The sequence below is a fragment of the Ceratocystis lukuohia genome (genome assembly GCF_044167205.1).
Source record: "Ceratocystis lukuohia strain C4212 chromosome Unknown Supercontig2_pilon, whole genome shotgun sequence".
Classification (NCBI taxonomy): Eukaryota; Fungi; Ascomycota; class Sordariomycetes; order Microascales; family Ceratocystidaceae; genus Ceratocystis; species Ceratocystis lukuohia.
Window position 1 is genome coordinate 3,762,758 of NW_027263521.1, and position 1,047,243 is coordinate 4,810,000.

The window sequence follows — 1,047,243 nt, forward strand, 5'->3', positions numbered from 1 at the left end:
CTCAAGTACTCAAATACTGTGATTTCCTTTACCTGCGTTATTCTCAGTGCTACCCTGTAATGCATTGGCGCCTATAAATGGGTCTAGTTGAGAGAAAGGCCCAATCGAACGATGCTCTTTACTGGCCATGAGAGCATCCTGAGCAAACCATTGACTTCTTCCGAAGGGGGGCGCCGTTGGCCCGATAGATGTGAGATATCTCGTGTGATACCCTGTAAAGAGGGCTGAGGTAGGTGTGCTAGGAGTCTTTAACACGGCTCGACTATGCATGTGCGTACGCCCGACTTTTATAGACTCTCGTATGCTTACGGCCTTCCACAATGCGTTACTCTGGATCTAACAACCAAGGCAACTTCGCCAGTGGCCTCTCCGCATGTACGTCTCAGCGCATGATCGATGGAGAGATCCAAAGCCTGCCATCTCCCGTGACATGCAAGACGCCGAATCGCCGCGAAAGCCCCGCCACGGGCGGCCCCCGTTGTTCGCCTATGCTTTAGCGGCTTCAGTGGCGGGCCTTCCATGCTTGCAAGAACTCGAATCCCAAGCTCAAGCCATAAAATGCACAGAGATTGCGATTGCTAGAAACACTGAGACAGGAAAGCCGCAGGGCGCAATAGAGATGAGATATCCCTGTTTAGGCTCAGCTAGACCCGGACCATCCAGGCAAGAGTTAAATCAAGGTAGCAGCTACCTTGTTCCTAGCAATTAGCTTGCTTCGTCTTCTTGTGTCCGCTACAAGCCTGCTAGGGCTGGGCCGGTTAAGGCTGACGCTAGGCCAAGACTACAAGCTATAATGATACCTTGTCATGGAGCTTCGGAGCTTTGCGTCTATTTGGTAGCCTTTCCGGTCTTTTTTTTTTTCATTGCATATTGTACATGTATACCTTAAATCAAGGTTTTCGCTATGCTTCCACTGCACTGTGTCAAGACGTGCTCCGATTTTTCGCTGTATAATATACGCTATTATCCCCACTGCCATCAGGCTCCGAAAGCCCGTTATGCGGTGCGGTAGGTGGTTTCTATCGACCAACTCCTCGTCAAGCCATATTCGGACCCTCGCTTATTAGCGTTGAGGGAAGGATATAGATTAATTGCTGGGCTGCTAAATTTGTTTTCGAGCTAAGCATTGCCATCAGTCTGATTTGGGGAACATGCTTCCGCACCCACCTCATCTCATCCTTCCCTCCCGTTCCGCCCAATCCCTTTGCAAAACATGGCCCCCTCCACGCCCAGGTCAGCTACGGTGCAGTGGCTAGCTATGGTGCGTCAAGGCATGGGTTACTATGTACAGTATCTAACTCAGCACCCTCCATGAGGCCTTTAGTGGCCAATCATATATAACCCCTGTCCAGCACAGCCTGCAGCCATGCTGCAATGCTGTCTCTGTCTCGGTCGTGCTTATCGCAGTCCGAGCCAAGTCAGCTTTTATGACACTTGGTGTAGTCTCAAGTATCGTGCTTATGCTTTGCTCAAGAAAGACGCACACTGGGGCTATTTTTAGCCAAGTCCTTCTTCGTACTGGTCTCTGCCAAAAAGGCAGCCAGAAAGATATCAAGTAGCCAAGCTAGGCCAGGCCAGGCCAGGCCAGGCCAGTCGATTTCTGGCAGACTCGAAAAAAAGAGAAAAGAAAAAAAAGCACTGTCTCTGCCAGGCTACCCTTTGAACCTTTGGAGCAGCCATTCTCCATCGGAGGTCCTACACAATGCAACGTGGGGCTTAAGGTGTGCGCTGGCTTATGGCTTATCACACATCCACAGAGTATGCATAGTACTTTGTCTTAATAGGATTGATTCTCATCTCCACTAATAAAGAGTCTCAACGAGGATGTAAGGGCCAGAAAAATAATCCGTTTTTTTGAGCAGTATTTTTGCGGTTTGCGGCGTTCTGTTTTGCTCAAAGGTCTGCGGGCTCTTTGTGACGGGCTGTAGGTGGCTCATTCAACCAACCCTAACCCTATGGTGGCTCGTGTAAGTCAAGCATCCGGTCAATCCAGTTTTTCACCAACACGAGGATGCAACCGAACACAAGGTTGTGAGCAGGCCCAGTCGCCTTCGTAGACCACTATTTCAAAACTCCGGGCTCATGTGCCCGCAACGTGCTAGTAGCAATTCGTATTCGTCGTGGGAATGTTCCCTTTGCCTTTGGATCGGGTTACAGGTACAGGTTTCAGTCGGTTTGCTGTGTCACCGAAGACACTAGGGCCGTCATACAGTCAAGTCGAAGGCAAGATGACCCTTACTAGCACAAGGGTTTCAATTTTCAGCAGCGAGTGAAGCTAGGCTAGGCATGTCGTCCTCGGCCTGCCTGCCTTTCACCTGTCTTTTCTGCTTCCATGGCACTGCTTCCTTCTTACATCTTCCTCCCCTGCTTAGCGGGAAGCTGCCTCCAAAGAACAAAATGCCTATTTCCTGTGTCTTCAAGAACGGAGAGTACATCTTTACTTGTATCTCTTCAGTATGGAGCACTCTGCAACAGTGGTTGCGACAGCAGAAAGAGTATATCTTGTTCATAGATTGCTTGATCCTGCGCTGCGCTGCACTGCAAAGCCAAGCCAAGCCAAGCCCTCACCCCGCCCACTCTTGGTTTTCCACATTGCAGGCTGTGTCTGAGCCAAGTTGAATTGCTGTCTTTCATGACCGCAGCAGTCACATATGGATGCACAATATGTATATGTACTGAGTACAACCATCCATACAGTGCATGTGTACACACCAAGTGTGCATATACAGTGTCTATTGCGGGTAAATGACCCTGGTCTCGCTTGACATTTGCAGATCTCACAGTTGTCATGGGCTACAGCAAGCTGCACTCCTCTTCTCTCGCTCTCGCACCATCTTTTACTCGGTCGCATTTCACCCCTCTTTTCCTCCGATAGACATAAGCGGGGACGATTCGGGCTTGATATAGTCGTATCTGTTGGTTTCTCTTAGTTCTGCCCCCTCTGCATCCTTGACGTACTTGTGTGTTTGATCACGCCCACACTTTGAAATTATCCATGTCTTTCCCGTTCTTTCTCCATCTCGTGGCTGGGCGTACGGGCCTTTTGCTATGACATAGCATGTGTGTCCATTCTTGTTGTTCCAAACCATCTAGCTTTTACTTGCCAGTCTAAATAGCCCGCCTGCTGAGTTTTTGCCGGCCAGCACTTTGTTTTAGTCTTCGACTAGCTGGTCTGCTTTTTTGATTGTTAGCCTTTTCCTTTCACGGGTCCAAGCTAGCTCTACCACTCTCGTTCTTTTCCTGTTTTATAGCCATAACGCAGGTCCCGTGGCTTCACTTGTCTGCCGCCCGCTTCGTAACAAGTATTGTCCTGCTTGGTCCTGGCCAGGCCGATATTAGGATCCTTTGAACAGCTAACTCGACTAGAAAGAAGACTTGCCGGATCGCTGAGCTAGATATAATACTGAGTGCCTTTAACAAAGCAGTCTTCGCGGCTTGCGATCCGTGGTCAACGCACTTCTTCGCCCAACAGACAAGATCTCCAAATTCCGCTTTTTAACCTCTGCAAAACCACGTTTCTAGTCACCAGCAAACCCTCCAACATGACACCCTTAATACAGGCGTTATCGCTATGGCTGATCTTGGCCAACTTGGCCAAAGCTCAGTGGGACGGCTGGGTGGAAGGTCAGATCAACACTACTATTTGTAGATGGGATAGTCCCCGAGGTTGGTCTTTGACTCTGAAGCTTGCAGGGCTACCTTGTCGTTTCTAACTTATTTCTAGGAATCATACTTCGTGACACCATCTATCTCGATGGAGGCGATATGCGTTGGTTGATTGGCATGAACGATAGCAGTACAGAGGTAATCACACCTGGTAAGCCCTGCGAAGTCCCCCTCCAAGATATTTCCAAGTTGCCAAAGCCATCTAATAGCGCCTCGTTTCTATATCTTAGCAAACGATCTGGGGAATATGTTTACACTGTCTCTAAATACTTCCGTCAACTTTACAACTGCCAACATCAGCGATATTCTTGATACTTTTTCCAAGGCTCGAGGAGGCTCTGGAAATGCAGCCGCTGATGGCGCTCCAAACTATTATAGTGGTGCACTCCTCGGTAACAACGCCGAATTCTTTCTATATGGGGGGCTGGCTAGAAGAACATCTGCCTATCCCTTGCCTGGAGAAGACGAAATTCTTGGCTATCAGAAGTTTGAGTATGGCGCTGAAAGGGACTTTACCGCCAACCTCAACTCCTATAATACAGACTCAGGAACCAACCGTTATGTGACACATGGTGCCGGTGCTACCGTCAACTCTGAATGGAAGGCATTTTACTTCTCGGGCCTCCGGTCGAGTGCTGGCCCTATTGACCGGCTGGTTACTAACTCGTCAGCAACAAGCTGGAATATTCCGGCCGATTTCCTTATTACCCTGGAGACTGACGAGTCGAACCAGCTCACGCACAAGTGGACCAACTCATCTCTCCCCGACGACATTAAGGGGCGGGCCGCTGGTGAGTTTGTCTTTGTTCCAGTTGGGGAAAATGGGATCATGGTTGCTGTTGGTGGTGTGACGTACCCAGAATTCACCAACCCGCTCGGAGAATCTCTAGAACCTGATCTAAGTGTAAGCATATCCTTGTATCTTGCCATTTGTTGCACGTTGACGCTGACAAAATACAGACTTCGGAGGGCAGGGGCTTCCACGAAACCATTGATATCTATGATATCGGCTCTAAAAAGTGGTATAGGCAAAACTCTACCTTGATAGACACACCTCCCACTCTAGCGTATGGGTGTGCTGTCATGGGAGCAGCCAGCGATGGATCCAGCTATAATATTTATTACTATGGCGGTTACACCGCCCTTTCTAAGACTTCGCAGTACAGCGACGATGTATGGGTCTTGAGCTTGCCTAGCTTCACCTGGACCAAAATCTACAGCGGGAACAATATTCACGGACGTGTAGGCCACCAGTGCTTCCAGCCCTATCCAGGGCAGCTAATGATCATTGGAGGCAAGCCTGGCACTACATCGTCAACATCGGAAGCTAACGAGAAAAGTTGCCTTGAGGGCAATATAATCCAGCTGTTCAATATGTCGAGTCTTGAGTGGGTGGATGCTTATGACCCTGCTAAGCAAACCAACTACACAATTCCCGATGAGGTTTCGAATGTTATTGGAGGAAATGCATTTGGAGGAGCAACCCGAACTGCGCCAGCTTCGGGATGGAGTGATGATGAACTTGAGAAGCTGTTTGATACGGCTTACCCTACTTCTAAAATCACCAACTATTACCCGTATAGTGCGGCTGTAGGAACAGGCGAACCCGAACCCACAAGCATAGGCTCGGGGTCTTCTAGCGACATCTCTAATGGAGCAATTGCTGCTATCGTTGTCTGCTCTGTACTTGCCCTTAGTTTCATGCTTGGTCTTTTCATCTGGTGGCGCCGCCGAAGACTAGCCCAAATAAGTGAAACTGGCACTTCGGCTACGTACACGAGTAACCGCATTTGGGCCTGGATTCTGGGCACCCCGCCACTAACCACTACGACCACCGCGGCTAAAGCCATGACGGAGACAACTGAGGTATCAGGCATACTTCCTGAAGGGTCTTTGTCGCCCGTAAGTGCCATGTCTGTACCTGTTGTGGTGCCTGTGTTTCACCACGAAATGGATGCGTCGGTTCTTTCGGAGCTGGAAGATACCTCACGGCCTGAGCTTGGCGAAACAGGCATGACTCCAGTAAAGACAACTGAGCGCAAATTCCCCAAGACTGCCAATATCCCGCGAAGTCCTTTGTCCATGTCGCCCACGGGGCTATCTGAAAATGACCGCAATAGTTTCATCAGTCAGTCTGAAATATCCTCAGCCAGGAATTCAGCAATGCCCCCACAGACGCCAAGCCCGCCGCAATCCCCTACAATCCCAGACATGGCTGCCCCATTGCACCCGGCTGCAGTTCCCCGTACTGTGTCTGACGTGTCTAATATCAGCGACCGTGAAGCAAGGCATTTGCGTCACATAAGTGACGTGAGCAGTACTGGAGATTTGCCAGAAACGCCGATTATATCCCCATTAAAAGCGGCCTTCAAAGAACCAGTAATTGAAGAGCAGCCAGAGAAAGAAAAGACACTTCCTGAGTCATCCGAAGCCGCGGCAAAAGACTTTTCTGAGGAGAATGTTGCTGTCGCAAAGACCCCATACACATCTAGTGCCAGACGAAGCGTCTTCCACGAGAGCCGGGATGATTTGGGCGAGATAGAGCCTCCGAAGAAGTCATTCAGCGAAGAGAAGAAGACGGAAGGAAATGAGTAGCGGAAGAGAAGGCCAAGATAGTGTGCCGCTAGGCGCGAGGGAAGTTGGCATGTTGATTTGTAGCGCTTGATATTGTATTGGCGTTTTCATGACTGCATGATATTTTCAGTATATTTTCTAGTTTTAGTCGCATCGTTGTGTAATATTTAATAATTGTATCTAAATCTTATTTCTTCTCGGAATTCTTTCACATTTCTATCCATTCGGCTTAGCCTGGTGCCAGGCGGGCTGTCCTGCTTAATAAGCACATTCTAAGTTAGGGTTAGTTGGCTGTATCTTGATGGTAGTAGTTAAGTAAAAAAGCTTCGTCAAGCTATGATGACCCGCGACAGGCACCTGTTTCTCTCGTGCTTATGAGCAAAACCTGTCTTTTTTTTGTAGTCACGCTCCTTTCCTGTTTCATTACTAAATGAAGGCTGATTCGCCTGACAGACATTGATAACCTAGTTTGTCACCGTGTTTAAAAGAACACTAGACATCGCCACTCCACGTTCCGTTTTCCGAAGAGAACACCACAACTAGGCAATCTAATCCAATATGGTCACCAAGCCTGCCCGCTCCGCCCCCGTGGCATCCAACGAACCCGAAACTCCACCGCCGCCGCCTCTTGCTTCTGTAAAGTTGCACACCGACCCGATAGCACTTAGTATACGATTGGGGCAACCTATGCTTGTGGCGGCATTCTTCATCTATAACTTCAGCAACGTGATTGCAGACCCAGTAGAAGGACTACAGGAGATTCTCGCTGTGGTTGCAGTCGCACAGGTGGTCTACGTGTTGGCGTGTGTGCCAGAGGTCGGAACCAAGTACAAAATTGGGGCGGCAACAAAGAAGAAGATGGAGCGGAGAAGTAGCATTCAGAGATCTGTGTTTGTAAGTATTACCATCACTTGCTTTTGTTTCAGCCTGTTTCGACTAGGAAAACCACTAACAACTATGTTTGTCTCTATACAAGACTGCGATTCTTTCTTTGATCCTCAGCGGTCTCATCACACCCTTTGCCCACCTCGTCCTCGTACTTTTCGGCGGTCCGTTTCTTAATCTCGTTAAGCCTACATTCCTGTGTGCCGCGCACTTTAGCCTTGTGTGCATGTTCCCGCTCTTCTATGCACATGGCGTCGAGTCATCAACGTGGCTTGCCATTGGCAGTCTGGGCCAGCCCATTGATGAGCCATACGGCGCACTATGCGGCGGCCTGCTGGGCGCGTGGCTAGGAGCAGTGCCTATTCCTCTGGATTGGGACCGCGAGTGGCAAAAGTGGCCTGTGACTATTGTCTGCGGCATCTATATGGGCGCCGCTCTGGGCCGTCTCTTGGGAGGTACCCTCATGTTTGGACGGAGGGTGGTAGAGCTAGACGTGCCACTCAAGGAGGAGTAGGAGTCTGAAAGAGCATTCAAGACTACGGACAGTAGACTCATGTCCTAAAAAAAGGATTTTACACAAGCTATGCTAAATCTACGAGATTAACACGACAATAAATGCTGCATCTAGAGCAAGAACACCAGCCGACTGCTAGCACTACGAAACAGGTGAGACCTAGGGTTGCCAAACAAAGTCATTAAGAGGTTTCTAGCAGTGTCACAGGGGAGCGAGATGCCCAACGCCAGAGGGGCTGAGATGGCGTTAAAATATGTTTCTATGCGTTGCTTTCAGAATTTTCAGTGTGAATAGCGCTCAGCTAGTGATATGACATCAGCTAGGATAGCGAATAGTAGGAAAGTCATCACGAAACAACAGAAACGTACTCAGAATCTTCAGCCCTGCTTTATCAAACAAGATAGAAGCCAAGGCCAATGATCCCAGATAATGCCAGAAGACATCTCTTGAAAATAGAGGGATATTCGTGCAATGGATGGAAAGAACAAAAGATTCAAGTGGAGAAGAGGTCAGAGTTTGTCGTTAAATACTATTTTACAGGTGATCCACAGAACAGTGATGATATAGCAGCCCTCTTGAGATTACCCGAGCATGAGCCGATACCATCCCATATAAATATTAAGTCATATCAAATCGTGTTAATGCATTATAATAGTTAAAGTCTATATCAACCACCAGAAGCCTGTGGACATAAGGAAATCTGCCTATGCGCTGAAGCGACATGAAACGCTAGAAATGGAGGCAAATAAAATAAGAGAAAAGTGTGTGTGTGCGTGTGTGGGAAGTAAGTAGCGTGAAGGCCAAAAGAAAAAAAAGAAATGCAAGTATCAACATGTTAACTCTCACATTCTGAACCAGAGAATGTGCCATGCTGGATATGGCCAGGGAGGAGCATGCGAAAGAAAGAGAAAAAAAATGAAGCAAAAAGAACGCCAAAGCCGAAAGGCTAGGATCATGCTTCGCTCTGGCTAGCCGTGGCTTTCTTCCGCAGTCCTTCAGCTCGGGTTTCGTCCATTTCGGCCCGCATGTGCTTGTTGAATTCTTCAGGGTTATCGATGAAGAGATGATGTCCTGCATCCTGTATAATAACAACCTTTGCGGCGCCATTTTCGTTCTTCTTTTCGTAGTCAGTGCCTGTCAGAAGCGCTTTCTCGCGAGCCTTGAGGAGTTTTTGCTCCGCAGCAAAGCCGCCGGCAGCGTCCATCCAGTCGCCATCACCATACATCATGACGATGGGGATTCCAGTTTCGCGCAAAGGCACGCCGGCGGCAGAAGACCCCATAGGTGCGGGGAGGACCTGCCGACCAACGCCGTCGATGCGACTAATGAGCGGGCTGCGGGCAAATGCACCAGGGGCAAGGAGATATGGCATTGCATATTCGCCGCTGCCAGACTGGCGGAAAATGGAAAATGCATAATCGTGAAGAAGGCTTGCGTGGTTCTGAGGGAGGTGATTGAAGCGGCGAGAAGACCATCCAGACACAATACGGGGGCCTAGGGGGCCGGTGAGACGGACTATGCTAAAGGGCGATACATTGGCGTCCCAGAGATAGCTTAACCAGCCTGGTACACGGCGTTTAGGGGCATCCGCAGGGCCGGTGGCGTTTTTCCCGTGGACAATGCTTTCCTGATCACGAGTAAACTCATTTTGCATGGCAGACTCCTCGGGTTCAGGCATTTCAGCACTGATGGCATGGGGGTCTGCAGGAACTCCAACGGGAGAAGCCAAGATAAGCTTCTTGATGCGACCGGGGTATTTCAGAGCATAGGCTACTCCTAGATATCCGCCTAGAGAGTGGGCGCATAGTGTAAAATTATCGAGCTTGCGCTTAGTGCGCCATTCCTCAAGAGAGTCAATAAACCAATTCTCGGCCTCGGTAATTTGGGCCTCGCGTGTCTTGGCTTTGACAGAAAAGGACGGGCGGGTCTATTCGAATTGGAATCCGGGTTGTTAGCGGGGGGAGGTGTTTGCGTTATCAGAGGTGATGGGAAACGTACAGAGTTGCCCATGCCTAGCATATCAAGGGCATACAGCTTCCAGCCTGGAGCACGTGTCAGGGGCTCATAGTTGCGGTAGAAGAAGCCAAGGCCAGCACCGTAGCCATGAAGCATGACCAGGTTTTCGTCAACCTTCTCACCAACACGCTCCACAGAGTATTCATTCAGAGCGCGGTTCTTGCCGGACAGCTCCACCATCTCAGACCGCCACACACGGAAGCCGAAGGGATCGTCACTGTTAGGCGGGGCCGTCAAGTTATCGGCGGTCGCTTCTTTTAAATAGGGAACCATGTCGAGCAGCCTGCGCTCGGCAAGCTTGGGGTTGGTACAAGCCCACTGTAAGAAAGCAATAGGTCTCACGAGTCAGCAGGCCGTCTTGTAAGTTTAGTTAGACAAGAAGCGGAGGGGTCGTGGGGGAACTCACCCATTGTTTAGCGGACTCGCCAAAACTTTGGGGGAAAAGCTGCGCCAACGACATGCGCGGCTGCTTGGAATTCGAGTCAGATTCTTGGTCGGCCATGAGGATATGTTCGGGGTCTTCTGATTCAGATGGGGATGAGGCGTATGCCGACGACGTATTGCGGGAGTTTGCGGCGTGGGGCGCAGAAAAATATAGACGCGGACGGCGGATAACGATGGTGCTAGCAGCCTGTGTCTTGAGCATCCCGACAGTACAGATGATGGCAGAGAGAAGAACAAGGTCTTTTTATATACGTGTATGTGGGATAAGTCGGGTTTGGGGGGATTCCGAACAGCCAGCCGCTAGGTGACGGACGTAGGGGATCTCCAGGCTGCGATTGAATGCGAATAGAGCGGGTAATGCGCTTGCGACAAATGGACTGATTATTAATATGAAAGTGAAACCCCCCGATTTAGCAGATTGCTACGGATGAGCGATCGAGGCTTAGGTCAAGACTAGCTCCTCTACAAAGAACCTTACACTGGAGGCTGAAAGAGTGTTTCGTGTAAGTAACCGGAGGCTTTAGTTTGTAGACAGTAGGGCTCAGAAACAAGACGTACAGGATATGGAAATGATGATGTCAAAAAAGAAGAGAAATATGCTACTAGGACGCTGTGAGGAGGGAGGGGAATAAATACAGAGGTTCTTGTACTGTATTAAGACTTATAATACAAGGAGAATGACAGTGCGCAGGTAGCGCATTGGAGACGGCCCCCTGAGGCAGCCTGATTCTGCCACTAAACCACTGGCCTGGGCTTTTTTTCCCCAAAACTTTTTCGCCCTGACTCTGGCCATGTTTTTTTTGCTGGGGATGGATGGGCAACTAACTTTAGCTTTTAGCCTCAACAATTCGGTTTTTATTGACTTGGTCCTGTCCACTAAGTTTGGCAAGGATTTTTTGGCAGCCATGTTCACGCGATCAAGTTGACGGGCCAATCAGATGAGGCTGCACACAACGTTGGTGATCACGGGTTCGTTTGACTGGGTTAGATTTGGTGTTGTTAACAATGAGAACCCGGGAGCGCTGTTTCTCGCATCGGGGCTTAGAATGTCGGAGTCATGGGAGAAACAAGAGACAGATGTCATAGTGGACGATTTGCAAACCCTAGCAGGATTGAGCTAGCCTCTGCTAGTTGTTACAGACACGAACATGTTGTTGAATATTATGATAAATGAATCTCTAGATGAATTAAAAATACAAAAGCAAGGAAATGAAAAGCCAAAAAAAGGAATCTAGATACGCTCAACCATCCATGACCACCACTTGTTGACACCAGGGCCGTCGCCCACAACATTACCACCAATAACATCGATATCAATGTCAAACTCCAGCATCTGACTAAACGTAAACTTCTCATTGCTAGTGCCGTATGCGCCGAGCCAGGAGTCTTGATCATCGGCATTGACATCCATAGAATCGGCGCCCGAATCCAGCAGGCCCTTGCTTCTTGAAGAGCGGATGCGGGACAACTCCATCTCCAGCTGGGCCTTGACCATGGCGGCGGGGGAGGCGGTGAACAGGTCCATCTTGTTAGCGGCAATGAGAACAGGAACGGCCGGCGGCGGCCGCGACGATTTGGATGACGCGGCCCGGCGCTGCAGCAGCATAAGAATCTCATACAGGTACTCGGCAGTAGGGCCAAGAATTTCAGGCTCGCTGAGAGCAGAGGCATCAACCATGAACACGATGCCCTTGACAACGCTGTCAGCATCAGCCGCCTTCTTGGGGTTAAGCGACGTCATCTGGTCGCCGGCAATGGCACGCAGTTTGGGGTGTCCAGGGGTGTCAACGATCAGGAACTTGGTATGCTGGCCCGAGACATCATTTTTCTGCAGATGGTCATCGCGGGCTGAGGCCTTGGTCGAAGCAGTGAACTCGACGGAGGTGGAAAGCAGGGAGGTGTGTGTCTCGGCAGCTGCCTTGTTGTTTTCAAATAGTGTTAGGAGAGCCGTCTTGCCAGCATTGCAGGGACCCGCTAACACAATGGAGGGGAGAGTAGTGTATGGCGTGGCCTTGACAACAATGTAGTGCAGAACTAGAGGAATGAGAATCACAATGAATGATGCAACCACAAACAGCTCATACGAGGGAGTCAAAGACCACGTGATGGCCTCACGGCTGTACTCTTTGAGAGCTTCGATTCCCTCCTGGATGTGTTGTAGAGCTTCCATTGCGCGGTCTGTGGCTCTGGAGAGAACGTTGGGTGTAGCAAAAGGCTGTCGAAAAAAAAGCCAGCTGGAGTTGTTGGTCTGTGTTGGGAGGCTCAGCCTTTAAAAAGAAAGGACAGCGCAATAGGATTGGTGAAGAAGAGCAGCCGACCCCTGCAGCATCAGGCGAAGATGAGCAGATGTTGTTAAATAAAGACTCCAGAAATGGCCTGCTGTCAGAGAGTCGGCCCAGTTTAGGGAAGGCAAAGGAGACAGGCCTAGTTGAATAACCTTAGCTGTCACCAACCTTGATTGTGTGGCGCAAGCTATGGGAACAAGGAACGCGAAAAGAAAGAAGACGTGGCGTTATATGTGGCGTCGGAAAGGTAGAAAGTCTGTATACAGAAAAAACAACTTGAGCCAGAAGGGCCCAATGACGTTTTGGTTGGTAGGAATAAACAGGCAAAAAAGCAGCGAGAAACACTAGCAAACGGCACCCCCCCCCCCAAAGAAGGCTTTCACAGTTGACCTGACAGTGTGCCGACGACGAACTTTGATATCATATATAAAGCTGCCTCCATTGCAGCTAGCATCGTTAACTCCTCCATAATCCGCACAGCCGCCTGCATTTGGCTTTTGGAATAGCGTCTGTCGTGTTCCTCACCCCCCCTCCCCTTATGAAGAGAGCTTGTGCGGCCATTCCCAGAACAAAGGATAGCGACATTACAGAACCTATATTGCGAATAGTGGAAAAGTTTGGTCACGAACGTCGAACTCCCAGATCTTTACGGCGAATACTGCCTGTGGCAAAACAAGCACAGGGATAAAAAGAAAGCGCTGGTGTGTAGAGCTTCCTCGCGTTCACACGATAAGCGTAAATCAAGCATTGTTCAAGGCTTCTTCTTGTATGGTGGATGCATTGCTGAGCCGAGTCGAGCCGCCTTTTGGCATTTCCCATCTCTAATAAAACTAGTTATCCCACCCATCCATACACTCGCGCACGCACCATCCACCCAGCAATCACTCCGAATGCGGATCGATATACCGACCCATAACCAGAGTCTCCTTCGTCCCTGGCCTCCTCTTTGCACTTGTTCTAGCTCCTCTCTCTCCTTGGCCTTTAGGCTCTGCCCTGCTTCCTCCAGCAATGGCCGATGACTTTGACAGTATTGTCAAGGGCGCCCTTCAGACCCAGATCGATGTCAAGTCTGTCAGCGGCACAACCTTTATCAAGACATCTCCCGGGCCCCCTACGAAACCATGGGATCCACTAAGCACCACACCGAGCTCCCCGCCTATGATATATCTCAACCTCCTTGTTCTTGAAGCTTCTTTGCGTGCTCAATATCTCGAACTGCGAGCCCGGCGGCGCCATCACACCTTTTTCCTGCTGCTGCTGTCAGCCTGGATCGTGGGATTTGGCTATGCCTTGTTCTTTGCTCCGCGCGAAGATGGGATTGGCGTCGGGGGCTCTGTCTATTGGGGTGTCGAAGCTGGCGAAAAGGTGTGTTTTATGGGGGGCGTCATCACATCCATTCTAGTGTGGGCTACCGGTATCTGGGACCGGGGCATTCGCTGGCCGCGGCGTTGGTTCAATGTCTCCAACCGTGGCCTACGAGGCTTCAACTGCAAGCTCGTCATTATCAAACGGCCATGGTGGGCTGAGATGGCGTCGACTATCGGATTTTTTTTGACCTACGGCCTGTTTTCACATACTGCTAGCTCATCATACCGCTTTGTTGATGCTGCGATACTGCGTGAGGTTGATCGCGAACTGTCTATGACTGATGTCCATTATACTGTCCATAACATGGGCGTTCCTGGCTTGTCAGCAATGTGCAACGACGAGAATGGCCACGAGGAGGATTTAGCGCCAGCTGGTGACTTTGTCAAGCTGCTTCTCCACGCAAAGCCTTTTTCACCTAGCTTCCGCGAGAACTGGGAAATATATCGCTCTGAATACTGGGACAAGGAAAACGAGCGCCGTGCCCTTATTCGTGCCAAGTTGCGTGCCCGCAACCGCCAGTATGCTAAAAACCGCTGGGGCATCTTCTGGTGGCTCCCGTGGCACCACGCGCAGACTGAGCGTCATTTTGCCCGAATCGCTAGCTTACGTGCTGCTCACTTATACTCTAATGGGGATGCTAATGGGGCTCTTTCACATAGCGCTAAAGGTGCACAACACCACCGTAGCCGTAGTATTCGCCGGGGTAGTGTCAGCTCCACGCGAAGCCTAACGCCCACACGAGACTCGGTCTCGCCAGCTCCTATGGACGGAGCTTTGCTTGACCGAGCCCGGCGGGGTAGCGTATCACTAGAGATGCGGCGTGGCAAGAGGCTTTCTGTGTCCAGCACAACAAATGCGGGCGGTGTGTTGGGCGCGACAAGTCGAAAGAAACCAGCGTCTCCAGAGACACCATCGCCTCTAGCACGAGAGAGTGTGCTTGTTAGCGACTGTGATTCTAAGGATGAGATGAATAGCAGCGAAAAGACAAAACCTGCGAAAAGGAGACCAGCAATTACAAAGGGGTAGTAGGGGTGAAGGAGTGTCGTATGTGTTGCTTGTTCATCTCTGTAGTGTTAATTTACAAAGAAGTGAGTACTCTTCTTAGCTAACTCCAGCGCTTGTCGCCAAATCGTGTCTATCGTGAATAAGGAAAAGGGCGTTGTTGCATGCGAGACATAGTAAGTCTAACATGGCGAAATAAATGTCTTTATAATTCTAGTGTGTACATACATGCATGAAACGACTTCTCTGCTTCTGGTCTATAAACCTTTCAAGAAGTCTGCTATCGAAACTGGTTTGCGCACGGCGTTATTTAGGCCTTCATGGTACCGCACCCAAACATCCACTGTATTTTCTTTCTTCTCCCTGGCTTGACCCTCCGCTTTGGGCCGCTCAGCAATGACACGGCCAAAGAAATCTCGCTTGACTTTGGTGTTGTCTGGAAGCGTGCCAGTCCTGCCTGCGCTAGTCCGCACCTCCATTTCGTCAAAGGCATATTCCTCACTACCGCCATTTTGGAAGCGGGCCTGGCGAGCTGCTGTCTCGCGGGCACGTAGTACTTTATTGAGTTCTTGATCAAGGACTTGACGGACAGCATAACGCGTCGGGGCTAGGAAGGTGGCAGACTTGTCTGTCAATGTTTTGTAGACTGCAAGCTCGTCAAGATCGCTATAGACAAGGGTTAGCACATGTGATGCGTGAGATAAATGGTAGGATAAATAGAAACTTACGGTTCGAGTCGATAGACCCATTGCGATGCTCTCACCATGTCGTTCTCGATTTTTCCCTTTTGCAGCCTGAGGCCGACATCGGCCATGACCTCAGCTGCTCTACTGACCATAATCTTCTCGCTTTCTTTGCGTACACTGGCCATCGTTCTCTGATCTCCACCGCCATGTATAACCACCGGATGAACGTCCGGAGCTATTAGCCGCATGAGATAAGGCAGGAACTCCGTGGCTACATCTTCAGAGCTACGGAACGCGCGCATCAGCACTGGGGGCAGTTCTGCCTGAACAGCTTGAAGAATCGAACGGTTCTGCTTCTCGGCTTCGTGAGCTAAGAAAGCAGCACGGGGGCCGCTAAAAGCTGCGGGTATGGCGCTTTCAGTATCGCCATTTTCGCGGTCATTCCGCCGGCCGTAGTTGTTGGATGCCTGGCGAATAGGAGCTGAAAATAATGAGTGACAAGCAAGCACAGGCTGGCTTAGATACGGAATAAGTTCCCAATCTTGCTCGCCAAACAAGCGTGATGAGCATGTGTCGAAGAAGTGCATCCACTCGTACGCCTCATTGGGCTTACTTAGGTAGCAGTCATCAGTGTATTCGCGGTTTGGATACTCGGTGAAAATATCGGTCATGATGCGATCGACATCACCACTAGTTTCAATAATGTGTTGTAACTGAGCCATGCCGTGCTTCTTATGGAACTCGGCAAATCCAAGCTGTGATGTGGGTTGGCCGTGCAGGTCTTGCCGAGATTGGGTTTGGCCAAGAGCTGGTTTGGGAAAGCCCGCCCCTTCTTGGAACACACGTGTTACAACATCGCGCACGCTGCCTCGTCCAGTACCTCGTCCACCACCTACACCTTTAGAAAGCTCCTCAAGAACATTCCGCTCAAGCCATGTACGCGAGAGGACTTTGTTTCTGGAGCCAAGAGCCTGGGCCATGAAGCGTGAGCCAACCCACTGGCTGATTACCATGACACCGCGTAGATCGCCCTCGATAGCACTTTCAACACCGCGTCTGGCCTCAATGCCACTAGCCATGCCCCAGGCAGCTTCGCACAACTTCCGAGCTGCGTCACGTTCGCATGATATGCCCTCTTTTTGGAAAATGAATTGTAGTCGGTTAACCACGTGTTCAACAGTGGGCTTGCCAACATGGATAATCTCGGCCATGTTGGACTGACGCAAGGGTCGGAGAGATGGATGGTAGACATCGTTGCAGATGAGCACAAGTGGCCTCATCTGGCGGAACTTTTCTGTCTTCTTTTTACTATTGTTTGAGTTTAAGGAGTGCTGCGGCTTGGAGTTCTTTTGGTCGAGGAGCATTAGATCCATGAGCGCCCGGATAAAGCCACCATCTCCTGACGCGCCAGAGCCGGTGGTCACTCCGTCGACCTCATCAACAACCACACATAGAGGCCTAGCAACATTTGGTCGTCCATCTCCAGATCGAGTGTTAGAAACCGTCTTTACCGTTTCGGTGCCCAGACTCGTCCGAATGCGGCCTTTAACAACGTCTTTACCTCGGTCGTCCGAGGCATTGATTTCCAGCACGTCATAGCCCGCTTGCTTTGCACAAACATGAGCTAGTGTTGTTTTCCCCAATCCAGGAGGTCCAGTAAGCATCAGAATCTTCCGCAGCGGCTTTTCTTCCTCTTCTTGCTGCTGATCTATTCGTTTTGATTTGGGCTTGACTGATCCGGGGAACACAATCGGATCCCAGCCTTTAAGCCACCGGAGAACGTGTCGGTTCGTTGTGTCATCTCCACACAAATCTAGGAATTTGCGTGCGCGGTATTTTTCTGACCAAAGAGTGTGTTTCTTGGGTCGCTTGGAGCTAGCTGGGTTATCTGCTTCAACAGACTCTACTAGTATGCTGTCCATGCTATGGACCTGTAGTTCAGCTTCTTTTTGCTTTTCTTGCTCTGTTATAATCCTTTGCGCTTTTATCTCGGCTTGCGCGTTTCGAATAAGCTCATGGACGTTAATTCCATAGTGACTACGTACTGCCCGCCCCTCCTTTGTCTTGGATCGGGCTGCTACCAACTCTTCATATGGAACAGGGGCAGACCGTAGCCGCTGACGTATGACGCCTTTGCGGCCATTGCAAAATTGAATGTCATATAGTTTCCCGGTGTCTTGGAACAAAGATGCTTCAAATATGGGCAAAGTGACGGGTCCGTCGTCAGTAAACATGTACGACTTTTGGGTGTCGATATTTGCTTCCATTTCCTGAGTGTCGATGTTCTGGAGATCCTCGAAAGGAAGTCGCACGGATGAGGCGTTATCTTGGGATGTAGATAGATCGAGGGCAGGGATCCGGGAGGTCGCTATCGTGGCTGATGGAGCGTTGAGCATGCGCTTCTTTGGTTGTGGTCCTAAGATCATTTCAGTGTCGGAGTCTGAGCCGGATCCGTCGTCAATGACGAAGCCGCTCGTAGTATGTCCGCTTTTTTTTTTGCGAGCTCCGCTCTCCGGGATATCGGCCGGTCTAAATGCATCATCGTCGCGTCCTCTCTTCGGGCGTCCGGGAGATGGAGGGCTGCTTGGATATACGACAGGCGACGAGTCTCTCATTGTGAGGAATGAGAAAAAAGCAGGACAATTGCTATGACAGCAGAAAAAACAAAGTGCCTCTGCAGCGGAAGACAGAAGACTGACTAGCAATTGACGTTACTGTGGGTGAGGAGCGGACGATGAAAGCACCACACATAGGTTTATTTACACATGTCACGATTTCGTAGAAACACGCTTACATTTTAATTAACGCGCTATAACTATACAGTGTCGAAAGCATATCTACACTGTCATACGCACTGTGAATTGAAGACATTTGCTCTGCTGCATTACAGCTAACGATAGCCAGTATGTATAAACTGCCCTATTCTATATATATATACATATCGAATGTTCATTCGTAACGTACAGATCCCATGTTCATATTACATGCCTAAGGATGACACAATAGTCATATTAGACTTGCAGAGCCTTCTCCTGTTCCTGATAAAACTTCTTGGACTCGACACACTTGAGGTTCGTGCATCCAGGGCACCTCAGCTGCAGCTGTGCAGAAGTTGAAGATCCGTGCTTTAGATGCTCCAGCGCAATATCGGCTAGAGCCTTGATGAAAACAGGGCTCCCGTTCAGGGACTCGACTCTCTTTATTGTGTCCTCATGGCCACTCTCGCCGATAACCTCTTTGTCCAGTTCATAGAGTGTTTCAATATGGTCTGATGTAAAGGCAATAGGCACAAGAACCATATCCGTCTGGCCGCGCTTGACATACTCCTCCACTGAGGTAGAGGTCTGGGGACCTAACCAAGGCTGGGGACCGACCTGAGATTGCCAACATAGACGGTAAGGATTAGAAAATTTGAGGCGCTCCATGACAGCATAGACGGTAGCAGCAACTTCGGCAGGATAGGGATCGCCCCTATTGACAACAGTCATAGGCAAACTATGAGCTGAAAACAAAATGACAACGTCCTTGCGCCTCTCCTCGGGGTACTCCAGTAGTTTCTGTTCAATGTTTTGCGCGAACGCCTCAACCAGGCCCGAATGAGCCGGCCATCTGTCAATAACACTCCACTGGATTGAGCCCTCAGAATCAACAGGCTTGCCATCAGGTCCCTTGGCTTCAAGCTTTTGGCGCCACTTCCAGAGCTCGTTGAGACTACTACCCGTGGTGGAGCAAGAGTACTGAGGGTATTGGGTAAAAGCAACAGCCCGACCGCCCTTTCCTCTCCCAAACCCATCATCGAAAAGCTTTTGGTACATTTCTTCAGTCAAGGGCGCAGCATAGCGGAAGGCTACGTAGGGCTTGTGAGGCGCAGTCTCGGGGGACATTTGGTCAAGCAGCTTGCACATTTCTTCGGCTTGATACTCGGACCACTTGCGAATGGGAGAGCCGCCGCCGATTTCATCATACTGCTTCTTGATCTTGGGAGTACGACGCTTAGAGATGAGCGGTCCTAAGTAATTCTGGAGACGGCCTAGGGGGATGAGATCGCCATCAGCCTGTGGAGGGTGTTAGTAATTTCATTGACGTCATAGTCCTAAACTGGTAAAAAAAGGAAAAAAACTTACGAACAGCCGGCTCAAGAAGTCGCCAACGTCGTTGAGGGTCGATGGCCCGCCCATGTTGAGAAAGACCATAGCCGTAGGGCCTTTAGAGCCTATTTTGCTCTGTGTGACAAGAGATACCTGGGTTTTCAGGTACCGTCGGCCAGCCATGGGCGATACTGCGATGGGACTGGCCAGCCTTTGACTCAAGCTATGGCTTAGTCGCAGTGAGCCCCTGGTAGCCATTGCGAGGTGTGTATTTAGGCGGCAAGTTTATTGAAATAAGGATTAAAAGAGGATATAGAGCGCAATGGCATAAAATTCGGCAGAGTGGTTGCAATGAGCACAGCACAGTAAATAATAGTGACGTCTTGCTTTGGCCTAATTCTCATCCAACGCATTTGGATCAACCAGCTTCTTTTTGGGCCACTTAACGCTTGCTGGTTGAGAGCTTTCAACACAAGGGCTTTGATTGGCTAGCTCCCAAGCTTCTAGCTCTCACACAGACCCACCGACTTGGCTGCCTGCTGTAGATCACGTGATATCGCGTTTAGATTGTTCCTGGGCTTATACAGCACTTGTTCAAAAGCAAACTCATTGCTTCACTTCATCAAGATAGCTTCTCACACATGCTTGACACTTGATTTTTTTTAGCGCTCTTGCTTCTTTAGGTTGTTTCAAACTATAAGGATTCATCGAAATACACCTCTGATTCCACTGGAAACTCTGCTGTCCCCTATAAAAGGCATTCTCTAGGCCCTTATTCCCAATATGGCAGACGAGCCCTGGCGACCAAAGGAGGATGAAGATGATGAAGAAATTGAAGAAATTGTAGGCCTGCGAACACAATATAATCCTAGAACTTTTATTAACGCCGTTCATTAGAACTACAAAAGCCAGAAAGATGCCATTATCATCGCCATCGATGTTAATAGCACTATGCTTCAGCCACCACCTCCCTCAGACTCAAAAAAGGCTGATACGGACAGCGCTTTGCTTGCTGCTTTGAAATGTGCCTCGCATTTGATGGAGCAGCGTGTAATTTCCAACCCAAAAGATATGATGGGGATTCTTTTCTTTGGTACTAAGCATTCAAAGTATCCTGATGGTGATGACCGGGCTAGCCAGAGTTATCCTCACTGCTATGTCTATGTTGACTTAGATGTCCCCGCTGCAGAGGATGTCATGGCGCTCAAGAGCCTTATTGAAGAAGACGAGGATGGTATTCTGACCCCAAGCGAAGACGATTCGGCTTCTATGGCAAATGTGCTGTTTTGCGCAAACCAGTTATTCACTACCAGAGCCCCCAATTTCACAAGCAGGCGTTTATTCATCATCACAGACAATGACAACCCCCATCCTGACGACAAAAAATCCAAGTCTGCTGCTGTCGTTCGCGCAAAGGATTTGTACGATCTCAGCGTCATCATCGAACTGTTCCCCATCACTAGAAATGGCACAGATTTCAATGTGTCCAAGTTCTACGAAGTAAGCACAGCTATTTCACGCCATTGAATTTATCTAACAAGGCTTTAGGACATAATCTATAGAGACATTTCCGAAGAAGCCAATTCACCCCAAATTTTGACGTCCACATCCGGCGACGGCATCTCGCTACTAAAGTCACTGATTTCCAACGTCACAAGCAAGCAAGTCAGCAAGCGCGCGTTGTTCTCTGGTATACCTTTTGAAATCGCACCCGGCCTCACTATCACGGTATCCGGGTACAATGTAATTCACAAGCAAAGACCACAGCGCAGCTGCTACATTTGGCTTGACGATGAAAAGCCTCAAATTGCAAAAGGAGAAACCGCCAAGTTTACTGAGGATACCGCCGAAACTATCATGCCGGACGAGACGAAGAAAGCCTATAAATTTGGAGGCGAGTTTGTCTTTTTTACGCCCGACGAGCACAAGACGCTTCGTGACTTCGGTCCGCCCGTAATTCGTATTCTAGGTTTCAAGCCGCGGTCTTGCATTAAGCCCTGGGAGTCAGTCAAGAAGGCTACGTTCATCTTCCCTACAGAGGAGCACTACATTGGATCTACTCGCGTGTTTGCGTCTCTACATAAAAAGCTTCTCAAAGACGACAAAATTGCCATTGTCTGGGCAATCATACGTTCAAATGCGAAGCCTGGCTTGTTCGCATTGGTAGCTTCGGAAGACAAGATGGACGATGCTACTGGTGCTCTGTATCTCCCTGCTGGCATGTGGCTGTACCCGCTCCCATTTGCCGATGATTTAAGATCGGGGCCTGGACTCAAATATCGTACCAATCCGCCAGACAAGATGATTGATGACCTTTCCATGGTTGTAGAAAACCTATGGTTGCCTAACAAACGCTACAATCCGGTCAAGTATCCCAACCCGCAGCTCCAGTGGCATTACCGTATTCTCCAGGCTATGGCTCTTAATGAAGAGGTTCCCGAGGTCCCAGATGACGCTACAATTCCTAAATACCGTGCAATAAACAAGCGCGTTGGTGGTCTCATCAAAGACATCAACAATGCTGCTAAAGCCTCTGTTGCCAGCGATACACTAGCTAGTCGTCCAGTGAAGCGTGAGCTCGATGCCCCCAGCGACAATGGCCCCCGCAAGAGAGCAAAGTCACCATATGATGCTGGGGGCTCTAGTGTATCAAACAAGCAGCTTAGAAATGCAGTTGAATCTGGGTCAGTGCAGAAAATGACAGTGGCAGATTTGAAGGAGGTTTTGACAGTGCGTGGTATTGATCCAAAGGGCCGCAAGGCAGAGCTCATTGATAAAATAGAGCAGTGGTTAGAAACCCATTAAATTCTCCAGATGTCAAGCCAGAGACACAGTGGGCTATTGTATGACAAGCTTGACGTTTGGAATATTGCGCTGATACTACAATGTATAAGCGCTATGATTACCATTAAGCCATCATTTGGTTCGTACCAATGCTGCATTCAATCCTAGCTTTTGGATCGGAAACAAGGAACTAGTGCGACAGAGACTTTTCTTAATCAAAAAAATCGCTCTTTATTCAACCAAATGAAACAAAACACTCATAACTCAGCACCTTGTCTATAACAATTATTACATACGCTAGGCATCAAAAACGCCACACCCGCTTAGGCGCCACACAGATCCACCTTACGCGAACACACAACCTAGCAGGCGCGTCTCTCCTATCACGACATGGCTGTTTTCTAGTGTTTCAATCACCCATTAAATGGACATAAACTATCAACTAGCATTGTTTCTCGGTCGTTGCGTATACTTGCGCTGACTAATCAGCAAGTCCAGCTTGATGCGACGACTTCAATGAGGCTGATGACTGCTGTGCTTCTAAGACGAACTCCCCTCGATACCTGGAAGCATTTTCACATGCTGTATCGCACAAGATGGAGGGATTTCCCGGCAGTCTAAACGGCTTTATGCACGGTTCATTTACAGATTCCGAAGCCTCTTTGTCTGAAGGTGTTCCATGCTCATCGATTGAAGATATGCATGCGCAGCTTCAGACCGCCTTTGACCATGAGTGCACGCCCACACGCGCCAAACACACCACCACGACTTTCCAGTTTCCGCTTGATACGACGTTTCATATCCCTCTAGACGAGCTGAAAGGCCTCCTAGCTCCACAGGATGAAAACGAATCAGCACTTCTAGTTCCTATCGCGGAGCAAAAGATCTTGGTAAAGGATGCTGTGTTAAACCAACGACCCAATAGCCATACACTACAGATGCTGGCAGCGAAATACATTACCTCGAAAATTGGCGATGTCGATGCTAGTCAATGGGTTGTCAAAGATGCCAAATGGGAACGGCTGGGCTGGGTGTTCACCTGCATCTGCGTACAATCGATGGAACATTGGCAAAAACAGGCTGATGAAATGAAAGAGAAACCTATTTTAGCTGAATTTATTCACAAGGAACCAGAACCCATTCTTGCAAGTGAGTATGACACGATACCTGCCTAGGCCGAAGTATTTGTCACTAACAACACATACTAGACCGCCCTATCTATGATTGCTTCGGAACGTTAACCCTCATCTTTTCGACGTCCCACCGCTCTATATTAGCAGAATATAGCCACACTCCGCTTCACAGGCTGGTATCTGATATCTTCGCTTTGATGGCCCCTACGCCAATTAGTCCAGTTGCTGCTGGCCGTAGAAGGCGTAGAAGAAGGCCTCAGTTTGTGGCTATTAGTCCCAACAACCAGCCGGTTTCACAAGAGAACGCCCCAAAGAAGCGAAAATCAAGAAAGAGCATAGCACAAAGCCCCCAAAAGCAGGCACCAAACCCCGATGCCTCGGTTGGCGATTTGTCAGTGGTGTTAGCGACCGTCGACCCCGGAGAGCGACAAAAACGCCGCGACGCCGCCCAGGCCTTGCTAAGAGAGGCAGGGATTGATTCCACAACGCTCAGCGAAGATCAATTCTCAATACTATCAAATCAGTCCCCCAACTTGCAGCAAGAGTCTATTGCCATGCTTAAGCAATATGGTGCTGAACGGCTGCGCATCGTGTACCCGGATGCCACGTCTTCGGTATCTCCAAGCCAGTCGACAACTGAAAATGAGGCCCCTAGCACACCAATTAGCAAAACAACAGCCTCAAAGTCTTCGCCTACAAAGAGAAAAAGGGGGCGTCCTAGAAAATTGAAGGCCCCATCTACTAGTCAAGGAACTATAGTCTCCAATACCGAAGATGACGCCGTTGCTGTTGGGCTTAAGGCCTCCACAGTCGAAGTTGTCATTTGTGCCTCGACCGAGCAAGGCGTCTGCTCATGAATTAAAAACGGTAGGGTTTATCTTGGCTCTTTAGCAATTATGATATCCAATTTTCATGAATTTTGCTCTTCTTACTTTTCTCGTTTGCTTCATATCTGTTATTCATAGGACATTGCTCTCTTTTGTAGGCCATTAACTAGCTTTAGTAGATGTCTATAACATTGCTTTAATCTCACTGCTTTATCATAATGTACACACTCATTAGCATCTGCTTTTATCGTAAAGCAAGCTATGAAATCTACCTTGTACTCTCCGAATTCTGCAACTATTTCTCTTTAAGCTCTTCTAAAGGCCTCGAGACATCCTCAAATTGTGTGCTGTTCTCTAGCTCATCATACAGAGAGTCAAGCTCCTCGGGCAACGGCACTCGGACGCTGATGTCTGCTGGGGCCCCCTCCTCCTCTCTAGCGGCTTCGCGTTTAAGCGCATTCTCCTGTTTCTTATTCTGGATCTCCTCCCAGACTTCTGGCCACGTTGCATCCAGCTCTCTGCGCAACCCAGCGCCTAGCATAGCCATGCGCACCTTGCCGAGGCGGAGAACATTAGCGGCGCGGGTATCTCGCGCCTTTACTAAGGCACGGAAGACATTCTGGAAGGTGATGCGATAGGCATCTTTCATCAGTTTCTTCTGAGTCTTGGTGACCTGTCCACGCCACTCCTCATTGACACGTGTAAAGTACCTGACAGCAAGGTCGAGTTTCCCCGCTTCAGCACAAGCGTTGGCTAGTTTATGTAGCAAAGTAGTGCGAATCTGAAGCTTTGGAACCACCATGGCTGCCTCATCGGCAAGGAAAACAAGCGTACTAGGGTCCTCCGCAAGGTCAACGAGATAGCCAAACGTCTCAGATGTTGCAAATTCATCTGTTAGGCTACTAATGGACTTGTAGACCTCCATTGAAGTCTGCGCATCCTTGAATGAATGCAGGACTTCGAAAAGCACATTGACTGTGGCAATCGGCACGTTGTCGGCATCATGTAAGGCATCAATGTAGCTCTGAATGGCCTTGGGGTCTTTTGTCAAGCAAATATAGACTCCACGAGTACTGATTCGCCGTACTTTGAGACCAGTACGGTTCATCAAGGAGAATACTCGCAGGGCATTATTCATTTCGCCAATGAGCGCGTAACAATCAAGTAACGGCTCGAATTGTACTAGTCCGATTTTGGTTCCCCGCGATGCAAGGAGATCAATGGCCTGTAGAATCATAGCAGGGTCTCCATACCGGGCACCAGTGTGGATAACATTCTGTACCACAATATCAGAAGGATGGAGTCTGTTAGTGCGTGTTATCCTCCTCCACATAAGCTTTGTGCCATCATAATGGTACCCTTGGCTAAACAGCTCTAGAATGTTGAGCATGAAAGCGGGAGGTGGGTTACGGAACATGGTGAGCCGGCGACTCATTAGTTGGTAGGCTTCGTCTAAGAAACCAGAATTAGAGAACACAATGATGAACACTTCATAGACCCACGGAGGGATGAAAATGCCATCTTTAATCATAGTCTCCAACTTGTCAAATGCCATTTCGTACTGGGTGTCACGCAGGAGGCCAATGGCTTCATAGCACTCATCGAGCACGGTCTTGCTTATCCATCGCTGTTGCATTTCTCTGAGCACCTCATTGCGGAGGGTGTAGTCTGGGTGAATAGCTAAAGCCTGTGCCAACTGTTAGTATAAATTATAGAAAGAATAGCAGAGTGCAACATACTGCAAGAACATTGTGGTACGTCAAGGCCTTGGCTTGGATTCCAGCTTGCTGCATTTCTTGAAGGAGGATTCGCACAGTCTTTGCCGAGCCGTCGCGATCAGCCATGGCTTCAAGAAGAAGATTATAATGGTAGAACCTTAACTTGGTTGGTCGATGTTTTATAATGTAGCCCAGAAACGCCGCAATGCGTTGCATCGAGTGTGTGCGGCCCCTTAGACGCTGGAAAGTTTCGTAGATAGTCTTCAGCTTAGCATCGTGAAGTTCTGTATACGGGGGTTTCGAGGTAGATAGTTGAGAAACTGTAATTTTTGGCCGACCTTGTGGCTTGATTTCTTGCTGGTCTGGTAGACTGCTTGGTTTCTCAAGAGAGTGAACATCCGCCCCATCGACTGGCAAGTCAAGCCTGGCATTTATTGCTGCTTCATCATTCACTTGCTCCGCAGAAGCAAAGTCAAGTAGCGTCCGACTCGTGCCAAAATTTCGGGATATTTCTTTCGCTGGACATATCCTCGGTAAGATTCTCCGAGAGAGGGCAGTGGGCTGAGAACTTGTCGTCACTATTGAAGAGTTTGACAGGCGGCTATAGGCGGCACGTGATGCTAAGAAGGTAGCGTCGGGTGCGGCTGGACACAGGCACTTCCAGAGCCCATCCACCGCTATGCGACTGTGGTTCATAGCCAGATGTAGAAGAGGGGGAAGATCGATTGAGCGGGGAGCTTCATCTTGCTTGCTCAAAAGCTAGTGTTTGATGTTGTTCAAGAAGCTTTGTTCAGGGTTAATGACCCATAGCGACGCAGTTTATTGGCCAAAGTCACGTGATGCACAGCAGTTAGTCATCCTCTGTTCCTCCATACCATATTGTACGCTGGCTACTTGTTCATATATATATGAATACAACGACATGTTCGAACAGCGCGGTTCTGGGTATCCTGGAGTCTATATTTGATTTTTCTATGTTTTTAGGCTTTTATGTATTTATGTAGTTGGCATAGTCGTAGCGCTGCCACCAAAAATCGTGCAGCAAATCACAGAGATATCAAAAGTGCTGTCAGTCATGTTTCCATCTTTGTTTTCCTCGTCGTAACTCAATTCCCAGCAGAAAAATCATGTGTCAGTAAAAAGCAGTAATGGCTTGTGTGTGTAGATCCTGGTGCGCCCTTTTAGCTTCAGTGGACCAAGATCAAAGACAAAGAAATAGTCCATGATGAGTGTGAGGATGCGTCACAGTTGTGAGTGGAACGGTGGTTTATCCACAGGAGTGAGAGTTATAGTCCGTCGATAAGAAGATGGTGGACTCGAAACCTTCTCTTCTATACCATTCCTCTTGTCACCGTTTGTTGGTGTAAAGTCGCCGGAATGTTTTCCATGCGAGAGACGATTAGGCGCCACCACGACCCCGACCACGGCCCTGGCCCCGGCCACGACCGCCACGACCACCTCTATCGCCACGGCCGTTGTAATCGCCTCTTTGGCCGCCGCGCCCGCCACGGAAGCCGCCTTGTTGGTTTTGTTGGGCTTCCTTGACCTGATCGATGATCTCGTCAGGCACACGTAGGTATTTGATCTGTTAAGAGGAAATGAGATATACAACTGTTAGCAGGGACAGTCCAATTTTCGCGGGAGGTATAGGTCGTGCTGGGGTCATGTTTTAGCGTACGTTGTTGCCCTTGACGTAGACCTCGGGCAGCTTCAGGAACTTGTCAGCTTCCTATGGGCATAATCATAGTTAGCACTCGCATCAGCGGCTTTGGGGGCTCATTAGTATGCGCACCGCATTGGACTGGACAGCGTCTTTCATCGTGAGGTTCATCCAAGTATCGCAAGTTATCAGATGGCCCGAGAGCGTATCGCCGTTTTTTAGTTCTACCAAAATCGGGTGGCCCTGGGCCGCATTAACAAGGCCGAGAGGCAACTAAAAGATCATTCGTCAGCACGCTGATTCTATGCTGCACCGTGGCGCCAAGCACTCTGTTCATACCATTTTGAAATTAGGGTGTTTGTGTGTGTAGGATGTTGAAAAGGCTGAGGAAAGTGAGGCTCTAACGAGACAAGAACAACAAGGCCACTCAAATGTTCCCCTACAGCCTACAAGGCCTCTACAAGCTTAGCCTGGCGGGCGGGAAGCGGCCCCACTAGAGTCGAGCTATTCTCACCGCCTTTAAGTTCTGGATTGAGTACGGCAGAAAAATATTTGATGGGCATTTTTTCCAACGTCTAGGTTGGTGATGCATTGAAAAGGGCTCTAAAAAGGCGACACAAAGGGCATCAGAGAAGCATCATCCCTCATTGTCTGACTATTCCATCTTTTCTGCTTTGCTGTATATACCCATCGGATGGTTCTGCTGCGCTCGGCTCGCTCGCTTTTCCTTTCTTGCAAGCTTCCACGGGCTTCAGCCACATCTTTTTCTAGCGTATTCTGCAGCTTTACGCAGCACCATAACTACTGCCACTCAAAAGCGCATTCTTCCAGCGATATCGAATCATATACTTCTGGACAGGTGCCGCACTCCTCTCCTTCTCCTACGCATCCGCCCCCGCAGCGCATCCCACATTTGTCTCCAGCATCCGCCATGAATTCGACTAGCCCCGATGCACCTACGTACACCTACGATGGCAAGGTGTACACCACCATAAGAGAAGGGTTGGCCGATATCCTGGTACCCGTAGGAGCTAAGATTGGTGATGGCGGAAACAAATCCAATATTTCTGTGTTCTATAACCCCATCCAGCAATTCAACCGCGACTTGACTGTCCTCGCCATCCGGGCCTATCATGAGGATACTGAAGAACGCAAGGAGTCTTCTGCAAAGCCTACTAAGAACAAGCGGAAACGGAAGGATACTGGGGCCGAGGTCGACTCTGAAAAGAGACCCAAAGTCGAGGGAAATGCAGGCCAGGAGAGCAAGAAAGTGGAATCTACTAGCACTGAAACAAATGCTGAACTAAGCGCCCAGGCTGTGGCCACACAAGAAGTCTCCAACACGACAGAAACTCATGAGACCGAGACTACTACTGCTGCCATCCCTATACAATCTTCGGAACATGAGCCCAGGCCCAGACCCACAATGTCCAAGTTCACAATCCTCGATGCTCTCTCGGCCTCCGGTTTGCGCGCGCTGCGCTACTCTCATGAGCTTCCATTTGTGACCTCAGTGACGGCTAATGACTTATCCTCTTCGGCAATCGACTACATCAAGCTTAATGCCGAGCACAACAAGCTTTCCGACAAAATCCAGGTGTCCCGTGACGATGCCATTGCCCACATGTATCGGCGCATTGCTGATGATCTATCGAAGCGTGACAAGCACGGAAGCCCCTCCAACAATAACCGGTACAATGTTATCGACCTAGATCCCTATGGAACTGCATCGCCTTTCATTGACGCTGCGGTTCAGGGTGTTAAGGATGGTGGCCTGCTGTGCGTTACTTGCACTGACTCCGCCATCTGGGCGGGCCACAGCTACTGTGAAAAGGCCTTTGCATCATATGGCGGGATCCCCATTAAGGGCTTTCATACCCATGAGGTAGGCTTACGGCTTATTCTTCACACAGTAGCAACGTCTGCGGCACGCTACGGCCTAGCTATTGAGCCCCTGTTGTCGCTTTCTATCGACTATTACACGCGCATCTTCATCCGGGTTACTAAGTCACAGGCGGCCGTCAAGTTCAATGCTTCTAAAACTATGATTGTCTACAACTGCGACCAAGGCTGCGGAGCCTGGGAGACACAACACATTATGCGCACGCGTGTTATGGCGGCTAAGAGCGGCAAGTCGCACTATTACAAGCACGTCATGGCGCAAGGCCCTACCTCTGATATTCTTTGCCGCCACTGTGGAACGAAAATGCACCTCGCTGGGCCCATGTACGGTGGCATGATTCAGTCGCCCGAATTTATCCAACGGGTGCTCAATATCCTGCCGACTCTAGACGGCAAAGTCTATGGCACGGCTGCTCGCATTGAGGGAATGCTAACGACTGCACTGTCGGAAAACCTTCCTGAGCCGGATCCTGAAGAGGCACTTCCCCAAGCTGACAAGGAGGCGGCACGTATTGATGCCCATCCCTTCTACTTTATTCCGTCTCGTCTAGCGGGAATTTTCTGCTGCGAGACGCCCAACGAAGATCTCATTCGTGGGGCGCTCAAACATTTAGGCTTCAGGGTTACGCGCAGCCACTGCAAGCCGAACAGCATCAAGACTGATGCTCCGTGGACGACCATAATTTGGATCTTCAAAGAATACATCCGCCAGGTGGCACCTGTAAAGATGGAGAACATTAAACAGAACAGCCCTGCATGGAAGCTGCTGAATGGAGGCGGGGAGCTACAGCAGGATGACGCAGTAAACGACGAGGAAGCGGCCCTTCGCAAGACCCTGGTGTTCAATGAAGTGCTACAAAAGCTGGGTCGCGATAAGGAGATCAGCAGTAAGAAGCTGGTGCGATACCAAGTGAACCCACGCGAGCACTGGGGCCCAATGACCCGGGCACGCAAGTAGAAGGAGATAAGGAAGCCTGGCTCTCCTTGTTAGATGTATGTACATTAAAATATTAGACACTATCGTATGCATGCAATAGTATAAGCATTTGTGTGTGTGCCAAGACCTACCAATAGACACCCACATGCTACTGCCTTGCATCCACCCTAGCACCAACGCTGCATAAAAGCTGGTGATTCATGCACCGCATAAACTGGAATGCATGTCCTAGGACGCCCTCTTTTCTACGCCAATTATTTCGCGGGAATGACATGTTGCTTAGTGCGCCGCAATTCTATCACAAGCTAACCGGAGATTTCCAGCATTGTCATACAGTTTAGTACTGTCTTATTAACCATATAGATGCCCTCGACGACGGTCATTGGCTGAAACCTACTTCCTTAAGAAACGCCAAGTGCAAAGGCCGGCATAGAGGTTTTTGTGCATATATTATTATTACATCACTTACATGTATCTCGGCCCATCTCAAGTGCAGTGAATCAAGTCGGCATTCATTTTGCAATTCCCGAAGCCTGTCTGGCTGAGACTACGCTGTGTGAGGGAAATGATTGATTTAGGCTTCCTTCTATTTTGGCCGAGGGCTTACCTGTTCTATTGCTGCTTTACCTCAATATTAGAGCCTCATCTCTGGCACTTTTACATGTATAAAAACATGTGCATCTGCGAAGCGCTCAATCGCTCCTTCGCTTCTTCTCCTATCTCTCTTCACGCCTCTTCTGTGGAGTTCATGGATCGCTACTACCCGGATTGTTCATTCTTGCTGTATCCCTAATCAGGCATCATTTGCAACCCCACTTAGCACAAGCTATTGTCCCGTTTCTGTTAATTATTGCGTCATCTCTGCTCAAGCAGGACCAAAGAAAGTCTGTGCTGAACTGTGACATTAAATACCAATCAATCAGCCCGCCTACATTTTATCCAAACTCTCGGGTCGAGTCTTTGACTGCTTCAATAGGTTATGGGATTTCCAGACCTAATTTCTTCCGGTATGAGTCGCTGTTCTCCCGCGTCAAAAGAATGGACAGAGCCTCTATCGACAAATGCGACCTCTTCATTTGACGCCATCTTCGACGATCCCCAGAGCATCGTAGCCATCTTCAAACAAGCTCGAGGGTTCACGGTCTTTGCTGCACTTGATACTGGCCAGGGCGTCGATGTGTCGTATGCCATCAAGTGTGTAGACGTACCCGCGGTCCCCTCCCTCTTGGAACCGCTCATCATCTCGCGCTGTCCACGCCATCTCCAGGTATCCGACTCACGCAAGCTCCATGTGGTGGTATCTACAAAATCCGGGCTTTGTCTAGCCACGAAGTGCTGGAATCAGGTGGTCAAGCCGCTTCTGAACGCAGTGCAGTCTCTTTCTAGCACTACACATAAGGGACAGTACAGCCTGCTTATTACAGAGAATGCAGAGAGCATCAAAAGCTTTGCCGCCAAGATTCTACGGGCGGAAGAGTCTGCACAAACCGTTTTACTTATGAGTGGCGATGGTGGGACTGTTGATCTCATCAACGCTATGAACCAGGACGAGAAGCAACCTTCCCCGACAACAATTGCCATTCTGCCCCTTGGCACTGGCAATGCCTTGTTCCACTCCATACATCGCCCGCTTTACAGCAACAGTACTGAATCGGCTCTCATCCTCGGTCTACGCACGCTTATCCACGGCACTCCCGTCAGTCTGCCCCTCTTTCGGGCGGATTTCTCACCTGGTGCCCGTATCGTGACCTTTGTTCAAAGCCAGAACAACATGACCTCACGTCCCGTAGACTATCTCTATGGTTCTATTGTGGCTTCTCACGGATTCCACGCTAGCATTGTCTATGAAAGTGATACGCCTGAGTACAGGAAACACGGCGACAGGCGTTTTGGAATGGTTGCCAACGAACTGCTGGAGCTAAATCATGCATACAAAGCAACTGTAGAGGTCAGACGCCCGGATTGTAGCGATTTTCGCAGTCTTGGTGGCAACGAATTCAACTACATCTTGTCAACACTCGTTTCCAACCTGGAGAGGACATTTACCATTTCGCCCGATTCCCGCACTTGTGATGGCAAGCTTCGCGTAGTAACCTTTGCTCCCTTGGGCAAAGACAAAGTAATGGAGATTATGATGGCTGCCTACAACAATGGTGCGCATGTCTCCATGCCAGAAGTGACTTACGAAGAAATAAAGGAACTCAGGGTCTCAGTCCACGAGCCTGATGATCGCTGGCGTAAATTCTGCGTAGATGGAACCATCGTTGCTGTGCAGGAAGGGGGATGGATGAAGGTTAAGGCTCTTTCGACTTCACCATTCAAAGTGCTGATAACGCCTTCGATATAAAAGTATCACTATCGCTATACCATTTATTAGGTCAGAGCTCTGAAGTGTCTTGTATCTTGCAGTATGCATCTATTATATATATACAACTTGAATCATTTAACTTTTGGATGGGCGAGACGGCGCGTATGGGTGGTATCATAAACGTCATAAAACATACAGCTGTCCCTTATTTTTAGTCTGCGATTTCCAGCTTCTCCAATTTGACACCGTCTAGGATTGATTTGGATCCTACCTTCGGCTCCTGGGTGTCTTCCCCTGCACCTTGCCTGCCTTCAGGTTTGGGCTGCGCTTCTTCCTCTTCTTCCTCGTCTTCCTCGTCTTCACCGCCTTCCCCTTCATACTCCGAGTCGTATTCATCAGAGTCATCGTCCTCCTCCTCGTTCCCACTCTCATTTGTCGCCTCCTGATTTACAGCAGCTTCAAGGTCCCGGTTCATCTTCTTAGTGAACCCTGACGCTGCCTCGGCAATATCCAGTCTTGTGGCCCCATCTTGGCCCACCAGCTTCTTAGCATCCTTGAAGAAAGGGCCGCGGCTAGTGGGAGTAAAGCCAAATCGTCTTTTGAAATAGCGCTTGACGCAGTTAACATCTCTGTCAAAATACATTTCAGCATTTTGATGGTCCATAGAGACCATCTGAGGAAAGTCAATGATAATGGGTGTCAACTTTAGATTCGCCTGTCCCTCCTCATCCACACCTTCAACTTCCTCTTCTTTGATCAAAATGTTGAACTCGTTGAAATCGCCATGAATCAGGCCGTGCTTAGCCAGGCGTAGCAACAAATCTATCAGGTCCGAGTACAAGCTTGCAGGGTCTGGCACGGAAGAAATCTGGCGTAAAGGGAAAGCATCTATCAGAGACATGAGTACAGTGTGTCTACTCTGGCCCAGGGGCTCGGGGACAGGGAAGCCCTCGGCGCGAAGAGCCTTCATGAAGGCAAACTCTTTCATGGCCGCCAAACGCGACAAGTACATCCACGAAGCCGAGGACCGGTTGCGTAGATAGTCACGGTTTGACTTGACGGTACGGAACGAAATGCGGCCCAAGCGATGAATCTTGAGCACGAGTTGCTTGCCAGTTTGATCGGCAACAACCATGATATCGCTTTCCTTTCCAACGCCTATCCGGCTGCCAACACTGTAAATCTCCTTGCGCGTGGTGTAAGTGTGGAGAGCAAGATAATCCAGGCCGCCATAGGTTAGACGATAGCCATCGTACTTAGCTTCCTTGACCTTGGCAATGAGACCAACCTTGGCCAGTGCCGAAATACTCCGGCGTACGCCACTAGCGCCACCACGCAGCCGTGAGAGCTTCTCAATTAGGGATGTAGGGACAAGTTCATGATTCTTGCTACCTTGCTCAGCCTATTGTGTAACCCTATGTTAGGGTGCTATTTTCTTTTCTTGACAATTCTAGACAGAAATTTGGGAAAACTCACAGCAGCTAGGACACGCCAATCATCTGACGTTAAATGACGCAGGGCCTTGGAATCCAGAAGCATTTTGCAGATGGGGGATCGCGGGGAGCGCGATTAAACTGTGAGAAAAATAAAAAAAACTTAAGGATGACTGGTCGCAGAAATGTATGCCATCAATCTATGACGACAGAAACTTTTTTTAGCTGCACGAAGAATAGCCCCACGATCAAAATTCTTGGAGGGGTCGATAAGATAAGACTTTCATATCTTGCAGCTGCAAAAAGCCGCCAGTGCCACATTGCCAGCTGAGCTTTGTAATGTGGAGAACTTGACGGCATAGCTTCCAGTCATGTGACTTTACACAAGGCTAGGCTACAAGCCTCGCGTCACCAAGGTGTAGCAGGGGGAAGCAAAGCAAGGGCTTAGTTACCAAGCAATTGAACAGAGCTTGTTAACTAAGTCGTCTAGTCGTTCGATTTCCTATCATAAAAACACAAACCCGCCCTAGCTGTACGCTTTTTTTTTTGTTTCCGACAGCCATATTTCTAGTGATACTTCTCTCCAATTGTTTAATACGACGGCCTAATCCTCCATTTGCTTAAACACCAAGCTCTGCTAGACTGAGCTTGTTTTCCGAAGAGTTCTACTCGTTCTCATACACTCACCCACCCATTCCATCATGGCTAAAGACCCCGAGACAAGCAAGCCCGTGGATAAGGGCAAAGGCAAGGCTGCCGAAAAGCCTGCTGCTGAAAACCCCGAGGGCAAGAATGAAGACAAGAAGGAAGAAAAGATTGGTGGTACGAGATAGCTCCCAAAGCCCATGTCTATCCGTCAATGACGCTGGATGTCGACCGAATAGCTGACAATTAGAGCACATGTAGCTGCAGAGGAGCTGAGCGAGGAGGATCAACAGCTCAAGAACGATCTTGACATGCTTGTCGAGAGATTGACGGTACGTTGTTGCCTCCTAGCATAACTTATCCAGGCCACCTAGGCCAAGGTCGTCCTATCATAGCTAACCTGTACCCTATTCTCCTCTCTGTTTCGCGCTCCACAGGAGTCCCAGGCCGACCTATATGAGCACGCCCTCAACGAGATGAAGACCTCTATCCGCACATCGACTTCTTCCATGACTGCTGTCCCCAAGCCGCTCAAATTTCTACGCCCACACTATGAGACACTCAAGGTGGTCTACGAAGATTGGCCCTCAGGCAACAACAAGGACTCTTTAGCTGACGTTCTATCCGCTATTGGCATGACCTTTTCGGATGAGGACAACCAAGATACTCTCAAGTACCGTCTGCTTTCGCCCACCACAGATATCGACTCCTGGGGCCACGAATATGTCCGACTACTAGCTCTCCAAATTGGCGAAGTGTTCGCCAAGCGCATTACCGAAGAGGAGCCTACCAATGACTTGATTGATTTGGCCCTACAATTGGTTCCTTTGTTCCTCAAGAGCAATGCGGAGGCCGACGCTGTCGATCTGCTCAGTGAACTTGAGATCATCGATCGGCTCCCAGAATTCCTTAACGCTGATACGTACAGCCGCGCCTGTCTGTACCTTGTCAGCATGGTCAACCTGCTTACCTATCCCGACAATGATCTCTTTTTGCGTACTGCCTATGGCATCTATATCCAGTATAAGCAGCTTACCCAAGCCATGACAGTGGCCATTCGCCTCAACGATGTCGAGCTCATCACCTCGACCTTCGCCCAGACCACCGATGTTGCTTTGAAAAAGCAGCTTGCCTTCCTTGTTGGACGTCAGCGGATAGTCATCGAACACTTTGACGATGACGAAGAAATCAATGAGGAAATTGCTAAATGTTGCCACAACACCCATCTTTCCAAATACTTCCAATACCTCGGCAAGGAGCTCAATCTTCTTGAGCCCAAGATGCCCGAGGATATTTACAAGACTCATCTCGAAAGCAGCCGTGTTTCTAACTACACCAACACGGATTCTGCTCTCCACAACCTGTCAGCTGCCTTCGTCAACGCCTTTGCCAATGCTGGTTTTGTCAACGACAAAATGATGATTGGTGAGAATATCAAGGAGCAGTGGGTGTGGAAGACTAAGGCTGATGGCATGACCTCAACTGTTGCTTCCATTGGTAGCATTATGCTTTGGAACAACGAACTGGGTCTAGACACTATTGATAAGTACCTCGGCGTATCTGAGTCCGAAATCTGTGCTGGCGGTATGCTAGGTATTGGTATCATGAGCTCGGGTGTCTACCAGGAGGATGCCGCCGCTATTGCTCTCCTCGGTGATCAGGAGCGTCTACAAAGCAAGGACCTCAATGTCCGCACTGCTGCTATCATGGGTCTGGGTCTGGCGCATGCTGGGTCCAACAACGAGACCATCCTGGATCTTCTAACTCCTCTTATTAACGATGCATCCGAGACAATGCAAATATCTGCTATGGCAGCTCTTGCCTGTGGCATGACTTTCATTGGCTCTTCGCACTCGGAAATCAGCAGCGCCATTGTGTCTACTCTTCTTGACGATGACCGCATGGGCCAGCTTACTGACAAGTGGACGCGTTTCCTAGCTCTTGGTCTTGGGCTACTCTTCTTTGGAAAGCAGGAGGAGGTCGACGTTATTCTAGAGACCCTCAAGGCTGTTGACCATCCTATGGCTAAGCCTACCCGGGTTCTGGCGCAAATTTGTGCCTGGGCTGGTACTGGTGCTGTCTTGAAGATTCAAGAGCTTCTGCACATCTGCACTGAGCACCTGGCTGAAAAAGAGGACAAGAAGGGCGATGAGCTGCTGCAGTCGTATGCTGTCCTAGGTATTGCTCTAATTGCCATGGGTGAAGATGTTGGCCAGGAGATGGTTTTGCGCCATTTTGGCCATCTAATGCACTACGGAGAAGCCAACATTCGCCGCACTGTCCCACTGGCAATGGGTCTCATTAGCCCCAGCAATCCGCAAATGAAGGTGTATGACACGCTGTCTCGTTACAGTCACGACACTGATAGTGATGTTGCTAACAGTGCAATCTTTTCTATGGGTCTTTTGGGGGCTGGTACCAACAATGCCCGTCTTGCTCAGCTATTAAGACAGCTCGCTTCATTCTACTACAGAGATTCGGACTCGCTGTTCATGGTCCGCATTGCTCAGGGCCTAGTTCACATGGGCAAGGGCACTTTGACAGTGAACCCCTTCCACACTGATCGCCAGATTCTGTCGCATGTGGCTGCCGCCAGTCTGCTTACATGCATGGTAGCTATGATTGATGCCAAGGATTTCATTTTCTCTAAGCATCATTACCTGCTGTACTTCCTGACGTCAGCCATCTACCCCCGGATGCTAGTCACTCTTGATGAAAACCTCGAGTTTATCAACGTCAACGTCCGTGTTGGCCAAGCTGTTGATGTTGTGGGTCAGGCTGGTCGCCCCAAGACAATCACGGGCTGGCAAACGCAGAGCACCCCGGTCGTGTTGGCATATGGCGAGAGAGCAGAGCTAGAGAACAAGGAATACATCAGCCTTAGCAGTACGTTAGAAGGCGTAGTGATTCTGAGAAAGGTAAGACCCATCCCTCCCCCGTCCCTCAAGCCCAACTGGTAGCCCTCCTTGTAAATTTGCGATTCTAACAATGGCTTCATTTGCCTGTCTAAACAGAACCCTGAGTGGGAAGATGAGAAATAAGGGCGCGGCAACATGCATATCAAAGAAGGGGGATAAGCCGCCAAACTGCGAAATAGAGGTGTCTGGGCCCGAGTCAAGGCCATTATCAACAATAGCAATGATGATTACGGAAGTTTTATGCTTTTTTGTTTCTAGGAATGTTCACTGACATCGAGATGGATGTTTGTCTGTTTTTACTTGGCCAACTAACTATCCTTAGAAACTCTATTCATGTTTGGTTTTAGTACTTGCAACCGCATTTAATCGAATTTTATTGTTAAAGTGGGGGGGGGGGGTCATAATTCTTTTTTGGCTCGAGTCTCAAGAGTCTATTTATTTGTCCTGCCTATTTCAGAATGAGCCCCACATGACAATAAGACGAGCCAATCAAGTTTTGGGACTTACACTTGTACGGAACATTCACTCAAACCCAAACCCTGCGATAGAAAAGTTGGGATGGCTTATAGGAAAGAAAAGGACAAAAAAAGTAGGACAATCGAGGGAAATATTGAAGCAAAAGACACCTGTGATAGAGGCGTACGTATGGTTGTCCTAGAAGATATGTTGAAAGAAATGAATCTCCGTATCCTTACTGGATGGATGGGTCACTATGGACAACGGAGAACGGACAGCGGACAGCGGACATCAAGTCCCCGCACGTCTTGCTTTCTTCCTTTGCCCTTTGGGCTTCTCCGTTGCTGAGGGAGAGGCGTGATAACGAGGGGATACAAAATTGGACGGAAGGCGCAAGTGTAGGTAGGTGTTTTATTTGAGGGTTTTTTGTTTCAATCTTGCAAGTTGTTGTGTATTTTTTAATGTGGTTTATTTGAATTCTAATCTACGAGTAGACTGCGCATATTTTGAAGTTTTCCTTGCCAGCAGCCGTAGCCGTGATCAAGAGCAAAAACCTTGACCTGGGCATGTGGCGTTTTTCGTCCATTACTCGTGTTATAGAACATTGTATACATTCGGAGGTGAAGCTGGACAAACAAACATAAATGGAGATGGAATCGAAACAAATGGACACAAGTGTGGATGGAGGGTGAAATGAACATGTGCTGAAAGCACAGAAAGTGAGTTCAGCGATGGCGAATGAGGTGTGGGGTATAGCTAAGGGTGTTTTGCAAGTCGTGCACCGACTGCATCAGTTGACAAGCAAATGAAGAAGTCTGATGGAAAAAAAGAAATAGAAACGAAAAGTGTGGGAAGACAGCAACATGAAATAAAAGATATACAGTACAGAGGGGTGGGTAAAAAGAAGGGGAAATAGAAAAAGGACGGGAGCAAGCACAGCGGCAAAACGGATGCGAGAACGACACAAGACAGCTTCAATCCCGCTTAGGGAGTCTTGGGCCGCTTCCAGTAGTATTGCTTATGTTGTTTTCGGCACGCGCGTAGACTGGGTTTGCGCATGCCGCCCACAATGGCTTTCCGCTCAACATCATCGTCATTCTCCGGCATGTAGTAGTACTCGCTCTCAAGCGGCTTGCCAGCAGCATCCTTGCCATGGCGGGGGATGATGCCAACTGAAGGCAGACTGTTTAGCACGCGCTGAAAGGCTTCACGAGTGAGGCTATCACTACGAATATCAGCAGGCAGGTTAGAGAGCAGCGTGGACAACGGGGTGGAGCTTAAGCGGGAAAATGCCAGTTGGTTGATAGCATGATGAGCAATTTCCTCAGCGCGGGGCACAGGCTCTTCAGGGGCGGGGGATGGTGATAGGGTTGGGGATTGATGGGGCTCAGACGGATAGGTGGCTGTAGAAAGGTCCTCAAGGGAGAGAATAGATGGCAAAGTGTGGGTAGTATTAACCACGGGAGTTTGCACGGGTGCATATAGGGTGCAGGGAGCGAGGACAGAGGACCCGGATTCAGGGCTGGGCTTGTCCAAGACAGGGCCAAGCTTGGCCTCATCGCTTCTAGGGCTGTCAACTGAGATGTCAGGAGAACAGCTGCTGCTAATATTGGCCTCAAAGTGGTCGAAAGAATGGGTGGCAAAGTCATCCTCCTCAGGATCACTTAGATCAGACGAAAATGAGTCGACGATAGTTGCCATTGTGGTGTCGGGGTCGACCATACCACGCAAAGAACTAGCAAGAGAGCGAGAGTGAGAAGGCAGATCCGGGTCATCCTCGTAGATTTGAACCGAGGTACCATCTTCAGGGCTCGGGCTGCATCTGGACTCGGGAAGCAGAGCTTGGAGCTTGGAGCTGGAAACATGGGCCGTAGTAGGCGAAGGCGAAACAGGGCTACGAAGGCGAGCAACAGCACGGAATGGGCTGCTAGCTAGCTCGGGCATGTCAGAGGCAACAAGCGAGTCGGCTTGCTGTCTATGGGCGGGTGGCGATGGCGAGGATTCCCACTCCGATAGGGTGGAGGCAGACTCTCGTTTGGGCCAAAGGACAATAACACGAGCGTCCTGAACATCAAGCAAAATTTGGGTAGACTCTTCCTCCGAAGTAAAGGAGTCACCGCGATGGAGTGTGTATTTTCGACCAGGGCAGTGTACATTGACATCGTTCCAGCCCTTGCAGAGAATCTCTACACGATTAGGCTCGAGAGGCGTACTGGCGGTTATGTATCTTGCTTCGATATGCACACGCGAGATCAAGCGGTTTGCTGATAGCTGGAAGTGTGAAGAAATGCTGCTTCGGCCCATACGCACGACGTCGCCGTTCTCAGGAAGCTCAACTGAGGGCACATCGCCTAGAGGAGCACGGTCCGGGGCAGAGGCGCTGTCGCTAGTGGGCGTAGAAGCTGCCACCGAAGCTCTAGGCTGTTGAATGCGAGACAGAGCGCGGCTCAGGTGAGCAGCATTGAGACCGGGCGGCGATGAGGACAAAATGCCGGTGCTAGAAGTGGCTGCAGGAGTAGGGTAGTCATATCCTCCTCTGTTTTGGCGTTTGGTAGGACGGGGCAGACGAGGAGGCGAAGAGAGAGGTTCGAAAGCCGGTAGCAACGAGGGAGCACTCCTTTTTCTGCTGGTCGATAGGGTGTTATTAGTGGAGCAAATACCGAGGCCAACAGCTGTGTCATGACTGCTAGACATATTGGGGAGAGTTGATTTGCGGACTTTGGTGGTGGGGGTTCTGCAGAAAGGATCTGGGGACGACATATCAGATGCTGGAGACGACTTAGGAGCGATACTGAGGGCGTTTGAGCGAGGGTTGTGGGGGAAAAGATTAGTTCTGAGAGCAGAGGGCCGGTTCAGGCGAGGCGACCTTTCCAATGATTGTAGGACCATTGCGATGTGAGTTCTTGAGAGAGGCTCGCAAAACAATATAAAGGTAGCGTTAGATCAAGGCGACCCTGAGTTTGTCTGGAGCCGACAAATGCAGCAAGTAGCGAGTATCCGGAACCAGAAGCTCACACCACAAACAAGGGAGAGGGGAAAGGAAGGGGAGTATTTGGATTTTTCAAGTGGATTTTGCACACAGTCGAATTACAGAGGGAAACGAAGCGGTTGTAGGCAGATGGAGGAATATCAGCTAGCACAACGCTGGAAAAGATGGCAAGATTGAGGGTCAACGATGTTGTGCACCAGAAACACTCGATATCGACCACAGTAGCAAGGTAGACAGAGTCAATGTCAGGACAGAGTGCAAGTCGAGATAGAATAGTAGGCGGAGAAAGAAGAAAGGAGGCAATTGAAGCAATGTCTGCGGAATGCCTGTGAAGATGTGCTTGGAATGATGTTGGTGGACAGGACGGAATGCAAGACGACGAAGGCAAATAGAGAAGGGCGTTTAAGATATAATGTGATGATGCTGTACACTATATCGAATAAGATCGGACCTGGGGAGTAGTTAGAAACGAAGACAACGAAAGAAAAAGAAGAGGAAGCACAGCTAGTCTCACCACCGAACAGAAAAGAGAAGAGGAAATGAAGAAAATGAATGAGGACAAGAAGAAGCGCGACTTGAAGCTAAAGGTCACCAAGTGAAGAACTCTGGCTTTTTTCACATGCGCGTTTTGCGCCGTTGCTCTAATGGAGTTTACTGGGCTCGTGGGCAGCTATAGCCCTGGAGTGTGCCGCCATTCAGCGTCCTCTGCCCTGAGAAAGGCTCACGTCAGACCTCAAGCAGACGCGTTTCTCTGTAGCAACCCCCTCTATAACTTTAACTCTTTTAGTCTTTTAGTGGGCAGCACTGAGCCCTCAACGCGTTCTATCCACCCGCCCTCCTTCTCGAAAGAGTTAAAAAGGACGAGGGGCTAGACAGGGATTTAGGGTGCAAACACGTCTCGGCGTGTCAGGAAGCAGGGCAATTACCAGGGAAAATAAGGTGACTATGGCAACTTGGACTGAGCCCACTTTCTGTCTTTTCTAGTTACAGCAACTGCCACGGCAACTTGATCGCCCAGCCCCTCTTGCTGCTTTTTGTGCGCACAATGCGCAGGCGAGGAGACAAGTGGGATGAAGAGGATTATTATGAGGCCAGGGTGAGCACACAAGTCACAGACAGGTATTAGGATTTTTGCGGTGGCTAATGTCCTTTGCCCAAGAAGCACATTGTGCGTGCAGCGAGTGTAAGCAAGCACGATATACAAGTATACACTTAACTCATTGTTCCCAGAGGCATTTGGCCCTGACACTGATAGAGTACCAAGACCCTTTGTCTAGCTGCAAGCGGCCGTGCCGTAATGCAAGAGGATAGAGCGGTATTTGCTACATAATTTAGCCATGCATAAAAAGGGAGCAAGCCCGCTTTTCATAATTTCCTTATCAGGCATGTGCACATATGACGTTGAACAAAAAAGCACATACCAAGAAGGCAGACTATCCCATCCCATCCAAGCCAAAGGCAAAAAGCCATGGCCACCGAGTCTCCTTTGCTTTCTATTTTGCCCCCTCGAGAAGGGAAAATACGGGCAAGAATGAGAGATACAGGCGCCCCCACGGCTCCAACATGCTTCATCACAGTCTGCTCTTTGTCGCCTAGTCTTGAGCCTAGGTCAAGGGCGGACTGAAAAGCAGAGGCCCCCTAGTCACCGCTACCACTGTGACAATAAGCTGACTATCCTGGCCCTGTGCTGTGTTGGCTGTTGAGACACCTAGCCGAGCTCGCTCCCTCGCAACCGCCCCCCCCCTGCCAGGGAACAAGACGACCCTTCCGGGTCTCGAACATAGAAAACGCATCTGGCAAGCTTCGATAGGACAAGATATGGAGGCATCGTTTAGTCTTTAGTCTGCCAAATATATGTATAATTCAGATCTATAGCATTCTTCACCTCTCCCATGCCTGGAGTGCATCAAGTAAGTATCCGGGAAACAGGCCGCTTTTGGGTATCTTTTTTTGTTGAAAATATTCAAAGATATGAACGTAATTTTCGATTGATACTTGCGAAGGGTTGACTTCTCCGCTCGTCGCCCTTGTTTCCCTTCTGTCCATTTTACACCCCTCCCCTCTTACCCCTCAGAGAACAAGCTATGATGAAATAGAAAATAGGAAACAAAAAGAATCGTAATAGATCATGGAAGATACGGCGATCTTCCGACCTCCCTGACGCTCAAAAGAAACAGAAAGATAAAGGCACATGGTTGAATAAGTTGAATATGCGTGGGGTCGTTGAGACAATCATGGAGATACAGTATAACTCCAACAATGAAAAAAAATAGAAGTAAAAACAAGGAAGGTAAAAATGGAAAGCTGGGTTGAATAGCCGTAAAGTCGTTGAGTATTGAGTGGTGCATACAGTGAACTGTCTTGAGATTAAGGCAACATCTGGGCTTTGTTGGAGAAGCCAGCAGCATAAACTGTTACCCAACCGTTTGTTCCAAGATACAGCTCATGTAGCATCATGTTGAATTAAGATTTTTGTCCATCATATGTGTAGGACAAAAGAAAATGAGGTATGAAGACTCTTTTTTTATATTTAGGAACGCCGTCGTTTCCCATCTATTTTGTGCCTGCTCGTGATGCTCCGCATGGAGGCTGAGAATCGACGTGCAGGGCTGCTCATATCACGGCAATTTTTATGGCAGAGTTTACTGCGTTCCGTTAACCGCAATCTCTGTCGGCCCCTTGACACTGCCGGCGTCCTGCGCTAGAGTGGGAGAGTGGGGGGCAGAGCTGGGGACTATGTCGTTGACCCCAGGAACCACCAGGCCACTGAACAGGGCGAATATGGAATCATTCTGATGGAAGTCGTTGTTCACTGCACGGAGCATTAGCAAATTTCGTTTAGTCGGAGCCAACTACACAATCTAGACAGTTCTTACCAATGTTGATCAAGTGCCAGTTATTGATAATATTTTCAATCAGCTGGCGACTGGGGCTACCTGCCTCGTAGCAGCGAGCCCAGTCCTCGCCTAGACGGAAGGCTTCGTCCTTCCAGGCCAGGAAGCTGATGCTCTCAACAATTGTGGGCTGGACAATCTCTTTTCCGGGGAATACACCCCATGTAACTGCATTGGGTCCATCGGAAGGCGCATTAGTTTTCAGTTCGCCCGTCTTAGTCACTCCATAGTAGGTCATGTCTGGGTTGCTCTCGATACGCTTTATCAACTCAGGGTAGACGTCAGGGTGTACCAAGAGCTCGAGATACGCTTTTTGGTACACATAGCCGCCCTTGGGACCCCAGCCATGTACAGGATCAGAGGACTTGACTCCGCTGACAGCGGGTTGTGAGTTTATGGTGATCAAACCGCGGCTGTTAAGATCAATCAGCTTGTCGCTGATGATACTGGTTTCCCCAGTGAGAGCAGATTCACTCCAGGGCAGCGACTCTAGATCCTTCTTCAGGTAGCGTACAAATAGCTCGGCAATATCACGTACTGACTCCGGCGTTCCGTACTTGGCCCGATTTTGCTCACTAGTTCCGGCCAGACCAATGCCATAGGCGTCAAGCTCTCCAAAGGCAGGAGAGCGAGAATCTCCCCAGCGTCCATTAGGGAACTCGTCCCAATCCTGGGTTCGCAGAATGTAAGACTTGTTTCGGTTCCGCCAAAAGATGGGACGGACATCCTCGTCGCGACGGCCCAGGCCCAAAGATTGCTTCCAGGGCAGAGCTTGCTTGATAGGGCGCTCGGCTGAAGGTAACCAATTGAGCTCCTCAATGATCATACGAGTAGACTGAGCCAAGTTCATGGTGTAGAAATGCAGATGGTGGATCAGGCCAGAAGCTAGGATTTTGTGGCACATGTCCGTCACAAGCTTGCGACCTCGTTCTCTCACAGCCACATCATCATTCTTGACGGGCTCAATAACATCTAGCCAGTCGGCAGGGATTGTGCAGTTCATGTGCTTGGCTCTGCGCAGAAAACTGGCATAGGTAGCAATAGGCATGATGCCAGGAAGAATAGGAACAGTAATGCCTACCTCGCGCACGCGGCGGACCCAGCGCAAGAAGTTGTCGACGTCATAGAACATCTGAGTGACAATAAACGAGGCGCCGGCATCGACCTTTTGTTTTAGGTGGTCAAGTAGAGAGTCCTCATCTTTGTTGTCATCACAGCCTTCCGGGTAGCCTGCGACACCAATGCAAAAATGGTTGCCATACTTTTGGCGGATGTACGACACCAGATCTTTGGCGTAGTGAAATTGATCATCGGTAGGTTCCCACTTCTCCTTTTCTCTAGGAGGATCGCCCCTCAGAGCCAAGATATTAGAACATCCGGCCTTGTAAGCTCCGGATAGTGCATCGTCAATCTTGGCATTTCCCATGTCGGTACATGTCAAGTGCATGCATGTCTCAATGCCGTAGATGGTCTGAGCCTGCTGGACCATATCACATGTCAACTCCGCAATGCGGCCACCAGCCCCCCAAGTGATATCAATGAACTGGGGACCCAATTCATTCATGCGTTCGATTCGATCGTACAGGTTCTGAACACCTTGGGCAGTTTTTGGAGGAAAGTACTCGAATGAGAACGACGGCTCGCCCGCCCGTTTGGCGTTTGCAATCTTGTCACTGATGTGCATCGTGACTGTTGTACAGGAGAGAATTTGGGAAAGACAGGTATAGGAGAGAAATGTATAGAGAAAGCCAGGGTGGCAAAGATTATAAAATATACAAGAGTCAACCTCTGTTACTACTCGTTCCGAACTTCTAATCTGAGCAAACAAAGCGTTAGCAAGAGTTTTTCAATCAGAACTGGACTAGAGTGGAAAGGAGAGTAGCCAGTTTATAGCCGACAACGGAGTGGGCTTGCGATGATTAACCAGAGCAGTGTCTGAGTAGTTCGGGCATCGTGTGCTTTTGTGTCTTACCTATTTTATTTTTTTTGCCCTTTACCTTGCCCTCGACAACTGGCAACCAACCAAAGAAACCAATGAATTGTGAGCAGAAAGGTGGGAAATACAAGAAGAAAGGGGAAGAAAAAAACCACAGGGGAATCCGAGAAGCTAAAGAAAAAAAAAATCCCAAGAGAAACCTGAATCTTTACATGCGGAAGGAACGCAACTAGCGGGAAGACAGCAAGTTCCTAACATTTCCTTGGAGCATTGGCAGGACTAGGAATAAGAAAGTTCCACAACTAAGCACAAGCAACTACTGTACAGAGTGCAGGGCCTACCCATAGCATGTACCTTAGAGGCTAGCCACAAATTCAAGTCACTCGCTATCCAGCTTTCACTATGACTAACTCCTGCATTAGTGCAAGTACAGTACTATTGCCAACCATTGAAACCAAGATTAGATTGGGAGAAAACCGCCAACTTTGATAGTCAAAAATCGGCAGCCAATTATCGTGGCACTTGTAAAGCGTGACCCAAAGCCAGGCCTTGTCTCTGCATGGATATCTGCTGTACACATATGTATGCACAAGCTCACAACGCACAACTTATGTGGGGGTACGCACCAGTACAACGCATCCAAGTACGGCAAGTACAGCAAGCTGCTGGCTTCAACACCACCGCCACATTCTCAACCAGCGGCGATGGGCCATTGTAGCACAGCTGCATTGCAACCATGACGGATAAATGAGGAAGATGCCTTGAGCAACGGCGTTCTGGGACTCGGAAACCCTAGACCATGAGCATGTTGTTGGTCTTGGTCTTGGTCTTGGCTTGGAGAATTAGTAGAAAAACAGTTGCGCAGTTACGTCAGTGCCACCTCCACGCAGCCACTGGCCGACGATACGCTAGCAGGTCAACAAAGAACACTATAGTAAATAGCGAAATACAATAACGTCCCTATCTCCTGTCACGATACAGTCACTAGTCACTGCCTATCAGCTTTCTGCAGGGGTTGGTAAGATGACTCTATTTTATGACTCCAACCATGACTATTATGTTATGACTGTTTGCCCATTTTCATCCATGTACTAGAAATCAACCTCAAAATTACCCCGCTTCCGATCTTGGAGGACCAACCCCCCACCACTGTGGATCGGGCCGGACCCATCCAGCCACATGATGTGGCGTTTGTGGGGATGTGGCGTCGGTCCCACGTCTGCTTTACGAGAAATGCTCACATATGCCATTCAATGGGCCACTCTACCCACAGCGTAAATGAACTTGGACCATCTTTTGCAACAATGGGCAAGATTATATACAAATCTTCTCTTTCCTTAATACATGCACATGCTCCACTCTTCCAGCTTTCTCTCATCACCACAATAAACGCCTCCACAAGGGCTTAGATCATGAACGAAATTCATGCCTCTCCTCCTCCCTATAAACCAAACTGAGCCTTCCAGATCAGACGCACAATGGCAACTGCATTTGTCTTGTGAATAGCTGCACACAGTCATCTCACTTGTTAGCTATTCTGCCTGCTAGATAACCTTGTTGACCGGAAATCAGAGCTTACCTGGCCCGGCGTTAGGAAGCACCACTCGCATTGATCGCGACACCCTTCTTGCTATACGCGCCGTCGTTGCCGATTCTGGATTTCCTCTGTCGTTGGCGCCGTGGATCAGCACGACTCTCATGTGCTTGAAGGCCGGATCTCGATCCAGTAGTACTAGCTGGTCATTATAACCAACCTCGTCTAGGAAGGCCGGAAGTGTATCAGTGATGGCATCGGGCACCGCTCTCATCAGATGTCTTTGCCACTCCACAATATCATCCGTACTGCTGATCTGGCCTTCTTGCTGAGCTATCTCGCAGAATATGTTCCACATATATTGAGCTCGCGAAGGGTTCCAGCGCGCTAAGCCTTGGCACATTGTATCCCAAACAACACGGGGAGGTGTTCCGGGAGACTCTGGGCTTTGCTCGGGGAATGGAAGCAGAGGGGCAATCCATACAAGACCGCGGCAGTTGCTGAAGCTCTCTGGGTATCGCGTGAGAGCGGTTAGACTTTCGTTGCATCCGATCCCGGAGCCAACGATAACATACCAAGCAAGGTTCAATCTTCGCATCACAGAGACAAGGTCCTGGGTAAAAACACCGATGTTTGTCGCAATGGGTCTCGAGGGGTTGCTCCATTGGCTCAGCCCATAGCCCCTTCGGTCGATGGTAAGGCACTGGGAGCCTTGGGCAGTCAGCTTAATCACTATGTCCAGCCACATTTCAGAGGTCATCAACCATGGGTGCAAAAACACGGCGGTTGGTGTTTCTCCTGGGGGGGCCAAAGATGGTTGTAGTTGGTTGGTAAAGGCGAGCAGTAAGGAGGACGCCGTCGACGTCGCTCTGGATGCTGTAGTCCTGGACGCTTGTGAAAGGGTATGTGCGGTCCATTGTGGGCGCAGTAGTGAATTGGTTGTGATGCCACTGGTATACGATGTGTGGTGTAATAGCACGAGGCTTTCCCTAGACTTAAGCGTAATACTGTCGTAGGCGAGACTTTAGCCCCAGCATCAACTTGACAAGACCGTGACAAGATGCCGCTGCCGTATTACGTGCCCCGTCACGATGCTTTATACGACGGGGCGTGAATCATCCCATATCTCCGACAACTTGTCGATTTCATCTCTCCCCGAGTAAACAACATTGCGATAAAAATGACCACTTTTTCAGCGACACGCAAACATGTTTTCGCTGCGCTTCCAGCGACAGCCTTGCCTAGACTTCGTCTACTACCGGCACGCAAACTGCTTAGAGGCATCATGACGCATCTTGATAGTAATTTCAGGGCGGCTCTGTTTAACAAAGCTCCAAAGTATAAACTGTGGGGAAAGCGGCCTAAGCGCGTAGTCAGGGGGTTAGGGTTAAACTTTCGTCTCACCAACGGACATGTAACGCTGGGAATCTGATGATATTGCATCTTCAGCTGGAAAGACGACACCATTCTCATTCTCAACATTGCATATAATTCTCAAAAGTGCGGCCGGGGGTAGGCCATAGCGTTCCATTTTATTCCAAGCATTTCTTTAATGCTCTTATCTGCGCGACTAAGGCAGTTTTACGATTTATCCGCTATTTTATAACGAGAAAAAAGCATCAAGACAAAGGCTCCACCAGACCCCAGCCAACGAGGGAAGAAAAAAAGCGACAGGGCTTGGTTGTCAAGTGAAGGGCGTAGGATTGACATGGCCGATCTGCATGTTAGAGTAAAGAACTCTAGAGGCTTTTATGTAGTGTTCTTTTGGTCCAACGTTAACTGACTGACTGCATGTTATCTTCGGCTCGGAGTCAAACTGTACGGTTATGGGGGTGAATGAGTCTTGTGATGAGTCTTTGTGTTTAGAGAAAATAAAGGTTGCAGCAAAGGTAACGGCTGTACGTAAGAAAAAAGGAAAAGAAGCATAATCTACGTCCGTAGTCGCAGTCGGTCGCATGTCCATGAAATTCCATATCCACACATCGTGTTATGCAACAAGTACATCATCGTCTATATTAATTTATACCGCTACCTTAGTTTCTGGTTAGTAATAGACACGGGCCTAGAAATACAGCCTTAAAGTGTGGACAAAAGGGGGACAAGGCATGCTTCTCCGGTTTTGTCTAGTTGTCGTAGCAGAGGCCAAGTAAATAAGTACCTGGGAGCGAACCGGAACGGTTCAAGGACCAATATAGCGCTGTATAGTTGCGAGTCATTATTGCTAGCTCTAACATCCTTTTTGCCCGGGTTGCGTTATCTAAGTCAATTCAATGATGGTCCGGCTCGGCACAAGCGCAGGCAGGGACCAATGAGAGAATACAAAAAAAAACGAATTTAGCAAAAGAAAATCTAGAACTGTAGAGGCAAAAGAGGAATTAGCGGAAACCCCCTCCGGAAGGAACGGCCGCCACTGGCCTTCTCAAGCCGCCTTGAAGCAAGGCAACTGCAAAGTTCAGCCGCTTTGACTCGCTTGCGTCTCTTACCACTCTTGCATCTAAACGGAAGGTAAACCCAGGGAAGTAAAAAGGAAATAGCCTGGCCTTTTATGCTCAAGCTTCCTTCTTTCCTCCTGCCTCTTTAATCTGCAAAAATTTCTCCTCCCATCTCCCAGCATCTCCTCAGCACATTGATTTCGTTTGGACTACTTCTATTCCTTTGCCTGTTGCATGTCACGCCCTTCAATTGTCATTGCATTCCCCTTACCCATATCCTCATTCTTGTTTGCCGATGGCCACTTGCTTCTTATTTAGTTTACCTGCTCTGTTTGCTATTACCATAGTCCCTGTCACCATCACGCCCTTCACTCTACCACTATAAACTAAGAGACGTAACTGGTACCTCGCCCTTGTGTCTCTTCATTTCGTTGCCTCTTGTCCTTCTTTCCACGCCCTATCATGGACGAATTCCTCAATTGGGATGGTTCAGTGCCACCACCTGACTCTGACGTGCCGAATATCCCGAGTCTCTCAGCATCATCAGCCGAGCTCATGGAAATTACAGCCCAGGACCTCCAAGACGATGTATCCTTTGCCCTAGATCTCGCACTTAATGCTCACGAGGGCCCCGACTCTGCAGGCCCTCAGACTTGCCCTAGTGACAATATTGTTACATCAGTTCCCCAGCCTTTGGACCCTGGCGCCGGCTTGTTCTCTGCTGACTGGCTCATCAACGCCCCAACTCCCTGCCTAGAGTGTCTTGATGGCGGTTTTCTTTGCAAGTTGATCAAGGAGGGTCAATACAAAGGCTTCTGCACAAGCTGTGTGGCTCTTGGGAGCATGTGCAGCTTTGGAAATGAATTCCGCACGGCTTCTGGCCTAGAGACTTCCTCATACAACTCACTACCGATTATTGACAGCCAGCCAAGTGCGGCCATGGTTCAAAACCCCACAGAGTCCTTCTTCACACCTCTTCAAGCGTCTAGCCAACCTACCTACGATAGCCCCTTTATCCAGCCCCGGCCTTTCAGCCAGCTTGAGCAGCCCCAGCAAGACCAAAAGGCCGATGCCGGATCTTCCGCCAAAACTAATACTCGCTTTTCACGGGCTAGTGTGCGTGTTTTACGGCAGTGGTTATCGTCGCATTCACGGCACCCGTACCCCAGTGATGAAGAAAAGGACATGCTCCAGCGCCAAACTGGCCTAAACAAAACCCAGATCACAAACTGGCTGGCTAATGCCCGGCGACGTGGTAAAGTTCAGATAGCCGTTCGTTCGACTTCCCCCCACCCACAAACATTTTCCCTTGATTCACCTCGTCGAAACACTCCTGGCACAGAAAACATGAACCCACTGCAGCGATGGGCCAACTCTCCACCTGAACACGAACCCGCCTCGGCTATTGCTATCGCACGAGCCGTAACGGCCTCTTCCTCGGCCTCCTCCACTGGCGCGAGCAGCTACCATAACTATACGGACGATGGCTCCGGTCTCTCTCTGCATGGCTCTTCTGCTAGCAGTGTTGGTACATCTCGCTCTTCCGGTGGCTCGTTCGCTTCAGCCATGTCTCACGCATCTCGGGGGTCTATTGGCTCGTTTTCGTCTATGACTCGGGGCCGGCGTCGGCGCAGACGGAGAGCTGGAGGGCTTGTCGTAGAGAAGAAGTCGCTTCACAACCCTCTTCGCACATACCAGTGCACATTTTGCCCTGAAACCTTCAAAACTAAGCATGACTGGCAAAGACATGAGAAATCGCTTCATCTGTCTCTTGAGCGCTGGGTTTGCTCCCCCAACGGTACTGCTGCCATCAACCCTGCCAGTCAAACCATGTCCTGTGTGTTCTGTGGCGAGGCCAATCCCAGCGAAGCCCACTTAGAGACGCACAACTGCAGCTCGTGTCTAGATAAGACCCTTCCTGAACGCACCTTCTACCGGAAGGACCATCTCAACCAGCATCTTCGTTTGGTCCATAATGTGCGCTTTGTGGACTGGTCCATGAAAGACTGGAAGATATCAGCACCCACCATTCAGTCGCGCTGTGGGTTCTGTGGCATTGTAATGACGACATGGGCGATTCGGATTGAGCATCTTTCTGAGCACTTCAAGAGCGGTGCATCAATGTCTGAATGGAAGGGTGATTGGGGCTTTGAGCGCCATATTCTAGATCTTGTGGAAAATTCGATCCCTCCCTGTATGTCCACCCTACAGGCACGAAAAAGAAAATGGCCGCCTTGCCCTAAAAGTGTGGCTGTGATGCCCGTTGCTAACTTTTGATACTCTTTGTTCTAGATCTCATTGATACTGAGCGCAACTCGCCATATCCCATGGCTGCTGAACAAGCTCCTCCCGAATCGCCCAGGAACGCCTACGAACTTATCAAAGACGAGCTAGTCTACTACATGGCAAACCGCTTCGAAAACAACCATGATTTTCCAACCGACGATCAGCTCCGGGTTGAAGCGTGCCGAATTATCTTCGCCTCTGAAGTGCTATCTCTTCAGGGAATTTCATCCATGGCATCTTGGCTCCGAGATGTCCTCATGGATGATGAAGTCACTTACCGTCAAGCCAAGTTCGGTCCTCTGCGAACACAGGCCGAAAACAGGCTAGCTATTTTGAAGATTAACGGCAAAGACAATTTGTTCGAGGCATGTCCATTGGAGCATGCTCTGCAGGATTACGTTGTGACTCGACAATTAATTGGTATGACTCCCGTGGACTCGGAGCTTCAAGAAGAGGCATGCCGCATTGTTGGACAAGTCGAAGAGGTTGCCACCCATCCGTGTGAAGCTATCGCCAATTTCCTATTGCGCCTTATTAAATCGTCGACAAAATGGCTAGCTAGGTTCCGACAAAGGGCCCATCTTCCTCGCAGCGAGGAAATGGGTGATGAATGGTATCGGTCTACAGATCCCGCAACTATCGACTCAACTATTCACAGCTACAGCCGGCTAGAGCGAGAGCTTGGTGATTATCTGGAGCACCAACGGCGCGAGGGCATAGAGCCCACTAACTTGGATCTGCAGCGCCGAGCCCGTATCATTATTTACGAGTTTGACGATGGCTGGAACCAGACCGCAGCCGACAGCACTGAATGGTTGACTGCCTTCAGGGAACGACACCCTGCCAATTCCTCCCCAAACACCGTGTGTCAAGGTCCAACCTCAGGGTCCCTAGACCAGGTTGCTTCGAATAGTACAGAAAGCCCGCGGGTTCCAGTGCCAAGCTCTCCCATAGTGCACAGCCCAGACAATGCTAGCATTAACAGGAGCAGTGAAGTCGAAAACCAGTTTTCCAGCCCCGGGCCGGTCGGCATCAACTCCAAGCAACTTCGTGTTAGAATTGGAACTTTCCTCAACGATTCCAACTGCTTCCGCCGATTAGAGCGTGAATTGTCTCGTTATGTGACCATGTGCATGTCTAATAACAACCCAAACAAACATGTACCCACTGATGAAGAACTACAGCACCAAGCACGGTGGGTTGTATATGACGAGTAAGTTAAGCAATGAAGAGAGGAATATCCCATATGATGCACACCAACTAACCGGGACTTTTCTCTTCTATAGTGATGACCCGTGGAACCAGACAGCAGCTGATAACCTGGAGTGGCTACGCCGGTTCAAGCGATGCTCCGGTCTTCTCAATGATGGCGGGCCGGGGCTGTCACGGGGCAATGAGTGGAACGTTTCACAGGGCGGCTCTGGCTTTGCACCTCCGTTTGCATACCCAAAAAACGGCTTCACCGAGCATGTATCTTCACAGAAAGTCATTGATGTCAATGTGCATGGCAAGATATTTGGGACTGAAGGCGGCGTGGCCAGCAAATACCTGGAAGACCTGGAAGGGCGTTATCCACGACCGGCCGTGGTGTTCTGTTCACGTGAACTTGAATCTGGACTAATTGATTTTGTGAGCCGCACTGTGGCTTCTGGAGCGGCTTTCCCGACTGATGTGGAACTGAAGGAGCAAGCCCGCCGGATTCTAAGCACACAGGTCACAGCAGCAGATGATGAGGTACTTCTGGAACAGTTCAAGAAGACCGTCAAGGAGCGTCTGGCAAGCGTAAACGACGAAAATGGGCAACAGCACCAGCAAAATGAAAAGCAACCTCAAAGGCTAGGGCAACGGCCTCAAGAACAGCAGCAGGTCCCTGAGATCCTAGTTGATCAAATGATGACGGAGAGGGACTTTGACGACCTGCTTGACGGCATAAACTTTGATTTGGAGCTCCCATGAACGAATGAAAAGATGAGAAAAGACAAGGTATGACAGCATTTAATTAGGGTTAACGTTTGAGGCAGAAACGTGCACAGTTAGTATGTGTACAGAGACCAATAAACAAGATGTGTTTTTGTTGCTTTTAATTGTCCGTCTATTTAACCTGTGGACGTTCTTTTCTTTTGTAAACGCAGACACGCTGCTGCTGCCTCCGGTTTAGCGGCACCGCCTAAGCAGGCAAGACGTGCGTGCCGCACACCCACCCGACCGTATATCACGTGACTCTCTGCATATAAGACAAGAATCTCCTCCGATCTGAGCAACATGTATCTATAGCTGCCTTCGGTCCAGCTCCCTTTGCCCATCCCGCCACGTCATCATTCTGATTAGGAACGAAGTTCTCACCAGAGGGATTGGCCGACTATCGCGATGCTTGCATCGCCCCAACACCTGATTGCGGAGGGAATGAGACAGAATAAGATTACCATGAAGAATACCTATTGGAGAGTCATCTGGCTTCGAAAGTACCTGAGAGTTGACAGTGGAAGCAAAAGTGCAGAGACAAGGAGAGTGATCAAGCCCAAGCCCAACAGATGATCAGCCGTATGCTTCTGTATCCTGTTTCGAAATATGCCTCGAGACGATGCCCATATTGTACCCATAGCCGCAGCTTGTAAAGTGAAGGGTAAGATATATGCCAGCTCGACGGGGGTTGGGACTTGTGGAATCAATGTTATTATCAAAATCAAAGCAAATTCAACACACACAAGTGCTGCAGCCGATTTCCACCATATCTCAGATAATCGTGATAATCTGTGTTGTGACCTTGGAGCGTGCAACGGTTATCTTACGGACTTTGACTGGCCTGGATGATTGCTACCCCCCACAGAGATGTTGTGGCCAAGATGTTATGTAGAGATCTCTCTAGTTGTTGTGGAAGTTCGACCGTCTGGGAGTGGTGGAGAGAGAACAGGACTAAGGCTGTGAGCTGGAACGGAACCCATACTCCTACCTGCCTTAAGTGACTTCCAACCCACCGCAGGCTACCTAAACTACCAGTAGTGTGAGATTCAATAGAACAGAAGGCTGCGGATTGCCTGGAGCATAAGGTACTCTGGTACATAGACCTGCATGATATTCTGTACCAGATCTAGCCATTCCGGTCGAAATCGACCAGCAATCGTAGAGTTGCAAAATTCCCAGTACTCTGGATACCACCCTGAGATCTCCCAGTCTATGATTTTGATCTCATATCTTTTAGATTCATCCAATCCAGTCCTTCTTACAAGAATATTTTTGGGTTGCAGATCACCATGAGTGAATTTGACCTGGTGATTGCGCAATGTTGCCGTCATGAGTTTCCGTAGGAGTGTGAGATGTGCCTGGGGTTCATTTTCCGCTAGCCGCTTGAGTATACCTTCATTGAGGTCGTCCTCTGTATTGAAAGGACCAGACATTGCTGCGTTCTGATCTGGGGTCCAGAAGACTCCATCGCTGAAGGGCCGTCGATTGAGGGCACCCAGATAAGAGGGTGGCTCAAGGCTGCGCAAGTCCTGCAGAGCGGCACGAAGTTGATTGGTAATTTCTAGTTTATCGGGAGCTTCGAGGCACGGCCAGAGATCTGCCAGACTCTTGGAATCGATGTACTCCATGACGATGAAGTTGCTTCCAGTTTCTGGCTCCACTATTGTCGTGTAGACTTTTGGTACAGGAACGTTGCTGTTCGTTTATAGGAATTAGAGGGCCTCAGCTTCTTGAAGAGAGACGGTAGGACCGAACTTGACTGCGAAGTTTTCGCCAACTTTCACAACGGTAGCCGACGCATCAGGGGGGCTAAGCACCTCAGAGGATGCTCGTATTTCCGCGATCGTGGGAGTCCGAGGTGCCATTCTTTTTTCTTACGGCTAGACAGTGGAGGTTGAAGGATGTTGGCTTGGAAGGGAAGAGCGTGGAGGCTTATAACGTCACGTAGAATAAAGCGCTTTCTCGGTTTGTGGAGTAATCACCAAGCACCTACGATAATATTATTGTTATCTTATCTACAAAACCACAGTAGGCTGGCTATACAGCCCAACGGACCTGAGACATGCAGCGGTCTGCTGCACGCTGTGTGACTTGTGATCACTCGGCTTAGTAACATGCAAACCCTAATAAGATATGAAGACAACGCTTGTATGCAGATCTGCGGGCAGCCAGACCATGCGACATGAGCTTGGCCAGGCTTGTTGGGCTCAGCTGAGCCTGGCTGGGCTGGAAAAGGAATTTAAATAGTTTTCCCCAGGAGAGGTGTAAATATTTTCTTTTTTCTTTTTATTTTGCTCTCATGAGGCTGGCTTGTCTTTCTAGGCTCCTCCCTTTCTTTCTCGCACCAGGCCTTGTCCCTCCCTACCTCTCCATCATTTTCTGGACTTGGGTTTAGTCGGGCAAGATATATTGGGAGACAGAAATCTAGGCGTTGACTTGCTGCCTATTTATGTTAATTCCCTTTTTATCATATTTTTTTATAGTTCGTCTCTCCCCTTCACTTCCTAGCTACCAAGCCCATCTTTCTATCTCTATCTGAGTCTCCTTCAGCAATGCCCACATACCTGTGCCACGGCTTCCGCTGGTACCGTAACAATGTCCGTGTTTTTACCCAATTCCAGGACATTGAGAATGCCGCCCCCGACTGGGTGATCCGCCCGGGCTCGAGCCATGCCATGATTTACAGACTCTACGAGCTCTTTGACTTTCTCCCTTTTGCCGAAGACTTGGTCCCAGCCACATCTGCCGCCACAGCCATAGCTTCAGCCACATCACCTACTTCCCCCACCTCCGGTGCTGCTGGCGCAGTTGCCACTAGTAGCGACTCTCAGCCACGCTTGCAAAAGAAGCGAAGCCGCGCTCGTTTCCTTAACAAACTTTCCATTCTTAAAGGGGGCGGGAGTGGCAGCAGTAGTGGCAGCGGAAGTAGCAACAGCACTGCTACCGCTGTCTCTGCCCCTACCCCTAGCGGCAGTGCCGTCACTAGTCCCAGTACGCCAGCTGTGCCACCCAACGTCTACAAGACTGGCGAGCTCCTGAGCAAAAGCATCAGTGCCAGTTGTGGCCTCCTAAGCGACGACGAAGAGCCGCTCCCGCCGCCATCGCGGTTGGAACAGCCGCCGATTGTGCCTAAGATCGTGCTCCCGCCCGGTTCCGAGACGATATTTTTGCCGCCGGGCGTCAAGCCGCCAGCTATGCCGCCGCCGCCATCTCCGTTGGAAGAAGCCAAGGCGCGCGTTGTGCATACCGACCCTGACGACCCCGTGCTGCGCAACAACGACTGGGCTGCTATTTGCCTGCTCGAGGAGTGGGATGCTCGTGCTGATCTCGTGCCGACCGAGACCCTATGTAGCCGGCCCTGGGCCTTTGTCGCTGACTATGCCGTGCGCATTGATCTGAGCGGCCGTGTCACGGATGAAATGGCGCGTTATGAGCGCTGGTGTAACAAACTAGCCCCCGAGTATCGTCCAATGGGAGGCGGTGATGGTCTAGCCTCGGGATTTGAAGATGACCCGGCTGCTGATCGTGCCGCAGTTGAAGCTGGCTTCACTCCCAAGCCTGCTCCACCCAGAAACCCTGGTTGGTTCCAGAAGCTGCGCGATAATATGGAGTTTGAGGGCGCCATTCAATGGTATATTGTTGTTTGTGAAGATGAGATGCGTGATTTCCCTGCTATTGACGAAGAAGAGCTGGTCGAACGAATTAAATTTGACAAGCCTGAAACGCCCGCTGCAACCGATCAAAAGTCAGACTAGGTGCACGTAATCATCGATGTTACAGGATCATGGGTTGACAACATTCAGCTTTTCGTGTCGTTAGATACGACGGGTTCTAACATCTTGCCATTGATTTATTACCGCACATATACATTACGCAGAGCAAAAGAGATTCACGCATGTCAAACTTCTTCAAAGGCTGTATTATGGACTGCGAGTGAGTTTTTTTTTTTCAACATCGAAGAATGCAAATGAATACGAGTGCAAGAACGTGGGGGAAAAAAGCTAGTGAATATCATGATACATGTTGTTCTGTGTACTGCCAACTATCAAATGTTCTGCCTGGACAAAGAAATATGCTCCAATGAGGTGTAAGGAATTTGTAGGAACTTGAAAGAGTGTGAGAGATGAGGATCAGTGTGAGGGTCAGTGTCTGAGGGTGTGCTTCTGTTCAATGTAGGGGTTCCAAATTATAATCAATCAAGTTACTAATCCAAGTAACTCTATCAGCCTGGATAAGCCTCCGGGTTTCGCCTTTTAGCACGAGGCAAGCTCGTCAATTTCCGAGACAGGAATCGCAGGGAGTCCATTAGAAAAGTCCGTGTCTGTCGACTCTGTCGCAGGCTTCTTAGGCCTCTTCTTCAAGTCCTTCCCAAAAAGCTTGCTGGCCTTGCTATGCAGCTTGCTTAGGGTCTTGCGGCTCTTTTTCTCCTCTTCAATAGGTTTATTTGTGCTTTCGATGATAGTGACCGTAGTTGGGACAAGGGAAGTAGCAGTGGAAGGAGCCATTAGATTGGAGGCGGTAGGGGTTGTTGCCAAAGTGTAGCCTGACGCCAAATTCATCTGAGCAGCAAGTGTCTTTTCAGCGTTGAACCTCTTCTTCTCCCGAGACTCCTTCCATTTGCGGGGCTGCGAAACCTTCTTGAAAAGATGGAATGCCTTTTGACTAGGGGTCATGTAGCCATAGACGCTTTGTTCTGAAGAGGCATTGGTGGGTTCCATGTTGTGGTGGGCGAGTTCTGAGGCTTGGCCTTCGAGAGATGTGACCTGAAGTCGCCGAGGGCCCAACATGTTAGATACGTTAGAAATAGCCTCACAGTCTGAAAAAGCAGCATTCTCGTCACTGACATCGCCAGAAGCGGCGACAGTTCCTGCATAAGCATTTTGACTGTTTTGTGCACCAGGCGTGATTGTGGCCATTGACGTGCTGTGACGTGGTTGGCCATAGGTATCGCCAATGGGCGCATAGCCGCCCTGATCCGACTGGGCAGTGGCAGTAGCCGTAGTTGTAGAGCTTCTTTGGCGAGAGTGAGAGTGGGTTGTCGAAGCCAAATCTGTGGCCTTGGACCGGTTGAACATGGCCCTAAAGATCGATTTCTTAGGTGATGCAGGAGGTGCTTCTGCAGGATCCGCAGCTGAGTACGTCTTGAAATCAACCTGATTAGTGGTATTGCTATGAGCCATATCCAGATTTTCAGGGAAAGTCAGCGAGAGGCGGTTGAAATCATCACTTTTATCAAGCTCAGTGGGGGGCATGGTGAGCTCCGTCAGCTCCGTCCACTGAGCCGAATAACGGCCAGAATTGTGATAGTCAGAATCACGGGTCATAGAATTGTGCAAGTCATCACCGTCGGTGTAATGTGAGCTGCTTCTAGAAATGCGACCGCCCTCCCGGTGAGACTTGGCAGCGGGCTGAGACGTCCATTGTGAGTTATCAATGGATTCGGTAGCGGCATTCATATGACCAGAGGCAGAGGCCTTGGAATAAACATCGCGTGAAGTTGGCCGAGAAGACGAGCCATAAAGGGCTGCACCCATATTATACTGCGAAATGTTGGACATGAGGCTAACTTGGCGCCTAGCTTCTAGCAGTGTAGATTGGGTCTCGGGAACAGTCACGCTGTAGCAAGAGGAAGCGACAGGAGAGACAACCGCATCACCACGAGACGCATCAGAGAATGCAGGGACACTAGTGACCAGGGACAGTTGATTGGACTTTTGAGCCGCTTCGTTGGCAGTGGCGAAGGAGCAAGGAAAGGTAGCAGCCTTGACAGGCTCTAGCTTTGGCAACTCATCCTTGATGCTACAAACATTCAAAGTGGTGTCAAGAGGACGAAGTCCGGGTGGCTTGCTGTCAGCCTTGGGGCGTACGTCTGTTGCTGCACGACGCACCCACTGTGAACGAGCAGCTTCGTACTCTTGTGATAGCTTGCGGACTTGGCCCCTACGGCTCTGGTCCTTGAGCTTATCAAGAGGAGACTTTGAGCGCATGACTTCATTCTCTAAGCTAGTAATTCGTGTGCGAACACCGGGGGCAGCACGGCGGAGATTCTCAATACTGGTGGTAGGAGAATTAAAGGTTTGGTCATTCAGAGAAACCGAAGGAGCAACTCTGATCGAGGCAGCTTTTGAGACGACATCTTCGGTTCGTTTTTTGACCTGGAGAGAAGAAGGGGTGGTGGTGGTCGAAGCCGTGGTGGTGGTAACAGAGGTAGAAGTATTGTTGGCTGGACTAAGCGTTGATGTGGACTTGATAGAGGAGGTGGGGCCGGCTTTTGAGAGCGTCGGTTCCTCATAGGTGCCGTCAGTGGTGTTTAAAGTGTCGGTTTTATGGCTATCGATGAAAGAAGCACTGCTATTGCTGCTGTCACTGCAAAAACTCACGTCCATCTCGGTATCCATTGGCTCGTCCCACAAGCTAGACAGAACGGAGATCTGGGCCGAGTTTCGGGACTGGTTGTTAGCCACAGTTGTCGACATTACGAACAAGCTAAAGCAAGCGAACGAATGAGTGAGGATGGGCCGTTGGTATAATATGTGCTGCCACAATGAGCGAGGCGGAAATGGCGCCTTTAGAGGAATGGTAAACACAGATAAAGGGATGGAATGCCGGAAACAATTGGTCTAAGGGTATAAGAAAGGAAAAGCAGGCACTATAGAAGGAGGGAAGCGAAAAGGCTGGCTGGCTAAGCAGAAGCAGAAGCAGAAGCAGAAGAGCAAGACAAAGTAAAGAATGAGATGGATGAGATGATGATGGCGATGGAGATGGAGATGGAGATGGGGATGGAGAAAAAGTAAACTAGAGAAGTTTTTGGTGGGCTGGTTTATGAAAAAAAGGAAAAAAAGAGGGAAAAGAGAGAGAAACACAGAAAAGAAAAACGAGAGGGGGGGATGGCAACAGAGATATCAAAGGACAGCAGAAGCAAGAAAAGCAAGAGCAACAGGAAGAAGAAGCTACGAATAGGGTAAAGAGAAGATCAAGAAGGCGCGGGAGCTACTAAAGGCAGGAGAGAGGATTTAAAAAGGGTAGGCATATATGGCAAATACAAAAACAACCAGCGTAACAACTACAAACGGGCCCAGACAACAACGCAAGATCCACACAGGGTTTGTTTTGTTTGTTAACAATCGCAGTTGCTGCAAAGGACAAGGACCTCTCTTTTTTGGCTCCTGGCAACCGCCCCGAACAGGAAAGGGTGGGCTTGCCCTGGCCTTGCTTTCCAATTCAAGGGTCTATTCTTGCTTTAGAACCATCTTCCCATCCAACTCAACCAACCACGAACGACGAGCGGAATAGCCATAATTGGATAGTAAAAGGTTAATTCTCCAGTAGACAAGACGGCCAGTACAACCCTATGCCCCCCAGCATCCACTACACAACTTGGCCAAGTCTTGTGCCGTTCGTTGTTTTCCATGTTCTTTTTTTAATTTTTCTTGTGGTTCTGAAAGAAGGAAGGAGCTCTGACCTCTTCCGCCCCGACCTTCCTTGTCCCAGCTTCCTTCCTTTTTATTCTTTTGTTCTTCTGGCATCCTCTATCGAACGTTATCTTCCTCGAGTCCTCAAATCCACTCAACTGGCTCTACCTTCTAGTAAACTATTAGGTTTATTGGTCTATATTGGTCTGTTGTCCCTGGTGATGGCCTGCATCATTCCAACTGACATCATCGGTAAAAAAAAAAGGGGGGCGAAACTGCCAATAGCTCGGTTCTTTATATCAATTTCCCCTACAACGTCAATATAGCTTACCTCGTTATCCCATCAGTCCCATGACCCACATACCTAATATCACTCTAGACAACACTTACTGTTTCACGCCCGTCTCACTTTATCCTGACGGAAGCCTTCCTTTGCATAGTTTAAGCTTCTAAAATTAAACACAAGAATAAAACAACCAACAACGCCGCTCAGCATCTAAACTTTGTAGACAGAAAAAGAAGTTCTTCTAGTCATCATTAAAAAAAAAGCATGGATAGAATGACCAAGCCTCGCACACGCTTTGTTTTCTTAATTTACAAGGCAACCCTGCCAACACGGACAGGATGCTATGCCAACCAGTGTCATTAATCAATCCCCGAAATTTAACCCGCCAACATAAATTACTTTCCCCATAGTTCTACTTGTATGCGAAAAAATACATAGAATGAACGGTATTAACCCCAATGTGCAGTGCAGGCTGCAGTCATGAATCTCATGGATTAACGTCGCAGCATTAGTAGTCAAGCTGTCTTCCAGCTCGATTTCGTCTTATATGCAAACTATCCCTCACCACAAACTACCAATTCCATATATGGATGGATGGGTGTATGTACATGCTATCTAGCTGAATTCCAATCATCTTCATCCGCCACATCGTAGTCCATATCTGCACGATCATCATCCTCATACTTCTTGGCGAATGTAGTACTGACCCCCGGATCAGGCTTGAGAGGAAAATCTCCTACGCCGCCTTGGTTATCCTCATCACCTGCATCCCCAACGTTGGAGTTCTTGTTATCTTCGGCGTCTGTAACTAGAAGTCCTGCTGCCGTATTGGATACCCACGAGAGTTCAAGCTCGCCAGACACCCCAGGAATCGGGTTGTATGCCAAGCCATGCCAGAACGTCTCTGCAGTCCTGCGATCATCGAACATGATGTGTGTGGTTTCAGATGTTGATTGAATGTCGGTAAAAGAACCTACAGCCTATTTTGGCGGCATTGGTAAGAGTTAGTTAGCTTTTGTGTGTGAAAGGGTTGACTGGCTGTTTTTTTGCGCTTATAACTTGTATGATAATGAAGCAACCATTTGTTTCGCAATATGTAATAGCATCCCACCATGAGTAAAGGATGAGATGAAGATGAGAATCAAGGGGATAGGGAACAATGCAGGAACACTTACCATTAGATATTGTCTCAGTGCCTCACTGTTTGCTGATACCGTAAAATCGACGCCTTTGACAGCAACTGTTTTGGGCCGGTTATCCAATGTCGCCCCCTTATAAGCCTGATGGATGTCACCGCGGAATCGTCCTCTGAATGCTCCTCTTCCTCCGAGGCCTCGGCCTCGACTCCGTCCCCGGAAGCCACCACCATTTAGGCCACCACGAGAGAACGAGGCGAATTCATAGCCGGTTTCATCACCGCCGTTGTCATACTCCGTCCCGTTAGCCGGTGTAAGCCCGAGTGCAACAGCCTCATCCTCTAGTGCAGCCAGTTGCGCTCTGAGAATCTCCATATCTGAATCAGAGCTACTGCCACCGCCGTTTTTCCTCACTAGAGATGCCTGCTTCTCGGCAATCTTGCGCTTTAGCTCAAACTGGTCCATGCGAATTGTAGTTTCCTGGCGTTCCAAGTCTTTCAACTGCTTTTGGAGTTCATCACGTAACTTTTTCTTTTCTTCAAAAACACGTTGTGCTTCCTCCTGTTTTTTGACAATTTCTTCCATATCAAACTCTGGCTCTGCAGGTTCATCTGCTTTACGCAGCTTGCGTGCGGGAACCACAGTCACAAACCGATTTTCGAAGACGGGCTTGGGAGACTCAATTGCTGCAAGTGCCTCCGATTCTTCGGCAAATTGGATTAAAGCCGAGTTATTGCGCTGTTGTAATACAAGGTCGGTGATTGATCCGAACTGATTGAAGAACTCGCGAATGCTATCTTCGGAAAAGTTCTCTGCTGGTATATCACGAACAAAAACGCGGGCGGGCTCAAAGTCATATATCCGATTAGCCTTGTTCTGCTTGCCGCTAGCTGACCCTGCTTGTGATTTAGAGTTGAAGACAGCCTTTTGGTTCGCGTCATGCAGCGGCTGAAAATTTGCCGCGAGATTCACTGAGAAACACTGTTGTTAGTTAACTACATTGGCGTGACGTCGTTTGGATAATTTGAGCTTACTCAATGCCGACATGTCAACCATGGGAAAGGGTAAATCCGGGTCGCCGTGAGAAAACTTGCATGAATCTCCCTTAGAACACAAACCAGTTCTCTCCCAGTCCCGACAACGCCGCTTTTTCTTCTTAGACTTGTTGCTTCCCTTGGCTAAGCCACCGGTTTCACTATCCAGCCCGCTGCTGATGCCTCCCACGCCCGTAAACATGGCCAATAGATTTTGATTGAACATGGCCATATTTGCGAGTGCGTTGAGGTCTATATTCATGTTCATGTTGGCTATTGATTCCATATTCACACCTGGAGCAGTTGGTGGCCGTGCAGGTAGTCCTGGCATTGCGGTAGGGTAGCCACCCGTCCAGGGCTGCATCGCTGTTCTTGGATTGGCAAACTCGTTGTCCATACTAACACGCGACACTTTGGAAGCACTAGGACCGCTAACATCATCATGTACTGCTTTGCGTTTGTTGTGGTTTTTAGGCTGGGTTGGAACACCAGAAGGGAACCCTTCAAAAGACTTCTTGGCGGGTACAGGCGGTTGAGGAAGGGCACCAGGCAAGTATGACTTGTAATCGAGGACTCGGAATAGTTCGTCAACGAAATTAGACGCTTGGTCGGTTCCTAGAGACTCAGTATTTACTACATGTTAGCAACTTATGTCGATTTATGGATTCGTGCAAATACACAAGATGTTAACTATCAAGTTAGCTAGCCATGTACAAAAACGCACCGTCCTGGAAAAAGTCTTTCAGCTCGCTCTCGCAAAGCTCTCGCGTAGAAGCTAAATCACCCTCATGTCTTAGAAGCGCAAGTATATAGTCCGCGAGAATATCGGAGTCTGCATCGGATCTGTTGTGTTTCACTACTGTTAGTACTTTTTAAGCTATAATGCAATAGGCAAAATATGTTTCCCAGTCTCCCATGAAGATAATAAAAGCTACGCGAGGAAAGGAAAGCCATACGTATCGCCAAGTCGCTGGACAATCCATTCTTTGAGTCGAGGACTATCCGCTTCATCGTAGAGCAACATAGCTCAATAGACGAGAAAGCGCAGACTTTGTAGTTTCGCTGTTCCGTTCGGATTACTTGTTCTGCGTATTTACTGAATCGATGAGAGTGATTTTAGAGAGATAAATGTAAAAAAAAAAAGAAGGAAAAAGTTTGAAGTAAGTAACAGAGCCGTGACAATGCTCTTTATACAATACTACTATTTCGGACTCGATTTACAGGCTTGTACAAGAAGCAATAATTTATGTGCGACGTCCTCAAGGAAAAATCAGATGGAAAAAAGTTGACAGCCTCGTTGATATGGCTGAGGAAAAAAGGTGGTAGTTTCCTTATTTGTTCAGTGACATCAGATAGTCCGTGCCCCTTTGTTGAAAAAACAAACGCCACGGAAAAAAAAAAAAAGTACATTACCTTAACTTGGCCATGGGGTTTGGCTTTTTCTAAGCTTTTCTCAATACCTCTTTATTTAAAGAGGAAAGAAAATCCAATAGACATACTTCTGCGTGATTGTATAGATAGACTGAAGCCTAAATTTGGGGTAAACGTAGATATTCGTACGTTGACCATTCATTAAATCATTACAGCACAATTCGCCAAGGGAGACATTCATATGAACAAAAACTGCAGCGCCGAAGTTAAAGATTCTAGTCTACAGGCCACATATCCCATCACTGTGTCCACGCCTGCGCCTGATGGCTAATAATTATCCGTTACTTATTTTCAACCTCGGTATTCTCATCCACTTTTCCACTGCATTACACGCAAGCCTGATAACGGTGGTATCATTCGACTCCATTGTCGGAAGCCGTTTACAGACGGTCGTAGTACTATTATTAGAGTTAGTTGTTTGTCCAAAATGTGTACAGGAAATAATCGTGGTACTCACGTTCTCGTAGCCAGGGACCTCAACCTTGAGACCCTTGCGCTTACGCAGCTCAGCAACGATGCCACCAACCTTGCTGGTGGGGTCAAGAGCAGAGCCACCGGGCAGGATGTCCCAGTGGTCGAAAACTGACTGGGGGAAGGCCTGACCGGAGGTGGCCTGGCGAAGGTCACCGTTGAAGCCAAAGGACTCGTTGACAGGCAGGTAAGCCTTGATGGTGAACAGGGGAGTACCGGGACGCTGCTCCTCAGCAATGACCTGACCACGACGGCGGGTCAGGACAGAGTAGACACCACCCATGGCGCTCTCGGGGACCTGAATCTCAACCAGGAAGATAGGCTCCATAAGAGCGGGGCTAGCCAGCAGAGCCGAGGCGTACAGGACACGACGGGTGGTAGGCATGAGCTGACCAGCACCACGATGGATAGCATCAGCGTGCAGAGTAACATCCATGATGTTGAAGCGGATAGCGCGCATGGGCTCCTCAGCAATGGGACCCTCACGGGTAGCCCACTGGAAACCGGAAGAGACGGAATCCTTGATTTCGTTCAGGTACTGAACGGCCTTGGTCTGGTCAACCAGCAGGTTGGCACCAGTCATGTCGGGACCGAAAGACCAAATCTTGCGGGCATCAGTGACATCCCAGCCGTAATCATCAGCCATGAGACGGGCACGGATCTTGAAATCCTCACGGGGAGAGACCTTGCCTGACTCAATGGCACCAGCCAGCTCCTCCTCAATGGGACCAGCCTCCATGTAGATACGGTTGTGCTTGTTGGGGGACTTGGACAGGGCAGTCATGCTAGACTTCTCAGAGACAGTCTCACGGTACTGGACGACGGGGTCGGAAATGGTGAGGGGAACGCAAGCGTGGTCGTTCTCCAAATCGTTCAGGCAAATCTCCAGATGCAGCTCACCGGCACCAGCAACGACGTGCTCACCAGACTCAGAGGTGTAGACCAGGACACAGGGGTCAGACTTAGACAGACGCTTCAGACCCTCAACCAGCTTGGGAAGATCCTGGGCGTTCTTGACTTTGACGGAGCGCTGCACGACGGGAGAGACGGAGAACTTCATGACCTTCATGTTGTGGGCAGTCTCGCAGGTGGTGATGGTACCAGACTTCAGCAGGAACTGATCAATACCAACCAGACCAACAATGTTACCGGCGGGCATGTCTTCGATGGCTTCAACTCTGCCACCCATCATCAGAACGGTACGCTGGATGGCCTTGACAAACAGGTCATCCTTCTTGCCAGGGACGTAGTTGGGACCCTGGATACGGACCTTCAGACCGGAACGGACAGTACCAGCGAAGACACGACCGAAAGCAAAGAAGCGACCACGGTCAGAGGTAGGAACCATCTTGGAGACGTACAGCATCAGAGGACCCTTGGGATCGCAGTCACGGATGGCAACGGCGACCTCATCGTCAGCAGGACCCTCGTACAGGGCCTCAGCACGGTAGCGCTGGGCAGTGACGGGGGAAGGAAGGTGGAGAATCATCATTTCCAGCAGGCAGTCGGCAGCGGGCAGGAAGGTACGCATGACAGCCTTCAGCAGAAGCTTGCCGTCAGTCTCCTTCTCCTCGTTGGTAAGCTTCAGGTCAAGCTTGTCAAGAAGCTTGAAAAGCTCTTCCTTCTTGGCCTTGTTGACGCAGTCGAAGATGCGGAAGATGGGGTCCAGGATGAACTGGTTGAAGGCACGCTCAAGCTGCTTGCCCTCGTGGACACCGTTCTTTGACCACTTCTTGGTGTGGGGGTTGAAGTAGCTGTCACCCCAGAGACGCTCCATCATCTTGTTACGGTCGACACCGAACTTCTTGGCGTAGCGGGCAGCGAACTGGCGGATGGTGAAGGCCCAGCCGTGCAGACCGGAACCGAAGGCAACGGTACCGCGCTCAGGGTAGACCTGGACATCACCCAGACCCTTGTTGCTGTAGGTGGAGATGATGACGTTGACGGACTCAACAGTACGGGCGAAGGTCTGGTACAGATCCTCCTTGGAAACCTGCAGCTCAAGAAGAGCGCGATCAACCTTGTTGATGACAACAACAGGCTTGATCAGCTCACCCAGAGCCTGACGCAGGACAGTCTCAGTCTGGACACAGACACCATCGACAGTGTCGACGACAACCAGAGCACCGTCAGTGACACGCAGAGCAGCAGTGACCTCAGAAGAGAAATCAACGTGACCGGGCGAGTCAATCAGGTTGATCAAGAAGCCAGTGCCGTCGGTCTTCTGGCCAACAATGTCCTTGATGTCCTCAGGGTTCTCCAGCTCACCGAACAGGGAGATGGCAGTGGACTTGATAGTGATACCACGTTCCTGCTCATCAGCACGAGTATCGGTGGCACGAGTAAGACCAGCCTTGGCGGTAGAAATGATACCAGCCTTGGCCAGCAGAGAGTCGGTCAGGGTGGACTTGCCGTGATCGACGTGGGCAATGACGGACATGTTACGGACATTGGTGGGCTTGTCCATAAGGGCCCGAATCTCGTCGACAGTGAAGCTGAAGGGAAGGCATTGGTGTTAGTTGGCTGAAATTGGCAATGAAACATGAGATAGCACTGGAGCAGTATTCGATGAAGAGTCTTTGTTCTCTTTTTGATCCTTCTTGAGTTGCGATTGGACCGCGTTCAGGAAAGAGCAGAATCATTGAGTGAGTTATAGAAATCCCTCGCGACAAGACAGCTAGAGTAGCTGCAGATAACAAGCCAGGAAGGTTTTCCGCTCCCAGATGCGATTTCTCTCAAGATCGGTGTTGGTGATGGTTTTGAATACTTACTTGACCATTTTGGCGGTGTTTTTGAGAGGTCTTGCCTGTCTCTTTTTTGGGTTTTGGTATGTGGAAAGGTCTGAACGAAGGTAGGGCTAGTTACGACCCTACAGTGATCAGATTTTTAGATGTTCTTCAAGAACAATAAAGCTTATATCGACCTCGCGACAAATCAGAAAGGGGTCAATCCAATGGTTCGACACCTCTGAAAAGAAGAAGGAAAAGGAAAGAAAAGGAAGAGAAATCTGAGAAGAAGAGATACAGTGGGTGGAGGTGAGGTGAGGTGAGGGGAGAATGGTGGGAGAAGAGAGGGGCTCCATTTGTAAGAGGAAGGAGGGGCGGCAGATTTTTTTAACCGGTGTGGATACGCAGACTTCATTCCTACGTATCTTTTGCTCCAATCTTTACTGTACAAACAGGCAAAAAAGTAATGAAAAAGCACCAGCCAGGCCAAAAACATCTCAACTATGACCGCCGTCGTTGTAGAGAACAGCCAATAAACAGACAGAGATTGAAGTATAAAGTGGGGTTTGAGTTAGAGCTAAGACTACAACTGACCCCGCCGTAGCGGTGGCCGCACAAAAATGCAGGGAAAATTCCCCTAGGAGGAAGAAGAAAAAAATTTCAGTTCCTGCCCGTGGTACGCCGCACATCCTTTCTTTTTGCGTCCTATTTTGCTAGGAACTTCATTGTACCTTTATAAATGCGTTTCTCTTTGCACTTCGCTGCGATGCCTTTGTCCGGCGCACTAGACTGATATGGGCTTGTATTATATTTAGTGCTTTATAGAATATTTGCTTTGCTTCTATTGGAGCTTCGTGATACGATGAGGGTGAGGAAGAGCAAGTACTGCTTTCCCAATCAGGTGGCTAAAGGGCACAAACCCTGCTAACCAGGTTACGTCAGACGTGTGTGTAAAAGTGTTTGCACTGTAGATGGCGGGGTTCTATGCAAACATTGAACGCGTGCATTTTGACAGGGAATAAGACAGTCCTATGCACAGTGGCACTGGCTAATAATAATAATACTAATGAAGATTGTGGCGCAAGTCTGTCTTCCAGGGATGGAAATCGTACATATCTTATACCCTAAGAAAGCAACGACAGAATTACAATGGCCACCAAAACAAGTCAGAAGATAAGAATATGTGGTAATGTTAGTATTACTATGTCGGAAAGGTAAAATGAACGTCGCTCAGCTCGACTCAATACAATAAGAGATAGCCAGTAGGAGGCAGTATACAAAAAAAGACAGAAAATAGAGCACGGAAATAAACCTAGGGAAACCTTCAACAATACATGTATGTATAGCTTATCTTAGTGTCCAAGCTCTATCGGAGGACCCTAGAATACGCGAATATGCATCTTCGACTTCACCAGCAAGTTCTAGCAAGGTCACGATGACGATTTGATGTGTGAGGTTAGGGAGGCGGTCGCGGTGAAGCCCAATCCACTCTAGTGGCGGTGTAGCCTCGCCCATATCCTTCAACTGAGGAGTCTGGATGATGGGTTCACGTAGGGCATGGTACTCGTACTTGCTCTGTGGCACGCTGACCTCGGCTGTGATTTTGCGCTTCTGCTCTGCCTCATCGGCCTCGGATTTGGTCGGCACAGTAGCTGTGATGGTGGCGGTAGTGACATCAGGGACTCCAGTGACCTTTATGCTGTTGGCCAAAGGAAGGGTCTTGCCCCAAGTATCCTGCACGCTTTGGATATGGCTGGCCCACATGCTGCGGATGAAGCTGATGCGTGAATAATTCCATCCAACTTCGACTTTGCCCTCAAAGGCAGAGCTAAAGATGTAGTCGATTTTGTTGGTCTGCGGGCTCTGCCATGTTTCCATGGCGGCATGAACACGGGGGACCTTGAGGATGGTACCGCCACGTGCCCCAGTACTACGCTGTACGACTTCCTTGACAGATAAATCTGAACTATTCTTCGGTGGGTCAGAGTTCACTGAGGCAAGGCCGACACGCAGCTGTCCAAGTGTAAGGTCAAGGAGAGAATGCAGACGTTGCTCATCAAAGTTTGCGGCGAAGCGGGCGTGAGCATTGAGGGCCTCTATTTTGAAGACTTGGTGATCGGTGAAGCTGCTAGGGAAAATACCGAGATTGACCGCCTTAAGAGTGACGATGACGTCAGTATCTAGTGAAATGGGCGCCTTTGACATTGTCCCATCGCTTTCTGCCTGTGTGCCTTGGGTTGACAACAAATTGGCTGGCGATTCCTCATTCGGGGAGGATGCAGCAGCTGCAGCAGCAGCGACAGTCAGTGCATTGCTGAGAGAACGGCGTTTAGTGAACTTTTCAATTTCCTGTAGAGACAATTCGAAGCTGGCTTTCCGTTCCTGGATGAATTTGAGAATAGCACGATACAGCGAAGCTCCTTGTGCAACGGAGGAGGGCGTGCCGAAAGCTTGAACAGCCTCGCCATCCAAGATAGCGACCAGGCGGTCGCCGTTGGGTCCACGCCTGTTGTACATGAGAAAGTCCAGAGAGGTGATATCGGCCACAAGGAAGGCTTGGTAGTCCCAAGATGCCTTGAGGCGGAACTGATCAAATGACAACGAGCTTTGGATCAAGGGCGTCAGGCTAACAATCTGCTCCCGGTCTGGCCATTGAATGGATGTGCGAAGTTTGAAGTCATGCAGAGCTACAAAGCCACTCATGCGGCCAGTTGAGTCGATACCAATGCGTTCAAAGCCCAAACAAAGGTTTTGCTCCCAATTCGAGGTTTTCTTGGACGATACCCAAAAGTTTCTGATAACAAAGACGCTCTTGCCAACGGCTTGGCCCATGTCCAGATCAACATTGAGTGACTCGATGGATATTGTGGCTGTCCAGGGAAAAGCTGCCGTAGCAGAGACCTGCTGATACATTTGGACGAAGTGGCCATTGGGAGCTGCCATTGTCGGTTCTATTGGAGAGGAAGGAGTGGACGGGGAATCGGGATTAGATTGGGAAGCGTCCTTGGTTGTCCCATGTAAAGCAGGAACTGGCACAGGAATCGGGGTAGAGTCAGTGGTAGGGACTGAGGCCTGTTGCATTGGCACGGCTCCCCCGCCATCGTCCCTATTCCCTCGCATTTCTTTGGGGTACCAAATCTCGCCAAACAGCAAAAAGTCCTGCATTTGGCGAGCATTGATAGCTACCTGCATCGGACTTACCTTGAGCAGGGCTGATACACCAGCAGTACCACTGAAATGCTTGCTGTTCATCAGCGACAGAACAATCGAATCTACTGCAAAGCTGGCTGTTGAATCGCGTGAATACACATGTTGGACAGAGGCCTGCAAGTTGCTGCATGAGGTTGTGAGGGTTAGGAAGCTGCCTAGCTCATGAGAATGCACAGTGTTGATGGCCATGTAAATGGAGTCGAAAGAGCCTGTAGCCGCTACGCGTGCTATGGGCTGGCAGGATAGCGAGAACTCTTGCTTGGTAATGCGCAGACCGATGTTGATGTTGAGCTTGCCAAAAACATTTGAGGGGTTAGCTCCGAGCATGCTGTTATCATCTTCAGCTGTATTGTTGCTGTTACTGTCCTTATTGTTGTCTTTCTTGTCCGTTGTTACCACTGTGCCAAGCCAGCTGGAAGTGGTCTCGCTGGTACGTGACCGCTTCTTTTTCTCGGTCTGGGCCTTCTCATGCTGCCGCTCTTTCTTGTCGTCCCTTTGCTTCTGTTCGCTTACTACCTCCTTGAAACTTGAGCTCATGTCCATGATCAGGGGCACCACCGTTGGGTGCAGCGTGTTGCTAGAGCCTTCCACCTTGATTTCACCGTTGAGAGATGGCTTATCTGTGCCATTATCGCGATATTCCGATCTCCAAGCAAGACCTGGACTATGAAGCGTAGCACTGATATTCGATTCATCCGTCTTAAATTGTCCATATTTGCCTGCCGAAGTAGTTCGGCAATATGGTGCTGATGTAGGCTTGTCGTTGCTGAAGGCGGCAAGTGATGGAACTGGAGGACTTCGCCGGCCTGAGAGATGCAGAATCGCACCAGCAAAGTCAGCATGAATCAGCAGAGATTCTACGCGTTTGCGGCTGAGTCCAGGAGGTTGCTCAACTGTATTTGAGGAGAGCCCGGTTGGTGTTGAAGGAGAAGAAATTGAGTCTACAGGGGCGGGATGCGACCAATTCTCGGTTGCTTTTTGGATATTGCTCGCTGAACGCGTAAGAGAATCCTGAAGATGTGTGGCAGGAATGATAAAGCCCGAAGTGAGCCTCACATCGACGGATTTCCCAACGGCCTGGAAAGCGAGTTTGCGTGAGCGGCCTGAGCTAAAGGAGGCAACCTTGAAAATAATCTCAGGCAGCAGCGCTGAGTGATGAGAGCGTACTGAAGTCTTGACCTCATCAACAGGGTCCATTTGTAGCTGCATGTTCTGTATTTCTAAGCAGGCTGATTTTGATTTGCGCGTACTGAGTTCAATTAGCTCAACAGTAAGCACAAGATCCTCTTGGCCGACAGATTCTTCCATAGCACCAGAAACAAGCCAACAGAGTGTGATGTCACGGATCTGGAAATGGTAGACGAATGAGTCCAAAACTGAGTCAAATAGGTCAGTATCAGAAGACTCATCCTCGGTGTTGTTGATTGAAATACGAGGCTTGGAGTGACGTAGTTTGCGTAGATAGTGGCGTTCCCGTGTGGTATCTAGGTCTTTCATCTTGTCTCCCATATGACCCATAATATCAATTGCCGTTGATACTGTTTCCGGAGACAGCATAATCTCAAGGCCATTGGTCTGAAACGAGAACCATCTTTCACATTGGTCATGACCAGTAGAAGAGCCTGGTTCAGGTGCCGGACCCAGGCCTGATAGTGACATGGATAGTAGAGCACTAAAAACGAGACTACCACAGGACCTCATAGCAGCTTCATGGCCCTTTCGCATATCAAATCCAATGTGGCTAAGATTAAGATTGATTTGCGGGCTGTCGAATATTGGCTGACCCGGTCCGGCCTGATTCGTGACTTCAACATGAACCTTTTCTAAACTGAAAGAGACATAGGCGAGTGGGTCAGGGTCAGAGACGAGTGATGTCTTGCCAAACACGTGCAGGCCAGCGAGGGAAACGTGTGCGCTATAGACGAGTAGCGTTGCAGTAGGCTCTACAGAGACAACGGTAGAGGGTTTCGAGGCCGGCCCAGAAAGAGGGGATCCAATCTGATCTGGGTCAACAATATCGTTAAAGTGGCGTTTTAGAGCCTGAGCCATGACTTGCATATCCTCGATTTCTGCTGTTAACTGAGCCTTGTTAGGAAGCATCAGTAGGCTGTAGACAGCCGATGCATCTAGCTGAACCATCTCGAGCGATGTTGCTACGGAAATGGTGTGTTCAGTAGGGCCGATGACACTGAGGACCCGACCATTCATAGGTGGGATTTGTAGGAGAGAAACCTCATGGACGTTTAGTCCTGAGCCTACACCAAAGCTGTGCGAGTTCTCCTTGATATCAAAATCAAAAATCAATTCCTTGCCAAAATTTGTGGCTACAGCAGCCCGGGCAACGACGCCTTGGATATTGTAGGTAAGGTTTTGGCACAAGGGAATTGTAACATTGTAGTTGTTGAGAAACATAGCCACGTTGATCTTGATACTGGACAACTGATCGATGATCTTGAGAGATGCTGCTGCCTTGGGTGATGCTGTTGGAGTCTTGGCAAACTTGGCCATGGTCGATGTCTTGATCTTGTACAGCCTAGCAAACTCGTCTTTGATTAGCAGGTCAGCTACTTCAAATAGAGCTAATGGATCTTGTTTGACTATCAAGCTCATGCTCTTGCTGCTGGGAGCGCATTTAACCACGTGACTAATCATGTTTGCCGTTTCGCGCTCCTCATGAGATATAAATAAGCTTGGCTCTTGTAGCTGGAACATTCCAAGCTTTAACGAGTGGCTAAATAGGCTGGAAGTGACTGCATGAGAACTCAGAATGACGTTAAGGGTCTTAGCTCCTCCTGAATGGTTGTCCACGAGAATGGAGCCGTTTATACCGCTACACAGCATAGTTGAATGGAGGTTAATGGTGTCAAGATCAAGAGAAGACTTGCCAAACGCAACAACAATATGGAGTCTAGGCTCAGGCAGATGTTTGGGGGTAGAGGCGGGGTGAATCCCTTTCTTAGATACAGGCTTGCCCTTTGGACTTGCTGGATTCACGGACCCGTTGGCGGCTAAACTAGAAGCACTATTTGCGGCAGTACGATTGTACAATTCCAGTACATCATCTACCAGTTCACAGAGCTCCCAATTGATTTTCACAGCGGCCTCTCGACAGTGCAGGTTAATCACTGTGGTAGAAGGCTCATCCAAGTTACCAATATCAAAATTATCTGGAGGCAAATTCCGTAGATCATTGCTTTTAACCTTGGCGGTCAGACCCATGAGTGCTGCCCTGTTTTGCTTGGGCCCAGGATCAAGCACAAGCTCGATCTCGCCCAGATGACACGTCATTAGTAAAGGTGGGTTCTTGTCAATTGATGGCGAAGATGAAGCCGGGGGGAGGGTCGAGGAATGGCCTCGAGTGGCTCTAGAATTGGCTGCATTCACGGAGTCTTTTTCCAGACGGTCAAATATTCTCCTGATCAGAACGGAATCAGACAATGGGCCAAGGTCCCAACCTCGCCATTTTGTGAACATGGCGATGATTTGCTTTTGGACATCATCCGGGGGCATGGGATGTGGTTCCAGACACGCCGTCAGCAGTTCATCACGTGCAAGCGAATCCATCTTGGACCAAATCTGCCGTAAGCGTTGAACCATCTTCCATGAATCGTGGACACGGAGATGACCAGGTACTGATCTTAGCACTGCAGATGGTCGCACAATGAATGGTGGGTCTGGGATTCGCTGGCCTTGGGCAAGCAATTGTTGAACAAAGAATTGTACACGGTTTTTGTGACTGGAGACAACTTCCTCAACAGTGGTGCCTATGGATTTGACTAGGACATCGGTCCGGTGGATAAGAGAGGCTAGATACTGAAGTTTGCTCGAGGACATGTTGCAAGTGATGTTGCCGATGTCTGTGTCAATACTAGTGACATCCCGCGAACCCATAGAAAAAGTAGCACCATCAATATGAGCCTGTACAGCGGCCTGGGGTTCAGCCCCGCCATTTAGACGTTCAGATGCTGAAAATGTCATACTGCCAAACGATGCTCTGAACGACGTTCGATCATTGCGCGTCTCAGCCTTGAATGCATCTCCCCACGACTCTGTATTGCGCATGACAACGGCCAACTTGGAGAGCTGAACATCATATTGGTCCTGTTCCTCTAGAAGGGGGTCGGGCGAGTCCAGAGATGATGAGTTTAAGAAGCGGAAATGGGCCGAGGGCAGGCACACCATGACATCCAGAATCGAGCCACGAATGTCTGCCTCTTTTTTGAATTTGAGAATATCCTCCATGCTAGAGAGATGCAGAGAGTCTAGTATATCATCGGGCGATGATGGTTGTAAGGCGGAGAGCAGCTTTGTCGTATGCTGTACAGAAGCCGGAGTGAAGAAGCCGCTGATTCCTCGCGGGAACTCAACAACAAAGCCAGTATATGTGTGGTCTTCACTTAATGAATTTGGATCTATGTCTTCAAGTGGGAAATCTGCAATCATAAAGTCACCATAGTCAGCCTGTTCCTCTGCTATAGCAAGGGCCAAGGCATCGCGCGACTGTGGGACAACATTCTCTAGCGTAAATGAGGGTGTGAAGTACTGGCTGGAGAAAACAGCAGATGACTGGGCGTCATGTATGCTCTCTGTCATCTCAGAATATGTCGAGGATCGTCTCGCAGCATCTCGCCAACGCTCGCCTCTGCGAGACTGAGGCTGAGGGCGGGATTGAGGTTGAGAGTGACTTATTTGGGAGCGACTGCGAGACCCCGAAGAATCAGAGGGCCGTAGAACGCTTTTACTACTGCTAGCGGTGCTGGAAAAGGATAAGAAGGAGCTTTGCCTCCTAAGAGTACTGCCGCCACCAGTTTTTGGGATGATACGAGACCGCTGAGTACGCTGTGACCCGTGTGATCTTGCAGAGGACCCTGTTCGGATTGAAGATGCCTGGTCATCTCCCAAAAACTCGCCGTTTATGGGGTGCGGTACTTGTGGTATGTCCTGGGCTGGCGGGTCGACAGCTTCTGGCATGTAGTCGCTTGCATATTCGGGGAAGAGTAAGAACGGGATACGTTGGGTTCTCTGGTCTTCGCGTCTTATAAGCTCTTGCTGCTTTTTCCGCTCTTCGGTGAACTTAAACTTGCGTCCAATCATGGTCAGCTGGACGTGAGTCTTAACCATGACATCTGCCTCAGCAGGGACGAAGGTTTGATTGGCCCTAGAGGTGCCATTACTGCTACACCCAAAGTGTTTGGCCCTACTAGAGCAACTATCTTCGGTGTTGATGCACGATATCTGAATGTCGGGGAGGGAAATGGTTGCCTTTTTAGAGTAGTGACTTCGAGCCCAATCATTGTAGTTCACATCGATCCTGCCTGTTGAGAGGAGAAACGCAGCTTCGTCGACATGCACCCAAAGCTTGACAGCATCAACATGAAGACGCAAGAAGGTGACGTCATAGTAGACAATGGACGAAAAAGACACAAGCGCATTTTCTTCATCGTCAAAAGTGAAGCTCAACGCCTGACCGCCTAGTGCTAATGCTGCAAGGAACTCGGCATTGCACTCACCAGTTACTGCACCAACACCCAGATCCCAGTTGCACATATATGTGGGTTCACTTGGGGGAAGACCAAAAAGACGGTTGCCAAAAACACGAACACCATCAATGAACATTTGTGTAGTTGTAGAAGATACTGTTGATATGTCAGATTCCTGCTGAAAGGCACCAAGAGCAAGGCTAATGGGCGAAATAATAAGTTCCAAGTCCATGTAGTAGTTGGTGAAGCGGGCATCGGCTGTTATCGAGGCCATCTCAACGTGGATGTTTCGCTCAGCTGAGTACAAGTTGCCTGGCACGAAGATCTTGGTATCGTCTAACTTCACTGCCATTACAACATCCATGTCATTAGACTTTTTGTATGGGGCCCTGTTGGCAGTTTCGGCAGATGGGTTGTACTCTCTAAGTTGCAACATATCCTGATACTCCTGTACAGTGCGGAAATGGAGGTCATCGCCAAAGTAGTTATCTTTAAGCTTGAGGCCATATCGCAGGACAGACCCAAATAGTTTGACTACTAGAGACTGGATGGAGATGTCGAGTACTAGGGTATCTGTGTTGGCTACTGACGTAGTAGCATTGTACTCGTATTTGCCACAGGCCACGAGACTTTCGGCTTGGCCGATTTCTTTAGAGGGCATAAAGGCGGCCTGGGTGTTCCATGGAGGAAGTTGCAGTGATATCATCAAAGGGTCAAGCCGGACCTCAAACGGAATAGCATTCTTGGGTGGCCGGAACTGATCGATGGGAATTGTCAGGGACGCGGCCAGAGCTGAGCTGCCAAGGACCAGAAACATGTTCTCGTTCGTAGAAATAGCATTGTCGATAACGTTTGCATCATTGACATTGAGATACAGCTTGAAGCGACGAAAGTCGAGGCTAATTAGGTACTTGAAAGGGGTGAATACGAGATATTCAGTCAGTGGACCACTGCCCCAATCTTCAACGAGATCGGTAATAAGGAAGATGTGATCACGAAGCAGGAAGAGCTCGATATCGTCGCTTGAAATGCCAAAATTCCACGCGCGCAGAGCATTCCATTGCAGTGGCGAGCCCATATCACACGATACTTTGAAGGGACCGCTGCGGAGGAGGATCTGATGGTTAACGCTTGAGGACATCTCAGTTCCAGGAAAGTCGACGTCAACCGTGGTGGAATAGCCCTTAGTGCCAGCAACCATGTCCATAGAGTAATTGATTGTGGAGTTAGGCGAGACCTTAAACTCCAGCCACCCAGGCTGGCGTGTTTGGGCGGGTATGGCTTCAGGCTTGGCGTCTTTCTTGTCACGCCGACGCCGCTTAGGTGCGTCAGTAGGCATAGGGGCTTTGCCTTTCCATTTCCAATTTTTTGAGTCTTCTCGGGTGAGGATGCGCACTGTGACGTTGTCATCTAGCTGGATGTACAGACGAAATTGCGTAGCCACGCGATATTCACCTGGGCGGATCGCCGGCGTGGGAATAGCATTCTTACATAGAGTTGGGAAGAAGACATTCTGTAGTTCTGCTCGACAGCGGTCTGCCCATGGGCCATAGTTTACCACGCCGCCCTTAATAGTCATGTTAATACCCCAGGCAGGCGGAATTTCGCCATTAATATTAGTGGCATAGGGGTCCTCTTTAGAGCGCAGAGCAGGATCTGGTAGCTCAGGGACTTTAGTTGGAGAGTCCCAGTAAATGCACATAGTGGCTGAAGGGCTGTCAACAATCACAGGCTCTGCAGCGTACTCGACATGGGCCCAGCGAGCCTTGTCGTCCTGGGCTTGATCGTCTAGATATCGAGATAAGCCCTGCCATTGACTTGCTCCTGCAGGTTGGGATGTAGCTGTGTCGATTGGCGTATGTGCTGAAGGAGTTGCGGGCTCCATAGAGTATTTCCATCGGGGCATCATGTTCTGAAAGCTAGATACACAGCCGCCAAAGAGCCAAGAGAAGAAGGGCTTTTTGGTTATAGGCTCTGTGGTTTGGGCTGCTCGGCGTTCTCGGGTAGCACGAGCTGTCTGCTCCTCGCGATAATCGGCATTTTGGCGCATCTCAACGACAGGGTGCTTGAAGCGGAGGTTGAAGACTTGCCGGTAGGGATCAGGAGTATCAGTTGAAATCGCGTCAATGTCGCCTGAGAGATCGTCGGCCTTAACAACCAGCACGGCCTTGGTATGCTCATTTCCCATGACCATGGCAGCTTTGTTAACTTCGAGATGAATAGGAAATACTCGTAGTAAGAGAGGGATCTCGGATTCGTCCGTGGTGGGTGGCTTTTCATTGTCACTGCCAGCGCCATGGCTCGTCTGAGCGTCAATTGGATTCTGCAGGTTCGCAGAGCTTGTGTTTCCTTGTGAGCTGTACGCTTCATCGGCCCCAGCTTCATCAGAGAGGCGGGTGGCTCGTCTGCGAATCGACGATGTATCGTGAATTTCTAATGAGCTTGGTCCAGTTTGAGGCGGACTATTTCGCAAGAGACCCTCCAGCATAGAATCGTAAATAGGAGTGCGATTATAGACAAACCATTCAATGCCAACCAAGTGTGCGGCAAAGCGACAAGGAAGGGCCTTGGTTGATGTCTCTTGACCCTCGGTATCCTGCAAGCGGTCGTTAAGCTGCCCCAGGTTACGCACATTACGGAGCCAGTAGCACCAAGTGAAGTAGCCCTGTTGGATATGGAACGCCTCGTTCTTGCCGTGGTATCGCACTCCGCTAACAAAGACCCTACCGGCTAGGAGAGAAATCTGCAGGGCCTGGATCTCGACGTAGATGTGGTGCTTGTGCCAGGTGTATGTTCGGATGGCGTAGGAAACCAAGTAGCTGAAGAGGCGGTTGAGATACAAGAGAAAAAACATGGCGACGAACGATGTGATGATCAAATATATGAGGAATTCACTACATGGGATTAGTTACGGAGACGTAGGAACAAGCTGAGACGGGTCGGTTGCCTACTAGTTGAAGTCTGGCACTGGCACGGTCGGCTCTTCGCGTGTATTTATCGACATCGCATGTTCTCTATCAAGAGGCCCTGGCTCTAAGGCCGCAGCCAGCGACGGAGAGAAGGGAGACGACATGACGCGCCAAGGACGACAAAGGGCGCAAAGCAGTTGGCGATAAGGAAAGATGTCGGCTTGGATGGAAGGAGATTGGTATAATAATTAGTATGGGTGGGTGGGTGAAGCTCAAGGAGCTTATGACGCTTTAGCGCGCAGCTTTAGGCAATGCATTCCCTCTCTCCGTAAAGCCGTCAAAGTGAGGGGGTTCGTGTATATAAGCGTATGTATAGAGGAGAGAGAGGCAAAGATGGGGGATGATGCTGTGAGGCAGACAGGTGAAGAAATCACAAACGTTGACTAGCCTTGACTTCACGTGCGAAGCCCTGGACAAAATATAGAGATATAGGCAGGGGCTGTGTGCTATAGCTTGCACTGAAGGGTTTAGGGGCTACCAGTATACTGTAGCCCTTGAGGACCTAAAGCCACTATAAATATAGCCTAGGTCTTTATCCATTGTCGCCCAACCCAAGCCACAAGCCAAGCCAGTAAGACCCATCCCATCGTGTTTAGGAGCTGAGCTGTACAGGCGGTAGAAGAGGCATAGGGGTAGGGATCACACCATCATGCCATGTGCATCCATCCATGCACCTTGAACTTGGTTGCATGTAATTATCATTAATTGAAACTATCTGAGCCTGAATCTACCTCTCCTAACCTATTTCCGGTTGAGCCTCTAATCTGCGCTCTTCATCAACACTTCCTCTGCCCTTGCGCAAAGTGCTTCAGGAAACCACGAGCTGCCACGTTTGCCTCCCATCTGTCTATCAATTGCGATCAGTCGATTATTGCTGATTCATTTGCTCGCAGCAAAGCTTCCTTTCGACAAGGAACTCATCTTTTGTCGTGCGCACTTTCTCATCACGATATCGGCATCATTCTTTGTACACCAGTCGCCTAGCGACCAACCAACAAAAAACGGCCCCAATCCCCGCAAAGATGACGGGAGCCGGCGAGGCCTTTGCGCATGGTGTCAAGGTGGCAGCTGGAGTATCGTCACTAGTGGCTGCTCTACTATCAGTTTTGTAAGTGTTGTTGTTGCTGCCCAAACGCCAAAGCTTCCGACAAGCCCAGTGCACCTATCACCAGTTATAGTCGCATACTAACTACACCCCCGCTCTCTAGGTCAATATGGCTACAGACGTAAGCATTCTATCCGTCCTATTCAAGAACGCGCTTCCGATACTCGATATGATACAAGGTTCTTCAGAGCAACTCCGTACTGACCAGCTTCGGGTCGCAGAAAAAACTACCGCAAACCTCTGCTTCAGCGCTATGTTATTCGAATTCTGTTGATGTACGACTCCTCACCTCACTATTTACCCTGATTATTGCCTCCGGTATGTTTCCGGCTAACACGAGCATAGGGTCCCGATCTTCGCCTTCTCGTCGTTCATGGGTCTCATATCACCAAAGATCTCTCATTTCGTCGACCCCATTCGCGACTTCTACGAAGCCTTTACCATCTACACCTTCTTCCAACTACTGATCAACTATCTTGACGGCGAGCGAGCACTCATCATCATGACCCATGGCCGCCCCCCAGTGCACCACGTCTGGCCACTCGACACCGTCCTCGCCAAAGTCGACATCTCGGATCCTCATACATTTCTAGCTATTAAGCGAGGTATTCTGCAGTACGCATGGCTCAAGCCCGTCCAGACACTAGTGACCATCATCATGAAGGCATGCGGTGTCTACAAAGAAGGCTACATCAGCCTTACCTCAGGGTACTTCTGGCAGGGAATCATCTACAACATCAGTGTGACTGTCAGCTTATATGCACTTGGCTTGTTCTGGGTCTGCATGCACGACGACCTAAAGCCTTTCAGGCCCGTGCCCAAGTTTCTCAGTGTCAAACTTATCATCTTTGCTTCATATTGGCAGGGCTTTCTCCTAGGAATTCTCGTGTGGTTAGGAGCCATTCCTGACATCAGTGGCTACACACCTGAAACCCTTGCTGCTGCTATTCAAGATGCCCTCATCTGCATTGAAATGCCCGTGTTTGCGATTGTACACTGGTATGCCTTCTCTTGGAAGGACTTTGCCGATAACAACATAATGTCAGCTCGGATGCCCGTTGCCTTTGCTTTCCGTGATGCCTTTGGTGTGGTCGACCTGATCCAAGATACCAAGGACACATTCCGTGGCGATAGCTACGGCTACCGCTCCTTCGATTCAACTGACAAAATCATGGCTCATGAGGACTCTCGCTCGCGTATGGCTCGTGTCCGTGAAGGGATGCGTTATGAGCGGGGTGGGAAAGGCAAGTACTGGATACCGAAGCCGGGTCAATCCGCCGCCGCAGCAGGACAAACAGCCCCGTTGTTGGGCTCTGTGCAAAACGAGAGGTCTTCTTCAAGCAGGGACACGGGAGAGTCCATGTTCCCTCACGGCACTTTTTCTGGAGACTTTGAAATCGACGCCTCTGAGGAAGAACTGTACTTAAAGGCCCGTGAACTCGAGTTTGGTGACTGGAACGTAAGTTATTTTTCCCGCCTCGTCTTTATTTAAGGTATCCCACGCTAACACACTGAAACCAGTATCCTGTCATCACTGCTAGTCAACCGCTCCACGCCCGTTACATGGCTACTCCTCGCTACATCCCTCCAGCGCGATCTCAATCGCCCCATGTGAGAACAGAAAACCAAGGCACTTTAATTCAGAAAAAGAAAAAGACAAAGTCGAAAAGCAAGGCTGCAAGTACGACTGCCAGTACGGCTACAGATTCCAGCCCGCAACAGCTGCCCATTCCTTCCCAAGACTCTTCGGCCTCCAAAACATCTCTCCCAGTTGTTGCCATGGGCTCTTCAGATCCAGCTCCGGCTCTAGCTCCGGCTCCGGAATCAGTCCAAGAAGAGGAAAACGAGAATGAGCCGCTACTCTCCAACCCTTTTATCCAAGCAGATGGTATTCCTGATGCTTCTACGTGGGCATTGCAACGGGATGTTGAGACTGGAGAAAGCCCAGCAACCAATTACTACGCGGACAATGATCGCGAGGAGTTCCGCAACGTCTGGTAGGTAGTGTCATTTTTTATTACTGTTTCTTTGGTGTTTTTTGTTGGAATTTGGCGTTTTCTTGGTCCTGTTATTCTCCGCTTAAAAGCTCTCTCTACTTGCGGCTTTAGCATGGCCATCTCACTTCTGTTGGCGTCATCACTTGTACTCTACTCTACCTTGTCCTCGGCGCCTCTCGTATTTGTAGCATGATAGCTTTGATCTACTTAGCTACCATAGGTAGTTGTGGTTGTTTGCTTTCTTTTCTTGGGTACGTCTCGTTTTGTTGTGTTTGTCTATATATACCTTAGATAGTTTATATGACCATATCTTACCATGCCATCTTCTGTAGATGTTTCCGAGTCTTGTGTTTTTGACGTTCTTCTATAGAAACGACCTGTATCGAGGGGCATAGGTTTCTTTGTCAACCGCATCTGTGCCGAAGTTTTTCTTGAGTAGCATTTCCCTCTCGCCAGTATTCGCTTGCAAGTGTCTTGAAATCACAACCACTCGTCGCCACGAAACAATTCCACATCCCACCAAGACCATTCCTATAGCCATGTTCAAAGCAACGCTAAACATACGCACGATCGACCATGCCCGTGCCAGCATTGGAGGTAGCCATACTCTAGAGTATCCCCCTGGCACCAGATCTTCAGTCAAAAGGTATGCTGGGTGTGCGGCTTCTGTTGCTGGGCTAGGCGGCAAAGGGCCTATATCCCACTTGACCGGCTTGCTTCCAAGCACAAATGCTAGGGTCCCACCACGCTCAAAGACATCACCCCAGCTAACCCATGACTGGTTCCAAGGCTGGCCATTAACGCGAAGCTCTTGCACATAAAAGGAGTCTTCGGATCCGTTAGATGCCGTGATTTGGAGGGTGCGGCCTTCTCCAAGGTGTATTGTAGCATCACATAGCCATGGCGATCCAACCAGGAACGTAGTCTGACCTGTCAAGGGATACAAGCCTAGCATGTTCCATAGTAGCCACGATTCCATTGCACCCGCATCGCTGTTACCTGGAAGCCCGCCTGGGGAAGGGCTATAGTACGACTTTGCAATAAAGCGACTACGATTCACCGATAAATACTGGCGATGGGCGAAGTTGTATAAGAATGGGGTGCCAAATGACGGCTCGTTTCCGGGATTAAAGATAGTATGATCGAAATTTCCGTTTCCGGGCACGATATTGGGCGTGAAGGTGAGCTCCAAACGGTGTATAAATCGTTTGGGACCACCAACGAGGTCAATAATCTTGGCCATATCGTGATGTGCATTGAAGGAGTATTCCCATGGCAGACCTTGGTAATCTAAACGCATGAATATAATGATTAGCAAACAGAGCAGCGGCGGAGTTGTGAAGTCTCGAGCACTCACAATCATCGCCCCAATAGCACCCCCCACACGACAACGGATCTTGGTCGACAAAGCCATCTTTTTCCCGAGGACCCAAGAACCCTGAGTGCCCCAGTGCCTTCATATCCGGGTTCCAGTGATTGCGCCAATTACGTGACCGGTTCAAGTACTTGGTCGCTTCATCAACAAATCCCAGACCAGAAGCCACCTGAGAAAGAGCAAAATCGTTGGTAGAGCTGGACATTTTTTAATAAGAGAAGGAAATGTGAGGGGGGGCATCAGCCTGGGAATTTGCATGCCAACTTACTACTCAACTGCTCGAGTAACGGAGCGGGTGAAGCGGCGAGTGATGTACCCGAGACTTAACCAATCTGGCAAGGCCCCGCGGCCCTCCTTGGTTGAGCCATAAGTATCTCGAGGATCATCGTTATTGGGAGGGACAATCTCCGCGTTGGTCAACATAGCATTATAGGCATCAGTCCAGTCGATTTTACCACGTACACCCTTGACAAAAGCGTCAGCAAAGACGTTATCGATGTTAGAGCCGGCTTGAACAGCACCGTTGAAAAATGACGAGCGAGCATCAGACATAAACCCTTCATGTCGCCAAATATCAATCCATGAGCGAATAAACTCTTCGTAAGCATCTGGCTGGAGAATATGTAGCAAAGAGGTAGTGCATCGGAACTAGAGGGAGTCATTATCAGTCACCTTACTAGCTCTCTACTTGACACCATGAAGGGAAAGGCTCACTGTGTCCCAAAATGTGAAGATATCATCATAGTACGGCTCATCAGAATCCCATTTTGGGTTCTCTCCCGTTTTGTTTGTTGGTAGTAAGTTTGAAAAGTACAAAGCCGTGTACAATTGCTGGAGCTTGGTAACATTGGTCTCTCTGGTTGTAACTTTCCCCAGCACCTGGGTCTCCCAAGCCTTTCGAGCAGAATCGCGTACTGTAGAGACTGATGTGCCAGGGGGAATTCCATAGTCAACGTTCTCACAGGCCTGAGCCTCTGAAATAAAGGACACGCCAATACGAGATGTGACCTTTTGACGGCTAAACGAGAACACTGCACCGACATTCTCTGTAGTCGATTTGCGCTCATGTACCTTGGAATATGTGTCATTTGAGACTTGAGTCGATGCTGTACCAATGAAGGTCTTGAACGAAGCTGGGGCGTCGAAGTAACCGCAAAAGAACACACGCCATTTTTCAGCTCTGTTCCAGCCCTAGGTGCGTATTTCAGTCAGCATTTGTGATACAGATCGAAGAGCCAAGATATCACAAGAACAGGTCCACCTACATTGTCATAGTCTCCATACCCCGTATAGTAAAGCTCGTGGCTTTTTTCCCTCACTTCGATACGACCGCCTAGATAGTGCTGTTCTAGGCCTTGGCCCCGATACGACGAGAGCACATGGCCAACATCGACGATGATTCCCGGCTCAGAGCCGTTTGGAAATGTATATGTGAGTATGCCAGCTTTAGCTGTAGCACTCATCTCGGCAACAATGCCAGTCTCCATGTAAAATTTATAATGGCCAACCTCGGTTTCGTCGGGTCGGCCTCTACCAACCTTCCAGTCTGCCAGTGGGTCATCCACATGCCGAACAACCGGAAGTTGAGCTACAACACCATACTTGGGGGCGCCGCCTGTGCCGCTTTCGTGGAGCATACTAAAGCCCATGAGAACTCCATCAGGGGCATAGCCAGAATAGGAATCATGTCCAGTGTATAAATCAGGGCCCAGCTTGACCATTCCGAGAGGGACAGTTACGCCGGGAAATGTGTTGCCGCCATTTATTGATCCTGTCTTTGAATAATGTTAGAAATGTCAGCATGTATCAATCTAGATGGTAGAGACTCACATCAGTAAGAACATATTCAGCTAGTTGCTGTCTTGCCGCTGCGAGGGTAGCCACAGCTAGGATATGAGGCTTCTTGAGAGATACCATGATCAACCGCAGTGATGGTAGGAAAGAAAGATCCGAAGACTGTTTTATAGTGATGCGGGAGTGATCAGATATGACATTCCCACTACGTGCATACAACACACGACACGGCCAGCCAAGAAGGGAGGGAGGAATAAGGAGATGGGGCTAGAGACCCAGCACAAGGAGCTATTTAAAAGCAGTGCCTAGATAGCCCCTATGAAGTCATACAAAGGGATCAGAAATCGACTATCCAGTTGCGGACAAAGCAGTGTAGACAGCAATAATCTAGCTTTGAGCAAATTAGACACATGATTGAGTATCACAATCAGTAACTAAACAGTCAAAAAGACGTTGGTCGAACGGCCATGTAACCCTAGTCATAATCCTATCTAACTCCTTATTGGCGCAATGGATTTACGCTCACTTACACAGAGCTGTCAACGCTTCATCTATACACTAGAAGGAAGCTCTGATCTGGCAGAATAACATCAGCTTATTCCTTTCACCTAAACAATCTAACCATAGCGATGACGCTGGGTAACCGGATGGTACTAGACTAAGCAAAACCCCACCAACCTCAAAGCTGGCGAGTTGCGGCTAAACTGCGGGAAATAAAAGGCGGTGGACGCTCTGCCAATAAGAAGCTGCAAGTCTAGGGCTCGAGGTGGGTCTTGTACGAGGATGAACTGGAGGCGGTGTGAGAATTTTTGTCGGTCAAGATTGGCAGAATTTCATCTTGCCAGCACCGCCAAACATCAAGCCAACCCACTACCAGAGACCCAAGAGACGAGATACCGGGTTATGCTAAGTTTGCAATCATTGTCTCTTGATTTCCTTTCCTCATTTCGCCGTGTTCCTCTACAACACTTATTTGGGCCTCTTTTGCGCCAATCTAATAAACACTGGTGGGTGGGCGTGTTTAGTTGGGCTTGGTCTAGTAGCCTACTTCGATTCTTCATTGATCTTGGACGCCTTTTCCACCTGTTATTCATCGCGACAGCTTAATAGCCTATCGGACTCTCGAAAATCAGCTCTAGGCAAGCCATGGGCCGCAAACCAAATCCGCTTATTCTGGAGTTCTTCCAGCGTGGGCCCAAGCTGGCTGATAATAGCAATCGCTATCCCCATACTTGCAAGCTTTGTGGTGAAGACTTCCCTAAGGGCCGTATCGACAGCTTGACCGGTCATATTACAAAGAGCGGTAAATGCCCAGCTATTTCAGAGACTGAGCGTATAAATGCCTGCCTGACTCTCCATGGAATACCGAGCGTGCCGCCTGTTGCCGAACGACTATCCACTGGCGTCACGGCCCATAATGCTGTTGATGTTGCTTCTGCGACCGACACTATTCTCGCACAACAATGGAGCGCACTGGAAGCATTGGCTGAGGCGTCCCGCCAAGTCGATATGAGTGAGAAGCACGATCGTCCCGGCTCAGCGTTGGTCCATGTGCAACTTTCAAATGGCGACAGCTCTGGCATGGGAAACATGAGTGGAAATGGTCTTCAGGGCGCTGACCGATTCGACCTTCCAGACCAGTTCACTCTCGACAATCCCCCGTCGAGTTATGATGCCACAACCGCAGCTATGGCCCAACAAAGTCTGAACTCTCTTTTGCCTCCAGAATTCCATCCAGATCCGACCTCTGGTTCGCCCTCACATTCGTTACTGACAACCAACACCCACGACACCGATTCTACTGCCCATGCCGTGTCTAATGGGATATCGAAGCCACATAGCCCAATAACCGAGTCCCTTGCTACGAAAGACCAGCGCGATGAGCTCAAGAACGATGATCAGCAGCGGCAATCGCAAGAGCTCAAGGGAAACCAAAACAATGAGCAGCACGAACACCACTACTCTCACGATGATCTGGTGTTGTCATCGACCGATGTTGCCCGACTTGAGGCAGCTTCTGCAGCTACAGATCTCTCCGTTGCTGAAGCTGCTACTGCCCGCCTCACAAACTCACTTCTTGATCCACAACTAGTAGCCTCGCAAGCCACACACGCCCTGCCGACGGTACATGACGATCATGAGGCGCAGGCAGCCCACGGAGCACAGATGGCTCAAGTCTCTCACGAACCACACGTTACACACTCTACACAAGAAGCCGTTCAACAGGCTGTTGAGCAAGCTCAGGCTCAAGCTCAAGCTGATGTTGACGCCCAAGTTCAAGCTCAAGCTCAGGCACATGCTGATGCTGTTGCTGCAGTCGCAGCTGCAGCTGTAGCAAACTCCAACGCATCCGAATCTCATGCCTTCCAAGTTGGCGACAATGCTGACTGGGGAGGAATGACTTACGTAACCAACAAGTCACAACCCGCAGTGGCGCGAGACCTTTCTAGAACACCGGTTCCGGGCCATAGGGGGGGTGTGCGCTTGGGCGCAACGGATCTTTCCCCTAATGGGCGGCCAAAACATGCCCGAGCCCGTTTTAGTGCTGCCCGCCGCAAAGAAGTTCAAGAGGTCCGGAAGCTAGGCGCTTGTATTCGGTGCCGCATTCTCCGAAAGACATGTGGCAAAGGCGACCCGTGTGAGACCTGCTGCAAAGTGCTTTCGCCGCGTGTGTGGCGTGCAGGGTGCGTGCGAACGCGCCTCCATGAACAACTTGAGCTTTATTCCGCTGGGGTGCAGGTTGTGCTAGCCCAGAACAGATACAACATGATTAAAAGCACTGTGCAACTAGCCACTGGCGAGTCGTACATTGAGGGGAGTTTGTTCCCTACAGCCGAAAGCAAGATTATTTTCCGTACATTCGAAATCAGCACACACAAAGAAGGTACGCCTCCGGAACAAGGTCCTGAAATGGAAACCCGAGCGATCATGATTGACTGCGACTCGGAGGATATGCCCGCCAAAATCGAAGAGTATATGCGGCAGGTCCTACCCCTTCTCATCGAACATGAACCATCACCCGTGGTGCGCGTAATCCTCACCACTGCAGTTGAAGCACTTAATGAGACCGAGGACGAACTCTTGCGTCATGCCCTTGAGCTATGGGGCCTTGTCGATATAATTGACCGTGAGCGGCAATGGCATATCCTTGAAAAGAGGCCGTCAGAAAACTTGGAGCGCTGGATTCGCGACCCTAATGAGCGACTCGGCATCGACATTTACTCGGTTATGTTGATACAGCTTAATGCTGCTGCCGAGCGCAAGGGCAACACTACCTCGCGATCTCTGCTAAATAAGATGCAGCGATACCTCCAAGACTCCAAGGTCAAGATTGGATTCCGTATGTTTCTTACGGCTCTTGTCTTTTTAAACAGCATTGAAAAAAGCACCTGGGGCTTCCGAGCTTGGGAGCAGCAGAATTTGCGAGGCGGTTGGCCATTGGAGAGACAGCCCGAGACATTTATTGGACAGGGCGCTAATCTGGCTAGCCTGCTCAAGTTGCTTTTGGGTTGCCGGCGTGTTCTACCGCAAGTAAACCGCGATGAGGAAACGGGCTTGCTGTTCCCGAATGAATCGGCTGGGCCCGAGTTTGCGGCGTTTTATAAGAACATCGGTGTCACTGGTAAGTCTTGGATATAGCCTCGATAGGCATGGCTATGGCCATGATTTACCTGTATTTTCTGCCCTGCTAACCTCTCTCTGTTTGCTCTAGATGAGACTTTGCGAACACGACAGGAAAAGGCCGAGTTTAATCCCGTTGATTCTCGGTGCCTTGAACTAACGCTCTGCTCACAGCTTTTACTTGGAAACTAGTGCGTGTTTTCTGGTTTTTGCATATATATCCGCATCCACCACGCCATTTCTTTCTGTCAGGAGTTTCTTTTACCTATCCTCCCTTTTCTGTTTCCATTGCTTTCCTCTTCACTTATGATAATGACTTTAAGAACCCTGGTTTCTTCTCCTTGTATTGCTTTTACGCTTTTCCCTTTCGCTAGGCTTGTAGGCCGTTGTTTTCCTTCCTTGCCTGCCCTTTTGCTATCATACCCTCCCTGTTCTAGTTCCGCAAGTTTCTATACAGTTTGCTTCCTGCACACGCAGACTAAGTTATCTATACACATCATAGACTTCCTAATTCACTACTTACGATTTATCCTTCTACCAATGACAAAACCTAAGAAGAGAGGTTCTTTTCCTCTTTAGGACAATTGCCCATATATATGATGGTATTTTCTAATAGCACAAGTAGGTTGGCTTACTAAGAAAAAAGAAGTGGATGATAATATGATTGAGTATATAATTTCTGTGCCAAGCCACCTCTTCCCACAGTCCCAAGTCTTGCTAATAGCCAGCCACAGAACTGTCCGTATCACGTCTCTCAAGTCCTGGCATAGCGGGTCTCTTGGGCTTGCGGAAACAGGCAAACTCGTTCTTGCTAGCCTCACGTAGCTTCTTGAGAGTGTTGCGCATTTCGGGAAGCTCGGATTGTAGCCGAGCACGGGCATCGTTATCGGTTCGAGAGTCTAGCTCTTGGTAGATGACTCCTTGCATGTCCCCAGCTTTAGGAGAAGTATACTGACTGAGAGTCTGAGAGACAAACTCGACATCAAGAGTTGCCTGCATTAGGGCCTCTAGAGGATACCGATCACGAACCTTAAACACTTCAAGCATCTCCTGCGTAAGCTGCTCCAACAGAAATGAAAGTATTTGGTTAGTAAGTGAAGGCGTAGTCGTAGAGACCTGGCTGTGAATAAGCACTAGACTAAGCAATGCTTCATATATGTATGGTCTAGCTTCCGTAGGCCTAACGCCATGCCTGGGGACCCATGAAGGAGAAGAGATCCCAGCTTTAATGATAGCACGCAGGTTTTCTATAGCTGGGCGGGTGTACGACTGGAACAGGCGGGCGTCAATTTGGCCAAGGACATCCTTGATTGTTTTAGACTCGTCGGTAAGTTTCACCGAGAAGGCATTTTCAAATTGAGAGTTCAAGCTGGGGACGACCTGTGAACGTAGTGCTTGTAAGTTGCTCAGAGTGAGTAGCATGCGCACATTCTAAGAGAAAAAAAGGGGGTTAACTAGAATGAAACCAACTTCGAAAAGAAAAAAAAGGAAGTTCTTACCCTATCACCAGCATCTAGGGGCTTGCGACCTCCCGGCACTGATACTGGAATGGATGAAGAAAGAGTACTGCGGTCAAACTCCGTTGTCCAGTCATCGCCAGTAGTCTTGATGGACCGTTCTGCATTTTCTACCATACCACTCAGTGCCTTGTAAAGAGTTGTGACATACTGACTACGCACCATTTGCTGCAATTTGGCGGGTGGTGGCAGCACAATATCGCCGGCTTCAGATTTCGACATGGCTTCGGAAATGTATAAGATCTTCTGCATGCCAGCTAGCATAGTCCCTTCAAACGCTGCGAAGCTGGCAGGCATCTTCGTAACATCACCCTGGTCGACGGAACGATGCCAATCTTCGACGTACTTGACATTTTCAGCATCCGTGTTCCAAGCTGGACACAAAGCTGTAACACATCTCTCTCGGGCAACACCCACTAGGTTTCTCAGGCGATCAACAACTGTAGGGTCAATAGCTTTGACTGGCCGTAGACCAGCAAGGTCTGCTGCTCCAGATCCAACAAGGGCAAGCATTTTGGAAAGGTAGTGCACGCCGCTAATGGAATTAGACCATGGGGGCCAGAACGCAAACTTTTCCCATGCCTCACCGCGTTTGGTGGTTGGAGGCACGTTCAGTGGGTCTAAGTTGAAACGCATATCACGACCTGACCGAGGTGTCATAGGTCCATTCATATTTGAGCCGACAGGAGACGGAGAGGGGGGCAAAGGAGAGAACAAAAGGGATATGTCTTCTGGTGGAAGGCCCGCAAAGAATGAAAATACATGGTCTCTCAGGGCGTCAACTAACTCAACAACACCCTTTTCCAGAGTTTCGGTGCCTTCAGAAGTCAGCTGGTGGTGTTGGACTGATTCTCCCTGGAAGCCAATCGGCAACGTTCTTTGGGTTGTTCCGTCAACAAACCCGCGTAAAGTTCGTTCAAATTCAACTATCTCTCCAAGAATACCTTGGGAAGACAACAAACTAGAGAGGAATGCCTGCATCTTCTCCCATAGTTCGATGACGTCAGTAGTGTCATACTGCGATGGTTTGCTTTCAATTATCTGCCGGCCCAGCGATTTCAAGTGAGAAGCCATAACGTGGGGGTTTGGCCTATCTCTGTTTGCAAGCCGACGCCGCAGAACCTCGATTTCGACTTTGCAGCGATCGGCAGTTGTTTGAATCCGACCCTTGAGAAACTCCCATTCACTAGCAAGCCACATGTATATGGGGTTTTGGTCAACGCCAAGCTCCAGTAGCAATGTGATGTACTCCATGTACTGGTCTTGTGATTGGCCGGCGCGGCCTTCAGAGCGAGCGACTTGATGTGTTGATGTGAGTTTGCGCCAGATGGAACGCTTGAATATCTGGATCTGGTCTTCAACATCACTCCACATGCGACCGGCAATGAGAAGTTGGTAGATCTGGCCATCTGACAGATTAAACTCCTTTGCTGCTGCCTGCTTTGCTAAATTGCGGCTGTCCTCTACAAATTGGCGTGCCTTGTTATAATCTTCTACTAGAGATTCAAGATCCTTGCGCTTGATACTATCAGCGATAGAGGATCCAAGTTCTGTGTACTCTTTGTATCGCTCGAAATTATTCATCAAAAGCTTGAGACTGTTTTCTTTTTCTCGACCACCGAGAGCCGGCCCCCAAACATCTTCAGCCTTGGCTGAGACTTCGAGGAGAGGGGATTTAATTCCCATCACGCCGTACTCACTCTCCTTTAGCAGCGCATTTTTTTTCTTTTCTTCGGGAATCAGGGTTGAAGGCAACGTATTGGGCGAAAGCACGCTATTTCTAAAGCTGTTGCGACTTGCTCGCCGGGCATGCAGTGTTTGCTGTTGTGACCTGGTAGCTAGCAATTCTTGATCGGCACCTCGATATTTCATTTCTCGATAGACGTTGTCGATTGTGGCTTTAGCTTTCACGAACCGCTCAAAATTGGACTCGACGAGAACTTTCAAGGAGGCAGATTTCTGATCAATTGATTGAGATAAGTTGTCGAGGCCGGTTATTAGGCTGCGTGTGTCGTCTTGGCCGTGGATTTGAGAGAGAAAGACAGCAGGCGAGAATGTAGTCGAAGAAAGCATAAATTGGTTCCCTACGATTCGTATCAGCATCTCGTGTCTAAACAAAGTAAACTGAAAATGAATTCATACTCAGCTGTGGTCTATCCTCAACTCTAATACCCATTTGACGAAGGGATCTCACTACACTATCAGAGGTGCCTAACGGATCTGGCTCATCCATCTGGACTGCGCTGGAATTATTGGATGAGCGCCCCTTAGGCATCATGCTTTTGCGAGCCTTCTCAAGCGCCTGGTATCTGGACTTTCGTCGCTGGGACTTTTCCTTGAGCTCTTCATCTTCAGATTCGTCGCTGTTGTTCTCGGCTGGCCATTCGGTCGGGAAAGGTGTGGAGAGGTGGTAGAATTCCAGAATCTTGCGCTGGTCCATAACGCTTAGTGTTTAGAACGCTTATTCCGGAGCAAAAATAAAAGCGACCAAAAGAAAATCAAAGACAGTTATCTGCAGAAACAATAACAGCTATAGACGTAGAATAAAATAGATGACGCTGTCGTTGGTCTAACCTATAAAGCTATACGGCTAATCTTCGGCTAAGCAGGGTTCGATGCACTTAGTACCTCCAAAGCTTTGACAAGGTGCCCCGCGAAAATAAGGCCCACTTCTTTTTTGTCCCCTGCTAGGAGCCAACCTAGTCAGTCTGGCCTCGCTGCTGTTGGTCTCAAATTTTTGGATCAAATCTTCAGCCTTGCTTGCCGCCTTAGTATATGTAAACCACCACGAGCTATTAACAACCAATTTTTCACGAAACGTACCCCTAAAGCACATCCTAGCTGTGCTTCAGTCGCTGTCTTGCTTTTGGACTCCCCAAAGTCTGGCATTGCTGAAATCCTTCACCATGAGATTAACTCCTGACCTCATTAAGTCATCTTTGTCCTATCTCAACCCTCTCAAGGAGCGTGAGCTGGATCTACGAGGTATGTTTGGAAAGAACAGATGCTACAACACCGCTTGATTATGTCATGGATCAGCATTGATAGCAGATTTTCCTTGGAATATAACAGGACACAGAATACCCAACATTGAGAACATCGGTGTAGCAGGCGTAAGTTGTTTTCCATCCTAGCTCTTGGTATAAGCTCTCTTTAGCTGACCTGCTATTCCTATAGCCCCATGACTCGATAGACTTTACCGATAATGATATCCAGACACTGGGAAATTTTCCTCTTTCTCCTCGTCTCACCACACTTCTACTTGCGCGGAACCGTATCTCCTCAATTCAACCCACCGTTGCAAACTCCATTCCTAGCTTGAGAAGCCTGGTACTTGCATCCAATAATCTCCAGCAGCTAGCTGATATTGAGCCTCTGGGTGGGCTGAAGCTCTTAACTCATCTGGTTTTGGTCGACAATCCCATAACTAAGCATGAGCATTACCGCTACTGGGTCGTGTGGAAATGCCCGTCAGTGCGGTTCTTAGACTACCAAAAGGTTAAGCAAGCGGAAAGAGACCGCGCTGTCGAGTTATTTGGAACGGAGGATGAGCCAACAGCACTAACGACAGAGGTACGTTTACATTTTCCAGCATCTTCTAAAACTAGTTGTGCACATTTATGCTAACAACCCATAATTAGATACTCGGCAACCGGTCTACAGCCCCTTCAGCGTCAAGCGAAGATACCTCGCAAACGTCAAAACTGACGCGCATGAAGCTCACGGACAAGGAGAAACTACGTCTACAGGATATGATCAAGAACGCTACCACCCTTCAAGAGATTATCCGGCTCGAGAAGATTCTGAACGAGGGAAGACTGCCTCCGGGGTTCCACCTAGAGGAAGACGATGTCATGGCCGGTTAAACACTACGGGAATCTCCGGTGTTAGCAGCTTTCGACATTGCGTTACCATATGCTTTTATCATGTTTCGTTCATATTCTTTGCTTCTATTTTTTAATCTTCCCACCCTCGCAGATACTTGTAGAGGGCCGCTCGAATCACGATTGATCTGGGAATGTTTGGACTGGCGTTTGCGTGTGCAGGACGGACTCTTGCAAAAAATTATATGTTGAAATCTTCATACAGTTTTAGATGGTCGAGCCATCATACAATAGATAGGACAGTGTCTGTCTAGACAAGTAATATTTCAGCTCAAGGATGATGACGTCGCACTTTAAAGTAATTTTACGGCTGTAAAGAAACAGGCTGAGACGTTGCCGTCAATGGCATACCCGCTTGACAACTCCAGGACATGAAATCACGTATATATTTGCAGCCTTTGAAAGCAAGAACCAGCAACGGCTTATCCGTCCATCTCAACATCGTCTTCTAGCGCATCATGGCCCGGCTTGAGTCCAGTTAAGCCTAACATGCCTGAGCCGTTAATTAGTTGTTTCTGACTTCGGTTAGTTGGCACTTCATCAACCTTCTTGTCGCCATTAATGCCTGCTCGCGTAGCAGCAGCCTGCTCCTTGATTTTCCGGAGCGGTTGTGTCTTGGGTACGATATCTTCAAGGAACTCAAAATGGTCATTGTGTGCGACGGCGGTTGCTATGTAGACGTTAGAAATTGGCTAGCCTACGATATGGCAAATGTTGCAACATGAAATGACGAGATGCTTTCGATACGTACCAACATCTTTGTACTGAATGTTGCGGCGAGGCTTACGGTCTAGCTTCGTTGCAGTATGAGATTCGGTTGCAAGGTGTTGAACAAAAAGCTCCTATATGGCGGTTAACTAAATCCACGACTTGAGACTAAAAAAGATCTAGAGGAACTTACAGCAGCAAGTGTTATTAAGAAAGCAGCATTGTTAGAGCATGTGGTGATGTCAGGGTCTACAGCGATAATCTTCTTTACGCGGGTCACTTGCATTCATACAGTCAGTAAATGAGGCCGCAATAAAGAGCTGTGATAGCAGGAAACTTACAGGGAAGCTGAGTCTGGCCAGTGGGCTTCCTCTTCGAGATCGTCTTGATGTCAACCATGATATAATAATTTGAGCAAATGTGCGTGCGGAAATGTAGCAAGAAACCAAGCTTGAACTTGATACTGAAGTCGCGGTTGTCTCCTTAGGAACGTGTTTAGCTAATGGCCCCACTATGAGAATCAAGCAGCACCCAGAGCCAGGGTTTTAGAGTCCCTTGATACATAGGCTCCACTGTAACAAGCAGCCAAAGCCTCTGTAAAGACCTATAAACCGCTTGTAGTAAGTAACTAGTTCCTACACATCTAGCTTTACTTGAACGACGTCACTTCAAGAACACATTTTCACCAACACCACCATCAATTGCTCGAGTCACAACTTCCTTATCGTAGCGCATCAACGCCTGCCACCCCAACACCCCAAGCCATCCATACAACTTATCAAGGCTGACCTCATTCCACTGTCAAACCCGCGACCGCCAATTTGACAACTCCACATGCTTCGATAGGATAACGATCTTCGCTTCGCTTCACGCTCCGTCCCACAGCTCAGATGATGAGATTTCGCCCACGGCCAATCATAACATTTTAAGCCTCGGGAACGCATATAGCTACAGTTATAGCTTCAACCATGAACTCAGGCACTTCCTTACCTCCAGTTCAACAACGGTCTGCCCACGTGCGAACACGAACACGCTCAACCGCATCTTCCGTGGGGGCTGACTACAATATTGAGTATGGTCTAAGAAACGAGGCTGGCGAGCAGCAAATCGAGGAGGAGATTGCCGAAATCAAGCGCTATGAGGTGAGTCCTACCCATTCCTCGCTATTCCCAGCCTGACTACAGTAGCTAATAGTCTTTTCCGCCTCAGGACTTTACTACCATCGGTATGACGGCACCTAGAACCACTCCGCAGCTTGCGAGATAATATGACTAATACCTGGTCTCTAACAATGCTTTGTAGACTGGGTACAAGATGCTGTTCGTGAGCACGCCAGACGACAATTACGAAAACAACAGCTCAGCGGCTGGCGAAACAACAATGGCAAGGTTGGCTGGAAGTATCGCCTATACGAATCTTATGAAGCCGGCCAAGCCTGGATGGTGGTAACGCTTATTGGCATGGCAATTGGCATGATTGCAGCCATTATTAATATTGTCTCAGAATGGCTTTCGGATATCAAGATTGGCCATTGTAAAACAGCCTTTTACCTAAACGAAGAGTTCTGCTGTTGGGGCGAAGATAACGGTGAGTATGATGAAAGGTACCAAGGGAAGCGCAGGTATCAAGTTTCTAATATTTCAACCCGCAGGCTGCGATGCTTGGGAGAATTGGTCCGGGTTTGCGCTAATTAACTATCTTATATACACCTTCATGGCTGTAAGTCGCCGAGCTCTGCACCTCTAGCTTCAGATCTGCTGTGTATCTAACTGTTTCAGGTGTCCTTTGCTTTAGCATCTGCCAGCCTTGTCCAAGCATATGCACCATATGCCGCAGGGTCTGGAATCTCCGAAATCAAGTGCATTATAGCTGGCTTCGTGATGAAAGGTTTCCTCGGCTTCTGGACCCTCTTCATTAAGTCGGTTGCTCTTCCAATCACCATTGCTTCGGGTCTATCTGTTGGGAAAGAAGGCCCCAGTGTACATTATGCTGTGTGCACAAGCAACGTTATTTCTCGCATGTTCGGCAAATACAAACAAAACGCATCCAAAACCCGTGAAGTTCTTTGTGCGGGTGCCGCTGCCGGCGTAGCCGTAGCTTTTGGTAGTCCAATTGGTGGAGTTTTGTTCTCTCTGGAAGAGATGTCAACATACTTCCCTCTTCGCACACTATGGCGCAGCTACTTTTGTGCCCTCGTCGCTGTTGCTACCCTTTCCGCCATGAATCCATTCCGTACAGGGCAACTTGTCCTTTTCCAAGTGCAATATGATAGGTCATGGCACTTTTTCGAGATCCTGTTTTACATCCTGCTCGGAATTCTAGGCGGCCTTTATGGCGAGTGCATGATCTACTTAAACCTAAAGTACCAGGCATTTCGAAAGAAGAGACTCTCCTCATATCCCATTCTTGAAGCTGTAGTTTTAGCAGCCATTACAGCTGTACTTTGCTATCCAAACGCATTCTTGAGAATCGAAATGGCCAAGAGCATGGAAATTCTCTTTCTAGAATGTGAGGGCGCAGAAGATTACCACGGGCTCTGCGAAAAAGAAAAGCGCTTTTGGAATATCACCTCTCTTCTACTTGCAACTACGCTGCGCTTCGGTCTTGTAGTTATTTCCTATGGCTGCAAAGTCCCTGCTGGCATTTTCGTGCCCTCCATGGCTATTGGTGCCTCATTTGGACGAGCTGTTGGCATTATTGTGCAAGCTCTGCACGAGTCATCGCCTGAGAGCATGTTCTTTAGTTCGTGCAAGCCTGAGGAGCCCTGCATCACACCGGGGACATATGCTCTACTAGGGGCCGCTGCAGCACTGAGTGGCATCATGCATCTAACAGTGTCTGTAGTAGTTATCATGTTCGAGCTTACTGGTGCTGTAGACTACATTCTCCCCACCATGATTGTAGTAGGCATGAGCAAGCTGGTTACTACACTTCTTGGCGGGAAGGGCGGTATCGCGGACCGAGTCATTCCGTTTAGTGGGTTCCCGTTCTTGGATAGCAAGGAAGAACACAACTTTGGGGTCCCAGTGTCCCGTGTGATGCGCACTGCTGTCGTCACTATCCCCATGACTGGCTTGGAGCTAAAAGACGTCGAGAAACTCCTTTCGTCTGATAAATACCAAGGCTTTCCGGTCGTGGAGAGTGAAAAAAATCGTATTCTCTACGGGTACATTGGCCATACTGAGTTGCGTTACGCTGTTGACCGTATCCGCAGGAATCGCCCCGTCGCTCCTTCTACACCATGTAACTTCATCCCCCCACATGCTGCTGCTCAATTTTTGAGAGAGGATAACCCAGATGCTTCGCCAGCCGATGCTCTCATAGACTTTGGTCGCTACGTCGATTCTGCGCCTATCACAGCTAATCCAAACCTCCCCCTAGAGACTGTCATCGATTTGTTCTGCAAAATTGGGCCTCGCGTCATTCTTGTTGAATTCCAGGGCAAGCTTGTAGGTCTAGTAACGGTCAAGGATTGCCTAAAGTTCCAGCACAAGGTCGAAGGCACAGAGATTGGTGTGCGTGACGCCTTTGAAGACGCCCAAGAAAAGCTTTGGCTATTAATTCAAAGGGTATCCGGTTGGGTGGCCGACCGCGTATTCTCCGTGTCTGGTGGAAGGATTCACCTGCGGGCTATGAACGACCACATGGCATTTAGCCAAAGAGACTCCATGATGCCGAGCACACTACAGGAGGAAGGTGAGGATGAAATAGAATTATCAGTCAGATGATAGTTGCTTTGTTGATATAGGCGTTCAAAAACAAAATGAATACTACACTTAATATAGCTCAGCTATGAGAGGTAACCGCAGGGCTGAGTTGGGGAATGTCTTCATCATCGTGATACCGCTCAGTATCGATCTCCCGATCCCGCAGAGACTGTAGCGATGTTGCGTCGTCGCCATCATCACCGGCTTTCGGATTCTCGTCGATGTTTCCCTCATCCTTATTTCCTATAATCACGTTGCCGATAACCAGCAGTGATGCACCAACAAACCACAATGGAGGGAGAGACTCAGAGAAAATGGCCCAGCCCATTACTGCCGTAGCCATAAAGTTTGCGGATGTGTTGACCATGGATACTTGTGTTGTAGAATTGCCAGTAGCCAACGCACGAGTGAACAATGCCCACATAATGCCATTACAAACTAAGTTCAGCACGAAGAACGACTAGTGATAGTCAGCGGCAATATCCTATACCCTCGAAGCCTTTAGGAGCTGGTATAGAAATACTTACTAAACGCATAGCCGCCTCAAATGGCCTCACATGTTCGCCCAAACCAAGGAATTCAGCAAGGCCAGCAGCGATATTCCCCGTGCTCTCAGTAGTCGATCTATATCACACGTTCAATGTTAGCTATGTTCAGGCCGCATAGTAGTTAGGGGAGGCCTTGAAACCGAGCCTTTACATTAATGCCACTTACAGCTTTGCAAACAAGCCATTTGTGGCCGCAGTCAGCCCGCTCATGACTGCAAGGAAAATCCATTTTTGTTGGACTTTCTTCTGTATTTGCTTTGGACGTGTCGGATCCCCGGATAGCTCAGACAATAGAGGCTCGGATCCAGAAGAAGCCATATTTTGGTTCGGGCTGTCGAGTATGATCGGAGATCGTCGTTGGCGGGACATTATTCGAAAGGAAAGAAAGAAAAAGCAACAAGGAAGGTCAATTGTTTGACAACAAACATTGTCCAAAAATGGAAGAAAAGACGGCAGCGTGGGAAGAAATTCAGGAGCTTCGTAGCTGTTATTTCTGGGTTAAAATATATAACTAACCCTAGCACAGCAAGTGTCACAAGACGGTTGAAACAGAATATTTGTCGAAAAAAAAATCAAAATAGGTTTATTAATAAATTGTGTTGCAAAGAAAGCAACAGATTTGGCTGGGTTCATATAAACACAGAAAAACAAATAAGAACAAATAAAAGGGCTAACCTGGCCAACATCGACCGCCGATATTGTGGAGGTTTTGCAAGACAGAACATGAATGTTTGTACATGGCTGCTCGTGCAAAATGAAGACGCTAATGTCTACCGTCGAGAACACAAACGAGCAGCATATATCTATCCAGTGAATATTTTGCCGATGGTGAGTCTCTTATGCCAAGTATGGATGGCTCTTTGACTCTCCTGTAGATTCCAGAAAAACGTTCAAATATGGCATGAACGCGTGAAAGGCGGATGAGTTGAGTACTGTGTATGCCGTAGAGGTATAATGGCGATAGTCAGATCTGATGAGTGTCTGTTGCAAGGACACAAACCACCAATCTGTAAAGTCAATCGGGCGGACCGGCTATTGGCCCTCGGATTTTTTGGAATTGCAGCTAACAATCTTCACTTTCTCTGCTGTAACAGGTGGTGAGTTGCCGTCCATTTTGAACGTTACATTCTTAATAAGAAATGTCCACACTTCGTCACAGAAGCGGTAGGTGTCTAAGCTGCCCTAATCATAGAAATGGACCACCCAACCAGGTATCCGTTGGTTAGTATTCGTCGGGACACACAGCACTGCCGGGGAAGCTAGAGTAGAAAGGAGGATATATAAAGGGCCCCAATTTACCTTGAAAGACAACCGGGACTTGACGCTTTTTTGAAGCGCCTCGGTGATGGCTTGGTCGAAGCAGGCAAGGACGCGAATAGCAAGCTGGGGATCAATGCGCTGTTCGCTAATAAGATCATCGAGAGTATCGGTCAAGGCCATACCAATGCTATCAACCACCCAGAAAGAAGACGCGTTAGTAGAGTTGTCCTCTTAGTAATGATTGAAAGATTATGTACAGCAAGGTGGCCGGCCATGAGGTTGCGCCTCACTGCATATTAGACAGACAGGGAAATTGGAAGAGCGTTTCTTCTATCCACGATGGGCTTCAAGAAAAATAACAACATCACTTAATAAAGAGGGCACATGACACACGCGACTGAGGAGAGATGTACCTGCTGCGACGGTACAGCTCGTAGAAAGATTGCTGGTTAGACTGAGCCATGCTGGGTGATTGTTGCCAGGGTGCTGCAGCGGATGGCCTCTTCAGAGAATGTTTTCAGAAGGTGCTATAGAAATTGCGGTTATAAGGCTCAGTAATATCTTGTCAGCTACCAAATGTATTAGAGCGATGAGGGAACTAATTGATTGCAATAGACGTGATGCGATAGAAAGGCAGATGATGATGGTTAGCTGAGGCGCGGTATTTATAGTTTAGAAGGACGACGGTTCATGAAACAAGGACAGAGAGCCTCAACCCATAGAGTTGTGGCTGTACAGCTATACTGCACACTTTATTGTGGAGTATATTGTGGCGCTTTGGCCTTACTGAGGTGTGGCGGAGACCAAAGCTTTGTAGGGGCGTCAAAGGTGGTTGTCTTAGCGTTTAAAGCACTATAACTATGGCAGTGCTTGGGCAGTTGCAGTGCTGCTTCGAGGTCGCCTGATGCTGAGCCTCAGCAACACTTTCTTTTGACGCGAAGCTACGCATTTTGAGTTCTTTAATTTGTGCCTCTGCCATCTTCCCACGGGCCATACAACAGCAGAATAATTTGACCTTGTTTTGCTACTTCTTGACGAGCTTTTTTCTCTTCTTTCTCTCCTTCCTCCTCACTTTCCTTCACAACAATCTGAGCATACACCATGAGTCTACTTACCTACGGCCTGGGGGCCTTTACCTCCATAGTTACGATTGCCGGCGCCCGTAAGTTGAGAGTCCACGACAGCGATTGTTTCTCTTTTAACAGTAGAACTGGGAATCGCCAACAGTTGTGGGAGCGATGATATGATGGCGGCTTTGGCTTGCCTACAGTTCCCCTTTGCTACCGCGATGTTAATGCGCGCATACTGGATCGCAAAACTGAACTGACATATTTTTCTTCCTTACAGTGATGCTGTTTACTGGTAGCGGCGAGCATTTCAATGTCGGCGAGTTCCTCGAATCCGTATCGCCCATCGCCTGGGCTAGTATGGGCATTGGCCTTTGTATTGGCTTGTCGGTGGTTGGAGCTGCTTGGTGCGTAAATCCGTCCCGTCATGTCTATCCCTCCACACAACTGAAGACTTTTTTACTTTCACAAGTGACCAACCTTGCGCTGCTCCCCGTTGTTATACATTTCTCGTTTTCGCTTTCGGCTATTCATGGTCCGAGTGTTGCCTACCGTGAACTGCATCTACAGCCAAACAACCTTGCAATGAATGTGGAAGCCCAATATCCAAATCTCCTATACTAACAATCTGTTCTGCCATGTAGGGGAATTTTCCTGACCGGCTCGACAATTCTCGGTGCCGGCGTCAAGGCGCCACGTATTCGGACCAAGAACCTAATATCTATTATCTTCTGCGAGGTCGTCGCCATTTACGGTGTTATTATGGCCATCGTATTCTCTTCCAAGATAAACAAGGTCGATGGCGCCGAGGCCTTTTCCGGAAACAGCTACTTCACTGGTTATGCTCTGTTCTGGTCTGGCTTGACTGTTGGTTTTTGCAACCTCGTGTGCGGTGTCTCTGTTGGTATTAACGGCAGTGGTGCTGCTCTTGCCGATGCTGCTGATCCTACGCTGTACGTAATATTTTGGGACTGGCCTGAAGTATATGGCGATCATGGTAATACTAACAAATCAATCAATCTAGATTCGTCAAAATTCTTGTTATTGAAATCTTCAGCTCCGTCCTGGGACTGTTTGGTCTCATTATTGGGCTACTGGTTTCAGGCAAGGCCCCGAACTTTGGAGCCAACTGATTGTTGACTTTGACTCGGGCTTCTCCGTCAGCCTATATACATCTTCATCCTCTGTAGCAGCTGTGCTCGTTCCCTATAACTGCCGTCAAAGCTCTTGGCGTCATTATTGTAACTGAGGGCTATTCACGGTGTCTTGTAGTCCTGTATTATGCTCTTAGGCACAGCAATTCGTACCATTCCTGATGGTGTGCCGATTCAATTGTTCCTTAATACCGCCCTCATCTTTCTTTCTAACCTAGAATTCTTCGAGCTGTTGTTGGCGATATCTGACTTGGCGTTATATTTCTCTGCTTTTGTTATGGGTAGAATAGGTTGGTATAATCAGATCTAAACAAGTAACTTGCTTGTGTTATGAATAGACCTGCAAGAACCATACCGTTGTCTTGTTTTTTTTTTCATGTCAACTACAGCTATGATCGTATTTTATTTAAAGCTTCTTCATCTACTCCAAATGTTAAAGCCAAAGCACTAGCGTCCTAATCCATGGTCACAGCCCGTTTAATGGTCCCATCAGGAGGGCTTCCACCTTGGTTCCGGCTTTGGCTGGCTCCAGCCCACTAGGCATGCAGAGGAGGGCATTTGCTGAGCGTAAGCTTCCTACTTTGGAGCTTCTCTGACCACCTGTACTATATGCATTAAGAGTTCCTTCTCGGGTTGCTGATACAACCGCGCGATGATACTCAGGGCGGCTTCGGTCAAGGATAATATCATGCTTTAACGTCACCACAGCTTTGGGCAAGCCGGGCAAGCGTTCTCCGGCCATCTGTTGCAAAGCCGGTAAGACAAATAAGTGAAAAGTGACTAATGCAGAAGCCGGGTTTCCGGGAAGTGAGAATATGGCCTTTGTCTTTCGGTTGCCATTATTGTCCTTGAACGGGACCGTTGCAAAGGTCGTTGGCTTTCCAGGCTTCATATTCACTCGACCGAAGTGAATAGTGCCGCCCATGACTCGCTCGATGGTCGGTTTCATCAAGTCCAATTCACCCATAGAGGCACCGCCTGTTGTCACAACCACATCAGCACAGCGCATACACTCTCTTAATTTGTTTTCCAGGCTCCCGGTAACGTCTTGGGCAATACCGCAGTCTACAGCCTCAAATCCAAAGTTTTGGATTGCTGATAGCAGAGTTGGGCGGTTTGTATCGCGCACCTGGCCAAGCAGCAAATTGGTTTTATCTTCAATCGAAACTATTTCATTGCCACTAGAGAAGACAGCGACGGTGGGGCGATGGTAGGTTTGGACCTGAGTTGCACCGACAGCAGCAAGAAGGCCAATTTCACCACCGATTCCCGAAATCTTTTCGCCTTTTTTGAGCACAATTGTACCCTTGGCAATATCGCTTCCAATCTCGCGGATGTTCTCGTTGGGTTTTACGCCATCTGCGAGGATTTCAACTTCTTTTTCTTCTTTGCCGTCGGCAGTAGTGCTTTTTAGAATCGTGTCTTCAACCATGATCACCGATGTTGCTCCTTTGGGAAGTGGTGCTCCGGTTGTAATGCGGGCAATTTGCCCTTCCTTTAGTTCGTGATTCTCCTCGCTGGCAGAAGCATGTGATATCGCCGTCACAGGAAAAACACCTTTCATGTTTCCATCCGGAGGCACAACTACAGCATAACCATCCACAATGCTTGCACGAAAGGCTGGGATGTTTTCATTTGCCAAAATATCCTGCGCCAGAACGCTGCCTGCGATTTTACCATCAAGTAATGATTGGACGACTTCGGGGGGCGGCATTTGCTTTCCTATGACCAAAAGCGCCTCTTCAACGGAAAGCATGGGATATGGAGATTCACGGTAGCGCCGAGATGGACCCAAAGATGGGTCATTAGAGGCAGCAGAAACACCAATAGACTTTGTATGGCGTACAAGCTGACCATGACCCTGGGCATAACCGCCTCCATGATGATGGCAGTGTGACTGCCCGTGGCCGCCGCTTTGATCACGAGGAGTATTGATTTGCCCTTTATCTATTGATTCACCACTTTCAGAAGTGGCATTGGATTTGGCTCCATGAAGCTCTCGTGCGCCCATCCTAGAAGTTTGCATGCAGGCGTGAGGCAGAGTGTTGATAAGAGCCTCCAAGTTTTCCTTGGCACCCTTAGGTGAGCCAGGAAGGGTCACAATAACAGTCCTATCGCGCACACCCGCTACTGGACGAGACATCATAGCAACTTGAAATTGAATGTTAGAGAATCTTTGGACTGAATGGTAGGTGTAAATGGCTTAAGCTTACATGGAGTCACTTGTAATGAAGATGCCAACATCGCATGAACAAGGCCAGGTGCTTTCTTTTCTAGTAGCGGAGAAATAGCCTATATACATATCATTAGATATAAATTCTTGGACGGCTACTATTTTTGCTGTAATAGAGCTACCTACCTCGGGTGTGATATCACCAACGGAAAACCCAGTACCTCCTGTAGTTATAATAAGGTTGATTGGAGGGTCATTCTCGTGGTCTGTCCATATGGTAACCTGTTTTTGAATGTCCTTTATTCCGTCAGGGACAATCTTTTTGTCTACTACTTCCCATTGACCTGGGCGACTTTTAAAAAGGTCCGTAAGTGTAGCCTGGCATTGGTCGGTTGAGGGATCCTTGGCTGCAGTAGTTGAAACAACCAGAATCGCAACTCTAAGCACGTTGCCTGGCATCGTGTGCGTTATTCAAAGTTGCAGATTTCGCAAGGCTGGAAATGTTAGAAATTTTGGCAATGTCCGCTGTTAATCTCATGATGTGTTGTAATGATTATGTTTAAAACTCTGCACATCGAGATATAAAGTCATCATGACAGTCATCATATAACCCTAGAGAACCCTATATTGTGTCTAATCGCGGCCCCACATTAAATTATAAGTAATTTCTATCGATGAACAATACTACCAACAAATCACCTGAATATTCGCCTCTAAATACTCAACCAACACATCCACTTCACTCACTAGCATCATGGTCAGAATCAAAGAGAGGTACATTCTGGTCAATGTCATTAGCCCACCCTCTTCATCAAAACCTACTTCCCCGGATGTACCGGATTACGTTAGTCTCCATCGACCCATTACAGAAAACCTCAATCCGCGTTTATTGTTGAAGGCAATTCGCGCCGAGGTGTCGTTGCTTTTTGGTCACTATGGCCTTGGTGCTGCCGATTCTGGCCTTTCAGGCAAGTTATAGCTAATGATACGTGTATATCACAGCTTTTTATTCACTCGCCCTGTTATATTGCGTTAATTCTGACTTCGTGAAATGCAGTGAAATATCTTTCTTGCGCTACGGCTACCTTCATCTTGAAGGCGTCTCGCAAGTACTATCGTCTTGTCTGGGCTGCGCTTACAATGATGAATCATATCCCCGGAAGTTCAACATCCTGTGTGTTCCGTGTTGTTCATATTAGTGGAACTATACGCAAAGCAGAAGAGGAGGCTATTCGGCGAGCTAGACGGTTCATTCTCGCTGCGAAGGAAGTTGCTGCTAATAAAACAAGAAACGAAACTTTCTATGCCACATTTGATAGTGGTGAGAATATCATGGACATAGATGGGTCATCGGATTGTGGCGATGAATGACCAAGCCAGGCTTCCCGCACAAGGTTCTCTTTCCATGCCGAATTTTTATGCCGAGCTATTTTCCCCACAAGGCTTGCGTATTCTGACGCTTGTTTACGTTTTTCGTACAACCTTGACTCCAATGTTTGATGGGAGCTTCATGTCGCCAAAATCGGGGTCCGTCATATTCGGATCCGTCATGTCTGTGTCGAGACCTCCCTCTGCTACTGCCATTTTCTCTGCAATCCTCTGTTGATCTTCCCACTGCTCTTGTTCCATTTTGTCCCATTCTTCTTTGCTGTCTATCCAACGCTCTTGGATATCGACGTCATCCCCCATAGAGCTTTCGTTGCGCATTGCTACCTGCCAAACTGTGTCGTTTGCACCCTCAGCACCCCCGAAGACGTACCCGCCTGCTCTATCAATGACACGTAAGAGATGCATCATGCTTTTCTTGTTTTCTACTGCTAGAACCTCGTAGCGAACGAGACTATAGTTTTGGATGAGGTTGGCCACAGCCTCATTTAATCTGGCAAATCTTCCGTTGCCCATAATTGGTGACTCGTTCTCGAGGTGTGGTGTAAGATAGGAAAGGTCATCAACATCAGTGTAGTAGTCGAGATTTAGCGGTAATGGGTCATATGAGGAGACCTTGTCGATCTTGGTTAAAACGTTGATGTGGGGCATGTCCATCTGGATCATGGCTCTTAGAGAAAGCAGTAAATTTGAAATGTAGAGAGATGGCTGGGTCAAGCAGAATGAATCGGATAAATGAACCACCACCAACTAGGCTTTGTTAGTCGATGCAATTAGATCATAAGTAATGATTTGTACTTTAGCAGCTTACCCTGTATCCAAGCGCTTGTAGCTTGAGAATAATGTTTCGTAATGAGTTGTGGTGGGTGTACAATTCGACTTGTCCAGGGCAGTCGAATAGGACATAGTCTTGATCAAGAGCATTCAAACTTTCCTCAAGCCAGTCAAAGTTGTGCTCAAGTTCCTCTAAAGCATATAGCATAGCTCCATTGGGGCCTAGCTTGTCATCCTTCATGATCTCCTCAAGCTTAACAAGGTCGCGGATGTCGATCGCACGTGGATAGTTAGTATTTTCGTTGGCGGGGTCCAAATTAACGACAGAACATGAACGCCCAATAGCACCCAGAAACTGAAACACTGTATGTTTGCATACTTGTTAGTCATATTAGTCTAGTAGTATAAGCACACTCAGAGATCTGAACGGCACATTAACAAGGGCAAACCCACTTCCATCACAGTATGTGCTTTTGCCTGCACCAGGACTACCAATTACAAGTTGTCCAAACGGCATTTTGGATGAATGCGACGGGTTTTCTGGCTGATGCCTTGTTCAGGAGGGAAGAGCAGGGAGCTGGAGCGGTGTAGAGTATCTGGCGTCAATGGTACTACGGCGCTAGAAAAGCTAGGTCAAGTAGCGTTGGTGTATTGCCGCGAATTAGAGCTTCGGGCGATTAAATATGCTGGCTCTATGTGACACTCGCAGTTTCTTGGGGATTAATTCAACTGGTTATTGGTTGCTAATAAAGAAAATCTCGACGCTTCACAGTCACCATTGCTTAGGAACCATAAGCTGATGTCATCAACGTAGTACGAAAAAGAGCTGTTAGGTCATGTGACTGTTCACGTGAAACACTGGGCACGACCTGCACCACCCCACTTAAACTCACCCACACAGTCTTTCTGTCCTGCCTCTCTATTTTTCTTGGAATCTAATTTCTTCCCTCGGTTTATTTATTGCTCACCCAATCTCTACCCAAACCCCTTCCTTCCTAGGCCCATCCCAGCTCCAGCTCTCTTTGGTTCCGGTAATCATTGTGACTTAAGGGAACGTTGCTGTCTCTCCTTCCTCTCTTGGAAGCTTCTCACATTATGTGAAAGCCCTTGCTCCATTGCTCCCATCTCGGAGCTCTTTCAAATCAAATCAACTTAATTTTTATCCTCTCCCCTACTTTTTCTTGTTTTAGCTTTTTGTTTTCGAATCTTCGCAAATACGCCCATTATGGACTCCGTTCTATCTTCGTCCGAAGCTTTGAGCTCTAGTGCTAACGTAATTGCACGCTCATTGGAAACAGCTGCGGCTGGCGTTGCTGAGCTGACTGAAGCCCAAGGACCGTCGACATGGCTAGGGCTCCTGGGCAGAATCATTCTCTTCATTCTGCACCTTGTATCGTCAGTCTTGTACTGGTCACTTCGATTAACCACTATGTCCCTTCCTACATTCATTTTTACCGCGTTTCCGTCCACATGGACAGTCACTATGAACGCTACTACTTTGTAAGATACATTTCTTTGCTACCTAATAGTGACCTGAACTAACTGTGGATTAGAATCATCATAATGTTTATAATATGCAGCGCTGTTGCATGGGTTGTCCGATACCGTTTTCTCAACATGTACTCGAGATTACCCCCGGAGCCGCAGCGAAAAGAGCCAAATGTCGACCTCCCGCCTGACAATCATGATGAAGGACATAAAAGTGGCATCTCCAATTATTTGGATGAGTTCCTTAGCGCCATTAAAATCTTTGGCTATCTAGAACGCTCCGTCTTCCACGAGTTGACACGCAGCATGCAAACAAAGCGGCTAGTTGCTGGGGAAGCTTTTAATCTAGAAGAGGAAAAAGGCTTCTGCATTGTTGTTGATGGCCTTGTTGAAATTTTCGTCAAGTCAGGGTCTCGTACGCCATATGAAAAGCCTGCCACCTATGACAGCGATTCAACCGACTATGATTCTCCAGGCTATGCACCTCATCAATACCAGCTTTTGACCGAGGTTCGGAACGGCACACCAATGTCTTCATTATTTTCAATCATGTCGCTCTTTACTGAGGATATAAATGTTTACTCCAGCAATGACGAACCAACCCGCAAGCAGCCCGATGCCTTCCCACCCGAACACCCTTTTAGAGACCACAACCCAGCCGAGATGGCGTCGGCCCCTGGCACTCCTCCATTAGTTGCAACAGAGCCAACCCAAACAGAAGCTTCTGGGTCATTCCCCAATATTCCAGCCATCGATCTCCAGTCTACCTCAAAACCCGCAAATGGCCATCGTTATCCACGGCCTCCCCTTAAGCATAGAGGTACATCAGTCTCTGCTCATCCAGATATCATCGCCCGAGCTACTGTCGATACTACCTTGGCGATCATTCCAGCAAGTGCTTTTAGGCGATTGATCAAGGTATACCCAAAAGCTACGGCACATATCGTCCATGTCATTTTGTCACGCTTTCAGCGGGTTACCTTAGCAAACGCTTATAACTATCTTGGCCTCACGGATGATGTAGTTCGCACAGAGAGCAGTCTGATTCGATACACCTTGTGCCAACTCCCAAATGAGCTTCGAGGTGAAGCATTAAACAGGCTTAAGGAAAAGTTTCGCGATGAAAGAGACAATCTACGGGAAAATGGAGAGGACCCCAAGGTTATTGCTCTACACAATCCTGTTTTTGGCCGCCGTCAGCGGTCTAGCACTGGACTTCGTAAAGATGCAGTTCTTTCATCCCTTTCCAAACAAATCGTTGAAGGCTCAACGGGCTCAACCATCGCCCCTCCCCGAAATCCATTACCACGTGCTTCCAAACCGCCCGAGTTAGTTGACCATGTCCGCCCTCCAAAAAGGGTTGGGACATACGGAACATCGCCCCGAGTGTCTTTGGAACATTCAGGCAGGAGAGTTATTGACCCTTTTGCAAAACAAGGCACTCGAAAGCCCATTGATATCAGAGATTCTGTCGCCGAAGACAATGTGTTCCGAGCATCTGTATTAGAGTGCATACTGCAATCGCTTGGACTAGGCCAATCTGCTCTTCCTTCCCGAGAATCAGAATCGGCCGAGGGATCACCTGGGTTGGGAAGCTTTGACCGCCGTGCCCGGCATACTCCGACCAATGCCTTTGGTATCATGGGGCCTTTTGAATCGGGCTCTGGAGAAGGCGATACAGAGTCGATGGCTTCCGGTAGTACCAGCGCCTTCCATTCTCCTAGTGTCCACGCTCTAGCTGATGATATGCGTGATGACTTGGAAATCCTTTTTTTCCCTAAGGGCTCAGTTCTTGTAGAAGAAGGCGAGCACACAGCGGGGCTGTACTATGTCATTGATGGGTTTTTAGACATGGGAACTACAAATATGGAAACCTCAACAGGGATTCTTGAAGTTGATCCAGCAAGCTATCACACATCTTCTACCTCGTCACCCGATGAAGATGGCCATGAAGGCATTCGTTCCCACAGAGCGAAACGCCGTCCCCGCAAGAGCATTGCCTTGATAAAACCCGGATGTCTTGCAGGCTACATTGGTGGAGTTACATCCTACCGGTCATTCATCGACATACGTGCAAAGACAGACGTTTATGTCGGGTTTTTACCTCGGGCTTCAGTCGAAAGAATTGTCGACAAGTTTCCAATCATTCTACTTACCATGGCCAAGAGGCTGACCAATATCTTGCCACGCCTCATTCTACATATCGACTTTGCCCTAGAGTGGGTTCAGGTTAACGCTGGACAAGTTCTATTCCACCAAGGCGAAGAGAGCGAGGCTATTTATATTGTCCTCAATGGACGCTTGCGTTTAGTTGAAGAGAAAAAGGACAGTCAGATCAACGTTCTAGCTGAATATGGTCAAGGAGAGAGTGTTGGTGAGATCGAAGTCATGACAGAGTCGACAAGACCCGGAACCTTGCATGCAATCCGGGACACGGAGCTAGTCAAGTTTCCCCGGACTTTGTTCAACAGTCTTGCTCAAGAACATCCAAATATCATGATGAAAGTTTCTAAAATCATTGCGTCTCGCATGCGAAAGCTCATCGAGGACCCCTCAACACTGAACCTAGGGGACTCTCGATCAAGCGCTGCCTTTCAAAAGGGATTTTCTACAAACAACCTTCGTACTGTTGCTGTCTTACCTGTGACGACTGGTATTCCCGTTATGGACTTTGCAACCCGGCTCATGGCTGCATTTGCGCAAGTTGGCCCCCCCAACGGGGCTGTCTGTCTCAATCAAGACGTTATACTTAATCATATGGGCAAGCATGCCTTCAATCGTATGGGCAAGCTCAAGCTGGCGCAGTATCTTGCAGATCTTGAGGAAAAACACAGCCTTGTGCTGTATGTTGCGGGTAAGTAGGGCTAGACAAAGTTCTCGCTTTCTAATATCCTTGTTCCTTTTTTCACCCAACAGCAAATGATGAGAAATTCAAAAACGGAGGCACTCTATGATGGCCAAAACTTAACTCTAATTTTTTCCTGATCGCTGTAACCCCTTTATCCTTCATGTCGCATGCAGCCCCAGACGAAGCATTTGCGCTAACATTCAGCCTGATTTGAATATTAGATACCAGTGTCAACTCTCCCTGGACTCAGACTTGCATCACTCAAGCCGACAGTATTCTGTTGCTTGCTTTAGCTGATGGGTCTCCTGAGATTGGTGAGTACGAGCGTTTCATGCTTGGGATGAAGTCAACAGCCCGCAAAACTCTTATTCTTCTCCATGCCGAACGCTTCTCCCAACCTGGCCTGACGCGATCATGGTTACGTAACCGAATGTGGGTGAATGGCGGGCATTATCACATGCAGATGCCTCTTGGTCCTAGCTCAATACCCGTGACTCAACCGCGACGACTTGGTTCTGCTTTGAAGGAGCGTGTGCAAATCATCCAGGCTGAGATCCAGAAGTACACATCTCGTAAGATACGGCCTGGTCAGTATTACACACCCGAACTGCCGTCTAAAGGCGACTTCAATCGACTAGCCAGACGTCTATGTGGGAAGTCTGTTGGGCTGGTTCTGGGAGGTGGAGGAGCACGCGGCATCGCCCAAATCGGTATTATTCGTGCTCTCGAGGAGGCAGGGATTCCGGTTGACCTAATTGGAGGTACGTCGATTGGATCGTTTGTCGGCGCACTTTATGCGCGCCACGCAGATGTTGTGCCTATGTTTGGGTTGGCAAAGAAGTTTGCCGGCCGCATGGCCAGTATTTGGCGTTTTGCCTTTGACCTTACTTACCCCACTGCATCTTACACCACCGGCCACGAGTTCAACCGTGGCATCTTCAAGATTTTTGGCAAAACTCAGATTGAAGACTTTTGGCTAGAGTACTACTGCAATACGACCAATATCAGCAAAAGTCGACAGGAAATCCACACAAGTGGGTATGCCTGGCGCTATATTCGCGCTTCCATGTCGCTTGCTGGTCTTCTCCCACCACTATGCGATGAAGGCAGCATGCTTTTAGACGGTGGTTACATTGATAACCTAACTGTTGCTCACATGAAGTCGCTTGGTGCCGCCATAATCTTTGCTGTTGATGTCGGTGCGCTTGACGATAATACCCCACAAACATATGGTGATTCTCTATCTGGGCTTTGGGCTTTCCTCAACCGTTGGAATCCTCTCTCAGGCCATCCTAACCCACCCACGCTTTCTGAGATCCAGGCTAGACTGGCTTATGTGTCTAGCGTTGATGCGCTCGAAAGAGCAAAGACAATGCCTGGATGTATCTATATGAGGCCGCCTATTGATGATTACGGTACTCTGGATTTTGGCAAGTTCACTGAGATCTACGATGTGGGCCACAAGTTTGGCACTGATTTCCTGGCGCAGCTGCGTAAAGAAGGGAAGCTCCCATTGCAAGAAGAAACTGAGGCCGCTTCTAAGGCATTGCGACGGACAATGGCTCCGCGCCGTGCCAGTATATGACGTCAAAATGTATGCATGTTTGATGATATGGTGAACAACAAGCAATCTATCTATCTGTACTCTTGATATCTTTAGGCCCTCGTCCCCTCACTTCCTTGACTAACTTCGCTTGACCCTACATGATGCCAGCCACCTTAATATATATATGTGTGTATTGAATTTCTTTTTCATCTATTTTATTTGTCTCCTCCCCCCCCCCCCCTTCCCTTAGGCCTCTGATGGGACGCTACAGCAGTAATTCAGCTTCCTTAACCAAGATATCGAACGCATCTTGGATGTGTGAATCCTTGGTAGAAGCAACAGATGTCGAGACTCTAATGGCGAATTGGCCCCCAGGCATGGAACTAGTTAAATAGATTTTGCCGGCAGCGTTGATTGTTTCATACATTCTAGAACCCCTCGCTGCTCTATCCGCATCATCCTCGTCGGTATTCTTATTTTCCGGGTTTCTAGAAGCTAGGCGGAAGACGACCAATGCATACACGGGGCCGTAAACAATTTCGAATAGGTCCGGCCTTGAGCGCAGCATCTTAGCCAGCTTCTCAGCTCTAGAAATGCCACTACGCAAGTGTTCCCGAAGCCCCTGGAGTCCAAACATGCGCATGACAAACCACAGCTTCAAGGCTCGGAAGCGCCGGCCTAGCGGGATCTGCCAATCACGATAATCCGTGACCAACCCAGCGTCGGAGAATCCATTTCGCAGGTACGGGGGTGTCATCGATAGCGCATCAACCAAATACGACGAACGACGTACGTACAGAGCAGAGCAATCGAAGTTGACCAACAGCCACTTGTGTGGATTGAAGTTGAAGCTGTGGAAGCGTTCAAAGATGGCGGGCGACGATGGGCTCCCCGACGCTTTATTGTTCTGGTATTCAGGTAAAATAAGCGCGCTGCCAGCATACGCAGCATCAACATGTACCCAGATGTCTCCCGCCATGTCATCCTGGCTGCCGGTAGTGGCATTCTCTAGAACTGCCGCCTCAATAGGTTGCGTCTCCAAGCTCACAGATGATTGCTGGTGTGCAAGTGTCCCAAGTGCCTTTGCAATACTTTCAAAGTCATCAACAGCACAAACATCGGTGGTTCCATATGTTGCAGTCAAGAAAAAGGGGTGTAGCCCGCGGCCACGAAGTTCACACACCGTGTGCTCGAGGTCGTCGCCTTTAAGTGCAAATCCATTCTCGCGCTTGACTGGCACACTTGCATATCGCAGGCCGAGTATCTTGGCTGCCTTCTTTGTGCTGCTGTGCGTCATGGCACTGCCTAATACAACCAACTTCCCGCGTAGTTCCGCCCTGGCCTCTTCTAAAGCCTCCAGTTCTGCAGGCGTGCTATCCGGCAAGTGACGCACATGTGCGCTAAGGTACTTTTCTCGTGCGGCAACCATAACAGTCAATATAGCCTCGGAGGCAGAGCCGTGAATCACACCACCGCCACCTGTAGGTCCAGTACTTCGGTAACAGGTAGGCAATTTAAGGGCCTGGGCAAGCCAGTCAAGCACAATGGTTTCGAGCTCGGTGGCTGCCGGAGAACAAATCCAATTGAAGTGAGCTCCAGTAAAGGCATTGCAGTACATGTCAGCAACCATGGCAGGGTGGGAGGAAGAAGCAGGGAAAAAGGCCATGAAATTAGGCGATTGCCAATGGGTCAGGCCCGGCATGATTTTAGACTGGATGTCGGCCTGAATGTCTGAGAAGGGCTCTGGCTCCTCCGGGGCCGAGGCTGGCAAGAGAGGCCGGAGATAGCCCGGCGTTACATTGGAGATTACTCTGAGATCAGGTAGCTGTTCGTAATATCTAGCAACTAGTGGAAGAAATTAGATTTCCAATTTCAATGTCTCGAAAGCCAAAGCCTCGAATAAAAGAAGCGTACAGCAATTGGTTATTGCTTTTGGGGCGGGGACAGAGCCAGGGCAGGAATCTTACTATCATCTATCGCAGCGGTTGCTTGCTCACGATAGTTTTGGGGATCCATGGCCCGAAATAAAGCCAGGATAATCAATCAAGATAAAAAGAAGCGATGGTAAAAGGATGAATCGTGATGAGGCAACTGCCAGGAGCGAGGAGCGCAGTTTCCTATTCTCTCGCCCTTGCTATGGGAGACCTAGCCCTTTTTTATAGAGGGGTAACTACCCAGCCTGGGAGTGGCATCTGGCCCCACTACAAGAAACTAAAAACAGCCGCCTTCTCGGACGAACGCATTACGAAGCGGACCAAACTATAAGTGGTAGGATAGGGGCTTGTCAAGTAAGGTTGGCTTATGTTAGACAAAGTCTCTTCTAATTACTCTATTATCAGCCATTAGCGGTAAAATCTTTAGAGAGACTCGGCCTTGATCTGCCTGCTATTATCCGGAGAGCGTCCCTCCCGTAGCCCCGCGCGGCTCAAATCTCGGTATAGTATAGGGGGGGAGGAGTTTATGGTTCCCTGCTAAACGCCTCCAAGCTCAAAGTGGATCTAGGTTGCAACGATGGCAAAGGAGGCAAAAAAAGTCTTGACAAGGGCGTAGTAAAGGCGCCAGTAGCGGTAGTAGCTCTCATCTGCACAAAAAGGAATCTAGATCCAAGTCATTGATTAGAAATATTATATTTTTATTGATGCCTCCAAGCCACGGGCAATTATTAGCCCTTAACTTTTTTTTTTTAAGGTTATCCGCTGATTCTAATAGTCAAAGAATATCATGGCCAACCAAATGCATGTGCTAGCTAGATGAAGCAAAAAAATAGCTTCTGCTCGTGCCAAAACTAAAACGCTCGAGAGAAGATTACCTCACTGCAACACCAACCTCAGTTAGCATCCTGCCGCTGCAGAAGACTCTATAGAGGGTATCCAAAAATGCTATGTATATGTACGAAAGATTTCAGAGTCTCAAAACAATAAAATGACACACAATTACCGATGTACCCCCTCCACTCCCTACAGCGTGAAGAAAAAAGGCTACCGTAGAGAGTGTTGCAAACCAACGTCAAAATATTAGCCAAAGGTTGCGCTCGAGGTTGCCATCAAGTATTGTTGATTCTCACCGCTCCTCGTGAGTCGGGGGACCAGTATAGTTCTTGCGGCCCCAGACAATGTACCACAGCGCGGAAATGCCCATGGCACCAACAAATACAGCCGGAGCATAGTTCACCGTTGATGCAGTGACGGGAAGATATGACGGCATGCAGAACAGTGGGAGAGCCAGGGCAGACCAGGCCAACGATATGACGTTGCAGAAGATGCCAAGTCCCTTTCCAAGAGGGAACTTGGCATTCTTCAGATGACTGCGGCCGTTCCATAGACTAATGGCAATGGGGGTCGCATAAGATGATGTTAGGCAGATGACACCAACACCAGAGAACGCGTTGAAGGCGGCAGAGGAGCCGAAGTAAATGGCACCTAAAACGACCTGAACAATCATGGACAGAATCATAGCGTTCAGAGGCACATCCAGCTTATGGTTGATTTCCTTCCACCAGCGAGAGCCAGGGATAGCTCCATCACGGGCAAAGGCCCAAACGCAACGAGAGGTAGCAGTGGTGCAGCCAATACCGCAGATTAGAGCAAGAACCATAATGGGAATTAGCAGACCAAATGCGCCGCCAGCAGAACCAACAGCAGACTTAATGATGGTGGGGACGGGCTGGCCCGAGGGGAGGTTTATTAGAGTGATGATATCAGGGAGGACGTAAACCATCGGGATCAAGAAGAGCAACCCGGCTATGGTGTTGAAGAAGATCGTGGTAACCATAGCACGAGGCACCTGCACAGCGGGGTTGTGGACCTCCTCGCACATGGAAATTACCATGCCAGTAGACGAAGTGGCATACCCAGCATGAAGTAGTCCTACGCAAAAGGACCAGCCCGGAACCCAGCCGGAGTTCGTCTCAAAGTGAGTAAAGACATACTTGGAGCTATGGCGGCCTTCCTTCGCAAGCACTAGAACGCAAATGGCAATGGCGATGACACCAGCAAAGGTCCAGTATATGGCGGCAGTCTAAAAAAAAAAAGGAGAGCCTGTTAGCCCAAACCCCTGTGCTAGCGCATCTAGAGAAGTCTAAAAACACGAGATGAAGAGATAGAATACTTACATCAAGCCAAGGTAGATACTTGTTACACAAGGATGACACTAGGTTAGAGAAAATAGTTATAGCCAGGAAGATGAGAAAGGTCTGGTATTTCGAAGCAGGAAAGATGTCATTCCCCTCCGAATCAGTGAAGACATTGATGCAGGCCACATAAAACAGCGTAGTTCCAAAGTTGACAGCCAAAGTAATAGTCACGTTGCCAACAAGATACAGCCATCCAGTGGTCCATGCAGCAAGGCGACGCCAAGAGGGCGGGGCAAGCATAAATGACTGGTAGTAAACACCTTATTGCAAAGGGAGCATGTTAGTACTCGTAACGATACATCAAGCAAGGTGCATTATATGCAGAGATTTGGCCCTGGGTAGTAAACGAAATGGGACGGTGGGTTGGATTGGGTTGTGTCAGGGTTAGGTTAGGCAGATTGGATTAGTGAGTAGTAGGGCTTTCTTACCTCCAGCCGTGGGATAAACACTAGTGATTTCTCCCAATGACGCAGCAACGCACAGGATAATTAGGGATACCGCGACCCAACCCCAGATGATGTCAACAGGGCCGCCATTGATCAATGGATAGAACATGGTAGTGGCCAGGCCATAGGGAATAGACGCTAGCACAAACGACATGAAGGCGACCTGCCATGTTGAGCGATTTCTCGTCAGCTCTGGCTTGTATCCCAAGTCTTCTAGGGCATGATCGGCAGCGGCCTCAGACCCTTCCGGTGATGATATCATGCCATCTTCAGGGCTAGCTTTTTTCCAGTCGCTATTGCCTACCAGGCCAGCGCCAAGGTCTTGAGGAACAATCTGATTACTGTTCATCATATTTGTCTATGTGAACCTGCGTGTGGTAAAGGACGGAGGAAATGGCCGGCTTCAAAGATGGCAAACGTGTTAGGTGAAGCGAATGAGTATTGTTGTGTTATCAGCACGATAATTCCGGGAGGCGCAAAGGCGCAAAAGAACGGGGTCGAGGGTGGAAGCCAGCGCACAAAAAGGAAAGAGGGTGCAAAAATAGAACGAAAAAGGAAAGAACTCGTGGGAATGGGCAACTACCACGGGAAAATTAAGAATGAAGGAAAGAGGGAGAGAGAGAGGTTAAAAAAAGGGTAAGAATATAACGTCAAGTAGAGTGGGAGTGGAGTGGGTTTGCGACCAAAATAAAGAAGAGGAAAGAGCAAGAGTGGATGAGGGAAGACAAGTCGGTGGGAAATTCACGGGCAGCCTTTGGCAGGCCTTTTAGCGTGGATTTTTGATGACGGATCAAGGTGCGTTTACTGGACTGAACTTAGAAAGTACGACTACGCACACACATATAACCAGCAAGGTAGTTGCCGTTGCGAGCCCAGTGCTTTTGGGTATGTATTCTTTTCTTGTTCGTTTGAAAATCTTCAAAGTCTCGGGTTTTGTTAGTTTTGCGTCTTCATTTTATGTTTTGTAAGTGTTTTTTTTTGCCACTTGGTTCGCCTTGCGTCTTCGTCCCTATCGGCGTATTTGTTCTCTCTTCCCTAACCAAAGAAACAAAAGGCTGGCTGAGAAGCTAGAAAGAAAAGCGGGGAGCGGATACCTTCCCTTTCCTCGCAGGTAGCTTCCTCAAGCTGAAGCTACGCTAACTTCAGCCCCTAGATATCGCCATCTATCTACCCTAACACTTGCTTTCCGCCTATGACGTGCATTTCTCTGTAGATAAAGTAGCATACATGTGCATACATCCAATATTTGGGCGGGACGCACACGTGTACACCCATAAGTCTAGTAATGTAATACGGTAACGCTCTCCTTATTTCTACTTCCCTCTCTGTGAATCTCAACGCTGAAGTCCGCAATAGCACCGGATGGTAGATGGAAATTCCATTGTCTCTTATCAGCGCCACTACCTGATACAAACTTTGTGCCTGGTTCCTGCCTTCTAGGTTGTCGTCGTCACTTTTGACATGTGATGGCCAAAAGTTTGTTGGGGAGAAACGAAACTCCTAACACGGTCTGTGCATAGTTCGCTAAAGAGGAAAAGGCTCCCCTGGCCTACATGGGTCAGACTTCATTTTATGCGTGTGCTATTTTCACATGCTTTCTTTGTTTATCAAGCCAGAAATGTGCTGCTTCGCTTGTGCGCATTTGCTTGTCACGCATGTCCGCCCAATACGTCTTTCAAAAGATCTTTTTTTTTTCGAGGCCACAACAGAGATCCCTGGCCGTCAGCATGCAAAACACTATCCATGAGCCACAGGGATTACAGCGTCACTCTAGATATCGCCAAGTCCAGGGAAGGATAAGAACATAGAATTAGGGAGCTAGTCAAGTCATCTGCCAGACGTCATTGTCATGTATACCAAGGTAAGACCCAAGGAAAGCTAGAAAAAGCCACGCGAAGAATACCATGCGGCCTTGGGACGAATATAATAAAATCTTCAAGGCCTAAGCAAAGCGTGGTCTTACGCGCACTGGTAATCGATAACATGCGAGCTTCTAGCTTTTTTTTTTTTTTACTCCTCTTGACTTGTCAAATTCGTTCAGGCCTTCTTACCCAAGCAGCGGGTCGTCCGCTTTCCTTTCACATGTCAAAAAACATTGTAAATTTGTTGAGAATAAAAGTATTAACAATTTGCTTTTTTTTCCACTATATCCAATAAATGCACCGTCTTATCACAACAGCGGGGAACGTAGTACGCTGGCCCATGTAATCTCCAGACCCTAGTTCAATACCCTAATCATATGCCAAAAGTATACCCTGGCTGATTGTGCAGTTTTTCCCAACAGTTTTTTTTTTTTTCTTTTCTTGTTTCCCCTCTCTATACCGACTCACTGATATTGCCGCAGGCGAAAACAATGCCCTTGACTGGGCGCTTGGATGGATATATGTTCGTAGTATATGTAATCTATGTACAGTCCAATATCGCCCGACTTGATCCTGGTGAAGCCAACATTGCAACGCCATTATCAAGCAGCAATAGTGCACTAGGCTAATTTCACGACCCTTTTTCCTGAGGCAGCAAAGACAATTGCCTCTTCTCGTTCGAAGCATCATCCAGACCATCCATACCTTGCTGGGAATCCTCGTTGCCAAAGATAGTCTTAGATACGAGACTTTCAGTAGGCGGAGAAATCGTCGACAGAAGCCAATACAAAAACACAGATGTGGTAAATCCGAACAGGTAGTTGAACGTGTACAGGTTTGATGCTCCTTTGCTGATATGCACAGAGTCAGGATCAATGGCCTTGGCTAGACCAGGAAGATTGGGCGACGAGCAGCAAATGACAGTCACAAGGGCACGCCAGTTAATGCCATGCCAATAATGGTAGCGGCCGTCAGGATTGTACATGGCCGGGACGTCGACGTGCAGGCGGCGAACTAACCAATAATCGGACACAATTATACCGGCAATGGGACCCAGGAACACGGCATATCCGCCCATGAAGGCCAAGAACGACGAGGCTGAGGCCAGAATCTTCCATGGGACAAACGCCCAGCCTCCGGCAATGGCCGTGATGATGCAGCCGCGGTGGATGTTGACCCATTTGGGGAAGAGGACGGTCAAGTCGTTGGCAGCGCTTATGCAATTAGAGGTGATATTGGAGCCAACTTGCACAATAAACCAGGCCACAGCAGCAAAGAACGCAGCCGCACGCCCACCACTGCCCATCTCCAGCCACTTGGCCAGAATATCCAGCGGGTTCCACAGATACACGCCCCAAATGGCATGGCCAGCAGAGGTGGTGATGATGCCGATTACGGAACACACGGTGAATATGGCGGGGATAAAGGGCAACTGTATGAACTGGCCATTGCGTGTCTTACTATACCGCGAGAAGTCGGCAATGTTGCAAGCCATAGTCGACCAAGAACCGGTAATTGAAGTCATGCATGACAGCCAGAGATACGCCTTGGTGCTTCCACTCACAGACGCCTTCTGGTCAAAGATATTGCCAGTGCCTCCTGCTTTGTTCACGCACCAGCCAAGCGTGGCGAGCGCCACAATGGGCGCCACAACCATTTTGGTGATGAATAGCCATTTGAGTTTGCGCGGTGGTATCAGCAGCATGGGCATCTGCACAACCCAGAACAGAAAGTAAGAGATCATGCCCTTGGTGGTCATTCCGGCATCATCGGGAAGGTGGTTCTTTATGTTGGCGTATGACGGCCAGATGGCCTCTAGCATGATGGTGATACACTGCGAGCCACTGACGCTTTGGACGCCCAGCCAGAAGGCCGCCAGCACGGCACGGGAGACGATGCAGTAGTAGGCAAAATAGTAGCCAAAGCCGGCGCGCACGACAACAGAGAATGGCACGTGCAGGCGTGCGCCCATAGCTCCGTTCAGCACCATCGGAATCGCGACAACTGTGGTTGCAACGACGACAATAGGGATGGCGTCACGCCACGTCAAGCCAACAGCGATAATTGACGAGGCAGCTTGCCAAGTACCAATGTTGATGGCATCACTGCACCAGTAGCCCATCCACGTCCAGATGCTCCATGTGCGCATGGAGAGCGGCACAGGGTCCATATCAGCATTGGTCCAGACATGGGGTGGGGCCAGAGTGGAGGTCTGCTTCGGCAGTCTCCAACTGTCTAGGCTTCTGGTTTTAGCCTTAGCATTTTGCAGCCAAGACATCTTGGGAGAGGAAAGTGCGTTAAGAGGCGAACACTTGGGCGGATGTAAAAATAGATGGGAAAGAAGGAAGACACGCGGGACGGGAGAGGAGGAATAGAGTAAAAGACTTTTTTACGCAGAGTACCAAGAGGCAGGGTCATCCATGGAACGGTAGGATAAATCTCAAAGCGGAGTAGTAGCAGTGTTTGATGCTATCATATCATGACAGACATCCAACTACTAAGGAGACAAGGTCGTTTCGAAATTAGCCTGTGGCTAGCTGGATGGCAGTATGGGATAAAAGGGGAGAATGGAGGGAGGAAGAAGGACACAACAACGACTTTGACTTTGGATCATCTTTAAAGAATTTTTAGTCCAGGCAAATGGCTTACAGGGTCTTGAAGGAGATGGTCTAGAAAAAGGAGACTATCGCCCGGGTGTGAGGATACTGCTACCCTACCGACAAATGAAGACCCAAGCCCTCAAATTGCAGGCACGACCTAGGGAGTCGACCACCATTCATGCATGGGGGGGGGGGGAGATATAGATATGGGTCACGCTTACCAGATCTCTCTAGCTTTGTCTTATTCGAGTATAGAAGCTACAGTGGAAATCCACGATGGATGGGCATGGGTTCCCACACCAGCCATGCGGGGGTACGTTTGGGCAAGGGTTATTGACCCATCTGGATTCATCAGAGCAGGCAAGCATGGAATGTTGCAACAGAAGGAATTCTTTGCTGGCTGCTTTTGTATGCAGATTTTGGTGGTGGGATGAAGGATTATTGGACAATGTATGTGAAGAATATTCTTATAACAGGCATGTACAATTCGCGGTGAGTACTATTGGCTTATGCGGGATATGGACTTACTGGGGCGGCTAGGCGCGCTAGCCCAGCTGTGGGGTGCTAAACGCGAGATTGTAGGGTACTGTGGATTAACATGAGGTCACGTGAGGGCTGCAATGCAGGGTGATCTTGGCTGAGTTCGGGTTTGGGGGCTTTGTCAGATAAAAGCCGGGCGACACACAAAGCGCAAGGTCCATGACCGATTCCCGGGTAGGTTTGATCTGGGGCGGGATTTGCTTTTTTTCCCTTTTTTTTCATCCTGTATTCTTTTAGGGAATTTACCTTTTAGATGGGGATTGTTTGTGATTGTTTTCTTAGTTTCTTAGTTTTGGAGCTGTGTAGCTGGTAGTTGTGTAATTGTGGTAATTTTGGCGAATTTTCCCCCCTTTCCCTTTCCATTTTTTTTTCTTTTCCTTCCTGGCGGCAGATACAAAGCTTGGGGGGAAATAAGGCCAAAACTGGCAGTTAGGACATTGATTGGTAGCTGAGAAAGACTTTCCTCAGAGACGGCTCAATGGCAGCACGGACGAGAAATATCACTGGCGAGAAACACCAGCATGCATGTGGTATGTGTGTCTGTCTGCACGCCGTGTCTACAGATATGTTTCTTACGTGTGTGTGCGTCATCTGCAACGAAATATAGGATGGGCATGGTGATATGGGGTCGATTCGTAAGCATGAGTACAATAAGTCGTGTCTCGTACATGGTTTTTGTCTTTAGCCTAGCAGCTCTATATCTTATTTCTTACCTTCGCCCTCATTCTCGTAGTACTCGTAATTTCCACAACCCTCAACTCTCATTGCTCTCTCTCCACCTCTCCAACCGACCCTCCACTTCACTTGACCCGCCCGGTCCCCGTCCACCCCCAGATCCCGTGCATGTCAGCAAGTTTAAAGCCAAGACAATCCACCCCCCCGAGACACAACCAGCACAACCAGCAAACGGTCTTTTTCCCTTCACAGCCTCTTTCTGTCTTCTCTTTCTTTTTGCACTGACATCTTCTCACTGGGAAACAAAGTAAAAACTCGCGTAAAAGAAGGTTAAATCTTCTCCTGCTGAGCAAATAGACTTCCAGACTTATCCAGACTCGTATGATGCTCCCAATTCTCGTGCGAGTCTTTCAAAAGCCGTGATAGGAGTCCACATTTCTCTCCTTTGGGAAGGTACGGGGGTATTCGTCTCGTCTGGAAGAAGCTCCTTCCAAGTTTATCACCGGCAGATTCGTTTTTTTTTTTTTTTTTTTCATTTTCATTTTTTTAAAAAAAAATATATTTCGTAGCTTCCTCCCCTTTTCGATGATTTCATCTTCCATCTTTTTTACTCCTTTTCCTTTGCTTGTGCCACCCTTTCTTGTAACTCGGAATTAGTCGAGCTGTTATATGAAATGCCTGCAGCGATATACCCCCGTTCTACCAACCTGGAGGTCCGCCCGCTACCGGCTTCACTCCAAAAAGACTCCCGCATCGGGGCCGAGGTACACTTCCGAGGCGCGGCCGACTCCAGCGACCCGCCGCGGCTAGTAACGCCAGCGGCCCTGGACGACTCCGATAAGAAGCTCCTACAAACTGCTTTGTGGGAGCATTCCGTGCTTGTTTTCAAGAAGCAAAAAGGAATCCACCCGTCGGTGCTGTCCGAGCTGGCTGGCGTGTGGGATGACAAGGTCAAAGATACACATTCAGCGGGCGAAAAAATGGTCACTGACAAGGACAACATTTTGTCTCGAAACGGCGGAAATCGAATTCCGCGTGCCCCCATGGTTAGCATCCTTGGTAGCGGGCGCTTCGAGAACTACGAAAGTATTCCAGAGTTAAATCTGCGTCACGTGGTGAGTAGGCTATTATTGTGGTATCGATTTCTCGGGCATAAAAAGAAAGACTAACGCCTGTCAATCGCATGGCAGAACCAGAAAGAGTTCCACTCTAAACCCCTCTCGGATGAGGAGGTTGCGGCTGGCCAAACCCGGTTCTACCGTTGGCACATGGATATGCCGTTACATCGTCGGTTACCAGGCCGTGTAACCTTGATACATGGGCTTGTGATACCCAAGGGTCTAGACCAACGTGTCGTATTCGACGAGGGCGATGAACTGTCGTTGGCCCCTGGTGCTACAGCCTGTAAGTTGACCACTCATCCCATTGTTCCCTACTTGCATCCATCGTATCTCCCAAGTCTTATTAACCCAACCTAGTTATCTCTGGCTCCCGTGCATTCGACAACCTGTCCCCCTCTGAACAAGAATGGGCCCTCAACACCACAGTCCAATATGCCCCACGCGCATACGAATGGATCCGCGATTGCCGGGCCACATCGGACGGCCTTACCATCGACAGTGCTGGCCAGGAGCGGCCACTCTCTGACCTTCCCGAATGGACATGGTCTGACTCACAGATCCATCCCATGGTGTGGAAGCACCCGCTATACCCCGACAGACCATTGCTGCAAATTGTCGGCTGTTGTGTATATGCACTCCGTACAACGGACCCGGCTACTGGGGTTGTCACAGAGATCACTGATATCCGACTTGTGCGGGAAAAAATCCGCTCGTTGATGAAAAAGACTGTAAGGCCTCAGTATATCTATGCGCATGCATGGGAAGAGGGCGACTTGGTCGTGTTCCATAACAAGGGTGTGTGGCACTCGATCACAGGCAACCTAGATGACCAGAGGAGGCTGCTGTGGCAGTGCACTATGGAGAGTGCAGAGAGACCAGAAGCGGCTCGGCCATTACCCAAGTCTTAGTTCTGGTTGTCTTGGAATGAGGAGTCCGAATTAGAGCTAGTCATTGCTGTTCATACTAAATGATATCCGCATGGTATAGGAACTGGCGTTGCCTTTGTTTTGTACTTTTTTTTCTTTTTTTCTTTTTTTTTTTTCGCCTCTCAAAAAACTCTTCTCTCTTTTGTGTTCCTATTGATGATTATTTTTGTGTCACTCGCTCGCCTTCATGCTATTGGGTCAAGGCCCGAGTATACTATACGTAACAAGTCATAACATGATCATAATTATTTACCTATCATAAAGCGCTATTGAAACACACAAGATCGGACATAAACCAGCAAACAAGGCAGCTTTATGGCTCTTGTTCCATAATGTTATTCAACCGTGGTTGTAGATGTGCTAGATTCGACCGACCCTGCTCATCTGTATAGGCCTGCAAGCAGTATCTACGCATCAAACGTCGGGGTGCTCGGCGGCCCGTAAACAGCTCAAACTGCGCAAAGCCTTGTTCGGGCAGCAAGTCTAGGCCGTCCATAGCAACCCAGCCGCGGTGAGCCAGGGCTCGGGCCTGATTGATGATGGGAGTGTCCAGAGTCTTGTAGCCCAGGTCGATCAGTACGCCCCCAGTCGGGCTTTCTAGCCATGAAGAAGGCGCAACAAAATGTGGTGCCGGCACGTCACCAATGCTGTGTATAGGAATGCAAACAACGATCATGGTGGGACAGCGGAAATTAGCGGGCCATGGGTCGGCAATCGAGTGGATGACGTGGAAGCGAGCCTGCATCTCAGGTCCATCAAGCGTGGTCGTAGGGCTAAGGAGCGGCAAGTCTTTGCGTTGAAGCAACTGCGTGAAATGGGCAACTAGTTTTTCGGCATTGGAAGCTGTGCGGTTAAAGATGACAATGTTGGTCACGCCTAATTGCAGCATAGCATACACAGCAGCGCGCGCCATGCCACCTGCACCAATTACAAGACCACAGCTTGTAGGCCGCACAGCATTGGCAGGCGATAGGCCACGGCGGAGGCAAGCACGAATGCCGACCCAGTCAGTATTGTCGCCATAAAGGGCGCGCACAGGGCCGGCGCGATTGCGACAGTTGAAGAGAGTCTCGTCTTCAGGGATGGAGCCGTCAGGATTGAGGCGACGCACAGGGATGAGGGTGTTAACCGCACCGATAGCACGGGCATGACGACTGAGAGAGTGGGTAAGGGCAATGATTTCGACTTTGAAGGGTAGACCGATAGATGCGCCGGCAAAATACGGATCGTCAATGAGCTCCTTGAGTCCGCGCAGATTCTGGGTTGAGTGTGGGCGGTAGTGATGGGGTATCCCAAGGGCGGCTAGAGCGCCGTTGTGGATAGCAGGAGATAAAGAATAGTCAACCCTGGCACCAAAGACATAGAGCTTCATGGGATCAAACAGAAACGATGCATAGAGAGCCTGGGTGGCTTGTTGGGCAGTGATTCTGGGGCTTGGCGGGTGAGGAGTGTCGGGCACAAAGCCGACGGTTGGTTGGGTAGCAACGCTGGTGAGCACGTGGTTCATAACGGCGGAATGGCGCCCGCGATTGCCCGAATTGAAAGCTATCAATGGCACTTTGGGCCCATCCAGTGCCTCAACCTTGGACTTTAGCTGGTTGATGTCAAAGTTGTCCTTGATGGTGGCCACCGGCTTGACAAAGCGGACCAAGTCGCAGCCTTGAAGCCGAGCACGGTGATAATGAGCCATCCACATAGGGTCTAGCCAGGTGGTTGCCTGGGATGGTGGAGCAGATGGCGGGCAGGCAAAGTGGCCAATAAGCTTAGAGTTTTGAGTCTGGGTAGTGATGTGGTCGATTTCATAGGCCGAAAGACGCAGGTCGATAGTGATGTACTCGCAAGCGAGCCGTAGGCCATGGAGCAGATACTCTTTATAAAGGGCATGGAAGGCGGCGGTGTCACTAGCAATGTTTGGCGTGGGGAGCAGCACATGGTAGATTATGGGAATCACGGTGTCTCGACGAATGTTCCCAATTACTTTGGATATATTAGTAGCACGTTCGGGGTCTAGCAGAGTGCCCACAGGCGGTGGGCGAGAACGAGAGCCACCGCAGAGCACATCGATATCGTCGACGATGATTTCAATAGCATCGGCGCCAGTTTCCAGTTCTTCAATGTCGATCTCGCAGTCGCGCTGCTGTATCAGAGACGTGAGACGAACAGAGGTCGCATAGGTGAAGCGGCGGTCCTCGGTTGGGATTGAGGCTAGGGGGAAAGCCGACTCAATGAAGGGGATGGAGCCATTGGGCATGACAAGCGACAGGAACTTGAGGAAATGTCTTTCCGCGCGTTTTAGGGCCAGGTACGGGGCTGGACGCCTCTCGCATGTGTCGTCTGGGGGGTCTGAAGCCTGGGAGAGATTCTGAGACGCAACATCTCGTATGCGCTCCGAGATGTTGAAGAACTCCAGGTTGCTGCAGGCACGGAAGATGGCAGTGCTAGCATTGACGATATTACGGGTCTTTTCAATGGTCTCAATCTTGAGATGCTCCTGGATGGCGCGGGGGTCACGCAAAATTTGGATAACAGGGTTGGAACGGGAAAAGTCGCGGAGCAGGCTGAGAATAGAGCGATCAATCCACGAGCACACGATGATGCAGCGCTGAGAGTTTTCACGCAGAACATCACGCAGGATGGCGGCCTGCACGCGATGACACTCTGTCGCACTGTGGGCTTTCATATAAGCGGCGCTGGATATTCGCATAGCCTGCTGGAAGGTCTTTTCGCAATCAATAACACGCCGCTTCATGGCAGTGGAGGCAATAATGGCGAGGGTGGATTTGCCGGAACCCCGGATGCCAACCAGCACGATCGAGGCAAGGGAGGCGAAGACGGGTTCTCTGTGATCCGGGTCGTGGCCCTGGCTGGGGCCGGAAAGGGAGCCTCGGGCGGTTGGGGGGAGGGAGTGGGAGTGGGAGTGGGAGTGGGAGTGAGGGCTTTGGTAGGCCATGGTCGATGAGGGGATCATAGGAGTAGGAGTGGGGTCTCTAGACCGGCTGTAAAGGCCTGAGGGTGTTGAATGGCCGCTTATTCTGGAGTGGCCGTGATTATGGCTATGGCTATGCGGATAGGAGTAGTGGTGCGGGGCAGTGGTTGGTGATGACATTCTGGAGGTGTTGTTGGTATTGGTATTGGTATTGGCGTTGGTGCTGGTGTTGGCATTGGCACTAGCGATAGCAGCATTGGTGTACGAGCTGCCATTGCTGCTGCTATTGCTGCTGCTATTACTACCAGCGCCGTTTGGCAGAGCGATAGCAGCGGTAGGAGAGGCAGTGGCAGAGGTAGTGGTGTAGGGCTGGTAGCGGTGATTGGCTGCCATGGCCGAGTTCATGGGTCCGTTGACGATGCCGTCAATGCTGTAGGCGCTCAGCCGCGCAGCCTTGGGGTGGTTGCCCAAGGGAGCCGAGGCGCTGCTGCAGACACCAGGACCATTGGCGCTAGAAGCGATTGAAGAAGAGGCCGAGGCTGGGGTTGGGGCTGGATCAGGGCAGTCAATCTCTACGGACGAGTATGGGCGTTTGACCCCAGCAGAAGCCATTGTCTGGTAAATGGGATGCGGGTTTGCAGAAGCGAAGATGGACGAGGAGCAGAAGAAGAGGAGAAGGGGAGAAAAGGGGAGAAAAAAAAGGACAAAAGGAGAGGGAGAATTTGGCGGCGATGAGTTTTGATGCGAAACAAAGTCAGAGGGCAGTGAGGTGAGAGGAGTTGAGCAGGCGAAAAGCATGAGGAAGCGGACGAGTTGGAGATGGGGAGTTTGCCCACTGAAGAGCCGAAGTTCTAGGGCCTAGCAGCAGAAGCCAGAAGGCCAAACAGGGGGGGCGTCAGTTGCTGACCAGACGAGGAGAGGAGCGAGAGATTTTGGAGAGTCAAAAAGGCAAGGGAGGTCCAAGTTTTTTTTTTTTTTCCTATCTGCTGAACTTGAAGCGACAAAAGAAGGACAAGAAGGCAAGAAGCGCAAGGAAGAACGAATAAAAGGCAGAGATCATCACGTCTATCTCTGAAAACTTGGGCTTTTTGCCTGGTTTTCTGTCTATTTTTGCCTTGATACTTGCCAAAAAAATTAAAAATAAAAATTAAAAAAATAATAAAAAAAATAATAAAAAAAAAAAGCTTTGGGCTTTCAGGAAAAAAGTTGGCCAGAAAAAGACAAGAAGCAAAATTAATTAACAGAAAAAACAACAGAATAAAGTGCAGCCTGTAGTACTTTCCCCCCCCCATTGCACTTACTGGTAGTTGCAAAACATTCTCGCGCCAGGGCCATCAGTGCATCGGCAAAATCTTTTTCCGAGGAGGAGGGAAGAACAAAAGACGCAGGGACAAGGAGACAACACGCAAACCTTCGCCAGAGGGCCTAAGTCTCAAGTGACAGCTAGCAAGTTAGCAGCAGGATGACAAGAGACGAGAGAAGGCAGAAAAAGCCAAGTATCACAAACACCAAGTTGCGATCGCATCACACAAATGCGTGGGAATGGAAGCAGGGCCCAATGGCTGTCGCCGAACAAGGCAACAGCAGAAAGTAAATACAGACTGGAAAAAAGAGGAAAGAGGAAAGAGGGGAAAAAAAAAAAGTCAGCCCCCCCCCCCCCATCACGCAACATCTACAGCCTCGACCTGTATGCTTGGCTTCTCCAACTCCCAGAGCTTTCTTTCCCCGGATTTTTCCCACCTTCGAGTCCCTCCTCGTGCTCTGTGTCTCTACCCGCTCTATCCGCGCTTTGTATCATACAAATCACTTCCTCCTACAGGCTCGGACTCGTTTCCTTCTGGGCTTAGCAGAAAAACGAAAGATGGGGGGGGGACGCTTTCCCCGCATGACGTTCCTACTTGGAAGCAAGCACACAAAGGAATCGAGCAAGGGGGTGGGTGTGTGCTGCCATTAAGGTGAACTAGGAATAGAAGAAACTCTATGGGAAAAAAAACGAAAAAAAAAAGAAAAAAAAAGAGAAAAGAAACAAGGCAACACAACAAACCCCCCCCCCCCCCCATCGCCGCCTTCTAAGTTCCCTCTCCGAGAATCTTGTATCTGCCTGCGCCTGCACCTGCACCTGCACGTACATACACCGGCGTTGTATCATTGTCGTATTTTGATGCAACGTGTTATAGCATCCAATCAATTCCGCACCCAGTCCGCCTACACTCGGCTCCTCCTGTCCTGTCTTGTCCTCGGCTCTTGTTACCGTGGCCGCCTGGGACCCTCTCCTCCTAACTTGGTAGAAGCGCAGTCGTCATCTCCTCAGCACAGAACAAGCTGCAGTCCCAAGCCAACAACACACACGCAGCAACATCCTGATGCTGACACCCTCCCTTTGTCGCTAATTCTCCTCCATCCACCACGATAGGCAAGGCAAGGCAAGGCAAGGCAAGGCTTTCCTTCTTGCAATCTTCCTTTTCTACCATCCCACTCTTTTCCCAACGTACTCCCCCCTCCCGCCGCTCCCCTCCCCCCTCCTCAACCTTCCCTTTCCCTCATCTTCTCCTTCTCCTTTCCTATCTACTTCCCGCTTCCCGTTCTCCCTTCTCTTTCCCGCCATGGCATCTAAACGAAAATCGCAAGATCTTCCGGATCCCACTTCCTCCTCCGTCGGCGCCTCCACTTCCACCCAGCCAGCTACTACATCGGCAACAGCTCCAGCCAAGAGACAGCGCGTCTCCAGAGCTTGCGACCAATGTCGAAGGTGAGCCCTCTTCTCTTTTGTGCCGATTCCTTTTCCTTTATCTGACTCCCTCCCTCCCCAATAGTGCCCGTGAAAAGTGCGACGGTGTCCAGCCCAAGTGCTTTTCCTGCGTCTTCCTTAACCGCCAGTGCACATACAACGTTGCCCCTAAAAAGCGAGGCGTGCAAACAGGCCTCATCCGCACCCTTGAGTCCGCTCTCGTTTGGGTCTTCGACCAGTTCCCAGGCTCCGAAGCCGCTCTCAACGACCTTCTCGCCCAGGATGTCGGCCGCCAGACCTTGTTGGCTCAGGGCAGAGGCAACGAGGCTGGTAACAAGCTTCACAAAAAATGGCAGAAATCCCGAACGCATCGCGAAATAGATCGTCTTTTATCGGGGAAAGAAGGCACGGTAGCCCCCCGTCCCGATGGCGAAGAAGAATCCGAGTCAGGCACCGAACAAGACCCTGTAGCGGCCGGTTCCGAATCAGCCAACCAATCCACCAACGACCCATCATCGGCAAAGCCACATGCTGATGCCGCGCGGCGATACCACGTCCCCGCAGACGCACCACGCTTGCTCCACATATTTTTCTCGTATACCCATTGTTGGCTTCCCATCGTCGACAAACCACGTATTCTCAATTTAGGCTCTGCATACGCCGGCCAACCCACCAGCGTCAAAGACCTAGAACTATGGTGTGCCCTAGCAGTAGCATGTTTTCAAGACCCGGCCGTCCAGAATTGCACAAAAGCGAGTGAAATATATGCCACTGCCCTCAGCCTTCTTCCAGTCATTGGCGAGGGCGACGCTTTCCAGAGAAATCCAAAAGTTCACCACGAGCCCGATTCTGAAGACTCACAAAAAGAGCTCGGCCAAGATGAAGACGAAGAGGAACAATGTCTGCGAAATGCCAACGGCCTTCTCCTGCTTTCTCTCGTCAGTTTTGGCCGAGATAATGCCAGCATTGCTTCCCTCCTAGTTGGCATAGCAGTCCGTATCGTGCTGCGGCTTCATGGCCTTGACAAGCCACCGGCACAAACAAACCATCTCTCGACTTCATCAACCATTTTACGCAAAGCCAAAACAACAATGGCTTGTTTCATTCTCGATACTCTCATTTCCCTCCGCCTTGGCCAGCCGCCACACATGACTCCAGACTGCCTGGAAAACGTTTACCCGCTGCCAGAAGATGGCACGGACGAATGGGACATGTGGGAGCCTATACCCGAGTTTTCGACAACCTCAGATGCACCCTCAGCCACCAGCATTTCAGCAAATCAATCTCCACCAATGTCTGTCCAGTCTTTGAGCTCACTGAACCAGCTCTGCCGCTTCTTCCAAATTCTCAGCCAGTCGCAATCAAATTTCAAGCGCAGTAGCACCGCAAGCATAGCCGGTCTAAGCAACGTCGGCATCAGCATGGTTCCTTCTACTGCTCCTGGACAAGCTGCAGGTCTCGCTAGCGCCCTTGACTCGCGGTTTTCTTTTTGCAACTCGATCCTTGGTGCTGCAACGCCGTTCCTGCCCACGGCTTTTCTTCTGCAAACGTCTTTTCTTAGTATTACTCTGGCTCTGATGCCCGATTCTCGCCTGTCGCTTCTCTGGACACTCATGGAATCTGTTGAAAATGCCTGGCTACGTCTTGGGCCTGGCTCTGCGCCAATTCTCATCACATACATGAGCATGGCTGACCGGCGAGCTAAGGGCCTCACTGGCGAGGATAAGGAGCACTGGGAGGCCTTGATTGCCAAGCTCAAGCGCCCATGGCAGGCCCATGTAGACGCATCATCCCAGGCACTAAATATTGAAGAACCCGTAGAAACAACACCAACCCTAGCCAAGACACCAATGAGTCTGAGTATTGACACAGAAGCAATAGTATTCAACAACGGTGTTTCATCAGAGCGCCACCCTCAAAACCACTTGCAACAGCAGCAACAACAACAGCAGCAGCAGCAAGGGGCTACTCGACCGCAATACCATTCCCTCATGACACCCCCCGATCTCTATCAAAACCAGCACCAGCACTCAACCTCTGCGCCTGGCTTCATGTCAACCCACATTCATGGCACGCCATCTGCCAGCAACACCATGCGCACGCGGACTGCCTCGTTCACACTCGGCGCCGTCAGCACCGCCACTGCCGTCGCTGCTGCCAACAGCCGTGGGAGTATAAGTGCTGGAAGTACCGTTGCAGGCAGAAGCGGCGGCGGCGGCGGCGGCGGTGGCGGTAGCAACGATCTGGACAGCGGCAATAGTGGCAACAACGGCAATAGCAGTGCCGGTGGAAGAAGCCACACAACTAATAGTAACGGGTTCCCTGGGAACTTGATGAGCCCCATGGTTTCCCACGTACCCCAGTATCTCATGTTCCAAGGCCAGAGCCAAGGCCAAAATCAAGGAGGACTGAACGATGTTATGATTGATCATGATGCGATTCTGAACGAGCTAGCATCCATCGACTGCACGGACGGCATGGATTCAGACGCGCAGTTTATGGCAAACCTAGGCTTTGCACCTGGCTCGGATTTCACCGACATGCGAGGAGAATTTGGATCGCTGTAACACGGCAGATGGACAAGGAAAACAAGAGGGGGTACAGAGAAATAAAGAGATAATAAGCTTAAAAGAAATAGCAACGCTGCATAATGTATACTAAGACACTCCCAACCAAAGACGAAAAAAAAAAAGAAAAAAAAGAACAACAAGAGCCGAGAGAAAACTCTCAGAGCATGAGGCAGAGCAACTGTCGAATGTCTATGCTGTGCACATGAATCCACTCACTCACATCCTATTTGTAGACCGATTTACAAGCCAGGGCGCGAGTAGTCCAGCGTGTGCACTCTCTTCCAAACTTCCCGGACTACTCTCTCCTGGCTCTGCCGTCCAGACTCGGTCTCAGACGGCCCAGCAGGCCTAATGTTATTTTTCGGTTAGCGGCTTTTCTTTTTTTTGATAGAGACCACCTATCCATCACATTGGCTTACCTGATAGCTAGATATAATCTAGAGCCTAGTTTAGCCTCTACAATCGCCGCCGCATCAATGTCGCCTGTTGCAGGGGGGTTAGCAGTGGTGATTAAACCACCAGCTTCCTGAAGAATTGCAATTCCAGCAGCAACGTCCCTGTCACGTCACAAGAAAAAAGTCAGTAATCTGGATGAACATGAACACCGTAACGAGGGCCGTGCGCATTTCAGAGCAAGCACGGATCCGAGAGCGGTTTTTTCTCTTTCTCTCTCTTTTGCTTACCATTCCCAGCAGCCGCCCTCCCACCAAATATCAAATGAACCCATGGCTGTGTACGCCAAGTCCAACGTTGCGCTCCCAAGGCTTCGGATGCCATGCACCATGCCACCCTTGCCGTCACGGCTGCCCAGTTCGGCAGCCATGTTTATGAAGCTGTCGACTTTGGCCTTCATGTTGCCGTCGTCGCGATACTTGCGATCCTTGCCCCACTCGCAGGAGAAGATGCAGCCTTTAGGCGCAGCAGCCGGCATCGGAGGAATTGGGTTGCGCATAAGCGGGAGTTGTTGGGTCTCATTGAACCAGGCGCCGTGGCCTTTGCAGGAGGAGAACATCTGGGACATGAAGGGAGCATTGATAACGCCAATCACCGGCTTGCCGCCAATAGCAAACCCGATAGAGAGGCAGAACATGGGAAACAAGTGCGTGAAGTTGACCGTGCCGTCGATAGGGTCGATGATCCAGGTTGGCGCATCGTCAATGAGGTAGTCGCGCGAAGCGCCAGCAGAGTATGTCTCTTCGCCGAGGAACCTAGAAGCCGAGAGCGAGGCAGTGCGTACTTGTTAGGGCATCATGTTGTGTAAAGATCCAGCAGACAACTTTGCACTTACTTGTGGGTGGGATATCTCTCGCGAATAGCACTGTAAATGTAATTCTCCATGTCCCGGTCGGCCTTTGTCACAATGTCGACCGAGCTCTCCTTCTCTTCAATGGCATGCTCGCCGCCCTTGGGGCCCGTGAATCGCGCCGAGGCAAAGGTCATGAGCTTTGCGCCAGCATCTTTGCCGAGCTGCACAGCAAACTCGTAAATTTCATAAAGTTGGGCATCTGTAATAGTCTCCATGATGTGTGGAGGAGGCGCGGTAGAACAAAGAGAAGAAACTAGGTACCAAGGATGTGTGAAAATAGGAACAAAACGGGAGGGAAAAGAAAAAGAGAAACAGAGAAATAAGGGAATAAAAATACTAGGTAGAACTTGTAGGTTGCGATTAACGATCGTGCTCCAGAGCGACGAAGATCAAAGAGTGTCTAAAGGCAAAAGAATAAAAAAGGGCAAAGAGGGCAAAAGGGATAGAAAAGACAAAAAATAGACTACTGAGTTTGGGGTGAGGTTAATAGAAGAAGGAAGATCAAAAAGGGAAGCGGGACGCAATGATATAGATATGCGAGGGACGTAGAAGATACTGTGGCGCAAGGAAGCACAAAGCGGCTGGTGTAGTTTATGTGGGTTAGAAACAAAGGCATGTACCAAGTACTACTAGCTATGCTTCGAAAATATATATAAATTTAGATGCGCGGTAGAAGGCAAGAAGGTAGAGGAAAGCAAGTCCGCCGTCGCTGTGGTTTGGCCGTAAGGCAAAGCCTTGGGAACGAAAAAAAAAAAAAAAGAATTAAATAAAAAATAAAAAAGAAGAAACTGCCCCCTCACAGGCTCCTTCCTTGTCGAAGAAGTTGTCTCCCGCACGGAAGGTAGGAAGAGGCAGGAACAGCGATTCTACTGAGAAGCCCATGCTGTTTCTGGGAAAAATGCCCATTTATGCCAGCACTCAATCTCCGACCTCTTTCTTCTCTTTCCTCTCTGAGTTTTGGGCACGTTGCATATACGGGCGGATATCAATCAGCCTTTGGTCCTGTCCTCGTCTTTGCTGCTGGCTGCATTAGAGGGGAAGAAGGAGAGGAGCGAATGGAGATCTTGCCGTCTTCAAACAGCAGTTTCCTATTCAAAATCGCCGTCTACCTTGGGTATCTATCTGTGGTAGTAGCCGTAGCAGCCCTTCGAAACAGAACTGCAATCAGCAACAACAAGCAGGGCAGGAGCGGAAATAGCAGCAGGAACAGCATCAGCGGCAGGAACAGCAACAGCACCAGCACCAGGAACAGCAACAGCCTCCCTTGGCTCGCCCAACAGACAGCAACTACTCCACTCCAGACACCGTCCCCATCTTGGCCCACGCGCGAGACAGCATCGGCCGCACGCCTGTGTTTTGCTATTGTTTAATCATAATATGCCCAGGAAGGGCAAACAGTAAATAAGATGAAAGAGACAAGAACCAAGCATGCAACATCAAAGAAGAGATGCTTCGAAACCGACAGAGCCATGGTGTTTCTCGTCTCTTACCCTACCCAGCGCCTTGCGCTTTACATATCGGTATTTTCCCTACACCGTTTCTCCTGCCATCTGAGCAAAGCATTGGCCTCCTCCCCCTCCATCTTCCCGCAACTCCGGTCGCCAGCTTGATGGGCAAACCCAAACTCCCTAGCCCAAACCCAAGGCTGGGCGAACTCGGCCAGTTGGGGGTGGGCAGGGGAAGGAGGAGGGATGATAATTCTACGTCATGTAGTAGCGCTGTAGCGTTATGCTATACTATACTATACACGTGTGAATTTGCTGCCATCGCATCACACGTGTAGCAAGTCTGTATCACAAGTCGTACCGAGTAACAAACAGAGTTCTAGTGTTTGATGCAACTGGATTGTGCAATACATGGCCAAGCCAATAGCCAGCAACGGCCAAGATAGCATATGCATATGGCATTCTGTGCGAATTTAGTCTTGGTCAACATAACATGAGCACACAAAGAAAGGATAAAAAGACCTGGCGGCAAGACAGAGGGAAAGACAGAAAAAGGCCTGGGAATAAAACTTATCCATGTCGGCTCCTTCCCGCTACAAGATATTTCCATAGGGCCTCAAGACACTAACTGGGCTGCTTAGTAGCATCCTGGCTTGCCTGAGGGCTGCTTGTACTTTCATCCATGGGCTATGGATCGCCTACTGATCATCGCGCGTAGACAATTGCAGATTCTACACTTGCTTGCTTGTGTTTGCATCTTTATATATATATATCGCCCAAGGCATCCAAGCTCCTCGCAGACGATCATCTGTTCCAAATCTCGACCCAAATCTTCCCAAGTAGCAGAGCTACGATCGATCACTTAATAGGTGCAAGCAAGGTCTCAGCCCTTCTCCTCCAGTTCCCACCCCCTTCTATTTTTATTGTTTTTTTTTTCTCTATTTTTCTTTGCATCCTTTCTCTCCTCCGCAATGCCCGCCTCAAACATCTTGCTCATCAACGGCCCTAACCTCAACCTTTTGGGCACGCGCGAGCCTCACGTCTACGGCTCAACAACCCTAAGTGACGTCGAAGCCAGCGCCAAGACCCAGGCCTCTGCATTGGGGGCCACAGTTGACGCCTTTCAGTCTAACCATGAGGGTGCAATCGTGGACCGCATCCAAGAAGCACGTGGTACTATCGATGCCATAGTGATCAACGCCGGGGCCTATACCCACACCAGCATCGCCATCCGTGATGCTCTTCTCAGCGTGGATATCCCTTTTATAGAAGTGCACGTGTCCAATGTTCACGCGCGCGATGAGTTTCGACACAAGAGCTATTTATCAGACAAGGCCGCAGCAGTGATCTGCGGTCTAGGCACCTTTGGATACACAGCAGCCATTGAATTTGCCACGAAGCATATGAGGACAGGGTCGAGGTGACGAATGGCCTAGGTTTTTTCTTGCTACAATCTGCGAGGTTGAGGGGGGGTTCCCGACATCTGTAACAAGTTAGGGGCAGCCGTTGGGTCTTGGCAGGCTAGGCGTAGAAGGCAAAGGGTAGTAGAACTAAAGGATACGCACAAAGCCTGGGTAGATAGATAATAATAAACCAAGGATATCGAACTACAGAGCTCGGGCCAAGCGAAACAGGGAGAAGTTGGGCTAGAAGTGCCGGAGCTTCGACATGGGGTAGATAAGAAGGCTAAGGGGCAGCTACAACAAGCAAGCGCGGCAAGTAACCACACACACACACACACACACGCTGCATTACAGGCAGATTGAGGGGGGGGGGCAGATGGCGGGGGACTATACATGTTAGTTGGCCAGGATGCAGTGCCAGTGTAGCGCATTAATGGTGGGCTGTAGTGCAGTTACGGTGCAATACTCCCACCACCTTGAAAAAAAAGCAGGGCTGTAATATCAGAAACGCCAAACCCGCCGCCAAGGTTGCGAGAGGCAGGGTGTCAGAAACACCCCCTTCCCCATCCTCCTTTTTCTGCCTTACATGTTATCGTAGCTCCTTTGCGTTTGATACGGGCCAAGGATGCTATGCAACACCAGTAGAGTTTGAGATCGGAGGGTTTTCAAATCTACGAAAATAACTGATAATCACAATTAACATTAAAACTCTAGCCAACTAGGTAAAATAACCTTATTAGAACAGGCAGTATATAAGGACGCATCACCCCCCTTCTTCACCTCCTGTTCTTCATGGTTTCTTTGTCTCCTGGCTAGGATCCTCTTCTCCCACCCCCGTAAGCCTCAATGTGCAGGGCTTAAGTGTCAGCCTTGAATAAGCCCGGCTGTTCATATGTAGTGGCATGCGAATGTGTGCGTGTGTGTGCGTGTGTATGCGTGTACGCATGTATATATACATGTGCATGTTGGGCAGGACGGCGAGAGAAGATCAAGCGGGGATATACAGCGGTCGGGCATACTCGAAAGATATTAAGAATTGTTTACTATCGGAGACACCAATTAGAAGCCTGAACAAATATAGAAGTGGGAGAAAAAGAAACAAACTGCGCCGCAAGAAAATAGAAGAATAAAAAAAAAAAAAGAAAAAAAGGGACTTAATGTGAGGAATATATAAAAACATTGCAACCAAAGCAAGAGAAGAACAAAAGCAAGGATTTAAAATAAAACAAAACTCGGAATATAAATGCCTGCTATAAGATAACATAGGAAAAAGATATAAATGAAGGGGAAAATAGATCTGAAGGAAAGAAAAAGAAAAGAAAAAAAAATGCGTCAAAAGTAACATGAAGACGGGCGTGAATAATAACATGTGGAAAAATAATGTGAACCAAAGTTCCAACCGACAATACAAAGAAATACCACAGCTAACAACCACTTCAAACTCGCCCCCAACTAATAACAAACCCGCCTGAAGCTACTTACACAAGAATCAACCCTAAATATAGGCACATGGATGAAGCCAGTACGTATACGCTTGCTGGCAGGGCCTTGCGCAGGAGACTTCCATCCACCACATGAGCAGCCTGGTTCTTCTGCGCACGAGGGAGGAGGCGCACGGGCTTGGTAGCAGCGACAGCGACAGTAGAGACAACGGGGCCAGCAGCAATAGCGGGCATAATGGGGGTGGCGGTGGCCATGGTGGCAGGAACAACGGCCTTGGCGGGCTTGCTAGCCACCGTCAGGTCCATGTCAGCAACGAGACGGTCCCAAGACTCAGCGCCGCGTCTAGCCAGCTCCTCGGGAACACCCTTGTCAGTCTCCGACATGCGCTTGTTAAACAGCTCCAGGCTGACCCAGCCCTCAAAGCCGAGGCCCTTGAAGATGGCGGCTGAGATCTGCTTAACAGGCAGGTAGGCACCGTACTCCGTCTCGCCATAGAACAGGCGGCAGTTGCGCGACCAGCTCATGCGGCAGGGCTGGGCAGGGTCGTAGTACTTGTGGCCGGGCAGGAGAGGCTCAGCCAGGAGGGCAGCGTCGACAACCTGCACGAAGAACACACGGCTAACATCAACGCTAGCCACGAGGCGCTTCATGCTGGCGTCAACAGCCTTCTGGGCATCCTCGGTGCAGCCGTTGGCGCGCGAGGGGTCGGCAAAGATGCGGCCGGCAATGTTGAAAGTGTCCAGGCACAGACCAAAGTTGGGGAGGTCGACTGCCTTGACAATATCCCAGCTCTGCTCCCACTTGTCAACGCGGCTACCCCAGGCCAGACTCTCGTAGGACAGGCGAACGGGGGGGTTTTGGCGGAGCGCAAGCTCGCCGGCAGCACGCAGGTGGGTGACAGCAAGCTCCAGGTCAGCCGAGAGCTCGGAAGCAGGAGCCATGCTGCTGGCAATGTGGATGAGGTCAGTGCCGAGCTGGCGGGTGAGCTCCATCCAGTGCTCAAGCTCCTGAAGGCGGGCGGGGTGCACAGCAGGGTCGATAGCGCCCTCCAGAAGAGCAAAAGGCTGCAGGCACAGGATAGTCAGGTTGCGGGCATCACAGAGAGAGCGCACGTAGCGGGCGGCAGTCTTCTGGTTCTCGAGAGAAGCAGCACCGCCGTTGGGGTAGCGGTCAGCAATGTCCATCAGGTCCTCGTGCCACAGCTCGATACCAGCGTAGCCGTACTTGGCAGCCATGTCCATCTTGTGCTCGAAGGAGTGTCCAGCCCAGCAGCGGCCAAGGGACATGGTAGAAATTCCAAGTTGAGAAGGCATTTTGAGAGAGGAAGAAGGAAAACGACGAAAGAGAAGAAAAGAACAAAGAAAAAAAAGAGTGACGGAAAAAGGAGAGTGGTGGTGATGGGAAAAACAAAAAAAAAAAGAGAAAAAATGTAAAAAAAAAAAAAGGTATAAAAAAAGGCTGTGAGAATGGAAATGGCTAACCAGTAGCACAAAGAAAAGAATGTAAGAAGAAGTGAAGAGGGGGGAGATGCGTGAGGAGGAGAAGCAAGAGATGAGTCCTGGAGAGAAGTCCAAGACGGCGAGATATATATATATATAAGTATACGCCGTCGCTTAATCAAGAAAGCAAGGCCGCTGAGCTAATCTGGATATCAGACCGAAAAAAATAGACACAAACAAAAGTCTGTGTGGAAATGCAGCCCCTAGGGAGATCGAAAAGAAAAAAAGAAAAAAAAAAGAGAAAATTGTTAGTTTCACGACGAGGGTGAGAAAATGAAACTAAGCCCTGGGCCAAGAGACGTAGTGCGGCAAGTTTCAAGTTGCTACGAGGGGAGGAGAGCGAGCAGAAGGCGAGCGGGTAGGTTGCAGATTAGGACAAGAATAGAAACTTGGCCTGTAGAAGGGCGAGACAAGATGCAAATATCAGGGGGACGATATAAACGGACAAAGTAGATAGGTGGAATAGACGGTATAGACGGTATAGATGGAACAACGGGTTGAATAGCTAGGCTGCTAAGGGAGATGTAGATCAAGGCATAAAGTTGAAATGCAAATGTGCAGGAGAGAGAAGATCAGGTAGATTAAAAACAGTAACGACCGACTCCATGGCGATTGAGGCTCTCTTATCAAGTTTCTTTGTCTGCCTGCTGAAATACGTTTATACGGAGCGTCAGCATGTGCCATCAAACACTAGCAAACAAAATTGAGGAGCAAAAACAATGAGCCACCAGTATCCCCCATTCTTTATCCTGTAGCTTCCTTTCTCCCACGGCTATCAACGGCCTCCTGCGCGTCATCCCATTCCAACCGCGGGTCTGCGCTGCGGAATTAATGCCTGAGCCGCTCGGTGGCTAAGTCTGTTAGCGGACGCCGGTGAGCATAGCATAGCATGCACAAGACCACAAGGACGATGTTTTCCCCTTGGCGTGGGCGTACGGTTTCGCCCCTAGCCCGCACCAGGAAAGGCAAGCCTGCACTTCCATCCGCCGAGGTAAGCACAAGTCGCCTGCCTACGCTGCAAGCTTTTCCATGTCAGCTCATCTTTGGGCAGCTGGCCAGCCAAACAAACGTCTCTCTGCACAGTTCTCATGGGTTATCTACTCCCATGGTGTACCGCGCGCGCGCGTCCGCCCCCATGGCAACTGACACAAGTTTCTCATTCTCTTGGACGAATATTAAGCCTTGTTGAATGGAACAGCTATCTATCTCGTGGTTTTGAAATAACTGGCTTGCTTGGCTTGGCTTGGCTTGGCTTGGGCTGTTGCACTCTCCCTTCCCAGGAAAATCAATTAAGCTCATCTGCTTTCCGCACACTCCCCTTCCCTGCCCCCCCCCCCCCCCCTACCCCCTTGAGCCCGTGGTGATCTGGAACTCTAAGTGCAAGCAGCCGCTTGCAGGAATTAACGTGATAATTATGCTAATCTTGAGGTTCCGTGACCACAGCGAGACAGAGAACCATGTAAAGCGATTGGCCAGAACCATGGCTAAGTGGGGCCTGCGGCTAATCAGGGATCCGCTGCAACCACACCCTTTCTTCGCTAACCCTTACCCAAGGGTGAACTATTTTCCGAGCCGCCCAAGGTGGGTAAATCCAAGCAAAGTTTTCCCTTGTGAAACCAGCGCATTACAGGGAAAGGTAAGGAGCAGCAAGATAGGAGCAACACTGTAATGTCAACGTCCTTTCCATACCCTATGCTTTGTAATGGTAATACGAATTTATGCCACATTCGACCGGGCAGGTTGTCAAAAAGTACCACAGCAACACTGGGGGGTAGTGGTGGTGGCGGTGGTGGTGGTGGACCCTGCTTTTCCAACCAGACGCTGGAAAAGCATTCAGCCTGTATATGTACATGTAGATGTACATCCAGCTGTCTGTGTCGCCGGCTGCTGGCACCTGGCCGCGGCTTACGTCTCTGTCTTCTATGTGAAACTTTCACCACAGCATAGCACGCACTTTCAAACGTGCTCTTATTTTGCCCTCCTCCTAGTGTGCCATTTTGTGCTTAGCCTGAACCTGCCAGCTCGGTTCTCCCGCCGTTGTATTTTCTCTCGTCCTTTTTCCCTTTTCACTGACAACCAGTTTCTCTTATCTAATCGTTTCCACCCCCTCCCCGCCCGCGTTCAGAACCTTTGATCTTCGTAGATTCGTCTCATTATAGCTATGCCAAGAAACCCAGAGAACGACTCTGAGGCACAATGTAAAACCGGGCGGACCAGACAGGGGAGGAAATGGGGGCGAGCAGAGAAGGAGAAACTTCCGTGTTCTGCTATACTGCAGCACTAGTATTGCGCAGCATGGTTTGTCATCTCTGTGCTTGCTGCTGTGCTGTGCTCAAGTGCTTGATTCGTGTTGAACTGTTTGTTTTGTCTTGAGGCAAGTATCGGATATGAATAGACACACGGAAATGACAAGAACTCGCTGATTGCGCGGCCTGCCACGGGGATATCAACGCCCCAGAAGAAAATGCTGGCAGACATTGGGGGAAATGGAAAAATACAAGGGCAAAAATTAGGCAAATAGAGAAAGCTATCACGGGCCACGAGGAATACAAAAGCCAGTCTGTGGCCGGTGTTTTGGTGTCTTTTTGTTGATCCTGTTGAATCATTCATCCAGTCACTCAAATTTTTTTTCTTTATTCTTCCTTCATTTTTTTTTTTTTCATTTTCATTTTCTACTAGCAGCCCTGGCTTGGCTCTTGATTCTTCCCCATTCGCTCCAATTCCAACTTCTGTAAATATCTTTATCCTCACTCCTCACTCCTCACTCCTCACTGTATATTCCTTTCTTCTCGTTTTTGAGCTCTTTTTTTTTCTTCCCTTCTTTCTCTATCTCCACCTTGCATTGTTTGTGACGTTCATCCCCTCTTGAAGCAGGACTTCTTTCTTCCTTCATTCTCAGATTTCTTGATATCAAGTCCACGATTCGGACTCGTTTGAGTTTTCTGTTTTCCCTTTTTTCTTTGCCTCATTCCAGTTTAGACCAGCTTTTTTTTTTCCTGACGACCTTCACGCTTTCTTTCCCTACTATCCACTTTTACTTCCTCTTTAAACCCGCAAAAATGGCTGCTCTCGCTCTTACTAGACACGCTCTGCCCTCCTTCCCCCTCGTTGAAGAAAAGCCCCAGTCCCCTGTGCCTGAGGTAGAGAGGGTCGAGAAGCACAGCTACCTGTTCGGCAAGAAGATCGCCAACTCATACTCGCCTTTCCTCCATGGCACCATCTACCGTGGCCTCGGCCTGAACTGGGAGCAGTTCCGTCTGGACTCTACCGATATCGCCCAGTTCCTTGAGCTCGCCAAGCATCCCAACTTCTACGGTAAGCAGCAACCTGTCCTGTCACCTGTCTCTTCCCTCGTGCCACAAAGCCCTTGTTTTCTCTTCTCTTGTCTTCTCCCATCTTACATGCAATGCCTGTGTGTGTGTGTTTGTTTCTCTTGAAGCCCGCTAACTCTCGCTGTTATAGGTGCCGCCGTCACTATGCCCAACAAGGTGGCCATCATGCCTTACCTGGATGAATTGACACCCGAATGCCGCGATGTTGGCGCCTGCAACACCTTGTTCATCCGCTACCGCCCTGATGGCTCGCGTGTGTACTGTGGTGCCAACACTGATACCATTGGCATCCGTGAGTCTTTCTACCAGAACGTCCCCAACCCGGACGCTGTGTTCCACGACCGCCCTGCCCTCGTCATTGGCGGTGGTGGTGCTGCCCGCTCTGCCGTCTACGCTCTGCGCAAGTGGATGCGTGCCACCGACATCTACCTTGTCAACCGCGATGCCAGCGAGGTCCAGGCTGTCATTGACGAATGCAGCGAGCGTGGCTATGGCGCTGGCCTGGTCCACGTGCGCACTGTTGCTGAGGCCGAGGCCGTTGCTGCTCCCGGTGCTATTGTTGCCTGCATCCCCGACTTCCCTCCTGTCACCGACGAGGAGAAGGAGGCTCGCGCCGTTGCCTGCATTCTGCTCAACAAGGACACTAAGGGTGCCATGCTCGAAATGTGCTACAACCCTAACCCGTACACTGAGCTAGGCGGTCTTGCTGAGGAAGCTGGCTGGCAGGTGATCCTCGGCACCGAGGCCATGATCTACCAGGGTCTGGAGCAGGACCGCTACTGGACCGGCAAGGAGGTCAAGGACCTGCCTGTGGATACAGTGAAGAAGGCCATGATGGAGAAGCTGATGACGGTGAAGCGCAAGTAGACTGGCGGATTGTGGAGGAGGGGGGTACAAGATCCCTTGGATTTGGATTTGTTTTTATCAACGGAGTTACATTTTTCTTTTTTCTTCTTCTAGCACATAACATTTCTTTTTCTTTTTTCTGTTTCTATCTTTTTCCATGGTTAGATAATTGAACACAGCGACATCTTTTGAAACATGGTGCACACAACCACCCTCCAATGAACTTCCACTTGCACGTCAGCTTTCATTTGTCCCTTTAAGCGATAGGGATAGTGGCACTTTGACAAACAAACCAGTGTAACTCAGTAATCCTCTCTGTAACATGCCTGCTTCCTGCTTCCTGTCTTTTATTCATTTCGCTTTGGGTTTAGCATATTCCCGGTGAATTCCACGGAGAATAGTTTATCAGGAGAAGGGGGTAAGCCAAAAAAAAAAAAAAAAAAAAAAAAAAAAAGCACAAAATTGAGGCTCCAAAAAAAAACACGAGAAAAGAAGGAGACCAAAGAGGCAAGAGGCAAGAGGCAAAAAAAAAAAAAGCATATAATTTTGTCTCCGAGGTCTCTTTTTTTCACGAGTCCGAGTCCACCTGTCATCTTCGAGGCAGGCGATATTATGGTAGCTTCCCAAATGAAGATTAGGTAGTTGCTTAAAGCCGACAATATACGGTGGTGGATGGCCTTGAAGTTGAAGCCCTTACCTTACAGCGTAAAAGTGAAGGGGAGAAGGGGAGAAGGGGAATCAAGTGTAGTGAAAGTCTAAGTAGACGTAGTAATAATAGCAGCAATAACAATAACAATAAGTGAAAAGCATAACAATAAGGCGGCTAACTGCTGCAGCTCGTATCATAGCCTCCCGGGGCTTAAAAACAAAACTCCTATCAAAAACCAAAAGAAAGAGTTGCAGAACCCTTTGCCAACAAACCTCCCCATGAAAAATAGATCCAGCTTCACCATAAATTCTCTCTCACCCATTCCCTTTTTTTTTCTCGTTTCGTAAAAAGCAACCCTTCCTCACCAACCTCCCCTTCGCCGTTCCCCCTTCCTTCCCTTATTACAAGCTCCCGTCTTTAGCATCAGCGTAATTAACTGAGCCAACCTTGTCCGAGGATGCAGCCTCGACATCACTGCGGTTCAGATCGCCAGTTTGCAGCTCTTCCATGATCGTGCGGTTGGCGTGTCGAACGGGCTTAATCTCGAACAGTCTGTCCATCTTCTCGAGAGGAATGGACTTGGTCTCGGGCACCAAGAAGTATACAAACACAATAGAGATAAGCATCAGCGACGCAAAGAAGAAGTACACTCCGTAGCCCCAGGCCTCGAACATTTGCGGGGTGAAGCGCGAAATTAGGAAGTTCCACAGCCAGTTGTTGGCAGCAGCGGAGGCTTGGCCAAGAGATCTAGTCCAGGTTGTCAGTATATATATGGTCCCCTCCTCCAAAGAAAAAAAAAAAAAGCTGGGCAAAAAAGACACTCCTGTTGCCATGGGAAATTAGGGGTTGCTGGCTTACCTCGAGCTCGGGTCGTACATCTCCGAGTTGATGACCCATGGGGTGCCGTTCCACGATGGGGTGTAGAAGACGGTCCACAAGTAGAAGAAGAAGATGGCAGCAATGCCGCCGGAAGAAACACTGTCGCGGTTCTTGCTGACAGGATCGTCAATCTTGATGTATGAGCCAATGAACCACATGCACATGGAACCGCCAAAGGCGCCAATCATGAGCAGTTTGCGGCGGCCAATGTGGTCAATCATCCAAAGCAGCCAGATGATGGTCATGACAGTCTTGACAACACCAAACAGACCAGTAGTGAACAGCTTGGTACCAGTGCCCTTGAGGCCCAGAGAACTAAAGACAGTGGGGCTGTAGTAGTTGATGGCGTTGATGCCAGAGGCATTTTGCCAAAGGAAGAGCTATTTGAAAGAGAAAAGAGTCAGTGCTTGGCCTTGACAGAGGGATAGAGAGAGAGAGAGAGAGAGGCGGATGTGCCACAAGATGATAACTTACCATTCCACCCAAGAAGAAGCGCCATTGGACCCGGGAGTCTCTCAAAGCCAAGAACGGCTTCCAGAAACCAACGCCTACATTGCGGTTATAAGTCTCGATATCTTTGTCAATGTAGCTAATTTCCTCGATGATGTATTTGTCACTAGCATCCAGGTTGCGCATCCAGCACAGGTTCTTTGTAGCCAGTTCTCTCTGGCCCTTGGAAAACAGCCAGCGAGGCGACTCGGGGATGAAGAGGGCGCCTACGAGAAGCAGACCAGCGGGAATCAGCTGTACAGCAATAGGAATCAGCCACTGCTTGTGACTGGGAGCTAGGGTTCGGTCGACACCGTAGTTAATCCAGAAGCCAACCAGGCCACCAATCTGCCATCCCAGCTCATAAATGCCGACCAGACGACCGCGCACAGCAGGAGGCGAAAGCTCGGAGATGTAGATGGGAGTCATGTTAGAGCAGCCGCCAATGCCGATACCGGCAAGCACACGGCCGGCATAGAGCAGGTCCAGGCCACGCTCACCGGTAGTGCCACACATGAGGCCAGCTCCGAGAATGAAGATGAGCGAGAACAACAGCAGACTCTTGCGGCGGCCGAGATAGTAAGAAGAGCAGTAGGCGCCCAGCGAGCCAAAGAAGGCGCCGGCCTGGTAGATGGACACAATGTTGGACTGGATGTTGGCGCGGTGGCCAGAGGTCATGGAGGCGAAGCCGAACTCATCGATAAACGACTGCAGGGCAATTGTGCCGCCAATAAAGGCGGAGTCGTAGCCAATGGTGCATGAGGCAAACGAGGCGATGGATGCACACATGTAGACACGCCAGTTGTAGACGGCCTTGGGCGTTGGCCGATCCTCAACGAGAGTGAGGAGACCCATGATGAGAGCAGATGAGGATGTGTGTGTGTTTGAGGGGAGGGAAGGGGAAAAAAAAAAGAGGAGAAAGGTCAAGGCACGTTCTAGTTAGAAGTGTAGTAGTGAGTGGAGTGTGAAGAGTTTTTTAGTATTCCTCAGTCGCAAACTAAGCCAGCGGTAGGGGGGTGGGGGGTATATAAACAAGAGCTTCTTTGGCTGGAAGCCGTCGTGATGCTATACAGAAGAAACAAAGAGCCAAGGGAGGAGATGAAGAAGCCGGTGAACTGGAAGACACAGCGTCGAGAAGAAGAAGGAGAGGAAAAAAGCGACCATGTCCGGCTGGTTTAATACTTTCTGGATTCTTCGTCTCAACGGTAACGGTATTGCGCCGATGGGATGGCCCATGGAGCCATGGAGCGGAGGATGGAGAGAAAGCGCATGTCTAGGCGTTTTACTTGTCTCTTTTTCTTTTTTTTTACTATTTTATTTTCTCCATTTTCTCCTCTTTTATTTGTCTTGGTCACCATAGAGTCCTTCCTTCTAGGCCTTCGTTCCCAGCGTGCTCAGTGCGTTGCCACAACTCTTTTCTTGCTTTGTTTTTTTTTTCCTTATTTTTTGCTCTTCTCTTCTAAGCACACAAGGAAGTTGTTTATTGGACTTGTTTTCTTCTTCCTTCTCCAACTTGCGGTCAATTAGACTCTCTGACTCGTCTTTGGCCTGTGATTGTCTCGTGCGCCGTGCTGGTTGTTGATCCATTCGTTTATGTCTGATGCTTGTTGGCATCTATTAATTTCTTTTTTTTTTTTTTTTTTTTTTTTTTTTTTACCTCTTCCTCTTCTCGCACCGTAGTCCCAATACGGCTTCAACTTCCTTGTTCCCGTTTCCTCCTTGCCCTCTTCTTCTGCATATTATGCCGAGAACTGCTACCCCAAATCATGGCCCTGGGCCACATTTACCCCGGATTGAACAGGTATACACACATGCACAAGCGCATATAGGGCGTGCCTAACGAGCACTTATCACGCATTGTGTCTGTATCATAAGCCGCCAAGCTCTCTTCGACGTCCATCCCCCTTCTGGGTGAACAATCTTCAGTTTGTGGAGTTGATGATTAGCAGAGTTCATCCTGACACTAGCCCTGTCCTGGTCCTAGTCCTAGGCTCAGGGTCTCACTAAGCACTAGGCACGTTTGTCTTTGGGGAGTGTTCCCGGCGTTATGCTTCCCCGGATTCAGGAAAGCTGGGACACGGGCAGAAATCTGGGGAAGAAAGGGCGGAGGAGAAGAGAATAGCGCGCGAGGGGGGACAGACGGACGCAAGTCTGGCTGGGGGCGGGGATCCGCTGTCCTCTTGCAGCCTCAACAGTGTGGTTCTGTGGTTCTGTGGTTCTGTCGTTCTGTCGTTCTGTCCTTCTGTCCTTCTTTTCATCTCTTATCCTTATTACTACCCTCCTTGTAAAAACCATTCACACACTGGCTGAATTACGCCCGTGTTCACACTCACTTCACTCTCACTCACTCTCTCACTCACTCTCTCACTCACTCTCTCACTCACTCTCTCACTCTCTCTCTCTCTCACTCTCTCTCTCACTCTCTCTCACTCTCTCTCACTCTCTCTCACTCTCTCTCACTCTCTCTCACTCTCTTCCACCCTCTCACTCACTGCCCATCTCATCTCACTAGCTCTTGTCCCTGTCCCGTGACCTTTCTCTCTCGCTCCCCTCCCCATATGTCCTTTATCTTCCGCTTCTCTTTTCTCCAAACACGTCAACTGTGACTAGTATAATGTCTGCCAATCCACTAGACGCTCACCACCCTCCTTTTCCCATCCTTCTTTCTTTTTCCCTGCTTCTGTTCTGTCCCGCTCTCCACAGCATTCTAAGCCCCCAAATCCCTCGTAGTCAATGGCCGGCCGGATAAGCTCTTTTCCTGGAAAAACCCCCTCCCCTCCCTCCCCTCAACCCTTGCTCCTCTCTGCCATAGGCTCAGCTCCCCAGCTCGACAAACCTGCAGGCCAAGCCTTTTTCTTCTTCTTGTTCTCTCCTCATTTTTCTCAGTATTCTCTTCTCAGTCTCCAAATCTGCCACCAATTTCGTAGCATGCCACGAAGCTTAGCTCAACTTCACCCTGAGGGACTATGTTTAGCCATAACGCCTATTTTTCCACTTCTCCTCTCCTCACTTCGTAAATGCTAGCCCCCAAATAGACTGTACTTTGAGGAGCCAGCCCAATGTTCCTTAGGGCTATTCTTTGTCTCCTCCCCCTTCCCCATCTCCCTTGTCCTTGCGCCTAAAGCGCTCACCTTTGTTGCGTTGTCTACCCCACAGTCTACCCGGACTTTTAATTATCCGCTAGAAAGAATCTGGGGAAGTATGAGGCATTGTTTGTTCATCCATCCCTCCCTCGCGCCCAGCCTCAACTTGTGAAGCCACGTGCATCCCGTGTCAGTGTCTTACCAATCTTTCTGCATCTCGAATTGCGAGTCTCCCAACTGGCTAAGACCACACCATTGTCGTGTATCCGATGGATGGTCTCTCCCCGCACGTCTTAGTGCCAAACACCCCCGTTTCCAGATGACCTGGCTTTCTTTTTCTGGAAATAGATACACCCGCCGGTTCACAATGACGTCTGGCATATACACCACCCGCCAATCGTCGCGGCTGTATTACCCCCCTTTTTCTGGTAATGGAAACCACATCATCCCCTGGGGAGGTACTGAGGTTGGAAGAGCCGCTGCAATATGATGCAAGCCTGTTCGTATCTTTTTGAGACACGGTCAGGCAACAAGTCCTCGGATCTGCACAGCCTAATTCGCTCTTTGCTCTTAGCAAGTTGGATATGATTCCAGGTTCCGCATAGAAGCAGTGGGAGAAGGAAAGCAAAAGCATGGTATGGTATGCCACGGGTTGGCATGTCCTCGCAAAACTTGAACTTGAAAATTTTTTAGATAGGGTCTAATCACCATTTGTTAGGGTTTGTTATCTGCTGCGCTCCGTATCCTCACTGTCAATCCTACCCACCAATCAACTGCACAACAGTGCCTTCCAGTCAGTCAGTCAGTCAATTCGTTTGCGCTGTACAAAGGCGAGCGTGTTGTTGTTGCACAAGCTGCATTTTTGCCTACACAATTCTTTTGGCTTCTTGTGCCTGCGCGTGAGAGCATCATTGTCATGATGATGTTCACTCTACAACAGCTTCAGCCTCACTCTCTCATTCTACTTACTGTTGGTTTTTGACCCGCGTTTATCGCGTCAACAAGGGCCTCCACCACAATCGATACAAACCGGGCGTTTCCCTTCAACCTTGGAACAAACAAACCATCAAGATAAGGAGAGCAGGGCAAGCTAGATAATAATAACATAGAAAACTAAGAGGGCCTAGTTAAGATTAGCACCTTCATCGTGCTGATTGTCTATTCCTCTGGTTATTTGTTGTCTTGATTTTTGTCTCCTTTTTCGCCCGCCCTCATTTCGCGCCCAGCCAGTTACGGCGAGGGACCCTTTTTTTTTTTTTTTTCCCCCCCCCCCTTCTTTAGTGCTCTTCTTCTTCTATATGGAATGTTAATTTCGCCTTGTCCCTGACACAGTCACGCACCAGCACCAGCTAGCCGCCGCAGATACGGAAGCAGAGCAAGACGAAAACGGCTGGTACATCATCTCATCTCCCTTCTCTCCCCGCAACAATGACTGCATCTGTTTCCGGCCTCAGCCTCTGCACCAGCACGACCCTGCTCCTTGTTCTGCTGTCCTTTGCCATCTGCGCCACCGCCCAGACCAACGGCACGCTCGAGACATATACGCTCTATGGCTGCGACTCATCTTCTCTCGGCTTTACTCACAGCTACTCCCAGGCTGCCGACAACACATGTTTAGGAACAGCCGCTTTGTCATTTAAGGTTGTTGAGCCTGCTACTTGCGCTAATGGCACGCGTGCCAAGCTTGCGCGCTTCGAAGGCAGCAGGTGTAATAACGGCCAAGTTACCGTCGCCGGGGGCCTGGTTGACATTGCCGATAGCGACATTGGCCAGTGTCTGACTACCAACATTGCCAATTATTCATCTGATGCCGAGCATGAGAGCATCAAAAGCATTTCCTTCTTCTGCGATGGGCCCGAGGCCAAGGATACCGATGGCGACGGCGATATCGATTCCGACGACCTCCCCAAAGGCCCCAAGGCCGGGTCTGTTTCCGACAGTGCGTGTCCCCGAGTGGGCGCCTCCGATACGGCTATCACGGCTCCGTTCTTCGATCACCCATATCCGGACCAGTGCAGCTACATAATGGCCGACCGCAAGCTCAGGGTATACTCGTCGGCCACCTGTGTCAATGGCACGGCGGCCAAGCTGGCTGTGTGGAGCGGTGTGCGCCAGTGCCAGGGGGAGCCTTCGATTCTAACCAATGTCACCGACGAATTGATGGGCCAATGTCTTGTATTCAACACGACCCGGGCCTCGTCGTACTCATTCTTCTGCAATGGCATGGATGCCAAGGGAAAGGCCAAGTCGGCAGCAGCAATCATGAAGCAGCAGACCAAGAGCATTGCTGTTGTGTTATCGTTGCTTCTGACGGCTGCTGTGTTTTCGAGTCTGTGAAGTGGTCTCAGGGGGCTGTGTGCGTCTTCATGTGTCTCTGGCGCTTGCTTGCTGCCCCGTCGCGTTGTCTTTGTTTTGTTTCCCCATACGTCGAATTCTTGTTTTTTTTTTCTTTTTTTTTTCTTGCTCCCTTTCTTCTCTGATACCCCCCTCCCCCATCGTATGTCTTTTTTCTTTGTGGTTTACTCCCATATTCATCTGCAGCATGCACTCACCATGGCATAGTTTAGCTGAGATTTGTTTACGTTTACTCTCTTTTTATACCCACTGATGTCCATAGCTTGGACGCCTCATATGCCTGCGCCCAGCTCGGGACGCTCTATGCATATATTCTAGAATTTCTTCCTCTTTAAAATGCCTGTTCGGAGTATTCCATCCATCCGCATGGCTGTCAGAAACAACATTGCAATGTGAATTTTCCGAGATAATCTTATACTATCAAATTCTGCAAATTCATGGTTGACTGTGGGGTCCATCAACAAACACCGCGTCTGCGTTTAACTTGACAGGTCTTCGTAGGCAAATCGCTTCTGATTACGGAGGGCTAAGATGTGATTTTAGTGGACCGTAGACGCGTTGTGCTCTTGGCTTACGTTGTGGCCTAGCTGAATAGAATTTAGAATCTAGTCTCCTTTCGCCATCAATATTTGCCCCCTCTCAGCAAGGGTTAGGGTCTTCTGCTTCGGGTTTCCTTGCAGGACATTCTGCCTAGGACTAGCCAATCAATGAAGCAGAAACAGCGATTACGCAAGTCGTAGCACTACCCCTTTCTTTCGCTCTACATCTGCAACTTCGGACGCTCCTCAATATGTGGCAAACAGTCTCGGCCCATTGCGCCAAATTTGACTCCTGTGTTGTTTTAATTGAGCCCATAGTACAGTGTTGGATCCCGGGTGTACGCGCCACTATCCATGCTCATAAAACTGCCATAATAGGCCTGTGACAGGATCTTAAATTCCTCTCTGTTAGCGGCTCCTGTGAAGCTCCTCAAGTCTTGGCAAAAAGGGCATACGTAAGGCTTTTCGTCGCCATTCTGCTGGCCCTACGAGGGAGAAGGAGATGGCAAACAGAGAGCTCGCATTGGTCCTCGGGAACTATCCAACATCCCGACTGGGAATTGGAGGACTGCCTCTGAAACCCTACAAACAAAGCAAGACTCAGTGAGCACATGGCGCTCGCTACAAACAAAATGTTGGATCAACTATCGTGGAGCTTGCAAAGCAGCAAGCGTCTTGCTGGGCTGGCGTGCTGGTATTAGATGTCTCGCTCAGCTAGCTAGTGCAATGTGCCCGGCGCTTCGATGCCAAGTGCCTTGCTCTGCTTGTGGAAATCCCATTACGCATAAGATGGATCAACAGAGCACTAGGCTCCTGCAATGGCATGTAGGCGCGATGCTGGTGGGTTATGCCGATCGAAGTGCTTGCATTGTTTGATGGCTGGCTGAAAAAGTCGTCGTCACCTTTGGGTATTGAAGTGCACCGCAACAGGGATGCCAGGTATGCGCGGATCCTGGAAATCTTGTCCTGTCGTTTGCTCTGCACCAACAGTGGCGAGCCGTTTGATCATCATGAGAGGGCTGATTCGCTGGACCTTGACAGACAGACAGACAGGCAGACAAAGACGCTTGGGTTTGGCTAAGCAAAATAATATTAGGCTTATTTCCCTCTCTTCCGGCCCCGCTTTGACAAGGTGCTTGCTCAGCCTTCAGCCATCAGATGCCGGAAAGGAAGCTTTTTGCTCTGGATTGCGTGGCCCGTGATTGGTCCGGACGGCTTCTGGCTTGGGATTGGCATAAGGCCATCCATGATTGGACAGGGCGCTTCTCTTATTTTCCCTGCTTCCTCGTTTCCCTTCCCCTAATCACAGAAGATGGCGAGTGTCGCAGTATATGGAACAGTGCACATGTCTGATAGCATACATCACGTCAACTTGTCAGGGCGGCTTTGGCAGCAAGACATGGAAAAGCTTGGCTTGTTTAAATGACGAACACGCTTACGAACAGGTATTCAGGTCTTTTCTTTTGCCTCTCCTACCGTCCGAATATGCCACCAATAAAAGACGAGGCTGAGTTGTTGTCTTGTCTCGCCTGCGGCAAATCAGAGCTTGCCGTGTCTGTTTGACCCTGTTTCAACACTTTTCCTAAGCTTGTAATACCTTCCTTGAATGGAAGATTACCCCTTTGGTTAGAAGCAGCAGAGATGGGGCCCTTGTCTACGTACTTGTTCTTCCTCTTGGTCCCTCCTTTGAAATCCTAGCCTGCTGCATAGTGAGAAGAAGGACTTCGGGTCCTTTGGCATGGAACTTGGAAGCTATCCGAAAATGGGACGTCGCTGCCGCTAACTGCAATGACGAAGCGTCTTGGACGCGTAATGACCCGTTGGCTATGGCGGCATGTGATGGATTCTTTGTTGTTGCTGTTGTTGTTGCTACTGTCGTCGGTGGTGACAAGGTTGGGAAAATGCGACTGAGCTGCGGTGAACATGGCAAGACCAAACATTGTATAAGTATCGTGGGCATCTTCTCACCCAGAGGACTTGTTTCTTTCATTCCAGACCAGATCACTCTCACCAACAATCTCATCTCACATCATCTTCTCAATACAGCTCCACACACTCGCCTGAGTCTTAGAATTGATTTCAAGTGCTCATCCCATCTCTACCTTCTTTGCTAGTCTCTTTTGTCCTCCTCACTTTTCATTTCACACTTCACCAACATGTTGTTCGCTCGCAATATCCTCGCCTCTCTGGCTCTGGCCTCTACTCTGGCTTCGGGTCACCCGGGTCACTCCGTTGCTGAGGAGGCTCTGGAGCGCCGAGCCTTCCTTAACTCTGTCAAGCGCTCTTCCCTGGCCCACTGTGCTTCTAAGCTCAAGGCTCGCGGTGTCATTGAGCGCAACATTGCTCGTCGCACTGCCCAGCTCGAGAAGGCCCGTGCTAAGCGCAGCATCCGTAAGCGCGACCTGGAGACTATTCTGGCCACTGACCACAACATGACTTCTATGGGATACACCACTTCTACCGATGCTGCTACCCTGTTTGCTGGATACAACTCATGCCTCCTGACCCCCGAGGTCACTGTCGGCCCTTACTGTAAGTTGGCATCTCCTTTGCCGAGTTTCCCGTTACCCGCAATCCGCTAACTGTCCTTGTGTATAGATGTCTCTGGCGAGTATGTCCGCGAGGACATGTCTGAGGACCAGGAGGGTCTTGACTTGGTCCTTGACTATCAGGTTATTGATGTGGACACCTGCGAGCCGGTGCCCAATGTCTACGTCGAGATCTGGCACTGCAATTCTACTGGCGTTTACTCGGGTGTTGTGGCTTCGGGCAATGGCGACAGTTCGGATACTAGCAACCTCAACAACACCTTCCTGCGTGCCATTCAGGGAACCGACGACGACGGTGTTGCCCAGTTCAACTCAATCTTCCCTGGCCACTACACTGGCCGCGCGACTCATATCCACGTCATGGTGCACACTAACGCCACTCTCCTGGCCAACCAGACGCTTGGCTCTGACAACTACGCCAGTCACACCGGCCAGAGCTTCTTTGACCAATCCCTGATTGAGGCCGTCGAAGCCCTGGAGCCGTATGCCAGCAACACCCAGGAACTCACTGAGAATACCGATGACTCAATTCTGGCCGAAGAAACTGCCACTGATGGTGTTGATCCTTTCCTTGAGTACACTCTGCTGGGCGATGAGCTCTCGGATGGCCTCTTTGCTTGGTTGGCCTTTGGCATCAACACTACCCAGTCTACTTCTATCACCCCCGCTTCTTTCTACTACGAGAGTGGTGGTGTTTCCAACTCCAACTCCAACGGTGGCGGTGGCGGTGGCAGCCCTCCTTCGGGATCTGGCATGCCCTCCGGTGGAATGCCCTCTGGCTCTGGCGCTTTCGGTTCTGGTATCCCTTCTAGTGCCACTCTAGCCTCCTCCAGCACAGCGTCATCCTCTACTACTTCGGTGTATGTTGCCGATGCTTCCTCTTCTTCTTCTTCTTCTTCCTCTTCTTCCTCCTCTGCTGCTGCTGCCACCACCACCCCGCCCGTTGGCTATGGTAATGGCGGTTCTGCTCCTCACACTCCCAAGCTGGATGGTGCTACTCCTGTTGTGAACGGCTCCAAGAAGTCGAAGCAGACTGAACAGGCTGGCCAGGCTGGCCAGGTTGGCCAGAATGACAAGAGCAACAGCAAGTCCAGCTGCAACGCCTAAAGTCTAGCCCATATGCTATGGCTAGCTGGCCTCGACTCTTTGGCTCTCTGGGAGGGGTAAAGGGATGATTTCGGGGCAGAAAGATGGGGTGAAAGTGGTTTATTTTTCTTTTCTTAGGGCCTCTGTCAGTCAGCGACTCTCCTTTTTAGAAGTTTTCAGGGGGTTTTTTCTTTCTCCTTTTTTTTTCTTTTTTTTATCTTGTTTGTTCTGTTCGTCCTTCTTTGTGTTTTGTATGACTTGCTGGTTTCTTTTCTCTATATTCTCCTAGCTATAGCAACAATCGCCATTGATGTTGGTTACTTAATTTTCTCGGCTCTCCCTCAGTGTTTTGGTGACGAATAAATATGTTGTAATAATTGTTAATAAGCAAGGTTGGCAAGGTGCATGACTCAATCTCTGCTCTGTGATTGGCCGGATAGGAAATCTAGACCCGGGTTAATCTGCAGCTACTAACCCTGAGATAATTTCATCCCTGCATCGTCTGCGGAATCGGGCTTTGGGCCATGGGGGGCACTCAAAGCCACAGGATGGCCTCTTCCGGATTAGGAAAGACGTTCAGGGGTTAGGGTTAGGTCCTCGAATGATGGCTATTTTCCATGGAGCTTACGTTTTAATATTCCCAGGTTCTGAGTGTCCTCAGCTCAATACTTGATTCTACTCCCTTTTTCTACTAGAGGCTGCCTTGCGTGCTGACACAGGGCAAGGTTTATTTTGTCCTTTTGCAGCTATTGCAGGAGTCCGCTGTCTTTGACCTTTGTTTTCCTGCTTTAACCAGCTTCAACAACCCCACGCAATAAGACACACAGTGTTCTTTTTTTTTTCTTCCTTTGTTCGGGTCGTGCATATCGCACAAGCAATCAATCACTCGGGCCAAGACATTCACAAAGCCACGCATAAGGCCCTCTTCACCAAGCCTCTTTGACGCTCGCTTGCTCGTTCTTTTTATTTACTAGACTGGGTTCAAGTCCATCCATCCATCATCGGTTATCGCTGTGACTTGAAATAGTATTGGACCTCCATTCAAGCTCTATAGATGCTGTGTGCCAATCCCACCGCCTCTACACATCGGAGTCATAGAATTCCTTCCGGCTCTGTCTGTGTATACGGACCTTATTTCTCTTGAGGAGCCGAGTGTGTCACCACTACTATTGATCAAAACAGATCGGCTTTGATTCTACCTCATTCATCTCTTCCCTCCTTATTATCCCCTAAATCTGCTTATATTAAACTACGAAGAAGAAGCTCAGATTCACGGGTTTACCCAGCTCTTGCTATGCCTTGACTTCCTACTATCTGCAAGTGCGAGCCTAGCTTTTATTTTCATCTTTCAACCTGAACTTGATTTTGACGACGCCGCTGCTGCTGTAAACCATTATGTCTTCAGCTCCTGATGGCTCTTCCCCCGGCGCTGCGTCTTCCACTGGCCATAACACTCGGGTCTCCCAGAGAGCGTCCCGGTCTTGTACAGGTATGTAGTAGATGCCATCTTCAAATAGTGGCCATCATCAACCACTCATATACACCCCACAGTGCATGGTGCGGTCCCTTTGACTTCTTACATATCCATTACGCACATTCTCACACCTTGTTATATAGAGTGCAAACGACGCAAAATCCGGTGTGATAAGACTGTCCCATGCAGCCAATGTATTCGGGCCAAGGCTCCCGCAAAATGCCGGATTGAAATGGTGGAGCTTACCACCAAATACACCAAGTCTCGCCAGGAGATTGAGTTCTTGCACCGGCTTAAAACGTCCCTCACAGCTACATCCCTAGCTGAAGCAAATGACCTTATTAGCTCTCGCCTTACCCTGCTTGAAACTGGGCAAGAGCCCGTAAAACCGAGGAAGCCTGTTCCTCGTGGATCAAGCGATCACTTCCATGATGTCCTCAACGACCAGCAAACCGATGAGACTTTTGACATTGCGAAAACTCTTATGCGACTGGGCCGTGGCTATCCAAACCCAGCGGATGTATTGGATCAGACTGTGCCCGACTCAGAGTTTAGCTTAGCAGTCATAGAGAGCGCTCCTGACGTAGGTATTGCTAGGAAGCTGGTTATCTACTACCTGGAGCACTTGAGCTGGCACCATCCCGTTCTGCACCATGGGGAGTTTTTGTCACAATGTGAGTCCTTTTGGGCAACAGGAGACATGATAACGCCTCAGTGGGCCTGCGTATACTTCGCGGTACTTTCGGTGAGTTCTTCGCGCATGGAACTATGGTCGGGTTTGCGACTAACAGAGTTGTCAGGCATCCGCGTACAACCTCCCAGAAAGCTTATGTGATGCTACTTACACAAGACGTGAGTAGGCCGTGCACCCGTTTACTCTGCGTATACTGATAAAATTTGACTTGACTGACTGACGTCCCGTTAAATTAGAAATCCTCCGCCAACGCTCTGAATTCTGGTACCAGCAAATGTTTAACACTCTTTTCTGCACTGATTATACCCTAAACCACTCAGGTAAGTAAAAGAAGGAATGCTCTAGAGTAGCGACAGCGCTACCAACTCGAGACTTAGTATGCAGTGCTGTGCTGACTTCACATACTCTTGTTCTTGCTGTACAGTGTTCAGTATCCAAGGAATCATAATATCGTGCATGGTAGCACACCCTCTAGGTCAAGCGGTCCGCCAAATGGTACTGCTGAGCTCTTCATTAAGAATTGCGCAGTGTCTTGGATATGCCGCGCAAACACCATCAAGGCCCATTGCCTCTGGTGAGTTATTTGATTTGAGTGCAAAGATCACTGAAGAAGTCCAGCGACGCATCTGGTGGCAGATTTTGGTGCAGGATTATTTCTTGGTGCCTATGGCTGGCTCGTATGGTAAGTATAATACAGTCGTTTTTTATTGGGATATAAATAGAGTATGCTAACACCTGTGCGCTTGCGCGTGCTTGATACTGTCCCAGGCGTAAGCCCAAATCATTTCACCACCCCGATGCCACTCAACTGCAATGATGACATGATAGAACAACCGCCTGAGGTTCCAACAATAAGTTCATATTGTATTAATCTCGCCAAGAGTAAGTCTTCCTTTCTCACTGCAGCATCTTGGAAAAATAAACGGGCGTGATTCCTGATTGTAGTTCATATGTTCTAGTGGCTCTCTTAATGCCACAATTAATCGACGGGCTTCGTTCTCCTACCACAACAACGCGGGAGGCCCAGTATCGCCACATAAAGTTCATCGACTCCAAGATGCGGAAGCTCATGGCCGAGCTACCCGCCTTTCTTCGGCCAGAGACGCCATTTGACCCATCCTGGCCGGTTTGGATTGCCTGGGCCCGTAGCACCTTGACTATTAGTGCGGCCGACAAGGTAAGCTAGCTATGTTGACGCGGTGCCATGCCACAATAATCTTGCTGTAGAATTGGCTCAACCGTGCTAATAATGGGACAGATTATCATGATACATCGTTCTTTCCTCATCAAATCTTTTCAGGATCCCCAAACCTACGACTTTACCCGCCGTACCTGCGTCTCCGCCGCTCTTACGATTCTAAATGAGTTTCACCGCGTCAAGAACAACGATGTTGTTCGGCTTTGGATTATCCCGACATTTACCGTCAGTGCAGCGATTGTCATTGGACTGGACATCTCATATCGCATGAAGAACAAGGAAGCCTATGAGGCCAAGCATCTAGAGCTTCTTAACGCCACGATCGACACTTTGAAAATGACACTTATGGACTACGATGTCACTGTTAGACAGGGTGTTACGCTCTTGGAGAATCTGCTGACGTATAAGCTTAACAGCGACATGTCACCAAGCTTGTGGGATGAAAACTGTACGCCACATCTTGATGAGTTGATTGGGTACATGGGCGAGAATCACCCTTGGGACACGGAGCCTCAGCTATGAGATGTGCTGTAAAGTAGTGGGGGTATTTACTTGTGTAATTATAGGATGGATAAGGAAGAAAGACAACTGAGAAAGCAAAAAGGGGATGATGATGGGGGGAGGAAGTTAATAATGGGCGAATGCTACATATATTACATTATCATCGTCTTGGGGGATAAACTGGATCCCAAAAAAGGTAGACGCCACCCTATAGGAGGCGTTGCTGGAAGCTTCTGCTGACCACGATGGGATTCGAACCCACAATCTTTTGATTCGTAGTCAAACGCCTTGCCATTGGGCCACGCGGCCTTCCGCTTATTGGACTTGAAAAATTCGGGTTTATAGTGGATTATGAGGGGCTGCAGGTCTGTCCACACCCCGCCTTTGTGTCACACGTATGGCAGTAGGGCTGGCTTCGCCGTTACAAAGCTTGTACTTGAATCAAAGAGAATGGGCTGTAGAATCTTACTTCATCGCGTATCTGCAACATCCTCCGTTTTACCGCCCTTCCGTCAAGTCTGTATGCGAGGCTCTTTTTACTGCTAAAATATAACCAAAGCAAAACTCGCTACTATCATGGATAGCTTGCTGATTCTACCATTTCCGCCCAACCCTCTATCTAGAGTCGTTGTCGAAGCTGCATATCGACCGCCTCTGACTTCAGTATTAACGAAGATAGCGGCTGAAATCGAGCCGTCTACTGATGCGGGCAACGCCCAAGGCCAATTGATCGTCGCCATACCAGGCCCGTTCCTACATGGCCCTTCATATGGCACAAAACAGCTGGTTTGGAGCAGTGCGCAGTCGCTCCTTGCACATGTCTATAGCATTATTGCTGTGGTCTGCAATCATGAGAATATTGCAGTTGATGCTTCGGTCGTGTTGGTGGACCATTCCCAGGGCCGGAAGTTCAACCTAGAGCCTACATGGAGCTTCAGGCCTAACGGAACGTCGATCTTCGACTTGCGCGCATTTGCGCACTCATTTTATCCATTCAAAAACTTGTATCGCGTGAATACCGAGGCGGGATTGGAAATCTTCGCAACATATCTGGATCTGATTGAAGGCAAGTTCCTACTCAAGCAGAGCCAGATAATAACGGTTGAAGGTGGTCTCACGCTAAACATGAGCCAAAGATCCGAAGAAGTTCAGGATTCGGACGGCAGTACCTACTCTGTTGTTTGCATTGGAGGCACTTTTGACCACTTGCACGTTGGCCATAAGCTGTTGCTCTCTGGAGGAGCATTACTGCTTGACCTCTCCCGTGATGCCAAGGCGACCTTTGTTGTTGGCATTACTGGCGATGAGATGCTGAAGAATAAGAAGTTTGCAGATTTGATTGAGCCTTGGAGTCATCGAGCACGAGCTGTGATGCGTTTCCTGGCATCTTTGCTTGATATACGCGAGACACGGGGTAGAAAAGCCACGCCCCTGGATATCCAAGAGAAGGAAGACAGCCTGACAGCTACGTTGCGGGGGGGTAGAATCACAGTTGAGTGTGTAGCAATCCAGGATGGATACGGGCCAACAATAACCCGCGAGAATATGGATGTACTAGTGGTGTCGGGTGAGACTCGGTCCGGAGGCAAAGCCGTGAATGAGAAGCGGGCTGAGAAGGGATGGCATGCGATGCAGATCTACGAGGTCGATGTTCTAGAAGCTACTGAGGGAGAAGAAAACAGTGCACAAGAAGGAACGGGCGGTAACAAAGGGAGTGGCTCAGGATTTGCTGGCAAGATCAGCAGCACGGCCATTCGGGAGCATTATGCTCGTAGAATCGAGGACTAGGCCATGTGACCGGCGTGAAAGGGAAGCAAGGGTTGCAAATGCAAGTATGAATGGTAAATGAAATATTGCTGCCCAACAAAGAGAAAAACAGCTTTTAACTTCATGGCGGGAGCATTGATGTGTTGTGTCTCTTTATCTTTTGAATCACTCGGTGTGGCCGAGGGCAAAAGTACCGGCTGCGTGAAAGAGTGCTGCATTGAGCCTAAGAACAATGGGGATGTCACTACCATTGTTCCTGAGACTATCACACACTAGAAGAGATTAAAAGATCCAGACGCAGCACTCATGGAATGTGCATTACATATGCGTGAACTCGCTTGCTGTACACAGGACTATCCTGCATAAATTTACATTCTGGCCTGCCGTCTTGTTTGACGTAGCAGGCATGGGATTATGTAACGTCGAGAAGCTTCGAAGAACGTCAAAAGGGCACCCATAACGCACTTGTCGTGCATTCTATGGTCTAGGCATCATTGTTTTACGCATCTTAGACATGCATGTATGTATGTAAGTGCCTTGTGCATGTCTAGGGTTGGGCATGTGTGAGCTTGTCACGACATTACAAGGACATCCCATGTTGCGTTGTACGAATACGCCTTCGATATACATAGAGCTGGCAATAGCTGTATAGCAAGCTAACTTGCTTTGAGGATTAGATACGCCGATGGCATGAAAGATAGATCCGCAAGTTGGTTCGTTGGCCAGAGTCTACTTATGATCTAGTATATCCTGGATCCTGGGGCTATTCCTGAATTGAAAGATACCCCTTCCCTTTCATACCCTCCCTTACTTGGCCTTGGGTACATTCGTTGGATCCTACTTGGCTCCGCTCCGCTTCTTTAGTTGTCAAGCCCACGTCTACCCACGTCTACGAGCACTAAAAAGAAGCACTGTCCTACATGTCTTGGCACTTGTGATTCCAAGAATGCAACGGAACCTTGAGATGTGCAAGTGAAACACAACAACATTTTGGATGCGTCCCAATGAATCGTCGACATAGATAAAACGGCTATCCCTCCCTACGTCTGCTGGTCTAGCTGGTGGCTATACACTACTTTTTCTTTTACTCAAACCTATCAAGATGCGCTTTGAAAAGAAGACTCTCTTAGGCGTCTTCACCGTTTCCCAGATAGTTATTCATGGATCAAGAGCTCAGCGTGGAGATGCTGCCATCAATCCAAGCTTGAAAGGCTATATTGTCGAATACGCTCACGTAGGTTCACAATATATACGATGCTCAGGATAATGATGCTGACTTTTTGCTGGTTAGGGTAACCCGGGAGCCAAAGATACACTTGCCAGCGAATATGATATAGATATAGTGCACCAGTTCGATAGTTTAGCCTTTAGTGGCGCTAGTATCAGGACATCTTCTCACACTATAGACACGCTTAGTGCTCTGGACGGGATTGTGAATGTCTGGCAAAATACCTTTTTCCAAACACGCTCCGTAACTAAAGAATCTCCCGCAAGTGAATCACGCGTTTCCCTGGCTGATAGACCAAATGATATGGAAATCTGGCATGCTGCCACTCGTGTTCAGGAGCTTCATGACCGAGGTATCACTGGGAAAGGGGCTAAGATTGCTGTGATTGACACAGGGATTGATTATAACCACGAAGCCGTGAGCACACACCCCGCCATCTACCACTGCTTGATAGGCTAACAGGATTGCAGTTAGGTGGAGGCTTTGGCCCTGGATTCAAAGTGGCTGGCGGCTATGACCTTGTTGGTGACGACGATGTTGCTGCTGCTGGACCTGCGCCCGTTCCCGATCCAGATCCCATGGATGAAAGCAGTCATGGCACTCACGTTGCTGGAATCATTGCTGGCAATACCAGCTGGTTTAAGGGTGTCGCTCCCGATGCCACACTTTACGCATACAAGGTCATTTCTGATTTGACCAACTTTTGGAGTGACGATCTTCTCATTAGAGCCTTTTTGATGGCATATGAGGATGGTGTAGGTATGCTACTTATTATACCACTGGCTTCAAACTCTAACACCAGGTGTTAGGTCGACATCATCACTGCTTCTGTTGGGGCTTACGATGGGACCCCGAACAACCCATGGTCTCTGGTAGCCTCACGCCTGGTTGACAATGGAGTTATAGTTACTATTGCAAGTGGCAATTCAGGCGCATCAGGACCTTTCTACGCCTCTACAGGAGCATCTGGCAAGAATGTCTTGGCGGTTGCATCGACGCAAATAGACAACTTCCCCGCTAATCCCTATCACCTCAACATCAATGGTGAGACAAGTGTTGACGGATATGTCACTGTTGAGGGCCACCCACCCTTTCCAACTTCTATAGTTGACTGGCCAATTGTTGCCATGTCTTCTGAAGATAACCCGACTGCTGATGCCTGCAAGCCTTATCCAAACGGCACGGCTAGTCTCAAGAACAAAATCCCTCTGGTGCGCCGTGGAGGTTGCGCCTTTGCCAGCAAGCAAAAGCACTTGACCGATATTGGCGCTGAGTATATATTTATCTACAACTACGATGAGACTGCGGTCCAGCCAATCACAGCCTATGCTGCGGGTGAGATTTCAATCCTCGTGTCAAGCTCTGGTGAGGCTATCATCAGGGCTATTAGGGCGGGGCTAAATGTCACGGCCTCCTTCAACACCAGCTCCAAGATTCCAGCTTTTCTCCCTTCGTCTCGTTCTAGCCTGCCCTCCTCTGGGACGTCATGGGGGAGTCTAAATGACCTACAGGTGAAGCCTGACATTGCAGCCCCTGGTGATTTCATCTTTTCAACTTCTTTAAATAACACTTGGGAGGTCAGGAGTGGTACTTCAATGGCTTGTCCTTATGTAGCTGGCGTTGCTGCGTTGTACATCTCTGTGCATGGGGGCCGCGATGTCCAGGGCAAGGCATTTGCTAAGCGTCTTTCTCAGAGAATCATATCTGGAGGCCAGTCCTTGCTGTGGTGGGATGGGTCTTCAGAGCAAAAGGCGCCTGTAACACAGGTTGGCACGGGACTGATTGATGCTGTCAAAGTTCTAGATTATACCTCAGAGCTAAGCTTTGAAAAGATTGCATTGAACGATTCTATCAACTTCAATGGCTATCACGAGTTTACTGTATGGAACAAAGGGAAAGAGCCTGTCACCTACAGCTTTTCAACAGAGGCTGCGGCCGGAATTGAAGCCTTGACTGATGTGGAAAATGACGTCCGTATCAAGCTCCTCTATGAGCTAACGCCAGTTTCACTAGAGCCGAAAATCACACTCCCTGACAAACTCACTCTTCAGCCTGGTGCCAACAAAACTGTGGCCGTGAAATTTGAGAACCCCGATGCTTTGGGCTGGAATACCCATGCACTTCCTAGCTATAGCGGAAAGGTACTGGTACACTCCTCCCTCGGCGAGACTCTAGCAATACCTTACCATGGCATAGCCGCGGACCTACATAATGGCATTACGAGAATGTTTCGGAAGGGTTATCCTATCATCGTTTCCACACTTGACTCGATTCCTATTGCAGAGAAGACAACCTTCACGTTTGATCTTAGTCTAGAAGCACAAGACTTCCCTAGACTCCGCACCATGATGGTGTATGGCTCGGACGAAGCTAGATGGGATATTTTCGAACCAGGATACAAAGAGTCGCAATGGAAATATCCACCAGTAGTAGGCCAAGGTGGATATGTAGGGTCTGCTTCTTACTGGAAAGAGGCTAACACCAACGTCAGCATACCGCTATACGACCCAGAGTCTCAGAAGCAAATCCAGCTCAATTTCCCAATCTCGGTTGGGCGTAACGGGGAGGGAACTGCTGATCCTCAAGACATGTACAGCCAGTTTTGGTGGCTTGGGCGTCTAGCAAACGGAAGTGACATCGCTTCCGGGACCTACAGGTAGGCTATTGATTTTTCAACTTTGCGTCTTGATATGAACGAACATCTGCTAATACCAACCTTAGCATGCGCTTTGCTGTCTTGAGGCCGTTTGGAAACCGTAGCGTCAGTGACGATTGGGATGTTTTTTATACGCCTACTATAACCATTGATAGACAGCAATCTTTTAAATAGCGTCTAGATAGAGTCAAATGGAATTATATTAGCTACTAGACGAAATTGGAACTCTGAAAGTGTAACCGTCAAGCTTCGATGGGATCCTCTCCGGGCTCAGAGGTCATTTTACTAGGAACAACAACTCTGAGGGAAGCTTTTGTGTGACGTTTAGAAGAGATAGCTGCCGATACAATGATGGAGTAAAGGGCAATTTTTGAGAATGTACCTCTCCGGAGCTTCGGACTCCCAAAGTAGATCCCGTTATTGTTATTGTATGATTTTACGTACCTACTGTTATTTCACAGCAATGCAACGGCGTGTTCCGGACAGGTGTCTCTGGCTGACGCCATCTTCCAGTAACTCCCGGACCATCAGTGGTTGCAGGTATGCTTAAATATCAAGTTACTCCTGTGACTTTTTAGGGTCCGGCGCTAAGGCCAGGGGGCTCTCCATCCAGCGTAGCCTGCGTGGTGTTCGGACGGCTCGGCTCAGATCCTGATTGGTGTATGTTCTGTATGAGCCTCGGGTTGCGGCGTAGCACGCTGGCGACATGACATATCGCTTTCGTGTTTTCAAGGGCGGGGACGCCAGTTCCGAGTGGACGGTATTCTTTTTGTTCTTTCCATCATCCCTCGTAGTCAGACGTAACAGTCTCTCCCATTGCCGTGCTACTGCGAGGCTGAAGCAGTGTTTTGTTGCTGATTCCTGACATCCTGCGCCCGTGTTTCCACTTGGATCTTTTAACCCGCCAGAGTACGCAACGAGTGTCCCTAGCAGGGTATTCTCTACCTCTTCCTAGGGTCGCTTTGTTTCCTCCTCCTTGCCAAACCGAAACCGCGTTCGGGGCGGCATGTCAGGTCCTTCCAAGAATGGCCTCAACCTAGTGTGTTTGTCTATTTGCTCTAGCAGGAGCTTGCGTAGCTTCTCCGTCACCGAGTTGAAATGTAGCCCTCTCAGAATGTGTCTATCATGTAGTGTGTATCGCCGTATGGCTTCCCTCCTTTGGCGTCGTACAGTACATGGGGAGAGCCGCTCGGAAGCACTTCCTAAGAGAGATGTTCAGCTTCTCCGTTGCCTCTTTCGTTGTCTCTAGCCCGGGCCAGGTGCTTGTTGCGAAGAGTGCTTTGCTTAGGGCACAGACACAGACCGCCGTGAGAATGCTTTTTGTGTCTGCCCCTTCGTAGCAGCCAGCTGTTAGATATCTTCTCTGCGGGCTTGAACTTGAATAAATTGAACGTCTACGGCCTTTCCGTCGGCGCCCGTAGACCAAGATATAATGTCCGATAAATCCGATATATTCCCAACATACGACCATAGCCTGTGGAAAGTACGGGGTCCCGTCTGCTCCCCCCTAGTCAAGCCACAGAGCGCCGAACCAGTAGTATGGTGGGTGACCACATGCGAATCCTCGGTGTTGTATGTAGTCATACTTTTTGCTTCCACGTCCTTTTTTTGCAGAGAGGGCCTTACAATTCGTGTTACCTCCTTCTTCGCCCAACATACGACCATAGCTTGTAGAAAGCACGGGATCCCGTCCGCTCTCCCCTAGTTAACCTACAAAGCGCTGGACTAGTATTATGGTGGGTGACCACATGAGAATCCCCAGTGTTGTATGTCGGCACCGTCATCTTTTTGCCCGTCATCCAGCTAGAAGGCTTGCTCATATCTTGATACGCAACCGGAGGAGGAGTCGGAAGACGACATCTTCTAACTCCCCTGCCACTTTGAATGGCTTTGGGAGTCTCAGCATCCCTACAAGGTAGTCAGTCAGTCAGTGTTAGGGCAGTTGTGACGTCGGTTCTTTTGTCTGTTCAGCGAAGTGGCTGCTGCGTTTTGAAAGCAGTCCCTGGTCGTTAGGAGAAAGTGCTCTAGAGAACTACGCCTTCCGAGCCGCCGCGTGGGCATCCATGCTTGAAGAAGCCGTGATACTGGTCAGAATCCCCGTGTCCTGTCTAGTGTCTAGGCCCTTGTAGTTGGACACACGGAAAGGGGGGCCGGAGAGATATCATTGCGCGGGTGGCATCCTTGTTGCTCTTTCCACCTGTACGGAGCTGGTTTCTCCTCAATCTCCGCGGTCCGGCTAGGCCTACATGGCCTAGGACCTACAGCACTTGTACGTACTTCTCTCCCCCCTTCCAGAGGCTCAGGATCCGTTTCGTGGTGTCAATGACGTCCTGAGAAGAAGGCTTTTTCTTTTTTTTTTCTTTTTCTCCATTTTTGCTTAGCTTATAAGGGCCACGAAACCCCAAATTACCACGTACGACCATAGCCTATGGAAAATACGGGGTCCCGTCTGCTCCCCCTTAGTCAAGCCATAGAGCGCTGGATCAGTAGTACGGTGGGTGACCACGTGCGAATACCCAGTGTTGTACGTATTCTTTTTGGCCGGCCGTCGCCTCACCATGCCGCCATGTCCAAGCCTCTCTTTTTGCAGCTTGGGCATGCATATTGTATTGTATTGTATCATTTTACGTCTACCTACCAATTATTCCGTCGTATTATGGTGAAATAGCTGTAGGTAGACGTTAAATAAAACATACATACATACATACCTACCAATTATTTCGCGGTAATACGACGGCATATTCCGGACAGGAGCCGTTGGCTGATGTCAGCTTCCCGTGACTCCTCCTGGGCGGTCAGCAATTGCAGGTTTGCTTGGATTTCGGGCGCCTCCTATGACTTTTTAGGGTCCGGCGCTTGGGCCAGGATGGCTCTCTGTCCAGCATTGCCCTAGGGCGTGCCTGCGGGGTTCCAGGTATTTTTGGTCTGCGACGACCGCGTGTAATCTAGTCTAAAAGGCCGCCGGCTTTCAGCACGGGGGGTAGGCCCCGGCAGAGTACAGCGGTTTTGTCCTTCCGTATGCATGGCTGCTGCCGCATCATTTTTAATATTTTTCCCGTTCTGCTGGTGGTTGGAAGCAGAGCTCCCTCCACACCTTCTCACGGAGCCCTCCTCGACATCTCCTTCCTGTCCTGCGAACGTTTCCTCCTCCTATCTCTTCTCTCTTCCCCTTCCATTCTCCCTCAACTTCGCCCTCCTCGTCCCCTTCTTCGTTGTTGCCCTTGCTGTCGTGGAGTTGGTTGTGTCATCCTAGGCTGCCCTTGTTGTGGTCGCTCCCCTGTAGTCTGCGGTGGCAGTGACCTGCCTCTACGCGTTTCTTGAGGGGGGGTTGCCTCTGTGGTGTCCAGACAGCTCAGCTCGGGCTCGGGTTGTTGTTTCTCTTTAAGGAGCATCAGGTTGCGGCGAAGCACGTTGGCGACATAACTTGTCGCTTTCGTGTTTTTAAGGAGCTTGTCCGCGAACCTTTGGCTCCATGGTCTGGGTAGTGCCTTGCAGGTCCACCAGTGTCCTCGTTCCTTGGCTTGGTTGCAGGCTCTGCATCCAAGTGGGCAGTTGTGTCCCCATCGCTCGTGGTATCTGTCGAAGTCTCCATCGCCAGTTCTAGCCGCGAGGATGTGGCCCAGCTCTATTCTAGTCAGCCCTTTGTAGCGGGAGTTGCGGAAGGGGGGTTCAGTGGAGACGCCGGTTCCAAGCGGACGGTATCCTTTTTGTTCTTTCCACCACCCTTCGTAGTCGAGACGTAGCTGGTCTCTTCTCCATCTCCGTGCTCCTGCAAGGCTGAAGCGGTGTTCCGTTACCAGTCCCTGGCTTCCTAACTTGGCCTGGGTATCGGCTAGCTCATTGCCTTTGATGCCCATGTGTCCTGGGACCCATAGCACTCGGGCGAGCCTTCCGGGTGTCTTGTCTGCCCAGGCTTTTAGGATTCGTCTGGTTTCGTCTACCGCTTCCTGTGATGTGCTGTTTTTGGTGGCTGCATTTCGGAGTCGGTCCACAACTCCTCTGTTGTCTAGACACAGCCAGATTTCTCCAGCTCCTTCGCGAGCTGTTGCTCGCTTAGTTGCCTCGAGAGCGCCAACTGCCTCCGCATCTGCCACCTCCATCCACTTTCCTAGAGCTATGTGGTTTGCTTCTTGGGTAGCTCCGTCTTCGATGATAGCCCATCCTGCGCCCGCGTTGCCACTTGCATCTTTCGATCCGTCGGAGTATGCGATGAGCGTTCCTGGTAGGGTATTCTCTACCTCTGCCTGGTGTCGCTTCGCTTCCTCCTCTTTGCTGAGCCACGTTCGGGGCGCCATGTCCGGTCCTTCCAAGAGCGGCCTCAACCTAGTGTGTTTCTCCATTTGCGCTGGGAGGAGTTTGCGTAGCCTCGCCACCACTGGGTTGAAATTTGGCCCTCTCAGAATGTGCCTATCATCTAGTGTGTGCCACCGTATGGCTTCCCTCCTCTTTTCATCCTCCAGGAGGATTTCGAAAGGAGGAATGCCTGCGGCATGGTGTAAGCATTCCCTTGGTGTCGTACGGTACATGGGGAGAGCTGCTCGGAGGCACTTCCTCAGCGAGATGTTCAGCTTCTCTGCTGCCTCTTTTGTTGTCTCTAGCCCAGACCAGGCGCTCGCTGCAAAGAGCGCTTTGCTCACGGCGCAGGCCCGTACCGCTGTGAGCATGCTCTTTGTGTCTGCTCCTTTGTAGCAGCCGGCTAGATACCTCAAGCCATTTGCCAACCGGTTGACACTCGCAATGACCTGTGCGATGTGCTTGTTGAACAGAAGACTCGAGTCCAGGTGCAGTCCAAGCCATCTCATTGATTCTTTTGCCGGGGTCGGTTTGTACGTGCCTAGGCCTTCCACGGTCACGGATGGGCTTCCTGCAATCCTCCTTCTGCCCTTGATGTGTAGTAGCGTTGACTTTCCCTGGTCTATTTCTAGACCGTTGAGCGTGGTCCACTCTACCACTTCCTTCATGATGACTTCGATTGAGCTGCTATTTTCTGCGAAGTCTCGCCCACTGACCACTAAGGCCCCGTCGTCTGCATATCCCAGTAGCGGGGGGATGTGTTTGTAGAGCGGTGCCATGAAGAGCATGTATAGCACTGGGGAGATTGGCGAGCCCTGCGGGAGAGAGCCTCCCACGAGGGTTGTAGTTGTTTCTTCGGCGTGGATGCTCGCCTCTCTTCCCTCCATGAAGCTTCTGACCCATCTGCACAATTTTGTGGGCCAAAGGCACTCCACCATCCTGCGTTCCATTCTCTCCGGGTCTACCGCGTCAAAGGCTCCTTTGATGTCGAACGTGAAGATTGAGGTTACCTTCTTCCATTCCTGGGCTTCCTCTATCTTCCCACGGAGGTCAATAAGCAGGTCCGTTACCGCCCTTTTCGGCACCGCACAGATGTAATTTCTAGGGATGATCTCCCTATCAATCGCTTCCTCTGCGAGCCTTCTCGCTATTGATCTTTCCAGGCCCTTCCCCAGCGTGGGGAGGAGCGAGATTAGGCGGTACGAGCGTGGTGCCAGTCTTGGGCGACCTGGCTTTGGGATCACCACCTTGGGCATGCATACCTTTTCTCCGAAACTTGACCTTGAATTTTTTTTACTCGGACTAGGCACTCGCTGCAAAGAGCGCTGCTCAAGGCACAGGCGTGGACTGCTGTGGCTCTGAGCATGCCTTTTCTTTTTGTATCTGCCCCTTTGTAGCAGCCAGCTAGATGCCTCAAGCCGTGGGCCACTCAGTTGACACTCGCAATGGCCTTTACTGCATTCTTGTCAGAGAAGTTTAGAGTCTAGGTGCAGGCCAAGGTATCTCACTGATTCTTTTGTTGGGGTCGGCTCGTACGCGCCTAGACCGTCCATGGTCGGGGATGGGTTTCCTGCAACCGTCCTTCTGCCCTTGATGTGCAAGAGCGTTGACTTTGCGAGGCATATTTGATGGTTGAGAATTGATCAATCAAATGGAGGGAAGTAAAGGTGCACATGATTGCTTGGCGCACACGCTCATCATGTACGTGATCTCGGTTTCGAGTTAGCAACGGTAACAGCAACTCTTCGGGGAACCCTTTGAAGGCCCCAGCCGCCGCCTTCTGCACCGCGATATAACCATGCGATAATTTCAGCATGGCCCTGCCGGCACACTGCGCACTGTTACTTGCACAGTTTTGAATAGTACAGATAACAGGCAGGGCGTGATTTCTATGCTCTCAGTTAACAGACTTCTATTCTAGTCTTCTGCTCGATCTAGTGCTAGTGGTTGGTGTGGTCGCAAATCACGTAACTCTGAAGCAGTACAAGGAAAGGGAAAGGAAACAAGCAGTCCTTTTTGACTGCGCTTCTCTCGGAAGATGCAACAACACCTGCAGAGATAGAATGCAGAGAAAGCTGAAGGAGACAGGTGGGTGAGAAACAGGGACTTGCCTACTGATGACTGCTCCGTTCCATGAAAAGATTTATGCTATGGCATTTAGGCTTCATCTAGTCCCCCACTAGTCGCCACCACCTGCTTTACCTTTTGCCTGTCCCTAGCCACGAATCAGGCCAGGAACCCTATGGCCCTTCTCATGGATACTGTTACCCAACTTGGTTGACTATCGCCCACGAGTATGCAAGCAAGGGAGGAAGGGGCTGTGGGAGGAGCCCATATGAAGGATTTTAGTAGCACAGAGCACAAGCAGGTGAACAAGAATAGAAGTGGTGCATACATATATAAATGAAGACAACGGATTGGAAAGCTTTGATAGTGTATAGTGGGAGCGCCAGCAGCCCGCAGCTGTAGTATAGACGGGGCCGCGTTCTTCCGTCTTACGATAATAGCGTGGTTTGGAACCAAGGCTTGGATGATGGAACAAGCTGCCAAAGCTAATAGTTGAAGGGCCAACGCGTCGGCCCCTAGTCCTATGAGAATGTAGACATAGGAGGACTCACAGTGAGGCGGCGTTTAAGAGTTGAGCGAGCACAACATAAGAAAAACGTCTAGGCCCGGCTCGTTTCTTCGCACTTGCATAAAGAAGGAGCAATGCTGACTTGACTGATTTACGCCTGACACCTGCAGGCCGGTAGTTATGGATGCTTGGGGCTCGGTATGTGCATTCCGTCACTCAGCCCTAGACACCCTGGCCCCTTTTGGCACCAAGTTCAATGCGATCAAAGGCGGTATCTATGCTATGGACTGGGCCGCCGACCACATTTCCATGTACTTCTTCCCGCGCGACTCTATCCCCGAGGACATTACAAACGAGAAGCCCAACCCCGCCACCTGGGGTACTCCTGCGGCTAGACTCAACGGCGGGCCTAGCTGTGACATCACGTCTCACTTCCAAGAGCACAATCTGATTTTCAACACCGACTTCTGTGGTGATTGGGCCGGCAGTGTCTGGCAATGGGACAAGAGACTGACTGCTCTTTCCAAGAAGTGCGAGGATTTCGCTGGTGCCACACCCCGAATCTTACACCGAGGCTTACTGGGCCATCAACTCCGTTAAGGTCTACAAAACTACCACTGAGGAAGTTCCCCAGACCCAGCCCACTGGAGTCCTTCCTACAGGTGTCTCCACCACCCACACGGCCGTGGCTACCAACACCTTCACTGCCTAAGCCCAAGCGACCACTGAGCCGCAAGCGAGCCAGCTGTTAACCCTTTCTTGCCCTTGGAAGTCTGCAGCTGTCACAACGATCAAAAATCGTGCACAATGTATGCCCGTCATTTATGCTTAGTTCAATCATTTCACAAGTCATGACATCATCCAGCATCTTCCTCATCATTTTCTCCAGCATACTATAGAATCTCTCTTGGCTTGTATGATTTCACGGCGCACTGCACTTCCATCACTGGATAATATTAAATAATAAAGTCAAGTTAATTGTGTTACATGTGGTCAGTTATTTGGTATAATTGTTGTGTTTTTATGTATGTGATGTCTTGTGTAACCAAGAAACGAGATGGAGAAGCGACTGCGCTCGTCTCCTTTCGTTCTGTAGACTTGGCTGGCAGCCGGAAACAACCAGAAGCCAATAATTTAAGGGAACTCTGCCGATTTCATGAGTCGGTACTCGTAGTACTTGTTGGCGCACGCTGTGACGCTTTGGCCGCATTGTTAAAGTAGTGTTCTCTCTACCCACTCACCTTTCCAGGCATCTGTTGTGGTCAAAGAGATACCCATCCTCCACTAACCATTGCCGGGTTCTTCTATCACCCGATCCTCTGCCATATACTTAACTACCTTCTCAGTGCAGATGCTAACAAAGAAAAATCTCTTTTCTGCGGTCAACATTGGGGTACAGTACTTGACCTACCCGGCAATTCTCAGCTATGGCTACACGTCGTTGCACTGTAGAAATTCGGCCATTTACTTTCCACATTGCCCGCCGTAATGTCTTGCATCAGCTCATTTAGGCTACTCAGCACTTATGAAGTACGCCAGTCTTATGGCGTCCTTCAGTGTTTGGCATATTCAATCTACAACGAGAGGCTAGTTATATAGACGCCTTTTTCTCGGGTCCTCGGAGTAGGCAAGTTGCAGCTAGCTAGCTATAATTGACCTACGTCTGTGACAGGGAACCTAATAGTCGCCTAGCCCGGTAAGAAACAGCATCCTTAGATCGCAGCTACATCGAGGGTAGAGAGTGCCTTTACCTTGTCAGCGAGTCACTTGCTAGCCCCCCCCCTTTAAAATACGCTATTCCGCCAACCGGGCCACCCAGAATATCTCCGTGGCAAAGCAAATTCAACGCCTGCTTCAGTTGACTCAGCCATTGAGCCATGGACTACAGAGGCAACCCTTTCATCAAGTTTTGCAAAAAGCCAATAAGCAGTGCGTGCAACTAGTTTTCGGAGAATATCGCGCTACCGCCCCGTACTTGCACATCTTCTATTGCTTTCGGTCTTCCCACGTTCATGCTACTACACTACAGGGCGTCTCTGTAGATATCCTTCCGTCGCCTGAAACCTGTAGGCAATACGCTTGAGTTAACACATCCGCCCGGCCCAGACATGAAGTGGGGGCCAAGTGTTTTAGTAGGAAGTGTTGGATATGCTAGACGCGGAGTCGGGGCAATTTTCGGGGCCGCTGAGGTAGCCAGCAATGATGCCGAAGCAGAGCAGGTCAAGAAAAGGGGGGGCCTCGGCTAGCATTAAGCGATGCATACGACAAGGCAAAACACATAACACATATATATATATGTACGCGCGGGCCAAGGAGTAAGTAAACTTCATACACATTGGCGGCTAAATATCCTACCACACGAACAAGAAGCAAAATTTCGCTTCCACGATAAACTTAGATCCTGAATTGGCTTCGTATTCAACATACATGAGGAGCGAGAGGGTGTCGGACTGGGGGGGGGGGGGGGCGGCTCTTGAGATGCTTCGTCTCTTGAGATGCTTCGTCTCTCGAGATGCTTCGTCTCTCCACCTGTATAGTTCTATTGTTACGCTATATTTTGACTGTTGTACTTTGGTCTTGATCGCTCAGTGGGTTGACTATCCATAGTACTCGCGTTTAGTGCCCCTCGCTTCTATTCATGACGCGCTTACAAGAGTCGCTATCTTTGTTCATCTAGCAGCGAGCGCCCAGTGTTGGGGTTTTATAAACACGCCACGCCAAGGTGCCTCCGCCAAAATCACTCTGGTAGGTCGTGCTACTGTACAAGCGCCAGGCAGGGCCCTACAGCAGCAGAATTCCGCTTAACCTGGCCTTTATCTCTACTGTTTGTGATGCAACCCTCCCCTATTTCACCCTACAGTCCCCATCTAGGCCATGTCATCTCCAGGTCGCCGTCCATTCTTCGTCTCAGTTATACTGTTGATCATGTCTTAAGAGAGGAGAAGAAAACAGGTAAAAAAAAAACACTAAACAAAGCTCATCATGTGTTGCTTGCAAACTCGTAACTCGTATCTGTATCTCAACGAATCGCCGTTCAATACAACACCCCTATGCCGTCCTCTACCCTTCTACATACCCCTCCCTGTCCTTTTCTCTCTACACAATGCTCTCCAATCCCCGGCCATAATCTTGCACATTGGCAATCAACTCTCTGCCTACAAACGCATGCGGCGAGACGCCTTCCACCACCTCGCTTTCGCTGTCCGAGGAAGAGTCGTCCTTGTCCACTCCAGCCGCGGAGGCGGCAAGCTCCTTGGGCGTAGGGAAAATAATCAGCCCATCACGAATGGACCAGTTACGCCGGCGCGCAAACTGGATGACAGCACCCTCAGACTCCATGAACAGGAGCGATTTGGCCGATAGGATTGACATGCTGGTGTATGCGGACTCGCTCGAAGTGGCAATTTCCGACCGGATGAGCTCTGACAGAATCTAGAAAGCAGGAAGATGAAAGAGTTAGAAAACAGCATTATACGAGCATTAGGGGCAGGAGAGAAATCATGTACCTCGGTGAACACAGCATACTCCTCGCCTGGCACATGTTTACTTTGCAGTGCCTTCCACATCATGTCGTAGCGTCCCTCGGTGAGCCATCTCTCGAGCTGAATAGGGTAGCCCAGGAATGGGTCGTCGCTCAGAAGCTGCGCCAGCTGCGCACTGGAAATAGCCTCAACCTCCCGGCCATCGACAACCTTCTTGGGCACGGGGGCGTTGAGCAGCGGCTCCATCTCGCAGCTGAAAGTAGCATAGTCCGAGTTACTCAGCAGCAGGAGTAGGTAGAGGCCGATAATGCGGCGCTGCTGCGTAGACTCCTCTGCCAGAATCCAGCGCGGCAACGCCTCATAACACATCTTGGCTTGGGAAACATAAATGGCAAACTCCCGGATGTTCTTGCCACGAATAGACACCAGCGCGCCCAGCTCGTACACTTCACGGATTGCTGCAGTTGCCATTGCGCGGGCAGCATGGTCATCCGCACTCTCCGTTTCAGTGCCGTCAGCATTGCGGGAGAGAATGGCGACTGGGGGGGTCAACATGTGGTGCTTATGGAGAGCAAGCTTGGCTTGAGAGACAGCTTTCTTAGCTTGTGGGAGAGATGAGGCGGCCTTGATCTTCTCAATGGCGGCGAGGATCTCGGGATTAACGGTCTGGGGCGACGGCATTGTGGGCGAGATATGTCGTTGGATATGAGGGTGAAAACAGGCGGCACAGAAGCTCGATCGTGGCTTTTGAAGCTCAGTTGAGGACTTGGCTTATGCGTAGACAACGACAACAATTCACTTGCAGACAAAAGCAGACAAGTAAGTAGCAAGGATATTAGTGGTCACTAGAAGGCATATGCGGGAGAATAAAAAGGCTGAAAAAGAAAATGAGGTCGATATAGCCAAAGTAATAGCAATGTGAATGCGAAACAACAAGCTGGCCAAGGCTGAGTAGTATTAGTATGCAAGAAGGCCGGTGTGGGGCGTCAATAGTAGGCAAGGCTGATACAAGCTTGCGTCAAGATACAGCTGGCTGATGGGAATGGGATTTAGGATTTGTTTGGGTTAAGAGCTTGCGCCACACTTTGAATTATGGGCCTGTATGTGGCGTTAGGTTTTCGCCACATACAACGGACAAGGGTATATATGGGACCAACCATAGTTGACAGAAACCATGCCTATATCACAGTCTGGTCACAGACCGTTGTGCCTAACTAATACACACTACACATGAACAAGCGGCACAGCCATGTAAAGGATTGTTACTCAACATAACATGACCATCTTTGCTGTTTTTAGATGCATAACCCACAGCAGTCAGGGTGCTCACGCAGTCTTGTGGAATGGCTAATTGTATAAACAGGATGAAATGCTTAAAACTAAACGACAGTAATGCGCTCTCAACAAAACTATAATCACCGATGCCGGGCTATGTACAACACCACGTCGCCGAATCCCCGCTCCTTGTAACGTCCCCGTCCCTTCTCCTGCGCTTTACAGAGTTAGACCCTCGATTTCAAACGTCTGGACACTGTTCTTCTCCAGGCTCGCGCCAAACTGAGTGCCGCTGATGGTATTCTTCGTGTTGGAGGCGTACCGGGCACCAGTATCGGCTAGGATAGTCTCCCATGCAGGCACCGCAGTTCCGGCAGCAGGCACATTCTTGAAGGATGAAATGTCAAACGAGAAGGTGTCGGTCTCCCCAAAGTTAGCTGCAACAATGGCCAGCTTCTTGGTGCTGGCATCGTAGGCTGCAACCACACTGTCGCTGCCAGTCTCCAGCAGGGTCATACCAGGGCGGATGTGGCGCGAGAAGTGAGCAAGGGCATAGTATTTAGCGGTAGCGCCCTTGATCGTCTTTGCCTCGTTGTCAGCATCAATCAGACCCCAGCCACCGCCGTCCAGAACCTGCCAGTAGACCCAGCCGTTAGGATGCATGAGGCGCAGATCCAGCATGATGCTATTGACCATCTTGGCACCAGTGGCATCGTTCTCACCGTGCTCCGAAGTCCACAGGTCCTTCTTGGCCTCGCTAGCAATCTTCCACAGTTCCTTACGAGCATCGTTCTGGGCAGCCTGGTAGCCGTGGGCATTGATGCGAGTAATCTGGCCCTGTGCAGTGGGGCCAATAGCCTTCCAGGTATCGACGGTCTCCTGGAAGTGGTTCTCGTCGGAAGCGGCAATAGTGCTCTTGGTAAGCGATCGCGTTTTCATGGCCTCAGCAAGGTGGCCGATGATTTTGGCCTGCGAGTCGCGATCAATGTGGCATCCTTCCTGGGTACCAGTAGGACCCTTCCACCAGTTAGCCATGGGCTCGTTGAAGGGCTCAATGGTAGTGAAGGTAACGCCCCAGTCACGCGCGGCCTTCTCCGCCACGGCAGCCAAGTAATCAGCGTGCTTGGCAAAGAACTCGGGCAGCAGGTTGCTGCCTCCGTCGTTGCCACCAGCGGGATTCAGGTTTTCCAACATCCACCACATGGGAGAGTTGCTGAAAAGCTCGGTGTGGGTGACGCCACGCTCGACTGCCTTGGAAAGCATGAGACGCTGGTTTTTGTCAACCTCCCAGTCCCAGCTGGCAGAGTTAATATCAGCGGATTCGTCGTTGAGCCAGAAGCCCTCCATGGCGCGACTGGGGATCATGCTCGTGGTGATGTTGATGCCAACATTGTTGACCTGGTTCTTGGTGCAAGCACCGGCATTGTACCGGGCGATAGTGAAGCCAAGACCGGGAAGGGTCTGGTCGTTGAGCTTGGTCTCCTTGAGACTAAAGAAGGCATCGGCAAGGTCGTCACGGTCGCCAAATACAGCGGCCCACCAAGCCAGAGAAGTGCCCCAGCCCTCCCAGCCAGGGTATGTAATGGCAGGGTCGACCTTGATCTTGACTTCAGCGGCAGCCAGTTGCACAGTGCTGGCAGCCAGCAGAGTGGAAAGAAGCATGGCAGCAGACATGATGGAGAGATCTAGATGGAGATGGGATCAGATATAAATGATAGAAAGGGAGGTCTGTACACAAGAGGCCTAGGAAGAAAAGGTCTCGCAGAGATGTATGTATAAAAATCAGGGGAGAACGAAAGCTGAACGACAATCAATGTCTATAGTTCTTTAGAATGAGCGATGCTAAAAACGAATAATGAAAGAATAAAACAAGAAGTGAAGAGAGGGAGCCAGACAGTGTCTGTGATGAAAGACTGTGAAAATGCTAGATGCTAGATGCTAGATGAAGAGAAAGGGAGTAAGACAGAGCCAGAAGCGGGTGAGCTGCCCTCATCTTATAGATCTTCAGTTCCCGAGTCCTCCTTCTCTCCCAACACACCAAACACCAAAGTATTTGCCCGGGAGTCCGTACGCGGCGTTATCACGCCCCCCATCGCCACACCAACAACATCACGATTTGCACAGACTGTAACTACGAGACTTCCTCCAAAAATAGCCAAAACGAGTCAGTACTGTTCGGCATCGTAATTCTCAGCCAGTCTACGTATGATAAAACCCATGTCCGCCCCCCATTCCTCCATCCCTTGCCTTCTCTTTCCTTCTACTTTCCTTCTCTTTCTAAGTTCCTAGATCCCTGTTTCCCTAGCCCCAAATACTCCGGCAAGGGCCTCATTCTCATGGTCAGCGATCGGTATATTTCCTACTGCCTACTTCGTAAGATCCCGCCTGAAGACAATAAGCTTCCGATTTGCAACAGGATGCAACAACCCACGAGATCAGCAGGGGCCATTAAGTTGTATCAAGAACTTTATTACACTTTTACATTTTCTGTGCATGGAAGACTCGTATGCACAGTCTGTTTCAAACCCAACACCCATTGACCACCGCCAAATACACTTCATGCTAGACAAGGGGCTTCTGTCTACCTCCAGCAGCAATAAGGTTTCGCGGACAGACCCATATATATGAGAATCGCGTGCTGCGGTACAGCTATGCGCATGCGCTATTGGACTCAGGGGCAGGGGTCTTGCTGCCTCAAACCTGGTTCAATCTCACAACCCAAGTTACGTCACGTTTTCTCTCCGCACTTCTTCATCTCGATCATATGCCAGGTAAAACTCTTCATGTGCTGTTTTACCATGCATGTTTGGAATTATATGGCTTTCTAAATGTTTTATAGGGTATTTAAGATATTCTTCATATTGAAATATCGGCAACTACCTCGGAGTTGCGTCGCGACTCCACTATAATACAAGCTATTAATAGCAACTAGTAGACCACACAGCCAGTCCTTCATCCTACTAGTAAGACACACGCGAATTTTCATGATCACCAAAGCCAAATGTGCGTGTAGTCAGGGAATTAAATCTGGTGAAGATTCGGCTAGATCTAAGCAAGCCATCATCTCAATTTCTTTTTTTGGCGCTAACCCTACTACGTGATCATTTTCAATGCTTTGATCTAACTTTACACTGACCGATGTTGAACAGCCACTGCTGTGCCGCCACGTCCACACGCGCCTAGTCGGTTTTCGGAGCTCATCCCGACATCCTCTCGTCCTATCTCGTATTGGCGTAGGCCAAGACAAACAATCCAGGGACACCTAGATAACTGAATGTGATTTAGCCTGTCGTATGGTAGCACAAAGCTCTAGCTTATGTCATAGCTCCAGAACCAGCTCCATGTCTTCTTTTGATTGCCGTCAGTCACTGCTCTTGGCTTAGACCTGTATCAATATGTCAAGGGAGAGCGCAAATTAGGACGGAAAGTCGCCTTGAGGGGTTGCACAAAAGGGAAACCATCGTGCATTTTCAGGACAGCTTGAGTTTAATGAGCCATGAGCAAGATGACAATAAAGACACAAACCCGAGATGAGATGGTGATACAATGCGTAGACCTTCATTATTGATAGGGGCCGGCTCGCCTATAAGAAGACGACGCGGACCTACCTATCCCGACAAGTCCACATGCCGTCCTCTCTTATCCCGCAACTTGTTCTTCCCTCTGGCTCCACCATGCATATGATCAGTCTCATTACCATTGCCCTCGCGGCTTTGTTCAGTCTCGCCACCGCTACCCAATCATCTTCCACATGCGGAGAGAACTGCACGTCCTACGGCTACCCAAAGACTTGCTCGTCCACATGTGATGTGATATTTGATCAGATATATGGCTGCTCTCCGATAAGGTCTGAGTCCGACGGATGCTATTGCTATGTGCCATCCGAGTACTCTTTGTCCGCTATTGCGTGCAGGCAATGCCTCACCCTAGCTGCGAACTCAACTCTCGTTGATCTTGCGGAAGCAGTTGATGGTAGGTTTGGAGTGGAGATCAGAGTACATGAGCGGAAACACTATAAAGCGCAAATTACTGACTGGTACTGGTTGCTGGAACTTGTAGATATCCAAGGCGTGCTTGATGTATGCGGCTTCTCCTCTGGGGCCTCCTCCACAAGCCTTCCCCCAGTGTCCACGGCAACAAGCAGCATCGTGAGTTGACCTTCCATATGCGATGGTCAAAGACACAAGAGATACACCGGCTAACGCAAACTTCGCACTCACAGTTCCTTCTCCCCACCGCCATTCCTGTTATTTCTGGCCAGAGCCGTGCGGCTGAGGGATCAACTTGGATCATATTTGGCAGCATCTTTGTCTCGCTTGGCAGCATTCAAATCTAAAGTAGTCTTGCTTTTTAAGTGAGGGTTTCACAGCGAATGCGCTTTTAAGTTACACAGGCATGAGGGGGACATGGCGGTCTTTTCCTTCAGCCCCCCCGGGAGTGGATGTACCTGGTGCCCCCCCTATGTTCGCCATTAATAAGATAATAATCTATGTGGAAGTAGGCGATATCGACGTCTGCAAATCTTTTTTTAAAGCAGTCCAACTGGCTTATCCCTGTATGTTAGAAATACACCAGCATTTTTGCCATCATGTCTTGTGCCATGCAGCTAGGCTGAAGCGCTGTTTGCATCATTACATGCAAACTAGCTATATGATTGTGATTTAAGCATTGCCAGCAGTCTGAGACAAATCGTTGCCCGGTGAACTAGACATTTAACCGGATCCATTTGCGCCCATGTGTTGGGATGTTGGTTTCCCTTCTATTTATCTGCCAGAGCCACATCTGCATTGCTTATGCATGAGGCAGACACGTTGGGAGTTTTCTTTGGCTACCTGGGGGCATGATAGGGCTGGTGACTCAGGCAGACACATATATGAATGTACACATATATGCATTGCTGCTATTATATATACCTACTTCCTATGGGAGGCCCGCCTGTCTACATGAGGCTTTCTCTGTTTAACTGTTACTAGCCACCTTCCCAAGCAACTCCAAAAACCCGCCTTCACCAGGGCTCTATTTGAACGTCTCCCCCCCCTTCAAGACTCTTTCACTCCTTTCAGACTCTTTCTTCTTCTGCCACCACCCATACACAAAGATAACAGCCCCTTGTCCCAACCTTCAAATTTAAAAATGGTAACTTGCGATTGTGGGAAGAATTTCGCATTACGCGAACATTTACTACAGCATAAACAGTATGCTGCCATTCACCAGCCTGTTTTCTGCACATGTGGCAAAAAGTTTGCTGCTATTGAGCATATGCAAGCCCATGTGCAAAATGCACAAGTGCACAAAAGAAAAGAGCCACCACTCATCAAGTGTTCCTGTGGAGGAACATACACAACCAAAGATGCCCATAGGGCTCATTTACAACACTCAAAAAAACATACGACGATACCAGACCGCTCAGGGCTGACCTGCTGCGGCAGAAAATTTGCAACGGAAAAGAGCTGGGATATTCACCAGCAAACAGCTGAAGTTCATCAAGGAGTTCCCTGCTGCTCTGGGCGGTTCAGGACCCTGGCTGAGCTATCTCGGCATATTTGCACTGCCAAAGCACACAAAAAGACAACAGCGGACGGCGAGGCTCTAGTCTGCTCTTGCGATTGGGAGTTTTCTACAGAAGCTCAGGTTCGGCGGCATCTGGTGTGGAACGGCATCCATGAGGATGTCTGCGGTAAGCGACCTTCCAGCTTTTACTCAGACTTGATCAGATATCTAACAAAACTCTTATTATTAGTATGCTCTTGCCAAAGAGTTTTCGCCAAGCCAGTGCATATGAAAATGCATCGACAGTATACACAAGTCGTACATGATCAAAGAAAGGGCGATCTAAAGCCGGGCAAGTTTGTCAATGACAAACTTGAGGATGAGTCGGAGGTAACTAAGCTTAATTCTCTGCACAACCACCGCAATATAGATCACTTGCTAACCTGCTATTCCCAATTAAGAGCTCTAGTAGCTACGAGTATACGGACTCAGATTCCGGTAGCGATATTAGCCTTGGTCTGCCAGGCTATCGGCTAGCCAGTGGCCCGGGCATCCCGTACGATTGGAGTCTATGTAGCGATGACTGTTTCTGGTGTGGCCATATAGGGCTTCATGACGAGACAGCCGAGCTAAGTGAAGAGCTCGCAATTGCCATGAGTCGACTCAGGGCTTAAGTCGCCCAACTACATTGTACTTGCTTAGTGTCTACCTGGCTACTAGATAAGATAACACGGTAAATAATATTGCTTAGCAGGTCATATCTAGTACTTGCATTCATCGTCTTGGTAGTTACTCTACCATTATTTTGTTTACTAGGCTTGTTCCCCTATGGGCAATAACGTAATACGCCGCAAAACACAGGCTCGGCTTTGGCAGCTTTCGAGCTATCATACCTTTTCTTGTAACCACGTAGCATATGCATCTTACCACATCTTTGTCGCTTCATACCTTAGGTTTCACGTTTTATCCCCAGCCATTCATCACCCAATATCTGTTATCAGTCTCTCTACTATTACTATTCATCATGGCCTCTTTCGCTTGTCCTGCCCAACCTGCAGACTGCACAGTTCCAACCGAACTTCCCAGCCAATGCTGTGTCGAATGCTCGACATGTCACTGCACATCTGGAAGTTATTCCGACGTTGCAGGCTATCCCGTTTCCGAAATGGCGGAAAGACCCTCGGAGATTCTCCGCTGCGAAGAATGCGATCTACACTCCAACAGCCTGCAGTCTTCTGAGGATGTCTTCGACCCTGTGAACACCCGCCGTCCCCCTGGCCACCACTTCATCCAAATTATTGCCACAACAGGCACACTCCAATGCACATGTGGCGAGAATATCTCCGACACCCCAGCGTACTTTCTGGACCTCCAGATAAACACTGTAGTAGATCGACTAGACAACCAGGTGACTTCACGAATGCCTTGCGAATCGACTCGTCCCTATGGCACAACTTCCGATCGCCCCCTTGAGCATTTAAATCCCATCTTGGACGACAGATCGCCATCTTCAACCACTATCCCCGAGACCATCGGGACCCAGTCTCATCCCGCTGGCTTTCTCGACCCAGATTACCACCGGGTCCTTCAGTTGCAAGGATCATGCCCATTAGTTTCCAGATATACACACCACCCGTTCCCCGCCCCTCTTCCTTCAATAGCAGACGGCCAAGTCCCATTCGCTGCACCCCCATTGGAGCATTCGAGATTTCCTCTAGAGATGCCTTATACACCTTACCTATTCTTAAGAAGGCTCACCCAGCAAGTGCAGAGAATGACTAGCACGAACTTCCACGGCTTGGAGCCGACACTTGGATAGTCCCAACCATGCCAATAGAAACTAGAGCGTCGTTTGTCGTGACGTCATATATAAGCGCAGCCACAATTCCTTTTGTACACATTCAGGCCTGCATTTCTGTCTCAGATAATGCCACCACAAGTCCTTGTGGTTTGATCGTATACATAATAATGTTTGTTCCCCTCAGCATGGGATTACCGCGTCAAACTGCAGTGTTGCAACGTGAATGTACCAAGTAATCATGTGCTTAATATCATTGGAGGGAGAGGTAGTTGGACTAAGATGAGAAGCAACATTAAAAATTGCACCCAATATGTTCATAGACAAGAAACACGGCGGACTTTATTCTTGACCTTCGAGGGCGGGCATGTTAGGAAATGGGTAGAAGGAAAAAGATTCCTGCGCTTTAATACTACAGTAAAAAGGCAGAACACGAAAACTAAGACTGCAGGCATTGATATATATATATATATATATTTGTGTACCGTTTCAACATCATGATAGAAACCAAAAGAAACAAGGAAACAAAAACCAACACTAATACAATATAAAACTAGAGCAAAAGCCACTAAAAAGATAGCCGCCCCCCCTTCCCGTGAATAGCCTCCAAAACACAAAACCTAGTGAGAGAACCAAGGAACCCATGCTGTGAAGGATGGTAAGCAAGAAAAAAAAAAAAGACAATGGTCAACAGTAAAACGAGCACCTCCCTTGCAAAAAGGAAAAAAAAACAGTATCCACGCAATAAGAAATAAAGCAAACGAGATACCGATATAGGCGAAAGTCCCCTCCAAGAAACATACAAAAGAATAGTGAAAGAAAAATCAAGAAACTCAAGCCCGCAGTTTCTGTCGTCGCTCTGAATAGATTGGGATGAGTAGGAGGGGAGGGTGCATAAACAATGCAGATAGAAATCGTAGTTTCGTGATCGTAGTTCTCATAAATCGTGGCAGTAGCGAAAAGGGTGCGGTAGGTATGAATAGAAATCAAAAAAAAAACCAAAGCGTAGTGTTCGTCGCAGAGAAAAGAGAAAAGGATGCCTACACGTTACCAGCAAATGGCATCGGAGAAAGACATGAGAGAACACGAAGCAATAATATAGTCAGCAGGCCATCCACTTGCGCAGAGAGACGAGAACAAAAGCAACCAAATCATAGCCAAGATAGTCCAAGGTAAGATCGAAATTGCAGACCAAAATCAGCATACAAGCTGAACATAGCAAGCCCCCACGCCAAGACACAAGATCTCATGTCACAGGCTCCACGTAATGAGAAGTAGTAACCCTCAACCCTCAGCCCCTCACTCACATACGAATGTCAGGTTCAAGAGGGTTGGCTCCCAACCGGTTCTTGCGAACATCTTTCTCATCATAGTTGAGTCGCGGAAGCGTAATTGGCGGCGTGTCTACTCTGTCAGGCACAGCCGTGTTCCACGACTGTGATCGTGAATGGCCTCCACCACCACCACGAGAGAAGGGCGCAAGAGAACCTGGATACTGCGAATGGTGGCCTGAGTGGGGAGGTAGCGGGCCCGGAACCACGGGGTTTTGAGTTGTCCTATCTCTAGGAAGAAGCCCACGTCCCGGGTCAAAGCTAGAAAGACTAGCTCTATCTCTAGTGAAATCCCGGCAAGAGGGGAAAGTTGGTGAAGCCACGGGCGAGTGGGCCTGGTGGTAGTAGTCCTCGGTCGGCGTCACAGGCGACTGTGAGTTTTTGCCGTTGTTTCCAGCACTCGCAGTATTACTGTTGCTGCCATTAGCACTACTCCCTAGACGAATACGGGCAAGCTCCTCCTGAAGATTAAACTTGGGCTGATTTGCAAGACGCCATTCCCGCTCAGAGGTGAAGCCACGAGGGGGATTAGCCCCATTGCCCATCGGCCCTGGAGCTGGACCGGGCCCTGGAGCCAGCGAGAAAGCACCATGAGACTGGCCACGGACATGACCACGATTACGAGCCCCATGGGGTGGGAAAGCTTGCGAAGGAGGTTGTTGAGACATCATCGAAGAAGGCCCTAAGCTCGGAGCTTGTGAAGGCCGGCGCACTCTGTCAAAGTTATCACGCAAGTGTGATGGGGCTGGGCGTAAGATCTCGCCAGGGGTCATTAGGCTCCGGGCACGGTTATGCCCATGAGCGTGGTGACCATTGCCCTGTATCACTGGGGCCAATACACGATCCTGGTGCTGCGCCATTTGCGCCCCATAACCATGCTGTGGCGGTTGAATTTGCTGTGGCTGCTGGTGGTGGTGCAACTGTGATGGGTCTTGGGACTGATGTTGATGCTGATTTTGGGGTGGAGGGGGGGGTTGTGAATGGGGCTGATGTCCCCAAGGACCTCCCATCATCTGGCCCTGCGGGCCGTGAGGCGGATGCTGCTGGTATAGTCCAGCGGGTGCAGCAAGAACAGACCCAACAGGGCCAGAGCTCGGGGTCGTGTTGAACGAGTTCATGTATTGTGGGTGCCTATAATGAATGGGAGTCGACATAGAACGCGAGTGTGCCGAACTTATCGTAGCTGGCAATGTGGCAACAGGGTGTTGTGAGATCGAGGCACGCTTCCGTGCCATGGAGTGTCTATGGCCGCGGCCGCCTTGAGCTGCCAGAGAATCCGCCGGGATCGGTTCGTTAGCATGGACAGTTTGCGCATGTTGACGGAGGTTGTCTAGACGGGTAAACGCCCGGTTACAGTGGCACGTAAAGGGACGTTCTCCCGTGTGGCGTCTAGGGGAGAGCGAAGTTTGATGTTAGAAAACAAAATAACGCAGACGGGGGGAGATAAAGCAATAAGTAGTTGGCGTACCTGATGTGACGAGAAAGATGCTCGCTTCTTGTGAATGACAGAGTGCAAGGCGGGTAGTCGGTACAATAGAACTTGTGCGGCCTCTTCTTGCTTCGCTTGCGTTTATTGTTTTCATCCTCATGATCTGAATCACTCGTTCCCTCGGCAGACTTTGCTTCATTCTCTTGCGGTTTAGAATGGACGGCATGAGGGGCGGTGGGCCTAGCAGCATGTGCTGGACTCTGGCTCATGGTGCCTGGAGTCCGACCCTGACCAGAGCTATTGATCATGCTTAGAGTAGTAGCGGCCTCTGAAGTCATAGGAGTAACTGGTCTCATGGGGATGTTATGGCTGATAGAGGGTTGGGAATGTTGCTGTTGTTGGCGGTGGCCAAAACTCTGTTGTTGTGAATCCGCATACATGGCGGGGATGCTATTATTGTGGGACATGGCCAGCGACATTTAAACAAGCAACGATAGAGGGCCTCTCTTGACGATATTAGTTTGGGCGGGTGGGGTTATCGAGATCAAATTGAAGACCAAGACGCAGGAACAAGTGGAGAACTTGGATGAAGCTAATCAGGCACAAGATGATTTGTACCAAATTCTTTTCTTATTCCTCTTCCAAGACACCGAGTAGAAATAGGTAGCTAAGCGTCCTTTTAGGTGGCAAAGCCGCTTCCAGTTGAAAAACAGAGACTTCCTAGAAAATGAAGAGGGAAAAAAAAAAAAAAAAAAAAAAAAAGAGCCAGCAGGCACGGCAAAGCTGGAACCGGGCAATAAAGTTGGACTTGGATTAGGACACGCGGGGTGTGCAAAGTGCGAAATGGTTGTAGCAAGGTGAGCTTACACAAGGAGGGGGAAAAATAAGAAAGGATAAAGGGAGAAAAAAGAAAAGAAGAAAAAAAAAAGTAAAGAACAGACCAAAGAGGTTTATTTGTTTGAGCTTGGGTTCTTGTGGTATTTGTCTCGGTTTGGTGTATCGTGCGAGAAGGAGAGAAAAAAAAAGTAGTCGCACACAAACGGTTGTTTCGTGTGTCGTCGAGGCGCAGGGCACAAGTCGAGGTTGCTAACAGAAGCAGGTGCAAGGCAAGGCAAGGCAAGGTCCAGGTGCAAAAGTAGATGCAGGGTTTCAATGCAGTCTGTGTGTTGTGTGTCTCAAGCACAATTACAGAGCAAGTGAGCACAGAAGGTCGGTCTGGTCTGACTTCCTCCAAGTATGCAAGGCCAAGTAACGAACAGAACGAACAGGGCAAATGTGGAAAGGAAAGGAAGAAAAAAAAGAGGACGATCGAGCGAGCAAGAATTCTAGAATAAAATAAATAAAAACAGCAGCAGAAGCAGCGGCAGCAGCGACAACAGCAATGGCAGAAGAAAATCAGGTGAGGTGTGAAAGTCACAACACAATCAAAAACTAATCCGTTGGAGATGGGAACAGTAGGCTTTTAGATGCAAAAAATAAATCTGCAGACCAGGAGAGGCGTTTGTATGCCGATAGCCTGTTTCTTTATAATGGCGATGAATCACCGAATTTTTGCTGTCAATCGGAGAAAATATTCTTCAAGCAAGAGTTGGATATCAGAATGGCTAGCTGCACTGGCGCAGTTTGATAAGCTCCTGGTTAGCTTGGTCTAGTGCTGATGCTGAAGCCGTTCGGTTAAGGCCTGTTTGTTGCGTGGAATGTCGGAAAAGGCGTCTGTGTCTTTTTTTCTGGGGTTGCTGTGCTCTCCGTTGAGATGAGCAAAACAACAGCAATAATGGAAATCAGGCAGCTAAAGCGCGTGCGGGTATTCGGAGTATATAGTAAAAGTAGTAGAGCAAAGTTTCGAGTCCCGTATTCAGCACTGTAACTGAGGGAAAGCCAGAAGGGACGCAAAATCGGGGTGCGGGAAATGAAGAGGGAATGAGATAGAAGACAGGGCAAAGGTCCGCCAACAAGCTGGAAAGATAAAGAGAGAAGAACCAAATGGTCTGTTCAAGGGAAGAAATGGTCAGTGCGAGTTCAACTGAGAGCTTCCCTCTGAAGAAGATAAAATAAAATAAAAGATAAAATTCCAATCAAAAACACCATTACACACTAGTAAACCCCCGAAAGGAAATAATAAAAATAATAAAAAATAAAAAGGCAGGTAATGTGAGTTCTTGCAAGCTGGGACGGCGTATAAGGGACAGAAAAAAGTGAAGGGGAGAAACACATTAGTTAACGAAGGGTAAGAAAAGAAAGAAAGAAAAGAAAGGGATGCAGAAATTGTGGACGAGAAAACAAGAAGCAACGCCAAGGTATATACCTGCAGGAAGAATAAGAAATCCAGGCCAGGAATGAAAAAGAAGGAAAAAGGAAGATAAAAAGAAGGCCGCAGACAGCAAACCTCTTTTTCACTTCTGTCTAATCCGGAGCCAACAACGGTCCCGACCAGAGACTAGCACTGGCTATCACTACTAGACTTGGAGCAAACTGGCAAGCAAAAACAGCTTCCAACAAGCCATACAAAAAGAATGAGAACAAGAACAGGGTTTAGACCAAGGGCAAACTGCAAAGAAGCGCTCAGGCGTTTGGACGGTGGGGCGTTGAGTAAAGATAGGCGGGCGGGAAAGCAGTCAAGGCAAATAAAGAGCAAGCATATATGAACAAAAAGTTATTTGTGAGAATCAGCACCGAATCCCCCCTAGGCTTTGGTTCCAGGTGGGTAAATGAGCCCGCATGAAACAAAAATCAGATAGGCTTAGGGAGAGTGGTGGTGGCTTGAGACAGCCTCATAAATGATCTTGGGGCGTGATTAGAGAGGTGAGAACCGGTGAGAAAAAGGATATTGTCACAGTATGATGAATGGAGAGAAGCCTAGCCCAGCCTAGGAGCGGGAAAAGTCTCTACAGTCAGGCCTAAGGTCCGTACTGTAGATATGTTGCAGTAATCTCGGCAAAAAAACCAATATCACTCATATTGCACCTGCACCCACTGATGCTGACAAACACCCAACGGCCAGAGATAGGCGGGAGTAAAGAGATTGCATCAAATATGACAGCAACTTGCTGATGACTTGAGCTTCTGTAGAGAAACCAGACAAGCCAAGCCAACAGCGAGCAAGCAGCCTATAGGATGAATGGCTGAGAGGCAGGGGCCAGATGGGACAGACTCAGGGCACAGTTTTCTCGTCGGTTGTAGATCCTTGAGGGAGGGGAAGCTATTCATTTGTCAAGGAAAACAAAAAAAAACACATCACGCAACCCCATGCTAAGGATGGGGTTGTATGCAGGGGACGAGGAAGTGAGGGGAAAAAGCAGATAGAGGTTATCCTAATCGGACAGAAGTGCAATGGGCATGAAATCAGGGCAAAAGGGCGGGGGGCGGAAAGGTCAGGGTATAGAGCAAATCGTGGTGAGGGCTATTATGTCGTAGTGTCACTGTCACTGCAATACATATGTATAACCATCAAACCGAAATCATGCGGCGTATTATCTCCAGGAGTAGATACAGCTTACCCTCCATTCCGTCACTCCATCCGTGCCAAGTGTCTGATTCACTTCATATTCCCATAGGGAAGAGGGAGGACAAGGAGAGCACAAAGGGAGAGAGACAAAGAAAAAAAAGATAGACACAAGGACGGGTCAAGGTCACAAAGCACAAAGCTACCTCTGTGGCCTTGCCTTGATTTGCCTTTGATTATGGGCCAACGGAGTGTCATAGGAGTAGTAGAAGAGAATCCAAGAGAAACCATTAAAAGAAATCATGGCCAAAGAGACACAGATTCACGGGCTGTGATTCTGAAGCCAGCTTGGCCAAAAAAGAAAGCGAAGGACTTTTTTTTTTTTTTTTTTTTTTGTTTCTGCAGCCTCACACATTTGATCGGCACAGTCCGGGATTCTCTTTTTTTGGCGGAGACAAGGTAGCAAGGCAGTGATAAGCATCAAGATCCCGACCCCCTAGAAACAGCGTTGCATAGGATTGCCTGTAGCACTAAAATACGGCAACAGGAGCTCTCAACGCCCATATAGGGGGCCGCTGTGCAGCTAGCGGTGCATCTGGTGCATCTGGTGCAGCCGGTGCAGTATACTACGCAGGGCCAGTGCTTGTTGGGCAAAGAAGGAAGGAAATGGTAGTGTTTCTCACACCGCAGATCTAATCCGTCTTCATGCACCACGAGGAAACGGTCGATTGGCAGAATCAAGGAAGAATGGAAACGGACAAGGGAAAAAATCGTTTAGACAGTGGACAACAAGGCAAATGCGCAAGAGAAAAGAGCGAAAAAAGAAAAAGAGCAAACTATAGGCTGTTGACCTACCAGGGTATAAAAGAGCAAGAGAGCAGGGGCCACGCGATTCTGAATTCCTGGCAGAGGACGGCCCTTGTTCGCTTTTCTGCGTGTCGATGGACGAGGTGAAATATCAATAATGATATATGAACAGTTGTGTGATGTAATTTTGCGGGAGAAAAAAAGAAGAAGAGATAGTTGAGCGTAACAAATGCTTTAAGAGCGCAGATTTTTTTTCTCTTTCCTTCTATGCTATACAGGGCTTCCTGTTTTTGTGAATAGGCAATAGCCTCTAGCTTCAGAGGAGAAGATGTACGTCATAAAGTCAACAGGGCATGCGTTGCGTGGTGTGGCAGCACAGACAGAGAAAAGGTACAAAAGGTACAGCAGGTACAAGAGGTACGCAAGCGCAAGGGAGCAGAAAGTTGGTGTGGGTACAAAGGTACAAAAGTACAAAGGTACAAAGGTACGAAGGTACTAAGATACGAAGGTACAAAGATACAACACTATGAAGGTACAAAGGTACAAAGGTACCACCGCAGGAAAGAAAAATGCGTGATCATAGAACAGAGGGGCAAGCAGCGTGGAGGGTTGCGCATAAAATAAAAAGATGTAGGCAGTTTATACTAGCAACCTAGAGCTCCCTTTAGTTTCTTTACCTAGCCTGCTCTAATTTAGCGTTACCGAAGATGTGAGAGCTAGCTCTTAGTCTGTCCAGAGGAGAGATGTCAGATTCTTCTTTTAGGCTTCCACATCTTTAGGGAAAAGAAAGGAGAAAGAGGGGGGAGGCAGAGAGGGGGGAGAGAGAGAGAGAGGGCGAGAGAGAGAGAGAGAGAGAGATGAGGGGGGGGGGGGGACAAAAGAAGAGGTAAAAGAAGACAGAAGCGACGGCCACGAAGCAGATAAGCTCTTTTCCTTTGGTCGTGAATTTACACAAGTATGGCGACACATCTACTCCATACTACTATACATGTATGCATTCTGCATGCAGTAGCGGGAACCTTAAGGCCCCTCATGTCCTGGCGACCATAATTTTTTCCTACTACTATTGAGGCCCTTAGTACCACGGCCATATTGCTGCCGCTACTACCATCACTACGACCGTAGTGATGGTTGTGTATCCAGGCCATTCTTGGTCAAAGCCTTGTCATGAGCAAAAACGCACAGCCTAAACACCACAACTCTCAACCCAACAAATCCAAAGATAGAGCAATACAACCGAAGCGAAGCTAGTCTAGTCGTGCGAAGTGTGGGTAGTAAGTGCTTACGGCCAACAAAAAAGGAAAAAAAAAAATGAAAAGAAGCAAGAAACGAGCCATCGGCCTTGTTCCCATCCCCCAACTCCCCATCGTTTTCCTCTGTACATCAGGGCTCTTTTGCAAGCGATGTTTGTTTTCAGCCCCGCCATTCTCGTTCAAGTATGACAATCAAAGTCGAAAAATTAAAGCCCACCAGCCAGCCAGCCACATGACAAATGATCCCAGAGAGCAATAAGAAAATAGCGCTGCCCGAGCCCAGAAAGACTCATGAAAGCGGGGGGAGAGGGGTTCAATTCTCGGCAGGATTTTATTGATCGCATTTTAAGCCCCATTGATAACGGCTTCGTCCCAGCAAGACCAGATGGAGGCTCCGCTGCTACTTTCCCTCTTTTGGGCCCTCATATTTACCCTCATGTCTCTCTGTCTCTTCTCGAGTTCCCTTGTTTCCCTCAAACTCTTCCTTCGCTGGTCTTTCATGCCAGGCACCAGGCACAGACAGACAAGGTCTAGCTGCCCAATGGCCCAAGACTCGTTTTTCCTTTTCTTTCAACACTGAACGCCATTTCCAATGTTTGCTCTGTTAGGCAAAAATAGCCATTGCCACCTTGCTAACCCGATGTGTGGCGAGGCAGAGTTAGCCGGCATGTGTCTTAGGGTTAACCATTCGTGTGCACATTCGCCAATCCATCCGCCAGCCCGACAAAGGGGACAAGGAAAGGAAGGCACGTCGTTGTTTTTGCTGTGTCACTTGACCGGGCTCATTTGACGCAGTTCCAACGTAGTAATTGCTTTTCGACTATAACACTGTAAAGAAAGCAAGGGCCTGCCGCCTGCAGGCTGAGGAAGGTGCTTGCTAGAAAACGGAAGGATCGAGGGAAGAGGGAAGGGGGGGGCTGGGCATGGACCTCAGGGCCTGGACCAAAGCAAGACCCTGTTTTCGAGCGCAAAAAGAGAAGTAGCAACCCAAATGCTGCGGATGAAGTGAGGGGGGGAGTAAGGGAAAACGGCATGAGACAGCATGTTCGCGGCGTTTTACCGCCTCTAGAAAACCACTATTCTTCTCACACAGCAAGGCAACTGCTATATTCTGACGAGAGAAAAAAAAAGCAGTCTGACAAACAAAAAAAACGCCACGCCATGTCGTGGTATTTTTTGACCCCTCCCTCTCCTTCCTTCCTTTCTCTAATGACGACATTTTTCTTTTACTTGTGGGAAAGTGCATAGAAACCTTGTCCTGGAATCCTGCTTTTGTCTCTTACCCTTCCTGTCTTGCCGAGGGAAGAAGAGCGCCAGGAAGTTAAAAACACAAAATCACTAGGCGGTGTTAAAAAAGAAAACCAGCACTAACAGGAAACAACAAACAGCAACCCCGCAGGATAGGTGAGGCAAGAACAAGTCATGTGCTCTTTTGTGGGCAAGGCATTCTCTGGACAACCCTAAGCAACCATCAGCATCTACTAATTCTACTACGATAATTCTATGTCATCTGCCCTGAAGCCATGGCAAAACTCAAGAAACTAAGGGGGCAGAAACTCAAAGAAAAACTATGAAAAATCAAGAAAAAAAAGGCCAGGAGCACCAGGGGCTTCAGGTACAAAGTGAGATGATTGAAACCTGAACCTGACTTGATCCGTTTGCAGCCAGCAGTGTTTAACAGCATTTGCCACCTGGCCAACATGAAGGGTGGAGACCTAATGACTACTGCTAGGCTTCTTTTTTGTCACAGGTCTCTTGATATCTTAGCTGCTATTGCCTTGGTGGCCGTGCAGCTGCAGACGAGAGGTGCCCTGGCTCTGTAATGACTCGAGCTAAGCGTCATAAATGATACAGAGAAGAAGGAAGAAAAAGAAGGAAGAGAAGGAAGAGAAAGAAGGAAAGAGATAGAGACATGGAGGGGGGGACTCGGCTCGAGCCGTATGTCGTCTTGAGCGCACCAAACGCGGGCAATGAGAGCTTGAACAGGGACTCTATCTTTCACTTCTACTTTTGCCTTGCCAGAGCTGGTGTCTATCCTCCGCCGCCGTTCACACCCCCTCTTTTGTAGCCTTGGTCAGATTTTGTCTCCCTCTACTCTTCCCTATTCTCCTGCTCCTTACCCCCCCCCCCCCCTTTGTGTGCTCTTTTCTGCTGTAAACACCCCTAGTCCCAGCATCCCCCGGCCCCGACCTTCCGCCGTACAACATTGGAGTGAGTGACACAGGGAAAGCCTTTTCTCTCCCCTTCCTTCTCCACTTCTCTCCCTCCTTATCAAAGAGAAACAAAGATCACCCAGGGCTTGCCGAGATATTGCCTGGGAAGAAGTGACCCCTTCGTCCATTCTCCTCTGGTTTGATCAGCCCCTCCCCCCATCCCCCTATCCGTTACTTCTAAGAGGGTAAGATGGCTACGTCGTGGATTGGGGAAAAATCGTTGATAGGACTTAGAGTAACAAGAAGAGAATTAAGTATGCTAAAGAGAGCAGGAATACACGAGCGGTGAGTTTGGGGGCGTGCTACAATTAAAGACAGGCCCATAGAACCAAATATATGCAATCCAATTTAGGTAGTATATACAAGTAATAAAGATACGGTCTAAGAGAAAAAAAGAGAACGGGGACATAAGCGATAATAAAGGTGCACCCAAAATCATTGCAAGAACATAAGCAAACCTACGCCTATAACGATCTCTTATACAAGCGGCTGACGTCTCATTATAGGAGGGGAATGATCTCTTCCGCCTTTTCCTCCTCCTCCTCCTCCCCCTCCTCCTCCTCCTCTGTATCTTCACCGTTGTCCTTTTGCGCCACCTCTGACACTAGATACTCCTGTCTCAGCTTCTCCTTCCACAGCTCTATACTCTCTACCCGTCCATCTGCTAGGATAATCTCGCCCCGGCGCAACTTCGTTGTCATGGCTGGTACTAAGAACCATTCGTGATCTGGCCCGCAGACAATAACGCGGGATGCTTGCAAGCTCATCTGGCCCTCAGTATGTTTGTGGCCGATATCGTCGCCTATCAACTCGAGGCGCAGTTTCTTGGAGCCGCGGCCGACTACCTTCTCTAGTGCGCGCAGTCGATTGTTGGGCTTAATGATAGTTTCCAAGCAGTCAACGCAATATATGTCGAGACAGTGGGTACAAACAGCAAGGTCTGGATCGTGACCTATTATGTTGAGACACTGCGCACACACACGTGGGGTGATGCACGAATATGGCAAAAGCGGCCGAGTAAGCGGGTTAGTCTTGATAGGGGTTTTAGAGCCTGCAACTGGCCGAGTCGTCGCTGTGACTGAAGCCATGCTTGCGTTCACACTATCAGCGACCATAGCCATCTCTAGCCTCTCACTGGCAGGCTTTCGCATGCTTTGGTACAGAGCTCGCGCGTTTTCCGTATCGCCAATAGCCACAAGGGCTCTTGCGATGTTGTCTAGTGCATAGGGATCATTGGCTGGTTCGTCATCCTCTAGAATTGCCAAGCTTTCATCAATGATGCTTGCAATCAACCTCTTAGCCTCATCCATTTGTCCTGCGAGCCGATAAAGCAATCCTCGAAATAGCACTGCGTCATTGACATCCAGGCCAACCAGACGTTGCGGCATATCTTTGTGCTGATGTCGCCGTAAATGGCCCTGAAGGTCGTCCAGCTCTCGGACCCATTGGCTTGTCTGGAGGCTCGTAGGATCGCAAGCTTCTGAAACAGCTAGCTGCTTATACACCAGAGCTAAGCTACGCAGGGACATGAGGTGCATTCTGCGGACTAGAAGACTGCCTCGTAGGTGGCTTCCAATTCCCAAGATGTCAACATGAATGGAGATGGCCTTTTCATATTCGCGTGAATAGTATCGCAGCATGCCCAGGGCCAATCTCAAGTAAAGCTCCTTGGCCGGGTCCTGCTGCTTAATAGCCAGCCGGATTGCTTTGTGAAAGGCATTTGCCATGAATGCTACGTCGCCAGAAATGCAGGCAGCACGTGGGATAGTCCACTCCGACAGGGTTCCTAGCGCCGCTTGTGCTACTAGAAAGTCTTGTAGCCGTGTCCACGTCACAATTTTATCGAGACCAGAGTGCCGGTTCATCCATTTTATCAGTACCATGATATGGGCGTGTTTGTTGTTTTTTCCAAGTGCTGATAGGTATGCAGCTTCAGGCTCGAAGCCTTGCCGGTTGTATGAATTGTTGATGGCCTTTTTGTAGTACTGGAGGGCCTGGTCGATGCGTTTGAGGTGGCGGTAGCAGTCGGCAATCTGGAGCTGATTGGAATACCGTCGCCATACTCTATAGCTTGCATCTTGCGAGCGGACGACGGGAAAATAGTTCTTACCCGAGCTTTCCTCCAACACCTCACATGAAAGACTGAAGATAAGGGCCTTGTCGTAATCCTTTTCGATAAAGCGGCAATATCCCATTCGACCCACCGTATCTACCATGTTGCCGTCCATAATGATAGCTGTTTTATAGAAATTTTCAGCTTCTCTAGCCAGCTTAAAGCTCACATAAGTACTGCCTACGCGGCGATACCAATGGCCTGACTTCTTTATATCCTTGGCCCAGTCTAAAGCCTTTTGGATACGGTCATGAGGCGAGATGTGTGACCAGTCAATATCCAAGTCCGTCCATGATTGGCCCTCTTGAATGTATGCCACACTGTGAACAATTTGCAAACATAAAAGGGTTGAGACGTATTTGTCGAATGATGGATCTAGCCAGGCTGAGGCGTATAGACGGCCAATCTTTTCCACAAGGCCACCGGGCTCTTTCACAACCTGGCGCGTCCAAGCCTGGGCCTCAGGAGGTAGGCCACAAGTGACCTCGGGATCCGACATCCACTCTGTTATACAGGCCATGTTGGCATCAGTAAACAGCTTTAAACTCTCCTCTTCTTGGGTCCAACCGAGGACAACGTCTCGCTCAGTCAAGAGTTTGTATAGGCAGCAGCCAATTTCTTGTTTGTCAGAAGCATTGACTTGGCCTCTGTTCACCGCTACCAGGTGCTCCTGCCAATACCATGAGGCATATCGCCATAAATTGGCACCAATAATAACCTTTGTCTTTTTCTCAGGCACCGCCACAGTTTTGGGAGTAACTAAAACTTGGAGACATGTCTTAAGGATATGGAGGCTAGCCTCCGTGAGATGAAACCCGATGCCAGGTTTTCCATCGGCCGTAGCTTGAGGTACACAGCCGGTACGGAAGAATTCGGTGATTGAAGCATGGAAGAAAGCAAGGTTTGTTTTTCGAGTATTCGAGTCAAACTGGAAGTTTGGTTGTGCAATGTAGTCGAAATTATAAGATGCATTCCTATCCTCAATAGAAATCTTGGTGGTATCGGGGGGAGGAACTGGCGATTTGGTTGAGTTGTTCCCTTCTAATTGCTTGACGAGATCGGCTGTAGTGAGGCCGTCCTCACGAATGAGCGCAAAAAAGCACGAGTATGGCCCACGAAGAGTCTCCTCAAGAGTGAGAGGTGGAGCTCCAAAGCGCAGTTCAAAAATGGCTATGATTTCACTGAGCTTTAGTGTCTCCTGCGCACATGTGACCCAAATCAATATTTCGTTGAGATCGTTGATTTGGGCGGCATTCAGGGAATCCTGGAGTCGAGAGATTGTCTGTCGTAGCATATCTTCGGCTTTTTGCGGATATCGTTGGACGCTTTCAAAGATTGAGGACATGTGTGTGCTATTGTTGATGTCGGCTAGCATAAACTGTGCCAAAATAAATAGGCCTCCCACTTTATCGTTCAGAAGACCAGCTATCTTTTGTTTTGTAGATTCTTCGGTGCGTTTGAGAATGCGCAATCGCTTGACTTCCTCGTTGATGAACATCTTGACATCACCGCTGGACCGTTCGGTGGTTATGACAATATGGCTGAGTCCAACACCGTCTGCTTCACCTAACACAGCCACCATATCTTGCAGAGTAGGTCGCCCAGTAATCATTACTTGGAACGAAACTGGGTTTCCCATGGAGCCTATAGGGAGAGATGCCATATCCTGAAGCATACCAAGCAAAATCTTCAGTTCCGAAGGCTCAGCTTCGTCAATGCCGTCGAGAATGAGATACACGGTCCGTTTTCGGGTGTCATCCAAGATTGGCTGTTTCAGTAACTGTGTAAAGGCGCTAGGAATTGTCTTAATGTCGTCTTCACTCAAGATATTATAGAGCAGAGTCTTTGAGTAAAGGTCGTCATCTTCGGCGAGCTGGTGCGAGATATCCCGGATGGCCTGATGAACGGAGCGAGTTTCTGGTCTATTATCACGGAAGAAGAAGTACGCAAGAGAATCCATTGAAGACTCCTCCAACTTGAATAGCTGCTCATTTATCCATGAGATGACTCGTGCTGCAATGTACGACTTCCCAGTGCCTGTATTATGGAATAGGGGGTTAGCATATTGAGGTCTTACTTTAATGTGGACAGTATGACGGTAGTAAATGACGACTTACCTGGACTCCCGGATAGCCACAAGATCTGGGTTTCCCCTTTGAACCATGCCTGGAACGATGAGTCTTGGACTAGCCAGTCACCAGTCCCAGGAGTCCGGGACTTTTCAAGGTATCGAAAACGGTCTTCTGAGTAGACTGATGGGTGTATGATCTCCTTGATTTTGATGCGGTTGCTCAGCATGGACCGATCTCGAGAATCGTCGTTAAGTTTTTGTAATTCCGCCTCTATATGCTGTTGCACTGCGATAGTCCTTTTGATTTCGGCCAAGGTCTCAGCCATAACAAGACCAGCTTCGTCTTCTACCACATTGTCAAGCTTGTCGATGATGGCCTGTACTGGACTGCCCTTCCCAACCAAGCGGCGAAGGTAAGCATTGACACGGCCACGGTTGATTTCTGTCAATGCCACTAGCATGACCTCGAACAACACAGCCATAATCTCAACACACTTTGCCCGCAACTGTGGCGACATTTCTTCCCTGGAATAAAAGTGCAGGCGGGTTGTAAAGCTTTGTAGGCGTTGAAACATGTCGACTATAGCATCGTATGTTTGGGAAACTCCGTCTGCAGCACCAACAATAAGACGAACAGCTGTGAAAATAGCGAGAGATGGAGCAAACGCTTGCTCGGCGAGCCCACCAAAGGCCTGTCCAAGCTGGTCGACAGGCTGGAGAATCGTGGTGACCACATCAATTATGCCGCGCTTCTGTTCGCGGAAAGCTTGAAACTTGTCATTTTGTCGGTCGATAGCCACAACGAGGTCGCTAATAGACCGCATTGATGGGTCTAAGAACGAAACAGACTTGCCCTTTTCAGCAGTTTGGATATATTTATTATGGGCTTCTGCGATCAAACTCTGGAAAAGTTTCTCCATGTCCTCGCGGACCTCGGGTCCTTCTGAAAGAAGTGGCGTTGGCTTCATGATGATTAACGGAAGAAGTAGAGCAGATATTATGTGGTGTATTGGAGTTGGTAATTAAGCCAGGAACGTCGGAGGGTGTGATTTAGTGGCCGGAATCACGACTTGCTATATATACGTGTAGTAGATAAATAGGTATATATGAGCCGACAGGGCGCATCGCACATATCGGCAGGTCTTGTTAGAGAGATCTTCCTATTATGCCATAATGATTCTGTTAGTTACAAAACGAGACAATTGCATGTGAACTGAGTCTTGCACGTGATCCCAACGGTAGGGCAACTATAAACACAGCCGCTCTTTATACTTACCACGTACTGTCTCAGTTCAGCCGCGCACCAGCCTAGGTCTGGATAGTTTAACAGAAACAACGACAGAAAAAGGCTTAATAGATGCAGACGCAGCCGCGGCTGCAGAGGCGAAACGCAGAGGTTGCCCAATTTTTTCGAGAGCAAAAGATGGGATGTAGTAAACTAGCCCTCTTGAAACCCTCCCAGCCAGTTCACTGGTTCTCGCCAGAACTTGCCCAACTGGTTCCAGAGCCAGCCGAGAACAGCCGGAAAAAGTGCCTAGATCACTAGGCGAAGCGGGTTGGGTTTCGGCGAAGACCTTGTTAAGCAGGAGTCTAGGCGGTGGTAAGAGGGGAAGAGGTCGTCTTGGCCAGTAGGTTATAGGTCTAGGGTAGATAATAGGGGAAATGCAAAAAAGATAAAAATGCTAAAACTCAGAAGGTGACGCCAGGCAAGAAAACATGAAGCCTTTCTCTCGCCTGGGCGCTGCAACACTCCAAAGGCAGGGCTATGCATCTATGCATGGAGAACAACAACACAACATGCGGGGAAGGGTTGGTGAACGTGCGGCAAAGCTCAATGCAGAAAAAAATCTCCACACAACTGGAAGGTGCAAGGATTAGTCGCGCGGTGGGCCAACGCGGCAAACACAGCAATAGGAACCTAAAGCAACAGTATTGAAGAGTCTTCAACAATCTTCAGTACTTTCCTGTATAAGCCCTGTAAGACACTGCCAGATGCTACGCTACGGGTGGGTTATCACATAGGGGGTTCTTTCCCATAGTACTAGGGCTCAATACCTAGTTCTAGACCTCTTGAAATATGGGCAACTGTACTGTTCGCCAAGGATCCACACAACTCTTGCCGCCCACCGTAAACTACAGCACCTTGAATCATTCATCACAAGCCAAAAGATTCTAGTTTACTTGTAAGTCAAGGTTAACTTTTTTGTGGGTCTCGTGCACATGATGGAGTTGATTGTGCTCCTGAGGTCAATGTCTCATTACGTCTAAGCCCTCCTGGGAAAAGGATGAAGCGAACTATGGTAAGTAAATATCCTAGACTTGCAAGTCCCGTGCCGGCTTGTTTTTAAGCCTCTACAGCTCCTGCTGTTATGTCTCTACTTCCATGACGCTCGGAATATCAAATTGCTAGCCCCATGACATACTGCCACCTGAAAAATGAGAGGGCCGTTCGCCTGTCCTCCCAGCCAATCAAGCACCGTCGTGGTTATGAGAGACGTCACCAATGTCTTGCATGTCCTACTCACACGCCCCATGTTCTACCCCCATCACTCTCCCCTCCCTCTTGCATCTCCCCCTTCACATCACCGCTAACACTGAACCAAGTGTTTAAATGCTCTTCTTTGCACGGAAAAAACTGCCCAATGTCCCCATAAGTTCCGGTAAGCCCTTTTCGTGACTCTCAGATACCATGCCTCCGCGGATCCATCTGGGCAGCTTATCCTGGATGCGTTGCGTCCCATAACGTCGGTCCACCAGGATAATCGCCGCGTAATCGTTGCGGTGGCGAATAGCACGGCCTATACTTTGGTTGACAGCACGCATACACGCGTTTTCATAGAATTCCCGTGCTTCTTTTTTACCCATTGCAACAGCCTGCTCGTGCGATATCAGGGCTGATGTATGCGTCAATGGCTCGCCTTGCTTTTCCGGCTTAGTCAGTCGCTCGACTGCAGATGTTTCAATATACTCCATCTTGGCCTTCCAGTCCGGCGAGTTGATGTTCGGAAATGGCAGACCAACAATCACTACGCAGCGTCCCAGCTGGTCTGAAAAGTTGATGCCTTCACTCATCTTGCCGCCTACAACGCCAAGTAGCATCGCCCCTTTGCTGCTATTAACCCCGCTGGTTTCCATAATAGCTGCAGTATATGCCTGCAGCGTTACATCACTCGAAGCTGTTTTTGACTCGCAAAAAATAGCCTTGCGACTTTGAAGACGCCCCCAAATGCTATTATGGTCTTTGCTATTTCCCTGCCAGACTTTGACAACCTCCTCAAGATAGCCATAGCTAGGGAAAAACACTACCATACCATCAGGTACCACGTTGCACATGTTTAGCAGGGACATGCCAAGCTGTGAAATCATGTCCTTGTCGCTACGTCGCTGAAAGCTAAAGTCAAATGATCCATTTCGACTGTTCCCTAATGTCCAAACACAAAGATTTGACGGGGGATCACGTGCCCACAGCTCAGCGTTGTGATCTTGCTGGGAGGTAGATGAGGGAACAAATGGGAGACATAGTCATTGAATGGCGACATTGTTCCTCCAGCAAGGATTACAGCTCGTGCGCTCGAGGCAATGCTTGCGAAGGACTGAGTGGGTGACAGCAAAAGATACGATAGCTGCACGTCTCCATTCTGTGCTCTAGGTTCAAGCTTTTGAAAGAATATACGGCCTTCAAAACTCAAATTTGTCAAGGCAAGCAAGAACGATACCAATGTCTGCAAAACGGGCTTGCTGGGTGCCGGAGGTGCTGACTTGCCTTCCTGCTTAGCTTGTTCTGCTTCCACATAGGAAAGATATCCCTCGATTTTGTAGGCCAACTTTGACTCTTGCACATATTCAACTAGCTTGAACATATTGATCTGGTCTGCGCCCTTTCGGCTAAGGAGTTCCGTAGCGCTAACTATGGCATGCTCCCCCTACAACCACTGTGTCAGTAAAATAATGCTGATTTTCTATACAACGTTTTTTTAACTCTTACTTTGCCGTTTTGAGCCTCAGTGAGCCAGGAAATCAGGCATTCCATAACCCTCCCAACACGACCAACCTGTACCCGATTCTCAGGTTTCAACTTCTTGCCAAACTTCTTGACGTAGATACCAAGCATCTGTCGGCCTCTATTAAGTTCGCTAAGCTTAATTGATGCCGCATGAACACTAGAGATTGCATCCATGATATTATGGGCCTCATCGATAATGACTACATTGCCCTCGAGCTTAATTCCTAGTGTGTCCCGGGCGCTCTTTTGTAGGAGAAGTGGGTATGGCAAAGTAATGATCTCGGCTCCGGCAACTGCAGTTCGAGATGCGTAGTAAGGGCATACAGAAAGTGATTTTCCAAGGCGATACAAGTCCTCAATATCAGGAAGAGTTGCGAGAGCGGTATCTCGGAACTGGTGTGTCTGTGAAAGGAGATCTTCTCCAGGCATATACTTGCATTTTGCGCCAGATTTTGACTGTTGAAGTTCGGCACAGCGGTCGTTGATGGCCTGCACTGACGATAAGCAGGATACTTGAGAATTGATACATAGGTTTTTGCGGGATGATAGAGGAATACTCTTTACTGGTTCTTTTGACTTATCTGCGTCGTTACTAGACTGCAGTGAAATTGGCAAGCTGGAAGGGAATTCAGGCCGGCGGAGTTCAGCTATAAATTGGCTTAGTTGAGAGTGAGTTCTTGAAGCATAATATATCTAGTCATGTTAGTGCTTGCCATAAGCAAAGTCATACTAATCCTCTCTCTGCATTGACCTACCTTCAGGGGCTCTTCAAGAACATCATCTTCGTCTTCTTTCTTTCGCGGCCCGCCTAGTCCCAAGCTAGATAACAAATTTCGAGTCTCTTTACTAAACCCAGAAAGCATGTCATTGTCATTGCGACCCATATCTTCGATGTCTTCAAGTAAAAATCGATTCTCAATATCATCAGTCTCGGCTCTTTCTGCCCGAGCCTCTTCCATACGTCGACGTTTGTTTGATCTCTGCTCCATGGCCTTTTCTTTCTGTCGGATTTTTTCTAATTTGTCCTCTCTCTCCTCCCATTTCTGGCCAAGCTCTCGGCGCTTCTGTGATAGCAATTGATCAACAATCCAATCAGGCTCATCCAAGTACTGCTCCTTTGTGTCATTAACAGATTGTTCAAATTCTGATGACTTGTGGCTCCTTAGCCATGTCATGGCTGAACATATCAAAGACAGAGATTTTCCCGTACCCGTAGGGCTTTCTATAATTCCAATCTGCCCATCTCCTTTTTCAAGAACGCCATAGACAGCTTTCATGAATTCGAGCTGAACATCGTAAGGTGTATAAGGATGGTGGTACTTGGCAGATTTTCCAGACTGTGATGATAAACTTTCAATAGAAGACATGATGGCCAAGTATTATAACAATGAAATATTCGTGACAAAAGACCTAATGCAATAAACTAGAGACGATGATGTAGAGCAGCTGTCGCCAGCGTGATAAGTTAGCGCGACTGGAGCAAAAAATAGCTAAGCCTAATGCCAGTCACAGACGCGGGGTCACGTGCAACGCCATACTGTGGCACGACCCTGTTTCTTGTGGCGCTTTATTTTTTTCATTTTTCCTCATCATTTTATGTGGCCACTAAAATACGTAGTTTTAGGGCTCACTAAAAATCTCGTGCGAGCCCCACAAAAAGTCCAGCGCTCCACTCTGTGCCTTCTAGCCAAGCTAGCAAAAATCACTTCTCGGTTGGACGAATCTGAAATCTCTCTGCTCTCAATTTCCCTTGCAAGCATCTCCAGTTGTTCAACCAGGGACGACCTTATCACCATGCCTACCAGATTCACCAAGACTCGGAAGCAGTACGTTGTTACTCTCGATAACTTTGCCCTCTCCTCGAATCGATAATATCCCAACCACGATACAATGAACCTCTTTTCGACTGTTCGCGCAGCGTGAAAGGAGGGGTGTTGCCTTCGACATCGTGGGATGCTCTGAAATTATCGACGACACATCCAACCCCAAACATACACATCCGCAGCCATAATATTAAGCGTACAATGAAACTGACTATTCTTACTATAGCCGGGGTCACGTTTCGGCCGGTAACGGTCGTATCGGCAAGCACCGCGTATGAGCAACTCCCCGTTCCCAATCTCAAAGCTCGGACTCATCGATTGAGCTCCTGAAGTTCCTATCCAACGAAGCGACAAGGCGATTTTCGAAAAACCGAAGGCAACACCGATCTCACCAATACTAACTAAGCTCTTGCAATAGAAACATCCCGGTGGTCGTGGTCTGGCTGGTGGCCAGCACCAGTGAGTTTCCTTGAAATATTAGCTTGCTGCGACACGATCAACCGTACTGACTAAAAATACAGCCACCGTACCAACATGGACAAGTACCATCCCGGTTACTTCGGTAAGGTTGGTATGCGCTACTACCACAAGCAGCAGAACCACTTCTGGAAGCCCGTGATCAACATCGACAAGGTACTTGCCCCCTCTTACCGAACCATATCAGCAATAACAAAGTCAAAGACTCGTTGTCGCTAGCTACGGCCTACCTTTGATAGGGTCTAAATAATCCATCAACTAACCTATTTCTCTAGCTTTGGTCGCTGGTTCCTACTGAGACCCGTGATGCCTACATTTCCGGCGCCAAGAAGGACACTGCTCCCGTCCTTGACCTGCTCCCCCTGGGCTACTCCAAGGTTCTGGGCAAGGGCCGCATCCCCGAGATCCCCCTGGTTGTGCGGGCAAGATGGGTGAGCAAGCTGGCTGAGCAGAAGATCACTGCTGCCGGCGGTGTTGTTGAACTTGTTGCGTAAATACCCTACGCTTGAAAGCATATTGTTCTTTTCTTCTTTCTACACAACAATAACAACAACCCACCCAAAATAACAAAAAACTGAACAACCAATCTCCATCTCTATATCCTTGATTATTGCCGGGCGTTGGAAAAAGAAAAGAGAAGGAAAACGGAGCCAGAAAGAGTAACCTTTTTTCTATATTGGGATCATGAATGAATTGTACATGGAAAAGATGTTCCAGGATTGTGAATCAACAAGGCCACGTCCAACCGCTGTTAAGCGGAATGCTAGACTTAACAAAATGAAAGTAATTAAAAGCGACCAGGTGCAATTGTTCAAGACTAATTCCCTTGCAAGAGTGTAGCTTTCAGTGTAGATCACAACTCCTGATAAAAGTAGTGAAGTATTGGGAAAACAAACGATAAGGGCTGGTTGCTTTGCACAATTCCTCTTGCTACACAGACAGATAGGACAGGCTTTTGTGTGACCAAAGTGACATACATTAATCCTTGCTCGTCAAGTGGGACCAATACAAAGGTTAACCCTACCACGAGGTCGATCACGTTTTGATAAAGTGCTTGGCTTGAATAGTATGATTTTTGTCTGAGTCTTATTTTTTTTTTCTCTTTACATGACAATGAACGAGTTTATCTAAAGTCTAATTCCATATCTGACCTTTGCTAAAAGAAAATCAGGAATGGATTTGTATCCCAATAATGTATAGTTTAGCATGCTATTGGCTACATATTACATAATGCGGATTGCTACAAACAGAAAAAGAACTCATAAACAAAAAAGGAAATGTTCTAATTAAATTCATGCGTCAAAAGAATGTGCTGGGGTTGGACGAGGTTTAATTCTTCGTCAGTCTCTGCTTGGGGTAGTCCCAAGCGCAAAAAATCATGTTGGAGGGCCTCTTTTGCCGAGAGCCTCTTTGATGGGTCTAATGTCATACAACGCTTCAGGAAATCGACAGCCAGAAGCTCCTCCTCATTCAATGGGTCTCCCTTACCATCAGACCCGCCCTCTGTCCGGCAAGTTGACCACAAAATGATCTTCTCCAGAGTGAATCCATTAGTGCCAATCGTGGGGAGTGTGGTTTCCAATACACATCCATGGAGCAATCCTGCCTTCTTCATCTCGCGGGTACCGAATATAGTAGAAATTTCAATGAGTGCATCTACATCATCTGAGCTGTTGAAAAAAGGGAACCGTTTGCTCATAATAGTCAGCAAAATGACGCCTGCTGACCATATATCGAGCTTTGTTGTTTGTTCTGTACATTTAAATAGTACCTCAGGCGCACGAAAGCCACGGGTACCGGCACGGTTTGCACGACGCGATGGTCTTGTATCGTGCTCAGGATAGCCTAGCTGTGTGCGACCAGAGTTTGCGGCCAGGCTGGACTCGATGCGTTCACGTCGTCGTTCGGGTCGTTCATGACATACGCAGGGCTTGCCGTCAACACCCTCACGTTCGGCTAGACCGAAGTCTACAAGGACGCCGCGTTGGGTTTTGGGGTTGTAAAGAAAGTTCGTAGGCTTGATATCTCGATGGAGAATATGATGTTCATGGACGTTTTCAAGTGCGATAAAGAGTAGGCGTAAATACATCGATGTGTCTCTCATGGTCATATGACGGAAGTAGTCGCGGAAGTCGGTGTGGCGGAAGTATGGCAGTACAGCGAGGACCTGGTCGGTATACCGAAAGGCTGTGATAAGAGGACAGACTGCTTCACAACCTCGTAGGTCATGAAGAAGTTCTAGTTCATTGAGGATACGCTGTGGGCTGCTGGTAACATAAATCTTTTTAATAGCGACAAACTTTGGTTGGCGCTTCGTATAGGGTCGGTTGTTATGACGAGTCTTAATGGGGGGCGCCTCCCATTTGTGATCCTCGAGTTCAAAATCCCAGGAATTATCGTAATTATCATATAAGAGGTCTTCGGCTTTGTAGACAGTTGAGAATGTGCCTATCACATATCCGAGTTAGTAATTGTGAGAAATGACGTATTCATGACGAGGTCTAGTGTGTACCTTCGCCAATACGCTTGATTAGACGGTAATGGTTTCTGAAACCTGGTATTTGTCTTTGCAGCTGCTCCATGTCTTTCACTATGGCAGGATCAATGGCCTCCTCCTCCTCCTCCTCCTCCTCTTCTTCTTCTTCAGAGCTCAATTGTTCTTCATCTGGCTCTTCCAAAGCTGCATGCCGCGGTTGCACATAATTCGGCTGGGGTGGTGGTTGTGGTTGCGCATATGCAGAAGGATCTACCATGGAAAACGTGTGGGCATGTTGTTGAGATGTATGGCTATCATTGACATGAGGGGGTTGCGAGTTTTCCATATTAGGCTAACGAAACGGGCTTTGAGGTTTCGATTGACTAGTGTCGATGTATTGATGGTATGAGGAAAGGGCGAAGAACTAGGATGTTATCGATTCGAGAAGATTGAAGAGAGCAATGTGGAGGAAATGATCCCAGAGGAGATGCAGCGCGATGTGATTATTGATGTAAAGGCTTTCGCAGCGAGTGACAAGGGTTAAAGGCTCACAGCAACAGCAACATCAACAAAAAGTTATGGAAAATAAGCCGTAGATAGAATTGGAAATGGTGAGGTAGGAGTCTGGACAGAGGCAAAGGACAAAACAACAATTGGTGTGTTGTTCGATATTAGTCCTGCTTGTGACAACTTGACAGCTTCACATTACTACTACTAGTGTTACAACATAATTCTTTTGGGCGCGTTCAGCTCAAAGAAAAAGAAGACTGCCAACAGCTGTCTGATAGCGCTTTTGCAGCTGACAGCCCCACAACAAAGAAAACAAAAAATACGCAAAATGAGCAACAAAGCGTTGCTTTAAACAACAAACTACTCTTCTAGGTAAGGCGTAAATGGGTTACAGCCGTGATGTTTACCACTTGGCGACTTCTTTCTCAAATTTCTCCAAGTTATCGCGGACTTTGAATGCCCTGAAAAAAAGGCATAACCACCACATTTCCCTTACAGAAAGCTGATAGTTACCAACCGATCCATCAATTTTTTTTTCACTCCTTCTAGAAACGGCCTTGCCTTCACCAACTGGCAGATACACACAAATAGAACAAAGGGCTGTCAACGATATACCCCGCCTTCTCCCTTTCAACACTACCCTCGAATCGTTACCAGCACACCCGCCGCTTCTATGGAGTCGGCCAATTTCGATATCAATGATGCTCTTAAGCATTACATGAGCGATCCGTTTTCTGTGCCGACGAATGAAGCCGACGGCCAGTTGCTCGACTGCGAAAATGATCCCGATTCAATCACTGATGACTATGTGGCTGCCATATTGGATCAGATTGTAGATGCCGTGGCAGAAAGCCCTGAATCTCTTGCAAGAGCACTCTACTTTGACTCATTACAGTTCATTCTCAAGTAAGTGCTAGACCGACTGTCCGTTGAAGCAATAGTCGTTAACACACCAGCCAAACCCAACAGATACTCCAGCTCCATCACCGCCAACACCCTTGGCAGAATATTTGACGTCGTTATGTCCGGTCTTTCAGTCCAGGCCGATGCAATCCACGCCGATATTGAGAGCCAGGAAGAGCAAGAAACTATGCAACACTACAAGATAATGCTCGAGATGTATGGCTTTCTCTTACAGTGGACCATAACAGCCGTGGAGACAAAGGCAGCAGAAAAGCCCTCCGGTGCCCCCGTACGGCTTGGCCGTGGAAAGGGCAAAAAGACGACTGCTTCAAAGGAAAAGGATGGTAGTTGGAACTCAGAGACGCAACTTCAGACAGCACTAGATATAATGTGCAAAGTTCTCAAGTTGAAGCTTTCCAAGATCTTTCTGACCACGCCCGAGCGTGACACCTTCATCGGGCTTATGACACGGCCTGTTTCTACGGTTTTAGAGAGCGAGCAGCGAGTCAAAAATACTACAATCAAAATGCATGCATTTAAGGTTCTGTGCATTGCTGTGAAGCATCACGGTCACGCATATGGTAAGTCTAATAAAACAAGGAAGACGAAGTTATGCTTTGAATATCTATACTGAGACTCTTTCTAGCCGCGCAAATATCAATCGTGCAAAATCTTACGTATTTTGAGCATCTCCCCGAGCCCATGGCCGAGTTCCTACATATTCTTGCGGAAACTTACGACTATCCCCAACTAGCAGAAGAGGTTTTACGCGAACTCAGTAATAAAGAATTCAACTCCAACGATACTCGCGGGCCCAAATCAGTATCTACCTTTATTGTGCGTCTGTCGGAGCTCGCGCCTAGAATCGTTATCAAGCAAGTCACTATGTTAGCCAAGCAACTTGACAGCGAGTCTTACACACTTCGTTGTGCCCTGATTGAAGTGTGTGGCAACATGATCGCCTATCTCAGTCGCCTAGAGGAAAGGGGCGAGAACTACAAGACACAGCTCAATGCCTTTTTCGATGTGCTAGAGGAGCGTTTTCTTGACATCAATCCTTACTGCCGCTGCCGTGCAATTCAGGTGTATACACGGCTGTGTGCGCTTGAGCAAAAGTTCCCCAAGAGGCGACAAAGAGTCGCTGAGCTTGCATGCCGCAGTCTTGAAGACAAAAGCAGCCATGTGCGTCGTAATGCTATTAAGCTTATGGGAACTCTCATCAAAACCCACCCATTTACGGTCATGCATGGTGCACGTCTATCTCGGAAAGAGTGGCAAGAGCGATTAGACAAAGCCAACGAAGAGCTAGACTCCCTACAGCCTCCTTCGGATATGCCGGAGATGGAAGGTAACTCGCAACTTCTCGACGGGGATTCTCCCAGCGACCACGGGCCCAAGGACTTCAATGAAATGACAGACGAACAGAAGATTGCAGCTGTCAAAAAGGCTCAGACGGCCGCTGCTACATCCGAGGCCATAGAAAAGCTGTCTCTTACCAAACGCTACTATACAGAGGCTCTCAAATTCATTGATGTTCTTCATGAGTCTACTGAGACGGTCTGCCAGCTTCTAGGCTCACGCAACAAGAGTGAGGTGATTGAGGCTATGGATTACTTCGAGATTGGTGATGCTTATGATATTGAGCAAAACAAAGTCGGTATTCGCCGCATGCTGCGCTTAATTTGGACTAAAGGAAATAGCGATGAAGGCAAGGGTGTGCAGACCCATCTCATTGAATGTTACCGCCGACTTTTCTTTGAGGCCCCAGACTCTTTCAGCCCCAATGATGCTGCAAACTATGTTGCACGCAACATGATTAGTCTAACCTTTGGAGCTACCCCTGCTGAATTGACTTCGCTGGAACAGCTGCTGAGCACCATGATGAAGGGTGGTTTAATCCCTGAGGCTGTCATCACCAAGCTGTGGCAAGTCTACGGCGTCCAAAAGCGGGAAATATCCCGTGCTCATAGACGCGGCTCTATCATTGTGCTTGGGATGCTGGCTACTGCAACCCCTGAAATTGCCGTGGGTGAAATGGAGACGATGCTGCGCACTGGCCTTGGTAGCTATGGTCGTACTGATATGCTTCTTGCCAAGTACACATGTATTGCCCTTCGGCACATCAACCCGACTGGGCGCAGCAAAGAAGGGCCGGGAGGGAAGCCCATAACTTTTTCGCGTCTCATAAATGACCATGCGGTTCTCTCTCGCCTGACTTCCATAATAGAAATTGCGACTGATAGCAAGGAGTGGTATGGCGTTGCCGAACAGGCCATCAATGCTATCTATGCGCTAGCCAAACATCCAGACACACTCTGCTCATCTATTATCCGGCGGAAGACCAGAGCAGTATTTGGGAATCCAAGCTCAAGGCCAACTTCGAGTAACGATACCCAAACACAAATGATGGATGTAGACACCACCCAAACCCAGAATCAGAGCCAAGGCCGTCCTTCTAGCCAATTTAGGAGTCGTGACGCGGCAGTCGGTCTATCACAGCTCCTCTTCATCGTTGGACATGTAGCCATAAAGCAGATTGTGCATCTTGAGCTTTGTGAACAAGACTTCAAGCGACGTAAGCAGGAGAGAGAAAAGCAGTCTGCCGAGAAGGTTGCAGCAGCCGCGCCCGGAAAGGACAAGGACACCCCTGCCGATGAACTAGATCTTATTGGTGGTACTACCGAAGACGACTTCACCGAGGCCATGGCCCACATCAGAGAGCGTGAGCTCCTCTATGGTCCTCAGAGCTTGCTGGCTCTCTTCGGCCCTATAGTGTCTGAGATTTGCGCAGCCTCGACCAAGTACACAGACAAGGGTCTTCAGGAAGCTGCTACACTCTGTCTGGCAAAGCTCATGTGTGTCAGCTCAGAGTACTGCGAAGCTAATCTCCCACTCCTCATTACAATCATGGAACGATCATCCAACGCCACCGTGCGGTCCAATGCAGTGATTGCCCTGGGCGACATGGCCGTATGCTTCAACCATCTTATTGACGAGAATACTGATTTCCTGTACCGCCGTCTGGCTGACGACGATGCTAGTGTCAAACGGACATGCCTCATGACTCTGACGTTCCTCATTCTCGCTGGCCAGGTCAAAGTGAAGGGCCAGCTAGGGGAAATGGCAAAGTGTCTAGAAGACGAAGACCGACGTATTGCAGACCTGGCACGCATGTTCTTCACCGAGCTCAGTACCAAAGACAATGCTGTGTACAACCACTTTGTTGACATGTTCTCTCTACTTAGTGCTGAGCCCAACCTAGCAGAGGAGAGTTTCCGCCGCATCATCCGTTTCTTGCTCGGTTTTGTAGAAAAGGACAAACATTCCAAGCAGTTGTCGGAGAAGCTAGCGGCTAGGCTGGCCCGATGCGAAACTGAGAGACAGTGGAATGATGTGGCCTTTGCTCTAGGCCTGTTGCAGCACAAGAACGAGGAGATCACAAAGCTTGTGTCTGAGGGTTTCAAAATTGTACAGGCTGTGTCATCATGAATTGACAAAGGCGATTCGGGAAGCAGAGTTTGGACTATGTAAATAGGGTTGCATATACATCAAGTTTATCCATATATTGGCGGTTGCAGTTGTTTATAGGGATTCATCAATGAGTTTAGTAATTTTATGTATGTCTTTGCTTCTGTTTATTGAATTGCTTGCTTGCGTAAAGCAGTGTCTGTTCTTTGTAGTGAATGAAAGCGCCATTTCGACTGCTCATTGTGACGATAGCGGTAGTAGCAAGAGAAGAGCACCAGTCTTGGCAGCACCTCCATATGCTGCTGCATTTAGTGCTATTTAGCAACTGATTTTACAGAGACCGGGGGTCCACCTCGGAGCTCAGAGCACGCGAGGGCGTCAGGGCAATGTTTGGACGGACAAAGCGGTCGGTGTTGTAGGCCTTGGTGGTGGTGCCGAGAAGGGCCTTTTCACGAGCCTGGTCAGCATACCAGCGACGCACTAGATCGCGATCTTCCTCGGCTTGCAAGGCAGGCATGATGTACATGCGTGCCCACATTTTCTCGCGGGCAAGTTCACTGTTGAGAAGTGTTAGCTGAATCACGTCGATAGAGATAGGTATTTAGTAGGTCGAGGCGACTCAGAGGCTAGGGATGTGCTAGGTAGTGGTGAAAGGGCACTGGGACTAGGAGACAGACTTGGCTTCGCGGATTCCGTGGATCAGTCTGTACCAGCCGTAAGCGACAATGGCAGTAGTGCCAAGCAGAAGGACACCAGGGCGGAAGCCGCGTGCGGGGAGGTTTCTCTAGAAGGAAATGAGGTGTTAGAAAGTCCTGTTTATGTGTTTCTGTTATGGCGGCGCTACTAGAGACAGTCAAGCCAGCCGAGCTTGCCGGACTTGCCGCTACGGGAGACGCAATCGGGAGAGGAAGAGCTAACCTTGTACTGAACAGCGGAGTAGCCGCCAGCAGGCGGCATGTCTTGGCCGGCCATCGTTTCAATGGAAAACTATACAAAGGGTCACAAAGGATGTGAGCGTTTTCTACCTGAATGAAGCTTGCTTCAACACAGGTGGAGACGGATATTTGTGGGGACACTTCAGGTAGGTCACGGAAGCCGGGGCAAGCAAGTCCGGACACGGGATTCGGGACGGCGTTTTCTTAGGGAGCGGCTTAAGCTGGAGGGGACATCGGCAGCGGGATAGGCTGAGGTTCAGGAGCTTTCCCCAAAGATCCGTTCTGATTGGATATATGTGGGGCAATAATGCATAGCCAAGAGGCAGCCAATCAGAGGCAGTCAATTTACCTTCGGTCGCGCTTTAGGGTTTATAAGGGTTCCGTGTGTTCTGGCTCATATCATCGTTATCGTATCAAGACTGGAAACGCGAGAATTTGGCTCATGTTTCTCCTATACAGGCGGAATACCGCTGGGCTTTGACCATCCCCAGAACATATGTCATACTTCATAACGAAAGTGGTCAGATTCGCGCCCCCCTCCCCTTCTCCTTATATCAGGTAAAATTTGTCGATGAGAAATGATCTTATCTTACATGAGGTAGTTGGCAAAATGACGCTCGCCAGGGTAGAGCATAACAGAATCCCTGGGTGTCGCAAGTGGCCGACCCTGCCTCAGTAAAACCTTAATCCGAAGGCTGATGGCAATTTATTTGGCTGCCTTGTTCATGCATACAAACAACATGTAATTACGTGTAAAAGCCAAGCGTGGGAACTGGCCCACCAAACGCAGAGCACGTCGGTTAGTAACTTTGAGATGATATAGCATTATCCATAATTGATAACTATTATACCAGAGCTTGTATGATGTATATAAAGAGACCGGTATAAGGGGGAGAAACATAAACTTGTTGGCGGGCGAGAGGGGCTGAGGAGTGGAAGCAAATTACAATGCTGCCTGTAGGAAAGAAAAGGAGCCTGGGAAAACACAATCACGAGTTGGAGGAGCAAACCTCGGGAATGTGGGTTTCTTTTTGTTTATTATTATTATTATTATTTTTAGTTTTCAGTGTTTGATCAGTAATCTATTAAATTAAGCATAGAATCGAGGAGAGAAGGAAGCAGGGTAAAGGGCGGAGCGAATTGCTCAAGTGGTGAAGGAGACAAAAGATGGAATGGCTGGGCAGGGAGGGCTAGCCACGATTTCACATTCATACCGACTAGCGATACCGACTAGCGGTAAGGCAAGGCTAGAGCTAGGATGGGAGAGGGCGGTGGGAAGGTGAGAAGATAGGTCGGTAAGACAGAGAGAGAAAGAGAAGATGCGATCGGCAGCGAGACAGGGTAGAGACACAGGAAACGAAGAATCTTGCCAATCAATCCCTAAATGCAGGCGTGGAAAAGTCGGCAATCAAGATCTGCCTCCTGTGAGACTGCTCTGATGACGATGCTACAAGTCGTTACTATGCCGGGATGTCTGAGCTTTGCAGGCTCTAATCATAACAACAACGCCAAACTCGAATTAGATGCGACAACAACAAAGTCTCACCTTAGGGTTGCCAAAAATGGATGCGCAAGATTCACGGAGCTTTGACACAGAGCTCACCACAGCCATAGACGGTTGTTGTGCGCATGGACACTGTGAGGGAACAAGGGACATGTTTGGGAAGCAAGGTAGATTGGGATTAGCTCAAATCAAGGGTATAGAGAAATAAATTTGGCACGGGCCTTCGTAGGAAAGCAATCAAAGTGTAGAGGGGAAGGCAAGCAAACAAAAGAGCCAAGAACAGGAGATGCAGTGGCCTCAATGCATAACAAAGGCAAGTCGTTATTTAGTGGGAATCTGTGGCAGTCGGAGGCTAGACATGGACATGCATGTATCCTCTCCTTATGCAAGTGTGAATCAGCGTAGTGTTCATGTACAATGTATGTTGTGCGCACAAGCCAGCCAAATGTGTATATTGGAAAGACGACCTGTCATGAGCATTTGTGTGGTGCGCATGCAAGACTCCACTCCACGACTGAGTTCCACACGTTCCGCTGATACGTTGTACATGCCTAGGATGGACGTGTAGCACACTGTTGTTGCTGCTGATGATGGTGGGAAGACAAGGGTGCTTGAAGAGTCAAGCCTCGAGTGTAATTCAAGGACGCGAGTTTGCAGAACGCCGGCTCTGCTCTTTGAAGGGGCGACGGAAGGTTGGGTGCTGTCCCAAGCAAGGCCGATTCTATGGCATGTAGATGTCCTGTCCAAGTATGTCCAAGGGGTGGGTACTTTTACACAAAGCTTAACCAAAGCGCTAAGGTTAAACTTCCTGAGCAGTAACTCCGCGTATCTCCTTTTGAGCAGCAAGCATCTCCCCCAATCCTTCCCCCTTTCTCAAACACCAATCTGGAGAGGACTAGTCAGGCCATGGAACAACGCTAGAATTCCAGTGGCCACCATTCTTGTCTTGAAAGGAGTGCCATCCTGGCCAGGAATAAGGAACTTTCTCCAGCAATATGCTTTTTATACTTGGCACGAAGGAGATGTAAAGGGGGAAGATCGCAATATGCCGGCAGAAGGGTCGGATGGTAGTAGGAGGCAGGCAGGTAGGAAGCAGTACTAGTTGGTAGGTGTAGGTAGCCCAGGCAAGGCGCGGTCTGCTTGTAGTAGACAAGTTAGGAAGGAGCAGGGGGCGAAGGAAAGAGCTGGGGGAAAGAGGGGAAAGAGGGGAATCGTCGTCCTAATTTTCTGCACTCAAGTCAAAACGAGGAAACTTCTGCAAGGAGAAATAAGCAGGAGCCATTTCCAATGCAGCCAAAGAATGCTGGTCGATATTTCAGGGAAGTTGCCTTGCTCAAAGAGGAAGTAGCGGAGCAAGGCCGGATTGACGAGGGGACATGCCACAGGAGGGGGCTCTCTCTTGACAAGAAACAACAAATATGCTAACATACAAAGACAACTGTGACATTGACAAATGGTCACTGCCACGGCCACAGACTCCCAAAGTCAAACCGTCGAGATCCCTCCTCCTTTTGCCCTTCTCCCTCGACCTCCCGCTGCTTGAGGACTAGAGGCCTTAGCTCCAGACGACGGCATGGCCAAAACAGGCTTGTTTCCCTTCTTGGGGCAGAGGGACAGAGGACAAAGAAAAAGAGTCTACTGTAGCAAGCCTGGCTGATCCGGGAGACCCGGCGAGGAACGAGCGTGAATAAGAGCTCCCATTTGGTGCTAGGAGATGTGGAGGGGAAGGGTATGGTGATTTTAGTTTGGCTAATCAACGTGTTTATTATTTTCCCTGAATTATGAAAACGTGAAGACTAACGACCAAAGGACCAAAATCTTGGCACCCCCCCCATGGTGAGCAAGGATGGAGGTTGAGGAGGAAGGGCTTAGACTCGATTGCACATTAGCCGGTCGGGACTTGGATTTCCGTACCCCGGTCCAGTCTGCTGCATGTTTGCTTACACCAGATCAAAGTACGATTCATTGGGCTTTTCCATTTTACTTTTTGTCTTTTATTGGATTTTAACCAATGCCGAGAGCAAGGGGTCGAGCTTCATCCCGGTTTCATGTCGGAGGCCATGCCTTTGGGTGAAGCTAGACGTTGGCCTGCCTCCCCCTCTTCCTTCTTTGTCCTTCTCGATCTGTATATAAGATGGTATTGTCTCGCCTCATGATTGTGTATTGTTTTTCCTTTCCTCTCCATCCTCAGTGCTCCTTTTCACAGTTGGACAGTCATTCATTCATTCACATTAGAAGTTCTGTGTTGCTGTGCATCTACCACATACTCTCTTGTGCTGGTACATCATTGTTCGCTGAATCTAATAATCTCTACCCACTCTTCTTCATTCTTTTATCTTCACTCTTGTCACTCTTTATAATTCAAGATGGTCCGCATTTCTGCCTTTACCTCGGCTCTTGCCATGTGGGCGGCTACCGCCGCTGCCGCTCCTCCTTGCTCTTCTCGCAGCACCGAGGAGAAGGCCGCCACTCCTCAGACCCCCGTCGCTCCGTCGTCGGTCACCTCCTCTGCCAACCCCGTCGGAACAGCCCCTCCCACCACCAAGAGTGGCTCTAGCGGTGGCCGCTTCATCATGTACTTTGACCAGTAAGTGGCACACAAATACAATGTACGATTTTGAATATGATCTAACACATGTCCCCTCATTAGGTGGCACACTGCTGTTCTCCCCAACAAGACCATGACCGCTGGCATCACCCACGTCATCACTGCCTTTGCTAACTCGTCGCTGTTCACCACCGACCCCGTTGGCGAATACGTTCCTTTCATGGAGCTGGACAAGGTCCGCGCCTTGTTCGACGAGAACGTCAAGGTCAGCATGGCCATTGGTGGCTGGGGTGACAACGCCGGCTTCCGCCTGGGTGCTCGCTCTGCCGAGTCTCGTGCCCTGTACGCGAAGAACATCGCCGCCACTATCGAAAAGCTCGGCTACGACGGTGTGGACATGGACTGGGAGTACCCAGTTGGCAACGGCGCCGACTACAAGCAGGTGCCCAACGACGAGTCCGAGATCGAAACCTACCCTCTGCTCCTGGCTGAGATCAAGAAGGCCATTGGCGAGAAGGAGCTCTCCATCGCTGTGCCTGCTCTGGAGCGCGACATGCTGGCCTACACCCCTGCCAAGGTCCCTGAGATCGACGCCGCTGTCGACTACGTCAACGTCATGACCTACGACCTTATCAACCGCCGTGACACTGCCTCCAAGCACCACACCGACATCAAGGGCTCTCTCGCCGCCATTGACGCCTACATCCAGCGCGGTTTCCAACCCGCTAAGCTGACCCTGGGTATTGCTTTCTACGCCAAGTACTTCACCCTCCAGGATGCTAAGTCGTGCACTGAGCCCATTGGCTGCCCTCTGGCCCCCGCTGAGTTCGAGAACGGTACTGATGCCAACAACTCTGGCGCTCAGACCTTCGAGGCCTCTTCCTTCCCTGTTGTCGTCGACACCTCCAACCTCAAGCCCTCTACTGACGGTTCTTGCGGTGGTTCCACCGGCTTCACCTGCGAGGGCACCACCTGGGGTACTTGCTGCTCTAAGTGGGGTTTCTGCGGTGTCACCGCTGACCACTGCGGCACTGACTGCCAGCCCTCCTTCGGTACTTGCACTGCCAGTGACGCTCCCGTTGTCAAGCCCCTCGCTACTTCCTTCAAGGAGGCCTTCGACAACGGTGTTGAGGATGTCGAGAACGGTGGCCAGTGGTACGTTGACACCGAGTCTAGCCGCTTCTGGACCTGGGATACCCCCGCCATTGTTCAGCGCAAGTTCACCGAGATCATTGCCGCTAGAGGTCTGGGCGGTATCATGGCCTGGAGTATGGCTGAGGACAGCTACGACTGGCGCCTGCTTGCTGCCATGCAGGAGGGTGTTAAGAACATGGTATCTGCCAACTAAGCTTGAGACGATCAACTCTCTGTGATTGCTCTAGAGCAACACCTGACGCCAAGGCGTTACATTCATGTTTCTATTTTATTTTCTCTTCTTCTTCTGGACATGCTCTGATGAGCCTTTTTTTACTATTATCTTTCTAGCGCTGTACCCATTTTCCTCTCTAAGTTTATCAGATAATCTTTTGCTTTGGGAACATAATTAGAGAAGCCTTCATACATATATACAATCATGGTGTTTTACCTTACCCGCTTGTTTTCAGATTGTGATGCGAATGTCCAAGTTTAGATGCGATTATATGTGTGGCCTGTGGCTGGATTAAAGTTGTCGGACGCATAATGCGCTGCGCCTCTGCCGGACTTCGGTTTTATTTCAACTTTGATCCTGAAACAAAGGGGGATTGGTCTGCCCACTTGGCAGAATAGCACAGTTTCACTTAATGCTCGCACGTACCATGTTGATGCTAATAGAAGTGTCCGACTGTGCATGAGACCAAGAAAAAAAGCATCATCACGTGGAGATCGATGCATGCAAGACATTCTTGTTGCAGAGATCGGGTGGCGTATGTGCCTATACTACCAATCAAACAAAATACTACATCCACTGTGTGTGGATTATGCATATCCATCTACCATGTGGTGTGGTCTAGCAAGGGAGAAGAGAGTGACTGGCGTGTAGCATTTATGTGTAAACTTCGATCTCACCAAAAACCCCGGCACTGTTTAATAGCCGGGGGTCTTTGCATGGATTGAAAAGACTTTGGTACGCAGGCCTGTGAAGATATTCTAGAGAAAAAGTCTGTAGTGGTGTGATAGCATATGCCACACCAACTGTTGATAATTGCCTATGATTCCGCTTCTACCCTGTGATGACACCCATGTATATACAAGAGAGGGGTTTGAACACTAGCGGGAGATAGGTTACCAAGAACATACTTTAGATGACATGCATCGAGCCGAGAGATATACAACCTGCCTGGAAGTGTAGAAATACGTTTTTTTTGCAGCGTTAAATGCTCATGGCTAGAATAAGTTTTCTACTGGCTGGTAAAATCCCCCATATCCTACTGATCAGCAGTATGCATGGAGGAGAGTGAACTGACGTATATCTGAGATTGCAAGCCATATGTTTGGATCCTATTTCCTCGCTACCTTCTCAGATGGCCCGTTGTCATTTTTTGAAATACAATCTCTACGAAGCCCTGGTTTTGGTGAGCGTGTACATTTACATGATGTGTTTTGCCTATCTATTGAAAGCTACTGTGCTACTGTGCTACTAGCCTCGTCGCTTCCACAGCTACGTAGGGAAGTTATTGAGTTGATCATAGGTACTTTGGTGATCCTCTTCTACCCCTTTTGAAACAATCAATGCTATTGCACTCCTTTACCTGTGTAGGAATGCAGCCAACATAAGCCTTCGCCCTCTTTCTCTCGGAAGCCCAAGCTGGAAAGAGAATATCTGGTCTCCTGAAGAAGCTAGTTACAAGATGGAAAATTGTGCGGCTTCTGTACGTATTTCAAAAGTTGGTTATGAAGGGCGGAGTTAGTTGCTTGTCTCGTTGGTTGAAGAGGGCTGTGCCAAAGGCGGCATCAAAAGCAAAAGAATGATGGGCTCGGAAACCATCTCTATCTTTAATGGCTAAATAAAGTGAATGTTTCTGCGAGTACTCGATATTTTATATCCTGTTCCTATACTGCGGTGATAAACTATACAAACTACAATAGTCACGTTAATCTGTGATTCCTTGAATCACCAAAGGCTTCCAAGATCACAATGAGCCCCATCCACAATTAAACTGCCTCTCACCGTCTTTATTAGATAGAAGACTTAGAGTACAAAAAACACAGAGTTTTCCGTCCGATTTTGGGCTTTCTAATCATTGAAGTTACCCCCTTTTCACCCTCATGTATGGTCATTGGTTGTTCTCTTTTTATGCTTTCTTAATGTTTGTTCAATTCTTTTTTTTCGTCTCTTATCTTGTTTCTTTGATTGATGTCTTTAGGCATGGCTCTATTAGGCTCACTTTTTAGTTTTTCATCAATTCGTTATTTGAAGATAAGGTTGGCTAGATAATTTTGCCATTTTCCCATCTCTTCTCTCGAGATGTTCCTTAGCGGAGCCCACCCTCTTTTTCTAGGCTTGTCTACAGCTTACTTGCAGGAGACAACAAGCTGGAAACGTTTGCTTGATTTCATTCTCTTTGTCCTCCCCACATTCGCGTTTTGCATTTTGCTGTATGTGGGGTTGATACTTGGTACTTGCAGCTAGTTTACCTTACTAGAAACCTAAAATTTCTCTTTAAGCTCTCTATATGTGACTTTTAAGATAGGGACTCTTGTTTGCTTGCTTAGGTGGCTTCGTGATTGGCTTCTTTCTCTATTCAAATTTCTGTTTGGCCTACAGCGAGCGATGATTCTCGGGGCTAAACTGGATGAAGGGAAATAAAACGTCTTAGTATGATATCCCCTTGAGATATTTCCTTCTTTGATTTCAGTAGCCATGATTCTTGGCCATTTTTACTGCTACGGTATCAACGCCATTTTGATACTAGTTCCGGGTGTTGTTGTTGTTGTTGTTGAAAGTGGAGACATCGGTTTCGGATGGCATATTACTTTTTCGGGTGGTAATTACCACAATATTTTGCATTATTTGCTGTGAGGGAGGGCTTAGGGTATACAAGACACAGATAGAGTTTCGCATAGGTACCAGAGGAAACTGCTGCGAAGAAACTGTGTTTTCCTCGGGCAGATATTTGTAGGGACAATAAGCACACCATGCCGGCGTTTGGATTCAATCGGGGGGGGGGGGGGGGGGGTTGTGCTATTTTACGTCTACATACTGGTTTTTCATAGAAATACGACGGCATGTTCTGGACGGAAGGGGAGTTAGAAGATGTCGTCTTCCGACCCCTCTTCCGGGCAGTTAGCAGTTGCAGGTACTCGTCTTCATTGGAATACTCCTATGACTTTTTTAGGGTCCGGCCATGCGGCCAGGAGTCTTCTCAGTTAGACGTTGCCCAAGGGCTTCCCTGCTGGTTGGGTGGTTGTGTTTCCAGGGTTGGTTACCTGGTGTTTTGGCTTGCGGCGCCCTACCTATATAATAGTCTAGTCTAAAAGGCCAACGGCTATCTGCTTCGGGTGTATGCCCTGGCGGGGTACGTCGGTTTTGTCCTCTGTTTGGGCAGTCAGCAGTTGCAGGTATGCGTGAACGCTTAGATTCAATCGGGTTAAAAAAAAAAAGACAACTATGGTCTTTTGAAAACAAAGCTTGGACATGTATGTATGTTCGCGCCTTATGGGTCAACAGGCTAAAAAAAAGAATGCAAAAATGAACGTCACGAGTAGGGTTCGAACCTACGCGGCCGAAGCCATGAGATGGCTTGAACGAAGTATTCAAGTCTCACCCATTAACCACTCTGGCATCGTGACTTGTTGCGTTGTTGTTGTTGTTGTTTGTTGTTGTTGTTGTATTTATTCTCTACCTAAAACTATCTAAGCTTCAACTCTCCCTCTTACAACCCTCGGGGGGGTACCTTTGAGGTCTGGTGCCTCCCCTTCTTCCGGGCTGCTGGAGGACGACGTCTATGACACTGATAAGCGTCTTTCATTCTTTTCTTCTTCTTTGACTCTGTCATGGTTCTTGACAATGAGCTGTGGAGCCTTGAGGCCGCACTTACCCAACTTTGAGGATAACCTCGTCGTCGACTCGCCCCCTTTTTCACGACAACTTTCGCGATCGCCAACTCCTCATCGCCGCAACACCACTCCAACTCAAGGAGTTCACCTTCACGCTCAGGACTGAATTTTGAGAGTTCACACAGTCCGCACCTTTTTTTTTTCTTTTGTTTTGTTTTCTTTCTTGCGCTCCTCTGTCCTCGGATAGACTGGTGACTGTGGCATGTCACTAGAAAGGGGGCTGTCTGGCGCCTCATCCACACGCGCAAGGCAGCGGCCACCAGAAAAGTGGAAGGATATATCACGAGCCCTCGGATGCTCACACAGTTTGGTTTTTTCTCTCTTTGGGGGGTTTTCCCAGGCTGCACTGGACGTCGCCGTCTTGCTCTCGTGATTTTCACGACTTCAGGAAGCGTGGCAGGTTTTTCAGAGGAACGAATGTTTGTGGGGAAGTTGGGGGTTAGCCCCACTACTTCTGCGCTTAGGGTATATCTGGGGATTTCCTTTTTTTTTTTTTTTTTCTTTTGTCTCTGACGACTACAGGTGGAAGACGAGTAACAAGCTTGCTTGGGAGCATACGAGCTTCTCTCGCCCAAAACCTGTGGTCAGCCCTGCAGAGGGTTAATTCTGTCCGGTAACCAATCCGGCGTCGTTTGATCTTAGTGATTCCAGTAGACGTTAAATAAATTCAAATTCAAATTCAAACTATCTAAGCTTGACCAAGGGTGGTGGAAAGAACAAAAAGGATACCGTCCGCTTGGAACCGGCGTCCCCACTGAACCACCCTTCCGCAACTCCCGCTACAAAGGGCTGACTCGAATAGAGCTGGGCCATATCCTCGCGGCTAGAACTGGCGATGGAGACTTCGACAGATACCACGAGCGATGGGGACACAACTGCCCACTTGGATGCAGAGCCTGCAACCAAGCCAAGGAACGAGGACACTGGTGGACCTGCAAGGCACTACCCAGACCATGGAGCCAAAGGTTCGCGGACAAGCTCCTTAAAAACACGAAAGCGACAAGTTATGTCGCCAACGTGCTTCGCCGCAACCTGATGCTCCTTAAAGAGAAACAACAACCCGAGCCCGAGCTGAGCTGTCTGGACACCACAGAGGCAGCCCCCCCTCAAGAAACGCGTAGAGGCAGGTCACTGCCACCGCAGACTACAGGGGAGCGACCACAACAAGGGCAGCCTAGGATGACACAACCAACTCCACGACAGCAAGGGCAACAACGAAGAAGGGGACGAGGAGGGCGAAGTTGAGGGAGAATGGAAGGGGAAGAGAGAAGAGATAGGACGAGGAAACGTTTGCAGGACAGGAAGGAGATGTCGAGGAGGGCTCCGTGTGAAGGTGTGGAGGGAGCTCTGCTACCAACCACCAGCAGAACGGGAAAAATATTAAAAATGATGCGGCAGCAGCCATGCATACGGAAGGACAAAACCGCTGTACTCTGCCGGGGCTTCCCCCCCGTGCTGAAAGCCGGCGGCCTTTTAGACTAGATTACACGCGGTCGTCGCAGACCAAAAATACCTGGAACCCAGCAGGCACGCCCTAGGGCAATGCTGGACAGAGAGCCATCCTGGCCCAAGTGCCGGACCCTAAAAAGTCATAGGAGGCGCTCGAAATCCAAGCAAACCTGCAATTGCTGACCGCCCAGGAGGAGCCACGGGAAGCTGACATCAGCCAACGGCTCCTGTCCGGAATATGCCGTCGTATTACCGCGAAATAATTGGTAGGTAGACGTAAAATAATACAATACAATACAATTCAATACAATTCTAAGCTTGACCTGCGTCGTGGCTCCGTGGATCTCTATGACGTGGGATCAGATCAAGAAAAATGTAGGTTTTTCGAGTCCAGACTTCTCGATTCGGCCGTAAGAAGACTGCTTTTTCGGTCGCCGTATATGGGCCTGTGTAGGCCATCAATCCGTCCTCCAACCCCGGTCACCAGCGGTGCCATAGGGATCTTTGTTCGGGTCGATTACCTGACAGGTGAAGAGCAAAGCGGGAAGGAAAGATAAGAGCAAAAGGAACAAAAGCAGAAATGGAAATCATTGAGGCAAACACATTTTCAAGCAGTCAAGCAGCAAAGAGCGAGATTGGGTGAAGGTTTGTGCAAGCAATAGATTTCCAGAGGGTGTTGAATGCGAGGGGAGTGGTTCCCTATGGGGAGAACCAACGGCTGTGTCAGAGGTGGGGAGAGGGGGGGGGGGGGTTCGTCATCCGACTTTATCTCACCTAGCGGAAGCAGAGGGGAGCGGAGGCGGGCCGGGGTGAACGTCAGGTACTCGGCACTTTTCATTGGGGAGACTTCTGTCGGGAGTGGGATTTTTTTCCTGGTGTCTTTAGAGTTAGTTGGGGCGGTTCACGCCGCTGTTAGTTTGCTTGGATTGTCATGTCGGGCTTGACCGTTTGGCAATCGCGCCGATCAGAGACGTTCTGCCTTTGGAAGAGAGCAGCAACTTCTGCACGAAGGTATGGCTCCATGGTTTTGAGTTTTTCCGGCAGGTCCACTCGTGGGTTTCTTTCTTGTCGCTGCCACATCTGTGGCAGTGATTGCGAGTGTCCGGGTGATTCATCCTTCGGTGGTATGCTGCGAAGTCACCGTGTCCTGATATCGCTGCCAGGATCTTTCCCTGGTGCTTGCGGGGGCCTTCTGGAACGCCCAGCTTGTCTGGGTGGGGGAATTCCATGAGTTTCCTGGTGGCATGGTGTACAACCGTTTTCTGATCCTTGAACCAGGCTTTGTGTGCTTGGTGGAGGTCCTCTCTCAGCCATCTCTTAGCTCTCGCTAGCGACATGGTATATTCAAAGACTTCCACTGCAGCACTTTTAGCAAGGGCATCAGCTTTTTCATTGCCTTCAATTCCCCTGTGACCTGGGACCCAGATGCAGTGTACCTCGAGTGAGGGGTGCTGCGCTCTAAGGTTCTGTGCTGTTTGCCTGGCCCTGTCGACGTCGAATTGAGATGTTCCCACTTTCCTCTGCATGGAGTTCATTCGCGTCGTCGCTGCCTGGTTGTCTGTGCAGATCCAGATGGTCCTGCTGTGCGTGAGGTGCCACTGTTTCAGACTCTCTAGTCCGTGCTTGATCGCTCGGATTTCGGCGTCTGCTACCTCTGTCCATCTCCCGCAGGACCATCCCCCTTCGGTGATGCAGTTTCCCTCGCTCTCTGCCCACCAGCCTGCTCCTGTCCAGCCGTTTTCCAGTTTAGAGCCGTCCGTGTACAGCCAGATGTCTGTTGGCGGACACCTTGCTTTCCAGGCGAGGTGGCTCTCTGCCGCTTCTTCCTTCTGGAGCCCTTCTGTTTTTGCCCCGTCTGGGGGAACTGATGTTGGGGGCGGGTTGACACACAGTGGGCCATACCTGGGGAGGGGCTTCGGGAGGAGTCTCAGTATTTCCTTCTGGTGTTTGCAGTCCTTCAGATCATACAGTGGGTGTGCTGTATCCAGTGAGTGCCACCTGACTGCTTCCCTCTTGACTGATGCGTCCAGTGTGATTTCTGCTGGTGGGCAGTTCGCTGCCATGTGTATAAGGGCCGTGGGAGTAGTGCGGTAGGCCGGGAGGGCGACTAGGAGTGCTCTTCTAAGAGGCTTTCCCAGCTTCTTCGATTTGCCTTTGTTGCCGCGTTGCTCTGGTTTCCACCAAGTTGCTGCCGCGTATGTCATAGTCGCCATGATTCCGGATTTGACTACCTGGACTAATTGTTTCACGGGGGCGCCGTGTCTACAGCCTCTGAGGATCGAGAGGCTGTTTACTGACTTTTCCATTCTTCCCGCTATCTCGTTCACGTGTGCTGTGAATTTGAGTCTCCTGTCGAAGCGGACTCCCAGCCATTTGAGTGAGCCGTTTCTAGGGGTGGCCTTAATCACAGGCGCTCCAGTCAGTTCCAAGTCTGGGTTGTCTTGGGTGCGTTTCCTTGTCATGTGTAACAGCTGCGACTTCTTGTGGTCCAGTTGAAGCCCGTTGTCTGTGCACCACCCAATGGTGTACTCCATGACTACTCTCAGGTCCCTGATGCAGTTCTCCCAGGTTCTGCCTTTTATCAGCCAGAGCCCGTCGTCCACATATCCTCTCAGGTAGTTGCTCCAGCTGTAGTATAACGGCGCCATGAATAGCATGTACAGGATTGGTGAGATTGGCGACCCTTGTGGGAGGCTTCCGCTCGTGTTTCCTGGTGGCTCTGTGGTGTCGTCCAGCGTTATCTGTGAGGTCCTCGATTCCAAAAAGGATTGAACCCATTTGCAAACGTGACCTGGCCATCCTTGCCCTTGGAGTCTCCTGACCATCCTGTTGGGGAGGATGCCGTCGAAGGCTCCCCGTATGTCGAAGGACAAGATTGAGGTTAGTTCTCCTCTTTCCATGTTTTCCCTGATCTCGTTTACCAAGGCGAGCGTTAGATCCGATGCTGCTCTTTTGGGGAGGGCGCATGCGTAGTTCCCGCAGAAAAGTCCTTTCAGCATCGCCTCATGGGTCAGTCTCTTGGCTATGGCCCTTTCCAGAGCTTTGCCTAGAGTCGGAAGCAGAGAGATGAGTCGGTATGATTTCGGGTCAGATCTATCCCTTTTTCCGGGCTTTGGGAGTGCGATCAGTTTGGCTTCCTTGAAACATGTTGGATGGATGCCCCTACGTAGGCATCCGTTGAATAGGTCTGTTATGAGATTTCCCAGGGCTGGCCAGCTCATCGCCAGGAGTTTGTTCTGGATGCCGTCATTTCCGGGGGCGGTGTTTAGCGGCTTTCTGATGGCGCTCTCGACTTCTGCCTTGGAGAGGGGTTGCCACGCTTCCCCCTTGTCGCCCTGCACCTCTGGTCGGTCGAGATCGGGGAGACCGCTCCCTGTAAGATGTGCTTCTCTCAGGGTTCGGATCTTGTCTTGTGGATCTGTGTGGGTTACACTATCCACAATTATTGCCTGGGACCGGGTTTTCTGTGGGCGGGAAAGCCACTTCGCTGCCTTGTGGACTGCGGCCTGGGAGGTCATGTTTGCTGTCAGATTCTGGTAGAACTCCTTGGAGGCTTTCAAGATGGCCCTTGACAGGTCCTTTTTGGCTTCTGCGTGCTGGAGTCTGGCTACGTCGAGTTCCGTGTCGAGGTTCGTGGCTCCGGCCTTCAACACCCACTGGAGGGACCTCAGTGTCCTTCCGGTTTCAGTTGCGGCACGTTTCTTGTCGTGGCATGACTCGTTCCACCATTTGTATCCCGAGCCTGTGACTCTCTTCTGGGGTGTCGTGGCCTCGAAGGCGTCTTGCAGAACCCGAGTTATCTCCTTTGCCGTCGACTCCAGCGATCTGTCATGGTTTTGCCAGTTTTCAGGGAGGGTGTCTACCAGCGCTCTTGCCTTTGTCCCACAAGCTTCGATGAATGTCTCCTTGTCTGTGTCTTTGAGGCGTCTTGTGGAGTATGTTGGTCCTCTAGCGTGCGATGCGATGATCGAGATCTCCTGTGGGGAGTGGTCGCTTCCGCACTCCAGAGCGCCTGCCATTTGGTATCGCTTTACCTTGTTCCAGATGTTGGCTGCGACCAGTGTCAAGTCTAAGACCCCGCCTCCGTCATGGGTGGAGAGGCCATTGTCGTTAGCGCAGATTAGTCTCTTTCTCTCCATCCATTCTACCAGCTGTTCTGCATTCGAACTGTTCCGGGTTATTGTGTCGTCCCACATCTGGTGGTGCAGGTTGAAGTCTCCCATGATTAAAGTGTTATCTAGCCGAGTACCTATCGTTGTCAGCATGTCCACAGCTTCGTTTGGTCTTACACTGCTTCCCCCGGCGTTGTATATCCCGATTACCGAGAAAGCGTCGTCACCTCGCTGTGCTGTGACTGCGCTGATATCTGGGTGTGTGGGTATATTTCCGGAGGTGAAGATGTTGAACGTTGAGTTCTTTCTGACAAAGCTTATTGCCCGTCTCCTTGTCTCTCCCTCTGTTACTTGTTCCGTCAGTGTGAACTGGGGGTGCAGTGATGTTCGGTCTAACCTGCACGGTGGTTCTTGGATGAGAACTATGTCCGCCCCCCTGGAGTAAGCTGTCTGCAAAATGCTCTTCTGTGCACTGGGCGTGCGTCGAACGTTTGCTTGGATCACCTTTAGCTGTTTCTCGTTGCCGTGGATTCGCCCATAGGGTTTACCTCTCATTCAAGGGGGGGTTGCCCGGCCTGGGCCCTGCTTGGAGTACCTTGTTCACTGGAGGTCTTGTTGCTTTCCGTTGCTTTGTTTTCTTGGTGTTCGCTCAAGCGGTGTGGCCCGCGGCACGTTTTGCACCTCAGTGGATAATTGCAGTTTTTGGTTTGGTGAGTGCGGCCACAGCGGTCGCACTGCGGGGGTGGGCGGGGTGTGCCGTGCGAGCTACGGACTACCCGGGTCAGACCTAGGATTTCCATGGTGCGGGGGATCTTTTCCGGCTTGTGTACTGCCACTCTGAGGCCTTTCATCGTTGGGTCCCGCTCGTATTCTCTCCAAACCATACTTTTGACCGTCCCCCCAAAAGCTTCCTGGACCTCTTTTCTCACATCCTCCAGCGAGGTACGACGTGAGACCAGCTTATTGTTTTCCACTGTGTAGATAGTGGCAGGGATATTGGGGATTACGAATTTCTCCCAGATAGATTCCATCTCCAATTCGGCCGCGCTGAGGAAATTTCCAATCCTTTCCTTCATTTCTCTGTCAAGGGTGCCGTCTTTTAGGGTGATCGCTAGGCCTGTTCTGGTCTCTGTTACCTTGGCCACCTTGTCTTGTCCTTTGAAGATTACCTGGTTCAGTCTTTGTCTCGTGACTGAGGTATTCACTTTTCTCCACTTGGAGTCCTCGTAGAGCGTTGCCAAGTAGCGGTTTCCCACGTTTGTGTCAAGAGGCTTTGCCTGTGGTTTTCCTGTATCGGTGGGTTTGGCTGGGATCGCTGGTGTGGCTGTTTCCTTGCCGGAGGCGGCCTTTTGGGCCCAGGTCATTTGTGTGTCAGTTTGCTGACTTTTGGCCTTGTGGGTGGGCTGCGTCCTTGCTTGGCTGGGGGTCGTGCCAGCCAGGTTTAGGCGGAGCCTTTTGGCGACCAACTCCTTGACTTCCTTTAGGAGGTAGTCGACCTCCAGGCGTGCTGTTTGGTCGTTCTTGTCTAGGCCCGGGTTTACCTCGAAGTTGTCCAGAGCCAGCATAAGGGCCGCGGCACCTCTTTTTTTTGCCTCTCTTTCCTTGTTTGCTTCCTTCCATACGGTGTCCAGCAGCTTGCTGAAGCTACCTTTCGGTTTTTTTGTCCCATTGTCTGTGGGGGTCGGGTCTGCGGTGGTGGTTCCAGTAGTTGTTGCGGCGGCATCCGTTGCGGCTGGGCTCTGTTGTTGAGCGACCGAGCCTGGTGTCTGGAGGGGGACTTCCTTCTCGTTAGGGGGTTCTTCTCGAGGGTGGTCGGGGGCGGTGACGGTTAGGGGGCGTAAGGGGGGCATCTGGGAGGGAGGGTCGGGTGGGTGGGGAGACGCAGCCTTGCAAGGCTGACGCGTCTGATCTACCATGTCGGTGTCCTCCATGGTAGAAGGGCGTGTTTGGGGGTAATTCTGCGATGGGTTCTCAAAGAAAAAAAAAAAAAAAAAAACAAATGAATTAATTATTTAATGCACTTATTTGTTGTGTATGATTTTTGCGGATGGTGACTTGTTGCGTTGAAAGATCATAATTAGGTATCTTTAAGTACTTAGTGGGATTTCGGGGAAACGTATCCTCGTATTACCGCGAAATAATTGGTAGGTAGACGTAAAATAATACAATACAATGGGAAACGTATCCCAATAGTCCCAAGAGTCAAAATAGAATTTTCTCATCATCATGTGGTAAACGTAAAATAATACAACAAAAACAACAATAATGGGAAGACCTACTCAGATCCTTAGCGACACCGATGCTCGTCTGAAACTGTTGACTGTCCGGGTGTGGTGTCAAAAGACGATATCACCCAAGCCGCTCATGTCTAGAGCATGCCGTTGTATTGCCGGTAGATGCTGATTGATTGTTGATTGTACTATTTAACGTCTACCTACAGCTATTTCACCATAATACGACGGCCTTCCGGCCGGGAGCACCTCCCGGGCGGTCCGCAGTGACAGGAACGCATAGACTTCAACCTTCTCCTATGACTTTTTAGGGTCCAGCAATATAGCCAGGAGGGTCTCTGTATAGCGCGGCCCGAGGGCGTACCTGTCGGGTTCCAGGATTGGTTACCTGATATTTTTGGTTGGTGGAGGCCCCGTGTAAAAACTAGTCTAAAAGGCCCCCGGCTGTCGGCACGGGGGGTAGGCCCCGGCGGAGTACAGTGGTTTTGTCCTTTTATGCGTGGCTGCTGCAACACCTTTGGTCTTCCCATTTTCCACATCCCCCTTTCCCCACCGGCAAAAACCCCAGACAAACCCTAAACCCAGAAGTGGAATCGACTCCCAACTTCCCCACAAACATTCGATCCTCTGAAAAATCTGCTATGTGTCCTGAAACCATGAAAATCATGGCGACAAGACAACAGATTCCAGTGCAGTCTGGGAATCCCGTCAAGCGACGGGAAAGTCAACCATACTGTGTGAGCATCCGAGGGCTCATGGTCTATCCTTCCACCGCCCTGGTGGCCGCTGCCTCATGCGGTGTGGATGTGACCTAAGGCAGCCCCCTTTCTAGTGACCTGCCACAGTCACCAGTCTGTCCGAGGACAGAGGAGCGCGAGAAAAAACAAAACATAAGAAAAAGGAGTGGACTGTGTGAACTCTCAAATACTCAGTCCTGAGCGTGAAGGTGATCTCCTTGAGTTGGAGTGGTGTTGTGGCGATGAGGAGTTGGCGATCGCGAAAGTTGTCGTGAAAAAGGGGGCGAGTCGACGACGAGATTGTTCCTCAAAGTTGGGCAAGAGCGGCCTCAAGGCTCCACAGCTCATTGTCAGAATCCATGACAGAGTCAAAGAAAAAGAAAAGAATGAAAGACGCTTATCAGTGTCATAGGCGTCGTCCTCTATCAGCCCGGAAGAAGGGGAGGCGCCAGACCTCAAAGGTACCCCCCGAGGGTTGTAAGAGGGAGAGTGGCCGGTAGATGCCTAGCCAGTAGATGTTAAGCACAGCAAACAAGAAAATGGATAGACGAATAGCAAGAAGTACTCCTAGAGAACAGGGATATGGCAGAAGCTGTACGCTAGCACACAAAAAAAGATAGATAAATCCTAGGAGGTCTACAATTCAACTCAGTGGGGGAAAGGCTGCATAGAGACACCCATTGCACAATCTGACGGCTAGAAAGCTACGAACGGCAATAATCTAGCGGATGCCTAACCAAAGCTAGGGCACCAAGGGACTGCAATAGAACACGACATCAGCCTGGCAGAAGCACGGCGATAGATGATATATCGATTGTGTCTTGACTATGAGGAATGATGGAAAGAGCAGGAAGGGCCCCGCCCACCCAAAGCCAGTGTCCCTTACCCAATCAATGTTTCTCGATCCAAGCAGCCTACCTGGGTAATGTTCCAGTGGCTAGACCTGGTGATAGAGACTTCGACAAGCGCTTCGAGGGATGAGAACACAACTAACTGTACGCTTAGGCGCAGTCAAAAAACGAGGCTACTTGCGAACATGCAAGGCAATATCAAAACCAAAGAGCCAAGGTTTGCGGACAAGCCTTGCTACCAACAAGGTATGCCGAAACCTCAAATTCCTCTAGGAGAAACAGTAGCCAATACCTGTATCAAACTATCCAAGATCCAAGCACCACTGAAAGACTCCCGAGCGATGCGAGAAGCACGCCCCCTTCAGCGGTAGAAGGGCTTTTACGGCACTTTGAGCATCCTATGACTACTGCTCGGCCGCTGCCCAAGGTATACAGACACAGTCCAGGTCAGATACGGCGAGCCAGTAGATAAAGGGAAGCTTGCTGTTTAGACCCCTAACACCTACCCATGACATAGACGAGTGCTTCTACTCTTTTCTTTTTTCGTTTTTTTCTTCTCTTTTCCTGGTGTTCATCGATATTATCGAAAGCCTATAGGTAAAATTAAGCAGATCCATAGCATCTATTAAAACCCTGTAGCAGTAATAGTAAGGGTTTTCCATTTTTCAAGGGTGCTTGTAATACAAGAAAAGAATCACGTGATGAAAATTCTTTATCGACGTCATAACCTCGCTTTTCCATCGTAAATTCTATGACAGGCACTTGATCGCATTCTCAGAGCCACAAGGAAGCCAAATAGAAGACCTCGCTTCATCTCTACTACCACGCATTTTGAGACTATTTTCGTTAATCCGGCCAGATATTTATTTACTTCTCTAGCCAACTCAACGTAAGGAGATTCCAGCCATCCTTGACATGCACAGACCAGCTCCTCGTCTCCAGTGCAGGTAATCCGAAGATATCTATACGTTAACGTTTATAATATAGAATATAGACGAACTGCACAGCCTTAAAAAAGACGTATTGGCCACGTGAAGACTCGCCGTTTCATACTCCCCACACATCTCGATTACTTTTCATATCCCTCGGCAGCCTGTTTATCGTTTTCAATACCCCCCCACGAACGTAGTATGTCTACCGCCGACCCCTCACGCGCCTCTGAACTCGAATCCCTTCTGGCTCCTGTAGTCAGGAAAGAGTCGCGTCTTAGAAGGGGCCTCACTGCGGCCTCGTATCCCTTTCGTGGTGTGGGATACTTTGTCACCCATCGCGAGTTGTGGCCAATCGCCTTGGGGCGCTTGCTACCTCTGACCCTTCTATCTTTCGCTGTGTACTTTGTGTTGTTTGCATTTGCGTTTTTGCCCCAAGTAGCACTGCTAGCCATATTCCAGGGCTGGGCCGCTTGGGCTGGCGCAACATTCCTCGTTTTAGGCGAAGGTCTAGTCATCATCCAGGTTAGAAGATAAGGCCCATCCCTATTGATGTTGCCCATACTGACGTTTATTAGGCTCTTTTTGAGGCGTTCTTTGTTGATAAGTGTCTTGTTGACGTTTGGGATGTACGTGTTATTTTACTTGGTGGTCCAAGTATTGCCCTTTTGGATCAGTCAAGTGGACCATGGCTGATATTATTGGTCATTCTAGCTAACGAATATAGGCTGTGTTTATTGAGAACTCACTTCAGGACATGATTGCCCCCCATCGCGAGCTTAATCTTGACGCCCCTGACGCCGTCAAGATGCTGGGGAAGCACACTACGCCAGCCGTATTCTTCCCGTTCAGCTTCAAGCAGATCTTTGAGCTAGTCTTTTTCCTACCCCTCAACTTGATTCCAGTGGTTGGCGTCCCATTATTCATCGTCATTACAGGGTCGCGATTGGGGAAGCTATCTCATTACCGGTGGTTTAAACTAAGAGGTATCAACAAAAAGCAGCAGAAGATGGAACTGAAGAGGAGGCTATGGGACTACACATGGTTTGGCACTGTAGCCATGACGCTGCAGCTGGTTCCCGTCTTGTCATTCTTCTTCCTCATAACCAGTGCTGTTGGGGCGTCTCTGTGGGCTGCGAAATTGGAGAAGGAGAGACAAGAGATTGAACAGGGTCGCCGGGCTCGACAAGGCCGGCCTCGAATCATCGCTGTTCGCCAGTAAGAAATAACCGCCTTGGACAACGCCAAACCACTAGAATAAATTCCACGAAGCAAGCCATTAGCGGCTGTACATTCATTCTGTTGCGATTTCTGAGATGAACGGCGTGCTGTTTTTTCTGTAGTCTCTGTCTAGTAGTTGCCGTTTTTGAGAATCACGAGGGCGCACAAATTTAAAATGCAACGCTTCTTTTCTTTATTTCCATTAATTTTGACATTTACCACTACGTGGAATGTGACGTCTTTTTTCTAGAGCCTGAAGGTTTTTCATTTATCTTGCTTGTCCTTGTTCTTCTCCGTCTTATTATAAGCGCTGCTGTCGCGAGACCCAACCTCGTGTACAAGGATGTTTTTGGAAGATTCCTTATTTCTAGGGACTGACTGGCTTAGCTAAAACTCAAAGGTAAATCTTACAGCCATTGCTTGCTTGTAACTTTATTTCTCGCTAGCCTGTTGTGGAGGCCATCACCATTATTCTGGTATCGTGACGCCCTTAATGTCTACGATCAAGTTGACTAGGTGCTTTACCATCTCTTTATTACTCTCGCTCAAACTGGTGTCAACCAGCTCAACAACGATTATTAGCACAGGGCGCCTGTGAGCTCCGTCATCTCATAACGTCGAACATCTCTAGCTAGGCTTGCGGCGCTTTAGAACACAGTGTCGCGAGTTCCCAGGGTCAAGATCTTCTTCCGCAGAGACTCTGCCCCGCCAATCCAAAGGCCCCACCGAACCGTCAGACTGTCCAGTCACACATCTCTTGGACCTGCCATTACTCCGCTTGTTTCTGGTGCTGCCCAACCTGGCATATCAGCCTAGAGAGACAGAAATTACTGGTAGAGAGCCATGTAGTATTTATTACCTACAAAGCGGTATGCGACTCCGCAATGGATGCATGCATTTTGGTTTTCGCAACTGTCTAGCGCACATCTAAAAGATGTTCTTGGCAGCGGCTATATATCCAGCAGTAATGCTAACCGAGGTCTAGCACCTGGCCCTTCGCACCAGACTTGGAGTCTCTTCAAACAAGCCGCAAGTCTTCACAACTGTGTGACTGCCAATGAATATTCAGAAAGCCTCGTATCCACTATGTCGATCATTGTACGTGCTCAATAGCGTATTTATTTACCCACCACTCACCTAAGTTCTTTGCCAAAAGGATTCTGCAAAGTAAGTTCAACCAACGCTTACTTGCTGAGCCAAGCGTTGAGTGCTTGTGGTCTTGGGAGTCTGACATAGTCATGGTGGCTTAGGGTTTAAAGCTCAGCCCAAAATGGCCTGTTCAACGGAACTATGGCTCAATTCTAGATTTTCCCGAACTATACAAGAACCGCCGACGGCAATGGGGAGATATTCCGACGCTTTTACCATATATAAACTAGATGCTTCTCTTAACCCGAGTGCCCGTTTAGCTTGTTGGGCCTTGGCTTTAAGTTGCATCGCTGGAGGGTCTGAATGTCTACTGCAATTCGCCTAAAGGATAACACATATACAGCAGCTTGCATGAACTTGCTATAATGCCTTTGCTAAGGAATGCCCTCCTCCTCTAAGCGGGGACTATGTTCTTGACATGGCGGAAACGGCAGGGTTTGATAACCTAAATTCCATGGCCGTGTCAGAAAAGTTGAGGAACCATACATGCATTTGGTGGACAGACATTAACTCTCAAGTTCGACTCACAATTCCCAATGAAGTATGTTTACTGCATACATGGTGGAGGTCTAGCCTCTGCGGTATCGGTCTTGGAACACGCAGGTCCTTTTAGGGCGTGCTTCTCACGGACCACATGATTTTTTTTTCTGAAGAAAAGAACAGGGGCCAAAAATGTTTGCCGCGGGTGATAAGCTATCGACTATCCGCGCCGTGCTAGGCTCGTCCAGCAGGACCCCTTTGGATGATTGCCAATAACCTAAGCTAAGTAATATAACACGAAGCTTATCGTCCTGTTTTTATAACAGAAAGCTGCAAGTTTCTTTCCTTCCATGTTCTAGAGATTTTCTGCACTAAGATGGGTTACTTTCCCTTTTCCCACAACCTACTAACAGGCGTTGTTTTCGCTAGGGAAATTTCTTGGCATGACTGACCTGACAAACCAAATACTACATGGCAAGGTAGTTAGCGGCATGAGTACATCACCTAGCTCACCAATGTACACTTTTATATGCCAAGCCCATCTAGAAGTCTTACTCTTGGGCCTAGCCAATATGCTAGTGCGTGTTAGTCATACAGCATGTGTCATGGGAATACCCTCGAGCGCCATTAAATAAAGTCAACAGGGCGTTCCTCTTGTTAGGGCCCACTTTACGCGGGTATAACACGGACATTTCAAATCAAGTGAAGGGCGTCGTCGTTGTCGAGCAATTACACGAGCGCTATCTTTTGACTCGTCTGGATGTGCCGCTTTTGGGGGGTTGAGGCCCATCCCATGTTGCTCACCGTAACAAACCCCCCTCGGCGAATACGCCTGTTCATCCGTCGTGTCGACCGATAGAGATAGTACTAGCTACTTTGATAGCTAAGTAGACTGTGATTCGTAACTAGCCCGGGCCAGAGTGCAAGTGTGGACGCAATGATCACCATGAGCCGTGGTTTATAAAGACTAGCTACGGTGCGCTTGTAAGCTTCATTTAAATTCTTCCCTTCGGCAACATTAAGCTCTGCGGCTTCCTTTCTCTCTTTTCTCTCCCCATCCACTTCCCTTCCTCAAACATCGCAACTGGTCTTCCTTGCCAGTAACTGACACTCACTCCAGCCTCAATAATTAAGCAGAATAATATCCGTTTTGACTCACTAAGTTCCATTTGAACATCAACTTCTCTCTCGAGTGAATTTGAACAGCAAGCAATTTGTATTTCACTCTTTATCATGGCACGTGAGCCTGTGCCACCATCAGTAGCAAGAAATTGCGACACACATCCGCAGGCGATAGCAGAGCAACGGAGCGATATTGAGTCTGGCTCTGATGGCGTTGCAAAAGTTGCTGGCATCACCACGCAATATGACAAAGAGGTGTATGAGGCAGACCCTGATAACATTACATCTGCAAACTGCAACCCCAATACCAACGACTCTAAGGGCCATGTTGATGGGAGCTCTGTAATAGAGAAGGTATTGAGCCGAGTTGTTTCACAAAAGACCTTGACGGACCCCGGCCCACCGCCGGACGGGGGCTTGAGGGCATGGCTCGTTGGTAAGTTGCTAATATAGCGAGCTAATCACTTAATCAATAGCGCCGACTAACGTCTTACAGTTCTTGGCGGGCATCTTGTTGTCATGAATACATGGTGGGTTCTGTCTGCATTTAGCATGACAATGCAAAGTGACCATGCTAACTTTTTGCAAAGGGGCGTTATCGTGTCCTTTGGCATCTTTCAAACATACTACACCTCAAGTCTGGGCAAGTCCCGCTTTGCCATTTCCTGGATTGGGTCTTCGCAAATCTTCTTACTTTTCTTTGTAGGTACTTTTACTGGCCGGGCTTCAGATGCTGGGTATACCCGACTCTTAATAATCCTTGGCATATGCCTCCAAATGATATCCATATTCACTGCATCTGTTGCCACAGAGTACTGGCAAATATTCCTTGCGCAAGGTATATGCTTTGGTCTTGGGAATGGCTGTCTCTTTTGTCCAACGGTGGCGACCGTAAGCACTTACTTTAGCTCTCACCGAATCCTAGCTATAGGCATCACGGCATGTGGGACGGCTACCGGGGGTCTCGTTTTCCCCAGTATTGCTCGGATGATGCTTCCCGAGCATGGTGTTGGGTGGACTCTACGGACTATGGGTTTCGTGCAGCTTGTGTCACTTATCGTTGCCTTCTTCCTAGTTAAGCCCCGCATTCCTCCGCGCACATCGGGCCGCCTGGTTGAGTGGGCTGCCTTCAAAGACTTAGCTTACACCTACTATACCGTGGGAAATTTCTTTGTACGTTCTTTTTTCCCGTCCTCTACTCCCCAGCCTTTGCCCTTTTCCCTTTGCCCTTTGCCTCCATTTGTCCTAATATCCTTGCTCTTCTACTAACATACTGCAACAATAGTGTTTCCTTGGTCTATACTTTGCCTTTCACTACCTCTCTTCGTTCAGTCGCTCTAACGTTACCCCGCCGTTGACATATGAAGGCTCACTAGACTTGCTGATGATTCTCAACGGAGTCGGCATCGCTGGTCGTATTTTCCCAAACTATGTTTCTGACAGCGTGGGGTTACTCAACATGTACATTCCCCTGTCCTTCCTCAGTGGTGTCCTAATACTATTTTGGATGGCAGTGACTACCAGGGATGGCATTTATGCTTGGAGTATTTTCTATGGGATATTCGCCGCCGGCGTTCAGGGCCTATTTCCTGCAGGCCTGAGCACTTTGACGCCAGACCTGTCTAAACAGGGATCGCGCATAGGCATGGCCTTCACAATTGTGAGTTTTGCTGTATTGGCAGGACCGCCTATTGAGGGAGGGTTAATCCAGGCCATGAACGGTAAGTACTATGCCGCACAAGTATTTGCTGGAGGCTGTACTATTATCGGGAGTGTATTCATCTTCGCAGCAAGAATGGTCAAAGCCAAAAGCGTGCAAAAACCAGGCCAGAGCATCTGGAAAATGCGGGTTTAATACGACAAAGAGTCGCACCCAAGACTTATACGATATGCCACGCAGATCTAGTCGTACTTTGACGCAAAATTTACAGCATTTAGCATAGGGTTATGCAATTTCCCAGCATGTAACACAGACACATACATACACAGCATAGACTTCTGTGTTACATAGATAACTTTGGCATTGATACACTTAGTTTTCTCATACTAATAATACACCTGGTTTCCTCTTGCTCTTCGTATCATGGATTGATTGACAGGCTTGTCTGACGACATTTTGCTCCATTATTTTCGACATAAATGACGAGTCATCAAGCCAACTCCACTCTGGTTTGATTGATTGATATATTTTCTGTGCTTGAACTATAAAGAACATAAGACGCATGTTTTGACAATGTCATTGAGGCCAGGATGCATTAGATGCCCGGCTACACAAGACTGAACTTCATTTCCCTAACGTCATTGCATATATCTTTTTAGCATTTCTAATGCTAGGTGGAATTAACTTGGGCTTTAATACATAGCGTAAGGCGGAATTAAGCAATGCATATATGAGTTCATGCCCTACTTTTTTTTTAGCTTGTTTGCTTTATTTAACATCTACTGGCTGTTATTTCACAGCACTGCAATACAACGGTGCTTACCTACTTGAATAGTGATGATATTTTTTTTTGCCTGTTTGTATTATCCAACGTCTACCTACCCACTGGTTGCCCACAGCAATACGACGGCATTTCCTGGGTGGAAGCAGCTAGGATGTTGTTATTCTCTGACAGTCAGCTGTTGCAGGTGGGTGTCGGCTTGAAGCATCTCATTTGACTTTCAGGGCTCAACTTTGCAGCTAGGAGACTTTCTCGCCACAATAGTGGTGCCATTGTTATTGCACTATTTTACGTCAGTTTACTGTTATTTCGCAGCAATACGACGGATGTTTGTTTGTAATATTTAACGTCTATCTACTGGTTTTCCACAGCAATACGACGGATAATACGACGGAGATTATTGATGCCCGTTCAACACGAAACTTCAAAATGCCTGCTACCGTAGCATTCTACCGGAGAATCATCTACAGTCGCGTAATTGGTGTAGTGGTAACATTAATCGTTGCCATCCGGTAATGATTTCGATTAGCCCTGGGTTCGATTCCCAGATTACGCAGCTGCTTGCTTCCGTTGCTTCTCTTCTGACCTTCGGTCTTCTCGATGAAGCGGTCTTTCCTTCTTGCTCAAAGTCGTTGAGTTTTCTTTTTTTTTTTTTCTCCTTTTTTAGTTGTTGTTCGGGTTTCGTCAAAGCCTGAGACATTATTGTTGTAGGAATCTCCCCTTTCTCGGCAGATGACAGGGGAAACTTGGCTCAAGTGCTGCCTAATAATACTGGATGGCTATAAAGTCTGGACAAACAAAAACTCGGGGATATGCGAGATCGATCTTGAGAGCAAAAAAGGGGACTTCCCAACACGGTTAGCGCATAGAGTTTTATTTAAAAATAACATGTATTTTCAACGTTGTCTGTCCCCTGTCAATCCCTTCATGATACTCACTCAATTAGTTCAGACAGAACCTCTTCGACTGAAGAGAAACAGAAGAAGCATGTGGGCAAAAAGGAACGGACGACATTGCGTAATCTGGGAATCGAACCCAGGGCTAATCGAAATCATTACCGGATGGCAACGATTAATGTTACCACTACACCAATTACGCTGGTTATATGTTGGATATGTCGGCATCGTCATAGACTGGCTTTTGCACTGACGTCATCTTTTTTTTTTCGTTGTCAACCTTGTAGAGAGCCAATTCCGCCAACGCCTTTTGATATTGGTCAAGTAACTCCATGCTCTCTTTTTTTTTATTTTTTATTTTGTTTTACAGTTGTAAGAAACCCCCTCATTACTTCAGCACAAGGGATTCACGTTTAGCCCTATATCCAGGTAAAAAACTGGGGAAAAAAAGGATTTTATTCATAACGTCTCATCTTCTAGCACATATTCATTCGTAAACAGGTCCGAACCCTGACTCTATCCGGCACTTTTTGCCTGATGTTAGGAAGAGCCCCTGAATAGGACTCAGACCCCCATCTCGTTTAGTAGAACCACTCCACGATAGCATCAGTGAATTGCTGAGGGTCCTGAAGAGGGGCAAAGTGACTGACGCCAGTCAGCATCTTGACAGTGCTGCCGGGAATGGCCTTTCTGATCACTTCAGGGACGCCTTGATTGACAGCCTCCTCATGGTCAGCCCCAACAATTAGAAGCTTAGAGCCGTCGATCGAGGCCAGCTGGTCGCTTGTAAAATTGGGCAGCTCAGTTTCCATAGTTTGAACCTTCCCGCCAAACAAGTAGAAGTCGACATTCGGGTGCAAAACACCATACTCTTCAAGGCAGCGCTTCACAAACTTATCATAAATATCGGTATTGGAGAAGTCCGGGTTGGTCTGATCAGGGCTAATGCTGGCACCGAAGACGAAAGCCTTCTCAATGGGAGCAGCAGTAACGGGGTCAATAAGAGCCTGCAAAGTGGTGATGCCACCGTCAGACCAGCCGACGACGTTGTACTTGTTTACTTGGAGCTGGGCGAGAACTTTGTGAATGTCATCAGCCATCTGGACATAGGTGAACACGTCGTCCGCATTGAAAGTTGAACGGCCGTGGCCACGGCGGTCGAGGGCAATGATGTAGTGGCCGGCATCAACTAGCTTTTGGATCACACTGCCAAAGTAGGCAGAGTAGCCCAGACCACCGTGGTCCATGACCAGAGGAGTTACACCGGCCTTCTCGTTGTACTTCTGAACCCACATCTTGATGCCGTTGACATCATATAGCGTATCGCTGACGGGCGATGGCAGAGCAGGAGTGTCAGGCAGCTCCAACCACTTGGGTGTAGTAGCATCCTGGCGGACAGCTAAGCCAGAAACAGCGCTAACACCAACCAAAGCAGCGAGAAGAGAGGATCCAAGCATTTTGGATAGGATATTGATGAAACGAAAAGAATGAAATGGGGTGGGAACAAAATATGTAAACAACTAGGTTGGGAAACGACGAGTTGCTGAGGTGAAGATACCAAAGCTAAACCCAACCTGAGCAGCAGATGCTGCCATACTTTATACATTTTCAAAACGGTCGAGTCCCGTCCCAGGCGGAAGGGGAATCTAGGTGAATCCGCATCACCCCAGGCCCTCTCAATGGCTATGTCCTTTTGTTGCGTCAAACTCGCTTCTACAAAGTCTTTCTGGTATTAGGGGCAGGGTTCAAACAAGAGAAATAATAGCAAAGCTATCCCCTCCCCCTCCTCGAAGCCCCAAAACAGCATACCGCTATGTGCTTTACACTTCCCGTTTTATGGACTAGTGAAGCACGGATGCCATGTCCTTAGCTAGGGGGACTTGGTTAATAAGTCCGCAGGCTGGGCTTCGCAACCACCTCTTTGCCATTATGTCCACCTATAAGCCGACCAAGTTTCTGTAAAGGCCATAAAGGAATACAAAGGAATGAGCCCCAGGTTATGGTGCTTGAAAAGATCCTGATTGACATGGTTAACAGCACAGAGAATATTGATCCTGCTTTCTTCTTGCTCTACGCGGCAACCGATTTCTCCGTTCAAGCCGGTTCTACATGCACAGATACCTCTGTGGCTCTAATGGAGTGATATTTATACATGTTTAGGAATATACGTACGTTTTAAGAAATACCGCCCATTAGGCTGTTGTTGCATTGAGCAAGGCGGCTTGGCATGTAGCCAGTGACTTGGACGTAGGCAGTAGGTAGGTTTGTACATGTATACGCACTAGTGTGTTGTATTTAGTACACCTTTTATGCATAAGATGACTAATTCAAAAAATAAAATATAAAATATAAATAAATAAATTAAGATAATTCCTATTCACACCTAGAGAATTTAGTGCCCCCACCCACACACTAAGTAAGTTCATGAGTACAAGGTAACCCATATTGCTTCCTACAAAGGCCAGAACAAGTAGGCAGACCTGAATCCTGTGTTGCTTAGCAAGAATATCAACACAGGCATACGATACTTACTTAACAAGGGATATTCCCAAGCCAATTTGCTGTGTGACTTCGTCGAATACACACACACTCCTTTTGCTTATTTTGTGAAAGCTCTTGAATAATATCAAAACCCTTCTTCAAGTCTCTGACCAAATAGCATTTTAGCTCACGATATACTTACTGACTCTGTCGGAGGAGACGTAGTTCATTGGCCGTAGTTTCTGATATTCTTGATAAACCAGGCTGCCTACTCTTGACGTGCTGGCCAATATTCACATTTTATAAAGATATATGACTATCTAGTTGGCTGGATTGTTACCAAATTGACGATGTGTTTGGTTTTTTGTTTGTTTGTTTGTTCTATTTAACGTCTACCTTACTGTTATTTCGCAGAAATACGACGGCATGTTCTGGACGGAAGGGGAGTTAGAAGATGTCGTCTTCCGACCCCTCTTCCGGGCAGTTAGCAGTTGCAGGTACTCGTCTTCATTGGAATACTCCTATGACTTTTGAGGGTCCAGCCTTGTGGCCAGGAGATTTCTCTGGAAGACGTTGCCCCAAGGGCTTCCCCGCTGGTTGGGTGGTTGTGTTTCCAGGGTTGGTTACCTGGTATTTTGGCTTGCGGCGCCCTACCTGTATAATAGTCTAGTCTAAAAGGCCAACGGCTATCTGCTTCGCACGGAGGGGAAGTTTGACGAGCGGTCAGCGGGGGAGGCAGTTCGCGAAGAGCAGGGCGACGAAGGCCAACAACTCACATGTGTTTGGTTCAATTTGTTTGTTTGTGTTATGTATGTATGTATGTATGTACTATTTAGCGTCTACCTACCAGTTTTCCCGGTAATACGACGGCATGTTCTGGACGGAAGGGGAGTTGGAAGATATTGTTTGTGTTATTTAACGTCTTAATTACTTAGTGTGTAGGGAATTAAATTATCTAGGTGCGAATAGAAATTCTCAAAAAGAAAATGCAACTATTATAGAGCTCTGAGCAAAAGATATATGAACCGAGGCGGACTTGAACCGCCGACCTTTTGTGTCCATCCATTCAGAGATGAGTGTTAGACAAACGTGATAACCAACTACACCATCGGTCCTTCAAGCTGCGCTGGTATAGCCATTACTGACAGGGATTATATAACCCTAGAGTCACGTTTGCAACCCTAATCAACTCTCCCTCTTACACCCCTCGGGGGGTGGTGCCTCCCCTTCTTCCGGGCTGCTGGAGGACGACGTCTATGACACTGATAAGCGTCTTTCATTCTTTTCTTCTTCTTTGACTCTGTCATGGATCTTGACAATGAGCTGTGGAGCCTTGAGGCCGCACTTACCCAACTTTGAGGACAACCTCGTCGTCGACTCGCCCCCTTTTTCACGACAACTTTCGCGATCGCCAACTCCTCATCGCCGCAACACCACTCCAACTCAAGGAGTTCACCTTCACGCTCAGGACTGAATTTTGAGAGTTCACATAGTCCGCACCTTTTTCTTTTGTTTTGTTTTCTTTATTGCGCTCCTCTGTCCTCGGATAGACTGGTGACTGTGGCATGTCACTAGAAAGGGGGCTGTCTTGCGCCTCATCCACACGCACAAGGCAGCGGCCACCAGAAAAGTGGAAGGATATATCACGAGCCCTCGGATGCTCACACAGTCTGGTTTTTTCTCGTCTTTGGGGGGGTTTTCCCAGGCTGCACTGGACGCTGCCGTCTTGCTCTCGTGATTTTCACGACTTCAGGAAGCGTGGCAGGTTTTTCAGCGGAACGAATGTTTGTGGGGAAGTTGGGGGTTAGCCCCACTACTTCTGGGCTTGGGGTATATCTGGGGATCTCCTTTTTTTTTTTTTTTTTTTTTTTTTTGTTTCTGACGACTACAGATGGAAGACGAGTAACAAGCTTGCTTGGGAGCATACGAGCTTCTCTCGCCCAAAATCTGTGGTCAGCCCTGCAGAGGGTTAATTCTGTCCGGTAACCAATCCGGCGTCGTTTGATCTTAGTGATTCCAGTAGACGTTAAATATATTCAAATCAAAAATCAAATCAAGCAACCCTAATGTTCCGTCGTATTACTGCGAAATAACGGTAGGTAGACATAAAATAATCAATAACAATTAACCCCAATGTTGAGTCTCTCTGGTTCTAGTGACGTTAAACATATCCAGGCTCTGAAGTCCATCGTATTGCTATTAAACAACAGCAGCTAGACGTAAAATAATACAATGACGGATTACTAATTCTGAAGTTTTTGCTGGCAACAGGTACCCTGTGAGCACCTGGCAGCACCAGCAAGCAGACTAGATACAGCAGATGCAGCAGATGGAGACAAGCAATGCAGTGGAAATTATATATTTAAGAGCTCTGAATACCTAAGAGGGCATGTTTTTTGAAGTCATTATACTGCCAACCTGATGACACTTGCTAAATTTTGAAGCTTTCCCTTTCGTAGGCCCAACTTTCTCAAATCCAGACAGCTCATACTTCTTACTTGTGACCGGCTGAGTAGGTGTTTTGAAAGTCAGGCACTTCCATCGCTCTAATTCTGCATTGTCTGCTACGTCGTCTGCTGTGCCATTTGCATTTACAGCATTTCAAGCCTCTGCTACAGCGTCCGCCTCCATCTCTATCTGTTGTATCTGGTGTATTTGCAGTCTGCTTGCAGTCTGCTTGCTGGTGCTGCCAAGGGCTCACAGCAAAATCTTGATTCGTAAGCTAAGAAATTGATTAAATAATCCAAAAAAACAAGAGGGAGCGCATGTAGGCACCGCCGTTTTTGCTCGCGTCGTGCTGAATGTACCAATGTCCCAACCCGAAATCTCTGCCCAGTGCCCTAGATTTGATTTAAATATATTTTACGTCTACTGGAATCACTAAGATCAAACGACGCAGGATCATGCCTAGTGCCCCATGTAGGCGTGAAAATCCACTCATTGCCTATGTTCTGCAGCGACCAAAGGGCGTTTCTTCTGCTCGCCCAGACGTTGGCGTTCTAGAGAGTTTTACTAGCCCGGGGATGAGATAGTCTCGCTTGATCTTGGTAATCCTGGTAGTCATTAAATATAAAAATGAAAATCAAACCGCGCCCTGAGACTTATTAGCACACACGCAAGACGCGCGCACACGGTGGAGGTGAAGCCACTATCCTGACCCGAGGAGCCTGCCGAGGGCTTTTTATGGCAGCGGGGGAAGAGCATCAATAGTGATGATCATCATCGCTGCGAAGCTGCAACCTGACAATTACATGGCCTACCTAGCCTTTGGCTTTGAATCTAATTTTGGAGCTAACCGATCGCTTTTCCTCGAGTACAAGAGGTGAAACCCAAGAGGGCTGTGAACGCAGACTTTGTGCAATGTATCACGAGGAGCCAGGGAACCTAAAATGCAACGCGTCAGCCGGCGTCTTTTTTTCTGATAACTGAGGCGGGGCATACGGCAGATCAGGTCCTTGGACAAGGCTTTCTTGGTTAGATATGGCTGAACTTGGCTGAGCTTGGTTAGACTTGAGCCAGGAGGAGGAAAGCTTTGTATCCAGGCCCACCAAGCGACACTGAAAGATCCACCGACTTTGACGTTGATGAGGTGTACATGATATGGAATTATGGAAAGCACGATAAGTTTTTTCAACTTATTACCTAAGAGCCACTTTTACTGGCATTGTTCTTTCCCAGTTCGATGTCGGGACGTAGTAAGGAAAGAACGTACGCATGCATGTATGTACTTAAATGTCCATCGTTGTCACACTGTCCATCATCATTGAAATCACAGCAGTCTTCCCCCCTCTATCCCTCTGCCTTACTGCCTGCTATCCCCTGACGGCCACCAACAGCCAAGCCCCCCTTTTTAGGCTTCCCCTCTTCTTCTATCTGAATCTGTCTTTGTCATTTGTCTGCTATTCCCTTATCTTGCTGGCCCCAAACCCGAGATCTCTTTGACCTTGCTCGTATTCTATCTCTGTCTACATTGCCTTTCATCAACAATTATCGCTTTTTTTTTTTTTCTTTTTGCCTTTTCCTCTCCCAGTTATCTCTCTCTCTCTCTCTCTTTGTTTCTTACTTGGCGATTTCTCATCTCTTCCCCCCTCCCTCGCCTCCCACCCTGGTCCTTTTAGCACCCCGCTTTTGATTGCCTGCCTTTGGGTTATCTGACAGGCAACAAGGACAACAACTTGCAAGCCAAGCCAAAGAGCTCCCTATCCTAATCCATCACCATCACCCATCCGCCAGAAAGCCACAGCCGATTATCGAATTTCCATCAGCCGTGCTGGGTAAATCAATCTTTTGACTGCCCGTACGGTACGACTCTGCCCGCGATACTCCTTCCCACATTCTGTACCTCTCTAGCTCCTAGTTGGGCGTGTTCCACGTTGCGATTCTTTTCCACATCGTCTCATCCGGGTTACCTAATATCCCAATCTCAAGTCGAGTCCGAGAGGCTACCCGTCGCACCCGTACGACCCTTCACGGCCTATCTCGCGCTTTCTTCCCTTCCGGACCGCAGCACCCGCTACCGACCCCTATTTCTAATTCTATATTTGTCTTGAGCGCTACCAGTCTTTCTGCCAATCAATATCGAGCTGTTTGCGCAATACATCCATACAATACAACACACACATACTTTGCGCCACATACGCCCGCTTTATTGGCACGACAGTCTTCGCCCAGTTAAAGCCTTCTCAATTTCAGCTGGCCAATCCTTTTGTTTCCTACTGTAGCAACACAAGTCGTAAAGTGCCATCATGTCGCACTACAACAACCAACAAGGCTGTAAGTTTGCCTCTATTGGCCGGCTTGTTGTAGCCGTACTCCCAGCCCTTCCTCCCCCTGCAGTAGTCCCGTGAAGACGTACAGCCTCAGCGCCTTGTCAGAGGAAAAAAACAAACAAAAAAAGAAAACAAAAAAGACCTTTCGACACCAACAAGCCTGCAGATACCGCCCTGAAGGGCCAAAAAAGCTTCTTCCGGCTTGTCCCTGAGGCCAGGGACACAAGCCGTCTGTAAAAAAAAAAGAGCATTACTTAGTTTCTTTGCGCTATACAATGGCCCTGTCTGACCGTCTTCACACCTCATCTCGACTTCAGCCACATCAAATTATGCACGCCTTCTTTTAACTGACCATGGAACTGCCTGTTTGTTACACCGCTATAGACAACTCGAACAACAATGCAGGCGGCCCTTCATTGGGTGCCACATTCGTTCCCGGCGGCTTTGACGACTTTTATATGCCCCCAGAAGTCGTGGCCCCTTCTCCTCAAAGGTAGATACTTCCAACCTCGTACTTTTAGCATTTTCAAAACGCCCAGACAAACAAAGAATACAACTAGGCATTGTGCTGGTTAACACCTAAACACGCGCAACACAACTAACACACAACCTTCCCTCCAATATAGGGTCATGCCAGAAGTCCCCCAAAACATGCAGAATGACCTACAGCGCATGGAGCTAGAAGCTGGCGGTATATCAGCACCAACCTCTCCTCCAATCTCCGGGAACGGCGCCAACACGCCTTATCAGTCCATGACAAGTCCCGGCATTCTCAGCCCCGCAAAGCAGCCCGTCCTTGAACCCTCAAATTCCTCGTCTGCCCTCAACGACATGCCCAACTTCTCGCCTTTTCCCAAGGTCAAGGGCGATAACATACCTATCGGTGACGATGAGATGGAAAGCACTCTGTGGAATCAGAAGGACAGCGTCCTTAATTCGCAGGACGTCCAGCGCCAGATCGATTGGTCTAAGAACGTCTTGACCTGGGTTGACATGTCTAGCGAGTCTGCCAAGAGAGAGCCTCTTGACCCTATACGCTCGTCAACCCCCAGAATCGAACACGAACTTCGCATTGCATCTGTCAATATTATCAATTATCTTGCTGACCAGGGCCACCCAGAAGCTTTGTTTATACGCTCCAAGTGGCTCGAGTTTGGAAAGTTTGGCATGCGCTTGGACAAGCGCGAGGCTTTCAATGGCTACCGGTCTTCTGCTGAGCTGGGCTTCGTTCGTTCTGAATATAGAATGGGCATGTTTTACGAAACATCGCCATCTGCCGACATGGCTAAAGCCATAGAGCACTATCAAAGAGGTCTTGCGGGTGGTGACTCGGCATCGGCATATAGAATGGGCATGATGTCCCTTCTTGGGCAACATGGTCAAGTTATGAACTACCAGCGTGGTATCGATCTAGTGAATCAAGCTGCTGATACTGCGGATGACGATGCTCCTCAGGGCGCGTACATTTTTGGTATGCTGATCGCTAGAGAGCTCCCTGACATCAACCTCCCCGAAAGTCTTCTACCTATAGATTACGCTAGGTCTAAGTGGTATATTGAGCGCGCTGCTTACCTTGGCTTTTCGAAGGCTCAACTGAAGATGGGCCAGGCTTACGAGCTATGCCAGATGGGATGTGATTTCAACCCTTCACTCTCCATTCACTACTATGCCCTGGCTGCCAAGCAAAACATGCCCGAGGCTTGTCTCGGAGTTTCTCGCTGGTTTTTATTTGGCTACGAAGGGTTCTTTGCGAAGAACGAAAAACTCGCCTATAAGTTTGCCTTGGAGGCTGCCAACGCCAAGCTATCCACAGGCCAGTTTGCTGTTGGCTACTATAATGAGATTGGCATTCATGTAGCAAAGGATGTCAGAGAAGCTCGTAAATGGTATGAGCTGGCTGCCGAAAATGGAAACAAGGATGCTATTGGTCGCCTGGAGTCTCTCAACCAGCAAAAGACTTTGACTAAGAAGGACCATGAGACTGTCACCTTGGGTCGTATCAAGTCTCAACATGGTTCCATGCGTGGGAAGCGGCCTGAACGCTTTAAGCAGGTTGCCAACTCTATGCCTGCTGTTTCTGAGGACAATCTGGCTCCTGGCCAGATGTCACACCATGCTTCCCCTGGTGTATCTCCGAAGGTCATGCCAGGCAACCCCCAACAAGACAATATTTCCATGCCCGACCCATCAAAGCTCTCAATTCATGATTCTCGCCCTCCTGCATTCACCGTCAACATTCAGGGCCAAAACCCCCAGGCCCCCGGTGGTAGTCCTGGCTCTGTTCCGTACCCTGAAGATGACATGCAACTTCCCAATGTGAACCCCCATTTCAATCCAAATGCCCGTGGGCCTGTGGCAGATCGGCCTTCAAGTGCCTTTGGTATCCGTCCGGCTTCTCAGGTCTCCCCCCAAAACCAAATGGGCCGTGGTGGATCTTGGGGTAATAGCGGCCCTCCTATGAATGGGGGAATGGGTAACAATGGCCTTGCCCCTCAGCAACATGGTAGTTTCCGCCAGAGTGCTGGTCCAGGAATGGGCATGAACAACCCCGTCCAGCGTCCAATGAGTGCCCAGCCGCCCCCATCACAAAACTACGGACCCGGCCCTGGCCCTAACTCTGGCAGGCCTATGTCTAATATGCATTATCCAGGACCAGGACCACAGGGCCACCCTCAGCAGGGCAACTTTAACCCGCGCCCGCAATCTAGCCTACCTCCCAGCCATAACGGTAGCAACTATGATCCCCGCCTGACGGGCGGGCCGAAGCCTGGGCCAGTTGGACCGAGCCAGGGCGGCCGTGGAGCTGGACCCCGTCCTGGTGGTAACCCTGGAAATTTTGTGGATCATCCTGGACGTGTCGGCAGCGCACCCCCATCTCAGAACCGACCCCCGCCCCAGCAAGGTCCGATATCGCCAATGGGGCAAGGCCATGGCCGTCCTCCTATGTCTCAACCCCCTTCCCAGGCTCACTCGATGCCACCGCCATCTACCGCCGCAACCCCGCCAAAGCCAGCAAAGGCTTCAACTGCTCCTCCGCCAAAAGGGCCTGCTACTTTTGAGGAAATGGGTATTCCTCAGGGCAAATCCGATGGCGATTGTGTAAGCATAACTAGGCCCCCAATAATTTTTATTTCATTGATGGTGAACCTTTACTAACAGTATTTCCTTAGGTTGTTATGTAAGACGTATATGCAGCGAGGAAAGGAGATAAATTAGAAACGGGGGGGGGGGGTCAACATATTGGAAAATACTTGCTTATATTTGTCGATTTTGAATTTGTGTCGATGTTTTCTCTTCACTTGATATAGAATATTATTTTGATTAACACATAAGTTAAACTTCAGATGATTGGTAACTGCAAACCCAAGTATCCTACAGTCCGAGCTCCCTAGCCCAGGCTCCCTAGAAGATCCGGAGCATAGTTGAACTTGAATATATTTAACGTCTACGGGAATCACAGAGATCAAACGACGCCAAGATCCGGAGCATACATAGTGAGCGTTGGGTACCGTCTCTTCACTAGTCTCATTTCACCTAAGCTTACTTTACCTTAAGTCCCTCATATTAACAGACGCTTCTCCATTGTAGAGTGAAGTGTATCCTCCCTAAGGTTAGGCATTTGCCAACACCTAGCATGACACCTTGGCCGACTCGGAGAGATAATCCTCCCGTAACGACCCCCAAAGCCCCGTGCACATAATAGTGGCATAGCACTATAACTAGGTGTTCCGACATCTCTACCTACATTTGCTCTTGATGTAGTACTCCATCTAGTTCCAATCGTGGCTGATGACTGCTATGAACTTCCTTAATTCTGCCCAATTAATCAACGCTGTATAACATCCGCGCGAAAGCCTGTCCCTCTATGCTGTTAAGACTAGGATATTTGGCTTGTACAACGTACCCTGACTCTAGCTTCATGTTGTACACAACCACCTGCTAACTCTAGAGATATGCTGTCTCTAATTCCTGCTGCCTCACAAGCTGGGACAAAGGCTCTATCAATACTCCTATCAATACTGGTATCGCAGTATCCCAGCCTGCGCTTGCTTGTTCAAGAAGTTGCGCAAGCTGGGTTTTCGGATGGCGTTTTGACAATGGAGTCTGGTTGGGCTTTAATAATTCTCTTTGTACGTCCTCGGTCGCTTAGCTATGCATTAATAGACCCAAATCCCAATGTCTGACTGACTGCACTCGTAAAATATACATAAGAACATCATGCCACTTCCTGACACATTCGGTCTTCCCTGTGAAAAGCCGTTTCGCACTGCGTTGGCCTTCGCCGTTGGCGAAATGAAAGCAGACTCCCAGCTCTTGAGTAATGACGCGATATATACCAAGTCTACGACATTTCTCTTCTGTTGGTCTTTTTCGCTCACTGCAGCCTGACTTGTATGTGATCTTCAGCTTGCTCCTCTTTCCACCGCCTCTTGCTTGCGTATCTGGCATGTGAACAAGACGATATCTGCCCAATGTGAAATTCCGCTTCTAGAAGATAAGGGGCAGTTATGGTTCTACTTAGAATATACTGCAACCCTCTTATCTTTTGATCAGCCAAACTATTTTAAGAGATTAGCCATCCATTATTCAAAGTTTCTAGCTCGCTAGGGTGAGACCGAATAAATCCAGGAAGCCGCAATCCGGGTCTTTCAAAGAACAGCTATCGGCAAGTAACATGACTTTGCTACCGCAGCTATATTGAAGCCTTCCAAGACTCGAAGGCTCTAGCCAATTGTACTACTGCCTCTTACCACTCACCCACATATCTTTTAGTATGGCTAGGCCATTGCACTAGAAAGCGCATTCGCATGTCTTCTACCAAGCACTGCGCAACGTCAATGCGTAGTAGAGGCAACTTTGGGGTAAACACGGCCCGTTTCTGTGCCAGTTACATTATTTGACATAATACGGCCGAGTCCGTAGTTACTCAAGCCAAGCACCATGGAAGAGCCAAGGCAAAGGCCTTGGCGGCGCAAGTATACCAGATGTTGAAACATTGGGCATTATAGATGCTCCTAGTCGGATCCTGCATAGCTGCAGCAGAAGTGGCCGTAAAATTGGCAGATGATTATGCTATGGGTGGGCTTTAATGGGATAGATACATGTTTTATTCATTTAATTGCCATCAATTAGTATAAATGTGAGAGTTTTATCTAAAGTTGGCCAATGATGTAACACGAGCCAAGATAATTTGGCTAGCCAGCCAGAGATATTTACATTCATATCATACAGTTCCTACAGTGTCTTAGCCCTGTCCAGGCCACAAAACACTATGGCCTTCTCACGCCTGGTAGCTGTATAGAAGTGCCTTTTTGTAGTCGTAATAGCAGCTTGTCTTATGACGTAGCCTTGATGTCTTATGCTGCCTCTGTATCGTGTTGGTTGTTGGCTTTCGGTTTATTGCTTCGAGGCATTCACTCTACTCCTAGGAAGGAAGTGGATGCCATGTTGGAGAACCTTGATAGGCAATCACTGACCTGGTGGAAGACGAGTTACCAATCGCAGCCTAGCCACCAATTCGGATTGATGTCAGATTGCTTGATAGCTCCATAGCTTCATCAAATGCCTCTTCTACGCTTCGCAAGAGCCCCCCCCCCCCCCCCCCCGATTGCGGATGCCAAGAACTCGCCTTGAGCTTTCATTAGGCTGCCGGTGGATTCTGAGCGTATAGACTCTGTTGAAGCTGCAGTGGCATGTTGGTCATAGTTTCTGCTGCTATTATCAACATGGGCAGTCCACCAGCCACAAGCTGGCCAATGCTCGTGCTTCACTGAGCGATGAAATCAGCTTGGATATCAAACTTGGGGTACGGCTTATTCCGTGCTTGGCTAGACTGTTCTTTAGTCCATGGAGAGACCATGAATCAAACATGCTAGTACATTGCTTCAGTATGACGCAAGTGCAGTAAGTTAGCCGGGAGTTAGGGCAGCTAACCACTCAGCCCCAAATCCACATTACATTACGGCAATCCTTGTATCTCATTGCGTTTGCTAGGGCTTCCTGTGATAACTCTGTCGCGAAACGTTGTTTGTGTATTAATGGCCTTTGGTCTCTCACTAGTTACATTGATCAGTCACATTAGGCACAAACCAAGTATACAGCCTGACGTATATCTGCTGTCGCATGTAGCTCTTGCTGTAGATATAGTTATGGTCTTCTATTAATGCAAATCAACACCTGCTAAGCTGTACTACAATAATCATCTGCAAGGATGCTAAAGCGTAAATTCGTTGCCTCCTTTATATCGTCTGTCGGATTCTAGATTCCAGTTAATGCCACGGGGTCAGCGACAACACCACGGGGCGTATGGCGTGGTGGGTATCCCTTTTTATTGCAAGTGGGCAATAACAAGCATTCCTCTTCCGTACGACCGCGACAGTAGATGCGCGGTGACCTTGCCAGAAAGCTAGCCTCGCTCGATCTTTCATACAAGCGAATCCAGCCTGTCTGCATCGGCTTGCGATTGAGAGCATCAGTCCAAGTTTTATACATGGCGAAGCTGTAGTCAAGACTGCAGCCTCAAGTTCTTCGAGTATACCGCGCAACGGCTGATCAACTAGACGATTGCTAATAAAGGCCTATCAAATGGGAGCTATTGCCCGTCCCATGGGAATTGAGGAGGAGTGACACCTGCCATGCCAAACCTATCTTTGGGTACTTGAGGAAGACTAGCAATTAAAGCCGGCAAAAGTTGACTTATCATTAAATATGAAGACAGTTAGTCGGAAAAGAGACTCATTTGATCTGAAGCATCATGTTGCTTAGCAATGCGCTTCAAAATTGGCGGCGTTACTGCAGGTGACACTGGCAGGATATTATGGCTGGTGGTCAAATAGTCCAGCCAAACCAAAAGATATCCGGTCCGCCCTCTCTAGAGCTGCTTGTGCTTCCCACGAATTTGCCAAAGGAAGGTCTTATCCTAATCCACGTAGCCTCAACCGTGTTCATATGATCAAGGGACGGTGCTCCAACCGACGCCGGCGAAGTGGGGAGCCCATAGATCTACGGTACCGGGACGGACCCCTGCGTGCTTATGTAATCACTAAACAACAGCCCCGCTTTTTTACTTCCTTCCAGTTCTCGAAGAAGTGATGCCGATGAGTCAGCATGCACGTGAACTGTTTTTAGGCACTTGAAGGGCCCAAAAGGCAAGAAAGATGGGAAGAAAGAAAAGGCAGCCCAGAACACACACAGGACAGAAGGGCGCAATAGAGGCAAATGCAAGGGCCGCCGAGAGGCCTGAGATATGAAACTGTGTTTTTAGTGAGGGAAAGTTGAGAGGCGGATGGCTGGTTTAGTAATAATAGATCCTCCTACATGTCACCCAGACGCTGCTGTTCGATAATTGGTACCATGCAGTATGTGTTGGCAGGCATCAGAAGCAAAATAACAAGGGCCTCTGCAGATGATGGGAACAGAGCATTTACGTGTGCGTGTTGTACTGTTGTATCTATGGACGCACACATGCATAAATGCACGTATTGCATGTACTACATGCTAGATATAGAGGGCAATGTCGGTAAGTGAGCAAATATAAAAAAGGAAAGGATAAAAAGTGAAAAATGAAAAATGAACAAAAAAGACAGTGGCTGAGTGAGGTACTGTGAGAGATGACCGGTGAGATGGAACAAGCCAGCAAACCATCAGGCAAAAGGAGTCGAAGCTTGAAGCTTTGAATTATAGACCAATCAGCACCACCAAGGGTCTGTGGTAAGATGCAAATCACAAATTGCCGGTACGTTGGCCGTGTGTTGGTCCATAGCTAATAACCAAGCATTGTGTTATTATTCACACTACATGGTTGGGCTCGCTCTACCAGCGGGACTAACTGGCGATGGGCGTCGAATAAGAGGAGAAGAAGGGGGAACGGGCGTAGAAGGGAGACAGCCAGGCGGGGAAGGGCAGGAGATTTGGGGTAGAGGTCGCAGACCGAATTGGTCCGTGAGTACCTTGCATCTCTTGTCAAGATGTACATCAATCAAACAAGACAAGAGGGCCGAAATTAACACAAAAGCATATATTTCCAAGTCTTTGCCAGCCTAACAAAGAGGGCGCTAGACCACAGCAGACACGCAAAGATCAGCTATGCAATCCCCCGCTCCCAAGATGTAAGAACAGCGATCTAGAGCAAGCCTGTTTGTTTAGTTCCCCTCCCTCCCTCCGCTCCGATGCAAATCAAAGCGAGCGTTGTATGTAGCAGCTGCATGATCAAATCAAGAACCTGAATTACTCGGGCAACTTGTTCTATAGCCTTCCAGATCCTTCAGCATTGTGTTTATCTTCTTGCTGTCGAAGTGAACGGCGTGCCTGTTCCTTGGACCAAGCAGCAAAAGGGGAAAAAGCGAAAAATGCAGCCCACCAATCCGAGCAAGCATAGACAGCGCATTGCAAAGGACAGCACATACAGCCAGCTTACATGTCTTGTGCAGTAACGAGACAGGCCATCAAGTGCAAGAGTGGAATGGAATGCCTGTGCAAAGCTTCAGCCTGATATTTATCTGACTGCATTAGGACACAAAAGATCAGATTGAGCGAGTGTGTGTACAAAACAAGCAATGTGCAAGAACAGACAGGCCCTTGCCTTGGTTGGTGGCTGTGAGCAGCCAAGCAGCAGGCTTCGCTGCTCAAACGCTGATGGGCTATACGCATATAGCGGATATATGCATGCTAGTAGTATAGCGACTGACTATACACATGCAAGCAAAAGCATAGTGTGCCTGTGCGTTGGTGATGTTGCACACATCAAAGCCTCTGCCAGTCTGCTGGTTTGTGGTGATGGGTTGATTCTAATGTAAAATTGCCGCAACTACCGGCGTTGAGCCACCAACATGTCGGAGCAACTACATTGTGTTGGCAGGGGAATCCGATCTCATCAAACCTGCCTAGGCTGGCTTCTTGGGTGCAATAAGGTTTGATTGGGATAGGGCTGAGAAGAAAAGCTGGTTGAGGAGGGGGTTGAAAGGAGAAGAGGCCGCGGCTTTGTGCCTTGCCTCTACCGGCTCTCCGTGATTCTGAGGTTGGGTTGGGCTTCTTTGTTATAGTATCACAGGAAATATTCTTCTGCGTGCGATTCCCTTGCCGCGTCTGATTGGACGCTTTTACCCTTGCTCGCCTCGTGTACAAGTACTTTGTAGCATTTAGGCTTCGTCTTTTTGTTGGCTGTGAGTGAGGGTTATTGCCTTGTGAAAATCCACGAATGACATCATCCAGGCCCAATTGGATGTGCAATTGTGCTGCATTTTTTTCTCTCAGGCTTCAGGCTTTTGGGGATATTGCCAGATGTATAATTCTTCTCCCACATCTAGTTTTCATTGCCACGATGAAAACTTTTTCGTCTTTCCTAAAAAAACATATGCGTCATCATCATCTTCTGCAATCTATCATCACCATCGCCGTTGTCTTTCTCTGTTTGTGCTGCTGCGGCAAGCTGCCTAAATAAAAACGCTAATTCCAAATTTTAGGCGTCAACCTGTTTTCTTCTTCTCCTCCGCCTTCCTTGTTTTCCGCCATCCGTGCCCCGGCCTTATAACCTCAAGGCTGAAGCCTTGTCGATTTCGACCATCTCCATTGAGCATTCACCATCTTGGCCAGATTTGCTCCTTGCTGCCCTTCCTAGTGTCCATTTGCTGATTATTCTCGGCTCTTTTCTTGCAGCTATCTTCCAGCATAAATATACATCAAAAAGCACGCCCCAAAAATATACGCACGCGCACGGCTCTTCGATATACTCGGAAGTCCAGCAGTCTCCCGTTTCTGTTACCAGCCCATCTCCCACCAGCTTTATTCCCTTATCCAGTCTTTTCCTTTTCGTTTTGCCCAGCCTTTCTTTCTCTCTGCATTCTGCTTTGCATTCTGCGTCTTTTCCATAATCGCTGTTCTTCTTTGGACGCTACTTTTCTGTGCGCTGGCAGGTCTTTATTGGCTCCTCCGACGTCCGACTCCGCATTCCTTCCGACAAACAATACATCGCATCACACACCACTATCATCCAGCCAAGTTTGTTTCATTTTTCGACTGCGCAGTTGCTAAACTTTGCTTCCATCTGTCTTCTCTGCTACACCTGATTTTCGCTGCCATCGCCTCTTCTTTCTCCTCGTCCTGCTTGCTGGTTGGTGGTGGCTTGTCCTGCTCTATCTTGGTCTGGTGCAATAATACTCTTGCCCTTGACAACTAGTTTTTGAGCGGCGTACACAAAAAATATAAAAAAAAAAAAACAAAAAATTAAAGACAAAAAAAATAAAGAGAAGAAAAGAAACGTACACATACAAACATTCATATTCATTCATACACACGCAGACACGGACGCAGGCGCATCAGACGCACATAACACGTACAATTAGCCACCCTTGTCGACAGGCCCTTCTACCTGCTGCTTCCGCCTTTGGTTCTTGATTCATCCACCCATCCCATCACCTTGCCCTTGTCTGGACAGCCGATCGCCACCGCATCAAACCGACTAGGCCAAGAAGACTCGCATTTCTAGTCTCAGGGCCTTGGGTCTATTTATTTACAGACATCTTGTCTCTACGGGATCTTATTTTTGTCTTCTCTTGAATCTCCCGTTTTTTCTCCTACTTTCTACTCAGTACAATCAATATTCTGTTGCAGCTTTTCGTCCGCCTTGTTTTCTTTGTCCTTTTATCAACAGCCCAAATTCATTCTGCGTCTTTTCTCTCTGCTTAGCCTGCTATTCTTGTATTGATCTTCTGTTTTGTTTCTTTTTGCTCTTCATATTCGATCTACTTCTTGCTTTCTTGGAAATGGCCTCTAGCCACCCGTTTCTTCCCTATATCTTTGCTCAGATGACACCGCCTGTATCGCCAGTTCCCGCAACCACCACCCCTCTCCTGGGTGACTTCTCTGCAGTTCAAAATTTCCTCCAACAGAGCATTTGCCAGCGAGACTCTAAAAAGGAACGAAAAGAGCGTCCTCAAATCCGGCACCAACGTTCACAGCGCTCACAATGTAAAGACCCCCCGGCCAACCGTGCCTCGTCCTCGTCCTCGCCCTCGCCCAGATATGATCACCCCAAATCATGCTTAGAGAACCTCCCCGTGCGTTCGCCCCCCGTGCGTTCTCCCAGGCGCTCGCCATTTTCCCCAGCTTCCTCCAGAGCAGTAAACCCTAGCCTAGTTGGTGAAGACCTTCGTGAGTCCTTTAGGTCTTCCCCGCCTCCTAGTCACAGTGCTACCCAACGAATCAAGAGTCGTACCTCATCGGGTGCCCAGTTTGACATCCCCCAAGATACAAAAAGACATGGCAACTTTGGTCCTGCCATAGCCAACTATCTTGAGAGACTGCCTGATACACCAGCGCCCACTCCACCACCCCCGTATTCTAGTACACTTCAAGGCCAGGCCCCATCACACACGCCCGTCCAGCCATTCTCCTTGCCTACTAGCACTAGTGCCGCAACTACGGCTACCACGGTCGTCCCATCCAACTTTCCCCCCTCCTCCACCACCTCTAGCACAGCCTCTTCTTCTTCTTCTTCCGCATCCGCTTCTGCTTCTGCTTCCTCATCTACCAAAAAGACCTCCACCCCCCCAATTACCATCCTCCAGCACCCGGTTGCTAATGTCTCATCTCCTCCTAAGAAAGAGAAGAAGAAGAAGCTCCCCTCAGCTGAAGCCTCATCCGGCGTGTCTCTTAATATGAGCTATCCGAGTCGCTCACCTACGCGGCACCCAGGAGCAGATATTCACATCTCTGCTTCTGGCTCTTTGCCCAAGTCAGCCCAATTTAAAACCTACCTACGTTCCCTCAAAAAGAGTGACGCCAGCTGGGCTACGTCGATACCTTCAGCTGCGCGTCCTCTCCACGTCTTTGTCGACATGTCCAATATCATAATTGGATGCTACGACGCATGCAAGTCCGAAATGGGTCTTCCCAAGAATCAGCCATTTCCCACTGCACCTAGCTTTAACTTTTCAGCCTTCAACAAGGTCCTCTGTCGTAGCCGCCCAGTTGCCCGTTGTGAACTAGCCGGCTCTACAAGCAAACCCAACCATTGGCCAAGCTATGCGATCGATGCCAAAAAGGCTCACTATGATGTCCACATCCTCAACCGCACAGTCACCGACGTATCCAAGTCTTCTCATAGTAGCGGCTCCAAGGTAAATCTTGGTGGCCGCGAACAATGCGTTGACGAGCTCTTGCATCTGAAAATGGCGCAGAGTGTGCTTGATGAGGAACTACCTGGCGTCATGGTACTCGCGACTGGTGATGCCAATGCTGCTCAGTTCTCTGATGGCTTTCTAATGGCTGTTGAGCGGGCCCTCAAGAGGGGCTGGGCTGTTGAGGTCGTGTCTTGGTCCGAGACCATGTCACATGCATGGCTCGACGATGATTGGTGTGCGCAGTGGGAAGGCCGCTTCCGCACCATCGAGCTAGATCCGTTTCTAGCCAAGTTTGTTGGCCAGGAGATTCTACGGCCCACAGCGTCCTAGTCAGCATCTTGTTGCTTCCTGTCTTGCTCAGCAAAAGTTTGGCATTTGGCCGTTGTTCTTGTCCGCCATCGGTCTCGTTATCATTCATTTGCTCAGCAATAACTTGGCTTCGGATTGGGTGCTTCTTGTATCAGCCTGGACAGGCTTCTAACACCCCGACTTGGCCTTTTGATGATTGGCATTTCACCGCAATCGCTCCCCTTTTGAGGAGGGATGTTACTGCCGTCAAAACAAGCAAACCTGTGTAATTGCAGTACCTGTGTGACATGACTCGGCTCGGTGTAGTGCAAGTGGATATCCACATATGCATGGAATTTAACAGACAGCAGTTTCTTTGTCCTGCTTCTACGTTTATACGTTTTATGACACCTTAGTTGTGTCCGATCTACATCTTCAAGAAAGAAAAAAATAATAAAAAAAGGCCCATGTCCTCTTTGATATCAGGACACCACATTCTTTGCAGCCATTGGCTAGCGTTCTTTACTTTCTAGATTGGGCAGAAGCTGCAAGCTACAGCTTGCTGACTTTGTACATTCATTCATTCATTACTCTTTTTTGTTAGGGGGTTTTTTTTTTTTTCCTCTCGTCATTCATTTCTTTTCTCCCGTTTTTACGTTTCTGAAACGACCTATGATGTCACTTTTACTACAGTTCAGATTGTTGGTATTCCACATGTTGCTGCCACAATGCATGCTCACACCAACCTGCTCACCAAAACGCTTGTCTTGCCGTTCTCTTGCCTCTAAAGGACTCTGTCTCATATGTCCGTATCTAGACTTGCTATTTCTTGGTCTTGTTTTCTCATTTTTGCTATTTGTCGTTATGGCCGTTATGATTTGATGATATACGCAGGCACCCAACCAATCCCGCTTTTTTTCTTTTTCGCACTTGATGGTATCTGGAACTGGGCTTTCACATTTGTGCATTTTCCATAGCCCTAGATAAGCTATCCCCTCTCCTTTTATTGTTTCTGTTTTCTTTTTTTTTTTTTGCTTGGGGCTATTATTCCCGAGTATTGGTGTTCTTCCCTGACTAATACCAACGTTCCCGCATGGTTGTAAGTCTCTTCTTCCATGATACACCTGTTATACTCACATCTTGATGTCTATCTCCATATATCATCATCGACACTCTCTTCGAAAGGGGGCTCATCTATTTCAAGGAAAAGCTAGACACAATGTCAACATCAATATTGAATAGGCCTGGCGCCTGGTGCTATTTGTGGGCAACTTGTGGGCAACTCTCTCATCTCACCGGACAGACTGGTCTGTTAACAAATACACTATCCCACCCTGAGAATCCTCATTCTTCTCATTTGTCTCTCTCATCTTCTGTTTACCAATGATCAAGCCTTGGACGTGAATTGGACATGCATAGAACCTAACGTGATAGGAACCCATGTACAATACTTCCATACCATAGCCTGCTAAACTAATCCCCAATTAGACTTTATGCCATCATGTAGATCTGTAGTCTCTCCTCGCAATACGAGCACACAACGCCCTGTTGCACCACCTAATGGGTCCCTTGGTTTTTGTTTTCTGTTCTTTTTTTTTTTTCTTTTTTCACAGGCACTGCTGCTGTCTCGGTTTCAGTCTGGCCCTAGATGGTGGTGAGTCCCTAGACAGCAAGTGAGTGAAGTGAGTAAGCATCCAAGCCACAAAGGGCATACTCGCCCCTCGCCCCCAATGCCACTTTCTCTAGATCCATTCCACCTCTCTCCCTAGCTATTGTGTGTGTAGTGGGCGGTTTCTTCTTTTTGTTTTCCTTCCCTTTTGGCCCCAGTTTCCTCAAGGGGCTATCTGTAGAAGGCTTCTGCGAGGGGTTGTAGCAAGGGAGATTCCGCTAGTTCGCAGCAGGCAGCTATATACGCGTTATGTTAGGGGAGGGAGAGGAGGGGCTTGGAAACAGCAGATAGCAGGAGTCATAGTCGGCTGGCCACCGCGAGCATCGTCATGGATCTAGATGGACGCATATGTATAACCCCAAAGAGCTATTGTAGTTATCTTTAATAACGAGGGCTAATTTCACCCTTTAATTCTGCACCACAAGCAAGATAGAACGAAGAAAACATCGAGAATCATATTGGGACAGTAAGTAAAAGGGAAAGACTCCATATGTAGATAACAGAAAAAGCAAAAGAACGATAACAATAGCCGAGCCGACAAGAACAGAATCAGGGAAAGCAAGGGAAAGGGACAAAAAACCAGGACAGTAAAGAAGTCTAATGGCAGCTATACGATGGCGAACAAGCAAACAGTACACAAGGCGAATGGGAAGAAAAGATTCAGGTCGTTCGTGGGTCGTGCAAAAGAGATTGTCAGCCCAGCAGAAGCAAAATAAAAAACAAGACAAATAAGCGGTAAGGGGTCCAGAGGAGGGCATGAAATAGAGAGGGGACATGTAGGAAGCGAAAGATTGAGAGCAAGGAAAAAGCATCATCTGTTTTTTTTTCAAAGATAATGCGCTTATTTCGTTCTCAAATCGATGGCCAGCTCCGACACAGAAAAGGTGACAAAGCCGTCAGAGTAGTAAGCTTCGCTTCCAATGGACAGATGGCCGAGGTAGTCGGTATCCGAGGGATAGCTATCGCCTGTCATGGACAGAATCTTGGTGACCAGAGGCAGCACATCGGTATCGATCTTCTCAACAGCAGACGCGGGAACCCAACTTAGCACGTTCTGGCCCAAGAAGTTCTGACCGGTGTATAGGGAGCTAGAAATGGGAGAAAAGGTTGCAAGTCAGCGAGTGCAATTATAGAACAATGCTGTGAAATGGAGAAACTTACAAGGTAACGTCACCAACAGTCTCTGTAGCGACAGCACCTCGACTCAAACCAATGGGCTGAGTAGCAGCACCAATGGCGGCAAACCACACCATGATTTCGTAGCCAGCCTGACTCGAGTTCTGGGCCTTGGTGCTGTCGGAATCAATAAACAAATCCATGGCAACGTTGGCGTTGAGCGAGTTAGCAGCCAGAGAAGTTACGTCGGTAGTTTCGGCGGTCTCGTTGCCTTGGCCATATGTCCAGCCAAAGATGAGGTTGAAGGTAGTGATGTCAGACAGGCGGTCAGGGAGAACCTTATCAATCATGGCATTGGGGAAAGCGTGGACGGGCTGGGTATCAGGTCCTTGAGTGTACGACCAGGTAGTAGACCATAGAGGAGCAGTAGTGTTGGTAGCATAGGTGCCATTGTTGTTGGCGGTGACCTGCGAGAAGGGCAGGTTAGCATGTGAGCATGGTCAGATGTCGGAGAGCACTCGAGCCAAGGACTGATGATAGCCTCCAGGGCGGCAAAACTTACGTTCATGCAAAGACCACCCACGGTATTAGCGTCGATACCCCACTGGTTGGGGTTGACTAGAAATCAGAAAAATCAAGCGGTTAGCCACCGGATGCCTATGAACAACTAGTAGTGTGTGACACATGTGCAGGCAAAACTTACAGGTGTACTGCATGCCCTTGGCCGGAGGAGTGATGCCGACAGTCTTGTCACAGTACGTGCTAGTAATGACTTTGTTGTCGGTTCCAGACCACGGCCCGTTTCGGTTGCCCTCGCCAGAGCCCATGCTGGGGTCCCAGGGCTGGATGGCAAACAGGACTGCAAGAGTGACGCCGACGGGCAAGCCCATCATGGCGCCGTTGACGATCCACCGTAGACTAATCATGTTTGCAAGATCGCAGTTGTGTGTGTGTGTGTGTGTGTGTGTTGTGGATATGTGCAAGTGCAGGGCACAGTATGAAAAGAAGCACAGCGAGCGTGGTGGTAGATGGAAAGAGAAGTACGGGAGTAGCGAGACTGATGCGATTGCCTGTCGTGAGGGCCAAGTCAAGAGGATGATGAGTAGTGGCAGTGAGACAATGCAGCCAGCTATTCTAAATGAAGCCAAGCAGAAGCAAACCAACAGGACGGACGGAAGGAAAAAAAGAATGAATATGGCTTTAACGAGAGGACGACGACTGATATCCAGAATTATGGGTGTAGAAGGGGGGGGAAAGAATTAATAGGAGAATAACTAGAGCACGAAGTGGTAGACGACAGGAAGGGAAAAAAAAGCCCAAGTCGACGAGAGGCAGGCCTTCGAAGGCGGTGAGATATCAGAGGCAGAAGAAAGCCCTTGTGAGTGGTTGCCTTCTCGGCGAAGCAGAGAAGCGATGATGGAAACGAGCGAAGGAAAGAGCGGCAGAATTGCCAATGCAAGATCTCAGTGACAGCGAAAGGCGAACGAATAACTATTGGCGGTGAGCATTAAAAAGAAAAGAAAAAAAAAGAAGCAGAAGAAGAACAGAAAACATGTTCAGGTAGCCAGCCGTAGTCGATGTTGATAGGAAGGCAAGACAGCAACCAAAAAGAGGTGGCCCCGCTAACTAGACAGGTGAAGTGCGCTGTAAGTCCCGGTAGTGTTTATTTGTGTTTGGTTAATTTTCACTATCTCTGCTCTATTTTTGCCTTAAACTCGGCTGCTCCCTGTACGCAAGAGAGTTTTGGCCATAGAAATGAGCCTCGATCGATCTCTTCATTTGGCTGTTTTTTTTTTCTAACAGTAGCTAACCGATGATGTAAAAGCGAGATCCGACCACTGAAACTATAGCAGCTCTGCAGGCCAGTGCCCTCTGTGGATCCAAGCCACGCATCGGCCCAGCAGCCCCTAAATCCTCTGAAAAGACACCGAGGCTGCTGAGTGTACAATAGCTAGCTTAGCGCCTTGCGGGCCCCTACGCTGGGATTCTCCCTCTAGAGCGATTCCACTGAACATGTTGGTATCCCTCATTTTCAGCCACTAGCATAAATGTTTGGTGAGTGGACACTTCATTGCTCGTTTAGCTTTTTGCGAGCAATAAAATCCGTAAATGCTGGAGGCAAAGTCAACATAAACATGGGAAAAATAAATAAAAGGAAAATAAAAGGAAAATAAAAAGGAAAATAAAAGGAAAATAAAAGTAAAAGGCTGGAAAGGTCAAAGGACTGAGAAAAAGAAACAGGACGTGCTAAAAGCAGAAAGAAATAAAATGGAAAGAAAATAGAGAAAGGATAAAGGATCGAGGATAGAGAATAAAGTAAAATAAAATAAAATAAAATAAAATAAAAACTAAAAGAAATAAAATTCAAAACATCAAAAAATAAATAAAGGAGGGAACAAACTAAAAAATAAAATAAAATAAAATAAAAAGGCATATAAAATACATACAGCACATAGGAGGACCCCACTGTATGTTCTTCCCCCTCCTCCTTCTTCCCCCTCCTTCGTCTCCCTCTTGTCTTCGGCCGTGATGCTATTTTTATGTCCGCGAAATATACCACGTACCGTTATCCGCTTTCCCCACCGATTTGCATCTTGTTGTCCTGACTCTCTGCTGTATTTCGCTTCGTTCTATTCGCGTTCTGCTGGCTGGCGTCAGGCCCCCCCCCTCCCACCTCCCGTTCTGTCTAGCCCTTTCCCCGAGCCTCAATGCATGTCAAGCCAGGCGCCATGGCCAACCGAAAAAGAAAAAAAAAAAAAAACAATGAGTGAGCTCGAAGGCAGAGGAAACAAAAATTCAGGCAGAGGGGCACAGTTGTGAACCGAGCCCTGTTTCTTACAAATCTCTTCCGCTTCTGCTGGTTCCAGCATTTCTTCCCTTCTAGTCGAAGATGCTGCTACCCACTTCCCAGCCAGTTCTACCGCCCTACCACCCCCAATCATGCGAAGTGAGCTTTTTTATGCATCGGTCAACCTCGCAAAGACCTCGGTTTATTCTCAAACCCCATTACTCGTATTTGGTGTAGCTAGAGCCTCCTCGCTCTCTGTCACTTCACTGGCCTCGATTACCGCCATCATCTGAAATATTAAACCCTGAATGTGCCTGGGAGACAGACCACAGCCCGCCATCTTCTGCCTCGTTTGTCTCTGCCAATTATTACTCCGCTATATTTGGTTACTTGCTTGTCTCAGCTATAACAATAACAACAACAAAGCCAACGGCTACGGCTACGGCTACGGCTGTGGTCTGTCGTAGAGTAGACAACAGCAAACTACGCTCGCAAGTAAGTCGAAACAAAAATATGTAAATACTGCGTGTTGGATTGCATGTAGAGCGCTTCTTGGGGTTTTAGTTGGAAGCATTGGCTCGAAACAATAATAACACGCTTGTTGGCTCTCGGACAAGCGCCGGCAGACCCGATAGTTCTATCCACTATGGCCCCTTCCCTGAACTCGACCTCCATTTTCTCTTGCAATGCTCGTCTTCTTGTTGCATTTCTAGAGTGGGTCACAAATAGCTCAACCTCTCGTTGGATTCCGGCTTGTTCTTCCTGCGCCCTTTTGTAAGTCTAGACGCAACAGCTGAACAAACTAAGTAAGGCTCTAGCCACCATGTCGCCATGTAGCCGAAGCCGCGCACATCTTGACAGAGTAAAGCTGCCCCTTGCCAGTGTCCTGGACGTGGGTAACATGGCGTCAACACTCCGGGGGGTGCAGAGCAAGAACGCCACCGTACTTCCCGTGGCCACACATGTCATCATCACAACACAGACTCTTGTGTCTTCCTCATGCCTTATCTTCGAAGTTTAGCCATGACACTAAGTGTTCGTCATAGCGCTTTGGCTCGCCTGAAAACAATCATCCAGAATGGCTGCTTATTTTAGGGAATAAATATTGATATCAGAATAATAAGAACCCCCCGTTGCACCTGGACTTTGTTACATTTGCCATCACTAGAACGCCGCGCCAATTATGACACTATCTATCTAAACAAGTGATACGAAGCACCAGTGTAGCAACCAACTCACTCGTGTTGGTCCTTTTTTCTTTCCCTGGTGATCTGCCGTTAAGCCCAAACCGCTTCTCTGATAACATGCAGTCTGCACATGGATTGGCGACGAGAAGAAAGGTTGTGAGTGGAAGAATAAAGCATATATTCGATACGGTTGACCAGACCCCCCTTCCCCCCCTTTGTTCGTATCGTGATATTTATATAGACCCTGTCAAGCGACAAGAGATTGGCTATCTAGAATTCCCCTTTTGTGTCACTCTGTTGTTTCGTGTATCTATTGATGTTGATGTGGCTGTTTTCTTTGTTCATGATATCGTACTCGCACGACATGACATGCCCGAGCACACGAAGGAAAATATGGCTTGAAACCTTGGTTGACGTGAATTCGAAGAGCATATAGAAGACACTCCTGGGTCCTGAAGAGCGAAACGCTCCAGGCGGGGCTCATACGAACACACAGGGCCACATGACTAATAACAGCCCTCGACAAAAGTCTGACCAGCCATATTATCTGAGTCTCAATAGGTAGTAGTGTATTTCATGGCGTTGTTTTTGCCGCAGCCTGTACTACTATCACATTAAAACATCACCGGCAGGAGTCCTCTTTCTTTCGTCATGACAAGCCGCTGGTTCTGTAGAAGAAGAGAAAAAAGGCGTGGCTAGTGCGGCGTCGCCCCTTGCTCGAACTACCGACAATCAATCTCGTATTATCCTGTCCAAAGTGCTTGATAACATGGACCTGAACAGGCTAGCGTTCCTCCATCTCCGTCCCAGATGCTAATGAAATGCTCCATAGCCCCACTGACACAAACAGCCAGGCTAGGGCTAAGCCAGCGTATAAGACTTTATTGAGAGGAACAAGGACCAAGTTCGCAAGATGCTGCCCAATTCTCAGCTGCAAGTCCAGCTTAGTGTCTAGTCTAGCATATATCCAGCCCTTAGCCCTTGCTTTACAATACGAACGCCCCTCAAGAATGAACTAATGTGTGGATATAAACCAAGCGGCGGGGGGAGGGGGGGGGGGGGCAACGATAGGGACTAAGTCGGGGTATTATGGAGGCTACTGCTGTACGAAAAAAGAAAAATGCAAGCAAAAGCTTTTGAGCCTCGCTTGGACTAGGATCGTCGATCAGTTCAGACACGACTTGACCTGGTTTTCTGTTGTTGAGGGAAGGGGTGTCGAGACCACGACCCTGAAGTGATACGGCAATTGCTATCTAGTACGAATCGGACATGGTATGGGTACGTGGAGCGAGCATGGAGGAGAATAGCATAGCTTGGGGGACAGCATAATATCAGGCAACTTCGTGACTATTTGTTCCTCCCCTATTTACATGAAGGTAACTCATGCCTTGCCCTCTAGTCATATTTAGTGGCTATCGTCGCATACTTGGGGCCAAATAACGGACGGCCCGTACAGACTGGGTCATTGACGGGCCAGTTAGCATTGGCTTGGCCTGATGGTACCGCCGTGGGAAGAGCTCTTTTAGAGCTCCGAGATATTTAGGGCCAAGAGAAATGGGTGGCATTTGAGCTACTGAAGCGGTCCAAGGCTTTATTTATGACAGGGGCGTAGCCAGGGGCGGGCAAACAGGGAATGAATAAATTGAAATAACGTGATAGAGATCAATTGTGTTTGCCTTTAGATGGTCGTTGGAACACGAAAAGAGATTGGCAGTGAATTAATGACCAGTAAAACCAAGAAGTCGTGTGTATATTGATGTTAAGGTGAATATTTTTTTTGGTGGATTTCTTTTATTCATTTTATTTTATTTTATTATATTTTATGTATTTTTTTCCATTTCCTTACTAAGTCTGGGTTGGAGGGGCTGAGCAGCACACCAGCGTTAGGGTTACGGGTCTGGAAACCGAGAACAACAGGCTTGCATATAATGAAAAGCAAAAGACCGAGGAACACTAGGTTGCAGCCTACTTATCATGATAACTATGATAACTTGCGAGATAAAGAGTAGAGTGTGCCAAGATAGGCAAGTACTCTGCAGCTCTCCTATCCCTATCTGCTTATGAAACCTCGCCTGGAATTTAAGCTGATAGTTTCCCAAGCCCCTTTTGTTGATTGTCGAGATTCTTGGTGGGCCATCGTGTCATTGAGAAACACCAGTCAGTAGGAGCGAGCGTGTACGAGATGAGATATACACGGCAACAGAGCAAGGAGACTGCTATTGAGGAAGAGGGATAGGGAGGGAGGAGGGGCGAGTGGGTAAAGAAAGCAATACGCAAGATTGCGCCTTCCCTATCTCTATGCTTTGGAACGAAAGAGCAGCCTTTAGGAAGGAAAGGCCCGTACGCCATCCTGGATCCCTTAGTAGAGGCTGACCAGCGGGGGCAGAGGGCCGTGGATCGCTTTTATCTCAACTTTTATTGGATATTTCATTTTATCGCGACACAAACGATCATATTTTATCGGTCTGTTTTCTTCTTATGTACCTGGTAGAATATTATTTTGCGGATTCTTCTACAACGTCAAGCCTATGATTCCTTTAGACAGAGCGATAAAATATGATAAATATATCTATCATCCATGCTTTCGTTGGTCGTCGTATTATCCCCTGCTATAAGAGAGAAAAAAAGAAAGAAAAAAACAGGGCACGCATAGGAAAGAGCTAGGCGGGCTTGAGGGGGGGCTGTTGCCTTTGTAATAATGCGAGCGCACTGTTCAATTCTTGTTGTGTGTTATGTCATTGGTTTGGGGGCAGAACCTTATGAAAACGATGGACGTCGTGGCTTTGAAATTCTGGGTTATTTTATTTTATTTTATTATTTTATTTTATTATTATTTCTTATTTTATTTTTTTTTATTTTTTATCATATTTATTTTATTTTTTCCCCCCAAGGGGCTATTTATTTATTGCATATTTATCAATGTATATTTTTGTGTAGTCCGAGACGACGTTGGCTCGCCGAGAGGACGCTGGATGCCGGGCTCTTCGTAGGTACTTGCTGTCTTTTTTTGTTTGACTGCTGCTTCTTTGGGGCAACTGCTCGTGTCCTCGAGTTCTTTATTATCTGTGGTAGTTGCTGTTTGTGTATTTAGTTCCCTTCCCTGTCTAGCCTTACTTGCTCACCACCTCCATTTTCTGCCGGTTTCCTTTTTGTCTTCCTCTGATATTCTCTTCTTCACCCCTCGTCCATCTTCTTTCTTTTCCTTCTTCTTTTTACTTTCGTTCTTCACCACTATTCATTCGCTACTGGCTTCGGTCAACCTCCTATTTTATTTCTCTTCCCCTCCCCATTCTCCTAATCCCGGAGTGTGTTCTTGTCGACCGCACTCGATCGCCCCCCCCCCCCCCCCCTTCTCTCTTATTTTTATTGTATCTGTACATCTTAATATGCGTGAGCTGTCCTAGACTTTTTGTTTGTTTTCCTATATCATTACCATCTCGTCTCTCGCTTCAACATCTTTATCAGGACTCTGCTTCCTACCTACGCTCGCTCAAACACCGTCCAAAAACCGCCATTCTACGAGGACGAAATCACTCGTCTGTTGGACCGGCTCTTCTACATCCACCTACGCAGCGGTTGTGATTGACACTATCGTTATCTCCTCCAGCGTTATAGCATCTTTTACGCACTTGTTATTATCTCGTTTCTACAGTTCCACTATATCCCTAATTCTGAGCCTCGTCTCACCTGGTATCTTTCGAATAGCTAGTGCACCGTCATTGTACGTTTTCTAGCTTTCAAGATGCTTGGCAATAACTCTCAGCAAAACCAAGGCTACGACCCGCAGCAACAGCAGCAGGCGTATGAAATTGACGAGATCCAGAACTCGCCTCCCCCACAGGCCTACTATGAGGAGAATCAGGTTCTCGGCCGCTCCATTGCCGGAAATTCTAGACCCTTCTCGCCCCAGAATGGCCAGCAGCAGCAGCCAGAGCAGATGTCCCCTTCCCAGATGCCTCAGGGCCACTCTCCAATCCCCCAGATTGCTGCTCCCTACCAGATGGGGTCATCACAGATCAACAGTTCTGGTGAGCTCATGAGCCCCTATGGCCAGGTCATGCCTCACAACCCCGACGGCCAGTCTGGAGGCTCGTCTTCCTGGGGTCCCTTATGGGCCCCCCCGGGATCGAGTACCACTCTGCGCTACAGTGTCCAGTCCTCGACCATGGATACCCCTTACCACTCTCGCCCGACAACGCCAACCGGCCGTGGCCGTGCTACCCCACAAGGTCTTGCGGCCAAGGGCGACTGGGGAACTTCAATGGTAAGTTACAATAATCTCCCAATCATAACTGTGTCGAAGAAAATTGGTTCATCTTATATCTTTAGCAGCCTCCTAGCCAGCTTTCTCTTGCCGGACTTCTCCCGGGAAAAAACCCCGAGGCCGGACAATCTGCCGACTGGAGCGGCAATTACAACATCTTGCAGCTTCATGAGCGTGACGATGCCAACATTATTAAGGGTTTCCGTCGTCACATCTTCAAGCTCACGCCTTTTCTGATTCTTCTTAGTATCATCACGTACATCTCGTATCTGAGCTACCGTGTTTACTGCATGGTTGACGCTCAGAAGAAAGCTGGTACCGTGTATTCCCAGGCCTGGGTCTTCGTGGCCATCGAGTGCTGTGTTGCTATTCCGTCCATTTCTCATAACATCTGGACTATGTGGTCGTTCAAGAAGCGTAACCGGCCTATGCTTCGTCTAGAGGGCGAAGAGGTTCCTTTCGTTGATGTATTCATTACTTGCTGCGGTGAGGATGATGATGTTGTCCTCGACACTGTCCGTGCTGCCTGTGAGCAGGATTACCCCCGCGATCGCTTCCGTGTCGTCATCCTCGATGATGCCAAGTCTGCTTCTCTGGAAGCCGGTGCCCAGGCCCTGGCTCTGACATACCCCAACCTGTACTACATGGCCCGTGTCAAGATCCCTGGACAGCCCCATCACTTCAAGGCTGGCAACCTAAACTATGGTCTTGAGCAGATGCACCATCTCCCTGGCGGCGCTGCCCCGTTCATGGCTGCCCTGGATGCTGATATGATTCCCGAGCCCTTCTGGCTGCGCGCTATCCTGCCCCATATGCTCCGCGACCCGAAGATGGCCCTGGCTTGCCCTCCTCAGCTATTCTACAACACACCTCCTGCTGATCCTCTGGCCCAGTCTCTGGACTTCTTCGTGCACGTTGTTGAGCCTGTCAAGGACTCTTTGGGTGTTGCTTGGTGTACAGGCTCGGGCTACATCGTTCGCAGAGAGGCTTTGGATGACATTGGCAACTTCCCCCTTGGATCTCTAGCTGAGGACGTGGCTACCTCGACTATGATGTTGGGCAAGGGCTGGCACACTGCTTTTATCCACGAGCCTCTTCAATTCGGTACGGTTCCTGAAGACTTTGGCAGTCACTTGAAGCAGCGCACCCGCTGGGCTATTGGTACCATCCAGACTTCCATCAAGCTCAACTTTTGCTTGTGGGGTGCCGCTGTCGAGAAGATGACTTTCGCCCAGCGTTTCTCCGGCTTCCTGTACGCCGCCTTGTCGTTCTTCACCATCATTGTGTCGATTTCTCTGTTTGCTGTGCCCATTGTCTTGATTATGCAGAAGCCTCTGGTTGCCTATGCCAACAACGACCAACTGCTGTGGCTGATGCGTGGTGCTATGGCTACTGTCCTGACCAACCGTATCTGCGAACTCACCATGTTTGCCCCTGCTGGTTACCACACTGGCCAGCGTCTCTCTCGCTACCAGTTGTGGATGGCTCCGTACATTGCCATGTGTATCATCCGTTCCTTCATCCTGCCCTCGTGGCTCGGCGGTCAAACCCAGGCCTTCAAGCCCACTGGTTCGCTCTCTTCGGCCCTGAATGAGCGTGAGCACGACAGTCGCAAAAACATGTTTATCCGTTTGTGGGCTATCCTGATCAACTACATGGCGGTTTTCCACCTGGTATTTGTCTACTTTACCCTCGTCGGTGTCACTACTACTACTTTCCGCTGCTTCGCTATCGAGACTACTACCAAGGCTGAGCTCAGATGTATGATCACCCATGCTTTCTGGCCTCCTGTCACCTTTCTGTTCACTGTCAACTCCATGTGGACTCCCATTTCCTATGCCATCGACCCTCCCTCGATGCCCCCTCGCGAGCACCTTCTGGACCGTGACCCCAAGACTGGTGTTGCCCACCCCACTGCTGAGAGCAAGAAGATTGCCTTTGCTGGCCAGGCTGCGTGGTTCGAGTTCGAGTACTCCCTGACTACTGCCTTCACCATCCTTGTCTTTGCTGCCTCTTTCTGGTACTTCTAAACACCCAAAACTTACACCCTCTTTTTTCTCATTGAAATAGCTTTTTGTTCATAGCTGTTGTGAAGGGGAAAGAGCGAGATGAGCTGACGAATTTGCCATGTCATGTGTCTTGTCTGATCTTCTGTCGTTTTTTGTTTTCTTGTTTTGTCATCCTCATTTTTTGATTTTTCGACTTCTATAAACCGTCTACCGTACTCGCAACTCGCCACACGCCCGTCTCCCGTCTGCAGTTTTTTCTTCTTTTTCCTGTTTTGCTTTTCCTTGCCCTTCATCTGTGCACCTAGAGGTAAATGTCTTTTCTTGGGGGTCATCATCTGTCTCTGTTTCTTGCGTTGTATTATCTTGGGACTGATTTTGAATCGGACTGGTCCTTTCTCTATCTTCGTTGCTCTTGTCTGATTGTAACTCGTGTCTCATTTTCCTATCTTATTTCCCTACTTTTCTTTTGCTTAACCTCTGATATACTTCTTCTACAATACTTGTCTCTGTTAAGCTGCTTGAATCTTGCCTGTGTCAAAGTGTAGTGTATGTTTGCTGCGGCACCGTCTGAACTGATGTGCTAATTTCCACATTTGCCAAATGTCTCTGGACCAGTGTGTCTATCTCATGAATATAGGCATTTGAAAGATGCTAGTGCCCAGGTTCAACGCAGTTGAGGGCGGCACTACACGAACTTTGACGTTTATCGTGTGTTGTTTGTCTATTTGCCTCTGGGTGGACATGATCTCGTCCCGGCTTTGTTCTGTAGAGCCTCCCCTTCCCCTCCCTACATACATAGCGTCTACAGCTGAGTGAAGTGACAACAAAAATGGAGAGGAAAAAGCAAAAACAAAAAAGCCTTAGTCGGTCTTACACTGTAGACAGACTGAAACTAACCTAGCTGATTACGCTAGCGCGGGTAGTAGGAAAGCAACTAAAAAAGGGGGGAAGCAAATTCTTTTCTTTTTCTCCCCATCATAATGGGGATTGAGAAGAAAGGGATAACAAGGGAGGGTGAGATTGTGCTAGTACAGTACAGGTACATACAGGTAAGGTTGGGCACACTAATGTACTACGTTACGTCCCCATGTCCTAGTATGCACCAAGTCTGCATTTTCCATGAGTTAGACAAGCCACCGACTCTATGGGAAAAGGCGCAAGGCACGAGACGCCAGGAGGCTCTGCTCTTGTTCTTGTTTGCCGAGAACTGTGTCTTGTTGGTACAGGCTGACAGGTTCTAGCAGGTGCTACAAAGCAACTTGGTGCCCTCTACCAAACCGGACTGCTTGCTGCTTTCAATACAAGTCTGGTCTAACGGGCTGGAGACAACGCGGGACTTCGAGTCCCAGTCCCGGCTTATGCTTATGTACGCATGCCACATAACATAGATTCATTTGCCCGACGGGGCCGGAGGAATAGAAAAAACGCCGCATGTCCGGCCGTCCGTTCTCGGAAAATTAAAAGGGCAGCAAGGTAAAAGTAGAAAGATTCTTTGCTTTCCATCTCCACTTCATCATGCCTTACCTGGTCTGTGAACCCTTTCCCCGTCGTCTATGAATTAATGAGCTTGGGCGAAGCAAAGCTTGGATGGGAAGGAGGAAAGCGAAGAAGAAAACGAGAGAGAGAGGGAGAGAGAGAGAGAGAGAGAGAGAGAGAGAGAAAGAGAAAGAGAGAAGAAGAAGCATAGAGGACTCACGACCCGACAGGGAGCATCTTCGTGATGAGGAAAGAACCCCCGAAATACATGGAACCTTATGCGGTTTGTAATAGTCCTTACTTGGGCTATGCCATTCTTCGCGAGTATGTAGGCTTGTGCCAGTAAAGCACAAGTTTCTCTTCCCTGATGGGGCGCGCAGTGCAGAGGCGTATAGAACGCTATGAAAACCAAAATTCCACACACTTGAGCTTCCGCAGGTCAGTGAGACAAATCACTAGCCATGTACCCAATAATACTGGGTTCTCTTCCTTGCCCCTTTTTCCTTCCTCTTTGCATAGTTTTCTTGTCGGCGGCTGTGGCTGTTTAGCCACTTTCTAGTTTTTGCCTCCTCCACCCTCACCTCACATAACACCTTCCCTTCCGTAGAATTTAATCCTGATCGTATTAGGGACATATGGGTAAAGGGTGAACACGATGTCTATTGTGTTATGTACTATCTTGTGACTAGGCTACGCAGGCTTGCATTGCCTCTGCCCCCGAACAACACAAAAATTCTCACGCCACTTGTTCCTCCTTGCCCCCCCCCCCCCCCCAGGGCCTTTTTGTTCCCTGGCCGTTGTTCTTTTTCTCCCCTACCCGCCGAGCCCCCGAATTCCTGCGTATAGCTAAAGATTAAGGTACTGCGGAAATGAAAGGAGAAGAATTATGTGCCTTGTTAGCATGAGGCCTATAGTTACAGTGAAGACCGCCTGTAATCAATATTTCTTTAGTGCTCATAGGCTGTCTCGTATACTTGGAATTGAACACCAAGACCTTGTTCCACCGTCCGGATGGATGAAACCTCCCTTACATAAGTGTTTGTTTGCTCTTCTGATTGGTCTGCTGTCATCTGCCCATCAAGGCCGAGTCCAAAGCCGCTCCGTATTTCTATACCCTTTTAGGGAACTGCCCTATTAGGAAAATACCCCATTAGGAAGCTACCTGTTTAGGAAGCTACCTATAAAGGAAATCGACAACGACATCCCATAGGGCTTTTTATTATTACGTTTCCCCTTGTCGCTTCTCTTTGTTGTCCATGTCGCTTAACTTTGAACTTGCTAGCTAGGATTTGGACGTCTAGCCTGAGCTTTTCCCTGTGGCCAAAAGCTCTTCTCTTCCTTCCTTGCCTTGTTCGGTTCTCGCTCCTCTCCTACATCTTTTCTAGGAGAGAATTGCTACAGTTTTAGAACCATCTCAAGGACAGACCGATGGTCTCAGTGCGTGCGGCTTTCTTGTCTTTTCTTAGCTATTTTCTATGTCCTTCCTGTTTGTTGTACATATGGGCTTGACAGCACAATAACGGTGATGCTTCGAGATCTGTGCTTTCCTGCGTTCAAGGAGGAAGTTTACTACGAAATATGCAGATGCAGCCCGTGATCATTTAACAAAGCCAAGTGCGAGAGTTGCATGATGAAGAGTTCTTGTAGTCTTCGCCTCTTTTCGCTTCTCTTCCCTCTGGAATCTATCTGTCTTACTGCATGCATTAGCACATGATACAACATGTGGTATGGCTTGGTATTGAAAAGAAAAAAAGCAAGTTCTAAAGGGGGAGGAGAGCTTGTTTTTTACTTCGTTGCAATGATATTTAAGCGGGTGAAATTGTCTGTAGCATTGCATGTGTAATATAGCAAAGCCATATATAGCACTCAGGAACCGGAATGAGATGAAGGCACATCAGAAGCAACACAACATCTTGCTATTAAACGAAAAAAAAAACAAAAAAACAAAAACAAACACAAAACAAAACAAAATAAAGGAAGCCTCCACTAGAGATTCAGGGAGAACTGCCCAAGTCTACAGCACCAGCCCCCTACATAATGGCGTTGTAGTGTATGAACATGAATAATGATAACAAGCAAACTCCACTGGGTGGGGGAAAAGGGATAGATAGCTGTTGTCTAGAACTTAGTCTAGGCTTTTGTTTGTTTTTCTTTCTTTCTTTTTTCACTATGGTTATCTATCCCTTCTTGTTTTCTCCTGTTGTGTTGTATTGCACTGCACATCCACGTACTACATGGTAATATACTGGTAAGCAGACAGCAAAACATGCATGTGTCTATCTCTCCTCGCTTGGTCTAGACTCTGACTTGGCATTTTCGAGTTTTTATTCTTTCAGCTTCTACTGTATCTTGATGCAGCTACGTCAAGGATGCTGTTAAAGCATCCTTTGGAAAACAAGTGTCCCTCGATAGCAAATAACGAAGCGCCAATAGCTTGCTTGCCTGCATATGGCCAGCCAGAAATACTTTTCGTCAAGCTGTGGTCTATGGAATTCTAGACGCGCCCTTATCAGAATAAATGCTTTTATGGGCAGAGGAACTAGGGGATACGATACCCACCCACCATTCAACAAATGCCAGGGCGTCTGAAGATGGATTGCATCTGGGTGAGTGAGTGGTGAGCGACTCGCCCAATAAACCCAGGTCCGATATGACGGCTAGATCGTCAGTCATTCTTTTTAAAGAAACCCTCTGAAGAGAAAAAGCAAGAGAAACTCAGACTCCGTTGTCCCGAGAACTTTGTTCATGGAGTGAGGGACTAGCAGAGCTCAAGTCGCCAATCTTGAATTTGATTTGTAAGATCTCAAACTCTCGCCTCTTCTGAGTGGTTCCCCGGAAATACCACTGGCCCTTGCTAAATAAATCTTCCGAGGCGGGGGCTGAGGGCGGATAAGAGAGAGAGCAATGCGTTGAGATGTCGGAAGCACTTGAGAAGCCAGACGGCACAGTTTAGTACCTATAGCAGGGGTAACAAAGGAAAGCTCAGGCCGTAAGTTGCGCACAGCATAAGCCTATAAATCCTGTCTACAGGGCAGGTTGGGGCTGGCCTTTCTTGATTGCAAGTTTCCAGCATCCTGAGCCGAGGTTACAGTGCAATTTTAAACGCCAGAGCCACAACATGTTACTAACTACCATATAACTTCGTCATGCTACAATACTCGTATTTGGTAGGTGTCCTGGAATCCGCAGATGCCAAGCCTAGGCTCTGTATCTTGGCTCACATGCTGTAGTTTCTACCAAGCTATTTAAAGATTTTGAATGGCTGGTGGTTCGCATTGATTCTGCATTTGCTTCGACTCCAAAGTTCGCCTTCTTAGTTCGTGCGTTGTTTCTTTTTGTCTTTTGCCTAATCTAGCAAGTGTGCATCGTGTAGTGTAGCTGGCTCCAGGGCTCATAACAGCGACACGAGAGTCAGAGACATGCCCCTCGATGCCGAGGATGTTTGATCAAGAAAGAGTCTCTCGCCCGCCTTCTCCCTCCAAGGTTAACCTAAGAGTGAGTAGCGAATAACAAGCGTTGGAAGTATCTTCGGAGGGCATACCACATTGCGACTGATATTCTATCTTGTCCTAGCTATCCTACCCTAATGGTGGACATCAAACACAGCCGATATAAAGGTAAGGCCAGGAAAGGAGCAGATGTGTACGTTACACGAGCGTTACACAAAGAAGGCTCTGCATATTGCCGACTCAGAAATTGAAACTGTAATTACGTTCTCTCAGTTCCAGTACCTGAAGCTGTCGAACCCAATATGGGATGAGCACGTGGTGATCCTTCTCTTTTCTCTTGAGGCGCTAAATACAAGTTGTCGAGGTTTGACGTGGCTCCTTTGTGACTAACGCAGGCTATATGCATTGACTTTTATAGATGAGAGACTTGGACAACGCCTGTAGTGATACGTTTCCTTGCGGGAATGAATCGCTATTGCTAAGAGGCGCTGTGATGCCATAGACCTCGCATACAAGGTGCATTGTATTATACTCGAGGTTGAGCTGCGTCATGCGGAAAACCAGCCTTGGGTTCTACTGCCTTTGCATATCAACACCGAAGACAGCAAACAATGCTATTGGCCTCCGCTGTCTTGTATCTTCTAACCTATTAGATATCTCCGATGTTCTCTCTCTCAGCCTTTCTAGTGCTTGTAAAATCATAGCGTTTATATGCCGCACATCTAGGACATAATCATCTCTCTCTCTCTCTTGTTTGGTCTTCTTAGTGCATACTGACGTATATAAAGAAACAAAAAGTAAACAAAGAAAACAAAGAAAACATAAAACCATGGTATTGACACTTTGTTCTTCGCAAAAAGGAAAGTCCTCCGAATATCGCACCTATCTCAACCGTACTTTTCTACACCCCTTCCACAAGTTTCGCCAGACTCCCATCATCATGTCGCATACGGCTTTCCCCTTCTATCTTGTAAGCTAGGTAGTAAGTAATCATTCATTCATTCGTTGCCTTTCCCATTTACACCCAACCCTGCCTACTCTGTCCATTATTTTGGTATCTTTTCCCCTCAACTTCTGTTACTTGCCCCTTCTTTAGATTTAATGCCTTGACTGGGTCGGCTTAGCCAAAGTGAGCCATGATGCGGGTCTGAGCCTCAGCCGTGAACTGGGCCATGAGAGGGGCGGGGTTCAGGCCAGCTGCGGTGCACAGGGTCTTGGTGGAAGCAACAACGCGAGCAAGGCTCTGGCCCTGAAGCATATCGGCCTCCAGGGCCTGAGCAACCCAGACGAAAACTTGGTCAGCACGGGAGGTGACGGCAGAGTTGTTTCTAGAAGAGAGATATAATATTAGCACTTGTTCATGTAGTATATTGCTCGGCATCATTGAGTCATGAAAATATAGCGCATGACTAGAACCAGAGATTCCTGCTACTTACTTGTCCATTAGCTCAGCTAAGAAAGAGTAAGCAAAGGGAGCAGCCTCATCGTCGTTAACGACAGGCATGGTGAGAACCCATTGGTCAACGACAGCCTGGGCATCCCCGACAGCCGAAGGGTTGAAGTGTAGAATCTTGGCAATAGCAGCACAAGCGTTCTCGGTGGCATAGACGTTTTCCTCAGATCGGGCATCGGGGAACTGGGCCACCTGCAGGAGGACAGGAATTGTGGTAGAGAGGAATTGTAGCCAAGCAGGTCCCCCGCGCTGGGCAATAACACCAATTCCATATGCGGCGGCCTGGCGGATGGCCGGGGAAGCGTCCTGGCAGCCAGCAATAAGAGGCTGGGACACGATGCTGGCATAGCGAATGCTCTGGTCACCGCAGTACTCAAGGACGTCATCAAAGATGCACAGAGCCCATTGGCGTTGAGTAGGATCTTCGGAGCGGAGGAAGATAGTGTACAGATCCATCAGACGCTCCCAGGCAGGCAGGAAGGCGGTGCCGTGGTTCTTGAAGATGGCGTGGAAAGCCTTGTTCATATCAGACAGCAAAGTCTGGTCGTCTTCAACAGCCATCAGAAGCTCATCCGACTCATCGTCATCGGCCTCGCCAGTGCCATCCTCCTTATCCTCAAGGCGCTGCTTGACACGGTCTTTGTAGTCATCCAGAGCAGAGGTAGCGCTTTCAATAAACTTTTCCATGTGAGCAGTGCTCATGCAGTTGGGGCCAACGACCTCAACGGACTCGTAGAAGCCCTGGTACATCTCAGCGAGCGTGTCAATAGCAGGCTCAGCAGTCAAGACATCTAGAAGCTTTTCCAGAGTCGGGGTCCACAGGCCAGCCATTTCAGAGGATGTGGGGCCGTAGGCTTTCTTGTAGCAATTGAGCAATGCGGGGACGAGTTTAGACGACACAAACCGAACAGGGTCGTGGAAGAAGAAGGCGAGGCCGGGGAGGGCAATGTTCTCCATGATCTTCGGGACAAACTGGACAAAGTGTTGCTCCAAAACTTGGGCGTAGACGACAAGAAGCTCGATGGCCATACGCTTGTCCTCCATGATGCTAGTACGAATACCAATCATCTTGCCCTTGACGGGGACTAGCTCCCATCCATCCTCGTTCTGCATTTGTTCAATGTGCTCCTCATCCTCGATAAGAGTAATGTCAGCCTTAGCGCTGGCTAGCTCTAGAAGAGGGGGGATGACAGTGGGGAGAAGAGGGAGGAAATCAGTGTCAAGGACACGGCACATGCGGCCCCAGCAATGCATGAGGTACTGCTCCTGCGGGTCATCATCATCCTCAATGTTGTTGTTAATGGTGCGTAGAAGTTCAACCAGGGTCTGAGCATCAGGACCAAGGCGGTCCTTGCCAACAGCCAGGGCAATCAGAGTAGCACACTCCATGGCCTTGGCACGCAGGAGACGGAGCTCCTTCTCGTTGTTGCCACGAAGAACGTTGAGAAGAATAGGCATGAGGTTGTCGTAGTACTTGCCAAAGGTAGACTCGGCAGCATCGGCGATGGTGGCAATGGTTGATAGAGCCTGCTCCTGAACAAAGCGCTTATCCTGCAAAAGGTTGAAAAGGCGGGATAGGAGGTCATCTAGGTATGGCTCGAGGACGTCCTTCTCAGCCTCCTCACAGAAGTTGACCAGGGCGGCAGCGGCGTGCGACTTGACACGAGGCTCGGGCGAATCCAAAACGGGGATGATGGCCTTGAGCACACGGTCGTAATAGTCGGTTTGCATCTTAGGGGCAAAGTCGGTGCTCATCTGGCCGAGGGCATTGCAACCGGCCCAGCGGACACGGGGGTGGGCATCGGAAAGAGCGGGAATAACCAGGTCCAGGACCTGGCTCAACTCGCCAATCATGAGCTCACGGCAGCCCTCAGATATGGCCGAGATAGCCATCAGGGCAGCATGGCGGTCTCTCCAGGCCAGAGAAGTCATCATGCGAGGCAGCCAGTTGAAAGTGGGGGCCAAGATGGTCTCGCCACCAAGCTTGTTGGCAAGGCGGTCCATAGTCTGCTCGCCAGCAACGTGGTTCTGATCGCTCTCATCCTGGTCGAGATCCTCGCTCTCAAGCCACTCAGCGGCATCATCGTCATCTTCGCCTAGATCAGTCATGAGGCTCAGGCACTGGGTGATCATGTCGTTGGTGTATGAAGAGTCTTTGCGGCACATGGAGGGGGCGTAGTCAGCAAAGGTAGCAAGAAGCTCGAGAGCATTCTGGCGACAGTTGGACTCGAGCTCCTTGTCCTGGACAACAGAGATGCAGAAGACAACGACGTTGTGGAAGAGGGGTTTGAACATCTTGGGGGAGCGCTCAGCCAGTTCAATAAGAGAAAGCAGAGCCTTGGAAAGATCATCAGATTCCTTTGAATCCTTAATGGGAGGGAGGATATTAAGGATATCGGGGATGAGGCCGTAGAACTTGGCCTGGGCCTTGCGACCAAGGCCGGAAAAGAAAGAGGCGAAGGCATCGACAGCGGCAAGGCGAACCTAGAAAGTAAGCATAATTGTGTTAGCAAAAAAAAAAAAGCAAGGCTCATAATAAATAGTGCAGGCTATAAATTCCAAGAGAGATATGCTTACAGAGACGGCTTCGTCCTTAAAGCCTTTGCCAAAGACACCGGCAATAGCCTCCTCATGCTGTTTCTCAATAATGGCAGGAGTAGTAGCAAAGACACGGAAAGCAGTCTCACGCTTCTCGCTCTCCGGGGCTATAGACAGCTGGAACAAAGCGTTCAGCAGCTCAGGCCAGGAGTCATCTAAGGAGGATGGGAATGTGTTAGCGGCTTACGGTCTGGAAGTCGAGAGGAAGCGAGGGGGAGGGATGGGCTAGGTAGAGAAAGATGGAGAGATCTCAGAAAGAAGGAGCATTCCAGTCTAGCCATAGGGTCTATAGAGACAGCAGAAGAAGTCTTGTCTACTGCCTAGTCCTAGCATCTAGGCTCTGGAAGCCACAGTCCCTCTTCTCCCCTACTCGCTAAGCCTAAGGGCAGAGTGGGAGAATGTACCGTTGTCCGTGTATTGCCGGGCAATTTCGGCGACTGCATCACTGATCTTGTTGCGCACAGGGCGCTGGGTCTCGGTAGCCAGGCTCTCGAGAATCTTGGCGCGAATGGCCGCAGCCTGGTCGGCAACCAGAGAGTAGAACATGTCGACGGTCTCGCCCTCGGCGTTCTTGCGAGTCTTGGAGGCAATGCGGCGAAAAATGACGGAGCCGAATGAACGGGTCTGAGAAAGGGAGGAGGCGAGGAAAAAAGGCACTGGTTAGTACGAGCAACCATGGCAGGGAGCTTTTGAAGAGTCACGAGAATATCCAGGAGACTTACCGTCATGTCTGGAGACATTTGGATCTGCTCAGCGAGTCCCATCAAAAGAACCTCGGGCCGTGTTGAAGTCCAGTTGGCCTGCAGGTGCTCCTCAGCCTGAGAGCGCACAGAGTTGTCGGCCGACTGAAGAGCCTGCAAGAGCTGGCTCAACTCGGTGGCGACCTCAGCGGGGAGGACCGACATCTTGAAGGTTGGTTGTAGATATAAGTAGGGGGGGGATTCTTTGGCGAGAAAAAATGGATCAAAGGAGAGTGAGGGGCGAGAGACGTCGTGAAGTTCCTAGGGGGGGGAGGGGATCTCGTGGTACCGGTCGACGTTTCGCTCGGGGGAGAGGGAGAGGAGGGAAAAGAAGAGGAGGGGTTAACGAGGTAAAGAAAAGAAAAGAAAAAAAAAGGTCAAAAAGAAATTAGAAATATAGAGAAGGGATGGCCTTGACACTTCTCCAGGTGATCGTCTTAGGGAGGGGCAAGAGAGAGATGAGAAGAAAGCACAAGCAAAAAGGGAAAAAGAAAAAGTGAGAAATTCACCCGTACGCCTGGTGACAACTTTTAGTTCTTTTTTTTTTGAAAGAAAAGATTTGGAGAATTCAATCCGGCTAAGAGCTTCTTTAAAAACAGAGAGAGAAAAGGCGAAGAGAATAAGATAAGTTGGACATTGGGAACAATATTTTGCTAGAAATTTAAGAGTGGGGTTGCGCATCAGGGCTTCTTTTTTTTTTTTTTCAGAAAAATAGCATTATTTATAGCCATGAAATTTGCACATAGGCGGCGGCTAGAATAGACGACGACAGCAACGAATCTGGGAAAACATACAAACAAAAGTTACTTGCCATAAACACAACAGCCATTACCAAATTCCCCTTCATTTCCCTTTCGTCCACCCTCTTCCATCCTGGGGTTCTCGTGCAATAATCAGCCATGAATGGCCGTTTTCAATATGAAGTCAAATCATATATGGAGAAGTCAGAACCGTGCCTAGGGTTATACCCTAGGAGCAACAGCCATTTCATTGGGTTGTTGTTGGGCTGGGTGGTCAAACATGGCCAAAAACAAACACCATACATACATGTGCATGCATACAACACACACGCACAACATTTTTCTCGCCTTTTTTTGAGCGTGCACGTCGGATTCTCTGCTCCCCCATCTGTCGCTTTGAAGCCAGAATCAATTATACAGAGACGCCTGATGAAATACTCGCAAGACCAGCACCAGTTTTCTGTTTCTAGTCTTCTCTTGGCATTGTTGTTGGATGCCTACCTGAGAAAACCCCTCCCTCAAGAATTTCTTGTCCATGGCTTGTTTATCAGTTCTCTCTTATCAGCGGGGTACCGTCTACACGTCATTGTATAATAACCAACTGAGCTTTGTAAGTACCCTGTACTAACAGGGCAGGCCCAGAAAAAAATCGGGCCAGGCGAATAAATATGAGCACAAGGCGGTGAAGACCCCGACCCAGGTATTGCTGTCAATGAGAGGGCAAAAATTAACATTTTGGCTAAAAAAAAAAGCAAAAAGAGAAGCTGCAATACGACAAGTTCATCGCTTTCAATCCTCTAGGGTTTTAGACCCTGGAGATACAGCCAGAACGTCACCTTTGCTTTCGCTATAGTTGGCGTGGTAGTATCCTATCCACTCACTCATCTAGTCTGACAGAGATTCTCACTGTGACAATTCGTAACCTTGTCGTATAATTCGCCCCCTAATAGTGCCATCCTCCCCAACGTTGTGTTCTCGCAAAATTTCCTTCACCTTTTCTTCTACATTGTTAGACTTCGAACACGAGTGTTGCTTGGGGTTATCAAAAGGGTTCGCCGGCCTGGGACCTTGAATGTAATGTATATATGTACTTGTCCAGATAAAGATTGACGTTGTCAATTGCTAATAGCGGCGGGCGGTACGCATATTTTCAGCGGACGAATAGCGACAAGTTGACACAAGACATTAAATCCTCTCCTGTTCCTATTTGCCTTCCATTTGCTTCAACCATTCTTCACCCTAACAATCCCACCCAAACCACCAACTCCCGTCAACGACACAACAACTATTAGTAGCTAAGCTGAAGCTGCCCCTCATTGGCTAAACCCACTAACATGGACAACTCCTCTATCTCGGAGAAGGGCACAAACCCCGGCCATAGCTCTGACTCTACTGAAACTACCGCTGCCTCGATCCCCCTTCCGCCTCTGCCATTCCCCAGAAGATCCCGTCTCGCGAAACTTCCGCAGCGAGTCTCCGCATTAATTCTGGCGCTGCTGCATCACCTGGAGCTTTGGCTTCGGCTGTCGGCTCGCCCCCCGCCGTCAATATTCCTGTGCTAGCTACCCACCGCCAGGCTCTTGCAGAGAACCTCTACAGCATACCTTCATCACCTCGATCGGCTAGACACCCGTCATTCACACAAGCTGCTCTGCAGGATCTGGTTAGCATTCAGAGTCATGCTATCCAGCGAAACCGCAAACTAGACCCGCGCTTTGCTGACAGAGACTGGCGAGAGGTTGCAATTGGCGAGCTAGCTGTTGCCGACGAGGTGAAATGGGTGACTATGGATACCAGTGTACAGGAAGCAACTAATGTATGTCTCTGTCTTTCCCCCTTGCTCCACTCTCGGTTTGTTTGCCCTTCCTTGCCTCTCTCCCTCGTCATGGATGGGCTATCAAAAATCTCTAGGCTAACCTTCTCGACTTTAAATTAATGAATAATACAGGCGCTCTTGAAAACCTCACCGACAAACGCCGTTCTAATCCGCGAAACCGAAACATCCGAATCTGCCATCTCAACCTTTGACTATAATGATCTGAATGCATACTTGCTTGTTATCGTGGGAATTGCCAAGCCTGATGATGAGACTCGATCAATGTATGCCGAAATTGCGACTAAAGCACACAAGGGGCAGGCTCTCACTTTAGCAGATATCCAGCCCGTGTGCCGCAAGGAAAGCTTAGTGGCACTCCCACGCGGAGAGAAACTAGACAAGGCTATCGAAGTTCTAGGAAGCGGAATCCACCGCTTGTTGGTTACTGACGATAATGGCCATGTTGTTGGCATCTTGGACCAGCTGAAGATAGTGGCTTTCTTCTGGAAGGAAGGAATCAACTTTCCAGCTATTGATAGCATGTACTCGGCGAGTATACAAGACCTGGGCATTGCTAGCAAGTCTGTTCTAGCTGTTAGGTATAGTAGCAGCCCCTCCTCTGCCATTTGTATTGATAATATCGCAGCGCGCTCTCAACTAACATACTTACCCGCTCGTAGCCAGGATAGTCCCCTCACTGAGGCACTCCTGCTGATGTTTAACGAGGGGCTGACTAGCGTCGCAATTGTCGACTCGATGCAGAAGGTTGTGGGAAATATTTCCACCGTTGACGTACGCCACTTGACGACTTCATCGAGCGCCCATTTGTTGCAGAACACCTGCCTCAATTTCATCTCGGTGATTTTGAATGCCCGTGGCGTAGACCAGGGCCGGGATTCCTTTCCAGTGTTTTACACTACTAATTACTCAACCCTGTCACACACGTTAGCCAAGCTTGTAGCCACACAGTCACACCGCATGTGGGTAGTCGAGACTGCCTCACCGGCTAACTCAAACCCGGCAACCCCTCTCCTTCCCCAGAAAACCCCGGTCGCTGCGTCGTCTAGCCCCGTACTGGTTCCTACTGGCTCGGCAACCCATTACTCGTCATCGCCGAGCCATGTGTCTTTTCTGATGTCTGCTGCTGGTAGCCACGGCCATGCCATGTCTGGCCGTCTTGCCGGTGTGGTATCTTTAACAGATATCCTCAATCTGTTTGCCAAGACTACCGGTATGAACCCAGCTGACCCTAACGAACAACGGGCTAAGCGTAGAAGAAGTTCCAGCTCGTCGGTACGGCCAAGCCTCGACTCTGTCCGTACAAGCCTGGATATCCGCCGTTGAACCTCTAGATTCTACGGGCAGGGGGACTGGGACGTGAATGTGTAGTCCAAATATCGAAGTCATATTTTCTTCGTTGCAAATTGATTTTACTTGCTATCTTCTTTTATTATTTTCATCCCATTTCTTCATCCCATTATATATGGTCGTTTTCACCATGCTGCTTCCTGCCTTATACATCTAACTTGACGCCATGCTTTACGGTCCCACCATGAATGCAGCTTGGTGTCCCTGAATATCTTTCCTCCTCCCCTTTCCTCTTTTTGCTTTGGCCTCTAGTTTTGGTCGATTATGGGTAGGTGGTCTACAGCCAAATCAGACTAGTTAGTCAGACGTAGTGGCATTCGCATACCGTCATGGCAGAATTTGGTGGTATCTACTGCGATGATGTCGAGTTTGGTTTCTGATTATAGGGGTACCGAGTTGTGCTAGAAAAGTCCCGAGTTCTTTATAGAGTTGAGGCGCAACTAGCCACATATTTGACAGGGATTTTGAGGTAGAAGATCCCCAAGATTGACGCTCGCTCCATGGCATATACACCCACGTATGTATCTTTTATATATTTTTGCCATGAGAAAAAGGAAGCTTTCGCAAGTTAATTCTCATCCATATCAAAATATATATGTGTCCATCTACTCGTTGCTGGTTTCCTCTTTAGTAGCTGCAGCAACGCGCTGTTGCTCAGTGCTAGTGAAGGTGGCAGCGCCTTGTTGAAGGGCATGGACTAGAAGTTGAATAGAATCAGCCTTGAAGTCTTCAGCAGCACGGACGCGGTCAAGATCCTCAGCGAGTTCGTTCGTAGTGCGCTGCAGATAGTAAGCAGAAAAGACGTCGTTGGTAATGGGGTTTGGCATTTTTAAAGAGAGTTGTATCTGAAATAAATAAGGAGACGAGTGTATGGAAATGTGATGCAAGGAATCGTAGAAGGGAGAGGTGTAGTGGTGGCATGAAAACAGAGAGCAACCTTGATATTGGTAAAATTTGGAGTCCATAATACGACACAGATTTAGGGTTTGCACGCTAATGGGAAGCGGCTCCACAGTTCCTAAAGAGAATTCATACTTGCACCGTGACTTTTTCCTATTTGCACAGTAACTCTTCACCGCCTTGAGAACAGAAGTTTGGCCAATGATATAACACGAAGAAATTTGATTCAGCTTGTGAATCAGCCCCACACCACAGCGTCATAGAATATCGTAGCTTCCTTGTGCTGAGCTTTGGTATACAGTCTTGTATGCGAAAATAGTCGCAGTCTATGGCCTAGAGGAGGTTCACCTCGCGTTCTTGTGTGTTGTCGCGTCTTTTATTTTGGCTTGTGCTGTCGTTACATCTGGCTGGCTGCTGACTCATTGTGTTGAAGCTGTCACTATACTCCTAGGTGGAAAGCTAATACACCATTAAGTTGGCGCCTATAATGGAGAAGTCGTACGCCGTGATCCTTCATCTAATATTAATCGAGGTTAATATCGTATCTAGGTTGTATACACTGCACGTATGCTTGTCAAGGTGTGCTGGCTATATCGCTTTGTAGATGCAAATATGAATCGGTGCTAGACAGCTTAATGTGCATATGATGGATTAAATTGTCCAGGCTTCTCAATGGTATCAAGAAGCCTCCTGCCTGGTTTTTTTCAAATCGAGCTGCAGCTTTTATTATGCTTGAATAACGTGCTATCCTATGAGTGAGGAGACTGGAAGTAAAGAAACGAAAGATTGAAACAGCCTAGTGCGCATGTCCGCAGTAACGCTTACCGAGTCCCAGGTGTTCAAGGCTAAATATATATTGCTTTATATGTGGTAAGTATAGCCTTGACTATTTGACAGGATGGCGCAACAGCACAGGCTAGGCAATGAATATCAAGTAGTTATCAAAGAGGGACTGTTCACCAGAAGGAAGCTGAGAACAAGACTAGGTAGAGAAGATGGTGGTATAGAATATCTGTCACTAGTATTTTTAATAGTTGAACTTGAGCCGCTTGAAAAAAAACATCTTATGTTACTGCTTTGTTGACTATGGTGATTACTTCCAACTAACCCATCATTTCGACTAGTCTATAAGTGAGCAGGAGGGTTGAATGCAAGCTCAATGACCCTCTTAGAAAGTCCCTATAGGCACCCCTAGGACACCCATCGTATGCTATAATGCATTGAGCAATAAGAACCATGAAATTTCATCATCACCAAAGGCAGATCAAACATAGGGGCAGGCTACGCAGCTCTGAGCGAATAGGTGGAAGCGGCAAACATGGAAACTGTTGGCACTTTTGAGGTAGTGAAGGACACAGCTCCCTAGGGGATTAGGACAGTGTACTCGCTTTATATTATATTACACCTATATTATTTAATCATTCCACTTCATAACTCGGGATAACTACAATGACGCAAATAGCTGTAATTTGCATGGTAATCAGGGCCGTGATTTACTGTTGCAACAGCGAACTTTCCCAATACAATGAATTATTCTCACACCTCCCAGGATCGAACCATTCCATCTGAGTTTGATGTTGGCATTAACACTCTTATGATTCAAATCATAATTGCAGAATAAACTAGGATTCTCATCTGAAAACACTGCATGGAGCAACAATATCTCATCTTCATCAACTTGAGCTATTGACTAGTCCGGTCAGCACATGATTCATATCATTTAACCCACATCCAACTAGTGCTTTCATTTTGACCGGAGACTGCTACTATTTTCCCCTCTCTCTCTAGCTTCACAAGGATATGCCGTACGCCTTTGCTGGCTGCCTCGTGAAGCTCTGGAGGGGTTGTTATGTAGATAGCTCTGACAAGCTCCATAGCAGTCCAGCTGTTGCTTTGCGACTGTAGCTTCTGTGCAACCTCGTGCTCTCTCTTTGCTCGATGTTCAATGTATTGGGTGATCAGAGCTGGCCCGTCTTCAGCGATTGCGCCGTGGCCGGGATAAGCTCGACCTTTAAAGATAGATCGCATACGATGGAGGCTATCCATGTATACCGCCAGATTTTCATACACTGAAGTTCCATGCCCAAGAACGTTGTCACCTGTGAGTAAAGCATCTTCTTCAAGAAGGAGAAAACACATATGATCAGTCGTGTGGCCAGGGGTATGATAAGCGCGAATTGTAGCACCCTCTACTTTGAACTCGCTGCCGTCTGAAAGGTTTTCTTCACCCACACCTGGGGCATTCTTGTACAGCTTTGCGATGGGGCAAAGCGCTAGAACATCCTTGTTCCCACCAACGTGGTCTAAGTGCCAGTGGGTAATCAGGACATCTCGGATAGTAGCCTTTTCAACAGCCAATATTTTCTTCAGGACTTGAAGCCATTTTCCAAAGCCTTGGCCAGTATCTACCAGAATCCGCTCACGGCCGGTGCCTATAAGATAGGTATTGGTTCCCTGGAGAGTAAATTTGCCCGGGTTGCCGCCGTTGATGCGGATGCACCTCTCGGAGAGCCGGTCAAAGTCGGGTAGGGCAGGAAGAGTAGAAATGTTCATTGGTCTGGTACTGACACTTGATGGGGAAAGGAAATTTGCCTGGAGGTTATAGCGTAGGGGGATTCTTCTTGTCAAGAAGTGCAAATAGGCCATCAGCCTGTCATAGTTAAAGCGAGACGATGTGGTTGAATTACAGTATGTTTAAATCGTTTATAGCCGAGGTATGGAGAATGATAGTACAATCGTGATTTGTCATGTGCAAAGTCTTATTGGGGTATGGAGTAGTACAAAGACAGTGTGTTGACCTTCAGCGAAGACTGTACTAATATTTAGGGTCAGATAGGGTTACCACCAGCTGGTAACTTTCGGTTAGTCTCAGTTGCTTGCTACAAAAGTCACTCTACATGCAAATGTTCAAGCGACGAAATATCAACGAACATACGTCCCGAGTTTTTCTTCAATCTCCTGGTCTTTACCTTCTGAATAGCTGCCCGGGTATTTCGCTGAACCCAGCCGATGAACTTCTGCCCAAACCAGCCGAATTGATGCGATTTCTATCTAAGCCTTGGTGTAGCTGAAAGCCTGCTTACTTAATTGAACAGGGCAGCGTTTTTCTCCCCATTGCCAAACAGCGATAATAAAAAGATCAACAACGGGAAGCCCGACTGTTTTGCAGTATTACAACCAAGCGCAAGCTTAGCCCATAGTCGCCAGCTTACTTGGCCCTTATTCTCAGCACGCGAAATAGGCTCTACGAGCGCAATTGATTGGCCTTCCTTTGACACAAGTTGCCCTTGAGCACTCTATAATAACGAACGAACGATTTGGCTTTGCAGTATTGATTAACAGCCTCTCCCTTCCTTTCCAACCTTCCGACCTTTCGACCTCATACGCAGCCTCAAGCAAGCGAAGTACACACGTCGCGATTCTTCCGCCATTGAACTATAGTATAGGTTCTTTTCTACTTCATTCGCCTTCAGCCTTGTCTTGTTCACTCTTCAAAGACAGCCTTGTTAGAACCTCGTGGTCCTGCATTATCGATATCTCTCTCCCCGGATCGCATCGCGATACACAAGCTTACAACGCCTCTAGCCTCTATCCGAGGTGGCTTGATATCGCCGCGGGTTCTTCGTCAATACGTCAGTATTCTCTTTGTGGAGTCACGCTCTAGCTCTAGTTCAAAATGTCTCGAGTTTCTGGCAACCAGGCTGTCGCAAAACAGGTAGCGCGTGTGAATCCACCTGTCAAAGGCACGCCAATGTACGGCTGTGGTGAGTTGTTTAATATCTTTTCACTTCTGCAGGATAAATCCCACAGAATATATTACATGCAGTAAAAGCAACAAAAAAGAACCTGTTCCGCTAATGCGCCCTGGCGTGCTGTAGAACACACTCAGATGCTCCTAACCCAGGCCCAAGAGAACATCAACATATGCATAAACAACTACAAGGCAATTTTGCGGCGAATCTTTGACGACTCCTCGCGCACTGTTTCGCAGACCGCACGCAGTAGCTCTGGCCAGATAGTAACTACTATAACGTCCAACTATCTTTGCTTACAATGCCCCGATATTGTCACTGAGGACGGCATATCACAGCATGGAACGAAGAAGGCCCACCGCTTTTGTAAGCCCTTTCCTACCTTCCATACATCCCTCCTTCTGTAGAAGAACAGCACTGCTGTCGATTAAAAAGGCGGGCCTGTAAAAGAGTAATTTAGAAACAAGTCATGCTAACCAAGCACCTAAAAACCCTTACGTGTGTCCAATATAGACGTCGACTCCCGAAGTGGAGTGCTGTACTGCCACATGTGCGACGATCTTGTGTACGATCCCACACTTGAAGAGCTTCGTCTGCTGAAAAAGGGGACGGGCTCCTTTTCCCGTAAGTTACTCTCACCATTCAACCTAGAAAAAACTTTATCTGGTATCTTGTGTCTTGACATCATCGTGTTTATATACTCCTGCTAACACCTCGCGCAGGCCGCAAAAGAAGGCTCGATGATTTGTCCGCGGACGAGGCGCGGGAAGAGCTGCGCTTCATCTCTTCCAATACCACGGCTGTGTCCTGCAAAGCCATAGGCTTGCGCGGTCTCTATAATGCCGGTGCCACTTGTTATCAAAATGTGGTTCTGCAAAGCTTCCTTCACAACCCCATCCTCCGCAACTACTACCTGTCCGATCGGCATGCTGGTTGTGCAGTCAGCCATTGCTTAAGCTGTGCTATGGACGATGTATTCCAAGAGTTTTATGGGGTAGAAAACACTAATGGCTATACGCCTGCCAATATCCTCTCTGGCTTTTGGATCTCCGAAAAGAAGGCCTTTGAAAATCTAGTAACTACGCGAGAACAGGACGCCCACGAATTCTTCCAGTTCCTTGCTGAAGAGCTACACGAACGCAATAGCGAGATAGAAAACGCCGAGAACGACGCTGCGCGTGACGGGAACTGCATGTGTATTATCCACCAAATCTTTTATGGGAAGATGCAAAGCACGACTACATGTCTTAAGTGCAACCAGTCAACGGACTCCTTCCAGTGCTTCCTTGACCTTAATTTAGGCCTGGAATCATCTTCTGTGCGTAGCAAAAAAGGCAACCGCAAGGCTGTTCCGCTACAAGATTGCCTAGATGCAGAGTACGTCAGCGACGACAAGTGCGAGTATCGCTGCCAAAACTGCAAAACTATGCAAAGCGCCCGGCGGCAGACAAGCGTAAAGCGTTTACCCAATACATTGACAATTCAACTCAAGGTAAAGAACAAACGAACATTTCCCCCCCCCCCCCTCTACCTGTATCTTTTCATCACAGCAAACAAACCAGTACACTCGCCTATCAACCTGCCTCGTCAAACGCTGTCAAAGCTAACCAGTCAATACAATGTTATCTTGTCTCTATCTCCCTGTGTAGCGTTTCGAGTTCAAACAAGGTCGTAATGACCGCGCCCTTAAAATTGACACACCTGTCGAGTTTCCCCTCGAGCTCAACATGCTACCCTACACAACTCTTGGTCGAAGCAGCGAAGCCCGCTCGAATCGACAGTATAATCGGGCATGTACATACGACCTCATGAGCGTAATTGTACACATCGGCGATCTAGAGACGGGCCATTATCTTGTATATTGTCGCGTTGGTGACCAATGGTTCAAATTCAACGACCACAAGGTCCAAATCGCGACACTATCCGAGGTCCTGAGCTCGCAGGCGTATCTGCTGTTTTATATTGTAAAGCATATGAATTAAAGGTTGCTTATATACGATAGGGAGACTGTAATATAGTAATTCTTGTCCTTGTGCACCAAGGACATTCCATATCGGCATTGACATGTGTGTTGGCCCGTTGCTCCATCGGTGTATTCTCTTTTCCTTCGTTCTTTGTTTTCCTTTTTTGCAGTTATTCTAGTCTCCGTGTCCACTTCCACTCATCGCACTCGAAGCTGGCGTAACAGTAAAACTCATTGCTGAGACCACGGCTGTGTTTTGGCTCGAAGGTTGTGGTTTGCATCCCAAATGAACGATACAGTCTTAGAGCCAGGGACTCCATGCGTTCGCCAGTGCAGAGAATAAGCTTCTTGAGGGCTGGGTCGGGTTTGCAAAGCCATCTAACAGTCATGGCAGCTATGGGGAAGAAATCAGCAATATAAAGCCGTTGATGTTAGCGAGTGAATAGACAACCGATGCAGCAAACGCATCATAAAAGGAATTCACTTTATAGAGATGACGCACCCTTTGTCTGACAGTCTTCGCTAAGAAACGGCGGGTCACAGATGACTCTGTCGATAGTACCCTTAAGTTCGTGGGGCAACTTAAAGGGCTGCTGGAAATCATAGAAGTAGAACTCTGGGAACACGCTGAATCTGTTATCGTGTTCCAAGAGTATCATTTTCGGCGGCACTAGCCCCGGCGTTTCCTTGATTATGTTTTTCAATGCCACGAAAACACTAGGAGCCGAGACTACAGCAACTGTCATTTCAGGCGTCGCATCGCTAAGCAGCTGGCGTGCTAGAAGCCGAGCCGTCTCGTCCGAGTACCAGAACTGGGACTCGTTCCAGTCCTCACCAAAGGCTTCCATGCTAAGCGGGCCAGATGCATTCCGTGCAGTAGCATCGTTTTCCGCTGCTTGCTGTAGTTTAGCAAATTGGGCTTCTCGGGCGTCCTTCTCCGCATTGAATTCAGCCAGAGCAGCTATAGCGTGAGATGAAAGAGCACTAAACATGGGCATCAGAATACTGGACTTATATTCCAGTTTTGTGACTGTCTCACTTACATGGGCTCATCATCACTCTCAGAGTAGCTCATATTTTGTAGCCTGTCTGTATAATATCTGGTTTTGGTATTTAGATACGCAGGGACAACTGATGCAGTACTAGGTTGTTAGTTGAATAGCAAACAGCGCCTGACTTAGTGTGACGTGAAGCTTAAATGTAACCCTTGAGATTTTTTTCCAGAAGGATTTTGCTATGTGGAGGTCACTTTGTACCCACTTGCTCAGGTACCTTCACTTTACATCCCATTATATGCATTATCACACCCTACTCATGGTATCATATTCGTACCGCAAAATATCAGCAATAGATTCATAGCATGAAAAATTCAACATTTATGTATGTATGGTAACAATACGGTTCTATGTTTTGTCTAACTGTGACAAAATCGGTCGAGAACCACTGTACTTGAGAAAATCGGCCAATCTCTGTCTTCATGTCTAAATCCACGCCCTTTTTGGCTGGCCGACACTTGTCTACTGGTTGTCGATGACATGCAGGTACTTGCGTTCTTCACGTTTCTCCTTCTCCGTAGCGGGGGGCAAGTCGTAGTAGGCTGAGCTACGGAATCCTTGCTATTGGGCTGTCAGTATTGAGAAGAAATGGAGAGCTTGGCTCGCACAGGGAGGGTAACTTACCAGGTAGTGGTAGGTGAATTCACTAATGTCGCTGGGCGTCATGCCGAGATCTTTAAAAGTCTTAGCGGCCGGATCGATGACTTGGTCATACATCTCGCGGTCAAATTCCTGAGCTGATACAGTCTGCCAGTAAACAAGCTTGTGCAAGATGTCGGCCAAGGGCTTGAGGATCTTAGGAGGGACGTTGATGTGCCTGCGCTTCTTGAAAATCTCGCGATCAACCATGGCCGCAATCTCAGCGGTGGAGTAATTTTTGGGGCCATACAGCTCATACGTTTGCCCAGCCGTCGAGTCGTCAAAAGCCATGATTTCTAAGGCACGTCCGACATCGATAACGTGAACAGGCCAGTAACGTTCCTTCATGTTGTTGCACGTGAAGAGATTCGTGATCGTGGCTAACTTGACGAGCAGGTTATCCTCGAAGCCAAAGGTCGGTGCTGGACGTACGAGCGTTGTTTCAGGGTAGATCTCCCGGGCAACCTTCTCACTACGACCCTTGGTCTCGAAAAATTCGCAATCCGACTTAGGGTCGGCATTATAAGAGGACACATGAACGAAACGGTCGACATCGTACTTGGCTACAGCCTCAGAGATACGTTCGGTGCCCTCAACATGGACATCTTCCAATGAGAAGTTCCTATAACACACCACACGGCATATTAGTATTTATCTTTTTGCTGCCTTGCCAATTGGCTTTTGCGGGACTTGAGGAATCAAACGAACTTGGTGGGGTAGTCGCGACCGATGAGGTTGAAGACAATGTCGGAGTGACGCACACTTTCCTCGATTGACCGGGTGTTGCGCAGGTCGTATTCCTAAAGGGAGCAGAGAAGGTCAAGTATTAATCGATGGACTCCAACTACCTGTGATGATGTCTGGGACAAGCTATTTTCCAGAAACATACCATGAAAATGACCCGGCCCAGGTCTCCGGCCACCTTTAGGTGGCGCTTGGCCATTTCTTCACGGAAAGGCACGATGACAGTGCATCCTTGACGAGCTATTCCGCGACTTCGCTATCAGCATTTCCTCCTCTATCACGGGTTTGCATTGGTTTTTGCGGGTGAGGATGCGCACCTAGTCTGTTGACAATGTATCGTCCAAGTCTGCCGGTAGCACCAAAAACTGTGGCCGTGTTGCCTATATTAATCGTCAAAAGGGAGAGACGTCAGATGTATTTCTCATTTCGTATTCTTCTAGTCAGGCTCGTGGCTTCTTACCACCCAGAGAGGAGCTAGTGAAAGCAGGAAAGTTAGTAGTTTATTCTGAGATGCTCAACAGTACCTTTAGATACTCACCGACCGCCTGGCGTGCGTAGAATAGGTTTCCCGGTGCGAGTAATCGCAATATCAGAAATGGAACGCCGGCCCAGCATTTCAAGGGTAGCGGCACGGGAAGACTGCATAGTAGCTCGGAGACCAGACATGTTTGCCGTATAATTCGAAGGGGCTAGCGACAAATACAGAGGGCGAATTGCTCCCAATTAGCACTAGAAATTTGTGCGCGTGAGCCAGCAGCTTAAAGAAGGGCTAGGTTAGGGAAGCAGAGGCACTATGGCTGCGATTGAAGAGGAAATTAGCCTAGAGGCTTTGAGGTTTCGTGATCAGTGCTATAAGTCCCTCCGCTCACCAAATTAGCCAGGAATAGAGCGCCAATCAGAAATCACGTGGCTCGGCTGACTCTAGCACTACGGAAACCGAAAAATATCAAAATGACAACTCAATAGTGGATCCTAGACACATAGATGGGGTAGATGAGCACCAGGCTGCTGTTCAGCCGCGTTAGCTAAGCTATATACAGTTGATTAGATACCAAGCCAAACATCAACATCACCGCACATCAGCTCCAACCACACCTTGGCCCATTGATACCTTTTCGTATTATCCCTAATATTTCGAAGGGAAATTGAAATTTCCAGCCTGTTAACTTATTGGCTTGAATATAGCTTCTTGACTGTGTCGCCTATTTGGTCTGAAGTCTATAGCTTCGCTCCAAAACGCACCACACCCATCCTAACTCTACACCCTTAATCTTGTCAATTACAACTAGCTCCCCGCGGGCCCGCATACAGTAATCTACGCAATGTCTTTTAACGAGAAGATCCAGGACTTCCTGGCCGATCAACGTGAAGCTGCTCCTGAACAGCTCCAGGCAGACATCCTTGAATTTGAGGATCTCTGGGAGCGCAAGCTGTGGCACCAGCTCACTGAGAAGCTTCAAGCCTTCTTCAAGAACCCCGCCAGCACTCCGTGCCGTCTCCCTTTCTACAATGTTTTCGTTTTGACTTTTGCAGACAAGATCAACCAGCTCAAGCTTGTGCAACTTGCCTTAAATGCCTCTACTGAATGCCCAAGTACGTCATACTCAATCCCAATGCACACATACGCCCCTCTATCTAAACTACCATACTGATCTCTGCATCTGAATTTGCTAACAAGCCCTTCCACTGTAGACAACAAGGAGCGCCTTGCATTCCTACAGGACGTCGCTAAGAGAGTCGATACTGCGGATACCAGAGATGCTATGGTCTATGCCTCGACAGCCGTTGCCCGCGTTAAACTTAACATTCCCGACCTTGAGGGCGCCCGCAAAGATCTCGATAGCTGCCAGAGATTACTAGACCGCTTAGACTCGGTTGAGCCTTTCGTACATGCTACTTTCTACGATGCCAATGCTAGCTACTACCAGGTATTTATCCCCTTAGCCACACACGGTATTCGATGTTAGTGCCAATGCTAACGCTGCCATAGCGCCAAAACGAATTTGCCGACTATTACAGAAACGCCCTCCTCTACCTTGCTTGCATAGATATCTCGACTCTATCCCCCAAGGAGCGCCATATTCGTGCCTACCATCTCAGTGTGTCAGCTCTTGTCTCCGAAAGCATCTACAACTTTGGCGAACTATTGCTCCATCCTATTTTGGACGCTCTCAAAGACAGCGAAAATGAATGGCTGCGTGACCTTGTCTTTGCCTTCAACCGCGGCGATCTCGTGGCCTTCGATCGTCTGTCTAATCACATCGAATCCAATAACCTCCTAGACGAGTACTCGACTCATTTGCGCCAAAAGATCTACCTTGCTTCCCTTACAGAAGCTGTCTTCCGCCGGCCGCCCCATGACCGCACCATGAGCTTTAAGGATATCTCTACTGCAACCAAGGTGCGCCCAGAAGAAATCGAGCACCTAATTATGAAGGCCCTCAGTCTAGGTCTGCTGCGAGGCACCATTGATCAGGTTGATGAGATTGCCCACATCACGTGGGTCCAGCCCAAGGTTCTCGACAAGAAACAGGTTGGCGAGATGAGAGATCGGCTGATTGAGTGGGACCAGAACGTTAATGAGCTCGGCAACTGGATTGAGAAGTCGGGCGGCGACTTGTGGGTGGCATGAAGAGACTCGGATAAATCAACCTAACGTCAAGTCGCAGAAAGTCTACGAGAACAACGAAATGCGTGTTAAGAATCTAGCTAATTGCTATAGATCACAATAAAGAAACACGTACAAATACTGCACTCAACACACTTACAGTTAAACTTGACAGGTGTAATTTTGGCTTAACTTTGCACTACAATGCGATCACATAGCTTGCCGAGAAATAAAAAAACTAGCAATGGCAAGTTTTACCATAATTCTGCAATATGTCTAACCAACTATGTAGTCATTCTATGATCGCTTCACACTCCTGCACAGACCAAGCATAACTCTTTATTTTCTTATAAATGATGGTGTGGCAATTAACTGGCGGTTTCCTATTGACTTCCCCTAGCTTGACTGGCTGGGTTTGCTAAAACCACAAGCGAAGCAACCAACCAGGCAGGCCACCAAACACACCATACAACCACACTGGTGTACATTCCCCATACATCCCAACCAAAAGCAGCCTGCTTCAAAAGATAGCTCATGTCTACTCCAAACAAGGAGCTACCAGCAAAAAGAAGAGTACATGGAGCAAGGAGATTAAGAAGAGCCGAGAAAAGTACCATAAGGGAGGGTCTTTTTCCAAGTGGACGCGCAAACGAGAAGGGTGCTGAAAACAAGCCAACAAAGAAGGCCAGCGAGAAGTTCAAGGTCGCGAGGGCAGAAAGAAACATTCCCAATCCAAGGAGAGAGAATGACTTGATGATTTGGAACTGCTGTAGGGTGGGCTGATAGGAAGCAATGACACTGGATATTATAAAAGGCAGCGCGCAGTTCACTACAGAAAAGACCAGGAATACGCCGTATAACATCTAGAAAAGCACCAGTAAGTTAGTATTTACATCCAAATGGAATCAATGTACCAAACTTAGTTAGCACTTACATTTACGGGCGTGTTGTTGAACAGATAAAGAGGTACAAAGCCAAGAGACTGGATCGATATCACAACGGCCAGCGGTAAGGAAACCTCCCGCTCTATCGAAGAGGGGACACTAGAAGATGGCGGGGTGGAGGTCAAAGGAACGGATACTTCGTTTGCCTCCTGGGATTGTGTGACCTCCTCCACTTTCTGGATTTCTTTTCCAAGAGTGGCAGGAGACCCATGAGTATTCTTAGCCTGGCCACTTTGAACCCATCCAGCAATCGCCATGATGGTGAAGTTGGCTGCCAATATCATAGCACTAGGAAGGTAAGTGCCAATACTAACAAAACGACCACGGTTCATGAGCAAATAGAAAAAGAAGCTCTGGTGCAGGTGTTCCAGGAGATTGTTCAAACTGCGAAAGGAACCCTCGATCAGTCTGCCCATAGCCATTTCATCCTGCCAGCCCGCTCCATATGGTCTCAAAGTAACGGCATCTACGTGATATGGGATGAAGGCACTGTGGGGGCCAGTTGCATGCCCCAGGCCTTGGTTTACCATGCCACGGAACATAGTCTTAAGACGTTCATCATAGCTGTCAGAGTGATCCCACATTTTTTGGATATTGGACTGGAAACCTAACTGGCCATTAGAAATGCTAACAATGCTGTTGATCAGATCAAGGTTGGGTAGCTGGCCATTTGTTCCATCGTAGACGATATGGACCGACTCAAAGCGCTCTTCCTGGGGATAGTCGATCGCGATGGCGCCTTGAAGGAGACCTGCCTTGATAGGAAGCGACCCTGCATTTGCAGTGTCATGTGCGTCGTGATAAGCATCAGCCCAGGCTTGGCTACCCATCGTCGACTCAGGAGGGAAGAGTAGAATGATGTCTTTTGACCACAGAGACCACCGTTTGAAGTACCGGGCCAGAGTAAGCGCCAAGGGGACGCCGTGCTTGTTGAGCTCCCCGTCTTCATTACGCCAAGAAGCAATTAGCACGATAGCCTCGGTGGCATCACCGCGTGGTGCTTGCAAAATCGCATACAAGTTTTCGCCAGCGTAAGTCTCCCCGGCGGAAGAATATGAGAAGTTTTGGCGGGCGGTTTTCAGGCCAATATCATGCGCGATGCTTTCGAGGCGATCATTGACACTAGAGGCAACACACGAGAAATACGTCAGTGTGTGGAACCTATAAATATTGCCGAAAGGCACTTGGTTGCTTACACATAGTTGTCCTCGTTAGAGAGCGCTACAACCTCGGATTTATATGCTCTAAACACATGCTGATCACTACCACTAAAGTATGTATGGACCTGTCCAGGCAGAAGAGCATTTTCAGATATGTAGGTCCTACGAGAGTAGTCATCGAGTGGGAGAAGAAGAAGCCAAGCAACTCCAAAGACTATGCAGCCTAGGGAAAGATACGGAGGCGCTTTCAATAACCGGGGGTCATTGCGTATTTGGAAGGCCGAAGCTAGAGAAGAGACAACGAGATCAGTATTGGTATTCCCAAGAGTTGTAGAGAATTAGAATAAAACAAGTCCCAATTATGACATGGCTTACAAATTAGTCGCGACATTGTCTAAAGAGAGATAGGGGAGTGCAAAAGAGAGAAGGCGCTTTGAACAAGAGTAATTCAAAGGTAAACGATGTGCTGTTCACTGAGCCTCCTACACAGCCATTGCTTTGGGTCACAAATGAAAGGACGAAAGAGCGCAGGCCTGGGGTTTCTACCTGCAATCACAATATTGAAATGAAAGCAAGGCAAATTCGCTCGAATTCGGCTCGTCTAGTAGATTGATGTTGTCCTTTTTTTGTCTTTTTTGTTAAAACAAAAAAAGGAATAGGTCATCCAGAAACGCGCCCTGGTCGATCTTTAGCAGAGCATGGCAAGTTGTCGAGCTTCGCTACAGTAGTTAGATTTAGCTTATGATTTAGTGATGCGTTAAGCGGGGCATGGCCCAATTAACCGATAGCCCGATAACACCGCAATAGCAATACAATACTCAACTACCCACTTGCCTACCAATTACCAATTGATCATACACCACTTTATATCACGAGTCAAGGCACAGGGTTGAGTCGCTAATATCACGTCTATTTATTGTCTCACAATTTTATCCATTTCACAATAATTCCTCTACTCCAGCTGTGCAGTGCGAGCCAATAAGCGTAGCGGCAATTCCCTGCTGTCTATGCAATAGAAGAACAAACGCACACAGCATATCTTCTATGCTAACCTCGCATGCACTCTCTTCAGGGCCCCAATCTTTGGCCGGAGCCATTAGCAGCCAAAAAGGCAGCCGGTGGATTGCTGGAAGTAGCCAAAGGTTGGCCGCTAGTAGGTAATACGCCGAAACGGCCATATGTCTTCTGGTCTACACTGACATAGTGAGGCAGAATAGCAAGCAGGTTGAGCTTGCTCTCAACCCAGCGGAGAATTCTTTCCGGTGGCGCAAGATACTTGATGTATCCCATTCCACCTATATAGCTATCAGTACAATCGTCCATGCTAGTCACGTTCAAGTGTGTCGTCAACTCACAGATGTATCCAACAGCCACTCCACAAACGTGTCCCAAAAAGCTGCTACTTGGGACCAAGGCTGCAACAACAACAAGACCTCCAAGGGGGGTTGTCCACGTTGGGATTTTATAAGGTCCCAACATAAAATGTGGGTTCGTTCTAGCAGTCTTTGTGGCCTCCATAGCGATGAGAAGAAATACCCAAATACTTTTTGAGGGTTTAAATTAGCTATTGTGTCCATCAACGACAATTCTAGGCCAGCACTCACCTAGCTCCCGCAATAGGAGTGGCACCTCTTAACAAAACCCTTTCAATGAATATGTACAAAAATGCGGGCAAGGTCGCCAGAGCTAGAGAAAAGTCAGCAGCTATATAACCTGACGATGGTGATTCTTTGTGGATTTTCTTGTACATACGGCCAGCAAACATGGCCAACGTGGTGAGTGTGCCATATTCAAGTTCGAACCGCTCCATAAGAGGCGTCAATGTAAATACATTCCCCAAGAGATGAAGTACACTAAGATGCACAATAGGGTAGGTATTTAATCGGTAGGCTATGTTTTGGCGTTAGAGACAAGAGAACAGGTTTAGGCGATATGACTGCGAACATACACTGAGCAAAGTTCAATTCTGTAGGCTTGAGGCACCCCCAATCAAAGATATCAAAAGAGCTCTGTAGTGAGACTATCCACAACAAAACCAAGATACTACTTGCGCATCTTGTAAAGAGAGGCAATCTAGTAATAAAGGAACGCGCGCGCGCGGTATTGATACGCTGCACGGAAGGAGGCATTCTTGTGGTCGGCTATGCCCTTCACATACAACTCGCAGTATTGTTTTTGGTGGTCGAGAGGGCGTATAATATCAAGCTGTGAATGTTATCGAGTCCGCTGGTATTCGTCGAGCTCGATTGTTGGAGACTACACGATAGAGCGATGCGATAGAAGTGCGTTCCGTTGACAAGGTGTATATATAAGCACACGCTCTATAGATTCTGCTCATTCCCACATTAGACACTCCGTAAGATAAAACATTTAGTCCAGCCAAGCTTGTGTGTTTAAGCAAAGTGTTGCTATTTAGACTTACCAGTCGCAAAAGGTTGGCTGGAGATAGTGCACAAGGCCCCCCCTCTCCAAGAAGAAAAGACAAAAGAATAGGACAACCAAAAATAAAAGCCACAGAGAAGTAAAGAAGTAATAGAAGGTGGAGATAAAGCAAAAGAACGGGAAAATGCCGCCGTCTTTGTTTATTTGCTTTCTTTTGCCTGTTTGTTCCTACATTTGGCCCTTTAATTAGGACAATGTGCTTCTAGGTTGAACGACATTGAAGTAGTCAACAGCTTGCTACTTGTTGTCACGTGACTCGGATACACTAGGGATAACCCAGTCTGTCTTGTCTGTAAAGCACACAATGTATGCTATATAACATGGTCTAAAAGACAATATTTACTCTATGCACATTCATTTAACGGCGATTTTTTAGTTTTGAACTGTTTTTTTTTATTTTTACAGCAATTGGAACGAAAAAGCAAAAGCTAGAAAACCTAATAATGTTGACAATCCAAACGTTAAACAAGAACTTGTGAACCCAAGCACAGCACGGAAAGGAACCAGTAATGCGAGGCCGTCTAGAACAGCCAAGGAACTATAAGATATTTTGAAAGTATGATGAGGCCATACAAACGCCCATCAAAGGCGAAAACACGCTTAGTTATTCGGAGCTTGCGCCCAAATAAACAGGCGCGCACCGAGGAGACGAAGAATTTGGGGAGGTAAAATGGACGAATTCTGGATGACGTCTTAAAAAGCTATGGCCAACTTTTCAGTTTGTTGCAAGGTTTATTTATGACAGACAAGAAGACTCAAGTACAAATCTAGGCCTTGTTCTTGATAGCCATGGTGTTCAGGGCCGAACCGTTCTTGAACCACTCAATCTGGGGCTCGTTGAAGGTGTGAGACAGCTTGATGTCAAAAACAGCCTCGCCAGAGGCGGGGTGGACACGCATGGTCATGGGCTTTCCAACGGCCAGTTCAGTGCACATGATATCGACCTTGTCGTAGGGCTTGACCTTGTCGTAGTCAGCGGGGTCGGAGAAGGTCAGAGGAAGCATACCTTGCTTCTTCAGGTTGGTCTCGTGGATACGAGCAAAGGAGCGGGTAATAATGGCCAGGCCACCAAGGTGGCGGGGCTCCAGGGCAGCGTGCTCACGGGAGGAACCCTCGCCGTAGTTCCAATCACCAATGACAACCCACTTGATACCCTTGGCCTTGTAGTCGCGGGCGACATCGGGAACACCGCCGAACTCACCGGTGGTGAAATTCTTAACCTTGTTAGCCTCCTCGTTAGCCTCGTTGATAGCACCAATCAGCATGTTGTTGGAGATGTTGTCCAGATGGCCACGGTACTTCAACCAGGGGCCAGCCATGGAGATATGGTCGGTAGTGGTCTTGCCCTTGCACTTGATCAGGATGGGGATATCAAGAGCATCCTTGCCATCCCAGGCCTTGAAGGGGGACAAAATCTGAAGACGGTCGGAGCTGGGAGAAACAGATACGGAGACAGCATCACGGTTGGCAGGAGGAGCCTGGTATGTGTTCTCACCAGGATCATAGCCACGCGAAGGGAGGGCCTGGCCGGTGGGGGGCTTCAGCATGAACTCGTTACCATCCTTGTCTTTAAGCTTGTCGGTCAGAGGGTTAAAGTGGAGGGTACCGGCAATAGACAAGGCGACAACCAGATCGGGAGAGGTAACGAAAGAGCGGGTAGCAGGGTTAGAGTCGTTACGGCCAGTGAAGTTACGGTTGTAAGATGAAACAATGGAGTTGGCCTCGCCCTTCTTGACGTCGCGGCGATCCCACTGACCAATGCAAGGACCGCAAGCATTAGCCAAGACGACACCACCAAATTCCTCAAAGGTTTGCAGCTGGCCATCACGCTCGATAGTAGCACGAACCTGCTCAGAGCCGGGGGTGACAGTGAACAGAGACTTGGACTTGAGACCGTGGCTCATGGCATCACGGGCAATAGAGGCAGCACGGTCCATGTCCTCGTAGGAGGAGTTCGTGCAAGAACCAATCAGGCCAACCTTCATCTCAGATGGCCAGTTGTTGTCCTTTGCGGCCTGGCTAAACTTGGAAATGGGAGTAGCCAGATCAGGGGTGTAGGGACCGTTGATGTGAGGCTCAAGTTCGCTCAGGTTAATCTCGATGAGCTGGTCGTACTCGCAGCCTTCATCAGGGCGCAGCTCCTTAGAGTAGACGCGAGCGAAATCACCAATCTCCTTACGCTTAGTAGCGGCAAGGTAGTCGTACATGCGGTCAGAGAAGGGGAATACCGAGGTAGTGGCACCAATCTCAGCACCCATGTTGGCAATAGTGCCCAGACCAGTGGCGGAGATGCTCTCCAGACCAGGGCCGTGGTACTCGACGATAGCGCCAGTACCACCCTTGACAGTAAGAATACCGGCAACCTTAAGGATGATGTCCTTAGGTGAAGCCCAGCCGTTGAGCTGGCCAGTCAGCTTAACACCAATAACCTTGGGAGCCTTCAGCTCCCAGGGGAGGTTAGCCATGACATCCACAGCATCAGCACCACCAACACCAATAGCGCACATGCCCAGACCACCGCCGTTGGGGGTGTGGGAGTCAGTGCCGATCAGCAGACCACCGGGGAAAGCGTAGTTCTCGAGCAGAATCTGGTGGATGATACCAGATCCGGGCTTCCAGAAACCAATGTTGAACTTGGCACAGGCAGAGGCAAGGAAGTCGTAAACTTCCTTGTTGATGTCCTTTGCACGGGCAAGATCCTTAGCGCCGCCAATTTGGGCCTGGATCAGATGGTCACAGTGAACGGTGGTGGGGTTGGCAACGGAAGGCATACCAGCCGACATAAACTGAAGAATGGCCATCTGGGCAGTGGCGTCCTGGCAAGCAACACGATCGGGACGAAGCTTCAAGTAGCTGACGCCACGCTCAATGTCCTGGCTGTGGGGGTCGTCTAAGTGAGAATACAGAATCTTCTCGGCGTAGGTAAGGGGGCGGTTGAGGCGGGAGCGGACGACAGCAAGGTTCTCAGACATCTTCTTGTAGTTGATGAAGTTGCCCTCCTCAAGGTTGTTTTGTCTGACCTGTTGTAAGAAAGAAAACCATCAGTAAACTTTGTTCGGCTTGTGTCTGTACATAGATCCCCAGAATGGAATTGCTTACTTACCTTCTTGTCAAGAGGAGAGTCGTGGACAGTAGCCAAGCGCCGGACTCCGGAAGCAACACCGAACATGGTGCGGTTCCGGGCCATACCCAGAATCTGGCGAGTAGCCAGCATTGTGAATGTGGTATTATGTGGAAGGAGAAATAATGAAGTATAGAATGAAAGTAGCTTCGAAAAGCTCTTCTCACTGATATCTAGGAGATGACAGCAGAGAAATGGAGGCGCGTATTATCTACTCAGTCCCGCAGGGTGAATGTAGACACATGCAGCACACTATAAGCCCCAAATCTAATAGAAAAAGGTAGATTTTAGACAAAGAAAGTGCGACGATGGTGGGTGAAGAGGTGGATTAAGAAGGATAAAAAGAAAAAGAAGGGGAAGAAAGAAAATGCAAAATTATCGGCGTAAAGTATTCGACTAGGTATAAAGGCACGAAAAAAAAGCTCTAAAGCTATGGAAGGGGCAAGAGCAAAGAACTTGTCTTGTCCTGTCACGTAAAAAATAAAATAAAAATAAATTACACCTAGCAAGGCAAGATCCCTCCCTATTCGGCGTTACGATTTCGATTCAACGGAGCAACTCGGCTATGACGAAAGACGTAATAAGACCTGAAGCCCGGGCGGCCGGGCCAATCATCGAGCGTCTATTATGCTATATCAAACACATTATGTGGGGCATTTACAGGTCCTTCCTTGCCTCTTTCCCTTTTGGCAAGTGCCCCAGTTCTCACTTCATTGTGCTTGCTGCTGAGGGCCTCAGGAGACGCACGACCTTCTTGAAGGGAAGGAGGGGCAGAGCAACTATGGAGACAAAAAATCGATTGGGAAAATTTTTGAAAGGGACAAGATGTGGCACTAGCGTAGTGTCAATCAGTGAGTGAAGTGCATGTGCATCAGCATGTACCGCTGTAATGTACCTGTAACAGATGCTAAGTGCAAAGCCGGCACAACTGTTCATTCAAGCTAGATCTAGCCCCAGAAGTACGTGTTAACTACGTCGCAAATAGCAAATGCCTCAGGAACTGGGGAATATAAGCGCAGCTGTCTGGTTGTGGGAAAGGCAATGGCCATCTACGGAAACGACAGCATAAGCCAACTGAACTTGACAGAAGACTAAGTTTTTAGTGTGGCACCGTAAGAGAAGCACGAAGAATTTCCCCACAGTTGTGCCTTCCGGCCAATAGGAATCTATCTATAATAACATAATAACTTCTTACTCCAAGCACAATCACAAGCAAAATAGTGTGAAAATATGGAGCACATCTCCCTGGCCTATAAGCTCCAATATAATGGACGCTTGCGTACAGCCTGAGCAGAGCAATTGGAGATCCTTCTATAATCCGACTCATACTATGTGAATGAAGCTTCTTCAAAGGGAAAATAACATGAAAAAAAAATCAGCCACTCGCTTGTTTTGCAGCCCAGGTAGCAGTTAGTATTTACGAATAACCAACATCACAAATTAGTTTCTCGGCCAAAAATTGAGAGATAGTAGCAATATAAGTGCCCTAACAGCACGCATAACACCAAGTTCAGAGTTATTCTTCAGGAGCACCTGAAGTGGGGCCTGTTCAACATACATCAAGACGGCGGGAAGGAAGATGAGAGCAAGCTCAACAGCTGAACATTAAAAACTTTTGTTTTGACCAATACCAGATACTGTGCTCAGCTAATGGTAGTATAGAGGGTAGATTATTTCCAAAACTACCTTCTTGGCCAGTGGAAGTTTCTATTGAGCTGCCAGTCAAGGAAGAAACGGGTTCTCATCATCTTGCACCTTGCACCTAGAGTACTACTACCAAACCCCATGAAAAGAATTGATCAAGCTAGCCAACTTCCTTCCCTTGCTCTTAGCTTCTTGACACTTGCCGCGGCTCTATTAACGGCGATCCTCGGATATTGGCCTGCTCCTCCTCGGACATCGTAAAAGCCCTCCCTCTACTTGCGTTCTTGACCTTTTTCTCAAAATTCTCGCCGGATGGGAAAGAAGGGGCTATGACCTGTGTTGGCTATTTTTGGGGCCTGAACACCACTGGCGAATAAAAGAGGCCGAAAAGTTATGAAGGAATTCTTATTTGTGACCTTCCAATAGGATGGCGTGTGAAAGATCCCATCGACAGGTTTCGTAGTAATATAATTGGCCCAAGAGACGTTTAGTGTAAAAAGGTGCCTGATTTTTTCTCCGTAAGGGTTGGTGTGAGTCCCACATGGGTCGTAAATACGAGTTTACGTCGGCCGAGCCTCTTGTAACACACAAAGAGAAGGATCCAACTGCTACCAACGCACGTAGGCCGATTGCCTAGAAAATTTACATGTCCTGTACCTCGCGATATTTGTTCCAATTGAACCTTCTAGCTTTTTAGAAGTAGTACGCGATGTATACAGATTTAGCCCATTGGTCTGACTGCTAAACAATGTCATGAGTTGTGAAACTTTTGTGTCTCTCCAATTGAGTTAGGATTCTCTTGATGTTAAACTAATAGTGCCATAATATATCACGATGCTGTGGTTTATGACCATCGCGTTTATCAATTAGTGCTTGGATAAAATAACATTTGCAAACTCGAAAAAAATCCTCTCTAGGCCAGGACCCCAAAAATCAACATCACTCGTCATAGGAGCGAACTTGGGATATAGAGGCGATATTTGTAGGGGGAATCAAGAACTCGGACGAAGCTCGGCAAGGCTAAATAAACGCCATGTAGTAGAGCTCGGGTTATAAGTTGATAGGTCACGTATATGTGGCCTTTTCTTTTTCACATAACTCTTTTGTGTTTGGACAAGCCTTTCCGACAAGGCCGTAGGCTATGGGTATACTAGGAATGCAAATTGGAACATGGGAGAATACCTACGTACAATGCACAGCAATCTTAGAACAATAGTGTTGCTGTTCAATAGAAACTCATCCCAGGCTCACTAGCTATCAAAACTTGAAATATTAAGGATGGAGAGAGAAAGAGAACGTCGCTTTGTTTGAGACAAGATAACTATGTAGCTAGCTGCTTGCGCAGAACAAATCCCTCGAAAAAAAAAGGTCAAAGAAACGACGCATGTAGGAGCAGTTCAAAACGGAAATAATAGATTGATATGAACCGAAACAACTCATATAAAAACAGAAATAAACAAGACAGCCAACAAAAGCCACGAGTGGAAACGAAGAAAAAAAGGATAAAAGGAAGCAAAACACATAACAGGCATAAATGAGCCACAGTCTATCTAACCGAACATTCGCTGGGCTTTCAATCAAAAACTGTCCAAAAAAAACAAATAAGCACAAGGCTTACTTGAACAGCTTGATCTTGATCTTGGCGCCAGCCGTCTCCGTTACCTCGGCGGTCGCAGCATTGTCAGTAACAGTACTAAGACCCTTTCCGGTGTATGTGGGGTTACGGACACCAGTGATCAGCTTGCCACGGGTGTTATCATTGTCTTGCTTATTGTGCTGAAGCAATCTTTCGGTTCTGAGCACAGAAGGCAGCGAGTCTGTCTTGATGATGTCAAGTTTGCCAATGACGACGGGGCCAACAATGACACCCACGATAACCACTAGCATGAAAAAGTACAGAGTAGCGTAGCGCGTAACACGGCGACGACGGAGTTTGGACTGTTTCAGAGAGTAGATAGGAGGGCGCATCTGTCTGGAAGGGCGCATCCAGAAAAGCATTGTACTGTGGATAGTGTCCATTTTAGGCACCATAAGGAAGGGGAACATGAAGATCAGAATGAAATGTCCCAGGAAGAAATCGGCTCCGAACATTGTAAGCTCTGTAATTTTGCACAGGAACTCACGGGCAGGTTGGGAGATAGAGTGCCATCCCATGGAGTACCATTTACCAGACCAAAAAGCTATGTTGGACTGGTCAGTCTTCATCTCACGAGTCAGGGCCAGCGAAATGATCAACTTGACAATGAAGCGTTGGACGGCCATAGCAGCGATCATACCAATGACGGTACGGGCCCAGTTGAAGTCCTCAAGAACGAACATGACCTCAAAAGTAACAATGAGGATGACGACGGAAATACCATGCGCAATGCCGGCAAGGACTGATCCAAACTTTTTGCAGCACATACTAAGAAGAGGGCCCATGAAGCAAGCCATGAAGAACATCATGAACAGAGCGCCCATATTAACTACAATGGGAAGGACAGCCACAATGCCGAGGCGAATAACAGAGTTGGTAGGACCGTCGGTGTCAGAGGCATCCTCTGCGACACCAGTCTGCGCGTTGATGTACAAATACGGAACCACTGTAATGGCTACCAGTACCAGCGGGGCAAAAATCTCACCGAAGAAAAGGTTACCCATAGCAGCGCGAGGAACGTCTGCAGAAAGCTTCGATGAAGGATCACCAAGGACTTTGCGCTTGTAGCCAGTGATACGCGTACGGGACAGACGGCAGAAGGAAATCCACGAAGACGCGTGAGAACGAGAGTTACCTCGCGAAAGCCAACGAAGGTAATCACGGTAGTCAATGAAGAAATCATTCCAGGCGAACTGATGGGGGTTGTAGAGGAAGGGGGAAATGCAAAGAGCCAGGAGTGAGAGCCAGAAGTATACTAGAGCGGGTGTCCAGACAGTAGAAGTGGCAAAGAGGAGCATGAGCACCAGGCGAGCGCCGAAGTATATGGAAGGGGCTGCGAATCGTGAGTACAGCACACCGAACGGAATACGCGCAGTGGCAAAACCACGTCCGGTACCGATGTAACGAGCACCGCCGAACGACAAGTTCTGCTGGACAGCATTGGCGTAAATCTGGCAAGTAAAGACCTCAAAGAGGGGAGAAAGCGAGCAGAACTGCTTGAGCAGACGCAAGCAGCAACGCCAAGCACCACGTTCGATAAGTTCCTGAGTAGCCAGAGGCACAAATGATAAGAAGAACACAAAAACGATAGAAATAATGGAACGGTACACCCAATCAGCAACGGCGTCCGTGTTGGCGCAGCCGGTAGGGTACAAAGCATCCGTGATAGGAACGTTACGGTTGTAATCGCAGGCAATCGTTTCGTGACGCAGAGCACCGAGGTTGAGTAGAACAATCATGAACAGCTGAACTGACAGCATGATGAACATGTTGTTCAAGTGGAAACCTGGATGGGCGTAGAAGAAAGACAAGAAACGATCAAGAGGAAGCTGCGTGCCGAGATAGTAGTATTCACGGGAAAGCATCTGTTCTCCCATACCAGTGCCAATCTTGGTCGTGAAGTTAAGAATCGAACCAAAACCCAAATCACGACCCTTACCACATTGGTAGTACTCGCAGTGCTTGATGCGACCACCGCGTAGCATTGCATTCATACCGGCGTAAATATCTTCGTTCAGATGAAGACCTTTTTGGGCCTTTGACACACCACCACGGGTACACATGAAGATACCGTTGAGGAAATCAGGATGACCGTAATGAAGCTTACCACCAATTTGAGCTAGTGTACGAGCAGAGAGAGTACCGAATGTCTGTTCCTTTCCGGCGGCCACGTCACCCATGATGCCGATGTTCTCAGAGAAAATGTACTCACGGGCACCCAGAATGGCAACAGGGGAGGTAACCTCGTTCTTCACGCCGGGAGTATATGGCGATGTGTTTTCAAGTTTCATTTCCTCAAACTCAGCCAATACGGAGCGAATCTTCAAACATTCCTCGAGGTAGTTGTCCTGGTTGGCATCAATGAGCTGCATGTACTCGCCACGGTAGAAGATAACAGCGTGATTCTGGTTGTCAGACTTTCCATCTCCGAGAATAGGATTTCCAGAAAGCTGAACACGGAATTTGGGACGACGCATTCCATTTTCCATGACCTCACAGTGGCCGTCAATTAGAGCAGAGTACAGACGGGGCTCATCGCCCTCGTTGACGGGAGGTTCCTCATCAAGATAAGCAATCTGCAAATCAGGGTAGGCACGAAGAAGGAATTCAGTGTTCTCCATTTCTTCCTTCTTGAATTTCGCGTAACGCTGCATGGAAACTACCAGCTTAAACTTTCGGCGGGCCATGCGTTCCAGTTCTCGTTCAAGCTTGTCAGAGTTACCACCAAACATTTGAACGACTTCGGGATTCTCGACACGGTAAAGTAACTTGATAGCACGGCTGTAGTTCATAAAACCTGAGATGGTGCGGTAGAGAGTCTGGGAGCGCAACGAAGCCCATATACGGGTACGGAGGGTATACTCAGGTGCAGAGCTCTTGAAACCAAGGAAATAGAATGGAAGGTCGTCAATCTTGCTCTTGGCCGTGTCCTTTTCACTTTTCTCGTTGTTAGAGTCCATGATGGAGGTCTCGTCGGCAAGAATCTTGGTATCCTTGACAAAGCAATCCCATTCATGAGGGTGAAGCTGCTTGAGATATTCAAGAAGCGTGACGCGGGAGTAGGGCTCATCCTCACGGATAATTTCACGAAGTGAAAGAAGGATCTTTTCCGAGTAGTGGGGGATAAAGACGGTGAAAGTAGGCATGTTATCGACAGGCAGAGGCTCCGGGATGGGGGTAGAAAGAGACTGCGCAAAGAAAGAGATACGGCGCTCAGCTTCACTGTGGCTGGGGAAGTATTCTGTCTTGAAGGAGTGGTCTTCCTGGGACACGAAGAAGGTAGGTGCACGAAGGGTACGCTTGCCCTCTTGCTCTGAAGGAACCTGGTGGTAGAGAAGCTTCTGAACGTGGTCGATTGCCAGAAGATGTTCACGGTACATACTGATAACGATGGCGTTCCAGATTTGAGAAATTAGCACCTTGGGTTTGTACTTGATTTCCATATCAGTGGTAGCCAAGACCTTGGAGTAGATACGCTTGGGCAAACGAGAGTAGATGTTTCTCCAAGGAGTCCAAATGGAAGAACCAAGGTAGAAAGACCGTGCAATGGAGAAAACAGTGTTGACCAAGACGTAGAACAAGTAGGTGTCAAGGAAGAAGAAAATCAAATCTGTGACCGTCATCAAACCAAGCGTAATAGCTGGTTGGTGCTTGCACAAAACGTCGCCAAACATCTTGTCACCTTGACATTGAATCTTCATGATGGACAGATAACGTATGGGATCACGGAAAGACAGGGTCAGGTACATGTACGACTCAGCAAACTTGGCGCCAAAGGTCGCTAGCCACAGGCCGTAAGACATTGCCAGATCGTTGCCTTTAAGTCGGGGCCAGCTGGCAGTAAAGGTTTGCGAGGCCACGTACCGACGAGAATTCTTTGTCAGGTACGAGCCAAACAGACCACCCAGGGGCATGATGGCAAAGAAGATGAAGGTATGCAGGGCGAGCACAAAGTGGCCAATACCAACATACTTCAGGATTTTCTTCGACGTTGTATCAGTTGCAACCATGAAGATGTAAACGAAAGGAGCCACGTTCAGGACGAAGACGAGCAGGAGGAAAAGTAGACGCTTCGTCAGATGCTGAGCACCAGCCCAACGACGGGGGACATACGTCCATTCACAAAGAGTTGCCAGGATTTGAATGAATGAAGCAAAAGCACCACCTAAACCAACAATTGAGAACAGCTTGCCGGTTTCTGGTTGATTGTTAACCTGTTGCTCGTACTCATTACCGAGGATAACGCTGGGGGCATTAAAGGCGGTGTAGAACCAAAACATGGTGATGTGAATAATCCAAATACGATTAAAATTCACCACCATGTGGAACCACGAACGCGACTCTTTGTAAGTCTTGAAGAACGACTTCTTCCAAGACACTTCCCCGAGCTTCATGTAACGCTCAGCGGGAGGGACGTCAACAAGCCGAGATTTATCCTCGAGAACAATGCGCTCGATACCCTCAGGATACCAGAAAAGCTGGTTGCAATCATCATAACCAATGATCTGCTTGTGATCGCGCTCACGACGGACGTATTTGCCGTCGAGAATTTCATATCCTTGGTCACGGCAATACTGGTACAATGGAGTAATGCACTTTTCCAGATATGTGAGTTCGTCAACGGGCTCAGTCTGGTTCTGGCAGGCCGGCGAATTCAAGTAGTCATCACAGCACTTGAAAATGAAGCACAAGCACTCAGGCATGAACCTCACTTGGTTAGCTTCACCCCAGCACAACAGGTAAAGAGCAATTTGACGGCACCTATCATGCTGTGACATCCGGTTCATGCGTGTTTTCCAGCGGAACTCGGCAGCTTCAAGGCTATCATCGCCCTCCAGATCCTGAAGCTGCTCAGCCTCAGTTTGGTCTGCATCGCCACCCTTCTTCTTCTTCTTGTTTTGCTTTTTCAAGCCTTTGCCTTTGGTCACATTGGCGAAGCCGACGGCGTCATCAAGGTCAAGATGAGCAGCGAAGTACCATTTGCGGTAGTTGGCGTTGTCACCACCAATATAATCGGCATGGAGAGAAAGAAGAGCCTGGTTAGGGGTCATGCGCGACGCTCGCGAGTCCAGCTGGATCATAAGATGATCGTACATGTTCCGCATGCTGTCCCGCTGAAATCCGAACTTGGCAGTGAGATCAACGAAGATATCCTCAATCTCCTCTTTGGACAAAGGAATTTGGGCTTCTGAAGTCCAAGCGGGGTACGGTTCACGAGAACGTTGTCCAGCGGGTAGAACATTGCCATAGTCCATGCCGAAGTTGGGCGTTGAGGCACCCGACGAACGGTTTCCGCCATAGGATACCTGCGAAGAAGGAGGCCGAAATCCACGGGCGCCGCCCTGACCTTGATCGTATCCATCGTAGCGTTCGTCGCCTCGGCCATAGTAGTCCATATCTGTGGCACGAGCCATGTCGGATCGCATGGTGAAATCGCTGAAGGTCTCTGAATCATCTTCGGAGCCATGGGGGCGGCCACCGCGGTTGTCGTAGCCAGCATTGTCATAGCCTTGGTCGTAGCCTTGTGCACCGCCACCCTGGCCATTGCCGTAATAATTGTCCTGATATTGCTCCTGGTTGTCGTAGTAGCCGCCGTCTTGATGGTATGCATTGTTCGAATCGGCATTGTAGTAGCCACTAAGAGAAGCATTAGCAACTAAGCCCGTACACATATACGACGTTTACATCAAAGTGGTGATTGACTTACGAGTTGTCGTAGTAGCCATCATTTCCTCCACGCTGGTTCTGGTCGTATCCGTTATCGTAGTACTGGTCATCTTGATAGTACTGGTCCTGGCCACCATTGCCTTGACCCTGGGCATGGCCTTGGCCATTGTACCCGTCATCGTAGCCTTGGTGGCCGTTGCCACCACCTGGGTATGCTGACATTATGTTGAGACTCTATGTGAAATTGTACTGCTGGCCGTGTTAATTTTCCGTTCGATTGCGTGCAGCCATCTTCTCACTAGCTAGGGCAGCCTACCTTTTATTCAGACATCAGGGAAGTAGTGTTAAAAAGTCTGAGTACGAAAATGACAGGAGAGCTAGATTTCAGGGACACTGAATCTGCGGATTACTGTTTGATAGATGTATAAAGCACTAAGCCAACGGTGGTGTGGTTTTTTTGATGTTGATGAAATAACAAGAGCAAATGATTGAGACACGGTGGTCGAAAGCTCAAGGAGAAAAATGCGAAGTAGCAAAAAACGCGGCAAAATTGATTCAACAAATAGAAGCTTTGTCTGGTTGCTACGGGTGTTGTTATCCGCCGGTACCAGCTCGCGACGAACAATGTTTGTAAGAAAGCAAAACGACGAAAGGAAAAAAAAAATGTAGGTACTGGATTATCACAAAAGGGTGGATAAGAAGAAGAAATAAGGAAGAGGGGAGGTAGGAGAGAAAGAAAAGCAAAAAAGATCGTGTGGATAGAGGGTGTTGACAAACAAGTAGAAGGGGGAAAGGAAGAAAGGGATGTCAACGACAGAATTCCTAGGTTTACCAGAGAGTCAGGGAGTTGTAAAAAAGAGCAAAAGGAATCAAAAGGGAGGTAGAAAAAAAGGATAAAAAAAAGGAAGAGCACATAAAGGAGAAAAAAATAAAAGGGCGGACGGGCGACCCATTGAGGGGGGGGGAGGCAGCCACCTTCTTTAGTTCGCTTTTTATTCGTGTCTGTGGCCTGTAGCCTGTGTGGGTGCATTCTGAGGTACAGGTTACAGTGCAAAGCTGTACAATTTGGCTAGTTGGCCTTGCCACCTACAATATCCTTGCCTTGAGGTAACTACGGCCGTGAATACAAATACACAGCTTAAAGTAAGGCAAATGCCATATGAGGTGCAGAACGTGATATCAGACCATAGTTGTTACTTGTTTTTTTAGTGTTTGTTGTGATCGCGCCCATTATTTGCCTGTTGGTATTGGTATCCTCTATAAGCCAAGGTACAGTAGCTAGATATACGGCAGGTAGGAGCTATGTCTCTCCAAGATCCAATTGACACTGTGGAGCAGTATAGCATGCGGAACGGAGCGCAAATTTGGCGTTGAGAATGAGGCTGAATCATCAGGCCCTTCCTTGGCCGTCCCTTGATTATGAATTTACGTCGCATTATGCCATATGGAAAACTAAATCGAGCTCCCAAGCCACACTTCTGCTAAAGCAAGCCGAGTAAGAAAACACACCATGAGAAGCTGTTGCCCAGCGCAGTAAGGTGGTGGCATCGGGTCTTCGTTCGATCCACTAAAAGGCTAGCTTTTGCGTGAGGCTCCATCCCACTCAAGTGCTGCCGTGTACCCCTGACGGGTTGTAGAGCGAAGATAGGCCGGAAAGTCAGGGGGAGGGGGTGGCTTTCAGGCACAGTCTGACAAAGTACAAATACAGTGGCACCGTACCATACTTGGTGGACACTAGAGCGAATAACCTTCACAAAAGTTTTTTAGTCCACAGTTTCCGTCTGCATTTTTACGCGTTACGCTTACAACACCAGGACCAACCCAGCGCTCCCTTACGGAGGCTAAACACTTGACGTTGGTCGTGTGGGGGGTGTTATGCTAGGCACTACAATATCTTTGGAGTTAGGAAATACTTATCAGCTGCTTCAGCTATGAAAAGGCAGCTTGGGATGAGGCCCCACTTGTTGTCTAAAAAGATGTTACGTATGCAGGTCGCAATGCCCAGGCCAATCAGCGACTGGCCGGGCTTTAAGCCCCATTGCAAATATTGGTAGAATGAATGCACCCCTATTTTCTCACTTGACTCAATCAATACCTTGCATTTCTTTTCGCCCCTCTACTTCTCGACGTAGGACGAGAATGAAGGGCTATGAAGTATTTTCCTACTAGGCAGGCTATCGAAGACGTGATGGCAGAGGGAAAATACATGAGAGAAAAAGGCCAGTCAGCTACGGATGCCATGGAAGCAATATCCGACCCATACAACTATGTTCCATCTTGGATAGTATGTGCCGCCTCAGCCCCCTTTTCATTATCTTGCCAGCCTTGCCATGTCGTATTCCTCTCTCTCCGATCATGTTTCGCAGTGACTTGGCTTTGTCTCTTCTAAATCCTGATTATTCTGCTAACGCTCTCCTCATCCAAGCCAGCTGTAGCTAACAAAATAAACATCTTCGGAATGGAAAGATGAGCATGCTATCCAATGTCAGTCCCAGGTGTTGCTGGCTTCTTGCCCCTCGCTCCGCTCCCCTGATGGTGGCGAATGATTTTCTTCAGTAATCCTGTATGCGCATGTATTATCGGACTCATACTTTTTCCACCGGGCCTTGTGGTTCTTTCTCTCTCATTATCGCCCCTTGCCCTTCCTTTTTCTGCTCCTAGGTGTGTGCAATATCCTGGGTTCGATACGATACAGTGTAGCGTACCTTGCGTTGATTCTTCTTACATTGTTGTTTTGCTAGTCAATCCGATTCTCGACAGCCCCGCCCCACAGTTCCATGGCTCCTTGCTCCTTCCTTAACGGCTACGGCACGCACGGAGGTTCAGGTTATTGCCTAGCTGGCGTGGCTAGGGATTTGATAGGCGCTATCGTTAGAAGCGTAGCGTTGGAAGTAAGCAAGCAGCTAACGTGCATTCGGTATTGTCCCTTCAGCTTCTGTGGATTTCTACCACCAAGTCTACCTGAAGCAGGAACAACCCCGAGTTCTTGAGGACAAATATACACATGGAATAGCACATTCATCCAATCCGTTTATCGGACTCAAGCGTCCTACAATGTCCCATCCACAATTTTTTTTTACCCTTATAAAACCTCTAGTGATTACGGAAAATATGATGGACATGCAACGCTGTGCCCAGTTAGCTAGCTGGCTGCCTTCAGTCCAAGTATGCACACAGACAGGCTTGGAGCCCTTTGATCTTAGCCATGTTCGTGTTAACCCTAGGCTAACGTGCGATGCAATCTGTCTCTATCTGTGTAGGGATTGTCTCGTTTTTCTTGGGCGTTTCACGTTTGCTCTCCTTCCGTCATGCGCATGATTTACAGGCGAAGCACGTCTCTTCTACTTCGAAGTCTCCTGGTTTTATCTCTATTCTCTGGAATAGGAATCCCCCCTGTCCTCCTAGCAGCTCTGGCGAAGGGCCTAGCCCCTCTCCTTTGTGCTCATCTCCCCTGTCTATCTTGCTTCTAAGAAAGAGAACTGGAGGAAGGACTCGGCGGAAGTCAAATTCCCCCCTACCATGAATACCGCATCAAACGGCCTAGGGCTATAAATTTCCACCTATTTATCGAGACACACAGCCAATTTGTCTAGCGAGTATTTATTCTTCACAGGCAAAGGGTTGAAGAAGCAGGATGGAAGTCTCAAGTTCAACCTCTTCGAAGAATCTAACGCAACGTACATTACAAATAGTGTGCTTGGCGGATGGCCTCTCCAGGCTGTGACCATTAAACACACGTCTATTATTGATCAACTAACTGCTTGTATCTTTCCCTTAGTTGCTAGCTAGCCCATTCTATAACAATCACGAAGAAGGCCTAGATTCCTGAGAATTGAATGTCTTGTTTTCAACTGGTCCTGGAGCCTGTATTGCATTTTACCTGTTTGTACCCTTCCATAGGCGATATCGAGGTTTTCAGTTCACAAATGATCAATCTGCATCGCCACCCTCAATTCATGTAACATGCAAACAAGTGTTGCGCCTAAATGCATGTATGTGGGTAACCCACGTTCCAGTGTGGTCGTCTCAGTGGATTTAGGGGGTTTCTCTGCACTAAAATCAAATTGTCGGTGAGAAGTTGCAGACCGTTCCCGTTCCAGTGTCTCTTCCTTCGCCCTGCCCAGTTGATATAGTGTTTGTTGGTGGGTAAGATACAAGGACCATGCATATCGTCGTAGTCGCCGTGGTCGTCAGTGGCAAGAATCCGCCCAGAGATGTGCAAAGCAAAGATGCATATCTGTTCATATATTCAACTCTTGGCAAGGTCTTTGTGTTCTCGTGTTTATTCTGAACGTAGTCGATGTGCACCTGTGGTACGATATGGCTGACGCATATATCCCACGTCTTAGCCGTCACCTCACATACACGCATACACGGCTTTGTCGTTGGCGTTGGTAAGAAACACCAACCAACACGAGATTTAGTTTGTCTTTCGGTCGGCTGTATGGTGAAACAGCATCCGCCAATTCACCAAGCGCCTGAAGCTGAAAGAACTAAAACCGGAGGCCATCCTTCCTCTCAGCCATTCACAAAGTGGACGAAGGAGACACACCACAGTAGTCCACAATCTAAAAATCTTATTAAAGGCTAAAAAAAACTCATCTGTGTATCTTGCTCAGCACTGAAGGCTTATTTCCGCCATCAATATTAGCCAGGACCTGACAGCTCTTAGTCCTGCACAAATATCATACTTGAATTTCAACTGTTATTAAACGTGATATATCTCAAATTGGATCCTGCTCGATGGGTATACAAAATATAGATAGTTGTACTCTTGTACTGAAAAAAATATATGTATATATTTCGTAGGGTTAGATTGCCCTTCTCGTTCTTCTAAGAACACTAGGGTTAGTACGTATTTCTCCTAACCCTTGTAAGATAGCACCTGTGCCACTGGTGACTTATTGCCATAGTAACAGGGCTAAGCCTAGTGATACACAAAAACAATGAAGCCAAGAGCCTTGCCTTTGACGTGACGATTCTTTGATATAGTTTGCACATGATAAAGTAGCTTTATGGGTAGGTTCTGGGATACCCTTTTTTATTACCCATAACTTCTACATTATACCTCACAAGCCTACTTTTCCAAGGCTGTGGTAACCTTGTGATAAGAGATTTCGACAGCCTCGTGCATATCGATATACAAGAGGTGGTCACCACCAAAAAAGTTGCTTTAGCTTTCCAAGTTGCCTTTTACGATCGATATTTGCGGAGTAGTAGAACGGCTTCCCACAGTTAGCTATTGAAAACCAGTTCGCGATGTCTTCCCACGATCAGTCCTCCTCACCTCCCCAAAGCTGCGCAAGGCTTGGTTCCTCGACACCCTCGATAGCTGGCTTGTCAAGCGGTATTGGCAAAATCTCTCAAGATACGAGCTCTAAGCTCTTTTCAACCCCCCACAAGCTCCAGGGACCTGCTAGGTCTCTCCTATCTCCAAAGAAGGCTCCTGGAAGTACTGTCAAGATTCGCCGCTTCGCCGATAGCCAAACCCTCGAGAACCCTCTTCTTGGAAAGATCGACCGTGGAAAGTCTCAACATGGATGGATTGACTTGGACCAAAAGTTGCTAGGGCTTCGTGATCATGAGTCTCTAGACACACGAAAGTTACGGACACGGGGGTCTGGAATCAAACCTGCATCTAGAGGACGGTCAATGGCAAGTTTTATGTCTTTTAGTGATGGCAGCGATAACGACGATATTTCTCATACTGGATCGGATCTTGATGCTAGTCGCTGTTCAGGCCTTGACGACTTTGTGCCTGTTCTTGTCCCAAACTCCCTTAAAATAAGGGATGGAATGGATGCTGACACGACACTTCGCATGAACTGGAGGGAGCCTCGGAGACTTACCGAGTTAGACAAGAGCGACGTTACTATTGTGGAGGGCCCAAATCACCATATCGAAAATTCCAAGGTGAACGAAATATCTTCCAGCTCCAATGATCTGTAAGTTTTTGCTTTCCGTGCGTTCATGTGCTGCGTCCCAATCGCATTACTGACAACACAAAATAACACAATAACAATACCATTACTGACAAACCCCTAAGAAGCAGTGCAGTTGACATGAGCCAGATCGATCCTAGTATTGCAGATTCTCTGGCTTTAAGCATGGAGAAAAAGCTTTCAGCTTCTGATCAATTGTCCAGCTCCATGACTCTCACTCCATCATCTGGACCGACTACGAATCCTGCATTGTTACGAAAACTTGTAGAGAACTCCGCTTGGTGCCAGGATATTTCCAGCGACTTCGATGACTCCTCAGACTCTGATATTACTGGATTTGTCCCGTCGAAATTACCAAGAACAGAAAAGAAGGAAAAATCTACATCCCCAATCAAGAAGTCAAGCCAAGCACGTAGTTCTCGTAACATCAAAAAGGAATTTGAAGCTACAAAGCATGAAATGGCGACAAAATTCCTCGCAGAGCTTGACGCCGCTATTACCAAGGGCAAGATTGCTGAAATGACGAAATCTACAGGTGGCGTTCAAATTGTTTGGAGCAACAAGCTGAATACAACTGCTGGCAGGGCCAACTGGTCTAGGAAAACGTCGATAACCAAGGTAGACGGACAGGAAGAGATTGTCGAGCACAAACACTTTGCGTCTATTGAACTTGCCACGAAGGTTATTGCAAATGAAGAGCGTCTTCTGAATGTGATTGCTCATGAATATTGCCATTTAGCCAACTTCATTATCAACAATCTGAAGACAAATCCACATGGACGAGAGTTCAAGGCCTGGGCCACGCAAGTTTCCAATGCTTTTGGACACCGCGGTATCGAGGTCACGACCCGGCATTCGTATGATATTGATTTCAAATACGCTTGGGAGTGCTCTTCATGTGGTCTTGAGTATCAGCGTCACTCAAAAAGTATTAACCCTGAACGCCAGCGATGTGGAAAGTGCAAGTCTGTCTTGGTCCAAACTAGACCTACACCGAGAAGTGCATCTGGGAAGCCCTCGGAGTACCAGTCATTTATGAAAATCCAGATGAAGGCCATCAAGGCAGAAAATCCAACGCTCAAGCAGAAAGACATAATGAGGATGGTTGGGGACCTATGGGCAGAGCACAATAGAAATAAGGGACTTGCTATTGCTGCATCTGCTACTCAAGCCGTTAGAGTTGATGAAGAAGAAGAAGACGAAGAAGAAGAAGAAAACCTTGATGATCTCCTGGCTGCTCAACTTACAGGACTGACACTACAAAAATAGACAGCTAATTTGTGCTTTGAGATGCAATGGGGCTTACATGATATACGGGCGGGTTGGTTAGATGAGCGGAGTCCTCATTTCTCCGGGGTTGCTAGCTCTAAATTAGCTCTGGACGTCTCGTTTTAGAACTCGACTGTTCTATTTGCGCTTGGTTTACATCTTTGAACGAGATAGTATTGCTCATGACTACTATAGCTAGTGAAGGTAAAAGAGAACAAAACAGGATCGATATATTCTCCGACCTAATCATGAACTAGAAGCTGATTATCCATGGCTCTGAGGTACATGGCTAATCCGCACCGAAGAGAGCATAATCTTTGATATCAAAAGTTTCTCGAATTTGATCAGCAAACTGGATTGCTTGTTTGATTTTAGAGCCCTGCTTTCCGGCTTGCAAGTCGATCTCAAACTCGTCGTATTCGCCCTTAACATGTGGCACGTTGATAGTGATGAGGATATCAGTGTCCTTATTTTCCAGTCGTAGCAAGATCATAATCAGTCCTGTAAACACAGGTCCTCTGTTGCTGTAGTCATTTTGTGGAGGGGTGTCTGTGGCAATCAGACTGTAGCAAGGATACTTGCTGTGAAAACAGTTAGGACAACAAACTTGGCAACACGGGCTAGGAGGTGCACTTACCTATTAAGATGGTTGAAGCTAGTTGCTTTTTTGTCCCATACCTGGATGTTGCCTTTGCTATCTTCCCCGACAAGATCCATGAGGTGTTGTTCCAGCGCTTCACCATCAATCTCGGCATTGCTGCCCGGGTCACCTATACGCTCGTTGATTTCAAAAACAATACTTGTGAGGCCATTGCTGTCGATGAATACTTCCTGGTGATCAGGAACGGTGCGAATATTACTATGATACAGGAGTAAGAGAGATGAAAGCGTGTCAACAAGGCCGGACTTGAGCAATGACCAACACATACCTGACGTCGATGTACGATTGGGGCAGGTCGACTACAATGGCGCCGCCATAAAGAGGGGTAGATTTGTAGTTTGCCATGATGGAGAAGAATGTACTCTTTATGTGGGAGTTGATTTTTTTTCTTACGCGGGTGATCTGACTGTACTGAATTTGGGTTTCTGTGTCATAGTGGAATAAATATGGAAGAATGGGGAGCTCATTTATTACCTGCTTGGGCTTGGATAGTCCACAACGGGAGTGAAATCTATATTCATCTGCTAATGTCGTTTTTTGCGGGGCAGGCTGGTTGTGTATTAGAAAAATGATGGCAAAGAAAAACATGTGAGGACTACAACAAGAAGAATAATACAACAACTATACTTTGGCAAGCTTTGAGGTGGTGCTGGTAGAGTCGCCTTTGCTTCTTGTTAGGTACTTTAGGCGCTAATGTAAACAATTTTCTGCTTGCGACAATAGTTGGGCATTGCACTAATGACGGACTGATTTGAGACTTATGTTTGTTGGTTGTATGTATGTATGTATTTTTTAACGTCTACCTACTGGTTTTCCACAGCAATACAACGGCATGTTCTGGACGGAAGGGGAGTACGAAGATGTCGTCCTCCGACCCCTCCTCCGGGTAGTCAGTAGTTGTAGGTGTGCGTCTTCTTCGAACTACTCCTATGTCTTTTTAGGGTCCGGCCTTGCGGCCAGGAGTCTTCTCTACTAGACGTTGCTCAAGAGTAGTCTAGTCTGGGAGGCCAATGTTTGTTGGTTGGTAGGGGTATGAAAAAAAAAAAAAAAAAAAAAAAGAATACGGAGAATACCAGGTATGACAAAAAAGAAAATCGAATCTGAGTGCTCAGACGAGGTATTTCCAAAGATTGATCTAATGGAGTAATTTGGGCCACACTACGGTCACATCTGGTAAAAGGCAAGAGGTGAGTTCGATAGAAGGTCCCACTCCACATCATTCTGAGCTGCTAACAGACATTATAAAGGATAGCACTTTTTTTTTTTTTTTTTTTTTTTTTCTGACGACTACAGGTGGAAGACGAGTAACAAGCTTGCTTGGGAGCATACGAGCTTCTCTCGCCCAAAACCTGTGGTCAGCCCTGCAGAGGGTTAATTCTGTCCGGTAGCCAATCCGGCGTCGTTTGATCTTGGTGGTTCCAGTAGACGTTAAATAAAATCAAATCAAATCAAATGTTTTTTTCGCGCCCAAATATATTCAAATCAAACGAAAAAAAAACAAACAACCACACGATACCGACCGAAGACCCCAGAGGCAGAGGACCATCATGTCCAGCCTGCTGAGGAGCTTCGAGGCCCAAGAACGCGCTTTCAAGGAGCGCAGGGATGAAGCCAAGAGGCTCATCATCCCCCTGATGGAGACGATCGAGACGCACTGCGCTCGAGAAGCCACCCAGACCGCCAGAGCCGTGAAAGCGGAATTCCACGAGACGGCGGTGCGGATGTTGGAGAACATCCTCATGGGAAAGATCAGCACCACGCAGAAGAAAGACAACAATGGCCAGGGGCAACCCAAGGAGGCCAACAAGACCCCTAAGGACGCGAATGTGGCCCTCTCCTTCGCAGAGGTGGCCAGGATGGCCGCGCAAACAACAGCAAGCAAGCAGAGCCCTGCCGCAGAACCCAAGTCCCACGAGACCGCCAAACAGGGCGGAGAGTGGCAGACTGTCTCGCGCCGCAAAGCGGATAAGACCGCGCACCCGGCACCCCGCCAGGACGACAGAATCCTGGTCCGAATCAGCGCAGGCAACAAGCTGCGCGATTGCGAGAGCTTCCTGATGACAGAGAAGCTAAAAAAGCTGGACGCAGGGCTTGGGAAAGCTCTGAAGAACGTCAAAAAGACGAAGAGCGGCATCGCGCTCACGGCACACAAGGACGGTCGCGCCACTCTCTTGGAGAAAAGCGATAAGATCAAGAAATACCTCAGACCAGGCACCGAGGTAGCACAGGCGCTGAACACAGACGCCTACCTCATTGGCCCGGTCGTACGCCACCTCAACGGAGGTGGCAAGACGGTAGAGGTCACCGAGGAGATGATCAGGGTCTGCTTCGCGCAGGCCACTCGGATAGCCCCGGTCTACATGACCGAAAAGTCCGCGGCAATGAGAAGACGTTCATTGCCAAGACCCCAGCCAACGGGGCGAAGGTCCCCAGACAACTCAGGATGGGATCGAGACTCGTCCTGGTCCGCCTGCTGGCAGAAAAGCCGAAGGCGACGCCCCAGTGCACCCGCTGCTTTGGATGGCACGACGCGAAGAAGTGCTCCAGAGCACAGCTTTGCAGACACTGCGGCTCTAGCGAGCATGAAAGCAGCAAGCACCCAGCGTGCTGCGAGGTGGAGCACCAATGCGTCTCCGCCTGCTTCATCTGCCGCGGCCCACACCCGGCAGAGAGGAAAGGGGTGGATGTCGTATGCATTCAAGAACCGTATATAGGCAAACCCTAGAAGAAATGAGGACAGTCACACACCCGGCATACAAACTCATGACTCCACTAACGCAGCGGGACACGAGGCCGAGGGTGATGACATATGTCAGAAACACAATAATGGCGACACTCGTACCCGTCTGTGACGGCGAACACGCAGATGTAGTCATAGTGGAACTGACAGGACAAGGCCTACACATTGCTAATGTGTACAACGCCAACCCGCAAGACACCTCCCGAGGAGTAGCACTGGTGCGGGCCCAGAAAACAGTGAAGGACAAGAAAATGATCCTCTGCGGTGACCTCAACCTGCACTCACACATGTGGGACAGCAGGAAAAGCGAATCAAGAGACTGCTCCTTGATCCTAGACTGGCTAAGCGAAGACGACGTCACTCTGCTCAACGAGCCAGATGACAATACCTGCTTCCACAGCAAGGAGTCTCCATCGGTGATTGACTTGGCTTTCGCGTCGAGCACTCTGCTGGGCCAGACCGGATGCACGACCAAGGTCTTGAAAGAGCTCAACTGTGGCAGCGACCATCTCCCTCCAAGTACCACAGTCGAAGGCATACAAATCGACGACGTAGTCAGGGCTACCCGGCACAACATGAACAGACTCGACACAAAGAAGTTCACAAGAGCCTGCGCAAGAGAGAACAACTCTCTACACGCAAGGGAACCCCTGAGGGAGGAAGACATCGAAGCACTTGCAGCCGATCTGATCAAAGCGATGACCAAAGCACTCGACGAGGCGGCACTAAAGGCTCTAGGCAAAGGCACGGGCAAGAGGTGGTGGAACCCGCAGTGCACAGATGCGGTTAGAGAGATGAGATCAGCATGGCGACGGACCGTGGAGAACAGCTTTCTCGACACGACCTTTGACGTGTACAAGGGGAAGAGAAAAGTGTTCCAAGCCGAGATCCGAACGGCGAAACGGGAGCTATGGAGGCAGACCATTGAGAACATGACGGAAGCTGCCGACGTGTTCAAAATGGTTAACCGACTTGGGAAACCGAGCTTGGCAGGTGGACTCCCCCCGCTGACCCAAGACGGCGTCATGAAAAGAACACCACAGGAAAAGGCCGAAGCCCTTTTAGACACCCACACCCAACCGGTGGAAGACTGGACGGAGGGGGAGGAGGAAGCCAACCCGAGGGCAAGACTCTGGGACGAGCTAACCTCAGCGGAAGTCAGAGACGCAGTATTCCACGCTGGAAACACGGCGCCTGGAGAGGACGGCATACCGAACACAGCCTGGAAGCTGGCGTGGCCGACTTTTGGACAGTGCATAGTCAAGCTCTTCAACTGCTGTCTGGAAGTCGGATATCACCCAAGAGTCTTCAAGTCTGCCACGATGGTAGCAATTCCGAAACCACACCGAGACAGGACACTCCCAAGGAGCTACCGACTGATCTCGCTACTGTCAACCCTCGGGAAGAGTCTCGAGAGGGCAGTCGCAAGAAAGCTGTCGACACAGGCAGTTGAACTACAGATCATTCCGGTACACTACGCCTCAGCAGTCCCTAGAAGAGCGGCCACAGACCTCACCTGGAAACTGGCAGATGTCATCATGGGAGAGTCAAAGCTGAAGAAGATCACATCGTTGGTCACCTTTGATATCAAAGGCGCCTTCGATGCGGTCAAGAAGGAAAGGCTGATAGCCAGGCTGAGAAGCCAGCGATGGCCAGAGTTCCTGTGCAAGTGGGTGGCTTCTTTCCTGACGGACAGGCAGGTGAGCCTATCCGTGGAGGGAGGACTCCCAGTGGAAAGGAAAGTCGGTGGCAGCCTACCCCAGGGCTCACCAGCCTCGCCAATCCTTTACATGCTCTTCATGGCAGACCTCTTCAGGAAGATGCAGAGTCTTGGGCACGCAGACGATGGCTTGATCTACGTATCATCGCAGTCAGTCAAGGTCAACCTCCTGTCGATAGGAGAATGGCTGAGAATGGCAACGAGATGGTGCAGCGAGAACGAGCTGGAGATCGACTGGAGCAAGACGGGATTCATGCACCTATACAAAGGGCGTAAAGCCGCAGGCATGGACGCGAAACTCCAGATGCCAGATGGAACTTGGCTGGCTCCGATAGACGAAATGAAGTGGTTGGGGGTGGGATCCTAGCCTGAGTTTCAACAAACACTGCAAAGAAACAATGGCGAAAGCTCGAAGGACCATCAACGTACTTCGACGCCTCAGCAGAGTCTACTTCGGAATTCCACCAAAGTCTGCACTGCAGGTCATGAGGGCCTGTGTGGTGCCACAGCTGACGTATGCGGCCACCACATGGTACCCTATGGCAAGCAAAACAGCCCTGGACAAGCTGGAGGTTGTGCTCCGAGACGGAATCCAGGCAGCCTTGCCGGTCTATAAGACGACGAACAAGCTGAGTCTATACAGGTTCGCGGCTTTCCTAAGCCTCAGGATAATCTGCTAAGAAATGATACGGGCGGGTGGGATACGCGCATACACATGCAACACAGACCATCCCCTGCACATAACAACAATAGACGGCACCATAGACAAGGCGAAGGCAATGCTCCCTTTCCCGATCAGAGATACCGACAAACTCCTGCTAGAGGGGGAGGGACCGCGGCATGCGGGAAGTACAGGGAAGTGGCGGACGCGGAAGCGATCGCAGCCCTCAGAGCAGTCAGGATCGCAGCGGAAGTTGCCCCACCACAAGCAGAGGGTTTGAATCTGTGCGTGGACAACCTGGGAGTAGCGAAGCGGATCAGCAAGCGAATGAGGAAGCCAGGCACTTCCCAACTCGAAATCGACGAGATCCGGCGCATCCTTGCAAAGTGGGAAGGTGGAACGGAGAGCCTAGCACTAGACAAGCCGGTCGGTAGGGTATACTGGGTCCCAGGGCACTGCGAAGTCCCGGGGAACGAAGCAGTGGACCAACTGGCCAAAGCGGGATGCAAGAGCGCGGACCTACTGGTTCCTGAGAGGACGACGTCTCTGGCGGCGGCGAGACGCTGGAAGAACGACGCATTCAGGGCTGACTTCAAGGACTGGATGAGAGACAACTGCCCAAACACCGACCACCTTGGAGGGGCGTTGGGACTTCCAAGGCCATACAAGGTAGACTGGATGAAAGGACTGAACCGAGGCACCGTGGCGAGAATCCTCGCGGCGCGTTCCAGACAAGGCGACTTCGAGGAATACCACACCAGGTTCAACCATCAGGACGCGGAAAAAAGATGCCAAGTGCCGAACTGCGGCAAACCAAAGGACTTCAGCCACCCATGGGAATGCATGGGCAACGCTACGAGGCTGGCGGGGAGGTTTGTTAAAAAACTCCTCAGAGAAGATAGGTCGTGGAGCTACCTAGCTGGGAAACTGGACCCTAAGTGGAGGGCGTGTCGTGTAGACACTTGACAGGGGACGAGCTGGCACGGGGAGAGGAGGGGCGTTTAGACGGGGTAATTTTGTTTTCTGTTTTCTGCTTCCTGTTTTTTTTTTTTCGTTTCTGACGACTACAGATGGAAGACGAGGAACAAGCTTGCTTGGGAGCATACGAGCTTCTCTCGCCCAAAACCTGTGGTCAGCTCTGCAGAGGGTTAATTCTGTCCGGTAACCAATCCGGCGTCGTTTGATCTAAGTGATTCCAGTAGACGTTAAATATATTCAAATCAAATCAAATCAAACAGCCGGTCCGGCCTCCGCACGGACATGGGCGGCGGAAGTACAGTGAAACAGGTCTCAGAAAACTCGGCCCCCTCAAGAGGTCCAGACTCCTAAAGTGGGGCCCCAGATAGCTAAAAGATCCGGCACTAATGGAAGAGGCCAAGCAGATAGAAGAAGGGTAGATATCATATGCATACAAGAACTATACATAGACAAAACAGCAGAAGAAATGAGAATGGCTAAGCGCACGGCATACAAACTCGCGGTTTCGTTGGTGAAGTGGGAGCCGAGGCTAAGGGTGCTGGTGTATGTTGGAACCCAATAATGGCTACAATAGTCTCCATGATTGAAGGAGAGCACGCGGGTGTAGGCATAATGAAACTGGTAGAATAAGACCTATATATTGCCAACGTGTATGATGCTAGCCAAAAGTACATGTCTTGAGGACTGGCACTCGAGTGGGCCTAGACAACAGTGAAGGATAGAAAGATGGTTCTCTGTGGTGATCTTAGCCCATATCTACATGCGTGATCAAGCTAGAGTTTTCGTTAAGCGTACTGCTAGGCTAAAGCAAGTGTATAGAGAGGATCCGGAAAGGGCTCAACTGCGGTAGCGACAGATTCCCCTTTAGTACTACGATCAATAATATCTAAATAGGGGACATAGTTAGAGCTACCTGATACAAGATGTACAGGTTATGTAGAGAGGTCTATGAGAGTCCGTGCAAGAGAAACTAACTCCCTTCGTGCAAGGGAGCCCCCAAGGGAAGGAGATATTGGGCAACTTGCAGTCGACCCGACTAAGGCAATAACGACGAAGGCACATCCCCCTATGATCCATGATTTTAGAGCAAGAAATGCCACAGGAGGAAGCCAAAGATCTCTTAGACGCAAACACCTAGATGGTAAAAGATAGTACAGAAGAAGAAGAGGAAGGCTAGGCCATAAGAGAAGCTAGCCTGGGCAGAAACCAAAGATGAAATTTCACACACCGGAAACACTGCACCTAGAGTAGCTAGAATACAGGGCACAGCCTGGAGGCCAGCAAGGCCGGTATTTCAAACAATCTCTTTAGCCTCTACTTAGATGTTGGATACCACCCAAGGATCTTCAAGCCAGAAACGATGGTAGCGATCCCGAAGCAACAGCGAGACAAAACACTTCTAAGGGGTTACCGGCTAGTACCACTCCCGCTAGCCTTGAGAGCGTAATAGAAAGAAGGATATCGACACAGACATTGGGCTACGCACTAAGAGTTGAGGGAAGAGCTGCTATAGACCTCACACGGAAATTAGCAGCCATTGTCACGGGCAAATCTCAACCGTGGAAGACACTTATGATATTAAGGGCCCCTGTGATCCCGCCAAGAAGAAAAGGCCAGTAGCTAGGCTGAGAAGCTATTTGTAGCTACAGACTCTCCGCAAATGGGTAGCCTCGTTTCTGACAAATAAGCAGATGAGCTCATCTGCAGAGGCAGACCTTCCAGTGGAAAAGGAAATTGGGGGTAACTTACCTCAGGACTCGCCAGCCTCACCAATTCTTCGCATGCTGTTCATGGCGGACCTCTTCAAGAAGGGCTAGAGCTTCGGGCATGCCGACGGCGGCTTAATCCACGAATCATCGGAGCCAGTCAAGTCTAAGCCCAGGTCAGGTGGAGACTGGCTGAGGACTGCGACGAGATGGTGTAGTGAGAACAAGATAGAGATTGACTAGAGCAAAACGAGATTCATGCACCTATAGATAGGACAGAAAATTGCGGACATAGATGTGAGGCTCTAAATACTAGACAGAACATAGCTTACTCCTAGGGGGTATGGTGGGATCCTAGCTCATGTTATGAAAAGTAATGTCAGGCAACAATGGCTAAGACCTAGAAAACCACTAATGTACTACGCCGGCTCGGCCGAGTCTGCCACGGAGTCCCTCTAAAGTCTGCAATACAAGTAGCGAGAGCTTGCACAGCGCCAAAACCGATACATGCAGCTGGCGGCTACATGGTACCCCGCTGTAAACAAGGTGTCCGCGGAAAATCTTGAGGTCGTGGTCTGAGACGGAATTTGAGCAGCTCCGCTAGTCTGTAAAATCGCAAACAAACAGAGCTGATGAAGATTCGAGACTTTCCTAAGCCTAGACATTATCTGCCAAGACATGATACGAGTGGATGGGATGCGGACATGCAAACGCAACGCAGACAGACCACTCCCCGCATCTGACGACAAAGAATGGGGCTATAGAGGAAGCAAAGGCAATGATCTCGCTCCTAATAAGAGATTAGAGCAAGTTCCGGTTGGTAGTAGATTTAACAGGTAGAGTAAAACTCCATGGAGTCTTTTTGTTCTCTAATCTCATAGAGACACCGACTACGGGTAGTGAGCCCTATGAGCACACTCTGCGTATACCCTGACGGAAGCAAAAGGGAGCGTATACTGTCGTAGGACTGCACTAGCTGAAAGCTCTGGCGTAGGCAGAAAACTGAGGAAAATGGCGATTAGCCGGCATCTTGCAAGTCGAGAAAGCAGCTAGAATGACCGAGATTTCGCCCTCCCACACCAGGAGTCTATGTAGATGCGTTGCTAGAACTGAGAGTTTGCTGAGGATGCTCCGACTTTGGGTCGTATTATATTTATGGCGTACTGAAGAAACACTAAGGGCTTGTGGGTGAGATTTATTTGAAGGATGAGTCGCAAATATCGTGTAGGCAGTAAGGAATATATAGTCAGAGGCGGAAGTACTTGTATTTTTTGTATAGTAGTTGATTTGGCTTTGTCTGATGATTCTCACAGCAGCAATATTAAATAATCGAGGCTAGGTTTTGCCATGCTTTCTCCGCTGTCAAGGCTAAACAAGGAAATCCACCCCACTTTCTCCAACATACGGGGTCAAAAAGCAGCCCATGATCCCATCATGCCTGTCAACTTTCATCTTTCGTTTATATCCAACTTTCTCACCGCATGCACTGGTTTCAACATTGAACTAGAACACCAAGAGCGATGTCGGCCTGTATTTTCTGTAAGATTATCAAGGGTAAGTCAAGAATAAATAGGGGGTGAAAGTCGGATATATTGAAGGTTGCTCATAGCGGCAAGACATCTAACATTTCTATTGAATCTGCGTATGTGTGAGCATCAGGTGAAATCCCGTGCTTCAAGCTATTTGAAAGCGAGAAGACTTTAGCTTTTCTCGACATCATGCCCACCAGCCGTGGCCATGCTGTAAGTATACTTTGTAGACTCTGAATACAACTTGTAGTATTCAATACTGGTGTCGTGCGTCATAGTTCATCCTTGCTGACTCAACATCCAATACCACAGCTGGTCATTCCTAAGCATCATGGCGCCAAGTTGGCTGATATCCCAGACGATCAGCTGTCTGAAATCCTAGTAAGGGACTTCCTCGCTTGCAAATGAAATTGAAAGCAGCCGGTAACTAACATCGCGGTATTCCTCAACTTAGCCGGTATTGAAGAAACTTGTGGCTGCCACTGGTGCCACGGACTACAACGTCCTGCAGAATAATGGTACCATTGCGCATCAGCAGGTGGACCATGTTCATTTTCACATGGTGAGAAATATAAAGGCAGATCATCATTTTCTTCCAGCGAGAGAGTTATTAACGTTAAGTAATAGATCCCAAAGCCGACAGCTGAAGAAGGCTTAGTTGTTGGATGGCCTTCTCAGCCCACTGACATGGAGAGGCTAAAGGTCCTGTATGAAGAGGTCAAGGCCAAGATGTGAATGAAGGCAAATGATCAAGGGATGGTGGACGTTGTGCAACATCTCAACCAAGACGCAAATCCTGATGTCGCGGAGCAGATAAGTTTTGCTAATAATTTCGATTTTTCGTGTCATACCCAGCGATGCTCGAGTCTTATTTTTACAAATTACTTTTTGACTAGTACGGCCATCATGGTTTAAATGAAAGGAGAGTTTCAGTCCGTCAATTAGAACTCTAAGATTTAACTGCTAATGCCAAATCATTGAAATAAGAGAGTCGACAACGGACTGTTCCTCGTAGCTTGCTTGATCTTTGGAAACCACAGCCAACTGGCCATCGCTCTATTTGGGTCCGGTTGCTGGTGTCTCTGAGATGGCTGTAGCGGGTGAGGAAGCATTAGAGTTGGTTGGGTAGTACGTAATCTTCCCGCCAGGATTGAGAACGCCAATGCGGTCATACAAGCTCCGGGCCCTGATGTAAGGATCAAGAGTCCAGTAGTTTTGACGCAACTTGGATTTAACTTCATTCCTTTGGGATGTTGTGTCCGAATCACCCTTAATCCATCTAATTGTAGATTGCTCAAAATCTTTGTAATACTGATCGCGCTCAGCTTGGATTTTGTCCCTCGTAGTCGTGTCCTTCATGAGATCGTTTTCGCCATCGACAGGCTCGACATATTTGTAGGACCAGTTCTCGGTACCATCAAGTTCATGAGGTATCCTATCTTCAGGAATATATTCGCTGAGATCCTTGACGCTATTCACGAACCTGATCTTGTTGGCAACAACGGGGTCCAACCAGCCGCGGATAATCTTCCAGAAGCCTAAAAATGTGTTAGAGATGAGATTAAGATTTCTTTTTGTTCTGGCTTATCTTTGGCTTATAGAATATAAGCTGCAGGCGTACCTTGGAAAACCCATGGAGCCTTATAGACTAGAACGACGCCAAGACATTCAGGATAGTTGGCCTCGAAGCACTTGATCATGAACTTGACAGGAGCGTAGTCCTGAACATAGAGAAATAGAGTTAGATTTCAACAGTGAAGCGTGTAAAAGATTAATCAACCATACCATGTTCGAGATGGAAAATCCAGTCATATCGAATACAATTGTCTGTGTTAGGAGGTTAGTGGAAATCTAAGTGAGTCGAATTGTGCGCCAGAAATTGTATTTGCTTACAGCAGTCTCGACAGGAGGCTGTAGCATCAGCCGCGCAGTCTCAATAAGGAGGACGGTATTGCGCTCCTGTGAAGCTTCAGATTGCTCCCCTTGATGGTGAAGACGAACGCGTACAAAGCACAAAGGTCTGGACTCCTTATCGCAGCCATGGAAGAAAGCCTTTCCCATGCGGATCTGGTCCATCAGGCCTATCCCATCGATCTTTGCATCCCCCGTGCCGCTAATTGAGTCTCTCAGTGCACCAGCATCACCGTTGACCATGATGTCAGTATCAAGTTTCATCTCACTACTCCTCCAGCTAACGGCTGAAATCAACATGATCAACGCTTTCTCCACGTCCCACTTACGGGCACGGAGAAAGCGCAACATGAGAGAATCGGGATCGTCATGTTTGATCATGGACCATAGAGTGTTGCGAAGAGCATCGGGTGTCTCCTTTTGAAGGGCTTCCTGGAATAGCTTAGTTTGACCGTATTTGTCGTCTGCGTCCGCCTGGGCAGTGGCTGCATCGGTAGGCTCCTTAGGCTTGCGGCTGAACAGCGACTTCTTCTTAAGTTTCTCTTTCTCGCCGTCTTTAGCTGTGTCTGAGGAAGGACCAAGAAGGGCGGATGTGCCATTAGTGGTGGCAGAGGTGTCATCACCACTGGATGTTACACCAAAGATTCTATATAGAGCGGCCCACATCTTTTTGAGCTTCTCCTCTTGCTCCGGCGTCAGATTGCCTACATGGCCTGACGGAATAGTGGTGGATGTCATACTAGTTGCCTTTTCTGCTGCTGGGGGGATATGCATTGGCGATTGGGACACACCGAATGGAGATAGGAGGTAAGCGGTAGCAGCGAGCGAAATGAATAAAGCTGTTACAACGCTGAAAGCTGATGGAGAAATAGAAGAGTGGAGACGCAGCGGGGAAGCGTGTGTGCAAGGGAAAATACTAGGAAGATGGGGAGCCGGCAGATGAGATTGGGATTGAAATTGAAATGGAGAGAAGAAGGGAAGATGGCGATGAGAGCTTGGCTGGAAATATGTAGTAGTTTGAGAGTGGCAGTGACTTTGTGGCCTGGATCTTTCTCCTGGCGGCGTTAATGCCGAGCGAGAAAAAGTAGGTATAATTGTACTGAATTGACGTGTATGGTCAAGACTACGGGGGCTTGGCAGGCCAATTTGGGCGGGTTGGATCTGAGTCCCGAAGGAGCCGGACAGTTGACCGAGATTTTTCAACGTGGTTAAAGCCGGATTGAATCTAAATGAGAACGATGCAAGAATTCTTGCACTGGGCCTAAGCAGACGGACCACAGCTTGACTCATACGGAAAAAACAGAAAGGAACAAGAAAGTAGGGACTAAAAGAGTAGTACCTGCGTGCTGTATTGAAATCTCCGTTCGGCCTTGTAATTATAGAGGTGAAAACCAAAATCAAGCTTGTTGGCAGACAGACAAGGAATGTATGTGGGGTGGGGGGGGGGGGGGGGCTCTTCTCCAATGGTGATTGGCTAAATCGCAAAAGTTAACTACGTTATTTCTGTGTTAGCTGATGCTTTTGCTGACATGGCAGTTGTAGCAGCTTAGCACAGCCTCGTCCATGATTAATTTGAATCTCGATTCAGCCTCGCCTTTTTCTGCTTTTCTTTATAACCGACAACTAAGGCGACGATCAAATCTGTCTCAGAGAATTAACGCAAGCCACCCAACCACCCTACTCAGCTCACTACTACAGCTTCCTTTTCAAACCACGATTTGAACAAGGCAGCAATCAATCTTAGGAACCTTAAAAAGCAATCAGAGAAAGTAACGTAAACAGTATTACACCCTTCACTATGGGGGATGATGGAAGTTACAAGCGGTCTAACTCGCGATCCCGTACGCCGCATCCCACAACACCGTTGCGACCATCCTCGCGATCTTCATTTCGCGACTCCGCACGTGCTGGAGCCCAGAATGATGCCTCATTTCCCTTGAATATTTTTGAGCCACACTTTGCCGAGTTTTCAGATGCTATGGCCGACCTAGAAGCAAATTTAATGCATTTTCAAATCATGCATGAAAGTCTTGCTCGATTCAGCGAATCTTTTGCAAGTTTCATGTATGGCCTGAACATGAATGCTTTCTGTGTTGATTTCCCCGAGGGGCCTATAGCTGAATCGTTCTCTAAGCCTAAAGATACACAAGCACAGACTATTCCTTTCCCTGGTAGGTGAAGAAAGCGATATCTTGGTAGAAATGTTGGCTTAATCAGCATTATTGACAGCTTTTTAGACACCCCACGTATCGCAAAAAGAAAGACACCAGAACCAGATGATGATGTTACTTTTATGTATGTTTTCGTGGCCTAAATTATCCATAAACTACTTTTTAATTTGGCAGGCGTTCTGTTTTTGTCGCCACCCGCCTACAGAGCGAAAAACCAAGTGCAATGACCCAGCTAACTAACACAGAAATGCCTTAATTCCTTTTACTGTTGCAGGACCCCAGGCGGCGATACCATTAGCCAAACCATGTCTTCCAAAGCATCCAAGATTTCAACATCAGAACTCCCCTCCAAATCTCTTGGTCGAGGTCTATCGAGTACAAGTAGTGCTAGTAGAGGCCGGGGCCCAATGACGGGTAGAGGCACCACAAGCACGAGAGGAGGCTCTACACGAGGAACAACTAGAGGCATGGCGAAAACTTCATCGAGGGGCGTGACTCGAGGAAGCGGTCTTCAAGCTCCGCGTGCACGAGGCCTCCGCTGAATGGAGCAAACACTAATCGGTGAGAACCACTAGATTTCGTTATAGAGGGTTTCCCATCAATTCCCATGCTAGCAAGCTTCACCCCCATTGGTTAACCAATAAAGCATGTCGCTGGATTGCTGAATTCTCCATCCTAGCCGTTTGGCTAGAAATAATTAAAGGCATGGGAAGCATCAACTGTTCATCTCAACATCATCCTCATGCGCCGGCTTAGGTTGGGGCCCTTTGTTATCGGTTCGTAGTCCAATGGCGGCCTCAGCTTCGCGTTGTGTATATGCTTCTTCAACTAGAGCCTTGACTCTATGTTGTCGAATAAAAAAATATGTTAGTTGATGGGTGTGAAAGTTAGGGTCGCGGACGCATGTCACTGACCTTCTTTTGTGCGGTTTGCCCTTGCAATGGGCAATTAAACTAAACTCAGTTTCAAACCATTTTGCGCACTCTAGACAATAGTGACGACCAAGACCGGGAAGATCTTCGGCAGCCTTTGAGGACTTAAACTGCTCAAGGTGCTTGGGAGAAAGCATATCAGCTTTGATCTGATCAAGATCTCTGTTGGGCAGCTAGCCGTTAGCATGTGATGATACTACGTAGGAACATGAAAAAAAAGAACAAAATAAACGAACCTGGTCTTTCTCCGAGTCTTGGTGATAGTGCGTTTAGCAAAAGTGCCTCCCATGTTCACAATTTGTTGTGGTTTATTAAGTCGTCGGTATTGAACTTGTATGCGGAAAATGCATTTGCTTGAGTTTTCTCTAAAATGCCTTTTCCTTAGATTGCATGTATTAGTTTTGGATAAGAAAAATTTAGGTGGGGATACTGATAAACACGGCTGATATCCGGCTGAATTTCGCGATAAGCTAGAATCAGCACTAGAAACATCGTCTGGATTTCCGACTTAACGTCGCATTTAACAATACTGAATTCGCTGACGACGTCACCAAAATTTTGACTTATTAAGCCTCCCTTTACTTTCATTTTGATTTTAGATTTCAAGGTGCAGTAGCTGATCTATCAACTGTTTGATGCGGACCTGTGCTTGTATCGGGCCCTTTACCAACCACAACTCCCTCTACACTCGACAACAATTGAACCTTTTACATCACAAACAGCCATGTCATCTGCCGCTGAGCGCATGGCAGCGCTCAAGGCGCGTGTTGCTGCAGCTGTGGGAAATAGCAAAGGTGGCCTATCAGTCAGTCTCCATCCTGCTCTTGAAGATCTGAACGCGCGCCCTCCTTCGCTCAAGCCAGCCAATTCAGGAAAGCAAGTTCCAAATAAATATTTAGAACCAACCCCATCAGAAACACACGGCTTTAGAGCACGGGAGCCTAGAAAATTAGAGTTCAATCAGAAGGGAAAATACATACGTAAGTGGTTCATGATAGCTTGTTGGTTTTCCATACTAATTTGCCATTATACAGAGCAAGCAAATGCGATCAGACGACAGGAGGCCCTCGAACAGATCAAAAAACGTATTGCTGAGCAATCGCGAAAAGCCGGATTAAATGAGGTTCCAAGTGATAAGAGCTTTGTGGTGGAGGAGCCTCCAGCTGTTGAATGGTTTGACCAGGGATACTTAGCAGAGGGCAAGACCTATGCGGATATTAATGACCTGGCTTGTTTACGACTTGATGGAGAAGACTCTATCATTACTGACTTGGTGCAACATCCCGTGCCCCTCGAGCCTCCCCAGGATGGTCTAGTTCCTCATGCAAAACCGATGTTCATGACACGCAAGGAGCAAAAGAAGCTGCGACGACAAAAACGAATGGCAGACTTGAAGGAAACGCAAGCCAAAATCCGCCTTGGTCTCATGCCAGCCCCGGAGCCTAAAGTTAAGAAGTCCAACCTCATGCGAGTTTTAGGTGAAGAAGCTGTTCAAGACCCTACTGCCGTTGAGGAGCGCGTTAATCGCCAAATTGCTGAGCGGCACGAAAAACATGTTACTATTAACGCGGAGAGAAAGCTTACTAAGGAGCAAAAGCATGAGAAGCTAGCAGTAAACCAAGAGAAGGATATTGCTAAAGGTATCCACATGCTGGTTTTCAAGATTGGTAACCTTGCCAGTGGCCAACACCGATTCAAGATATGGAAAAATGCGGAGCAACTGGCCCTCACTGGAATCTGCCTAGTTCACCCTCGGACTAATCTTGTCATTGTCGAAGGTGGACAGTATGGCACCAACAAATACAAGAAGCTCATGATGAGCCGTATCGATTGGACACAGAGTGCGCTACCGCCATCTGCTCCAGCAAACCCCCATAACACGCGCGAATGGATGACTGATGATGCAAATTCAATGGCTAGCAATACTATCACTCTCCTATTTGAAGGCGAGTCCAAGACTCGAACATTTAAAAAATGGTCTAGCAAAATCTGCGATACCGATAAGGAAGCATTCGACTTTCTATCTCGGGTAAAACTTGAAAGCTTCTGGGTTCAAGCTAGACAGCTATAAGAAGAGAAAAGGTATTATTAGAAATATCCGCCGTCTTAGAAAACAGCCGGATACAAATTAGCCTGGGGGTTTTTTCCCTATTTTTTTTTCATCACGCATTGAAAGGGATCTCTAGTCTCCATATGTGTCAAGTTAATATATTAGCACCTGTTGGTTACACAGACATCTCACTCCACGTGACGAAACCTCTATGAGGACAGATAAAGATACATAGCTTAATACACCCTTTTACCTAGAGCCAATTTCTTTAATTTTCTCTAGTCAAACATGAATTTGTAGTGGAAGTCTGTAAATCCCTTTTACTCTTTCCGATATTTTTTTTTTTTGCATCGCCATTTAGGCTGCTTTTTATTTTCTTCTTACCAATTTTGGTCGTTTTCATGTTTCCTCCTTGACCTCCTTTTTTTTCTCGCGTTAGTTGTTAGCGGGGAGCTGCGTTCCTTGCTATTTTCTTATCCTTTTAATAACCAATCTACCACATCTACTCTCAAGCTCGTCCATGAGTTTTGCTTCGATCTCTGCGTCATAACGCTATTTTACAAGTGTTGGAAAATGGAAATTAGCGAGGTTCAGGCCATTCTAGAGACGGTCCAGCGCGAAGCTGCCCTAATTTTTCAAAAGATTCCTGGCTCGGCGGTCCTCATACGATACATCAAGTCGAGTTACCAAGATGACCCTGTTCGCTCTGCACTTGAGCTTGTGCTTGTCCTTTTTGTAATTCGTTACATGATGGCGCCATCATACTCAACGCAGCAAAAGAACCATGTCAAGCTTTCGGATGCCGAGATTGACGAGTTGGTGGATGACTGGACGCCCGAACCTCTTGTTGCTTCTCAATCTATACTCGATCAGCGGGTTACTCAAACTGCGCCTGTTATTGCTGGGTGTGTTATCCTGGGGAATCATAGATGCTAAGCCAAATACTGACAGATGTTCATCACAGACCTAGCGGCCCCAAATCGAAGCTCACGACTGGCAAGACTGTCACTAACCTCGGCTCCTTTAATTTCTATAATCTTAATGCAAACGAAGTCATCAAAGAAAAGGCAATTGAAGTCTTGCGTGCCTACGGGGTTGGGCCATGTGGCCCGCCGCAATTCTACGGTACACAGGATGTTCACGTCAAAACGGAGGCTGATATCGCTGCTTATATTGGTACGGAAGCATCAATTCTTTATGCACAAGCTTTCTCGACAATATCTAGTGTCATTCCCGCGTTTTGCAAGCGTGGCGACATAATCGTTGCGGATAGTGCCGTCAACTACTCAATCCGCCGTGGCCTTCAGATTTCCCGGTCAAATATTCGGTGGTTCAAACATGGCGATATGGATGATCTCGAGAAAGTTATGAAGCAGGTTGTTAAGGAACAAGCTAAACGTAAACCTACTCGTCGTTTCATTGTTACTGAGGGATTGTTCGAGACTACCGGAGACTCTGCATATCTTCCTAAGCTGGTAAGCACGCACACTCAAAATGCCACTATCTATCCCGAGCCGGAATCTTGATAGCTGACGAATATTTACGACTTATCCGCTAGATCGAATTGAAATTGAAATATAAATTCCGAATCATTCTCGACGAAACGTGGTCGTTCGGTGTTTTGGGTAAAACCGGACGAGGTCTCACTGAGGCCCAGAATGTCGACCCTACTCACGTTGATATGATTGTAGGATCCATGGCAGGCCCTCTATGTGCAGGTGGTGGTTTCTGTGCTGGAACAAAAACGGTTGTCGATCACCAGCGCATTACAGCTGCATCTTACACTTTTTCTGCCGCTCTTCCTGCTATGTTGGCCGTGACAGCCAGCGAAAGTATTTCACAAATCAAGTCCAACCCCGATCTCATTGCAGAGTGCCGCAAAAACATTAGGATTATTCGTGCCCAAATCGAAGGCCGCAACGAATATGTGACCTGCACTAGTAATATCGAAAACCCTGTCATTCTGATCATCTTCAAACCAGAAGTGGTCAGGAACCGCCACTTGTCCGAAGACGAACAAGAGCGCCTACTCCAAGCTGTTGTCGAAGAGGTATGCTATTAATAGTCAACAGTTTGACTATGGTTTCATAGGAGATTAAATACAGTGTACTAACTACTGTATAGTGTCTTTCAAATGGTGTACTTGTTACTCGTTTGCGGCGTATGCCTGGATGGACTCATATTGAGGCAAAAACCTTTACTTGGGATGTTCAGCCAGCGCTCAAGGTTTGTACAACTATTGGTCTGGACAAGAAGGAGGTTGAAGCAGCCGGCCAGGTGATTCAAAGTGCTATCGTCAAAGTCATGAATCGTGATTCCCTCATGCCCTAAGTGATATGACGACGGCAACATCAACGACATTGTTTTAGATTCTCATGGCTATTTTCTTGTCTTTCTTCTTCTTCACTTTTTTTAGTTTTCGATTTAAATTTATTAATACCTGGCATATATAATGTTAGAATGATGTCCTGTATTGCTGATCTCTTGACTAAAGGTTGCCAAGATTGATTGAGATATCTGTGTGTTGATGCTGTCTAAGCAAAGTTATGTCTCCCCCCATATAATATGATGTATACACAATAGTGTAACAGGTATCATGAGTGGTGCGAAATTGTTAGCGGGTTAAAAGCATATTTGGTGTATTCGCATACTATAAATGAGAAGGCTCTGCTTCAAGTCTAGTGTGTAATGATCTTACATATGGATGAATATTCTATGACCAGCATGCTCTCTGTTCATGAGGGGATGCAAATGCCAAGTATTTTGTGGAATATTCTCAAAGCCCTCAATATCCGCTCACTTAGTAGAATCAACCAGTTTTCATGTTTGCCCTTTGCACAACGACGGTATTCCTAACCCTCTAAAAGTCAAGCGACTTCATAGGTAGCATTCGGCCTGAGCAAGATTTTATGCTTGCAAGGCAGAATATTCCTCAAAAGCTTCAAGTCACAGAAAAGTTAAACATATTTGGGATTTGACATTTGATGGGATTCAGAGCTTGTGAATGGTCCTTTCGTATTCTGACATGAAAATGTAACAGCTAGCCTTTTATGAAGTGCATGTGTCCTGTAAAATTGGTTAAAAAGAATTAGGTGTACCATAGTCAAGTTTGCCCCTGCTGTTCTATCTAACGTTACACATAATGCATTCTTAAAAATGAGAATGCATTTATTCAAGTGGAAAATAGGATGTAGATTCCAGGCAGGCTAGGGTGATACTGCCGACGGCGCTGGACACTTGCCGATGGCGGCGGTGCTGCGACCTTTCAATTGGATATCACTAGTTTTTGGAAGGCTTAAGGGATCAAAGAAAATCCCACCGCCGTCGCCGCGAATGTTGGAGAAGCACAACTCCCCCTGCCATCAATGAAGTGACTTAGTGCACAGGGCAAGGGCAACCAAGTTATTGGCCGGCGGGTGGATGGGAAGAATGTTAGAAGTGAGACAATGTGAGCTTAATTGAACTTGAATTAAAGACATGAACACTGCTATGAATTGAGAATGAAACCTTGAAGATGCATGTTTTGTGATGACGGCTGTCATGCCTACAAATCCAGTATCCTGAAGTAGGTCTCTTTTTCGTCTGACTAAAGCTGACTAGGTGCTAAGAGTCATTTCCTTAAAAAAAACTTGCCATCTTCTTCAATTCCTAACAATGTATACAGTCTGATAAGATACACACAATAATCAAATGCAAAATATGAAGGTGAGAGCTATATCGGAAAACAAGCTTATTGGCTGCTCATCATTTTAAGAATCCTAGCTACCCCGCCACTAGCCTAATCGGGGCAATCGACTCACAATTCTCAGTCATACATAGCAGTCATTTTGGATAGCTACAGCTCGAGCTAAGGAATGATAATTACAGCGGAAGACGAAAAGCGCATCCTGGAGCAAGTCGTGTTAAAAGGGAGGAAATCAGCATATAAGTTCACGGCATAGAACCTTTCTTTATTTTTTTTTGCCGCCACTCTTCATCCTCTACTTCTGCACCTCTCCCAATCCTGCGCCTCTTGCATTTATCATCTCTTGATACACCCAATCACTTATAAATTCCTGAAATCAAATAAATCCACAATGGCTCCCAAGGGAAAGGTTTGCCTAGCGTATTCTGGTGGTCTCGACACCTCATGCATCCTGAAGTGGCTGCTGGAAGAGGGCTATGAAGTCGTCTGCTTCCTCGCCAATGTTGGCCAGGTATGATTCTAGCATTCTGTGATCTTAAACTTCTAATAGCGCACTGCTAATCATGTATCTTGTTGTGTAGGAGGAGGATTGGGATCAGGTCCGCCAGAAAGCCGCCCTTCTTGGGGCTTCTAAGATGATTATCACTGATCTTCGCCGCGAGTTTGTCGATGAGTTGTGTTTCCGTGCGGTCCAGTGCAACGCTCAATACGAGGGTCGCTACCTACTGGGCACTAGCTTGGCTCGTCCAGTGATTGCTCGCGCTCAAATGAAGGTCGCTGCTGAGGAAGGTTGCGACTATGTTTCCCATGGTTGCACTGGCAAAGGCAATGACCAGGTTCGCTTCGAGCTTGCCTTCCTGACCATTGACCCTAAGATCAAGATTATTGCTCCATGGAGAATGCCCGAGTTCTTCGAGCGCTTCCAGGGCCGCGCTGATCTGCTTGATTACGCTGCTGCAACCGGCATTCCCGTCACGTCAACCAAGGCCAAGCCCTACTCTATGGACGACAACCTGGCACACTGCAGCTATGAGAGTGGCCAACTCGAGGACCCCTCGCAGCCTCCCCCCACTGACATGTGGACCCGGTATGTTGCTATTCCGTCATGTGTTACAATTGTGTCAGATGTAATGGGGACTAACAGAACGATCAGGACTGATGACCCCCTGACTGCTCCCAACACACCTGAGGACATCCAGATCTTCTTTGAGAAGGGCCTCCCTGTCAAGCTTGTTGTTGGTGACAAAGCCATTACTGACAGCCTTGAACTCTTCCTTGAACTCAATGCTATTGGCAAGAAGCATGGCATTGGTCGTATCGACATTGTTGAAAATCGGTATGTTGGTATCAAGTCTCGCGGTTGCTATGACTCGCCCGCCATGACCATCCTTCGCCAGGCCCACCTCGACATTGAAGGCCTAGTCATGGATGGAAAGGTGCGCTCTCTTCGTGACCAGTTCGTCACCCATTCGTGGTCTGAGATTCTGTACAATGGTCTTTACTTCTCGCCTGAGCGCGAGTTCGTTGAGAACTCTCTTGTTTTCTCACAGAAGCGTGTGGTAAGTATCGAAATTTCTTGAAGATGATAGAAGATCAATGCTAACTTGTAATATAGAATGGTGAGGTCCGTCTACGCTGCTACAAGGGCAACGCCTATGTAATTGGACGTTCTTCCGAGACTGAAAAGCTATATTCCGAAGAAGAGTCTTCCATGGACAGCTTAGTGGATTTCAGTCCTGTTGATACGTCAGGATTCATTAGCATCAATGCTATCCGCCTGAAGAAGTACGGCGCACAAAAGATCGAAGAGGGCCAAAGCATTGGCTCCATTTAAACAAAGCCTTCTGTTGCTTGTTAAGAATTACTTCAAAATTTGTCACATGGCTTTGACTTTGCATTAACTACATTAATAATAGATTTCAAGATTAAGGCAAATGAGCCTCTATTTTACATTGATAAATATCAGGGATACATATATAGCTATATCAGGTGGACTGAAGATATCTTAACACAACATGATGTGGAGATTCCAGCTCCACTCGGAATAACGTCGGGTAAACATGTTATGTAGATATGTGGCACACGATGTTGTGAAGAGATTTAGAACTTAGTCCTGAATCAATTCGAATGAAATAGACATATGTCATAAGACAACACGTTAGTAGTAAATTGGTATGTCAGCTGGGAAGCACTGGATCAAATGTTAAAGCATCTTGTCAAACAGTGCTTCAATATTCTTTAGTTATGGTTTTGGTAGCCAACTCAAGCTTTTGCTGAAAAGAAAACTTCTATGACAAGTCCCACAGGTTATCTGGAATGAGTGATTCACTCAGAGAGTCTTTCCATGTCTTCAACAATACATCATCTAGAGAGTATTTTTTGGTAATGTGGATGATAGGTATAATGTATGTGATAAGTGTTGCCAGTGCTTGACATTGATTGCTCAATGAAAATACTGTAAAGTATTTTATTTAGAAAAATCTAAAGAAAGAAAGAAGAAAGAAGAAAACTAAAACTAAGTGCCTTTTATCCTATTTATATTTCATACTTCCATCCAGCAGAGTTTTCTCTACACCATTTATCATCCATAGTCACCAGTTGTCTATACACTCCTTGCCCTGTGATCCATGTTGAATATAGGCACACAGCCTGCAATAACCTAAACCTAATCCCCTGCCTTGAAGTGTGTCACTAGTGCTTGACATCAATTGCTCAATGAAAATACCATAAAGGATTTTATTTAGAAAAATCTGAAGAAAGAAAGAAAGAAGAAGAAAACTAAAACTAAGTGCCTGTTGTCCTATTTGTATTTCTTGCTTCCCTCTAGCAGAGTTTTCTCTATACCATTTGTCATCTATGGTCACCAGTTGTCTATGCACTCCTTGCTCTGTGATCTATATTGACTGTAGGTGTCATGGGCAGGCAGGAAGGTTCTATGAGACTAACCCAATAGCTCAAAGACAGGACAGGCAGGACAGGTAGACAGGGATGAGGACAGGCAGGACAGGATGTTCAGGATGGTAACAGATACCAGGACAGAAGACAGGGACAGGAAGTTCAGTATATTCAGGGTAGGAGATAAGGACATTGCTTAGGGAGCAACATTCAGGTAACAGAGGGAGGTTCTATCTAGTCTATATATCTACACAGGTTGTAGTTGACAAGATCTATAGTGGGGTGTGAGGCTGGTAGTGGTGAGTGAGGCTCTAGCATCAAGTAGGACAGCAGTCATGTAGGGAATGCTAAAGTAGTGTGGGAATTGTTATAGGCTGGGCACCTATGAGAAGGTTGAGCAAGGGTACAGGAAAGGATCATGTGAAGGGGAGATGTGTCCTTGGCAAATCCTTATAATACTTAAAGAGGGGGAACACTCTAAGTTTTTTACTTCTTTCTCTTCTTTCTCTTTTCTCATTAGTTTATTTAACAATAAAACACTTTAAGGTATACTTCTTGAGACATCAATAGCTAGCACTAGTAACAATTATTAAATAAACTCACTTTCTTATTATATAGTGTTTTAACATCTACTTTTATCTCTTTGATCATTTACCTCTTTTATACCCCCCCTATACTATAGAAAATAATAATATAGAACTATGCTATAATAGCTCCTAAGACTCAACCTTTTATTCAAGCCAGTCCTAATTTCAAGGACTACCCACTATAATAATAGCTATACCTATAGTAACAGGTGCCCTAACCTTATAAGCCCTACCTACTAAAACCCTAGAAAACCTACCAGCTCCCTAGCCTCCCTAGATCATCTATATATAGCTATATCTCTAGTAAGTACTCCTACTATTATATATATTTAAAGGAGACTGTAAAAAGTACCTAGACTAGTGCCTAGACATAGTAAATAAGATCCTTATAGATAGGGAAGCTATAGGCATACCTTTAGTATAACTTATTTACATTGTCTCTTACCTATGAGGAACTACTAAGGCCAGCTGCTATGAGTTCACTATAAGGCTCTAGAGTGAACCTAACCTATAGGTAGTAAAATTATTTAAATACCTAGACAAGGTCTATAAGGACCTAGCTACATAGGACTATCACCTAACTATATTATAAACCCCCTAAGGCAATACCTTGTTCTAAGAGTTCTTCCCTGTATTTAAGGGTCACCTCTCATAGGCTAGAGGTCTAGTCTAGTATGAGGATATAAAGATTACCTAGCTGATAAATATTATAAACCTAGACCTATATACCCTTATGTCACTAATAGGAATAGAGGGCCTGACCTTTGACTAATACTATGATTTAGTAATATATTATTCAATGAACCCTAGAGGCCTGAAAATAGTCACTAGGAGCAGTTGGCCTCTACCCCCTACTCTAGCTAATAGAGAACTGATAGACTAGATATACTCTTATCTAGCACATTCTATATGACCTACCTATGACTCATTTAGAAAGAAGTTTCCTACTGATTAGGAACTTAAAGGAAAATAGGTAAAATAGGTATTAGTAGAAGAAATTATAGCCTAAAGAGCTACTAAAGTATATTTGTACTACACCTGCCCTAGGTGTAGCACCTCCAGATGCCCCTTGTCAGCAGTGATCAACCTGTCTAGATGCACTGGGGCAAAGGTAAACTCCACCCAAGTCCAGTCACAGTAGAAAGCTCCAGAGGTGGAAGACATTGCAGAGGACAGAGAGGAGTCAAGGTACCAGAAAAGCCTTAGTAAAGTGGTTGGGTTGGGATGACCCAACATAGGTACCCCTAGACAACATCAAAGACACTGAAGCTTTGGACTACTGGGAAGCTAAATGGGGCCTGATCTCAGAAAATGATAGACCACCTATGACTAGAGGACATCATCCTAAGAAAGGAGGGGGGTGATGTTATAGGCTAGGTGCCTATGAGAAGGTTGAGCAAGGGTATAGGAAAGGATTATGTGAAGGGGAGATGTATCCTTGGCAAATCCTTATAATACTTAAAGAGGGGGAACACTCTAGTTTTTACTTCTTTCTCTTCTTTCTCTTTTCTCATTAGTTTATTTAACAATAAAACACTTTAAGGTATACTTCTTGAGACATCAATAGCTAGCACTGGCAACAATTGTTAAATAAACTCACTTTCTTATTATACAGTGTTTTAACATCTACTTTTATCTCTTTGATCATTTACCTCTTTTGTGCCCCCCCTACACCATAGAAAATAATCACATAGAACTATGCCACAATAGCTCCTAAGACTCAACCTTTTATTCAAGCCAGTCCTAATTTCAAGGACTACCTACTACAATGACAGCTACACCTATAGTAACAGGTGCCCTGACCTTACAAGCCCTACCCACTAAAACCCTAGAAAACCCACTAGCTCCCTAGCCTCCCTAGATTGTCTACATATAACCACATCCCTAGCAAGTACTCCCACTATTACATATATTTGAAGGAGACTGTAAAAAGTACCTAGACTAGTACCTGGATATAGTAAATAAGATCCTTATAGATAGGGAAGCTATAGGCATACCTTTAGTATAACTTATTTACATTGTCTCTTGCCTATAAGGAACTACTAAGGCCAGCTGCTATGAGTTCACTATAAGGCTCTAGAGTGAACCTAACCTATAGGTAGTAAAATTGTTCAAACACCTAGACAAGGTCTACAAGGACCTAGCTACATAGGACTATCACCTAACTATACTGTGAACCCCCTAAGGCAATACCCTGTTCTAAGAGTTCTTCCCTATGTTTAAGGGTCACCTCTTATAGGCTAGAGGTCTAGTCTAGTATGAGGATGTAAAGATTACCTAGCTGATAAACATTATAAACCTAGACCTATATACCCTTATATCACTAATAGGAATAGAGGGCCTGACCTTTGACTAATACTGTGATTTAGTAATATATTGTTTAATGAACCCTAGAGGCCTGAAAATAGTCACTAGGAGCAGTCAGCCTCTACCCCCTACTATAGCTAATAGAGAACTGATAGACTAGACATACTCTTATCTAGCACATTCTATATAACCTACCCATGACTCATTTAGAAAGAAGTTTCCTACTGATTAGGAACTTAAAGGAAAATAGGTAAAATAGGTATTAGTAGAAGAAATTATAGCCTAAAGAGCTGCTAAAGTGTATTTACACTACACCTACCCTAGGTATAGCACCTCCAGATGCCCCTTATCAGCAGTGATCAACCTGTCTAGACACACTATAGCAAAGGTAAACTCTACCTAAGTCTAGTTGTAGTGGAAAGCTCTAGAGGTAGAAGACATTGTAGAGGATAGAGAGGAATTGAGTGTAAAGGTAGAAAACTAATGTATATAGCTGAAAAGCACCTATTATATAAGACATTAGAATAGGAATAGATATAGTTTAAAGACAAAATGACTAGCTGGACCTTCTGGACCAGTGTGATTACAAACTCCTAACATATAATTATAGCATTAATAGATAATAGCTATAACTCCTTTGCTACAATCAATGAAAACACTATTTCCCTCCTGAAACTAAAGTGTATTAAGATAAAACCCTATGCTCTTAAAGGTATAAATAGAGAGTCAGTCTTAGATATAATAGTATACTTAGACTTAGACATCAGTAGTGCCTAGACATATAGAGCATTTATATATGTAGTACTAGGCTAAAGTGAAAAATTAATTCTAGGAATACTATGGATTAAATAGAATAGTGCTGTAATCTCCCTAGATAGTAGTATCATAGAACTCTATCTCCCTGGTGTAAGCTATAAGGTTCACCCCATCTCCTAGTATAACAAAGTGAAAAAACCCAAGGCAATCATAGGAGCTGTCATGGCAGCCCAAATACTGAGAGATAGACACAGAGTGTATGAAGGGGAAGAACCAGTGGTTTTCACAGCCACTATTACAGACATTGAGAAAGCCCTACAAGTCAAGAGTAAGACAGACCTAAAAACAAAAGTTCTACAAATATATAAGAAATATTTAGGAGTCTTTGAGGATAAGTAAGATGAAGAAATCCCCTACTACCTAGGAATCAACTTAGAGATCTGCCTAGAGAAAGATAAGAATAGCAAAGAAAAGTGAGCTCCCTAGGGCCCCCTCTATAGCATATTATAGGATGAACTGCTAGTCCTGAGAAAGACCCTACTAGAACACCTGGATAAAGGATATATATAAGCTAGTCAATTAGCTGCTATAGTACTAGTTGTTGTTGTAGAATTGCTTGTATTCATTTCTCTCTCTCTCTCCTCTGTCCACCTCTGAGTACTTCGACTATGAGATATTTTATGCTTGGGTTTATGATTAAGTGTCCTTTCTCCATGTCTGCTTAGTCATGTTCTGACACACCCCCTCGCAAGATTCAATCGTAGCGATATACTCAGAGTATGACTCTCATCCTAGCCCAAGTATTTCCACATCCTCAGATCCTGCACCACATTCTCTAGTTCCCCTCACCCGGGATCCTCACCCCCAAGGATTGTCTGAAGGCTGTGTATTCTTTGTCCAGTAGGGGCTTTGTGAGCCCATCCGCTGGCATCTCCAATGTTGGCAGGTAGTTGACAGCTATGCGCTTTGCCTGGACTTCTACTCGTAGCCATTCATTTGCTAGGTCAACATGCCTCATCCTTGAGGTCTGTGGAGCGTGGGTATTTGTCACTGCCCTGATTGTCTGCTGGTTGTCACAGTGTGTCTTCAGCATTGGCGGAATAGGAACCCACATCGCCTTAGCAATGTGGCGTATCCACATTGCCTCCCTGCACACTGATGATGCTGCAATCAATTCTGCTTCCAATGTTGAGGTAAAGATGACTGTCTGCTTGTTGCTTTTGGCGAAGATGACTGTCAACATGAATTTAGTTAACTGCCCCTGTGTACTTCCAAGATCTGATCTGTCTGCAAAGCTTGCATCTGAGTAGACCTGGAATGTCAGGGCTAGTGTGGTGTCTTTTGCCTCTATTGCCAGAAAGGCGTCCTTGGATTGCTGGACATATTCCAGTATGTCGAGTAGCGCTGCCCAGTGTGTTTGGCCTGGGTTCACTGCATGTTTTGAGGCAATGCTGACACTAAATTTCAAATCTGGTCTGGTGTTATTGCTGAGGCAGAGAAGTCCTCCTAGAAGTTGCTGATATTTGTTCTTAAGTCTGAGATCACTGTTATCAGCTGGGTTCCTTGGAAGTCAATGGTTCCACATAGGACATGCAGCCACATGTCTTTTCTGATCTTGCAGTTAGGTCCACCATTTGTTCAACAGTGTTCCAATATACACATATTGATTCGCTCTGATGTAGTTCTCTGTTTGAACATATTGTACTCCAAGGTACAGGGATAGAGGTCCACCCCCCATGCACTCAACCACTGAGTGGATCACAGCGACCTGTTCTGTTGCCATTCTGGTTGACTCCAGGTCTTTGGCGTGAATTTCCAACCAGTCATCCACCCATAGGACAATAAATCGTTTTCCATCTGGGCTTGCAAATAGACATGGATCTTCTGGTACTGGCCATAGGTCTGTTAATTCTGTGATGATTCTCATGAAGAGAGCATTCCATAGTGATGGACTTTCTCTGAGACCAAAGATCGCCTTCTTTATCTGGAGGATGCAATCCTTCTGACCACCCACATACATTTTCATGTAAATGGGCCTTGGGAGTGTTGCATTCATAAAAGCATTGGATACATCCCACTGGGTCACACTCATGTCCTTCCTGAGGGCAAGGACTAGTATCATGCGCAATGATACTGATAACAGTGTGGTGGCATACAGTACTGCTGACAGATCTTTCAGTTGTTGATCCCCTTGAATTGTAAGTCTTACCTTACATGCCTTGAAATATGTTCCTGATTCATCTGTCTTGTAGGAGAAGACCTATTTGTTGTCAAGGACCCTGTCGCCTGCAGCCTTTGCTGAGTCGATCTCATCCCATGAGTTCGCCTTGGCATGCATTTGCAGGTGCACTCCACACGCTTCTTTCCATTCATCTGCCATCCAGCAAGTTAGGGATTCCTTGTAGTGGGCTGGCGTCGATGGAATTTCTGACATGGGGATCAGATGGGTGTGTTGGTCTTGCCATCTTCCTTTGAAATTATCCTCTTCCAGTGTCTTGGGGTTATGGAAGGTCCTTCTCTTCACCATTTTCTTTGCTTTCTTCAGATACCACTTGACTGCTGCCATAAGCACCCCCTGAGCTGCATTCATGTGGATTGGCCAAGGCCCTAGGTGCTGCTCTTTGGAGACTTCTTGTGAGGAGTCTACCATTGGACCAAAGGCTAGAGATCCTGTTTTCACTGCTTTTGCAAGATCATCATTCATCGTAGCCTGTCGCAGTAGGGTGTTTGATATTGGCAAAATGTTGTGTCCTGGTGGATGCTCTGCATACTTGCATGGTTCTCAGGAAAAATCCGCCAGCTTACAGAAGAGAGTTCTTTCATCAATGTTGGCGTCTCTCCTCTCCTGGACCACCCCTGTGTCTGGGTTCCACACTCAGTAGACCCCTGTGGTCTCTCCATACCCAACTAAGCATCCTACTTCTGCTCTTGGGTTGTTGTGCTCCATCCTGCCTACTCCCCTTAGGGTTGATGATTTCAGCAAGTAGACTACTGACCTGAGGACTCACAGATGCCCAATCGAGGGCTTTCTCTTGTAGACTAGCTGGTAGGGTGTGACACTGCCTATTGTATCACTTGGTAAGCAGTTATGGATATAGATCGCTGACATCATTTTCTCCATCCATAGGAGAGCAGGGATTCCAGAGTGAACAGATATCACTCTGTATCTCATCTTGATTACCACTGTAACTCGTTCAGCTCCACCATTCTGGTCTTGAGCATATGGTGCCGAGATGTGCAATGTGAGGCTGTGATTCTTAAAGCTTTGTTCCAGGCCCAAGTTTCTGATCTCTCCATTGGCCTCCAAAACAGACACCTTGTGTCCATGTGCTACATCAAGTTTCCTTATGAGCATCATAACTGCTTTGAAGACAGTTCTGGCTTTCCTATTCATGAGGCACACCCCCCAGGTAAACCTAGAGAACCTATCTACCATGAACATGATCAATGAGTACATTGGGTTCCCCTTCATGTCTGTGAAGTCAATTGCCACTCTCTCAAATGGCTGGGTTGGGGGGGCCTTCCTCTGCTTTGTTGGGTGAGCTCTGCCTTTTACCATAGTGCATATCAGGCATACTTGGCCTAATGTGCTGCACCCTGCACATAAGCATTCAGATTCCTGAAGTCTGCTTGTTACCAGCATATTCTCACATGCTTTCTGCGCCTGATCAAGCACCCTTGCTGCAGGATGGGCAGTATGGCCATGCCAGATTTTCATTGTCATAGCTTTCTTTCCCCTCCCTGTTGGTGCAATGAAGTGGTTTCTCGCCTGCCTGGTGGCACTAGTATGGTCAAAGTCATCCTTCCAACTTTCCATTGTACCCAGGGCTGCAAATGCGAGGTTTGAGCCTGGACTTCTAGTCCTTTCTGCATCTTCATCCTGGATGCCTATATTTTGAGATTCATTGTTAGTGTCCTAATTTGGATCTCCCACCCCCCAGCTTCAGGTGTCACTTAGCAGGTTTTCAATGTGTCTGGATAGTCTATCCAGCCTGACTGGGTCTGTCTGTAACTGGACCATTGGCTACTGCCCCTAACTGGGCCTGCTGGGCCTGTCCATAACTTGAACATTTGCTAGTGTCACTGACTGAGCTTGCTGAGCTTGTCCATAACTGGACTATTGGCTACTGTCCCTAACTGGGCCTGCTGAGCCAGTCCATAACTGGACCACTTGCTACTGTCCCTAACTGGGCTTACTGAGCTTGTCCATGACTGGACTATTGGCTACTGTCCCTAACTGGGCCTGCTGAGCCAGTCTGTAACTGGACCATTTGCTACTGCCCCTAACTGGGCTTACTGAGCTTGTCCATAACTGGACCCTTGGCTACTGTCCCTAACTGGGCCTGCTGAGCCTGTCCATAACTGGACCATTGGTTTTGCCACTTACCAGGCCCTTTGGTTCTGCCCCTTTTCCATTGACCACGTGAGTCTGCCCTAACTGGGTTTCTGGGTGTGTCCTAACTGGGCTATTGGTGTTGACTTACCAGTGTCTAGCACATAGAGCGTTCCATATCGCACTATTCTGCACAGTTTCACTCTGTCTTTCTTTGTTACCAGAAAGTTGTTTTCCATATCCCAGATTACACCCTTCCTCTCTAGGAGGCTGTAGGATACCACATTGCATGGGAATGTTGGAGCGTATGCCACATCAAGTAGATTTAGCGCCTGGAAGTCGCCCCCATGTAGTGGGAGACGCACTGTTCCTGTACTCAAAGTAGCCACCATGTCTCCCCCTGTAATGATCTGGGCTTGCACTTCCCTCATCATCCTGACAAAATGTGTCCTAGAGTTGAAAACGTGACAGCCAGCTCCTGAATCTAAAAGTACCCATTGTTTCATGGAGGATCTCAACATGTCCCCTAGCTCAAGATCATGGATCAAGCTTGACATGGGATGTATGTTTTCTGCAGTGGCCATGACTAGGTCCTCCCCTGCTATGTCAAGTGATAGGCTTATCCCCACATTGGGTATGGCTGCATTGGCTCCTAGCATTGCCATGTTGATTGTAATGAAGACTGGGGCAGTGAGATCCATCACCCTTCCAGATGTGAATACCCCTTCTTTGGCTTTTCTGCCACTTTGATCACTTTGGTTATGAGGTTGAGAAAGTAGCTCCAGGCCAGTTTCAGAGAAGGTGGAAAATGTCTCTTTTATTTGGCCCTTGCCCCCTTCCTAGGGGCATCTCTTCTTTGCCCTCTCATCTGCCTCTTCTCTCATCACTTCTAGCCCCACTGACGAATCACTCCTCCCAGCTGTCTTGAAGTATCTGTCCTTTCCCATTTCTGGGTCTACCTTGAAGCCTCCAGTCGCCACTACTCTCTCGAGTTCCAGTGCCAGCAGATGGCCAGGTACCACTGCGTACTTCTTCACATATGCTTGGCGTCTTTTGTCTACCCTGTAGGACTTGTATCAGTTCTCCTTCACCCAGAGCTGACATTTGTTCAAAGGGTGTTTTGCCTTGCAGAAGACACAGAAGTCACTTTGTGCTATTGCCCTCCCTCCACTATTCTTGGATCTGTTTCTTTCAACAGAGGTGAAGACAAGGTCTGCATCTATCCCACCTGTGCCAAGTTCATGCCACACCTTGATGTTTTCGACCACATCATCGATGTCCATATTCCCTCGAGCTAACTGTGATCCATGGTTGGTGGTGTATGAATTCTTCCATCTGTTCAAAGTCTTGGCGAGGTTCTCTGAAAAGTCATCCCATAAACAGTGTCTGCTGTTTTCTTGGGAGGGATAGTTCTGTTGGCAGAACTGGATGTCTGTCTGCCATTTGGATATCCATTGATGGATGTTGTTGTCTTGGGGAAGCATGTTGAGCTTCCTCATTGCCTCACAGTATATGTGATGGGCCACACTTTCCAGATTCACTGTCATCACCTTCAAGACATCCATGAGTTTGTCGACCACCTTGTCTAGCCAATATTCTTCCCTAACTTGGGTGGCTAGGGCAGGTGAAATGTGCTTGTTTATCCAAGCTCGTACTTTATCTCTGTGTTCACACTGGTCTTAGAAAAGATCCCACTTAAGTCTAAATCGATTGATCTGGGTCTCATAGGTGCAAGCAGTGGATTCTATCGTCCTGATGTGGCAAGCTAGTATCCTTTCATGGCTGGACAACCTTACACGAGTGGGGATGGGCTCTGCTTCTTCCAGTCAAGCGCGTTGTCGTGCTGGCATGCAGGCTCAGCAGGCTTCTTCTTCTGCATCCACTCTGGTAATGTTCTCCCAGTCTTTGTCATTGACTAGAGTTGTGTTTGGGGGGAGGGTGGGCGCTGGTACTTCTTCTGGTGCAGGTGGTTCTTTCGGTTCCCCCGCCCATGGCGTTCTAGGGTTCGCTTCCAGATCAATGTTGTCCCAGACATTGCACTCCTTTGCATACCACTTGAGGTCTCCCAGGAATTTCAGCCAGTCTCTGACTGAGTGTAGTTGAGTGGAATCAGTTGTCGAGTTGGCCATTTTGACAATAGTTAAAAGTAGGAGAGAAGTTTTTTTTTTTTTTTCAAGAAAGTAGAATAAATAATTGTTAACTGTTCAATAGAGGTTGAGACTCTTAATTGTTGTAGAATTGCTTGTATTCATTTCTCTCTCTCTCTCCTCTGTCCACCTCTGAGTACTTCGACTATGAGATATTTTATGCTTGGGTTTATGATTAAGTGTCCTTTCTCCATGTCTGCTTAGTCATGTTCTGACAGTTGTATTTACTAAGAAACCAGGAGGGGGTCTATGGTTTTATATAGACTATTATAGGTTGAATATAATCACTATTAAGGATAGATACCCTCTCCCCCTTATATATGAAACCCTCTACTAAGTAGCCAAAGCACAATAGCTAACTAAACTAGATGTATACACTGCTTTCCACTATATCAGAGTAAAAGAAGGTGATAAGTGGAAAACAGCATTCAAAACACACTATGGCCTCTATGAGTAGAGGGTGATGCCCTTTAGACTTTCAAATAGCTCTATAGTATTCTAATACTATATCAACTAGATACTGAGGAACTATCTTGATAACTTCTATTCAGTATATATAGATGATATTTTGATTTATATAAATAGGATAAAGTAAGAGCACTAAGAGCATATACTAAAGGTACTAGCTAAACTAGAGAAAGCTAGGCTCCAACTGGATATAGATAAATATGAGTTCAAGGTTAAGAAAACAAAGTACCTAGGGTTCATCATAGAAGTAGGAAAGGGTATCAGTATAGACCCTAGAAAAATTGAAGTAATTACCACCTGGGAAGCCCTAAAGACAGTAAAAGGAGTCTAATCCTTCCTTAGATTCACAAACTTCTACTAGACTTTCATTGAAAACTTTACAGAGCTTACTACCCCCTTAGTAGAGTTGATAGGAAAGAATAAGCCCTTTGTCTAGAGTGAATACTAAGAATAAGCCTTCTAGATACTGAAGGACTACTTCTACTATAGAGGTTTACTAGTAGGATAGGACCTAGACCTCAAGGCAGATATAACTATTATAGAGAGTAATACTTCTAGCTTTAGCATTAGAGGACATCTCTTATAGAATAGACTGCCAGTTGCCTTCTTCTCTAGAAAAATGAATGACACTGAATAAAACTACCCTATCTATGACAAAGAATTACTAGGAGTGATAGGCTATTTCAAAGAATAGTATCTAATGCTCTAAGGCCTTATAGGCTTCAACCTCATTATAGACTATAAGAACTTGGAATATTTCATAAAGAAACAGTTACTAAATGAAAGACAAGTGAGATGGTCTGAATTCTTATAATCCCTTCCCCCCTTCAAGGTCATACACTGCCTAGGACACCTCAATCAAGTAGCTGATACACTTTCTAGGAGAGAACAGGATGAACTAGAAGATCTGAAAGAAGGGTGAGAACTCCAACTGTAGAAACCCCTTCAAGTCAACTATCTCTATATAATACCTACCCAAGCCCTAAACAACCTATTTGAAAAAGCAGACCTCCAGAACCTATAGGAAAAAGCTATGAAAGAAGACAGGGACATAGAAGCTATTTAGAATGCCCTCTGAAATCAAGACTCCACTAAAATACCTAAAGACATACATAGACAACTAGGAGACTTTACTGAGAAAGATAGCTATCTATTCTATAGAAATAGGTTATGGATACTAAGCTCTAAACCCCTGAGAACCAGACCTTTACAGGAAGCCTATGATAGCCAAGTGACAGGCCACCTAGGATGAGATAGTATAATTGAGATCCTACACTAGTAATTTTATTAGCCAGGCTTAAATTCAGATGCCAGGCAGTTTATATATAACTATAACATCTATAGCAAAGGAAAAGTCTAGAGACAGAAGAAGTAAGGCATCCTCTAACCCCTCCCTATCCCTGACTAATAATAGAAACAGGTCTCAATAGACTTCATAGGTCCCCTCCTAAAGTATGATAACACAGGTAATGAACATATCATAGTCATCACTAATAGGCTTATAGGAAGTATTACTCTATAAGCCCTACTAAACATCTAGATAGACATAGTTATCACTCACTTTAGTGAATGTCACTATAGCTACTATAGCCTCCCTGATTCTATTATCTCAGATAGAGGACCCTAATTCATAAGTGGTTTTTAGAGACACCTATACAAACTACTAGGGATTGAGTAGAAACTGATAATAGCCTACTATCTATAGTCAAATAGGGGTATAGAGAGGGCAAACCAGGAAATCCAGGCTTATTTACAAGTATTTGTCAACTTTATATAGTCAGACTAGGATAAGCTACTCCTGTCAGCTATACTAGCCATCAATAACTAGCTATTAGCACTATAAGCAAACATCAGCCCCTTCTTTATAAGCCATAGGTACTATATAGACCTAGTCCAAGTAGCTATTCCAGAAGGAGAGTGTAGTGTAGAAGGCTTAAATTATAGATAGGTAGAAGCATTAGTTGAGCATATAGTAGACACAAATGACCTGATAGCTAGTGCCCTAGTAGTAGCTCAACAACACCTGGAAGACTAACCTTAATGCCCTATAGAGCTATACTAAATTAGGGATCAAGTCTAGCTCACTATGAGGAACCTCTAGATGATAAGAACATCCTATAAGCTAGACTAGTTACACTACAAGTTCATAGTCATAGGAATACCAACTCCTCTGATAGTGAAACTAGATGTCCCTAAGGAAATATATAATATATTCTATATAGACTATATAGAAAAAGCTATAAAAGACCTATTTCCTAGTCAGTAACAAGTGCTAGAGGAACCCCTAGGTATAGTGAATGAAGATAGAGAGGAAGAATAGACAGTGGAGGACATAGTGCAAGCCTAAGGAAAAGGAAGTACTAGAAAAGCCTTAGTAAAGTAGTTAGGTTGGGATGACCTAACATGGGTACCCCTAGACAACATCAAAGACACTGAAGCTTTAGACTACTAGGAAGCTAAATAGGGCCTGATCTCAGAAAACAATAGACTGCCTATGACTAGAGGACATTGTCCTAAGAAAGGAGGGGGGTGATGTTATAGGCTAGGTGCCTATGAGAAGGTTGAGCAAGGGTATAGGAAAGGATTATATGAAGGGGAGACATGTCCTTAGCAAATCCTTACAATACTTAAAGAGGGGGAACACTCTAGTTTTTACTTCTTTCTCTTCTTTCTCTTTTCTCATTAGTTTATTTAACAATAAAACGCTTTAAGGTATACTTCTTGAGACATCAATAGCTAGCACCAGCAACATCAATCATCCTAGCAGGCAAATCACATGCACCTCTAGTCCTAACATACAATAACTCAAAACCCTCTAACTACCCTGCTTTCTGAACCTTCCTAGAAGCATAATAGGTGTTAACAGGAAACAACTATATATCCTAGGCTGAGTTCATCCTGCACTGTTATGGACACCTGGTAGATGGTGCTTCCTCACAGGTGCATAACTATGTGAAGACAATGCTCAAAAAGCCTGAAGAAGCTAATGTTGAGAAGTTCCTTAAGCATCTAGATACATTGTTCATAGACCCTACTGCTGCCACCCAGGCTCTTCACCAAGTGTCAACATTACAAGTCAATCTGTCAGTATCACCCCAGGCACATGTGTCCATAGTAATACAACTGTTGAATGACACAGGTTCTAGTGTGTGGGCTGACAATGTAAAGAAGAGACAACTGATAGTAACACTCCTAAAGAAAGTGTGTAATGCCTTGGTGTCACACCTAGACATAGGAATGTATGAAGAATACACAATAGTTGTCATAGTAGTTTGGCAGAAGTTATATGAAGATTTCCCTACTGCCTTTGTGGCACCACCCCCTGCCCCTATCCATATGTATCACTACCCTCAACTAGCACTAGATGTGATGGATTAGACCCTAATGCCTATCAAAGCTGCCTCACATAGTGTACTGAACAAACCACAAGCCAAGTGGGTGCCTCCTACTGTACTTGAAAGTAGAAAATAGAACTGGCTTTGCTTCCACTGTGGTACAAGTGGGCATGTTATCTGAACATGCCCTTATCTTCCCCCTACTCCCCCCACTGGCCAACACCTGACCTGAGTCAACAATAATAATGTTGTTATCAAGCCCCTCTTGGAAATAGATGAAAACAATGGCCCCTCTCCTGGTTCAGAACACTAGGAAAACTAGATACCTCTGGTCAAAGTCATGACCAGAGGTCAGAAGTAATTTCTAATAAAGAGCTTAGCAAGTTAGTAGAAAACTAGCAGAATGAATAGAATTCTCAAGGAGCTACTTCAATTAATTTAGATGTAGTAATTAATGATAAATGTCCTGCTTCCACTATGATAGACACTAGTAGTGCCTCTCCATCTATGATCACTCTAAGTCTTATATAAAAATGGAAAATTGCAACACATAAAGCATCCTAACTAATTAGATTGTCCCTATTTAATTCTAAGGATCCTATTACAGTAAACACAGTGGCTATTTTCACACTAGATGTGTCTAGCTAAAAGGAAAATCATATTGCCTAGGTAGTCCCTGAGCTTGTAGAAGACTTGCTCATTGGCTACCTATGGCTAAAGAAGAAAGGCACACTCATTGACTGTGAAAAAGACATAGTTATGTTCAAATCCAGCATTGTTACCTATGGAAAACTTATGAATGCTCCAAACTTCCACTCAACATTAGAGTAAATTTACAATATTATGAAGATCCTTCACACTGTCAGCCAGGACTCTCTCTATGTATTCATGGCTTCAATCAATGATATCAACAAGGCACTTGATAGACTCCAGAGAGACTAATAGCCTACAGACCCCAATGTCTGGAAGAAGAAGGTCCCCCACTGGATTAATACTGAGAATGTCAAAGTGTTCAACCCTGACACACAGTTTATAAAGAAACTTCCCCTACAGTGACCTGGACATGACCACAAGATAGAACTCATAGTACTAGATAAAGAAGCCCCCTAGGGTCCCCTATACAGTATGATAAGAGAAGAACTAGTTGTACTATGACAAACTCTTCTAGTGCTACTAGAGAAGGGTTACATTGAAGAAAGTCAATCCACTGCTACTACACCAATCCTTTTCATCAAGAAGCCTGGTGGTGGCCTATGTTTCTGTGTAGACTACCATACACTGAATACTATTATGAAGAAGAACTAATACCTATTGCCTAACATTACAGAAACATTGAAAAACATCTCTAAAGCAAAATGGTTCATAAAGCTAGACATGGTCTCAGCCTTCTATAACATAAGAATTGCAGAAGGTAATGAGTGGAAAACAGCCTTCAGGACAAGACATAGCCTCTTTCAATAGAAAGTAATGCCCTTTGGCCTGGCCAATACTCCTATAGAATTCCAAAGTTTCCTGAACTCCCTTCTATAGCCCTATTTAGATATGTGGCTATCTATATACATTGATGACATTTTGATCTACATTAATAGAACACTTGAAGACTATTATGAAAAGGTCAACTTAGCACTAAAGAAGATCCTAGAAGGAAAACTAATAATTGACATTGACAAGTGTGAGTTCACAGTGACTAAAGTCAAGTACCTCAGCTATATCCTTGAACCTAGGTCTATTTCTATAGATCCCTCCAAAGTGTCCACTGTCATAGAATGGCTAATACCAAAGAAAATCAGAGACATCCACTCCTTCCTAGGCTTGTGCAACTTCTACTACTCCTTCATTCCTGACTTCACTAAACTCACCAATCCCCTACTACAGTTGACAAAGAAAGACTAAGTATTCCAGTAGGGTGTATAAGAAGATGAAGCCTTCTAAGAACTCAAAACCACTTTCATGACAACACCTATCCTATATATATACAATCCCAAGCTTCCCACTATAGTAGAAGTAGATGCCTCAGGCTATTGTTTAGGCACTGCCCTCCTATAGAAACAAGCTGATAACTCTATACAGCCCTATACTTACTTCAGTAGGAAGATGACTACTATAGAATGTAACTACCTAATCTATGACAAAGAAATGTTAGGAATAATCTATACACTGAAAGAGTGGTGTAGTGAACTGAAAGGTTTACAAGACAAATCCACTATCCTCTCAGATCATAAGAACTTACTGCACTTCACAAAGTTACAGCACCTATTAGAATACTAGACAAGATGGTACCTCACCCTGAGTGAGTACAATTACAGTATTGTCCACTGCCCTGGGAAATTATCCCCCCTCCCAGACACATTCTCTCACTGAGATACCCTAGACAACACATTAGATGAATACTACCAAGGCTGCTTAGTGACTATATTACATAGTGACTCCAAGACACTGAAAATCTATATAATAGGAACCCAATAAGCAGTACCCTCCCTTCCCCCTATCCTGAGAGAACTCTAGGTAGAAGTATACAACTCAGATGAAATGTATATAGAAATCTATAGAGCTCTAACTGAAGGGTTATCCTAGTGGCCTGAAACCATTAGAACAAAACTAAGGGTAAATGTATCAGACTGCTCCCTGGACACTGATTCAGCAGTATGCTTCAGAAACAAACTTTAGGTACTAGAATACAAACCACTACACATAGCAGTACTTTAGAACATCTATGATTCACTAACACTATTATACCCTAGTAAAAACACAATGCAAGTTGAGTTCATATGTGAATTCTTCTGGCCTTGTTATGTAGAGGATATTTACTACTTCTATTGAAATTACCAAGTCTATAGCAGTACAAATATCCAAAGAGACAGCAAAGAAACCACACTTAAAGCCCTACCCATTCCTAACTAACCTTGGGCAGAGATTGCTATTGATTTCATAGGACCCCTAGAGCCTACATAGAAGGGGGGTATAATATATATACATATACTGACAATAGTCAACCACCTGACTAAAGGCATTATACTCATCCCTACCAACTCCTTGGACATGGAATCAGTAGCTGATAGCTTCTTTCAACACTACTATAGAATCCATGGGATGCCAAAATCTATACTCTCTGATCAGGAGTTTGTCAATGCAGCCTAGTGTCACCTATGTAAGAGACTAGAAATTGAAAGACTGATAACCACAGTATACCACCCAGTGACAAATAGTGCTATAGAAAGAATGAATGCTGAAATTAAGACTAAACTGGCAAAACTCAATGCTGAAGGCCTAGCCTGGTTAAATCTCTTACCAACAGTGGAATTCAGTCTGAATGCAACACCCTCTGCCACTACCAACATCTCCCCATTCTTCTTACTACACAGCTACCACCCACACACCTTCTCAGCACCACCATCACCTACAGAGCCTAATGAGAACAGCCCCCTTAGACAAGCCAAAAGAGTCATGTAACATTTGAGAAACACCTAGAAATAGGCATATGTAAACTTATCTCTCATAAGGGCAGAAATAGAGTAGAGAGAGAATGAAGACTGCTAGCTAGCACTAGACTTCCCCATTGGCTCATTCATATAGCTAACCTTATGCCCTGAACAACAAGGCCAAGGCCTTGGACAGAAGTTATAACAAAAACACTAATACTATAAAGTGTTAGAATGTGTGACACCCTATACATACTACCTTGAAGTTCCTGGCTTATGATCACATGACATCTACTATATTGACTAATTACAACTAGCAGCCAATGACCCCTTCCTATCCCAAGACACCAATAATAGCCAACCACAACCTATAGGAGTGATCAATGGAGAGAACTACTAGGAAGTTGAGAAAGTTTTAGGTGAACACACCTATAGAGACAATAAACAAGTCAAAGTCAAATGGAAAGGCTACACAGAAGCAACATAGGAACCTATTGATACCCTCCTAGAAATAGATACATATAAACAGTAGTGCTAAGAAAAGGGCTAAATAACTAACTAAAGGAGAAGAAGAAGAGGCTGATATTAAGGTTACACCTTGTTCAGAGAAAAGGAAGTGGGAGGCCTCTCACCACCCCCTGACAATCACAATCTGCCATTGACAATCACAATCTATGTCTGACAATCACAATCTGCCTCTGACAATCATAATCTGCCTCTAACAATGATAATCTTAGCTCTTGGTATAAGTATTCATCCAGTGCACCTGAAATCAACTATTAGTTTAGTTTACTCTTCAATGTGAAATATTTGTCCCTAAGTCCTAAGTGCTGTGAAGATCCAGTTCCTAAATCATGACCTTAACACTAGGCACTAGTCTAGGTACTTTTTATAGTCTCCTTCAAATATATATAATAGTGGGAGTACTTACTAGGGACATAGTTATATATAGATGATCTAGGGAGGCTAGGCAGCTGGTAGGTTTTCTAGGGTTTTAGTAGGTGGGGCTTGTGAGGTTAGGGCACCTATTACTATAGGTGTAGCTATCATTATAGTAGGTAGTCCTTGAAATTAGGACTGGCTTAAATAAAAGGTTGAGTCTTAGGAGCCATCATAGTATAATTCTATATTATTATTTTCTATAGTATAGGGGGGGTATGACAGAGGTAAATGATTAAAGAGATAAAAGTGGATATTAAAACACTATATAATAAGAAAGAGTTTGTTTAACAATTATTACTAGTGCTAGCTATTAATATCTCAAGAAGTATACCTTAAAGTACTTTATTGTTAAATAAACTAATGAGAAAAGAGAAAGAAGAGAAAGAAGTAAAAACTAGAGTGTTCCCCCTCTTTAAGTATTGTGAGGATTTGCCAAGAACATGTCTCCCCTTCATGTGATCCTTTCCTATACCCTTGCTCAACCTTCTCATAGGCACCCAGCCTATAACACCAGGCCCTTATCTCTATACCTATCCTAGCCACCCATGATCCTAATCACCCTACTATTATTGAAGTGGATTCCTCTAGATAGGTAATAGGAGCCTCATTGAGACAATAAGGCCTGGATTCCCTTTAGTAGCCTATTATATACTTCTTATAGAAACTCACCCTAGCTGAGGTCAACTATCCTATCTACAATAAGCAAATATTAGTAATCTTTTCCTACTTGAAATATTAGTACCCTTTCTTAGCTAGCATTACATTCCAAGTACACACTGACTACTATAACCTCATCTACTTCTAAACCCATCAGACCCTCTTAGAACATTAACACTACTAGTCTTATGAATTATCTGAATTCAACTTCACACTGATATATAGACCTAGAACAACACAAGTCACCTCTAATGCCCTGTCCTGACATAACTAAGACCTCCTATATGACCTATCTAATAATAGACTATAATCCAGAGTTCACCAGATGCTACACCCCTATAGTAAGAACTTTGTCATCACTATAGTAATATAGGCTAAAAACCCTGATAAAGATCTAGAAGGCTTAGAAGTCACTCCCTACCTAGGTCTTCTATCTCTATTCACTGAGCTAGAACTCTATAACCTATAGGACACTACACTGAGACACAATGAGAGATACTAGTAAGCCTACTCAGTAGTATGAGAAAAAGCATATACATTCCCTAATAACTAAGGCCTGTCTTAGTAAATCAGTAAATACTCTCTTAACTCAGAAACACACCTATTATAGTAGGAGTGCCTATAGATCCTAGCCTATAAGCCACTTTATATAGTGATAATTCAAGCTACCTATAATTCAAGTCTAATAGGCTACCCTAGCACTCCTATCACACAAGACCTTGTAAGCCACTCCTATACCTAGCCTAGGTTAACAGAAGATGTATAATGCTTTGTAAGAAACTATGACACTTGTGGATAGAGTAAGATATAGTAGGAATAGAAGTGTAGCCTCTTGAAACCCCTCTTAATCCTAGAATAGACTTGGTAAGAAATTACAGTTGATTTCATTATTAACCTTCCACTCTCTAATAGGTATACTGTCATTATAGGTGTCACTGACTAGCTGTCAAAGTCCAAAGTCATTATACCCCTGAAGTCCTCTACTACTTATAATGTAGCTGAAGCCTTCTTAGTCTATATATTCACTCACTATAGAACCCTATATATGATCACCTCTGACTAAGGTCTATAATTCATTAGCCTCTTCTAGGCTAAAGTATACTGCTAACTTGGAATCACCTATCATTTGTCTATAGCCTTCTACCTAGAGACTAATAGAGCATAGGAACACTTGAACTAGGAAATAGAGATATACCTCCAGACATTCATGGCCTACCTATAAGATGACTAGGCTTCCCTACTGCCCTAAGCATAGATCACCTTGAATAACTAGGTTTCAGCATCTATAGGCATTAGCCCCTTTTTCTTCTGCTATAGCTACTACATAGACCCTATTGAAACTAATACTTCACACCCCACTGGCTCAAGTATTTCACTAGCTATAGTAGGACATAACTGGCTAGTAAAGCACTATAAAGCCATGGCATTCTCCTAGGCATCTATAGCCTTAGCCTAAGAAGTATAGGAATGATACACCAATAAAGGCTGACAAGTTATAGAATCATTTCAAGTCAGTAATAGAGTCTACCTGAGACTCAGGAATGTCTATACCCTACACCCCTTAAAGAAACTCAACTAGTTAGTACTACTATATAAAGTCATTGGCCTTATTAGATCCTATACTATCAAACTTGACACCCCCTCTAGCATCCACCTAGTATTCCACATCAACCTAGTCTACTGGCATAGAGAAGACCTATTGCCATCCCAAGTGTCCTCTAATCCTGAGCCACCCCTGATATCACAGGAGGAAGCTATAGATGATACTGTTAGGGTCTGCAACCCATAGAGGCTTTGCCTAGGGCCTTTCCCTTAGACACAATCCCCCAGAAACAGTCTATTCATTGGGGCATGCCTTAAACACAACCACTGGAAACAGCCTATCCATTGGGACATGTCTCAGACACACCAGAGATGGCCTATCCATTAAGGCCTCTCTCAGACAGTCCCCCTAGAATAGTCCTGGAGGTCTAGACTTTCAGCAAGAAGCAGCACCTCTTCCCACCAGTATAAAGTAGTGTAGAACCCTCCACCATCTGTAGTATTAGTTAGCTCATTCTTCTTCAACAATTGTTTCTGTTCTTATGCCAATACATCCTTTTGTTCGATTCACTCCTTTATAGATACAGTTACAGGGGAATACCAAGTGGACAAGATCCTTCAACACTAGAAATACAGGAAATAATACCAAGTGCTAGTAAAATAGACAGGTTATACAGAACCAACCTGGGAACCATTAGTGCACCTTGAAGACACAGCTGCCCTAGAAGAATATGAGCAGACTACTGACTATCCCTAGGTGACCTGAAAGGAGGGGAAGGGATTGATTGTAATGATCTATAGATCATGTATAGTTCAGGCCTTGCCCTCACCTAGGAAACCATACAATGCACTAAAAGCTCCCTTTTCTCCCTAGTGTCTACCTAGTGTCCTCCTAGTGTCTCCCTAGTGTCTACCTAGTGTCCTCCTAGTGTCTTCCTAGTGTCTCCCTCTAGTCCCCCTACCAAAGTGCATCTCTCCCAATGTACATATAAACCACTTGACCACTGTTATTAGCATAGCTCCCTTTAGTTTCTCTTAGAACTTATTGAGTTCTTCTTAAATACAGAGCTGTTATACAATTGAATCTTCTTGTATCTTGTGAAGCCTTACAGCAAGGCCTTTATTAATTCTACCTAGGTATCCTAATACTAAATCCCTATCTACCCCCTCTATTCCCTATTTAGGATTGAAGTCTTCAATAGAAGTGAAACTAAAGCTAGCAAGTGCACACATTACACCTGTACTAGCCTCTATATCAGTGACCATTGCCAAAAGAATATCTTATTCTTTATGACCTAGCTTACCTACTACCCTATTGTATTAGGTATACCCTAGCTCAAATAATATAACCTGACTGTTATAGGCTGGGCGCCTATGAGAAGGTTGAGCAAGGGTATAGGAAAGGATCATGTGAAGGGGAGACATGTCCTTGGCAAATCCTTGCAATACTTAAAGAGGGGGAACACTCTAGTTTTTACTTCTTTCTCTTCTTTCTCTTTTCTCATTAGTTTATTTAACAATAAAATGCTTTAAGGTATACTTCTTAAGACATCAATAGCTAGCACTAGTAATAATTGTTAAATAAACTCACTTTCTTATTATATAGTGTTTTAACATCTACTTTTATCTCTTTGATCATTTACCTCTTTCATGCCCCCCCTACACCATGGAAAATAATAATATAGAACTATACTATAATAGCTCCTAAGACTTAACCTTTTATTTAAGCTAGTCCTAATTTCAAGGACTACCTACTACAATGATAGCTATACCTATAGTAACAGGTGCCCTGACCTCACAAGCCCTACCTACTAAAACCCTAGAAAACCTACCAGCTCCCTAGCCTCCCTAGATTGTCTATATGCAACTGTATCCCTAGCAAGTACTCCTACCATTATATATATTTAAAGGAGACTGTAAAAAGTACCTAGACTAGCACCTGGACATAGCAAATAAGATCCTTATAGATAGAGAAGCTATAGGCATACCTTTAGTATAACTTATTTACATTATCTCTTGCCTACAAGGAACTGCTAAGGCTAGCTGCTATGAGTTCACCACAAGGCTCTAGAGTGAACCCAACCCATAGGTGGCAAAATTGTTTGAATACCTAGACAAGGTCTACAAGGACCTAGCCACATAGGACTATCACCTAACTATATTGTGAACCCCCTAAGGCAACACCCTGTTCCAAGAGTTCTTCCCTGTGTTTAAGGGTCACCTCTTATAGGCTAGAGGTCTAGTCTGGTATAAGGATGTGAAGATTACCTAGCTGATAAACATTATGAACCTAGACCTATACACCCTTATATCACTAATAGGAATAGAGGGCCTGACCTTTGACTAATACTACAATTTAGTAATGCATTGTTCAATGAACCCTAGAGGCCTGAAAATAGTCACTGGGAGCAGTCAGCCTCTACCCCCTACTATAGCTAATAGAGAACTGATGGACTAGACATACTCTTATCTAGCACATTCCACATGACCTACCTATGACTCATTTAGAAAGAAGTTTCCTACTGATTAGGAACTTAAAGGAAAACAGGTAAAATAGGTATTAGCAGAAGAAATTATAGCCTGAAGAGCTACTAAAGTGTATTTGCACTATACCTGCCCTAGGTGTAGCACCTCCAGATACCCCTTGTCAGCAGTGATCAACCCATCTAGACATACTAGGGTAAAGGTAAACTCCACCTAAGTCTAGTCATAGTGGAAAGCTCTAGAGGTAGAAGACATTGTAGAGGACAGAGAGGAATCAAGTATGAAGGTAGAAAACTAATATATATAGCTGAAAAGCACCTATCACACAAGACATTAGAATAGGAATAGATGTAGTTTAAAGATAAAATAACTAGCTAGACCTTCTAGACCAGTGTGATTGCAAACTCCTGACATATAATCACAGTGTTGATAGATAATAGCTATAACTCCTTTGCTATAATCAATGAAAACACTGTTTCCCTCCTGAAACTAAAGTGTATTAAGATAAAACCCTATGCTCTTAAAGGTGTAAATAGAGAGTCAGTCTTAGACATAGTGGTATGCTTAGACTTAGATGTCAGTAGTGCCTAGACATATAGAGCATTTACATATGTAGTACTAGGCCAAAGTGAAAAATTAATTCTAGGAACACTATAGATTGAATAGAATAGTGCTATAATCTCCCTAGATAGCAGTATCATAGAACTCTATCTCCCTGGTACAAGCTATAAGGTTCACCCCATCTCCTAGTATAATAAAGTGAAAAAACCTAAGGCAATCATAGGAGCTATCATGGTAGCCTAAATACTGAGAGATAGACACAGAGTACATGAAGGGGAAGAACCAGTGGTTTTCACAGCCACCATTGTAGACATTGAGAAAGCCCTACAAGTCAAGAGCAAGATAGACCTAAAAACAAAAGTTCCACAAATGTACTAGAAACATTTAGGAGTCTTTGAGGACAAGTAAGATGAAGAAATCCCCTACTGCCCAGGAATTGACTTAGAGATCTACCTGGAGAAAGATGAGAACAGTAAAGAAAAGTGAGCTCCCTAGGGCCCCCTCTATAGCATATCACAGGATGAACTGCTAGTCCTGAGAAAGACCCTACTAGAACACCTGGATAAAGGATATATATAAGCTAGTCAATCAGCTGCTATAGCACTAGTCATATTCACTAAGAAACCAGGAGGGGGTCTATGGTTTTGTGTAGACTATTGTAGGTTGAATGTAATCACTATTAAGGATAGATACCCTCTCCCCCTTATACATGAAACCCTCTACCAAGTAGCCAAAGTATAATAGCTAACTAAACTGGATATATATACTGCTTTCCACTATATCAGAGTGAAAGAAGGTGATGAGTGGAAAATAGCATTCAAAACACACTATGGCCTCTATGAGTAGAGGGTGATACCCTTTAGACTTTCAAATAGCTCTATGGTGTTCTAATGCTATGTCAACTAGGTACTAAGGAACTATCTTGATAACTTCTATTTAGTATATGTAGATGACATTTTGATTTATATAAATAGGACAAAGTAAGAGCACTAAGAGCATATGCTAAAGGTGCTAGCTGAACTAGAGAAAGCTAGGCTCCAACTGGATGTAGACAAATATGAGTTCAAGGTTAAGAAAACAAAGTACCTAGGGTTCATTATAGAAGTGGGAAAGGGTGTCAGTATAGACCCTAGAAAAATCAAAGCAATTACCACCTGGGAAGCCCTAAAGATAGTAAAAGGAGTCTGATCCTTCCTTGGATTCACAAACTTCTACTAGACTTTTATCAAAAACTTTGTAGAGCTTACCACCCCCTTAGTAGAGTTGACAGGAAAGAACAAGCCCTTTATCTGGAGTGAATACTAAGAATAAGCCTTCTAGATGCTGAAGGACTGCTTCTGCTATAGAGGTTTACTAGTAGGATAGGACCTAGACCTTGAGGCAGATGTAACTATTGTGGAGAGTGATACTTCTAGCTTTGGCATTAGAGGATGTCTCTTATAGAATAGACTGCCAGTCACCTTCTTCTCTAGAAAAATGAATGACACTGAATGAAACTACCCTATACATGATAAAGAATTACTAGGAGTGATAGGCTATTTCAAAGAATAGTATCTAATGCTCTAAGGCCTTATAGGCTTTAACCTCATCACAGACTATAAGAACTTAGAATATTTCACAAAGAAACAGTTGCTAAATGAAAGACAAGTGAGATGGTCTGAATTCTTATAATCCCTTCCCCCCTTCAAGGTCATACACTGCCTAGGACACCTCAATCAAGCAGCTGATACACTTTCCAGGAGAGAATAGGATGAACTAGAAGATCTAAAAGAAGGGCAAGAACTCCAACTGTAGAAACCCCTTCAAGTCAACTATCTCTACACAATACCTACCCAAGCCCTAAACAACCTATTTGAAAAAGCAGACCTCTAGAACCTATGGGAAAAAGCTATGAAAGAAGACAGGGATATAGAAGCTATTTGGAATGCCCTCTGAAATCAAGACTCCACTAAAATGCCTAAAGACATATATAGACAACTAGGAGACTTTACTGAGAAAGATAGCTATCTATTCTATAGAAACAGGTTATAGATACTAAGCTCTGAACCCCTGAGAACCAGACTTTTACAGGAAGCCTATAATAGCTAAGTGATAGGCCACCTAGGATAAGATAGTACAATTGAGATCCTATACCAGTAATTTTATTAGCTAGGCTTAAATTCAGATGCTAGGTAGTTTATATACAACTGTAACATCTGTGGCAAAGGAAAAGTCTAGAGACAGAAGAAGTAAGGCATCCTCTAACCCCTCCCTATCCCTGACTGACAATAGAAACAGGTCTTAATAGACTTCATAGGTCCCCTCCTAAAGTGTGATAACATAGGTAATGAACACATTATAGTCATCACTGATAGGCTTATAGGAAGTGTTACTCTATAAGCCCTGCTAAACATCTAGATAGATATAGTCATCACTCACTTTAGTGAATGTCACTATAGCCACTATAGCCTCCCTGATTCCATTATCTCAGATAGAGGACCCCAATTCACAAGTGGTTTTTAGAGACACCTATGTAAACTACTAGGGATTGAGTAGAAACTGATAATAGCCTACTATCTATAGTCAAATGGGGGTATAGAGAGGGTAAACCAGGAAATCCAGGCTTATTTACAAGTATTTGTCAACTTTGCATAGTTAGACTAGGATAAGCTACTCCTATCAGCCATGTTGCTGGTGCTAGCTATTGATGTCTCAAGAAGTATACCTTAAAGTGTTTTATTGTTAAATAAACTAATGAGAAAAGAGAAAGAAGAGAAAGAAGTAAAAACTAGAGTGTTCCCCCTCTTTAAGTATTGCAAGGATTTGCCAAGGACATGTCTCCCCTTCATGTGATCCTTTCCTGTACCCTTGCTCAACCTTCTCATAGGTGCCTAGCCTATAACATCACCCCCCTCCTTTCTTAGGATGATGTCCTCTAGTCATAGGCAGTCCATTGTTTTCTGAGATCAGGCCCCATTTAGCTTCCTAGTGGTCCAAAGCTTCAGTGTCTTTGATGTTGTCTAGGGGTACCTATGTTGGGTCATCCCAACCCAACTACTTTACCAAGGCTTTTCTAGTACTTCCTTTTCCTCAGGCTCACACTATGTCCTCCACTGTCCATTCTTCCTCTCCATCTTCATTCACTATGCCTAGGGGTTCCTCTGGCGCTTATTGCTGACTGGGAAATAGGTCTTTTATAGCTTTTTCCACATAGTCTACATGGAATACATTATGTATTTCCTTAGGGACATCTAGTTTCACTGTCAGGGGAGTTGGTGTTCCTATGACTGTGAACTTACAGTGTAACCAGTCTAGCTTACAGGATGTTCTTGTCATCCAGAGGTTCCTCATAGTGAGCCAGACTTGATCCCTAATTTAGTACAGCTCTATAGGGTGTTGAGGTTGGTCTTCCAGGCATTGTTGAGCTGCTGCTAGGGCACTGGCTATCAGGTCATTTGTGTCTACCATGCACTCAACCAATGCTTCTGCCCATCTATAATTTGAGCCTTCTGCACTGCACTCTCCTTCTAGAATAGCTACTTAGACTGGGTCTACATAGTACCCATGGCTTGTAAAGAAGGGGCTGATGTTTGCTTGTAGTGCTGATGGCTGGTTGTTAATGGCTAGCATGGCTGACAGGAGTAGCTTATCCCAGTCTGACTGTGCAAAGTTGACAAATACTTGTAAATAAGCCTGGATTTCCTGGTTTGCCCTCTCTGTACCCCTGTTTGACTATGGATGGTAGGCTATTGTCAGTTTCTGCTCAATCCCCAGTAGTTTGCATAGGTGTCTCCAAAAACCACTTGTGAATTGGGGTCCTCTGTCTGAGATGATGGAATCAGGGAGGCTATAGTGGCTATAGTGACATTCACTGAAGTGAGTGATAACTGTGTCTGTCTAGATGTTTAGTAGGGCTCATAGAGTAATACTTCCTGTGAGCCTGTCAGTGATGACTATGATGTGTTCATTGCCTGTGTTGTCACACTTTGGGAGGGGACCCATGAAGTCTATTAAGACCTGTTTCCATTGTCAGTCAGGGATGGGGAGGGGTTGGAGGATGCCTTACTTCTTCTGTCTCTAGACTTTTCCTTTGCCATAGATGTTATAGTTGTGTATAAACTGCCTAGCATCTGAATTTAAGCCTGGCCAATAAAATTGCCAGTATAGGATCTCAATTGTGCTATCTTGTCCTGGGTGGCCTGTCACTTGGCTATCATGGGCTTCCTGTAAAAGTCTGGTTCTCAGGGGTTTAGAGCTTGGTATCTATAACCTGTTTCTACAGAACAGATAGCTATCTTTCTCAGTAAAGTCTCCCAGTTGTCCATACATGTCTTTAGGCATTTTGGTGGAGTCTTGATTTCAGAGGGCATTCCAAATAGCTTCTGTGTCCCTGTCTTCTTTCACAGCTTTTTCCCATAGGTTCTGGAGGTCTGCTTTTTCAAATAGGTTGTTTAGGGCTTGGGTAGGCATTGTGTAGAGATAGTTGACTTGAAGGGGTTTCCACAGTTGGAGTTCTCACCCTTCTTTCAGATCTTCTGGTTCATCCTGTTCTCTCCTGGAAAGTGCATTAGCTGCTTGATTAAGGTGTCCTGGGTGGTGTGTGACCTTGAAGGGGGGAAGGGATTGCAAGAATTCAGACTATCTCACTTATCTTTCATTTAGCAACTGTTTCTTTGTGAAATATTCCAAGTTCTTGTAGTCTGTGATGAGGTTGAAGCCTATAAGGCCTTAGAGCATTGGATACCATTCTTTGAAACAGCCTATCACTCCTAGTAATTCTTTGTCATGTATAGGGTAGTTTTGTTCAGTGTCATTCATTTTTCTGGAGAAAAAGGCAACTGGCAGTCCATTCTGTGAGAGATGTCCTCCAATGCCAAAGCCAGAAGCATCACTCTCCACAACAGTTGCATCTGCCTCAAGGTCTAGGTCCTATCCTGCTAGTAAACCTCTATGGCAGAAGCAGTCCTTCAGTATCTAGAAGGCTTGTTCTTGGCATTCACTCTAGACAAAGGGCTTGTTCTTTCCTGTCAACTCTACTAAGGGGGCAGCAAGCTCTGTAAAGTTTTCAATGAAAGTCTAGTAGAAGTTTGTGAATCCAAGGAAGGATCAGACTCCTTTTACTGTCTTTAGGGCTTCCCAGGTGGTAATTGCTTTGATTTTTCTAGGGTCTATACTGATACCCTTTCCCACTTCTATGATGAACCCTAGGTACTTTGTTTTCTTAACCTTGAACTCACATTTGTCTATATCCAGTTGGAGCCTAGCTTTCTCTAGTTCAGCTAGCACCTTTAGCACATGCTCTTAGTGCTCTTGCTTTATCCCATTTGTGTAAATCAAAATGTCATCCATATATGCTGAATAGAAGTTGTCAAGATAGTTCCTCAGTACCTAGTTGACATAGTGTTGGAACACCACAGAGCTGTTTGAAAGTCCAAAGGGCATCACCCTCCACTCATAGAGGCTATAGTGTGTTTTGAATGCCATTTTCCACTCATCACCTTCTTTCACTCTGATACAGTAGAAAGCAGCATGTACATCCAGTTTAGTTAGCCATTGTGCTTTAGCTACTTGGCAGAGGGTTTCATGTATAAGGGGGAGAGGGTATCTGTCCTTAATAGTGATTGTATTCAACCTATGATAGTCTATACAAAACCATAGACCCCCTCCTGGTTTCTTGGTGAATACAACTAGTACTGTAGCAGCTGATTGACTGGCTTGTATATATCCTTTGTCCAGGTGTTCTAGTAGGGTCTTTCTCAGGACTAGCAGTTCATCCTGTGACATGCTATAGAGGGGGCCCTAGGGAGCTCACTTTTCTTTACTGTTCTCATCTTTCTCTAGGTGGATCTCCAAGTTGATTCCTGGGCAGTGGGGGATTTCTTCATCTTGCTTGTCCTCAAAGACTCCTAAATGTTTCCAGTACATTTGTGGAACTTTTGTTTTTAGGTCTGTCTTACTCTTGACTTGTAGGGCTTTCTCAATGTCTGCAATGGTAGCTGTGAAAACCACTGGTTCTTCCCCTTCATACACTCTGCATCTGTCTCTTAGTATTTGGGCTGCCATGACAGCTCCTATGATTGCCTTAGGTTTTTTCACTTTGTTGTACTAGGAGATGGGGCAAACCTTGTAGCTTGCACCAGGGAGATGGAGTTCTATGATGCTGCCATCTAGGGAGATTACAGCACTATTCTATTCAATCCATGGTGTTCCCAGAATTAATTTTTCACTTTGGCCTAGTACTACATATGCAAATGCTCTGTGTGTCTAGGCACTACTGATGTCTAAGTCTAAGCACACCACTATGTCTAAGACTGACTCTCTATTTACACCTTTAAGAGCATAGGGTTTTATCTTAATACACTTTAGTTTCAGGAGGGAAACAGTGTTTTCATTGATCATGGCAAAGGAGTTACAGCTATTATCTATCAACACTGTGATTGTATGTCAGGAGTTTGCAATCACACTGGTCTAGAAGGTCTAGCCAGTCATTTTGTCTTCAAACTACATCTATTCCTGTTCTAATGTCTTGTGTGATAGGTGCTTTTCAGCTACACACATTAGTTTTCCACCTTCACACTCAATTCCTCTCCATCCTCTACAATGTCTTCCACCTCCAGAGCTTTCCACTATGACTGGACTTGGGTGGAGTTTACCTTTGCCCCAGTGTGTCTGGACAGGTTAATCACTGCTGACAAGGGGCATCTGGAGGTGCCACACCTAGGGCAGGCATAGTGTAAACACACTTTAGCAGCTCTTCAGGCTATAATTTCTTCTGCTGATACCTATTTTGCCTATTTTCCTTTAAGTTCCTGATCAGTAGGAAACTTCTTTCCAAATGAGTCATAGGTGGGTTGTGTGGAATGTGCTAGATAAGAGTGCATCTAGTCCATCAGTTCTCCATTGGCTATAGTAGGGGGTAGAGGCTGACTGCTCCCAGTGACTATTTTCAGGCCTCTGGGGTTCATTGAATAATGCATTGCTAAATCACAGTATTGGTCAAAGGTCAGGCCCTCTGTTCCCATTAGTGACATAAGGGTGCACAGGTCTAGGTTCATGACATTTGTCAGCTAGGCAATCTTCACATCCTCATGCCAGACTAGACCTCTAGCCTGTGAGAGGTGACCCTTAAACACAGGGAAGAACTCTTGGAACAGGGTGTTGCCTTAGGGGGTTTGCAATATAGTTAGGTGATAGTCCTGTGTGGCTGGGTCCTTGTAGACCTTGTCTAGGTGTTCAAACAATTTTGCCACCTGTGGGTTGGGTTTACTCTGGAGCCTTGTGGTGAACTCATAGCAGCTGGCCTTGGCAGTTCCTTGTAGGCAAGAGACAATGTAAATAAGTTGCACTAAAGGTATGCCTATAGCTTCCCTATCTATAAGGATCTTATTTGCTATGTCCAGGCACTAGTCTAGGTACTTTTTATAGTCTCCTTCAAATATATGTAATGGTGGGAGTACTTGCTGGGGACACAGTTGCATGTAGATGATCTGGGGAGGCTAGGGAGCTGGTGGGTTTTCTAGGGTTTTAGTAGGTAGGGCTTGCAAGGTCAGGGCACCTGTTACTATAGGTGTAGCTGTCATCATAGTGGGTAGTCCTTGAAATTAGGACTGGCTTGAATAAAAGGTTGAGTCTTGGGAGCCATCATAGCATAGTTCTATATTATTATTTTCCATGGTGTAGGGGGGGCATGAAAGAGGTAAATGATTAAAGAGATAAAAGTGGATGTTAAAACACTGTATAATAAGAAAGTGAGTTTATTTAACAATTGTTACCAGTGCTAGCTATTGATGTCTCAAGAAGTATACCTTAAAGTGTTTTATTGTTAAATAAACTAATGAGAAAAGAGAAAGAAGAGAAAGAAGTAAAAACTAGAGTATTCCCCCTCTTTAAGTATTGCAAGGATTTGCCAAGGACACATCTCCCCTTCACATGATCCTTTCCTGTACCCTTGCTCAACCTTCTCATAGGCGCCCAGCCTATAACAAGCCATGCTAGCTATCAACAACTGGCTATTAGCACTATAAGTAAATATCAGCCCCTTCTTTGCAAGCCATAGGTACTATGTAGACCTAGTCCAAGTGGCTATTCCAGAAGGAGAGTATAGTGTAGAAGGCTTAAATTATAGATAGGCAGAAGCATTGGTTGAGTGTATAGTAGATACAAATGACCTGATAGCCAGTGCCCTAGCAGCAGCTCAACAATGCCTGGAAGACTAACCTCAATACCCTATAGAGCTGTACTAAATTGGGGATCAAGTCTAGCTCACTATGAGGAACCTCTGGATGATAAGAACATCCCATAAGCTAGACTGGTTACACTATAAGTTCATAGTCATAGGAACACCAACTCCCCTGACAGTAAAACTGGATGTCCCTAAGGAAATATATAATGTATTCCATATAGACTGTGTGGAAAAAGCTATAAAAGACCTATTTCCTAGTCAGCAATAAGTGCCAGAGGAACCCCTAGGCATAGTGAATGAAGATAGAGAGGAAGAATGGACAGTGGAGGACATAGTGCAAGCCCAAGGAAAAGGAAGTACTAGAAAAGCCTTGGTAAAGTGGTTGGGTTAGGACAACCCAACATGGGTACCCCTAGACAACATCAAAGACACTAAAGCTTTGGACCACTGGGAAGCTAAATAGGGCCTAATCTCAGAAAATGACAGACTGCCTATGACTAGAGGATGTTGTCCTAAGAAAGGAGGGGGGTGATGTTATAGGCTGGGCACCTATGAGAAGGTTGAGCAAGGGTATAGGAAAGGATCACATGAAGGGGAGACATGTCCTTGGCAAATCCTCACAATACTTAAAGAGGGGGAACACTCTAGTTTTTACTTCTTTCTCTTCTTTCTCTTTTCTCATTAGTTTATTTAACAATAAAACACTTTAAGGTATACTTCTTGAGACATCAATAGCTAGCACCAGCAACACTGACTATCTACTTTACTAACCACTCTATTACATTTGATAGTGAGTACTATTATGACTACTGTAATATTCCTAGTAAGCCTGAGAAGCTTTAAGCCTTATATAATATCCCCTATAAGGATTAACCTAGTAATTTGCCCCTATAACCCTTAGGCCTTTATAATCTAAATATTATTCTAATTATAAAGGAAGGTGCTATTGCCTACTCCTACTGGTCTTCCTACTATCTATTTATAGTAACTCTAGAGGAAATTAATTATATTCTGAACTGTCCTGACTCCCTGGACTCCCCTAGTCCCTAGGAGCCTGAACCCTTCCCCCTACCTACTGAATTATTGGATTTCACTAATGTCTTCTCCCCTTGTAAGGCAGAAAGACTACTACTACACTGTTGCAGGCTGTGCACCTACAGTCAATATAGATCACAGAGCAAGGAGTGTACAGACAACTGGTGACCATGGATGACAAATGGCATAGACAAAACTCTGCTAGAGGGAAGCAAGAAATACAAATAGGATAACAGGCACTTAGTTTTAGTTTTCTCCTTCTTTCTTTCTTTCTTCAGATTTTTCTAAATAAAACACTTTAGTATTCATTAAGAACTTCACTGAGATCATAGCACTACTAGTAGTACTCACAGGGAAAAGCAAGCCTTTTGTCTAGGGACAGGACTAAGAGAACACTTTCTAAGAGCTGAAGAAGTGTTTCATCAGTGGAGGCCTACTTATAGGCTAGGACCCTGATTTAGGAGCAGATACAACTGTCATTAAGTCAGATGCTTTAGGATTCAGTGTAGGAGGACACCTCTTGTAAAATGGAATACTAGTAGTTGTTACAGGACTAGTAGGTGTTACTAAGTTTGCCAATTGATGACTTTATTGTCAGATGAGGGAGAAAGGGAGAAACTATCTAAAGCCTTTGCTGGCAGTGCCTCCTCTTTATCTTCTATAAGATTTTCCAGCATGTCTGGCTCCACTTCCCTATTCTGGCCTAGTCCCTCATCCTTTACTAGTCTACCCTCTAATATATTTCTCTTTCTCCAGGTTGACCTGTGTCCTTGTCATGTGGAATCTGGTATCCTCACCCATCTTGCTCTCAGAATTCCTGATTTGGTCAAGTAGGTATCTTTAGGTCCATTGTTTTCTATAATTAGTCCCCATCTTGATTCCTATCAGTCCATTGCTTATAGGTTGGTCTCCAAGATCACATCAATTAGTTCTGTAGTTGGTTTCCTAAATCCAGTCTATTTCACCTAAACCTTCCTTGAATTCCCCTTCCCTACTGCACACAGAATCTCATCCACTTCCCATAGTTCATGTCCTTCTTTTGATATGATTAGCACTACTGCTACCTTTGCTTCCCTGTTTTGGCCTGGCCAGGGGTCCTTTCCCACTGGTTTGAGGAGGTTGACATGAAAGACTTTGTGGATCTTCCCTAGGACATCCAGCTCATAGGTCAGAGGAGAAACTTGCCTAACTACCTTGTACTTCACATTTAGCTAGTCTAGCTTCTTGCTTAGTCTACCTATCTGTATGTTCTTCATCTTTAGCTATATATTATCTCTAGGCTTAAAAATCAGTGCTAGGCTGTAGTGTTGGTTCACTTGGGCTTCTATGTTCTGCTATATATCTGCTGCTACCACTTGGGCCCACTCATTCAACTCTCCTAGTTTGACTGCCACTTCTTCTGCCTTCACTATCCTACTCCCTTCTATACTTTTGTCTATCCCTTCTGTCTATACTAGTACAATGTTATAACTATACATAAGGAAAAAGGGGCTGACTCTATAGCAGTGTGGCTGAGGACAGTTGTTCAATGATAGCTATGCCAGGGGGATCTATTCTAGCTAATCTTCCTAGTCTATTATGATATGTATTCATAGGTAAAATAGCACTTCCTGGTTCACTCTCTCTATACCCCTATCTATTTAGGGATAGTATACTATCAAGAGCTTCCTTTTAATGCCTAGTACTTCACATAGTCTTTTCTATATCTCACTCACCTATTACTGCCTATAGTCACTGATAATTCATATTAGGGTCCTATAGTAGGTATATACATAGGTGATAATAGCCTTGATCACTATCTCTATCTCAATGTCTACTAGTAGGACTAGAATTACATTGCCTATCAGTCAGTATGTAACTACTAGTAGGTTCTCTGTTTCACCTGGCAGATGTTTCATGAAGTCTATTGATATTCCTTACCAAGGTTAGTTAGGAATTAGTAGTGGTTTCAGTAGCCTATAGAGCTTCTCTCACCATAGCTTTACTCTCCTATACTAATTACAGTTTCTCACTAACCTCTTGATATTATTATCTAGTCCTGGCTAAAAAAACTATTGTCTAAGTGCTACTGCTATTATATCTCATCCTCTATAGCTAGAGATCAGGTCATTGTAGTACTTCTACAATAGGCCTCCTCTCAGTCACTCATAGTTTAGTACCTAGATGGCATAGTGATATCTCATAACCCTGCCCTACACCTTATATTCTACTACTTGAGCTGATCTTAGTAGTACTAATGATATAGGGAACTACTGCCTATTCTAGACATAGTGGGTAATCTTTTCATAATCCTCATCTTTCTATAGAGCTTACTGCTATAATTCATCTAGATCTAAATCTGTATTGAATAGACTACTGATGCCTTGTATATGGATTTACATACCTAGTCTTAGCTCCTACTCTTCTTTCTAGAGCTATTGAGTCCTGCTCTATTCTCTCTCCTTCAGGTCATTGAATTCATCCTTGTGAGAGAGAGTATCTAGTACTATTGCTAAGTGTCCTGGCCAGTGAATTATCATGAAGGGTAGGAGTTCCTCTATATGCTATATCTATCTGACTTGTCTTTCTGAGAGGATCTACTTTATCCTGAAGTACTTAAGGTTTTTATAATCAACAATCAAAGTGAATTCCTTGAGGCTCCTCACTTCTCCTCTCTACTTATATATGGCTTCAATGACTACTAGCAGTTCTTTATTATAGATGCTATAATTCTACTCTACTATATTCATCTTCCAGGAGAAGAAGGCAATCAGCTGCTTTCTACTCTCTAGGCCTTATAATAGGACTACACCTATCCCTACTCCTGAGGCATCTGTTTCCAGCTATATTTGTTCCTCTGGATCCTAGTTAGCTAGCATCTTGCCATCCTGAAATGCATCTTTCAGAGCCTGGAATGACTCCTCTACTTCTGAACTCTATACAAAAGGCTTATCCTTCTTTATTAACTTCACTAAGGGAGCTGTAAGCGTTGAAAAATCCCTGATGAAATCCTAGTAGTAATTTGTAAACCCCAAGAAACCTCATACTCCTTTAACTGTGGTTAGGGGCTGTTATAGGCTGGGCACCTATGAGAAGGTTGAGCAAGGGTATAGGAAAGGATCACATGAAGGGGAGACATGTCCTTGGCAAATCCTCACAATACTTAAAGAGGGGGAACACTCTAGTTTTTACTTCTTTCTCTTCTTTCTCTTTTCTCATTAGTTTATTTAACAATAAAATGCTTTAAGGTATACTTCTTAAGACATCAATAGCTAGCACTAGTAATAATTATTAAATAAACTCACTTTCTTATTATATAGCATTTTAATATCCACTTTTATCTCTTTGATTATTTACCTCTTTTATACCCCCCCTACACTATAGAAAATAATAATATAGAACTATGCTATGATAGCTCCTAAGACTTGACCTTTTATTCAAGCCAGTCCTAATTTCAAGGACTACCTACTACAATGACAGCTACACCTAGAGTAATAGGTGCCCTGACCTTACAATCCCTACCTACTAAAACCCTAGAAAACCTACCAGCTCCCTAGCCTCCCTAGATCATCTATATACAACTATGTCCCTAGTAAGTACTCCTACCATTACATATATTTGAAGGAGACTGTAAAAAGTACCTAGACTAGTGCCTAGACATAGTAAATAAGATCCTTATAGATAGGGAAGCTATAGGTATACCTTTAGTACAACTTACTTATATTGTCTCTTGCCTATAAGGAACTGCTAAGGCTAGCTGCTATGAGTTTACTATAAGGCTCTAGAGTAAACCTAACCTATAGGTAGTAAAATTATTCAAATACCTAGACAAGGTCTATAAGGACCTAGCTACATAGGACTATCACCTAACTATATTGTGAACCCCCTAAGGCAATACCCTATTCTAAGAGTTCTTCCCTGTATTTAAGGGTTACCTCTCATAGGCTAGAGGTCTAGTCTAGTATGAGGATGTGAAGATTACCTAGCTGATAAATGTTATGAACCTAGACCTATATACCCTTATATCACTAATAGGAATAGAGGGCCTAACCTTTGACTAATACTATGATTTAGTAATATATTATTTAATAAACCCTAGAGGCCTGAAAATAGTCACTAGGAGCAGTTGGCCTCTACCCCCTACTATAGCTAATAGAGAACTAATAGACTAGATATACTCTTATCTAGTATATTCTATATGACCTACCTATGACTTATTTAGAAAGAAGTTTCCTACTAATTAGGAACTTAAAGGAAAATAGGTAAAATAGGTATTAGTAGAAGAAATTATAGCCTAGAGAGCTACTAAAGTGTGTTTGCACTACACCTGCCCTAGGTATAGCACCTCCAGATGCCCCTTGTCAGTAGTGATCAACCTATTTAGATACACTAGGGCAAAGGTAAACTCTACCTAAGTCTAGTTATAGTAGAAAGCTCTAGAGGTAGAAGACATTATAGAGGATAGAGAGGAATTGAGTGTAAAGGTAGAAAACTAATGTGTATAGCTGAAAAGCACCTATCACACAAGATATTAGAATAGGAAAAGATATAGTTTAAAGATAAAATAACTAGCTAGACCTTCTAGACTAGTGTGATCACAAACTCCTGACATGTAATTATAGTATTGATAGATAATAGCTATAACTCCTTTGCTATAATCAATGAAAACACTATTTCCCTCCTGAAACTAAAGTATATTAAGATAAAACCCTATGCTCCTCAAGGTGTAAATAGAGAGTCAGTCTTAGATATAGTAGTGTACTTAGACTTAGATATCAGTAGTGCCTAGACATATAGAGTATTTATATATATAGTACTAGGCCAAAGTGAAAAATTAATTCTAAGAATACTATGGATTAAATAGAATAGTGCTATAATCTCCCTAGATAGCAGTATTATAGAACTCTATCTCCCTAGTATAAGCTATAAGGTTCACCCTATCTCCTAGTACAATAAAGTGGAAAAACCTAAGGTAATCATAGGAGCTGTTATAGTAGCCTAAATACTAAGAGATAGATATAGAGTATATGAAGGGGAAGAACCAGTGGTTTTCACAGCTACTATTGTAGACATTGAGAAAGCCCTATAAGTCAAGAGTAAGATAGACCTAAAAACAAAAGTTCTACAAATATACTAGAAACATTTAGGAGTCTTTAAGGACAAGTAAGATAAAGAAATCCCCTACTGCCCAGGAATTGACTTAGAGATCCACCTAGAGAAAGATGAGAATAGTAAAGAAAAGCAGCCTCCCTAGGGCCCCCTCTATAGTATATCATAGGATGAACTACTAGTCCTGAGAAAGACCCTACTAGAACACCTGGACAAAGGATATATACAAGCCAGTCAATTAGCTACTATAGCACTAGTCATATTCACTAAGAAACTAGGAGGGGGTCTATGGTTTTGTATAGACTATTATAGGTTGAATATAATCACTATTAAGGATAGATACCCTCTCCCCCTTATATATGAAACCCTCTACTAAGTAGCTAAAGTATAATAGCTAACTAAACTAGATATATACACTGCTTTCCACTATATCAGAGTGAAAGAAGGTGATGAGTGGAAAATAGTATTCAAAATATACTATAGCCTCTATGAGTAGAGGGTGATGCCCTTTAGACTTTTAAATAGCTCTATAGTATTCTAATACTATGTCAACTAGGGACTAAGGAACTATCTTAATAACTTCTATTTAGTATATATAGATGATATTTTGATTTATATAAATAGGATAAAGTAAGAGCACTAAGAGTATATACTAAAGGTACTAGCTAAACTAGAGAAAGCTAGGCTCTAACTAGATATAGATAAATATGAGTTTGAGGTTAAGAAAACAAAGTACCTAGGGTTCATTATAGAAGTAGGAAAGGGTATTAGTATAGACCCTAGAAAAATCAAAGTAATTACTACCTAGGAAGCCCTAAAGATAGTAAAAGGAGTCTAATCCTTCCTTAGATTCATAAACTTCTACTAGACTTTTATTGAAAACTTTACAGAGCTTACTACCCCCTTAGTAGAGTTGATAGGAAAGAACAAGCCCTTTGTCTAGAGTGAACACTAAGAATAAGCCTTCTAGATACTAAAGGACTACTTCTGCTATAGAGGTTTACTAGTAGGATAGGACCTAGACCTCAAGGCAGATATAACTATTATAGAGAGTAATACTTCTAGCTTTAGTATTAGAGGATATCTCTCATAGAATAGACTACTAGTCACCTTCTTCTCTAGAAAAATAAATAACACTGAATGAAACTACCCTATCTATAATAAAGAATTACTAGGAGTAATAGGCTATTTCAAAGAATAGTATCTAATGCTCTAAGGCCTTATAGGCTTCAACCTCATCACAGACTATAAGAACTTAGAATATTTCATAAAGAAATAGTTACTAAATGAAAGATAAGTGAGATGGTCTGAATTCTTATAATCCCTTCCCCCCTTCAAGGTCATATACCACCTAGGACACCTCAATCAAGTAGCTGATACACTTTCTAGGAGAGAATAGGATGAACTAGAAGATCTGAAAGAAGGGTGAGAACTCCAACTATAGAAACCCCTTCAAGTCAACTATCTCTATATAATGCCTACCTAAGCCCTAAACAACCTATTTGAAAAAGCAGATCTCTAGAACCTATAGGAAAAATCTATGAAAGAAGATAGGGACATAGAAGCTATTTAGAATACCCTCTGAAATCAAGACTCCACTAAAATGCCTAAAGACATATATAGATAACTAGGAGACTTTACTGAGAAAGATAGCTATCTATTCTATAGAAATAGGTTATAGATACTAAACTCTAAAACCCTGAGAACTAGACTTTTATAGGAAGCCTATAACAGCTGAGTGATAGGCTACCTAGGATAAGATAGTATAATCAAGATCCTATACTAGTAATTTTATTAGCTAGGCTTAAATTCAGATACCAGGTAGTTTATATATAACTATAATATCTATAGCAAAGGAAAAGTCTAGAGACAGAAGAAGTAAGGCATCCTCCAACCCCTCCCTATCACTGACTAACAATAGAAATAGGTCTTAATAGACTTTATAGATCCCCTCCTAAAGTGTAATAACACAGGTAATGAATATATTATAGTCATCACTAATAGGCTTATAGGAAGTATTACTCTATAAGCCCTACTAAACATCTAGATAGATATAGTCATCACTTACTTTAGTGAATATTACTATAGCTACTATAGCCTCCCTGATTCTATTATCTTAGATAGAGGACCCTAATTTACAAGTGGTTTTTAGAGATACCTATACAAACTACTAGGGATTGAGCAGAAACTGATAATAGCCTACTATCTATAGTCAAATAGGGGTATAGAGAGGGTAAACCAGGAAATCCAGGCTTATTTACAAGTATTTATCAACTTTATATAGTTAGACTAGGATAAGCTACTCCTATTAGCTATACTAGCTATTAACAACTGGCTATTAGCACTATGAGTAAACATCAGCCCCTTCTTTATAAGCTATAGGTACTATATAGACCTAGTCTAAGTAGCTATTCTAGAAGGAGAGTATAGTATAGAAGGCTTAAATTATAGATAGGTAGAAGTATTAGTTGAGTATATAGTAGATATAAATGACCTGATAGCCAGTGCCCTAGTAGTAGCTCAACAATACCTAGAAGACTAACCTTAATACCCTATAGAGCTATATTAAATTAGGGATCAAGTCTAGCTCACTATAAGGAACCTCTAGATGATAAGAATATCCTATAAGCTAGACTAGTTACACTGTAAGTTCACAGTCATAAGAATACCAACTCCTCTGATAGTGAAACTAGATATCCCTAAGGAAATATATAATGTATTCCATATAGACTATACAGAAAAAGCTATAAAAGACCTATTTCCTAGTCAGTAATAAGCACTAGAGGAACCCCTAGGCATAGTGAATGAAGATAGAGAGGAAGAATGGATAGTAGAGGACATAGTGTGAGCCTAAGGAAAAGGAAGTACTAGAAAAGCCTTAGTAAAGTAGTTAGGTTAGGATGACCTAACATAGGTACCCCTAGACAACATCAAAGATACTAAAGCTTTAGACTACTAGGAAGCTAAATAGGGCCTGATCTCAGAAAATAATGGACTACCTATGACTAGAGGATGTTATCCTAAGAAAGGAGGGGGGTGATATTATAGGCTAGGCACCTATGAGAAGGTTAAGCAAGGGTATAGGAAAGGATCATATAAAGGGGAGATGTGTCCTTAGCAAATCCTTATAATACTTAAAGAGGGGGAACACTCTAGTTTTTACTTCTTTCTCTTCTTTCTCTTTTCTCATTAGTTTATTTAACAATAAAATGCTTTAAGGTATACTTCTTGAGACATCAATAGCTAGCACTGGCAACAGGGGCTTCTATTCCTATATGGCTTCTGTCTTTTCTAGGTCTATTACAACTCCCTCTCCTGCTATGACTATTATTCCCAAGTACTTGACTCTTTTCACTTTGAATTCACATTTGTCAAGGTCCAGCCTTAATTCTACTTCTTTAAGTTTTTGAAGGACTTTCCTCACTTTCACTTAGTGGTCTATCCTTGTACCTTTGGAGTATATAATGATGTCATCAATGTAGGCTGAGGTGAAGTTGTCTAGGAACTCCTATAGGACATAGTTGATATATCTCTGGAAAATCAATAGTCTATTTACTAATCCAAATGGCATAACTATCTACTCATATAATCCATACCTTGTCCTGAACACTGTCTTCCATTCACTCCCTTCTTCAATATAGATATAGTGGAAAGCTGCTTGAACATCTAATTTCATAAGCTATTTCACACCTGCTATCACCTGTAGTATTTCCTATATCAATGGAATAGGGTATTAGTCTCTCTTGAGAATAGTATTGAGAGCTCAGTAATCTACATAAAACTAGAGTCCTCTGCCTGGCTTTCTTATGAATAGGACTAGTGCCCCTACTAGTGAGCTACTTATCTAGATGAACCCTTTTTCCACTAGTTCAGTCAGTGTTTTTCTCAATACCAGTAGCTCATCTCATGACATCTGGTATAGTGGACCCTATAGTACTTCTTTACCTAGTTTAATCTCTAGTTTCACATCTAACCCTGGTTTATACAGTGGCAATAACTCTCCTATGTATACAAAGGCTTCCTAGAGATCTATATAATGCTCTCATAGTGCTGATTTGATTTCCTCTGGCATTAGGTCTTTTTTCTTTTACAGGGCCTTATTAATGTCCTCTAGACTAGTGATAAAAATTGATGACTCTTGACCCTTCTTCTTTGCCTGCTTCACTATTGCACTATAGACTGCTACACTCACTTGGCAGGTTGTCCCTATTGTGCTTTTCCACTTCACTCTCTCTTGCCTGACTCCTAGTTGCTCCACTACTACTCCACTCAACCCAATGAAAAGCTAATTAGTCTTCAGTATATAGTTTACCTCCTGTTACTTGATCCATAGTAGCCCTAATATCACATTGTACTCATTCCCTAGGATGATATAGGCAAAAATATCCTATTCTTAGTGTCCCTCTATGTCTAATGACATGTGTACAACTTCTGTGATTTCTCCTTAGGCTCCCAATATTCCTCTCACAGTCTATATCTGTATAGGGATTCAGTGAAGGTTAGCATACTTTGCAAAAGATTCTGACACTGTGTTATATGCTGAAGAGCCTGGGTCAATGAGCCCTGTAGTAATTGCTTTATTATTCACTAAGACATCTACCAACAGAAGTTCACATTCCATCTTACTCTTCCATACTTTTTCCCACAAGTCTGCCAGCAGCCAACTTTCCCTTTCCTCTATGCTATCTTCTTAGCACACCTGTACATGACTTCACACAGGGCTCACTCTTTTCCTGAGTCCTTGCACACATCCTCCAGTGGTTCCAGGGGGTCTCCCTCATCATCATCAAGTTGTTGGTCCATATTATCTACTAGTTGGGGTTCTGTGCTAGCTTCATTAGACAAACCTAGACTAAACAACCTAGTTGTGTACAGTGCAGGCACACACTGTCACGGGCAGGCAGGAAGGTTCTATGAGACTAACCCAATAGCTCAAAGATGGGACAGGCAGGACAGGATGTTCAGGATGGTAACAGATACCAGGACAGAAGACAGGGACAGGAAGTTCAGTATATTCAGGGTAGGAGACAAGGATGTTGCTTGGGGAGCAACATTCAGGTAATAGAGGGAGGTTCTATCTAGTCTATATATCTACACAGGTTGTAGTTGACAAGATCTACAGTGGGGTGTGAGGCTGGTAGTGGTGAGCGAGGCTCCAGCATTGAGCAGGACAGCAGTCATGCAGGGAACACTAAAGTAGTGTGGGAACAGTGGTCATGCAGAAATGGTGGTCATGCAGACAACAGTATCATGCTATGACAGACAGTGGTTATGCAAAGGACACTAGTGTGCTATTACATCATGCAGGAACACTAGTGTACTGTAACAGTCATGCAGAAGACACTAGTGTACTATGACAAGTATAAGCTATAAGGTTTACCCTATCTCCTGGTATAATAAAGTGGAAAAACCTAAGGCAATCATTGGAGCTGTTATAGATGCCTAAATACTAAGAGATAGATATAGAGTGTATAAAGGGGAAGAACCAGTGGTTTTCACAGCTACTATTATAGACATTGAGAAAGCCCTATAAGTCAAGAGCAAGACAGACCTAAAAACAAAAGTTCTATAAATGTACTAGAAACATTTAGGAGTCTTTAAGGATAAGTAAGATGAAGAAATCCCCTACTGCCTAGGAATTGAGTTAGAGATCTGCCTAGAGAAAGATGAGAATAGTAAAGAAAAGTGAGCTCCCTAGGGCCCCCTCTATAGTATATCATAGGATGAACTACTAGTCCTGAGAAAGACCCTACTAGAATACCTGGACAAAGGATATATATAAGCTAGTTAATCAGCTGCTATAGCACTAGTCATATTCACTAAGAAACTAGGAGGGGGTCTATAGTTTTATATAGACTATTATAGGTTGAATATAATCACTATTAAGGATAGATACCCTCTCCCCCTTATATATGAAACCCTCTACTAAGTAGCTAAAGTATAATAACTAACTAAACTAGATATATACACTGCTTTCTACTATATCAGAGTGAAAGAAGGTGATGAGTGGAAAATAGTATTCAAAACACATTATAGCCTCTATGAGTAGAGGGTAATACCCTTTAGACTTTCAAATAGATCTATAGTATTCTAATACTATATCAACTAGGTACTGAGGAATAATCTTGATAACTTCTATTTAGTATATATAGATAATATTTTAATTTATATAAATAGGATAAAGTAAGAGCACTAAGAGCATATACTAAAGGTACTAGCTAAACTAGAGAAAGCTAGGCTCTAACTAGATATAGATAAATATGAGTTTGAGGTTAAGAAAATAAAGTACCTAGGGTTTATTATAGAAGTAGGAAAGGGTATTAGTATAGACCCTAGAAAAATCAAAGCAATTACCACCTAAGAAGCCCTAAAGATAGTAAAAGGAGTCTGATCCTTCCTTAGATTTATAAACTTCTACTAGACTTTCATTGAAAACTTTATAGAGCTTACTACCCTCTTAGTAGAGTTGATAGGAAAGAATAAGCCCTTTGTCTAGAGTGAATACTAAGAATAAGCCTTCTAGATACTAAAGGACTACTTCTGCTATAGAGGTTTACTAGTAGGATAGTTTACTAGTAGGATAGGACCTAGACTGCAAGGTAGATATAACTATTATAGAGAGTAATACTTCTAGCTTTAGTATTAGAGGATATCTCTCATAGAATAGACTGCTAGTCACCTTCTTCTCTAGAAAAATGAATAACACTGAATGAAACTACCTTATCTATAATAAAGAATTACTAGGAGTAATAGGCTATTTCAAAGAATAGTATCTAATGCTCTAAGGCCTTATAGGCTTTAACCTCATTATAGATGATAAGAACTTAGAATATTTCATAAAGAAATAGTTAGTAAATGAAAGATAAGTGAGATAGTCTAAATTCTTATAATCCCTTCCCCCCTTCAAGGTTATACACTGCCTAGGACACCTTAATCAAGTAGCTGATATACTTTCTAGGAGAGAACAGGATGAACTAAGAGATCTAAAAGAAGGGTAAGAACTCCAACTATAGAAACCCCTTCAAGTCAACTATCTCTATACAATACCTACCTAAGCCCTAAACAACCTATTTGAAAAAGTAGACCTCTAGAACCTATAGGAAAAAGCTATGAAAGAAGACAGGGACATAGAAGCTATTTAGAATACCCTCTGAAATCAAGACTCCACTAAAATACCTAAAGACATATATAGATAACTAGGAGACTTTACTGAGAAAGATAGCTATCTATTCTATAGAAATAGGTTATAGATACTAAACTCTAAACCCCTGAGAACTAGACTTTTATAAGAAGCTTATAATAGCTAAGTAATAGGCTACCTAGGATGAGATAGTATAATTGAGATCCTATACTAGTAATTTTATTAGCTAGGCTTAAATTCAGATACTAGGTAGTTTATATATAACTATAATATCTATAGTAAAGGAAAAGTCTAGAGACAGAAGAAGTAAGACATCCTCTAACCCCTCCCTATCCCTGACTAACAATAGAAATAGGTCTCAATAGACTTTATAGGTCCCCTCCTAAAGTGTAATAACACAGGTAATAAATACATTATAGTCATCACTAATAGGCTTATAGGAAGTATTACTCTATAAGCCCTACTAAATATCTAGATAGATATAGTTATTACTCACTTCAGTGAATATTACTATAGCTACTATAGCCTCCCTAATTCTATTATCTCAGATAGAGGACCCTAATTCATAAGTAGTTTTTAGAAATACCTATATAAACTACTAAGGATTAAGTAGAAACTAATAATAGCCTACCATCTATAGTCAAACAGGGGTATAGAGAGGGTAAACCAGGAAATCCAGGCTTATTTACAAGTATTTATCAACTTTACACAGTTAGACTAGGATAAGCTACTCCTATTAGCTATACTAGCTATCAATAACTAGCTATTAGTACTATAAGTAAACATCAGCCCCTTCTTTATAAGCCATAGGTACTATATAGACCTAGTCCAAGTAGCTATTCTAGAAGGAGAGTATAGTATAGAAGGCTTAAATTCTAGATAGGCAGAAGCATTAGTTAAGTGTATAGCAGATACAAATGACCTGATAGCTAGTACCCTAGTAGTAGCTCAACAATGCCTGGAAGACTAACCTCAATACCCTATAGAGCTATACTAAATTAGGGATCAAGTCTAGCTCACTATGAGGAACCCCTAGACAATAAGAATATCCTATAAGCTAGACTAGTTACACTATAAGTTCATAGTCATAGGAATACTAACTCCTCTGATAGTGAAACTAGATGTCACTAAGGAAATATATAATGTATTCTATATAGACTATATAGAAAAAGCTATAAAAGACCTATTTCCTAGTTAGCAATAAGTGCTAGAGTGTTACAGGACTTGTAAATACTACTAAGTTTGCCAATTGATGACTTTATTGTCAGATGAGGAAGAAAGGAAGAAACTATCTAAAATGCTTGCTGGCTGTGTGTCCTTTACATGTCCTCCCAGGTTTCATGCCATCTTTGACTGCCTTCCTCATTTAGCCTAGCTCCTCATCTTCTACATCTCTACCCTGTAATATAGAGGAACCCCTAGGCATAGTGAATGAAGATAGAGAGGAAGAATGGATAGTGGAGGATATAGTGTAAGCCTAAGGAAAAGGAAGTACTAGAAAAGCCTTAGTAAAGTGGTTGGGTTAGGACAACCTAATATAGGTACCCCTAGATAACATCAAAGACACTAAAGCTTTAGACTACTAGGAAGCTAAATAGGGCCTGATCTCAGAAAATGGCAGACTACCTATAACTAGAGGACATTGTCCTAAGAAAGGAGGGGGGTGATATTATAGGCTAGGCACCTATGAGAAGGTTGAGCAAGGGTATAGGAAAGGATCATATAAAGGGGAGATGTATCCTTAGCAAATCCTCACAATACTTTAAGAGGGGGAACACTCTAGTTTTTACTGCTTTCTCTTCTTTCTCTTTTCTCATTAGTTTATTTAACAATAAAACACTTTAAGGTATACTTCTTGAGACATCAATAGCTAGCACCAGCAACAATCTGACTAGTATATGAGTGAATCAGGCTTTACACCTAGCTTACCTAGGTGGTAAATGATATAGAAGTTGAATCAGGATAGGAATTCAGACTAATAGGCCTAATAGTAGTTGAGTTGCTTTATAGACATGAAGTACTCTAGATTTCAGTGGTCAGTGATAATCTTCACAGGTAAAGGGGCACCTTCTAGTTCAGGACACTATTCCTTGAAACAGTGGATAATAGCCAGGAGTTCTTTGTCATAGATTTCATAGTTATACTCAGCTGCTAAATGCTTCTTAGAGAAGAAGGTAATAGGGCAGAGGCTACTATTGTCATTATATTAGGACATAACACTAGCTAACACATAATCAGATACATTAGTCTCAAGGATAATGTCCTTATCCCAATTGAAATAGGCTAGGACAGGGGTAGAGGAGAAGTAGTCTTTCAGGGTTCAGAACACTGATTCATAGGTAGAATCCTATATAAAAGGGATATCTTTCTTCATCAAGTGTATTAATAGGGCAACTAAGCTAGAGAAGTTATGAATAAAGTAGTAGTAAAAGTTACTAAAGCTAAGGAAGGCTTAGGTATCTGTCAGGGATTTCAGGGTAGGCTAATTACACACTATTATGACCTTAGCTAGGTCTATTCAAATGCTATCATAGCTAATGATTAAGCCTAGGAACTTGGTTTCAGTGTAGTAGAACTTATACTTAGGAGCCTAGGCATATAATCCAGTAGTGTAGAGGTGTTTGAGGACTATATAGATGTGTTCAGTATGTTCTTCACAGGTATAACTATAAATTAGGATATTATCTAAATACACTATGTAGAATAGGTTGAGATATTCTCTTAGGGAAGAGTTAATATATCATTAGAAGGAGGACAGGGCTCCTATTAGTCTAAATAGCATAACTAGGCTCTTAAAGAGGCTATAACATATATAGAAGGCAGTCAGGTATTCTTCTCCTATAGTCATTCAGAGGTTATTAAAAGTAGAGATGATATCAATCTTAGAAAAGTAGTATATTCTATACAGATTGTTCAGAGTTTCCTTGACTAAAGGCAGTAGGTATTAGTCTTTGATAGTCATAGTGTTTAAGGCATGATAATTAATATAGAAATATAGTCCTCTATCAGCCTTCTTCATAAATAGAATAGGAGAGGTAATATGTGAGGAGCTAGGGTAGATAAAACCTTTACAGAGATTTTCATCAAGCTATTCATAGAGGGCTTTCAGTTCATCTCAGGACATAGAGTACAGGGGCCTGAAAGGCAGTTTCACACCTTCCACTAGGGGGATATAGTGATCCATAGGTCAGTGTAGTAGTAGTTTTTCCACCTTATAAGGGGAGAAAACATTAGTGAAATCTAATAATTCAGTAGGCAGGGAAAAGGGTTCAGGTTTCTAGGGACTTATAGAGTCCAGGGAGTCAGGATAGTTCAGGATTTGATTGATTTCTTCTAGTATCATCACAAATAGTCAATAGGCAGACCAGTGGGAATAGGTAATAGCACCTTCCTTTGAGATCAGGATAATGTTTAAGTTACAAAGGGCTAGGGGTTATAGGGGTAAGTTACTAGGTTAATCTTTATAGGGGACATTATATAAGGCCTGAAGCTTCTCAGGCTTTCTAGGAACATTACAGTAGTTTTAGTAGTATTCACTATCAAAAGTGATTGAGTAATCAGTGAAGTAGACAGTTAGATCATATTGCTTTAGCTAAGGTATACCTAAGATAATAGGGTAATGAGTGAGCTATCTAATGAAGAATAAAACATTCTTCTAATAGTAATCATTTATATAGAGGTAGGTATAGACATAATGAGTACATTTTCTAGCTTCTATTTCTCTTCTATTGAATACTTTGATTCCAAATGGAGAATAGAGGGGGTGGGTTAGAATTCAGTATAGGGATACCTAGGTGGCATCAATAAAGGCTTTTCCTTCTACACTATAGTCAGTCAGGGCATATGTCAGGAAGGAACAGTCTTAAAGAGACAGTTCCACAGGGAGGATCATAAGATCTAACTACTAATTGTATTCTCCCTCAATTAGAAGACTATATATAGCAGTGGCTGAGATACAAATAATCTGGTTCAGGGTTGTGCCAGGAGGTTCCACCTAGGGGCAGCTTATTCCAGGTGAGCTCCTTTTTTTAGTCTATCACTAGGGCAGTCCAAGTGGAAGGATGAGAAGGAGTCATAGTAGTAGTGGGAGCAGGAGACCTAGGGTGTCATAGCAGTAGAGGATGGGGACTGTTATAGGCTGGGCACCTATGAGAAGGTTGAGCAAGGGTACAGGAAAGGATCATGTGAAGGGGAGATGTGTCCTTGGCAAATCCTCACAATACTTAAAGAGGGGGAACACTCTAGTTTTTACTTCTTTCTCTTCTTTCTCTTTTCTCATTAGTTTATTTAATAATAAAACACTTTAAGGTATACTTCTTAAGACATCAATAGCTAGTACTAGTAACAATTGTTAAATAAACTCACTTTCTTATTATATAGTGTTTTAATATCCACTTTTATCTCTTTGATCATTTACCTCTTTCATACCCCCCCTACACTATGGAAAATAATAACATAGAACTATGCCATAATAGCTCCTAAGACTTAACCTTTTATTCAAGCTAGTCCTAATTTCAAGGACTACCCACTATAATGACAGCTATACCTATAGTAACAGGTACCCTGACCTCACAAGCCCCACCTACTAAAACCCTAGAAAACCCACCAGCTCCCTAGCCTCCCTAGATTATCTATATACAACTGTGTCCCCAGCAAGTACTCCCACTATTACATATATTTGAAGGAGACTATAAAAAGTACCTAGACTAATGCCTAGACATAGCAAATAAGATCCTTATAGATAGGGAAGCTATAGGCATACCTTTAGCATAACTTATTTACATTATCTCTTGCCTACAAGGAACTGCTAAGGCTAGCTGCCATGAGTTTGCCATAAGGCTCTAGAGTGAACCTAACCCATAGGTAGTAAGATTGTTTGAATACCTAGACAAGGTCTACAAGGACCTAGCTATATAGGAGTATCACCTAACTATGTTGTAAACCCCCTAAGGCAATACCCTGTTCTAAGAGTTCTTCCCTGTATTTGAGGGTCACCTCTTATAGGCTAGAGGTCTAGTCTAGTATAAGGATGTGAAGATTGCCTAGCTGACAAATGTCATGAACCTAGACCTATATACCCTTATATCACTAATAGGAATAGAGGGCCTGACCTTTGACTAATACTATGATTTAGCAATGCATTGTCCAATGAACCCCAGAGGCCTGAAAATAGTCACTGGGAGCAGTCAGCCTCTACCCCCTACTATAGCTAATAGAGAACTGATGGACTGGACACACTCTTATCTAGCACATTCTACACAACCTACCTATGACTCATTTGGAAAGAAGTTTCCTACTAATCAGGAACTTAAAGGAAAATAGGCAAAATAGGTATTAGCAGAAGAAATTATAGCCTAAAGAGCTGCTAAAGTGTGTTTGCACTATGCCTACCCTAGGTATAGCACCTCCAGATGCCCCTTGTCAGCAGTGATCAACCCATCTAGACACACTAGGGCAAAGGTAAACTCTACCTAAGTCTAGTCATAGTAGAAAGCTCTAGAGGTAGAAGACATTATAGAGGATAGAGAGGAATCAAGTATAAAGGCAGAAAACTAATATGTGTAGCTGAAAAGTACCTATCACACAAGACATTAGAATAGGAATAGATATAGTTTAAAGATAAAATGACTAGCTAGACCTTCTGGACCAGTGTGATTGCAAACTCCTAATATATAATCACAGCATTGATAGATAATAGCTGTAACTCCTTTGCTATGATTAATGAAAACACTGTTTCCCTCCTGAAACTAAAGTGTATTAAGATAAAACCCTATGCTCTTAAAGGTGTAAATAGAGAGTCAGTCTTAGATATAGTAGTGTGTTTAGACTTAGATGTCAGTAGTGCCTAGACATATAGAGCATTTACATATGTAGTACTAGGCCAAAGTGAAAAATTAATTCTGGGAATACTATGGATTGAATAGAATAGTACTGTAATCTCCCTAGATAGTAGTATTATAGAACTCCATCTCCCTAGTACAAGCTATAAGGTTCACCCTATCTCCTAGTATAACAAAGTGAAAAAACCTAAGGTAATCATAGGAGCTATTATAGCAGCCCAAATACTGAGAGATAGATGTAGAGTATATGAAGGGGAAGAACTAGTGGTTTTCATAGCTACCATTACAGATATTGAGAAAGCCCTACAAGTCAAGAGCAAGACAGACCTAAAAACAAAAGTTCCATAAACATACTAGAAACATTTAGGAGTCTTTGAGGATAAGTAAGATGAAGAAATCCCCTACTACCTAGGAATTGACTTAGAGATCTACCTAGAGAAAGATAAGAATAGTAAAGAAAAGTGAGCTCCCTAGGGCCCCCTCTATAGCATATCATGGGATGAACTGCTAGTCCTGAGAAAGACCCTACTAGAACACCTAGACAAAGGATATATATGAGCTAGTCAATCAGCTGCTATAGCACTAGTCATATTCACTAAGAAACCAGGAGGGGGTCTATAGTTTTGTATAGACTATTATAGGTTGAATATAATCACTATTAAGGACAGATACCCTCTCCCCCTTATATATGAAACCCTCTACTAAGTAGCTAAAGTATAATAGCTAACTAAACTGGATATATATACTGCTTTCTACTATATTAGAGTGAAAGAAGGTGATAAGTAGAAAATAGCATTCAAAACACACTATAGCCTCTATGAGTAGAGGGTGATGCCCTTTGGACTTTCAAATAGCTCTATAGTGTTCTAACACTATGTCAACTAGGTACTAAGGAACTATCTTAATAACTTCTATTTAGTATATGTAGATGACATTTTGATTTATATAAATAGGATAAAGCAAGAGCACTAAGAGCATGTGCTAAAGGTGCTAGCTAAACTAGAGAAAGCTAGGCTCTAACTGGATATAGACAAATGTGAGTTCAAGGTTAAGAAAACAAAGTACCTAGGGTTCATTATAGAAGTGGGAAAGGGTGTTAGTATAGACCCTAGAAAAATCAAAGCAATTACCACCTGGGAAGCCCTAAAGACAGTAAAAGGAGTCTGATCCTTCCTTAGATTCACAAACTTCTACTAGACTTTCATTGAAAACTTTACAGAGCTTGCTGCCCCCTTAGTAGAGTTGATAGGAAAGAATAAGCCCTTTGTCTAGAGTGAATGCTAAGAACAAGCCTTCTAGATACTGAAGGACTACTTCTACTATAGAGGTTTACTAGTAGGATAGGACCTAGACCTCAAGGCAGATACAACTGTTATAGAGAGTAATGCTTCTAGCTTTGGCATTAGAGGACATCTCTCACAGAACAGACTACTAGTCACCTTCTTCTCTAGAAAAATGAATAATACTAAATAAAACTACCCTATACATAATAAAGAATTACTAGGAGTAATAGGCTATTTCAAAGAATAGTATCTAATGCTCTAAGGCCTTATAGGCTTCAACCTCATTACAGACTATAAGAACTTGGAATATTTCATAAAGAAATAGTTGCTAAATGAAAGATAAGTGAGATAGTCTGAATTCTTATAATCCCTTCCCCCCTTCAAGGTCATACACTGCCTAGGACACCTCAATTAAGTAGCTGATACACTTTCCAGGAGAGAACAGGATGAACTAGAAGATCTGAAAGAAGGGTGAGAACTCCAACTGTAGAAACCCCTTCAAGTCAACTATCTCTACACAATACCTACCCAAGCCCTAAACAACCTATTTGAAAAAGCAGACCTCTAGAACCTATAGGAAAAAGCTATGAAAGAAGACAGGGATATAGAAGCTATTTGGAATGCCCTCTGAAATCAAGACTCCACTAAAATACCTAAAGACATACATAGATAACTAGGACACTTTACTGAGAAAGATAGCTATCTATTCTATAGAAACAGGTTATAGATACTAAGCTCTAAACCCCTGAGAGCCAGACTTTTACAGGAAGCCTATGACAGCTAAGTGATAGGCCACCTAGGACAAGATAGTACAATTGAGATCCTATACTGGTAATTTTATTAGCCAGGCTTAAATTCAGATGCTAGGCAGTTTATACACAACTATAACATCTATAGCAAAGGAAAAGTCTAGAGATAGAAGAAGTAAGGTATCCTCTAACCCCTCCCTATCCCTGACTGACAATAGAAATAGGTCTCAATAGACTTCATAAGTCCCCTCCCAAAGTGTAATAACACAGGTAATAAACATATTATAGTTATCACTAATAGGCTCACAGGAAGTATTACTCTATAAGCCCTACTAAACATCTAGATAGATATAGTCATCACTCACTTCAGTGAATGTCACTATAGCCACTACAGCCTCCCTGATTCCATTATCTCAGATAGAGGACCCCAATTCACAAGTGGTTTTTAGAGACACCTATGTAAACTACTAGGGATTGAGTAGAAACTGACAATAGCCTACTATCCATAGTCAAATAGGGGTATAGAGAGGGCAAACCAGGAAATCCAGGCTTATTTACAAGTATTTGTCAACTTTACACAGTCAGACTAGGATAAGCTACTCCTGTCAGCCATGCTAGCTATTAATAACTAGCTATTAGTACTACAAGTAAACATCAGCCCCTTCTTTATAAGCCATAGGTACTATATAGACCTAGTCCAAGTAGCTATTCTAGAAGGAGAGTGTAGTGCAGAAGGCTTAAATTATAGATAGGCAGAAGTATTAGTTGAGTACATAGTAGACACAAATGACCTGATAGCTAGCACCCTAGCAGTAGCTCAATAACACCTGGAAGACTAACCTTGATGCCCTGTAGAGCTGTACTAAATTAGGGATCAAGTCTGGCTCACTATGAGGAACCTCTGGACAACAAGAACATCCTGTAAGCTAGACTAGTTATACCACAAGTTCATAGTCATAGGAATACCAACTCCCCTGACAGTGAAACTAGATGTCCCTAAGGAAATACATAATATATTCTATGTAGACTATATGGAAAAAGCTATAAAAGACCTATTTCCCAGTCAGTAATAAGCACTAGAGGAACCCCTAGGCATAGTGAATGAAGATAGAGAGGAAGAATAGATAGTAGAGGACATAGTGTAAGCCTAAGGAAAAGGAAGTACTAGAAAAGCCTTAGTAAAGTAGTTGGGTTGGGATGACCTAACATAGGTACCCCTAGACAACATCAAAGACACTGAAGCTTTAGACCACTAGGAAGCTAAATAGGGCCTGATCTCAGAAAACAATGGACTACCTACAACTAGAGGACATCATCCTAAGAAAGGAGGGGGGTGATATTATAGGCTAGGTACCTATGAGAAGGTTGAGCAAGGGTATAGGAAAGGATCACATGAAGGGGAGACATGTCCTTAGCAAATCCTTACAATACTTAAAGAGGGGGAACACTCTAGTTTTTACTTCTTTCTCTTCTTTCTCTTTTCTCATTAGTTTATTTAACAATAAAACACTTTAAGGTATACTTCTTGAGACATCAATAGCTAGCACCAGCAACAGGGACAGTGCAGCTGAGTAGAGCTATCAGTTATCAGGTTGTAGGCACTAGCCTACTAGGTTATTACAGGGTAGAGATGTAGAAGATGAGGAGCTAGGCTAAATGAGGAAGGCAGTCAAAGATGGTATGAAACCTGGGAGGACATGTAAAGGACACATGGCTAGTAAGCATTTTAGATAGTTTCTGTAAAAATTGGTCCTTAAAGTATATATATTAAGTTAGGTGAAAATTCATTCACCCCTCTCTCCATTTATCTTCATCTCCTTCCCACAGATAAGAACCCAGTCTTATCTATTTACCTGAACATTCTCCGGAGCACTTGTGGACGTTTTCTCAACATCCCCCCCACTTTCCTGGAGCTCTGGAGAAGTGGGTACATCTGGCCATTGTACTTGTGGATCTTGTACTCTGATCATCAATCTGAATTCTGGCATTTTCTGAGGACCAAGTGGTTTTGTCAACCTGTCTGCTGCCATTTTCACTGTTGGAATATATCCAATCTTAATCTGACCTTCCTTAATCCATTGCTTGATGGCATGGTGCTGTATGTTGATGTGCTTAGTCACCTTCTTCACACCCAGGGATTTTGCAATTTTAATTGCCACTTGGTTATCTCCTAGAACTAGGGTCTTGTCTTTCAAACACAATGTCTGACTTTTCCCAGTTCCAGTTTCGAAAATTTCCAGAATCTTATTGAGTATCTGTTGAAGATGGATTCCTTCCTTGGCACATGGAGTTAGTCCAATATATTCAGCCTCTGTAGTTGATGTTGCAATTACTGCTTGTTTCTTTGAACTCCAGCTTATCACTCCCCCCAAGCCCAATGAAAATTAATCCACTGACAGACTTCCAATCATTTGTGTTCACATAGTCAGCATCACTGTATCCAACGATATCCATCCCCCCTTGGTGTGCTTCAAAGCAAATAGAGAATTCAGCAGTATCATGCAAATAGTGTAACACCCTCTTTACTCCACCAAGGTGTCTAGGTGTTGGTCTTGCAGATGCCTGTGCAAGGCTTGACACTGCAAATGCTATGTCCAGTCTTGTCATCATGGCTGGGTACATTATCTTTCCCAGGATTGACTGGTAACTCTTTGAGTCCAAGACCTTCTCGTCCTCATGTGCTGGCTCAACGTCCCCCCAATCTCCCACTGGTGTACAGATGGGTGACCTCTGGTGTTCATTGAACCTCACTTCCTCCACCATCCTCCAGATGTATTGCCTCTGATTTATCCAGAGTCTTCTCTGTGGCCTGTCTCGTGATACTTGTATCCCAATGATCTGAGTTGTCTCACCTAAATCCTTGATGACAAATCTCTTTGAAAATAACTGCTTGAACCATTTTATCGATTTGTCATCCATCACTGCTATGGTTATGTTGTCCACATAAAGCAAAACCAGCATCTTTTGTCCTGCATGATACAACAAACACAGCTCTGTGACTATGTTCTCAAATCCCAAAGATTTAAGGTACCCTGTGCAGTCCTCATTCCACTGGTATGCTGCTTGTTTCAACCCATATAGACAGTGATCCAGTTTTGCCACCATTCCCTTGGGACATTCAACATTCACTGGAAGCTCAATGAAGACTTCCTCTTTTATCTTGGATTGTGCAAACACATTGCATGCATCCACTTGATGGCATTCCATGTTGTACTGGCATACAGTCGCCAAAAACAATCTCAATGTAGTGCTGCTAGGAGTCAGTGCAAAACTCTCAAAGAAATTCACTCTGTATTCTTGTCGAAAGCCTCTCACCACCAGTCTAGCTTTGTATTTCTCAAGTTTCCCATCAAGGTCATACTTCTTTGTAAACACAAATCGTGTGTCGATTGGGATACACCCCTCTGGTTTAGGGACGAAATGCCAGGTTCTGAAGTCCATCAATGCCTTCAACTCCTTCTGGATTGCTCCTTTCCATCCCTCACTCTCAGTCAGATGTCGAATTGCATCGTCCAGTGTCATGGAAGGTTCAGACAGCACTATCATGGCCCTCTGTTGCATTCCATCCTCTTTGTGTATTCTGATCCTCTGACTTGGAGGTTGATCATCCTTCACCTCAACGTCTTCACTCAGTCTTCTCTTCAGTATTTTCAGATTCAGTGACTCAATTAGGAGATTCAACCTTGCATTGACTGCATCCAGTTGTGTTGTGTCCATGCCTGTTATAGCCTTTGTTTCCAAAAAGGGCTTCACCAATTGCTCTTCTCTACCCTGATCTTTGACTTGACCTTGAGGCATCTTTATCTCATCATGTGTCTGATCTCTCTCTGTGAGTTCTTCCTGTCATGAATCCCTTGGATTAAAAATTCGAGGTTCTTCAGGAGTACTACTACTCTCCAGTCTCTCCACCTCTTTCTCTTCTTTTGGGCTCTTAGGTTTCATCTTTTCATAGAAGTGCACTGATTCAGTAACCCAGACCTTCTTAGCATCAATATCCCACAAAATGTACCAGCCATCAACGTTTTCATCATATCCTAGTAGTAGAGATTCACTCCCCCTAGAACCATGTTTAGACGTTGCCAAGTGTCTAATTACTCGACATCCCCATCTCCTAATATGGTTGGTTCTTGGCTCAATTCCAAAGAAGAGTGTATGTGGGACACCTTGTGTACTCAATGTCCTGTTTGCAATGTACACTGTCGCTTTTGCGGCTTCCACCCAAAATCTGCCACCCAAACTTGTTTCAGATAGCATTGTTCTGACACCATCGTTCACTGTCCTAATCGCTCTTTCTGTGATTCCATTCTGACTTGATGAGTCTGTAAGTATATAGGTTGGTTCTGTCCCATTAGCCTTTCTCCATACCTCAAAGATTTGCTTCAGTTCCAGCGCATTATCACTTCTTGTCCTCTTAATAGTTTTACCCATCTTGAGTTCAATCCCTTTTCACCATTCATCCAGAGCTCTTTGGACTTCACTCTTCTTCTTCAGCAGTAGCACCCATTTGTACCTGGAGAAGCTGTCAATGATTATCACATACCATCAGTGACCCTTTCTCCCAGGCTCATGTGGTCCAGATACATCCACTGATATGCTGTCAAGAGGTTCCTCTGCAGCCATTGACATTGTCAGACTCCCATGACTCCTTGTCATTTTGCCTTTTGAGCAGTCCTCACACGCAAAATCCTCTGGCCTCAGGGGTGTTTTGTCTGGATTGATCACCCTCAGCCTCTTATCATCAACATGACCAAATCTTCAATGCAAATCGTCATATGCAAGCAAACACGTACTCATGACTGTGTCATCCCTTCTCAATGGAATAACGATTTTCTCTTTTCCATTGTCAATAGTAACTTCCATGTCCTTGAACAGGACTGATTTTCCTTCTTTCCTCAAGGCCATAACTGATATCAAATTTTCAGACAATTCTGGCACATATAAAACTTTGGATAAATTGAGCCTTTTATTCCCAACTTGAACATCTACTGAACCAATCTTGGATGCCCCAATGCGACTCCTATCCACCAACCTAACTGTCTCCTGTGTTTCCTTTGCGTTTTTCAACACTGTTAGCTCTTTCATCATATGACATGAGCACCTGGAATCAATTATCCAGTTATGGTGTTTAGGGCACTTACCACATTGGTTCTCCTTGACAGCCATATTTGCTTTCTGTTGGGAATCGTTTTTCTTCTTGGCCCAACAATCCACTGCCTTATGTCCTCCCTTATTGCAGTTGAAACACTTCAATCTGGACTTGCTGCATGTGTTCATTTTCTCTTCGGTCTCCTTCAAGTCCGATATTGGCTGCAACAGTTTTAAGGCTTTCTCAGCTGTCAGTCCATCGCGATAGCACTGCTTCGCCACATCCCTATACTCTTTCGGGAGTCCTATCAGGAAAAATTTGAGCGTCGCTTTGTCGTTGACCTCCTGCTTGGTGTTGTATAGTGCAAACTTTGTCTTGTAGTAATACCAATTCTGAATCATGTTCAGATCCTTTCTCAATGTTGTCCATAGGTATTTTCCCATATCCTCGAACTCCACATCAATGGTATCTGGAGCACAAATCGTCTCCAACACTTTATAGGCCTCTCAGACTGTACCCTGACTGCCTATCACTTGAAACGATTCACTCAGGCTAAGGCGAAGTATGCGCATAGCCAGCTCCTCGTCTTTCTTTTGGTTCCTACCAGAACCCCCGTTGCTTCTCTCCACACCTTCCATTGGATTCTCATCCAGCAAGTAATGCAGTTCCTCATTCTGCAGTTGAAGCACAAAACTTGCTTCCCACTCCTTCCAATTGTTGTTGTCGAGCTTGATCACCATTGTCGTGAATTTTCCGCTCGGTTCGTTCCGCTGGATCTGAAGTGTAGTGGAAATGATGTAAAGATAACAAAATATAATATAATAAGCAACCTTGATTTGCTTTCTAAGAACAATCATTGTTCTCCGAAGGTAATTCGATATAGGCTCATAACCTGTAAAAATTGGTCCTTAAAGTATATATATTAAGTTAGGTGAAAATTCGTTCACCCCTCTCTCCATTTATCTTCGTCTCCTTCCCACAGATAAGAACCCAGTCTTATCTATTTACCCGAACATTCTCCGGAGCACTCGTGGACGTTTTCTCAACAGTTTCTTCCTTTCTTCCTCATCTGACAATAAAGTCATCAATTGGTAAACTTAGTAGTATTTACAAGTCCTGTAATAAATTGTCAGATCTTCAAATTAAAAATTCAGTGAAAAACACCATTTTCTTTATACCTTCAGATTTATTAAGCCTTTAGATGAGAGAATTCAGAACTATAACACTGAAATCAGAAACACTATTCAGAAAGTCAGTAGATCTTTGATAGCAGATGTAGATGCTATAGTTTAGACCCTATAGCAGTCAATCATCTTCATCAGAATACTATGAACTGGAAATGTCAGATAAAATAGACATTAACCAGAGCTAAGAGAGTCCTAATGCCCTCTGGCCTTGATCCCTACAATTCCCTTCATTCAATAGGAACAAAGGGAAATATCACATTTAGAAGTGGTATATAGTAGCCACTTTGAACCTATAACATTGTATAAAGCTGGAGGACATGATCCTAGCCCTACAGATAGCCTTGGTGGAGGAGGCTAATGAAGGAGTAGGTCTGGATCTAGAGAAACTAGAAAAGAAACCTGAAGCCATGATGAAGGATGTCTAGGAGATCCTGGACAAACACTTTGAGGACCCCTTCTATAGAGCCTAGGCTAGTGAGAAGCTAGAGAATGTATAGTAATGTAGAAGGCCTCTGGATAACTATATTACAGAGTATAGTGACCTCTTGTAGTAAGTGGGAGGAGAGGACTACTATAAGGATGTTAAGATCTAAGGTCTGATGAGAGGTTTAGATAATGACCTCTATAACTGAATGATTATAATACTAACTTGTTAGAGGCTGGTAGATCAGATCAAGTCCCTATGTTGAGTCTCCTAGCACCTGGAGGAAGCCTAGAGGTGGAAAAAGCTAAGAAGCTATATAACTATTTTCAATAAACCTACTGAAATTCAGTAGGGTGACCTAATGGATATTGATATCAATACTAGCTAGGTAGGAAATAGGCCTACCTAAGGACTAGGACCAGGCCTACTAACAGATGATGCCTACTAAGGCAAAGTCTTGAAGTAGGTCTTGAAAGAAGAACTTCAGGCCTAGAAGGATACAGGTATATACTTGTATTATACTTATAGAGGCTGCTTAGTACAAGTATGCCTAATGAAACTAGCTCAGAACCTAAATAGACTAGCTATAAAGATTAATAATCTAGAAGTATAGGTGGACCCCCTGCTAGAAGATGTTTGTGAGAAGGAGGGAAAAGCCTAAGCCCTATATGAAGTTATGTATAGGTGTAGAACTAGGAAGGGATAGAAGAGAGTGAGAGTTAGTTGCTTACTAATCTATAGGAAAGTGTATAGAGAAATAGGATAGACTATGAGCTCCTGCTAGTAGATGTCTTAGTAAATGAAAAAATGATGATAATAGGACTTATTGACCTAGGCTCTTCAGCATATAATACAGTGTCAGAATCTTTTATAAAGTGAGCTAACCTCTAGAGAATCCTGATTGAGACATGAATAGTAAGAGGAATTTTAGGTGCATATAGTACTATTATAGAAGTGGCTCATATATCAATTAATATAGAAGGACATTAAGAGTAGGAGGTTTTTACCTATATTATACTAGGAAATGAATATGATATAATACTAGGGCTTCCCTAGTTAAAACAATAAGAAGTAAACTATATACTAAAGACTAATCAGCTCTTCATTAGGTCAAGTGGAGTAGTTATAGAGTAGGTAGGAGTTAGGCAGGAGAGAGTGAGGTAGAAGAGCACAATAGGTATAGTGACCTAAGTGAGCATAGTAGTTTATAGTGCTATAGTGAAATAGGTAAAGAAGAATAGTAGGGAGTCATTGATTTTTATTACTAGCCTAGAAGATATCAATAAGGCTCTATAGAAGAAAAAGGAGCTAACCCCTGATCAGGTTAAAGCAGTACTACTGAAGTAATATGTAGACCTCTGGGAAGCTTTTACACATGTAGGGGAGAGACTACCACTATATAAACTAGGACTAGACATAAAGCTAGAAATTAAACTAGGCAAAGAAGTACTATAGGGTCCACTATACTAGATGTCAAGAGATGAGCTCCTAGTATTGAGAAAGATACTGACTGAACTAGTGGAAAAAGGGTTTATTAGGACAAGTAGCTCACTAGTAGGGGCACTAGTTCTATTTACTAGAAAGCCAGGTGGTAGACTCTAGTTTTATATAGACTACTGAGCTCTCAATGCTATTCTCAAGAGAGACTAATACCCTATTCCATTAATCCAGGAAACATTACAGGTGATAGCAGGTGTGAAATAGCTTATGAAATTAGATATTCAAGTAGCTTTCCACTATATCTATATTAAAGAAGGGAGTGAATAGAAGATAGTATTTAGGATAAGGTATAGTTCATATGAATAGATAGTTATACTATTTAGATTAGTGAATAGACTATTGACTTTCTAGAGATACATCAACTATATCCTATAGGAGTTCCTAGATGACTTTACCTTAGCCTATATTGATGACATCATTATATACTCCAAAGGTATAAGGATGGACTACTAAGTGAAAGTGAGGAAAGTCCTTTAAAAACTGAAAGAAGTGGAGTTAAGGCTAGACCTTGATAAATATGAATTTAAAGTGAAAAGAGTTAAGTACTTAGGAATAATAGTCACTACAGGAGAAGGAGTTTCAATAGACCTAGAGAAGATAGAAGCTATTCAGGAGTAGAAACCCCCTACCATAGTGAAAGGAGTATAAGGTTTCTTAGGGTTTACAAACTACTACTAGGATTTCATTAGGGATTTTTTAATACTTATAGCTCCCTTAGTGAAGTTAATAAAGAAGGATAAGCCTTTTATATAGAGTTTAGAAGTAGATGAGTCATTCTAGACTCTGAAAGCTATATTCTAGGATAATAAGATACTAGGTAATTAGGACTCAGAGGAATAAACATAGCTAGAGATAGATGCCTCAGGGGTAGGGATAGGTATAGTCCTATCTCAGGGCCTAGAGAGCAAAAAGTGCCTAATTGCCTTCTTCTCCTGAAAGATGAATGTAGTAGAGTAGAATTATAGTATCTATGATAAGGAGCTCTTAGCAGTCATTGAAGCCATGTATAAGTAGAGGGGAGAAGTGAGGAGCCTCAAGGAATTCACATTGATTATCAACTATAAAAACCTTGAGTACTTCAGGACAAAGCAGATCCTCTTAGAGAGACAAGTTAGATAGATATAGCATATAGAAGAACTTCCACCCTTTATGATAATTCACTGGCCAGGACACTTAGCAGTAGTACTGGATGCTCTCTCCTATAAGGATAAATTCAATAACCTAAAGGAAAGAGAATAGAGTAGGACCTAATAGCTCTAGAAAGAAGAATAGGAACTGAAACCAGAGGTATAGATCCAGGTATAAGACAGTAGAGGTCTATTTAAGACAGACTTAGATTTGAAAGAATTATAGTAGTAAGCTCTATAGGACAATGAGGACTATGAGAAGATTGCTTAATATATCTAAAATAGGCAATAATTCCCTATATCATTAGTGCCACTAAGGTCAGCCCAAGTGGTAGAGTGTGAAATATAAGGCAGAGTTATGAAATATTACTATGCCATCTAGGTACTAAACTATGAATAACTGAGAGGAATCCTACTGTAGAAGCACTATAATGACCTAATTTCTAGCTATAGAGGATGAGATACAATAGTAGTAGTGCTTAGATAACAATTTTTCTAGCTAGGACTAGATAATGATATCAAGAGGTTAGTGAGAAACTATGATTAGTGTAGGAGAACAAAACCATAGCAAGAGAAGCTCTATAGGCTGCTGAAACCACTGCTAATTCCTAACTAACCCTGGCAAGGAATCTCAATAGACTTCATAACACATCTACTAGGAGAGATAGAGAACTTACTAGTAGTTATATACTGCCTGACAGGTAATGTGATACTAGTTCCCCTGGTGGACATTGAGATAGAAATAGTAATTAAGGCTGTCATTACACATGTATACATATACTATAGGACCCTAAGGTGGATTGTCAGTGACTATAGGCAGTAATAGGTAAGTGAGATATGGAAAAGGCTATATGAAGTCCTAGGTATTGAAAGGAAACTCTTAATAGTATACTATCCCTAAATAGATAGGGGTATAGAGAGAGTGAACCAGGAAGTACTATTCTACCTGTGAACATATATTACAATAGACTAGGAAGATTAGCTAGAATAGATTCCTTTGGCATAGCTCTCATTGAATAACTATCCCTAGCTACACTACTATAGAGTCAGCCCCTTTTTCCTTATATATAGCTATAACATTATACTAGTACAGATAGAAGGAATAGACAAAAGTGTAGAAGGGAGTAGAATAGTAAAGGCAGAGGAAGTAGTAGTCAAACTAGGAGAGTTAAACAAGTGGGCCCAAGTGGTAGCAGTAGACATATAGTAGAACATAGAAGTCCAAGTGAACTAACACTATAGCCTAGTACTGATTTTTAAGCCCAGAGATAGTACATAGCTAAAGATAAAGAACATGTAGATAGGTAGACTAAGTAAGAAGCTAGACTAGCTAAATGCAAAGTATAAGGTGGTTAGGCAAGTGTCTCTATTAACCTATGAGCTAGATGTCCTAGGAAAGATCCACAAGGTTTTTCACATTGATCTCCTCAGACCTACAGTAAAGGACCCCTAGTGTTGCCAGTGCTAGCTATTGATGTCTCAAGAAGTATACCTTAAAGCATTTTATTGTTAAATAAACTAATGAGAAAAGAGAAAGAAGAGAAAGAAGTAAAAACTAGAGTGTTCCCACTCTTTAAGTATTGTGAGGATTTGCCAAGGACATGTCTCCCCTTCACATGATCCTTTCCTGTACCCTTGCTCAACCTTCTCATAGGTGCCCAGCCTATAACACCTAGCCAGGCCAAAACAGGGAAGCAGAGGTAGCAGTGAAACCAATCATATCAGAAGAAGGGCATGAACTATAGGAGGTGGATGAGATTCTGTATATAGTGGGGACAGGGAGTATAAGGAAAGTTTAGGTGAAATGGACAGGTTTTAGGAAACTAACTACAGAACTAATTGATATGATCTTAGAGACTAATCTACAAGCAATAGATCAATGGGAAGCAAAATAGGGGCTGATTATGGAAAATGATAGACCTAAAGAGACCTACTTGACTAAATCAGGAAACCTGCAAGTGAAATGGGCAAGGTTACCAGATGCTACTTGAGAAGGTCACACATCTTGACCTGGAGAAAGAGAAATATATTACAGGGTAGAGATGCAGAAGATGAGGAGCTAGGCTAAATGAGGAAGGCAGTCAAAGATGGCATGAAACCTGGGAGGACATGTAAAGGACATGCAGCCAGCAAGCATTTTAGATAGTTTCTTCCTTTCTTCCTCATCTGACAATAAAGTCATCAATTGGCAAACTTAGTAGTATTTACAAGTCCTGTAACATAGGTAGCCCTTTATTCTACAATAGTAGCATTCACCCCTTTCTCAGCAGGAGGCATAGTGTTGATAGGACAGGTCTATAGCATCTGGGTCTGGTGGAGGGGCAGTTGTTCTTTTTAGGTCTATGTTCCCTAGTGCTAGGGCCTGGGGGACAGGGGCATAGGGTTCAGAGGTAGTGCTATAGTTCTAGGCAGGGGGAGCATGATTCTGGACAGGGGGAGCACAGGTCTAGGTAGTGGGCAACATTGTAGAGCTGAAGCAGGTCATGTGGTTCTCAAGGTTTTGGAGGAAGTTTGTGAATTCAGGGTATTTATAACTTAGGGGGTCATGATGTAGTAGTATCATATAGAGTTCCTTTGAGATATTTTGCTCAAGGAGGGTTGGTAGAGTTGATTCACTTACTTCTCCCTCAAGAGCCAGGCACTAGAACTTAGAGAAGAAGGTAGTAAAATCCTTATTACTTTATTAGAGGTAGAATAGTTCACTACACATATAGTTGACCTTGTCTAGGTCCCTATATATATAGTCAAGGACCTTTAGGATAGTATTATAGTCTAAAAGTAGGCATTCCCTATCCTTGATATATAGTAAAATAAGGGTATATACTAGTCCTTTCAAGTAGTTATTAACATAGGCTATATAGTCCTAGGCATTAGGGAAATAGTCATAGTTTCTTTATATCTTCTGGTGGATCTAGGTATTGAAGTGATAAAGGTCTGATTAGTCACCTTTGAACTTATTAGGGTCAGGTATATATTTAGAGGGCTTAGCAGTATGAGTCATCATGAATAGTTTAGCTATAGAAAGGGCTAGGGCAGGAGCAGGAGTAGAGGTAGGGGAAGCTATAGGGGCAGAAGTAGGAATAGAGGCAGAAGCTTCTCCTTCTACAATAGTAAAGGTAGTAGGAGTAGTAGGAGCAGTAGGAGTAGTAGGGGGTGGTATGGCTAACTGGAGTTTATCAAGAGCCCTTTGCTCATTAAGGCAAGCCTAGTAGAGCTTGCCCTAGGCCTCTTTCAACTCATTTTACATATACTCAAGCTAGCCCTGAGTTGCCTGAAGGTTAGTAGTGAGACTGTCTCATACAGTAGTATGGTTAGTGGACTCAGTAGTCAGCATATAGTTCAAGGTGGCAATTTCAGCTTATTTTTCATTAGTATATGAAAATAAGGAGCAGATGTATTCAAACCAAGCACTAGTATAGTTGGTAACCCCTTTGCTAAAGCTCTTGAAGCTATCAGGCATGATCAGGGGTTCTAGGTAGGCAGACATCTCATCAGTGTCTATGGGTAGAAGTAATGTAATGTCACAGGCAGGCAGGAAGGTTCTATAAGACTAACCCAATAGCTCAAAGACAGGACAGGCAGGACAGGTAGACAGGGATGAGGACAGGCAGGACAGGATATTCAGTATATTCAGGGTAGGAGATGAGGACATTGCTTAGGGAGCATCATTCAGGTAATAGAGGGAGGTTCTATCTAGTCTATATATCTACACAGGTTGTAGTCAACAAGATCTACAGTGGGGTGTGAGGCTGGTAGTGGTGAGCAAGGCTCCAGCATTGAGCAGGACAGCAGTCATGCAGGGAATGCTAAAGTAGCATGGGAACAGTGGTCATGCAGAAATGGTGGTCATGCAGACAACAGTATCATGCTATGATGGACAGTGGTTATGCAAAGGACACTAGTGTACTATTACATCATGCAGGAACACTAGTGTACTGTAACAGTCATGCAGAAGACACTAGTGTACTGTGACAGGATACCTAGGTCATTCCAAGACTTATGACCTCCTATCCTAGGAATACTATTAGCCTGGTATAGCAAGATATATTACCTACTAGGTTCACTAGTACTATACCTACCACTGTGTGACACCTTTCTACAATAGCTAGAAAGGCCTCCTTCACCCACTGCTAATTCCTAAGAGAGCATAGTGTGATATATCTATTGATTTTATTACCTACTTACCTAAGAACAATAGCTATAATACTATCCTTATGATTGTAGACTAGCTAACTAAGATATATCATCTAGTTCCTTGTCATAGTCACTATAACACTAAAGACACTGCCTATCTATACTTGAAGAATATCTAGAAGTTATATAGCCTTCCATTGACTATCATCTTAGACTGAGGACCTCAATTCATTACTGAATTTTAGAGGTGCCTGTCTCAGTCCTTGAGAATTGAACCAACCCTGTCCTCCACCCACCACCTAGAAACCAATGGTCAAACTTAGAGAATGAATTCAGTCTTAGAATAATACCTATATACATATGTGGCATATCTACAAGACAATTGGGAAGATTAGTTACTGCTAGCCAAGTTCTCTAGCAATGTGTCATGGTACACTAGTGATCCTGCATAGCCACTGTTCCCACACTACTTAGCGTTCCCTGTATGAATGCTGTCCTGCTTGATGCTGGAGCCTTGCTCACTGCTACGAGCCTTGCACAATCCTGTCCTGCTTGATGCTGGAGCCTTGCTCACCACTACCAGCCTTGCACCCCACTATAGATCTCATTGACCACAACTTGTATAGATATATAGATTAGATAGAACCTCCCTCCATAACCTGAATGTTACTCCCTAAGCAATGTCCTTGTCTTCTATCCTGAATATACTATTCCTCCTGTCCTTGTCCTTGTCTACCTGTCCTGTCTGTCCTCTATTCAAGCTACTGAGTTAGCCCCTTTAGAACCTTCCCTGCCTGTCTGTGACAGATAGACTCATCTAGAACCTTAGGAAATTGAGACTCAGCAATGACTTTCAGCAGATTAAATGGCACAATCTGTAATGATCTATAGATCATGTATGGTTCAGGCCTTGCCCTCACCCAGGAAACCATATGATGCACCAAAAGCTCCCTTTTCTCCCTAGTGTCTACCTAGTGTCCTCTTAGTGTCTCCCTAGTGTCTACCTAGTGTCCTCCTAGTGTCTTCCTAGTGTCTCCCTCTAGTCCCCCTACTAAAGTGTATCTCTCCTAATATATATATAAACCACTTGACTACTATCATTAACATAGCTCCCTTTAGTTTCTCTTAGAACTTATTAAGTTCTTCTTAAATATAGAGCTATTATATAATTGAATCTTCTTATATCTCATGAAGCCTTATATTAGAACTCTGTCATGGGCAGGCAGGAAGGTTCTATGAGACTAACCCAATAGCTCAAAGACAGGACAGGCAGGACAGGTAGACAGGGACAAGGACAGGCAGGACAGGATGTTCAGGATGGTAACAGATACCAGGACAGAAGACAGGGACAGGAAGTTCAGTATATTCAGGGTAGGAGACAAGGACATTGCTTGGGGAGCAACATTCAGGTAACAGAGGGAGGTTCTATCTAGTCTATATATCTACACAGGTTGTAGTTGATGTCACAGTACGCTAGCGTCTTCTGCATGACCGTTACAGTACGCTAGTGTTCCTGCATGATGTAACAGCACACTAGCGTCCTTTGCATAACCACCGTCCGTCATAGCATGATACTGTCGTCCACATGACCACCGTTTCTGCATGACCACTGTTCCCACGCTACTTTAGTGTTCCCTGCATGACTGCTGTCCTGCTCAATGCTGGAGCCTCGCTCACCACTACCAGCCTCACACCCCACTGTAGATCTTGTCAACTACAACCTGTGTAGATATATAGACTAGATAGAACCTCCCTCTGTTACCTGAATGTTGCTCCCCAAGCAACATCCTTGTCTCCTACCCTGAATATACTGAACTTCCTGTCCCTGTCTTCTGTCCTGGTATCTGTTACCATCCTGAACATCCTGTCCTGCCTGTCCTCGTCCCTGTCTACCTGTCCTGCCTGTCCTGTCTTTGAGCTATTGGGTTAGTCTCATAGAACCTTCCTGCCTGCCCGTGACAGTTGACAAGATCTATAGTGGGGTGTGAGGCTGGTAGTGGTGAGCGAGGCTCCAGCATCAAGCAGGACAGCAGTCATGCAGGGAACACTAAAGTAGTGTGGGAACAGTGGTCATGCAGAAACAGTGGTCATGCAGACAACAGTATCATGCTATGACAGACAGTGGTTATGCAAAGGACGCTAGTGTGCTGTTACATCATGCAGGAACACTAGCGTACTGTAACAGTCATGCAGAAGACGCTAGTGTACCGTGACAAACTCAATCATACTTTTTTTTTTCCTCTATCCTCTGTCCTCTATCCTCTGTCCTCTATCCTCTGTCCTCTGCCCTCTGTCCTCTATCCTCTGTCCTCTGTCCTCTGTCCTCTGTCCTCTGTCCTCTGCCCTCTATCCTCTATCCTCTATCCTCTATCCTCTGTCCTCTATCCTCTATCCCTATTCTAAACTCTACTACTATAGACCCCTTAAACCTAACCTAACCTATATATACTCCTAAGCCTACTATGCTTCTAATGCCTATAGAAATACAGGAGGCACTACTTGAATTGCACTATAGGCTGAAGTAGTCCTAAACTTCCTAGGAACAAATGCACTAGAAACTCAAGTAATCAGAGCACACTCAGTAGTGTATACTCTAGCAGTTCTAGGAGGAAATCAAAACCCTCCAGTAATAAATGATAGCTAGCCTACTATAGATCACTCAAGCCTTCACTACTCCAATACCTCCAGCCCCCCTAGTAGCACCTAGTGCCCTAGCCACCCCCCTAGCCTCTACAAGCCTTCTAGCCCCCTTGGCCCCTATAGGCTTTTCAGCTCCAGTATTCCTGGAGGTATAACCTACTAGACACCCTAAGCCCTATCTCCTAGACATCTACCTCTTCTTAGGAAAGGGGTCAGAATACTAGGTATAGTCTTAGATAGTAGAGGCTAAGCTAGAATAAGATAGTAATGCCATTAGGAATAATAATAACTAGTTCACCTACCTATAGATGTAGATATCTACTATAGTATAAACTAAGGTATTACTACTATATAGATAAGCCAAGTTAAAGAACTACACTATAGCCTAATTTCTCAAAGCACTAGATACTATATTTCTAGATCCCTATATAGAGGAAAATACTAAGGCTAAGCTATACCACCTGAGTCAGGGAAATAATGAACTATTCTCTATATTTATACTAAAGTTCAAGAACCTACTCCTTGAGACTAGGATTATTAGTGACTATACCTATATCTCAAGCCTCAAACAATACCTTAATAATAAGCTTATTAGGGCTATCTACATAGGTATTAAAGCTAAAACCTACTCTACCTTTATCTCTAAGGTCTTTAGCCTAGCCTCTGACCTAGAAGTACTAAGAGGGCACTAGACCTAGGTGAACACACTCCCTAGATTTAGCTACTAGACACCTGCTCAAGTACCTCTGACCTAGGCTACTCCTTCACTAGATAAAATAGACTAGTAACTATCTAATATCCCCCTTAAGCCTATAACCCTAGGGGAGAGAGAGAACCTAAAGTAGATAAACTCATGTTTCCACTACTATAAACCAGGGCATATACAGTAGAACTGCCCCCTTAACTAGGGGCAGCTAGTAGTGACCCAGGCTATAGAAGCCTAGTAACCTGACAATGCCCTAGTCCCTGCTAAACACCTGGAAAACTGCTAGGCCTGGATGACTATCACTATCCAGTGCCTGAAGGGGAGATAATTACTAAGAAAGAAATGGGAGCAATAGGTACTTACATAGATATAACTCTAAATAAACATATCTTTACTACTGCTTTCATTGATAATAGATGCCTCTATCTTACTACTATTTCCCTATACACTGCTCTTAGGTATAAAGCCACTACCTTACCTATTATACCCTATCTAGTTAAATAAGTCATTAGTGACCTAAACCCTCTAATAATAACCTAGATCACTGTGATTAACTTAGGCCTTAGGGGTTATAATAAAAAACTCTTTATATATATTATCCCTAACTAGATAGAAGACCTAATACTAGGCTAATATTAGCTAATAGACTATAATACCTCTATACACCTAGCCTAGAATGAAGTCCTCTTATGATAACCCTTTAGACTCTACCTTATAACTACTCCCCTTAACCTAGATACTATAGCTATTACCTAGTATATAATATAGGCACTCTAGGCCTAAGTTACTAAAACTAAAGGCATCTATATCTTTTCAGCCTCCCTCTATAATATTGAGAAAGCCTTATAAACCAAGATCTATACTAACCCCTAAATGTCTTGCCCTAGCTAGCTACTCCTAGTCATCAGTGCTTTTGATAGAAAGAAGGCTACTACTCTACTACTATTATCACTAGGCCTAGATACTAAGATCTAACTAAAGCCAGATGAATTGACCCCTATATATCCCTTATATTCTATGAGTAGAGAGGAGCTACTAGTCCTATAGAAAACCCTATATGAGCTCCTTGACTCTAGCTTCATTTAGGCTAGTAGTACTAAAGGAGAAGCCCTAGTGATCTTTATCAAGAAACCTAGTGGAGGTATTCATTTCTATATCAACTACTATACCCTGAACAACACTTTAGAGAAGGATAGATACCTACTACCACTCATCTACAACACCCTCTATGATATTATATTAGCTAAATATATCTCTAAAGTCAATATTATCTCTACTTTCCACTGTCTTTGAGTCAAAGAAGGCTATGAACTATAGACTATTTTCTATACCTACCTCAGCTCCTTTAAATAGCTAGTAACCCTATTTAGCTTAAGTAGAGCACTAGCTGCCTTCTAGCAGTTCATTAACTATATCCTTTCCCAGTAGCTAGGTATTACCTACTTAGCCTACCTAGATGATATAGTGATCTATACTTCAGGCTCTAGAGAAGACCACTATAAGCTTGTCTATTAGATCATTAAGGCCCTGGATAATACAGGCCTCTAACTAGATTAGGATAAGAGTGATTTTAAATCCTCTTCAATCAAGTATCTAGGCTTTATTATAGAACCTGGTATTAGAATCTATACTAACTCTGAAAAGACCTATGTAATTCAAGAATAGGAAGCCCTAACCTCTATACATAGCCTCTATAGCTTCTTAGGCTTTATAAACTTCTACTACTATTTCATTAAGAACTACTTGACTCTGGCAATACTACTAACTATACTGACTAAGAAAGACTAACTATTTATTTAGGGCCTAGACTAGTAAGAAGCTTTTGATAAGCTCTATTAGGCCCTTATCTCTATACCTATCCTAGCTACCTATGATCCTGATCACCCTACTATTATTGAAGTAGATTCCTCTAGATAGGCAATAGGAGCCTTATTGAGATAATAAGGCCTGGATTCCCTTTAGTAGCCTATTTTATACTTCTTATAGAAACTCACCCTAGCTAAGGTCAACTATCCTATCTATAATAAGGAAATATTAGTAATCTTTTCCTACTTGAAATATTAGTACCCTTTCTTAGCTAGTATTACATTCTAAGTATATACTAACTACTATAACCTTATCTACTTCTAAACCTATTAGACCCTCTTAGAATATCAATACCACTAGTCTTATGAATTATATGAATTTGACTTTACACTGATATATAGACCTAGAATAACATAAGTCACCTCTAATACCCTATCCTAATATAACTAAGACCTCCTATATAACCTATCTAATAATAGACTATAATCTAGAGTTCACTAGATACTATACCCCTATAGTAAGAACTTTATTATCACTATAGCAATATAGGCTAAAAACCCTAATAAAGATCTAGAAGGCTTAGAAGTCACTCCCTACCTAGGTCTTCTATCTCTATTCACTAACCTAGAACTCTATAACCTATGAGACACTATACTAAGATATAATGAGAGATACTAGTAAGCCTACTTAGTAGTATAAGAAAAAGCATATACATTCCCTAATGACTAGGGCCTATCTTAGTAAATCAGTGAATACTCCCTTGACTTAGAAACATACCTATTATAGTAGGAGTACCTATAGATCCTAGCCTATGAGCCACTTCATATAGTGATAATTCAAGCTACCTATGATTCAAGTCTAATAGGCTACCCTAGCACTACTATTACACAAGACCTCATAAGCCACTCCTATACCTAGCCTAGGTTAATAGAAGATATATAGTACTTTATGAGAAACTACAACACTTGTGGATAGAGTAAGATATAGTAGGAATAGAAGTATAGCCTCTTAAAACCCCTCCTAATCCTAGAATAGACTTAGTAAGAAATTACAGTCAATTTCATTATTGACCTTCTACCCTCTAATAGGCATACTATTATTATAGGTATCACTAACTAGCTATTAAAGTCTAAAGTCCTCATACCCTGAAGTCTTCTACTGCTTATAATGTAGCTAAAGCCTTCTTAGTCTATATATTTACTCACTATAGAACCCTATATATAATCACCTCTAACTAAGGTCTATAATTCATTAGCCTCTTCTAGGCTAAAGTATACTACTAACTTAGAATCACCTATCATTTATCTATAGCCTTCCACCTAGAGACTAATAGAGTATAGGAATACTTAAACTAGGAAATAGAGATATACCTCTGGATATTTACAGCCTATATATAAGATGACTAGGCTTCCCTACTGCCCTAAGTATAGATCACCTTGAATAACTAGGTTTTAGTATCTATAGGCATTAGCCCCTTTTTCTTCTACTATAGCTACTACATAGACCCTATTAAAACTAATGCTTCACACCCCACTAGCTCAAGTATTTCCCTAGCTATAGTAGGACACAACTAGCTAGTAAAGCACTATAAAGCTATAGCATTCTCCTAGGCATCTATAGCCTTAGCCTAAGAAGTATAGGAATGACACACTAATAAAGCCTGACAAGTTATAGAATCATTTCAAGTCAGTAATAGAGTCTACCTGAGACTCAAGAATATCTATACCCTATACCCCTCAAAGAAACTCAACTAGTTAGTACTACTATATAAAGTCATTAGCCTTATTAGATCCTATACTATTAAACTTAACACCCCCTCTAGCATCTACCTAGTATTCTATATCAACCTAGTCCACTAGTATAGAGAAGACCTATTACTATCCCAAGTGTCCTCTAATCCTAAGCCACCCCTGATATCATAGGAGGAAGCTATAGATAATGTAGTTATAGGGGAATACTAAGTGGACAAGATCCTTTAACACTAGAAATACAGGAAACAATACTAAGTGCTAGTAAAATAGACAGGTTATATAGAACTAACCTAGGAACCATTAGTATACCTTAAAGACATAGCTGCCCTAGAAGAATACAAGTAGACTACTGACTATCCCTAGGTGACCTGAAAGGAGGGGAAGGGATTAATTATAATAATCTATAGATCATATATAGTTCAGGCCTTACCCTCACCTAGGAAACTATACAATACACTAAAAGCTCCTTTTTCTCCCTAGTATCTACCTAGTGTCCTCTTAGTGTCTTCCTAGTGTCTCCCTCTAGTCCCCCTACCAAAGTATATCTCTCCCAATGTACATATAAACCACTTGACCACTGTTGCTAGCATAGCTCCCTTTAGTTTCTCTTAGAATTTATCAAGTTCTTCTTAAATACAGAGCTGTTATACAATTGAATCTTCTTATATCTCATGAAGCCTTACACAATCACTTGTAATGATCTACAGATCATGTATAGTTCAGGCCTTGCCCTCACCCCCCCTTTCTCTCTCTAGCCCCTTTTCCTTACATCTTCCCCTAGTCCCCCTACCAAAGTGCATCTTTCCTAACATATATATAAACCACTTGACCACTGTTGTTAGCATAGCTCCCTTTAGTTTCTTTTAGAACTTATTGAGTTCTTCTTAAATACAGAGCTGTTATACAATTGAATCTTCTTGTATCTCATGAAGCCTTACATCACCGACCTCAGAGAACTCAGTCTTGACTACAGACCTACCAAAAGACTTGACTGAAAATGCATAAATAGTTGGCCTTTCTGCCATATATTCTTCCAACTAGATATCTAATAAATCAAGTTTAACAGCTATTCCTCTTCTTCTTTCTACTATCACATTTTCCTCTTTCTTCTTCCCTTCAATCTTCTAAAGACTCTTTCAGGATATAACACATCTATCAGTCACTCTAATAAATTCTAACCTAGAGACTGGGTTTAGCTATCTAAAAGCTCACACACCACATAGTAAGAAGGCCTAGGCTAGAAATTAAGACCCTGATACCAGAAGCTATAAGTCTTAGAAGAAGTGGGTTCCCATAACTATAGGTTAGACTTACAGGGAGCTAGAGGTCATGACATCTTCTATAGAGATAGATTAAGGTATTTCCGAAATAATGCTTTTCCCTCCTAGAACACCTACACTACTAATAGTACACCAGGCCTAGTTGAAATCAATAGTATAGAAGAATAGGAAGTAGAAGACATAATCCAGGAATACCCTTTAAATAGTAAGAGGGAAGTATAATACCTAGTGAAATAGATAGGTTTCCCTAATCCTACTTAGGAACTAAGGGAAGCTCTAGAAGACACAGTTGTACTAGAAAGATAGCTAGAAGGGAAAGGAGGCTCATGTTAGGGTTTGAAAAACCCAAATAGAGTCTAAAGACTTTTCAACCTACCTGTCAAAGGGGCACAAGCACACTAGCCCTAAAAGGCTAAATAATTATTTGTATGTCTCTCTTAGAATACTAATACAGCAAAGGTCAGCAGTTAATTTTAGACTTAGTTTAGTTTCCTTTCTTTCCCTATCAGAATATTTTTGTTTCTGCCATACTTCATCCTTTTCTTTGGACCAGGCCCTTACATATCATAGTTCTGAATTCTCTCATCTAAAGGCTTAACAAATCTAAAGGTATAAAGAAAATAGTGTTTTTCACTGAACTTTTAATTTGAAGATCTGATAATTTATTATAGGACTTGTAATTACTACTAAGTTTGCTGATTAATGACTTTATTATCAGATGAGGAGGAAAGGAAGAAACTATCTAAAATGCTTACTGGTTGTATATCCTTTACATATCCTCCCAGGTTTCATGCCATCTTTCACTGCCTTCCTCATTTAGCCTAGCTCCTCATCTTCTGCATCTCTACCCTGTAATATCAGTACAAGTGCAGAAGGGAGTAAAATAGTAGATGTAGAAGCCATCAAGACTAAACTTAGAGAATTGATAGAATGGGCCTAAGTCATTACTATAGATATATAACAAAACATAGAAAGACAAGCAAATAAGCACTGTACTATAGTCCTAATGTTCTAACTAGGACAAGAAGTATAGCTAAAGTTAAAGAATATAAAACTCAGATGACCTAACTATAAACTCAACTAGCTCAATACAAAATACAAAGTCATAAAGTAAGTAGTACTAATAGTCTATGAGCTAGATGTGCTAAGAGGGATACACCTAATATTTCATATAGATCTACTATGGCTAGTAGGAGAAGACCTATGGCCAGGACAAAATGCAGACTCTGACAAGATAACCCTACTCTCTAATGAAAAAGGAGAAGAAGTATAGCTTATAATGTAAGTTACAAGTGAGCGCCTAATCCAAGTGAGTGCCTAACTTTTCTCCAAACTACCATTTCCTATCTTTCAAGTGAATTTCTTCCACCACAAATCATGCTATTATCAATTAATGAGGCAAATATCAATCTTGCCCTTCAGGCACTTAAGAAAGACCCTAAATTAAGTCCCTATCACACATCAGAGACCTATAAGGTCTCTTATCATACTCTACAACACTGATGCAATGGCACCCCTTCACAACACAATACCATCCCTAAATCACAGAGACTATCCAATCTAGAGGAGCAGATTCTTGTTCAGTTCATTTTAGACCTGGATTCACAAGGATTCCTGCCACAGCTGCATGGTGTTGAATAAATGGCCAATCGACTGCTCACTGACTGTGATGCATTACCTGTTGGCAAGCACTGGGCTTCTAACTTTGTAAAGTGACAGCTGGACCTTGATATGCATTTTAATCATAGATATGACTACAAGAGAGCCAAATGTGAAGATCCAGCCATTATTCACAGTTAGTTCACACTTATAGAGAACACAATTGCAAAATATAGTATCAGCCTAGCTGATATCTACAACTTTGATGAGACTGGCTTTATGATAGGTGTCATTACAACTGGAATAGTTGTCACAAGTGCAGAAAGACATGGAAAGGCAAAATTAGTGCAACCTGGAAACTGAGAATAGGTTACAGTCATCCAGGCCATTAATGCTGAAGGCTAGGCAATTGTGCTGTTCATTGTGGTTGCAGGCCAATATCACCTTGCTAGCTAGTATTGAGAAAGCAACCTCCCAGACAATTGGGCTATTACAACAACCCATAATGGCTGGACTGATAATAAGACAGGTCTTGACTGGCTAAGGCACTTTAACCAACATACTAAGGGCCAATCAACTGGTCACTATTGTCTTTTGATCCTCAATGGGCATGAAAGTCACTACTCAGTTGATTTTGAGAAATATTGTGAATAAAACCACATCATTACACTTTGTATGCTGGCTCATTTGTCTCACCTACTTCAGCCTCTTGATGTTAGGTGCTTTGGACCACTAAAGAAGGCATATGGCTGAGAAATTGAGCACCTGACCAGGTGCTTGATAACCCATGTTTCCAAGACTGAATTCTTCTCAGCTTTTCACACTACCTATGAAGCTGCCATGACAAGAAGTAATATTGAGGGAGGTTTTCAAGGAGCTGGACTTGTTCCCATGAATGCAGAAAATGTTATATCAAAGCTTGATGTGCAACTATGGACTCCAACACTGGCTACAGAGGAGGCCAGCCTCCCTGACCCTTGGGTCTCAAAGACCCCAAAGACAGTGCTTGAGGCCAGTTCACAATCTGAATACCTCAAAAGACAAGTGAGATGACATCAGAGTAGCTCCCCCTCATCAATTCTTGAGGCACTTAAGTCATTTTCAAAGGGAACAATAGCAATAATGCATGAGAATGCCTTATTGAAGTCTGAGAACCAGATTCTTCAACAGGCAAATGTGACTGTTAGTAAGCAGTGTAGAGCAAAAAGGACCTAGCTACAGAATGGAGGAAAGTTCACTGTATGCAAGGGAAGGGATGAAATTGATCAGAAAGATGTTGATGCACAGGTGATGACAGAATCATCCAGAAGTGGTCATCAGGGAAGGTCAGGGCCAGTGAGGGAAAGGCAGTGTGGAATTTGTAGTAAAGCTGGTCATAACTCAAGAACATGTCACATTGCTTCAGAGATATCCAGAGAAGAGAACAACACTTAGTTTTAATTGATAAGATGCTTTATTGCATTTTTATAAAAGAATCTACAATTGTTGCTGGTGCTAGCTATTGATGTCTCAAGAAGTATACCTTAAAGTGTTTTATTGTTAAATAAACTAATGAGAAAAGAGAAAGAAGAGAAAGAAGTAAAAACTAGAGTGTTCCCCCTCTTTAAGTATTATAAGGATTTGCCAAGGACATGTCTCCCCTTCACATAATCCTTTCCTATACCCTTGCTCAACCTTCTTATAGGCACCTAGCCTATAACATTACCCCCCTCCTTTCTTAGGACAATATCCTCTAGTTATAGGCAGTCCATCATTTTCTGAGATCAGGCCCTATTTAGCTTCCTAGTGGTCTAAAGCTTCAGTGTCTTTGATGTTATCTAGGGGTACCTATGTTAGGTCATCCTAACCCAACTACTTTACCAAGGCTTTTCTAGTACTTCCTTTTCCTCAGGCTTACACTATGTCCTCTACTATCTATTCTTCCTCTCTATCTTCATTCACTATGCCTATGTCATGGTACGCTAGCGTCTTCTGCATGACTGTTACAGTACGCTAGTGTTCCTGCATGATGTAACAGCACGCTAGCGTCCTTTGCATAACCACCGTCCATCATAGCATGATACTGTCATCCACATGACCACTGTTTCTGCATGACCACTGTTCCCACGCTACTTTAGCATTCCCTGCATGACTGCTGTCCTGCTTGATGCTGGAGCCTCGCTCACCACTACCAGCCTCACACCCCACTGTAGATCTTGTCAACTACAACCTGTGTAGATATATAGACTAGATAGAACCTCCCTCTGTTACCTGAATGTTGCTCCCCAAGCAATGTCCTTGTCTCCTACCCTGAATATACTGAACTTCCTGTCCCTGTCTTCTGTCCTGGTATCTGTTACCATCCTGAACATCCTGTCCTGCCTGTCCTCGTCCCTGTCTACCTGTCCTGCCTGTCCTGTCTTTGAGCTATTGGGTTAGTCTCATAGAACCTTCCTGCCTGCCTGTGACAGCCTAGGGGTTCCTCTAGCACTTATTGCTGACTAGGAAATAGGTCTTTTACAGCTTTTTCCATACAGTCTATATAGAATACATTATATATTTCCTTAGGGATATCTAGTTTCACTATTAGGGGAGTTAGTATTCCTATGACTATGAACTTATAGTATAACTAGTCTAGCTTATAGGATGTTCTTATTATCTAGAGGTTCCTCATAGTGAGCTAGACTTGATCCCTAATTTAGTATAGCTCTACAGGGCATTAAGGTTAGTCTTCTAGGTATTGTTGAGCTACTGCTAGGGCACTAGCTATCAGGTCATTTATATCTACTATATACTTAACTAATACTTCTGCCTATCTATAATTTGAGCCTTCTATACTATACTCTCCTTCTAGAATAGCCACTTGGACTAGGTCTATATAGTACCTATGGCTTATAAAGAAGGGGCTGATGTTTACTTATAGTGCTAATAGCTAGTTATTGATAGCTAGTATAGCTAATAGGAGTAGCTTATCCTAGTCTAACTATGTAAAGTTGATAAATACTTGTAAATAAGCCTGGATTTCCTGGTTTGCCCTCTCTATACCCCTATTTAACTATAGATAGTAGGCTATTGTCAGTTTCTACTTAATCCCTAGTAGTTTACATAGGTATCTCTAAAAACCACTTATGAATTAGGGTCCTCTATCTGAGATGATAGAATCAGGGAGGCTATAGTGGCTATAGTGATATTCACTAAAGTGAGTAATGACAATGTCTATCTAGATGTTTAGTAGGGCTTATAGAGTAATACTTCCTATGAGCTTATTAGTAATGACTATGATATATTTATTACCTGTGTTATCACACTTTAGGAGGGGACCTATAAAGTCTATTAAGACCTATTTCCATTGTTAGTCAGGGATAGGGAGGGGTTAGAGGATGCCTTACTTCTTCTATCTCTAGACTTTTCCTTTACTATAGATGTTATAGTTGTATATAAACTGCCTAGCATCTGAATTTAAGCCTAGCTAATAAAATTACTAGTATAGGATCTCAATTGTACTATCTTATCCTAGGTAGCCTATCACTCAGCTATTATAGGCTTCCTGTAAAAGTCTAGTTCTCAGGGGTTTAGAGTTTAGTATCTATAACCTATTTCTATAGAATAGATAGCTATCTTTCTCAGTAAAGTCTCCTAGTTATCTATATATATCTTTAGGCATTTTAGTGGAGTCTTGATTTCAGAGGGTATTCTAAATAGCTTCTATATCCCTATCTTCTTTCATAGCTTTTTCCTATAGGTTCTGGAGGTCTGCTTTTTCAAATAAGTTGTTTAGGGCTTAGGTAGGCATTATATAGAGATAGTTGACTTGAAGGGGTTTCTACAGTTGGAGTTCTCACCTGTTGCCAGTGCTAGCTATTGATGTCTCAAGAAGTATACCTTAAAGTGTTTTATTGTTAAATAAACTAATGAGAAAAGAGAAAGAAGAGAAAGAAGTAAAAACTAGAGTGTTCCCCCTCTTTAAGTATTGTAAGGATTTGCTAAGGACACATCTCCCCTTCACATGATCCTTTCCTATACCCTTGCTCAACCTTCTCATAGGCACCTAGCCTATAACATCACCCCTCTCCTTTCTTAGGATAATATCCTCTAGTTGTAGGTGGTCTGTTATTTTCTGAGATTAGGCCCTATTTAGCTTCCTAGTGGTCTAAAGCTTTAGTGTCTTTGATGTTGTCTAGGGGTACCTATATTAGGTCATCCCAACCCAACCACTTTACCAAGGCTTTTCTAGTACTTCCTTTTCCTTAGGCTCACACTATATCCTCCACTATCTATTCTTCCTCTCCATCTTCATTCACTATGCCTAGGGGTTCCTCTAGCACTTATTACTGACTAGGAAATAGGTCTTTTATAGCTTTTTCTATATAGTCTATATAGAATACATTATATATTTCCTTAGGGATATCTAGTTTTACTGTCAGAGGAGTTAGTATTCCTATGACTATGAACTTGTGGTATAACTAGTCTAGCTTATAGGATATTCTTATTATCTAGAGGTTCCTCATAGTGAGCTAGACTTGATCCCTAATTTAGTATAGCTCTATAGGGTATCAAGGTTGGTCTTCCAGGCATTGTTGAGCTGCTGCTAGGGTACTAGCTATCAGGTCATTTGTGTCTACTATATGCTCAACTAATGCTTCTACCTATCTATAATTTAAGCCTTCTGTACTACACTCTCCTTCTGGAATAGCTACTTAGACTAGGTCTACATAGTACCTATGGCTTATAAAGAAGGGGCTAATATTTACTCATAGTGCTGATGGCCAGTTATTGATGGCTAGTATAGCTGACAGGAGTAGCTTATCCTAGTCTAACTATATAAAGTTGATAAATACTTGTAAATAAGCCTGGATTTCCTGGTTTACCCTCTCTATACCCCTGTTTGACTATGGATAGTAGGCTATTGTCAGTTTCTACTCAATCCCTAGTAGTTTACATAGGTGTCTCTAAAAACCACTTATGAATTAGGGTCCTCTGTCTGAGATGATGGAATCAGGGAGGCTATAGTAGCTATAGTGACATTCACTGAAGTAAGTGATGACTATGTCTATCTAGATATTTAGTAGGGCTTATAGAGTAATACTTCCTATGAGCCTATTAGTAATGACTATAATGTATTCATTACCTGTGTTATCATACTTTAGGAGGGGACCTATAAAGTCTATTGAGACCTATTTCTATTATCAGTCAGGGATAGAGAGGGGTTGGAGGATGCCTTGCTTCTTCTGTCTCTAGACTTTTCCTTTACTACAGATGTTATAGTTGTGTATAAACTGCCTAGCATCTGAATTTAAGCCTAGCCAATAAAATTACTGGTGTAGGATCTCAATTGTACTATCTCATCCTAGGTGGCCTATCACTTGGCTGTCATAGGCTTCCTGTAAAAGTCTAGTTCTCAGGGGTTTAGAGCTTGGTATCTATAACCTGTTTCTATAGAATAGATAGCTATCTTTCTCAGTAAAGTCTCCTAGTTATCTATACATGTCTTTAGGCATTTTAGTAGAGTCTTGATTTCAGAGGGCATTCTAAATAGCTTCTATGTCCCTGTCTTCTTTCATAGCTTTTTCCTATAGGTTCTGGAGGTCTACTTTTTCAAATAGGTTGTTTAGGGCTTGGGTAGGTATTGTATGGAGATAGTTGACTTGAAGGGGTTTCTACAGTTGGAGTTCTCACCCTTCTTTCAGATCTTCTAGTTCATCCTGTTCTCTCCTGGAAAGTGCATTAGCTGCTTGATTGAGGTGTCCTAGGTGGTGTGTGACCTTGAAGGGGGGAAGGGATTATAAGAATTCAGACTATCTCACTTGTCTTTCATTTAGCAACTATTTCTTTATGAAATATTCTAAGTTCTTATAGTCTGTGATGAGGTTAAAGCCTATAAGGCCTCAGAGCATTAGATACTATTCTTTGAAATAGCCTATCACTCCTAGTAATTCTTTGTCATAGATAGGGTAGTTTCATTTAGTATCATTCATTTTTCTAGAGAAGAAGGTGACTAGCAGTCTATTCTATGAGAGACATCCTCTAATACTAAAGCTAGAAGCATCACTCTCTATAACAGTTGTATCTACCTCAAGGTCTAGGTCCTATCCTACTAGTAAACCTCTATAGCAGAAGTAGTCCTTCAGCATCTAGAAGGCTTGTTCTTAGTGTTCACTCTAGACAAAGGGCTTGTTCTTTCCTGTTAACTCTACTAAGGGGGTAGTAAGCTCTATAAAGTTTTCAATGAAAGTCTGGTAGAAGTTTGTGAATCCAAGGAAGGATTAGACTCCTTTTACTGTCTTTAGGGCTTCCTAGGTGGTAATTGCTTTGATTTTTCTAGGGTCTATACTGACACCCTTTCCCACTTCTATGATGAACCCTAGGTACTTTGTTTTCTTAACCTTGAACTCATATTTATCTACATCTAGTTAGAGCCTAGCTTTCTCTAGTTCAGCTAGTACCTTTAGTATATACTCTTAGTGCTCTTGCTTTATCCCATTTATATAAATTAAAATGTCATCTATATATACTGAATAGAAGTTGTCAAGATAGTTCCTTAGTACCTAGTTGACATAGTATTAGAATACTATAGAGCTATTTGAAAGTCTAAAGGGCATCACCCTCTACTCATAGAGGCTATAGTGTATTTTGAATGCTATTTTCTACTCATCACCTTCTTTCACTCTAATATAGTGGAAAGCAGTGCATACATCCAGTTTAGTTAGCCATTGTGCTTTAGCTACTTGGCAGAGGGTTTCATATATAAGGGGGAGAGGGTATCTGTCCTTAATAGTGATTATATTCAACCTATAATAGTCTATACAAAACTATAGACCCCCTCCTGGTTTCTTAGTGAATATGACTAGTGCTATAGCAGCTGATTGACTAGCTCATATATATCCTTTGTCTAGGTGTTCTAGTAGGGTCTTTCTCAGGACTAGTAGTTCATCCTATGATATACTATAGAGGGGGCCCTAGGGAGCTTGCTTTTCTTTGCTATTCTTATCTTTCTCTAGGTAGATCTCTAAGTCAATTCCTAGGTAGTGGGGGATTTCTTCATCTTACTTATCCTCAAAGACTCCTAAATGTTTCTAGTATATTTATAGAACTTTTGTTTTTAGGTCTATCTTGCTCTTGACTTATAGGGCTTTCTCAATGTCTATAATGGTAGCTGTGAAAACCACTGGTTCTTCCCCTTTATACACTCTATGTCTGTCTCTCAGTATTTAGGCTGCTATAATGGCTCCTATGATTGCCTTAGGTTTTTTCACTTTATTATACTAGGAGATAGGGTGAACCTTGTAGCTTACACTAGGGAGATGGAGTTCTATAATACTACTATCTAGGGAGATTACAGCACTGTTCTATTCAATCCATAGTATTCCTAGAATTAATTTTTCACTTTAGCCTAGTACTACATATGTAAATACTCTATGTGTCTAGGCACTACTGATGTCTAAGTCTAAGCATACTACTATATCTAAGACTAACTCTCTATTTACACCTTTAAGAGCATAGGGTTTTATCTTAATATACTTTAGTTTCAGGAGGGAAATAGTGTTTTCATTAATCATAGCAAAGGAGTTATAGCTATTATCTATCAACACTGTGATTATATATTAGGAGTTTGTGATTACACTAGTCTAGAAGGTCCAGCTAGTCATTTTGTCTTTAAACTACATCTATTCCTATTCTAATGTCTTGTGTGATAGGTGCTTTTCAGCTATACACATTAGTTTTCTGCCTTTACACTTAATTCCTCTCTATCCTCTATAATGTCTTCTACCTCTAGAGCTTTCCACTATGACTAGACTTAGGTGGAGTTTACCTTTGCCCTAGTGCATCTAGACAGGTTGATCACTGCTGATAAGGGGCATCTAGAGATGCTACACCTAGGGCAGGTATAGTACAAATACACTTTAGCAGCTCTTCAGGCTATAATTTCTTCTACTAATACCTATTTTACCTATTTTCCTTTAAGTTCCTGATCAGTAGGAAACTTCTTTCTAAATGAGTCATAGGTAGGTCATGTGGAATATGCTAGATAAGAGTGCATCTAGTCTATCAGTTCTCTATTAGCTATAGTAGGGGGTAGAGGCTGACTGCTCCTAGTGACTATTTTCAGGCCTCTAGGGTTCATTAAACAATACATTACTAAATCATAGTATTGGTTAAAGGTCAGGCCCTCTATTCCTATTAGTGACATAAGGGTATATAGGTCTAGGTTCATAATGTTTGTCAGCTAGGCAATCTTCATATCCTCATACTAGACTAGACCTCTAGCCTATAAGAGGTGACCCTCAAACACAGGGAAGAACTCTTAGAATAGGGTGTTGCCTTAGGGGGTTCACAATATAGTTAGGTGATAGTCCTGTATAGCTAGGTCCTTGTAGACCTTGTCTAGGTGTTTGAATAATTTTACTACCTATGGGTTAGGTTCACTCTAGAGCCTTATAGTGAACTCATAGCAGCTAGCCTTAGCAGTTCCTTGTAGGCAAGAGATAATGTAAATAAGTTATACTAAAGGTATACCTATAGCTTCCCTATCTATAAGGATCTTATTTACTATATCTAGGCACTAGTCTAGGTACTTTCTACAGTCTCCTTTAAATATATGTAATAGTAGGAGTACTTGCTAGGGACATGGTTATATGTAGATGATCTAGGGAGGCTAGGGAGCTGGTGGGTTTTCTAGGGTTTTAGTAGGTAGGGCTTGTGAGGTCAGGGCACCTGTTACTATAGGTATAGCTATCATCATAGTAGGTAGTCCTTGAAATTAGGACTAGCTTGAATAAAAGGTTAAGTCTTAGGAGCTATTGTAGTATAGTTCTATATTATTATTTTCTATAGTGTAGGGGGGGCATGAAAGAGGTAAATGATCAAAGAGATAAAAGTGGATGTTAAAACACTGTATAATAAGAAAGTGAGTTTATTTAACAATTGTTACTAGTGCTAGCTATTGATGTCTTAAGAAGTATACCTTAAAGTGTTTTATTGTTAAATAAACTAATGAGAAAAGAGAAAGAAGAGAAAGAAGTAAAAACTAGAGTGTTCCCCCTCTTTAAGTATTGCAAGGATTTGCCAAGGACACATCTCCCCTTCATGTGATCCTTTCCTGTAACCTTGCTCAACCTTCTCATAGGCGCCCAGCCTATAACATCACCCTTCTTTCAGATCTTCTAGTTCATCCTGTTCTCTCCTGGAAAGTGTATTAGCTGCTTGATTAAGGTGTCCTAGGCAGTGTATGACCTTGAAGGGGGGAAGGGATTATAAGAATTCAGACTATCTCACTTGTCTTTCATTTAGTAACTATTTCTTTGTGAAATATTCTAAGTTCTGATAGTCTATAATGAGGTTAAAGCCTATAAGGCCTTAGAGCATTAGATACTATTCTTTAAAACAGCCTATCACTCCTAGTAATTCTTTATCATAGATAGGGTAGTTTCATTCAGTATCATTCATTTTTCTAGAGAAGAAGGCAACTGGCAGTCTATTCTATGAGAGATATCCTCTAATACTAAAGCTAGAAGTATTACTCTCTATAATAGTTATATCTGCCTCAAGGTCTAGGTCCTATCCTACTAGTAAACCTCTATAGCAGAAGTAGTCCTTTAGTATCTAGAAGGCTTGTTCTTAGTGTTTACTCTAGATAAAGGGCTTGTTCTTTCCTATCAACTCTACTAAGGGGGCAGTAAGCTCTATAAAGTTTTCAATGAAAGTCTAGTAGAAGTTTGTGAATCTAAGGAAGGATTAGACTCCTTTTACTATCTTTAGGGCTTCCTAGGTAGTAATTACTTTGATTTTTCTAGGGTCTATACTAATACCCTTTCCTACTTCTATAATGAACCCTAGGTACTTTGTTTTCTTAACCTTGAACTCATATTTATCTATATCTAGTTAGAGCCTAGCTTCCTCTAGTTCAGCTAGCACCTTTAGTATATACTCTTAGTACTCTTACTTTATCCTATTTATATAAATCAAAATGTCATCTATATATACTAAATAGAAGTTATTAAGATAGTTCCTCAGTACCTAGTTGACATAGTATTAGAACACTATAGAGCCATTTGAAAGTCTAAAGGGCATCACCCTCTACTCATAGAGGCCATAGTGTATTTTGAATGTTATTTTCTACTCATCACCTTCTTTCACTCTGATATAGTGGAAAGTAGTATATACATCTAGTTTAGTTAGCTATTATACTTTAGCTACTTAGTAGAGGGTTTTATATATAAGGGGGAGAGGGTATCTATCCTTAATAGTGATTATATTCAACTTATAATAGTCTATATAAAACTATAGACCCCCTCCTAGTTTCTTAGTGAATACAACTAGTACTATAGCAGCTGATTGACTAGCTTATATATATCCTTTATCTAGGTATTCTAGTAGGGTCTTCCTCAGGACTAGTAGTTCATCCTATAATATACTATAGAGGGGGCCCTAGGGAGCTCACTTTTCTTTACTATTCTCATCTTTCTCTAGGTGGATCTCTAAGTCAATTCCTAGGTAGTAGGGGATTTCTTTATCTTACTCATCCTCAAAGACTCCTAAATATTTCTAGTACATTTGTAGAACTTTTATTTTTAGGTCTGTCTTACTCTTGACTTATAGGGCTTTCTCAATGTCTATAATAGTAGCTGTGAAAACCACTAGTTCTTCCCCTTTATACACTCTATATCTATCTCTCAGTATTTAGGCTGCCATAATAGCTCCTATAATTACCTTAGGTTTTTCTACTTTATTATACTAGGAGATAGGGTGAACCTTATAGCTTATACCAGGGAGATAGAGTTCTATGATACTACTATCTAGGGAGATTACAGCACTATTCTATTCAATCCATAGTATTCCTAGAATTAATTTTTCACTTTAGCCTAGTACTATATATATAAATGCTCTATATGTCTAGGCACTACTAATATCTAAGTCTAAGTATACTACTATATCTAAGACTAACTCTCTATTTACACCTTTAAGAGTATAGGGTTTTATCTTAATACACTTTAGTTTCAGGAGGGAAATAGTGTTTTCATTGATTATAGCAAAGGAGTTATAGCTATTATCTATCAACACTATAATTACATGTCAGGAGTTTATAATCACACTAGTCCAGAAGGTCTAGCTAGTCATTTTATCTTCAAACTATATCTATTCCTATTCTAATATCTTATATAATAGGTGCTTTTTAGCTATATATATTAGTTTTCTACCTTTACACTTAATTCCTCTCTATCCTCTATAATATCTTCTACCTCTAGAGCTTTCTACTATGACTAGACTTAGGTAGAGTTTACCTTTGCCCTAGTATGTCTAGACAGGTTGATTACTACTGATAAGGGGTATCTAGAGGTGCTATACCTAGGGTAGGCATAGTGTAAATACACTTTAGCAGCTCTTTAGGCTATAATTTCTTCTGCTAATACCTATTTTACCTATTTTCCTTTAAGTTCCTAATCAATAGGAAACTTCTTTCCAAATGAGTCATAGGTAGGTCATATAGAATATACTAGATAAGAGTATATCTAGTCTATCAGTTCTCTATTAGCTAGAGTAAGGGGTAGAGGCTGACTGCTCCTAGTGACTATTTTCAGGCCTCTAGGGTTCATTGAATAATGTATTGCTAAATCATAGTATTAGTCAAAGGTCAGGCCCTCTATTCCTATTAGTGATATAAGGGTATATAGGTCTAGGTTCATGATATTTATCAGCTAGGTAATCTTCACATCCTCATACTAGACTAGACCTCTAGCCTATGAGAGGTGACCCTTAAACACAGGGAAGAACTCTTAGAACAGGGTATTGCCTTAGGGGGTTCATAACATAGTTAGGTGATAGTCCTATATAGCTAGGTCCTTGTAGACCTTATCTAGGTATTCAAACAATTTTGCTACCTATAGGTTAGGTTCACTCTAGAGCCTTATAGTGAACTCATAGCAGCTGGCCTTAGTAGTTCCTTGTAGGTAAGAGACAATGTAAATAAGTTATACTAAAGGTATGCCTATAGCTTCCCTATCTATAAGGATCTTATTTACTATGTCTAGGCACTAGTCTAGGTACTTTTTATAGTCTCCTTCAAATATATATAATAGTAGGAGTACTTACTAGGGATATAGTTATATATAGATGATCTAGGGAGGCTAGGGAGCTGGTAGGTTTTCTAGGGTTTTAGTAGATAGGGCTTATAAGGTCAGGGCACCTGTTACTATAGGTGTAGCTATCATTATAGTAGGTAGTCCTTGAAATTAGGACTGGCTTGAATAAAAGGTCAAGTCTTAGGAGCTATTATAGCATAGTTCTATATTATTATTTTCCATAGTGTAGGGGGGGTATGAAAGAGGTAAATGATTAAAGAGATAAAAGTGGATGTTAAAATACTATATAATAAGAAAGTGAGTTTATTTAACAATTATTACTAGTGCTAGCTATTGATGTCTCAAGAAGTATACCTTAAAGTATTTTATTATTAAATAAACTAATGAGAAAAGAGAAAGAAGAGAAAGAAGTAAAAACTAGAGTGTTCCCCCTCTTTAAGTATTACAAGGATTTTCCAAGGACATGTCTCCCCTTCATGTGATCCTTTCCTGTACCCTTGCTCAACCTTCTCATAGGCACCCAGCCTATAACAACAATGTAGGTGGTAAAAAAATTAGGCACTCACTTGGATTAGGCACTCACTTGTAACTTACATTAGATGATATCCTTTATACTTTTGGAAAGAGGAAAGAGAGGGTAGTATAGATAAAGTAGAAAGGGTTTGAAATACTAACTTATAAACTAATTAATAATGTGATCAAAGATAATTTAGAAGCCCTATACAGTTGGGAAGTGAAATAGGGACTAATAACTAAAAATAATAGACCTAAAGAAACTTACCTTACACTGATAGGCTAACTGAAGAGTAAGTGGAAGAAGAAGGAAGGGGAGAAGAAGGAGAATAATATTACAGTTTAGTACTGAATATAGAAGGCAGTGAAGGTGGGTGGAAACACAGGGGGTAAGTGAAGTATTTCACCCTGCTCACCAGCACAACCTTCTAGATAGACTCCTTTCCCTCCTCATCAATCAATAAAGATTATATATGAATCATAGCATTGTACCTCACCCATAACATTGTATAGATATATAGACTAGATAGAACCTCCCTCTGTTACCTGAATATTACTCCCTAAGCAATGTCCTTGTCCTCTGTTCCTGGTGTCTATTACTGTCTTGAATATACTGTTCCTTCTGTCCTTGTCCTTGTCTACCTGTCCTACCTATCCTGTCTTTGAACTATTGAGTTAGTCTCATAGAGCCTTCCTGCCTGTCTGTGACAGAGTGTAAGGCTTCACAAGATACAAGAAGATTCAATTGTATAACAGCTCTGTATTTAAGAAGAACTCAATAAGTTCTAAAAGAAACTAAAGGGAGCTATGCTAACAATAGTGGTCAAGTGGTTTATATGTACATTGGGAAAGATGCACTTTGGTAGGGGGACTAGGGGAAGATGCAAGGAAAAGGGGCTAGAGAGAGAAAGGGGGGGTGAGGGCAAGGCCTGAACCATACATGATCCATAGATCATTACACAGAGTGTATAGATAACTAGTGACTATAGATGATAAATGGCTCAGAGAAAACTCTACTAGATAGAAGTAAGAAATACAAATAGGACAAAAGGCACTTAGTTTTAGTTTTCTTCTTTCTTCTTTCTTTCTTTAGATTTTTCTAAATAAAACACTTTACAGTATTTTCATTGAGCAATTGATGTCAAGCACTGGCAACAAGGAAGGTCAGGGCTAGTGAGTGAAAGGCACTGTAGGACATGTGGCAGAACTAGTCATAATTCAAGCACATACCAGATAGTTTCTACAATGTCTACAGAACAACATAGCACTTAGTTTCAGTTGTTCAGATGCTTAGTTGTGTTTTTATGCCACTTTCTGTCTTGAGTGTTGATTTTTTTGGTGCACATACTTGTTTAGTGTGGTGTGCATGCTTATCCTGTATGTTAATTTAAGTAAATTATAAACTTGGGGGTTTTCACTAATGTCATTCAAGCTCCACCTTTATTTTCTTTATACCTAACCCTTACCCTTTTTTTTAATGGTGCTTGTGATCAAGGTTTCAAGATCAGACACTGCACTAACTCTGCCAAATCTAAACACAGCAAGTGGCTGGCTGCCCTACACTAACTCAATCCAAACACAACTTGCACTATGGGCTCTGCTGGCAAAGCCTCAGGTTGGGGTTCATTCTTACAACAGGCAGTAGCAGGTGTTGAAGCTCGGCTCGATAATATCTTGGCTGATGAGCAAGGCTTTGCATCAACATCAACACTGCCTGCCATCCAGACAACGACCCCAACACCACCTACGACTACAGAAGTTGCAACAAAACCTATCCCTGGTACGTTCCCCCTATCTATGGACTGATTTTTTATAGACACGTCGCTAACTACTCTTGAATGAAGAACCATTGCAACAGCCTTCTAGCAACAAGCAACCAAACAAGCTTCAAGAACGGCTTGCAAAAGCGATTGCAGCTAAAGCATCTCCACGAACGTCAACCTCAATTGATCTGTCTGATACCTCGACTACCCTGAATGTTCCCGACCTGCCTCGCAAGGAGTTAGATGGGAATCTCGCTACCTTGAAACCTAGTGATCCCTTATTAGATGCTTCGACACCTAATGAACCTTTGCTGTCAGTAGAAGAAGATGTCTATGCAACGAGTACATCTGATAATTCGAAAACATCGCATGGCAATAGAGCCGCTGAAACATGCGAAACCTCAAGGCCCAGGCCCCTAGAGACGACTGCAGCTGATGAGGGAAAGAATCCAACCACTAGTTTAGCTAGCGAAAAAAAATTAACTTCGCCGCCGAAGTCTGATTATCATGAATGCCAGCATCAAGAGCTCAATGACTATCTGGAAAGAATCGACAACATGGCGGCTAAAATACGATTTTTGACTGATGATGTCTTGAAAAACTCTCTTAAGAGTAAAAATGACACATCTCCTAATGGAATTGAGCGTCAACTGGCTGAAAGGGACACCCAAATTGCTCAACTGATTAGAGAAGGGCAAGATCTTTCCTTGGAAAATCAGAAGTGTCGAACCGCTATCAAAAACTTGAAAGCAAAGCTTCTTGATCAGAGTCGCGACATGGAAGTTACGAAGGCCAAGCTTGAAAACTCCACAGCTCAATTATCTAGCTTACAAATAGCTCTGGACACGAACAATGGTCTTGAAAAAGACTTGAAAAAAGCGCAGATCTTTATTAGCCGTTTACAGTCGGAGTCTTCCAAGTTAAATTTCGAGCTGCAAACCAAAGATGCAACTATCCAGAGTCTTAACATGGAAATTCAAACGTTGCTGGACGTTCGTGATGCCCCAGTTGTCGACAAACACCCTCATCAGTCAGATGCTGACATGCTGCTAAATAAGGAACTGCAGGACACTATTGCGTCGATGCAGATAGAAAAGAGCCTTGTTACTGAGCGTGCGAACAAACAATTAAGCGATCTAAAAATCCAACTAGACGCTGCAGCTGAGAGATGTCGAAAGGTCGAGGCTGAGCGTGAGAAGGAAGTTCAGGCACTCGAAGGCAAGTTGGAAGCGGCAAGAGTCTATGCGGAGGAAGTATCTTCCCTATCAACGGGTGACTCTAATACCAAGTTGTTGCGCCAAGTTGAGACTCTTCAAACCCAATATGCTATAGCGAATGAGAATTGGCAAGGGATCGAATCTAGTCTACTTGCCCGCTTGGCTGGTTTGGAAAGAGAGCGCGATGATGCATTTCAGCGAGAGTCCGACATGAGAAAGAAAGTCAGGGAGTCAGTAAGTACTATGTATTTGATTATTTATGAGGAGACCTTATGTATGTATATTAACCGTGAATTGATAGACTCTTCGGCTGAAACGTCAGGAGGAAGAGGTTACAGAGTTACGGTCTAAGCTTGATAGCTCTGATGATGAGTCCCCTGAATCAAAAGCGATTTCTGCATGCATGGCAGAAAATGAGACTCTTAAAAATCAGTTGAAAGAAAAGGAAGAATCTTTTAAGCAGCTTCAATTAGAAATGATGCAAAAGCAAGAGGAATGGAAAGCCAATTTTGACAGAATCCCTTCTGAGAAATGGCAGACTATCGACGAAATTGCCGGTATCAATATGCGTTCCTCCACCCCCTTGCGACCTGATTCACCGCAGCTTTCATATCGAAGTCAATTGTCCAATGTGGACTTGCTTTCAACATCTAACATAAAAACACGAAAGACTTCGGCCCCTGGTGCCCCTTGTGCAGATCCCGACCGGCCATCCTCTCGATGGGGCGCTCCACAATGGGCTCTTGCATCACAAGCCTTGTCGATAAGTGCTCGTTCCAATTCGGTAATATCTTCAAAGATTGAATCTCCGATGGATCGACCTTCAAGCCCATCTATTAGCTTCTCCGAAAGCATGGAAAACTTCGGCCAAGTTGACACACCTTCATCGCCTCAAAATCCTACGAATGACATGGTGTCTGTTTCTACTGTAGCCGCGGGGCCCTCGATACAACTTGTTGATAGATTAAGCGCCACTGTACGCCGCCTTGAAGCTGAAAGAGTCGCCTCAAAAGAAGAAAAGGATCGTATTGCTCATCAACGTGATGAAGCTCGGGCGGAAATATCGGCACTAATGAAGAGAATTCAAACAGCACAAGCTAGTGAGTCAAGAATTTCTGAACTAGAGGTTGAAATCAAGGAAGTCAATGCTCGCTATCAAACAACATTGGAGATGCTTGGTGAAAAGAGTGAGTTAGTGGAAGAGCTAAAGGCTGACGTGCAAGACGTCAAAGCTATGTACCGAGATTTGGTAGAGAGCACAGTAGGCAAATGATCAGCGAGGTGATTTTTTATTTTATTAGTATATTTCGAATCCCAAGGGGAATTCAATGCTATGTTTACTGCTTTTTGTTGTATCTAGTTCAAATCAATCCCTTCAGCTTCGGCAGTCTTGATGATGTATTTACGAACCTATGGTAGCCATAAACTGTTAGTTAGATGATCGTTGGAGAAGGGGTATAGCAAAGCACTAGTAGGGTATTTCTCATTACCTCATTATCTGGGGCAACATCCAAAGCTAAATTTCCATCCGAGTCCTTTCTTTTAGCATCAATACCGGCCTTTAATAAAGCAACGGCAACATCGCCATGACCCTCGGAAATTGAATGATGAAGAGCGGTGCTTCCTGAGATATCCGAGGCATTAAGGGGACTATGGGCTTTGAGTAAAGCTTCTATCATAGGGACGGAGCCAATTGAGGCGGCGCGATGGATGGGGTATTGACCTCGCTTATCCCTAATGCGAACAGATGCAGGCGGTTTGAGAGCGAGAAACATTCGGGCCAAGTCTACCTTCTTTTTAGAAGCAATGAAGTGCATGATGGACTAAAGAGCAGCAGGACAGTTAGTAACATTGTGTCGGAAAACAAGAGATTAGCGAATCACTGAACTGGTTTACCTGGCCCGCAAAATCTGTAATGGAGGTATATTTCATTAATAACTGATCCGGACAGCATTTAGATTTTTGCTTTATTTTCCATTTTTTTACAATCAAGGGGAAAGATATCTTACTTTTCATATTTATGTCGGCCCCCTTTTGCAGTAAGAGCGAGATGATCTCATCGGAATCGGCTATATTCACGGCAATCATGAGGGGAGTCCAGCCACTATCATCCTACAAGGCATGTATGTAGGTCATACTATTTGTTAGTTCAAAACATGAGCGGAAACCATCCGATCTGGAGTTTCTTACTTGCACATCCGGGTCAAATCCGGAGAGTTGGACTAACTGTTTCACTATTTCAAGGTTGTTTGAAGATATAGCCCAGTGAATGGGAAGCCGACCATCATTGTCTTTCTTGAGTGATAGTCCGGAGTTACTCTGTGTGCCATGAGTATCAGTAAAGAATACATCGTATTGTGTAGCAGAGGATATTATCAACACTCCTCACTTTCAAGAGGCTTTCAACTAATACGACTAATAAATATATATATGTCAGCGATGGTTAGTGACTGGGTTTGTATTGCTGAATGTTGTAGCGAACCTCGTCCGTCACGAGCAGCCTGATGCAGAAGGAAATCGTCGCCCTGTGATTGGGACATGAAGGCTGAAAATTGGAAGTCAAGATCAAAATGTAGAATGTTGTGAGCGTTGTAGAAAAAAGTGGTTTTCCTTCGGAAGCTCTACAGCGCTAAGGTCATGGTTGCATCTACGTAATTGCAGTACCAACCAATCCCCTTGGAAAAAGGAAAGAACTCCCCACTTGTTGTGTAACCCTTGAGCTAGCAGAAGGCTACACGTCATCAATTTAGCCCTCACAAGGCTGGGCCACTAAAAATATTCCCCTCTACTTTCATAAGGCCCCAAGCTTATGGGGCAATATTTGGCTTTGAGATATCCATGTGTGAGTGACAACCAGTGCACTCACAATATCTATCTTTCACTCCTTCTTTCCCAACGTCCTGTGCAACAAAATGTCGATATCTACCGAAGCCCTCCAAAAGGTGAGCAGCACTATTTGCTTTAGCAACCCTTTTTTTTTAATTCTACATGCTTCCTAGCTACTAGGGAAAGAATAATGAACGATAAAACTTGCATTCTACTAACTATAGCATTATAGCTTGTTCACGAGATTGAGAATCAAGCTCTCTTGGCTGAGCAGCAAATTGGAATCTCAAAATCACAAGTAGCCAGCAAACAGCGTGAAATTCGCCTGTTAAACTTGACCATGAAAGAAGTATCTGGTTTATCCAAGGAGACTCCTTTATATAAAGGACTTGGAAAGATGTGAGTCACCCGAAACGTCAAATGGCCAATATCGCGAGACTGACAATTGCTAACTATACATTACTGATAGGTTTGTATCTATACCTGAACCCAAGCTCATGGATGAAATGTCATTTCAGATGAAAGAACTTGAAGGTGATATAGATAAGTTAGGAAAGCGGCTACAGTACTTAGAAACAACGCACAAAAATAGCCGCGATCATATTGAGCAGATGTTGCGCCGTGGGGGTGGCCCTGCTTCATGAATAACCTTCAAATAATCAGGTGTGGAGACAAAGAATATACGTAATAGATGTATGCGTGAATGGTGTACTGTACTAGACACAACGTTTCTAGATTAAATGTGGTATTTGCATCTTTGCTTAGGCTTGTTTCAACAACCCTATTGGCTAGGGTTAGCGAAAAAGTAGCCGTGAGGTTATCACATGATTCTACCCAGGGTGAATTCCTTCTAGTTCATTCTTCAATGAGAATGAGCTCTCGTACCCGTTAACATATCAACGCAAGCTTTTCTTGGGGATTATTCCCTGCTTGTGGACATGCTGCAAACAGTGCAGTTTGACGCAATGATCCCAGAGCCAACCTTGAGCTTCATTCTCCAGAGCCTTCATGATCAAACTTTACTTGATTGCCGAGTATACCATCCCTTGTCACTATCGCCAACGCTTCATGCTCCTACCTGGCACCGGCATACCGCTATATTTGCTCATCCCTATGCTCCGTTAGGAGGATCATACGATGATAGAATAGTAAAAACGGTTATAGGACTCTTGCTTCGTCAAGGCTATATGGTTGGCACATTTAATTTCCGGTATGTATTAAAGAATATGCCTTACACGTATGAGCTTAGGCTGTTTCTGACAAAATAGTAAATAAAGCGGAGGAGGCGGCTCTCCTGGACACACGTCATGGACTGGCAAACCGGAATGTGGAGATTACATGTCTATGGTCGGGTTTCTTGTGTATTACGCTCATCATCTAGACCCCTTTCCGAACCGTGATGAGCTGGTGCCATCTAGACAAGTATCATTGGAACCAGACACTGCTAAGGGAATATCGCCCGTCATGATTCTTGGGGGATACTCATATGGCTCTCTGATCACATCAAAACTCCCCCCTTTGTTAGAAATTTTGCATGAGTTTGGTTCTCCGCCGTTAGGGACCACGGCCGCAGAGATTCGAACAAGAGCCAAGCACTTGGCCATGAATCAAAATGCCATTCTATCAAGCATTTTTGAAACCAGATTAAATGTGGCTGATCCAAGAAACTACCGACATTCTTTTGGTATAAGGGTTGGTGGCTGGGACACGATAGAAAACCATGGACGTGAGTCCCGGCGCTCGTTGAGTCTAGATGCTGAGGATAAGATCCGCAAACGGCTTAGCGAGGTCAAGGCAAGACTTACTCATCGAAGAAAATCCAAAGACAGTTCCCGAAGGGCTTCATCAGTTGGAGGAGCCGAGATAAGGCCAATATGCAGGACACCAGTGCTGACTACAGAGCCACACATGCTAGACGCGCTGCTTGATCTTGTAGTACCCAATGATGCATATTTGTTAGTATCTCCTCTTCAAGGTGTTATAAGCAATCTTGCAACATTCTCTTTTCTACCAACGAGCTTTTTTCGCCCCATACCTCTTAGCAACGATGTTGCTGAGAAAAAGCTTTGCGAACATCCAACATTGGCTGTATATGGCGATAAGGATATATTTGTACCAATTGCGAAGCTTCGCTCTTGGAACATCAAACTCTCATCAAGACCTAACTCACACTTTCAAGGGACTCAAATCCCCAACGCAGGTCATTTTTGGTCGGACAAGGAGACATTTGATGCTCTCCAAACACGAATCACTGAGTTCATTACGTCACTTATTTCACATGAAAAATAACCAAACATGCAACTGGTACAATAGTACAAACAGAAATTCTAATAAGTCTCGATTTGCTATGAATGAGAGACCACGACGCAGTAGAAACAAATGAAAACTAGTTCTATTTAAAGAGGATGGTAAACAGAAATAATATAGCGTAAGTTCTTATTCATAAAATACAATGTTGATTAGATATCGTGATCTGTTGATAGCCCAAGATGGACGTGACTACTACTACTATGTAAGGCAATAGGAAAACTAAGTGTTTCGCTATCTTCAGCCTCAGATGAGCTTCGTGGGCGATCCTTTTGCCAATTACGTCGGGAATCATCGATCACATTAGAAACGGGCGATAAAGGTATACCCAAGGGAAGAAAATGAGAAGACCGAAACGCCACAGATGCTGACTTCCACCCTATTTTTCGTGAGCCACTACTTTTTGGGTAGTTGTAGATTTCATGAGAGGCAATAACCCGAGCTTTGAGGGTATTAAGACAACGTCCAAGGGCAGCCTCAATGGAAACCCGCTCACGAATGCGAGCTATCTTAGGCCAGGTTGCTTTTTCCCCCGCTAGACAGCTTCTCAACATGAAGTCTATCGTAGGGTTTGTCAACAGACAAGGCAGATCTTTAGGATTGATTTCAGGCAGAATGTTGATATCACCCGAGTACTTCTGATTAAGGATACTTTTGATTTTTGAGCAGTATCCTGGAGCCATTCCAACATCGACCATAACTTGTAGGCGATGGATAGCCTCCATAATGGCAACATTTCCCAAGGCATAATTCCAATCTGAGGAAACTTTGATCGGATTGAACTTGGAGCCTTGATTTTGGTCAGAAGTGAGATGGTTGTCCTTCGAGAGAAAGGGCACTATGTGCGGATTAACTTGTGACACAATGAAATGGTTCACATTGAACATTTCTGACAGCCGCTCCATCGGAAGATCGTTGTCCAATGACCCATCAACCCATGTTTGTGAGCCAGGCTCCCATACTTGAATTTTGCCATCCATCGGGTTTTTAATCCAAAGTTTGCCGGGGTTGAAAACAAGGGGAACTGAGCATGAAGCAGTGACGGCTGATCTAATGAGAACATTCGGGGCAGTAATATAGTTTAGCAGCCGTGGCATATCATGTGAAGATGGCGTTGAAACACAGATGTTAAGGATGCGTCTTGAGCGGTTGTATGCTTCTCGAAAGGTGATATCGCCTATCATACCCCTCATAACGCGATCTAGATTGCTAACATCATTCCAGCTTCCTTGCAAAAGTAATCGCTGCAAGTGACCAATAAATCCAATTTTGGACCCTGCTTTTTCGAATACATCTAGATGGCCATAGGCAAACTCTTGTAACATCTGGGGAATTTCAGAGTCCATTCGTGTGCAGAGTACCGCGCATACGATCGACCCCGCTGAAGCCCCAGATATAATTCGCGGTAGTAAATCTGCCTCATGCAGAGCCTTTAGGACTCCAATATGAAGCATGCCAAATGTTGCTCCGCCACTTAGCAGTAGGGCGCTGCGACCAAAGTTTTGACGAGCTTGTTGTATAGTTCGAGTCAAGAGCTGCAGCGTCATTTCAATTGGAAGTCGTCGTGCCGCGATGTCGGATATTGCATCAATTGTTTGGACGGCCGAGTCAACGTACTGTTCGATTAAAGATTTGGTACCAATATACGAGTGTCGGTAAAGATTGCGATTGCCCATACCACCAAGATCGCGTGATAAGGCCGTCCGTACTAAGTACACCATTAATTTCAGGTCGCCACTGCTTCGCGCTTCATCTAGACGGCGTATTTCAGCTTTTATACGACGTGGGTTCCAGTCATGTGCCTCTTCATCATTACTCGAGACTTGCCAAGTGTCATTGCCTTCAATAACGTCAAGGTCTTTGGCTGCAGCCTCCCATTCTTCGTGAGTTAATGCCTGTAATAGTCAACGTTAAATACCGTAACTATAGAAAGATAGAAACAACTCGACTAACCTCCTTCATTCGGGATTCGATAGCGGCCTTTCGAGTATCAGCAACATCACCCACCGACGTCCTATTACTGGGACTAGAAATCAACGAGGACACATGTTGTCGAAGCTCAGATAAAGCACCAAAAAGACATGGCACCAAGTTTAAGCTGCTTGGGAGAAAATTGCTAGGTGAAGATGCTGGATTATCGGACTGGGAGTATTTCACAATCCGCAATACCGGCTCGATGTTGATCATAGTGCAAAGGTAGATAGATGCGGGTATTCCGCATAAAACAGGCAAGGAGGCAGGAAGACAAGCAGCTGTCAGGCCATTATTGAATGAAGACAGGCAGAGGCAGTTGAGGTTGAATAGCTTGAATCAGAGTTTCAATCTCGAGAAAAATGTGTATGATATTGCTGATGGGTGGTAGATAAAAATGGCAAGCAATGATATCACCTTTTAATGTGTCGTAGAACAATTAATGTGCATCGGCAAAGAAGCTTTGGGCAATTAATGAGGTCACGGCTAGATTTAACCTAGGTGGCGTAAGATTATCTGTGTCCTCATTGGCCAGAATTTAGTAGTCTAGTGACACTTGCGTTACATCATAAGTGCCAGCAAGTCACATGCCCCTTCCTTTGTCTTATTCCTTTGTAGTTGCAACCCTTGTTGGTAGAGTGTTTGTCTATCCTAACTTCATCACTGAAACTTCGCACAGTATTATCCACCCAAGTATGAATAGACTTTGATAGAGATGCAGAGATGAATATAACTTAAATTGTAAAAACTCTAGTCATAGATACCAGGTACTATTGTCACTGCCACATGTTGGTAATATGTCTCAGCCAACCCATGCCGTTCATAATCGTCAAGCCTGAGTTTTGATGGCGACGGCCCCAGAGGAACACAGCGCCAAAGAAAAATGGACTGGCGAGACTTGCGAGAATGATCCGGGAGAGCACTTTGCCTTGGTGTTCTGTTTTTTTGAGGACTTCTGAATATCGCTCATTACCGAAGCTTATACGCATATAGCGCGTCTTCCACCCAAGCGCAGGGAAGTATACGGATACCTTCTCTTCAAGCCACTTGCGTAGTAGATAGGTGCGTGAAAGAACTGAAGCACGCATCTCAATGTAATTCTGTAAAGCGAGGTCGTTAACTACATGCGCATCAGGGACACGTACTTCGGTGTATTCATTCAACGCCATGGCCCGTTGACTAAGTTGAAGCATTGAGGCATCACTACTGCCATCGGGGCTATTATCCTGTATCAGTTTGGCATATTTGTCCAAGACGGAAAATAAGATACGGACATCTTCCATGCCACAGTTCAAGCCCTGAGCATAGAAAGGTACCATTGCATGGGCAGCGTCTCCTACTATGACGGCAGAAGACCCATAGTGATATGGCTTAGCTTTGATGCTGACTAGGGGTAAATGGGGATTTTTCGTGAAAGACTCAACAAGCTGACTAGGCTTAATAAGTTCAGTGACTCCAGGGAAATGGCAGTCGAAAAACTCGGGGATTGTTGAGACATCAGCTTCGAGTTTTGAAAATTCAGCGCTAGGCAGAAATAGAGTGCAAACAAATGAACCGTCCTATTGGATAAATGTCAGTATGCTTGAGGTTGGATGAGAGAAACTTCGCCGCCAGAAATAGTGAGAATGTGCATACGTCAGATGGAATAGCGATAAACATGAAGTCTTTCCCCGGCCAAATATGAAGATGGCCTGGGGAAATCGCAAATCTAGGCTTGTTCTCACAACTAGAATCTGGCTCCAGAGGGTCAATGCGGAATTCACACCATAGAGTATCGACATACTCCTGCTGGAAATTCATACGGGTGAATTTCATCAAATGGTACCGCGTGAGAGAGTGTGCACCATCTGCTCCGATTAAGAAGTCGAAGCTAATGCGAATTTCCTCTCGGGGCTTTTCAGTGGGGGACTGGCCATTGATTTCAAACCATGCCTCATTCTTGCGAAAATCAACGCCCGTAAGTTTGTGGCTGAAGAATATTTTGACGTTAGGCTGTGCCTCAAGGGTATCAAGAAGTGTTTTATTCAAGATAGTCCGATCCATCGAGAAAATAGTCTATTTCATTGAACCATGTTAGTTTCCAATATTGAATCATTATTTTCAATCAAAATTGGAATATGCATTCTTACACGCCCAAATGGGTCGTAGTCTTGCGCTTCTTCGTAAAACGTTCCATCGGCTTTTCTCCCATGAATCATTCGGCCCCTCATGGGAAGTGCTGACTTGAAGACGTCTTCTAGGAGATCAGGGAAGCCAGAGTTGCGCATAGCATTGATACCTCGCTCAGACACTGCAAGATTAATGGAGCGGGTAAAGTTCAAGGGAACAGTGCTAGGATCGCGGAGGTCTAGAACTTCTTTGTTAACCAAGTGATCATATCTCAAGGTAAATTAATGTGTGTAACATACCAGGACGTAACTCGTAAACCTCAACTTCATGGCCTCGGTGAGCTGCATACAAGGCAGCCAAAGATCCAACTGGACCTCCACCCACGATAACTGTCTTTTGCATCTTTGTAACGTTTGGCCGTCGCTACGAGCAAGTACAAGACTAGAAGACTCTAGCTACAGGAGACCTAGGTCCATGATATATGTACTGAAGGTGGAGTGATAAATCATACGATTAGATATTTTAATTCGTGCATTTTAGGTTTATTATCTCATCTGCAATCGGAAGTTTATGTTATGTAACTAACCCATCTAAAGTGTTATTGGTTGCGTCACAGCTTGGATATAAGCATATTCATAGTGGGGGTTTCTAGTTTATTATTTTTTGATAGCCCCACATGTTGCATTTATTCCATTAGCTTTGGGGAAAAAAAACATTTTGGACCTTCGGATACAAAAAAAAAAGAAACTATAGCTTAAACGAGGCTGGCTTGCATTGCGCTTTTTGCTCAACTTGTGATCTACTACCTACTTTGATAGCAGAACATAGGTTCACAGTCAACGAGTTTTTGGCACAAAAGAAGCTTTAAACGGGCCTATCTTTCTTCTGACTCTACTTTATCCAGGAAAACTCAGGCAAAATGGTTGACGCCCCGCGCAAATGTTCTGGCACTGACTGTACGGTTGATGCAGGCTCACTGCAGTGCCCTACCTGTATCAAACTCGGGATCAAAGATACATTCTTCTGCTCCCAAGAATGCTTTAAAAAGAGCTGGGTTAGTTTAAATGGTCTTAGAAACCCATGATAGAGGATTCAAACTCTACTTCGTCATTTCTAGAGCACAAGAAATTTGAAATTCGCAATTTGAAGGGAGAAACTCCATGCTAACAACAGTCCATCTAATCGGCAGTCTACCCACAAGCAAGTGCATAAAGCGAAGACAAACCTCCTGGAGAAATTCATTTCCCCTTCCCTAGTTTCCGAGCCCAATGCCGCCGATGGCACCTTCAACCCATTTCCGACATTTGCCTTCGCTGGTCCTCTGCGCCCCTTATATCCTCTTTCTGCGCATAGAAAAGTCCCCAAGAGCATTCCTCACCCTGATTGGTCTCAAGATGGAATCCCTAAATACAATAGATCTATGCTTCGCCCTAGCCGTATTGAAATTTTGGATGCTAAAGGACAGGATGCCATGCGAAAAGTTTGCAGACTCGCCCGGGAGGTTCTCGATATTGCCGCGGCTGCAGCTGTCCCTGGAGTCACTACTGACTATATTGATGAAGTCGTCCATAAAGCTTGCATTGAGCGCAACGTAAGTTTATCGAAAAACAAAAAATCTAAAGCTTCAAATTCTCTGATCAAACAAACCGATAACTAATACTATCGTGTCAGTCGTACCCCTCACCACTTAATTACAACCATTTCCCAAAGTCTGTTTGCACTTCGGTCAATGAAGTCATTTGCCATGGTATCCCTGATCAAAGGGTATTGCAAGATGGTGACATTTTGAATATTGACGTTACCCTTTATCACGAGGGCTATCACGGTGATCTCAACGAGACATACTATATTGGCGATAAGGCCAAGGCTGACCCTGATTCTGTTCGTGTAACAGAATGTGCTAGAGAGTGCCTGGATCTTGCCATACAAAGTGTCAAACCAGGTGTCCTGTTCCGCGAATTTGGTAACATCATTGAGCAGCACGCCAAGACCCGGGACTGCAGTGTCATTCGTACTTATTGCGGCCATGGTATCAACAAGTTATTCCATTGCCCTCCTAATATCCCCCATTACGCTAAAAACAAGACCATCGGCGAAGCGAAACCTGGAATGACCTTCACTATCGAACCTATGGTAGCCCTTGGAAAGTATCGTGATATCACGTGGCCCGACAATTGGACAAGTACTACGATAGATGGCAAACGTACTGCACAGTTTGGTAAGTTGTCTGCCATGGGCTCCTATCAGAAATATGGCGAATACTTGTCTAATTCAAATTAATAGAGCACACACTTCTCGTAACCGACGATGGTGTAGAAGTTCTTACGGCTCGGTTACCCAAATCTCCAGGAGGTCCAGTGACCATACCAAAGAAATGAATACGACCTTATATTGAAGGAAATTCGGCAAAAATCCAACAAATTTGACGGGTAGATGGTAGTGCAATACAAAAATGAAATGGTGTCAAGTAGAAGGAACAAGCATCTACATTTAGACAAAGCTTCAGTATGGCGTGGTTTTTTCCCCCTAAAACCAATGCCACATCAAGAAAAATGAAGGCCAAAACTGAAGCCAAATGATACGTCCCTTACAAAAAATACATGATGATAGTGCAATCAAAGAAACCTTGTTTGGTGACTTGAGGCTAAAAGACAACATCAAATATATGTGGCTGAGGTGGGACGAAACCGGAGGGAGCCTCATTCAGTGTGGCGCACGAAGGCGGCAAGCTGTGAAACCTGTCCTAAAAATTATAGAACCAAACAATATCAAGGTGAAGTCCCCTCAGGTCCTTTCCACTTAGTTGCAACAGCTTTAGGCCACCAAAAATCTTTGATGTCATCTTAGTTTTTTCTTCTTTTTTTGTCACAAGTCACAAATTGGCCCCGAAATCTTGTCCTGCGTCTTGGCCCCTGCCATCAAGAAGCTTCAACGATATATCCCTTGCCTGTCCTGTCCCCCCCCCCCCCCGCCTTCTCTCATAATTGAGAAAGAAAGGAAAGCCCACTTCTTATGGGTTTTATTACACTAAACTTGCTTAGCCGTTGAGCCGCCACGTAAAGTGTTCTCTCCGACTACCAGCAACGAGTCCCTTGACAAAGTTCTCACGCTCAAATCTCGTCTTTCGCCTACGATACCTCCATCACTTCTGCCTTCTAATTCCGGCTTTCTCTCTATTTCTTTCTATTTTGTCTTGCGCCTGGTTTAACATCGCGACCTCTCATCATGTCTGGAGAAGCCTGGCTTTACCTATTGGCAGTGTTGATCAATGCTGTCAACCTTTTCCTCCAGGTTTTCTTCACTATCATGTACAGCGACTTGGAATGGTACGTAACCAAGTCACCCGACAACTACTGTTTGCGCAGGGCGTACTTCCCCTCAATTGACCCAAAAGTCAATATTGTCATTAGCTCTTTCAGTTGCGACTGATCATGATCTTGTTGATCCCGATAGCTAGCCAGTACGTGCTCTTCATTAGGCTAACAAGATTTCTCTTTTCTTCTTGCCAATAGCGACTATATCAACCCGATCGATCTCTGCAACCGCCTTAACACCTACATTGTCCCCGAAGCTGCCGTCCATGGTTTTCTCACTTTCATGTTTTTGATTAACGGATACTGGCTTCCATTGATTTTGAACTTGCCGTTACTTGCTTGGAATATCAAGAAGTTAGTCACTTGAAATTATCTAAATGTGAATTGCGCCCCGATGATGCTAACACATCCTCACAGAATTTTCGACAACGTTCATCTTCTTGATGCCACCGAGATATTCCGCAAGCTCAATGTCCACAAAAAGGTATGTTCCCTTAGTATTACTCGTACTTTAACCGACAAAATCTAACTAGTATGACTGTTTCTTAATAGGAGTCATTCTCAAAGCTAGCTTTCCATTTGGTCATGTTCTTTTTCTACCTCTACAGCATGATCGTTGCCTTGATCAAGGACGAGTCGAGCTAGACGCTAGATATCTCTGCTCTCCAGCAGGGGTTTACCTCTAAATCTTTACTCTCTACTCTCCTAATCAGCGGGTGCCTCTTTTTTCCTTCTATATTCATGCCTCCGATCTGTAATCAGCAAAGGTTTCTTTGTCAATGCCTTGGGCGAACTTTCTACCCCTCTCCTCAAATTGCGTTATACCTTTTTGTTTAGCGCAATTGGATCATACCCTCGATCTTACTCAAAATTAATAGGATATATCACCAAGTTCCGTTGATCGAATATGAGGTTTATCCCCATTTCTACAGGCGGTCTCTCTACAACCCCGCCTCGGAATCGAAACATGACGACGATGACACCAGCTCACCTTGATGTTAAATGAAAATCTCACTAGTTTGCTAGTGTAGATATATCATCTCCTCATCAAATAGGGATATTGGCGAGTTAAAGAGCAAGCAATATGATCACTTATGTTTTGTGGAGGATACTTTTACGTTCAAGCTACGAACCACCTATAATATCACATTGTAGTTTTCGTATTCCATTAACTTTTCTCATCGTATTCTTTTTCATGCCCAATAAATTTTGGTTAATAGAATGTATTAAAGACTCACTTCAAGGCACCAATGACTTCCTTTGATAAGTCTGTTTTCTTAACTAATTGTAGGTAAAACTAAGCTGGGCATAAAAAGGTAAAAGGCTGCTCTGTAGATCTAACCCTATTATTAAAGTGGGGCATGCTGCCTTATCATTACTTTCAGCAGTGTTAACAAGGCTGAGGTATTGTCAATTTCAATTTTTATATTTTGCACCTGCGACTTTGACCTACCGATTGTCAACATTAGCTCATCCGACCTCATACAGTAGCCCTGTTCTTCGTAATACTTCGTCGATAACCAATACATTCGAAAAAGAGCAATCTACCCCAAGCTTACGATAAGGCCGACGCAATCACGATCCAAATTACAATGGCAGACCTGAACAAGTTTCCAGCCAACATGGCGCCTAGAGATGCCCTGATTGTGAGAGAACAGGCACCCCTATCACATACTGCCGACATATATAGCAGAGAAGAAGTTTCAAGGCCATCAGTTGGACCAGCCAATCCATTTTCTCAAGATGGCGCAAAAAAACGCAAAAACAATGTGTTAACCGGGTTTGCTGAAGAAACTATCGTTAGCGAACACACCTTCAGAGCAAAGCACCAAGCCGTTGAGAGACGTGGTGGGCCTGAAAGGGCAATCAAGTCGGCAACAGAAATAAAAAAGGAAGCTTCCAACTTAAGAGCTACTCGTGAAAAAAAAGGCGACGCAACTATCGTTGAAGGTGCAGGTGCATATGTCGGCCCATGGGCCAAATACAAACCCAGGTATCAAGACGTTGATGATGATGAGTCACTTGCTAGCGATGAGGAATATGAAGAAATTGAAGTCACAGATGACGAGGATATCGTTGCCAGTGGCACAACCGTATCAGCCCCTTCTGTTGCGCTAGAACGAAGAAAGGAAGTAGAGAGTCTTGGTACCGAAACCACTATCTTCCATGGATCACAAGAGTTCGACTACCAAGGCCGTACATTCAGTAAGTATTTGGCTATTACCTGTAATCATTGCTATCTATACCCAACTAACTTTTTTATTTTCTCCTCTACAGTGCATATTCCACAAGATCTCAATGTCGATCTACGCAAGGAGCCTGGAAGCATCACGAACTTCATTCCCAAGAAACAGATTCATGCCTGGAAGGAAAGCAAGCAAGCAATCACATCACTACGCCTTTTCCCCAAGTCTTCACACTTGCTATTATCAGCAAGTGCGGACTCCACTATACGCATTTACGACGTCTATCATTCTCGGGAGCTTCTTCGAACATACAACGGCCACAGCAAAGCACTTTCGGATACTCATTTCAATCATGATGGCACCAAGTTCATCAGTTCTTCTTGGGACCGTACCATAAAGCTGTGGGACACCGAAACCGGCAAGTGTCTTGGCAAATTTTCAAATGGCAAAACTGCACATGTTATCAGATGGAACAATCTATCTCCTGACCACCACAATGAGTTCATTGCAGGAATGTCTAATAATACCATATTGCAATACGATACCCGTGTGGGGAACGAAATCATTCAAGATTACAATCACCATTTGTCGGACATCACAACACTGGAATTCCTTGATGAAGGCCGCCGTTTCATGAGCTCATCTAACGACAAAACAGTCCGCGCATGGGATTACGGTATTCCTGTACCTACCAAGATCATCGCTGAGATTGATATGTTTGCGTACACTCGTAGCTGCTTGCACCCTAGTGGGAAACATGTTCTTTATCAGAGTGGCGATAATTCCATCTTGGCTTACTCCACCGGAGACAAGATCCGACAGAACAGGAAGAAGCTTTGGAAGGGCCATCACACGGTTGGTACTGCTATTGATGTCACTGTTAGCCCAGACGGCCAGTTTGTTACGAGCGGCGATTCGGCTGGGTTTCTAGTGTTTTGGGATTTCAAAAAAGGCACAATGCTGCACAAGATACAAGCTAGCAAGACGGCGCTGACGTGTATGGCATGGTCAGAACAGGAAACTTCCAAGGTATTCACAGCCGGGCAAGATGGACAGGTACGACTTTGGGACTAACAGACCAAGCAAGAGCCATACTAATCAACATGGCTTCTTTTTTATGTGTATGGCTGTGATAGCTTTTACGATCCAGCATCATGCACTGAATAAGAAGATACTATCTAATGATATAATACTATATACCAAGCTGTACCTCGTTATTCTAGAGTCTTGCACATGGCACAGGCACACTGTTACAAAGTTTCAATCATGGGCAAAATTATGAACAGAAATTCGACTATGAAGTCTTGTGTCGATAGCTATGTTGATCCATACATGAAGAAGTAGTAGATTAGGGGAGGTAATATGATTTTTTTCCAAGCAGGATTGACAAAATCATCAAGGCAAATCAACAACGTTGCGAAGTGAGGGAACACAAGAATTGAAAGGAATGAAAGTGTTACACAAAACTTACAGCATCTTATTAGCTAACAATGGGTTGTTCTCCTGTCTTTTTTCCGTGGAGAGCTTCTTCGATAAAACACAACATCAAGACTATTGGTCAATAGAAAACACATTAGGAGAGTATAACAAATGAGCAGTGAAAGAGGCGCACAGCGCGGATGAATGGAGATAAAACAAGGCTATTACTAGCTGGAAACAGCACCATGAAAACAGGTGCATGCCACCCATATTTTTCTATTCACAGAAAAGAAATCCAAAAGCAAAACGAGAAGGAATCAGAGCTACACTCAAGACGCACGCTCATGAGAGGGATACAAGGCTCTGTTTTAGTTACTCCTCTTGTTTGTAAGCAAACAATTCTGGCATTCAGGACATTCCGGTTCTGAGGCCGTTTGGCATATGCGTTGACAGCTACATATCCAAAGCTTCTGGTCCATTTTGGTAACAAGGTTTTGGCCTGCTTTATAAAGACCATGATGAACTCCGCAATCAATGCAGTAGCGCCGCAGGACAATAGGCTTTGTGCCAGGCGAAGTATTTGAAGGGGGGGTGGTGCACAAAGGTTTTTTTGCGGTGTCGGATGTAATAGACAGGAATACAGGCTCAGTTTGAGATGGGCTTTCATTATTGCAAAGTGATTTCTGCTCCTCGCCGCCAAGTTCGGCTTCAGCGTCGTGTGGCAGTTCAACCTCAGCAAAGTGTACAGGACTGCGAACACGAAAACAAGCATAGCAGGCAAAGTTTCCAGGATGCTCTTCATCATCGGTACATTTAGGCCAATGCTGAGAAAAGTTCTTTTCGGCGGACATGACAAAAGCCAGCTTTTCATGGGCAGGAGCAATTTGAGTATCGACTATGCTGTTTAGGAGCGTGTTTGTCTGAGACAGGCGAATTAGAGACTTATAATCTAGTAGCGAAAATATCATGTCGTTGAGTTCACGCGGTAGTCTTGCAAAAGCAACGGGCTTTAGAGGTTCGCAGGAGGGAAAGCTCGTTAAGGGCGCAAGAGCAGCTTCGATATCGGCAAAGGAGCGTGGGATAGTCGACTTGCAGATTGAGCTTGAGCTATAGTTGGTGGAGGCAAAGTTCATGGAGCTGCGACGAGAAACACTGGGCGTAGGGAGACGGGCAGAGACTATCCGGCGCCGCTTGGGAGTAGAAACTGGGGAAACATCTCCATCAAAGCTATCGGAACGCCGACGTTTAGAAGAAAGGGGCGTCGAACCACGCGCGTCAGGCAACGGTAGAGACATTGTACTGGTTTCGGGACTTGAGATGTTAGCCGTCTTGAGCGGCTTCCCAGACAAGACAGCTGATCCACCGGGGGCAATAGAAGCAGAGTCCGAGATTTTTGCAGGCCTTGACAAGGCAGTGCTATCCATGTATGAGGGCGCTTCAGGCGATACGATGCCTGCGTCGTTGGAGCATTCGGGGTAGCTCATGATGTCAGAGAGTAGCGCCTTCGTAGTAGCCATGGTAGATGAAACAAAAAGGAAGGAAGTGAAGAGGCCGATTAGTCAGAGTCAGCCGTATACAGGTAGATGCAGGAGATGGGAGTTGCCAAGTATATGGATATGTAGACAACGTTTAGTACAAAAAGGAAATTTTTAAAAGAGCGACAGTAGCAGGCAACCAGAGATCAAGGAAAGAGGCCTAGTTGGAAGAGGAGGGGACAAGAGGTGAAAGTGGTGCGCGGCGTCCAATGAATGGTGGACTCTTGAGAGGTAAGCAATCGAGAACAGCGGCGATGACAACGAAAACAAGAATGACAAAATGAATGATGAAGAAGCAGTGCAGTATCGAAACAAAAAAAAAAAAAAAAAGAAGACAAGACAAGACAGGAATATGATATCAAAGCAAGTAAGGAATGACTGGACGAAGTGAAAGGCAAGACGAAAGATAGATGAAGGACAAAGAAGGTAGATAGTTGACGACAAAATCAAATTGCGAACAGGTGATAAATGAATGAAGAGAATAAACAGATCAAGATCGATGGAAAGATTGACGGAAGAATAGAAGACGAACGAAAAAAAGAATAAAAAGAAAGTATAAAGTATAAAGTATGAAAACTAGTGCAGAAAGAACGAGTGACAAGAATTGAGGAGAATAGACAAAAGGAATAATAGCCAACAAGACGGGAAACGGCGCGTAGTTATCCGGTTACTGAAGCCAAAGCAACAATCGAGAAAAAAGAAAGGAGTAACATGAGAAGAAGGTTGGAAATAAGAGGAAACAGATCCCATCCCAAACCAAGACAAAGGATTCAACAAAGCTGCAAGAAAGAGGAGAACAAGAACAAGGGATTCAGTGCTGCAGCGTCTGAGTCCTTTCACATTTTAGTGTTCTTGTGCTATCTATGCCTTAGCTCTTATGCCCTGTCCTTGTGGCACAAAAAGCCATGAATTTAGAATAGAGTAGCTGCCCTGCACACTCAAGGGATCGCCAGCTTATATATTGCTTGCACTAAAGGGAGTCCTCTGCATCATTTTGTGTGCTTTGTATTGCTCGCGTGCTAGCTTGTGAAGTGAGAGCCCAGTGGGTCAGAGGACAACAAAGATAAAAGAATATAAAAATATAAAAAATAGAAATGAAAATGAAGATGAAGATGAAAAATAAAAAATGAAAAATGAAAAATGAAAATATCTCGCCTGCGTTCTTCACATCACATCACATACCAAGCAACAGGCCCCTATCCCGCCGTGGCTATTTCTGTTCGTTTTGCCCCTCACCCATCTCTTCTTATATTGCGTTTGCTGCACTGCCGTTACAATGCAGCTTGTGTTTTTCGCAGTTCATATTCATGCGCCTCTATGCTACATGCACGCTACATGGCTGAGCTGCCAAGGATAGCTACATATGCCAGCCAATCTTGTGCGCTCATTGCATACTGCTGGCCCGGTCCGTGTCTGCCTTAGCAGCTCCACAGGACTTTCCTCTACCAAGTATAATCTTTATATGCATGCAAATAGATGCATACATGTGGTGCAGCAGCTGCATCTGCGCTGCACAGTAGCTCGCTCTTTGTTGTCTCGCCCAATACATAGCCGAACCAAGCCGTCTCCTATCATCCCCTCTCTATTCTCCCTTAGTCCTAGCACTACCACTGGAGCAACGAGGGACGAGAACAGGACGATCAGAGTCCTTTTCGATATTCCCTACAGGCCAAGGCGAGCTGTGTGCTGTATATATATTACCAACCACACGAACACGCATGCCATACAACGGCATATTTTGCTTTCAAGTGCGCCTAGTCCCCGCCCTTGTCAGAACACCATCGTTACCATTGCCGCTCCCGCCAACCTCTCTCTTTTTTTCCTTTGATTTTTTCTTCCAAACTGCATCAAATGAGGCAACGCAACAGAAGAAGCCCTTGAGATCGCCTATGAAGCCAAACGTCTGTGCACTATCGCTTTCTCCCATCACAAGTGGAGTGAAATTCGCGTGTTCCCTGTACACGAATGCATGTATGCATGCACAAACACTTGATCATTTGCGCTAGCACATTGTGTATCAAGCCCCATCTGCCTCTGTGTCCCTTGCAAGCAACCCGACAAACCGTACGATACCGCGTCCCTCTCTACTTATCGTGGCTTCACTACCACTTAGATCCCAGCCGGGAAGACGAAAAAGCAAAAAAAAAAAAAAACGAAAGCCAACGCCAACGCCATTCATTAAATCGTCTGATAGAAGCCCATATAATCCTTGTCCAAATTTAAAATCCGGTATTCCTACGGCAAGACCGTTATCCCTTCAGTTAATCAATATTGCTGATCACTGACATTTGCACTACAGACTGCTCCCCCCCTGCTTTTTTCTTCCTCCAAAGTACCCACCCACCCTTCATCCGACCTGCAAGCTCGCTCGGCAACTCATTTGGGCCACTTTGACAATGAAGTACAGGCCCGGCAAGCTGCATATTCTCTCCGTGTCTACACAACGGATACTTCACGTCTCTGCTTTTTCTCAGTGCAACAACGAAAGGTCCCAGCCCAATCCGTCATTTGTGCTGCAAGGCGCACACTGGATGATACTACCACGAGCCCCCCCCCCCCCCCCAATCGCCCAATATCACATCACCGCGACTAATAATGAAACTAACTGGCCCAGCCTCAGTATCAACACCAAGCGCTATAGCCCTTAACTCACATAGTATTGCTCTGCCATCGCAACGCCAAATTAGCCTTTCATCTCCTCCTTCTGGAGTTTGCTACATTCGCTGCACCATCCTTTTTTGTGCATTGCCCTGCAGCTCGTCAGCCATTGTGCTCACCTCGTTTTCTACGTTGTAGGGATATATGCATTATCAAAGCTCAGACTCCCTGCGAAATACAAAGCTGTGGAAATAGTGCACAAGACAATCTTCTCTTGTTCCTACCTCAGCCGCCATGTCACAAGGCAGGCCCTTGTCTTGATGTATTCTTTCTGCCTTCTCCATACATACAAGCTTGTAGATCCTTCAAGCCACTCCCAATCTCGCGCTGATTTGTAAACCATACAGTTGGACGAAGTGTGTCTTGGAGAAGAGACGTTTATCTCTTGTGTAATGTGGGCGTTGTATTATTTGAGATTTGGAGTCGCAAAGTTGTGCACGAGTGTGCGTTCGTTACCCGCTCAGCCACTCTTCTCCTTCAATGTGGCGTAGTGTTGGCTACTTGGCAGGCATAAATATTACATGCATAACCAGGCAGCCACATGTGTGCTATGTTTGCACATAATATCAATGCACCAGGAGCTGACCATACTGCTGTGTTCCCTGTCTAGCGCCACACTCTGGATAAACTAATCTAAATATCATGCCGTCAGACCTTGCTCAGTTTAAAACAATCAATCAACATCAATCAGCAACACCCAACGCTAGCCACCACCAACACTTTCATATAACCAGCAAACATCAGCCCGGATATTGATTGATATTCCTAATCCCTTTTGGTGACGCATGGAACTCTACGGTAAAGCACTCAAAAGTCACCCACTACTGGCAGGACAGGACAGCAAAGTGTAAAGACAACAGAAATAAAATTCATCAACTGAGCTTCATCCACCTAAGATATGTACAAGAAATTGAAGCATGCCATTGCTCTGCCCAGAACAGCCCGTCCCCACCCTCGCGTTTCAACCTCAACCATGGCATAAGAGAACGAGGCACGAAACCCGAAAGACGTCACTTGGTCAGTCAACACAGGAAAATCACCATCCCAAGAGACTCCCTTTGTCGCGTACAAAAAGCCCACCTCTACTAGGCCAAGTAATTTAGAAGCAGGGAGTTGTAGTACAAGTAACCCTTACCGCTAGGTGGCTCAAAGGAGAAGAGGTAATCTCCCCACCATGGGCCAGCTCCCCACCACAGAGCACCCGACCAAACATCGCTGTTCTCCTTGAGGTGGTCCAAGAGGCCAGTAACAGCTTCCAAGCACTGCGAGTTAGTACCGCCAGCAAACTCGCCAATGATCCCAATCTTCTTGTTGGCCTTCAGCCACTCGGTAGCACCGGCAACTCTCTGGGCACCAATTTCAGAAGAAACGCAGGTTTCAGACGTTCCAGATCCATCCGAGTCGAGGTACTGGTGCATCTCGTAGATTATCTTGTCACTCGGATCAGTCAGTGCAGCTAGATTGGTGTTGGTGGTGTTCCACGTCCAAGCACCAGTGTACGAGTTGCCCTCAACAAAGATGTACTGCGTCGTAGCACCTGCACTCCGAATACCGTCAATAGCAGCCTGGTTGAGCTTAAGCACATTATCAGCCGTAGTGTCGTGGTACTCGTTGTTGGTGTCGAAGATGACCTTATCATTGCTTTTGAATACAGTGGCCACATTCTTCCAGAAAGCCTCAAAGGCAGTGTAGTCAGTAACAACAGCACCGTTATAGCGGCCATAGTTGTGGGGATCAAGGACAGCATATCCACCCTTGCCAGTGACAAAATCAACAGCCTCGGTGTAATTTTTCAAGTATGCAGAGTCCAGAGGACCACTCAAGGAAGGAGACAGACGCTCCATCAAAAATGGCAGGCGGATGGTGTTGTAACCCTGGGACAACAAGGCCTGTTGGCTCAAGGGAAAGAAAGTATTAGCTAACATTTCGAGTCAAGTTGCACTTTTGTAGAGATAGATAATCACTTACATCAATAGCACTAGTGTTGGCAAAAGTAAAATCCTTGCCATAAACACCTGGAAGAGAGCCGGCACCAAACTCGGCACCGGAGACACTGGCACCCATCATCTTGAGGCCCTTTCCAGAGCTAGTATATCCAGTGGAAGGGGTGCTGGTAGGAGTGCTTGAGCTCGAGGTTCCAGTAGCAGATGCACTATAAGCAGCTGGAGTAGATGCCAAGGGCTCGCTAGAGACACCATTGATACCATAGCCAGTAGAGGCTGGCGTAGTTGTCGTCGAAGTAACAGACGTAAAGAAGCCGGTAGGCGTGGTGCTAGACTTAGCAGTAGGAACATTGTTCTTGATAGCGGGAGCGTAGCCTCCGGTGGAAGCAGCCTTGGGTTTTGTAGAAGCCACAGCAGGCTCGTCTGTCTCTACAGCACAAGAATTATCGGTAGAGGCGACCCCGGTGGCAGCCGCGACCACGGAAGCCACAGAAGCCTTAGCAGAAGCCGGTTTAACGTCAGGGCCGGAGCCAGAGCCAGAGCCAGAGCTAGTGATACACTGCGAGTAGTAGTCGTTCATAACTGTGCAAGTGTACCCCGAAATGCAATCCTTGGCACCAGTCCAGTTCTTTCCGCCACATTGCGAGTATGCAGTGTTCTGCGCAGACACCACACCCACAAGAGCGCTTGCAACAAGAGTCGAAGTCTTCATATTGAGGTATATATGCGGACGTAAGAATCACAGGACAGACAGAAATATAGGTACCAAAAGGGCCTTTAACTTGATCAGTTTGCGCAGAGAAAAGAATAGGGTATTTGTACAACAAATAACTTTATGTATAAAAGAAAGGAAAGACACGAATGTGTCAACAAAAGAATGATATTGAGAACTGAGAGAAAAGGAAGGAAAGGAAAGGAAAGGAATAAAGCACAAAAGAGTGTGAGAATATGGCAGCCAGGCCTATGATTCTTTGGATGTTGAAGAGATGAACTGAGAAACAACGAGGCCATTAGATTTGGGAATGCCGACGAATATATATGCTAACCTGATGGCACGCTGTCGCACCTCATCCCCTCCCATCTCCAATCATCGTCGCAAGCAATTTATGTCGTCCCCTAGTTGAAAAGCCCCTGTACTATGACAAGTCCGAAGACGTAGGTGTAGTATGCAATCCACATCATCAGGATCTGTCCTAATGAGCAAATAAACTCACACACCCACTCGCCAACAATGTATACTCCGAAATAAAACCACATCACTTGAGCTTCGAAATATGGTTTCAAGCTATCTTCCGCTTTCTCCCTAGCTAGCGTTGCTGAAGTCTGCCAATATTTAGTTTGCTCTATCCAGGGGCCATCTTCGCTTCTCTTCTTTGAAAAGTCAGGTTACTATCAGTTATTTTTCCCTTCGTCTTCCCTCGGAATCCCTAGTCAGGTACATGGACAGAGCAGAAGCTTCCTGCAAAATGCAGGCAGGAGAAAGCCCCTAGCTCACAAAGACACTGAGTTTCAGTCTAGTCTAGCACTAGAAATTTTGTTCTTAAGCTCAAGCATCAGACGGAGAGAGATCTCCGAGAGACGTTGGTACACTTGCCATAGCAGTGCGTAGTTTTGATCAATAAGACGGAATTGGTATGGTTACACCTGGCAAAACTATTCTCCTCCTAAAGAAACATTCTCATGTTCTACAGCCAAGAACTAACCTAACACCTAGGCATTATCCAAGGAAACTTCTGTGCCAAGCCGGCTCCATCCACGTATACTATAGAGAAAGCCAAGTTCTATTTTGACTTGAAGAGTTCAATAGCCATGAGCTAGTTTCAGGTCAAGTATGGGGATATGTCATTTTGGGTAAGAGAGTGCCTGAGCTTAGCACTTCCCGACTATTCAGACAGCGTCCTTCTCAAATATCAGGAGACTGTACATGTCAATGTAGATCCACTCAAGAGAAATCCCGAGCGTTGTTTCCCCTGTCTTTCATCCGTTGTAGGAATATCTACTATGTAACAAACCAGATGACCCTTATATGCAAGCCCAAAAAATAGGGGGGCGTTCGTTGTATCAGATTTCTCAAACAATAAATTATCACTTTCCCTCCTTCATCTGCAGGGGTTCTTCCTAGTCTATCTAGGGCCAGATCACAGACCAGCATCAGCCACACATCAACTTCAACTCTTCATCTCAACTGTTTCCAATGGATAGTGTGGCTCGGCTTCAAAGCAATATGGTCAACACATTTGTAGCATAGTTTTACCCGCAGCAACAACCATTTGGCGGAGAGGGATCTAGTCGCTTCTGGAACATAGTCATGAAGTTACGCTTTTGGCTGTTTTGCAACTACTCCAGTCCTTTTTATCTCTACAACAGAGAAAAGACCTTTCTGCCTAACTCCGCCAATCATTTTTCTATCACCGGTTGTGTCCGACGTAGTTTCCACCCCCTGCTAAGCTCAGCATATCATCATTTTTACCTACACGAACAAAGAGAGAATATCTTCGCAAAGTTTGAGATTCACGCCAAGTTCTCAATAAGCATGAGTGCAGTGGAAAGAATATTAACAACGACTTTTGGGACAATCAAAACTATCACCATCACTATCGCTATCACGCTCCGTTTATTACTTATGAAAATATGAAAGCTAGCTCGACAATGATTATCTATTCATGCCGGTATCTGCGACTAGACAAGAACAGAAAATAGTCTTGATCGTAGCAGCAAGCTTTCTAAAAAGTCCTTGCGCATATCATACCGTGCAAGTTGATATGCCTATTGGATATTGACAACCCTACAGTGCGCTATAGAATAACCCGAATAACCCTAATTCTTAATGCAAGGGCCGAAAATCAACAGCGGCTTTAGGATAAAAATAGATCACCATAAATGGCATCAGCGCTAAAACAGTGGAGATATCAAGTTAAACGCGAGTCATGTAACTTCAGACCAATAAGATAGCGCTTACTTGACGACAGGCTTTCAGGAACCACTGGTCAGCTTTATAGCACTGGCTATGCTTGGTAGAAGAAAGGAAAGCTACTAAGTTCACAGCAACCCTTGCCAAATTTGAGGGTTTTTGACGATCGCAAAGTCTGCTTTCCAGTCTAAATGCCGCTTGAGTGAGCAAGCCTCTAGATTTCTAGTTTGTTTAGATGGTACAACTATTCACGTAGAAGCGTGTGAAGAAGTACCCATTGTCACTAAGGGTGGGTATATTACCTGCGAACTTTAAAACCAGCGGGTGTCCTCTAACCACTATTATCAGAAATGTATGGCTATGAGCACTTGATTTAACGATTTAGAGCACTGGTGAGGGACAGGCGTAAACTTAGGTTCATGTTTGGGATACTGAGCCAAAGATCATAGTGAAGAAGCTGCGTTTGGGTTGGATTGAATAATTATTCAAAGTTTCATGTTTGACATCTAGAGAGTAACTAGCCTTGCACGGAATATGTGAGCTTGAATTAATGCCCTGCATTTCCCTTATTCATCTGTCTGCAGGGACCATCCAGCTCGTGCAAGCTTGCCGCCCTTGATCCAGCGCTTCCATTGTTCAGCTTCCTTCCACCCCTCTTCCATACGTTAACCGCTTACGCCAAAAAAAAAAAAGCGTTGCTTTTTCTTAACCGCCCAAACTCTCTTCAAACCAGCGTTATACAAATCTAACTAGCCAATATGAAGACTAGTTGAGCTGCGAAGACTACGATTTAGATACTGCATTCGTGTTTCATGTAGAAAAAATAAACCAATGTGAAGGGAATGCTGCACTCGTAACGCCATGCTTCGTGAGGACTGGGGACTTGGTGCGGGTTATGAATAGAACAAACGAGCGCATCGTAGACGTTTGCTACTACTTGGGGCCTACGGTGGACACAATTGCCACTCATCTGGACGTATACTGAGATAGCCTGAAACCGCTTTCATATGCAAAGTACGTTTATATTTGGTTAGATTATTTTGAATAACATACGCTACATCTTCATTGACCGCTCTAGCCTGAATGTTTATTAACTGGCCGTTCCCCGGGCCTTGTACTAGACCCTTTCGCCGTTCAAGCAGACCACTTCATACATCTTTTTTGTTTTCACAACCTCTTTCTCTTCTCAATCCCCACGCTCTCTGGATAGAGCTTTGGCAACCATCTTTGTACTTTATTTTTCATTCTGATATTTACCTACTTTTACATTAGACAGTCGCTCTTGCCGAGCTTCTATACTTTGCATAAACCTAGACAATACTCCCTCATATACGCGTGCTTCTACACCTATCGAGTAACCATGTCCCGGTCTTCGAACATTTCATACAGTACCAGTCAACGGTACAACCCTTTGCCGGTCAACAGGGCTTCTGTGGCTGCAAATAACAACAGTACGACTTACACACAGACTGCCACTAGAGGGCCATATTACTCTCCAGTGAGCGAAGGCCGAACCCCATCGGCCTATGTCCAAAACTATGACTATTATGAAATAGAATCCTCCATGAAACACCATACAGCAGACGGGGTTAACGACGAGTTTCCAGACGATGAACAAGACAGCGAAGATGACGAAGAACCCAGAAGACGCGGAAAGGGCGTCAAATGGAGTGCCGCCGAAGATTCGCTTCTAGAAGAGCTCAGAAGGCGACGAGGCCGCTGGTGCGAGATAGCCAAGAAGTTCAAAGGAAAATCAGCAAATGCCTGCCGTAAGCGATACGAAAGAATCCAGCAACGGAAGGCCATGTCTGAAAAGAATGACGCCTTAGACAAGACCCGTGTAGCTGTTGCCTATTGGGAAGCTCGCGAAGAAATGTGGAAGGTTCTTGAGTCTAGGATGCCTGGAATGAAGTGGGACAAACTAGAGCGAATGGTGAGCTTTATATGTTTTTTGCTTTTCTTTTTCCTCTTCCTTTTTTTATATTGTTTGTCATTACTTGATTGCGAGTCGTAAATCGCCTGTCTCGAAGGCATTGTACTAACACCTATCATAGTGCTTCGAAATGGGAGAGAATGATATTCGCAAAAGGTGGAAGGATGCCACTTTAAACAAGCCTCCAACAACCACATCTATTTCGTCTTCACAGCTACCCTTGACAGACGCACCAATGGCCTTGAACATGGCACCAGCTTACTCCCAACCACATACTTCAACCCACCATATGGAGTCTTTATTGGTATCTGAGCCAGTGGCACATTATGGGCCCTCAGAGGTGGCAATGCTTCCGCAATCGACCACCTACACAATGCCGGCGTTGTCATCCGCCGGATACTTTCCGCCTGTCTTGTCCCATGGTCAGAGTCAGCACAATCCCCACTATAGAACGGCTATGCATCATGCCCAAGCACAGAACCCGGCATATGACCCCGACGTAATGGGCGTTAGACACATCTCAAACTCCTATCTTGGTCATTCTGGAGTCAATGACACTGAATTTGATAACCAGAGACTTCCCCCAGCGTCAGACATTGGAATCAACGCACTGGTTAATAGGCGGTCAGTTAACATGTGAGGAGTCACTGGGAAAATGGCCATGGAGGTCACTTTTAAGTGTCCTGGGCCAAAGCCTTCTGTTCGCTGATGAATGGAGAGATAAGTCATGGATTTTGGGGTTTTTCTTTTTACATTCTACAAGGTTGTTGTTGGCATCAAGTCTTTATTCTGCATTGCGTATCTTGGGGATGTTTTATAGTTGTTGGCACTTGGTTTCCGCATGGTTTTCATTATAGCTTTCTTTGAGTGAGTGGCTGGGGGCACCTAAGCAACTATTATAGAATTAATGCATCATCAGATTCAAAAAAGACTAGTATTCTAGCTCGTGCTTCGGAGATGATACCATAGGGCCATCATACAAATGTACACACAAAAAGGGACGGACGGTATTGGGCGATGAGGACAGTAGTCGAGATTATACTCTATTTGCGCCCCAAGTGCTTGAGTAATACGCTTGAGAATGCAGAAACGGCGAATTCAAAGTTGGCTTATAGCTATATATTTATAAATACATATTGAAACAATTGCCGACAAGTGATGCATGTTTGCCGCCATCATGTCACACATTGCCTTCATATTATGATACAAGCATCACTGTCAAGATGCAGGTGCCTTATTGACAGCTGGTTTAAAAACGGCGGCGGCTTGACAATGGAAAAATACCCTTGTCATTTACCTCCAGAAACGGGAGTGTCAAGTACCTCATCCTCCCATTCATCATCACCCTCCACACCTTTGCCCGTGATGCTATTCCAGATGCGAGACCACATGCCTTTCTTTTGCGCAAGAGCAAGAACAAGAAGACCAGGAAGATGCCAGACGCTCGCCCAAAATAGGCCCCGCGCCGTACCCTTGTAGCCCTGCTCTTTCCAAAAGCGCATCGCTTGCCATGCTAACCAGCCGTTAATGGGGGTGCTAGTAACAGCAAAGCTCCAATCGGTGACACCAGCTGCACAAAGTCCCCAGCAAATAGGGAAGAAAATTAAGCTGTAGCGTAGGGCCACTCTGGCATTGCGCGCAGGATTTGTCCAACTTAGCATACGGAGACCGGCAGATTTGTATTCCTCACGGATAGACCACGAGAGTGCCATGAAGTGAGGGAACTGCCAGGCAAATAAGAGACTAGCTAAGAGCCATCCTCCTACAGAGGTTCCGTCATCAGCAAACAAGAGCTCTTTCCAGGAACCATCGCCAGTTGCATTCTCGCCCGCAGCAGCAGCCCAGCCCATCAAGGGCGGAATCCCACCGACGACAGCACCCACCCAGGTATTTGCGGCGGTAATGGCCTTCAAGGGGGTGTAAATTCCAGCATATATGACTATGTTAGAAGCACCTAGGAACGCGACAGTGGGATTAACGCCATAGTAAAGCAGACTGCTGCCGGCAAAGGCAGAAAAGACTGCAAATGCTACAGCAGCTCTGGTGGACAAGAGGCCCCTGACCAAGGGTCGATTACGAGTGCGTGTCATCAATGCGTCGGTCTTGGGCTCATACAGCATGTTCAGAGCATTTGCAGAAGCAGAGCAAAGAAAAGTGCCCGTGGTTAGAAATGTGAGAGTCAATGTACTCAGCGACGGGGTATCTGTCATCGTAGGACTTAAGAATGCTGGCACGGGGTATAGTGCATATGGAACCATGGCCGTAAGTACTACAAGTACTGTGAGGCGTGGTTTGGACAAAGCCATGCACAGAGAGAAGAGTCTTCGGACCGATGATTGAGGTTGTTTTGACGCTTTTGTAGTTAATAGTGACGAGGCATCGGGAGGCATCTGAGGGGTAGCAAGACCAGAATCCGCATCAATCGTTGAGGACGCCGCAGCAGCCTTCCGGCGTTCTAATTGCCGTCGCCGATGTGGTGGAAGCTCGGTAGACTGCGTCTGCTTTACCGCGTCTGTGTTGATATTAGAGAGCGAGGCTTGTGTTTGTGTGAGCAGCCGAGTTTGAGCCTTGAAGGCAAACCGATTGTTGATGGACAATCGCACATTGCTAGTATTGAAAAAGTATGATTCGGGTTTGGCGGTGTTTGGAGGAGAGACGACTGGGAACTTGGAGTTACATCGAGAACTGCTTGACAAAAGCCGAGTTGAGAGATGTTGAGATATGCTTGAGTTGGCGAGAGAAGAGGTGACGACGGCACGGGGAGTTCGTACAGTAACTCCTTTGAGCATGGCTGAATTTTGGCATGGGACAGCCAGTTTCAGAGAAAGGGTCATGATATAAGGTACATGCGATGCATGTCGTTCATAAGCAAACGGACTTGGCTTAAAAGAATGGCATCGCTTTTGGCTCGGTGCGGCGCAGAAGATGAAGACGAGAGGCGGGCGGGTAGCGGGCAATGAATAGAATGATGATGGAAGGCCGACAAGCCAAGGCTTGCATTGTAGCACCCACTATAACAATTACAGTATAATTATTAGCCGGCTATTAAAAACAAAACTTTATAAAGGGCCAAGAAGCCCGATAACGGCTAATTATCGGAGAAATGGCCACAAGTCGTCGTCTGTAAATGCGACTGAGTTGAGTTTAGCCCAGGGAAGCTGCTTATTCGAGAACTGTAGCGTAAGTAGCAATTTTTTCCTCATTGGCAGTTGAATTTTAGCGACAGGGCTCTCAACCCACAACCTCTCATCCATATTGTCTTTTCTTCACCCGCCATTGCAAGCAAGCAGAGCCCCAGCGCTCTTCATATCTGTCACAATGCGGGTTCTTCGGCTTTCAAGGGCCGTACAGGCTGTCGCTCCTGGATCTCCTTTCAATTCCTTGAGAAACCAGTCGACTCGCTTGTTGCTGACTACCCGGGCCTTCCCCGGCTCCAAGTCAGGCCCAGCCTCTAACATCCAGGCTTCTACCAACACCACCAGTCGCATGTTCACTACGTCGCGTGTGTTGGGATCAGTAGCTGCCCAGGAAGCGTATGTTCTCCTCCCACCTCTCTTACCTCTTCAATTGTTATAATTGCGCAATATTGGCTTTATCCAAAACTACCACTACTAACAAGACGGTAACTTGTGATATATAGTCTGCGTATGGCTCAGGCCGACTCTACTAACCTCACTCCTGAAGCTGTTGCAGCCAAGATGAGCCCGGAAGAAGCCCGGCGCCTATCTCGTGTGCGAAACATTGGTATTGCTGTATGGACCAAGTCTCCTCTTGTATCTATTGCGTTGATATCATTTACTAACAACCAACTCGTTTGTATGTGCAGGCCCATATCGATAGTGGAAAAACTACCGTTACCGAGCGAGTCCTGTTCTACACTGGAAGAATCAAGGCTATTCACGAAGTGCGTGGTCGTGACAGCGTTGGCGCTAAGATGGACTCCATGGATCTTGAGCGCGAAAAGGGTATTACCATCCAGTCGGCTGCTACCTTTGCCGACTGGAACAAGGTTGAAAATGGCGAAGAGCAGCAGTATCACATCAATCTGATTGATACTCCTGGCCATATTGATTTCACTATTGAGGTCGAGCGTGCCCTCCGTGTTCTAGATGGTGCTGTTATGATTCTTTGTGCTGTCAGTGGTGTGCAATCACAGACTATTACTGTTGATCGCCAGATGAAGCGTTACAATGTTCCCCGCATTAGCTTTGTCAACAAGATGGACCGCATGGGTGCCAACCCCTGGAAGGCTGTTGAGCAAATCAACAGCAAACTCAAGATTCCTGCTGCCGCCATCCAGATCCCCATTGGCTCTGAAGATGAGTTCCAGGGTGTTATCGATTTAATCGAGATGGATGCCATATACTTTGAGGGTCCTCGTGGTACCAAGATTCGACGCTCGCCAACTATCCCCCCTACCCTGGTTGAATTGGCCACCCAAAAACGTCAAGAGCTGGTTGAAAAACTAGCCGATGTCGACGATGAAATGGCCGAGCTGTTCCTAGACGAACAGGAACCTACCAAAGAGCAGATTAAAGCTGCTATTCGCCGCTCTACCATTAACCTCAAATTCTCTCCTGTCTTGATGGGCTCCGCCCTGGCAGACAAGGGTATCCAGCCAGTTCTCGACGCTGCCTGTGACTACCTTCCTAATCCTTCTGAGGTCCCCAACCTGGCTCTCGATCGTTCACAGGGCGAAAAGGAAGTCGGCCTAGTCCCTTATAATTCGTTGCCCTTTGTCGGCCTGGCTTTTAAGCTAGAAGAAAACAACTATGGCCAACTGACCTACATGCGGGTATATCAGGGTAAACTCCGCAAGTCTAGCTACTTGTTCAACTCGCGCACAAACAAAAAGGTCCGAATCCCTCGTATTGTTCGCATGCACTCTAACGAAATGGAGGATGTCAATGAAATTGGAGCTGGCGAAATTTGCGCTGTCTTTGGTGTTGATTGCGCTTCCGGTGACACTTTTACTGATGGAAACCTTCCATACACCATGACTTCTATGTACGTCCCTGATGCTGTCATGTCGCTATCGATCAAACCCAAGAAAAGCAGCGATGCCGACGGCTTCTCCAAGGCTATGAACCGTTTCCAGCGTGAAGATCCCACCTTCCGTCTCCATGTTGACCCTGAGAGCGAGGAGACCATCATTTCTGGCATGGGCGAGCTCCACTTGGAGATCTATGTAGAACGTCTCCGCCGTGAGTACAAGGTCGACTGCGTCACTGGCCAGCCTCGCGTCGCTTACCGTGAAACGATTTCAAACAAGGTTGACTTTGACTACCTCCTTAAGCGCCAAAGTGGTGGTCCTGGTGACTTTGCCCGTGTTGCTGGCTGGATTGAGCCATCCGAGACGGATGAAAACGTTTTTGAGCAGCAAGTTGTTGGTGGAGCTATTCCCGAGAAGTTTATTAGCGCTTGTGGTAAAGGGTTTGAGCTGTCTTGCGAGAAGGGCCCTCTTCTAGGCCACAAGGTTCTTGGTGTCAAGATGGTGGTCAATGACGGTGCTACCCACGTGACTGATTCATCTGATTACGCTTTCAGCCAAGCTACCCAGTTCGCCTTTGAGAAGGCATTCAAGGAATCGGGCGGCCAGGTTCTAGAGCCTCTCATGAAAACTACTATCACTGCTCCCAACGAATTCCAGGGCAACGTTCTCATGTTACTGAACAAGCGCAACTCAACTATCAACGATACCGAAATTGGTGCTGAGGATTTCACCATCATTGCTGATTGCTCTCTTAACTCCATGTTTGGCTTCAGCACACAGTTGCGTGCTGCTACCCAAGGCAAAGGTGAATTTAACATGGAGTTTAGCCATTATGCCGCCGCCCCCCCTCATCTTCAGTACGTACAATCGCTATTCATTTTTCGGCTTAAATCGTTTAGCCTTAGAAATCTGCATATACTAACTGTTTTCACAGAAAGGAGCTCATGCTCAAATACCAGAAGGAACTTGAGGCTAAGCGCAGCCAAAAATAGAGTGGCAATAGTGAGTGACGACAGTGACAACAGTGACAACAGTGGTAGCAGTGACAATGCCTCTACATACGCATCATTTTGCTAGTATACAGAACTTGGCTTGCACTCTACACAGCACACCTGTCCCTTCATCTACCTTCATTCCCCTACACTATCCGCGTTGTCCTCCCATATCTTATCCTATGCCATAACCCCCAGGCTGCTGTGAATGTGTAACCCAACATTAACACAGCCTCGCATGTACCATATTGTCACGATATCGATCGTAGTTTCTTTCGAATATAGAAGCATTTTCTTTCCCTAACATCCAAAAAAAAAAAAGTGTGAGGACCATGTAGGCATCCCTTTTTCAAGACTAAAGATTCCCATGTTTCTTAACATGTTCGAAGCAATGCCAGTGTAAGTAGTTCTTTTTTCTTTTGTACATCAAATAAAACATGGCTCTCATCCATATTGACTCTTTGTTATGAATTCTTTCTTGGACTCCGAGTGTTTATCATGAGATGAACATGAGATTTGTTCCAGGTATATGTGTATTAATTAGCCTCACCCTGAAATCATAAAGTATGTATGTAGTACATAGCTATTATTACATATTCCCGTCGCGTAGTGCCGAAGGCGTCAATTCTCTCGGAACTTTTATAGTCGTCTCAAGACATCAGCAACAACCTCTTCGGTGGAAGCTGAACCGCCCAGATCGGGGGACAGAAGCTTGCCCTCTTCAAGGTTGGCATCAACAGCAGCGTAAATCTTGGCAGCAGCAGTTTCCTCATTGAGGAACTCCAGCATGACAGCAGCAGAGCGCAGAGTAGCAATAGGGTTGGCAATGCCCTGTCCCATGATGTCTGGGGCAGAACCATGGCAAGGCTCGCCAATGGCAAAGTTTTCACCAACGTTAGCGCTGGGAACCAGACCCAAAGACCCAACAAGGGCAGCAGCGCCATCGGACAAAATGTCGCCATAAAGATTTGGGGCAACAATGACATCATAAGCCTCAGGCTGGCGGAACAACTTGTAAACCATGGAGTCAACAATCTGTTCCTCAACCGCAACAGTACTGAATTTAGAGTCGGCCAAAGCAGCACGAGAGGTAGTCCGGAAAAGACCATCAGTTTGTGACAGGACGTTTGACTTGTGCGTCACGGTCACTAGAGGTCCTTTATGAATACTAGGGGCACCGCTATCGCGGATCTTCTGGCGGCGTAGGGCAATCTCGCCAGCCATAGTAGCAATACGGAATGAAGCTTTTTCTGAAATACGCTTGATAGCCTCGGCAATCTTGCCCTCGCCATTGGGGGCATCAAAAGTACGTTCATCCTTGACATACAGGTCCTCGGTATTCTCACGGACAATGACCATGTCAATAGGATTGGCGGCCGACATGACAGACTTGACAGGGCGGACGTTGGCATACAGGTCCAGCTTCTTGCGCAGGGCAACAATAGGGGACGAATAGCCCTTGACAGCGGTGGTGGGGGAGCTGACGGCACCGAAAAGGGCGCCATCACATTCAGCCTTCAGAACCTCGACAGTCTTGTCTGGCAAAGCCACGCCAGTCTTCTGGAAAGTCTCCCATCCAGCCTCTAGGTTGACAAAGTCAAACTTGAGACCCAGCGAAGCAGGCAGGGCCTCAAGAATACGGCGGCCAGCAGGAATGACCTCACGGCCAATACCATCACCGGGAATCAAGCCTGTTTATTATCAACATCTACCAGTTAGCAATGTATATTGACAATAAAGCACCATCATAACTTGAGTTACGAATACTAACCAATTCTGAGAGTACGAGAAGCAGCACGAGCAGCCATTTTAAAATATCCGGGCGAATAGACAACAAAGCATTGAAATACAGCAAGTTGGTTTAGAATCAGACATCAGAACTCAGCCCCATATTATGGGAAAAGATTGACGAAGCTATTCAGGCTCCGGTTCCGGACCCACAAGCCTTAGGGTTTCTTCCTGCTTGGGTTATCAGAAGGTCTTGTGTGACAACTTTTGGTGAAGGGGAGAATGCAATTAGGGCTACATATATTCAGACTTGCCTGTGTACTGGAGTTTCAACTGTGTATGAAACACTTAAGGCTGCTCTTTAGCGAACATTTGACGAGCTGCTTTTATACCAGGTCAAACCAGGTGGGTCAATGTCTGTATATTAGCGCTCTTAGGACATTGATTTGTCTGGCTCGGCACATCCGGCCTGGTTCAAGTCTTGGGTGACATGACAAGGCGACAGTGTCATTGACGGTTCGTCATCATATTTTTGTGCGACGGGGCAGCTGCAGCATCGTGATTTTGAGAGGGGATTGTCAAGTTAACGGAGACTAGTGGTGCTGTAAAGCTAGTCAGTCAATGCTCTAAGAATTTTGGAGTTTAGGCTATTTGCTCTGCTTGTCTAGGAGCGATGCGTCAGAGGATAGGAGAGCGCTAGAGAAGGCAAAACAGTACTTCCTCAGTTGTCCTTAGTTACTAATTGCATCGTCCACTTGCTTGCATTAGCCTGGGCTCCTTCGTATATGAAGAAAATCCACTTCCTACTTAGGGCCCTGAATAGGAAAGAGATTATTCTTTATAAGGGGAAAGAAGGAAGGCTAATCCAAAACAAAGATATCTGTCGTTCTTCTCGGCCAATTATTATCCAATTATCCCACAGTTATGCTGCCACTTGCATACGGATAATTACGCTTGCAAATTGATGTCCTTAGCTACCAATTTATCCCTGGCTCTATGCAGCCGCATGTGTTTAAGCCAGCGCCTGGGTTTCTTTCGCTTCTAGTGTAGATGAGACTTGTGCCATAGCAACCGGGTGTCCTTTTTTGTTTTTTGTCAGTTCTCCTTTTTTTTTTTTTGCTCACTCTTCATTTTCAAGTTCATCGCAGACTGTAAAGTAGGCCTTCTTTTGATTTCGACTATCTTCTATTCCACGTCAATCTTCGCACTAGTGCTTGTCCGTCGACTTTGTTTTCTTGTTCTGGAAAGCACGTCGAACAAGGCAAGAAAACATTGTAAACCTTTGCGCGTGCCTTCGCTTCCTGGCCAAACCCCCCGCGTTCCTCTCAAAGGCCCCAAACAACTTGTCTGCCTCAAGCCAGGGCTCCTTCCTTCCTTGCTCAAAGCAGCCCATGCTTTCTGCCATGACTATTATTATTTTTATCACCTACAACATAGCGCATCTTGCAGGTTGAGCTCCTTCAATTTCCTCCCTTTGCTATTTTCAACCTTCATTGTTTATGTGACCTGTTGGCTTTGGCTACTCTCTTTTTCTTCTTACTCACCTGTATTCTTTTTGCTTCGAGAAGATAATCTCCCTCAACCAAATTGCTATCACCTTATTATTAACTAGTTTGTTTTCCTAAATTTTCTCTCGTCTCCTTCGAAAACATCTTCACGCCGACACCTCAAGCTTAAAACCTGATACAAGAAGTGTTGCCATTCTTGGCTGCGAGAAGCAGCTTCACAAGCCTCATTCATGCACACTACTTGCTAGATCTCTACTTCTCTTTGAGCTCAAACCAACCTATTTATCATCGCGACATCACTCACTATTTTTCTTTCTTTACTGACACGAATACACCTATTACAATCTCCTACATCAGGCTATACTGAGCCCACCACAATCATCAATATGAGCCAAGTCAGGAACCTCCGTGCCATGTTTGAGAGCAAAGGCGAGTCATGCTCTCCTGACCGAGGTAGATCTCCTGTTCTTGGGCTATGTGAGTTTCCTTCCTGCTATGATTACAAAGTTGAGAGTTATGTCTAATTGATGTCCATTCTGTGTTGAATAGCCTTGGTTGGTGATCCCCCAAGACCTCTTTCGAAAATCCGGACCAACTTTGTGGCAGTCGAAAAAGATGGCAGAATTGGCCTGCAACGCGAATCCGACATCGAAACTACCAAAACCTCCGCGGTAACCCCAGCCACATCTGTTCCTACTATCATTTCCTCAACCCCCAATCCTGTTGGCAAGCAACCAGACCCGAAGACTTCTAGTGTGGCACAAGAAGAAGCAGGATCTTCTAGGGCTATTAAGTGTCCCGCCTCTATCACCTCTAGCCATACGAGGTCGTCCCCTGCCTCACCGGTTATCGCGGCTAAAGATGCCGCTACTTCTGGCAACGTTAAATTGGAGCCAGAATCATCTCAGTCCAAGCTGCAACCTTCAAAGGCGGAAGAATCAAAACAAGGAAAACCAGCTGCTACTAAGAGTTCTACTACGAAGGTTGTATCTTCGAAGCTGCCCCATAAGGAAGGAACTAGCTCAACTGCCAAGACATCTTCGGTAACTGCAGTAAAGCCGCCCAAGCCTCCCGCTGCGACAGATAGCAAACTCTCACAGAAGAGCACAAAGCGGGAGCCTAGGGAAACTAGGGAATCCGCAAAGAAAGTAGCCAGCATACCTTCTAGATCCAAGACGCCTGTGGCAAGAAGCCAAGCGCAAGCCCAGACACAAGTCACGTCTAATACTCGGAAGCCTCCTGCAGCACACGCTAAACATTCTTCAAGACCCATTGCCAGATCGCCGACGAAACAAACATCTGGTTCTTCTCTTGCTACACCAACTTCATCAATATCACGCACTGGAAAAGCAAGTTTCAGCGACTTGCGAACAGCCGCTAGGTCTTCTTCAACTAAGCCAGCCGATCGTTCGACAAGTCGTGCTAGCTCTGTAGCCCCAACTATTCGCCGACAGCCCTCTAGCTTTGATGTCAAGAACCAACGCCCCAGTCTTGGATTGCCCCCCAAGAAGAAGGAAACAGCTGTGCGCCAACCACCCAAGGAAGTTGATGAAGGGTTCCTTGCTCGTATGATGCGACCAACTCAAAGCTCTCAATCAAAAGTGACCGAAAAAGCACCTGTCACTCCTCCGCGTAAAAATAACACAACACCCCGCCGACCTCCCACGCGGAATGGATCTGCGGGAAACCGCCGTGATCGTAGTGCCCCATCTAGCGCACAAAGGGTGCCACGTCCTCTTTCCAGCTTAGCGAGCCCGTCTCGGCTGAACCATAAGCCTCCTATTGTTAGCCCAACCTTGAAAATCGATGACGCCAGTTCTACAGTCACTGGCCCAGCCGTCACCCATGTTGAAGAGGTGACAGTTTCACTCAGCACTGCTACTATTGTTGATTTGGGACAGTCGCCACCACATACCAAAGACAGTAACCTAAATGGCGGTATTCGTGGAAGCTTTGACGGAGCTATCTCCGATGCCGACATCCTAAGAACCCCTGAGGCACTGCCTTCTCTCGAAACAAGCACCGTTACCCCTAATGATGTGATAGATATGGAGCACCTGAATTCCGGGGAGCTGATCGAGCAATTGTTGGATGGGACTGCTGTTGCTCTTCAGGGAGTCAACGCTAATCTTGGGCTTGAAAAGCAAGATGACACTTCGGCTGATGGTGACGTCTTCGGTGTACCGACAAAGTCTATCGAGTTGCACGATTTTGAAACATACTAATCACCATCTCTCTTCCTGCTTGACAGCACGGGTGCCTTGATTCTTTTCTTCATCTTATCTTTTATCATTCCATTTTGTGTTAATAGCGTGGCGTATACATTGGGCTTAGCATTTTCTCTTTATCTTGTATTATCCTGTTGATTTGTCCTTTTTCTTTGTTGTGCTATCCTCCTATGCGTTGGCTATTCTTGTTCACCGTGACTACATAGTTAGACAACATGTTCTGTCAGTTATTCCTACTCTTGATTACAAAGACTTATACCTCAATACTAATTGACAATGTTTTCATCATCACATGACCACTCGTTTGTTTTGAGCTTGCTAGAATGGCTACCTTGGGGTGGTAGAAATATAACCAATTGTATTGTACAGTATAATGATCAAGAAGCCAAGCCTAGTATCTAAATGGCTATGATTTCTTTACAGCAGAGCTACTTGTTTTACTTGAACCCTCATTTCCTTTGGCCTTCAAACTGGTTAGTGTCCATTCTGTATGCAGACACAAAGGGCACATGGGTTAGTTGAACTTGGGCCGGGCTCGGACAAGAATATGTGCCCATTTTTTCCTTGCAGCGCAGTAGACCCATTGGTTTTAGCTCATGACACGCGGCATAATAGCAGTCCTCCTCTGCGCTTCTCAATTGCCTCGCGGCTCTCCAAAACACCGATATCAGTTGTCAAAAACAAGGATTCGCCGATATTCAGGCCGGGAATCTGGCCCGTAGGTAATCCACGAGTTAGTTTGTGCAGCTCACTAAGAGAGGCAGTCACCCAACGTTTTGATGACGACATAGATGTAAGGTTGCTCATGACAGGCTTGTCCTCCCAGTACTTCAAGCCCAGCCATATCCGACGAGTGGAAACGTTGAAGTGTGTGACGGGCTCCGGCGGCTGAGTGCCGATCAACTCGGGACTCGGCGGTTGCATACTGCCGCGGGTCACAGAGCTAATGAAGCCATGACGGTGAAGCGCTAGAGCGAGATTCAGGTTGTATTTAGTGTTGGGAACCGAGGTCAAGGTAAGGCGTGCTCGACACGCATTTTGCAAGTGCGAGCACATTTTCGGGATTGAAGGGATACCCATCTTGGGCGCGGGTTATGATAGGCCTTTAAGGGGCAGGGTTGCTTGGTCAAAGGTTTTATTATCGGTGATGTCGCGTGGTGTTGACTTCTCGTTGATGGCTGAGGCCTGTTGCGGAAAAGAAGTGAAGGGGCCAATGGAGAGAAATGAGAAGCGAGAAAAGAAGGCAAGGAAGGAGGGCACTTTTAATTGCACCTGATGGATTAAAAAAGGATGTTGGCACAGGCAGGGCCTTCTGATGATTCGAGTCCTGTCCGTAGTAGATCTATGATAAACTCGTGATACCTTGGCACAAAGCTACACCCAAAATTTTCTAGGGTTTATAGATGACTAATCATGTTTGGTGGGGGTAGAGCTCCTTCAAGTTGATTGGTTGGTCAGGGCACTGGTTTAAGCGCCGACGTTATTTGATCACTAACAACGTTCAACGTGAATTTTAAGGTGGTGCAATCACCCGCAAGCCCAATGAATAGCAAAATAACAGGAAGAGAAGAAGTAACAAGGGGAAGGGAGAGGGGGGATAGAATCCTTTTTGCCCTGCTCTTCTAGTCGTGGAAGAATTTCCGACTGAGATTATCTTTCTTTCCTCTCTTTTCCTCTTTGCTTACTGCAAAACTGTCCTTCCTTTCAATCACCAGTCTATTATGTACTCTACATACCCTACCATCTTCACAGCCTTCAAGTTGCATAGACAGTGCTGGTAAACGGCTTTATGAACTTATCTGACTTGACCGTTCTCACGCGATAACCTAGCCTCATAAATATTGTCACTGAGCAACTTTGATACGAACTACGCTTGGACAGTCGCCATCTACAGACGCTGATTATATCATTACCATGGCGGCTAATCCGGGTGAAGAAAATGTGGCAACACTGTAAGTTTCTTTCCCCATGACCTCCATATGGGCTTAATAGCCTCTGCATGCATCATGTTGATGATGGCCTGTTTTGCAGGTCTTCTCATGTTTCAGGTGCTATGCTATATAGTCACGGCTCATTTACAAAGCCTAGCAATACCTTGGATATCAATAGCCTATTTTCTGACTGATCTTTTTGTCCTGTACTTTTCTAGATTTGCCGATGTCCATTATTTCTATGGTGACCCCGCTGCTAAACCCCGTCATCATCGCTTTGATAAAACATCATATGTGTACCTTTTCGAGGACGCCTCCTCTCGCAGGGCCCGCATTGAAATTGCCAACCACGTAGGCACTGATGACCAAGATGCTGTTGAGGGCTGTAAGTAGTTACAGGCCGTGAAAAATAAAAATAAAAAGTTTGTAACATAGCTGACAGTAACTTACTAGTCTTGGATCTTATTCACGTGGGATATTCATATCGTCACTCTTGTATGGTGTCTCTCGCGGTTGGTGATACGGCCGGCAATCACGAATGGCACCTGCCGACATATGACCCCCAGAACCAGAACAAGTATCACTACAAGCTCCACTCTCTGGATATTTACTTTTGGACTCAGAACGACGCTTTGCAGTTCTTGAACAACCTGCGGCGCATACTTCCAAGTTCTCAAATTGATGTCCAAGACGAGCCAGGCCCTCCTTCAACGGCTGTCAGCCCGATTGTGCGGCAACTAGAGACTACGGTTATATCCGATGCCGTATATACCACTCCTGCTTCTATCCCAGGCCCTCCTCCGGGGGTTCCATCGACGGTAAACTCCGTGGCCTCTCCACTTTCGATTACCTCGACTGAATTAGCGACGACTATTCCCGCTACCTCTTCTGCCACTACAGCCACTACAAACCCGGCCCCCGCATTTGTACCTATGGCATACAATCCTGCAGCCCCTGCGGCTCCTGAGCAACATGTTACACGTGAGAAGACACCACCCCCAGAGGACGATAGCGGCGTAAATCCTTTGGCTACTGCCATGGCTGTTGACTATCAGCAAAGCCCATTTACTCCAGGCTTCCGTCTTCCAGCGGATCACCCTGCTGCTAATGGTATGGCCAGCCCTGGGTTTGCGCCTATCGGGATGATGGGCTTTGCTCCCCCGCCACATAGCGGGATGAACCGCATTGGTACTGCATCATCAAGCTCGTATATCTCGATACCTCCTCCCCCGCCTCCCCCACTGCTGCCCTCGGCACAGCAAATAGCTTCGGTGCCAGGTGTCATGACTAGTGGAACATATAATCCATCTATCCTGCCTCAAAATGTTGTTAGTTCGGGGCAGCAACATGAAAGTCAGCCTCACACGGTGGACCCTTCTGCTGCTCCGGTTGCGGGTTCGGGGCTGGCCCCAGCTTCAACCACAGAACCCGCAGCTCTCATATCCCCTCCCCCAACAGCGGGGCACCCCTCGCAGGTCCAACATCAGCCACAGAGCCAGGCTGAAATCAACCCTCAGTTTCAATCAAAGCCGACTACTCTATCTGGGGGAAGCTAAACCTGGATGCTAAGGCTGCGCGGCTGGAGAAGGGCGTGACTGGGATGCTGCGAAAGTTTGAGAAGAAGTTTGGTTGAAGGGACGAGAAGTGCAATATTATCGGAGCAGTTTTATATACAGAGATCATAATGATGATCGAGAAGTTCTGGAGCCTGGCGATTTTGAACATGTAAAAAGCTGGCCGTCCTGTTGATATAAATAGAACATGAATAAAGGGTTTCTAGAACGAGCTAAACTGGCCGTCGGACTTTTCCTCTCTATACGGGAGGGAGAATGTCTAAGAATCTGCGCTAATTGAACTCTTCTTGGACTAGATCCTGTCATAAACAAGCTCTAGCAGGAACAAGACGGGGTCGGCGTTTATGTTGGAGCAACTAAGCCCGTCTAATATTGTGGCGCAGCGTCCTGTTATGCCATCTTCGGATACTTGCCTAACTTACGGGTGTTGAGTAACGAATAATGTGCAGCACAGTACATCGCCCCTTCTTCCTTATTCACACTAGCCCCTAGCTTTGCTCACATCCAGCCACAATTATTTGATTGCCCCATGCTAGGTCATGACACTGGGGACTAACACAGGCGGGGAGGCTGGATGAAAAAAATCGCAAGGCAGCATACGAGACTGGTCAACAACACTAAATAAGACCCTATTGGGGGGTAGTATTTACACTAGGCAGTACAGTACACATGTCTACATGTTACTGACAGACCATTCTTCGTTCCCGTGTTGCTGATGATCTGAAGGCTGGCGGGCTAAGCATCGCCCCTTGTCGATAGACTCCTTCATTTCCTCAAGCTTATTCCAGCTGTTCGAATTATTCCTTGGATGGGGCTTCCGCTTCTTTTTTTTTTCTGACTGATTTTAAACGAGACAGGGTGTATGGACGCTATCCCCGCTGTGTGCTGTGTGGCCAGCCTTGGCTGTGTGGTTGGGGGTTCCTGACCCAGTAAGAGCATCTCGTCTTGGCCTCTTCCCAGACGTTCGTACCCGTGAAAACAGGCCCTATCCTATGACAAAGAACAGGTCCCCCTCGAATATACACGGAAAGTAAAGCTTGCAAGCCAGGATTGGGAAACACAGAAGAGGCGGCTCGGGGTTATGTGCTACTGCGTTCTAGTTCTGGTGCTAGTTCTCGTTCTAAGTTGGAGAGACAGAGTCCATTAAAAGCCTGGTCCAGAGTCAGTCAGGGTTCAACAGCATCAGCTGCATAGATTCAAAGCAAAAGGAGATAATGTATCAATGGTACCCTGAAATAGGCCCCAGCCATGCAAAACTTAGCTATTCAGCCCATGTCATCCATCCATCCATCCAACGACAACGCACGCATTAGTGCATAGTATGGGAGAGGAGCGAGGCGCAGGCATTGAGCTATACTGCTCTTTTTTTTTTTACCCTTTCAAGTTGGCTATCCATCCATGACTTCATATAGCTTTGGCTTTATCCATATGCACAAGCAGTACGCGTACACAAGCTTTTCCCATCATCAGCCAGAAGCATTCAAGATACAGTTCGATTCCCAGTAACCACTTGCCCTCCCCTCCCTGCACCACGCAACAGAACGACAAAATCAGTCTCCAATCAGCGAAGACCTTTTCCTGATCTGAGCAAATAGGCAATTGCTTCCATTATACTGTACTGTATTTTACTACTGTCATGTGCCTTTCTCTCTTTCTGCATTCCAAGGTTTATCCGTCTTTTCCAGACTTCATATACATTGCTTTTTCTCTGGATTTTTTTTGAATTTTTCCCTCCTACAAACCTCTCCCATCCTCATGCGGTAAAATCGCCAAAGCACCAAGTCTTCTCCCACAAACCGGTTATACTGTGCTTGCCTTGTCTGTGCCTGTGAAAGCCCCACGAAAGCTGCACGGAACAAGAAACATACACCCTCTTGTAACAACCAGTCTTTGTCGGCTGTCAACCCGCATTGCGCTTTGGCTTGTTGTCTTCTGGCTTCGTTTGCCCTCCGACTCTAGTCTTGTCGTTGTCTTTTTTGCTTTCTTGCAGCCTGGAAAGCCAATATTGATATTGTCTTACAAATGACTACTCCGACTGAATGAATCCAAGATAACGTCATCCTTAGAATCTGGCCGCTGCGACTTCAACGCCTGGGCCTTTGCTCCGGTTCGATATACTGCTCATATCCACACATACCGAAAACACTCCCCTCCCCCATCCCATCCATCCTCTTGTGACTCGGTGGCATATTCTCGATTGTGTTGAAGCCCAGACAACAACATAACGCCCTTCCTTGGCCTGCATTAATATGGCTCCCTGGAGCTTTCAGCATGCCGCCAGGCTACACCCTCAGAACATGGCCCGAAAGTCGGATGGCCAAGGCCGTCACAGAGCCTCTTTATTCCGGCGGCAAAATTCCACGCCAAGCAAAGGAAACAACATTTCCATGATCGTAGGGCCTTCCCTGTCGCGCTACCGCTGTCCCTTTCAGTACGGCCATAATGCTAACTTTGTGCTACTAGGTTGGTTTTGCCGTTATAGCTTTTGTGATGATCACTGTTTCGGTTTTCTGCTTCATGCGCAATCGCAAAAGAAAAGCAAGAGACAGAACAAAGTACGTAAACTACAAGACTATGTTTTGTCGGATGCCCAGTACCGGAACTAACCGTCCTCTACTCCTTCCTTCATAGATACCAGCAGGCACCATTGTCTGAACCCTCCGATACTCGACGGCTCAATACATCATCCATCTCGAATTCCTTGGGGGCATCAGCACCCCTCACCACTACGGCAGTCAATCGTGCAACATCCATCCGGTCGATTATGACGCTTCCCGCCTATCAGCCAAATGCCGCTGAAAATGAAAGAGTCTTGGGTGTCGAGGGCGAGCGAGATGGTGTTGACGTCATTCTCGAACTTCCCACGGAATCCGATATTGAAAACATGCGCGAAAACGAGATGGAGTCTCTGTATCAAATCCGCCTGGCACGCCGTCTTGAAATCCAAGAGCGAGAAGAACGGAGGCGCTTGCGCCGTGAGGCTCGCCAAAACAACGACCCAGTAGCTCTTCGGAATCTTCGGCAACAACGTCAAGCCGCTAATGAACGAGACCTTGTTGCTGCGCTTCGTGAAGAGCACGAGCGTATCAAAGCACAGCGGCAAAGAGCTGCACCTAGTGTAGCTTACGCTGATGTCGGAATTGCAAGACACGATGGTACTCGTGTTAGAGGCACAAGTATGGAAAGTGAGAGAGTTGGCCTACTTTCCGACGCTGCCAGTATCTCTGCTTCGATTTTGTCGCCAAGGCGAACACGAGACCGCAGTGGCTCTGCTCTCAGTGTAGATAGTGACACAGCAGGACCTGCTAGTCGATCACGTGCTAACTCGGCACTGACTACCCCGGCTCCATTTACTCATGAAACTATCAACTCTGATTCACCTCGCACAAGCATCAATGCAAGCCGACGCAACACGGCAACCAGATCATCTAATACAGAGTTATCACCCCCAGAATACGAAGACATCCCGCTCACAACCACAGTAACCAGTCATTCAGTTAATACTATATCGTCTGTCATTCCCACAGAACCGCCTCCTACCTACGATGGATCAAGAATAGCAACCCCTGAGTCATCCCGATCTTCATCCCCTCAAGCACTAAGTCGCGGGTCCACACCATCCTTACATGAGACCTCGCCAACAGCTTCAGCTCGAGCGCCAGCCTCAGGACAACCCACAAATGTCCAGGAGATTCGTATAGAGGTCAACTCCCCAAACTCCTCGCTGCCTTCACAATCTGGCGCCCTACCCTTCCGACTCCCTAGTCTGAATCTAAGTGACAACCCCAGAATATCAACACAGGGCTCCATAAACAGCAATAGAACTACTACAAATACCGATGACCCTTCAGACCAGAAGCACATGAGCCAGACCTCATCATAGGCCTACTGCAGTGCTCATAACAACCTATTCTCTCCCTATACGCTCCGAATCCTATATACCTCGAGCACAATACTTGCTCGTTTACCTTCCTCTGTTGGGTCCGGTTACACCCTCGTGTGCGAGTTGCCGCTCTCATTATACATCATACACAAGCGGGCGCTTTGGTTTATTATGGTTTTCTCTCTTTGTACTATATGAAATGTCACGGCCATAAAATTGCCTTCTCTGATGCTTAATATATATTTTTTTTTCTTCATAACGCGACTGACTAATTTAACGTGCAGGCCATCGGCCATGGTGTTGTAAACCCTCAACTAGAATGGTCTGTGTGTTGTTCCCAGCCTGCTAACTGCCGCATTCTACTGCCGAGAGTCCATGCTAAAGCCGTCGAAATCGATCCACTGTACTATGCATACAAAGTACTGCCCTTGATGTTTTTGGGTCTGGAAGTCAAAGTCCAACAACTAATAAGTATGCACAATGGCGAAAATCTTGTCGGGAACAAAGCGCAAGAAAAGACAAGACCAAAATGAAACGTGACACGCGATCCGCAGAGCCGCATCAACGGCTACATCCCGCTAATCCAACAACCTCAATAACGCAGCAACTGGGTTGTTTTTACACGGCAAAAATGCTATGGAGAGACCAGGCAACAAAACAACTGTCTAGAAAAGACCCGGCGTAGACATGTGGACATCCAATACCTGGTTCTATAGCAGCTTTCAAGTAGACTCGGCACCTGGGCGCGAAAGGGGGCCTTGGACCTCTTACAAGACATGATACGCGGATATGCTGCACAATAGTAATTCCAATGAGCCATCAGACCTATGAGTCTATTCAAAAAGCCGCAAGCAATACATCGTATACATCAAAGCCTTAGACGGCACCAACACCAAGCTTCACTCTTAGTAGAAAGCATCACAACAGAGCAAGAGCCACGAAAAGGGAAAAGAAAAGTTGCACAAGCGGAATATCAAGTCCCGTTTGAGTCAACATGGATATGAATGCAGCTATGTGTCGACGTTCTGGCGCTATCTTTTTTTCGCTGCGCTTCGATTCCTTCCAACCACCCCAGGAGCTATCTTCCCTCGGCACTTGGCATTTAGATCACGGCAAATATTCGTTCCCCAGTTGCCGGCGATTTGGTGTCAAGGGACCAATTAAATCTGAAATAAGGAGAACACATGAATAGCGCAAAGAAAGAAACACCCTTCTGTCTATCACAAAAGAACGGATGCAACTTATGTCCAGGGACCTACAACAGAGCCTCAGGGCGCACAATGGGCCGCCTAAGCTTTGTTCCTTCTCTCCTACCCTCGGCTTCTCCTAAGACCCTTGCCAAGCTACATAGTATGGCAACATTCGGCAACTGAGTTTTCACTCTGGGTTTAGATCTCGGCTTGTAAGATACCGTCCCATAGTTAGCAATAGAGATATAAAAACGCTGTGATAGTTGCTACTACTATGATTTGCAGACTTCCTGTCGATGCTCACAGCCCTCAGACGGCGAATGCTTTCTTAGGTTCTAGGCTTAAGTCGTATTATCTTTAGCCTCTGTTTTCTTTCTCTTGCCCAAGTACGCTTCGCTTCGTCTTTCTACTACTTTCACGCATCGTTGCTACTTGGCACTTCTCTCTTCGCCGAGCTCTTGCATCATTACCGCCGTTCTGTATATATTCCATTCGCATCTTCAACCTCCCAGCGCAACATGGATTCTAACACGACGGAGAAAGGCTTCTCTACCAACTCCAGTGACAACGAAACACTTGACCGCCAAAAAGATGACGATAGCCTGTTCAAACAAGTAGCCCCAGATGACTCGTCCAAATTTGACGCAACATCCAAAGGCCACATCGATGCCGATTTGGAACGTGGTCCTAAAAGAGAACCAGAGGTGCCTCATCCCGTGGGCCCAGATAGGGACGTCGTTCCTGATGGAGGGTTCGAGGCCTGGTTCCAGTGCTTTGGTTCATGGGTTCTTATGGCTAATACCTGGGGAGTAATCAACTGCTATGGTGTATACCAAACATTTTATGCTCGCGGAACTCTTTTTGACCGATCGCCTTCTGACCTCTCGTGGATTGGCTCTCTGCAGTCGGCGCTTTTACTCATTGTTGGTAGTGTGGTTGGCCCTCTTTATGACGCCGGCCACTTCCGCGCCATGATGTTGTCCGGTGTGTTCCTCATTCTTTTTGGTCTTTTCATGGTTTCACTCTCCACAACGTATTGGCAGGTGATGTTGTCACAGGGCCTCTGTGTCGGCCTAGGATGCGGCCTAGCTTTCCTCCCTTCTACGGCTATAATGAGCCAGTACTTCGATAAGCATCTGGGTCTGGCTATTGGCATCAGTTCCACCGGTTCTCCCGTAGCTGGCATTATTTTGCCCATCATGTTTGGCCAGCTGGAACCCAAAGTTGGCTTTGCCCGGGCCACAAGATATATTGCTGCGTTATTAACCGTCCTTTCTGTCATTCCTGTGGTGTTTATGCGCACGCGCGTGAAGCCCATCAAGAGAAAGTTCGGAGGGTCTGCCATCACAGGAATTTTCAAAGACATTCCATTTCTGCTAAGCGCCCTTGGCCTCGCCTTTGCGTTTATGACCATGTACGTGCCGTACTTCTACATACAGACCTACGCCATCAACAAAGGCATCACAACCAAGGACTTCTCGCCATACCTAATCACGATCGTTAGTGCCGGTAGTATCCCGGGTCGAGTGATTCCCAACTACATCAGTGACAAAGCAGGGCCACTCAATGTTATGGTGTTCATGGTTTTTATGAGTTTCGTTCTCGCCTTCTGCTGGATGGCCATTAACTCGCTTGCTGGGATGATAGTCTTTTGTGCCTTTTATGGCATGGCTTCTGGGGGAGTTGTCAGTGGCACTTCTTCTGTCGTTATCTCTTTATCCCCAAGCAAAGATGTTGTTGGCACCCGCATCGGCTTTCTGTTTACCTTTGCTGGCTTGGCCACTCTTGTTGGGCCGCCAGTTGCTGGCGCTTTGATTGGTGACAACGAAGCACGTAACTGGAAAGCTGGCATTTCGTGGGCCGGTGGCGGCTTAGCGCTAGGCTGGACAATGTTGCTACTTTCTCGTGTCTTGCATCGCTATAAACATAAAACACGGCGCATCTGAGTGCAAGTTGGGGGGGCAATCTTTGTTTTACTGTTTTACTAATGAATAGAATAGACATGTGCTTTTTTTATTTTGCGGGAGTTGAGGGTTTTTGGGCATTCGTGATCAACGCTGCGGGTTAATGTCACTTTTATAACCCTAACAACAGCGCAGAATATTTCTACAAGAATTATCCGCTATTTTTCTAAATCATACAAATAAAAATATTTTCAATTTTTCTACGACTTCCAATTCGTGTAACAACATTGACAACCACGTAAGCATAAACATGCAAAAGTTTCAACGTCATAGCTTGGTAAGTGTCTGATAATCACTCTTCATCCAGACAAAAAACTCCAAGTGTCTTTGATTTGTCACTCATGATTCAGCATTAACCTTCTCTGGCTATTATGTGCTACCTAGACCTAAAAGAACCCAACGGGGCGAAACTTTATGTTTGCGGTGATGGCTGCTTGCCTGGGTATTATGTAATGCGCCATCAACTACTTCTTTTGGAAATTTTCTGACAGGCGACAAGGTTACGATGCATCAGCGCGCGCGCGGGAGACTGGAATTAAAAACATGACAAGCAAGAGGGCGCGGGGCATGCGCGAGAGAAAGCTGTATACGACATGACGAGGCCAAAAGGGGGTATGTATAGTTAAGAAGGCCAGCATCTCTCTTGCACGCCAGCTTGCGAGCTGCCCTTGCTGCTCGCATGCTAAACAATCCTTGCGTGTTATCTAAACACTTCAGTATCCTCAGTCAGCACTTATTCAGCACTTTGAAAGTGGAACACCGTAGTTAGTATGTTGCTGACAACGGATACGAATCAATTTATTTCCTTGCGTCTAGTTGTTTGTTGCGGTGGGCGAGGAAGCCAGGAGATGCGAAAAAGATCCTGTTCCTCATGTGTCCCATGAGAATTCATGACATTTAGATGCCGATATGGCTTAGTAAGAGACGATGGTGAAAATGAGAGGATGCCATTCTCCAACAGACGGAGCTGCGAAACGCAACATACCCCTCCAAAATTAACAAAGAGGAGGTGAATAATATGCGCATACCGAGTACATGCATATGCAATGCATGGCATCTAGGAGTTTACAAGATTGGCAAAGTGACAAAAAAGACGGGGAGGCGGAATCTTCTGCTAACAGCAAGACTAACTATTTCCTATGCGTATTTGTTAGTAGCTTGACGTAAGAAGCAAGGGCAAAGGTTCCGATCTCGACTCCCTTGGGACAAGTTACACGCTTTTAGCAGGGCAGTTCAACTTTGGCGGTGTTGCGCAGACCGCTGACCCGGTATACTAGTATGTAATATAAGAAGCCGTATTTCCACCCTTTTGCAATCTGCTTCTTCTCGTCACTCTCTCATTCATAAAATTTGACTTCCAAACTTCAGACACAATATACCCGCCGATTCAAGATGGCAAAGATCGCTATTATCTATGTAAGTCTTCATGCTCTAAATCTCTATATCTTTATAATCTTCTATTTTTTTCAATTTTCTTTTTCAACGGCTATTGCATAGCTGGCTTATCCTGCTAGCGAATGTGCTTTGCCAAAGCTAAGTCATTGCCTAGTGCTAACACGCTATATATTTGTAGTACTCCATGTACGGCCACATCGGCAAGCTGGCAGCCGCCGAGAAGAAGGGCGTAGAGAAAGCCGGTGTCACTGTCGACATTTACCAGGTCCCCGAAACTCTTCCTGACGAGGTTCTGGCCAAGATGTACGCCGGCCCTAAGGATGCCTCAATCCCCGTCCTTTCCGACCCAAAGATCCTGGATGGCTATGATGCCTTTCTGTTCGGTATCCCTACCCGCTTCGGCAACTTCCCTGCTCAGTGGAAGGCCCTCATCGATCGCACCGGCGGTCAGTGGGCTTCGGGCGCTCTTGCTGGCAAGTTTGCTGGCCTCTTTGTCTCTACTGCCGGCCAGGGCGGTGGCCAGGAGTCGACCTGCCTGGCTGCCATGTCTACTTTGACCCATCATGGCATGATTTACGTTCCTTTGGGCTATGCCAAGGCTTTCCCTCAATTGACCTCTCTGACTGAGGTTCACGGTGGTTCGCCTTGGGGTGCTGGCACTTTCGCTTCTTCTGATGGCTCCCGCCAACCTTCTGCCTTGGAGCTTGAGATTGCTGAGATCCAGGGTGAAGCATTTGGTGCTACTGTTGCCAAGCATTTTGGTTGACTGCATGGCAGCCAGCACAAATCCACTGTCACTGGTACTCCTGTCGCAGCATCTTCTCCAAATGGGGCAAATAAATCGACTACCACCACCGCTCCCAAGGCCACAAACTCTGCTCCTCCCCCACAAAAGGCTAGTGGTGTGAGCAGTGATAGCAAGAGCGGCCCTTGCGGTTTACCCAGGAATTGCTCGATAATGTAGAGGAACAACGGTGACAGGGATAAGATACCATTTAATTTTTAGTTATTATATAAAGAAACTCTAGTTTAAAACAATATCATCAGGTAACGCGCTTGTTCTATAATGGTCATAATACTGTAGTAATCTCCGTATCTCTCATCATGTTCCTTGATTGATATGCCCCATTAATTGAGATCCACGAAGAGCCATAGCTCGTCCTAGGTCCCGGAAGAAAAAGGTCGAGGCAGCTCTAGCTTACAATAGAGCTGACATCAGACTGATATCCAGGTCGGGGCAGCTCTAGCTTACAATAGAGCTGACATCAGACTTATATCCAGGTCGAGGTCTAGATTCATGTTGCCCATTCCGAATCTATTGTCCAAATAATCATCCCTGCTTTGACTTACGATTCCCGAAAGGGGGGTGGTGAGTGGAGTCAAGTCTGGGACTGATGGTGTAGTTAAGACAATTTGATCCCCCATAGGAAAGCGTAACTCAGCCCGGGAAATAGCTTCAGCCTCAATGGGGTTGTGAGCGGATTCTGAGAACAAGACTCTAGTGACACGAGCGCATCTATATAGAAACGAGCCTAAGTAGATGTGGGTGTAGCTATAGTATGACTCGCGTTGAACAACCATGCGCCGTGCAAACTAAGCCGACTCTAGCATGGTAGAAAGACGGTCAGCAAGAGGCAGATCGTCAACCAAAACAGTCATGATATTCCATGAAGGAAGACGCGAAAAGGCAACCATACACAAAAACTCTGGAGTAGTCATGTCCGAGACATCAGCCGCCGTCAAGATGCCAGCGTTCATAATCTTCCACCCATACTTTCTCACAGGCTCAAACTCGTTATAGTACTTGGGCAAAGGAAGGTGTTTGAGCAATGTGTCGAGAACCAAGGTAGTGGCTTCGAAGGTCCAGTCCAAGGAGTCGATGTAAGCAATTATATGCCTGATTCCGATAAGCTCTCCTTGGGTGAAACGGCGTGTCGCTGAAGTTCATGAGGGATAAAGTTAGGTATGTCTTTGACAGGGAACAATGGATAGGCGTATGAGCCTTACTGATACTGCCCGGAGGAGGTTCATAAACGTCATCGCATTTGATGTCTAGTGCTGCACCAAGGCAGTAGTTAGGATCTGCAGCTTCAAATCCAGGATGCCGTTTCCGAATCTGGGGATATATTTCTAGTGGGTGCCCGGGGCGGCAGTATAGAAGCCTTCCTGGGTCCCTGTTGAGAAGCTCTTGTGGCCTTTCGAAGACAACTTTCGGATTACGCAAACTTTTGGGAGGAACAAAAAGTTGTGGTGAAGCCGGAAGTTGAAACGCGCGTTGGTAGGATGTAACCTAAAAAGTTGCATGTAAGCAGATGGCACAACGAATATGGCTTCATAGAAAAGAGGTTTACTAACGACATGTTGCATGTTGAACAGACTAGGGGTGGGGATCCAGAGGTTGAAGTTATCCGCGTTGTTGTTCCCGTCATTGTCGTCGAGGCTGGCCGTAGGATCGGTGTTGATAGATTTAGCAGTGGCACAAGAAGGCTGAATATTGAGACAAGATAGTTCAAAGCTGCTGTTGCTTGGCTTGAGTGGATACACGCATCAACAATGTGGCCTGGCCTCGTAAACTTGGCTAATGAACTTACTGTTATATCAGCTGGCACCTGTATCTTCTTCAAGAGGTATTCATCGTGTCTCTCTGTACCATCAATATCAAACAGCGGGTCGTCTGACATTGCGAGAAAAGCCTATTACACAGACAAAGACAGAGGAATGGATAAGACTGATTGATCCCTGGACCAATCTCCAAATGTCTTTCGGCGCTGTCGGTTAGTTCTTTTTTTTTTTACCAATGTCAGATAGTCGCCTCCATCGCCATGGGGTAGCAAGCAGCAGAAAGACCAAGCCGGTAAAACTGAAAAGCAAATAGAAAGGAGGTCAACTGGGCTATGTGGCAGAATCGCTCGAGCTTTGTTCTATCTTTCTTTTTCTGGCAGGAAGACGACAGTGCCCATTAAGGTGGTTACTTTGAGCGTCAAGTTTGCTGCTGGGGGGGGGGGGGGTGAGTCGAAACTTTGGCCATCCTTAAAAGTTAAACAGCCGGGTAGAAAGACAAAAGACAAACATATGCACGATGCCATGCCTCCATTGTTCTTTCTGCTTCATTCTGTTGTTTTGCATCTCGGCTTACCGCAGCTTCATCGAACAATTCATCTTGAAGGCGATAGATGTTGTGAAGTTGTTGTAGGTAACACAAGCCAAAGATATTTAGCCACAAGGGTGCTACGCCACATTGGATTATGTAATACATAGATGCCCTTCATGTCCTTCATGCCAATTACGATGGCCCCTTTTGAAGTATGAAAAACTATGGATCTATGGATCCTGGAATCAAGGTAACCAAAGCGGACTATTCCAAACTGGCTATTATGAAGTCCAGTCCAGTTTTGACTATGGAGATGACGAGGTCCGGCTGCCCATGTTACGTTGGCTGTTAATCTAGCCTGATTGAGAGGAGTCGAGCCAATCACATCACTGATACAGCACGCAATTACTAGGCCCGATGTCTAATGATCGATGCGGTCCAGCTCTGTAGCGGCAGCAATAAAATAATACCCGTTTTTTAGTACCCTCTAGGCGTGAGCAACTACAAGAATCACGCGTCCATTGAAGGACTCAGTTATGCATCATATTCTGCAATTTTGGCCAAGATCATGCAAGTGAGGGGCAGGAAGCCCTGACAGGGCGGGCCACTTGCATGCTATGCCGCCGCTTCCTGGGCAAGCTTGGTAAGTCCTACACTTGTGCTGGAGCTTGTCGTTTCGAGCTTTTTTTCACCTGAATTTTGACCAAGAATGGGAGCGAGGCAATTAGGGGCGCTCGACTCTTACGGTACGGGTTAGGCATGTGGAAAACCACTCATGTAGACCGAAGCTAGACATAACTAGAAGTGGCTTATTATGAAATAGCGATAATACCCTCATGTAAAGAGTACGCGAATGAATCTCATCTTGGACTTTGCTGAGACCACTAACCTTACAATCTCATCCTATGAGCTATCAAATGATTGCGGCTAACGGCGAGTGTCCTTGAAAAGTGGCAACATTGACAAGGTAGACTGACGCCATTTGTCAAGGCCAAAGCTCCCTACAGGAGCCGCAGTAGAGAAAAGCTTTGTTTTGCTCCGCACATTGCCGGCTTATTGACGTCTGAATCGCTGAAACTCTCTAGGCTTTCGTTGAGAGACACCGAGGTGCAGGGTATGGATTAAATGTGCAGGCTATGATCCGTTGCGGGATGTTTGGTAAAAAAGGGCCAAGTCGCCGAGCACGCAATAGCCGTAACTAGGAAAAGGGAAGAAAGGAAAGAAGGCATCCACAGCTAGCAATGTCTCCTAGACGTACCTTTTGTATAGGTCCCCAGCAAACATCTACTTCATAATTTCTAGTAAATTGTACCTTCTTTAGAATAGTAAAGAACGTCTTTGGGAAGTGTTGTCATCAATAATAAGAAGCAATTGCCATTTCTAAGCACTTCTGTAGGAACCAATTTTCGAGCTATATAAGACTTCTCTTTTCCCCTCTTTCTCGTGTTTTCACACAGCACCTCATCTCTATTGTTTATCATTCTTCATCATTACCCCTTCACGAAAGCTCTCTACATTTCTATATACTCTCTAATCTTTTTATTTTTATCCCTTTCTTTTTCTAATATTCATTATTATTCATCATGTCGTAAGTTATTAGCAGAGGCTTCCTGTTCGGATTCGAACTCTATCAACATTGAGTACCTGTTTCTAACCGACTCTCCTGTTGTTTCTTAGTCTTCGCCTTGGCCACACTGCCCCTAACTTTGAGGCCGATACTACGGCCGGCCGCATCAGCTTTCACGACTTTATCGGTGATAACTGGGTTGTTCTGTTCTCACATCCCGAAGATTACACTCCCGTCTGCACGACCGAGCTCGGCGCCTTTGCCAAGCTAGAGCCTGAGTTTGCCAAGCGTGGTGCCAAGCTGATTGGCTTGTCTGCCAACACCCTCGGCAGCCATGAGGGATGGATCAAAGATATCAATGAAGTCACTGGTGCCAACCTGACCTTCCCCATCATTGCTGACAAGGAGCGCAAGGTTGCTTTGCTCTATGACATGTAAGTTGGGGCAATTTTTAAACAGCATCTTACCTAGGCACTGACTTTTTTGCTATTCAGGATCGACGAGCAGGATGCTACCAATGTCGATGAAAAGGGTGTTGCCTTCACCATCCGCTCCGTCTTCATTATCGACCCCAAGAAGACTATTCGGACCATCCTGTCGTACCCTGCATCGACCGGCCGCAACAGCGCTGAAGTTCTGCGCATTGTTGACTCTCTGCAGACTGGTGACAAGTACCGCATCACTACTCCCATCAACTGGGTGCCCGGCGACGATGTTATTGTCCACCCCGGTGTCAAGAACGAAGAAGCCAAAACTCTGTTCCCCGAGTTCCGGATTGTCAAGCCCTACCTTCGTTTCACCCCTCTACCTAAGGAAAAGGTCAATGCCTAAATGTGTTAATTTCAGGTAGCAAGCCTTCTCCCCCACCCCACCCCGCCCCCGATCTAGGCGGGAAACATGCGACGCTTGGTTACTCTATGGCCAAGTTGTGCAGTTAAACACCCACTTTTGATATGATACTCTGTCTGCGGAGAGGAGCTGAAACAAAGCTCTCTAGCCATGAAAAAGCGAATTGGCCAATAGTCTTGTAGGCCATTCATCCTACCCAAATGAATTCCTTGTTGTATTTTCTTGTCTTAAAATAGCGAAATAGCACATTCAACATTTAAGCAAACAGTAAATGCAGATGGATAACTGTGACAAAGAAACGATGAGTGAGTATTGAAATACCCCATTTTGTGTCAAGCATGGGCTTCCTATTTTTCGCAAGGGCGGATGATGAGCGGCATTTTCTTAGTAGACGGTCAAAGGCTACACTAATTAGGATGTTTCTATTTTGTAGGATCACGATGATGATCTGTTTCGTGCTTGTTTCTTGTTTGCCACGTTCGTACAATAGGACGAAACTGATGTGGTGGTATACGATCGACCTCTTCTGACAAGTTCCCTTCCGCCTGCCTTGAATACTACCAAATCCGCAGTTGGCAAGGTAAATAGTATATGGTTGTAAGCACAAGCACACACACACACACACATGTGCGCACACCTCTCAAACTCAACATTGTAAGAGCATATGCATGCCGCCGCATGGACACATGCAGATACAATAAGTTGGCCTGGCTCATATGCAACACAAATATAGGGTGGCTTGTATACTAGGCACCAGGAATTGAGTCTTAAATGAATTCTGAATAGCCGGATTGCTTCCGCTGTACCAATTGCCTTGTCATGATCTTTTCTTGTTATTCAATCAATACCTGCTCCTTGTCGGGTGGCTAACTTGACAATATCCGAACAAATTGTGTCATGAGGCGAGGCCAAAGGGGCGGCCAAGACCCATTCCTTTTTTCTTTCTTCTTTTTTTTGTGCCCTGGCCAGCCTCAGTCCCCTTCTCTCCCTTTTCACAATCAAGGATCTAAGAATTCTTCCCATCATTATCCTATTCCTAACATTGCCCAAACACATTTCCATGGGGGTTTCTAGTTGCTCAATGTGGCTATGGTCCTTCTCCCAAGCTGACTTATCTAGATTAGTCCATAAAACATCACTTCCTATCTCTTGGGTTTGAAACAATCTAGCATTCTAGCGAAGAGTAGTATGAACCCTGGTAGGAAGGCCATGTCCCCTCCCCCAATGTGCTACATGGGTTATGAACTAGATACAGGTAGAGCGGCAGAGACATGCTCGTGTTTGTAAGGTCTAACGCCAACGTCATATTTTCGCCTGGTAAGCAACAAGAGTGAGTTTAGTCGGTTTGATGGCCACCACCAGCAACGCAGTGGCTTGGGTTTGGCCCTATCCCTTATTGTGTTTTCGTGGTGATGACGGGGCTCGATGTGAGGTTGAGCCACAAGGCAGGATGGGAAGAGCAAGGTCAGGACTAGACTCCATCATTAGGTCTAGAACTCAATCTTCTTTTTCACAAACCTCTTTCCGAGCATACTCCCTCCCTGCTCGCCCCTTGTTTATATCATCTCGTGTCTTTTTCTGTCCTTGTCCATAGATTTAGGTCTTTTTAACTGTCCCAGCATCTGTATCTGTGCTGGCGTCGCCCTTAAAAGTCCGAGCTAGTCTTTTCACCTCGACTACGTGGACAGGCTGTTCTTTGTTCCGATTTTGCTTCTTCTTTGCAATTTTTTTCTTTCCTTCCCTTCCACTAGTTGTTTTTCGACAATCATTTTGATTACCAACAAGTACTGTTGCACTACCATCTGTCGCTCTCTGCTGTCGTTTATTTTATCTCAGTCTATGGATAGGATCTTGGGAGAAGAGAAAAGATTCTATTCTAGTCTATTCGCTGAAGGGCTGCTAGTGGTACCATCAATTCTCCCGTTTCAGAGAGATTTGCCCAGCCGACAATCACTGAAAAAAATCACTCTAGAGCCACTATAAAACGACCCATCCCTCCTAAAAAAAAAAAAATACGCACGCGTCAGGAGGCCCATTACAATGTCACTCCGAGGACCAACCACCAAATCCGACATCGACGAGGACATCTCTATTTTTTCGAAGCCAGATCCCGAAAATACCACAACTGCAACACCTGAACAACTCTCCCTTCCGAGCCCGTCAAAATCACCCGGTGATTTATTCTCTGGCGTATATCGCGGCTTCAAGTCAAAGTTAAACGCCAGCAGCCGCGACGACCCCGCAAAGTCCCAGCGTTTTCCCGACAAGAAACCCAGCCCCCTACAACTCCAAGACTCTACCTTGGCTACGCTAGCGTCTGTATCTCTGCCTGAATCTGTGCCGCCAACAGTCTCTACAGTGGTCTCTACAGTGGCCTCTACCGCGATTTCTGCAGCATCATCTACACTCGACTCTGCTTCTGCCTCTACGCCTACACAGTCGTCCGACTCAGCATCATCATCATCACTGCTATCCCAGGCATACCTTCCTCCATTGCATAAACGTGGATTTAGCCTTCAGGAGAGCCTCGAGAAGCCTCTGCCTGAGCCGCCATTGTTTTCATCGTCCTTTGCCTTTTTGCCACCTATTCATCAAAGCCAGACATTGCTCGACTCTGTGTTCTCCGACAAGTCTAATCCCAATTCCACTCCTTCGCCAGACCTGTCAACGTCTCGTGATCCTCTTGATAAGAGCCCTCCTCAAACCCCTGAATATAAGGAAGTAGAGGTACGCCACCGCTCGCATACAATGGATTCCAACATGCCGTCATCTAGTGGTGTCTATGGCCACGATGGCTCCCACTACGACGCCAATCAATCTCATTCACACTCACATTCGCATTCGCAATCACAATCAAACCTCGATATCGACCGTCGACATAATAATTCCACTGGACTATCGCCATCCTTTCACCAACAACCTCGAACTCCCAATTCTAGCCTTTCATCTGCCACAACAGCCGGCCCAACTTCCGCCTCAACTCCTGCCTCAGTCTCGGCTTCTACCCCCGCTTCCAATAGCGAAGCCCCTTCAGCTGCTAACAGCGCATCCGCTCATCTATCCGGTCTTATGTGTAATGTGCACAAAACCACTGGCCGTGAGCCTCATCCCCTTGTTGGTGTCACCACAACCATTGTGGGCGACAAACTCTACATCTTTGGCGGGCGCCACGTGTCTAGAAATCGACAAGGCCCCCTTACCTCTGCAATGTATGAGTTAGATCTCATTAGCAGACATTGGACCAAACTGACTACCACTGGCGATATCCCTGCGCCACGATACTTCCACTCCATGTGTGCTCTTGGAGATACTAAAATGGTTTGCTACGGTGGGATGGCTGCGATGACAGGAAATGGCGAGGATCCCCCATCGGTCGTCTCAGATGTCTACATCTACGACATCCCTACTAAGCGATGGTCCTTTATACCAGTTCCTGAAGCTCCCCAGGGCCGCTACGCCCATTGCGCTACTGTCCTAGACTCCTCGGCCGTATTTACGTCTCACAAAGCCCCGCTATCCGCCTTGCAACACAACCCAGCCTCCGCCACAAATCCTAACGAAGGTCGCATAGGAATCAACATTGACGGATCTGGAGGTGCTGAAATGGTCATCCTAGGTGGTCAGGACGCTGAGAACCACTACATCGAGGAGATTAGCGTCTTCAATCTTCGAAGTTTGAAATGGACATCTACACAATCTCTCGGGAAAAGCTGTGGTGCTTATCGTAGTGTTGTAGCAGCGCTACCGCCAGCCGTTGCAGCCAAGATTGGCAGACCAAACAACTCCCAAAGACCCGATGCTGCCACCAAAGATTCCGCTTCTTCTATGCTCATATACTCCAACTACAACTTTTTAGATGTGAAGCTTGAACTCCAAATCCGCGCCCCCGATGGTTCACTGACTGAAAAAGCCATGTCTGGCTCCCATACACCTCCGGGTCTGCGATTCCCTAATGGTGGTGTCATTGATACCCACTTTGTAGTCAGTGGTACCTACTTGACTTCATCAAAGCAGGAATATGCTCTTTGGGCATTGGATTTGAAGACCCTGACGTGGAACCGAATCGACGCTGGCGGAACGGTCTTCAGCCATGGCAGCTGGAACAAGGGAATTCTGTGGAATCGACGAAATACATTTGTGATCCTTGGAAATCGCAAGCGAAGTCTTGTTGAGGACTACAACCATCGTCGCATTAACTTCAGCAATGTTTGTATGGTTGAGCTCGAAGCCTTTGGATTTTATGACAACCCGCGTCACTCGTCTCCCATGTCGGGCTTTGTTTCTGCTAGCAGTCCCTATACTGCGCCAAATCTTAGTCTTGCACGTAAAGCAGGCCACACTGCAGCAGGCCGTCAAAACTCTCGGGCAGCTGATGAGCTTGGTGAGAAGCTGCTGGGAATGAGAGAAGTGTGTGACATGGACATTCTCTGTATCGAAGGAGAACGAATCCCCATTAACTCCCGTATCGTGTCAAGGCGTTGGGGTCCCTACTTTAACCAGCTTCTGCGGGAGGGGACAACGACTCAGGATACCAGTGACGCCCTGACTCTACGTTCTGGAATGTCTGGCACAACGGTGAGAAGCCCGGCCGTGAACTCGTCACGTAGTACGGCATCTGAGAGCACGCTGGGATCTTCATCATCTGCTGGGCAACCGCCAAGCACCTCGGCCTCCAGTGTATCAAATGGTAGCGCTACTTTTGGGGCTGAGGATTCTAATACCTACAGCTCCCCAACACCTCGGACTCTGAACCCTACCTCCCGGCCACGGTGCCTTTATCTCCCACACACTTACCTTACCGCACAAGCTCTTGTCCATTATTTGTACACCTCATCTTTACCCGCCTCGACATCGACCATCTGCACACCACAGATACTGTGCTCTCTATTACAAATTGCCCGGCCGTACAAGGTAGATGGATTGTTGGAAGCAGTGGTCGAGCGTTTGCACATGGTTTTAGACTCACGCAATGCTGCGGCCGTTTTCAACGCTACAGCCATGGCAGCTGGTGGTGGGCGTGGAATCGATGGTTCACTGAATCCAAACTACACTGGATCAGACTCTGAGACAGCCACTGCTGGTGGTCTTACCAGTCTTGACCACCTAATGGATCACATGACAATGGGATCCTCGGCTGCAGACGCTGCCGCCCAGTCACAAGAGGCTACACGAACAGCCGCTCTTAGAATCAACACTTCAGTGTCCCATCCTGGCCCGTCACATAGACCTAGCCAGGAAAGCCTCAGTGCTTCGACAAGTGTGTCTGGCTCTGAATGGAGCTCGGAATTAGGAGAAACCGAGACTCCTGCAGCAAGCAAAGCAGCGGGATCCATGAACGAATTGTGGATGGGCGAGCTGAGCAGCGTTATTGGCCTGCAGAAGAGGGGTCTTCGGGGCTTGATGGAAGGCCGTCGTATGAGAGAACGCACTGGTACAAATGCTAGTATGAGCGCAAGCAGCGGTGGTCTATACCTCCAACAACACTCACGTGTAGGCTTAGGTATCGCCGGTCAGTAAGAATAAACAGGATAGAAGAATACACGAGTTTACAACAGGTATTGTAAACTGATGCGAACTAGCTTATTATATGTGGTGATCTCTGTCCTTGCGCTCATTTTCAGGTGGGCACGTGCTCCACGTGTACATCTTGCTGCGTTGACTAGAACTATATTGTCCGTCTTGTTCCGTGGAACATGCGGCGCTATTTGTGTCTTCCCTCCCGTCTGATGGGACATTTGCAGGACTTGGTAGTAAGTTTTAAGATGACGTTATTTCTACAGCGTATCGGCTTCTCGTCGAGTGCCAGCTTCCGTGCTTCGAAGTTTGCGTGACAGCATCTCCCGCAATGTGACAACTAGGAAAGCATAGGGAGAGCCTGCGGGTTTGGCGCGAGTTCTGGGTCACACGTGTATTATTATGTTGACGTTTTGCTGGTCGAATTTCACAACTACTTCCCTGTTCCCTGCTTGCCCATGGCCTATACCATGTCTATACAGTAGTTTAAGCTAGCCGTTCCTTTTGCTGCATTGTTAGGTCCAGTCTAGTGAGAAGCTTCACACGGCTTGTTCCTGTCAGCAGCGGCTGAGAAGCTCATGTCTCTCAAATCGTTAAATGGCAGCGCTGCCATCAGTGAGGTAAGGATCCCGAGTATAAGCCCTCTTAGGCCTCATAGCAAAAGGCTAAATGACGAAAGCCTTGTATCAGTCGGGAATTTCGATTTGTGTATAAATCCGAGAAAAAACTTGATTTCCGTTAGGCTCTGTACTTTTTTTTTTTTTTTTTTTTTTTTTTTCTTCATGTCGTAAGACAAAGTTTTGGGTAGCTGCTACTAATGCACCGATAAGATAAGATAGATCGCATGATAAGCCCTAGCCACCCTTGGACCCTTGGGATTCTCCTCTGAAGGAAGCCCCGGGTCACACTGTCTTGCACTGTGTGTTGGAGCGAGATTTCTTTCAGCTTCTCCCACCGTTATCGTTATCCTTACAGGTATTGTCAGGGATAGGACCTAGATGTAAACGGAGGAGCCCCTAGGAATTGCCAATCTTCTGCATTGAGTAATACATAGGTTTGGTTTTAGAAAAAACCGACGATGTATTTCCTTACAGGTCAATGGCCTGCGTTACAGAGAGAGACACGCTGACCAAAGCGTATTAACCGTGTGCTTATAAGGTATAAAAGTAAGACTGTTCTAGGCTTTGCACACAGCGTACAGTGGCGAAATAAAGTATTCAGACTGTATGCAGACGACGAACGACACATTAACAAGTACTCAGGAGAATTGGCCAGGCCTAGCAAAGGCAATCTCGCGCGCTTCATCCTAAAAGCCTGCTATTGGGAAGAAAGGAGAACCTGTAGCAACAAATATTTTCGCATCTTCTTCTTCTTCCCCTTTCTCCTTTGCCTTTGAAATGACCAAGAAGGGAGCAAGAATCAGCAAATAAGAAGGGCAGAGCACACCGAGGAACGGAGGTGTGCTGGGTTTTTAAAAATGCGCAACAGCGCAATGGAGGATGCGGAGCGACGAGAACACATACAACGAATTTTTCAGGAACAAAAACGCAGCATGGGTAGCAGCACTGCCTTAAAGAAGGAGTAAGTTGTAGAGGGACACCTTTTGTTTTGGAGAAGGCGCCAAATCAAGCAGAAACTGTTGCAGTTCCATGCGTGAGTGTGATGTGATGAGTGTTGATAGCGGAGGAGCTAAGCCCGTATGTCGTCATAGTAAGAGCTCCCCAAAGCTAGGCCCTAGTCTAGCATCTTTTAGAGCTAGCTGGCTAGCTTGTGCTTGTGTGTTTGAGCTTCTTTTGCCCTTCTTTCCCGGATCTGCACCGTCTTGCTGCCTCCCTTTTGCTGCCTATTCATTCTTCTAGTATCGATAGCATATCAGCATGGCTCTCTCAGCCCCGCCCAACCTAACAGCCGGAATGTAAAAATGGGTCTTTAAAAGAGAAAGAGAAAGAGAAAGAGAAGGAGAAAGATAAAGAGGAAGGAAGACACGCAACGCACCTACTTACTGCTTTGCTGGCTACTAGCCAGCCCGGCTAGATCTGTTATATCAGAAGAGTAGGGGCCATAGGACCATAAACACACCCCTCCCCCCCCCCCCCACAAGCTCGCTCATTCTCTGGCCTCGGTAGTAGCAAAGCTGGAGCAGCTAGCATCACATCGGCTCGACTGATTCTAGACCCTTTGGGCTTCTACTCTGATATCTCCACCATCTCGCCTCATTGACCTTCTTCTAGGCTTCCAAATCGGATGTCATGCCACGTTGAATGGTAGAGGTGTGGGCCTCCCGGCGAATCGACTGGGTCGGCATTTCTTTACGTGGCTCGCCTATTTCCCCTCCCCTCCCTTCCTTCTATCTGTTCTGATCTGTTCTGATCTATTTGCCCCCCCTCCCACAACCTCATGTGTGTCCTCCCGTCACATCTTATAGCGCCTTGAAATGCCCCAAAGACACTTACGCACTAAGCAACGGAGTACTCCACAAGCCCGTCCCTATGCGGCCGTCGTTATGAGTCCCCTGCTAGGTGTGGCGTATGCAGCTTACACACTACGTATACACGCTGCAATTTACGAATCGGCTTCTCCATCCTGAAGCCGTTGGATGAATAATTTGATTTCTTTTGTGACTTATATCCCACCAATGTTTATGGTAGGCGGCGATTGCTAATACGAAGCGGGCTTAAAGACCGAAGCGAAATGCAACAAACGAGTACCATCTCGGACAGGTCTCTCACATCTATCCATCCAACACCATCCATACATCCTTTACACATCCTACACATTCCCACACTGTAAGCCTACAGGAGTATCCGAATACTCTCCATGCCTACATCCACCCACGGTCCCCCTCCCTCTTCCCGCCCGGCCCCAGATTACCCTTTTTTCTCGTCTTCGGCCGGTGTTCATACAGCTAGCACACCCCAAATATAGAACAGTCACACCATTCCTATTTCCATTTTCGCCTTTGCACTTCCATTTGCGCTGGACCCCCTCCCCTTTGCGCATATCTTTTGCCTGCCATCTTTGACACTTAGCTGCAGCAGCCGATTGGCTCGCCCACAGCCGACTTAATCTGCTTATTTCAGGCGAAGTTATGTACGTTGAATGCAACAGAGACCGGCCAGCGGTTTCTTTGCCTTTTTTTGTTTTTTTGGTTTGCCGGCGTTCCTCTACCCATGATATCTTATGGGAGAACCCTCCCCCTCCCCTCCTCTCCCTCCTCCTCCCTCCCCGCGCGCCTTATTGTTGATACTAAGATAGTCAATCATACATACCGCACTAGCACCGCCGCTACTACTTACTTCCCAAGCTTACCCACCCACCCACCGACTGATCTGCCAGCAATCTCCTTCAAATACCCACTAGCTTGGATGACATTGGCCTGACTTAACAGACAGGCCAAGGGCTAGGTGTCCATAGTGAAGAGCGAGCACAGCACAGTACAATACAGATAACCAAGCACCGCAAGGCACACCAAGCACACCACACCGCAAGCATAGGCTTGCTGCATCAAGCTGATTGGCGTTGCATCCACATACCCTGACATCCCGCACAAGGAGCCTAAAGAAAGCTTTGCAGTTTCTGTTCCTTACTTCGAGCTTCTATCTCTTTCATCTTCCTTTCGAATTTTTATCCAAGACAATGGAGCGCCGGAAATTCCCTTCCCACGACCTTGCCTCAAATCTCGGCGAGGATTGGATTCCCCATCCACACAAGCCTGTCGTCGTCACGGAGGTCGACAGTAATGGCGCTTCTTCATCTGGTGGCGGCGAGCAGCTGAACGCTGGGCAAGAAAGCGGATACAATACCCATGTGCTAGACTACGGGACGTCTACGGGAACAACCGAGCCTGAGTTTCCAGGTGGTACGACTTGGCCAGGGCATTCGTACCTACACCATGACCAAAACTGCCCCAGCACGAGTGACCATATGATTGAGAAGCCGGATCAGAGCCTCGACACTTCAATCGTCACCGTCGTCAACCAATACGCAACCAATCCACAAGTCCAACAACAACAAACAATCATGAGCCGTGTACGTTTTCCCAACCAAAAAAAAAAAAAAGAATAAAAAAGCTTGCAATCCTCGTGGCCTCCCCTACGTGTGAGAGTAATGGATAAGCTGAAAAAAACTTGATCACCTAAGAGGATAAACCAGCTTAGGTCAAGCGAAGTTAATAAAGATGACAAACAGGAACAAGTGGAAGCTATGGGGGCAGAAACATCTCCTGTCCAGGCCACGATCCCAGTCCCGGGCTCATCTGCAATTCCAGGAGCACTTATCGACTCTTACGACACCGACATAAAGCTGGCATGCCCGTACTTCCAGAGGAATAAGAATGGACCACGGCTAGAACGATCATGTACCGGCCCAGGCTTTCCAACTATTCCCAGACTGAAGTGAGTGAACTGGCAAATGAACCCTTTGTATTTAGTGATATTCTCCATTTCTACATAAACCATGGCTGACAGTAGCAACAACCCACGCTGTTGCGGTCATACAGAGAGCATCTATACCGCCGCCATATGTGCTTCGTTTGCCAACGCTGTGGTACTCAGTTCGAAAAACCGTCGCACCTGGTAAACCACACTTCGGAAAATACACCTTGCGAGCCAAACTCTGCACAGCCAGATCTAGAGCTTGGCTTTGGCAGGGATATTGAAAAGAAGCTTCGAGCCAAAAAGCGCAATATGCAGTGGAGAGATATCTATCTGATTCTGTTTCCCACAGACGAGCCCTCGACGATTCCGTCTCCATGTAAGATGATGATCCATCCATAACACCAAATCTTTTCGCAGCCTGCGCCAAATTTGTTTTCTGTCTTCCACAACACCAAATCTTTTCGCAGCCTGCGCCAAATTTCTTTTCTGTCTTCATTTCTCCCATTTTTGTGTCTCGAACAAGAAATTCGACCTCAATATACCCTAGAAAACTCCACTTAGTCCTCATTTGCCGCTGATTGATAAGATTCCATCGGATCTTGCCGTTCTTCCTTCCCGTTCCTTCCATTTATTGGCCTTTGCTCTTTCCCTTCTCATTGTTATTTTTTTTTTCCTTCCATTTTTTGCCCCAGATATTTATTTGGCTTGCCTTTGTGTGACATAACAGCTAACATGGCTCCTTCCGGTTCGATTAGACTACAGCACCGAGGTCGATGACGGAATTCGCAACTACCAAGCCTATCTTGAGCGGGTCACTCTCGACCAACTGCCTCGTGTTATCCGTGAGAAATTCGTAGGCCTAGGCCTGGATGAAGAAATTCTTAACCATATTAGTCTCGAAATGCCGCAAATTGTAAACGGCATCCTGGCATCGGCAAGCAGACAATACGTCTCTGCTCCAAACATGGATACAGAGACCTTTCAGGCAATACAGAGCCCTGACATGCATGAACAACACCCCCATAGTGTGCCTTCCCAGAGCCCAGTCACCCATGCCATGTCTCGGACCAATATAGCTACTCCTGATTTTCCTCTGTGGAGGGCAGTGGATACTCATTCTGCTGAGAGTATCGAGCCTCTAGTGTATCCTATGCAAGGTGGATCTGCTTCTGAAGCTACCCATCTAGGACGCAACCTTCCGGAAATGGGCGATTTTCCGTCTGGAAGCAACAACTGGGGCCAGCCGGCATTGTAAGCCAGATGTGCAAGGCACGGGAGTTTTGAGACGGGCGTCTGACGTCTTCTTTGATGCCCGGATGTATATAGGCGGCTGTTCGAGCAAGCACACACATATTCCTATTTAGTTCAACTATTACGTTTCCTAACATGCACCACCTAGACGTAGCCAGTAGAGTTCGACGTAATGCTGACCATGTTATCTTGTTCGGTAGCTATAAGAAATAGAGAAAGAGACGGGCAGAAAAAAAAAGCACGGAGAAATACGGAAAGCTTCCAAGAAAACGAAAAAAAAAGGGAGGCAAGATGCCGTGGCCATTGCTCCTAGGGTATCCAGCCAGGAAACCCCCCCCCCCCCCCCCTTCTTGGATTCACATACATGCACGTGGACTTGTTTGCTGCAAGATCTTTGGAATCATAATAAAGACGACAAGGGTACGGAGAGATGCTTGCGTATGTGTACAGATGGGGAGTGCTATTTTGGGGGGAAGTTTGTTCTTTGTGGGGAGGGAGTTGGTGGAATGTTGGCTTTTGCATTTAAAGTTTGGCAGCTCTATTTTGGGGCTGGAAGAAGACAAGTGAAGTTCTTAGAAGCCCTGAAAGAGAATACATCCTACTGCTAGTATAACATTAGTTGCTAGTGAAAGAGAAAAAAAAAAGGACCTAGCAAGATCAAAGAAACTTGGATGGGAAAGAGTGATGAAGGCAAGGGAGAAACTAGCTGCAAGAGAACATCAATGAGCGAAGTCATGCTGAGGAGGCGTTAGAGGAGGGTGTGAAAGAGGCCTTTGATAGTCTAGATCTCACATATAGAGCCGGCACTAGAACTAGTGATGCCATGAAAGAAGCCCATCGTGACCATAAAGCTGAGAGGGCCCCTCTGTATCTCAAGCCTTGTTATTATTTCCTCCTTCTAAATTACTGCCATCCTCAGTGTCACAAATCGACCTCGTCCAACCTTCTTTTTTTATTTTTATTTTCGTGATATATACCCTAACGCAGGCGACGGCGTCTTCATTGTACTTGTCTTAGCCCTCCACAATGCCATTCTTCAACTCGTTTCCCTTCAAGTTTCTCGGTAGGTAACAGCTACGAAGACTTGTGAACGCCAGATCTTTTACTAACAAGGCGCTCTAGGTGTATCAAGCGATAAACAAGACGGTACGATTACTGAAAAGGCCCCCGAAAGGTTTCACCATTTGTTTTCCAGTGTCACCCCAAGCCCCCTCCCGACTCCTCCTGGTAGTGTTGCCAGTCTAGGTAGTGCCTTTGTGCCGGCTTACGAGTACACAGGAGCCCCTAAACCCCTCGATTTTAACACGGTCTTTGATCATAAGACCGGGAAGCTTCATCCTCACTACGAGCGCTGGCGGAAGTCAAAGGCTTTGTTGCCCTTCATCACACAAAAAGAAGGCAGTAGTCGATATGGCTTTGATAAGACTGCAGTCAAGGATCTTGGCCGGAGGTTTGTCGAGTGCCCTGTCCCTGACTGTGGGTTCATTGGCGACCTTAGCAAACCTTCTGCTCTTCCAAAGCACTTGGACAAGGTCCATCCAAGGGAGTCTTGCCCCTTTTGCAAGGACTCCGGGTTTGGCTATATGGGCCCTAGGCAAAAATATGAGCATCTCATGGAAAAGCACCCTGGCATTAGAGCCAACTCCCTCCGCTCCATCACCAAGAACATAATAAGAAAAGCGATCCCGGAGCGAAATCTTGAGGCTCTTGGCGGGTCTTTTCCCTTTCAGCTTCCTGGTGCATCGGACGCCGAATCTAGTCGAAGGACCGAGGCCGTGTCCGAGGCCCTCTCTAGATCTACAGCAGCTCTAAATGACGAGGCTGGACCAGCCGTTGATCGCTCTCTATCCCAGACGCAAGCCCCTCATGTTGCTCACGTGGATGAAATCATGTACCAGTTCTGTGACCGCTGCAGCCGAAATCATCGTGTTCTGTGTCAAGATGATGACCGCAACCATCACGACTTGGTATGTCGTCCGGGTGTCCAGGGCGGGTTCAAATGGTGCGATAAATGTGGCCAGGCCGGCATTCCAGACCAAAATGCGACCCCTGCCTCGGTCTTCCCGCACGACTGCCCGGGAATTAGCGAAAATAGCATAGTCTGCATCGACTGCGGCTTGGCTATGGATCGAGACAAGACCAACAAGATCAGGCTACACATCCAAGAATGCTGTGGTTATTCAGGCTCCTCGGTCAGGTTCTGTCCATACTGCAATACTGAATTTGCTTCTGGCTGGACCATCCAGATTCGTTGTGGGCATATTGCAGTCTGTGACTATCGCCCTACCGTCGGGCCTGCGACCACTCCATATGACCTGTACCCTGAGCAGCTCATTCCTAGCCGCAAAAGACGCAGCCCTCATGACGGCGGTGAAGACGGCCAAGACCAGGATAGCAATGTTGATGTTGATAGCGCGGGGCCTCCTATAATGCTCAGAGGAACTGAGAGTCTTCCTAAAAGAAAGGGTGTTCTTCAAATTGCACAGGGCAAAAAGAATGCCGAAGAAAACAGTGCAACTGGCAATGGGGGTAGCAATGGCATTAACAATGGCAGCAAAGAAGTCAAAGTCAAAACCGTTGTTAAAAAGAAGGCTGTAAATACAAAGGCACAGAAAACTCCTGTGACTAACAGAGCTAGAGGCCTTCCTACCCCTCGGAACACTGCAAGCATTACCCCATCCAAGACTCCGAAAGCCATACGCCGCAGGCTATTAGGCAAGGCCTCCATCTCCATTTCTCCCACTGCCGGCCGGGATATTCCGACATTCAAGGGGCTTGATTCAGCCAACGAAATAGACCCGAGCCAGCGTGGACAGTCACCCAAGTGGCTTGATGGCGAAGACGATAAAGATATATTTACCCCCACCGAGAACATGTACTGCTCTCGCTGTCTGCGTCGTGCCCCTACCAAGCCTACCCGTAAGCCTGGTGATCCCACTGCTGCCGAGCAGCTTGCGGCTCACGAAGACCCAGAGTTGGGCTGTGGGATTCCGCGCCGCCTAGGCAGCCCAGACATCGATGGTATTGGCTTACCAAATCACAGTGGCTGGATTGATTTCTCCAAGCAGTACAACGGAAAAAAGCTAACCATTTCGAGTGTGCGTGACAAATTCCTCAAGGACTATCCCTTGTACAAACACACCATGTACCCAGCCGATGGTAGTAACAATCGCCATGCTGTGTGGGCTAATGATCCCAACCATGGAAAATGGAAGGAGAACTGGAATCTTCCATGGCCACCATACAAAGGCAGGGGCCCAATACCAGCTTCTATCGCTACGCAGGATAGCTACATGGGCCCAGAGGACATCATCGAGTACGAGGATGACGCCGATAGCGCTGGAAAGGATACCGAGGAGGATAGCGACTATGAGGCTAGTTTGGGTGAGGTTGGGGATATTGATGAAGCTGACGAACACCTATCCATAGTGAGCGATTTCAGCGAAAAGGCTGACAGGGGCTCAGATACGACAAGTGTCTCTGGCTCTCCTCCAGCTTTTGAGTCGCCTTCATTTAGAGTGGCTTCTCATATATCAAATCAAGGCGTCTCCAAGAACAAGGGCAAGGGCAAGAACAGGGCCAGAGACCAGACATACCGTCCTACTAGCGACGAAAGTGATGGTGATGGCGAGGATGTTGACAATGTGGTCAAAACATAGGCAGACTACCTCTGGAAGACTACTGTGGAAGAGAGAGCGGACTGGCTTGGCTCGTTTGATTCCTTCCGCATTTCTTTGTTTTTTTGCTGAGTGAAATGCCAGCCAATTTTCAACATATCCATGTATATATGTGTAGTGTAACTCGACACATGCAACTCATAGCACAAAGACATGCAAAAAGCAGTAAAAATATAAAACTTCCAAAGTATCTAGTCATAACTGGCAGGCGAAACGAAAAAAGTATACAAATAGGGCCCTTGAAATGCGTGCACAGTTCATTGTGACTTTTGGGCCTTGGCCAGTGTTTTCTCCCGTCTTCGCTTTTTCCAGGCCTTCACCTCGGATATTAGACCCATGAATAGCGCTGTACCAACAGGTCCTAGCAAGGGAAGATACACTGCTATCTTGTGTTCGTCTGGGAAGTACAGCTGGCCAACCATGCTCTTCTCGAAAAAGGCCCGCTCGGCCTCGGCATCCGCAATACGTGCATGCTCCAGGGCCTCTGTTGAGCCCAGGTTAGAACAGGCCTTTTCTAAATGGAAAAGACTCTTTGAAACACCATCAGCAACACTCTGTGGAATGGAGATGGATGTTAAAGCTTGTGACAAGCGTGCCAGAGATCCGAGGCTTGATGAAGCGTGTTTAAGAAGATCGGCAGACCGTACTCGCGATAGGGTAGACAACCGCAGGGGCAAAGAGCCACTTTGAGGCGTGCCGAGGAGGGACAAAAGATGGCCAGTGAAGGTCAACATAGGGTCCTTGAGAATATCAGCAGGCACATAATCAACGTCCGAGGGGAGAGGTAGAAGATAAACGGAGCCCCATTTGGGGATGAGCCAAGACTGTGAAGTACCGGGTTCGGATTGAGGGTTAGACTGGGCTAATTGGATAGTCTGGTTGCCAACAAAAAGAATAAAGTTGATTGTTGGAGCCTCGCCAATGGCAGGCGGCAAAGACCACTCGGCCCCATTGATAAACGATGACAAGTCCTCCTTGCCCAAAACAGGAGAATGCACGCCGGGCGGCGAGTACAGCTGCACCTGGGTGTCAATGGTAAAGTTGTGGATAGGCTTGAGGACAGTTAACATAGGCTCGATGTACTGGCGGATGGCCGACTCAACATCCCACCCGTTAGGCGTCGCGCCGGCTGTGAACAGCGAGAACGTCAAGTGATACGTCGGGGCATACTGTAATAGACGCGTTGTGCGCTTGTCTAACGCTTCGGTCAGCTGTGCTGATAGGCCGTGGCCGCGAGAGTTGGGAGATGCAATTTCCGATGTGAGATAAAGTAGGATGGCTCGCTCCTCGGCAAAGGTTGCCTGTAGCTCCGATGCAATGTAAGTAGCTAAAGATGACGATGCAGCAGAGTGGGATGGGACGGCACTCGGCGGGTATGTTACTGAGAGAACTGGCGTGTGGGAGTCAAGATTTGCACTAATACTGTCGCCGGGCTTAAGATCTATGGTCAGGGCCGGGGCAGGGCGAGAATCAGCGGCAGCAGGGTCTAAAGAGTCTAGCTGGAGGCGCAGGTGGTGGCCGGAAAAGTCGTTGAGATCGTCGATGGCGTGTTGCGTTAGGCGGACAAGCGTTTCGGCGTCTGGGTCGGAGATGGAACTAGCACGTACGGAAACCTGAAGGGGAAAGACTGGTCTACAAGCCTGTGCAAGCGCGGATAGTGTGTTAGGTACATTCAAAGCAAAGCGTCGGCTACGACTGCAAAGACGGAGGCAAGGCAAGGGAAGGGGGGGGGGGATATAGATATCAGGAGGCCTGTCGTAAACATACCCTACCATCTGACCACTGCTGCATCTGCTCCAACGGCAAAGCAGCGCGATGGATAGCTGTGAGCTTCCACCAGATAGGAATGCCGAGAAATAGTACCACAGCCCAGAACGAGAACACTACCACCATCCGCCGTCGCTGGTGAGCCAGAGGCTCGGGTGGTGGCTGTTTCTTAGTCTCGGTAGCCACAGTGTTTTGCGGGACGACCACCGCAGGCCCTGTTGATGTCATGGCTTACAAATCGTGAGGGTGCGATCAAGGAGTAGAGGATGGTTTGTAGATCCTACTTTCTATGACAAATAGCTTGGCCAAGTCATAGAGAGAGAAGTCAGTAGGTTAGCCAGCCTGCGACAAGACAACTTGGAAGCTAGGACCTCTCTGGGTCTTATCGCGATGAACACGATAATCTTATCAAGGACGCCACAGTGGCTGCGAATAGTGAGGCGTCGAGGCAATGTGGCCCACTTTAAAGTGTGCATTTTTATGGAAGCCGACCGACATTCTACATAATTAACAGGCTGACATCAACACGGACGGCCCAGTCGAAAAACCAAGAAGGACGCGGCCAGAAATGCAGCAACATATGCAGCAGCATATGCAGCAACATATATGGATCATGCGTGTCTCAGTTGCTCGGATGCCGACATTTGCTACATCGCCCTCCTAGCTCCCAGAACGCACTTGTCCGGCCGGCCCTTCGCAGGGCAGGCCTGGACCTATAGTGAGTGTATGGACGAGTCCACATCTAGCTTTGGCGTTAAGAGAGTGAGATGCGCCTGTGAATAGCGCTACGTAAGTTCGCTACATGCGCCAAGTATAGCCATAAAAGCGACAGCCAAGGCAAAAGCCAAGGTCTTAGTGACGGTAAGTCTCAGGTCAAGCCGAGTCAAGCCTTGCTGTGTTCTTCCTCGACTACTTGTGCTTCAGCAATTGCTTTTCGCCTTTGGCAAGGGCCTATGATGTCACTGCAAGCCTGTAGGCGCCGCACTATATTGGAGGGGGGGAGCAGCACGGACTGACTTGACTGCCTTTGCTCGTTTGCTTGATTTGGCTCATTGATTCATTGTTTGATAGAGCTTTAAGCTTTCAAGCCACAGTCGCACCTGTGCACTGGTATTTTTCTACTTTTTTCCACGTACAGCCCCTGAAAACAGGCCAAGCTTCAGTGGCTCCAGGCCAAAAATCGGAACGAGGCCAGCCCACTGGAAGCAGTGTTCCAGCCACTAAAGCCAGCCAATCAATGCCTAGAAGACAGAGACTTTTAGGGAACACAAGGCGAACAGCAGGGCAAATAAAAATACACGACACCAAAAAATAGGGAGAAGTGAGGCGTTCAATGGCCTTGGAAAATGGCGTCTTTCCATCAACGTTTCCCTTGTTGGTGATTCGTTTTCCTGTGGAAGGCTGCAGTGCAGGTCTTTTTCCTCATTTCGAGAGGCTCTTCTCTTGTCCCTTCCATCGTCGTCCTCTTCTTTTTCCCAATCGTCTCAACCTTCTTCCGCAGCCGGTGGTTCTGGCCTTTTGCCTCGAAAGACACTCTCCTTGCCCTTCACTTATACTGCGTTGCAGCTACAACGTATTTTCAAGTCCAGACAATTTTTGCATCGCCTACACTCGGCAGTAACACGCGATTCCCGAGTCCCTAGATTGAACTTAGTATCACTCAGTTCGCTTCTCCTGGATCAGAACCGTTGTATCAAAACGCTTGTTGGCTATCAAGGAAAATAATCGCCTTGGGCTTCCGGTCCACACTAACATTGAATTGAATATCCGGGCGGAGCGTGTTTACTAGACTTGGCCTGACTTGGCTTTACCTTACCCTACCTTGCCTCGCCTTGCCTCGCCTTTGCCTCTACTTTGCTCTACTCTTTTTTTATCCTTTTTTTTTATCCTTTTTTCCCGTTTTTTTTTCTTTTTATTTCTCTCTAGTTTTGTCTTCCCTTTTTGTCTGCTATCCCATTCTTCTGCTACTTCATTGGCCGCCGGTACAACGCCGACAAAACGTCCAAGTCTGTCTGATCTGTCAATCAATCCCTAAGCTAGACGCTCCCTGTTGTGAGGAGGGAAAAACTACACTCCAACGCGTGAACTCCCTCGTCTTCTTGCCGCTATCCACGCAGGAGGACTACTGCATCTCCCCGCAAACTCACTCCAAAGAAGTATACTAGTCTCGTCATGTCCGGTAGGTCCGGTCCCCTAGCCCTCCCCTTGGTCTTCTCCTGTCTTCTGCGACCTCACTTCCTGTCTGCACGGCTGCAGGCTTGCTTCACTTCACGTCTCTGGCTAACACTTAGACCCTTAGCTATTGCTGCCGCTGGGCTTGTAGGCACTGCCGCCTATATTAACGCTCGCGCGGGCATCTGGTATGACTACCATTTGGTCAGGTCTGTCATACCATCAGCTCTGCGCTCATTCATCCGCTCTAGAACCAATGGCCTAAATCAGTTCTACGTCCTTGAGCGATGGGCACGATCATCCTCGCGTGCATCGCTGCCCCTCATCAAGTTTGAGGGTCGCGATTACACTTATGCCCAGACTTATGCTGCTGCCCTCTCCTACGGAACCTGGCTTCGGGAATCCAAGGGCGTTAAGCCAGGCGACATTGTTGCCATTGACTTCCAAAACAGCGAGACCTTTGTCTTTCTCTGGTTCGGTCTGTGGGCAATAGGCGCAAAGCCGGCCTTCATCAACTACAACCTAACCGCCCAGCCTCTTGCCCATTGTGTGCGTGCCTGCAAAGCAAAACTTGTTCTAGCTGATCCCCTTATCCAAGAGAGCTTTACCGAATCTGTCTTGCAATCGATACCTGGTGCTGAGCTTGTGGTTGTCACCCCGGACCTCGATACCCAGATTCGTGCCACCCAAGGCAAGCGTTACCCTGACCAGGTGCGCAATGAAGACGACATAAAGAACATTGCCATGCTTATCTACACATCAGGTACCACAGGCTTGCCCAAGCCGGCAATTATTTCCTGGGGCAAGGCTACTGTGTCAAGCAACTTTTGCGCGCGTCTCCTGCGGCTGACCGAAAAGGATGTCTTTTTCACGGTACGTGACCTTCTTTGTAAGCTTTGTGAAGGGTTTTTGTTTCCACTTCTTTGTCTTGGTCCGATCTTGGTCGGGGTTTGGTCTGTTGCAGAGTTGTCAGACTGAATCCTGACGTCATTGGTCGATGTCTTTTTTTTTTATAACCCTGAGCTGGAAGAGGGGGGGGAGGGGGGGGAGCGAGATATTCTGATCACCTACTACTACCACTACCCCACTACCCTTCTTTCGTTTTTTGTTTCTACTTTGGGTGCTTAGCCATCCATCTGCTTTATTGATGTGCTTGCTTTGCTCCTATGTTGCCTGACATGACATTGCTGCCTTTTCGTCTAGCTAACCCTTGTCTTAGGCAATGCCCATGTATCACAGCTCTGCTTCATTGCTAGGCTTCTTGAACGTTCTAGAAGCCGGCTCAACCATTGCCATTTCCCGCAAGTTTTCTGCAAAGACCTTCTGGGACCAGGTGCGGCAAAGCGACGCTACAGTCATTCATTACGTGGGCGAAACCTGCCGTTATCTCCTCGGCACCCCTCCACAGACTGACCCTGAGACCGGCGAGCTGTTAGACCGCAAACACAGGGTCCACACGGCATTTGGCAACGGCCTGCGACCCGACGTGTGGGACAAGTTTAAAGAGCGCTTTGGCATTGACTACATTGCTGAATGGTATGCCTCTACTGAAGGCCCATTCGCTATCTGGAACCTCTCGCGCAACAGTTTCACTCAAGGCGCCATTGGCCGCAACGGCTGGATATACAATATGCTCATGTCGATTAATGTACAGGTGGTCGAGGTTGATCCCTTGGCTGATCAGCCCTGGCGTCATCCCAAGAGCGGACTCTGTCGAAAGGTCAAGGCCGGGACTCCAGGAGAACTCATGTTCCGACTTCCATCTAATGACGTTGAATCCCGATTTCAGGGGTATTATGGCAACGAGGACGCCACAAACTCCAAAATCCTACGCAATGTCTTGAGCAAAGGCGATGCATGGTTTCGCACAGGTGATATGGTGGTTTGGGATAATGACGGTCGTGTTTTCTTCTCAGATCGCATCGGCGATACCTTTCGATGGAAAAGCGAAAACGTGTCAACCGCAGAAGTAGGCCAGATTGTCGGCCAGCATCCGGTAGTACATGAAGCAAACGTTTACGGCGTGGAGCTTCCGCGTCATGATGGCCGCTGCGGCTGTGCGGCCATTGTGTTCACTTCGGATGTCAAAGGCCAACCCTCGCCCGAAGTACTTAAGAGCCTGGCAGATCATGTTGCTAATACCCTTCCAAAGTATGCCCGGCCTATTTTCCTACGTGTTATGCCCGAAATGGAGGCCACAAGTACGTTTAAGCAACTAAAGCACGGCCTCCGCGCCCAAGGAGTTGATCCTGACAAGGTTGATTCCGGCAAGATGTACTGGCTGAAAAATGGCACATACACTCCGTTTACTGAAACAGATTGGACGATGATGGTGAGCGGGGGAGTCAAGTTGTGATGCGACGGAAACCTACAGCACCGTTGCGAATTCAGGGAACATTATAAGTACAAACAGAGCAAACAAGAGACGCAAACATGTGAAAGAGAGTAGAGAAGGGGAGGGGGAGGGGGAGGGGGGGAGACAGAGAGCCGTGGGATGAAATGAGAGAGATGACGGAATAATGAGATGGTATGAAAGAAGCAGTAGAGGGACGCCAGGATAAGAATGTGCCCGTAAATTATCAAACCAGGGCTTGATACAACATCAATGGGGCCTAGTAAACCTTCCTGTATAGTTTGGAATGAGGCTTATAGCACCGCATCTAGAGCTTGTTGCCGAAACGGCATTCTTTTAGCTGGGTGTCCTAGGTGCTTGTCTGTCATTATTACCCTTACTGTAAATCTAAAGTGTATTATGTCTATTTCTTGTTCAGTACATGGCTAGCTGGTCTTTAGAAGCTTGACATTAGCTTCATCCACACGGCTTCCATAAACTCTTCAAGCCCCCTTGCTTTCGCTCCTTTTCTTCTTATCTTACTTGGAGGCCGTTTCTCTTAAAGCAGGCCGTCTATTTACATAGAACAAGCAATATCAATTCCTATATTTTTGCAGCCATGCCCATACCCGCGATTTACTTACTCTTGGTGTTTACGCTTCTTCCCTCCAAAACATCTGTCTCCCTCCGCACACGACCTCATTTCATCCGGCCTATTCGGTTCCCTGCGGTGTCCTTTTCTCTTTATTTGTGAGACCTCTTCATGGGGCAGGATGTACACCCGCACTCCACAGCCGTCGGCTTGGCGAGGTGTGAAAGAGACAGCATGTTTCTTCAGTGATATGATATCCTACATGTATCGTCTACAATGCTGCAATATAATCCCGCTCATCGCTTTTATACCATTGAATCACCTGTGTTGGCATTCCTTCGCCGGTCTCTGCCAGGTAACACCCTTTCGCCTGGCCTTCTGGAACCGTGTAATCTAAAGGAACCAAACAGTGCAACATGTCTATACTGCGTGTGTGTCATGAAACCGGGCCGCAAAACAGAGCAAACAGATCCAGATGTCTCTTGGCGCGGTTTGTCTTCAGACCAAATTTTTTACTATTGTCTCTAGTCCGATGGCAGTTCTCGATTCTTCTAGGCGTTGGGAGAAAGCCCAGTCATCGTTGCTGTTTGAGCCCAACTAAGAGATGATATACATGCTAATCATGAGTATAATAAGGCCGTCTGCTTTCTTGTCGCGCCTCGTCATTCGCATTTTGTTTCCCTTATTGGCATGGGACTCGCTTCGTTTTGCCTCTACAGCCGCCTACCATCGCCATAGCCGCTAATACGTACCTCCGATATCTCTTCCCCGCTTACGCTTCTCCTCGTGGCATTCATGATGACGAGAGGCTATACACTATCGCTCTTGCTCGGTTTGGCTAGCCTTGCAGTAGCCCAATGCCCAGTTGAGCCCAACAAGCTGGTCTGCTATGACTATCCTGGCGCTGTCACGCAAGACCTAGACGTTATTGATGTGCAGACTATTTCGTGGTATTTGCGCTGGTACTCCCATACCGAGGGCAATCCTCTGTTCTGGACCATGTACACTACAGATAACGAAACGACTGCATCGGTGCCTCTCAATGATACGTCTTTAGCCAGCCTCACACCAGGCAGCAACAGCACTACGCCTAGCAACACCACCCTCGCTGGAGGAATCGGCATTGACAGTAGCAGCAACGCTATAGGCAATAGCGCCACCCTCAATAACTCCACCACTGCCAACAGCAACATCACCACCGCGCAAAATGACAACTCTGGCCCCCTCAACAGCACCGCACCCTACCTTAACCTTACCACTCCGACAGCCCTGCCTTCTAGCAGCAGGCCCAATGTTGTCCATACTTTCTCCACTATGAGCCACACAGCAGCACCTACTGCTGTTTCCCAGCCTCCCGTTGCCGCTGACCAATGCCTCGAGTGGACAGTGATTACCCGTGGGACCGTGATGCTTCTAGCTCGTCTAAGCGGCACCCGCAATGCCAGTGTTCTCTATGACGATATTGCCTACTCCCTGGATGGAATCACGGGTGACTGGGGCAAGTGGATTCCCCGTAGCCGTGGTACTGAAGACGAGCAGAAGGTTCCCGTTTTGATCGACTGTAACAACTCGGGCGGCCAGGTCCCTGTTTACGTCAACAAGACCAACCCAGCTTACCACTCGGAAGAGTTCCTCGAAAAGAACTACTCTACCGAGGGTATTTGGCTGAAGCTAGTCCACACACCTCCGGCAATGGAAGTGGGCAAGCGGTCCACAGAGTACGGTGAGCCTGTCCTAGGCCATATTTAGTTAACCCCAGGCTAAAGAATTAAGGGTTACGGGGATGAAGGGCTTGGCCAGACTAGGAAAAAATGGGGACAAAGGGCTTGGTGAAACTTGTGGAAAAGGTCTTTCTTCCTTTGTTCTTGTTCTTGTTTTTGTCGCTTCTCACGCTAGTTATGCCCAACTATTTTACCTGCATATTTTACCACTATTTCGTGCGTTTTAACCATTGTGGCCGGTAGCCATCGGCAAGCAGCATATTCTCAAGAGTGGGAAAATACGAAAACCTAAAACAAAGAGGCGTGAAGGCTAGCTGCGGATGCGCCAGATAAAGAGAGTCGAGTAGAAGAATTTTCACTTGTCCGCGGGCTACGACACGATGAACGAATAAGAAAATTAAAAAAATATAAATAAATAAATAGATAATAACAAGCAAGTGACTGCATAATCAGGAGGTGTAGGTACAGTACAAATTGTGGATATTTCCACCCACTCCACTCCACTCCACTCCACTCCACTACTCCAAGCACCATCCATATCCACTCAAAACCCTTCGCGGCAAACACCGCCTTTCGACTTGGCAACCTGGTGTCCTCTCTAGAGCTTCAACAAGGCCAAAGCTTGTTACGGACTTCTGCTCTAATTTTTAGTGCTGCGTGGAAAGAAAATCAGGGCATGTCATGTGAGCAAAGTGCAAATGAAGTGTCTCTCCTGTAACCCCAAAATCCAGGCTGTGGAGATGGCTAGTATGTACTAGTACCAGCAGCCTCTTTGTGTACCAGGGCAAGTCCACCTGTGCACACCAAACTGTTTGTACAGGTACTTACCATTCATGGGCCGCAGGGTACATGCGAGATACCAAGATGCTCTCCTTTTATCTGGCTGCTCCGTCTCAATTATGTATGCCTTTATGCCTTGTGTTAATGCTGCCCTTTATGCCTTGTGACTTTATCGCCCTTATCTCCTGGCTGCTGTTCGGTCCCCTTGCCCACCCGTTCTGGGCAAAAGGATGGAGTGGCCTTCCGACCAATTCTCCGCGCAAAGTCTTGCTTTGATTCATAGTAAACACAGTCCTCAAACTCACATTTTTTTTTTCGTCTTCTTCATCTGTGCATCCCCAGCGACCTCTAGCAGAATATAAACACTCGAGAACAAATTGGCTGTTAATTCCAGGTCCTTTTTTTCCTTCTAATTTCTATATCGCCTGGCATTTGACCAAGTGCATCCTACCAGACTCAGCCCCATCATATGCCTATCTTTTAGCCACTCTCCCAGCGATTGCGACATCGAGCTTGTCTCTAGAACGGTATTGCGACATTTTAGCAACTATGGCAACATCGCTTCTGTCTCGATTTGGCCGACTTGCACCGCGAACATCCCCTTTTGTGAGACCATGCCCAAACAACTACCGACGGCACCTAAGTAATAGCATCCCACGTCTGTTAGTTAATTCAAACGACACTTTATCGCCTTCTTCGTCTTCGCAGAAAACGTCTTCTTCATCTTCTTCTCTCCCTCCCCAAAAGCCACTGGCTGGTGGGGCTGTTAGAACCCTAACCCTATTGGCATCTGGTGGTCTCGTTGCAGCAGGCGTAAGCTTCACACTGTCAGAGCCTGACGAACACTTGTCTGACAACAAAGATTCTGAGGCTGATAACGACACTCGCGAGCCACTGAGCCTGCCGCGGATACACCTTGCCGAAGTACGTAAACATGATGGCAATTCTGGCGAGCCGTGGATCACATACAAGGACAAGATTTATGACATCACTGACTGGATCGCTGGGCACCCTGGAGGTGACGTGATCCTACAGGCTGCTGGTGGTAGTGTCGAGCCGTACTGGAACATTTTCACCATCCATAAATCACCCCACGTCTACGAAATTCTAGAGCAATACCTAATTGGCTATGTTCACTCGGGAGATCTGGTTAATGGTAAAATTCCCGAAGAGTCTGTCGAAGATCCCTTCAGCTCTGATCCTGCTCGCCACGCCGACCTTCGCACTTTGACTGCCAAGCCACGCAATGCCGAAAGCCCAGCATACGCTCTCAGCGACTCATTTCAGACGCCAAACGATCTATTCTACGTACGGAACCATTTTTGGGTCCCTGTTATTGAAAAGCCCGATGAGCATAGTCTTACAATCGAGCTACCTGACGGCGAAAGTGTGACCTACTCGCTCGCCCAGCTCAAGGACAAGTTTCGCTCCCATACCATTAATGCCACCCTTCAATGCTCTGGAAACCGCCGCAATCATATGACCAAGGAAGCCGGCCCTACTAACGGTCTTCAATGGACTACCGGTGGCATTTCTTCGGCCACTTGGACTGGTGTTCGCCTTGCGGATGTGCTAGCCGATGCTGGCTACCCTGTGGCAAGTGTGCGTAGCGGCACAATTGACCCGCCTGAAGACGCCAAACATGTGCATTTTTCTGCCCTAGAGGCATATGGCGCTTCTATTCCCATGTCAGTTGCTATTGACCCACGCGGCGATGTCCTTCTGGCTTACGAAATGAACGGAGAGCCTATCCCCCGCGACCACGGCTACCCGCTTCGTGCCCTAGTTCCAGGCCATGTGGCTGCACGCTCGGTCAAGTGGCTGAATAAAATTGTCTTGTCGGATGAGGAGAGCTTTTCGCAGTGGCAGCGTAAAGACTATAAAAGCTTCGGCCCTAATCTTGTTGGTAAGAAGCTCGACTGGGAGAGCGCTCCTTCTATCCAGGAAATGCCTGTCACTAGCGCTATTACCTCGGCCGTTCTACGCGATGACACCGACGCCGATGCAACATCGTCGAAGAAGGTTTCCGTGAAAGGCTGGGCGTACTCGGGGGGCGGCAAGGCCATCACTAGAGTCGACGTTAGTCTTGATGGCGGCGCTACCTGGGATCAAGCTGAGCTTCTCGACGATGATCGATGCAACAACACCAAAGAAAACCACAACGGTAGCGGGAGATCTTGGGCTTGGAAGCGCTGGGAGTACCACGGCTCAGTCTCTCTTGCCCCTGCAGCTTCAACCGAGCCTTCTACCTCGTTGTCATTTTCCAAGGACAAGAATGCTCTCGACAAGCCATTCTTATGTTCGCCTGATATTGTGGTCAAGGCTACTGATGAGAATTACAACACCCAGCCTCAAACACAGTCCTCCATCTACAATGCTCGTGGAAATCTTGCTACTGCTTGGCATAGAGTTCGAGCGTGCGAACGCTGCACAGTTAAGCCCAGTGTTGATTCCAATGATTCGTGAGACTCACTATGATCAATGAAAAAAAAAAAAAAAAAAAAAAAACCCCATGACGTACGGAATTATAAGCTAGATTTGTATATAGAGGCGCTGGAATGGCAATAATTAATACTTTCCCAAAAAGGCCTACGTATTTTTCTTTAGTATGAGTTGGTTGTTCATAACAAAAATAAGAAGGGCAGAGTAGAAATATTGTGGGACAAAGGCTAAAACAAGAATGATATGAATTTCTAACACTAACCCCTACCACTACCCTCTTTACTTGGACTCTTCCTCGGCTTCATCTCCTTCATCGTCGGTGAAGTAGTCAAAAGGTTCCGGTAGAGGCGCCTCCTCTTGATCATTGCCATCAGCAAGCATGACAAGCTGGTCTCTATGAGGCTCTGACGTTGTACCATTACCACCTCCAGCACTACGGAGAAGGTCCTGGAGCTCTTGGAGAGTAGGATCCCCTTGTTCGTGGCTGATACCACCACGGGCACCCAGGGCGGATGCACCACCGGCTGTTCTACCAGGAGCTAAAGGAGCCTTTTCCGTAGCCACCTTCTTCAGTTTTTCTTCCAACAGGGTCTTGGGCTCATCAGGAGTAGTATCCACTAATAGCATAGGGCCCCCAGTAGGCTTCTTCACAGGCTGGTAACGGCCAGCGGGGAAGCTAATGTACTTGAGCTGGCCGGGAAGGATACGGGACATGTTGTCCATGTCAAACCCTGCCTTCTCTTTCTCGTTGCGCTTCTTGGCATCAGTGCCGGGAGTAGTGGCGGATGAATCCCCTTCCTTCTTGTCCCCCTTGTCCTCCGAGTTGGTTTCATCCTCAGCCAATTTCTTCTCCTTCTCATCATCAATGTCCATTTTGTCATCGGCATCGCCACCGGGGGTCTTGGCGGCAGGTACAGAATCTAGGTCCATTGACTCACTACGCTGGGCCTTCTCCTTCTTTTGGGCACGACGTTTAGCCTGGGCAGTAGTTGACAGAATAGCAGTCGCAACCAGAGCAGGACCTTCTTCAGCCTTGACCTCTTGTTCAGGAGGGTAGTCAAATAGACTGGGACGGGCAGAACAGTGGAACTTGAAAGCGGGAATCTGAAGATCATGGTCTAGGCCGATAATGGAGGTAGGAGAGAAGCTGAGGGAAAGGAAGTGGGTGAAAGGGAACCAGTACCAGTACTGTGTGAAGACAGCCATACCAACAATTCCGGCCATGTTGAGGTTTCCGGTCTGGGTTTGTAAACCAATTGTGCAGTTACGGCCACCAGCATCAATGATACCCAGAGCTAGGGCAGCACCAAACTTGGTCATAGCATCCTCATGACGGTCGCTAACGACTTTCTTGAATGCTTTCCGGATAGTAGCAGCCTTGGGGTTCATGGTTTCATTTTGCTGCACCATGATCATGGAAAGGGCAATTAGAGCGCCCTGGCGGACAAAGTCCGAGGGGTCCTTGAGCATGGGCTCGAGAAGATCAATAGCTTCATCAAGGCCAGTTCCAGCACAGCTGATACCAAGAGCCATAGCTGAGCCATAACGAACATGGGGGTTGTAGGACTCGGAAAGGAGCTCAACCATACGTGGGACACTGCTTGGCTTGCGGAACAGAATGAAACCTAAGCTCATCACAGCGACACGGCGGACATCATCGTTCACGTCACTGACGGCCGTATGCAAGAGTTTTCGGACGGCTTTGTTGCTGCCAGTGCCGCAATAGGCCATAGCTACGGCCAGGATACCTCCGTAGCGGAGCGTTGCGTTAGGATCGGCCAAGAGCCCCTCAATAACCATATCAGCACCCTCTTGGCGACCGTACATAATTAGAGCTATACCAATGGCGAGGCCGCGAACTGTCTTCTCATGACTTGTCTCATGGGAATAGGCAATCATATCTTCAATTACGCGTTCGTTGCCGGTACCGAGCATAATGAGACCCATAGCAAGACCAACTGCCTCACCATTGAGCGCCGAGTCAGCGTAAAGAACGCTCTTTAACTTTTCCAGAATGTCATCTGAGCCGGTAGCCATTCCTGCAATACCAAGTCCTAAGGCACCACCATGCTGGATTACTTCCTCCTCGGCATCTACAAACTGAGAGGTTAGATATTCGAGGGCATCAGCGCCATGGTTAGCGTGGATTAGGCCATAGGCGTAGAGAGCGCCACCTTGACTGTAGATAGAGCCAGTAGGCGCTCCGCGAGGAAGGTAGGGCTCTAGAAGCTTGCGGGATTGTGAGAGGTTGCCGCGGTGGATAACACCAAGAGCGGCGGTAGCGGTAAACTTGCTCCAATTGACGGCCTTGCCGAGCCAGTCTAGGTTATCCCGGAAGAATTTGTCATTTGTAGTTCCGTGGTTCATAAAGGCGTTACAGAAAGTAAGGGCAGTGTGGAAAATGGAGTTGCGGCTCTCGAGACTATCGCGAACCTTGTTTAAAATGTTGGAGTCGGACTTGTTGTTGCGGTAGAGAAACTCCAAATTGAGCTTAATGGTCTTGCTGCCATCAAGAATGGAGCGGATATTATAGTATATCTTTGCCTGGTCTTCAGGAATATTTTCCTCATCGTCGTGGGCCTCTTTCTGTAAGAGTGCGTCAGACTCTTGGGCATCTTCTTCGTCTTTCTTGGCCTTTTTAGGCTCGCCAGAAGGCAAACACTTGAGAACCTTGCCCAAGAACTCCTGGGTGCTGTTATCGTAAAGATCAAAGGCGATCTGATAAGCGCTAGCAACGGCCTCGCGATCGCCTTTTTCAACAAGGTGCCGCAGCATCATGGTAGCTTCCTCATCTGCATCGAGGTACACCACACACTTAGCAATGGCGAAGAAGTCTGGAGACGGAATCTCGTTCAGAAGATCAAGAATAAGACGCAGCAGCTCAGTGCGAAGACTACGCTCCTGCACAACATCAAGACAAATACCCAAGGCATATTCGATCAGGTCCTCGGCGGGGTGGGTATTGTCACTGATAGTTTTTCCCTTGGTCTGGCTCTGATCCTTGCCAGCGCGTCTGATAACAGAGCCTAAGACATCGAGACGCTTAGCTTCCATAGCAATACCAACGACCTGGCGGTACTTGCCCTGCCGCAGACAAACCTCAAACAGGCGTTCGATAACTGCCTGGAGGGCTCGGCGAGTGCTAGGATCGGGCATTTGCACCATAGAAACAGAGCCGTTAGGACCAACGTCAGCCAGCTTAGACGAAGGGTCCAGAAGAGCGTTTTCAGTGGATGCACGGGACAGAAGCGACTTGGACGGCAAATTTGAATGAGAAAATGGCGTGGTTGGCGACGTCAGGCCAGCTTCATTGAAGGCAAAACTAGCCGACGTCTTGCTAGACTTTGACCCTTTATTCACAGAGTGTTCGTGCGCAGAGACAGCAATCCACAGATCAATACACTTTGAGATGATGGTCTCTTCGAATTCGCCGGGGGAATTTAGCTTGAACAGATCTCCAGCCACCAAAGCAAAGTTCATACTTTGGTTGTATGCCTGCAGGTGGTAGTAAGCCTTGGCAAGCACTAAGGCAGCCAATTCGCGTTCGGGGAAGGTCTCATCTTCGTAAAGAGTTTCGCTATAGGTAGGAGAAAGATGTTAGCAGCCAATTCCAAATCATCAAGGGTCATCGATAGAAAGAAGAGATAGAGGTTGAAAGTCGGACTATTTCGTCCTAAAGTGGACATACATTTGGTCAACAGCGCTTGCAACTTCTGTCCAGACAGTGTTGATATCATCATTGAGTGTTTGAAGGGCAAAGACCCTGAGATCAGGCTCCTCATCGTGGAGAAAACCCAAGATGCCCTTGGCGGCAGAGGATGCGCTCATGGTAGCGAGCATTATGATTGAGGGTGTTGGCGAAATGTGTGATACTTTGAATTGAGCTGCGGCCAACGAGAGGAAATAGAATAGAACAGGAAACAGCAAAAATCTAAAAGAGAGCAAAGTGAATCCTAGAATGTATGTATCGGGCTATTCACTGGTGATGGAATGAAGTTGCAGTGATGGATGACAAGTTTGATAACGTGTAGAAAGAAGATGAATAGACCCAAAATAACACATCAACAGCCAAAAGCAGAATTCAAGAGCTCCAAACATCAAGCAGAGAAAGAGAAAGGTCCACGTCAGGCAAAGCGTGCCTAGCAAGTAAGCAAGCTTGTTCTGCCCCACTTGATCCAAAAGGGTCTAGCTGTCGCCAGCTGTCGCCAGCTGGTGGGTGAAAGCACAAAAACCGGTAAAACCTAACCTTCAAAGAAAGGCCGGAATTGGATAAAGCTCGAAATCTCAATGACTACCAACATGTATTTCTCTTATATCCATCGACAATGTCCAAAGTTGATACTAAAATATCTCACAAAGACTAAGCCAGGCTAACACAGCACTAGATCTATGAATCATATGCAATCTTGCAATAAAGTCTACATGTGACATTGCACAAGTGAGATTCTGCTTGTATCATGGTTACTTATCTCTTATGGTGTGATGGGGTTGTGCCTGCATGTGCTGGCTTCTAATTGCAATGCTGTGTTTTGTCGCCGGCAGCACTAAGCAAGATGAACACAAATACAAGTATAGATACAAACAGGTACTTGGGGGTAACAGTGCATATTGAACGTGAACGTGGGTACCCATATGAGAATCTATGTGTGCATACAGTAACATTTAACCACCTTGATATCAATATATAGGTAGGTAGGCAGGCCCCTTAGTACTTGCAGTAGCCGGTCTAGAACGTTTTGGATGCAAGAGACACACAGCCATGGGAAGCAAAACGGAAAGTTCAGTCACACCTATGATGGAGTAGACAGAAAACCGCAGCCAATGATTTATTGGCCTTCGGTATGCTAGCAATTCTGTTAACATCATGACAGTCCTCTAGAAGAATAGAATCTCACTCTCACAGCGTGAGAAAGCTCAAAGAGAAGTTGTGAAACGAGACCCACAATTATCAGCTTGGAAGCTGCAGCTCTTGCCCTCCCATTCATTCCTTTTCGCCCTCATCCTCTATCCCTAGCTCCTTCCTTCTATGCCACCCCAGCTGCCTGCACCTTTTTATTTTAGGTGCGCACGCACGGCTTTTTTTTTATTTTCTATTGGCGACAGTTCTTTCTATCTATGGCCATCGTTGGGTTGTTTGTTTGTCGCCCTTTCATTTTTCACAACTTCATTTCAGCCTGCACTTACTCATTCTATCTGCCGCTCCTCCCTTCCCTGAAGCACTCTTCTCTCTATCAGACTTTGCGCAACTTCTCCTTTTATGTTGTCTTTGATCATCAACGGAAACTATTTCTTTACTAGTTTTGAAATATTTTCTTCTTCCTTTTTTCTTCGTGTATATTTTTCCATTTTTCGCGTCTTCTATTTCCGCTGCATTCATCATCTTGCTAGCGAAAAGTGCCAAGTTTTGGCTCGCTTTGACTCTAGCTCCATTTGCCTTCATCTTTCATTCACAGCCTAGGAAGCTACTGTGTTGCGCCTTTATAACTAGCAGACTCGTAACCATCTTCTCCTTCTTACCTTTTCGTCTTGTGAAGGCTGTTACCTGAATTTTACACGACAACTCCCTGGAGCTCTTATTCCCCCCCCCCCCCCCCGGCGGATCTTCAAGCATCCATTCAAACGCGACTCGTGTCTATCTATTGTCACAACCTTGCGATTATTGCCCTGTTTGCGCGCGTTGTGATTCGTCTATAGAGACACAATTCAACGAGTATTTAGACACAAAAAGAACACATTGCTTTCGTGTCTAGTGCATTGAAATCAAATCTTATACATCACCACCCATTCAGCTCTGACGACTAGAAACTTGACTTTAAGTCAAAATACGCAACCTGCATCTTCTATCTGATAGGAAGCCCCGCGTCAAAGGGCAAAAATTGATTCTACTCGCACTTTTTGTATTGCGACTATTTGATTCTTCGGACTGACTGTTAACTGTCACGCGCCTGTTTTGAATTTTCGTTGATAAAGCTATGCTTTGAAAACAACAGCTTCCATTCCACCTTCACATTTGTCTTTGCATAAATTAACGTTGCTATGGATCTCCGCGGCATGCTTAATGATAATGGCGGCGGTGATCGCTCTGGTGCACGTCAGGCTAGTCAACCAAGTCAACCATCACAGCTTCAACAGCAGATAGCCCCTATTCCTAATGGATCTCGACGACCGCCGCCCGTCGACCCCCATGCCGGCCCGACAGCTAGATCCAACTTTAGCTACAGCCAGCCTCAAACTCCCTTGACTCCATCACAAGGAAAACCTCCCCACTACGCTGAATACAGTGCTCCTCACCAATCGTCGGCATCACACATAGCTTCTCAGGAATACCAAGGCCGCCCGCAAGGATCTTTTGCCCCTCAGCAAAACCATTACCCGTCCTCTCCATACAACTCTCGCCCTCCATCTTTGCCCATGCATAGTGCTCCCCAATATGAAACGCGCCCTCCAGTGCCTACAGCGCACTACATATCAGGCTCGCAGGCCGGCTCTCAGGACAATTACTTTCCTCCACAGCAACTTGCCGGTAGTGCAGCCCAAGCCCATTATCCACAGCAAGGTCAACCGCAAGCTCAACCGCAAGCTCAGCAATCATCGCAGCAGGCTCAGCAGCATCCTCAGCAACACCCTCAGCAGCACTCCCAGCAGCACCCTCAGCAGCACTCCCAGCAACACCCTCAGCAGCAACACCCTCAGCAGCAACACCCTCAGCAGCAGCACCCACAGCAGCAACACCCTCAGCAGCGCCCTCGGCCGCATTCCCAGCATCAACCTCAGCATCAGCCTCAGCATCAACCTCAGCATCAACCTCAGCAGCACTCTCAGAAACATCCTCAAAAACGCTCTCCGCAGCATCCTCCGCAGAATTATCAACAACACCCTCAACAGCAGCAATCAGTCGCCGCTAGCTATCCTCCTCGTCATAGTTCCTACTCCAACATATCCGGCCCACCTATCGCCATTCCTAGCGCTGTCGCTCACTCACAATATACACAACATTCACCAATCACTGGGCCTCATACGCCTTCAAGTGCAGGCCCCCATGGACCCTCTCAACAGTCTCAGCCTCATTATCCACAACATCATCGATCACATTCAGGCCATTCTCAATCTGCAACTCCTACATCCGCTCACAACCAACATCCCCCCCATTATGGATTTCCACAGCACAGTAGCCCCATAACTGCTCCTCATCCTACACCGCCGCCACCGCAACCGCTTGCTGTGTTTCCGAGAACAATGTCACAGCCGACCGTCTCACAAAATGGGCCGCCTCCACTTGATCCACGGTCTGCATCTTTCTCACAACATAGTAGCCCACGTAACGGTCAGATGCAGCCGCCTAGTAGTAACAATAGTGGCGGTCATGTACCTGGATCTGCTCATTTGGCCAACTCTGGGTCCATTCCTGGATCTGCTCCTGTGTCTGCCTCTATAAGTGGCTATACAAACCCATCACCATCTTCACTTCAGCAAGCTCCTCATCCTCCAAATCAACAGGCGCAGTTATCCCCTGCAAGATCGAAGCCGCCTCCATTGCAGCAGCAGCAACAGCAACAGGAACAACAACAACAGCAGCAGCAACAACAGCAGCAACAACAGCAGCAACAACGGCAGCAACAACAACAACAGCAGCAGCAGCAGCAGCAGTCTCTTCCACCGCAATCCCGCCAACAGCAGTCACCATTATCCCACGAAAGGCTAAATTCCCAAAAATCCCAAGCCGAACAAGGCGAAAAGGAGCACAACCACCACCGTCGTCAAATTTCTCATACACAGAAATCACCCCCTAATCCTCCCTCGCATCAGGCGCTACACCCACTATTACCAGCTTTGCCTCATCAACAAGGCTCTCCACCAAAACCTCCACTAGACCACCCCCCTAAGGATCCTCATCCTGAGCAAAAACAGCCACCCCAGCAACCTATTGCTCCACTACAAACTAAAATGAATAATCAGGTCCAAAATTCAGTAAAAATTGAACCTGGGCAACAACGCCTTTCTGAGCTGTCCAAATCGCAGGCACACGATCCCGCCACGACTAATAATGACCCACACTCTCACCGCCCTTCTCACTCGCCAGTAACAAACCACCAGGAAAAGAAAGGAGTTATAGTATCCCAGGGACTACAAGAAACTACACCAAAAACCACCGCTTTCCAGACTGAGGCTTCTTCTCGCCCATCCTCTATTCCACTCCCTCTTCCAGCTCCCGTTCCCACTTCTTCTGCTCCTACCCATACTCCTGTACCCGTCCCTGCTTCTGAATCAGAATCTTCTATCATTTCTGGGCCTTTATCTGCTTCACCTAATAAGGACTCTGCCTCTTCTCGTCGTTCAATATCCCAAGACTCAAAGCCCTCGGTTGCTGATAACGCTGTTGTGCCTGCCAAACGCAAGCGAGATAACAACATGATAGATCTCGACACCAACAATCAGTATGATACCAAACAAACCAACGGTACAAATCCCCGCAAGTCGACACGCGATTCTATATCATCAATTAGCCCCCCCGTTGCTAATAAGAAGCGGAAAATAAGACGCGACCAACCACCAGTGTGGGCCCGAAAAGCTGATTCCAAGGATTCACCAATCCAGTACATCAATTTCCAACTACGGAAACATTCTAAACCTGCTGCTCCTTCTGCCTCCGTTTCTGCTGCCGCAAGGCAATCGTCTCCTGAACATGCTCGAAACCCCCCTTCAACTGCTCCCAACCCACCTCCTACCAATATTCCCAATACATCGATAGTAGCAGCCCCATTAGCCTCTGGCTCAAGCCTAAAGGGTTGGGAACCATGCATGACTGGTCAAAAACCCGTGTCCGAGATGCCACGGGCTATTGGAGACTGGATCTTTGTCAACGTGATCCAGTCAAATGAGGGCCAGGAAGCTCTTCGAGGTGGCGGTTCCTTTGAAGTCGAGGCCAAACTAGGCGTGCTTATTGACAAAGATACCAACGAACGCTTCCAACCCTTTGTTGCCACAGAATGTCTGCTGCAAGACAACCCGCGCATTTCGTTTCGCAGTGCTATGACAGAGGTATGTAACATGTATTCCCGCTCCTATTGTGACGTGGTGTTTAGAATAACCATTAACCCGCTTTCAGGCCCAACACAAAGGTTTCAATAATTTCCTTAATGAGCTTACACTAAAGGCCCGTCCTTCTCAAAGTCGTGGCCCACCCCGTGTCCCCATTAACTACAAGCACCTTCGTGAAGTAGACAAATACTTCCCTCTCACGCCCGCTCTGGCCGCTCATCTCTCGCCAGTCGCCCGTCACATACTTTCGACTCAAAAACTTCCTGCTAAGATTCGTGTTACACTTGATCAAAACGACCACACAAAGATTCTTTCCAAGATTGTCAAGATTCGTGTTGCTAACAAGTCGCTCTATTTTCCTTGTGGGCCACTTGACTGCCGTATCAGCATAAATCTTGAAGTCAATTGGGATGGGCCAATGGAGGAGTTGGAAAGTGTCATTTCCAATAGCTCTGGAAACGACATGCAGCGGTCTAAGGACCGTTTAAGTTATTCCCAGGGCCCTTATCAAATCGATCTTACTCAAGTCACTTCTACTCTAGTAAGTTACCTCGGAATCTTCGTAGCTCTTCATCATGACTATGCTCCGCGTTTCCTTTTGGTGTGTATTTTCTGTTGCTAACATTCTACAATTCTACAGGGAAATCGACCATCTGAAAAGAACCACGAGCTTGAGATAGAACTATCCGCGGAATCCATCCTCGAGCAGGGCCGCCGTATATTTGATAACCACCCTCACAACTACCCGGAGTTGATCGAGGGCTTTTTGGACAACATTAGAATGCTTGCTCGCTGGCCCTTGGAATGTCAACGGCGCTAGTTTGTGCTCTAACAGACCACAGATCACTGTTGCCAAGTTATATCTCCTTCGCGTTTTCCCCGACCTCTTTCTGTATTCCGTTTTCCGTGCCACTTGTTCGCTTGCATTCTCCGTCTCGGTTTTCTTTTTTGTCTTACGTCTTCTTCAATGTCTCTTATGTTTTGATTTGATTGATTGTTAAAATGGTGCATTTGTGTATCAAGGTTCTCTTCTCTGGCCGGGCGTTACAAGACCTCATAATTCATTTACTGTATTCTAACCTTGTCAACATGCTAACACAGCATGGGCTTGGTGAATTGTTAATCACACAAAGCCATTCTCTGCAAAACTACCAGTCTTATGAACAGTGAATGTGACGATTTTGTATTGTTCATGGCCTCCATACCAACTTGGTTCCTTGGCCATTCTAGTCAAGGCCATCAAATTTCAAGATTCCATGGGCTCCCATGGGGCCCAACTTCCGTTTCTTGGCCGCCTCCTTTTGCTCTAATCTTCTGGCATGTTCGCCATCATCATCATCGCTGTCGTCTTCACTTTCATCATCCTCATCCTCGTCTTCATCTCCATCTGCATCGGAATCAGACGATTCTTCACGGGACCGTTTTCCCTTGGCCTTATGATTGAGTGTCGTCTTTACCTCATCTTCCACGTCTTCTTCTTCTTCGCCATCATTGTCATCATCGCTGTTGTCTTCTTCTTCTTCTTCCTCTTCCTCATCTTCTTCGTCATCACTATTACCTTGGAGGTCGGCAAGATCCTCCCACACCTTGACAATCTGCCCACCACCACTGATTAACCGCCCATAACAGTCTACAGCCAATGCAATGACAGGTTCTCCAGAGAGAGCATCATGTGACATTGTCATATCCTCCACCACTTTTCTAGTGCGTAAATCAACCACACGGATAATACCATCTCCAAAACCACATGCCACCTTATCGCCCATGCCGAGTGACTCAGGCAATGGCACCATGCACTCCAACGATTCGCCCTCTTTGACTTTGATCTTGTGTACAGGCTTTTCCAGGTCTGACGGGTCCCATGTCTTGAGGATGCCATTATCACTGCCAGTAACCAGAATGCCAGTGGTCTTACTGGCCTTGCGAGCACGCATGTTGGGTATGTAAGATATGCAAATCAGCATTTCATCCTGCTCGCCTGACTCGTCGACCACACCCTTATGCATATCTGAGATTGACACTGTCATCTGTCCAGTCGATGCCCATTGTTTTGACACGCCGCTAGTGCTGGTCTTGGAGGGAGGCAGAGAAATCATGCCGGTTACAAAATCTTCATGTGGCTGTAGGCTCCCAAGGCTTTTTTCGGGGTTCTCCAAGTCAAATTGCCGTACCCAGGCTGAATCGAGGGAAGCAATGATGGTTGAAGGATTCAAGACCAGCAACATTGAAGGGTCATCCTTAATACCTGTATCACTAGGGCCGAGTGCGAGTTTGACGGAAACGCGACCAGTTTCGGGTGCGAAGCCTTTGATAAGGCCATCAGTACCGGCGGAAAAGAGGCGTGAGCCGTCCTTCTGATAAGCCAGAGCGCGACAGCTGCCCTGATGGCGCTTGGTGCGCCACACAGAACGGATCAAGGCAATCTTTTTAGGCTTTTGCGACGTCGATTCGGAGGAAGTCGAGGTTTCGCTTGCGGGCGCAGGAAGCTCGAACGTTTCTACATGGCCGCTAGCCAAGCCGACTGTAAGCAGCGGCTTCTCGGGGTGCAGGACCAGGCAAAACAAGTCCGACGATGTTGGGAGCGAGCATGTACTTTCGAACATGGCGAGTAGGTTTTATTATGTATTCGTTGTAAATAAGTACAAACGAGAGAAAAGGAATTAGAGATGGCTTCCTTAAAGGCGTTTATCGGAACAAGGCCTTTGTATGGAAAAGCATGAAATAAGCAACTCAATATCAAAATTATATCAATGTAATGCTGTTCACCGAAGACGAACGCGCTTTCCAAAAAAAAATAATGAAAAAAGCATAGGAACTTTTAGGTGGGTCACATCATTGTCGTCAGTTGTTATCGATAAGGTATTAGGGTTATGGAATTGCCTATACCATGTTAGGGTTTTAGCAAGAATATTGAAGTAAAAAAGAGAAGTGCCATAGGCGTAGCTGAGGATGACTTGCATAATACATCATCATTACTCGAAGGCTTCAAAATGCTACCCAGGTATTTCACCAGGCTCGTCCGAGGATCGGTGCCCTAAAATGACAGCAGGACTTGGCCTTGGGTCAAACCGAGATAGGACATCAAACGTTGTTACGATTGAAGCTGGCCGAAGGACGGGACACGATAACTTGAAGAAGACCTCAGCCTATTAGCGCAAGGACGCTGATTGCTAGTTTGAATCTAGTACGGCGAATACCAAGAGCTTGGAAAAAGCACATGGTCTATAAACGAATTGAGGCGCAAACTACGGTTGTTTAAAATCAAAATCATGTTTCTCTCGGTTTGGCAAAGGGACCCCTGAGCTTGGGCTTATATCATGGTGAGCAAAGCTATCTATGGCTTTACCGAAGAATGTCAAACTGCATCAATCATTTACGTAACAAGTATTTCACAAAGCCTACTTTGGGAAATGCCAATTTCAACGTATCACCATCATAGATTAACTGCAAGCCAAGACCGCACTTTTCTCTTCCAAGCAAACGACACTCTCGTCCATTCCAACAACGTTGATTTAACGCAAAACCATCATTAATTCGTATTTTTTTTTCGACAAAACTCTGCTGTCATAAAACTACGGGCAACTTAGAACTTCTCTTGACTAGTAGCACGACCGCTGCTCTCAAGAGCCGCAGTTTTTCCACTTAGGCCTACAGCTGTAGCAGAAGATGAAGATTCGGGGGCGGGGGAAATTGGGGCTGCAGAGCGTGTCACTTCTTCGGCTAGAGTCGGCTCATTTTCTTCGGGCAGAGCGAGGTTCAAGAAGGTGCAGACAAAGGCGGCCACCACAAAGCCAGACTCCATGATGATGTCAATGGCGTTGAGGAAGCCCTTCAGCGACTTGTTGGACCCGTCATACGTGAAGAAGTAGCTGAAATAATCAGACTTAAGCGTCGCACCGTAGCCCAGGGCAAACCCAGCAGTCAATATGAAGCGGTTGCGGCGGGTGAACGGCACACTACGGGCAACGATTGCCATTCCAGAAACGGCAACCGAAGCAAACAAGAACGTGGTCATTCCGCCTAGGACGGCCGAGGGAATAGCCACTAGCGCGGCGGCAAACTTGGCGAATATCCCCATGACAATGAGAAAGAAACAGCAGAAGTACCCTGCCGTACGGTTGGCACAGCGGGTCAGGGCAATGACACCATTGTTCTGGGCAAAGGTAGTGACAGGAGTGATAGTCATCAGGGCAGCTAGAGCGCCATTAATGCCGTCGGCAAGCACGCCACCCTGAATTCGAGTTTCATACGTAGGGCCGGTGACTTCAAGACGAGAAACATCGCAAGTAGCAGTGATGTCGCCGATGGCCTCACAAGCGCAGATAATGTATACTGTCAAGCAGGGCAGAACTAACGGCCCATATAGTGACAGAGGGAACGTGTGCACCCATATATACGAGACTGCGGGAGCACTATCGATCCCACTACGGTCGAAATAATTACAAGCTGCGGCGATAATGCAGCCAACGAGTAGGCCACAGATAACACTGGTGCTCTTCATGATAGGCTAGACAGGGGGGAGGGGGAATATGTTAGCTTTCGGAGATTTTGCTTGTTGCGCAATTGGGACTTGGACCATGTACCCCTGTAGTAACCAGCTGACCAATCACATCGAATGTGATAAAGTACGTGGGGGGGAGGGGGGGAGGGGGAGGGGGAAGTGAAGAGATAACCAAGACGAAAGCAAAACGAAAAAAAAAAAAACGAAAAAGTGCCATCAGGGACAAGACAACAACAAACAACTTACAGAACCGAATCTCTCGCAAAGCAGAATAGTAACAAACACACTGAAGCCGAGGCCTAGGAATTCCGCAGATCCCCAGGGCAGAGGATGGGGGGCCGCAGTGTTGGGACACAGGGAGTAAAATCCAGTCTCCGGTCGGTCCATGCAGGCCCCTGAGCCTCCGGCCCAATTGCTGAAGCCAGTCTCAATTAGAGAGACTCCGATAAGGGTGACAGTAGGCCCCGTTACAATGGGAGGGAATACCTTCAGCAGCATCCTAGGGGGGACAAAGGCCATGCAAACCTCGATCAGGGCACAGAGAGCAGCAGTGCCAAGAACTTTCAGGGCATTGGTTAGCGTACTTATTACACTCTACTAACAAACAAAAGAGCACCTTACCAGCGCCATAGGCCTTGGGGCAGGGCAGGCGGTTGCCATCAGAGTCTAGCTCGCAGTAGCCATCTGCATACATTTGCGAAAAGGCACTGAAATTTGAGGAAAAAAATAAAAAGAAGAGGTTAGCAGAATTCGACATTAGGCAATGCTAACATTTCCGCTGCCAGGACAACTCACCCAGATGCAACGGGGATAATCGCAAACGAGATTCCAACCACCGAGAGCAGACCGGTCCCAAGGTAGTACGGCGTGTTCATTATACGGAAGCGCGTGATTTGAATAAGAGACAGCGTGCCAGAGACGATCAAGGCGGTCGACACGAGATATTGCTGCTCGTCTGTAGAAAGGTTTACACCAGTTGCGCCAGACATGATGATGGGCGGGGTAATCACACCAGCAAGCATGGCTAGCGAGTGCTGCAGGCCTAAAAGAAGGGCTAAAACAACTGGCATGCGATCGTTGAGACCGAAAAAGGGCGCTACGTGATCACTCTTCTTCATGAAGGGGAGGTTAGGTCGGAAAAGATGGCCATAGTTGTAGTCTCCGATAAGCCCATCTCTGGTGAAAAACATGCGCTTGAACCCGGAAATGCAGCTGCCAACAGACCAGTTGCGTTCGGCATCCTCAGGATGGGCGATGTTGGAAGGGCCCTGATCTTCATCCATGGTGGCGAAGAAGTGAAGATTTGCAAGAGAACGGGAGCGATAAGGACCCGGACGGCACAAAGAATATTTCAGAAAACAATGCCGTGTGGCTAAGAGGCTAGAGGGGGGAAAGACCAATCAAGTGTATCGCCGTCTGTCTTTATCGAGACAAGAGAAGAGAGACGTGGGCAAGAAAGCACAAGAGGAACAGGGAAGGCCGAGGTATTTTATAAAATGACAGCGCAGCCTTCATAGAGAGACTTTTTTTTTTCTCCTTCCTGTTTTGCTTCCGAAGGGCGTGCTGCTAATCGACAAGGGGAGTTCGGAGGAGCTCTTTGTGTTACTTTTAATTGGTGTCGGCCGTTTCCAGCCCAGAAAGAGGCTGTCCCGATAGATAGCAGCCACTAAGAGAGCGTGGTGGGCTCATGGACGACTTATTTAGGAGGATTTGATAGAGCCCGAAGCTTCACGCCAGCCAGAGATTCCTCTGTCCCGTCCGCTATACTACATCCTGTACAAGCAGGGGTGATATAGAGCCGCAAACCACCAAGCCTGTGGTATACAGCTGCTTATCGGGCAAGCTGCCACTAGTCTAGACTAAGCGCAATCCTAAAGATAAAGAATAAGGTGGGTTTTAAGGGGAGCCGCAAGAAATTACTCTTTGCATATTAGCCCTAGGCAAGGACCCATGATAGATGCTTTCTCGAACCTTGGACAAAGCGAAGGCCTGCTTCAGGACGCTAGTATCTACAAATGGTTTGTTCTCCCGTGAAGCCTCCAAGCAGCACAAAAGAGGTTCTCGCCCTGCCTGGGAGCTCATAAATAGAGAGTGTAGATGTTGGCATCATCACACTCGGGCAATGTTACGGACGTACCATTTACTATACTGCCTTGAACACGGCGGCGGGCGGATTCCGCCGCCAAAGACGACAAGCAGGACACAGAACTTCAAGGGGAGGGGCGCCCACGTTTCGTGGGCTTAACTGAGCAAGTAATCAAACCTTAGTTAGTCATCCAGATGAAAACGGCTGCTTAGGTGTGCCGATGTCTGGCGTGCAATAACTCATCTTGCCTTTTCCCCCCCATGACGAAGCGTCAGAAATCAGTTAGACTGTATTATATCTCTAGAAGGGATAGTCAGTCATCGGATACCGCCATCGCCGTGGGGCGAAAGGCGGGCTACCTTGTCTTGGATTCCTGCAAGATGTAATATTGTTTCTTGGCCACAGGCAAGCCAAGATAAAAGATAAAGAAGAATGAGCATACATACACATAAACACATGCACGCATGCCCACGTACACACATCCTATTTAGCCTAATGCTACCAACACCCAATCGTTTAAAGCAGAATCTGCATGGTAGGCAAACCTACAGTTAAGCAAAGAGGATGCCAAAGGGCAATTTCATTGTGACCTCTATAGATGCTCTCGGGGTTGTGCCTGCCCTGCCGTTGATGATGGCATACATACTTGAACAGCAATTAGTACAACTCTCCCCTTGGCCATCTCCACGAGGCCTCAGCCTGCCATTATTCGTTATTTCTGGACACCATCGTGCTTGGTGACTTGGCATATCGTTAGCCATCCAGTCATACATCTAACGCTTACCCTTCTCTCTTCGCTATCATTTCTCTCATTGGACTGAAGGGGCCCGCATGGGGTCCAGCTTGGCCTACCTTAGCCCGAGTCCAGCTCTGCCTTGATGGGCCCAAGATAAGAAGCTGAGACAGAGCCATCCATTACTACCCCCTTGCTACGACGCTTTCTTATCGCTGCTGGTGGTACAGCAAGGATATGATAGTACCATGTGATTGGCCAAGGCCAAAGGATATACTCATCTTGCCATATTTACGCGTGTGATAATTAGACCTAGAAGGCCTGCATAAGCTCTAACGTATATCCATATGCACTTAATCCATAGGGATCAAAAAACCTGTGTTCCTCCTTCATGACGGCGGGTTCCGACTGTGACTATTGAACAGCAGGCTTAGCCCAAGCCCTCCGAAACGGTTGAAAGGATCTCGAACCATCTCCCTTGGTCCCTCGCATCTGATTCTATTCCGCCAGCAATCCGTAATATAGCCCGCCCATAGTTTTTGCTTCTTGTCTAGCTCCTCATTAGACTTTAATTGTAGCAAGCTTCGAAACATCTTGGCCAAGTCCCCACGCCAGAACCCCGCCAATTCCGGAGCTATCCACCAATGGCTCAAACTTGATGGAGGCAATTTCTAGGACGCCAAATGTCCGCCAGCATTTTGTCGCGGCATCTCGGTAGACGAACCGCCCCCTCGAACCTCCATGAAGGACCCAGATTCAGGGGCTTTATCGGATGAAGCTTGGACATTCTTCGGGACCCCCCCTCCTCATCATACCAAGAGAAGTCACCAGTCCTGTCTAAATCCCCACTAGGTATGGGACCTTCCATCAATCCCGCAGGGCAGCCAACCGAGTGTTTTTTAGGATTGCAGCCCTTGGTCCGTCCTCGGTGTAGAACTACTATTTGACATGGGATCCAACCCCTAGACTTAGTTTGCTAGCTGGAGCACCCTGTTTGGTGTAGACGTCGGGGGGGTTGCAGGAGTTTTCTTCTAGAACGCTGCAGTGCTTTATGGCGACACATGGCGGCCTGTTATGTCATATGCCATGGCATTGATAGAGTCGAGAGTTTGCGAAATCTGCGGTACAGTGACGCCTGCAGAGGAAATCGAAACGGGCTTGTTCGGGTCAAGGGTGTTTCCGACTGTTTGAAAGAGAATAGGGTGAGCGAGGATAGGCAAGAGTAGACCGCAACCTCCCGCTAATTTCCGGATTTTGGGTCCGTTCTTTGGCGGTCGCGGTTTCTGCCCAGGTGCTCCCAGCCTATGTGCACTCGGCCGACTTCAGTCTTCTGCACCATGATAGCGACATTGCAGGTCTATAGTTCGTGGTATCCGGCGACTTTGGGAGCGGCTTCGACACCAACAGTATCACTCCAGCCTCCGATAGCGACTGCGACCTTGGTGATCAGGGGGGAACCTGCCCAGTCCCCAGGCACGGGTACAAATAGCAAGTATTGATCTGGGGACGGTTTGTTGGAAAGTCCGTTCCTCGGCGCGCGTAAGATGGTGTACCGTTTCGATTTGGGTGGGTTGCGAGATGCGTTGACTTGTATCGGAATGTCAGTCGGGCTCAGTTCAAAAGCTTTGGCATTGATCGATGTTGACAGTCCGGTCAGGATGCTCTTCAGCCCGCCTTTGCTCGCACAGGAACAGCAGCAGTTAGTTCAAATTAAGATGCCATGACTAGCAATCCCTACTGAACCTAAGGAGAAACAGTTGCCTGTGTGTATGGTAGATGTAAGGCTCGCCCCGTCAAACGGCTCAGCAACCGGCAGCCAGGGCAGCCAACGACAGAGCGAGAAAAAAATCATCGCATGTGAACCATGACTCATCTTGCGCCCTTCAATGATGCACAGATAGCACAATAGATGTCCGACATCTGCTTCCATCATCCCGCATTTATGCGACAAATCATGATGTCGTAAATCCCAAAGGCCATCAGTTCATGAGGACACCTCAAGCGGTGGGCACAAATGCGATTCATCATCAAAGCCATGAACTCTAGGGTTATGAGAATGGCCGTGCTGAACCTAACCCAGTCGAAATTCACATATCACAAATAACACGGACATCATACATTCAAGGAATGAAGAAGCGGTGGCATCAAAAATGCCTCTGTAAAGTTGCATTCGTATGCAGACGAATCAGATTTGCTGGGGTTAGGAGATTGGAGATGATGATGAGCCCGACTGCCCAGCGAAAAGGGGGCGGCCCCATTTTTTTGCAGCAACACGCCTGCGGCTGTTCAGTGCCTGCGCTTGGATTAAGTGGGGCCCCGGTCTCAGGAGACTGATGGGAGTATGATTATGTGAGGTGGCATCTGGACCAGGCCATCGAGATGGGAAGGCCATCAAGATGGCACACATACAATCCACAACGTCGGGCCTGCATGTGACCTATTCCAGGATTACGGATATAGTAAGGAGATGAGGAGGATGTGGGCGATGTGGGCGATGTGGGCGATGTGATGGGGTAACACTGTTGCTGATTGGACGACAGGAGACGCTGAAGCGCGTTGACAGGGAAAAAGCAATCAAGCTCCATCACGCTAGAGCAGCAAAACAAAGAACCATATCTCTGGGTCTGGCTGGGTCTTGGGCGGGCTAGGCCTTGGTTTGATTACAAAAAGACTATGTGCAAGCCTTCAAGTCTAGTTCCTCCTCTCCCCTCTCCCTCTCCCTCCCCCCGGCTCGCTTTGTGCTGAACTCAACCGAAGTCTTGGGACCGAAGCTCTGGAACCTCCAAGACGGACGGCTCCTTTATTTTCTCTGTGGACTCGTACTTAAGCACTAATGGGCCAGATGACAAGATGACAAACGGCACCCTCCCCTCCAAGTTGGAAGAGGAATAGGAAGAAGGGGGGACTCCAAACCAAGGATGCTTAAGTGCTAACTTGTAAGACACAAGGCAAAAGGGCCTCTGGTCTGTCTGTATAAGAAAATAGATTAAACGCGGTGTGCTTGTGTTTGATGCTACGCTTGGAGTCTTGGGATGCCTATAATGCATGCGTAGTAATGCGAATTTGATCACTAAACTCCGTGTATTGAGCCGTTTACATAATCAATGTTCTTTCCTCATTCCTGTATCAAACCCCCTCTTTTTTCACGTTTTTTTTTTCCACATTTTTCACATTTTTTTTTCACATTATTCACATTCTTTCCACTTGGCCAGCTTTTCATTGCCTTGCTCTTCTCTCACCCATCTGTTCTTTTCGTTAAATCACGAGCTATCACGTCGGGCGTCAGCGTTCCTTCAGTGCATTTTCCCCTTGTACTGGCTCCCGCAGGATTGCCGCGGGGTTTATAATACTCGCTAGGTTTGCTTTTGTGTTCTGGGATGGTTTTTCATGCCAGTCTCAGATGAGGTAGTTCATCCATCCTGTCAGTTGGGTTGGGACTTGGGGGCTTGCTTAACTGGACGGAGAGGCCCTGCTTCTTTTTTTTTTATTTTTATTTTTATTTTCTCATGTGTCTCTCTTGCTTCTAGATCCTAGGTCAAGGGATATTCAATCGACTTTCATACCTCTGTTCAGCTAACCATTGCTTCTGCATTTTACCTCTATTTTACTGTAGTGCCGAGTCTTTCTTTTGCCTTTCATATGTTGCTCCCTACCTTATTCCCCCTAACATCTTCCTGCTCCTATTCATTACCTACCATGGTCGTCCCAAACCCTTCTGGGCTGTCTCCCTCACCACCATCTTCACAACAGCCACCACAACAACCGCCTCAAGCACAAAACCGCGGCCCAGCATCGACACCTGTTGCGCTCCATTTATCCTCCGGGTCAGCCCACCACTCATACCCACAAGATGCTTCTTCGTCAGAGCTAGAAGTCGCCGACTCAGATGACATGGACTCGCTAGACTTTGAGTCCGAGGGCTATGAAATGGAGTTATCATCAATAGTTATGCGCCACGAGTACGAAAACGGTCGACGCTTCCACCAGTTCCGCCATGGCCGGTATCCGCTTCCCAATGACGACCCTGAGCAGGAGCGAGACGCCCTTAAACATACTTTACTGCTGGAGCTCACCGAAGGTCGCCTGATTCATGCGCCACTCGGCCAGAATGGCAATCGAGAACCACAGCGCATTATCGATCTAGGCTGCGGTACAGGACGGTGGACAATTGACGCCGGGGAGGCGTTTCCCGCCGCTGAAGTTATCGGGATTGACTTGAGTCCAATAATGCCCGAGTGGCTGCCGCCAAATGTACGGTTCATAGTCGACGATATAGAAGACGAGGAGTGGCTACATGGCAGCAGCTTCGATTTAGTATACATAAGGCACGTCATGGCATTGATACGAAGTCCAGACATAGTTCTAAAGAATAGCTTCAAGTAAGTGTCTCTTTGCTCCCCGTTGATATCTTGCTGGCTTGCTGTGTTTCTAACGCTCTTCTACTGCAGTAACATTACTCCTGGTGGTTGGATTGAGTGCACCGAGTTCGATGGCTTTCTGCTGTGCAACGATGACACCATGCCTGACGACCATCCTCCAAAAGTGTTTCTGGAGCGCGTTGCACAAAGTCTTGGGAGTGTCGGCATTAATTTTAACATTGGCGCACGGCTAGAGCCCTTACTTGAAAAGGCCGGCTTCGTTAACATTGAAAAACGAACATATCCTGTGGCTATAGGGCGCTGGGCTAAGGTAAGCAAGCTTAGAGCTTAACAACATCATATGCCCTCCCCCCCCCCCCCCCCCTCCCCCTCTCTCCACTTCCGTAATACTTGCTAAAACTGCGTTTCTTCCTAATATCGATAGACACCCCACCAACGATATCTTGGCATGTACATGATCGAAGTTCTAGCCCAGTTGTTTGAGTCTGCCAAGTCACGCGCGCTCCCAAAATTGGGATTATCACAACAGGAGTTGGATGACATGACTGAAGTTGCTATTGCAAATTTAGACGACATCAGATGTCATGCGTACATAAATGTAGAGGTATACACAGGCCAAAAGCCATTTTAGATGAACAAAAAACCCGACTTATAGCGTTGTCAAGCACATTAAAACCCCCCACAATGTTATTAATAATAAGAGCGTCCATAACCGCCCAAACACAACGAATACCCATTTTGCTAGCATACTATCCTATCCATCTCTTGTTGACTCTTAAGTCACACCCACGGCGTTGATTCCCTGTTCTACCACATGCAGTTCTCGAAGAACGTAGTGGTGGCTGCCCAGTCCGAAAACACACCCTTGACTTGAATATCCTTGAGAAGCACACGGAGAACTTCGAAAACCTTGCCGTCGTTCCTGGCAATCTCATGAACAGGTTGGTAGTAATATTCATTTTTGTCCTCACCCAGGCGACCCGACCGCTCAATTGTCCAGGCAATTATATCCATTCCAAGTTTCTTGGCGGCCTTGGCGTACTCACTGGGTACAATTGCTTTATCCACGTTGGCGATGAGCATGTTTAGAGCTGGGGCAACGATTGGGATCTTGTCGGCAGCATACTTCTCCAATCTTTCAATAGCCTTCTCTTCTGAAATGCCATCGGTATCATCCAAAAACACAAGGTTGCTGGCAAATGCAGGGAATTTCGACTTCCAGTACATAATGTCACTGTACAAGAATGACTGGGGGAAAACATCACTAGGCTCAACTTTCGCATCCAGGTATTCCTTTAGCATTTTTGCTGCAAAGTCTTCTTGTGTGAACCCTTCGGGCATAGGAAGCTCGGGAGTCTTGAGCTCAGGGATATGTTTCAGTTCAAGGTCCTCAACTAGCTTGATGTGCTCCTTCAACGACAGCATTGTTCCGCAGGTGTATAGGTCGGTTCTCCAGTCCGGAGTGCCCTTGATGTACTCCTCGGCCGTGGTGGCATGCTCGTTGACTCCCTCCATGGTGGCACACAGCTTCTCAAACTCTTTCAAAGTAATGTCCTGGGTGCAGCACTTGGCTTGGGCCGGCTTTGTGCCATCGCTGGGAACAAACGGAACCTGGCACTTTTCGTTAAGTTCAGGTATGGTCACAATGTTGGTGGTAGAGTGTAGGTCGCAGTGGGAGTGGCGGCACACAAGCTCCAAGTCTTTCGTGAAGGCAACATCACACTCCAGAATGCCAGCGCCCATACGGGCACCAGCCAAGTTGGATTCCAAACTGTGCTCCGGGATCTGCAAAGTACCTCCGCCACGGTGGCCAATACTCCATTCAGAAGCCTCAAAATTAGAGGTATCTTTAATGCAACTCTGCAAGGCTTTCTTGGTTTCGCTTGTGTCCATTTCATCAACCAGCCAGTAGGGGCGAACTCCAACCTGAACGCTAGCTATAGGGTTGACATCAAGGTCTATGAATTCTCTGCGCTCAACTGCAGGAAGAGCCGAGGCAGAGGAAGAGCCAACAGCGGCGATGAGGATGGCGGCGGTAGTTGACTTCATGATGGGTGAATGAATGACTTGATCAAACAACGAGGAGGATCGGGTTTGAAGCGTGCAAGCGATGGAAAACAAGTGTAGGAAGAAACGGGATGGCAAGGAGAAGAAGAAGGATAACAAATAGAACTAAGGATAACAAAAAGAACTGAGGAGGAGAGGAGGAGGAGGACAAGGGAGTGACGGGGAAAAGAGAGAGTTGGTGGTGGTGAGTAAGAAATGAGGGAGGGAGAGAAGAAGAGCACAAGAGATCTATGGTAGCCATCCCTTTTATACACATTATTTACCGCTTTCCACTTGTCTTCGATTCTCCGAATACCAAACAAGTGCCCATGCCAATAACCGGAGGAAGTTCTCCACTTATACATGGCAAACGGCAGCCAGCAGTCGGTGCGGCAACTACCAGACCCTCACAAGGAGCCTGCCCACGTCCTGCCCACCGCCGATACCCACATTAGTATTAACTACTAAGCCGGGATGGGAGGGTGATGTATTATCCCAGGCAAAATTGGCAGCATTGACATCTTTGACAAGCTCTATGGAGCCCCTGTGATAAAGCCAATAATAGCAGTCGCGCTCATTGGGGGTTGCGAATTTTCGCGAAATTCTTTTTTGCCCTTTAATAATATTACTAGATTTTATTCTGAGCTGTTGGTTGTTTTGTTTTGTTCTGGAAACCGGCTGGGGCCGTGCAAAGAGATAAAGTTATTGTAATGCTAGTTGGGTTGACTGAAGCGCAAATTATCTTGATAGGAGGAGTGGCATTAACCAGCAGCACCAGATCCAACTTCTCGACTGTAGAAAACAACATGGCGCCTGTACCTTGAAGAAGGCTTATGAGGTAATGCTCAACAAGGGGCCTTGATGATATTCTCTCACTGGCAACGAAAATGATAGGATGCTTCGCTTTTGTCAGCTGCCAGCTTCTTTGGCCTTATTGCAGTCATGGCTGTTTACAAGCATGCCATACTGCTCTTGGATGCATGGAGTAGGGACCACATCTTTAAGCATATGTATATATGCCTTTCCCTCTCTCTCTCTCTCGTGGCAACTGTTCGCCATCTCATCATGCAACAAACACTCTCTTTCAGTCAGTACCAGACCAAATATATTGATCTGACTGTTTGCCTCTAGTGGACAAGAGAAACTCAAAAAGCCGACGCCGCCTACCAATAGCTGGGTGACAAACACCAAGGCCAACCCCAGCCCTAATGTTTCGGGCATGGCATGGTCTGGGCATAGTAGTACCCTTGCATATTTGGCCTGTGCAACATCTGGGCAACTTATCACCTCGGTTTCAGTGCACGCACAGCTACTGACAGACGTTAGCTCTTCATGTGATAGTGAAAGTATCCTAGCAAAACCAGTGCGGGGTTCCCCCTGCATGTTATTTCTCTTTGTTGAGCCTCACATACCTCCCATCACCAATCACCAACGTGATACATATTGCGCCTACAGCCCCCAGCTGTATCCCTTATGCTATCTCCAGGCTCGCCGGTCCAGATTAGCCATCCGCGCCATCTCCCCGGCCTGCTCCCCCTCTGCTGTGTTTTCTTTCCTTTGTTCTCTCCCTCCTCCTCCTCCTCCTCCTCCTCCTCCTTCCATTTCCCATCCACACCATCTCCACACCCCTATGGGCCTCGTCTTTCTTCATTCCTAGCCCTTATTGTTGAACACAAGCTGTTTTCGCTATTGCCAGCCAGCATTGGTCATCAAATGTCCCTAGCGTCTTACCCAGTAGTAGACCTGGAATTTGGCATGTGAAAACGGCGAAAACGGCCAAAATAACGGCTTTACAACCAATCCCGCCCGTCTTGGTGATTAGTTGGTAGATTGCACAAATCGCCAAACCACAATCAACCGAAAGCCTTCATTACGGTGCTGTCTTGCCCGCGGGACTTATACATGTAGCGTATTCATGCAGGCCAAAGCCAGAAAACTCCGTAGTCTATTCTTGTGTACTATCTCTCTTCTCTCTATTGAAACAAGGGTATTTACAAATATTAGTGGTGGCTCCATGGCACCGGGCAAGAGAGCATTTACCCTACTCAAGTTCGCGTCTTGTATTAAAAATCAAAAAAAGGGTCATCATGTCGTTGGTCATTGCTCAAGGCTATAAGCCGTCTCTTCCACTTCTGCTATAGATCTCTCCGCCCTCGCTTTTGTAAGCCATGCCCTTTCATCCAAACATGATTCTTTGTGTGCATATCTCCATCCCCTAGGCTGCACTAGACGCCACTTCTGAGTAGGAAGGCTGCCTGTATGTATAATCCGAGGATGAAATAGCTGTGCCGAGTGACGTTTCTTTGGAACTAAACGCCGCCGTGTTGATTCTCTTCTTGAGTAAGGCGTTCCAGTCCAGCCAGAGCATAATACACAACATGCCCCAGATAAAGTAGCCAAAGGCAGTAGCTCCCTGGGCGACACGCTCCATATTGTTGGTGGTATCTGGAATGCCAACCCAGGCTGCGAGGGCAGTAGATCCGGAGAACCAGAAAATCACCGTAAGAGCAAGGGCATAGAACGCTACTCTTCGGTTGAATACTTGAGGGAGGTACTTTTGCGAGAGGTAGATGTACAGCAACAGGACAATAGTCCAGATGGTAGAGAAGAGCATGAAGTTAGGGGTATTTGCCCCAGGTCCCAGGATGCCAATTACTATGGGAGATACCCGTTAGTGGATGGCTAGCTAGCAAGCAGGTAAGGGATGAATGGATCAACAGCAACTTACGGCCCCATGCTAACCCAAGTTCGATAATTAGACAAAGTGTGAGGCCACACATGAACAGCTTAAATCGGGTGACTTCGATCATGGTCACAAGACGGACAAGAGGCGTTCCTGGTTTTACGGGGGAGGAGGGGGGGAGGAGGAGGGGGAGGGGAGGAACACTGGTCTGCTGGAGGACAATGGAGGAAAGGAAAAAAAGAAATCCTGGAGCTTGGCGTTTTTGTGTGAAGATGTAATGTAAGGTATTCCGGGATATTGAATGATTTGCGTTATGGATGCTGTAAACACGAGACGGGCGGAGGTTAGTTGATAGAACACACTGATATAGAGGGCAGCAAAAAAACAGACCTGTATCGATGTTTTGTACGAAATAATGTATTTTGGCGTAGCCAAAACTAGCGGTGATAAGAAAATACCAAAAGGAAATATTCACAGTTAATGCGGAAAAATGAGAGCAGCACTGGGAAAAGGAAATAGAAGAAAGTCTTGGACTCGAGGTAGAGCAGAAATAAACAAGTGACTTATAAAAAAAGACACAGACTAGCAGCAAAACAAAACAACAATAACACAACAGCAACAGCAACAGCAACAGCGGCAACAGCAGCAACAACAACAAAGCAGCAGGCTCACCAAAATCGGCTCTGGTTGTCCGTCTGTTTCGGCCTGCTTCCTTCCCTATGCTTAGACATGGACAGATATTTTGGAAGATCTACCAGCCAGCCAGCCAGCTGACTATTCATGCCCACCCACCCTGGCCTGGCGGCGCACTTGCATACTTACTTGTTTCTCAAGCCTTGGCTTCTTTTTGTCCACCCACTCGGCCTAGAGTGAATGAAGAATCGAGTGACACAGCCCGACCGTCCATGTTTTGCATTCAGTCACAGTTGCGCGACATCGCACAGAAAGTATAGGCGACGGCTTATGCTGCTGCCGCCACTTTCCCATGCAGTTGCTCCTCGCAACCAGGCTCGAGTTCTGCGGCTGCCTACATTTTCCTCTACCCCTCTGCCCCGTCTTTGATGCCGCCGTATGTATAGCAGGCAAGCTAATGAGCGAATGACAGGCCTTTGATGAGCTGCTCTCATGCAAGCGCGTTGCTACGGGCTTGTTGCTCTGTGCGTGTTTACATTGGTCCTAATCGGGAATAGCGCCAGCCGTGCAGAAAGACTCTGTCCATACTGTGGCAACCCAAACCCTATATTATACAGGCTTTTGCACTTGCCTGTTCCCCGCCACCCCGTCCCAACTGTGTTAGGGCTAGGGTCTGCATTCTCCAATTCCCGAGGGGAGCTAAGAAAAGATCAACTCCAAAAAAGTCTTAGAATAGAAGGTGCTGGGGTGGAGCAGCTTTATGCCATGGAGCCGGAAAAGTGGAGAGATGTGCATCGGGTGATCCTTTACCGGGCTACTGGCCCTGGCTAGCATAACGCAGCAATGATGGAGGGTTACAGAAAAGTAGCTAAGCAAGCAGCATAGCATGGCGTGGAAAAAAAAAAAGCACTTGATCCAGCATCATCACCCCACCGCTTTTCGTAGTCTGGCTATTCAAGCTTCCTTCGGGAGTATTCACACATGCCATCTCGTCATGGGGGTGTTTTAACTCTGTGGCACTAAGTACTTGCCGCAACTGGAAAAGTGAATAAAAAAAGCGCAACCTGACATGTGATCAAATCAAGGCCTGACTGCCCAAAATAAGAGCGCCACAGATAGGTGAGGTGAGCATGGCTGAACCGCACTTGCTATATAAGATGTCTGATTTCTCCCTCTCAAACGCTTCTCACCGATACTTCTCTTCCTCATTGTTTATCCCATTATCAATATCTTCTGCTCGTCTTGGCTTCTTCGTTCCTCTTTACAGAGTTCAAGATACCTTTGCTGCTATATCCCTCCTGCATTTTGCTGCTCCACACAACTCTATTTTAACACCAACTTAGTCCAAGCAACCAAGTCAACCCGGCTCGGCCCGAGAAGCACAGCATTTCATCCCGCCTCTCCATCTCGGTCATCATGGATACCGCTGCTCCAATTCCCACCGTCGACGACTCGCACATTGTTGCTAGTCCCGAGCGCAAGAACAGCCTTGACAACTACCTGCAGCATCGTCCCACACGCGACAGCCTGGTTAACAGTAAGTCGTCTCCTGCTTGGCTTTCGTTTTTTGCAATCTGCAGTTGATTGTTCTTGTACTAACTAGGCATGCTTTTTTCTTTTACTCGCTTGTAGAAAACATCTTGCCTCCCACCACCGCCGCCCCGGCAATCCAAGCCCACCAGATGGAGCTTCAGAAGAGCATGCGTGCAGACACCCTCAACGAAAAGATTTCGCATCGACCTAGCCCTGACACCCTTCTAAAGTCTGGCGTGCTGGCCAACGATCCCCGCATCCCCTCTGACGATGAGGCTTGAGTCTTGGCGCCTACGCCCCGAGACCTCTAGAACGGCATGCATAAATGCCGTTCTGTACCAGTTTTTATGAACAAGTGATGATGAAAGTTCGGATGAGGCCTTTTTCAATGTCCCAGTCGTTAGCCCTTCCACCCAAGCATTAGAAAAATAATTGGATTCAGTTTTGATTATATGATGCGAGATTTGAAACCCAAGATGATATGTGACGTCTCCCTTGCCGTTCGTGAAAGAATGCTTGTAATTGATTCACAATGCAACTATTTTTGTACCTCCCTTGTGCTTGCACTGGACTGGCAAGCTATATTTCAATGTGAAGAGTGCAATGCAAGCCTTGTGCTAGACCGCAAGGCAATGAAACATTGTGCCATTTCTATGCATGAATTAAGGAGCTTTCTTCTACAGTTCAACAGATAACTCGAAACTGTTGCCTCGCTCCTTGCTATACATGCCTTGGGCTTATGGCATAAACATGTCTTTTCTTTTTCTTCATTGCCAACAGCTGATACCCTTGGGTCCTGAGGCTTCTTTCTCCCTTGTCTTGGCTTTCAGCTACTCGGCTAGTGTCTGACCCGGCGCTTGTCTTGTCCTTAGGCTGCTTGGCTTTTGATGTTGGAAATCTCCAAATGCCTTCTCTCATTGTCGAGGTGTCGTATCCAGTGCCTGGACAGCTGATTTCTGGCCGGCCTTCATCGTCGCTTTCTTCCTGGGGCCTAGCAGCACCGCCATACGTCACACTAATGACCTGCACAGGGCATTGGATTGGATGCTTAGCAGAGCCTAGCTGGGTGGCGGAAAATCTCCATATGCTTATAGAAGTGTTGTATCTCCAGACAAAATTGATGAGCTAGTAAAAAGCTCATTAAAATACAGACACATTAGCGAGTGAGTAGATAGGATCTGGCTTGATTTAGCGGGCATCTTTTAGAGAATTCCTATTCGCACCTGGAAAATTTAATGCCCCACACACTAAGTAATTTCATGGGCACAAGGTAGGCCATAAGTAGGCAGACCGACCTGAATCTTGTGTTGCTTGGCAAGAATATCAACACAGGCATATATATATGATACTTCGCAAGAGATATTGTTAAGCTAATTTGCTGTGTGACTTTGTCCAATACACTCCTTTTACTTATTTTGTGAAAACTCTTGAATAATATCAAAAACCTCCTTAAAGTCGCCAGGACCTCTGACCAAATAGCTTCCTATGTGCTGACTCTGTTGCAGACGTAGTTCGTTGGCCGTAGTTGCTGATATTCTTGATAAACCGGCGCCAATATTCACATTTTATACAGATATGTGGCCTTCTGATTGGCTGGATTGTTGTCAAATTGGCTATGTGATTGATTGGTTCAATTACTGAGTGTGTGGGGCGCTAAATTTTCTAGGTGCGAATAGGAATTCTCATCTTTCATCTGCTAGAAGCGAATCGCCGCCTAGTAGAGTCAGACATTCTAGACAGTGCCTTGCGATGTATGAACAAAATGTACTGAAACCAGGTGGCCTGGAGAAGAAGCTGACTGATGTAAGATACCCCGCATCCCAGGAAGAGCGAAGAATTAGCGTCAGGCAGAGTCGGCTCTAAACAATACCTGCGTTATAGATGAGAAAGAATCCCCTTTACGATTGACTTACACCGAGATAGCACATTGTACACTACCTCTACAGCAGGCGAGACTGATGACTCTCTGTTCAAGCGAGGCCGCAGAGACGAAAAGGGCGCAAGGACAATTAAGGGCCTTGGTCTCTATCTAGTCGAGGGATCATTCAAACCAGAAAATCAATAAGAAGAAGCTCGCGGCACCTGGATGCCCCTTCAATATCGCTACTCGGACGGTGTTGCGTAGTCTATTTCTCGGCCTAGCTATTCGCGTAATCATGTGAAAACTAGTGCCTCGAATTTGCGTCCTGGATTCACCTTGTGTGAATAGAGCAGAGAACGGCGGAGGTCTTCAAACGATGCGAGGCTGCCAACTTCAGTGAACGAAAGACCAATTACTGCCGAAGAAGCTATTTTGAATGCATCCAGCTGTTTTGAAGCTGGTTTATCGCAATGGTGTCGTCGGAATAGTGGTCTATCAAGATGTGCACCAAGCTGCCTAGAAATTCTCAAATACAGTAGATATCAACGGTAACACAGGGCACCTCTCCACAGGCGGCTAACTATGCATCCCTGAAGAGTACCCAAGAAGTAGCCCCCTTTTACATATTTCAATCGCTTAGCATTTGCCCCCAGTTGGTAGACGCTTTAAGCAACAAGTTCTTGGAGGGTGTGGTCGACGGAGCTGGGCTTACCCCCGGACTCGCTACAAAAGCGCACTGACGTAGCTAGGGCAAAGAAGGTGGTCGTTAAGCACGTAGGAATCAAGGCCGGAGAACTGGCAATGGCTAGGCAGGCCGGTGCCTTATTTTCTCTGTCCTCCAAATTCATGGACACTATGAAGTTAGTGCTAGGCAAGAGAGGTAAAGCTCACGGGCTTCAGCAGACGCACGGTTAACATGGCCAGCTAGCGATCCGCCGGACCCCTAAGAAAACACGCAACTCTATCAATCAGATATAAGCCGAAACTGCGAACCTTGGACGAAGATGACAGAAGGGATTTAGAGCCGCCCGCCTCGGCGTCTCGGCCATGTATGTTGCCCAGGCTAGGCACAATTGAGACTCTCGCTTGAGAAGATATTTGGAGCCGCTCTTCAAATGTCCGACTCCGGCTACTTGGCCACAAAGGCTAGACACCGCAGTGCAAAGTTTGCCTTGGCTTTCGCCGCACGGAAATGAAGGCTCCCCACGAGAAACTGTACCTTGGATGGGAGTAACGTCTCTTCTCTGGCGTCTCCTCCCGGAAATGTAGACATAGAGCTGCGCTAGGCTGCTAATTTCCGGTTTCCTAGTCTTGACACAGGCCGTGGCCGGCTTTACGAGTAGGCTGCACCACCTTCTGGGCGAAAGGGCTTGATGCTGATCCTAGAGCAAATGGGCACTCTGGAGACCACAAGAAGAGGAGAGCGCTCTGGCTGCGTCTGGGCTGTTGTTCTTTTGAGGGCAGGTTGATATTGGAGCGACATCTGATTTACGCGCAGTTGATACCGAGTTGAAAGTAAGTCTAGGTACGATGATCATAACATGTTGTGCAGTAGTACGTATTTGTCCAGCCTCGCCTGAGTGCAATGTAGCCAACTCCTCACTGCCATTTCTGCCCTTTTTGTGGGGGAGAAGACAAAGAACAGGGGTAAGAAGCCTTGTGGGGATCAGCTAATTTATCCTTTTTTATCGGCTGGTTGTTTCTTTAGTGGAGTAACAGCACAGCGTGAGTGAGAAGGAATAGAACAGATCAACGATTATTTGTCCTTAGAATCATTTGACCCCTCTGGCCAACTTCAGCATCCAACAACCAATCCCGAAATAATTATCCCCTTCTTATATACCTAACCTAACCAACCAAGACTGATTGATATATACCCCCCAAAATGAAGACTATTGCTTTTTTCGCTGCCTTTGCTGCCCTGGCTACAGCCTCTGACCTGAGCATTGTCGCCAATGAAGAGTACGAGTGCGACAGACCGACCGTAGCCGGCGACATGATCCAGGTCCACTACACCGGTACTCTGGCGGATGGCACCAAGTTTGATTCTAGTAAGTCGCTTTGGACTGTCTCAGGGCTTGCAGTAGCCGACTTGTATCTGTGCTAATTTAATTGTCTCATTTGTCGCGCAGGTCTGGACCGTGGCTCTCCCTTGTCCTTCAAGGTTGGAACTGGCCAGGTTATCAAGGGGTTTGTGATATTTGCTCTGTTCTCTGGGCCTTGGGCCTCGAGGGTCTTCGGATCATGAAACTAAGCAATTGCTAATTACTTCACAGTTGGGATGATGGGCTCCTGAACATGTGCATTGGCGACAAGCGGTACGTTGTGCTTTCCTCTGGCTAAATAACCACATGAGTTCTAACCGTGATATACCTTGTAGCACTCTCACCATCCCCCCCTCGCTCGGCTATGGCAATCGCAACGTCGGTCCTATCCCCGCTGACTCGACTCTTGGTATGCACCGCACCGTCCCGACCCCATTGTATACACTAAAAGCATCTATACCGTGGCACTCCATCTACAGCAATCGTTTCCGCTAACGATAATCATCTCTTGCTAGTCTTTACCACCGAACTCATGGGCATCAAGGGTGTCACGAAGCCCGAGCCTTTGGTTCCCAAGGCGAAGTCTACCGAGACTCCCGCTGTCGAGGAGGAGCAGAAAGTCGTCAAGGCCGCCGAAGACAAGGCCGAGGACAAGGCCGAGGACAAGGCCGACGAGTCCGCCACTTCAGCGGAAGCCTCTGCTGCCAAAACCGCCGCGCCCGACGCCAGCACCGTAAGCACTCGCCATGATCTCTTCCACAGTGAAAATTCACCACTTTCTAACACTGAAAACTACAGGATGGCAAGGACAAAGAGGAACTGTAAACATGTCTTTCTTTCGGGATACCATAGTGCGCAATCTTTAATAGATGAAATAGTCACAGTAATATCTGCAAATCAACATGTGTTGGTGATAATCACCTCGTACAAGCAAGATCACCAAGATACACATCCTATCGAATGGCCTCGAGTTCCTTCCAACATTTACTAGAAGCATAGCTTCTTTTGCTTGGGATCTTTAGTTCTATATGACCGCCCCCGCTTTTTATCAGAGCCTCTCCTTCTAACTTGCACTACGGTCTCTGGGTAAATGCCCACGGAAGAGCTTTCCTCCACTGCATCTCGGATTGTCTGTCTAGATAGACATAGATCAATGTGCTCGTTGAACGAACGCTCCTCTGGCTGTTGCGGATGAAAACATATGGGGCAATCCCAGAGGTCTCGTTCTGCCGGCTCTTCCTGCCTTGTCTTGGTAGTAGCTGACCCTGTGTGCGATATACAAGCCTCGGCTTTCGCCATGCTGCCATCATCCTGTTCTGCGGGAAAGAGCTCCTCTGCCGGCCATTCTTCCCATTCCTCCTCTGTAGAAAGTGGCAGTTTAGGCCTTGGTGTACTAACAACGCCATTATTCTCTACGGGCCGATTTTGAACTCCAAAAAATGCCAAAGGATCAGCTTTCTTGGTGCTTAGGAGATTCGTACACCGCAGTCCCATGAGCCGCAATGTCATCTTGTTATTCTCTGCCTGTAATTTGGCGAGGATGGGTAAGGCACATGTAAACAGCTCCTCAGCGCTACCCAGAGGCCTCGGCGATATGGCCTGTCTAGTCAAGATTTCAAAAGTATGGAGTTTGACCTTGAGCACCAACGTTCGGCCCTTGACCTTGTGTTTTGCCAGGTCTTTTTCTAAGGCCTCTGATATGGCTCGAAGCTTGTTCTGCAAGGCCTCTGCACCCGACAATTCACCAAAGGTACTTTCGGTGCCCACGCTCTTGCGCTCGTACTCTTCAGCAGGCTGAACGTTGGTGCGGCCTAGCCCAAGATACACGCGTGCCAAAAAATGGAAAGCCTTGTCTCCGAAAAGCGGCGCGAGAAACTGTCGTTGAGTATATAGATCTGCACAGGTGTGTATGTTTAGGGCACCGGCCAGCTCACGCTCAAGAACGCGGCCGATGCCATTGACTTTTCGCGTAGGCAAGGCGCCGATGAAGGACATGATGGCGTCGCGCTGGTTCGCTACGCAAAACTGGCCATTGGGCTTGTTGACATTGGAGCAGATCTTTGCGATTCGTGCATTGGCTGCAATGCCCGCTGAAACGGTAATCTGAGTTTTAATGTGGACTTCGGAGCGCATCTTGTCGACGACAGCCTCTGGTGTTAATTGGTGCTCCGTACAGTAGGCTGTGATGTTGACGTAGGCCTCGTCAATACTGGCACTCTCAAAGCGCGGGTCGTAGTCGGCCAGGACATTGCGGACCTCCTCAGCTTTGGCTTTGTACTTGGCGTGGTTTACTGGTAGAAGGATAAGATGTGGGCACAGTTTCTTGGCCACGAACGATGCCATGCCTGAGCGGCAGCCAAATTTCCGAGCATGGTAGTTGGCAGTAGTAAGCACACCTTGGCCAACAGCAAACGGGACATCCTTGAGTCCTGGGCGGTCTAACTCTTCTACGGCAGCAAAGAAGGCATCGCAGTCAACATGGACTATGTGCTGACTCAGGTCCCGCGTAGCCTCAAGCTCAGCGAGCAGCAAATCAGCATCCCGGGCAGCCTTGGAGAGTACGCCTTCGGGTAGTCCTTCGGCCTTGGCCTTGAGCTTCTCGATCTTTTCCGAGAGGATCTTGTCTTTTTGCTCCTCCCGCTGGAAAAACTTGGAGCCCTTGGAGGCCTCATAAATGATGTCGGAAATCTATAATTTCATTAAAACCATGCCTCATGAACAAGAGACGGAAAGAAACACGCACCTTGGACTGGTCCGGAGCCAAACCCGCTTTCGTAGCACTTGGTCCCAGTAAATGGTACTTTAATGATTTGTGCTCGACATCTTGGTCCTGAGCCGCTTCTGGCCCTGTGTCGTCTGAGTTGGCATGTTTGAGATTTTCAGATTGCAGATGGTTGGTGGTGACAGGGGCCATTTCTTCTACTGGCAGTGGTTATAGGTATTTCAGTAGTGGGGAGTGAGGCCCAGAACACGCGACGCGATAGGGATCGTAGATATCGCGAGGTCACGTGATATGAGAGCTGCATCGACCGGGATAACCTCGGATGAATTTCCAGTGTAGGTCAAGGCGCATTATGAACTTTGCTAATATCAACCTCCAACCATCAAATGCATATTTCTACATACAGTCTGTCTCAACACTTTGTCCAAGTATTCGTGGTAACTTGGGCTATTTGCTACATCCCTTTTACCGGGGCTTTGAGAAAAAAGAAATTGGGATGGAAAGCTATCCATGCTCACGACGGCATTCTCCAGCCTAGAAAAACAGTCCCCAAGCTGCATAGCGCTGCGTGAGCCTGTATCAGACAGAAGCGCGGTTATAAGGGGTTAAACGCCGCCGTGTAACGCCATGCCATTATTCCAGCTGTCGATTACGGAGAAAACTGTCTTGTTAATTCCGACTTCCCCTACGTTGCTTTGCCCTTGAACTCGGCCACTTTCTTCTGGGTGCACTGTTCCCACTAGTCCTTATTTCAGACAAGCAATTAATCGTATTGTCGTGTCTAACGCACATACGCTGTTGCTTTTGCAATCTCCGAATACAAAGAATACTTCCAGTAAGGTGGATTCCACAAGTCCACACCATCTACAGAGCGTCAGAGTTTTGCTTGTTATCAAAGGAGTATACAAAGTCAGTGCATTCACAGTAGCCGCAATTGGGGCTGTGACCGAGGCTCTTAATGTAGGCAAAGACCAGGCTCCATTACAACGGCATGTGCTTGTATATCAGGCTAATTATTGAGCTTTAGTTCTTCGGCATAAACCTCTTTTAACTTCCATCTCGTTAGCCATCGTGAGGTGGTGTGTTCTCACAATGCAAGGCAGTGCACAACCTATTATGTCATGCTTAGCAGCTCGAAGCCTTCTAACTTGGACTTGTAAAAGAGCGATGAGCAAGCAGAGACCAACTGAAGACTGGCTCTACGCAGGACCTTTTCTCTATAAAGCCAGTCCTGTCCTGATGGCTTGCTGATGGCCGGAATGTTTGGTATCTCTCATCACCCATCCTCCCTTTCTCCCTCTCACTCTTGGTGCTACTATAATACCTTGTTTTCATACCTCTTTTACACTACAACACGGCTACCTGCTTCCCTGTACCCTCCTAACTACGATGTGGTTCTCGGGATTCCTTCCGCTGGTCATGATGACTGCCACGCTGTTTACCCCAGTAACTGTGGCTAAGGAAGTAGTTCGCTATGCCCATATTCTTGGTCTTGAATTCTATCCATTAAACAATGGCTGGAAGCTTGCTATGGGACCCGGAGGCTTTGTAGCTCAAGTCTACGTTTCTGGTGTAGACGGCTATATGGAGGTTTCGTATCTCATCAACCATAATGGTATTCTCGATAATAACGAAGCTATACTGAGCATATGGGAGCGCCAAAGTGGTTTCAAAGTGGGAAGACTCAGGGAGATCAAGTATGATCTTATCCTGAATCCTGACGATATTCAGGTCCTTGATTCAAGTTTCAGACTGTTCGGCATCGACCCCGATCTCGAGGGGAATGAAAATATCCCTCAGCTTACTATCGAAAGAGGCACCAAGTTGTATAGCTCTTCTTGGGATTCCATGCGAGACTCGACCTCGTTTGGTTCGGATTCTATCAATATTTGCACGCAGTTTATCGAAACTGCCGGCTTTTACATTGAGGCATTCGACTTTGGCAGAGAAGGCGTCAATAACAGATGGGTCAAAATTACATTTGGTGTTGATGAGCATCAGGATGGAGACTCAAAGAAAGAAAGAAAGCGAGGACTAAGCCGGTAAGAGACCTCAGCTTTTGGCCCTGGCTAGTTGAAATCCACTTTGAAGACGATGATTACAAACAAGCCTACGACCTGGACGGCAGTGCAGAGGCTTAGAAGGGTGGAACAAGGATAGAAGGGGTCATGGACAGGGAGTGATAGGAGGAATCGGTACATTAAACTTGCAAAGACTAGTCTAGAGAGGTCGTTGATAGAGGAAAACAACTGTTAACTACCATAGCTGGCTTAAGCTGTTTTACTCGCGGCGGATGCTTGTTCTTTCCTTTCCCCTGCCTTCTTGCTTGTTGAATGGATGTGTAAGTTGAGCGTAGTAGTCCATGTAATACGCAAGCTAGAAGCTATACGGCGATGTTGGGGAGGGTCCTGGGCAAAGGAATTTCTAAGCCAAATTTCCATCACTTTGCTAGCGTATCATAGACAGTGAAGACTAGGAAAAGAATATAAGAGGGGCAATCTAGAACTCGAGACTATAGTCGAGATATACGTGGTTCCGATGCTCTATAAGGCAATCCCGACTACGTTATACCGCCGACTTTACAGGTCAAAAATATCGAAGCATAAAACGAGCGGCCTGGATGAAAAGGGGTATATGAGCTTAAACAGGAGTACATGTAAACTCGCAAACAACCCTCTATGTTCGTTTACTAGTAGTAGTAGTATCACTTGCTGAGTTGCATTGCATACATGGCATAAGGGACCAAGCTCTGAAGCGCCATGACTCGCGCTAAGTACTAGCCGGGCTCTCTTTTAGCTCCGAGGTAAAAAGGAGCTTCAGGGATATCGTTAGTGCTGTTGTGCCAACTTCTTCTTGGTCTAGAATTCCCTCAAGAAGATTGTCTAAATAAGGGCCGAGACTGAGCAGCCGTGCAGGATGTTGAAGCTACCGAGTACTTCATGTCCCGTCCTACACCTACATTAGTACTGTGTAATCTGCATTAACTTCAAAGTTGGATGATTCAACTAAAGATCGACTGGTAATGAAGCCCATTTATGTGATAACTGTATATTGTCCCCAAAACTTGCCGCTGAGTGTACCATTCTGGCACATAGAAAACAGCACGTAGTCTACGCGGAGTCGACTTGACTGTTTCGGAAAGGCCGGCCAAGTCAGGGTATAGTTAAGATTGTGTAAGTGGAAGTTTCCATCAAGCATGGCCCTTTTCATCAGCTGGCAGCCTCCTTATGGTTAGTAACGATGTGGCCACCATAGAGTCTCAACTACGGCTAGAGATGGCCGTTACAACTGTATTACTCTAACTGGACGTCATGATTCCTTTTTTGGTTCTACCGCTGATTAAATAGTTCTTTCCTAGCCTTGACCGCTGCTGAACTAAGGCAGAAACATGCCACTCTCCTACACCCCATTATCTACTCCTGTAGTTGCATGTAACGATGCGAGTCTTAGGGGACTCTGAGGCTGACCTTCAAGAGATGGCAGGTTCTGCACCCCAGCAGGCCTTGCTTGATATGCGTAGATACATTAGGAACTGCATTGGTGTGAGCCAGAATGTTGATAACCTGGGTTGATGTGTAGATACAACCTGCCCCCAGTAAAAGTGTTAGGTAACTTGAATTATAGTTGTTGCCAGAAATCTTTTAATAGCTATACTGCCGTATTATCGAGTAAGCATCGTTAAGTACTGTCATAGACTTCAAAAGAATGTGATGGAGTTCTTGAAGAAAAGCTGCGCACTCAGCTGGAAAGGCCCACGACAATAAGGGTTAATTACTATTCTCGCTAGGGTATATACATCGCAGATTTTATCAATCTATGTATTCTTAGGGAGCCGTCTTAACGACCTATTTTTCATCTAATTAATAGTTGGAGGTCTACATAATACGTAATGCCTGCTTGAATAATCCAACCATGGCTAAATCAAGCGGATAAAAAAACACGATCAATGATAGAGCAATATTGAGGTTTTGTCAGTGCTGCATGTAGCCACAGATGCTGTACGGCCTTCCGGAAAGTTAAAGGGCGATTGAAGTGTCTCCCAACAGGTGTGATGCTTCTTCCACTTAAATCCACAGTCTGGTGGTATGACTATCAGGCGCTAGGTACATCCAGATTCTACTGATTACACATTTTTGTGTCGACAAGAAATGACATGTGTAGTGAAGACCTGAATCTCTATCCTTAGCTACCTGAAGGAGTACAAGTTCTATCAACTGGGCGGTAGATGCATTTTCAATGGAAGCCTAAGAAGTCCGCCAAAAACTTCAAGCTTGATTTTCCAAGATATTTGGCAATAGGTATGTATGTATGTATTTTTTAACATCTACCTACTGGTTTTCTACAGCAATACGACAGGTGAATAGTTAATTATTTGTATGTATGTATGTATGTATTATTTAGCGTCTACCTACCGGTTTTCCACGGAAATACGACAGGTGAATAGTTAATTATTTGGCCACCCCAGGCGCTTTTTACTGCCGAGGGCGGTGAAGAAAGAGTACGGTCAAAACATCAAAAGCTCGAGGCTACAAACAGCATTACATTACCCCCATAAAAAAAGACTCCTCCGGACAGGCTTGAACTGTCAACCTCCTGATCGCTGCATCTTTATATCAAGATATGAAGATGATTAACAGTCAGACGCGCTAGCCAATTGCGCCACAGAGGATCTTAAGATGTTCTCTGGCAATTTTGGTGATATAATTCTATTTATACTCTTGCGTCCCTCTCGGGACCCACTTGGGAGCTGGAGAAATCTGGCTGTTTCTAGACAACAGAGGAGTCGTGGATCGACCCCGCAATGCAGCCACCAAAAACAGCACATCACAGGAAGCGGTCGACGAGACAAGACGAATCCTAAAAGCCTGAGCAGACAAGACACCCGGAAGGCTCGCCCGAGTGCTATGGGTCCCAGGACACATGGGCATCAGAGGCAGTGAGCTAGCCGATACCCAGGCCAAGTTAGGATGCCAGGGACTGGTAACAGAACACCGCTTCAGTCTCGCAGGAGCACGGACCGGTCACGCCTCGACTACGAATGGTGGTGGAAAGAACAAAAAGGATACCGTCCACTTGGAACCGGCATCCCCACTGAACCCCCCTTCCGCACTTCCCACTACAAGGGGCTCACCAGAATAGAGCTGGGACATATCCTCGACCCAGACCATGGAGCCAAAGGTTCGCGGACAAGCTCCTTAAAAACACGAAAGCGACATGCTACGTCGCCAATGTTCTTCGCCGCAACCTGAGGCTCATCCAGGAGTCACAACAACCCGAGCCCGACAAAACCGCTGTACCTCGCCGGGGCCTACCCCCGAGCCGAAAGCCGGCGGCCTTTTATACTAGTTTACACGCGATCGTCGTAGACCAAAAACACCAGGTATCCAATCTCGGAACTCCGCAGGCACGCCCTAGGGCTACGCTGGACAGAGACCCCTCCTAGTCCAAGCGCCGGACCCTAAAACGTCATAGGAGTCGCTCGAAATCTAAGCAAACCCGCAATTGCTGACCGCTCAGGAGTTATTGGAAGATGATATCAGCCACCAGCTCCTGTTCGGAATACGCCGTCGTATTACTGCGAAATAACAGTGGGTAGACGTTAAAAAATACAATAACAATAACAATAACGGGTCCCCGACGCGCCCCATAGAAGACCAGAACGAGATGGACATGGTCGACATAGCTGAGGAGGTCATAGACCTAGAAATGACAGACAGCACAGCGGGTGTAGAGGCGGAGGAGAAAGAGACCAGTCCGCAGGCGGGGCCAACGACAACCGACGCGCACGTGGAGCAGCCGAAAAAAAAGGAAACACCACAAGGAAAGCAGGCTGCCAAGGAGAGGAAGCACGGTGGACCACCCACCGAGAAAGAACGCAACCTAGCAATGGCCATGAAACACATAGCCGAGGAAAAGAAACAGGCGGAAATGAAAGGCAATGTATACCTCTGGCTGGCGGAAAAAATCCCAGAGATATGCAACCAGGCCATCTCAATGGCGAAAGGGGATGCCGACGTAAGGATGCTGGCGGGACACGTTTCTGCCGAATTCAGAGCAGCGTTCCAGAATCTGCAGCACGGGGGCCGCGCCCCAAACCCCGGACAAACCGAAAAGAAGAGACAAAGTCCGGAAACCAGCAAGGCCACAAAGCCCAAGGGGACGACTGCCCAAAAGCAGGAGGCGCCCAGTGGGAAAAGGACGTACGCAACAGTTGCCAAGCAGGCCAGCGGAGGGACCAAACAGCCGGTAGCCCAGAAGAAAAAGACAACCACCAAATCTCCCGGCAAGGAGGGAGAGCAAATGGTCAGAGTCTTCATTCGGCGCCTAGGTACGGAAAAACATAAAAACAACGAAGGGAACACTTCAACTAATAGGAGCATACAGTGCGCCAAGAGGCAGCATCAGGCCATGAAGATCACCGTCCCTGACTCGGACTCAGAAATGGCGGAGCAGTTCCACGAAGCTCCGGCACCAATCGTCCCAGCGGCAAAGTCACGCGCACCCCCAGTCCGAACCTATGACCATTCGAAACCCACAAACTACCCTGCGTTTCGAACCTTCTTGGAAGCGCAATGGGTATTGACAGGAAGTAACTACTCATCCCAGGCCGAGTTTATCCTCCACTGCTATGGACACCTGGTAGATACTGCTGCCTCGCAGGTGCACAACTACGTGAAAACGATGCTAAAGAAACCCCAAGAAGCCAATGTCGAGAAGTTCCTCGATCACCTAGACACGCTGTTCGTGGACCCTGCTGCTGCCGCCCGGGCTCTCCATCAAGTATCAACATTGCGGGCCAATCTGTCAGCATCACCCCAGGCACATGTGTCCAGGGTAACACAGCTGTTGCACGACGCAGGTTCCAGTGCGTGGGCTGATAACGTGAAGAAGAGGCAGTTGACAGCAACGCTCCCAAAGAAAGTGCGTGATGCCTTGGTGGTTTGGCAGAAGCTGTGTGAGGATTTCCCCACTGCCTTTGTAGCACCACCCCCTGCCCCCTCCCATACGCGTCGCCACTCTCAACCAGCACCAGCACCGGATGCGATGGACTGGACCCCAACGCCTGTCGCAGCTGCCTCGCAAAACGCGTCGAACAAACCACGAGCCAAGTGGGTGCCTCCTGCTGTGCTCGAGAACAGAAAACAGAACCGGCTTTGATTCCGCTGTGGCGCAAGTGGGCATGTTATCCGAACGTGCCCCTACTCCTCCCACTGGCCAACGCCCAACCCGAGTCAACAACAGCAATGTTGTCGTCAAACCCCTCTTGGAAATGGATGAGAACAACGGCCCCTCTCCTGATTCGGAAAATCAGGAAAACTAGATACCTCTGGCCAAAGTCGTGACCAGAGGTCGGAAGCAATTTCCGACAAAGAGCTTAGCAGGTTGGTGGAAAACTGGCGAGATGAACAGAATTCTGAAGGAACTACTTCAATTAATGGTACATGTCCTACCTCCGCCATGATAGACACTGGCAGTGCCTCCCCATCCATGATTAAACTAAGTCTCGTGCAAAAATGGAAAATTGCAACGCACCAAGCATCCCGACCGATAAGATTGTCCCCATTCAATTCTAAGGATCCTGTCACGGTAAACACAGTGGCCATTTTCACACTAGATGTGTCTGGCCAAAAGGAAAATCACGTCGCCTGGGTGGTCCCTGAGCTTACAGAAGACTTGCTCATTGGCTACCCATGGCTAAAGAAGAAAGGTGCGCTCATTGACTGCGCAAAAGATACGGTTACGTTTAAATCTGGCATTGTTGCCCACGGAAAACTCACGAATGCTCCAAACTTCCGCTCAACATTGGAACAAATTCACGACGTTACGAAGATCCTCCACACTGTCAGCCAAGACTCTCTCCATGTGTTCACAGCTTCGATCGACGATATCAACAAGGCCCTTGACAGGCTCCAGAGAGACCGACAGCCTGCAGACCCCAATGTCTGGAAGAAGAAGGTCCCCCACTGGGTTGATATAGAGAATGTCAAAGCATTCGACCCTGATGCACAGTTCACGAAGAAAGCCAATCCACTGCTGCCGCACCAATCCTACCAACAGTAGAATTCAGCCTGAACGCAACACCCTCTGCCGCCACCAACGTCTCTCCATTCTTCTTATTACACGGTTACCACCCACGCACTTTCTCAGCGCCACCATTGCCTACAGAGCCCAGTGAGAATGGCCCCCTTGGACAAGCAGAACGAGTCATGCACCACTTGAGAAACGCCCAGAAATGGGCACATGCAAACTTATCTCTCGCAAGGGCAGAAATGGAACAGAGAGAAAACGAGGACCGCCGAACATGCACCCGCTCTACACGGCGAGTTCAACACCACTACATCGCCTGACTGCCGTACTGCTGGCTACAAGTTCTTCTGCGAAAACTTGACTTTTACAACTCCAGGACAAGGGACTAACCCTAAGCAACCCTGGAAAATCCTGACAGCAAACAACCAAAACAACAGCCACACGACACCGACCGAAGACCCCAGAGGCAGAGGACCATCATGTCCAGCCTGCTGAGGAGCTTCGAGGCCCAAGAACGCGCTTTCAAGGAGCGCAGGGATGAAGCCAAGAGGCTCATCATCCCCCTGATGGAAGTAATCGAGACGCACTGCGCTCGAGAAGCCACCCAGACCGCCAGAGCCGTGAAAGCGGAATTTCTCGAGACGGCGGTGCGGATGTTGGAAAACATCCTCATGGGAAAGATCAGCAAGACGCTGAAGACGGACGACAGAGGCCAGGGGCAACCCAAGGAGGCCAAAAAGACCCCCGATGACGCGCATGTGGCCATCTCCTTCGCAGAGGTGGCCAAGATGGCCGCGCAAACAACGGCAGGCAACCAGAGCCCTGCCCCAGAACCCAAGTCCCACGAGTCCGCCAAACAGGGCGGAGAGTGGCAGACTGTTTCACGCCGCAAAGCGGATAAGACCGCGCACCCGGCACCCCGCCAGGACGACAGAATCCTGGTCCGAATCAGCGCAAGCAACAAGCTGCGCGATTGCGAGAGCTTCCTAATGACAGAGAAGCTTAAAAAGCTGGACGCAGGCCTTGGGGATGCCCTGAAGAACGTCCAAAAGACGAAGAGCGGCTTCGCGCTCATAGCACACAAGGACGGTCGCACCACTCTCTTGGAGAAAAGCGACAAAATCAAGAAATACCTCGGACCAGGCACCGAGGTAGCACAGGCGCTGAACACAGACGCCTATCTCATTGGCCCGGTCGTACGCCACCTCAACGGAGGTGGCAAGGCGGTAGAGGTCACCGAGGAGATGATCAGGGTCTGCTTCGCGCAGGCCACCCGGATAGCCCCGGTCTACATGACCGAAAAAACCCGCGGCAATGAGAAGACGTTCATTGCCAAGATCCCAGCCAACGGGGCGAAGGTCCCCAGACAACTCAGGATGGGATCGAGACTCGTCCCGGTCCGCCTGCTGGCAGAAAAGCCGAAGGCGACCCCCCAGTGCACCCGCTGCTTTGGGTGGCACGACGCGAAGAAGTGCTCCAGAGCACAGCTTTGCAGACACTGCGGCTCTAGCGAGCACGAAAGCAGCAAGCACCCAGCGTGCTGCGAGGTGGAGCACCAATGCGTCTCCGCCTGCTTCATCTGCCGCGGCCCACACCCGGCAGACTCCAAGGAGTGCCCTCTCCGCAGGAAGGGAACCACCCCAGAGGAGAGACGGACCCTCAGTGGAGAGGAAAGTCGGGGGCAGCCTACCCCGGGGCTCACCGGCCTCGCCAATCCTATACATGCTCTTCATGGCAGACCTCTTCAAGAAGATGCAGAGTCTTGGGTACGCAGACGACGGCCTGATCTACGTATTGCAGTGCAGTTTAGTACTGAATATGGAAGGCGGTGAAGGTGGGCGGAAACACAGGGGCTAAGTAAAGTATTTCACCCTGCTCACCAGCACAACCTTCTAGATAGACTCCGTTCCCTCCTCATCAATCAATAAAGACTATATACGTATCATAGCATTGCGCCTTACCCGTAACACTACGCATCATCGCAGTCAGTCAAGGCCAATCTCCTGTCGATAGGAGAATGGCTGAGAATGGCAACGAGATGGTGCAGCGAGAACGAGCTGGAGATCGACTGGAGCAAGACGGGATTCATGCACCTATACAAAGGGAGCCAAGCCGCAGGCATGGACGCGAAACTCCAGATGCCAGATGGAACTTGGCTGCTGGCTGGCTCTGATGGATGAAATGAAGTGGTTGGGGGTCTGGTGGGATCCTAGCCCGAGTTTCAACAAACATTGCAAAGAAACAATGGCGAAAGCTCGAAGGACCATCAACGTACTTTGACGCCTCAGCAGAGTCTACCTCGGAATTCCACCAAAGTCCGCACTGCAGGTCATGAGGGCCTGTGTGGTGCCACAGCTGACGTATGCGGCCACCACATGGTACCCTATGGCAAGCAAGACAGCCCTGGACAAGCTGGAGGTTGTGCTCCGAGACGGAATCCGGGCAGCCTTGCCGGTCTATAAGACGACGAACAAGCCGAGTCTATACATGTTCGCGGCTTTTCCAAGCCTCAGAATAATCTGTCAAGAAATGATACGAGCTTCTCCCGCCTGAGATCTGTGGTCAGCCTTGCAGAGGGTTAATTCTGTCCGGTAACCAACGCGGCATCGTTTGTTCTTGGTGATTCCAGTAGACGTTAAATATATTCAAATCAAATCAAAATACAAGTTCATCTGCGATGGAGTCATTGATGCTTGCACTGCCGCCCTAAATCACATCTACGATTCGGGCGAGGCTGCTGGCGATCCCGTTTAGACCGTCATACAAGAAAGCCCATGTATAGAAACACGCAGCAGTTATACAAAGAAACCAACCAAATATAATGCAATCAAGTTAACTCTATTATTTATTATTATGCAATAAAGGAAATGCAGTGCGTCTCGAAACCACGCAAGCAAAAATGAGATTCTATAAGATGCTGAGGAAAGATGCTGGGTGAGATGTGACTTGTGAAATGATTTAACTACGCATATACATTGCGCATGATCTTTGATCGTTATGACAGCTGCGAGTTTCCAAGGGCAAGAAAGGGTTAACAGCTGGCTCGCTTGCGGCTCAGTGGTCGCTTGGGCTTAGGCAGTGAAGGTGTTGGTAGCCACGGCCGTGTGGGTGGTGGAGACACCTGTAGGAAGGACACCAGTGGGCTGGGTCTGGGGAACTTCCTCAGTGGTAGCTTTGTAGACCTTAACGGAATTGATGGTCCAGTAAGCCTCGGTGTAAGATTCAGGGTGGGCACCAACGAAGTCCCGGCACTTCTCAGCACGAGCGGTTAGTCTCTTGTCCCATTGCCAGACACTGCCGGCCCAATCACCACAGAAGTCGGTGTTGAAAATCAGATTGTGCTCTTGGAAGTGAGACGTGATGTCACAGCTAGGGCCGCCGTTGAATCTGGCCGCAGGAGTGCCCCAGGTAGCGGGGTTGGGCTTCTCGTTTGTAATGTCCTCGGGGATAGAGTCGCGCGGGAAGAAGTACATGGAAATGTGGTCGGCGGTCCAGTCCATAGCATAGATACCGCCTTTAATCTTATTGAATTCAGTGCCAAAAGGGGCCAGGGTCCGCTGGCCACAACCCTCCGAGCCGCCTCTGTAGTTGCAGTCATCGTGTTCTAGGTAAACGCCCTTAGGGCTGCCTGTGTTGGTGACAACACAGCCCGGGCCAGTGTGAAGAGCGACGTGGTTTGTTTCATCCAGATTGACACCCTCGATGATGTCAATCTCGCCCGAGGTGGGCCATTCTCCGCCAAAAGACCAGAAGGCAGGCCAGATACCAGGGCCCTCGGGCATGTGAGCAATGTCACCGATGATAAGAGCTTGTTTGAAAGCCTTCTTGGAAGTAACACGGGTGCTCATGCGACCATTCGGGGGGTTGAGGGCAACATGATCAGCGCCCAGGTAGACAGAGTCGTCTTCCAGTTTGGCGTAGCCTCCCTTCTGGGCAGTCTGATAATCAACATACTGGACATAGCCGTGGGTCGGGTCATCCTCGTTGAAGAACTGGAACTCGTCAAAGAAGTTGGTTTCATTGAAGTTGGCGATCATCTTGTAAGTGGTGATAGTGTAAGGAGCGGAAGGGGTGAGACCGGCAGAGACGAGACTGGCAGCGGCCACGGCCGAGAACGCAATTTTGGAAAGGGAAGACATGGTGTTGGTGGGGGGTAACAATAGAGAGTGAAGGACTGAGTTTGAATTAATGAGAGACTAGAAGAGAGCGACTAGGGAATTATGCAATAATGAATGTGTAGGTATGATGAGCAGAGAAGGGGGAAGAGCGGATGGTGGTGATGGAGAGAGGAGCGAGAAGGAAGATCTGGAAGTGGGAAGTCGAGATGATACTTATAATCGAGAGGAGCAATGAGAAAGGGCAGCTTTCACCTAGCTCTAGTGTTTCCGGTCCCCCAGCGCCACGCCATGGCAGTATAGAGCTCGACAGATCGTGGTGAGAAGTAGGATAGGGATAGGGGCATCTGTGGATCTGTGGGTTCTCGAGCTGGGTTGGGTTGGCTCGTTTTCTTTTTACTATTTTCCCTTCTAGATTTTCCCAAATATTGTCATTGCTTTTTGCAATTACACTTTGGCGCTTAGTTTCTTGCTTTTCATTCTTCATGTCCCGTTCTCATATGCATCGTACTTGTCTTATCGCCGACTCTCTTCCTTAGCCGGGTCCTTGTCCCCCCCTCCACGAACAAGACAGTGTGCAGCAACCGGTAGCAAATAACTCGCAAGGCCCATAGCATACAAGGAGAAAGCAATTCCATTCCGCCGAGAGTGCTTCTGCATCGACTTGTCTCGGCCTAGGAAAGCCAGTCCCTCCCTAATAATGCAAAGCAAGTAGGTAGGTACAGTGTGCTATTCGGTCCACACTCGCCTCCCGGTTCTGGTCGCCTTGTCTTTCGTCTGCCGTCTTCTCTATCTCCCCCTCTTCAGGTATCTCCGGCTTGCTTTTTTTTGCCTAAGATTGACACCTCTTTGACCATGTTGTTCGTGGTCTAAGTTGGGTGGATCAACATGCACCTATGCTAAAATACACCCACGTATATACAGCATAGTGCGTCTCATAGCAGTCTTACCGCGGCCGTTGGTGGGTACAGAAAACCGGAGAGTTTTACTGTAAGTGGCATATGAGATAATATAATGTAGAAGCCTCTATTGTGTCTAGGGCCGAGCGGTCGAATGCACCCCCGCAGGTGTCATGCAAGGCAGTTAGTATTACTCTCCACACCATCCTTATGCCAGTGTGAAGAAGCGAGCCGGGCCTAACGTTCCTCATGTTCTGCTTGCTCGACTCCTAAACCCCGCCTCACACTACATTCCCACAGGACTAGGGGCTGACATGCTGGCCCTCCAGCTATTAATTTTCCCAGATTGTCCTGCCATCCGTGCCATAATCCCGGACCACACTGTTATTACAGTACGGAATAATGTGCCCCCGACTGCACTAACTACGGGATAATATGCCCCCGACTCTATTGCCTACCCACCATCCAACTACAGTACGAGAGAATATGCCCCCGACTCTACTGCCTACCCACCATCAAAGCTTTTCCCTAGGTTCTCTTCATTTGCATGTATGCTCCACCTGCTTGGGCTTTGTGCTACTCGGATTCTTCGTATGGCCTCTTCCCCCAGTCCCCTAGTCGTATCCCTTCCTCCATGACTCCTGTGGCAAGAGTCGTGGAAAGGAAAAGAATAAACACGCGCATGATAGCCGCGGCAGAAGCAGTATCGAAGCCAATAGAGCATGATGGTGGGCCTTTTTAGGCCATCTTTGGCCTACCCGGCATGTTATTCACGCGGGAACCTAGCCGTAGAGCACAAAGCGAGACTTTGGCAAGCCTTGGTCGCTACTAAAAGAGACGGTACTCACGCTTACACGTCTTCTCGAGCTTTGTTTTTCTCGTGTTCGTTACAAGACACTGTTCCTCGCTCGATCAGTTTGCTCAAGCCATAAGACTTAATGCTACTTCGGCGTTTACTTTGTTTGCTGTTTTTTTTTCGCAAATGTCTAAGCTTTGATGGTCTCTGACACCATACTCTGGACCCTGGACCCTGGATTGTCCCTGAGAGACTAAGCCAAGTTGGGAGACAGTATCCGTGCGAAAGGCCATGGGGCTCCTGACCTGATTCGTGGCTAGGGACAAGCAAAAGGTAAAGAGGATGGCATAAGACGTTATGGCATAAATCTTTTTATGGAATGGAGGCAAGTGGTTGTTTCTTACCTGTCACCTTGTAGCGCGTTCTGTTTCCGACCTTCGTCCGCCGCTTGCTGCTTGCTGCGTTTCGCTCTCTGCTTCCCACTTCATGCTTCTCGCTTGCCTCTTATGAAGAATAGCTTGGCACAATCAATTTCATGCCATGTTCTTAGATCTTGGATGTTTCTCTTTTTTGGCCCAGCTTATACACCTTATTTTGTTTCTGCAAGTGTCGCATCTCCCGAGTGAAGCATACTCAACGACAAAAGGGCTGCTCCCTGTCCCTATTCTCGTGCTACTACAGAGTTACGTGACTTGCTGTCTCGCCAACCTCTAGCTAACCAGATCGACCAGAAGACTAGAATAGAAGTCTGTTAACTGAGAGCATAGAAATCACACTCTGCCTGTTGCCTGTACTATTCAACACTGTGCAAACAACAGCGCGCAGTGTATCGGGAGGGCGGGAGGTCATCCCAAAATTATCGCTTGGTTACCTGGCAGGGCAGAAGGCGGCTGGGGCTTTCGAAGGGTTCTTCGAAGAATTGCTGCTGCTGTTTCTATCGAAACTGAGATGCTGAAATTACTGTTGTGGTGATTTTGCATGAAGAATATTCTATTTAGTCCATCTACAGAATTTCCTAGGACTGAATATAAACTATGTGATGTGGGGTCAGTCACATGGCAGTGCCACAGTGTGGCTGAGACTACGCATCACTACAATTACATGAATGCTTACTACAGGCACGCGTCGTACTAGGGCGGAGGGATACAAGTTGCAATAAGCCAAACAAAACGAAAAAGAAAGTCGTAAGAAAATTGGAGGGAAAACAAAGCAAGTAGAAAAATTAAGCGGGAAATAAAGAAAAAAAAAACAAGGGAGCCGCATCGATCAGCACCAGAATAGCACCTGTTCAAGCCATGCCAACGTTCAGAACAAGAGAAATGCATCACTTCCACTAAGATAAAAATAGAGCCCCAGCAAATGTGTTTCCATAGGGTTTGCGCCACAGACCCTCCACATCGGCCGCCACACCAACCGCCGCCACACCAGCCGCGTTTCGGGCTGACTTGCCTATCTGCCCAACGTCCTCGTTCCTCTCAGCGTTTTACGCAACAACGTGAGCTAATAGAAGGAAGGATCCAGGTGGGGCTTAACCTTCCCCTTCCTTTTTGGGCCTGCTGCTGTTAGCCAGCAGCTACTGATTGATAAAGAATGAGGGCAGCCGCGGCTTGTTATAAAGTAGTACGATGTAGAAACAGATATAAATACAATCCCCTATCCCCTATCCTCTTCCCTCCCCTACGTCATCCGTCTGTCCATCAACCATCCATCCGTCATCCCCGGCTTCTTGTTTATCCCAACCCTTCCTTACCTCATCATGGCCACCCTTCTCTACAACGGCCGCATCTTCCAATCTTCGGGCCTGGTCAAACCCGAACATCACTTTGAGACATGCATCGCATTTGACGCTGTTTCTAGCCGCATTCTCCATGTTGGCTCTGAATCCGACCCGGGGGTCCTTCGCCTTGGCGGCCCGGACAAGTCAGGCTTCGCACAAGCTACCGACATGCAGGGCAAGTTCATTCTGCCGGGCTTCATTGATGGCCACATGCATTTTCTGACCCTCGGCCAGAGCATGACAAAGCTCTCCCTAGCCAAATGCCAAAACTTGGAGGACATTGTGGCTACACTAAAGGAATATGCCGCTGCCCATCCCGAGGTTCCACGGATTCTTGCTGGCCATTGGATGCACCACATGACCGGCGACCGAGCTACGGCCGCCGCGTTGGCCGACATTGATCCCCGCCCGATTTTTATCGAGTCAAAGGATTTGCACTTCCAGTGGTGCAATGACGCCGCTCTTGCAGAGATGGATCTAGCCGATACTCCAGATCCCAAAGGCGGCAAGATCGTCCGAGATGAGAGCGGCAAGCCGGCCGGTCTCGTATCGGAAAACGCCGTAATGACTATTGTGTGGCCGCATCTAGCCAAGGTTGCAGCAATGGATGCCAAAGTTGCCTCGCTGTCTGCTGCTCTAGATGCGTACTGTGCCGCGGGCTATACTGGCATGATTGAGATGGCCATGGACGAAGGTGGCTGGGAAGCAGCTCTGGAGCTCCGTCGCCAGCGCGGTGGCGTCCTGCCCGTCCGCCTAGCTGCTTACTGGTGTTTAATGCCAAAGCCAACAGAGGCGGAGACACTGGCTGAAATCGACCGCGCAGCCGCTCTGCGCGACGAATTCAACACCACCACATCGCCTGACTGCCGCATTACTGGCATCAAGTTCATCTGCGATGGAGTCATTGATGCTTGCACTGCTGCCCTAAAACACCCCTACGCTTCGGGCGAGGCCGCCGGCGACCCCATTTGGACCGCTGCCATGCTCGGCCCCGCTGTCGCCCGCGCCACGCACCACGGCCTACAGGTTGCGCTCCACGCCATTGGCGACGAGACAGTCCATGTAGCCGTGGAAGCCATTGCTGCACATGCGCCGGCGCGGCTGCGTCCACGCATCGAGCACTTGGAACTGACGGCGCCGGAAGACGTGGCGCGACTCGGCGCACTAGGCATCACGGCCAGCATCCATCCAGTGCATGCTGATCCAGCCATTCTCCGTGAGTGGCCGCGGCTGCTCGGTGCCCACCGCTGTGGGCGTGCGTTTGCGTATCCCGAGTTCGCTGATGCTGGCTCTGTCCTAGCCATTGGCAGCGACGCACCATCAGCACCACTCGACCCGCTGCCCAACCTTTACACAGCCACCACGCGGAGGTCAGCACGCGAGCCACTGAGTACAGACACTGTGAACCCCCACTTTGCCCTAGAGCTAGCCCATGCTGTTACGGCGGCTACAGCAGGCACGGCATACAGCGTATTTGATGAAAACGAGACTGGAGCACTGAAGAAAGGCCTAAGAGCGGACATCGTAGTGGTGGATATGCAGTGGGAGGCACATCAGCTGTTACAAGCCAAGGTGCTCAAGACGTACTCGGGTGGAGTCTTGACTTTCGATGCCGAGGCATAAAGATAAACCGATCATAGCGAGACAGGAAGAACCAAAATAAAAGACATGTTCCAACACACCAACCAACCTTTGCCATGTTCTGTGTACAAATGCTCGTTGTTTTTTTTGTTTTTCGTTTTCGTTTTCGTTTTCGTTAATCAGCTCTCTAGCAAAACAAAACAAAATTTGACAATGGCGAACAGAGAAAGAAATCACAAACGAATAGCATCTAGATATATAAAAAAAAAAGAAGACGAAGCAGCCAACAGGACAAAAACGACTATGTCTGTAAGAAGTGCTAGTATCAATCACATGGAATGCAGTTCCGTCAACTTCTCTCCATGCTGCCTTCCATCTTCTCTTTTCCCCTCGCTGGATAAAATAGTAAAAAGAAAAAGAACAAAAAAGCAACGCAACCACAAGCAACAAAGAAAGACCAACTCCCACGATAACAACTCAAATACATCATCGCATTGTTACAACTACTTAAGCAAACAGCTTCAGACCGCTACCATGCTTGCCAATCTCACAGACTTCACACACCCGGCATACTTGGCCCTTGAACTTGGGCTGGTACTTGGAGCCATCAAAGGCACACTCTTCGAATGCTGAGCCACTGTAAATAGGAGTGTGCGAAGCCGCACAGACTTCAAACTCGGCGAATTGGTCAAAGTCAATCTCAACGGCATCGTTGGGGTTGCGCTCGCATTGAGCCTTGGTCTTCTTGGCCTGTATACAAGGTATGTTAGGTCAGCATGTGCAAACAGAAGAAGGAATGAAAAAGATGAAAAAAAAAAGAAAAAACTTACGTTCTCAACAATCTTGCCAGATCCTCCGTTGGCAATAATCCGGCTGGCAAAGCTCAACGCTGAATTGTAGTTTTTCGCTCTGATAGCCTGCTGCATCGCCGCACCCAACACTAGTTGTCTATGCGGAACCTCAATCTTAGGAATTGTAAAGTACGCGGACAACTCCAGACTACGCTTCAGCAACGCGGGATTTTCGGCAATAGCAGCAGGAGCGCCTAGGGAACGACGGGAAAGCTCAATGCCCATGGCTACGGTGTACTCGGCAGCAGACGCCACCAATTTCTTGGCTTCGGCAACCTCAGCCTCGCTTGACACAGCATTAATAAGAATGGCATGCAGAATGCCCTTGAACACAGTAATTCCATCTTCCAGCTTGTTAGCCTTCATAGCATCGTACCCACGCTGCAGATCATGAGCAGCAAGGTGCTCAAGATCACGCGGCACAATCGGTAGGACGGACCGCGGATCCGTCTCTTCCAATGTTCTCCGGATGTAGTTGACTAGAGGAGGTAGGCCAGACGATGCAGGCAGATACGTCTTAGACGCCGAAAACACCTCCAGGAAACGAGGCTTGATGGGCGCAAAGTTGACGGCACCAACCTGGCGGTTCAGTAGCTGCATGGCGGTCTCGAAAGAGCCACCGGCGACGTGATCCACAGCAAGGGGTGAATTCCGTGCCCACATCTCGGCTTCGCTCAAGCCAGAGCCGCCAGCCTCAGCAGTCTCAACGTTAACAAAGTCACCCTCAATTTCAGGCACAGCATCGTCACCCATATCCCAGCCAGCAGCATCGTCATCATCTTCCAGAGCAGCAGAAGCACCGGCCCCAGCGCCAGCCTTGCTAGTTGCGGCATCATCGCCATCCACATCCATCAAGTCCTCGGTAGGTTGGTTGTCCTCGAGAGACAGACCCTCGACCTGACCCAAAAGAGCCTTCTCAAATACCGACTGCGATGAAGCCTTGGTTGGCCAGTTGGCAGCATGAGTAGGGACAATAGCCTTGGGAACTGACAGGGAGCCTCCAATGGCAGGTGCGTTGATTTCCTCCTCAGTTAGGCCAGAAGCCTCCAGGATAGCCTGGCATTCCTCCTCCAAGCCATGGGCCTTGGCAGTGATATAGGCCAGTGGATACAAGTCGATTTCTTTGAACATTTGGATGCGATCCTCAACATCACCCAGGAATAGGGCGTTTTGGAAACGGGAGGTAAAGTCGCCACGGTGCTCAGCAATCTTAGCCATGCGGGCAAGCTTGTTGTGATCACCAGTTGACAGGTACAGGAAGGACAGCTTATCAAAGCTCTTCTGCTTCTGGTAGCACATCTCTACAATTTGGTGATTACCGTGGGCCAAAGCCTCGGTGCCAAGTCTCTGCCAGAGCTGGGGCTTGTCTAACTCACGGGCCATCTCTAGACCAACATCGAGGTTGCCGCATTCGATAGCAAGCTCGAAGCGCGTGGCAGGGTCCTGGACAAACTGGAGGGCAATCTCGGGGTATCCCTTCTTTTGGAGGTAGGCAATGATAGACTGGCCGACCAGAGACGAGTTCTGAATGATATGCAGCATTTCCTCGTAGTTGCGCTTGACTAGCGCCAACTTGAAGCGGTACTCAGTGGGGTCAATGGGAAGAAGGCGAGGCTTAGCGTTGCGGTCCAGGCAGTATAGATTGCGGCCCTGCACACGCACCAAGTAGACAGTCTGGTCCAGGGTACGGACAATGCCGTTGTCACCGTTCAACAAGGTGTACTTGACATGGTTGAGGGTCGAGTACAGAAGAACACCAGTATCATCCCAGCAGGCGCTCTTGATCCGAATAGTCTCATGCAGACCGCTCAGGTGCTCCAGGGACTTGGACAGAATGGTGATGTTGTGCTTGCTCAGAAGGGCGACATAGCGGTTGTCGTTAGACCAGACAACATACTTTACACCATTGACAGGATGCTCAGCAGTAACCTTCTTCTGCTGGATATCGTACATGTAAACAGCCGTCGGGGTGATGATGAGCAGATTGCCAGTGCCACCAAAGTAGATGTCAGTAGTGCCAGCAGGAGGCTTGAAAGAACGGGTGACATTGTTGCTCAGATCCTTGATTTCGATAGTCTGAGCAGCGACATCAAGAACGGCAAAACGGTTGCGGGCGACAAAAATAGCCGAGTTACCCGAGCCGCGCTTAGAATCAGGCGATTCCAGAGCACCCGAGCCTTCGCGGGGCAGGTTGATGAGCTCGTACGAGTTGCCGTCAGCAGGGGAGGTGACCAAGATTGAGCGCTCAGCAGGGTTGTATGACATGGTGCGAGGAGGAGTCCAGGCTGAGCCCAGCTTCTTAAGGACAGTGAGGGTAGGGCCCTCGAGATTCTTCTTGAAATCATAGGACTTGACGTGCTTATCCTTAGTGATGTAGAATAGCGAGTTCTGATGGATGGCGCTAGCGGGGCGCTCACGCTCCAGCTTGAACACCATGACACCATTATCGTGTCCAACAGCGAAGAGATTGATTTCAGGGTGGGCAGCAATGACCCACATGCGCTCGTTCTCACGCTTGAAGGATTGCACAGCAGTGCGCTTGTTAAGGTCCCAGACACGAATGGTCTTATCCTCGCTAACAGATAGAATCAGGTCTTGGTGCGGGTGGAACAAGCAGGCGGAGGCGTTCTGGAAATGGCCACGGCAGGTATCGACCTCCCAAGCCTTAGTTTCGCTCATTCGCCATAGCTTAACCAGGCGATCATCACCAGCGGACACGATCAAAGGCATAGTGGGGTGGAAAGCAACCCAGTTAACACCGCGATCGTGTCCTTCAAGCACAAACTTGACAACGGCATCGGTGTTGCCAAACATGTCGGCCTGTTCCTGATTGCGCCGAGCCATTTGGTCCTCAAAGGACAAGGATGAAGTCGGGGCTGAGTGTTTCTTGCGCAGGCCGGAGATATCCCAGACACGGACAGACTGATCAAGGGAAGCCGAAACGACGAGGTCATCCTTGGGGTGGAACTGGGCGCACATGACGTAGTGGTTGTGGCCAGTCATGGTGCAGACTAAATATCAAGGGGGGCGTTGCATTAGCAAGGGAAATAAACCAACGTGGCAAACGTGAAAACCAAAAATGATCAACATTGCTAAACTCACTCAGCGATCGGTTTTGCCAGTTCCATATGCGGATAGTCTGGTCATCAGAGCATGACACAATCCACGGCAGCTCGCGGTGGAAGAACACAGTGCGGATGTAGTCAAGATGGCCATTGAGGGTGAACAAACACCGCCGGGTCTGATACGACCAAACCTTGATCTTGTAGTCGTCACCACCACTAACAAACAGCGGCTGTGTGGGATGGAAGTCGACAGCTCTAACAGGGCCATCATGTTCCTCGAAGCGGTCGATCAGAGTTCCCATACGGTAGTCCCAGAGCTGGATGGTGGATGAATGAAGGGACACAAGGATCCATGGCCTGTCGAGAGAGGCGAGCTGGTGTTAGTATTAGTTGTAAGGGGAGGGAGTATCGTGAGATGGATCTCACCGCTTAGGATGAAAGGCAATGCCTTTAGCCCGCGAGGACTTTGACTCGAACTAGAAGGAGACAAGGGCAAGTTAGCGGTGCTGGTAGTGACAATGACGAGCATAGTGATTCAGATTGTGGGAAGTGTGCAGTGCAGGCCAGTAGGCAACGATGCAGTTGACAGCAGATCAACGCAGGCCCAGCTTCTTGCCCCGCGACCCAAGCCCGCAACACATTATAAATACTCCAAATTTATGAGATGGAAAGCTTGCCGTACTTTTGTCAGCATGGACGAGGTCGTAGACATGATGAAAGCGCCAGCGCCGCTGGGAATGTGATGGCTAGAGAACGAGACGAGCAAAAGAGGCCGCAAGCGAGGATGAAGACGAAGAACGAGGATGGGAATCGAGGAGAGGAGATCACTGGAAGGGAGGCGGCAAAGCAAAAAAAAAATAGAAAAAATAAAAAGGAAAGAAAAAAGGAAAGGAAAGGAAAAAATAAACAACAAGGAATTAAAGCTGTGCCGTGCTATTCAAGTCGTCAATTGCACTTCAATGGCTAGCCGTCGATTTTGGAGATGAAGCCGGAGAAAAAGAACAGGACAGCAAGAGAAGATGTGTAGATAGTTCAGAGGGCTTCGAAGAGGTGGAGAGCAAAGGCTACGGTCAAATCGTAAGAGGACCAAGAGCTACAGGGGGGAGGGGAGGGGGCTAGCCACTAAAACAATAACCAGCCTTAGGGCTATTAGAGCTGCGGCCAGTGAGTCTGACCGCCTATAATAACAAGGGCAGGGGAAAGGGCTCTACTACGAGCCACGTTGAACAAAAGCTAGAAGAAGCTGCGTAAATTATAGGAGAGTCCAGGATGCCTACGGACAAACCAACTCGTTCTCGAAAGACACAGACAAACAAGCTCCTACAAGGCCCAAGGCTCGCTACGAACTATCTCAAAGCTCCAAATCCCAAGAAAGCTCCGGGTCTGGCTGACTGAGGCCAAGTCGCAAAAAACTGATGCGTGTCCCCTTCAGTTACAGATACGTACCTTGAGCTAGAAGTGGGGCATTTCAAGCCGTAGCATAGACGGAAGCATCTTCATAATGAGCCCCACTTAAAATAGTGGACAAGGTGGACAGTAGTAGCAGACGGTAGATTTACCGATGATCAGCCTCGCCATTATTAGGGTTAGGGTATACATGTGCAACCACCTTCAGCTTGTCTTGCTCGTATCAACAGACAAGCAAATTGAAGGACTAGACAATGTCAGTAACAGGAATGGGCAGTTGGAAAGGAAATACAATGTATATTGAGTGCAAAAACGCCAAATGTATTCTACCTATAGCTCGTCCTTTTCTGTGACGACTGCTGGGGGCTCCTCCCAAGATCTGCTCTTGGTGTTCTTTGCTTCGGGCTCTTCCTCTGTCTTCGCCCCCCTCTTCTCCTCCGTCGCTGGCCCCCGCCTTCTTCGGTCTACCGCAGCAATCTCGTCGTCATACTGCGTCCACTCTGGGACCTGTCTCCGTGCCCGATCAAGCTTAGGCTCTTTTGTTTCCGGATTGTTACACAAGTCGATTGTACGGGCCTCTTTCAGACTCTCATCGCTGCACCACGTCTCGCACCAGAGCCAATCCTGCGATAGGCTGTGAATTGGCAGCTGGAACTGCATATGGTTGGGCAGATCTTGATCCAGGTTGGAGAGAGAATTAGGGTCGGCACTGAGTGAGTGGTACGTTTGACGAAGACGGTCTCCCGCCGCAAGGCGCCGGAACTGCTTCAAGTCCACCACGTACAATGCCGAAATATGATACGGCTTGCCTCGTAGGTAGTTTGCCCAGTAGCCTTGCTTCCAAAACCGGAAGCCTTCCATCTCAACACGCGAGTCGCACATGGGTGTGAAGCCGTACGGAGCACCCTCGAGATCCACATTGACTAGGTCAATCATATCGGTACGAACCACCTGGTCAGCATCGACGAAGATAACCTTGTCCAAAGACAAAGGGAACAACACATCCAAGAAGAGAATCTTGTACCCCCAAATCTCGCGTTGCTTTTCTTTCTGGCCGCGCAGCCAGTGGGGCCACTTGTATGCCACCATCTCGTACTTGAAGCCATACTCCTCAGCAAGGAATGGAATAAAATCCTTGAATGATGGGGACAGGAACTGCTCAATGAACCAGAACTTGACGGTATGCTTAGTGTTCTTCATAACGCTGACCATCATGATGCTGAGCATGCGCTCATACAAGTGCCCGCTAGCAACAGAAAAAATATTGATCTCGGCCTGCTTCTCCTGGCCTTTGTTTTTACTGCTAAATAACCCAAGCCCGCTGGCTAGCTTCTTTCCCTTAGCCAGAAGCGAGTCGCCCTCGTCACCCACCTCCAAAACATCTGCGGTTTCCATGCCAGGCTTGCGCACGAGCCGAGGGAATAACGTCTTGCCCTGGAAACTCATGACACAGACTTCGGTGCCTTTGTCACCCGCAACAGGACGGAATCCCTTGGCCCCAACACTTTCGATTTCGAAAATATCCGAGCTACGGCCTGGCAAAAGTTGGATACTGTAGAAGCCCGGGTTGGCCTTAAACTGGAAGTAGCCAATATTAGCCATGATGATGGTGTCCTCCTGATGGGGATTCTTTTCCGTGGCTAGAACAAGCTGTGCACCGCGTGGGGGGGTGGTGGCACCATCACGCGAGTGGCCCTCAATTAAAATGCTCTGGAGCTCGTATACTGCTTCAACGTTTCCCTTGGCAGTGCTGAGTTTGATATTGTCAGGGTCATGCACCGAAACTTTAGGTGCCACTAGCCACAGAGGGGGCACATCTAGCTTCGCATTGAGTAGAGCCTCCGAGGGAAGCCCCTTGAAAAGACCGTGGAGCTTTTCGACCTTTCCAGTCTCAGCATCAAAGGTGGGTTGGGAAGCCAGAACATGACGCCAGAAGCGCTTTAGAGGAAGCTCAGTCAGCTTCTCTGAGGGGTTCAAGAAGACCTTGATGTAGACACCGTCAAGTTCCGAGAGCACCTTGAGAATACCAGCCCAGCGCTGTCCTTGCTCGCTGACTGGATTTAGAAGAACAACAATGTGCACATTGGATTCTTCGGCATCGCCGACCTCGAAAGATGCGTAGCTGTCGTCCCATTTATCCCAGATATTGGAGCGGATAGTAGGCACTGAGTCGAAAATGCCTTGGGGAAGATCGCTAATAGTAGACAAAGCTGTGATTGAAGTTAATTTGGCTACCTCAAGAGGATTACTGATAATATCGCCGAGCTCGAGATCGTCTATAGCAGTGTAAACAGGGAAAATGCGGACCCGACGTTCGTTGAGGAGGAATTGCTGGAAATCATCTTGGGTAAAGGCATCTTCGTCTGCAATAGGTCCAATCATGCGACCATTAAGAATAACCATGCTAGAGCCCGGCTGGATATTGGTGGCCAGCAAGAACGATTCAAGGGAAATATCAAAGGATTCATCAGCAGCATGTCCATCAGGCTTTAAGAGGTCACGCAGCTGATTAACATTTTGAGCATCTGGGTCATTAACCAAGAGGGCCTTATTGACACGAGAAGAACCGCGAGTTTCGACGGGATTGTGAATAATGTCAAGGCGCACACCATCATTGGCTTCAACAAATGCAAATGCATCAAGAAGCATTTGTAGACCTGCATCGCTCGTCAGGTCGACCACAAGAGTCATAGCCGCCCACTTCTCCTTTGTAGTATCCTCCAACGGCTCAATAGTAGCAATCTTGTCAAATAGGTTCTTGTGATCCACGTATAACTTGCCAACGTCTAAAACGCGGGGATCTTTCTCTCCGGAGGGGTTGATGTACTTGTTGCGCCGCAGCACAGCATCTTGCAAAAAGAACTCCAGTGGCTCGCCATCGTCGGTAAGAGCCTTTTCTCTAATGGCATTCTGTATCAGATGGAGGTCTATTTGTAGACGCTGGCTCATGGATTGCATCCATCTTTCAGTGCGAGCCATCATAACGCCATTAACTAGGAAAGGAGGGACGTCTGAGGAGGCTTCCATACGCTTGATCCAATTGCGAGTTTTTTCAATCTGGTCGTTTGAAGAGTCTGCAGTAAGAATATCGGCCAGAGATATGGGGGTATCTCCGCCTTCAGCCGCCTTGCTGACACCTGAAATAACAGCATCGAAGACCTTCTTTTGGATTTCGAGCGTTCCCACCACGCCAGCCTCGGAAACGTATTGCAACATGACTTCAAACCCATATTTGTGATATAGGTGGTAGAGAGCCTTGCCAATCTCAGTAGCCGTGTTAGATGGCAGTAGGGGAACAATGCCAAATCTTATCGGGAGCCCCCGTTGAGAGAGCCCCCACAACTGCCCGGCAAGCGAAACATCCGCGGCATTAGTGAAGTCAATAGGGACGATCAAGTTGAAGACGTTTCTGGCGATGGGGGGATCTGACCGAAGTTTTGCCGCAAAAGCGCCTTGACAGATCGGTCGAATTGGGCATATCCAGGGTCCTTTTCCAAGTCATTCATCCACATGATGACTCTGTTACCCTCCAAGTTATCTCTCCAGTCATATCTTATGCTATCTTCGCTAATCTTAGAGCCAGTAATAGCATTATGGCCCAGCAAGGCATTGGCTTGTCTAGCGTTCAAGCCCAGACTTCGAACGCCCTGAATAAGCTTTCTTTCGCGTCTTAGCGCTTCTAGCAGATTAAACGGTTCAATCTGACGCTCAATTTGCTGCACACCATTGATCCACATCATGTTGCGGCCAGCAGGCGTATTGACATCTCTTTTAGGACGCTTCTCCAAAATCTCACTCGCGATTTCGTGGGCTGCCAACTTGGCGGAGTATTTGGGGAAGTCCTGCGACACCTTGACTAGTGTATCGAATGGGTTCGGGCTTTGCATAATGTACGAAGTGGTGCTGAGACCTAAATTGAGCAGTTCGGCTTTGCTTAACGGCTTGAGATCAGCCACTTCCTCATCGTCGTTAAGAACAACCTGCAAATCGTCGGTGGTATCCTTGACTGCTGGCTGGTCGCCTGTTTCACGGTCATCGATGACAATATAATCGGTACGCTTAAGCGAAAGCTCGACTCCATATCCATTGACTGGCAAAGGCTCCGGGGTCCCATGTGACGCTGTCCGGCGGTGGCGTAGACGGTATGATACCTCGCCCTTCCGGGCAGCTGCCACCATGGCCTTATGAAATGGAGCGAACGCCGGGTCGCTAATGTCGGCATACAGGACAGCGGGAACTCCGGCGCCAAGGATGCGGTCAAATGGAAGATTTGTAGCTTGCAAGCCCTTGATTGTAGTACCCTTGTCTTTGGCAAGGGCTAGATCGGGGAACAGTACCTTTGACCGTCTATCAAAGCCCAGACATTGCAGTCTTTGTCAGATGCGCGTGAGCCAAGGTGGGGTTCGATTCCGGTGGCATAGTATTGATAGTGAGCCTCAACACGCGGTGCAGCAGTGCGCATAGAAAGTGCAAAATTAAAAGTAGATAGCATATCGGGGCTAGTGACGTAGCCGTCTTCGGACAGCAACCTCAAGAATGCATCGTAGAGATCTTTGTCGGACGAAATGCCGTTGAAATAGCCATTTGCAACTTTGTCGAGGATCGGATAGTAAGCAGTAGCATTCTCGCCGGCAGCAGTTTCACTAGAATGGGAGATCATCAGCTCGTCAGAACGGCACATTAACGCAAATAAAATGAAGAGCGAGCTTCACATGAACGAGCAAAAAACCCACATTAGTTCAAGAAGATATGGTGGCGACGGGAACGCAGCTTGCATGGAAATATCGACGGCTGGCACTGCAGAAGCAGGCAATGCTGCCAGAAGAGCAGCAACAATGCCGAGTTGCCTCATGGCTCTCTCTGTTTGTCTGCCTAGGTCTCTCTGAAGCTTGAAGAAACTGGCGCAGATAAGCTCTTAATAGTTGGTGGGGTTCAGCTTGTCTGCCTGTGGTTTAAGAAAGCTTTGTAAAAAAGCAAGCATGGAGAATCGGACAGGGGATCGATAGAAAGGTTAGCCTGTGATCGGGTCTTTGTAATTGTCGCAATGATCTAATCGTTGGTGTGTTGTTTGAGGGTCTAAACCGAAGCTTCACGATGTCAAAGCTTGGCCTACCAGAGCTTCCCCAAGCAGCGCAAAATTGTGGACACGTTCATTTGAAAGGGGGGTGAAACTATTAAAACAGAGAAAGAACGCTAAAAACCCTGTATGATTATGTTTAGGGTTAGCTCATGATGGGCTCAATTAACTCACAATTAGCACCATGTCGTTTAGGTAGTGTGGTATTCAGTAAATATTATCTGCTTGTGGAAAGATAGGACATTAAGAGATAGCAGAAGAAAACAAGGCCAAGGTAGAACAATGAACTCCGTGTACTAATACTAGCACACCATCTCATACTCATAACATGACAGCATAAGCAAAAAAACAAAAAGCAAAGGTGACTCCAGAAACCACTCGCCAACGAGCAAAAACTTCCACCGCTGTCCTGTCTCCAAATCAATGTTTTTTTTCGCTTTTGGGGGGCATCATCTATGTCGCATAAACACATTGTTCATGCTATATCGGGCCTAACCGTGGACCGAGGTATTCATTTTGCTGGCCTCCTGTAGGTTTGCCTGGCACCACTTGCTAATAATGCTAGCCGTCAAATCGATAGCCTGGTTTGTTTGTTCTTCTACTTCTGCCTGGCGAGAAGCCCGGTCCTTATCGGTCTTTTCCTTTAGCGCTTTGTCCCGAGCTTTGCGCTTGCGCTCGCGTTCGTCAAGCCACTCCTCCCGACCAGAGAGGTAGCGGGCTGAATGGCCAAGAGCTGCAGCATGGCGTGACTTGCCGGCATGCGCGCGCGCCAAAGGCGGAGCCGCAAAAAACAGAATGCGGCCCTGCTCATCGGTGTGGAAATTTTTTGAGAGAGACTTGGGTATCTTTTCATTAGCCTCGTCGGAGAGCGTGTAAACTTCAAATCGCGATGGCGGCGGGTGAGATTGGGCAACCACTGGTGCTGGGGCCATGGGCATTGGCGTGCGCGACTGCAGTGGAAGCTGCTGCTGCTGAAGCGGTTGAGGTTGCGACTGGGGCGGCATTTGTGGAGGAAATTGCTGTGGTACGAACTGGGCTTGATACCCAGGATTCGGGGTTGAATTCGGGGGCATCATAGATCGGCTGGGATGTTGATTACCCGGAATTCCTTGATAGGCAGGAGGCATAGGCACGGGAACCGAGACAGGGACAGACACAGAGCTTGGACGCGACATAGAGTTCATCTGGGGAGGCATCTGGTGCTGCATAGGTGGCTGGAAATGAGGCTGCATCATAGGTTGGGGTTGCTGATGCGGTCGTTGCACAGTCATAGGATGTGGGTGTGGTTGCGCAAGAGGATGTGAGTGACCGTGATACTGCACAGGCGGCTGACCGGGAGCAACCATGAAGGGGGTCTGACCAGGGGGACCAGGGTTAGAAGGTGCCATTTGCATTGGCATATGGGCCGGACTGGAATGGTATCCGTGGGGAGGAATCGGAGCCTGTGAGTTGTATACAGTAGAAGGAATGTTCTGCGGGCTTGGTTGTTGAGTGGGTATCGAAATGGTGGGTTCTAGAGGAGGAGGCGATTCCTAAAACAAAGTTAGGCGAATTGACGGGAAATTAAAGAGGAGAGTGCAAAGACGGTATTTTTTTTTTTGCTGAGTGAAGGCAGCAGTAAAGTGAAGGGGAGGGAGGAATGAGATTTTGTGATGCGTCGACAAGGAAATGCAAGGCGCGAAAAGCGATGAAAATGAGGCAGCAGGAAAAAGGCAACAACGCGCGCAGCAAGTTGAGCTTTTGCGCAAACAGGGAGAAAAAAACAGGGATCGTTTATCCGAGAAATAGCCGAAGCCCCTGACAGATCAGGCGTCTTGAGAGCGTGAAATATGACGTGGAGGGGGCGATTAAGACTTACATTCGAGCCCCGGGGCCGTTTATGCACTGCGCCAATTAGCGGTGGTGCTTGGGGATTTCCCCAGTTGGGTTTGGGCATTGCATCGGTCTCCTTTGCATCAGGAGGTAGCAGATGGGTAATGGGGCTGATAACCTTGACCATTGCCGTGCGGCCAGGCGGATAGAAGTCAATCTCATAGTCCTTGCCTCGGACTTCATCGGGTAGACACGAGGCCCAGGTTTTGATCTTCTTAAAGGTGAACTTCTCCTCATTGTAGCGGCTTTCGCAGACATAGATAATTTTGTCCGCAGGCAGACCACGCGGCCGGCCTCTATTATAGGATCCGACAAACATGACAAAGCACGAGTCTATAATCTCCTCAATGCGATGCACGTGAAACTGGCCTGTCTTGACAACTTCGCGTGGATAGAACATCTTATCATATCGGTGCACGGTCTGCTCCGGCCGGTAGTACCAACACACATTGATCCACGTTTGTTTGTCATTGTCCATCCACATACGGAAAATTTGGGCCACGATAGGCTTGGTGGGCTCATTGGGATTGTGGATGTGTACCCAGTCTCCAACTCTCCATGTAGCTTTGTTGTGCATGGCCTCGGTGAGCGGCAGGCGGCCGGAGTCGTCGAGAAACGAATTGTCGGGCTTTGATGTTTGTTCATTGGCAAGTTCAGATACCCTGGCAAGAAGCTTGGTGGCAGCCTGGTGGATCTCGCTCCCCTCCTCGTTGTAGGTAATGCTATTGGTAAACATAGTGGTGAGGTCGCGCAAAACGTCTTGCACAGCACGATACTTCTTGCGCTTTGCCTTGCGCTTGATTTGCTCTAAACATATGGGCTGCGCAATGACCTGGTAGTAGTGGGGGTTGGTGTTTCTGTCGGGCAACTTTTCAAAGGGCTCGATCAACAGTTCGCCATCGCTGTCCTCCGTCCGGCGAATACCTTTAATTATGGCAATGATGCGTGCCTCGGTGGGGGTGAGAACTCTCGGAGGCCGACCACGGCGTTTGCCGGTCTCACCATTGGGCTTGCGGCGCTTAACGCGCGCTTCATCAGCGGATTCCTCTTCCTCCTCCTCCTCTTCCTCTTCTTCTTCGCCACCACTAGACTCGTCCGCAGAAGGAAGCTCGCCAAGATCGGGAAGTTTTGCGTCTCCGGGTTCAATGATGCCGCGTTCAACCATCCTATTCAACTCAGAGATGAACAACTCGCGAAGCCGCACAGCAGCACCAAAAATGCCAGCTGAAGGCCGATTGAAGACTTGCGCATTGTGGCAGATTTGAGCAACATCGCGAACGAATTGCGAGAACTCTGTATATTGCTTTTTCAAGATTTTGCCCTGATAAATGCATCATTAGCAAATAATCTCAGGTAATGACTTTTTGAGTGCAGAGAACATACTCTAATTGTGCTAAACGCAATGGGTGTGGATATGACTTCAAAGTAGGATGGAAGCAGGCGCTTATTAGGGATGCGCTGGAAGCCGACAGCCAGTTCTTCATCCTCGCCTCTATTGTAAGCAAATTAGAAATAAAGTTAGAAATATAAGAGAATGCAAATAAGAGCACAAAATATAGGGCTCAGGTAGTGACAAAAGACTAGCAACAGGCTGACTTACTCCTCCTTGTAGTCACACAGGAATGCCGAAGTGTCATGAATTACGTCAAGCAAATTGCGCTGTGTGATTTTGAAGCTTTGTGAAGAGTCAACACCCGTCGCATTGGCATCCTCATCAGCCTCACCGTCGGCATCTTCGTCACCATCGGCATCAACATCAGATCCATTGTCATCAGCGGTCGCATCGGGCGGTGGCGCGTTGTGGGCCAATATTTTAGACGGCACATCGGCGGGCCGTTCGGCACCCTTCATCGCAACATCAGTACTTGTCGGGTCCGAAGCGGTGGGCGCGTCGCCAGCTAGTCCGGGGGTTGAAGCCATTGGCTCTAAAAGAATGCTAGTCGGGGCTTTGTGGGGGGATGTGGTTGTAGTAGAGTTGTGTTTCGCGGCAAATGCGCCAGTAGGGCGGCATTAAAGGCTTGTCCAAGTAGTGAAAAGAAAGTAGGGGAAGGGAACGCCAGTCAATCGAGGCGAAAACAAGCTTGATTGGGATGACCGAGAAGCTATGAAGCTTGCTTTGCGCTGGATGTGACAGTGAAGTTGAGTTTGACGGGTTCCACGTGCAGTACAAAGCGTCGCGATAATTGCTTGTAAATGAGAAAAAAATATGAGGGAACCAAAATTTTGCAACCAAGAAACACAATAAAAAGGAATAATAAGCAAAAATAACAGAAGACTTGTAAAAAAGAACGCTGCATTAACAAATCGTGGGAAACAACGATGGGCAGCGCAGAGACAGAAAGAAAGATCCCCCCAAAAGCAAAAGCACACAAGCGCAAGCCCTCTAATCTGACCAGCCAACCAGATGCATCCATCTAGCCCCTTGTAAGCTCCACTTAGAGTCCTCCCGCCAGCTGGCAGGTGGGGCCCATCAGAGGTGGCGGATCTGTGACCCTAGAAACCCCTAGCGTGCCAGTTCGCTGCCTTATACCACGTGATAGCGCGTCCCATTCGTGACCCGAAATAAATAGTTTGTCAGCGCGAATTTCGCCTTGACCCGTGGGGCTGTCACATACCTTACTTGTTTGGTCACAAAGTTAATGAAGAAGGCACAAATAGGCAGCCAGCCCCGATCCTCAAATAAAGCAAGAACTCCCACCATAGCAAACGGCGATAGTAAAACTTTTTTCTCTTTCATTTTTCGGCTTTCTTTTTCCATAGTCCTCACATTGATTGATTAGCCTTCTTGATCTTTTCTATCTCTTTCCAATTAAAATCATATTGTTTTGTCCATGTTTATCCAGTGGACTTAGTGATCCTTATGACAATCATGTAAGTCTTGAGGTCTGGAATGACGTAGACAGTCCACATGTACTAATTCGCCCGTCTTCAGGGCCAGCTCTACTCCTAGCACTCCAATTCCACGCGGTGGCACCCCTACTGCGGTGTCCAAGTCAACACCACGTCCTGGTGGCCGCTGGCAACCTACTGAAGGTGCTCGCGACACGCTGTTTAAGCCATTTAGATGTCCTGGCACAGCCAATGCTTCCCCTGTGACAAACCGGCCGTCCCGCAAGAAACGCAAGGTCGATTACAGCGGCACAGACGCCACCGAGGATGGCAGCGTAGCATGGTCAAATGAAGATCGGCTTGGTCTAGCCACTCGCGAAGCTAACAAATATGGCGTTTTCAAACCAAAGGACAAAACTGAAGTGTTTAGAAAACGGTTCAATGTCCCTTTGATCAACAAAGACTCTGTCAACTTCAACTCTAACCGCCCACCCCCTACTCTCGGCCTTAGACAAGGCGCTTCCTTTGTTGCAAAGCCGCTTCATGACCCCAGCGGTGAATTTGCTATTGTGCTTTATGACCCCACCATTGACCAAAAGCCCAAAAACATCGAAGATGCCAAAGCTGCAGATGCGCCCCCCGAAATTAAGGAAACGCCATCACAGGAGCTAGATGCGCCGCTTGTGCACAAGAGTCTTGCTGAAATCCTTGGTATTAAGAAGAAGGTGGAGGGCGAGCACCCCCGTGTTCCCGTTGTCATAGACCCACGGCTTTCTAAAGTTCTGCGCCCTCATCAAGTTGAAGGTGTCAAGTTCATGTACCGCTGCGTCACCGGCATGATTGATGAAAAGGCCAACGGCTGCATCATGGCTGATGAAATGGGGCTTGGAAAAACCCTGCAGTGCATCACCCTTCTTTGGACTCTTCTTAAGCAATCGCCAGATGCCGGCAAGCCTACTATTCAAAAGGCTGTTGTGGCATGTCCGTCTAGTTTAGTGCGCAACTGGGCGAACGAGCTGGTTAAATGGCTTGGAGCAGATGCCATCACGCCCTTTGCTATTGATGGCAAGGCTTCGAAAGAAGAATTAACTCGCCAATTGAGACAATGGGCTATTGCCAGCGGCAGAGCTGTGACTCGGCCTGTCATCATTGTATCGTATGAGACGCTCCGTCTAAATGTTGAAGAGTTGAAACACACCAAGATCGGCCTCATGCTGTGCGATGAAGGCCATCGCTTGAAAAATGGCGACAGCCAGACGTTCAGTGCCCTCAATAGTCTTAATGTAACTCGCCGGGTTATTCTATCTGGAACGCCTATTCAGAACGATCTTTCAGAATACTTTTCACTCATCAGCTTCGCAAATCCCGACCTACTAGGCACTCGTATCGAATTCCGTAAACGTTTTGAGCTATCTATTTTACGTGGTCGTGATGCCGATGCAACAGAACAAGAGCGTCAAAAGGGCGACGAATGCCTTGCTGAGCTACTTGGAGTTGTCAACAAATTCATCATCCGTCGTACCAACGATATCTTATCCAAATACTTGCCTGTAAAATATGAGCACGTTGTTTTCTGCAACCTGGCGCCGTTTCAGCTCGGCCTGTATAATTATTTCATTACCAGTCCTGGCATCCAGGCCCTGCTCCGCGGTAAAGGCTCCCAGCCGCTCAAAGCCATCAACATCCTCAAAAAGCTCTGCAACCACCCCGATCTGCTCAACATTGGCGAGGACCTTCCTGGCTCGGAGGACACATGGCCAGAGGACTATGTTCCCAAAGATGCCCGTGGAAGAGATCGTGACGTCAAGCCTTGGTACTCGGGCAAAATGCAGGTTCTAGACCGCATGCTGGCGCGCATTCGCGCAGATACCAACGACAAAATCGTTCTCATCAGCAACTACACGCAGACACTTGACCTGTTTGAGCGCCTGTGTCGCAGCCGACAGTACGGCTGCCTGCGTCTAGACGGAACAATGAATATCAGCAAACGCCAAAAGCTTGTCGATCGTTTCAACGACCCTGACGGGTCCGAGTTTGTCTTCCTTCTGAGCTCCAAGGCTGGTGGGTGCGGTATCAACCTTATAGGCGCCAACCGCCTCGTGCTGTTCGATCCCGACTGGAACCCGGCCTCGGACCAGCAAGCCCTGGCCCGTGTATGGCGTGATGGCCAAAAGAAGGATTGCTTTGTGTACCGCTTCATCGCCACGGGCACGATTGAAGAAAAGATTTTCCAGCGTCAAAGCCATAAGCAGAGTCTGTCATCATGCGTTGTCGACAGTGCAGAAGACGTGGAGCGGCATTTTTCGCTCGACAGTTTGCGCGAGCTGTTCCAGTACCGGCCAGGCACCAAGTCAGATACGCACGACACTTTCAAGTGCAAGCGGTGTAAGCCGGATGGACGACAGTTTGTTAAGTCGCCGGCTATGCTTTACGGTGACACGAGCACATGGAACCATTTCATCAACGAGGGGCTATCCAAGATACAAGATCTACTACTACGGCAGGAAAGTGGGGAGGCTGATGTTTCGGCATGCTTCCAGTACATTTCACATTGAGTGGCGGTGGGTTGGAGGCCTCGGTGTTTGGCTATTTTTTGGTTCCTACTATTTGTCTTTTTTTTTTCATGTTTCCAATGTCTTCTTTACGATTGACGGATATATTATAGATAACTAACGCCAAGCCTTAATAGCAATGTGTACGACTTAAAATAAAGCCCTAATAATAAAGAGAGTTCCTATTCGCACACCAAATTTCAATGCCTCGGGCTTTCTGTGGGTTGTACCTACAGGACCAATAAGTTCAAGATGCCATCATTTACTGGCAATACCAAGCAAACTATACCCATATTATAGTCTCATAAACAATGAGAAAGAAGAGAAATACGACTGGCTTATTTCCTGTATTGAAGCAGTACGTCAAAAAACTATGTACGGCAGCCGAATGTAGTGATCGCGGACAATGAAGATGCACTGAAACTGGCACTTTGCAGACCTATGCCATATATCACGCAGCAGCTCTGCATTTTCATGTCAATTCGAATATCGTCTTCCCTACAAAGATTAAGTGGCAAAAGACATCACAACACCTGGCAATATTGACGCTATTGCTACTGATTCGGAAGATCAAATAGAGGTACCAAATTGTCAAATACCGTCTATTCCTTCTGGAGGCTGCATACAACACTCGGCGCAAGAGACCCAAAGTAGACCTTCTTGAATTGAGGAGGGACAGGATGTTGACGATGGAGCTAATACGCCTATGTGATTGGCAGGATTATTGTCAGATTTGTTATGTGATTGGTTTAATTACTTGGTGCGTGGAGCATTGATATGTGGTGTGCGAATAGGAGTTCTCTTAGTCAATTGCGAAGCTTTCAAGACTTTTTGTTTCTCTTGTTTGCTGTTACGAGTTAGTGAGCCCGTAAGTAGCGGATACCGTTCTGAGTCAAGCCCAGTAGATAGAATGATGCCAAGATTGATCGTGTCGTTTCCTGTAGGAGGACGGACTATAGTCCTGGGCGATTCGCCCTGTAAAAACATCATCAAGCCAATGATGGGCACTTTGGCAAATCCGAGCTGCTCGCACCCAACCTTTGTGATCATAAGCCGGGTTCCGCGATTTCCCAGCCTGCCAGAGATTTGGTCATTGCGGAAACTCACAATATCTAGAGTAATAATGAGACAGGCCTTATGTGGCTTAAGCACTTTGATCGGTACACAAAGTCATGATCCGGTGGTCGCCATCACCGTCTGATCTTCGACGGGCACGAAATCCAGCACCTGGTTCGCTTCGAGAAACATTACAAGGACAGCAACATTCTCACGCCTTGTCTGTTATCCCATTCATCTCATCCACCCTAGCCTCTTGACTTTGGCTGCTTTGGACCGCTCAAGAAGGCATATGATCGAGAAATCGAGTATCTGATCAGGGGCTCGATAAGACTGGCTTTTTTCACAGCATTCTGTGCCGCCCATTATCAGGGGAGGATTTAGAGAAGCCGGACTTGTTCCTTTAGATCTAGAAAGTGTCATTTCTAAGCTTGACGTGCAGCTACGGACCCCGACACCGCTCGAGGAGGAGGCCAGCCTTCCCGACCCTTGGGTTCCCAAGACACCAAAGACGATACTTGGGGCCACTTCTCAATCTGAATATCTTGAAATATGAATCAGGCGGCAGCAAAGCAGCTCTCCGGCGTCTATTCTTGAGGCGCTCAAGTCATTTTTCCAAGGGGACGGAGCCACTAATGCATCAGATGACATTTTTGAAGTCTGAGGACCAGATACTTCAGCAGCCAAACAAGGCGCTTAGCAAGCGGCGCAGAGCGAAAAGAAGGAGGCTACAGAACACAGGAACGATGGCTGCAGATGATTGTAGGCCAGCAATTGACCAAAAGGACATTAACACGCAGACAGCGGCGGAATTATCGAGAGGTGGTGGGCGAGGAGGGTAGGGGCTAGTGAACGAAAGGCGCTGCAAAACATGTGTCAGAACTAGTCGCAACACAAGAACATGTCAGATAGCTGCCCCAATGTCTGCAGAATAACAAAGCACTTGGCTTCAATTGCTTAGATGCTTTGCTGTGTTTTTATTGCGATTTCTAGGAAGAAGATCAAGATTTTTGTTTCACTCACTTGCTTGTTTCACCGGCTTATCATGTACGTTATTGTTAGCAGGCACTGTAGAAATTCGATAGTTAGTATCAATATAGCGTACTATCCACCTAATTTGCCTGGTTTGTAGTGTGCGCTTTCAAATTTATAGTGGTAGACTACGCCAGACTTCAGAAGGCATGGTCTATTAGATTACTTGATTGGTGATGATTTTCACTTGTTCTGCTCAGATTGGCCCCATTTTTCAAAAAAAAGAATGTGCCCATCTTATTGGCTGGATTGAAATTTGGTGTGCAAATAGGAAGTCATTGGTGTGCGAGTAGAAACTCTCATATTAAAACCCCTCAAACCAGCCTAACATCGATATAATGTGGGTCCGTATCCACATCAGGCCCGCCCCCTTCTTTTTTTCCTGGACCATTTTCCTCAAAACCTTTCCCCAGTCAGTTGAGAAACCAAGCTTCAATTCTTCTTGTTCTGCCACACAATAACCGACAAAACACCGCGCGCTTCCCGAATATCAGCCAGAGAAGACGCGACTTACATCTTTGCAAGCCAGCACCCACAAAGACCGAGCTGGTCTATTCCAAGATCCCACCAGGCGACGATTGTGTCGCTTCCTTGGCCGTCCCATATTCTTTCTCTGCTTCCCTTTTCCTCCCTCCTCTTCTCGCTACTCTTTGTTTCGTAAGACTCACCTGTCGCCATGGCAGATGATTCAAGCTCAATGTCTGCGACGCCATCTGGCCCTGTAGACTCCGTGTCTCGGACTCAAGACCACGCACAACAAGCTGTTGCTGCCGCCGTGGCCGTCGCTGCTGCGGCCGCTGCTACCGCTGCTGTAGAAAACGTAGAGTTATCCGAGACGCCGTTGAAGCAGGAATTTCTAGCACAGCCACAGCAGGCTACTCACGTGAATGAGCCACATCAGGAGCATCAGGAGAACCAACGTGACGCAGCGGCTACTGCCCATGTTTATGCTACAAATGGATTGCAGGTGCTTCAGGCAGCTTCAGATGCACAAGCGCAGCTTCTCCAAGCAGAGCACGAGGCTCAGCAACAACAGCAGCAGCAACAGCAACAGCAACAGCAACAGCAACAGCAACAGCAGCAGCAGCATCAGCAGCAGCAACAGCAACAGCAACAGCAACAGCAACAACAACAACAACAACAACAACCGCAGCAGCGGCAGCAACAACATCAACACCAACAACAGCAGCAGCAGACCCAATCCCAATCCCAAAACCAGCAGCAGGCCACTCAGCAGCAACAACAAAACGATGCTGCCGCACAGTTCTCGGCATCCCTAGCCAAACAACATGATGGGGCGACTAGCCAGTTCCCTACAGTCCTTTCCAAGCAGGAAAATGACCCTCCTAGCCACTTTCCTGCCCCCCTCAGTAGCATTCCAACAGACTTGCCCAATGACCAGGACCTGTCCGCTGCTTCCATTGCTGCTGCGTATCAGGCTGCCTCTGCCGTAGCGGCTGCTTCTAACCCATCAATAACGGCATCCACGCCTGCCCCGGTCCCCGTGATGCAGATGACTCCCACCGTCGGCACGCCGACTCCGGCTGCAACATCAACTCCCACTCCTCAGATGGTCGTCTCGCAACCTGTCAGTGGCCGTGCACTCCGCGATGGCATTAACCCAAAGCTTACGCGTTTGTCGCGTGCTTGTGACCATTGCTCTGAGCGGAAGGTCAAGTGTGAGCAGCAACGCCCATGTAGGCCATGTCTAGAGATTGGCCTCGAGTGCACTAATTCTCGTGAGCGCAAGCGCCGAGGCCCGCCCAACAAGAGCGTGCAACGCATAATTGCTCGGGCGCAAGCACAAGCGCAAGAAACGCCTATGGCCACCCCTCAGATTTCGCTGTTGAACCTAGGATCACAGCCGAATATTCTCCTGCAGCAACAACAACACCATCTCCAACAACAGCAGCAGCCTGTGAACAGTGGACTAGCCCCCGGTGCCCCGAAGCTAGACGCGGAGATGATTGCGCCTATGCCTATCCTCAAGCTCTTGGTAGACGACTTTTTCACATATGTTCACCCGCTGTGTCCATTCCCGCATGAGTCTAGCTTTTATGCTTCGTTGGCTAATCGTGACGATCGGACTAACCCAGAGTTTCTGGGTCTGCTATGCAGTATGATTGCAGCTCTAGTTGCATCTTTCCCACGCAATGCCAGAGCACAGCTCAAGGGCCACCAGGATCTTCCGCGAGCATTCACATTTATCGAGAAATGTACCAATCTGGCACTTCTAGCCCGCGGACCAATGTGGCACAACAAATCGCCCAAGACTATCCACGATGCAGCCACGAGTTACTTCTTGAGCTTAGCTGCTGCGTACACTTTCCGCCTCGCCTTGCACAAGGAGCTGCTAGTTGAGAGTCTTTCGGTTCTTGAGCGTCTGGCCGACTACAAAACAGCCAACGGAGCGCCTCAGTACGGCACAAACTTCTGCACGCCAGATACTCTATCATTCAACCATGTCAACGACCAGATGGGCAAGCGCTTGTTTTGGTGCGCTTTCTTAGGCGTTAGGTAAGATCCCGTGCTGTCCATAGTACCCTGTGTGTCTCTTTCACTACACCTACTGACAAGACACGATTTAATAGATCCATGCGCCAAATTGGCGTGCCTCTCAAGATATCAGATATTCCACCGCCAACACCAAACAACCCTTACCCCGACCTGCCTGAAAACACCGAGGACAAGAACATTATTGCTAGCTCTATTGACCAAGAAATGGAGCCTGTGACAATGATGACAGGCTTTCGTATTGCCACAGACATTTACATGACCATGAATCCTATCGTCGCTGTCGAGCACTGTTATGGCATGGCCACTCTGGGATGGGCTGCCCAAAGAGAGATGATAAAAAGCGCACTCTCCGCGGTCAAAGATATAGTGCTTCGCCTACCTCTTGAGCTTCAGGTCGGCCATACCATACAGGGCGGCGACGCAGCATCTGGTGATGTGCTGGCCCAGTATCTGTCGGCCTCCGCCCCTGTGATAGCCCAGCCCCGCGAGGTGGCACAACTAATTAAGGCCAATCCGGCCCGTCGCCGCCAACTTCAGTTCGAGATCCAAAAGGCCAACATCTACGTGTCTGAGTTAGCTACCCGGTCGTACTTTGTAGAAATGTATTTCACGCGACGCCAGATTCACATTGCAGAAGTCAAGGCCACGGAGGAAAGTGAAGATAAAACTGAGGAAACCAACGTCTTAGCAGCCATGATGCAGGAGCGGCGCCAGATTGTCATGGACCTGAAGAACGTGTTGGCTTCGGTCCAACAACTTCATCTGGAGCCCAACGGCGCCTCTCTAATGAATAAAATCCGCCAGGTAGCATCGACACTGGCTCAGCATGCCGATTCCACAGCCGACCGAGAGTCACTTCACCAACTCGTACAGATTCTCATGAGGCTTGAAAACGCTGTAGGCGGAGATGAAGAGTCAGAGTTGCGTACGTGGGCTGAGTTGAGAGAATACAGAGAGCAGTTTCTGGGGCATGATGGATTTGCTGCAAACTACTAGGGGATCAATATGTTGACAACAAGCAGGCAGACTGTTGCAGAAGCGAAGGGTGGAAGCCTGTTTGTCTCTTTTTCTCCTCATGGATCTTGGGGGCTAGACCCAACAGGCCGTTCAGCTCTGCAACGTTAGTATTCTATAAAATAACCACATTTCATTGTTTTTACTGTTCAGAGTTGCGTTGAATCCGGGCACATTCAAGCACTAGCCAGGTCAGTTGGACTGCTTGGACATGATGTCGCCAAAAGCTCAAAAACGAAGAAAAGGAGTCTTCGCAGAATTAGCAGGCTGCATGGGTAGTTTGAGCAAGCCCATTGGAAGACGGAGCTACCCGTTCGGCCAAAACAAAGAATGGTCGGTCTTTCCTTTTGTTTGGCCTTGCAGAGGGGGTTTGACATGGCTGTTTCGACATGGGGTGGCAAGCTTTATTTAGCCATGCCATGCCAAATGGAAGCCCGTGTGCTGCGCTTGCAACTTCATGTCTACTAGTTGCAGAAACTTGCCTGCTGCCAGGTGCATGAAGGCCGATGTCTAGTTGGCGATAATACATTGGTTTTTTAGCCGGGATGATACAGCTGCGGTACTACTCGCTCATCACTGTGGGACGCTTGGATCTGATGGCGAACAAAGCCCTGCAAATAAACGGGCCTTTTTCAAGTGGGTGGGAATAAGAATGCGGCTTCACCCTTTCATTGCCTCGCTCACACAAGGCTTCTCCAGAAGCTACTGTTGCTGTTGTGGAATAACAAGGAAGAGAAAAGAAGAGAACATCATTGAAGCAGAGAGATAAAGGGAAGGGGGGCTGGCGACAAGGAGCTATCATTTAGGATTTCGGGCCGTTCTGGCCGCTTCGGCTTTGTTGTTTGCAATCCAGCTCGAAGTCCTTTTTGTCTTGTGTTATTCGAGTAGGAAACAAAGGACAAAATTTTCCGGGGAACGGGTAAAAAAAAAAAAAGGATGGAAGGAAAAAAAGACCCCGACGCCACAACACGATCGCAACTACAAACAATGCATCTAACCAGCATTATTCTAGCCCTATGCCTCTACCCGGTCTTTCCTTCCCCCCAAAAACGCCTACCTACTGTCCGCCATGACGGAGGGCTCCGCTAGGATGAGTCTCATATTTCTTCTGCTTCCTCTCAACTTAGTATAAGATGCTGCAGAAGTGGAAGGAACATTATGACTGTAACCGTATCTGATGATTGCAGAGAACCTGCAGGAAAGAACGTAGAAATGCAACGTGGAAAGTGGCGGGTGCACTGCTCTGGAGAGGATCTTCTTCTGCTACCACAGCTCCACATTTATTTCCTCAACAGCGTTTCGGTCTTTCCCTTCTCAGAATCGAAGAGCACAAACCCTGGTCTCTAACCCCTACCCTATGCAAATCACAGTATAGCTTATGGCCCGAATGGGGAGGCCGCTTGGCGCTTCAGCAACCCCGCCAATTTAGAGCAGCTCCCCGCGCAGGAAGTAATATATGACAGTATCGGGGGAGTTGACAGCAACAAGAAGGTAGGTATCCTCGTACCTTTGTACCTATTTCTAGGACATAGTTTTGAATTTCACTAAATCGGATTTGTGTGGCGGCATCTTTGTATGTGTTAATATGTATTGTATGTTGTTGTGTGCGTTTTCCCCGCTTTGCAGAGCCTCTATCTACGACTTCTGGGCTTGTTACTCGCCTGTTGGTGACCGCCTTGCTACCCATGCCCGACATTGATCGTATCGCTGGCTTATTATCGTGACTTTTGGGCATGACTGTGACAGATCCGTGCTGCTTTAGTACACATACCCCATACTATACACGCATTATACATCCTTACTACGTCGTCATAAGCCCTCTTTTCTATTGGGTTGTCCCTCGCATCAAATTTTCGCCACTGCACCACATGCAGCACGCAGTCTCGCAATCCTCATTCTGGCCCACGACAGCAACCGATTTTCGCAATTCACTTCCTCGATTTTAGAATCACCGGCTATTTTGTTGCAAGATTTAAGCTGCTTCTATTGGCTTTCCTCCCACCTTCGTTGCTTAGCTGTTTGTCTCTGCTCCTTGCGGGCTTTAGTCTCAAAAATTTAGCGACTTTTCTGGCTCCTCTCCCTTCTGCTCTGGGTCTTGCTTTCTCTTAACCTGTGCTCGTCCTTCTAGCTTTCTCCCCACTTGACCCGGGCCTTCTTCAACCTAGACCATTTCTTGATCCACCCCCAGATTTTGGCTTTGGCTGAGCTTGGGAACCAGCTTCTATATCTTTTCAGCCTAGCCACTTCTCCTCAGAACTCAGGTGAAATCAAACTGGACCTCCATTGCCATTTTTGTTTTTTTTCTTTTACCTGCAGTCTTCTTTTCACTTTCAACTCCACCCCTTTCTAGAAAACCATCAAAAAACACCACGCACATAACGTTGCTTTTGCCTCCATATTCTGTTTTTAGCCTGGCCTCCTATAGCTAGCTATCAGCCATGATCGACTCCGACTCTTCTAGAATCCCCCATCCGTTGGATTTGGCTGCTGCGGCCGATATCGACCACCAGGCCACCGAGAATGAAGCTGCCACTCCTGGTATCGATTCTGCTACCTACAATAACCCCATCAGCCCATCGCTGGAGGCTCAGGACTCGTACTTCAACCGGGACGATGGCTTTGTTAACCACAGCGAAACTGCCAACGACCCTGAAAACACGGGGGCTGCTCAAAATGGCGTGATTGACTCCGAGAGCCATCCGCTTTCCCAGACCCAGAGAAATCGCCGCCGGCGAGAATCGCTATCGACGATTAGAGCTGCGAATCCGTCGCTTTCGCTTAGTGGCAACATCATCTCAGCTACTTTCAACATTCCTCACTCTCTCAAGTATCACAGCAAGGATGACGGCGACTGGGTATGTTGCCTCTGCATCTATGAAACGTGACTTTCGTTGAAATCTGACTAAATACAAGGCTAACCTTCTGTCTTTGCTGCACAGGAACTCACTCCACGCCATGGCCAGTCCGCTTTGTTTGACTCCCTGTCCTATCTCTCTTCAGAGCACACTCCTTGGAACCACAATGTTGTTGCTTGGACTGGCGAAATTGAGCCTGTTGTAGTCACCGACCAAGGCTCCTCTGCTTGCCAAAGCACCGCGCCTTACAGCGCGCTCTCAGCTCCTGTTCCTGTAGATGTTGAATCTCGGTCAAATGATGCCCCGGCTTCGGACGGCCTCTTCATCTCGAAGGCTGCTCAAGAGCGTCTGGAGTACAAACTTTCCCACAGCCGCACTATCAAGACTGTTCCTGTATGGCTTGCCGACGAGGAGGATGAGAGTGATGCGGGAATCCGCCTCAAAGACCAGTCGCGCTGGAGGCGCTACGCTCAGGACGAGCTCTACACCCTATTCCACTACAAACAGCATGAGCCTACGAATGGTCGCCGTGAACGCCTTCACTGGATCGACTACTGCCATATGAACCAGCGATTTGCTACCAAGATCCTGGAAATCTACAAGCCAGGTGATGTCGTCATCATCCACGACTACTACCTTATGCTGCTTCCCAGCATTCTCCGCCAACGCATGCCCAACATGTACATTGCCTTTTACTTGCATTGTCCCTTCCCCAGCAGTGAGTTCATGCGCTGTCTTCCTCGCCGCAAGCAAATTCTCGAAGGAGTGCTCGGTGCCAATCTTGTTGGCATGCAGGCGTACAGCTTCTGCCGCCATTTCACTAGCAGTTGCACTCGCATCCTGCATTACCCCAACAATAACGACACAATCGAGGCTTTTGGTATCCGCATCCAGGTTGGCGTGTTCCCAATTGGCATTGACGTGGCCAAGGTTGAAAACTATGCCTGGAACGATGAGGTTGAGCAGCGCTACAAGGCTCTCAAGACCTTGTATGCTGGCAAGAAGCTTATCGTTGGTCGCGACCGCTTGGATACTGTTCGTGGTGTGGCTCAGAAGCTCCAGGCCTTTGAACGTTTCCTTGAGCTCTACCCTGAGTGGCATGAGCGTGTGGTTCTGATCCAGGTTACGTCACCTACCAGCATCGAAAGTGATGACCCAGAGAACCGTACTGCCACTCGTGTAAATGAGCTGGTCATGAAAATTAACGGTACATATGGCAGTCTTAGCTACTCCCCCGTTCAACACTACCCGCAATATCTCAACCCCGCTGAATACTTTGCACTGCTGCGCGCTGCCGATATTGGTTTGATTACTTCGGTCAGAGACGGCATGAACACTACTAGTCTGGAGTATATTGTGTGCCAACGGGATGGCTGCGGGCCGCTCATCATCTCAGAATTCAGCGGAACGGCCGGTAGCCTCCGTGATGCCATTCACATTAACCCCTGGGATCTGACAGGCGTGGCCATGGAGATCAACAATGGCCTGACGATGTCTGAGAGCCAATGTAAATCTATGCAGCAGAGCCTCTACAACCATGTGGCTACTCGCAATGTGCAGAGCTGGAGCGATGCACTTTTGCGGAGACTTGTGCACGTTCTAGCTACTTCCAAGACCACAGTCTCTACACCCTTGCTAGACCGCACTGCTCTTTTCCGCCACTACATTTCGGGCGAGAAGCGCTTGTTCATGTTTGACTATGATGGTACTTTGACACCCATTGTGCGTGAACCTAGTATGGCTATACCGTCAGACCGCATTATCAAGGCACTGCAACTGCTTGCTGATGATCCCAACAATATGGTGTGGATCATTTCAGGTCGTGATCAGGAGTTCCTGCAGCAGCATCTCGGCCACATTGCCCAGCTAGGCTTCAGCGCTGAGCATGGCAGCTTCATGCGCCATCCTGGTTCCCAAGAGTGGGAGAACCTAGCTGAGAAATACGATATGGGCTGGCAGAAGGAGGTTGATGTGATTTTCCAAAAATACACGGACATGCTGCCTGGTGAGTTTTTTCATCTGTTCTATGATGCCTTGTGTTTTTTGTTCTCTACTAACTTTGGCCTTTTTTTTTTAGGCTGCCACATTGAGCGTAAGCGCTGTGCTCTCACCTGGCACTATCGCCAAGCCCACGACCAGGACAAGGCGCTTGCAATGTCTCGTGAGTGCCAGAAGGAATTGGAACTGGAAGTCGGCCAGAAATGGGACGTGGAGGTGATGCCTGGCAAGGCCAATCTTGAGGTGCGCCCCACATTCATCAACAAGGGCGAGATTGTTAAGCGTCTGGTCAAGTCTTACACCGGCAACGACGCTAGTGGCAAGCTAGAGTTTGCTCTTTGCGTGGGTGATGACTTTACGGATGAAGACATGTTCCGCTCTTTGAACGCCTGCTCGGACCGTGAGATGCACAAAGACCACGTCTTCACGGTCACTGTCGGCACCAGTTCCAAGATGACACTTGCGGGCTGGCATCTACTGGAGCCGGAAGACGTCATTGACTGTGCGGTTCTTCTTTCAACGGCTGGAAAGCACGGTAAAGACCTGGCTGCCATTGGCGATGTGAACATGGCTGTTGTGAGCGAGATAGAGGGTGTTGGTGCTGTGCCTAAGATGTAAAATAGATGTAGACCAGCAGGAAAGGCGGCTAGTTGATGAGTATGAGCTTTCTTTAGAAAGAGCCCGACACAAAAAGAAAATGCTGGCTTAGGGCTTGGCCACGTTAATATGATGATATTAGTTTAGTTAGCATGGTATTAGAGATTTAAGCAAGAATTAAACCGAGCCGACCAGGAGGCAAGGAAATGTGAAGACCCAAGCCAGAAGAAGTCTATTGTTTGTATATTTGTTTGTATTATTTAACATCCACATACTGTTTTTCCACAGCAATACGACGGCATGTTCTGGATGGAGAAGGGGTAAGAAGATGTCGTCCTCCGACACCTCCTCCGGGCAGTCAGCAGTTGCGGGTGTGCGTGCGTCTTCTTCAAACTACTCCTATGCCTTTTTAGGGGCCAGGAGTCTTCTCTGCTAGACGTTGCCCAAGGACTTCCCTGCTGGTTGGTTATGTTTCCAGGATTGGTTACCTGGTGTTTTTGGCTTGCGGCGCCCTGCCTATATAGTAGTTTAGTCTAAAGGCCAACAACGGCTATCGGCCTAGCGGAGTGTGTCTATTTAACGTCTACCTTACTGTTATTTCGCAGAAATACGACGGAGTCGAAGCGGTTGAGAATGAGAGCATATGGAAAAAAAAATGAAGAAAAACAAAAAGAAATTTATACATAAATATATATATGTGACAGAAAGACAAAAAAAGAGTTGCTGGCTGCAGGGTTCGAACCTGCGCATCGTAGAGATAATGGTGATCTAAGCGTTTTAGACTTAAAACCATCGCCTTAACCACTCGGCCAAGCCAGCTGCTGTACCCATCCTCACATTGTGTGCGGCGGATCTCCTGTGGCGTTAATGGTCGTGCTTAACGGACCTTAAGTAGGTACTTGGATCCACTTTTGCGAAAATTTTTGAAGAAATCAACACAAAGCAGCCATCGCTGTGTGGCGCTGTTACTAATCAGTGTGGCGTCATATATGTCCTAGCTATTCTAGGTGCCCTTCTAGGGCTTCTAGGTAATCGAGATAATGCAGACACCAGCTATTACGTCTAGATTCTGGGTTGCATTGCTTGAATTTCCCGAGATGTCCCAAGCAGGCTAGCGACAGACAAGGCTGATGGAACCTATAGCTAGCTTGTAGGCCTTATTTCTATCGTCATTTTGATCTCTACATCCCGCTCCCAACCAAAAGAAAAATAATAAAAAAAAAGGCACAAAGATGAAGACAATGACGGCGTCAGGGCAGGGCGTGGGTAGTGCACACACAGCGTCATGGATCTGGCGGCAGACACAGATCGCCTCCCTCCTCTCTGACTTGAGGCCTACCTGGAATTCTGACATCACGGCCCTATTCATATTTCTCTTTCGTTTCCTCGTGCTATGTTGAGCTTGGGGGGAGTGGCTGTTGCCTTTTGTGCCAACTTAGTAGAGGCAAATATCTGTGCAAGGAGGAGTGGGGGTATATCGGGCTTTGAAGAATACACAAACACTCATCTTATGACGTCTAGGGGAGGAAGGACAAGAAAATTCTGCCAAAATCAAAGGCGAGAAAATTCAGGAGGCTGGAATTGGGTTGACATGAACAAGCCGAGCTGATACATTGGGTGCTATTCATGGACCAAGCACATCCCCCCGCAATACGACCCGAGTCAGTCGAGGCGATAACTCTAGACAAGCCTTGGACAATGGATATTGAACGGTCTTCTCGCCCGAAAGACCCAAAAGGGACAATGCAAGGCCTGTTGTTTTTTCGCATTTTTTCTACATGCTTCCTCCAGATTGAGCTTGGCTGACCCTGTCATACTATTGAATTGACTTTTGCGTCTCCGTCCCTCCCACCCTCCCACCATGCTGGTGTGCATTGCTGCGGTGGGTTGGGTAGCAAGATTAAAATTAAAAAAATGTAAGGCCCCAAGCCAAGCAAAGCAAAGGCAAAGCGGTTTCAAACGGGCGGAATAGGGCCAAAACGTCATCATGACTACGAGCTTCTAGTCTATCGAACCATAAAAACCCGTGATGATTTCTTCATCATACACAGACCTAGCAGGCGCAATAGATTGGCACAGGGGCGTCGGTTAGGTAGACATGGGGGGACAAAACGGAGAAAAAGAAAGAAGTAGAATCCAAGTTCGAATTGGAGGTGAGGCCTCGCGGGATAGGGTTACTGGGAAAAAAAAGAACGAAAAAAAAAAGGGAGACGAGCAGAATAATCAAAAGAAACTGGCCAGACAAGGCGAGGCTAGACTAGGCCAGGCCAGACCAAGACCTAAAATAGCAAGAATGTTTATGTAGGATAGGGCGAGCGAGACCGCCGAGCAGAGCATTGGTCGGGTCGGGCGGAGGCCTAGCCCGATGGCTGTACTTGCTCGGTTCTGCCAGGGCTTGCAGTTTCTAATTGCTTTGGCAAACCAAAGTTAAAGTTTATCAACCCGCACCACGTCGAATCCGGTGGTGCACAGAGTGTAGGGTGAACCAAGTGTAGAGTACGCACAACACGCTGACAACGCAGACAACAACACAAGCAACTTGCGTCCTGCTGCGAGCAATTGAATTGTGGTGCGTGGGCGGAGATGTAATACAAGCATAGAAAACCATCCAAATACTTTTGGATGGTGTATTCCTCGTCCGAGATTGATGGCACTGTTGGCAGTGGTGGTGTTGATATCGCAAGCTTGCTTGTATTTGAGAGCCAATCAGCGGCACCCATGTTATACACTGGACAGGACAGAGAAAAATGGGGTGAGGGGGGGGGGGGGGCACACACCGCCTGAGAGATGCTGATGCTCTTTTGGCTTATGGGGTCTGTCGGTTTACATTGCATTGCCTAGTCAGCAAGTATAATAGACTTTCTCCCCCTTATTAGTGCTTGACAAGGCTTGCGGTTTTGGGGGGGATGCATTCTCGCTACGTGCTCGGCATAGCGGACTACACGCAGAGGCGAAGGCAGCCAACCAGCCAAACCGAGAAATACTAGAAACTAGAGGCTAGCGTGCGTGTGTGCAAGAGAAGACAGTGGGCAAGTCGACAGACAAGAAAAGTGTGGCCACACATGTATCCGGCGAGTGACAAGTGATGAGCTGGCTTTCCAATATGCAGATGGCGGGAGTAGGGAGATTCGGTCCGGGGGATGGGGGGGAAAGGAAGAGGAGGAAGAGGAAGAAGAGGAAGAATAGGAAATAGGAATACAGAGAGGATGGGGGGAGGAATGGGCAAAGAACAAGACTCGAAAGTTCGCGTCGTTACGAGTATCTTAGTTGGTGCAAGAACAACCAGGCAAAAGAAAGTCCAGTACCGTTGATTGGACTCGCCCCGGGCTAGAAGCGCCCTTGGTCAGACCAAGTGAAGTGTGAGCACTGCGAAAAGGAGGGCTTAGTTGGCAGCGGACGTACACGTGCCAACGTACTTGCATCGATTGGAACAGCGATGATGTTGAGAGGCGGGCGGATGAAAATAACAATATCGCTGCAAGATACTAGGAGTACAAGGACCCCCATCGCAAACGAGGCTGCAGCAGTCGCGGGAAGAAACACAAGCCCCGTGTGCAGCTTTTGGTCGTTGCGTCTTGACCGCGTGTAGTCTGTACAGGCATATTACAGATTACAGCAAGACAAGGCGGGCAGCTGGGGGCTTATTCATCAGTGCACTATCCAGTGCCGGGCCAACCCAGACCGCCTCAAGCTTCTTGCACAGGGCTAGCCTACAGCTCTAACCACTATAGGCCCCCCCACCAGCGGGTTGTCAACAGCTGGCTAGCACCAAGCACTGACTAGCAACAGTTTTGACAGAGCACTTGCCTTTGCCGTTCCGACCAATAAAGGCTTTGGCCGTTTGCCCCTGCCCGCTTTCCTCTTGACCGTTTGCCATGACCTTCCCGTTTGGGTCTGCGTCGATCTCTTGCTGGGACGTGTCCAAGTTCTTTCCGTCTTTTTGGTATGTGCTGTTGTTCCCTCTCGCCTCTGCAACAACATTTCTCTAATGCTGGAAAGCGAGAGGTGCCTGCAGAGCGCATGAAAATGGCTGTAGGCAAGTGACTATTGAGCTATCCAACGCGAATTTGTGCATCTGCTGGCCTGATTCTTCTCTGATCTACAAGCCCATCCTGTCGACAATGTCAAAACCCGGTGCGTAGAATCAAGTGGGGCGGAGGCCGGCCAACAGTACAGGAGTTACCCCCATCATCCCCCCATCCCCCATCGTCGCCCCCATCCATCATCCCCCATCCATCGTCCCCCCATTCTTTCTCATTTGCGTAGTACTTGTCGTCACTGTTCGCGACTTGCTATGCGCCGGTCACATTGGCCAACGACAACCAGAGGGGGGTGGGGGTGTAGGTAGCCTGTATCGTTGGCTCTTTGCCGCCCTCTCTAGTTGTCCCTCTCCCTCCCTCACCACTTTGTGGCCGTGGCTTTAGGCCCATCCGTCACGTACTGGATACATGCAAAGCCGTCACCAAAACATCCGCTTTTCTTTACCTGCCTTCCCTGCCCTGCCCTGCCCGCCCTCCCTTCCTGCCCTTCCTGCCCTGCCTACCCTGCCTGCCCTCCCTGGCCCCTCGTTCAGCCCAGTCCAGTGCACATTATATGAAGCAGGCCATGTGGCGACGCCCCGTTTTGTGCTTGGGCTTTTGTTTGGCTTTTTACTGCTGTTTGCAACTCCAATTGCAATGCTTCCAAGCCTTTCTGGCGATCACCACCCCGCATGACGCCGTAGCCTAGGCCGCATGATCAGCAAGCAAGCCAAAGCAACAAAGCCTGCAAAAAAAAAAAAAAAAAAAAAAAAAAAAAGCTAGCAACTCCTTATGGGGAACTCATTTCCGGGCCAACCCTTCTTGACGAAACCAAAATACGATGAGACGAACTATGGCATCCAAGATACTGCGTACTGTGTGTGGTGCATGTATGCTGTGCAATAAATGGGTGTATGTGTGTACGTCCAACCCGCCATGGATACGCACTCAACCAGGGGAAATCTAGGCGGCGGCTTGAAAAACTTGTGCCCGCCGATGTCTCGTTGCCTTTTGCACACTGTCCTCCAGCGCAAATGGCCGCATATACGTACTGTAATGTCCAGATAGCTGCACTGTAAAAATTTTGAGTCGAGGCCCTCCATCTTCTTTTTGCATTGCCTTCTTCTGGTGCAGATGCTTACATGGGTATTTTTCCTTTTTTTCTCTGCTCGTTTATTTTCGCCATTAATCTCTGATATTTTTTTTCTTCTATTTGGCTGTATGTGTGTCTTACATTGCAGTGGTATTTATTCTTTTTTTTTCTTTTTTTTTTTTTTTTTTTTTTTTCCTCACAAGTGACTTCTGCCTTTAGCCTCCCCTCAGTTTGATACGAATTTTAACCCTCATCTCTATATAAAGAACCCCGTAGTCGCCAGGCTCAGTTGGCCAACTTATCGAGCCTTATACTCCCACACCCCTCTTCATCTTTTCGCACTTGCCATCTTTACATCACCAATCTAACTACACAAGTCTCTACTTCTATACCATCTCAGCAGCCGCTCAAGTAGCATAAATAGCACCGACCTCCCGCTGCCCTCTGTCCTCTTGTGCTTTGATCCTGTTCATCACCAAAGTTACAAACAATTCTCACGTTCAACCATTCACTCATCCAACCCGTCGAAGAGTACAAAACAGACTCGACATTCTCGCTCATCCGTGCGCTCTTCTTATTACTCTCTTGTCACTTTATTAGCACTCTGCACCGCATCAGTCTCTCTGCTGCCACCCTGATATCCTCTTATTACCTCCTCGCTTTTCCTTTCTGCTCTCCATCATGACCTCCCAAGCGCCCCCCTACAACTTTCCTGGCGCTCCCTACCCCCCCAGCTCTACTGGATCTTATGCCTCCTCAACGTCCTCGTCATCTTCCTCGAGCGAAGTTCACATTGATCTCCGCCCCATCCAGAGCCAACGGACAAGCATCCGCTTGCTTCGCATCTTCTCAGGAATTGACCCCATCTTGCCCCCGATGCGCAATGGTCTCTCATCACGGGCACGCAACGTGCTAGGCGACATGGATGGCTCCCACCGGTACCACCGTCGCCATCGCCACCACAGCAGCAGAACAAGCTCCAAGCACAGCCGTAGCTCTGGCTCTGACTACAGCTCTGGGGAATCTGACTCTGAAGTTGGTGGCCCCACGGCGCCCAGCAACATCCCAGGACCCGGTGGTATCCCTGGTGCAGCAGCTATGGGAGGCCCACAAGCCCCAGCCTCCGCTGCTCCTGGAGGCGGCAACCCTATCCCGTCTACGTCGGCCAACTTCCCTACCCGCTCGCCCCCTTCGCCAGAGACCATTCGCGCCCAGGCCCAGGCCCAGGCCAAGGCCCAGGCTCAGGCCAAGGCTCAAGGCCCCAAGGTCGCCCGCTACGCCACTTTTGTGCCCCGGGTGTGGCGTCCTGGCACTCCGGCTACCGATACTGACAAGTCTGCGGCTTGATTTGTGACACGATAGGGTGAAACAGCTGGTGTTTTCTTCATTTGTCTGTGCACCACGTTTGGTCGGCTTAATTGGCCGTCGCTGCTTCGATTCAGTTCATATGTCCATCATTGGGCTAGAACGGCCTAATTTTTTTTTTCTTGCCGCATCTTCGATACTTGTTTTGTCCTCGTATTTTTTTGTTTCATTCGCTCGATTCTCCTCGCATTCGCTTCGTCGTCATTTTACGCCTTTTTTTCTCCTTTCGCTTGTTTTGCCTTGCTTTTACTGGCCTGACTTAAGTCTCTTGTTATCTTGTTTTTTTTTCTTGCCACCCGCATTGTTTATGTTACAGATCGCCCAAACCAACCAGGACAATGAAGCCAAAAGCTGGCCAATCGAATTGGCCAGGTCTACTTTGGTTGCATGTTGACAGCTCCTTCTGCTGTTTTTTTTTTTTTTTCTATCTGCGCACTTCTGATTTTCTGTCTCGTCCTGGGTTTCTATTCCCTTTGATTCTTTTGCTTTCCATGATCTTCGTCCCTGTTTTCTCTATTTTTTTCACTGGGCCTTCCTCGCCTGGTTGATAACAATAAACCTTAGTCGCTGGTCCACACTACAGCACAGCATTCATGTGGTTTTTTCCCCATTGACCACATCGCCGCCCACCTCTTTGTCTTGAAGAGAAATTTGTGGAGCCCTGTCTTTTTCTTGTCTCCGTTTTGGATACCTCACGTCTTGTTGTTTGTTTTCTGTTTTTGTTTCTGCTGCTTCTGCTTTTGCTATTTTCTCGGCGACTATACAGACGTCGTCGATAGCCCCTTGGAACGGCCGGTTTCCGGTTGGTGGCATGGCGAGCGGACAAGCACCACTCTGTTGGCTGCTTTCTCTCCCGGGTTTGGTATTTTGATTGCTTTTGGTGCATTTTTGCAATGTTGATGATGATGTTGTTTCCACTCACGTGGATGATTATGATATAATGAAGCTGGAATCTCTTAGCTAGATGACTAGATATAATTGACCTGTGTATTTTTATAGTACACATTAACCCTTACTATCGCAAGGCTAGTCTGACAAGAAAACATGTACAATCACTTGCCTCGTCCTTGTAAACTCACGTAAATGAATCCATTTCCTATGGGCTGACGCTCAATAAAAGACAGACAAAGCAAGACCTACTAGCCCGACAGAGGAACCTTGATGGATACAAGAAACAGCAACTTCCGCATTCAAAGCATAATAAAGGTCAGATGATAGACCTGTTTCTCTTTGAAGATCTATACATGCCTTGCCATCTCACGCGCGATGCAACTTCCCAAAACATAGCTAAATAGCCAGTTACATGCATGAATGGGTGTAGTGTACGCTCATATGTAGCATTCAAAAATCACCAGCCGTTATGTAGTAGAGCCATTCACTAGCCAGAGCTTCAGCTGAAAAAATGTGACAGGCGTAAGATGTGTTGAGGCGAAGGGTAAGTTAGGTCTCATCCCGCCCATTCAAAGACAATAGACCATGAGAAACTGCTGCCCAAAGCAGAAACTGCCACTTCTAACTCGAGCATCGCTTAATCGTGCCTGACTGAGCCTTGGTGTGCCATAGCATGGCCAAGTTGGAATAGGATAGAGTAAACGCTCGTGAAAATTTTGCAGCAGAAACGGGGCAAGAACAAGACAGGCAGGTAGTTCCCTTCCGACGCGCGCTTTTCAGTGGCAGGTCCTAATATATGGCGTACACGTATAGAATCAACTGAAAGAACAGTACATGGCGATGCTTTGCTGGCAATACCATTTGTCCTCGCGTTTACTTGAAAGCCTCTCTTTTATTCTATTGCACGTTTCTGGGCACGAAGATGTCTGCGCCATGTTAGTAGTGAGACGACAGGACGCTCGCTGCTTGATCCTGGTAGTTATAAATTCAAGTTCATGTAAGATGCCAATTTACCACATAAAATTTCCTCGCCTTTGCCGTATAGGTTTACATGAGCACCGGAACAGGCCGGGCAGACAACAGACTTATGACACAGGATGATCACACTAATTACTTTTCACCCTCAATGCAAACTACCACGGCGTGATCACTAGAAAACCCCCGCCTACAAAATGGTGACTACAACAACAACAACCCCTCCATTCGAATTGGGCAAGGAATGTCCGGTCTAGAACATGAAAAGTAATGCCATGCCATTCATTCTATCACACAAAAGACCTCTTTTGCACAATAGGATCAAACTGTCATTGTGAATCCGCAACCAAACACAACCTATGCGCCATAGATGGCGCGAAAGCCCAAAGCGGTAACATTTTTGCACTGAAAGAGGTGAGGTGGGAAGAGTGGTGGGCTCTAAATTCTTTGACAGTGACGAGTGATTCGCTGTGACTAAGCAAACATTCATGAGCTTTCGTCACCCCTCAATCAAAGGCAACACAATAGGCCTAAGACAAAGGAAGAAAGAAAGAAAGAAAGACAGCACAAGCAGGATTTGGTGGGCCGGACATCAGCCCGACTAAGGCAAGAGCGCAAAATAGCACAGGCTGGTGCTGTGTAGTCCCTAGTGGTGGCGCAATGCGAGCGGATCATGTGCTAGTCGGCCGCTCAACATTTGCTATTCGGATCTGATAAGCTAGGGGTATCTTGGATTTTGGCGTGAGGTGTGTAAAAACTAGCGGCGGCTATGGACAGCCTGGGTTATTCTTACGTTTTGCAACGTGGTTTTCGCAGCAATAGCCCTTGTAAAGGGCCGAGAAGGTCCCCGTTCAATTTCTGATACATGCAATAGAAAGCTTCGGGTGATTGTGAGTAGGAAGGCGTGTCACACGGTACGTAACAAACCGCTCCGCACGTCGCTCCGTACATAGATAAAGCCGTAGCTCGATGCGTTTGTACTTGATTATGCATACATAGGCGTGCTTTTCAGTGACACGTTTACACACCACCAGCCAACAGCGCTCGTCACATGTAATCACTTGCAGTCGCAACTACCTCGTTAGCTGACTATAACCAGGAAATTTCGCATGTCACAGTTCCTTTGGGCTTTGCTAGATCAAAGGATTGCCCCTAGCTGTCCATATCAATTTGCGATGGCTCTTTCAGTCTGAATGCCATCCAGCCTTTTCTTTTTATCCGCTCTTGGCTAAGCAGTCGTCCCTGAGACAAGCAGTAACTCGATTTGAGACGGGCAAGTGCAAACAGACGCCCCAAACTCAGCCCATAATAGGCTGGAGTTAGGGCCAAGCGGGTACTGTAGAGCTCAAGATTGCGCCGAGCAAGTTAAAGGCGGTGAAGGCTAATCTCAACAGATGAAAAGGGCGGCCTAGAGGAAAAGTCGAAGAAAGAGGGGCTGAAAGAGCAATGGAACCAAAGATCAATGGCACCGCATTCAAACTTTCTTTGTACGCCAGCCATGTGCATATGTCATCACATCACCAGCGCCCCCCGTCCGTTGGATGATGGATACAAACTTGCAAATCCCCTGATTGATTCCCACTTTTTCCTGTTCTGGGGCTCCTGGATAATTCAACAACAGCGTAGTAACAACACAGCACATCCCTATCAAGGGTTCGCTTTGCCGGCACCAACTTGCCCATTGAAAAGAGACCCCTTTCCGCCTTCTCTGGCTCCTTCTTTTTAGCCTTACCTTCTCTCTTGTCTTCTCATCCTCCACCTCCACTGTTACACCTCTGGCTCTTCTCTTTTCTTCTCTCCTTTTTCTCTTCTTCTTCTTCCTCTTCTTCTTTCTCTCTAACGCTCCAGCTTCACATTCTCGCCTTTTTTTTTTTCTTCGTTGGCTGCCCTTTTACGTCCTTCGTTCTTTTTTCTAATACCCCTCCTTTTTCTCTTCTCTTTTTAATAACCCCGCCAAAAATGTCTGCTCGTCCTCAGAACATCGGCATCAAGGCCGTTGAGATCTATTTCCCTAGCCAGGTGAGAAAAAAAATCCAAGCCCGAAAAAGCTGAATTGGTGGCCCTTGCTGTCAAACTCAAACTTTTTCTCTTTGCTCCAATCTGCCGGTGTTTTCAGGCCAAGAATTGCCCTAATCTAACGTCTTATCTTTCGTCCTCTACAGTACGTTCAGCAGAGCGAATTGGAGAAGTTTGACAATGTCAGCACCGGAAAGTACACCATTGGTCTTGGTCAGACCAGCATGAGCTTTTGCGATGATCGGGAAGGTATGTCCACCCACCCACGACTTCTTAGCTGGGGTGTTTTACCCCTCCAGTTTCTTCGCCCATATTCTCCCAAGGAACACAGAGATAGTGGCGACGGCTACATCTATGAAACAAATGTTTAGCTCTAGTCCTCTTTGTTTTACATCTTTTGTCCTACCCCGCCAACTTCATTCTTGCTTCATTTCACGGTGCTTCTCAGTTTTTATGCGACCTAATGTGCATATGTGTGTCTTCATGGGTCTTGCGACTCGTAGCACTCACCGCACTGGTTGCCCGCAGTAAACCCCTATAGACACATGCCAGGGCTAACTATGATGAACCACAATTTGCAGATATCTACTCCATGGCCCTGACCGTCGTCTCGAACCTAATCAAGAAGAACAACATCGACGTAAACAACATTGGTCGCCTTGAGGTCGGTACTGAGACCCTCTTGGACAAGTCCAAGTCTGTCAAGACTGTCTTGATGCAGCTCTTTGGCGAAAACACCGACATTGAAGGTGTTGACACCGTCAATGCCTGCTACGGTGGTACCAATGCCTTTTTCAACACCGTCAACTGGGTTGAATCTTCTGCCTGGGATGGCCGTGATGCTATTGTCGTTGCCGGCGATATTGCTCTGTATGCAAAGGGCAACGCTCGTCCTACCGGTGGTGCTGGCATTGTTGCCATGGTCGTCGGCCCTAATGCCCCTATTGTCGCCGAGCCTGGTCTGCGTGGCACCTACATGGAGCACGCTTATGACTTCTACAAGCCCGATCTGGCTAGCGAGTACCCCTATGTTGACGGCCACTACTCTCTGACCTGCTACACCAAGGCCCTCGATGCCGCCTACCGCGCCTACTGCAAGCGTGAGGCTAAGCAAGCTGCTGCTGATGCTAGCAAGCCCACGCTTGACCGCTTTGACTACATGTGCTTCCATGCTCCTACCTGCAAGCTGGTGCAGAAGTCGTATGCTCGCCTGCTCTACCATGAGTATCTGGCTAACCCGGAGAGCGCTTCCTTTGCTGAAGTTGCACCCGAGTTGCGTGACATGGACTACACCAAGTCGCTGACCGACAAGGCTGTTGAGAAGACCTTCATGGGCTTGACCAAGAAGGCCTTCCAGGAGAAGGTTAGCCCTGGTATTCAGGTCGCTACCCTATGCGGCAACATGTACTGCGGCTCTGTTTGGGGTGGTCTAGCCAGTCTGCTGTCTCATGTCGAGCCTGCTAGCTTTGCTGGCAAGCGTATTGGTCTTTTCAGCTACGGCTCCGGCCTGGCTGCTTCTTTCATGTCTTTCCGCGTTGTCGGTGACGTTTCCCCCATTGCCAAGGCCCTGAATCTGAAGAATCGCCTAGCCGAGCGTCGGGCTGTTGCTCCCGAGACATTTGATGCGGTAAGTTTTCCCTCTTCTCCTCGCCTTATTGATTAGCTTTCCCTGCGACTCACAGACTGGCAGTATGCTAACACCAATGAATACAGATGTGCGAGCTTCGCCACAAGGCTCATCTCCAGAAGAACTTCACCCCTGTGGGTGACGAGTCGACTGTTGCTCCTGGCACTTACTACCTGGAGCACGTTGACGACATGTTCAAGCGTTCCTACAAGGTCAAGGCCTAAGCCTTCTATTCGAATATGAAAAACAGCTACAATATTTCTTTTTTTCAGGTCTGGCAACAAACCTATTCTATTAGACTATGATGAGCGGGAGTTGGAGAAAAAGAGGGTTATTTTCTTTTTTCGCTCGAAGAAAAGACGAAGCTTTGGCACCAATTATTCCCATACCCCCCTACTAATGTATTTCCCCTTTTTTTATTTGCTTGGTTGTTTTTATTTTTGCTATACTTATCATGCATACTTGGCTTATATCATGATGCTACGTTTTTTTTTCTTCTCGTCTTTAAGAATTCTTTTTTTTTCTTCTTCGTTGTCAATTCGATTAATCACTTGTCCAGATGCCTAGAATGTAGAAATGAACGTCGTAATTTGTACTCATGCCATGCTACAAGGTACTGGCTGACTGCTGTTTCCTCATGTACTTGTGAATACAGTGTATCTATCTCTACTAATTGCTTAATCGGCACAGTCTTCACTGCAAGGTGCTATAAGCGAATAAAAGAAAAAAAAATACCCAAGGTTTTTTTTATTTTTTTTTTAAAAAAAAAGATATAGAACGACTATGAGTACACTAATCATACAAAAGATTTAACGGGTCACCTCCCTCAATAGCTCGCCCTTGTGGCCATGAGTTCTCTTACTCAACCTTGTGCTTCCACTGAGAGCTACGGTGAATTTGGTAGTCTCCACTCTGAATGCTCTTAATAAGACCAACTAGTCCTCCTAAGGGGCGACGAGATAAGACAGAGCGATTGTAGGCCACGCTGGCCTTGTCGGCTTCGGGGACATTGACTTTGACCTTGTCGTAAACCGAGGGCAAGTGGGTGGCATGATACTTTTCGCGCAGAGCATCGTACCACTCACGGCCGTAAATCTTCCAGAACTCATCTTCTTCGTAGTACGTGTGGGCGTAGAACCATTTGTGGCCACCAACCTCCTGGAGCTTCTTTTCAAGCTCGCGGTTCTTGGCGACAAAGGCGGGGCGGTTTGTAGGTCCCCAGCCCCAAAGGCCCAGGTTAAGCATCTCGTTAGTGGACTCCCCGTCAGCGTGAGGGTGGAAGGTTGGGGGAGGAGCACGCTTCAGCGGGCATAGCCAGAGCGGCCAGATGTTGAAGGATTCAGCAGTGTAGTTGATAAACTCCTCCGCTCTGGAGTATGGTAGACCCATATCCTGTACGATGAAGCGAGCCGACTCGCCGCTTCCATGAAGAGCGCGGTAAAGCATGCGAGTATGTAAAAAGTCATTGAGAAGCCAACGAGTAAAACGGTTAAACGGCACGAACTTGAAGTATTCAAAGGCACAAGTGCCGACCCAGAAAGCGCCACGGTCGTAGCGGAACAGGTACTCGGCAAGTGGAATGTAGTCAACAGCTGGAGCAGAAGAGGAACTGGATGTGGCAGAAGACGGCGCATCCCGGGTACGCTCGGCAGCATGCAGATAGAACCAAGGGTCATGTGCATTGCTAAAGGTCTGGACAGGGCTTTGGGCAGGCTTCTCATCGGTCAGCTCACCAGTGACTACAACGCCATGATCCTTAGAAAACAGGATACCATCGACATAATCGTTGGCCTTGTTGGCAGTTTGGGCACGCACGAGCGCGATGGCCTCAGAGACAGATCCAGCGCGGTGGTAAGTAGTCTTCACATAACGCTTGGCCTCCATTAGCTGAAGCGTAATAAGCGTAGTGATACCCAGTGAGCCCACAGCGCCGGCAGCACCCTTGAACAGGTCTGCGTGCTGAGTACGTGAAGTTTCAATAACTTCGCCATTACCAAGGACCATCTCAACCTTGTCGATGGTGTCGTCAAAGTATCCGTGTTTGAAGGAAGAGCTCTCGCCGGCAGTTCCAGCATAGCCACCGCCAGCCGTGATACCGGGGAACTCCATGACAACGGGAGGAACCAGGCCATGCTTCAATGTAGCCTCAACGAGGCGATCCATAGGCACATTTGGCTCGACGATTGCGGTGCGTGTGGCGCGGCTTACGCTGAGCACACTGTCTAGAGCGCTAATATCAACACTTGGACCGGCCGCTTTAGCAGGACGTGTGCTGTTGGTGGAGCCGTGAAAAATGCGGTAAGGCTCTTTTTTGTCGAAGAATTGCCGGACGGTGTTAGCAATAGTGCCAACGACCTTTTTGTGGTGTTCCATTGTTGAAAGAATTTTCTTCTCAAGAAGCCTGTTGATGGTAATAAAGGGAACCCATAAGGACGTGGGAGGAGATAAGAGGGACACGGCCGTTTTTAAAGACTACAAGCTACGTTAGACTTTGGGGGGGTTTCTGATTCAAGTTAAAAATCCTGCGTTAACAATTGGCTTTGTTCAATTTTGGGTAGAATGGTCGAAAAAAAAGTCTAGGCCCCTAAACAAAGCCCAGTCTAGACCCCTAAACAAAGCCCAGAGTCTAGGCCTACAACAAGAAGCAAGAGCAAACACCAAAACAGGAATGCATGTGTATTTATGGGTAGTTTGACGTTGCAACAGATGAAGAGTCAAACCGAGAGACAAACGGAAAGACAGACAAGCGGAGAGGCAAACGGAGAGACCAACGTAGTTGCATGCAAGAAGGGAATTGCCGTATTTAATTTTCGCGATTTTGTTGAACTGAAAAATTATATCATTTAAGCAACTACCCCCAAGTCAAGCCTTTCCCAACCAAAACCGTCCTCCTTTGCCCATCCCCAATCAGCTAAAGGGTGTGCCTAGAGCATTGTGTTTAGCACGTAAAATAGCCCACGAACGAACATCGTCATCGTTATACGGGCTCAGAGCTTTGAAGTCAAGAGGCGACTCTTCCACGGTCTTGGCTTTGATTTCTATTGCTCTGGACTTAAGGCTGGCCGGTTCTTCAACGGCAGCTTGGATAAAGGCAGCCCAGCCATCATAGCAACGCGTCGCCCCAGGACTAGGCAGTCTCATAGCGAAGCAATGTGGCATACCTTCGTACTCCTCGAATATGACCTTGACGCCTTGCTTGTGGATCTTCTGAACAAAGTGTCTAATGCTACCAGAAAGAATTTCCCATCCAGAGCAAACAAACACCGGGGGTGCGCCCTCCCATCCATCTGCAAGCACGGGGCTAGTTAGAGGGTGATCTACGAGGCCATCGAGACAGTACACATGGCTGCGGCTAAAAGCGGTTTTGGAGTTCCAGGCCTCGCACTCTGGGGCCTTGTTCCAAGCTTCAAAGTCGCTAGGCAGGTAATCGAACTCGGTGAAATCTTTTACGTCCGGGAAGCTCATGCTGATGTCACACCAGGGAGAGTTAACGGCCACGCCAGCCGGAATAGGGACATCTCGAGCCTCGCCGTACCACGGGATCTGGACCTTGCGCTGTCTCAATTCAAGCAGTGTTTTGGTAAGAACTAGTGCAAGATTTCCACCGGCGCTACCAGACTTGTGCATTAGAATGTACTCATAGGATACAGCATCTAGGGCAGCTTACCTATCGCCAGCAAACACAATATGCTCTGGCGGAATAGCTTTGTGGAAAGCATCTGGGGGCGGATATAGAAGGGTGAGATATGACACCAATGCGTCCATCAAAGCACAAGGGAAAGAATTCTGCGGCGCAAGACGGTACCGTACTGAAAAGACACGGCCTCCGGTATTCCGCGCCAGCTTCCTCGTCGCATCGCGATGTGTGGCTGGGTCTAGGAGATAGTAGGCTCCACCATGGAAATACAGCACTGTCGTCGGACTTGTGCACTCCTGGTTCATGGCATCAAACTTGGCCTTTTCAGAGATATCTGGTTGTGGCTCTTCATCTTCGACTCCGGCCCGATATCCAGTCCACTCCCCCTCGGCGGCAGCAATACTCAGAGCCAGTTTGCCATCTGGCGTCGACCGCCGGAGCATAGCTTCATAGTCCATGGGGTCGGAGCTGAGATCCTTAATCAGGTCTAATAGGATGCCACAAACGGTTTCTTCAGGTGGAACAGGTGACCTGTACGTGCTGATCCAGATGCGGCCCTTGATAGGGGGGTTAATCATGGTCAGCCTTTGCGTCTCGCTGATAGACCTTATTGTGCCTGGATTGGCAAAAGTGCGCATTACACTCATAATGAGCAAGCTTTTGTAGTCATGATACTGCGAGAGCTCTTCTAATCCAGTAAAGTGAAGAATTGTAGTGCGCAAGGCGCCCGGGAGGAAAGGCAGAGCTTGTTTAGTAGTGCTGTATACTGCTTGCATAGATGATAGCATGTTGTCAAGATATGCAAGAGCAGGAACAGAATAGGGGCTTGACGATGTGGAAGATTCAAGACGACTCGTGCATATGATCGGAAGTTATATAAATAAATAAAGAATAAGCTTCTTCATCCCGAAAATGCCAAGGTAAGCACAAATTCTACCCGGGGCTGCAAAGCTTTGAAGACATTCGCACGGAAGATGCGGATTGATGGCAGGCAGTTAAAGTTAAGGAGCAGGCAGTTAGCAGGCCACAGTGCAGCAGGCCTTATAAAGTCAGGCGGTGCTGCAAAAATACAGGGCTAGGCGCTAGAACACCCACTGTAAAACGAACGCTACTTGCTTCCACTAGCATGTGAAGACACGATATTACACAAAGATAAGGGTGTCAATATCAAGGCATTACTTGGGAACAGCGGATAATTAATTGAATTTATCTTTGACAATATGTAAATGCAGGCATGACTAGCAATACCAAGAGAAGCAAGTAAATGACAATCGCTTATGAAAAGAGCCAAACTACAACACAATGAATCCAGCAGAAAAGAAAAAAAACCAACGGCCATACCAGACGCTATTACGCTAGCTCTAAGAGCCCTCGGCAGCAAGTTGCCACGCGGGGATCTTTGCCTTGCCACCGCTAGCAGCGTTGCCAAAGGGCGATGCCCGAGGCGCCGAGCCAGTAGCTGACGCCTCTGCAGCGATCTCAGGCGATGCGGCAGCAGTAGCAGCAGGAGGAGATGGGAGAGACGAGACGGTCAGACCCGGTGTGGAGGCAGACGCTGTAGGTGCGGGTGCGGGTACAGCGGGCGCAGGTGCGGCTACAGGAGTGCTGGTCACACGGGTAATGAGGGTTTTGAGGCTAAGCAGTTCAGCGTTGATCTCCTTGAGGCGCGTATCAGTGGCATTCTTCTGTTCGTCAACGAGATTAGGGATTTTGTTGGTCAGCACACGAACTTCCTCGCGTAGGTCGCGCATCTTGTCCTGGCGGTCACGTGATGACGTCTTCATCTCAGTAATGACAGAGTCGAGCTCAGCCAATGCGGCGTCAAGCTTTTCCGTGCGTTCTTGCTCAGCAGCCTTGAGTTTTTCGGTGTCTTTAGCAAGCTGTTCGACGAGGGTAAATGCACGGTCGAATTGCGCGTCGAGATGAGCCTTGTCTTCTTCAAGCTGTGAAGGCGTGGGAGGAGCAATCAGAGGATATACATAGCGCTAGAAGGGGGGATCCGAATGTGTTAGCTAAAAGCTGGAGATGGGAGCGTTTTCTGCTACTCGCTAGATTGTCCCGACTTACCTTTCCAAGCGCATAGAGCCCGTATCCAACGCCACCCATGACTGTTGCCATAATGAACCAGTCCCTCCAGTCTCGGTCAGGGACGGGAGGAGGCTGTTGCGAATAGTACTGGTACTGTGCATACTGGGACTGCGGTTGTGAGGCGTAGGCTTGTTGTGCAGGAGCGGATGCCGGTGCTGGGGCTGGTGCCGGGGCAGCAGCTTGTGCGCTTGAGGAATTTGCCCTCGCTAGAGCTGCATCAATTTCTTCCTGTGTGAGGTTCTTCTGGCGCAAAAAGGCGATGCGATTCTCGACGGGCGACTGCGCTACGCTGGCTTCTTGGAGGAATTGGGCCTGCGTGTAGTGGTGGAACAATGTTAGCAATGGAAAGGAGACATAGTGAAAGACTGTAAGAGGGAGGCTACGTACGGCCGAAGCCACCAAGGCTTCTCGAATAGCCATCTTGTGTTGGTGTTGAATTAGGCTACTTGCGGGACTGATACAGTAGCATGTAGTTGGGTAAACAAAAAAAAAGAGAAAAGGAAAAAAAAGCGAACTTGAAATGAGTGGATGGTACGATAAAAACGCGCCGAGGAAAATTAGAGCTTTGAGAATTAACGTATCGTCACGAAGTCGAAAAAGAGACGGTCTAAATGCTTCATTGTCTCCCAGCTTACTAGCCGAGACCGAGGCAACTTTTTGGCTGCGCGATGAAGCGAAGCATACGGCTATGACAGATGCTGACAGCTGTCGGGCTCTTTGAGGTCTCACTATCACGTGTCTCCGGGTCGCAAGCTTAAGTGGGGATGAGGATGGGGGTCCTAGCTTTGTATCCAATGACAAGGCGCAAATCGCGGTTGTTTTGTTTACAAAGCGCTAGCCAGCTGGGCAACAAACAATCAACTTTCATTGAAGTCGGCCTCCCTTTTTCTTCCCTTGAGCGCCAAAATTTGTCTGTCTGGTCAAAGCCAAGTCAATTTCGTTCATGGTTCTTGTTTTTTTTATATGATTTTTTTTTTCGCTTTTGCTTATTCGCATCTGATTTATCGATTCCCTACCTTGACTTTAATTTTGATTGATACCCCTCACTTGGCTCCTTCCGTTTGTCGCTTTTGTCATTTGTCGTTTGAGGCTTTGTTCTCCCCGTCGTGATCGATTGTGCGCCACATTTCTGTTCGTGTGAGGCGCATTGCAGAACAGTCGCGCACCTTCCTTTTTCCTCTTTCTCACAGCCTCTCTCTTGCCATAAGTAGTTTCCCGTTATGTCTCAGGACTCGGGAAAATGGAGCGTCCGGCGCCCGCGTGAAGTGAGTCGTCTCTCTTAGTAATACCTTGGCTCCTTAGTTCTTTAGCCTCTATGTATGTCTATTCTCCTCTCTAACTACCTCTCTGTCTATCTTAGACTCTTGCGGGCTTCGGCCTCAATTCGAACCTTCCACAGCCTTCTGCATCGGGTCTCAAGCGCAGCAGTATGGCCGCTGGTATGACGCTCAGCAACCACAACCATGGCCGGTCCCTCTCAGGATCACGCCAGTCCCTCGCCATGTCTCGACCAAACCAACCAGGCATGTTCTCTCGTCCGTCAATGGGCCCTAGCCATACCGACTCAGGCTTCTCTTCTGTCAAGCGCACTTCAACCTTCCAGAGCAAACCCTTTGCTACGCCCTCCATGGGCACTGCCATTGGTTCGACCTCCAGTGGCGCCATGACAGAAGCCGACCGTCGAAGCAGTATCTACCGGTCCCGTACATCAGCATCAAACCATGCCCCACACCAGAGCTTCTTTCAGGCAGCGCCACAGGTCGCCGGCGTCCCCCGAGATCCAAGGCCGCTCAAGGATCGGTCATACCAATCACGCATTGGCCAGGAGCTCATCGACTACATGGTACAGTACAACTTTGAGCAGGAGATGAAGCATGTGCTGTCGCAAAACATCATGAAGTCGCCAACACAAAAGGACTTCAACTACATGTTCCAGTGGCTCTATCGTCGCATAGACCCAAGCCACAAATTCCAGAAGAATATCGACCAAGAAGTGCCGCCTATCCTCAAACAGCTACGTTATCCCTACGAAAAGTCTATTACCAAGAGCCAGATCGCTGCCGTTGGAGGCCAGAATTGGAGCACTTTTCTAGGTCTACTCCACTGGATGATGCAACTTGCACAAATGCTGGACGGCTACAGCAACCATCGCTACGACGAGGCATGTCTCGAGTCTGGCCTTGACGTCAGCGGCGACCACGTCATCTTCAACTTCCTGAGCCAGGCGTACCGCGATTGGCTGGCCATGGACGAGGATGTGGCTGACGACGACGCCGAGAGGTTGTTGGCGCCACATGTCGAGAATATGGCACTAGCCTTTAAAGCATCCAACTCACAGTACACGTCGGAGCTTGAAGCGCTAGAGGCGGAAAACTCGCGGCTTCAAAGTGAGATCGAAGAACTCGAAAAGAAGATGCCAGACCCGGCCATCCTCGACAATAATTTCAAGATCATGGAGGAAGACAAGGCCAAGTTTGAAGAGTACAATGCCATAGCCGTGCAACGCACTGAGAAGTACGAGGCTCGCATTGCCATCTTACAAGAGGAGCTAGACAAGATGATGCAGGAGCTGAAAGAGGCCGAGGACGAGCGACGGGGTCTTCAGCGCATCGTCGACGATCAGGGCATCAGCATGCAAGACATTGACCGGATGACGGCCGAGCGAGAGCGGCTGCAAAAGGGCATTGAAGTATCGTCGGTGCGGTTAGAAGAGGTGAAAAAAAAGGTGATCGAGAAGGAGGCCGATGCCAGCAGGCGGCTAGACGAGCTTGAGCGCATGGTCGACAAGTACAACACGCTAGCCTACCAGATTGGGCTCATTCCATCGTCAGCAATCAACGCCGAGGGCCACAATTACGAGCTTCAGGTGGTGGTCAACGACTCGGACTTTACGTCAACCAATCTCTTGATGAAGGGCTCTGCCAGCTCTGCCAGCGACCGGCTATTGGCTGATGCCACCACAGGGTACCAGCCAGCGCATATTCTCAATCTAGACCTCCGCGGGAAGGTCAAGAGCAATTTCACACAGCTGCGCAAGAACATTTCAGACCGGCGATCGGCGGCCATGGATGCCATGATGAAGGATCACGAGCTACTGGATGGCATCAAAGAAGCCATTGAGGACAAGCGCAACGAGGTTGAGGCGCTAGAACACCGCGTGCGCGCGGCCGAAGAAGAGTACGAAAAGACGCGCGAAGTGACGACGGCCCAGAAGATGGGCTCGGATGCGCAGATTGAGAAGATGGAAAAGGAGCTGGCCAAGATGCGTGCTGGGCTGTCAGAGTCTGTGCAGCTGATGGAACAGCGCGACATGAACACAAATATTGAGTGAGTAGAGGCTGTTCTTTCCAGGGGCGGGACCAGGCCGCCTTAGCTTTCCGGAATAATTTGCTAACCGCGTGGGGATGATAGGTATGAGCAGCTTGTGGTGCGTGCAAATGCTCTTCGGGAGGAGCTTCACACGGAGATTGACCGCATGTTGAACGACGTCATCAAGTTCAAGATCCACGTGCAGAAGAATCTCGACGACTACGAAGGCTTTGTTGCTGATGAATTAGAGAAGGAGCTTGGCAGTGAAGAAATGCTGGAGGATGAGGACATGTGATAGGGGGGGGAGTTTTCTTTTGTTTTTGTTGGATACCGCCTCTGTTCTTTTTTTTTTTTTTCTCTTTTTTCCCATGGCTATTCCCTCTCCCTTACTAGATCCCATACCCTCTTGTTTGCCTTGTGACGATTCACGATCCCCTGTTTTCCTGGTGTTTTGGTGGGTGGTGTCTTGTCTCACTTGTTTTCTGGTGGTGTCCTGAAATTCAAGGCACAACTTAGCGCAGCGGCGTCATTTGCCACTTCCTTGCTGTCGCCCATTTCCCTTGGCCCTCGACATCCTCCATTTTCCCCTCCTGGTTTTACTTTGTTGATCATCGGCATCAACGTCGGTTATTTTGCAATTCGTTTCCGCTGCAAATAGTCGCTGCTGCTACTGCTACTGCTGCTACTGCTGCTACTGCTACTGCTGCTACTGCTACTACTACGACTACTACGACTACTACTACTATTGCTCACAATGGGCCGTCCTCTCTACACCGATAATGACACCCATTCCGTAACCCCGGAGTCTACCTCAGCCTCGACCTCAACTTCGACGGTACCCGAGTCTTCCGCTTCCTCCGCTCAGCCGCAAACCCTCGGCTATGGCGCGGGTGCTAACACGGGGGCCGGCGTCACGCGGCCCAAAACACAGGAGGAACTGGAGGCTGATGCCCGCTACGAGGAACTGATGGAGGAGGAATATGCCAAACGCGATGGAGGTGCATAAGTGGCAATGTGATTCGATGCGACCAAAACAAATGGTCATCAGTGCTAGAACACCAGAATTAATATAACTCCAACCGCGGATATGACTCAAGCATATGTCTAATAACACCTATTTCATCCAATCCCTAGAGTGCATGTCCCCTCATGATGACTCTCGAAGTCGTGCTAATGCGGCCGAAACACCACTCGATAATGGAGGGTCCAAGTCTTTGTTCTGCGCTGTTGTTTGCGGCTGCTCCTCAGTGCTAGATGATGCGCTTGGCTCTGTCATTGTCACCTTTGCCGCCGCCGCCGCCGCCGCCGCCATCGTCTCTCCTGGAACCGCCTTCTCTGGCGCTGTCGCTGTCGCTCTCGCTGCTGGTGTAGAATTTCCCTGGGCACTGCCATTATTACCGCTCCCACTACGGCCCGGTACACTGAGAATATCCAGTTTGGATGCTTTCCGTGCACGGAACGGCTCGTCGACCACGTCCAGCCAGCGCTTCACTTTGATATCGCCCCAGCCCCCAATCATACTCAGCCGCTCAACATCGGCATTAATGCCGCCGCGCAGACTGCCAAAGTTGGTGATGAGGGACAACGCCTCTGTGCGGTTGAGCCCCGGCACAGCCGTGACGAAGCTCAGCACGCGCTCCACGTAGTTCGAGCCCTGTTGGCCCTTGATGGCCGAGAAGTTGCTGTGCTCCATCTGTTTGTATGTCTCTAGATAATGTGCGGCCTCCTGCACCGACCAGCAGCAAATTAGCGTAACGTTGTTGACCATGGACGTTTTGGCCAGTTCGCGCAGTGAGTCGTGGTGGTCGGCAATGTCAACAAGGGCCAAGACGACACGCAGCTCGTATTTGCCTTGGAGGTCTTGGATTCTCTTGTAGATGTATTCGGGGTGCAGACGGTGGTATTTAAGGCTGTTGCAACAGAATAAGGCATTAGCATTGGCAGGGGGCTTTCTTTGTTCGCGGCATCTTTCAGCCCCTCACTTTCGTTTTCTCCATCTCTCTCTCTCTCTCCTCTCCTCTCTCTCCTCTCTCTCTCGCTCCCTGTCAATCACGAACCTCAGAAATAGAGCACATGTCGTCACACCCAGCACATAGTCTGCTAAGATGTCGCCGTACTCCCAAGCGCACTTCTTGAAATGCGTAAGGACAGGGTTCCCTTTCTGCCGCATCGAGACCACGATAGCAGAGCCCGAGCTTGGCTTAGCGAGTTTCTGGGGCTTGGGCTGTACGATCTTGCTAGGTGTGTCTATTGTCTTTGCTGGTGTTGTTGCCGTAGCAGCGCCCGACGGCTGGGCAGGGAGCCGCCGCGGGATGGGCTGCTGGACTTTAGCAGGGCCTGGCTGTCCGGAGGATGTGGATGTGCCTTCTGGCGGGACACACAGCGAGGGCGGCTTCTGGTGGACATCACCGGTGGTTGCCGGCCTTGTCGCCGCCGCCTTGGGTGCTTGTTTTTCAGCGCTCTCGAGAGCTTGCATGAGCAAGTCATCAGGAAAGTCATCGAAATCAGCATCCATGTTGCATTCAGTTTGGTGATACTGTCTTTAATTAAAGTCGTAGAATATGCAACCAGAAAAGAGAAAGACAAGATTCGGTGACGTTTTGGAACTTTGATTGCCCAGTTTGCGCTGGTTATTGACACTGTAGCCTACGTAGTATATATACACTATCAAAGACATTGTGTTAACCCTAGCAACCCTACACGTAGTTGTATATTTGTATGGCGATGAAAGATCTTTCTTTCCCAGGCCACTTGACCTTTACATGAGTGCGCCAGGCTAGGGCCTTGTGATTCCCGTAGACGTTAGATATTTTCTCATGCTCAGGCTAGGGCCATTTATGCCGTTCAAAGCGCAGGAGTTGCCGTCCAGCCCCGCATCCCAAGCCTATCGGGGCTTTGTGTTACGGCATGTGTACCGAGATCAACTTGGCCAGGCCAGGGCCCACGTTACGAGGAGCGTGGGAGGGACTTGTACGTACCTGTTTCTAGCTAAGCCGCAGGAAAACAACATCTAGCTCATATCTTGGCACGCTCGCTTGACCAAGTAGTGGCACCAGCAGGTATGTCTCCAACTTGAGCTGCCTAAGCCCGTAGACGACTACAGCACGCGCCGAGACAAAAGAATAACGGTATTAATAAAACACCGTAGGCCAGCCTCTGGGGGATCCTATTCCCCCATGCCATGGTCGGGCGAGAAAGCGATAGTATCAAGTGGTCTCTAGAGGTCTGTCGGGAAAAGCCCTTCAGCGAAAACATTATGCCGAGCCGAGAGAAAGGGGGACAAGGAACAGGCAATGCCCAGTACGTTTCTGTTCTCAAGAAGCATGACTGCAACGTCGAATGCCGACTGAAGACGATAGACAAAGGTCTTGCTGCTTAGGCTAGGCGTTGGATCTATAACGAAAGTGCCACTAACACGAGTAGGGATTTGATTTTAGCATTCGAGGGGATGGCACTGACTAGTGGCGAATCTCTCAAGACCGAGAACAGCGGCGCCTAGAGGCCAGCAGCTATGACGATATCTGTGGAGCTAGACACATATGCTGGCCCGTTCCGAGGTCTCGCTTTTCATGGAAAATCACCGAGGATCCCGCATCATCAAACACACTTCTTGTTGCAAAATTACAGACGCAAAGTCATAACGACTCTTGGGCCGCACAAGTTTCATTCGTGTCGTACACAAACTGCAGACAGTCCCAAAGGAAAGAACATCCGAGCAGAATGCAAGCACCCTTCAATACTTGATGGGGGAGAAGGAAAAGGGGAAATACAACAAGAGAGTGCTGCACAGATACCGATAGGCCTAGCTGGTGCTCCGTACATATTTGGACCGCTGGGAAATGCGCCTGCTCACTGCCAATCTAGTGCCATCTACCAAGCCACAGAACGCATGAATCAGGACTGGGCTTTTAAGCCACCCTTGGGCTCGGCTTCGCAGCGCGGCTTGCCAAATCACAGCGAGGTTGCACAGCAGCTCGATCAGTCAGAGAAAGGGCAGGTGACACAGCATCTCCCAAGCAACTTGGCTGAGCCATCTCCTGCCCTGCTTCCCAAAAGCTATGACATAGTGACAATGCGTCTGGCCTGTGCTATGCAGGTTGTGGGAGTTGGTCTCGCAGGATGGCAAACTCAAGCCAGCGGCCAACGGGGCAATGTTTGTCACATGTGTGTGTGTGTAAGTAAAATCGTGCAGTACAGCCAGTAGCACCGATAATGAAAGCGGGAAAAGGAAGGAGAAGAAGAATAAAAAAAATAAAAATAAAAATAAAAAAATAAAAAGTCGCCTACACAAAAATTCACAGGGCCGGCTAACACGGCGCGCCTTCCTTTTGTGGCAACAGGAAGTTGACTCGGAAGCGCCGAGATCAAGATTCCGAGGTCGAGTCCCAACTCGCACCTGCCTTTTTCGGCACGACGAGTTTAGACCCGATTTCCGGAAAGAGCGCCGAGCCCCACATTGGCGTCTATGTGGACATGAAGACTGGCATTTCTTGTGGCTTTCAACGCGGCCATGTGCTCAAAAGCGATGCATGCGCATAGGCCTGCAAGCCGCCCTTTTTTACTACTACCTGGCCGACCGAGAAGATTAGATAGAGTACAACATTAAACACAGAAAGGCCCGTTCACATGCAAGATGTCTATGCAAGAGTGCAAGCCATCCCTCCTAGGTTGTACGGGTTATTAAATGTACTTTGCATTTCCAACGCAAGCATGCACAGGCTTGCTGGTTTATTAGCCGTGTCTTATGTGCAGCTATCCGGTGAAGCCAGCCGCCCCCCCCCCCCTCTTTGCCCTATCTCACAGGCTATTTATGACGCCTCCTAGTGGCTTGCGATGGAGATTCAGGGCTTTTTTGGCAACAAGCACCGTTCAGATTCCCTGCTTTGTTCCATCTCTTCCCAAAACAGCATTTCGTCAATGGGCGTCGATGTGGAAAGGGAGGCCGAGTTCCATGCCAGCCACAACATGTCTATTCATGTTTCACGCGTTTCTCCTTCTTCCCTGCATTCTATAGCGCAGATGCCACAGGAGGCAAGTAGCCCTATGGACTAACAGCAAAGCCACAGTTTAGCCTTCATGATCACCGTTCTCTGACGTTAAGAATAGAACAGAAGCTATGAGATCATTGAGGCGCAGCTCTACATCGGAGGCGGGCGGGCGGGTTGTTTTTCCTTTTTTTTTTTTTTTTTTTTTTTTTTTTTCAGCCATGGCTTGCAAGGACAACACACAACACAGGCTGACCTGACCGCTTGGAATAAGAGAGAAGAGAAGAAGGATCCTGTCTACTTGCGTGTCAAGATTTTGCCCGGTCTGAGCTTCCTGTTATCAGCAGCTCCGTTCCCAGCTAGCAACCCGGGCAATAATGTGCCTCCCAACGTGATACATTGTTCCTCGGTTGTGCTTCTGCAGGCCCAGCGAAGGGCAGGCAGGTTAGGCGGACGATATAGGCCTGGTGCAAAAAGTGCCTGTTCTCGTCCATGCTGTTTCTTGGGAGGGCTGCCCTTTGTTGCAATATGATCTACGTGCATTTTTATACTGCTATTTCCCCCCCCCCCCCCCCCTCCCCTCCCCATATTTCTGATACCCTTCTTCTGCACATGTAATGTGAAGGGGAGGGCTGCCGGTTGTCCTGCATTGGGATGTTGTTTTAGGGGAAACACGAACACAGATAAAACCAAGGACAAAAGGCCCCCCTTTTTGGCATTGGGGGGGGGGGGGGGCTCCAGGAACTTGGACGGTTTTAGCATCTTAACCCTGCTCGAGAATTTCCGTATACAAGACAGCGGCTTTCTTTGGTTGTCTTGTCAGGTGGTCTTGTGTGTGATCAGGTCGGCTATTTTCTCATTACGCTTATGCTTTCACCTGCTGGAAGGACAGCACATACAGGGAGAGAGAGAGAGAGAGAACAAAGAGATAGGGAAGTAATCACGGCCAGAGGAGCAAAAGGAAAATCCACCGAAGGAAGAGATGATAACGGCAAAGTAACCTCAGGCGAAGAGGAGGACGCACCAAAACGCCCGGTCATAGTGACATGCCAATGAAATCAAGCGCCCCGAACAAAGACGAAGAGAACGGAAGTTCGTGATTCGGAGGAATTAGGGAAACCTAAGATTATCATACTTGACACATCGATGGCATGTCGTTTTGGGCGTTATCTTTAGCCTTCTGGGGCAATCACGCTTCGCAACTTGGCAGGGTTTGATTGACGTTGGACCTTTACTTGTCGCGATTCGTCGAGTTACGGGGTTCAGAGTTGGAGGGGAAATTGGCGAGAGAGAGCACAGGACCAGGGATCGTGGTCCAGTTCTCCAACTCTTCTAACTTGTTACTTGTTCTACTTTCAGGGACATTGCTGTGTTAGGGTTGGCTAGCAATATAAGCCATCAGCATTTCCCGCTTAGGGGCTGCTAGTCTCGTCGCGGCTAGGCTACCCTGCAGAGTAGCAGAGCCAACTTTGCAGTAGCACTGGCATTAGTAACGGGGCTGGCTGATCACGTAAAACCCACACCACCAGACCAGAAAAACCAAACAGCAGTTAGGGAGCAAGAGCAAGTTGCTATGGGGGCTAAAGGAAAGCCTTGGGGTCAAGAGGCTTTATGCATAGCGAAACGGAAAGGAGAGGGGGGCCATGGGGGCCACGGGCACTCTCTTTCGCCGGAGCCCGGCCTGGATTGCTTTGCCTTATTGTTTTCCTGCTTCCGGTGGAACATGGCTTAGTGAGGCTGGCCCTCACGCTCATGCAAATGCAAACTGAGGCGGCTATTTTTGGGGGCTAGGAGTGAGGAGTCTTGCTTGCTTTTTGTCTCTTGTCTCTCTGGTGTCCGTCTGTTTGTCTTTGTCCTTGTTCACCGATCCCCTCCCTCTCCAGGTTGTCTGTCTGCCGGAAAAAGCAAAATCAAAACAAGGCCCTGTTCTCTCCAACTCCCCAACTGCCTTGCCTGGAAAGCCTTAAGGGGCGTTGTTGCATTGGTTGCTGGGTTTCTTGAGTCTTGGTGTTTGCTTGGCTTCAGTTATCACCTTCGTATAGATGGGAGTATGGTGGGGGCAGCAGTCTGAGCCTGACTTTGGTCGTTCTATGCTTGCATGGGCTAAGACAGGAGCCCGTCTTCCTCTTCCTATTCCCTTTGTGTGGTGATTTTCCAGGTGATTTTCTTTTCCCATTTGGCAGCGGGGGCGGAGGAGGAGGAGGAAGAGGAAGCATAAGACCAAAATTTATTCACGGACTGTAAGCTAGTGCAGTCAGTCAGTGGCTGCGGGCTTGGTTACGAGGAGCAAATTGTCTAAATAAAGACACGAACGAGGCTTGGGAGTGGAAGCCGAGGACTAGACAAGAGCGAGCCAGGATCTGGCCCTTTTGGTCTGTTCTTCGGGTTTGCTACTAGGGGAGGGGGTTAATTATCAGTCCAAATATATATGCCTTAGTTTCGAGTAGGTCTGGTCTTCGGGTTTGCTACTAGGGGAGGGGGTTAATTATCAGTCCAAATATATGTGCCTTAGTTTCGAGTAGGTCTGTTCATACGGGTTTCTGGAGAGGGTGGTCTAGACGGGGTGCTGACAGGCCTGAAAAAGCATACTTCCTTGTATCAGAATCGAAAAGACTAGACGAAGATTGTGGTAGTATTACATGGACACTAGCAGGGCTTGAGGCTGCTTGTATTTAGACTTTTGAGAGGAGCGTGTGTGTGTGTGTGTGTGTGTGTGTGTGTTTTTTTTTTTTTTTTTTTTTTTTCTAAATACCCTTTATGCTCTAGCTCCAATGTGCGGTCATTAACTAGTACAGCACTAAGAGCACTAGCCATGCAGGTGCAGTTTTTTTCTTTCCGTTCCCTTGGAACAAAGAAAGACTGAGAAAGAAAAAAAAAAAGAAAAAAGAAAACAGACATTATTGTTCACTGTTCCTCTGTTCCTCTGCTTCTGGTATACGATGGCAAGGGAAGGGGGCCCCTCTTCTTATCCTTCCTGCTATCTTGGGCCTGTAACCCTTGGCAGGGTAAAGCCAAGACTGGGCAAATACGAAAACAAAACAGACCATAGCCACGTCTCTGATTGGCCTTCCTTTCGCATGACGATCTTTCTTCTCGTCTGGCTGTGATCTCCCTTCCCCCATCAGCTGTTCTCGGATTGGCCCAGCTTTTGTGCTAGACACAGTCAGATTTCTTTTGCTGTCTACCTTCTTTCTCGCTCCTCTGCCACTCCTCCATGTGCTATTACGCTGACCTTGTGCGTATTCCCAACGCCAACTAACATACGTCACTGATTAGCGCTCCATTCCCCTCCCTTCTTTCACTGTTTGCTTTGTCCTCTTGCTTCGCTGCTTTCTTACTTCCGCATTCATTCCCTCCCCTGTCTCGCTCGCTTGCAATACTGCCCAAGGGGCCCCTGCTTCTTGTGCTAGCTCTCTTTTAGCTCTCTCCCTCTCTTCTTCTTTTTGACACAATTAGGGCGAAGGGCCGTATGTGCCTGGTGCATGGGACCTAGCTGGCTTAAAGCATAGACCAAAGTTTCCATTGTCTAGGAAAACCTCGCAACTAACGTGTTTATGGCGCTTCAGCCACGCCTTTTCTATTGTGACAGCTTGCGCACCGGTTGCCGAGCAAACCACCACGAATATTACACAACCGCAGTCCTATAAAGCCCGTTATCACTCATGTTTAGCCCATAGCCCCAGCCTTCTCACCGTCAAAGGTTGGTCAAGTCGTGTGGAGAATCACATCTCCCGTTCTGTAGCCGAGATATTGGCAGGTGGGCTTCACTAGGGTTTTTTTTTATTTCCTTCTTTTGGCTAGGGGGCCGGTAGAAGGGAGACAGATACAGAGGGAAGGTGAAGAATCTGTTATTTGTGCAAAGTAGCTAGTTTGTAGTGAGTGGTTCTAGAGCAGCATGTATGTATAGTGGCGCTATTGCCGCCACTGGCTTCTTTCTCCCTCCTCGTAAATTGGCCCCCTCTAGGAAATATTTGAAGGAAGAGAAATGAGCTGCTACCGAATCTAGACTAGAAAACCCAGAGAGAAGCAGCATGCCCCCTTGCTATTTGGCAAGGGCTAGGCTTTAGCGACGAGGTTTACGGACGCTGAGCGGTTTTCCCTTGCTTTAATTTTCTCTCTTCTTCCTCTGTCTTTCTGTAAAGGTCTGGACACAAGGAATTAAATCCGGCCAGACTTTTGATTGCGTCCATCCTCTTCGCTGTGGTTAATTTGTCTGTTCCCATTGTTGTTGTACAAGACCGAGATGTCGTCTGTAGTTAGAGAATAAGTAAAGGCAATTGCATTTCCTGTTGAAAGCCAGTTTGCTGCACCTGCCTGTTTGTGACAAGGGGGGGGGGAGAAAAAAAAAAGGAAGGTGCAGGTAAATAAGCAAAATGTAACTGCAAGAAGTAAAAAAAACACACACAAAATCAGTAAAATGTAGGTTGCAGAAGGGGGCGCCGCCCCAAATACTGGCAATTGCGTACAGAGTGGACGTGGTCATTGCATGCACACGTGAACAAGAGAGGAAGGCGTGGTCTTGTCATCTGATACTCGGCGACCGCTCTTGCCTTTTCTGCTGACTTTTCTTTTGCAATGTTCTACTGTGGCTTTTGACGCGCTGTACTTTGGCTTGCATAGGCTGTCAGTTCACAGTTGTAATAAGTTTGTGCCTTTTCGTGCTATTTCTTATTGGCTTGGTCCTGCTTTTCACCAGCCTGTTAATTGGGACTGGGAGGAAGGGAGAACCTCACCGTCTCCGTCCTCCCACTGCATGTAAAACCTGTTCTCTCTGTTTCTTCTCTTTGCTTTGCTTAGAAGGGAGGCCCCCTGGTCTAATCCTTTATGTCCTAGGCGGGGTCCTATTAGGTTCTACTGGTCGTCTTTGGCTTTTTTCTTGTACAGGGCGAAGCAGGGTAAAGCTGTATGGTATACGCCCCTTACCTAGTAAGACACCCCTGATGTTGGCTTCTCTGTTCTAGCCGTCTTGAGCCAAAGGAACCTGCTGCATCCGTATTGTAGATGTTCTGTATGTCAGGATTTATGGTGCCTGGCTTAGAAAGGGTAAAGGGGGGGGGGAGGGAATATGAGGGGTGAGTGTAAGGGGGTGTGAGTGTTCTGTTTTCTCTATTTTTTGATTTCATATCTTTCAAAACACACCCCTTCGGTTGCCGTACTTTGCGAGGTAGGAGAAGGAAGAACAAACAACTTGCCTTGCTGTTGGATATAAACTGGACGTCCTTCGCTCTCTTTGACCCAGGTCTATCCCCTCTCTCATCCTCTTACTCTCCAGACCTCTTGTCAATCGTTACTGGTTCTCTGAGTTTTGCTTCTCATCATCATTTTTTTTCTTCTTTTTCTTTCACGTTCAAATTTTATCCAAGACATTCGTTTTTCTTTGCTTCTTCATTCTCCAATTTCTCTTCACTCACAAACCTTTAACATAATGTTCGTCAAGTTCTCGTCGCTGGCCTCCGTGGCCTCCATGGCCTCTCTGGCTCTTGCTCAGACTTACACCCTGTGCAACCCCACCAAGGAGAGTATGTAATGAGTTCTGCACCATACGCCTCGCTGTAGTATCACTGGCTAACGTTGTTATCTGTTCTAGCTTGCCCTGCCGACGCTGCTGTTGGTGGCTCTCACACCATCGACTTCACCAAGGACAAGATCGATGAACTTTTCACTGCTGCCCAGGGCACTGATGTCACTTACGATGACAAGCTTGGTGCTGTCTTTGACATCACGAAGGAGACTAACGCCCCTACCATCTCGTCGAAGGGATTCATCTTCTTCGGCCGTGTCGAGGTCACCATGCGTGTCGCTCCCGGCACTGGTATTGTCACCTCGGCCGTCCTCCAGTCTAACACCCTGGATGAGATCGACTGGGAGTGGCTGGGTGGCAAGCCCAACGAGGTCCAGACCAACTTCTTCTCCAAGGGGTAAGCAAGCATTGGCGTTCGCCGTTCCCAGTGAATGTATTAGAGCATCGTCATTCTAACAAGTCAATTCTACAGCAACACCTCCACCTACGACCGTGGCGGCATCACCCCTATGAGCGATGCTACTGAAACTTTCCACACCTACACCATCGACTGGACTGCCGAGCGTATCGAGTGGATCCTGGACGACAAGGTCATCCGCACGCTGACCTATGCCGACTCTGACTCTACCCAGGGCTACCCCCAGACTCCTATGCAGATCAAGCTGGGCACCTGGGTCGGTGGTTCTTCCACCGCCAGCGAGGGCACCGTTGAGTGGGCTGGTGGCAAGTCTGACTTCAGCAACAACAACTCGTACAAGGCTTACTACCAGAAGATCGTCATCGAGGACTACATGGGTGGCAACAAGACTGCTGGCTCTTACGTCTACACTGACAAGACCGGTGCCTGGCAGTCAATTGAGGTCTCCCAGGACAAGACCGAATCCAACTCGACCACCACCGACTCTTCCGTCAAGCCCAAGAGCTCGGACTCCACTACCCTCAGCACTTCCACCCGTACCTCTACTGCTTCTTCCTCCACCGGCACTGGCTCCCGCACCGGCACTGGCAGTGGCTCTGCCTCTTCCACTGGCAGCTCTTCCAACAGCTCCAACTCTTCGCCTTCTGGCTCTGCCTCTGCCAGCACCACCTCGACCGTCACTGGTGCCGCTTCCAAGATGCTGGGCTCGACCTCGCTGTTCGCTGCCTGCGTTGCCCTTTTCATGGGCATCGCTCTGTAAATATCTTGTTGGATATTCTGATATATCTGGGTGGATGTTGATCATGCTCCGATAAATCTGCATACGCACATACGAACTCCCGGCGCACAGTGGTTTCTTTTCTTTTTCATGTTATGCATGGGCTGCCCTATATCTTTTTTTACATTATTCCGTTTTGCGATATCCACATAATAGTTGATTTTACTTTTTACTTGCGCTTGTTAGTCCCTCTGTTCGTATTGGCATGCTGTATAGGGCCTAGTATTTATGGACGTGGGCGTGGTGCTGGGTATTTAGTCGCACTAATATAGATCCTGTTGATGATCGAGATGACGTTGCTCAATTCGTAGCGAGTGTAATGCTGTGTTATGTTTGCGTAGTTCTAGACTTGACACTGTCTGAGATTCGTCAGCCCATACCGTCACTAGTGACCGACCCGCATGCCTTGTCAGCCGGTGACGTTAGAATCACGCCGTAGGAAGCCCATAGTGGCGCTGCAGCCCTATACCAAGGCTCTTTTCTGATTAGGAACCTCAACAAGAACGAGGAGCCGTTTTTAACCCACCAGGTCTTGCATGTGAAGCAAGTATTAGGAGTGTATGAGGACTATATATAGTAGTATTAGTATGTTGCCAGGGGGCTTGTAGGGTTTCAGCAACAAAAAATGCTTGCTTTTTAAGAGCGGCGAGAAAGCTAAAGACTAAAGAGTATGTATGTATCTCTCTATCTACATGTCATGTGAATTGTTGTCATAGGGCGATGGGTGTGAGAGTTAGACGGCTTATGGTGGTACAAAGGCTTGATTGATAGGTTCCAAATTAGGTAGCTTCCCAAGCTTCCTGATACCGATGAAAAATGGGTCTGTTATCCACATAGCCAATCAAAACTCGGATCTGTCCAACGCCTCCGTCTTCACTTTTCTGGCTTCCATGTTGCTTCTGTGCGACCGTCAAGCCACTACAACAACGCCTCTCTGGCGAGTTCTTTGAATGGTTATTCACATGCGCAAATCACATCGCCAAACAGCCCTTCTAGCTTTTCTACCGTCTGTTTTACTTCTTCACATTATACCCATCTGCCTGTCATGCAGGGCTTCAACATGGGACGATATGTCCCCCCTGACGCCGAGGGCGTATCCTCTGGCAACCAACTACACCGCAAACACCCTCTGGGTGCGCGAGGACGCAAGGCTGCCTCAACTGGCGCCATTATTGTGCGTTTCGAGATGCCCTTCAATGTCTGGTGTGGCAACTGCCCGCGCGAAACGCTGATTGGCCAGGGAGTGCGATTCAATGCCGAAAAGCGCAAGGTCGGAGCTTACTACAGCTCCTCCATTTGGGCCTTCCGCATGCGCCACGCTGACTGCGGCGGCACGTTGGAGATCCGCACAGATCCACAGAACACGGCCTACGTGGTAGTTGAAGGCGGCCGACGGCAGGACCGTGGAGATCTCAACGGGCCCGCACCCGACGCACTCAATCTTGTGCACGAGAGTGATGACGCAGCTGCGGCCGAAGCCACGTCGCAGACGCGTGAGGAGTTGCGGCAGACCGCTTTTGGCCGGCTGGAAAAAACCATCCTCGACCGCGGCGAAGTAGCCCGGGCCACAGAGCGCCTGGATGACCTCCAAGATGCTGCAGAACGCGCATGGGACGACCCATACACACGCAACCAGCAACTGCGGTCAGTGTTCCGTGCAGGCCGCAAAGAACGTGAGCGCGAGGCGATGGAAGCCCAGGATCTCAAAGACCGGCTATCGCTAGGGGCCGGGATCGAGCTGTTGGCAGGATCCCGCGAGGACGAGCTTTATGCGAGCTTGGTGGATTTTGGCTACGATGACACAGATGCCGCACGGATCGTAGAGAGGGAGGCCATGGCAAAGCCAATGTTTGGTGGTGGGAAGGCCGAAGCCGAAGCGGAGGCTGGTCGACGCAAGGGAAGAGGCGTCTTGAAGGCTGAGGCGTTGGCGACAGCACGTAAGAGCGCCTTTGTGTCGCAGGTCGTGGGCAATACACGGCTAGCTCAGGACCCATTTCTCGCTAAACGGACGGATGATGCCCAGCGTTCAAGCGGCATTGCCGGAATCAAGCGGAAGCGTGTGGGCGAAAATGGTGAGCCGTCCAAGCTGGGAGGAGAACAAGCAGGAGCGGAGGATGCAGCAGAGGCAAGGGTTAAAGCACCAAAAACGGCATTAGTCAACTACGATTCCTCTGGGTCGGAGTGACGTAAACTGAAGCAGCAGGAAGCGAGGAAGAGGCAAACTGCTACTGGGAGGAACAACAGGTGAAGAAAAACAGAATTCACGGTTAGAAGTCGTGTTGATGCACGGTTTAGCAGGATTAAAGATCATGAGAGGCGAGAGGACTGTGGAAGAAGGAGAGAGAGAGCGAGGGAGGTATGTGTGTGTGTGTGTGTGCTTGTGCGCGTCTCCTTCAAAAAAAGAAGAGGAAAAAAAATTAATTTTCATTACAGGGACTATATTAAGCTCTCTCATCTGGGGATCATAAAGGAAGACATAGATAATCATGACGGCAACGGGACCGGCCCGGACCGATGGACGGCTTTTACAGATCCATCTGGCCTGCAGCAGCGGGCTCTTCATCGTCGTCGTCGTCGTTGAACGAAACTACGGACGAAAGATCAGAATCGTCGTCGGATGCAGCGCCGGTCTCATCGGCAGCTTCCTTGGAGGCAAACTTGGCGACATATTCTGTGCAAAGAGCGAGAGGGAGGCAAAGAGGAGGCATTAGCAAGCGGACTAGAGAGGACAAACGCAGACACTGGCTTAGGAGGGAAAAGGGTGGACCTTGGCTCGGTGAAACCAGCGCGATGCGGCTTCTTCCAGCATGAGATCGTAGAACACAATAGACCTTGTGGTACGTACCCTTCACCTTTTCGTCATAGGCCTTTGGTTCTCGCAACAGCATTGCAGCGGCCTCGCCGTTGAGAGGGTCGGTTGGGTTGGGATAACGCAACAGTTGCGGCAGAAAGCTCTCGAAAATGTTGACCATATCAAACATGGGCGACCAGGTCTGGTTAATGACGTCAAGACACACGGAGCCCGAGATTTCATCGATGTTGGGATGGAATATGCGGTTGACGAAGCCGATGCTAGGCGACTTATACGGGTATGATTCGGGCAGTTCGACGTGGATTTTCCAGAGACCGCCTTCGAATGGAGCTGCAGCTCAACAAAAGGAGAAAAGCGAGGGATAGTGTTAGTAGAACAGAACCCCGGGGAGGCTTGGCGAAAAACATGGAGACGGGGCGGGGGAAGACTCACTCTCGACAGGGCCCTTGAACCGGACAAAGAATTCGCTCCTACTCTCAACGATTAGACTTGCCGTTTTTTCGCGCCTTGCTCTTGATGATGTATCCTCACACTGCACGAAGCACATTAGCAAAATGCCCACGGTCCTATAGCCGTTTTTACTGACGTACTGCTATCATTAACTAGTGTCACTTCGTAGTCGCTCATCATGCTATATTCATAGGCGCGTGAGTACGGGTTCAAACTAGGCCGGAATCACGGAAGGGAGGGCTTATCAGTCGTACAGCCTATGGAGCAGAGTAGACACATGTTAGCAAGAGAGAAATAGACAGCAAGGACGCATGGGAATGGGACGTATTTACTTCATGACCTAGGAGACACAAGAGTTAGCAGGGCTGGAGGATGCAAAGTAGTGGCGTGCAAATTCAGCCGAATAGAGACTCACGTCGGTTTCAATTCTGCGGCGCGGACTGCTCATTTTGGCAGCTGACGTAAATGGAAGCACTTCACGCGAGATTTCGTGATAATTGACGGTTGGCTGGCCAGCGACAACGTGGTGTGGTGGCTACGGGATAGAAGGAGGCTAGAATAACCAGTAGAGATGGAAAAGAAAAAGAAGAAGAAGAGAAAGATGCAGAAAAGAGGTTGGAAGAAAGACACACGGAAAACCGACTGCAAACAGTAGAGACAAAAACAAAATTGATCAAAAAATTAAGAGGCAGAAACCAAGTATCGCATGCAGACAGACAAGAACAAGACAAATGCCCCCCCAAACTGGCATTCATAACCCTAACACAACCGCGGGAGCGGGGTGGTCGCGTGAGCTCATAACCCTAGATGCATGCCGACAATGACGTTACCCCGCCCCACTTGGGCCGACGGAAAAGCACCCACTGTTGTCGTCACATCTCGAGTCACGTGGGCGAAACACTCCCTGTCTGCTTAGTCATGAATGGCTCGGACCGAGGAAAATCAAAGACCTTAGCCAAAAGGAACTCCAACTCCAAACCCCAACCCTAAAGGGGTTCTCTAATCCCCCTCGGTAGAACTGAGCACAGAAATGCCGCCAAAACCGAGCGAAAGCAAAATCAAGCGGTCTCAAAAGTACAGAGTAAATCCCATCATGATCCAAGAATACATATAAACGCAAGAGTCATCCAGAAAGTGACTGGCGCCAACCCTGACTTGGTTTTAATTCTGAAGAGAAATTTTCTCTGGGCTCTTTCATAGAGGCTTTTTAGTCTGCTTGAGCTGTTTTTTTTTTAACTTTTATATTAAAAATTCCTTTTTTTCCCCCCCTTTCAGCATCGCCTTTCAATTGACTGCTCTGCTATCAGTCTTACATTGGCTCTTTGTTTTATATCTATTTATTGTTTATAAATACCTGTTTTTGGTAGAATCCCTCCTAGCTACTGACACAAAGCTTCCACTGCAGATTGAAGCACAGCATCTGTACATCACATCACAGTGCAGGCCTGGAATTGCCAACAACCTCAAACTGCCAAACAACAAAGTATATTTTGCCCAAAGGAAATAATACTTTGCATGCCTTGATCCCCTTTTCTATTTTTATTTTTGCTTTTCTTGAGTGCTTCTCCATCATGACTTCCCTCTCATCTGTGACCCCGCGGCTGTCTGCACTGGCTCGTCTCCCCTTCCGCCCTCCTTCATATTCTCTTCTTCACACATGCTCCTGTCCTCTTTCTCTCTCACTGTCTGTCTCTCAGACCCAGAGCCGTTCCCCCTCAGCCGCCTTAATACCTTCCGCTTCCCCTTGCCATGCACAGATCCGCTACAGCTCGCACTCGCCTATGGGCGACCCATTGCTTGTGACCCGTAAAAAAGTCACCCTTAACACTCTTGGTAGCATGTACCGCAAGGGCGAGCCCATAGCCGTACTCACGGCCCATGATTTCCCCAGTGCTCACGTCGCTGATGCTGCAGGCATGGACATCGTCTTGGTTGGCGATAGTCTGGCCATGGTGGCTCTGGGCATGCCTGATACCAGCGAGATAACGCTGGATGACATGATTCTGCACTGCAAGTCGGTTGCACGGGCCACTTCGGCTGCTTTTACTGTAGGCTTCCTCCCTCCCTTTCTCCCCCTCTGAAGCTAATAACCCACTGCTAACCATGGGCTCTTCTTTCCCCTGGCTTAGGTCTGCGATCTTCCCATGGGCAGCTATGAAATTTCCCCAGAGCAAGCTCTAGCATCTGCCATTCGCCTCATCAAGGAAGGCCGCATCCAAGCTGTCAAGCTTGAGGGTGGTGCTGAAATGGCACCAACCATCTCCAAGATCACACGTGCTGGAATCCCCGTGCTAGGCCACATCGGCCTGACACCACAGCGGCAGAACGCACTTGGCGGCTTCCGCGTGCAGGGCAAAACCGTCAGCAGTGCTCAGCGTGTGCTTCAGGACGCCCTAGCCGTCCAGGAGGCTGGTGCCTTTGGCATGGTCGTTGAGGCGGTGCCGGCCGAGGTTGCAGCAATCGTTACAAAGAAGCTCAGTGTCCCGACCATCGGCATCGGCGCTGGAAACGGCTGCTCAGGGCAAGTCCTGGTGCAGGTTGACATGACCGGCCACTTCCCGCCTGGCCGATTCCTGCCCAAGTTCGTCAAGCAGTATGGGAATGTATGGGGCGAAAGCATCAAGGCCATTGAGAGATACAAGGCGGAGGTCAAGAGCCGTGAGTACCCAGCAGCAGAACACACATACCCTATTTCCAAAGACGTCCTTGAGTCCTTCGAGGCGTCAGCATTGGGACAGGTTGCTGGCAGCAAAAAGGCATAGAGGTAGAAGAAGAAATGAGGAGGAGGGAAGGGGCGACTAAGATGATATATCTGGCGTATTTCTTGCTGTATATAGCTGCACAATAGCATATGCATGATTGGTGGCGCGGAGCGACTGCTTTCGATTTGCGCTTGGGCTCCTGATGTTTGGGCTGCACATCATAAATATTTTATCCAACATATAGCGTTACATGTCTTTATCTAGACCTAGACCTAGATCTGCGACTGCGACTGCGACTGCGACTGTAAAACTCGCCACGCGTAATAAGGCCCAAGTTTGGGCCGATTTGACTGTCGCAGCTTCTCAGCCAAAGGCAGGCGTGACCGAATACGCTACCACCAGCTGGTCCTGTCCGTTTTTAAAACACTATCAAATACTGTTTAGTAAGTCGCATCTTCACTCGCTGACATGTAGGCTGGGCTAACGGAGAATTACCCTATGAAGATTCCCAACAACTTCATCAAGTGATGGGGCAAATGCGCTATTGACATAAAGGAAGAGACTGTCGCTCTGCTGGACTATAAGCGCTGCAGGTTAGTTTAGGCGGTTCTCTTTCTCACCCCGGATGCCTCGCTCCCCCTTCGCCCTTCTTCCTCCCCCTATTGCTCCTGCCTACCTTTGAGCATTCTGCGCAAAAATACCACTACAGCCTCGAAATTTTGCGTCGCGCTAATCTTGCACACTTCATGCCTTGGTGCTGGTGCTGCACCTACAGGCTTGAACCGCACTACTACCTTATCCTGAGGGAAACGGCCTGCCGCTTGCAAGGCTTCTGTAGCATCGGGCGGCAGATGGGTCAAGAAGGTTGATGCCGACATGGACAGCGGGATACCCTCGCCTGAATCCTCATCCTCATCTGATGTGGAAGCTGATGCCAGTGGTGAAGCTATACCGGCAGGGCTCGAGGCCGCGACGGCATTAGTTGGCAACGAGGCTGATGGGATGTTTGTAGGTGGCATTCTGTAGACCAGTTGGGGCTTGTGAATCTGTAGATTTAATAGGGGATAATGCAAAATGAACCTAGAGTCAAGTAGTGCTCAATCGCCGTTGTTGTAGCTCGAGGCTAGCGTTTTGATGAGTGGTAGAAAGAGAAAATGCATCAAGGCTTTATCCTACTGAAGCTTTACCCCATGAGCTAGTACAGTATTTATATATATTGACACTGTAGAATATGCACAAGATATGAAACAGTGCGAAAACAAACAACCAGTTGGTGTTACACGAACCTCTAGACAGCCAACGTCACATGACATCACGCAGGTAGAGGCCAGAGCCTCATCTCAGGCATGCATGGAACAATAAATAAGAAAGTCATACAAATTGGGATCTGGAAAGGGAAGTGTTGAACGAAGAAGTCCTACGACTAGGTGAATTTTGGAACAACAGAAGAAAACAAGAGGCAAAGGAAAAGAACAAAGAACAAAGAAGAGGTTATTTTTGTAAGTAGAAAAGCTCAGCAAATCGTCTTTGGTCTTAGCCAGCCTAGAACGAGTTCGACATGATAAAAGGAGAGAGCAAAGAGAAAGAAAATAAAAAAACTCCCGGCCCACAGAACGATGAAAACAAAGTAAAATACAATGAAGAAATGTGGAATGCCATGGACGCCTCCAGAATGCAAAAAAAAAGACAAGGCAAGGCAAAAAGGAAACAAAAAAGCATGATCGCGCATATCAAAGCAGAGACGGAAGAAGTGAGAGTGCAGGACTGAAGGGGGAAAAAAAAGCTAATCTTGCCATGAATGCCGCTAACAAAAACACAATCAAGACAGCCGCTCAGCACACAAATACGCCGGACAGGAGAAATGAAAAGAACAAAAGTAGTTTGAGACAAATGACTCGGAATTAACGACCCACTGTACAAGACACAAACAAGAGCCGGGAGAGAGAATAAAGGTTAGAATCGAGAGGCAGATGTGGCGTAGAAAGTTCTGGCGAGTAGAGTATTGTACACAGTATTATGGTTGGCCAAGGTATCTATCAGAAAACTCCTAAATCCAAGGCCAAGAGCAGCCATACGCCAGCTAGATAAATAAAAAGAAATTACGAATTTTGATTGGGGTGTTTTTCATGGGGGCTGGCTGGTGCTTCGAGTGGTCTTAGGAACCTATACTGTTCAAGCCTGCTGGAGCGCTGCGAGGGAAGAAAATTGAATGATCTGTGAGCGTATTCTGCATGGTGCTCAAATCCGTTGGCATTAGACGGCTGTGAAGCCTTTTCACGGTAATAATCTTGGGGGACAAAGGGCTTGCGGCAGGCTGTCATTTTAGCCTCGGGAAAGGAAATGCCATGGGTCAGATGCAAAGGGCGACACGGCGGCTTGTTACTATTGCTCGTAGGCTGTCTTTGAAACACAGCAGATGGAAGAGCCGTGCTGCTGGTTGTTTGTGCCCGAGAGTAGCTTGAGGCTTCATCTAATCTTGTGCGTGTGTAGCCGGGAGCCGGTGGAAAAAAGGGATGGATACGTCGCACTGGTCTAACCTCAACCTGACCAACACATGTCTGTACACGGCTCAAAGACGCGACTGGGAATCCGGCAGGCAAAAGCCTGTCTTTGTCCTAAAAGACGTTGCTCGGATCCGACTGCGCAGCAGTCCCAGACTTCGGCTGACGACCGAGGCGGCCCAAAAGCTTATCAAGCTCAGTCCAATTGCGAGCATCCTCGGCAAAGTTGCGGTGCTTTTCTGAGAGAATGTGCTCGTCAAAGTCTCGGAACTTGTTCTGGCAGTTCTCGCAGAAGCCAGGCTTCAACTCGCGCTTCTCCCGCTCGGGGGCCTGAGCCCTTTGCAAGCTCAACTTGCGCTCTTTGGATCCCGCTTCTTCGGCGGCAATTTCAGCAACACTGCGGCTGGCTAACCTGCCAGAAGTTCCTTCGTGGCTAGTCTCGGTATGGGCACGACGCGAGCTACCGTCTGCATGCGACGTCGAAGGGCCGGACATCTTGAGGACCTTTCTTTGGAGTCCAAGCATTTCACGGCTGGTTGCTGCCTTGGCACCCAGAGTCCCAGATGTCGATGATATCATTTGAGATCGAATTGCCGATGTTACCGTGGCATTTTGGATCCCTGAAGCAATAGGCTCGCCTGCATGAAGTTTTCCTCCGGGGGCCTTCCCGGTGAAGGGGTTTTCCATCAATTTTCCGGCAGAGAGTTTATCCCAAGAGGCCTGGCGTGACATGGATGTCACACGGCTATACTGTTCGGGATTTCCTAGGTTGTCGGTCGCCTCGTCTCGGTTTCGCTTGCCGGTCATTCTTTGGGGAGAGTGTTCTTTAGATGGACGAAGACGCGGTGCAGAGGTGGCGGCAGCGGCAGCAGCAGTCTTTTGAGCGCGTGCTTCCCGCTCCTTCTCCTTGGCCCGGGTAGCCCTAGCCTCACGGTGTGCTTGTGCATCGGCATCTTCTACGAATGGACAGCGGCCGTTTGCAACACTCCGAAACTGGGGCCATTCACCATCGCGCTTTTCAGCGACGGGCGTGTATTCACGGGCCATTATGGGCTTGCAACGCTCTTGCATATCATAAACATAGATGAAAGGCCCCTTGAGAATATGCATATCATTGCTGCTCTTTTCCATGTCGTAAGCACGTGCCATCCGCTCCGACTCGATCATCTGGTCAATTGTGGCTCCGCCTTGTGTGCTTTGTCTGGTACTGCTACCGTTGACATCGACTTCAAGCAGGTTGACGAGAATACGGTGGAGTTTCTCTACATTGTAGACCTTTTTTCCCATTTCCTGGGCACGTACAAGTACATCGGTGGACCGGGCAGGCTTGGTGCTTTTTGGGGCGAGATCGGCAAACAGACGACGGCGTACGTCCTGCTGTTGGCGGTCGAGAAGAGATGGGTTAATAGTTTGGGGTTGTTCGTCGGTGTCGGCGGGTTCTTGTTGAGGAGGTGGTACGTGGGCAGGGATATTGCGGCTGGTGACAACGTGAGTGACATCATTGGAAAAGAACTTGACTTCGCGCTGTGAGAGTTGAAATTCAGAATTGGGAGTTAGAGTTGATGCACCGAGCCTAATACGAGCAAATCAGAATGAACTTACAGCACCAAGTCTCACGATTCCTCGGACAAGTTTTTCTTTGAGGTCGCTTGGGACGCTCTCGAAGAAGAAGACCATCTTAGGAAAGCGGGCACGATTTTGCCGCTGCCATATCAGAATAGTTTCCTTTTCCTTTTCGCTGTATCGCTGTTGTTGTTGCTGCTGCTGCTGCTGCTGCGGAGCGTGAGCCTCAACAGCAACCTTGTCTCGCCTGTTTGCAGCAGAATTGTTGACTGAGGCTCTAGAATTGCGCCCAGTGCGTTGTGACGAGACATCGAGAATCTGCTTCTTGGACGGCGGCTGCTGGCCGTAGGCATCTTCTCTCTGGACATTGGCGAGAGAGCGTTTTTGTTTCATCATGTTGAGGCTACGCAAAGGAGAGTTTGCCGCATTGGGGTTGTCGATGAGGGGAGTTCGTCGAGAGGCCATGCTGAGGGGGAGAGGGGCGAACAATCCCATGTACGAGACAGCGGCAATCTCTTTGAGCTGTGGGAGACTCGAAGAGCACTGAGGATGCAGCTGGTCAAGTTTTTTTTTGGTTGTTTATACCAACAGATAATCGCTATACTGTGGTTGCTGGGCCAAACACGGGGGCCGATCGGACGGGGGCTGCTCAAATAGAGACGGGCTACAGAGTCGTAGAACGTATTTTTGCTTCTTTGTAACGTCTCCAAGATGCTTTGGGGATGGTAACGACTGTGGGCGGAACAAGACAAAGAGACAAGAGAAGAAGTTCAGAGCGCGCAAAGCATAGACGATGGAGTTTTTCTTTTTTCTATGAGGACATCACCATAGATTCGTAACGAAGGACAAGAAAGAAAAAAGTGCAGAAAAAAAGGCAGAAAGAAAAGGGCAAAGAACGAACGAACGAAGCAGAGTAAGAAGAAAAAGACAAAAGAAATCTGGGACTTGAGATTGGCTCAGCTCAAAGCCTTGGAGAAGCTTTTATCTATCTTTTGTTTTGGCGGCGGCGTAGATATATGTAGAGAAGGCGTTAACGTAGGCGTAATGAAGTCCGCGTATTTTTGTTGCCTTTAGTGCTACAAAAAAGTCAAAGAAAAGAAGAGAATCAGGCATATAAAAAGCTCAAGTAGAGAAAAACAAAGATGCGAAGGTGAAGAGGAAGCCCAGAGCCGACAACGAGTCCACTTACTCTCACTCTCAGACAGATAGAAAAATATAAGAGGAAGAGATTACAGCAAACATGAGGTCTCGCTCAGAAAAAAAGAAGTCGCTCAGACAGGAAGCGGCAGGCCGGGTGGGTTTTGGGCAGTTGCCTTCGTCTGTGTTTGGAAGGGAGGCGCGCCTGACCCGGCCAATCACACGGCTTTCAAGGGCTAGAGGCAAGAAAGGCCTAGGAAAAAAGAGAGAAAAACACAACCCACAGAAAAAACACGCATGAGCCCCATAAGGGAAGCAGGCCTAGTCTACGCACTGTTCGAAAAACTACGCCTCAGCACTATCAGGGCATCTCCAGGGGCCTCTAGAGGCTGCCAAAGACCCGCCACAGGCCCGCCAAAACGAGCGCGTTCTCGCTTAGGGCAGCGTCAGTTACACAGTCCAGCGTCTTCAGCTACACTGTTGGAGACGGCCTCCCTTCTAACAAAGACTTTTGTTTGCCCCAGTGCACACCACAGCAGAGTGTCCAGTGGCCGGTCCGAATGACAAGGATAGCGCTGCACAGTGTTGCAGAGCACTCCATAGCTGTGCATACAGGCCTGTCATTTCACGCCCACACATACGCTTATAGTACATGCAAACGAGATTCTGTAATATCAAATACAAAAGCCAGCCCTGTCGTGAAATTGAACCAAATATGATTTGCCTGTGTTTTGACAACAACGACGCAACAGACAACAAAACTTGAGTGTCAACAACACACACAGACGCAAAACAAAAGAGAGACAAGACACGCACAAATGTCAACAACAACTCAAAAGTCAATAAAGCAGCACCCCCCTCCCTCCACAACAACACGCCAAAACAGGGTTCCCCCTCCCCTTAGGGCAGCCCCGTAGCGTGCACAGGGCAAGGGCAAGCAAGACCACATGCTTTCTTTGGCACTCAAGCACTTTGTTGTTGACACAACCCGGACGACGAACGACGGGAGCGCGTTCAGAAATGCTTGTCTACCCTTCCAAACACAACATGACAACAATAACAAACCCACCTCCTTGTTCCCACCGCTTCCTGTCATTTCCGCAGTTTAGCTCTCGTTCTCTGTTTTTTTTTTTACAGTCACCGTGACTTCCAAACAAGTGCACAAGGCTGGGCAGGCGAGGCTGAACTTCAATCCATTCCTAAAAAAGGAAAGAGGCTCTCCTTTTCCTTTCTCCGCTTCCCGGCTCTCAGTTCCTTCTTCTTTATTTCTTATCTTTTCTCGTTCTCCCCGTTTGTCTTTCTGTTTGTTGTTCCTTCCTAGTCTTTGACAGCTAGAAGAAATGGCCTTGTCTTGTTTGTTGCATGCATGTTTCCCGATAGCTTAAACCACAACCAGAACCAAGCATCAGGGCAACCACAAGTGCAGTGCCGCTGTTATGCTAGGGTCTGTGATTCCAAGGGTTGCTGACCTTTCTTTCACTGCTTCAGCTTCCAAGTTTTCTTTGTCTAATTGTTTCACAAAAGCCTTTCTTGTCCTCCTTTGGCCATCCTTATCCTGTGATATTAACCCTCCTGTCCTTCTACCTTAACAAAAGAAACATTGTTGTCTTTGCTTCGTTGTGCTGCATTCTCCCGCGTGAGCCTAGGTATTGTCGAGCCCCTGATCTGTCTGCATCACCCGATTTCATTTGCATGTGCTTTGCCAGATTAATGTATAAATACTGCAAGGCACATACATACGTGTACCTATTCGCACTATACACACTAAACTACGCCCATAGCACTTGAGGGTAGGCTAAACAGGGTGGCGCTACCGCTAAAAATTTGATTGTCCTGCCATTTATAGAAGAAGCAAGGCTATGTGATCGCTATTTTTTGCTTGGTACCACCCACCCGCCACCATATGCTTGCTCTTGCTCCTTCTTGCTGCTATAGCCCTTGTAACCTGTACAGCCAACTTCATCTCGGATAGGCACTTTCCACCGCTTGCCGAAACCTCACGATAAAATATGAGTCTACGTATGCGCTTGCCGTGACTAATCCCGTGTGCACCATCTGAACATAACCTCGCGGGCTAAAGAAAGGCAGGTACAAGCAAACGGCGGCTGTTTGGCCCCTCTTTCTTCTTTTTTTTTTGCTCTTTATTTTCGCCATTTTCCACCTAGTTCTCCTCACACTCTCTTCTCTGCCCTTTTTACTTCTTCCCTTTTCTTTCTCCCCCCCCTATAAAAAAATACCCTCCGCAACTGGGATCCGTTTCATCCCTGGTGCTCTCTCACCAACCCATTGCCAACCCTTCAACCCTTATCCGCTTGGTCGTGTTGCTAGTGAGCAACATCGTATCAGCTACAATGCTGTGTCTAGCCCACCATACATCCTGGCTTGTTGCGGGTCGCCGACTTCTCCCCAGCGGCTTTAGGGCTTTGGAACCATCGCTTGTTGTTAGCCCGAAAATCATACAAGCGAGAAGCCTTGCTACTGGCGCAGCTCCTGGCATCCGGCCGGCCACCCAGGATTGGCCTGCCGGTGGTCTTTACGGCCAACCCGTGTCCAAGACACACTCACACATGCTGGCCCCTGACGAACGTAAGTCAGCCCAGAAAGCTTGAATTCTTTGATTGCAAAGATGCCCATCTAACATGCTACAGTCACGCCTGGCATCTCAGCTGCCGAATACAAGATGCGTCGGGCCACATTAATGAAACAGCTTCCCATTGGCTCAGTCGTCATTCTGGCTGCTTCCGACGTTAAGTATCGTTCGGGTGCTGTATTCCATGCCTTCCGCCAAGAGTCAAACTTTTTGTACTTGACTGGTTTCTCAGAACCGGACTCTCTGTGTATCTTGGAAAAAACTGGTCCTGGACTGGACGATTTCTCCTATAAGTTATTTGTGCTTTCCAAGAACCAGAATGACGAGCAGTGGATGGGTCCGCGTACTGGCGTCAAGGGAGCTACTGAGATATTCCAGGCTGATGAGGCCTACGACATTCAGATTTCTGGCTCTATTGTACAGTCAATTGTTGACTCGGCTAATGCTGTCTATACTGATATGGAGCACCGCATTACTCCAAGCCTGTCTTATCGAAGAATATATGACGCTGTCAAGGGCCCTGCGTCGAAGCATCGGCTCAATATCCGCCCTCTTCGCCATCTTCTCAATCAGCTTCGTGTCACAAAAAGTCCCGCTGAAATTGCAAACATGGCTAAAGCTGGCAGTATTTCTGGCAAGGTGCTGAACCAGGCTATGTCGGCTTTTTGGGGGAGTGAGAGGGAGCTCCACGCCTATCTTGATTATACTTTCATCATGTCAGGCCTGGATGGACCCGCTTATATTCCCGTCGTTGCCGGCGGAGAGAGAGGCAGCATTATCCATTATGTGCAGAACAACCAGCTAATGGACAACCGGGATCTAGTTCTTGTTGACGCTGGAGGCGAGTATGGCACATACATTACCGATATTACCCGTACATGGCCCAACGCTGGTATGTTCACTAAGCCCGAATACCAGCTGTATGAGGCTGTGCTTAGAGTGCAGGAGCGGTGCATTAGCCTCTGCCGGGAATCGGCCTCTCTTTCCCTAGACGAAATCCACGATGTCGCTGTTGAAAGCTTGAGGGAGGAGCTATCTACCTTGGGATTTAATGCTTCAGCCGAGGATATCAAGACTCTCTTTCCCCACCATGTTGGGCACTACATCGGCTTGGACGTCCACGACTGCCCCGGATATTCGCGTGGAGTCAAGCTCAAGGAAGGATTCTGCGTGACTATGGAGCCTGGAATCTACGTCCCGAACGATCGAAAGTGGCCTGATTCGTTCCGTGGTCTTGGTGTCAGAATCGAGGACAGCATTGCGGTGGGCAAGACCGAGCCGCATGTCCTAACGGCCTCTGCAATCAAGCAAGTGGACGAAATTGAGGCTCTGCGTGAAACTAAGTAACGAAAATTTTATGACAGACACTCGGGATACCGCCAGCCCCAAGCTTCTATGTATGTTTAGACATGTGTACATCTGTATGAAACAGTTAACCAATTAGAAGAAGAGTATGTGAAGAATATGTAAGGCAAAAGCTGAGTCATAGTATCTTACACCGTTGAGGCCGTAAAATAAATGAGGAGACGTATATATATATAAGTATACACAAAACGAAGAACAAACAAGCAAACGAGTCTTGAGGCAAGGAAAAAAAAAAGGGGGGGGAGAGGGGAAGCATCTTTTTTTTTTTTTGGTACGTTGGGTATGTGTAACTCCAAAAGAAGGATCATAAAAAGAAGGAGAAAGGGACTGGATATCAACAGGACATGGCAGAGAAGGAAAAAAAAAAAAAGACAAGGAGAGCGGAGAGAAGAGATGATTCAAGAAGAGACAGCACAAAAACACGTCGTCAATGGAGCGGGAGGAGCGAGAGGAATGAATAACAAGGAAAGAAAGGCAAACGTCAAGGAAGAAAAAAGAAGTATAAAAAAAAGGAATACCAAAAAAATTGAATCGGCCCATGATTCATCAATGTAGTTTCATCAACATCAACAAGCCCATTTTGCCAGCAGCCCCGTGTCCCCTAGAGCCCAACATTCAGTGCCGAAACCGAAAAATCAAATTAACAGAACCCACGCGGATCAAACAGCGCGCGACTGTAGTTGGGCATCAAAAACGGCTGGCGAGCCGTCGCATTAAGCAGCTGCTCAAACGCCTGAAGCCGGCGTGATAGATCCTGGTGTTCCTTCATAATCGCTTTGTTGCGCCGCTCAAGAGTATGGATATAGTCGGTGGCTTTGGTGAGAACAGTTCCCTGGAAGATGACGGGGTTAGCTTGAATCGATGGTGGATAAACGGAGAGGGAAACCGAAAAGGGGATGAACGCCTTTCTTCATTCTTACCTTGCTGACTTTCTGCGGCCGGGGCGTCCCGTCTTCTTCCTCCTCGTCTACGAGACCGCGTAGTGCTGGGATAGCGTCACGAAGCTCGGCGATCTTGTCTTTAAGGTTCGTGCGGTACTTGCGCTCAATATCATTGTGAGCCGTCCTATCCGTAGTCTTTGCCGGGTGTTCCGCTAACGCTTCTGGCGGGATGGGACCAGGAGCAGCAGATGTGGATGCGGAGCCTGGGGCTGTGGCAGGACCAGCAGTTGTACTCGCTGCTGTCTTTGTCGTCGTGGCGGTGCTGGTTGTGGCGGTGGCGCTAGTAGTGGGTGTGGCGTACGGAGCGTTGGCCATAGATGCGCTGGCGGCTGTAGGGCTTCCTTTAGACTCCGTCTTGGGAGTGGGCTGTTGTGGTGTAGTATCAGTTTGCGCCTGGGTTTGGGGACTTGGCTCTGGGGGTATTTGAAGCTTGGTGGGCTGTTGTTGTTGCTGGCTCCGTTTTTGCGATTCTTGCGGCCGTTGCTGGTACTGGAGCGCGCCTGTTTGCTGAGGCGGTTGTTGCCTTAATTGCTGCTTTTGCTGCTTTTGCTGCTGATCCCGCTGCATGTCTGTATGTATATTTATATTTTGGGATTGGCCTAGACCGGAAGAATTGGACGTGTTAAAGGCCTGCTCAAAGAGCGACGCAGTCTCAGGATTAAGCATCGTAGCTCCCATGCCACCGGCGAAAAGGGATGGGCTGTAGTTGCCAAAGGGAAATGCATTATATGGAACGTTGCGGTTGCTGTTCAGGGCAATGGCCAACAGTCGCCTTTGCTCGGCCTCGTTGAGAATAGGGTTGGCAAAGTCCATATTGGTGGGAACAGGTGGTTGCGGTGGGTTGATGCCTGCATCAAGCGGAGACAGCTCCATTCTCATAGCTGTGTTCCCTAACAATGGCTTCTCCCAGCTGAGAGGTGTTGAATAGAGATTTTCTCGTGGCGGGAGCTGGGTAGGATTGGGTGGTAGAGAATCAATTTTAGAGAGTTGCTCGCTAAGATTCATAGAGTCAAGTATGTCGTCTTCTTCGGACAGAGGATTATTCTTGCTGTCAAGGGCGGCTTCGTCGATGATGAAGTCGTCAGGCTTGATTATGGTGTTGATGGGATTAGTGTACAGGCCGGCGCCAAGGCCGGGGGTAGTGGTAGTGAGTGGATTGAAGGGAGGGATGGGTCTCCTAGAGGATTTAGAGTGTTAGCGCCGCCATGGGGGAGGGGGAGAAAAGGCAGAGGGCAGAAGGCATACGGTTGAAACTGAGTAGGGAGATTGCGGCGCGAGAAGTTAATCTCAAAGCTCTCATCTAGCTTGTTAACATCATCGTCATCGTCATAGTGGATCCAATAATCGACCGAGTCAAGAGCTGGGTCTTTAGGGTTAGTCTTTGGGCGCTTTCTGTCATGGCCATGATGATCACGCCGGCGTGGAGGGGGCATTTGTTGGTGGTGTTGCTGTTGGGGTGGATTTGGCTGCTGGGCTTGAGCTTGAGCTTGACTCTGTGACGGCCGTTCAGCCAGAGTAGATTGGGGTCCTGAGGCAAAAGGCGTTGAGCCAAACGATATCTGCAAATTGGCGGCAGCATCTACTGCGTCTAGGCCTGGTTGTTGTTGTTGTTGTTGTTGCAATTGCGATGCCTGCGATTGATGTTGGGCCAAATGATTAAACAAGGCCTGTTGCTGTTGGCTATCACCGCCAAAGCCTGCCGCTGCCTGCCACAGCGCAGCTTCTTGTGCCTGTCTAGCTGCTGCTGTTGAAGAGGATTCGCCATTCTCATTGACAGCGAAGAAACTGTTGAAATCCATGCCGCAAGGAGAAAATCAAAGAGGGGAGAGGGAGTAGGAAAAAGAGACGATCAAAAACCGACACGATAGACTTTTGTGGCAATCCAAGGGTAATAAAAAAAAAGAAGCTGAGGAAAAAGGAGATGAGAAAAAAAAAATTCGAGGAAGAAAAAAATAAAAATGCTGGACATAAAAAAAAAAGAAGAAGAAAAGAAGAAACGGGGGAGAAAAGAAAGAAAGCAACTTCGCGAAGCTGGCAAGGCAAGAATAGCTAAACTAGGCAAGGATGGCGAACAAAAAGAATGGAGAATAGTAGCAAGATGCGGTTGGCAGTTGCAACGCTTTGGACGCCCTGGTTAGTTACAGACAAGTTAGCAGTTGCCAAAAACTCTTTGACGTAACAAATGACTTGCGGCCAAACAAAACAAGATGACAATTTGCATGTATGGGGGCGATCAGAAGGGTAAGTAGGGGAAACGAAAATGGAAAGAAAGAAAAGGATTTTCCTGGTGGTGGTACAACAACACTAGGAGACAGAGGAAGAAAGACAAAGCTTGGGACAAGGCCGAAAGAAACCCAACATCCCACAAACTCATGAAATATGAAAAAAAAAAGAACGTGCAGGTGAGTTGGTTCATTTCTCATAAGCTCGCTGCCTTCTTTCCTTTTTCCATCCCTTCCTTCCTGCAAGTTTCCTCCATGCTAAACCGAGTCGGGCTTTGGGATACTATATGCTTATCGAGGCGCAACGTGCATTGTATTGTCTTTAGCTCCATGTAGTTATGCATATAAGAGGGTGTGCGTGCTGGCTGTATCCTCTTGTTGTTTTGTCCTATGGATCTCGGTTTATCCCGTTGACTTACTTTGTGTGCAGCTTTACCATTCAAGTTCAGGTCTCTTTCCCTTTACAAGCAATGAGAGATATATATCCCTTCCTGTTTCTACTACTGCCCTCCCGAAATGGCCGAACTATCCGGCTACTTGCACGGAAATACTACATACATGCATACATACATCGCAACAAGTTGAAGCTGCGGGAAATGCAAGACCCACAAATACACTAGCTAATAGACGCTATTTGCTCTATCTGCACTTCCGTCGGATCGTGATGCTCAGGTCAAACTCCTTCCTGAACTAGCTAAACACAAGTTGGCCAACAAAAACGCACGGTAGCTAGAAATAAAGGAAGAAAAATGGATAAAAGAAAACATCGAAAAAAACGATTCAAGAGACTAATATAAGCATCAACGTTGTATCAAACTGAGGACTTTTTTCGTTTGATCTTTTTTGTCTTTTTTTCTCCTTTTGGATTGTGTCAAGCTCCTATTTTATCACATTCAGCAAAGACATGCATCAAGGGCTCCTCTCTACGTCTTCTGTCTTTTGGTTTCTCCTCGTACTCGTTCCAAGGGCCCAAGAACCACAAAATGGCCTGATTTTTTTTTTTCGTCTTCCCTACGTCCTTGTCTGTGATTTTTTCTTCAACCTAATTTTCCCCCTCCATTCTCCATTCCTTTCTATCTTTTCCCCTATTAGCACTGTTACTTCACCAGCCAAGGACGGTTAGCAATTGTTGCAGAAAGCCACAAGCCAGAAGCCGAAGAAAAAAAGTGGCAACTCAATGTTGGAAAATCGTATGATGTGCAAGGCTGTATAAAGAACCCACATGGTGAGTCGCAGGGGTCTATGATTGGTTTACATCCTTGTCTCCCAACAAAGATCTTTTTGCCTTTCAGCCTCGTTCCACTTTTCTTTTTTCTTCCCTTGCCGCGCCCGCCCTTTGTCAATGGATTCTTCCATTGTTCCTTCCGTCATTCTGAGCTTCTACCTTTTTTAGTTTTAGATTAGGACGACATCCCCTTTATTTGCTCTTGTTAATATTCCTTCTTTTTTTTTTTTTTGGGGGGGGTTCTTTAACGCCTAGTTGTAACCCTTGGTTTGTTTCCTCCCCCTTTTCCCTTTCTTTGCGTTCCACTTGCTTCATCACCATTAGCCATTCTTATTATGTCTTGGGGATAGAAGTCAAGCCACGTGCTAATTTATTGTCTTGTCCTGTCCTGCCCCCTCTTCTTGTTAACACTCAAATTCCGGTTGCTACTCTTGACCATCCTAGTCAAGGTTACACCACGTTCTCCTGTCTCCCCCTCCTTCTTCTTTCCGTTCTTTTTTTCACGTATAGACTTGCCTAAAGGTGTAGACTGCATCGTATCAGAGCTTTCTTTTTTATGAAGAGCAAAAAACGCCCGTAACCGATGAAGCTGAATTGGATTAGTGCGCGCCAAAATAACTTGAGGAGGGAAACAAGAAAGGTCAAAATCAGCACGGAAGCCCAGCAAAAAAAAAAAAAAAAGAAAAAAAAGAAAAACACCTCCCCCTCTCCAACACTCTTCCCTCAACCAAAAAAAAGAGACAAGAAGCATCACGTCTTTGTCTCATGCTTCATAGCTTCATCCCCCCTTGTCTTCGTATTAGTGTGTGCCTTTCTGCGTAGCATCCGTCCATCACGAACGGTTCTATCGGCTTGCTCTTTATCCGTTTCAACGACATATCCTACTTTCTCCTTGCCTGTACCTCTGAAGACCGTCATCAAACTGGGTGCCCATGCTTGCAAAACCGTTCCAGGCACCGAGAGATCCCCTACCATACTTTCAAGCGCCCAAATCCCCGCACCAAAGCCCTCGCCCAATGTGACGAGCACCAGATTGCGCACGGCAGACGGCTGCAGCCCGTACGAGCCAAGCACCAGCGTGGTCGCGGGACACACAGCAAACGGCCAGAGTGAAACCAAATTTCGTGCCCCATGAGCCATGGCTGAGGTGTGTAGCGACGAGACTGAAAGCGCCGCGGTTTCGAGAGAGCGAATAATCTCGGATGTTTGTTCGGTGACGTTGTTGAGGCTTTGTGTATGCTCTCTGTGTTGAAGTGCCAGAGATGAGGTGATTGTCACTAAATGCTCTAGACCCTGTGGAAATGACCCGGTACGAAATGAGAAAGTTGTTAGTGATTCAGGACGTCGTATAGGAGAGCCTAGCATGCAGACGGCAGCAACGTGCCAGGATCTAGCAGCCGCTTCACTAAGGCGTATGGCGCGCATTATACGGATATTTACATACCTCTTGCAGTGACTCTTGTCGCATTTCTATCCGCTCCATGCGTTGGCTTGAGATATCCTACTACGTGTTAGTCGCGTAGATGCACAGACGAGAATGGCTTTTTCCTTTCTTTCCCAAAGGTAAAAGGACACCAAAGTCCCACTTACAACTTGGTGTGACAACTGCACAGCAGATTGTAGTGAAGATGCTAGAGCTAACTCAAGCTTCGCCAAACCCTCATCTGCTTGCGATGATATCCGCGCGAGTGCCATCTGTCCCTGTTCCGACAGTTCGTCAGTCTGCAAACGGGCCTTCTCTCCCAGTGAGCTGATATAACGGTCGAGTGTGGCTGCTTGTCCCAAAGTACTAGCCAACATCTCAGACGACGCCTACATAAGATAACGTCAGTTTACGAGACCCATAGGTGGAGCTCTGAGTTGTTGTCATGCAGTGTTACCTTGATATCGTTGGATAGTCGTGTGCTAACCGCTGTTTCGATTTTTTGCAGTTGGTGCCAGATGTTGTCGAATCGGGCCTCCATTTTTTCCATACTTGCAAGCTTGGAGTCCAGCATGTGCATCCGGGCTGAAATTGCCGCCTCAAGCCCAGACGTAAGATTAGACAGGACATGGACTAGGCGTTTATGTACGGCCAGAGTATGAGCTAATCAAGTTAGCAGGCAAATTCCCACCGCGTTACCTCGAGCTTCTTTCGCTGGATCAACGCACCTTTTTCATTGTCTATTCTTGCAACTTCACAGAAGCGCAGCGCCTTGTGACGATAGCTCACCCAAGTATTCCATGCAGAGTCTGACTTGGATAGTCCACTCAGACATGCGCCAATTTCTGTAGTGGTTAGCGCCATTTTTGGCCCACCGCCGCCGTTAGCATCTGCCGTCGATGCAGCCTTGGCTAGCTCTTCTTCTCGGAACTTGGAACACGACTCGGGAATAACAAAGCTCCCACGTTCAAGATCACAGATTGCTAGACTAGCCGCATACGAGTCGACAAAGTCGCGGATCTGAGGGCCTGTATCCATCAGCATAGTCGCTTCATTTTTGCCGTTCAGAAGGTGGCAATCGTCCATGAGGAAGAGTGCAGCGGTGCGGTGGCACAAAGGCTGTGACTCGAGAGTTGCAAGCTCCGTGAGAGTGGCGTCTAGGATTCCAGGTGTAGGCTCGAAGCCATGGTAGTGTGGCAGATCTAGTAGAGCCGGAACTTGGCTCGTCAGTATATACATACCTATGCTAGGCTAGTTTTGCTTACTATCAACTTTGGGGTGACTTTCACCGCCCCATGGCCATGCCTTGGCGCTAGAAATGTATGCTGCCAAAAGTAGAAGCAGGAGGCATTGTGAGCGGTCTTCCAATGAAGCTTTCATGATGGTTTTTTTTAAGAACATTTCTGCCGTTTCCTCAAGATCTTCTTTATTGCCAATCAAAACTGGAAGTAAAAAAAAGTTTAGAAATTCTTTCTAAAACGAGGGGAAGATTTACTTCAAGGGAGGTGTGAAAACTTTTTTTTTTTTTTTCACTTGCACCTTCCTCAACTTGGTGATCATGAGATTGGTCCTTACCTCTTGAGGCCTGGGTTGATGGCCAGCCTCTTCAAGTACGTTGAGATTTAGGCAACTACCAAATGAGCAGAAGATATTTTAAACGTATGAGTGCAAGTTACAAAAATGAGGGGGGGGGGGGGGGGAAAGAAAGGCGAAAATAATTCAACAAAATGCTAAGCCTAACCTGATGAAAAGAAATCCCGCTCCAGACTCCAGCATATAATGTTGTGAAAAAAAAAAAAGTCATAAACAAAGTAAATAAAAAGAAAACCCCCTCATCAATCTCTCTTTTCATGGAGTTTTTTGAAAAAGTCAACGTCCCGGAGGAAGTCAAGCCGCAAGTTTACCGCGTCCATTCCATGCTTCCGCACCAGATTGCCATGTGCCTTTAATACCTGTGCTTCTTTTTTTTGCTGCCTGCGTGGGCTTCCAGGCTCATAGTCCATATTTAGACCGCCGTATCGCTTCAGCCATGTGTCATCTTCTTTTGTCCAGACGCCCGGTGTGTTCCGAGGAATTCCATTGCCTTTCTGGAGATCCTCCAAAACAGTAGAGGTCACATCCCCAATGCTTAATGTCGTAGTTAAAAGAGCCATTCTGATGTTGGAACCATCATACCCCATGCGAACCCAGTGCTGGTAGTAGGCATTTAAGGGGTCCTCTTCCGCCTGTGTGGTGGCTGGTGCGGGTGTCCGTTTGGGCATCGCTGTAGGGGCCCGTTGGGGCAAAGAGCTAGTCGGTGGTCGAGATGTACCATTACTATGCCGGACCACACTCTGAACGTTATGGACATGAGAACTATGGTTCCTCTTGACCGGCTGCTTCCCCTGACTTTGTTGCTTCTGTCTAGTAAACTGGGACGGTAGAGCTCGTCGTGTAGGCGCAGAGCTGGAAGGCAGTGTGGAGTCAAATCTGAGAGGTAAGCTTTTTCTAGGCTTCCCTTGAGGTAGGACATGAGCCTGTTGCTCTTTTCTTGCTTGTGGCTTTTGCGATGCCGCATGGACACTTGATAATAATCCCAGATTTGCAAATGTTTTTTCGGGTGCCGGAGCCTGTGAGGGCTTTGCTGTTGTGGTAGCCTTGGGTTTAGAGGCGACCGGGGAATAACTATTTATTTCTAACAAAATCTGCTGGCATGGCGATGTGTCGATTTGGAAATCCTGTGTCTCAGGCTCAGCCATAATCCTGCGGTTTTTTGCAGCAGGTTCGCCGTCAGTGGCCTTGGATTTAAAAGGCGACAACCCGGGAGTAGATGGGATTACATCATCAATAGGCCTTGGTCGTTTTTGTTGCTGAAAGGTGGGTATTGGTTCAAACGGGTCGGATGAAGTAGGCACTTCTTCCAGCTGTGGTAGAGGTGCAGAGGTTGGTTCGTTAGTTGGAAGAGCCTCGGTCAGGTCAGCATCCACATCACCATTCAGGCTGTTGATGTTTGCTACTATTCCATCCTGTCCTAGTGGTCCTGATTGCGTGCGGTACAACTCCGGGAGATTTTCATTTTCCATTGCCTCCCACGAATGTTCAGAGCTTATCTCCTCTTCTTCTGCCTCTTCAAAAATCCCTTCATCCCCAAGCAACTCCTGGGCTTGTCGAAAATACCCAACGCAATGAGGCATATTCAAGTTCCAATATTCTTTCAACTTGGCTACCACACCCGAAGTATTCAAAACCCACTCAAGACCTAACTGCTGGGCCACAGTCAACCAATCGACATCCCGAGGCGGGGTGTGCTGGCTCATAACAGCCTTGAAGACGTCTATAAACATGACTTCAGATCCAAGTATATGCCATGTAGGCTCAACAGGACATGATGAGTCGGCTTCCATCTGGATATCAAGAATCTCAGCCTCTTGCTCGATTTGAGACAGAGACTTTGGAGCAGTCCACTGGGCATCGCCAGGTCGAGCGCGTAGATCTGGAGGGTCAAAGCCTTGCTTGGGGGGTTGAGAATAGTTTTTAACCCTATCTTGACTTTGGTCGGTATCCTGTACGGGCGAGCTCTCATAATCGTTGTTTTCAACTGCATTCCGCTTGATAGGAAACGGTTGGAGTTCTGGTGATACAGATCTCAGGGGGGATTCTGATGGAGCTTTTGAACCTAGATCCCAGTCGTCCATGTCAACTTTCTTCTGCTGAACAAGTTCTGCAAAATGTCTCTTCGTAGACTCCCAAGAGTGTTTTTTCGACTTAGACTAGAAATAAAAGGTTAGCAGATAGAAACGAAAAGACAGACGTATATTTTAGAACATACCTCTTGTGCATGTTTTTTGTAAAACGCAATATCTTGCCAATGGCCCCCATTCTTGACATGTTGCATAACTGCCTCCTCTAGGCTAGCTTCCTCCCTAATAGTCCAAACCTCCTTTTTAGACTGGCTGGAAAGAGTCCGTATCCTTTGTGCAAGCACAGATGGGGATTCATTGCTGCGTATATCCGGGATCACGGCGTTTTCATCCATAATACGCGGGAGGTTTATCACACCCTGTTTATCAGGAGTGCGTACTGAAAGCTGGACTTGAGCTTGCCCACTTTCCGCCAATGACACAAACTTCTTTTTCGAAAGAGGTCGCGGGGAAGCTAATCCAGGGACATTATATGAACAGGGATATCCGCCTTCGGGATCCCCTCTATCAAATTCCTGAGATGAGGACGCGACTGCTATTTCTTTAGAAGACTCGATCCGAACGTGCTTCGCCCGGCTTTTAGAGCCTTCTGTATCTGGGAGGCTCCGGGATGCAATAGCAACCCCCGAGGGGCGCATGAAAGATTTAGCTGCAGGGTTTGGAGGGGAATTAAAAACCACTGCGTTTGCGGATGGCCCCTCACCAGGAAATGTCTGCTGCGCCATAACCAGCTGTGCTGGCGATTGGCGGATAGTAGCCACTGTATCAATAGAGGCTACCTGACGCGCATTAGTTTTATAGAGAGCAACAGTCACTGGGTTTGGTTGGGTTTTAGCCGACTTGGCACAATCTACATCAGCATCAGGCTCCGGTTGTTTGGATTCCTGTATAATTCTCTTAAGCCGTGAGCGACGTAATTGAGACGTCTTCGGTAGTTCCATCTCGGGAGCAGAAGCATCTTCCAAATCCAGCAGGGGCTTGAGGATTTTAACATAGCGATCACGCCAAGAAGACCAAGGATGTTGCGGGAACTATATAACATGTTAGCATTCCTTGGACAATAGCGCCAGCAATAGAAGTACCTCTTTTTCAAGTTTTTTGTAGATCAAATTACCAGAAGCATGCTTGTGGTTTTGGACCTGTTGCAGAAGAATCGCGTCGTCCTCCGCGGTAAATCGAGTCCGGTGCATTTTGATGGGAGTTGGCAGATCAGCAGGACGTAGGTTTTGTATACTATAGTCGTCTTTGCATTGCAAAGCGCCGGCTCTTAGACTATCGTGAATGTATCTGTAAGAGTACGCATACAAGGAAGCATCTGGTCTAGATTCATTAACTATGCTCATGAACGCGTTTTTTTCAAACGTGGAGATTTTTCCATCATTTTTCTAGTCTCCACGTGTTAGTAACTTCAGGAAGAGTGTAGAAACGCCCAGAGAACATACCTTTATTTTTTCAATAAGACTTTCTCGGTCAGGCACCTTTTGAGCCACAAAGAAAGACAGACCATAGAAAATGCCTCCGGAGCTAGGCTGGGGAGAAGCCATAATACGAGTGGCGATCCTAGAAAGCGCAGAGAAAACAGGTTTCGATATTCAATGCGAACCTGGACACGCCACACGGAAGCAGCATAGGCTTCACGTTATCCCAGATAGTGTCAGTAGGATTATCCACCAGTCTGGGCCAAGGACGATAGAGAGAGAGAGAGAGAGAGCTAGGCTCAATAAAAATCCGATTAGATATCTTCTCAGCAAGATAGCAGATAGCCCAGAAAGCCTGTATCTAAGCTCATCGCCCCTTGAAGATGATGATAAGGGTGTGAATTGGGGGAGCGGAAAGAGGGGACCAAATTAAGTTTGTGGTTGCTTTTTTGTGGGTGGATAAGGCTCAGTAGACTTGGTAGGGTAGTTTCCAGATTAAACCAAAGCAAAAGGCCAGTTTGAAGAATGGAATTAGGTGAGCAGCAGTTTCTCGTGAGCCAGTCTAGTAATGCATAGTCGTTCTTGGAAGTTTCCGTTTGCCTGTTGGTGGTCCACTTTTCTTGTGTTTAGATTCAGGTACTGGCACCACCCCATTACAGAGCGCGTGCGTTTCATAGAGCTATTCTCGTCTCGCGATATCACGTGATGTGAAAGTGATGCAACTATTTTAACCCTAACTACTGACCCTTTTCTAAGCCACAGCTCATTACGCAGTCTCTTGGCTTCTTCTCATGCTTCGAAGCATGAAAAGCGGCTGCGCATAACGTTTGATGACGAGGAATCCAATAATGGCACAATACCTTCTTCTCATACAAAAACCCAAAGCTTGATTTCATTGCAGACGCAAACGCCTGTGCTGGTTTCCTCTTCAATTTTCTTGATCGCCTTTGGCTTCTGGTTTCGTCAGCAAGCAATATATCACCTCCGCGATGCATGTTCTTCAGGCCTTATTGCTAGCTATCCTGGTGATATCTGCGGGTGTTTTTGTCATCTTTTTCGGCCGTTTGCCTGCGCTAAGGTGAGTTTTGGAGAGACATGACCGGTTAAGGTGATAAGCTGACCCCTTCGGCCTTCTGCTCTGAAGAAACACGCCAATAGGCGCTCTAAATCGCTTGATTGTAGTCAAGCTGCCGCGGGCAATCCTCAAACTAGATAATGCGATCACTGGCGGTCGGCTCAGCACGGCCCTTATCGGACTCGGGAACTATCTCATGAATGATAGGCACCCTACAATCTTGGTAAGGACGTCCCGATTCTAGCACTAGTTGCTGTACTTGGAGCTAACCGAGACTTAGATCTTTTTTGTGCTGTTGTTGTCAGTTTCGGAATGCATGTATCTCCCTGCGGCGTGGCCCAAGATGAGCATGGTGAACCGCCTTCTTGGGTCCGTTGCGGTCGTACTGCCGTATCTGTTTCTGTATCTTGCAGCCTTTGTTGATCCAGGCTATATTACACCTGAGAACCACGTCTATCACATGGAACAATACCCGTACGACTTTTCCGCCTTTCACCCAGGGAAGTTCTGCCACACATGCCGGCTGCTGAAGCCACCACGGTCAAAACACTGCAGTGTGTGTAAGAAATGCGTAGCCAAGATGGACCATCACTGCATCTTTATCAACAAGTGCGTGGGTCAAAGGAACCACCGGTATTTTGTGCTGCTGCTGCTCTCCACGGCTATCTTGGCTAGCTACGGCGGGATGCTGGGCTTCTCTATTCTCAAGGACACGATCCTCTTCCGGTATCCGCTTTGGTCGCCCTGGAAGCCGGCAGGAATGACATGGAGAGACTACATGCTGATTTGGAGCTGGGGGCTAGAGCACAACACGCGCATTGGGGCGGTTTCTCTCCTTGCCATACTTTGCTCGCCCATGGTCTGGGCATTTCTGTTTTACACCGTGTTTTTGATATACTGTGGAACTACGACTAATGAGTCGCTCAAGTGGAGTGACTGGCGATTGGAGATGAAGGAAGGCTTCGTTTTCAAGCGGGCCATGTCTCTCACACGGGAAAAGTATCTGTCAGTTGAGCCCGCGATTACACGCTGGCCGGTAGAGACTGAGCAGATCATTGTGCGAACAGCAGACGGCAGCCTCCCTGACCCCCAGTGCCCTGGCACTGGCGAGTGGGAGCGGGTGCATAGTCTCCGGGACATTGACAACATCTACGACCTGGGCTTTGCGGATAATTTGCGCGACATTTTCTTTGACAACTACCAGTTCCGCGAGAGAGACCGCCAACGTGAGCTTTTGGATGCAAAAAATGGACTGCCCCCCTTCAACAGCACGAGCCACCGCCGGAAGAGAAGAGCCAAAGCAGCAGCAATTTAAATTCAAATCTGAGGAAGCGCCTGCTGACGAGCAAAAGCTCAGCTCCGGCGGTCAAGGAGTATGTGTTGAAATGCGAGGAAAGAGGTTGAAGCGGGGGCCTAGACGCGTCTCTCAAGAACAAAGATGCAGCAGCGCGTTCGTGTTGCGTTGCACATGCATACATGTTTATAAGTATACGATATGATATACGGATAGTGGGTAGGACAGATAGACGGACGGAGACAGGATGAATAGAAGCAGCCAATTACCTGCACGGATATATACATGTAACTATGGGCTGGCAAGCACCATGGCATGATCTTCACTCAGTACTATAATACGGCCACCGTTATGACAAATACATGGTCAGCCCGGGAGAGCATGACGGCTCGTGATTTGGTATCAGCGAAATGCCCCTACACAATGTGTTACAGTACTTCCCAGTCTATAATACAAAGTTGGGATGAAAAGCTCGTCCCTCTCCTTATTCCGCAGTGTATATAAAAAGGCCCAGGTCAGCCCCCCTCCCCCTCCCCCCCCCCCCAGCCTAGGACAAAGTGCGACAGGAATGGTAAAAAAAAAGGGTCCAGCTTCTGATCTTCACGCGCCTATTTTTCTGGCTGCCTTGGTTTTCCTTGATAAGCCCTTGATGAATGGGCCCAAATCGCGATAAAAGGAGACACTAAGATCAAAGGCTTTTCCTCTCACTTCTCCAAAGAAGGCCATTTCGTCCGATGTTCCTACACCTTCTTTCCAGGCGAGCAAAAGAAGTAGTTTTACCCCTTTTGGTGGCGGTCTAGAACACAGAGCAAAAAGGAACTCACAGGAGAAGGGGCTTGCTCGCGCAGATTAGCGCTCAATTCTGAGGCAAAGCGAGAAGGTAAACTTTGAGAAGTCGCCATTGACCATTAACCCTAATCATCGCATGTCGATTTGTATCACGTGGTTGGCCTGGTTAGCCCGGCCAACCCTGGTGGCCCATGATAAAAGTACGGGTGCTGATACAACGAAGGAAGCAAAAAATAAAATAACTAAAAAGCCAGGGGAAACCTGCATGTTAGGTCATGCTGTGTTCCCCTGAGAAAAAAATAAGGAAAAATAAAAAAAAAATTATTACAAATATGGGAGGGGTCTGAGCGAAGTAGGATATATGCGCTGTATTGTCGTTTAGCCGGAGGTAATATTAAGAAGGGGGGCGGCCTTGGTTTCATATATTAGCGCCAAGGGAGGCAGACATTCATTGACGAACTCTGGGAAGGGAGGCTGGCCTTGGAAATGATAGAAGAGAGAAAAGAAGACAATAGAAAAGAAAAAGGGAAATGAAATGAGAGAGGAGGACAAACGGAAAGCCAAGTTCTTACTGGAGATGTGCAGGACCGGGCCTGAGTGGTTTTGAGCCGCCAAGCCCGAATGCATGGAAGCTGAGAGAAAAGAGGGACAGCGAAGCAGGGCAGCCACGGGAAATAATAGTGCCCAGAAGATGTGCAGAAATGACAAAGAAGGAAAGATATAGACCCTACTTGTCAAGCCCACAGCCACGGGGAGTTTCCTGTCAATAGTAATGATCTTTTCAGACCAAGAAAAAGCTTAAATCACTGCGAGGAACTGATTGCCTCGTCTCACGCGGCGCTGTCAAGTTAGAGTCAGCCAGTCAGCCAGTTCATATTTCTGTTACTTGTAAGTAGAAACTGTTTTACTTGCCAACAAAGTTTGTGTTCATCTGTACTTCCTTCGCTATCCCACCACTTGGCCTAGTCTTGGCCTGGCCTAAAACCCAAAACACTGCCCGCTCCAAGCTTTGTGCCTTGCTTGTTTGTTACTCACATCAAGAAAATTAAGAAAGGGCCCCTTCACTTTTAAAGTTTAGGGTTGAGCTGGAAGAACGTCCGCATTGTGTCAGATTTTTGTTTGAAAGGTAGTAGCGTGTAAGCGCTGGGTGGAATTTATTGTATTTTATGTGGATGAAGCCACGCCTGGCACGGAGTCTAGTCGGTCTAGTTTGACCGAGACGATATGATATGATGTCGAATTCTCATCAGGCTGTCAAATGGCAAACATAACAGCAAGGGCCATCATAAACTAGATATGCATATATAGCTCAAGTTATCGTAGGGTTAGGGTAGTATGGCTGAAATACGAGAGCCAGTATGCTGAAGGAAGGAACTGCCTGATACCATCTCATGTTCAACCTACTAGGAAACTGCGTTTCCCGATAGTGTCTTGTCTAGTTGGTTTGGGCAATTACCCACCTTGACCTGTAATTTGGGCAGGTTTCGGAACTGGTGAAGGGGCTCAAGCCAAGCTGGGCCAAAGCCCAAAAGAGTCCAAGCTCCTCCCCCAAGATGCCAAAGCCAAAGTTGAAGGGCCATAGCTACCTGCAGAGACTGAGCGAGCGAGCGAGCGCGAGGCGGTAGAAAGGAAGCGAGCATGGGCTATTCACATCCGACGAATAAGGCCCATATAAAATTCACCAGTCCCGGATCCAACGGAGAAAGAGGGGGAAGTAGCCTGTAACCTGTACCTGAATCTGACTTGAGTCTAAAGAAGAACATGGCAATATCCCTGCCAGAGAACCGCCTGGTGGGAAGAGCGAGCGAGGATTTGAAGAAGGAACAAGAGAAGGGGCCAAGAAGAAGAACAGAGAGTAAAAAAAAAGGGTAATGACAAGAAAAAGGGAAAGAAAGGAAGGGAAAGAGCGAAAGGAAAACTGAGCAAGTTACCCCAGCAGCTCTATTTGTTTTATTGAATTTATCTGTATAATTTAAAGCCTCCATAAAGAGTAACTGCTGTACCAAACTAACACGCATATAATTTTCATGATGGTACAAAAGTACATCAGTCACACCATAAGCAAGATAGGAACCAGGACAGACGGAGAGGCTCGTCTTTCTAGCAGCAAAGCGACTGACCAGAGAGCGCCTAGGCGCACCAGCTGGTATTACCCCCCCCGCACCACCATGGAAACCAACAAATAAAAAAAAAGACGAGATGATGAACTGGCTAGGATTCGCCCTAGGCAGTCTCGTTTCGAAAGCGGGTGGAGGAGAGAACAAGATGCAAGGGTCATCCCCTCCCAACCCATCCTCCTGCCCATTCCCTTTTCAATGTCCGTAATGAGACGGAGGTCAGGTAGTGCTATATTGAAAGCAGGTAGACGAAGACGAGCCTATGTGTATTTAAAAGCGAAGTCCCCGCCCTCCATTGTCCGCTATGTCATCGTTTTCTTGCTTCTCCTCCTCTTCTTGAGACTCAGTCTTTTGCTCACCCACCCACTTACAAAGCACGGTTTATGTGCTAGTCATTCTTTTGTACCCCTCGTTTTTATTTTGCTGCTTTGGTTTTGTTCTTCTATCACGATAGCCTGGTGCTTTCTTTCGTTTAGCACTGCGTGCACTCACTCTCATTATCTTCTTACCACAGCTCGTCACACACCTCATTCCCGTCTTCCCGACTCTACTTTCGTGTAACTACTTTAGTCAATTGTTCCTGCAAAGATCGTCAACATGAAGACCTTTGCTACCATCGTCGCCTCGGCGTCCCTGGTTGCCGCCCAGGGCTACATGACCGGATGCTCCATTGGCAACCAGAACTTCAAGTTCAGCAACGTTTCTTCGACCGACTCTTACTCCAATGTTAACGCCGACCGCATCTCGCGCTACACCACTGGCTCTACTGGTGTCAAGGACGTCACTAGTCTGGACATGCAGTGTGGTGCTACTGGTGGCAAGGGCACTCAGGGTGCCCCCGAGAGTGCCAAGGTCGCTGCTGGCGAGAGTGTCCAGATGCACTGGTCTAAGTGGACTAAGGTCAACAAGGGTCCTACCGTAACTTACATGGCCAAGTGCCCTGATGCCGGCTGCCAGGATTATGTTCCTGGTACTGATGCTGTGTGGTTCAAGATCCAAGAGGCCGGACCCACCGCCTCTGGCCAGTGGCCTTCGGTAAGTCAAGTTGCATAGTTGAACATATGGAGATATTCCGCACGACCGCTCTAACACAGACTTGTAGACTTCTCTTGGTACCTCTGGCTCGCAGGACACCTACACCATCCCCGAGTGCCTGGCTTCCGGTAACTACCTGGTCCGTCACGAGGCCATCTCTCTGGGTGGCAGTGCCCAGTTCTACATTGGCTGCCACCAGCTTGAGGTCTCTGGGTCTGGCACTACAAACCCCACTGACCTGGTTTCCTTCCCTGGCGCCTACAAGAGCAGCGATTCTGGTATCAAATTCGATCCCAACACTATGCCTCCTTCGAGCTACACCGTTCCCGGACCCTCGGTCTTCACTTGCGGTGGCTCCTCCGGCAGCACCCCCTCTGCTGCTGGCTCATCCAGCGGTCCCAAGCCCTCGACTGGCCCTTCAAGCGCTGTTTCTAGCAACTCCCCTGTTGGCCCCAGCAATGTTCCCATGGGCACTGGCAACACCCCCAAGGTCACTGGCAATCTTCCTAAGGGTACTGGCAATGTCCCTCTCGGTACCGGCAGCGTTGGCTCTAACGGTGGAAGTGCCACTACTCCTGCCTCTGGTTACCAGACTGTTGCCTCGGTCTCTGGCTCTGCCTCCGCTGCCGCTACTACCCCGGCCCCTGGTGGCGAGTACGGCGCTGAGGATGTGTCTTCGGTCCCTGCTCGTGGTACTGGCTCTGCTACCTCGGCCTCGTCCCCTGTGACAACTTCTGGCCCTGAGGACACTGAGGACTGCCCCGTTGAGAACGATAGTGTTCCTGCCTCGCCCACCTCTTCCCGGGTTCCCCTGTCTGGCACTAACAGCACCATCCCTGATGGTGGCTCTACCACTGTTGGCTCGTCGCCTCTGACCACTGGATCTACTGGCTCTGGCTCTGGCTCTGACTACGAGTCGGGTGATGATGAGTGCCCTGTTGAAGATGGAGAAACCACACCCGCTGGTAGTGCCACCACTGCCTCGTCGCCTGCTTCTACCGGCGCTGGATCTACTACTCCCGTCGAGAGCGACGATGAGTGCCCTGCTGACGATAGCGAGGAGACAACCAGCAACTCTTCCCCGACCACCCCTGAGACGAAGACCCCCAGTGGCTCGTCTCCTTCCAGCTCTGGCTCTAACACCCCCAGTGGCTCGTCTCCTTCCAGCTATGGTTCTAAGACCCCCAGTGGCTCGTCTCCTTCCACCTCTGACTCTAAGACCCCCAGTGGCTCGTCTCCTTCCACCTCTGACTCCAAGACCCCTACCAGCTCTTCTCCTTCTAGCTCCAGCTCCAGCTCTAGCACTGGCTCTGACTCCTACTCCACCTCTAACACCGAGAGCACATCCACTAACACTGGCAAGAACTCGTACTCTACTGAGTCTGGCTATGGTTCTGGCACTGGTTCTGGCACTGGCTCTGGCTCCACCACGAACCCCTCTACTCCTAAGAGCAGCACCACCTCTGCTGCCTCGCCTCAGTCTCCTCAAACCTCTTCCTCTGCCACCCCCCGAGAATGACGATGAGTGCCCTGCTGAAGATGAGGAGCCTGTTGAGGAAGATGACGAGTGCCCTGCCGAAGAGGATGAGCCCGCCACTACCTCTCCCGTTGAGACCCAGAACGATGATGAATGCCCTGCCGATGAGGACGAGGAGACCACTTCTAACTCGTCTCCCACTACCCCCACTACCACCGAGGAGAATGACGATGAGTGCCCTGTCGATGAGGACGAGCCCACCACCACTACTCCTACCTCGCCCTCCAGCACCTCAGGCTCAGCCTCTACCTCCGGCACCTCTACCTCTTCTGCCTCGCCAGAGACTGAAGAGGAATGCCCCGTTGAGTATGAGCGTGACCTGTCTTACGTCGAGGAGAACCTTCCCCGTCGTCACTGGGATCGCCGCTCGTGGTAAACAAATACCCATTCTCTTTTAGTTTTCTCCAACTTGCCCACAACTTTGTTTTTTTTTTTCCGTGGGTAATGAATTGAGTTGGTTTGCGTGAATAAACCTCACGCACGCCTCTTGGCCGTTGGTCTAGGGCTTTCGGGTTGGGAGAGGGGCAAGGCTTGTGGCTTTGAAGCTGAAGCCTCGCGCTCAACTTGTATATTTTTCTTCTCTTCGTTGGTACTATTTTTTAACTAGACAATACTTTTTCAACATTTCTTTTCTTTGTATTTGAAAGCAGGCATATATGAATATCAAGGGCGATTGACAAAACGAAGGCTAGCGGAGAAGCGAGACCGTGATGAACGCAATACTGGGCATCGTAGTTGAATTTTGCGTAGAGTTAAGTAAAGATGCGTGTAAATGCACTGATTACAGACGCCTGTAGCTGTATATACGTAGGCCTTGCTTGATACAAGCCCAAGTTTTCGTCTTCTTGCTGTGTTGCTGGTTATTGTCGTAACTCTGTGCAACTGTAGGAAGTATCCCGTGTAAGGCGAGACAAGGACACATGTCATATTCAACTAAAGTGACGACATGGAAAGACTGGTTGTCCTAAAGCATGTCAACGCTCAGGTAGACTCGATCGTGTTCAACATACGGTCAGTGCAGTGAAGTCGCTCGAATGTATATTATTTATTGGCTATCGTAATCACAGGGCTCATTCTTCATTTCGTGTCTCGTACAGGAATCGTTTGCCGTCCGTTTGCTTGTGCGCTTTACAAGATGGTGCCAAAGCTATAGATTTAGAAGAAATTAGTGGTGGTCAGCAAGCATGGCTCTTGGAAAACAGGAAAGTTATCCTCGTCTGCTACGTGTTTTGGAAAGACTCACCCAAATGTTTGCTTGATGCTGCGCACGTAGTACTCCAGCCAGTTGCGCTTGGTCACCTCGTCTTGGCCAATCGGGACGCCGGTCCATTCGACACGCATGACAGTTACGTGGTCAACATCGTTCTGGTCAAACGAGATCTCCAAGCGCGAGAAGTGGTCGGCGGGCCATTGCTTGAGGCGCCAGCTTTGCACGATCTTCTTGGGCTCTTCAAGTTCAAGATACTCGCCCGAGACGTTGCCGTCGAAGATTTCGAACTTGCCGCCCTTCTTGGCACCCTCAAACACCTTGGGCTTGGCACGGGTGAAGGCGCTGATTCTAGCCACATCGGTAAAGGTCTTGTACAGTTCCTCGGCAGTGGTGCGGAACTCCTCGGTGTCGGTTACAGTAGTGGTGTTAACTACGGCGCTCTTCTGAGACGAGGTCGGGGCGGCGGACGATACGGCCTTGGTAGCTCCAGTGTGAGGGTGGACCTTGGCGGATGTAAAGCCACTGGAAGGGTCGGTGCCGGGGGCGTGCTGGATGTCTTTGCCGTGGTCTGCAATTAGAGCTGGGGATAGTTGCTGGAAGACCCTGCGTAGCTGGGGAACCAGCTTGGATCGGACAAGGTCCTTGACAGGTTGCTTGGCCTTGGTTTCACTGTGGATTTCAATATCGAACTAAGGGCAACAAGTCAAGAGGTTGAAGAAGCTTAGCACACCATGTCCACCATATCACGGCTACGGAGATAATAAAAAACAAGAAGAAAAAACCAAGGCGAGCGACGTTAGACCAATTGGTTTGGTTCAGCTCAGCCTGGCCTGGGTTGGTTCACTGGTTGAATGCTTACCACATAATCATCCTCATCAGTATCGTGGGCAATCTCAGGGATGGTGATGGCGCCAGTCACATCTTCGGCCTCGGGAGCAGAACCTGATCAAGAGAAAATTGGCCAGTTAGTACATGGTATTTTACTAGCTAAAGATGACAACGACAATGATAGTAGCCACAGCAGTGATATTGCAGGCGATGTTGGGAATGGTAATGGTGATGAAGATAGAATCAATAGAAAGAGTGGCGGCCACGGTGGACGAGCCTGCCGCAGCCAGCACACAGACAACAATGAAAACAAAAACAAGCGCAACGGGAGCAAGGCTAGCATACCGGAGTATTCCAGAACAAGCTTCACGTCGAAAATAGTAATGACCTTTCCCTTCCTTTGGCTGACATCAACATCTCCATCCATGCTCGTAACCTTGCTGATGCGAGCCGAAACCTCTCCCTCGTTTGCCGTCACAGTCTTGAGGTTCTCTTCGAACCATGTCCGCGCCCATTCAGTCACATCTTTGTTGACCCAGTGCCAGTTGTTGGGGTTATGAAGAACCATTGTGAAGCCTTTTTTTTTTTCTTTCTCTTTTTCTTTTTTTCTTTCTGTAGCTTCTTGAGTTTTCTTGTTATCCTTCTAGCAGCAGCAAGGCTCGATCCTGAGGGTCGCGGGAGGCGAGATTCGGTAGTCTACAATGTCTTCTAAACTTGTTAGCTCAGGGCACCACCAACGCAAATATTGTCTTTTTGAGTAACAAGAGTGAAAGAAGAGGGGTTGAGTCTGTGTTCAGAATCGGTACTAGACCGCAGCAATGGTAGTCATCAATGAAGGGAGTACAAATCACTCTATGACTGGTGCCAGCTGGTGGTTCATCATAAACAGATAAGGGGTGAGAAGCGGGGAAGAGACGAGGAAGAGGCAGTGGCGACGGCCCAGCACTGGACTTACCAAGGCTATCAATGCTGTGAGTTGATGCAAGCAATTGCTTGGGGTTAGTTTCACACACGAAATGCAACGCGAATTCTTTTGCAGTCTCGCAGCTGATTAGGATAAAGGACAGGAAAAGTTTGCGAGAGAAGAAGATTTCTGCACTGAGAAGAAGAGCAGCCGGCAAATTTATATGTGGACCTGGATATGTGGGGGGGAATTTCAATGAAAGTTGTCTTTGTTCTACGCCGAATTTGACGGAATCCTCTAGAAGAAAACCTCTATCGGTAAAACCCCGGCTGGTTCCTGAAGAAAGGTGGGGATGCCCCTGGCTTGTCCGGATCTCTCTTCTTATCTTATCGAATAGAAGAGGGGGGACGCTTGGCTGCTGAAGACGACGCAGCTGTGGAGAGGAGGGTGTACAGTACCGGTAAATCAGTGGAATGGACAAGCTGCGGGGGGTCGTTTGCGGAATATGGGAACAGGTCGGGCCCGAACTTGCGCCGCAGTGTAACGGCAACGAACCATAAACCATAGACCCTAACCCGTATCCGCCTTAGTAAGCCTCTGTGTAACCACTCACAACATAGTCAACTAAACTGAAACGATAATATCACTTACACCGTCTTTATCTCTCAGCGCCAACTTCACTAGAGACCACACCATCAACAGCCTTTAGAGACTATTAAAACAGCAGGAGAACTAAAACCGCTGCTACTGCCGCAAATTTTGTGACAAGCTAATGAAACAAGGAAGACGCTGAGTCCTTTTGGCGCTGTTTGTAGATTCCACCACTTGCTTTGATATTGGGTCTTGGCGTGTGGGCATCCAGCCTCTTTTGAGCATGGATGTCTGCCCACAATACCAGATACCATATTTCCTTGGTGTCCTGCGTTGGCGACCTGCCCACAGTAAAGCCAGTCGGCCCTAGCTTTGTATCACGTGACTGCAGAGTGTTCTATGCACATTCTCTTGCGGGTTACTTAAAATAGCAAAACAGAAAGTAGCAAAGGATAGGCATTAGGCCGAGTAAATTTCAACCTCCTATTATGACCGTATAGTGTAGTAGCAGCAGCATTAAGAAGCATGCAAAAGAAGCCGTATACTCTTTAAGCGCCGAGGACCCTTGCGGGCCCACTAGTCTAGCTCTAAGGTGGCCAATCACAGCGCTCTACTAACTGGGGGATGTGCTAAATATAGAAACACACGACGCTCCCTCCTTTTTGAATGGCAGGGCCCATCATGCCGTCACATCAGCCATCGCAAAGTCCCTGGTGATGGCTGTTATCATGAGACTAACAGACTGACTACTGCCTTTAATCTGGCTCCAAGGCTGATTTGTAGCCGTTGATTTAGTCGCACTGCAACAAATCACGCTCTCAGTTCTAATTAGGGACTAGTGGGGGCTGTAGCCGGTACCTACGGCCCCCCCCTCTTGTACTTGGATTGCTTGAATTTGTTGGCGGGAAAAGACGTTGCATGTTGCACTGGGACACATCTCTTGTATGGCAGTTTTTGCGTACTCGGTACTCCCTTCCGCTAGGTAGATGCCAAGAGGCGAGGAGGTTGTTGATGACCCCGCTGATTTTCATCCTGGTACCCGATTCCCTAAAGCCCCCCCTGCATCCTAGCTGCGAGAGGGGTCTGAGCAAATATGAAGAGAAGAGAACAGGAAATGCTCTGTGTATCATTTTCTCTGCATTGTTGTTGTTGGGTAAGCCACATCATAGTACAGCTGCGCTCTAACCTGCCGGGCTTTTTTTTTTTTCTTTTTTTTTTTTTTTTTTTTTCACTACGTGAATCACTCGTTCATCCTTTTTTAGTTTCCCCTTCCTTTCCTTTTCTTTTTGTCCGGCAGCCGTTAACAGTGGTTCGTTGCTGGCTTCTACCTGCTCTTCTTTGTGCTGTCAAGTGAAGCTGCGGACTTGCACATGTCTATATACGTGTGGCTATTGGTCTAAAAGAGAAAACGTTGTGAATTCTTCCTCGTTGTGCATCGCAACTTTGGTCTTTCGCTAGGCCCTCATCTTGCGCGCCAACCTTATCCTTATTTCTTGCCTGGAAGAAACTTCGATTTCGCCTCCAGCATCTCTTGCTCCACTTCATCCGCCTTATATTTTCCCTTCCCCGAGAGCCAACTAGCATCAGGGGCACCTATTCTTCTGCTCGTGATCTTGTGGTTTTGGATGATGAATGTGAACGAGCCCTCTAGGTTGAGGTTGATGTTAAACCCTCTTCAAACGACTCCTATTGCTGCGTCTCACTTGCAGCCTTTGCCTCTCTCAGCTGCTTCGGCCCCGCCAGGAAGCTATCAATCGCCAGCCAGCGCCATCCAGCCGTATAACCCACAAGAATGGGGAGCTCCGGCTTTGCGAAGCTCCGAACAAGTGCTCTCAGGACTCGGCCATGCTCGGAATTTAGAGGGTAAGAAACCGATAGTGCATCACTGGCTATGTAGCTGCAGCTTATATCCTATGAATGAAACCACCCTAGGCTAACCGCTGCATTCTTTGAACAGACGCTGCTCCTCCTCCACCCCCATATAGCCCACCGCGTAGCTCTCAACAGCGACCAATGAGCATGAGTTTTGAGCCGTCCACAGCCAACACTTCCGCCACTCGGATTCCACTATCGAGACTCGGGTCTACAGATGGCGCACAAAGTTTCCCTCCACCCCCAGGTGCGGAAACGCGTAGGCCTTCTCGAGAGCGCCGCTTCGGTCTCCCTAGTCTTAGCCGACGCCGTGACCAAGACCAGGCACAAACACGAGCCCAGTTGTCAGCTGGAGGCCCCATGGGCTCTATAGGGAACAACTTCAGAGGGCTTTCCGTTCATGTACCGTCAAATCACACACTCGGTCTTGACCAGCCTTCAGACCCACCGTCTGCTCGACGAGCTGCTTCTACTAGCGCTATAGGAACGCCGGGCTCAACAGATTGGGCAGCGCGCCAAGGGCAAGGGCAAGGGCAGGGTCTACAATGGGGGGCTGGTGTGCCCATACCACCACCACCTCCAGGCCCCCCTCCTTCACAAGCCAGATCGCAGAGTGCACAGTCATTTGACCGGGACCGACCTATTGTCTCACCCCCAACTAGAAGACCGCCGCCGTCGGGGGTTTCGGCTTTGGGTCCCGTCCCTCCCACGCCTGCCAATTGGATAGATGATGCAGTCATCACCGCATCACCGCCGCCGCCGCCGCCACCGCCGCCGCTCTTGCCCCAGCAGCAACAAACAGTGCTTTCTGCATCCTGTAGCCAACAACAGCCGATGCTTGTGGGGTCATCGCCTACTGGCAGTGACGTTACGGTTAATATGCAGACCCAAAGTGTATCCCAGTCCTCGTCGGTCAACATCGACAAGACAATAGCACAGCGCCGCAGTGAGAGTCGTACACGGCCCGACTGCTCCTCGCTTGACCACGCAGGAATGCCGTCTGAGATTTCAATACCGCCTGCCACAACTCTATCAAGATCTGGAGCGACGAGGATAACACCACGAAGTGCCAAGTTCAATGAGACCCCGACATCTCGCACCAGCGAGCCTCCGAAAAGCGCTGGCTCTCTTCGTGTTGACACTTCTGTAGGTGTTGCTCAGCCTTTGCCTCAAGCAGCGGAAAAGTCTATAGCTCAGACCCCGCCTGCTAGGTCCAGCTCTAGGGCGCCAAGCACTGAGCGACGTGCTGATACCCTAGGAGACATGTCTCAGTTCGCACTACTGGAAATAAAGCAAAAAGCAGTCACACAAACTGCGGAACAGTTCAGCCATGACACGATTGAAAGATATCAGACATTTGCTGTCAAGGAAGCTGCTGCTGCATCCGACACCGAGCGAGTACGCCTCTTTGCAGAATTCATCGTGGCCGAGTCGAGAATTCGCCGCGAGCGCTACTCCAACGCCATTAGCATCATGGGCTCAGAGATTTTCGACCTAACGCGGGATCTTTTTCGTCCCGTGGCCTCCCGCAGATCGTCAAGTGTATCGCGGAGCGACTGGACTCCGCAGTCTTCTGCATCGCTACTGCAGACGGCAAGCACGACTAATACAAACTATAGAGATAGCATGGAATTGTCGAGCTCAGCGCCTACCTCTGCCGCCATGACCTCATCACTTCCACCGTCTCCTAGCTCCATGAACAACGGCTCGCAGCGGCAAAATCACGGTTTCATGCCCTCACTGTCACCTATTCTTAGTTTAAGCATTGCGGATGACTGTGACTCTCGTGGCCGGCCTGTTAGTAGATGGTGGGAGGCCGGGTCTGAGGGGAGAGTTGAAGGGAGTCTTCTGAGATCTAAAAGGGAGTCCAAATACATGGGCGTGCCCAAGGAAGCCCGAGAGGCTCTGCAGTGGGAAGACGAGCCCCAGGCCAGCGACTGGCATCATCAACCAGGCAGTTCCAGGGCCCACAGCGACCTGCTTCCTGAAAAGAGAGACGACAACTCGACTCCGCATGACAGTCAGTTTCCTGTTTTAACTCCGATTAAATCAACACATCAGAGTACGCCTATTCCCGTACCTGTAGACGTTTCACGGCTCGTCACCATGCCTCCGCCATACCCCCGCCACCACCCCGCCGTTAACAACAACCACCCAGACTTGGCTGACATACGAAGCGAAGTTCGGGTGCTCAGCAACACGTCGGATATTTCAAGCAAAGGGGAAGAATTTGAGGCCAAAAGCAGCAAGCTGCGGGCCACTCTTTCGCATGAACAAGAAACAGCTCGCCAGAAACTCTTGCGAAACTTGCGGACTATGATTGACTCCGGAGAGCTCTCCTATGCCGATGCAGGTGCTATTGAGAAAGACCACAAGGAGCAAGAGCGGCTCAAGCTCAAAGACCTGGACAAAAAGTACTTTGACGGCTTCCAGCGCGAAGTGGTAGTTCCCCTGAATGAAATGCTGACGACGCGCATCGCCAAGGCCACCGAGCTACTCAACAGCTTGGCCACCGGGCTCTTCAACCAGTCGGACAATGCTGCAGATCTTCCACAGGAAGAGGGAGACGATCAGCCTGAGCTGCTGGAGAAGCTGACGCTGTTGAAGTGGATCTTTGAAACAAGAGAGAGCTTGTACAAGGCTATATTCGACTTGCTGTCGGCACGCAACGGCAAGTACCGCAACTTGATCCTGACGCCGTACCGGCTCTCGGGAAATGAAGAAAAGGTGCGCAGCACCGAGGCATACTTCCGCGACGACGAGATCAAGCGGAATAGCGCTTTTGCCGTAGAGATCCGCGACCGCACCCTTGAGTTTCTGAACGTGATTGAGCATTCTGTCATGAGAGGCTGCCAGGCCCAGCTTAATGCGTTTTGGGATATTGCACCGCCGCTGGGTCGCGTACTGGAGAAGGTGCCCTCGTCGTTGGAGAAATTTTGCATCCAGATTCCTGCGTCGGAATATGAGGAAAACCCGGCGTACTACGACCACCCACTTCAGTATCTGTTCAGCCTGCTGCTGCACGCAGAGAAGAGCACATTTCAATTCATAGAGTCACAAACAAACATGCTGTGTCTGCTGCACCAGGTCAAAGAAGCCAGTGCCCACGCACAAGCCAAGGTCATAGAGACAGAAATCCTTGGCGAAGGTATAGGTGAGAGCATATCTGCCGAAGACCGTGCTCGGAGGGCACAAGAAATGCTGAAGCGCGAGATTGAGGCGCTGAGTTTGGATCTCAAAGAAAAGGTCCGCACAGTGGAGGACCAATGGAAGAGCGGCTTTGGCGAAGTGGTCGAAAGCGTCAAGGAAAGAATTGGTGAGTATCTGCTTCAAACGGGTGGGTGGGATGAGCAGCTGGAGGAGGGCGGACCGGCTGTAGGTGTTTTGTAGATGGGGAGAGGGCGAGTTTTTGTTTAATAGCCCTTTTGAGAAGTATGATCTATATGCCTATTTTATTACTGACCGGTCGAGCCGTATCAATTGTAAAAACAGGAGTGTAGTAGTGTAGGATAAAAGTGAATAATGTACATAGTGGATGTGTTATACAGAGCAACCAAGGGCCAGCCGGATCCTTTTTCTACTCGCCCCTCCCCGCCTTGTCTTCTCCCTCGTTCTTTGCCCTTTCTGTTCCCCACTACCTCTGCCTTGCCTCCATACTTTCACTTGAACTCTTTGGGTAAATCCATTCCAACCTTGCGCGCTGTCAGCCGCACTCTCTCCTCTGTATCCATAACCATGCCGGGATTATACCGCTCAATGAGTGTGACATATTCGCGTTGTGCTTGGAGATACGCAACAACCTGTGCCGCCTCAGCCTCGGCCATCGCAGCCTGAGCCCCTTTGCTGTCTTTAGCAGCCCCGGCACTTATCCGCTCGCGAATCATCTGGTGTACTGGTGTGCGGGGTGTTGCGAGGAGCGGGCGCGGCGGAAGCTCACGCAGGAGGGAGCGGTAGATGGAACGGGAGCGGGCTGCGGAGGCCATAGCGAGTGTATATGTGTGGGTGCGCAAAATCCGTTAAGCGTATAGGCAAGCTTTAGCTATTGAAGGTCGTCTTTGTTTGCAAATTGTGTTGCGATCGGCTTGTATGTTGATATCCAACTTGGTGAGAGATTTCGAGAATGCTTGGGCCAGTGTTCTGGTGGTTGTTTGGTTGTTGGTATAGCAGGAAGGCCGGGACTAAAGATCTCTATAAAGTGGATATAGCGTGGATCAAGAACGGTATTAGTATCTAGCTGGCTTGTCGTCTGTCTTGACATTCCTGGGGTGGATTGTATCACAAGGCTACGATTTTGTGCTTGAAAAAAAGAGTGGACCTGGAAATCTTGGTGGGGCAGCTTTGAAAGGTTAGAATGCAACTCCTCAAATCTCCACTTTATGTAGCTACATCTTCTCAACTTCACGTCTTGGCCTATACATGCTTGCGCCATCAGGAAATTTTATCTCTCTATGTATTCGAGATATGGTAAAAGTAAAAATACACAACCAGCTAGTAGTAATAATACAACAACCTCCTCGCAGGCCACACTTACCAGCCACAGTCCTGGAGCAAAGCCTGCAGCAACCCCAGCTGACGTGGTTGTCCACACCACCACGGCTGCCACATGCTCTATTTGATCTTCTTCTGCTTGAGCTTGATGGTCTGGTCGTTGATGTAGACACCCTTGCCCTTGTACGGCTCGGGGGGGCGCCACTTGCGGATCTTGCCGGCAAAAGACATGATGAGCTCACGGTCGATGCCCTCGATGAGCACACGGGTCAATGTCGGTGTGGTGACAGTGACGCCCTGCGGGATGCCCATCTCAATGGGGTGGGTGTATCCCAGCTTCATACACAGGAACTTTTGGCCCGGGAACTCGGCTTTGTGTGGCCGATGCTCGACCACTGCACGGTAACCGATACCCGTCAATCGCAGTACGGCTGTATGGCCTTCAGAGACGCCCATGATGTTGCGCTGTAGGTAGGACCAGGTGGTACCTGGGTATCAGGGTTAGCAAGTAGTTCAAAATCATGAGCAAAACCCGCTCGTATATCAGCTGTCCACTAAGTAGAAGCCACACTCTCTTCAAGTAATAGGAAACTCACCCCACATCTCTCGCTGCTTGCGCTCCTTATCATTTGCCACGCTGACTAGCGCCTGTTTCCTTTCTGCGTCCTGCGAAATCTGCAGAAAGCTCGGGATATGCATTTCCAGTTTGCCTAGCGGGCCAGACACAGTGACTGTGCGACGCACTAGAGGTTGGTACGATGTCGGGATCTTGGTAGTCACCGGCTCGCCAACCACGACTTCCACGCCTTGCGGTATCGTCAATGCCGTGCGGCCGAGCTTGGAATTGGTGGCAGCCGTTGTCGAGAAGGGGGCTGAGTGCTGCTGTGGTTGTGTGTGTGCCTGGGGCGCTATTGAGGCGTAGCTAACTCGCATAGCGCGGGCAGCCCGCACGCGTACCGGAGCGAGCATAGTTGTAGACTGCGACCTTGCGGCGGTTTTTGGGGGTAAACCGAATGCTCTTTCTAGTTGTCGGCCGTATCGTCGAGTCACTACAGATTTAGTGGTCGCTGGGTTCTAGTGTTTGTCTTTATGACTCCTTACAGCTCTTTGCAGCTTGGGGGGGGGGGGGGGGCTTGTCGCTCTCTAGACCAAGCCCAAGAGCAGATGATAGATTGCAAATGGAAGAAATTCCTGGGCTTGGCTTGTCTGGTCGCCTTCGATCTTCACTAGGGGCAGCAGCAAAATCAAGGCGGGCCCGACCTCGAAGACCCGTCTAAATCCAGTTGGCGATTTTGGCCCCGCTGAAAAGTCGAAAAGAGAAGGTCCAATTGGAGCCAATTGGAGCGCCTCGCCTGGACTACAAATTCAGGTCACGTGACTATGTTTTGTAATCACGTGGTCATGTTTTTGCCAATCGACAATTGAACTTGAGCTCTGTATGGAGAGAAAACAAGAGCCATGAACAATCAAATGGATGGAGGTAAAGAGTGATGACGATTTCCTCTTTTTCCTAATTGTAGCTACTGTTACGGGCTACAACGCTGTAGGGTAAGTAAGGTATATGTACCGAATAGGACGACTGCTAGTAGCTAGATGTATCTACTATGCGTGTTACGCTTTCACTCAAGCATTCCGCTTCCATATGGCCCGACGTTACAATTATATTGCTGTAAAAGAAGGTTGGGACCGAAGGCGATAAGGCATCGCCGTAGTCTTAGGTGCCAACCCCGCCAGCCATGAATTGAACAGTATTTGCTGGGCTCTGGGACTAAGAATGCTGGTATCTGAAAGGTATTCGCGAAACTAAAAATATATCGATTTTGATCACAGCGCTCTAGCAAAGCGGTGAAGCCGCAGTAAATGACATTCTCAAGAGAGCGCTTTTAGGTGCAGCTTGGCTTGGATGACCAGACTTTTGTACAACATCCGCAGCCTCTCGCAAGCGGTCTAAGGTGATACAATGACCTATGGATCTTCATGATAGGGTGATTAGAGGAGCGGCAATCCCTTATCCTCAACGCATGGCGATGTAAGAAGCACTGCTGCAGTGTAAATAAAGCCAGACGCCATATGCTAGTCAGCCTATTGAGAAACGGGTTTCACACCCACCAGTCTAAGCGTAAGACATCTCTGTATCCCTATAGTGGTACATCAGGAGACACAAGTATGACAAGACAGGTCGTGACTTTCAGACCTCCACGGTACCGATCCACGCGTGAATGAGCATTAAGTTCTATAGACTTTCAGCGGCTCTAAAGCGAAAGCGAATATTAAGACCTCGGGATCAAGCGGGAACCTAGCAAAGGCAAGACAACACGTTGTAGTATCATGAGATTGGGGTCAGACCCGTCGATATAACCCTTCTAATTCACCACTCACCGAGCATAATGCGAAGTAGCAATGAGTGCATAATCTGTGGTAACTGAATAATTTAAACGCAGAAAATAGTGTAATACAGGATGTGCTACACAGTGCTAATCTTGTTTCAACCCAATTAGCCAATGGTTCCGAAGGAGAAGTATCGACTGGCCCAAATCGATACAGACTAATTTGGTGGAAGCGCATCTTCGATAGTGCGCTCAACTGTATAAACAAAAGGACACAGCCATTATACAGTTCCTTCTAATTGCAACCACGATACAGCGTCGGGAGACTCTCGCGTGCAAATGGCTTCTTTTCATCTAGCTTCTTTACTGCCAAAGGCGGTGAAAAAAAATATCGGCATGTCAAAACTTTAAGAGGCTTTAGTATAGCCCAAAAAAGAGCCTCCTCCGGACAGGCTTGAACTGTCAACCTCCTGATTGCCGCTATACCTCCGAGAGGCGCTTAACAGTCAGACGCGCTAGCCAATTGCGCCACAGAGGATACTAGCTTTAGGATCGCCGAAAAAAGCCGTGTTAGTCTTGCTTATATAGGACAAAGAATCGGGCCGCTCTAGTAGCATAACCAATCCCGGAACCCGACAGGTACGTCCTCGGGCCGCGCTAGACAGAGACCCTTCTGGCTATATTGCCGGACCCTAAAAAGTCATAGGAGATGTTTGAAGTCTATGCGCTCCTGTCACTGCTGACCGCCCGGGAGGTGCTCCCGTCCGGAATATGCCGTCGCATTGCTGCGAATTAACAGTAGGTAGACGTTAAATAATACAATAACAATAACCGCTCTAGTTTCCGACTCCCCTTCTACAGGAGGGGGTATATTTGAGGTCTGGTGGCTTCCCTTCTTCCGGGCTGCTGGAGGACGACGCATGACATATCCATGGCCTTTTTATAGCTAACCTTCACTTGTGGACTTTGTGGAAATACATTTACGGCAATTCCGTTTAATTATCTTAGGCCCTTAAGAGCGGCAATGGGATTGTAGGGTCGTCACTAACTCTAATGGGGCAGGCCGTTCATGTGACAATGTTTCTCTGAATCATGGCCCAGTGATGAGGTGAAATAGAGAGGGAAAGATGTTAAGGGGCTAATAGGGAGGCTTCAAGCGTTAATTAGCCTAATGCATGTATATGTTTTCATAGCAATGGGTAGAATATTGTCGTGATGTTCTTGAAATAACTAGAATACTTTGGTTGCAACTGATTCGTCATATGCTAACTGGGGAAACTTAGGGTGAACATTCCATTGCATATACGTCGAGAGGGAACTCCAGTTCATTGAGGAGATGACTGATCCGCCCACGCCCACCAGGCTATCACCGACAGTGTGGCTAGTGCGCCTTGTATCTCACAGACTTTGTGGTAAAACAATAATCAAGACGCCAGAAAATATGTCGGTTGTTAGAGTGATGTTGTTTACACTTGAGTTAACAAATCTTGAAAATACCTTCTGGGAGTAATTTAGATAGCCTCCCTTGAATACGTGATTCCCCCTTCGTTTCTTCTTTGGGAGCATAGCAGTAAACAAGAGGTTGATGTACTCAAAGAGGGCTGCACAAGTGTTGGAGGTGTATAAAAGTGTAGGGCGACCCTGCTTTCATAAACGCATGCCATGGCACACAGAATGGGAGGCTTTACACCCCCTCTGGATATGTTCGATGGACTGCTTTCCCTCTCCCCAGTAATGTGCAAGCTCTAGCGATTCCTGGACTTACTTACATAACACATCTACAGTGAATGTATAACAGTAGATATTAGGAGGACGTACTGAATGTCGTGTAAAAAAAAGAAGAAGGAATAAGTGATTATTGAAGTTGTTCTGTATCTGTCCAAGTCTAGTCTGAGGGGCGGATCTCAGCCAGCTTATATATCCATCACTACCATATTCTAGATCAGGCACATGGGCCTTGGAAGAGGACCCTTTATGTCTGTCACTAACCCTAACATTTGGGCGAACTGGATCAGGGTCAACAACGCTGGTAACCCTGCCTGAGGTTGGTAAATGTTTTAGGACATTCTAGTGCCTCAGTGTCCAGCCCGACAAGGATGCCCCCAGTGGTAAGCTACGAGGCCCAGCACTCTTATCGTGGCTGGAGACAAACAACTTGTAATTTTTTAAGCTGAATTTCAAGCCCTCTGCGGCGATAGTTGGTCCTGAGAGCAGTGTATGAGGACCTCCCTAAGGTATTTGTTTGCTGCCTGACCCAGGACTATGATGACGAACGAACGGCCACGACCGAGCCCCTCCTCACACTGCGCTTATAGATAGAGAGGAATCTCAGCATAAAATGCATCTCAGTCATTCTACAACACAAGTTAAGTACGTTAGGGATAGAAAATGGGCGGAGGCGTTGAAGCATGCGGCACCTTCTCTTTGGGAAGGATCACAACGGCTTGAAGGCAGGCTGAATCAGGCTGAAGGAGCCAGACCTATGTTTTGTGATTGAGCTGGCGCTTATGCTCATAACATGCTCTATGCTGTAGGAAACCAGTTCCTACGATATCTCGTAGCTCATATGCCATTTCGCCATAAATTCAGCTTTATAAAGTGAATCACGGAATTTTGTCTTGGCGGAGTAGTGATATGAAGCCCATATTGGCAATAGGTACTTAGCTGTATAGTGCTTGATGAACAAGTCTCTATAGTGCACGAGTGGTAAGGTATGTGATTTGACTGTCGCAATGGCAAGCCTGTGATGCGACCATACATCATGATTGCAGAGAAAACTACTACTCTGCTTACTAGTTGGGCATCAAAAAGTCTCCTACATCTGGCTAACAACTTGCAGATACTTGGGGTGGCCTGTTTAGGCTGGAAGGGGTACGAATTAAACCTATAGGCATAGTTCGCCTCGGATAACAATGTTTTTCTCTTTGCTGCATTTAATTCTCTTGTGTACCTCTTGCCGTTGTTTTCTTATCTAATTCAGCTTGCGGCTAAAAAGTCAAGATCAAAGCTATCTTGCACTGACCAACTTTGACCATCTACCTGTTGGCGCGTTTTCCTTCATGTGCCTCATTACTCTCAATCAGCTTTTTTAGTTTCTTTGGCCTTACCGCATTCATCGCATCACTATGGACTCTTCTACGGCGCAAACCACTGGGCAGCCGATGTGGCTTCTGTCTCTCGGTATGTGTTCTAATGTGTTGATACTAGCTTACTATTATGTCGCTAACTGCTGCAGATGGCGGTGGTGTCTGTGGGCTGTCTAGCTTGCTCATACTCGAAAACATCATGGAATGCATCCAGAAGTCAGAAGGTTTATCTGAAGTACCAAGGCCCTGTGACAGGTTTGACTTGATTGGCGGGACAGGAATTGGAGGGTATGAACTTGACTGGCTGTGATTACACATGAGAGAATCTTCGTTAATAATCTTCGTACAGGATCACTGCCATTATGCTCGGCCGACTGAAAATGAGCATCGGCAAATCAATTAAAGAGTATAAAAGCCTTGCCAGCAAAATATTTATCCCAGAGCCAACACCTTCATCTACAACACCTGCGAGTGCCTTTTCAGCTGCAAGATTGGAGGCTGCTATCAAACGAATGATTCGCAACAACTGCAGTGACCCAAACTGCCTGCAGCGAAAGACGTATGGACGTATTACTGGCACTGACGGATGTCCCCATGGAGACATGTTGTTGGCAGATGATAATTGCACGAAGACGTAGGTACTACGAAAACAGGCCTACAAGGCATAAAAAGTCTCCACATAACTAATGTTCCATGTTAATCTAGTGCTGTGCTGGCAATGACTAAAGCCAATATCGAAACCCGACCAACGTTCTTAACAACATATCACACCCCTGGATACCTCACAGACTGCAAGGTTTGGCAGGCGGCCAGAGCTACCTCTGCAGCGATCACCCTCTTTGACCCAATCAAACTTGGTCGCGACGGAATTGAGTTCATTGACGCTAGCTATGGCTACAATGACCCATGTGAAGCTCTTATCTGGGAGGCCGAAAGGCAGTTTCCTGGTAGACCCATCATGATACTGAGTATTGGAGCAGGCCTCGGCGATGTTGTTGAAATTAGCGATTCCAGAGGTCCTGTGCTTGAAGCACTCAGGAAGATGGCCACTAGCTCTGAGCAGACCGACTTGCGACTCAAACAAAAGTACAACAGCCCTGGAGTCTACCATAGATTCAATGTCGAAATTGGGCTAAGAGACAACAAAGTTTTGGGCCGCCAGATATTTGGTAATATCGCAGCGCACACTGCCAACTACCTCAAAGAGAAAACTCGATCTGTTGAGCGGTTTGTCGACACCTTCACCAGGAGTGGTGTTTCTCAGCCCAAAGCCCAGCACGATGAAAATGACAAGAAATGCCTTTCCGATCTTTATATTACCGATCCTTACATAGACAAAAAGGATATTGAGAGCAGAAAGGGTGGCTTGCTGAAAGAGTCGTATCGATGGATTCTCAGCCACAAGAACTTCCAGCAGTTCCTCAGTGAAAGCGAATCCCCAATCCTCTGGATCAAGGGAGACCCTGGAAAGGGCAAGACAATGCTCCTCTGTGGCATCATCGATGAGTTAGAGCGAGCCAGTCAGACGTCTCTGTCCTACTTCTTTTGCCAAGCCACCAATGATCGAGTCAACACAGCTAGCTCAGTGCTGCGAGGCCTGATCTACTATCTGGCATACCGTAATCCACATCTTACCAAGCATATCCGGAACAAGTACGACCGCAAGAAAGATATGTTCAACAGTCCAGGTGCTTGGCATGAGCTATGCGAAATACTCACCTCTATGTTGAATGACCCGAGCCTGAAAAATCCCATCCTGATTGTTGATGCCTTGGATGAGTGCCGTACGAGCCAGAAAGACCTCCTTGAATTCATCGCCAAGCCATCACGCGCGAAATGGATAGTGTCAAGCCGAAACTGGCTAGATATTGAAGAAATATTGGATGACGCAGAGCAAAAGGTCAAGATACACCTGGAAATAAACCAGGAATCAGTTTCTGCAGCGGTCAACTCTTTCATCAATTTCAAGGTGGATGAGCTTGCAAAGCAAAAGAAATACAACAGGGAGATGAAGGATGCTGTCTCGGAACATTTACGCGCGAATGCTGACGGCACGTTCCTCTGGGTCTCCCTGATATGTCAAGAGCTTTCTAATTCGCAAAAATGGCATACTGCGAAGAAACTGAAGTCTTTTCCACCTGGGCTTTACCCCCTATATGGACGAATGCTTGAACAGATCTGCGACTTGGATGATGCACAACTCTGCAAGGATATCATTGCTAATGCCTTGGTTACTTATCGGCCTTTGACTTTAGACGAACTCTATGTCCTCGTCGAGGCGTTTGACGGCTTGGAAAAGGAGGATGTGAAACAGGCTGTCAGCCTATGCGGGTCTTTCTTGACTGTGCATAACAACTATGTCTCTTTTGTGCACCAGTCAGCCAAGGATTATTTCCAAGAAAAAGCCGCAGGCGAGATTTTGCCTTTCGGAATTCAACACCAACACCAGGCTATCTTTTCGCGATCACTTGATGTCCTTCACAAAGAACTACGGCGTGACATGTACAACTTGACAGCACCTGGATGCTTCATTGAGGAAGTCTCAGTCCCCGAGCCCGATCCATTGGCTGCTATCAGATATTCTTGTTTCTTCTGGGTTGACCATCTTATCGATTCATCAGCAAGTGGGATGGTCAGCATGAACGACAAGATCTTGGCCTTTCTAAGTGGGAAGTACCTTCAGTGGCTGGAGGCGCTTAGTCTCCTAAGAGACATTTCCACTGCAGGAAGAGAAATGGAAAAGCTAAAGCTATACTCAGTAAGTTACTTCATACAAAACATGAGGTCTTCGATAGATCAACATTTAACATTGTGTCACAGGAGAAAGCACCTCAAAATTTGCGAGACCTCGTGAACGACGCTCACCGATTTTTCTTGTTTTACGCAGGAGTTATTGAGATTGCCCCACTGCAAGTTTATGTCTCAGCTCTCATATTCAGCCCTACAAACAGCTTGATAAGACGAATGTTCAGTCATGAAGAGCCAGACTGGATCGAGCTGAAGCCAAAGGTTGAAGCCAATTGGGATGCTTGTCTGAGAACTGTTGAGGGCCATGATGATACTGTGACATCAGTGGTCTTCTCAAATGACGAACAGCGCCTGGCATCAGGGTCTTGGGACAATACAGTCAAGATCTGGGATGCGACTTCTGGTGCGTGTTTGCACACTCTTGAGGGCCATCATTCCTACGTGGCATCAGTCGCATTTTCAGACGATGGACATCGCCTGGCATCAGGGTCTTGGGACAGAACGATCAAGATCTGGCATGCGACTTCTGGCGCGTGTCTACAGACTCTCGAGGGCCACCATCAAGAAGTGACATCAGTCGTATTTTCAAACGATGGACATCGCCTGGCATCAGGGTCTTATGACAACACGGTCAAGATCTGGGATGCGACTTCTGGCGCTTGTCTACAGACTCTTGGAGGTCATAATGGAAAGGTGGCATCAGTGGCCTTCTCAAACGATGGACATCGCCTGGCATCAGGGTCTTATGACAACACGGTCAAGATCTGGGATGCGACTTCTGGCGCTTGTCTACAGACTCTTGGAGGCCATAATGAAAAGGTAAAATCAGTGACCTTCTCAAATGATGCACAGCGACTGGCATCAGGGTCAGGCGACAGCACGGTCAAGATCTGGGATGCGACTTCTGGTGCGTGTCTGCACACTCTTGAGGGCCATACCGAAGAGGTGACATCTGTGATTTTCTCAACTGATGGACAGCGACTAGCGTCAGGATCAGATGACAAGAAAGTCAAGATCTGGGATGCGACCTCTAGTGAGTGTCTGCAGACTCTTGAGGGTCATATCGAAGAGGTAACGTCAGTGACTTTCTCAAATAATGGACAGCGACTGGCAACAGGGTCTTGGGACAAGACCGTCAAGATCTGGGATACGACATCCCGTGCGCATCTACAGACTCTTGATTGCCATCATCAAGGAGTGACATCAGTGGTGTTCTCAAAGGACGGACAGCGACTAGCATCAGGGTCTTGGGATAGTATAGTCAAGATCTGGGATGCGACATCCGGTGCGTGTCTGCAGACCCTCCGTGGCCGTCATGGAAAAATGGCATTAGCGGGGTTTCCAACTAGCGTTCAGCCACTGGCATCGCGATCATTTGTTGTTCAACCTTCTTTTCTTCACTCCCAACTTGAGACCTACTGTATCAGTAGTGATGGTGTTTGGGTTTTGCAGGCGCAAAAAAGGGTCCTTTGGCTACCACCATCGTATCGTCCTGTGAAGTCAGCTATAGCACGCCAAGCAGTTGGGTTCAGCACTTCCTCCGGCCATATCATAGTCGTGCGATTTAGATCCATTGGCTAGTGGTCACGAGGTTTCGCCCAAAATCGCAAACTCCCATCATTATCCTAGAATGTCGAAGCCAGAATTTCGCCCTTCAGTAAACTGTACCTATTGATTGTTTTGCTACACCAGATTCCATGTTCCGATTCTCGATCTACATCATGTAAGTCTCTTCGATATATTATCTCACAAGATCGGCTTTGTCGCTAATCCATCCCCAGTCAAAAACTAATTACTCATTTACACTATACTTGCTAAACAGCTCTTATACTCCACCCATTGCTCGTGCAAGCCTGGTTGTCTTGATTTATGAGTTGTAACGATTCGTCATGTACATGCTAGCCATGTCATGCATTCAGGTATGTGGCGCGCCTTTCCCACGTCTGCTAAGCCGTTTCCCTTATCAACTTTCTTTGTCCTTCCAACATCCATTTAACACTTCTCACACTTCAAGCTCATGATGATAACATAAACTAGGCTAGGCTTCCAAACGGCTTTTAGGAGTCATGATATCCCTCTTCCTCCCTCTTATCTTCTCAGGCCTACATATAATGTTCGGAAAATGGCAGAACCATTTTTCAGTAAATTCACTATTTTAATTAAAATATTCTCCCTCATACGAAGACTAATACGTGGAATTAGCGGCTAGTTGTTGTAGAATTGCTTGCATTAATTGTGTTGCATGAAATGTTGGATCAACTACATTGTGTTGCGTGGCGCTCCAAGCTTGCCTCAGGCACGTGACTGTTGCGTGGCGCTTTGACAAGCACCCCTAAGACACGTAACTGGCAGTTGTGCACAGACCTATCCACTGTGGCTGAAAGTATACAAAAGTATAAAAGCTAGAAGACCTGGAAAAGGAATTTAGAAATTGATGATAAAATAGTCAGCGATTAATAGAGTCAATAAAGTAATAACAGTGTCAGGTCTATTCAACACTTATCGTTGATGGGCATCAAAGCCACCACTCAGTCGATTTTGAGAAATATTGTGAAGACAACCACATCATCACACTTTGTATGCCAGCTCATTCCTCTCACCTACTTTAGCCTCTTGATGTCGGGTGCTTTGGGTCACGGAAGAAGGCCTATGGTCGAGAAATTGAGCATCTAATCAGGTGCTGGATAACCCACGTTTCCAAGACTGATTTCTTTCTGGCTTTTTATGCTGCCCACCAAGCAGCTATGACGGAAAGCAATATCAAGGGGGGTTTTAGAGGCGCTGGAATCATTCCTTTAGATCCAGAAAGTGTGATATCTAAGCTTGACGTGCAGCTACGGACTCCAACACCGATCGAGGAGGAGGCCGGCCTCCCCGACCCTTGGGTTTCTAAGACGTCAAAGACAGTGCTAGAAGCCAATTCTCAATCTGAATATCTTGAAAAGCGAGTTAGAAGGCATCGAAGCAGCTCCCCAACATCAATTATCCAGGCACTTAGGTCATTTTCAAAAGGAATGAACATGTTGTGAAGTGTATTGATTTTCTATTAGTTTATTAAAGGTTTAAGTTCTTTCACTATGCACAACTAGGCCGGAGTATTTATGCACAGGTTTACCCAGTGTTAATCCGACTGAGGACAGATTCTCCACAACAGAACACAACAATGTGCCAGAACACCTTGTCGAAGTCCGAGGTCCAGATCCTTCGACAGGCAAATGAGACCCTTAGCAGGCGTCATAGAACAAAAAGAACTAAGCTGCGGAATAGAGTAGAGATGACTATAGATGAGGGAAGGAGTGAGATTGATCAGAAAGACGTTGATGCACAGGTGATGGAAGAATTATCCCAAAGTAGTGGTCAGGGAAGGTCGGGACTAGCAAGGGTAAGGCAGTGTGGAACTTGTGGTAAGGCTGGTCATAATTCAAGAACTTGTCAAAAAGCTGCTACAGTGTCTACAGAAGAGCATAACACTTAGTTTCAATTGATTAGATGTTTTGTTGTGTTTTTATGCTCCGTTTTGTCTTGAGGGTCGATATTTTTGGTGAATTCGCATAGTTGGTGCATTCGCTTATCATTGACGTTATCTGGTTAGCTGGATTGTTGCCAAATCGGCCATGTGATTGGTTTAATTACTTGGTGTGTGGGGCCTTGAATTTTCTAGAGAGGAAAGGGAAATCTTGTAGGTGCGAATAAGAATTCTCTTTCTATAGAATAGATCTTAAATGTTGAATCAGTTGGTTTATTAAAGGGTTTAAGTCTATGCTACGTCCTTTGTTGTGAAGTGTATTGATTTTCTATTTGTTTATTAAAGGTTTAAGTTCTTTCACTATGCACAACTAGGCCGGAGTATTTATGCACAGGTTTACCCAGTGTTAATCCGACTGAGGACAGATTCTCCACAACATCCTTGAACTATTCCTTTTTGTAAAAATTGGTCCTTATTTTATATGTATTAAGTTGGAAAAAATTTCTTTTTCCTGTTTCTACTTATGTAGCCCCTTTCTTCCACAGATAAGACCCAGTCTTATCTATTTACCCGAAGCTTCTCCGGGGCACTCGTGGACGTTTTCTCAACACTTGTTGAAGCAAACTTCCCAACAAGTTCCGGATGAAGTTCGGGTAAACTGATAAGACTTTGTGCTTATCTTAAAAAGGGGAGTATTTAGGAAAAGAGGAGTAGTAAAAATTTTTATCTACTTTAAAATAATAAAATAAGGACCAATTTCTACAACACTTTTGTATTGTGGTGTCAATCATGTCACGTGATCAGCCACAATAGGTTCGGATAAGTGGGGCACGTATGGGACGCCACTTAACATATATACCGCGCCACGCAACACTTTCTTTGCCGTGCGTGCTTGCTTGTCACACAAGTTTATCATGTACGTTACACATAATGTTGGTAGGGAAAGGGTTCACCCTAAGCAGCACTAGATCTTTTGGCGAACAATAGCATGCAGAATGGCGACCCCAAACCCATCATCGACCAAAAATTAATAACAGAAAGGCCCCAGAGGCAGTGGATAGAGGATTTCCAGATTGATGAGGACTTTCCAAAAGGGCTGCCCTTGCGAAAAAAGGGCACCACAGCAGGAGGAGAGACGCGCAATCCGGAAGGCACAACAGAAGTTGATTTCCGAAAGGAGAGCTTGCCATGAGACGGTCAGCCTCGATGCCACTCTGGACCAGATGGAGTGCAGGGAGGCCTAGACAGAGCCCCCGCAAGGCATGGCGGCTCAGGCTGCCGCGACTAAGAGAGAAATCGTCATGATGCGAATGGGAACACTCTATAAAAATCGCTTGAGATCCGCTCTTGATGCGAGAAATAAATAGACACAGAAGAACTTGAATAACCACTTATTCCTCCTTCTAGGACATTGAGTACGTTCTCCTAAAATCTACTGTTACTATGACTTACACCAGGAAGACACTGGCAAGCAACAAGGTCCCCAGCAGCGGCGGCGGACACCGGGATGTGAAGCTTGTAGAACTTACAGGGCAGGGACTACACATCGCAAACGTGTAAAATGCAAATCCAGGAGACCAAGAAAGTGATGTGGCGTTGAAGAAAGCGCAAGAAATAGTGAAAGACAGGTAGGTGATACTTTGTGGAGATCCGAATGTGCACTGACAGCTGTGGGACAGCAGGAAGGAAGATTCAAGTGACTGTGATGAGATCTATGACTAGATGGAACAGCAAGCAGTGACACTTCTGAAAAGACTAGACGACAGCACCTGCTTTTCGAACAAGAAACAGCCCTCGGCAATTGATCTGGCCTTTGTCTCTGACACACTTCCTGGCCAGAGCCACTGCACTACCAGAGTCGTGAAAATGCACAATTGCGGAAGTGACCACCTCCCACCGGCAACGACAATCGAAAACGTAAAGGCGGAGGACATAGTCAGGGCTACCCGGTAAAACATGGATAGACTGGAGACAGAAGTATTCAAGAAGCCATGCTCAGAAGTGAACCCGAGACGAAGTCAAGGAAGTAGTTTTCCATACTGGAAACACTATGCCGGCAGAAGATGACATGGTACAGACATTAAGCTGAAAGGCCCAGTGTCTGCTGGAAGGAAACTGGAAGCGAGAGGCCCCAACTTGACATCAAGACGGTTGGATGGAACAGCAGAAGAAATCACCAAGTCAATCCAAGCTGCCCTGGAACAAGCCACGCCGACAAGAAAAGTGTGCCACTCGGAATACAAGTGGTGGAACTGAGAATGTGGTGATGGCAAGATGAGGGCCCGTGAAGCAAGAGCCAAGCTCAAATCACTCCAATTCCTTGAGAGAAAGGGAACAGCAAGCCTTAGGCAAGAAAAGGCGTCGGCCGAGCAATCATACGCTCACACCAACAAGCAAATGGGCAACCCAGAACGGCAATCCAAACAGCGAGGAGAAGCTTCTACAGAAACCTCCTTGGCAAACTTAACACCCCACGGAAGATCTGTCAAGATGCTAAGTGGGTGGCAAAGCCGCAGAGGACAACATCAACTGCGCTGAAAGGCTCCGACAGGAGGATGAGGACCTGCCTGCCTGGCTGAAGAGACTGGAGTCTTGAGACACCGGCATCTCCTGAGCAACAAGCCGAACGATGTATCACAGCCGAGCATTGAAAACAAGACGACTAGCCGGAAAGAGATCACACAGGGAGAGGCAAAAGAAGCGTTATTCAAACCCGTGAACGCAGCATCTGGCAAGCATAGCATGCAGAATAAGACTCATTCGGCGAGTGCGGAGAGCTAATGCTTATTAGAATGTTACATGACTTGGTCAAGATAGCTTTGTGGTGCAAAACTTGGTATGTTTTAGGAAGGAAATCAGTTGCAAGCTAACCTAGGACCATGGCGACTAATGAAAGACTACAACCAGACTCCTGCTCATACTGTGCCTCCGTATCGGCACGGAGCTCCGTATACAAGGATGTCAGAAACCCTGCAATAGAAGCACTTTGGGCATAAAAAATGGGCGGAAGCTTTGAAGTATTAGAGCACATTCCCTTTGAGAAGGATCATAACAGCTTGCAGGCAGGGCAGACTGAAGCAGGCTGAAGGAGTGAGACCTATGTTTTGTGATTGAGCCAGCGCCTATTCTCATCACATCCTCTATACGGCGGGAAACCAGTTCCTTCGACACGGTCGCTTTAATTCCTAGCTCGTATGACATTTCGACGAATATTCCGGCCGGTTGATAAAGTGAAGGATGAGAGTGTTGCTCAGTGTGGTAGATATGAAGCCTATAGCGGCAAGAGGTACTTGGCTATATAAGTGTCTATACTATACCAGTGGCTCACCTTGACAAAAGGAGTGTAATTTAATTCATAATGAGCAGGTTTTGAATGATCTATTGCAGTAGCAAGCCTGCGATGCTACCATACATCACGATTGCAGAGAAAACTACTACCACGCTTACTGGTTGGGCATCGATGCATCCCTAACATCCAGCTAATAATCTCTAGATACCTGAGGGGGCTTGTTTGGGCTTGACAAGGTACGAATTACACTTTTAGGCACAATTGGTTTCGAATAACTGTGTTTTTCTCGTTGCTAGGTTTAATTCTGTCGTGTGTTCCATGCCGCTGTTTTCTTACATATTGCAGGTTGCGTCTGGGATGTGAAGATGAAAGTTATCTTCCACTGATTAGCTGTAACCATCTATCTGTTGGTGCTTTTTTTGTTCATGTGCATCGTTCATCTTCATCAACTTCTTTAGTTTCTTTGATATTGCCGCATTCATAGCATCACTATGGACTCTTCTACGCCGCAAACCACTGGGCAGCCGGTGTGGCTTCTGTCTCTCGGTATGTTCTCTAACGTCTTGATACTAGCTTACTATCATGTCGCTAACTGCTACAGATGACGGTGGTGTCTGTGGACTGTCTAGCTTGCTCATCCTGGAAAAAGTCATGGAATGCATCCAGAAGTCAGAAGGTTTATCTGAAGTACAACGACCCTGTGACAGGTTTGGCTTGATTGGCGGGACAGGATCTGGGGGGTATGGAATCGACTAGCTGTCAGTGAGCATTAGAGAATCTTCGTTAATAACCTTTGTACAGGATCATTGCCATTATGCTGGGCCGACTGAAAATGAGCATCGCCCAATCACTTGAAGAGTATAAAATCCTTGCCAGCGAAGTATTTGTTCCACAGCCAACACCTTCATCTGGAATACCCGTCAGTGCCTTTTCAGCTGCGAGGTTGGAGGCTGCTATCAAACGAATGATTCGCAACAACTGCACCGACCCAAGCTGCCTGCAGCGAAAGAGCGATGGACATATGACCAGCACTGATACAACATGTCCCCATGGAGACATGCCATTGGCAGATGAAAATTGCACGAAGACGTAGGTACTGCAAAAAACAGGCCTACAAGGCATAAAAAATATCGTCATATCTAATGTTCCATGTTAATCTAGTGCTGTGCTGGCGATGACGAAAGACAATATCGAAACGCTGCCTACACTATTCAGAACATATTACGTCCCTGGATGCCTTACAGGATGCAGGGTTTGGGAGGTGGCCAGAGCTACCTCTGCAGCGGTCACCCTCTTTGACCCAATCAAACTTGGTCGCGATAAAATCGAGTTCATCAACGCCAGCTATGGCCACAATAACCCATGTGAAACTCTTATCTCAGAGGCCGAAAGGCAGTTCCCTGGTAGACACATCGCGATACTGAGTATTGGGACCGGCGTCAACGACGGTGTTCCAATTAAAGATTCGAGAGATTCTGTGCTTGAAGCACACAAGAAGATGGCGACTAGCTCCAAGCAGACCGACTTGCGACTCAAACAAAAGCACAAAAGCCCTGGAGTCTACTATAGATTCAATGTTGAAATCGGCCTAAAGGGCAACGAAAATTTGGACCACCGGATGTTAGGCAGTATCTCAGCGCACACTATGAACTACCTCGAAGAGAAAACTCGATCTGTTGAGCGGTTTGCCGCCACCTTCACCAGGAGTGGTGTTTCTCAGCCCAAAGCCCAGCACGATGAAAATGACAAGAAATGCCTTTCTGATCTTTGCATTACCGATCCCTCCACAGACAAGAAGGAAATTGAAAGCAGGAAGGGTGGTTTACTGAAAGAGTCGTATCGATGGATTCTCAGCCACAAGAACTTCCAGCAGTTTCTCAATGAAAGCGAATCCCCAATGCTCTGGATCAAGGGAGACCCTGGCAAGGGCAAGACAATGCTCCTCTGTGGCATCATCGATGAGTTAGAGGGAGCCAATCAGACATCTCTATCCTACTTCTTCTGCCAAGCCACCAATGATCGACTCAACACAGCTAGCTCAGTGCTACGAGGCCTGATATATCACCTGGCACGCCATAATTCACATCTCACCAAGCATGTACGAGAAAAGTACGACTACAATAGAAATCTGTTCGAAAGTCAAGGTGCTTGGCATGAGCTTTGTGAAATACTCACCTCTATGTTGAATGACCCGAGCCTGGAAAATGCCATCCTGATTGTTGATGCCTTGGATGAGTGCAGTAAGGGCCAGACAGACCTCCTTCAATTCATCGCCAAGCCTTCGCCCGCCAAATGGATTGTGTCGAGCCGCAACTCGCCAGATGTCCAAGATATCTTGGATGACGCAGAGCAAAAGGTCAAGATACACCTGGAAATAAACCAGAAATCAGTTTCTGCAGCCGTCGACTCCTTCATTGATTTTAAGGTCGATCAGCTTGCACAGAAAAAGAAGTACAAAAGGGAGATGAAGCTTGCTGTCTTGGAACATTTACGCACGAATGCCGATGGCACTTTCCTCTGGGTCTCCCTGGTTTGTCAAGAGCTTGCTAATTCGCAAAAATGGCATATTGCAAAGAAACTGAAGTCTTTTCCGCCTGGGCTTTACCCCCTATATGAACGAATGCTTGAACAGATCCGCAGCTCGGAAGATGCACAACTCTGCAAGGATATCATTGCTAATGTCTTGGTTACTTATCGACCTCTGACTTTGGACGAATTCCACGTCCTCGTCGAGACGTTTGACGACTTGGAAAAGGAGGAGGTGAAACTGGCTATCAGCCTATGCGGATCTTTCTTGACTGTCCATGAAAACGTTGTTTCTTTTGTGCATCAGTCGGCCAAGGACTATTTCCAAGAAAAGGCTTTAGGCGAGATTCTGCCTTTCGGAATTCCACACCAACACCAGGCTATCTTTTCACGATCACTTGATGTTCTTCACAAAGAACTGCGGCGTGACATATACCGCTTAAAGGCACCTGGATCCTTTATTGAAGAAATCTCAGTCCCTGAGCCTAATCCGTTGACTGCTGTCGGATATTCCTCCTTCTTCTGGGTTGACCATCTTATCGATTCATCAGCGGATGAGATAATTAGCAAGGACGGCAAGATCTTGGCCTTTCTAAGTGAGAAGTACCTTCAGTGGCTGGAGGCGCTTAGTCTCTTAAGAGGCATTTCTATTGCGGGAAGAGAAATGGAGAAGCTCAAGTTTTACTCAGTAAGTTACTTTATACAAAACATGAGCCCTTCGATAGAACAACATCTGACATTTTGTAACAGGAGAAAGCACCTGAAAATTTGCGAGACCTCGTAAGCGACGCTCATCGATTTTTCTTGTTTCATGCTGGAGTTATTGAGATTGCCCCACTGCAAGTTTATGTCTCAGCTCTCATATTCAGCCCTACAAACAGCCTGATAAGACGAATGTTTAGTCATGAAGAGCCAGACTGGATCGAGCTAAAGCCAACGGTCGAAACGAATTGGGATGCGTGCCTACGAACTCTTGAGGGCCATCATGATACTGTGACATCAGTGGTCTTCTCAAATGACGGACAGAGTCTGGCAACAGGGTCTTGGGACAACAAGATCAAGATCTGGGATGCGACTTCTGGTGCGTGTCTGCACACTCTTAATAACCATCATTCCCACGTGGCATCAGTCGTATTTTCAGACGATGGACATCGCCTGGGATCAGGGTCTTGGGACAGCACGGTCAAGATCTGGGATGCGACTTCTGGCTCGTGTCTACAGACTCTCGAGGGCCACCATCAAGAAGTGACATCGGTCGTGTTTTCAAAAGATGGAAAGCTCCTAGCATCAGGGTCTTATGACAACACGGTCAAGGTCTGGGATGCGACTTCCGGCGCTTGTCTACAGACTCTTGGAGGCCATGATGAAAAGGTGACATCAGTGGCCTTCTCAAACCATGGACAGCGCCTAGCATCAGGGTCTTATGACAATACGGTCAAGATCTGGGATGCGACTTCCGGCGCTTGTCTACAGACTCTTGGAGGCCATAATGACAAGGTGACATCAGTGGCCTTCTCAAATGATGCACAACGACTGGCATCAGGGTCAGGGGACAACAAGATCAAGATCTGGGATGCGACTTCTGGTACGTGTCTGCAAACTCTTGAGGGCCATACCGAAGAGGTGACATCTGTGATCTTCTCACCTGATGGACAGCGACTAGCGTCAGCATCAGATGACAAGACAGTCAAGATCTGGGATGCGACCTCTAGTGAGTGTCTGCAGACTCTTGAGGGTCATATCGAAGAGGTAACGTCAGTGACTTTCTCAAATAATGGACAGCGACTGGCAACAGGGTCTTGGGACAAGACCGTCAAGATCTGGGATACGACATCCCGTGCGCATCTACAGACTCTTGATCGTCATCACCAAGGAGTGACATCAGTGGTGTTCTCAAAGGACGGACAGCGACTAGCATCAGGGTCTTGGGATAGTATAGTCAAGATATGGGATGCCGCATCCGGTGCGTGTCTGCAGACCCTCCGTGGTCGTCATGGAAAAATGGCATTAGCAGCGTTTTCAACTAGCGTTCAGCCTCTGGTATCGCCATCATTTGTTGACCAATCTTCTTCTCTTCACTCCCAATTTGAGAGCTACTGTATTAGTAGTGATGGTGTTTGGGTTTTGCACGGCCAAGAAAAGGTCCTTTGGCTACCACCATTGTATCGTCCCAAGATATCAGACACAGCACACCAAGGACTTGGATTCAGCACTTCATCTCACCGTATCATGGTTATGCGTTTCAGATCCATTAGCCACGGTTAGCTACTTTCCACCAAACTTCTATACTCGTTTTGTCCGCCCACAATTCCCAGGCAAGCATTTCAACTTTGAACATACTGTATTTACTGATTGTTTCACCACACCAAAATCAAGTCCTGATTCTTCTCAATTCCCAAAATACATGTCTCTTCATGATCTTTTCCAATTACATTAGTTTCCTAGTTAATACATCCGGAGTTAAAGACCGAATACCTATTTACGCCCTTGTTTCTATAAGCAGCTCTTGTATTGCAATCATTATTTTGCGTAAGCGCAGTTCTTCTGATTTGAGAGTTGTCATGATTCGTAAAGTACATGTTGCGTGGCGCGGTATATATATGTTAAGTGGCGTCCCATACGTGCCCCACTTATCCGAACCTATTGTGGCTGAACACGTGACAGGATTGACACCGCAATACAAAAGGAATAGTTCCAGGACGTAGCATAGACTTAAACCCTTTAATAAACCAACTGATTCAACATTTAAGATCTATTCTACAGTACATGCTAACCATGATATGCATGCAGGTATGCTGGGTACTTTTCTGGCGCTGGGTAATTTCCTGTTGCGTGGCGCTCTAAACAGGTTAAGTGGCGTCCCATACATGCCCCACTTATCCATATCTCTTGTGGCTGAAGATCCATGATGGGGTTGACACCCTATCATGAATCCTAATGAGCACCATACAAAAGGGGTGAAGATCAAGGACGTAGCGTAGAAGTAATACCTTTAATAAACCAGCTGATTCAAACATAAAGATCTATTCTACAAATCCTGAAGCATAAAATACTTTCTGCATTTCAAGGTCATGGCAATAATTGTAAGAGGCCGGCATCGTGTGAGTCCTCGAGACCAGGGTGGTGTCACATGACTGGTCAGCTGACAGATCCTGCACAAGGATCCTTCTGGTTGTTGTCAGGGGTATAAACTTCTCTACCCCTCTTCTGTTTAGAATCTAGATAGTTTGAATGAACACACATCATTGAATTTACAATAATCTAAACCAATCAATTTTTAGGAGCTGTGATATCTGGCTTTCTCCCTCTCAGCTTCTCAAGAGTACTTCTAATGTACGGAAAATAGTAGAACTTTCCGTCATCGTACTCACTGCTGGCGGTGCTTTAACGCTGAACGCTCAGAGAAAATACCATAAGACGTTTTATTTAGAAAAATCTAAAGAAGAAATAAGAAACCTAAAACTAAGTGCCTTACGTCCTATTTGTATCTCTTGCTTTCATCCAACAGAATCCCCTATAAGCCATTGCTAGCTGTCATCCATCGGTGTCAGTTGTCCATGCACACCTTGCCACGTCGTCCTTGCTGAATGTAGGCGCACAGCCTGCAACACTCACTACTTCAATAAATATGTTGCCCCTCATACGAAGATCAATATATCGTGTTAGCAGCTTATTGTTGTTGAAGTGCTCGTTTTAATTGTTCCCTTTTGCCCGAGTACTTTGACTAACGTACATGTACCCCGAGCGCCGCACCTTTCCCTCCTACACCTCACTTTTCATTTGATCAATTGATTCTCAACAACCAAAGATGTCAGCTACTACTATTGGAGCTAGAACCCTTCAGGCCCTTCAGGCCCTTCAAAATAACCCAAATCTAAGTATCCGACGCGTCGAAAGGACCTATAAAACTGATGAGCGTCGACTACGTCGCCGTCAGCAAGGCATCCAATTTCAAAGCGATACCTTCAATAAATCGCGTCGACTATCTGATCTAGAGGAACAGATCCTTCAGAACTTTATTCTCGACCTATATTCGCGAGGATTTCCCCCCCGGCTTCATGGTGTTGAAGAAATGGTTGATCAATTGCTTGCCGACCGCGATGCGCCATCCGTCGGCAAGCGCTGGGCTTCAAAGTTCGTCAAGCGACACCCAGACCTCAAGACGCGTTTTTTTTTTCGGAAATACGACTACCAAAGAGCTAAGTGTGAAGATCCAACCATTATCCGCGATTGGTTTCAGCTTGTGACGAACACGATCGCAAAGTATGGCATCCGATCAGATGATATCTATAACTTTGACGAGACTGGTTTCCTGATGGGCATGATTGCAAACGGAATAGTTGTCACGGGCTCAGAAAGGCGTTCAAAGCTCCAGAGTAAATTCTTGAAGCCCTAAAGTCTCTTGGGAAGGGCACAAAGGCAGTTATGCATTGGGTTGCCCTATTAGCTGCTGAGAACAAAGACCTTCGGGACGCAAATGAGATACCTAGCCGGCGCCGGCGGGCAAAAAGAACTAGGCTACAGAATAGAGGGGTTAAGACAGTAGAGGAAGGAAGAGAAGCAAATGATCAGATGGATATTGATGCGCAGGTAGTGGCCGAATCATCGCGGAGTAGTGGTCAAAGGAGGTCAGCACGCCCGGGTATTGAGCGTTGTGGTGTCTGCAGTCAGCCTGGCCATAATTCAAGGACTTCCACGTGCGGTCGTACAGGATCACGAGTGACTTCCCAAGTGATGAAAACTGAATTCAGTATATTGTTCCGACAACTTTGCTATAATGGGCTGATGAACAAGTCTCTATAGTACACCAGAAGCTCACCTAGACAAAAGGTATGCAATTTAATTCCCAAATGCCAGGTGTGGAATGGTCTATCGCAGTGGCAAGCCTGCGATGTTACCATACATTACGATTGCAGAGAAAACTACTACTTTGCTTCCTAGTTGGGCATCAACAAGTCCCGGACATCTAGCTAATGGCCTCTAGATGCTTGGCGTGGCTTTTTTAGGCTTGAAGAGGTGGAATTTACACTTGAAGCCACACTTCCCCTCAAACAACAGTGTTTTTCTCTTTGCTACACTTAATTCTCTTGTGTGCCTCTTGCCGTTGTTTTCTTATCTAATTCAGCTTGCGGCTAAAAAGTCAAGATCAAAGCTATCTTGCACTGACCAACTTTGACCATCTACCTGTTGGCGCGTTTTCCTTCATGTGCCTCGTTCATCTCAATCATCTTCTTTAGTTTATTTGACCTTACCGCATTCATCGCATCACTATGGACTCTTCTGCGCCGCAAACCACTGGACCGCCGGTGTGGCTTCTGTCTCTCGGTATGTTCTCTAACGTCTTGATACTAGCTTACTATCATGTCGCTAACGGCTACAGATGGCGGTGGTGTCTGTGGGCTGTCTAGCTTGCTCATACTCGAAAACATCATGGAATGCATCCAGAAGTCAGAAGGTTTATCTGAAGTACCAAGGCCCTGTGACAGGTTTGACTTGATTGGCGGGACAGGAATTGGAGGGTATGAACTTGACTGCCTGTAATTACGTATTAGAGAATCTTGGTTGATAACTTTTGTACAGGATCATCGCCATCATGCTCGGCCGGCTGAAAATGGGCATTACCCAATCGATTGAAGAGTATGAAAGCCTTGCCAGCGAAATGTTTGCCCCAGAGCCAACATCTGCATCTACAATATCTTCGAATGCCTTTTCAACAACGAGGTTGGAGGCTGCTATCAAACGAATGATTCGTAACAACTGCATCGACCCAAACTGCCTGCAGCGAAAGACTGATGGACATATTACCGGCACTGATACAACATGTCCCCATGGAGACATGTTGTTAGCAGATGAAAATTGCACGAAGACGTAGGTACTACAAAAGCTGGCCTACAAGGCGTGGAAAGTATCATTATATCTAATGTTGCGTGTTAATCTAGTGCCGTGCTGGCAATGACTGAAGCCAATATCGAAACCCTACCAACGTTCTTTACAACATATCACACCCCTGGATACCTGACAGACTGCAAGGTGTGGGAGGTAGCCAGAGCTACCTCTGCGGGGACCGCCCTCTTTGACCCAATCAAACTTGGCCGCGACGGAATTGAGTTCGTTGATGCCAGCCATGGCTACAATAACCCATGTGAAGCTCTTATCTGGGAGGCCGAAAGGCAGTTTCCTGGTAGACCCATCATGATATTGAGTATTGGAACAGGCCTCGACGACGTTGTTGAAATTAGCGATTCAAGATATTTTGTGCTTAAAGCACTCGAGAAGATGGCCACTAGCTTTAAGCAGATCGACTTACGACTCGAACAAAAGTATGACAGCCCTGGAGTCTACTTTAGATTCAATGTTGAAATTGGCCTAAGAGACAACAAAGTTTTGGACGACCAGATGTTTGGCGATATCTCAGCACACACTTTCAACTACCTCAAAGAGAAAATCCGATCTGTTGAGCGGTTTGTCGACACCTTCACGAGGAGTGGTGTTTCTCAGCCCAAGGCTCAGCACGATGAAAACGACAAGAAATGCCTTTCTGATCTTTATATTACCGATCCCTCCACAGACAAGAAGGATATTGAAAGCAGGAAGGGTGGTTTGCTGAAAGAGTCGTATCGATGGATTCTCAGCCACAAGAACTTCCAGCAATTCCTCAGTGAAAGCGAATCCCCAATCCTCTGGATCAAGGGGGACCCTGGAAAGGGCAAGACAATGCTCGTCTGCGGCATCATCGATGAGTTAGAGCGAACCAATCCGACATCTCTATCCTACTTCTTCTGCCAAGCCACCAATGATCGAGTCAACACAGCTACCTCTGTGTTGCGAGGTGTGATATATCACCTGGCACTCCAAAATCCACATCTCACCAAGCATGTACGAGACAAGTACGACTACAATCAAAATCTGTTCGAAAGTCCAGGTGCTTGGCATGAGCTATGCGAAATACTCACCTTCATGTTGAATGACCCGAGCCTGAAAAACCCCATCCTGATTGTTGATGCCTTGGATGAGTGCAGTACGGGCCAGAAAGACCTCCTTCAATTCATCACCAAGCCTTCGCCCACCAAATGGATTGCGTCAAGTCGCAATTGGCCAGAAATCGAGCAAATCCTGGAACAGGCAAAACAAAAGACCAAGATCCATCTGGAAATAAACCAAGACTCGGTTTCTGAAGCAGTAGACTCTTACATCAAATTCAAGGTGGATCAGCTTGCACAGAAAAAGAAGTACAACGGGGAGATGAAGAATGCTGTCTTGGAACATTTACGCTTAAATGCCAATGGGACTTTCCTCTGGGTCTCCCTGGTTTGTCAAGAACTTGCCAATTCGCCAAAATGGCATACTGCGAAGAAACTGAGGTCGTTTCCGCCTGGGCTATACCCCCTATATGAACGAATGCTTGAACAGATCCGCAACTCCGATGATGCACAACTCTGCAAGGATATCATTGCTAATGTCTTGGTTGCTTATCGGCCTGTGACTTGTGACGAACTCTATGTCCTCGTCGAGGCGCTTGACGACTTGGAAAAGGATGATGTGAAACGGGTTGTCAGCCTATGCGGGTCTTTCTTGACTGTCCATAAGAATGTTGTTTCTTTTGTGCATCAGTCAGCCAAGGACTATTTCCAAGAAAAGGCTTTAGGCGAGATTCTGCCTTTCGGAATTCCACACCAACACCAGACTATCTTTTTACGATCACTTGTTGTTCTTCAGAGAGAACTACGGCGTGACATGTACAACTTAACAGCACCTGGATGCCTCATTGGGGAAGTCTCCGTCCCTAACCCTGATCCGTTGGCTGCTATCGGATATTCTTGCCTCTTCTGAGTTGACCATCTTAACGATTCATCGACAAATGGGATGGTCAGCAAAAACGACGAGATCTTGGCCTTTCTACGTGACAAGTACCTTCAGTGGCTGGAGGCGCTTAGTCTCTTAAGAGGTATTTCTATTGCAGGAAGAGCAATGGAAAAGCTAAAGTTATACTCAGTAAGTTGCTTGTTATGAATCGTGATCTCTTCGATAGAACAACATCTGACATTTTGTAATAGGAGAAAGCACCGCAAACTGTGCGAGACCTCGTAAACGATGCTCATCGATTCTTTTTGTTTCATGCAGGAGTTATTGAGATTGCTCCACTGCAAGTTTATGTTTCAGCTCTCATATTCAGCCCTACAAACAGCTTGATAAGACGTATGTTTAGTCATGAAGAGCCAGACTGGATCGAGCTAAAGCCAAAGGTCGAAGCGAATTGGGATGCGTGCCTACGAACTCTTGAGGGCCATCGTGAAGGAGTCACATCAGTGGTCTTCTCAAACGATGGACAGCGCCTGGCATCAGGGTCCCATGACAACACGATTAAGATCTGGGATGCGACTTCCGGCGCTTGTCTACAGACCCTCGAGGGCCACAATCGAGCAGTCACATCAGTCGTATTTTCAAACGATGGACAGCGCCTGGCATCAGGGTCTGATGACAGCACAATAAAGATCTGGGATGCGACTTCTGGCGCGTGTCTACAGACTCTTGAGGGCCATACTGAGTCTGTCACATCAGTGGTCTTCTCAAACGACGGACAGCGACTGGCCTCAGGGTCTGATGACAGCACAATAAAGATCTGGGATGCGACTTCTGGCGCGTGTCTACAGACCCTCGAGGGCCACAATCGAGCAGTCACATCAGTCGTATTTTCAAACTATGGACAGCGCCTGGCATCAGGGTCCAATGACAACACGGTCAAGATCTGGGATGCGACTTCTGGTGTGTGTTTGCAGACCCTTGAGGATCATAACTCTTGCGTAACATCACTGCTCTTCTCAAACGATGGACAGCGCCTGGCATCAGGGTCTTATGACACCACGATCAAGATCTGGGATGCGACTTCCGGCGCTTGTCTACAGACTCTTGAGGGCCATCATTCCTCTGTGACATCAGTCGTATTTTCATACGATGGACAGCGCCTGGCATCAGGGTCCAATGACAATGCGGTCAAGATCTGGGATGCGACTTCTGGTGTGTGTCTACAGACTCTCGAGGGCCACCATCGAGAAGTGACATCGGTGATCTTCCCAAATGACGGACAGCGCCTGGCATCAGGGTCTGATGACAGCACAATAAAGATCTGGGATGCGACTTCTGGCGCGTGTCTACAGACCCTCGAGGGCCACAATCGAGCAGTCACATCAGTCGTATTTTCAAACGATGGGCAGCGCCTGGCATCAGGGTCTGATGACAGCACAATAAAGATCTGGGATGCGACTTCTGGCGCGTGTCTACAGACCCTCGAGGGTAACCATCGAGAAGTGACATCAGTCGTATTCTCAAACGATGGGCACCGCCTGGCATCAAGGTCTGGAGACAACACGATCAAGATCTGGGATGCGATTTCTGGCGCGTGTCTACAGGATCTCGAGGGCCATGATCGAGAAATTACATCACCAGTGTTCTCAACTAGTGTCCACCCGCTAGTATCGCCATCATTTGTTGACCAACCCCCTTTTCTTCATTCAGGATTTCACAACTACTCCATTAGTGGTGATGGCGTTTGGGTTTTGCAGGCACAAGAAAGGGTCCTTTGGCTACCGCCATCCTATCGCCCTGTGGAGTCAGTCAGAGCACGCCAAACAGTTGGGTTCAGCACTTCCTCTGGCCGTATCATAGTCGTGAGATTTAGATCCATTGGCTAGCGTCACCAGCTTTCGATCAAAAGCTCAAACTCCCATCGTCCTCCCAGAATGTCGAAGCAAGAGTTTCGCCCTTCAGTCAACTGTATCTACTCATTGTTTCACTGCACTATATTCAAAGTCCCGATTCTGGATCTACATCGTGTAAGTCTTTTCGATATCCTATCTAATAATATCCCTTTTGGCGTTAATCAATCCCCAGTCAAAAACTAATTACTCATCTTCCAACTTCACCATACTTGCTACACAGCTCTTTTACTGCATCCATTGCTCGTGCAAACTTTCTTGTCTTCATTTGTTACTTCTAATTATTCGTCATGTACATACTAGCTACGTGGTGCATCCCGGTATGTGGCGTATCTTTTCCTTGTTCGCTAAGCGGTTTGGTTTCCCTTATCAAATTATTTTGCCTTTCCAACATCCTACAATTAAATGATGAAGCATTCACCACTTCTCACACTTCAAGCTTATGATAATAACCCGAACTAGGCTAGGCTTCTAAACGGTTTCTAGGAGTCATGATATCTCTCTTCCTCCCTCTTAGCTTCGCAAGGCTACATACAATGTACCGAAAATGGCACAACTGTTCTTCATCGAATTCACTAATTCAATCAACATATTTCCCCTCGTACGAAGACGGATCTGCGGAATTAGCGGCTGGTTCTTGTAAAATTGTGTATTAATTGACTTCTTCTTCTCTTTGAGTACTTCGACTATGGAATAACGTACATGATAAGCGTGGGTAGTAAACAAACATGCGTGACAGAGATTTCAACCTTCAAGCTAGACTTGAAGACAAAAACATGGCAAAGTATTTGTATAATCACACTTAAACGCCCTCTTCCTCTCTAGACATGTAAGCGACAAGTTGACATGTTCTTCTGTCATGGCACCCGCCTTGACACGCAGTTCACATAGGCTATCCTTCAAACAAGCTGACCACTTTGTGATCACGACTTCTCCATAATTCTGCTCCTACCTGCGCAGCAATGCCGTTCTGATAAATCGCTTCTCTTGCTTCGTTACTCCCATTTTACCTCTTGGCTGTAGGCCGGACATTTTTTGATCTGCGCTACCTGCTAAACCCCTCATTTGACTGTAGAAGAATGTAGTTCTAGGACCTCTATAATGTCATTCAGAACAGCGCGATCGCCCAGCCTTCAGCATTGTTCGCCCGAATGGCTGTGGATCATTCCCAGCTTCTCTGGCTTTATGATAGCAGCCATTACAAGTGGAATAGTTGCTATAGGTGCAGTCTCATAAGTTGTAAACACTAGCCAGATTGATGATACTGTATTTGGTGATTGTATTTGTCAGTAACCTAAGTCACGGTTACCAAGATAGTTGACCCTGATCCAGTTCGCCCTTACATTAGGGTTAGCATCAGACATCTAGGATCTTCATCCTAGGCCCAAAGCGCTCGACCCAGAACATGGTAGTAATGGATATATAAACCGGCCGAGATCCGTCCCTCAGACTAGACTTAGATAGCTATAGAACATCATCAATAATCACTCACTCTTCTTTACAGGACATTCAGTACGTCCTCCTAATATCAACTGTTAGTATTCTCCATGAGCCTAAGCCAATTGTCAATAATAGCGAGCTCTTCGCACTTGACTTTCTCGTAGTCGTATTTACGATTGAAACACATCGTGAGTCCTGGTTTTCACTTGACCTAGTTAGAACCCCAGCGCGACGCTAGAACAGTGCAAATATCCCTGGACGGAAGCACAAAACCTCCTAACCCAACCTTGAGCAGCTTACCACAATGGTATCCAGTCTCCCCAATCCTATAACGTACAAGTATAGTGTGACAGCATAGTGAGTGAAATAATGGTCTCTCAACCCACACCTTCCATATTTGACCAATAAATCCTTTAATACCTAGCATGCCATAGTCTAATTGTTCGACTAGAATGCTTCTCGCCCTTAAGGCCCTTCAAGATAATGAATAGTCAGCCTCCAATGTGCTGTAGTAATCCATGTAGTCAAGCTAACTACCCTGTATTTTCGACAGAAGGACATACAAGCCTGAGCCGATGTTATGCCTAAATCACACGAGCTTTCCGATTTAGAGCAAAAGATCAGTATTCAATTTATTCTTGACTTGTATTTGCGAGGATCTTCCCCCGGCTGTGTGTTGTAAAAGAAATGGCTGATTAATTGCTTGGAGACTGCAACGCACCACCAGTCAGCCCACATCGGGCTTCAAACTTCATCAGCCGACACCCAGAGTGTCACGGACCTAAGGCTGAGGTCTGGACACCGAAGTACACAGTGGACCACCAGACACAGCGGGAAGAGTGACCTACAAAGTGAAAGGCAAGTATGCCTGGTAGGAAGATGGAGGAAGGATCCCCATCGAACGTCGATCCTAAAAATGTATGTCGATTCTTCTGATTCTTAATGCTTGATGAAGAAGGAAGGAAACTCTGTGACAGACTTCTGAAGCTGACGCTTCGTAAGTCTATCTCAGAGTGGGGTCAGGGTCAGATTGTCATGTGACCCTAGACGCACAACCCACACATCCCAAGTTACACCTGAAGTTACGCGCCCATTTTTTCCTGTCCAACGTAACACAGAAAGTGACACCATGCCTGGCCTTGTGTCACAGCTCAAAACATGTTTTTGTTCAGAAGTATAACTAACGTATGGATAGGAAGTGAGAAAGAAAACCCGCAACTCTCGTTACTTTTCTGCTTTTCACCAATATCTTAAGCACCAAGTATGACGGAGCTAAGTAACAAAACGACGTAGTTCTCGCTCTTCAGGGCCTTTCAAGTGACACAAATATATGCACCTATTGCACTGCAAGGATATACAAAGTCCCGCCTAGTATCCTCTATGATCGACATCATGGCAAACCTTCCTGAGGCGATATTGTCACGGAATCGTGCAAATTGTGTGATCCAGAGCAAGAGACTATTGATGAATATATTATGGACCTAGGCTGTCGAGGGTTGTCCCCTACCTTCGTGGTGTAGAAGAACTAGCCAACCGAATGCTCGGTGACTGTGACACGTCACCCATCAGCAAGCACTGGGCTGCTAACTTCATCAAGCGACAACCAGACCATTAGACTCCAACACCAGCCAAGGAGCAGGCTGGCCTCCCTGACCCTTGGATTCCTAGGACCCCAAAGACAGGGCTTGAAGCTAGCTCTCAGTTTGTAAGAGGCCGGCATTCTGTGAGTCCTCGAGACCAGAGTGGTGTCACATTACTGGTCAGCTGACAGACCCTGCGCAAGGATCCTTCTGGTTGTTGTCAGGGGTATGTACTTCTCTATCCCTCTTCTGTTTAGAATCTAGATAGTTTGAGTGAATACGCATCATTGTATTTACATATTGTGATCCTGAGGATTCATGATAGGGTGTCAATCCTATCATGTGGTCAGCCATAATAGGTTCAGATAAATGGGGCATGTATGGGGCGGGGCGCCACTTAACGTAAATACCGCGTGACCAAAGTCCAAACCCTAGGCCACATCACACACATGTACTATATATTATAAGATAGCAACAGCAGAGAAAGTAAAACTTAATAGATTATCGAGTTTATAGACAATCAAAAGTTCCTAATTTATAGCTATTTAATGATATGTCATACTGGTAAGCCTGCAGTGCTACCATACATCACAATTGTAGAGAAAACTACTCTGATTCCTAGTTGGGCATCAACGGGTCCCCAACATCAAGCCAGGAATCTTAATTGGCCTGGCTTCTTTATGCTTGAAGAGGTGCAAATTACACTTTGAAGCATAATTCACCTCGAATAACAAAGTTCTTCTCCCTGCAAGACTTATTTCTCTTATGTACCGCCTGCCACTATTTTCTCACATACTTCAGATTGCGCCTAGAAAGTCAAGATCAAAGCTCTATTGGACTGATTAACTCTGAGCATCAACCTGTTGGTGCTTTTCTCTTTGTGTGCCTCATTACTCTCAATCAGCTTGTTTAGTTTCTTTGGCCTTACCGCATTCATCGCATCACCATGGACTCTTCTACGCTGCAAACCACTGGGCCGCCGGTGTGGCTTCTGTCTCTCGGTATGCTGTCTAATGTCTTGCTACTAGCTTACTATCATGTTGCTAACTGCTACAGATGGCGGCGGTGTCTGTGGGCTATCTAGCTTGCTCATTCTCCACGACATCATGGAATGCATCCAGACGTCACAAGGTTTATCTGAAGCACCAAGACCCTGTGACAGGTTTGACTTGATTGGTGGGACAGGAATTGGAGGGTATGAACTTGACTGGCTGTAATTACGTATTAGAGAATCTTGGTTGATAACTTTTGTACAGGATCATCGCCATCATGCTCGGCCGGCTGAAAATGGGCGTTACCCAATCGATTGAAGAGTATGAAAGCCTTGCCAGCGAAATGTTTGCCCGAGAGCCAACATCTGAATATACAATACCTACGAGTGCCTTTTCAGCTATAATATTGGAGGATGCTATCAAACGAATGATTCGCAACAATTGCACTGACCCAAACTGCTGGCAGGGAAAGACTGATGATCATATCACTGGCACTGACACAACATGTCCCCATGGAGACATGTTGTTAGCAGATGAAAATTGCACGAAGACGTAGGTACTACAAGATCTAGCCTACAAGGCGTAGAAAGTATCATTATATCTAATGTTGCGTGTTAATCTAGTGCTGTGCTGGCAATGAGTGAACCCAAATTTGAAACCCGACCAACGTTCTTTACAACATATCACACCCCTGGATTGTTTACAAAATGCAAGGTTTGGCAGGTGGCCAGAGCTACCTCTGCAGCAAAAACTCTCTTTGATCCCATCATATTTGGCCGCCACGGAATTGAGTTCATTGACACCAGCTATCACTACAGCAACCCATGTGAAGCTCTTATCTCGGAGGCCGAAAGGCAGTTTCCCAGTAGGCCCATCATGATTCTTAGTATTGGAGCAGGCCTCAGCCATGTTGTTGAAATTAGCGATTCGAGATGTCCTGTGCTTAAAACACTCAGGAGGATGGCCATTAGCTCTGAACAGACCGACTTGCGACTCAAGGAAAAGTATAAAACCCCTGGAGTCTACCATAGATTCAATGTCGAATTTGATTTAAGAGACAGCAAAGTCCTGGAACGCCAGACTTTTGGCGATATCACGGCGCACACTGTCAACTACCTCAAAGGGAAAACCCGATCTGTTGAGCGGTTTGTCGCCACCTTCACTGGGAGTGATGTTCCTCAGCTCAAAACCCACCACGATGAAAACGACAAGAAATGTCTTTCTGATCTTTGCATTACCAATCCCTCCACAGACAAGAATGATATTGAATACAGAAAGGGTGGTTTGCTGAAAGACTCGTATCGATGGATTCTCAGCCACGAGAATTTCCAGCAGTTCCTCGATGAAGACGAACGCCCAATCCTCTGGATCAAGGGAGACCCTGGCAAGGGCAAGACAATGCTACTCTGTGGCATGATCAATGAGTTAGAGCGAACCTATTCGACATCTCTGTCCTACTTCTTTTGCCAAGCCACCAATGATCAAGTCAGCACAGCTAGCTCTGTGCTGCGAGGTCTAATACATCGCCTAGCATGCCAAAATCCACATCTCACCCAGCATGTCCGGAACAAGTACGACTACGATCAAAATCTATTCGAAAGTCAAGATGCTTGGCAGGAGCTATGTCAAATACTCACCTCTATGTTGAATGACCCGACCCTGGAAAATGCCATCCTGGTTGTTGATGCCTTGGATGAGTGCAGTACGGGCCAGAAAGACCTCCTTCAATTCATCACCAAGCCTTCGCCCGCCAAATGGATTGTGTCGAGCCGCAACTCGCCAGATATCAAACACATCTTGGACAAGGTGGAGCAAAAGATCACGATACACTTGGAATTAAACCAGGATTCAGTTTCTGCAGCGGTAGACTCCTTCATCAATTTCAAGGTGGATGAGCTTGCACAGGAAAACAGATACAATAGGAAGATGAAGCTTGATGTCATGGAGCATTTACGCTTGAATGCCAATGGAACTTTCCTGTGGGTGTCTATGGTTTGTCAAGAGCTTTGCAATTGTCGAAAACGGCAAGCCCGAAACAAACTGAAGTCGTTTCCTGCTGGCCTTGATGCACTATATGAGAGGATGGTGCAACAGATCCTCGCTTCTGATCATGCACAAATCTGTAAGGATATCATGGCTCTAGCCCTTGTTGCATACCGGTCTCTGACGTTGGAAGAACTATGTCTCCTTGTTGAGTCGCTTGAAAGTGAGGAAAAGCAGGAGGTAGAAGAGCTCATCGCCCGATGCGGGTCCTTCTTGACTATTCATAACAACGTCATTTCTTTTGTCCATCCGTCGGCAAAGGACTATTTGCAAGAAAAGGCTTTAGGCAAGATTGTGCCTTTCGGAATTCAACACCTACACCAGACTATCTTTTTACGATCCCTTGTTGTTCTTCACAGAGAACTACGGCGTGACATGTACAACTTAACAGCACCTGGATGTCTCATTGAGGAAGTCTCACGCCCTCAGCCTGATCCACTAGCGGCTATCGGATATCCTTGCTTCTTCTGGGTTGACCATCTGATCGATTCATCAGCAGATGAGATGGTCAGCAAAAACGAAGAGATCTTGGCCTTTTTACGTGAGAAGTACCTTCAGTGACTGGAGGCGTTTAGTCTCTCAAGAGGCATTTGTATTGCGGGAAGAGCAATGGAAAAGCTAAAGCTATACTCAGTAAGTTACTTTATACAAATCATGGGGTCCTCGATCGAACAACATCTGACATTTTGTAACAGGAGAAAGCACCTCAAAATCTGCGAGACCTCGTAAACGACGCTCATCGATTTTTCTTGTTTCACGCAGGAGTTATTGAGATTGCTCCACTGCAGGTGTATGTCTCCGCTCTGATATTCAGCCCTGCAAACAGCTCGATAAGACAAATGTTTAGTCATGAAGAGCCAGACTGGATCGAGGTAAAGCCAAAGGTCGAAGCGAATTGGGATGCATGCCTGCAAACTCTTGAGGGCCACCATCGAGCAGTGACATTAGTGATCTTCTCAAATGATGGGCAGCGCTTGGCATCAGGGTCTGCGGACAGCACGGTCAAGATCTGGGATGCGACTTCTGGTGCGTGTCTGCGGACTCTCGAGGGCCACCATCGAGAAGTGACATCAGTCGTATTCTCAATCGATGGACAGCGCCTGGCATCAGGTTCTGATGACAGGACGGTCAAGATCTGGGATGCCACTTCTGGCGCGTGTCTGCGGACTCTCGAGGACCACCATAGAGAAGTGACATCAGTCGTATTCTCAATCGATGGACGGCGCCTGGCATCAGGGTCCAATGATAGCAGGGTCAAGATCTGGGATGCGACTTCTGGCGTGTGTCTACAGACTTTCGAGGGCCACCATCGAGAAGTGACATCAGTCGTATTCTCAATTGATGGACATCGCCTAGCATCAGGATCTTTTGACAGTACGGTCAAGATCTGGGATGCGACTTCTGGTGCGTGCCTACAGACTTTTGCGGGTCATAATTCCTACGTGACATCAGTCGTATTTTCAAACAATGGACAGCTCCTGGCATCGGGGTCGTATGACACCACGATCAAGATCTGGAATGCGACTTCTGGTGTGTGTTCGCAGACCCTTGAGGGCCATAACTCTTTTGCGACATCACTGGTCTTCTCGCACGATAGACAGCGCCTGGCATCAGCATTTGATGACAAATCAGCCAAGATCTGGGATACGACTTCTGGGCCGTTTCTACAGACTCACGCGGGCCACAATCGAGACGTGACATCCGTCGTATTCTCAAATGACGGACAGCGCCTAGCATCAGGGTCTGATGACAGCACGGTCAAGATCTGGGATACGACTTCCGGCGCGTGTCTACAGACTCTCGAGGGCCACCATCGAGAAGTGACATCAGTCGTATTTTCAAATGACGGACAGCTCCTGGCATCGGGGTCGTATGACAACACGATCAAGATCTGGAATGCGACTTCTGGTGTGTGTTTGAAGACCCTTGACGGCCATAACTCTTTTGTGACATCACTGGTCTTCTCAAACGATAGACAGAGCCTGGCATCAGCATTTGACGACGAACCAGCCAAGATCTGGGATGAGACTTTTGGCGCTTGTCTTCGGACTCTCGAGGGCCACCATCCAGAAGTGACATCAGTCCTATTTTCAATCGATGGACAGCGCCTAGCATCAGGGTCTATTGACAGTACGGTCAAGATCTGGGATGCCACTTCTGGCGTTTGTCTACACAGCCTCGAGGGCCACCAAGAAGAAGTCACATCCGTCGTATTCTCAAATGACGGACAGCGCCTAGCATCAGGGTCTGATGACAGCACGGTCAAGATTTGGGATGCCACTTCTGGCGCGTGTCTACAGACCCTCGAGGGCCATAATGCAGAAGTGACATCAGTCGTATTCTCAAACGATGGACAGCGCCTGGCATCAGGGTCTGATGACAGAACGGTCAAGATTTGGGATGTGACTTCTGGTGTGTGCCTACAAACCTTTATGGGCCATCATTCCTACGTGACATCAGTCGTACTTTCAAACAATGGACAGCTCCTGGCATCAGGGTCTGATGACAGGATGGTCAAGATTTGGGATGCCACTTCTGGCGCTTGTCTACGGACTCTCGCGGGCCACGATCAAGAAGTGACATCGGTCGTATTCTCAATCGATGGACAGCGCCTGGCATCAGGGTCTGATGACAGAACGGTCAAGATTTGGGATGTGACTTCTGGTGTGTGCCTACAAACCTTTATGGGCCATCATTCCTACGTGACATCAGTCGTACTTTCAAACAATGGACAGCTCCTGGCATCAGGGTCTGATGACAGGATGGTCAAGATTTGGGATGCCACTTCTGGCGCTTGTCTACGGACTCTCGCGGGCCACGATCAAGAAGTGACATCGGTCGTATTCTCAATCGATGGACAGCGCCTGGCATCAGGGTCTGATGACAGCACGGTCAAGATATGGGATGCGACTTCTGGCGCGTGTCTAAAGACTCTCGAGGGCCACCAACAAGAAGTCACATCCGTCGTATTCTCAAATGACGGACAGCGCCTAGCATCAGGATCTTTTGACAGGGCCGTCAAGATCTGGGATGTGACTTCTGGTGTGTGTTTGTGGACCCTTGAGGGCCATAACTCTTGTGCGACATCACTGGTATTCTCAAACGATGGACAGCTCATAGCATCAGGGTCTGATGACAGTACGGTCAAGATCTGCGATGCGCCTTCTGGCGTGTGTCTACACACCCTCGAGGGCCACCATCGAGAAGTGACATCAGTCGTACTTTCAAACAAGGGACGGCTCCTGGCATCAGGTTCTGATGATGGGACGGTCAAGATCTGGGATGTGACTTCTGGTGTGTGCCTACAGACCCTTATGGGCCATCATTCCTACGTGACATTAGTCGTACTTTCAAACAATGGACAGCTCCTGGCATCGGGGTCTGATGACAGGACGATCAAGATCTGGGATGCGACTTCTGGCGCTTGCCTACGGACTCTCGCGGGCCACGAACGAGAAGTGATATCAGTCGTATTCTGTAGAATAGATCTTAAATGTTGAATCAGTTGAGTATTGAAAGAGCTAACTACTGCTATAGTTGGTGGAGGGTTCTAGGCTACTATATACTGATGGAAGCAGGGACTGCTTCCCGTCAAAGGCCTAGACCTTAAAGACCATTTCAGGGGTATTGTATTTTATGCAAGGCCCTTATGAGTTGTCGATCCTTATCTCGGGTTGGAGACCCTATTGAGTATAGTGCGCCACGCAACATATTCTCACATGATGGACAGCGCCTAGCATCAGGGTCTGGTGACTGGACGGCCAAGATCTGGGATGCGATTTCTGGCGCGTGTCTACAGACTCTCGAGGGCCACGGTCGAGAAGTGACATCAGTCGTATTCTTAAATGACGGACAGCGCCTAGCATCAGGGTCTAACGACAGGACGGTCAAGATCTGGGATGCGATTTCTGGCGTGTGTCTACAGACTCTCGAGGCCCACCATGGACAAGTGACATCGGCCATGTTCTCAACTAGCGCTCAGCGATCGGTGTCTCCATCATTTGTTGACCATACTTCTTCTCATCACTCCCAATCTGACAACTACTGCATTAGTAAAGATGGTCTTTGGGTTCTGAGGAACAAAAAAGGGTCCTTTGGCTACCAAAATCGTATCGTCCCGTGGAGTCAGCTATAGCACGCCACGCACTTGCGTTCAGCACTTCCTCCGGCCGTATCATCATCATGCGATTTAGATCCACTGGTTAGGGTCACCAGCTTTCGACGAAAATCGCAAACTCCCATCATTTTCCCAGAATATCGACGGAAAGGTTTTACCCTTATTACGAGGTAGAGTGGTAGAAGATGAGGCGTAGGCTAAGTGAGGAAGGCGGTCAAAATGGCATAAAACCCCGGAGGACATGAAAAGGACACTCGGCCAGCAAGCATTTTAGATAGTTTCTTCCTTTGCTTTTCATCTCACAATAAAGTCATCATATCATAGGTTACCTCAGTAGCATCACCAGTCCAGTAACAACCCTTCAGTAAACCGTGCCTACTGATTGTTTTACTACACCGGGTTTCATGTCCCGATTCCCGACCTCTGTCATATATGCTTTTTCGATCGATATATTATCTATTAAGACCCCCTTCGTTCTTAATCTATTCCCATTCAAAAACTTATTATTCATTTATACCACACTTGTCAAACAGCTCTGACACTGCACCCTTTGCTTGTGCAAACTTAGTTGCCTTGTTTTATGACTTGTAATGATTCGTCATGTACATGCTAGCTGTTGTAGAATTGCTTGTCTATTGAAAGGGGCTACATAAGTAGAGAGAGGGGAAAAGCTTTGAAGCAGTTGGTGAAGAGTCTGGAAAGGATGGTGGCCAGAAGACTTCCTGCGCAAGCAGTGGAGTCGAACATCATCCCACAGAACTATGCATCAGCGCTCCCGAGAAGAGCTGCCACGGATCTCACCTTCCTGGCGGGCAGGAGAATCAACCTCGGTTGAAGGAGGGTTTCTTGTGAAGGAAGTAGCAGGGGGCGGCCTACTACGAGGGTCTCGAGTTTTTCCTATCCTCTACATGCTGCACATAGCAGAGCTCATCAAGAGACTGCCTCGCCTAGAATACGTAAGGGATGGCCTTATATACACATTCTCAACATCAGTTCAAACCAACATTCTCATCCTAAAGATCTACATGACTGGAGTGGTCGAGTGGTGCAGAGAAGGCGAGCTACAGGTTGAATACAGCAGGATAGGCGTCGCAGCAGCGGAATTCGAAGGAACCACCCTCTCAGTCATCAGCATTTACAATGCCAGGGACAGCAGTAAGAGGGCGAAAAAAGCAGTACACCTGTTCAAAAGCCTGCCACACAGGCCGAAGAACATGGTGATACTAGGAGATTTCACCCTACACCACCTAGTATGGGACCAAGAGCTGACCTTGCAAGACCAGAAGCCAAAGAATTTCTGGACTGAGTGGACTAACCAAATATTAGCGTAGGGTCGATTTAGAGACTAGAAATGACCATAGGCTACATACAGATGATAGACATACAGTTCGGAGCCATAGCAATACCCAAGATAGAAACGAGAAACCTAGCTGATACTGACTACAAGATGATACAGGAACTTGGCTGAGAAGCCACAGGGTCCACCCACAGGAAACTGGGAGTGACAGACCCCAGCCTCACGCCAAAAGATCCAGACGAAACAGTGGAGGAATCACTAAGTCAATCAAAGCTGCGCGAGCAGGCCGTACTGACAAGAGACTTGTTCTACTCAGGATACAAGTGGTGAAACCAATAATGCAGTGTCAGAAAGGCGGAGGTTTGTCAGGCAAGAGCTAGGCTTAAATCACTCCAGTTCCTGGAGAGACAGGGAACAGCAAGCCTGGGGCAAGAAAAGGCCTCGGCCGAGCAATCACACGTTCACATCAAGAAGCGACTCAGAATGGCAATCCTCACAACGGGTAGAAACTTCCACAGAGACCCCATCAGCAAGCTAAACACCCCACAGAAGATCTGCCAAGGTGCCAAGTGGGCAGCGAACCCGCAGAGGGCAACATCAACAGTGCTGAAAGCCTCTGGCGGAAAGCTTTGTCACCAAATTTCTGAGGACAACAAAGGGTAGAATCACGCTTGGGAAAGCGCTGATAGTAAACACAAGAAAATAGGCAGAGGCCACAAAGGTAGGTTGGATCATTCTTGCATTAATGCTAATGACTTGACATCTGGACGCTACAATTTTTCATTTGCTTGATGCTAGGTAGATACACCCAGTGTAGAATAGATCTTAAATGTTGAATCAGTTGATTTATGAAAGGGATAACTCCTACACTACGTCCTTGGACTTCACCCATGCAATCAACCGATCCCAGTATCTAAAGGAGATGTAATCAATCAAAAAGCCAGCAGTGCATGTCTCTGCTGAGTTCAGAACAATGGCTCAGATACTGCAAGGAGGCAGCACTCCAAACCCTGGAAACAGCGAAAAGAACGAAAAGGACCAGAGCCTACTAGCACTGCTGCCCAAAGTCAGAAAGTGGCCAATGGCAAGAAGACTTGGACAACAATCGCCAAGCAGGCCAGCGGAGGACTGAATCAACCTATAGAACTAAAGAAAAAGGCTGTCTCGAAGCCTCCTAGGAAAGAGAGTGAGCAGACAGTCAGGGTTTTCATTCAGGGTCCCACCGAAACCAAAGAAGAGGCCATAGCCATGAGCTGGCACAGACGTTCGGAGGCACTCCTAAAGAGTTCAGAATAAAGAAAGTGAACTCAGGCTAGGCGTTCCACACCAAAAGAAGCATAGTGACAGCTGCAGACATGTAATGTGGCGCAAAAGCATGTGAAGTGGGTAGCAAGTGTATCTATGCACAGATGACTGGTCTGACGGACTTCTACGTACTCAGCAAGGGGGGTCCCCTACCCACTGAGGACGAGGAATGGTTCGCTGGACAAATCGCGAAACAGACCACTGGCTAGTTAAGGCTATAAGATGGCAAATAGACACGGAGAAGTATAAGGACACCACTATCTGTTTTATAATCGATATGCTAGAAGGCCACTCACTCTCTACAAGCGTGGAATTTAAGGGAAGCAGTGCCATGGCCATGGTCAAAAGATGCAGAACCTCACTGCCGCCCCTACATTGCATCTGCTGTGAGTTACACCCTACCACGAGGTGTAAAGCAAAGCAGAGATGTAGGCTCTGTGAGGGCCTCTACCACTCTGAAAAGGAGCAATCTGGGGCACCTGCTCCATGCATCGTTTGTAAGTCAGTTGGCCACTCTGCAGGGGAGCCCGGATGCAGAAGGGGAGCCTACACAGAGAGAACAATGACAAAACTATCAGGCAAGACACAGGATATCAGTGGGCGACACAGCCAAGCCAACAAGAAAAAGAAAAGAAAGTCCCTGACTGACTCGGCACCTGAAACTGGGCCAACCCAGCCCTGACAAAGTTAATGTTGGGTAGTCCAACAGTATGGAGTGTTAACGTGGGAAGAGGAGGGATCAACTAAGAACTAGCTCTACGAGGAGCTGTGAAGCGGAACGTAGTAGTCCTATTTGTGCAAGAGCCCTGCATCAGAGCGTGTATGGACTAAACGAAGGAACATACAGAATTTACACGTTACAGCTTGAGAGGAGGATGGTTGAGCCTGGAGAAATCAAGCACACCAAGAGCTATATCCTGTAGATATCAAGACAACCAAAGACATACTCTGACTTTTAGGAGTACAGCACACTAACAATAGCTCTCACTCTTACACAAAAGCTTTCCTCTTCAACTACAGGAAAAGGAGTTTGACCCCAGACAACCCTAGACATTTCGGCAAACAGCAATATACGAAATACTAAGCACATGCACACTTTCGGCCGGAAGGAAAACGGAAAAAAGAATCCATGATCCATGAGCAGTGGATAGAGAATCTCCGGCCTGCTGAGGAGCCTTGAAACGTGAAATTGCGCTTTCGAGAAGTGCAGCGGGCAGTCACGAAGCTGATGATACCCCGTGATGAGAAAATTCCCAGCACAACGTGAGCGTGAGGAGGACCAAGAGACAGCAGAAGTCGTCAAAAACATGATCCTCTTGAGAGAAGAAAGTATGAAGCTCGTTCTGACGGGACGCGAGGGCGGCTGGAACAAGCGGCCCACAGACGAGCCGGTAAGAAAGGTCCTAGGTAGGCCGGGAAAAGCCCAGGATGAAGCAACGAGCCCCACGCCTAGCGGAAAGAAGACCCCATCGCTCGCGGAGATGGCGAGGAGAGCTGCTGCTATGAAGCCAGTAGACAAACAGGGCCTTGCTGTACAAGCCAAGTCTCACGAGACAATCAAACAGGGCAGTGGGCAGCAGACTTACCAACAGAATATGCCTATGTAGTACTTGATCCATGCCTTGTTTATAGCTATTGTTGATTTTTAGACTCTGTGGAAATCCATTTCATCATCTTATGTGCTTGGGAGTGGCAATGAGACTGTAGGGTCATCACCAAGTCCAATGGGGCAAGTCACTCATGTGGCAATGTAGCTCTGAATCATAGCCTAGTGATGAGGTGAAACAGAGAGGGAAAGATCTTGAGTGGCTAATGAGGAGATTTAAAGCGTTGATTAGCCTAATTCACATACATGTTGTCAAAATGACGGGAAGGGTATTGATTTGATTGTTTTGAAATAAGAAGAATACTTTGTTTTGAACAGATTCGTCAAATGCCAACTGGGAAGCTTGGGGTGAACATTTAACAGTAACTATTAGGAGGACGCACTGAATGTCCTGTGAAGAGGAAGAAGAAGGAGAATGAGTGATTGTTCATTGTTTTGTCTATGTCTATCTAAGTCTAGTCCGAGGAGCGGATCTCAGCCATCACCATCATGTTCTAGATCAGGCACATGGGCCTTGGAAGAAGACCCTTGATGTCTGATACTAACCCTAACGTTTGGGCGAACTGGATCAGGGTCAGCAATCTTGGTAACCCTAACCTAAGTTACTGATAACATTCCATTACATATAGTTATGTGGTTCATTGCTAAGATGACTGATCCGCCCCCCATCCCCATCCGTTGATCTACATGTCAGTGCATGAACCATGGCAGGGCTGCCAGGTAGTCAGTCAGTCTTGCGTATAACCTACTGCATACCAAGTAGTAGTGTCACGGTTTAGATACAAGATGTTCTTTGTAGCAGGTTCGGAGATTCAGAATACGTGCATTGAGGGGGAAAAGGAGGAGAAACTATCTAAGCTAACTGAATGTGAGAGGGGTTTTAAGAGATTAATAAGTGGGGCGCAGACCCACCACATCCCAGGCGCAGCCTTAACAAGTAGTTGCTCGCCTAAATATATCTGCTGCTGTAGTGCTCAAGATTCAAGCTGTCAAATGGGATCGCTGCATGCTTTTCCTGAAAGCTGGAATAGTGAATAGAGTTCTAAAGGATTGCGCACCTATTCCTCTCTTCCTTACTGTGCTGTTCATCATTGATCGCCTGGTCGCCCACCCTTAGCATTGAACTGAGAGTAAAGTATTTATTGTGTTATTCAGGCTGTTCTAAATATCTTCATGTATTGCCACTAAGTGTTGTGTATTTACCCGATGTTACTCCGAGCGGGGCCGGAATCTCCAGAACATAGGGTTAGCACGGCCACGATTTCCACAGCACGTGCCCTACTAGACTTGGTATTGGTGCTGTGCATGCAAGGATTCTTCTAGCATCTAAACGTCATGAACTATACAAAACGTTGATGCACTGTCTCCCAACTGACATCTGAATATGGGCATCCTTGAAATTCTATTTTCTGACTTCCTCATTTGCAGTGTTTATTTTCTTTTTTTCACTTTATTCCCCCTCATCACTGCTCTGCACAACTCCCACCCTGCTTTTAGTCCATGTAAGCAATCTTGACCACACTGTTTTGTATGCCTGATACTGACTGTGTCGCCTTCTACAATAGAGCCAGACTTGAAGCAGCTTGGCCTTTTCAGTATGGCTACTCAAGCAGCCACGGACCTTTCCTTTATTGGGGTTACAAATATAACATCGTTCGCAGATCTCTGCCGATATGCACATTGGCCTGAGGATATCAAAGCACCACCACTTTTCACTGGGATTGACCAGGATGAGTTAAAGATGATGATCCAAAATATGAATTCGTGCATTATTGACATCACTGCTGTGCATTTCCCAGAGCTTGGAAGGGAGCTGAAAAGAATCGAGGAACTTGAAATTGTCAACACAGACAACTTCAAATCTCATCTTTCTCTACAAATCAGTTTCGAGGAGTGGTTTGGCCCTGAGATGCTCTCAGGTGACACAGTCAATGAAATCTTGATTCCAGAGGCCAAGCAAGTTATCCGTGAAGCTGAAAAACAGACGAATGAAAATCGACACATGAGTTTCATCCATGCGTTTCACCAAGAAGTACGAAAAGCATTCAAGGCCTCTGAAAAAGCTCATGATGGCTACCAATCTAGCAGTGCTAGGCTCTGTGAGACACTTGACAAGTACCACGACTGGTTTCGCTTTGAAGAAGATAAATATTTGTCGCCTTATACCTCCATCGTTGGACCCTCAGGTACAGGCAAAACATATTCTGTTTCTCAGCTTGCTGTTCAACATGGCAAATATGTCATTTACCTGAACTTTGCTCCAGAGAGAGCGAATGGCTTTCCTCGCAGGTCATCTTATGCCTCTCTCATTCTAGATGCCTTGAATAGAGCAGGCTCTACAGGAAGTCCTCTAGACCAGCGAGCAGCCATAGAATGGAAATGGTCTTTAATAGTTGAGGCACTTCTGCATCTTGCCAGACTGGCTCGGACGTTTGGAATTGGCCCTGCAGACTTTTTCGACTACCAAACTGACCAGGACTGTGGAAAACAGCAGAATCTTATCGCATCTAGCCTTCAGTTCGCCATTTATAAACCCCCATTCCTTCACAAACCAGGTCCAAATGATGACTGGAAGCCGTTTGATACCTACTGCCAACAACTATTCTCGAGTGCTGGGCACAAGGTGAAGCGGGATACTAGAAGCAACACTTTTATTTCCGATAACTCTACTCCTCCCCTTCAGTTTGTTCTCTGTATCGATGAGGCCCGGAATCTTTTGACTGGTACTGCCGATGGAGAACCCAATTTACTATTTCGCACCCTCCGAACAGCCTTATGGAACAGTGCTACAGGTGGTGAGAAAACCTTTTTTGCTGTGTTTCTTGATACAGCACCCAAGATATTCAATTTCTTTCCTACAATTATTGCCCGAGACCCGAGCCAAAAGGTCCCTACCTATCAACGGTCAAATAAATGCCTTTTCCCACACATTTATCAAAGCTTTACTAAAAATATCTTCGCCTCACCAACGCCAGCTCTACTCGATGAACCAAACACAGACTGGAGACAAGTCTTCACTTTTGGTCGTCCCTTATGGGGTGCACTGCTTCAACAGGGTAGTACTGAGGACAATGTGTTCCAACTTTGTCAGGAAAAGTGTGACCCTGACAGGATAGGATTTCAGGCTGATTATAAGACAGTTGCACGTTTGGCTCTTCTCTCATACCGGATTCCTTTCACAGTGTGCAGGTTTTCTCTAGCGGAAGGGTTTGTCTCAGGCTGGATGCATGGTTTGGCAAGTGTTTCGGAAGACCGAGAGGACCTCAAAGTCATGCAACCAACTGACCCGATCCTTGCTATGGCAGCACAGGACCATGGAGTGACAATGGCGCCAAACCTTGTGAAAGTTCTCGAGGCATTTGATAATGCACTGTATTGGAATCATGTCAATGTTAGAGACGTGAACGAGTTCATTGCAGGAATTATCCTTCTTCTTGCATTTGATGCAACTTCATGTGAGAGATACTTCAAGCCTGTTCTTGTTCAAAGCTTCCTTGGAAGTTTGCTTGGCCACTCCATTGTGAAAAAAGCTGAGAAGGTGTTTAAAGACTGCGGACAATCCAAGGTCAAGACTATCCTGCTGGAAGGAAAGGTATTTTTTAATCGAATTCAGAGGCGAGTCACCGCACCAAAAATGGTGGACATTTACAACATGTACAGGAGTTGTACAGCCTGTTACCTTCCAACTAGATTCAATGGGGTAGATATTCTCATTCCAGTTTGGATACCTCGAAAAGCAAGGAGAAACGGCCGTTTTGGCTGTATTCTCATTCAAGTAAAGAATCAAGCCCACCATTCAGTTACCCCAGACACATTGAACTCTGCCTATTGCCACACTGAGGATGGGTTTCAGAAGCTTGAATATGACAACGAAGTGCCTATCATGGGCCTGATGATGTGTTTGAGGGGCACAAAATATGGCACTGAAGTTCGAGCGCCCTCAGGAAATTCAAGCAAGAATCTCGGGGTGATCTTGTGCGTTGGGCTGGACTCCAAGCAATATCCTATATTTCATGAATCACAAGAAAACCAACTGGCACAGGTGAAGCAGCAAGTGCTGCGTTTGCTAGAGTCACTTGGATGTGATGTCCATAGCCAAAAGCTGGAAAAGACTGCACAGGCTTATGAATCACTCAAGTTCGAAAATGAGTTCTTTCCTTGAGCCTAGTGATGGTGTGAGCTAGCTATCACTAGTCTTTTTAATAGTTCAACCTTAGGCACTAGAAATCATTTTATATTAACTTACATGTTCAAATGATGAAAAGGCACTGGCATCAGGGTCTTGGGACAAGACAGTCAAGATCTGGGATGCGACTTCTGGTGGGCGCCTGTAGACTCTTGAGGGTTACCAACGAAAGGTGACATCAGTGGTGTTCTAAACCAGCTTTCAGCGTCGGATATCACTCTCATTTGTTGACAGTTACTGTATTAGTGGTTATTGTGTTTGGGTTTTGCAGAAACAAAAATGGATTCTTTGGCCGACCTCAAGATAAAAACATGGCAAAATATTTTAATAACCTAATCTCATGCCTACCCTGTTCTCTTGATCTATAAGCACCCGTTTGACATGTTCTTCTGCCAAGGCCAGCCTTACCTCCCATTCCACAGTGGCTTTCTTTCAAACACGCCAACCACCACTTCTCAACAGCTCGGCCGCTACCTGCGCATCAATACCCATCTAATCAATTGATTTCTTGCCTCTTCTTCTGTCATCTCCCCTCTATCCTATAGCTTGGTCCTTTTTGCTCTGCACCACTTGTTAAATGCCTCATTCGACTGTATATGTATCTGGTTTTGAGACTCTAATAATGCTATCTGGAACGGCGCGATCGCCCAGCCTTCAGCATTTCTTGCTTGGATGGGTGTAGCTCATTTCTAGATTTACTGCAACTATAGCAACTCCACTTGTAATGACCTCAATCATCAAGCTAGTCTCATCAGAGTTGTAGATATCAACTAGGTTGATGATACTATATTTCGTGATTGTGTTCTCCACTACCCTAAACCCATCGCAAATAATGGTCAAACTCTCACATTTTGCTCTCTCGTGCTTGTGGCTGCGATTGAACCATACTGTGAGGTCTAGTCCTCACTTGACGCAGTTAGACGCCTAGTGATTGCCGACGGGTAACGTGTTGTGGTCAATGAGCAAGCGATTGGCCATTTCTTCCATACCACACAATAACAGAAAGAATTCTTATAACTCCAGATTAACATCTAACTGTAAAGTAATACACTCCTATAGATCACATAGTCTGTATGACTCAGGAATCCAATCGCGTCGAGAGTGAACACCCATAGCCAACTTGGTAGATTCCTGCAGCACATCAAGGATCTAATTTTGGCTCAATTTTAAGGGCCTTCAACTCGAGAAGAATTCTACCTTCAGTATTCATGTAATGATCTATGGATCATGTATGGTTCAGGCCCTGCCCTCACCCAGGAAACCATACGATGCACCAAAAGTCCCTTTTTTCTCTCTAGCCCTTTCCTAGTGCCTCCTAGTGTCTCCTAGTGCCTCTTCCTAGTGTCTTCCTTTAAGTCCCTCTGCCAAAGCGCATATCTCCCAACGTACATATAAACCACCCAACCTCCATAGTTAGCATAGCTCATTTTAGTTTCTTTTAGAACTTATCGAGTTCTTCTTTAATACAGAGCTGTTATACAATTGAATCTTCTTGTATCTCGTGAAGCCTTACAATTCAGATCTGGCACAAATCCTAGTTGAAAGTTCATTGATCAATAAGAGATGCCGCAAGTTGAGTAATTATTGTGTCAAGCATGCTTCTTTGTCGCACAAGCGTATCCTGTACGTTACACAAACTGTTAGTGTGGAAAGGGGTTAACCTGTGGAATAGATCTCAAATGTTGTAGAATAGATCTTAAATGTTGAATCAGTTGGTTTATTAAAGGGTTTAAGTCTATGCTACGTCCTGGAACTATTCCTTTTGTTGAAATTGGTCCTTATTTTATTATTTTAAAGTAGATAAAAAGTTTTACCACTCCTCTTTTCCTAAATACTCCCCTTTTTAAGATAAGCACAGAGTCTTATCAGTTTACCCGAACCTCATCCGGAACTTGTTGGGAAGTGTTGTGGAGAATCTGTCCTCAGTCGGGTTAACACTGGGTAAACCTGTGCATAAATACACCGGCCTAGTTGTGCATAGTGATAGAACTTAAACCTTTAATAAATAAATAGAAAATCAATACACTTCACAACAGGTTATGAGCCCGGTGTTTCTAGCACACTAAAAATCACCTTCGAAAACAGACAATTGAGACGACAACCGTGAACGAGAAACAAGTCGAGAACCGAACCGATAAATCTTGAAGACGGAATTGAAAGACGTGTCAACGTTACCACCATCAGGACTAGGACTGAAGAGGTTTTCTATTCAAAAAAAAAAAAAAAAAACCTACTATCTCAGCCTAATCAACAACACATACAACATAATCTACCCTAATTCTCAACCTCTCCTACCAAAAAAAAAAAAAAAATCCAGTCGTCGCTACAATCTCACAACAAAATGAGCAACCCACCCGCCCAGAACCAATACCTGACCCAAGAGGATGTCACAAAAATGATCAAGGGGATCTTTGAGACCCTTGAATCAAACAAGGCGACAACTACGAAGGAAAGCAGACAAGATGCCCAGCCATCAATCCTAGCCAGGGAAATGATACTTCACAATTTCCCGAAACTAAATGCAAATAACTGGGACAAATGGGTGAAGCACGCGGTTCGTGCTTTGAAAGGCGTTAAGGTACTCTATTTGTTCAAGGACACTGGAGAAAAAGAATTTGAGGACGCGATGGACCTCGTCAAAACCGAAGCAGAACGGTCAATCGATGAGCAACAAGCGTTCACAATCCTACGTGCCGGCATGGACGAAGAAACACAGCTGGCAACTGAGGGGATAGAAACTGTCTCCAAATGCTGGACTACCTTGAAGGCACAATTCGCCATCTCCACAAGCCGCAAACATTGCAACATGATGGAAGAAATCGCGGAGCATATGAAGTGGCAAGATGGAGATCAAGCAACCAGCAAATGGCATAGCATCAGGCACAGGTTGGCAGAAACGACAGAGTATGCACCCCTAGGCAGGGACCAGTTGATCACACACTTCATGGCTAGGCCCATCGTGAAATGCTGGATGATGCATCTGCCACCTAAAATCGCCGAAATCTTTGAAAGACAAATTCGGCAGGGAAATGGCACCTGGAATGATGTTATGGAGAAGATAGATGATGAGATCGTAATATCATCTAACAGACAGAGAGAATCCAATCAGACTGACTCCTCGAAAGCGAAACAAACGAGGAATGCTGGAAAGCCAAAATGCTTTTTCTGCCAAAAGATCGGACACAAAGAAGAGGAATGTAGGAACAAGCAGACCTGGGAGCAGAGGAAGATTTCCGCCAACATGAGTCACATGGACCCCTCAAGTAAGAAGACCCCGACTACTGGATAGTTGACAGTGGTACCACACATCATTTGACAGGCGATCTAACGAGACTTTACAGCTTCCAAAGAATAGACCCCATACCGGTTCATTGGGGAGGTCTCCGCTTAGTAACCAACACATACGGCCTGGCCAAGATTGATGTGGGGGGATCAGAGGTTACTATAAATGTGTATCATGTAGACGGTTTAAATCAAAATCTGTTATCAGTAAGACAATTGTGCCGAAAAAGAATCGAGGTTCTAGCATTGGAACATGGAGCCTTCATCAGAAAGAATTACAAAAGAACCGACCTCACTGAGAAGGACGGACTGTATACAATTCCATGCATGGGAGGAATGGATATGCGTATGAAGACAATACCATATGAGGAAGCTCATGTCAAGTTTGGGCATGTAGGTGAACAAAAACTTAGAAAACTACACCAACAGTCAGCAGACAAGCATTCTTGGAAGATTGCTGCGAAGCCGACAAACTTTCACTGTCAAACATGTGTAAAAGGGAAGATCACCAAGACGAATGGACACTCCCACACACTGCCTAGCCAAGAACCACTCGACCTGATACACATGGACATATCAGGCAATCACCCAATTGGTATCGACAAGACGCAATACTACATCATCATAGTCGACGATGCGTCAAAGTACAAATGGGTACTCCCCATACAGCAAAGAAAGGACACAGCGGAGGTTCTAAACAGCTGGAAAAAGAGAATTGAGTTAAAAATGAACAAAACAATCAAAGCGTTCAGAACTGATAACGCCCCAGAACTCAAGAAACTGACATTGCAATGGCAGGCAAGCCACGGCTCTGAAGCGCAGTTCACTATCCCAGGAACGTCGAGTCAAAACGGTATAGCTGAAAGGGCAATCAGAACGATCAATGATTCAGTTCGCACGATACTAGCGGACTCATCAATGCCCACCAGTTTCTGGCCCTACGCAGCCACACACTCGGCATACATAGCGAATAGAGCGAGCATCAGAGACGCAAAATCGCCATTCGAACTATTCTTCAACATAGCTCCAAACAACATGCATATACACAGATGGGGCTGCAAAGTAGTATTCCACAACGTCTACAACAAGAATCCAAACACACGGCAGAGAAACAAACTGGAAACTCGTGGACGGGAAGGAATCCTACTGGCAATTGATGAGAAGGTAACTGGGAGGTACACATGCTGGGACATCATGAAGAACAAAACATTTGTTACAGAGTCATTGCAATTTTTCGAAAATATATCCGGTGGAGACTTGCTGGAGTCGGATCAACCCAACAAAGATGTCTCGACACCCGAGGAACTCGTGCAAGAAGAACAGGCAAACCATGAAGACGATCAGTCAACACCAAGACAAGGAATGAACACTCTGGGGGAAAACAACCAAGTTGATCACCAGGTCAATGAGCTGGAGACACAGGACGACAACCTGGCAATTCAGGAACCACAAAACCCAAACATGGATGACGATGAATATGTCACCCCAGAGGGACAAGACATGATGATCGATGGGCAAGACGAGGACACAGAAGCAGAAGAGACACAGAAGGATGTGGAGCAAGACTCAACGAATGAAATTGAGGACACTCCCGACACGGTCCAAAGAAGGATCGACAGCCAATTACACGATCTATATATCCGTGGAATCTTGAAAAGGCCGTACAACATCTTTCAACAGGATGAAAAGAACGATGAAAACCCACAAGCAAAGAGAATCAGAGCAATGATGGCTACAATGCTGAAACGGGAACCAGGAACATATGCCGAAGCCATCATGCACCCGACACATGCATCAGAATGGCGAGAAGCGATAGACGCAGAAATACGAACTCTGCGAAAATTCGGAACTTGGACAGAAGTGCCATTCAGAAACGGCATAAAACTAGTAAACACCAAGTTTATCTTCAAGATCAAACCGAGCACCGATGAACAGCCAGAAAGGTTCAAAGCTAGACTTGTGGCACAAGGCTTCAGACAGGAACAAGGTGTTGACTTCCATGAAACTTACGCACCAACCCCAAAACAAACAACAACCAGAGCTTTCTTTGCAATGGTATGTGGTCTTAATCTGGAGTGCCGCAAAGTAGACGCGAGGAATGCATTTGCTCAAGCCAAACTGGAAGAAATGGTGTATGTGAATCCACCTCCACACCTCAAGAAGCCGGACACCATCTGGAAACTGAACAAGGCTCTATATGGTCTGAGACAAGCATCCCATGCCTGGCGCAACACAATAATACCATGCCTAAACAAACTTGGACTAGTCAAATGCCCGGATGACGAGTGCATCATGATTAATCCACAGAAACGAATTATTGTGCTTGTATACGTTGATGACATAGCCGTGGCAGGCCCTGACAAACCCCAGATCAGTCAACTCATAGAGGGACTTGCGAAAATGATTGAGATCAAGGACATGGGGGAATTGAAAACTTTCCTAGGCATGGAAGTCAATCGAAACAGAGACAAAGGAAAGATGTGGCTCAGTCAAAAGCAATACATCATGAAGATGTCTGAAGAGCTCGACATCACTGCACCACGAGCAAAACCGGTCAGCACCCCAATAGCAGCATGGGAAACGTTGGAACCAATACGCGAAGAAGAAAAGAGCGTCGACAAGAAAACATATCAGTCACTGATTGGAACACTGATGTACCCAAGCGTTATGACAAGACCGGACATAGCTTTCGCTACAGCAATGCTATCACAACACAACTCGAATCCAGCCGAAAGGCATTTAGATGCTGCCAAACGAGTTGCAAGATATCTTAGAGATACTGCCTCACTGGGCATTGGATTTAGCTTACGGCGCTCTGGGGGAATGGAGGAATCCTTGATAGGATACTCTGACGCGGACTACGCGAACTCCAAAGACAGAAAGTCGGTATCAGGTATGGTGTTTACCCTAGCTGGTGGCCCTATAAAATGGAAAGCTCAGAAACAACGAAGCGTAGCAACCTCAACAACCGAGGCTGAGTATGTCGGATTTACTCCCTGTGCTAAAGAAGGCATCTGGATACACAGAATGATACAGTGGTGTCTCGAAAGGCTACAATTCGACGGAAAAAGAAGTAAAACTGCGCAAACCATTAAGCTAAGAGCCAACACTCTGATATACGGAGACAATCAAGCTGCCTTAAAGATCGCCAACAACCTAGGAGCCAGCGACAAAACCAAGCACATTGACATACAGCATCATGCAGTTAAGGACTGGATTCAACAGGGGAAAGTGAAACTTGAATACGTTGCAACAGAAGACATGCTGGCAGATGGACTTACAAAACCACTCAACAACGTCAAGTTCAACAAGTTCAGATCACAGATGAACATCAGTATACCTGGCGAATCCGAATGATGTTGATTCTGGGGGAATGTTGTGGAGAATCTGTCCTCAGTCGGGTTAACACTGGGTAAACCTGTGCATAAATACACCGGCCTAGTTGTGCATAGTGATAGAACTTAAACCTTTAATAAATAAATAGAAAATCAATACACTTCACAACAGGAAGTTTGCTTCAACACCTTTTGTATTGTGGTGTCAATCATGTCACGTGATCAGCCACAATAGATTCGGATAAGTGGGGCACGTATGGGACGCCACTTAACATGTATACCGCGCCACGCAACATAACCCTAAGCAGAGCTGAATTTTCCGCACAGTGCCATATATTCACCCGATGTTATTCCGAATAGAGCTGGAATCTCCACAATATAGGGTTAACAACTTCCATGCCACGTGCATGTCATGCATGGATTCTGCGAGTATCTAAACATCATCATTAACTAAACAATAACTCGATGTGCTGTCTCCATTTCATCATCAGCAAACTGATATCCAAACATTAGAACCCTTGAAATTCCATTTCCTGACTTTCTCGCCTTCATTGTTTAATCTTCCACTTCATTACCCCTCTTTACTGCTCTACACAACTCTTACCCTACTTTTAGTGTCCATGTAAGCAATCTTGACTGTGATGTTTTGTATGCTTTATACTGACTATATCTACTTCTACAATAGAGTCAGACTTGAAGCAACTTAGCATTTTCAGTATGGATACTCAAGCAGCCATGGACCTTTCCTTTACTGGGGTTACAAATTTCACATCATTCGCAGATCTCTGCCGATATGCACAGTGGCCTGAGGATGTCAAAGCACCACCACTTTTTATTGGGATCGATCAAGATGTGTTAAAGACAAGCATCCAGCAAATTAGTTTGCCTATCATTGACTTGACCATTACACATTTCCCAGAGCTTAGAAGGAGGCTCAAAAAACTTGAGAAACATATAAATGTCAAAATGGACAACTTCAAAATTCATCTTTCTCTAAAAGCCGACTTCGAAGAGTGGCTTAACAGCAAAGCATTCTCATGTGATACAGTCAATAAGATATTGATTCCAGAGGTCGAGCAGGTTATCCATGAAGCTGAAAAACAAACGAATGAACACATGAGCTCAACCCATGTGTTTCACCAAGAAGTACGAAAAGCATTCAAGGCTTCCGAAAGAGCTCACAATGGCTACCAATCTAGTAGTGCTAGGCTCTGTGAGACACTTGACAAGTACCACGACTGGTTTCGCTTTGAAGAAGATAAATATTTGTCGCCTTATACGTCCATTGTTGCACCCTCAGGTACAGGCAAAACATACTCTGTTTCTCAGCTTGCTGTTAAACATGGCAAATATGTCATTTATCTGAACTTCGCTCCAGAGAGAGCGAATGGCTTTCCTCGCAGGTCACCTTATGCCTCTCTCATCCTACATGCCTTGAATAGTGCACGTTCTAAAGAAAGCCCTCTCGACCAGCGAGCAGAGATGGAATGGAAATGGTCCTTAATAGTTGAGGCACTTCTGCATCTTGCCAGACTGGCTCGGACTTTTGGAGTTGGCCCTACAGACTTTTTCGATTACCAAACTGACCAGGACTGTGGAAAACAGCAGAATCTTATCGAATCTAGCCTTCAGTTCGCTATCAGTAAACCCCCATTCCTCCACAAACCAGGTCCAAATGATGACTGGAAGCCTTTTGAAACCTACTGCCAACATCTATTCACTAGTGTAGGGCATAAGGTGAAGCAGAATACTAGAAGCAACACTTTTATTTCCGGTAGCTCTACTCCTTCCCTTCAATTTGTTCTCTGTATCGATGAGGCCCGGAATCTTTTGACTGGCACCAGCGATGGAGAACCCAATTTACTATTTCGCTCTCTCCGAACAGCCTTATGGAACAGTGCTACAGGTGGTGAAAAAACCTTTTTTGCCGTGTTTCTTGACACAGCATCCAAGATATCCAATTTCTCTCCTGCTATTGCACAAGACCCTAGCCAAAAGGTCCCTACCCATGAACGGCCAAATAAATGCCTTTTCCCACCTCTTTATCAAAGCTTTACCAAGAATATCTTCGCCTCACCAACTCCAGCTTATCTTCATGAACCAAACACAGACTGGAGACAAATCTTCACTTTTGGCCGTCCCCTATGGGGTGCACTGCTTCAACAGGGTAGTACCGAGGACAGTGTGTTCCAACTCAGTCGGGAAAAGTGTGACCCTGACAGGGTAGGATCTCAAGTTGATGATAAAACAGTTGCACGTTTGGCCCTTCTTTCATACCGGATTCCTTTCAAAGTGTGCAAATTTTCTCTAGCAGAAAGATTTGTCTCAGGCTGGATGCATGGATTGGCAAATGTTTCAGAAAACCGAGAGGACCTCATAATCATGCAACCAACTGATCCAATTCTCGCGTTGGCAGCAAAGAGCCATGGAGTGACAATGGGGCCAAGCCTTGTGAAAGCCCTTGAGGAATTTGATACTGCCCTGTACTGGAATCATATCAATGTCGGAGAGATGGGGGAGTTCATTGCAGGAATTATCCTTCTTCTTGCATTTGATGCAATTTCACATGAGAGATACTTCAAACCTGTTCTTGTTCAAAACTTCCTTGGAAGTTTGCTCGGTCAATCTATTGCGGAAAAAGCTGAGAAGGTGTTTAAAGACGGTCGACAATCCAAGGTCAAGACTATGCTTCTGGAAGGAAATGTATTTTTTAATCGAATTCAGAGACGAGTCACCGCACCGAAAATGGTGGACATTTACAACATGTACAGGAGTTGTACAGCCTGTTACCTTCCGACTAACTTCAATGGGGTAGATATTCTCATTCCGGTTTGGGTCTCTGGAAAAGCAAGGAGAAAAGGGCATATTGGCTGTATTCTCATTCAAGTAAAGAACCAGGCCCATCATTCAGTTACAAAAGGCAGATTGAACTCTGCCTATCACCACACTGACGATGGGGCTCAGAAGCTTGAATTTGACAACGAAATGCCCATCATTGGTTTGATGATGTGTCTGAGGGGCAAAAACCATGGCACTGAAGTTCGAGTGCCCTCAGGAAATTCAAGAAAGAATCTCGGGGTGATCTTGTGCGTTGGCCTAGACTCCAAGCAATATCCTATATTTCATGAACCATCGGACAACAAACTAGCACAAGTGAAGCAGCAAGTGTTGCGTTTGCTGGAGTCACTTCTATGTGATGTCTATGGCCAACAGCTGGAAAAGACTGCAGAGGCTCATGAATTAATCAAGTTCGAAAATGAGTTCTTTCCTTGAGGTCAGTGGGTAGAGAAGATGGTAGTAAGAAATACCTATCACTAGTATCTTTAATAGCTCAACTTCAGGCACTTGAAAATCATGTTATATTAACTTCCATGAGAATGCATGTATAACATGACGTGCGTGATAAGCGAGCGATGGACACTAATGGTGGACGCACTTTTACCAACCTTCCGAATTCAATCGCAATAGAAATAACTACCATAATCTATCTGATCAAGTAAAATCAACCCCTATACTATTCCCTGTTGACTTCTATTATCTCTCGGCAGGTCCTTGCATTATGTCCAGTTCTTTCTGCAAACACAACACTCCTGGACCTTTGCTCTTCTTGACCGTCTGTGACCACCTCGCGAGGATTCAGCTGTTACCTGCACATCAATATCTATCTGATCAATTGATTTTAATGCTTCCCCTATAGTTAAAGGCCCTTTTTTCTATATTCTAGTCCATTTACCCCTCTGGTGCCGCCCTACAGTCTTACTTTCTTGTTGAAGTTGTCGATCCCTTTCCGGTACGAACACCATCTCATGCGTCATAACAGTTGTTGTCCTCTCAAAATGTTTTACAGCTTAAATATTTGACTCAGGGCGCTGCTCTTATTATTCCCAATTCTTCCTTGCAGATACTTGGAATGCGATTGGGCCTCAATCACTGTCTTTGGAGCCCCTGCAGTCCAAGGGGTTGATGGTATTTTGACCTCTACGGTATGCGTCGGAGTCCATAGCTGCAGATCAAGCTTCGAGATGACATTTTCTGGGCCAAAGGGAGCAAAACCAGCTCCTCTAAAACCTCCCTAGAAATTGCTTTCTATAATAGTAGCTGGATGGGCGGCGTGAAAGGCAGGACAGAACTCGGTGTTACGGGTGAGGCGCAATGCTATGATTCGTATATAATCTTTATTGATTGATGAGGAGGGAAAGGAGTCTATCTAGAAGGTTGTGCTGGTGAGCAGGGTGAAATACCTCACTTACCCCCTGTGTTTCCGCCCACCTTCACCGCCTTCCATATTCAGTACTAAACTGCAATACTCGGTCTTGGAGACGCGGGTTATAGAGCATCTGATCAAATGCTCTATTTGTTGACTGTATGCCTTTTTCGCTAGGCTAAAGCACCCACCCTACGTCAAGAGGCTGAAGTAGATGAGAAGCATCAGCAGGCATACAGAGCGCAATAATCTTGTTCTCCTTGTAATATTCCTCACATTCGACGGAGTGGTGACTTTCACGACCATCAAGGATCAAGAGGCGTTAGCGACTGTTCGTTCGCTTAACTCTAGCCCGAACAAAGTCTTTCGCCACTCAAGACCTAGCTTATTATTAGTCCATCCATTTCCACTCAATGCAACAACCCAATCGCCGGGGACATCGCATTCATGGTACCAACTGGCAAGGTGATCCTTGCCTGCACCAATGATAAACAGCGGGATTGACCGACCCATTGATCCCCTCGATCAAAGCAATCCATTCACGGGTTCTAGGCTGTACTTGCTTCGGTCTTGCTGGCCTGTAGGAGCTTATAACGGCTGTTCCAGGCTCGATCAAGGCCATCATAAAGCCAGTCTCAAAGTTGCGAGGGAAATCCTCGCGAATCCAGGTCAAGAATGAAGTGGACTAATATCTACTCTTCCTGATCAGATAGTAACCGTGATATCAGGATAGAATCACGCTGCGATTGGATGCTGCTTTTGCGGCGACGTAGCCTAGGCCCAGTGATCTTGTACACTTTTGGAGCGCCGGGTACTTGATTTTGGGTTATTTTTGAGGGCCTAAAGGGCAAGAAGGGTTCTGGCTTCAGTTGAGGATTGTGGCATTATTGGTGGTTGAGAAATAGTTGATAGAATAGAAGTCTATGATGTAAGAGGGAAAAGTGCGTCGCCCACTTACTTACCTGTGTCGCTCGCTTATCAAGCACATTAAATGCATTGAAAGTCAGAAAACATGGCAAGTCTGAAAAAAACCCTGCGACTCCCCTTACTTTCCTTTTTGCAACTATTTCTCAACCACCAGGCAGGCATGCCACAGTTAAGCAAAGAAAATGATATAACTCTCGATCCTCAGGCCCTTGGAAATAACCCAAAATTACGCGCCTATTTCACTGCAAGGATATACAAAGCCTAGGCTCTTGAGGGTTCTCCCCAGCTGCGTAGTGTGGAAGAAATATCCAACCGACATCTCGCTGACAGTGACACGTCACCCATTAGCAAGCACTGAGCTGCTAACTTCATCAAGCGACAACCATACCTCAAGACGTGTTTTATTCGTAGGTATGACCACGGGAGGGCCAAATGCGAAGATCCAGCCCTTGTTCGCGATTAGTTTAGGCTTGTGGAACGCACAATTTCGAAGTATAGTACCAACCTAGCCAACATCTACACCTTTAATGAGGCTGGCTTTACCATGGGCATTATTGCAATTGTAATGGTTGCCACAGGCGTGGAACGACCTGCGAAGACAAAATCAGTTCAACCAGGAAAATAAGAATAGAATAGATTACAGTCATCCAGGCAATCAAGGCAGAAGGCTGGGTAATTCGCACCATTCGTCGTGGTTGTGGGCCAATATCATCTCGCTAACTGTTACCAAGAAGACAACCTTCAGAACGATCAGGCTATCGTGACAAATCACAATGGCTGGACAAATAATGATACAAGTCTTGAGTAGCTCGGGCACTTTGATCGAGACACTATAGCTCGATCAGCTAGTCGCTCTCGGCTTCTGATCCTTGATGGGCATGACAACCACCACTCTGTCGAATTTGAGAAATATTGTCAAGTCAACCACATCACCACGCTGTGTATGCCGCCTCATTTGCCTCGCCTACTTCAGCCTCTTGATGTCAGATGCTTTGGACCGTTCAAGGAGGTCTATGGTCGACAAATTGAGCATCTAATCAGGTGCCCGATAACCCAAGTTTCCAAGATTGATTTCCTTCTAGCTTTTTCTGCTCCCACCAAGCAGCTGTGGCAGAAAGTAATATCAAGGGACGTTTTTTAAAGGAGCTGGGCTTGTTCCATTGAATGGAGAAAGCGTGGTGTCAAAGCTTTACGTGTAGCTACGGACTCCAACACCGACCGAGGAGGACGCTGGCTTCCCTGACCCTTGGGTTTCTGGGACCCCAAAGACAGCGCTTGAAGCTAGCTCTCAGTTTGAATACCTCAAAAGACGGATCAAAAGGTATAAGAGCAGCTCACCCGCATCCAACCTTGAGACCCTAACGTCATTAACCAAGGGAACAAAAGCGGCAATGCATCAGAGGACCTTATTATAGTCTGAGGCTCAGGACCTCCAACGGGCAAGTGAGATCCTTGGCAAGCAGCGTAGGGCCTAAAGAACCCGACTACGAAATGGGGGGAAGATGCCTGTAGGCGAGAGGGAGGATAATATTAACCAGGAAGATGTTGAGGTGCAGGTGAGGTCGGGGAAGTTCAGCAGCAGCGAGGGAAAGGCAATGTGGAAGATGTGGTGCAGGTGGCCATAACTCAGCAACATGTCAAATTGCTGTTGAAATATCTAGAGAACAGGGCAGCGATTAGTTTGAATTGATTTGTGATTTTTTTTTAAAGTTTTCTATAGAATCCTTTCTCGGGGGTGCCAACTTCTCCCCGACTGTCTATGTTTTCCGACTTCCTATGAATGCGTGATAATTATGGATAGAATTTATCATCTATATGGTCACTGACAGCGTGGCCAATGCACTTTTTATCTTATAGACTTTGTAATAAAACAATGTTTAAGACCCAAAAAAAAGACGTCGTTTGTTAGAGTTATGGGCACTTGAGCCAAGATATCTTGAAGATACTTTCTGTCGATCGCCCTAGCCTCCCTCGAATATATGACTCCCCATTCCATTCTTCATTAGCAGGATAGCAGTAAACAAGCTATTGTGTGAGAACATAGCTCCAGTATTTCTGTTTGTTTTCTTGTCCTCTATTGTCTCAAGCATAAAAAGCTCTGTTGCCTTTCTTTCCCTCTGTTCTGGCCTCGTTTGTCAGTAACCTGAGTCAGGGTTACAAGCACTGCTGACCCTGTCCAGGTTCAGCCAAATGTTAGGGTTATTATCGGAGATACAGGGCCTTTTCCATGGGTCGTTTGTGCAGTGCATAAATCAGCTGAGATCTGTTCTTCAATTAAGAATTAGATAGACAAGCAATGACCGCAAGTCACAGATCCCTTCTTCTTCTTCTTCTTCTAGTGACATTCAGCACGTCCTGCCAATTCGTACTATTACCTTTTAGATAAGAACAACATTTTATCAATTTATCCAACCTTCATCAGTGCACTATCCCTCGAAGTAAGGCCTAGGAAATCTTGTTAGACATTAATACCACATATCTAGCTGAATGCCAACAAGAGTGACCGGATAGCTGCTGGTTTGATAATTCTTTGATCATCATTGTTACGGGTTGAGGTGCAATGCTGTTGGACATAGATAATCTTTTATGTTCGATGGGATGCTGTTATAATGTGCGGGGTGAACCATTTATCTGCTGGATCCACCATGTTTGTGCCCTGCCTCACCGCCTTCTATTCTCGGGAATAAACTGCAATAGTGGTCGTCCTCAAATACTATCCACGCTCACCTTACTCTTTCTTCCTTTTCGCGAGATTTAATTTCCATCTTCATGACAAGCCCTTGATGTCAAGTGCAGTGGGAATTACCCAGGTTGGGCGTGACTCGGCCAAGGTGGCCGTGTGGTCTGTAACTTGGAATGTTTTATGCAGGAAATCAATTGCAAGGCCTCTACAGTGGTTTTTGGAGGAGTGCATCACGACCTTCCCCAGGACTATGATGGCGAATGACAGACTACGGTCGAACTCCTTTTCACACTGTGCTTGTGGATGGGGAGGAATCTCTGCATATAATGCATGTCAGACATCCTGCAATACAGGTCAAGTACGTCAGGCATAGAAAGCGGGCGGAAGCTTTGAAGTATCTGAGTATATCCCCTTTGGGAGGGATCATATCGTATTGACTTTCAGGCAGGCTGAATCAAGCTGAAGGAGAGGAGTGGTGCCTATGTTCTCCGATTGAGCCAGCGCTTATTCTCATCATGTGCGATGAGCAAGTGTCTACAGTACACCAGTGGCTTACCTTGACGGAAGGTATGTAATTTAACTGTCGTAATGGTAAGCCTGTGATGCTACCATACATCATGATTGCAGAGAAAACTACTACTTTGCTTGCTGGTTGGGCATCAACAAGTCCCCGACATCTGGCTCATAACCTGCAGATGCTTTGGAGTGGCTTGTTTAGGCTTGAAGAGGTGCAGATTACACTTTAAGGCACAATTCCCCTCGAACAACAGTGTTTTTCTTTTTGCTGAACTTAATTCTCTTGTGCACTCCTTGCTACTCGTTTCTTACTTCAGCCTGCATCTACAAAGTCAAGATCAAAGCTATCTTGCACCGATCAACTTTGACCATCTACCTGTTGGTGCCTTTTCTCTTCATGTGCCTCGTTCATCTCAATCACCTTCTTTAGTTTATTTGACCTTACCGCATTCATCGCATCACTATGAACTCTTCTGCGCCGCAAACCACTGGACCGCCGGTGTGGCTTCTGTCTCTCGGTATGTTCTCTAACGTCTTGATACTAGCTTACTATCATGTCGCTAACTCCTACAGATGGCGGTGGTGTCTGTGGGCTGTCTAGCTTGCTCATACTCGAAAACATCATGGAATGCATCCAGAAGTCAGAAAGTTTATCTGAAGTACCACGACCCTGCGACAGGTTTGACTTGATTGGCGGGACGGGAACGGGAGGGTATGACATTGCCTACCTGTGAGTACGCATTAGAGAATCTTCGTTAATAACCTTCGTACAGGATCATTGCCATTATGCTCGGCCGACTCAAAATGAGCATCGACCAATCGATTACAGAGTATAAAAGCCTTGCCAGCGAAATATTTGTCCCAGAGCCAACACCTTCATCTACGATACCTGCGAGTGCCTTTTCAGCTACAAGGTTGGAAGCCGCTATCAAACGAATGATTCGCAACAACTGCACCGACCCAAACTGCCTGCCGCGAAAGAGCGATGGACATATGACCAGCACTGATACAACATGTCCCCATGGAGACATGCCATTGGCAGATGAAAATTGCACGAAGACGTAGGTACTGCAAAAAACAGGCCTACAAGGCATACAAAGTATCGTCATATCTAATGTTCCATGTTAATCTAGTGCTGTGCTGGCGATGACGAAAGACAATATCGAAACGCTGCCTACACTATTCAAAACATACTGCGTCCCTGGATGCCTTACAGGATGCAGGGTTTGGGAGGTGGCCAGAGCTACCTCTGCAGCGGTCACCCTCTTTGACCCAATCAAACTTGGTCGCGATAAAATCGAGTTCATCAACGCCAGCTATGGCCACAATAACCCATGTGAAACTCTTATCTCAGAGGCCGAAAGGCAGTTCCCTGGTAGACACATCACGATACTGAGTATTGGGACAGGCGTCAACGACGTTGTCCAAATTAACGATTCGAGAAGTTCTGTGCTTGAAGCGCACGGGAAGATGGCGACTAGCTCTAAGCATGCCGACTTGCGACTCAAACAAAAGTACAAAAGCCCTGGAGTCTACTATAGATTCAATGTTGAAAGCGGCCTGAAAGACAACGAAAATTTGGACCACCGGATGTTAGGCAGTATCTCAGCGCACACTATGAACTACTTCAATGAAAACGACCAAACTATCGAGCAATTTGTCGCCACCTTCACGAGGAGTTGTGTTTCTCAGCCCAAAGCCCAGCACGATGAAAATGACAAGAAATGCCTTTCTGATCTTTACATTACCGATCCCTCCACGGACAAGAAGGATATTGAACACAGAAAGGGTGGTTTACTGAAAGAGTCGTATCGATGGATTGTCAGCCACGAGAACTTCCAGCAGTTCCTCGATGAAAGCGAATCCTCAATCCTCTGGATCAAGGGAGACCCTGGAAAGGGCAAGACAATGCTCCTCTGTGGCGTCATCGATGAGTTAGAGCGAGCCAGTCAGACGTCTCTATCCTACTTCTTTTGCCAAGCCGCCAATGATCGAGTCAACACAGCTAGCTCAGTGCTGCGAGGCCTGCTCTACCATTTTGCATACCATAATCCACATCTCACCAAGCATATCCGGAACAAGTACGACTGCAAGAAAGATATGTTCAACAGTCCGGGTGCTTGGCATGAGCTATGCGAAATACTCACCTCTATGTTGAATGACCCGAGCCTGAAAAATCCCATCCTGATTGTTGATGCCTTGGATGAGTGCCGTACGAGCCAGAAAGACCTCCTTCAATTCATCGCCCAGCCTTCACGCGCCAAATGGATTGTGTCAAGCCGCAACTGGCCAGATATCGAAGAAATCTTGGATGACGCAGAGCAAAAGGTCAAAATACACCTGGAAATAAACCAGGAATCAGTTTCTGCAGCGGTCAACTCTTTCATCGATTTCAAGGTGGATGAGCTTGCACAGAAAAAGAAGTACAACGGGGAGATGAAGCTTGCTGTCTTGGATCATTTGCGATTGCATGCCAATGGAACATTCCTCTGGGTGTCCCTGGTTTGCCAAGAGCTTTCCAATTGTCGAAAACGGCAAACCCTAAACAAACTGATGTCGTTTCCTCCTGGGCTTGACGCACTATATGAGAGGATGGTGCAACAGATCGATGATTCTGATGATGCACAAATCTGCAAGGATATTATTGCTCAAGTCTTTGTTGCATACCGGCCTCTGACTTTGGAAGAACTATGTGTCCTTGTCGAGTCGCTTGAAAGCGAGGAAAAGCAGGAGGTGGAAGAGCTCATCGCCCTATGCGGGTCCTTCTTGACTATTCATAACAACGTCATTTCTTTCGTCCATCAGTCAGCCAAGGACTATTTCCAAGAAAAGGCTTTGGGCGAGATTCTGCCTTTCGGAATTCAACACCAACACCAGACTATTCTTTCACGATCACTTGTTGTTCTTCACAGAGAACTACGGCGTGACATGTACAACTTAACAGCACCTGGATGCCTCATTGAGGAAGTCTCACGCCCTCAGCCTGATCCACTAGCGGCTATCAGATATCCTTGCTTCTTCTGGGTTGACCATCTTATCGATTCATCAGCAAATTGGATGGTCAGCAAAAACGACGAGATCTTGGCCTTTCTACGTGAAAAGTACCTTCAGTGGCTGGAGGCGTTTAGTCTCTTGAGAGGCATTTCTATTGCGGGAAGAGCAATCGAAAAGCTAAAGTTACACTCAGTAAGTTGCTTTGTACAAATCACGAGGTCTTCGATAGATCAACATCTGACATTTTGTAACAGGAGAAAGCACCTCAAGCTTTGCGAGACCTCATAAACGACGCTCATCGGTTTTTTTTGTTCCACGCAGGAGTTATTGAGATTGCTCCACTGCAGGTGTATTTCTCCGCCCTGATATTCAGCCCTACAAACAGCTTGATAAGACGAATTTTTAGTCATCAAGAGCCAGACTGGATCGAGGTAAAGCCAAAGGTTGAAACAGATTGGGATGCTTGTCTGCAAACTCTTGAGGGCCATGAAGAAATCGTGACATCAGTGGTCTTCTCAAATGATGGACAGCGACTGGCATCAGGGTCTGAGGACTCCACAGTCAAGATCTGGGATGCGACTTCTGGTGCGTGTCTACAGACTCTTGAGGGCCATCATAGTTCGGTGTCATCAGTGGTCTTCTCAAATGATGGACAGCGACTGGCATCAGGGTCTTGGGACAAGACAGTCAAGATCTGGGATGCGACTTCTGGCGCGTGTCTGCACACTCTTGAGGGCCATAAAGAAGATGTGACATCAGTAGTCTTCTCAAAAGATGGACAGCGACTGGCATCAGGGTCTTGGGACAAGACAGTCAAGATCTGGGATGCGACTTCTGGTGCGTGTCTGCAGACTCTTGAGGGCCATCATAGTTCGGTGTCATCAGTGGTCTTCTCAAATGATGGACAGCGACTGGCATCAGGGTCTTGGGACAAGACAGTCAAGATCTGGGATGCGACTTCTGGTGCGTGTCTGCAGACTCTCGAGGGCCATCATCGAGAAGTGACATCAGCAGTGTTCTCACCTAGCGCTCAGCCACCGGTATCGCCACCATTCGTTGACCAAACTTCTTCTTGTTCCTCCGAACTTGACAACTACTGTTTTAGTAGGGATGGTGTTTGGGTTTTGCGGGAACAAAAAAGGGTCCTTTGGCTACCACCATCGTATCGTCCTGTGAAGTCAGCCATAGCACCCCAAGCAGTTGGGCTCAGCACTTCCTCCGACCGTATCATAGTCATGCGATTCAGATCCATTGTCTAGGGTCACTAGCTTTCGGGCAAAATCGCAAACTCTATCATCCGCCCAGAATGCCGAAGCAAGAATTTCACCCTTTAGTCAACTATTCCCAATAATTGTTTCACTACATCAGATTCCATGTCCTGATTCTCGATCTACATCATGTAAGTCTTTTCGATATATAATCTAATAAGATCCGCTTCGTCGTCAGTCAAAAACTAATTACTCGTTTATACCATAGTTGTTAGACAGCTCTTAAGTTCCACACATTTCTTTCGTAAGCCTAGCTCTCCCCGCTGATCCAAGACTTGTAATGATTCGTAATGTACCTACTAACCATACGATACGATGCATCCAGGTATGTGACGCACTTTTCCCGCGTTTCCTCAGCCATTTCCCTTATCAAATTTCTTTGTCCTTCCAACATCCTACGATCAAATCCTGAAGCATCAAACACTTCCCGCACTTTAAGGCCACGATTTTAATCCAAACTAGGCTACGCCTTACGAGGGTTTTTAGGGGCCGCGATATCTGTTTTCCTGCCTCCTAGTTTCTCAAGGCTACTTATAATGTACGGAAACATAGCAGAACCTTTCTTCATCAAATTCACCACTTTAATAAACACATTGCCTCTCATTCGAAGATCAATACGTAGCATTAGCGGCTGGTTGTTGTATGGTTAATTGCATTAATTGTCTCCTTCTCCTTGAGTACTTCGACTATAAGATGACGTGTATGATAAGCTTGCGTGACAGAAATTTCAACTTCGACGCTAGACCTGAAGACAAAAAACCATGGCACAATATTTAAACAAATCAATGTTATTGCTATCCTCACCTCTATAGGTATATAAGCAACAGCTCGACATGTTCTTCTGTCATGGCTGGCCTTGCCACACATTCCACAACAGCTTTCCTTCAAACGCGCCGACCACCACTCCTCCACAATTCGGCTGCTACTGCGCATCAATGCTGTTGTGATCAATTGCTTCTCTTTCTTCGTTATTGCCATCTTCCCTCTATGCTGCAGCCTGGTCCTTTTTCCTCTACGCCACTTTCTAAATCCCTCATTTGACTTTAGAAGTATCTACTTCTAGGACCTCAACCATGTTATCTAGAACGGCGCGGTCGCCTAGCCTTCAGCATTGATCACCCGAATGGCTGTAGCTCATTCCCGGCTTTTCTACATCTATAGCAAACATTCCACTTGTAATGGCTCCTATCATGAAGCCAGTCTCATAACCTGTAAACATCAGCCAGATTGATGATACTGTATTTCGTGATTGTATTCTCCATGAGCCTAAGCCAATCTCGAATATTGGCGAGCTCTTCGCACTTCACTTTCTCGTAGTCGTACTTACCATTGAAGCACATCGTGACGTCTGGTTGTCACTTGTTGAAGTTAGAAGTCCAGCGCTTGCCGACGGGTAAGGTGTTGCTGTCAGCGAGCAGGCGATTGGCCATTTCTTCCACAACACGCAATTACAGGAGAAATTCTCACGAGTTCAGGTCGAGAACGAACTGGACAATAATCTGCTGTTCTAGATCACATAGTCTGCACGGCGTCAGAGCTTTAATTTTGGGTCGTATTGAAGGGCCTTTTGAGCAAAAAAGATTCCACCTTCAACATTCAGGTGCAAGAAGATGATACTTTATGAAGACCCGGATCTGCACCCACAGCTGTGGGACAGCAAGAAGGAGGATTCGAGTGATTGCGATTAGATCTATGACTGGATCGAACAGGAAGCAGTGACACTGCTCAACAAGCCAGATGACAACACCTACTTTTCCAACATGAAATCGCCCTCGGTAATTGATCTAGCCTTTACCTGTGACACGCTTCTTGGCCAGAGCGATTGCACTACCAGAGTCTTGCAAAATTTCAATTGCCGAAGTGACAACCTCCCACTGGCAACAACAATCGAAAACATAAAAGTGGACGGCATAGTCAGGGCTACCCGATATAACATGACTAGACTGGACGCGGAAGTGTTCAAGAAGGCATGCTCAGAAGCCAACCCTAGAAGAAGTCAAGGAAGTAGTTTTCCACGCTGGGAATACTGTGCCGGGAGAAGATGACATCCCAAACACAGCCTAGAAGAGGGTATGGCTTTCCTTTGCCAGGCGGCACATGGTGAAACTGCCCAGCCTATGTATAGAGCTTAGAGACCACCCGAAGATTTTCAAATCGGCAACAATGGTGGTGATCCCAAAACAGAAGCCCGACAAGTCGCACCCGAGGAGCTACAGACCGATCTCACTCCTGTCAACCTTAGAAAAAGGTCTGGAAAGGATGGTATGGCCCGAGGACTTCCTGCACAAGCAGTGGAGTTAAACATCATCTCGCAGAACTATGCATCTGCGGTCCTGAGAAGAGCTGCCATGGATCTCACTTGGAAATTAGCGGATACCACCATCGTCTAATCAAAGAGACGAAAGATTACGTCCAGTCTCACCTTCGATATAGAAGGCCGTTTTAATGCAGTTAAGAAAAGCAGGCTAGTGACCCGCTCAAGGAAGCAACTGTAGCCAGAGTCCCTGTACAAGTAGACTCTTTCCTAGCAGGTAAGAGTGTCAGCTTTGATCGCAGGAGAGCTCCCGGTGAAGGGTGTAGTAGGGGGCGGCCTACCGCAAGGGTCTCCAGTCTTTCTCATCCTCTGCATGCTGTACATGGCGGAACTCATCAAGAGACTGGCTAGCCTAGAATACACAGATGACGGCCTAATACACATACCGCCAACATCAGCCCAAACTAACATTCTCACCCCGAAGAACCACATTACACAAGCGGTCGAGTGGTGCAGAGAAAGCGAGCTGCGGATTGACCGGGGCAGGATAGGCATCGCGCATCTATATACAGTCCGTACGCTCCCAAGCATGAGGACAAGGCTGCGGCTTTTGGGGATCTTGCATTAGTTGCCGGCTTTTCTGTGATGGCCTTCTTGTCTACGTATCCTGAGAAAGGGTTCTACTATCGGGATTGCCTTATCATCTATATGCCTCCTAAAAGCTTGTCTGCAAACTTCTGGCTTGATGGCAATGCCTTATCTGCATGCGCCCACTAGTAGCATCATTCCGTTCTTAGCTGTTTACAAGCTTTGCTTGTCGATAAGTAGTTATGCTGTGATAGTAAAATTATAACAATGCCAAGGTTTTCTAATCACCATGAGTCGGGGCTACAGGGTTTACTACCCCTAACTAAGTTCTGCCAAACGTTAGGGTTAGTATCGGACACCGCTTGTTTGGTCTGAACATTGCCGTAAGGAAGACAGAGATTAGTTGAGATCCGCTCTGTAATCAAGAATTAGATAGACAAGCAACAACCACAAATCACAGATCCCTTCTTCTCATTTCAAGGACATTCAGGACGTCCTCCCAATTTGCACTGTTAGCTTCCCATGTAATTACAGGAGTGCACATTTGACGTATATTAACCATGTTCATTGCAACACCAAGTATGGAGAAATGAGTTATTCGAGAACTAACACTCCGTACAGAAGAATATTGCATTTCATTTTCTTTAACTCATTGTGAAGAATATCCAGCAAACTTACAACATACAAGTAACACATCTGACTTCACGTCGCCCTCGATTCGATTTCGATAAACCCCACGCATCTCATCGTCTCCATCATGAACATGGGTGTCTATAATCACTGTGGGATGTGGGTTTTAGGGTCCAGGGTTACAACTGCCGTATCATAGACGCAGGTGTAACACCCACAGGGAGAACTTCTAAGCTACAGCTTTGTTGTGACCAGCTACTAGAAAAGTTGTAAAAATGAGCCCTGAGATAATCGTACAGTAAGACTTAGGCCCACGGCATGTAGAAGAAGCGATGAAGGTTTTCATGAGCATAGAAGGCTTAAAAGAGGTAGTGTAACTGCCTCATTGGATGTAAGAGGCTACACGAAGGATGGTGATCAATTCCTGGATACTAAACCCACTGGCATGAATCTCATGTTACCAGGCTGCCTTATTCTAAAATCCCTAGTTTTCTGAATTCCAGGGTGGAAAAGAAGCCTAAGCAAAATACGAAGATTTTGTTTGTTTGTATCATTTAACTCTACCTACTGGTTTTCCACAGCAATACGACGGCATGTTCTGGACGGAAAAGGGATAAGAATATGTCGTCCTCCAAAACCTCTTCCGGGCAGTCAGCATTTGCAGGTGTGCGTCTTCTTCGAAGTACTCCTATGGCTTTTTAGGGTCCGGCCTTGCGGCCAGGAGTCTTCTCCGCAAGACATTGCCCAAGGGCTTGCCTGCTGATTATGTTTCCAGGATTGGTTACCTGGCGTTTTTGACTTGTGTCACCCTACCTATATAGCAGTCTAGTCTAACAGGCCAACGGCTATCGGCCTCGGGTGTTGGCCCTAGCGGAGTACGTCGGTTCTGTCCTCTGTTCGGCGAAGCAGTTGCCGCATTTTGAGTAGACCCTGGGCGTCAGGAGAAAGGACCTTCCGACCTCTCTTTCGAGTCCTTTCGACATCTCCTACCGCTCTTGTCTTTTTTTTCTTAAGTCCCACCCCCTCTCTCACTTCTCTTCCATTCTTCTTCCCCTGGTCGTCCCCCTAGGCCCCCTTTCTCCACCTTCTTTTCTTTTCTTTTCCACTGGTGCAGCCGCGCTGTGTGTGTGTGTGCGGTTTGCATTTCTCACCTCTGCTGTAGGTGTCTTAGGTTCCAATGCAGCACGCTATCAATGTACTTGGTTGCTTTTGTGTTTTTCAGTAGCTTGTCCGTAAACCCTTGGCTCCACTCCACGGCCTTGGTAAAGTCCTGCACGTCCACAGGTGCCCTCGTTCTTTCGGCTGGTTGCAGTGGGTGCATTTGCGTAGGCACTGGTGATTGAAAGAGTCATGGTATTGGTCAAAGTCTCCATGTCCCGTCCTGGCTGCCAGGATATGCCCCAGTTCTGTTCTGTCCAGGCCTTTTTAGCCCGACACGCGGAACGGGGGGTTGCATGGAATGCCATGAAGTGGGCGATATCCTTCCTGCATTTTCCACCATTTTTCGTACTCCTCACGCAGTTGGTTTGGTCTCCACCTCCGTGCCGCTGCCAGGCTGACGCGGGGTTCACAGTTGAATCCGAGGCATCCAAGCTTGGCTTGTGCGTCGGCTTGTTCATTTCCCTCCAGGCCTACATGTCCTGGGACCCAGAGCACTTGGTGTGGGATTGATTTCGCCCAGTCTTTCAATCGTGACAGATGGGTTATTGCTGCCTTTGATGGGTAGGAGTACTGACTCTCCCGGGTCGAGGTCCAAAAAAATAGAAAGATATCTGTCACAAACAGACAGCTGAGGAAACAAAAAAGAACTGATGTACAACACTGGGTATTCGCACGTGGTCACCCACCGTACTACTGATCCAGCGCTCTATGGCTTGACTAAGGGGGAGCAGACGGGACCCCGTATTTTCCATAGGCTATGGTCGTACATATCAAAATGCGGGTATTTTGGCCTCTATAAACTTGGTGAGAAAAAGGGCAGCCAGCCAACTCTCCCTCTTACAACCCTCGGGGGGGTACCTTTGAGGTCTGGTGCCTCCCCTTCTTCCGGGCTGCTGGAGGACGACGTCTATGACACTGATAAGCGTCTTTCATTCTTTTCTTCTTCTTTGACTCTGTCATGGATCTTGACAATGAGCTGTGGAGCCTTGAGGCCGCACTTACCCAACTTTGAGGATAACCTCGTCGTCGACTCGCCCCCTTTTTCACGACAACTTTCGCGATCGCCAACTCCTCATCGCCGCAACACCACTCCAACTCAAGGAGTTCACCTTCACGCTCAGGACTGAATTTTGAGAGTTCACACAGTCCGCACCTTTTTTTTTTCTTTTGTTTTGTTTTCTTTCTTGCGCTCCTCTGTCCTCGGATAGACTGGTGACTGTGGCATGTCACTAGAAAGGGGGCTGTCTGGCGCCTCATCCACACGCGCAAGGCAGCGGCCACCAGAAAAGTGGAAGGATATATCACGAGCCCTCGGATGCTCACACAGTTTGGTTTTTTCTCTCTTTGGGGGTTTTCCCAGGCTGCACTGGACGTCGCCGTCTTGCTCTCGTGATTTTCACGGCTTCAGGAAGCGTGGCAGGTTTTTCAGAGGAACGAATGTTTGTGGGGAAGTTGGGGGTTAGCCCCACTACTTCTGCGCTTAGGGTATATCTGGGGATTTCCTTTTTTTTTTTTTTTTTTTCTTTTGTCTCTGACGACTACAGGTGGAAGACGAGTAACAAGCTTGCTTGGGAGCATACGAGCTTCTCTCGCCCAAAACCTGTGGTCAGCCCTGCAGAGGGTTAATTCTGTCCGGTAACCAATCCGGCGTCGTTTGATCTTAGTGATTCCAGTAGACGTTAAATAAATTCAAATTCAAATTCAAATTCAGGGCAGCCAGCCGATCAGAGCCCGTCGTATTACTGCGAAATGATTGGTAGGTAGACGTAAAATAATACAATACAATACAAAGGGCAGCCAGCCGGGCCGTTGTACTTCGTCGAGTCGGAGCCTAACCCCCGCGCTGAAAGCCAGCGACTCTTCTGACTAGCTCGCACGCGGTCTTTGCAGCTCAAAAATATCAGGTGACCAGCCTTAAAAGTCTTTAGATACGCTCCAGGGCTAGCCTACCGCCCAGGAGTTGTATTAAAAGATGACATCAGCCAGCTGCTCCTGTCCGGAACACGCAGTCGTATTGCTGCTAAATCACAGTAGGTAGACATCAAATAATACAATCACAATGGCAATAAAAATGGAAACTATCTGGACCTTCGAAAGCCATAAAAGATTCGCAAAGTCGGCGCACATCTGCAACTGCTAACTGCTCGGAGGTGGCGTCCAAGCACGACACCGCCCGGGCCGCCCCCATTTAACAAGCCGTCTTACTGCTGTGGAAAACCAGAATAGATGCCATGTAAAATGAACAAGAAAAGAGCGAAGCTTCGTCCTCACCATAAAATATAGTCAACTTCAAGTTTACCATTGACGTTATAGTGCTACGAAATAACAGTAGGTAGTCGTCGTTGAACATATCAGTCCCAAGTTCAGGGCTAGTTTGACGAGATCAAATAGCCCGTTGAGTACATACAATCAGTACCAGTTCATGGTATTATCTTAAACAAATACACCCCAATCGGCCTGGACAATAGACAGGGAAGAAAGACGCTATTATGCTACATATATGCCTATATAATGAATTTAGAAACGCCCCAAACGCCGCACTTCAAAAAGTCAAGAGCCAAGTAAGTGAATGGGAGGGAATAAAAAAGAACGAGGTGGACATTGAGAATCATTTCATGTCCCTGCCATTTCTGTGTCCGTAGGCTCTGTGCTCTCCACAGCTGGCTTCAAGCCCTGGTCTTTGTCAGTCGTATCGTCAGGTTCAGATGCATCATCTGCATGCCTGTCATCAGAGGGCTTAGGGTCATTTGGTTCGGGAGTGCTCGCCTTTGCGGCTTCTGTGGTTGTGTTTGGAGGCTCTCTGACCGGCTCCTCATCTTTCACCGTGGGGGTCTCATCGGCGGGATTGGCAAGGTTAGGCCCCATGCTGATGTCGTGATCAGCAGGTTCTGCATCCTTCTCAGTGCCGGCATCTACATTATCCTCGTCGCAGTCCTCCTCATATATAAACTTGAGAAGCTTCGTGAGCATCTTCCCCAGCTCATCTTTGACTAGGACGATGTCAAAGCCTGCTGTATCACATGGCACAGCCTCAGAGCCCTCGGCAGCTGGTATGGTGACTAGGATATGGCGTGCCGAGAAGCCCATATCTTTGATTAGCTGCGCGGAATCATAGGGCACAGCAACCACTGGAACCTTGCCAGAATCCATGATGCTGGTCACCATGCGGCGTGTGGTGCCATATTCGGCACCAGACTCGGGGTCCTCGCCAAACTCGAGAAATTGATCGCCATCAACCATCACACTGAATGCCTTCTTCTCAACATAAGCAAAGTGGCCGAGTACATCGGCGTCTTGTTTCTCACGCGTGGTATGTCGAGTCACACGCTTAAACACTGCAGGGTGCTTGTCAACTAGGCCCGTTACAAGGGCTTCTTTATTAGTATCTGGCGGGCCAGCAATGACTACTAAGCGAACATCTTCGGGGAGTTTAGATGCCGTGGATTCGTCGGTGGCAATTGGCTCGGTAACAGCATCTGGATCAGTCTTTTCCTGGTAGATGGCACCGATATTGTCGGCATTTTCGATACTGTCGAAGGCGGAAATATTGGATAGTGAAGTTAGGCGCAAAGCTTGCCATGAGATGGCGGCTTTGCGGTCTTCTAACGGCGCCTTCTTGGAGACATCCTGTTCCATGTCGAGGTCGAAATCAATATCGCCGAGTTTTCCACGAAAGGTCTCGATGGATGGTGGGTTTGGACGTGTAGATCCCATCCCAAAGCAGGCGTCGTCTTCATCTTTGTCCTCGCTTTCTAGGTCATCTAGGAAGTCTAGGGGAAGCGAGCCCATGGCAAGCATCTTGGGCGTTTTGTTGGCCGACAGGCGGTTGATGCTTTCGACAGCCTCGAGGAACATGTCGGTAGTGATAGCTGGCCGCTCAATGGACGGGCAGTTTTCTATCTTCCACCTCACCCAGTTCTTATCTCGAGCGAGAACTGTTTCAACCATACGCAAGTAGAAAGGACCTTCAGGATCTGGCCGCAAGAAATCAGCGATACTTCGTTTCATCTCGGAAGCCCAGGCGGCCTGGAAATGAGGGGTAGTTAGTATATATAGATAGACAATGAGAACGAGAAAGAGAGAGATTAATAAATCATCGGGTATGCCTACATCTTGTTCGGAGACGGTGTGGTCCATGTAAGCCACAGATTTGTTAACTACGAGTCCAGCAAGCTTCTCTTTAGACTTTGCAGTAAGAGAGATGATGAAGTCCATAATAATAAGGGCTTGGACAAGGACATGTCGACGAAAGGATAGATCGTGGATCTAGGTAGATGTACGGTTAGTCTTATGAACAAGCTCCAAGAAATAGAAAAGACCTACCTCTAATTCAAACAAGTCGCGGTTCGTCAAATACTTTGGGTTAAAATTTGAAGCTGCAGAATTGCTCGTTATGTTTGTCTGGCCACTATGTGCATGTGGTTGAGTCTGACCATTTTCTAACGCCCCAGTTCCGACTGTTCTACGGACATCCTCATTACCATTTTTACCGCGAACGGTCTGGAAAGACGCAAGTGTCAACTCTAGAGCGCTCTTGAACTTGGCCAGGTTTTCGGGGGTGAACAGCCTTTTCGGCTGACTAAAGGTGTCTTGCAGAGACCAGAACACAGGGTACAATGCCTCAAAGTCTACCGCATTCTGGCCCCCTGTAGACTTTTCGTCGACTTCCATGGCGTCGGCCGTAGCAGCAGTGTCAACGCCCAATCCGGCCTCGATCTCAGCGCCAGCCTCTTTCCTGGAATTCGTATCGTAGACAGTAACATTTTCAACATGGTATTCGCCGCGCAAATTCACCGAGCTTTTGTCACCCAGTGGGAAGCTCTGGAACATGAAAATGAAAACTCGGCCACAGAAACTAGTGTCCTCCGCACGTGATAGGCGGCGCAGAAGCTCGTTGCATGTTCGCAGGATGACGAGATGTTTTTGCTTAAAGTTTTTGGCAGTTATTCGTTCACGGCGAGACTCGAGATAGTCGAAAACTTGGCGACAGCCCGAGATTGTCTGTGTGTCGAGAAGCTCTTCAATGACCCAGAAGAGCAGCGCCGGTTCGCAGCGCTCTTCATCGGAAAGAACGGCTAGAAGATCTAGAAGATTCCAAATGGAGACGAACTTGGGTGAATCGATAGGAGTATTTCCCTAGAAGATTGTAGGAGCATCCAGTATCCAAAGTTAGGAGAGGCGGCAACGATGACAGCATGACGCAGGAGAAGAGATCTAGAGACACTCACAATCAACTCTGCGAAGATGTCGCGAACTGCAGTTTCCACCACAGCATAGCGGCGCAGCTTCTTGCGCTCCGCACCGTCAGCTAAAGAAGAGTACCGGTCACCCTCATCTTGGGCAAAAAAGGCCTCTAAGTGACTAATAGTGTCACCAAAGCTAGCACTAGTCAGGGCTGGGTCAATTGTAGGCGTAGGCTTGACGTTTTCAACGTTGACAAGTGCACGCGTGAAAACATCTCGGACACCTTGAATCACTGCAGCGCTGGAGACTGTGGGCTCAGCGGCTGATTCCATGACTGAGGCACAAGCTTAGCGATTGGATGTTGAGGCTGCAACTCGGAGGCGAGCTCAACACGGTGAGCGCAAGTTAGAGATACAAGTCGAAAGTAAAGGACCGGCAGCAAGGTCAAGGGCCGGGCGGTAATCTGATGGAGAGGGGATTTGGCAATGCGGCTAATATGCGCATGTCATAAAGCCAAAGGGTAAAAAAAAAGGTAGCCGTGATGCCAGTTCAGATGGCAAGTTACAGCTGTTCATCCAGAAAAAAAACTTCATAAAAGTTGACGATAGGTAACAAGGTGCGATTGAATTAAAGTAACTAGTACTACATACACAAGTACCAGCTGGCAGGAGACCTGCCACCAGCTGGCGCAAATGCTTATACATACCTCTTTTTCATGCAAGGCTGAGCTATCACGAAAGCTGATTGGCTAGACACTTTTTACTTCGCAGCCTTACTCTTCCAGATCGCAGCTCAGAAATCTTGAAGGTTGGACTAGTCATTTCACAAATCTAGCATATACTTGCTATAGACTTTTTTTTTCTGCGATATTGGTAGCCTAAGAATTTGTAGTCTACCGAGCCTACATAGTCGTACTCCAATTGGGTACCACTGTCATAACCTCCACACAGCGAGCCTTTGTATAACGGGCGCCTCGTTCTTTTCCTTCCTCTCCTTCCTCACGACACATCTGTGGCCCCGAACTTTAATCGCTCTAGTCTCTTCAACATGCCCAAGGCCAAACGCCTTAAAAGCGACACGTCGCAGTCCCTCGTTTCTTCTGAGCCCTCGGCTGGGGCTGTGACTGCCATGACTGATTCCGTTGAAGCTACTTCGAGTGTAGCGACTGAGGCTAATAACGAGTGGCTAGCACTGGCGCAAAATAATTGGTTGGGCACCAAGGGCTCTGTCAAGATTAAAAATGACTTGCTAAAGGAGATTTGGGAGACGCTAGAAAAAGATGGCTTCAGGTATCACCAGTTGCTGAGTTTGGAGGGCGTCCAGACGTTAGAAAAGTAAGTAGTTTACTAGACCTTAAGTTTCTGGCTTGAGATTTCCACTAACACATCGATTGCAGCTATCTCTGGCCTGGGTTCTCGGACGACTCTACCAACACGCACGTGCTGCTGATAGTTTTGCTTCTTAATGTTAAGCGGAGGGAAAACTTGGACTCATGGAGTAAGTCGCGGCCTCTTCCACTTCTCTCCTGGCTCTCTTCCAGCTCTCTCTACCATCCTGCTAATACCTTTATCTCATCTTTATAGCCCTACTTGAATCTCGCCTACCCGAATTCTCGCAGCTATTCCGTCGTATCATCTCCATGTTCCTTGATAACTCCCTCGCCTCAGATATCCGCACACATTTGCTCTGCTTCATTATCCAGGCCTTCCAGAGTCTTGATTACGCTCCCGTGCGCAAAGAATGTGCGCCGCTTGTTTCCATTTCCATCTGGCACAATCTCTCAAGTGATAGCTTCCGCGAGTCTAAGCTCGATCAAGTGCCACATCTGCGCAAAGCCTGGCGAGCGTCCGCCAAGCGCTTCGATGCCGCTGACGATGCCACCAAAACTAGGCTGCGATTTGAGCGTGCATGGCTGTACACGATAACACTAGACTTCTTGCGTCGCTTGTACAACGAGTCTTCCAAGCCTGAAGATGTGCTATACTGCGAGCGCTTCATTGAGTTTCTTTGCGACCTGCAGAGCCAGCTTCCGACTCGCCGCTATGTCAACACGCTCATTCATGATCTGCAAATTGTTCCTGTGATGCGTCTGTCGCCTATGTTCTGTGCTGAAGACAACTCGCTACTCCGCGACATGCACACTCTGTTGAGTCATTACACATACTTTTCTATCGACGACCAGACTGGCTTGCAATACTCACGTGACGACGCCTACGAGAAACACTGTGCTGTGCTTAGTCGCCTCCAGCGGACAGCCCTGAAACATTTCGAATCCAAGCTTATGGTGTTGGCACTGTCCAACTATGGGTCTATTGACAAGCGCCGTGATTTAGAGCCCCTCTTGTCCGAACTATCAGATGAAGAGCTAGTAGAGCTAGCCACTCTATTAGACATTAGATCATCATACCCCGGCTCTGTTGGGCTTGATATTGACCGCAAGCTAATAATGGAAATCCTCCTCAGCTTCCACGAGCGCAAAAAGTCATTCAAGGATGTCGCCGAAGACTTGGCTCTTGTTCCTACCGAACAAGCGCTATTCGAGAGTAATCTCCTCCGTACCGAATCATACGATGGCACGCGCCCCATGGCGCTGCCCAAACTAAATCTACAATATCTCTCGGTTGGTGACTTCCTCTGGCGATCTCTGATTCTATACCGCTGCGAGGCTTTTTACGGTATTCGCTCTGATATCGAGACTGCTCTCCGGCGCTTGATGCCTGAGGCGTCCAAGAATGGCGACGTCCGATTCACTGGCTCGACCAAAATGGCTGTCCAGATTAGCAAGCCTACAATACTCGAGGTAGCCCCGGCAGCCATAGGCGATAACAAGCCGTCAATTGTCAAGGCAGAGATCTCGTTTGATATACGCAGAATGGACGACCGCACACGCCGCGAGTGGGACTCCTTGCGGGTAGATGATGTTGTCTTCTTGCTTGCTGTGACGCCATCGTCGCTTTCAAGGCCTGGCGCTAAGAAGGCGGAGGATGCCTCTCCAGCTGACTCTGTTACCGCAGTCCGCACAGCTGAGATTCTTAGTGTTGTTGACGAAAAGGGTCGCAACCTCCGAGATTTCAATGGCAAAGGCCGGGGCCAGTTTGGCTCTCAGCGCAAAGTGACGCTAAAGCTAGACACACACACATACAAGGCCGATAGCGAACGGGCAGAAAAAGGCAAAGGGGATGTCTATGCCGGCATCAACATACTACTTCGGCGCCATAGCCGCGAAAATAACTTTAAATCGATCCTCGAAACCATACAGACACTAGCATTGACCGACGTGCCGCTGGCACCTTGGCTACACGAGGTTTTCCTAGGCTATGGTGATCCAGCTGCGGCATCCTACAAGCACTTGCCCAACCGTATCCACAAAGTTGACTTTCGCGATACCTTTTTAGACTGGTCGCATTTAATCGAAAGTCTACCTGGGAAAACGGTCCAACCTGCAGCGAGTGAGTCAAGTAGCTTCGGACCTCCGTATGTTCTCGAGACAGAGCAACCCAAGCCCCAGATAGAACCGACAGCAGCAACGGGAAAGTCCGTAGCCAAAAAACGTCGGCGTGACGTTGAGCCAGCTATGAAGGCGGACATCGAGGCGCTAAAAGTATCATCATACAAGGAGCTTAGCATGGGGCCCTATCCGTCCGATGTGCCCAAGAAAAATGCCATCCGTTTTACGCCGGCACAAGTTGAAGCAATTACCTCAGGGACCCAGCCCGGCCTCACGGTAATTGTCGGGCCACCAGGAACAGGAAAGACAGACGTAATCACGCAGATTATTAGCAACATTTACCACAACTTCCCCAAGCAAAAAACACTCCTGATCACACACGGCAACCAGGCACTTAACCAATTGTTTGCCAAAATCGCCGCACTCAACATCGACAATCGCCACCTTTTACGTCTGGGCCACGGCGAGGATGAGCTAGAGATGGATGCCAACTTTAGCAAGTACGGCCGTGTTGAGTCGTTTTTACAGAACCGCGATGGCTATCTACTTGAGGTGAGCAAGCTAGCTGCGTGTCTGGGCGCCCCTGGTGCACACGGCAACTCCGCTGAGACCGCTGGGTATTTCAATATGGTGTATGTGCAGCCGGCGTGGGCCAAGTTCCGCGCTGTCTGCAACAACAGCGAGACCTCTGCAACTGATATCGCAGCCGCCTTCCCCTTCCATAACTTCTTTGCCGACGCACCCCAGCCGCTTTTTGCCCCCGAAGCTGCGCGTGACACGGTAGTTGAGACAGCTGAGGCGTGCTACCGCCACATTGAGCGTGTGTTCTCTGAGCTAGCCGATATCCTGCCGTTTGAAATTCTACGTCGTGACAAGGAAAAAGCCAACTACTTGCTCACTAACGAGGCACGCATTGTGGCTATGACATCGACACATGCGGCCATGAGGCGGCAGGAAATCGCGGCTTTAGGCTTCAAGTATGACAATGTCGTGTTTGAGGAGGCAGCTCAGATCACTGAGATTGAAACTTTTATCCCGTTTGCACTGCAGAAGCCCATGGCGGCATCAAATTCTGGAGCCGCTACTTCGGCAGAGGCCACGCCCCAGAGCTCTATGTTGCAGCGAATCGTTCTTTGTGGTGATCACTTGCAAAACTCGCCCATTATACAGAACATGGCCTTCCGGACTTATGCCAATCTCGAGCAGTCACTCTTCTCCCGGCTTGTCCGCCTCGATGTGCCGACAATCACACTCGACCAGCAAGGTCGTGCACGCCCATCCATTGCCGATCTCTACCGCTGGCGATACCAGCAGCTGCTAGATCTGCCGCTGGTCCAGACAAGTCGCGAGTTTCTTACGGCCAATGCCGGCTTCCGCTATGACTTCCAGTTCATCGACGTGCCCGACTACAAGGGCAAGGGTGAGGCCGAGCCAACGCCGCATTTTGTGCAAAACCTAGGTGAGGCCGAGTATGCCGTCGCTATCTACCAGTACATGCGATTGCTAGGCTACCCGGCATCCAAGATCTCGATCTTGACGACATACGCCGGCCAGCGAGCGCTTATTCGCGATGTGCTTCAGCACCGGTGCGCCCGCAACCGCATTTTTGGAATGCCGCGTGCGGTAGCTACAGTCGACAAATACCAGGGCGAGCAAAACGACTACGTCATTGTCTCACTAACCCGCACCCGTCGTGTTGGCTATCTACGCGACCTGCGTCGACTGACTGTGGGGCTGTCACGTGCACGTCTAGGGCTGTATGTTCTGGGTCGCCGTGCAGTGTTTGAGAGCTGTGTTGAACTCCGCCCAGCTTTGTCACGCTTCTTTGCCGGCGGCCGCCCAGACAAACTGACGCTAGTTACCGGCGAGCTGTGGCCGTCACAACGACTAGTCGCGGATGAGGCAGTAGGGGTCAGTGTGCCAGGCGAGTTTACTTCAGAAGGTGTAGAGCATCTGGGATTGTATGTGTATGAGATGACGCAGACAAAAATGAAGGAGCTTGAAGGAGAGGATGGCGTAGCAGCTGAAGCTAAGCCAGAGGATGCGACTGTGTTGGAGGCAGGGAACGGAGAGCAGGAGGAGACATGACGAAAGTGGAAGGATGACGTTGATAGGGTTAGCCAAGACGATATTCATATTAGGGTTATATGGAAAAAGAGGTCTAATAGTCGTACTACGATAGTGGCGTCGCCACCAAAGACCAGTCTAAATTCAAAACTCAGAGGCTGGCTATCTTTCGTTCCCTCGCATGTGAAAACATGCTGTACGGTAATGTATCAGGAGGAAGGCCCAAGAATGAGAGAAACGGATGCAAAAAGCACGTTGAAACATAATAAACAAAACATGTAGTGTCATGACTAGATAGACAGGATCCAGTGGGGGCCTGCTGGTTGCAGCCAACCTGGACCTCTTCAGAACATCGCTAGCAGCTTTACAGTCTCCCGCGTGCACAGTAGCCCCCATGCTTGCTGCTGCTAGCTGAATTCGAGGCTCAACCTCGATGCGGCCTTAGGCGGGCTCTGGCGAACGAGGCCTTAGCTCAACGACATCCAACAAGTTGGACAAGACTAGGGGGGGTGTCTGGACAGGAAGGATGGACGGCTCTTCTGCCTTTCCTGAGGACGCTGTTATCCTTTCTTCCTCCCCTTGCGCATACTGTTATCTTCTGGAGGAGAAAGCCAAGGAGAAAGATTTTCCATTATCAGATTTTCTCACGGGTTTAATCCTTCTTTATATGTCCATTTCTCGGGGTCCTCTTTTTTAATTCTTTTTTTTTCTGCTGCTCTTAATCCTGGATCTTTTCCCTCTCCTCTCTCTTCTTCTTTCTCCCTTCTTTCTTTCCTTTTCTCCCTAGGAAATTGAAATATATTTTCTTTCGACCCTTGGAAACTCGCTCTTTTTCGTGCCCGTCGTTTTCGTGGCCGCTTGTCAGATTGTCAACGGAATTTCTCTTCTTGATTGAAGCTAGATTTCCCAGCACCTTGTTTCCCTCCCTTCCCCGATATAAAGAAAAGAAAAGCCGGTCTGCACACAAACTGCACGCAGCCGCTTGGAAAAAAAGAAGAGAACAAAAGACTAGAAAGTCAGAGAGGAAGCAGATAGAAAAATAAGGGACCAAAGAAAAAATCCCTGAATTTTGTAAGTTTATTCTTTCAATTTTTCTTCTTTTTATCTGTGTGTGTGCTCTCTATTCCTATTCCCCCGCTTTCTCCCCCCCTCTATATTTGTCCTTCAGGCCTGAGGCCGCTGTCCATGTCCTGCTGTTAGGCTTCCCGTTGGGCTGTGCATACGGAAGAGAAAAGGCAGTAAGCAAGGCCTTGCTGCTTTATCTCTGTCCTGTACCCACTTTTTTGACACCCGCCAAAAGGTTACTTGTGATGTACCCGGTCAAAGAGGCCAAAAAAAACTTTTTCTTCTTGCTTCTTTCGTTCCCTGCTGCCCATTTTGTGGGTAGAAAATATGGGGACTTGCTGAGTTTTGCGTCTGCTGATTGGCCCGATTGCTGCTTCAAAGTGGGTCTTTGATCTCTGTTCTTTCTTTTTTGCTTTCTGCTTGCCCTGGCTCGGCTGGCTCCTGTCTCACCCTCAACTGCTGCTATTACTGCTGCTCTCTACAGGGCTCTGTCCCTGCTGCTCAGCGCCTTCTCCCACTAACCACAATTCCTGGCTTACGCCTTGCCGAAATTTCACCTCTCCTATTTTCCTCGTCCCCTCCCTCTGTCTCGTTTTCCTCTTTTTCTTTTTTCTCCTCCCCTCTTCTTTCCCCTCTTCTTCATCTGGCTCAGTTGTCTTGTCAGTGGTTTTCGCTGGCATCATTTCTGTCCTGTCGAGACACAACTAAAAAAAAAACCCCCCCCGCCGAAAAAAAAATAAAAAATAATTTGCAGGGCTTCTCTAGGCTCTGTAGTTCTTTTTTATTCGCTTTTTGTCCCTTCCTTTCTTCCTCTCCAACCTTACATCTTCTCCTCCTCCTCTCCTCGGTCTCTTGTCTATCAGGCCATAGATTCAAGAGAATTGAACAAGGCTTCAGCGACTGTTGTCTTTGTCATCAGGACCGATAAATATCAAAACCAGACAGACGTCTACGGCATCCGTCTTCTCCCAGAAACGGCTCTTCTACCATCTTTGGAGTCCCTCCAACAGCTTGCCTTGCATTGCTGTAGTTGCTTGTCCATTTCACCGCCACCCCTCCCTCTTCTACTTTCTGAGATTTCGACCCGACTTTAGTGTTGTGTGTCCCATCATCGTCTCTGTTTATTCGAAGAAAATTTTCGTCGCTCCGCGAATTTCTTCTTTTTCCATCCCATTGTCTCGACGTCTTTATCTCGAGAACCTGGCCCGATCGATCCTCTTTGCAGACTGTCAACTTGACTCGTCAACCTTGTGATCTATCAAATCCACACGGACGGCCACCCCCTTCTCTGCCTGTCGACGACACGATCATATTCCGTCATCTGACAAGCTCGTTCCCGGCGTCTCTCTCCCTCTAAAACAATAAACCGCTCACGCACCCACGTTCAGCTCTTCCAGCGCCAGTTGTCGCCCTTGCGGACCTGACGCTGTTCCAAAATACCAACTTAATGACGCCGACACCTACCCAATCTTCGACCCCGGCGCAATCCACTTCGGCAGCCCCTTCGGCTCCGTCTTACGCCTCTGCTGCTGGTTCTTCGAAGAAGGCTCCCTCCAACAACCCCGCCCCTGCTTCTTCTGCCTCGTCAACAGCCCACCACCAACATGCAAAGTCGGCTTCCATCTCCGCCAACGGTCGCCTGCCAATCACCCCTGCCCTCCCTACTGTTCAGGGTTTGAACGGCGCCTTTACCTCGGGCGAGCACTCTCGCAAAAACTCTGTTACTATTGGTGCCAATGGCTCCTCTTCCTCGGCCGCGTATCCCGGAAACGTGAAACCCGCCAGCTCGAACAGCCATTCTCAGAAGAGCTCCATCAAGTTTGGCAACTTTGACTCTCCTGTCATGTCGCACAACACTCCTAGCAAGCAGGCTGGCTCGGGCTCTGCTTCTCAGCAGCAGCAACAACAGCTGCCGCCCTCGCACTCATCGCCTGCTCCTCCATCGCCCATTCCTATTGCTGGTGCTATCCCTATTTCTAGTGGTGGCCGCCCGCCTTCTGTTGTACAGACGGGAATGACCTTTGGAAGTCTTGGAAACGAAGATGTAAGCTCGACACTAATTTTTTTTCGCTGTTTCTTTCACATTTGCGTACACATAGTTCAAAACACAACAATGGCTTGTCACATCCCTGCACACATATCCCCATCCATCCTTTCCTCCTTTTTTTCTGGTCCTTCGTTTTTTGCCCCCCCAAATTTCCCTCCTTTCAGATATTTCGCCCATTACGTGTGGTGCTGCGTTGTCTTGCTCTTTTTAGATCTCGAATCTGTCCTTATCTTCATCCCCCACAAACTAACTTTTTTTTCCTTTTTTCCTCCCCTATCTTTAGCGCACCCGCCAGAACCAGCCGGTCCCTACTCAACCCGGCTCTCACGGTCGCCGCGAATCTTCTCAATCGGCAGCTGGAAGCGACATGAGCTCGCAAAACCAGCACCGTAGTGGAAACAGCTACCACGGCCGTGGTCGCAGCTTCAACAACAGTGGCAGTGGCTCCTTTAGTGGATCTCACCACAACAACCAAATGGGCTACCCCCCGGAAACTACCGCGGAAACTCCGGTCATGGCAACCGGGGTGGCATGCCTTTCCAGCCCGGCTCTCACAGCCATGGCCCCAACCAAAACCGACCTCCTATGCATGCTACTAGCTCGCCTCAGCCTGGCCGGAGCCCTCACCTATCCAACAGTGCTATGAGCACCCCCAACATGCCTCCCGCGTCTCTCGCTCAGCCGATGCCTGCTCAGACACCTCCTCATCAGTACTACTCCCAGCCTTCTATGGGTGGTGGTATGCAGCCGGTAAATAAACCATCACTCCACCCATTCACTAAATTCACTTGATCGTTGTTTTTTTGAACATTCTTACCTGCCTTTCTAGGCACAAGCAGAAACAGCGACCTAGTTGGTCTTCTTTGGGCTCTTGTTAAGGGCTCGAGGAAAAAACAGTATGACTACTGCACAGCATTCAAGAACAGCAGTAATAGCAGCACAAACAATAGCCACACAATCTCATTAACTGCAGCAATATCCGATAACTTCCCTCGAGTCAAGTGGTTCTTTGTGTGAAGTTTCGGCCTGATATTATCTTGTGCAACACGAGTGTGCTGTCTGGGTTAGTTCAGGACTTTTATGAGGGCGTCGGCATTATCCTGTATCGCAACTGAAGCAAACGAGGGCTTTAGCTTCGACATGACAACGAGCAGCAGTAGCAAAAAATTAGCAATGTCGAGTATACGGTAGTCGTATTGGCGTTTCTACGGCAGACTCTCAACAGGCAACGAAAAGGGTACAGCACAATACCAGCTTCCGGGGCAACCACCAACCCAAAATCGCGAAAAATGTTGGGCCCTTGTCTTTTTTCTCTTTGTTCCACTACTGATAGAAGAACATCTCTCTTTTTCTTCTTTCGTGCCTCATTCCATTTCACCCGACGCAATTGACGGCAATATGAAAGCCCAGTCTACTACCAAGATGCCGCCATTTGCCGTGAAACGGAATAGAAAAGGGATATCAAACAAGTTGCAACCTGCCTTGCCTGCTTTCCCTGCAAAACTGCCTGCAAAACATGTCGCTGTTAAACCGCTCACATATGCTGATGTTGCCAATGCAGCTAGTGCTAAACATCTGCAGCCTCGCAAAAACAAGATACGACTTAATGTCCACGCCAAAGGGTTTGTTCCTGCTAGTAGCAGTTTCACTTTGAATATGGACGTCGCAGTGGTATCTACACAGCACGGAGAAGAAGCATTCAAACTGTCGTCTCCATTGCAGAGCCCTTTAGTCTCTAGCCCGAAGCTAACCACCGAAAATATTCAGCAGTACGGTTATCCCTCACCTGGCCCGTCAGGACAATATCCTATGCCCCAACACGTCGGTGTTGGCGTCCCCAACTACGGTAACTACACCATGCCATCTTATGTTCCCCCCACCGGTGGCCCTGGCTACAACGGCCCGAACTACAACGCTCCTACCTTCACTCCTGGCGCTCAGGCAGCTCCTATGGCTCGCTCCGGATCTCAGCAGGCCGAGAAAGTGCCTGTTCCGGCCGCTACGCCCACATTCCCTCCTATTGTCGGCTCTGGTGGCCCCGCTACTCCTGGCTCCAAATCTGCCTTCGTTCGCCCGGCTAAGAGTGCTGCAATTCGCATTACAACGCCACAGGGCGAAGCTGTTGACCTTTCTACTGTAAAGGCCCCGGCTTCCCCGGCTCCCGCTGCCTCTAATAGAGCTCCCTCTGTTGTCTCCTCGACCCCGTCTAGAGCTGGTGCTCTGACTCACCCGACTAAGAGCCGCGAGGAGGTTCAGGAGGAACTTCGCCTCAAGATTGCCCAATTCACTAGCCGCGGTGCTACTGAAGCCCCTGCCAAGGACGACGCTAAAGCCAAGGCCGAGAAGGAGGCTGCTGAGAAGGCCGAAAAGGAAGCCAAAGAGAAGGCCGAGAAGGAAGCCAATGAGAAGGCTGAGAAGGAGGCTAAGGAGAAGGCCGAAAAAGAAGCTAAAGAAAAAGCCGAGAAAGAGGCTGAAGAAAAGGCTAAGGCTGAAGAGGCTAAGGCTAAGGCTGACACTCCTGCTGCTGCTGCTGCCTCCACTGAAGAAGACGAAATGGAGCGCATGATTCGTGAGATGGAGGAAGCTGAGCGTCTCGAGGCTGAGCGTGAGGCCGAATTTAGCCGCAAGCGGGCCCTGGAAAAGGAGGCTGCTGCTGCTAAGAAGGGTGCCGATAAGCCTAAGAATTCCGAGGAGGAGGACCGCAAGCTGCGTGAGCAGGAACGCGAGATGGAGCGTCTTGAGGAAGAGAAGGAGAATGAAAGACGGCGCCGCGAACAGCAAAGTGGCCCTTCCAAGTCTTTTGCCGAGCTCATGGCTATGGCTCGCAGTGGCAAGGAGACGCCCCAGCCTAAGCCCGAGGCCAAGCCTGAGGCCTCCCTCGTCGATAAGATTGCTTCTATGAGCCTTAACTCTAACGTGCCCAAGATTGAGGGCCTGGCTAGTGCTGTGCGTGGCGATAACAAATCCCGCAAGCCTGCTGCTCTCGATCTTGGCCCACACTCCAACAAGGTGGTCGAGCCTGCCCAGCCCAGCGCCGCTCTACAGTCTCTCAAATCGGCTCGTTTCCTGACCGTGATGAACTCTGAGCTTTATCCCAGTGGTATTATGTCCCCTAACCCTGCGCTGAACTCGGCTGTCTCTAAGAAGGGCAAGACGTTCCAGTACGACTCTGCCTTCCTTCTGCAGTTCAAGTCGGTGTTCACTGAGCAGCCATCAACTGAGTTCCAATCGCAGGTCAAGACTCTCATTGGCGAAGAGCACAACCGGGGTGGTTCAGCTCGGAGCTCAACCCCCCGCACTGGCTCTTCTAAGGGTACTCCTAACCCTATTGGCGCTCCTATTGGAGGCGGCTTTGGCAGTGGTCGCATGAGTGGCCCTAACGGTATTTTGCCTCGTGCAGGTACCAACCCTATCGGACAATTTGGTCGTGGTGCCGGCTTCGGCTCTAACCGCAACATGAGCGGCAACAACATTCCCAACTCTCCTCGTGTCGGCAGCAGCCGCGGTGGCCGTAACAACAGCAACCGCCCGCCCAAGGTCGACAAACAGGCTGCTCAGATGCCGCTAACTGCTGGTGTCGAAATCAAGCCTATTGTTGTGTCAGAGTCCGGCTGGAAACCTACTAGCATTAGCCAGAAGAGTGCTAACGCTGGCGCCGCTGGCGCTAATGCTTCCGGCAGTGGCCCCATGGAGCCTGCCATGGTGCAGCGGAAAGTCAAGGCTGCTCTGAACAAGATGACTCCCGAGAACTTTGATCGTATTTCGGAACAAATCTTGGTTATTGCTGCGCAGTCTAAAGATGAGAATGATGGTCGCACTTTACGCCAGGTCATTCAGCTTACTTTCGAGAAGGCCACTGACGAGTCTCACTGGGCTTCGATGTACGCCAAGTTCTGCCAGCGAATGCTCGAAAGCACTAGCAACGAGATCAAGGATGACGGTGTCAAGGACAAGAACGGAAACATTGTCTGCGGTGGCGCCCTGTTCCGCAAGTACTTGCTGAACCGCTGCCAGGAGGAATTCGAGCGTGGCTGGAAGGTTAACATGCCACAGATTGAGGATGGCAAACCTGGTGAAGCTGCTCTACTGTCCGATGAGTACTATGCTGCCGCTGCTGCCAAGCGTCGGGGTCTGGGTCTTGTGCAGTTCATTGGTGAGGTGTACAAGCTGGGCATGCTTACTGACCGTATCATGCACGTTTGTATCCACAACCTGGTGGACTTCACTGGCGAGCCTGACGAGCACGTTGTTGAGTCGCTGTGCAAGCTGCTGACTACGATTGGTGGTGTGCTGGCCAACAGCCGTACCACGAACCCTCCCGACCGCAACCTGACTCTTATGGGTGCGTACTTCGACCGCATCCAGAACATGATTGACTACCCTGGGCTGAACAGCCGTTTGAGATTCATGCTCATGGACGTTGTCGATCTGCGGAAATCGGGCTGGAAGAGCAAGGAGGTTAACAAGGGACCCAAGACTCTGGATGAAGTTCGTCTGGAGGCTGAGGCTGCGGCGGCTGCTAAGGCTGCTGAGGCTGCCAAGATGACTCGTGGAAGCGGTCACGGCCATGGACGTATGCCTATGGGTCACGGTGATGCGCGGTCGTACAGCAACGGCCACGGTGGTCACGCAAACAGCAACCAGATTGGCAAGGATGATCTTAAGCGTCTGCGTGGTGCAGCGACGACTCGGTCGAGCGGCCATAGCACGACACTGGGTCCACCAAGCATGTTGACCTCTTCGCGCAGCAACTCGGGCCGTACCCGGCTGGCCCCTATAATGATGAGCCGTGGCAACGAGGACTCGGCGTCTTCCTCGCGCACAGGAACATCAGCCCCCATTAGTGTCAACTCGTTTGATATTCTGGCAAGCCTCGAGAACCACCCCGGCTCGCCGCCGTCAGCTGCCGCCTCTCCGGCACTGGCCAAAGCCACGCCTGACACGGGTGATAAAAAGGAGGAGTGAAGAAGGGAAAGAGAATTCTTATTAAAAACAAGAGACAGAATACGGAGGGACGCAGGTCCATGGATTTGGGATTTTTTTTTACAGGCTTCTTTTTCTTTTTGAAGAAAGGGGAGAGGAAAAAAGGAAAAGGGGAGGTAGAGAGGGCAGAGAGTATTTCATTCTTTCCGCTCGCTCGAGGAGTACTGAAGATTGAGGTCTTTTCTATTCTTCCATCCCCCTTTTGATTTTGATTCTGGTTCTTCTCTTCTTTTGTTTCTCTTTGCTATTTCCTATTATCTTTTCCTCTCTTCCTTTTCATCTTCACTATTTTCCTCTTCCCTTTCTCCTTCTCTTCCTTGTTCACCTTCGACAACGACAAAAGCAATTTGATGTTAGATGGGCGGTGTTGGGTTTTCTTTTTTTTCTTTCTCTCTTGCCTTGATTCTGTTCTCTTTTTACTTCGTTTTCTGCTTTCCTTATTATGCTTGTTCTTTGTTGCTTTTAAACGGGGTTTTTATCTCTTCTTTTTTCTGTATTTAACTTGTGTTTCTCTTTCTCTATTGTTTTCTTTTCTAGTTTGTGCATCCGGTCTGGGTTTTCCTTTTTTTTTTTCTGTTTTCTGTTGTCCGAGTCTTTTTGTTTTCTCTTATTTTACTTGATTCGATCTTTACTTCTGTGCCTTCATTACCATATGTGACGATCTGTGTACCATGCTGTCAGTCGCCCCTGAGATCAATGTCGTGATATGGTCTTGTTACACACACGACCGGTGGACTCATGTGATTGGTTGCGAGTCCCGGTTTTCTATATCTGCCCCTCCTTAATCTGTGACACTGCATCACACCATATCATACCTGTCTACTAAATGTTGTTAATAAATATCCAAGCAATGCAATTCCAAGCTCTACGCCCTACGAGAGCAAATGTTTTCACTTCATTCTGTAAGCAGAAGAGACTACGGTACCATTATCAACCTAAGGTCTAAGGAACATGAAATATATGACTACGATGTAGAAAATTGGGGCGACAGCAGCCTGACAAACCCCTATAAAACGCCATTAGACACTAACCTCCTTTCTCTTTCTCCTCGTTCCGATGACCCCATTTCTCTGTTTGTATAAATGTCCTCAGGTTGTGGTTGGTTTGAGTAGCCCTAAACGCATGAATATGGAATCCATAGCTACCCAGCCACGCCCACACTTCTCGAGGTACTTGTCGCACACACCACGTATAGTGGTAAAGCGGACGCGATTTTGCTCGACAAGCGCGCGGATCTGCTCGCGCTGCACATCGCTCATCGACCCATCGCGATCCACGACAGTACCTGAATCTGTTCTGGTAGAACCCGCACTTGGTGCATCTGCTGCTTTTCGCGCACGGTCGACATCAAATAGGCTTGCAAAGTAGACGAGCTGCGTGTAAATAGTCTTCTCACTGATTTCGTAGCGCATCACGCCGCGGCAGTCGCGTGCCAGTCCACGAGGGCCAAGGCAGCGAGTACCGTAAACGCTCATTTGACGCGTGCGGTTGGCACACTGAGAATCGCTGCAAATGAGCCAAGCCTCGTAGTAGCGTGCGGTCGCCGCACGTAACTGGGCCTCAAGTTGGGCAACGACACTAAGCGTACTGAACACACTGCTACATTTGCCGCAGGTAATACCAGCAGGGGATATTAGCTGCAAAGAGCCGGTAATACCTTCAAATGTATTCTTTGTCTTGCATATACGGCATTGCAAACTTAACCGTGTGCAGTCGGCGAAGCGCGTCGAGTCGGGAATTTGACTTTCTAGGGGATGGACTTCCAGATCTAATCCACCGCTACCAAACGAGGAGTTCGTGCCTGCGTATCGCTTGATGTCCAGGCCTAGCTGCTCAGCTAGCTGTGATGTCGAAGTGCCACGAATGTTTGCACACAGACGCTCCACAGGCGGAAAAATCTGTTTGCCCATATACCACTCAACATCCGGCGTCATGCCCGAGTCGGGTTTGAGGACGTCAGCCGACGAGTAGGCACGCTTGGGCGGGGGATCTGAAGAGGACCCATCGCCCGTGATTATATATGATATGACATCTAGCCGTCTCACTGTTTTGCCACGGGAAATGTCACGTAGCGCCACTTGCACTTGGGGCATAGAGTCACCGTTTGGATATTCCTTGGGACCCTTTCCAAGCTGGGTGTAGATGATGTACTTTTGAGTGGGGATCTCTCTAGCCCTCATCTTAGCAGCTATGTCTCGCAAATACTCATGGATGCGCTCAATAGCCACCTCAGCTTCGTGCCCGCTCAGGATGTTGTCCAGGATGCGCGACGAAATTTCTTTAGACAGGGCACAATACTCACGGCGCTTCATGTCTAGACCCTTGACCTCCATTTTCTCAACCCACTTTCCGTCCTTTTGTGTCAGGTTGATAGCAGCGTATTTCTTTTTCGCTTGTAGCAAAATGCGACGGAAGATATTGTCTATATCGATTTCTAGCAGTCGGTATCTTTCGTTGACAGCACGTTTGAACGCCTCGCCGACTTTGATGGCATCAGCGGCATTGTCCACGTTAGCATTGATCATGACAGAGTCAGTGTCGCCGTAGATGACCTGTAGCTGGTGGCTCTCAGCTAGGGCCTTGGTGCTCATTAGAATCTCCCGACCCATGTGTGTGGTCAGCATGGCTAGAGGCCTAGCGTAGAAGCGTGATTTAGTGTATCCTAAACAGCCGTACATGGAGTTAGCCGTCAGCTTCAAGGCCAGTTGCCTGATATCCCAGGTAGCCAGCTGCTCAGGCGTTGCGTCCTTGTTCTTCATATACTTCTTGACCTCACGACGACGCTGCACTAACGTAGCAATTAGCCGGGGAAGCACGCCCTGGTCGGTATTCTTGGGAACCTCAGGCACTGAGTCCTCATCCTCTAGCACGGCGAAGCGGTCAACAGTGGTGAAGCAGATGTTGAACTCCTGAATAATGGATGGGTATAGAGAATTGAAGTCCATGACTAGCACGTAGCGGTCGTACAGGCCCTTTTCAGGCTCAAACACTAGACCGCCCTTGTATTTATCCTTTTTCTTGCTAGAGGCACCCTCTTCCTCCTTGATTTCGTCTTCAACTTTGGTAGGCGGGCCCTTGAAGGTTTGCTTGTCGGGACAAATGTACTTTTTGCGGTGGAACTCGTGTAGTAGAATGTACTCGTTGCGCTCTGCACGCGTACCGGTTAGAGTACGTGCCCAACTATTACCAGCCAAGTTAGTCAGCACCTTGGTCAGGGTAACATTTGTACTTGGATGGCTAGCGCAGCAATGTAATAGGTATCGGCCTCAAGATGGGCCAAATAGTTCATCAGGCCCCTTTTGTCACGCATGGCCCATGTAGCCAAGGCCTCCTCATTGTCCAGCTCAAGGCGCTTGTCGACATGACTGGAGCTGGGCAGATACAAGCTGCACATTTCTGATAGGCTCCAGCTCTGGCACTTGGTCATGATAGACTTTCCAGCATCATTGCCAAGATCACACAATAGGCGGCCACAGAGCAACTGTCGCTCGGCAAACACATTTCCGCCGGTGCGAGAAAGGGCTTGTGGCCAGGCTGCACGACGTAGTCTTCCTATGCGTGACCACGTAGGTGTCTTTTTTTCGCGGAGCCTATTCAAGAGAATGCTAAAGTCGACACCTTCAAGCTGGTGGCCCAGGATCACATCAGGGTCAATGAGTTCAAGCTTGGCAAGGAAAAAAGCCAGCATTTCGTTTTCCTGGCGCATAGGCTTAACCAGGCCTTTGTTTCTCATTTTGGCAGCAGCCTCGAAGCCCATAGGCAGAGGCTGGCCAATAGCAGGACGCACGAGTGTAAAAGTCTGGGAACGTAGCTTCTGAGCAGGTGTAGGGTCAGTGAGTGACACATTTTCGTACACTCTGAAACTAAGAGCCAGGATTTCCTGCTTATTGTCGCGAGCATTGAACATTGTTCGTAGGGCTAGAGACATCATCGTTAACGGGGGCTCCTCAGGAGCGTCACGATCGCTCATGACTGAGACTAGATCCGGATCTTTAACAAGCACCTCTAGTTTGCAATGTGATGCGTTTTGAAGGGCAGTAAAGTTAGGATCCTTAATCTTAAGCCAGCATGGCCCCATTATGTTCTTAAGAAGCACAAACTGCTCAAACATGGCGGTGTTAGTGCCAAAGATGTGTGAAAAGGTCTGGCCCTTTAGGTTGGCATCTAACGCAGGCTTGGTGTAGGGATAAAGGACCTTGAAGTAGTCAGCCTCGCGCGGGATTCCCTCCAGCTCAAATGCATATTTGCGTTTGCACAACTTGGTCTTGAACATATCGACGCCCATCCGGGTCATTTGGCTGTCAATTTCCTGGTACACATCCTGGTGGCCAACCTCCTCGTCTGTCTCGCGACCCTCGACCACCCGCATCTTACGCGGTAGGAAGAACAGCATTCGCATAATACCCTGGAGTTTGATGTAGCAACTAATGTGCTGCTTGGTCTTCTTGTTGAAGACCTTGCCAAATAGGTGCAGAGCACCACCAAGTTCAATTTGGTCAGTCCAAAAGAAGTTGATGCTGCCGTCCTCCAGTTGCACATCACTGGGGTTAACTTTGCCGGCAGCAGGTGGATCAGGGGCAGTGGAGCTTTCAACATCCAACTTAGACATTAGATTGTTCCAAGCCGAGGCATCGACGTAGGCGGTATCTGCCTTGACCGGCGATGAACTGAATAGTTTGGGAGGGTCAGGAGCGATAGATGGTGTAGGCTTGAGAATAGGCTTCATAATCGGCCGGGGGGGCACTGGTTTGGTGCCAGAAAGGTTGACACTTCGAGCCTTGATGGTCCCAGCATGAGATACTTCCAGAAAATCGCCGTCATCATCACTATTAGCTTCCTGTTTTATTTGTTTGCGCAGGGCAACCTTGGCAGTTGGAGAAGAAGGAGCTGCAATTTGGTCGCTGACAATACCAAAATCATCAGGGACATCCGGCAGGTCATTGTAGTCATCGTCAGAATCATGACCAAGTTTATGGGGTGTCGGCATAGGTAGGAGAGGTGGCGAGGACATGGAAGTTGCTCTCTCGTCGGTTATTTTGGTGCGCTTGATTGTGGGCTGGGTGTCGTCAAGGTCCATGCGAGTTGGTGGGGACTGTACTCGAACTTTGCGGAGCTCAGTAGTGGGGGATCGCTCACGCTTCTTGTGGCGAGGAGAGGACATAGGGGCCGGTATGGGAGTGTCGATTGTACTTAATAGGTTACCCATGAAGTCATCGTCATCCTTTGTCTTGACTGTCTACATGGCGTCAGTGAGGGGAGAGGACTAAGGGAGCAATGATGCCGGCTTGAGCTTGGGCTCGGACTCGAGCTTACCTTGGTCTTGGGTCGTGATACGGCGCCTTTGCTAAAGAAGTTTGTGATATCACGGTCATTGGCATCTCTCTTGGCCTGTTCATCGGCCTTTTTCTTTTTTGCTATAGTTGTTGTTAGCCTCACAGTCTCTCTAATATAAGTTACTCCTATGGTTCACTTACAAATTTTTGGCCGGCCTCTCTCTAGTGCTTCATCGTCATCCGAATAGTCATAGGGCGGCTGCTCTCTATCCCATTCCTCTCTGCCATCGTCGGCATAACCCTCGCCATTGTCGTCTACTACAAAGTCGTCTTGGTTAAGGCGGTCACGCACAATCTGCTTGTACTGAGTTTCATCAACCTCCTCATAGAATGAATCCACTTCGCCGACATCGAGAGCAATCTTTTTTCCGGCTGCTCTAGAAGCTTTAAGCTGCTCTAGCTTTGCTCTGCGGGCAGCAGCGGAAGACATGGTAAGAAGCGCCTTTGTGTATGTGGGAGGGGGGAGGTCTTGTTGTGAGCGTTATGTGTGTATGTGTATGTATTTGTGTTTGTTGAGTGTCGTCTCGCGGTAAGAGGAAGAGAGAAAAGAATCAAGTACTTGTTGTTCGAAAAATATCAGGATAGGAACTTGGCAGGACAAGCAGACAGTAAACAAGCCCCTCGATTTAGGGCTAGGCCAACGAGACTTGAGAGAACAACTTAGCCAAAAAAAGCTTCTTTTGTCTCATGACAAGCAAACAACACAAGTAACAGACAAGCAGAAACTGGCTCCACAAATTTGGCTCGTCGCCCTGGTTATCGTGTACGTGTGTACGTGTAAAGTGGAAGTCACGCGTCATTGACCCCAGAACGCGCCGATCAACGCCACACTTTGTGGCTAGATCTCAAGTTGTGGCAATGGTCCAATAGCTCGGCCCCACTTTCGGCCTCACATGTCCCATCCCACCAAGGTGCGATAAGATAAGCCAATTTTTCACCTGTTACAGTCTGCAAGCCTTTATGCCAGACATAGCATTGCCTTGCACAGCTAGGGAAGCTTCCCTCCTTTTCTTTTTAATTCTTCACAGACGATATTATAGTTAAGATGGTCTGTAGATCATCTCTTCGTGCTCTTTCTGAGGCTTCTCTCCGCCCATCAGGGTCTATCACTCCGTGCTCGGCCCCGAAATCTGCCGTCTCCGTAGCCACACTCCGGGGTCTCTCAGCTCAATCAGCAGCTTCACATCTACACCATCTTCTAATTCAAGAACGTATGCGCCAACTGAATATCCATCAGCCATACCAACAGAGTCGGTCATTTTCAACCTCATCTTCAGCCTCATCCCTGCAGCCCGAGTCGAAATCACCAACAAACACATCTCCATCTTCTTCCCCCGCAGCGGATATCCCCGAATCCGAAAAACTCAGACATGAAATCTCCCGCGGCGTTGAGTTTGACCGCGAGACTCATCAGCCATCATGGGTCATGCCCGAAAGGAGCATTGCTATACCCCGCACCCTAGCTTTGCCAGCCAAGCCCCGCCCCCGAAGCCCACAGGAAGCTACCGCAGAGCAAACCCGGTCGTGGAAAACCCGTGTCATGTATTATAAGGATCCTTTTCATCTGTCCGCTGAGATTGATCGTCTAATCAAGAGGGGTGACTTGGAGAATGCCTTGGGAATGACCCGAGTGGCGAGCAAGAACATGGATACCGTAGTCCCGTGGGGTTACTTGATTGGTTACTACTTAGAAGGCGATACTCTCCAACATGGTATTAAGCTTTTCAACGAGGTAAGAAAACACTATTCACTGTAAAGCATGTGATGGGCAATATGCTTATTCTTTTCTCCTATCTTGCACCAAAATTCACTTCTTTCACAACCCCATAAAGAGCCATACTAACAGCCGTAGATGAAAAAACGAAAGCAACAACCCTCCGCGAAGACATACACCCTTATGTTTAGTAGTCTTGCCAAGTCTACGCACACTTCCCGCGCCATCCGTGAGGCTGTGCGAATCTACCTCGCCATGCTCAACGACAAGCGAAACCCGCCCAATACTATTCACCTCAATGCTGTGCTTGAAGTGTGTGCACGTGGGCGCGATCTCGAATCCCTCTATGCCGTCGCCGCCACTGCTGATAAAGGCCTTCGCCAACCAGATTCTATCACCTTTGCCATCATGTTCAACGCCATGCGCAACTACCTCGAAGAAGGCCCTAAAATGACTGCTACCTCGCAGGACACTCCCGAGGAGTATCTGCGAGACCATGTGATGCCCATGATAAAAAAGGCCAAGTCTCTGTGGGAACGAGTGGTTGAAGACTGGGTCAAGGGTCGGATCGAAATGACGGAGAAGCTAGTCTGTGCCTTCGGCCGGCTAATCATGATGGGCCCCTGGGGCATCCAGATCCAGGTGTTGCTGCTTTTGGAACAAACAATGGGAATCCCTGTCATGGTCAAGGATGTCGACCTCATCATGATGCAACGCGCCAACTATGGCCTTCTACGCAGACTACAACTTTCAGAAACCTTGGAACAACGCGAGGCTAGCCACACCCTTGGTGGGCCTGATGAGCTTAAGCGACTGGGCAGGGCTATTGAGGCTAAATATCCACAGGCCCAGGAAAATGGTGTGGAGTTCGAGCTAGAAGATGACGACAGTTTAGATGCAGCAACGCAGCCTAATGTCGACAAGGACCCTATTAGCAATTCTGCACAAGCCGAAGCTGCAGCTTCAGAAGAATCGATTAAGGCTACCGCTGAGACCAGGCTTGAAACTATAACGGAAACCGCCACAGACACCACAACCGAACCTTCCGCAAAAGCCACAGATATCACTGATGCTGAGGCTGCAGCTGAGGAAACAGCTCTTGGCCCCACCGAAATGACCTCCGAGACTACCACCACAGTCACAGACACTGCGGAGATCACTCTAGAGCAAAACGGGGAGTCCATTGAGCATAAAGACCTCAGCCAAAGCATTCCTGAATCTATGCTCCCAGAACAGTCAATACAAATAACCGAGGATACCCTATCGAACCGCTTAAAGAAGCGGCTGGACCAGGCCGTACGCAAAGAGGAACGGTTCAATAAACGCATCATGAAGGCTGAGATCCAGGCCTACGGCAAGCCTATCTCACCCGAGGCCATTGATGCACACCAGAAGCTTGTTGCTCGGTACAGCAAGAATGTCACAGAACAAGACGCGGAGCTTGAGGCCACTGGGGCATATTCAGGCGAGGCCTCTATTGAAGAACAGGATCTGTCTGACCACGAACTATTGAAACGGCAGAGCATAGCTGAGTTCCGGATGCCACTCTCAAAAAAGGGCGGAAATCTAGCTACCCCAGGAAACAACACGCTGTCCATGCTGATGCGATTGCTTGGAACTCAACGCCGCACTGCTTCGGCCAATCGCTACTGGCAATTCCTGACATCCTCAGCACAGCACAAGATCGAGCCAGATGACGAAAACTGGCGCACATTTCTTAATGCACAACGCCGTGGCCATAATTCGGGTAATATCGTCAAGACGCTGGAGGCCATGCCAGGTCTGCGGGCCCACGACATTGTTACGGCCATGCTGGGCTGTCTCGAGGATAAGGATAACCTCTCATCTCTGCCCAATGCCGGCCTCGTGATAGACATCATGGTCAAAGAGATGATCACGCCGCCTCCGACATGCATGGGTGTCTATGCTGAGCTAATCGAGCGGTACTATCGGGGCCATATTGTACGCAAACGCACAGCTCTCAAAGTCCATACAAAAATCAGCAACACAATTGGAGAGGCGGTAACAAAGGCTGCAGACTCATTCCGCGAAGGCCAGTTGGACCTGATCAAACGCAGCCAGCGCATCACACACTCCGGCCATGAAGAGTCTGTAGCGGGCTCGGCAGGCAGAAATGCAGCCCCCACTCGCGAGCTACCACTCAACCTCAAGCGCGGCATCGTATCATCCAGTCTGCTTGCACGCAGGCTCATCAGCATTATTGACAACATGGTTGCTGACGGCATGCTACGCGATGACACTCTAGTCGTCATGGAGATGGTTAAGGCCAATCTAGCACGATACCTAACCGAGTTTGACAACATCGACTTCGGCACAGGCAACGGCTGGGCTGAGTGGAAGGAGTTCAAGGCGATCGAAACGGCCCGTTCGCTCAAGAAACAGCAACGCCGTGAGAACTGGTTCCTTAAAAACCCTAAGCGCTCAGTGCCACGTGATGGGAGTCTCATCCATCGGGAGCAGCGGGAGCGTGACCGAGACCGAAGTGTGTATCCGAGATCAAGGGATTTCAACCGCCATTAGATGCACGGCGGAGGATGGCGGATGTGGAAGGAAGGTAGAGGAAGAACCGAGGATGGCAGGGAGCCATCATGTAATACCACTAAGCATAGATTACAGCTGGTTTCAGCTTGTATCAACCCAACCCCATCTGTACTATAATCCTGTATATGCTATCATCAAGAGATCAATAGAAGCCACGCTTCACTAGTCGTTCACTTCTTCATGCGAGTTATTCTTAGTTCATACAAACAAATACAGAGATACAAATACACAAATATACCATCAGTTCTCACGTGAATAGTCAGTTCTTGCCAACTTCCAATGAGGCAGTTTCCCAACTTGGTCCCCCAAAATCCCGCTTTCCTTTTACCCTAGCCCTAGAATAATATCAAATCTACTTACAGCACATCACATCACATGATCACACAACGAGGGACAGACCAGCGGGCTCCTTCCCACTCAAGCGCCCACATGCAGCACATTTTCAGGCGGTCACGTACACTTGTTGATTTGAGCAGGGCATACTTCTTGTCTTCAGACATTGGCATTGCTGCTGCAAACCACCAGGCAAAAAGCGCTGCGTCTGTTGGTGCCGGGCCAAATGTGTCTTCCAACCTGCTTGACGTTCCGCTCAGGTGTGCGGCACATGCACGCGCAAAGTCTAGTAGTTCGGCGGTTGACATGGCACTAATATTGGGCCGTGGCTGGGCTCCTGTCGGCGGCGGCAAGTCGGAGAACGGATCAGTCAGGGTCAGCGGCGAGTCCGAGGTGTTGCGCGATAAGATAGCTTCGAGTGCCGATGCGGCACGTGACAGACTGCGGCGGCGGGAAGAGGCGGGCGGCCAGGCATCGGGCGCCACCGGGAAGTAGTCAGCAAAACGTGGTACGGTGTAGTTCTGGGCAGATGCAGCGCCAAGATCGGCGGCCTCATGGGCTTCTTCCTCGGCAATTCCCATGTCGTGCAGCCGCTCGATAGCCCCCATGACAATGCCATCTTCCCAGGTGTAGCTACGGATCTTGAAGCGGCCCTGGCCTACGGTCTCAATCATACTGCGGCCATCGGGGAAGTAGCTGACCTTGGAAATACGCAACAGCGTACCGTAGGCCGCAAACTCTTCGCTCTCGGACCCTCCAGCCACGCCATCTCCGGCCATCCAACGCGGGAGCACCATCCCAAAGATGCGGCTACCCTCCATGCACCGACGGACCATCAGCCGATAGCGCGGCTCAAATATGTGAAGAAAGAACGGGATGCCAGGAAATGCCAAAGAGCAGGGGAATATGGGCACCCGCTCGGCAGCAAGCGAGGACGCTGAATCAGAATCGAGGATCGCACTTGATGTCCAGCCTTCCTGAATAGCTGCGCGCCGGCGCGAGGCTACGCATTTTGGCCAGAATGTTTCTAGCATTTGCGCCAGAGAACGGTTTATTGGCTTATTTATTGATGATAGGAGCGGGGCAATTGATACACTCCGGCGACAGACGGGACAGTGCGGGGTATGGTCTAGCACACGATGCAGACAGACAGCGCAGAATGTGTGGCCACATGGCGTCATCACAGGGTCGAGGAAGATGGCGTAGCAGACCTGGCAGTCAGCTTCAGGGCGCATCTGAGACAAGACGGCGTTCAGTAGGGAAGAGTCAGAAGGGGGTTCTGGTTGTGGTAGAGGAGAGCTGCTTGAGATATCGAGCTTTGCTATCCGGGGCAATCCGTGCATTTCGGCTAGAAGGAAAAGCGCCTGCAAGAGAGTGCCATGCACGGAGAAAATTAAAGGGCGAGTCTTGACTAGTGCATCCTCTATGTCTATCTCCGTCTCCCCCTTCTCCTCCGTTTCCGCAAGGACGCGCATTGTAGTGAGTTGGCGGTGGTCAGAGTTAGGCAGTGCTGCACTGTGTCCGCCCCCCTCTGAAGCCGCCCCGTCATACACCACCTCGGCGCCCTTGAGCCCCTCCCTTACTATTTCCACCATCTTCCCTAGAACATAGTCCAAGCCGCAGTCAAACACCGCGTGCTCCTTACGGCACGTATTAAACGGACAGACGATACCGGCCTCGCGCTCCGCTGTGGCCGGGTAGCTAACAAGGCGGCGTGTGTGCGGCTGTGGCAGACACCGCCGACACAGCGAGCGGCCACACGGCAAAGTCATGGGTTCACGCAGAATACGGGCGCACTGTGTGCACTGCAAGACTTCGAGGGCATCACGCAGAGAGACGGCCGAAGCGCTTAGTGGCAGGGCAGTAGGCAGATTTGGAGATGGCGGTGTAGTTTCTGGGAGACAACCAGCAGATGCGGTGTCGTTAGCCATAGCGAAGTGCAGTCACTGTAGGACAGTGAGACAATATAAGGATGTGTGAAGGGGTGGGTAAGTATTGTATGTATTGGTTATTGGGTGGTTTGAGATTTAACGTGGTATAGGCATGTCCTAGCCCTACATAAGGCTAGAGCAAGCGAGTATCACGTGAAAGTCCTGGAGATGCCCAATCTAAAGAGGAACCCTTCAGTTGCTATCACAGGGTGATCTGAGGTGCAGGCAGTGAAAGGAAGGTCAGAGTGGGGGTTAAGTTAGAGAAGGAGATGTACTACAAGCAGGGATGCTGCAGATTGTCCCGGCTTGCCAAGATAGAGTCCGAAGCTCTGTATTACAGGCATTGAGCCCTATATTTCTGCACTAGCAATTATATAGACAGCAGGGAGCAGCATCTCTATCAACCATCACTATCTATACATCCAACATCTTCTACATAACCGCACCCACACACACACACACACACACACACACACATAAAAATAGCCTTCAAATATTAATATTGCATTCAAACTACTCCAATTCTGCGCTTTTCTCCCTATTCTCCCTACTCTATGTTAAAATTTACACAATAACCAAATTTGTCACTAGACTTCTGCTTAGTCAACGCCCCACTCAATAACCCCAAATAACCCTCAAGTCTTGTGATCGCTTTTTACTCTAAATTCTTTCAGACCAGACAACCAATTTTCTCTACCAACCATCAAAGCACGCCTAGTGCTCGCTGATACTCGCAGATTATGTGTGGTACGGATGCCACAAAATCGTCCATCTGACTTGACGCTTCATCGTACGTCATCCCGCGAACATATTCCATTTCCTCGCGAAAGAAGCCGCCGCTAGTCGGCAGTGCAGATGGATCATGTGTCAGGTCATCCTTGTATTGGAAGATGATCCAATTTGTTCTTAGTGCTTCAATGCGGAGGATCAAGTGCACGAGCCAGTATGTTACGGCTCGTCGGGGATCGTTTCCAGCATTCCCCGGGGCTGGCATAACCGCTGGCGGAAGTGCAGTCGGCGTCGGTGTGCTAAAACCAGACGTGGTAGTGGCTGGGCCGGCAAAGTTGAGGTCACTGCCATTACCGGGGAGGCTGGCGAAAGCTGTTTCAGCAGCAACATTATCGTCTCTGAGAGTTTCGGCGATAGCATGCTTCTCCAAGTCCTCTACAGCTGAGCCCTCTACAACAATACCAATAGCATTATCGGCAATCCCAACCGATGAAACAGGTATAGAATCTGCGGCAATTCCAAATAGCGCAGCTGCAGACTCTAGAGAGTTTACTGCCGCCTGCATAGCAGCTGCAATGTTCATGGTGACCAGCTCACGGCTTGTGTCGGACACCTCCGTGGCTCGGGGAAATACGGTACGCAATGTCAGGCGTGAATTAGGGAGGAAAGTATTAGTCCACTTGAGGGTCGCGCGATATACATGGTAGGATTCAGCAAATTCGTTGAGAGAAGCCATGGCCTCGCCAAACAGCCGGACGTAGGCTGGCAGTTGAAAATAAAAACGGCTTTCAAAGCTAAGAGCCTCGGAAATATCATCCTCAAAATCTAAAGCTTCAGACTCCGCCGTGTCTGAGGCATTTTCCGAAACGAAAATGTAGTCGCGATTATCGGAATGGTCTAGGACAGCGGCATTGGACAGTTCGGCGAGCCCAGCAGTCGTGAAATCAGGGATCCCATCGAAAGCAAACTCATGCATTTCCTGCAGCGGGATCTCAGAAATACTGCTTATCCCAAAGTTGCGGGCGCTGGAAATGAGATTACTGTGGCCGCCAAGGTTGGAGCCACTGTTGAGGCTACCATTGAGATTAAGGCTATTCGCCATCATGTCAATCGGTACCCCGATTTCACTTTCCTCATCTGAATCTTCCGAGTCTGTCTGCAACGCCATCACCTCTTCCACCCCATCATACCATTCCTCCTCATCATCCGAACGGACCGACGTTGGGACTGACTGGATCTCTGATATGGAAGATCGGGAATCAGCCGTTGTCTCGCTAGCCGTGTCGCCGTCATTAGTGGCGTCTGAGGCAAGCGCCAAAGTCTGGAAAGCCGGTCCATTATGGCTTGAAGGGGGAACTACATGGACGTTGTGTAGCTGGCCTCCAGGGCCAACTGAACTGGAGGTAGCTGTCGGGCTAGGGTTGGCGGAACCGACAACCGCAGCTGGGGCGAAAGTGGGCTGTTCTTCAGAAGGCGTCAAATCGAGAGTGGCCAAAGTAGACTCTTCGGCCTCAGATGTCGAGGAAGGAATATCGGACTGTTGCAGGGCTTCGGGCGGTGCTATCGTCGGCAATTCGAGCTCTCTTGTAGCAGGAAACAGGGCCGGCAACTGTGGCTGTCGTGGCTGTTGATATTGCTGTCCAACGGACGACGACAGCAAAGGCGGAAGCCTCCGTGATTCGCTGGGCGATGCAGGCAATTCCCGAAGCAAAGACGCCACAGATGGCAGCTTCAGGATTGGAGGCACTGGAGGCACTGGAGGTACTGGGGGTACTGGGGGGGCGTCCTCGGCCAGAATCTTGGCCCTGACAGCCAGCTGAGACGGCATTGGCGTCGGTGTGCGATTGCGAATTGGGGTCACGACAACAACTGCTTTTTCCTTTTCTTTTCCAGCGCTGGCAGCGGGCAACTCGTCGACATCGCTTGCCATCGGCCTGTTCTCCTGCATACCCAGAGTATTCTTAGGGGCCGGACGTGGCAGCCGGCGGGCCTTGGGCAAGGACTTAGGAGAGACATCAGCAATGACTGGGACAGGGGGGGCTGAAGGCGAAGCAGTGGGGTCCGACTCGGACGAATTCAAAGGCAAAGACAAAGAAGACAGGCCTAGGGACGAGGTCGAGAGCCGCTTGGCACGCCCAATTTCAGCTGTAGTCTCGAATTGATCAAGCTCAGCCAAGTCGAGCTTTCTCTTCAAAGCGGGCAAGCGAGAGCGAGTAGGTGAGATGGCACTCTTATCAAGCATGACTGATTATTGCAGTGGAAGCCTGGGGATATGAGAAAAAAGAAAAAGAAGAAGAGAAAGACTTTTTTCCTCACTGTCATTCAGTTTCACTAGTAATTATTATAAAGTCTACAACAAGCAGATTAATACTGGTTGCCTGCTTGAAGCACCAATGAACTAACTGAGCTACTAAAACTAGGAAAGGATACTGAAGCTGGTTGCCTGATCAAAGCATCAATGACTTTTCAAATTGGGAGATTCTAAAACTACCTAGAATCTCATGGAAAGCAAGCTCTTCTTGATATTCATTAACTAGTTGCTTAGCTTTGTGCCCAATGGGCCTCTTTCATTTCTCGTCTGTCATGTTCCGTCTTTTATTTCTCGTGGTCTCCCAAAGCAAAACGCCTCAATGTCATCATAGCACACTGAAGCACCAAATACTCGCCCGCGTTCTTGGTGACTAGCCAACGGAGCGATAGCTAATTGCACCAGCTTTGCTTGTTTTACTAGCTTGGCGTTGCTAGCTTATCTACACTAACCTCGCCAGCCTCACTAGCTTCGCCTACACACCCATTTTAGGCGCTCTTCTTTCCTGCGTCTCTGCATACACGAGCACCTGCTCCTCTGTCACCACGCCTCGAACGAGGGGATTATCAATAGCATCCCAAACGGCAACGAGCAGGTCAGCAAACCCAGCATAAGAAGCTACATTCCCGTCGTCGTCTGCCACAGCAGTAGCCACACCGATCCTAGTTGGAGTGCTAGGCCTAGACGCACAAGTGGAGCCTCCCGTCACCACTGGCGCCGGTAACGCCATAATTGCTCCCTCGATAGCAATCTTGGCCCGAAGCGAAAGGTCGGTCCGCTCCTCTCGTTTCGCGGTATGGCAGGCGTGGAAGACGTGCGAGTGCCACGACTGGTGGAAGTCGGGTGCCGTAGCGCGCGGCGGCGTAGGGCTATAGAGCGAAGAAGAAAGGTTAGTACTCGGAGAAGCAGAAGCGGCGGAAGCCAGAGGGTCAGAAGAACGGACTTACGCGCAGATATAGTTCACGCGGTCAAGTGGCAGGTGCATCGTAGTCTATTGTATCGGCCAACGTGAGAGCGGCTGAGGATAGTTGTGTTATGTCTTCTGTAAAGAAACAAAGATTGCCTGGGAAACACGAGACAGAAGATAAATCATCATCTGATGCCAACGCTTGGAATGCTAGGGAGACCAAGCGCCCAACGACCGCGCATCATGCCCAATATATATATATATGCAAATATATGCGCCACCCGCCAAGTCTTATTTCTCACATAACACTACTCTCTCACCCCGCAGGCTAGTAGAGCTTGAATCCTTGGGTAGCGATGCTACAAAGCCCGGCACTCTAAATCCTTGGCGTACTGGCAGTTGTGGACTCCCGGTAATCAGGTTACATAAATGACTAATGTAACAGCAGACATCTAGAGCCCCACATTCTAACCCCGGTCTAAGCAGTCCTGTTGGACCCTAATTAAATCTATAACCCTAGTCCGTATCCACTTCAACCAAACTACATCATGTTATTTCTCTCTTTTATCCTTGACATCTCCGTCACCACCAGCATCCATCATCTACCTAAAAAATGAATGCTCAATTTCGCTCTGCCATGCGGGCCATCCGCTACACTGGCTCATCCCGCCTCTCTTCTCCACGTTTCTTCACATCCAGCGCCCGCCCTAGCCCACGCAGCGTCCGCACCCCAGTGATTGCCGGCACATTCGGCGGCATTGCGGCCTTCACTCTACTGTGTCTAGCTAACCAGAATCAGCAGGGCGGTAGCTCTGCATTTGCGCTGGATGCACCGACTGGTAGCCATCCGCTGCAAAGCAGCAAGACGGTAATTGCGCCGCCTTCCAGCCCTGCAGTGGTAGCAACGGGTAATACAACAGTTCCGGCGCTGCCGCTGACGCTGAATATGGCCGATGGAATGGAGTATTCTCTCGTCGGCTTCGGCGTGCGCACTGTATCATTCCTGCGCATTCAGGTGTATGTTGCTGGCTACTACGTAGCCACAGCCGATCTACCACGGCTATCCGCTGCACTGATTGCCGCCACCACCCCAAGCGAGTCTTCCTCGGCCGATGCTGCTAGCCAGGCCATGCCTCGTAGCCTCCTCCTCCCCGGTGCTGAGCGCACTGCACTCCAAACACAACTCCTCGATGGGTCGGCTAGCAACCAGCTGTGGGACCGGGTTCTCCAGGACTCTCAGATCCGCAGTGCGTTCCGGATCATTCCCGTGCGTGACACCGACTTCCACCACCTTCGTGACGGCTTCGTGCGAGCAATCCAAGCACGCACGCGGCCCGGAGGGCCGCCGCAGTGGGCCTTTGGAGATGCTGAGTTCGGTGAAGCCATGCGTGAGTTCCGTAACATCTTCAACCGTGGCAAGGTCCCTAAACAAAAGGAACTGCTGCTGCTGCGTGAGGCAAATGGAGAGCTACGTGTCTTGTATGATGATGGGTTGGGTGTGAGCCGAACTGAGTTGGGTGTGGTCAAAGACGAACGTGTATCGCGTATGTTGTGGCTAAACTATCTGGGCGGCAGTGCAGTGGCTTCGGAGTCAGCACGAAAGAGCATTTGCGAGGGCCTGCTTGATTTAGTGTCACGACCAATTGGCAGTGTGTAAGTGTGTCAAGAGACGAAAAAGACAGGCCGCCCGTCTTCTTAGATATCTAGCTCCTTAGCTTGCCTTTGTATTATTAGTGTATCAATGCAAACTACATATAGAAATTCGCAGGGGTTCCTCAAAGTCTCTACGTGACAGTTGTAAAAAAATACGCTTGAATTACTATGTAGGAGAAAACAGCCTATTTCTTCACAGCCTTAGCCTTGATAAGAAGACCCTCCAGTTTGTTTGACGAGTGCAACGACTGTAGATCAGAGTTGCCACCGATCGATTCGCCGTTAATGAAGTTGTTGGGGACTGAACGTTGACCTGTCACAACCTCAAGGGCATCTTGAATGTCGCTGCCATTAGCTGTAAAGGGAAATATATATTAGCAGGGGTTCACATGACAGAGGACGGAAAGAAAAGAGGCTCACCCATCTTGTCAAGTTCGTAGACCTTGAACTCGTAGCCTAGCTTGTTAAGCAGGTTCTTGCTAGCAGAACAGTAGGGGCAGTAAGACTTAGAGAACATAACTACACAGAAGGGCGGCATTAGTAATGACATATAGACGAAACGCAATAATCGACAAGCTTAACATATCCTTACCCACAGGCTCGCCCTCAATAAGCTTCTGCACGGTTTTCTTAGCGTCAGCCATATCGATTGGTGTAGATGAAAAAGCAGTTGAAAAAGAAGCGCCCATTCGGTAACGGGGGATAGACAAAGTAAAAGTAGAAGAAGCTCCGGATAGACGAGCTCTGACGGGAGGAAAATTTGGGTAGCGTGTATGTGCAACTCGAACAGGTCTGAGGCTGGGTTGAGTCAGTTGTGATGTGAACTTCCGTGTAGAAATACCCCTCCGCATCTTGGGACAAGAATGACGCAAGCCTCTCCAAAAAAAAGAAAAAAGATGGAATAAACACAGAGAGGCAGGGCGGCTGAGCTAATCAGAAAGCTGATGCTTGTTGGGAAGGTGGGTCATTCTTGGACAATCCAAGCGGCTTACTGGCTAATCCTCGGCAGCATCTCCCACAAACAGACTACCAACGCCGACGCCGTCGACCTCCCCTTTTGCACCTGTAGTGTGTGTTTGCGTATTCTTCAAGTATGCTTCCCACACCACTGACAGCCTGAACAGCCTCTCAGCTGCTCTTGCCGTGATCTGTGTATTGATGACGCCCTTGCGTACGGGTGTCAGGCTTGACGGCAGCTTCGCATTCGAATCATACTCTTTCCATGGCCGTAACAGACGCGTGTGAATCATGGATGCCTTCTGGGCAAGCTGTCGGCTGTTGAGGAGGAACCACATGTTGACAGCTTCACCCCAGACTGGGTGGGTTTTGGCAATACGGAAGCCGCCTAAATCACCCGTTTCGGGCGCGTCAAACCATCTGTTCATGCCATGCACCACGCACTTGTATAACGCCGAGTTTTCTTGGTACCTTAGGGCAAGGCTGTTGAGAATGGCTGCAGTATCTCCTGTTGTGACATCAGGCATTTCCTCGACTGGTCTAAAGATCCCCTCGGCCATCTTGATGATGTCGTCACGAATCGAGCCGGTCTGACCATATGTTATCATGTTGACTAAAGCATGAATTTAGTAGTTAGTCCCAATATTTAGTGCCGGTAAATACAACACTCGTTTTGAAAGAACAAAAAGATAGCCACTCACTCTCGTTGCAGACATCAGCGCCAAAAGGCTTCTCAATGACGCCATTCGGGATTCCCAGCATTGCCTTCAGTGGATACAACGGATAACACTTGGGCACCATAAAGTGGAACTCAAACAGCCCTCCTTCGTGGTCACTACATTTCCTACCAGCCACAAGCACCCGGATGAGGTCTGGCTTCTCCTCGTTGTACCGGATAATAAACTGCCGCGGCCACGTCTGCGTAATATCCTTGAGCAGTCTCTGCGTCGCCTCTTCGGTCGCTTCAAACTCGCGCTTGAAGCCTTCGGGGAAATAGAAACCCTTGATAAAGTCCACGTCAGACACTTTGTTGACTTGATTGTTGCCCTGGAAAATCCACGAACTCCACGACTCAGACCTGGTGACCTTTCGCATATAGAGAATGCGCTTTAAGCCAATAAGCCCTAGATCATGCTGGAGCTTGTCCCCAAACTCTTCTAGCATGTCCTTGGCTAGCAATCCAAGGTCTGTATGGTATTGGTGCGTAGGTGGGAGTTCCTGGGCTTTGCATAGCTCGCCGGCGCGGGACAAGGACTTGCCATTGTACGTAGCTACAGGCTTAGCTTTGGAAATTATACGGCCCGCAATAGACTTCCTGAGGTATGGGATATACCCAAGCATGTCTTGTGGACTTAGGATCGGTGGCTTATTGCAATCGTGGGTCGCTTTAACACGGTGCTTATCATTCAGTGTGACATATTGGAGCAGCACAAGGTCACGCAACTTCTCATCACAATATAAAGCCATAGCCCAGTCCAGGGCTGCGATTTGCAAAAGGCTTACTGTGCTTGAAGCAGGGTCAATTGTCTCAATGATAGCTGCTACACAGTGGAGAATGTTGCTCCGTAGGATCATGTGCGATACAAGAGGCGTTACGTGGTACTCGGAGCGCTTGAAGAATTGCATAATTTTGACCATCACCTCTAGTCGCTGCGCAATGTTGAGGTTAGAAATCTCCGGCTCTGGCCGTAACTTTTGCTTTGTCGGAGCGGAGGCTTTGGCTAGTACATCGCCATCAGCTGGCTCTGAAAACCGGGAGAGCCGTTTCTGGACATTTCTCTGTACGTTTCTCTGTGCTTCGCGAAACCTAGCAAACTTTTGTTTGATCTTGTCAAGATGCAAGAGGTTCTGGACAGCCTTGTTTTTAGAAACGAAGGGGCCATCAGGCTCGTGCATAAATCTTCAAATGCTGTTAGTCAAATCTCTCTTAGTGCGGATTATAATTAATGACACAGGCAAACTTACTCAGATGGGTAATCACACATGCACAGACCCCATAGAAGCATGCTTAGGCCAGTCACACAAGCATTCGTAGGTGGCGGCGGTGCCTTGTTGTTGTCCTCCCCATGTCGGGTTTCACACCCATCAGGAACGGCACACTCTTGGCCGCAGATACAGCTAAGCTTACTTGTTGAAGATAATTGAGTACAGGTGCGACATGCCGTGGTCAAACAGGCCTTGATCGTCAATGAGAATTGCACAGGAAGATACCGCAACATCTTGAACTCTTCCCAGTTCAGTCCTAGTACCATATTGATGTGGTCAACGATGCTATAGGACTTGGTAAATACCGGTTCCTTGATCAAGCGGCCATGACTACACATGGTATCAGCAAGCATCGAATTCAGCCGCCAAAATACCTCTGTGTCTTCATTCATTTCGCTCATGTACCACTTTTCTCCCGACGAAGTGTCGGGTGGGTCGTCATTTTGAGTAAACAGTAATGATAGGGGTGAAGTATGGCCGCCATCAGCCGTTTTACTACAGCCTTCGGCAGGCGCTGCCGAGGAATCCAATTCTGGGACCTTCTAATTCCCGAATAGGCGTCGTGCACCAACACTGAAGAACTCATCCTGAGACTCATGATGCAGCATCGCACTACTGCTAGACAAAGTCGCATTTGATGCAGATGCTGGTGCTACTGACGAATGAGCTGCAGAGCTCTTTCTATCCGACGATGCGCAATCAGCCGTATTGACTTGGCTAATCCACTGTGATACTGTCTCGCGCCACTCGCTGGGGCCATGAATCTCAAAGTTCTTCTTGTGGTGCTGCTGCTACCAAACACTCCGAAGCTTTGAAAGAGCATTTTGCTGCGTGCTCATCAACGTAACCCTGCCCTCACGCGAAGGCCGGTGAGGATCTGGTGGGATCACTGCAATAGTCTCCATGATTCGTGGCCAGGGCTCGATGGACCCGCTTGAGTTTGACCTGGTCATCTTGACCGAGCTTCTATCCGTGGTGACCTTTTTGCCGCGGGACACAACCCTGATAGCACCAGAGACAGCTCTTCCTGGCGCAGTTCCCATAGACTCGGTGGCATGTTGTCCAGTCCCGGTCGTACTCGATGTCTGTGTAGGCTGCATCTCATTTCGCTTCTCCTGCCTAGCCCCCGAAACCCTAATAGCTGCAGCCGACGAACCCTGAGAAGACTCGCTGGTATGTGTGATGGGCACACTTAGCGATGTGCCTTCCGTATCCGCCGAGGGCGTCGAAACTGTAGTGCCAGTCACCTTCTGGAGAAGCTCAGGTTGGGTCTCATTTGGATGTTTGTCAGGCGGATCACGTGGGGGGATAGAAATGATACGTGGAGCAGAGATGCGATTGCTTGGAAAACCACCCGTTTCCTTCTTGGTGGGCAAAACGATAGGTGGAGGGGGCTTTGGGACGGCAGCTCCAAGTTTAGTCTTTTGATCAGCCTCGGCCTTGGCCTTCTCGTTATAGTATTCCATGGTGAACAAATAAAGGTTACTTAGGTAGACGAAAAAGAGATAAATAAATAATAGGCACACGTCAACAAAAGAGGTAAAGTAAATAAAGGATACTTGAAGTAAACGAAAAAGAGGTTTCCTTAATAGGCCGAAAATAAAAAATACCGAAGTGTAGCGCGCGTTAACGATAAGTGATGCTGAGAAACGTCTTTGTTGATGGTGATGTTGAATGAGCTCAATGCTATGATGCGACTTACCCTTTAATGCCTAACGTGGCTTCTATTCGTATAAAGAAGGTGCAATGATGTTCTCTGCCTCCGGTTACCCAATCACGGTCTTCAGTAAACAACAACAGACACTATAGTAGCGGAAGGTGCATGAAGTTGGTAGTCACCCGTTGACAAGCCGTGGCTCACGTGATTTTGACAAACTACTTGTTACACCAGCTTGACTTGATGGCAGAACGCCTGCTTTCCAGTCCATTTTTACCAGGTCCTCATAACTCGGATCCCTTCCGACTAGTTGGAAACGTTTATGGTTCAAATACGTTGCATTATTCTGCGTTTATCGACTTGTCAAGGCCAGCAACAGCCTATGGCTAACAAACAATAACAGTCTATGGCTTGATGCTGCAAGTAGCAAAAGAGAAAAGGGGGAGGGACGACAAAATAACAAGCCAGGACAACACGACCAGGCGTATATGTGTGTGAACAAGAGAAAGACAGAAAAAAAACCAATATTGTGCCGAGCAACAACGTACACAGGTAATCGTGATTCGGGGGCTAGTCGGTAAGAGACAAGAATACAAAAACAATGCAGAAAAAATAACAACAAGCTGGGGAGAGGGAGTAGGAGAAAGGAAAAAAATAAGGATAAAAAACAAACATACTACTGTGGATGGGGAGGGTAAATACAAACTTGCAGGTGTTACATGTCCTCGTCTGCCAGTCGAGTCATGTAAGAAAACAAAAATAAAAACGACAATGACGGAGAAAATAAAAGTAGGGAAAGTGAAAAGGAAACAAACATATGCAAACTCGCAACGCGCTAAAAACGAAGATGGGGGACCACACCAAACCTTGCCGCCGGCTTGACTCAAGCAATAAGCTACATAATATCATGCCCATATCCAGGTAGAGCCGTGACGAGAAGAAAGGGCACAAAATAGAACCCCGAAGCAAAAAAAGAGAAAAAGAGCAAAGAGGGAGACTGGGAAATTTGACAATACGCCTGTGTGAAGGCAGAGAGGTGGAGATAGCGTAATTCAAGCACCGTATGAAACCAAAGCCCGAAGTTTTGATCAAGGATGCATCTTCAGAACAGGGTCCTAAATGCAAAGCCCCACAATCCCTCATCTCGATGATAAGAGAATGCAAGGACGAAAAAAAAGACACATTCAGCCATTAGGCAAAGCGAACAGCGAGCAAAAATCAAACACATCTACCACCACTACTAGGGATGATGAGAGTTGAATGTCATCGCATCCAAATTCCAGGTACCAGGCTGCTGTTGTTGTTGTTGCTGCTGTTGTGGTTGTTGTTGTTGTTGTTGCTCCTGCTGTTGAAGGTTCTGCTGCGTCTGCCCTTGCGTTTGGACTTGAGCCTGGGCCTGAGCATGTGCTTGCCCCTGTGTCTGAAACTGTATTTGCGCCTGAGACAGATGATGATGGCCAAGTAAATGGCCGTGACTATGGCTCTGGGCTAATACTTGGGGGTGGGTCGGAGCGGCAGCCGGGGCCGCAGCTTGAGCGTGAGCCTGTACTTGAGCCTGGAACTGGGCTTGCGCGTGGGCCAGATGGAGATTATTCGCATGTACAACACTTTGGTTGAGGATCTGTGGTTCAAGGCTACTATGGCTTGGAGCATTAGGAGGCGGCATATGCGCGACTTGCGAGGACTGTGAGTTCTCATAGTTTTGCGCATGTTTCAACATGTTGTTTCCAGCCGCCATCTGCGCAGCCTGGATAGCGATATTCTGCTCGTGAATAGTAATCAGGTTGTACGTAGCCTCTCCCGGTTGTGGCATTGGCATGAGGCCAGCCTGGATCTGGCTGACAAAGTAGTTGTAAATAAGCTCCTGGTTGTGCGGGTTTTCAGCAAGAAGCTGGGTGTTATGAGGATTGTTGTTGTCGAGAGCAACAGGGTCCGCAACTAGGTGACCATGATCAACATCGGGATTGACAGGAGCAGTAATATGATTATGAGCGTTGTCGATAACAGGGAGGTTTTGCTGCAGTTGGTGCATATCCATCAGGCCGATACCTCCTTCGTTACCGCCTGGTCCATCTATATCGTTCATAAGGTCATCCTCGTCCAGATCAGGTTCCCAAGCATCGGGCTCGAGCAAGATGCCATTCTGAACGGTGGGTGCTGGAGCCGGCGCTTGGGCCTCTTGGATCTGGGCTATGGAACCAACTTCAAAAAGACCGTTTCCGTGGGACCGATAGATACCAGCATTGCGTCGCAATTCTTCGTACTGGGGCGAATTGTTAAGGTGGTTGCGGAGGTGGGAGACACAGTTTCCAGAGAAGACACAAAAGATTTGGCGCTGGTGCTCTGTGAACTCTGTGGGTGCGGATACTAATTAGTTTTTATGAGACAAGACAGGACATATATCAAACATAAACATACCAGGCGGAGGATCACGTCCAAAACGCTGAAAGTCGTCAGTGAGAAATGCGGGAACACCAGTCAAACTTAAATGTGTCAATCGCCTGCAAGAGTTGAGAAGGCGGATTATGCTCTGTACAGAAAGGTGGAGGTTAGTTGTGGTACTAAGTATCAGGGTGGTCCGTGGTATGTTTTTTGTGGCTAGATTAAGTTGGGCTGGATGTTCTGCAGCATACATACCTTCAAGGTCAAGCTCATGCAATGGCTGAGATGCACACGTTCTAGGCATGCTCCGCTCGTTCCGTCGCTGTTGGGTCGATTCGCCCGATTATTACAAGCTAAAGCAATGCTATTGATAGTATTGTCGGTGATTTGACTGCACTTGACAAGCCCAATGCGCTTAAGCTTAGGTAGGTTTGCCAACAAGCAAACCGAGGCATCTGTAAGAGCCGTGCAGCATCCCAAATCAATGTAACGGATTCTGTTACATGAGGTGATAAGCTGACGAGCGCCCTCGTCAGTGATAAGGCTACAGTGGCCAAGATGCACGTAGTGGAGATTTTTCCCAAGCTTTGATATGGCAGTGACGGCGACATTAGTGATGTTTCGGCATTTCGCCAAAACCACATTGCGAAGCCGTGGAGCAGCGTCAATGATTTTGACAACAGCAGCATCGGTCAACTCGTAGCAGCCGGTCAAGTCGAGAATTCGCAGGGCATCAAAAGTGACTTTTGAAGGGATAGGGAGGAAAGCGTTGTCGGTGATGAGATGGAGATAGGGTAGTCTAAGTTCACGGAGGGCCTTGCCTTTAGAGAGCAGAGCGGCAACAGATATGTTGCCTACTTCATGGCACATCTGCAGGTCTATTTCGAGGAGGTTGGGACAGTTTTCAGCGAAAGCAAGGACGGCCTCATCGGTGACGTTGAGGATGTCGTTGAGTTTAATCTAGACGAGAAATAGTTAGCATCATTATGAGTTAGATTGCGTAAAGACATGGATGTGTCTCCAGCCAGCTAGATATTGTGGTGGAGAGCAGGGCAGCAGTGCGAAAATGAGACCAAAGGGATGGGGACTCACCCGCTTGATCTGCCGGCAACTATTCGCCAAAGTTACCAGGCTCTGAGATGTCACGTTGACGCATCCCGCAATATTCAAGCCTTGCAGACGTGGGCAGTTCTCAGCCACTGTCAAGATAGATTGGTCAGTGATGGCCTGGTTTGCGCTAATATCCAGGGCCAGCATGTTATGGTTCTGCGAAACGAGGGAAATCAAGCCGCTGTCCGTCACCTGTTTGCAGTTGGTGAGAGTGAGGCGCTCAATGCGATTGCATTTTTTGAGCGAGTCGATGGTGCCATCGTTGACAAGCTTAGCGATCTGCGAGAGATTTATTCGACGGACATAGTCCCAGTACTGGAAAAAGGGAATCTGGGCATGCAGAGCATTACAAATGCGCTCCATCTTCTCGAAGCTGGTGCATGACGGCCGGTGCCAGAGCAGATCGACCGAGTTTCTAGCCCATCGCTTGCAGGCCAACATGCTGCGGAGGATATCTGAAGGACGGTCGAGTTTGGCGAAGATCATCATCATAACTTCGTTAGGCAGCCGGTGAACGGGGGTTTCTTTGCATTCTTGCTGGATGCGGGCGATTTCGCGTTCTTCACGCTCTTCGTGGGATAGGCTGAGAGACGAACCTGAGTCGTTATTAATCAAATAAAAATCGGACTCATCATTATCGGGAGGGACGGGAGAAGCGGCGGATGAGACAGAAGATTCAGTTTCCAGGGTCAGCGGAGCGTCAAAGCCTGATCCATCCAGGTTGACTGTAGACATCATCGCTGCGAATCAAAGCCGGCGGCAGGTCTTGTGATGCGTGGTGATGATTGAACCGACCCGTCAGCTAAGGAGGGGTGCGAAGAGAAAGAGAGAGAATGTTTGTGTGGATGGCGGGTTGTTGATAACAAAGAGACGACGGCAGAATCAGGTGATGATAAGTATGACGATAGGGGATAGCGTCGGGCTTGTCGTCGTCGTCAGGAGGAAATGAAAATTATGAATAGTAGCGGGAGTAGCGGTGGTTGTGGTGGTGGTGGCGACCGCAAAACAGGCCCATACAGATCAAGTGCGGTTAGAACAATAAGAGGATGGGCTTGATTTGAAATGGGGATGGGGTCGGGGGTCGGAGCGCTATTATGACGACGAAAGCACCAGACGCTAAGCTTTTCAGCTTCACAGGAGAAAGAGAGAGAGGGAGAGAAACGAAGAGGATATGAAATAGGTGAGCAGAAGAACGAGATGCATGAAAGCATCAAGAGGGATGAGAAACGACTGCAAGCAGGGGGCAGTTATCAGGGCAAGAGAACAAAGAGAGAAAAAAAGATGAATTATTGATTTTGTAGGAATGAAGTCGAAGGGAGGGTGAAAAGACAAAGAGGAAGAGAGAAGAAGGAAAAGGAAGTAAAAAAAAAAGAATTAAAAGTCCTCGGAAAATAAGAACTCAAAAGCCAGCAGGCAAGAAGCCAAAAAAACTATTGTTTATAGCTGATAATTATATGATTTTATAGCGGGCCAAGCTTCCCCAATTAAACACACACACACACACCACAAAGCAACAAGGCCCCGTACTGCAAAGCATAGAAAAAGCCCAAGTGCCAGGCGGGGGAGCCAATGAGGAGAGGTAGACGAAGAACGAATTAAAAAGGAAAAAAAAGAAAAAAAAGAAAAAAAAAAAAGGAAAAAAGAAAGAGGCGGTACGCTGAGTAAGGGAAGGGGCCCTTACATTTTGAAGCAGCAGATTCAAGCAAGCTGTTACTGTTTCCTCGCTTTGTTTTGCTATTGCATTATTTTGGGGATGATGAAAGTTGAAGACAAGTCCGGCGACAACGTCGCCAGGTCCCTCAACTCTTCAACTGCTCAACTGCGTCAATTACGCAATCCAATCACCCAGTTAAAATCTGAACAACCCACTTTCTCCTGCCAATGCCAATCAGCGAATATGCAGCATAAAAATCAGGGCCAGGACATCAACTATTAGCACGCACTGCCAAACCATACATAAGCCAGAAAACAAAAGCAAGGAACCCCAGGCAGCCAACCAGAGGGCAGAGATCAAGGCAATAAGTAAATACCCTCTTTCCCTTTTTTTCCCTGGCTATTGCCGCTTCCTTCCCACATGAGCTACAAGATACAAATAGACGTCTCTCTTTTGCATTTCATTTAAGGAAGGTGTGTGTATGATGTGTGCATTCGCACCTTCTCCTGTTGTGCCTAGGTGTCGGGTCCTGCTGTTGTGAACCCGCAAATGCAAGAACTAGTACTTCCTGCCCTCTTTTCCAAGGCAATTTTGGCTCCAAGTTTCAGCCAGTCAATCACCGCCGCCTCGATATTGCCTTCTGTCTCCTGCCCTCCAGCGAGCCAACCAGCATCCTTGTTCGCTTTGTTTACTTCAAGCTCCCATAACCAAGCCTCACCTCAACTTCGCTTCACTTCACTCAATCTTTTTTGAGTTTCTTCTTCTTTTCTTCCTCCGATCTGAAACAAGGGGAATCGTAAAAAGATGTGGAAAAGAAAGTACCTAGAAAAATAGAACCCTCCTATCCCAGCTTGAAAAGCCTTCACATTACCCAAGCCCTACCCTGCGAAAACAATGTAATCAAGTTCCCTCAAGACAAGCCAGACGGAAGGAGAATAGCTCGAACACCAGCCCTCATTTCTCAGCCCTTTGCTCCATGCCTCGCTCCGGCTCTTCGCCTTAGTCTCGTCATGTCAAAACGCTCTTTCTTTCTACTTAGGTCGCCTTTTCTTTCCCCTCTGTCGTTCACCGCACCTGTGCCACTTTGTTGATCTGAGAATGGTAACACTAAAAGTGGGGACTCTTTCATCAGAAAAAACCAGGACCAAGCGTTTAGCGAGTGGGCCTGGCCTCACTTACCTTTATCTGCTCTTGTTCATATAGCCCTAACCCTTCCATATGTCCAGAACCTCAATCCTTGATCTCATTTTTAGAGCCCCACATATCTCAGCAACAATATCACACGATAGTTCGTCTACAATGCATTTTGACCACTAGTGCTCCCCTAAAATTCCAACACGACTAACCTCCCCGTGCCTCATGGCTATTCTCTCTAATATCTCTGCATCGATTCATGCCGTCTTCGTCAAACATTATTCATAATAAACAAGCAACAGCCAACAAACCTTGCGTTCGTTGCTAACTAAGCAAACGCTGAGCTCATCACTAGTTATTCACATAAACACACACCAAAAAAGACATCGCTAAAGCTTCTTAATGTTCATTTCCATTTCCGGATTCCCCAGGCCTTCTCATTTTTTTATCAAGTTACCGAAATATATATTTCGTCACCGAGAAGCTTTTCTTTCTTTTTTTTCCATTCGGTCTTGGCCGTATCTTTTTGTGTGTCCCCCAGCCCAGCAAGAAAAAAAATAACACAAAGAACACATTCCAAAAAAACAGCAAAAGAAGAGAGAGAGGAAAAGAAAGGAAAGAACAACGTCTTCTTGGCCCTTTTCCTTTCTTCTCCTTGTTCCCTTATGGCCAACCCCATGGCATCAATTACTGTAATGCAACTGCCTGTTTAAAAGGCTTCATGGAAAAAAGAAGCATCTCGGTTCATTGTCATATTCAGAACTTAGTAACCGAAAGACTCCAGGGCAGAAACAGTCTTCGCGTCCACAGTGGCGTTCTTCTTAGCCTCTGACAGTTGTCTCTGGGCCAGCTTCTTGCGCTCATAGTAGGCGGTACCCTTGGCCTTTCTCCGCTCCTCCAGGCTATATTAAAGAACAAATTGTTAGCTCGTTGTCACCGACTTTCACCATGTCATGTATGTGTGAATTCATAATGTAGATTAATATAGGGGTGAAGACATACCGGGCGACGACATCCTGGTACTTCCAGCCGACCTCGTGAGACAGACGGCCAACAGTGCAGTACTTGCGACCGGGCTGCAGACGCAGGACACGCAGAGCCTGGGGAACGACCATCTTCTTCTTCTTGTCGTAGGGAGGGGGGACACCCTCGAAGACCTTCAAGCGCTCAAGGGCCTTGGCACCACGAGCGGTCTTGTGGGGGATCATGCCACGGACAGCCTTGTAGAAGATGCGCGAAGGGGCACGGAAGTGGAAGGGACCTGTTAATTATCGTTAGCATTCGTTCGATATGTATGTTGCACTCTACATAGCAGTGATTGGGTAGCGTCTCACGAAGAGACACCCATTCTACTCTATGAGCTAAGTGTTGGAAAGGCGTTATTTCTTACCACCGCGAGTGGGGTTGAAGCGGGTGGCCTTGCGCAGGTAAGCGTGGTACTTGACTGTAAACGAAGCATGTTAGCAAATCCATCTTTTTTTGTTTCCAGTCTTTTGACAAGACCTCCTGTAGTAATTAAAGAGATGGAGACATACGCTTAGCGCGGAAGAACTCTCCGGAGATGTTCAGGGCCTCGCAGCGAACGATGACAATCTTCTGGCCATTCAGCAGCTGCTTAGCGACAATGCTGGCCAGACGGCCCAGCAGATGGCCCTTGCCATCGATGACAATCTGTAGTTGGGGTGGTCAGCAAGTGGTTCTTAGTTTATTTGGATGAGACTCGCAGGCATGCTTGCACACCATGCGTCCTCATGTTCCATGTGCCGAAAGTGTGAAAAGGTCGAGGGGCCAAGACAATATCTGAATATTGCATGCGCTGCTCGAGCGAAGAGACGACAAGACAGTGGACTTGAACACACTCAAGCCAGTGGACGCTGAGAGTGCTTGCTGGCTTGACATTGGGGATGGCGTATAGTCTTTTGTCTTGTCCCAAGTCCTGAAGGTCATCGTGGTGGGAAGTACGACGGTCGAGATGCCAGGACAATGGCCTTCGTTTTTGCTCGGCAGCGAGAGCGATGCGTGCAGATATTGCCTATCCCTTTGATAATGTACAGCACATAAGAGGACAAGACTTACAACCGGCTCGAAGGTCGACATCGTGGATATTCGTTTCGTCACGGGCGGTTCGTTACTCGTCGACGGGTATGAAAGAAGAAAAAGAATCGACAGGCAGGCAAGACAGGAACAAAACTTGCGGTGTTTAGCAACTGTCAGCGACCAATGCTGGAAAAAATGTCAAAAAAGAGTGAACAGCGGTAAATCCGCGGTTCGTGTGCGTGGCTGTCCTAGGCGGAGTGGTCGTTTTTGCTGGGGAAGGGTTTCTAAAGTCGAAAATTCGGTGCGGTTAGTGGGCTGTAAAACCACTGATAATAGTGGAGCTATGCCTCTTTGGGAATAAAGTCCTGCCGAAAGTGTGATACAAGTGTGGCTTAGGGCTAGATAAATGGGGCTGAAAGAAGCCGCTACCGGCTAATTTATACCAGTCATTCTACCGTAAGGTATGGTAAAAGGTGGGGCATATCCCTGCCTTGCGTGCAAGGCTGCAGGACCTTGAATTAATGACGGCATTAGAACTTGAGGCCCTTCCAGTGCCCCTCTTCTGCGACTTTAGGCATGATGATATCAAGGAATTATAGATCTGAGCAAATTCACTAGTAGCATGACAGCTGCACGAGAAAAACAAATAAATATTTATGTCAACCATTTTTAGAATAGCTGTGAGAAATCAACCAAAAATAAAGTCAAAAAATAATAATCTATATCAAGAGCCAAACAATTACAACCAACTATTTCTTGGCCTCGTCAAGCATCTTCATGATGCCTTCGATGCGTTTGCAAACCTCTTTGCGTCTGTTGCGCACATCTTGGTCTCCGTTAGCCTCAACAGCGTCAAGCTTGAGGGTTACATGCTGCATCGTAGTCTCAGTCAGTTTCCGCCATTCTTGCTCACGCTTTTTGCTGTCAGGCGGCGGCGTCTTCATAAAGACCTGGCACATGTCGAGCATCTCCGTGTCGAACCACTTCTCGATAATGTTAATCTGCTCCATAGGAGTGGCGCCCTTTGTATACGCTGGCTTAGTTTCTGGACGCGAACTGGAAGAGGTACCTGCCTGGTCAGCAGATTCGGAGTCGTTGAGGCCGCGAGTCCTCTTCTTAGGCTTGGACTTCTTGGAGCTTCTCGAATCATCGCCGCTCTCGCTGAGACAAATCGTAATCTCGCTCTTGTTCTTAACATTAAACTGGCGGACAACGTGATCCTCACCACGAAGAGGCTGGCCCTTGTACTTCAGGTTCGCAGTCTGCAGAGGCTTTCCCGTGATGTTGAAAAGTAGACCGGCACGGGTGCGTAAATCGCGCACGCAGACCTTTCCATCAGCAATGCTGTAGGGCGGGAAGCAGGTGCGCAGCTTTTTATCTTCGTACACAAGGTAAATGACATCATCGGCAGTCTCGGACGAGTTATAGGAGTCGGGGGACTGCCAAAACAAATTATCCTTGCCGATGTCTTCAGGCGTAATGTAGGAATAGTCTTTCGTGCTAATATTCACAGGCCCGGTTGGCGCATTATCACTGTTCCAGGAGTGACGGAGGCGGGACATGGCGAAAAATAATGTTGCGACGATTACAGTGGCAAGGGTAGTGTGGACAATATCGGGAGACAAGCCTGAAGCCTGTGAAAGGTCGCGAGTGGTGTTTGAAATAAGAATGGAGACTTGGTCAAGGGCGTCTTTTGCGTATAGTTGGACTGATGCAGGGAGCAAGGCCGTCAAAGAATCCAGTGCACCATCACTGGTTGCTACTGGGGAGTGTTTGTTGGAGGCCACTTTGATGGATGGAAGTTCGATAGCTCCTGATGAAGGGCTACCGACTAAATTATAAGGAAAGAAAAAAATGTACAACGATAAAAGATGGGAATAAAAAAGGGTGAACGGATAAGAACAGACAGCTGTGAATGGCTCAATCGATTTAAAGACTGGATTGTTCTGGACCACAGCTCAATGTGCAGAACCACCAAAGAGAAGAGTACGCACACTATTGGGGCTCAAGGAAGTACTTGTCAACCAGAAGTGTGCACAGCACATGTGTTAATAAAACAGGCAAAAATAAGTGACAAAAGCGACAGCTCCCAAGAGCAATGCCTTGGCCAAGGAAAATGCGAGCAGTTCCAGATCCGAATAACGAGCAACGCACGAAGCTGATCTAAAGATGTATAGGTGGATGCTTCACTGCACTATTTCAGCAATGACGATAGGCGTTGTATTGTTGGGCTCGAAATCAGATGTGTAGTCGAGGCTCTAACTAAAAAAAAAAAAGAAAGAAAATCAGCGATAAGGCGCGAAACTCAAAGGGCAATGCGAAGTCGTGTGATTTTTCCGCGATTTTTCCTGCCTCTCGCTCTCAATGTGCAGGATTGGCTTGTAGGTTGCGAGAGATGTCGCGATGAAATGCCATGCTGGAGCCTTCTCTCCTAGTTCATGAAGTGTGTTTGTTCTCATGTGAGGCGTCTGCTGACTAATCAGTCTATACGCTATAATTTTATTCAGTTATGCTCGCAGGGTGACAACCCCAATACAACTACAACACTATATATTAGTTATAATCATGAAAGCATTGATACTGAAATAAACCTCTTTCCTGATGTATCGACCAACTTTACTTCTACACGCCCGTTATACATTATCACGAGTTATTAGGCTTTTCCATCGACATATAGCCACACCATGAGCCAGATCTTGTAGCATGCCAATGTCAACATACTACACAAGGCGCCTCAAGGTAGTCAAATCTGTTGTCACCGTACGTATATACAGCGGTACTGATACTTTAGCTGGTTTCTTGTTTGAGGATCGGCATGAAGCACACAAGTTCAGCCTTATGGCATGAAAATCTAGGTAGCAAGTTACAGCCAAGCGTCGGGGGATGACGTATCAAATCACGAAAACTTCAACATGTGAGAGGAAGGAACAAAAGCCTCTATTCTTGAGAAATAACGCCATAACCCAACCCTCGAAACCAGTTTTTGCTCATTTTTGTTTGGATTATCTTTTCCATTAGCCCTGGACCACTGCCATATCATATCAATGAATACCAGTTATTACACCAGCACACTATGCTAGGCCAAGTGAACGCAAGACCGGCCGTCAATTTAGACGCATTTAAGCGGCAATAGTGACCTCAACCTCAACACCAGCCTCGATGTTGACGATGATGGACTTGACAACCTCGGTGGGGGCACGGAGATCAATCAGGCGCTTGTGGATGCGCATCTCGAAGCGATCCCAGGTCTTAGAACCCTCACCGCAAGGGGTCTTGCGGGTGGTGATGGTCAGGTTCTTGGTCTGTTTTGAGAGTGTGAGTCAGTAAAGTGCACCATATACACAGCGCTATAAACCAGATAGCGTATATCAGACGTGTCAAGACTGCAGGATTCAAGCAAAGACAATGGCGTATCTTTACCAGAAGCTGCCAGTTGCTCAATAGCCAATACAATGTCAAGGCATAGTACCACTGCAGCCGGTTCCTGTGATTTCAAGATTTTGGTGTGGAGAGTGAGGATGGGAGCGGCTTACGGGAAGGCGGACGGGACCCTTGACGGGCAGGTCCTTGGAGCGAGCACGCTCAATGAGCTCCTTGCAGACACGCTCCAGAGACTCGACCTTGCGGCTGGACAGAGTGATGCGGATCTTGTGAGCCTTCTGAAGTACGAGAAGATTGATTATTAGCACATATATGCGAATTCAGTGCAGCCCTTTGCATAGCCCTCATGGACATGGCCGACATCAAGTGAGGTGGTAATGGGGGGTTCAACGTACGGGGCCCTCAGAGAAGTCCTTCTCGCCCTTCTGGTAAGACATTTTGGTTTATTTAAGAGTAAATAAAAGGAAAAGGGAAATAAGAGCTGTGATTGTCGTCAAGACTCGGAGCTGGAGATTAGCAGGTGCGTCACGGCAAAGTGATGACGATGGCTTAAGAATGGAAAGAGTGAGCAAGAAAGCAATTCAGAGCCCTTCGGTGTAAACCGCGGGGCCGGCTTTGCACTTGGCCCACATTAATTTAAATTTTGACCACCGCTCCCACACAATCTGCCTGAATTTACTTTTGGGCAAGCACAACAGTTGTGGAAGTGGCGCTAGCAGATAGGGCATGATACGCCACATTTAAATGTGGCTGAGTATGGGCCTGCGTTTTTCGGCACCTGCGGACACCTGCCAGTGTAATGAGCAAGCAGGAGGCAGTCTAGAGCGACCCAAGAAACCACTAAGAACAAGACCCTCTCGTAAGTTGCAGCCCCTGATGCAAATAGCTCCCTGCAAACGACAAATGAGACATGTGCAGAGCCCCAAAATAGAAGCCATTAATTTCGCTGGTTTGTTTACCTGCTGCTTACAGGTGATAATCACATCACTTCGGCGAATGGTAGCTAGTATGATTGTGATAGGCATGTCTAAAAAACGATGGGGAATCTGACGCCATGCTATATATATATATGTACATATATTCAGTCTGAGCCAGATGTCGATGGGTAGCCAAAGCGTAGCACATGCTGCCCATAGGATCATAGTAGGAAAAAATCATCTAGCTAGTAGCTGTACTTGGCTTAGGCTGTTTGACAGCAGGATAGGACAATGTGAAACAAGTCCCTCAGGAGGCGGAAGCAAGTCTCAGGATAGAAGGAGAAGGAAGGGGAAAACAGGAGCCAAGAGAAAGGGCGAGAGCGGTTGAAAATGACCTGGGAGATCAGGTATTGCGTTAAACTTGTGGATGGAATGAAGAACAGATACAGCCCTTGTACATTAAATGCCACACATGCAACGAGGCCTGGCAATTTTTGCCCTGCTTTCATTGCCTCAAATGAGGCAATGTCACTTTGTATCCCATGTTTTATTAAGAAGGATTCCAATGAATTCGGCGACTTTGACATTGTTTATCCACTTGGGGCAACAACTGAAGCGAGAGTAAAGGAAGGAGAGGTTCAAACCGAGACCGGTCCGAGCTGTTTGGCGGTCAAGGCTGCAGAAGGAGGGTAGGATAGGGTTGGTTTGGGTTAGCTATCCACAGGGTTAGTTTGCGTTGGAAGCTAGAGAAAGGAGGCTAAAGAGAGAAATCCTCTGCACTTACGCAACCACTGGATCGTATTGTTTGGCGTAGGGATTTTAGCCTAGAGGACGGGCCATCTTTTAACGCAAGATGCAACGCCTCGATTCTCCTAGCTCCATCTTGAGCCGTCTTTAGTTGTGTCTGGCGGGTTTACCCAGGGGCCCGCCCTCCTGTCAAGTCTTAGGCCAGGGGATCAAGCCACTAAATATGTCAGCCGGCAGGGCGAAGAAGGCCGAGATAACAGCCATCACGAGTAACCATGCGAGCGACCGAGAGAAGAGACCACGGGTGTAGAGGAGGCGGGCAAAGCAACTAGATTGGGGGCAAGGCTGCAGACAGATGGGGCTGAGGGGGCAATATTATACCTCGACGCCTTGACACCTGTCTTGTGCGAGTCCGGAAAAGGCCACCGCCCTGAACACGAGATTTTGGCAAAGAGTGGTGATATGGGCGATGCAAGACTCGCATTGAGGATTGCAGCGGCTAAAGGGGAAGGAAACAAGAAGAGTTTGTTTGGGGAAGATTGTGGAAAAACATGTTAGTACAGCTGGAACAGGGAATCAGAGATGCAGGCCCTGGGCTAGGTACAGAGAAGAGAAGAGAAGAGAAGCGCAGAGAACGGCAAAAGCTAAGAAGATCATACATGTATCGTGATGTTGTACCTGGACATGCACCCGTTCAGGCACTAGGTACCTATTTTCGTGTGCTGTGGTGTGATAAGCGCACAGAAACGGTTGGAGTACTTATGTTACTGCACATTGCGCGTATATTATACGTAAGTGGCTATGTACATGTACATAGGCGCTCGCCAAAACCCTGGCAGCTAGGCACTTGATTTGCAGGCAGGAAGTTTTCAACACCACTTTGATGATCCATGTGAGTAAGGTTTGTTTCTATCAACAGGAAACAAAAAAATAGATTTGGACAGTCGACCGGTTATGATATTTGGGTAAGCGAGGGTTAGGGCGGCTGAGAGGAGGCGTTGGCAGTGTGTGTAATGGGCCCTCTGATGTGTTCTCATCTGTTGATTTCTTGGCCCTGTAGTAGACGCGAAGGGGTTCTGCTTTCTCCTTGGCGTAAAAATTCTAGATGCCGCTTCTGGTTCAGGGATGAAAGAGGAAACTGCGTATGAAGTTGCACATTAAACTTGGGGAAGTAGATGATACTTTGAGCAATGCGGCGAACTGACTGTCTGCTAGTAGATGGTACATGCGGGGAGGTTGGATGCCTGAGACTTGTTGTACCCTCAAAGGAGAACTGAGTCAGGTCCTGTGCAGTTCTTGCCTGTTCCTTGTGCCTTCCCTTTTCCCTTCTCTTCATCTTTTGAGACCCGTACCTTCCTCTTCCCCTTCTCTTCCACCTGTCCATAATTATTCTTCTACTTCCATCTCAGCCTTTTTCTTTTTCTTTTTCTTTTTATTTTTTTCTTTCATTTCATTTCTTTCAACTTATCCTTCATGATGGCCCTGAACGAGGCTGCTACAGTCTGCTTATTCCTTCTACAGTACGTACATTGTTTCACCAACAATCCGAATTGCAAAAGTATCTGTACTTGACATATGCCTGGTTTAGGATATATACCCCGTGTTTTTGTCTTGGTACTCACCCATGGCCTTGCCTCTCCTTGTGCCCCAATTCGCCCAGTTAGCCATTCCCTAGATGTTGGGTGAGAAGGGTCTTCTTTGATGATTTGGGCTTGCCCCTGTAGTCTCGAACGGATCCTGTAGGCGGGTGTTCCTTTTCTCCTTTTATTTCCCTTCTATTCCCCTTTAGTTTTACATTAATTTGTTGCATTTTATCGATGGCTAGTTTCGGGTTGCAAACGACGGGACATCTTTGATGTTTTCTCGCTTTCTCGTTCTGTAGGTAGTGGTATATATACGGTAGGGCTAGGTGCCGGGCGTCCCTCAGCCAATTTCCTTTGTTGTTCTGCCTTTTTTTCCTCTGCTTCATTGTGTTGATATATTGGGCTCGCCATCTCACCATTGGAGTACTCGTTGGCAACCTGCATTTTTAGCCACTACTGGTCCATCACCATTCTCTTCTCGTCCCCTATACTGTGTGTCGGAGACACTACACGCTCGTTATATCCGCCACTCTCGTTATTTCCTCGCGCTCTTCAAGATGGGTGAAGATGGCTATATTCCGGCTGTCAAGTCGGCTGTTCCCATGACTCCTAAACGGACAGACAGCGAAGAAAAAGTGCACAACACACATGCTGCTGCTCAGGCTGAAGCTCTTGGCCTTAGCATTGATACCACGCGCCAAGTCAGCCATGAGGGAACTATCCGGTCGCCTTTATCCCCGGTTCTCAGCCAAACCCCAAACCCATTGAATCGAGTGAATTCGGGAGACTTCGAAAATTACTTCGTAAGTTGATATCATCTGTTCAAGGGAGGACGTTTTATGCATTCTTCCCTATGTTCGCAGGATGGATCATATTCCATAGATTCCATACTAACACGCGCTACAGAAAGGTCCCAGAGACATGTCTAAGCACTCCAAGTGGCCCTTGTTCATGCAGATGCACGGCAGTATTCTGCCTTCCATGATTGTGCCATTGCTGTGGATGGGTGCATGGTCTTCTTTGATCACCGTCATTTCTAAGAACGTTTATTCTCGTGAGTCAGCGGTGAATATCCCTAGTTTTATAAGCCGCAACATCCACTAACACCCCGCCAGTCGGTATTAACTCGGTTCTGTTGACTGTTACTGGTTTCGTTGTGTCACTCGGGTTATCTCTGCGTAGTTCCACGGCCTATGAGCGTTACAATGACGGTCGCAAGTATTGGGCTCAGTTGATTTTGTGCTCTCAGCAACTGGGAAGAGTCTTCTGGGTTCATGCCAAGGAAACTGATCCCTCACAGCAGAAAAAGCACTTGCTGCACACCATGTAAGCACGCATTATCAATTTAGCGCTGAGAGTCCCATGCCGCCTGGGAGCTTTGCTGACATGTAATCATACCTCCCTAGGACCGCTTCCAACCTTGTTGTGGCCTATGCCATTGCACTCAAGCACAAGCTTCGTTTCGAGCCTTACACTGCCTACCCTGATCTGGTGCACCTCGTTTCTCACCTCGACACTTTCGCTGGCCGCGCCAACGAAGATGTTCCTATCAGCACCTTGATGCCTAAGAAGGGGTTTTTCAAGGGCATTGGCGAGCACCTGGGTGTGTCTTTTGCCGAGTCTAACCCCCGCAAGACTATCAAGCGTGCTACTCAACCCTTGGGAAACCTCCCATTGGAAATCCTCAACTACCTCGGCCTCTACGTGGATACTCTTATTGCTGATGGAAAGCTCGGCGTCCCCATGCAGCAGACCCTGGCCTACAACAACATTGCTGCCCTCAACGATATCCTCACTGGTACCGAGCGTGTACTCACCACACCACTTCCCATTGCATACAGTATTGCCTTCTCGCAGATCACTTGGGTGTACGTCATGATGCTGCCGTTCCAGCTGTACAACTATCTGGGCTGGATCACCATTCCTGCTACAGTTGTTGCCTCGTACATTATTCTCGGAATTCTTTTCATCGGACGTGAAATTGAGAATCCGTTTGGTATGGATGTCAACGATCTGCCTCTTGATCTGTTCTGCGACCAGGTTGCCGATGAGATGGATGTGGTAGCTGCCCAGGCCATGGATCTTGAACACCTTCTCCAGCGTCTGGAAAGCGATCGCAATCGGGTATTCTATCCGGCTAGCACGGCCAGCTTCAAGGCATGGATGCACAGAGACGAGGAAAAGCTGAAGCTGGCGATTAAGCGTAAGCCGGTCCAAACTTTCAAGTCGAGACATCCCGAGCAGGCAAAGTCGAGTGGAACCGACTTGAACGTGTAGATGGCACAAGTGGTGTATGTATATATGCGGTGTAATGTCTGGCATATTCACCTCAACCTGGTTCATTGGAAATAGCAGTCAAAGTTAGGCTTGAAGCCCTTGACTGCCCATTGCTCCATGACACCCCACTCTGCCTATCCGCGTGCGACCTCTTAACTTCAAAAGCATCGTCATCTGGCACTATTTTGCGTACATTATTTGGCGACCCGCTGGTGGGTTTCAGCACTTCCAGCACGGCGGTCTTTGTTAATTATTCTTTTTTTTTTTTTCTTTCCTGGGGATTATTTTCTTAGGCTTTGCTGCTTACATTTTTATTTCATGGCTTTTATTGGCGTTTTACTTTTTTTCCCTGTCTGAGGACACTTTTTATATCCACTATGAATTTACTTGACATATACAATTGCTATCTCAATAGTATTATTCCTAGGTCTCATCTGAATGTGTAGTATCACGTTAACGTTCCATGATCTATGATGGAGCCGAGGCTGGGGCGGGGCCCTTGGTATTATCACCCTTGCTGTCTTCGGTCCTGCGGACTAGAACCTCGTCAATAACGCCGTTTGCCAAAGCTTCCTGTGCTGTCATGTAGTTGTCTCTCTCCATTAGCGCCTCGACAGCCTCCTTGGATAGGTGCTTGTCCCGGGGCAGAGCAGAATTGACGTGTGTGCGGTAGATTTCATTGACCTGGTCACGAATCCGCTGTATTTGGTTGGCGTAGATGAGAATATCGCTGGTTTGGCCCTGAGTGCCACCTAGTGGCTGATGCACCATGATGGCGCTGTGGGGGAGAGCATAGCGCTTGCCGCGTGCACCACCAACGAGAAGCAGTGAAGCCATGGACGAGGCTGCGCCAACGCACACAGTAGACACAGGCGATGAAATGTAGCTCATCGTGTCATAAATGGCTAGCCCCGCTGACACCATGCCACCAGGGGAGTTGATGTACATGGTAATAGTCTTATCGGGGCTGTCGGACTCGAGCCAGAGAAGCTGCGAGACAATAGAGGCCGACGTGGTATCGTCGATGCTACCGTTAAGGCAGATGATGCGCTCTTGCAGCAGGCGTGAGAAGATATCATCTACAATGGGAGTTAGCACGGAGGGGAGGAGATAGGAGGAGGGTAGGGGATGGAGCTCACATGTGCGCCAACCGCCGGTCTGGTTATCAAAAACGATTTAATTAATGGTGCTAATGATCAGTGTGTGCAAAGTCAAAGAGACGAGAGACTATGCAAGCTCGAAAAGGGGGGGGGAGACATACCGTGACTTCGGTGATGTACGGCATGGGGATGTTGGAGGTTGGCGGCATGTGGAGGCCGGCCCGGCCTGTATCGGTAAAGGCTCGGTGGGCCGTGGTGCTGAAGCCACGGGCAGTAGTGCTAGGACTAGCACTAGCGCCAACGCCAGCACGGAAAACGTGTTGGGTGACGCGAGCAAGTTTGGATGCGCAGGCCATTATTATGGGTTTGTGTTCACTTTATTATAGGAAGTTGGAGAAAAAAAAAGGAAGAACAATGCCTCAAAGTAAATAAACGCAGGCGACTAAAAAGAAAGCAAACAAATGGACCAAGATTCAGGCAACAATGGAGAAACTAAGGCTCTCACAGCGGTAGCAAGAGTAACTAAGGCAAGAGAAATTTAATACTCATGTACCCATGTACATGGTGAATAGACAAAGTAAAACGCAGCGGGAAGGCACGCGTGTGTCAAAATACGAAAGGTGAATTTGGAAGGAGCCCCTCCTTTGGACGGAAGAGGGCAGGCGGTTGGTTGTGCTGTCTCCCATCTTGCTGCATGGCATGGTGCTGGCGTTGTTAAGACAATAAACTAGGGAAGAAAAGGCGGGAACAAAAGGCTTAACCTTTGTTAGTCAGCTAGCTGCTTTCGGCTGGGCTTTCAGCCTCGCATCCACTTTTCTTTTTTTGGGTCGACTGTCTTCACCGCCTCATTTTGCATCACCACTTTTTTTCTGCCGCTTTTTTGAGTAGGTGAATGCCAGATTGGGAGGGGCAGTATGGAGGCATGCAAGGAGACGACGAGAAGAGATCCTTTTGGCTACTTTACTTAGGTCTTTTATTCTGTACTCGCAGTGAGTAGATGTATCGATCGCCGACTATATTTATTTTTGGTTTTTGATTAGCCGTGGAGCCCTAGCTTTCTTTGGCTGACGCATCTGGTCGACGTCTACTTCACATCACTATGACACGCGCACACCGAGCAATTGGCCTGTCTCGGCAGTTCTCCCACCTCACCACCCACGCTGCCAAGGCTCCGGACGCCTCCTCCACTTCCTCCACCTCCACTTTACCCCCAACCTCCGTATCCGGCACGCCGCTTACCGGCCCCACACACCATGAGGCTTACATTCCATCGACCTTTGAGACGCTTCCAAACTTTGATGCGACCTCCAAAACAATATCCACAAGTGCTGGAGCTCTCCCAGCCTCCCCGATCATGGACCCGGAGTGGCGGATGACGCAGGGTTTCTTCCGCGCGAGCAAGCCACGGCGGCGCCCACCTGTCGGTCGATTCCGCAAGCTGTTCAGCCGGAGCCCATATGCACGTATGCTGGCTAGCCCGCTACGAGTCGACCCGCTGACTGACGCATTTCTGCCTCGGGAGTTTCTTGCTTCGTTCGAGGTTGTGCGTCATCCTGAAACCAGTAGCCCATGGTGGGCTCCATTGATTGAGGATGTCCCACCCCTAGTAAAGGCGGATGTGGGGGAAAAAGAGAAAATCGAGGGCGAAGGCGAGCGAGAGGATGGGATGGAGATGGGAACCGAGGAGGATATACACGAGGAGGCTGAGGCTATGGCCACGGTAGCAGCAGAACCAACCGCCCAATCTTTCAGCTTAGACGCACCTCTACCAGACTCCGTAGAAGCTTCATCCTCTAACCCAGCGTATATTGCCACGCCTCGTCTCGCTAGGGCCTCGCAACAGCCTTCACCTGACACATCTACGAACGCTACTGCACCACAAATCAAGACACCATCGAACCTGCGTGCCTATACTATCCTGTCGTCGCGCATCCTCTCAACACTTGACACCCGACTTGGCGGTTCGCCTAAAGGCTTTCCCTTCCTAGCGGCTCGCCGCTCAAATCACATGGCGTGGATCCAACGCTCACCGCCCGTGTGGCACCATGACATGGCGGGTGTGATGTTGGCGATGTTGCGAGCACGGGCCTTGGATGATTTCGCACTACTCGCCGACCCCGCAAGTTTGGGCAAGAAATATCCTAAGACCGCCGCCGCAGCCACCCAGACAGATGCTGGTAGCTTTGCGGAGAAAGCCGGCCCTACATCACCACTATTGTGCGCAGCTTACGGGACGGAATGGCTTAGCCCTCTAGTACGTGTGGCATCGTGGGCAGAACTGCTTACTGCCGTGCCCGACAAGACCTTGCGCGGCGCTGTGCTTTGGTTGCCTGCAAGCGCCGACGCTGTTGTCCCTGCTGATGTGGCGCCCGACGGACGGACGTATGCTTTCGCTGGCGTGCAGTACAACGCTCATGTGCCGATCCACAACCTGACGAGGCTGCTGGGTGAAGAAGGCGTACTGAAGGTCCGTGGTATGTTCCCGGAAATGCGGGACGCAGAGTTAGTGTTGCTTGTGCGCCCAGCATCAATTCATCTGCGCACAAGACTGTGGCAATTAGAAGGATACCTGAGTGAAACGGGGCCGACGGCAAAGGAGCGGTTAGCAGAGTAAAGCGAACGAGAAAGGGAGGCCCCAGGGCTGGTATTATATACATATCGTGTGATATAAGAGTTAGTAAAGCAAAGCGAGCGCGGTAATTTTTTTTGGCACATCAATCATTTATCCTAGTTCACACTACACATCATGTTCACTTCATGCCAAAACAGAAACTTGTACGAAATGACTGTATTCCAACAACCACGTCTAATACACATACTTTGAAAATGTCTAGAACAAAACAAAAAACGAACTATGCACAAATAACAACACAAAGACAAAAGACCTTTCTCGTCCATGGAATCCTAGCTCAAGCTCGCAGCTTCACAATCACGCCTCAAAGTACATAGAGCAGGCGAGTGAGTGTGCAAGAGTGAGTGGGACAGAGAGGAGTCAGGGCGAATCATCATGCAGCTGGACCCGCAGGGCTCATACGCGTCGAATCTTCTGTGCTGGTACTGCTGCCCGAAGTGTTGCCGTTGCCAATAGCTGCACGAGACTCGTCTGCATCGCCAGGACCGGTCGACTGCGTGAAGCCAGAAATGTCACTAAGCATTGAGCTAGACCGGCCACGGAACTTGCCGCCATTCATATGGATGGAGTTGGCCACTGAAACTGGTTTTGAGCCCCAGGTAGGGACACCAGGACCGCCCGAGGCCGCAGCAGCGGCAGCAGCAGTAGAACCACTAGTTATGGCGCTGGCAGATGACATGCTTGGGAAGACAGAGCTGGAGGCAACCGTGCTAGAAGCATCAGAAGCTGAAGCACCCCACATGCCAGTTGGGTAGTGAGGGGCAGCAGCAGGATTCCAGCCAGTTGACGAGATGCCCACAGAATTTGAAGTAAACAGACCAGGAGGCGGAGCTTGAGAGCCATTGGAAGCGATGAGACCAGAAGTAGCATGGCCACTAGCCGGAACAGAAGAATCAAGAGACTCATAGTTAGGAGGCAGACCACCAACATTGTAGACAGGGCCAAGCTCAGATTGCGACATGTCGTATGAGGCTTGATAGTTTGTGGCGTACATCTGTCTGGCCTTGTTGATAGCATCCTGCATGACAGAGTTGCGGGTTTCCGAGTTACTGATGATTTCCTTGAGCTTGAGTTCGCGATGGTCCATTTCCTTGAGCCAGTCAACTCGAGCCTGGCGACGTCTTTCAGCCTCGTCAAGGCCACGGGCATTAGCATCCATGACGTGGGCAAGCTCAGCTTCAACCTTGGCGATTCGTGTAGCTATCTTGTTACGCTTGTTGAGGAGCTGCTGGCCTACGTGCTCCTTGTCCTTGCATGACTTTTCCAAGCCGGAACGATGCTCTTTGTAACGCTTCTGAGCAGAATCAAACAGCTTCTTCTCAGCGTTATACAAAGCTTCCGAGGTCTTTTTACGCTCTATCAGATCGACGGGGACAGCCTCCAGCGCTGCAATCCTCTCACTGATCTCAGCAGCATCCTTGAGGGCCTGTGCCTGCTGGGTCTCTTGGGCGCGTATTTTTTGGCGGAGCCTGTCGTCGCCAGAGCTAGTTGTATTTATGGGGTTCTCGGGGCCTTCAATGTCCTTTTTCAACGAGTTGATCTTAGTCTTCCATTCTTTGCGCAGCGTCTTGAGGCGGCTGCGTTCGTCGGCAAGCTTGTTGTCAGCAGCAGCAATGGAAGTTTTAAGTGTAGTCGCAGGCGAATCTGGCCGCAATGGAGTCTGGGCTGTCTGCGCGGCACTGGCAACAGCCTTAGTATCGGTACTGCGGGAGGGTTCGGGCGTGGTCGTAATTGTCGTTGCATAGAGAACCTGCTCAGTTTGACTGTGCACAAATTCACAGACATATTTGCTCATAGGCCGGAGGCCATATATGTCGCCACACCAGCGGAGCTCTAGAGGAGATGTCGGGGTGGAGGGCGAAGCAATGGCTCTGGAGGAGTTGGGACTAGGCGGGCAGGCCAAGGGGTCGTCGTCTTCTGTGGGATTCGCAGGGTCTTGGTCTCTGACAGGGACAATGCGAGTCGAGGGCCAATTGGCATTGTTGATTCGCACATAAAACGGCTTGCTAAGATCAATGACGCCGGGCGAGCCCGAGGGTTGTACTTTTGCACTTTTGCGTTTAGAAGAAGCAGTTGACTTTGTAGGAGTAGTGGTTGTAGGGGTAGTAGAGGTAGACGAACCAGAGGATGGTGTCGAAGTTGAAGTCGAAGTCGTAGGTGTTGATGTTAATACTGTAGAATCATTACTAAAAAAACTGGTGCTAAAACACACTTCATCACAGCCAATATATGAAATCCATATTTGAGATTGCTGCGTATTGAAAGGCGCATTTCCCAAATCATGGACCCCAGTAGCATTGGAATCTGCTGACTCAAGTGCGACTTGAGAGAGCTCATATTCTTTGGCCATGATGATTTTTGTACTTGCTAGAGCAGACCACAAGGGCTGCTGTAGGCGAACGTGGACGTTGTTTTTGCGTTTCTTTTTGATGTGTGAAGGGGTTAAAGAGCCGTCTGAGGCGGTTATAGCTGATTCGGGGTCATTGATGAGGATGTCGGTGCCTGAATCTGAGTACACCCTAGTGGTGCCTGATTCAGGGTCGCCTGGGACAGTGGTAGGGACGATCGATGATGAAGCGGATAGAGAGGATGAAGCAGAGGCAGAAGTCGAATTGTTGAGTTCCCGGCGAATATACCAGCCTTTGACATGACGAACGAGACCCTGCATGAGGATGTGAATAGCCAAAGCGCTCTTAATCCAGTCTTCAATGCCACGGTGGGCTGTGGGTGGGACAAGATCATCGGCATTAGAATGCATAAAGTCTGGCAGCAGCCGTAGAAAGGGAAAAGCTCTGTTAATGGAGGGCACCCAAATGCGTTTGGTGTTTTTGGCGATGTGCGTGACAACGAGGACTCCTAGACACACGGCAAAGCCTTTAGATTCTCTTTTCAAGGCAGACGGCGTTGACGAAGCAGCAGCCGCAGCAGCTACAACAGTGGGGTTGGGGCCGCCTCCAAGAGTGACGGAGATAACGAGTTTGGCGAGATCCAAGACAAACAGCTGCATAGGCGGCCACAAAAACAGCCAAAACAGCAGCAGGATCATATCAAGCGAAGCCGCAGCCATGACTGACGGCTTAGTGGTGTTGTTCCAGTCGAGGAGATCGGCAAAGTTGATATTCATACCAGAGCTCGTGGTTACAGGGGGCACAAAGGTCAGGAAAGAGAAGGCGATGTAGATGAGCGAGAGAATGACGGGCGGCATGTGAAGCAGCAGAATGAGAATGGCGAGCGTATCTTGGACAGGCAGGATCTTGAGCACGGTCCTGGTCATCTCTAGGGTGCCGGGATCACGGTGCACATCGACATTCTTCATGGCGTTGACATCGATGTGGCGGTGGTTATTTTGGGCGTGAACGAATGAATCGGCACTAGAGATGTCGGAGCTGTTGCCGAGCGAGCCACGGCGGGGAGCAATCATGGTGGGAGCAGTGGCAGGAGTCGAGGTTGTTGTGGCGGTGGCGGCAGGAACAGCGTCTGGATAACGGTTTCGGACAGTGGCAGCGGCAGTGGTGGGGAGATTTTTCATAGCAGTAGCCGCCGGAAATGGCGAGAAGCCGGTCGTGTGCCCATTGGCCGAGGTCGAGACGGGATCCGGGGAGGGAGACGGAGGCAAGGACGGCAGGGGCGAGGGCCAGAGCGATGAAGTAGAGGTAGAGCACAAATGGGGACGGAGAGCTGAAGAAGAGTCTGCTGCTACCAGGCCATTACCGGTGACGCGATGGAGATTGAGATGGTGGTGATGATGTCCGCTTGCTCTAGGTGAATGTCGCTTTGCAGAGGCTGCAATCCGAGGCATACGCAGGGAAGAAGAGAAGGGAGGAAAAGAAGAGACAAAAAGGACCAGGGTCAGATGTGTTCTCCCCCAAGAACACACACAGAGAGAACAGCCACAAGGAGAAAAAAGGAAGCAAAAAGGTAGTGGTGAGGCTGAAGTTTGGCGATGCACACAGCAAGAAAGGCTGAAGGTTAATATTGTGTCGATAAGGCTGAAGGAAATATTGACGATGCAAGAAAAATAAAAGAAAGAAAAAAGAAAGAAAAATGAGCGAAATTGAATTCGAAACCGAAAAAGTCGAAAACGGCGAATTTCAGCAAGAATAAAAAAAAATAAAAAAAAGGATTTTTGATTTTATTTTCCAGAAAAAAAAGAAGAGAAATTTAATTATTCTTTCTAAAAAAGAAAAATCCAGGAAAAAAAAACAATTTTTTGGGCGACCAAAAAAAGAGCGGAGGAAGGGGAAAAAATAAAGTCCAAAAAATTTCAAGACAAGGTGGAGGGAAGAAAAAGAGAAAAGGAAGAAGGAAAAGAGGGAACACAATCGGCAGAAATACAAAGGGTAACTGACACCTGTGGTAAACGGCAGGAGGCAGAAAGAGCAAACAGAAGGAGGGTAGCAGTTACCTTGCCGAGCATAAAATTTTCGGCAACAACCAAGATACACATCTCTTGGCCTTTCTGGCAATGGCACGAGGTACGTACCTGACGATATGCTGCCCGTATAATGCGCGTGACCTGTTTGCCTTTCTCCTTCGGTTGATTTACTCAGTAACAGCACAGCGCCTACTAGGCCTTAGCCAAACCCAGGAGTGCGTGCAAAGTCACTTGAAAAAAAAAAAGACCAAAACTCTTTGTTCCTTCCTCGGGAACAAAGAACAGCTGGGGCGGGATACACATCGCTTTCTTAAGCTTAAAAAAGAGAGCCTGCTAAAAGATACTAGAGACGCAACCGAGCTTCCACTTTCCTGGCCTGCCGTTCGTGTGTTTTTACATAAAGTACGTACATAAGGACATATGCCCCCTTGGTGAGGGCGATGTCCATCACCTATCACCACCACCTTGCTCTCTCATCCCCAATCCAGCAGGTGCACAGGGCATGTGCAAACCCCTTCTAAGTTCCAGTCCAGAAAGCTTGAACGGCTCCGAAGGATCCACAGGGCAAGTTGTACTAAGCTCCTTCATTATTATCACATTCTCTTTTCCCTGATTGCGCACTGTGCCTGTCCGCCTATGAAAATCCAGAAGACCAACTAGCCTGTCAACATTTGATGCTGAGAGTCCGCTATAAATGGATAGAACAACAGTGCGAGTCGCCTGTCTCGCACACCCATGCTTGAGATTAGCTTCTGCCGTTGTCTAGCCACGGCAGACCCGATAGCACGACTGAGAACACAAAGAATCCGAGTCATCCGGAACATTGAGCTGTGCATCTAATGTACTGACATACTGCTGCTGATCCAAGGATGCAAGTGGCTCCTGCTAATGGAAGAGATACAGTTAGAAAATTAGGCCTCCTCCAGCCAGGCTCTGCTTGTTCTCGATTGTTCTTTTGGTTCTTTTGGTTCAGGACCCAGGCCAGGGGAATCCAGCAAAAGTCTCCACTTATGAAGTCACCTTACGGCAAATGCAGAGGAAGATCTGAGGTAGCCGGATCGGGTAAACTTTGTGGCGATGCAGCTGACAGAGCTGTTACGGCAGCTGCCAGTGGACGTCGTCTATTCTTAACTCGCAACTAAACTGTAGTAACCTCTCCCCTCCCTAGACGTTAAATAAATTCAGGTTTGTGTATGACCTCCTCCCATCGCTTCTATCTACACCGCTGCTCCCGGCCCAACCGCGCTGCCTAGATCCTCGACTGCGCCAGGCCGGTTCCATGTCTGTCCCTCAAGTCTCCGTAAATCTTTCTCCAAGATAAAACAGAACCTGCGAGCTCTAGTAACTTTGTCTACGTTGTCGCGGGCACGATCCTCAAAGATGCGGCGGATCTGTGGGAGGTCTTCTTCTCCTGCCATGACCTTCGAGTGTATCTGCACCGTGGCGGCTAGTTCGCGTGTAGCCTGGTAAAACATGTGAGTGGCAAATGTGATTTTGACTTCTGGTAGAAGGTCGCCCACAGCCTCTCGACGTGGTGGGGAGTGTATTTTAAAGGAGGTGAAAGAAATGAGCTTATCGCCGCTTCTGGCTTTGCGTTGTGTCTGTAAGGATATAGTTAGCGATGGATACGCATTTAGCCTAGCTGCTGAGAGTTACAATTACTTACTGGCTTGCGCACGTTGACTTCATGGTGGGTAAGGTAGAAACTCTCGTCATGCCCTGTAAGGTTCTGAAACATTTGGTTCACCGGCACCACACCAGCCCGTGTCAACGATGATGTCGTCGGATTGATTTTAACCAGCACGGCACCCGGCACGCGAAACGAGGCATATGCGGCGGCGCAGTTCGTGTGCCAGTTGTTCGCCAAATTACGCACAATGAACGAGGCCAGCTCTAGGTCTTCCTCCGAGCAGCCCCACTTTATGCACCGCCCTATGCGCTCCAATGTCTCCTTGTACTGGAAAAAGTACGGCTGCGTGAATGCTGGCCGCCGTTGGGTTGACGCTGCAGCTGATGGCCTTTGCGGTGCTGGTGGTCTAGGCACTATGCTTGCTTCTGATGTGTGTCCTGCGCTAGTCTCTGTGTGCTTAGTCCGCCGCTGATGCGACTTATATTGCCACGAAATGCGGTCATTGCTGGATAGCCGGTGGGTAGAGATGCCGACTCTTGCCGTGTGAAGAGGGCAGGACCCGGTGGGCAGCGCCAGGGCACTAGAAGCCAAATATTTGAGAACAGCTCGGGACATGATGAAGACAAGACAGAAGAAAGGAAAAACAACAGGAACTCCGCGAAGCAAAAAAAAAAAGGAGACCACCCAAGACAGACTAAAGACAATGGAAAGATTTAATTTCTCTCCACACAGCGAGACGTTCAACAAGAAATCGCATAGAGGGAATGCAATGACGCGATGAAAGGATTAGCCGGTTATTAGCCGGAATACCCACCGAAAAAGATAATGATTGTGTTACATTGACATAAAGAGTCTCAGTTGTTGGCTGTTTAGTTGGCAACTCCTAGTATCAACTACGACAAGTCTTGTCCTAAAATCTCTAAATGGATGTACGTGCTTCGCTAATCACGTGACCTTTGGTTGATATTACATTGAAGGTTAGTAGGTACGATATCCTCTTCGATCAGCTCCGTGCAGTTTCAAGATAGAGTGTTCTCCAGCGCTTTGGGCAACTCATGTCGTCATATTTTATTTATGCTAATGTACGCTTGAGACTGTTGGCTAAGTGATAGTAGCTGTGAATCATCTCCTTGGTCATCACTAGACAATAATACAAATGATTGTTCTCACAATTGTCAATGGACATTAATACATCTAATCATCCTATATAAGCGTCAACGCGCGCAGTGATCCTGCTGGATAGGCGATAATACACCTAATCTTCCCCTTGCACGCAAGAGTCCTCGCGTCCAGGCTCCGATACACCCAATCTTCCCCCCGGGTGCCAGCGGGCAGTAATACATCCAATCATCCTCGTGTCTAGGCGCAAACACGCCCAGTGGTCCTGCTGGATAGGCGATAATACACCTAATCTTCCCCTTGAACGCAAGAGTCCTCGCGTCCAGGCTCCGATACACCCAATCTTCCTCCCGGGTGCCAGCGGACAATAATACATCCAATCATCCTCGTGTCTAGGCGCAAACACGCCCAGTGGTCCTGCTGGATAGGCGATAATACACCTAATCTTCCCCTTGCACGCAAGAGTCCTCGCGTCCAGGCTCCGATACACCCAATCTTCCTCCCGGGTGCCAGCGGACAGTAATACATCCAATCATCCTCGTGTCTAGGCGCAAACACGCCCAGTGGTCCTGCTGGATAGGCGATAATACACCTAATCTTCCCCTTGAACGCAAGAGTCCTCGCGTCTAGGCTCCGATACACCCAATCTTCCCCCCGGGTGCCAGCGGGCAGTAATACATCCAATCATCCTCGTGTCTAGGCGCAAACACGCCCAGTGGTCCTGCTGTATAGGCGATAATACACCCAATCTTCCCCTTATGGACGTGAGTGGACAATATAACATCCAATCATCCTCTAGGCTCCGATACACCCAATCTTCCCCCCGGGTGCCAGCAGACGATAATACATCCAATCATCCTTCTGTATGGGCGTCAGCGCGCCCAGTGGTCCTGCTGGATAGGCGGTAATACACCTAATCTTCCCCTTGAACGCGAGGGTCCTCGCGTCCAGGCTCCGATACACCCAATCTTCCCCCCGGGTGCCAGCGGACAATAATACATCCAATCATCCTCATATCTGGGCATTATCATGTCCAATCTTCTAGAAGTGCTAATGAAAAGCAATACATCCCGTTGTCCTCGCAGTTGCAAATAGATGTCATTACACCCAAAAAGAGATGTATCCCCAGTTGGCGTCATCATTAGGAATATTTCGGGACACGGCAGCGGTTGAAATGGCTTGACCACATAGCAACAGAGCGATAGCCGCATATAGTCTTCTCAGGTGTATAAAGCATGTGGCGACACAATGTGATGCCTTTGATGTCTGAAGATCACTGCACTGCTGCCATAGGGGCAGAACTTTCTTCGTATTCGGCCAGCCAGGTGTGGCCATCAAGCGCGGAAAAAAGTCAAGCTATGATTGTCATGCACGTGTGTGCCCTGCCAAGGAAATCTTTGGACTTTATTAAAAATAGTTGGTGCGGCCACTGGGTTATCGACAGGAGCCATGTGGTTTAGGCGTAGTCTCGGATAGTAGAGCGGGCAAGGGCAAGCGGTGGCCATCCTCAGCATGTTTGGGCCATTTGCCAGGTAATTCCGCACCGACATCTGAGAAAAGATCATGGGCTGATGAAATAAACGGAAGGAATAGCCAGCCTGAAGGATGGAAGCTTTGGGTGCGGGATGCAGGGTGCGAGGATCAATGAGTTTGGTCACGTGGTATAACGTGTAACATAAGAAATTTAAATGCCTCCAATGTCAAAGAGTCTCATTGCTTTCAAAAAGAAAACAAAACCCCCAATATATTGCCGTTATTTTATAGCCCGGCACCCACAGATGTTAATAGTTGTAGCAAGCAGTTCAAGCCGACGTTGGTAGTGGCCAGCATATTGTTTTCCCCTAAGTTTTGGGTAAGCGTCGGGCACCGAGTCCCACTTGGTGTTATAGAGGACGACGTGGCTAGCATGGCAAACATATAATGGATCGGTAAGGTGAGACGAGGCGGTTAGGTAATATAGGGTAGGGTGGGGTGGGGTTGAAATAACCCATCTTTCATAGTAACTTTCACGCTGCCATGCCCATTTTGTTTTCTGTGAGTTTCAATGAAGATGAAAAGGTCTTGAAATAAATTAAAGAGATGATTACGACATTCTGAATGTGATTCACGGGAGGTTCGGGTGGGGTAATATATATGTACAGTCACGTGACATTTGATCACGTGCTATACACTCACTGAACGCTTTCAGCCGCCTGCGGTTGCAGGCAAGTACTTATGCAATAGGTTAGGGCGGGATTGCAGTAGTTCTAAGCCAATCAGCATAGCGGAGCTGCATCATAAGGGAGGGGCAAATGGGTCGCTTGGAGTACTGTCTCAGGCCTTCTCCTGTTGCGGCATCCCGTCGTCCACCGCTGCAAGAACAACCATGAAGGGCGTCAATCTAGAGCTGCGTTGGCAAGTGATCCAAAGCTACAAAGGTATATACAACCGACTCTTCCTGCAGGTAAATGGCCCAGCCGCACATGGAATGCCGCTAGTAGCCCTGCTGTCCTTCAACCCATCCATCTAAACTCCTTCGCTGACTTGTTCCCGCAGAGCTGCTCTTCATCGGGAAAGAATACCCGCTTGGTTTTGCCTACTTCCGCAAGCGGTTGCACAAGGCATATACAGCTAATGCGCACTTGCAGAATGAGGCTGAGATTCGCGCATGCCTTGAACGGGCCGAGTTTGTAAAGAAGGGTGAGTCGGCAACGTAGACCACGGGAGGCAGGGGTGAAGATCAAGGGAGGAAGAGAATGCAAGAAAGCCATAAACTTGGACTGACAGCAATAATAGAGATTACAACGCTGTATTATCTCAAGAAGTATCGGGCGCTACGCCACACGTATGAGCCATTTACGTGAAAACACCAAAAAAAAAGAGAGGGAAATATCATGGATGGCACAAACATGATCACTAATATGGTATGGCTCAGGTAATATTAGAGGACGATTTGGAACTGAAGAGAAACTGTAATAGTAAGTGCGATAGATGGCAAAAGCACATTGGCGCATAAAATAATAACAATGGAGTGACGGGTATGCACAGATGAAAACACTAACTACACAAGACACAACTGTGGCCTCCCGAATAAACGAAAAAAAATCGCATCAATGCTAGGACTGTCTGTATTCTTGTCCTGCGTCGTGCTCTTGCATATAATCCCCTATCGGCCCTATCTATGGACAAGACGCCGGCGTCTCGTCATTGCCATGATAGGGCCAGGGGCGATTTGGTTTCTATGATACATCCTATACCTGCCCTGCTCTGTCCGTGGCTCTTTCCCATCTTTCTCTCTTTATCCATCAGCGCTTCCGCGCCCACCATGCTCCAATTTCCAAACACTCGCCCCAAGAAGTTCCGTTTTCTTGCAGGAGATCATGCATCATCTTGCCCATCCACGTGTCCCATTCGTCTTGGCTCTTGCCATTTACTTCGCGTAACACCGACTCCAGGGCCTGGATCTCCTGGATGACCGTCATTAGCGCTGTGCGGCGTAGCGCCATTTGACCCGGCGATAAGCCCGAAAACGTCTTGCCGCTGTGATGGCGGCTTTTGGACCTATGTTTGGATGAACTGTGGCTGTGGCTGTGGCTATGGCTGTTATTTGCCCCGCCGCAATTTTGCACACCGCCAATACCCTCCTTCTCCCAGCGCACGTCAGAAAACGGAACGACAAGGCGACAAGACCGCACATCTGTTAGGGAGTCGCTTTCTTGTAGTAGCATCGGCCCCACAAGGGTGCACGGGACAGGGCAAATGTCGCGCAGTTCCAATGCGCGCGTGAGCCACGTGTTGTATTCAGCCAGAAATTTGTTAAGCGCCGCTGACAGTGCGGTATTGGGCGACATTACATAAGCGCCCATGGTGATTGCAGAGGCTCTATCTGCCTCTTCTTCCGCCAGAGTTGTGGCAGTGCTGCCAGAAATTGAGCCAGCCCCAGGGGCGGCAGTAGCAGGTGGGGATGACCCTGAAGCGATGGGCGGAGGTGGGCGCAGCATGCGAATAGTGTGGTCACTTTCCCAAACCTCGAGGATGCCGCCAGGGCTAAGTAGACGTATGTACTCGTCCATGAGCTTTTGCTGCATATCGTTTGTGATGGCTAGGCTCAAATCCTTGACCATTATCAGGTCAAATTCTTCGTTGGGAAAGGGAAACGGTGTGATGCGAATGTCATGTTGTATGAAGCGCCATTTCATGTCCTGATCAGGCCGCCGAAGACCACTAGTAGAGCTTAGAGATAGGGGAGAAATGTCTATTCCGGTAAAGGAGACACTGTTATGGCCGCGATTGCGAAAGTAACGGTGGCACATCATGCTCCAAAAGCCCGAGCCGCAGCCCACTTCTAGTACTCTGGTAGGAGGCTTTGTAGTCAAGTTTGGACAGCATACGGGTACTCGGAACAGTTGAATAAGCATTAGGGTTCGTAACGACTGGCGGTGGAGTTCGGTCAGGTCGACAGGTAGGGGATAGGGAAGAGTAACATCGTTGATGTATGTGCGGCTATTTTTTAGCACGAAAGGTTTGGAGAGCAGCGCTTCAGAAGAGGCGGAGGCCGAGTGTTGGCCGCTGCTGCTCATAGTGCGTGTCTTGCTGACCAGGGACGAGCTAGACGCCGATACCGAGACAGAGTTGGCGCGCGTGAATGTGGCACCCAGCTTGGGCAGCTTGCTTGCGGCGTCGAAGTCGGTGAGCATCACGGCATGTTTTGGGTCCGAAGAAAACGGCGACGGTAATGGTGGGAGTGGTGGTGGTTGCGATAGGAGATGGACGGATAAGAGAAGCAGGTTGGGAGTGATTAGTTGTCGAGGGGAGCGAAGCCAATCCAATCCAGTCCAATCCAAGTCTACTTCTTAGTGAGAGCCAGTGTGGCAGTGACAGCTGACAGGAAAACGAAAGCGGTAGTTCTTGCGGGCCGGTCTCAGACGGCTAACAATGGATGGCCAACAGTTCTTTAGCGACAGCACTAGTAAGGAATTAAGCGGCGGCGGGACCGACAAGAAAAGGGAATGTTTTTTGTTGAATGGTAGGGATATCTTAGTAAAGAGAAAAATGTAGCAAGTAGTAAGTAGTAAGTAGTAAGAGAAAGGCGAGGAAAATTAAGGCGATAAGGCACAAGAAAAAAAAAAGACTAAATCGCTGTCAGATAGCAAGCAGGCAGGAAGGGTGCGTCCGGCGTCTTTGATAGTAGAGGTGATAAAACAGAGGCTCAACCGAAACAGCCTCGCCAATAGTTTGCAAAGAGAGGGAAAAAAAAAAGTTGAGAGGAAGATAGAAAAAGAAGCTGTAATTAGAAGAGAAAAAAGTTGAAGACGCTGAGCGACCAGGGCGACCAGAGCGCGCAGGGGGGCGACGGCGGGCGAAGGCCAACAGAACAACGAAGGGGCAATCAGAAGTAGTTAGAAGACAGAAGACGAGGAAGAGGAGAAAAGATGATGAGAACACAATGGAAAGGAAATATGTGCAGCGGGAGAGCTAGAGGCTGAGTTTTCCTCTCCCTATGAGCCCTGTGGCCGGGATGTGGAGCAGGACAATGCAATTGGCAGTTTCCAAGTAAGAACGAAGCTGGGGACAAATGCAAGTAGCAAAAACAGGCAATAGTCAGCAGAAGTTAGAGGGTTGAGGTCAAGCAGGCCAGAATGAGAAGGAGGGGCAAGCTGTGTGGTGGGATTTTGGCAAATAAGATTTGAGATTAGGATTCCAGGAGCAACTGCCTCGTGCTGCGTCTTTGCTGTCCGGACCTGTTCCACGACGGGAAGGGGGGAGCAAAGGAAAGAGCGATAAGGAGGGGCGGAGGATAAGGAGAAAGAGGAAGGAAGGAAACAGAACAGATGAGAGAAACTCTACAATTCCCAAGGTGGCGTTGGCCCTTAATGCAATTGCCTCCCAAGTCAAGCTGAATACCACGGTTGCAGTCGCAGTTGCAGTCGCAGTCGCAGTCGCAGTCGCAGTCGCGGTCGCAGTCGCAGTCGCAGTCGTGGTTGTAATCGTAGTTGCGACTTTTCTCTTCGTCCCTCCTTTCGCGGCTTCTCTTCTTTACAGTAGACTTGCACTGCACCTGCACCTGTCCGCTAGCTTTCTCAACTCTGATTGGTCAGCAGCCGCTTGAAGGCTAGTAATTGTAGTTCTTTCCCGTTTTTTTCTCCTTTGGGAGGAGATGCAGACAAATGATGATGCTATAGACCTCCCACCTTGAGGCGGTTCCGTTCGTCTGATTCAGTGTTGGCCACTTTATTCCTCTCTTTTCGCTATTCTGCACGTGATCAAATACAAGCAAGATGGGCAGGCGGCAAATGGAAACGGCTATTGCACAACATGCGCCTTCAGCCCTAGGGATCTTTGCTGTCTTGCAACAAAATAGAGATGACAACGAAGTATTTGGAGGACAGATGAAAGAATGAGACTAGTATCCATGTGAGAGCAAGAGAAAGATGCAAGATGGGAAGTGTAATAAGGGGATGGGAGTCTGAGCTGAAATATTTGCACAACCGCGCAGTCATTTATTTAATTGTACTCAAAACCAGGACCTCGAAGTGCTGTCAGTCCGAGCCCAAGGACATACTTCCCCCTCCTCCTTCTCAAGTCCTAACTCCCAGCTCTCAAAGCTTACTGGTTGCTAGAAAATGCCCGCCCTCACGTCCTCAATATGTGGGGAGCGTAAGGGGCTAGCTACCAAGCTTCCAGCCAAGCCAAAGCACAACACAGTCCGAGAACAAATGATAACGAAACTCCCTGCTTTAGGAATGGACCTCCCCTGGCCTTTATCGCTCTCATAGGATTCTCAGTTTCCTAGGCATGGAGACTAAGAAAAGCTTAAGCATGTAACCCTGAAGCCAAGATGGCCAAGATGTAAGAAAAAGAAAGGCCCATTTGTGTCTTGCGTCTTGGCTACTGTTGACGTCAGCTTTATCATCGGGCTCTCAGGCAAAAGACATCAGCAGGAGTAAACCGGAGATATGCAGCACCATTTCTGCGTTCTCGTCTCCATTACAACTCCACTTCTCACGCCTTTGTGTTGTGGCTTTTCCTGTAAGGGCTGCGCCTATTGGTTGAACCAACCCGCGACATTTCCCCCTTCTCTTCTAAGACACATTCGCTGTGCTGGCATAGTGAAGAGCGGTAGCGTACCACAGTTTGCCTACTCTCATCAGAATTCGTGCGCTTTGGTCCCGCACTTTCCCTCGAGAACCCCGCAATACAGCATGCAAGCCCCTAGGTCATCGTCTAACCAATTCTAAGTCAGTTATGTTTCCGCCACCTGATCTAAAAACTATAAGGCGGCCATGGTGCCTATATAACACCTTTTTTAAGCGCGGAAAGTATAGCAAGTACAAAATATTACGGAGTTGCTAAGTCTGTTAGACCTAATTTTAACGCTCCATAAGTGAGATGATTCAATATAAGATGACAGCATGCATGTCAGTTATATCATAACGATTGAAGGTCTGAGTGCGTCAGCTCCTGCAAGAGAAGCTGTTTGACGTTGTCCTAACTAGGGTTTATATATAGTCGATTTACACGTGATAGCCGACAGGGTTACCCCAACACGTGACATGAGATACTGCCGGCATTTGGCTAAGTTTTCGCTTGTTGATAGTCTCTACGTACCATTCTGAGAGTAAGAACAATGCGCAAAGAAAGAATATCGGGGATGATAGTATAGGACTCTTGAAATAACTGTTTTGGGACTTGTCATGGGCCTTCTTGTCCATGACTCTAACTCAAAGACATCATCTTCTCGGATCTGACGTGACAAGGCAGGAATCAAGCATATCAGAGAAAGGTATTCACTTTGAGTTTAGCTTTTGGAGTTATCGATCCTCTTAACACAGTAGCTACAGGCCGTTAGTTGGCCAGTGGGCAGTGGGCTCAATGGCCAGTGGTTCATGGGGCTCGAAGAGAGGGCTGGGAGAAGAAGGATGAGAGGGAACGAGGTAGGTAAAGCAGAAGGACGTACCAACGTGCGAGTCTGGCTGAAGGAGGAAGAAAGGAAAGGACAACATGCCATAAAGAATGAGGAAAAGAAGACGTGAGAAACTAGACAAGGCTGCTGTTTTGATAGGCTGGCAGCCTTGCTGCTCCTTCTTAGTAGCATTACGGAGCACCCAGCTGTAACAAGAAAACAAAGCCTCCTTGTTTTCCTTTCTCCTGTTCGGGTTCTGCCAAGGGTGCCTTGATTGTCTTTATTCTTGCTCTTCTTCCATGTGTTTTTAGAGGATTGAAGGTGAAACAAGGAGAGTTGCTGGTCTAAGTATTCTTGTGCCCTGTCCTGAGGTCTTTATTTAGAGTGTTGGATCACTTTTTGCCTCTTGTTTTGAATGCCTCTCCAGTGATTATAGAGGGGAGGACTGCTAGAAAGAGGGCGCTACAGGCGATTAACCCACTGTAAGCGCACGAGAAAATAGCATGACCCCTGCTAAATAGCCTAAACTTGCCTCCTGAGCCTTTTCTGTTTGGGCTCGCTGTCAACTACTGCCCCTATAGCATTTTCCTTTGTTGGGCCTTAGGCCACTATAGCCACCCACTATAACTATAGCCACCCGTTGTCATTCTGTCCCCCCCCCACTGCTAATGGCTCAGCCTTGTCCACTGTATTTTCCCCTCCATCACCACACGGCGGTCCCTCTATTTCCTTAATGCACCACCCTACAGGCAACTTTCTCCCTTTCTTCATTTTCTCTCTTCTGCTTTGCCCATCCTTTTGGTTGCATTTTATTGACCGTCCCAAAAACAACCTTTGCAGGTCAATGGAAACAAATCCTTTTTATCACTTGCATTTTCCCTCTTTTTCTTCTATTTTGCTCGCCGATAATCGCAACGCAGACGAAGAACGTCGAAGAGGTCTCCTACGGCGACAGCCACAGCCTCAGCCTCAGCCTTGGTCTCAGCCACAGCCGCCAAGGGACGACAACGACAACGACAACGACAACTATCACAACGACCAGGACAAAAACAGCGATACTGACATCGATCCCGATACCGATCCCGACCCCGACCCCAGCCCAAACCCAAACCCTGAAAGCGACGACAGGCTTCACTACTACGTGTAGTCGCCCCCGCAGATAACTAGCTGCAAGACTATCGTCAAACTGTCCGCCCCGGGCTGCTATAATCTGCCATTGTTGGTTTCTGCTGCTGCTGCTGCTGCTGCTGCTTCTGCTGCTCTTGCTGCTGCTCTGTCAATCCCCGTTGATACAGCTGCTGCTCACGGCTGCTCTGTTCCTCTCTAATCAAATTCCCTGCCGTTATCACTACCCGCCTGCATCTATAGCCAATAGCCAAATCTCGCTCTGCTCCTCCAATACGCCGCCGCCTTGCAGTCTTTACACACACCACGCGGCTGGAGCCTGACCCTGCTAGTCTTTTTTTTTTCTCTCTTTCCCTGCCTTTACGACGCTTGAAATCTCTCGTGGTACTAGCCATCAGCATCATCAGCATCATAATCATCATCATAATAACCATCGACATTACCACCACCACTATCTCGACCAGACCGCTCAACATCTGATCTCTTTTTCTGCCACTCTTCCAGCCCTTTCGCCTCCCCCCTCCACTTCTTCTGTGGCAAGCAGAAACCTCAAAACATTCCTATAAAATGTACGGCCAGGCCCGCTCTGCCGCCCGCCCAGGCGCGCAGGCCGTATATCCTTTCGGCTTCACCAATCACCAGCAGCCACAGCCCCATGGCCACACGCCTCATCACCCTCAAGCAGACCCGTCTTCCCATGTAAATGGCAACGCTAACCTGGCCAATGGGGCCCTGCTCAATCATAACCACCATGCCTCCTACGCTGCAAATGTTAGTGTGCTGCAGGGCGCGCAACATTTTGTCAACCCCGCCCTGCAAAATGGCCATGGCGTCCGGAATGTTGCCCAGCAGCCTCAGCACATCACCGAACACTGGGCAGAGCAGCTGCGCCTTCATAAAGAATCCGAGCGAGCCAATGCGACTATGACAGAACAGCACCAGCCTCACTACTATGCTAGACTCCGCGCAAGCGAGAACAAGGGCATTGCGGGCCCTCCACCCAACGCCAATGGCGGCAAACCCGGCGACGATACCGACGATATGAGACGGCCGTTAGCCGTTGAAAAGTCCACCAAGCGCCAGGACTGGAACAATCTCGACCTTAGTGGCCAGGGACTTCGCAATCTGGCTCCCGCACTCTTCCACTACGAGTTCCTACAAGAGCTCTTTATAGCCTCTAACAAGATTAGCGTGCTACCTGCTTCTATTGGCCGCCTGCGTCAGCTACGATGGCTGGATGCTTCGCACAACCAGCTGACCAATCTTCCCGTGGAGCTCGGTATGTGTACATATTTGAAGAAGCTGCTGCTCTTTGATAATCACATCCGCGATCTGCCAAACGAGCTGGGTGCTTTGCACCAACTGGAACAACTGGGAATCGAGGGAAACCCACTGCTGGGCGAGTATAAGCAGCTGATTATGGAAAAGGGCACTAATGCCTTGGTGACGTCGTTGCGAGAGAATATGCCAAGTAAGTGGCCCTTTTTGTTTTCTCTTATCATCTTCTAGTTGAGTTTTGCATATTCTAGCTTTTTACTGCTTCTGCTTCTGCTTCTGCTTCTGCTACTCTTGCACTTTCTTTTCCATACATCAGAGCCCCTTTGCTAACTTGCTTGTCTTTAGTCCCCATGCCTCCGCCTCCCCGCGCTATGATCACGATCCAGGAAGACGTCTCTACTTCTCTTGAGCGCATCAAAGTTTTTACTTGGAATGTTCTCTGCGACAAGTACGCCACTCCCCAGACCTACGGATATACCCCTAGCAATGCCCTCTCATGGGACTACCGAAAGCAGGTCATTTTCGAGGAAATCCAGGAACAGAACGCCGACTTTCTATGCTTGCAGGAAATTTCTACTGAGGCCTTCAAGGAAGACTTTAGCCCTCAGCTGGCTCAATATGATTACAAGGGCGTGCAATGGCCAAAATCTCGTGCCAAGACCATGCCGGAAAAGGATGCCCTGGGCGTCGATGGCTGCGCCGTGTTTTGGAAGAATAGCAAGTTCATATTACTTGACAAGCAGCTCATTGAGTTTGCTAGCATTGCCATCAACCGGCCAGACATGAAGAATCAGCATGATGTCTTCAACCGTGTCATGCCACGTGACAACATTGCCGTTATCTGCTTCCTCGAAAGCCGCGTGACTGGAGCGCGTCTCATCCTTGTCAATGTGCATCTGACTTGGGACTCGGCTTTGGCTGATGTCAAGACGATTCAGACGGGCATCATGATGGAGCATGTAACCAAGCTAGCTGAAAAGTACGCCAGATGGCCAGCACTCAAGGACAAGAAACAAATCGTCATTCCCAAGTCGGACGACCCGTCAGACCCGCCGCCACAGCCACCTGTTGAGCCAGCGCCTAGCCAGGATTACCGCAACAATACGGATATTCCATTGATTGTGTGCGGTGATTTCAATTCACTAGCCGACAGCTCCGTGTACGAGCTCATGAGCATGGGCCGCGTCGATCCCGACCATGAGGAAATCCGCAAGTACCAATACGGCAGCTTCACCCGCGTAGGCATTGAGCACCCGTTCTCGCTGCGTGACGCTTACACTCACCTCAAGGGCACGCCCGATGAAATGGCCTTTACCAACTACACGCCCGGCTTCGCCGATGTCATCGACTACCTGTGGTACAGCACTAATACGCTCGAGGTTGTTGAGCTGCTGGGCCCTCCCGACCGCCAGGCATTGCAACGCATCCCAGCCTTCCCTACGTACCACTTCCCTGCCGATCACATACAGATCATGGCGGAGTTTGTTATCAAGGCTCGCAAGGACAAGAAGCAGCTGCATGCAGAGAGCGAGTATGGCAGTGGAGGCGGTCCTTCGTCGCGGAGCTAGAAGTCTCTGATGCGGAGGACTTCATCGTAAAGAGGAAGACGATGAGGGGCTGATTGGATGAGGGGAAGTCGAGAAGCAAGGGACTAAGAGAAGGATATATGCGGTAGCGAGAGGAAGGAAGGCAAGAGAGACGTGTGTTTGAGCTGCTTTTTGTGGCTCGCCACATGCCATCTATAGTCTTTTTCCCTTTTTTCCTCTTTCACCGTGCCCTTCTCCTAACTCTTTTGCTCTCCGGCCATGTCACGTTTTCCTTTGTTCCAACTTTTCTTTTTTCCTTTTCCTTTTTCCTTATCCTTTGTCTTCTGGGGTTTCGCTGGGTGTTGTGTGTGTTCTGTGATCTGCGTGTCTCTTTGTATTCTTTTTGTGCCCGTTTATCTTTTCCCTCTGGTTGATGTGCATTTTGTTTCCTCTCTCTTTTCTCCGCCTCCTCCCCTTCTCCTCTACATCTTATTTAACTCTCTTTCATCATCTTTGTTATGACTTGTGTGTGGCGTCTGCCTTTGTTCCCTTCCATCTTCTATCTCCCAAGTCCTCATACTGGTTGCTGTCTGGGGTCTTGACTTCCTTGCACATGTTCCACACCTTACTGTTCGTTTCCTCCCCCCCCTCTCTTCTTTTTTCACGCCCGCAATCTGTACCAACATGAAGCATTTCTAAATGGAGCGGAAGGCGTCTTGTCTCATGGTCGTTGGTCTTGGTTTCCGTTTTTGAGTTTCTTTTCTCATGCTTTTGGCTTCTGTGTCTTTCTTCTCTTTGTCTTGTCTGTACGGGTCCTCTCTCCTGGCATCTGTCGGTCTTCTTCCTTTCGTCGTCTTCTGCTTTTATTTTTTGTATGTTCTGTTTGTTAGCTTTTTCTCTTTTCTTTTGCCTTGCTGTCTTTTTCTCCTTCTGCCCTTGTACTATTCTTCGATGGGAGCTTTCTGGATTATAGAAATCGTTCTTATGGTCGCTTGAATGCGTATTGTGCGGTGCTATGTAATGTGACTATAAGACCCAGGAGTGGCATATGTACGCAATGGCTTGTAATATGTCGTCTTCGGATTTGCGCTGTTGTTTATAGCATTGGCTTTTAAGGGTAGGCAGCTTAGCCTGGAGATGAAGCAAGGGGTGTCTCGGCGCTATGTATTGCATTGCCAACATGTTCTCTTGTCAAAGCTTTCGATCAATGCCCCCCATTTGAATGATGTATGGGTTGTAGGCTGAGCTAGACATGGGCGTGAAAGATAGCGCAGAACTTACGCAAGCTTGTTGCAGCTATGGCTAAGAACTAGCTAACGAGGGGGGAGTTTGACTGAGCCTCGGTGTCACTCAGTAGCTTAGACTGGATGTACTTGACCAAGTCATTATTCTTGAACATCTGTTAGCTGGATTCTAGAAGCCTGGTTGATCATTAAGCGGGGTTTCTTCGACCGTCTCCCGAGAAAGATGGCTGGCTCGCTTCGATGATATTGCTGGGGAGTTTTCATGCAGGTGCATAGCAGGCCTGGCATCATGGTTTATGATACAGCTAACAGCGCCATCCCCAGTATCGTACGGCCTAGTTGGTAGGCTTTCTAGAGCGTCTTTAACTAAATAGAGCGATTTAGGGAAGACGCCATTACAGAATCTAGATGACTTAATGCTATAGGCTCTTGCGACATTTATGCCTGCTATGGGCTTGTAGGAGTCCAGGTGATGAGCATCTACAAACGGGCGAGGCGGTAGTATGTACGTCTGGCTACATCTCGTGGCAGTATTAGTATCATGAATCAGACTAGCGAGTACAAGCAGCAAGCTGGCGTAGCTCTCGGGTTTGTTGTCTGTGGCTGGGTTGATAGAGAGCCACAAGCATATTCCACCCAGGGATACTGGTCTAGTGAGAGCCAGAAAAGCGCGGAGCCCTAGAGAGAAGCATTATAATCTGTTGCTCGGGCGAGTGCGATGTGGGAAACATCAAGCAGCCTTTGACGGCAAGAACGACTCTATGTCTGGCGGCCTTGTCGTGATACTTGTGTCCTCATGTACTGCAGGCCGCTACTTGATTCTATTCTATACACACATGTGTATTCTATGGCGTTCTATATTTGTCTACATTCAAGGCACCATTTCCTATGGCTGGAATTGGAGGCCTGGTCTTGGGTGAGAAACTCTGTAGTGGCACTTGTGGGGAATTGTTTTTTGGACTGTAATTCTTGACCGCCTTCAGAAATGGAAAGCACGCATGTGCATCTGAGCCAATCGAATTAGAAACAATAGAACAAACAGCATCCCAAGCTTGGAGAGCGGCCGCCCGCCCTAGCGGGCCTAAGGGCTGATGGTAGTACAGTCATGGAGTACTTACATGGGGCGCTGCGAAAAGTTGTTCGCTGCTGTAATTAATTTTCGCCTGGCAAAGCCAGGTGCGATTTCATTTGGCTTCTTGAGAGCCGACTGAAGGCATACTAAACGTGTGAGCAAATTGGCATTACACAGGCATAGGTTCCTGCGGGGGTGTCAGGTAGGCAGGACATTGGCAGATCGGCAGTGGGGCAGGACTGATATAGACACTCAAATAAAGCCGGCACAACTATAGCGGTCAGTAAGCTTAGGCTTAGGTAGCTACAAGGTTTTTCGACCCACTTCTCCAGAATTACAGTGTCAATAGAAATTCTTGCTCTTATAATGTTGCGTGGCGCACTATACAGGTTAAGTGGCGTCCCGTCCCATACATGCCCCACTTATACATTTAAGATCTATTCTACATATAAGCCAAGGAGTTCTGCTTGAGCTGCGATGCTTGTATTCACTGACTCTGAGACGATGTGGTTGTTCAACTGCAGCCACGTGGCGCACACAAAGCCAGCCACGTCATCCCATCTATAAATCCCCCGCACCTGAGCTCCCCATGTCTTTGTCATACTTGGAACTCTATGTTCTTCCACACACCAAGCTTTTTTCCATTTCCACGATAATCCCAAACTGGCTCTTGGGGATGATATGCCATTAACTCTACTACTGAGACTTGACATCTCTAAGAACTCGTACGGGGATCGACATCAAAAGAATTGGTACAAGCATGACGAGCTGCTGCCTGCACCTTTGTCGAAAATGTTTCTGTAGAAGACATGTGTCACGAGTACAGGAACAAGAGGCATGAACTGAGGGCAGAGGGACGGGTGGCTGAAGACCTCACACGTGTGGCTGAACGCCTCAAGCAGAATCAGGATACCATGGCCCCTAAACCTGCACTAGATTCTGGTCTGTTATTGCCCATAATAGAATGACCTCGAGGCTTAGGGCTAGTGAGACGACGAGGATCAGAAAATTACAAAGGCTAGCAGCAGGCACGTACACCGTGTTACTGGCAATGACATGGCAAAAGCGATGGGCCGTTTATCGCCATGTTGTGCCTGCGGCAGATGGCCTCATGTCGCTCCATCACTCTTAATCCGGCGGTATGAGAAGAGTGCCCCCAATGCCCCAGAGATCGATATGAGAAATGCAATCTTGCGAAAGATGCCAAAGAGAAGCGGACGCCGCTGCGTAGGAGTTGGGGATGCAGGTGCTCTCCCGTCACGAAAGACCCCATCTGCTATCAAACTAAGCTTAGCAACACCAGGACTAGAACCATCTAAGCTTGCTACGCCAGCAACTATCTAAGAGTTCTGCGATGACGTGATAGGGCGGCCGGGACTGGCACTTTGCAGTTCGCGCCCGTACGGGTGAGGGGCCTAGTCGGTGGCGCGCAGACCATGAATATCAAGTGTCTGGGGGAATGACGTAACGGCGCGAGTTGCATTCCCTTATGACGTAGTGATTATAATGTAAGCTCTGTGGCGAAACTCACCAACGTCATGGCAGCAACATTGGGACGGACTAGGCCCAACCACTGTTGCGAGGGGGAATCTGCTTTCATGACGAGATATATGAAGGCATCATGCACGCCTCCTATCGGCGTATCCATGCATTGTTCTCATGCGCAGACAGGCGAGTAGATTAAACCGACCAGCTTTCTATGTTTCTAGGGCTGTGTTTCTGGATATGTGTTATGCCGAACCAACCACTACACGGGCAATCAAACAGCAGTCCTTACGTAGCTAGCTAGGCAGCCGAGCTTACTACGGGGTCTCTGAAAGAATAAGGAACCCTGGCTGCACTCTATAACGCCAAAGATATTGATCTAGGCGTCATTGCCTGTGGGCGCATACCTAGAAGCATGGTGCATATCAGCCCTAGAGTCAGCCATGGTGTAGGGGCGTGGTTAATGATTGGCGAGCAGTGAGAGCGTCGAGGGCAAGTACAATCATCTGAGCACATGCCCTCAAACACAGCCGGGTCAGCTCGAGATGCAAGTCAGCATGCGTAGTAGTATGGCTGAAAATAAAACGATAGGGAGTAGGCGTTCTGCTTGCGTGTGCTATTAGGGGTCGTAAGCGCAGGCTCATGATGGGCTTTGCAGCATAGGGGTGGTAAAGGGTCAGCGTCAGGGACAGGGACAGGATACAAATCAGCACAGATTCAAGGCTTTTGGGGGGTGGGTCCCAAGTTGCAGTCCACGCAGAGCCGGGCGTATAGAAGTGAGTGTGTAGATCCAGAGGAGCCCCCCAGTCTATTTCGCCCACTGGAAATGTCCAGGCGATGTGCTGGAAAAGACTAGAGTCTACGGGCCAGTGTTGCCACGGCTGTTGTCGAGTCTTCTGTGTCTTGTGCTGCTCTGTCTACGCTGCTGTTGCGTCAGTCCCATTTCCCTTCATTTCCCGTCTTCTTCTTCTCTTCTTCTCTTCTTTGCGCTGTGTGAATTTTTCGTTGACTAGGTTTGTCGTCTCTTCTCTGACATGTGCTCTGCCCCTCTATCGTTGTCCCTCTCCCCCCATCTATGCTTTCCAGGTATAGCACACTACCATCAAGTTGCCAGTCTCTATTCGCATTGTGTTCTTCCACAGCGTCTTCATGCAGCAATAGCGGCCCTAGCATCAGACTATCAGAAGACATCCCCCTGCTAAGCTATCAAACCATCTTTTAATTCCTGCTGCAGATTCCATATTCGTCTATAATGACCCAAGGGGTCTGTTTGGATCACCTCCCTTGAGAAAAAGTTTACTCGGTTCGGGTACATGCGCGTCATTTTATCATGCAGCCGCACAACAAGCACCCCATCGTAGTCGATGCTATAGTTTATGGTGTTATGCTGCTGAGCATCATCTAGCCGAATCGGCACGTCGACTCTTAGGCTGCCTCCAGCTGAGCGGTACAAGTCGGGAAACACCCCGTTGTAGGGGCCAGATATGCGAAAGCCATATGTTTTGGCAACAGTTAAAGCTGTAATGTACGCACGCGATCCAAGCTCAGAGGTCCCACTGATGGGCATCCGCCAACGGACAAAGTCGTAAAAGGTCCAGCCGCGCCTCATGATGCCCGGCCCAATTCCAAGAACTGCGCCGGCGAGCAGCAGGATTAAACTAACGTGGTTCCCAAACCTGTCATCCGAGGCCGATCTGATAGATATCCACAAGTATAGTATGCCCAAGGCCATCAACACAGATGAAATCAAAAACACTCGGAGTCTTGCAGGTACATAAATCGTGCCAGCTTCAATAGTATCGACAAGACTTGGGTTCTCTCTTGAATGGTTATGGACGCCAAAAGCATCATGTTTGCTGTCTACGCAGTGCCGTAAGATAACTGCATAGTTTAGGCTAGGCTTCATGTCTATGCCATGGACAAAAGCCCAGCACCTTTTTAGAAGATCAGGGCGCTCTAGCACAACACAAAAACGAGATGCGATAATGACCAGCGATTTCTCAACGCTTAGTTTTGTGAAGTCTATGTCTGTGTCCTGCACGAACTTTTCCATTTCGACTTCACCGTCCACGATGCTGCAATACGAGAAGAGGAATTCCCAAGCCCCAGCTGTCTGGATGATGAATGCAATCTTGCGGAAGATGGCAAACAGAGTCTGGTGCCGCAGCACGGTAGATGGAGACGCAAGGTCCCTCTTATCACAAAATACCACATCAGCCACGAGATCCATCTCGGTAGCAGCATCAGTGTCACTGACGTCAACCACATCTTTGAAGGCTTTCTGTGCGTCTTCTAAGAGGTCGGCGAAGATGTGATGGAGGCACGTGATCGGCACTCGACAATCTGTCTCCTCGTGAAGGAAGTGCGGGACTAGGAGTTTGAAAAAGTCGGGAGGGCGTAGGCCGCAAATATCAGGTGCTTGGGGGAATGACGTCAAGTAGTAGCTAGGGCATTCCTCAATGATGCACTTCCATAGCTTGTAAGCCATACCACAGAAGGTCTTGAAGTCAAACTCGTCAGCCAGCTCCTCAGCATCAGACTGGACTTTGCCTTCCCATTTCTGGAACAGAGATTCTGCATGTGTGATGAGAGATTTGGAGAGATTATGAACCTCTCCCATTGATTGGTTCACGTTATGAGCTGATGCATGGGCGATCGAGTAGACTAGGTCAATTGGTAGCCTGTGTTTCTCGCAGAGTAGAAAGTGTTTGAATGATGTGTAGCCATCTACTACTACTCCTTCGAGCATGCGGGGAAGTCCATTTACCACACGGCATCCATTGGGCAGGCCATCATTTTCAAAAAATCTTTGCTTCTTGGGAACAGGAAATGCCGAATCAACCATCTTACGGGCAATGAAATGGGTGCCTTGTGGGGAAAGCTTTCGTAGCCAGCCAGGTAGGCGGGCCTGACCATAGAGCGTGATGAGAAGTTCTCTGTTGGAAGAAGTAGAGTCCAATCCTTGCCCCTCTCCTACGCTGTATGGGGAAGCATATGAAGAGGCGGCCCTGACAGCACTGCGCGGAATGCCATAGATATTAATCCGGCGATCACTGAAATTAGAAACGCACCGCCGTACTCCTGGAGGCAAATACCTCAGTGCACTAGAGGACGAGACAGCACTAGACGATGTGGCAGCATCATGTGAAGGGCTGTGACTGCTAACTTTGGAGCCAACCACTTCAGCCGCGGGTGGAATCTGTTGGCCGCTGACAGGGACGCCCTGTTCAGTACTGCTAGGTAGAGTGGTGTTTGGGGGAGGGGCTGCCACGGCACTATTAGGGGTATCATGGGCATCTACCTCCGGACTAGTAGCTGGAAATATCGATGGATCCTCGGCGGGAACATTCTGCTCAGTAGCGCTGGATGGGGAGGTGTCTAGAGGAGAGACTGCTGTGGCACTGCTAGGAAGGTGGTTGCCATTAACCCTAGGGTAAGCCATGCTGAGTGTGGCGTATGGCGCGTGAGTGTGGCGTTAAGAGTGGGTATTGATGAGCAGATCTTAGTGTGTGGAGTATCACCAACGAGACAACAAGAACACGAAGGAGTTCACTAAAGACAAGCAAAAGCATCTGCAGAGATTTTAAAGACTACTTCCGCAGTTATATATGGAGGCGGCACACAGGAGACCCAATGGGCGTGGGCTCAAGCGCCCAAGTCTAGTGCCGAAACCCCGCCAACGCCACACGTTTAACGCTGCTGTGACTGGTTGTAGTGTGCCACCATCCCCTCTGCTTGCATTTATTTTACACATAAAACGCAGAGGACGGCGGAGCAGGGCTAAAGAGAGACCGTTGTGGCGGACAGCCAGGGCGCCCTGCTCTCACCCCACCCCCTTACCCCCCCCCCCTCTCTGCAATTTAATGCCCAAAAGCGAGAAGGGGGGGGGGGTTCTTCGTGCGCCCAGCTGGCCTCATTCTGTGTGCCTACCTGCAGAATGAGATAGAGATATCCAGAAATGGTCCTTGAGTTTGCATTGCGGCACACACGATAGCGCGCGGATATGAAAGTGTATCTACTACTTGAATAGGAGTATAAACCAAGGGGCACCCAACAGCTGGCTATGGAGGGAGATCTGATGCAACACCCTAGCATCTACTCAATCTAACATAGCAGACATACAAGGCTTAAAGTCTCCGCTAAGCAAGCAGTATATCTTTGTGGCGGTTAGCCAACTTCTTCAATGTTTGGACGTCGGCAAGCGGGTCTATTTCAATGTCCTGTCGAATGAGATGGTTGATTCGGTTTGAGTACACTTTCGTGCGCTTCTCATTGAGCTGTACTACAAGCCTCTCATCGTAGTCCATGTTATAGGCTACATCACTACCTTGGACGTCACGCAACCTAGTCGGTAGATCTACTTTTGGGGTGCCTCTAACTGAGCAATATGAGTCGGGAAAGACGCTGTTGTAAGGACCAGATAGCTGGATGTCATAGACTTTTGCAACAGTCAAAACTGCGGGATACCAGTCCGATCCAAGCTGAGACGTCTTGCGAACAGGCATCCGACAGCGGACAAAGTCCTAGTACGTGTCACGGGTTAGCTTACAGATCTTCCCGTATTCTTCTTCACTTCTTCTCTTCTTTGTGCTGTGTGAATTTCTTAATTTCTTGTTGACTAGGTTTGTCGTCTCTTCTCCGACATGTGCTCTGCCCCTCCCTCGTTGTCTCTCTCCCCCCATTCTATACTTTCCAGGTTGTCACGCAAGGTATAGCCCACTACCATCAAGTTGCTAGTCTCTATTCGTATTGCGTTCTTTCACGGTCTCTTCATGCAGCAATAGCAGCCCTAGCATCAGACTGTCAGAACAACCCCCCTGCTAAGCTATCAACCCATCTTTTAATTCCTGCTGCAGATTCCATATTCGTCTATAATCGCCCAAGGGGTCTGTTTGGATCACCTCCCTTGAGAAAAAGTTTACTCGGTTCGGGTACATGCGCGTCATTTTATCATGCAGCCGCACAACAAGCACCCCATCGTAGTCGATGCTATAATATATGGTGTTATGCTGCTGAGCATCATCTAGCCGAATCGGCACGTCGACTCTTAGGCTGCCTTCAGCTGAGCAGTACAAGTCTGGAAACACCCCGTTGTAGGGGCCAGATATGCGAAGGTCATATGTTTTAGCAACAGTTAAAGCTGTAATGTACGCACGCGATCCAAGCTCAGAAGTCCCACTGATGGGCATCCGCCAACGGACAAAGTCGTAATAGGTCCAGCCGCGCCTTATGATGCCCGGCCCAATTCCAAGAACTGCGCCGGCGAGCAGCAGGATTAAACTAACGTGGTTCCCAAACCTGTCATCCGAGGCCGATCTGATAGACATCCACAAGTATAGTATGCCCAAGGCCATCAACACAGATGAAATCAAAAACACTCGGAGTCTTGCAGGTACATAAATCGTGCCAGCTCCAATAGTATGGAACAGACTTGGGTCCTCTTTTGAATGCTTATAGGAGCCGAAAGCATCATATTCGCTGTCTACGCAGTGCCGTAAGATAACTGCATGGTTCAGTTTATGCATCATGTATGCGTCATGGACAAAAGCCCAGCACTTTTTTAGAAGATCAGGGCGCTCTAGCACAACACAAAAACGAGATGCGATAATGACCAGCGATTTCTCAACGCTTAGTTTTGTGAAGTCTATGTCTGTGTCCTGCACGAACTTTTCCATTTCGACTTCACCGTCCTCGATGCTGCAATACGAGAAGAGGAATTCCCAAGCCCCAGCTGTCTGGATGATGAATGCAATCTTGCGGAAGATGGCAAACAGAGTCTGGTGCCGCAGCACGGTAGATGGAGACGCAAGGTCCCTCTTATCACAAAATACCACATCAGCCACGAGATCCATCTCGGTAGCAGCATCAGTGTCACTGACGTCAACCACATCTTTGAAGGCTTTCTGTGCGTCTTCTAAGAGGTCGGCGAAGATGTGATGGAGGCACGTGATTGGCACTAGACAATCTGTCTCCTCGTGAAGGAAGTGCGGGACTAGGAGTTTGAAAAAGTCAGGAGGGTGTAGGCCGCAAATATCAGGTGCTTGGGGGAATGACGTTAAGTAGTAGCTAGGGCATTCCTCAATGATGCACTTCCATAGCTTGTAAGCCATACCACAGAAGGTCTTGAAGTCAAACTCGTCAGCCAGCTCCTCAGCATCAGACTGGACTTTGCCTTCCCATTTCTGGAACAGAGATTCTGCATGTGTGATGAGAGATTTGGAGAGGTTATGGACCTCTCCCATTGATTGGTTCACGTTATGAGCTGATGCATGGGCGATCGAGTAGACTAGGTCAATTGGCAGCCTGTGTTTCTTGCAGAGTAGAAAGTGTTTGAATGATGTGTAGCCATCTACTACTACTCCTTCGAGCATGCGGGGAAGTCCATTTACCACACGGCATCCATTGGGCAGGCCATCATTTTCAGAATATCTTGGCTTCTTGGGAACAGGAAATACCGAATCAACCATCTTACGGGCAATGAAATGGGTGCCTTGCGGGGAAAGCTTTCGTAGCCAGCCAGGTAGGCGGGCCTGACCATAGAGCGTGATGAGAAGTTCTCTGTTGGAAGAAGTAGAGTCCAATCCTTGCCCCTCTCCTACGCTGCATGGGGAAGCATATGAAGAGGCGGCCCTGACAGCACTGCGCGGAATGCCATAGATATTAATCCGGTGATCACTGAGATTGGAAACGCGCCGCCGTGCTCCTGGAGGCAAATACCTCAGGGGACTAGAGGACGAGGCAGCACTAGACGACGTGGCAGCATCATGTGAAGGGCTGTGACTGCTAACTTCGGAGCCAACTACTGCAGCCGCGGGCGGAATCTGTTGGTCGCTGACAGGGACGCCCTGTTCAGTACTGCTAGGTAGAGTGGTGTTTGGGGGAGGGGCTGCCACGGCACTATTAGGGGTATCATGGGCATCTACCTCCGGACTAGTAGCTGGAAATATCGATGGATCCTCGGCGGGAACATTCTGCTCAGTAGCGCTGGATGGGGAGCTGTCTAGAGGAGAGACTGCTGTGGCACTGCTAGGAGGGGAGTCGGCCACATCACTGCTAGGAAGGTGGTTGCCATTAACCCTATGGTAAGCCATGATGAGTGTGGCGTATGGCGCGTGGAGGGTGGCGTTAAGAGTGGGTATTGATGAGCAGATATCAGTGTGCGGAGGCTGCACCCAAGTATCACCAACGAGACAACAAGAACACGAAGGAGTAACCTACAGACAAGCAAAATCATCTGCAGAGATTTTAGAGACTACTCCCGCAGCTATATACGGAGGCGGCGGAGAGGAGACCCAATGGGCGTGGGCTCAAGCGCCCAAGTCTAGTGCCGAAACCCCGCCAACGACAGACGTTTAACGCCGCTATGACTGGTCGTAGTGTGCCACCATCCCCTCCGCTTGCATGTATTCTACACATAAAACGCAGAAGACAGCGGAGCAGGGCTAAAGAGAGACCGTCGTGGCGGGCAGCCGGTGGGCCCTGCTCTCACCCCACCCCTCTCTGCAATTTGATGCCCAAAAGCTACCTGTCACATAACTGTTATTAGGCACAGGGTCCTCTTCTTTCTTCCAGCTCTTACTACGCTCCTGGCTTCTATCTGCCACCCCCCTACACCACTAACATTTCTGTAGTTGTGACATTGAATATACACATGTACCGGTGCTGATTACGGCCAGCTGACTTAACTATACAGTACAGTGCAGTGAAAGTGCAGTGTAGCCTTTGTAAATTTAAAAGTTACAATGCAGGGCCAGCCTCGGTTGACCCTTCGCTAGCCGTTGACCATAGCATGGTCTCTTGCCCCAACCTATCACTCTACTTTTATTCATTCCGTTTCTGATACATAACCAGGCCTGGATTCTTTTTTTCGGCCGTTGCACTCAAACAATGAAGTCCAATTTAGGTTGCCATGGATAGATGGAGCACCATGGGACAGTTAAGTAGTGCAATCGCAACAGATATAGCCCGAGAATCATAGCCGACTGAAGGAACAGGACTTAGCTGGTTGCGTTCCAGCAGACTCGGTGCTCGGGGATCCGGGTCGACCATCTTACGGGCAATGTACTGGCTGATCTGTGGCAAGAAATCTCGTAGCCAAGCAGGCAGGCAGGCCTTGGCGTAGCAGCGTATAAGAAGCTCTCTATCGGAAGAAATAGGATCATAATCCCCAGCTTCCATCGGGCTGCTACTCTCCTCACTGCTACCAGACGAGCGGGCATTTGGAGCAGCACTTGGAGGGAGGGGGGTGTGTCGTAGGGTGTGTCGTAGTGCCGCTCGAGGTGCCATGAGCAGTGGCCTCGGGGTTGGCGCTTGCAAATGTCATCAGGTCATGATGACTCTCAACAGAAACACTTTGCTCAGCAGTGTCCAATAGATCAGTATCCAGGGGAGGGCTGGCAACAGCATTCTCCGAGGCCTCGAGGCCATTCACCTCAGGACTAGCCATAGTGAGTTGCAGTTAAAGGTGGGGAAACTAGTGGAAATACTGGTGTGTGCACGAGGCAAAAAGAAGCACGAAGGAAGCTTTAACGGAGAGAAACCATTGGCGCGTATGAGTGACGGATGCTCCTGCAACCACATATGCCGATGATAAATAGGGGACTGACATGGCAGGCGTGTTGGGCATAGACTATAGCTCTCTCTCAGGCCTAGCGTCGCAGGCCGGCCCGCTGACGCCAGGCGCCTAACGCTTTTTGACTGGTGGTGATGTGCCATCCTCCGCTACACCTATATGCATGCTCCGCTCAAGACAGGGAAATCAAACGAGAGAAACCATTGGCGCGCATGAGTAACGGATGCTCCTGCAACCACATATGCCGATGATAAATAGGGGACTGACATGGCAGGCGTGTTGGGCATAGACTATAGCTCTCTCTCAGACCTAGCGTCGCAGGCCGGCCCGCTGACGCCAGGCGCCTAACGCTTTTTGACTGGTGGTGATGTGCCATCCTCCGCTACACCTATATGCATGCTCCGCTCAAGACAGGGCAATCAAACGAGAGGAACGACTGGTAGTTAGTTATCCATAGTATTCGGGCTGAGCTTTGTTGGAGAGATGTGGGTCAAATAGCCAGCTTTTCGGCGATTGGCTAGGTACAGGCCTCTACAATTCTGCCGGCTTTATTTCACGTACTTGAGTGCAAATATCTGGAATAAATTCAGCGCTCGTCTAGCTACTGAGACTTGCATGGGCAATTTGGGCATCTTCCACTACAAATTCCAGGCGGCCCCGTCTATATCCAAAAGTTACAGTACGAGAATACTAGACGAAGCCACCAAGGACAAAGGCCACTCGCTGTATGGCGGTGAAGTCCTAATGTGGGGCAAGCTCTCTAACCTTATTGGCTGGGTCAAGCCTAATCGCGCTATATCATTGGGTGAGCCTTAGCTCAAAAGGCGGTGAAAAAATGCGCACAATAGTATTCTTCCCCTCCTCTTTGTTCCTTAGCTTTCTTTCCTCTTTTCTCGGTCGTTGATCTTCAAGTTCTTTGTCTTTGCTCTTCTTCTAGCATTCGTCCGTCGTCTCCCTCCCCTGTAGCCTGTCTACTTCTGGCTCCAGGAACGCTCTCAGGCCCCGCCCTGACCCCTCGATAGTGCTAGTTCAGCCAACCAAGCAACAAATGAGTAGCTGGACACAAACCCACGCCATTAATCAACCTGCTCGCCATACTATCCAATACTCCTGCATGCGACAAGACCCGCACGTCGGGACTCAAAGCTGCTCGTCTAGAGGCGTCGGCGCCTTCTCGAGGTAGCAGTTTCGCTCGGAGATTGCACTCAAAAAAGATTATGTGGCGATGAATGCCCTGTCAGGCTGCATTGCCTAGCTGCAGGCCAGGTTGTCTCCACCTCCCGTCACGTAGACTCCAGGCTCTGTAGCCACAGTATAACCATCTGCAGGCATAGCATTGCGCTATTTTACTTGGTGGAAAATGTACATGGTAATTTGCCTTTGTGTAACATGAAAAAGACTCACATTCGCTCATGCTCCTCAAGGGCTATGGATGGCGCATGTAGGAGGTCCTCATACTCTTATTCAGCCGTTCCACCGTACCTTGGTCTGCCATCACCAGCACATAAAAGGCCAGTCTACTGAAAAGCGTATGTGTGGTCTCCATTTCTATCCAGCCCGGCACCAAGTTATCTCCCTGATCCTGGTTCTTGATATCCGGCTTTGTACCACCGTCTCCTGGCAATCCAGTCTTCATTGCTGCACTTACTGTTCCAGAATTGTCGCAACAGCACATGGCATCCACATGCCTACAATCCAAATCCCAAATTCCAGCAGCCTCGCCATTCTGTAGTGGCCTTCCAGCTAGACACATGTCTCAGTTAAGGTTGAAATGTTCAACACATGCTTGCCATAACACTACCCTCTGTTTCACAGTCACCTTAGCTCTATTGCGGATTGCAGGTATATTTGAAGCTAGAGAAGCATGCCTGTTTCATTATTCTTTAATCTCGTGCTCATCAAGTAAGGGGCCATGTTTTTCCTTGTCGTACAAATGGTCTTGAAAGCTAATTCCACTACGGTTATGCGAGACTAATACTTGTCTCGGTTACCCAAAAGACATGTGCCAAACTGAAGGTCAGATAGTTTGAGGGCTGCATGGATGTTGCAGCCATGTCCAAGGCCATCACAGCACATACAGTGAGGTCAAGTATCTTTGAGAAAACCGTAGCAACCGATTCGGGAGAGGGCAGGTCGTAGCGGCTCCTGAGGACTTGTGGCTAGAGAGCTTCCTAGTTCATATTACACAGGTATAACGCACCCAGGCTTACTTGATTTCAAGTGGGCTAACCATTGAAGAGCTATCGGACATCACAACGCCAAGTTCCAATTATATAACTGACATACCTAATTGGAATTTAGCACATATTTCTTACCCATTGAGATAAAAGCTCAGATCCCCTGAAAGGTAGACCACGTACAGCTACTATTGTGTCAATTAATTCGCCCTTTCAGCAGCCCCTCAGGCATAGACGTAGGCCTTCTCTCACACAGTCAACACAATTACCACACCTATTCCCAGAGACTAGCAGTCACAAGCATAACTCACCCAAGGCTATTACCGGGACAAGATTAAGGAAACGCATACAGTACGTTCATATACCGTTAGTTATGATAACACAGCTGAGCCTACGGGAAGATGTAAATTAGTGCTTAAGACCATAGCCTGTGTGCCGCGAGATAACTGACAGCCGAAGAGCAGGGCTCGCGTCTGCACTCCTCCCAATAGTTTCCGAAGGGACGTGGCGGCGAAGATGGCAAACTCATCTTTGTTACCTGTCGTATGTTTATAATCCTCGCACACTACTTAATATCGACCCTATCGTTCTCAATGTATGTCGAAAATTCACATGCACTAGCACTTCGGATAATAATGCAGTACTGCGGAAGACGCAAAGTAGAGCAGCGTTCTGGAGTACAGTGGATGGATGTGCAGTAATGAGCTCCGCAGTGTCGGGCTTAGCTTTTCTTTCCCACTGCTAGAACAGCGATTCCAACAGTGTGATAGAAGCCCTAGCAAGCTAGTAGAATTATCCCATCAGCCCATCCACATAGCATACAAACGCGTAAGTGATCAATTAGACGACAACAATAGGCATTTCGGCTTTCTCGCAAACTAGAAAGTCGTTGCATGACATAGAGTCATACCCTAATCGCACCCGATGAAACATGTGACGGCCATTCAGAAATATATTACATGTCAGGTATCCCTAGAATCCAATAATGGGAAACGCCGAACTAATCACCATACAGCAGACGAAACGGCAAAACGTTAGAGGGAGACAGGCAGCCACTAGTTTCTGTACAGGGTTACAAGAACCCCCTTATCAGAAGCGGAATCCAACTTTTGGGCCCTTGGTGACTTTGATGACGAAGCATCTGATGGGCCCGATAGCACTACATGAAATGCCACAGATATCCAGCTGGCAGTTATTGTGAGCAAGCTGTTTAACCCCAGGGGGGGGGCAATAATTTCAAGGGTACCACTTGAAGGAATAGTTATTGTTGACAATATGTGTAGCGCTCCAGAGTGGGCCATTATACATACCTATTAGTGGGTTTCGTTAGCTCGCTCTTTACATAAAGATACGGCTCAGCAGTTATGTACAGGTTTCTACCTACGAGAGTCTTCGATGGCAACATTCCCAAGAGCACCATGTTCGGCTACAGGACCAGTCATGGTCGCTCGCAAGCTGCAAAAAAGCTAAGAGTAAGCGGGAGTTTCCTAGTGCAAGCAGCCGGTCCAAACCGGTCCTGGCACAGATGTGAGGGCGCATAGTAACACAGCTAGGTAGGACAACTGCAGCTAACCAGAATGAAAGAATCAATATATGCGTCTGAATGGGTTAACATACCCGAGCAAGTCATGGAAGCAATAGCCCCTGCAGCCACACTCGCGTCACGCATTGAATGCCAATCACTGCAGTGAAGCCTCAAGTTGCCATACAGCCGGCATCAGGCGCGCACAGCTCCTTTGCGACTGGTGGCAATACGCCATCACCCCAACTACCAAACGCATGTTCTTTGTACAAGACAGTAGGCACAACGACAAACAGCAAATGCCTAGGGACAACCACTAAAATAGGCCATATCCCAGCCAGTGCATAGAAAGTACTGCCTTTTCTTCAATTTCGGCTGCATGTAAATAAACGGCCAAGACAATTAAATTCTCCAAGACAAAGGCTGGGGGGGCGGGAATTTGGCAGAAACCACTCTAGACACGCATATGGTTGCTACAGACTCCAAGACAAAGTCGGATAGTTCTTGTAGCTTCGAAGCATCTTTGGGGAACACAAACAAGCAAACGATGTCAGCCATAGCCAACAAAGGGCAAAACGTAGTGGCCAGGGGCGTGTTTCGGGTGGCGCTCCGTCACCCTAACGTGAGCATGCATGCATAGCAGATGTTGCATTACACAGGTACGGCAACCATATATTATGGGTGACAGAGGATTTGTGTTAGGTTTTGGTAGGTGCACATGTAACTTGGGGGTGCTGAGAGTGGCAGCAAGATGAATGGGTGATTGCAGGAGGCACAGGACAAGGCTGCTTGACAGACTTGAAGCGAAACGAAGGGCGATCAAGTGTATGTGGATTGCAAATTGTGAATCAGAATACAGAGGCAAAAACCACAATAAAGAGGTCAATAAGAAGACCCAAATAAAGAGGCAGACATGGAGGGTTTTTGAGCTGGGTGTGGTAGGATACACGGGCCGATTTCACTTCCATGTCAGCTAAGTGACACGCAAATCATCAACCATAATTGCCACTCATGCAATACGTGCAATGGCACTGAGAGGCCTTGACCTTTAGCTGATTGATAAGACTGTAGCATGCAAAGAGGAGCAAGCAGAGCAGAGCACGAAGACAAAAAGAAAGGGGGAAAAGACATGAGCGTCGAGTGCACAGCGCGTGATAGAAAGCTGAAGGCAGAATCACAAAAGGCACGTAGAATAATAAGTATACACATGCCCGGCCAGACAATGACCCAAGCTTGATGGGTCGTGGGGGCGTAATTTACCATTTCATTGGATGGCAGGGCAAATCAAGAAGGATCAAAAGAGATTGACAAACTTGGTGCAGCAGCGAACTGGCCTCCTCTAACCTCCTCTATTCCCTTCTCTCCTCTTCTTTTCTCACCTCCCTCGTGAAGCCAGAGCCAGCCTAGCCAAGACGCAAATAAGACAGGAGACAGGGCAGGGCGCCGCTGCACCCAAGAAAAGAAAAGAGCTCACAGTGCTAGGGGCGTTTGATATTTCGCTGGCTCTATTAGTTGTATGATGGCACGCATGCCGCCCACGCATGCAGGTTGGTGGGAGTTGGGATTTAGGAAGGACCAGTGCACCAACAGGGCAGGCGCCGGGGAAGGTACGGATGAGGAACACAAATGCAGGGCAACTGCCTGATAGAGAGCTAGGGAGAAGCAATACAGCCAGAACGGCATTTTACGAGCTAAGGAAGACAGGAAAAGATGCTGAGCTGAGCAAGGAACTGTTCTAGAAGAAACCGGACAAACAAGCAAGCATGCAAGTATACAAACATACAAGTATATAAACACCCAAACACAGCAGAGAAATGGAGGGCGGCGTGGTGCGTAAAGTTCTATTGCATTTTCGGAGGGAGGCCCCAGAAAGGAAGGCGCGAAGGGTAAACGCTATTCGAGCGTGTCCTTACCAGAACAGAAGGGGCTTCTAAAAATAAAAAGCGTATTTATGGGACTAGAAGGCGTGAAAGTGTCAAAAGACAGCACATAGAGAGCCAGACAAGCAGGCAATATTGGCAAGGAGAATGAAGACGACGGCAAGACAAAGAGAAATTTGGTTTGCGGAAACCTGTGACAAGGGGGTGGCAGTAAAGTTTTTTTCTGTCGTTGCGGCGGATCCGTGTTGTGAAGACAGGGGGCGTTTGACAAGGGAAGAGAGGACTGAAAGAAAAAAAAATAAAAAAGAACCCCAGAAGGGACGTTTACGTTAGGGTTAGGCTATAAGCAAACGACCCTTGACTCCAGGACTTGCCGTTGCCTCGAAGAAGGCGAGGGGAGGCTTGGGGCTTGGAATTCGGTTACCAATTGCGTGGTTTGAGATTTCTCAGCTTACAAGGACGGTAAAACAGCTGTTGAACAAGGTAGAGGACTTTTTGGATCTTGGCTTTTCTTGCTCTGGTAATTTGATTTGGACGGAGGGATCGATGGAGGACAGGCTGGTGTTTTTGATTGTACATGCATCAGACATTGTGGGGACGCTGTGTGTCGGTATGTAGGACAAGAAGGGGCAGGACAGTGTGAGCCGGGAGGATAGCAGCCTGGGATGGGATGAGGGATATGTGCCTTTGTCCTGCTTTCGGCCTGTAGATTTGCGCTCCATGGGCGGCTGTCTTTCCTGCAAGGCTCCCCTTGGCTGCCGATTGTGGCGCTGGGAGCGATGTTCCACTGGCCGGTGCGATACTTGATTCTCTGTCTGATTGCCTTTCTTGTTTCTCTGTCCTCCGTGTACAGTGTGAGCAGACTGTGGCTTACTTTCCTTTGTGGGTCGTGGCTTCCTGTTCCGACTGCTTTTGGTGCTGTTTTTGCTGCTTTCCTTCCCCCTTTGGATCAATTGTCTTTTTTTTTTTCCTTTTTTTTTCATAGCTCCTTTGATCTTGGACTTGGCTTGTGCAATTGCTAGTATGTAACTTATTTGTCCCCCTCTTTCCTTTTACAAGTGCTTCTGTTCTTCCTCTCTCTCCTCGTCTCCCTCTCCCTTGTCTCTCTTCTCTTTCTCTCTCCTCGTTCTTATTAACCCGAGTCGCGCTCTTTTTTTTTTGGAATATTTTCTTCGTGCTTCGTTTTGGCGGCTGATCTGTGCACACGCTACCTTCAATTCTGAATCCCCGAGCCAATATCCAAGATTTCTTTTTTTATTCTTGCCCAAAGGACCCTCCGCCGCTCGCCTCTGCCTCCTCCTCCCCCTCGTCCTCGCCCTTTGGGACAAAAACCTGGTCCTGCTATATAGTGACTTTGCTATGCCTACGTTAGGCGAGGGTGCATTGCAGATGCAGACGTAGACGAACGAACAAACACACCTGCATGCTGGATTATTCAACCTGCAAGAGGGTTTTTTTCGTTTTTTCTCCGCTGGTCTTTCTGGTCATAGTCAGCAAGAAAAAAACGGTCGTGCGCTGTGCATGTGCTTTCTTTTGCGTCAATACTGTTCTCACACCAAGTCGCTATATACGCTGCCCTAGTCGCTTAATACAGCAACCAAGAACTTTTCTCTCTAGGCTAGCAAGCCAAGTCAGAACGACGAGATTTGAAGCAAGACGCCGGGCTGCCCAGTGCGTCCTCGGCTTTGGTTCGACGGCACTTTTTGGTTTTGGTTGGTTTTCCCTGCAGTTCTTGCTAAGTAGGCCTAAGCCTTGAGTTCAATCTTTATTACCCTCCCCCGGTCGTACTGCACCATGGATCCGACCACGACACTTGTAACATTTATGCTGTAAGTCTTCTTGTCCGGGCAATTTCTCTTCTCTACATCGCCTTTTTTGTGCGCTGGCTGCTCTTTCCCTCCCGTCGAAAGCCCTAAAGCAACTCCCATTTCTTGTTAATCGCAAGAGCAAGCCTTAAGCCTAAGCCTAGATACACATACATCTTTCCTCTTCTCTCGCTGGCCAAAGGGGTGCACACGAAAGTACGTAAGTGTGTACTGGGCCAAACCCACCTTCCGCTATTAGCGAACGGCCAATATACTTGAAATGTCCTTTCCAAAAACGCAAGTGCCAGCCCTCCAAACCAACGTTGCGGCGTTACATGACGCTGGTTTCCATATTTCAAGCAAGGCCCCAAGCACCGCCGGTACCAAGTAATGAATGCAAAAGCACCAGCACCAAAGCTACATGTCAGCAAAGCCCCAATTTTTCAGGGCTGGTGGGCAAAAAATGCCCATTTCTTTTTATTCCCTTATTTTATCCTCTTTTTTATTATTATTTTCCATACTTGCTGCCACAGCCCGCTGTTTCTTCCTCGTCACGGCTAGGCAGTTGCTGGAATTAAAATCTGCTGAGAATTGGCCAGTGCGTTTGTTCTTTCCTTGTCCGATCTTGGACTAATAAGGCCTGTGCATTTGCTGTTGCATTTTGTGCTTGCCTCTTGCTTGATGCTTGCCTTGTCCGATGCATGAAGCAAACAGCCAGGCTAGAGAAAAAGGAAACAACCTGACTGAGAGCGCACAAAGGAAAAAATAAGAATTAAACAGAATTCCAGCGAATTTCGGAATTTCGTACTTTTCTTATGGTCTCTGTCTGTCTTCCTGTGATTTTATTTCTATAACTGTGGCCAAAGGCCCGATCATCACCGCCCTAACCATTTTGCTTTATTTCCTGGCTTCTTACTTGCTGGTGTCTTCTTGTTTCGTGCTGTCTTTTCCTTCTTTTGTATTCCATTTTCGATTTGCATTATTCTCACTCTCGTTTTCTTACGTTCATTTTTCTTTCCAACTCGTCGTTCTTTTACATTGCCTCTCATTTCTATTCAACGCCGCTCTCACCGCCAACGATTTGCCATCATTGCCGATTTTCCGGCTTCACTGCTCGCTTGTTACGTCTCACTACCACGTCTTCCCACACTCAACGTTTTCTCCTCGAACTCTTCTACTGCCTGCCTTAATATCTCGTTTCTTGTGCTTAAAGATTTTTTTTCCTTAATTTTCTCTTGTTGTGCCCTTCAAACGTACGTTTCCTGGCCTTGTATCTGTCCTCTGCTCTCTGCTCTCTGCTCGCCCTCTATCCGCTGTCCTTCGCCCTTTATATTCATCCCTGCTTTCTTGGTTGCCCTGCTCTGCTTCGTTGCCTGACCTGAAATTCTATACCGCCATCTAAAAACCTTCCCACTGTTTCAAGCTAACTAACCTCTTCTTTAGCCAAACGGACCCATCCGTGCTCACCGTGCACTTGATTGGCTCTTGGGATAGTTTCCAACGCTCTTACGCTTTACGCCGTGACGTACGCCGAGATCGTGGCTTGTGGAAAGGTTGCTACGCCTTTCAAGACATTATATGCGACGGCCCTACCTCTACTTCTGCTTCTAATTGCCCGGTCTACGGTTCCCCAGAATCACATACCGGGCCTTCATTTTCTCCTTTGGGATCACAAAAGAAACGGTCTGGTGGCCTGAAAATGGGCAGTACTTATTATTACTATGTGGGTTGATACTCCCAACTTTTTTTCCTTTTTTCTCTTATTTGAACTAGCACTTCGCCTACTAACACGGCTTTCTTGTTTCATAGTACGAGCTTGATGGCTCAGTTGAAACCCATGATACCACTCTTCCTTCTACCACAACTTGCCCTTATCTACCTGGCCAGCCTGTCAACACACTTGTTGTCCCTGTAGAAAAGACTCTTCGCGACCGCAGCGCCTCTATGAGCTCATTGCATCAAGCAGATTGGACTACCATGCGGCCTTCAGATCGCTTTGTCGCCCCAAGGCCAGCTCCCACTCCCACCCCAGCGGCAAGCCCTATTCAAACGATGGCTCAGCGCTTGGCGACTGCTTTTCCTCGTCCTGGCAGTTCTCAGGGAGGCGACAAAAGACTTTTGCGTCACAAAACATCCTCACGTTCTTTGAGCCCTGCTCCTTCATGGCGTCGCTTCTTCCGCAACTTTCGCGAGCGTGATAGCTCTCGAGACCGTGCTTCTGAGGGTAGCCTGGATAACCAGGACCAACGAAGTGAGAATTACGATCGACTATCTGGGTCTCATAGTCTGTCATTGTCTTCATCGTCTTCTGTCCCTGATCTGCCTCTTGCTAGCTCTATCTCGAGATCTACTGTCAACCTCCCTTCGCCCATGTCCAACATGTACCTGCCCTACAATGAAGAGCCACACTCCCGCTGCGCATCACGCCAGACTAGCCGCTCTCGTGATATCTCACCTGAGTCTTTGCGTCGTTTTTTAGTTGACAGCAGCCCTCAAACACCAAACACGCCTCAGGAACGCTGTGCCTCGCAGTTTTCAGTTGTTCACCCACTGGCCCACGAGTACCAGCCTGATGTAATTGTCACACCCACCGATGACGAAGCTTATGAAGCTAGCAGTCTTTGCAGTAGCATAAACAGCAGTGTCATGACTTCTTCGCGCCCTGGGTCATCGGCCATCTCACGCCCTGGATCATCGGCTATTTCGCGTCCTGTATCATCCTGGTCCAGCCTATCTTTCGTCCCGCCTATCTCTTCTTCTCTTAGCACCGTCACGGCCTTTCCTCTGGATAACGAGACAACTGAGGTTGAGGAAGAGTCTGTGTTTGCTCCTTGCTCGTCCGCCGATGTTGATGATGATGTTGACCTTGACTACAACTTTGCCTCGCCGGCTGTCCCTGAGACACCTTCTGCGTTTACCACCTTTCTCTCGCCTCCTCCTGCTGCCAAGCGCGTGCCTCCGGTTCCTCTTGCTCACCTGCACTTGCCCGAATCGATTTCCATGACGGGTGTCCTCAACTCTCCCATTTTCTCAGCTCCAGCTTCCGAAACCTTTCCCTCGCCGGATCAAAACGCCACTCCCACACAGAGCTTCAACTTCAACTTTGACCTGCCCTCTGATGGCGCTTTACCATCACTCATGGCTGATGCCTGGGGTCGTGACTGTGGCGAAAATGGCCACAAGAAGGGCCACAAGTCCAACATGTCATTGAGCTCGTTGTCGACTATCTCAGCTAGTACTACTGATGAAGACGTCGATGTACAGATGTGTGGCTTGGGTGTTTCGGATAACGGGTTTTCCGATGAGCTGTTTTTCCGGCGGCCGGGACCCGAGGCCCAACAGGACGGCAAGGGCCCTGGCGAGATGCAGCTTGCTAGCTCGCGCGATATCGAATGGATGACAAATGGGTTCAACCCTCGCGATATGTGATGTGATGTGAGAGTTTCAAGACGTCTTTTTCTTTTCTTTTTGTTCTTTTCCCCTTGTTCTTGGTATCGATATAATAATTGCTTCCCACGAAGCGCGGACCCTATTCATTTCATTTTCATCAGCATTGCCCTCTTTTTCTTCTCATATTTTGTTTTTCCTTTTTGTTTTTTTGGCATCAAGCATCCAGAGCCTATGGCTCTCTTCCCATTGTTTTATTCTAATATGGCCTTGACGGACTCCCTTTTCTTTTTCTATCTTTTTAACTCCCTGCTAGTGAGGGAACAAGCCGAGATCCGGCACATCTAAGCCCTCTGTTCTTTTCATTGGCTTTAATTTCCAGACTCTTTCTGTCTTGTCTTTTTGTTTGCATTTTGTTGGCGCGGAAGCTGGGGACGAACCGGGAGAGCAAAAAAAAGAAAACAAGAAAAGTCAAAAATACTGGTTTGTTTTTAATTTCCTCCGATTTAGGCCTAGAGACCCGGCTCTGGCTAATGATCTATCTATTGTTTTGTATATTATGCACGGGATTCGTGGCTGGCTTTTTACTTATTTCACCCGTGTCAAATAAAAAAGTTTGCATTCCTATTCTCAGACAACTCGGCCTTTTTAAGTGTTCCAGGTCTATTATTCCTTTTGATGTTGACTATGTGATGTAGTCTTTTTATGGTGTTGTTACATTGTCGTTTCCTTTTCTAGGTTACACTATGTCTAGTGTCGTCAAGAAAAACTGATCTGACGTTGGTCCCACTGTATAGTTGCTCTGTAGGCATTTGCTGCACTAGATGCTCCTTTGTCCATTTACGATGCTTTCTTGCCTTGCCTACGCTTGCTTCGTCACGTAACAATAATTGGTGCTTCCCGGCAAGCTTTATAAAAACCAGTTTAAGATAGAAGATACATGCCGCAAGCTACGACTGAACGCAGCTTGAATGGGGGGGTATTATTCATCATCTATGTACAGTACGGAGAAGAGAGGTCTCTTGATTTCTAGGGTATAGGCGTGTCTGCTAGCTTACCGATGGTAGCTGCAGCGGGAGTGGGGGTGGCTGTAGGAGCGGAAGATAAAGTGCTGGGAGGAATAGCAATAGAGGGTGAAGTAGCCTGAGCCGGGGTAGGTATGGCGATTTTGCAGGGTGCTGGAGCTGAGAGAGGCACTGAGGAGGCGGGCGCCGAGGGCGTAGATGGGGCAGGAACAGAAGCGGGTGCAGAAACAAGGCTACTTGAGCCAGTGGCCTGGAGTGTAGACCCAGGTCTAGATCCAGTACTTGCAGCTATTGACAGCGGCGCAGGCCGTGGCGCCGATAACCCTGAAATTAGACCCCCAGCTGTCAAAGGGCTTTTGTGTGTTTGAGCTGCAGTTACGGTAGACAAGGGCCTTTCCTGTGCTACAGCCGGGGGCGCCACAACAGTACTAAGCGTGCCAGCTTGGGGGACGACAGACACTTGCTTTGGGGCTCTAGGAGATGCCGCAGATGTAGCCGGCTTGGTTGGTACTGATGCTGAAGCTGATGATACAGTGCTTGTACGCGCGGATTGAGCCTGCGCGGCCCGCGGCGTAAAGCCCTGTAGCTTAGGCTGCGCAAGGAACGGGGCAGGATTCGGGTGTGTAGCGGCTGGTCTCGTTACAACTGAAGCGGTTGTAGGCGAAGAGGCGACAGGGCGGAAGGCAGGATTTGTGCTCGTGGTGGGCCGGGGCACGAGCCCCTGTTTGGCCCCGAGAGATATGCTGGGGGGCGCAAGCGTGGACTGGAACTGAAGTGTTGGCGTAGGGCCGACTGGTTTCGCTAGGGGCGTGCTAGAGATAGAGCTAGGCTTGGTGTGTGCATTGCGAGTGTGGGTGGATTGGCGTGGACGTGCACGTGGTTGGGGGATGGGCGGAGGGCGTGGTATTCCCCATGCCTGGCCATTAATTAGAGGCGCAGTGGGAGGAGTGGGGGAAGGCTGTAGAGGGGGTGCGGAAGGAGGAGCAAGATGGGAGGGTGGTTGTGGAGGAAGGCCAGCAGGTGGAGGCGGACGCAGGAGATGGGGTTGGGTTAAGGGCACAATGGGTGGCTGTAGAATGGTGGTAGCACCGGTGGATGTTTTGAGATTAGGAGTAGACGATGGATTGGCTCCGGATAGTGTGGTGGAGGTGGAGACTGTGGCAGAAGATGGCTGTGAGAGTGTAGAGCTAATTCGAGATGTTTGGGTGTTCTGAGAGGCCTGGGGAGCAGGAGCAGAGGTAGCATCACCTGGCACGGGAGAAACTGTAGTAGAATCAGGCTTTCCCCCATCTGTAGAACTGGATTCCCCATCAGCCTTTGTCTTTGTTTTAGAATCACCATTGGCTTTGCCCTTGTCGTCTTCCTTAGCCTTACTGGCCTTGTCCTCGTTTTCCTTCTCTGAAACCTTGCCGGTTAAGAACCGCGCTGGCACGTTTTGCGCTGCCATTGAGGTTGAGCCTACGTATGCACCCAACAAGCTACTCCAGTTAAAGTCTCCATTTCGAAGCTTCTGAATTTGCTTGTATGCGTAGGCATTATGATAAGGCAGACCAGTCACAGGGTCGCGATACTTAGCAGGCATGTTGGTGATGACGCAGAGTGCGGGGGCTTGAGGTTCTATAGTAGAGAGTTAGCAGGGGACCATAGTTAGAGGAACAAAAGGTCAAGTTAAATGGGGAGAATTAAGCAGCAGCTGATTGGGGCAACACTCACTTGCTATCCTGTTCATCTTCTGGCCAAATAGAATTTGAGTCTGCACCGTCTTATCTTTGATGATATTTTCATCAAAGTTCTGCAGAATATATGCCGTGCGCATTGCTGGGCCTGCAGGCTTCTTCTCGCTATCCTTATCATTGTCCTCAACAATGTGAGAAGTATCCGGCGCATCTACCGCCCCGGAAATCGCCACAACTTTGCCATCTGAGGATCCGCAAATCTCCTTAGCCCCAGAGACGTCTAGTGACTGGCGCTTGAGAGCGGCTACAGATGGAGATTCACTCAGCGGCGGCTTGGCTAGGACGGTCGAGCCAAGTGTAGATCCTGTCCCTAGGGTGCCTGGAGTCGAGAACTCGCTTAAACTTGGCCGTCGGAATATGGAGACTAAGGGTGGTACGAGGAAGCCCCCTGGAGACATGGTTGGAGCAGACATTCCCAGAGACAGCGTCAGTGACTCCTCCAGTAGGTCTGGAACACCATGCGGTGGGGCTAAAACTGGCGCTGCTAGAACACTGCTAGTCATTGGTCGCTGGATGGGAGCCTCGCGTGATAAGGATGGTGGAGGCATTATATGTATATCAGTGCTTGGCGGAGCAAAACCGGGCGGCAGCTGGAGTCCTGCGGGCTGTTTTGCTGGTATTGCGGGTGTAGCATTTAATTTGGTAGGCGTATGAGGTTGTAGCAGTTGTGGGGTGCTAGGCATCTCGATGGCGGATCCTGCAGATGTAAGCGGGGCATCAGCCATGGCCACATCGCCGTCATCATCTTCAGGGGGGCCGACCTCGGTGTCGGTAGCTTGCGGCTGTAGCTGTGGTCGGGGGTCTGCACGGCGTGGCGTTTCATCAGCCTCGTGAGCATTTCTCTCAGCCTTGCCGACATCTTCACCGTGCCCCACACTTTCAGCCTTGTCACAGCTTTTAGTAGTAGTCTTGTCAGCCTCAGCCTTGCTTTTGTCCTGCTGGCCGGCATTGTCACCAGCACTAGTAGTACCAATAGCTACCGACTTGTCCTTTTCCGCCTTAGTTGCCCGCTTGCGCTTGGGCTTTTCTTCCAGCGCCATGTGAGCTCCATTCATGTTGTCATTCCACTCACGGACGCCGCTCCAGTATGTGATTACGGGGCCCTTGAGCGTCCGGTTATTTAGTGCTGCCAGTTTTGCTCGCCGTTCCTCTTCCCGCTGCTTTTCTGCCTCTTCCCAGCGGTTAAGACTCTTGGCATTGCGTTTCTCAACTAGTGCGGCTTCTGCTATGCGCTGATCTTGCGTCAACGGCGGCTTTTTGAGAGCAGCACGTTTTTTAGCCTGGCGCTCCATAGCTGCTATTAGCTTTTTGCGACGTTCTTCACCCTCGCGCATGCGCTGATGTAGTTGCTCCTTGCTAATACGGGTAGTTTTGCGCTCTGAGGCACGGGTTGGCTTATCGGTTGCCGAGGGCAACCAGCTAGTACGCTCGGCGCGTTTTCTACTAGCACGGCGCGAGGCACTGTCGCCTGTTGCCGTTGTTGAGGGTGTTTGAGACGGCGAGTCGGTCTCGGCTGAGTCCTTGGTTGGTTGTTGGATGCGCACCTTTTTGCGGAACTTGGCGGGAATGGCAGCCTGGGCATGTCTCTTCCGCGCTGCAAGCCGGGCAGCTTTGTCGAGCCTTTCCAACTCGCGCTCACCTTCAAGCTCATCATCGTTTTCGTTATCCTCATCGTCATCAGATGAATCAAGGTTAAGGTCGTCGTCGTTGCCTTCATACACGAACCCGGCGTCGTTTTCGTCTTCGGCAAAGAGTAGTTCTAGATCAGAGTCTGGATCCTCGGCCACGCTGGCCTCGTTTGCTAACATGCTCTTCATGCGGTTTCCAGCCGTGGATCGACGCGATCGCGATGTAGCTAACCATTCGACTTTTGGTGGTGATGGTGGTGGTTGCAATAAAGGGGAGCCTGCACTCTTTGATGTAGAGTCAATTGGGGTTTTGGTTCTATGATCTGCGATGCCATCGTCATCGGATTGTGAGTCATCATCATCAAGACTAGTGAGCGATGAAAGGGACTCATCATCGCGGATGTCACCGTAACCACTGGCAGCTACGGTATGTCGGTCACTTGCAGTTTCACTATCGGGATCGCGAATGGCTTTTGACGCCCGGGAAGCACGACGCCCTCGTCTGAGAGCCATTGCTGCTTTCGGCGTTTGTGTTTCTGATTATGGTGCCTATGGATGCCGGATAGAAATCGTAGAGGCTTCATGGACTGCGCGTGTAGATTGCGAATAGGAGTCAAAGGGCCGGTTTTGCAAACGCGGAATAGTCGTAATGCTATTTAAGAGTGCTGGATTGCAAGACCAAGACTTGGCTATGCAGGCATGACAAGCCTTAGGGAGGATTAGCTAGGAGGAAATGAGTTATAGCACAAGCTGGGGGGGCGCCTTGATTAGAGCAAGGAGGGGCTGAGAAAGAGGGAGAGGTGAACAAGGCTAGTAAAGCAGTTGAAGCATCGGCAAGGGAAAAAGAGGGAAGCGAAGATGAAAAATAAAAGACAAGAAAAAGAAAGCACTATAGCTCATTCAGTAGGCAGAGCAGCACGAAATATGCGCTGATATGAAGTCATAAAAAAAAGAAAAAAAGTTGAGAAAAAAAAAATACACAAAAAAGTTGAGCATATCTGCCGTTCAGCGCGTTGGTAAAAGGTGTGGCTGAAAATGATGCCGTCCGTCTTTCAGCCACAAGTGACTGTGGCTATTTATGTTTTTTTTTGTTTGCAAGACGTCATGGCAAGGCTAATTCAAATCTCAAATACTTTCTTCCCTGCCAGCCTTGTTAGCACTCCTAGCCCTCCGCGCACCTATCTACAGCTATGACAACTTCAACCAATCCGCTTCACGACAAGCTGGAAGGTATGCTTAGCTGATTTGTTCGTTGCCCTGCTTTTGCGCCGTTACTAACTTGTCTCCTTGCTCCTAAATCAGACCAGATACGCAATGTCGTCGAAGATATGTTCAAGATTATGGTGATCACCGCCAACTATGATGCCGGTGGCCGACCATCGAAGGAGATTCTGGCTACGAGCATGTATGTGCTCTTCCTTAACATCACTCCTGTCTTTCCTTACCTTCGACTAACATGTCCCTTACCCCCTACGATAGTAAAACCCTCGATGCCTCTCTCCAACAAGTCTACCAAACAGCCTCGCACAATGCCAACGCACTCCCCACCGTGCCGCCTGAGCTAGTCCAATACGTCGAAGGTGGAAGAAACCCCGAGATTTACACGCGCGAGTTTGTCGAGCTGGTACACCGTGGCAACCAGGTCATGCGTGGCAAAATGCACGCTTTTGCGCAATTCCGTGACGTCCTGGCTGACCATATCTGCGTGTCTATGCCTGAGTTGCGTGATGATGTGCTTGCTGTTGTCGAAGCTACGGGTGGCCGCGCGCCACCATTTAATCCATTGCTGTGTCCTGGTACAGCAGGGACACAAGCAAATGGACAGACGCCAGGTCCTGAAAATGGCGATTAGCCGACTCTAAATTACATAGGCTAAGAGAGGGGGGAAACAGCACCTCTTTGCTTTGCAGCACCAAAATTATGTATTGTCTAACAACGCTTTTTCACCTGGTCACTCATAGTAAACCTATAGTTTGTAAAATGTATCAAAACTAATTTCTTGTCTAACCCTAAAAAACAGATGTAACCCATTTAACCTAACCCAGAAAGTAGTAAACTTACATGACATATACAAGATGTCAAGATGTAAAAACAGACAAAAAGTGAACGAAGAAGTGCAAAAGGAAAACTAAAAAAAAGGAAAAGAAGCCGTCAAGGCCTACAAAGAAAACGTGGAGGCCGTGGGCGGCGAACTAGACTAGTCGACGAAAAGATGTCAGTCTCTGTGTCTAGTCCACTACTTGCACTACCTGCCCTACTGTGACTATCTGAAGTGTCCTCAGCAAGGTCATAGTGGTGCCTATCATCGTAATTGGTATCGCTAGTGTCATCTTCTTCGGAGTCAATATGTAATTCATAAATGTCTCCATCCACACCCCAGTCAATCTCTTCTTCGTTTGTGCTTGAGTTTGAACTGAGGCTTGAAGCTGGATTGCTAAACGCGGAAGGGGAAACGGGTGTTGTAACGCTTGGCCTTAACCATTCGCCGTTGATATACACCAGTAGCTGTGAGCCAAGCCGAAAGAAAGAGTACACAACAGCAGCTACGCCAGCCAAGTAAAGCAAAACTTGAATGGGGAAGAAGATTAAGAGACACAACACAACGCTTCCCCAGGACCTCATGACCTCAACCATCTGGTTGTTGCGTTGTGCCGCCCCAGCCAGAAAATCGTCATGTTTACGGCGAGAGTGGCGACTATTGGGTTGATGTGGATTGAAAAAAGAGGAAGAGGTCTTCTGAGGGTAGTCTTTGTGGTCATCATCGTCACTGTCATCAGAAACATAACCGGATCTGGAGGCGGCAGAAGAATCCGAGTCAGCACCAGACGAGTATCGACCAGAATACTGATTATGATGCTGCTGCTGCTGCTGACTGCGCATGTGATCCCGTCACGAGAAGTGGTGGAAACCACCGCCCTGACCGAAGCCACCACCAGCACGTTGGCCGCCAAAGCCGCCGCCAAAGCCGCCAGGGGCTCCACGGAAACCGCCACCTTGGCCACCCATCATGTTAAATAGGAACTCAGGGTCAATATGGGCGCCTCCACCCATGCCGCCCATGCCGCCCATGCCACCCATACCGCCCATACCACCACCGAACATGTCGCTCATATCAATGTCATCGCCATTGTCAAAGGCAGCGCGTTTCCTAAATCTAGCGTTAGCATACCATTTCGACAAAGGTAGGTAGGGTATTGTTGCTAGTACTTACTGAGGGTCGCTCAGATTTTCATACGCTTCGCTAATGTCCTTAAAGCGTTCCTCGGCCTGGGGGTCGTTGGGGTTCTTGTCAGGGTGGTGAACAATGGCCAGCTTACGGTACGCCTTCTTGATAGTGCTTTCATCGGCGGACTTGTCAACGCCGAGAATCTTGTAGTAGTCTTTACGCTGGCTCTTCTTAAGCTCAATTTCGGCTTTGCGGATCTCCTTCAGGATAGATCGGTCTTCAGGCTCAAGATCATGAATGGACTTCCACTCGCGAACAGACTCTTCCCACTTGCCAGCCTGGCCATAAGCAGTAGCCTTGGTTTTGCGAGCCTTGAGATACTGTGGGTCTAAGCCAATGGCCTTCTCACAGTCAGAGATGGCCTCGTCGTACTCCTTGAGCTTTATCCGGCATAGCGCGCGGTTTTGAAGCAGCTTGGAGTTAGTGCCACGGTTTGTGGGGTCAATCGTGAGAGCTTCAGTGTATCTGTCAATAGCGGCCTGCCACTTGCCAGAACGGTATTCGTTGTTGCCTTGTTCCTTCATGCGATCCAATTTTTGCACGATGCGAAGGTATTTGATAGCATCGCTGAGCTCAGGGTCGCAGGTGAGGGCCTGACGGAAATACTGAATAGCCTTGTCGTTTTCGCCCTGGCCATAGAGAGCACGGCCACGAAGAACAAGGGCCTCTGGGTCCTGAGGGTTGCTTCTCAGTAGGTTCATGACAATAGTCTGAGCCTCGCCGAGAGAATTGGGGCTGCCCATCTTGAGATAGGCAGCAGCACGCATAAGCTGCCACTTGCGAGGCTTGGGAGTCCCGGGGCTCAAGTACTTTTCGGCTTGGTCTAAAGCGTGGGTGATCATGGATCCAGCAGTCCCATTGCGTAGAGCATCCTGAGCGGCAGCAACATGCTGACGCATATTTTTAGCCATGCGCATCTCATTTGTACTTGGGGGAGGTTGGATACGACCAAAGCAAATGATGGCATCGTCAGGACGACCTAGACCAGTGTAGATGCGGGCAAGACGAAGCAGAATCTTGGAGTTTGTGGGATCAAGCTTGGAAGCCATAGAACAGTCTTCAAGGGCAGCTTCTAGTTTATTACTTGACATGTAGGCGGCTGCTCTGTTGCTTAGATACGTAGCAGAGTTTGGAATGAGCTCAATAGCTAAAGGGAAAAACGGGAGGGGGGGGGTAAGTTAGCGATGTAAATTAAAAAACAGGTGGGGAGGACTTCGGGATTCTGAGAAGTCTTCACGTTTATATAAGTGATGCTGGGGTGGGAGCTTGAGACATCTGTCTAACCATACCTTTGGAGTATTCTTGAATGGCCCCTGGATAGTTTTTGTCTTTGAAGTAACGATTGCCGTTGTTTTTGTGAGTTTCTGCCTCCTCAACCGCTGGCTTAGGAGGAGCCTTAGGGCTGGCCTTGGGGCTGGTAGGAGTTGAACGGTGAGGAGGAGGCATGGGAGCATCGGCGGCAGTTGCAGGAGTGGTTGCAGCGGTAGAGTTGCCGGCAGGAGTGGGGGAAGGCACGGAGGCCGGGGTAGAGTCATCAACATCCATGGGGGTTGAGTCGGACATGGCTGTTTGGAAAAGATGTTTATGTTTTGGAGGTATTGGTTTGCGGTTGTGGATGTTTTGTTGCTGCTGCTGTTGTTGTTGCTGCTGCTGCTGTTGATGTTGCTGCTGAGAAAGACGCTCAGTAAACAACCGTGTGCGTTCCTCGGGGGGTAGATTGAGAGGATGGGTATCCGAGCCTGGAGCTGGCTGTTTGCTGCGACGAGATCCCCCGATCCCAAAGTCCTTTGAATTGCGGATGAAAGAAATAGAAGACCGCTTTGGGGTGGCTTGTGGCACAGGGGCTACGGGAGGAGTGGTACTAGAGGAAGTAGAGGAAGCAGGAGTTAAAGCAGGGGAAGATGATGTGGCTGAGGAAGCCGGTGTTGTGCTAGGGTTAACCGAAGTGTTCGGGGAAGCAACAGGATCTACGCCGCGGGCGGAGACTTTGCGAACTCTAGAAGCCGATGGGGGCTTCGAGGGGAGCGAGGTAGTTGGTGGAGAGCGTGAATAGGGTGGCGGAGAGGGAGCCGGCACTGAAGCGGGCGTTGAACGGCGATGATGGTGAGATGACGGAGGCTGATAGGTTTGCCCAGACAAAGGAGTGGGCGGAGGCGGACAAAAAGATGCCGGAATAGGCTCCGGAGCAGAGGGGGCAGAAGCCGGGGCGTAGGCAGACGAACGGTGATAGTTGTGGCTTTGGGAGCGCAACGGCACACTGTGCGTGGGAGGAGAAGGAGTAAAGGCTGATGACGTCGGTGTTGACGTGGGGGGAGGCTGTTGAGGCAATCCCTGGCCTGGTTGATGATGGTAGGGGTGAGGTTGAGAGGCCTGTCGTGAATGACGAGGTCTAGACTGCGAGCGCGAACGTGGCTGCGAGTGAGACTGCGAATAGCGTCTCCGGGGATTAGCTGAAGCAGAGGGAGGAGCAGGGGCAGGGAAGGAAGAGGAATGCAGAGGCGGCGGCGGGGCACCAGAAGACGAAAAAGCCGGGTGGTGGGAGGGCTTGGACGGCGGGGTTTCGGTGTTGGAGCGAGAGGCAGACTGCGACTGTGAGGACGCAGCAGGAGCAGAAGAGGCGGGCACAGGAGGCGAGGCCGAAGAATCAGAAGGACGGCGAGAATGAGAATGAGAGTATTGGTGAGAGAGTGTGTGAGAATGTGCGCGAGAATGTGCGTGAGGCTGAGGCTGAGACTGAGGTTGAGGCTGAACCTGAGAAGGAAGCTTCTGATCCGGTCGAGAGGATGAAGAAGGGGATGAAGAAGAAGAAAAGGAAAAGGTGGTGTGCTTTTTATTGAAGAGCCACATGCCTTCAAGGAAGAAAGAAGAGAAGAGAGAAGAAGAAAAAAGGAGGGGGGGGAAGAAAGAGAGGAAAAAGGGTCAGAAAAATGGGAAGGAAAGAAAATTGTGAGCAAAGCAAAAGAAGCCGGCCGAAGCAAATAGAAGGTTTCTGAAGGAGAAAATGGACTAAGTAAGGCTAAGAGAGGGCTAGGAACAACTTAGAAGGGATTCAGAAGGGACTCAGAAAAGAGAAGGTGCTGATAGAGTTAGCTGTCTGCTCTTTTTTCTTGCTATTGCCCCAAGAAACTGCCACTGACTCTGTTTGTCTGTCTGTAGAGCACCCTAAAATGTGGAGAGCTGGATAAAGTGCAGCGTGCGAGGGACTGTAGTCCACACCCTCTGAGTGCATATACCGGATAAGAGTAGCAGATAGTGCCCCCTCTCAGTACATACACCTGATACTAGCAAATGATAGAGGCTTTTGGCAATGGATAGGAGCGATAACAAGAAGATGAAAGGTCAGTATTAATGAGCTGAGAGGAAATGAAAATTGAGATGGAAGAAGAATCTGTCGCTGGCTGTCATGAGAGGAGGAAAATAAAAAGGAAGGAAGAAAGCAACTCCGTTAGAAACCAAACGAGCCGAAAGGATACATAATAAATCTTCTACCCACATCTTTCGGCTGAGATCTGTTAGCCAGCTAGACAGACAGCTAAGGCAGGCAGAGATGTGCTGCTGCTCACACTCACCTCACAGCTAATTTCAAATGACAAGTTCCATGTCCCCTCCCCCTTCTCCTCTCCATCTTGTCCACGCTCCTTTCTCTCTCTACCTAACGCTAGAAACAGGGCGGCTCCCACCTGCCAGCCAATCAACCAACCATGAGCCAGTTTCTTGATGCGTTATGCATTTGGGTTGCCTTTCGGGTACGACACAAACTAGGAGGCTGGTGTGCTATACATACGCACGTCTGCTAATACAGCCACCATGATGGCCGCAACAAGAAAACAAAACTCGAGCCAAACTTACCTTGAGCCGGCTTCCTTCTCTAGTGTTCATCAGCTCGCATCACATGACAGGGCAGCAGGCAAACGACCCCCAAGAAAAAGAACCTTGGATCATGAAATCGCACTTATTCTGCCTGGGCCATTATAGTTGTCAAGGATAAGTTATGACCAAACAAGGTCAGAGTTTATGCATCCACATAAGTAAACGCCCATGCAAATAGCGCGTTTATTCATCTAGTGCATTGCAGAAACTTAGACGCTCTGGCCAATTGGCATGCATCCCTTGGTGTGGTTCTCGAAGCTTCGGTGGGGTCTGAATCCTGCACTGCTTAATTGGCCTAAACAATGAAGGGATGGGAAGTGTGGAGTCGTAGTTAGACTAGCAAGGCTAGGGGCCCTAAGCCTCTAGTGGTTGGTAGTGGGTTTTGTGAAGGTTTTCTAGCACTCCTGCGCTGGAAATGGCCACTAATAACGCGTTAAAGACATAAAAGGACTGCTGAAACGAAAAATTTATGATGGATCTTTAGCCCTTGTCCTCTATGGCCTGGCTCGTGAGTCGCAAAAGTGAAATAGGGCATTAACTGATATCGTCATAGCATTAGCTAGCATGTCTATCGTTAGTGACTCTTATCGTTTCTCCCCAATCGGCACTTGCACCAATTCTGCACGGTTTGTCTGTAGTTTTGTTCTCTAATCACTGTGCAATGGACTCGGTATCTGTATCTCTGCTCCTCTTCGCCCACTATTCCTCCTCTTCCTGGTCCCGGGCCGAGCTACTATTACCCCCATTAATCATGCCATTGTTCACGAATTCTTGATACTTGAACACCTCGTTGCGTTTACCAAGTCCGCCTAGCCCAGCTGCCGCCATACTCTTTTTGCTAAAGGCGCGGCGGGCCGTGAAGCCGTTGATAACCTGGTCGATCTCGGTCTCTTTGAGTGGTCGCTCCCCTGCCTCGGGCACTGTATTTAAGAGCGCATCCTTGAGTTCTGCAAGATCGATTTGTCCTGAATCGTCATCGTCAAAGGCGCTAAATGCTGAGAGCAGCTCAGTGCTAGGTGACATTGCAGCAAGAGCTGAGGCAAGTGTGTTAATGAATATAGCCATTGACATTGTTTGTGGCGACGAGGACGGAAAGAAGGCGACGACATCGGAGGGGGTGGCGGGGAGGCCTAGGCGGTAGATATTAGCATTTAGTGGAGGTATGATGAGAAAAGAGTGCGATCCTTTCCAGAATAGGAATGACAGGGCAGCTATTCAGCATCGTGTATGGTAATAGTCTCTTGTTAGTACGCACCTAGCTGGTTCAACATGTCTGCCACATCCTCACGATTTACAAAACCGTCACTGTCTCTATCTAGTATCTGGAAACCCTCACGCAATGTCCGCACCTGCGCTGGCTGCAGCTGCGAAAGCGCATTGGCATTGGATACGGCATTGACCGTCTTGCGAGTCATTGTAGCTGTAGATGCCGTTGCTGCAGAGGTTGTCGAGGCAGCTCCAGGAGACTGGCCAAAGGCTGAGAGATGCAAGGCGCGTGGGGCAGGTGAAGGGGACCCAGGAGCTGTGGCAGCCGAGGGCAGAGAAGCTGGCGTGCCAGACGGAGTGCCAAACGGCGAGTACTGCGTATGTGGATTTAGAAAAGGGATAGATGATGTGGAGTTGTTGCGCGTGGAACGTGCGGCCGGTGTTCCGGGTTCGCGATCGGCACCGTTGGTAGATGCGGATGCTGAGATGGAGGCAGAAGCTGTTCGGGTGTGGAAGGGCGAGTTGAGCACACGCGGGGAAATACTAGGGCCAGGCGTGGTGACACCAGCTTGCTTGGTTGGTGATGTGGACGGTGTGATTTGGCGTAAAGGAGAGCCTGGCGCTGAAGCTGAGGCTGGTGATTCTGCGCGGCGAAAGGGCGAGCTGCGGGCTGGCGATCCGTAGCCAAGAGGCGATGGTCTGTAGGGACTAGCCATAGTTGGCTTTGGCTGGAGTGGTGTAGCCTTTTATAGCGTGGTTTGTTGTTGTACCGGGCCTGAGGGGGGGAGGCAGAAGCCAGGGAGGCAACGGTATTAGGAATCAAGCAAGAGCAAGGGAAGGATGTAGGCGGTGAGAAGTAGAAGATTTAGGGTTTGGATGGAGCGAGGGAGTAAGTAGAGAGCAAGTAAATAGAAGATAGGGCATGTAGGACCTGGCAATGGTGGTGATGGTTGGCTTAGATGAGTTTGTTCGTCTAAAAGTTCATCTGAAAGTAAACAAACAACACCAAATAGCAGGGAGATATGCACTAGGTGACATCTTATAAGTGGAGGGGCATCAAGTCCAAACAAAGTGCGTGCCAATACAAGTTGTGGCGCGCAATGTGGCAAACGTGGCGCCAATCTGAGAGGACACCATGAGCCGAAAAAAAACCAGCGAAGATCGACAAATCGCCAATACCACTAATTTGGCGATAGCATTGGCTCGAAGGAATCCGGCTAACAAATAGCAGGGAAGAAGCCCATCTTCGTTCTTCCATGGCGTCAAACTTCAGAAAGACGAGTGATGAGGGAGAGAATAGGGTTGCGCCCCTTGGTGAAATTCTCCAATAAGGGTTGGGATGATGCTGAACAAAGGGGGAGGGGATCCTCAGCAAAGAGGATATTCTTCTTTTCTCCTCTTGCTCTCTTGCTCTCTTACGCTTCTTGCCTGCGAACGATTCATGAGGGTCGAAGATAACCAACACAAGACAACCAACGGTTTGTGCCATTCCTCAGCAAGGCCTTGCTATTGCTGTCTCCTGGGTGTCTGTGTTCATACTGATAAACCCTAGGATCCTCCCTCTCCCCCCTTCTCTCAAGCCGGACCCCACAGAGAAGCCTTATCCAAACAACCCAGCAAATAAGCGCAAAGCATTGACCACGGCCTTTGCATTTATTTGGCTTGGTGACATTTTGAGACAAGCCCACAACGATAGAACGGAAACCCCTGTGCTAAGCTGGCTCTTCTGGACTTGGTTCTCTGTGCTTGTTGGTCCCTGGGTCTGGCTGCTCTGTGGCTGTTGATCAGTAGAAGCCCCTCCTTCCCATGGTCTCTCGTTTCTCTTGCTATATTCACGCTCAAAGTTGGCTTGTTTCTTACGTCTTTGTTTCCTGACCGGGTTGGAGTTTGCCTCCGTCTCGCAAGCAACGAATCTAACCATCTCTAGAGACAACCCCAGCTGAACTGCGTTGTGTTGTGCTGCTTGTGCTTCCTTCCTGTTCCCTTCCTGTGTTTCGCCTGCAACCTGCTTTGCTGTCACACACATACATAATACTGTACGTACATACTATACGCATATACCGTATGTACACGCATACACATACACATACAAGTAAACACAAACAGACATTCAGCTGGTGCTTGTGCTCTTGTATGATAGTGTCTATTACTCCCACTATTCCTGCTTTCGTGCCGCTCCTAGTTATTCAGCTTGTTGCTGTGCTTCCTTTCCCGCTCTAGTCCCTCCATTCGCTCAAACACACAAACGTAAACGGACCAACTCCACTCCCTCCAACTCGAAACACGGATCCTCTGCTGTGAGACATCGAGCCATTCTTATTTTTTTTTCCTTTATTATTCCTAATATATATATATATAATGGCCGCTCCTCCTCCACCCCTCCCCCCACCTGCCGTTCCTCGTCCTGGAATCTCGAGAGCCGAAACCGATCTTGGCACTGCCCACGCCCACGCTCACACCCACGTTCCCGTTGGCCCCTTTCTCTCTGCATCAGGCTCAGGCTCTTCTTCCTCTGCTGCACCCCAGCGCACTTCTCTGTCTTCGTTTCCTCCAGCCCGTTCCGAGTCGCAGCTCTCCCTAGCACAACTGGTGACACGCGCAGCCGGCCGATCACCAAACATCAACTCATCTAGTGGAGCCTCTATGAACAGTGGCCAGTTCTCATCCCATGCTCATAGTAATAGCCAAAACCACAACTCAAACCACAGCCATAGCCACAGTCACAGCCAAAACCACGCCTACAACAATAGCATGAGCCATAGCCAGAGTCTTGGCTATGGCCTGGATGGGCCCGACGGCTCAAAGTCCATCTCACAGCATTCCTCTCTGGATACCCCATCACGACGCAATCTTTCCGAGGGGCCTCACCCACTGCGCCGTCTCCGATCACAGTACCCACGTGGCTCAACTGAAAACCATGTCGAATATATCCTGGTAGCTTCCTTTGACATTGACCGCGGTCCTGTCATGGAGCACCAATATCCTGTAGCTATCACTGGTGACGAACACATGCTGGCGGAGCTTATGCTTCCTGATCAAGCTCATATGCGCCACCAGGACTGGACCATCTTCTTCCTACACAAAGACATTAGCCAGGAAGAAGAGGAAGCTGAGAAGCTAGCCAAGGCTGCGCGCAAACGCCGCCGTCAAAGGCGCCGTGATCGCGAGGCTGGCATTCTCTCGGCAGATGATGAGGATGACGGCGCAGACGAAGACGACGACTATGACGATTTCGACGACGATTATGACGATTTGGATGATGACGAACAATCAGACGCAGAGCCAGAGGGCGGCGAGGGCCCGCCGTTGATATACGTGTTAAATTTAGTTAATACAAAGCAGGACAAGACAGTGCGACGCGGAGCTGTGGTCAAGGCCATGTCAATCTGCACGCGTCATCCGTTTCTGCACATCTACAAGGTGAGACCAACACTTATTAGAAGCGACGGAAGAAAGAAAAAACATGGTAGCATAGCAGTGAAGGAGAAACGTAACTAGACAAGACTAAGCACAGGGCTAACCCATAATCCATTACCTTGTTTAGCCGCTCCTCCTTCTTGCCCTCGAGGAGTACTTCAAATCACCTGTCCCAGAAACACTCTCTATGCTATACGATGCTGTTAACGCCATGGACCTATCGCTCATGCCGCGGCTGACAGTCCTTGAACGCCACCTTCTCCAAGTTAGCGACAACAAGGAGCTCTTTGTGGAAAAGTTTGACCAAATGATCCAGATGCGCATGGCTGAAGACAGGCGCCAACTGGCACAACAGGCCGCAAATGGTGAGGATGAAGATGACGAAGGTTCTAACACTGGTGCTCCTCGCAATGGCCCTAAGTCTATCCCCCAAACTTATAGCGTTCCTAGGGATACGCATGAGTTTGAGAGCAAGGTCATGTACAAGGGTATTCCTATTCCCATAAAGGTCCCTGTGGCCATGATGCCCGAAAGCGTTGGTGATTTCTCCATCATCAAGCTGATCCAAAACTTCAGTGCTAGCTATGCCAAGTCTCCAACTGCCTACACCCCACATCCACACCTGACCACCAGCGGACCCAATACGCATCCTATTATTGTGCTCGTAAATGCACTGTTGACGCAGAAGCGCGTCATATTCCTAGGCCACAACATGCCCTCCGGAGATGTGGCTGAGGCTGTGCTTGCCGCCTGTGCCCTAGCCTCTGGTGGTGTTTTGCGTGGTTTTACGCGCCATGCCTTCCCATACACCGACCTGACCAAGATTGATGACCTGCTCAATGTCCCGGGCTTTATTGCAGGCGTGACTAATCCTACTTTCGAAATGCACCCTGAATGGTGGGATGTGCTTTGCGACTTGCCCAGCGGTAAAATTAAAATTAGTAGTAAGATCGAGGGTGGTGCAACCATGGAGGGCAGCGTATACTTCCAGCAACAGCACCCAAACTATGCCCAACTTGTCAACCACTACCAAACGGCGGCATCGTCCGTCAACGACTACACTGGCGATGTGGCTTTCATGAACGACATTCTTAAGGCTATAAACTCACGTGCTGGCGAGCGGGTCGTGCGGGCAAAATGGCGCGACTGGGTCGGCAAGTTCACTCGCATCGCTGCTACCTTTGAAGAGACAGTGTATGGTGCTAGTGCCTTGTATATTGGTGGCGATGAAGGTGAGCAGCCGACCCTACCGGGCTTGGCTGGCCATGGCTATGTGTGGCCAGATGAAGTGTCCAAGAATAAGGAACTAGCTGGCAATGTGACGCGTATTGAGGGCTGGCGAAATACCCGAAGCTACTACAGCTTTATCCAGGTGAGTGCTGGACAGTAATATTACAGTGCCGGCAAAGTAGCAATTCTCTAACACAGTCCTCTTAGGACCTGGCGCAACTATACAATGTCCGCCCCCTTAAAAACATCGACCTTTACCACATGCAGGATCGCCTACGCACCCAGCGCCTTACACCTTCGCAAAGCAAGGATCTCTACCTTGCCTTTTGCAAGACAATCTTTACCTACGATGAAATATGTCTCCTGCTCTCGGCCGCCCCAGAGTCGCATGCTGGCCTTTTTTACCTCGCGCTCGGCCTGTTCCACAAAGATCGAGAAGTGCGGCTCCATGTAGCTGATCTGCTGGAGCGCATTAGCGAGCACGATGCTGGCCGTCATTGGTGGGCAGCACTAGGGCGGTTTGAGAAGGTGGCTTTTCAGCGCACAAAACGTGACCAAGAGACCGAGATGCGTGCGCGAATAGAAAAGGAAAAAGAGGGCCGATCTCCTGAGTTTGACCGCAGAATAAGCTAACGCTGATTGAGCAAGCAAGGACTATAGTTATACGCGGCTATTCTCATTTTAAGTAAGCAATTGGGGAGGAAGAGATGCATTGCATGTTGAGTGCGTGGTTAGAGTTCAGCATGTATGGCATGTCAGATGCATGGGGTGTCTACGATATGTAAAGATATAAAGATGCACACTTATTTGCAACAAACAATGGACTAGACTGGTGAATAAATTGTCACTTGGTTGTGTCATCTCATTAACGACCCAGCGATGCCACGCAAGGGGCTTATATAATCAAAATAAAGCTAGATCTCCCTCACCAGACTTCATTGTGCTTTGTAAATCTTACAATAGGAACTTGGCAGCATGCTTGATGTGGTCCTCGCCAAACGAAGAGATGAAGAAATAGGAATGGTCGTAGCCCTATGTTGAGACGATGGTGTTAGTGCATGTGACGCGAGCACAAGTGTATGTGTCAATGTGAGCAAATACTAGCATACCTCCTGGTATCGCACGGTCAGACCATCGAGACCGGCTTCCTTGGCTGCAGTCTCAAAGTTCTCGGGCAGCAGTTGCTGCTGCTTGTAGAAATTATCAGCGGTTCCCTAGGCGAATATAGCCACTAGTTAGCTTCCACTCTCACAAGCGTGGCTTCTTCATATACCCACTACGTCAATCAATGCGTTTAGAGGGCCTTTCCAGCCCTTAACCAGCTCCGTCGCATCATGTTTCTTCCACTCCTCGCGATCTTCGCCTAAATATCCCGCAAACGCCTTCTGGCCCCAAGGGCAGTTCACTGGGTTAGAAATTGGCGCCCAGGCTGACACACTCTTGTACATGCCGGGGTTCTTGAGGTACAACGTAAGCGCTCCATGCCCACCCATAGAGTGCCCTGCGATGCTAACCCGCGAGCCATCCAGTTCGGTGAATTGCGCAAAGAGTGCTGCCGGTAACTCGTCTGTCACATAGCTTTGCATACGGTAGTGGGCTGACCAGGGCTCCTGTGTCGCATCAACGTAGAAGCCAGCTGCACTACCGAAGTCCCAGCTGGTATGTTCCTCGGGCAGATCTAGCCCACGGGGAGATGTGTCGGGCCACACAAGTGCTAGGCCTGCACGTGCTGCATGTTGGTGCAGGAAGCCCTTCTCCGTGCAGTTGTCAGGTGTGCAGGTCAGGCCCGAGAGATACACGAGCACAGGCGCTGGGGCGGCGCTGCTCGCGCCCGGCGGAATGAAAATGTTGACAGCCATAGGAGTTCCAGTAGTAGTGGAAGCATGAGAAAGCTTGAGAATACGGCCTCCAGAGGCGGCGATGGTGGTCTTGATTTCAAACATGGCTGCAGAAACTAGACGTCCAGGCGAGTGAGGAGGGTAAGTACAAAATGAAAAGTCAAATAGAGGCTAGTCAGCTGCGGCTATGCTGCGGCTATGAGTGAAGAAGAGATATTGAAATGTTGTATCTATAAATGTTCTCAAGGCTGAGAAAACTGCCGAATAGACAAGGTCAACGATTTAGCAGTTGCCGCTTTTGAGCTTCGGCTGGCGGGGTACCAGGGTTTCTTGTAAGCCGAAATAACCCTAAGGGATTTAAAGAAGCAAAAGAGACACAATGATCAAGGTTTATATCAAAGGATACCGAAGACATTCACCAAAGGGCTATAAACAGACAGAAAAGCCCAGAAAAAGTGTTTTCCAAAGACATGTTATTTAGTTGGTGAGAGGACGAGTAAACAAAGTCCGCCAAAATCCCAGACGCCGTGATGATGATTGGGGAGGAGTATCGTGAAGGTGTATGGAACTGTATAGTGAGTAAGTGGAATAGAGATGCCCATGTTCATGTGCGTGTGCACACGGTAGTGGCGCTAACACCACCAGGAAAAAGAAGTACGCAAGACAAAATCAAAGCCCGGCAAAACGGAAACAGGTTTTAGGAAACAAGCAAACAGAGCGAGAGAAACAGGGAGAATCGACGAGAAGATGAAAAGAAACAAAGAGAAGGAAGGGAGCAGAGAGACACCGCAAAAACTGCCACCAAGACTGCCAGAACTGGAGCATGAGAGACAGGCAGACACTGCCAAGGCTACCCCCCAGCTTACTGCAGCAATTCTTCGCAAGTCCAGTCTTCGTAGTAGCCGTCAGGCAGGTATCGCCGCACAATCAATGGAATCTTCTTCTCGCGCAGCTCTTTTATAGCGATCTGAAGAGGATCAGATTCGCCCTCAAGATCAACCAGCACGGGAGCGTTGAGACTGGATGAGAGAAGGTGTTAGTAGGGTTTGCGCATGTGCCGAAAAGCCGTAATTATCCATGGTGATCCATAGTTGCCGGCAGCAATTGCACGTACCTGATCTGCAGGGCGCGTGTGCCTAGGATACGCGCACGTTCGTATTTGGTCATGTACGGCGTGGTTGTGCGCTCGCTATCGGGGATCTTCTTGTCTTTGTGCGACATGTCGTTGGCACGGTTAGCTAGAGCCGCAGGGTCGCCTGAGAGCACGATATTGTCGGCGTCGTCGTCGGCATTGGGGATGCGCTCCCCGTCCTCGTCTTCGAGGTCTTCAAGAACATCGATCTCGTCCTCATCGTAGTAGGGCTCTTCGCTAGAGGAGGGGGGAGTGTGGGTGTTAGCAAGCAGGCTTGTAGGCAGGGTTAGGGTAGGGGGAGAGACTCACGCATCGTAGCCGCCGTGATCCTCGTTGTCAGACATGGTAGCAAAAAGAGTGTGAGGGTAGTTTCTAGTAGGGGGACAAACTGATGATCTTTGCTCGAGACGAAGAAGAAGAAAGAAACGACGCCATCAAAGCAGCTTGTGTTCAAGGCTGGGCAAGGCTGGTCTAGATGATAAGAAGAAAAATGCTTATCAGCTTAGCCGGTAATTAGCCAAGGGGAAGGTTTACCCACTTATTTTCGGCAAAGACAAGAAGTGAAGCTAGGCCCCCACCAAAGTTTTATTTCACCGCCTTTTTCTATGAGATTCTGCCGCTTTTTTTTTTGAGATTGATCTTTGGGGTTTTTGACTTTTTTTACATGAATTTAAGCTCTTTTCTTGTTGCTTGACACTCTTCTAAATTTGTGTGGCAATCGTTTTTCATATTCTTTGTCGAGCCGCTGTGTGCGTATTTGTGCGTTTTTCTGTGTCGTTCGAGCTAATCACGGCTGTGTATCGTCTACGTTGTCGCCTCATTGGAGTTGTCTCCGCCTTAGTTTCCATACCTAATCGATTACCTACCACGGTCCGTTCACCGATTAGCTATTCTTTGGCTGCCCTAACACAGTTTTGCTGCTGCCGCTGCTGCCGTTGCTACCCTCGGCGCTATGCCGAAAAGAAAGGCTGAAGAGGCCGATGAGGTGCTGCCTAATGGCAATGGCGATGCTAATTCGGAAGTCGTATCAGCTGCGGCTTTGATATCCCAGGAAGCTCTTGGTAGTCAGCCACATGCCGAAACAGCAGACGCGGCGATGAAGGTGGAAAACCAAGATCTAGAGCTTCTGCCGCCTCCGGCAAAAAGAAGTCGACGTTCAAGGCCCAAAGCCACAGGTTTGTCTCTCCCTGGAAACTTCGTACTAGAAGCCCTCCCCCCCTCCCCATGTCTGTGAAGGGCTAGTAATAACCACTTTTGCTTCCTCTACAGCCCCCATCTCGGATGCGAGCAGCTCAGACGAAGAATACGAAAGCGATGTCTCCGATTGTTCAGATTTCTCGACAGACTCCGGCCCTAGCAGGCCCTCCACTTCCTGTGACTCCCCAGCACCAAAGACTAGGGTCCGACCCAAGAACCAAATCTGCAAATGGCCCGGATGTACGAAGCGGTATAACAGACCGGCTCGTTTGGAGAGCCACATGCGGTCCCACACAGGAGAGCGGCCCTTTGCCTGCGTCTTCCCTGGTTGCGACAAGACCTACATAGAAGCAAAGCATTTAGCCCAGCATGTCGAGGGCAAGCACGAGGGCAAGCGTAATCACAAGTGCTTCTACGCCGATTGCGGACGTGCCTTCTTCACATCGACTCGCCTGAGCCGACACGTTAACTCACATATAAAGGCTGAACAGTTTAAGTGCAAGGGCTATAACGACTGCAAGCAAGTGTTCCGCCGGCGCGACACACTCAACCGACACGTTCGTCAGGTCCACCTGAACCTGCCAGGCTATACGTGCCCTGAAAAGGACTGCCCCAAGGCTTTTTCCTCGTCAGGTGCCTTGCGAAACCACCGACGTCGCATGCATGGCGAGCTCAAGCACTTTTGCGACGAATGCAAGATCACTGTTGACGGCCAGGTACGCAGTCTGGGCTTCACCACAGTCTCAGAATTGCGCGCACACTTTAAGACAGCACATATGACGTGCTCCTTCTGCACTTACCGCTGCACGTATCCCAGCGAGATGGACCGCCACGTGAGTATTCATCACTCGGCTCAGACTGTCATCGACCGGAAGACTGTAGCGTGTCCGTGGCCTGGTTGTGAGAAGAAGTTCACTAAGCGAAGCAACCTTAATACTCATATCAAGAGCTCGCACGACGGCTACCGCTTCGTTTGCGGCCTAATTGATCTTTCTACTAGTGACGGGCTTGCCGATTGGGACAATGCAAACGGCTGCCACGAGGGCTTTGTGACTAAAGCAAATCTCGAAAGCCACATTCGCCATGTGCATCTTGGCCTACAGCGGACGTCTACTGCGATAGGAAAACCGAAGAATCTAGTAGAGGAGCTAGCCGGTGCTGATGATGCCCAGAAACGCACCCTACTGTGTGGGTGTGGACGCGGATTTATCCGCTACCATGACTTGCAGGTCCATGTAGAACTGGACCATGGGGGAGACAGCCGGGAGGTGGGCTATACCTATACCCAAGAAACTGGTCAGGGTCATAGCCAGCAACACCCCCTCTCGTTTAAGATGGGCTTGGGATCCGGGGTTCCCTCTGTCTTGCCCTATAGCAATAGTACTGACCAACATGGCCTTCCCCTTACCCCACAAACCACCAAGCCATCTCTTTACCCTGTCGATCCCATTGCCCTCAACCCTGGCCAAGCCACCGGCCAGACAGATTCCAGTAGCTCGCCGGCATATGCATCTGGCATGCCTCTCATCCCCCTGTCCATGCAGCACCAGAATCTTGGATTCCAATCAGCCTTCGTCTCGCCTGCGCTGACGCCCCAAGCACACCAATCCTTTGGCAGCAATCAGCCCATGGATGGCCTGTCATATGGCTCGGAAGGGCCCGGGCCTGATACTATGGGGATGGCAATGGGTTTGGACCTATCACAGGTCATAGACACATCACTATCAAGCACATACCCCCCCGAAATGTCTGCAGTTCCAACAGCGGAGACTGCTGAAGCAGCGACTGTGTAGCAAGCAGCAGCTGTCTTTGGTGGAGGCTGCGATGGGGGCTATGGCTCAAGATATGATGTCAGACCTTGCGACGGGAGTTATAGCAGTGCGTATAGCGACGGCTGGATGAGCTACGGGATGTTTCATCCGTGGTCATAAAATTTCTCTTTTCTCCTATTCTCCTCTGCTATAAGCACAGAGATAACAATTTCCCTTTTCATTTCTTTCCTTTTTTGTCACCTACAGGCACTACAAAACCAAAAAGTTAACATAGATATTCACCACATAGGATTATGGATAGGATCACGGTCACATACTATTAGTGATTTACATAGAGCAGAATACGATTTACGAATGCCATCAGAATGCCAAGGCTAAACAGAGAAATGTTGATACAATGATAATCCAAGAATGCCAGAAACCCTCTACTACAACTCCTTTCGTGATTCTGCGTCTTCAATGGCTTACAAGACACCCACTGACCCCCATCAGTGCCATGCCCACAAAGGCAAACCAGGCGCAGATATCACGATCATGCCTTAGGGCCAAACCCTCGCTAAATAGTTGTAGCCCAACGCCGACCATGATGCCAGCCGTAGTGGCAAACAGTAGGCCATACATGGCGTCACTGGGGGCTGAACTGGCCAATCGGAACCACAGTGCTGCGATGCCAGCACCTAAAGGTTGACTCAGTCCACCAAGAAGAGCGCTCCATATAATAGCACGCGGCCGCGAGTTGAGAGCGAGATATAGCGGCAGCGCGAGAGAGAAGCCCTCGGCAATGTTGTGCACCAGTAGTGCCAGGAAAACAGAAAGTCCTAACGCCGGGTTGGCGTGGTTTGTCGCATATGTGATGAAGCCCTCAGGGAACTTGTGTAGTCCAATGGCAATGGATGTTTGCAGCCCGATGGAGAGGAATGGTGTGGTTGGTACGTGGTGGTGGTGCTGTTGTGCCTCAAGGTCGTTGGCATTGTGGCTATGGCTGTGGCTATGGTTATGGCCGTGGCCGTGGCCGTGGCCATGACTGTGGCTGCGACTAGGCCGTGGGGAAGGACATGGAGATGGAGATAGCGATGGCGACAAAGACGGTGACAGCAGAGGTGAGTGCATGTGAGCTAGGGCAGGCGAGTCAACTGCAATCGGCTTCGGTCGTGGTGCCCGGCTCGGCCGTCGTGACGACTTGTGGGAGTGGCTAAGGCTTGACGAGTGGCTGCGATCTGAATAGCCGCGCTGCGGCATACGCCGACCTTTCTTTTTGCCCTGACCGCGGCCTAGACTCCGGCCGCGAATTTTAAAGCATGTATTGCCGCAAGGGTCTCGATAGCCGTAGCATGGGCCTGTCTGATCACAGTTGGCCTTGGTATCTTGAATAAACGACATCACCTGTGCACGTACACCATCTGCTGGCCGCGACGGCGCAATGGCATCACGGCTGAGAAGGGGCGTAGTTTCAGAGAGGGGGCGGGACAGCGGGTGTGGGTGTGCTGGCGGGTCAGGAGGGGTGTGTGAGTGGCACACGGCGCTTGAGGCTGTTTCGCTCTCGGTTTCGGTCTCGCTGTGCTCGTGGTCACATTCGACCACATGCGAAGGCATGAACTGGTGGAGGAATCGCGAGACAGCCCCGATGCCAACTACGCCAACACCAAAGGACGAGATCATGGCAAGACCCGCTGATGTATCAGAAAGCCCAGAGCCTTCCAAGTACTCGCGGGATGATGGCAAGATGCTAAACAGCGAAGAGAAGATCTGCAAACTGATGTTAGCCAGAGGAACTTTGTACAAGAAGAGATCGGATGAAAAGACAAAGAGAGCGGGCTGTTTGTGTGTGAAGTAGAAGAAACATAAAGCAAAACAATTAAACACACCATAACGCCAAAGCTTAGACTGAGTGAGGCTGCCAGGAAAGTATCGCTCTGCTGGATGCGGAACGACCGCCATCGTGGCACATGCGTTGTTATCAGATCGACGCAGATGATAGAGGCACCAAGGACACAAGCTACAAGTTATGACATAGGTTAGACAGCCGGCCCTCTACATACTACTGCACTATAGCGCACAGCTTCCATCCAACTTACCTAGAGCACTGACAATGCACATAATCCAGCCCCGTGTGTCATTGCTGATATCAGCGTCAGGCGTGATACCCATATTGAGCCTCTTTCTCGGCTTAGCGTGATGCAGGAAGCTCAAGATTCTGGGGTGATGTGGATGAAGCGGGCCGAAAATGTGGAGCCAGACTAGACTCGACAAGAGCGAGGGAGGGGCGAGGAGAAAGGGAAAGTGTGGAGGAAAAGGGAAAGAAGATATCAGACGAAGAAGGAGGAAAATGAAAAGAAGATATCAGACGAAAAAAAGAGGAAAGAAGAAGATAATAGGAAGGGATAAATCAAGAAGAGAAAGAGCTAAAAAGCGAGGCAGCTTCTCCCTCCCCACATACGGCAAGCGGTAACTGCTATGTTTAGAGCAAAGCTTTTTTTCCAGCAAGCGACCAACGATAACAGCAAATAAACAGACAGATATGTCCCAAGTTGGCAGCAAAGCGAGTTAACAGTGATAGCAGCAGTCCAGGAATTTCAAAATAGCGAAAACAAAAGCGACAAGACAAATTGGGAGAGATATGGACAGACAGAATGGCTGCCGCAGAGAGCGACGGAACTGGGAGGTCAAGGATGAACGAGGTAAGCACACTTGACAATCCGCAAAAACACAAACGGATCAAGACAGACCATTGCTTTATTAAATCTAGACAAAACTTTGGAGGCGAGCGATTTCTCAGCGGGCGACAGGAAGTAAGAGTCAACAAAGAAGCAGAACAATAGAACTAGAACAGGGAAACTAACTACTAACACTAGAAAAAATCATGGCTTTGTCGGCTTCTTATATAGTCTCACTATCAAGCATCATCAAGGGCCCTAGGTCTTTCCATTCCTATCCCATCAGCCACCTAGCAGCCTGGAGGCACGTTCGCATTTTGGGGAGAACCCTGATGGCCTCCAGGCATGTTTTGGGAGAGTGGGCTGACCAAGCCGAGTACCCTGACGGCACATAACCCTAGACCCTAGTACATGTGTAACGAAAAGCGGTGTGCCAGAGTGACTGACAATATGGCGGGCAGAACTTAAGGCGGTAAGCGGTGTATGTGGCAGCACTTGGAGCTGAATCCGTCACGGCAAATTTAATGTACAGCCAAAGTGCGCTGCGATTTTTACTGGCAACTTTATATTTGGCTCATATTTACCTACTTGCCTCCCGCCTATCATGTCCAAATCTAGTTTTGCCCTCATGGCCGCCCTCGGCGCTGGCGGAGGAGCTGCCGCAACCGCTGCTCTGTTTTCGATGCGCTCCGACGCCCACGAAGCCGCCCCATTCAAGAGTATTCCTGTTCCAGGCCCTGTGACCGCTTCGCCATCGATGATTGTTTCGCCGGGGGGCGCCCACGGAAGTGCTGTAATGCCACCACTGGCCGGCGCGGGCGCGGGCGCGGGCTCGGCCGTTGTCGCCGGCTCTGACTCCGCTGTCGGCGGCCTTAGCCCCGTCAATCCAGCGGGCATCTTTGACTATGGCTTCACAGGCTGCGTCAGCGATGTGGCAATCCGCTCGGCGCTGGCCAGCGGCTTTGACCGCGAGCGGCGCAATCCCGCATGGGTCGCAGAGCACATTACACGTGAATCATTGGCCCAACGTGGTGGTGACCGCAAGAATAGTACATTTGTTGAGGACACTGATATTCCCAGCAAGTTCCGTGCTCTGCTGCGCGATTACTACCGTAGTGGCTTTGATCGCGGCCACCAGGTGCCTGCAGCCGACTGCAAATGGGGGCAGGCAGCCATGGACGACACTTTCTTCCTCAGCAACATGTGCCCGCAGGTTGGCGATGGCTTCAACCGGGATTACTGGGCGCATTTTGAGGACTTTTGCCGCAGATTAACGCACAAGTATCCTAGCGTACGCGTTGTCACCGGCCCGCTCTATCTGCCGAAGCGCGAAGCAGACGGCAAGTGGTATGTCAAGTATGAGGTGATTGGCAGTCCGCCCAACGTGGCTGTGCCCACGCACTTTTACAAGGTTATTTATGCCGAAGACGGCCGCGATGGTGGCAACGTAGCTATTGGTGCATTTGTGTTGCCTAATGCGGTAATCCCCAACCACAAGCCGCTCCGGGACTTTGAAGTGCCCTTGGAGGCTGTTGAACGTGCGAGTGGACTCGAGTTTGCCGAGAAGCTGCCGGTACAGAGACGGCGCAGGCTCTGTACGGATGCGGACTGCTCTCTGGTGATCAAGGAGTACGCAAAACAACAACAGGTGTTTACAAAGAAATAGAGTCAGTTAAGTTAGGGTTGGATGGAACATGGGAGGAATAGGTGTAGAAGCATTGAACTAGACATTATACCTATCGAGTATTGTTATGAGGTAGGATGGGCCAGGAGAGTTGTGTGGGCATAAGCAGGGGCTGTTCAAGGTTAGACTGTACGAAAAAAAAAAGGCTTTTTTATCTGTCACTGTGAAACGTGAGGTGCGCTATAACATAGGCTGTAGTGTGCTGCAGATTGCTTTGCTTTAGCGCACTGTGAAAACCAAAGCATCATTCAATCCTATTCTAATCTCAGCACCCCTACCGTCTATAAGCGCCTGACCATCCTTGCTGATACCCTCCGTTGCTGTTACCCATGTCCTCTTGATTTAGCCCCGATGCTTGCCGTCGGTCATCGCCATATCCAGACCCTGCGGTATCCTGCCCTTGGCTCTGTCCATATCCATTCATACCGGGAATTGGCGGTGGCGGCGGCGGTACTGAAAAGCCAGGGATTCCTGGAATATCGCCAGCCATGCCTCCAGACGGGGCCATGCCGGGTGGGGGTGGTGGAATTGGCACACCGGCCTTTTGCATTAGTTCAGCTAGTTTGGCTAGGTCTGCAGGATTTGACGGGTCCAAGCCTGCCAGGGCATTGGGACCCAGACCTTGAAGGAAGGGCGGCGGCGGGATGGCACCGTTGGGCCGAGGCATACCGGGAATTGGCAATGGCATGCCCGGTGGTGGGACAGGGATTCCTCCTGCTCCGAGCGGGGGCGGCGGTGGAGGTGCTCCGCCCAGGCCCATGGGCAGACCGGGGATTCCAGGCAACCCAGGGAGCCCAGGGGCAGCAGCCCGTATGGGCATCTTCTGGTCAACCAGGCCATCCGCTTCATCGTCCGACTCCTGCTCATCTTCGCCCTGGCGTGGCTTGAATGCGCCACGGCGATCCCACGTCCCTAATGCGACGGCGGCGTTCTCGCCAATGTGGTAGCGGTCGTTAACAAAGTCGGTGTCGCCTGGCCGCGGACGCGCCCAGAAGCGCGTCAGCCTGTCATTGGAACCCGAGGCTAGCACATGGCCCAGAGGATGCCAGTCGAGTGACCATACAGCAAAGTCATGAGCATATTGCACTTTGTGAGCTGGGTAAATGCTCTGGGCTGGGGCGCTGGCTGGGTCCGGCGCATCATATGGAGCAAGGCCGGTGGTTTGGCCGGGTGGTGTGTTGGGCTCGTCCAGCAGGTAGTGATACAATGAGCCATCGTGGCCACCTGTGGTCAGCAGGTTGGGGTGAATAGGGTGCCAGGCCAGTGTAGTAATGTCCTTTTCATTGCCTTTGAGCAGTGCGATGTCGCGCATCATCCGCAAGTCGAAGACGCGCGCAGTCTGGTCACGTGCCGAGGTGGCAAAGCAAACGCCGCGCACGCGTTCAAAAAGCGTCTTAGTGATGGTGTTTTTATGGCCGTGGAGTGTGGTTAGGCAGCGGCCGCTTCGTGGATCCCAGAGCTTGACTAGATGGTCTTTAGACCCAGACACAAGCAGGCCTTTTGTGGGGTGCCAGTCGCAGGTTTTGACATCCCATCCATGGCTCTTCAGTGTCGTTTCTTCCAAGGTACTGGCGAAATCGAAGACCTTGAGCGTTGAATCGTCGCTGGCTGTCACGAACTTGGAGTCATTGGGGCTAAAAGCCAGATCACGAATAGGATCCGTGTGAGCAGCCACACTTTCGAGATTGTTAAAGTTAGGCTGCCAGTACTTGACAAGGCCGTCGTGGTCGCCTGAGATGAGCCAGTCGTTGTTGTTAGAGTAGCTGAGGGCTCGAATGGCTGAGTCATGGGCCTGCATGATGGTTTCAAAATTGAAGCCGGTGCCGTTCCAAAGGGTGAATTCGCCACTACTAGAAGCAGTGAGCAGCCGACGGCCCTCGGGGGTCCATCGCACAACATTGATGGGGTGCTTAATTTTGTTAAGGGACGAATGGAGGTGTTTGGCGGGAATGGAGTCAGCAGCTTGGGTGACTCGGGCTGAAGGAGGGATCATCTAGGTAGAGGCGGAGAAGTGTTAGACAAGTAGATGGACAGTGCTAGAGGGATAGAGCAGAGGCAGAGTAGGGGTAGGAGGGAGGGCCATACATACATCAACCATGTAACTAGGACTGGGACGTTCGTGCTCGCCGCGGTAGTGTCGGCGGTACTTGTGGCCCCTACTTTCCATCCAATGGGCGACTGTCGAGCTGTAGTCGGTGACGGGTCCTAACGGTGTCAGCTGGGGTTATTCTGGCTGATAAATAGTATTTGCTGGCTTACTGCGTGTGCGTGAGCGGAAAGCGCCTTCGGCGGGTGCGCCGCGATCGCCTTTGTCGGGCCGGTCCGGCCGGTCGCCGCCAAACTCCTGGCCGCGGGCCTCGAAGTGGGCCATTTCGGCGAGCGAGGGAGACAGACGAAAAGAAAAAGGTAGTGGTGGGATTGAGGTGGGAGCGGTAATCTGCGACAGGCACAACGGGACAAGAGCGCGCTTGGTGTAAGGACGGAGAGACGCAGAGAGTTGGGCGTGCGACGGTAGCCCTAGCTGCAAGGGCTAATCAGGAAAGAGCACCAAAGAAAAGCACCTAAAATGGGCGGATTATAGTGCTCAATGGAGAAAGTAAAGGTGGTGATGGCTGCAATGTTCGCGATCAAATTCAAGCTTGGAGGTTAGCCCAGCTGCAGAAAAATAGTGGAGCTGACTCGGTGACTGTTCGGTCAGCAGAAGGAGGCGTAATTATCGGTTGAATACAGTTAGCGGTCGTGCGCATGGGTACTGTGTTACACTAGCCTGGCTCACATGTTAAGAGCGGGGCTTTATACTTCGGGTAAACACCGGGGATACTTGGATCCACCTCTCCACAAAGCTCTCCACAAAACAGCTCTCTTGACTTCAATACGTCACTTGACTCTCGTCGTCTCTTGTTGTTCTTCTACTCCTATTCTCTTGCCCTCGCTTGGTGGCATCTTCGTCTTCTTATTGACTACGCTTCCATCGAGAATTCCTCTTTACTCCCTCCCCATTGCTCTGATTGGCTGGCTTGCTGGTTGGCTGGCCTGTGTCAGCAAGAATCCGCCCTGCTCTCGTCGTTGAGTGTGGAAGCGAGAAGTCTTGTTTAATATTGTTTTAATATTGTTTTTTAATTCTTCCTATTAATCCCGCTTTAGCTCCTTTAATTCCTTTGTTTTCTCTTATTCTTTTATTCTTTTTCATTCCTGCCAACATCTCCATTCCCTGTTTGTTATGTCTTGGAGCTCCCATTGCTGCGACGTTCTCCTAAGCTGATTAGCTAGCCTATATATACATATATCGACCTTTGTCCTTTCTGCGCATCCTCTCTTCGTTTCCCTCGCCTTTGTGTTGGCTGCGATGTCCTCTGACGTTCAAATCTCTTCGCCTTCAGCTCTCTCCAGTATGGCTCATCGTCGCATTGGAGCTCGCACGCTTTCGGCCGAGCTCCATAGCTCTAAGCCCAACGACAGCCCCGCGAGTGCAGAGAGCCTTATAGCTTCCCCTTTAGCTTCTGAAGCTAATACCGTCGCTTCCAAGGCTGATTCTGCCAAGGCCGCCCGTGTCCTTGCCTTCAAACGCAAATACCGCCATGTTGCTGCCGTCCATCAGAGGGTGCAGCCGACAGTTCTTAGCCACGATGCAACCTCGACACCAAGTTTCTTGGGCTTTCGCAATCTGATGGTCATTGTGTTGGTGGTGGGCAATCTGCGGCTGATGATGGAGAACATCCAGAAGGTAGGGCGACTCTTGTCCATCTCTATCTTTCTTTCCTGCTAACCATTGCCTTTTAGTATGGCGTCCTCATTTGCTTCTCTTGCCATAACTACCCCCGATCTGACGTTTTTCTTGGCCTCGGCCTCTACTTTCTAATCCCATGCCACCTTTTCTTCGCCTATCTCATCGAACTTGTGGCTGCCCGTCGCGCTGTGGCCAAGAATCGATTTTCCAAAGACGGCCCGTCAGACGAGCAGCGGCGCCGTTTCCAGACCGTGTGGCGTATAGTGGCTTTTTTCCACACAATCAACATGACCGTCTTGCTCGTCGCTACCACGCTGGTCGTCTACTACCGCATCTTCCATCCCTTGATTGGCACTCTAACCGAGTTCCACGCCATAATTGTGTGGCTTAAGACCGCGTCGTATGCCCTGACCAACCGCGATTTGCGACACGCCTACTTGCACCCACCCAAGAGCGAGCTGGCCAAGCTTCCGCCGCTTTATGACTCGTGCCCTTATCCCCAAAATGTCACCATGGGTAGCTTGGTATATTTTTGGTGGGCGCCTACGCTCGTGTACCAGCCGGTGTACCCCCGCACCGACAAGATCCGCTGGGTGTTTGTCGGCAAGCGCATGGCTGAGGTCTTTGCCCTGAGTGTCTTCATTTGGTTCATGAGCGCCCAATATGCTGTGCCAGTGCTAAACAACTCGCTGCCCGTTATCCACGACCTAGACATGTTCTCGATCCTTGAGCGCCTGCTCAAGCTGTCAACCATCTCGTTGGTGATCTGGTTAGCCGGCTTTTTTGCGCTTTTCCAATCGTCGCTGAACGCGCTAGCCGAGGTTATGCGCTTTGGTGACCGGTCGTTTTACGACGACTGGTGGAACAGCTACTCGCTAGGCATGTACTGGCGGACCTGGAACAAGCCGGTGAACCAGTTCTTCCGCCGCCATCTCTACTCGCCGCTTGTGGGCAGAGGCTGGGGTGCGACACCTGCTAGTATTTTCGTATTTTTTCTCTCGGCTGTCTTGCACGAACTCCTAGTGGGGGTGCCGACGCATAACATCATTGGCGTGGCATTCATGGGCATGTTTATCCAGATGCCGCTGATTCTGATGACACAGCCGCTGGAAAAGATGGATAGTCCTGCGGGCAAGCTACTGGGCAACTCGATCTTCTGGATATCCTTTACTATTTTCGGGCAGCCGTTTGCGGCATTGATGTATTTCTATGCCTGGCAGGCCAAATACGGCAGTATGAGTGGGAACAGAGTGGACTCATTTTAGAGGGGCTGTTGTGCGCGTGTATGGATGTATTCGCGTGCGTTTGTGTGTATTGTTAATATCTAATAAGAGGTTGTGTTGCCTCGTCCTATCTTGCCTCGCCGGTGATCATGGTGATTATTGTGTGTTCATTCTAGCTATGCTAGGCTGACGTAGATTCTGATGCGCTTATATCTATCTACCTGTCACATTGTCTCATTGTCTCCCCATTGTCTGCCCATGTCTCTCCATGTCTCTCCGTCCCTTATTTTCCAGGCACCTAGCCTCTCCCCCTCACTTAATAAGCGGAATCCACACGTGCACACGCCGCCGGTAGTTCATGTACTCGTCCCCGAAAAACTGCAACAGGTGGTGCTCCTCAAACGGAATCCGGTTTGCAAAGAACTTCCACAGTAGCACCACATACGCTGCCAAGCAAAAAACGTTGCCCATGGCCAGCTGCGTGCCCACGGCCCACCAATAGAAACCAAAGTACGAAGGATGGCGCAGAATGCTGTAGATGCCGTTGGTCACTAGCCGGTGTTCCGCTGCGCGGCTCTGCTGTACTAGGTGGTTAAAGTTGCGGCCGCACTGGATCATGGCTAGCGATCGCACGGCCTGGCCTAGAAGCGTCAGCGCCACGCCAGCCACGCACAAGTAACCCGCCCAGGTGCCGCCAGCGGCCGGGCCCCAGCTGCGCCACGGCCACAGCGTGTTGACCACGGCACACTCGAAAAAAGCGGCCGAGTGGGCGATAGTGTAGAGCGGCCAGTTGGAGGTTAACAAGAACGACGAGATATCAGCAGCCGGCGTGTTGTAGCGTGCCGTGGTCCAGAACTCCAGGAAGTGGAAGGCTCCAAGGGCGCCAAGGAAGAATGGGAGGCGCCAGAAAACAAAATAGGGCTCAGATGCGCCGTAGGCAACTAGCGGAACGAGCACTAGCGAGGCTGAAAAGACGGCTCCCAAACAGAAGGCCCGGAAGGCAATGCCGGAAAGCGAGCGAGCCTGGCCACGGTAGAACTCAATAGGAGGGCTACGAGGGGCACTAGTCAGTGGGGGGGTCTCGTTGGAGAGCGGGGAGGTTGAAGGAGCCGAAAGGGCTGGAGGAGCTGAAGGGGCTGAGGGGACAGGAGAGGCCTTCTTCGAGCGGCCTGCCATGGTAGGCAAGACTGAAGGAGATGACATGAGAAGCAGTCGATAGAGACAAGAGTAATAGGGCGTGTAGGTTGAGTATCAAGGTAGTGAATGTCACGAAAGGGGCGAGACCGCAAGAACAAGGACTGGGAAGCGGATAAGGAAAGAAGAGAGGAAGAGCACTTACGGTCTAGCAAAGCCGTCATCCATATTTTTATACTGGCAGTACGTCAAGACAACAAAGAAAAAACGATCAAAGGAAAGGCATAGAGCACATCAAAGGACAGTGGTCTATTCAAGCAGCTTTGAAGTCATTGTTCTGCGTAGTACAGTGCTAGCAGGCCAACCAGGTTAAGAAAGGTCTAGTCAAGGGGGGTGTGATGTGGCCAGGGCCAAAAGACCAAAAGTACTCTGCCATGGAGGGTGAGAGGGTGGGAGACAGAACAGGAGGGGTGTGTGTAAAGTAGTGAAGAAGGGGAGAGTCAAGAAGGGCAAGGTGAAGAAAGGCGGGGCCCCACGTTTCGGCCCATGTTCCCCCGTCTTACTCAATTACTCATTCTCCCTCCGGGTTGTTAGGAGGGCACCCTATACGAAAACGAGGCGGATTTCGTGCTTCTCCAAGAAGCCTAAGTACGAGCTCAAGAACGACCGGACTTTACAACCGGAGACTGGGGATAGAGAAGAAGAGTGACGTGACAGAGCACACAACGACACACAGCGACAAAGTGACAGGAGCAGGCAGGAAGGAATTAAGGGACTACAGAAGTACAAGAGGCGCGGGGCAGCTTCCGGTTGGGTCGAGACTAGGCGCAAAGTGGAGTTGAAGCCAGATAATGCGCTTGCGCTGCGGAGGCTTTGAACAACAGGCCAGGCTAGACCTGGAGAGCACCGCTATTTAAGGCTGTTCTGGCAGTCGCCTTGCTTCTTTTTAGTTTGAGTGCATTTTTCTAGCTTGTCTGTTGTTGTCTATCTTTGTCTGTCTTTGTCTGTTGTTGTCTATCTTTGTCTGTCTTTGTCTGTCGTTGTCTCAGCCATCCACATTTACACACACACACACCCGCATACCCCGTCTGCCTTCATCATGCAGAGGAACATTGACCACACCGAAAATTGCCGGCGCATGGTCGCTGGCGAGATGTACTATTCGTTCACGCCCGAGATGCTAGCTAGTCGCTCCCGCTGTGCCAAGGCCTGCAAGCGCTACAACACCGCCGACGACACCAATCGGCGCGGGCGAGTGATGATGCTAAACGAGTGAGTAGTTCTTACCGGCCGGCAGCAATGGTTGCTTGCACTAGATTGTCTTTGCTAGACTTGCAGTAGTCCTTGTCTGTTCGACGCCAACCAACAGAAACTAACGCCCTAATCACCTCTCTCCAAGTATCGTCCAAAACAACAAGGAACTCCCGCCCGTAGCTGCGACCCCTGAGGAGGACGATGCTCTATTTGAAAATTTCCCATGGGCTGAGCCTCCGCTGATCATGGATCACGGCTGGAACGTCACGTAAGTCGCCTTACCCATTACTCCCCTGCTACGCCCGCTCTACAAGCCCTACAGCACGGACCCTGACCCCCCTGTCCTTATCAGCCTCGGTGACAACGTTTTTCTCAACTTCAACACCGTTTTTCTCGACACATGCCCTATTACGATTGGGGCCAACACGCTGGTTGGACCGAATTGTAGTTTTTACGCCGCATCGCACCCGCTCGACCCTGTGGAACGCAACGGAACAAAGGGGCTGGAGAACGGAGCGCCAATTGTTATCGGCGAAGACTGCTGGTTTGGTGGCAACTGCATTGTGCTTCCGGGCGTGACAATCGGCCGTGGTGTGACGGTCGGCGCAGGTAGCGTGGTCACCAAGGACGTGCCAGACATGGTGGTTGTTGCGGGAAACCCGGCGCGCATCGTGAGGCGCCTGGAGCCCAAGGATGGAACCGGAGCTACTAGCGATGGCAACAAGGCCTAGGCCATAAAACACTATCAACTATCATAGCCCGCCCTGAATCGAGAATGAGGACAGTAGAATCACTAGTACGTTGATCCAGCCCCAAATGAATGGGATCCATGGTGACATGTAGAAATACGCCGAGCGGTAGACAGCTCCGAGTCTAGAAGTCATAGCAGCACGTGATAGATTAGTACGAGGCCTAGTAGACAGAAAAAATCTCTCAATCGCAATGGCTTGCACATCGTTTTGCTTTTTCCCTTTCTTCCACTGTTTCCCTCCCTTTTACACTTACAGTACACCCACTACGCTGCCTGCAATGACGGCTTGTGCCGCGGCCACGGCACAATACACGAGCGGAACAGCCCACATGTACTTCCACGCAGTACGCTTGCTCCCGTGCATTATCCAGGCCAGCAGCGCCGCGCCCGCATGGAACGAAACAAACAAGATTAGTGTCCAAATGACAGTGAACCGCCAGATGTCCTTCATATAGTACAGGCTGTGCTGCCTGGTCACTGGGTAGTCGAGGACGTGCCATGTTAGCCCGGGGAAATCAGGGCACTTATAGTCCAGAGGAGGGTAATGGAAGTTTGAGGACGTCATGGCGACAGAGTGCTCTGAGGTAATAAATGGGTATGCAAAGAGAGTGTGCCTGTGCAAGATGTGAAAGGCCAAGGAAGAGGAAGCATTTACTCCAAAATCTAGTCGCGTCTGTATCGGCTAAATATCGGTTAAACCCCTTAGCCGAGGCCTCGAGCTGGTCATGGAGCTATTGTTATTGTTATTGTATTATTTTACATCTGCCTACTGTTTTACGCAGCAATACGACGGCGTATTCCGGACAGGAGCTGCTGGCTGATGCCATTTTCTAGTAACTCCCGGGCGGTCAGCAGCGACTCCTATGACGTTTTAGGGACCGGCGCTTGGGCCAGGAGCGCTCTCTGTCCAGCGTAGCCCTAGGGCGTGCCTGCGGGCTTCCAGGATTGGATACCTGGTATTTTTGGTCTGTGACGACCGCGTGTAAACTCGTCTAAATGGCCACCGGCTTTCGGTTCGGGGGGTAGGCCCCGGAGGAGTACAGCGGTTTTGTCCTTCCATATGCATGGGCTGTTGCCGCAGCGTGTGTGCCACCGTCCCTCCTCTTTTCATCCTCCAGGAGGAGTTTGGAAGGAGGAATACCTGCAGTGTAGTATAGGCACTCCCTTGGTGTCGTACGGTACATAGGGAGAGCTGCTCGGAGGCACTTCCTAAGCGAGATGTTCAGCTTCTCTGCTGCCTCTTTCGTTGTTTCTAGCATTGGTCATGGAGCAAAGCCTGGCGATACCTTAACTTGTCTCTGTGCAAGGTCCCAAGCTCAATACAATCTAATAAACCCAACACACCAAAAGCTCATTTGTCTCTTCGAGCCCCAGTGCACTGCTGCTGGCCATCTGCGTCTACCGGCGCCATTAATCCAAGGGTCAGGGAGGACGGCCTCCTCCTTGATCGGTGTTGGAATTCATAACTGCACATCAAGCTTTGATATCACACTTTCTCCATTCAATGGAACAAGTCCAGCCCCTTTAAACCCCCCCTTGATATTACTTTGTGTCATATCTGCTTGGTGGACAGCATAAAAGGCTAGAAAGAAATCAGTCTTGGAAACGTGGGTTATTGAGCACCTGATTAGATGCTCAATTTCTCGACCATAGGCCTTTTTAAGTGGCCCAAAGCACCCGACATCAAGAGACTGAAGTAGGTGAGCTGAGTCAGCTGGCATACATACAGACTGTGATTATGTGGTTGTCTTTACAGTATTGCTCAAAATCGGCTGAGTGGTGGCTTTCATGCCCATCGAGGATCAGAAGGCAATAGTGACCGGTTGATTGGCCCTTGGTATGTTGGTCAAAGTGCCTTAGCCACTCAAGACCTGTCTCATTATCAGATCAGCCATTATGGGTTGTCGCAATAGCCCAATCGTCCGGGAGGTTGCTTTCTCGATACCAGCTGGCGAGGTGATATTGGCCTGTAACCACGATGAACGGCGCGATTGCCCAGCCTTCAGTATTGATCGCCTGGATGACGGTAACCCATTCTCCGTTTCCTGGCTGAACTGATTTCGCCTTTCAATGTGTTTCCACGCCTGTGACGACCATTCCACTTGCAATAACGCCCATGGTAAAGCCAGTCTCATCAAGATTATAGATGTCAGCTATGTTGATGCCATACTTCACAATTGTGCTTCCCACAAGCCTAAACCAATCGCGAATAAGGGCTGGACCTTCGCATTTAGCCCTCTCGTAGTCATATGTATGATTAAAGCACGTCTTGGGGTCTGGTTGTGGCTTGATGAAGTTAGAAGCCCAGCGCTTGCTGACGGGTGACACGTCGCGGTCGGCGAGCCGTCGGTTGGCCATTTCTTACACGTCACGAAGCCGAGGGGATTATCTTCAAGGCCCTAGATCGATAATGTATTCAACACCAGCCTTTTCCTCTAGATCAGATATTTTGCGCGATTTAGGGACTATATCACTTCGAGAAGGTTTGCCGTGATATCGATCATAGAGGGTACTAGGCGGGACTTTGTATATCCTTGCAGCGCGATAAATGCGTAATTTTGGGTCATTTCGAAAGGCTTGAAGAGCAAAAATTGTATTTCTCTCTTTATTCAAATGTGGCACACTTGGAGGTTCAGAAATAGTTGAAAAAGGGAAAGTAAAGGGAGTTGTGGGATTTTTTCCGATTCCCTATGTTTTACGACTTCCTACGCACATATGTTAATTCCTCTTCACTGAAGGGTTGCAGTGTCAAGTTGGGATCCACTTTAAAAAGAATATGACTATTTGATTGGATAGATCATTGTCAAATTGGTCATGTGATTGGTGGTATGTGGGGCATTAAGTTTTCAGGTGCGAGTAGGAAATCCTCATGGTGCTAATAGGAACACTCTTGTTAATATCTAATAGAGGTTGTGTTGCCTCGTCCTATCTTGTTTCGCTGGTGATGATGGTGATTATTGTGTATTCATTCTAGCTATGCTAGGCTGACGTAGATGCTGATGCGGTGATATCTACCTGTCTCATTGTCTCAGTGTCTCAATGTCCCTTATTTTCCAGGCACCTAGCTTCTCCTGCGACCCACGCCTAGAAACATCAGGACGTATCTCTTTAATACGTTAGATACGCTTCCAACGGCAAAAGATATTGCAAACCCAATTGCAGCTGTGAGACGAGATACACCAAGGGCAGAGCAGCATACAAGGCCTTATCGACCAACTTAACAAAGAAGGCTTTAGGTGCTAGGTTCGGGTTAGTTCAGAAAACCGTTTAACAGCTCTTTTCTTAGCTCAGATGAAAGAGCTTCACCAAATGCAAGCCTCACAGAAAGTATGTATGCCTCTAGATATCCTGTGGCACCATTTGAAGCCGTCCGTAGCTGGGTTTCACATCAAGAGCAGCGGCAGCTTCTTGGAAAGCCTCTGGAATCTTGCACACGTTCTTTCACTTCTTCTCTTGGTTTACCATGTTCCCAGACTCTTCAACTACTCCAAGGGACAAGCCAGAACCTTTCCCTTCAATATTTTCATTCCCAATGACATCTAAAACAAAATCAACTTCAGCAACTTTCAAAACAGATACTCAGCCAGTTACAGGTACGAAGTGTGGGCCATCTGGATTTGAGAATGTCGGGCCTAGGAAAAGGAAAGCTTCAAAATGCAGCAAGTGTCATCAGGTTGGCCATACAATGACTTCAAAGGCATGCCCTCTTAGATACTCAGAGCTATTAAATATATGATTTTCACTACATTATTTATCTCCATCTAGTGTATTTGCTACATCTACGTTGCTAGTAAGGGTTCAAAATGTTGCTTAGAGACACTAAAAAATTGATTAGGTAGTCCAAAAACAGGGGGGCGCGTGTAGGCGTCGCCGTAGTGTGCGCCTATTAGGCCCCCAGTCAAGAGGGGTGCAATGTAGCCAGGGCCAAAATACCAAGAGTACTCTGCTATGGAAGGTGAGAGGGTGAGAGACAGAACAGGAGGGGTGTGCGTGAAGTAGTGAAGAAGGGCAGAGTCAAGAAGGGCGGGGCCCCACGTTCCGGCCCATGTTTCCCCGTCTTACTCGATTACTCATGCTCCTTGCGCACGGCACGCTATACGAGGCGGATTTCGCGCTTCTCTAAGAAGCCTAAGTACGAGCTTAGAGACTGGGGATAGAGAAGAGTGACGTAACAGAGCGCACAACGACACACAGCGACAGAGTGACAGGAGCAGGCAGGAAGGGATCAAGGGAGTACAGAAGGACAGGCGCGGGGCAGCTTCCATTGGGTCGAGATTAGTTGAAGCCAGATAATGCGCTTGTGCCACGGAGGCTTTGGACAACAGCCCGGGCTAGACCTGTAGAGCGCCTCTATTTAAAGCTGTCCTGGCAGTCACCTTGCTTCTTTTTGGTTTGAGCGCATTTTTCCAGCTTGTCTGTCGTTGTCTGTCGTTGTCTCAGCCATCCACATTCACACACACACACACACACCCGCATACCCCGTCTGCCTTCATCATGCAGAGGAACATTGACCACACCGAAAATTGCCGGCGTATGGTCGCTGGCGAGATGTACTATTCGTTCACGCCCGAGATGCTAGCTAGTCGCTCCCGCTGTGCCAAGGCCTGTAAGCGCTACAACACCGCCGGCGACACCAATCGTCGCGGGCGGGTGATGATGCTAAACGAGTGAGTAGTTCTTACCAGTCAGCAACAATAGTTGCTTGCACTAGATTGTCTGTGCTAGACTTGCAATAGTCCTTGTCTGTTTGACACCAACCAATAGGAACTAACGCCCTAATCACCTCTCTCCAAGTATCATGCAAAACAACAAGGAACTCCCTCCCGTAGCTGCGACCCCTGAGGAGGACGATGATCTGTTTGAAAATTTCCCATGGGCTGAACCTCTGCTGATCATGGATCACGGCTGGAACGTCACGTAAGTCGCCTTACCCATTACTCCCCTGCTACGCCCGCTCTACAAGCCCTACAGCACAGACCCTGACCCCCTGCCCTTAACAGCCTTGGTGACAACGTTCTTCTCAACTTCAACACTGTTTTCCTCGACACATGCCCCATTACGATTGGGGCCAACACGCTAGTTGGACCCAGTTGTAGTTTCTACACTGCATCACACCCGCTAGACCCTGTGGAACGCAACGGAACAAAGGGAATGGAGAACGGAGCGCCAATTGTTATCGGTGAAGACTGCTGGTTTGGTGGCAACTGCATTGTGCTTCCGGGCGTGACAATCGGCCGTGGTGTGACGGTCGGCGCAGGTAGCGTGGTCACCAAGGACGTGCCGGACATGGTGGTTGTTGCGGGAAACCCGGCACGCATCGTGAGGCGCCTGGAGCCCAAGGATGGAACTGGAGCTACTAGCGATGGCAACAAGGCCTAGGCCATAAAACACTATCAACTATCAAAGCCCGCCCTGAATCAAGAACGAGGACAGTAGAATCACTGGTACATTGATCCAGCCCCAAATGAATGGGATCCATGGTGGCATGTAGAAATACGCTGAGCAGTAGACAGCTCTGAGTCTAGAAGTCATAGCAGCACGTGATAGATTAGTACGAGGCCTAGTAGACAGAAAAAATCTCTCAATCGCAATGGCTTGCACATCATTCGACTTTTTCCCTTTCCTCCACTGTTTCCCTTCCTTTTACACCACTTACAGTACGCCCACTACGCTGCCTGCAATGACGGCTTGTGCTGCGGCCACGGCACAATACACGAGCGGAACAGCCCACATGTGCTTCCACGCAGTACGCTTGCTCCCGTGCATTATCCAGGCCAGCGGAGCCGCGCCCGCATGGAACGAAACAAACAAGATTAGTGGCCAAATGACAGGGAACCGCCAGATGTCCTTCATGTAGTACAGAGTGTGCTGCCTAGTCACTAGGTAGTCGAGAACGTGCCATGTTAGCCCGGGGAAATCAGGACACTTATAGTCTAGAGGAGGTTAATGGAAGCTTGAGGACGTCATGGCGACAAAGTGCTCTTAGGTAAGAAATAGGTGTGCAAAGACAGCGTGCCTGTGAAAGGCCAAAGAAGAGGAAGCATTTACTCCAAAATCTAGTCGCGTCTGTATCGGCTAAATATCGGTTAAACCTCTTAGCCGAGGCCTTGGGCTGGTCATACAGCAAAGCCTGGCGATACCTCAACTTGTCTCTGTGCAAGGCCCCAAGCTCAATACAATCTAATATACCCAGCACACCAAAAGCTCCTTTGTCTCTTTGAGCCCCAGCGCACTGCTGCTGGCCATCTGGGTTTACCGGCGCCATTTGAAATCCATCTCCCCCTTCTATTGCGCCTCTCTAACCACCACGACTCTTACTCCCCCCACAAGATCACGACCACCCATCATGTCCACTCTCGCTATGCTCAATCGCGTGCTGGCGCTGTTCAAGCAGCAACCGCCCAACATTGTGACGGAGATTCACGGCAATTGCGTGTCTCTGCTTTCCACTCTGTCCGATCCCGCCAACATCACTATCCTGACGGCCTACCTGCTCACCGCTCCCGCCATCTGGCACCGGCCTGGCACTGGTCTAGAGCCCTCTCTTGCTGTGCTGAGCATCTTCAATGCCGCAGCTTCTCACCTTCAGGCCAACCCAGGCCCACTGAGCTGCAGTGACTGGGCAAAGGCCGTGGCGAAAGGCATTGATAAGCGCTCAGCATATTGGCAGCATGTTCTAGTATTTTCCGGCATCTTGATCGGCTTTTCGGCTCCCCCACCGCCCCCCACGACTTCTTCTCTAAGCTCACAGAAGACGCCTGCAGCTTCATTGCCACTCCAGCTATCGCCCGCCATGCGACACACCTTGGAAATTTCCCTTGTCGAGGCTGCAAATTATGCGCTTCTGCGACCACTTCAGGACGGACCGCTAGCCGCCGACTCGCTAGTGCTAGCTCTCACATACATGCAAGCCCATCTCTCACCAAGGGCTGTCAGCCAGCTAAGTTTCTCTGCGCTGCTGCCTCTCGCTATTTCCGCATTAGGTGGTGCCCAAGCGTTTGATGGCTGGTCCTTCTTTGCCCCCATTGCTGCCGATATTGTCGCGGCTTCGCCCCCCAACGGACCCATATCGTGGCCCGCGACCTCCCCCAGTTTCGCTGCTGTCCAAGCACTTGCAAGCCAGCCAATACCAGCCAACCTCGGACCACTTGCGAATCTCACCGCCCTGGCAATCCGGAATGCCGCCGATCCTGATACCGTCGTCCGTGCACACGAGCATCTCATCTCGCTCACTCAGGCGTTATGGGAAAGCTGGCAGCGTCTGCCCCTCGCGCAAATCGAGCCGAACGATGAAGGTACACAGCTAGCCCCAGAAACCGCTGGTGTGACTGCGCCCGCTTTGCGCACGCTTCTACAAAAGTATCTCTTCGCAACCACTGCCATACTCAACGCCGTCATGGCTCGCTGTGTGCTAGACGCCCCGCTTCGTCGCCCTGATACTGCCTCGCAGCTAGCTGCCGGCACGCTTCGAGCCATGCGCGATCTATTCTTCGTATCCATGCGCGATGGCAACGCCAAGTTCCAGATCTACCGCTTCACATATTTGTGTGCTGTGGACGTGCTAGCGCATAATCCTACTGCTGCCGCCGCCCTACTCGCCCGGCTCAAGCCTGCCCCAGCCTCGACCATGTCGCAGAATTCTGCCACTGCCACCGTTGGCGCTGTTCCTCTCGACGTGCCCACGCGCCTGCTCGATTTGTTCTATCTTAACCTCGCCGAGCAGCTATCCCTAGCTCTTGCAACATCTGATGCCGATCTGCTCATCGTCCAGCCGGCAAGCACATATCTCTCTCATGCGGCGCCAGCATCGCCGGTAATGCGCGAGTTATTCGAAGCTGCCCACAGCGCTGTACTGTCAGTCCTCGCGTGCCCACAGCACGCTGCACTAGCATCCAGTCTCGTGCCGTTCTACGCCGCCCAGTTACTCGGCGCGTTCCCCGCACTTGTCTCGCCGCGCCAGTTCCGCCTAGCCTTTGCCACCGTCCTTGGGATTTTAGCCCCGCCGCTTCCTGCCAGCGCTGCTGCGCCTGGTTTAGCCGAAGCTTTGGTCGAGACCGTGCGCCACCGTGCCGTCAATATGCCTTCCGCCGGCAAAACACCCCTGCCGCCGCTGCTAGGTGAAGAGGGGACGATGCAGGCGCCAGTCAGCGAACAGACCGGCTTGTTGTTTGCACTGGTCGATGCGCTTCCGGCCCTGCCGCTGGGTGTTGTCGACGAGTGGCTTGCAGTGACAGCTGAGGCCATCGCGACTGTCGAGGACGAAAACCTCAAGATTCCGCTGGCTAAGCGCTTCTGGGAAGTCCTGGAAAGCGGCGAGTTCGACGTCGAGCGATCCATGGTAGCTGTTGAGTGGTGGGCAAGAGGCGGGGCGGCCGTCCTAGGCACCAGGAAGAGTCGGTCTGCTGTGACCATGAGCGGAGCCGCCACGGGTCTGAAAGACGGTAGCCGTTTGTAGAGGCAGTTGTTATGCGGTTACAGCACGTCTTGTCCGTGTGTTTTGGTATCGCATAACGTCTATTGCCCAATAATTTCATGTAGATAGAAGCAATTTGTTCGTCGAGCGTATTAGTTAGTTTAGAAATCTGGGAAATAGCGTGTAGTCTTTGTCATTTTATTATACCATTTCAGTTTGTCACATCACGAATCAGAGTTTAAAGTAAACATCGAAAATTTAAAGTAGTTGGCGCTATATAAGATGAGTCTTGCTGCACGACCTTGTATATATGAAACGATGAACAGCTATCGACTAAATAGGAAATAAAAATAAGGAGACATTTTGACTTCGCGCAAGTCCTGAGATAAGAGTCTTGGATAAAGAACAACATATAAAGAAGAGAAGAAAAACAAAGGAAACAGTGATGGACCCTCAATGAAACAAAACGCTTGGAAGCCGGCGTGGCGTGACTGATGATTTTGACGTGACAAAGGAAAACCAAAGCAAAAAACAATGCATTCGACAAGGCACCGTAGACCAAGATAAAATCGGAACACAAAAAAGAAAGGAAAAAGGAGAGAAAAGGGGAAAAGAAACAGGCACAATCTACTACGATCCGCTTACATCAGCTCATTCATAGGAAACGCCATTGCGTTCATGGTTGTAGCCGCCGGTCCCCGCGTCTGATGCTGGTGCATGTGGAATTCTGGCATGGCGTGTGTGAGTGCTGTTGGCGATGCTTGCGTCATCCCAAACGCGTTGCCCGGCCCCTGTGCCTGGGTAGCCTGTTGTGCGAGAAATCCGGCAAACTGTTGTTGATGCACTGTGGGCTCCGTTTTGAACGTCTGCTGTCGAGCTACTGGCCCGAGAGGGGCTTCAATAGGAGACGCTTGTTGCTGTTGCTGCGGGGGCGGTTGTGTTTGCTGTTGTTGAGGCGGTGGTGGTGGCTGTTGTTGTTGTTGGGTTGCCTGTTGCGGTGCCGGCGCAGTCGAGGTTTGTGCAGGCATAATGCCAGAATGAGAGAGGCTGCCCAGACGCATCTGCTGAATCTGCGTTTGCTGTGGCGGCGTCTGCTGCCCCTGCTGAGATCGTGGGGCTTGTTGCTGCATGGCCATCATGTCAGGCATTGAAAAGTCCGAGAGGCTCTGTTGCGACATTTCCATGCAGCTGCTGCTAATGGAGGTCGGTGATGCCGTTGAAAATGGAGACGTCATAGCCTGTGGTACTGACACGCCCCCGGTTGCCAGCTGAGGAGGATGCTGTTGTTGCTGCTGCTGCTGCTGTTGTTGTTGTTGTTGTTGTTGTTGCGGCTGCTGTTGTGTTGGTGGCGGCGGCTGGGAAACATCCCCAAGACTAAATTTTTGGTCAAACATTTGCGCAGGGGATTGTGCCAGCCCGGCATTTCCAAAGCCGTCAAACAGGTCAAGGGAGGCCATGATGTCAGGCATGTCATTCAACATGGGGTCGCACAGGAAGGCCAGCACATCAACCAGTTGGAATAAAACTAAAGGAATGAATCTGGTATTGCCCATGCGCAGCGCTGCTAATGCCTCAAGTAGAGTCTGCAGAAGCTTATGGGGGTTCGGCATGGCGGGGTTTCTAGGCATGGGGCGCACAGAAAGAGCCGGCAACGCAGCCAAGGCCATGTTCAGAATAGTGTCTAAAACTGCATTGCCCATAATTTCCATGCCCTGGTCGGGAAATATTGTGGGCAGATCAGTGAGGATCTGGGCCATGACACCGCTGAATGCTGCATGCTGGTCACCAGCGCTTTGGATAGTAGTGTGCTGAAACTCCCACGAAAGATTAGTAAGCCAAGACTGGATGGTCTGATAGTCAGCAAAGTTTGACGAGTCTTGGGGCCCTAATGAAGCAACAAGCTCGGTGAGATGGCGCCGCAGAGACTCCACCTGTCGGATGTCGGTTGATTGTCTCAGCTTTTTCCACACGCTAATTATTGTGTCTTCAAGTGGACGGCTAAGGGATACGAGATGTGAAAAGAGGGTAAGGTCGGCACCGGTTTCGTCTGTTATTTCGGGAGGAGCGATAGATGGCTGGAGAGAGACGGGATATTGTTCTTGTAGGGCGAGCAGTCGCTCAGTCGCCAGCACCTGCCAGTAGAGACAGCGGCGGCGATAGGCTTCGCAGGCACTCCACCTGTGGTAAGTCTCGTCACTACCCATATCAGCGACCTGGAACATGGTGGCGGTTTCCCGCAGGTAGAACCAAGCACGTTTCCGCAGATCGAGCATCTTGTGGCACGACGCCAGGAAGTACGACGTCACCATAGTTCCCAGAGTTGGCTCGCTAATGTAGTCATAGCCACGGCGCACACGAATAGCCTCGTCCATGAGCAGCTCTGAGGCCATCATGTTTGCCGAAGGAACATTCTCGAGCATGTACATGTCGAGGCCAGGCAGATGCATGCCGGGCTGGTAGAGGACAAAGGCACAGAGGGCAGCGATCAGCGAATAGGCCTCGGCATCCTTGTCCATGTCGTTGAACATGCGTGTAACTTGGTTGTGCTCAAGGATGGGCATGGTGGCGTACATCTTGGTGAAGAAGAAATGGATGCTTTGCTTGACAAGGTCGGCGTGAATGTAGCCCGGTGCTGGATTGGGCCCAGAAGGGGGTGGGACGACTGTTTGGCGATTCGTGATTCTGCAATGGAGACGAGCCAGTAGAGAGGTTTGGCGCTGGGTTTCGCGCAGTTCTGAGATCACTTTGGCGCGGGAGCCCTTGGGGCCTTTTTTCTGGGGAATAGCATTGTAGGTGCATCCGAGCTGAGAAGAGTTGCAGTTGCGGCACGGATTCAAGCCATCGCACTTGACTTTGCGACGATGACAAGCATCACAGGCGCGTTTGACAGCCTGAGTCATGTTTGAGACGAGGCTGCTCGACACCAAGTGCAGGCGGCGTAGATAGAGAGGGAATAAAAGAAAAAGGAAAGGACAACAAGAGGAGTGAGAAGAATAGATATAGAGATGCACAGAGACTGGTTGTGCTTGTCGATCTGAGGATTCTGTCAAAGATGTATGCGTGCAAGTCGACGTCTATGGAAGACAGAGTTGGAAAAGAGGGAGGAGGAAAAAATAATGGAGGGGAAAAAAGTCGAAGAGAAGAAGGCTAAGAAAGCGACGGCGGCGAGCACCAAAGAATGGATTCGAGGGGAATATAGAGCCCAGTTGAAGGAAGGTCGAAAAGAGACAAAAAGGCGAAAAGGGACTAAAGTAAAATCTGGGGTCGAAGAGGCCAACCTGATAAAGTTAGCCAATCAGTGAGAAACATGAGAGGGCACTAGAGACCAGGGGCTAGGGGCTTTGGGTTCTTAGCACCGGAGAAAGAAAGGACAGAGGGAGAGGGAGGGAGAGGGAGGCCAGGTGGTGAAGATGTACAAATAGAGGGAGGGAGAGAATGGAAAAGAGAGAAAATCAAGAACAAGAAAAAGCAAAAGCTTATACCATTCCCGTGTACTTGCAACAAGTACTATACATTACATACCGCGATGCCTCGGACTATACAGGCCCTGATATCCGGGATACAGTCAAAAAGCACACAACCGCGCGAGTGCCAGTAGCAAAAGCAGGAAAGAAAAAATGGAGATAAAATCGAAAAAAAAATTACAAAAATCAAAACTCAATCTTGCTTTCTTCTTTTTCTTTTTCTCCAAGGAGAAAACAGAGACAAGAGATGAAAGGATTCAAGGTGGCAACAAGCGGCAAAAGCAGTGCCAGCAACAAGGAAAAAGCGAGAAAAGAAGAGGAAAAAAGGCGGGGCAACCAGGACACGGCTTGAAGGTAGCGAGCTCGAGTCGCAAGAAAAGAAGTCGCGAGCAGCGCACTGAGACAAGACACTATACTGTGCTGTAGAATTTAGGGGAGAGACAAGACTTGTTTGGGCGAGACCAAGCCTAGAAGCGCTTCAGGCTGGCTGGGCAAAGCACCTGACTTTCCTTCTCTAGGCTCAGCAGCAAACACAGCAGCGCGGCTCTGGCACACTGCAATACAGTTCCGCCCAGTTGTCTAGCATCAACGCACAAACGGGCGTGCAATCGATCCGCCTGCTGTGCGGTATTCTTCTCGAGCTTGAGAGACGACACAATAGAGACAGACAATCTAGGAACAAGTGCACAAGCACCAAGATCGATTAATTTCCAGCCGTCAATGTACCCCGTGTTTTGCTGCTGTCTTTGGCCTGCACGCTGGCTGCCGGGGGGTCTCTTTGTAGTTGTCGCGAGGGTATTCGGCCCGGTTGACGATTTACCTGGGGAAGCGGGGGCCAAGCACTCGAGTGGGAATGACGAAAAATGGGGAAGACAGCAGAAAGCCAGCCGGCAGATGGAGGTGATGATGATGACTATGACGATGACGATGGTGGTGCTTGTCGATTGTGGCGGTGATCTGGTGATGGTGATGGTAATGGTGATGGTAGGAGGTGAAGAGCAAGAGCAGGACGATAAAGCACAGCAGCAGCTGGACACAAGTGGCCTGTCACGCCGTCGCCAGAACGGCAAGAGCAAACGAAAGAATTTGCACTTCCTTCCCTTTTAATTTTTTCATCATCCATTTTTTTTGCCCTTTTTCTGCTCTTTTTTTTTCTCTCCTCTTTTCATTCTTATTTTTTTCTTCTTCTCTTCTTCCTTTGCTTCCTCGGATGGATAATCTGTCGATCTGAATGTATAGACACATGTGAGCCCTGTAGAAACAGCTAGCACCGCCCGCCCTATAGGTGCACTAAAGACTAAGTACAGCCCCCATTTTCCACATCCTCCCTCCCCGGGCCAGCCAGCCGGTTCGTTCTATCGCCCTCTCATTCACTGGACACCACCACCGCTGCTGCATTTGCGTTCTTACTTCTAGCTGGCCATTGTTACCTTTTTGCAACATAGTGAACACTAACTCATTTTCTCCCCAGCAAAATGGATTGTTACCACTATTCTAATAGCACCAAGAAAGGAAGGGCTTTGTTTCTCAAAGGTGGAGTGGAGCTCCTCTTGGCTGCCCGGTGCCAAGTGCAAAAGTGCCTGGCCGGATATTGGAACGTGAGTTCCCGGTAGCTCGTTGCAAGGAAACAAAAAAAAATCAGTAAGAGAAGGACAAACACAGAGGGCGGGGGGACAAGCAAGCAGGGTCGCCACCGCGAAAGCAAGCAAGCGTCGTCTCGATTCTTAATCGTGTCCTCTCTGCCAACTCGATTCAAGCAGAAACTGGCACTGACAGTTGACACCTGGCATGGGCTAACCCCATCTTCTCTTCCTTCCCTTGCTTCCTTCTTCTCTTTACTGTTGTCTTCTTCCGTGGTGCCCGTCTGCATCATTCCAGGATCTACTGTGTTATTGCCACCTTGTGTTCTTTCACCTGTGTGTTTATTTCTCGCCCGGCCTCCTATTTACCTTACCTACTGTCTCTCTTGCTGCTGCTGTTGCTGCTACTACTCTTCCCAGCGACACGGAATCCTGGATAAACAAATAGCCAACACGATGGCTTAAGCTTTGCTATTACATACTCCCATATTGCTAGTTGCTGCTTTAGCCTACATCCCCAATGTCGTGCCTCTTCATGCGCAATCCAAAATGTTCTACTCTTGCTTACTTCTCCTATTCCGCTTCTCCCTCTCCTCCCCTTCGTCTTCGCATGTTTTTCCTGGTTCGTCCTAGCTCGTACACTTCTCACGTGTTTTCAGCGCTTAGCCTGCACCAAAACGGAACTTTGAACCCTCCCTGAAACTAAGCAACCTCAAGCTCGAAGCTAGCTGAAGCCGTCTTCCATTAGCCCACTGTAAAATAGCCAGGACCCATCCAGCATCAAGCAGGCCACGCCAGCAGCCAGTAGAAGAGCGGGCCCAGTCCAATTCCACTCTGGGTACTTGAGACAACAGAAAAATCTTTTTTTATTACTTTATTTTTTCTTTTTGGAGAAGAGGAGCCCGTTTTGTAAGGACGGGAAACACGACAATTCTTCTCCAAGCCACGCACCAGCTCCAAAGAGGCTCGTGTCTATGCTATATGTAAGCCCATTTTGCACGTATAGTATGCATGTGCTTTTGCTTCTTTTCTTTATTTGGGCTGTTTTTGTCTTGTTTCTCGCTGACTGTGCAGCGGCACCTCCGCTAGCCCCTCTAGGTAGAGAGAGAGGGCAACCGGAAATGACCAAAGAAACAGTCCACCTGTACAGCCCATCGTTGAGGATGTGCAGCTTATGTCGTTATGTAATCGGTCAAGTCCAGTAGCTTATAATTGCCGTACTGCAATCCCGAGGCCTTCGACAAGCCCCAACTTCCTTCGCTAGCTGCCATTGACTTCAGCGACCTAAATACAGAAACCCATCTGTGCATATGCATAGCATGTGCACAAGTTCTGCACAACCCTTCGCTTTTTCTGTTGCTTTTCCCAGGCTTTCAAGCTCTATTCTTCCCCTCGTCTTCCAAAGTCTTCTTCTAAAGGCACTAAAAGCATCAAAAGCACAGAATCGTCGTAGATCAGAGCTCAACCACCAATCCTTCCGGGCGAGTTGTCGTGTCACCCTAGAAGGGCCGATTAGGCTCTCTCGTCCTGACTCCAGCCTTTTCTTTCCTAGCCTTTGTAGTTTTGTGCTTGGTCCTTCTTTTCTTCATAATTTTTCCTCTGGGGTCTGGTAACCCTAGCCGCTCAAGTGTGTGTTGTAACCGTAACCTGTCTTTCCTTGTTTGGTTCTTCCTTTATTCCGAGCCCGTCCCCAACTTCTATGCCATGTACCCCAGGTTTTTGGCTTGACATCTGAGACAAGAGACAATCTTTGGCCATTTTCCTTTTTTTTTTTCTTTTTTTTTTTTTTCGTTGCGTACTTCCAGGCCTTTAACACGGGTTCTTTTTACCAAGAAACATGTGATGTTCATTTATTGGCACATTTTAATCACAACAATGGAATACCTGACTATGCTCTTCGTTCAAATTCTATAGATCAATAAATCACGCAACTACTTGGATAGCTCGTTTGTTTCTCTTTCAGCATGTTAGGGTTTTCTATAAGCCCCCAACCCAGAAAGTCTCACGACTCATGACGCACTTTTCTTACACCATGCATGTGTTTAGTTCTCAGTTCTTACTTGTCCCCTTTCACTAATCCCGCTTTGGCCGTTGGCCTAGGGCCTCATTATGCAGGAGGAAAAAAATTTGGAGAAGTTGAACGACTTGCTATTAACAGAAAAGCACTCTTTTTGAGGGGGGCCAATAATAATAGTCAGCTATGGCACTAAGTGACCCAAGCACCTGTCAAGTCGCAAGTCGAAGTAGAGAACTGGAAGGAGGCAAAGCAACACACACAGTATGAAGGTGCAAAGATGGAAAACGAAGGGTGCATTCACGGTTAGCATTGCAGAAAAAGCAAAAGTGCATGGTATACACCTTAGAGCCTATCGACAGATAGCACGGAACATCAAATCAGCACAATCAAACCTTTTGCAGAAGGGCAAAAAACAGCAGTTTAGCCCGTGATAAGACCTATATACGGGCTATAAGAGGCGTATCAGTTGTCGGGCTTGGCAAAATGCATCATTGTTCGCTTAAAGCGAGCAGCAGCAAGAAAGGCGAGAGAGGGTTAAACCCTCTGGAAGGTAGCATACAGCTATGGACCGTGTCCTTTACTTACTATCTGTATGTGGCTTCGTAGCGCGGGTAATGAGAGCCGCAAAGTGATGGAGGGGAGGGGAAAGATCGCGATAGAAGGAATTGAGCCGGCTAGAGCGGGGCTGGGCTGAGCCTAGACTTGTAGTACGTTATCTTGGTTAGTGAGGGAACTAAGGTGGGAGATGGGAAGAAGCTGGGAAATTGAAACGAGAGGAGGGAGTGAACGAGGAGGTGAAGGAGTAGACGAAAAGAAGACGTCGTAGAAGGCGGAATATGGCTAGGGCAAAATGCATGCAGTGATTTGTAGAACTCTGAGGAAGGAAATGTAATGGCAGCTAAAATGGAAAACCGAGAGAGGGATTGAGGAAATCAAGCAAGAAACCAAGAGCCAAGGCAGACCAAGAGAAAAACAGAGAATAAGACCCAGAGAGAAGCTGGAAGGGGGCTAAAAAGCCCGAGACCTAGAGAAGCCCATCACGAATATTGGAAGAAAGGCATCCAAGAACCAAGAACAAGATACTCAAAAAGTCCAAGAAGGACTAGGATAGGAGACCAAGAAAAAGGACGAACAAGATGCCTATCCCAAGAAAAAAGTATCACAGGGAAAGCAACCGAGTAAATCTCTCTTTTTGTGACACATACAAGTAAAAAGGAAAAGGAAGCAAGCGGGGAGGAGAGCAGCTCTGGAGCTGGGGCAGCAAAAGATCCTATCTAGAAAAAGACGAGAAGCAAAGACAAATAGACAAATATGAACAGACAAAGACCGACAGTTGGAGGAAGAAATCAACAGGAAGTGTGCCATGATAGGCATCAGACAGAGGACAACGAGGATCGCGATAGAAAAGATCAAGGATGACTAGCAGATGAATGCTGTACCGAGCAGAAACAAGAGGTCTGGGATGAAGAGTAGCATAGGGCCACAAACGGGAAAAAAAGAAAAAGGAAAAAAGAAAAACCACCTAGGCCATACGACAGCTCAGCTGGATCCCTTGCTGTATCTTTTCGGTGACAAATCTAGTTGCCAGCATCTTGCGCAACGGGCTAGATACAAACATCTTGCGCTCTGTTTTGCCAATGCGGTAACGCAACGGGACATGAGCGGCTGCATGGTTGTATATAGCTCGAGCACGAGCTGCCTGCACCACAGCGCTCATAGCAGTTTCTGCTGTAGGACCTGTCGATTTGACAGTCGTTCCAAGCCTAGTATTCTGCGATGATGCCAGCTCGAGAGCGGCGCTTGTCATCATGTGAGGTTGCAAAGGAGCGTTGGAAGAATGCACCTCTACTTGGCGCGATCTGAATCTCTTGAGATAGTAGGGGTCAGAATTAACAGAGCTAGAAAGGCAGCCATGAAAAACGACTGCAGGAGTATCAGTGACACTTGTAATTGTGGTCTTCCGCGTTAAAGGCAAGCGCAGGTCGCACTCTTCGGCATCAACGACGGTGCTGGCAGGAGACATAGCCATAGTTGACAAGCGCGAAGCCTGTGCGGAGTCAAGACTAGAAGTGAGGTTCCGGGCATTGGCTGCCAAAACGACTGCGTGCTTCAGCTTTCGCTGAGCATCTACATGTTGGAAGCTCACGTCATAAAGAACGTCGTCGATAGCCATTGTGATGGGAAATGGATGCAATAGACTGTGTTGGGAAGTTGGATGAATGAACTACTGCTGTAGATAGGGAGTTAATAAAAGCTAATTGGCAAAGCAGAGGCGTGACAAGAGGCAAACTTACATGAAAGTGAATGTGTAAAGAGACAAGGGGAAAGGACAGACAAGAGACGACAAGAGAACTAGACTGATCAAAGAAAGAATCGGCCGAATAAGATAAAAGAAAGAAGGCTCGATAGTTGGACTCCAGGGGAGAAGAAAGGAAAGTTCACACAGGTTACCTAAAAAAAAAGAGAAGGGAATCTGAGAAGAGGAGGGAAAACCTGCTTTTTATATTTCTATCAAGGCCTCTGGCTGATTATGCACTTACCTTTAGAAACCCAGGAGGGTACCTTGCTAGCCAGCAATTTACTTGACCATTTGCTTAGCACCTGCCCGAAAAGTGCTTCATTGAAAATTTCTTTTCGGATAGGGAGGCCCCCGGAGTCAAGTCTTTGGGTCTATGTTAAAAGTATCGCGATCTTAGTTCATGGTGTTTTCTGGTTATCTGTGTTCCTATACCAACCGGCGTTGTGACAGCCCTGCCTCAAAGAGAAAAGGAATGAATAGAACTCACATCTGAGACGAACGTAAATGACGAGAAGCGTGAATATCAATCCAAGCACAAATAGCATGCTCTTGATTATCTATGAGAGTTAAGTAACAGCACTTACACATTAATAACCAAAAGTACTCCGACGCAGTACTATTGGGGGGATTGGGTATACTAGGCATTAGCCAGATAATATTCGCGACTGGAGAGCTTTCTGACCTGTTTAAGGCAGGATGGAAGCAGCTTCCTAAGCCTCATTTGGATATTGCAGAATGCTGAGACCACAATGGTCTATGATATCTAGCGCTTGAAGTAATAACTTCACTCGTAACTTCTCTTTTTATAGTTCTGCCCCTCACCACTTCATCCAACCTCTTCTTATTTGTTCCTTCCATCTCAATCCATGCTGGGCCGCCGTGTCGGCCAGGTTCTTTCCACATCTCGTCGCCGATGAATCATCTCCACTATGGTGTCATAATTTTCTACATTTCAATCATAGCAGCCCTAGAAAACAGTTCTAATCGGAACGTGGGCGCAACCGTCGTTGAAATCACTGATGGTGAATCTTTCAGTCTAGAAAATTTGTAGCCAGTGGCGGCAATGGGAGGGTAACAGCGAAAGTGCGAACAGCCTGACGTATTCCGGACTTACAAGCAGCGCGTCTTCAACCAACTTATGCAGTAAACGGGGCTGCAAAGTTAGTACCGTTGCAGTACCTTGTTGGTTGCGGGCCGCTGGGCCAATAATAAATTGGAGCTTCGTTTGCATAAAATGTGGCCTGTGGCCAATGATAAATCGGCATTCCGTTTTCCAGATGATGGATTATACCTCTTTGAGCAGGATGGTGCTTTTTCTCTCTTCGCGTCTAAATACATCGCTTGAAGATGGGAGGGAGTGATTAGGAGTCTACCTGCCAAAATGAGCGACACGAAGGTGAAACCTATTAGGATAGGAGGAAGAGGTAAGATAGGCGGCCCGGCCCATGAGACCACTAGTCCGTGTGCCTTCCATTCAGGAAAAAGGCCACATGAGCGGCAATATTTTTCAGTGGGCAGCTGCCATTTAGAAACAAAGAGAGTCATAGCAAAGAAAGAAGTACAGAGAAGTGTAGAGAAGCACATCACACAGAGGAGAAACGTTTGGTAATAGTTTGAAATGCCCACACCCTGCGATTTGCAGATGCAATGTTGGGTTCAGCTCTCGTTTCTTCAGAATTGGCGTTTCAAGAGCACAACGTCACGACTAGGTGGAAACCGGCTTTGGGCTTGTGTGACGTGAAACAAGCTACATGTGAGCACATGGAATGATGGAATGGGGCCCAGGATTTGGGATTCTGCAAACTTCACATGGGGCTGAGGGGCGAGCTGAATATCAGCCTGCGGGAAAAGTTTGCTAGCAAGCTTGGGAAACAGGCAGCAAATCATTTTTCAAGAGCTGCGCGGTCCGTTATTAAGGTAGCACGAGGGTCTGTGATATTACAACCCTAACGCAAACACATGAAGCGCGAGAAAGACATCAAAATACTCACGAAAGATGAGAGAGCTTTAGGAAATGGATGGACAATAAAGACTGACTGGCTGCCGCCGCCGTTACATTGTCTCAAGCGGGTGCCTAAGAATACCAGAGATTTTGTGGTTTCTAGCGGGCTTGTAGTGTTTTTGTGAACCCTAAGGTCAGATGCCGTTATCTCTGAGCCGTTTATGATGATGCTAGCGGGCAACCACTACGGCGATGGCTGTGTCTCGCCGTATCCTGCTGCAAGTCCGGGCTTGGATCAGATGGAGGTGATGTGAGTGCGAACTGTCTAAATACGAACTAGCGATACTAATACCACACTCCTTTCCCTGAAGTAGGTCTGACTTGTTGCCCAAACGACCGAGACGAATATAGCGGATGCAATACATTGCGACACCATCACGAAGCGATCAGCCTACTCTCCTTTCCGAATTAGCACTTCCAACACTAAGTTGAACACAGTGTATGCTTAATGTTCCGCCCCCCCTTTCCAAAACGGACTAGCCATCAAATGGCCCTTCTTTTGTGGCCTTCAAAGTACTTTTCTGTGTATCCTTGTTGCATGGAATTGGTCTTTGTTTGGCTGGCTTGTCTTACTCGGTCAAGACCAAGGCGAAGAAATATCAGGCTGGAACCTGGACACTGGAACAGAGAGACCGACTTTTCTGTCTTGGTTGTTGCATCGCTTTTTGCCTTGCTGTCTCCCCCCCTCCCCGCCGCCTGTTCCTCTCCTCTCCCCTCCAACGCTCCTATTTTGGCTGGCTTTTAGTCTTCATTGGCTATGGCTAGCGAGGGCCGCTGCAGGTTTCGGGGCAGTGTCACGGTTACACGATGTGTGTGTGTGTGTGTGCATATCTGTGTTTTAGTTGGGGTTTGTGCAACAAGCATAGCCACAACAGCATAGGCATGATTGAAGTAATAGGAGACGATAGAAGTGTTGCTGCCCTAACAAACGTGGTATACATAAAGCAGTCAGGCTTGTGGTACAAAGGTAATTTCATAGGCCAGGCAAAGTACCGACACTACAAGCACGTAAGAAAAGTCTCCGCGGTGATAGGCATGCGACATAGCACATACTTTCCTGCTTTCTGGCGGAATTTATCACGACGTTGAAGCTCTGGAAGAATTTCCTGCTCTCCCACCGCGCTTACTGTCCCATAAGTCTCCTTCTAGACCCTGATTGTCTTTGATGTCTAAGTATCTCGTTCTCTTATCGGCTGGTCTGTCCTCCATTTATGTCTCGGATCAGGTTCCACTGCAGTTTCTCCCAGTTTCTATTTTTTATTTTATTTTCCACCTTCGTTTCATCTCAACGTCGCCTCTTGTGCTCTTATCTAAACCTCCAGTCTGAACCTTTGTCAGCCTGCAACATGCATGAATCAGAATCAATGCCGTGCGGTCTAGCTTCGCAAGAAGCACAATGGAAAAGAAGAAAGGCATAGGATTGAGTATGGTACAAAGGAACCAGAACAAGAAAGCTATAAAGGCACGCCAAGACTTTGGGCTTTATCTCTTTAGAAGCCATGCTGAATAACTGGAAATATATCAACAACCAAGCCTCTCGTCTGCTGCCCCCCCTCCCCCCAAATCCCAGCGTCTTCCATAAACTTAAATAAGGGGCTGCATCATTCCTTCATATTTGTCCTAAGCCACTAGGTTAGTTTATCCTCTGCTTGCATTTGTTCTCTATTATTTTTGTTCCTTCTTCGCAGTCTTCAATCGCCACAAGCCAATGTCTCTTCTCGTCTTGGGCTGCCACTACTTGCTTCTATGTCTCTGATTCTATCCACTCAGAGTCTATAGCAACAGTCGATGCCGTGGCTCACCATTCCGCCGCCAAATGATAGCTGAGCGCCGTGTCTTGTCCTACTGGAGCACGAGCAAATATCTGAGGTGTATTTATAGTTGGTCTGGCTCAAAAACGGCCTCTTCTATTGTAGCATCCACCATGCCCACCCATATAGTTGCAGGCAAAAGTCCATTGATTCTTCCACTTTTTCTTTTCCTAAATCTTCTGTTTTACCCAAACCTCTCCGCTGGTGTTTCTCTCTTCTAATCTCTACTTGCCATAGCCTTTTGTTCTTTTGCCTTTCCAGAGGCACAGCAAAGAACTTTCTCCGAGCCCCATTTGCCGCCAGGGGCCCGCCAAAGCCAGATCATAGCTGTTGTCTATCCAAAGTATATTTCCTTTCTATCTGGCATTCATTACTTGGTCTCACTGCTTGGGCTTTGCCTAGGGGCAAAACTAATACCGCCTTACGCTCCAGACCAATCTGTGCTCGTCTAATTGCAGTCTTCCTAGCAGGGGAAAACAAAAAGGAACGACAGCCCATGATAAGCCACAAACTTATCAACCAGGTCATCAACTTCGGCTTCAAGTTCTTACAGCTATCGCACTTACACATCTGACGGTTTCCCGAAAAAGGTGGTTTTAGGCGAGAGTCGGGGCTATCCCACTTTAGGAATCTAATAAGCCTGAAGAACTTTGTATCTTGACTACATATCAACTGCTTTTGTATAGTACATAACGGTTGGTGCCTATATCGTATGTCCCTTTAGCTCTCCTTTGTTATTCTCCCTTTCCTTCCTATTTTGAGATGCATAATGGTTGACTAACGCACCACAAATAACTAGAAAGCATACAACTACGATCTTATATACGCAATATCACCAATCCTCTTTAATATGTCGTCTGGCAGCCAGGAAAAGGAGGCAAAGGACGTTAAGCTTAGTGCTCTCAAGCCTCCTCTTGCTTCTTCCGCTGCTAAAGAAACAACTGCCTCTTCATCCACCGGCCCCGGCTCACCTTCTGGCCCATCCAGCTCCCACTCTAAAAAGGACGAGGACGGAGAATATATTCGCCGTATAGCTACTGGTGATCGGACCGATAGCAATGCCTCTTTGACGGCGGACGGTGCCAACCGTACAGAAGCCGAAAAGGCACTTGTGCGCAAGTTGGACCTACGTATCATGCCTGCCATATGCCTAGCGTGGATGCTATTCTACCTAGACCGTGCTGCTATCGGGTTCGCCCTTACCAATGGGCTTGTCAGAGAATTGAGGCTGCATGGTGTACAGATTAACGTCATGATGATGCTGTACTACGTGCCATTCATCATTCTTAGCATCCCTGGAAATTTGATTTTGCGTCGTGTTGGCGCTGGAAGAATGATATCAATCGTTGTTATTTCTTGGGGGGTAGTCACCACATGCACTGGCTTTGTCAAGTCATATGGAGCTTTGTGTGTTATGCGTATCTTGATGGGAATCACTGAAAGCTTTTTCCTCGGCGGTGTCATGCTATATCTTGGCTTCTTTTACAGAGCTAATGAACTTACAGCACGCACGGGAATCTTCTACTCGAGTACTTCTATTTCGGCAGCCATCGGTGGCTTGCTGGCCTCTGGGCTGGGCGAAATCAAAACGGGTAAATACATTGGCTGGTCTTGGATATTCTTCATTGAGGGTATCATCACCGTGTTGATTGGCATTGGGTCGTGGATTATACTTCCCATCCGACCTGAGACCTGCAACTTTCTGTCTCCCTCGGAGCGACAGCTGGCCCTTACACGCATGAAAGAAGCAGATATGAAATACCAAAGCCGTGGCTCTGGATCCGCTGATGTTGCCGAGTCAGGACGGATTAGCGACAACAACAGCAGTCAGACCGGAACTGGTACCTTCCACCATATCACAAAACTTGACCAAAAGGTAGCTGATGGCGTGCAGCATGATCGCCTTGAATGGCCCGTTGTGAAGCGCGCTCTGTTGAACCCCCTAACGCCTATGATGGCACTTTCATGCTTCTTCAATATTGAAGGACTTTCCAGTTACATAATGTTTTTGCCGACTATTGTTTCTGTGATTGTTGGGGATGGAAGCCGTCTCAAGGCTAACCTACTCACTGTTCCTCCTAACATTGCCGCTTTTATTGCTACAATTGCAATCACCCAGTGGAGCCAGCGCTGGGGCCGTAGCGGAATCCCTATAATCTTCTGCGGATCAATGGCAGCCCTCGGCTACACACTACTATTAATCGGAAGTGAAACTCGTGGCCCGTACCAAATTGTGCCCAGCGTGCAGTATGTCGGGACATTTTTTGTAGGTATGGGTGTCAGTGCCTTGCCGCCTATTGCTCTAGCTTGGGTTAGTGTCAATACTGCACCACATTATGTCAGAGCTCTGGTCCTGGGCTTTGTTATTGCAATTGGCAACACAGCATCGTTTTTATCGTCGTTTACATATCTCAGCAAAGAGGCGCCCAAGTAAGTTTATTTACTGCCAAATGTGTTGTATGAAATCAGTACTAACCAAGAAATCCGCCCTATCTAGATACACCACTGGCCATTCGATCAATCTTGGATGTCTTTGTGCCCTAATCGTTATCGGTATATCTATACTTACATGGATGAAGTGGGAGAACAGCAAGCGCGCACGTGGGGATCGTGATTACAGACTTGACCCTTCGAACTATCAAGGGAGAATGTCCAAGGAAGAATACGAGCTCCATCTTGGTTGGGATCATCCAAAGCACCGCTTCCAAATGTAGACTAGAGAGCAGAAAATAGTTTGGCCTGGGTCATTACTGCCTGCTAGTTTGGGGTTATACTACAGAGATAAGATTAATTAGGGTTAGTTTCAAAAAGCCACACCCCATTATCAACGCCACAAGCACTTGACATGAAAGCGCCACATAAACTCAGAAGCTTTGTTGCAGGAAGCTCCTTCCTTTCCCCTGTACCCCACAGTTACAGTTGAGGGGGGCTGCCTCTTGAAAGCTGTTACAGCAACTACTTCAATACCAGTACATTATAGAACAAGGGAGAAAGACACGAACACATGTGAAGGTTGAAAGCTGCAAATCAACTAGGCAGTTGCTTAATGTTTGTAGAATCTGGGACAAGTGCGCGACGGACGACTCACGGTTATTGGGATACTTTTTCATTCCCATTTTTTTCTATTCCCCTCTTTTCTGCATGTTCTTCGCTTTTATCATTGCAGTGCGCGTTTCTCCTTTTTTTTATACAGTCGCTTTTTCATTACGTTAGGCGTGTGTGGGTTAGCCGGGCCTTAATTGCTGGACAATTTGACCGACCGCTGTTTGGGGGTGATCCTTTTTCTTGTTGGCCATCTCCTTACATCAACAAGTATACAGACAGACAGCTTCACGCCAGAAAACGGTTGGCACGATTTGCTGTGTACTCACTCCTTTGGATTTTAAGTACATGTGGGGAAAAGCTCTGGCTTGAAGTTCCCGTCAGGAGATAACACAACAGCAACAACGCTCCCCGCCTCGTGAATACAAGCAACACATCACAGCCTTCGCCCATCATGGATTTTGTAAGAGAGGATATATTAGAAGCCACTAAAAAGTACAGACAATCCGCCGCTAACTACACAACTTGATAGTGGTCTCGGTTACTTGCGTCAGCCGGTGTTCCGGCTGGTAAATCTCGAAAAGATGCTGCGAAAGACCCCGCCAAACGGCTGCATCGTTTCGAAAAGGAGTATGGCCAGCTCTTGGTGAGTCCCACGCATGATCTTCGCTAATAAAAGGCAGGCTGTCGTGTGCCTGAAAAGCTAACACTGTTCTTTGCATACTAGCACCTATGGAGAGTCTCGGGTAATTTATCAATAGACGAAGATGCGATCGAAGACGTTGAACTACGACTTCAACAACTTACGGAAACCCTCAGCGATGAAACTCGACGCCCGCTTCCGCACCCATGCATCCAATTCGCCGCCCTCAAGAAGATATATGTTCCCATTGCGAAGATTGCGTCCTCATCGGGCCATGAGTGGATTGTCAATGAGACTGTTTTGTTTTTTGCTACACTTATTGAAAGCGAAGAAGAAAACTTTGTCGAAAACCTCGACTTTTCCAACAGCCTGACCGCCCTCCTGACCCGGATCACGAAAGAGCGAAATAACGGCTCTAGGTTGAGCCCAGAGACGGAAGAAAGAGTTGTCGAGCTTGCTTTTAACATTACAACCAAGCTGCGATTGTCACCAGAAATCTTGCCAGCTTGGTTTAGGGGCGGTATGTGCGAAGACCAACAGCAGTCGACGTCACAGCAGCTACTCCAAGTCAATGCGCAGATCACACCATCCCCCACTGGGCACACACGAAATATCAGCTCTACCAGTCATACAAGCACTAGACAAGGTGTTAATGCTGAGACTAGCAGTGGTAGCGGTGGTAGTCTTGGTAGATTTACTGGTCGGACGCAAAAGCAAGATTTCCCTCTCTTTTATATCCTCATGGACTACATCCACCACGAAGGCAAGATAGGTGACTTTGCCCGGACTGGGTTGCTGTACATTATTGAGGCTTCTGCAAATGCCACTACCTTGGAGCAGTGGATCGTGGAGAGCGATTTATCAACACTTATGGCCACTGGATTGGGTGCCCAATACAGCCAACTTAGCCGCAAGTTAGTAGTTGACTACGTTCCGGATAATCTGCCACCGGTTCTTGCGTTTTCCGACTACCAGCATCCACCTCGCACCTACGAGATCGAGTCGTCATGCTCGGCACAGTTTCAGGCTCACTTAGACGCCTTTCTCTCGCACCTGTTGTTTTGGCAGGATGTCTTGAACCACTGCAAATCTAACGAGATTAAGTCTACCCTTTTAGAGCACTTCCAGGTTATTTTCCTACAGCAATTACTCTATCCTTCGTTGCTCGAATCCTCTGATATCGATGGAGGATCGTCAGTGGCGGTGTTGACGTACTTGAGACGGATTCTAGAGTCTCTAGATCACCCCGATATGATTAACCTGATTCTGCACTACTTGCTAGATCTGCCTGGCCCTTCTTCACCTGGAGATGCGCTTGAGGCAGACAAGCATGGTGAGAGATATGATGGAGAAATAGAAAATGACAGCAATGACATAGAAGACGGAGAAGACAACATGATTAGCGCGGCTCGAAAGCGCAAGAGTATGGATTTGGCTACTATGCTCGCTCGGACTAAGCCTGATATTTCGTCTGGCCCTCTGCTTTTCAATTTAGTTGATCTGATTTTGGCCTGCCTGCGATCTCACAGCCAACAAACGATTCTCGTTACATTGCAACTTATTTCAACTATTATCAAGCGTCACCATCGCTATGGCGTCATCACCCTTTTGCGTACTGAGTCAACTCCTGGAGAGAGTAGTCGACGCACTATGGGTGCTCACAGCCAAGAAGTTGAGTATTTGATGTCTCTTGCGAGTGTAATTGGCGGGGAAGACAACTTTGAACAAATCTATGAGTCCGTTGTTAAAGACACTACTACCAAGGTCGAGGGACATTTGTGTTCACTGAAGCTGGTGTCCCCAAATGCTACTACCAGTAACCATGGGCTACCAACTATCGCTGACAGTCTTCCCGGAGCGCCGCGGGAGGTACGGAGTCATACGCTTCGGCCCGACGACCCACTATTAAACGCTGCCTTAGACCACCTGGAAACATTCCTGCTGAATCCAGTTGATATGAACCTCTCACTCACCGAGACTCTCACGGATCTAGCCACTTGTGGATTTATGAATCTTGAGGGCTGGCTTCTGCGTCACCCTCACAAGTACATGTTTGATGAGAATTTGGAGACGCCTTTGGGCGCCAACACTGGAGAGGATTATGAAGATGAGGATAGCACAGCTGAATCACTAGCATCATGTCTCCCCCCAGAACCGGACTCGCCATCATTTGCAGAGTATCAGCGGAAACAACAGCTTATTGCCTGCCGAAGACGACCTAGATGGGAATCTCTGCCGCGAATGCTTGTAATATTAGATCATTTGTGCAAGCAGGTTTCCGCATACCGCGAAAGTATCCCGCGGTTCAATGAGCTGCTGCAGCAGAGACGCGAGGCCTTCCAGATGGCCGATTCCGGAATGGCTTTCCCACCGCGACGGATGCGTGAGCCGCCCACGCCAAACTATGAAATGTTGCAAGCACCATCGCTGTTTACACGATCTGCATCACAGTCACGAGCCGCATCGCCCGTGCGCGGGCTAGAAAGTCTTGCCAATACCTCGCCAGTTCGAGGATTGGAAAATTTTGCCAACAAGATTTTTGCAGAGCTAGGTGTCCCTGAACTTGGATCTCCCCCCCGACGGCAGAGCACACCACAGGCTCAACCTGTCGTTCAGTCTCAGCCCCAATCGCAAATGCGACTGCCAATTCGGGATCGCAAGGAAGCCCTCTCTCCAAGTCTGTTTCCTATTGATACGCGGACGGCAAATCTGTCGCCGTCCGGCCCATCAGCTGGCGGTAGTGCAATGGGCGAGAGTCGACATGATTCACCAGTAGCGTCGCAAGTGGCTGTGTTTGCAGCTATGGATCAGAGCATCCTAGCGCGCAAGGTCGGGGCACAAGGCGGATTGAGGGAGTCGATGAGACCTACAGGCTTGACATCGAAGTCAGATGCCAAAGAAGAAAGAAGCAATCTAGGCGATGGCCCGGTAGGAAGCAAGGAATTAGATGGTGAAGAAGGGCTGAAGGAACAACAGAGAGACACTCGGGCTGAAGAGCCATTGGCCGGAGACAAAGAAACTGACCCGGGAGCCGGTGCTCCAGCAGGTAGCCAAGATGGCAGTGGTGCTTCACAGACTATTTCATCGCAGTCTAGCGTTCGAGACAGCGAGCCAGCGCCCGAGATTGAAGTTACTGTGTCGCACATTTTGACCAATGTGGTGATACTACAGGCGTTCTTATTCGAGTTGTCGGCGTTAGTGCAGGTACGCGCAGGGCTTTTCAATGAGGTTCGCTTTGTGTAGGTAGAAGACGAGAAAGGCGGAGAGAAGTTTGCTATCTGCTAGAGGTCAAGAGGCATTCTAGTCTGTCTTGATTCTACAACAAACTTTTTGGCCATGATGTTGAATTAGTAGTGGCACAATTTCATATTTGTACTACGATATCAAGTCATATATCACAACATATCATCCAAACTAGATCAACATCTATCACGCTAGACGTGTTTCGAGTTTCAAAGGGTATATTAAATTGCAGGTATCTATCTATATTCATCTATTTTTCTTCTATGTATGTGGCCGCCACCACCGCGCATTGCTGAGCAGAAGGCTCACCTCCTTTTGTACCTCTAATTTCTATTGTTGCTTCCAAGCGCCTTTTGTCCATCGCAAGTCTGTTTTCATTCTCTCTAGCTGTATCTGACGTTCTGGGAAGTGCCACTAATCTTGCGAATACTTCCTCTGCTGACCTCGAAATATATTCCCATCTATCCATAGTTTGGATCGACGGCCCTGTTTCGTTTCATCTAATCTGCTGTGTTAGCCCAGCTAAGTGCCTACGCCACTCTCTTAGCTACATTGCCACTAACCGCTAAGGGTCATGCAAGGGGCTGAGCCTGTACCGAGGGCAGAGCTGAAGGCGTACGTGCTAGGCACAAAGATGGGGGAAGCCAGCGAGCCGCCAGCAGAAACTAGAGGAGCCGGGGACTCTATGCTGGTAGCTCCTGAATTAGAAGCTGAAATAACAGCAGTGATGACGTCACTAATGGGCGTCGACGAGTTTGGGAGATGGGATATCTCGAGGGCCGAAGGTATCGCCTCGCTACCCTTGACAGATCCCTTGGGCAGGAATTGAGGGTTAACCCAAGTGGTCTGCGAGTAAGACGGCTTAGTAGCTGTCTTTTTAGGGGCAGAAGTGGAGGGGACGGACGACTTTGTTCTGACCCCAGAACTGTCTATGCGACGAACCCTAGGCCCAGAGACAGACTCGTCAGAACTCAAAAACTTAATCTTATCTGTCTCTGGGCGATCCTCAAGAAAGACGGCTGGAACTACAACCGATGTGTTCCCAAGGGCTATGCGGGGTCCAAACAGGCGATCTTGGACAAAGGACGCCACAGCCGACGTGAGATCTGCGTTTTCGAAGTAACTACGAGTCACATCGAGCTTGCGGCCTGAGTCGCAGAACGCGTCGCCAGCGTTACAGACAGAGAGAGTGCGGTCCACATTCTTGATGCAGACGGACATAGAGGGACGCACCATGCGACCGCTACCAGTGGCGGAACCAAGGTTCCATGGGGCACTAGCATCGTGGCCACGGTCGCTGAACCGAACATCAGCAAAGACTACGACAATGAAATCGAAGTGGTTAGCAGTGGGTACACATAAAGAGCACCGAGGGTTAGACTAAGTAGCTTTACTTACCATGGTGGCGGAAAACCTGCTCCTTCACAAGCGGCCCAGGCTTGTTATGGACCGGCTCCATGAACTGGATTGGTGCTGGCCCGCATGACAGACTGGACACAGCAGTGGCCCCCGTACCCTGGCTTAAAAACGCAATTTCAGCCTGGGGGTTTGCTCCAGTAATACGCCGGAGCGCCTGCATCAGCTCAAGCGTCACGTCGCCGATGTGCACGAAGTCCAGCTTGTCAAACTGTTCGCTCACATCCAAGCCCAGGATAGAGCGCTCCTGCGCCGACAGGCCCTCAAAGTCGGTGTATCCGACCTGGACAATAAGGGCTCTTTGCCCCGCCGGGATTGTGGCACGAGCAACGGAAGCTAGTCCGTGTAGGCTGTCGTGCTGGTCGTGTCTGTCGGGGACTAGCACAATAATCTTCTCGGCGGCAGCAAGCTCACCCAGCGCCGTATAACGCACGGTTTTGATAGTACCGTAGCGTACCCAGGAGTATGCATCTTCGGATGCAGCACGGAGGACAAAGATGCCATCATGAACTCCAGCAAAGATACTCTCGGCAGCACCGTGAACCTTGGAGACAGCCCGATCGATGGCTTGCATTTTGTCCAAAGTCAAGGAGGGGAAGAATAGAGTAAAGAGAAGAAGAAGAGAGAAGAAAGGTAGGAAAGGGGACGAAGACAAAGGATGGGGGTGGGCAGCAAGTGAAGGAAGGGCTGGCAAGGTAGGGAGACTGGGACAGAGACAAAGTTATTTAGTTTGAGGTGGAAGGAAAGAAAGAAATTTGAGCCCCAGGGCTGGGGCATCGGTGCTTATTTATACTTTTTCGAGTCCCTCACAAGATAGAAATGCCTGTAAAAGGCCAGGTAGGCCATTGCTTCTAGGCAGCTATCGTGTACCTGCCAACCCTTCAGACTCTGACTCTTTTCATGGCAACTACTGCTTGGAACTCATGTACAAGTACCTTGGAACATGCAGTTTTGGGAAGTCAACCAGTCAAAGATAGTGAGTCACAATGCAGGTATTCCGCTTCCAGTGATCTTGAGAAGAATTTCAGCCAATGTCTTCCAATACTAGGTCTTGTTGCTGCCTATGGGACCCGCAGGCTAAGTTTATCTGATGTTCGTTTTCAAGATCTCCACTAGGAAATAGTCACTAAAGACTGTCAAAACAAAACTAGTAGCCAAGTAGATAACACCACCATGACGTCATTCTAGTAAGTTTCCTAGGCTACAACATTACTTCAAGCAAGCCCAGACCTTCTTCCTTAGCTAGGAGTGGCCATTGGGTCATAAGGTACGCTTGTCAGAAGCTTCTACGATCTCAAGTGCTGCAAGTGTTGACTCATACCACAATCCAGTTCTATCTGACTCTTTTGCGTCGCTTCTTTCCAGCGGAGATCAAGACAATCCTAATCACAGGTCCAGCACGCACACAAACGTAGGTCACTCGTGGAAGAGAACGGTCGTCAAATTAGACAAGCGGCTTTAGCTCCAGCAAGAAACGCAGTCCGCTGTGGGGCCCGCATGTGACACTATTGAGTTACCATTTGACACAACGACCCCAACGACCCCAACGCAATCAGACAATAGCCGCTGTGCAATGCCAACGCCAATGTCATCCCTATGCAGAAACCCCCCCCCCCCCTAAAAGACTACGCGATTTAGGCAGCTTCCTTTTTGCCAACAACATGAATAAGACGAAGCTACCGCAAGAGCACAACTACGCTAACCGCAATCCTAGAACTGCAATTGCCACAACACAGCACTATCGAATCTGCCAGCCCCACTTTCGGTTATCGTTTATCAGATGAAGTAATAGCCCTAATAAATACGACGAAAACAACGACACTGAATCATAACGCAGAAGAGGGTTCATTTTTAATAGCTTACTCGAGTAACAACTCGGTGGATAATGTGTTCAGATTATTTGCCAGAATTTATGTTCATTTTCTCTGGCGCTGGGGTTGATGGGACCCGCCTACCTAGTATTTACAAACTTCCCTCAACACACACTCCAGTCGGATTATTCCATGCTCCATCGACAGCTCGCTTCCACATGCTTGTAGGGTCTCTGATTGAATCAAGAGTGAAAAATAGACGGCAGTCAGCCGGATCGTCCAAGAACTGCAGCGGCGTGTTCAAGTCATTCTGGTTGAAAGAATTCTTGCCATTAACCGAGCCAGCTGTAGTCGGGTCCAGCGCGCGCTGCAGCGCATAACCTTCGGCCAGCGTTTGCAATTTAGCATTGGCTGCAGCCTCATCACGCTGAATAATGCTAGCAGAAGACGCCTCACTGAGGACCTGTGCAATCGGGGCTGTTCCCGATGTACTGGCAGGCGCAGCGGTATCAGTTTTTCCGTCCGTGAGCGTCAGCACAGCTGAGGCAAGACTACTCAACTCGTTAAAGGTGAAAATCTGGGCGCCCTCGACACCGCCAATCACCTGTTGCTTGCCATTCTCGGGCTTGCCGCCAACAACAACAGTCTTGACCCCATGTTGCACCATCAAGGACGCAAAAAGGGTGCATGTCGATCCACACGTACCATCCGTTAGCAGCACAATGTTCTCCGGGCTGAAGGGCGCAGTGGCATCTGGGTTCGCCTTGTTTCCGGTGCCGGTGATGTTGAACACATTGTTGGGCTTGTCCTGTGGCGCGGTGAAGTAGGCCGTGAACTTCTCGCCCCCCAGCATAACAGGGGTCAGCAGCTGGTTGATGTCGGCAATCTTATCGCCCTCGGGCGTTTGCAAATTGCCATCAGTAGGGCGGAGGTTTTGGGCAATGGTGCTAGAAACAATAGCCTGGGCGGCTTGCAGCTGAGCCTGGCTCATGCCTTTTGCAGCTTCGTCGCTGAGATCAACATTCCCGATCGACTTGCCAAGGAGTTCCATGCTGTCGCTCAGACCCATGTTGACAATAGGAGTAGCAGCGGTGTTAGGAAACAGATGGGCGTATAGCTCCTGCCCAGCAAGAACATAGCCTCCACCGTTGGCCAGAAGATCAATAACGAGGCGCTTCTTGTTAGACTTGCGGGCGGTGTCAAAAAAGCTGCCCAGAGTTGCTTGCAGACTATTCAGGTAGGTAATAGCATCAGTGGCAGTGGTGGTGAAGGACGAAACCGAAAGAACCGCAACATCGTCGTAACCCTGGTCGTCGAGGAAGTAGCCGCCGGTGACATTTAGCTTGGAATCTCCGACAATGGGAGTCGGATAGGCAAGAACATCGATTGCTAAAGCAGGCGCAAGCTGGATCTCCAGAGTATCGGCGTGACCAAAGCCGGGGGCGTTGCTAATTTTCTGGATCCACTGGGTCACCTTATTGGGGATGTACCTGACATACTTTGAGTCCTGAAGATCGCCGGGAAGATCGCGCTTTCCAAACTGACTGCTCCCGCCCTTGACTCTGCGCACCTGGACCACCTTTTCGACCTCCCTAGGCAAGTCATGTACAAACATATGATCTAGCGACGAGACATCGCGCGACTTGGCAGCCGCTTTATCCTTTGGGTTGCACACCTTATCATACAGATCATCACCCGATTTGATTTGGCTAAAGTCGATCATTTCTTTAAAGAGCGCATAGCTCTCAGACTTTCTACTGCTGCCATCAGAGTACGTCAACGTCACCTCAGCACTCAGGTAGGCCAAGGAGGAGGCAAGCAGAGACTTGGCTTGGGAGTTGGCGTAAGTGGGAAACTGTGAGTTCCAAATAGCGTCGGCATCCTGATAGGAGACAAACTCCATGGAAACTTGGGTCAGATAGTCGCCGATTGACACGCCGTTAATTTGTGTTACCTCCTTCGCGTTGGCAGCGTCGGCCTGGAGATCGGCTGCAAAGATAACAATTAGTTAGCAGACTTATTATACCGGGCCACTAGACTTTGTTCCGAGTCCAATGTTACACAAGAGCGGAGGACGAGAGGGAAAGGGCAATTGCTGGCCTGTGCATGCTCCAAAGCCGCAGTTACGAGATCTTTCGTTGCACAAAGCTAAACATAAGGCAACTACCGGCCTTCAGGTCGTACAGTAAACAAGGTCTATTTGCAGCAAAATGCCATGCTTTCTTTTATCTTTGCTCCCATTTTACTCTCCACAAGCGCACCGAGCCATGTTACTATTCTTGCTTACCTAAATGGTAGATCTTGGGCAGCGAGCGGCCGTCGCTAGATACACTGACGAGATCCTCAACAAGGTTATTGCGGAACGAGAAGACGCGGAAGATGTCGCCACGGAAGGCCAGGTGACCATCACGGGCCTTGGTCATGATCTTGATGATTTCCAGCTGGAAGTCGTATTCACTAGCGAATTCACCTGCCGTCACGCGGCCCTCCAGACCTGCGATTTCACCGGCCAAGTCGACGGGCGCCATCTTATAGCTATCTGGCGGATTCTTGAGCCATGGTAATGAGCTCTGATAGTCGATGTATGCGGATAGGCTCTTGACAAGCTTGACAGCGGGGTCAGGACGGTTCGGTGTTGATTTCAAGCAGTCGGCGGCAAGAGAGGCGGGGACTGAGGGGGTGGCAGACGGCGCTGAAGTGAGTTGGCTGACGGTGATGGAGTGGATAGAGGCACAGGCGTTAGAATTAGAATCACTGGCAGGTGTTGGTGTGTTGGTGGTAGCCGGTGTGTCCAAGGGCAAAGCATGGGCCAGAGGAAGGGCCAGGAAGAGGCTCAAGAGGGATGATTGTAACAGCTTCATGCTGGGATAAATGCAGGATGGAGGATGTGGGATATATGACTGGTAAAGACTGAGAGAGGCTTCGTCGTAAAAGGCGAAGATGCAAAAAGAAATGAACAGAAAATACAGAATAAACGAACGGAAAAAACTATACACAAGAAACAAAAACGACAGGACAGGAGAAGCACTGGTTTCTACACAGGCAAAGCAACCCTACGAAGAATATGAAGAAAAGAATGAAGAAAAAAAAATGAAGAAAAAAATGAGTGACTGAAGAAAACAAAAAGAGTGACAAAAAACATACAACCAGAAAAACCAAAAAATCGAAAAGGAGGTCCGCTGAGAGATCACGACAAGCAGCGATCATCGCCAGTCTTTAAAGGTCCCGCTTGTACTGCCATCATTAAGATTAAGTTATTATGCAGGGTCGGTTATTTTTAGCCACAGTGCTGTGGCAGAACGCCGCTAGGCAGGCCTAGTAACCTGTTTTCCTGAGCTGGTACACTACACAGAGCCATCATCCTAGCTCGAAGACCTTCAACATGGGATGGAAGACTACATTCCAGGATGTTGTGAGGCAAGCGGTGTTTCACCATACGAGCCGATGTCATTGGGGTTAGTAACCCTGGCGGGTATGTACATGTACTATAGGGACGCGTGGCCAAGGTTGCAACATTGGATATTTTTGACGATGTTCAGCGCGTCATTGTTCCGGATTCAAGCATCGAAAAATCACTGATACTATCGAAATAGTTATAACTGATTCCCTTTTTTGCGCCATCTCATGCTTATGCCTCGCAAAGTACGTACGCAATGAGCCTCCCCCTTCTCACTACTTGTCGCTAATTTCCCTGGTTCCAGACGATTACTACCGAATCCCGCAATCTTAATCGCATCAATCAGCAAAAAAGCCGTGCCTGCAAAGCAGCTCTAATCGCTGATTTACGCTAGAAAATAACCGATTATGAGAGGCCCGGCGTCCAAGCCTCGGTGGAAATGCAAACAGCCGCATGGCTGGTGACAGAAGAGAATCGCCAGCTGCGGCAGCTGCTCCTGCGTTTCGTATCCGGGAAAGAGATTGAAACTTGTCTTCAAGGGAACCAGGTACAAACAAACAAGTGGCAGCAGAGACCCGGAGGCGCTCAGATGCAGTGCATCTTGCCGCCTGAAACTGCGTCTATCGAAAGACCCCTGCCCGTCGACTCCTTGCTCCCACGCTTCACCGTAGCCCGCTGCAAACAGAGTGCACCGTTGCCGCGAGCATCCCCACTGATCTTCACAGTGGTACCTACAGAGACGAGGCCGAACCACGCTTTGCCCTGAGCTGCACCGGCCCGGAGTCTTGCACCGTGGGGAACAGCCGTGTATTCGCATTTATGGGCTCTGCTTGAAGTTGATCATCCCCCCCCCCCCCCCACCTTAATACCACTAGAATGAGTGTATCTACCGCAGTTACACGCATATCCTCTGCCTGTGCCGCTTAATTTGTGCTACTACGCCCCCGCCCTAATCTGCATATTTCGTGCCATCCTCCCTCGTAACCACCCGCTCACATACTCTAGGCCAAGCAATACGGGAACCTCGACAATTGGACCCACTATTCGGACCATACACAGCCACGGCTACTGCAATGGCAAACTCAAAGTTGTTGCCAGAGGCTGTCGGCGTCCTGTGTAGCACCAAGTTTGTAACCGAAGCGATGTCTGTGAGCTATGAAGAAAGTTGCGAGGAACAGGACACCAAAGTACACCACCCACCCCAAGCACCCTAAGACGCAAAGAGAGTGGCAATGGTGTACAATAGACCCACCAAGGAGAAGGGTTCCGCATAACGTAGAAAGCTGCTGTAGGTCCCGTCTGACCTGATGCCAGTGCAGGGAAGAGGGTCTGGGTGATCAGCACAGCTCTAAGGGGAATCCCCAGAAAGACACTGACACTATTGGCTACTATGTCAAACGGCTGGTTTCGCAAGAGCACCCAAGTTTATGGGTCGAAAAGCACCATTTACAGCAGCAAGTTGACGACAATCAGTCTTCGTCGCCATCAGCAAATACCGACTAGACTAGCACCCAAACTGAATAGGTTAGCCAATGCTGCCGCATAGTGGCCATGGCGGATAGGGAACTATCTCTTACCATTGCTATACATTGTCCTAAACCAACAATGATCAACCCCCTGCGAAGGTCTTCTCGGTCCGGAAAAAACGCCTAGGCTAATGCCACCATGAATAATGGAGCGAGGGCCCAGTTTGCTACAACGCTGAAAGCCAGCTGCTTCCGCAGTCTTGTGGAGTACAGGAGCCAGGACAAAGTATTCTAACGAACGCGATACAGGATTGGATGCATCATAACCAAGAGACCAATCGATATGGGTATCGAAACAGCCGCAAGCTTCCCACGCTGAAGATTCTGGGACGCCGAAGGCACCAGTGCGCACGCCAATTCCCATAGCAAGCAGGACCCAAACGGTGAGGAAGCGGTCGAACCGGGTTGCATAACAATGGGTGGCATGACAGCGATGGGAAAGAGTATCTGTACTTGTAGCGCATGGCTTAGGGGGGGGTTGAAGTTCTCGTGAGTATCCACCATCCCATGACTTGGATATAGCCCCGGCCCGCCAGTAGCAAACGTACGGACAATGGCAAGAGAGTGTGGTGGTTCTCACGACAGAAAGATGGTTCTTTATCGTATAAGTTCACTCAGCCAATCACGCCAAAGGAATGACAGACTCCCAAAAAGGATAGCCATTAACCCTAGACCCTATTTTGATATGATTATGTAATCACGTAGCTTCGCCCCGAAATGCGGCAATGCGACACCCAATCTAGTATCACATTAAAGCAATGAAACACGCAACGAAACTCTCATTAACTAGCTCAGAGTACTATCATCATTTATTATCTCAGTAGCAACTCTTTGTCTCTTTGCTATCTCTCTCTCTCTCACCCTACTCCCCCATTATGGACGCTCCCCAGCTCCCGTCAAGCTTCCTCTCAGCCTGGTCCGCTGCTCTTGCCGACCAGCAGATGGCCCAACGCAACGACTTTCCCTCCTACCACATCGACGACCCGGTCTCAGCTCTCGTCACATCATGCCAACCACGAACCATTACTACGGGCACTGGCGCCAGCATTTTCAAGGAGACCCTGCTTCCAGCCTTGAGTCAGGCCCGCCGCGAAATCATCCTGGTGACGTGCTTCTGGGCAGAATCGGAGACGCTACAATCGCTGCGTGAAACACTGGAAAATATGGCTGCCCGCCGCGAAGCAGAGCGCACGCGCTGGGGTGCAGCGCAAAGGCAGAACCCGGAAAATAGGCTGCGCATTTCCCTGTGCTTCTCCTCAAGCGGCGTGTTGCAAAAGCTGCTGCATCCACAGTCAACGCGCGGCCGTGTTTACCAACCGAAAGAGTGGCAGGGTCTTGGACTCCCGAGTGCAGATACATTATCCCGAGGAGGCATTGATCTGACAGTTAAGAGCCTGTTTTTCCTTCCGTTCAGTGTTATGCATCCCAAGTTTCTGTTGGTTGATCGAGAGCGCGCATGGATGCCAAGCTGCAATGTTAGCTGGGAATCTTGGTTCGAGACGTGCATCGAGTTCGAGGGGCCAGCAGTCGGGGCCCTATTGGCATTCCACAAGAGCGTATGGAGTATCCATAATGCCGGCGATTACAAGGACACCCAGGATGTCGACGAGACTAATGACCATGTAAATACTCGAGACAGCGATCATTTCCCCCCGCCGGGACCTATAGAACACAGAAATAGTGCTACAGGAGCCGGTGTCGAAAATATGACGTCACAGTACGAGAGCCTGACGCTTGTCACGCCAGCACAAAACAAATTTGACTTTGCTCCATCAACATCATGTCCGGCTGTAATCCTGCCGTCTTCACATCACATCAATCCTCACTTCCGTTTGGTTCCATATACTGCAGGAGCACCTCCACCGCCAACGCCACTGAACGTGGCATTGCTAACGCTATTCAGCAACGCCCAGAAGCATATAGAGATCATGACGCCCAATTTGACGAGCGACCCAGCAATCGAGGCGCTATTGGATGCTCTGCAACGCGGTGTAGATGTGACACTGCGCACAAGCAGAAACATGATGACGGTCGAGCAGTTGGTCACGGCCGGCACAACAACTGCATGGAAACTCAAGGCTATGGTCGCCCGGTACCGCAAGATGCAGACCCAGCGGTATCATGCGCAAAGTAGCGGGCCACTAAGCGATATTGAGGGCCAGCAAGCCTCTGGCCTAGGCAAACTAGAGATTTATTACTACAAATCCAACAAATATGCGCTGACACAGCCAGGCGCAAGTCTAGACGAGCCAGTGCTAGCCCATGCAAAGGTAGTGTTAGTTGACAACGAGTACATGATTCTTGGCTCGGGCAATATGGATCGCGCGTCGTGGTTTACCAGTCAAGAGTTGGGGATATTGCTGTACATGCCAGGCTTCAGCAGCGATGTGTGGCGCACGCCGTTAGAGTCACGGCAAGAGTGCATATGGGAGAGTGGGACAGAGTGAAATAGCCTTGGCAGGCGCTATGCGATAAGGAGAATCTGTGTGATGTGGTGTTGTGATGTGATGTAATACATGGGTGTGCATATGTGAGAGCCAATGTGCGTGTCTACACAGTAAGGATGGAGATAATGTCTCGGTGAGTAATCCCATCCCGGTCAGGATCGGTCAGCACATCTCGGTGGAAAGGCAAGTAGGTCTTGGCGATATTCAGCTCCACTTCTTATTGCATTCATTCCCGTTGTGAGGCCCTATCTCCTTTCTTAGCTGTTCTTCTGCTATCTTTGGGCCCACTTAATTCCAAGCCTTTTTATGCGCACACCCCAAATCCCTAGATCCACTAAACTAAATGAGGGCTAGGGCTTTTCGCCCGACAGACCCTTGATCCCAGAAATAGTAGCTTCCTCTTATCTTTTGTGCAAGTGGGCCAAATTCCTGTGAGGCATTCATTGTTTTGGTTGCTGTTTAGTGGTGGGCAGAGGAGGGCAGAAGACAAGAGAGAGAGAAGGAGAATAGAACACCCAGAAGCTTAGATTGACGATGGAGCCGAGCGTGAAGCTGTGAAACTGGCCGTGAGGCGAGTCCTTATCGCACCGTTCATCCTTGAACTCGACCGTTAGTTTTTGCGGGAGTTGATCACACATAGCGCATGTGAAAAGACGCCGATATCGAGGCTTCGTGAAATTGCAGGAGGCCGGGGGATGCTGCTGACTATTGGCGGAAGCCTGCAATACTGTGGGTGAGGCCGTTCTGCTATCTCTGTGCTCGTCATCGGTTGGAGCGACGAATCAGTCACGCTTGCTATTGACTGATTTATTGACCCCCCCCCCCCCTGTGGTTCGTCCATTTTGCCAGCTAGGTGCTTTGTTGGAGGCTCTGCTCTGTGGTGTGTGGAGCCCTGACCTGAACTGAGTTGAAGAGAGCGCCTACTAAAGAAATGCAGGGAAACAAAACGAAGAAGCCCAACCAATCCAAGACCCAGACCCCAACCCCAAGCGCAGACGAACTGACGGACGACTCTAGACACTAAAGGCACATCATCGTCCGAGACGCGGTGCAGCAAAGAGGATAATGGCGTGGCAGCATCGAGGATCGGATCGCATCGGCCTACGTCGCCAAAGGGATTCTGAAATGGGACGGCAAAGGAAGAAGGGCTGCTACTTAAATGCGTCCCCCGGGCTTGCGTTTGCCTCTTTGTAGTGTCAGTCGCTGTCTTGATTCCGCTTGCGCCCGCAAGAAGAGCAGGTCAAGCCCCTCCCTCGGCGAGGGGTCGGCAAATAGAAGCTGGCCGACGCCCGCCCGCCAGAACCGACAGAAAACGATGGACGACTTAGTTAAACGGGATATTTTTAGTCTCTCCTTTCCTAGCACGATTAGGAGCGACACTGCTCAGAGTAATACAACGCGACACAATAGAGCACAGTACCACGCAACACAACAACAACATAGCACTAGGCTACATCACACTCGCATTATGCTAATAGGGCTCTGCTTTAATGCCTGCAAAAACAGAGACACAGACAAAGTCAGACCACAGGGGCCAAAGCACCACTATTATTGATTTCCTTTCCTATAGTGAGGGTAGCCCGGTATCTAACGTCAGTGAAAGGAAAAATGGTCCGAGGCTTGTGGACTCTTTGCTGTGCCCTGTTTTCTTATGCTCTTTTCTTGAGCTGTGCTCCTAGAGCTTGGATCTAGATCTGGGCAACATAAAACGTGGGACCTGATTTTGATAAGCTTGGGCCCCTATGCAGGGTTTTTTCCCTTTTTTTTTTCCCTCTTTTTTCACTGGGCTGAGCTAGAATGCACACAAAGGAAGCTTGAGCCTTCCAATATTTCCCTTTTTTCCTTCTGCCGCTGGTCCGGGCTTGTTCTATTCTGTTCTCTCCCCCTCTCCTGTTGCTACTCCTACTGCCTGCTAACAACTACAACTCCTTTGCTCGTCCGCTGCTCCAACCGCTTGTGGTCTCCTGCACTGCACCTTTACGGCTTGCTCCAACCTGCCCTTTGCGCTGGCTATGCAGCTGATGCCGTGTGTCCGATATTGTGGATGCTGTATGCATGGCACCTGCTTGTAAACATTGGCTGTTTGCACAGAAGGTGTTTCTCGGGACTCCCCCGAGTTGCGGGCGCAAAAAATCAGCTCTCGCTTTCATGTGGCCTGTCTTGTGGTGACTGACTGGCTGTCGGTCCGTCTGTCCTTCCCTAGATGATGTCGTTTTTCGATCTTGTCCTCTTCTTACACGCTGAACTGAGCTAGCCAAGATTAGGTTTGCCTCTTGTTTAGTTTGCACCCTGCTTTTCATGCCTTGCCAACCAGCCCCTCTCCAACTTTGTTTGGAACCTCCTGGCCTGTCCTGTCTATCATCAAAAGCCGGAGAATTCACCAGGGATCTTAAACTTCACTAAAGTCCTTCCTTTTCTTGGCTTTTCCTTGACCAATGCTTCCCTTTCAAGACCAGGTCAATAGATGGGGGAGGGAGATCGAGGGAGGCAGAAGACAAGAAGACCTTAGTCTAGAGACTTGTGTGTGTGTGTGTGTGTGTTCCTTTTCATTTCTTTGTAAACGAAGCCAACCAATTAGATCGGCGAGATAATAATCGGAGGATGGACAAGGCACTGACTGATAGCATGACATAACAGGCCCAGTTTCAAGACCCAGATTCCATGCACATTTTCTTTTGCACAAGTCGAGAAGAGAGCAAATCAGTTGAATAGTAAGTAAAATAAAAGAGTGTTATTATAACTATATATAATATGTGCTTGTCGATATTATTACCCTGCGCGCGAGCATCGGCTTCTGCTTGGACCTCGAAAAACACCCAATCATGGGCCAGGCCAAGGGCCAAGGAGGAATGAATGCCCTTGGAGTTTCCACTGTACTGTCGATCAGTAAATTTTCCCCCTCTGTATCCTCTGCACCCTTCTGTAAGCTCGCCTAAACACAACCCTGCTAATATTATTGCTTCTCTTCTCTGAATCCATCTACACCTTCTCGGCAGTGCTGGCGCCGGATAGGCCAAGGCCATTGCCAGAAATGTGGCGGGTCACCTCAACGTAGTCGTAGGCAAACTCGCCCAGCTGGCCGTCGTCCAGGCCCATCTCCTCCTCCTCAGCGCTGACACGCAGAGAAAGACCAGGGATCAGGTTCATGACGAACAGGATAATGCAGGTGATGGAGAAGACCCAGCCCAGAATAGCCGCGCAGCCGGCCAGCTGCCAGCCAATCTGCTTGTAGTTGCCCTCGACCCAGCCACCCTCAATCTCAGTACCATCCAGAGCAGCCATCTGCTTGTCGGCAAAGACACCGGTGAGAACGTTACCAATAAAACCGCCCATGCCGTGCAGGGCAAACACATCGAGGGCATCGTCAATGCCAACCAGGAACTTGAGCTTGGTGCTGAAGTTGCAGACGGCAGCGCCGACAATGCCAAAGATGACAGCGGCCCAGGGGGTCACGAAACCAGCGCCGGGAGTGATGGCCACAAGACCCGCAACAACACCAGAGCAGAAGCCAACGCACGACCATTTCTTCTCGATGCGCAGGTCCAGAAGGCACCACGTGATTCCACCGACGGCAGCAGCCAGGTTAGACACGAAGCAGGCCATGATGGCGCGGAGGTTGCTAGCCAGGGCCGAGCCGCCGTTGAAGCCGAACCAGCCAACCCACAGAAGGATCGTGCCCAGGACAATGTGCGTGACGTTGTGGGGGCGGTAGGGCAGGCCGCTCATCTTGGCGTAGCCGGTGCGGCGGCCCAGCATCAGCGAGTAAGCCAGAGCAGCAATTCCGGAAGACATGTGCACGGGGCCACCGCCGGCGAAATCAAGCGATCCCTTCTCGAACAGCCAGCCCTGAGAGTTCCAGGTCCAGTAGGCAACAGGGTCGTAAACCACAGTGCACCAGATGAAGGTGAAGACAACGGCGGGGAGCACACGGCCGCGGTCGGTGATGGCTCCAATGGCAAGGGCGGGAGTAATCATGGCGAACATGCCCTGGAAAAGGGCAAATAGAATCTGGGGCACGGGGCCGGAAGGCTGGGCAAGCACATCTCTGAAGCCAAAGTTGGCTAGGTTGCCGAGGAAGATGGATGAGCTTTCGGAGCTGAAGGTCAGGGAAAAGCCCCAGAAGAACCACTGGAAACACGCCACGCAGCACACGAGCATGACGCTAAACAGCACGTGGAGGGCCGACTTGCGGCGGGCTAGACCGGCATAGAAGAAAGCAACGCCGGGGATCATGAGCAGCACGAGGGCTGAAGAGATCATGACCCAGCAGAGATCAGCGGGCTGCGAGCACAGAGGTTAGCACCAGAGAGGAAGAGGGGTTGGGGGGTGGGGGATGGACAGCAAGCGCTATAAATGCTGGCATATCACAAGCTTACCTCATAGAAAAGGTTCAGGTCTGCGACTCCTGTCGAGTATCCAGGGTCGGCGACACCCTCAGTGCCGTTGTATTCCAGCGACATGGCGAAGCGAACGAAGCTTGTAATAGATGTGGATTAGGGTTGGGGGTTTGGTTTTTGTGATGTCAAGCTGTGAAGACCAGGAGATTGGCTGTCGTTCTCCCTCGCTGTCTTGATATTTTCTGTCCTCGTTGTGGCTTTGGGCCTTGTTTGGAGTTCCGAGGACACAAGAAAAGAAAAGAACAAAAGAAAAAGAAAAGGAGGTTGGAAAGGTCAGACGAGGAAGATTTTACTTGTTTCTGCTGCTCCAGGCACAAGCAAGAAAAAAATAAATAATGAGCGATAGTCGAGCTGACTTGACAAGGCTTGGAGGCAAGAAATAAAGAAGATCAGAAGGGAGGGAAGAAAAGAAGAAAAAAAAAAAAAAGAAAAAAGATCCGACAAAACGAAGGCCGGGCTGGCTACAAATATAAGCGCAGAAAGAGAAGTGGAAGCAAGCAATAGAGCAAGAGATAAGCAAGAGAGGGACAATGTAACACGGAGCTATTATTCCAGAGAAGGAAAAGAAACGAGAGTAAAGAGGAGCAGAGAGAGCAAGCCAAGACCTTTGGGGGTGTGGTGCCGACGGGTGGGTGGTGTGTGCGTGCGTGTATTGTGTGTTGTATACGCGAGGTATAATCTGGTATCGTCCCAATATGTGCAGTGCAGTCCCTGCCCGTTCTTCCGATTTTGCTCTGGGCGTGCGGCAGTGGCTCTGCTTCTGGCTCTGCTTGTGCTTCGTGCTTGTGCTTGGGCTTCGTGCCTTGCCTTGTGCTCTGTCGGGGGCCATAGATGCCGCTACAATATATTGTGTATTGGTGTGTTCTGGACGAGCAGTGCTTGGTGGCAGGGTGGGTTCTCGCAGCAGCAGCAGCAGCAGCAGCAGCAGCAGCAGCACAGTGTTCTCTGTTCTCTGCTCTCTCCTTCTGGGCTATTTTCTCGTCCCCTTCCTCTCTCCCTCTGTCCTCTCTCCCTCCGTCCTCTTTTCCCCCTCTCCCTCGCACTGCCCTTTCTCTTTGTTGCTCTCTTTTTCTACCATCTGTACTCTCTCTTTTGGTGGTCTGCTCCCCTTGCTCTTCCTCTTGTCTGCTCCGCTATCATCTTGGCCTTTCCCCCTTCCCTGGCTCTTCGTCTGGCTCGTGGTGTTGGAATTGGACTCGACAGGGGCCCCTTCCGGGTCTGCTGGTGGGGGAGGCAGGGGGTGTTACATGCCAAGACTCAATGTGGTGAGATGGGGGTGTGTATAGAAGGAGGCTACCGTTAATAAGACAACTGTGAGCAAGGAGAGATAATAAAAAAAGGCAGAGACAGGGCCGTTCTGCTGGCTGTTCTGCTTGCTAGCCAGCCAGCCAAAGTTTGGGTCGACCAAGCTGTTGTCACGGATTTTCTTTTTCTTTTCTTTTCCCCTTCCTTTTTCCCCATGCACAGTCTTTTGAGGCTTATTTGATTGTTTTGCTGCTGTTCGAGCTTCTTCTCAGGCCCGGGTTCCCTTTCTCGAGTCTCCTCCTTTTTGAACACCCCCCCCCCCTTCTCGAGTCTCCTTTCCCCCTCCAAACAATCTTGGGAGGGCTCAGCGGTGTTGTTTCTGTCAAATCCTGTGAATGTCACTCAACACATAACACAACATACAAACACGGACACAGACACAGATACACCACTCCCTCTCTCTCTCTCTCTCTCTCTCTCTCTCCCTCTCTCTCTCTCTCCCTCTCTCTCTCTCTATCACCCGCCTCGAGCTCGATCTGCAGGTCATTATCTCGACGTGAGATATGAGGCGGGATTCGAATTGGCTGGTTTCTTGATTCGACTAGCCCAGCCCACTGGCTAACATGACGTCCTTCCTACTACGTTATCTTACTACTTAAAACAGAACATCCCTCTTCCTTCCTGCTCCCATGTGAACCTTGAACTGTACAACTTTCGTTGTCTTTAACCACCCGTCCTGGCCATAAGCCGGCTGCTCTTGTGATAAGTTCATATGATCCTGCTATTTTTCCGTGTCTCTGCTTCCTTGTACTATCCTACTTTGCTCCGTCGCCCGTACTGATAAGGCAGGACGGCTCTACTAGTTCGTGTCTGTTCGGCCAAGTCTTATCTCTAACAGCAGTGACAAGAGGAAAGAGAAGCATGACAGCGCTTAGGTCGAGGAACAACTTTGTTTAGTCGCTAGGCTTGAAAGAGCACTAGGCTGCGTGGCGGAGGGCATATGATAGGGTTATTAAGGATTGGAAGCGACTAGGAAAGCTCCCAGGCAAGCTACTAGGGTTGATCTTGAGAAGGTTAATATCAATAGCTTAATAATAATGAATATCGGGGCTAATTCTGCAAGTGAGAGTGCTAATCATTTATCCCTGGGGCTTGAAACTTAGGGCGATTGCAAGCACTGACTGATACTATAGCTGGCTGAGGAAGCGAGGATCCGCGCAGCATAGCTCGAGAGAGACTGATGGACATCCAGGTCTACGCGGCCAAGGAGGGAGGCTGTTGTGGAAGCACCAGACTGTCCAGCTTATATAGCCTGAGCGGTCGGAGCTTAGGGGACGGAATAGCGATTTTGCCTGGCACCAAAGAAACGTTGCCGGGAAAAGCGGGCTCTCGGATGGCGCTCCGGGCCTGGAAGAGCGGTCAGATTGGGAAGAAGATAAGTATGTTGTTGTCATGTAGTCGCCATCACATACGGCCATAGCTTGTAGAAAGCACGGGATCCCGTCCGCTCTCCCCTAGTTAACCTACAAAGCGCTGGAGTAGTACTACGGTGGGTGACCACGTGGGAATCCCCAGTGCTGTATGTCTTCTTTTTGGGTGTCTTTTTGTCCTCCCATATTGCTAGAAAGCTTACCTATAGGCCTTGACAACTCACCTGTCTGTCACATACGACCACAGCTTGTAGAAAGCACGGGATCCCGTCCGCTCTCCCCTAGTTAACCTACAAAGCGCTGGAGTAGTACTGCAGTGGGTGACCATGCGGGAATTCCTAGTGTTGTATGTCCGTCCTTTTTGTCACGATGCTGTTCATGACGCGCTTTGCTCGTTTCCACGCCATCGTGGCTGTAATGCCAAAAAAGGGACAGGAAAAAAAAGAAAAACAAGAAAAGAAAAACAAGAATAGAAAAACAAGAAAAAAAAAAGAAAACCCTGGATATACCCTAAGACTAAAAATGGGCCCCTAACCCTCAGCTTCCCCTCCAACATTCGTGCCTCCTGTCTCAAAGTTACGAATCTCACAAAAACATCACATAGGATTTTTGTGCAGCCAAGGCCCTACAGCCCATGATAAAAACCGATGGCCGAATCAAAGAAGAAGAAAAGAAAGGGAACCCTTTTTAGTGTCATGGATGTAATCCTCTAGAGGCCCCGACGAAGAAGAGGCAACAGGCTTCAACTCAACGGCACCGCCCGCCCGTCGGGTTGTGGGAAGGAGAGCTGGCAACGCTGTGCTTTTGCTCGCCTGTTCTGTTGTTTAGCGTTTGCGTACTCGATTTCCACGGCAATACGGTGGCATCCACTGAGCGGAAGGGGCTTGGATGACCTCATCCCCCGACAAGCGTTCGTCCTGAATGTTTTTTTTCTGACCGCAGAAGTCGAAAAGTCCAAAACTGCCATGCACGACCATGACACACGGACCGAGTATACACTACAGCCCTTTTTCCCAGAAATAGCTTGGGCCTATACAACCGCAAACGCCCAGAATCATCTCTCTCGCCAGGGCGGACGTAGATATGATATACCGGATGGTCTTGCCCCGCGAGGCTAAAGGCCAGCATACTAGAAACCCTCCGAGATGAAAAAAAGCACGCCAAGTCTTCTAAAAGATCTTCAAGGAACTGAAGGTATGCTTGGGCGGAGGAATCTAGAAGGGGCTGGCTGGCAGCGAACTGTCAGTAGCCTTGTTAGGCAAACACACAGCTGCCTAGACAGACAACAAAGGAAGTGGTGGTGGTGGTGGTCAAGGTTTTTCTGGCAGCTATCACGGAATACACTGCAGATGAACACAATAGCGAAGCACGGCATCCAATCAGATGATATCTATAGCGTTGACGAGACTAGCATTATGATGAGCATGATTCAGAACAGAATGGTCGTCACAGGCACAAATAGGCATGGAAAGCCAAAATCGGTGCAGCCTGGAAACCGGGAATGGATTACAGTCATTCAGGCGATCAATGCAGAAGGCTGGCCGATCGCGTTGTTTATCATCGGTGCGGGCCAATATCACCTTGCCAACTGGTACCGAGAAAGTAACCTTCCGGGCGGTTGGGCTGTTGCGACGACCCGAAATGGATGCTTTGTAGCCCTCGTTTCCAAGACTGAGTTATTCCCGGCATTCTACGCCGCATTTCAGGATACTATGACGGAAAAAACACCAAGCCAGCCTTCAGAGGGGCCGGGCTTGTTCCTCTTGACCTAGGAAAAGTGGTCTCGAAGCTTGATGTGCAGCTACGGACTCCAACGATGCCTGAGGAGGAGGCTGAACTCTTGACCCCTTGGGTCTCAAAGACCCTAAAGACCGTGCCTGAGGCTCAAATTATTGCAGTTTAGTACTGAATATGGAAGCCGGTGAAGATGGGCGGAAACACAAGGGGTGAGTGAAAGTATTTCACCCTGCTCACCAGCACAAACTTCTAGATAGACTCCTTTCCCTCCCCATCAATCAATAAAGATTTTATACGTATCATAGCAGTGCGCCTAACCCGTAACACAAATCTCGGCCAGATTACCTCGAGAGACGAGTTGCAAGACGTAAAAGTAGCTCTCCAGAGTCAATTCTAGAAGCTCTAAGATCTCCTAAGGGGACAAAGATAGCCGTGTATAATGCTTATTAGAGGCCAGGGTCAAGGACCTTGAACAGGCGAATGAGATACTAAGCCGGCGTCGGAGGGCAAAAAGGACCCGACGACAGAGACGAAGGGTCATGACAGTAGAGGAAGGAAGGCAAGCAATTGATCAAACGGATGTGTTGAGAGAGCCTCCGCAGGTGTTCCCGATAAGCTTGGAGTGGATTGATAAGAACCTGGCTTGTCGATGAAAAAAGGGCCAATGTAACAGGCTATGAGCCTACATCGATATATCGAATCACCTTTGGAGAACGATGATTGTTTTTGAACAGCATATAAGAGTTGCTTGTTAAATTCTATTTTGTTATTTTTGCGTCATTTCCATAATACTACACAACCAGCGGAACGAATCAGACAAGTGACACACCAGAATGTCGGCCAAGCTTGAAGGTAACAGCTGGAAGGAGTGGGAAGCAAGCTTTGTGCTTCAGCTGCAGAATGAGGGACTGCATTACTTGCTGGACGAAAATCCAATGGAAGGCGTGGAGAGAGATGGCAAAGGTTCTGGAGGGAACCGAAAGGAAGATGAGGAATTGGCGAAGCGTATACTTGACCTTTGCTTGAGTGAGCCTTTTCGAGTAATACGCAAACAGGATAAGGTCCGAGAGGCCTACAAAGTATTGGAGAAGATTTGTGCTCTCGACGTCCTCGATGCTGACTTCGATGTTATGGAAAAGTACTTCCGGTCATCTTCGAGGAGGGGGCTGAACATGCTCCGGAACTGGTACTACTACCAGTCAAAGTTGTCACTGTACAGCACGGAGGAGAAGATGGGCGAAGACTTGATGTTTAAGCTTTCCCTGATGGGACTCCCAAAGGAGTACAGAGATGTGGCGAAGCAGTGTTATCGCGAGAAACTGTCAGCCGAGACAGCGTTGAAACTGCTGGAGGTGTGGGTTGTGGGTCCAGGGTCACATGACAATCTGACCCTGACCCCACTCTGAGATAGATGTACGAAGCGTCAGCTTCGGAAGTCTGCCACAGAGTTTCCTTCCTTCTTCATCAAGCATTAAGAATCAGAAGAATCGACATACATTTTAGGATCGCTATTCATACGAGTCTACCGTATCCATACGCATCTACGTGAGTGATTATAGCGTTCTGTTTACTGTGGCCAATAGCATAGCATGCAGGGTTACAACTGCCGTATCATAGACGCAGGCGTAACACCCACAAGGGAGTATCAACCTCAGAGAAGACTGAAGAAAGAACGAAAACACGAAACAGGTCTAGGCCGAAGTGCTTCAATTGCAACAAGGAAGGGCGCAAAGCGGCGGGTCACGGCAGCCTGGGCTTCCGCCGCCATATCTTGCTGGGGCCCTGTCTGGACCTCCATACATTCCATCTAGTCTAGAGCGGCATCGGGGACGATCGACTTGAGGCAGGCTTTCTTCTTTTCGGAAGTCAACTTCTGTTGTGCCTTCCAGATTGCGCATCTCTCCTCCGCCGTGGACTCCTTTCGCAGGAGGCAGTCTTTTGAGTCTGCCGGATGCGGGCCTCTGCATACGAAGCAGACGGACACACACTGGTGCTCCACCTCGCAGCATGATGGGTGCCTGTTGCTTTCGTGCTCGCTGGGGACGCGGTGTTTGCACAGTTGGGCCCTGGAGCATAACTGCGGGAGGACTGAGCGATTACTTTCGGCTTTTCGTCCAAAAGATGTGCTGGGATGAACCTAGAGCCCATCATCAGCTGTCTTGGGACCTGTGTTCCAGGCCTCAATTCAGATGACGCCCAACCGGGCCTACAAAGTAAGTGTCTGTGTTGACTACTTGCGCTACATCGGTGCCTGGCTCGATGTGGTTCTTGATATTGCCGCTGTTCTCTAGCAGAGTCGGGCGGCTATCCTTGTTCGCTACAAGTGCAAAATTGAATTTAGTTGTTGAAATATTTTGTCATGTTTTTAACTTCGCGTCTGGCTTCGATCGAGGCCGAAACTTTTGCTACGCAAGATTATCATATGCGTTATCTCATAGTTTTGAAGTACTCAGAGGTTGGCGAAGGGGAGAAGGGAAAATTAAGAAATTCTACAATGATCAACCGCTAATACCAAGTATTGATCTTCGTATAAGGGGCAATATGTTTATTGAAGTGGTGAATTCGATAAGGAAAGGTTCTGCTATTTTTCCGTACATGATAAGTAGCCTTGAGAAACTAAGTGGCAGGAAACCAGATGTCGCGGCCCCTAAAACCAGTTGTAAGGCCCAGCCTAGCTTAAATTATGATCGTGGGCTTGAAGTGCGGCAAGTGTTTTATGATTCAGGATTTGATTGTAGGATGTTGGAAGGACAAAGAAAATTGATCAGGGAAATGGTTGAGCAAACGCGGGAAAAGTGCGTCACATACCTGGATGCATCGCATGGTTAGTATGTACATTACGAATCATTACAAGTCTTGGATCAGCGGGGAGAGCTAGGCTTACGCGAAAAAATGGATGGAACTTGAGAGCTGTCTAACAACTATGGTATAAAGGAGTAATTAGTTTTTGACTGACGACAAAGCGGATCTTATTAGATAATATATCGAAAAGACTTACATGATGTAGATCGAGAATCAGGACATGGAATCTGATGTAGTGAAACAATTATTGGGAATAGTTGACTAAAGGGTGAAATTCTTGCTTCGGCATTCTGGGCGGATGATGGAGTTTGCGATTTTGGTCGAAAGCTGGTGACCCTAGCCAATGGATCTGAATCGCATGACTATGATACGGAGAGAGGAAGTGCTGAACGCAACTCCTTGCCGTGCTATGGCTGACTTCACAGGACGATACGATGGTGGTAGCCAAAGGACCCTTTTTTGTTCCCGCAAAACCCAAACACCATCAGCACTAATATAGTAGTAGTCAAATTTGGAGTGAAGAGAAGAAGGCTGGTCAACGAATGATGGCGATGGCGGTCGCTGAGCGCTAGTTGAGAACACTGCTGATGTCACATTCCCATGATGGCCCTCAAGAGTCTGAAGGCACGCACCAGAAGTCGTATCCCAGATCTTGACTGTCTTGTCATAAGACCTTGATGCCAGTCGCTGTCCATCATTGGAGAAGACCACTGATGTCACGTAGCTACCATGGCCCTCAAGAGTCTGCACACACGCACCAGAAGTCGCATCCCAGATCTTGACTGTCTTGTCCCAAGACCCTGATGCCAGTCGCTGTCCATCATTTGAGAAGGCCACTGATGTCACATCTCCATAATGGCCCTCAAGAGTCTGCACACACGCCCCAGAAGTGGCATCCCAGATCTTGACTGTCTTGTCCCAAGACCCTGATGCCAGTCGCTGTCCATCATTTGAGAAGACCACTGATGCCACGTAATCTCCATGGCCCTCAAGAGTCTGCACACACGCACCAGAAGTCGCATCCCAGATCTTAACTGTGCAGTCATTCGATCCTGATGCCAGTCGCTGTCCATCATTTGAGAAGGCCACTGATGCCACGTAATCTCCATGGCCCTCAAGAGTCTGCACACACGCACCAGAAGTGGCATCCCAGATCTTGACTGTGGAGTCCTCCGACCCTGATGCCAGTCGCTGTCCATCATTTGAGAAGACCACTGATGTCACAGACCGAGTATGACCCTCAAGAGTCTGCAGACACGCACCAGAAGTTGCATCCCAGATCTTGACTGTCTTGCCCCTAGACCCTGATGCCAGTCGCTGTCCATCATTTGAGAAGACCACTGATGACACAATGTTTTTATGACCCTCAAGGGTTCGCAGACAAGCATCCCAGTTTGATTCGACCTTCGGCTTTAGCTCGATGCAGTCTGGCTCTTCATGACTAAACATTTGTCTTATCAAGCTGTTTGTAGGGCTGAATATGAGAGCTGAGATATAAACTTGCAGGGGTGCAATCTCAATAACTCCTGCGCAAAACAAAAAAAATCGATGAGCGTCGTGTACAAGGTCTCGCAAATTTTGAGGTGCTTTCTCCTGTTACAAAATGTTAAATGTTGTTCTATCGAAGATCTCGCGATTCTCATCAAGCAACTTACTGAGTATAGCTTTAGCTTTTCCATTGCTCTTCCCGCAATAGAAATGCCTCTTAAGAGACTAACCGCCTCCAGCCATTGAAGGTACTTCTCACGTAGAAAGGCCAAGATCTCGTCGTTTTTGCTGATCATCCTATCTGCTGATGAATCGATGAGATGGTCAACCCAGAAGAAGCAAGGATATCCGATAGCGGCTAGCGGATCAGGCTGAGGGAGTGGGACTTCCTCAATGAGGTATCCAGGTGCTGTTAAGTTGTACATGTCACGCCGTAGCTCTTTGTGAAGAACATCAAGTGATCGCAAAAAGATAGTCTGGTGCTGGTGTTGAATTCCGAACGGCAGAATCTTGCCTAAAGCTTTTTCTTGGAAATAGTCCTTAGCTGACTGATGGACGAAAGAAATGACGTTGTTATGAATAGTCAAGAAGGACCCGCATAGGGCGATGAGCTCTTCCACCTCTTGCTTTTCCTCGCTTTCAAGCGACTCAACAAGGACACATAGTTCTTCCAACGTCAGAGGCCGGTATGCAACAAAGACTTGAGCCATAATATCCCTGTAGATTTGTGCATCATCAGAAGCGAGGATCTGTTGCACCATCCTCTCATATAGTGCATCAAGCCCAGGAGGAAACGACGTCAGTTTGTTTGGGGTTTGCCGTTTTCGACAGTTGGAAAGCTCTTGACAAACCAGGGACACCCAGAGGAAAGTTCCATTGGCATTCAAGCGTAAATGTTCTAAGACAGCAAGCTTCATCTCGCTTTTGTAGTTCTTTTCCTCTGCAAGCTCATCCACCTTGAATTTGATGTAAGAGTCTACTGCTTCAGAAATCGAGTCTTGGTTTATCTCCAGATGAATTTTGGTCTTTTGTTTTGCCTTTTCCAGGATTTGCTCGATTTCTGGCCAATTGCGACTTGACACAATCCATTTGGCGGGCGAAGGCTTGGCGATGAATTGAAGGAGGTCTTTCTGGCCCGTACTGCACTCGTCCAAGGCATCAACAATCAGGATGGCATTTTTCAGGCTCGGGTCAATCAACATAGAGGTGAGTATTTCGCATAGCTCATGCCAAGCACCTGGACTTGTGAACAGATTTTGATTGTAGTCGTACTTGTCTCGTACATGCTTGGTGAGATGTGGATTTTGGCGTGCTAGGCGATATATCAGACCTCGCAGCACAGAGGTAGCTGTGTTGACTCGATCATTGGTGGCTTGGCAAAAGAAGTAGGATAGAGACGTCGGATTGGTTTGCTCTAACTCATCGATGATGCCGCAGACGAGCATTGTCTTGCCCTTTCCAGGGTCCCCCTTGATCCAGAGGATTGGGGATTCGCTTTCTTTGCGGAACTGCTGGAAGTTCTCGTGGCTGAGGATCCATCGATACGACTCTCGTAGCAAACCACCCTTCCTGCTTTCAATATCCTTCTTGTCTGTGGAGGGATCGGTATTACAGAGATCGGAAAGGCATTTCTTGTCGTTTTCATCGTGCTGGGCTTTGGGCTGAGAAACACTACTCCTGGTGAAGGTATCGACAAACCGCTCAACAGATGGAGTTTTCTCTCCGAGGTAGTTGGCAGTGTGCGCTGCGATATTACTAAACATCTGGGGGCCCAAAACTTTCTTGTCTCCTAGGCCAATTTCAACATTGAATCTATGATAGACTCCAGGGCTTTTGTACTTGTGTCTGAGTCGCAAGTCGGTCTGCTTAGAGCTAGTGGCCATCTTCTCGAGTGCTTCAAGCACAGACCTTCTCGAATCGCTAATTTTAACAACATCGCCGAGGCCTGTTCCAATACTCAATATCATGATGGTTCTACCGGGAAACTGCCTTTCGGCCTCCGAGATAAGAGCTTCACATGGGTTGCTGTAGCCATAGCTAGCGTCAATGAACTCAATTCCGTCGCGACCAAGTTTGATTGGGTCAAAGAGGGTGATCGCTGCAGAGGTAGCTCTGGCCGCCTGCCAAACCTTGCAGTCTGTGAGGTGTCCAGGGGTGTCATATGTTGTTAAGAACGTTGGTCGGGTTTCGATATTGGCTTTAGTCATTGCCAGCACAGCACTAGATTAACATGGAACATTAGTTATGTTGAAACTTTTTATGCCTTGTAGGCCAGCTTTTGCAGTACCTACGTCTTCGTGCAATTTTCATCTGCCAACAACATGTCTCCATGGGGACATCCGTCAGTGCCAGGAATATGTCTGTTTCTCTTTCGCCGCGGACACTTTGCGTGGGTGCGGTTTTTGCAAATCATTCGCTTGATAGCGGCCTCTAACTTCGTAGCTGAAAAGGCACTCGCAGGTATTGTAGACGCACGTGTTGGCCCCGGGACAAATATTTTTTTCGCGAGGCTTTTATACTCTTTAATCGATTTGCCGATGCTCATTTTCAGTCGGCCGAGCATAATCGCAATGATCCTGTACGAAGATTATTAACGAAGATTCTCTAATGCGTACTCACAGCTAGGCAATGTCATACCCTCCCGTTCCCGTCCCGCCAATCAAGTCAAACTTGTCGCAGGGCCTTGGTATTTCAGATAAACCTTCTGACTTCTGGATGCATTCCATGATGTTTTCGAGTATGAGCAAGGTAGACAGCCCACAGACACCACCGCCATCTGTAGCAGTTAGCGACATGATGGTAAGCTATTGTTTAGACATCAGAAAACATACCGAGAGACAGAAGCCACACCGGCGGGCCAGTGGTTTGCGGCGCAGAAGAGTCCATAGTGATGCGATGAATGTGATATGGTTACAGAAATTAAAGAAGTGGATTGAGATGAACGAGGCGCATGAAGGGTAAAGCATCAATAGGTAGATGGTCACGGCTAGTCAGTGTAAGATAGCTCTGATCTTGACTTTCTAGATGCGAGCTCAATTATGTAAGAAACGAGTAGCAAGGAGTGCACAGGAGAATTAAGTTCAGCAAAGAGAAAAACACTGTTATTCGAGGCGAACCGCGCCCAAAAGTGTAATCTGAACCTCTTCAAGCCTAAACAAGCCATCCCAAGTGTCTGCAGATTATTAGCTACATGTCGGAGACTCGTTGATGCCTAAGCAGTAAGCGGAGTAGTTGTTTTCTCTGTAATCATGATATGATGTATGGTAGCATCGCATGCTTGCCACTGCGACCTGCGACAGTTAAATTACATACGTTCCGTCCAGGTGAGCCACTGGTGTACGATAGACAGCTGCTCATCAGCACTGTACAGTCAAGTACCTTTTGACATCATGGGCTTCATATCGCTACTGCGCTGGGCAACACTTTCACCACTCACTTGATAAAACTGAATTTTTGGCGAAATGTCACATGTGCTAGAAATTGAAGCAGCCATGTTGTAGGAACCAGTTTCCTACCGATGAGAATAAGCGCTGGCTCATTCGGAAAACATGGGACTCACTCCTTCAGCCTGATTCAGCCTGCTTTCAAGCCGATATGATCCTCCCCAAAGGATCAAGGCTTCCGCCCATTTTCTATGCCCAAAGTACTTCTATTGCAGGATTTCTGACATCCTTTGATCCTTTGTATACAGGGCTTTCTCCCGATATCAAGGCACAGTGTGAGCAGGAGTTTGGCGTTGCGTGGTATAGAATAGGTCTTATTGTTTGAATCAGTTCTTTTATTGAAAGTTTTTACTTCTACACTGCGTCCTTGGACTTCATTCCTTTTGTGTTGTGCTCATGAGAATTTGTGAGAATTCATGATAGGTGTCAACCCTTTCATGGGGGTTCAGCCACAGGAGCTGTGGGTCTTGGTTTTGAAGAAGTGGGGCATGTATTGGACGCCACCTAGCATGTGCGCCACGCAACATGTCGTGTGGAATAGATCTTATTGGTTTGAACCAGTTCCTGTTATTAAAGTTTTCCTTCTACATTACATCCCAAGACTTCATTCCTCTTATATGTACTCATGAGGATTCGTGGTAGGGTGTCAGAGGGCGGCCTCCTCGATCGGCGTTGGAGTCCGTAGCTGCACATAAAGCTTTGATGTTACGCTTTTTCTATTCAATGGAACAAGCCCAGCCCCTTTGAAGGCCCCCCCTGATATTTATTACTTTCTACCATGCCGGCTTGGTGGGCATCATAAAAAGCTAGAAAGAAATCAGTCTTGGAAACGTGGGTTATCGAGCACCTGATTAGATGCTCGATTTCTCGACTATGGGGCCTATTGAGTGGCTCAAAGCATCCATCATCAAGAGGCTGAAGTAGGTAAGACGATTGAGGTGGCATACACAGCATGATACTGTGGTTGACTTCACAATATTTCTCAAATCCGATAGAGTGATGGTTGTCATGCCCATCAAGGATCAGAAGCCGATGGCGACTAGTTGATCGAGGTATAGTATCTTGGTCAAAGTGCCTGGGATACTCAAGACATGCATCATTATTGGTTCAGCCATTGTCAGTTGTCACAATAGCCCCATCGTCTAGAAGGTTGCTTTCTTGGTACCAGTTAGCGAGGTGATACTGGCCCACAACCACGATGAACGGCGCGATTTCCCAGCCTTTTGCGTTGATCGCCTGGATGACGGTAGCCTGATTTACCCTTACCATGTCTTTCCACACCTGTGACAACCATTACACTTGCATTAAAGTCCATAGTAAAACCAGTCTCATCAAAGTTATAGACGTCAGGTAGGGTGATACCATACGTCGCAATTGTGCTTTCTACAAGCCTAAGCCAATCGTGAATAAGAGCTGGATCTCCGCATTTAGCTTTCTCGTAGTCACAGCTATGGTTAAAACGCGTCTTGAGGTCTGGTTGTCGCTTGATGAAGTTAGCACTTGCTGACGGGTGACGTGTCACAGTCGGCGAACAGTCGGTTGGCCATTTCTTCTACACCATAAAGCCGGGCGAGAACCCTCGAGGGCCTAGGTCGATAATCTATTCGATAAAGGTCTGTTCCTCTAGGTTGGGTGGTTTGCACGGTTGCGGGGCAATATCTCAGGTGGGAGTTTGCCATGATGTCGATCATGAAGGGCACCAGGAGTGAGAATTATATCATTATCTTCGATTAACCATAGCATACTCGGTAACTGAGAAATAGTTGAAAAGAGAAAGTAAGGGGACTTGCGGGATTTCTTTGCGACTTCCTATGTTTTCCAACTTTCTATGCATCTACGTTATACATACAATGTCATGTTAGTTGATATAAAATGATTCTCAAGTGCCTAAAGTTGAACTATCGAAAATACTAGTGATAGACATATCATACCACCATCTTCTCTGCCCACTAGGCTGAAGGGAAGAACTCATTTTCGAACTTGATTAATTCGTACGCCTCTGTAGTCTTTTCTAGCTTTTGGCTATGGACGTCATGTCGAAGTGACTCTAGCAAACGTAAGACTTGCTGCTTCACCTGTGCCAGTTTGTTTTCTTGTGATTCATGAAATATAGGATATTGCTTGGAGTCCAGGCCAACGCACAAGATCACCCCGAGATTCTTTCTTGAATTTCCTGAGGGCACTCGAACTTCAGTGCCATAATTTGTGCCCCTCAGACACACCATCAGACCAATGATAGGCACTTCGTTGTCAAATTCAAGCTTCTGAAATCCATACTCAGTGTGGCGATAGGCAGAGTTCAATGAGTCTAGCTTAACTGAATGAGAGACCTGATTCTTTACTTAGTAAATTGGGTTCTCCATCGGCGGTGCCAGTCAAAAGATTCCGGGCCTCATCGATACAGAGAACAAATTGAAGGGGGGGAGTAGAGCTATCAGAAATAAAAGTGTTGCTTCTAGTAGTCCGCTTCACCTTATGCCCAGCACTCGTGAATAGATGTCGACAGTAGGTATCAAAAGGCTTCCAGTCATCATTTGGACCTGGTTTGTGAAGGAATGGGGGTTTATAGATGGCGAACTGAAGGCTAGATGCGATAAGATTCTGCTGTTTTCCACAGTCCTGGTCAGTTTGGTAATTGAAAAAGTGTGCAGGGCCAATTCCAAACGTCCGAGCCAGTCTGGCAAGATGCAGAAGTGCCTCAACTATTAGGGACCATTTCCATTCTATGGCTGCCCGCTGGTCTAGAGGGCTTCCTGGAACCTGCGTTATTCAAGGCATCTAGAATGAGAAAGGCATAAGATGACCTGCGCGGAAAGCCATTCGCTCTCTCTGGAGCAAAGTTCAGGTAAATGACATATTTGCCATGTTGAACAGCAAGCTGAGAGACAGAGTATGTTTTGCCTGTACCTGAGGGTCCAACGATGGACGTATAAGGCGACAAATATTTATCTTCTTCAAAGCGAAACCAGTCGTGGTACTTGTCAAGTGTCTCACAGAGCCTAGCACTGCTAGATTGGCAGCCATCATGAGCTCTTTCAGAGGCCTTGAATGCTTTTCGTACTTCTTGGTGAAACGCATGGAAGATCTTATTATCTGTATCACCTGAGAATGTTTTGCTGTCAAACCACTCCTCGAAGTCGGCTTTTAGAGAAAGATGAATTTTGAAGTTGTCCATGTCGAAATTTATATGTTTCTCAAGCTTTTCGAGCTCCCTTGTAAGCTCTGGGAAACTCGCAGTGGTGAAGTATATGATGGGCAAACTAGTTTGTCGGATGCTCATCTTCAACTCATCCTGGTCGATCCCAGTGAAAAATGGGGGGGTGTTTTGACATCCTCAGGCTAATGTGCATATCAGCAGAGATCTATGAACGATGTGAAATTAGTAACCCTAATAAAAGAAAGGTCTATGGCTGCTTTGAAATGGCCGAGCTGCTTCAAGTCTGACTCTATTGTAGAAGTAGGCACAGTCAGTATAAAGCATTCAAAGCATCATCGTCAAGATTGCTTATATGGACACCAACAGCAGGGGTGGGAGTTGTACAGAGCAATGAAAAAGGGTAATGAAGTGGAAGATTAAACAATGAAAGCGAGAAAGTCAGGAAATGGAATTTCAAGGGTTCTAATGTTTGGATATCAGTTCGCTGATGATGAAATGGAGACAGCACATCGAGCTGTTGTATAGTTGATGATGTTTAGATACCACAAGAACCCATGCGTGTACGACGTAACAGTGAGTGTAGCGGGGCACATCAACGTGCACGTGCCGTGGAAATTATAGCTGTGTTAACCCTATGTCGTGTGAGAATATAGGTCCGGTAATTCCATCAAGTTTCCTCCCGGTTCTATCTTTTCCCTCACTCCCAAGTTTCATTACCCCTTTTCTTATATGGCGACCTTTCTGATAGGAACGATGCTCTTATCAGTTTATCTGGACTTCAACCGGAGTGCTCTCCACGGTCCGCTTCCAACCAGCTTAGTGGCTAAATCTCTACATGTTGTGGAGATTTAACAGTAGATGTTAGGAGGACGTACTGAATGTCCTGTGAAGAAGAGGAAGAAGGAATAAGTGATTATTGAAGTTGTTCTGTATCTATCCAAGTCTAGTCCGAGGAGCGGATCTCAGCCGGTTTACATATCCATCACCACCATGTTATAGATCAAGCACATGGGCCTTGGAAGAAGAACCCTTGATGTCCGATACTAACCCTAACGTTTGAGCGAACTACATCAGGGTCAGCAATCCTGGTAACCCTAACTTAGGTCCAGCGCTATTCGGAATAATATCGGGTGAATACACAGCATGATGCATGGAGAGATTCAGAACTTGGTCCCAGACCAGCTCGAATAATACAACATATGTCACCGCAAATACAATACTCTCAGTCCAATGCTATTTCTAGAGCACTAGGCGCTCAGCGATGGACAGCACAGTGAGGAAGAGTGGAATAGGTACACGATCCTTTAGAAGCTTCTTCACTATTGCAGCTCCCAGGAAACGCAAGTAGGAATCCCATTTTGCAGCTTGAATCTTGAGCGCCACAGCAGCAGACATATGGGGGCGAGCAACTACTACTTGGTATGGAGTCGGTTGTATGCAAGGCCTTTAGGTTGTCTTGGATGTTCAGAGGCTCAAGGCGTTGTGGCTTACCGCTGAGAGAGAGTATCCTCGTTGTCAAGCCAGGACATTGAGGCACAATAGCGTCCTCACATATTTGCTATCCATTCACTGTAGGTGTGTTGTGTGGTTAGGTCTAGGGACCGCCAAATAGTGCCAATTATCAGGGAGAGAGGGAAAGCAGCGCATCGAAAACATCTGGGGTAGTTGTGAAACCTCTTGTGCCTTCGGCCATTACATGGGCTTATGAAGCAGGGTCTCTCTCTGCACTTTTCTACATCTGCAACGCTTTTGGCACCTTTTTTTACTACATGAATAACTTGTTTACCTTACCGCTATCATCTCCATTAAGACGCAGGAATCATATGTTCAAGGGAGGCCAGGGCCATCCATGTTACTCACAGGAGGTAGTTTCAAGGTTTCCTGACTCAAGAATACACAACATAGCTCTAACAAACAACACGTGTTTTCGAGTCTTGAACATTGTGCTACCGCAAGGTCTGTGAGATAAATGCAGGGTGCACTAGCCACATTGTCAATGATCATCTAGATGATAAATTCTATCCATATCTACAGCTTATTGGGAAACGCAATGGCTACAACTCTCGTCTGCTCCGACACATACAAAACTACGGTTCCATTGGTCAGAGTGGGAGTTCACTTAGCTTTGCAGTAAGTATTAGTGATTCGAGCTTCTAGTAGATCCAATATTGCATGCAATCCTTTGTCTAGTTACCTGCTTTTGAGTGGCATCTAGGCAGTAAGTGGCTTCATGACTACCGGCTACCAAGGATTGCCATCTCCTACGAAGGTATGAAGGGTCTTAGGCGGCTAGCCTTTATATAGGTAAGTTCGAAACAACCCATCTAACACAAGAGATTTGACCAAGTGTCGTTGTCTCCATCTCTATCAACATCTTAGTGACAGCATTACACAAGCTCGGTGTCACTCATACCAGAGGAGCATTGTTGTTTATTTCCACGCTTGGTGCTCGTTTAGTTGGAGAGAGTTGTCTTGTATGTTATCCCAGTACACTGCAGTATTCGGTTGCTTGATCGATTCTTCAGTAACTCATGGACTCATTTACGCTTTTTAGGGGATTAGTCCACTTGAGCTCTGGGGACTTTTTACCTGCCATGGCAAGCCTGTTTGCCTACCTTTAGATTCTTTCCGGCGTGCCACATTCGTGTAGTTTCGTCAAGGTGGGACGGCGTGCCAATGATTGGATATTGGAAGCGCCATTCACTCTGTGTTACGCCATCGTCCAGTGGGCTACTGAGCATGTAGCGGCCTTTTCTTTTTGGAACCGAAGCTAAATTTCATAAGTAGGTAGTGAGATACAAGCTACAACGATGCAGCAGTTCTAGCTTGGCGGAATCAGATGGGAGCATTTAGGATATCAGGCGTGGAGCCCACGCTCCATCGTCGGTTGAAGCAATTCCATCCTAGACATAGCTGTCAGTGAAAAAGGATATCAATGAGTTTGCCAAATCGATCGAGATGTGATCTTAATAGTAAAAGGGTACAGTGTATACAAGTAGTGACTCAGAAATAAGCGTATGTGCTCCCTGAAATTCAGTGACTGGACCCATGATAATCAATTCTGTGTTAAAAGTGCCAGGATTCCTCCCTGCCTGGTGTTAGATGAATACCTAGCCAGCCCTGCTCCGATCCAAGTACTGATATGTAGATATCCTGATGGGCGTGGGCGGACCAATCATCTTCTTAATGAACTAGAGTTCCCTCTCGATGAATGTTGGCTATAATAAAGTCACGCCAAGTACATACTATATAGGCATATCCTGCCGGTAATCTGAGTCGGGGTTACTGGATTGTTGACCTGACCAAGTTCATTCAAACGCCCTCGCCAAGCCTCTTCCAAGGCCTTTTGTTCGGTCAGGACAGTTGGGTGAGGACTATTTAAATCAGCCAAGTTCCGCACCCCAATCAATGATTAGATAGACAAGATAGAGCGAAGAAGAGACAGGCCCCTCTTCTTCTCTTTCAAGGACACTCAGTACATCTTCGGAATATGTACTATAAAATTATTTGCTCAGCAAGTAGGCAGTCTGGACAATGCTTTCTGGTTTTCCATTTATTCACTGCTAGCGTAAGACTTGACAGAACACAAGGAAGGACAATTGTATAACAGCTCTACCAAGGATGAAATCGATGGGGGAAGAAGGGAAAAGAGCTAAAGCTATCTAACGAAGTCCAGAAGTCAGGGTCTTTTATGCTAGTAAGAAGTGGGCAATATTCCACAGATAATAACACGCTTTTCTTCGTGATCTTTGGCTGGGGCTAGGAATAGAGTGTGGTGTTTAGGCGAGGGCGGAGCCTAAGCTACACATGATCTGTAGATGGTTACAGCTCTCCCCTTCATCAATCAGGATGACCGGCTTAGTGGTCTTTCTTTTGCCCCCAGTCGCCTGGGGCGGGCTCCCTTTGTCTTGGACCGCAGCAGCCTGGGCTTCTGCCGCCATACCTTGCTGGAGCTCCGTCTGGACCTCCATGCACACCATCTGGTCCGGAGCGGCACCAGGGCCGACCGCCTTTGGGCAAGCTTTCTTCTTTTCACAAGTCAACTTCTGTTGTGTCTCCCAGACTGCACGTCTCTCCTAGCAGTTGGGCCGTGGGGCATTTCTTCACACAATGCCAGCTGGGACAGCGGGGGCATTATGTAGTTGCTTTTGGCTTCTCCGCCAGATGGCATGTTGGGATGACCCTAGAGCCCATCCTCAGCTGTCTGGAGACCTTTGTACTGACTACTGGAATTTTGACTATGAGTGTCTTCTTGTTTCCTCGGGTCTTTGGGATCATGTAGACTGGGGCAACCTGTGTTGCCTGTGTGAAGCGGTGACTGGTGATCTCTTTACTTACCTCTACAGCTCAGCCGACCCCATTCAGGCGGCGCTCGAACGGGCCGATCAGGTAGGCATCTGTATTCACTGCTTGCACTACATCGGCGTCTAGCCAGACGTAGTTCTTGGTTTTGTCACTCTTCTCTACCAGAGTCAAGCAACTGTCCTTGTTTGCTAGTAGTGCAAAGCCACTCTTGGTCTTCTACACATCCTTCAGAGCTCAGGGTCTGGTTCCCCAAGTCTAACTGGCATCAAGACACTTTCCCAGTTGCCCATTTCGTTTTCAGCGCTAACTCTTACCAGGGTTCTGTTGTCCTGGCAGGCCACTGGCTGTGAGAAACGCCTGCTCAGGGCGTTCGCAGCTGCCTTGCAGCGCATGACAGTCTGCCACTCGCCGCTCTGTTTGGCAGCCTCACAAGACTTGGCTCTTACAGCAGCACCCTGTGCGTCTGCTAGCTTCAGAGCGACTCTCTTCATCATCTCCGCGAAAGAGGGGGCCTTCTTTCTGCTAGGCGCAGGGCTCGTTGCTTCACCCTGGGCTGTTCCCGGCCTACCCAGGACCTTTCTTGCGGGTTCGCTCGCGGGCCCCTTGCTCCAGCCCCTCTCGCGTCTCGCCAGAACGAAATCCACAGCTTCCTGCGCTCTCAAGAGGATCATGTTCTTGACGACTTCCGCCGTCTCTTGGCCTTCCTCGCGCTCACATTGTGCTTCGAAGTTCCTCATCAAGGGTAGGATCAGCCTTGCGACTGTACCCTTGGGGCCCCTCGAAAGCGTGCTGTCAGGCTTTGAGACTCCTTAGCAGGCTGACCATTCTGTATGCACTGCTTACAGATGCTTTTTGCGGATTTCCTTTTGGCCGATAATGTATTTGTGTTTGGTATTGGGTGTTGTCTGTTCGCTGAAACACATAGGGTTGCTTAGGGTTGATCTCCTTTTCGTAGAGTTGTGTAGAATAGATCTTAATGATTGAATCAGTTGGTTTATTAAAGGGGTTAAGTCTATGCTACGTCCTGGAACTATTCCTTTTGTATTTGTTATGAAATTAGGTTATCTATTAAGAGAACTAAGTTTTTACATGCTATTCAGGACAGGTAACCATATATAAATCGTGTGATTATCCGACATTCTACCGAATAGGGTCAGATTCTCCACAACATTCCCCCAGAATCTGCACTATTCGATGTCCGATCGGTGTATGGCTTCTGGGGCAGGGTTCACATTTATCTGAGATCTGAAGGTGTTGAACTTTCTGGCTATCAGTGGTTTTGTGAATCCATCAGCTAGCATGTTGTCGGTGGTGACGTATTTCAGTGTTATCTTGCCATCACGAATCCATTCCTTGACGGCGTGGTATTGGATGTCGATGTGTTTAGTCTTGGAACTGGCTCCCAGGTTCCCAGCAATCTTCAAAGCAGCTTGGTTGTCTCCGTACATCAATGTGTTGTTCTTCACTTTGATAAGCTGTGCGGTTTGGCTGATGTTTGGTGCCGTCTTCAACTGTTCTAAGCACCAGTTTACCAATCTGTTCAGCCATATTCCTTCTTTTGCGCATGGAGTGAATCCGATGTATTCAGCTTCGGTGGTTGAGGTAGCCACACTTCGTTGCTTTTGAGATTTCCAGTGTATTGGGCCGTTTGCTAACGTGTAGACCATGCCTGATACGGATCTTCTGTCTTTCGAGTTTGCATAGTCTGCGTCGGAATATCCCACCAAGAATTCATCCGTTCCCCCACGGCGCGGCGATGTGAACTCAATGCCGTATCTATTGGTGTCACGTAGATATCTCGCCACCCTCTTGGCTGCATCGAGGTGTCTTTCGGCTGGATCTGAGGTATGTTGTGATAGAGATGATGTGGCGAAGGCGATGTCTGGTCTGGTCATAACGCTCGGGTACATTAGTGTTCCCAGTATTGATTGGAAAGTTGCTTTGTCTGCAGCCTTTTCTCCAGGTTGCTTCTGTTCCAGTACGTCCCAGGAGCCAATCGGAGCGCCTATGGGGCGAGCTCTATGAGCTGTCATGTCCAGTTCTTCTGCCATTTTGTTGATGTAATGTGTTTGTGTCAGCCACATTTTCTGCTCTCCTCTGTCTCGTGATACTTCGAGACCCAAGAAGGTCTTCAGTTCCCCCATGTCCTTGATTCCAATCATGTTCGCGAGGCCTGAGATGAACTTTTGAATCGTTTCCTTGTTGGGACCCGCAACCGCAATGTCGTCGACGTAAATCAGGATCATGATTCCCTTCTTTGGATCGATCATGATGCATTCGTCCTCTGGACATTGGATGAGTCCAAGTTTCGCCAGACAGGGTGCTATTTTGTTTCGCCATGCGTACGACGCCTGCTTGAGGCCGTATAGGGCTTTGTTGAGCTTCCATACCACTCCGTTCTTGTGAAGTGAAGGTGGTGGGGTTAGATGAACCATCTCTCCCAGTTCAGCTTGTGCGAAAGCATTTGTCGCATCTACCTTGTGACATTCCAGATCCATCGTGCATACCAGGGCGAAGAATATTCTGGTCGTTGCCTGTCTTGGAGTTGGGGCATATGTTTCGTGAAAGTCTAAGCCCCGTATCTGCTTGAAGCCTTGTGCCACCAGCCTAGCCTTGAGTTTCCTGGGTTGGTCGTCTATGCCTGGTTTGATCTTGAAAACAAATTTTGTCGTTATCAGTTTCATGCCTTTTTTGTATGGCACCTCTGTCCATGTCCCAAACTTGCGCAAGGTTTTGACTTCTGTTTCAATGGCTTCTCGCCATTCCGTTCCAAGCTTCGGGTGGTTCACGGCTTCTGCGTATGTCCTTGGTTCGCGTTCGGCAAGTTTTGTCATCATGGCTCTGATTCTTTTTGCCGCAGGGTCGTCGCTCTTGTCTCCCCTCTGTTGGATTTGTGCATATGGTCTCTTCAGGATGCCGCGTGTGTAGAGGTCTTGGAGCTGCCTGTTGATCCTCTCTTGAATGTTGTCCGGTGTGTCTATGTCCATGGGTGTTTCCGTTCGTTGCATTGTCTGTGTTGTCTGCATGGTCTGTGTGTCCTCGTGTTCCCGATCGGTTTGGATGTCTGCAGTTATGGGTTCCTCGTTCACGATATCCTCCATTTGATTGTCTCCATCTGGGGGCGTTGTGTCCATCTGGGGTTCTGGTTCATCTTCATCACGTTCCTCTTCATTATGTTCTTCTTCGTCATTTGGCGCGGTGTCAATGATGGCGGAGGTTTGTTCATCGCTGGTTTCTTGACTTGTGGTTCCGGTCGTAACATTCGACGTGTGTTTGTTACTTGTGTCGTTTTCTGGGCTCCTGGAAGGTTCCAGTTGTCCATCTTCTGACCGGATTTCGTCCAGCAGTGAGCCCCCTGGGTTGCTCTCGAAAAATTTTAATGACTCCGTGATGAATGCTTTTCTCTTCTTGATGTCCCAGCAGACGTATCTCCCAGTTACCTTTTCGTCGATCAATAGTAGAATTCCTTCTCTGCCTCGAGCATCCATCTTGTTTCTTTGTTGGGTGTTCGGGTTCTTGTCGTGTGCGTTGTGGAATATGATCTTGCATCCCCACCTGTGGATGTGAGTAGCGTTCGGGGTATGCTGAAGAAAAGTTCAAAAGGAGATTTGGATTCTGTGATGCTTGCCCTGTTTGCGATGAATGCTGCATGAACCGCAGCATATGGCCAGAACATGGTTGGCATCGAAGCGTCGAGTATCATTGTGCGAGTCGAGTCGTTGATTGTCCTGATTGCCCTTTCTGCTGTTCCGTTTTGACTCGATGTACCTGGGATTGTAAATTGAGCATCAGATCCGCAATCCTTTTGCCATCGGAGCGTTAATTTCTTTAGTTCCGGTGCATTGTCGGTTCGGAATGCCTTGATTGTTTTTCCCATTTTAAGTTCTATCTGTCGCTTCCAGTCATTTAGTACATCTGGGGCATCTCGGCGATGCTGAATCGGTAAAACCCATTTGTACTTGGATGAGTCGTCTACTACAATGATGTAGTATTGTGCCTTGTTGACAGCCGTAGGGTGAGGTCCTGATATGTCCATGTGAATCAGGTCCAGGGGCTCTTGGCTCGCAAGATTGTGGGAATGGCCATTTATCTTCGTGATTTTTCCTTTGACACAGACTTGGCAGTGAAAATTGTCTGGTTTCGCAGCGATGGTCCAAGTTTCCTTATCGGCCGATTGTTGGTGAATCTTCCTCAGTTTCTGTTCACCTGCATGGCCGAACTTGACGTGAGCTTCTTCATATGTCATTTGTGTTGCCACTGGTCTCTCGGTTTCTACGCATGGAGTTGTGTATAGCCCATCTTTCTCGATGAGATTCGTGTATCTGCGACCTCGCCTGATGAAGGCTCTTGATTCAGTTGCAGTTACTTCCAATCCTTTTCGGCACAATTTCTTTACGGACAGAAGATTATGGTTCAACCCTTCAACGTGGTAGACATTTATGACTATGTAAGCACCCCCAACATTTATCTTTGCCAACCCAACCATTCGTGTGTCCAGCCTAAGGCCACCCCAGAACACTGGGATGGGGTCTATTTTTCGGAGACTGTAGATTTTGGTTAGGTCGCCTGTCAAGTTGTGTGTGGATGCACTATCGACGATCCAATGGTTGGGGGTTTTCTTACTTTGGTTCTCGTCCATTAGACTCATGTTCGCGGTGATGTTTCTACGCTCCCATGTCTTCTTTGTTCTGCATTCGCTTTCACGATGTCCGAGCTTTGTGCAGAAGAAACATTTGGTCTTTGACCGCTGCTGGCTTTGATCGGGTCGTGTCTGGTTTGAAGCAGAACTCGAACTTGTCTTTTGAAAATTTTTGGGAAGGGAGTCGATTTCGTCATCGATCTTGTACATGATATCCGTCCATTTCCCTTGGGAAAGTTTCAGGTGTCTCTCGAGAATGGTCGCAATGCTCCGAGGGAGGCGGTTTGCCCAGAGATGAATGATGAGCCTGGTTGTCATGCAGGCTGTGGTTGTTCCATCCAATAGATGTTCGAAGTTGGGGATCTCTCCGAACTTGTTTTGGATTTTTAACCATTTTTGGAACATTCTGTCTCCTTCCTTCCATTCCATGTCTTGGAACACTTTTTCGATCAGCTTTGCGTGCTGTTGGTCGGTAGATATTTTGTATCTCATCCGTAGCATTGACCAGCATCGTTTAGCGTTGGGTGCACCGTCGATATAGTCAAGGGTTTCTTCATCTAGGCTTGCACGAATCAGGCCCAGGGCCTCCGTCTCGTCTTCAGCCTTTTCTCTGTCCGTTTTTTCTACGTCCATGGCATTTAGAAACTCCTCTTCTTCAAGGCCCTTGAAGAGATACAGTATCCCAAGACCCTTGAAGTTCCTGATCATGTTGGTTGACCAGTTGGTCCAGTTTAAGTCTGTGAGTTTTGTACTCTTGATTATTGTCGGGTCCAGGAGTCTTGCCGTCGTTTTCGGTTGTTGATCGGAGTTGGTTGAAGTGGTAGACGATTTGATCGCCTGGCTTAACGACATTATCAGTGTCGCAAGGTCCGCCTGTATCTCCTTTTCTGGAGCCGATGGCGTTTCCGGATTCATTTTGTTGGTTGGTTGATTTGCCGAATGTGTGCCGTTGTGTTCGATTGTTGCGTTGTTTTCTTGACGCGTGTATCTGTCCACAGATTTTCAGGGATTCGGTTTGGATATATCTAGATTGTTCCGATTTTATCGGCGGATATCAGTTGTCTGATATGTGTGCGATGTAAGCGAACTTCTTAGATCTTGTAGAGGTGTTCTTAGCTGTAGAAGCACCGGGCTCATAACCTGTTATGAAATTAGGTTATCTATTAAGAGAACTAAGTTTTTACATGCTATTCAGGACAGGTAACCATATATAAATCGTGTGATTATCCGACATTCTACCGAATAGGGTCAGATTCTCCACAACAGTATTGTGGTGTCAATCATGTCACGTGATCAGCCACAATAGGTTCGGATAAGTGGGGCACGTATGGGACGCCACTTAACATATATACCGCGCCACGCAACACCCCCCCTTCTACCGTAGGTAGACCCTTCGTTCGCTCACGATCGACTGATGTTAGGGATTGTAACGATCCAAGTCGAAGTGACGGTTTCCAAATTGTGACTGGACGTTGATGCCGCCGTGCTCTTGACGTTGGCGGCCTTGTCCGCTGGTAAGAATCCGGCCGTCTTCATGGTGAGAATGCTGAGTGTTCTGAAGAGGCCTGGACGAAAGGTGGGAGGCAAGAGAGGAAAATCTTTTGCGGCGGTGGTGTACGACATCAGTCGAAGTAAAGATGGGCTGACAACCAGTATCTAAAATACGCATAGTGTGCGATTTGAAATGAAAAGAAAATTGAGACAAATGCACAGAAAAGAGTGGCAACGTGATGCAGAGGAGAGAGAAATGAGTGTGCTCTACCACGGGTAGTAGAGTGGGAAGGCCGAAATGAAACACTGAGGGTACAGCAGACGGCGACGACAACGGGGTCTGAGTTGAGGTTTGTCTTCGCATACTGACTCATGAGGCGGAACTAGCTTCCACGCCTACATCCTTGAGATCGATATTTCTCGCGTCCGCAGAATAGATCTTATTGAATCAGTCTAAAATGGGAAGACGCAAACGCTCCTGATACTCCAGACGGCGCCGACAATGGGGTCTGAGTTGAGGTTTGTCTTCCCCGCAGATTCGTCAGGCGGAACTAGCTTCCACGCCTACATCGTTAAGATCGATATTTCTCGGGTCCGCAGAATAGATCTTGTTGAACCGGTCTAGAATGGGAAGATGGAAACGCTCCTGGTCCTGCAGATGGCGCCGAAATCGGGGTCTGTGTCGAGGTTCATCGTCGTGAACTGACTCATGAGGCGGGACTTGCTTCCACGCCTACATCTTTAGGATCGATATTCCTACCATTTGTTCTGGGAAACGCAGGCTCATAACCTGTAGAATAGATCTTAATGATTGAATCAGTTGGTTTATTAAAGGGGTTAAGTCTATGCTACGTCCTGGAACTATTCCTTTTGTATTGTGGTGTCAATCATGTCACGTGATCAGCCACAATAGGTTCGGATAAGTGGGGCACGTATGGGACGCCACTTAACATATATACCGCGCCACGCAACAAGTTGTTAGGGGAAAACTTTTGCGTCGTTGTGCAAGTCGCTGCACTATTTTACGTCTACCTACTGTTGTTTCGCAGTAATACGACGACGTGTTTCAGACAAGAGTTGTTGGTTGATGTCATCTTCCAGTGACTCCTGGGCGATCAACCGCGCTTAGATTTTGAGGCTTCTTAGGATCTAGCGCTTAGGCTAGGGGGGCTGCCTGCACGGATACCTGATGCTTTTAGTCTGCGACAACCGCGTGTAAACTGAGCTTGTACTTGAATATATCTATAGTCTACGGGAATCGCAGATCAAACGGCGCCAAACTGGCTACCGGACAGAGTTGGCCCTCTGCAAGGTTTGATGAGCGAAGCGCAATCGCTCCCAAGTTATCGTGGTTGAAGTACAAATATTAAAAAAGAAGCAAGAAAACAAGCAACAAGCCAAACAGTGTACAGGGCGTAGAACAAATACAAAAGGGGGGCAGCAAGGAAAAGCAAGTTGTAGCTCGGCACTCCCACGTTCGAGAAAACCCCCTCTCACGTCTCAACACGGAGCCAGTGCCCCTTGGGCCAAAACCTGTCTACAGCAACGCACCCAAGACTTGCTGAAGTCATAGCTATGGCTCTCGCTGTGTTATCAAACCTCGGCGGCGGTTGGTGGGTAGGGTATACCTTACTTCAAGAGTGGGCGAAGCCCCAACTCGCAGGGGCAGTCTGCCATCCAATCCACAACCCCGAGAAACTAGGACAGCTTATTGGTGGGAGAGTGTATGTGACGACCGAATGAACCACGCTGTTGTTCGTGGAGTTGGGAGCCTTATTTCTTTTCCTTGTTTTCGTTACTGGGCTAGACTTTCTAACAGAAAAGAAAACAGTTTCTACACGGCGAGTGCATGGCTAGCAGCCTCCTATGATGCTACCGACATGGTTGTTCTTGGCACTAGTCCTACGGCAAGCGCTGTTTCCTGCATCCTATCCTGCCTGTTCCAAGTTACCGGCCTCGTATCTTGTGTCCCTGAAGCCAAGGTCAGGCTCCTTAGGCACCCTGGGGTCTGGACCCGGCAGGAGGAGCGACCTGTGAATGCTAAGGTAGGCTTGTCTGGTTAGAAGATGGAGGAAGGGCCCTCATCGAACGTCTTAACCAACCCTCCTGTCCCTGGTTTCTTATCCCAAGATACACTCTGTTACGGGACCTGCAAGTAATACAGAGTACACCGATTAAGATCGAAGATGACTTGATTGTTAGATGAGGGGGAATAAGGAATCCAAAGTACTAGTCAGCAGTGTCCCTTATTTTATCTTCTGCAAGGTTTACTGCCCTTCGCATCTGCTTCCCCATCTTGGTCTCGCCTCTCATACTTTACCCATCGACACGGTAACACACCTACTAGTTCTAATTGGGATTACGTCTGCATTCTCTCTATTCAATATGACTCAGAACGCGGCTCCAAGCCTAGCCTTTTAACAGCTATTTGCATGATATGCTCCTGCAACTGCACGTTGGGGTGCTAGGTGTTGAGGTCCAGGTATACAGAGGGAGAACTCCCCATTGCACGTCCTCGTCAACCTCCTCAATATGACCCTGATCTACCTAGACCCGGGTGAGAGTGGAATCGTCAGCAGGTAGCAGCCAGGGAAGGTCGGCAGCAGCGAGGGAGGTTGTGGTAAGGGCGGCCTTGACTGATGGCCATGTCAATTTGTTGCTGAGATACATAGAGACTAGCACAAAATTTGGGTTCAACTGACAGAGTGTTCAAACATGCATAGAATCTCTGAGCATAGGCTGCACCGACGGCAAAAGGACATTCAACCCTGTCGCGTGTCGACTATCTGATCTTGAGGAATAGAACATTTTCCAGTTCATTCTAGACCTAGACTCACGAGGATTTCAGCCCCGGCTGCCTGGTGTAAAAGCAATGGCTGATCAATTGCTTGCCGACCGCGACACGCCACCAGTTGGCACGCATGGCACATGGTTAGATGACTTCTGCAACATTGAGGCGATTGGCTTTATGATGGGTGTAATTCAGAACGGAATGGCCACCACCGGCATAGATAGACATGGAATGCCAAAGCCGGCGCAGCCTAGAACATGGGAATGGATTGCAGTCTTTCAAGCGACTAAAGGAGATGGCTGCGCGATGCCCCTGTTTATCATCGGTGTAGGCTAATATCACCTCGTTATGTGGTCAAAGACCTTGGACAGGCGAATGAGATGCCAAGACGGCGCCGGAGCCGGAGTGCAAAAAGAGTCCGGCCACGGAGAAGAGGGGTAATAGTAGTAGTAGAGGAAGGGAAGGAAATCAAGGAATTGATCAAATGGGTGTGGATGCACAGGTAGCAGCCGAATGATTGGGGAGTGGTGGTCAGGGAAGGCCTGTGCGACCGGGATTTAGCATTGTGGTGTGTGTGGCAAGCCTGGTCATAATCTAAGAACATGTCCAGGTAGTAGTCCAGACGTCTGGGAAAGAGCATAGACGAAAGCTTGGGTTGTTTAAATAGTTGATTGTGTTTTTATTTCGATTTCTGTCTTGAAGGTGTAAAAAAGGTACGAGGAATACTTGGCTGTGACACATGCTTCACAAGCGTGATATATCAAGCTGTAATGAAATGACCAAGGCGCAAGGGCCTCATTCCCTACCCCTTCCTATCGCATCCTTCTCCTGCCTACCCAGTTCTGCCCCTTGCTTGATTGAAAACATAATCTAAATAGGAATGTCATGTTCAAGAATTCGGACTGTAAATCTTCCGAACTTATGCGAGCTTTTCCTGCGCACAAGTGAAATCCAGCGTGGAGGGTGACATTCCCTGACTATATCAGAGATTCATCCCTATAACAGCTACAATGGGCCAGCAACGTTCAGATTCTTCACACAGCCAACATCTAGCTTATACATCAATGCATGGACGGCCCAGGACAGCACTGATTCTCTGAGCAGGACTCAGGGAGTGTTTTGCCCTACGTTAAAAAAGAGCCAATGAAGCTAGGAAACTTTCTTAGATGCTGCTGAAGAAACTGGTGAATGAAGGACAGGGACAAGAAATAAGCCTAACACGTGTGGTATGTATGGATGGGAGATGGAAGCCAAGTGATTCCCCAACCATTCGAATGTGCTTGTTCCAACCAACTCCCTAACCCCTAAGCTCACGACAGTTGAACTAAGAGAAAGACCCCATGCTCAGTGTTCAGGCTGTCTAAAAGAGTCCTAAACTATGCTTCCATCTGCCAGCAAGGTTGCGTATGTCACGCTCTATTTATTGCGCTCCGTAGCCGATGCAATGTCACCCCTTCTCAGAGAGATGTCATCTACAACATTATGTATTTGCAGATACACATAGACTATCATTCAGACCATGGCTGATCTAAATTTATAGTGATTTTCTTCTTGATGGCTGGCTGCCTGCTTAACAGGTGCCTGATAAGCACTTGGTCTCTCACTTTGAAGCCACACCCAAAGCCCAAGATGCCTTCATTTCCATGATGGCGACAATCTCAAGACTACAAGATATGAAGGTTCAACCACTCTTACCCGTCATTCCAGCTTCTAGAGTGTATCTGCGAAATATAGAGCTACTAGGGCAGCATCTCTTGATTGGGACCTGGACAATGCAACATGAGAGTTCATTTCACAGCTACAGACCCAGACACTGGTCGCGATGTGGTGGCTGCAATCGATGAAACGGCACTGTCGACCACATGGAAAGATGGGTGTTGTGCTACAAGGTTGTTGGGGTGTCAAGGGCACAGTTGAGCAGGTAGTTCTGATCGTTTAGGCATCCTATTGTACTGTTCTTCCCACTCTTTATCCGGGCCCGTATGTCTCTTTTCTGCCATACCCATCATATGAATTGAATGTTCAGTAGCATTAAGACAGTGGTACTGTAAGCTCAATAAACTGAATATATGTCAAACTCTTGAATAGTTGCCTGTTATATCGCGCCTGTTGGAGATTTTAGGATCTCGATTTACTAGCAGCCCTTTTTCAGGCTAACATCCCATCATCTCTTGGTATAACAGGCTTGCAATGTACATACTACAGTCTGAATATGCAACTAAGCCCTCTGGTTGCATGTTAGCTTCACAAGGGTTTGAGCCAGCCGGCCGAATCGTCAGGCAGTCGGGATTGGGGCGGAATCTTATCATCGGGGATGCGATAAATGCTCCAAGATATACTGACCCCTCAGGGCGTCAAGTGGCTTGTGTGTTATAGAGCCTCGGGTGAAGATGTGGCAAGGGTAAGATACAGTTCCTGGATGTAGGCCACATCCCTGCTTTTAGGATATAGAATCCCATGGGTAACTTTATGTTGTTTATTCTTTCTACTTCGCCACTGCTTTTTTTCTCTTTGCTTGTTAGCAAGGGTAAAATGGCAAGTCCAGTACTAGCTACGGCCCATCGACCGTCTACTAGACTAATTAGCTGTTTTTGCAATGTTGCAAAACAGTGTGGTCATGGCTACTGTCCCTTTGTACGGACAATACACAATACAAACTACAAAACCTAAAACTAAGATACTAAATACTGAAGTTTTAGAAATCACAACCTGGTTATAAAGGGTAGAGCTAGTCAAGGGCACTACTCTTTCTACCAATGTTATTTCTATCCAGGGCACGACTGCGAGTAGGAAGCCTAAGGCTAGCTGCAAAACCTCGGATCAGGATTCAAAAACAGTCGATCCCGCCTAGGTAACTATGAGCTGGGGCCATCATATCAGTCCACTCTGTCTGCCGTAGGCTACTAGATGTTAAAGGGCCTGTATTAGTAAGTAACTCTATGGTTTCTAGTGTGGGGACCTAAGGAATCTCACCTCACTGCCCTAGTCTGCATATCCCGTCGATGCTATGGTCTTCTCTGTGTGCCTGTGTCTGGTTGCCTCCTCGGCCTGTGATGTTAGCCTCTAGGCAAGTCAATAAGGTACCCTAACCTTGATGCTAGATGAGAATGTTCTACCCATTACTCTGAGAAATAGGATGCGGTAGTTTACGAGTCAAGATCAATAAAATAGAAGAAGCCTTGGAGACTTACTACCAATACAGATGTCTAGAAACATCTGCGCTTTTGAACATCGTCATATGCCTGGCCATGAGACAAGATCATGGCTAGAACCTACGTTATTGGCTATGTAGAAGGAAGTTTTCCATGATAGAATGAGAATATGCCATGATGCAAGTTTTGCCTGTATTAATCTACATTGAATAATTATCTCATAGTGTAGGGGGGCAGTCCTCAGATTACTGGGTGATGGTAGGAGTCTCGGATGAATAGTTATCCAACACGATCCGTTTTCAAAGTAAGAAACTCGCAAACTTGTCTAGATATCTTGCCCTTGCACAGGAGCTACAATCTACGCAATGGTAAGGATAGGCTTAGGAATACTGCACGTCTCGGCTAACAGGGTAGCCATAATTGTAGAGACTACGAATACAAATGGTCGAAACATCATCCACCGAACGCTCCGAGTCCAAAAGCAAGCCATGGATAGTGCATTGGCCATTTAACAGGTAAACCTACGCTTAATACTATGCTCTTTACTTGACAAATGACAATGATCATGAAGTTTAGTGATGAAGTTGAAATCCCTGATTTCACTTTCTAGTAAGGATCTATACAAAGATTCAAACCATGTACAGAGCAGCAGCCACCAAAAAGGTTGTATACATATCCTGGTACATGTATCATCTACTCTTTGGAGTACTTGATTCATGTGCTTGGTGCTCGGTATGAGTATCTATAGATTCTGTTGTGTTGTCCTAGACAGAGTAAAGGGACAATCCTAGCTATGCTAGTTGCTATGATTGACAGGCACAAGAAAGCTGTTATGGCTCTGTTTCTAATGAGTGATGTAGAGATAGGAGAGGCCTGGCACTTGAGAGAATGTGTCAGTATGATGTGTTAATGGCTTGCTTTCTAGAAGATGGCTATAGATAGCTTTCGCTCACAAATGAAGTTTGAGCAAATAGTAGATACCTATAATGATACGTAATCAATTGAATTTATGAGAATTACGATCCAGTGGCACACTGATATCGGCCTGGCCATTACAAGCTGACACCTCGGCCTCTATGTGGTCTCCCATGAAATGCTTCATATGGCGCTTGCGATGCGGTGAAGGAGTAGTGATAGAGAGGTAGAGAGTCGTTGAGGTTCAGCCTACAGGGGTTTCGGACTTATATATAAGGCCTCTTCTCTGTCTGTGATAGTTGTTATTTCGTGTGCTCATAGTCTCCATTCAGACACCAATTCCTCACTTTTACAACCTCACCTTACCTACAGTCTTCGCGAAACTCCCTCCATTTCGGTAATACTCTCTTTCTACCTTCCACTCTTTTCCAGTCTTCTTGTCTTCACAAACTAACTCTCTTTCGTCCAACCTATAGGAAAACAAAAAATCCACAAAGATGCAACCCTGGGCTGTTACCATCCTCCTCGCCTTTGTTGGCACTGCTGTTGCCATACCCGTTGCTGAGCTAGACCGCAACAGTGCGCTCGCTGCTAGAGATATCAAAGATTGCTTTACCTATTTGGGAGGCTGCTACTGCAAGGTGGATGGAGAGCTGCGTGCTCTGGACATGTCATTCTGCATGGGAGATGATTATTAGATAGGGCTTGACTGCTAGATGAGTTGTAGATACTGAGACTCATATCTGACTTCGATTAACATACATTTCCTTCTCAAAGCATAGCCTTGACCTTACCTTGTTTGTAGTCCTTAGGCACCTTCTCGACTTTTTCCACAATGGATTGGCCAAGCAGGCTTCTAAGGAAGCTGATGAGGAATAGGGTCAAAATATCACTCATGCCAAATCGTATCAAATGCAAGGAGCAGGGCAGCTCCTACAATGAAGTCACCTACGCTTCTGGCATTGACCTCACTCCAATACGGTGGATCATCGAATGCTTCGAGCATTTTCACAAGGTTTAGCTTCATTGTCAGTCCATGCTCCCTTGACGGCACACTTAGTGTAGAATAGATCTTAAAAGTTGAATCAGTTGATTTATTGAAGGGATAAACTTTAACAGTACATATTAGGAGGACGTACTGAATGTCCTGTGAAGAAGAGAAAGAAGGGAGAATGAGTGATTGTTGATGTTGACTTGAACTTGAATATATTTAACGTCTACGGGAATCACAGAGATCAAACGACGCCGGACTGGTTACCGGACAGAAATTAACCCTCTGCAAGGTTCACTATAGAGTTTTGGCGAGCGAAGCGCAATTGCTCCCAAGTTACCTTGTTGCTCGTTTCCACTCTACCGTGGTTAAAGTACAAAAGGCAAAAAAAAAAAAGAAAACAAAGAAAGGAAGGAAAGAACGAAAACAAAATCAAACACCAATCATCCAACAGAGAAACAAAACCGTGAACAAAGCGTAGAAAGAATGCAAAAGAAAAGTAGCAAAGAAAACCAGACTCGTACCTCCACACTCCCTCTATTGTTGATGTTGTGTTGTTCTATCTAAGTCTAGTCCGAGGAGCGGATCTCGGCCATCACTACCATGTTCTGGGTCGAGCGCTTGGGCCTTGGATGAAGACCCTTAATGTCTAATGCTAACCCTAACGTAAGGGCGAACTAGATCAGGATCAGTAATCTTGGTAACCGTGACTTAGGTTGCTGACAAACTTCTACACTACGTCCTCTTTTATAATGCTGATAGTGTGTCAACCCCATCATCGATCTTCAGCCACAAGAGGTATGAATAAGTGGGGCATGTACGCGACGCCACTTAACCTGGGTAGTGCGCCACGCCACACTTAGTGTCACTGATCTCACTTAGGGTCTGGTTTTCCTGTCAGACGTCTGCAACGCCTGTCTCCTGTGAGCAACATTGGTCTGAATCTCATGGCCAGTTTCTTCTCGCTGCCTCGGCACTCCCACGGATGGCTAAAGGTCTTGGGTTGCTCACACCCTGCGACTGGGCATCATATTTCTTTTAGCCTCACGTGATACTCTTCGGAGTCGTCGTGTCCGGAGCGCGCTGCTAGGACTCGGGCGACCGCACCTCTATGCAGCCGCTTCATCCAGCCGATCTCGTATGATTTCGGCCAGTCCAGCGCTCTACCAAGATGTCTGGTCTTCGGGCAGTTAGTTTTCTTTTATCCAGTGTTGGAAGTCTGCTTTCAAGGCTTCGTTCCTCCATCTTCTTGCTGTTGTTGGTGACATTTTTGCCTTGGGGCCAGAAGACCCTCCCTCTTGTAACCCGCTTTGGCCAGCTGATCGACTGCTTTATTGTCTGGGACTTCGCAGTGTCCTGGGACCTGATACACTTTGCAGGCTGGCTTTTCCAGGGCCAGGTTGTCGGATCCGCCTTCCCATCTTCCGAGGATACGACGGATCTCGTCTATTGCGGGCTGCAAGGTTCCTGGCTTCTGCATCCACCGACCGACCCGTTTTACTACTCCCAAATTGTCAACACGTAGGTTTAGGCCTTCTGATTGTAGGGGGGGGGGGGGGGGGAAGGGGGAGCGACTTCAGTGGTAACTCTAACTACCTCGAGGACAGCAATCGTTTTTGCATCCGCCATCTTGTGTCTGCCGCATGAGCCATTGCCCTATGCGAGCATTTTGCCTCAGTAGTAGACAACCCAGCCTGCTCCAGTGTCTCCATCACTGCTGCGTGGGCCATCTGAGTAGGCCCATATCGGATCCTGATCCTGTGATTCTTTGCTAGGCAGCCCTAGATGAGTCCTGGCTGCCCATTCCTTGCTTAGTTTCTCTGCCAGCGACTCCGCTGGTCCTTTTTGCTCTGGCAGCATTTTTGTCGAGTCCCTGATCGCGTGTGGCAGGAGAGCCTTTGCTTTATCGGTGCCCCCGTCAATTGTCGTCCGGCACAGAGGGTAGTCTGCATGCCGATGCCCGTATTCCTACTGCCCGCAGTGTGCTCTACCAGATGATTGCCATATTCGGGAAAGCCGCAAGTCTGTATAGACTCTCTTTTGCTTGTCGTTTTATAGACTGGTACAGCGGCCCGCAAATCCTCTCTAAGAACATTCTCCCTGTGTGTCCATGCTGGTCTTGCTGGCCCTGGGCAGCTAGATTGTGGCCACATACGTCATCTGTGGTAGCATGCATGCTCTCACTGCCTGCGTCACCGACATCAGCGAGGCATGACTGTGGACTCTACTGATCCAGCGCAGCACGTTTGCTATCTTGCGGGTTTTAGTCGCCATCCCGTAGCACTGCGTCATGAAATTCAGGCTAGTGTCCCAGATGACACCGAGCAACCTTTTTCGTTCTGTAACAAGCTTGCTTGGGAGCATACGAAGCTTCTCCCGCGCCCGAGATCTGTAGTCAGCCTTGCAGAGGGTCAGTTCTGTCCGGTAACCAATCCGGCGTCGTTTGATCTTAGTGATTCCAGTTGACGTTAAATACATTCAAATCAAATCAAATCTATGGTCCGGCGCTTAGCCCAGGGCGGGCCTGTGGGTGGGGTTCCCAGGCTCGGATACCTAGTATTAGTCTGCGTTGACCGCGTGTCAACTAGTCCATAGAGCCGCTAGCTTTCGGCACGGGCGGTGGGCTCCGGCGGAGTACAGCGATTTTGTCATTCCATATGTTTGGCTGTTGCTGCATCGTGTAGTCTTGTTTTTTTTTGTTTTGCTGATGGTTGGTAGTAGAGCTCGCTCAGGACCTTCTCATCGAGCCCTGCTCGACATCTGCTTCTGATTGTTACGGTTTAAGTCGCAATGCTGTTGAACGTATAGAATCTTCGCATCTGCTTCCCCATCTTGGTCTCGCCTCTCATACTTTACCCATCTACACAGTAACACACCTACTAGTTCTAATTGGAATTACGTCTGCATTCTCTCTATTCAATGTGACTCAGAACGCGGCTCCAAGCCTAGCCTTTTGACAGCTATTTGCATGATATGCTCCTGCAACTGCACGTTGGGGTGCCATGTGTTGAGGTCCAGGTATACAGAGGGAGAGCTGCCCATTGCACATCCTCGTCAACCTCCTCAATAAACACAAGCACGCGTCGCATCTTTTCCTCCTAGATCCAAGGTTTCACTCGATCAGTCCATTCTTCTACCATTACATATGCCAACTACAAATACTAGCGGTAAAACGCTTCTTGCTCTTGAAGCCCTTCAAAATAACCCAAAACTAAGCATCCGAAGCACTGCAGACATCCATAGAATCTCTGAGCATAGGCTGCACTGACGGCAAAAGGACATTCAACCCTGTCGCGTGTCGACTATCTGGTGTTGAGGAATAGAACATTTTCCAGTTCATTCTAGACCTAGACTCACGAGGATTTCAGCCCCGGCTGCCTGGTGTAAAAGCAATGGCTGATCAATTGCTTGCCGACCGCGACACGCCACCCGTTGGTATGCATCGGGCGTCCAGCCAAGATTTGCCAGACAACACAACTAGGCCTCAAAACACGTTTCTTTTCTTTTTCTCGCAAATGCGGCTGCTAGAGAGCCAAGTGTGAAGATCCAGCCATCATCCATAACTGGCTTTTGCTTGTGGAGAACACAATTGCAAAGTATGGCACATGGTTAGATGACTTCTGCAACATTGAGAGGATTGGCTTTATGATGGGTGTCATTCAGAACGGAATGGCCACCACAGGCATAGGTAGACGTGGAATGCCAAAGCCGGCGCAGCCTAGAACATGGGAATGGATTGCAGTCTTTCAAGCGACTAATTGAGATGGCTGCGCGATGCCCCTGTTTATCATCGGTGTAGGCTAATATCACCTCGTTATCTGGTCAAAGACCTTGGACAGGCGAATGAGATGCCAAGACGGCGCAGGAGCCGGAGGACAAAAAGAGTCCGGCCACGGAGAAGAGGGGTAATAGTAGTAGAGGAAGGGAAGGAAATCAAGGAATTGATCAAATGGGTGTGGATGCACAGGTAGCAGCCGAATGATTGAGGAGTGGTGGCCAGGGAAGGCCTGTGCGACCGGGATTCTGCATTATGTCCAGGGAGTAGTTCAGACATCTCGGAAAGAGCATAGCAAAGAGCTTGGGTTGTTGAAATAGTTGATTGTGTTTTTATTTCGATTTCTGTTATGAAGGTGTAAAAAAGGTACGACGAATACTTGGCTGTGACACGACACATGCTTCACAAGCGTGATGCGATATATTAAGCTGTAATGAAATGACTAAGGCGCAAGGGCCTCATCCCTCCCTATCCCATAATTCTCCCGCTTACCCAGTTCTACCCCTTGCTTTATGCAAAAAATAATCTAAATAGGAATAGATAAGCTTACTGTCATGTTCATGAATTCGGACTGTAAAAGTTCGGACTGTAAACCTTCCGAACTTATGCGAGTTTTTCCTACGCACAAGTGAAATCCAGCGTGGAGGGTGACATTCCCTGACTATATCAGAGATTCATCCCTATAACAGCTACAATGGGCCAGCAACGTTCAGATTCTTCACACAGCCAACATCTAGCTTATACATCAATGCATGGACGACCCAGGATAGCACTGATTCTCTGAGCAAGACTCAGGGAGTGTTTTGCCCTACGTTAAAAAAGAGCCAATGAAGCTAGGAAACTTTCTTAGATGATGCTGAAGTAACTGGTGAAGGTAAAAGACAGGGACAAGAAATAAGCCTAACACGTGTGGCATGTATGGATGGGAGATGGAAGCCAAGTGATTCCCCAACCATTCGAATGTGCTTGTTCCAACCAACTCCCTAACCCCTAAGCTCACGACAGTTGAACTAAGAGAAAGACCCCATGCTCAGTGTTCAGGTTCTCTAAAAGAGTCCTAAACTATGCTTCCATCTGCCAGCAAGGTTGCGTAAGTCACGCTCTATTTATTGCGCTCCGTAGCCGATGCAATGTCGCCCCTTCTCTGAGAGATGTCATCTATAACATTATGTATTTGCAGATACACATAGACTATCATTCAGACCATGGCTGATTTAAATTTTAGTGATTTTCCTCTTGATAGCGGAAAGAACTGCTGGATGGCTGGCTGCCTGCTTAACATGTGCCTGATAAGCACTTGGTCTCTCACTTTGAAGCCACACCCAAAGCCCAAGATGCCTTCATTTACACTGGTCGCAATGTGGTGGCTGCAATCGATGAAACGGCACTGTGGACCACATGGAAAGATGGGTGTTGTGCTAGAAGGTTGTTGGGGTGTCAAGGGCACAGTTGAGCAGGTAGTTCTGATCCTTTCGGCATCCTATAGTAATGTTCTTCCCACTCTTTATCCGGGCCTGTATGTCTTTCTTCTGCCATACCCGTCATATGAATTGAATGTTCAGTAGGATTAAAACAGTGGTACTCTAAGCTCAATAAACTGAATATATGTCAAACTCTTCAACAGTTGCCTGTTATATCGTGCCTGTTGGAGATCTTAGGATCTCTATTTACTAGCAGCCCTTTTTCAGGCTAACATCCCATCATCTCTTGGTATAACAGGCTTGCAATGTACATACTACAGTCTGAATATGCAACTAAGCCCTCTGGTTGCATGTTAGCTTCACAAGGGTTTGAGCCAGCCGGCCGAATCGTCAGGCAGTCGGGATTGGGGCGGAATCTTATCATCGGGGATGCGATAAATGCTCCAAGATATACTGACCCCTCAGGGCGTCAAGTGGCCTGTGTGTTATAGAGCCTCGGGTGAAGATGTGGCAAGGGTAAGATACAGTTCCTGGATGTAGGCCACATCCCTGCTTTTAGGATATAGAATCCCATGGGTAACTTTATGTTGTTTATTCTTTCTACTTGCCACTGCTTTTTTTCTCTTTGCGTGTTAGCAAGGGTAAAATGGCAAGTCCAGTACTAGCTACGGCCCCTCGACTGTCTACTAGACTAATTAGCTGTTTTTGCAATGTTGCAAAACAGTGTGGTCATGGCTCCTGTCCCTTTGTACGGACAATACACAATACACAATACAAACTACAAAACCTAAAACTAACATACTAAATACTGAGGTTTTCGACATCACTAACCTGACTATGAAGTGTAGAGCTAGCTGAGAGCACTACTCTTTCTACTAATGTTATTTCTATCCAGGGCACGACTGCGAGTAGGAAGCCTAAGGCTTGCTTGAAACCGTCAAATCAAGATTCAAAAACAGTCGATCCCACCTATGTAACTATGAGTTAGAGCCATCATATCAGTCCACTTTGTCTGCCGTAGGCTACTAGACGCTAAAGGGACTGTATCAGTAAGTAGAGCTATGGTTTCTAGTGTGGGGACCTAAGGAATCTCACCTCACTGCCCTAGTCTGCAAATCACGTCGATGCTATGGTCTCCTCTGTGTGCCTGTTTTGCTATAAAAGCACCGCAAGAGCAGGCGCAGAAGCCTCAGAAGGTCGCCCTTTGTTTGCAGCACCCTAGCCTTTCAACTACTACGTCTCATCCACCTGTCACTTTTTGTAAGGGTATTATATCATTTAGCTATGCCATAGTCAAGCAAGCAACCAGGGCAACACTAGCCATGTCTTGAGATAGACAGTACCCTCAAATGGGTGTTCTCTAGTCCATATAGAGTTCATGTAAAGACGATCAAGCAGTCTTGAGGATGAAAGTTTTACAAGCACAAGTGCTCTTTACCCCGGCCTGCGATCCTAGGCTCAAGGCAAGTCAATAAGGTACCCTAACCTTGACGCTAGATGAGAATCTTCCAACCATTACTCTGAGAAATAGTGTGAGGTAGTCTATGAGTCAAGATCAATAAAATAGAAGAAGCCTGGGTGACTTACTACCAATACACATGTCCTGAAACATCTGCGCTTTTGAACATCGTCATATGCCTGGCCATGAGACAATATCATGGCTAGAAACTACGTTACTGGCTATGTAGAAGGAAGTTTTTCATGATATAATGAGAATAGGCCATAATGCAAGTTGTGCCTGTATTAGTCTACATTAAATAATTGTCTCATAGTCTAGGGCAGGAGTCCTCAGGCTACTGGGTGATGGCAGGAGTCTCGGATGAATAGTTATCCAACACGATCCGTTTTCAAATTAAGAAACTCGCAAACTTGTCTAGATATCTTGCTCTTGCATAGGAGCTATAATCTACGCAATGGTAAGGATAAGCTTAGGAATACTGCATGCCTCGGCTAACAGGGTAGCCATAATTGTAGAGCCTACGAATACAAATGGTCGAAACATCATCCACCAAACGCTCCGAGTCCAAAAGCGAGCCATGTATAGTGCATTGGCCATTTCACGGGTGAACCTACGCTTAACACTATGCTCTTTACTTGACAAATGAGAATGATCATGAAGTCTAGTCATGAAGTTGAAGTCCCGGAGCTCATTTCCTCGTGAGGATCTATACAAAGATTCAAACCATGTATAGAGCACCAGCCACCAAAAACGTAGTATCATCATCAAAGTAAATTGCTTTTCCGTCTGCCTGACGGAGTGGGATTCATGGTATCTAGACACCAAGGACTTATAAATGGTATGTATGATTAGGCGAGTCTATTCTTTTTGGCCCGGCACCTTGTATACATATGCTGGTACATGTATTATCTTCTCTCTGGAGCACTTGATTTATACACTTAGTGCTAGTATCTACAGATTCTGTTATTTTGTCCTCGATAGTGTCATTGGCCTTAGGGCTCACATGGATGGAGTAAAGGGACAATCCTAGCTTTGCTAGTTGCTATGATTGACAGGCACAAGAAAGCTGTCAGGGCTCTGTTTCTAATGGGTGATGTAGGGATAGGATAGGTCTGGCACTTGAGAGTATATCTCAGTATGACGTGTTAATGGGTGGCTTTCTAGAAGATGGCTATAGATAGCTCTAGCTCACAAATGAAGTTTGAGCAAATAGTCGATACCTATAATGATACGTAATCAATTGAGTTTATGAGAATTATGATGCAGTGAGACACTGATATCGGTCGGGCCATTACAAGCTGACACCTCGGCCTCTATGTGGTCTCCCATGAAGTGCTTTATATGGCGCTTGTGATGCGGTGAAGGAGTAGTGATAGAGAGGTAGAGAGTGGTTGAGGTTCAGCCTACAGGGGTTTCAGACTTATATATAAGGCCTCTTCTCTGTCTGTGATAGTTGTTATTTCGTGTGCTCATAGTCTCCATTCAGACACCAATTCCTCACTTTTACAACCTCACCTTACCTACAGTCTTCGCGAAACTCCCTCCATTTCGGTAATACTCTCTTTCTACCTTCCACTCTTTTCCAGTCTACTTGTCTTCACAAACTAACTCTCTTTCGTCCAACCTATAGGAAAACAAAAAATCCACAAAGATGCAACCCTGGGCTGTTACCATCCTCCTCGCCTTTGTTGGCACTGCTGTTGCCATACCCGTTGCTGAGCTAGACCGCAACAGTGCGCTCGCTGCTAGAGATATCAAAGATTGCTTTACCTATTTGGGAGGCTGCTACTGCAAGGTGGATGGAGAGCTGCGTGCTCTGGACATGTCATTCTGCATGGGAGATGATTATTAGATAGGGCTTGACTGCTAGATGAGTTGTAGATACTGAGACTCATATCTGACTTCGATTAAAATACATTTCCTTCTCAAAGCATAGCATTGACCCTACCTTGTTTGTAGTCCTTAGGGACCTTCTCGACTTTTTCCACAATGGATTGGCCAAGCAGGCTTCTATTGTCGTTTTGTAGACCGGTACAGCGGCCCGCAGATCCTCTTCAAGAATTTCCTCCAGCGTGTCCATGCTGGTCCTGCTGGCTCTGGGGAGCCAGATTGTGGCCACATATGTCATCTGCGGTAGCATGCATGCTCTCACTGCCTGAATCACCGACATCAGGGGGCACCGCTGTGGACTCTACTGATGCAGCGCAGCATGTTTGCTACCTTGCGGGCTTTGGTCGCCATCCCCCAGTACTGCGTCCCGAAATTCAGGCTGGTGTCCCAGATGACACGGAGCCACTTTTTCTTTCCCCAGGCTCAGGGTTGTTCCGTTTGGGAGTTATAGCCTTGTATTCATGCTTGGGAGCTTACGGCCGGTGTACAGGTGCATGAAGCCTGTCTTGCTCCCACAGGAGTGCAATTAGTCTGTAGCTCCTGGGGTGCGACTTGTAGGGTTTGGCGTCTTGGGATTCCCGCGAATGTTTCCGATTTGCAAACATTCAGGTAGTATCCAAGCTCCATACATAGGCTGAGCAGTTTCAGTATGTGTCTATCAAGAAGGCCAGGCCAACTTCCAGGCCGTGTTTAGGATGTCATATTCTCCCAGAACAGTGTCCCCAGAATGGAAGACTGCTTCTATGACTTCTTCTCGAGTTGGGCTCTGTTACTGGACTTGTGGTAATATGAAGTTATGCCGATGATGAAGACTTTATTGTCAGACAAAGGAGAAAGAAAGAAACTATTGTATGATGGAATTCCGTGCAGTATCCCTTTGACGATCTCATTGATGAGTCTTCTGCTGTCCACCGCCGCTTATTCATCCTCTCCCGGCCCCCTCCTCCTTTGAATATAGGCTACCAACCGCAACACCTTCTGAGCATGCCTTCTTGGACACTTCTGCGTCCAGTCTAGTCATGCTGTTTCGAGTAGCCCTGACTATATCGTCTACTTTTACGTTTTCCATTGTCATTGACAGTGGGAGGTGGCCACTTCTGCAACTGAGCCTTGTCAAGACTCTAGCAGTGCTGCTGCTCTGGCCATAAGGTGTGTCAGAGGCAAAGGCCAGATCTATTACCGAGGGCGATTTGTTGTTGGCATATCAGGTGTTGTTGTCTGGCCCGCCGAGCAATGCCACTGCTTCCTGTTCCATTCAATCATAGAGCCGATCCCAGTCACTTGGGTTCTTCATCTTACTGTCCCACAGCTGTGAGTGCAGACTCAGGTCTTCACGAGTATCATCTTCCTGCATTTGAATATTGAAGGTAGAATCCTTTTTCCCCTTCAAAATGAGTTAAAATTAAACCTCTAACGCGCTCCAGAAATTCACCAAGTTGGCCGTATGATACCATGATGCCGACGGAGGGGTATTCAGTGTTGACGGCGTTGACTCCCTAAGTCATGCAGACTATCTGATCTAGAGGAACAGATTATTTTCCGGTCCATACCCAACATGGACTCTTAAGAATTTTCCCTGCAATTTTGTGGTGCAGAAGAAATGGCGGATCGACTGCCCGCTAACCGCAACGCGTTAGCCGTCGGCAAGCGGTGGGCTTCTAGCTTCGTCAAGTGACGACGAGACCTCAAGACACTTTTAAATCGTAAATATGACTACGAGACAGCCAAATGAGAGTATCCGGCCATTATTCACGATTAGTTTAGGCTTGTGGAAAACACAATCATAGAATACAGTATCAACCCGGCTGGTATCTACAACTTTGATGCAGCCATTCATGCGATCAGTGCAAAAGGCTGAGCGACCGTGCTGTTCCAGATGGCATTATTGAAATATGGGAACCAGAAACCCCGATAGTCAAATAAGTCACTTAACAAGCGACGCAGCGCAAGAATGATAATACCATAGCATAGAGGGAAGATGAAAGTAACGAGGTGAGTGAAGCAACCGATCGGAAGGGCATTAATACGTGGGTAACGGTTGAATTGTGGAGGAGTAGTGGTCAGCGCGTTTGATAGAAAGTTGTTGTGGAATGTGTGGCAAAGCCAGCCATGACAGATGAGCATGTCAACGTGTTGCTTCTTTTCTTAGAGAAGAAGATACCAATTACATTGAGTTGTTCAATTAGTTTGGAATGTTCTTGTCTTCTCGTCTAGCTTCGAGTGTAAAATCTTTGTCACGCAAACTTATAATGTACGTTGTCTAATGGTCGAAGTACTCAAGGAGGAGGGGATAATTAATGCAATCAATCACACAACAACCAGCCGCTGATGCTACGTATTGATCTTCACATGAGAGGCAATGGTTTTATCAACATGGTGAATTCCATGAAGAAAGATCTTACTATTTTCCATATATTGTAGATAACCTTGAGAAGCTAAGAGGGAGGAAGTGAGATATTACATCTCCTAAAATTCGTCTGGAGACCTGGCCTATTTGCATTATTATCATGACTTCGAAGTGTGAGAATTATTGCATGCTTTAGCATTTGATGGCAGGATGGTGGAAGGACAAGAAACATTTGATGAGGGAAATGGCCCGGCGAACGCGGGAAACGTGCGACCCATGCCTAGAGGCATCTCATTGTTAGCATGTACATGACGAACAATGGCAACTCTTGAATCAGGAGGAAGAGCTAGACTCACACAAAAAATGGGAAGACTACAAGAGCTGTTGAACAATTATGACATGAACGTACGTGTAAGTAGTTTTCAACTGAGGATAGATTGGCTAGGAAGCTGATATAATGGGATAATGTGATGAAAAGACTTCCATGATGTGAATCGACAATTGGGACGTAGAATCTGGTGTAGTGAAGCAATTAATGGGAATAGTTTACTAAAGGGTGAAATTCTTGCTTCGGCATTCTCGGCGGATGATGGAGTTTGAGATTTTGGCCGAAGGCTGGTGACCCTAGCCAATGGATCTAAATCGCATGACGGTGATACGCCCGGAGAAAGTGCCCAACGCAAGTGTTTGCCGTGTTATGGCTGACCTCCAAGGTCGATAAGATGGTGGTAGCCAAAGGGCCCTTTTTTGGTTCTGCAAAACCCAAACATAATCACCACTAATACAGTAGGTGTCAAATTTGGAGTAACGAGAAGAAGGTTGGTCAGGGAATGGTGGCGATACCGGTGGCTGAGCGCTAGTTGAGAACACCGCTGGTGTCACGTGTTCTTGATGGCCCTCGAGAGTCCGCAGACACGCACCAGAAGTCGCATCCCAGATCTTGACTGTCTTGTCTTCGGACCCTGATGCCAGTCGCTGTCCATCATTTGAGAAGACCACAGATGTCACGTAGCTACCATGGCCCTCGAGAGTCTGCAGACACGCACCAGAAGTCGCATCCCAGATCTTGACTGTCTTGTCTTCTGACCCTGATGCCAGTCGCTGTCCATCATTTGAGAAGACCACAGATGTCACGTAGCTACCATGGCCCTCGAGAGTCCGCAGACACGCACCAGAAGTCGCATCCCAGATCTTGACTGTCTTGTCTTCTGACCCTGATGCCAGTCGCTGTCCATCGCTTGAGAAGACTACTGATGCTACAGACAAAGTATGGCCCTCAAGAGTCTGCAGACACGTACCAGAAGTCGCATCCCAGATCTTGACTGTGAAGTCAGAAGACCCTGATGCCAGTCGCTGTCCATCATTTGAGAAGACCACTGATAACACGTCGCTACCATGGCCCTCAAGAGTCTGCAGACACGCACCAGAAGTCGCATCCCAGATCTTGACTGTCTTGTCCCCAGACCCTGATGCCAGTCGCTGTCCATCATTTGAGAAGACCACAGATGTCACGTAGCTACCATGGCCCTTGAGAGTCCGCAGACACGCACCAGAAGTCGCATCCCAGATCTTGACTGTATCGTCAGTAGACCCTGATGCCAGTCGCTGTCCATCATTTGAGAAGACCACTGATGTCACATATTCTTGATGGCCCTCGAGAGTCCGCAGGCACGCACCAGAAGTCGCATCCCAGATCTTGACTGTCTCGTCATTCGACCCTGATGCCAGTCGCTGTCCATCATTTGAGAAGACTACTGATGTCACATGCCAAGTATGGCCCTCAAGAGTCTGCAGACACGCACCAGAAGTCACATCCCAGATCTTGACTGTCTCGTCATTCGACCCTGATGCCAGTCGCTGTCCATCATTTGAGAAGACTACTGATGTCACAACGCTTTCATGGCCCTCAAGAGTCTGCAGACACGCACCAGAAGTCGCATCCCAGATCTTGACTGTCTCGTCATCCGACCCTGATGCCAGTCGCTGTCCATCATTTGAGAAGACCACTGATGTCACCCAGGCATCATGGCCCTCAAGAGTCTGCAGACACGCACCAGAAGACGCATCCCAGATCTTGACTGTCTCGTCAGAAGACCCTGATGCCAGTCGCTGTCCATCATTTGAGAAGACCACTGATGACACAACGCTTTCATGGCCCTCAAGGGTTCGAAGACAAGCATCCCAGTTTCCTTCAACTTTTGGCTTTAGCTCGAACCAGTCTGGCTCTTCATGGCTAAACATTCGTCTTATCAAGCTGTTTGTAGGGCTGAATATGAGAGCTGAGATATAAACTTGCAGTGGGGCAAGCTCAATAACTCCCGCATGAAACATGAAAAATCGGTGAGCGTCGTTTACGAGGTCTCGCAAATTTTCAGGTGCTTTCTCCTGTTACAAAATGTCAGATTTTGTTCTATCGAAGACTCCATCATTTGTATAAAGTAACTTACCGAGTATAACTTTAGCTTTTCCATCGCTCTTCCCGCAAAATAAATGCCTCTTAAGAGACTAAGTGCCTCCAGCCACTGAAGGTACTTCTCACTTAGAAAGGCTAAGATCTTGTCGTTTTTGCTGACCATCCCATTTGCTGATGAATCGTTAAGATGGTCAACCCAGAAGAGGCAAGAATATTCGATAGCGGCCAACGGATCAGGCTGAGGGACTGAGACTTCCTCAATGAGGCATCCAGGCGCTGTTAGGTTGTACATGTCACGCCGTAGTTCTTTGTGAAGGACATCAAGTGATCGTGAAAAGATAGTCTGGTGCTGGTGTTGAATTCCGAAAGGCAGAATCTTGCCTAAAGCTTTGTCTTGGAAATAGTCCATGGCTGACTGATGGACGAAAGAAATGACGTTGTCATAAATAGTCAAGAAGGACCCGCATAGGGCGATGAGCTCTTCCACATCCGGCTTTGACTCGCTTTCAAGCGACTCAACAAGGACACATAGTTCTTCCAAAGTCAGAGGCCAGTATGCAACAAAGACTTGAGCCAGAATATCCTTGCAGATTTGTGCATCATCAGAATCAACGATCTGTTGCACCATTCTCTCATATAGTGCGTCAAGCCCAGGAGGAAACGACATCAGTTTGTTTAGGGTTTGCCGTTTTCGACAATTGGAAAGCTCATGACACACCAGGGATACCCAGAGGAAAGTGCCGTCAGCATTCAAGCGTAAATGTTCCGAGACAGCATCCTTCATCTCCCTGTTGTACTTCTTTTTGTGTGCAAGCTGATCCACCTTGAAATCGATGAAAGAGTTGACCGCTGCAGAAACTGATTCTTCATTTATTTCCAGATGTATCTTGACCTTTTGCTCTGCGTCATTCAAGACCTCTTCGATATCTGGCGAGTTGCGGCTTGACACAATCCATTTGGCGCGGGAAGGCCTGGCGATGAATTCAAGGAGGTCTTTCTGTCTCGTACTACACTCATCCAAGGCATCAACAATCAGGATGGGGTTTTTCAGGCTCGGGTCATTCAACATAGAGGTGAGTATTTCGCATAGGTCATGCCAAGCACCTGGACTGTTGAACATATCCTTCTTGCGGTCGTACTTGTTCCGGATATGCCTGGTAAGATGTGGATTACGGTATGCCACATGGTAGATTAGGCCTCGCAGCACTGAGGTAGCTGTGTTGACCTGATCGTTGGTAGCTTGGCAAAAGAAGTAGGATAGAGACGTCTGACTGGCTCGCTCTAACTCATCGATGATGCCACAGAGGAGCATTGTCTTGCCCTTTCCAGGGTCTCCCTTGATCCAGAGGATTGGGGATTCGCTTTCAATGAGGAACTGCTGGAAGTTCTTGTGGCTGAGAATCCATAGATACGACTCTTTCAGCAAACCACCCTTCCTGCTTTCAATATCCTTCTTGTCTGTGGAGGGATCGGTAATATAAAGATCTGAAAGGCATTTGTTGTCGTTTTCATCGTGCTGGGCTTTGAGCTGAGAAACACCACTCCTGGTGAAGGTGGACACAAACTGGTCAACAGATCGCGCTTTCTCTTTGAGGTAGTTCATAGTGTGCGCCGAGATATTGCCAAATATCTCGCGGTCTAAAACTTTGTTGTCTCGCAGGCCAATTTCAACATTGAATCTCCGGTAGACTCCAGGGCTGTTATACTTTTCTTCGAGCCGCAAGTCGGTCTGCTTAGAGCTAGTGGCCATCTTCCTGAGTGCTTCAAGCACAGAACCTCTCGAATCGCTCATTTCAACAACATCGTCGACGCCTGTTCCAATACTCAATATCATGATGTGTCTACCGGGAAACTGCCTTCCGGCCTCCGAAATAAGAACTTCACATGGGTTGTTGTAGCCATAGCTGGCATCAATGAACTCAATTCCGTCGCGACCAAGTTTGATTGGGTCAAAGAGGGTGATCGCTGCAGAGGTAGCTCTGGCCGCCTGCCAAACCTTGCAGTCTGTGAGGTGTCCAGGGGTGTCATATGTTGTTAAGAACGTTGGTCGGGTTTCGATATTGGCTTTAGTCATTGCCAGCACAGCACTACATTAACATGGAACATTAGTTATGTTGAGACTTTTTATGCCTTGTAGGCCTGTTTTCGTAGTACCTACGTCTTCGTGCAATTATCATCTGCCAACAACATGTCTCCATGGGGACATCCGTCAGTGCCAGTAATATGTCCATCCGTCTTTCGCTGCAGGCAGTTTGGGTCACTGCAGTTGTTGCGAATCATTCGTTTGATAACGGCCTCCAATCTTGTAGCTGAAAAGGCACTCGTAGGTGTTGTAGATGAGGGTGTTGGCTCTGGGATAAATATTTCGCTGGCAAGGCTTTTATACTCTTTAATCGATTTGTCGATGCTCATTTTCAGTCGGCCGAGCATAATCGCAATGATCCTGTACGAAGATTATTAGCGAAGATTCTCTAATGCGTACTCACAGCTAGGCAATGTCATACCCTCCCGTTCCCGTCCCGCCAATCAAGTCAAACCTGTCACAGGGTCTTGGTACTTCAGATAAACCTTCTGACTTCCGGATGCATTCCATGATTTTTTCGAGTATGAGCAAGCTAGACAGCCCACAGACACCACCGCCATCTGTTGCAGTTAGCGACATGATAGTAATCTAGTATCAACACATTAGAAAACGTACCGAGAGACAGAAGCCACACCGGCAGGCCAGTGGTTTGCGGCGTAGAAGAGTCCATAGTGATGCGATGAATGTGATAAGGTTGAAGAAATTAAAGAAGTTGATTGAGATGAACAAGGCACATGAAGAGAAAAAGCATCAATAGGTAGTTGGTCACGGCTAGTCGGTGTAAGATAGCTCTGATCTTGACTTTCTAGATGCGAGCTCAATTATGTAAGAAACGAGTAGCAAGGAGTGCACAGGAGAATTGAGTTCAGCAAAGAGAAAAACACTGTTATTCGAAACTGATTGCGCCTAAAAGTTTAATTCGTACCTCTTCAAGCCTAAACAAGCCACCCCAAGTATCTTCAGACTATTAGCTACATGTCGGGGACTCGTTGATGCCCAACCAGTAAGCGCAGTAGTTGTTTTCTCCGTAATCATGATATGGTGTAGGGTAGCATCGCATGCTTGCTAATGTGACAGATCATTCAATGTTAGGGTTGAGCTTGTGAAGTGGAGGTGACACAAGACCCACCAAAACGCCACTGAATCAGCCCCACTGAGACTGTTGCGTGGCGCGGAATATATGTTAAGTGGCTTGTCCAAACCTATTGTGGCTGAACACATGACAGGATTGACACCCTATCGTGAATTCAGGACGTAGCATGGACTTAAACCCTTTAATAACCCAACTGGTTCAACATTTAAGATCTATTCTACAGAAACTGAGATAAAAACTTCTCACTCATCCAACTGATTTTGATAGCTATTCCCGTTTTCCTCCTTAATGTTTAATCTCTGATTATCTCCTAGCCTGTTTCCAAGGCCACCTGTAGGCGAAACCCTGGCATCCCTATCTATCTCCCATTGGTGTTTCCCCCATAACATTATAGGTGTACATATTGTAAATAGACATTGTAGGGGTGTCCGTGGTAGACGGAGGAGACAGACCGCTGTCCACTCTCCAGGCACTCGTAGTACGCAAAGACTATCTCGTGCATCGGCCTGCCGTCACCCTTATCGCGGATTAACTCGGCCAAAGTGTACTACAGCCAGCGGTTGTCGCGCGCCAGCTTCATCCCCTCGCTCTCGAACCTCTGCCCCATCTGAATCATCACCGACTTCCAGTCTGTCGCAGCTGTCATGAGGACCAGCTCCACACAGTAGTCACGCACGTTGCCGGCCGCCATCATGCAGGTCAGTGCGAGTGCGTCGTGCAGGTAGTGCTCCTCCAAGCCAAGCTGGTTGCATTTGTTGACGAATGACCGAAATCGAAGCCAGAGGCTCGCCGTGTCCATCGTGCCGGAGTATTGATTCTCCTTGGGCCATGCCTTTTCCAGCACACCGATGAGCTTGCGCTGCTCAATCTCGTAGGCGTTGTTGCGCGACGACGGGGGACGGTACTTGAAATCAGCAAAGTCCGTGCCACCAGTCTTCTCCTGCTCCACGCCCAGGCCGAGCTCCTGCTCCAGCACTGTCGCGACGCCTTCCATCGAGCGACTGGTCGCATTTCCTTCGGCCTTGTCCGCCATCGCGGTGCTCCCCTGCCGGTACTCGTCACGCACGTCCTGCGTCCCCTTCGTCGCCTTGCCTTGCTTGGCCTATCCATCACGGAGCGCCCCTTCCTGGGTAGGACGACCGCCCTGTGCCTCGGCGTCGGGGGTCTAGTAGCTTACATTCCACAAGTCCTGAGGGACCTTCCTCTTGATGAGACGCTCCTGCAGTGCGCTGTTGCCCGTGAACACTGTTGGGATCTCCGCGTACTGCTTCATCATGTCATCGGTCCACTTATCGACAGGGCGCGAGGCCACTGCGATTGAGTTCATGATCGAACTAGTGGTCCGGTGATGAGGGACGTAAAGGCCATGGAGAATAAGGCTGGAGCGAAGGAGGTAATACTTGCCGCCCAGGTCTCTCCAGTCATCGACCGTCCAGTCGCCAAACTCGTCGACCAGCATGTCGCGCGCCTGTCCATCCCTGATCTAGTGAGTGTCCGGTATATCGATGATGTCTTGTACCGCCTTGACGCTCTCATCCTTCGTGAGCGATGAGCCCATCTGCGTCGTGGCCTGTCTGCCTGGCATCTCGGATGGCTGACTGAAGAGAGCTGCACGTGTCTCGGGGCTGTCTTGACCGTCCTTGCCGCTCATGATTTGGGGGATCTTGTCGAGGGGGGTTTTTCGTCACAGAATCGTTGTTGCAAATTTGCTTTGAAAGTTGTCTTGTTGGAATTCCGGAACCTTGCCGTTCAGAACTCTACCAAGAACTGATCAGTGTCAGAATAATCTACTGAATGCAGCTTTGTCACTTGTGAAGTCACTCGTGATCCTGTACAACCACACGTGGAACCGTGCTGGTATACAAAATGATCGAATCGGTGAGGTGAAGCTTGTCTTTTTGTTCCTTTTTCTAAAGGGTTGAGTTCTTTGATCATGCACAACTAAGCTGGAGTATCGTATCTATGCTCGGGTTTACCCAGTGTTAATCCGACTGAAGGCAGATTCTCTACAATACTTATCCTCCATGTAGCTCAACCAACAAATACTGAGTTTTGGGTTTGTTTGATAGTACGAGATTGGCTTCTTTAGAATTTGAAGATATTATTGGTGGTTTGAAAGATGGAAGTGTGGAAATCTGAATGGAGTATTCTACTCACTGGTCTATTACGTTATTGGCTATTATTAATACTGCTTTTATTCAAAATCCAATCATCTCTCTTTCTTTCAAGAGAGTTCTGTGTATGCTACAGTTTTATATACAATGAGCATCGTGTGATGTTAGGCTGATCCATAAGTCTTGTAAGATATGCTTGTGATTCGAATTAATTAAAGACCAAGTTCTAAATCTCTTCATAACATTGTGTGCCATCTATCTTTATCATGTATTCACCCGATGTTGTTCTGAGTGAAGTTGTCATGGACAGGCTACGTTCATACAGCCATACTGGTCGCATAACTTGGACGTGTAGAAATTAAGCGAAACAAGACGCATTTCACTAGACAGTAGTTAATTCTTAGCTAGCTCCTTTCCAACAGCGATCAGTACCGAGCTACAATCTATCTCTTCTTTTTTCTGTTCAGCCCGATGGCTTGTTAAGAATCTTGGAACCACATATTTTAGTAGAGTATAAAGTTCTTCACAGCCACCGAAAACCCAGTCTGCCGTAATTCCAGGCGCAGGCTCTTCATATCCCTATGATGTCCTCGGTTCCCTGTTCCCGTAATCTTATTCTACATGGGAAATATTGCGGATGGCTAGTGAGCCCGTTGGTCAGCTTTACAGGGGGGATTATCTCGAATCCTTTCTCACATGTCTCTCGTTCAATCGACATGGTGCTCAATATGCTGGCCATGGCAATCCACACACTGGCCTCGCCGAGATGCTTCCCAATACACACTCTACGACCAAACCCAAAATGCCCGTTCGGAAGCGGCTCATCGGAGCCACCCTCGGATCGCGGCAGGTACCGGTCCGGATTGAATGTTTCTGGATCGGAGTATACTGCGGGATCATGGGTCATGGCGCGGGCGTTTGCAAAGACATACGAGCCGGCTGGGATCAAATAGCCACGGTAAATTTCATCTTTGAGAGATCGATGAGGAACGCCCAAGGGAGACACGGGGATCCATCGCAAAGTCTCTTGCAATACAAGATCGAGGTATGGCAGGGAGGGGCGGTCTGCAAATGTGGGAAGGCGCCCACGACCTACGACCTTGTCTAGCTCTGCTTGTGCTTTTCTCTGTATATCTAGCCGAAGGACCATGGCAAGGATAAAGACAACTAACGTGCTCCAGGTTGTGTCTTGCCCTGCTGCGTAAACTGCAGCTGCTGCGCCCTTGATATCAGCTTCATCTAGGGTTGGTGTCTGGCCTGCATCTATCTCCATCTGCCTCTGGGCTAGCAGCGTGGTGATGAGTGACGGCTGGCGTTCGCCAGGTGCCAGGGCAGTCACTGCAGCAAAAGGGGCATCATGTATTTTTTTGATAGCCCAGCGCCAGTCATGGGCAAACTTTAAGCTACGATCATGAAACATGGACGGTAAGAATCGCAAAAACGGAAAAAAGTCAACTGGTGTCCCTCCTGGTGCCCCACCATGACCCAGTGCATAGCTAGCATCCTCAGCAATGGTGATCCATGGCGAGTCTTTGGAAAGTAGGGGTATTCCAAAGCCGGCCCTTAAAACAATTGCCGTCGCGTAGCGGCGAAGAGAATTTTCCCACGTAGACGGGCTGGAAACAAATGAACGCAGGAGAATTGCAGCCTCTGACTCTTGCAGGCTACGGTACCCTATGATAGAGGACTTCTGAAACGATCTTTGCAGCATTTTGCGATGCTGTCGAAACTTCGGGCCCCATGGCAGAAAGCTTAATATTCTTCCCCAGCCCATTTCTTCGAAGAGAATGAACCGTGGCCGGTCCGAGAAGTTGGCCCCTCGCTTATCAAGAAGATCGACAGCAGCAGTCACAGAATTGAGAACGATAATAGGTTGGCCAAGAACGCGGAATGAGAGGATGTCGGATTTGAGCTCCCGGCCCCATTCCATGTAGGCATACTCCGGGTTATCAGTAGGAATGATCCGAAGGTGGCCGATAACAGGCTCTCCAGGCGGCCCAGGGGGCAATGGAAGATGGCATGTTCGGCGACAAGGGAGAAAGTAGCGCAAAATAGATATCACAGCAATAGCTACTGCGATGAGTAGTAACGAAGGGATTTGGAGGGCTGTCGAGGCTAATAAAATGGTGACACCCATATCAACAGATTGCCGATGAGGTATGAGCAGGCGCGCTGGCGGGTTAAAGATAGTGGAAACTTCAAACTTTTGGTCTTGATAAATCAGCTTAACTCTGCATGAAGCGCTCTGCACTGCACTGTGACAACAAGCGGTACTGTCGGATGCAGATGACACGCAGCTTTGTCAATGGGGTCGACGCGATGTGGGAGGCTCCGGAAGCCGATGTCACACGTAGCCAGCGTCAAAACTGGAGTGGCGACTATGATGAAGTTGAAGTTACCAACATCGGCCCAGACACGAGCGAAAGAAAAGTGCTCAGCTTCCAGGTAATTATGTGCGCAAAATTGCACCACACCATCTTCTCATAGTGTCCATCTCTGATAAATCAAAAGTGGGTCGTACGAGTCGGGGTTTTTCATCTGCTAGGACCATTGCCACAGATAGAGATAGAAGCAGACACCACCGCTGAACACATGGTTGCACATGATTCAAAGTAAAGTAAACGTAACATGTACATGCATGCGCCTATATCAGTGCTTCGTAGTAAATGACTCGGTGCTTCCAGATCATCTTGACCCTCGGCACCACGGCACTCTCAAAGACAGTGCTGCAAAAGGAAGGTGCAGGTTTTCTAGAACCAAGATCACCACAAATCCTCCAACGAAACAGGTTATTGCTCTGCATGGAGCCGGAAGGCACTGAACGGAAAACTCCACTTTAGACTTCACTTTCATTAACAGATCTGACATTTGACATTGATTGTGGGAGTTCTCAAGTCGCTTGCCCTGCACTGCATAGTGACGTAACCCTGAAAAGAAACAAGGGTTAAGTGCCGGAATCTTGCCGGAAACTAGCCAAGGGTGAGAAAAAAATGACGCTTGCCTCAAATAATCCCATCTGTCTTGCATATTTTGCCTGTTTGGCTTGATAACCTGCTTATGTTTCTTTGCTGTTGCCCGTTCGCTTTTGTTTGCCCGCTCCATGGCAAATTGTCCCACTAGCCGAAGTGACACCAACGACTATGGTGCCGCAGTTCAGAAGCCTCCCATCAAAAGACAAGCCCTAGCCTCTGCACTTGCATCCGCGCCTGCATCCGTACCTGCATCCGCACCTGCATCCACCACACCTGAATCCGCGCCTGAATCCGCACCTGCATCTATTATATCTACACTTACGCCCGCATGTAATTCGCCTTCGGGCTCTGTCGCAGCGGTCGGACCCCAAGCCGAAACCAAAGCCGAATTTCGCCCTCCGTCCCAGCCTCAGCCGCCCACGCCTCTCGCAAAGCCTGTCCGACGTCGAGGCACTGTTGCCTGTGGCCGTTGCCGGCGACTGCGATCCAAATGTGTCCATGATCATCCAGCCCCACCCTGCCAAGCCTGCAAGCTAATTGGCGGCTTGGTTGAGGCGCAATGCAGCTTCCCAAAGCGCGGGGAGAAGGATGTAGACCGGCAGTTCCGGCGAAGAACAACGGCTGCTAACACGGCTCAGCGAACCGAAGCTAAAAAAGGAACCGCTTCAGCGGCAGCCCCAGAGTCTGTTGTAAATTCTTCTAGCGATACCAATACCGAGAAGGCCGTATCTATATCTACTCAAAGTGACGGGCTCTACTCTTCAGCGGTAGCTCCCGCTAGCTACCCGTGCAGTCGCCCTCCCCGGCCACCTGCCGCTGCTGCGCCGATCTCACGTTTCCCTGATCTGCCGGGGTCCTCTGACGCAAGGTCTCTCCTCCCACCCATCGATGAAGTGGTTGAAGGCTGCCGCATATTTGTCACCTCCTACTTCCAGCTTGGCTTTATCCCCAAGTCGATCTTTTTGGAACGGCTAATACGGCCGTCTGAAGATGTCAGCACCTTCCTTCTCTGCTGCATTCTCTGCATTTCCGCACGCTTCACTCCCAAGCTAGTCCAGAGGTACGGGAGTGCCCGCAAGGCGACCGATTATTTTGTCGAGGCATCGCGGCGAATGGTTCCTACAGAAATGTATCTCCCGTCGCTCGAACGTATCCAAGCGTTCTTCTTGCTCGCCATATCGCAATGGGGGAACGGCGACAAGGATCGCAGCAGCATGGATATGGGAATTGCTGTTAGAATGGCTGCTTTACTGAAGCTTCACTGCGAGGAATCCTACGCCTTGCCGCCTCATGCACCAGCCGAACGAATTGTGCAATCAGAAAGTGCACGACGGACGTTTTGGATGATCCAGAGCCAGGAAAACCTACACTCGGGATACAAGACCCCCGCGCCTTTCCCCCTAGAAGACATCACAACGCTTTTGCCCTGCGACGAAAAGGACTTTGCCTTTGGCGATATCCCTACAGAACGTGCGGCAATGGCCGGAACCCCGCCAGGCATTGCTAACCCTGGTCTTGTATACTCTCCTCGGCGCTGTCTCTTTGCAACACTCATCCAGGTCCATGGGCTTTGGGGAAAGGTGGCACGCCGTGCCTGTCGCACTGATCACAGCATCAACAAAGCGCCGCCATGGGATGCATCGAGTGAGTATGCACGCACGATAGCGGAATTAAACGAATGGGAAGCCTCTCTGCCACAGGACCATTGCTTTTCGGTGTGGAATCTCCGGGGCTGGAAATCAGAGAGCCTGCATTTAGCTTATCTAGCTGTGACTATGGTCATACGACTCAGCCATATTGTTAGTCGGCGTATCTACCTTGAGGATATGCTCGCAACGCTGACGTCATCTCCGCCGGACCAGAATTTGCCTGGGTCAACGCCTAGCATGGCCCCCGACGCCGACGAGCCGGTCCCCAATATCCCAATAACTTCGACCCGGGAAACCTACCCGGATGCTCCAGACGGATTCTGGGCACAAATGGCAACAGAACTGTTCACCAACGTGCAGTCCCTCCACGAGCAGATCGACGCATTCTTTTCTATGAGGACCCCCGAGGAAGGCTTCCCGCAAATTCTTGTCTTCTGTGTGTACATGTGCGGCTCCCTAGCCTCCTATCTATGGCGCTCGCCTAGTCTTTGCCCAGAGCTAGCCCCTCGCGCCGAGACGATGGCAAATAGAGCGTTGGAGGTGCTGAGCGAGCTCCATCCAGCGTGGCCCATGAGTTCCAAGTGGCAGAAGGGCCTGCAACAAATAGCAACTCCACTTAACGGCAAGAGCCCGGCGGAAGGATCGTCGCAGAACCAAACCCCATTGCCATTGGAAAGAAGACCGGAAGGTGCATCCGATTGCGAACCCAATACATCCAAAAGCGCAGATACCGTTTTCCACTTTCCGGTCCGACATCAACAGCAACCACAATTCCATGGTCCAGCAGCCAATACGCAATACCAACATGTGACTTCAAATCTGCATGTCCATCAATCATACGAACCACACTCTAGCCAGCCACATAGCCAGGGTATGCATTCTTTCCCCAACGAGCTATTTGACGCTGAGCTTACGGCCTTTCTGCAGGGCGACTTTCAGTTTGAGAGCTTTGATAGCACCTGGGGGGGAACGCCGTCAACCTCAGATAAGAAATGACAAAAATAACATGACATGGAGCGGCGGTATCTTTGCTAGTGCATATAAAAGAACAGAACTACACAGTATTCATCGTAATATGAGCGACCATGACCAAAAATGTCCGAGAAAAAGCCATTATTGACAGTGAATCCGTACTAGTGATGCGAGTAGAAGGGAACCCGTTCGCGTTTAAGATGAACGTACACTCAACCGGCGGAAACTTTCATTTTTCTAGGGGCGAGGAAACTAGACAGCCTTAAAGCTAGGGCGGGCAGCCGCTAGTGCTTTCTACACCGGGATTATACCCGGTTCCATGGGTTTTGGGACCGGCACGGACCCGGTCCACTAATAGATTTTGGGCAAATACCATGGCAAACGGCATTCCATCTGATCTGGGCTGCGCTGGGGTTGTTGTATCAATATCAATATCCTTGCTCCCCTGTCAGATTATCCCACCCTAAACCGGATAACTCGAGTCCCTGGTGGGCTTGAACAACAGCTTTTTCCGTTTTAGGCCCTCTCCTACTAGTTAGCACCAAAAAGAGTCGACTTTCTTTAAGCAAGTCCCGGTGGGTCGTACAACCGGCTATCTGCGCGCTCTTGAAGGACTGGAACACAAGAGAAGTCATTTTAGTATCGAGCCTGGTTGTTTGAGAACCGCCCAACCGTCCATCCAATCATAGAATCTCATGGCCCCGTTTACAAATCATTGCTCTTCAAAAGCTGGGGAAACTGCTAGCCCAAGGGCTTGCAAACTCTATTACACATAGTTTCTGCCTGATGACGAGCCTGCGAGTCTCAAAGCTCTCAGGTCATGCATGAAGCTTCCCTTCTAGGACAGAGCTTCCTCGCCTCGCGGGTTGACAGGATCGTGGGGTTGAATACCATGGGCAAGGGCATTAATAAGCTAGGTGAGGGGAAAACCAAGGCCATGATGCTTGGGTGTGACTCCAACTTGTGCGCTGGATAGAGTAGAGACCCTTTCTACGCCCCAAGTCTAGTCCCTTCGAAGCAAGACGAACAAAAGCCCCTATATTGTTATGTATTTACCTTCGGTTTGTTTTCTAGAAGCCGCCCTTTTTTCCGAGAGAGGACAAGAAATTATAGATAATCTCGTCCCTTCATCGGTCTCACTCACTCACTCGAACTGTGAAGAAACGCAAATCTGACAGTCACTATTCACGCATGCTGGTAGGCTATTTCCCGTCTGGGGGTCTGGGGAAGCCAAGCGAAAGAGGGGGGGTAAGAGGAGTAAAAGGAAGGGGAAAACAATATGGGCACTGTGTTAGGTACCAGATACCTGCTTGCCTGGCACATCCTATCCCATTCAGCCACCAACTTGCTAACAAAGCGGGCAAGCCGCTTGTGGCAAAACAGTGTTTATCAGCGCAACCATCCACCCTAACCCTACCTGGCCATCATCGTATACACTTAATATGTCCTTTCATTTTAACGGGTCATGATCATCTTGTGCATTGTATTTTGCCTCTGCTAACTTTTGTTACAACTCATCATGAGACTCGGTCGCCGCTCCTGCCGCCTCAACGCCCTTCTTGACCATGCTAGTAATAATTTCAAAGGCAATTTGCGCACCCAAAAGAGCCGTTGTCTCTCCAGCATCGTCGTAGCTAGGACTAACCTCCACAATATCGGCACCAACAACATTAAGACCTTCAATACCTCTGAGAATGCGGATGAACTCTCTGGCTGTCCAGCCGCCGGGCTCAGGCGTTCCGGTTCCAGGGGCCAGACCAGGCTCGATAATGTCGATATCAACGGACAAGTAGACAGGGTTCTCAGTGCCCAAGCGCTCCATGATAGTGTTGATGACGCCCTCAACGCCAATATCGTCGATATCGTCAGCCAGGATGCGAAACCACCCCTGCTCGGTGTCATCCCTAAAGTCAGCATCATCAACACCAGCTAGGCGTGTGCGGATCCCTCCATGGACGGAGCCATTGGCTATTAAGCCCTCGCTGTGAGCCATCCAAAAGAAGCTACCGTGAGTGAAGAAACTCTGAGGAAAGGCCTCGCCTGGCGCAGGGATTGGTACCCAGACAGAAGGGTACTTGGCAGGATGCCATGTGTCTAGGTGGGCATCAAAATGGAGCACATTGATGGGCCGGCCGTATGCACTTTTCAGGGCGCGCAAAGCAGGAAGCGCAATGCTATGGTCTCCGCCAAGTGAAACTAGCTTGGGCTTGCCCCCCAGTATGGACCGGAGCTGTAGGCGAGCGCTTGGAGAGCTCAGCGTAGCCTTCGGTCATCTGACGCAGGGCAAGGCCATTGTCAAAAGGAGAGACGTTCATGTCGCCGCAATCAACAATGCGAGCCCACGAGGAGTAAGGGTTGATGCCCGCACGGTGGTTGAAACTCCGGAATGGCGTCTGGCGGGAAGATCCAGAGCGCAGTGCGCGAGGCCCAAATCGCGTGCCTTGGGTGAAGCTATGTTAGTAGAGGGGAAATGGCAGGGGCGGCCAACTGCGTAGTACATACCAGGGCGATAACTGACGGAGGTGTCAAAGGGCACGCCAATGACACCAATGTCAAATGGGTACTTGTCTTCGACTAGGCACTTGACATGCGGCAGATGGGCAAAGGTCTGGATACCTGCAAAGCCCCACTGAGAAAAGACAAGAGAAAAAGGCGTGAGTTAGGACATGAAGCGCAGTGCAAGTTTACAGTGGCAACTTACATCGGTCCCCCATTTTTCCTCGAGGGAAATATCGGCACGAGCGTCATCGCTAGCCTGTGCATGATGATGGTCTTTGTGGGCAGAGCCGAAGCCCAGTGTTGCCAGTATCAGAAAATGCTTGAAGCCCATGGTATGGTGTAGAGTTGCTGGGTCGCTGCAAGGCATCCGTATCTAGAGGAAAGGAAAATAGGAGGAGAGGAGAGAGAAAGCCCGCCAGCAAGAACACAGATTTGTAGTGCTAATTGGCGCCGAAAGTGGAGGGAACCATATCCACACCGAATTAGTCCTTCGACTGCTAGCAGCTCGATATCATTGAGCGGCAAATAAGGCAGCGCCGCCTTTCGCTTTACAAGTTCTTGATGATCCCTTCTTCCTGTCAGTTGATAATTCCACCCTCTCCCCCTCTCCCCCCCCTCTCTCTTATCTCCAAGTTTTTGTTTGAGCCCTGGACCCTTGACGTCTCTTCGGTGCGTGCGCCGGCTTTATTTTTCGTACTGTGCTCCAAGTACCCCTACAAGGGCCATAAATGGTTAATAGCCCAGTGTTCTACAGGGCGTTAAGTCTTGATGGGGAAAAAGAGGCGACAGAGATGTCGACAGGGGCAAGCCGTGAAGATAAGAGGTTAAAGTTGAAAGCTAGGACATTGGGACTAGGAAAGGCTAGGTGACTCCTCACTGTCTTACCTGTTGTTTTAGAGGAGAGGAGTCAGGCCAACGATAGAAAGATAGGATGAGATGAATCGCCCCTCCCTCCCACTCTACAGAATCCGGTTGACCAAGATCTGTTACATATTGATTTTGAGCACCTGTTTATCAGAGATTGGAATGCTGGGCGACAACTCCGGGGGGGAGGGGAGGGGTGAGGTGAGGTGGGCCTGCTGGCGCTGAACAGGGCAACAACTATCGGGGCAAAATTGTGGTAATTACCTCGACTAAACTCGATCGAGTCCTGGTGCGTGGCGTACCTTCCATTGCTAGATACGGACTCACTGAACAATGCAAATAGGAGCGATGGAAGAACCAGGCGATCCAAGGCAAAGTCAGATGGAGAGAGGGACAAAAAAACAGAAGGCGACTGCAGCAATGGAGTATGAGGGGTGGGACGAGCGTCGAAGCTGCTGACGCATTTGGACGGGCTTATAATAATCGGCGGCTTCTAGACATAATAGAGCCCTGGAAAATAAGAAAAGATCTAACCTTTGCAAGAGTCGCAGCGTAAGACGCCGCACTACGGCTAGTCCTAACAAGTAAGTGCCTTCTTCGGCGCATGCGAGCTTCTAGAGCGCTTTTTTCTAGCTATCAATTTCGCATCTCGCTATCAACATGCAACACGCCTTGTTTGCCCTGCCTTTTATCTTTTAGCTCTGACTGGGGATGGCCGTGTTTTGTCAGTGCTCCCTCCCGGCCTTGATGTGACGTGTGGATTGATCGCAAAGCCAAGCCCCGTTGTTGGCCAGTAGGTGGTGCTAAGTCTTGGTGCTAGACATGGGGCTGTAATCAGTCCCAAGGCGAGTGGATGAAGGTTGTTCCTTCAAATGCTTCGCAATGAGTTGGAAGGGAAATGGAGCCATATTCCGCTATCGACTTTGAGGGAGGATGGAGAAGACTAGGGGAAATGGAATCACCCTACTATCAACGTCGTGTCCCCATTTCCTTTTGAAGGATATAATGCTACGAGATACCCCCATTCTTTTGGACGTTCGAATTTCTCCTCATCTTCAGGCTGGGCTTTCATCTCTACCATCTCTCTCTTCTTTCCTTTTTTCTTTCTTTTTTTTTTTCCTTCCTTTTTTCTCCTCGCTATCCCCCTCGTCCTCAAGGATCCTTCTTTCTCTTTTACTTTCTAGAAAACTACCTCTCTTACTATCTTAATTTTCCCTGATTGTCATCTGTGTTACTGCTTCACTATGGGTAGCTCATCTGAACTGGGCGTCAAGTCCCCCGAGGTAGCCTCGATGCAGGCTGGGGCTACCAAGTCAGAATTCACGGAGACCAAGCGTGGTCTGTCTCCTCGCCACGTGCAGCTCATGGCTATTGGCGGCTCCATTGGCACCGGTCTGTTCGTCGGAATTGGTGGTGTTCTCATCAAGGCTGGTCCTCTGTCTCTTGTTCTCGGTTACATCTTTTGGTCTGTTCTCTTCGTCTGGCCCAGCTACCTGTGTGTTGCTGAAATGGCCGCCTACCTACCCGTCAAGGGCTCCATTTTCGAGCTTGCTGCCCGCTTCGTTGATCCCGCTCTTGGTTTTGCTATTGGTTGGACGTATTTCTACGCCTCGGTCATGCTTGTATGTGTAGAATACTCGGCTGTCGCTACGATCATGGGCTATTGGGACTCGGAAATTAACCCCGGCGTATGGATTGCCATTTCTATGGTCATCTGCATTCTGCTCAACGTGATTGCCGTCAAATGGTATGGCGAAGCCGAGTTCATCATGGCCTCGACCAAGATCATCATGCTTATTGGCCTGCTGTTTGTGACCTTCATCACCATGGTCGGTGGAAACCCCAGGGGCGATGCCTATGGGTTCCGCGCCTGGAAGGAGACAAGTGTCATGCAGAGCTACCATTCTGACGGCGCCGAAGGCCGCTTCCTCGGATGGTGGAAAGTTGTCATTTACGCTGGCTTCACTGTTGCCGGTCCCGACATGATTGCGCTGGCCATGGGCGAAATCCAGAACCCCCGCCGCACGATTCCCCGTGTTGCCCAGCTGATCTTCTACCGCCTGCTGTTCTTCTACGTCATTGGTGTATTTGCTGTTGGCATCATTTGCAGCTCGCGTGATCCTACACTGATGGCTGCTGTCGATGGTAGTCTTCCTGGTGCTGCAGCTTCCCCTTGGGTCATTGGCATTGTGAACCTGGGCATCAGCGGCCTTCCCCATGTGGTGAACGCGGGTATCCTTCTTTCGGGTCTCTCTTGCGGCAACGCTTACCTGTACTCGGCTTCGCGGACTCTTTACGGTCTCGCGCGTGGTAAGTCTTTTTCCTTTCTTGTTTTCCCTCTGTCCCAGCTTCCTCGTTTCTGCTTTATACTAACATTGCCTCTTTCTCTTGCACAGACGGCCAAGCCCCCCGCTTCCTACTCAAGTGCAATAGCGCCGGTGTTCCCTTGTACTGCGTCGGCATTGTCTCTCTGTTGACCACCATTACCTTCCTCGTCTGCTCCAACTCGGCCATCACCGTCTTTTATTGGTTCGTCGATCTGACTACAACCGGCCTCATCGCCACATATCTCGGAATGGTTATTGTCTTCGTTGGTTGGAGCCGTGCCCGCAAGGCCCAGGGTCTTGCTGACTCCGACCTGCCCTACGTCGCCCCCTATACCCCCTACATCACATACGTCTCCTTGTTAATTGGCACTCTAGCCATCGTCTTTGTTGGATTTGACAAGTTCAAGCCTTGGGACACTCAGGGCTTTATCACCAGCTACTTCTGTGTTCCCTACTCGCTGCTTCTGTTCTTTGGCTGGAAGTACTACAAGAAGACATCGCTGGTTGCGCCCGAGGATGCAGACCTGGTCTCTGGCAAGGCTGAAATCGATGCCGAGTGCGCAAAGTGGGAGGATGGCGGCGTGATGGAGAACTTCAAGCGCGAGATGGCCTCCAAGTCGTTTTTGCAGCGCACGTGGATTACGATGTGGTCATAAAGGGGCCAATTTGCTTGGTTATTGTTTTTTTTTTTTCATTTCCATTTTATTTTGGGGGTCGGGTTGGAGAATGGCCTGAGGGATTGGTGGGAAAGAGGTCTTGTTTATGAATATGCGCTGAAAGCTTTGTTTGCTATACCACATGGTTTATCTGTTTATTTTTAGTCTTGAAGGTTGACTTGAATTTCTATTATTTATCATGCCATACTCACGTGCCAGTTTGCCTCTCTGCCTGGTTAAGCACACCTTTATTCTCTTTTTTTTATCTCCGTTCGCCGCGGGCGATTGACACGAAGACTTGGGCAAAGGTGTGGCGGACCATGAATACGCGGGGTTGAATTAAGATAGACGTAATCGTGCAGGAGAACAAAAGAGGCAGACCTTCCTTTCATGCAGGGTTGTGAAGAGCAAGGGCCTGAGCTTGACTGAAAATGTGATCCTTCACCTTCACACATGTGTGGGACAATACGGAGGCGGAGGCTGGTGACATGGAGACTTGATGTAGAATCAGCCAAACAAAGCTCGTCGTATTACATATCAGGACACGTCCAAATGAAAACAATACGGCTCACATGCCTTGGTCAACAGGCCTTTCTGCGGCCCTGACACAGTAAATGGGTGGGGTTGAATTGCAGGTAAAAAACTATTATTATAGGCCAAATTATTCCTGCTAAATTCTGTAAAAATGCTATCCGAAAATTGGCAGGTTGAGAATCGGGGTTACCTTTCAATTCGAATGCCTCGAGTCCAAGTTTTGAACTCTCTCGAGTCCGAGTCCGAGTCCGAGTCCAAAGAACTAGTTACACAATCAAAATGAAGCAACTTCCCAATTTTGCTGGACTTGCCGTTTTTTGCCGGACTTGCCTTTTTTTGCCGGACCCACAAATATATCAATTCTCCAGTGGCCATCTTAACAGCGCCCGTCCGGCTTCCCTGGGCTATTAAAGCGAAATGTTTGCCCCAGCTTTCTAGCAGCAAATCCTGAGAACTTTGTTTCTTGTCACTATGCTATTTCGAGACGTTTATATAAAGGCGACTGACATACATACATGTGTAACCTTGGCTCAAGTCATCTCGAAGCTTCAATGTTCAATTACAACCGTTACCTCTTCTCAGGAGAGGCTTTTTCATTCTTTCGCTTAGATGAGCGTAGCCACGCTGAGATCGAAGCGCCAGCGACATGAAGGCACTTATCAGTGCTTATCGCGCCAATTACATTGTCTAGGCTGCTTCTATCTACCACGCTTTGAGAGCGCAAGCTTTTAGTGCAACTATGAGCGCAGAATTTTTTTTCTTAAAATCTGACGTCGTGGTCGTGACACGAGCAAGAAAGATCAAGACTTGTGCTCGCGAAGGGTGCTATCTAGACTGCAGCAGTTTCCTGTCTTTGTTTCCCTTGTCGTTCGCTCATTTTCAGGCCTACACGGTTGTCTATATAGTCACCTATTGTGTCTGGAGCCTCCTCCGCCTTGCCACTACTGCCTTCTACTCGCGTTTTTCTTGGTTTATACCTCATTACCTCCTCATGGATCTGAACGTGTCGGAGAAGGGCCAGGCCCCTTCGCTGGAAGTCTCCACACCGTTAACCAGCACACCACGTACTAATGGTGGCTGGAAGACAGTTGTTCGCCGGGCCCTGAAATCTGGCCGGCTAGAGTACAACGGCCACGAGCCAATCCCAGAGCACGAAAGAACCAACACTAACTTTCTCGATGTTGGCACGCTGTGGTTTTGCATGAACGCCAATATCTTGCCGTAAGCTATTCACAAAACCCCCTCACATCGCATGTACAAAATGGCCTGCTAATAACAACCTGACTACATAGAATCACGTTTGGCATGCTAGGGACCTCGGTATATGGACTTTCATTGCGTGACTCGTCTCTCATCATCATATTTTTCAATATGCTGACAGCCAGCGTCGTTGCCTTTCTGTCAACCCTGGGTCCTAAAACCGGCATGCGCCAGATGATTCAGGCCCGCTACAGCTTTGGCCGCTACCTCATCTGCGTGCCTGTAGTGCTCAATCTAGCCACTCTCACGGGTTTCTGTATCATCATGGCCGTCATTGGCGGCCAATGCCTGTCTGCTGTATCAAGCGGGAAGTTGTCGCCGTCTGTGGGCATCGTGATTGTGGCCCTAATGGCCATGGTAATTTCAGTGTTTGGCTTTCACACGCTGCATATCTTCGAGCGCTATGCCTGGATTCCAACCATCATTGCGATTGCTATTGCAGCCGGCGCTGGCTCAGATAAACTCAGTGAGCAGGTTGTCCCCGAGTCGTCTGCTACAGCACCTCAGGTCATGTCATTTGCCATGATTGTATCTTCGTATATGCTGCCGTGGGGCTGCCTTTCAAGTGACTTCTCCACGTATATGTCTCCAAAGGCCCCCTCATGGCGCATATTCACTTATTCATACATCGGCCTAATCCTCCCAACGATTCTGCTGATGACCCTCGGCGCTGCCATTGGAGGTGCGGTCAGCAATGTGCCTGAGTGGGAAGAGCTGTACAACGAGACGCTTGTTGGCGGAGCCCTGGCTGGTATGCTTCTGCCACTGCACGGCTTTGGCCGCTTTATCGTCGTCATTCTGTCGTTTAGTCTGCTAGGCAACCTGGCGGCCACATCGTATGCCATCACGCTGAACTTCCAGCAGCTCGCCGCCCCGTTCAGCCGAATTTCGCGGTATATTTACGCAGTGCTGCTCACTGCCATCATCATCCCCATTTCAATCCCGGCTGCCAAACACTTCCTGGTCAGTCTTGAAAACTTTATTGCGCTTATAGGCTACTGGTCTGCGGCCTTCCTAGCTGTTGTGATAGTTGAGCATTTCGTTTTCCGCAAGGGCGACTGTTCCCAGTACGACCCGGAGATTTGGAACGACGGGGCTCGACTTCCCCTGGGCGCTGCTGCCATGAGTGCCTGCGTGCTCTCGTTTGCCCTGGTTATTCCAAGCATGGCACAAGTGTGGTGGGTTGGACCGATTGCAGAAAAGACGGGCGATATTGGTCTTGAGGTTGCATTCTTCTTGACGTGTCTGCTGTATGTTCCGTTCCGGGCGGTTGAGAAGAAATATTATCGTTAAATGGGAGGGCTTAGGCTGGATGAGACGACTAATCTACTGTACCATTTAAGCGCCGAGATTAGTTTTAGCTATGCGAAAGTAATTCGTCTAATGTTGCATTTAATTCTGGCTATATTTTAAATAGTTGAACGCGGTAGATGCAATTGTTCTCTCTCTCCGTTTCTCTCGTCCTGTCTCTCTCAGACAAATTTCATGCAGGCGGCTCAAAACTTCGTCAGGTGTTTCACATTCGTCAAAGAGCCGTTTAAGCTTTATATTCCTCCGTAAATAACCCTGGGGTCAGTCGCGCTCAGGGCAGTGTTAGCCGAGGAGGGCCATCAGTTAGTCGTCCTAACTTTCCCTACTGATCGTCAAGATCGGCTATTGAGCAGTAGCTCAAAAGGCGAATCATAGAACTAGCAGTGCATGAGCCAAGGATAACCCCATACTGACAGACAAACCTCTGGTGACAACAACTATAGGGGCTGGCTGTAGTGCCCTGTCTGCAGCAAACCCCCTGCCCTGTCTGCCAAAACTTCCGATGCTCCTTAATCTTAATATATTGCACAATATGGAACCTGCAGCTAAGGTTCTAATTCAAGATCAACTGATTAGCTCTGTCTAGACTTTGCGGGCTCATTAACTCTAATCAGTCTCCTTGTCGTTTTAGTATTGATTTATATATAATGATGTGCATCCTCACATGCTACGAAGCAGCTGGTGTGCTTTTGTTCTCCTAGCACTCGCCTTTCGCTTCTCTTTTCTTTTCTCTGCTCTCAGCCGGACTGGTTCCTGGGTTTTCAACGTTTTCTTTTTCTAGTCGATCAAAGATCACGATGTTTTTCTTCAGAGCTGTGCTCTGCGCCCTGGCGGCTGTTACCTCAACCGTTCATGCGGCAGGCGTTGTTGGACGCCCCCAGGGTTTTGCCAAGGACACCACTGGTGGCGGGGACTTGGCCCCCATTTCTCCAGCTGACATTAACGAGCTCAAAGAGTGGCTAACAGATGCAGAGCCTCGTGTTATCCTTCTTGAAAAGGAATACAACTTCATCGGCAGCGAGGGCATTTGCAAGGACTGTGACTGCTGCATTCCCAACAGCAACACATGTGGAAGCTCGGGTCAAAATGCCATCGATGTTATCAACTGGTGCAAGGATGCCCCCAAGATCAAGTGTACCTACAACAATGAGACTCGTATCGATGTGGCTTCTAACAAGACTCTCATCGGCCTTGAAGACAAGGGAGTGCTCCGCGGTGTCGGCCTGCGTTTCACAAGCGGAGCTTCCAACATTATTGTGCAAAACGTCCACATCACCGAGCTCAACCCAGAGTACATTTGGGGTGGCGATGCCTTGTCCATGACTGACTGCGACAACATCTGGATCGATCACGTCAAGATCTCTCTTGTTGGACGGCAGATGATCTCAATGGGCTTCGAGTCAAGTAAGTGCAGCCGCATCTAAACACGTCGTTTCTTCGCTGTATTTGTCAACTAATATCCCGTTTTTGCAGGCGGACGTGTCACCATCTCCAACACCGAGTTCGACGGCCGCACTTCATGGTCTGCCAGCTGCGATGGCCACCACTACTGGACCATTCTCGGCATGGGCACGAAAGACCATGTCAGCTTCTACGGCAACTGGATTCACCACACCTCGGGCCGTGGTCCCGATCTCGGCAAGGACAGTGTGTGGCACCTGTTCAACAATTACTGGTCCGATGTGTCTGGCCATGCCCTTTCTGTCTTCCCCGAGCCCTCAGTGTTTGTCGAAGGCAACGTGTTTGAGTCGGTCAAGTACCCTAACTACCGTACCGGCTGCACTGGAATGTTCACCGTCAACGAGACCACTGCCCAGACCTGCGAGACCACGCTGGGTCGCCAATGCATGGAGAATCAGGTGTCTTCCGACTCGGGCCCCCTCACTCTACAGACCGCTGACAACACAACGACTCTAGAGATTTACAAGAAGATTGTAGACTTTGAGCTGGAGATTACGTCTCCCGACAAGGTTAAGGACTCTGTGATGGCGAATGCCGGCATTGGCAAGCTGAGCGGCGGTACTCCCGCCGGGAACGGAGGCAACTACGCTCACAGCAGCGGTAGTGCTACTACTGCCAAGTCCACCGCTACCTCCAAGACAGTCTCTTCCACCGCTGCCGATAGCTATGGAACTCCGACACCAGTCCCGAGTGCCAAGCCAGTAGCGCCTGAAAGCTACAAAAAAGCCCAGGCCAGTGGTCCTAGCTCTTCGTCCAAGTCTGGGCAGCCTTCATCTTTGCCCAAGACAGGCTGTGGCTCCAAGTCACGTAGGCTACGATCTGTGTAAGATATGTTGAAGGACCAAGGGGCGTTTCTTTTTTATTTCTTTCGTTCTTTTTTGCTTGTTGTCTTTTTTCTCCTCTCCTCTGTGACAACACTATTTCACCAGCCTTTAACTATGGCGTTTAGACCATCTTTATTCTTTTTCTAGCATCCATTTCATTGCCATTTTAATGCCAAAAATTGTCGTTGATCGACCTTGTTCACAAATCTTAACTGCTGTAGACTCTAATGACAGGCTTCATCATCGGCCCTGTTACTATAAACTATAAACTATAAGCTAGAGTACCTAGGCCACTCAGAGCTCAAAGCGTCCTCCATATCTACAGGCCAACCCACTTCAGCGAGTGCTCCCACAGCTTCTTGGCATCAGCCTCGTCATAAGCATATTCCACGTAGCCCGATCCCCATTTGCCGTCCTCGACCGTCCACGGGCGACTGATCTGGCAGTTCTCCAAGTACTTGCCACCCTTGCCCTCCAGCGCCGCGGCTGTGGCTGCCCAGACACTAGTCGAAGCGCCCTGCTCGGGGGTTTTGTAGTTCTTAACAACGTAAGGGTCTTGGGAGAAACCGGCCTGGGCATCACCAGACATGTGGCGGAAGAGATTCGTGAGCACAATGCCAGGATGAATACTCCATGCGTGGATGCCGTCAGCGCCGTAGCGGCGCTCAATCTCGTTAGCCATCCAGATGTTTGCCGTCTTGCTCTGGCCATAGGCCGCCCATTCGTCATAGTTGCCGTCGAAGTTGATGTTGCCCCACTGGACTCTCTCCATGCGATGGGCAAGGGACGAAAGGACTACCACGCGGGAGGCCCTTCCTGGCTCGGCGCCAGCCTGGAGAGCAGGGCGAAGGAGATTGAAAAGGAGGAAGTGCGAGAGGTGGTTAGTGCCAAACTGGGTCTCAAAGCCGTCCGCCGTGCGGCCCTCGGGCGGGATCATGACACCGGCATTGCACACGAGAAGGTTTAAAGTCTTGCTCCTCGAAAGAAACTCGGCAGCGCAGGCACGCACGCTTTCGAGCTTATCCAGTTCCATGTTCAGGATGTGCACGCGGTCGCTATTTCCTAGATCACCGAGGGCTTCTTTAGCACGCTCCAGGTTGCGGGCGGTCAAGTACAGCGTCATGCCGGCAAGATGCAGAGCCTTTGCAGTCTCGGCACCAATACCCGCAGAGCAGCCAGTAATCAAGGCAACCTTGCCGGAAAGCTGTCCTTCGAGATTCTCATTCTTGATGATTTGAGTAGCGGTGGGGCGGGCATCACCAGGACCCTGAGGGTCTGCATGGAGTGAGATGTAACGATCAGTCATGGCGAAAGTTTTTCAGTGAGGATGATGCTGTGTATTTGGAGAGATAAATGTAGTTAAATTGGCTGTAGGAATACGAGGAAGGTTTGTTCTCTGGTCTCCCATACAAGAAAACACGCCATCAGAGGCGGGGGAAGCATGCGCTATTTATCTATTCAAATTCATCACAGCCGGATGATACGGCTGTTCTAAACAAGTCTGTAATCTAGCTCATACGAGCTTCTTCCGTCAGGCCCAAGTGCCAGGCGTTCTCTCCCCCGCCATCGGCGTTTGTATCTTACATGGCCAGTTTCAAGGGCGTATTTGCGAAGGACAAAACGACGCCAGCAAGTGAGCAGGTGAGCAACACGTAGTTGCGATAGGACAGAGACACAGGCAGAATCTCAATAGACAGATAGACAAATAAACAAATACACAAATACATGCTGCGCAATGTCACGCTTTCCCCAGCGACTGTTATCTGTCTTACTTGCTCGTTAGCATACATCGTCAGGGTTCTTTGATGCCCCGTCAGATTATAATTATACAGTCAAAACTACGACTTATACCAAGCCGAGGTAGCCAGAAAGGATCATGTTAGGTCAGTACTGGGAAGTAAGGCCTCATGAGTCAGTCCTTGCATCTTATCTAGGCCGGCCCTCAAACCAAGCGCAAGATGTGACGATGTCACACACGAAGTAACCCTAATATTATCAACCCTTGCATATTGCTACTCTGACACCCTCCGCCAGTCAGATTTGATTCTGTAGAGACTCGAGGCTCATAGCTGAGTCATTTTATTAAATGGCCAAGGTTTCATTGTGACTTAGTCTTTATCTCTGGCGCACACAAATACATGTCATGTGTAATGTGCTTGATAATCATGCCCAGAGTTTCTCCCCATTACAGTGGGATTCCAGACTGGACAAATCGTCTAGTCCATATGCAACATACTATGCTATCATTTAGGTCTCGATTAGCGATGGTTTCTCTTTGCTTTGTGATGTTCAAGAAAATTAATTCCAGTTGACTTGGCTAGTAGTTAGGCATCATGCATCGCCCATTTGGCAAGCGCCATGTCTCTGGCTTGACTAAACGATTCACAACTAGCGACATATGTTTACGTAGATACAACAACCTGCCAAGGTTGCAGCTAAGACAAGTGCAGCTGCAAATTATGACTTACCGCTCTTACTAGTAGCGACATATGATCTTGGCAAGATTGGCTTATGGCGGGTACGATAGCGATCAGATAGAGGCACTACTGTAACTAGCATGTTACCATCACCAGGGTATGTATCAGATTTAGTTTTAGTCAACAGAATTACAGCATCCTAAAGCTATAGCAGAAGACCGCTGCTCTCAAATTCGTCATAACAACTAGCCAAAACTTGGCCTTATCAAAAACAAGCACAGCGCCCACTAGTCAAGATATGATGCGGCACAAGCCCCCTCCGTTGACAGAGCCAACAGCTACTAGCAGTGCAAATTCACCAATATACGCCCGTACTCCCCGACTTCTATTGACGTTTTCACTTCAACCTAAGGCCATATATTGAAAAGACTTGGTCTGGTATACCCCAGCTTGCCATTGTGTCAGAGCATTCCCCATCCCTGATACTGATACTTCGAATCCCCAAGATAGTAAGCATAGATGACCTGATTCCGTCATAATTGGAGAGTACATGCGCCGTCGCAACGAGATAGACCAGAACACCTGCTTATTAAGGGCGGGCGGCATGCAGCGACATTCCTGAGCCAGCACCCGGGCTTTTCATAGTTACATGCTTTCTGTTACGGGTACAAGACGCAATCCTGTTAAATGTATAGAATCTTGATAGATCAATATGATGTAAAAGGAGTCTAACTAGAAGGCTAGAGGATTGCGATGGTGTGCGGGGTGAACTACATCTACTCGCTCTACTATGTTCCTGCCCTGCTTCGCCGCCTCCTATATTCGGTACTAAACAGCAATAAACCCTGGATCATTTGCACCATAGCCCAGCAAGGAACAGCGTACTGGGAGATGTCTCAGGGCTGCAAGGATCATCAATCAAGGAAGCCACTCGGCTGGCTTCCCAACGGTAGGACGGTTCAAAACATTGTGGACGTATAAGAGAGGAAGGAAGCTGGCAATCCTAGAGAAGGAATGAAGGCTCGCGTTTGTTGTGTAGCTATCCAATCACGAAGCATAACTTGAAGTCCGACAGAAGTAGCCCATAAAGCTATTAGGACTTACAGTTGTCTGCTGTGCTTCGGTTCTTCAGTAATAAATTGCAGACGCGTATGCCGGTACAAGGCTAGCCACGATTCCAGAGTTCTAGGACAAATAGCCATAGCCTCTTGGACAATTACCAGATCCCGCTTTCCGATACTCTTCTCAGGGAAGACGGCAATGATGGTAGACCCCAAGCCCGCCTTCACAGTCGGTAGTTTCCGATGGAATGGATGGATCCTTTGTGCAACATTGGCAAATAGAAGCTACCTTTTCTAGCAGTTTCAGTTTTGCTTTTTCTGACAGCGTAACTACGTCAGTGAGTCCGGAGATAAAGATAGAAACACCAGATAGCTTTACCTAGTCTCTCTTTGTTTTTCGTTTTGCTTGCCCGCTAATTTATTGACTCTTAGTTCAGGAAACAGTTTTCTCTTCAGCCTGAATGGGCTTTTGCCGGCTTTTATTGCCTCAATCACCTGCGGATATCAGCGTCTACCGTGAGCAAAAAAGAGAGAAACCAAAAAGTAGAGGTGCTTACATACAACACCGAGTATGTATGTATGTATGTATGTTTTATTTAACGTCTACCTACAGCTATTTCACCATAATACGACGGCCTTCCGGCCGGGAGCACCTCCCGGGCGGTCCGCAGTGACAGGAACGCATAGACTTCAACCTTCTCCTATGACTTTTTAGGGTCCAGCAATATAGCCAGGAGGGTCTCTGTATAGCGCGGCCCGAGGGCGTACCTGTCGGGATCTAGGATTGGTTACCTGATATTTTTGGTTGGTGGAGGCCCCGTGTAAAAACTAGTCTAAAAGGCCCCCGGCTGTCGGCACGGGGGGTAGGCCCCGGCGGAGTACAGTGGTTTTGTCCTTTCATGCGTGGCTGCTGCAACACCTTCGGTTTTCCCATTTTTCCCATCCCCCTTTCCCCACCGACAAAAACCCCAGACAAACCCTAAACCCAGAAGTGGAAACGACTCCCAACTTCCCCACAACCATTCGATCCTCTGAAAAATCTGCTATGTGTCCTGAAGCCATGAAGATCATGGAGGCAAGACAGCAGATTCCAGTGCAGTCTGGGAATCCCGTCAAGCGACGAGAAAGTCAACCATACTGTGTGAGCATCCGAGGGCTCATGGTCTATCCTTCCACCGCCCTGGTGGCCGCTGCCTCATGCGGTGTGGATGTGACCAAAGGCAGCCCCCTTTCTAGTGACCTGCCACAGTCACCAGTCTGTCCGAGGACAGAGGAGCGCGAGAAAAAACAAAACATAAGAAAAAGGTGTGGACTGTGTGAACTCTCAAATACTCAGTCCTGAGCGTGAAGGTGAACTCCTTGAGTTGGAGTGGTGTTGTGGCGATGAGGAGTTGGCGATCGCGAAAGTTGTCGTGAAAATGGGGGCGAGTCGACGACGAGGTTGTTCCTCAAAGTTGGGCAAGAGCGGCCTCAAGGCTCCACAGCTCATTGTCAGAATCCATGACGGAGTCAAAGAAAAAGAAAAGAATGAAAGACGCTCATCAGTGTCATAGGCGTCGTCCTCCAGCAGCCCGGAAGAAGGGGAGGCGCCAGACCTCAAAGGTACCCCCCCGAGGGTTGTAAGAGGGAGAGTTGCACCGAGGATTCGCATGTGGTCACCCACCATACTACTGGTTCGGCGCTCTGTGGCTTGACTAAGGGGGAGCAGACGGGACCCCGTATTTTCCACAGGCTATGGTCGTATGTTGGGATAAAACGCGTTTATCGGGCATTATATCTTGATTATCAACCGCCGAAAGAGGAAATTTCAGTCAGTAGCTCCTGTCCGGAATACGCCATCGTATTGCTGCTAAATAACAGTAGGTAGACGTTAAACAATACAATGATAACAATAAAGCCGGAAGAGAAAGTAACTAACGGCCAGTATCTAGCAGGCTGCGACAAAGAGGCAGACACGAAAAAAATGCACACAGCGGTCCGCCCCTGTGCCCCGAGCAAAGCACTCTTTGCAGAAATCGCCTAGCCCGGGCTAGAGACAATGCAAGAGGAAACGGGGAAGCTGAGCATCTCACTTGGGAAGTGCCTCCGAGCAGCTCTGTCCATGTACTGTACGCCTCCAAGGGAGTGCTTACACCACGCAGCAAGCATTCTTCCGTTCAAACTCCAGCCTGGCACTGGAGAAGCAGTCCGGTAAGGCACGCTATGTCTCAGGAATCTGCAAAGTCTCAAGTAATAAGGCAGTCGGCCAACTTGCCAAAGGGGGTTGCAAGAGCAAAGACCTTTTGGTTCCAAGAGCGACGATGTCACTGATATCAGCGAGATGATGGAAAGGCAAGGCCTTTAAAGTAGACCTCCACCACTAGATAAAATATAACGGCCTAAAGATTAGACATTTCAGTCACGCATTGAGCTGCCCAAAAAACGGTTGATGCCGGCTGGATAAAGGGAATGCCCTAATGTGCAGTCGCCCGAATCTTTGCAGCGTCCTCCAGACACGACGAACTCGAGGAATATCATGGCGGGTTAAACGCGAGGACGCAGAGGTGCAGTGTCCAGTTTTAGGCCGCGAGAAACCCAAGGCTTTTGGCTACCTGTGGGAATGCCGAGGTAATAGCAAGAAACTGGCTCCCGAGGTTTGTGCAAGAGCTTCTTACAAGAGTTGTCAATATATGGCAAAGAAACTTAGCTTTAACCATGATAGAGCACGAATAAGTAACAGGTTAGCTTAGGAGCAACTGCCTTTGATCGTTTAAACGCTATAAGGAAATTTGCAAAATTAGCATCTTTTAATCTCTGTAACGTAAGTTACAAGTGAGCGCCTAATCCAAGTGAGTGCCTAATGTTTTTACCACCTACATTGTAGATTCTTTTATAAAAACACAATAAAGCATCTTATCAATTAAAACTAAGTGTTATTCTCTTCTCTAGATATCTCAGAAGCAATGTGACATGTTCTTGAGTTATGACTGGCTTTACTATAAATTCCACACTGCCTTTCCCTCACCAGCCCTGACCTTCCCTGACCACCACTTCTGGATGATTCTGTCATCACCTGCACATCAACATCTTTCTGATCAATTTCATCTCTTCCTTCGCCTACAGTGAGCTTTCCTCCATTCTGTAGCCAGGTCCTTTTTGCTCTACACTGCTTACTAACAGTCACATTTGCCTGTTGAAGAATCTGGTTCTCAGATTTCAATAAGGCATTGTCATGCATTATTGCCTTTGTTCCCTTTGAAAGTTACTTAAATGCCCTAAGAATTGATGAAGGAGCTTCTTTGATGCCACCTCACTCATCTTTCGAGGTATTCAAATTGTGCAGCTACAGACTCCAACACTGGCGATGGAGGAGGCCGGCCTCCTGGACCCTTGGGTCTCAAAGACCCCAAAGACAGTGCTTGAGGCCAGCTAAAAATCCGAATACCTCAAAAGACAAGTGAGGCATGATTGAAGTAACTCTCCCTCATGAATTCATGAGACACTTAGGTCATTTTCAAAGGGAATAATGGAAATAATGCATTGGAATGCCTTATTGAAGTCTGAGAACCAGATGCTTTGACAGGCAAACATGACTGTTAGTAAGCAGTGTAGAGCAAAAAGGACCTGGTTATCAGATGGAGGAAAGCTCACTGCAGGTGAGGGAAGAGATGAAATTGATCAGAAAGATGTTAATGTGCAGGTGATGGCTGAACTATCAAGAAGTGGTGGTTAGGGAAGGTCAGAGCTGGCAAGGAAAAGGCAGTGTGGGAGATTAAGTAAGGCTGGTCATAACTCAAGAACATGTTAGATTGGTGTCAAGACATCTAAAGAAGAGAATAAAAATCAATTTTACTCAATAAGATGCTTTATTGTGTTTTTATGAAAGAATCGTGAATGTAGGTGGGAAAGAAATTAGGCACTCACTTGGATTAGGCGCTCACTTGTAACTTACGTTACTTGCAAAGAGCTCATTCAAAGTATGCCCAAACTGCAAAAACAGAGAGACCTATGTGGAGGCTTAGACGCAGAGTCACGGCGAGGCGACGGCCAGCCAAAAAGAAAACGTACAACACTGGGTATTCGCACGTGGTCACCCACCGTACTACTGATCCAGCGCTCTATGGCTTGACTAAGGGGGAGCAGACGGGACCCCGTATTTTCCATAGGCTATGGTCGTACGTTGTTGTTGTTGTTGTTGTTGTATTTATTCTCTACCTAAAACTATCTAAGCTTGACCTGCGTCGTGGCTCCGTGGATCTCTATGACGTGGGATCAGATCAAGAAAAATGTAGGTTTTTCGAGTCCAGACTTCTCGATTCGGCCGTAAGAAGACTGCTTTTTCGGTCGCCGTATATGGGCCTGTGTAGGCCATCAATCCGTCCTCCAACCCCGGTCACCAGCGGTGCCATAGGGATCTTTTGTTCGGGTCGATTACCTGACAGGTGAAGAGCAAAGCGGGAAGGAAAGATAAGAGCAAAAGGAACAAAAGCAGAAATGGAAAGCATTGAGGCAAACACATTTTCAAGCAGTCAAGCAGCAAAGAGCGAGATTGGGTGAAGGTTTGTGCAAGCAATAGATTTCCAGAGGGTGTTGAATGCGAGGGGAGTGGTTCCCTATGGGGAGAACCAACGGCTGTGTCAGAGGTGGGGAGAGGGGGGGGGGGTTCGTCATCCGACTTTATCTCACCTAGCGGAAGCAGAGGGGAGCGGAGGCGGGCCGGGGTGAACGTCAGGTACTCGGCACTTTTCATTGGGGAGACTTCTGTCGGGAGTGGGATTTTTTTCCTGGTGTCTTTAGAGTTAGTTGGGGCGGTTCACGCCGCTGTTAGTTTTCTTGGATTGTCATGTCGGGCTTGACCGTTTGGCAATCGCGCCGATCAGAGACGTTCTGCCTTTGGAAGAGAGCAGCAACTTCTGCACGAAGGTATGGCTCCATGGTTTTGAGTTTTTCCGGCAGGTCCACTCGTGGGTTTCTTTCTTGTCGCTGCCACATCTGTGGCAGTGATTGCGAGTGTCCGGGTGATTCATCCTTCGGTGGTATGCTGCGAAGTCACCGTGTCCTGATATCGCTGCCAGGATCTTTCCCTGGTGCTTGCGGGGGCCTTCTGGAACGCCCAGCTTGTCTGGGTGGGGGAATTCCATGAGTTTCCTGGTGGCATGGTGTACAACCGTTTTCTGATCCTTGAACCAGGCTTTGTGTGCTTGGTGGAGGTCCTCTCTCAGCCATCTCTTAGCTCTCGCTAGCGACATGGTATATTCAAAGACTTCCACTGCAGCACTTTTAGCAAGGGCATCAGCTATGGTCGTACGTGGTAAATTGGGGTTTTTCGGCCTTTATAAATTAAGCAAAAATGAAAAAAGAAAAATTGAAAAAACGTTCTTCTCACGAACCGGATTCTGGGCCTCAAGAAGGACGAGAGACCAGGGAGAGAAGTACCTACAAGTGCTGTGGGTCTAGGCCTACATAGCCTGGCCGGACTGCAGAGATGGAGGAGAAACCAACTCCGTACAGAGTACGAAGAATGGTGGAAAGAGCAAGAGGGATGCCGCCCGCTCAGTGATATCCCTTGCAGCCTCCCTTTCCGTGTCCAACTACAAGGGCCTGAGCAGGATAGAACTGGGACACGTCTTGGCAGTTGGGACAGGACATGGAGGTTTTTGCCAGTATCACGACTTCTTCAAGCATGAATACACGCAGATGCATACGCTGCAACGAACCAAAGGAGCGAGGACACTGGTGGACGTGTAAGGCCCTGCTGAGACCGTGAGGGCAGAGGTTCATATACAAGCTACTAAAAGACACAAGGTCAACAAAGTATGTAGCTGGCGTCCTACGCCGGAGCCTCAGACACCTTCCCGCATAAATGAAAAACGCAGCGCGCTAGGAAAAGGAATGCGGAAGAGAAGAAGACCAGAGGAGAAGTGGAGCGGAGGAGAAGGGGAGGGTTGCAAAAGGATAAGAAGTGGGGGAGGACGAGAGAAAGAGATACAAAACAAGGACAGGAGCGGAAGGAGATGTCGAGGGGGCTCGGAAGGTATAGCCCTCAGAGCCCTTTCTCCTAACGACTACAGGCCAATACCCTAAGCTGACACCCGTTGCTCTCTTAGACAAGACCACTATATAGACAGGGCGCTACAAGCCAAAAAAGACCTGGTAACCAATCCTTGAACCCGAAAGGTGCGTCCCCGGGCCGCGCCGCGCTAGATAGAGAGTCCTCCTGGCTAAACTGCCAGACCCTAAAAAGTAATAGGAGACCCTTGAAGCCGACGCACACTTCCAACCGCTGGCTGTCTGTAAGTTTTAGTGGCACAGGTAAAAGATGGTGGACCCAACAATGCGCAGAAGCCGTCAAGGAAATGAGAGTAGCCTGGGGGAGAACGAGAGAGGACGGCTACACAGATGCGAGCTTTGAAGTGTACAAAGCGAAGAGACGACTCTTCCAAGCAGCCATCCACATTGTAAAGAGGGACCAGTGGAGGAAGATGATAGAGGACCTGACAGAGGCAAAAGACGTGTTCATGCTTGTCAACTGCTTGAAGGCACCAAAGACAGACAACGGGCTCCCGCCAATAATTTACCAGGGCAGTCCAATCCACTCGCCACAGGGAAAGGCAGAGGCGCTCTTGGACACACATACTCAGCCAGCTGAGAACAGAGTGCAAGGCACCAAGGAAGCTAACCTAAGGGCGCGGCACTGGGAACGCCCTACCCGGGAAGAAGTCAGGGAAGCAGTTTTCCACGCCGGGAACACTGTACCGGGAGAAGATGGCATCCCAAACGCAGCCTGGAAGACAGCATGGTCTTCCTTTGCTGAACACATAACGAAACTTTTCGGCTTATGTATGGAGCTAGGAAACGACCCCAAGATTTTTAAATCGGCAACATTGGTGGTTATCCCAAAACAGAAACCAGACAAGTCGCACCCGAGGAGCTACAGACTGATCTCACTCCTGTCAACCTTGGGGAAGAGCTTGGAGAGGATGGTGGCCAGAAGACTTGCTGCGCAAGCAGTGGAGCTGAACATAATCCCACAGAACTATGCCTCAGCAGTCCCGAGGAGGGCTGCCACGGATCTCACATGGAAATTGGCGGATATTGTCATCGGCGAATCGAAAATACGAAAGATCACGTCAATCGTCACCTTCGACATAGAAGGAGCTTTTGATGCGGTTAGGAAAAACAGGCTGGTGGCGCGGCGAGAAAGCGATTTCTCGGGAGAGGGGATGTCGAGGTACAGATTTGTTTTCTTCGCTGCTTTTCCTTTGTATTTGTTCTACGTTCTGTTCACTGCTTTGTTCTTTGTTCTTTGTTTGACGTTTGGTGTTTTGGTTGTTTTCGTTCATTCCTTGCTTTTCTTTCTGTAGAGATTTGGCCACTAAGCTGGCTAGAAGCAGACCCCAGAAGACTCCGGCTGAAGTCCGGATAAACCGATAAGAACCAACCCCTTATCAGGAAGGTCTTCATGTAAAGGAAAAGGGAATGAAACTTGGGAATGAGTAGAAGCTAGATCTGTAAGGAAACTTATTTGGAATTACAGGAACCATATTCTTACACTTTCCTTTTTTTTCCCCTATTGTGCTTTAACCACGGTAGAGCGGAAACTGTCAGTAACCTAAGTCAGGGCTACCAAGATTGCTGACCCTGATCCAGTTCGCCCAAACGTTAGGGTTAGTATCAGACATCAAGGGTCTTCTTCCAAGGCCCATGTGCTTGATATAGAACATGGTAGTGATGGATATATAAGCCGGCTGAGATCCGCTCCTCGGACTAGACTTAGATAGATACGGGACAACTTCAATAATCACTCATTCTCCTTCTTCCTCTTCTCCACAGGACATTCAGTACGTCCTCCTAATATCTACTGTTAGAAATGAGCAATAAGGTAACTTGGGAGCAATCGCGCTTCGCTCGGCAAAACTCTATCGTGAACCTTGCAGAGGGTTAATTCTGTCCGGCAATCAGTCCGGCGTCGTTTGATCTCTGTGATTCCCGTAGACGTTAAATATATTCAAGTTCAACTCTCATCAATCAAATAGATGTTGGTGCATAGGCCGATGCCGAGGAAGGCCAACGCGACCAGTAATTCAGCATTCTGGTGTCTGCGGCAAGCCTGGCCATAATGCAAGAACATGTCGGGTAGTAAGTAATTGGGACATCCGGGCAAGAGGATAGTCAGCGGATAATCTGGATTCATTAAATAATTTGTTGTGCTTTTATTGCGATTTTCATCTTAAAGGTATAAAAAAGTGCGAAGCATGCTTGCTTGTCTGTACTAAGCAATTGTTCCTACTATCACCATTCCTGCTATTGTTCTAGAGACCCCCTTGGCCCATAGTGTTGCGTGGCGCACTATCCAGGTTAAGTGGCGTCCCATACATGCCCCACTTATTCATACCTCTTGTGGCTGAAGATCCATGATAGGGCCCCCTACACCAGTCAGCTATAGTGATAAATTTAAGATTTTGTATACGAAAATGGGCTCTCAGGTGAAGACTACCCTTGGCTTTTCAACTCCTTCAGCAGGCCTGCCGTTGAATGCTGTAGTATGTCCTATGCTGAATATAGTGAGTGCTACCGGAATTTAACTATACGACGATAGTTGTGCTGCAGGACACACTTGAGAAGAATATCGCGTAGCCCTCCCAAAGATCCTTTTATATGAAATGAGGAGCATGTGTCTCTACCATCGCAATCAGAATGTCCCTGTTTTTGATCAGCAACTGAACTAACTAGCGTCATGGAATCAAGCAGACCGCAAGGGCTGTGCGTGATATAGAGCAGTGCAATGCTCAAGAAAGCTCTGTACAAATGTAATGAGCTCCACGGTACAGCCGCTGCCCTGCAGAGAAATCCAGGAAACATTAATTAGAGTAGAGCCAAGCAGAGCAACAGGTCTGCGAGATACCCACTGACAGTGCCGTACTTTGAAGCGATACGATGTTATTGGTCCAACAAACACCCAACCCAGCCTTGGGCGGTAACTCAGTTCTCCCTGCGTCTGGCATCAAGAACTCTCCTATACTGACCAAAAGCTCGAAACTTCAACACCTTCATTATCCAAGTTTAACATTTGTTTGCTATTGCCATACACGTCCCTTGACAGTCAGAAAGATGGGATTTCGCAGCATAATCAAACGTCACTTCCGAAAGGGAAAAGCGCCCATTCGAATGTCAACCCAGGCTACATCACCCACCGCCTCCTCGTCGGCTCCAGCACAGCCTGCACTTGAAACAGCTGGATCACCACCACTAGCTGTGACCCCCCCACCACCAACCAAGTCCGAGCCAGTGCCGTTGCATACTCTGCAAAAGAAGATTTGGGATAATGCGTACCAAGGTTTGAAATCAGAAGAGCCAAAGTTGGTGAAAGCGTTCGAGTCGATTATTCTCTCCGAACCCCAGCTCGACGACGATAGCGCTGAACCTACCGACCGAACCGAAGGCAAGGCGACAGCGGAGCCGACGGTCACACCGCGTCAAATGAGAAAGTTTGTTGAGAGGGGGATCGAACGAACGAAGAAAGAGGCTTCTGTCAAGCAAGAAATTGATCGTGGTTTGCGAGCAGTCCAGACCGTCATGGGAATCGTGGATAACGCTATTCGCGCCGCCCCAGAAGCCGCTGTTATATGGGCAACCGTTTGCCTTGGGATAGAGGTATGTCATTTGCCTATGTAAAAGACCATAAAGCGTGCCGCTCTTGGCTAACACCAAGCAGGTTTTAAAAAATCCCATCACCGAAACGCTCGAAAATCGCCAAGGAATCCACTATGTTCTAGGCAGAATAGAATGGTATTGGAACTTGACCAGCTTGCTGCTTGACGAAAACAAGAAAAATACAGCTGCGGCTGGGCTACGAGACGCACTAGAGGAGAGCATCACACAGCTCTTTCAACAGCTCCTTTCGTATCAGATTAAAAGCATCTGTCTCTACCGTCGCAATAAGGTCGTTGGCTTTTTAAAGGATGTGCTGTTGATCGACAACTGGGCAGGCCAGGTCAATAGCATCAAGGAAGCCGAAAAGGCTGTGCAGCATGATATAGAGCAGTACAACACCCAAGAAAGCCAACAGCAAATGCAAAAGCTCAACGATTCAACAGCTTCTATGCAAGCCGACGTGGCAAACATCCATACAGCGGTACAGAGCCTAGCAGAACAACAAGCAAAGGCGCGAGAAGACGACAAGTACAATGAATGTCTTAAGGACCTCTACGTAACCGACCCTCGCACAGACAAGAAGAATATCCAAGTTAAAAAAGGTGGCTTGCTGAGGGACTCTTACAAATGGATTCTCGAGCACCAGGACTTCCAGAAGTTCAAGAACGAGGCGGACAGCCGAATTCTTTGGATCAAAGGAGATCCTGGCAAAGGCAAGACAATGCTTCTTTGCGGTATCATCGATGAGTTGGAGTCGGACCAGTCAATTTCACCCTACTATTTCTTTTGCCAAGCCACGGGCGGTAGTCGACTAAGTACAGCCACATCTGTGCTACGCGGCTTGATTTATCACCTTGCACAACTCAATCCACAGCTTATCGAATATGTGCGAAAGAAGTACGATTGTACGGGAAAGCAGCTGTTCGAAAATGAAGGTGCTTGGCATGATATCAGCGAGATAGCAGCTGCTATGTTTAAGGATTCGAGTCTGAAGAATGCCGTTTTAATCGTCGATGCCTTGGATGAGTGTGTTGTGGACCAGGAGCTCTTACTTGACTTCATCAAGTCCTCGGGCGCCAAATGGATCGTATCAAGCCGCAATCGCCCGGAAATCGAACAAGGTCTGAATGATGCCACACAACGAGTCAAGATACACCTTGAAATAAACGAGGATTCAGTGTCTACGGCAGTCGACTTTTTTATAAAGTACAAGGTGAATCAGCTTGTGCAGAAGAAGGGATACGGTGGCGAGGTGAAGGAAGCCGTCTTGGAATACTTGCAATCAAATTCTCACGGCACTTTTCTGTGGGTGGCCCTGGTTTGTCAAGAGCTTTCCAACCCAAAAACGCGAAGATGGGAGACCCTAGATAAGCTAAAGTCATTTCCACCTGGGCTTGATGCTTTGTACGGACAAATGCTGAAGGAGATCTCGGAGTCGCGACATGCTCAACTGTACAAGGAAGTCATTGCCAAAGTTCTCGTTGTCTACCGACCGATCACGTTAGAAGAGCTAGGCGCCCTTGTTAAAGCCCTAAAGGACTTCAACAGAGAGGATATAGAAGAAGTCGTTGCGTCGTGTGGGTCACTTTTTACTCTTCATAACAATGTTGTCTCTTTTGTACACCAGTCAGCAAAAGACTACTTCCTGGGTGAAGCCTTAGACCAGGTACTACCTAATGGCATCTCGCATCAACATCAGGTGGTCTTCGTACGATTAGTGGAACTTCTTCGCCAAACATTGAAGCGCGATATTTACAACCTGCAGGCCCTGGGATGTCTTATCAATGAAATTTCAGCTCCTGACCCTGACCCATTGGCTGCTATTAAATATTCTTGCATATTCTGGGTTGACCATCTTCATGACTCCCCTCCAGATGTAATAGCCAGGGAAAGCGATATAATATTAGCCTTCTTCAAAGAGAAGTATCTTCAATGGCTAGAGGCTCTCAGCCTTATGCGTAGCATCTACACTGGAGTACAGACAATGAGAAGATTAGGAACCTGTCTGGTAAGTGGCCCCGCAAGGAGAGAATATATTTTGAAAGGAGCAATTTTTAACAATTAACAGCAGGAAAAAGCATCAACGGAGCTTCAAAATATTGTCAAAGATGCTAGCCGATTTCTCTTATCCAATACAGGAGGGATTGAAACTGCCCCGATGCAGGTTTACGCATCAGCACTTGTCTACAGCCCCACCAACAGCATAATAAGGCGGATATTTGCACATGAAGAACCAGACTGGATTAAGATAAAGCCAAGGGTTGAAGCTGATTGGGATGCTTGCCTACAGACTTTGGAGGGCCACAGTGACGGCGTAACATCAGTGGCGTTCTCAAAGGATGGACAGCGACTGGCATCAGGGTCTTGGGACAAGACAGTCAAGATCTGGGATGCGACTTCTGGTGCGTGTCTGCAGACTCTTGAGGGCCATGATCATTGGGTGACATCTGTGGTGTTCTCAAACGATGGACAGCGACTGGCATCAGGGTCAGAAGACAGCACAGTCAAGATCTGGGATGCGACTTCTGGTGCGTGTCTGCAGACTCTTGAGGGCCATACTTGGTTTGTGACATCAGTGGTCTTCTCAAATGATGGACAGCGACTGGTATCAGGGTCTTATGACAACACAGTCAAGATCTGGGATGCGACTTCTGGTGCGTGTTTGCAGACTCTTGAGGGCCATCAAAAATACGTGACATCAGTGGTCTTCTCAAACGATGGACAGCGACTGGCATCAGGGTCTTGGGACTCCACAGTCAAGATCTGGGATACAACTTCTGGTGCGTGTCTGCAGACCCTTACGGACTATGGCGGAATGCCGACACCGGAGGTATTCTCAAATAATGAACAGCGGATAGCATCAGAGCCGTCAGCTAACAAATATCCTTTGTTTCATTCTAAATCCTACACAATCGGTAGCGACAAAGATAGTTCATGGATTATGGAGAATCGGCAAAGGGTACTTTGGATGCCACCATCGTATCGGCCTACCGCATTCGCAGTATCCCATGCAAAACTAGGACTGAGTACTGCGTCTGGTCGTATCATAATCATTAGGCTTTGAATCTGGTGACTAGCCTAAGGAACCTAGTATAAAGTGAAATGTTTCTAGGCTACATAGTGCCTTTACATGGAGGGCGCTGCTCTAAATTAAATTGTGCATGTTTATAAACTATCCTTCAAATTAATACTATTCCTTTAGAATTTTCTCACGCTTGATGCATGGTTAACGGTTGTATTACACAAAAGCTTGATGGTTAACTAGTCTACTTTGTAATAAACTATAGTTAGTCAAACAATAGCATTCATCCCACTCATAACCCAAGCGAATCGGCATTAGAGTCTGTGAGAGCCCCATTAGCCTTGAAGCTTGGCTTGGGCTTAATAAGAGCATGATAAGCGACACTGTTTATATTTTGTCGCCGTTTAAAGTAATATTTATACTCTTGGGGGTATCCGGGGCTCACTTTTGGAGCTCTGAACTGTACGACACCAAGGGAGTGCTTACACCACGCTGCAGGCATTCCCCCTTTTGAAACTCTCTTGGAGGATGAAAAGAGGAGGGAAGCCATACGGTGGCACACACTAGATAGGTAGAGAATACCTTGTCAGGAACTCTCGTCGCGTGCTCCGGCGGATCGAAAGATGCAAGTGGCAACGCGGGCGCAGGATGGGCTATCATGAAAGACGGAGCTACCCAAGAAATAGACCACATAGCTCTGGGAAAGTGGATGGAGGTGGCAGACGCGGAGATGGCGCTCTCGAGGCAACTAAGCGAGTGACAGTTCGCGAAGGAGCTGGAGATATCTGGCTGTGTCTAGACAACAGAGGAGCCATAGATCGACTCCGCAATGCAGCCACCAAAAACAGCACATCACAGGAAGCGGTAGACGAGGCAAGACTAATCCTAAAAGCCTGGGCAGACAAGACACCTGGAAGGCTCGAGTGCTATGGGTTCCAGGACACATGGGCATCAGAGGCAATGAGCTAGCCGATACCAGGCCAAGTTAGGATGCCAAGAACCGGAAACAGAACACCGCTTCAGCCTCGCAGGAGCACGGAGATGGAGAAGAGGCCGGCTACGTCTCGACTACGAAGGGTGGTGGAAAGAACAAAAAGGATACCGTCCACTTGGAACTGGCGTCCCCACCGAACCCCCCTTCCGCACCTCCCGCTACAAGGGGCTTACCATAATAGAGCTGGGCCATATCCTCGCGGCTAGAAATGACATTGAGATACGGGGGAATACATTCAACAGATATGAGTCAAAATCACATCCATATATACTCTAGTTGATCAAGTATTTATAGAAGCTGACTATGTACGTGTTAGGGCTAGCACTAAATTATCGAGATATCCTAGAATCAGAATACCCTTCATTGTGACCCCGCCGGTCATTTAAACTGCCTACCAGAGGCCTGCACTATAATTATCTCCTCCGTATCATCTACTGAAGGCCGTAGATGACACCAAGCTGGTCAATCTCGTCACCAGCCTGGCCAGCAAAACCAATGATCTGGAAGCCCGAAGGTGCGCTATAAGTTTGGCAGGCATCAGTGGTCTTACCAACCTCCAGCTTGTTGTTCTTGGAAGTGGTCGCCTTGATGTAAAAGATGCGAGTCTTACCATCTCTATCGCCCTGGCAGAGATCGGCTGTCACCCAGAACTCGTCAACTTCCAGGTTAAGACTCTTCCAGTCACCGCCCTTGCCACCATGCTCAAGCAAAGTGCCATCATTGAGGGTCACAGACACCTTGTCAACGCGGTTGCCACCAGCAAAGCCCAGACTGGCAACCTTGGGACGGCTTCCCTTAGCGGCTACAGCAGGAGCGTCGTTGAACCAGACCTCGCCATGAGGAGCGCCGTAAAGGTCAGACTGGCGCAAGGTCTCGCTCTGAGACCAAGTCAAGCTGACCTGAACGGGGTCGCGGTCGCTCAGCACGCTGCCATCAGGCTGGACGAACTGCTTACCAACATACTCAAAAGTGCTGGCATCGAGGGTAAGCAGCTCCGAGCCGCGCGAGATAACCTTGTCTCCAAGCTCGCACATTAGAGTGCTAGCGGGATTGCTGCAAGAGATATCAGCGGCGGTATTGCCCTTGCGCACCAGCGTGTACCAAGCATCCGACATGCCATTCTGGTCGCCAAAAACGTTGATGTTATCGGAAGTACGGCTAAAGATGGAGTTGGTATCGCCAAAGACCATCACAGCGTTGCCGCCAGACCATTTCTTAATGTACTCGGACACTTGAGCCAGGTTGGCAGAGCGTGCTGCAACATCGTCGCCCTGCATGCCGCCGTCGGTTTGCAGGTTATACATGTCAATGTAAACACCTTCAGCAGCACGCATACGCATGAAGGTAAAGCCCTTGCGGGTATCGCAGTCGCCACCCTCGGCGTTTGAGCATTTGTCCCACTTGACACGGCGGAAGTCAATGAAGGGCAGGTTGGACAAAGTGTTAAGACCATCGCCCTGCCCGGCGCCGCCAGACGTGGTGGTACGGTGGCCGTGGTTGTCGGTCTCGTAGATGGCATCATGAGAGTCGAAGTCCTGGCGAATCCAAGTTAGCATTTTCTATCTGGAGGGGATTACATTGGGGCATGCCATAGGCTTGAGAGACTCACCGATTGAATGTTGATGACATCGTAGTTAAGCTTGGCAAAGTGCGAGCCAATGGTCCGGGAGTTAACAGTCTTGTCGCCGGGGACGTCCTTGCCACCAACGTTCATAGTCAAAACATTGATGGTTCCCGAAGCGGCCTGGACCAAAGAGGGAGTGCTGATAGCAGCAATGGTGGCAATGGTGCTGTACTTCATGGTTGCGGTTGAGGTTGAAGTGTAGAGTGGTGTAGTATAAACAAATTTGGGGTGAAAAATATAAAAAGAAGCGAAGATGGATGATAACCAGTATCAAATATGCACAAGATGTGAGCGAGTGTTTGAAATCAAGAGTAAATGAGTGAACGAAAAGAGTGAATGACGGTATGCAAAAAGATGTGCAAATGGATGTACACTATCAAAGATAGCAGGATGTGAAGGGAATGATGATGATGATGATGATGATGATGATGATGATGGAGATAGAAACCTTCTTCTTCAACTTGAGGCGAGGGAACTAGCCATCTTTATATGCCTTCGCTCTTGAGCTTAGGCAAAGATATCAAGCCGTATTGATCATATCTTCGCTTGGAGTCCGTAGTCTCCTTTTCCCCTTGTCTCATACCCCATGTCATCATGATACTTTCCTCGCCTCCTATATCAAAACGACGTTGATGCCACGAGACCTACTTCCCATTCTAGCCATTGCCTATTCTAACTCCACCAAAAAAAGCTCTATGCCAAGATTCTAGCGCCCTCCCCCTTAATAACTCTATCTTCAACCGTTCTTCCGGTCAGTTTGAGGTAATGCAAAGCCACTACCCACTAACGCATGGGTATTGCTTGTGCTCAGTACATAGCTTATGTAGTACTGGGTTGAGCACTTCCCTACAAGGCTCCATGTGAAGATACATAACTATGGAGCTTACGAGATGGGGGCAAGAGATACAAACGGCGGACGAAGAGCAGGCGAAAGCCTATAGAAGCCTAAGGCAGATGTTTATGGACTAGCTCTCTAGCCCTCTTGGGTACGGGTATCGTCTTAGCACTCAATCTCTTTGGCTCCTCTCGCATTGCGCGCGCTACCTGAGGGATTGGTATTGGTATTGCGGCTTCTTGGCAGGCCCCGTGCAAAAACACACAGCACATACTGCGTAGACTCACGAGATATCAGCTACGTGGTTAGTTGCATAAGAAAACGACAGCCACCACATGAAGGGGCTGTTTCGCCGTGGACGAGGAAATTAGCTTTTTGTTGCTATTCAAGTCTGCCAAACTCTGTCAACGTCGTAGTTTCCTCTGTCATTATTTGGGTAAACTTAGCATCCGAAAAGGAGATATCTGATCGCCGATCTTGGAGAGAACCTTCTTGCGTCTTAGTTACCATGGCGCTTAGATCGGCAGGCGCTAAGCGTGCCAAGTCGAAAGGGGCTCTTATTCTGTTATTGCTACACGCTTGGTATAGGGTCTGTGCTGTATAACGCCCAATCTAGAATGATGCTATGTATGTAAAGGAGTAATATACACGCCGCTTAAGCGATTCCCACGTTTCAAAAGACGGAAGCTATAATTTGCCGTTGGTTTGCGATAAGTGTCCGAGGGTCTTGCTTCGGATGTACAGTAGAAATTGTAGAAGTCGTAGAAGTCGTAGAAGTCGGAGTTTTGTCTGTAGGGTTTGAACTCCGCCAGATAGTCATGTGTTATGGAGATGTGTACGCAGATATTTAGTAGCTAGAGCAATTCTTCGAATCAGCTTTCTTTTGTCTTATACAGTAGAGGAGAACAGACGTTACAAATTCATAAGCCTGATGCCTTGGCAGGCCATTAGAGAAGCTCTATTTAATCAATGAAATGAAAGAGCGCGTACATGGACATGCTTTTGGGCCCTGCCTAGGAAATCCCTTGGAGGCTATAGATACATCTAGATAGACCATTGAGTGATTGAAGGGGGAAGAATAGAGACATGCTTCCTCCTTGCCTCTGAAACTTCTGCTGGGAGTTCTGTGTGGAGCCTCAGTGTGTGCTACTGTTTCTTGCTGGCTGGGCTAGCTAAAGAAGGCGTTACGCTGGCAGACGTCAGCATATGTTAACATCTGGCACTGGCAATGTATCATACTGCTCAAGCTAATCAAATGGTTGCTCGGCCGGCTTCGAGGTTTTCCTGGGGGGTGTGACCACTACCAAGTCTACGTAGATGCCTATAGGTCTATATATTGTCTACATAAAAAGGGAGTAGTAGACACACTTCTTTTCTTTTGTTGCTACTCAACTCTGGTGCCAGCTTTCTCACTTGTAAATCCCGCCGTCCCGGGCCCGTTCTAGCGGTAACAGTAGATATTAGGAGGACATACTGAATGTCCTGTGAAGAAGAGAAAAAAGGAATAAGCGATGATTGACGTTGTTCTCTATCTATCCAAGTATAGTTCGAGGGACGGATCTGATTTATATATCCATCACTACCATGTTCTAGATCAAGGACATCCATGTTTGATACTAACCCTAACATTTGGGCGAACTGGATCAGGGTCAGCAATCTTGGTAACCTTGACTTAGGTTACAGACACATGGCACTACCTAGAGATGCTTACTTTTTTACCAATATGAGAACGAAAGCGGAGATCCACAACACTCCCTACCTTCGAGGTCTAGTGCCTCCCCGTCTTCCAGGCTGATGGAGGACGACGCCTATGACACTGATAAGCGTCTTTCATTCTTTTCTTCTTCTTTGACTCTGTCATGGATCTTGACAATGAGCTGTGGAGCCTTGAGGCCGCACTTACCCAACTTTGAGGATAGCCTCGTCGTCGACTCGCACCCTTTTTCACGACAACTCTCGCGATCGCCAACTCCTCATCGCCGCAATACCACTCCAACTCAAGAAGTTCACCTTCACGCTCAGGACTGAATTTTGAGAGTTCACACAAGAAAGGGGGCTGTCTTGCGCCTCATCCACACGCGCAAGGCAGCGGCCACCGGTAAAGTGGAAGGATATATCACGAGCCCTTGGATGCTCACACAGTCTGGTTTTCTTCTCGTCTTTGGGGGTTTTTCCCAGGCTGCACTGGACGCCGCCGTCTTGCTCTCGTGATTTTCACAACTTCAGGAAGCGTGGCAGGTGTTGTGGGAAATCCAACCCTAGAAATAAAAAAAACATTAAAACATCAGTTCACAACAGGTTATGAGCCCGGAGTTTCCAGAAAGCGAAAACACCTCACGAATCTAACAAGCCTCGTTATCTAAACTGAAAAAAATTTCCAACGTCAATCATTTCATGGCGTTTCTTTATTTTTTTTCATCTCTCTTATTTTCATGTCACATATCATCAATCATTGAAAATTTCTTTCATTTCCTTGGCAAAACTCTACACTCTAATCCAACGAGCTCAGTTCAAAAAAAATGTCAACGAATAAATCAACCACTCTCGAAAACTTCGCCAAGTTCATGATGGCCATGAGCGAAGCCATGAATTCCTAGAACGGAGAATTCAATTTCAACTCTTCAACCTCTAACCCCATGGAAGCAATGTTGCAGAACAGGATAAAGCTCACCGAACTCAACTGGACAGCATGGTCTAAGAACATGATCAGGAACCTCAAGGGTTCGGAAGTTCTGTGCCTCTTCAAGAAGTTAGAAGAAGAAGAGTTCAGAAATGCCATGGACGTGGAAAGGACCGAACAACAAAAGGCGAAAGATGCATCGGTAGCATTGAACCTAATCCACGCAGGCCTGGACGAAACGGCCATTCGATACCTGAAGAGCATTTCGGACGTAACGAAATGCTGGAAACTTCTCAAACAGAGATACCAAATTCCGGAGTCATCCCGGCACGCTGCCATGACGACCGAGATACAACGGGAAATGAAGTGGAAGGAGGGCGACCGGATGCTGCCAAAGTGGCTCGAGATCAGAAACATGGTCGGACAATTTACAGAATTCGAGAAAATAATCGAAGACTCAGACACAACCTGCATAATCTCGAGATTCATCGCCCTACTATGGATCAACCACCACCTGATGACTTCAGAGGCAAAATGGACAGACATCATATCCAGGATAGACAGTGAGACACTGTCTATACCAAAAGCACAACTCAGAAGCCAACCGAAGGTGAATGAGAACCAGGTGCCAAACCAACGTCGGACTGACCAGATCCAGCAACGGCCCAAGATCAAGTGCCATTTCTATGAGAAGATTGGACACCGCGAAAGCGATTGCAGAGGAAAGAAGGCATGGGAGCAAAGGAGGGCCACAGCCAACATGAGCCAACTGGACAAAGACAAATGTAAGAAAACCCCCGCATACTGGTTCATTGACAGTGGTGCAACCCATCATTTGACTGGTGATCTAACCGAACTCTATAGCGTCCGAAGAATAAATCCCATCCCAGTTTTCTGGGGTGGTCTTGAATTAGATACGCGAAGAGTCGGCCTGGCCAAGATAAATGTTGGGGGTAAATACATAGTCATCAATGCCCACCATGTTGAAGGAATGCACGTGAATTTATTGTCCGTAAAGAAGCCGTGTCAGAGAGGACTGAGAGTCGTTGCACATGAATCGTGAGCCTCCACGGAACAAGGAGGACGACGAACGAACTTCATCGAAAAAGACGGATTGTCCACAACTCCATGCGAAGACACTGGGAGCCCGATTACGAGACAAATGTCATACGAGGAAGCGCACATCAAGTTCGGCCACGGAGAGGAACAGAGCCTCAGAAAGATCCACCAGCAGGCAGCCGACAAGGACATATGGGCCATAGTGCGGAAACCAGACGATTTCCATTGCCAGACCTGTGCCAAAGGGAAGATAACCAAGAAAAACGGTCACTCCCACACCATGGCATCCGAAGAACCTCTAGACCTGATCCGTATGGACATATCGGGACCTCACCCCACAGCAGTCAACAAGGCGAAATACTACATAGTTGTAGTGGACGACTCATCCAAATACAAATGGGCCCTGCCAATCCAGCACCGCCGAGATGCACCAGCTGTACTGAACCACTGGAAGCGCCAAATAGAACTTAAGATGGACAAGAGGATCAAGGCATTCCGAACCGACAATGCACCGGAACTAAAGAAATTGACACTCCGGTGGCAAGACGAATGTGGTTCCGATGCCCAATTCACCATCCCAGGCACATCAAGCCAGAACGGGGCAGCGGAAAGGGCAATCAGGACGATCAACGACTCGGCTCGGACAATGATCCTTGATGCACAAATGCCATCCGAATTCTGGCCATACGCCTCAATCCAATCCATGCAGCCTACATCGCAAACAGGGCAAGCATCCAAAACTCGAGATCCCCCTTTGAACTATTCTTCAGCGTTCCACCAAACACCATCCATATTCACAGATCGGGATGCAAAATCATCTTTCACAACGCGAACAACAAGAACCCGAACACGCAACAGAAGAACAAGATGGAGGCTCGGGGCAGAGAGGGCATCCTACTGGTCATCGACGAGAAAGTCACTGGAAGGTACATATGCTGGGACATGAAGAAGAAGAGATACTTCGTTACCGAGTCACTACAATTCTTTGAAGAAAACCGAGGAGGCCCAATACTGGAAGAGACGCGCCAGAGAAACGCCAACCACATGCTTGAGACAACGAACGCAGACACAGGTTCAGAGAACAACTCCAAGCAGATCGTCACACAGAACGACAAGGTACCGAATACAGAATTCATACCAGAAACCCAAGAAGACGCGACGGATCCCACCCCAGAGCAGCAAACGGACGACAGCGCACCAGAAGAACCCATCACGACAGCAGTCCAAACGCACTCGATGGATGAAAATATGCAAGAGTGTCGGAACAATCTACTGAATTCGGATTTTATCACTTGAGAAGTCACTCGTGATCCTGTAAAACCGCACGTGGAACCGTGCTGGCATACAGATTGATCGTTATGGTGAAGCTTGCTTTCTATTCATTCTCTAAGGTGTTAAGTTCTTCCATCATGGACAACTAAGCTGAAGTATTCAGGCTCGGGTTTACCCAGGGTTAACCCGACCGAAGGCAAATTCCCCACAATACCCATCCTCCAACATTTCATCCAACAAAGAGCCAGAAACAACGCACGACACAGAAATGGCGCAGACGACGCCGACAGAAACACCTACAGACAATCCCGACATGGTCCAAGAAAGAATAAATAAACAGCCCCAGTGTCGGAACAATCTACTGAATTCAGATTTTTGTTCCGACACTGATCAGTTCTCGGTAGAGTTCTGAACAGCAAGGTTACGGAATTCCGAAAAGACAACCTTCAAAGCAAATTTTCTACAGCGACCCCGCAACAAACCCCCCCCCCGACAAGACCCCCGGACTATGAGCGACGAGAGCAGCCAAGAAAGTCCCGAGACACGCACAGCCATCCTTAGTCAACTGTCCGAGATGTCAGGTAGACAGGCCACGACGCAGATGGGCCCATCGCCCACGAAGGAGGAGCGCGTCAAGAAGTTACAAAACGTCATCGACATACTGGTCACTCACCAGATGAGGGATGGACAGGCCCGCCACTTGGTGGCCGATGAGTTTGAAGACTGGACGGTCGAGGACTGGAGAGATCTGGACGGCGGCAGGTATAACATGCTCCGCTCCAACCTTATTCTCCATGGCCTTTACGTCCCTCATCACCGCATCACTGGTTCGATGATGAACTCGATCGAAGTGGCTTCGCGTCCTGCCGATGAGTGGACCGACGAAATGATGAAGCAGTACGCTGAGATCCCAATGGTGTACACAGGGAGCAGCGCACTGCAGGAGCGTCTCACCAAGAAGAAGGTCCCTCGGGACCTGTAGAATGTGAGGCAATGGATCCTGGGGGCCGAGACACAGGGCGCTCGTCCTACCCAAGAACGGGTGGTCCGTGTTGAACAGCCCAAGCAAGGCAATGTGACAAAGGGGACGCAGGACGTGCGTGAGGAGTACCGGCAGGGGAGCGCCACGATGGCGAACAAGGTCGAAGGAGGCGCGACCAATCGCCCGATGGAAGGCGTCGCGGCAATGCTGGAGCAGAAGCTCAGCTTGGGTGTGGAGCAGGAGAGAAGACCGGTGGCAGGGACTTCGCTCATTTCGAGTACCGTACCCCGTCGTTGCACAGCAATGCCTACGAGATTGAGCAGCGGAAGATCCTCGGTCTGCTGGAAAAGACCTGGCCTGAGGAGAACCAATTCTCTGGCGCGATGGACTCGGTGAGCCTCTGGCGTCGCTTCCGGTCATTTGTTCACAAGTGCAGCCAGCTTGGCTTGGAAGAGCACTACCTGCATGATGGCTGCGGGCGCCGTGCGCGACCACTGTGAGGAGTGTCACGGGTTTGCCTACAGATGTTCGTATAAGCAGGTTCGGAGATAGTCAAAGATTACGCATTAAAGAGGAAAGGAAAGAGAAACTACTCTAAACTAGCTAGCTGGTGAGGAAGGTTCTTATAGTCCCCTTCTGCGGGGTGGGTCTCCTATAGTGGGGCTGGCCAGCGTGTCCTTCCAGGCGCAGCCCTTACAAGGAGCTGGTCATCACGACAGCTGCGACAGACTGGAAGTCGGTGATGATCCAGATGGAGCAGAGGTTTGAGAATGCAGGGATGAAGCTGGCGCGTGACAACCGCTGGCTGCAGTACACTCTGGACGAGTTCATCCGCGATAAGGGTGATGGCAGGCCGTTGTATGAGATCGTCTTTGCGTTCTACGAGTGGCTGGAGAGGGGACAGCGGTCTCTCTCCCCCGCCTACCACGGACACGGCATCCTGCGCGACAGACTCCTGGTCAACCTGCGGCAGCATCACGCCACGGCCAGGGAGTCGAGTCGCTACGGCTACTCCAACATGACCGCATTGGACGTAGCAACTCATGTTTGCGACGCCCTCAAGGCTGAGCTGCAGGCGGCGACTGTGGAAAGAAAGGGGCAGCAGCTGTCGCAGCGTGGTTCGGCTTTCATGAACAGGCCAATGAGCGCGGCGGATGTCGATGCTCACGTGGAGCAACTCCTGGCGGACAGGAGGTTCAGCAAGCCCAAGCTCTATGGGCGGCAAGCACCTCGCAAGTGCTTTATCTGCCACAAGGAAGGCCACTTCATGAGCAAACACACGAAGGCCGAAAGAGACAAGCACATCGCAGAGTGGCGCACCAAGAAGCCCTCCGGCCCGGCACACGTGTATGCCATGGACGCTGTCGACATGGAGCATGGAAGTTTGTATGGGTGCGTGGAAGAGGAGGAGGAGGTTGGCCCAGACCAGACCATGGAGGCCCATGTGACGTGGGTAGATGACAACGGGCGCGAGACCTTGGACGCGCTGGACGACAACAAAGTCCACCATTGGCTGGTCGGCGCTTCGGCTCCACGGGGCCTGAGCCATGCCCAGCGGGAGCCCGCGGTCAAGGATGGATCTCGTTACTCTTCTGACGAGTTCATGGGCTTGATCGTCGATACCGGAGTTGCAAGGGTGTTGACGGCAGGCATCGGTCAGTTCAAGGCGCTCCAAGCATTGAAACCGGAGCTGGCACTTGATACAATAACCAAGGGCCACATCAAGGTGCGCTTCGGCATGGGCCAGGCGTCCAGCCTGGGAACGACTGTGATTGACACCGGTGTGGGGTTGGTCACTTTCTACGTGATGGATGCTGACACCCCCTTTATTCTGTCACCGGCTGACCTCGATAGGCTTGGCGCGTTCTTCAACAACTGTCAGATCTTCAAAATATTCAGACATTCAGCAGACCCTTTGTTCAGTTAGAGTTATCAGAATCATCAAAACCATCAGAACCATCAGAACCATCAGAAACTTCAGACACTTCGGAAAATCAGAAATTTGGTCAGAACCATTGCGAGAAATCCAGAAGCCGATACCTCGATAAATGCCTACATTCAGAACGGATAGCAATACATCTTCAGACTCAGAACCGCAAACCCCGACTCCCTCCGAGATGGACGTGGATGACAGCCCGGTAGTCAACCCGGGGCCCCCACGGTTCCAAAGCTTCCCTCAATTCCATGGGAAGAAGGGCCTTTATCGCATCTGGAAACGTCAGATGACAGCCATGCTGCAGCTGCAGCAATATACAGACGTGGCGCGGGTCGTAGCAGCGATGCAGGTGGCGTTGATGGGGGAAGCAAACGAGAGTGTGGGTGGAGAGATCGAGCGCCTGGGAGAGACATCGGGGACCACGGTAAAGGACGTCTGGAAGGTTCTGGACAACCGTTTTGACGACCCCCTCTTCAAAGCCCGGGCCAGCGAACGATTGGAGAATGTGCAGCAGGGAAACAGGACGCTGGAACGATACATTGCAGAGTATCGCGACCTGTTACAGCAGACTGGAGGGGAGAAGTACCCCGAGGATGTGAAGATCCGAGGATTGATGAGAGGGCTTGACGACGCCCTCTACGAGCAAATGATCACGATCCCAACTTGCCTCACCCTGGAGACGCAGATCGAATCGTTGCGCCGTGTCGCGCTGCGCATGGAGGAACTGGCCCAGCGCAAAATCAGGAATAGGAAACCGATCCTGTTTACACGCCCGGCTGAGGTCCAGGAAGGCGACCCCATGGACATCGACATCAACACCACGCGGGTGCAGGCCAGGCCACAGAGGCCAGTGCAGGGATCGGGACCAGGTCTCCCAACTGATGAGGCATACCGCGGCAAAACGTCAAAGTGGGTCTCGAAGGAGGTACTCCAGGCACGGAAAGATGCAGGTGTGTGCCTGCGCTGTGCACGACCAGGTTGTTTGGTCCGGGTTTGTCCGATGAAGCCAGCACGGAACCCCAACAGGCAGATAACGCGGACCAACAACTTGACGATGACAAGAGAGACCCCCCTGGAACCACTGGAAGATGTGTGCGAGGACTCGGGAAAAGAGTGAGCCCTGCGCGAAGTCGTGTGCAGGTGCGCCAAGAAGATGGCATAGGGGAAAGGGAAAGTTGGCTGCTAGTGGACTTGTGGGAAAAAGTGTGGAAGAGTAAGATGGAATGTGAACTTCTGTTGGTAGATGTCTTGGTCTCCTTACATCGAAACCTACTTGACAATGAAGGACGGAAAAAAGGCCCTCAAAGCCTTCTACACCCTTCTAGAAGACACCTTCTCAGACCCGAGTGCAGTTCGTCGTGCCATTCAAAGAGCCACGACCTTGTCGATGGGACAGCGTGCAGTGACAGATTACATTGCAGAGGCTGAGCTGATCTTCCTCGAGGCCAATGGCTCCAGTTGGCCCGATAATGTCAAAATCTCATACTTGGTGTTGCCGGTGCTAGCTATTGATGTCTCAAGAAGTATACCTTAAAGCGATTTATTGTTAAATAAACTAAAGAGAGAAGAGAAAGAAGAGAAAGAAGAGAAAGAAGTAAACTAGAGTGTTCCCCCCTTTTAAGTATTGCGAGGATTTGCCAAGGACACGTCTCCCTTTCACGTGATCCTTTCCTGTACCCTTGCTCAACCTTCTCATAGGCGCCCAGCCTATAACACTTGGAGCAGGGACTGTCGGCAGAGCTTGCAGACAGAATGGTATCAACAAAGGAGTACACCTCCTTCATTGAGTATAAGAAGGACCTGCTCATGTTGGGGGCTAGCTTAGCAGCTAGAAAAAATAGAGGGTCAGGAAACCGACCTCAGCCGCCTCGACCAAGCACCTGGAGTAGGAATGACAAAAGCCACACCAGGGGCGCTAGAGACCAAACCAGGTCTGCCTCTTCGTCGTCCTCCAGCCGAAAGAGAGCACGCTGGGTCCCCAAGGAAGAGATCGACAAACGCCACCAAGAAGGACGCTGCCACCGCTGTGGTGCTTCAGGCCACAAATCAGTGTCACGGGTTAGCCTACAGATGTTCGTATAGGCAAGTTCGGAGATAGTCAAAGATTACGCATTAAAGAGGAAAGGAAAGGGAAACTACTCTAAACTAGCTAGTTGGTGAGGAAGGTTCTTATAGTCCCCTTCTGCGGGGTGAGTCTTCTATAGTGGGGCTGGCCAGCGTGTCCTTCCAGGCGCAGCCCTTACAATCAGCTCAATGCCCTTACCTTCCAGCGCGACCCCCAACGAGCTCCTCGAGGCCTGTCAGAAAGGTAGAGGAAGTAAGTCCCGAGTTAGACGAGTCCTCGGATGAAGAAGATACCCCTTCGGAAAACTAGATACCTCTGTGCAAAGTCGTGTACAGAGGTCCAAAGAGGGGCCCAAACAATTCGTGTCGAACTGGGAAAAGGAGGACGAGGAACAGCCAAACAAGAACCGAGCTATAGAGGTGGACATAGTTATCAATGGGAACCTCCCATCCATCGCCTTAATAGACACCGGCAGTGCCTCAACCTCTATGATCAGTGAAAGAATTGTGACAAAGAATAAGCTCCCCACGCAAAGGGCCAGGAAACCCCGTAGCCTGACCCCGTTTAACAGCACGAAGCCCACTATCTCGGACCCACAGACCCATCAAAGTGGAAAAGCAAGGTACCTGCCTGGGTGTCAAATGAAAACGTTGATGCTTTCAACCCAGATGCACAATTTACCAAGCGCCTCCCTCCTCACCGTCCAGGAATGGATCACGAGATTGAGCTGTCTGTCCCAGACGATAAAGCACCATGGGGTCCTCTCTACAAGATGTCTCGCGATGAACTCCTGGTTCTTCGCCAAACGATTCTGACATTGCTACAGAAAGATTACATACGCCCAAGCAAGTCCACAGCCGCCGCGCCAATTCTATTCGTCAAGAAACCAGGTGGTGGTTTACGCTTCTGTGTGGACTACCGAGCTCTCAATGGAGTAATGATAAAGGACTGTTACCCACTTCCCAACATCACAGAGACCCTACGCAATGTCTCAGAAGCAACCCTCTTTACGAAACTGGATGTCATCTCTGCCTTCCACAACATTCGGATTGCCAAAGGAGATGAATGGAAAACAGCTTTCAGGACTCGCCAGAGACTTTATGAGTGGCAAGTGATGCCGTTTGGACTGGCCAATGCACCTGCACACTTCCAGAGATTCATCAACAGCCTGCTGCGACCATATCTTGATGTTTGGGCCTCTGCGTATGTCGACGATGTTCTTATCTTCACAAATGGAACCCTGGAAGATCACTACGAGAAAGTCAACACAGCCTTGACCTGTCTGCGAGAAGGAGGCCTGACTGTAGATATCAACAAGTGCGAGTTTGCAACTCAGGAAATCACGTACCTGGGATACATCCTACGACCTGGTCAGATACTGACAGATCCAAAGAAAATCTCAGCGATCTCAGAATGGGAAACACCAAGTTCTGTACAGCATGTGAGGAAATTTTTAGGGCTTTGCAACTTCTACCGAGGGTTCATTGACAACTATTCTGAAGTCGTCATGCCACTTAACGCCCTGGTAACAGCGAAGAAAACATTTTGCTGGAACGAAGCAGCAGATGAGGCATTCAGGAAACTTAAGCAAACCTTTACCTCAGCGCCAATCCTATGTAGCCATAACCCAGAATTGACAACAATAGTGGAGGCAGATGCCTCTGGGTATGCTATGGGTGCAGCTCTCCTGCAGATTCAGCCAGATGGTTCTAAACGCCCCTGCGCATACACAAGCCGAAAACTGACTGCATCGGAATGCAACTACCCTATTCATGACAAGGAACTTCTTGCAATCATTTATGCACTCAAGGAATGGCGTAGCGAACTGAAAGGTTTGAAGGATGCCTTTGAGGTGGTGTCAGATCACAAGAACCTCCTACACTTTACAAAGCTCCAACATCTGTCAGAACGTCAAGCCCGTTGGTACCTAACGTTGAGCGAGTACAATTGTTTCATCACTCACCGCCCAGGCAAGCTCTCTGCACTCCCTGACGCCTTGTCACGGCGTGACATGCCAGAAGGCCCAGACGACGGTCGATTCGAGGAACGAAAGCAACAGCTGCTACAATCCCAGAGAAACGGAGTTGATGAAGTGCTCAAAGTGAGGCGTACCGACAGCCAACCTCTGGTTCCGGGCGAAGCCACACCCCCAGATTCACTGCCAGAGAAAATGAAGAGCATGTGGTCCAAGGCTGTAGACAATGACAAAGATCTTGAACAAATCAGAGCCTGCCTGATGGCGAAAGACAGCCAGTGGCCAGAAGATCTCAGACACAGACTGCGTGTGGGCGCCAGTGACTGCTCCTTGGACGACAAGATGCGAGTACTGTACCGAGGCCGATTTTGGGTCCCCGATTCAGAACCTTTGAGAACAGCATTGATGCAAGACATTCACGACTCACCTACCCTCATACACCCTGGAAAGAATGTGCTATATGCAGAACTGGATCGTATGTTCTTTTGGCCCAACTTTGTTGCAGATGTACGACGATTTTCGAGAAATTGCCAGGTCTGTGGAAGCACAAACACTTGGCGCACTAATAAAGAGGGCTTGTTGAAACCTCTGCCTATCCCAGATCAGCCATGGCAAGACATTGCAATCGATTTCATTGGCCCACTGCCAACGGCTAAGAAAGGCGAGGAGGAATTCACACACATACTCACTGTGATTGACTGCATGTCGAAAGGAGTGCTCCTGATGCCAATGAAAGCTCTGGATATGGAAAACGTGGCTGATGCTTTCTTCCACCACTACTACAGGCACCATGGGCTACCAAGATCCATACTTTCAGACCGAGAATTCGTCAACGCAGCTTGGAAAATGATTTGCACAGAACTTGGAGTGGAAAGGAGGTCAACAACAGCATACCACCCAGCAACTAACGGAGCTGTTGAGAGGATGAATGCTGAGGTCAAGTCTAAACTTGCTAAGCTTGGTGCCCAAGGACCACATTGGTTGAAGGCTATCCCAATGGTTGAGTTTGCTCTCAATGCAACACCAAGCAGTGCAACCCAAATATCACCATTCTTCCTCAGTCATGGCTACCACCCCAAGACAATTGACCTGGAACCCCCCCAAACACCACCGCCAAACCCTGATGGCCCGCTTGGCCAAGCAAAACGAGTCCTGGACAAGTTGAGGACTGCTCAAGACTGGGCCAAGGCAAACCTTACCATGGCTAGAGCTACTATGGAAGAAGCCGCAAATGAGAAACGAAGGCCACACAGAGACTACCAACCAGGTGACTGGGTTTGGCTGACACTGCGAAAGGAGCATTTTGGACCAGGACTGGGACGTGGACTACAAAGCAAACATATCCGCTGCAAAGGGAAAGAAAAGGTTGACAGTCACACTTACAAGCTGGATGTACCAGGCTCGACAGCCCATGACACCTACCATGCGGACCGACTCAGACCTGCAGCAGATGATGCTTTCCCATCCCAGACTACTCACGATGACCGTCCAGGCCCAGTGGGACATGAAGATGGTGTAGACAGATACGATGTGGAAAAGATACTGAACCAGAGGACAAGATATGGCAAGTTACAATACCGAGTCAAATGGCAAGGATGGAATCAGCCCACATGGGAACCAGCCGAATATCTGGAGAACACCATCGCACTGGAGGAGTGGAAGGAAGCTAACGCACAACAACCGGAAACGAGAAGGAGAAGAAGGAGGCAGATGTAAGGGCTGCGCCTGGAAGGACACGCTATAAGAGACCCACCCTACAGGAGGGGACTATAAGAACCTTCCTCACCAACTAGCTAGTTTAGAGTAGTTTCCCTTTCCTTTCCTCTTTAATGCGTAATCTTTGACTATCTCCGAACCTGCCTATACGAACATCTGTAGGCTAACCCGTGACATTGGTGAATCTGACAATAAAGTCTTCAGATCGGCAAACTCAGTAACAATTTACTAGTCCTGTAACACTTAGACAAGACTACTATATAGGCAGGGCGCTGCAAGCCAAAAAAAAAGAGACCAGGTAACCAATCCTGGAGCCCGAAAGGTGCGTCCCCAGGCCGGGCCGCGCTAGATAGAGAGTCCTCCTGGTCTGAAAAACTACGTGGGTGCAAAAAAAGTATCACGACATACAACACCGAGGATTCGCATGTGGTCACCCACCATACTACTGGTTCGGCGCTCTGCGGCTTGACTAAGGGGGAGCAGACGGGACCCCGTATTTTCCGCAGGCTATGGTCGTATGTTGGAAAGATATGGCCCTTATCGGATATTATAGCCGACTGTAGTTAACCGCGTCGTTTGATCTTGACGTGTAAATAGAACAAACAAACAAAAGCGTCGTTTGATCTTAGTGATTCCAGTAGACGTTAAATATATTCAAATTCAAATTCAAATTCACTGTAGTTAACCGGCGAGTGCCAAAGACACAACCAACCCCGAGACAGGAAGGGCAGCAATGAAGAAGGTGACGAAGAGGGTGAAGATGAGGGAGAATTGAAGGGGAAGAGAGAAGGGGTGGGAGGAGGAAACGTTTGCAGGATAGGAAGGAGATGTCGAGGAGGGCTCCATGCCGAAAGCCGACGACCTTTTAGACTAGTTTACACGCGGTGGGAGTGCATTGGCAACTCTACGAGACTGGCGGGGAGGTTCGTAAAGAAACTCTTCAGAGGATAGGTCCTGTAAGTACCTAGCGGAAAAACTAGACCCTAAATGGAGGGCGTGTCGAGTAGACACATAACAGGAGATGGGCTATCACGGAGGGAGGCGAGGTGTTCAGATTTGTTTGATGATTACGTGCGCCGTTTTTGCTTTCTTCTTTCTTGTTGTGTTTCGTTTTCTTTTCTAGTTCTTGTTACTGGGTAGACAGGCAAATGATGAGGGACTAGATCGGAATAGGAAAGTAGATGTGAAGGGGCACTGCCAACAAACACTTTAGATAGTGTCTTCATTTCTCCCTCATCTGACAATAGAGTACAAAGGCACGATCTAGTGGTCGCTATCGACTTCTGATCTTCGAGGGTCAAACGAGACCCTTGGCAAGCGGCGCAGAGCAAAAAGAAGGCGGCTACAGAATACAGGAACGATGACTGTAGATGATTGTTAGCAGGCGATTGATCAAAATGACATTAACACACAGATAGAGGGGGAATTATCGAGAAGTGGTGGTCGAGGAAGGTCGGGGCTAGTGAATGAAAGGCACTGTAGGACATGTGGCAGAACTGGTCATAATGCAAGAACATGTCAGATAGTTTCTACAATGTCTGCAGAAGAACATAGCACTTAGTTTCAATTGTTTAGATGCTTTGTTGTGTTTTTATGCCACTTTCTGTCTTGAGTGTTGATTTTTTTGGTGCGCATGCTTATCGTGTACGTTAGGCAACCAGAAGGACATGATGCGGAGCCTGTTCTACAGATTCTAAAACCCAAAAAAAATGTTGCGTAGCGCACAATACATGTTAGGTAGCATCCCATACAAGCCCCACTTCTTCAAAATCAAGACCCACACCTATTGTGACTGAACACCAATGAAAGGGCAGATGGAGTCAGAGAAGTGGGTCTCATGGATCAGCCGAGGATGATCCGAAATCCTGTGGCCACAACCCACAACAGACCTTTTTCAGGTGGGCAGTAACCGTGTCGTTTGATCTTAGTGATTCCAGTAGACATTAAATATATTCAAATTCAAATCCAGGTGGGCAGAAGTGATATGAGCTGGTACGATCGGGGCTCATTGCGTGCGTGTCCCAGCTTTGGGATCACTACGAGGCCAGCCTGCTTGATAAACGCTTGGATGGTTCCCACTCTCTAAACAAGGATTGTCAAGTTGTGTTATTGTGTTACCTGTTACGGGACTTGTAGGTATTACTTAGCTTACCGATTGAATGACTTTATTGTTAGATGAGGGAGAGAGCAAGAAACTATCTAAAGTGTTTGTTGGCAGTGCCCCTTCTTTTATCCTCTGCAAGGTTTTCTGCCCCTTCACATCTACTTCCCTATTCTGGTCTAGTCCCTTATCATTCATTTGCCTGTCTACCCAGCAACACCTGGTTTCATCTCCAGCACTCTTCGTATTACCTTTGCCACTCCTACTCCAGGAGTTGGGTCGTAGCGCAGAGACCGAGTTTGGTTTCCTGGTCCTCTGCTCCTGCTGGACACCAAGCTAGCTCCCATCAGGAGCAGGTCTTTTTTGTACTCGCTTAAGGAAGTGTACTCCTTTGTTGACATCATTCTGCTGATAGTCCCTGCTCCACATATGATGTCTTTATGTTGTTAGGCTACTTGGAACCATCGGCCTCGACAACGATCAGCTCTGTATCAGAAATGTAGTCTGCCACTGAACGGTGGTGGTTCACGGCTTCTGTGTATGTCCTTGGTTCACGTTCGGCAAGTTTTGTCATCATAGCTCTGATTCTTTTTGCCGCAGGGTCGTCGCTTTCGTCATCCCTCTGTTGGATGTGTGCATATGATCTCTTCAGGATGCCACGTGTGTAGAGATCTTGTAGCTGCCTGTTGACCCTCTCTTGTATGCTGTCCGGTGTGTCTATGTCCATAGGTCTTTCCGTCCGTTGCGTTGTCTGCATGGTCTGTGTATCCTCATGGCCCTGATCGGTTTGGATCTCCGCAGTTATGGGTTTCTCTTTCGCGGTGTCCTCCATTTGAATGTCTTCGTCTAAGGCTGTTGTGTCCACCTGGGGTTCTGGTTCTACCTCGTCATTTGATGTCGTGTCAACGGCAGGGGGGGGGTTGCTCATCGCTGGTTTCTTGTCTTGTAGTTCCGCTCGTGACATCCAGCGTGTGTTCGTCGTCTGTGTTGCTTTCTGGGTTCCTGCCAGTTTCCAGTTGTCCATCGTCTGATCAGGCTTCATCCAGCAGTGAGTCCCCTGGGTTGCTTTCGAAAAGCTTTAATTACTCTGTGATAAATGTTTTTCGCTTTTTGATGTCCCAGCAGGCGTGTCTTCCAGTTACCTTTTCGTCGATCAGTAGCAGAATCCCTTCTCTGCCTCGAGCATCCATCTTGCTCCTTTGTTGGGTGTTCGGGTTCTTGTCGTGTGCATTGTGGAATATGATCTTGCATCCCCATCTGTGGATGTGAGTGGTGTTCGGGCGTATGCTGAAGAAAGGTTCGAAAGGAGATTTGGATTCTGTGATGCTTGCCCTGTTTGCGATGAATGCCGTATGGACCGCAGCGTATGGCCAGAACATGGTTGGCATCGATGCGTCAAGTATCATTGTGCGAGTCGAGTTGTTGATTGTTCTGATCGCTCTCTCTGCTGTCTCGTTTTGACTTGATGTGCCTGAGATTGTAAATTGGGCATCAGATCCGCAATCCTTTTGCCATTGGAGCGTTAATTTATTTAGTTCCGGTCCATTGTCGGTTCGGAATGCCTGATTGTCTTGCCCATTTTAAGCTCTATTTGGTGCTTTCAGTCATTTAGCACATCTGGCGCATCTCGGCGGTGCTGAATCGGTAAAACCCATTTGTACTTGGACGAGTCGTCTACTACAATGATGTAGTATTGCGCCTTGTTGACAGCCATAGGGTGAGGTCCTGATATGTCCATGTGAATCAGGTCCAGAGGCTCTTGGCTCGCAAGATTGTGGGAATGGCCATTTATCTTCGTGATTTTTCCTTTGACACAGACTTGGCAGTGGAAACTGTCTGGTTTCGCAGCGATGGTCCAGGTTTCCTTATCAGCCGATTGTTGGTGAATCTTCCTCGGTTTCTGTTCTCCTACATTGTTACGGTTAGAGCGCGCTGCTATGGTACGTAGAGAATCTTTATTGATTGATGAGGAGGGAGTCGATCTAGAAGGTTGTGCTGGTCACTCCCCTGTATTTCCGCCCATCTTCACCGCCTTCCATGTTCAGTACTAAACTGCAATATACATGGCCAAACTTGACGTGAGCTTCCTCGTATGACATTTGTGCTGCCACTGGTGTCTCGGTCTCTACGCATGAAGTTGTGTATAGTCCATCTCTCTCGATGAGATTTGTGTATCTTCGGCTTCGTTTGATGAAGGCTCCTGATTCGCTTGCAATCACTTCTAATCCTTTTCGACACAATTTCTTTACAGATTGTTGAGGTTCGAATGTACAACTGGATCTTCACAGATGTAATGAGGGAGAAACAAAGATTTCACGTTAAAGAAGAAAGAGGGAAATGTCACGGGTTAGCCTACGGATGTTCACATAAGCAAGTTCGGAGATGGTCAAAGATTACGCATTAAAGAGGAAAGGAAAGGGAAACTACTCTAAACTAGCTAGTTGGTGAGGAAGGTTCTTATAGTCCCCTTCTGCGGGGTGGGTCTTCTATAGTGGGGCTGGCCAGCGTGTCCTTCCAGGCGCAGCCCTTACAGGAAACTATCTGGTCTAACTATTCAAGTCGGTATGTGTGGGGGGTGACCTTCTCTAGCACTTTGCACCGTTGATACTTTTGTCTGAGTTTCCTGCCCAGGCCTTGGCCTTGTTGTTCTGGTCGTAGTGTTAACCATACGAATGAGTTGACGGGAAAGTCTGGTGCTGGGCGGCGGTTCTCATTTTCTCGTTGTTCCATCTCGGCGTGTGCTAGGGACAAGTTCGCATGCGCCCACGATTGGGCTCTTCGCAGATGTTGTAGGACTCGCTCTGCTTGACCAAGGGGGCCTTTCTCATTTGGTTCGACTGGCAGTGGTGGGGCTGAAAACGTTCGAGGGTGGTAACCGTGTAGTAGGAAAAATGGTGAGACGTTAGTGGTAGTGGATGGTGTTGCATTTAAGCTGAATTCCACGACAGGCAAAAGGCCTAACCAGGCTGGGCCTTCAGCGTTTAGTTTAGCCAGTTTGGTTTTGATCTCAGCATTCATCCTTTCTGTAACTCCGTTTGTTGCCGGGTGGTAGGCTGTGGTTGTGAGTCTCTCAATTCCTAGTCTTTCACACAGGTGCCGCCAGGCTGCATTAACGAACTCTCGGTCTGAGAGGATTGACTTTGGCATTCCGTGTTGTCTGTAGTAGTGTTGAAAGAAGCTATCAGCAACTGCTTCCATGTCAAGAGAGTTGGTAGGAATCAGCATGACGCCTTTGGTCAGACGGTCAACTACTGTCAAAACGTGAGTGTACGTGGTGTTATCTTTTCGTGCAGGCTCTAGGGGTCCTATGAAGTCAATTGCGATCTCTGCCCAAGGTTGGTCAGGGATGGGTAGGGCTTTGAGGGTCGTTTCTTTACTGTCTCGTCGGGTGTTGGTACTGCCACAAACTTGACAATTACGGCAGAAGCAGCGAATATCTTCAACGTAGCGGGGCCAGAAGAACTCGCGTGCGAGTTCGACTTGCATTACATTCTTGCCAGGGTGTAGTAAGGTGGGTGGATCATGAATGTTCTGCAGTATGGCTGTACGTAATGGCTCATACTCAGGTACCCAGGGCTTGTTCTTGAAGCGTATCATTGAGTTTTCGTCTAGAGAACAATCGGACACATTCACTCTCAGCTTTGGCCGGATGGTTTCGGGCCACTGGGACAGCTTTTCTGTCAGGGCCCTGTGAATTTCTGTGTATGTCTCATCTTTAGCGTGTGCTTCTGTCCATAGTTCTGCCAGTGCTGGGGGGAGGTGGGGTGTTCCTGGCTCGGTATTGGTAGTGCAGATCTTTAAGCTTTTCTTTGAGTCCTCACGCAACATGGTGACTAGGCGACCTTGGTATCTCTCATCTGATGCATCCTCAGGGGTGTCTCGGCGGGAGAGCGCGTCAGGGAGGGGGGATAGCTTTCCAGGGCGATGAACTATGCCACAGTTGTATTCACTCAGTGCTAGGTACCATCTTGTTTGGCGCTCTGATAGGTGTTGTAACTTCGTGAAATGCAGCAAGTTCTTGTGGTCGGAGAGTACAGTGAATTCGTCTTTCAATCCTTTTAATTCGCTGCGCCATTCTTTCAATGCACAGATTATTGCTAACATTTCCTTGTCGTGGATTGGGTAGTTACACTCAGCTGGGGTCATCTTGCGACTGAAATAAGCACAGGGCCGTGTGGAGTTGTCGGCTTGTTTCTGCAGTAGGGCAGCACCCAGACAGTAGCCTGAGGCATCTGCTTCCACTATAGTTGGGAGTTCGGGATCATGAGAGCGTAGGATGGGGGTCGTTGTAAAAGCTGTCTTCAGTTTCTGAAAGGATTCTTCTTCTTGCGTACCCCATTGGAAAGCTTGGTCCTTCTTTGTCAATTGTAGTAGGGGCTTAGCAAGTTTGGTGAAGTCGGGAATGAAGGCGCGATAGAAGTTGCATAGGCCCAGGAAGGAGCGAACGTCTCTGACTTTCTTTGGTGTGGGCCATTCCGTGATAGCTGAGACTTTAGAGGGGTCTGTTGAAACTGATCCTGGTTCAAGAATGTAACCAAGGTACTTGACTTTAGACACTGCAAACTCACACTTATCAATGCCAATTGTCAGTTGACCTTCAAAGATCTTTTCTAAGGCCAAATTAACTTTCTCATAGTGGTCTTCAAGGGTGCCATCAGTGTAGATCAAGATGTCGTCAACATATGCAGACAACCATACGTCCAAGTAGGGCCGTAAAAGGGAGTTCACGAAGCTTTGGAATTCTGCTGGAGCGTTGGCTAGACCAAAAGGCATTACATTCCACTGGAAAAGGCCATGTCTTGTTCTGAAAGCTGTTTTCCATTCGTCACCATCTGTGATTCTGATGTTGTGGAAGGCGGAGATTACGTCCAGCTTGGTGAACCATTTCGCTTTGGAGACATTGGTCAACGTTTCTGAGATATTGGGCAGTGGGTATCGGTTCTTTTTCATGACTGCGTTTAAGGCACGGTAGTCTACACAGAAACGTAGGCCACCACCGGGCTTCTTGACAAACAGGATTGGTGCTGCGGCAGTGGATTGGCTCTGTTCAATGTAGCCTTTCTCTAGTAGGGTTAGAAGTGTTTGTCGAAGCACGACCAGCTCTTCTCTTGTCATGCTATACAGTGGGCCCCAAGGGGCATCTTCATCTGGTACTATAAGTTCTATCTTGTGGTCGTGACCAGGTCTCCGTGGGGGTAACTTCTTGGTGAATTGCGCGTCGGGGTCAAAAGCCTTTACGTTCTCTGGCTTAATCCATGTGGGAATCTTCGACTTCCAAGTTCTTGGGTCGGCTGGTTTTCGGTCTTGTAGTAGTCGGTCAAGGGCTTTGTTTATATCTTCGATCGATGCTGCAAAAACGTGGGTGGTCTCATCTGTTACGACGTTGAGGATCTTCTCAACACTGTGTATTTGTTCTAGTGTTGACCGAAAGTTGGGAGCGTTTGTCGATCTACCGTGGGCAATGATGCCTGACTTAAATGTAACCGTGTCTTTTTCGCAATCTATGACTGCGCCTTTTTTCTTTAGCCATGGGTAACCAATGAGGAGGTCTTGTGTGAGGCCTGGGACAACCCAGGCAATGTGTTCTTCCTTGTGGCCAGACACATCTAGTGTGAAAATAGCTACCGTGTTTACTAAGGTCGTCGATTCTGAGTTAAAGGGGGAGAGTTTGATGGGTTTCGATGCTTCATGCGTTGTAATGTTCCATTTCTTTACCAATGTTGCATTAATCATGGAGGGAGAGGCACTGCCTGTATCAGTCATAGCCACAGCGGGGCATTTGTTATTAATAACTACATCTAGGTCGATAGAAGTAGCTACACCAGGAGCTTGTCCACCCCGCCATTCTTCCACTAGTTTGCTAAGGTCTTCCATGTTCATTACTTGAGGCCTCTGTTCACGACTTCGAACAGAGGGTTCTAGTTTCCCGACTGTTCTGTGGGGATAGCGTCTTCCTGTTCTTCTTCTAGTACAGGGTGACCAGTAACCAGAACATTGTTGACGTGGGTCGCTCTCCTCGGTTGGCCTGCTGGGGGAATGGGTGGGAGGAAGGGGCAGCTCCTTGCGTTGTGTCCTCCTCCACCACACCGGAAACAGAGGTTGTTATCCCTTCGTTTCTGCATTTCCGTGGGGGGGACCCAGCGGGCACGTCGTTTCTTGTTTGGGAGAGAGGAGGCAGAGGCCACAGGGGTGGGGGTCCAATCCATAGCATCTGGGGGAGCCTGTGCGTGTTGGGCAGGAGGGGGGTGACGGGGGGCCATTGCGGGAAAGTCTTCACAGAGTCTTTGCCAAACAACCATCACGACCTTTGCATACTTCGTGTACTGTGTTTCTTGGTGGGTCACCAGTGCATCACGGACTTTCCTTGGCAGGGTCGCAGTCAGGTAACGCATTTTGATGCTGTCTGCCCAGCCATTCCCACCCGCAGCTCTCAACAGCTGTGTCACCTGGGTGATGTGAGCTTGGGCAGGCGTAGACATCTTAGCCTGCAATGCGGTTACCTTCTCCAGTGCCCGCGCAGCAGCAGCTGGGTCCATGAAGGTATTGTCGAGGTGCGTGAAAAAGGCCTCAACGTCTGCTGTCTCTGTGCCCGCCATCATATCCTGGATCCAAGGTTCTATGTCCATAGCGGCTGGTCCCGTCAGATGACTGAAACAATGTATTATAAAGTCTTCATGGGTAGGGAATCGGCTCCTATGGTACTTCCACTGGGCCTTCAGGATGGTGCGGAAGGCTGGGTAGTCGAGGGGTTTTGAGTGGTCGTAGAGACGGACAGGATTGCTTGGTCTCATTGTGGCATTGGTGGTTTGTGAACTGTTATCCGTGGTCGTGTAGTCTGTTGTCATGACGGTGTCGTAGAACTGGCCGTCCATGTCTTCGTTTGGTTAAGGGGTTGAAAAAAAAAGAAATGAATGTGAAATATACCTTCCTGCAAAGGTGCAACCTTAACACAGATAGAAGATTCTGGTTCAATCTTTCAACGTGGTAGACATTTATGACTTTATGAGAACCGCCAACATTTATCTTTGCCAACCCAACCATCCGTGTGTGGGATGGGGTCTTATTTTCGGAGACTGTAGATTTTGGTTAGGTCGCCTCTGTCAAGTTGTGTGTGGATGCACTGTTGACGATCCGATGGTTGGGGATTTTCTTACTTGGTGTTATGGGTGAGGCGAAATGCTATGATACGTATATAGTCTTTATTGATTGATGAGGAGGGAAAGGAGTCCATCTAGAAGGTTGTGCTGGTGAGCAGGGTGAAATACTTTCACTCACTCCCCTGTGTTGCCGCCCACCTTCACCGCCTTCCATATTCAGTACTAAACTGCAATACTTGGGTTCTCGTCCATCAGGCTCATGTTCGCGGTAATGTTTCTACGTTCCCATGTCTTCTTCGTTCTACATTCGCTTTCACGATGCCCAAGCTTTGTGCAGAAGAAGCATTTGGTCTTTGACTGCTGCTGGATTTGGTCGGGTCGTGTCTGGTTCCAAGTAGAACTCGAACTTGTCTTCTGGAAGTTTTTGGGTAGGGAGTCAACTTCGTCATCGATTTTGTACATGATGTCTGTCCATTTTCTTTGAGAGTGCTTCAGGTGTCGCTCGAGAATGGTCGCGATGTTCCGAGGAAGGCGGTTTGCCCAGAGATGAACGATGAGCCTGGTTGTCATGCAGCCTGTAGTTGTTCTATCCAGGAGATGCTCGAAGTTGGGGATTTCTCCAAACTTGTTTTGGATTTTCAACCACTTTTTGAAACATTCTATCCCCTTACTGGCCCCAACATTTGCTGCCACCACGAGGAGGTCCTTCTTGTAGTCTTTGAAGGTTGTGTAGCTTTTGGCTGAGACCATTTTGTCTGCCATCTCCGCAGAAAGGCCATTCCGGAGGAATGAAATTTTGATCGACTCAGGCCATTCGTCTCCATCGGCTTCAAGAAAGGTTTGCTCTGCCTCCGAGATATAGTCAGCCATTGAGCGGCGCCCCATCTTCATTGACGATGCTCTATCGAGAGCGAGTTGTTGGGCACTTGGATCCGAGAAGGTTTCCTCCAAGAAAGTGTAGAAGGCTTTCAGGGCCTTCTTTCCATCCTTCATGGAGTAATACGTCTCCATGTGTGGGGCGACCTTCGCCCGCGCCTTCCCAGTTAGCCGACTGTAGGTGTAGTTCATGAAACCTCTTTCTCCACCGTGGGCTTTGCAATCGTGCATTTGTTTCTCCTTGATGTCGGTCAAGAAGATTTTGAACTGGAAAGAGCTCTTCCCGTCGTATTTTTCGATATCGGCAATGATCGGTCGGATTTGGCGCTTGTTTTCCAGCTCGAGGGCCTCGATCTTGGCCAGGAGTCGGGCTACATTGTCATCGTGTGTCGGGGGTTCAGGCTTTACAGAGGAACTGCTGGTAGCCTCAGGCATTTTGTTGGTATGGGCGAAAAGAGGGAGAAAAGAAAAAAAAAAAAAATTGAAATTTCGGAAGTTTGGATTTTTAATGAATGTGTAATAATGTCACGGGTTAGATCACAGATAGTTTCATATGACCGATGGCGTTTCTGGATTCATGTTGTCGGTTGGTTTGTTGCCGAATGTGTACGGTTGTGTTCGATTATTGCGTTGTTTCTTCGACGCGTGTATCTGTCCACGGAGTTTCGGGGATTACGGGGTAGATTCTCCTCAACAGGTTTGTTTCTCTTTCATGTCAGCCATAACAATGCGAAAACGAATATGGCTTTATCCGTCGAGCTTTTCGACGTCAGGTGTGATGGCACGTGGTCGCTTTGAGTTTTGGTCCCTTTCAGAACGTTCCCATTCTAGGGCCTCTACTTTCACTAGAAGCTTCTCAATGATCTGCTCGATTTCCAATTATTTTTCTTGTTCATCTATGGGTATTGGATCGTTCTTAGATCGTTCAGTATTTGTTCGTGGTTCATTTGTAATTCGTTCGGGGTTCGTTCGTTGTTTATTCATGGTGGGTGATAGGATGTTGAGGGTTTTTGTTACGGTTTAAGTCGCAATGCTGTTGAACGTATAGAATCTTTATTAATCGATGAGATGTAAAAGGAGTCTAACTAGAAGGTTGTGATGGTGTGCGGGGTGAACTATCTCTACTTGCTCCACTATGTTTCTGCCCGGCTTCACCGCCTTCCATATTCGGTACTAAACCGCAATAACGTAAGTGCATAGGATGTCGCAAAGATAAAGAAGTCGGAAGGAAATCGGCACCCTCTGGACAAGATTCTACATAAAATTAAAAAAAACACATAAATCAATTCAAATTAATTACTATTCTGTTCTCCAGACATTTCAACAGCAATTTGACATGTTCTTGAATTATGGCCACCTGTACCACATCTTCCACATCGCCTTTCCCTCGCTGCTGCCGAGCTTCCCGAACCCTGAACTCTCGATAATTCCGCCCTCACCTGTGCATCAACATCTTCCTGGTTAATATTATCTTTCCCCTCACCTAAAGTCATCCTCCCTCTATCTTGTAATCGGATTCTTTTGGCTCTGCGCCGCTTGCTGAGGATCTCATTTGCCTGTCGAAGGTCCTGAACCTCAGACTCTAATAAGCTGTTCCGATGCATTACTGCTTTTGTTCCCTTGGTTAATGACGTGAGTGCCTCAAGGATAGATGCAGGCGAGCTGCTCTTATGCCTGTTGATTCGCCTTTTGAGGTATTCAAACTGAGAGCTAGCTTCAATTGCTGTCTTCGGGGTCCTAGGAATCCAAGGGTCAGGGAGGCCAGCCTCCTCCTCGATCGGTGTTGGAGTTCGTAACTGCACATCAAGCTTTGATATCACACTTTCTCCATCCAATGGAACAAGTCCAGCCCCTTTAAAACCCCCCTTGATATTACTTTGTGTCATAGCTGCTTGGTGGGCGGCATAAAAGGCTGGAAAGAAATCAGCCTTGGAAACGTGGGTTATTGAGCACCTGATTAGATGCTCAATTTCTCGACCATAGGCCTTTTTAAGTGGCCCAAAGCACCCGACATCAAGAGGCTGAAGTAGATGAGATGAATGAGCTGGCATACAGAGTGTGATTATGTGGTTGTCTTCACAATATTGCTCAAAATCGACTGAATGGTGGCTTTCATGCCCATCGAGGATCAGAAGGCGATAGTGACCGGTTGATCGGCCCTTGGTATGTTGGTCAAAGTGCCTTAGCCATTCAAGACCTGTCTCATTATCAGACCAGCCATTATGGGTTGTCGCAATAACCCAATCGTCTGGGAGGTTGCTTTCTCGATACCAGCTGGCAAGGTGATATTGGCCTGCAACCACGATGAACGGCGCGATTGCCCAGCCTTCAGCATTGATCGCCTGGATGACAGTAACCCATTCTCGGTTTCCTGGCTGCACTGATTTCGCTTTTCCATGTCTTTCCACGACTGTGACGACCATTCCGCTTGCAATAACGCCCATGGTAAAGCCAGTCTCATCAAAATTATAGATGTCAGCTGTGTTGATACTATACTTCGCAATTGTGCTTTCCACGAGCCTAAACCAATCGCGAATAAGGACTGGATCTTCGCATTTAGCCCTCTCGTAGTCATATCTACGATTAAAACACGTCTTGAGGTCCGGTTGTCGCTTGATGAAGTTAGAAGCCCAACGTTTGCCAACGGGTGACGCGTCGCGGTCGGCGAGCAGTCGGTTGGCCATTTCTTCCACACCACGAAGCCGAGGGGGGAATCCTCAAGACCCTAGGTTGATAATGTATTCAACAATAACCTGTTCCTCTAGATCAGATAGTTTGCGCGATTTAGGGACAATATCGCTTCGAGAAGGCTTGCCGTGATATTGATCACAGAGGGTACTAGGTGGGACTTTGTATATCTTTGCAGCGTGATAAATGCGTAATTTTGGGTCATTTCAAAGGGCCTGAAGGGCGAGAATTATATTTCTTTCTTTATTCAACTGTGGCATACTTGGTGGTTGAGAAATTGTTGAAAAAGGGAAAGTAAAGGGAGTTGTGGGATTTTTTTCCGATTTCCTTATCTTTGCGACATCCTATGCACTTACGTTAGTTTTGCTTTGCTTTTGTCTTTTTTTGTAGAATGCATGTAGATTTCCATCCGAGCCAGCTACAAAGAAGATATTGTACCTAACCCATGACAATAGTAGTCTAGTGAGGCAGGTTGTGTCGGTCCTCTACTCACAAGCTCA

At 48.0% G+C, this 1,047,243-nt stretch overlaps 261 protein-coding genes across 261 annotated transcripts; 129 read left to right on the plus strand and 132 right to left on the minus strand.

Moving 5' to 3' along the window:
* Positions 1 to 3,913: 3,913 nt before the first annotated feature.
* Positions 3,914 to 6,261, plus strand: HOO65_020923 (kelch repeat protein; the record flags this gene model as incomplete). Its single annotated transcript, XM_071006503.1, has 2 exons — positions 3,914 to 4,570; positions 4,627 to 6,261. 2 exons carry the CDS (start codon positions 3,914 to 3,916, stop codon positions 6,259 to 6,261), a joined length of 2,292 nt encoding a protein of 763 aa, XP_070861561.1.
* Positions 6,262 to 6,798: 537 nt separating this feature from the next.
* Positions 6,799 to 7,639, plus strand: HOO65_020924 (Glycosylphosphatidylinositol anchor biosynthesis protein 11; the record flags this gene model as incomplete). The annotated part of the gene is made up of 2 exons (XM_071007001.1): positions 6,799 to 7,134; positions 7,217 to 7,639. The coding sequence occupies 2 exons, from the start codon at positions 6,799 to 6,801 to the stop codon at positions 7,637 to 7,639; spliced, it is 759 nt and encodes a 252-aa protein (XP_070861562.1).
* A 952-nt stretch (positions 7,640 to 8,591) lies between these two features.
* On the minus strand, positions 8,592 to 10,301 carry HOO65_020925 (putative cardiolipin-specific deacylase, mitochondrial; the record flags this gene model as incomplete). Its single annotated transcript, XM_071006667.1, has 3 exons — positions 8,592 to 9,566; positions 9,638 to 9,973; positions 10,062 to 10,301. 3 exons carry the CDS (start codon positions 10,299 to 10,301, stop codon positions 8,592 to 8,594), a joined length of 1,551 nt encoding a protein of 516 aa, XP_070861563.1.
* Positions 10,302 to 11,330: 1,029 nt separating this feature from the next.
* On the minus strand, positions 11,331 to 12,269 carry HOO65_020926 (Signal recognition particle receptor subunit beta; the record flags this gene model as incomplete). The annotated part of the gene is made up of 1 exon (XM_071000190.1): positions 11,331 to 12,269. The coding sequence occupies one exon, from the start codon at positions 12,267 to 12,269 to the stop codon at positions 11,331 to 11,333; it is 939 nt and encodes a 312-aa protein (XP_070861564.1).
* Positions 12,270 to 13,392: 1,123 nt separating this feature from the next.
* On the plus strand, positions 13,393 to 14,778 carry HOO65_020927 (Sporulation-specific protein spo7; the record flags this gene model as incomplete). Its single annotated transcript, XM_071000191.1, has 1 exon — positions 13,393 to 14,778. One exon carries the CDS (start codon positions 13,393 to 13,395, stop codon positions 14,776 to 14,778), a length of 1,386 nt encoding a protein of 461 aa, XP_070861565.1.
* A 233-nt stretch (positions 14,779 to 15,011) lies between these two features.
* HOO65_020928 (Chromosome transmission fidelity protein 18) lies at positions 15,012 to 18,055 on the minus strand (the record flags this gene model as incomplete). Its single annotated transcript, XM_071006398.1, has 2 exons — positions 15,012 to 15,420; positions 15,483 to 18,055. The coding sequence occupies 2 exons, from the start codon at positions 18,053 to 18,055 to the stop codon at positions 15,012 to 15,014; spliced, it is 2,982 nt and encodes a 993-aa protein (XP_070861566.1).
* A 396-nt stretch (positions 18,056 to 18,451) lies between these two features.
* Positions 18,452 to 19,786, minus strand: HOO65_020929 (uncharacterized protein; the record flags this gene model as incomplete). The annotated part of the gene is made up of 2 exons (XM_071006797.1): positions 18,452 to 19,495; positions 19,565 to 19,786. The coding sequence occupies 2 exons, from the start codon at positions 19,784 to 19,786 to the stop codon at positions 18,452 to 18,454; spliced, it is 1,266 nt and encodes a 421-aa protein (XP_070861567.1).
* Positions 19,787 to 20,311: 525 nt separating this feature from the next.
* Positions 20,312 to 22,333, plus strand: HOO65_020930 (ATP-dependent DNA helicase II subunit 1; the record flags this gene model as incomplete). Its single annotated transcript, XM_071006579.1, has 3 exons — positions 20,312 to 20,371; positions 20,426 to 21,028; positions 21,077 to 22,333. 3 exons carry the CDS (start codon positions 20,312 to 20,314, stop codon positions 22,331 to 22,333), a joined length of 1,920 nt encoding a protein of 639 aa, XP_070861568.1.
* Positions 22,334 to 22,908: 575 nt separating this feature from the next.
* HOO65_020931 (Zn(2)-C6 fungal-type DNA-binding domain-containingprotein) lies at positions 22,909 to 24,302 on the plus strand (the record flags this gene model as incomplete). Its single annotated transcript, XM_071006771.1, has 2 exons — positions 22,909 to 23,461; positions 23,521 to 24,302. 2 exons carry the CDS (start codon positions 22,909 to 22,911, stop codon positions 24,300 to 24,302), a joined length of 1,335 nt encoding a protein of 444 aa, XP_070861569.1.
* A 265-nt stretch (positions 24,303 to 24,567) lies between these two features.
* On the minus strand, positions 24,568 to 26,116 carry HOO65_020932 (pentatricopeptide repeat domain protein; the record flags this gene model as incomplete). The annotated part of the gene is made up of 2 exons (XM_071006723.1): positions 24,568 to 25,959; positions 26,012 to 26,116. The coding sequence occupies 2 exons, from the start codon at positions 26,114 to 26,116 to the stop codon at positions 24,568 to 24,570; spliced, it is 1,497 nt and encodes a 498-aa protein (XP_070861570.1).
* A 1,273-nt stretch (positions 26,117 to 27,389) lies between these two features.
* HOO65_020933 (putative U6 snRNA-associated Sm-like protein LSm4) lies at positions 27,390 to 27,992 on the minus strand (the record flags this gene model as incomplete). Its single annotated transcript, XM_071007065.1, has 4 exons — positions 27,390 to 27,575; positions 27,669 to 27,719; positions 27,783 to 27,923; positions 27,990 to 27,992. 4 exons carry the CDS (start codon positions 27,990 to 27,992, stop codon positions 27,390 to 27,392), a joined length of 381 nt encoding a protein of 126 aa, XP_070861571.1.
* A 589-nt stretch (positions 27,993 to 28,581) lies between these two features.
* On the plus strand, positions 28,582 to 30,510 carry HOO65_020934 (tRNA (guanine(26)-N(2))-dimethyltransferase; the record flags this gene model as incomplete). Its single annotated transcript, XM_071000192.1, has 1 exon — positions 28,582 to 30,510. The coding sequence occupies one exon, from the start codon at positions 28,582 to 28,584 to the stop codon at positions 30,508 to 30,510; it is 1,929 nt and encodes a 642-aa protein (XP_070861572.1).
* A 988-nt stretch (positions 30,511 to 31,498) lies between these two features.
* Positions 31,499 to 32,836, plus strand: HOO65_020935 (putative lipid kinase; the record flags this gene model as incomplete). The annotated part of the gene is made up of 1 exon (XM_071000193.1): positions 31,499 to 32,836. The coding sequence occupies one exon, from the start codon at positions 31,499 to 31,501 to the stop codon at positions 32,834 to 32,836; it is 1,338 nt and encodes a 445-aa protein (XP_070861573.1).
* A 172-nt stretch (positions 32,837 to 33,008) lies between these two features.
* On the minus strand, positions 33,009 to 34,336 carry HOO65_020936 (Serine/threonine-protein kinase rio2; the record flags this gene model as incomplete). The annotated part of the gene is made up of 2 exons (XM_071006803.1): positions 33,009 to 34,199; positions 34,274 to 34,336. The coding sequence occupies 2 exons, from the start codon at positions 34,334 to 34,336 to the stop codon at positions 33,009 to 33,011; spliced, it is 1,254 nt and encodes a 417-aa protein (XP_070861574.1).
* A 595-nt stretch (positions 34,337 to 34,931) lies between these two features.
* HOO65_020937 (26S proteasome regulatory subunit rpn-1) lies at positions 34,932 to 37,835 on the plus strand (the record flags this gene model as incomplete). The annotated part of the gene is made up of 3 exons (XM_071006420.1): positions 34,932 to 35,052; positions 35,137 to 35,207; positions 35,313 to 37,835. The coding sequence occupies 3 exons, from the start codon at positions 34,932 to 34,934 to the stop codon at positions 37,833 to 37,835; spliced, it is 2,715 nt and encodes a 904-aa protein (XP_070861575.1).
* A 1,398-nt stretch (positions 37,836 to 39,233) lies between these two features.
* Positions 39,234 to 41,138, minus strand: HOO65_020938 (Protein PLM2; the record flags this gene model as incomplete). Its single annotated transcript, XM_071000194.1, has 1 exon — positions 39,234 to 41,138. One exon carries the CDS (start codon positions 41,136 to 41,138, stop codon positions 39,234 to 39,236), a length of 1,905 nt encoding a protein of 634 aa, XP_070861576.1.
* Positions 41,139 to 43,880: 2,742 nt separating this feature from the next.
* On the minus strand, positions 43,881 to 45,816 carry HOO65_020939 (Methylenetetrahydrofolate reductase 1; the record flags this gene model as incomplete). The annotated part of the gene is made up of 2 exons (XM_071006599.1): positions 43,881 to 44,050; positions 44,115 to 45,816. The coding sequence occupies 2 exons, from the start codon at positions 45,814 to 45,816 to the stop codon at positions 43,881 to 43,883; spliced, it is 1,872 nt and encodes a 623-aa protein (XP_070861577.1).
* Positions 45,817 to 47,509: 1,693 nt separating this feature from the next.
* On the minus strand, positions 47,510 to 48,519 carry HOO65_020940 (uncharacterized protein; the record flags this gene model as incomplete). Its single annotated transcript, XM_071006937.1, has 3 exons — positions 47,510 to 47,574; positions 47,648 to 48,305; positions 48,367 to 48,519. 3 exons carry the CDS (start codon positions 48,517 to 48,519, stop codon positions 47,510 to 47,512), a joined length of 876 nt encoding a protein of 291 aa, XP_070861578.1.
* A 1,977-nt stretch (positions 48,520 to 50,496) lies between these two features.
* HOO65_020941 (Homeobox protein 4) lies at positions 50,497 to 54,276 on the plus strand (the record flags this gene model as incomplete). The annotated part of the gene is made up of 3 exons (XM_071006324.1): positions 50,497 to 52,228; positions 52,327 to 53,533; positions 53,607 to 54,276. The coding sequence occupies 3 exons, from the start codon at positions 50,497 to 50,499 to the stop codon at positions 54,274 to 54,276; spliced, it is 3,609 nt and encodes a 1,202-aa protein (XP_070861579.1).
* A 1,052-nt stretch (positions 54,277 to 55,328) lies between these two features.
* Positions 55,329 to 55,910, minus strand: HOO65_020942 (uncharacterized protein; the record flags this gene model as incomplete). Its single annotated transcript, XM_071000195.1, has 1 exon — positions 55,329 to 55,910. The coding sequence occupies one exon, from the start codon at positions 55,908 to 55,910 to the stop codon at positions 55,329 to 55,331; it is 582 nt and encodes a 193-aa protein (XP_070861580.1).
* A 924-nt stretch (positions 55,911 to 56,834) lies between these two features.
* On the plus strand, positions 56,835 to 58,037 carry HOO65_020943 (uncharacterized protein; the record flags this gene model as incomplete). Its single annotated transcript, XM_071000196.1, has 1 exon — positions 56,835 to 58,037. The coding sequence occupies one exon, from the start codon at positions 56,835 to 56,837 to the stop codon at positions 58,035 to 58,037; it is 1,203 nt and encodes a 400-aa protein (XP_070861581.1).
* A 498-nt stretch (positions 58,038 to 58,535) lies between these two features.
* On the minus strand, positions 58,536 to 60,758 carry HOO65_020944 (uncharacterized protein; the record flags this gene model as incomplete). Its single annotated transcript, XM_071000197.1, has 1 exon — positions 58,536 to 60,758. The coding sequence occupies one exon, from the start codon at positions 60,756 to 60,758 to the stop codon at positions 58,536 to 58,538; it is 2,223 nt and encodes a 740-aa protein (XP_070861582.1).
* A 1,833-nt stretch (positions 60,759 to 62,591) lies between these two features.
* HOO65_020945 (putative RNA-binding protein) lies at positions 62,592 to 65,174 on the minus strand (the record flags this gene model as incomplete). Its single annotated transcript, XM_071006466.1, has 5 exons — positions 62,592 to 62,960; positions 63,156 to 64,087; positions 64,151 to 64,765; positions 64,875 to 64,993; positions 65,086 to 65,174. The coding sequence occupies 5 exons, from the start codon at positions 65,172 to 65,174 to the stop codon at positions 62,592 to 62,594; spliced, it is 2,124 nt and encodes a 707-aa protein (XP_070861583.1).
* A 787-nt stretch (positions 65,175 to 65,961) lies between these two features.
* On the minus strand, positions 65,962 to 68,831 carry HOO65_020946 (Elongation factor 2; the record flags this gene model as incomplete). The annotated part of the gene is made up of 3 exons (XM_071006427.1): positions 65,962 to 65,979; positions 66,039 to 68,547; positions 68,824 to 68,831. 3 exons carry the CDS (start codon positions 68,829 to 68,831, stop codon positions 65,962 to 65,964), a joined length of 2,535 nt encoding a protein of 844 aa, XP_070861584.1.
* Positions 68,832 to 70,125: 1,294 nt separating this feature from the next.
* On the minus strand, positions 70,126 to 80,322 carry HOO65_020947 (fermentation associated protein; the record flags this gene model as incomplete). Its single annotated transcript, XM_071000198.1, has 1 exon — positions 70,126 to 80,322. One exon carries the CDS (start codon positions 80,320 to 80,322, stop codon positions 70,126 to 70,128), a length of 10,197 nt encoding a protein of 3,398 aa, XP_070861585.1.
* A 1,137-nt stretch (positions 80,323 to 81,459) lies between these two features.
* On the plus strand, positions 81,460 to 83,543 carry HOO65_020948 (Transmembrane 184-like protein; the record flags this gene model as incomplete). The annotated part of the gene is made up of 3 exons (XM_071006562.1): positions 81,460 to 81,545; positions 81,888 to 83,001; positions 83,064 to 83,543. The coding sequence occupies 3 exons, from the start codon at positions 81,460 to 81,462 to the stop codon at positions 83,541 to 83,543; spliced, it is 1,680 nt and encodes a 559-aa protein (XP_070861586.1).
* Positions 83,544 to 84,019: 476 nt separating this feature from the next.
* Positions 84,020 to 86,831, minus strand: HOO65_020949 (putative glycosyl hydrolase protein; the record flags this gene model as incomplete). Its single annotated transcript, XM_071006433.1, has 7 exons — positions 84,020 to 84,070; positions 84,147 to 84,829; positions 84,897 to 85,111; positions 85,183 to 85,562; positions 85,629 to 86,105; positions 86,180 to 86,689; positions 86,745 to 86,831. The coding sequence occupies 7 exons, from the start codon at positions 86,829 to 86,831 to the stop codon at positions 84,020 to 84,022; spliced, it is 2,403 nt and encodes an 800-aa protein (XP_070861587.1).
* A 1,023-nt stretch (positions 86,832 to 87,854) lies between these two features.
* On the plus strand, positions 87,855 to 90,347 carry HOO65_020950 (uncharacterized protein; the record flags this gene model as incomplete). Its single annotated transcript, XM_071000199.1, has 1 exon — positions 87,855 to 90,347. The coding sequence occupies one exon, from the start codon at positions 87,855 to 87,857 to the stop codon at positions 90,345 to 90,347; it is 2,493 nt and encodes an 830-aa protein (XP_070861588.1).
* A 699-nt stretch (positions 90,348 to 91,046) lies between these two features.
* On the minus strand, positions 91,047 to 94,286 carry HOO65_020951 (exocyst complex component Sec5; the record flags this gene model as incomplete). Its single annotated transcript, XM_071006373.1, has 3 exons — positions 91,047 to 91,709; positions 91,829 to 93,930; positions 93,989 to 94,286. 3 exons carry the CDS (start codon positions 94,284 to 94,286, stop codon positions 91,047 to 91,049), a joined length of 3,063 nt encoding a protein of 1,020 aa, XP_070861589.1.
* A 466-nt stretch (positions 94,287 to 94,752) lies between these two features.
* HOO65_020952 (U2 small nuclear ribonucleoprotein A') lies at positions 94,753 to 95,712 on the plus strand (the record flags this gene model as incomplete). Its single annotated transcript, XM_071006957.1, has 4 exons — positions 94,753 to 94,831; positions 94,919 to 94,959; positions 95,024 to 95,419; positions 95,488 to 95,712. The coding sequence occupies 4 exons, from the start codon at positions 94,753 to 94,755 to the stop codon at positions 95,710 to 95,712; spliced, it is 741 nt and encodes a 246-aa protein (XP_070861590.1).
* Positions 95,713 to 96,152: 440 nt separating this feature from the next.
* Positions 96,153 to 96,837, minus strand: HOO65_020953 (putative transcription factor C16C4.22; the record flags this gene model as incomplete). Its single annotated transcript, XM_071007045.1, has 4 exons — positions 96,153 to 96,400; positions 96,482 to 96,572; positions 96,632 to 96,717; positions 96,780 to 96,837. The coding sequence occupies 4 exons, from the start codon at positions 96,835 to 96,837 to the stop codon at positions 96,153 to 96,155; spliced, it is 483 nt and encodes a 160-aa protein (XP_070861591.1).
* A 569-nt stretch (positions 96,838 to 97,406) lies between these two features.
* HOO65_020954 (voltage-gated chloride channel) lies at positions 97,407 to 100,166 on the plus strand (the record flags this gene model as incomplete). Its single annotated transcript, XM_071006440.1, has 5 exons — positions 97,407 to 97,580; positions 97,633 to 97,663; positions 97,741 to 98,025; positions 98,090 to 98,157; positions 98,217 to 100,166. The coding sequence occupies 5 exons, from the start codon at positions 97,407 to 97,409 to the stop codon at positions 100,164 to 100,166; spliced, it is 2,508 nt and encodes an 835-aa protein (XP_070861592.1).
* A 58-nt stretch (positions 100,167 to 100,224) lies between these two features.
* HOO65_020955 (uncharacterized protein) lies at positions 100,225 to 101,011 on the minus strand (the record flags this gene model as incomplete). Its single annotated transcript, XM_071007019.1, has 3 exons — positions 100,225 to 100,605; positions 100,673 to 100,769; positions 100,860 to 101,011. The coding sequence occupies 3 exons, from the start codon at positions 101,009 to 101,011 to the stop codon at positions 100,225 to 100,227; spliced, it is 630 nt and encodes a 209-aa protein (XP_070861593.1).
* Positions 101,012 to 103,054: 2,043 nt separating this feature from the next.
* Positions 103,055 to 104,153, plus strand: HOO65_020956 (vacuolar ATP synthase 20 kDa proteolipid subunit; the record flags this gene model as incomplete). The annotated part of the gene is made up of 4 exons (XM_071006891.1): positions 103,055 to 103,115; positions 103,301 to 103,427; positions 103,665 to 103,973; positions 104,045 to 104,153. 4 exons carry the CDS (start codon positions 103,055 to 103,057, stop codon positions 104,151 to 104,153), a joined length of 606 nt encoding a protein of 201 aa, XP_070861594.1.
* A 487-nt stretch (positions 104,154 to 104,640) lies between these two features.
* On the minus strand, positions 104,641 to 106,806 carry HOO65_020957 (Gephyrin; the record flags this gene model as incomplete). The annotated part of the gene is made up of 3 exons (XM_071006544.1): positions 104,641 to 106,325; positions 106,388 to 106,466; positions 106,534 to 106,806. 3 exons carry the CDS (start codon positions 106,804 to 106,806, stop codon positions 104,641 to 104,643), a joined length of 2,037 nt encoding a protein of 678 aa, XP_070861595.1.
* A 1,005-nt stretch (positions 106,807 to 107,811) lies between these two features.
* HOO65_020958 (GPN-loop GTPase 2) lies at positions 107,812 to 109,024 on the minus strand (the record flags this gene model as incomplete). Its single annotated transcript, XM_071006847.1, has 3 exons — positions 107,812 to 108,483; positions 108,545 to 108,885; positions 108,961 to 109,024. The coding sequence occupies 3 exons, from the start codon at positions 109,022 to 109,024 to the stop codon at positions 107,812 to 107,814; spliced, it is 1,077 nt and encodes a 358-aa protein (XP_070861596.1).
* Positions 109,025 to 109,732: 708 nt separating this feature from the next.
* Positions 109,733 to 114,428, plus strand: HOO65_020959 (Lysophospholipase NTE1; the record flags this gene model as incomplete). The annotated part of the gene is made up of 3 exons (XM_071006275.1): positions 109,733 to 110,007; positions 110,061 to 112,849; positions 113,065 to 114,428. The coding sequence occupies 3 exons, from the start codon at positions 109,733 to 109,735 to the stop codon at positions 114,426 to 114,428; spliced, it is 4,428 nt and encodes a 1,475-aa protein (XP_070861597.1).
* Positions 114,429 to 114,654: 226 nt separating this feature from the next.
* On the minus strand, positions 114,655 to 116,405 carry HOO65_020960 (Aromatic-L-amino-acid decarboxylase; the record flags this gene model as incomplete). Its single annotated transcript, XM_071006650.1, has 2 exons — positions 114,655 to 116,234; positions 116,357 to 116,405. 2 exons carry the CDS (start codon positions 116,403 to 116,405, stop codon positions 114,655 to 114,657), a joined length of 1,629 nt encoding a protein of 542 aa, XP_070861598.1.
* A 1,044-nt stretch (positions 116,406 to 117,449) lies between these two features.
* HOO65_020961 (putative amino-acid permease C15C4.04c) lies at positions 117,450 to 119,319 on the minus strand (the record flags this gene model as incomplete). Its single annotated transcript, XM_071006620.1, has 3 exons — positions 117,450 to 118,406; positions 118,501 to 118,767; positions 119,020 to 119,319. 3 exons carry the CDS (start codon positions 119,317 to 119,319, stop codon positions 117,450 to 117,452), a joined length of 1,524 nt encoding a protein of 507 aa, XP_070861599.1.
* A 2,141-nt stretch (positions 119,320 to 121,460) lies between these two features.
* HOO65_020962 (NCS1 nucleoside transporter family) lies at positions 121,461 to 123,107 on the minus strand (the record flags this gene model as incomplete). The annotated part of the gene is made up of 1 exon (XM_071000200.1): positions 121,461 to 123,107. One exon carries the CDS (start codon positions 123,105 to 123,107, stop codon positions 121,461 to 121,463), a length of 1,647 nt encoding a protein of 548 aa, XP_070861600.1.
* Positions 123,108 to 125,318: 2,211 nt separating this feature from the next.
* HOO65_020963 (putative dioxygenase) lies at positions 125,319 to 126,673 on the plus strand (the record flags this gene model as incomplete). The annotated part of the gene is made up of 3 exons (XM_071006788.1): positions 125,319 to 125,759; positions 125,841 to 126,048; positions 126,123 to 126,673. 3 exons carry the CDS (start codon positions 125,319 to 125,321, stop codon positions 126,671 to 126,673), a joined length of 1,200 nt encoding a protein of 399 aa, XP_070861601.1.
* A 331-nt stretch (positions 126,674 to 127,004) lies between these two features.
* HOO65_020964 (Quinate repressor protein) lies at positions 127,005 to 130,415 on the minus strand (the record flags this gene model as incomplete). Its single annotated transcript, XM_071000201.1, has 1 exon — positions 127,005 to 130,415. The coding sequence occupies one exon, from the start codon at positions 130,413 to 130,415 to the stop codon at positions 127,005 to 127,007; it is 3,411 nt and encodes a 1,136-aa protein (XP_070861602.1).
* Positions 130,416 to 132,220: 1,805 nt separating this feature from the next.
* On the plus strand, positions 132,221 to 134,912 carry HOO65_020965 (Quinic acid utilization activator; the record flags this gene model as incomplete). The annotated part of the gene is made up of 2 exons (XM_071006451.1): positions 132,221 to 132,366; positions 132,431 to 134,912. The coding sequence occupies 2 exons, from the start codon at positions 132,221 to 132,223 to the stop codon at positions 134,910 to 134,912; spliced, it is 2,628 nt and encodes an 875-aa protein (XP_070861603.1).
* Positions 134,913 to 135,154: 242 nt separating this feature from the next.
* HOO65_020966 (Protein QA-X) lies at positions 135,155 to 136,436 on the minus strand (the record flags this gene model as incomplete). Its single annotated transcript, XM_071006829.1, has 4 exons — positions 135,155 to 135,263; positions 135,335 to 135,472; positions 135,599 to 136,123; positions 136,204 to 136,436. The coding sequence occupies 4 exons, from the start codon at positions 136,434 to 136,436 to the stop codon at positions 135,155 to 135,157; spliced, it is 1,005 nt and encodes a 334-aa protein (XP_070861604.1).
* A 2,201-nt stretch (positions 136,437 to 138,637) lies between these two features.
* Positions 138,638 to 139,090, plus strand: HOO65_020967 (Catabolic 3-dehydroquinase; the record flags this gene model as incomplete). The annotated part of the gene is made up of 1 exon (XM_071000202.1): positions 138,638 to 139,090. One exon carries the CDS (start codon positions 138,638 to 138,640, stop codon positions 139,088 to 139,090), a length of 453 nt encoding a protein of 150 aa, XP_070861605.1.
* A 1,457-nt stretch (positions 139,091 to 140,547) lies between these two features.
* Positions 140,548 to 141,825, minus strand: HOO65_020968 (3-dehydroshikimate dehydratase; the record flags this gene model as incomplete). Its single annotated transcript, XM_071000203.1, has 1 exon — positions 140,548 to 141,825. One exon carries the CDS (start codon positions 141,823 to 141,825, stop codon positions 140,548 to 140,550), a length of 1,278 nt encoding a protein of 425 aa, XP_070861606.1.
* A 3,245-nt stretch (positions 141,826 to 145,070) lies between these two features.
* Positions 145,071 to 146,210, plus strand: HOO65_020969 (Quinate dehydrogenase; the record flags this gene model as incomplete). Its single annotated transcript, XM_071006871.1, has 2 exons — positions 145,071 to 145,326; positions 145,474 to 146,210. 2 exons carry the CDS (start codon positions 145,071 to 145,073, stop codon positions 146,208 to 146,210), a joined length of 993 nt encoding a protein of 330 aa, XP_070861607.1.
* A 1,029-nt stretch (positions 146,211 to 147,239) lies between these two features.
* HOO65_020970 (Quinate permease) lies at positions 147,240 to 149,061 on the minus strand (the record flags this gene model as incomplete). Its single annotated transcript, XM_071006632.1, has 3 exons — positions 147,240 to 147,585; positions 147,697 to 148,097; positions 148,192 to 149,061. 3 exons carry the CDS (start codon positions 149,059 to 149,061, stop codon positions 147,240 to 147,242), a joined length of 1,617 nt encoding a protein of 538 aa, XP_070861608.1.
* A 3,656-nt stretch (positions 149,062 to 152,717) lies between these two features.
* On the plus strand, positions 152,718 to 153,626 carry HOO65_020971 (uncharacterized protein; the record flags this gene model as incomplete). Its single annotated transcript, XM_071000204.1, has 1 exon — positions 152,718 to 153,626. The coding sequence occupies one exon, from the start codon at positions 152,718 to 152,720 to the stop codon at positions 153,624 to 153,626; it is 909 nt and encodes a 302-aa protein (XP_070861609.1).
* A 2,713-nt stretch (positions 153,627 to 156,339) lies between these two features.
* On the plus strand, positions 156,340 to 157,839 carry HOO65_020972 (Catechol 1 2-dioxygenase; the record flags this gene model as incomplete). The annotated part of the gene is made up of 2 exons (XM_071006734.1): positions 156,340 to 156,715; positions 156,782 to 157,839. 2 exons carry the CDS (start codon positions 156,340 to 156,342, stop codon positions 157,837 to 157,839), a joined length of 1,434 nt encoding a protein of 477 aa, XP_070861610.1.
* A 1,374-nt stretch (positions 157,840 to 159,213) lies between these two features.
* Positions 159,214 to 161,706, plus strand: HOO65_020973 (uncharacterized protein; the record flags this gene model as incomplete). The annotated part of the gene is made up of 7 exons (XM_071006480.1): positions 159,214 to 159,307; positions 159,436 to 160,037; positions 160,093 to 160,144; positions 160,223 to 160,306; positions 160,462 to 160,668; positions 160,946 to 161,163; positions 161,245 to 161,706. The coding sequence occupies 7 exons, from the start codon at positions 159,214 to 159,216 to the stop codon at positions 161,704 to 161,706; spliced, it is 1,719 nt and encodes a 572-aa protein (XP_070861611.1).
* A 555-nt stretch (positions 161,707 to 162,261) lies between these two features.
* On the plus strand, positions 162,262 to 163,473 carry HOO65_020974 (Phosphopantetheine adenylyltransferase; the record flags this gene model as incomplete). The annotated part of the gene is made up of 1 exon (XM_071000205.1): positions 162,262 to 163,473. One exon carries the CDS (start codon positions 162,262 to 162,264, stop codon positions 163,471 to 163,473), a length of 1,212 nt encoding a protein of 403 aa, XP_070861612.1.
* A 1,081-nt stretch (positions 163,474 to 164,554) lies between these two features.
* Positions 164,555 to 167,506, plus strand: HOO65_020975 (Subtilase family protein; the record flags this gene model as incomplete). The annotated part of the gene is made up of 6 exons (XM_071006411.1): positions 164,555 to 164,686; positions 164,744 to 165,097; positions 165,151 to 165,435; positions 165,490 to 167,336; positions 167,402 to 167,441; positions 167,492 to 167,506. 6 exons carry the CDS (start codon positions 164,555 to 164,557, stop codon positions 167,504 to 167,506), a joined length of 2,673 nt encoding a protein of 890 aa, XP_070861613.1.
* Positions 167,507 to 170,518: 3,012 nt separating this feature from the next.
* HOO65_020976 (putative double-stranded RNA/RNA-DNA hybrid binding protein) lies at positions 170,519 to 172,408 on the minus strand (the record flags this gene model as incomplete). The annotated part of the gene is made up of 1 exon (XM_071000206.1): positions 170,519 to 172,408. The coding sequence occupies one exon, from the start codon at positions 172,406 to 172,408 to the stop codon at positions 170,519 to 170,521; it is 1,890 nt and encodes a 629-aa protein (XP_070861614.1).
* A 1,976-nt stretch (positions 172,409 to 174,384) lies between these two features.
* On the plus strand, positions 174,385 to 174,804 carry HOO65_020977 (putative endo-1 3(4)-beta-glucanase; the record flags this gene model as incomplete). The annotated part of the gene is made up of 1 exon (XM_071000207.1): positions 174,385 to 174,804. One exon carries the CDS (start codon positions 174,385 to 174,387, stop codon positions 174,802 to 174,804), a length of 420 nt encoding a protein of 139 aa, XP_070861615.1.
* A 2,496-nt stretch (positions 174,805 to 177,300) lies between these two features.
* HOO65_020978 (26S proteasome regulatory subunit rpn12) lies at positions 177,301 to 178,367 on the minus strand (the record flags this gene model as incomplete). Its single annotated transcript, XM_071006904.1, has 2 exons — positions 177,301 to 177,636; positions 177,711 to 178,367. 2 exons carry the CDS (start codon positions 178,365 to 178,367, stop codon positions 177,301 to 177,303), a joined length of 993 nt encoding a protein of 330 aa, XP_070861616.1.
* Positions 178,368 to 179,180: 813 nt separating this feature from the next.
* HOO65_020979 (glycoside hydrolase family 30 protein) lies at positions 179,181 to 180,635 on the minus strand (the record flags this gene model as incomplete). Its single annotated transcript, XM_071000208.1, has 1 exon — positions 179,181 to 180,635. One exon carries the CDS (start codon positions 180,633 to 180,635, stop codon positions 179,181 to 179,183), a length of 1,455 nt encoding a protein of 484 aa, XP_070861617.1.
* A 4,840-nt stretch (positions 180,636 to 185,475) lies between these two features.
* On the plus strand, positions 185,476 to 186,270 carry HOO65_020980 (uncharacterized protein; the record flags this gene model as incomplete). The annotated part of the gene is made up of 1 exon (XM_071000209.1): positions 185,476 to 186,270. One exon carries the CDS (start codon positions 185,476 to 185,478, stop codon positions 186,268 to 186,270), a length of 795 nt encoding a protein of 264 aa, XP_070861618.1.
* A 1,282-nt stretch (positions 186,271 to 187,552) lies between these two features.
* Positions 187,553 to 189,449, minus strand: HOO65_020981 (C2H2 transcription factor; the record flags this gene model as incomplete). Its single annotated transcript, XM_071006615.1, has 2 exons — positions 187,553 to 188,969; positions 189,049 to 189,449. 2 exons carry the CDS (start codon positions 189,447 to 189,449, stop codon positions 187,553 to 187,555), a joined length of 1,818 nt encoding a protein of 605 aa, XP_070861619.1.
* Positions 189,450 to 197,224: 7,775 nt separating this feature from the next.
* Positions 197,225 to 201,876, minus strand: HOO65_020982 (Nacht and tpr domain protein; the record flags this gene model as incomplete). The annotated part of the gene is made up of 2 exons (XM_071006278.1): positions 197,225 to 200,874; positions 200,955 to 201,876. The coding sequence occupies 2 exons, from the start codon at positions 201,874 to 201,876 to the stop codon at positions 197,225 to 197,227; spliced, it is 4,572 nt and encodes a 1,523-aa protein (XP_070861620.1).
* Positions 201,877 to 203,515: 1,639 nt separating this feature from the next.
* HOO65_020983 (uncharacterized protein) lies at positions 203,516 to 206,278 on the minus strand (the record flags this gene model as incomplete). Its single annotated transcript, XM_071006439.1, has 4 exons — positions 203,516 to 204,330; positions 204,375 to 204,831; positions 204,894 to 205,400; positions 205,667 to 206,278. 4 exons carry the CDS (start codon positions 206,276 to 206,278, stop codon positions 203,516 to 203,518), a joined length of 2,391 nt encoding a protein of 796 aa, XP_070861621.1.
* Positions 206,279 to 206,705: 427 nt separating this feature from the next.
* Positions 206,706 to 207,705, plus strand: HOO65_020984 (60S ribosomal protein uL15; the record flags this gene model as incomplete). The annotated part of the gene is made up of 5 exons (XM_071006940.1): positions 206,706 to 206,737; positions 206,961 to 207,006; positions 207,153 to 207,193; positions 207,256 to 207,367; positions 207,487 to 207,705. 5 exons carry the CDS (start codon positions 206,706 to 206,708, stop codon positions 207,703 to 207,705), a joined length of 450 nt encoding a protein of 149 aa, XP_070861622.1.
* Positions 207,706 to 208,493: 788 nt separating this feature from the next.
* On the minus strand, positions 208,494 to 210,033 carry HOO65_020985 (cell cycle protein; the record flags this gene model as incomplete). The annotated part of the gene is made up of 2 exons (XM_071006725.1): positions 208,494 to 209,659; positions 209,724 to 210,033. 2 exons carry the CDS (start codon positions 210,031 to 210,033, stop codon positions 208,494 to 208,496), a joined length of 1,476 nt encoding a protein of 491 aa, XP_070861623.1.
* An 837-nt stretch (positions 210,034 to 210,870) lies between these two features.
* Positions 210,871 to 214,589, plus strand: HOO65_020986 (Condensin complex subunit 1; the record flags this gene model as incomplete). The annotated part of the gene is made up of 3 exons (XM_071006328.1): positions 210,871 to 211,103; positions 211,167 to 211,681; positions 211,747 to 214,589. 3 exons carry the CDS (start codon positions 210,871 to 210,873, stop codon positions 214,587 to 214,589), a joined length of 3,591 nt encoding a protein of 1,196 aa, XP_070861624.1.
* A 310-nt stretch (positions 214,590 to 214,899) lies between these two features.
* HOO65_020987 (NADH ubiquinone oxidoreductase 14kD subunit) lies at positions 214,900 to 215,540 on the minus strand (the record flags this gene model as incomplete). The annotated part of the gene is made up of 3 exons (XM_071007055.1): positions 214,900 to 215,125; positions 215,246 to 215,352; positions 215,487 to 215,540. The coding sequence occupies 3 exons, from the start codon at positions 215,538 to 215,540 to the stop codon at positions 214,900 to 214,902; spliced, it is 387 nt and encodes a 128-aa protein (XP_070861625.1).
* A 3,833-nt stretch (positions 215,541 to 219,373) lies between these two features.
* Positions 219,374 to 220,903, plus strand: HOO65_020988 (glycoside hydrolase, family 18; the record flags this gene model as incomplete). Its single annotated transcript, XM_071006728.1, has 2 exons — positions 219,374 to 219,594; positions 219,658 to 220,903. The coding sequence occupies 2 exons, from the start codon at positions 219,374 to 219,376 to the stop codon at positions 220,901 to 220,903; spliced, it is 1,467 nt and encodes a 488-aa protein (XP_070861626.1).
* A 6,067-nt stretch (positions 220,904 to 226,970) lies between these two features.
* HOO65_020989 (putative 115 kDa protein in type-1 retrotransposable element R1DM) lies at positions 226,971 to 232,084 on the minus strand (the record flags this gene model as incomplete). Its single annotated transcript, XM_071006260.1, has 2 exons — positions 226,971 to 230,407; positions 230,941 to 232,084. The coding sequence occupies 2 exons, from the start codon at positions 232,082 to 232,084 to the stop codon at positions 226,971 to 226,973; spliced, it is 4,581 nt and encodes a 1,526-aa protein (XP_070861627.1).
* A 3,018-nt stretch (positions 232,085 to 235,102) lies between these two features.
* On the plus strand, positions 235,103 to 236,123 carry HOO65_020990 (uncharacterized protein; the record flags this gene model as incomplete). Its single annotated transcript, XM_071006930.1, has 3 exons — positions 235,103 to 235,426; positions 235,480 to 235,530; positions 235,629 to 236,123. 3 exons carry the CDS (start codon positions 235,103 to 235,105, stop codon positions 236,121 to 236,123), a joined length of 870 nt encoding a protein of 289 aa, XP_070861628.1.
* A 2,861-nt stretch (positions 236,124 to 238,984) lies between these two features.
* On the plus strand, positions 238,985 to 240,728 carry HOO65_020991 (Aspyridones efflux protein apdF; the record flags this gene model as incomplete). The annotated part of the gene is made up of 5 exons (XM_071006653.1): positions 238,985 to 239,309; positions 239,370 to 239,403; positions 239,464 to 239,579; positions 239,799 to 240,046; positions 240,159 to 240,728. 5 exons carry the CDS (start codon positions 238,985 to 238,987, stop codon positions 240,726 to 240,728), a joined length of 1,293 nt encoding a protein of 430 aa, XP_070861629.1.
* Positions 240,729 to 242,791: 2,063 nt separating this feature from the next.
* HOO65_020992 (Valacyclovir hydrolase) lies at positions 242,792 to 243,667 on the minus strand (the record flags this gene model as incomplete). The annotated part of the gene is made up of 1 exon (XM_071000210.1): positions 242,792 to 243,667. One exon carries the CDS (start codon positions 243,665 to 243,667, stop codon positions 242,792 to 242,794), a length of 876 nt encoding a protein of 291 aa, XP_070861630.1.
* Positions 243,668 to 249,436: 5,769 nt separating this feature from the next.
* HOO65_020993 (Protein SKT5) lies at positions 249,437 to 252,852 on the plus strand (the record flags this gene model as incomplete). Its single annotated transcript, XM_071006359.1, has 4 exons — positions 249,437 to 249,464; positions 249,845 to 249,953; positions 250,087 to 252,559; positions 252,805 to 252,852. The coding sequence occupies 4 exons, from the start codon at positions 249,437 to 249,439 to the stop codon at positions 252,850 to 252,852; spliced, it is 2,658 nt and encodes an 885-aa protein (XP_070861631.1).
* Positions 252,853 to 260,220: 7,368 nt separating this feature from the next.
* Positions 260,221 to 261,909, plus strand: HOO65_020994 (uncharacterized protein; the record flags this gene model as incomplete). The annotated part of the gene is made up of 1 exon (XM_071000211.1): positions 260,221 to 261,909. One exon carries the CDS (start codon positions 260,221 to 260,223, stop codon positions 261,907 to 261,909), a length of 1,689 nt encoding a protein of 562 aa, XP_070861632.1.
* A 2,468-nt stretch (positions 261,910 to 264,377) lies between these two features.
* Positions 264,378 to 265,578, minus strand: HOO65_020995 (concanavalin A-like lectin/glucanase; the record flags this gene model as incomplete). The annotated part of the gene is made up of 4 exons (XM_071006852.1): positions 264,378 to 264,624; positions 264,698 to 265,119; positions 265,215 to 265,270; positions 265,356 to 265,578. The coding sequence occupies 4 exons, from the start codon at positions 265,576 to 265,578 to the stop codon at positions 264,378 to 264,380; spliced, it is 948 nt and encodes a 315-aa protein (XP_070861633.1).
* A 6,791-nt stretch (positions 265,579 to 272,369) lies between these two features.
* On the plus strand, positions 272,370 to 274,921 carry HOO65_020996 (putative cellulose synthase 2; the record flags this gene model as incomplete). The annotated part of the gene is made up of 2 exons (XM_071006473.1): positions 272,370 to 272,891; positions 272,957 to 274,921. 2 exons carry the CDS (start codon positions 272,370 to 272,372, stop codon positions 274,919 to 274,921), a joined length of 2,487 nt encoding a protein of 828 aa, XP_070861634.1.
* A 6,024-nt stretch (positions 274,922 to 280,945) lies between these two features.
* On the minus strand, positions 280,946 to 284,781 carry HOO65_020997 (Importin subunit beta-3; the record flags this gene model as incomplete). Its single annotated transcript, XM_071006321.1, has 5 exons — positions 280,946 to 281,153; positions 281,262 to 283,762; positions 283,856 to 284,031; positions 284,281 to 284,500; positions 284,599 to 284,781. 5 exons carry the CDS (start codon positions 284,779 to 284,781, stop codon positions 280,946 to 280,948), a joined length of 3,288 nt encoding a protein of 1,095 aa, XP_070861635.1.
* Positions 284,782 to 286,690: 1,909 nt separating this feature from the next.
* HOO65_020998 (Protein SDS23) lies at positions 286,691 to 288,516 on the plus strand (the record flags this gene model as incomplete). Its single annotated transcript, XM_071006630.1, has 4 exons — positions 286,691 to 286,805; positions 286,868 to 287,172; positions 287,305 to 287,771; positions 287,853 to 288,516. 4 exons carry the CDS (start codon positions 286,691 to 286,693, stop codon positions 288,514 to 288,516), a joined length of 1,551 nt encoding a protein of 516 aa, XP_070861636.1.
* A 629-nt stretch (positions 288,517 to 289,145) lies between these two features.
* On the minus strand, positions 289,146 to 289,367 carry HOO65_020999 (ribosome assembly 3; the record flags this gene model as incomplete). The annotated part of the gene is made up of 1 exon (XM_071000212.1): positions 289,146 to 289,367. The coding sequence occupies one exon, from the start codon at positions 289,365 to 289,367 to the stop codon at positions 289,146 to 289,148; it is 222 nt and encodes a 73-aa protein (XP_070861637.1).
* Positions 289,368 to 291,156: 1,789 nt separating this feature from the next.
* Positions 291,157 to 291,993, minus strand: HOO65_021000 (metallo-beta-lactamase domain-containing protein; the record flags this gene model as incomplete). Its single annotated transcript, XM_071000213.1, has 1 exon — positions 291,157 to 291,993. One exon carries the CDS (start codon positions 291,991 to 291,993, stop codon positions 291,157 to 291,159), a length of 837 nt encoding a protein of 278 aa, XP_070861638.1.
* A 1,123-nt stretch (positions 291,994 to 293,116) lies between these two features.
* On the plus strand, positions 293,117 to 295,174 carry HOO65_021001 (ubiquitin carboxyl-terminal hydrolase; the record flags this gene model as incomplete). The annotated part of the gene is made up of 5 exons (XM_071006565.1): positions 293,117 to 293,204; positions 293,319 to 293,558; positions 293,706 to 293,816; positions 293,915 to 294,684; positions 294,842 to 295,174. 5 exons carry the CDS (start codon positions 293,117 to 293,119, stop codon positions 295,172 to 295,174), a joined length of 1,542 nt encoding a protein of 513 aa, XP_070861639.1.
* Positions 295,175 to 295,325: 151 nt separating this feature from the next.
* Positions 295,326 to 298,259, minus strand: HOO65_021002 (nadh-ubiquinone oxidoreductase 39 kda; the record flags this gene model as incomplete). Its single annotated transcript, XM_071006416.1, has 10 exons — positions 295,326 to 295,510; positions 295,658 to 296,139; positions 296,199 to 296,255; positions 296,677 to 296,771; positions 296,835 to 297,471; positions 297,558 to 297,649; positions 297,739 to 297,833; positions 297,911 to 297,973; positions 298,054 to 298,067; positions 298,132 to 298,259. The coding sequence occupies 10 exons, from the start codon at positions 298,257 to 298,259 to the stop codon at positions 295,326 to 295,328; spliced, it is 1,848 nt and encodes a 615-aa protein (XP_070861640.1).
* A 656-nt stretch (positions 298,260 to 298,915) lies between these two features.
* Positions 298,916 to 300,225, plus strand: HOO65_021003 (putative 26S proteasome regulatory subunit rpn9; the record flags this gene model as incomplete). The annotated part of the gene is made up of 3 exons (XM_071006815.1): positions 298,916 to 299,186; positions 299,286 to 299,521; positions 299,584 to 300,225. 3 exons carry the CDS (start codon positions 298,916 to 298,918, stop codon positions 300,223 to 300,225), a joined length of 1,149 nt encoding a protein of 382 aa, XP_070861641.1.
* A 359-nt stretch (positions 300,226 to 300,584) lies between these two features.
* HOO65_021004 (uncharacterized protein) lies at positions 300,585 to 304,115 on the minus strand (the record flags this gene model as incomplete). The annotated part of the gene is made up of 7 exons (XM_071006347.1): positions 300,585 to 301,064; positions 301,136 to 302,267; positions 302,342 to 302,430; positions 303,506 to 303,600; positions 303,661 to 303,848; positions 303,910 to 303,991; positions 304,058 to 304,115. 7 exons carry the CDS (start codon positions 304,113 to 304,115, stop codon positions 300,585 to 300,587), a joined length of 2,124 nt encoding a protein of 707 aa, XP_070861642.1.
* A 1,399-nt stretch (positions 304,116 to 305,514) lies between these two features.
* On the minus strand, positions 305,515 to 307,961 carry HOO65_021005 (Aconitate hydratase mitochondrial; the record flags this gene model as incomplete). Its single annotated transcript, XM_071006487.1, has 2 exons — positions 305,515 to 307,767; positions 307,851 to 307,961. 2 exons carry the CDS (start codon positions 307,959 to 307,961, stop codon positions 305,515 to 305,517), a joined length of 2,364 nt encoding a protein of 787 aa, XP_070861643.1.
* A 3,165-nt stretch (positions 307,962 to 311,126) lies between these two features.
* On the minus strand, positions 311,127 to 317,037 carry HOO65_021006 (1 3-beta-glucan synthase component FKS1; the record flags this gene model as incomplete). The annotated part of the gene is made up of 2 exons (XM_071006251.1): positions 311,127 to 316,785; positions 316,856 to 317,037. 2 exons carry the CDS (start codon positions 317,035 to 317,037, stop codon positions 311,127 to 311,129), a joined length of 5,841 nt encoding a protein of 1,946 aa, XP_070861644.1.
* A 5,037-nt stretch (positions 317,038 to 322,074) lies between these two features.
* Positions 322,075 to 324,026, plus strand: HOO65_021007 (putative hmg box-containing protein; the record flags this gene model as incomplete). The annotated part of the gene is made up of 2 exons (XM_071006597.1): positions 322,075 to 322,760; positions 322,961 to 324,026. The coding sequence occupies 2 exons, from the start codon at positions 322,075 to 322,077 to the stop codon at positions 324,024 to 324,026; spliced, it is 1,752 nt and encodes a 583-aa protein (XP_070861645.1).
* A 289-nt stretch (positions 324,027 to 324,315) lies between these two features.
* On the minus strand, positions 324,316 to 325,032 carry HOO65_021008 (ran-interacting Mog1 protein; the record flags this gene model as incomplete). Its single annotated transcript, XM_071007037.1, has 3 exons — positions 324,316 to 324,607; positions 324,664 to 324,885; positions 324,956 to 325,032. The coding sequence occupies 3 exons, from the start codon at positions 325,030 to 325,032 to the stop codon at positions 324,316 to 324,318; spliced, it is 591 nt and encodes a 196-aa protein (XP_070861646.1).
* A 1,202-nt stretch (positions 325,033 to 326,234) lies between these two features.
* HOO65_021009 (Endonuclease/Exonuclease/phosphatase family protein) lies at positions 326,235 to 327,401 on the plus strand (the record flags this gene model as incomplete). Its single annotated transcript, XM_071000214.1, has 1 exon — positions 326,235 to 327,401. The coding sequence occupies one exon, from the start codon at positions 326,235 to 326,237 to the stop codon at positions 327,399 to 327,401; it is 1,167 nt and encodes a 388-aa protein (XP_070861647.1).
* Positions 327,402 to 327,513: 112 nt separating this feature from the next.
* Positions 327,514 to 329,514, plus strand: HOO65_021010 (putative RNA-directed DNA polymerase from transposon X-element; the record flags this gene model as incomplete). Its single annotated transcript, XM_071000215.1, has 1 exon — positions 327,514 to 329,514. One exon carries the CDS (start codon positions 327,514 to 327,516, stop codon positions 329,512 to 329,514), a length of 2,001 nt encoding a protein of 666 aa, XP_070861648.1.
* A 31-nt stretch (positions 329,515 to 329,545) lies between these two features.
* Positions 329,546 to 330,960, plus strand: HOO65_021011 (putative double-stranded RNA/RNA-DNA hybrid binding protein; the record flags this gene model as incomplete). Its single annotated transcript, XM_071006766.1, has 3 exons — positions 329,546 to 329,790; positions 329,913 to 330,680; positions 330,879 to 330,960. 3 exons carry the CDS (start codon positions 329,546 to 329,548, stop codon positions 330,958 to 330,960), a joined length of 1,095 nt encoding a protein of 364 aa, XP_070861649.1.
* A 3,250-nt stretch (positions 330,961 to 334,210) lies between these two features.
* On the plus strand, positions 334,211 to 334,756 carry HOO65_021012 (Hit family protein 1; the record flags this gene model as incomplete). Its single annotated transcript, XM_071007077.1, has 4 exons — positions 334,211 to 334,234; positions 334,334 to 334,402; positions 334,533 to 334,583; positions 334,649 to 334,756. The coding sequence occupies 4 exons, from the start codon at positions 334,211 to 334,213 to the stop codon at positions 334,754 to 334,756; spliced, it is 252 nt and encodes an 83-aa protein (XP_070861650.1).
* A 321-nt stretch (positions 334,757 to 335,077) lies between these two features.
* HOO65_021013 (Phosphatidylinositol transfer protein CSR1) lies at positions 335,078 to 336,706 on the minus strand (the record flags this gene model as incomplete). The annotated part of the gene is made up of 4 exons (XM_071006694.1): positions 335,078 to 335,559; positions 335,643 to 335,742; positions 335,807 to 335,848; positions 335,915 to 336,706. The coding sequence occupies 4 exons, from the start codon at positions 336,704 to 336,706 to the stop codon at positions 335,078 to 335,080; spliced, it is 1,416 nt and encodes a 471-aa protein (XP_070861651.1).
* Positions 336,707 to 337,730: 1,024 nt separating this feature from the next.
* HOO65_021014 (DASH complex subunit DAM1) lies at positions 337,731 to 338,645 on the plus strand (the record flags this gene model as incomplete). Its single annotated transcript, XM_071006977.1, has 3 exons — positions 337,731 to 338,103; positions 338,170 to 338,227; positions 338,378 to 338,645. 3 exons carry the CDS (start codon positions 337,731 to 337,733, stop codon positions 338,643 to 338,645), a joined length of 699 nt encoding a protein of 232 aa, XP_070861652.1.
* A 1,114-nt stretch (positions 338,646 to 339,759) lies between these two features.
* Positions 339,760 to 343,416, plus strand: HOO65_021015 (Serine palmitoyltransferase 1; the record flags this gene model as incomplete). Its single annotated transcript, XM_071006332.1, has 6 exons — positions 339,760 to 340,015; positions 340,070 to 341,064; positions 341,650 to 341,990; positions 342,050 to 342,560; positions 342,644 to 343,135; positions 343,210 to 343,416. The coding sequence occupies 6 exons, from the start codon at positions 339,760 to 339,762 to the stop codon at positions 343,414 to 343,416; spliced, it is 2,802 nt and encodes a 933-aa protein (XP_070861653.1).
* Positions 343,417 to 345,161: 1,745 nt separating this feature from the next.
* HOO65_021016 (Argininosuccinate synthase) lies at positions 345,162 to 346,604 on the plus strand (the record flags this gene model as incomplete). The annotated part of the gene is made up of 4 exons (XM_071006757.1): positions 345,162 to 345,281; positions 345,352 to 345,857; positions 345,915 to 346,329; positions 346,386 to 346,604. 4 exons carry the CDS (start codon positions 345,162 to 345,164, stop codon positions 346,602 to 346,604), a joined length of 1,260 nt encoding a protein of 419 aa, XP_070861654.1.
* A 6,971-nt stretch (positions 346,605 to 353,575) lies between these two features.
* On the minus strand, positions 353,576 to 353,965 carry HOO65_021017 (Copia protease; the record flags this gene model as incomplete). The annotated part of the gene is made up of 1 exon (XM_071000216.1): positions 353,576 to 353,965. The coding sequence occupies one exon, from the start codon at positions 353,963 to 353,965 to the stop codon at positions 353,576 to 353,578; it is 390 nt and encodes a 129-aa protein (XP_070861655.1).
* Positions 353,966 to 356,724: 2,759 nt separating this feature from the next.
* On the minus strand, positions 356,725 to 357,132 carry HOO65_021018 (uncharacterized protein; the record flags this gene model as incomplete). The annotated part of the gene is made up of 1 exon (XM_071000217.1): positions 356,725 to 357,132. One exon carries the CDS (start codon positions 357,130 to 357,132, stop codon positions 356,725 to 356,727), a length of 408 nt encoding a protein of 135 aa, XP_070861656.1.
* A 372-nt stretch (positions 357,133 to 357,504) lies between these two features.
* HOO65_021019 (uncharacterized protein) lies at positions 357,505 to 357,777 on the minus strand (the record flags this gene model as incomplete). Its single annotated transcript, XM_071000218.1, has 1 exon — positions 357,505 to 357,777. The coding sequence occupies one exon, from the start codon at positions 357,775 to 357,777 to the stop codon at positions 357,505 to 357,507; it is 273 nt and encodes a 90-aa protein (XP_070861657.1).
* Positions 357,778 to 405,581: 47,804 nt separating this feature from the next.
* Positions 405,582 to 406,326, minus strand: HOO65_021020 (Zinc knuckle; the record flags this gene model as incomplete). The annotated part of the gene is made up of 3 exons (XM_071007030.1): positions 405,582 to 405,598; positions 405,639 to 406,055; positions 406,110 to 406,326. The coding sequence occupies 3 exons, from the start codon at positions 406,324 to 406,326 to the stop codon at positions 405,582 to 405,584; spliced, it is 651 nt and encodes a 216-aa protein (XP_070861658.1).
* A 31,573-nt stretch (positions 406,327 to 437,899) lies between these two features.
* HOO65_021021 (Protein sgm1) lies at positions 437,900 to 440,562 on the plus strand (the record flags this gene model as incomplete). Its single annotated transcript, XM_071006456.1, has 3 exons — positions 437,900 to 438,089; positions 438,154 to 439,523; positions 439,591 to 440,562. 3 exons carry the CDS (start codon positions 437,900 to 437,902, stop codon positions 440,560 to 440,562), a joined length of 2,532 nt encoding a protein of 843 aa, XP_070861659.1.
* An 83-nt stretch (positions 440,563 to 440,645) lies between these two features.
* On the minus strand, positions 440,646 to 441,106 carry HOO65_021022 (Ankyrin repeat-containing protein C6C3.08; the record flags this gene model as incomplete). The annotated part of the gene is made up of 2 exons (XM_071007095.1): positions 440,646 to 440,699; positions 440,780 to 441,106. The coding sequence occupies 2 exons, from the start codon at positions 441,104 to 441,106 to the stop codon at positions 440,646 to 440,648; spliced, it is 381 nt and encodes a 126-aa protein (XP_070861660.1).
* Positions 441,107 to 442,201: 1,095 nt separating this feature from the next.
* HOO65_021023 (putative prefoldin subunit 1) lies at positions 442,202 to 442,759 on the plus strand (the record flags this gene model as incomplete). Its single annotated transcript, XM_071007072.1, has 3 exons — positions 442,202 to 442,231; positions 442,348 to 442,514; positions 442,585 to 442,759. 3 exons carry the CDS (start codon positions 442,202 to 442,204, stop codon positions 442,757 to 442,759), a joined length of 372 nt encoding a protein of 123 aa, XP_070861661.1.
* A 2,042-nt stretch (positions 442,760 to 444,801) lies between these two features.
* On the minus strand, positions 444,802 to 446,609 carry HOO65_021024 (Lipase 4; the record flags this gene model as incomplete). Its single annotated transcript, XM_071006638.1, has 3 exons — positions 444,802 to 444,818; positions 445,006 to 446,317; positions 446,376 to 446,609. The coding sequence occupies 3 exons, from the start codon at positions 446,607 to 446,609 to the stop codon at positions 444,802 to 444,804; spliced, it is 1,563 nt and encodes a 520-aa protein (XP_070861662.1).
* Positions 446,610 to 447,169: 560 nt separating this feature from the next.
* Positions 447,170 to 448,904, minus strand: HOO65_021025 (Kynurenine 3-monooxygenase; the record flags this gene model as incomplete). Its single annotated transcript, XM_071006659.1, has 4 exons — positions 447,170 to 447,952; positions 448,029 to 448,448; positions 448,523 to 448,740; positions 448,802 to 448,904. The coding sequence occupies 4 exons, from the start codon at positions 448,902 to 448,904 to the stop codon at positions 447,170 to 447,172; spliced, it is 1,524 nt and encodes a 507-aa protein (XP_070861663.1).
* Positions 448,905 to 449,421: 517 nt separating this feature from the next.
* HOO65_021026 (methionine aminopeptidase) lies at positions 449,422 to 450,880 on the plus strand (the record flags this gene model as incomplete). Its single annotated transcript, XM_071006751.1, has 4 exons — positions 449,422 to 449,458; positions 449,759 to 450,093; positions 450,174 to 450,720; positions 450,786 to 450,880. The coding sequence occupies 4 exons, from the start codon at positions 449,422 to 449,424 to the stop codon at positions 450,878 to 450,880; spliced, it is 1,014 nt and encodes a 337-aa protein (XP_070861664.1).
* Positions 450,881 to 451,727: 847 nt separating this feature from the next.
* On the plus strand, positions 451,728 to 452,461 carry HOO65_021027 (ER-derived vesicles protein ERV15; the record flags this gene model as incomplete). Its single annotated transcript, XM_071007031.1, has 4 exons — positions 451,728 to 451,828; positions 452,015 to 452,170; positions 452,234 to 452,300; positions 452,369 to 452,461. The coding sequence occupies 4 exons, from the start codon at positions 451,728 to 451,730 to the stop codon at positions 452,459 to 452,461; spliced, it is 417 nt and encodes a 138-aa protein (XP_070861665.1).
* Positions 452,462 to 453,408: 947 nt separating this feature from the next.
* HOO65_021028 (Pre-mRNA-processing factor 17) lies at positions 453,409 to 455,076 on the plus strand (the record flags this gene model as incomplete). The annotated part of the gene is made up of 2 exons (XM_071006682.1): positions 453,409 to 454,021; positions 454,094 to 455,076. 2 exons carry the CDS (start codon positions 453,409 to 453,411, stop codon positions 455,074 to 455,076), a joined length of 1,596 nt encoding a protein of 531 aa, XP_070861666.1.
* Positions 455,077 to 455,789: 713 nt separating this feature from the next.
* Positions 455,790 to 456,938, minus strand: HOO65_021029 (uncharacterized protein; the record flags this gene model as incomplete). Its single annotated transcript, XM_071000219.1, has 1 exon — positions 455,790 to 456,938. The coding sequence occupies one exon, from the start codon at positions 456,936 to 456,938 to the stop codon at positions 455,790 to 455,792; it is 1,149 nt and encodes a 382-aa protein (XP_070861667.1).
* Positions 456,939 to 460,699: 3,761 nt separating this feature from the next.
* Positions 460,700 to 462,269, minus strand: HOO65_021030 (Endoglucanase 3; the record flags this gene model as incomplete). The annotated part of the gene is made up of 2 exons (XM_071006718.1): positions 460,700 to 461,503; positions 461,583 to 462,269. 2 exons carry the CDS (start codon positions 462,267 to 462,269, stop codon positions 460,700 to 460,702), a joined length of 1,491 nt encoding a protein of 496 aa, XP_070861668.1.
* A 3,559-nt stretch (positions 462,270 to 465,828) lies between these two features.
* Positions 465,829 to 467,041, plus strand: HOO65_021031 (myb family transcription factor; the record flags this gene model as incomplete). The annotated part of the gene is made up of 3 exons (XM_071006848.1): positions 465,829 to 465,919; positions 466,025 to 466,401; positions 466,523 to 467,041. 3 exons carry the CDS (start codon positions 465,829 to 465,831, stop codon positions 467,039 to 467,041), a joined length of 987 nt encoding a protein of 328 aa, XP_070861669.1.
* A 649-nt stretch (positions 467,042 to 467,690) lies between these two features.
* On the minus strand, positions 467,691 to 469,190 carry HOO65_021032 (Protoheme IX farnesyltransferase, mitochondrial; the record flags this gene model as incomplete). Its single annotated transcript, XM_071000220.1, has 1 exon — positions 467,691 to 469,190. The coding sequence occupies one exon, from the start codon at positions 469,188 to 469,190 to the stop codon at positions 467,691 to 467,693; it is 1,500 nt and encodes a 499-aa protein (XP_070861670.1).
* Positions 469,191 to 469,719: 529 nt separating this feature from the next.
* On the plus strand, positions 469,720 to 472,386 carry HOO65_021033 (Elongation factor G, mitochondrial; the record flags this gene model as incomplete). Its single annotated transcript, XM_071006454.1, has 4 exons — positions 469,720 to 469,934; positions 470,042 to 470,174; positions 470,228 to 472,251; positions 472,329 to 472,386. 4 exons carry the CDS (start codon positions 469,720 to 469,722, stop codon positions 472,384 to 472,386), a joined length of 2,430 nt encoding a protein of 809 aa, XP_070861671.1.
* A 639-nt stretch (positions 472,387 to 473,025) lies between these two features.
* On the minus strand, positions 473,026 to 474,194 carry HOO65_021034 (Homoisocitrate dehydrogenase; the record flags this gene model as incomplete). Its single annotated transcript, XM_071006861.1, has 2 exons — positions 473,026 to 474,077; positions 474,158 to 474,194. 2 exons carry the CDS (start codon positions 474,192 to 474,194, stop codon positions 473,026 to 473,028), a joined length of 1,089 nt encoding a protein of 362 aa, XP_070861672.1.
* Positions 474,195 to 476,008: 1,814 nt separating this feature from the next.
* On the plus strand, positions 476,009 to 477,847 carry HOO65_021035 (uncharacterized protein; the record flags this gene model as incomplete). Its single annotated transcript, XM_071006626.1, has 2 exons — positions 476,009 to 476,099; positions 476,172 to 477,847. The coding sequence occupies 2 exons, from the start codon at positions 476,009 to 476,011 to the stop codon at positions 477,845 to 477,847; spliced, it is 1,767 nt and encodes a 588-aa protein (XP_070861673.1).
* A 597-nt stretch (positions 477,848 to 478,444) lies between these two features.
* On the minus strand, positions 478,445 to 478,930 carry HOO65_021036 (mitochondrial 37S ribosomal protein uS8m; the record flags this gene model as incomplete). Its single annotated transcript, XM_071000221.1, has 1 exon — positions 478,445 to 478,930. The coding sequence occupies one exon, from the start codon at positions 478,928 to 478,930 to the stop codon at positions 478,445 to 478,447; it is 486 nt and encodes a 161-aa protein (XP_070861674.1).
* An 834-nt stretch (positions 478,931 to 479,764) lies between these two features.
* On the plus strand, positions 479,765 to 481,337 carry HOO65_021037 (RNA recognition motif-containing protein; the record flags this gene model as incomplete). Its single annotated transcript, XM_071006717.1, has 3 exons — positions 479,765 to 479,802; positions 480,000 to 480,166; positions 480,235 to 481,337. The coding sequence occupies 3 exons, from the start codon at positions 479,765 to 479,767 to the stop codon at positions 481,335 to 481,337; spliced, it is 1,308 nt and encodes a 435-aa protein (XP_070861675.1).
* A 2,782-nt stretch (positions 481,338 to 484,119) lies between these two features.
* On the plus strand, positions 484,120 to 485,238 carry HOO65_021038 (uncharacterized protein; the record flags this gene model as incomplete). The annotated part of the gene is made up of 1 exon (XM_071000222.1): positions 484,120 to 485,238. One exon carries the CDS (start codon positions 484,120 to 484,122, stop codon positions 485,236 to 485,238), a length of 1,119 nt encoding a protein of 372 aa, XP_070861676.1.
* A 1,708-nt stretch (positions 485,239 to 486,946) lies between these two features.
* On the plus strand, positions 486,947 to 488,374 carry HOO65_021039 (major facilitator superfamily transporter; the record flags this gene model as incomplete). The annotated part of the gene is made up of 1 exon (XM_071000223.1): positions 486,947 to 488,374. One exon carries the CDS (start codon positions 486,947 to 486,949, stop codon positions 488,372 to 488,374), a length of 1,428 nt encoding a protein of 475 aa, XP_070861677.1.
* A 1,410-nt stretch (positions 488,375 to 489,784) lies between these two features.
* Positions 489,785 to 490,553, plus strand: HOO65_021040 (Minor allergen Alt a 7; the record flags this gene model as incomplete). Its single annotated transcript, XM_071007025.1, has 2 exons — positions 489,785 to 489,808; positions 489,966 to 490,553. The coding sequence occupies 2 exons, from the start codon at positions 489,785 to 489,787 to the stop codon at positions 490,551 to 490,553; spliced, it is 612 nt and encodes a 203-aa protein (XP_070861678.1).
* Positions 490,554 to 491,380: 827 nt separating this feature from the next.
* HOO65_021041 (uncharacterized protein) lies at positions 491,381 to 492,468 on the minus strand (the record flags this gene model as incomplete). The annotated part of the gene is made up of 4 exons (XM_071006896.1): positions 491,381 to 491,724; positions 491,795 to 492,077; positions 492,143 to 492,274; positions 492,379 to 492,468. The coding sequence occupies 4 exons, from the start codon at positions 492,466 to 492,468 to the stop codon at positions 491,381 to 491,383; spliced, it is 849 nt and encodes a 282-aa protein (XP_070861679.1).
* Positions 492,469 to 494,461: 1,993 nt separating this feature from the next.
* HOO65_021042 (uncharacterized protein) lies at positions 494,462 to 495,276 on the plus strand (the record flags this gene model as incomplete). Its single annotated transcript, XM_071007010.1, has 3 exons — positions 494,462 to 494,466; positions 494,556 to 494,879; positions 494,940 to 495,276. The coding sequence occupies 3 exons, from the start codon at positions 494,462 to 494,464 to the stop codon at positions 495,274 to 495,276; spliced, it is 666 nt and encodes a 221-aa protein (XP_070861680.1).
* A 2,058-nt stretch (positions 495,277 to 497,334) lies between these two features.
* Positions 497,335 to 500,811, plus strand: HOO65_021043 (Protein ral2; the record flags this gene model as incomplete). Its single annotated transcript, XM_071000224.1, has 1 exon — positions 497,335 to 500,811. One exon carries the CDS (start codon positions 497,335 to 497,337, stop codon positions 500,809 to 500,811), a length of 3,477 nt encoding a protein of 1,158 aa, XP_070861681.1.
* A 3,633-nt stretch (positions 500,812 to 504,444) lies between these two features.
* Positions 504,445 to 506,439, plus strand: HOO65_021044 (uncharacterized protein; the record flags this gene model as incomplete). Its single annotated transcript, XM_071006586.1, has 4 exons — positions 504,445 to 504,837; positions 504,997 to 505,202; positions 505,307 to 505,560; positions 505,940 to 506,439. The coding sequence occupies 4 exons, from the start codon at positions 504,445 to 504,447 to the stop codon at positions 506,437 to 506,439; spliced, it is 1,353 nt and encodes a 450-aa protein (XP_070861682.1).
* Positions 506,440 to 507,461: 1,022 nt separating this feature from the next.
* Positions 507,462 to 510,094, plus strand: HOO65_021045 (uncharacterized protein; the record flags this gene model as incomplete). Its single annotated transcript, XM_071006462.1, has 2 exons — positions 507,462 to 507,498; positions 507,558 to 510,094. The coding sequence occupies 2 exons, from the start codon at positions 507,462 to 507,464 to the stop codon at positions 510,092 to 510,094; spliced, it is 2,574 nt and encodes an 857-aa protein (XP_070861683.1).
* A 275-nt stretch (positions 510,095 to 510,369) lies between these two features.
* Positions 510,370 to 512,107, minus strand: HOO65_021046 (GPI transamidase component PIG-S -like protein; the record flags this gene model as incomplete). Its single annotated transcript, XM_071006657.1, has 2 exons — positions 510,370 to 511,752; positions 511,880 to 512,107. 2 exons carry the CDS (start codon positions 512,105 to 512,107, stop codon positions 510,370 to 510,372), a joined length of 1,611 nt encoding a protein of 536 aa, XP_070861684.1.
* Positions 512,108 to 514,051: 1,944 nt separating this feature from the next.
* Positions 514,052 to 516,407, plus strand: HOO65_021047 (AMP-binding enzyme; the record flags this gene model as incomplete). The annotated part of the gene is made up of 2 exons (XM_071006500.1): positions 514,052 to 514,924; positions 515,271 to 516,407. 2 exons carry the CDS (start codon positions 514,052 to 514,054, stop codon positions 516,405 to 516,407), a joined length of 2,010 nt encoding a protein of 669 aa, XP_070861685.1.
* A 1,366-nt stretch (positions 516,408 to 517,773) lies between these two features.
* Positions 517,774 to 518,724, plus strand: HOO65_021048 (Sulfite oxidase; the record flags this gene model as incomplete). The annotated part of the gene is made up of 1 exon (XM_071000225.1): positions 517,774 to 518,724. The coding sequence occupies one exon, from the start codon at positions 517,774 to 517,776 to the stop codon at positions 518,722 to 518,724; it is 951 nt and encodes a 316-aa protein (XP_070861686.1).
* Positions 518,725 to 520,025: 1,301 nt separating this feature from the next.
* HOO65_021049 (oxidoreductase molybdopterin binding domain-containing protein) lies at positions 520,026 to 521,942 on the plus strand (the record flags this gene model as incomplete). Its single annotated transcript, XM_071000226.1, has 1 exon — positions 520,026 to 521,942. The coding sequence occupies one exon, from the start codon at positions 520,026 to 520,028 to the stop codon at positions 521,940 to 521,942; it is 1,917 nt and encodes a 638-aa protein (XP_070861687.1).
* A 255-nt stretch (positions 521,943 to 522,197) lies between these two features.
* On the minus strand, positions 522,198 to 525,758 carry HOO65_021050 (26S proteasome regulatory subunit rpn2; the record flags this gene model as incomplete). The annotated part of the gene is made up of 2 exons (XM_071006344.1): positions 522,198 to 525,495; positions 525,607 to 525,758. 2 exons carry the CDS (start codon positions 525,756 to 525,758, stop codon positions 522,198 to 522,200), a joined length of 3,450 nt encoding a protein of 1,149 aa, XP_070861688.1.
* Positions 525,759 to 527,954: 2,196 nt separating this feature from the next.
* On the plus strand, positions 527,955 to 531,777 carry HOO65_021051 (mRNA-capping enzyme subunit beta; the record flags this gene model as incomplete). The annotated part of the gene is made up of 3 exons (XM_071006322.1): positions 527,955 to 530,957; positions 531,025 to 531,498; positions 531,598 to 531,777. 3 exons carry the CDS (start codon positions 527,955 to 527,957, stop codon positions 531,775 to 531,777), a joined length of 3,657 nt encoding a protein of 1,218 aa, XP_070861689.1.
* A 406-nt stretch (positions 531,778 to 532,183) lies between these two features.
* On the minus strand, positions 532,184 to 533,560 carry HOO65_021052 (WD repeat-containing protein JIP5; the record flags this gene model as incomplete). Its single annotated transcript, XM_071000227.1, has 1 exon — positions 532,184 to 533,560. One exon carries the CDS (start codon positions 533,558 to 533,560, stop codon positions 532,184 to 532,186), a length of 1,377 nt encoding a protein of 458 aa, XP_070861690.1.
* Positions 533,561 to 534,540: 980 nt separating this feature from the next.
* Positions 534,541 to 536,741, minus strand: HOO65_021053 (Uric acid-xanthine permease; the record flags this gene model as incomplete). Its single annotated transcript, XM_071006536.1, has 4 exons — positions 534,541 to 535,289; positions 535,746 to 536,018; positions 536,080 to 536,165; positions 536,254 to 536,741. The coding sequence occupies 4 exons, from the start codon at positions 536,739 to 536,741 to the stop codon at positions 534,541 to 534,543; spliced, it is 1,596 nt and encodes a 531-aa protein (XP_070861691.1).
* A 5,232-nt stretch (positions 536,742 to 541,973) lies between these two features.
* Positions 541,974 to 543,287, plus strand: HOO65_021054 (putative methyltransferase domain-containing protein; the record flags this gene model as incomplete). The annotated part of the gene is made up of 3 exons (XM_071006812.1): positions 541,974 to 542,656; positions 542,726 to 542,966; positions 543,081 to 543,287. The coding sequence occupies 3 exons, from the start codon at positions 541,974 to 541,976 to the stop codon at positions 543,285 to 543,287; spliced, it is 1,131 nt and encodes a 376-aa protein (XP_070861692.1).
* Positions 543,288 to 543,463: 176 nt separating this feature from the next.
* HOO65_021055 (glycerophosphodiester phosphodiesterase) lies at positions 543,464 to 544,705 on the minus strand (the record flags this gene model as incomplete). The annotated part of the gene is made up of 1 exon (XM_071000228.1): positions 543,464 to 544,705. One exon carries the CDS (start codon positions 544,703 to 544,705, stop codon positions 543,464 to 543,466), a length of 1,242 nt encoding a protein of 413 aa, XP_070861693.1.
* A 2,212-nt stretch (positions 544,706 to 546,917) lies between these two features.
* Positions 546,918 to 547,316, minus strand: HOO65_021056 (uncharacterized protein; the record flags this gene model as incomplete). The annotated part of the gene is made up of 1 exon (XM_071000229.1): positions 546,918 to 547,316. The coding sequence occupies one exon, from the start codon at positions 547,314 to 547,316 to the stop codon at positions 546,918 to 546,920; it is 399 nt and encodes a 132-aa protein (XP_070861694.1).
* A 2,118-nt stretch (positions 547,317 to 549,434) lies between these two features.
* Positions 549,435 to 549,832, plus strand: HOO65_021057 (MKL/myocardin-like protein 2; the record flags this gene model as incomplete). The annotated part of the gene is made up of 2 exons (XM_071007101.1): positions 549,435 to 549,555; positions 549,651 to 549,832. 2 exons carry the CDS (start codon positions 549,435 to 549,437, stop codon positions 549,830 to 549,832), a joined length of 303 nt encoding a protein of 100 aa, XP_070861695.1.
* A 3,465-nt stretch (positions 549,833 to 553,297) lies between these two features.
* Positions 553,298 to 554,282, plus strand: HOO65_021058 (FK506-binding protein 2; the record flags this gene model as incomplete). Its single annotated transcript, XM_071006950.1, has 6 exons — positions 553,298 to 553,463; positions 553,545 to 553,602; positions 553,689 to 553,730; positions 553,793 to 553,866; positions 553,937 to 554,190; positions 554,256 to 554,282. 6 exons carry the CDS (start codon positions 553,298 to 553,300, stop codon positions 554,280 to 554,282), a joined length of 621 nt encoding a protein of 206 aa, XP_070861696.1.
* Positions 554,283 to 554,444: 162 nt separating this feature from the next.
* HOO65_021059 (DNA polymerase kappa) lies at positions 554,445 to 556,371 on the minus strand (the record flags this gene model as incomplete). The annotated part of the gene is made up of 2 exons (XM_071006603.1): positions 554,445 to 556,145; positions 556,201 to 556,371. 2 exons carry the CDS (start codon positions 556,369 to 556,371, stop codon positions 554,445 to 554,447), a joined length of 1,872 nt encoding a protein of 623 aa, XP_070861697.1.
* A 1,197-nt stretch (positions 556,372 to 557,568) lies between these two features.
* HOO65_021060 (uncharacterized protein) lies at positions 557,569 to 558,225 on the plus strand (the record flags this gene model as incomplete). Its single annotated transcript, XM_071000230.1, has 1 exon — positions 557,569 to 558,225. The coding sequence occupies one exon, from the start codon at positions 557,569 to 557,571 to the stop codon at positions 558,223 to 558,225; it is 657 nt and encodes a 218-aa protein (XP_070861698.1).
* A 3,618-nt stretch (positions 558,226 to 561,843) lies between these two features.
* Positions 561,844 to 563,337, plus strand: HOO65_021061 (uncharacterized protein; the record flags this gene model as incomplete). The annotated part of the gene is made up of 1 exon (XM_071000231.1): positions 561,844 to 563,337. One exon carries the CDS (start codon positions 561,844 to 561,846, stop codon positions 563,335 to 563,337), a length of 1,494 nt encoding a protein of 497 aa, XP_070861699.1.
* Positions 563,338 to 563,637: 300 nt separating this feature from the next.
* On the plus strand, positions 563,638 to 564,240 carry HOO65_021062 (Retrotransposable element Tf2 155 kDa protein type 1; the record flags this gene model as incomplete). Its single annotated transcript, XM_071000232.1, has 1 exon — positions 563,638 to 564,240. One exon carries the CDS (start codon positions 563,638 to 563,640, stop codon positions 564,238 to 564,240), a length of 603 nt encoding a protein of 200 aa, XP_070861700.1.
* Positions 564,241 to 564,686: 446 nt separating this feature from the next.
* Positions 564,687 to 566,387, plus strand: HOO65_021063 (Endonuclease/Exonuclease/phosphatase family protein; the record flags this gene model as incomplete). Its single annotated transcript, XM_071006670.1, has 2 exons — positions 564,687 to 565,973; positions 566,193 to 566,387. 2 exons carry the CDS (start codon positions 564,687 to 564,689, stop codon positions 566,385 to 566,387), a joined length of 1,482 nt encoding a protein of 493 aa, XP_070861701.1.
* Positions 566,388 to 567,278: 891 nt separating this feature from the next.
* On the minus strand, positions 567,279 to 568,346 carry HOO65_021064 (putative endo-1 3(4)-beta-glucanase; the record flags this gene model as incomplete). Its single annotated transcript, XM_071000233.1, has 1 exon — positions 567,279 to 568,346. One exon carries the CDS (start codon positions 568,344 to 568,346, stop codon positions 567,279 to 567,281), a length of 1,068 nt encoding a protein of 355 aa, XP_070861702.1.
* Positions 568,347 to 571,773: 3,427 nt separating this feature from the next.
* On the plus strand, positions 571,774 to 573,417 carry HOO65_021065 (Exoenzymes regulatory protein AepA; the record flags this gene model as incomplete). Its single annotated transcript, XM_071000234.1, has 1 exon — positions 571,774 to 573,417. One exon carries the CDS (start codon positions 571,774 to 571,776, stop codon positions 573,415 to 573,417), a length of 1,644 nt encoding a protein of 547 aa, XP_070861703.1.
* Positions 573,418 to 573,882: 465 nt separating this feature from the next.
* Positions 573,883 to 578,003, minus strand: HOO65_021066 (putative coatomer subunit alpha; the record flags this gene model as incomplete). The annotated part of the gene is made up of 4 exons (XM_071006299.1): positions 573,883 to 574,125; positions 574,206 to 577,237; positions 577,329 to 577,665; positions 577,974 to 578,003. The coding sequence occupies 4 exons, from the start codon at positions 578,001 to 578,003 to the stop codon at positions 573,883 to 573,885; spliced, it is 3,642 nt and encodes a 1,213-aa protein (XP_070861704.1).
* Positions 578,004 to 579,028: 1,025 nt separating this feature from the next.
* Positions 579,029 to 581,914, minus strand: HOO65_021067 (UDP-glucose glycoprotein glucosyltransferase; the record flags this gene model as incomplete). Its single annotated transcript, XM_071000235.1, has 1 exon — positions 579,029 to 581,914. One exon carries the CDS (start codon positions 581,912 to 581,914, stop codon positions 579,029 to 579,031), a length of 2,886 nt encoding a protein of 961 aa, XP_070861705.1.
* Positions 581,915 to 582,090: 176 nt separating this feature from the next.
* On the minus strand, positions 582,091 to 583,550 carry HOO65_021068 (UDP-glucose glycoprotein glucosyltransferase; the record flags this gene model as incomplete). Its single annotated transcript, XM_071006750.1, has 3 exons — positions 582,091 to 583,004; positions 583,043 to 583,341; positions 583,432 to 583,550. The coding sequence occupies 3 exons, from the start codon at positions 583,548 to 583,550 to the stop codon at positions 582,091 to 582,093; spliced, it is 1,332 nt and encodes a 443-aa protein (XP_070861706.1).
* Positions 583,551 to 584,266: 716 nt separating this feature from the next.
* On the minus strand, positions 584,267 to 587,567 carry HOO65_021069 (Chromatin structure-remodeling complex subunit RSC2; the record flags this gene model as incomplete). The annotated part of the gene is made up of 4 exons (XM_071006368.1): positions 584,267 to 585,307; positions 585,634 to 586,968; positions 587,031 to 587,139; positions 587,248 to 587,567. The coding sequence occupies 4 exons, from the start codon at positions 587,565 to 587,567 to the stop codon at positions 584,267 to 584,269; spliced, it is 2,805 nt and encodes a 934-aa protein (XP_070861707.1).
* Positions 587,568 to 588,507: 940 nt separating this feature from the next.
* Positions 588,508 to 591,031, plus strand: HOO65_021070 (DNA repair protein rhp54; the record flags this gene model as incomplete). The annotated part of the gene is made up of 2 exons (XM_071006476.1): positions 588,508 to 588,518; positions 588,580 to 591,031. 2 exons carry the CDS (start codon positions 588,508 to 588,510, stop codon positions 591,029 to 591,031), a joined length of 2,463 nt encoding a protein of 820 aa, XP_070861708.1.
* A 2,761-nt stretch (positions 591,032 to 593,792) lies between these two features.
* Positions 593,793 to 596,629, plus strand: HOO65_021071 (Xylanolytic transcriptional activator xlnR; the record flags this gene model as incomplete). The annotated part of the gene is made up of 2 exons (XM_071006430.1): positions 593,793 to 595,633; positions 595,708 to 596,629. 2 exons carry the CDS (start codon positions 593,793 to 593,795, stop codon positions 596,627 to 596,629), a joined length of 2,763 nt encoding a protein of 920 aa, XP_070861709.1.
* Positions 596,630 to 599,085: 2,456 nt separating this feature from the next.
* Positions 599,086 to 602,118, plus strand: HOO65_021072 (Trehalose-phosphatase; the record flags this gene model as incomplete). The annotated part of the gene is made up of 3 exons (XM_071006400.1): positions 599,086 to 599,502; positions 599,587 to 601,507; positions 601,580 to 602,118. The coding sequence occupies 3 exons, from the start codon at positions 599,086 to 599,088 to the stop codon at positions 602,116 to 602,118; spliced, it is 2,877 nt and encodes a 958-aa protein (XP_070861710.1).
* A 5,772-nt stretch (positions 602,119 to 607,890) lies between these two features.
* On the plus strand, positions 607,891 to 608,556 carry HOO65_021073 (uncharacterized protein; the record flags this gene model as incomplete). The annotated part of the gene is made up of 1 exon (XM_071000236.1): positions 607,891 to 608,556. One exon carries the CDS (start codon positions 607,891 to 607,893, stop codon positions 608,554 to 608,556), a length of 666 nt encoding a protein of 221 aa, XP_070861711.1.
* A 3,843-nt stretch (positions 608,557 to 612,399) lies between these two features.
* Positions 612,400 to 614,307, plus strand: HOO65_021074 (Hydroxymethylglutaryl-CoA synthase; the record flags this gene model as incomplete). Its single annotated transcript, XM_071006611.1, has 4 exons — positions 612,400 to 612,459; positions 612,603 to 612,705; positions 613,038 to 614,083; positions 614,170 to 614,307. The coding sequence occupies 4 exons, from the start codon at positions 612,400 to 612,402 to the stop codon at positions 614,305 to 614,307; spliced, it is 1,347 nt and encodes a 448-aa protein (XP_070861712.1).
* Positions 614,308 to 614,941: 634 nt separating this feature from the next.
* On the minus strand, positions 614,942 to 616,456 carry HOO65_021075 (Delta(24)-sterol reductase; the record flags this gene model as incomplete). The annotated part of the gene is made up of 1 exon (XM_071000237.1): positions 614,942 to 616,456. One exon carries the CDS (start codon positions 616,454 to 616,456, stop codon positions 614,942 to 614,944), a length of 1,515 nt encoding a protein of 504 aa, XP_070861713.1.
* A 470-nt stretch (positions 616,457 to 616,926) lies between these two features.
* HOO65_021076 (AB hydrolase superfamily protein C4A8.06c) lies at positions 616,927 to 618,508 on the minus strand (the record flags this gene model as incomplete). Its single annotated transcript, XM_071006712.1, has 3 exons — positions 616,927 to 617,007; positions 617,051 to 617,693; positions 617,751 to 618,508. The coding sequence occupies 3 exons, from the start codon at positions 618,506 to 618,508 to the stop codon at positions 616,927 to 616,929; spliced, it is 1,482 nt and encodes a 493-aa protein (XP_070861714.1).
* Positions 618,509 to 619,081: 573 nt separating this feature from the next.
* Positions 619,082 to 620,228, minus strand: HOO65_021077 (Peroxisomal membrane protein PER10; the record flags this gene model as incomplete). The annotated part of the gene is made up of 3 exons (XM_071006867.1): positions 619,082 to 619,705; positions 619,788 to 620,120; positions 620,196 to 620,228. 3 exons carry the CDS (start codon positions 620,226 to 620,228, stop codon positions 619,082 to 619,084), a joined length of 990 nt encoding a protein of 329 aa, XP_070861715.1.
* Positions 620,229 to 621,028: 800 nt separating this feature from the next.
* On the plus strand, positions 621,029 to 623,412 carry HOO65_021078 (putative kinetochore protein NDC80; the record flags this gene model as incomplete). Its single annotated transcript, XM_071006499.1, has 3 exons — positions 621,029 to 621,073; positions 621,169 to 623,135; positions 623,220 to 623,412. 3 exons carry the CDS (start codon positions 621,029 to 621,031, stop codon positions 623,410 to 623,412), a joined length of 2,205 nt encoding a protein of 734 aa, XP_070861716.1.
* Positions 623,413 to 623,871: 459 nt separating this feature from the next.
* On the plus strand, positions 623,872 to 624,123 carry HOO65_021079 (uncharacterized protein; the record flags this gene model as incomplete). The annotated part of the gene is made up of 1 exon (XM_071000238.1): positions 623,872 to 624,123. One exon carries the CDS (start codon positions 623,872 to 623,874, stop codon positions 624,121 to 624,123), a length of 252 nt encoding a protein of 83 aa, XP_070861717.1.
* A 141-nt stretch (positions 624,124 to 624,264) lies between these two features.
* HOO65_021080 (Mating-type switching protein swi10) lies at positions 624,265 to 625,632 on the minus strand (the record flags this gene model as incomplete). Its single annotated transcript, XM_071006786.1, has 2 exons — positions 624,265 to 625,027; positions 625,175 to 625,632. The coding sequence occupies 2 exons, from the start codon at positions 625,630 to 625,632 to the stop codon at positions 624,265 to 624,267; spliced, it is 1,221 nt and encodes a 406-aa protein (XP_070861718.1).
* A 7,895-nt stretch (positions 625,633 to 633,527) lies between these two features.
* HOO65_021081 (putative glycosidase crf1) lies at positions 633,528 to 634,801 on the plus strand (the record flags this gene model as incomplete). Its single annotated transcript, XM_071006833.1, has 3 exons — positions 633,528 to 633,621; positions 633,690 to 634,020; positions 634,096 to 634,801. The coding sequence occupies 3 exons, from the start codon at positions 633,528 to 633,530 to the stop codon at positions 634,799 to 634,801; spliced, it is 1,131 nt and encodes a 376-aa protein (XP_070861719.1).
* A 1,078-nt stretch (positions 634,802 to 635,879) lies between these two features.
* HOO65_021082 (Coiled-coil domain-containing protein 130) lies at positions 635,880 to 637,004 on the plus strand (the record flags this gene model as incomplete). The annotated part of the gene is made up of 1 exon (XM_071000239.1): positions 635,880 to 637,004. The coding sequence occupies one exon, from the start codon at positions 635,880 to 635,882 to the stop codon at positions 637,002 to 637,004; it is 1,125 nt and encodes a 374-aa protein (XP_070861720.1).
* A 340-nt stretch (positions 637,005 to 637,344) lies between these two features.
* HOO65_021083 (Ubiquitin-conjugating enzyme E2 8) lies at positions 637,345 to 638,529 on the minus strand (the record flags this gene model as incomplete). Its single annotated transcript, XM_071006858.1, has 4 exons — positions 637,345 to 637,961; positions 638,064 to 638,163; positions 638,222 to 638,233; positions 638,497 to 638,529. 4 exons carry the CDS (start codon positions 638,527 to 638,529, stop codon positions 637,345 to 637,347), a joined length of 762 nt encoding a protein of 253 aa, XP_070861721.1.
* A 1,123-nt stretch (positions 638,530 to 639,652) lies between these two features.
* Positions 639,653 to 640,843, plus strand: HOO65_021084 (3-methyl-2-oxobutanoate hydroxymethyltransferase; the record flags this gene model as incomplete). Its single annotated transcript, XM_071006856.1, has 2 exons — positions 639,653 to 640,129; positions 640,211 to 640,843. The coding sequence occupies 2 exons, from the start codon at positions 639,653 to 639,655 to the stop codon at positions 640,841 to 640,843; spliced, it is 1,110 nt and encodes a 369-aa protein (XP_070861722.1).
* Positions 640,844 to 641,442: 599 nt separating this feature from the next.
* On the minus strand, positions 641,443 to 641,802 carry HOO65_021085 (Ubiquitin-like protein ATG12; the record flags this gene model as incomplete). Its single annotated transcript, XM_071000240.1, has 1 exon — positions 641,443 to 641,802. One exon carries the CDS (start codon positions 641,800 to 641,802, stop codon positions 641,443 to 641,445), a length of 360 nt encoding a protein of 119 aa, XP_070861723.1.
* Positions 641,803 to 643,398: 1,596 nt separating this feature from the next.
* Positions 643,399 to 645,312, minus strand: HOO65_021086 (Hsk1-interacting molecule 1; the record flags this gene model as incomplete). Its single annotated transcript, XM_071006607.1, has 2 exons — positions 643,399 to 644,808; positions 644,887 to 645,312. 2 exons carry the CDS (start codon positions 645,310 to 645,312, stop codon positions 643,399 to 643,401), a joined length of 1,836 nt encoding a protein of 611 aa, XP_070861724.1.
* Positions 645,313 to 648,335: 3,023 nt separating this feature from the next.
* HOO65_021087 (Intermediate cleaving peptidase 55) lies at positions 648,336 to 649,921 on the plus strand (the record flags this gene model as incomplete). The annotated part of the gene is made up of 2 exons (XM_071006709.1): positions 648,336 to 648,570; positions 648,633 to 649,921. 2 exons carry the CDS (start codon positions 648,336 to 648,338, stop codon positions 649,919 to 649,921), a joined length of 1,524 nt encoding a protein of 507 aa, XP_070861725.1.
* A 658-nt stretch (positions 649,922 to 650,579) lies between these two features.
* HOO65_021088 (putative transcription factor sre2) lies at positions 650,580 to 652,679 on the minus strand (the record flags this gene model as incomplete). The annotated part of the gene is made up of 3 exons (XM_071006558.1): positions 650,580 to 650,771; positions 650,860 to 652,057; positions 652,126 to 652,679. 3 exons carry the CDS (start codon positions 652,677 to 652,679, stop codon positions 650,580 to 650,582), a joined length of 1,944 nt encoding a protein of 647 aa, XP_070861726.1.
* Positions 652,680 to 655,306: 2,627 nt separating this feature from the next.
* HOO65_021089 (uncharacterized protein) lies at positions 655,307 to 657,130 on the minus strand (the record flags this gene model as incomplete). The annotated part of the gene is made up of 6 exons (XM_071006631.1): positions 655,307 to 655,570; positions 655,772 to 655,828; positions 655,918 to 656,139; positions 656,208 to 656,413; positions 656,479 to 656,967; positions 657,016 to 657,130. The coding sequence occupies 6 exons, from the start codon at positions 657,128 to 657,130 to the stop codon at positions 655,307 to 655,309; spliced, it is 1,353 nt and encodes a 450-aa protein (XP_070861727.1).
* A 455-nt stretch (positions 657,131 to 657,585) lies between these two features.
* HOO65_021090 (uncharacterized protein) lies at positions 657,586 to 660,620 on the minus strand (the record flags this gene model as incomplete). Its single annotated transcript, XM_071006399.1, has 3 exons — positions 657,586 to 659,499; positions 659,559 to 660,461; positions 660,513 to 660,620. The coding sequence occupies 3 exons, from the start codon at positions 660,618 to 660,620 to the stop codon at positions 657,586 to 657,588; spliced, it is 2,925 nt and encodes a 974-aa protein (XP_070861728.1).
* Positions 660,621 to 662,503: 1,883 nt separating this feature from the next.
* Positions 662,504 to 663,238, plus strand: HOO65_021091 (Palmitoyltransferase SWF1; the record flags this gene model as incomplete). Its single annotated transcript, XM_071000241.1, has 1 exon — positions 662,504 to 663,238. One exon carries the CDS (start codon positions 662,504 to 662,506, stop codon positions 663,236 to 663,238), a length of 735 nt encoding a protein of 244 aa, XP_070861729.1.
* A 3,482-nt stretch (positions 663,239 to 666,720) lies between these two features.
* HOO65_021092 (Endo-beta-1 4-glucanase D) lies at positions 666,721 to 669,071 on the plus strand (the record flags this gene model as incomplete). Its single annotated transcript, XM_071006501.1, has 3 exons — positions 666,721 to 667,158; positions 667,226 to 668,561; positions 668,614 to 669,071. The coding sequence occupies 3 exons, from the start codon at positions 666,721 to 666,723 to the stop codon at positions 669,069 to 669,071; spliced, it is 2,232 nt and encodes a 743-aa protein (XP_070861730.1).
* An 863-nt stretch (positions 669,072 to 669,934) lies between these two features.
* Positions 669,935 to 671,301, minus strand: HOO65_021093 (putative protein.08; the record flags this gene model as incomplete). The annotated part of the gene is made up of 3 exons (XM_071006787.1): positions 669,935 to 670,594; positions 670,765 to 670,847; positions 671,079 to 671,301. The coding sequence occupies 3 exons, from the start codon at positions 671,299 to 671,301 to the stop codon at positions 669,935 to 669,937; spliced, it is 966 nt and encodes a 321-aa protein (XP_070861731.1).
* A 2,555-nt stretch (positions 671,302 to 673,856) lies between these two features.
* HOO65_021094 (uncharacterized protein) lies at positions 673,857 to 677,490 on the plus strand (the record flags this gene model as incomplete). Its single annotated transcript, XM_071006337.1, has 2 exons — positions 673,857 to 674,091; positions 674,186 to 677,490. The coding sequence occupies 2 exons, from the start codon at positions 673,857 to 673,859 to the stop codon at positions 677,488 to 677,490; spliced, it is 3,540 nt and encodes a 1,179-aa protein (XP_070861732.1).
* A 269-nt stretch (positions 677,491 to 677,759) lies between these two features.
* HOO65_021095 (FMC1 protein family) lies at positions 677,760 to 678,083 on the minus strand (the record flags this gene model as incomplete). Its single annotated transcript, XM_071000242.1, has 1 exon — positions 677,760 to 678,083. One exon carries the CDS (start codon positions 678,081 to 678,083, stop codon positions 677,760 to 677,762), a length of 324 nt encoding a protein of 107 aa, XP_070861733.1.
* A 625-nt stretch (positions 678,084 to 678,708) lies between these two features.
* On the minus strand, positions 678,709 to 679,557 carry HOO65_021096 (mitochondrial 54S ribosomal protein uL6m; the record flags this gene model as incomplete). Its single annotated transcript, XM_071006998.1, has 2 exons — positions 678,709 to 679,076; positions 679,185 to 679,557. 2 exons carry the CDS (start codon positions 679,555 to 679,557, stop codon positions 678,709 to 678,711), a joined length of 741 nt encoding a protein of 246 aa, XP_070861734.1.
* Positions 679,558 to 684,040: 4,483 nt separating this feature from the next.
* Positions 684,041 to 688,629, plus strand: HOO65_021097 (Vegetative incompatibility protein HET-E-1; the record flags this gene model as incomplete). The annotated part of the gene is made up of 7 exons (XM_071006280.1): positions 684,041 to 684,095; positions 684,151 to 684,289; positions 684,351 to 684,635; positions 684,707 to 686,759; positions 686,822 to 688,034; positions 688,442 to 688,472; positions 688,572 to 688,629. 7 exons carry the CDS (start codon positions 684,041 to 684,043, stop codon positions 688,627 to 688,629), a joined length of 3,834 nt encoding a protein of 1,277 aa, XP_070861735.1.
* A 5,366-nt stretch (positions 688,630 to 693,995) lies between these two features.
* Positions 693,996 to 698,295, plus strand: HOO65_021098 (Vegetative incompatibility protein HET-E-1; the record flags this gene model as incomplete). Its single annotated transcript, XM_071006288.1, has 5 exons — positions 693,996 to 694,050; positions 694,106 to 694,244; positions 694,306 to 694,593; positions 694,720 to 696,718; positions 696,781 to 698,295. The coding sequence occupies 5 exons, from the start codon at positions 693,996 to 693,998 to the stop codon at positions 698,293 to 698,295; spliced, it is 3,996 nt and encodes a 1,331-aa protein (XP_070861736.1).
* Positions 698,296 to 699,838: 1,543 nt separating this feature from the next.
* On the plus strand, positions 699,839 to 700,426 carry HOO65_021099 (uncharacterized protein; the record flags this gene model as incomplete). The annotated part of the gene is made up of 1 exon (XM_071000243.1): positions 699,839 to 700,426. The coding sequence occupies one exon, from the start codon at positions 699,839 to 699,841 to the stop codon at positions 700,424 to 700,426; it is 588 nt and encodes a 195-aa protein (XP_070861737.1).
* Positions 700,427 to 701,300: 874 nt separating this feature from the next.
* Positions 701,301 to 703,860, plus strand: HOO65_021100 (Vegetative incompatibility protein HET-E-1; the record flags this gene model as incomplete). The annotated part of the gene is made up of 4 exons (XM_071006471.1): positions 701,301 to 701,355; positions 701,411 to 701,549; positions 701,611 to 701,898; positions 701,970 to 703,860. 4 exons carry the CDS (start codon positions 701,301 to 701,303, stop codon positions 703,858 to 703,860), a joined length of 2,373 nt encoding a protein of 790 aa, XP_070861738.1.
* A 138-nt stretch (positions 703,861 to 703,998) lies between these two features.
* HOO65_021101 (Vegetative incompatibility protein HET-E-1) lies at positions 703,999 to 705,719 on the plus strand (the record flags this gene model as incomplete). The annotated part of the gene is made up of 2 exons (XM_071006662.1): positions 703,999 to 704,022; positions 704,085 to 705,719. The coding sequence occupies 2 exons, from the start codon at positions 703,999 to 704,001 to the stop codon at positions 705,717 to 705,719; spliced, it is 1,659 nt and encodes a 552-aa protein (XP_070861739.1).
* A 3,990-nt stretch (positions 705,720 to 709,709) lies between these two features.
* On the plus strand, positions 709,710 to 712,359 carry HOO65_021102 (Vegetative incompatibility protein HET-E-1; the record flags this gene model as incomplete). The annotated part of the gene is made up of 5 exons (XM_071006459.1): positions 709,710 to 709,764; positions 709,820 to 709,958; positions 710,020 to 710,307; positions 710,379 to 711,747; positions 711,802 to 712,359. The coding sequence occupies 5 exons, from the start codon at positions 709,710 to 709,712 to the stop codon at positions 712,357 to 712,359; spliced, it is 2,409 nt and encodes an 802-aa protein (XP_070861740.1).
* Positions 712,360 to 712,407: 48 nt separating this feature from the next.
* Positions 712,408 to 715,183, plus strand: HOO65_021103 (Vegetative incompatibility protein HET-E-1; the record flags this gene model as incomplete). Its single annotated transcript, XM_071006438.1, has 5 exons — positions 712,408 to 712,431; positions 712,494 to 712,588; positions 712,646 to 713,202; positions 713,251 to 715,092; positions 715,164 to 715,183. The coding sequence occupies 5 exons, from the start codon at positions 712,408 to 712,410 to the stop codon at positions 715,181 to 715,183; spliced, it is 2,538 nt and encodes an 845-aa protein (XP_070861741.1).
* Positions 715,184 to 719,758: 4,575 nt separating this feature from the next.
* HOO65_021104 (Vegetative incompatibility protein HET-E-1) lies at positions 719,759 to 720,124 on the plus strand (the record flags this gene model as incomplete). The annotated part of the gene is made up of 1 exon (XM_071000244.1): positions 719,759 to 720,124. One exon carries the CDS (start codon positions 719,759 to 719,761, stop codon positions 720,122 to 720,124), a length of 366 nt encoding a protein of 121 aa, XP_070861742.1.
* A 1,596-nt stretch (positions 720,125 to 721,720) lies between these two features.
* Positions 721,721 to 724,285, plus strand: HOO65_021105 (uncharacterized protein; the record flags this gene model as incomplete). The annotated part of the gene is made up of 1 exon (XM_071000245.1): positions 721,721 to 724,285. One exon carries the CDS (start codon positions 721,721 to 721,723, stop codon positions 724,283 to 724,285), a length of 2,565 nt encoding a protein of 854 aa, XP_070861743.1.
* A 2,365-nt stretch (positions 724,286 to 726,650) lies between these two features.
* On the plus strand, positions 726,651 to 727,598 carry HOO65_021106 (Retrovirus-related Pol polyprotein from transposon TNT 1-94; the record flags this gene model as incomplete). The annotated part of the gene is made up of 1 exon (XM_071000246.1): positions 726,651 to 727,598. One exon carries the CDS (start codon positions 726,651 to 726,653, stop codon positions 727,596 to 727,598), a length of 948 nt encoding a protein of 315 aa, XP_070861744.1.
* Positions 727,599 to 728,158: 560 nt separating this feature from the next.
* On the plus strand, positions 728,159 to 730,948 carry HOO65_021107 (Retrovirus-related Pol polyprotein from transposon TNT 1-94; the record flags this gene model as incomplete). The annotated part of the gene is made up of 1 exon (XM_071000247.1): positions 728,159 to 730,948. The coding sequence occupies one exon, from the start codon at positions 728,159 to 728,161 to the stop codon at positions 730,946 to 730,948; it is 2,790 nt and encodes a 929-aa protein (XP_070861745.1).
* Positions 730,949 to 731,892: 944 nt separating this feature from the next.
* HOO65_021108 (uncharacterized protein) lies at positions 731,893 to 734,199 on the plus strand (the record flags this gene model as incomplete). The annotated part of the gene is made up of 1 exon (XM_071000248.1): positions 731,893 to 734,199. The coding sequence occupies one exon, from the start codon at positions 731,893 to 731,895 to the stop codon at positions 734,197 to 734,199; it is 2,307 nt and encodes a 768-aa protein (XP_070861746.1).
* Positions 734,200 to 739,719: 5,520 nt separating this feature from the next.
* Positions 739,720 to 743,509, plus strand: HOO65_021109 (Vegetative incompatibility protein HET-E-1; the record flags this gene model as incomplete). Its single annotated transcript, XM_071006323.1, has 5 exons — positions 739,720 to 739,774; positions 739,830 to 739,986; positions 740,030 to 740,317; positions 740,390 to 742,442; positions 742,505 to 743,509. 5 exons carry the CDS (start codon positions 739,720 to 739,722, stop codon positions 743,507 to 743,509), a joined length of 3,558 nt encoding a protein of 1,185 aa, XP_070861747.1.
* A 1,769-nt stretch (positions 743,510 to 745,278) lies between these two features.
* Positions 745,279 to 745,908, plus strand: HOO65_021110 (putative RNA-directed DNA polymerase from transposon X-element; the record flags this gene model as incomplete). The annotated part of the gene is made up of 2 exons (XM_071007057.1): positions 745,279 to 745,293; positions 745,651 to 745,908. 2 exons carry the CDS (start codon positions 745,279 to 745,281, stop codon positions 745,906 to 745,908), a joined length of 273 nt encoding a protein of 90 aa, XP_070861748.1.
* A 4,856-nt stretch (positions 745,909 to 750,764) lies between these two features.
* HOO65_021111 (guanylate kinase) lies at positions 750,765 to 753,667 on the minus strand (the record flags this gene model as incomplete). The annotated part of the gene is made up of 4 exons (XM_071006421.1): positions 750,765 to 752,177; positions 752,262 to 752,417; positions 752,475 to 753,287; positions 753,380 to 753,667. 4 exons carry the CDS (start codon positions 753,665 to 753,667, stop codon positions 750,765 to 750,767), a joined length of 2,670 nt encoding a protein of 889 aa, XP_070861749.1.
* A 715-nt stretch (positions 753,668 to 754,382) lies between these two features.
* On the plus strand, positions 754,383 to 758,871 carry HOO65_021112 (Intron-binding protein aquarius; the record flags this gene model as incomplete). Its single annotated transcript, XM_071006285.1, has 3 exons — positions 754,383 to 754,669; positions 754,732 to 754,832; positions 754,919 to 758,871. The coding sequence occupies 3 exons, from the start codon at positions 754,383 to 754,385 to the stop codon at positions 758,869 to 758,871; spliced, it is 4,341 nt and encodes a 1,446-aa protein (XP_070861750.1).
* Positions 758,872 to 761,362: 2,491 nt separating this feature from the next.
* Positions 761,363 to 762,815, plus strand: HOO65_021113 (Eukaryotic translation initiation factor 4 gamma; the record flags this gene model as incomplete). The annotated part of the gene is made up of 3 exons (XM_071006754.1): positions 761,363 to 761,959; positions 762,416 to 762,712; positions 762,792 to 762,815. 3 exons carry the CDS (start codon positions 761,363 to 761,365, stop codon positions 762,813 to 762,815), a joined length of 918 nt encoding a protein of 305 aa, XP_070861751.1.
* A 545-nt stretch (positions 762,816 to 763,360) lies between these two features.
* Positions 763,361 to 766,927, plus strand: HOO65_021114 (Eukaryotic translation initiation factor 4 gamma; the record flags this gene model as incomplete). The annotated part of the gene is made up of 1 exon (XM_071000249.1): positions 763,361 to 766,927. One exon carries the CDS (start codon positions 763,361 to 763,363, stop codon positions 766,925 to 766,927), a length of 3,567 nt encoding a protein of 1,188 aa, XP_070861752.1.
* A 1,106-nt stretch (positions 766,928 to 768,033) lies between these two features.
* Positions 768,034 to 772,708, minus strand: HOO65_021115 (DNA polymerase alpha catalytic subunit; the record flags this gene model as incomplete). The annotated part of the gene is made up of 4 exons (XM_071006276.1): positions 768,034 to 770,125; positions 770,167 to 772,181; positions 772,259 to 772,359; positions 772,420 to 772,708. 4 exons carry the CDS (start codon positions 772,706 to 772,708, stop codon positions 768,034 to 768,036), a joined length of 4,497 nt encoding a protein of 1,498 aa, XP_070861753.1.
* A 615-nt stretch (positions 772,709 to 773,323) lies between these two features.
* On the plus strand, positions 773,324 to 776,533 carry HOO65_021116 (pentatricopeptide repeat protein; the record flags this gene model as incomplete). Its single annotated transcript, XM_071006378.1, has 3 exons — positions 773,324 to 773,489; positions 773,556 to 774,010; positions 774,131 to 776,533. 3 exons carry the CDS (start codon positions 773,324 to 773,326, stop codon positions 776,531 to 776,533), a joined length of 3,024 nt encoding a protein of 1,007 aa, XP_070861754.1.
* Positions 776,534 to 776,925: 392 nt separating this feature from the next.
* HOO65_021117 (LON peptidase N-terminal domain and RING finger protein 1) lies at positions 776,926 to 778,818 on the minus strand (the record flags this gene model as incomplete). The annotated part of the gene is made up of 1 exon (XM_071000250.1): positions 776,926 to 778,818. One exon carries the CDS (start codon positions 778,816 to 778,818, stop codon positions 776,926 to 776,928), a length of 1,893 nt encoding a protein of 630 aa, XP_070861755.1.
* A 703-nt stretch (positions 778,819 to 779,521) lies between these two features.
* Positions 779,522 to 781,789, minus strand: HOO65_021118 (uncharacterized protein; the record flags this gene model as incomplete). Its single annotated transcript, XM_071000251.1, has 1 exon — positions 779,522 to 781,789. The coding sequence occupies one exon, from the start codon at positions 781,787 to 781,789 to the stop codon at positions 779,522 to 779,524; it is 2,268 nt and encodes a 755-aa protein (XP_070861756.1).
* Positions 781,790 to 782,330: 541 nt separating this feature from the next.
* On the minus strand, positions 782,331 to 782,840 carry HOO65_021119 (uncharacterized protein; the record flags this gene model as incomplete). The annotated part of the gene is made up of 2 exons (XM_071007086.1): positions 782,331 to 782,724; positions 782,803 to 782,840. 2 exons carry the CDS (start codon positions 782,838 to 782,840, stop codon positions 782,331 to 782,333), a joined length of 432 nt encoding a protein of 143 aa, XP_070861757.1.
* Positions 782,841 to 783,375: 535 nt separating this feature from the next.
* Positions 783,376 to 784,419, plus strand: HOO65_021120 (chalcone isomerase; the record flags this gene model as incomplete). Its single annotated transcript, XM_071000252.1, has 1 exon — positions 783,376 to 784,419. The coding sequence occupies one exon, from the start codon at positions 783,376 to 783,378 to the stop codon at positions 784,417 to 784,419; it is 1,044 nt and encodes a 347-aa protein (XP_070861758.1).
* Positions 784,420 to 784,600: 181 nt separating this feature from the next.
* HOO65_021121 (Glutaredoxin-2 mitochondrial) lies at positions 784,601 to 785,059 on the minus strand (the record flags this gene model as incomplete). The annotated part of the gene is made up of 3 exons (XM_071007096.1): positions 784,601 to 784,770; positions 784,836 to 784,934; positions 785,008 to 785,059. The coding sequence occupies 3 exons, from the start codon at positions 785,057 to 785,059 to the stop codon at positions 784,601 to 784,603; spliced, it is 321 nt and encodes a 106-aa protein (XP_070861759.1).
* A 351-nt stretch (positions 785,060 to 785,410) lies between these two features.
* Positions 785,411 to 788,824, minus strand: HOO65_021122 (putative ubiquitin-conjugating enzyme protein 17; the record flags this gene model as incomplete). The annotated part of the gene is made up of 4 exons (XM_071006360.1): positions 785,411 to 785,985; positions 786,074 to 787,272; positions 787,338 to 787,688; positions 788,154 to 788,824. 4 exons carry the CDS (start codon positions 788,822 to 788,824, stop codon positions 785,411 to 785,413), a joined length of 2,796 nt encoding a protein of 931 aa, XP_070861760.1.
* Positions 788,825 to 790,255: 1,431 nt separating this feature from the next.
* HOO65_021123 (F-box and leucine-rich repeat protein GRR1) lies at positions 790,256 to 793,245 on the minus strand (the record flags this gene model as incomplete). Its single annotated transcript, XM_071006405.1, has 5 exons — positions 790,256 to 791,382; positions 791,434 to 791,458; positions 791,653 to 791,852; positions 791,901 to 792,357; positions 792,526 to 793,245. The coding sequence occupies 5 exons, from the start codon at positions 793,243 to 793,245 to the stop codon at positions 790,256 to 790,258; spliced, it is 2,529 nt and encodes an 842-aa protein (XP_070861761.1).
* Positions 793,246 to 796,058: 2,813 nt separating this feature from the next.
* HOO65_021124 (60S ribosomal uL13 domain-containing protein) lies at positions 796,059 to 797,392 on the minus strand (the record flags this gene model as incomplete). The annotated part of the gene is made up of 6 exons (XM_071006799.1): positions 796,059 to 796,197; positions 796,298 to 796,556; positions 796,686 to 796,739; positions 796,831 to 796,966; positions 797,016 to 797,327; positions 797,372 to 797,392. 6 exons carry the CDS (start codon positions 797,390 to 797,392, stop codon positions 796,059 to 796,061), a joined length of 921 nt encoding a protein of 306 aa, XP_070861762.1.
* A 689-nt stretch (positions 797,393 to 798,081) lies between these two features.
* Positions 798,082 to 798,894, minus strand: HOO65_021125 (BAG domain-containing protein; the record flags this gene model as incomplete). The annotated part of the gene is made up of 1 exon (XM_071000253.1): positions 798,082 to 798,894. One exon carries the CDS (start codon positions 798,892 to 798,894, stop codon positions 798,082 to 798,084), a length of 813 nt encoding a protein of 270 aa, XP_070861763.1.
* A 1,557-nt stretch (positions 798,895 to 800,451) lies between these two features.
* On the minus strand, positions 800,452 to 801,150 carry HOO65_021126 (40S ribosomal protein uS10; the record flags this gene model as incomplete). The annotated part of the gene is made up of 3 exons (XM_071007042.1): positions 800,452 to 800,634; positions 800,866 to 800,991; positions 801,109 to 801,150. 3 exons carry the CDS (start codon positions 801,148 to 801,150, stop codon positions 800,452 to 800,454), a joined length of 351 nt encoding a protein of 116 aa, XP_070861764.1.
* A 3,367-nt stretch (positions 801,151 to 804,517) lies between these two features.
* On the plus strand, positions 804,518 to 806,237 carry HOO65_021127 (UPF0187 protein sll1024; the record flags this gene model as incomplete). The annotated part of the gene is made up of 4 exons (XM_071006663.1): positions 804,518 to 804,763; positions 804,867 to 805,014; positions 805,076 to 805,286; positions 805,367 to 806,237. The coding sequence occupies 4 exons, from the start codon at positions 804,518 to 804,520 to the stop codon at positions 806,235 to 806,237; spliced, it is 1,476 nt and encodes a 491-aa protein (XP_070861765.1).
* Positions 806,238 to 806,705: 468 nt separating this feature from the next.
* HOO65_021128 (ATP-dependent Clp protease proteolytic subunit) lies at positions 806,706 to 807,693 on the minus strand (the record flags this gene model as incomplete). Its single annotated transcript, XM_071006949.1, has 3 exons — positions 806,706 to 807,316; positions 807,377 to 807,395; positions 807,499 to 807,693. The coding sequence occupies 3 exons, from the start codon at positions 807,691 to 807,693 to the stop codon at positions 806,706 to 806,708; spliced, it is 825 nt and encodes a 274-aa protein (XP_070861766.1).
* Positions 807,694 to 808,436: 743 nt separating this feature from the next.
* HOO65_021129 (Esterase-like protein) lies at positions 808,437 to 809,951 on the plus strand (the record flags this gene model as incomplete). The annotated part of the gene is made up of 1 exon (XM_071000254.1): positions 808,437 to 809,951. The coding sequence occupies one exon, from the start codon at positions 808,437 to 808,439 to the stop codon at positions 809,949 to 809,951; it is 1,515 nt and encodes a 504-aa protein (XP_070861767.1).
* Positions 809,952 to 810,342: 391 nt separating this feature from the next.
* Positions 810,343 to 813,768, minus strand: HOO65_021130 (putative ubiquitination network signaling protein acrB; the record flags this gene model as incomplete). Its single annotated transcript, XM_071000255.1, has 1 exon — positions 810,343 to 813,768. One exon carries the CDS (start codon positions 813,766 to 813,768, stop codon positions 810,343 to 810,345), a length of 3,426 nt encoding a protein of 1,141 aa, XP_070861768.1.
* A 1,793-nt stretch (positions 813,769 to 815,561) lies between these two features.
* HOO65_021131 (uncharacterized protein) lies at positions 815,562 to 816,589 on the minus strand (the record flags this gene model as incomplete). The annotated part of the gene is made up of 2 exons (XM_071006927.1): positions 815,562 to 815,945; positions 816,011 to 816,589. The coding sequence occupies 2 exons, from the start codon at positions 816,587 to 816,589 to the stop codon at positions 815,562 to 815,564; spliced, it is 963 nt and encodes a 320-aa protein (XP_070861769.1).
* Positions 816,590 to 820,377: 3,788 nt separating this feature from the next.
* Positions 820,378 to 821,769, minus strand: HOO65_021132 (SAM binding domain-containing protein containing protein; the record flags this gene model as incomplete). The annotated part of the gene is made up of 1 exon (XM_071000256.1): positions 820,378 to 821,769. The coding sequence occupies one exon, from the start codon at positions 821,767 to 821,769 to the stop codon at positions 820,378 to 820,380; it is 1,392 nt and encodes a 463-aa protein (XP_070861770.1).
* Positions 821,770 to 825,708: 3,939 nt separating this feature from the next.
* Positions 825,709 to 826,122, plus strand: HOO65_021133 (uncharacterized protein; the record flags this gene model as incomplete). The annotated part of the gene is made up of 1 exon (XM_071000257.1): positions 825,709 to 826,122. The coding sequence occupies one exon, from the start codon at positions 825,709 to 825,711 to the stop codon at positions 826,120 to 826,122; it is 414 nt and encodes a 137-aa protein (XP_070861771.1).
* Positions 826,123 to 826,667: 545 nt separating this feature from the next.
* Positions 826,668 to 828,946, plus strand: HOO65_021134 (Glucose-repressible alcohol dehydrogenase transcriptional effector; the record flags this gene model as incomplete). Its single annotated transcript, XM_071006523.1, has 2 exons — positions 826,668 to 827,571; positions 827,724 to 828,946. 2 exons carry the CDS (start codon positions 826,668 to 826,670, stop codon positions 828,944 to 828,946), a joined length of 2,127 nt encoding a protein of 708 aa, XP_070861772.1.
* Positions 828,947 to 833,903: 4,957 nt separating this feature from the next.
* HOO65_021135 (uncharacterized protein) lies at positions 833,904 to 836,147 on the minus strand (the record flags this gene model as incomplete). The annotated part of the gene is made up of 1 exon (XM_071000258.1): positions 833,904 to 836,147. One exon carries the CDS (start codon positions 836,145 to 836,147, stop codon positions 833,904 to 833,906), a length of 2,244 nt encoding a protein of 747 aa, XP_070861773.1.
* Positions 836,148 to 836,844: 697 nt separating this feature from the next.
* Positions 836,845 to 839,796, minus strand: HOO65_021136 (uncharacterized protein; the record flags this gene model as incomplete). Its single annotated transcript, XM_071006412.1, has 2 exons — positions 836,845 to 837,228; positions 837,628 to 839,796. The coding sequence occupies 2 exons, from the start codon at positions 839,794 to 839,796 to the stop codon at positions 836,845 to 836,847; spliced, it is 2,553 nt and encodes an 850-aa protein (XP_070861774.1).
* A 1,109-nt stretch (positions 839,797 to 840,905) lies between these two features.
* On the minus strand, positions 840,906 to 841,151 carry HOO65_021137 (uncharacterized protein; the record flags this gene model as incomplete). Its single annotated transcript, XM_071000259.1, has 1 exon — positions 840,906 to 841,151. One exon carries the CDS (start codon positions 841,149 to 841,151, stop codon positions 840,906 to 840,908), a length of 246 nt encoding a protein of 81 aa, XP_070861775.1.
* A 9,487-nt stretch (positions 841,152 to 850,638) lies between these two features.
* Positions 850,639 to 852,090, plus strand: HOO65_021138 (uncharacterized protein; the record flags this gene model as incomplete). The annotated part of the gene is made up of 1 exon (XM_071000260.1): positions 850,639 to 852,090. The coding sequence occupies one exon, from the start codon at positions 850,639 to 850,641 to the stop codon at positions 852,088 to 852,090; it is 1,452 nt and encodes a 483-aa protein (XP_070861776.1).
* A 987-nt stretch (positions 852,091 to 853,077) lies between these two features.
* On the minus strand, positions 853,078 to 856,950 carry HOO65_021139 (YL1 nuclear protein; the record flags this gene model as incomplete). Its single annotated transcript, XM_071006318.1, has 2 exons — positions 853,078 to 854,690; positions 854,787 to 856,950. 2 exons carry the CDS (start codon positions 856,948 to 856,950, stop codon positions 853,078 to 853,080), a joined length of 3,777 nt encoding a protein of 1,258 aa, XP_070861777.1.
* Positions 856,951 to 857,627: 677 nt separating this feature from the next.
* On the plus strand, positions 857,628 to 858,289 carry HOO65_021140 (Mediator of RNA polymerase II transcription subunit 10; the record flags this gene model as incomplete). The annotated part of the gene is made up of 3 exons (XM_071007053.1): positions 857,628 to 857,667; positions 857,740 to 857,842; positions 857,917 to 858,289. The coding sequence occupies 3 exons, from the start codon at positions 857,628 to 857,630 to the stop codon at positions 858,287 to 858,289; spliced, it is 516 nt and encodes a 171-aa protein (XP_070861778.1).
* A 1,037-nt stretch (positions 858,290 to 859,326) lies between these two features.
* HOO65_021141 (DnaJ subfamily C member 7 -like protein) lies at positions 859,327 to 862,510 on the minus strand (the record flags this gene model as incomplete). Its single annotated transcript, XM_071006382.1, has 3 exons — positions 859,327 to 859,585; positions 859,649 to 860,810; positions 860,953 to 862,510. The coding sequence occupies 3 exons, from the start codon at positions 862,508 to 862,510 to the stop codon at positions 859,327 to 859,329; spliced, it is 2,979 nt and encodes a 992-aa protein (XP_070861779.1).
* A 1,722-nt stretch (positions 862,511 to 864,232) lies between these two features.
* Positions 864,233 to 865,455, minus strand: HOO65_021142 (Myosin regulatory light chain 1; the record flags this gene model as incomplete). Its single annotated transcript, XM_071006842.1, has 2 exons — positions 864,233 to 864,663; positions 864,789 to 865,455. 2 exons carry the CDS (start codon positions 865,453 to 865,455, stop codon positions 864,233 to 864,235), a joined length of 1,098 nt encoding a protein of 365 aa, XP_070861780.1.
* Positions 865,456 to 867,097: 1,642 nt separating this feature from the next.
* On the plus strand, positions 867,098 to 870,019 carry HOO65_021143 (Protein mesA; the record flags this gene model as incomplete). Its single annotated transcript, XM_071006418.1, has 3 exons — positions 867,098 to 868,159; positions 868,284 to 869,528; positions 869,594 to 870,019. 3 exons carry the CDS (start codon positions 867,098 to 867,100, stop codon positions 870,017 to 870,019), a joined length of 2,733 nt encoding a protein of 910 aa, XP_070861781.1.
* Positions 870,020 to 870,340: 321 nt separating this feature from the next.
* Positions 870,341 to 871,329, minus strand: HOO65_021144 (S-formylglutathione hydrolase; the record flags this gene model as incomplete). Its single annotated transcript, XM_071006947.1, has 3 exons — positions 870,341 to 870,418; positions 870,496 to 870,600; positions 870,664 to 871,329. 3 exons carry the CDS (start codon positions 871,327 to 871,329, stop codon positions 870,341 to 870,343), a joined length of 849 nt encoding a protein of 282 aa, XP_070861782.1.
* Positions 871,330 to 872,086: 757 nt separating this feature from the next.
* HOO65_021145 (RNA polymerase Rpb6) lies at positions 872,087 to 872,700 on the minus strand (the record flags this gene model as incomplete). Its single annotated transcript, XM_071007060.1, has 3 exons — positions 872,087 to 872,243; positions 872,339 to 872,593; positions 872,666 to 872,700. The coding sequence occupies 3 exons, from the start codon at positions 872,698 to 872,700 to the stop codon at positions 872,087 to 872,089; spliced, it is 447 nt and encodes a 148-aa protein (XP_070861783.1).
* A 608-nt stretch (positions 872,701 to 873,308) lies between these two features.
* On the plus strand, positions 873,309 to 875,346 carry HOO65_021146 (Transcription factor IIIA; the record flags this gene model as incomplete). Its single annotated transcript, XM_071006576.1, has 2 exons — positions 873,309 to 873,531; positions 873,626 to 875,346. 2 exons carry the CDS (start codon positions 873,309 to 873,311, stop codon positions 875,344 to 875,346), a joined length of 1,944 nt encoding a protein of 647 aa, XP_070861784.1.
* A 77-nt stretch (positions 875,347 to 875,423) lies between these two features.
* Positions 875,424 to 877,473, minus strand: HOO65_021147 (putative zinc transporter zip2; the record flags this gene model as incomplete). Its single annotated transcript, XM_071006569.1, has 4 exons — positions 875,424 to 875,456; positions 875,809 to 877,140; positions 877,191 to 877,321; positions 877,401 to 877,473. The coding sequence occupies 4 exons, from the start codon at positions 877,471 to 877,473 to the stop codon at positions 875,424 to 875,426; spliced, it is 1,569 nt and encodes a 522-aa protein (XP_070861785.1).
* A 1,110-nt stretch (positions 877,474 to 878,583) lies between these two features.
* On the plus strand, positions 878,584 to 879,645 carry HOO65_021148 (Mitochondrial nuclease; the record flags this gene model as incomplete). Its single annotated transcript, XM_071000261.1, has 1 exon — positions 878,584 to 879,645. The coding sequence occupies one exon, from the start codon at positions 878,584 to 878,586 to the stop codon at positions 879,643 to 879,645; it is 1,062 nt and encodes a 353-aa protein (XP_070861786.1).
* Positions 879,646 to 879,937: 292 nt separating this feature from the next.
* HOO65_021149 (Polyadenylation factor subunit 2) lies at positions 879,938 to 882,034 on the minus strand (the record flags this gene model as incomplete). Its single annotated transcript, XM_071006559.1, has 3 exons — positions 879,938 to 881,656; positions 881,753 to 881,868; positions 881,923 to 882,034. 3 exons carry the CDS (start codon positions 882,032 to 882,034, stop codon positions 879,938 to 879,940), a joined length of 1,947 nt encoding a protein of 648 aa, XP_070861787.1.
* Positions 882,035 to 883,009: 975 nt separating this feature from the next.
* Positions 883,010 to 884,655, plus strand: HOO65_021150 (Diacylglycerol O-acyltransferase 1C; the record flags this gene model as incomplete). Its single annotated transcript, XM_071006690.1, has 2 exons — positions 883,010 to 883,387; positions 883,444 to 884,655. 2 exons carry the CDS (start codon positions 883,010 to 883,012, stop codon positions 884,653 to 884,655), a joined length of 1,590 nt encoding a protein of 529 aa, XP_070861788.1.
* Positions 884,656 to 884,925: 270 nt separating this feature from the next.
* HOO65_021151 (Protein-S-isoprenylcysteine O-methyltransferase) lies at positions 884,926 to 885,789 on the minus strand (the record flags this gene model as incomplete). Its single annotated transcript, XM_071000262.1, has 1 exon — positions 884,926 to 885,789. The coding sequence occupies one exon, from the start codon at positions 885,787 to 885,789 to the stop codon at positions 884,926 to 884,928; it is 864 nt and encodes a 287-aa protein (XP_070861789.1).
* Positions 885,790 to 886,846: 1,057 nt separating this feature from the next.
* On the plus strand, positions 886,847 to 887,732 carry HOO65_021152 (putative acetyltransferase; the record flags this gene model as incomplete). The annotated part of the gene is made up of 3 exons (XM_071006988.1): positions 886,847 to 887,019; positions 887,147 to 887,269; positions 887,324 to 887,732. 3 exons carry the CDS (start codon positions 886,847 to 886,849, stop codon positions 887,730 to 887,732), a joined length of 705 nt encoding a protein of 234 aa, XP_070861790.1.
* Positions 887,733 to 889,819: 2,087 nt separating this feature from the next.
* On the minus strand, positions 889,820 to 890,110 carry HOO65_021153 (uncharacterized protein; the record flags this gene model as incomplete). The annotated part of the gene is made up of 1 exon (XM_071000263.1): positions 889,820 to 890,110. One exon carries the CDS (start codon positions 890,108 to 890,110, stop codon positions 889,820 to 889,822), a length of 291 nt encoding a protein of 96 aa, XP_070861791.1.
* Positions 890,111 to 892,246: 2,136 nt separating this feature from the next.
* On the plus strand, positions 892,247 to 893,131 carry HOO65_021154 (putative acetyltransferase; the record flags this gene model as incomplete). The annotated part of the gene is made up of 3 exons (XM_071006990.1): positions 892,247 to 892,419; positions 892,547 to 892,669; positions 892,753 to 893,131. 3 exons carry the CDS (start codon positions 892,247 to 892,249, stop codon positions 893,129 to 893,131), a joined length of 675 nt encoding a protein of 224 aa, XP_070861792.1.
* A 967-nt stretch (positions 893,132 to 894,098) lies between these two features.
* HOO65_021155 (Peroxisomal membrane protein PEX17) lies at positions 894,099 to 896,207 on the plus strand (the record flags this gene model as incomplete). Its single annotated transcript, XM_071000264.1, has 1 exon — positions 894,099 to 896,207. The coding sequence occupies one exon, from the start codon at positions 894,099 to 894,101 to the stop codon at positions 896,205 to 896,207; it is 2,109 nt and encodes a 702-aa protein (XP_070861793.1).
* A 599-nt stretch (positions 896,208 to 896,806) lies between these two features.
* HOO65_021156 (putative sucrose utilization protein SUC1) lies at positions 896,807 to 899,065 on the minus strand (the record flags this gene model as incomplete). The annotated part of the gene is made up of 1 exon (XM_071000265.1): positions 896,807 to 899,065. One exon carries the CDS (start codon positions 899,063 to 899,065, stop codon positions 896,807 to 896,809), a length of 2,259 nt encoding a protein of 752 aa, XP_070861794.1.
* Positions 899,066 to 904,748: 5,683 nt separating this feature from the next.
* Positions 904,749 to 905,399, minus strand: HOO65_021157 (uncharacterized protein; the record flags this gene model as incomplete). The annotated part of the gene is made up of 1 exon (XM_071000266.1): positions 904,749 to 905,399. One exon carries the CDS (start codon positions 905,397 to 905,399, stop codon positions 904,749 to 904,751), a length of 651 nt encoding a protein of 216 aa, XP_070861795.1.
* Positions 905,400 to 910,188: 4,789 nt separating this feature from the next.
* On the plus strand, positions 910,189 to 911,772 carry HOO65_021158 (putative transporter; the record flags this gene model as incomplete). The annotated part of the gene is made up of 1 exon (XM_071000267.1): positions 910,189 to 911,772. One exon carries the CDS (start codon positions 910,189 to 910,191, stop codon positions 911,770 to 911,772), a length of 1,584 nt encoding a protein of 527 aa, XP_070861796.1.
* A 1,062-nt stretch (positions 911,773 to 912,834) lies between these two features.
* HOO65_021159 (uncharacterized protein) lies at positions 912,835 to 916,266 on the plus strand (the record flags this gene model as incomplete). The annotated part of the gene is made up of 3 exons (XM_071006356.1): positions 912,835 to 912,843; positions 912,913 to 913,026; positions 913,108 to 916,266. The coding sequence occupies 3 exons, from the start codon at positions 912,835 to 912,837 to the stop codon at positions 916,264 to 916,266; spliced, it is 3,282 nt and encodes a 1,093-aa protein (XP_070861797.1).
* Positions 916,267 to 916,824: 558 nt separating this feature from the next.
* Positions 916,825 to 918,256, minus strand: HOO65_021160 (carbohydrate esterase family 5 protein; the record flags this gene model as incomplete). Its single annotated transcript, XM_071006762.1, has 2 exons — positions 916,825 to 917,585; positions 917,665 to 918,256. The coding sequence occupies 2 exons, from the start codon at positions 918,254 to 918,256 to the stop codon at positions 916,825 to 916,827; spliced, it is 1,353 nt and encodes a 450-aa protein (XP_070861798.1).
* A 1,388-nt stretch (positions 918,257 to 919,644) lies between these two features.
* Positions 919,645 to 922,354, minus strand: HOO65_021161 (Peptidase family S41; the record flags this gene model as incomplete). The annotated part of the gene is made up of 2 exons (XM_071006448.1): positions 919,645 to 921,482; positions 921,781 to 922,354. 2 exons carry the CDS (start codon positions 922,352 to 922,354, stop codon positions 919,645 to 919,647), a joined length of 2,412 nt encoding a protein of 803 aa, XP_070861799.1.
* Positions 922,355 to 925,291: 2,937 nt separating this feature from the next.
* On the plus strand, positions 925,292 to 926,863 carry HOO65_021162 (cardiolipin synthetase; the record flags this gene model as incomplete). The annotated part of the gene is made up of 1 exon (XM_071000268.1): positions 925,292 to 926,863. One exon carries the CDS (start codon positions 925,292 to 925,294, stop codon positions 926,861 to 926,863), a length of 1,572 nt encoding a protein of 523 aa, XP_070861800.1.
* Positions 926,864 to 929,842: 2,979 nt separating this feature from the next.
* On the minus strand, positions 929,843 to 931,323 carry HOO65_021163 (Ammonium transporter 1; the record flags this gene model as incomplete). The annotated part of the gene is made up of 2 exons (XM_071006742.1): positions 929,843 to 931,144; positions 931,240 to 931,323. The coding sequence occupies 2 exons, from the start codon at positions 931,321 to 931,323 to the stop codon at positions 929,843 to 929,845; spliced, it is 1,386 nt and encodes a 461-aa protein (XP_070861801.1).
* A 5,182-nt stretch (positions 931,324 to 936,505) lies between these two features.
* Positions 936,506 to 937,078, plus strand: HOO65_021164 (uncharacterized protein; the record flags this gene model as incomplete). The annotated part of the gene is made up of 1 exon (XM_071000269.1): positions 936,506 to 937,078. The coding sequence occupies one exon, from the start codon at positions 936,506 to 936,508 to the stop codon at positions 937,076 to 937,078; it is 573 nt and encodes a 190-aa protein (XP_070861802.1).
* A 1,732-nt stretch (positions 937,079 to 938,810) lies between these two features.
* Positions 938,811 to 942,848, minus strand: HOO65_021165 (Vegetative incompatibility protein HET-E-1; the record flags this gene model as incomplete). The annotated part of the gene is made up of 4 exons (XM_071006304.1): positions 938,811 to 940,067; positions 940,130 to 942,182; positions 942,600 to 942,738; positions 942,794 to 942,848. The coding sequence occupies 4 exons, from the start codon at positions 942,846 to 942,848 to the stop codon at positions 938,811 to 938,813; spliced, it is 3,504 nt and encodes a 1,167-aa protein (XP_070861803.1).
* A 7,493-nt stretch (positions 942,849 to 950,341) lies between these two features.
* On the minus strand, positions 950,342 to 951,790 carry HOO65_021166 (Vegetative incompatibility protein HET-E-1; the record flags this gene model as incomplete). Its single annotated transcript, XM_071006756.1, has 5 exons — positions 950,342 to 950,638; positions 950,787 to 950,864; positions 950,919 to 951,083; positions 951,182 to 951,656; positions 951,711 to 951,790. The coding sequence occupies 5 exons, from the start codon at positions 951,788 to 951,790 to the stop codon at positions 950,342 to 950,344; spliced, it is 1,095 nt and encodes a 364-aa protein (XP_070861804.1).
* A 264-nt stretch (positions 951,791 to 952,054) lies between these two features.
* HOO65_021167 (Retrovirus-related Pol polyprotein from transposon TNT 1-94) lies at positions 952,055 to 957,042 on the minus strand (the record flags this gene model as incomplete). Its single annotated transcript, XM_071006266.1, has 4 exons — positions 952,055 to 954,451; positions 954,523 to 955,139; positions 955,491 to 956,494; positions 956,912 to 957,042. The coding sequence occupies 4 exons, from the start codon at positions 957,040 to 957,042 to the stop codon at positions 952,055 to 952,057; spliced, it is 4,149 nt and encodes a 1,382-aa protein (XP_070861805.1).
* A 19,320-nt stretch (positions 957,043 to 976,362) lies between these two features.
* Positions 976,363 to 980,904, minus strand: HOO65_021168 (Vegetative incompatibility protein HET-E-1; the record flags this gene model as incomplete). Its single annotated transcript, XM_071006284.1, has 5 exons — positions 976,363 to 978,123; positions 978,186 to 980,238; positions 980,310 to 980,594; positions 980,656 to 980,794; positions 980,850 to 980,904. The coding sequence occupies 5 exons, from the start codon at positions 980,902 to 980,904 to the stop codon at positions 976,363 to 976,365; spliced, it is 4,293 nt and encodes a 1,430-aa protein (XP_070861806.1).
* Positions 980,905 to 981,874: 970 nt separating this feature from the next.
* Positions 981,875 to 982,978, minus strand: HOO65_021169 (uncharacterized protein; the record flags this gene model as incomplete). Its single annotated transcript, XM_071006886.1, has 3 exons — positions 981,875 to 982,429; positions 982,505 to 982,795; positions 982,847 to 982,978. 3 exons carry the CDS (start codon positions 982,976 to 982,978, stop codon positions 981,875 to 981,877), a joined length of 978 nt encoding a protein of 325 aa, XP_070861807.1.
* A 1,034-nt stretch (positions 982,979 to 984,012) lies between these two features.
* HOO65_021170 (O-methylsterigmatocystin oxidoreductase) lies at positions 984,013 to 985,578 on the minus strand (the record flags this gene model as incomplete). The annotated part of the gene is made up of 1 exon (XM_071000270.1): positions 984,013 to 985,578. The coding sequence occupies one exon, from the start codon at positions 985,576 to 985,578 to the stop codon at positions 984,013 to 984,015; it is 1,566 nt and encodes a 521-aa protein (XP_070861808.1).
* Positions 985,579 to 986,541: 963 nt separating this feature from the next.
* On the plus strand, positions 986,542 to 989,058 carry HOO65_021171 (putative transcriptional regulatory protein; the record flags this gene model as incomplete). Its single annotated transcript, XM_071000271.1, has 1 exon — positions 986,542 to 989,058. One exon carries the CDS (start codon positions 986,542 to 986,544, stop codon positions 989,056 to 989,058), a length of 2,517 nt encoding a protein of 838 aa, XP_070861809.1.
* A 1,483-nt stretch (positions 989,059 to 990,541) lies between these two features.
* HOO65_021172 (putative agmatinase 2) lies at positions 990,542 to 991,864 on the minus strand (the record flags this gene model as incomplete). Its single annotated transcript, XM_071006807.1, has 4 exons — positions 990,542 to 991,128; positions 991,232 to 991,474; positions 991,537 to 991,663; positions 991,736 to 991,864. 4 exons carry the CDS (start codon positions 991,862 to 991,864, stop codon positions 990,542 to 990,544), a joined length of 1,086 nt encoding a protein of 361 aa, XP_070861810.1.
* A 1,777-nt stretch (positions 991,865 to 993,641) lies between these two features.
* Positions 993,642 to 995,380, plus strand: HOO65_021173 (putative proline-specific permease put4; the record flags this gene model as incomplete). Its single annotated transcript, XM_071006655.1, has 2 exons — positions 993,642 to 994,707; positions 994,794 to 995,380. The coding sequence occupies 2 exons, from the start codon at positions 993,642 to 993,644 to the stop codon at positions 995,378 to 995,380; spliced, it is 1,653 nt and encodes a 550-aa protein (XP_070861811.1).
* A 1,525-nt stretch (positions 995,381 to 996,905) lies between these two features.
* HOO65_021174 (Purine-cytosine permease fcyB) lies at positions 996,906 to 998,467 on the plus strand (the record flags this gene model as incomplete). The annotated part of the gene is made up of 2 exons (XM_071006719.1): positions 996,906 to 997,135; positions 997,207 to 998,467. 2 exons carry the CDS (start codon positions 996,906 to 996,908, stop codon positions 998,465 to 998,467), a joined length of 1,491 nt encoding a protein of 496 aa, XP_070861812.1.
* An 815-nt stretch (positions 998,468 to 999,282) lies between these two features.
* HOO65_021175 (putative pectin lyase F) lies at positions 999,283 to 1,000,773 on the plus strand (the record flags this gene model as incomplete). The annotated part of the gene is made up of 2 exons (XM_071006736.1): positions 999,283 to 999,889; positions 999,959 to 1,000,773. The coding sequence occupies 2 exons, from the start codon at positions 999,283 to 999,285 to the stop codon at positions 1,000,771 to 1,000,773; spliced, it is 1,422 nt and encodes a 473-aa protein (XP_070861813.1).
* A 316-nt stretch (positions 1,000,774 to 1,001,089) lies between these two features.
* HOO65_021176 (uncharacterized protein) lies at positions 1,001,090 to 1,002,076 on the minus strand (the record flags this gene model as incomplete). The annotated part of the gene is made up of 1 exon (XM_071000272.1): positions 1,001,090 to 1,002,076. One exon carries the CDS (start codon positions 1,002,074 to 1,002,076, stop codon positions 1,001,090 to 1,001,092), a length of 987 nt encoding a protein of 328 aa, XP_070861814.1.
* An 11,262-nt stretch (positions 1,002,077 to 1,013,338) lies between these two features.
* Positions 1,013,339 to 1,016,725, plus strand: HOO65_021177 (Vegetative incompatibility protein HET-E-1; the record flags this gene model as incomplete). The annotated part of the gene is made up of 4 exons (XM_071006363.1): positions 1,013,339 to 1,013,881; positions 1,013,943 to 1,015,889; positions 1,015,950 to 1,016,535; positions 1,016,607 to 1,016,725. The coding sequence occupies 4 exons, from the start codon at positions 1,013,339 to 1,013,341 to the stop codon at positions 1,016,723 to 1,016,725; spliced, it is 3,195 nt and encodes a 1,064-aa protein (XP_070861815.1).
* A 1,603-nt stretch (positions 1,016,726 to 1,018,328) lies between these two features.
* Positions 1,018,329 to 1,019,698, minus strand: HOO65_021178 (uncharacterized protein; the record flags this gene model as incomplete). The annotated part of the gene is made up of 2 exons (XM_071006784.1): positions 1,018,329 to 1,019,432; positions 1,019,507 to 1,019,698. The coding sequence occupies 2 exons, from the start codon at positions 1,019,696 to 1,019,698 to the stop codon at positions 1,018,329 to 1,018,331; spliced, it is 1,296 nt and encodes a 431-aa protein (XP_070861816.1).
* A 16,835-nt stretch (positions 1,019,699 to 1,036,533) lies between these two features.
* On the minus strand, positions 1,036,534 to 1,037,488 carry HOO65_021179 (Retrovirus-related Pol polyprotein from transposon TNT 1-94; the record flags this gene model as incomplete). The annotated part of the gene is made up of 2 exons (XM_071006960.1): positions 1,036,534 to 1,037,139; positions 1,037,225 to 1,037,488. The coding sequence occupies 2 exons, from the start codon at positions 1,037,486 to 1,037,488 to the stop codon at positions 1,036,534 to 1,036,536; spliced, it is 870 nt and encodes a 289-aa protein (XP_070861817.1).
* A 1,144-nt stretch (positions 1,037,489 to 1,038,632) lies between these two features.
* Positions 1,038,633 to 1,041,956, minus strand: HOO65_021180 (Retrotransposable element Tf2 155 kDa protein type 1; the record flags this gene model as incomplete). Its single annotated transcript, XM_071000273.1, has 1 exon — positions 1,038,633 to 1,041,956. The coding sequence occupies one exon, from the start codon at positions 1,041,954 to 1,041,956 to the stop codon at positions 1,038,633 to 1,038,635; it is 3,324 nt and encodes a 1,107-aa protein (XP_070861818.1).
* Positions 1,041,957 to 1,042,000: 44 nt separating this feature from the next.
* Positions 1,042,001 to 1,042,954, minus strand: HOO65_021181 (uncharacterized protein; the record flags this gene model as incomplete). Its single annotated transcript, XM_071000274.1, has 1 exon — positions 1,042,001 to 1,042,954. One exon carries the CDS (start codon positions 1,042,952 to 1,042,954, stop codon positions 1,042,001 to 1,042,003), a length of 954 nt encoding a protein of 317 aa, XP_070861819.1.
* A 447-nt stretch (positions 1,042,955 to 1,043,401) lies between these two features.
* Positions 1,043,402 to 1,044,490, minus strand: HOO65_021182 (uncharacterized protein; the record flags this gene model as incomplete). The annotated part of the gene is made up of 1 exon (XM_071000275.1): positions 1,043,402 to 1,044,490. The coding sequence occupies one exon, from the start codon at positions 1,044,488 to 1,044,490 to the stop codon at positions 1,043,402 to 1,043,404; it is 1,089 nt and encodes a 362-aa protein (XP_070861820.1).
* A 912-nt stretch (positions 1,044,491 to 1,045,402) lies between these two features.
* Positions 1,045,403 to 1,046,739, minus strand: HOO65_021183 (uncharacterized protein; the record flags this gene model as incomplete). The annotated part of the gene is made up of 2 exons (XM_071006795.1): positions 1,045,403 to 1,045,494; positions 1,045,539 to 1,046,739. 2 exons carry the CDS (start codon positions 1,046,737 to 1,046,739, stop codon positions 1,045,403 to 1,045,405), a joined length of 1,293 nt encoding a protein of 430 aa, XP_070861821.1.
* Between the last annotated feature and the right edge of the window lie 504 nt (positions 1,046,740 to 1,047,243).